This window comes from Eublepharis macularius, chromosome 3 (genome assembly GCF_028583425.1).
Source record: "Eublepharis macularius isolate TG4126 chromosome 3, MPM_Emac_v1.0, whole genome shotgun sequence".
Classification (NCBI taxonomy): Eukaryota; Metazoa; Chordata; class Lepidosauria; order Squamata; family Eublepharidae; genus Eublepharis; species Eublepharis macularius.
Genome location: NC_072792.1, coordinates 145,949,115 through 147,102,547, shown reverse-complemented (window position 1 = coordinate 147,102,547; position 1,153,433 = coordinate 145,949,115). Strand labels below are relative to the sequence as shown.

Here is a 1,153,433-nt window from a genome sequence, read left to right as displayed (position 1 = left end):
GCATTACTGCCATTTAGTTGATATTTCTTTTCTGGGGGAGTCATTGTTGAGCATTTCCCTTTCTGAGAACCTTGAAAAAAAACCTCTCCTGCTCAGAAGGGCTACTGCCCTCAGGTGCTTGGGGGGGGGGGCTTGTTTAGACGGCTGTTGGTTGTTACCCCCTGCTCTTGACTGTATTCACAACTGAGAAAAATAGTGCATTTGATCTGTAGTGGAATCACTTATCAGTGTCCAGTTAATTGCCAGGACTACGTGTTCCTTTTAAAAGGGAGCAAGTTTTCCCCAATATTCCAGGCAGCCATTCCTGAACTGAAATTGAGTTAAAAAGTAGCTCTGCTGGTGAAGGAGGACTCCAGCTCGCCTCCCCTGGCAAAAGCAGGCCGATCTCTTGCAAACAGTGTAAATCTGCCCCACTCAGAAGCAGCAAGTACAGAATTCAGCAGAAACGAGATGGCAAGGGACATGAGCAGAGATGGAAAGAGCCATGGTATAGGGAAAGCCAGGAATTGTGGTGATGTAAGTGAAATAGGAGGGAATAATTGTTTACTGCTAACCAGTCCATGTTAACTCTTGAATATGTATCTGTGAGTTACACTGCCAGGGCCTAAGGGCTGATGTGTGCTTCCTACTGCCAACGTCTTGACCTGCAAAACAGGCCCCAGGGGACGATCTCCTCAGCTCAACTCCAGCAGTCGTCCCAGGCTTTAGCTTGATTGCTCGCAAGCTGGGAATTCGGGGCGGTGGGGGGTGGAGGAATCCTTAAGACTGACTTTTCCTTTCCTGTGGCTCTCGTCCCTCCTTACCCGCCGTTCCTTTTCCCAGAGTGTTTAGCTCTGAAAAGAATAATTTATCAAATCATTTTTATTCAAGTTAGGAGAAAGAAGAAAAAGGAGCGAAGGAGGGGGCGAATCCCCCTTTGCTGTTTTAATTGCTTGGCGGTGTACTTGTGAGAAGGGAGCCGGGCTTATCAAAGGCAGCACAGCTGAGCCGCTGCCGCTCGCTAATGAGAGCTGTCATGTGACCAGGCCTGCTTCTCCGATGGACCAGATAGCGCCTCGGCCCGTCCAGCGACTCGACGCTTAGCAAGTTAATTTAAATGATGAGCTCTCAAGTGAGCGCTGTGGGCCTGGCGTGGCAAGGACGTGGGAATAGATGGGCAAAATATTGGGGGGCGGGCGGGGAGGAGAGGAAAGGTTATTTTGCCCCGTGATGATTAATCTGTAAATTGTCAGGGAGAAATAGTCTCTTCGGTTAATGAAATTGTTACTGTTCATTTCTGTGGAGCTTTTGGTTAACTGCGTGCTGCGAAGTGTGCCTCTCTCACCTGCCCTCTCAAGCATCATAAAACAGTCTGACGGGGGGGGGGGGGGGGGCAAAGAGAGGTAGAAGGGGTTGCTGCCCATCTCTGCTCTCCAGGACCCGATTTTGGAAGAGGCTCAGAACATTTAGATTTAACACTGAAAGAGTTATCCGTTGCCATTATTTTACAAGGAAAATATATATTTTTGGTAAAGGAATTCCATGGCCAAAAAAATGTTGACATTTTCCGAGAGAAGACCAACAGGAGGCATGGAAAGGAATAAGGAACCAGCTTAGAGAAAAGAGAGCTTCAGCCCCAGGCCCTGGCTGTGCACAATTGTGGGCTTAGGGGCAATCTGTTCCTGGGTAATCCATACAGGGATGTGGCTGGTGTTTCATTTGTTTTCTTCATAGTATGATATTATGGCTGAAGGCTCAAGTCACTGGCCAATGTACCAAGTAGCTTGCTTCATCAATAGTGGAGATCTCTGTGAGGAAAACAAAGCCCTTTCTGGCCTTTGTTGTTAAGTAAAACATGCATTAGAGAGATTTCACCCTTCTGTTGGTATTAAAGGGTGTCCCTCCCTGGCTCATAGAGGTGCCAGCTCAGATTACCTGGGAGGTAAATCTTTGTTACTCTCGTTTTATGGATGGAAAACTGAGAGGATGTCCCATGTACCAACTGAAGCTTCTGAATAATGTTGAGGGACAGTCTATAGAAGTAGCACATAAATGTACACCGGCTGCCTGCTTGAAATTAGATGGGCTTACAGCCATCAGTGCTCTAGCCCCAAACAAGAAAGCAAGAAGGAATGTCATGATCTGCTACCAAAGCCACCTTTTGCAGAGATAACGTTTGCATCTTTTTTGTCTGTCATCCCACTTAAATTTCACATTTTTAATTAAAAATCCTGTAGGTGCTATTTCTGAGATACAGTTAAATTGGTGACTAAATTCCACCTGAGCTCATTGCCAGTTTCCTCCAATAGAGAAACTGTGTCTCGTCTCTAAAATAGCAAATGTTAATAAAATATGCTGGGAGGGAGAGGGGGGAGGGCATTAGAATGATGCCCTAATATTAAAGTACTGGTTTAATAAGCAGCTTGCTCGCTCTCAGAAGCAATGATGGGACAATCTATTATTAAATGAAACAAATCAATATTAATGTAATGTGATGGCTGAGATTTGCTGGAGTAGTATTTTATATTCATGTGTATGCTGTTAACTCTGCCTTATTAGATATGTGCAACCTGGGTGAGTTAAGGTTGCTGAGGGAACCATCAGTTCTTAAATTTCCTGACTTTTATGTGTGTAAAATCGACCCCAAGCTACTTTATATAAACATCATGTGAGGCATGGAATTTACTCCATTTAAAATCTAAAAAGAAGGATGTATTTGCTTGGCACTGGATAGCCAGTAAATCCTACATGCAGACAGAAAAGAGAGATGCAGTGTTATAAAAACATGCAGTCATAGGTCAGTCTCGATGCTGTGAAATCAAAGCTGGCATATCCTCCTAAATGTGCACATTATTGGAAACACAGTAATCGAATTATTGAATATTATCCTTGAGCTAAAGGGAGCATATACTGCTTATTTTTTCTTCTCAGAAAGAAGCCCAAGCCACATTTCCATGACATAGCAATGAGAGAAAGTACAGTGTAGTGGGCTGGGTATTATTGGACCAAAGAAGTCTGGGTTCATCCAGGAAACTCACCAGATAGATACTTGGGCTACCTCCCTTTCAAAACAAGTCAACTATCACAAAATGTGGCTGTCTGTCACCAATATTGGTAAGTTACTCAGCACTGGTTGTAAAGCAGGTATGTTAGTTGCCTATGTGTTTATGAGCTCAAAATGAGATTCTGGTTCTTTCCTTTAAAGCCCTTCATGATCTGAGGCCCATGTATCACATGTATAAACACATGTACGGACTGCTTTCGTTGTGGCAATTGCTACTTGACCAACCTGGAATCTGGATTGTCTGCAGTGCAGAGTCAAGACTTTTCTATCATGGTTCCAACTTTGAGGAATAGCCTATCTAGAGAAGTGTGTATGTGTAGGGGTGTTAATACATATTATAATGACAATAGTATATTTGATAGAATATATGTTTAAAAGAAATAGAACATGTTTAAACTAAGACTTTTGTTATATATTATATTATATTATATTATATTATATTATATTATATTATATTATATTATATTATATTATATTATATTATATTATACTGGTCTGCTATATTGAGGGGTATAAGATTTATACTATATTGATAGTATAATTGATAGATGTATATTATACTGATAGAATATTTGATAGTATAATTGATAGAAGCATGCTATATTGATAGGATATTTGATATATATGATAGAATACCTGGAAAAAAAATTAGAATGTGCCTAGACTATGGGAATTATCAAGTAATAAGAGGGGGTAAGGGTTGGAAAGCTGTTGGAAGTCGATAGAGAGGGGGGAGGAAAAGGGTGGGGGATAGGGTTAATTAGATATTGAGGGAATGTATGTATTGAATTTGAAAAGTATACTCACCAATAAAAATTTTCTAAAAAAAATAGAGAAGTGTGTATGTAGGGTTGCCAGCTCCAAATTGGGAAATTCCTGGAGATCTGGGGGGTGAAATCTGGAGAAAGTGGGGTTTGGGGAGGGAAAAGACCTTGGCATGGCATAATTCCATAGAGTCCACCCCCCAAAGTAGCCATTTTCTCCAGGTGAACTGATCTCTGTGGTCTGGAGACCAGTTGTAATTCTGGGAGATCTCCAACCACTACCTGGAAGCTGGCAACCCTATGTATATGGCACCTTCTTTGCAACCTTTAGGAAAGCCTTTAAATGTCTTTGTATGAATGAAAATGGTCCCCACCCAAATTTAGTCTTGTTGGCTGGTAGCTTGTTATATTTCCATGTTTTATTTGAATTTGGCTTGGATGGTCTAATAATATGGATATATTTGTTGTTTTTAGTGTATACTTTTAACTGTTTATGTGATTGCTTTGTGTGTTGTGGAATGGTGGGATATACATATTTTAAATAAATAAATAAATTAGGCAAGTCACTCCTTCTCAGCTTAAATTGCCTATTACGATAACTGTGTCTGCTGGCTCTAAATCCCTAGAAGGAAAGTCAGACTACAAATATGAGAAATAATTTGAAGGCACTAAGAACACTTTCCTGGGAGTGAGCTACCATTGAATAAACCTGAGTAGAATTTCATATAGACCTGCTTAGGATGGCACAGTTAGGCTTACCGGTAACTCCTAACAATAGGTCTTCCTGGTAGAAGGAGTAGTGATTTTTCAACACTCCTTCCCTCCAGTTTACCCCTCATGTCATTCCTGGGAAGGCTCCATTCCCGTTCCTTAAAAACAGAATTTTGGGGAAATAAGTGGGCTGCAATGAGAGGTGGGAGATATGGAGGTTTTGTTTTGACAATGAAGATACCTTCTAGTAATGCATGTTCTTTTTGGGATCCAGCAGTTATTCACAATCTGTTAGTGAGAACCCAGCTTTGAGCAATAATTGAAGCAGGATCTTTAGATATCAGGAAATGCACATATGCACACAAAACTCTGACCTAAAACACATTTATATTGGCATCTTATATGCATTGCAGTGTACCCAGCTGCCACAGTACTTTTTTTCTGTAGATCTTGCTGCCTCCATCTTGAGTATTGTGTTAGACATTTGTTCCACTGTCAAAATAACTATTTGTATAAATATAGGGGTGTTTATTGTTTGCTCTGCAAGGTTGCAAAAGTAGTGGCAAGAACTGCAGAAATGGTACACAGTGGAAGCAAAGTGGGTAGGTTCTTATTCTTTATATTTGCAATATGAATAACCCAATAGCTAAACACAACGGAGAGAAACTATAAATGCTGGCTTTCAACCCTGCAGGATTTATAGGGATGTGTGGAAAACCTCGGAGTCATTTCAGTCTTGAAATCTTTTTCTTGTCTGAAGGAGTGGATTTCTAATGAAAATCTGTTTGCTCTTTTCGATTTTAGCTTGTACCGTCTGCAATGTCATAGACTATTGTTAACAATTTATCAAATGAGTTACAAGCCTCTGATATCTTTGGGTATGTGTATTTCACTCACAGCTATTTATTTATTCATTTAAAGCATGTAAGAAGAGAATTCCACAGCCCATTTGCTGCTGCAGAAAAGACCCTGTCCCATGTAACCTTCCACCATCCACCGTAGGCAAAAGGAGACCATGTATCTTCTATAGGTGACTTAATTATATAGATAAGTGTATATGTTGGAATACCCTGAGCCCTGTTTTTAATGGTAACAAACAAACACATTGAATCGGCTCAGAAATCACCTGAGTGTTAGTGAAGTTATTTTAAAATTGTAGTTAATATGCTCCATATAGCCTTTCTGGATTAACAACCTGAAGGGCTATATTCTGAACCAGCTGTAATTTTCAGGCACTTTTCAAAGAACACCAGATAGCCAATGTTGAACCCATGGAGATTTAATAAACTAATGCTGGGAAAGTAGTGATTCCATTTTTCTCACAATCCTATTACAACTCGAGTTCTGTAGTATTAAGACTGCCTAACTAATATTAGTTTTCATGCACAATATTGTGAGACTCCATTATGATTGTTCTCCTTTATGCTTGTGTTTTTCAAATAAGTACCAAGTGAACATGCAGTATATCACATTTAATAATAATAATCTGGACTTATCTGTGCACTCTTCTGAACAGACTACTGTCTCACTGACAGGGCCGGTGCCAGGGTTTCTGGCGCCTGAGGTGAGATACCTACTTGCACCCTCCTGCCTGCTCCAGCCCTGCGTGATGATGTCACTTGTGACATCATCGCGTAAGAGCATCCCCCTCACCTGTGGCGGGCGGCAGCGGCGAAGGGGCAGGGAGGCTGCCGGCTTCCCCACTCGCTGCCCTGCCGCCTGGGCGCCTGGCTCAACGAGAGCCAAGCCAAGGCAGGTGGCAACGGTGAAGGGCGGAGAGGCGAGTGGGGATGCGGCCTGCTTCCAAGTGGGGGGGGGTCGTCGTCAGGGGCCAGCACAGTGGGGAGTGGGGATGTGGCCTGCTTCCAAGTCGGGGGTGGGGGGTCGTCAGGGGCCAGCCCAGTGCCTCCTTTAGAGTTCGGTGCTCGAGGCGGCTGCTGGCACCACCTCCAAGGCCATCTGCTATGCTCATGACAGTAGTGGGATTCAAACCAGCAGAGTGCTGATTTGCAGCCCAGCAACTTAACCACTACGTTGCAGCAGCTTTACAATTTAAGTGATGTTCCCATTCAGTTTGAGCCTCATTTTTACATTAACATGATTTGACACACACACACACACCGTTCCATTTAGGTAAAAATTAATTACAACCCTTGACTCTTATCTGTGACGGCACACAGCACCAAAATTCTCAGTAGTGCCCTCTCTACAATCTTGCAACAGTCATTTATATATGTTAAAATATTGCCTTTAAAAATTTTGGGTACTTGACAAGTATCAACGAAATTGCTACAGATGAAGCAGCAAGGAGTTCAGCCAGATACTTCCTGGAAACATGGTAATTCTTAGCTACACAGACTTTCCCCCACATTTTGTTGTATGCCTTTCTGAATGTCTGGCAGCTGCACATTTTCATCTGATGTTATTCAGGAACGTTTAACTCACCAGCTGCGGCCAGTATTTATGTGCTTGAAAAATGCTTCCCATTTTGCAATCAGCAAATGGACTTGGGCATATATGGGGTGACAGTAAAAATGTCATCTCACTTGTGATGCATGCAGTAGTAATAGAAGGAGGATCACAACAGTACAGATTTTAAAACTATGCCTTAAAAGATAAGTTGAGAGAAAAACGGAAGTCTTCAGAAATTCGAATTTCTTTTTACTCACGCAGCTGTTATAGGTAATGACGGAACTAATGGTGCAACTTAGCTTTATAATCATCTTAATACATAAAAGTTAAATTTTTGTGTCCTTTTTCTTGTGTCCTTCAATTTTTCTATTCCTGTCAGTTCCACAGCTTACGTTCAGTTTGGTTGATTCCATCCCTGCCTGGGATGCACAATAAGATACCATAACTATCCAGTGGTACTATGTTAGCTTAATTTTTTTGAGAGTGCAAGTATTCCTTGGTGGCTTTTCCAACATTACAGAGTATTCAGATTTTTCTTCCAATGTGTATCACTGTACATTTATTTAGACTGAACTCTGCCATGCTGTTGACTCCTCATCCAGTTTGGATCCTTTTCAAATTTTGCAGTTCACTTTAATCATTTGTAGACATTCTACTTCTCTGTTTACCTCAGATTCCAGGTCAGTGACCTGGAATAAGATAATAATAAGATAAATAAGATGATGATCCCTTATCTCACTTTTCACAACTACTGAAAACCAGATCTAATTTCATGTATATCTAGAAAGAGATCTCAGACATTTTGGAACTGTTTAGTTTAGAAAAAAATATGACTTGGTATTGACAGGATGTAAATTTGTAGATTATGTATGGCAGTTGAAGACAATAGAACTGTTTCTTCCTCTCCCTGACAATATTAGAATTTAGGAGTTATCCAGTGAAGTTGTTGGCAGTACATTCAGGATATACAAAAGAAAGGACTTCTTCACACAGCATGAGTTCATTCCTAAAGGATGTAGAGATGGCATCTGGCATAGATAATTTTAAAGAGAGACTAGACAAGAGTCATGGAGGATAGGTCTGGCAATGGCTTTTAGCTGTCATGCCTAAATGAGCCTTTATTATTGCGGGAATTTTGCCTCTGAGTGTCAGTTTCTGGAGACAAACACTGGACAAGGAAACTGCCCTCATGAACAGCTTGTAGTATTCCCAGAGAGGGGGGTATCTGGTTAGACACTGTGGGGAAAAGGATACTGGTTGAAACGACTCCTTGAATACGTGTTCTTACATTCTTAGTTGGAATCATTGGTCTAATTACTTATCCTATATATTTTATTGTATGGTAGAAGTTTGTTGCGACCAGTGCCAAAAGTCATCTTTACTCATAGAAAATGGCTTTATCAGGGATAAATGACATCAACCTGCATCCCATTGAGGAAGGAATTTAGGCTGGTAAGCGCAACGAAGAACGTGCTAATCTTTGCTGAACATCAAGAAGGTATCCAGATCGGAGGATTTAATTTGGCTTTCTACACGGATGAGATGTCAAACAGAGATCAGATCTGAATCAACCCGTAAAGGTCAAGCTGGATTTGATTGTTTTGGTTAAAGCCTTTCTCCTGACGAGGATAGGAAATTAGGAAGTCTGTTCACAAAGCGTTGTGCAAGCTGTCTTCAGATGGACAGGAAAGATACATGCTTTCCTTTGCCATGGCGAAACATACAGCAGTAAAAGAAATTAAAATATGAACATGTCAAACATTGGGAACTTCTCATGGTTGGACACCTAAGTACACCATAAATAAGCAGGAAAGGCCAGGTCTAACCTACAGTTTCATGCGAAATAACTGTGAATAATTGTGTCCTTCATCCTGTGTGCCTAATTAAGAAGAGGAAAAAATTCTCAATGATGCTCCAATTAAGAACTGTGAAAACGATGATTTCTTGTTGCTTGAGAGAAGCACCTGGCACATGTGGCTGCGGCATGAAAAACACTAGTGATGACAATAAACTGGCATGTCCCCTTTAACAAATGTGCAAATGGAATAGTTTTAAAAAGAGGCCTTTGAAACAAATGTAGGCAGGCACCATTAGCTGAAACACTTCAAATATATCCCAATGGCAGATTTGCAAACAAAACATGTATCTTCTTTGTAACCCACACACACAAATGATAGGGATGTAAATGTAGTATATGACAGGTAGAAATACAGACTTTTTTACTGGCGCTGCTTGTATATTTTTTAGCGACCTGACAGCAAGAAAGTAAGATTTTCATGTAGCTTTCCCCCCCATTCTGTGAAATGATTAATCTGCTAAATTTCTGCATGTATGCAGCTGCTGTTATGGTCAAAGGAGATGGGCCAGTTAAACAAAAACTTGGCAACCGTCTTAAAATAAAGTTGTATATGTTATCATCATCAGGGCTGAATTAACTTAAATATAATGCTGACTATGCTTTCGATTGGAGGCTTGGCTACCTTAGTAGCTGAATGGTGTCATGTGTATGCCTATCCTCTTCCTTGCCTTGGGTTCATATACAGATTAGGTGCCCTGTGGGGACCTGCACAATCCTGATACCCATGGCTGGTGGGTTTCCCTTTCCCATGAACCGAACAGAATACAATGTCTTCAGAGGGCTTGTGAGTGCATGTATTCTCCTAAGTCACAGTGTATATTGATTCAGGACTGCTTTTTCTATGTTAGAGATGTGAAGAGGGGAAGGAAATATTATTTTTCTTTAAAAGGTCTTGGTCCTTCAAAATAAGATTGTATGCTCTGTAGGCAATGACAGCAGGTATGTTTACAGGATTTTTACATTTTATCTGCCTCATGGCCCATGAATGCCTTGGGGAATGGCCTTAACCATCTGTGTTAAGCCCTTGAACAAATCCCTTTTAGCAGTTAGTAATTATCTGATTACTATCCCTTTAACTCCAACACACAGCCAATTACACGGCAAATTTCCTGTAACGACATGGGGCTCATACAGTCTTTCACATTCTCTGATAGTCTAAGATATTGTAGAGAGCTTAATTTCTGCAGGTCTCACTCATTCCATGACCCTTCTTCTCCTATGCAAGCATCTTCACTTCCTGTTCTTTCAGCAATGCCCATACTGTCTTCTACAGTCTAAACAGGTCAAGCATCAGGTCGCCGCCAATATATTATCTTCACTCTATACCTCTGAGTTGCTGGCTCAGATCCAAAGCAGTGCAAATGCAGTAGAACTCACATAACAGGTCTTTGCCAATTTCCACTTCCCGCTTACCCACCCTCAAGAACAGTGTGTTTAAAGGGGGGTGGTGAGGAGGGGGAATGGGCAAGGAAAATTGGCAGGTCTCCTTTGCATGAGCTTGTGTGCCTGAATCCTGGAGTTTTTACTACAACAGCTGACTGTAACTTTGGAGAGACATTTTAAACTGTGGAAGAGGCATGGAAGGGAGGGCTTAAGCACCTTCTTGCCCAGCAGCTTTTACTCACTTTCATAGTGGGGCTGTGGCTCAACAGTGGAGCGTCTGCTTGGCATGCAGAACATCTCAGATTGAATCCCTGACACCTTTAGTGAAAAGCATCAGGTGATAAGATCCCAGAGAGCCACTCCAGGGCAGGCAATAGTGACTTTGATGGACCAGTAGTCTGATTCAGTAGAAGACAGCTTCATTGTGTTCAAAGTGCCTGGTGCGGCAAATTTACATTAAAACGCCACACAAAAATTCTAATACTTTCAAGTCAAGTCTGGTCGGCTCTCAGTCAGGAATCTTCTCTTCTTATGAGCCGGTGCTCACCCAGCTCTGTTTTCAATATCGAGGATCAAGTCATCATCAGCTGCACTAGTTTTATCTAACATGTTTCAAGTAGGAAAGTACCTCTAAGCATCTGCAAAATATTTCTTTTGCTAGTAAGTACTTTTAGCCATTTCCAATACATATAGAGTTAAAGGAAATAGAGTTAAAGGAAATCCTAAACAGAGTTTTACACCCTTCTAAGCCCGTTCACTTCTGGAGGGATGAGGATTGTGTAGCCAGCCATTCTGAATCCCGGAGTTCCCAAACAAGCATGGGTTTACCCATACACCCTTTCCCTTGGATGCTATCATAGGAAATGTAGTTTTAAAGCAGATCTTTACATTAGGGTCAGTCTTAAGTAATATTAATGAGTTAATTGTGATATTTTGGCCCCTATAATCCACTCATTTGAAGAACCTTTTTTTTGTAAAGTGTTTGCATCATGGCTTCAAACCAGTCTTTGGTGGGTGGTTGATTAACAATAGTTCATTCTATTGTATAGTCACCTTATTCTTCTTTAGTTTTGTCAAAAATTAGCAACAAGACTAGGAAATGATGAGTTAGCACAATTTGATAGGGAAGATCTCTACTATGAATATTTAATTCATCTCCAGGCTGAATCCATGCATTGAGGGATTTAAAGGGATGAACAATACAATAAAATAAAATTGGTTAGTCTTAAAGGTGCTACTGGACTCTTTTTGATTTTGCTACTACAGACTAACACGGCTAACTCCTCTGGATTAAAGGGATGACAATCTCTTTGGTGTGCAGAGACAGAAATTTCTGTCTGTATTGCACTTCATCTGATTAAAAAAGAAAGCTGTTGCATTTGCCTTCCTACCTCACCGGAAGAAAACACTGAAACCTCATGCAAATCACCATCTTTGTTATCTTGTCCTCAGGTGTTAGAATCCCTTTCCTCCTGCTGGTTAAAACTCCACTACTTTGTTATCACATGGCAGTTGCATCTAATGGCTCATTTTCATGACATGGCTAGCGGAGAGACATCTCACAATTCCAGAGTCTAGAACAGAGCATATGAGGTAGGAATTCAGAATGCCAGCTGCATATCTGCTGGGTAATCGACTGACCAGGCTGCTGCTTGTAATTTTCTCATCAATATAACTGTGCAGATTTCGCAAGATGAACCTTGTCAACATGTGTGTTGTTTAATAGAGAGGGTGGACTGCTCATTCCATTGTAGCTCTACAGGAAAGGATTCTGATCACCAAGATCCCACTATATAACAAATGGCTCACTGACCACATCAAAACAATGGAAATAAGCCAGTTGTTCAAAGGGTAAGCCAAAAAGCAGAAGAGTGCAAAACATTCAAATCCATTCTTATCCATAGATCCAGAGGAGTTAGCCATGTTAGTCTGTAGTAGCAAAACAGAAAAGAGTCCAGTAGCACCTTTAAGACTAACCAACTTTACTGTAGCATAAGCTTTTGAGAACCACAGTTCTCTTCGTCAGATGCATTCTTCTCCATGTATGTGTTCTTTGTGCTAGTGATTTTGTTTAAAGTGGCATTGTATTCCATGCTTCTTGTCTGGCAAAACTGGGCAAAAAGTACCATGTGGTGCCAGAAAATCCCATATAAATGCTCAGATTAAAATCCAGTATGTTATCTGTACTGATGCTGTGACTAGGGTTGCCAGGTCCCCTGTCCTCCCAGTGGGAGGTGAGGGACCCAGCACTTGCCTGCTCAGTTGTCTTTTGTTTGTGTGCAAGGCATGCGCATGTTCCTGGACCCATGTGATAATATCACTTCTGGGGAGTGATGCTAACATGTTGGCCGCAGCTCCCCTGGGAGTGCTCTAGTGCTCCACGGGGAGAGGGGCAAATCAGGGCCAGATCGCGCCCAAATCAGGCCACTGCATACCGCCAGAATGCTCCCATGCTCCGCAGCAGCCTGATTCAGGCACAGATCAGGCCCCAAAAGCCTTGGATCGGGCCCGAATTGGCCCAGAACAGGCCGCTGCAGAGTGCAAGAGCACTCCTGCACTCTGCAGGAGCCCAATCAGGCCACTGTGGAGCGCAGGAGTGCTCCTCTGCTCCACAGATGCCTGATTTGGCCCAATTTGGGCCCAAACCAGGCCTGCAGGAGCTTGCCGTGCCACCCGGGAGCACACCCCTGGGAGGCCTGTGCCTCCCCCGCCAGCCAGGTAAGCGGGGGTGGAAGGTGGGAGCGAGGGATCCCCCGTCCCCATTGGGGGACTGGTAACCTTACTTGTGATTGATTGATTGATTTGATTTACATTATTTATAATCTGCCTTTCTCACTGAGACTCGAGACAGATTACACAGAGTAAGTAAATGCAATCAAGAGGGTGAGACATCTAATAAGCAATGAAATGTGACTAGCATTATAGTCATCTGAAAAAACACATGATAAACACATTAGGCATGTTTGCTCCAAGGAACTGTTGTGCTGAAAAGCCATAGATGAAGAACAATAGGCAGGAGCTACAAAAAAAGCGAGTTCCACTGGATTCTTATTCAGGACCTTATAGCTGAGCTGTTCCTTTCACATTACTCGCCTGACTTCTTCTGGTCTCCTAGCCTCTCTTAGCTAAAATCACTTCCTGGGGAGGAGGCTGGTACTGAGAACGTACGTTTATATTGGTAGCCTTATTCCAGTCTTCTGGCACATTGGCTACACGACTACAGGAGCTACCATCTGCCAAACCAAATTTGCTAGATGATGCTACTTTCAAAACTCAAGACGTTAGCTGAAACCTGCATTCCTAATGAACCATAAGTGAGGCCTTGACTTGATAGGCCATCACTCATCTTCATACTCTGGACCTTTGCTTTGAGAAAGAAAAGGAGTGTTGGGTGTGAGGAATGCCATATCCACCGGTGCAAGTTGTATTTCCCTCTGATACAGGTAATAGAGTAATTTTGCTTTAGCGAAGGTGTGTGAGAGTATTAAAGGGACTGTTCTCTTCCTCAGTCTCTTACTTACAGGCTGACAGCCTTTTCACTGAAGTCAGAAGTTTATTTTCTAGGCATCAAGTGAAAACCATGTGTCCCAATCAACAATCACTCAGTGTTATCTTTTAAGACTTTTATTTAAAATCAATCTGGAAATAGTAAAATATACAAAGATACAAAAATGTTCCAAATATCAACAATATTAAAAGTAGATCTGCATACATGTCATCATCCATTATCTATCTTAGATTTAAATGATAAAAGCTCACCAAAATCCTTTTTGAAAGATTAGATAGTCTCTTTTTTATTGTTTTTCACAGATACATAAGGAAACATGAGACATTTATCATTATGCTTGTCTATATCCATTATCTAGTTCTTCACCTATATTTCATCCTACTACATCGTTAAGTGTGAGTTTCATTACATCATATATTATTATCATACATATTTCATTACATCATATATATTACATTATATTTCATCCTACTACATCTTTAAGTGTGAGTTTCATTACATCATATATTATTACCCTTAATATTACATTACATTTAGTCATTGTATTTGTTTATCATCCATTTGTAGAAGGGATCCCATGGTGCGGAAACTTCTTCCATTTGCCCTTTCGTTAATGAAGTTAATTTGTCCATTTCCGCAGTTTCCATTATTTTCTCTATTAGCTCTTCTTGCTGTGGAATTCTTTGTTGTTTCCAGTAAGATGCTAGTAAAATTCTAGCCCCCGTTACTACATGAATTATCACATGTTTTTGCTCCTTGCTTATATCTGGCATACAGTTTAATAAAAAAGTTTCTAGTTTGAGCGGAATTAATATCTGCAGAATAGTTTGTATTAGTTTGTGTACCATTATCCAGTATCTGTGCACCTCTTTACAGGACCACCACATATGAAAGAATGTCCCTGTACATTTTTTACCCTTCTAGCACTTATTTGACATATTTTTAAACATTTTTGCCAGTCTATCTGGTGTTAAATACCACCTATGGAACATCTTATATAAGTTCTTTTTGAACGTAGCAGATTTAGTTATTTTAATATTTACTTTCCATATCTCATTCCACTGTGCTGGATCAATATTATTACCTAGAAAGATGAGATAGTCTCATGCTCCCAAGCCTGAGAGACAGGGATCTTTGAGTGTGGCTATCTAATTTAGACCAGATGACATGAAACCTACATGGCCATACAAAAATCCGCCAAGTTGTCACTTCCCTATGGTATGTCATGAGTTTCTTTCTGACCTATAGATCTTTCTCATGAAATAAATGTTACAAATCAGTGATCTGTTCATTCTTCATACTGTTAAGAGTTTATTCTGGGCTTAAGTCCAACTATTGTACTTAATCTCTTTCCAAAATGGAACGGTAAAACATATCTGATAAAAAGATGTTTTGCAAATATGAAAATAAAACAATTGTCAGGCCTACTTCCATTTCGTTAAACCAATATGTGTTTCAGACCAGAGTCTGCAACACTTGAGTCCAACACCTAGAACCATAAGTATCCCACCATGACATGTTAAGTCTCACATTAACTCTCACGCACACCTGCATTTTTTCATATACACTCAGTGCTTTCCTCTTGAGAACTGTTGGAGGTGGTGGCAGTTTCATACTTGAAGTAAAACTATATTAGAGACTAGCAACAAAGCCTATTGTGGGGAAAAATACAACGGGATCTAGAAAGGGGAGAGTGAGCAGGCAGGTATTCCCTCCTCCGTTACTGATGCCAACCAGATGAAGGCAGGGAGGGTGGGCATAGCCACCTCCTCTGCATCTGATCCTAGCCGATGGAGCAGCTATTGCCACCTGCTCCACTCCTGATCCCTGCTGGGTGAAGGGGCGGGCTTTGATGCCTGCTCTGCACCTGATCCCAGCCGGGTAAAGTGAGGGTGAGCATTGCCACCTGCTCCGCTCCTGATCCCGGCTGGGTGAATGGGGGGGGGGCAATTGCTGCTTGCTCCACACCTGATCCAGGTTGGGTGAAGGGGGTGGGCATTGCCACCTTTTCTGCTCCTGATCCCAGCTGGGTGAAGGCGGGGGGTAGGCATTGCCATCTGCTCCCCTCCTGATCCCAGCTGGGTGAAGGGCAGGCGGGCATTGCTACCTGCTCTTCTCCTGATCCCAGCTGGGTGAAGGTGGATGGTGAGCATTGCCACCTGCTCTGCTCCTGATCCCAGCTAGGTCAAGGCGGGGGGCGGGCATTGCCACCTGCTCTCCTCCTGATCCCACCTGAGTGAAGGGCAGTGGGCATTGCCACCTGCTCCTCTCCTGATCTCAGCTGTGTGAAGGTAGAGGGTGGGCATTGCCACCTGCTCTGCTCCTGATTCCAGCAGGGTGAAGGAAGGGGTCGGGCTTTGCTGCCTGTTCCACGCCTGATCCTGGCCTGGATCCTGGAGGTCTGGTTGCCTCATCTGGGCTTTCCTCCACAGCAGTGCCCTCTGGTGGTGCACCAAGGTAGGAAGTGAGTTGTCTTGAATCTGTTTAGCCTTTTATATAGTAGGATAAGGTGAAGCCTGACAGAGCAATTCTGAGGTCTATCTGCCTCCATCAGTACCCTGTAAGCCACCTGCCATAGAAGGATTGCATGGTCCTGTTTGTACAAATTTTATTCACTGACACCCTCTCCACAGCCTGCAACTGTTTCTATCTTTCCCTTCTTCTTATTTCCACTCGTGGATTTTTAACCATTTTTTCATGCAGGTCTCATCTTCTCATTCTTAGATGTAGCTTACCAGATGGGCTGTTAGTAGGGTTTCCAGGTCCTCTTACCCTCCCGGTGGGAGGGGGGGAGATCTGGCTCCTACCTTCTTCTTGTGGTCTTCATGTTTTACTTGCATGCACACAGCACGTGCAGCCTGCAGCTACATGATGACATCACTGTGTAGCAGGCCAATTTGGGCCTCAAATGAGCCCCATTCATCCCATTTGGGGCCCAAATCAGCCTGCAGTGAAGTGCAGAAGTGCTCTTGGGGTGGCACAATGACATCAGTGATGTTGTCACGCCACCCCGGAAGCATGCCCAGGAGGCCCATTCCCATGCCTTCCTCCCCACCGGCCAGGTAAGTGGAAGCAGGGGGCGGAGGGTGAAAGCAGGGAATCCCCTGCCTCCACCTGGGGAATGGGATCCCTAGTTGTTAGCACTGGCTCACTTTTTCCACATTTCTCTAACACTGACATCTTCTGCAAGACCACTAAGCCTACAGTACTTTTCCTGATGCAGTATTGTCACTAGATTCCAGTATAGAAACAACAGGAAAATGGAGTTTCTATTGAGATCCATTGGAGCTAGAGCAGCAATAACTTCTGTGGTAGGAACTGGAATCAGCAGCTTCAATGAAGTTTGAAGCTTTTCTCCAGAGCCTTCCTGTGATGGAAGTGGCTGGAGGAACTTAGGACTACAAACTTTGCTAAGTGGATACAAACATCTCTCTGTTCACACTAACTGAGAATGAGGTAGGAAAGACCTGACATGAATTTTCGTTTGCTCACATGTGTAAAAATATCTCTAAAAACCAAGAATCTGCCCAAAAAATAGCAAAAGGGAGTAAAACCCTTTTCCCTGGTGTACTAGGTATTAAAGTTACTATTATTATATGCATGAAAGAGATGTATAATGAAAAATGTCAAAGCTGGAACCTGCTTCCCACAGCAAAAGTGATACACTTCGTTCTGCAATCAAGCCTGTCTGTGCCAAGAATGCCGTTTCCGTGGCCTTGTATTAAACTTCATGTGTAAATCTGGAGCAGTTCAGTCTCTCAGGGCAGCCTGGCCTGGTCACACTTCAGTTAGGGAGTGGTATGCCTCCCTTTACATTACAAGTTTTGTAATACGCTGTTTTCAAAACTATCTGTTTTTACACCACTGCATCTGTACTTATACCACTCTTTTTCCCCCTGACTTGCCAATGTATACTTTCTAAACTACATTAGATATCTGTTCAAAAAGATTTGGGCATATGTATGAGTGCACAAAATGAGTATAGTTATAGATGAGCATTGAATGCTGTGTGCTTATATGAAAATCTGCATATGCCAGTGTGAATTCATGGTTTCCTTAAGCAAAGGTAATTGGCAGCGTGCTGTGCCTTTGAGGCTTGAAGGACAAAGGGAGTGATTTGCAATCCTATCTTTCCAAGCAACCTCGCAACAGCCCTCTTTTCCATTTGATGCTTGTGATTAGAAAAAAGGGGGATGGTTGAGGCGGGTTTTGTACATCACAAATGCATTTTTTCCCTGGTACCAGAGGGCCAGGGAAGTGGGGGACAGTATTGCAAAGTGTGCTTGCTTCATTCTTCAATAGTTGCTGGCTAAGCCCCTCTGGATCTAGTCAGTAGTACAGGCAGATGCCCAAACAGCTCACAAGAGAGGAAATTTGCTTTTTAAAGAGCACATCTGGCCACTCCGTGCAGCATCCGCCTCATTGCCTGTTTTTGCACTATTAGCTCCTCAATATTGAGAACGGCAACAATTCCCAAGCACAATTTCTTTTCAAAACTTTGAAGATTGCAAATCTTTTGATTCCACATTCTTTGCAGGCAGGATAACAAATGCAACAAGTTTATTGCATAGCTTCTGAAAAATCCTTTTATACGTAAGTATATAAGATAACAACTGCAAGGGAAGAGGTCACCATCAGACCTCACAGCTAAACTGAGACTTGAACCCTACTAGGTTTGCAAAATCGGTGCTTTCTGCTTACACTGACTCTAAAGGCAGAAAGTCGGGTTTGCATGAGCAAAAGCTACTTCATAGCTCATGTATTCCTGTCAAGTGCATTTACCTCCCAGCCCTCCCAGCCCATCGGCTCCCTCCTGCACAAGTTGATCTAAAAATCCATTTGGCCAAACACCCCAGCAGTTGCCATCAGCTTCCCTTTCAGTCAAAATCTCTCAATTAGACTGCTTTCTCCTCCTTTGCAATTTACTTAGCAATGCTTATTGAGGCTGATTGCACAGCAGTCTCCCAGAGTTTGCATCCCTCTTTCTTTCCAGGCAGCCTTGCTGTGAATAGGCATGGTCCAAAGAATGGGAGATACAGAAGATGCTCAGTTGTTGGCACTGTGGGCCTCTTGTCAGTCCAAGCTGCAGTTAACCTAAGGCCCACTCAGCAGTGGGTAAACCAATTCCTATGTACATTCATGCTATCTCGTTTATATAGTTATCTACAATTGCATATTTTCTCTTGCTCAAGCTGTCATATAGTTCTATTTTAATGGGATGGACAATGGCTCAGTTGTAGAACATCTGCTTTGAATGTATAAGATTCCAGGTTCGATTCCCAACATGTCCAGATAAGAGGATCTGGTAGGAGTTGATGTGAAAGACCTGTATCTGAAATCCTGGAGAGCCACTGCTGGTTGGAGTAGACGAGACTGACATTGGTCAATGGTGTGACCATATAGGGCAGGTTCATGTGTTCTTTCACAAACACTTTTAGACTTTTAACTTTCCTGTCTATCATACATATACTACATAGGCATTCTTATGCAGATATACTCTGGGCATGTCTGCATTTTGGGAAATACTGTATAGGATCACCAGCTGTTAAAAGGCAAGAAGGGTAATGTATGTCACCTCTGCTTTGCACTGTTTTTAATTAGTTTTATTAATGCATTTTACTGAATTTATTGTTTTAAATTGGTTTGCTTTTATTGTTAAATTTCTCTTTGCTCATCTGAGGCCATAAACTATGCAGTCAGAGTCCATAAATTATATTGAGCTAATGCTCAGCTGAATCTGTTTTCAGCCCTGAAATACGATATTAAAATGTAGATATGTCTCAGAGCATGTGCAGAGAGCTCTTCCTCAATATGAAGTCACCACATATATCTGAAATTAGAAAAAAGAATTTCCAGACTTACATGGGTACCCATGGCACATATGGGTATAAATAAGGCTTAGATCAGTTTAATAAATAAATCCCAGTTAATCCCATTTTTATTGGATGTCCCACCCGTAGATCATAATGACTTATACAATGTAATCTGCTGTGAGTTTCAGTGAGAGAGGTAGACTACACGTAACATAAATATTGTATATAGCAGAAAGATCAATCTGTTAATCTTTTCTTTTACTTTGAAACCTTTCCTGTTTAACCACAGTAATTTTGGTAGTTTAAAATTGGTTCATCCCCATATATTCCATCATGTAAATAAAGTTTGTTTTTGTTTTGTTGTTGGCTGGCTTGAGATTGTTAGCTGAGGGAAAATATCTGACACACACAAAATCTTTGGTCACATTAAATGGGCCTAGTCTAAATGGTGGCAGCATATAGGGAAAGTAACTTCTGAGTTCCCTTTTCCCCAATAGCCCTGAGCTGTAGCTGGGTGAGGGGAGGTACATAACGGGGAACTGGCTGCCTGTCTGGTGGAACCTCTGGAAGAGGAGAGAGGGGACCCTGTGAGGATTTGGGTCAGGGGTCTCTGCCTGCTGTAATGGAGGCTAGACAGATGCTGTAAGGTGGGCAGGTGCCACTTCTACCCACCACACCTTTATTTTCTTAAATTCATAATTACATTGTATACATTATGCCCTTCTGAGACCTCACCGAGGCAATTCTATTCTGGATCTTTGGACTGCGTGTTTAGCAGGTCTCTGTGTTTAGCTCTGTTCTGGCCTACTGATGCATCCTGCATGATCTTTTTAGTCAAGACCAGCAACTGTTTCCCTCTATTCCTGGTCATATCCTTGACAAAAGCACCCACCACACGCCGCAAATGTCAGTAACTGATGTTCTCTCTTTGTGTAGCTTGTGATAAAGTTGTTCAAATTCAGCAAACCTCTAATCCTGTATTTCAAAAGAAAACCTTAGTGATTCAATTCAACATTTTCATGGAAGAGCAACTTCTACTGTTTAAATATGCAATGCATTGCACAGAAGTGTGTTTTTCACCTTCAACTTCTCATCAAGTACCTGCAGTATGGGAAGAACCAAATAGCAGTGTCTGTTTCATCATATTGTTAGAAACCTGATATACTGATATGCAAATGCTGGGCCTCTCACTGAAGGGTTGAGACAGATGACCTATTTAAAAAAATGTTCAAGGTGGAATGACAGAAGCATTCTTGCCTGTGGTGTGCATACTCATCATATAATTTTCTCTGGTGAGCAGGTTTTGCAGATTACTGTAGTGCTGCAAAAGAAATCAGTATTGACACTAGGGCATCTGTTCCAATTGTCCTGATTTTTCTCCCCAGGAAAAGTATCTGTTTTCTGATACCTTTCCCCTGGTAAATCATGGCCTTTATTTGTTCCTGTTTTGAGTGGGGGGGGTGTTGTTTGGTAGGTGCACTTTAAATTGCTCCTGGAACGCGCCATTTTGTCAGGTTGGGTCCATGGGCATTGGTGGATGGAGTGCTTGACATCGAGGACCAGATCTCTGGACTTTTACATTTTCTTCCATTGGATGGATTGTGTGTGTGTGTGTGTGTGTGTGAGAGAGAGAGAGAGAGAGAGAGAGAGAGAGAGAGAGAGAGAGAGAGAGTATATTGAGGCTGCAGTGCTGGACCACACCTGTGCAGACCTATCTATAGATTTCCAGCATCTCATCAACTTGCACCTCAAGACTAGGAATGGTGCTACTCTTCATTCATAAGGCATTGTCATGTGTCACAATGAACATATACACACCCTGCCTGTACATGTGATTATCTGTTTTTAAGAAAGAGCTAATGGGTGTTTATCAGGGACCAGTACCTGGATAAATGTGGTGTTTCTATCTTATGAGAATTACTCAACAACACACATACAAAGAACAATCAGATGTATGTCATACTGTTGTACATCCATTCAGTGTAATTTCTGAACAGGAAGCTGGTTGAGCAAGGATACTTAGGGGTGTTTGACTGGGAGAAGCAGCTTTTTAAGATACTGAACTAGGATTGTCAACATCTTTTTAGCAGGTCCTGCTCCTGTACTTTTAACAGCAACATGGGAGTCAGAAATTTAGTAGCTGTAGCTTTTCCAGGTGTGGAGATGAAGCAGTGGGGGAAAGCTTTACCTTGTCTATGTGTCAAGCAACACATGCAGAACGTCCACGGAAAGCAAAGAAACCCAGAGTGGAATGCTGTTATTTTATGGCTTGTGTTGTCTGTAAGCACCCCTAAGAAAAGTCTAGTCCTCCCTGGCCATGCACCCCAAGCAGCAGAGGATAGTGAACAGTGCTGCATGCCTGGATTAAGTATACTAAACAGCTTGAGTTAATTGTTCACTTCCTTGTTTGGTAAACTACTTGGAATATTTTGCCTCAGTTTCAGGCAGTCAAAAGAAGTTTCCAAAGATTCAAGTGGGACTCGTGTCTCAGCAAAAAGGCCCAGACTGTTTCCTTGTGCTTTTCTGAAAGATTAAATACCCAATAAGAGGTGATCAGGGCCGGCGTGCCCATTGAGGCAGGTCTGGCCCCCGCCTTGAGCGCTGAGGCGCCAGTGGGTACACGTGCCACAGAGCTGGCGTGCCTGGTCTGCAGCTGCTGCAGCCTGCTAGTCCTCCCGTCCCACGCTGCCGCCGCCAACACACACCCCCGGCCAGGTGCAGCAGCCATGGGCCAGGCACAGCAGGCGTCCGTAGCGGCATGCGGAACCTCCCCAGCCACCTGCCGCACCCAACTGGGAGCGCAGGCAGCCTCTGCGCGCCGTCCCAGCCGCCCGCTGGCCAATGAGGCCGGCTTGCTGCATGATGATGTCACATGCAGTGATGTCATCATCATACAGTCGGGGGGGTGCACATGTAAGGGCAGTAGCAGGCGCCAGCAACGGTGGTGCTGCCCTGGTTGTGATCTTGTGTTTACATTTTTAATGCATGCTTAACTCAACTCTGCTCTTTCTACCTTTTCTTCTTCTCCTTAGTACTGTTCTCTGCTTTGAACTGATATCTCATGTCAACAGTTCCTTTGAGGATCTGTTAAAATATGTTTATTTATCGGAGCATTTTTCTCCCTGAAGAGACCCAAACCCACTTAATGTTAAATAAGACAAACAAGGAAAACACATGCATGATTTCAGTATGCTGAGATGCCAAGTGCATGCCCCAGACAGATGTTTGTTTTTGGTGTCACCTTAGGAGCCTGCTTATTGGCTACCTGTTCCGCCTGTATATGAGTAAGTGAACTGACCACTACCTTCTCTCCAGCTGTGCTGGAAGTTTCTTTTGTTCAGAGGATAATATGAAACAATATCATGTTGGTTACCTTCTTTTTTCAAAGAGGCACACAATTGTTTGCTTTCTTTGGTAATAAAAATGTTGGATGCTGAACTGATTAAAGAGTAACAAAAGCTTAACTAATGGCACTAACAAACTGGAGAGAGAAAAAAATTAATCTAGTTTCTTTGCTGGCCATGGGAGTGTGCAGTTTAACACTCTGCAGACAGACAAGAAAAAGCTCCTTTAGGAAGAAGGTACTCATCCTACAGTCCTGTCTAACTAGAGCTTGCCGCTCCCTGCAGCATCCTCCTCTTCTTTATACACAACAGCTAATTATAGCATTATGCTCTCATAGCAAAAGCTGCTCTTCTCTTTCTCTCCTCTCTGAATATGCTAGCTTCAGTGCACTTCTAATTCAAGCTTTCTATATCCCTTGGCAGAAACCAAGGAGAATTGGTTTCCATGCTTGTGAAGACACCTTGGTGATATGCTAAAAGCAAGTAAATGGGTCAAGCCACATGTAACCTGGAAAAATAGTGTATTCTAACGTATTAGGGAAATCAGGGAGATGGCATGGGAGGAAGGAAACTATTTAGTCCTATTAGAGCTCTTTCAAATGTCTATTAGAAGTCTGAAGAGTTTTCCTGAGACAGTTTACAGCAGCTTCCATGTGGTGGCAGTAAACACAAGAATCAGACAGATGTCACGTTTCGATCAAATAAGTCCAGGTTTTTCTTAAGAGTCATTTTGCGTTGCTCTAATTTGTGGGTTCAAGGAGTGCAGCCTGAGACCTCACGTTGGGGAGAAAGGAACCCATAACTGGAGTATAAAGGTAATAATAAGAATGACCAAAGCAGAAATGTCATTATATGCTTGTCAGTACTAGGGATTATTGTTCCTGTAAAGTCACTAGATTCTCCAATATCTATACTCTGTACAAATCATTCACTGTTTTTTGGGGTGGGGATGCAGTTACGTCTTGGCTCTGTTCTTGTGCCATGGGTACCTATGGCAACAAGTTTCCCTTTGCATAAAATCATCCATCAGAGTTCCATGACATCCTTGGCAAAACTGATCTTGTCCCCTCCTTTTTAAACCTTCACATGTTACAGCCGTTTCAGTACTTCCTTTTTTATGAGGCTCCCACTGTGCTCTTGTGAGTTCCTAATTTTCTCTTTACCATTCATAACTGTGAAGTATCAACAGGAGACCACTCTGAAAATAACTCATTGGAGCTTTACTTGCGGCTCCTTGGGATGCTCTTTCCAGCAATAGCCTCAGTTCATAGGCAGTCTGTACCCATGACAGGTTTATTTTCTTATCAGACCTGCAAGAGACTTGTGTGACCAGGTGGGTTGTAAATCTAGCACCTTTTACTGCATTTTGTCTGTGGCTGGTTATGCCTCTCTTTTTCTGCCTCACAGTCTTTTCTGCACCCACTCCCCGCCTCACACTTATTCTTTATCTCCTTCCTCCTCTTTTTGCCTTCTTAATTTAGACATTTCCTTTAAACAGTTTGATGATCTAACTCCTTTGATCTTGTTGTTGACAGCACAGATGTCTCTTCTATCCCTCTCTTAAGGACACAATTAGAAGTTGCTGATATTAAGTGAAGCGTGCACGTTTTCCAATTTTTGGTGTAGCTATTTTTTAAAAAATAATGTTTTCACCTTACTATTCCAATAGTGTTTTAATCTTTATTTTTTTACTACTTTGGACCATTCTGCATCATGCAAATTGATTAAATGAAGGCAAAATGAAGACTGAGAAAAGGAACTAAGTGCACAAAGAAATGGTACACGCGTGTGCTCAAGCAAGAGCATCATGGAGTCAGGGAGTGCAAAGTATAGCACAATGTTTCAAATAAGGATGAATTATAGAAATGCTAAAACTAGCAAATTGTCCACCATTGTGGCACAGAAGAAAAGGCAAAATGTGGCAGATTGTGTTAGATTGCATGCCTACTGTTTGCCGTGGAAAAAAGGCGTCTGACCAAACGCCTTGTTTTTTCCTATAGAAATGTGGGGGGATTCCTAGAGTATTGTCTGGAAGTGCTGTCATATCTGGGTCAGATGCAACCTTCCCCAAGCCCTGCCTGAGAAATCTCCTGGGGGTCACAGGCAGAGACCTGGCGACCCTATGGGGAAACGTGTACTATTATACACCAGTGTGGCCTTCTGCACAGTGGAGGCCATGCTACCCAGTGTCTGGAGTGTATGGGTTCTGTTCTCACCATAGTGCTTTTAACAAGTGTTCTACTCTCCCCCCGCCTGCCCGCCCCATGAATTAGTGTCAGCTGCTCATTTGTATGGCAGCAAGTAAAGATGTACTCAGGACACCATGGAATAAATTCTGAATCTGACTCTGGTTTTTGCCTCCCCAGTAGCCTTTCTGATTGCAGCTTTTGTCTCATCAAACCACTGGGCCAATGAGAACTGATTTTTTTTCTTATTTGCATAGACCAGTTCTTTTATTTATGTATCCCAACCTTATGTTCAGTATTTTACACTGAAGTCCTATGCATACTTAAATAAATGGGTTTAGACTGGAACAAGTTCACATAGCAGCCTTGTTAGACACCAGAATAAGGATGTGGCTCAGTGGAAGAACATCCGCTTTTCATGCAGAAGGTGTCTGTTTCAGTACCTGGCCATTTCCAGGTTAAAGGGTCAGGTTGTAAGTGCTATAAAAGACCTCTGTCTGAGAGCCTGGAGAACTGACATCACTCAGGGTAGACAACAATGACTTTGATATTATGATCTAACACAGTAGGTGGTCGCTTGGTGTGTACTGCACTGTTGGTCTACTAGAGCATGATGGTAGATTGTGATGAAGCTCAGGGGTCAAAACCACGCATGATAATCAGTCATGTGCAGTTTTCCACCAATGCTGTTTGCTTGCTTGCTTGCTTGCTTGTTTGTTTCAGTCAGAAACACTAAAATTAATGGGAAGAACTAACAGAACAGGATTCTTAGCCTTTTCCCTCACCCCATTTTCCTGTTAAAAGCACCCAAGCTGCTTTTTGCTATAGAAAGCATTCTGTAACATTTCTTTTGCAAAGTAAAGCACAACTGGGAAGATGATCCTTAGTAGAAAAGGAGCATGAAATTAACCCCCTTTTCCACTGCAACAACTTTCTGGTTCAGCATACATCTTCATTTTGCTTGTCAAACCAAGTCTGAGATAAACTATGCACAGTTATGTACCACATAGCGGCCATTTCCCCACATCTTAAAAATAGTGCCCCACCCACAGAACACTAGCAGCTCTTTTACGTGAATTCTGACGTCACTGTTTCCAAAATGGAGGCAGGCAGTTATGATTCCGTTTTCATGGCACCACGAAAACAAAATCATAACTGCCTGCCTCCATTTTGGAAATGGTGATGTCAGAATAAGCACTAACTATTACAAAGAAATAACTTGTCATCTATATAGAATATTTATATAGAATATTTATATACCATAGATTAACAGCCAATATCGTAGAATCATAGCATCATAGAGTTGGAAGGGGCCATGCAGACCATCTAGTCCAACCCCCTGCCCAGTGCAGGATCAGACTAAAGCATCTCTGACATACCTCTTTTTTCATGTTGTAGCTTTAAAAATCAAGCTGACAAAATAATGATGATCTCTTCAATGTTTGGCCAGCTGAAGTATCCTCTAACCGCCACACGGCAAAGACCATTTTTCCAGTTGAGTGACCTAATCCTAAATTGGTGATAGGATTTATGCTCATCAAAATTATAGAATATGTAATACATTTGGTCTAGTATAGGGATGTCTTTGCATAAAGCAGAGTGCTGTTTTTATTAACACTGCTTTGTTCCTGTACTTGGATTATTTTATTTCTGCTTAAGACAAGGTAGGCACAGCCATAGTCATGCTCCTTTCCAACATCAACTGATCTCTTCCCCAATTCCACCTCTGTTTTCTCATGTGCTATCAATATGCACACAAACTCACACACAAACATCCTTATACCATCATCTCGCATGCTGCTGCCTCTTCGGTCCCTCCCTTCCTCCTACAATATGATGAATGTAAACTGCCGTCAGACCATAAATTATAATTTAATAAATATATTTAGTTCAACCATTGTCGTCTGTGTATATTTGGTGTAAAGGGAAGAGGGTGTCTGTTTTTGACGGAAAGCTGGGTCTATCATGACTTTCCAATTCATATTGCATGGCCTGTAACACATGACAACTTTTGTTGCTTGTCTAAAACCTTACGCTCTTAAGAGATATGAGCCATTCATAGTTGCATACTTTTTTTGTGGAAGGGGTTGTTGTCGGACAAAAAGGTGTGAGAAGAGGGAAAGGATTAGTTTATTAACTGCTAATCTCACAAAGGCACTCAAACAGTCAACATTGCCGTATTTATCCTCATTGCAGTTGCTCACCGAAGGGACAATTGGAAGGCTTTCAGGGGACATATCACAGATTCTCCAATTGCAGTCCATTACCTTCCCCTACCTCTCAGTTTTCTGAAAATGTATTTACTTCCTGAATAGGTAAAAAGGTTCACAAGGGAAAGGCATGTGCTCAGACAGATATATGAACATGGGACTTTTTGTAAGTATTTGGCTAATGTATATGCAGTCTATTTACATTGAAAATAGAGATCAGTGAAGGCCATGACGTGGTCCCCTGAGATCATAGGCTAGTCCCCAGGTAGCACAAGCACATGTCTTCTTCAACATAACTGAACTTCCATCTGCCAAAAGACTCTCAGTGAGTCCCAGTGAGATTTCTCCATATTTATCCCATCAAAAGAAATGTGTGTGTCTGTATATACATGCACACACACGCACACACAAATATATTTAATATGTGTGTTTTTGTTCTTTTATAAAACTATGCAGCCCTTCCTCTATGCAAACTCTTTGCCTAGAACTAAATCCATAAGATTGTGCTTACATTTTTCATTATGCCAACAAAGACCAATAGAAACAACTGATTCCACCAATGTGACTGGAGCAGGCTTTTGCCCTGTCCTTCATACGTTATGTTTTTATCATTAGCTCTCTCGTTTCTCCTGTTTATTTCTATATACCAGTGTACAAGACAAAGAGCTCTGTAGGCAGATATTTCTTCCTTCACAGATTCTTCCAAAAGGCTGAACAAGTTTGAATGATGGACATTGTAGGAAATATTTCAGCCAATATACCATCAACATCTAGTTTACTGCTGATCACTTAGGAGAAATTCCACACATTCACTACCATGCCATGTGACTTCATGGGCAAAAAACAGCCATCGTGGATCAAAAAACAACACAGGCAGAACATGTTGTCCAATTTCACTTCAGGTACAATAAATGTATATGTGAATCATCTCTGAGAAGGATGCATTCAACTTTAATTTAAATGCTATGAATAAGCAACCACCCAAAAGTAAACTCTGTCTTTCCAAAATTATAGATAGTATTTTGAGTTTTGAGTAAATTAATGAAATGAATGCTGAAGTATTTTAATTAAAATATTCACACTGCCAGGCTAATACTGTGGTGTTTGTTCGTTACCCATCAGCTACAGTGCTCCCCTGGCAGCAAAAACACCTTAATATGCTGTCATGTCTTAGCTACCCCCATTTAGCCAGAACAACGGGCAGTATACACAAGATGGCAGGATTAAATTGCTGCAGGATCTTCTGTGGTCCCTCCCTTTATACATTTTTAATTGTATCAATTTCATTAATGTAATTTCTATGGTGAAGATGAGTTGTTGTTTGGTTAGCAGGTAGAATCTTACCCTTTAAAAAAAGACCCTGACTTTTAAACTAAGAATGATGGAACTTTCAGAGCCATAAATAAGTGTGTCTCACTGGGAACAACTCCGTCACAACATGTGGGATAAAATTCTCACCTTGACCCATGATGAGTGAGTAGATATTAGACTTAAAATCCATCACCTCTGCCAGAATGAATATTGCCATCCAGACACTGTAGAAGGGCAATACTCAAAGGGAAAAAGAAAACATTTAGGTGTCTGGCTGATCTGATCTTGACATATCTGTCTGAAGTACATATTAAAAGTGTTTAAAAGTGAACAAAAGATGGGAAAGTGTGATACTAAAAAAAAAAAACCACACATAGATGTCATCTACAGTACTTATTCCCTGTGGCTCAATGGTGAATAGAATGATTTGACCAGCCATCTGACAATGTATTACCAAGCTAAAAATGTTACAATGGCTTTGAAGAGGAGTACATTGCCCAATTTCAGTAAGAACTGGAACCCATGTATTTCAAAGGGATACTAATTACCATGTGGACAACCACGATGTGAAAATCCAGGCCTTGTAGCAGTTGTCAAGATAGAACAAGGATATGGAGAGTGTGTGATGGCAGTGATCCATGTGGTTGGTGTTTGTAATAGTGTCCCCAGGCACAGTTGAGTGTCCCCGATTGTATTGTGGGGATAATAAATGATAAAGACTTTGTTCACTGCTCTAAGTGGGGTGCTAATCTGCCTAAATGAGCGGTATATAAACACCTATTTCAACCTTTGGATTTTGTTGACGATGACACAAAAGGTTCACTAGAATTTTGGCTATCCCACCCTAGCCCCAGGCTTACAGTGATAACATAGCCTCTCTTCACTTATCCTTGCCCACCACCAGAATGTGCCAAGAGATGCTTCCCATCAAGACCATTTCCCCCAAACCAGTCAGCGTGATGGTTCAGATACTGATGTTCGGCACTGAGAGAGCGCCCTCGGCAGGCATCAGACAGCCCATAATGTCTGGTTTAGGTTACTTCTCTTTATCCTAAGATACCTGAAGGTAACAACCAACCCATACTAAATCTGCCACTAAGGGTGTGCAAAGGCACCCTGATTCGTATTATCCGAATCTGCTAAACCCGAATCGAGAGGCCGATTTGGGTTTAGCAGAAACCCAAATCGCCCAGCCGATTCGGGTTTACCGATTCGGATTGATTCGGATTGATTTGGATTGATTCGGGTTTTTTTCAATGGGAAAAAGCCTCCCCAGGCTTCTCTGAAGCCTGGGAGAGGCGTTTTCCCACCGAATCAAACCAAAATTGGTGGGGGACTTCCTCTAACTCCCTTCTAACAACCCCCCACGTTTCAGAATGATTGGACTTTGGGGGGGCCATGTTATGGCCCCCCAAACCAGGTACCCCTATCCTCTCCTTAAAAAAAGCCAAAGCTTTAGGTTGCTGCTGCTCATCTTCATTCATTTTTTCCTATGGGGGAAAAATGAAGAGGAAGGCTTCCTTTGCCAGGGGTGGCATTTTGCATACAAAATGCACCCCTACCCTCAGGGGCCCTTCTCCCACCTTTCCTCCCACCCCCCACCAAGGCTCAGCCTGCTCCCACTTGGGGGGGCATTTCATGGCCTCCCCAAGTAGGTGCTCTCAGCCCCCAAAGTCCACCCCCTACTGCCCCATACAAACCGAATTCCCCCCCAGCTGCCACACACAGGCCCAAATCCCCACATTAGCCCCTCACAGACCCAAATCCACCCCCAGCAGCCCCACACCCATAACCCCAGGAACAGGCTGGCAAAGGCCAGCCCTCTCCCTTTGTTCCCTATGCTGGGAACTTCTAAACTCTCTTTCCCTGGGCAATTCTGCACAGCCCAGGGGTGCCACAATGGTGGGCACACTTCTGAGTGCCAGCTGGTCCCTGTGAAAGAGCACCTGAACCACAGACACCCTCCCTCAAATTCCCCCACCACCTACAGAGATGGCTGGCCAGCCAGCCCCATTGTTCCCTATGATGGGAACCAACTGCACAACAAAGAATAAAACTCGAACAACACAAAATAAAGTTTTTTAAAAAATATTTTCTCCCTTTCAAAGTACAAGTAGGCAAAGCATTATGACACATTACACCAGCAGTCCCCCACAGAGAAAAATAACACAACTCACTTAACATCAGAGAATCACAAAAGCACAATTCCTGTCAAAAACACTTTATTTCTTGAACAGCTTTAGGTTACACAGCAGGGGGGCACACCAAAGGGCATTCCAGCATTCCACCTCACAAAAATAACACAACTCACTTAACATCAGAGAATCACAAAAGCACAATTCCTGTCAAAAACACTTTATTTCTTGAACAGCTTTAGGTTACACAGCAGGGGGGCACACCAAAGGGCATTCCAGCATTCCACCTCACAAAAATAACACAACTCACTTAACATCAGAGAATCACAAAAGCACAATTCCTGTCAAAAACACTTTATTTCTTGAACAGCTTTAGGTTACACAGCAGGGGGGCACACCAAAGGGCATTCCAGCATTCCACCTCACAAAAATAACACAACTCACTTCACATCAGAGAATCACCCAAACACAATTGCTGTCAAAAATGGTGAAGTGGGTTGTATTATTTTGTGTAGTACACTGCTATCAGGCCCTGTTGTGCCAGCCATCTCTGTAGGTGGTGGGGGAATTTGAGGGAGGGTGTCTGTGGTTCAGGTGCTCTTTCACAGGGACCAGCTGGCACTCAGAAGTGTGCCCACCATTGTGGCACCCCTGGGCTGCGCAGAATTGCCCAGGGAAAGAGAGTTTAGAAGTTCCCAGCATAGGGAACAAAGGCCTGTTCCTGGGGTTATGGGTGTGGGGCTGCTGGGGGTGGATTTGGGTCTGTGAGGGGCTAATGTGGGGATTTGGGTCTGTGTGTGGCAGCTGGGGGGGAATTGGGTTTGTGTGGGGCTGTAAGGGGTGGACTTTGGGGGCTGAGAGCACCTACTTGGGGAGGCCATGAAATGCCCCCCCAAGTGGGAGCAGGCTGAGCCTTGGTGGGGGTGGGAGGAAAGGTGGGAGAAGGGCCCCTGAGGGTTGGGGTGCATTTTGCATGCGAAATGCCACCCCTGGCAAAGGAAGCCTGCCTCTTCATTTTTTCCCCATAGGAAAAAATGAATGAAGATGAGCAGCAGCAACCTAAAGCTATGCCCTTTTTTTAGGCGAGGATAGGGGGACCTGGTTTGGGGGGCCATAACATGGCCCCCCAAAGTCCAATCGTTCTGAAATTTGGGGGGTTGTTAGAGGGGAGTTAGAGGAAGTCCCCCACCACTTTTGGTTTGATTCGGTGGGAAAATGCCTCCCCCAGACTTCAGAGAAGCCTGGGGAGGCTTTTTCCCATTGAAAAAGCTAATCCGAATCAACCCGAATCAAGCCGAATCGATTCGGGTTATGGCGATTCGGAAAACCCGAATCGATTTGGGTTTTCCCGAATCAATTTGGGTTTCTCCGAATCAACCCGAATCGGGGTGATTCGGGTTTTTCGGGTTTTCCAAAACCCGAACTGCACACCCCTATCTGCCACCTTAGGTCTATTTAAATAAAACCTTAAATAGACAAGGTCTATTTAATTATAAACTTTTCTATATAATATGAGGGAGGTGGGGGAAAAAAGAATTCTCTCGCGGCCTATTAGACACACACATACAACCTCCAAACTCCTTCTTGCCACCAGAAAATCCCATAATTTACTCCAAGAGAAGGTGGGTGGAGCAGCTCTTCTGGCAAAGGCTGATGCAAGAGTGCGCACAGCCTTTAAACTTCCCCATTATTCAGTCCAGCTAACTGCTTTGGCAGCCAGAGGTTGCTCAGCCTGCCTAGTTGCCTGATCACTTTCCTGTTTGAACATGAGGCAGAACATAGGGCTCAAACCATATATCTCTTTATGAAACCAAGACTTCAGCAGCAAAAGAGATGAAAGAAACTGATGCCAGGAAGCAAAGGAAGTCAGAGGGAGAAAAGGGTGTCAAACAGCATTAAAACAATATGAATGTTAGGTGAGTATTTTTTCAGCCGTCTGTCTGGATGCATTGAATGTGCTACATTAGAAGTCAATATTAAAATTAGAGAATATTTGGTGCAGCTCTATTTTGCCATCATTCCCATGGTGATCGTAAGATGTTCTCCAGCCCTTACCTTCATGAGCACACAGAAGGCATTCACATCAGAAAGAACATGCACATGAGTTTGCTTCACTGAAATGAATGAGGAAAACTTTGGGGACCAGAATGTGCATATTAGTGCCCCCATGCTGGTGAACAATCATATTAAATCAGTTCACTATGCTGCAGAAATGCGTGTGGGCCAAAATACATTTTAAGAAATGACAGAACTGTGGCCTTTCCCATCTCTCCCTGGCTCAAAATGTGTAGCTTTGATATTATGGTTTGACTATAGTTTACACACTTGTACATAAAATCAAAAAGAGTCCAGTAGCACCTTTAAGATTAACCAACTTTATTGTAGCATAAGCTTTCGAGAATCACAGTTCTCTTCGTCAGATGCATCTGCTACAGACTAACACGGCTAACTCCTCTGGATCTATGACAGTTGTACATATTCAGCTTCAGCAATCACCATTATGAGAATATAGAAAATACAAAAGGGCACTTATGAATATGCAATTTTCATCAGAGATTTTTAAAAAGTAGAAAGAAAATATGGAAAGTTAATGGAAATGAAAACATATCTGGATGCCTATAGTAGCTCAGTCACATCAGAACAATGCTAGGTGGAGAGTCACAACATTCTATTATAAGAGCCTTGAAAGGAGCCGATGACAAGATAACAAATACGCTGAAAGCAACAGAATCCAACAGAGCGTCACTCAGAAGTGCTACATGGCCTTGGCAGAATCTTCAAATAATCTAGAGAGAGAAGTTTAAGTTAAATGTTTGCATTGGGTGTATATGACTTACAAAGTAGAAGGTAGCTGATTCTATAGGGCCATAACTCAAAAGGTCCTCCGTCCTGACCCAGGTTTTAACCAGTCCCACTTCCTGGCTTGGATTCAGTGATGAGCAAGTGAAAACCATTAGCACAGTTCTGCTTGCACAACATCTTGTGAAAAATATGCCCATCCCTCTCTATATAGTGCCCAGAAACTGGTTATGTGAGACCTTGAACAAAGATCAGCACAAGACGTTTGAACAATACAAGAAGTTTGAGTTATCTCAAGTGGCTACTGTGGTCTTTCTCTTGTGTTTCTCCTTCCACAAGAGCCATAGTGCAAGCATAAATTTTGTGCTGGATCCAGCCCCTAGACTGGAATGGACTTTGTGCTGGAAACAGCCAAAACCTGATGGGCAGATTGTGATGGGCAGGTATATAAAAATATTCAGAGCTGCTCAGAGAAATAGAAAAAGATTAACTTTACACAGAACATAGAGTTTGGGTATTTAGTTGCAAATGCCTTTAGCTATTATTATCTATGTGGACATAGTAGCACCTTACTAACTTTGATGAAAATTAGGAAGTAGAGTCAAAACCAGTTCTGTTTTATACCTGAAGCACTTATGATGGAAGTGCTGCGCCACTGATAGTGTGAGACTACCATTTTGGGAATTTCCTGATTGGAAAATACCATGTTGAGATCTTCTGCTTGGTCACAGTGGCCTCTGACATCAGAGGTGGAGCTTTATCTGGGATTGGTTGAATCCACTAATCAATCTCATAGAGGAGGTTGGCTTAGGTCAAACTCCATTGCCCATAAATATCTGAGAACTCTGGCCTTTTCTTTTGTCTCCAATTTGGGTTTGAAACATTGGGAGACCCCAAGACTAGTAAATGGATTAAAGACTCTTCCAAATATTTTGGTACTGCAAGGATCTCTGTACATACTCTAAGGAACAGTTCCTCCATGGTGCCACTCAGCTAATTAAAGTTCTTAGGGCTGATCTATCAGATCCCGGCAACTAATCAATGTATGTCTGGGCTAGTGATCTGAGGTGATCTGAAAGCTGGATGATAACAGGAGCAGCAGTTCTTTCAGCCCCTACCCTTGGGGAGGGGATGGTTTTGTTTTCTTTCCCTGATGCTGACTCCTCATCTCCAGTCTTAGAAAAGTGTGTGGGGGGGGGGGCTGTGTTTTCACATTAACCAAATAAGCATAAAGGTTTTGTCCTCTGCCCTTGAAAAGGAAACAGACCCCCTGGGGCATCTTTATGGTCCCCTTCTGGTCTCTGGATGCCAGTTTGAAATGTTGCTTTAGAACAACATGGAATAATTACAGACTATAATCTTGCTAACAACATCCTGTTAGTGCTAGGCAGAATCGTCAGGTTCCATTTCAGAAAACATCCTGCTGACATATTTTTTTTCAATGGGATATCTTTTAAACCCTTCCCTAGTTTTTCAGACAGTCTAGAGGTCCTATTTTTGCTTTCAAGCTTCAGGAGGTGCACACAGATCCAGAAGATTCTGGCTGGGATGTAGCCTTAGGATATAATTGCTGCAGGTTGGGGTGGGGAGATAGTGTTAAGCTATCATGATGACACCATCACATCACATTAATGCAGGGAACCTCTGGGCATGCGTAGAGCAATTTCTGTGGAATTAATACAAATTCTCTATGGAATTATAATATGTGGAGCTACAAATTTATTATCAGTGTCCACCAAAGCTGGAATTCAGAGGTCATCTATATGCCTATCCAATGACATTTCTTATTCTTTCTTTGCCATTTTAAGACACTTCTGTTCTTTCAGACTTCTGTATTTTGGCCAAGAACTTATAGGATCATTTTATAAAAGAAATTATAGGTTTCATTTTGTACGTGGCATGTAAAATGACTCTCTGTTAGGGAATCCCTTTTTCATGAGTCATACAACTTGTTACCTTCATTTGTTTTACTTTTCAGTACATTGGTATAAATGGAAGAGGAATTGCACAGCAGTAATGGTAAAATTCCCATTCATTTAAGCAGAGCTTGTACATGGCAGCAACACGGAATCCTGGAGAGCAGCGTCTTAAGGCTACAGCGGTCATCTTTAGCTGTTGTTTTGTCTCGGTAATGGAAAATCAGGCTCAAGATATACTCCGTTCCAGGCTGCACGGGGTTAAGATTCTCCTTCCTCCAGTTCTCCTTCAAAGGGAAAATTAGATCAAAGTTTTATCATTTCCTTGTGTTTCAGAGTAACACTTGCCAGGATTAATAGGCCTCAATTTTTCAGAAATATTAAAATTTGCTCTCTATTGTCAGGACAATAAATCTTTTACTCTGCAAGATTGTTCTGCTCTGAGAATGACCAAGCGATTACTGACCCCAATTACGCAATTATGCCTTTGAAATAATACTGTTTGATATAAAAGAATTACTTTCCTCATATGAAAATATCACAATGCTCTTGCAAGCCAAGAGATTATTAATAATGCATCTGCACAGGTCCCATTGTCTGTTAATAATGAAAGTTTATTGAAGCTTAATACTTGGAGAATTCTCAAAATCCTATACGATGCTAATATATGCTGACAGTTACAGTTGTTAACTGGTTTAAGGATTTTAGTAGATTAATTGTTTTGTTCTTAACTAACATATTGATTAATTTACCGATTAAAATGTTATAGCATACTGCACAGTGGATGGTTGCAGATATTTAATGAAGGTAACCATGCTTCACAATTAATTGACAAAGACTAATTACTGTATGGGTACACATAAACTTGGATAAATTCCCTAGATCCAGAAATATACATACTTACATTCCAACATTTCACATAAGAAAATGTGAATGTGTTTGCAGAACTCCAGTTTTCAAGAGAAGCACCCCCCATTACACATTGGTGAAGGATCTTCTCTTGTTTATATGCTATATTTATTCGTTGTGCAATAGTTTCTTCTCCATGAATTTATGAACCAAGAGGGGAGCAATTGTTTGGCAGAAATAGATACTAAAAATATACTAGGAAAAGATACAATGGATCCAAGCTGACTTTCTAGGAGTGATGCAGAGAAGTTAGCCGTGTTAGTCTGTGGTAGCAAAATCAAAAAGAGTCCAGTAGCACCTTTAAGACTAACCAATTTTATTTTAGCATAAGCTTTCGAGAATCAAGTTCTCTTCGTCAGAATAAAATTGGTTAGTCTTAAAGGTGCTACTGGACTCTTTTTGTTTTTTCTAGGAGTGGAGAAGGAAGGAGGGGGTCTCCATTTTTCACCTAAAAATGCTATGCTGGAGATAAGGGCTGTAATAAGCAGGGACATGTGGGATAAGGGCTGTAATAAGGAGGGACATTAGTGACATTAAATGAAAAAAAGCTGCCCTGGATCCAGCCCAGATGTTTTGTAATATGTTATGTCATATCTGCTGTTAAAAATGTGAAATGGAAGAGTGTGTACTTCGTGGTGCCTTAGTACTCATGTTAGTGTTGCCAGCCTCCCAGTAAGCCTGGAGATTTCCTGGAATTACAACAATGAAAATAGCTGTTTTGGAGGGTAGGCCCTATGTTATGACCCTCACTGAGGTCTCTTCCCTCTCTAAACCATGCAGGTTCTGCTCCCAAATCTACAGGAATTTCCCTACCCAGACTTGGCAACCCAGCTTATGTTCATGCAATTGCATGCATGTGCTCTAAGATAAAAGATGCACGTACCACTATCACACTTGTATTTCTGGAGGCCCTGAGAAAGGAGGTGGCAGTGCTAGCAACTCATCCTGTGAACATTGTAAGAGGCCTCCCTCCAAATTCAAAAACAGGTCAAATTACGGACAATGATTTATCAGGCTCTAGTTCCAGACAATAAGGGCTGTCCCTGGTAAATAAAGAAAATTGAAGTGTATGATGCATAGATTCTTTGAGACAATAGCATGATGGACAGGCACAGTTAATCCTTTGAGCTTTCTCCCAAGGCCTTCTGTCACAATAATTTTGACTCTTGAGAGAATAGAAATTTTGTTCCCTTAAGAGGATGAATATGTTGTGTTCTTGAACAGATTTTATAGAGGATAGATCTGTTGATGGTTATAATAGCTGATCGGGGCTTCCTGGTTCAGGTTGTTCAGCAGGTTCACCTGATTGTCAGGTGTTGGGAAGCCATCAGCAGGTGAGGGCTATTGTCTGTTCTCTCTACTTGTGATTTTAAGGCACAACAACAAAACATCTTGGCTAAAATAGGAATAATTACAACAATGTATAGTGTAAATTTTTTTAAAAAAACTCATGAGCCTTTTTGTTTGACAATGAGTTTTTTTTAAAAAAAGAGTCTAAAAAGTCATGAGGCAGACTACAGAGGGTTGTATGAAAGAGAAACAAGATTGTATTGAAGGAAATAAACATAATGTAGAATTGCCCAACAAAATGATCTCTGTAGCAACCTTCCAAAACTATTAGCAGGAATAGCTGTGCTCAGGATAGTTGAACAGGGCGTTATGCAATAACAGGCAAAGGTAATTGTGAGAGAACTATTTCCATTCAATTTTTGTATAGGGAAATAATCACACAGATCCTTTTTTTTGCACACACACATGCTTGCACCTGCACAAATGGTATGATTGCTATTAGCAGAATCCCTGGGAAACTGTTGAAAACAAATGTTTGCAGAGCATAATCAATAGCAAACGTTTGATAGAAGGGAATATATCTGAAGAATGGTTTGAATGTGCCTAATTTGTCAGGGAACAGTGGAGTAATGGCATCAACCAAGTATAATTACTCAATTGATCGAATATAATTAATCAATTAAATAACTTCATATAAGCTCACAAAAATTGCATTAGATGTGGGGGGCCAGCCCATCCTTCATTTAGACTGGACAAAGCTCTAGGAAATGTACCAGATGATAAATGCCATATCGGTCCCCTTGCCAAGAACTATTCCACCAACGTAAAACTCTCATCTGTGATTTCCTAGAGTCCATTAATATTGTATATGTATACAAACTCTATTAATAGTTAATATGAGTTAAGACGTAACACCCAAAGGATTTTAATTAATTACATTTGCTTTTTCATAACTCCAGGATGCTAGAATGCATGAGCCTCCACATCTGCACCTGATGCAAAACAAAGAAATAAATAAAAGTTTCTGCCTTCAGCTGCCCTCATGTATAGAATGTTGATTATATGTCTCTGCAAGTTTATGGAATATTATTAATTAAGGGTTGCAAATAGGTATTTAAAAATGATAGTTTCAACAGAATTTCTTCCTTGACTTTTGTTTTGGTTCATTGCATCACAACCCTTTTTTCTCCATTTTAGCCCCATTTTTCCTCAGCTTAAAGACATATACAACAACAGACTACTTAATTCAGTGACAGAATAATATAACCTGACAGTCAGTTTGAAAACAGCATGTCCACAACTGTAGTGCCTTTAATATGAAATCAAAAAAACCTGTTCAATGAAGAAACCACAGGTCTCAGCCAAACATCCCCTAGAAAAATGTGTTACATTCTTTCTTGAAAGACATGAAGGGAGGAGCTCCACACCTGTCTGGAAGAGCATTCCAAAGCTTTGGGGCAATAACAGTAAAAGCCCTACTCCTTAAGGAAGGCACTTGGATCTGGGCTCAGCTTGCCCCAAAGCAAGGCAATACTTGTCCAGTGCAATTATTACTAATGTTCTTTCCTGTCTCTCTCTCTGTGTATGTGTAAGGATGCCCCTCTTTTGAGACTCAGTGCAGTTGTTAGTTCTCTTCAACCCACAAAATCATAAAAATTATGGATCTGTTCACCAAACAAACCTCCTGAGATGCACTGAGAAGAGAAACTTTCAGAAGGAAACATTTTTTGACAGATAAAGGCTTTCCAGCCAGATAATCCAATTCCACTTGAGCAGAGCAAAGAACAGAGGCACTTAAGCTGAGCAAAAGGTGTAGCTGAGCAAGTAAGAGCTAGAAGACTATTGAATGAAAGTATGTTAACATTCTTTTGTGTCCTGCCCATGAGTTATTGCCCTTGTGAACAGGATCAAACACATAACAACATTCAGAGGATTGGCACATTGGATGAAAGTATGAAACTATACTTGATGGGAGCAAAATGCTCTCCTGTAAGAAGAAGCCTCAAACCTAGTAAAAAGAAAACTTACTCTAGATCATAAGCACCATTGCCTTGAAACAACGAAAGCAGAAGCTACCAAGATGAGTTCTGAAGGCTCACAGACTGCAGACAATGCAAGGAACAAGCTTCAAGCCCGAGAATTATTTACAGAGATGGTTCTGCAAACAGTTTCAAATGCCAAATAAATTTCACAGGCTCACGAGCTGCTTGTGGAGAATTTCTGACAAGAAGAAGCAGCAAAATTAATCAAATAAATTATTCAGAATGAATGAGTCTCTCAGCTCTAATTAAAACCCTATGAGATGTAAATAATAAATGCCCTCAAAAACCTTACAACCAAAAGGTTCGGCTGTGTCTGTACTGTACGCTTTTTCTTCCTGCAACAAAGGAAGCAAACTAGGCATGGGGTACTAATGGACCTCATAAAAGGATACAGTGGTAGAACAAAACCTGGCATTATTTAACTGAAAATATTCATTTCAGCTCTCATATGGTTGAAAGAACTGGAAAACAGCCAAATCATTTGAGAGAAAAGCTTGGGCGCCTGGGAAAATAAGTGTCTACAAAAGTTCCAGGGTTTGGATGAGAAGGCTGCATCACTAGTAGAGAATGAAACAAAAGTTACCTCCCAGCAAACATGTTATACTCTAGCTAGAGTCGCTTCAGGCACAAGCTAGTAACAAGCCTCCCACTTCTCCATCCCATCCTATGCGTACAATATCTTAAGACATGAAGGAAGAAACTATATTATTTCTAAGATGTCATGAATAGATGATATCATGGAAACGAGTTTATAGTCCAGGCTGGGCTCCACAGAAGCTCCCAGTCCCAAAAAAGTATACATGTTTATCCTCCCATAAATACACACTCTTGACACCTGTATGTGCTGTACCACTGACATAAGGGCCGTCCTCTAAATACCCACCTACTTTCAGTGGTCACTCCAAGGGCCAGAAACCTGAAGATGATTTTCCCCTGAGGGGAGAAGAAACCTGTCCAGTGAGCCATAAGATCGGACACTGATGTGCATATGTATCCTAGACATACTGCAAGCTCTAATATTTGTACATCAGTAGTTGTGCATAGCAGATTATGATCTACCGTAACCCCCATCTACCTTTTCCTCTTACTCTTTGGATCCCAAGGATACTTACTTGGAAATATGCACTATTGAAATCAATGAGACATTTCCAAGCCAAGGTAGTCTGAATCATGTTCCATGCACCTACAATAGAGACGGGCACAAACCAAAATACGAACCAAAGTTCATGATGAACCGGGTTGGTTCATGGTTTGCAAACCAGCGGTTCATCAGAGCCCATTTTTGACGAACCGCCATGAAATTTAGGCTGGTTCGTTTGGTTCATTTTTTGGTTCATCACTGCAGACAGCCTGGCGCCAATCAATCAGTTTCCTAGGCAACAGGGGATAGACTTCCTGCAGACCTTCTGCTGACCTGGAAGTGACAATTTGCTGACCTGGATGTGACGTTTTCATGAACCAAACGGACCAGTTCATGAACTGGGGCAGGTTCATCATATTTCACAAACCACAAACCATGAACTTTCATGAACCTGCCCGCACGGTTCGTTTTTTCCCGATTTGTACCCATCTCTAACCTACCATACCATGGTGGATGAAAGCTGAGGTTCCTGGCTTTAAACTTATGCAGTTGAATATTTTCAAAACTTCCACTGTGGGAAAAGGGAGGGGGAAATCCTCCACATTCAATCCACATTGTAGAGTTTTGATTTTATTATAACCATATCTCAATATGCCTGATAACTCCCAAGAGGAATCCTGACCCTCTCCTGTCATCTCTGCTTCACACAGACACTACCAAGTCAGTTACAAAATTGGTTAGTATTTTTCCTCAGTTCCCTTGAGAATGTTTGGGCCTTTGTATTCCCGTTCATGAGTTTCCTCTCCGTGACTCTGCTCCTCTCTTGCAGCTTGCAAGTCCTTTATCTGTCTAAAACCAATCACTCATTTCTCCTTCTTTTTCCTCTTGACAAAAGAAATCTGAATTTAATAAGAATGTGTTGTGAAATATCAGCGCTAATCCCCTTTGCGTTCTTCCTCTGGCCCTTGGGGGACTGGAAGCAGGAAAGCTTTGGTTGTTTTTATTGGCACAAAATCATATTTGACCCTCTGGAACTCTTCCGATCACATAACAGGTGTCTCCAGCAGACAAGATAAACGTATTATCAATTATGTCTTCCCACAAGTTATGCAAGAACCCATCTCCCTTCTGTTTGTTCTCACTCATGACATGCAGAATAGGGACTGAGGAGAAAATTCACTGCCGCTCGCTTTTCTCCAAACACTGTACACATGCATACCCACAAAAATGACAGATTTCTCACCTAAGCAATGAGATGCCATTCCTTGAAGCCACTCATTAATAGTTATGTAAGCATGTTATTATAGACCAGTTGTGAGGGTGAAGCGTGGGGGAAGAGATTGGTTGTGAAGTTTGCTTCTATGTAAACTTCTCCTGTAGGAAGTGAAAACACTTCTTTTTCTCTTATGTTTGCTAATGCTAGAGGGTAAAATCATGCAGAATAAAGTGGTGTTAAGAGTTCGTGTTTGCCTTGGCTCTTCGAACACAAAATGGGTACTAGTTGAAAGAATTGCTAAAGTGCATTCCTATGCAGAGTTATACCGTTTGAAGTCTATGGACTTCAACTGACTTAGAAGGGTATAAATCTGCACTGTAAATGGCCTAATTCTACCATTTTGGGGACATTTCAATTATGAATTGCTGCACAGGTATGGTCCAAGCACAGCCTCAAAGATGCAACCATGGGGAGAAGTAATGCCAAACGAATTAAGTCCATAGAAATAGCCGCCACTTCTGGATACCAATTTGCATAAGTATGAAAGGTGCAGCTGAAATATGCACTGCCACATTTGTATGATTTGCTGCTAAGAAGTTGTATGTGTGGATGTAAGTGGGTCAGATTATGTATGCATGTATTTATTTTTGTATTTATGCATTTATACCATTTTTTCCCCAGGGTAAAAGATGGGGAACCAAAGTGACTTACAACACTGTTCTCATCTCCTCCTTTTTATCCTCATAGCAACAACGTCTGAGGGAGGTTAGGCTAAGAGAGAGTGACTGGCCCAAGGTAACCCAGCAACCTTCCATAGCTTGAGTAGGTATTCAAACCTGAGTGTCTCAGTTCCTAGTCCAATACTTCAACCACCATACAACACTGTCCCCTCCATAGTTCGGGATCTCCAGGACTGTGCTGTGCAGAGCACGTTTTTGTAGAACCTGTAAAGATGTCCTATTTTGGACAACCTTCTACAGAGGCTTCCACAACAGCTGCTATAAAAGACTGGAGTGCTCTTGAGGCCATTTGGTACACTTTTGGATTCTGCTGTTTTTATTTTGTCTTCGCAACCCAGTGTTGTCTTTGTAAGCCACCTTGATTCCTTGGGGATACACAGGTTATAAATAATAAATAATATAAATATAATATATAAAATATAAGTATAAATAAGTAAATATGCATGCACTGGTAGCATGCAATTGCAGCAATTTTTTCAGCTATGGCAGTTCTAAAGAAGCCTTTTGTGTCACAGGACTCACTTCCATCACATGAAACTAGATTGTTGAAAACATGGTTTCCTGCAGGATGCAAACATGAACAGTGGTGGCCTGATGGTTTATGTTTGGAGGGTTGGTGGTGGTGGTGGGATTGCTTGTGGATCTACTTGTATTTTTGTGAGATCAACACATTTGCTGAGCATGAAGAACATTTTCCCCCTTTATTATATTTATTTATTTATTTATTTCTAATTTCTATTTCGCTCTCCCTGTGAGCGGGCTCAGGGCAGATAACAGCATATTAAAATACAATAAAAAATACAATACAATAAAAATATTAAAACTAGCATGGATAACTAACTAGTATAACTAGCATAGATTCCAGTTTTACATTGTCCACCATTCTTAATGTGAATACTTTAGCTAGCACATTATATGGGCAAGTCAGCAAGTGAAATTGGAGATTCCTGGCCCAACACTTTACTTCATAATCCACGGTTCCTTTTCTTGGATCCTCCATGTTCAGGGATAGTATAGTTTAGTTTTAATTACCTGATGTTGGGTACGAGGCAAGCAACAAGAGAAGACTATCTTCTTCCCACAGTGTTCCCAAGCTTTTCAGTAGTATCTGCTGGGGAAATTAGTGCCAGACTGAATAGATTTCTGATTTGATGATCCAGTAAGATGGACCTCATGTTCTTAGGTTTTTCTTTGTTTAGGATGCATGCTTTTTCTTTGTTTTATTCTTTATCCATTGTATCTGTTTGGTTTATGAAATTTCTCTGTGAGGTGCATCATCTTTTACCTGAGGAATAGGTATAGCATGAACTACAAGTTCCATCTTGGAACGATGACAAAACTAAAAACTGCATCTCTCTAGCACCTCTCCAGACGTGCTCAGCAGTGCACCTCTTCAATACCCCAAGGCTTTCAGGCATGGACAATTAAATTGTAGTAATGGACACTGTAGACTTAAAAAAAAAAACTTTGATGGTTTTTCTCAGCAACAAAAACAGATGTGCCTCTGATGACACCAGAAATATCACTTTGTCTCCCCAAAGTGGGATTTTTAAAAAACTTGTTTCAAGTCAGAGAGCTGCAGATACCCGTGACGGAGTTCTTTTGTATCAGCACAGTTTTTTTCTGGTTGTTTGTAGCTATCAACCTTCTTTCTTGGTGTGAAGGTGTCTGGGGAACTGTTCCAAGAGAAAACACTTCTGAGCAGTTTTCTGTTTGGGAAATAACCTCAATGGGGACAGAGTGGATGAAGGTCAAGTGAATTTATGGCATCAATAAAAGCTGAATAAGTGCAAAATTGGCCATAATCTGCCCTCAGTTACACCTGAGCAGTGTGAATCTATTGTTTTAGGTGGGCTCCAAAGGTGTCATTGAGAACAGAGTATAGCCCATTATTTATCCAGCACAGCAGATAGAAAATATGTTTAATAAGATGGTTAACATGACCATATCAGCAGCTGTGGATAGGTGCCATTTTATCTATGCACTCCAAAACTAAAACGACACAGTGAACTTTTTTCCCCTATCAAGGCATATGTTAGTGGCATGAAGCCTTTCTGCTAATAAAGTGACTTATAAGACTAGCTGCTTCCATCTCTTTATAGTCAGTTAGGCTTAAAAAGCTGCAGACCAAGAAAAGCTATTTGTGCAAAGATGGACATGTATCCCTTTCTAATATATGAGTTGCTTTTCTAATTAAAACTGTACTCAGATGGCATAAGTATGAAACATAATGAAACTTGAGCAAATAAAAAGCCGACCACATAACATAAGAATGTAGAAGCAGCAGTATAAAAACAGTGCAATCATAAATACTTAAAGATCAGCTAAACATTGAGGAGAAATAGAAAATCTTCATCTAGAGAAAGAACGTGTAGTGGTAGAGAGCCAGTTTGGTGTAGTGGCTAAGAGGGGCAAGACTCTAATCTGGAGACCGCTTGAAGCCAGCTGGGTGACTGTGGGTCAGTCACAGCTCTCTCAGAGATCTCTCAGCCTGACCCACCTCACAGGGTGATTGTCGTGAGGATAACAACACACTTTGTAAACCACTCTGAGTGTTCTAATGAGTGGTATATAAACTGAATGTTGTTGCTATATTGGGGGAGGTGTCTTTATATCACTCAAAAGATGATTCCAGATAATGGGTGCCAAAACTAAAAAGGCCCCCTTTGCTTCCATTTGGTTCAGTAGCACAACTGAAGATCTACATAGGCCCTACATCTGGGGCCCTGGAATAGAAAGAAAGAAGTTTGCACTGGCGAAGGAAAACGTATCAGGCTGGTAGAATCCCTTCCCTTGCATGAAAGCCCAGGGTGAACCCCTCTCCCTGACCCAAATAACTTGGGTGTCAGACCAGGACTTGACATTTCCCCCCCCCCCCAGCTGGGTTGATCTGCACTGAATGCCTGCAGGGTCCTTACATGCCCATGTGCAAATGGGGTGCTTTGCACCTTTCTGCTGGACACCATAGAAGTCTACAACTTTAAATGGATGTATTTCAGCTTCTACTGCTGTGTCGCTTGGCGCTTTGAATTATCTCAGCCACCAAATGAATTTTATAGTCCATTGGGGGCTGTCCATGCCTGTTAAGGTGATATTTCCATCTCCAATGTGCCATAGAATTCCATTCGCCATGCAATTATCCATTTTGCCCGCCGGCTGCCAGCCTCATCCTGAAGGAAACCCTATACCTCAGGGACTTTGCTGATGAGTAGGGTGAGGAGATGTGTATGGTTCTAAGAACTCCGAACAGAAAGGTTTAATGTTTACAGAGAGAGAAGGCCAAAGCAATGAGTTTCCCATCTTTCCCAGAATACCTGAAACTTGTATAGGATTAATAGGAAGGGTTGCTTTGCAGGCAAGGAATGGATCCTCAAGGATGAGTCTTGTTTCATGGTTACTTATAGGTGGGGCAAGAAGCAAAGCTGTTAATATTTAAAGATGTAACTGTTTGAACATTTTTTATAGGCAGTGGAGCTGAGAGTAAGCAACAGTAGTCAGGGAATTGGGATAGTGGAAGGGCCTGCTTCATCTTATTTGAGCAATATAAATTAAGTATGTGCTCCTAATTTCTGTCAGCACCTTCAAGTATGGTGCATTCTATAGAATACTAAAATCTGGATTACAGCAGTTAATCTGTTGGGGGAATATTTTGATGCAGAGGACTTCCTAAAGAGTACAAAGTACTGGATTTGTGACCTTCAGGCAAAATTCAGCTTTTGAATTCAACCCTTCTCTGTCGACCTGGAAGATATAAATAGCAGATTCCTGATCTGTCCAATGTGCCACCAAAAAGCAAAACAGATGAGTTTAACCATTGTTGGCTGTCTGAGACTTGGGACAGCAAGAAATCTGCAGGGACACTAATTGAAGTCACATGGGGAAATGAGCTGAAAAGAGCAGGGGTTGGGAGAAAGACGGTAGCCAGGCAACAGATGAGTCAGGAACATCAACTGTGGATAGCTTCAAGGCAGACAATGGCAAGTGTTGACCTGGAACCTTATTTGCTTTTGCAAGTGCTGATGTCTGAGCCACCAGTCTTTGCCTCCCTTGTTGAGGAGTGGAGCGATGAGCCATATTTTGGCTTCCAACCTGGCACTTCCGGCATTACAGTGAAGGGGGAAGGGATGAAAAAAGGCAGCTGTTGCTCCAAGTTTTGCCCCATCCAAGTATGTAGGTTTTCTCACTGGGCTCACTTCCTTCCCAGTGCTGATGCTGCCACCACCTCCTCAGTGAGGCCGCTTATTTGTTCACTTTGCTGGGCCAGAGAGAAAGAGATGCTGGAGACTGCAAGCCTCTGTCTGACTGGAAAAAGTAAATTTAGGCTCATCCTGTGCTTTAGGCTTATCCTGGATTGGGCAGGGGGTTGGACTAGATGGTCTGTATGTCCCCTTCCAACTGTGAGTCTGTGAAATTTGCTCACTTGAGCAGCCACACTTTGGATTGGGCCACACAGAATGGTAAGACTAGAGGTGATTTAACTCTTCAAGCTCCGCTTGCTTTTTTATTCAAAACTAGGTTTCCTGTGCTGTTCTTAAAGGAGAAAACCATTTTTTCAAAGGACACCTCTCCACCACCCCCACTTCTTTAAAATTGCTAATAACAACATGTGGAATTTGGTTCTGATTAGCAAAATCAAGTTGGACCTGAAAGGTTAAATCCCATCTTCCATTCTGGTGTTTCTGATCAAAACTGTGGCTGTGCATGTATACAATTTACTTTTAACAACCTGATGGATATCTGTGATCTCTTTCCCCTAGGGCCCTGGATGAGGTTAAAGGAGAATTGTCTGCATGCCCAGCCAGCAGTTCCCAAAATGGTAGGCAGTCTTAGCCATCTGAGGCAGCGCTCAGGGCCCTGTGCTTAGATGATCCCCCATAGCCTGAGGCACCCCAGACTAGCACACAGGCAGTGAGCTCTGAGCTACCAAGTTTGGTTGCCTCTCCAGTGAGTCTTCCTATACTACACAGTTGATTGCCAGTCAAGACCCTCCAGCCTCCACTCCTTGCTGCTGCCACATCTCCTACAACCCCCCAGGTGTCAGCTGCTGTTTCAAATCATCACCTTGATTCTCCAGAATGGTAACACAAATCCAAGATGCTTGGGAATAACAACGCTTCACCCACAAACCCCCATATTGGTTTTTTTTCAAGTTTCGATGCTTATCAGCCATGCAGCATGAGCATATGTTTTTTCTTTGACTATTATTCATCTCCTAGAAATGGCATCTCTTCCTTCCAGTCAAACCCTTGCAAGGAAGGCGCACAAAGCTCTCCCAGCCAATCCCAAACTCCAGAGAACTGCCATTCTTCTTCCTCGCCTCCTTTGTGGGTTGGAAGGGGGAAAGCAGAAAGCCTGGGCTTGTTCGGGGGTTCATAGAACTTAAACCTTTTTTCCAAAACAGGAAGGGAAAATGACAGAGGGGGAAAGATGAAGAAATGGGGAGGAAAGAAGGGAGGAAAGAAAAATACAGAGATAAAGAGAGAGGAAAGGAAGGGAAATGGATCAAGAGAAGAAAGATGATAGAGGGAGGGGAAAAGAGAAAGGGAAAGGAAGGTAGGAGAAAATGGCAGAGAGAGGAAAAGTGAACAGAAAACAAGTTAAAGACAGAGTAAGATAGAAAAGAGATGCAATGAGGAAGGGAGAAAGACAAGAAGAGGGCAGAGAAAATGACAGCCAGAAATAGGAGAGTAGAAGAAGACAGGAACTGGAACTGGGAGAGACTACTCCACCTCAGGTCTTCTTTGGGGGCAAGATTCTTCTCTTTCCATAATCAAAGCAACCACCACCAACCCCTGAATAGCTGGGGAGACAGAGAAGTCCCCTCCTTTAATTGCGGTGACCGTCATTCTTTCTGCTCCCTCATTACAGGGCTTCTCCTTCTCTTCGTCCACAGTTGGGCAACTAAAAAACTGTTGACGGCTGAGGATGAGAGGCTTCCCCCACATCATTGGATACATACAGATTCCACAACTATGTTATTTTTGCACATCTCTTCCCCCATGTATGAAGGGCCATACAATTTTAATGGAACCTCCAGGTTCAAAAACAGTCTACCTCTGAATACCAATGATGGAAACAACAGGGGAAGCACTAGAGGGTGGATTGGATGGGAGTGTGGGGATCCCCATCCTGGACTTTTGCCTGGGGCACCAGAATCACTAAGTCTCTCTCTACATGAGACATCTTACACGAGAACACTCAAGTGTAGGGAGACGCGATGTTAGCCGGGAAACTTAGTCTAAAAAGACAGATCCAAAGGGTCTGTCAATTTCACCTCTCTACATGAGGGTAGTTTTAAAAGGCAGAGCCAGCAGAGATCACTCCTCAGAGGGTTTGTTAATTTCATCTTTGCCTCTGGAAGGAGATGTGAAATTGACATAAACTACACTTTAGTGTCTTCCTTCACTTGAGTGTTCTCATGTAAGATGTAGAGAGCCTCTAAGACAGCCCCCACCCAGAATGATTTGGAAAGGCTGCTGGAAGCAGGACCAGGAGACACAAACCGGCTCTCCTTCTTGATTGGCGCTGCATCATAGTCACCTGAATGGAGTGAGTGTGCTGACCTTGGGTCTGCTCAGTAGTAGGGATTCTACTCTGAATGACCATTTGGAAGAGGCTTGGAGCAATTCGTCTCTCTTGGCATTTGGGAGATGGTGCAAAATTGAGCCTTGCTACTTGGGCTGCCATTTGAATAAGTTTTCTTAAATTCATTTCAACAAATGGACTCTTTTTATTATTTTTAATTATATATATATATATATTAAAAATGCTTCTGTGACCTGCCATGGGAAAAAAGGGGGCGATTAAAATATTTTACAAAAGAAAAAAAGTAAGCAAATCCTTCTTCCCAGAGCCTCCAGCCCACTCACTTTCGTCTGGAGTTAATCTCCCCCTTCCATTTGTGCTACTGCTTCTGTATCCTACTGGGCCGTGCATTGGGCACACGCTGGCTTAATGTCCTATTATTACTTCTTCTCTTTCCTTTGCTCAACTACTGATCAATGAGGCATTGCAGGTGTTTCTGTGATGAGGCTTCTCCAGCTGTCAAGGCTGCTAACTGGCTTGGAATTTAAAGTCCCTGTCTTGTATGTGACTGCTGGCTCCTGCCCCCTCCCTCTCCCCCCTGCACGTAGCCATTTGCAGATCCAAGGCTAGGAAAGAATCCATGCATCTCCTGGGCTTGTGAGCCAATTCTGAGGATGTGTTGTTATTTCCTCATGGGGTAGCATTCCTGACACAGCAGTTTAACTGCCTCACGTTAACCCCCATGTAACTTCAGCAGCTCTGTGGTGCTCCGTCTCAGTGTCACATTTATGGTGAGTTTAGTATCTCTCCTGCTGTGTGCAAATAAAAACAAATTATAAATAAAATAAAGCCTGGTGTTACATGCTTCAAGAAGTATAAAAAGATCCTTGTGGAGAGTTATCGTGTCCATCATTTAACTAAACTGTATGTATCTCGTGTTTTTAATCTTTCCTCATAACTCAGTTCCTCCTTGCTCTTATCTGGCTCACTTGTCTGAAAGTAAAAAACATAAAATAAAACTCTTGCAAAGGGGAGAAGCTCATGGTATCTTTGGAAGGGGGAGATGGGAAAGTGTCAGCTAGGGAAATGAGTAGTAACAAATAATACTCAGAGTGCTTTACAGCTCATAATGTGAGAGCATCTCAATAGTGCTTTGCAGATGTGAGTGAATTAAGGGTCACTGTGCCCCCTACAAGGCTAAGAAGTGGTATAACAAATCTACAGCCAATTATATGGCACTTGCAGCTCACCAGCTACTGGAGATATATACGTAACTTCATCTCTTCCTTCACAGGCCTTTAGAAGCACAGGCCTACCCTAGCCAGCCTAGAATTATCGCCTGTTACATACCTGCGAGCCTCAACTGTCTTGGCTCCAGTGTATCTGTGAGAAGACCCCCCCCCCCCCAGCACCACCCATATGATGCCTCTGAACCTAAGACTGTGTGGGTTTCTGGCCCAGGTGTGTCATATACAATCACCATATACTGCATCAAACTACTGGTTTATAAAGGTCATCATTGTTGACTCTGACTAACTAACTAACAGTGGCTCTCCAGGGTTTCAGGTAGAGAGGTCTTTCATATCACCTTCTGCCTGATCTTTTTAACTGTGGATGCTACCACTGAGTCACGGTTCCACCTCTTACTGTTTGGCCAAGGCCTCTTTCCTGCTGGGCCATCACAATGATAAAATGCTCAGTACAAACAGCCTACTAAACATCCTTTTATGGAGGTTTTAGTAGGAAGTGAAACACTTTCATTGTAATTCCCCAGCTTCTGCTAGTTTTTTAAAGTATGCAGCTGTTTGTATGGGGGAGGTTAACATTTTGTTTATATTCTGCTTTGTATTTTTTTTAAATATAAAAGTGTTCCAGATAGGGTTGTTAACAATGTAGGGGATATGTCTTGCCACTTTAACAGAGGCCTAATATGTGGGGACATAGAAGCTTTTTAGGACATGGAGGTAACATTATCCCATTAATCCTCTATTAAAGTAGTAGGACATTTTTTTCTCCAAGTTGTTGGCAACCTTCAGTCCAGACAAACACAAGCAAGGGGCCCTCAAGGACTTGTAGGGGGCATCTCATTTCCCCTCCTCCACAATTTCCTTTTTCCCTTCACTGAAAGCCCCCATAACCTCTCTCATTTTCTTGTTTCCTTCTCTCCCTCCCACCTACCAGCCAGCCTGTCTTTTTCTGCCCCCTCCCCTGTTCTCAGCTTTCCCTCCTCCTCTCTGCAGCTGCCTATACATACAAAAAATATGGCCTATTTGTGTAGTGCCGGGTGCTAGGCTGGGCAAGTTGAACAGTGGGGAGCCCACAATGATTTGAGGGGGAGGAGCACCTGCCTTTCTTTTGTATCCCATGCCCCACACTATTTCCTCTCTCTCTCCTCCTGCCTACCTCCATATTCCCACTTTCCCCTGTTTCCTGTTCTCCTTCTCACCCACCAACCAAACCTAGCTTCAGTCTCTGGATCTAAGTATCCACAGATTTGGCCACATTGAGAATTAGATATAGTGGCCAGTAGGGAACTATGAGGAACTATTGCAGGCCCAGGGACAGTGGCAACAGTGGGGAGCTGCACTAGGCTGAAGAGGTGGCTGTGGTGACACCAGGAGCCCTGCTGGCTAGCTTTGCCAGTTCTAGATTGGGAAATTCTTGGAGATTTTGGGGGTGGATCCTGGAGAGGGTGGGATTTAGGGAGGGGAGGGCCTCAGCAGGGTATAAATGCTATAGACTTTCCAAAGCTGCCATTTTCTCCAGGGGAACTGATCTTTGTTGACTGGAGATCAGTTGTAATTCCAGGAGATCTCCAGCCACCCCCTGGATGCTGGCAGCCCTAAGCCTGTAGGCAGCACAACGGTAGAGGAGCAGGGAGCTGCACTGGGTGGTGAAAGTGATGGTGGCGTTAATGGCTTCTCCTCCCACCCTAGCCAGCCTGCCCAGCTGAAGTGCTGTGGCTCCCCCTCGCTTCACTGTCAGGTAGTGGCATCAACAGAGAAGCACCAACCCCATTTTTTTAAGTTTCAGATTTATTCTTCCAATCTGAGGTTTTCCCATGTTTGGAGAAAAGTCTTCCTTCTGTCAATGTGGCCCTGATCTGTGGATTTAATCATCTGCAGATGATGCCTCACTTGGCTATTAGAATATGCAATCAGGGAGCCATGAGAAACTCATGGGAAAATCCCCTTGCTGGTCCCTGCCTACCCCTCCCACCCTCAGTGTTCTGCACATCCACACCATTCCCAGCACTTTGTCCGCCTACCTATCCCCACCCTGTTCCCAGCAGTCTGCCCACAGTTTGCCATTCACATTCCAGCTGTGAGCCGTACCGAACCCCTGAGGCAGCAGTGAGGAGGCCGGGAACTATGCTAGGCCTGGAAGCAAGGAATATGGAAGCTACACTGGGCCCAGGGGTAGTGGCAAGGAAGCTGGGAGCTGTGGCGGGGCCAGCAATGGCAGTGTTGGGTGGGTGGACCTTCTCCTCCCATCCCTCCCTACAGCAATAGGGACCTATATCCCTCCCTGGCACTCTGCCCTCCCACCTGTCCCCTCCCCCCATACCACCCATCCTCCCCACCTCCCTCAGCTGGCTGGCCACCCCCACCCAGTCCACCTAGCTGAAGTGCTGCTGCTGCTTCCCTGCTACAGAGGCCTCCCCTCACCTGTCCAGAAGAGATGTGTTATCTGTACATGCTCAGACAACTCTGTTTTGGGAAGAACAGGCAGTTTGGGGAAAATGGACTCTGTAGTATATCATGCAGTTCAGGAGAAATGGCGAAAGAGGGTGGACTGTATTGCATCCCTGCTAAGTTCCCTCCCCTCTATAAACATCACCCTGCCCAGGCACTGCCTTCAGATATTTCCCAAGTCTCAGCTGACAGCCCAAGTTTCTGCTGTGCCTGTGCAAAGGAAGAGGACCCATCACTTCCATGACTGAAAATATCTTGCTGCTGAGTATAAACTTGGCAACGTATTTCTGGAGGGGGGGGGGTTACCCATTGCCACCATAACCTGAAGGAGCAAGAACAGCCAGAGCACTGTTGACAGGCAGACTTAATGAACTGGGGAAGGAGAACTGAAACATCTGTCCACCAGCTGTGACTGTGTTTCTAGTTTGCTATGCCTCTGCAAGCTGTCTTGACAGCCATATATGGTAGAAAGGCAAGGTAAAAACATTTTAGCAATGATAAATGAGTAGCAGAGCCCATGCTCATCTTTACCCCTCTTCAAAGAGCTCCCAGCTTAATACATGACATTTTCGGTTTACAACTATCATAAGTAAGGTAATCATTACTGGAATGGATGAACCGTGGTTGGATTCAGAATATGTAAATTGCATAAATTGGTCACCTCCCTACTTATTTTTACCCATCCTCTGAGGAGCTCAAAGCAGCATACACATTCTCCCCTCCTTCTCATCCTACCTACTCAGCTGTGTGTCACTGCAGTCTTCCTATGCATATACACTTGGCTTGGAGGGACTTACTTCCAAGTAAACATGCATAGGATGGAGCACAGGGGCCTGCTTAGAAATAAGAAAGATGGGGGGACTCATTTAGACTAACTTTTTCTTTCCTCCTTTTTTATGCAAAGTCGGCCACTGCAAATGCAAATGTGTCTGGATTTTTCAGTCTTCTGTATTATTTGTTTCACCTGCACTGTTTGTTCTTTCGCCAAGTCTGATAATTACCGCTCGTATCCCCATCCTCACTGATTTTCCTTAACAGCACAGGGAGATTAAGAAACATTCTTCTACTCCCTCTCATCCTCATTAAATCTTTCCCCCATTATCTTTCTCTCCTCCATCCTGAGACCAAACTTTAAAATGAAAACTCTTTAATGTGTTTTTGTAAAAAAAAAAAAATCTCTTTGAAAATGATACAGTCACTTCCCCTCTTTTTTATTTTTTTGAAAAAAATACAAATTAAAAAAGTGTGTGTGCATGTGTTGATAAAAGTCACAGGAGTTGCTGCCTGGAGATGATTAGGCAAGTGGCCCTGCCTGCTTTAGATAGGGAAATATGCCAAAGATATTCCTACTTTTTAAAGATTGAAATGACAACCAGAGGAACTTGTTTTCTCTGCCAGCCATATCTCATCACCCAGGCCTGAATCTGAAGGGAAGAAGGGATTTGGGCCACTGTTATAGTCTTATTTTGCTCCAGAAATGCATCCATGCACGCTGGGAAGCATTCAGCTTTCAGGTTTTAGCTTCTCTCTCAATACTGCTTTGGAAACGTGGAAGGGGAGGCTACATGTGGATTCTAAAGTTTTGGGGCAGCCAATATTTTAGGGAAGCTTAATCAACGACTTGTTCAGTTTGCAACCCAGCTACAAGGTGTGATCAGCACTTTTGTTCAAACTGTGTCCAATATATACTCTGTCATATAAAAATTTGCTCATCCATGTTCTCATTCTGCTTTGTATCAATCAAGTGAGGCATATATATGCATGGTATGTATTTTTATTTATTCATTGACGTTATCCATCACTACACCTTTCTCACTGGCAGATTACACTATGTAAGTCCCTACATGTGTCCCACATCATCTGTGCTGGGTCATGAAACCACTAGCTGCCCTGCATGCTCCTAGAGACAATCACTTGGAAGGCTACCTAGTAGGCATGTGTGCCTATGAGTATAGATTCTGCAAACCCGTTCGTGTTCCCACATCCATGGACAGAGGGAAATCCACTCCAAAGTCAAAGTCCATTGAAACATTGGCCGATTCCAGATGACTAACCTTAAGTCGCTTCATGCCGCCCTCTTCTGGATCGCGACGGGGAAAATGCAAAATATCGCGTTTCCTCGCGCGAGTTTTGCGCATCGTCGCGCAAAACTCGCACGAGGAAACGCGATATTTCGCATTTTCCCCGTCGCGATCCGGAAGAGGGCGGCATGAAGCGACTTAAGGTTAGTCATCTGGAATCGGCCATTGACAGCAGAAAATAAATTCAAAATCAACTACAAAATAAAGAACAAGATTTGCAACCTGCCTAGTTATAGATATAGCTGACTTCCAGATGTTCCATTTTGAGACTTATGATTATGAACTGACTCAGCCTGGAAGAAACATTACTGGCTTCTAGTTGAGCTTGGGCAGAGAATTCAGTTTTTTGTAGCTTGAACAGAAGCAGGCAGTCAGATAAAAGAAATGTTAGTCAATGGATCATCAGAGTATTAATTGATTGGTTAATTAGATTTTCATATGATTAATATAAATATATTCTACATTTGTAATAAAAAAATCACAGTTGGGGAGAAAGAATAAAATTATGACTGTAGGCCTGAAGACTCAAATACAAAGGCTAATTGGAAAGAATCCCATCTTTTTCTTGCCTTTCTCCTTAGCTGCACAGTCGTGGGATCTTGCACTGAACTACGCAAGAGAACTTTTTTGAGAGGGCTCACTTGTGCGTGGGGCAAGATTTAACTGGAGCCCAAGATCTTTAATTGATCAAGTACTCAAATTACTATTATAGATCAAAAGTACAGGCTGTTTTGTAATATTGAATACCTGTCAAAGCAGCAGTAACATTTTTTTTCATATTTTTTTACTATGACATGGTGAAATCACAACTGCTGCACAAGAAGCGATGAGAGACGGAAATTCTTAGGCCAGTAGTGAGAACAGATACTCAGCACAGGAACACAGAGAGGATTTGGCTATGTGCCAAACAGATTTATTGGGCTGTTGTGCAACATCACCAGCAGTGGAAGCCTAAGAGATCCTTCTTTCCTCTGGGACAGAAGCACTTTATTCTTTTATCAAAGAGAATTCATATTGAACATCTAAATCCTTTTAAAACAGAGCAGGCTTGATCTTCTCTGCATTGCAGGCTCTTTGAAGTGGAGTCTCTTCTAGGGTCCTGGCAAACCAAAGCTGGCTTTGCTGTATGCCCACTTCTTTTCCCTCTTGAGTCCTCTGAGTGATGGCAAGAGGAGTGGGAGGTTCACTGCACTCTGCACTCAAGGCAAAGAGATTAGTCTTCTTTATGTTACTTGAGTGGGCTGAGAACAACCTAGGAGCCACTGAATCAGTAGTACATAAAAGAAAGGTGGCTCATCAGCCGTGTCATGGATTTTCTCTCTATGTTTTAGGATTGCTAACCTGAATTAATCTGAAGCATTTGGATACTTCAAAAATATGCCCTGGATATATGCTAGGAGCTGGTATCTCCCATTGGTTTCATTGGGATTTGCAGCTGCTCAGCATCTCTGCCAGGGATTGGGTCATCTTATTCATAGTGAGCCAAAAACTGAAAGAAGATAAAAAATAGTTGTTTGATCTTTGCAGTTTGTAGAGACTTTGTAGATGGCAGTTTCCTCTTCTCAATAATTTCGTTGCTGTTGGGGGTTTTCCGGGCTGTCTTGCCGTGGTCTTGGCATTGTAGTTCCTGACGTTTCGCCAGCAGCTGTGGCTGGCATCTTCAGAGGTGTAGCACCTCTTTGGTGCTACACCTCTGAAGATGCCAGCCACAGCTGCTGGCGAAACGTCAGGAACTACAATGCCAAGACCACGGCAAGACAGCCCGGAAAACCCCCAACAACCATCGTTCTCCGGCCGTGAAAGCCTTCGACAATACAATTTCGTTGCTATTAGTTTAAAAAAATCCTGAACATCAGTAAGAGGGTCACATCAGCCCCATTCATTAATATTCCTTTGCTTATTTGAGCTAATAAAATGTCTTGTGTTCATTCTGAGTCAGTGATATTCAACTGGACACTGTGTTTCCCCCTGCTCTCTTCTGACTTGCTTGTTCTGGTAAGCAAATCATAATGAAATATATGTAATTGGTTTGGATCTCTTTCACAGGCAAGGGAATAGCAGGGCTCTTAGCAGGGAGAAGCATTCAAGGAATAATGCGCACGCACAGGGTTGTAATTTTGAAGCAGCCAGGAAGATGTGTGCCTGACTGATTTCGAGTGGTTGCAGCCACTCTTGATCTGAAGATACAGCTTTGACTGTAGAATTTGTCAACTTATTTTACCAAGAAGGGTCCATCCAACAATGGAAACAGTTATAATCACATCATCCTTTAGTGGCTTTAGAGTTCAATCCTGAGCAGTTATACCCTTCAAAATTCACTGAAGTCACTGGGCTTAGATGGGTGTAACTCTGTTTAGGATTGCGTCCATAAGTATCCAATTTCTACAGGGGTCCATGTCTAAAAAGTGAAGGATAAGAACTTCAGGAAAGCCATTTTTATACTTATGTTGAATTATGTTTGTACAGTGCCTAGTATTATGGAATTCTGATTTGACACGGGACTGTATATGGTATTGAAATGATAAACACTGAAAGGCAGAAATATGCAGTCATTCACATTACTAGAATTGTGTCCCAAAGAAGATAACAATGGCTTTTCTTCCACCTGAAGCAAAAAGGTTTGTGTGAACACAACTGTTGCCAGTATCTTGGGGGCTCAGTGCTCTATCGGCTCCTCATCATGGACAGAGCCCCTGAGCTCCGATGCCCACCCAGGTTGTGGATGTTCCACAGTAGGTTCTCCTGTACTCACACCTGTTGCCCTGAAGCTGCCTCTTCCTGTCAGCCTCCTCTTTTGCCCCCATCCTCCATCACTGGTGGGCCTTCCTTGGTAGTGGCAGAAAATCTGTTTCGGAGTGATTTGGACATTTATCAAGCACACACATGCTTCAACAAGGGCATCATGCTAGATCCACCACTATGGACATTTTTTCTGCAATATGCATGCCCTGTTGGCAGCTTTACACATCTTTTAAAACTGATAAATAAAATCAGACAAAATGTTATTACCTTGCATAGAATCCCAAAGTCTAATATGTTCCCAGGTGTCCCTGGTAAAAAGTCATGTTTAGCAAGTATTTGACAAAGGGCATCTTCAGGTTTATGACCTCTTACTACATGGCCGCCATTTGCTCTTGGCAAATGGGCTTTGAGCACAAGGAAGTTAAATATAAACAAGAAAAAAATCATCAGCCAATCAACCTATGCAAATCAAATCTTAATGAGAAAAGGAAAAAAATAGCTTCTTCCATCTCCAACTCTGACACCTACTTTATCTCAAAAAATGTATCAAACATCTTTCTGCCCATCATTTTACCCTTTTGCCAGTCTTGCCTGTCTTCCATTTTAAATACATTCACACACATATATATGCAATTAAATGCAGGCTTTGAGTGTTCACCTGGGAAACAGGAGGGATAAGGTGAACTAAGCTTTTAATTACGAGTACCCATTTTGGGAGGTGGGGAATTTGAGCTGACGGCAGATGCTATAGCTCAACTTAATCCCATTTTGCAGTGGAGAGGGGAGGGGGAGGAACCATGAATATCCCTCTAGAAAGATTGGCATTACTAGTTAGGAAATTATTCTCTTTTTTCCCCTCTTTTATTCCTGAACCTTTCTTTCTTGAAAAATAAAAAAGTAGACCTAAATTCATGACAATGCAATGATTACTGCAATTGCAAAGGTGAAACAGCAATGAGAAACTCTGAAGCAAGCATGCTCACATGAGATACAGATGCTCCCATTAAAAGAAAACCTTTCTGTTGCAATTTGCAAACTGTGACCATTAATAAGCAGTTGGAAAGTTTAAGTATGAAGAAACTAGCATCCTAGTTCAAATCAGCAGAGTATTCAGCTTGGGTGTAACTAGATTTGTTCACATATTCCATGTTAGCTTGACTTTCCCATCCCTGCCCTCTCTCCACTAACCATTAACCATGATACACTTCCAGTCTCCAGCCTCCCTCACTGTTGGATTTTATATTGTATTATCTTTGTGGCAGGAACCTATATTTTTGCTTATATTATTCAGTAACATAATGCATAGCAAGTCCATTGATGACACTATAGCAAAGTATAGTAACTTCTATTTCATGGTATAGAGTTTTTACTATTTAGAAATAGGGATGCAATTTACATATGGGAAGAGGGACGGGATCTCTTTTGCGTGTTTTAAGCTACATTCTACATATAGTTTAACTGCTCTATGTGATTTTGCATCAACCTGCCATTTTAAGTGCTTTATAAATAATAATGTAATGGTCTTCTTTGTTCATTAGGCATACAAAGGCACAAACTCCTAAGTGTACTCTTAGTCTCAGTTGTCTATCTATAGCCCTTGGGCCCTCGCTCCAAATTTGCCCAGTTTACATCAGTGCCCCATCCTTTCAGTACTAAGATTTAGTAGACTTTTTTTTAAAAAAAAGGTAAAACTGATTAAGAGAATAATGGGGAAGTTACATCTATGAAATTACCAGTAATGTATGTTTCTAGACTACACTGGACAGTTAAATGCAATGAGTGCCAGTTCATGAAATGATGAGAACTTCCTCTCCCTAGTGCCAGTCCAGAAATAAAGATGAAACCATTTCCCCATACTTTTGATTTGAAGCCCCTTCCCGCTAACCTCTTCCTTCTGGGTTTAGTTGCTTTGGTAGTACACTGGGGGCAAAGTAGAAATGATGTTTCTTGCTGAGATAGCATGATCAGGTCAGATACATAATTTTGTTTGCTTTTCAAGAGTTCAAGAAAAAATAATGGGAGCAAAGAAAGCAATTAATAGTGCCATCTTAAGCAGAGTTGCACCCTTCAAGGCCCATTGGCTTTACTGGAGTTACAAGGGTGTAACTCTGCTTAGGACAGCATTGTAAATTGGCCAGAATCTTGATAGTGGAGATGGTGGCAATATGCCCGTCTTCATCCTTCAGACTATTGGAGAAATATCAAATAGGAATGAAATGAACCGGCCCTCAAGAATTCTCTCAAAACATTTCTCTTATGTTTCTGATAGTTGTATTCTTTGAAAAGTTATCTCAATATGCAAATATTTAATGTCCAGCAAGAAGTTCTGACTTCATCTGACAGCCAACATGCACTAATAGTTGACAGTGTTTGCCACAGTTAACACTGGATGTTGTCTGACAGCTGACATACAATCAACGTTGTACAATGCTGCATTGTCAGGCCCAGTTCCTCTGCAGCTGAGGGCAGGGTGACGCAACAAGCAAGGGGGAGAATGGCAGTGGCAGTCTGGGCAGAACAAGAGCTGATGTTTTCGTTGCTGTGACCAGGGAGTTAGCCTGACATGAAGCCTTTGCAGGGGTCAAGTGTTATACCACATCCACTGGGGTTTATTGGGTCAAGGAGGCTTCCTTAACTTCTGTGCCTTGCGGTTTCTTTCTTTTGCCAGAGCTGGGTGTTGGTGGTGAATCCCGGCCTGACATTTGTCAGGTGATCGGTTCAAGACACTGACAGATAGTGGTCAGTTTTTTACATGATTTGACAGCTAACATCCAGCAATAAGTCTTTTACTGAATCTTGTCTGGGGATTGGCTCAGGATATACAAGCCATCTTCATGGGCATTTATAGAAAGCTCACCACTTTTTGAAGAGTTCTCTGCCAGCTTGTGGCGCTGGCACATGTATGCAAATGGTGCCTGGTGTATCCTTTTAGCTCCTAGGAATTATGTTGCAGTTTTATTTGTCCTGTATCTAGTGCGCAGCTCCAGCTACACACACACACACACACACACACACACACACACACACACACACACACACACACACGGAACGAGAGGGTTTTAGATCTGGATGAGGGGAAAGCAGCCATAAAATCTCTGCAACAAATAATCAAGGGAATTGACCCAAACAGAGAAGAAATAGACTGAACAAAAGACTGCTTGGCTGCGTGATTTACAGGGCAGCCCTCCAGTTTACATCTATTGAGATCAATGGGCTTAGACCAGAGTATATCCATTAGATTGCACTGCAGCTTATGAAGTTTACTGTTCATAGCAATCTATTAGAGTTTCATCCAGAGTAAGGGGCTAATAATAAAGAAGCTTCGTGCATGCACCTACCAAACTGGATTTTAATGCTTGATCTACTGAACACTGGGCAAACTTGTGTACCATTTTGATCCAGAGAAGTTCTGGGGAAACTATGCTTGATTTCTGATACAACTGAGCTTGTATACTGCTGTAACACAGTGATTAAGTGGATTGGCTGCAAATCAGCACTCTACTGGTTCAAGTCCCACTACTGCCATGAGCTTAGTAGGTGGCCTTGGGTAAGCACTCCTCTCAGCCCCAGCTGTATTATGGGGATGATAACAACAACAACAACAACAACAGTAACTTGTTTACCTTCTGAGTGGGGCACTAACCTGCCTTGAAGGGTGGTATATAAGCGCAGTTATTATTATACAGCATTTTGGTACCATCACTACTGTATCTGTGAGCTGATACAGAATAGCCATCTTGCATTTGGCATCAGCTGATTTGCAACAGCATGCTATTTAGTAAATTCAGCACTCTTCTGATTCATTTGTCAATTAGGAATCACCTTCTTAAATCCCACAAGATGTATTTCAGATTCCCCGCTCCCCTTTGAATTTGAGTTTGGAGTTGTCACTTCCAGGTTATGCTCTAGACTATCTCCCCTTAGTCTCTATGGCTTTAACCATAGGGAATATTCCCATAGTATCACTATGTGGAGGACTTTCCCCCCTTTCTTCAATTCCTTAGGGGTGGAAAACTGGGGCTGGGGACTGGTAATTCCTCATCCTGAGCAAGTAAATGGTAGGCCTAGCTTAAAAGGCTGTTGCTCTGCTTAGGATGACGTTGAAAACCATTACTACTTAGGATTCCTTGGATAAAATTAGATAAGCCATACCTGTTCTGAGCAATTCAGATAGACTATAAAAGTTTACATATCGTTAATCTATATCACACACTTCTCTTCTTTGTAATAACTATAGCCTTTGTGCTGCCCACTACTAAGTTACCTATATACAAAACCAAGAGCTAATTACTGCTTCCAGAAAATGTTAAGGAGCTCACTGTGACATCTTCTGATTAATTTCCATAATACAGCTATACTTCAGTAAGCTGCACAACTTAGAGTCAAATGACCCAGCCAAACCTATAGTTTCATATAGGTGGATGGAACAGTTTAACTTTGAGTTTCTCCTTAACAGTTTAATCTTTTCTAAAAAAATGTCTTCTTCTCAGGCATTTATTACTTGCTTTCAGTGGTTTTCTCGATTCTGCCCTGAATTTGGCCTCTTATTTTTTTTTTAACCTTCAGTCAAGGAATACACCCAAGGGCCCCCTCACACCTAATATCTTCCTTGCATTAATGATTATTTACAAACCATTTTCTGTTCCTGACATAGTTTAAAGAACTCTAAACAAGGGTTTGTGCACTGTTACCAAGGAATCATTGGGATACAGCTCTGTTGGTTGGTGGATCATTTTGTGGAAAAACATGAAATATAAGTATGACAGTGTCACAGAAAGTTTGAGTGTATACCTTATGCCTCTGTAGGGACAGCAGCCAGGACAAAGAGGCTAAATGCTGAGAAAGAGAGAAAATTCTGGAAGCCTGAGTCTGTTGTTTGAAAGAGAAGTTATTTAAGTCATGATTGGTGGCAACCATTATTGAAGAAGTAGCCCTATATCTTACTATCTCAGATAAGCAAAACTTTCTTTTGTTCTCAGAAACTGATATTTGGCACTTCTGGAAAATAATCTGCCTGGCTAAAATTGTAGAGTTCAAGGCTACATTACAAAAGTTCAGCATTTCAGCCAGTCCTTTATGATAGCCAAAGCCAGTTCTTGTTCATCAAATACATACAGTCATTCTTTCAAATTTATTAAAGCATATTTTTCCTGCTTTCACCCAAAAAGGGGGTCGTGGTGGAATATGTAATGATGACAGCTTAATCAGGAACAGGAATAGCAGATTGTCGCAGAACATTCTTGCGATGTATCAGTTTTGGTGGTGTTGCAGTACCTGGATATTTTCAGTAGGAAAGCAACCCAAGCTGTAGAAGTGTGTGTGTGTGCTGTGCTGAAGCCTGGTGACAAATTCTGTAAACCTTTGTTACGGGTTTCCGTTTGAACTAAAATTAGAGGTGATGATCTGTGATTACTTGCAATAGCTTGATTACTACACATTTATTAAAGATGAATGTGATAAAAAATTATTTAAAACTCATACCTTCTCATTCATTCTCCATCTGTTTCATGCCTATATCTTCTTCCCTTCCTCTTTTCCCAGCTCCAGTATGAGACCTCAGAAAGAGGAAAGACACTGTCAGATACTGTATTTCTGAGCATTTTATATAACCATCCCTATCAGTGGGTGATGCAGCAGAAGCAAAAATTGGAGTGGGAAATTTGCTTTGTTGCAGTAACATGAAGTCACTTCCAGCACAAATACAGAACTGACATTTGAGTATCACTTTAATATTCACCTGAAACACTATGGTGCCGTCACTTGTGAGTTCATGTTGGAGGTGACCCATTTAATTGTTCTTGTCCCCCAGTGTATCCTGCTGGTCACCACAGTACTCGGCTTTCTTTCTATGGGAGTTTTAGTCTGTGAGATTAGGGTATACTCCATGTTAACTCCTCTCCATTTTCACAACTGTTCTTTTATTTAGTCAATTCTTACAGTATTTGGTTAATAAACTAGGCTTTTCATCCACTCTGCCTGGGCCCTTCTTACCGTTTCCTTGGCCTTACAGAAGGGCATGCCCCAACTAGGGTTGTCAGTCCCCTGCTCCCACCCTCTACCTCCTTTTCCCCCCTTACCTGGCCGGTGGGGGAAAAGGCAGATGAACATGCCTCCTGGGGTGCACTCAGGGGTGGCATGGTGCACACAAGTGCTCTGCAGTGGGACGATTTGGGCCCCCAGCAGGCTGAATCAGGCCCGTTTGGAGCCTAAATTGGCCTGCTGTGAAGTGCAGGAGGTCTCCAGGGCCTTCCTGGCAGCACTCCTGTACTCCACAGTGGGCTGAATTGAGCCCATTTGGAGTAGAAATGGGCCTGCTTTGAAGCACAGGAGCACTCCAGGGCCCATCGAGCCGCCACGGCAGCTCTTTTACACTCCACAGCGGGCCAATTTCAGCCCCCAATGGACCTGATTCGTCCTGCTGCAAAGCACAGGAGCGCTGCCAGGAGGACCCTGGGGAGTTCCTGCACCTCACATCGGGCCAATTTAGCCCCAAATGGGCCAAAATTGGCCCACTGCAGAGTGCGGGAATGTTCCCAGGGGCAGCATGAGGCCCTGCGTGATGGTGTCACTTTCGGGAAGTGACGTCATTGTGCAGCCCAGGTGTGTGCGTGCAAAGACATCTAAAAAGGTGGTGAGTGACAGGACTTCCACCTCTTGCCCAGAGGGTGAGGGGACCTGGCAATCCTAGCCCCAACTGACAAGGGAGCTACTGGGGGGAGCAGAGAGTGAGCTCTGGGCCCTTCCCAGTTGGTTTGACAACTCTGGGTTGGAAAATTCCTGGAGATTTTGGGGGTGGAGAATGGGGACAGGGTTGGGGAGAGAAAGATCCACAGCAAGGTATAATGCCATAGAGTCCATCCGCCAATCAACCATTTTCTCCATGGGAATTGATCTCTGTAGTCTCTGGAGATCAGTTGTAATTCCAGGGGATCTCCAGGCCCCACCTGGAGGTTAGCAAACCTACTTCCTAGTCAAGCCCGTGAGCCAGAGTGGTGGTAGCCAGCCACGATCATTGTTTTCTTTGGGGCTGAAGGGATCAGCAAGAAAGGAGTGTGTGTGAGTATGGCGGGCTCCTTTGAAGAGACATACATTAACTTACAGAGATTTGTGCTACACTTCTGTTCTGACTCAGAAGACACTAGGGATGCCAGACCTCCCATCTCATTGCCTGCTGGCACCTTGGGCACCAGCAGAAGGAAAGTGCTGTGGGGAATGCGTGCTGGTGTTACACTGGAGTGTTTATGTCACTTCTGCTAAAAAATGGACATGACATATGTAATGTTTTCCATGTAATGTATTTTATTTGGATTTAATTTCTGCTTTGGGTGCCATCACCATCTGAGGCTAGATGGATAACAACCTGAGAAAAGAGCAATGGTCCAGTATCACCTATAAGACTAACAACATTTGTGGTAGGGTATGAGCTTTCATGAGTCACAGCTTTCTTCTTCAGATACCTTCAGGTTTTCTAGGGACTGAAAGGGGCTTCAAGAATGGAGAAGAATGTGGTAAAACTCAGAATAGAAATGTTTTGAATGAAGGAAGGATGAACGGATGAACAAACAAACTAACTAACAAATATCCCCATGCATCCAACCATCCATATATGGAGAGTACATAGATTTTACCACATTCCTCTCTGCTCTTGAAGCCTCTTCCAGTCCCTGCTGGCACCTTGGGCACCAGCAGAAGGAAAGTGCAGGGATTGCTGGGCCTATGAAAAATGAGCCGGTAATGAGGAGGAACAAGCAGAGGAAATCCACTCCTTTCCTCACAGACCTGAGCTTTCAAAAAAGGAATGAGAAGCATTTTCACCCCCTTGTCCTCACTCACTCCAACTGCTCCCCCCCACCCCCGGACCACACATCTCTTCCTCCATGTGGGTCCTGCAATGCTGGGAATTATCTTACTAGAAGTTCACCCCCTTGTCCTTGCTCACTCCAGTCCCCTCCCCCGGCCCACACAGCTCTTCCTCCATGTGGGTCCCACAATCCTGGGAATGATCTTACTAGAAGTCGGAAGGGACTGCAGGGATGTAGGGAAAAGCCCATGTTCTGTGCACAGAGTGCTGGATGTATGTTGTTATCATAAACTCAAATAAAGTATTTGAATATCACGTCTAGAGATTTCATCCTAAATGCACTATAACAGGCCATATTGTGTTCCCAGCAGATAAATTCACAATGCCCCACGCTCTCATGTTGCAGTTACTTCCTAATCCCTCACCCCCATCTGTATATCTGAGCTGACCTGCTGGATGAGAATGCAGGAATTAAAGGTGGGAAACTGAGCATTTCATCCATGATTCAGGGTGAACAGGACCCGTTCTCTTGCTGATGTTTGATGTCTCTGGGGTAGGCACAAGGAAGGGGATCGCTCCTCCTCATTCCTTTTTGCTTTAAATCTGGGGGGGGAGGCATAATGATGATGATGATGATGATGATGATGATGATGATAATAATAATAATAATAATAATAATGATAATGATAATACCTTCACTCATCTTTTGTACTTGTCACAAGCCCAGTATCTAGAAGTTTTCTGTGTATCTTCATTCAGATGGTTTTTACTTAGATTTTCCTTGCAGTAGAAAATGAGGATTCTTGCTCAGCATCCCTTCCTGCTATACAATAAATATCAGCCACAGTAAACAACAGACAAGCGGAATCTTACCCAGATGTGCAAAATAAAAAAATTAAGAGTTAAATTAGTCTGCTTGTTTGCCTTATCTCTGAGTTAAAAGCAGTTAGTTAGAAAGGGACCAGCCCCTTAGGGGAATTCAGTCTTGCCTTTCATAAGGATAATTAAAGCTCAGAATAACTAGAACACACAGAATCCCTCTTTTAAGGTGCAAATGATGTGTTCTGTGGAAAAGGTGTTCGAAGCTATCTTCAGTTCCTTTTTTCATCAAATAATTATCACAAGCACATTGAAAAATAGTATTGCAGGTGCGGTTGCTCTGTGGTCAGTACTCTGTGGTCAGCATTGGGCCTCCATCTTTGCTTGTCTGCTGACCTGTCTTGAATAGTAGGACAGTTTTCTGTAATCATATCTATCTTGTTCTGCACACTTCAGTAATCTCCAGCAGGGAACTCTGCAGCAGAAAAACTTAAGAAATTTACCTGTGGGAATCCCACAGGTTTCCACAAACAGAATGTTCAATAGGACTCAAAGCTGTGAGGGAAGCTTCAGTTCTGCTCTCTGACAGAAATGGTGGTTGCACTAGCCTAGAGTATTATCAAGAAGGGTGTTTGGTCCATATATTACTGTCTGAAAGCATAGGTGCTACTCAGTGCTCGTGGCTGGTTCTCAGACAATTAGCAATGTATAAATGTTTGGATTGTGTGATATTTCCCAAAAATGGTGGCGGTGGAGGTGGGGTGTGTGTGTGTGGGAAGCACCCCTTTGATTAACTACATGAACTAATGAGTTGCACAGAAATTATACATGAGTCTGGATCCAGTTCATTTTATTTGTTAAAATTTTTGTTCTGATCCTGTAATCTTTTTACAACCTGTTCAGAGATCTTGGATTTGGTATATGGCATACCTATTGGTTTCAGTGGGAAATGTTCTGCCCATAACGCTGCCCCTTGGAGCTAATTGATGTGAAATATTCAGGGATTGTACCCCTCGCCCTTATTTAGGCAGAAACCCTGCCTATTCTAGAGGTAGTTAAATATTTCATTTGCAGACAAAGCTGAGAAGTAGAAAAAGGCAGTTGTTTGAGCTCAATGTGGTGAGCTAAGTCAGGGGAAAGAGGTTTTGCCTCTTTTCCCCACTGCAAACAGGAGAGCCGCTTCTCACTGAGAAGCAACCATGGGTCTCTTCCTCTTTTCAGCCACCTAGCAAAGCTCTGCTTGACATATGTGCTGCTCCAGATTATGCCCTCCCAGGCTCCTGAGGTCAGTGCAATGACTGGAGAAAATGCTTGCTGTGTATAGGAACGATGATTAAGGTGATGCTTCAGGGCCAGCATGAGCATACCCATTGGTGAGGCATTGGTGAGGCATCTGGCAGGGATAGGGTTCCAGTTCTAGGTTGAAAAACTCCTGGAGATTTGAGGGGTGGAGTCCGGGGAGTGCAGTGTTTGGGGAGGGGAGGCACCTCAGCTGGGCATAATGCCATACAGTCCACCTTCCAAAGCAGCCATTTTCTCCAGGGGAATTGATCTCTGTTGCTTGGAGATCAGTTGTAATTCCAGAAGATGTCCAGCCACCATCTGCAGGGTGTCCCCTAGGCAGGGACTACTACCATTGAGTCCCCTCACCCACATGCCTTCTCTGCCACCCACTTGCACATGCTTCCCTCACCAAGTTGTTGCAAGCACTCCACATCCTTTGCCCCTGTCTGCCCCTGCTGCCTGGTACAACCAGGGAAGCATGTGCCAGTGCTGTTGAGCACCCAGCACTGCTGAGGAAAAGGCATGCAAGAGCCTGTGACCATGGTCAGTGAGAGGGGGTCATGATGATCAGGCAGGGGAAGGATGCAGAGGCAGGAGGGGAAATGGGAAGGTAAGGAAAGAGGCTGCCCAGGCCTCTGAAAACCAGGAACCAGCCCTGTGATAAGGTTGCCAACCTCCAGGTGGTGGCTGGATGTCTCCCGGAATTACAGCTGATCTCTAGGCCACAGGTATTAGTTCCCCTGGGAAAAGGGGCTGCTTTCGAGGGTAAACTCCATGGCTTTATAGCCAGCTAGGTCCCTCCTCTCCCCAAACCCCACCCTCCTCAGGGTCCACCCCCAAAATCTCCAGGAATTTCCCATCAGAGAACTGGCAACCCTACCCTGTGATTTTGTTTGCTATAGACATGAGCTAATTTTTCTAGCTGTGTGGTTCCTCTCTGGCATGTACCTGCTGAGTCATTTTCTGTCCTTGCTGTCCCTTGCTTACCCCTTTTGTGCCCCAGGAAAATGGAAAATGAAAGATGGAAAACTGAAAGCAGTGTGCTTCCACAGTCATTGTGCCTCTACAAATGCTAATGTTTTGATGGCGCTTATTCAGTTCCTTATTGAACACTGAAGATCATTTTGTTTGGATTAGTTACCATTCTGAGGTTAAAAAAAAGATATTGAACACACATCTCTACCAATCACCCATCCATTACGGATGCAGTATAGGACAATGCCACTGCAAATTGGCCTTGCAATAGTCAACAACATCTCAACACTAATAACGTATGAATCATACCATAGAAACGTCTGCACAAGAGCTGAAAGCGCTGTGGGGTAAAATATACCCAAGGGTTTTTAGCATGTGTTTTGCATGATAAATTTTTGCTTTTTCAGCAGTTGAGTTGTATATGAAATCAATCAATGCCCTAAAAGTGTTTTTTGAAAATCCCTCTGAAGCTGAGTATCTGAAGGGTTTTGTTACCTCCCCATTGCCTAGAAATCAATTAAATTCTCATTAAAGAGATACATTTTCTGTTCCTTACATGTTTGGACTTACCAGGCATTGGCAGCAATCCTAAAAACACAGAATAAACCCTGTTGAGTAAAATGGTACTTACTTTTGTGTAGATCTGGTTAAGATTGTTCCCATTGCTTCTGAGTCCTTCCATCAAACAGAGAGGACATCTGAGAATCTCCACTGATGTTAGGACAAAAAGCAGCGAGCTCAAAGTTAGAAGATACTTCTATAAAATCAGTTCAGTCATGGAGAAAACTTCCTTGGGCAATTTTAGGATTTCTTTTGTGAAAAGAAAAACATGTATAATTATAGGCACCGATCCTGCCATGTTTTGCTCTACATAGTGGAAATACTATATTGTGGTAAGTCTGCTCATAAGAGGTAAAGTAAAATATATCTTTCTAAGAGGCAGTATCCATCTTGCAAATTCTTCTTCTTCAAAAAAAAACAAGTTTAGAGAATTAAATATAAATACATTTATCAAAGTAGCTTGTAAATACATTAGGGACGTTTGTTTTCTTCATTAGCATGAGAGAACGGTTGTTCCCATCAGGTCTAGCAAGAAAAGAATACGATTGCTTTTACTCTTTGTTCTCCCTTTTCTTTCTATTTCTATATTGTATGGCAACATACAATAACATGACCTTTCCAGATGAGAGTGCCCTAAAGGGTACCTTGTGAATAAAATCTCTGCCAGCATAAACTGCAGAAGTTAACCTGTGCACGTCATCTGCCTCCAGATCCCCACTGGAAAAGTCTTGGCCCTTAGGTTCCCTCCCTCGTACACCTCCCTCCCACGGTGGTCTCTTCCTCCCCTCTTCTTTTCTCAAGCTTCATTCACTAGTGTCAGACTGATGACTGCTGTGTCCCTTTTCAGCTGATGGCAACTCCCTTTTTTGTGGTAAGTACTTCCTATGAAATACTCCTGCGTGTAGTGAAGAAAACGTGTTCCTTAAAAGTGATGCCAGATTTAAGCAGGCATGGAGAGTGATCCATTGGGAGCAAGGATTCAGCAAGCTAGAAAAGCCTTTCAAGGTTAAAGCGGGGGTGGGGAGGGAGGAAGGAATCCATGCATTTTGAGACTGCTTGCACAGCGCAAACCTTTCATACCAACAAAGAGATTTCTACTTGATATGCCTAACCAGAATATAGACCCATTTCATTTATAACAATAACCAATTGATGAGTAGTTCTGTGAGTTGTCCAGTAATATAGGTGTTCTTGGAGAATCATAAGTGGTCTAATGTGATTCAGATGATACAGGGAGTGCAAGTTTTAAAAAAACACTAGGGGTATGCAGCAAAATATCACTCATCTATTTTCTCTTGGTTTTCTTCTTTTAAAATGTTATTAATTTTCTTTATAGTTATTTTTACATCTGTTTGCAGTTGTAACACTTTTATTTTCCAACCAGCTGGGATGACATTTTCAGAAATTGTATCCCGTCACCCATGGGACCCTGCTACCAAATTTCAGGCGGAAAGGAAAAGGCATCACCATTTTATAAGCAATTAAAGACATATTTCTGACTCTTTTTATTACCTCATCCAACTGGGATGTAATTTTTTGAGACTGTGCCCCTCGCCAAGGAATTTTCCCAGTGGATTTCAGATAGCAATGAGAAACACAACCCCCATTTCATAGGTAACTAACATTTCACTTTCAGAATATGCACGGGCAATCCTGAAAAGCAGGCAGAGGGGAATGGCAGGCACAGGGGAAAATTTGGCACCCCAAGAAGGTAGCAGTCAGCATTACAGAAAAAGCAAAAGGAGGTATTCAGCAGTGGCGCACCCCAAGAAAATGTGGCAGCATGGCACAGAACCTTTCAAAAAATCAGGTAGTATCAGAGAGCGGACAGTGGGAGGTCTTTGGAAGGCAGACATGGAGAAGCGTTTGGCACCTCCAAAAGGTGGGCATGCAAAGCTGGCCCTTGTTCTCTTTTACATATTTGAAATAGCAAAGCAAGAGAGAGACCCTTAATCTCACAGAGAAATATATTAAATATGTCCATGAAAATGGCTACATTGCTCCTCTTTATGTGAGATCCAAAAGCCCTCCCCAGGTCAGTGAATGCAATGACTAATGAAAATGTAAGGCACAGAAACTTATCTCAGCAATCCTCTTCAGTAACAAGACCGATGTAAATTATAGTAAAGAATAGGGTATATTTGGGTTAGGGTTTGCTCAGTCACCATCTAACTGCACATCTCCTTTTAAAAAGCAGCTTTCCAAAGATTACATAACAAAGCCCTCATCTGGTTCACCGTAAAGAAGGTTGATCCTTCAAGGATTCTTCCCCAGTGTCTTTAGTTCTAGGTCTATCTGCTCCTAAACTCCACTGATTCTAGTCTGTAGTGCTCTCCTCCGATCTTAGAATTCAGGAGTGAACTTTTCATCGTGTCAAGAAGAGTGCGTAATCCGCCTTGAGTCTCAGTGAGAAAGGTGGACTACTAATGACGTAAATAACGACCAGAAAAAGAAAGTTGCTGCAGTTCTCACACACCTTGGATTATCGTCATACTGCTAACACATTCATTATTCACCAGCATCACCTTGTCACTTCACATTAAAATGTGTGTATGATATTATCCCAGATCAATGGCACAAATCAAATCATCTAACTAGAGAGTATCACCTACTTGTTCACTGGTTTTATTTTTAGAAAATTATGACACTTTGTTCAGCAGGAGTGATCACCGGCTAAGCTACAAGAGCATGATCATTGCCACATACATTATCGTAACTAATTACATTACTGTTGGTTTTATGTCCACTGTGCACATGCAAAAGAAAATATTAAGTTACATAAGCTGGCAGATCTGTGGAGCAGATTTGAACAGCATTTGTATACACTTTAGGTGCAACCAAGGCATTTTGCATCTTTAAAAAAATGCTACCAGTAGTTACAATGGTATGTATTCAACAACACAGTTAAGAAAATTCCTCCTCCAGCTGTACTGTCCCTGATGGTTAAGTTTACCAGCTTTAAGGTGGAGCCAGGAGCTCTCTAATTACAACTGATCTCCAGAAACTATAGAGAACAGGTCTGCTGAAGAAAATGGTGGTTTTGGAGGGCACACTGTATGGCATCTTATCCCAGCTAAGTTCCCTCTCCTCCCCAAACTCTGCCCTTCACAGGTAGTGCCCCCAAGTCTCCAGGAATTCTTTAAACTATATCAACCCTACTGGTGGTCCATTGACCACCACCACCTGCCCAAACACTCAGTAGGAGGCTTGCCAGCTCCAGGTTGGGAAATTCCTGGAGATTTTGGGGGTGGAGCCTGGAGAGGACAGGGTTTGGGGAGGGGAAGGACCTTAATGGGGTAAGATGCCATAGAGTCCACCCCCCAAAACAGCCATTTTCTTCAGGGGAACTGATCTCTGTAGCCTGGAGATCAGTTGTGATTCTGGAAGATCTCTGTCCATTACGTGGAGGTTGGCAACCCTACTCAGCGGACTGTGCCAGGAGAGAAAAAGCATGGAAGTCCCATTCTGCAAAGCCTGTGGATGATTAGATTGCACTTGTGGGTATTCAAGTAAATCACATGTCACACTTTGGATAGCAAGAATGCATCGTCCAAACACACAATGAGTTCTAGCTGTAAGAAGACAGCAATCTCTGACAGTGCTAACCTCTGATTTGCAGTTACCCCATGGTTTTTCCACTTAATTGTAGTGTTCTCTAGATTTGTAGGGAATCAATATCAGTGATGTTTTGTGATATGGAGAAGTAGAGGGAAATATATGGGCCATATGCCTGGGGTATGGTACAGGGCATTATACCATTCACTATGGCCTTCCTTCTGAGCTGGTTTTCTGCCCTTTCAGCCTGAGCACGTGCGTTTGCACCTTGTCTGCCTCAGACTTCCCTCCAGTACCGTTGTAATACCCCATGGAGGAACAGCAGCTTCGAAAAGAAGCTGCAGATCGCAGCACTTGCCCTCCAGTATCTCTCAGCTGACAAACAGCAGATAGAAATAGCCTGCTCTGTCAGCAAATGTGCAGCACCTCCACCAGCAGGCACAACCCAGGGAGAATAAATGAGCTGAAACTCTGTCTCAGATTATTCATTGCCGTAGACGCCTCCAACCTCAGTGTTATCTGTGGTGCTTTCATAATCAACCAAACTAGCACAACATAAGATTTAGAACAGTTTTCTACGTTTACAATTGGGATTTGTTTCTGTATGTGGAGTTTTCTATCAGAAAGACAAACAAACATGCTAATAGTGCTTTGTTAATCAGCGTATTTCAATATCATGTAAGAACGAAAAGTGATCCCCAGGACTGTTTTTTTGTTTGTTTGTTTAGGCTGTCAGTAGAAAGATGTTGGTAAAAATAAAGGTGGAATCATGCTTTGCATGTATGCAGAGCATCATGGGCATGCAACCTTAACTGGAAAAAACATGTTCTTAATCAGTTTTTTTCCCCTCAGATTTTTCAGAGTATGGGAGGAGCAGCACTTAGACACGATATCTTGATTGACGTTTTGCAGCTGCCCATAGAAATCCTTTTATTCCTCAGGTTCAGATTCTCCAAAAGGTTTGTTGTTGTTTTCTGGCCTTGGCTCTAGTTAAGATGATTGGAGATCTGAACGTTCCTTTACTGCATCAGAGAAAATGGACAACCAATTTATACTGGGAGACAACCTCAAAAATGTAGCACAAAAGAAATATGATAGCTAAGGAATTATTAAGAACAGCCCAGATGAATCATTAATTATGTGTCTTCCCCCCACACATGCTCGTGCACAGGGCAAACAGATAAGTTTTAAAATGTCATAAACCAGGGCTCATTTGGAGCCGGAACGCACAGGAACGGCGTTCTGGTAGATCTGAAAAGAGGTCATGTGGGTTTTGGCTCCGCCCACGAGATTTCTTTTTTTCCGAGTGCAAGGCGAGTGGGGCTGGGCTTCAAAGGAACAGTAAGCAGCTTGGATTCATTCTGCTCTGCTCCTTTACTGTCATTTGTGACTAGGCGGGTGGGGGGGAGAGAGAGAGAGAGAGAGAAAATGAGCGAATGAGTGCAAGGCGAGTGGGGCTGGGCTTCAAAGGAACACAAGCTGCTTGGATTCATTCTGCTTTGCTCCTTTATTTTCATTTGTGACTTGGGGGGTGGGGGAGAGAGAACACCAAAGGGAAAGATTTTATGGGGATATGGTAAAAGTTTGCATGAAAATGTATGCAAAGGCTGGATCCAGATACCAGAGCCCCTGAAATAATATGAAATTTCTCAGCTTTATTTTCTCTAGCAACCAAGAGAAGTAGTAAGAGGAACATGTGATAGGAAAAAGCAGTTTAGGAAATATCATTTCGCTTTCTAAATAGGACATCTTAGTGACCACAACTCTCGGGAAGCAAACTTCTTGAATGTGGAGAAATGTGTCCAAGAGGGACAGGCTGTGAAAATTATCACAAAATGTGCAAGTCTGACCTCATCTATTCTTTCGTATTCTTGGAAGGGAAAAGAAATAGAGGGTTCTACCCAGTACCTTAAATTCTCAAAGGGGCAGGGGCTGTAGACTATACTACTGCATACAATCTGTTGATGTAGATGTTTTCTTACTGGGTAGTTTCTGCATTGTTTAAAACGTCATGTTCAAATTACTTATGTTTGTTTTAAGCAATTTTTGTCTCGGTATTCCTGTATTTAAATGTATGCTTCTTTTCTAATTTCTGCAATGCGTCCTTTCTTGTACTGTTTATTGAATATCCCAGCTGGTGACTATGTTGACTTACACTGTGCAGTCTGCCTTGAGACTGAGTGAAAAAAGGCAGAATATAAACAAACAAACAAACAAATATTCACTGATGCTGTTTGGCTAGAGAGAGGAATATGAAATCTAGATTCGCTCATTGAAAAAAAAATGGCCAGATTCATTTGAAATTATGACAAATAATAATCCATTCATGTTTTAGAAATATGCAAGGCATATGCATCAATTGCTATAAAAGTTATTTGTTGCTTTTTAGAACTCTCAAAATTACTTTAACAATGGTATGATACATTATTAGTTGTCATTACTAATGGTAGTAGTGGTAGAATCAGAGTCAAAGGAAACATATACTACTACAGTTCAGTGGGGGAGGGACAGAAGTTCCCAGCTTGGACTGTATGTCCATTAACATGCTAAAGTCTGTTTATGTCAATTCAGAAATAATGTAGAATTGTTTCTTGCTTGCTTCATGGAATTAAATGTATGAGATGGCATCTCCCTCTCTCCGTCTCTCTGCTGAGGGAAGTAAGAGGGCTGTGTTGGGGGTGGAGGATAGAGATCTGTGTTAACAGTTTTGTACTGTGTCTGAGTAAATGATTGCTTGGCCCTGGGTAGAATGGCTGTTGTGTTAAACAGTTAAGGAAGCCTTGTCCTCCTGGCTACCATATTAAAGAATATTAGGGGGGGAAGGCTCTAAGATATTCATGCCTTTTCTGTTTTGACAGGCTGCAAATCTTCTTTATTAAGTAATTTGGTTGCATATAATGCAGGTGCTCACATTTCAGTCTTTTTGTTATTAAGTGCTAAACATGTAGGTGATGGAAAGAATGCTTAAAGGTGCCACAAGCAAATACAATGTGGCTGTACCACCTGGGACCCCAATGTGACACCTGTAAATAAACAAACGTCAGCCGTGATAATACCCTACAAATAGTGGCTGGGCTCTTAGGGGAGGATTCAGCAAGCTGAGATTTACTTCTGGGCAGGCTGTGAAGCTCCTAATTACTGTAAATCAGGAGAGGAGTCAGTCAGGCATGAGGTGGGGGCTTTGCATTGGGAGATAGCAGGGTGGGGAATGCCTGGCGGATAGGCAACACTTCCCAATCCGTCAGAAATGTAGAAAGCAATTATTGTCAAAACGTTCTTCCTTCTCCATTTTGCCTTGAAAAGGAAAATAAAGTTTCTTTATCTCTCTTTTTGGACTCCTCCCACACAATCAAATGCTAGCCCCAAGAAAAATACAGTGCTTTCTCCCCCTGAGTCCCATCCCTTTCAGACTTTGCAGTGGGAGGAGGAAGGCTAGATGGGAAGATAAATTCCTTTCTGTGGAGGTGCGGAACTGAAGCGTAGACAGGGGACTGACTGCCTTCCAGCCAGAAAGCAAACATGCAGGGGCAGGAAAAGCAGAAGCAAAACCACATGGTTCATTAGTCCAGCGTGCTGAGCTCTACCTGGGTGCAACTGAGGAAAAGTTAGGTGTGCTCCAGTCTGAAGGAAATTAGTTTGATTAATTGCACCATTTTTAAAGACACTGGTTCCAATAACACTTTTGAAGAGGTTGCCTTAAATACTTTGTTCCCTGCATATTTTTGCTTTGTCTAGATGTCTCCGGATTTGCCAGTCTGTAAATCTTTTTTTCATTAAATAAGGGAATTGGGAATCTACAAGCCCTATGCATCTCTACAGGGTTTGTTGTTGCTTTTGAATGCAACCCATCACCTGTTGCTACAGAAATGACTTCACATTCCATAAGTTGTCTTCATTATAAAATGATGGTAGGAATGTGCATATAAAGTTAGGAAGTGTGAATATAAAGCAGTTAATCCTGAAAAGTAGAGTAAATTGAAAATGGAAAGTGTTCTTAGTATATTAATATTCTTGTCCTTTCCCATGGTCTCTTGTTGAACGTATGCCTCTTGGGAGCCCAAATGGAAGCAATCTAAAACAATTTCTAACAACCAAGTCTGCCTTTACTTATTAATTAATTGGCAATTACCCTCTAAGTAATATAACTCATCATGTATGTAGGGAAAACAATCTTTAAATCATTTACTGCATTGTACAATGCAATAAATAAAATATAATGCAGACTGCTCTGAATTCTCATGAGAAACATAACACTAAAGAATGTGGCTAAAATGTTTGGATATTTGGTGGTGGGGATTTCAGAGTGGGTTAAATGAATGGTGCCATAGTGGCATGAAGACATGATAAACGCAGGAGTTTCATGTTACCATAGACAGAAAATGTTTGCTCTGAAAAGCTCAGATTTTAGGAAGCACCAGTATATTATGTTTTCTGTCTCCGAATTTTTATCTCTTCTCTAAAACAAAACATTTACATCTTCCTTTATTGGATGATGGCCCATTGCTAGGGTTGCCAGCCTACAAGTGGGACCTGGCGATCTCTCAGAATTACAACTGATCTCCAAACAAAGGAGAATGGTTTCCTCGGAGGAAATGGCTGCTTCAGAAGGTGGGCTCTGTTCCCAAAGCCTCCTTCTTATACACTTTACTTGTGTTGGGGTATGAACTGCAGAACAAACAGGGGTGTGCACTTCCCGCAATGACCAAGAACAAGAAGAAAGGGAAGGCAGCAACTACAATACCAAAAGAATTATGAAAATATGATTTATATGCTTATAGTAATGTATAAAAGGCAAAGTGACAATACAATTGAACAAACAGCATATGTGAAAATTAATCAAAGATGTGAGTCATATATACAAAAATTCAAAGGTTAGAGACCAGAAGCCGAATATATCTAGGCAAATTAATGGCAAAACACAATTCCGTAAGTACAAGGAAGTAATATACAAAATGCCAGGACCAATATCAATGCAAAGTCAAAGTAAGTTGGTTCAGACCACAAACATGTAGTATATTCTCATTAAGGAAAAGGGTTGATAATCAGTTCATGTGTACAAACAGTGTCCGTATGTGGGCAATACACTGAGTAGCTAGACGCCGATAACTCCTATGAAAGGGCCAACGGGTTCATGCTTGCATATTTCATATCCCCGTTTCACAGGTCATTGCTTCCTCAAGGCGGTAACCAGGTGCCACACACAGGAAAAAAAATGATTGAAGTCTTATACCAAACAGACACACAAAATCACAGCCTCAATGGGAACGGTCCGGCAGCACAATGACACGAAAGCTCAGTGTTAAACAACAATGAAAAGGTCAATTTTATGCCAGGGGTTATTAGCAAAAAGAGTGAAAACAAAACAGCCACTGTCATCATTTGTATAGATCTATGATGCAGCCCTGTTTGGAATACTTTATTGCCTGCAACTTTCTAACACATATAGTTCCGTAGCCTCATCTCAAACAGGATAGTGTAGAGCCAGAGTGCAAAAAAGAACCAACAAAATGATGATTGAAGCACATTCCTAACAGGAAAGGTTGAAGAGTTTGTGGCTTTTCAATAAAAAAAAACCTATGAAGATACCAGACAGGTTTATAAAATTATGCATTGTAATGGACATGAACAACTTGGAAATTTTCCAAATTAATAGCACTTGAGGCACCAATGAGATTGATAGGCCGTAGATTCAGGAGAGACAAAGTATTTCTTCACATGGTACACGTAGAACTCACTACTACTACAGGATGCAGTGATGTCTACAAGGCTTTTAAATAGACTTAAGACAAATTCATGAAGAGGAGGTCCATCACTGGCTGTCAGACAGCTAAATGGAGTATCCATGTTAAAAGCCTCTGAATATCAGTGGCTTGGGGAGGAGGAAAACAATTGAACGGGACTTTGGTGTTGCTGTCTGCTTGCCGGCTTTCTGAAGGCACCTGGTTGGCCACTAACAGAAAATGGTGTTGGATTAGATGCACCTAGATGATCTAGCATTATTCTGCTTATGTATGAAGTGTCTTTGACACAGTTATTTTAATGAAGAAATGTTGTACAGAGATGTACAAAGCAGAGTACTATATGATTCCTTTATGGATTTTTTTTTAATTTAAGCTTTCCACTAAAGCTTTCAGCAACCTCTTTGTTTGTCAATTTTGCAGGGAGGGGTGCTGCTAAAATGACAGGTGCTTTCCCATTAAAAGTAACTGCAATGCTATTGGAGGAAACATTATCCCCAGTTGCAATGGGCTTTGTGACATTATTATACACCCAAATATGAATGGCTGGGTACTTCCATGATGTCATCACACTCACTATGTATCCCCAGGAAGAAGAAGAACAGAAGTAGCCAGCCAGATTAATCCAAGGTACACATTTCAACCTCTTTGAAAACATTTTTTTTTGTCCATGAAACAGAAACAGATGAAAAGCCCTAACTCTAGACCAGAGATTATTTGATTTTTGTGAATAAGACATTTGAAAATGGAGCTAACTTTGTTCGCAGTGCCTGGTTTTTTTCAACTGAGCAGAATTTCAAACAGTTGTGTATGTACATAGCGGCAAGCATACAGCTTGGCAAGTGGCTGGGTAGCTATTGTATGTTCATGCTCACCGTTTACTAGCTTTCTGGGCTTACACCTGCCCCAGAATTAATATGAGAAAGCCCTACGTAATTTAAAACCAACCAGATCTTAAGTGTATGTGCTGTGCTGGTGCCTGCTGGATAGCTTTCATCATGTTGGCACATGCTCAGAATGTTCTTGATTGAACCCCAGTTCCCAGAAAGCAGTGAGAGAAATGTACAAAGTACTTCTAACAGAAGCACACTCTGCTTTGGGAGCTGGGCAGAAAAAAATGGGCAGAGATGGAAGAATAGAGACAAAACTTCACATGTTCTGTCCATCCCAGCAGGCTCAAGATGTTAAAGGATGGCATCTTTTTTGTAAGTTAATTTTTTACCAGTTAGGTAGACTGGACAGATAGGAGAAGGGAACTGGGACAGCTGTATGAAAGCAGTGTGAGAATGTACCTGTGGACAACATCATCAAACAATACTGAGCATCTAGAAATACCAAATCATTTTTGTGTGTTCAAGAATGCTGCTGCCATTTGCCTGTACACTGTGATTGGATCAGAGAAGGGTTCATTGGTCAGAGAAGTGGTCCTCACCCTCTGGAACTCAGTGTTAGAGACTGGTTCTGGTTATTTAATGATGAGGGAAAGAAACTCTGCACATGCCCTCTTGAGGACTCTGGATTACTTCAATGATCTAGTCTTCAATGAGCCAGTGGGTATCAAGGTGTTTTCTACACACACATTCACTTACCAGTCCGACCTTTTACAAGGATCAGTGTCATAAAGATTTTGACCTCTCATTTCTTGAACATTGTTTAATCCCGTGGGTAATTTTTTTAAAAAAACAGTTCTATAGCAGGATGCAGAATCAGAATTAATCTCAAACTAGGTGTTCTTACTAGGCCAGTGTTATTAATGTATGTAGATTTCAATATAGGTAGAAATCATATGACCAGCACATCTTATATTTCTTCTAACCATGCCACTTTTGTAAAAAATGAATGATGCAGCCGTAGGTTGCCAGTTTGTCAGGAATAAAGTCTACCTGGCTTTTTAGCTTTCAGGCTGTTATAGAAAGGCAAGGGACAATGTCATTTTATCCCAGCTACATTTTTAAGATAGACACCATAAATAATAGAAAGCTTTTGTCCTGAGTTCAACTCCTGACTATTTCTACACTGTGGATCTGCCAAAAACTTGGGCTTTATCCATCTTGAAAAATACCATGGTTTCTGACCTCTGACTCCACCACTTAATCAGGGCTTTGCCCCCTTATCCTAAGGGACCCTTCCCCATTCTTTCAAGTCAAATAACACACAATATCCAGGGCAGGAAACTGGCCAGAGAGGCAGCTGGGACTTTGGATGACAAAGGAGTAAAAAGATTGTGAAATGCAGATGAGGAGATGGCAGAGAAGCTAAACAAATTCTTTACATCCTTGTTCACTGTGCAGCATGTGTGGAGCATGTTCCCTCTCCACAGCCACTGTTTTCAGGAAGGGAGTCTGAAGAACTGAGTCAAATTGAGCTGACATTCTAGACCTATTGAAAAATTAAAAAGCAGTGAGTCTCTGGGTCCTGATGGTGTACACTTGAGGGTTCTTAGGGAAGTCAAATGTGAAATTGTTTGTCTACTAACCAGTATATGTAGCTTGTCACTAAAATCAGCCTCTGTACTAGAAGCATGAAGAGTAGCAAAAGTTACACTGATTTTTAAAAAGGGGTCCAGAGGAGAACCAAGAAATTACAGACCAGTTAGCCTAATGTTGGTCCCAGACAAATTAGTAGAAACTATAATTAAATATAGAAGTATTAGACACATAGATTTACAAAAAGCTGCCTCACTGACCTCTTGGAGTTCTTATATTTACATGGCAGAGGAGACACCATGATCATCAACCTCTTGGAATTATTTGAGAAAATGAGCACACATACAGATAACAGTGACCCAGCAGACATTATATTCTGGAATTTTCAAAAACTTTTGAGAAGGTATATCACCAAATATTCCCGAGTAAGCTTAGCAGTCATGGGATAAGAGGAGGGGTCCTCTTATGCATTAAAAATTGATGAAATAACAGGAAGCAGAGAGTAGGAATAAATGGACAGTTCTCTCAATGGAGGGAAGTAAGCAGTGGGGTCCCACATGGATTGGTATTCAGGACAGTGCTGTTTAATTTGTTCAAAAATTATCTGAAAATGATGGCTGGGGGGGGGCAATGTAGTAACCAAGCTTGTAGATGACACAAAATTATTCAGGATGGTGAAAAGGCCAACTATGAAGAGCTCCAGGAAGATCTTCACAAACTGAGTGGTGGGCAAGAATGTGGTAAATGGCTTTCAGAGTAGGTAAGTGTAAGGTGATGCACATTGGAACAAAAAATCCCATTTTTATGTCTACCTGTGTGCTGCAGCATTGAAAAAGGGAGACTCTGTGCTATGGATTATTAGGAAAGGGATCGAAAATAAAACAGCCAGTGTGTAATGCTCCTGTATAGATCTATGGAGCAGCCCCATTTGGAATACTGTATGCAGTTCTGTCACCGTATCTCAAAAAGGACATTGCAGCACTAGAAAAAGTATAAAAGAAGGTAACCAAGATAATGATTAAGAGGTAAGTTATATAAATACAGGGTTTTAAAAAAATAATTATTAAGGGGTTAGAGCTAATGTATTGTAGTGGTTAAGTAGCTCGGCTGCAATGCAGCACTTTGCTTGTTCAAATCTCACTACTGCCATGAATTTACTAGGTGGCCTTGAATAAACCACTCTTCTCAATCCCAGCTCCCCAGCTGTATTGTGGGGATAATAATACTGACTTTGCTCACTGCTCTAAGTGCGCGCTAATCTGTACAGAAGCGTGGTATACAAATGAACTGTTGTTATTATATCCCATGAGGAAATGGTGAAGAGTGGGACTTTTCAATTTAGAAAAGACACAACTAAGTGAGGACACAGTAGAAGTTTATAAAATTATGCACAGGGTAGAAAGACATGGAGGTAAGGCAGCATGGTATAGCCCAATCTCATCAGAGCTCGGCGTAGGGATAAGGCATAGGAAAAATAGGTAAACAGAGGTGAAAATGTCCTCTTACTTGATCTGCCCTTGTTCTTCATAGGTGAGATATAACAAATGAACGTAAGAGCAAAAGCCATGTACCATAATTTTTCATACATTTTTAATACCTGCTTGCTGGCCCCATAGGACCGCAAAGGTAACAACAACCATAAGACATATTGATAAAAGACAAATCAAATTCACGTTTAAACTAGGAACAGATTATCATGATATCCTCCAAATAGATAAAGTTGGAAATAAATGCCATTGGAATTAGTTGGACATACTTCTACATAAAATTGCAGACAGCTAGGGAGCATGGTCCATTGAATCCAATGGAACCAGTTACTTGAGATGTGTTTTTAATGGTCTTTAGTTGTGACTTTTGGAGATAAGGGAAGTTCCACAAGTTATAGTTTATAATTTGTCATTAAAAAATACAGCACGGTTGCTCTGATTAAAATTCTTCAGCATAACTTTTTTTTAAAAAAATGGTTTTAAGCTGCCATTTAATGACAAGAATAGCCATAGTTAGGTAGGCTTCATGGAGTAGAGCATTCCAGAATGAATGTACCATAATGCAAAATATCCTGTGGACAATAGACAATACAATAATCTCAGATGTAGAGAATATGTATTTGTTTTTATTCCCCGCTTTTCTCCTTTGGGCCTACAACATAATTCTCCCCTCCTCCATTCATCCTGAAAACAACAACAACTCTGTGGGGCTAAGAGGAAATGAGTTGCCCAAGATCACCCAGTGAGTTTCTGTGATCAAATGGAGAGTCAAACCTAGATCTCCCAGATCCCATGGTGACACTACACCATAGTATGTTTCAAATCTGGAACATCTGGTACAGGTGTTTCCTAAGATAGGCTGGGCACAAGTTGTTCAGAGTTTTAAAAGTAAAAAATCAGGACTTTGAATTGAGTCCTGAGATTACCTGGTAATTCAGTTTGTCCATGCACATTAAAGTTGTTGCACTACCATTACATAAGGATGAAAATGTTTTTTTTAAAAAAATCCAAAAATGCTGTTAGCAACAATGAGATCTTGTTATTTGTTAACTTTTCTGTTCATGTAAAATTGTTTTTTCCCTTCCCCTTCAACACAGGAATATTAAGAACACATATTTTGAAAAAGAAAAATCTCATGTAGTGACAAGATTGAAACAGCTGGTGCTTTAAGGAAAACACCAGCTGTCCTGAGAATCACAATAAAGTGGTCGTAGTAACCTCTGAGAAGTGTGAGAACTGCTTTAAAAATCAAAGAAACTGTACGTAGGAATAATTATGGTTTCTAAGTGAAATTAATGGGTAGATGAATGCAACCCAAATGCAAAGTACAATAGCAATTCTCTGTTCCTGACCGGTAACTATATCTAGACAATAATGTTTCCTAAACAATCAGTCTAGTCTACAATCTGTTCAAGTCTTAGGTTCAGTAAAACTAAGAGATAATACATATTCAGGTTATGTGTAGCAGTTTTCCTCATATGCCAAAAGACATACGTACCATTTCTCGTACTATACAAATGGGTGTAACAGAGAAATGGTGATGGGAGTGGTCTAGTTAATGCTCTATTTTTTGTACTACAAAGATAAAATCAATAATTCAGTCCTCATTTTTATGAACACATGGTCCAACAAAACAGAAGCATACTGGGGTATCATTGGGACGTTAGCACCTCTTTTCATGACCAGATACGGCATTCACATTCCAAACCTATGCAAAGTTACTCCAGTCTAAGCCCATTCATTTCAATGTACGTAGACTGGAATAACTATATAAGATTGCACTGCACATTACTCATTTCAAAGGATACTATTGCCTTTACTATGAAACATTACTCAAAATGAGAGGCTCCCAGACTGTGTGGGGAGATACCCTGTATGTTATGGGAAATCGTTCCAGGTGAACTTCACATATTCCTTGTGCTTCTGTCAAAAGGCACGCAGAGAAATAAAGTGAAGCATATTCATGGGAATGTTTAAAATAGCTTGAGTTTCTGAAAACAACACTTAGGTTGAGAGTGTCTCTGTAGCAAATTTGCCAAAACACTGTGAAAAGAGCCACAAAATTCTGAAGGAATTAGGCTTTATAATGTTCAATAGCCTTCACAAGGGCTGGGGCAGGGAATCAACCTCAACAGTATCTTATGGTATTGTCTTGTCCCAGAAACTAACAGGAAATTTGATATGACTATAGAAAAGTAGTGTCCTGATCTGGAGGCCTAGACTAGCCCTGTCTGAGTGGATCTTGAAAGCCAAGTAGGGTTGGCACTGGTTATTACTAGGACGGGAGACCACCAAGGAAGACCAGGATAACTATGCAGAGATAGCCAGTGGCAAACCACCTTTGTTAATCTCTTGCCTTGAAAACCCCAGCAGAAATGACCATAAATCAGCTATGACTTGATGGCACTTCACACACATAGACAAGTAGTACTTGGATGGGAGATCACCAAGTAAGGCTGGGGTTGCTATGCAGAGGAAGGCAATGGCAAATTACCTCAGTTAACCCTTGCTTGGAATACCTCATACATGGGGTCACCATGAGTCAGTTATTATGACCTGAAGGCAGGCACCTCCTCCTCCATAGAAAGGCTATAATAGAATATTTTAAACTGCTGAAGAAAAGGATCTCACTGCCTACAATCTTCTGTATGGGTACACATCTACTCTGTGCTAAAAAACTGAACCTAAGTATATAAGCATTGCCTCATGAAATTTTACTGGTCCCACATAGTTTCCATCAGTGACCAATCAGATGCCTTTGAAATGTTCTAAAAATGAGCATGATGGAGAAGACAATCTTTTGATATTTACCCCCAGCATCTGGTGATCAAAAACACTGAGCTCTCCAAGTACCGATGCTCCATTTTTAGCTATCATAAAATAGCTTCTAGTATTGATAGACTAATTCACTTCTGATATTGATTGCTTGATTGTCTAGTTCACTTCTAAAGCCATCTAAGCCATTGGCCATCCCCACACAATGATTTAGAGACAAAAATGGAAACTAGTTCCAAACTACTATATAAGAAAGAAGCATGACAGAGTGCAGTTTGAGCAGACAAATGGCTGGAGGGTTTAAGTAGCACGGAAGACCCAGCCTCTGGAAGCATGCAGAGTACTTTCTAGCCCAAATTCCAGGCACTGTCTCTCCTGATTCAGCCAAGGACTGAAAATCTTCTAAAATATGTGCTTCTTTCCAAAGACAGAAGGAAAAAAACTCTTTAAGCCTTAACCATGTTGACTATTAAAGGATGCCCAAAATGCCTATTCAGTCATTCTATAAAAGAGTTAAAGAACACAAATACATAGAAGCAAACAGCTTGGTAAACATAACTCAAACTGGATTGTGAACAGGCTGAGAGTGAGGGCACAGGCTTATATTCAGAAAGAGGATGTGCACCATTCAGAACATGTTGTGGCCTGGTGAGGTCATTCAGTAGCCCTGGCTAAGCCATAACCCTTCTGCATCATACTGTCAACGCCTGGATGCCAGCTCCTTGCACATAGCTCTGTTCTTGCTTTTGCTGAGACCATCCTGCAAGCTGAAGGTCTAGGGAATTGCTGATAAGATCGATATAAGTGCATTCAGGATTGAATGCTTCCACTGCAGGTAGCAACATGCAAGATTGCATGTAGAGCCTGCTGGTGTGAGGAGCATATATATCTATATAGGCAACATTGGGAGTAAATAACAGCGAGTTCTGTGGTGTACAGACTTGATATTTTGTTTCTTCCTTTTCAACCCTGGTGGATGGTTTAGTTCCTCTGCCATCTGTTGCAATGACTGACTCATGAGGATGACTTTGGATACAGAATAAACAGGCTTGGAGAGAGCTAAAGGAGGTGACTCTAGTGAGGGAAGTACCTGGAAGGCTCACCCCAGCCCTATTAAGCTGGCTGCATCATAATTTATACCTCTGCACTCTGCACAGTTTGTAGTCTGATGCAAAATGGATGAAGCATTTCAATGAATAATGAATTGTGGTCTCTGAGACAGCATCTCAGCTGATTCTTCCTGTCCCTTTGTTATTAGAAAGAGAAAGATGCAGGTTTCCGTCCCTTGGACAAGTCAGTGCCTAATTTCTTCCCTTCTCTTTCATTTTGAAAGGTTTATTTAAAAATTGCATCCTGTCTTCTATTTCATTTTCTACTAAGCAAATTACTTTTCTTGCCTAGGTTTTGTGTGTGTGTGGTGTGTATGTGTGTGCATGTGCTAGCTAGGTAGATGTAGCTAGGTACATCCACATCTAGCTAGGTAATGACCTAAACTCAGTGAAGTAATAATGTAATGTATGTGACAGTGACTTGGGAGGGTGGGCCATGGTTATCTGGCTATCTGGGCAGAGTCCATCACAGGGCAATCTATCTCTGATTCACATCACAGGCTGCTTATGCCGTAGTATCCCTGGTCTGTATAAGATGGCTGCTTGTGTCAAAATGCTTGGCTTACTGCATTAATATGGCAAGCCTACACTGTGTACGCTAGGGAATGTGTTCCAGTGAAACATGCAGATTACTGCAGAAAGTGCTACGCTCTGCATAATTTGCTTCTGGCCCTATTTCATACAATAGAAACAAATCTTTCTTAAGGTGGGTTAATAATTTCTACGAGGTGAGTAACCTCTATAATGCTTCTCTTTTTGCTTGTTCTTACAATGCTTCTATTACCACATAAAACACATAATCAGCTGAGCAAAAGATACCATTTCAGTTCATTGATTTCACAAGATTGCATCTATTTTGCCAGGGATGTAAATAACAAATAACATAAGAGAACTCCCTTTGGTGGGTCAGATCTTGAATTCTATCTCCAATAACAAACCATCTGATAGAAATATACCTGCTTAATTCCTTGGTTCTGGAAGTCAGAATTCAATATATGTCTCCAGATACAGAGATTGCACTTAGATTTCATTGCTAATAGCCACCACTTACTAATATACTTATGTATATACCTTTCTATCATATCTTTTTCTATCCTTCATCAATGAGGCTCAGGGTACCATACATGGGTTTCTCCTCCTGCACTAGTAGATAATTTTTCCATGAAACTGCCCACTTTTTTTTTTGAAGCTAGCTATATCACCATCACCTCTTATCACCATTTCCTCCTGTGATCATAGAATCATAGAGTTGGAAGGGATCTCTAGGGTCATCTAGTCCAACCCCCCCTGCATAATGCAGGAAATTCACAAATACTGACTGCCCCAGTGACCCCCTGCTCCATGCCCAGAAGATGGCGAAACACCTCCAGAATCTCTAGCCAAACCAGCCTGTGGGATACCACCACCCGACCCCAAGGTGGCGATTGGCATCACCCTGGGCATGTAAGAAGGGCCACAAAAACCAAGCACTGATGTGATAATGTATTCCATATGTTAAGTACAAGTTGTGTGAAGTAGTGGTTTCTTTTGTCAGTCCATGGAAGAACTGCATGGAGTTTTTACCTTGTTATTACATTTTCTTAGAAAATAGTAACGTAAGCAAGTCTGTCACATGTTTGGAGCTTAATAGAATGACAAAGAAATTACATCTGATGAAGAGAACTGTGATTCTCAAAAGCTTATGCTACAGTAAAGTTATTTAGTCTTAAAGGTGCTTCTGGACTCTTCTATTTTGCTACTACAGACTAACAGGGCTAACTCCTCTGGATCAAAGAAATTACAGCAGACATTAATAGACTTAGACTGCATCAGAATCAATATCACAGATATTTGACTAGTGCTCAAGATCAGCAATGTCTAAAGAAGTCCTCAATTCCAAGAAGAGCAGTGCTGGACCAGTGCCTTTACAAGCAGACAGTAAAAGGGCATTTCACTTATTCTTTTCTTAGTCCATTTGTCATCCCTCTGTCTGTGCCCATTCAGTCAATATCCACATCTTTTTGTGGAACATCTTCCACTGGAATTGAGCTTACCTGTTCTCAGGTCATGGAACTGTGTGTTTCAGTGAGTAGTGCTTTCTCATTATCTGCTCTAATTGGGGAGAAATGGAACTTCCTGGGACAGGAACTGTCAAAATTGTTTCTCTGATGTGTGTATAAGGAGTGAAATTGGCAGCTTAGCCCTGATTGGGGCTCCCAACAAAGTTTACCAACTACAGCTAATTGCTGGCTCTATTTGGATTGAATGTAAATGGCCACAATACTGCAAATGAGAAAGTGGTACTTTTGGCAGGAATTGAGGTTTACTCCTTCTAGGAAGCTATTTTAAAGGACTCTGATTAGCTGCAAGGAATGAAATCCACCTCCATGTGGGAGCATGATGATCTTGCTTTCTGAGAGCAGATCTCATCCTTGGTGAGTGGAAGCTTCTTATTGCATCAGGAACTATATTGTGCATGGGCTCCAATGCCAAAACCCATTAAGTCAAGAAATTAATTATTTTTTCTATTCATAACTTAACAAATCATCTGTTTCACTTCTTTTCTTTGCATATATGAATTATCCATAAATTACCATTTTTCTTCCGCACATTCATTAAATATTCTTGGTCTGTAGCTCATTGTTGAACAGGGTGCATGATTACATGATTGCAAATGAAGTTTGTAATGTATAGTTCTACCCCTCTGGCAAAGTTAGTATAAATTGGAGATAGCAGGTTTTTGAACCATCTACTTTTAAAATGTATTTGATTGTGTGATTATATGGAAGAGGTGTATGTGTGTGTTATTCATGTGGTTACAAAAATAAAGCATGATCCTGGATAGTTCTGTCTCATATCAAGTTAGTTGAAAAGATCACCAGATTCCTAATAACTATTGTGTTATTTATCTATCTTGTTGTACATACATACATATCTTTCTTATTGTACATGTTTTCCTTTTGGATGAACAGTGCAAGCCTAAGCAGAGTTGCACCCTTGGATGCACATTGACCTCCATGGACTTAGAAGGGTATAACTTTGCTTAGGGCGGCTCTGACAGGTGTTCCATACTTTGGCCAACCATTCCAATTGACTTAGTATATTCCTTTCCTTGAAATTGTTATTTTTGCAAACATAAAGTTGTCCTATAATAATGTATAGCATTAAGATTATGGAAGAGGGCTAAGGCCTCTAATATGTAGCTATACATTCATTGGTCTGTGTATTAAGAGGAAGAGAAAGGGTACGTGTGACTTGAGATAACCAGTATTTCTGAACCTAACATCTCACAAGGTTTTTGCAATGATAAAATGGAAGGTCGTGAACACTGCACTGAATTCCTTGGAGGAAGGGTAAATGTGAAAAATGGAGTGGAGGAGAGAAAGGTATGGCACATTTAGAGAATCTTAGCCTACTCATGCTAATAGCAAGTTATGTGATTTGTTTGGGTTGGGTCTGGGTGTTCATAGGAAACTCAGAGGAATCTGAGGACTCTCAGCATCCTTTACCAATAGTATGGATGGTTTTTGAACCCTTCACTTTAGATCATGAATTCAGACCTTATATTTCAATCATTATCCTTTGATATTTGCCTAAAGTTTTCTCTTTCCATTAATGGATCATGGCTCTTCTGTGAAAGCAAGTCCCTATAGAACTTCTTCACAACCATTGCAAGCTGCAGGTTTGAGCTGAAGTATCCACCCAAAGGGTGAAACAATGTTATTGGTTAGAGTGGCAGGCCATCAGAGAGAAAAGCAGACAGAAAGACTGGTATGGCCAGGGAATCAGGAAAAGGCGGAGAGAATCAAGAATGTATAGCAAAAGCGATCGGCAAAAGTGTGGGTTCTAGAACCTGTGAGCTTTCCACAGAGGCAATTTGATTGGTTGCCCTGCCAGTGCCGACAGGGAAGGGAACCTAAGTAGGGCAGGGATCAGCCAGAGCAAGGGAAATCTCAATTAAAGCTACTTCAGCCAGATTCAGTACCCATGTCATTTTCTAGATTTTTTTCCTTTGTGCTCTTCTTCCCCATTCTGATTGCTCGCTATCCTGTCTCAACCAAGAATCAGTGATCAATCATTTAACCATAGGAAATTATCCCCACCCCCAACAGGATCGTTTTACAGAATATACTTAGCTATGTTGCCAAAACTAATGTATCACAAATGGTTTGAGAAGGGTTGATCAATGGAAATTTGTTTTGTAAAGCAGAATACTTTATTTATAATGTTTTAGAACAAAAACAGAGCAAGGACAATGTCAGACCATGTGTATAATTGTCTTTGTTATAACAAAATTCATGCAAATTTTCAGAAAGCTTTTTAGAGCCAAGAACACCTTTGTTTCTCCGAAGAGATGCTCGGGTACAAGGAACTGAGCTCTGGCTGAATTCCTGGAAGCTTGAATGTATATTGAGAATGTAGCTAATCAAAAATCCAATCCAAGCATGCTCTGTTAATTCACTTCGGAAAGGTAACTAATCTGAATGAAATTACCTCTCCAACTTTTGATAAGAACTGAATATATCCATGGTCGGATGCTATTTTTGGTGGTGCTGCCATGTCTGCGCCTGCACTCTGCCTTTAGTTTCTGTCCCCTGCACTATCTTTAACTTTCCATTTCCCTGAGGTCACAAAGAATAGAGGAGAGAAAGAGAAGAGTGACTCAGCAGATATGAGGCTGACAGGGACCTTATTCAACTAAAACACTTAGCCCATGTATGCATTAATCAGGATTGTTAGGATTTGCAGTTCTGTACACAACACACATTTACCCTAAAAATTACACTGACTCATGGCCCAAAGTTTGCTGGGAGGGGAAGAGGCAGAGTCCCAGGTCCTTTCCTGCAGATGGGAGGGATGGAGTCCTAAGGCTTTCCGTGTTTAGTAACAAACTAAACAACACAGATACGTTAGAAAGAGCGGTGACAGTTATGGACCAGATTACCTCTCTAAGTGAAAGAGAATCTCTGGTTCAGGATGTGGGATTTCTCAGACATCATCAGAAATTGTAATTAAAACAAATAGCTATTTGGTTTATTGTGGGGGGGGGCGTGGTTTGTAACTTGATATGCACAAGTTCATCCATTTAGCATCCATTTTTTTTTCAAAAGTAGGGCAGCAAACCCTGCTCCTCCCTACTTTACCTCCCAGAATTACATCCTACCTGCCTGAATATTGGGAGTGAGGAGCTATTGGTAAGGGAAGACAAAGGCTCATGTGTATGAGAACCACTTTCCAGTTTAGTCCGTATCCACACTGGGAAAGCATAAGCATAAGGAAGAAACCTTTCTTTTGCTGCCACTCACTCCTATTGTAAGGGGCTGCTGGTTTAGAGTGAGGGATGACCCATATTGAAGGTAACGGGGTTTTCTGACAAAGTAACAAGGCTCCTAAGCAAGTTTAGAAGAACCGAGACCTGGAGTATGGTGAAGCCAGAATCAACTTTATTGAGGGGGATCACTCCTAAACTTAAGCAGTGCTGATATTATCAAGCATGCAACAACTATGCAAAATATGAGAATGCCCACATTAACATGTCATTATTCCAAATGCCCTCATGCCATTCTTCCAAATGCCTGCACGTACACTATCCCTCTTCAGGCAATACTTTCCAGGTGGGAACAACACATGAAGACAGGGACAAGAAACAAGCACCCTGGTCACCAGAATATGAGTACGACATCTATGTGCAGAGCGCTCATTCCTGCTCTCCTTCTATGACTATTTAAGATGGCGATGGTGGTACAATGTATATGACTCAAGAAGGAGAAATAAAAGGCCAAAGAGGTAAGAGAAAATGTTGGGGCAATCCAGAAGTGTCAATTGAAAAGAATGTTGGCCTCAGACCAGCAAAACTCAAGTTCAAATCCTTGATAAGCCATCACTGCATGCTGTAGGGCTTCACAGCCTAACGTACTTCACAGGGTAGTGGTGAGTTCCTTGGATTTGAGGAATGCCAAACCAAAAATGAATGAAGGAGTAAGTTTCTCTGAGCACCAATGCGATTATTTTTATCTGATCACTATAAAGCAACAATAACACAAGTATGTGACATGATTGTAGGATACATAGAAAAAGAATACCATGTTACGAGTTTAAGAAAAGAATCAAAGAGGTTCAGGCCAAGTCATTACTGGGTCCTCCTCAGTAGCTGCAGCACAGGAAGAAAGAAGGCATCAAAACAGATCAAAGATTGCCCAACCTTCTCTTGCTCTAGTTCTCCTTGTCGCCTAAGTGCTATACTTACATTAATCAGCCCATTCACAATGAAAGGCAATGTACTTTATGTAATAGCTGCACTGTGGTGCTCCTGTGGGAAATGGGGGCCTAGACCTCGTTGGCTTTTTAATGGGACCTGTCAGGGGAATTCTCCGCTGATGAGGAAATGAGCCTCGTTCACTTCAGCTCTGGTTTTAACCTCCCAATACCACGGTGGGTTTTGTTAAGTGCACTTTGTGGCTCTTTCTCCTCTGCACCAGCCATCTACTTAATGCAAAATGCCACTTCCCAGCTTTAACTCGACAAGGCAAAAGTGCAGCGTGACAAAAGCACAGTCGGAGGGGAGCGAGCAAGAAGGAACGGATGCGTGTTTAGTTGCTCCCGTTACAGCTCTGTTGTTCTGAACACAGATCGAAGGCTTCCTTCCAAAAGGCCCCTTGGCACGTGTTATTTGCACATAAATGACCGCAGGTGATTTATTTATCCAGCACAGCTGGTTTCTGCAAAAGAGACTGTGAGTTATACCTGCCGATACATTAATGCTTCTTCCTGCAGTGTTCAGAGAACCTGTGGAATTTGCCATACCACGGGAGGTCAGAGAATCAAACAGTCTAGTTGGGCCTTTTTTTAAAAAAGGGCTGTGATAATTTTATGGCTCTTCAAAAGCACTTGTGGCTTACAGACTGCTGCAAATTCGATAGAAGCAATCAGATCACAAGCTTCTGGGTGTGAGGGTAGCTACAGTGAGGTCAGGAAGGAATCCCTCCCCCATTCCCTCTTTCTTGTGTAGAATGTTGTGCTGCATTGGTGTCGGGGGTGGTGGTATTCAGTAGTGCTGGCGGCAGATTGCCATTTATGATAAACTAATGTATGATTCACTTTGATAATTCTGACTTCCCTATGTTGAGAAATAATTCTGAATCTATTCTGAAGCTCCTGGCACTTATCAGGCACACCCAAGCACATAGCCTCTCTGTAGGCCAGATCTAGTTCCCATAGAAAGGTAATGCTTATTAAAAGCCATTAATCGTGATTTTTCTTGTTTCCAATTCCAAACCCACCCACATTTTGGCCTAAAATAGCATTGTTCTGTAGCCAAAGGTAAGATTGGATGGCATTCCTCTTCGAAATGTTACTTATTGATGGAATGAAAAGGAAAACCAATTCCTCCTCTACCCCTCCCCCAGCCACATCTGGTATTATTGCTAATGAAAACAACCCCAAGTGATTACCGCAGAATGAGACTGCAACATGTTGCTACTTCCGCTGTTGATGTAGGTGGTAGGCGAGGAATGGATAACTGATGCATGCCAAGTGCCATGTTATGTTATAGAAACAGACCCAAGACATAGATTTCAAAATTTCAGCTCAGTCTTTCAAATCATCTGAGAATCTCTCTACACCAGACATACAGGGATGTTCGACTGAAAAACCTTACACTTGTTCTCCCATTGTGGATAGACATGCACTGTAGGGAGATAGAATACACTTGAATGTACGAACACACCAAAAATAAGTCACTTGAGAATCCCCATGTAAGATGTCTTGTGTAGAGAGACTCTGAGACTTGATTCAAATATGACACTGGTGACCATGAAGAATTGTATACAAATTTGCACATTCATAACATCTTGTTTAAGTGGGCCACTATCTATGCAAAAAGATACGTGTTCAACATGAGCACAGTAGCGTGACAACCACCTGCCAACAGATCTCGGGTGTGCTAATGTTGTACATGGCTCTGTTTTGCATGGGTAGTGGGTAATGGCCCAACTTCAGTGAGATACTTACGCAAATGTGCATATAAGTTCTTCTTAGTTGTAAGTATCACCTGAAGAATCAGGCCTAAAGAAAAAAAAGAGGGAGGAGTGAAAGAATTAAGTCTCATTTGGATTTTGAATGGTTCATTAACTAGTAGTAGAGTCACGACAGAATGACTGTTCCCTTCAACATCTATGGTAAGGGGGTCTTGCAACTCTTTGTTGTTGTTTGTTGTTTCCTGGTTATCTGGTAGGCCACTGTGTGAAACACAATGCTGGGCTAGATGTTCTGTTCTGAGCCAGAAAGGTTCTAATATTCATATGTTACCACATACTAGAAAACATTTTTCTACTGTTTCCGGGATGTATTTGATTAGCAAATGATTGTGCCATCTGAGAGGCCATTCAGACAACCATATTACTCCATGTTGAATAAGGGGAAATGTTGCCACATGAGGTCACTTTCATTTAAAAAATGATTCTGTATAATACAGAATTAGATAGAACCTTGCAAGGTTCTATGGTGGAAAATTATCATATTGTGGATTATCAGCTTTTAATAACCATGGGGACAGATAATAACCATGGGGAAATATAATTGGTTAGTCAATCATGTATATGGAACAGTGAGCGAGCAGTAACAGCTGAGGGTGCATTTGAGGAGCCACCCATGGAAGAACTGGGGTTCTCAAAGCCCCCAGACAGTTGGAAGATCTTTCACTTCTTACTTCAAAGGTGCCTGAAGACTTTCAAGTGCAAATATTTGAATGCCTCAACTTCAATAAGAGCAGAAGCAGTGGCTTCCTTTATTTTTACTTTTTCTTCCCCAAAGAAGAATTATCCACTCTGATATTTTCATAAAGCTTTTCAGGAAGCGAGATGTGTTTCCATTAGGGAATGTAGTGGCTTGGGGTTTATTTTTAATGAATGCTCTGCAATAAAGGAGCCCCCAAATGCTGTAGTAATTGGTTATCCATTGTTTAAACCTTGTGTTTTCCCCAATCTGCATGGACCTATTTTAAGGTCCCAGCCCTGAGGAGCTTATCATCTTCATTTCTTCAGAAAGAAAGAAAACAGAGCAGAAGGGAGGGGTGGATGCCAGAGGCATAGCAGGACATGAGTATGTGCAAATGCAGATCCACGTAGTTCAAATTAGCTACAGCAAACAATGAAGGTTATGGCATTCAGCCAAACACATTCAATACATTCACATGACCAGCTGGGGCTAAGCTAAAATGGATGCTTTTCATGCAGTGTCTCTTCCTCTAAACACCCTCATATGAATGATTGCCGGGGGTGGAGGGCGGGCTTTATTTTATTTTATTTTTTTCATGTAAGGGACAGAAGAGAAAAGGTGATCTGCTTTGACACATACTCAGGCTGTCTTTACCCCTTCCCTCATATGTGGCATAAAGGTGGTAACTCCATGTTCAACCTTTTCATAGTCGGCATCACACCGGAAACTGTTCACAGCACATTGTGTCCAGTGAGATTTGTCTGTGTGATGACCTCACAGACACAAACAAAGCTAATTTAGAATTCGGTTCAATTATTTTTAGACAGGTATTGCCCTCACTCTAAATTCATTTGTTTATTTTTGACCTTGCAGTAGCCAAATCTGATAGCGGCCATTAAAAAACAGAAGCTGACAATGACACTTTTTCTTGGGAGGGATATTTTAAACCAACAAATGACACTGGAGAAGTGGCTCGTGGAAGACTACAAACACCAGTAGTACTTATTTAAAAATTAAGTCTTTATTAATTTTAGTATATTGACTCAGGCATGCCATGAAAAAGAGAGGTCATCTTAAATTCATATACAATGTACAGTTACATACCATAACAAAAACAATAGTGAATTATGTTTTTGTGTGGTCATCTTATATTCAGTGTTGTTTTGCTTTTGAGTAAGTATGGTATATATTTACAGCCAGCTTTTCCTCCCAATGGGGACCCAGAGCAGCTTACAACATTGCTCTCCCCTTTTCCATGTTATCCTCACAACAACAACAGCCCTGTGGGAGGTAAGTTTGGCTGAGAGATAGTAACTGTCCCAAGGTCATTCAGTGAGCTTCCATAAGAAAGTGGGGGTTTTAACTTGGGTGTCTCAAATCCTTAACTGATATTCTAACTACTACACCATGCTGGCTCTTTAAGGGTCTTTGGAGAAATTGCTACATACTGTTTATTCTTTAAAAAATGTTTCCTGGAGAAAATGCAGCTCAGCTCTAGCTTATTGACATAAGTAGAGACTTTGTTTCTCTGCTCAGAATATGGCGTTGACTCTGTAGGACTCCATGGATAGTCATTGGAACACCCCATCGAGTAGACCTTACTGTAGAGACTCACTTCAAACATTGGTAGGGATGGTCAGATGACCACTTCATTGCAGCCACATTCAGTCTATCCCACCACTGAGGATATATCCCCAGAGTGGCTCATTTGAGCTAGCCTTGACTGAAAACAGTGGAAGCCTTATCCATTTGTGGGCCTTTGCTGCATCTCTGTAATTATCTGCTTCACCATCAAACTAATTCTTACAACACTGAAGAAGAGAATGAATACAGACCCCTTGACACTTTTGCTTGGGCCCCCACGAGTTACGTTATGCTCTCTTATTCATCGTGACTATGGACAATGAGTAACTACCATACAAACAGCACTTCAGATTGGACTTGTACAACTCATTTCATGTCAGCTCTTGTTTGCTAGGAAGATTCTTAGCAGGAAGCTGTGAACTTCGTGTGGCATTCATTTGGATTATCCAGAAATGACAAGTCATATTTCTCATTCGGATCCAGACATTTTCATATAATTTATTCCTTCCTCACTTCAATCTCCTAGTTCTGACTCTGGTAACTGATTCTCAGGCCTGCTTCACATGTTCTGAATCAGCAAATGTGTGATTTATGAGCATGTTCACATAGTGAACGTTCCTTCCGCTAAGTCTTCCTTCAAGAGAGATTCCTTCCGCTAAGTCTTCCTTCAAGAGAGAAAGGCTTCCTATGACGAAGAATAATCTGTCTTTCTTGAAGGAAGTTTTTCTCTGTTGGATGAAGACTTGGTGGAAGGAAATCATAGGGTCCAAATCTATCGTTCTGCTACGTGATTCGAAACATATATTTGTTGCCTATATATATTAGGTTTTTAGACTCCCATATAAAATGTGTCAAGTGTGACACTAAGTCCATCTGTCTATTCTACTTCTGTGACTCAGCTCCCTGAATGTTTACTTTGGTTCAGCAGCTACCAACTTTTTAACCTTGGCTGAATTGCTGTATTTCTGATTCAAATTTGATCCCTGACTTCCTGACTTGACCTGTATTACTGAAATAGTATAATGTGTTACACTTCTCTGTATATCATGAGTGCAAAGAGAAGGTTTTGCTAAGTTTATTTCCATAGGAAATCACTTATTTAACCTAGCTTAAAATTGTCATTTTGAAAACATTGTGACATAATAATGTCATAAAATGTTTCCCATAATTTAATTGTATGCAAACATCTGAACATAATCACCATTTTGCAACCTAAGCAGTTCCAGCAGAAGCTCGCCCGCCTTTTCCTTCTGCACCTTCCACCAGGGAACCAGCTCTTCTGGTGTAAATCAGTAGACCTTCATCAACATTATGAGAGCTACAGATGTTGATGTAGTAATTGCAGTTCCAAAAGATCTGATGTGCTCTTTTCATGTTTCTAAACTGTGGCATTTTTGCTTTTTCTGGCAAGGGTTAGTGTTGAATATATACAAGAAATGTGAAAAGGACTGGTAATATTGCACTGGACAACAGGCATTCAGGAAGAATTTGCATTTTGTACCCAGTTTTCCCTGGGTGATTATATGGGTACTGAAATTTTCTCTACCCAAGCAAATTCAGTTTTAAAAGAGAAAATTCTGTAAGGATAAGAATAAACTTACCCTCATGGATGCTTGGAAACAGAACAGGATTTGTCCCTAATGCCCCACTGATCCCAGTCCAAATTCAGAAACTCAATCCTTTCTATTTAACTAGTTATTTCATCCATCCATGTGACAACAGTTGCTGATACCCAGCCTTTGAAATCTGCAAAACCCAAATATGGGTGATAGTGTAAAGTTTCTCTGTCAGAGGGTATACGTAACTTTTATCGGGACACTTTCCTTGTAAGATGTAGTGCTACACCATTGAATTTGAACAGAACAAGCTGCATTTGGAAAGTGTAGGCCATCCCCTCCCACTGAGCTTAACCTACATCTCACAGTGGTTGGTAGATCAAAATGAGGGAAGAGAGAACTATGTATACTGCCCTGGGTTCCTTGGAGGAAGAGTGGGAGTGAAATCAAATAGGCATGAAACTTCAGTGTATAATTTCATAGTATATTATCACAACATTTTCTGCCTAGGATGTTTTTTGGCCCTGAAGCCAAGGCATGGCCGATTTGTGTGCTTGCCAGTGGCAAGCATTAAACTCATCTAGAAAGGTTTCTGCCACATCATTCTGAAAGTAGTTTTTTGAGCTTCTACCATGGATTTGGAACAGTTGTGTGAACAGACCCTTATTCTTTTATTTCTGCCATTTGTAATGGGCACATTTTAAAGACATAAATAAGAGGTCATATAACTTCTTTTACTCTCCAGATTATCATTCCTGCAATTTATTATTTTTTAATGATTTTATCATAGGTATAGGCTTTCATATAGAAGACTGATATGCCGATCGATACAGGCTGTGAGATCCTGAAATAAAGACATTTAGGATGATATACTGAAAAATGGATTAAAGAGTATGAGGTTGTTCAAGAAAATCTGGGTCAATGCTGCAGGGTGTATAAAGAAGATCCAGCAAACTGGCCTGGGCACCTATGCTAGAATATAGCCACTGGGTGAAATGAAGAAGAAACAGCTTGTAGCAATAGAGACCATAGAAAGAAAAGCAGTCAGAGATGGTTTTGTTTGACAATGCTGGCCCTTTTAAAGCTTCTCCTAGCTTTTGTGCTTTCATTCAAGCCTAGAAGGCCTGTAAAGGTCAAGGCAGATTCAGCTTTTCCCAGGATGACTTTTGTTCCTGGCATCTTGGCTTTCTCTGCTTGTGTCTCTCTTCCTTCTCTCCCCCTACATTTGTTGTGCTTCTTAAGACAGGTTATCAGAGACCAGAACTCAAAGTTTTCTCCAAAACATTCCCCCCCACATGTACACTATTCATACAACGCTCTCTGCCTTTGACAGCAAAATCAATTAATCATTCTCCTGGCATCTGTGCAGAAAACCTTTCACTTGGCAGACAAAAAGAACACTGAGAAAGAAGTAAAGCAAATACACTTTCCCTTTCTCCTTCACACACTGACACTGAAATGCTTATATATACAGACAATAGTAAAGATTTTCACCTAGCACTACCTTCTAGTCCAGCATAGTAGCATAAATATAATATTGTGTAATAAAAAACTCAATGTGTATTCCACTTCATAATAATAATAAAAAATGATTCCAATCTATCTTTACATTTTATCCCCTTGTACAGTTCAAGGACTTTCTGTTATTTTCTCAGCCTCAAATTGACCACATCCTTCTGACCGAGGGCAAGTCCCTGCTGCTCTTCTTGTGGGAAACTATGCATTGTTTCAATGCATTTGTGTCCCCCTAAAATACGTATCTAGCTTTCTGCTTTCATTACAGAGATATTCATGGACTTGCCCTTTCTAGGTCTGCTACATCACCCAACTGGGAAAACCTTCCCTATCATGAGATAAAAGTTATGCATGATTCAAGTGTTTGGGAAAGGGTGGGCAGTGCTGGATCATACTAATAAGGTAGACTGGATCTTTCAGAGATGGTATTCCCACAGTACAATGCCGTGTTGCTGCTGTCCTTGGTGCTGAAAGCAGAAGCTGGTTTTCAAGAATACTGAAGGTTACAGAGTTGAAGCTCATAGATCTATTGCAACTGTGACAAAATTCATTCTTTTAAGAAGAACACCTGCAGCAGTATTCAAAAGTTGTCTCAAAGTGGATTCTACAGATGTATTAGTTTGCAAGTGCTCACCAAAAAAAAAAAAATTCTGAAGGTCTAAACAAAATGAGCTGCTGAGCATGCATATTTATTTATTTATTTATTTACTTCATTTATACTGCACCTTTATCCCCAATGGGGGACCAAAGGAACATATCAGTCTTGTCTCCTCTTCACTAGTGATCTCCATTGCCTTCCCCTGCTCAGGTTACTTCTTCCATTTTTCATTAACCAAATATGAAGAATGTCTAGATGAGGCAGATAGTTTAGGAATTAGAAATTCTTACTATATATGCTCACCTCGAGATTTTTTAAAAAAAAACTTTGATTCCACATATGTTGTTCATATATATCAAAACAATAAAAAGTGAAAATGGCATTTATCAGCAAGTCTTGGATTTGGGTCCAGTAGCACCTTAGAGACCAACAAGATTTTCAGGGTATAAGGTTTTGGGCATCAAAGCTCCCTTCTTCAGGTACAGCAACTCTGATTATTTTAACAAGGAAGCCAACTAATGGACAGATGTTGGAATGTGACAATGATATACTAAATGAAATACTGGTGATAAAAGTAGAACAAACAAGAATATTGGGACCATCATAGAACTCCCTCCGCCATTTTGCCTAAAGTGACATTTGTAGAGTATTTTCCTTCACAGGCAAAACATCCTCAGAGTTTTGATAGACTCCAGCCCCGTTCCAATAAAACATGGGAAAGTGGTTGGAGGGGTTCCTTTGAGTTATCACCAAGTTTTCCTTGAAATGAAATTTAAAGAGAATTTAGAGGTTCCTTCTCAGGTGAAACATTTGAGATACAGATCTGCAAAAGTGGGAGGGGGTCAAATGAAGTCTGGAATTTTGTTTTATATATTGGGGGAGAACATCATTAGTGAAAACTGGTTCTATGATTGAAGAATTAACGTTATTTATTCAGCAGTAGCACATTCAAACTGGAAATTATATTCTAATATTATATTCTAATATTATATTATATTATAATTATATATTATAATTATATTATAATATTATAATATTCTTGAATCTCCCAAACCTCAAACAGTATAATCGTAAGGCTGACTCTCACTCTTTGTTTGTTTAATATTCAAAAAGTAATTAAATCCTGTTGTTTGTACCTGAATCATTGAAAAGACACCAGATTCAATTCAGCGTATACTTTTTCTTTATGACAGCACGTGTTTGATTAGAATAATGCTTTTGCAACTGTGGACCACCAGTAGTTGAATCATCCAGTTTTAAACTGCAGATATTTCTTTATTTTCTTTCCAGCAGTTCTGAATCCTGGCAGCTCTTGTCTGTTCTTGGTCAGCTTATATCACAGGAACGTATCCCTTCACTTCAACAGCTCCTTGATTCCTACTGTCTTATTGCATAGATCTTGTCTTATATCTCAAAAAGAAACCACATTTTTAGAATTTGAAGGCAAAGGAAGCCAATAACTGTAACAGCCAAACCAGTAACACTGTACTGTCACAGTGCAACTAGGAACAACAAATGACGCTAATAATGATCTATATTAAAGATAAGAGAGAAATCATAGAACTGAAAATGCACACAAATACATGCAGTGTGTAGCTGAAACAAACAGGAATCTCGTGGCATTTCAAAATAGTTTTCATTTTAGCACAAGCTTTTGTGGCTACAGGCCACTTTGTCCAATTCACTAAGCAGACACACAGATACACAAGATTATGAAGAAGAAGGATCATTGTTCTGATTGGGCTGTAGATAACTGATTATGCCTTAGACTAGTTTGAGCAAGGGAGCTGTAGGTGATAACTAGTGGTGTCATCTCTGCAGGATCTGTCTTTTAATAGGCTATTTCTGGGTTCCAGTCTAGCCTTGTTAATCTGTCACTGGGTGGGTAGTGTCATCTTCAGAATGCCTGATGTGAATCCTTCTGGTGTGATTAGATATATCAATGTATAATACATAATAACATATAAATATATCAATGTCTACAATTCAACTTGTGCATAAAGTTACTAAAAGCCCCAAGGCATTTCTTAATATTAATGAATATCTTAATGAATATCTTGTAAAGAAATCTCAAGTAGGGGGAGGCAGACTGCAGGTCCCAAAGGTGGAAGAGGAGCTTAAGATGGAGAGAGAAGCCCACAGCACCAGTGAGGAGTAGGAAACTGGAATTTCCTCTACCTCATGATTACTTGTGGTATCCCATCTTCCACCAGCCTCACCAATCATAATTTACTGCCAAGGAATAGCTGAGTTTCTGGTATAATTCCATAAATCACTTTCAACACCTAATTTAAGAGCCAGATTACAGCCCTGAGCACCAGCCTTGTAATTACCACATCCACGTGCCTCAACCAAAGTTACACATCTGTTCTCAGGCATGGGCCCTTCTCAATGTCCTCTAGCTGCTACCTCTAGCCACTGCTTCCTTACTACAAGTTTAAGCCCTGAGATAGTCAGACCATCAATGTCCTGGATAATGCAGCCTATATTACTAGGAAAGCCACCTCTCTTATCCAGGGAGGGTCCACTCCTTCTAGACTGCAGAGTTCCCAACCTTGCTGATTGCTCTTCTTCCACTGTCTACATGTTCCATAGAGCTAATTCTTCCTCTCCCCCCTGCTGTGGTCTTTCATCGACCCCATCCTGCCCATGCCCAGATCCTGACACTCTCCAGCTTTTACTCCAGTACTGGCAGTCATTCTTCAAGCCTGCTCCTCAGTTGCCCTTGGGGCGTGGCCCTGCCTTTCCCATCTCTCAGCTGCTGAGCTGCTGCCTCTCTTTGAGCTGCTCCCTGGCTCTCCTGCTTCTCCCCCAGAAAGAGGATGTAACGAAATTTGATATGTCATTATTTTGTTTGTTGCTTTTTGTACACATTTCATATACAGTTTGCTTTCCTCATTATACTGGAACGATAAACTAACTGTTTTAGCTATTGTTCTTTGTTTTTTATTACCTTTTGAAGGGGATGGGAGGAGGGACATCCTGTGCCTTCAGTTTTGTTCTTGCAATTCATTCCTTATATTCTTCTTTTATAGTTGCAATTTTAAATTCAGAGATCTGGCTTGCTTAGATGGCAAATTGATTTTCTTCATCCTGATCTGCATGATTTGGCTGCCATTTTTTTCTATTTGTCTGAGATGCCTCCCTCTGTAGGAAGTTGATGGAGACAGATGGCATTTCTATTCTTCCTACCGAGCTCTCGATTCATGCAGGCGCTTTGAGTTGGCCCCAGCTGGTAGTAACCAAGAATCATTCCATTCTGCCATATAATCTTTTTAGGCTGTAGACTGAATAAGGACAATTAACCTCTCTCTTTCCATTTCCTAATTTTCAAACTGAACATGAAGGAGCACATTTCCCACTGCACATGCTATCAATAGGAGGTCAGAGAAGGAAATAGATTTATGTATAGCTCCCAAATTATAAAATTTTGTTCCCTGATTCCCGAAACAGTAGAAGTTGAAGACTTCCTTGACAGGGCAACATTTCTTCAGAGGAGAAAGCAATGGAGTCTCCTGGTGCCTTTGCAAACAGCATCCATGGCAATCACTTCAAAACTTTGTTTTAAAAAACCTCTTTCTCATCAACACAAACGGCACCTAGTGCACTTGATTTTTTAAGGAAATCAGAATTAAATAATCTATGTGTCAAGCCATCTAAACAGGGTATAGTAGCCACTGAAAATAACAAGATGATTATGCTAAGCATTCAGTCTTGAAAAACTGGTAGTATAATTTGTGCAGAGTTTCTCCAATCTAAGCCTACTGAAGTAACTCGACAAAGGCTTATACTGTAAGGCTCCAAAGAGACAACGTACTTACTTGCAATTTATGGATAACTCAATTGGCCATACTTACCCTAGGTCACTGTAAGCTATAGTAGGTTGATTGCTATTTTAAACTACATCAGCTGGCAATAGCCCTTGAAACTTTGTGACTGATGATACTATTACAACAGTTCTGAACCTTAGGCAGGTTCTAGTGCTAAACACAGTAATGGAAGGCCTAAATAAGGGCTCTTGTAGTCAATAATTTTCAGGAGCTAGAAGGACTTATACTGCATTGCAACAGGCCTTCACATTCTCTTTCATTTAACCCACATGTTCTATGCATTTCAGTAGTATTATACTCCCTAGTATGCATGAGTTCCTTGATAAAGTGAGTATTTTCGAGTCATGTTCCATGAAAGAAGAATGGGACATCCTAACATCCCTGGTGGCCATGTGGTAATGTCAATTCAATGAGCAATTCTACTTGCTCTAGTTTTCAGTTTAAGTAGCTGCCTCCTCCTATTAGGTTAAAGAGCAGAAGGATTATTTTGTAATATTGAGGCAACATTTAAATAGGGATCTGATTTATAACTCTGCCAGCTTCCAAATGCTTTACTCGCTTACAAAATTATCATACACTTTTTCATTAATTTGTGACCAGCATGTTAGAGGACCAGAGCATTAGTGGTAGCTGAGATAAAATTAGTCAGAAGACCAAATCATGCAGGTTTGCTTAGCCAAGATGTTATGTGGATCAACAAACTCAAAAGCACATACATCCACATTCAGAGGAACAAAATAGTTCCAGGACCATATACTTGTCCTAGATGATATAGTAGGTAGGTAGGTTGTATTTTATAAGCTTTCAGAATACGTATGGCACAAGGCACTAATTCTGAGTCAAAACTCAAAACTTCTCATTACCTCTGTCTTCAGAATCATGGAATTCAGGGAGCACAAAGCTTCAGCTAACTTCAGCTCATAGACATGGCAGTGTAGTGTTTTGAAGCATGATGATGGTGACTGTGATTAATTTGAATGTGGGGGGGGAGCATAATCTGCTTTAGGGACAGTTCCCTAGATTATGACAAAGGGCATGTATCAAACAAATCTGGATGTGCCAGGGAATGTCTGGGCTTCTCTTACTCCATATCTATTCAGTGTCTGGGAATGGAAAAAAATGGATCTGGATTAGACATGGGCACGATCCAAAAAATAATCCCAATTTAGCTGATCGTGATTCTGCAGCGGCGCCGAACCCAGGTACCCGAACCTCACCGATCAAGTCCCATTTCCGATACAGAATCGGGAATCGGGAATCAGGAAGGCTGACGCGGGAGGGCGACCCACCACCAACACTCCCCCAGACCAGAGTGACCAGGCACTAGAGTGTGTGATACTGTGTGAGCCCTCAGCCAAGGAGGTGCCCACTAAGCTTGGCCCCAGAGCTAGACGGCAGCCCTGGAAGCAGAGAGAGAGAATAGGAATAGAGCCCAACCCCAGCTGCAACACTCCCCCCCAGACCTGAGCCCTCAGCCGAGGTGCCCACCGAGCTTGGTGTCAGAGCTAGGCGGCAGCCCTGGAACCAGAGGAGATAGCTCCCTATTCCCTAATTCCCTATCCGCTGAAGCCCAAAGCTAAAGCTCCCTCTCTCTCTCTTGCGCTTTTTCTCTCCAAAAGCGGCAAGCGAGAGCTCGCCTCTGTCCCACTCCACCCGCAAGCAGAAAGTGAAACTTTGTTGCGCAGCACATGGCTATTTATAAAGCCTGGGTCTGCTACGGAGGGCTGTGTTTGGCCGTAAGAGCTGCCTCAGGCTTTGCAGGGATGAGATTCGAGTGCCCATGGCTACAGAAGAACACCCTCTTCCCCCGCCCTCCCCTCTCTTCTCCCAAATGGACGAGATGGGTGCGCGCTTTTCTGGCTGCTCCGTGGTTGGAAGGAAGCCCAGCTGATCAAGGAAAGCTGGGCTTCCATTCGCATTTCCAGGGTGACAGAAGGAGGGCAAACAGCTCCGGCATTCCCCAGGCTCTGTTTCCACGGGGCTCCGTTCCCTCGGGAACAGATGGCTGGCGCAAGACTGTCTGCAGACTGCAATCCCGAACATAAACCAATCGATCCGATCAAGACCCAATAGAGTGCCCCACCTGAGCGCTGAACCGGGAGCCGAGGACGGAACCGATCAGCCCGGTCCCGATGGCGCAAATGCCAAAATCGGGGCAATTTTCAGACCGTAATTCCGATTGTGCCCATGTCTAATCTGGATACATGGTTTAAGATGAGCATGTATAATGTTTATAACATACCATATTATGTTCCTTGTTTGCTATAGTACAGAGCTATATCTTAAATAGATAGTTGGAAGTCTAGTTGGAGTGGGGAGAAAAGTACTGCATCATTCATTAGTCCCATGTTGCAAAACGAATGGACGGATTAAGTTAATAAAAAGCATAATAGCAGTGAAGAATAGTGATGACAACAGACAGTTGAAAGGGTAATATTTGAAAGTTTTTTAAAAAGCAATATTAATGTGTCTTGAACAAGAAGAAAGTGAAAAACCAGTAAAAATGGCCATGATTTGTGGTATAGACAATGCATTTATGTTGAGAAACAGCAGCAAATAGCAATAAAATAGGTAACACAAAAAACTTGATTATTTAAAGGATAATCATTAAGTTAGGTGTACCATCTCAATTGTTCCTGAAGAATTGCCGCCAGATGGGAAGTTCTCCAATGGAGGGAACCTGGCCACTTGGTGGTCCCTTGAGTGTCGACATTTTTAAAATATCTTGACATAGGAAAAAATGGATCAAAGTGTTTTATCAAGTAAAAGTCAACAGTAAAACAATTTGTCAGATGTGTCCTAACCCTTTGCAAAACAGTTTAGGACCTGGTAAAAAACAGAGGTATGGCTCATCCATAATCTAAACTTTTGCTTTGATAAGCATGTTCTATGCCATTCGGCTCCAAAGTAAGATCATCTTAATTTAGTATAAAAAGTGCTGCCACTAGCAATAGATGAGGCATCTTCCTGGATTGCTGATACACGAAAGTTGTTGTTTACATCTCAGGAACAAAATCCCTTTTTGTACAATGTAACTGATTTGGCAGAAGCTCTGTATATCCTGGGGAAAATTAGGACTCTCAGAATTCAGGTGAGAGAGAACAGAAAAAAGGGAAACATTTAGGACACGCTTGAATTGGAAACACTGCACCTGCAGAACTGCAGAGCATGGCACAAAATTGCTATTGCATACTAGGTGGGTGCCTTCTGTCAAAGTTAATGAGATGGTTTGTGAGCATGTATTCCCCCCCGGTATAGTAAGTGGCTAATGATAATGCTATAAGCTGTTATTGCCTGTGTTGCTTTTTGGCTTTATCATTTTTACCATTGCACTCTAGAGATGAATCCAGCTAGATTTTTGAGATGGAGGATAAGGGGGACAAAATTCTGGGTGTGGGGCCACCATGAGGATGCATGAAGCTGAACAGGCCATGCTTTTTGCTTTTATGTGATGCTTGGACTGAGTCTGAGTGATGTGAATTGGAACAGAGGGAGAGCTTTGTCTGAGGGCCAATAGTGACTGTTAATGGCCCTGAATTCAGGAAAACTCTACAGCACAGAAACTCTAGACTTACAGGTCTGGATCATACATGCACATGTATTTATTTAGTCAAGATATTTCTTGGCAGCTTACAATTAAAACCCCTAATTGAAAGTCTGGGTAAAAGGACATGTTTTGGTCTGGCATCTAAAAGAAAGTAAAGTAGATGCTATGCAAGCCTCAAGGGGGAGGGCATTCCAGAGGCAAGGTGCCATCTCAGAAAATGCCCCATCTCATATCATGATAAGCACGTTAGCAAATGATTATTTGTGCTTGTGAATGAGCCATCATATATTAAAGCATGCAGACACAACTTCTCAATTTCATATCACCCCAGGTACAATGATTTCCAGTAGACCCCATTCTTATATGCAACTAACGAGGCATCAAAAGATGGGCACACATGGATGAACAAAACCAGAGTTGGAAAAACCAAGAAACACAGAATGATACCACCTTCTATGAGTTAGACCCATCCACCAGCCATTTTTTGCGCTGATAATCCTATGTAGTTTTGAGGACTGTGGTGTGCCGCAAGAAATGACTGGGTTCAAGTATGTACAGAAGATGAAAATAACAGAGACAATATAAAATAGTTGGGACCATCTTGGATGGAATTTTGTGGCATGTTACATTAGTGCTAGCTTTAACTCTGGTTAATGTGATCTGAAGCTGAAGATTTTCAATTAAGAACTTGTGTTCTGCATGAGAGGTTGATCTTCTTGAGTTCCTGCAACAACCTACAGATTTATGTGGCAAGCCCTTCAAAGAACTTTAACCTTAAGCCCCATTATCTAAGATTTAGTGGATCCTAGACTAAATGATCATTTGATGCGGTTGTCAACAAATGGGTATTGGTTGGTTTTTTCCTTATTAGCTGATATCCAACTACAAGATAAGCTGCAAAAAGCTGAATAAGATAGAGCTGCACCTGGCCTTCAGCAGCATTTCCAGTTACAGCCTATAAGAATCAGGTAATAATGGAGTTACCGGAAGATTGGGGAACTTTAACTGAGCCCCCACCCTCAGCCTGAAGAATTATACAGTGAAATCCAATGCTTCAGGGGAAAATTTCTTAAGCACAAAACCCCATTGTGATTATCGGAAGACATTCAAGGCTGGATATGTTTCCCCAAGCAAGGGCTTATCTTGTTTTTCTTAGGAAGTACAGCCAGCAAGGTTATGTTTTCTAAACCAAGCACTCTTTACTGAACACATTTAAAACAGAGAAGACTTTGCAAAGGTTGAAATGATTAAAACCCTGAAAAAGAAATCAATCATTAAATGAGCAATGAGATTCACTGACTGCTTTGTATATGCAAATGTATTTTATTATAAAAGAGCCTTAATGAAAGTGGTTCTTTGAATTTGGAAGACTCCTCCTTTCTATTTTCATAGCTAGAAGTTCGGTGAGCAAATGTGTTTTCTTTATGTAAATATATTTCTGAGTAGCACAGCTTTTCAGTAGTCCCACCCCTGGGTTTAGAGTAGACACAATAACTTTGTTGCAGTTGAAAAAATCAGTCCTGTGGTATTTGATGTGATTTGTCAGTACTAAAAGATTACTACATTGGTAGGGGTTGATCAGGAATAGGAACATGCAGTCAGATGGGAACTATTCAAAATCTGAACCTTCTGTTCTTTAATACTGTGACTATGAAAAATCTGCACTGGAAAATTAATGACTACCGGTAGTATTAGCAAACATTTGGATTTCTATGTTATTCTGGTGCCTAGCTGTCTCATTTAGAGATAAAAAGGTCAGGGGGAAAATGATTGTGTAAACATTTAAGTGGAATTTACCAATCCAGAGAGTATATCACATCTTGTCACCAAAGAGGATTGCAGAGATCAGTCTGTCTTTCCAAATTATGGTTTGCCTGGTGTGTCGTTGTGAGGAGCCTTTGATTTTAATTAGTTTAGTTACTAGTCTTGGCTTTTACTGATAGGGACAATGATTTGCTTGCATAGTCTGGAATACAGGTGGAAAGCAAATGAGGAATGAGGGCCCTATTTTAAACAAATTTTTAGCATGTGAAGGAAGGAAGCTAAACCTTATGCTCTCCTATGCCTTATCACACTGTACACCATGGCTTATAGCATTTTTCTCTCATCCAGCTCTCTTCCTGTATCAGAGCCTAGCCAGGAGAAATGGCCTTTAAGAACTGGAGCATAGCAAGTGTGGGAGAGGGCAACATTTAGCTCTCTTTTCCCAAGCACTATCTTAAAAAAAATAGACCCTCCTCCTCACCACTTCCAACCTGAGACGTAAATGTGTGGGATTTTATAAAGCTTTGTGTCTGCTGCCTGCTTTCCTGGGCTGCCAAACATCTGCCTCTCCTCTCTGTACTTAAGAATTTGAGAGCCAGTATGGTGAAGTGGTTAGAGTGTCAGTCTAGGATCTCGGAGACCTGGGTTTGAATCCCCACTCTGCCATGGAAGCTCACTGGGTGACCTTGGGCCAGTCATACACTCTCAGCCTAACCCACCTCGCAGGATTCTTGTGAGGATAAGATAGAGAACAACATAAGCCTCTTTGGGTCCCCATTAGGAAGAAAGGCAGGGTTTAAATGAAGTAAATAATAAATAATTTTAATGACCTTAAAATGGGGACCTTTACAGCGGGAAGGGGAATTCCTGAGAATTCCATCCCAATTTGGTGTGAAAATAAACAAAATTACTTCTGGAAAGAAAAAAGGGGGGGACAGAATAAAGAAGATGTCATAATTTTATTAAAGATAATGGATTTGTAAAGTGCAAACTAAAATTAAACCACCTACAGCCTATGTTCATCAGGCATGCTCCCTTAGTTGCAAGCCCCACGTTATTCAATGGGGGTGAAGTATACAAGCATATAAGGAAATCACTTTTCTTTTATTGTTGTCTACTGAATGTTTTCAGACTCTTCTGGTTTCACATTGCTATGATTGGAGTGACCAAATCGAAAACACGGCTCATTGAAACAGACTTGTATTATTGTCTTGAAGACCCTAGTCACAGGTCCCGTTGTTGGCAGTTCTTCTGAAGGCGCAAGCAATCTTAGGTTCTGCTCCATGGTTTGATCTTCTTTCTGAGCAAAAGCTAAAATTACACACATTTGTGCTCTTTCCTGCTTTGTCTTCTTCCCTCTGTCTGCTCACAGTATTGAGCTATTGATCAGAATATACAAAGCAGAAAAGCTGAATGGCTTACCATCATAGAGGAGCAAATCCTTTTGATAAATTCCATCACTTCAAACTTGGGAGAGAGAGAGATGCTTTAAATTGGACTTCCATGCAGCTGAAGAAAACATTGATAGCTGCTAAAGCCAGTTCCATGTACATAAAAAGTAATTAGCCAGCCACGCTCGGATTGGATTATTTTCCAAAACAGGTTTACATAATTAATTTACTTTTAAAATCTGGGCCACTAAGTAACTGTAATGTAGCTCTGTGAAGAAGACTGGGTAGACTGTAAGGCTCTCAGGATAGTCGCTTTAGGACTATCTGCTGCGCATCTGAAAAGCAGTACCTGGTTGTGCTGCTTTAAGCTTGGAGCTGGCCCTCTCATTGGTTGGAGGCTCCTTTTAGGCATGTTAGGATGCACTTTCCAAGAGTCCTGGAAGATAACCAAGAAGGCCTTTGCACCTACAACTACCATTTCAATGGTGATATTGGTTGTCACCTCCCTAGGGTCCCCAGGGAGGACCATGCAATCCCATCTTATACTCAGCTATTATCCTGATTCCTCGATCATATGAAAAACTCAAGCAATAACAAACTACAAGAGGAGGTGCAGATGATACCAAAAAAGCCATATTGAGGTACACCCTGTGTTAACACCTACTACAGGTTTTATCACCACAAAAAACCCTTTAAGAAGGATTCCATCTGTTCACTTTATAATCCCCATGCCTGAGTGCAATTAGCTCTCTTGTTTGATCTTCTGAAGCTAGGATATCTAAGATGCCCCATCTTCTCCCCACCTTATGCTTCTGTGTCCCTACAGTATGCTTTTGTCAGCCTTCTTACTTACGCTATGTTTTCTTAAGCTATGCTTTCATAGACCACAATTTATCTACTTGGAGTGCAAGCTCCCCCTGGTGGTGTGCATGGGTTTGGGGTACCAGGTCCCCCAGGGGCCAAATTGAGAGGGGGAGGTTAGGAGCAGGGGAAGGCAGCAGGGTACTTACCCTCATGCATGTACAAAGCAGGTACATGCTTCCATGCCCACCTGCCACTCTGTGATATGGAAACTGTGGGTCGCATCAGGGGACAATTCACTAAAAAATGCTCCAAAACTAGGTTTGGGATGTTGTTCCATTCCCTTGAGGTGGAATGCCACTGCAATTATTTCTAGAATAATCAGAAGGCTCGAATTTCATGTTATCTGGTTACATGGGTCTTTGTCCTTACAAAGAAATGACAGCCCCTGTCATACCCCAGCATGGCCCGTACCTTTCACATCATACCAGAATCCCCCCCCCCCGCAGTGTATTCCCCTCGGGTATCCTCTGCCCCCAGCTGAGGGTTAGCAACCCTAATAGGGGTCTCCAGGGGTCTGCATATCTTTGTAAGGACAGAAATCCAGCAAACATAAAACTTGAACCCCCTCAGCTTTCTAGAAATAATGGAAGGGGCCGTCCATCTCAAGAGAATGGAACAGCATCTTCTTTCCCCTCTTTTGAACAACAACAACATTCAATTTATATACCGATCTTCAGGACAACTTATTGCCCACTCAGAGCTGTTTACAAAGTATGTCATTATTATCCCCACAACAAAACACCCTGTGAGGTGGGTGGGGCTGAGAGAGCTCCAGAGAGCTGTGACTAGCCCAAGGTCACCCAGCTGGCTTCAAGTGGAGGAGTGGGGAATCAAACCCAGCTCTCCAGATTAGAGTCCTGACGCTCTTAACCACTACACCAAACTGAAAGGCAAGAGCTCACAGAATTGCCACCACATGAAATCATCTAGTCTCTAAATTCATTCAGAAAGGTAGCTAGAAAAATATTCTGCTTGGTCGTCAGGGTTCAATAACTCAGACCGAAGAACTCTGATTGGATGAGAGGTGTCAAATGGGTATGATCCTAAAGCAATCATCACAATTATTTCTGATATAAACTTAACCCAATTTCACTCTATTTTCCAGTGCAAAGTATTTCAGCATAGTGAGATTCTACTCTGCATCAATAGACTCCCCCCGCTCCAGCCAATGGCATTTTTCAATCAAATAGTGGAAGTTCAAATTTTGTGTGGTTCTGTTCTTTTTCCATTTCTATGAGAAGCTCTGAAAGTTTTTCTAGGCCTCTTCCCATGTCTGTTCAGATGGCCTCTAGCTACAAGCTTTTAACCACTAAGGAAGTTTCTTGCTATCTCTGGTGTAAAGTCCCTTCCAATCAAGGAGTGAGAGTGAGATCAAATAGAACTTGGTTCAGGTCCTTTTGAGCTGTGCCCCTGTAGAATCAGTTACCATCTGAGACCTGACCTTGTAGGCCATGTAGAGACAGTGAAAACATATTTTTGAACATGCTTTTAAAGTGTAGCTGGTAAGGATCTTGCTGACTTGTTTTCAGAAAAAAGGAGTCTTCATGAGACATATATAGCTTGCCACAAAGATTTTAAGAAGGGGTTGTCTGGTGACTGGCATATGCCAATGAGGCAAGAGAGGAAGTGGGGGGGGGGTCTATGAATTTTGTAAATCAAAATGATGGTTGTCAGGTTGCTGAAGTTTGAAAACCGCTGCACTAGACTATTCAACTCTACAGACAAAAGGAGACATCCAGTTTCCAAATACACATGAGAAGAAGAAAAAAACCTAGCAGAGAAATACCTATAATTGCTTGACTCATGCTTTAAGCTTCAGCCCTTCAAGCTGCTATATTCATGTTTCCTGTTTGCAGGGATCCAATTAGGAACAAAAGTACCAGCATTTTCAGTAGTGCTGACCCCAATGGGACTCTGTACAAGCATAAGGTTTCACTCCAGAGAACATATCTGGAAGAGCATTATTTCTGGTAAAACTTCCATTGATAATTGTGACAATTTTTATCCTGTAATGACACACTAGGCTACTGGGTGAATAAACTGGATATACCCTTCTCCTTCTAGCCCCCCCCCATCAGCAAAAGGGCATGAGGGGCAGTTCTTCATAGGGTTGCCAGGTTCCCTTACCCTACTGGCAGCTTGAACTGGCACTTACCACTCTGTTCTCCTCATGCGCATGCTTCACACGTGCACACTCCCAGCAGGCGCAATGACATCAGTTCCGTAAGAGATGTCATCATGCTGACTGGGAGCATGCCCAATGTGTGCTGGCCCAGGAGCTTTTTGCCTCCCATGCCTGTTTCCTGGGGCTTTCCCCTCCCCACCCTGCCAGCCAGATGAGTGGCTGTGGGGGGGGGCTGAGGCTGGAAGCGGGGGATCCTCTGCCTCCACTGGTGAACATGGCAGCCCTAGTTCTTTCCTTGGGAAACCAAACCTGGAAGGAGACAGACAGATAAAGAGACAATTTTCCTGTATCGATATGGGTGGAACTAAGTATGGGAGTTAGATGAGCAGGCAGGAGGAATATCTTAATGATGCTAAGGGGGGATAGAAGTGGGAGAACCACAATCAGGAAATCACTGCAAACAAAATCAATGGAGAAAGTAGTAAGGGCACTGAATAAAAAAGGTTAAAGTAAGTTTTTAAATATCCATTCAGCATGATTGGCTTCTAATAGAAGCGAACTCCCCACCATCTATTGCTATCCCAACCTTAGACAGGCTAGGCTAAAAAAAAGCTAGTATTACCAACATCTAGGTGGGGCCTGGAGTGCTTCCAGAATTGCAATTGCTCTCTAGACTACAGAGATCAGTTCTCTGGGCTGTAGTAAATGGTAGCTTCAGATGGTAGAGTCTCTGCACAACTCCCCGCCCTCTCTGCACTCTTCCCATCCTAGGTACTACCCCCAAATCTTCAGGAATTTCCCTGCCCAGATTTGGAAGCCCTAAAAAACACTGACATCCACAGTATCCCAGATACCTTCATGGAGGAATAGGGATTAGGGCCTACCCTTGCAAGGCCAGGCCTGGCTACTAGCAGGAGACCGGGGGGAGGTATTGGGGGGTGGTTGTCAGCCAGTGGCATGATGTCATGTCCATTTAAGATCTGGTTGAGACTCTATAAGCTAAGCGACAAGAGATGAATTACACGAGGAGGAGCACGTGAAGGGAGTCGCAATGTTAGCCAAAAAGCTGAGTTTTAAAAGAGATCAGAAGGCTTTGTCAATTTCTCTACAGAGCCAGAGAGATCAATGTTCAGAAGATTTGTTTATTTCCTTTTTACCTCTTAGGAGGGGAGGTGAAACTCACAGAGCCTTTAGGAGGTAAAGAGGAAATTAACAAACCCTCTAAGCAGCAATCTCCATGGCCCTGTAGAGGGGAAATTAACAAAGCCTTCTGATATCTTTTAAAACTCAGCTTCCCAGCTAACATTGCAAATCCCTTCATGTGCTCCTTCTCGTGTAATTCGTCTCTTGTAGCTTGGCTCTATAGTAAAACCATAGAATTTTCAGCAGTTCCTAGAGAAGCCTGGCATCATTTCTGGGAAAAATCTGTAAATTACATAAATTCTCTCTAGGAATTGCCAAAAATTCTATAGCCCCTTTCTAGAAAGCTGTAACATCACTTCTGGATCTTCCCAGAAGTGATGTCATGCCTATGCCCATTTATTTATTTTTCTCCCTCTGCCACTCTATTGGCAAATGCTGGCTGGGGACAGGCGATTCCCCACATACCTGCACAAAGGGTCTGGCTACTCTTTTTCAGGTCTCTCGATGAAGTCTGATGCAGATGACTGTAGATGAGAGGTCACACAACTGAATGTCTAGAAGGCTGGTCTAGAACCCTTCACCCTGCCATCCCTCAGAGAGAAACTTATCTATTCCTTTTTTGAGAACTATCACAGTTTTTGAGAACTGTCACTTAGTGACTGCGGGGCATAATTCTAGCCATCAACACACATGACCCTTCTTGATGTTTTCCCAGTACATGTTGTCTGTAATCCTAAGGACATTTTCCTCAGAGTAAACCCCACTGAATAAATTGGTACTTAGCAATTTAAGTAGACCTGTTTAGGGGTTGCTCTTGTAGCATTAGAAGCTAGCTTAGACTGAGGCAACTGGCCTTGTCTTCCTCATCTATCTCATTCTGTCACATAGTGTAGAAAATGTGTTAATCCTTTACTGAAATGATATGTAAGTGGTTTCTGAGAGTTGCTTAATATTGTTGTAAATATGGAAATCTGTATGTGCAGCTTGAGTCAACAACCTACCTCTTGCATATATGTCTGTGTACATAGAAATATACAGCCAGGTATGCATAATGCAGGCTGCCTTGTATGCACAAGCATAAACAAATGGACAGGCCTGCCGCTTGTGTTTCCCCATTTGGGGCTGTGCAGCCAATACTGCCTATTGTAAAAAAACAATGTTGGGGTAAATGAACCCTTCATTTGATTCAGTCACATTGCTGTTATGTTCTTAAAATCTCCCTTATTTTCAGGGATTTTTTTCTGGGAAAACAGGTGGTGGAACTCAGTGGGTTGCCCTCAAAGAAAATGGTCACATGGCTGGTGGCCCTGCCCCCTGATCTCCAGACAGAGGGGAATTGAGATTGCCCTCCATGCCACTGAGCAGCGCGGAGGGCAATCTAAACTCCCCTCTGTCTGGAGATCAGGGGTCGGGGCCACCAGCCATGTGACTATTTTCAAGAGGTTCCGGAACTCCGTTCCACCGCGTTCCTGCTGAAAAAAGCCCTGCTTATTTTCCATCTCCATTTTCTCAATAGGAACATATTGTTTACACAGATTTGCAAACTGAGCAGCTGAGTTTCAATCTATGGATTTATTTGTTCAGGGCCACAAAAAGTATTTCTCATCATTCCTGTTATAAATAGTACATCAGTCCTCTTTGGGTACTTTGGCAACATCTTCAAATTTAGGATTCAAAATATATCCTTTACTGTTTAGCAGTTCTATTAATGTGCTTTGTCATTCAGAATTCACAGAAGCAAAGCTTTCTCCCCACTCCCAAAGAAGTGAAAGTCTAAAGGGGTGGCGGCTCAAATTTACTTATTTGCTTACTGCATTTTATCCCTCCACCTTGTAAGGAACTGCCGTGATCCAAACTGCCATCCTCAACTCTCCCTTAAAATTCTGATCCTACTTAGCATTTGTAGAGTGCTTTCCACATTCCAAGCACTTCATAGATATTATCTAATGATGTTTCAAGCCTGAGAGATAGTCCCCATTTTATAGTTTAGAGAAATGGTTTAGGAAAGAGCACAAGATTAAATATTCATCTGTTTTAATGGGCCTCTTGCTGGAAATGTGGAAAACAGGATAACTTAAAATGGCTTTCGCTTGGGGTTTTCAGACAGTCATTTTTGGAGAACCAAGTGAGTGCTAATTTTCTGTTTCCTAATATACAATCTTAAAACAGCAGCAGACTCAAGAAATCTATATGATTTACAGCACCATCCTAATTAGTTGACACTCTTCTTAAACCATTGAAGTTAATGGACTTAGAAGGGCATAACTCTCCTTAGGATGGGCCTGGAAGAGATTCTGGAAACTGCAGGAATTTGTTTAAAAAACAGTCATCCTCAAAAATGTGCACTGAGTAACTGATTAAAGTGGTGGTGCTCCAGAAAATTATCAACTACTTTAGAGCTTTAAAAAAAGAAAGAAAGAAAAGAAATGGAGATGTTTATATTTGAAACCTATTGGTCTCTCCCCGAAATGAAGGGATGGTACTCATGGTACTGCCCCCCTACCCCAAGTAACCAAATTAGATAGGCTATGCTGAGGGAAAATTATGAGTCCAAGATTACCCAGCGAATTTTACGGGAGAGTGGAGATCTGAACCCAGGTCTCATTGATCCTCTTTCAACACTTTAACTAATATACTATACTACCTCCCAATATTTTTTTTTTTAAAAAAAATACAGTCTGGGACAAACTAACACTCAGTTTATCCATGTGTACAGCAAAACTAAGTTGTTTAGTTCATGCTGGCTAGTGAAATAAAGCTTTTGAAGATCAAGAACACTAAGAGCTTTGGTTGCACTCACAATTTAGCTCCAAGCTGCTGGTTCATCTCCTGCAGAACAACAAATACAAATTTATTAAGATCCGTTAATACTTAATCCTCCGCATTACAACTGTTGCTCTTTTTCACATTTGTTTAATGCCAGCAGTGGTGCCAAATTGTCTTTGCTCAGATGGACAACACAGGAAGGTGAAGCTTCACCGACCTCAAGAGCAGAGTCAAGCCCAGAGTTGCTTTCAGGGAACATCTTCTAAAAGAATTCTCTTTGCAGGAAAAAGAACACTCTTCCCCTTTTTCCTCCAAAGATGATCTTAATCAAAACGCAATGGTGAAGACATGAGTGTAAGTAGGGTCTGCCTGCCATGATTATCTCTAGTTTGGCTCTCAATTATGAATTCACCCTTCCTACCCACCTCTATTGATGCCATAGAAGTATGTTTGCCAGCAAATCATTGTTTTGGGCCTCTGGGGACATATAGGTGGTCAGAAACAGGGTCTTGTTTCAGACAGCTTCATTTTAACATCCTCCAAGAAATGCACAATTACTTTTCCCTATCAGCTCCACAGAGTAAGCCTTTCATTCATATCACTGAATGTGAGTCTTACATGGTGAAATTTGACATTTATGTGCTGAAGCCCTTTTGATTCATTTGTTAATCATAACAGTGAAGTAATACTAATAATAACATTTGGTTTATATACTGTCCTTCGGGACAACTTAATGCCCACTCAGAGCAGTTTACAAAGTATATTGTTATTATCCTCCCCCCCAAAAACCCTGTGAGGTGGGTAGGGCTGAGAGAGCTGTGACTGACCCAAGGTCACCCAGCTGGCTTCAAGTGGAGGAGTGGGGAATCAAACCCTGTTCTCCAGATTAGAGTCCTGCGCTCTTAACCACTACACCAAACTGGCTATTTGGTATCTTCTTTTCTCTAATGCTGATTCTTTTCTCAGTACATTCTTCTTTCCCAAATGAGAGCATCCCAGCAATCTCCTTACAAGGCTGCCATGTGCAGTTCCATCTGCAAGTGGAGCTGCCCATGTAGAGCTAGAGCCCGTTATCTGTTCCTGGCACTAATGTATCCTGAAGATCTGTTTCTTCTGAAACCTGAGACCTGTACTCCTTATTTAGTCAGATCAGATACACTGGATAGCCCTACTTCTAATGCTGCCATCACATGTGGTCTTTTGGCATCCCAGGATTACAATACACCAAGCAATTTATGTGTATGATTCCATTTAGGCTGCATAATTGTGACATTTTCATTGTGACGTCTTACTAGCATTTCTCATGACCTTTTTAGTTCTGTCTCTTTAATTTAACTGTTCCAATAAGGAGAAAGTTGCCAGGAGGATTCGTTGTTGGAAATGAAGCTGACTTTTGATTCTACAAAGAGGAAATGATTTCTAGATCCTATTGTATAGGATAAAGGAGCTGCTGCTAGCAGGGAGTAAAAATTGATTGATTGGAAATGTTTGTGTCCTGCCTATTGCTAATTGTTGATTAGAAGGTGGCTTACAATTTTTTAAAAACTTTTTTTAAAAACCCAAACAAAACACAACCTTTAACAGATTAAATATAACAGAAGAATCAATCAATCACACTTAACCTACAGAAAAACCTGGGTGATTGGATGCCACCTAAATTTCCATGCATGAAGGTGTGTGTGTGCAGATTTTTGTTGATACATCCTGCTGTTAGAGATCTCAGATTCCCTCTCAGGTTATTCTTGGGTGACCCCTATCTCCCAAGAACAGCATTTGGGGGAGCATTTGGATAAATTGGCAAAAATTGCCCCCTTTGTGCATATGGGATCTAGGTAGGATTGCCATATACCCACTGGGCCAGCAGGAGGAAAAAAATTAAATCACCACGGGCGACAGCATGACTTCACTTTCTGGAAAAATCTGGAAGTGATGTCACAGCTCTCAAGGAATTGCTGGAAACTCTGTGGTAAAACATCCAGGTTCCCCCAGATGTGATGCAGATTCTTAGCAAGGAGTAGAATCACATCTGGGGGAATCCAGAAGTGACATCTGTCATCTCTAGAAATTGTGGCATGCTCTATGGTTTCACCAAATATTTTCCAGTGATTCCTAGATAGGCATTATGTTATTTCTGGGTTTCTCTGGAAGTGATGTCATGCTGTTGCTGATGAGCCCCTCCCCATGCCCTCCTCTTTGGTCACCTGCTGGTTGCCTGCCCAGGAATGGCAACCCTAGATCTGGGTGGGATCCATCCCACAATTTTTGTTTTAATTTGGGACCTAAAATCCTAAAAATAGACACCAGATGATGAGGGAAGATTATGCTATGAAGAAGCTTTGCAAAAATGTAATAGTATAGATAACTGAATAAATAAAAAATGCAAATTATTATACATGCTAATATTAAAAATAGAATAACAGGTTATATCTACCCCTCCATATATCTATTTGCTATTACCCTTCCTTCTATTGCATTCATTTTGATGTTTCCTTGCTAGTTGTTGCATATGGAGGAATCAAGCAACCACCTTTCAACCCTTTCAAACTTTAGAAGAACTGATTGAGTCAAAAGCCCAGCAAAGTATTTTCTCACAGCATAAAAACTAAAATCTGCATAAAATTGGACAGAAAAAATGAATATGTTTCAAGGAAATGGTACAAAAGCTGTTGTTTCTGATGGTGAATTGAAGCTGACATTAGTTTTCAGGGGCCAGCTTTCCAGATGACAGCAGAAAAAGACAATAATGGCCCTCAATTTTGAAAGCGTTTGCTTCTGATTTTTTTCTTTGCTTCATTGCACAGGGAATACATAGTTATTATATAGCTGTTATTATATAGTTGTGTAGGATTTAGATGCTGGACATCATTCTTCCCATAATTGTTTGGTTATGGGAAAATAACACACTAGCTTCTCCTGTATCAACCTCCCTGTCAGTCGAGATCAGCATCTAACTAGGCAATGATAACCCATTGACTTTAATGGACTTAAGAGTTACTCCAGTCTAAGCCCATTGATTTCAATAGGCTAAGACTGGAATAACTCTGTTTAGGATTTCACTGTAGAGATCTATTTTGAGGCCTTCACTATCCAATGGATGGCAACCAGAGACTGGGCTTTTTCATTGATGATACCTTGTTTGTGGTGCTGAATGGTTTCAGTTTTAGGCACCAGGATAAAATGCTTTGATTTCCCTTGCTTTTGATTGGACAGCTCTAGTAAAGTGGTAAAGTTTTTTTACTGTGTTTTTAATCTCCTATCTGAAATCATTTTCTACATTTAAATCCATTTTTAATTTAACTAGCTGAACTTGTTAATACATATCAGTTTCTTTGCCATGAGCTACTTTTGGCACAGCCTATGTAAAAGTGGCATACAAGTGGTCTATATAAAGGAATAAAATATCCAGGCCTAAGAAAAAGAATGGAAATCTCTCATGCTAGATTGAGATACTACTGTCTTCATTCTAACAGTTAAATATTCACAGTTCTTGTTATTGAGAGAAACCCTGAGTGGATGCATAAAGCCTAATGCACATTTTTAGAACAAGGCAGTGTCTGAGTAGCTTGTAAAAGGACAAACCAGGACACAGATGGTATAGTGGGGGAGGGGCAAGAACAAACAGGTAAAAAAGAGGGCAGATGGAATAAGATTTTAGGACAAGGAGCAGTAAGGCATCATGAAAAGGGTGGGGGGAACAAATCCTTACTAAGCACATTCTAGGCCAGGGGTTCCCAACATGGTGCCCATGGGCACAATTGTGCCTACTGACTAGGATTGTCAGGTGGCTTCCTCAAAGAAAATGGACTGGGCCCTGGCACCCACTAGTTTTTTTCTTGCATATATGCATAGTGTGTGCACACTCCCGAATCCAATGTGTTGATATCCCTTTGGCTGTGATGTCATTGCTGTTGCCAGCACCTGGGCTGGCTGGTTGCTCCTGCAGGTATATGCAGCCTCAGGAAGCTGCCCAGGTGCCCAGGCTGGCACCGCATAGCCTCAGGAGTCCGGCAGGAGTGCCGCAGAGGCTGCCCAGGCTGGCTGGTCACTCCTGCTGGTCCCATGCACGAGGCCCTCTCTGGGCAATGCAAGGGAGGGGAGGGGGAGATGTCTGGTATTCAGGGAGCATTTTCCTCCAACAGTCCCTAAAAATACCAAATTGTAAATCTAAAGGTCATTGCTATTTATTCAGAATCTCTCCTAATTATGCTATGCAAATGTATATATGGTTCTTGTTAAATGTTTTCTATATACAGACATTTGTTTACATTGTTATGTGTATTTTTATTTTGTGTTATATTGTTAAAAAACTTAAAATAAATATTTTTTAAAAAAAATACCAGACTGTCCGTGTGAATACTGGACACCTGGAAACCTTTCCACTGACATGTTTTATGGTGTCTGCCAAGTGTTTTTAGAAAATACAAAGGCCCCACCTGGTCACTGGAGTATTTGACTGGCTTTGCAGATTTTTAAAAATGAAAAGGATCTTCACTGTGTGACTGAAGGTAAGCTGTACCAGCCATTTTGTGGCTGGCTTCATCTCCTTCAGCAGCCATTTTGTGGCAGCCATTTTATTGCTGCACCCACCACACTGTTTCAGAATTCCAAATGTACCTGCAGGCTCAGAAATGTTAGGGACCCTGGTTCTAGGCACAGCAATGTCACCGTAAGGAAGTGAGGTTAGGACTTCCGGTTTGGGATTCATGGAGGTCTAACGCAGCTCCATTTGTGGAGCTGACCGGATTGCCGTTTTAACCGGCCGGAGGGGTGAAAATAACCCGCGGCCGACTGCTCTCAGGCGGGGAGCAGGCAAAGAACGCTCAAGACCCTAGGGTGAGTTAGATCTCGGACGAGGGGGGGCTCTACACAAGGAGTCTCCCCCCCGATCCTTGAGGTCCCACCTTGCGACGGGTCGGCTATAATCTCTGCGGCAATTTTGGGGCCAATTCGGCTGGCATAAGACCTACATACCCAAGCTTCGATCGGGGAGGGAAGTCGAGAGGAGAATTTAAGATCGAAACAGCGATTACAACCCGAGAAAGCTGGAGAGAAGGTAAAGATCGCTATCTCTTGAAACGGGACAGATTGACAAAAACAGAGAGGAAAGAAAGTAGACTTTTAAACTGCAACAGACTAGCGAAAAGGAGGTGAAGACTCGGCAGGAGTTGTATTTTAAAAGAGACTAAGTTTAAAGAAGTTATTACAAAAATCGGACTATTGTTTTGAATACCTGTGGTTTTGGAGCTGTGGGAAAAAGACACCATCGCGAGACCTGCTGTGGGAAGACGGGAGACAGGAAGTGCGTAACAACAATAGAGTGGCTGGAGGGAAGCGGCCCTTGCCAAAGGACAGGAAGTGGGGAATCGCCATCTTTGAAAGTGGAAGGGTCGTGGCTTCAGCGGAAGAGGAAGTAGGCCATCTTGGATTATAATAACATAGAGAAACCATAGAGAAAAGACGCCCGACATTTTGGATATAAAAAATTAATTTTGGCAAAGATTGGGACATTTAAAAAAAAGGAAAACGTTTAATTATACGCCACGGAGCTGAGGAAGAGAGCAGATTCGTGGGAGCGAGCTAAAGCAAGCCCCACGATGTCGAAAAAAGAGTGGCAATCGGCAATAGAAAACTTGGACAAAAAACTTATAGACATGATGAAAGAACTTAAGGACACGAAATTGGAGCTTATTAAAGAGGTCAAGGAAGTTACACAGACAGTAAAGTCGGAGCTGTCAGAAGTGAAAAAAGGTGTGGAAACGATTAGCAGTGAATTACAAGGAACGCAGCAGAGAGTTAAAACAGTAGAAGACGCGATGGAGAATTTAATAGACACGCAACAAACAGAGATGAGGCTGGTGAAGGGGAGGATGTCAGTTGCAGAAACTAAACACATGGAGAAGCAGCTTCGTTTTCGTGGTCTGCCAGAAGTGGAAGGGAAGTCAGCGCAAGAACAGATGACTGAGGTGTTGGCTGATTACCTGGGGAAGGAGGAGGAGGAAATTGTGGCTATCCTAGATGTGGCGTATCGTGTGAATTCGAGAATTGCAACCCAGAGGAAACTACCAAGGGATGTGATTGTGCAGTTTACAACTAGAAATATGAAAGAGAGGATTGTGACCAAACAATTTCAAGATCCATTGGAGATTGATGGCAAGACGATTATTATAATGAAGGAACTGCCCAGATCAGTGTTATTGGACAGGAAAAAATATAGAGTGCTAACTCAGACTTTGAAGGACATGAATATCAGATACAGATGGGAGTTACCGGAAGGAGTGTCCTTTGAGTTTGGAGGGGCAAAAAAACGCATCAGATCTGAGCGGGAGATGGAGAGATTTATCAAGGACAATGAAAAAGACTTACCAACAAAACCATGAATATGGAGTGTAAAGTATTATCTTGGAATGTAAATGGACTAAACTCACCGAATAAGAGAAAAAATATTTTTCATTGGCTACTAAAACAAAAATGTGATATTGTTTGTTTGCAGGAGACCCACATTAGAAAACAGGATGTAAAATATTTAAAATCTGGAAAATTGGGCAAAGAATTTGTAGCGGCTTCCAACAAGAAAAAAAGAGGAGTGGTGTTGTATATAAAAGAGGAGCTGCAGCCAAAATTTGTTATGAGAGATGTGGAAGCTAGATTTGTAGCAGTGGAATGTAATTGGAACTTAAAGAGAGTGTTGGTAGTCGGACTTTATGCACCTAACGGTGCAAAGGAAAGCTTCTTTGAGGACTTAAGGAAGCACCTAGACGATCTTGTATATGACCAGATAATTCTTGCTGGAGATTTCAATGGAGTGACAGATTTGGAATTAGACAAAAAGACTACAAAAGCACAAAAGAAAAGAGGACTATTGCCAAAGTTTTTTTTTGAGTTGATTCAACAAGAAACTCTCGAAGACGTATGGAGGAGAGAATATCCTAAAACCAAACAGTTTACTTTTTATTCTGCAAGGCATCTTACATTATCAAGAATTGATATGATCTGGGCCTCAAAGGACTTAGCGCTATGGACTAAGGAGGTAGAAATAATGCCGATGGTAGGCTCAGATCACAACCCAATTATGTGGAAATTTGGAAAAAGGAGAAAAAGGAAAGCCTGGAGAATAAATGAGGACCTGTTACAGGAAAGTGAGAATATGGAAACACTGAGAAGAGAGACTAAGTTTTTTATACAATACAACGTGAATAAAGAAGTACCAACCAGTAAAGTTTGGGACGCGTACAAGGCGGTTGTAAGGGGCATACTAATGGACTTAAATGGTAGAGCAAGGAAAAAGAAAGAGGAGAAAAGACAAGAGATTGAGGAGAAAATAAAGGCCAAAGAAGTACAGTTAAAAAAGAGACCAGGGAAAAAGAAAATACATCAGGAAATCAAAATTCTTCAAGAACAGTTAACAGCAATGAGTAACAAAGAATTGGAGTGGAACCTTAAAAGACTGAATCAAAAAGCTTTTGAGGGTGCTAATAAACCTGGGAAATATTTGGCATGGCAATTAAAGAAGAAAAGGGAAAAGAAAATAATAAATAAAATTTGTGAAGAAAACAAAACGTATTTGGAGCAGACTACCATTAGCAGAGCCTTTTATAAATTTTACGCTAAGCTGTATAATAAAAAAGAAGTAAACAAAGAATCAATAGCATCATATTTGGAGAAAACCAAACTTCCAGAGATCTCGGAAGCTTGGAGAAATAAGCTGAACAGTGAAGTAACTGATGAGGAAATAAATATGGCAATACAATCCGCAAATCTAGGAAAGGCGCCAGGGCCAGATGGACTTACGGCTAAATTTTATAAGACAATGGCCAATGAACTGGCACCATTCCTAAAAGAGGTGATGAACGGAGTTTTTAGGGATCAAAGAATTCCAGACACTTGGAGCGAAGCGAATATATCATTGATCCCAAAAGAGGGCCAAGATCTGACTAGCGTGAAAAATTATAGGCCTATATCACTACTCAATAATGACTATAAAATTTTTGCGAAGATATTGGCGGAGAGATTGAAGGGGTGGCTCTCGGAAGTCATAGAGGAGGAACAAGCAGGCTTTTTGCCAGACAGACAAATAAGAGACAACTTAAGGACAGTGATCAATGCTATTGAATACTACGACAAGCGTTGTGACAAAGAGGTTGGTTTCTTCTTTGTAGACGCTGAAAAAGCGTTTGACAATTTAAACTGGGACTTTATGTTTGCCACTATGGAAAAGCTACAACTGGGAGAAAGATTCGTCAGAGCAATCAAGGAAATCTATAGAGACCAGACTGCAGCAATTGTAGTGAATGATGAATTGACCAAAAAATTGACGATTAGTAAAGGAACAAGACAAGGTTGCCCATTATCTCCATTGTTGTTCATTTTAGTATTGGAGATTCTGATGATACAAATTCGACAAGATGAGGAAATACGAGGAATAAAAATAAAGGACTATTCATATAAGGTCAGAGCATTTGCAGACGACATAATGTTAATTGTAGAAGACCCACTGGAGAACATGCCAAAAGTGATAGACAAGATCAAGGAGTTTGGAGATTTGGCAGGTTTCTTCATTAACAAAAAGAAGTCAAAGATATTATGCAAAAACATGACTAAGCAGAAACAACAATTGTTAATGGAAACAACGGATTGTGAAGTAACTAGTAAGGTGAAATACTTGGGAGTTGAGCTGACTGCAAAAAATATAGATTTGTTCAAGAATAATTATGAAAAATTATGGACTCAGATAGAGAGAGACTTGATCAAATGGAATAGATTGAACCTGTCATGGTTGGGCAGGATTGCAGCAGTTAAGATGAATGTGTTACCAAGAGTAATGTTTTTGTTACAGACAATACCAATCATCAGAGACTCTAAACAATTTGAAAAATGGCAGAGGAAAATATCAGATTTTGTTTGGGCAGGCAAGAAGCCTCGAGTGAAAGTAAAAGTTTTACAAGATGCAAAGGAGAGAGGCGGAATGCAACTGCCCAATCTGAGACTTTACCATGATGCAATCTGCCTAGTTTGGCTAAAAGAGTGGATGACATTAAAGAATAAGAAACTATTAGCCCTAGAGGGATATAAAAAAATTTTTGGATGGCACGCATACCTATGGCATGACAAAGTAAAGGTCAACTCGATGTTCCTGCATCATTTTGTAAGGAGAAGTCTATTTACAATCTGGAAGAAGTATAGAACTTACCTACAAGAAGGAACCCCCTTGTGGGTGGTTCCATATGAGGTGATAGATCCGAGAGCTGTGGATAATGAACAACAATGTTTAACGTACAAAGAAATAACTAAGATTGAAGTATCTAAACTTAGAATAAAGACGCAAGAGGAACTATCACCTAACTATGATTGGTTTCAGTATAGACAGATTAGAGACTTATACAACTCAGACTTTGCAAAAGGGGGCATACGAACAGAGAACTCGGAACTAGAGCAGACCCTTCTTAAAGAAGACAAGAAAAGAATATCCAAGGTATACCAAGTATTGCTGAAATGGTATACTGAGGATGAGATAGTTAAAACACAGATGGTGAAATGGGCTATAAATTTCAATAAAGAAATAACAATGGAGGCATGGGAATACTTGTGGAAAACTACAATGAAGACAACGACATGTATCAATATTAAAGAGAACATTTTCAAAATGATCTATCGTTGGTACATGACACCAAAGAAGATTGCGCTAGGGAATTTGAATACTTCTAATAAATGCTGGAAATGTAAGAAACATGAGGGCTCCCTCTATCATATGTGGTGGTCGTGTGAGGTAGCTAGGCAGTTCTGGGGGGAAATAATAAGAGAAATGAGTGAAATTTTACAGTTTCAAATAAATAAGAACCCAGAACTCCTGCTGCTAAACTTGGGAATGGAGGGAATTCCAGCCCATCATAGGACGTTGATTTTTTATATGACTGCAGCAGCTAGACTTTTGTATGCGCAGAAATGGAAAGTACAAGAAGTACCAACTATTGAAGATTGGATCTACAAATTGCTGTATATGGCTGAAATGGACAAGATGACAAGAAAACTGAGAGATCTGGACTCAGGGCAGTTCAACACAGACTGGGAGAAGCTGAAACAATACCTGGAGAAGAAATGGGAGGTGGGAGGAAAACTGTGGCAGTTTGAGAACTACTGAAATATAATAAAAGTATAAAAGAGAGGGGTGACTTTACCGGGGGAGGAAGAGAAATGTGAATTTATAAGCAGTTAGATTAATTGATTGAGATATATATAGATATGTATAGGTCAACTGATAGAGAATAATTAATGATAAGGTTTAAACATGAGGATTGACTAACTAACAATATTTTCTTTCTTTGACAAGATTTATATGCACCAAACTGAATGTATAGAAGAGTTAAATTGATTGAGTATCTGAGGAGTTATATAGAATTACCATAAAAAGTTGAAATGAGTAATATATAGAGAATAAATCAAATTGTTTGATTTAAATGTGGGAAATTTTTATGGTTTATGATATATAGGTTTATATAGAATTATTCAAAACTGGAAAATGGGATAAATTGTTTATTTAAAGACGTATAGTTTGGGTGTATAATAATTAAAGGAGTTAATGATGCACTGCTTAATATAATGGAGAATGTATATCTGTTTTAGATAGAGGAATTTAATAGAAGTAAGGGAAAAGGGACAGAGGGTGGGAAAGCTGTTGGAAGTCAACAAAAGGGGGGGAAAGGGAGGGGGTTAGAAACGAAAAATTAGGGGAAAATTGATTGTAATGTAAAAATAAAAATGTTCTAACCCAATAAAAAAATTTTCAAAAAAAAAAGGAAGTGAGGTTAGCCAGCCAGCCATCTATCTCTTCCTACTTCCTTTAGTAAGAGTTGCTGGGACACTGGAGCCCAAAAATCCAGAGATGCTCAAGTATCCTCAAGCTGAACTTGCATTTCAAGTCAGGGCAAAGATGAAAAATTAGTCCTCAATATAAAGTACAGTGACTTGAGGCTGGTAGAGGGATCCCAAGGCTGGGATGTAACCAGAGTAGGATCAGTGGTTGCACCACCCCACCTGGAGCACTGATTTCCCCATCTTAAGGGGTTTTTTTTTTGCAAAATTAAACTTTTAACTGTGACATTCTAGCTTGCAAGTAAAGAATTGAGATCATGCTGTGAAAAAGGAAACATTGTGGCTTTGAAAATAGGAAAATAGGAAACGAAGAAGTAGAGTTTGGTGCCCTTCAAAAACTCCCATCTTCCTGACTCACTGTGCATCCAAGATTCCCCTTGGCACTTTTGCCCTTATTTTGCTTAAATTATCCTGGGGGGTGGGGGTGGGGGTTGCATCTTGCATTAGTTACTGTGAACATGAAGTATATAAATGAGATAAGAGCCAACTTAAGGAACATCTTATTTGTTTATGGGAAATGTTGATTAAAAATAGGCCTAAGTTTGGGGACATAAAAAGATTTTGTTGTCAGCTAATAATTCATAGATACTAAAATAGACAAATGCGCTTGGTAACCAGGCTCTAGAAACTATCTGACCATTGTGAGGAAGAGCCACTTTCCCTTTTCTTAAAAACCCCTCTGGAAACATGGCAGCACCCCAAAGCGAGGAAGGCTGCTGGGCCCCAGTTCTTCATCCTGCCTTTTGAAGAAGGGCACCAAATCTGAAAGCACATGTCAACAGGTGGCCAGCAGAAGAGGACACATACTGACTGGCACTAGAATAGCATCATCACAATCTTAGCCATGTATACTCAGAAGTAAACCCGACTGAGGTTAATGGCACTTACTCCCTAGTACCTGTGCATAGAATTGCAGCCCAAATATAGGTGAGTTAGCACAGGCATGAAAGCTGTCCTGTCCTTTTCCTGCACTTGAATCAAAAGATGGAGCCACTAAACTAGAACTAAATGTAAAGCAGCCACCACGTGCGTGTCTAAGATTTGCTTATGCACCTGATTTTCTACCAAAGGAATAATGCGGTGCTGGAGTTTTATCCTAGATGATTTTTTATTTCCTCTGAAAGGAAGGAGAAAGCCAGAGGAAGGCTTGGGGAAAGAAAGTGATAACCCACAGGAAAGTCAAACTATCTATTTATTTAGTTATGTGTTTTGGGTTGCGTTTTGCATTAATCGCTGCCATGCACAGGAGCCCTGCAATTTATTATTGGTGATAAGTGTGGACAGTAGCTATTATTTTTGTTCGTGGTTCTAAAATGTGGCACACGGGGACACTTAGATTTATGGAACATGCATTATTCAAAGCGGGTCTGGGTTGGCTTGACAGGAGGAGTCCCAGTTTTGTTGGTTTATTTCCTCTCAAGAACCTTTCATTTTCCCTTTCTTTTATCTCGCTTTGGTTTCTTTCTCCGCCTTTCACTCCTGTGATTCCCCTCCCCTGTTTGTAATGTTAAATTGGAATATATGGGACTAATTTGATCCCTGATCCAATTCTATCCATTCTTTTAGGGCTACATTTAAACGCCTTCCCTGGGATTTTTTAAAAAATGGTGCCAGGGTAATAAGCCCTTAGCAAGGGCTCTGCTTTGTTTGTTCGGCCAGCATGGGAGGATGAGAATATATGCATTTGTTTGACTGCTTGACTGTGGTTGATAACAAGGGAGCTTGTTTGGATGGTTTTACAGTGTCCACAGCGTTTGTTTTAAATATAATGATTTTGCCACCCACACCTGATCCCCTGCATTCTGATGCTTTCACTTCAATGTGCATGCATACGTCCTTTGCAAGCAAGACCCTCCACTCACTTGAATGGAAGCGGGAGCTCTGTGTGCATCTTCTTTTGAATGTACAGAATAGGGTTGCCAATGGGCTCAGAGAAATATGTCATGTCCTTTTAACAGAGCCTTAATGGGATGTCATTTACCAGGTGATGTTACTTGCCTCTGGGCCATGAAAAATTTCAGTTGCTCATTACCATACATTAAGCCTCTATAAAAGGGGCAGGGCAGTTTTTCCAAGGCCTGTTGGAAAAAATGAAGAAGGAAGTGAAGAAGGAAGTTCTTGCAGGCAGAAGAGCTCAGTGGCTGCACATGTAATGAAATAGTATTTCTGGACAATTATGTCAGAGACACAGAAGATATTGCCAATAGGCCTCTTACCAGCTTACAATACACTTGTACTTGACCTGGAAATATTATTAACATTGTGAAATGTCCTGTGCATATAAAAAGAAACCAGACGTTTTTAATACTTAATGCCAATATTTTTGAAAGTTTAGAGACAGTTGGTCCAAACATGTAAAAACAGAAATCAATTTTTTCCATATCTATGTCATTACTGAACGTGCATGTACAAGACATAACGCAACCTTTCAGTCACTCCAATATATTAATTGCTGTACTTTTCTATCATCTTAATAAAACTGTGGAAAATTTTCTATCATCTTAATGCTGTGGAAAATTATTCCTCCTCAGCGTCATAGCAGAGCCTTGAAGTCTTTTGTGAATTATGCAGAGACTGCTACACGTTTATTTATCACTGACTACATGCTAGGCAACTTCGCTTAATTTATGAACTGGGCCAGGCACCACCTCTTTCATGAATTGTGTAGAGACATTGTCACTTTCATGACTCAGGCAGAGGCACTGCTGATTTTATGAATAGGAGAGGAGATTCGCTTAATTCGCAAATTAAGTGAAGACTACTGGATGTTTCATGCTTTGCTTATTTCACAAATGAGCACTTTCATAAATCTTGTGTCACATGCACATGGCATTTCTGGATGCTCTTTTGCCAAACATCTGGGGAGGGGGGAGTACTCTGTGCAATTGTTTCTTTGAACATGTGGTGGATGACACCTGGAAGGAACTCAAAAAGAAAGCAATACATTTTAGCTAGTTTGGGAGTGGAGCCTCCCAAAGTCCAAAGTACATGATGCTAGTTTGGGAAGTTAATTTGGTTTACGTTAGCATTAAGAACAAATACAATATAATGAGATTTGCATCCTCTCAGCTTTATCACATTTGTAATCAATTCCATGACTTGCATTTTTGAACAACATAAATGTTCTTTTTTTGTCCATTAGAACTATGCATGTTGTGTCTGGTTGTGTTGTTGCAAGTTCCATGAATAGAGCCCCCCATAGTTTTGTTGGGCAATGCATCTGTTCAAACTGGGACCATTATGCAAGGGGAGGGAGGCTTATGCCTTCCCTCCATGTCATTTATCTTACCTGAAAAGGCCCCACAGAGCTGCTGTTTGCTCTATGACTGCCTGTATTATTGCCCCATTGGGATGCTTCAGGCTGAGAAAACAGCATGAGGGAAAGGTTTAAATCTCTCATCTCTGGATGTCATAGTCCCAGGATGACTCGGGCTCCAACTAATGTTAGTTAAAGAGACAAATATGCTGGTGTGACTGCCTGCTTGTCTTAAAGAAGCCTGGAAGGGCTGTGCTCACACATTTGCAGGACTGTTAAGGGTTAATCCCTCATAGAATCAGAGAACTTTGAGTAAAAGGCTACTCCAAGCAATCTGATTGGGTAGCATGAGCTGGAAAGAGGAAGGTCTGTTTTCAGTCCTAGCAGAGAGTAGAATGAGTGTGAGGAGTTGGGAGACGGAATCATACGGAGGGAAATTTTAACACTGGAAGGAGAACTGGAGAAAGTTGGCAAGGAGGGTTGGGAAATTGGTGCAGACTCCCAAACAGGCCAAAGAAAGGGTATAGGAGAGGAAATTTTCCCTACCCAGTCATACAGAGAGGTAGCTCTGGAGACTGAAGAAATCCCTGGTCAGGTGTGGTTGGAAATTGCCTGTGGAGACTTTCAGATTCAGCTAATAACAGAAGGAAAGCACTGGTGTGTGAAGAGAAGGGGACTGGGGTACTAGCAAGTGAGTACCAGCATTCCTAAATCCAAAAGTGACAGAGAATACTAAAAGAAAGTTGCAGAGGCAGGCAATGGCTAACCACCTCTGTTAGTCTTTTGCCACGAAAATCCCACCAGGGGTCATCATACATCAGCCATGACTTGATGGCACTCTTCACCACCACCATAATTGTTTATCAACTCGAATCCTGAAATTCCCAGAATCATCTTTATGTGACTCAAAAGAAAGTAATGATGTGACAAGAACACAGAAAAATCTGTGCCTCCTCTGCTGGACCACTGCTGGATCCAAGTTATGGCCCTCTCAACATCACATCTAGATTGGTCTTCACATAGCCCAGTGAATACAGTTTAGTTTTCACTAAGACAGTATAACTGTGTCTGGGCTGTATCACTTCAGCATGTACATAGGATCTCACATGATCAAAATCCCCTCACCTAGAAAGCTAACATATCAGTCTGGGTTTCAGTTGAGCCTTCTCCTTGACACCTAGGGTTGTTTTTGTTTGTTTTCTTTTTTCTGTGAAGGGCATTTTTTAAAATGAAGAGCATTCAGATATGTTATTCCCCTCTTAACAAAACGAGGTCTACCCTCACAGTGAAAACTAGGCCAGTGACTATACACAATGGGGACAAAGTGATGGAGATAGCATTGGCAGACCAACATTCACTGCTTTGTTTTTGTTACATAATATAATTTCCTGCATTGGTTAATCCTATCATGTTTAATACTTCATGCCTTGTTCAAGATTGCTGTAATCCTATATTGATCATATTGACTTACATTGTGTAATCTACCTTGAGTCTCAGTGAGAAAAGTGTGCTATAAATAAAGTAAATAAATAAATAATCAGCCATTTTGGATGGTGCATCTATAGTGAATACTAGATGCTAGAGGTAGTGTGACAGTGACTTCTGTGCTATAGATTCTCTCTCTCTCTCTCTCTCTCTCTCTCTCACACACACACACACAGAGAGAGAGAGAGAGAGAGAGAGAAAAGCCCAGTATACCAAATACACAATTGTTAATAATAGAGCTAAATAGACATAGGAATGAACTGGGGAAAAGCCCCGAACCATCGGTCCATAGTCCGTCATGTTTTATGGACCACAGACCATGGACCATTCATGGACCCACCCCGGTTCACGGACCGGTTTGTTGGTCCGTGATCTGTCACTTCTGGAGGCCCTAGCACCCCCCCTTGCACTCAGAGATGCCAAACTCACAGCGTGTCTTCAGCAGGTTCTCCTCCAGCCACCCTCCAAGTTTAGCCAAGATTGCATTTTGGACGTCCAAGTTACAGACTCCCAAAGAGGCCACCCCCAGGAAACTTCCAATACACAGAATAGGAACCGCAAACACCAACTGACTTGCATTGGGTTGCAGCAATTGGCAGAGCCCTAGGCTAGCCAAACACCGCACAATCAAATAAGAATTGAAAGGGGGGAAAATGAGACAGAAGAGTGAGCCCTCAAGGAGACCAATAAGCTTGCAACCAGAGCTTGACTCAGGGCCAGATCTACAGTTGCCAGTGCCCACGGCAACTGTAGTCAGGCTCTACGTGCGCGCATGCTCCTGGTGCTGCGTGATGACGTCCCAGCCACCCATGCTGCCTTTTGCTTTTCCCCAGGACAAGGGGCGGCCGGCTTGCTGCGCGCCCCTTGTCCTGGGGAAAGGCAAACGGCGCGGGCGGCCTCCCAGCCACCTGTGCTGCCTTTTGCCTTTTCCACAAGCCGGCTACCCCTTGTCCTGTGGGAAAGGCAAAAGGCAGCATGGGTGGCTGGGAGGCTGCCCGTGCCGTTCGCCTTTCCCCAGGCGTGCTCCCGGGGCTGGCCGCATGGTCCTGGGGCTGGCAACTGCGCCCGGCACCCCCTCTTTGGCGGTGCCGGGGCAGACTACCCCCCCTGCCCCCCCATCAATCCAGCCCTGGCCTGACTACAGCTCTGAGACTGGGTTGTGGCACAGCCCTAGGCTAGCCCACCACCCCACAAGCAAATAAGAATTGAAAGAGAAAAAAGGAGAAACAAGTGTGAGCCCTCAGCCCAGGAAATCCGATAAGCTGACTCCCACCCAGAGCCTTGCTGCAACACAAGCCCCAAGCCTCCCTCGGGCGAAATCCAAAACAAAACTCCCGCAACAAGTAGTTCCTCCAAGCCAGTAACCAGCTGGAAAGTGAAACCAAGGCTTCGTGCTGTGTCTTATATACTAAATGCTCACATAGGTAATAATGGGAGCTCTCTGGCTGGCAGCCAGAACTGCCTATCAAGGTTTTCAGAGTAAAATTGGTGTGTTTCAAGGGCAGCAGAAGGTCTGCAGGCAGCTCCTATGTTGCCTAGGGAACTGATTGCTCAGCACCGGGAGGTCTGGTTTCACGAACTAACTGACTGGCCAAAGTTTGTCACATCCATGAAAAAACGCACATCCCACGGTTCATGAATGCTGAACTGGCCCAGTTTGTGTAAAATTTTGTTTTGTTTTTTGGTCCATGCCAACCTCTAGTGCTAAGATACTGAATCCTTCCTTTAAAAATTAAAATCCATTTCTTCCTAAACTTAAAACTGAGATGTCAACAGGCAACTCCTAGTTCATTTTGCTGAAACTATAATACCACTTTAAATTTTTTTTAAAAAATATTACTGTACTGATATCTTTACTGATAGATCAAGATTGGTAGCTGTGTTAGTCTGTCTGTAGCAGCAGAAAAGAGCAAGAGTCCAATAGCACCTATAAGACTAACAACATTTGTGGTAGGGTATGAGCTTTCTGAAAGGTATGAGTATCTGAAGAAGAGAGCTGTGGCTCACAAAAGCTCATACCCTACCACAATTTTTGTTAGTTTTATAGGTGCTACTGGAGCCTGGACTGTTGTTCTTTTTTACTGATATCTTTACTGTCTTGTTTCACCTCCCCTTATTAACCTCCCCTTATTCCTGTATCCTTTGCTGCCTAGGGTCAGAGCATAGCCATAGGGTCTTCTTGCTGGCTATGCTTTCCCTTCTTCCAATGATCCAAGCAAGGCAGTAAGAGAACAGAATTCAAAGTGGTCAGAGTAATGATCATCCAGTCTATCATTAAATCACTCAGAAAGCACCCTACAGCTTAATGGGAAATTAAGTCATTAGTCAGCAGGTAAATGAATTGGTATGAGATCCTTCATTGTCATTCAGTCATGTCACAATCTTTGCCTTGTTTTGGAACTCAAGAGGAGTTTTTTTTTTCCTGGGATGCTCTAAAAATCAGTAAATGCATATATAGAAGAAAGGGGGGGCAGGTAGAGTATCCATTTAATGTAGTGGTACTATAGTCCCCTTCTTTCCTCTAATGTGTTCTACAACCCCTTCACCCTCCCCAAGCAGATGCTGTTAAGTGGCACAAAGCAATTTCTATTCCCTTTCATATCTCCAGACCTGGGAGCCAAACAATGACATCTCCTGCATTCAACCATCAGGGAATCAAAAGTTCGTGAACCGAAGTGAGGAACAGGCCAAGAAAACTCGATACAGTGGAATTTAAAATTTGCTAAGGAGCATTGATAATAGGGAAATCTTTTCAAATGACTGATTAGAGGAGAAAGGCAAATTAGGCTAACATGTTCCAGCATTAAGAAGCAGTGAAATCTATAACAATAAATGAGTATTGTGGCTTCGTAAAAACTAATAAAATCTATAAGAAATTAATCTTACATCCATATAATGATAAATGTTTCTCTGTATAAGTCCCTCCTTCTCCTTAGAATAAACCCTCCATTACAGTTGTCATAATTTTTTCCCCTAAAGTGATGTTGAAATGAATTTGAGGAATCCTCTTCAAGTGAGGAAGTTTGAGGGAAACCCATTTTTGAGGAAAGTTTGAGGGAAACCCATTTTTAAAAGATGGTTTCCTGGTACAAAGTGGTGGTGGTGGCATTCCCATTCTTAATTTCCACAGAGACCATGAGAGAGAATTGCCTGGGTCTATGTGGTCCTCCTCCATTTTTTAATGCAACTTTTGTTAATTCATAACTGGAGTGCTGGCTGTGCAATTGAGTCATCTCTCCTTTGTCCCTGGACAAAGGCCATATTGCCTCATTATTTCACCTGGCTTCCTCCCCAACAAAATTTATCTTGGCTATCATACAAGAAAGCCATTCCAGCTTAGAATATCTCAACCAGAACTCCTTTATGGGCTTCACAGAAATAGCAAGTCGTCTAATAACAAGACTGTTGTTAAAAGAAATTGTGTTCAAATGAAACTTTAGCCCACCTGCTGACTCTATTCCTTCTTCCTTTGCTCAAAGCAATTGAGCAGTACCTTTCCAAAAGGGCAATGGCTCTCTCCCCTTATGGAAATGTGAATTTTCTGACTGATGGTCGAATTCTAAAAGCTCAGCTGCTCAAGAGTTAGGATTGGACAAAGGCAGCTGCAGCCATAAGTGGTAGGGCCAGCAGGAACAGAAGGTATGGGAAAGGAACAGCAAAAGAGGGAATGAATATGTTTCTAACTCCCCTCCATTGTGCTTAAAATCAGTTCTGCTGTGACATGCTAGTATTTGAAGAATTTCTCCATAAGTAGAAGATTGGATCAGAAAGGGATATTTCTAACGCCACTGAAATATTGAGAGGGTTAGGCCATGGTCACTCTGTATCTTCATAGTGGCTGTACATATCAAACCAGTGTGAAGTATTGTTATGTTCTCATTCATTAATAGTGTGATCCAAAAATAATTTATCTGGGTGTGGAAGAGAGATAATTTCCTTGGGCTCTTTATCCTATCCCATACGTATGGTCTTCTAAGTCATGCAAGAAGCAGTGTACTTAATAGCCATAGAGAAGTAGTGGTCAGAGTTTTGGACACGCTTCTGGTAAGTTCAAGTCTGCATTGTGCCATGAAGCTTGCTAGATGACTTTGGGACAGTTACCATCTTGTAGCCTAACCTTCTCACAGAGTTGCTGTGAGGATAAAATGGAGGAGACAAGAACAGAATATGACCTCCTTAGAGGATGAGTGGGATGAAGTGTACTAAAGAATTTTTTTTTAAAATCTATTTTATTTCTGAAATGTCAAAAATAGACTATATCGTGGTAGTGGGCCTGTAACAGTCTGGAATGTCATCATGAACCCTTGGACTCCTTATAAAAGTGTACTTCATCCACCGCTACCACCCAACATATGTGGTGAATGTTGAAAAGTAAATCATGTTATCTTGAAAATCCTGGAATGCAGGCTGAGGAAAAATGGACCAAGTATGGAACTATGTTGAGCTACTGCTCCCAGATCCGTATTTTTTTCCAGGCTGGCATTTTCCTGTGTATCCTCAAAGGCTTCTAAGAGTTGGTCAGTGATGAAGTGGTAAAATGTCATGAAAAATCAGAATGTGGGCATATTACCTCTTTTGCATGTGCCCTGAATTATAAGTCAGTAGTCACAAAAATGCAGCTGCTATTGCCTCTCTCCCAACACCTTCACACAACAGTCTGACAAAAGATTGAAATCCTGCATTTCATGGCTTGAGCACATATAACGAAGAAAGAAAATTAGCACAGCAGGACCTCAATATAATCAGTAGCCATCCACCCACCAAGTACATTTAAGTCTCCCAAGTCCCAATCCTTGGAATGTTAAACATTGCATTTCATGGGGAAAGGAGATATATTTCTAAAGCATTAGAGCTGGGCTAGAAAGTGTGGAAGCCATGTAGAATGCACACATTTCTTTTCTTTTCTTTCATAACATTGTTTTGTTTTTTAGAGTAAGAGATTGCAGGCAGGAGGCTGATTTTATTCCTCTGCAGAGCTCAGAATACTGTAAGTGGTTTAATAAAAAATTATGATACGAATATAGCTTGCTCTCCTCACCTGTCCCCCACTCAAAGAGGCCAGCCCCAGAGGCTGAGCATTTGTCAGGGCTTAAACTTGAGCAAAATCTAGCAAAGGGCTAATGATCCTTCTAACCACACCAGCATTTCTCTATTTTGCCTGAAATACAGCGTGGTGCAGTCCTTCTTATCCACAATTTTTGGGAAACTTGCAGTGGGCTCACCCTGTAGCTGGGTGTCCCTACTCTCACTTTCTTAAACACATTTGTGCAGAGACACAGAGAGACACAGAATCTCTTCAGCTCCACGCCTCATCCCAAGACTCTAGTGGGAACCATTCTGCCTCCTCAGCTATCTCACAGATAACTTCCCCAATGCAATATACAGAGAGAGGGGCAGAAGGGGTGACTAACAAAGGGATGAAAACGAACCCAGTCCATTTGACCTTGATCAGGAGATCTCCCCTTGAAGACGTCCCAGGACTTGCCTGAATAACGAGGCCTGTCACAAGGGAGACTGATAAAGACCGAGTGTCTGACACCGACAACAATAACATTTCATCATTGCTAAAAATGTTCCAAAAAGGGCCTGATAATGTACCCAGGGATCATGCATGACTTATTCACATAATGGCAGGAGCCCTCGTTCACAATCACTTTTGCAGACACCAGAATATGGGCTGGTGAAGCGTTTCCACTCCATCAGTGAAGACATCTGTGTCCAGTGGAGGAGTAGCACAAGAGCATAGCCTGCATCCTGCTTCCTTGTGCTGAAAGGGGTGGTGAGCAGAAAAAGGTGCTGGAGGGAAGAATACAAAATGATCTCCCAAGTGAAGTACAACTGAACACTTTAAACCTCTCCTGCAACAAAAGAAAATAATTGAATTAGCCACACAAGCTAGATCAATTGCCCCAGCCAGGGTGATATCCTGCCTGACAAGGTGGATAGCCTACCCCTGTTTCTATGTGAGAAGGAGATGAATGATTCTCATACATCTAATAATAATAATAACAACAACAACAACAACAACAACAATATTAGATTAGGTGTTGGCTGGAAATTAAAAAAGCCCATGTGGGTAGGTCCTCCGTAAATATTCAGTCTTGTTCCTTTTTTCACTCCATCACAAGGGAAACAGTGTTCAGGGATGGAGAGTCCCTTCTCAGCCTCACAAATTTCATTAAAGATAATCTACAGAAATGTGGCGGTCACTTCTGCTCAACCTGCCTCTTCTTGTTTGATAGCATCTACCCAGTAGCTAGTGCTACTTAGATAAATGCTCTCCCATTAGAGACCCCATAGGCTTGCTTATAGGCCCTGAATCAGATTCAGGCACTCCAAGAAGAAATGTTCGGCAGTGTTGTGATATTGGGTTTTAGCTACTTGCCGGAATGCATTTGCCCTAAGTAATTCAGGTCATCTCCTCCTTTCTTCATCTCACCTTCCTGCACTCAGCTCTGGCTGCAGTCAGTGTCAAGGGCAGAGGGGTGGGGAGTGAGTGGCGGATCATTCTCATTTGCTGGTGTTGTTGATGAGGCTTCTGGTTCGGATAGCACTTTCATGAAGCCCCACCCCTCCCTATCCGGAGGCTTACATCTCTCTGAAACAATTGCCTGTGGGGCTAGAATTCCACAGGCTTGTTTTCAAACCAACCACAGATTTTTCTGATGCACTCTTCCTCCTTGAGGCCTGTTCAGCACCGCCTACAGAAGTCTGGATGAGTTTCACCCTCCAGATTCAGAGGCACTAAAGCCTTGAATGCCTGTGCTAAGAGGCAATATGAAGAAGGTCTCGGCCTGTATGCCCTGCTTGCTGGCCCTTGGGCAACTCGTTAGCCACTGTACAAAGCAAGATGTTTGGCAAGAGGTACTGGCCTGAGCCAACAGCGCTTTTCTTATGTTTTTATGTGCAAGGCTTAATTTGACAGAAAACCTATCCATCTATTTGAGAATGAGACATTTTAAAATAAGCATTTTTGTTTTGACAAAACAACATAATAGCAATGGGCGGGTGGGGATTTAGGGCTTCTTTGTCTCTCTGAGAAGGCTGTAGCTATGCATGAGATAGGAATCCTCGGGTCTTTTGCAAGCCATAGATTTTCTGATGCACTCTTTCCCCCTGAGGACTGCTCAACACTGCCTACAGAAGTCTGGAAAACTTACAATATAGTCAGAAAACAGCCCTAGCAGCATTATATTAATAGAAGGCTACCAGGGGTATTTTGTGATTGCAATATATAATATGACCCAATAAATATAATCTGGGGATCCAGCCCTCAGCAAGCAGCATATGAAGCAGAAGAGTTATACCATATTAAAGAACAGACGGCTCAAGGTTTACAGTGATAGTTCTGAACTGTATCTATAGGAAGGTGTGGAATGCTTACATGCAGGGCTTTTTTTCTGGAAAAAGAGGCGGTGGAACTCAGCGGGTTGCCCTCGGAGAAAATGGTCACATGGCCGGTGGCCCCACCCCCTGATCTCCAGACAGAGGGGAGTTTAGATTGCTCTGCGGAGGACAATCTAAACTCCCCTCTGTCTGGAGATCATGGGGCGGGGCCACCGGCCATGTGACCATTTTCAAGAGGTTCTGGAACTCCGTTCCACCACGTTCCAGCTGAAAAAAAGCCCTGCTTACATGGAATAATATGCTGGAAGCTCACACATCCATGAAGTGCAAACAACCTGATGTTTATTGTGATGGTTAGTAATGGGGAACCATTAGCTACTGGGAAGAGCTCAGAAAATTACAGGAGCAATTTCAGTGGAAGGAGACTAGGCTGTGGGAGGGGCTTTACAGACTGTATGAGAGGCACTTCATGAAAAGCAGAGCATGCAGGGTGCCTAGAATGAGGTAAAGAGCCTGCATCGTTGCAATTATAGGGCATTTCTATGGCATACTGTTAAATGGATTTAATGGGTATTCACTCTCCTATGGGACCACAAGAAGTGTACATCTGTGAGATGGAGATAAGGATTTTTAATGGGGAATTTTTAACCTCCTAAGATTCCTTGGAGGAAGCAAAGTCTGTTCAGCTTTCAGTGCTGCATTCTTAGGGTTTGCAGAACTTCTAATAGCTCCGTACATGTTCTATGATGTACCCTAATGCTAGATAAATTCTGTATTTTCAATAAGGCTAAAAACTGCTTTCTACACAGGCTGAAGGTTAACCACATGGTCATGTTGACCATGTTAAATAACAGGTTCCTCGAGGTATTTGCATACCCAAGTCATACCACACTTAACAAGGTGCAAGAGATGTCTGCCCAAGGAGGCATTCCTGTTCCTACTTATTATTTTTAACCCTGTGATATTCTGACCTTTTATTTTTCTTCTTTCAATGAAGGCTAAGGGCTGAAAAGGCATTCAAACACTATCTTCCCTCTGCTTTTCTTTAAACATAAAAGGGAAACAGTGACATTAAATTGGAAAGTGGGGTTAGCTCAACAGTGTCGCAGCAACAATGTGCTCTGAAGTCTTTCTCCTAACTGACTGATTCTTCCATTACCCATAATACTCTCTCCTGCATGATTACCGAATGCCTGCCAGAAAGTGGGACACTCTGTAGAGGAAGAAATGTGATCTTGAAGTTGGAGACCTGGAAGTAAATTAATTGTCACTCTTCTTGCAGATTGTAATAATCAGTACCATTTAATTTTCAGAAATAACTCTACACAAGAGACTCCTTTTCTCAGCCAAAAGTGGAGCTAAGCCTGCCAGCCATATACAACCAGCTAAATCAGGCCATTCAACAGAATAACTAGAGAAGGAGACACATTCCTTCTCTGTTGCTCTTTCTAGGCAGGCAATGAGCAAACAGGCTCAAGTAGTGCCTTTCTCCTTCACTGAAAAGTTCATCAAGTATGGGAATATTTTTCATCCTTTTTATGGTGAGCATCATCTACAAAGGCCCAAAGATAAGGTTGCTGCCCTTTAAAAGGGCTTTTCTTTCTTTAACCATGAATTTATTGATAACTGTGTGATTAATATTTCAACCTTAATGTTCTATTAGGGCAAATGCAATTACTTGGTTTTCGATTGGCTGGGGAAAGACTGTGTTGGGGAGGGGAGAGCGGTCTCTGCTTCAACATGCTGCTGGTACCATATTGAATGGATATGAAGATCCTTATCTTTCATCGTTGTCCTCCTTGTCTGCTCATAACCTGTTCTGGCCTTTGCAAGACCATCGTGAGGGGGAAAGCCTGGAAAGTATTAGCCAGTGAAATGGCCTGTTTTACGATGAATGGAATATGCAAGGAGGGATTGTTGGGATTTTGCAGTGATCCCATTGGGTCCTATACCACCTTCCTTGCCAGTCGATGCTGGGCTACCCATTATCAAGTATGCAGACAGCCTGTGCCCCCTGCTACAGGGTTTTCTAATTCAGAGCTTAATTTCCCCCCTCTAGGATGGCACTCCATTCATTGGAAGGAACTAAAGGGTGTACACAAGAGGAGAGCTAAATCTGTTCTTGATGAATTAATGTCTGGAGGAAAGCACAGGCTTCGGACCTCATTAATTTGTCTCAGGGTGTAATATATTTTGAATTTGTACCATAAATGCAACAGGAGGCATTGAGATCTGGCATAGGTTCAGTTCAGACACAGTATGAAACTATGATTTAACAAAGCAATCCTATGCCAAACTAGTCCATTCTAATAGTACAATCTTAAGAAGAGTTACTCCAGTCTAAGCCCATTGATATCAATGGGCTTAGACTGCAGTAACTCTCCTTAGGATTGCACTGTTTGTTCATTAATTTTAGTGGGCCTAGACTGGAGTAACTCTGTGCAGGATTACACTGTTATTAAGGTAACTATGGCCGTTTCCACACACATTGAATAATGCACTTTCAATGCACTTTAGTTATCCTTTAGAAGTGGATTTTTTGTTCCACACATGGAAAATCAGTTACAAATGTGCACTAAAGCGTATTGAAAGTGGACTATTCAACGTGTGTGGAAACGGCCTATGATTAGTGAGATAGTCTGAATGCAGGCCATTCCACAAACCATAGTTGGTTAGGAATGGATCTGTCAAGCCACGATCTGAAGTTGGTATATTAACTACAGTTATTCTTAACCATGGTTCCATGTGATGTCTGAATGCAGGTATCCTGGCTTAATTCTTTGATGATGTCCTCTGAAGCTTCAAAGAGAAGAGAATGACACCACCCTTTGTTAAGACAAACCAGGACTGTAGTGATTATGTGTGAGCTAAATCCTGGTTTTACAAACTGGCCATCACTGCCATAAACCATGGTTTTGAATCAAGTCTGAACTAAGGCATAGCTTCCCTCTATAGGTAAATGATTTTCTAGCCAGTATATGTAGCATTTTGGAAAACTAGATTAAACGGAACAGACCAAGGTAGAACAGAAAAGGGAAAGAATATGTTTGAGTTTGTCAGTGCATAAATAAATAAAGAATAGAAAAGAAGCGATAGATGTTAGAAAGAATTCCAAAGGATGACTAGTTGACATGGAACCATGGAGCAGAATCCACATTCAGAAAAGATATTGTTGTAGTGGGGAGTTCTAGGGCAGCTGAAGAAGTATTTAACGTCTGGGTCAGAAACAGATCTGAGGGCCTTGCTAGACAAATCATTTCTAAAGGCTGTTGTAGCTTGGGAGCGCAGTCATATTGATCCACTTGTAATGCTCTTATGTGAGTGCCTGGGTATGTGCCATTAATGTTCCCTTTGCTGAGCTCCTTTCAAATCCCACACAGCTACAAAATATGGTACCTTTTCCTTGATTCACTGGTAAAAGGACCAGGGCTGTGACTTTCCTTAAACACCTGAAAATGACAGATTTCACTGTGGATTTTAATAACAAATGGCTGCCTGTCACTGTGGCTGCTTCTGTGAGGCATGTAGGTCAGAAATGTACAAGCCCAACTGCCCATTTTCCACTGGCCCTGCTGGTGTGTTTTGAGCCACCTGACAGTCTGGAATCTAACAGGTGCAGTGTTCTGGCATGGAGATCAACTGATAAGGAAAGCTCCTTCACCTGCTTATTTGCAGCTTGCCAGGCATAACAGCTAGTCCACAAAATTGGCAGCCTTGGGCTAGGGAGGGGCAGGCCTGGCCCATGCAGCAGAAGTCCATAGGTGCAGGATTTATATGGAGGCTTTTGAATGGTTTGTGAGCTGAGCAGAATGAGAGGTGTGTAAAAGACACCCCCTCATCTATAATAATGAAGAGACTGCAAGCACAAGAGAAGGAAAAGTTTACTCCCCACCTGCAAACCAATGCTGCCTCATTGATACACAGGAAGCTTCAGCCTCTGTGACTTTCAATGTCTGCAGCATCATCGAACTGATATTTCAAAGAGATTAAAGACTGAAAGGAACATATGATACCCATTTAAAGCCAAGACTTCAGATTTAATGAAGGCTGTATCAGAATGAGATATGATCCAGATATCAAATTACATTTGTTTAGCCCATCACAGTTTAATAAATCACAGCAAACATTTAATAAATATTTATCTTCTTTTAATCACCATTTAGTACTTTCTCTGATCTCCCTATTCCCTTAATGGCTCTCTCCCATATTTATTAAATGTGATTTCAATTTCTTAAATAATCAATATATCTTTTTATTTTTTTATAATTTGCGCAGCTTGGCTGAACTTTCTCAAGATTTAATTAAGATTAAGTTTTAATCTTTAATTCCGATATATAAATTACTGCACGTTTGCTATTAAGTCATTACTTTGTAACCTTGTTTGGTATTAAATCTCGGTTGGCAATGCAAAGAAACTCCATAGCAGTTAGAGCACAGACATTAATGAACTGCAAGGGAATCGTTGGGATGGAGGAAGAACTAGGCTGCAATTATACTGCCAACTGATGGGGATGTGTAATTAATAATATAAAACAGGCACTAACAAAGGAGGAATTGGAGGAACTGACAAAGCTTTCAGCAGTGGAGTAATCTTGTATAACTACATAGGTCAGGATCCAATCAATTGCAGCAGCTATAACAATCCAGGAAAGCCCTAACAACTTGCCAGGAATTGGTAGGGATTGAACCTGGGACCTTCTGGTTGCCAAGCAGATGCTCTACCACTGAGCCATGTCCCCTTAAACTTGAAAAGGTGTGGTAATACCAGTGCATGTTTGCTCCTAGAGCAAACCAAAGGAATACTGAATTGTTCTGTGATTTACAAGGCACCAATGTAGGGATATGGCCACCTAAGTAAGAGGATATTTGGAAGGGAGATTACCTATGGGGGGAAATGGTCTGAGCCTTTATTTGTTTGTTTATCTATCAGTCGCCCACTTAACTGTCCAATGGGAACTCAAAATGCCTTACAACATTGTCCCCCCCCCTTTCCTCCACTATTTTATCCTAGCAGCAACTCCTGAGAGCTAGGCTAGGCTGAAAAAGAGAGATTGGTCTCAGGTCCAGAGTGTACTGAGCTTCCAGGGCAAGGAAGGGATTTGTGCGCAGGGTTTCCCAGGTGCTACATAAAATTATAAAATCATTTAATATGCTATTTGAATGGTGCATTTTATGGTAATCAGTGAAATAAACATAAGTCTGATAGGAAGCTTCCTCATATTTCCATTTGTTCTGGTGTGTGTGTGGGGGGGAATCAGCTTCCCCCCCCACATAACTAATATTTCCAAACATTTTACATCTTTAGTCTTTTGAGGTTGTCAAATGCCTCCTTGTGCTCACCCCACAAGTTATTTGACTACAAAATGAGACACTCTCTCCTGCAGTTTGGCAGGAAGGATCCACTGATCAAAAGCTCAGTCCTTGGTAATTTCATCAAAACTGAATGAGGAAATTTAAAATTAAAACTACAAATGTGTTCTACGTTTAATTCCATTTAAAATAAATTCATTTTCTTGTATCTGCTTAAAATGTAAGAGGGGAGATTCTTTTAGTGCAGGGAATAATCCCTGAGAATTTCATGTCAGTTGGATATAAAAAGAAATGGCTGATAGAATATACAGGAAAATAAAGACTATGAATATGTGTAATAAGTATTATAAACACAGTTTCTTTGTTTGTTTTACATTTTTATAGTCCACTTTTCTCACTGAGACTCAAGGTGGATTACATAGTGTAAGTAAATCAACAGGATGGGACATCAAACAAAAAATGTGAAAGGGGCCATTTCCAGATGGCTTACCTTCACCCAGGACGTCGCACCTTGTTGCGGGGAAAATGCGAAATATCGCATTTCCTCGTGCAAGTTTTGCGTGACGTCGCACAAAACTCGCACGAGGAAAGGCGATATTTCGCATTTTCCCTGCAACGAGGCGCGACGTCCCGGGTGAAGGTAAGCCATCTGGAAATGGCCAGGGTTTGAACTGTAGAAATTTGAAGAAAAAAAAAGCAGAAATCTGATACAGAGCTGAAACAAAGCACAAGCAATCGAACATGACATATTAAATGATATGGAAAATACCTAGTAGGAGCATACTCAGTGACAGACAGTACATAGTAGTATAATCTACAGTCACTATCCCTTAACCAAAGCATCTCTCTGAACTATTTCCTTACATGATAGCCCTCCTGCCTGTATAAAAAAGGCTTCCTGAATAATTTAGTTTTGCATAGTTTGCAGATAGCCATGTAGAGTGTGTTACAGTCTTGATGTTACTGTGGTGTGAATTCAGGTGGCCAGATTGGTCATGTCAAGGTAGGGGGGCATACTCTGGGCTGGACTGACTTGGAAGAAGTTTTTTTTACAGCTGCATTTACTTGCCTCTCTAGCAGCTAGTATAACCCCAGGTTCTTAACTGAGGTAGCACTGAAAGTGGGGAGCACAATGTCCTTCAAGATCTCTACCTTCCCAGCTAGCATCACGTCTGTCTTGTCCGGGTTCAATTTGTCCATTTTCAGCCATTTGACCACAGCAGTCAGGCAGGGACTCAAGAATGTGGATAGCAAGACATAAAGCGTCACCTGCATATTGATGACATCCAGTTCCAAAGCTATAAATGATTTCTGCTAAAGGCTTGATATAGAGGTTGAATAACATGGGGGATAAGACTGCACCCTGTAGAACCTCACAAGATAATTCCCACAATGAAAATAGCTGGTCTCCAATAGCAACCCTTTGAGTTCATTCCATGAGGAACAATTTAAACCAGTTATTAAAAACATAATCGTTGTGGTTGTGGTTGAGTGATAGATCATCTGTTTTGAAGGCAGAAAGTCTCAGATCCAATCCTCAGCCTCTCCTGATGAGGTAGTAGTAGGTGATGAGAAATGCTTGGACATGAGGCCTGAAGAGCGGCTGCCAGTACTGAACTTATTAGACCCGTGGTCTGACTCAGTAGAAAGCAGCATCAGATGTTCATTTGTCTATTCAATAGGGTTGCCAAGCCATGGGCAGGCACTTCGGGTGTGGGGATGTGGGGGGCTGCATCCTCATCTGCAACACAACATCACTTCCGAGAAAAACTCCCCCCCCTCCAGAAACGACATTGCAGCACAGACAATACTGACATTTTTTACACTTTTTCTCCCGCCCCACTTGGAGTGGCAGCGGGTAACAAGGGCTGCCAGTGAGAGGCTTCTCCCCATAGCGGGAAGCCTGGCAGCCCTCCATGTTCAAAGTAAATGTTGATTTGTGCTCTGCAGTTGTTAAACAGAGGGCAAAACTAGACACGAGGGCATCCATGGGTCTGACTCACAGATGCCGCCACCACCATTTTAAAGCAATTTAAAAATTCTGTGAGGCCTGATCCCAACTGGGCCTGCAGCACAACAGGCTGAGATGTTCTTGTCCACTCCCATGCCTATTCAAGGGTCAAAACAGTCAGGGGGGGGCGGAAGCAAGAAGATGGGAGGGGGGACAAAACCACAAGCAAGACAAATTGCTTTAAAAAGGGCAACAGCACCCACAGATCAGACCTGTGGATGTTGTCGTGTCCAGTTTGGCCCTAAATCTTCCTTTCTAGTAGCAAGAGGGTTGCAGATCAATTTTTTTCTGTCTAGATGGAAATATGAAAAGTTAGCAGAATGTTAGTTTGTATGCTGGTGGAAACAGCCAGAAGGACAGACCCCCTTCCTGAGGCTACCCATAATCAACGAAGGTTGCGTGGAACCTTCCGGGAGATGGCTGATAATTTTCCACTAGGTAGAACTGGCAGGGTCTAATGGGCTACATACTGTGCAACCTCTGTCCTTTATGGAAAGAAAGACTTGGGGAATTTTGGGGAAGGGGAGGGAAGTGAGAGTCTCACTGTGAGACCTCAATGAACAAGACCAACAAAATGGCAGAGGAAGAGAGTGGCATAAGCAGAGCCTGATCCGGCATCAGGAACTGCAGAGTGTCCACTTGACACCTAGGGAGAGAGGAGGATGCACTATCGCTCCTTTTATTTCCCTTTGGTCACTAATTAGGCAATTTTTGTCCCACTATATGCTTTCCCTTTTTGTATCCAGTGGTTGCATATACAAGTAAAGTCACATTTTTGTTCTTTATTCTGAAATTAGTGTTATAATGGTCTATCTGCACCCCACATAACAAACTGACCAAGATATAAAAAGAAGACTGAGAAACATTTGCGTGGATCTGAATTATTTTGTAAATGAGATTTCTAACATTTCCTCTACATCCATGGTAGTTCAGAATAGAAGTGGTTCTTAATTTGAAGAAAACACAGGATGTCTGAGGTGCAGGTTACTAGACAAACATCTTTCTAACTCTTAATCTTCTGTTTGAAGGGGGAAAGGAATCTTACATGTGTTACGATAAGTGGGTGAACTCCTTATTGAGGTATAGCAGCTTGAGACCTGGATAAATGGACCCAATGCCTTCTTCACTGCAGTGCATACCCCTACTACAGTCTACTAATTTGCCCCTGTGTTTTTGTTTACATGCAACTAGATGCAGAATAGTCTGTGGTAGAGCAATACAAATGGAACCCTTGTCCCAACTCCCTGAGATATTAATCACATCTTTGTATTGAAGTCGTCCCAGACCATCAGCTCTGACACTGGAAAAGGAGAAGGGAAAATATGAGGGTTGTGTGTCTATGAATTTATTGGCACCTGGGGAAACTCTGTAAGGCCTGACCTTTTTCAGCACAGGATAATGGCTAAAAGGAAGCAAACAGCATATCCTGAAATGCTAATTATGTGCAACTCCCCGAGACATCATCCCATCCCACGCGTCTCCTGGCAGCTGCAAACAGTCTTCTCTGGGGAAAGTGTTTTAAACAGGCCAGGAAAATGATGTGCTACTGACAGTGCGATTCCCAAGGGGGTCTGAATGGGTCCTCCTCTGTACGCAGATGCTGTCAGAATTACCGCAGCTATTGTGAGATGGCTGAATTTCAAAACACTGGCCCGTGTAACTTTAGCCAACAGTTTCTTCCTTGACTGCTGGGCAATGATTGAGAAAGTTTAGAGTTCCCAGCACTCCCAGAGGAGGGAAGACAAACAGTATTCAGCCATTGTTCCTTGTCATAAATTAATTCTTTCACTTATTGGTCCATTGATTAATATTGAAACTGAGCTTTGAAAGGCAAAAAATCCAACTTTGAAGCTATAGTAACCAGTTTTAGAGATCTGCAAAAAAACCCTTCAGAGCTACAGTCAGTTCTTGAACCTTTCCAAAAACTTGAGCTACTTTCTTTACCAACCCTAAAGTAATTTCAAAACATATTTTTGGGGGGAAACACTCCCCTACTTCCATTTTGGAATTAAGTTTCAGAAACTGTAGCCCTCACCCAAGGAATCCTTTCTGTCAAACTATAGACAGGGAGAAGAAAGTATCCCTGTTTGAAAAGCAATTAAAATTCTCATTTGCAAACTGGATAGAGAGAATGACAACACGCCAAATATCGCCCCCCCCCCCCCGCCCATGCCCTGGGATGTTCAAACCAATTTAAGCATAACCAGAATTATTCCTCCAACCTTGGGCACCATAAATATTCTACCTCCTAAATGAAGGTGCCCCCCCCCCGTCCCCAGTTAGATAGGAGGAAATTATACTCTTATGGTCATAGACCCAACGAAAACCTTGATGAAGATTATACTTTGTGCTGCATGATATCTCACATAACATGATGGTAAAAAAAATGATTGGGTTGGTTCAGATAAATCACAAACCCATGATTTAGTTCAATTATGATGTGTGGTGGAATGTTTGTGTGGGAGTATGGATGACAGTCTTGCCGCTACAGTGGCAGATCTCCTGGCATCCTGGCTTTTTACCTGTTGGCCCCTCAGGTGTCAGCAGGAGGAAATGGGGGAGAAAGGGAGCATGTGCCAGTGAATGCCAGTGCACTGACACTGCTTCTGGTAAAAACCAGAAGTGACATAGCAGATGCTCTAGTATTTAGGAAAACCCTATGGTTCTACCAACTTGTTACAACAATGGTGCACTAGGCCCCACCCCTAATGTCTCCCAGAGTATTAGGTTGGAGTATTAAGCACAGATAGGGTGAGCTCAGATATCATGTGAAATTGTAGTTTAGTTACATCATCAGTACAATCCTGAGCAGAGTTACACCCTTTTAAGCCCACTAAATACAATGCACTTATCTCTGTAACTCTGCAACGGTTTATGATTGCCCTGTAACTGTGATGAGTGGGGATGTCTGTATGCAGGCTACTCTACTGACTGTTGTTAGAAAGGGTCGATCAGTCCAGGATCTGAAGGTTGGTTAATGAGCCAGTCATTTTAATGTGGTATTAATATTATTTCATTCATCCCACCTTTCTCACTAGAACTTAAGGTGGATTACAAGTATGGGGAAAAAAACCAAACACCACTACAAAAGGCAAAAGATTTAAAGAGAGCAATCATGTCTCCCTCAACCTCCTCCCTCAACCTTCTCTTCACCAAACTGAACGCTCCCAGATCCCTCAGTCTTTCCTCATAAGGCTTGGTCTCCAGGCCCTTGATCATCCTCTTCACCTGTTCCAATTTGTCCACATCATTTTTGAAGTGCAGCCTCCAGAACTGCACACAGTACTCCAGGTGAGGCCTAGCCAATGCGGGTATAGTGGGATAATGACATCCTATGATTTGGATGTTATGCCTTTGCTGATACATTCCAAGATCATGTTTGCCCTTTTTTTGCTGCTGCATCACACTGACTGCTCATATTTAGCTTCCCATTCACCCATATCCCAAGATCTTGTTCACATACACTGCTATCCAGAAGTGTCCCTTATACAGTATGCATGCTTTGCATTTTTGTTACCCAGGAAGAGAACCTGGCACTTATCCATGTTTCATCTTATTCAAATCTGCCCACTTTTCAGATCTTGTTGAATTTCATCCCTGTCTTCAAAGGTGTTTGCTGTTCCTCTCTGTTGCCATCTACAAATTTAATGAGTAATCAATTCACATATCCAGTTCATCTATAAAAATGTATATCACCACTCATTTTATGCAGCCATCAGGTGGGTCCATAGACTCTCATCCAACTAAGGAAGCATTCCCCGGACATTGATAATCCATTATGCACTGGTTGCTGCTGCAAATGTAGCAGTGGAGTATCTGCACAGGAACTTCTTATGCACTATCCTCCATCAGCCACATTTTATCTTCATTTTTGCCTGCTGCACTACAAGTAGGCTTTCTGAGCACTTTTTTAAAAAGTAAAGAATGATAGCAGTTGCTTTGTCAAATTTTTAAAACCCCTGTGGTAATGGTGTAGTGGAGGAGAAGGATAGTGTTGTCAAGTCACAACTCACTTATGGCAATACTGTAGGGTTTTCAAGGTACAAGATATTCAGAGGTGGTTTGCTATTGCCTGCTTCTGTATAGCAATGCTAGACTTCCTTGGTGGTCTCCCATCCAAGTACTAATAAGGACTGACCCTGCATAGCTTCTGAAATTTGATGAGTTTGGGTTAGCCTGAGCTATACATTGGGGGAAATGGTGGCTTGAAGGGCCGATAGAAGAAAAATGAGGCCAAAGTGGATGGGATCTTTAAAAATGGGCCTCCAGCATGATAACACACTTGATCTGCACCTTCTCCAAAAGGTCTAGCAAATCAGATTTGAGAAATAGCATATTGAAAACAGGGAAAGAATAACTAGAGAGTGATAAGAACATGATTTTTGTGAATACTTCAGTAAAAAAAACACTCCAGATTGGATTCAAAGCAGACAAAAGCTCCATGTGAAAGCAGACTAAATGAGAGCCTTCATCTGTCTAGAGGAAGCCTACCTTAGCAGAAAAGAATTGTTGGATCCAGTAGTGTTTTACATTGCAGTTCCTACAATGTTACAGATGTTATGGAAAATAGGACAGATCTCTAAAGACAGAGTTCCAGGCATGGGAAAGCATTGAGCAGCCACACACTGTTAATTCAGATCCTTTATCACCTGAGCGAGTAAGGACAGCTGCCAGATTAACTCACTCCAGGAAAAACAAGGCATAGCATAACACTACCCAAATTAGAAGAGGTAACAGAAAGTATGGAGGAAAAGCATTCTGAGCATAAAAAATATAAATCAGGAAATACTGGAATACATCTCATTGGTCAAGCATTTCATGCTAATGCCAGACATTAACATGTTCTTTCAGAAGCTTATAACAGGTAGGTAAAATAAAGGCTGCCCTGCCCTGGTTAGCTCAGGCAAGCCTGATCTCATCAGATCTCAAAAGCTAAGCAGGGTCGGTCTTGGTTAGTAATTGAATGGGAGATGATGACTAAAGAAGACCAGGGCTTTGAAGGCAGGCAATGGCAAACCACCTCTATTTGTTCCAGCAGGGTTCACTGTAAGTCAGCTATGACTTGATATCACTTTCCATCATCAAAATAAAGGCTATGTTGAGATCCCTTTCTGAATTATGGATTTTTGGCAGGCTGATTCACATTCAATCCATGTTAAATATGTCCCAGTGGTCAAATCCTAGGGAGAAAAGGCAACAATACTCATTGCTCTCTTTTGATGTAGTATTTTAGTGACTTAGACTCCTGAGGTTTAGATAAGGAACTAGAACTCTGCCTTGATGGGTTGATTTAAATCATAGACCTGGTAGCAGTTGATGGTGGGAAGAGTTTGGTGAGATGGGATAAGAGGAACTGGAGCAGAAGTTTTGTGGGAATGCATGTGCAAATGGTAAATATGCATGTTATTGCAGATGTGTGCTTTTATCTTTCTATTTCTCACTTGATTAACCCACAACATATTCATAGTAGAAAAGAGTCTACATTTTGAAGCACAGATAGTAGAATGAGTGTTATAATGTTGGACACAGAGCTCCAAAGTATGGCAAGGTTCAGAAAGAGCTTTCAGGTCTACCCAAATCAAAAAGACAGCATGGCCACTAAGACAGTCAGCAGTCTTAGTGATAGAGATGGCAACTGGCACTACACTTGCATGCATCTTTCCACAAGAATAAAAATGACACATGTCCACCAGATCATTGGAATTTAAAAAGCTATGTTTGGTAGGGCTATAATTCGATTTTAGAAAATTGCTGCTTTCCTCAATTACATGCCTCATCACCCTCATTTTCAAGTTACCAGGGAAAAAAAATATCCCAGACAAAAATCCAAACATTCCTACAAGCGAAAAGGTATTCTTAGCATCAATTTCTGAAAGTGGTCAGAGCTTTCTAAAATAAAAGATTTTTTCCTCAATCTAAGATTATTTGTAACACCATTCAAATGGTTTAAGAGATTTTACAATGTGTTTAGAAGGTCCCTTTTTCATGCTTAACAGTAAACAGGAATATGGCTAGAGGGGTCACTTTATGCACAGAAGTGCCCTTTCTGTAACAGGAATGACCTAGATGTGGCTATTTTTTCCAGTATTATTTTTTCCTATATGTGAGGAAAAGTGGGAGGCAGTAGGAAAAGAGGAAGACCTAAAGTAAGATTGCTTGACTCAATAAAAGAAGCCACATCTTTCAGTTTGTAAGATCTAAGCAAGTCTGTTAATGATCGGATGTTTTGGAAGTCTTTCATTCATTCATTCAGTCGCCGCAGGTTGGAGGTGACTTGATGGCACATAACACACACATATGTCCTGGTCAGAAATCATGATGTTTGGGATACAAATTTGTCCAGCTTGTAGTGCTCAAACAGTATTATAAGTGCACAGGGCCGGATCAAGGGGGGCAGGGGGGGTAGCCTGCCCCCGGTGCCGCCAGGCGCAGCTGCCAGCTACCCAGGAGGCTGAGCACAGGGTTGGGAGACCCTCGCCAGCCCCGCCGATGGGGCGGCTGGCTCGCTTGCCACGCAGGACCTCCCAGCCCTGCGCTCAGCCACCTGCGTGGCAAGCCAGCTGCCCCAGCACATGCCCTCACCGCCGCCAGCTCCGTGGCTCACTGTGCACTGGGGCAGCCGGCTTGCCGCGCAGGCAACACAGGGCAGCGGGGCACGCTAACTGCGTGGAGGGCCTCCTAGCCCTGCGCTCAGCTGGCCACGCAGCAAGTCGGCCACCCCAGCACACGGTGAGCCGCAGAGCTGGCAGTGGTGAGGGCATGCGCTGGGGCAGCTGGCTTGCCGTGTGGGGTGGCTGAGCGCAGGGCTGGGAGGTCCTGCACACGTGGCAAGCAAGCCAGCCACCCCAGCGCACGCCTGCGCCGCCGCCAGTTCCATGGCTCACTGGGCGCTGGAGCGGCCGGCTTGCCGCGCATGGCTCCCACCCTGCATGATGACGTCAAGTGACATCATCACACAGCGCCGGGAGTGCGTGCGCGCTGCGCGTGGGTGGAGCACCCGGGCAAGGTTTGCCCTGGGCGTCTGTACGCCTGGATCTGGCACTGGACGTGCAGTGCCCTTTCACCCTGCAGTTCTATAGTTTAAAGTGTTAAATGAAATTCTGTGTATGCTTGATCAGGGTTCAGTAGGCCAGGTGTCCAAAGGCAGCTGCTTTATAGGTGAAGTTCTTTACTGTTCTTCATCAGACTTTCATTTATTGCTGTGAATTACTACACCACCCAACGAAGCAGTTTGATGTGTGGCAAATATCTTATATACTAATAGCCAAGTGGCCCTGATCTGAGGATACTTAAGTTTGGAGATTGTAACCATGAACAGACAAGACAAATCTTCCTACACACTTGAATAATGCCCAAGGTTCATAGAAGAATCTGAAATCTAAGCCAGCCCTCCAGGCTTGGTTTTTGTTAATAAAAGATAGGAGGAGGGGCAGGGCCCTTTCCAGGACTATTTTGGCCTTTCAGGGATGGCCTGTGAGGGTTGCCAGGTTCCTTTACCCTCCCGGTGGGAGAGGGGACCCATGCTTACCTTTTTGCCGTGCCCATCATGCTCTTCATACACACGCTTTGCAGAAGTGATGTCATCTCGTAGGCACAGGGGCGCACACATTCTTCACAGTGGGTAGATAAGTCCATTTCGAGCCCTAACTAGCCTGTTGTGAAGCACAAGAGCACTCTTGGGATGGCGCAATGACATCATTCCCAGAAAGTGACGTTATCTTGCCGCTCTGGTAAAACACCCGGAAGGCCCATTCTTATGCCCCCCCGCCAGCCAGGTAAGTGGGGGGGGCAGAGCCTGGAAGTGGGGGATCTTCCATCCTCATTGGGGAATGGGATCCCTAGGACTTCCTGGGGCCAAACTCAGAAGCAACTACTAGGCACCTTGATACCACATGACTTGCAAGGCTCACCTTGGCCCAGCTGCCTTGGTCCCACTCAAAAGCCAGTGAAGTCTAGTGGTAAGAGATTAGGATCTGGGAGACTCCGATTCGAAACACCACTCTGTTGTGGAAGCTCACTGGGTAACTTTGATTCAGTCACACCCTCTTAGCCTAACGTACCTCTCAAGGTTATTGTGAGCATAACATGGAGGCAAGAGGAATGAAATAAGCAAATTTGGGTCCCCAGTTTGGAGAAAAGCAGTATATAAATCAAGTAAATTAAGAAGCATAGGTGAAGATGGGTACCGATAAAAGGTAAGATGTTTATTGGGTTTGAAGGACAGAAGGATGTAGAGAAAGGTGAGCATATGGGGAGGGGATCCAGGAGGAGGGGAAGAGTGTGGGAAAGGGGATACAGGGGAAAATGAAGTTACCTCCCCCAAGTCCTTGCAGGTTCCCCACCATGCAACCGGGCCTGGCTTAGCTGATACCACACAACTGGGCCATAAGAGAGAGGCTGTGGAGGTGAAGATGGGAGCAGACAGAGGTAGGTGGGAAGGAGAGAAGGAATCAGGAAAAGAGGGAAAGTTTAAGGGTGTGGCCAGAAGAAGGGGGGACTGAGACACATCCCTCAAGTCATTGCAGGTCTTCTGTTTTGGGTCAGTTCACTTGATTTCTTCCTAACATAACTAATGTGGTAGTTATTTATGACTCTTTCTTGTTCATAGGTGTCCTTGTTTGGTAGATAGGGTTGAATTCTAAAGAAGCTGCTCCCCATCATAACTTGTGCTATGTGATGGGATCAGATGACATTAAACTATGATTCCTAGGGGAGAATATGATAATGCATATGGGAGCAGCTCCATCAGCATGAATGCCCTGATATTAATATTTTGGAGAGTACTCTTGGAAACAAACATACTTTCTCCAAATACTTGCCAAGAAAAACTTGCAAATACTGAGCCAGTTCCAAATTGAGCCAAAGGGAGCATTTCCATCACTAATCTAAAATCAGTTTTTTAATAGATGGCATTTCACTTTCAAGATATTCCTGTTTCTTCTGATGAAAAGGTAGCATGTTCTCAATTTGTTATTCGTGTCTTCAAGGTTATTATTTGCTTCATTCTGATGAACAAAGATTTAAGTGTCAAAACAGGACACGGATATGCCCACTTCCCAACACTGTTTATTCCAATGGATGGTTTGTTCTGATAAGTGTCCACACCACAATCTTTTGTTCTTAAGATTTAATTATGTTAATTGCTTTATGTTGGTTCCTTGTAATGAGAGCATGAAGCAGCCTTATACTGAATCAGGTCATTGGTCTATCAAGGTCACTATCAACTCCTCTGACTGGCTTCTTCAGGTTTACAGGCAGAAGTCTTTCATATCACCAACCACCTGATCCTTTTAATTGGGACTGCTGAAGACTGAACCTGGGATTTTCTGCATGCAACCCATATGCTTTACTGCTGAGCCATGACCCCACCCTTACCAGATGCCAACACGGGTCCAGGGATTAACTCATTCTGATGGTATTAGCATCACATTCAGAACAGACTGCCTTCCATACCCTTAAGCAAAAGACTGGCAAATTATTAAAGTATGGGTATGTAGAATTATATGCTACAAAAACATAGTTTTATCTATCTCATTTTTGCCTAGTTGCGGCCCCTTTCCATCTCTCCTTCTTTTTCTGATATTTAGTAACAGAGTTTTTTGTGGTTTAGGGGAATGTTTTCTGAGATGCTGGCTGACTGTATGCCAGCCTCTGATGGAATGTATGCAGTGTTTGCCAAGACAGCAATGCTTTTTTCCCCACTGTATAAATCATATCACTCCTGGCTACATTATACAGTGTGCTATGGACATTATGGCTTCAGATCCTCAGCATTATTTGGTCTGGCAGCTGTTCCAGCCTCCTGTTTCCTGGAGGAAAATGTGAAGCATTCCAACAGGGAGTTTCTTGATGGTAGCTAGTGGTCCTTATGGTCTTAGAATACATGTGGAGAACACCTTGTAGGCAAGAGCTCAATGTGCTCTGGCTACCAAAAAGGTAAACCAGATTATCATAAATTATTATTAGGCGAACTACACAAACAAAAGAATTGAAATGAAAGCAGAAAATTGTCACAATATCCTGTAAAGAACACTGGTTAATTTATAAGAAGTATGTTTTAAGAATGTCAGAAAAGTCCTACTGGATCACACCAGTAGAGATGGGCATGAAACGGGGAAAAATGAAATTAGAGTTTCATGTTTCGTCACATTCCACGAATCACAAAACATGAACTTCTACAAAATTGTCCTGTTTCGTGATACAGTTGGTTAGTTTCATGACTCGTCAGAACCCGGGGCATTTCAATGGCCCCTTTCATACACAGAGAGACTGGGCTTGTGGGGAGGGCCCCAAAACCGCCACACAGACACCTGCCCAGGCGGGAGAGGTGCACAAAATAAAACCAAAGGAAACAACAAGAGTGTGAGCCCACAAAAGAGCAGAGAAAAAATTAAAAAGAAACAAAGACAAGCAAAGAAAAAATAAAGGAGGCCTCAGTCAAGCTAGGCCCCAGAGCCAGGCAAAGGCCTGAGAATAGGGTAGGGTGGGGTGGAGAAAAAAAGACACCCTCACTCAAAGACCTTCCCAGCAAGGCCAAGAGCTGAAAATAAGAGGCTTTTCAGTGTCCTTTAAAGCAGCAGCAGCCAAAAGCTCAATTCCACACTCTCTCACTCCAATCCCAGCAACAGGTCCTCCCTCTCCCTCTGTCTACTGAGACTGAAAAGCATGAGGCAGAGAGCTGTGCCTTATATAAGAAATGCTCACATAGAGCAGAACAGGAGGTTTGTGGTTGGCAGACAGACCTGCCTAACAGAGTTTGGAGGGATGAGATCAGTGTTCCCATGGCTACAGAAGGCCCATCTCCTCAGTTGCCTAGGGAACTCGTTGTATAGGGCAGAAAGGAAGCTCTCCTGTTGGCAAGGAGAGCTGCCTATCAAGGTTATGTTGGCTAAGATTGGGGTTTCCAATGGCAACAAAAGGTCTGCAGACATTCCGGGCCTATGTTGCCTAGGGAATCAATGGATTGGCGCCAGCCTGTTTGGCATCATGAATCATTCACGAATTGAACGAATCAGGCCCAAAAGTCATGAATTTCGTGAAAACCGCAGCCCCAGAAAATGCGTTTCATGAAACATGAATCAGCCCCATTTGTCACGAAATTTGATTCATATTTTGATTCATGCCCATGTCTACACACCAGTGGTCCATCTAGTCTTGCATCTTATTTCATGCAGCATCAAACCAGTGGCCCTGGAGGGTGAACATACAAGGCACCGAGTCCAAAGTTTTCTCTGACATTGCCTCCTAGCACTGGGTCTTGGACGTTTGCTTCCTCTCTTAACTCACCAGGGCTAGTTGTCCTTGATGGACCTCTCCTCCATGAATCTGTCTAACCCCATTTTAAAGCCATCTACCCTCTCGACCATCACTACAGCCACTGAAGTGAATTCCACAATTTAATTACTCATTGAATAAACAAGTATTTCTTTTGGTCTGTCTTTTATGAGATCATTTGATTAAAAAACGAGAACAAGCAGAATATAAACAGATGCTCAGCAGTTCGTTCCATTCAAATGGATGGATGTTCTGATGAGCTCCTTTTGCCTTCTTATTCTATTAAATATGTATATAAAATATTTGTACCTCACTGTTGTTCAGAGGCAGTTTACAAATGCAACACTAGGTTGCAATAAATATAAATCAAGAATTCAATAATTTCAACACCATAAAAAACATTAAAGCAATATCAAAGCAAACAGTTTTCTATAACCCACCAAAATCTGGTATCAACACAGCACAACTGGAGCATGTTGGGAAAACTGTTGTTCACTTTTTAACTTAGTTAATTATAGGAATAAAAGTAATAACCTACACAGTGATTTTTAAATTAAAAGATTTCACAGCTTCAAATTTGCATGTGGGACTCTCTCCCACTGTAAATTTTAATATTGTAAATGTGTTTTTAAGAATGATAATGAATCAACTTTAAAGGTTAGGATACTCGTCAGTTCAAAGGTAAGTTTATCAGGTGTAAACTGCCAGTAATTTAAATTTTGGAATATTATTTTAGTATTTACATACAATTGTGTCTTTCCAATACTATAGTCAGAATAAAGGAAAGGGGGGGGGAGCTATTATTGTGATCCAGGACAGCGGTTAGTACACCCTGCAGAAAATGTTGTATAATTATGAGGACGGAGCATGTTCTGTTGTTTTTAATTTAATTTGTATTTCCTATCCTCACCATTTTAAAATAATTCATTGCAACACCTGGACATGCTTCCCTCCCTGTTGCATTACTTGGAACTTTTCCTTTTGTTAAACTCTGATTACCCCCCTACCTCTTGAGACACCTTTTGTAAAGCAGGCTATAAAGACTTAATTAAGTTACCCCATTTCTTTAGACAGCTAAGTGCTAGGTGCTTGTTAGTTACTTCTTCCACTGGAAGAATTGCACAATACCCAATTAAGTATATTAAAATGCATGATAAATGAATTCACAATATCATTTGTATGGCTATCAAAATGGGGGAGGGGGAATGTAAGCAGTCTCTGGCCATCAGATGTTCTAATATTGGCACCCATGTTAACACTGGTGCAACGTTTTCCGGCAGAAGGTCTATTTCTAGTGGTTCCCTATTTTGTCAGTAGTTATGCATACATGAGAGGCCAAAATGCATGCAGGTCTCTTTAACTGGGCAAGGATCTTAAAGTACAATTTTTTAAGTTGCACCTTTACCTGATTTCTTCAAGCTCTTTCCCCCATTTAATGTTAGGAAGGGAGTTCATTGCAATCCTACTTGGCTGGACAGTGTCCTGCTTTGCGGCTGCTATGGTTATCCTGACTTGCCCTCTCTCTGAGTGACCTGTCTCATCCTCTCCTCTTCTGCTGGCCACGTGTCGATTATGAAGGATCTCAAAGACAGACAGACACACAGATCTGCAAGGCCTGCAAGAGGAGAGAATGGCTCAGCTGAATGATGTCTGATAGATATGCCTTTCCGCTAGAACATTCAGCCCATGTTTGTGCTGCACAGCATCGTGGTGTTTCTGTGCAAAGTCTTTCCCTAAATCAGTAGTGGCTTACTTGTTTGAGGGAGGGGGCTGTCAGTCTGTATAACCAGGAGTGTTCTTTGTGGCTAGTGTGTCAGACTACCTCTTACAAAGCTATGAACTCATACCTAGGATTAAGTTGATTAAGCCCCATTGAACACAATGGAGCTTACTTCTGAGTACATAATGTATGTATAGGCCCCAGATTCCCACCCTGCTGTGATACTCATTGGGCATCCTTGGGTCCATCCCTCTTTCTCTTTACCTCCCAGGTCACTTTTCTCACAAGCGAGGGATGGGGAAGCAGTATATGCTGCCCTCATCTCCTCAGAAGAAGAAATTGTGGTGGGTTTGTAGACCATCTCCCATTGAGGCACTTGTTAGCCCACTTTGCTTCAGTGATGTTGCTGTATCAGTCATTTTTATGTCATCTTCTGTGCCGTAAAGAAAGGTAGTGGATGAGTTGTCACCTTTTTGTGGTTGAGTTTCTGTGGCTTTAATGAGCTGATTTTTTTCCTCAAGCCTAGCATGTTGGGTCTGTTTGTCAAGTTGTGTGCAATGACTTAAAAGTGGGCAATGTGTACAGCTAACCCAACAGCTAATCCAACTATCAATCAGAGATTTATTTATTTATTTATTTTATTTATTTATTTAATTAGCCCGCTCTCCCCACAAGTGGGCTCAGAGCAGGTAACAACAATTTTAAAAATCCCATTAAAATCCATTAAATATATTAGTTACATTAAAACATTAAAACCATAAAAATCAGTGCTAGAGGAAGCAACTTTTAACAGCGACCCATATGCTGAACCTAATCTATTGCATCCCACGGTATGGGTGATGGCATGCCTGTTAGGTGGGTTAGCAGACAATTGGGAGGAGGGGCTGCATTTTCCACTCAACTGGAGACCAGCAAAAAGAAAAAAGGAGTCCACCCAGCCCCAACCTCAACCATATGGCTGGCAGAACATCTCTGTCTTACCAGCCCAGCAGAAAGATAGTAGATCCTGCCAGCCCCTGATTTCCACCGACAGAGAGTTGCACCAGGTGGGTGCCAGGTAGGGTTGCCAGGTCCCCTGAAGCCCAAACCAGGGTTTTGCCAGGTCCCTTTGCTCCCCCAGGGGAAGATTGGGAGCCTGGCACTCACCTTGCCTCTCAGGGGTTTTTCCTTTCCGTGCACACTCCCAGCTTGCATGATGACGTCACTTCCAGAAGTAACATCATGTGGGGGTCAAAGGCTGGCTGGGAGTGCTGCTGCACTCACCACGGGTTGGATCAGGCCCTGCAGGGCATGATTCTCCACAAAATGGGCCTGCTATGGGTCCAGAAGCGCGCGGTTCAGCTTGGGGCGCACGGTGCAGTTCGGCTCAAGGCGTGTGGCTTGGCTCGTGCCACGCGCTGAGCTGAGCTGCACTGTGCTCCCTGAGCTGCGTGTCCTGAGCCAAGCCGCATCATGCCCCACCGCACACTCCAAGCTGAGCTGTGCCACGCAGCTTGACTCGGCTTGGGGTGCACGGCTTGGCTCGGCTCGGGGCACACAGTGTGACTCAGGGAGTGCGCCCTGGTGGAGCGTGCTCCCAGCTACCCAAGTAAGTGGGTGCGGGGGTGGAAGAGTGGGAGCAGGGGATCCCCCACCGCCAGTGGGGGAATGGTAACCCTAGTGCCAGGACCAAAAAGGCCTTGGCCATAGTCAAGGCCAGGTGAGCATCCCTGGGGCCAGGGACCACCAACAGCTGTTTAGCCTTTGACCTGAGTACCCACCGGGGAGTATACGGTGAGAGGCGGTCCTGCAGATATGCTGGTCCCAATCCGTTAAGGGGTTGTTGTGAGGAGCTAGGTTGTAAAATTTGTAAAAGGGATGCTGTAAAGTGTCCAATGAAGAATATAGAGTGGGTAGGTGTGAAAAAGTGGAGGTGATGATAAATTTGATATTTTTTTTTTGTACAAGCTGTACTTTTGTGACTGGCTCCACCTACCAAGCCACTATTTGGTGTAGGCTTTTGAGATTCACAGGCCTCTTAAAGGGGCATTTCCCCTCTCATGAATTATTAAAGAATGATAGCATACAATAAGTAATTAAAATGCAAGTGGTAGATTTTCTGAACCTACCCAACCTGCTTCGGGTCCTGCTTGAAGGTCCTGCTTCAGCTGCCCCTATCTTCTGATGTTAGGCGGGTGGCTGACAGCCCAGGCAGAGCCTTCTCAGAAGTGACACTAAAATTCTGGAGCTCTCTCCCCAGGGAAATTTGCCTGTCCTCTTCTGTTGCCATCTTCCAACAGTGGTTAAAGACTTTTTTGTTTTGCTTGGCCTCACTTCAGTGATGCCTCCTCCCTCCCCAGTGTGTTTTAATTGCTGTCTTTAATTTCTGTATCTGTTTTAAGATGTGGTTTTAAATTGTTTTGACGATGCATTTGTGTGTTGATTTTAATGGTTTTTAATATGAGATTTTAATAGGTATGATTTACTTTGTTAGCTGCCTTACTGCTCCTATGAGGGCAGGAAGGGAGAGTAAAAATCTTTTAAAATCATCATCATCATCATCATCAGATGGTTATGTACTGTGCTATGGTAAACTGTAAATCAGGAGAGAGCAACTTCTGGTTCCTGATCCTGAGGTAAATTATTCCCCTTACCCCCCACCCAGTGACTCACATAGATGCCTTTAATTTAACAAATTTATTGTTACTTCCAAAGAAAAGTAAAAGCTTATTTTGGTTGTCAGATATTATAACTTAAATTGTCTCCAATATTTACAGCTAAGTGGGATGATAGTTTCTTTTAGAGTGTTACAGTGTCACAATCATGGCTTTTTTTCAGGGGGAACGCAGGGGAACGGAGTTCCAGAACCTCTTGAAAATGACCACATGGCTGGTGGCCCCTCCCCCTCATCTCCAGACAGAGGGGAGTTTAGCTAGCCCTCTGCACCGCTGGAGTGGCGCGGAGGGCAATCTAAACTCCCCTCTGTCTGGAGATCAGGGTGCGGGGCCACCAGCCATGTGATAATTTTCGCCAAGGGCAACCCACAGAGTTCCACCACCTCTTTTCCCAGAAAAAAAGCCCTGGTCACAATATACACTCACAGACACATACCAAAATGACAGACTACTTTGCCCTGGTGAGAAAGGAGTTTGCTTTTAAGGCTCAGTAAAATCTGTTCATTTTACTGGTATCTTTAACCCAAGAGATTAATGGACTTTATCTGTTCCCATACTTCCTCAATCCAATTTATGTTAGAACTCAACATGGGAAACCAGGGCTGCTTCGACACACATTGGATAATGCACTTTCAATGCTCTTTAGTGATCATTTGGAACTGGGTTTTTGTGTGTGAAACACAAAATCCACTTCTAAAGGATAACTAAAGTGTATTGGATCCTATCTTGATCCAATACCTAAAGCCTCCTTGAGATAGCCTACCTTGCTTAACTCAGGATACCTAAATCTAGGAACAGAAGTAGTTTGCCATTTCCTTCATCTGTATAGCAACTCTGGTTTTCCTTGGTGGTGCTTAGCTTCTAAGATCTGACAAGCTTAGAGTAATCTGGGCCATTCAGGCTGTTAGCTAGTTTGCCTACTCTACAGACCTTCTAATGAACATGTAGTATGGAATGTGCTATGATAATTCTGTTTCCATTTTATGAATGTTTGTATGTGTATAAGGGCTTGTGTGTTTTTATACAATCACTATAGCTTTGGAAGCCTCTCCAAAACAAAACATAACAAAAGAATTAGGCTATTTAAAAAAAAAAACCTAAATTAATGAAAATTGTTTAAAAAAATCCACGAAGAGCAAAAGAATATGCAACAATATACTACACTGTATGAAAGATACATCAGTTAATTCACTGCCTTCAGACTTTCCAGCTTCCTTTCGTGGGGAGGTAGGAAATTTGGCAAACAGGCCTCCCAATTAATTAGGAAGTAGAAGGATTCCATGCACGCTTCTGCAGAAAGTGCCAAGAAGTCAGAGCTTTTAAAAGGGGATGATGTAATCATAGTGACAGCACACACCTCTGCATCTCTTTTTGTCACCGTTGCCCTCACCAAACTCTTATAGTTGTCCTTAAACTGGCCTGTCATGGTCAGCTAACTACTGAAAAACTCTTTTTCTTACACCATCCACTACAGTTCAAAGAAATGGACTGGCCCTGGTTCTATATACCAGAGTTATTCCTTATGTTTGTTAAAATACTATCAAACAATGACAGACCAAAGAATAACCGTTTGTATTCTTTTGGCATGAGAACAAATGTATACATGAGGACTGGTGGAGCTGTGTTGTCTTAAACTCCAAAATGGTCCTTGAACTACCATATGTGAAATTGCTATTGATGGAAATAGTCATTTAACACCAACCTATTTGTTTTCTGTAAGGAATAAATGTTTAATTAATGTGCAATAACTCTTTTTTGTAAATGTGTTCCATTGGAATCAACAGGAAGGGAGGAGGCAGCCAGAATATCAACATAGGCTGCCAGAAGACTGCAAATGTATTTATTAAGGTTTAAACATGTGTAACATGGTTTTATATCTATTTGCAGAGCTGTTAAATTGCAGCAAATATGTCCTTTGTCAATTGGTGGTTAATTAACATCCATTAGCTTTTCACTCTGTGCCGCACAGTATCTCCTTTAACTCTGCTCTCTGCTAACTAGAGTTAGCACTGAAAAATGATGCCAAAACTATGTAAACTTTCTTCTCAGCATAGTTCTCAAAGCCCAAATTTCACCCTACCCTGCAAGTGTAGGAGTATCTATTAGAAAGACTCAGCACTATTCAGTGAAATTGACCCTGCAGGCAATACAGATAGGATTTTGAAGCTCAAGAGACTTTTTTTCCCTGTTATGCATTTGCTAAATCTACTCCGCCCACCCACCTATTTTTCCTGCAGCATTCTTCTCGTTTTCTTTTGTGACATAAGTTGCAGAACTGTCAGAAGTCCTTTAACCCTTCAAAGGGCGTTTTTTCACGAAATTTAGATTTAGATGTAATGAAAACGTAGTGCCCTGCTGCTTTGAATATCACATAATGCAGAGATCCAAGATCTTGTCGGATCATCTATGATGCTGAAACAGTTCATTTTGACCAGCACACGTAAGATAGTCTCTGCTTGCTGCATTTCATGTCTCCAAGCAACCACAAGGTGACAGTGTTCTAGCACATTACCATGACACAGGTGCATAGCTGCGCCTGCTTGCTGCCTGTTTTGGTAGAGCATGTTGTCCCATATGAATGGAACTGATTATCATTTATCAATAACTGAAGGTCAGTCATAACTCATGGTCAGTACCGGTGTCATGCTGTGCAACCATCATTCACTGTATAGATGATAAAGAAATTCTCAAATCTGACATATTTGCATTCATTTTTCATGTGAAGGCTATTTTTCCCCTACAGAATATATGTAGACCTAGAATGAAATTTACCATCATTATTGACCCAGGCCATTCTCTAAGCAGTCCTTTACAAGCTTCTGTACCCATTTCATTACGAGCCTTGTGCTCCAACCGGTATCATGTAGTGCTGATCTTTTCTTTGATAGTACTAATGGCAACAGCATTTAGCAATGCATCATGTGCTGGGGCATGGAATTCCCCTGTATGTTTTATTAATGTGCTGTCATTACTTCTATTTGGGTTCAAATTTGTGAACATGCCCACCACCATCAAGGAGACAATTAGGGGTGCTTAATGGGGTTTAAGCATGTCTTCCTCTGTGCTGGGCTGTGGCCGTTTGAGCCCCCAGTAGAAGTGAACTGAACAGTATTAGTTTAGGAAAATCTCCATTTTCTAAGATGCGTCTGCATGAGAGTTTTAGAACAGGGCCTCTGGCCTTCGAGAAGGCAGGCAGGCAGGCAGGCAGGCAGGCAGGCAGGCAGGCACCCATCATCAGGCATATCTATTCCATTGTTTACCACTGACAAGTCATTTTGGCAATTTAAAATGTGGACCATGATGACTGCAAGGAACCCTCATTGCAGATTCACAACCCAAATGCTGTCACATGGACTGTGCAGGCCTTGACATGCCTGTAGCTGATGTTGTGGTAGCAGTGTCATTTCCCTCTAGACTGTGGGCTAAACTAGTCATGACATAGCAAACAGCCCTCTTTGCTTTTACTTTAGGGCAGCCTCATGGCACTGGAAAGTTGATCAGGGAAAAGCAGTGCTGGAGGAAGGAGTGTTAAACTTTTTCTCCTCTTCTGTTGCCCTGATCCAAATCCCACCTTTGCTTTTCATTTGCCTGGAAAGCCCCTTGCTGGGGTAGCCATAAGTCGACTGTGACTTGATGGCACATACACACACATTAGCAGCCCCAATAGCCCAGATTAGCTTGAAGCTAAACAGGGTTGGTCCTTGGATAAGAGACTACCAAGGAAGATGGGTGCTGCTAGGCAGAAAAAGGTAATGGCAATCCACCTCTGCTCATCTTTTGCCTTGAGAACCCCATGAAGTGGAAATTTCATGGGATCACCATGAGTTGGCTGCAACTCAATGGCACACTTTTATCTTTTAATGCACCTCATAGGATTTTTACTGGGAGAATATGGTGGAAGAAGGGAAGAGCTATATAAACTCCCTAAGCTCTCATGATATAAATGTTTAGAAAGGTAGACTGCAATAGAAAAGGGAGAAGAACTTCTGATCACTGGGGAGGAGAATCCTAAATAGTTTGGGTCTCTATGCTTCTCAGTTCTGTATATCAAAATGCAACATACATCATAGCCTGAGTCCAACAACATTAGGAAAACTTAAATCTCCTCTGCTGGGGGAGATCCACTACTACTTTGTCCCTGAAGATCTGCTGACACCCCCACCCTCCAGAACAAATTTCAGGGGGCTAAGTGGGCTGCAGTGGGAGGACTGAATCTGTGAACTTTGCCATCCCCTACTAGGAAAACTTAATGGCACTTAAGTTTTCATAACTGTGTGGTTGGATCCAGATCATTATTTTCTATGCAATCAGATTGCTTCCACATGGGGATTTTTCTCCAAGGAAAGCAGGATACTTTTGGATTAAAGGATAACATATTCTGAGCTTGGCCGAGTGCATGGGTGTTTCTCCTTTGAATAAAAGAAAAACAAAATCCTTTCCCACCCATTTCAAAGGGAGAGGCTGTGGGAGTGTGTGGCCTTGTGGACTCTCCCTCAGTTGCCAGTATGGGTACAGCTAAGTTCTGGTTTCAAAATGGCATGGGGCAGCTCACCATATTCCCAGTGCACCATTTCCCACCTCTTAAAAAAGGACTCCCCCTCCCCTTTCTCTGCTAAGCTGCATTACAGTGCTGCTTGGCTGGGAAAGAGAAAATGAGCAGAAAGGGAGGTTTCTGGGCTGTGGCACAATCTCTGTTGTGTTCATGGTTTTGTGCAGTTGTGACCGGGGAGAGGAAAGGTGCAGGGGAGAAGGGCAGTGGCAGCAATGAACAGTGTGGGAAAGGGAGCATGTGAATGTTCTTCCTGCCCTGCTTGTTGATGCTGCCATGGAGGGTGGTGGTGGTGGACATTTTTATCTCCCCATGGGGAAACAGCCTCAGGGAACACAAAATCCAGGAGCTTAAAAAATATGATTTTTTTCCCAACTGTAAAGAAAATACAAAGATATGCCTATTATTTAATAGCAATTGTATTTTTTTTTCTGCATAGCACTTTGTTACAGGCTAAAATGCTTTACACACTTATGCCTGTTGTTATTATGTGATAATAATAATAATATTTGATTTATATACCGCCCTTCAAGATGACTTAATGCCCACTCAGAGTGGTTTACAAAGTATGCCATTATTATCATGGAATCATAGAATCATAGAGTTGGAAGGGGCCATACAGACCATCTAGTCCAACCCCCTGCCCAGTGCAGGATCAGCGTAAAGCATCTCTGACAAGTATTCATCCAGCCTCTTCTTGAAAACTGCCCGTGAAGGGGAGCTCACCACCTCCCTAGGCAGCTGATTCCACTTTTGAACGACTCTGACTGTGAAAAAGTTTTTCCTAATAATCCAGCCGGTACCTTTGTGCATGTAGTTTTAGCCCATTGCTTCGCGTCCTATCCTCTGCTGCCAACTGGAACAGCTCTTTGCCCTCCTCCAAATGACAGCCTTTCAAATATTTAAAGAGAGCAATCATGTCCCCCCTCAACCTCCTCTTCTCCAAACTAAACATTCCCAAGGCCCTCAGCCTTTCCTCGTAGGGCTCAGTCTCCAGACCCCTGATCATTCTTGTCGCTCTCCTCTGCACCCTCTCGATTTTGTCCACATCCTTTTTGAAGTGAGGCCTCCAGAACTGCACACAATACTCCAGGTGTGGCCTGACCAAGGCAGTATAGAGAGGGGCTATGACCTCCTGCAATTTCGATGCTATGGCCCCTTTGATACAACCCAGGACTGAATTAGCCTTTTTTGCCACCGCATCACACTGACTGCTCATATTCAGTTTACAGTCCACTCTTACCCCAAGATCCCTTTCACATATACTACTGCCCAGAAGTGTATCCCCCATCCAGTATTTGTGCTTCTCATTTTTGTGGCCCAGATGTAGTACTGTGCACTTGTCTTTGTTGAATTGCATCCTATTCACAGCTGCCCACTTCTCCAGAGTATTCAGGTCTTGTTGAATTTTAATTCTATCTTCTTGGGTGTTTGCTACCGCTCCCAATTTGGTATCATCAGCAAATTTAATGAGCAGCCCTTCCGCTCCTTCATCCAGATCATTGATAAAAATATTGAAAAGTACCGGGCCCAAAACCGAGCCCTGCGGCACCCCACTGCACATCTCCCTCCAATCTGATGAAACGCCGTTGACCACCACTCTTTGAGTGCGGTCCTCCAACCAGTTCCCTATCCACCGAACTGTCCTATAGTCTACTCCACAGTCTTCCAGTTTGCCCATCAGAATGTCATGGGGGATCTTATCAAAAGCTTTACTGAAATCCAGATAAATCACGTCAACAGAGTTCCCCCGATCCAGTAAGCTGGTCACTCGATCAAAGAAGGAAACTAGGTTGGTCTGGCAAGATCTGTTAGGAACAAAACCATGCTGACTTCCCTGGATCACTGAGTGGTCCTTCAGATGCTTACAGATTGATCCCTTTAAAATCTGTTCTAATATCTTCCCAGCAACAGAAGTCAGACTGACCGGCCTGTAGTTTCCCAGGTCATCTTTCCTCCCTTTCTTAAAGATTGGGATAACATTCGCTCTTCTCCAATCTTGTGGCACATCTCCAGTCCTCCAGGAGGCCTTGAAGATGATGGACAGGGGTTCTGCAAGTTCTCTGGAAAGTTCTTTCAGCACTCTTGGGTGCACCCCATCCGGCCCTGGGGATTTGTATTCATCCAGTGCAGCCAGATGCCTCTCCACTACCTCTCTGTCAATGTCAATTAGCCACTCAGGTGTCCTGCCACATTTTCTACTATCTCTAGATGTGCCTGAGTTCTTCAGGGAGAAAACAGAGGCAAAAAAGTCATTAAGCCTGTCTGCTTTTTCTCTGTCCTGCATCAGAGTTTCTCCATCTACTCCCAACAGCGGTCCAATTGCCTCTTTTACCTTGCGTTTGCTTCTCACATATCTGTAGAAGTTTTTCTTATTGTAGCAAGCCCTCCTGGCTAGACCCAGCTCGTACTGAGCTTTGGCCTCTCTGATGGCTGATCTGCAGTACCTAGTAACCCTCATATACTCCTCTTTAGAGGTCTGTCCTTCTCTCCATTTCCTGAACATTTCCTTTTTCTCCCTTAGCTTATTCTGGAGCTCTCTGTGCATCCACATCGGTTTCTTGGAGCCCTTACCATGTTTCCGTCTTGCTGGAATGGTGAGGGCTTGAGCTTGCAAAAGCTCGTGTTTGAGAATGGCCCACCCTTCACTCGCTCCTTTCCCTTCCAGCACACTCCCCCACAGAATGACTCTCATCAAGCCTCTGAGTTCATCAAAGTTGGCCCTACGAAAATCTAACCTACGAGTCTGGCTACGAACTTCCTTGGCTCCCCACAGCAACTGGAATTTAAGAAGGACATGGTCACTTCCCCCTAAGGTCCCCACCACCTTCATCTCATCTACCAATTCTTCCCTGTTGGTTAATATCAAGTCTAGTATGGCCGAACCCCTTGTAGCTTCCTCCACCTTTTGAAAAAGGAAGTTATCGGCCAGGCAGGTCAGGAAATTGCGTGATTCATGACGCTTTGCTGAGCCTGTCTCCCAGCACACATCGGGGAAGTTGAAGTCACCCATAATTACAAGGTTCTGATGTCTGGATACTCTGCCAGTCTGTTCAAAGAGGGCAGCATCCATTTCTTCTTGCTGGTCAGGTGGTCTGTAGCAGACTCCAACAATAATACTCAATAATACCCCACAACAACAATCACCCTGTGAGGTGGGTGGGGTTGAGAGAGCTCCTAGACGCTGTGACTGGCCCAAGGTCACCCAGTAAATGATATTACATTTTTACATACCAGGAATAGGGACTGAGCATCCATACTCTGGACCAAGGCACATGCGGCATGTGTAGGATCTCCTTCAATCCCTGGAATTGCTGGTTTAAAAGTTTCAGGTATCAGGCTGGGAAAGAATTCTCTGCCTAAGTGTACTGATCCAGGGTAAGATGGCTCACTGCAAGGAGAATAATGAATTATATGCAAATATGACTTATTCTGATTTATTTTGGATTTGTTTTTAAATAGCTGGATACAGTACAAAATGCATTCCAAATACCCAACACCCCCAACCCTGGCTATCTTTTGCAACAAATCTGGTTTTGTGATTCCTACTACTGTTTTACATCTTGTTGATTGTGTGTGAGCCTACTGTAGTTTGTTTAACCTGCCAATCTCAAAATATGACATCCTTTTCTGTGTATGGGTTAGTTTTATTATTATGCTTCCAGCAGTCTCTAAATCAGGCCAGGTTTGCTATACACACAGTTGCTTTAGGCTGATTCCAGAGACTGGCCAAGAACAATTGATTAGCCGCTCTGGGTAGGTGAAGGAGCAATTGCCTTTAGATGATAGACTATTGGCCCAGAGCAGCTCTTTCTTTAAGTAAATTGAATGGTTAACTTAGGATGATTTAAGGAATAACTACAACACCGGTTACCCTGCTGTTGTTTGCTGCAGTGTTCATTCACTGCATTTAATTTGCTTTCTTATCTATCTGGCTGTTCCTTGGTACTTCCTGTACTAGAATTACATCCACATGCAGCTGAATAATTTGATGTTTTTTCCTAGCAGTTATTTCCAGGTTTTATCATTCTTGGAGTGCATAGCATCTCTTAATGCTTAATTTCTAAAACGGAAGGTGCTGGCACTTAGGCCTATCACAGTGTGGCTGCTTGAGACTGGCTTCTTCTAGACAAGAGTGTGTGAATGTGCAGCTCTGCCATGGCAGCGGCGGCAAGCAGCACAGGAAGAGGCATCCACCACCATCCCACTCCTGCACCACTCATCATTGCTGCTGCAGTTGCCCCCACTACGGCTCACTCAACTCATTAACCATTTTGAAAGCAGACCTTAGCCCTGACCCCCTTTCCCTTTTAGCTGTAGAAAAAGGTTTTTTTAAAATATGGCTTACAGGAGAACTGAACTAATTGTGCTTGGAATGATCACACTATCATGAGAACATTCTCTTTAATGCAAGAGCTTCCTGCTTCCCAAGTGGAAAAAATTCCCCACCTGAAAGCAGCCTGCCTCTGGATTCCAGCTATATTGGACTGAGCTGGGGGTACTATAGGAAGGGGGAAAGGCACTCTGCACATAATCAGAGGCATTCCTTTTATTTATTGTTTCATGCTGGGCGCTGGACCCTAGAACAAGTTGGGAGATAATGAGCTTGTCAAACAAATGAGACAAAGTTGACACTGTGCATCCATGCATCTATAAAACACCAGTCGCAGGCTTCTGCAGCCTCAATTTGCTTCAGACCTGGAACAGGAACCTTTCAGGCTCCATTCTGTGTTGCTGTTCGAAACTGGCCACTCTGCTTTGTTATTATCAGTTGTAAAGATTTAAAAGATCTGTCCTATAACACACACTCATTTTTCCTTTAATATGCTAATCAAAAAGCAGGGAATCTGGTTTCAAACAATAAAAGCAAGTGTTGGTTGAAGGGCTAAAACCTCCTCCTTTTCCTTGTGCAGTACTAAGGCAAACCAAGGCCACAGACGCATGACTGAATTAAACCAGGGCCATTATCTTCCAACCTCAGTGTCAGGCATGGGAAATTTTCTGCCTGAGATCTAGGAAAACTACTTTCAGGCAGAGCAGACGATATTTAGCTGAGTTAGGTGGACCACTGAGATGGCCTGACATAATACAATATTATGAAGCCCCACTTCCTCAGTTTGCACACTCGTGGGTCCAAAATGGTCCATTTGCATTTGTCACCAGAACATTGAAACTAAGCACATTTTTGGACACACACCCCTCCCCCGGAAATTGTTTTAACTGCAATCCAGAATATTATCACCATTCTCATTCATCTGTCTTTCATCCATACACCAGTGAAGGCACTTCCAGTTTTAAAAGTCTCTGTGACCCTCCCAGTGCCTGGTCTGGACAATGTGCAACTCTATGTCAGCAATGGAGGATGGAAGACCAATAATTCATTTCAGGGGAGCACGTCTGCTCAAATGCATATGAAGACTGAAACACAGTTGCCAATGTACCTTCCTTTGTCCTCAATCAAATTAAAATAAAAACTGGCTTCCTAGAGCATTCAAAACTGCACGAAAAAGTAATTTACATGTGTGAACAAATATCAAGGAGAGAGTCAAAGGTACTTTTGGGAGCACTAAGGTGTGTGAAAATGCTTTCAGTTTGCGAAATGGTACAATCTGTTATCAAGAGGACTCCCTCCTCTTGTAAAGTTTACCACATGAGCCTGGAAGAGTTGTCAAGAACAATAGATGTGATGTCTATTTGTAGACTTTCTGTCCACATGCCTCTATATTGTGGTTAGTTAAAAGAGGGACATTCCCCCTTCTTATGTTCAGTTTTCCAGTACAGTAATTCTACATTATAAAATGCCTAGACTGGTTTCCACATCTGTCACAGGCAGACCAGATGTCTACTGCAGTGCAGACAAGGAAAGCATTTACTTCAAACTGCCCCTGACCTGCAGTAAACTATAATTGTAGACATGCCCCTTGTGTGGCCCTTCAAACCTGGTGATAAGGTTTGGTAGAACTGCAATTAGAAAGGCAGTAAACCCAAGAGAGAGGAAAAAAAGCATGCAAGTAAGATAATTTGGAGAGATATAAACAGTGGGGATGCAAGCAATAAAGGGAGATTCTGTCTTAATAAACATAACAACTTGCACCCAGGGAGGGGAAATAAACAACACAGGCTCCAACAATAAGTAGAGAGCAGCCAGCTGCACCAGACTCCCTAAAATGACTTTATTGTCACCTTTTCTTCATAGCCTTTTTTCTAAAGTAGCTTTTTTCATATCACCAGGCACTTGGAAGTGCTGCGTGGAATGTAAGTAGTCATAGCTATGTGAGAAAACTGCCCAAACAGGGATCTCAGTCTTCTGAAGTGGTTCCATTATACTAAAACATGAGACCTAATCCTACCTGTCTTCCATATTTCTCCAAAGTTTATGCATCTTTCCTGTTAGGCCAGACTACTGAACTCATGGTAACTCAGAGTGGAACCACATGTTGCAAAGAACATGGGGTGGCTGCCAAGAATAACAGCCTCTTGTTGAGTTTTTCCAGTCCTCTTTGAAAGTGGGGCTATGGCTTAGTGAGAGCACATCTGCATTGCATGCAGATAGTTCTAAATGCAATTCTGGTGCCTCCAGTTAAAAGGATCAAACAGAAGGTAATGTGAAAGATCTCAACCTGAGACCTTAAAGAGCTGCTGCCAGTCAAAATAGACAGCACTGCCCTTGCTAGTCCAACTGTCCAACACAGTAGAAAGCTGCTTTGTGTGTTCATTTAATGTCTCTAGCTTAGCTTACCTGTGGCTTTTATTATTGTCTTTTCCATGTTTCTGCCAATGGCAGCTGAAGATATTGAGTCAAGACAGACAAATACACATTTTTAGATGCAGCAGATTTGTTTTTACATGTAGTTCTGTCCTCACTAGAAGATATTTAAAAGGAATAGAGAACCCCTTACATGTGTGCCAAACAACTTTATACTTGGCCATTTTGCTCAGCATGCAGGTTGAATCTCTGCCCAACTATCAAGGTGATCTCCTGAGGTATTTGCCATGAGGCTGGAAAAATTGAAGAAGGTGATCTCATGATTTATGGCCACATCACCTCCATTTGCCACATAAGCCCTTGGGGGAGTTGTGGTGCTGCTAGGCCTCAGCTTGCTCCCAGTGGGGTGGAGCCAACCATTTTCCAAGTAGCCTTTCTCCAGCCTAAGGTGCCTTCTTCCAACTTAAGTGGCTCTTCCTCCAATGAAAAAGTCACTTCATTTGGAGAATGGCTCCTAAGATCGGAGGAAGATTTCAAATTTGAGCCAAAAGATAAGGTGGGGCATAAATATTTTAATAAATACATAAATCATCTTTGTTCAGTGGAGTGATAGGATAGGATAGGGGTAGCATCCACCCCAATGTTTCATGACCAAGTACAAATCTTATCTATTCCCCCATTTTGTTTTTCAGCACACCATCATCTTCACACGTATATGTTGTGATTTTCCCAGCCCTTGGGCCAAAAAGGTACACCTGATAGAAAATACCAGCACTGGATAAGTCAAACATGTCCTGCCATCCAGAATGAAGCTGAAGAATTATTGAGTAAATTTGTTACTCAGACTCACTGATTCTGTTCAAGGGAGAAATAAATAGGCCACTTCAAATTCACACACTGAACTTTGAGTATATGTTGTGCTTTAACAAACATCTGAATTCAAATTACTGACCTTTGGAAAGTTTGCCAAAAATTTAGCACTGACTCATTGCAACATTTGGAATTTCAGCTGTTTTGTTGCTCCCCCTTCATTGTGTGACTAGAGTTCATCAATCAGCCACTTACAGGACTTCAAAGGAACATAAGAAATGAATGGCAATGTGAATGAGGAGCTAGCTGCTGGAACTTGACATTTGAGTGCCAGATACCAAACTAATTCAGCATCCAAAATTTCAGCTATGCAAATTTTGTTCAATTCAGGCTTTGATCAGTTCAGATATCTGAGTAATTCTTTTCAGCAGTAGCTAAGATTACTTTTCTTGATACACATATTAACATCTGTATCAGGAAAAGGCATTATGTAAAACATAATACAAAAATGGCTGTGCAAGTATCTCGTTTGTTCTTGACCAGCACAGTGACAGCACCAAGTTTCAGAACAGGAACAAGCTAGAGAGCTGGTATGGTGTGACAGTAGCAACACAGGGAAGACCTGGGTTCAAATTCTTACTTTGCTAAGCAGCTCACTGTCTCTCAGCTTAATCTACTTCACAGAATTGATATGAGCTTAAAATGGAGGTAAGATGAACCATATGCCACTCTTGAGCTCCTTGGAGGAACTGTAGGATGAAAGTGCAAAAAAGATGACAGGGACACCTGTGTGTATATTTGTTGACATGGGAATGGGCCTCTTTTTGCAGAAAACAGAGAGTATCAGGGAGTGGAGCTAAACCTTTACACCCCTTTGCTAGGCTCCTTTCCTCCAGCCCAGCACACTTCAGATGTTAGTCAGGCTTGGTTTAGAAAAAAGCACCAGGCATCTGTGACAAAAGGAGTGGGAGGGAGCTCATTTCAACTCCACACTTTCTTCTGCTAGGCCGATCATGAGAGGAAGGGTAGGAAGGGTTACATCAGTAATTAGTTCTTGTGGCCCCTTCTTACACCCCCCAGGGTAACACCAATCACCACTTTGGGGGTCAGGAAGCAATTTTCTTCAGGCCAGTTTGGCTAGGGATCCTGCAGGTGTTTTGCCATCTTCTGGGCATGGAGCAGCGGTCACTGGGGGTGTGGGGTGGGGGAAGTAGTTGTGAATTTCCTGCTTTGTGCTGTGGGTTGGAATAGATGACCCTGGAGATCCCTTCCAACTCTATGATTTTATATATAGCCCCTCTCATGTGAATAGAAAGTTGTGATAATATTTGAATGCTCCCATCCTGTATGGCTTAGCTTCCAGAGAGTTTCAGAGAAAGATGGAATTTCTTAATTAGATGACCCTCCTCTTCAAAAGACCAGTGATTCAATTGTACCCAATCTATGAGATATCTGATTAGCAGTCCAATGGGTTGTACCATGGGAGTCCCATTACAATTTTCTAACTTGATGTTACTTTTTAATAGCACACTTGAGAATCACCAACTTGATATTTTGGAATCTTTCTGAATCCTTGGCAATATTGTTCTGGAGTTTCCTGGATTGCACAAATGTTCACATAGTGACTTGAAAAATATTTTCCCCTGCTGTCTGTACTTGACATATACTGGGGAATTTAACTGAAGTTTGGGCACACTTCCCCATGATTGAACATTCTCAGCATAATGGAAGTCAGAATACTGGAGGTAAATAGAGAGGAAGCAATTTAACGAAAAGGAGAGGTGTACTAGTCTCTCTTTATCCCTTTAATTATTCTACTGAACGTTCCTGCAAAATTTGAAGGGAGATTGTTAGAGCAAGACCTGGGGGATCCATTTATCCCTAGCCTCAGGACTGGTCTATACAACAGTAGAAAAAGTAGAAAAATGGTAATGAAAATTTCAGACTGCAGGTTAGGTAGGTGTCACATGTTTGCATGCTTCCTCACAAATAGGATTCATGCATGCAGAAAACTAGCATGTGAGGAAGAATCTCAGCTAGAACCTCTTTCCTTGTATCCAGGTTTGTATAAGGTTTTTTTTTTTAATATGAAGGAACATTTCTTCATGTGGTTCTCTCACCAGAAGTTTGAAAAGGAAGTTTCAACATACAGACTCCTAGCTAGCTCTCACTATCAAAATCATTAGACACCAGTTAGGAAGGTTGATGCTCTGTGTGCAGAAAGGTTTAATTATAACTCTCCTACCCTGTAAGCACTGCTGAACTCCACTCTGAATGACCTCCTCCTTAGGATTCAGACTCAAACAGAATGCACCCAGCATTCAACTCCTGTTCACCATCTCACCTTCACTAGTAATATCTAGAGCTACTTCCTAGGACAATTCTAATTTGTTTTCTGCAGGCATTACTGGCAAGTTGTATTTGGCTTCTCTGTATGTAAAATACCATCAAGTAACAGCTGACTTACAGTGATCCATAGGGTTTTCAAGGCAAGAGATGAACAGTTTGCCATTGCCTACCTCTGCATATCAATCCTGGATGTTCTTGGCAGTCCGCCATCCAAGTACTAACCAGCCTAGCTTAGCTTCCGAGATCTGACGAGTTCAGGCTAGCCTGGGCCATCCTGGTCAGGGCACTGTTTCTCTTCTGGTGGCATATCATAATAATCTGAAGCAACATATTAAGGACAGAGAATTCTGCTTCTTCTACTCCTTTCCTTTGTGGCTAAGCATGCTTATGCTATCACATGGTAGGCTTTACAGTTTCAGAACAAATGTAATTGCCTGTGAAGCAGAAGACATTCTTTTGTAAAGAGAGGGGGGTGGCCCTAAAATGAAACACAAATGATTTGACATGATGCTGCACTTTTCATGGGATGGTATCTTATGGTTTTAAAGTCACAGAAAAAAATGACTTGCAGATAGGAATGCTTATTTCTTGATAGGTGATGAAGGAAAAAAGAAGTCTAGAGAAGAATGAAAACATGACCCTGCCCAACCTTTCTCAAAGGCCTCTTTCTCAGTTGGATGACCTTAGAGTGGACGCTGAACTTGTACTTTAGCTTTCTGCCATGCTGCTCAAGACTTTTGTTACCCGAAAAGCCTTGTTTTACACACAGCCTGGATCAAGAAACAACAGACACTTTTGTGAGCTGAATTTGGGAATATTTTTTTCCCTGTTCTCATAAACAAGCCATGTGTTTGGACAGATGCATGGCGAGATGGATGGTTTTAAGAATACAGGGGGATAGATATCTTTATTGGATAGATTGCAATTATGAAGTTAATGAAGCTGTAAGAGCACATCGAATCAGGAGGTACATGCAACACAGCTCCAGCTGATTCTTTTACTCCAGCTGCTGGAGACATCTTGCCCTAATACGCAATGGCAGTGGTCTTCAACCCTTCTAGACACTTTTTACCTGTCTGCAATATGGGACCTACCTTTCAGGATCTGTTTTTACAATGAATATTCTTCTCTCTTTTTTGCCTACAATCTCCTTTTCTTTTAAAGTAGACAATATTTCATTAAGCCACCATAGTTGGGATAATGCTTCTCTCTAAGCTTTGAAAATCTTTACTTTCTGATGTCTCTGTTGTCTGTCAGGTCATTCCAGCCCCCCCTACCAGGTAGTTGGCAACTCTTTCCCTTTTTCTCTAAAAAAAGGTGGTATCAGGAAAAGTCATGAACATCTGTTTAAGACCATTCTACTATGACTCTTAAATACATTAATTTTCTCTTGTGTCAGGAGTATGTGTCCCTCTGTAGCATAATGTATGGTCTTTGTGATGATGTGGAGCTCTTCTCTTGAGCCACTATGTTATTGCAGAGTGAGAAAGAATAAAATTCAACAAAAAATTGAAAGGAGATACCATAAAAAAGAACCAACAACTTAATCAAAATTTTGGAATTTGAGAGAGAAAAAAGAAGGCGAAAAAACCAATTTTTTGCATAAACTCTTTTGTTCCTGGTCAGACTGGTCAGTCTGTTTCAAGTATTGATCAGATCAGGTGAGGTAATATCTGGAAAATGTTTCTTGAGACTAGACATAAGATACAAGCTTATTTCCCAGTTCTGACTTCAGTATTCTTGCGACAGTTAGACACCATTCATCCTGTCTCTTAATTGAGGTTCTGTGCCTCTTAAGAGGAGCAGATTTGATGCTAAGAGGAACAAATTTTCCTACATCCATATCTTCATGCTAGGAAAACTGCAGAGGTTGGATTTTTGGGGTGACAGTATACAATGTAGAATGAGGCCCAGCAGTTTTGAGTAGGATATACTACCTTGATATATACTGCCTTGATATAAAGTAGCTTATCCAGATAGAATTCTCTCTTCTACATGACTATGAAGGAACCTGCTGCCCTTTACATTTGGTGACATAACAATATCTACCAGATATATTAATATTCCTGACTCATAACCTGTTGCAAGAAAATTAAACTGTAAGTTGACCCCTTCTCAGATAGAACAAGGGTTGACTTCTCTTGAGGCTACAGGGAATATGTTTGGGCCTTTCCAGCTGAACTAGATGTAAGGGTGTTCCTGAGAGATTCATCACATCTGCTTCCCTTCAAGTGGGTGACTAGAAACAAAGGCAAGAACTAGTATACCATTATTAATAGTTGGATATAGCAATTCTCATCCCTACATGAGTAGTGGATTGAATACTCAACAACCAGCAATGATGGCCAAAGCAAATGCAGATGGTCTTTTTATGTGTGTGCAATTGCAAAGGAATTTGACTTATATTTTGAAAAGGCATTGTTGGCCACTGATGGCTTTCCCAACCTGGTATCTGAGTATTCAATGAGTACCCAAAGCAAGATGGCTTGACTCAATAAAAGAAGCTACATCCTCCAGTTTTCAAGATTTGGGTGAGTCTGTTAATGATAAGAGGTCTTTCATTCATAGGGACACCCTAGGTTGGAGGTGACTTGATGGCACTTAACACATACACACAATCACAGGAAAAGGGGACTGTTTATAATTACAGCATCCAATTAGCATTGTTGGGGGTGAATTCTCACCCTGGTTGTCCTTTTTTGTCAGAATGCATAGAGAAGTAGATCTAGAACTTTTCCCTCTTAGGACATGGTCACTTATTACACTTTAACAAAGAATGATTCCAAAACCCAGCCACTTACCACTTACAGTTTCAACCTGTAAGCATTTTAAGTGCTCCGGAGAGGTACAGATCTTTTTGATAAACTTGATGACCTGCAGATATTACTTCACCACTGAGAGATATGGCCTTGGAATTGCAGAAAAACCCCAGATAAAAACAACATTAGCAATTATTCGTATTAGATTTTCCTGCTTCATGTGAAGGTGTGTTTTCAGGCTCCAGGGATTTTTGTATTAAGAAACACAGTGTCTTCTGCCATCATAAACAGGTGTTTTTGGGGGGATAGTTTTCTACCACAAAATAGATTGTAATTTGCCTTGGGGTATGAATATATTCCAGAATACAATTTGCTGAAGCTTTTTCTAAGCATGCTCACAGGGATAAGTTTTCCTGGTCTTTCAGAACTGACAGTCACAATGCTATTCTAAACAACATTTCATCTTTCTAAGTCCATTGATGTCAATCGGCTTAGAAGAGTATAATGCTATTTAGAATTGCACTATGACAGCGATTTAATATTTAGAACATTCTTGTTGGTTGCTTCTTGTGAAATACAGATTGGTCCATATCAGAAAATAGAAACTGTGTCTTATATTTCTTTCCAACCAATGTGCAACCCCTCCCTTGCACAGTTACTGATTAGAGTTACTTACATTTTCTCACACAGTGTTTCCTTCTTTGCTGAGAATCGCAGTGTTTGCATTTTGCAATCAACACTTTAAACTCTCCTATTTCTAAAAGAAAATTTGAACAAAATCAAAAGACAAGTATGGGGTTGTTGCATTTTAAAGGCAGGGCATCTATGCCACTAACAACATGCATATATACATCTTTATGCTGAGATAAACTGCATTTGTTGAATTACTGCCTGTCATGCAACTGCTGAAGGCACATGTTTACAAGAAGGAAATATGGCAACCCTAGACAGAAGGCCAAAAGAACTGAGATATATTGCTTTTAAATTTCTTCCCTTGATGCTGGGGGCTGGAATTATGGTCTGCAGTCATCTGTGACTCCTACAGAGAACGTGGGACTTATTTCTGACAACTAATGCAGAGGATTGCAGCCTAGGTGGTTTTGTAATAACTGTGTTCGGCAGCCATAGTCAAGTTGAAAATAGTAAACATTTTCTTTGCTCTGAGTTTAATCAGCGTCTTAACATCCTGAAATGTTGTGTCTGATCTTTCTATTCCATTGTCTCTCCTCAGTTATTTCAGTGGAGATCTATTCCACTGATATGTTCTCGCTGTACTGATGGAGGGAGATAATTGCACAGTTGCTTATTCTAAGATAATAAACCTTTGCCTCTCTTCAGTCTTAGATCAGTTTACATGACCAAGCGGGTAAACTTGAGGTGGTAGAAAATTTAAAGGGAGGAAAGTGTTGTGGAGGTTCCTTCATCTGATTTCACCTCAAGGTAAACAGCTAGTAAACAATGGTGAACAGAGTTCATGGTTGGCAACAAGAACATAGTAACTGAGGCATGAGTTTGACTCCTGCTGCTGGAAACAGAACTCCTTGCCTAGATAGGACTTTGGTTTATTCAGCAGGTCAGTTCTTACAATCTTTAGTTCAAGGGGATATATGGAATTCTGTAGCTAATAATATACCAATTTTTCCTGCTTGATAAATGTAATCTGAAGCTAAAGTGGGTAGACTTTGGTTAACAACAACCTCAAATGACCTTGAAAACAATCACAGCATCCCTCTTTTTTATATATCTGTATATATAGATACAGCAGATGCTTATCACCAGGTGTGAGGTAGACTGGGTGATTCTGGGGATAATGATTAAGGTTGTAATTATAATTAATATTTATATAGTTTAATATATATTTAGCATATGTTGCAAGATGGAGACACTTTTTGGCAGAGCTCAAAAAAGAAGAAACTCATTATGTGCTCACTTCTTATTTTCACTAATGTTCAATTCATTCAAAATCCGATGAAAATACTTAAGAAACATGAGCATTTGAGCTATGGCTATATTGCTTTTATTTGAACATTCAATAACTAGCTTAAAAGCTGGCATATTTCTACAAAGGAAGTTGTATGTTGTAGTATGATCTTTTGCTGCTCCAAGTAATTCTTTTGGGGAGTTTAGAGGGCTGCCAAAAAACAAGGCAAAGTACTTTTGTGCTGATGCAATCCTTGTTCCAGAGGCTGCCCTATTGTTACTCATGCTATTGCATCATCTCTCCCTCCCCTTTCTACAGCGTATAGATTAGGTGTGTAGGTAGGTTTTTGTTTCATTTCTGTTTCACCTTTGGACAGTATCCAGCACTCCATCTTGAATTTTACATTCTTGACATGGCTATAAGGTAAATTTCCTACATTTCATTTTTAATTTGGCCTATTTCTTACATTTTTTTAAAAAAAATGGGATTTAATTGGCTGTATCTCTTTTTTATAGATCTATGAGCAAAGGAGGCACAACTCCTATTATGTATCAGTGCCCTGACTTCTTTTCATGCTGCTCTGGGGTAAAATTTTAAGAAATTCACTCAATTTTATTTTAATTTCTTCTCAGCGTATTTTTATTTATTTATTTATTTATTTATTGCATTTCTAGACTGCCCTCCCTGTCAGATGGGCTCAGGGCGGTGTGACAACATACAATCAATAACATACAGTTTAAACGTACAGATTAAAACGTACAGATTAAAACAAACATACAGTTTAAACATACAGATTTATGTTTGATATTGGTTTTACACTCACCATTAGGGGTGTGTAATTTGGGTTTCCAATTCAGGATAAATACCCATATTGGATAAATACCCATATTCGAGATTTCTGAATCAAAGCTTTCCTAAGCAATTCAGGTTGCTTCAGAAAGCTTCAGGCACGTTTAAACTCCCGCGCCCTTGCCCCAGCTGACTGGCAGGTTTCGCCAGTCAGCTGGAGCAAGGGGGGGTTAAAACTTTAAAACGCCCTCTGTGCTGCTTGTGAACAGCGCAGAGGACACTTTAGGTTTGCCCGTTACTCCAGCTAACTAGTGGGTTCTGCTATTCAGCTGGAGCAGCGGGGTGGGGGCTGGGCTGGGACAAAGCTTCCCCCAGCTTTTTCACTTTGGTGTGCTCCAAATCTTTACAGAGCATACCAAAGCAGATTAAATACTTGAATCCCAAAGCGGCTTGTTGCTTCAGGTTTTGGGTTATTCCAGATTGTTTTCCCACTTCAGGTAAATCAGAAGAGAGAAACCCGAAGTGGGAAACCCCTGTACACCCCTACTCACCATCCTGATATTAACCATAATACAGCCCCCTTTTCTTTTCTTTTCTTTTTTCTTTTCTTTTCTTTATATCATATTCAGTATGTTGCTAGGTCATGTATGTTTTATTTTTGTGTTTTATTGATGGGGTGCTGTCTTTGTCTATGTACCACTGAAAAAGGCCTTTGGGTCGAAACTCATCTGGTTTTATTGGTTTTATACATCTGGCTATTAGTTTTACTATTATACCTATATATTATTTTATTTTATGTATATACAAGATTTTAGTACATATCTGAAAAACCATATTATGCTTTTAATCTAATCTATGTACTCCTATTAAACTTTATACTGGTATTCTCAATTTATATTTTTAGTTATTTTCAAAGATTTGATATATATTTATTTCTATGGTTCCAACCCCCTTGGTTACACATAATAGAATTAAGGCACTACGGAAAAAAATAGTTATTCACGAGAGAGTTGTATTATGTATACTGTACAGCCTGCTTTGCCAATTCATCAGGAGTGGTTCATATCCATCCTGGTAGGCTCCTTTATTCTTTCTGTTGGATCCTGTTTTCACATGGGTTTTGCATAATAACATAGCTATATCTTCATTACTTGACATTCTGGCCTTACTTTTTAACACGTTCTGTGCCTCTCCCCATGCCATCTGTTTGTATTTATGAATAGATTTACATCTGTCACCTGAGGCTAACACCACAAAGGATGTGTGTATTAATTACAGTGTTGGAATTTGATTAGGGATGGCCATGTTCAAATCCCTACTTAGCCACAAATCTCATTGGGTGTTGGACCATTCATACTCTCTCAAGGCCTAAATACATGTTACATTTTCCCCAGGTCCAATGCATGATCAGTTGTATACTTGCCAATTCCCTTATGAGAGTTTCTCTACACAAGATGCCTTGGTGTGTGTTCGTCAAGTGTAGGGAGATGCAATGTCAGCTGGGAAGTGTAATTTAAAAAGAGAGTCAGAGGAGATCATTCCTCAGAGGGTTTGTTAATTTCATCTTTGCCTCCCCAAAGGCTCTGTCAATTTCACCTCTCCAGTCTAAAACTGTGTGGGATTGCAATCAGAGGGCAGTAAGGAATGGAAATGGGCTGGAGCTGCCTTCCAGAGCCGGGCTTGGACCTGGAGAGGTTTATAATGGGCTGAAGTTTCCCTTTTGGCATTTCACAGCCCCTTCACACAGCTCCAGTGTATAGCAAAGCCTTTGCCCTGCCGCCAGATGTCTCATGTAGAAACTCATAACTCAGTTCCCAAGTGTGCAGGGCCTGATTTGGATGTTTTAGATTTACATGGGGTTTATAAAAACGAAACAGCCTGTGGGGTGCTCTTTGTTCTACAGAGGGCTCTTTGGGATAAACAAAGGTTTTTCCAACAGCTATTTCTGATCAGGAAAATGGCATTGTGGGGGAGGCAGTATGATCTAATTTGATCAACATGTCAAATGTGTTTAAACCAAAACAATCAAACACTTCAGTTTTGAGGTTGCAAGTAAAATTCCAATTCCATATTTGTAATTCTGCATTTGAAACATAAATGGTAACACAGGAAGTTTTAAATGTCTATAAGTACAGGATGACTGAGAGGTTTTAATGTCAAGGTTTCTCTATATATGGGTTTCCCCCTCTTTCTGTGCTCTACACTGTACCCTTGACATTAGTGATGATAGTCTCCTAGGCCGATTCCAGACGACTAACCTTAAGCCGTTTCATGCCGCCCTCTTCCGGATCGCGACGGGGAAAATGCGAAATATCGCGTTTCCTCGTGCGAGTTTTGCGCGACGACGCGCAAAACTCGCGCGAGGAAACGCGATATTTCGCATTTTCCCCGTCGCGATCCGGAAGAGGGCGGCATGAAACGGCTTAAGGTTAGTCGTCTGGAATCGGCCCTAGTCTGCTTTGGAAATAATATGTCCTCCAATACTGCATTTCTGAATTGAATCCAGTACAAATTCATAAAACTCCATAGTTTCTTGTATCTCTAGACATTGCCTTAGGCATGCACATCAACATCAAGAGGTGCTTGGAGCTATATGAACTGTAGCTTTCATTGTTCCTGAAATTCTTGGATGCTCTTGTGCATGGTTGGGTTAGTATCTGTGGATTGCCCATGGTTTCCATTGGATACTGCTGCTCATGTCTTGGTGTTATCTACTACCCAAATCTATGAGAGTTCTCTGGAGATGTAACCTCCACCCCCACTTGTCAAAATATTTTGGGAAATGAAAAAGAATGGAAGTGTGTACATAAGTGAAGTAAACCAATATCAATTTAGCACCAGCCCAATTTCCCAAAAAATTATTTGATCCTAAAATAGTATAAGGGGCAAAAAATCTATGAGTATCTATAGTCTAAATCATTATTTAGACTATACCCCATCACTTTTAGCTAACACAAAGTATCAAATGAAGAGGGTGCCCCTTCCTTCCTTGCCCTGTAAATATAACCTCATCATTCTGTGTACTCACCTACAGACAAATCCTTTCTTATCTTCGTAACACTAAAAGTTGCCTAGGCTATAAAGTATTGCTCTCCAGTTGTGGTGATGTTATGCCAGCATCTAGCAAGCTGGGCTGGAATTCTTAGGGGTTGGACATACTTGTACTCCTATTCCATAGGTGAACGGTCAGTTACAGTAAAATATAGAGAACATATCTCGATGGAGGAAAGGAAGAGTTAAATGATTGACATTTGAATGAAACAAATGTGAATTTTTTGAGATGTAGGGAGGGGAGGTATGGTTTGCTTGCACTTTTGCCATTTCTGCTGTTTGAAATTAGTACTCACAAAGATCCCTGAGCACCAAAAACAATTTTGGGAGCTGGTGGATCTTCCTGCAGCAACCTCACATGTTAACAGATGCAAATAATTCAGTAGCACAAATCCACTAAACTTTCTGCTCTCTCATCTTCTTGTCGTGTTCATACAGGTTAAGTGTTGAATAATAAAGCCAGTCTGGCCTTATAAATTTAACTTAGCCAATTAACTTTGTTATGTGATGAGTCTAATCAGCAATTCCTGCCATGTGTATCCAAACTGCAACTCTGCATTCTCTGATTGAACCCATTTTGGGGGGAACTTTTATTTTTAGTATGTGTAGTAATAACAATTAGGAGACATGTCCAAAATACAGTGTCAATAAAACATCTACAATACATCTACAAAACATCGACAATACATCAAACATCTACTAGGTTTACTAGGTGAAAAATGAGTCAAAAAAATTATCACCTGGATCACCCCTGTATGTGAAAGGAAGGGACTGTAAATGGGAGATGGAGCTGATAATACAAAACATCAAAACATGAAAAAAGGAAGAGCAAAATAAGTGGTAATAAAAAAGGACAAAAGCACTCTGAAACTGCCAAAGAATGGCTAGCCATTTCTATCTTCCCTCTCCATTTTTATCTTAAAACACAAACACAGTTCTTTTGCTTGCTTGCTTTCCTTCTTTCCTCCTTTCCCCAACAAAACAAATGCTTGTAAGAGTGTCCTGTTTGTCTCCTTGAAAATCAGTTCATCTTATAAATGTATTTTTTTAAAAAAAATCATAAACACTGTCTCAAACTCTAGAACGATTGCAAGCTTTTCCAGTATCTGAAATTGAGGTAGGTCATAGTTTCAGCTGGACCTCTCCAATATTTTATGTACAAATTCATCTATCAGACTGTCATACTTAAGGCTTTTTGACAGTTCACTTTCTACTGATACCATTTTTAAAAAATCCTAAGAGTCATTTTCTTGGCTCATCAGACACCTTAGAGAGTTCTGCGGAAACCACGATAATGGGTACACTAAGGGAAATGCACACTTTTAAAACCCTGTGCACCTTTTTCATTCAGAAATACACATTTTACAGGGGCAAATGAATATATAGTCCGATTCATTTCAGCAAGGCGCTGCGGCTTCTTCATCCGTTACTAATAGTCAATATCAAAATAGTCTTTTGGGGTCCATTGGTGATTGTTAGGGAGAGCCAGCCTTTGCAATTTTGAATAGACCTGTGAAATGTTTCATTTTACCAGCATGTGAGAACTCTTTGTAGCACTATGATATACATGCCTGTCTAGAGAGTTTGAGAAAGAATAAGTGACTGGCAGTGCAGTCCTCAGCAGAGTTATACCCTTCTAAACCCACTGATACAATGGGCTTAGAAGGGTATAACTCTGCTTGGGATTGCATGGACAGAATTTTCAATTGCTTATTTTATATAATATGTGTACAGGTCAAGGACAATTGGTGACAATGTTCCTATAGTCTCATCCTATTAGAAGTTAGATGCTGGAAACAAATTACACATTTGCACCAAGAAGTTTATGGGCTTTGCAGGGTTTCAGGGCATTTTTAAAGGTGCTGGTTGTGACTTGCAAATTGCCAATTCTGAGACTCAGGAGTTAACCCTAGGTACACGAGACAGTGTAATCTGAAATATGTCATATTGCAATTGCTAAGGTTAATAAACTCCAATCCACGTTACCTGTAAGACCTTCTGATTTGGGCTGGCATTTGAAGGAGAAGCCACTACGAGAGATCTTGTGCATATAATAATCTAAATTTTAGCGGGATTTTATTCCATGTTGTTCCTCTTCTGAACCTTTGAACAAAAATGAGGAAAAGTAAGTACCTCTGAAGTACATGAAAACATGTAACTACAGATAAATATTTGCTGAATTAATATGCCACATTCCATGACCCAGATGAACCTTGATACTTTTTGTTTTCTAGTTTGCCAGCATATTTATAGATTATGACCAGGAGGGCTAGAAACATTTTTTTTGCAAAATAATATGAAGATTTTCAGAATCCTTTCTTAAGCAACTGAATTGTAACTAGAGGCCAGATTCTATGCTGAGTGATATGAATACTACCTATCACAATGTATGATATCAATTATAGTATGATAAGGATAGGTAAGGATGGGTTAGGGTAGGTGCAAAAAATGTTTGAGGACAGTTTTGCAGAAAGAACAGGACCCAGAGATGAGCAAGACAAGTGTAGATATTCTGGAGACAGAGAGAAAGAGAAAAATATTTGGTAGGAATGGAAGACCTTTTGATGGCAGTGTGGTCTACATTAATGTTGTACTAGGAACAAGTAGATCTGAATTTGAATCCCTGGGTAAACCAGGGTCACTTTCTTTCAGCTTCATAGGGTTATTATGGGGCGGAGGAGCAGTTTATACCACACTGAGTTTTTTGACATAAACATGGGATATAAAAGTGAAGACTGAATGGTTGGGCAAATGAGAGTTTCCTCAACTCTGTGAGTAAACTTTTTGGCTAAGTCAAATGCGTGTGTGGACACAGAAGAGGTGTGGACAAGAAATTTGTATTAAACATGAAGGGTGAAGAATAGCCAAAGAAGAAATTCAACTTGGTCCGTGTAGTAAACATGGGAAACAATCCTTGCACCACAGAAGACAGCTGCAGTAGCTGAGGGAAAGAACTGAAAGAAACAATGCCAGAGTTTGGCAGAGTGGATTGAGGAAGGAAATGTGGGTTACTCTGGGAAGAGAGAAATGGTACAACATTACAGTAGATTCAACTGGGGGACTAGGGAAAGGAAAAGAGAGTCAATGGCTCCAAAAAATAATACCAAGATACTGAAAAAAGAAAATATGGTTACGATTACTCTCACTTGAATTAAAATGATGGGGTTATCTTAAGGCTGGCAGATATTGTGGCAATGAGAGGTTCTAAAAAGTTGAGAAAAATGCAACCCTTGCCATTAAGTGCTTTTAAGAGCTGTTTTTTTCCTCCAAGGAAGTGGCTTCTTTTTGCACTTCTTTATCCTACTCCAGCTATTCCTCCAGTTTCTCACTTTTTTGAGCAGGGGAGTGGGAGGGGGAGGGATAAGAAGGCTTCGGCTTCTGGGAATGATTTTGTGACTAAAGCAAGATTTTTTTTTGCCTTCCCTTGAGAGGAGAGGAAGCTTCATGCCATTTGTATTTCCATCTGGCACGCAATGGTTACGCTAGTACCTGTGGAAAGCATTTATTGCCCTGTTTCATCTTGCAAAGCCCTTCCTTATTCTTCTTATTAAAAATATTGATGCCATTTTCCAAGAAATGCACCCTAAATATATTTAATTAGGCATTAAATTTAGATTTAACGGGATAGTAACTGCTTCCTAAGTAAATAGTCTGAGATAAGGAAATATTTAGCCAGATTTAGCAGTTGTGTAGCAGATGCTACTCGTATTGCATAATTGTTAATCTCCGACAAATATGTTTTCTTTACTCCACTGGTATTTAATTAACATATAATAACTCTTATTAACTGTAAATGAATTGCTCACATGATGCTGTGGGGAGAAGTATATGAAGCTCTACGGATATAGTAGGGTGATTGCATTCAACGTTTCACACTAGCACGCCTCTTCCCTGCTTTTAGTTTCTTTACAATAGTGTCCTTGTCAGGGTCATCTGGAACAAGAGAGGGAAAAGCTTCATTATGAAAATAGCATATCAATACATGAACAGTTCCCCTCCAGTCCTTCTAGGACTACTGTCTAGGACAGCAGTGTTGCAAATTAGAAGGAACAAAAATCACTTTTATTTCAAACACTGGATAATCTGTATGTTCAGGCTGGATACTGGATTTGTATGAAAAATCAGGATAACAGAATAGTCTACAGCATTGCACAGCTGATGTTACCAGGATAGTGTTCGTGCTAAATTTGGGGGTATAGTGGTATGCATGTATGTGTCAAACTCCAGAAAACTTGCTTTCAATTTCCCTGTGTGCACGAAACAGCCTTTTTTCTTAAATTGGAGACTAATTCACAGTAAAATATTCTAGTTTTGAATTCTGTGCATGATAATCATTATCTCAAAGTCCAGATTTCAAAAACTGGAGTTTGAGAGATCCACATAATTCTACTGGAGTATATATAGCACATATAATTGTTAGAAGTGCCACCATTTAGCTGATGGAATTAAAAATGTTTGCAAAATGTGTCTTTAGGTATTAACCTTTTCATTTTTGCTTGAGAAAAAGAACTTTAAAAATCATAAGCTTGCTCACTTCTATACCAAGAAGACACCATCCGCTAAGGGAGACCTGCATGTAGATACAGATGCTCATCTTGATGTGCACTTGCATTCACCTTGCTGTGCTCATCTGGGTCCTAATGAACTAGCTACATCTGTCTTTTTTATTCATGTGCATCATTAGCCAGGCTATCAATTGCTGTGTGCAACTAATGCTGTTTCAGAGCCTATTTTGACAGATTGGAACTACAGAGAGCCAGGTTCAAATCCCCACTCAGCCATGATATTCATTGGGTGACCTTGGGTCAATCACTCTTTCTCACTCTAAACTACTTTACAGGGCTGTTGTGAGATAGATCAAGATGGGAAGCTGCGTTAGTCTTTCTGTAGCAGTAGAAAAAAGCAAGAGTCCAGTAGCACCTATAAGGCTAACAAAATTTGTGGTAGAGGATGAGCTTTTGTGAGTCACAGTTCACTTCTTCAGATACAGCTACAGTGTGAGTCCATCTGCAGGATTGTTGTGAGAATGTGAGTTCTTTACAGAAAGAGCAGGCTAAAAAAACATGTCAGAACAATGATAGAACTAAAAGTTAGTTTTCTAAACACAATGTATTGGATTTTAATGTATTGGATTTTAAATTTACTGTTAAAAAAATTAAGTAACACATTGGAATCTCAATCCAACAATTAAAAACAAATTCCAAATCTAGCCCTTTGGGGCCTTTCACCTAAAAATTGACCTTTTATTTTATTCCTTCCATTTTACATTGGGTGATACTGGTCCTATCCAGATTCTGGACTCTGGTTTCCTGTTAAATCCTGTCCTTATGTTCACAAACGTGAGGAAAGGAAGATGTCAGAACTGACTGAGCCGTCATCGTGGGCTTCTTACTTAATTAAGCTCCTTCCTTGTGCAGTGATGCCAATGGTGCATGAGCTGCTACGTGAATTCTCTTTGGGTCAGGTCAGCAACGCTGCTGCAAGGATGTGGGGCTCAGCTGGCAGTGATGGCATTTGGGGAAGACAAACTGAGCATTCACACTGTGGGCAACTCAATGCCATCATTGTCTGCACTCCAATTAGACCCTCACAGACCTGAGGGCACAGCAAAAAGAGCTAGAGTGAGAGAGTGAGGAAGGGCTAGTTTGAGGGTGCAGCAGGGATTGTTTTATCTGGGAGAGGGAAGCACAAGAGGAAGAAATATTTGAGCTAATTGCCAAGAAGAATGTTCCCCTTTTCATCAAAGGGACTAATGACTCCATGCTGCTTTGCCAAACTGTTGATGATAAAATTCTCTCAGGGCTTTCCACTACCCCCCCCCCCGCCTTGCTCTTTTTGTTCACCCCCTCCTTTTCAGTTCTTAGATAGTTGTGGTTTGTTTTTTTTAACTTAGAAGATATTATAATATAGGAAAGTATAGATAACACTGAGGTTATCATAGTCATGCATAGATAACATTGAGATTACATTTTAGGAAGGTTTTCTTGTATTTATTAATGACAGTGTACAGATGAGTCTTAAACAGAAGACATTCAAGTCAGATACACTGGTCAGAAGAGAGACAGTAAGGAAAAGGACCAGACACTGTTTGGGATTCAATAGAAAGGACAGTTCAGTGGGGAGGGGGGAAGTTTGTGAGTGTGTTCCCAGAGCTGAGTTCAGGTGTTACTTTTAGCTGTTTTCACGTCTTTTGTCACATAAGGATGGGGTTACCAAAAAGCTTGGAGAAAAATATCCTGTCTCTTTAATAGAGGCTTAATGGGATGCTATTTACCAGGTGATTATAAACCACCCTTATGCCATGAAAAGTATCAGCTGTCCATTTCTTCACATTAAGAAACCTTTCCAGTCTTGCTGATCAACCCACATGAGAATGGTCTGCTCAAACTAAGGGCACACAATATGAACCAGGAGACTGCAGTCTCCAGTGGGGCCACATCCGGAACCTGTAAGCTAGTTTGAGGCTTTGGTGAACAATAGTGGTAACTGGTAAGATACCGCGGAGAGTATCACTTCAGATTGCAGGGGGGGACATCAGACCTTTGAATGCTCTCCTGCCTCCTCCCTGCACGAAGTAAACCGACATATTAGGGAAGAGTGTTATGTGCTTCTATGCATTTGCTTATGGCATGCAAGGACCTTTTTACCCACATATGCCAAAACACAACTCCTCTCCAGCAGTCTGAAGGTCAGGTCTAGAATTCTGTCAGCTCGATCTACCATCTAGTTCTGCTATCTACTCTGCAGAAAGTTTGTGACAGGAAATTAGTGGGCACATTGATGACCAAAAGCTGATGAGGAAAACTCAGCATGGGTTCTGTAAGGGAAGATCTTGTCTCACCAATCTGTTAGAGTTCTTTGAGGGAGTGAACAAACAAGTGGACAAGGGAGACCCGATAAATATTGTTTATCTTGACTTCCAGAAAGCTTTTGACAAAGTTCCTCATCAAAGGCTCCTAAGTAAGCTCAGTAGCTATGGGATAAAGGGCCAAGTCCTCTTGTGGATCGAAAACTGGCTAATTAATAGGAAACAGAGAGTGAGTATAAACGGGCACTTCTCACAGTGGAGGGTGGTGAGCAGTGGGGTGCCACAGGGGTCTTGTTTATTAATGATTTGGAATTGGGATTAAGCAGTGAAGTGGCTAAATTTGCAGATGACACGAAATTGTTCAGGGTGGTGAAAGCCAGAGAGGATTGTGAGGCACTCCAAAGGGATCTGTCGAGGCTAGAAGAGTGGGCATCCATGTGGCAAATGAGGTTCAATGTAGCCAAGTGCAAAGTAATGCACATTGGAACCAAAAATCCAAAATATAAATACAAGTTGATGGGGTCTGAACTGGCCGAGACTGACCAAGAGAGAGATCTTGGAGTCATGATAGATAACTCACTAAAAACGTCAGCACAGTGTGTGACTGCCATAAAAAAAGCTAATGCTATGCTAGGGGTTATTAGGAAAGGGATTGAAAACAAATCAGCCGGTATCATAATGCCTCTGTATAAATCGATGGTGAGGCCTCATTTGGAGTACTGTGTACAGTTCTGGTCGCCACACCTTAAAAAAGATATCATAGCACTGGAAAAAGTACAGAGAAGGGCAACTAAAATGATTAAAGGGTTGGAACACTTTCCCTATGAGGAAAGATTGAGGCGCTTGGGGCTCTTTAGCCTGGAGAAAAGACGACTGAGGGGAGACATGATAGAGGTTTACAAGATAATGCACGGGTTAGAGAAGGTAGAGAAAGATGTGTTTTTCTCCCTTTCTCACAATACAAGAACTCGTGGGCACTCTATGAAATTATTGAGCAGTTGGGTTAGAACAGATAGAAGAAAATACTACTTTACACAAAGGGTGATAAACACATGGAATTCGTTGCCACAGGAGGTGGTGGCAGCTACAAGCATTGCCAGCTTCAAGAGGGGACTGGACAAATATATGGAGCAGAGGTCCATCAGTGGCTATTAGCCACAGGAGATAGATGGCATTCTCTTTGTGGAGAGGTGGTGCTCTGTTGTCTTGGTGCTGGAAGGAGGGCTTCTGGTGTCCTGGCCTCACTGACAGTCCTTTAGATGGCACTGGATTTCTAGCCACTGTGTGTGACAGAATGTTGGACTGGATGGGCCACTGGCCTGATCCAACATGGCTTTGCTTATGTTCTTATGTTCTTAAAAGTGCCCATGTTGGAAATCCTGTTCCTGTAGGTGAAGAATATAGCGCATGGCAAGGGATGGTTTCATTCAGGGGCGTGTGCACTGCCACTGGCCCCACTCCTGACCTCTATGTGCTCTGGTCTCTGCAGAATCTAAGCATGTATGCTGAAACACTGCCTTGCACTATCCTTACCTTGAACTTTTCCAGGGTACAGGCTACAGGGGTGCCCCTGTAATTTCACAGCACTTCTCTCTCTTTCTATGTCACATACACACACACACAACTGTGCAGGATTGGGTTTACATGCACACAAGTTCCAAGGATGCGTGGTGGTCAGGAGTGGGGCCATCTGCTGCTCAGGGCTGGCAGGTCTTTCAGCTTGTGGCAAGGCATTTCTCAGGGCAAAGCCACTTGTCTGATTCATCTACTGCAAACGGACATGCCAGTTAGTCCGCTTGGGCCTCGTGTGAAAGACTGCCTGCTCTTCTAAACGCTTCACACCGGCTACAAACGGAGGAGCGCTAACTTGTGACTTTGCTTCACAGCAGCCCACCCTGCCCGGCGCCTGCTCTCCTTCCAGTCTCCTTTGAATTCACTCCGCCGGCTCTCCTCGTCTGTCGAGGCCCCCTGCCGCCGCCGGCCTGCCCCTCCGCCGCTCTCCGAGCCCCTCTGCCTCCTCTCTGGTCTCCCACCCTCTCGAGCCTCCCGCGGGCCCTCTGTCTGGAGGGGCTCGGGAAGGCCTCGAATGAAACTGTTGTCGTGACAACCCAAAGGAGCATCAGCTTTGATCCGGGCGGGCGGGCAGCAGCTGAAGGGGACAGTTGTGCGAGCGGAAGGGGGCGGGCGGCGAAGAGAGGCGGCAGAGCCCGCCGAAGGGAGGCAGGAGCGCGGGGGAAGGAGTTGCCCGAGAGGCAGCCTGCGAGGGGCGCCCCCTCCCCTCCCCTCCCCTCCGCCCGAGCTGAGCTCCGGCTTCGCCAGGGAGCCGCTCGCTCGCTCTTCCTCCCTCCCCTCCCCTCGCCTCTCCTCTCCCTCCGTCGCCCCCTCCCTCGCTCCGCCTGGGAAAGTGGGTTAGGAAGGGAGGCGAGCGCTCAGAGACTGCTCAGCCGCTCGCCCGCGCAGGAGCATCCCCGCGCGCCCCACAGGAGGAGGCGGCGGCGGCGGCACGCGAAGTCCCAGCCCCTCGCCTTAGGGGGCTCGCTTGCCCGTGTGGAGCCCCGCCGGACCGCTGCCTTGTTTGGGTTTCGGGGTTTTTTGTATGTAGAGGAAGGTCTGGCGTTCTTCGCCTGCCCCGCTATTTGCGCGAACCCTCTCCGGTTGTCTTCGTTTTGACCTCAGTCCGGGTTGTTTCGGGGGGCACTTTTTGGAAGGAAGGAAGACTTTCCATTCAGATCACGGGGAAGGCATCGAAAGGGGAACGCAGCAAAAGAGGAACTGAGAACTAGGCAGAGCGAGAGGCAGAGAGCCCCATCCAGCCAGCTTTTCTGGACGAACGAGGCAGAGTTGTGCAGCCCCTTCCCATTGCTTTCCAGATAAGTCCTCCCTCCTGCCCCCGGTTTCGCCGCCTCCTCTCTGGGTGTGAAGCCGCCTTCCTCTACGCACCGAGCGGGAGAGCGCGCGAAAGAAAAGTCCGTCCGTTGCAACTCCAGCCATGGTGGGAAGGGCTCAGCCCGATCGGAGACAATTCCCGCTGGTCCTACTGAGATTGCTCTGCCTTCTCCCCACAGGGCTGCCGGTCCGCAGCGTGGATTATAACCGAGGTACCGACAACATCACGGTGAGGCAGGGGGACACAGCCATCCTCAGGTAGGGGGCGACTGCCCAACTTTCCTTCTTCTCTCCTCGTGTCTCCTGCCCGATGGGGCAACTCGTGTCAGTGTGTGTCTGTTCGTACGCGACTCATGGGATGTGTTGTGCGAAACGAATTCCGATTCAGCATCGTTGCACACTATCTATCTATCTATCTATCTATCTATCTATCTATCTATCTATCTATCTATCTATCTATCTATCTATCTATCTATCTATCTATCTATCTATCTATCTATCTATCTATCTATCTATCTATCTATCTATCTATCTATCTATCATCTGCAGAGTGGTTTGGAATGAAGCCTTTCCTGGGCAGGAAAATCGAACCGCTGTTTGTCCCATGCTCTTCTCCATCTCTGTAACTTTGCCTTCTCCCCCCTGGTCTGGTTAAGAATGTGCCAAGTGTATAATTTACTTGCCTTTCAATGAAATGGACACACGTAGGAAAGGAACTTGCCTTGTCTTTGAAGTGGAGATTGGGCAGGTTTTTTCTATTTTTTTTAAATCACGGATTTGTATGATGGTAATTCTAACGTTGGTCTATTGTAAGCTACTTCAAACTATGCTAGATATATAAAATTGCAAATAAACAGCATTGAGACCACCAGTTAAAACAATTAAGGTGGGGGCTTAGAGAGAAACTCCTCCCACATTTTGTAGTTAAAGGACCAATCACTAGTGACTTGTGGAAATGTTGTTCTCTCTTCCTTCTGGACATTGTGTTCTTCTGAAATTCGAGTGCTGATCATGTAAATCCAGACACATCATCTAGCTCCTGTAAAGAACAGCAAAAGCATTGATGACAGAATTCTGATATGAGATTCTTTGGATAGTTTGAATTGAATGACACCCTGGTGGTACCTTGTTAGGTTATGAAGTGTTTGGGCTACTCCTCTATGCATCTGCTTGCTCCTCTTATTGCCTTGGTTGAGGCATGAAGAAGAGGCGTGCTTTGTGTATATGTACTTGTGTGGTTTAGGCAGCCAGTTGTGGGGATGCCACACCTGAAAATAGTCAGTGCCAGTTCCTCAAAACTGGGATTGCGTGAACTGTGTAAAAAGAAAAAGAAAAACAAACACCTTTCCAGCACACTTTGTGTCTTGCATGAACTCTCTCCCCATTTCATTCAAGTAAGTTATATCATCATAATCTGCTCAATTTAACCTAGCGTTTCTGTCCTACTAACGAAACTACTCTCCCTCTCTGTGTGCACACTCATGCATGCATTCTGCATATTATGGCAATAAAACTATTGGGCGTGATTGAGAATAAGCGTGTAATCCATGCAAAGAGCTGATGATGCACAACCCTCAAATGCCCAGGGAGCAGTTCCTTGGCAAAGCTAATGACAGCAGCAAAGTTTTCATTCTCTTCCTCTGGAATTAGTCTTGGTAGCTAGTAGATGCTGCTGTGAGCTTTTGAGCCCCAGTGTGCTTTCCTCTGTCTCTCTGTTTAATAATTGTAGGTGCATTCTTATTACTGGGGGTGGGGAGAGGAAAGAGTATGAAAGAACTCCAATAGCATTAAGGAGGGAGGTCCCTTTTCTTTAGGGTCTTCATTAGTCCAAAGATGCTGGGTGCAGAAAAACAGGACACGATGTATTATCTTTACTCCCATTACATTTACACCCATGTTGATAATTGTGTAGGCAGAGGGGATTCTAGAAAGCAAGGCTGTGTATCTTTTTGCTCCTCTTAAGTTCCTGTGAGCTGGATGTGTTCTGATCCTGGCATATCCTTTCGCAGAATCCATTTCCCCAGCTCTCTAGACTTGTTAACTTGCATGTAAGGTTTATCCACATGGAGTAATAGGATTTACTGAGTAATTTATCTGCCTTGTGATAGAAAGCGTCAGCAAAACTACAAACAGCTAACAGTGGGTGCTGCTGCCTCTGACTCAAAAGTCCTCTGGCTAGTCCTTTGGCCCTCGGGGGATTCATGACTTTGTTAACCCTTTTCAGTGGTGCTTCCTTATCTGCTTCCATTTTAAAATGCACAGTACATAATTCCACTGGTCTCTCGCTTTCTTGCATAGCACAAGAGGGAGTATGCTCAGCTCCACTGTGTACATATGGCAGCAGCAAAGTCATTAAGCTCACTTACCCAGCCAGGGGTCATTGGATTTCTATTTCCCACTTAACCTTGCAACCCTGGAGTTTATCTAAAGATATTTAGTGCTCAAAATACATTTGCAGTAAGGATGTGTGTAGCCAGCATGGAGGTGACATAGAACATTCATGTGCTTTTGTGTGAGGAATAGGAATGTGCACAGTTTGGCAATGTTTCTATAAGTATATTGGCATCCATTGATGCATCTGGAATACAGAGGGAAAGGGGTACTGGGGGGGGGGTTACCAACTTCAGCTGGGCAAAGAGTATGTGAACTTTCAAGTCAGGATTTTTTGTAGACCACAAAGATAAACAACTGAAGATCCAGCTGTAGCAAGGAGAGTTTCAACAGCACAAACACAAAAGGACCTGCATGCTTTGTAAATCTGCCCCAGGCAAGACTCTGATTCGGAATTGATCTATCTTTGTCAGGAGTTTCTGTGCATGTTGCACATAAATGTGCTCACTTAAGGCAATTATTTCAAGGATGTGAGCCTTGCAGTCCAGAAGTGTTGGGAGGTTCATACAGCACAATTCTCTTGGCCATCTGCACAGCTACAGAGATGACTAGAGGTCAGTTTTGTGCCTTCCCCGTAGCACTGTTTGGGCATGTATTTGAATAGAAATGAATGCATAAAGGAAATTGGGGTTGTGTTTACTGGCCCTGGCCCTGGCCTTCCTGCATTCAAAGGAACTAGTTGCAGAGAGCCTATGCGTCTGCATCCAGATTCATTTTGGTTCTCATATGCAGAATCCACATCTTGGGAAATGGAGAGCATGTGCTGAATTCTATACATGTTCAGGTATCTACTAGAGGCAGGCACAAACCAAAATATGATCTAACGTTCATCATGAACTGGGCCAGTTCATGGTTCACGAACCAGCAGTTTGTAGGAGCTAATTTTTCACGAACCATGACGAATTTTAGCCCTGTTCGTTTTTCGGTTAGTCACTGTAGACAGCCTGGTGCTGATCAATTAGTTTCCTAGGCAACGGTGGAGGGGGGGGATAGGCTCTCTGCAGACCTGCTGACCTGGAAGTGACGTTTTTGTGAACCCAACAAATCGGTTCGCGAACTGGGTCAATAAAACACGACGAACTACGAACCTCACAGTTTGGAATTTTCCCAGTTCATGCTCATCTATAGTATCTACATATGAGTTCTGTGCAAATGAGATTCTTGAGCATATGGTGGTGCTGAGAGGAGGAATCAGTTGAGTTCTTTCTACCCCAATGAACTACTTGAACAGGGATATGTTAGCATGATCTTCCCACAGATGCTTTTTGGACTTCTGAAAATATTTTATAGGGCTCAGATGAAAGTGTGAGTAACTTATATATGAGTGTTCCCTTAGGTAATATTTGATCCAAGTTCCTAAAAAAGATATGGCTGGCTTTTAGGTTTGAGGTCCCTTGTGGACAACAGCCAGCTCCCTCTCCTTTTGCTGGGAATAGCTAGTCATTTGGTCTTTTTATTGTTTATATGAAAGAAAATATTCATAGTTGGATTTGATAGGTGTTCAAGAAATGCTGTCTTGGGTCTGAGACTAATCAAAGCAGAGTTTCTAAGTATGATTGGGGTGCAAAAAATGACTGAACTATGTGCCTGGGTTTGGGATAAGCTAGAGGAATTTGCTAGCATTTGTCTTTCTACAGAAACATAAATTTGCAAGCACATAGATGAAGCAGCAGAGATTCCGACTGAATGTATAGGGACCTTAGAGGATCTCAGATACATGGCTGACTCCAGATGGTGTTGAGATTAGCATATTTCAGGGCCTTCAGAAATTTCACAGACCCACTAGTATTACTTTGCTCAAGACACTTTGACAAGGTCAGAAATGGAGTAGGAGAATTCTTTTGGCATGCCCATCTTCTTGTCGGTTCCAGAGATACAAGGAGTACTATAGTTTTGTCTCATCCAGTACCTTGCCTAAGTCCTGCAACTGGAATTGCTCAAGGGGACAAAATATGTATGTTTCACAGCAGAATGGTCAACTGTCTTTCCTCAGTTAGGAGAGGAGAGTACCTTGCATGGATTCTGCGCATCTGAAGACAGACATCAATCAGTATCTTCTACAAAACCTCACCGTGTAAAAGCTTGGATGATAGCATGCAATAATTTAAAGTAAATCTCGCATTACAGGAGGGGACTGCATTCTTTTGGAGCATTGTTGTCAGAATGCAAGTTCCTGGTATCGCTTGCCACTACTGTTATCTGCAGCACTGATAACGTAAAACTCTCCCCCCACCCCGCTTCCGCAGTAACAGTGTGTAACTACTGTGATGCAAATGGCAGAATTACTGGTGTAATGATCATGCATTCCTTTTTTTTAAAAAAGCCATCTAATACACAGTCAAAGCCCTATGAAAGATGAGACAAAACTAAAGTAAGCCTTTCATTCATTACTAAAAGCCACTGCTATCTGTAGATAAATAAGCACCTGAAGAATGCATGTATATGCATGTTTGTATGTATGTGCTGTGTTTGCATACAGAATCACACTGCATTAATTAAAGTCATTTAAGCAAATTTTGACACCAAGTATAAAGTTGTGCCCAGGACTTAAATGCCTTTCTCACTCAAACTGCATATCATCATGTACACGATTAGTTTTATAATTCTTAGCTGTATCTGCATGAGCAGAAAAATTCAGAAAATAAAGAGCAAAATGTTGTTCTTCTGTTTTACTCAGAGCTGAACTAACTGTTGGGGTTGTAGCCTGTGCTGTTTTTGAAGGCACAAACTAACTCCCTATATAAACAACCTTGAGATTAATAATTTCAAACTCATGAAGGAACTACAGACCATTTACACTCTCTTAGAAGGCACAGTTATATGTGTGCGGCTTCAAAGATAGGTATTATACCGCAAGTTCATGGCCTGACTCGTGGTTATAAAGACACCCGCCAGTGATTTTACCTATCAAACCAGAGATTAAGGTTATTCAGTGTGAAGTTTGCATTAATCTAATTTCATTAATTTTCAATAAATGAATTTGAGTTTTGTGTTCCATTTGTGCATTTTGCATACCAAGTTCACAGAGACAGTCTCCAGGTTTGTCAGTACAGCAAAGTTCATGAATATGCGATCTTCAATCTTGAGGTTGATGAATATTTGTGACCTTGTAAAGTTACCACTGAAACAATGACACTCATCATATTCATCAATAAAATCCAAGGTTTGTTTGCTTTGACAAATAATGAAATGTGAATACAAGTCAGGTGTTCTATCAGGAACTATTACTTTTAGATTCCCTTTTCAGATTTCAATCCCAGTATTTCCTTATGCTGAGAGAAACACAATATAAAGATGTTTTATACTAAGGGGCAGATCCAGAAGTATAAAATACATGCATGTTGTATGAGTATGTATGCTGCAGCTTTTACTTTTAAAATCCATTACCTTCATTTTATGTTTTATTGTTGGATATGAAAATCCATGGCAGTTGAATCAGTTATGAAGGTGTATTGTGTGTCAAAATAGTGCTATTTCATTTTCAAAGACACACTTGTGGGGATCTGTCCTTTTCCTAGTTGTTGCTTGTATACTGAAATTTATAATCCACCTTTCTGTTCACATAACAGAAGTGGGCTATGAAGTGGCCCTAAGGGAACGTGTAGGAGTCTGCCTTTGAAGAAGGCTTTCCATCGAACTATTATTTTTTCAGGCGGACCAAAATAGTTATACTCAATTCCAGAAATGTCTGCACTGCCTCCTTCAAGCATCTCTGGGGAATCAGCAGTAAACTACTGTAGGGTCATCCAGCAGAATTTAACCCTTAAGTGGTTCTGATCACAAATGAAATCCAGAGTGGTATGGGCACACTGAATGGTATATGCAACTGCAAATCTGCCCTAGTCAAACTTCAGTTTGTGTCATTTTAAACCAAAAACAACCCTAGGGCAGATGAAGTGCTGACTGAACTAATAAAAAGTCAAACTAAGTGAATGAATTATTTGAAGTCAAAGCTGAACTTGACATTAATATTCTCAGGTGTGTGAATTCAAATGTGAATTGTTTCAAAGGAAACACACCCTTTTAAGGAAAAGTATTCTCATTGCAGTCATGCCGAGAGGAATGTGGGATCTGTGTACCACTTTCTTCTACAGGTGGGCACAAACAAAGGGAGACAGCTATGATTTTTACTCTGTCTTTCCTAATATGCCATCTTTTCATTGCCATGGTATGCAGGGGAATGTAGAGATTTGATAAAATCAGTAATTAGCTTCGAATTTCAAATCTCTAGGAAAGTTGGGTCAAAATGCAAGACATTGTATTATTAGCTGAATCGCCTCAAAGATGGGGAATTAATAGGCAATGGGCATATATTATGGGATCCTAACCTATGTTTACCAGGGTCAGAGTTTCTGGAGCACGCACAATAACGGAGGAGACTAGTACTTTAAAATGATTCACAGCTTTTACTTAAGAACCTTTAAGCTTACAGGGTCTAAGAATCACACACACATTCAATACAGAACTAGGAAATCAAAGGGTGGAAAGAGTATAGAGATGGTTGCATTAGCAGGAAAGATCGTTGGTGGGCGATACGTTACCTGTCCGTCGAGAAGCAGAGATTCAGCAGAGAGGAGCAGAATCCCTAGTGAAGTGGCCCGCACTCCACTAGGTGGGACAGAGTGGGAGTGAGATCTTGAGGGGTTCGAGCATCTGACTAGTGACCAGAGAGGGTTGCCTTAAATAGCCAATTTCTATCCTTAGGCAAGACCTGGGCTGGGTTTCACAGCTCGTAAGTGGTTCTTAGGCAATTTAACAACAGTAATTAATGTGCCGCTTTAGTGAGTCATAAGAAATCCGGGGTGGACACTTTGGAATCTAATGTTTGTTTTTGTGACATCTCCGAAGGGACAAAAGGGCAAGGAGCAAGGATGGGCGGGGAATGATTGGATTTTTCAGTAGTCCATAGCTTGATGGGTGGAAGCGATTATCTTGATGTGCAATTAACAGAGTCCAGAAGCGTCTTGCTTCACGTCTTTGTCTTTGGCTGGACAATGACATCTGCTTACTAGGAGGCACACCTGGAAAGTGGTACGTGACAGGAGCGCTGGCATGTCATGGCTCCCACAGGAAAATAGTTGTCCTTTTTAAACTGTCTCTGGGACATGGCTTCTCTTTGGCCCACTAGTGGTCCCAGTTCTGGTAGGGATCTCAGCAGTGGCTGGCATCTGGCAAGTGGGCACATCAATCTGAGTGCAAAGTGGCTACTCCATAATGGTCCCAGGGAGGGCTGCTTGTGGGCACTGGCTGGGGGAGGTGCCCTGCCAGTCTCACGAAGTTCCCCTTCCAAACATAGGATTGGCCTCAGTGCCAAGTTGTGCACAGTTCATATAAAGTCCGTGTCCAGGTCCTAGGAGGGGGTTCCAGACAACAGTATTAAGAGTTACACATCAGTTTTTTACCTAGGTTAAAAATAAAAAAGATTCAATCAAATCGATAAGTTATATAGAAAATATTACAGCTGTGCAGTGGACTAGAACAGTGCTTTTGTTCAATAGTGCATGGTGCCACACACTGTTCTTGCATATAGCCAGTCATTAAAGAACTGTGAGTGGCTCATTTCCATTCCAAAATTTACTGAGCAGAAGTTCCTATATAAGGACTGATCTGAAATCAATGGGCTTAGACTGGAGTAACTCAGTTTCTCAGTTCTTTACCTACTGATGGCCTTGCTTGGAATCTAGTCTCAAAAGGGATGGCTTTCCTTTTATGTCTACCATATTAGCCATTGAGAACAATGCATTAATGCAACTAGTATTAATGCAACTAGCATTAATGAAGATTTTTAGAAGTTTTGTCTTCAGTAACTGATGAGTTCTAGTTAACTGTATTACCTGTAAAATACTCATGCATTGTTTCTAGAAACCAACCGTTCCAAGTTTGAGACAAGAGTTAAATCGCTTTCAGTTTTCCTCTGGAGAAGAGCTGTGGTTCAACGGTACAGCATCTGGTTTGCATACAAAAGGCCCCAGGTTCAATTCCCAGCATCTCCAGTTAAAGAGATCAGTTAGTAGGTGATGAGAACACCCTGGAGAACTGCTGCCAATTAGAGTAGACAATGCTGAGCTAGATAGACCAATAGCGTAACTCATTAGAAGGTAGCTTCATGTGTTGGGGTGCTGGCTCAAATTGCATGCAACAGATCTTAAAATACATGTTACTTACTGCTGTCTCATGCACCGATATGACCCATTTCAGTGCATTATGCAACATTGTTAATGCTTTGAAATCTTTTGCCTTCATTGCTACTTGTTCCTTCAGTTTTATAGCTGGAGAGAGAGTGGCTTGCCAAGGGAAAGTGACCCAATGAGACCATATTTGAACACCTTCTTTACTTACTGAACTACATAGACACTTGGCTAGAAAAGGATAGACTTACTGACAGCCATTTTAAAGAACCAGATGGAGTAGAGGTTCCAATGGTCTTGCATCAGGGAAATCTGGGGCTGAATTCAGCCGCGAAGCTCACTGAGTGAGTTTTGGCCAATCACAGTCTTGTTCTCTCATATTTCAGTTTGTGTCACCTTGAATTCCCTGGAGGATTTGTAGGATACAAATCGGATTACTTGATAAATATATAAAACATGGTATAGAGGGAGCTTTAACACAGCAACTCACCAGGATATAGCACATTCATGTTTTTGGTGAACCAGGTGCCATTTCTTTCCACTGTGATTATATACAGCTCTTCTAGGCTCTTCTAGTGCCAACAACCTGGAGAAAAATGTCCTGGCCTGTTAACAGAGATTTAATGAGTAAAAAGGGGCAGGTGAAGCTTTTGATGGCATAGACGTAAATAACATCAAATGTAGATAATATCCTAGTAAGTCTCTATTAAGGGAGCAGGACATTTTTTCCCCCAGGTTGTTGGCAACCCTATTAGACACAGAAGTCTAGCTCCTTAGAACTGCATTGCTAGTGACTGTCAGAACATTATTGATTCTAAGAGGACCCAAACCAAATGTAAAGCCTTTGGTCATTGCATTTTGTTTGATCTATATGAATATAAAATCCAGAGAGACAAACAAAGTAAAGAGCAAAATCAGTTGTATGTATGAATAAATCACCCGCTTCTATTTTTAACAAAGATTAAACATTTCAGGAAGAATATAATTAGATATTTCCGGGGATGAGATTCAGAGTGAGCACAACCTACCTACTTATTTTACAGGGAGATCCCAGCCTACTAATTGTTAACACCTTGAGGTCTCATTTAGCCTTTAGGTTAACAGAAAGCAATAGAAATATTTAGGGAAAAAACTATTTATTTTGAAATTTTATTTTAATTAATAGATTATATTCATGCAACTAAAAAAAGACTATACAGCTATTGGCTCTGCATGTATTTTTAGTTTTTGTTTTGTTCTTGAGGCCCATTATAGTAGTCTAGCTTATGGTAGATTGATAGTGGTAGCCTTGTGTTCTGAAGGGTCTGTTCTCTTCTTCTCCTGGACACTTCAATCCAAAAGGTGAAGAATGGATGGAGTTACATTTCCAGTAACAGCTTCAGTGTAGTAGTTTTGGCTTTCAGATATTTTAGTGATGTTTTTGGAGCTATGCATTTCAATAAAACTTCTTTAAGTCAAAACAGTAACACATCATTAAAAACAAAGTCTGTGTCATGCACAATCTAGATAAAGGAAAAGTAAGAGTTGCATAGATTATAGTTTTCCTTAGCATACAGTTCATAACATAAAATGTTATGACTGAAGTGTATTTCATTAAAGGCTGATTGCATTAAATGCTGAAGCTGTAAAGGTGCTTAAACACACTGATTTTACAATGGGGAAAAATTATTATCAGAACACAACCAGAATCATTACCCTGCTGTTTAATCTTCTCTCAAAATGCAAGTATGGAACAGTCCCTAGTGACAGTTCCATACCCCAGTGACAGTGTTTTAATGCAACTGAGTGACAGCACACTTCAGCCCATTAGCTTCAGGAATGCATGTGTGATTGAATGTCACGTAGTCCAGCTGAAGGAGAAGAATGTGTACCAGTGGGCTGGAGGCAGTGGATCTATTGAAGATATCTACTGTTGACCAGTACAAAATGCAGCAAAGTTGAGAGGCTTTTCACATGGCACACACAAACAAACCTAGGTTTGTTAGCTAATATATCCTCAAAGTGGAATAGCAACAAACCATGGCTCCTTGAGAAGTATACGTGCATAAAGTGTAATGTGTGAAGTGGATCATGGTTTAGGCAAAGCATAGGGAAAGAGAAACAGACATTGAGCAGCAATATTGTTGAGGATTTCCTGTCTGAGTATTGCGAATGGTTTAACCAAAAGAGAATGGAATCTGGGTTTGTGACAAAAGAATCTTCCTATATGGTCATTAAACGTTAGGAGATGCCCTCCTGTTAACTTTGTTCAGATGCATATCAAAGTCTGAGAAAAATCCCAGTGTAGGATATGAGGCAGTTGTGTGTGTGTGTGCATATTTACATATGTACACAGGTATGTATAGAAACAAGTGCTTGGACTAAGGGATGGACTAAGAGAGAGAAGAAGACTGGATGTGGGCTTTGAGGGGATTGAAGGTGAAGCAACTTTGGTGGTGCAGGATGTGGGTTAGAGTATCTTCTGCCCTAGAGCCAGTGCTTTTGTGTATATAAGGTTGTGCCAGTTCCCCCCCCCCCACTAGGCTGTTCCTGAGGGCTACTTTCTCTGTCTCTGGCTGAGTGGGGTGGGCTGCTGCACAAAAATTGGGACTCGAGAGAGCCTCCCAAAAGATGACAGTACTCAGTACTTGAGTACCATCATACAAAAAAGCCCTGCCTTCCTGTAGCAGTGCCTCTTTGTCTCCACCTGTGTTCTTATATAGTGCTGAACAATGCCACTGATACAGTATATATTTCCAGTGCTCTGTCATCCAAAGGGAACTGAACTCAGATAGTGCTGCTCCTGGAACTTCTCATCATTTGAAGGAAAAAGGGAGTACATAACAACAACAACAACAACAACAACAACAACAACAACAACAACCCCCCGCCCCTCCCCACACACCCATGATTATGTCTTAAGTTTTAGTTGCTCTTAAATATTGTCAATAATGTTTGAAATTGGACATTTGACATGTCGGTATCGGATATAAGCTGGAAGTGGAATCTGCGGAGTCTGTGTGGGGCACCGGGTCTTTCTGTGCAACAGGGAAAGTTGGAGCGGGATGCAATAGCGCCATCATTTCCTAGGGACAAAGGCACCCCAAGCCTCTTTAGAAGAAGACCAAAATAGTTAAGGGACAATAACATACTTACAATTTCCCCTTCTGAAAGGATCCCAAACCTGCTTGTGTGAAGTCACCCTCAGGATATATCTTTTGTGAATGCAATGGGAGAGATCTAAAGGCTGAGAAGCATTATCCAGATAATTCAAAATACATAAGCAAATATGCACATTGCACTCTCATGTAATATAGTGGAAAGATCTTGCGTTCATTGGGTCTGTGAATTTGTAGTTTGTGTGCAAACTGTGAAGAAGTACCAGAGATTTTACTGTAAACCACGCTATATTTTTGCTGATATGTAGTGTGCTTTTAATACTATACTGAGATTTTAAATATATACACCTAGGGAGACAGGGCAGTGGGAAATATACAGCCCTAGCAAGAGTGAAACTTATAAAATATATTTTTCATTTGGGGGGGGGGAGGGTTGCGAACTGTACCAGCCTGGAATTTGGAATATATGCAGGTAATAGTGTTCACATCTGTACAAACTGTATACATTTGAGGGCTGGAGTAGATGGGTTAACAAATCATAAGTGAGGCTTCAGTGGAAAAAGAACAAAGGAATGTTACATTGATTGATATACATGCAGTATTATAATACCAAATCTATAACTTATGTTAAAGAAAATAGAGGATGAGAAGTGTCAGATTGTGTTTGTTCAACCTGCTCCCCTGAGTCTGCACATACATTTCAATCTGGAGCAAAGTGCCATATGTTTCCCTACTTGGATTATGTTAAAATAGAGATAGCTATGCAAGGTACCTGAAAAGCATGAGAAAATCTCTGTACTCCATTGATTGGTCTCACGTTAGCTTAGTTTAAGCTTGCAACTGAATTGTGTCTCCTTTTTAGTGGAAAGGAGGCCTTCAATTCTAGTTCTGATCCAAAGAGCAGCGTTTTGCTTTTAATGGGTGACTGTAAATGTTCCTCCCTTCCTCCAGCTGTGATGATGGGGGGATATGCATTTGGTAAACTTCCCCACCCCCTCTCTTAAAAGCATGGAAGTACCCATCTTCAGAAGCTAGGTATGCATATTTAAAGATGTAATTAGGGATGCACACTGAAATAACTAATCATATTCAATATGAGCACACTCCATTCATTAACCTTGGAAGAGTAACTGATGAAAATGAACTTTCCTTTCACTTTTGGACCTCGTGGGCTAGGCCAGTTCTGTTAGCAACTGCATTTTGCTTTCAGTTTTCCTTGTCCCATGCTATATTAAATGCATTTCCCTGGAATGGCAAGTGGGAGAGAATGTGGTGTGTGTATGTGTGAGTGATTCAACAGAGACACACCAGATAGGCATTCTAGCCCTCAAGAATGTTCTGCCTGTGTCTTCCCAAACAGCTTCATCCCTATTTGATATTTCTTTGCACAGCATTTTCCCTGCTTACACTGATGGCTTGAGGGTTCTCATTCTAGATAACTGGGGATTCTCTTTCCTGGAGCCATACCAGCAACCAGAAGAGCAAGTGCAGTGCAGGCGGCTGATGGAACAAGGCAGAAAGTGGTTGGTGGTGATGGGGAGGTTTTTTTGGCCTAAGTTCAATTCTCTGTTCCTCAAGAAGCCCCCTGTGTGCCTGTGGTTCGATTTGGACTAAATTTTCTACCTACTGAATGAAACATCCCTGTCTCTTCTCTCCCCTCTCCTACAGCAGCCCACTGATATCCCACTGGTGGGATGTAGGGGACACATTGTTCCCTACATTGTTCTATTCACTGTAAAACAGAAATGGCAAATGTGCAGCTGGGTGAGGCAGTTCTTACAATGGGCAACCTACCTGCTTTACAGAGCTGAAGGCATTGAGCTCCCATCCATCACCAACCAAAAAAACACATACACAAAGGGTAGGATGGGGGGAGGGACATCTGTTAGGATTGGAGCGGGGCTTTTCACTCATTCCCAGCCCTGGGTTCCTTTGGTAGCCACCCCCCCCCCACAAACTGAAAGAGGCTTAACCCTTCACCAGCCAAAGCTGGTGAGCCCCTGTGCATATACAAAGTTCTAGCAAATGGCTGAGCAGGAGGTTTGTGGGTAAGGCTTGGACACAGCTTGAATTAACCAAAGTAAGATCTTAATGAGTAGGGTATGAGATTTCATGAGCCTCACTTTGAGCTGAGGCTCATGAAATCTCATACCCTACCATTAATTTTGTTAGTCTTATAGGTGCTACTGGACTCTTGCTCTTTCCCACTGCTACAGACAGACTAACACAGCTTCCCATCTTGATTTATCTTATTGTACTACAGTAGAATATAAGAGCACAATGATATCTAGGAAGAGCACTACACTAGGCTGAACAGCTGAACAGAAAGAAGAGGGGGGAATCTAATATCTAACTATCCCGTGAGAATTACCAAATAGTACCTGAAAAATCCCTGCCAGATGGAAGTTTATCACTTGGGGAGGTAGGGGATAAAGGCAAGCCTGCCTCTAGCGCCCTCCTTTCTCTGTCCTAAGGCAGCCCCAGCCCCCTGCTGCCACTCACCTGGCTGGCAGGTGGGGGGGGGGAGAGGCCCTGGGGAATGGGCCTGGGAGGCAAAAAAACCCCTCCTGGGCCAGCACACAGCGGGCATGCTCCTTCCGACAACGTCGGTTCCTTGAGTGACATAATTGCACCAGGCAATGGGCAGGCCCCCGTGCTTCACAAGGGCTCAAACAACTACTGGGTAAGTGCCAGGTTTGCTCCTCCCCACCACATTGGGAAGGTAAGCGGACCTAGCAAGCCTACCAATGAACCACCCACACAAAAGGCCACAGAGCCCTTTAAAACTTTCTCTTCTGGCAGGAGATGTTTATATGTGATTTCCCTTCCTCCTAGAGCCTTCCTTCCCAGCCTCTCCCAAGCTCCATGACCCAGCTGGCCCTTTGTCACATAGGGCAGGATGCTGGTTTTATGATGGTACCCCAAAGGCTAGAACAACATACAGTTATCCCTCTCAGGATAGTTTTGGTCTGAAGAAGGGAGCTCTGATTCTAAAAGATTACACTCTGAACATCTTATTGGTCTCTAAGGTGCCACCGAATTCAAATCCTGCCCCTCTTAGGATGTCCGTTGTAACAAACATCCCAAGGAGAGGTGTCAGAGAAAAAAGTGTACTGTACTGCCAGGCATACATTATACTTTCCTTCCTGAAAAGAGAGGGCTTTCTCAGGCTGGCTTTGAAAGGTTAATTGCCATTTTGATATCTAAAAGACCTGCAGATATAGGCCCTTAGCATGACACCATCCACCTGTGCTTCTGCACATTGAGGGTGGGTTTTTTTTTCTTTTCAAAAACAGCATGTGGGTGAAGGGAGGTAAGCTTCCATCTTTCTACTGTGTGACATGTTGGATTTTCTCCAGCTTAAATCTGATGGCTCCTTGAAGCATAGCATGAATGAGTTAAATTAGAGAGGAGCAGGAATTAATATGCTGAAATAAATGAGACTAGTGCAGATTTCATGAGTGCATATGCAGGGTTTAGAGGCCCATGCTGTTTTTGTTTTTTAAAAATCCCCACTCTACCCGTTGCACCAGAATCCCTGTGGCTGGGCAGGCCTATAAGGTAAAAAAGTCCTATCCCTTTGTGTGCCTACTCTGCAAGGGAAAATGTTTATGGCATGTGAAATAGGAACCCTTTCTCTTCCCTGTCTGCAGCTTGGCCAGAAGATCCTTTGGGTGAGGCTGCAGCCCTTGATAATTTCATCCCAATTAGCAAGGATGAGGGGATGAGTTTGTGCCTTTTATTGCCTGGAAAGGTGATGTTTTCTTGTATCCAGCTGAAATTTGGGGACAAGGCTCCTTTGGATGAGAGACACAGTGTAAAAATTTTATCTCAAGGGCAAAGGAGAATAACAGGTGGGAATGTTGACCTTAAAACCCTATATAGTTTTGAAGGTCAACAGGTGCTTGTATTGAGCTTTAAAGCTCTATGTGGCTGCTGGGCTTGGGGATAGCATACCTTAAGGACCCTGTTCTTCCATATGAACCTGTTCATTCACTTAAGTCATCTTTGGAGGCCCTGCTTTGGGTGCCCCCACCATCTGAGGCTTGATTGATGGCAACCTGAGAAAGGGTTCAGTCATAGCTTCAAAACTTTGGAAATTCCTTCCCAGGGAGATTTCTCTGTCTCCTTTTACTGTAGTCTTAGTTTTGTGTGGCCTACTCCCAGTAACTGTTACTGGCTCTCATCCCTTGCTTTATATATTATTTTAAGTACTGTTTAATGTTCAAACGTTTTAATGTTCTGATGGTCACCACCTTGGGGACCCCATTTGGGTGGAAATGCATCACAGAAATGTTTTAGATACATAAAATAAATAAATAACTATTTTCCTTTGAAACCGACAGAAATAACTGCTGAACTGACATGTAGTATGCAATGCAATCCTAAACAGAGTTATACCCTTCTCAGTTCATTGATGTCAGGGTTATCAGGTTCCTTTAACATCCCAGCAGGAAGCTAGGGACCTGGTGCTTACCTTTGTTGTCTCCCCCAGCATGCCTCACTCACGCTATGCTATGCTTCAAGGCGCACTTCTGGTGATGTCATCGCATGGGTGCAGGAGCGTGCGTGCGTGCACTTCGCAACAGGTGGATTTGGGCCTCAAATGGGCCCAATTTGGCCCATTTGGGGTCCAAACCGGCCCTCTGCAAAGCACGTGCATTCTTTCAGAGCAGAAGTGCATCATTGCGCTGCCCCTGTGAGCATGCCCAGGAGGCCCGTTCCCACGCCCTTCTCCCCCACCAGCCAGGTGAGTGGTAGTGGGGGTGGGGGTGAAAGTGTGGGATCCCCCACCCCCACTAGGAGAATGGGATCCCTAATGTCAGTGGACTTAAAAAGACTAAAACTCTGGATTAAGATGGCACTGATAATGATATTAGAATTAAAAAACCATAACAAACAAGCTGAACCAAAATATAATTTCTGTATGCATCCCAAATTGGTAGCTGCATTCCTTCCTCAGCTGCTGCTGTAACCTAAAGTTTTGGATGCAAACATTGCTCTAGGATTGCCTGGTTGGCTTGTGATGTATGAATACCTCGAGCCAGAGTGAATTCTGTTCTCCTCCGTGTTGCTTGTTTCCTGCTGTGTTTTTCCACACCAATCACTGTGTGTAAGATCAGGGCCAGGAGAGACAGTTCCTCGGGAACCCTGTGTCCACTTTCTCTCTTTACTAGCCTAGCAAAACAAAACCCATGTTGAAATCCACTGGCAGGAAGCATCCATGGCTTTGAATAGTAAGTACAACTCTGCCTCTCTGTTATTAAGCTGACAGGCGCTTAGCCAATTACCCAGTCATAGTCTCAACTGTATTTATGGAGAAAGAAGAAGCAGTGCAAACAGCTCCTGTCTGTGGGGCTTCAGCTGAAGCTCCCTGGTGAACTGTAGCATTCCCCCCCCCTTCATGTATCTGAAATGCATGGAAAGAAACAAGTGAAAATCTAGGGGGGTGGGAGGTGTGTGTAGCTGGGAAGCAACAGCAAACAGGCATCACAGAGGGCAATATCTTGAGATAGGCAGAAGCTGTAACTTATTTTAAAGTGACTTCAAATCAAGTCATTTCTTATTTCCTTTTGATTTGATTTTCTGCGTCGACAGAACTTAAAATGCTTCTGTTATATAAAATGAGCCGTATCTCTAAATATCAAGGGTAGGGTTTGGGTGCAGGAGACTTTTTTACAAATTTCTCCTCTCCCCAGTCATGACTTGTTGTATAGCCCTGACAAGTTGCTGTCTCTCATTCAACCTTGCCTGCTTCATAAGGACTTACTGGTCCTTATGAAGAGATGCAATCAATATTATGAAGTGGTTTATATGTTAAAGGATTAGGGAAATGATAAGTAATAAAACATCATGCCAGTGCTATATAAAGTCATACAGTGTGACTAATATAGAATGTTATGGGACTACATGAATGCAGTGTCATACTACAAATTTACAAATATTCTATGTTTCCACAATATAAAATCAAGGATTATGTTTATTCTGAGTCTTATACAGTTATAGCATTAATGACTTTATGCATTGGGAATAGAATTAGTTGTAATTGACTAGATATTACATGGAAGTCAGCCTAGTTCTGTGAATATTGTATTGGTCATACACCCTGTTTTGCCACATGGAAGGGAAAATGGTATCTCTTAAACCCATTTGTGGTCAGTTATCTATAATACACAGGGCCATTGTGGTAATCGGAAATGTAAAGATTAAAAATATTTTGTAAACTACAATTATAATCCTAAACATACATGACTGGAAACATTGTCCAAACATTTTTAAAAACACGCACAAAGGATGTATTCAAAAAATCCCCACATATATACTGGACCTACCTAGGACTGTTGTAGATGCATGGTAAAAACTTAACAATGCAGGGTTAACTTTCTTAAAGTAAAAAAAAAAGTTTTTACAGATTTAATGGAGGAAAATCCAGTGTTTTGATGACATTGTGGTTTGTTCTAGCAAACCAAATGGTACCCAAAGTTGAGTGGCCCCTGTCAGTAGCTGAGGTGTATAGGCATAGGAAATAGGAAAGGAGAGGGGGAGCTGTGAGGGATAGGAGAATGTGAACGGTGGAAAAAAGAGCCAGAGAGGAAAGAGAGAGTGAGAGAGGCAAAGAGCCAGGGTAAGGGAAAACCGGGCAGACATGAATATCGAGTGTGTGGACAGGCAAGAAGGGAATGGGGAAAACAGTAAGCAGGTTGGTGCTTCAGGTATCATTGACAGAGATACTTTGGAGAACCTCATCCCTCTGGGGTGGTAGGAAATGGAGCTGAAGACTAGTATTTATAGTTTGGGGCTAGATGGTCAAGCATGTGGTGACAGAACAACTTCAGGCAATGTTCGGAAGCTGTAGTCAAGTGGTTGAGAGTAAACAGTCTGAATTCAGGCAAGATGGAGGTGATGCTCGTTGGAAAAGCCAGTGGCCTGGGGGGCATTAATGTCTTGAGATAGTTGAAATAATGGCTCTAATGTCTGATCAAGTGAAGAGTCTAGGAGTGTTCTCAAGCCTTCTTCTTGCAAAGCAGGTTGGAACTGTCTCTAGGATTGCTTTCTTTCATCTAGATCTAGCGTATTAACTTTTTTCTTCTGGGCCTTTCTGAAATTGTTGCGCTGATTCATGCTTCTGTAACTTCCAGGCTTGACTACTATAGTACAGTGGTGGGGCTACCCTTGATGACAATTCTCTTGCCAGGCTTTTGCTATTTTGTGGCTATTCTTTTGTTTATATGAGTTGTTGTGACTTAATATTAATGCATATTGCTGTGTTCCGTATATTTATATTTAATTTGATTTTTATCTGATGATGTTTACAGAAATCTTGTAAACCACTTTGAGCTTTATGAAAAGAAGTATATATATTTTAATAAATAAACAACATGCAGCATTTTAAAAATTCCCAGGGATCCACTGCATCCTGGCATCTCACCAAGAACTCTAACACATAGTGGGGCAGTGCAGTGGTCCCCATTGAATTCTCTGAGAAAAGGAAAATGGGCTGTAGCCTTGGACACAATTGAAAGAGGGCAAATCCTGACGCCCCTTCCCTAGACACTGGAGCTACAAGGAGCAGAAAGCAAGTTTTGTCTGTACATTGAGGACACCCTTTATTTCAGTGAATGATTACTATTCTTTCATGATGCACTGTGCACAGATACACACTCTGAGATTCAATCCAATATACAAAATGTCCTTCCACCTAATGATGGCTATTTTACTAAAGTATAATAGCAGAGCCTACCATAGCTAGCAAGTGATTTCCCACGTATGCAGAACTGACTACTATAGATTGCTGCTGCTATTCAGTATTATTTGCTATAGCACTGGGTCTGTTCTTAGAGTAGGACAAATTCCACACACAGAGAAATATCTTCCCTGAATATTTGCTCCAATATAAACATGAACTCACTTTAGTTGCAGCTGTGCTGCTTTTGTATGCTTCTACTTGGCTTTTTTTCCTGCATCAGAATAATTGCGCAACTGAATTTTTAACTTGACTAATGTTCATGGAAATCACATTTTTTAAACTATCAATAGATGAGTAAACAATCTGACTGTGTCTTCTGCAGCTGGCACCACGCACACGCGTGCACGCACACAAATGCATGCACACAAAACAAATGTAAATACTTTGTCAATGACTGGCACTGACACAAGATAGACTGTGTGACAGTTTTTTGTGGTATAAGCAGTTTGCTTGGCATGGCAGGGAGCAATAGTTCTCCTACCATGGTGGCCCTGCAACTGAAGCAATTAAATGAACAAGATGTGGCTCTGATCACAACTTGGATTGCACACACAATTATTTTATGTGAATGTGACAAGAGAAAATTACCTTCCAAACCCTGCACCCAGCTAATGTTCTGGTAGCTTGATTTTAATAGGAACAATGCCTTAGGCAGGGCCTGTGTGAGCCCCCAGAAAAGGAAAGGTTAATAATTTGAACGCCCTTATTTGTTTCTCTTCCCTGATGGAGTCACAGCTCCAGGGACTCCCTTAACACCTTCTTCTTGATTATGCCTCTGATCTTTGTTCCAGTCCCCTTCCAGGCAATCAATGTGTTTCTACAGGCTTCAGTAGATTTTAGAGCAGGCCCCAGTAAGAGTTGCTGCTCATGGTCAATCAGGAAATTGGAAGGCTGTGATGAACTAAACAAGACTGTTGTTGCCGTTGTTCCCAAAAAGGAAAAAAACAGTCACCAGCCATCTATATGTAAAATTGTAATTGGCCACAGCTTAGCTTTAAGGTTGAGCTTGCAAAAAAAGTCAAATCTGTTTATAATAGACCGAGTGGTCACTCTATATGCAAACAAACATAACTAGCAAATAGACCTAGAATACTGAACATCCCATAATCACAGTGAATGCGTTGCCATTGTTTAAAGGGGGAGGGGGAATCCTCCTCTTCCAACAATACACTGAGTGCATACAGATATTGAATCAATCCAAGGAACTGGCCGGCAGCCCATGAGCATTGTTAAATTCAAGAAGGAACACAATTTGCTGAATGATTATGCAGTGCAAAATTATTCACACACCTCTGCTGGATATATCTAAGTCAGGAATAGAGATCAATGGGACTCCTAGTGTTATTCTCTCTCTGCAAAATGCAGGACTAGGGCCAGCTGGTTTGTTGGTTTATTGGTGAATGTGTACCTTCTGTGTAGCATTGTGATTAATTCGGCTATATCTGCGCATTTCTCAAAGCATGAGACTAACAGTGCAGTCCTTTGTCACTGTAGAAACCGTGCATATGACCGTACTGTCAGACATGCAACTCGATGACAACTTGATGATCATTTTAGAGCAGCAGATAGATTTATTAACTGTACTCAAAAGTCTCTGGAATGTTTGAAGTAGAGATGGGCACGAGCAGCATTATGAACAAAAAAAAGCCACGGACAGCCCAATCCGCTGTTCATGAGCAAGCTGTTCGTGAGGCCCCGTTCCTGGCGAACACGTTTGTTTCAAGCCCTCTTCTTTTCGTCAGCCGTTGGTAAAGCCAGACAGTCTGGCGCCTTTCAATCAATTCCCCTGGCAACATAGGCATGGACTGTCTGAACTCTGAACTCCTGGCTTTCCTTCTGGCTTGTAACCCCTCAAAGTAGCTTCCAGCAGAAGCCAATATGCTGTTCGTGAGCAAGCTGTTCATGAGGCCCTGTTCCCAACGAACACGTGTTCGTTCCAAGCCCTCTTCGTTGTTGGTTGTTGTGGGTTTACCGGGCTGTATTGCCGTGGTCTTGGCACTGTAGTTCCTGACGTGTCGCCAGCAGCTGTGGCTGGCATCTTCAGAGGTGTAGCACCAAAAGACAGAGATCTCTCAGTGTCACACTGAGAGATCTCTGTCTTTTGGTGCTACACCTCTGAAGATGCCAGCCACAGCTGCTGGCGAAACGTCAGGAACTACAATGCCAAGACCACGGCAATACAGCTCGGAAAACCCACAACAACCATCGTTCTCCGGCCGTGAAAGCCTTCAACAATACCTCTTCGTTGTGTTTGTCAGCCGTTGGTAAAGCCAGACAGTCTGCCGCCTTTCAGTCAATTCCCCTGGCAACATAGGCATGGACTGTCTGAACTCTGTCTGAACTCCTGGCTTTCCTTCTGGCTTGTGACCCCTCAAAGTAGCTTCCAGCAGACAGTCCAGTTTTTTCCACTGTGAAAAGAAAATGACAGGAAAGGGAGGGACCCATGGATCATGTCTTTCCCAGGGTCCAGTCTCTCAGAAACTGGGGAGGGGGGTCTTCAGAGGACAGTGAGGACTATGTCTCCTGCAAATGTGGTGGGTATTGGACATTGGGAAGGTCAGTTTGTAACCCCTCAGAGTAGCTTCCAGAAGACAGTCCAGTTTTTGCCACTGTGAAGAGAGCATGACATGAAATGGGAAGACCCATGGATCATGCCTTTCTCAGGGTGCAATCTCTTTGAAACTTGGGGGGTCTTCAGAGGACAGTGAGGACTATGTCCCCTGCAAATGAGGTGGGTATTGGACATTGGGAAGGTCAGTTTGTAACTCCTCAATTAGCTTCCAGCAGACAGTCCAGTTTTTGCCACTGTGAAGAGAAAATGACATGAAAGAGGGAGACCCATGGACTCTCCTTTCCCCGGCTCAAGTTCAGCTAAGTTCCAAGGGGGCCATTCTGGCTCCCACGAACCTCCAACTACAAACATATTTGTGAATCCCTTTTCGTGGATGGCAACGAACAATGAACATCGTGTTCATTTCTTCCCTGTTTGTGCCCATCTCTAGTTTGAAGTCTCTGACTTCAATGAGACACAGGAGATTTCTCCCCCCCCCCTTCGTATTTCCATTAGCCATCTCATGAGCATGCGCTTTTCTTATTAATGGAAGCCGTACTATCCTCATCCCTCTTTCTCTTTGGTTTGGAGCTGTTAGTCATGTAAAAAATGCTGTGAACTTGCTGTGCTTGTTGTGCTCTTTGGTGACCTGTTATTCTATCAGCAGGTCAAGAAAGCTTTGACCCTAGCCATCAACTCTACTTTTTGCAACTATATGAAGACATTTTTTTAAAAAAACTTCACCACCATCTGCTATTTCCCATGAACATACACATTTGCAATTTAAGAACAGAGAAGCTATTAAGATCCGAGATAATTAAGCATATACGCCATCAGCCTCCTATTCCTTCTCAGCAAAATCCTATCTTCTAAATTTCAGGTCAGCTTCTTATTCTGTTGAAAAGGTTGTTTGGATCCCCTACATTAACTATTTACTTTACTAGTTCTTAAGAAGTGGCTTTCTGGAAAGAACAAAGAGGGTTGCCTGAAGTAAGCCTTGTGAGTTATATAGTTTTTCTGGCTTTAACTGCAGAGTAAATTAGAATTGCTACATGCTTGCATGTTAATCTTTGCATATCTGTCAGATTTTTGTTTTTTTGTTTGGTGTAGTGGTTAAGAACAGCAGGACTCTATCTGGAGAACCGGGTTTGATTCCCCACTCCTCCACTTGAAGCCAGCTGGGTGACCTTAGGTCAATCACAGCTTCTAGGAGCTCTCTCAGCCCCACCCACTTCACAGGGTGATTATTGTTGTGGGGATAATAATGACTTACTTTGTAAACCGCTCTGAGTGGGCATTAAGTTGTCCTGAAGGGCAGTGTATAAATTGAATGTTATTAATTATTTGTTTTTGTTTTTGCATGTCCAGAGTGGCTTGAAGGTTTCTGGCAGGTTCTCCTTTAATGTCTAATGCATCTTCTAGTCATTGCTTAAATATTTCCCTAGAGAGAAATGGATTTGCTGATTTGTACTGAAAGAAAAGGAAAAACACACAAACACATTTTTGATATATAACTGGGAGCTCTGGCAACATTTCCCCCCCTGTTGTACGAAGTAGTTAGTATTGTTTGGAACAAGCTTTCAGGAGGAAAAAATCTAAAATGTGTCTAGTGATAAGTAAACTGTTTTTGACTTGATTTGGAATATGTTCATTGTTTATAGGACATCATAGTAAATTTTTCGGGGGAGGAGGATAGGTCTTTTGTGAGATTTCCTTCCCACCTGTTGGTGCGTGTTTGCATACTGAAGGTGCTGCAGTCATGTGCTTTATGTTCTCCCCTGAGAATTGTTCTTCTTTTCTACTGCAGCTACACTCTAGGAACTCAAGGAGAAGAAATATGGATATTGTGTTGTTGTTCTATGACCATGAACCCCAGCATGGTGGCCATGGACATCATGGAGCCTGTTGATGTGTTTTCTGACACCAATTTTCTTCTTCTCCAAAGCAAGTTACTAGCCCTGACTTCATTCCACCTCACTGGAACAGGAGGTATTCCAGAAGAACCCAGGCGGCCATGCCTTTTGTGTCTTCTGGAAACACCTATTTAGAAACAGCTTCCTTCATCATTGGAGGACTTGGGATCGACAGATTCTGTGTGATTAATTTCATGGCACCCATTTTGTGGTCAGCTGTGCTACTCATGACAGCAGTTTTGAGGTGCTGCTGGCAGCTATCCGTTCCCAAAATCCCAAATGGACAAATTTAGGAACCTCTGTTCTATAGAGGCAGGTGCTTTGTTTTGGTGTTGGTACTGTTCTGCACAGTCAGCCTACGTAGCAATTTATCACTGGTTTGTTAAAGTTAGATCATTGAGCACATTAACTGCATTTTTACATTGTAGAAAAGGACCATTTGCATGTTTTTGTTTTCACTTAATATTTTATTTTTCCAACTAGTATTATACCTTACTCGACAGAGCTAGTTCCAGATTTTGGGAGGTGCTGGGCAGAGAGTAGGCAGGGCCCTTCTCATCCCTTCTGCCCACCAGAAGCCCGCATGCCTTCCTCCCCACCTGTCCATCTACATGCTTGTACATCCTTCCCCTACCCTGTGTGAGCCCTCTCACTGCCCATGCTCACAGATGCCTGCACTACTCACATGTCCTTTCCCTGATGGTGCTGGACAGTGCACAAGGCTGGGAGCATGGATGACAAGCAAGTGGGGCAAGGCAGGGCAGCAGCGGAGGCAGGTGGGTCAGTGGCAGTGAGCCCTGTCAGAAGCACTGTCCCCATGGCAACTGCCCCACCTCAGGGTATGCTGGCAACAGCCCTGCAAATAGCACCAGGGGCACCCCCCCACACACTGATTACATTTTATTCCCATTTACCTTGTGCTTCCCCTAGTGCATATGCATGCGAAAATAAGGAGTATATTTACCCATACTTGGTGAGTGGATCTAAAATGTGTGTTTGTTTGGAAGGACAGGGAAATGGAGAAACCAGTGATGCGTGATTTCAGAGTAGAAATTTCTCTGAGGAGGCAAAAAAGGCCCACAAGTGGAAAGTGAGTTTGGGGATGGGATTAAATGAAAAAAGCCTGTGAAAAACCAGTGGTTTTCATCTGTACAAGTGACACATACATTTCTCTATTATTACGTTCTCCCTGTGTAGGTTTGTGTGTGTACTAACTAGAGGATAAGTGGTAGGTGGGAAAAGGGTTAAACCCCCGTTTCCCTGAACTACCTCTTCTCCAAATCACCTCTCAAGGCACTTTTCTCAAACAAAATAGCATTGGTCAGGAGACTGTTACATGCATTTGCATATAATGTTTCCTTCTGCTCCATAGTATAGCTTCTCTGTTATTCGGCTTGTTAAAGGCAGAGAAGATTGTTGCTTAGTTGGCAGTCTTTTCCCCCCAGTGTGGCCTTAACAGTGTACTAAATGACTTTGGCTGGCTGAGTGCCTATGTACAGCTGGCTTTTATCAACCGGTGAGTAAATGGCAGGTAGAAGAATGGTCTAGATCCCTTTTTCCCCAGTAGATGTGCACTGAGATGCCTTCCTAATGACCTTTTCTCCCTTTCTTTTCATACCCTTCGACCTACTGAGTACCAAGATGGGAAAGGAGGGCAGAGCATTTGTTACAGTCATAGTGAGAGGTAGTCCCATTTTTTTCCATCTTTATTTTGGGGGCAGTATCATAGCTGGGTGTTGGAGAGAAAAAGATTCTCCAACCGACCCACATCCTTCTCAAGAGGCTCACAGTAGCAAGATCAAGAGTCCCTGCACATTGCTAAAGGATAACTTTGCTGGGGTGGATGATTCAGCTACTTTACTTGTGCTGAATGCCGGCACGTAGGTATATTTCTAACAAAAGGAACTGATGAGTCTACAAAAGTTAGAGCAACTGCAGTTAACAAATCACAGTTGTATTAATTCACACCCTGAGGTATTTTGGTTCAAGCCTGCACGGTGGTATAATAAGAGTGCCCATTAAAAAAAATGAACTTAAGACAATTCCTTACTAGCTTAATTAATATAATGACACTAAAGCATCACCTTCTGTAATCACAGTCAGAACTGAAATAACTGTGCACATTATATCTGATGAAGTTATTTTGGTTCAGTGTGTCGCTGAGCCCTGCAACATGCTGGGACTGAGCTCTGCATTATAATGACAAAAAGGCTTCAGCTCATCTGGTGCTGAGCCATCAGCTCCTTAATTCAAGCAATTGGGTTTAGCTACCAACATATAAATGCAAGATTCAGTAATAGTTAAGAGAAAGGGATAAAGACAGCCTCATTCCACGCGCAAAGATGAATACAGAAACAGGGAGTGAGAGCAACTGCAATTTTGTGCAATGCAAGATGCTTTTCTGACAGCTGGTTGCTTCTGTTTCCACTTCTATGTGTGAAGGAAACAGGGCATTATCTGCCAAGTATTTCTGCTGTGTAAAACCCCATTGCAATGAATGGGAACTGTGCAAGAGCACTAGAGTGTCCTGCAGTTCTCATTTATTTTGATTGCCCTTACGTAGAAGAATAGGTTTACCTAAAGATTAAAAATGGTCCATTTGGAGTCCTGAGTCATATAAATTCCCTGGCCTTTACTGATATTTCCTTCTTTCTTCTGCAGGTTGATTTCTTGTACTTCCTATGCAAAATAACACATTAGGTTCCTCTCCACCTGTGGCTGGCAGTGTTGTATGAATCTGTGAGACAGATGGGACTTGAGATGGCATAAACTGGTGCAATAAGGCCTCATATAAGGATTTCACTCTTCATCTTTAGTTTCTCATGTGCTTTAAGAAAGAACAGGCAAATGGGGAGACAGTGCTTGGTGCAAAGAAAATGAAGAAAGAAACAGTTCCACCAAATAGTTCTATTTCACATTCTTTCATGTAGAGTATTGTAGGCATTTTAACAAAGAACTGACGTTGATGATATCTTATTGTAAATATCTGATGTTTCTGGGCCTCACGAAAATAACTCTGTTAGTCTCTCACATGCACATACCCATTCCTCATGGATTCTATGCAGAAAGTACTCTTTGGTAATACGTATCAGATAAATTTTTCAGTTTTGAGGCTAAGCATATGGCACTTGCTGTTTCTTGGTCCAAGCTGTCCCAGCTGCCCAGTGGGAGAAGAGGATCAGAAGAAGAGTAGATGAGGCTGGTAGAGTTAACGAACCTTGTCCTGTAGCAGTGATGTATACCAGCAAACACTAGCTCATTAAATGCTTCCAGATTCACCAGCCATCTTCTTTTCCTGTAAGACTGGACATGTCATAAAATCAGACTGATTTTGCAATTATATATGACATCTTTCCCCTTCTGTCATCATGAGTGGGTGTGAGAGTGACATCTTTGTGGGTGGTCAGCAGGAAGAGAAGTGGCACAAAGGTTTGAGAGGGTATGCACCCAGTCCTTGCCTTGTGCAAGTAAGCCAGCAAGGGTTGGGTTGGAGCTGGCATTTAAATCCAAGGCTTCCACCTCCCACTGCACTCAACAGGTTTTTACAGGTCACTACTTGTGTCTCACCGCCTTGTTTCAGTGGAAACGGCAGTCTTCCATATTACAAGTCTAAGTATGTAATGTCGATATTTTTGTATGAGCTTCAAGTTGGAAGTGTGGCAGATGCTGCTACAACCAGAATTTGGGCTGGAATAATTTTCAGGATAGAACTAGGACCTGCCACATTCTTACAAGTTGTGGGTCAGTTCTGGAAACAGCATGTAAGACAGGGGGTTAGGCAACCCACAGCATGCATGCCAACAGTGGCACTTTAGACCATATGCTTGGCAGACTGGGCCAGATCTCTGCCCAAGCATCCAGCTCTAGCAGCGCTGCTGAGGTCAGCGGTATAGGAGAAGGTAACAGTCATGATTATGCCTGTTATCATCTCCCACAGCCTCACAGCCACCAGCTGAGTCTCAGATGAGTCCTTATGATGCTGGCAGCACTGTTGGAATTTAGCTTCATCCAAGCATGAGTGGCCAAGTACAACCCTCAGCACTACCCGCTGTTTTGATTGCCAACACACCAGCATCTTCACCGGAAAATGTTCCTTTTTTTGGCACTTGGACTAAAATAGGTTGCATTCTTCTGATGTAAGATCAGGCTTTTACTGCCCCCAGGGAACAATGATGTTTTCATGCTGCACTGGGCCTCTCTCTGTACATGTCCAGAGTGGACTGTGGAATCTATTATAGGTTCATTAAATTCCAGACTCCACTTAACATTTCTGGAATGCGAAAACAAAGAGGCTTTGTTCATACCTAACATCTTGGAATCAAAGAGCTTTATGATGTGTGAAGAACCAACACAGATGTCACATGGAGTCAGGTTTTTAGCATCCTAAGATTTGTGTAGGGTTTTGCATATTCATTTCATTTTATGACATCACTGTCCACCATTGTAATCTCTTTTTTGCCTAGAGAATCAAACACAATGGTATTTCTTTTCTGTGTATTAAAGAGATGTTCTTCAGGATGAGCTAGATTTAGAAATAGAAACGGCTATGGGGTAGGTATACTGTAAGTCCTGGAGGGTTTAAACAGTGGCAGAGAGAAGACTTACTGGGGTGGGGTGGGGGTGGCAGCTAATCCTCAGAGATGGAGAAAGTTATAGTAAAGACAGAAGACAAGAAAAACTTTCAAGAACAACAAAACAACTAAATGGATTCTCAGCCCTTACAATTAGAGTTGACAATGGCAAACAAGCCTATCTTATGAGAGTGGCTCGGGGGACCAGCAGGCCTTGCAATCAGAAAAAAAGCCTTGATGCAGTGAGTCACTTTTCATGTGGATTGTGATGGTTTTTTGAACTTCAGCTGTGTGGGTCCTTTTTGGTTGACTGGTCTATTCAATTAACCAATGAGAAGATCTAAAAGATTGTGGTGGTAGTTGAACTATCTATCTGGAAGGTATAAAATGATGATTTACTGATCAGGATCATGTCACCTTTAGTTTTTTATGTTAAAAAAATACTCACAGCTGGGTTTGAACCTTACTAGTAAAACTATCGTAGTCTGTGTCTCTCTGTATGTCTTTTCCCCATCTTTTTTCTGTTTTCTTGTCAGCCTCTTATTCTGGCAGGTCAATTCCTTCCTGGATCATCCTAGAGATTTTTAAATGCAGAGAGAAACTTCATTTTTGGCAAGTGAGAAATAATCAAGCTGAATATTACCCAGCTTTGGAGTGTAGGCAAACCATAGCTGAGGCGAAAGTCAGTTTTTTGTCACGTTGCCTCACTCTGATCTCTTGTTCCTTCCTAAAATGGGGGAGGCCTACTGCATAGTGGGCAGCCTAGCCAAGCTTCAAAGCATTTTCGATGTTACACAGCTTTGCAATGGGGGGGGGGCAGATAGCCACGCATTCATAAATCTTCAATCTTTGCCTTGTATATATTTTGTTCAGGTGTCATCTTCTGATACAGGACTGCTGTAAATATGTTGCTTTAAAAATTAGTCTTACATAGTTTTGAGGCAACTAGTGATTCTTGGACCTAACATGTATGTCTGTTCGAATAATAATAATAATAATAATAATAATAATAATAATAATAATAATAATAATATTCTGTTAGAATAATAACAGATACCTGGATGGAATATAGAGATTCTTATGGTTAGGTAACCTTCAAATCTCCCTATATATGGTGAGCCACCTGAAGGCTAAGGGAGAGCCAGTGTGGCATAGTGGTTTGAGTCGTGGACTAGGATTGGGAGACCCATGTTCAAATCCCCACTCTGCCATGGAAGCTTGCTGGGTGACTATGGGTCAGTTACACTCTCCCAGCCTGCCAGGAGAAAATGGAGAAGAAGAAAATGGTGTGAGCCACTTTGAGTGCCCATTGGAGAGAAAGGCAGGCAATAAATAAAGTAGATAAAAATGAATAAATAAATGAAATTATCATGGCACAGCAAATAGCCTGGTGGGATAGGCCAGTGGAAGATCAAATTTGTGGTCATGGTCTCATACATAACAAGAGCATGACAAGAGCTTTGGCACCCTGGATAAGTCACAATGAGCAGAAATTACATACCAATGCCTTATAAGAGGGATATTAAACAACCTCCACCTTGTGTGCAAACAGCAGCACACCAGACTAATTTGCTGGGCATACAGGCCTGCTTCTCTGCCCAAGCAACCAAAGTGAGTTCCTAATGTCCAACATTGCTTCCTGGATTTATGCAGTCCAAGAAGATCCTTTGAGGTCTTGGTAGTGGTACTGGGGATCAACTTCATCTGAGTGTGGTTGGCCCACACAATTTTTTATTTCCCGACACAAGAGTAACTTCACAGTAGAAATTGTGTGGGGGTGAGGTGGAGGTGTGACATGGACTCAAAAGTTTGCCTACCAATAGCCAGACTACTTCTCTCAGGCATTCCCCCTTTCTCAGAGAAGCAGAATGCCCTAAGGAAGTGTTTCCTAATTTTTTTCCCCATAAAGGAATCTCTAAATTAGGTTTTTTTAAATTCCAAGAATCTACTACCAATGAAAATGTTTACAGGCCAGAAAAAGTTGGTGGCATGGTGTGTGTGTGGTGTGTGTGTGTGTGTGTGTGTGAGTGAGAGAGAGAGAGAGAGAGAGAGAGAGAGAGAGAGAGAGAGAGAGAGAGAGAGAGAGAGAGAGAGAGAGAGAGAGAGCTTACATGACCATAATAACCACAATATTTTGAGGGATATTCAGAACATCACATGGTATTTCAGATTATTTATGCATTTATTCAATGATTTCTAGCAGAACTAGAATCCCAGGAATCCATCGAACCCTGGTTGGAAAACACAGTCTTGTGAGATTAAGTTTGGACTCTGGCACCCCACCTTTCTACTATATCCTGCCTTACCTTTTGTCACCATTGGTCAGCATGGTTTAGGGATTATGGGCCTGTAGGTTATGGTAACAATGGCTCTTTGAGAGAATGTGTTTTGAGCGGTGCCACCACATGGAGGCCCTTGTCTGAACGGGCACCTGGCTGAGAGGCTTGGTTTGGTGGTGAGACCAGTGCCTAGTCCATGGCAGCTGGTGCTAGCAGCCTCCTGACCTCAACGTTCTCTTTCATCTGTGTTAGCATTTCTTGTGATTTTGGTCATGACAGCAGGTGTGTTCTTTGGCAACTGGGTGACTCTATCCATTGATTTCTTCCCTGGGGATTTTTCTGACCTGGGGGACTTTTATATCAGGCTGGAGATTTGGCCTGGCAGCAGCAGTTGTTTTTAGCTCCACAGCTGACTAAGAACCTAACAACAGACACTTACAGTGCAATGCCAAGCAGAGTTACTCCAGTCTAAACTCATTGAAACCAATGAAGTAACTCTGGTGGCAAAGACGACACCAGGTCCTCTTCCTTTTTGGCTCCCCACATTGTCAATCCCACCATCCACCAGTCCCAGAGTTGCCCCAGATGCACCTCATAAATATCCTCACCAACCAGCTGATCAATGGCAACTGGCCATTTAAGAATCAGGCAGCCACTGACAACACTTTGACAGTTAGTTGTCTCTGTTGGCAAGCTCCACCTTGGGGGTAGGGAAGGTGAGTGATAGGGCAGAAATTGCTCAGAAGGCACTATTGGTCCCTCACAGGCTTGGCTGTGCCTGCATAGGGCTTCTGGATAGGAGGAAGCTACTGGCCACGCCCCAGGCCTGGCTAGAGTCTATAAAAAGCTCATGGGAGGAGGCCAGTGAAAACAGGTCAGCTCTGGCTCCCAGCTCAAGGAAAGGAGGAATAGGAGTGAGGAGGTGCTCAACCTCTACTTCTCTCCGTCTGAAGTCAAAGGAAGTCACTTTAATCATATTGGACTCTGGTGCATGACAGCTAGGGCTTGGGATCCTACACTCTGCATAGGATTGTGTTGTTAATCTCCTAAATAAAACTATAGGTATGGATATCTGGGACCAGATGTTCTCACACTGTGCAGTGAGAGTTTTGGCTTATGCGTGCCCTCAGCTGACAGAGGTGACGGTGGAGCAGAGGCTTGTTCTAGGGGAAACTGGCATTCTCTGAAATTGGCTTTGTGTAGCTGCGTCAGGCTAAAGATAAAGGCAAGGAAACAGAGGTTGTTGATAGAAAGGATACAACAGCAGAGGGAAGAAACACATATGTCACCCTGAGCTCCTTGGAGAAAGGAAAGGATAAAAATGCTCTAAAATAAAAAGCAAGCCTGGGATGAGTTAATGCTGAGCGATGAGTTGTGTGCAGAAAATGAGGCTACTGTGTAGGTGCATGTGCATAGCAGTGTGCTACCTGTATAGATTTCCTGTTTCCCACATAATAGTCTCTCTGTTTTACGAACTTGCTGAGGAAACCCCTGCTTCATTCCAAATATATGAGCTCTAGCCCTGATTCTGACAGGAAGGTGCCTCCAGAGGAATATGCAGAGGGATTTGCATGTGCTTTGCAGACAAAAACAGAAATAAAGAGAAACCATCTGTGCAGCTCCAGCAGTGTTCATTATTGCTTTTCTCCCCCTACTCCACAAATTCTTTCCTTGTTGCCTCATAGCTCCCCTTTCTCTCTGTGTCTAGTTTCCCATCTTTTTTGATCCAAAACAAGCTCTTGCATCACCTCTTGGATTCCCTTGCCTCTGCAGTATCCCAAGTTGCAAAATAAAGACATATTTCCTTCCAGTCCTGCAAAGATCCAAGGAAGATACTATTGAAGGCAAAGATAAGCTCACTTCAAAACAGAAATAAAATTATAAATGTGGTTTATTCCTTCCACTAGCACCCTAAGTTTATTCACCTATTCTTCCTCCTCCAGGAGTGTAACAAAAGTCACCCAGCACAGCTCTGAGGTGGCCCCAACATAGGGTCCAGTTCTGCAAGTCTACACAGTCTTATGCTGAATCTTCCTGACCCATTTGTCATATTCTCCTCTGCCATCAGAAACACAGCCATATGTACAGATTTAGCTACTTTCTTGCTTTCTTGCTAATCCCATAACCTAAAATCTTCAGTGATACAAAAATTGTCAGCACTCTGCTTCTCATACTAGACAGGTTATCAATATTTTTAGTTTCGCCACAGCTAGGACTGTAGCCACTGTTCCTGTGAATTTTTTTCTAGAGGAACCATTAAAAGACGGAACAGGGAAAGATATAAGCATTCTAAGATAATGCATAGTACACCAAACACTTAGAGGGACCAGAGCCCTCTTTACACCAAGGGCTGCTTTTCACATTATGGTCCCTCTGTGGAAATATCCTGAAAATGCTTCCATGGTCCTTAGTGTGATCAAACAAGGCTACTCTTATGGCCCCTAACTTAGGGCCAAACTGCAAGTGACGAATGACACTTGAACAGCAAGTGTATTCCTCCCTGTTCAGTTGCCCTCCACTTGCTCTCCACTCGATCCACTTGCCGTTCAAGTGTCATTCGTCACTTGTAGCTTGGCCCTTAGATGGCTTTAAAATAGGGTTAGATGAATACTTGGAAGAGAGATCCATCAGTGGCTGTTAGCCATAATGACTTAATGGAACTTGCACGTTCCGAAACAGTAAACTTCTGCATGTCGATATGTGGGAGCAATAGTGTTGGGAGGCTTTGGCCTCCATCTCCACTTAGGCCTTCTGTGGGAAATGTCAGACTGTGGCTAAATAATGTCCTTCCTACAGGTTCTCCTCTACAAGCAAACAAGAGTCCATTGTTTGAATAAGGAAACTTTACTGCAGAAATGATCCATTATAGTCCACTGTCCTGAATAGGAGATTCAGGATGGTACAAGAGCATTGTTACCAATGAAGAGAAAAGCATGAGATACAAAGTAACAGTTCCCAGCTGAACCAGCCTCCCCCCACAGTTCTCAAAACAACATCTTTCAGTCTTGGGAAGCTGGATTCTCTCAAGGCCAATCTTGGGTGGAACGTTGTTAGACAAAACAATCTCTTTCAGTGAGAAGTCTGCTTGGGAACTTGTGCACCTGTGGAGAAAGCACTTAAACACTAGAAGCATTAGAAAATGGAGTCAGTACAGCTCATACAAACACTGAACCTGACAGGAAACAGGATGCTGGAAAAGATGAACCATTGGTCTGATCCATCATGTTTACGTTTTCTGGGGTAGTGGCCATAATACATAATGACTGTTCACTTTGCCCTAGTAGCATAGTGGGTCTTCATATACAGCCATGCAGTAGAAAGTGCCAGCATGGAGATTTTCCATACTTAAAGTGGACACATGGAGGAAATACTTTGTGCAAACATTTATAGCTGCCTCTCATGGCATATGGGTTATAACTTAAGATACGAACCTGCTGGACTTAGATCTGGAAGACCTAGTTTTTAATCCCACTCTGCCATGGAAGTTTGTTGGGTTTCCTTGGGCCAGTCACATGCCCTCAGGCTAACTTACCTCATATGGTGACTGGTTGTGAGGATAAAACAGAGGGGAGTAAAATAATGTAAGATGCATTGGGTCCCCATTGGGGTGAAAGATAAGATATAAATGATGTAAATAAATAGAATGAAACATTATTTAATCTGTCCATGGATATCCAAGAACATCATGCAAAAAAAATTGGGGGGAACATTCCATGGAAATAAAAGGAGAATTTTTTTCATCCTTAGCAACAGCCTACTTTCTCCCCAACTGTTAGAGAGAGATGTGAGAAGTTTATCGTTCTTAGTGCATGTGCCAACTTGTTTTGGGAAATTAACTTTAACACCAACTGTTTTGAAGAGGAAAATAGCAGATCTCAAGCACAAGTGTGAGTAGAAGAAGAGTGTGCTGGTGAGATTTTTCCTCTGCTGCCTATATAGCCCCACTGAGAAACACTGTGTCCCCCTCTCCCTACAGTAGCACCACCTAGAGCAACAACTGCAGGATACGGGAGAAAGGATGCTCAAAATTTGTCTTGGTAAACTATGAGCTGCTTCACATGGACAGATGAAGTTGCCTTACAGTGAATCAGACTATTAGTCCCTCAAGATCAGTATTGTCTATTCAGATTGGCAGCCATATTCAGGGTCTTTCACATCACCTACCACCATATTATTTTAACTGAAGATGCCAGGGATTGAACCTGGGGTCTTCTGCATGCCGAGCAGATGCTCTACCACTGAGTCATGGCCCTTTCCTTCTTGCAGTGCCATTGGAGTGGGAAATGTTAGGGTTTTTACAAGAGTGGAGAAAGGAAACTCCTGCACTCTTTCAAAGTATGTTGAACTGAAGGACAGCTCATATATTTGTGCTTACTACTGCCTGAATTTGAGGAAGTGATGAGGTCTGGTAAGCTAGGTCCTCCCAAATTTTCCCCATCTTCTCTCTGTTTTCCTTGGCCTCACTACCCAATCTGCCATGATATGGACAGTCTTCTTGGAAGAACTGAAATTCTACTGCCTAGGGAGATGGTGTGAGCTCCCCTTCACTGGCAGTTTTCAAGAAGAGGCTGGATGAATATTTGTCAGGGATGTTTTAGGCTCTCCTGCATCGGGCAGGGGGTTGGACTAGAAAGCCTGTATGGCCCCTTCCAACTCTGTGATTCTGTGAGAAGAGGGGGTCTATTTTTGAGTTTTAGCAGAGAGAGAGCTTGAGTGTGAAGAGTTTGGAGACAGAGTCCTGATGGAGAGCAGTTTTAACACCGACAGGAGAACTGGGGAAAGTTGGAAAGGAGGTTTGGGAAGTAGGTGCAGACTCCCAAATGGGCCAAAGAAAGGAAATAGATCTTTTAAGGAGAGGAGTTTTTCCCTACCCAGTCAAACAGAGAGTTAGCTCTAAAGAGTGAAGAGGCCCCTGGTTGGGTGTGGTTGTAAACTGCCTGTGGAGACCTTCAGATTCAGTTAACAACTGAAGGAAAGCACTGGTGTGTGAAGAGAGGAGGATTGGGGTACTAGAAAGAGGGTACCAGCATTCCTGACTCCAGAAGAGAGAGTACTAAAAGAAAGTATACTAGAGTGCTTGGCGAAGAACCTCAGAAATTTCAATCCCCTGATTTCACCTGACCTTTCCCCTCTAAAGTATATAAACTAGTTAGTTATTTTTGGAATGTTAAAAACGCCTCTGGTGCCATTTCTGTTGTTTAAGGATGAGGGAACGTCATAATTGGTGGCAGCTTGTGTGTGAGCACAGCAGCTGCACAGCGTTTTATATGTGTGTGTATTCCTGTACATTCTCTCATTTGTAAAGCATCGATCTTAGCAGAGCTATAAACTTCACCTTAAAGGAAACAACTATATCTAAAATAGCAAGGATCCACCTTAAAGAAAATAAATATATATATAAAAAATTAAATGCTTGCTATAGTTTGACATAGGTTAAAATCTCAATGAAGGAATCATTCCTAAAAGAGAGTAATGTTCTTTTCTATAATTGGCATTTTCTCCCCCAGCCAGATTGATTTACTATGCCAGAAATGATACATCCAGTGTATTGGAGCAAATGAGTGCTGTATATACAGGTCTGAGCCTTCTTCTGACCAACTCTGCTTCGATCTCTATGTATATGCCTTCAGGGATGGAGAGGTTCCTTTTACATTCCTGGCTCAGGCCAGGTGCCATTTTTACATTTAACATCTCTAATTCTGGATAGCCCATGCTACTCTTGGGTCTCCCATTTGTATCAGTACACGGTCATGTATTTTAGTATTTGAGGCGGGAAGTACTGCAGTGTGCATGTCAGCCAAAGATGTCCCTAGCTGAGTCCCAGGAATACAGATTGTTATTAGAATTACCATTACTCATGTGAGATTTGTGAAGGGCCACAGAACTTATTGGGGGGTTGTATATTGATTGCCTGCACTATTCGCTGCCAGCGCCTGCAGTTCAGAGCACTTAATTTAGCTGAGGCTTGGACTCTGTGTTCCTCCAATGTTCCAAGCAGCGCACGATCCACCTATGCCTGTGTTTTCCTGCTTGTCCTCTCTTCCTGCTCTGAGCTTTCATCGTTGCTTTTATTATTCTAATTTATTGAGTTACTGAGTGCCTTTTGCCAGCACCAAGGTCCTTACAGGAATTACAGATTGTGTATTCTGCTGCAACATATATTGCAAGCTTCTAGTTTAATTTAGTGGAACTTGAAAAATATGTTGATGAGGAAATTAAAACATTAACCTATTGTAGGCAGCTAACTAGATTGAAATAGCAGTGATGCTTATGTTTATTAGCAGATATTGAACATTTTTACTGAAACAGCTTTCCAGCAGAGCGCTTTACAAATATTATTGAATTGGCTTCCCATAGCCATCCTGTCAGTTTGTCCACATTCATTATCTTCATTTTACAGGTGTGGGAACTGAGGCATCATTACAGGAAATGTCACATTCTGGCCACTTAAAAAGTCATTGGCCGTGCAAGGTTGCATGTTTCATTCCCACCTGTGCCATTGGCATCCTGCCAAAGCTAAGTCCATAGTGTATCTTCATAAAACATGGTGCTAAGCAAAAATATTTTTAATTTTTTTTTTTAAAAAAGATTTTCTGTACAATATTTGCTGTAGTATTTAGATAAGCTAGAGAATGGCAGCCAAAGATTTGGCAAATTAATTCAAGTCAGGAGGTGAGATTCAGCCCCCACTTTTCCTTCTTGAGTCCTGCTGTACCGTGAGGAGTGCTTATTTCTTTAGAAAATTTATATGCCACCTCTCCAGAGACATGCTCGAGGTGATGTACAGCTAATATAATAATTAACCATTAAAATATCATTAACTATTGAAATAACCATTAAAACATGCACATTAAAATCAGGCCAACTCCATTAAAACTTCTATAAAAATCAAGCCAATACCAATATGGACCCTAAGAGAACCCATATACTTTAAGGAGGTGCATAGAAGAGAGAATTTTCCCCATTAAAATGTTAATAGCGCTGGTTGGAAATGTCTTCTTTATGAAAATTCTTTAAAGGAGTCCTCCAAAAATTGGTACCAGACAATGCTAAAAATCCCTCAGTTCCCCCATCCTCCATTTCCATGCCTTACAAAGTTCCTTTGCATGTTTTTTCTCCATCCGATAAGGCATGTCAGTCCCTTTTTTGCAGTGTTTTTCATGAACATTCCATGGCAGGGTTGTCAAGCTAGCCTGGAGGAAACGTCCTGCCCCTTTAATAGAGGCTTAATGTGTAGAAATGGGTAGTTGATGTTTTTTTACAGCACGCTGTTAAATAACATCACTTGGTAAATAAAACCCCATCAATCCCCTATTATTTAAAGAGGTAGGACATTTTTCTCCAGGGCAGTTGGCAACCCCCTTCTCTTAACATTATTCATATAATTATGGACTTCTAAAAAATTACTGCATGCTTTTGCCTGCCAGCTGCCAAAGGATGGCATGCCCTACCATGACCTAAGAGCCAAATAAATGTTTATCATTTTGTTATTTTGTTTGTTTAAAAATGATGTGGACTGCCATCCTACCCCCGCTTTCCTCGGAGTAGGCATCATTGAATAAAATGGAACTTATTAGGATTAGTCTTATTTATTTCATTTATATATCCTCTTACCTTCATCCTCAGTAGGGACCAAAAGCAGCCTACATCATTCTCCTCTTCCCCATTTTATCCTCACAGCAACCCTGTGAAGTAGATGAGGCTGTGTGCAGGGGCATAGACTTTCCAATTTCCTGGGAGGGGGGGCTGGGGCCGGGCCAGAGGTATTGCTATGCTACTGACATCACAGGGAGGGGCTTCCATTGTCACCATCTATGGAGGCGGGGCCATAGGAGATTTAGGGAGGGGCTCCGCACAAATTTAGGGGGGGGCAGGCACCCATGGGGACCCCCTTAACAATGCCCCTGAGCTGGGCCAAATGTAGGAAAATGTGGGAGTTGGTCAGTGGTTATAGAGCTATCTCAGCGATTTCTTGCTGTGTCCTGTTTTTGAAATTCACTTTTAGGATAGTCACTTGATGATCTATAATTATACATACCATGTGTATAGGACAAACTAATGGTCATAAATTTGACACTAAGAAAGGCAACACAGAAAAGCCTGTAAGGGAACATTTTTTAAGTTTTCGTGGACGTTCATTTACCGGAGTCTTATTCTGCCTTATTCATAAGGGTGACTTAGTACTGAAATTTACTAAATTATGGCATTGCAGATGCCTTCGTTTGGTAAATGCATGGTTGAAGTCTGAACCAGGGCAAAATACAAAACAGTTGCTGTGCACTTGATTTCTGAGCAGTGTACAGAGTGTGAAGTAGTGGCAAACTCCCATCTTCTCACTTCAAACTCATATCCTATAAGTGAGTACAAGCACATTTTGAGGCAATTCAGAACAGTGCTAGTCGTCATGACCCCAAAGAAAACTTGCAGTTATACTACCTCGGATTTTATATACCTTGCTTTCTTAGCACACTGCTTAAACTCCATCTTAAAAGACATTATTAACCAAATCACAGCCTGGACACAGGGCAAAAGGAAATTTTTAAAAGGCCTCTGATCTGCACGCCCCCTCTTCCAATCTTGTTCATGCAGATAGGGGTTCTCATTGCTTCAGAGAGACAGCACTCATTTTTAGGAACTGTCCTTTTCTGCAATAGATACCACCTCTCCATTTAAACATGTAATGGAAATTGAAAGAGGAGTTTAGGAGTGGCTGACGCAACACTCCCCCCATACATTACCATGAAAAAAACTAACTGTTCTCCCACACCCAGCAAAAAAAAAAAGTCACAAACAAGCAAACAAAGCTATTTCAACAAGGAAACATAAGGCCTACCCTTTCCCAGTGTTCCATTTCCAAAATACAATGTAATGATAAGGTTACTGGAAAGTAAAATAGATGCTCACTTTTTTCCCTGTTAAAAGGAATAGAAACTGGTCCTTAACAGAGTAGCATTGACTGCAGAGAAAACATGATGATGGGTGGCTGGAGCGTGCTGGCTGGTGTGAGTGTATAAGTTTTAAAAGGGAAGCAGTTTTAGAAAAAAATTAGTTTTAAAAAAGAAGTCAGAGTTGTTTATTATAGAAACTCCATACTTTGATAGGAAAGTGAAGAGAGCTTCCTACCTACAGATCTGTTCTGAGGAGGAAGTCCTCATGAGTAGACATGGACATGGAACAAAAAAAACCAACGAACCAGTAGGTTTGTGATTCATGGGTTTCACGAACCACGAACCACGGAACTGGACCAGTTATGAACCAGTTTGAGGTTCGTGGGGTTTAAATGCCCCTTTCTGACCTCAAGAGCAGCAGGGAAAGGGGCTTTTAACAGTTTAAAGGGCCCTTTCCTGCCTTGCAATCGGCAGGTCCCTTTAAACTATCAGCTGGCAGGGGGAATCCCCCCTCCGCAGCCTGCCAGCTGATAGTTTAAAGGGACCTGCCCTTTAAACTGCCCAAACCCCAGCCCCCCTACCCCCGAGCCCCAGCCCCAGCCCCACACTTACTTTATCTTGCTGTGTGGCATCCTTCCTCTCCTCCCAGGAGGGGCAGGAAGGCCGTTTTCAGCCTCTTCCACCTCTCTTGGGGCCTGCAGGGTGACAGAGGAGGCTGAAAACGGCCTTCCTGCCCCTCAAATGTTCCTCAAATGCCGCAGCAGCCATTTGAGGGGCAGGGAGGCCATTTTCAGCCACTTGAAGGGCAGGAAGGCCACTGGAGTTTGGGCAGTTTAAAGGGCCCTCCCAGGCAGGTTCCTTTAAATTATCAGCTGGCAGGCAGTGGGGGGGGGGCTGCTGCAGCAGGGCCCTTAAAAGGGCAGTTTAAATGGCCATTTAATTGGGGAAATGGCCATTTAAACTGCCCCTGTAAATATGACCCAACGAACCAGCATACAGTTCGTGGAAGTTCCATGGAAAGGAGCTTCCATGAACCCTGGTTCGCGAACCCCGAACCAGCTTGGTTCGTGGGTTTTTTTGGGTTGTATTTCAGTTTGTGCCCATCTCTACTCCTGAGTAGTAATCTACACATCAAAGGGCAGTAAAGGAATAAACAGTAAACAGATGCTCTGACCTGTCTATCATTCTAACTCTGGTTTCTCCCCCTCTGAAACCTGAGGAATGGGACAGCATTAGAAGTGGAATCTTCTAACATACCCTGAATGTAAATTGTAGCCATGCACTTATATTGCACTTATATCCAACAGAGGTCTTGCAATCTGACTGTTGCTACATTGAAAATGGGTGGAACTAGCCAGGGTTAAGGGCTAAGCTAATTCGTGTGTCATGGTCAAAGGTATTTTAAGGCAGTGTATAAATTCTTTTTTATATATATTATATATTTATAAATATATATTATATTTTTATAAATATAAGCAGAACAGAAAAAGAAAATAAAAACAATAGCACAATTATAATGATGTCAAAAGAAAAAGAGTAAACATAATATAACAAACAATATGAATAACTCATGTTTTTTATATCCAGCACATATCAATCCTTGAATGTGTTTGGTGTCTGTCAGAAAAGAAAGTATAGTCTCCAGTATTCAGATTTTTGATCCTACATGCATCTTCCAATTGTAACATTTCCGTATAATTAAACACATTTTGGAGAAGATGGGGGGAAGTGAAGAGACTTTTGAGGTAAATGCTCTCCGGATCTATGGCTGTCAAAATCTCACATGCTCTCTGGTCCTTTCTTTTATTTATGTAAACCGCTTCAGTCGCCCACAATGGCTGTTTTCACACTGCTCCCCGGCCACGGAACATCGCGCCAAGCTCCCGGAACAACAGCGTCTTCCTGGCGTGATTGCACCAGGAAGACGCTGTTGTTCCGGGAGCTTGGCATGATGTTCCGTGGCCAGGGAGCAGTGTGAAAACGGCCAATGTAAAAGAGACACAAGCTTGGTTGATAGTTTGTAAGCTTTGTGTTTCTTTTGTAGGGTTTTACTTCAAAAAATAGTTTCTTGATAGGAGGGGAGAGAGCACGTTTTGGGGAAGTTTGCCTTCTTTGGGTTTTTTTCCCCACCTATCTTTTTCTTAGATCCATTACCCCATTCATGTCTCGGAAGAGCATTATCTTCTTGAAAATTGAAAATGGATTGGAAATCATTTTCATAAAAACTTTCTCTTGCATTGTTTGGTGCATATATTGTTGCTAGTGTGTAAATCTTGCCTTCCAGGAGCCTGATTTTCAAAATCAAATATCTTATCAGTCTCTTAATTCTTCTGTAACATTTATTTGTAAATTGTTTATACAAACCACAATACCTTTAAAAATGATAAATTCTTAATAAACACACTAATACATACAAGCAAAAAACAGGAACAAAGCCCCAAAGAATCATAGAAATTATAATACGATATAACAGGAAGGGGGGGACAATCCTGTGCTTCATCGGCTATTGTAACTGAGACCCTCATGTGAGCTCTGGGGGGACTTGAGCCCCTTAGCCCCCATGTAGTTCACTGGCTGCCCGGGGGTGGCTCAGCCCCCCCTGGCCAAATCCAGGGGGGCTCGAGCCCCTCAGTCCCCCTGTAGTTTACACCTATGGCTGTGTGACTGGCCCAAAGTCTCTCAGCAAGCTTCCATGTCAGAGTGAGGATTTCAACCTGTTTCTCCTTGATCCTAGTCTGACATTCTAACTACTACACCACACAGGCTCTGATAGGTCAGGGAAGTTGTTAACTCCCTCCCCCTTTTACTTTTTTTTTCCAGAAGGGTTATTTTCCACTGTGCCTTTTTGTGTTGCTAGTAATTTCCTGGCTTCTTATGAGTAAATCTTTGCTTCCATTGCAAATAGCAGAGAGATGTGATGGAGCTAATCTGTGCCAGGTGTGATTCTCTTTATTTTTGGCACTGCAAGTCCCACCATCATTCTGAAGCAGATGGGCAAATTTTGGACTCCTAGCTTTATTTTTGGAGAAGTTAATGCTTGTCACAGACAGATGGACAAACACATGGTTGACCAGAGAGATGGATGGACAGATCCTTTTATTATTATAGATTTATTTACTTTATTTATCCTTTCCTTATCAAGATAACTCAGCAAGCTTCCATTGCAGAGTAAGGACTTGAACCTGTTTCTCCCAGACCCTAGTCCTATACTGTAACCCCTATTACCAGGCTGCTGTCAGGGATAGCCAATTCTGTAATATAAATGTGTTTATTGAGTGCCATTATTCCTTCTGAAGTGTTCTTTAGACAGAATGTCAATGGTTAAAATGGGCATTCACCAAGAATGTCACATGGTCACAGTTTTTCAGGTTCTGTACACCATCTTATATCACACTTTGCCCTACCATTGCCATTAACCTGTTTTGTACATGTAAAATATTGCAAAACTCCTTCTTTAGAGGCCGTATAAGAATCTATCAAAAATAGCTTTGTTGTAGGCTTGATGATCTCTGGTGCATCTTACATATCTATGGTTTAATGAGCAATTCTGCTGCATTGAAACTGGTTTTTGTAATAACATTGTCTTTTTACTATAAATGCCCTTTCTTAAATAACAGGTTGTTTCTTTATTAACATATGTATGTACATACGTTCATTTGTTCCGTTTCCTTCCTTTATTCACTCTCTGTCTCTGTCTTCAGCACTCCAAAATATTTTACAGGGCCCTTAATTAGACACGTCCCCACTATTTATTACCATTTTAAAGGGTAAGTGGTTAATGGCTTGCAATTGAAAATGCCTGGTAATTAATTATTAACTCAATAGGCTTGACTGCCTCTCTAACCTGCCTTGTCTCCAGTAGCATCAGGCTACGTATACTTTAATTCTGAGTAATTAGATGATAGGGGAAAGGGAAGCATCTTGGAAATAGTTCAGCCAATTCAATCAGGCTGCCACTTCCAGTTGCCAACATTTTTTTTCCCTTTCAGGAGGAGGTCCCTTATTTCAGGTCAAAAATCAAAAATTATTTTTAAAATAATAATGATTTGATACTCAATGCAAAGTTGTAAAATTCTGCAATGTAAGCTCTGAGGAGAATTGAATGGTCCAGCTTCTTAGTGTAATAGTACATTCTTAAGAACACTTTCCTGAGAGTAAGCTCCATTGATTAGTCTTGTGTAGGATTTTAAGTAGACCTGTTTAGGATTGTTCTCTGTGTGCCTGTGATGGTTTTGCTTTCCTGATAATCATTAAAATAGATTTGTACATGTATTTAAGAAACATGAATCCTATAAAGCAGATTTGTATGTTCATGCAGGAATGGAGTATGCATCAATTAATTTGTTTAGTGGGGTTTGCTTAAAGTAAATACTTTCAGAGTTACCACTGGGTCGTTGGTACATGTCATTTGGTACATGCTGGAAACCAATGGCTTACGTTTGTAAGAAAATGCATTCCAACATATAGATTTTAGGAAGGCTTCTCCCTAAAATGTACTTACACAGTTTTTTTCACATATTCTACCCTTTGCCAATCTCATAAGGTACATGATGGAAAACTGCCATTGTGGGTTGGATGTCGTGATCCGTCAGCAGAAAGCTTTGATGGGTACAGATCTTCCCTGCTTTCCCCTCCCCAAGCAGCCATTTCTGAGCCCAAAAAACTTAATTCCCAGGGTCAAGGAATAATAGCCATGCATTTCAGCTAGGAGGAGGAAGAAGGGCAAAGAAATGAACTTACAGTTTCTTATATCTGTGGCACTGCCTCTTTCATTAGTGCAGCTCTGCTGAAGAAAGAGGAGGGATTTTACCCTATTCCTTTATTCACTGTAGCCCAGCATAGGTCCACATAGGTCCCACGATCCTGGGAACCAACTTTCCTGGACTCAGAAATGGCTACTGGAGGGTGGGGAAAGCCAGGAGACCCACAATCCTTGCACAAATGGATTGCTAGATCCAATTGTGTGTCTCCAACTTTCCGCCACACCCTCTCAGAATGCAGTGGCTTTCAGTTCCATTTGCACGTACATTCAATTTCAAGATGGACTTAGACAAATTAAGCCAAATAGCTTTTCAATTATTTATTTACCATTAATTTGTTTATTAGCGGTTTCTTGTAAGATCAAGCTCAGAGTTCCTTATGACAAAAATTACTAAATTAGTAAGACAATAGAAATAAGACAATAGATACAAAATCATGGTAAACAATAAGCAGTAGATAAAATCAGCAAGGTCACAATAAAAGCTAAAATACAGCATGCCAGGACAGAAAACCATAAAACCACTCAGCAAGAGCCATTTTAAGATGTAATAACAAAATCCTGAATACTTACAGGCTATTAGTCTAGATACCAGGCGAATTTTTATGAGGATAATATTCCAAAATTGGGGTGCAGCCTCTGAAGAATTTTGATAGCAACCTGCAAGATTTCAGCCAGTGGGGAGACTCCCCAAACCAAGCCTGGAATGTTGATCTTTCCTCATTTTTTAGACTGTTCCTTGCCAATGTACAACTGTGTCGAGTTTATTTATTTTTTAATTAAAAATATTTTATTAATTACAAACAAAGAAGAAGAAAAAAACAACCACCATCTAAATACAGACAAAAAACAGGATTGCAAAAAAAGAACACAAAAAATTAGGCTAGATAATGTAAAATCAAATTATTGACAGAGGGCTTAATATTCAACACATTTTTCAAGTTATCTTACAAGATATAGCCAAGAGAGGGAATAATTAACAGCACAGGGTTTTTAGAGTATTTCTTTGTATACTATATATCTAATTCCTTCCCCATAATTTGACGAAGGGCTTTTCTGATGTACTTTTCTGATTTGTATACAAAATAAAGTCATGTCATGTTTATTAAATCACTTTACATAATAAAAAAACCCTTTTCTTCAGAAATGCATGCAATGATGGCCTCTCAACAGGAGGCCTGAAGCATTAAAAACTTGGTTTTCAATTGTTAACTGGGTCCCTGTGCCTTGCTGTTTCTCTCATATCTGTGTATCATTTGACAAATGTGTGGAAACCACTCTTCTCAAAGCACAAGCATCTGTCTGCAACTTCACACTTCAAAACTTCACACTTGAGTCCTCAGGGTTTGCTATTGCATGTGTTAACAAACATCGGGGCCAGTCAGACAGTGATATCTTCTCATCAGATGAGATAATCTCAGACTGTGTTGTCTTTCCCAAAGACTAGTGTTTAAACAGGTATATATTTTCTGCTCTTCAATCTACAAATAAGCACATGTATAAGAAACAAAAATTAATCCCATGTTAAACAAAGTGTTTCAAAGATAACATGAAGCTCTATGAACAGTTTCTGCCATGCTCACCAGAATCTACAACATTGATTTTGTTGCACAAGGATGTTCACCATTGCAGGTTCTGTTAACTTGAATACCAGAGGCAAGATGAAAAGCTTCAGCCAAAGCAGAACCAAAATGAAAAGAAGACAACACTATGCCAAGGGAACAAGAAGGCACATTCTGGAGTGTTTGGGATCTCACAGAAAATCCTTCAAAGGAGATAGACTGTTAAAGAACATGCATAGCCACTGCCTGTCTTTGGTAGCAAAATAAAGTGCTTGACAGTACTGGAACAATAGAGACATTTATAGCATCTATAGTGGTGGAAAAAATGAAAACTGCACAGCACATTGCACCTGAGTGTGACCAAACATAATGGTCGCATATATGATTTTGTGATTGCAAAACAGGCCTTTATTACACGAGCAGCAGAAACCCCACAGTTCGCTAATCCTTTTATCTCATTTGGAGGATTTCATATCTAAACCAAATGGCATTCTCAAATTGACATGTGCCCAAGAATCTGGGATACTGGCTGCAGGGTCGTTGAAAGGATTTATTTCTGGGATACGTTTCAGTCTGCACCAACCAAATCCTGACAATTGACATGGAAATCATGTATTTTGAAGAGTTCTCAAAGAGCAGAGACTCCAGACCTGATATGGCAGATTTTTTATACATCAAGTGCATTAATTGAACTGCAAGAAAACTCTTCAAAGATTCATGACATTCTTGTGGGAGTATAAAAAGTTCTGCAAAGTGTGTTCCCCACTGATCTGAGAACGAGCCACTCCTCAACCACTTTACTTGAGAGCATTCTTCATAAAACTGACACTGACGGGTGTGAAAGTTCTCTTGAGGAAGGTGAGGATACTGATCAGGAGATCATAATTTGGGAAGTGATGATGATAGTAATGATATGACAAATGCAAGTGATTTTGCTGGAGGTTGTACATAGATTCTTTTCTGTAGTGAGGCCCCATTTTAGGAACTCTTTTTGCTTATTGTCATAAAAGTCATGCATGCCTGAGCTTTGAAATGGTTCTTCAATAGAACGTAATGCAACAAAAAGAACTGGCATCAGGTATTGTTGGTATGTTACACAGTTAATATAACAAATATATTTGCAAACCCTGTTTGTTTGGTTGCTTGCTTGAGCAACCATTTCTTCTCAAAATGGTACAGGTTTCAATCATGTACTGGACAAGATGATCAAAGAGCCTTTATATATATATAAAATTTATATATATATAAAATTTGAGTATATATATTTGAGTATCATATATACAAATATCAGCTGCTTTGAGCTGCTTTTTGGTGGAAAGGCAGCTAATAAATATTTTAAACAAATATCTGAATTGGGAGGCCACACTTCCTTAAATATTATCAGATGTGTACAGCTGCTTTATTTTACAGAATTAACTTTCAAAAAACAGAGCAAGCATGATGTAGTGGTTAGAGTACTGGACTAGAGCCAAGGAGAACAGGGTTCAAATCCTCACTTGGCCGTGCAGCAGCCCTGCCTACCTCTCAGTGTTCAAAAAGGAGAAGAGGGCATTCTGAGCTCACTGGGGGAAGGGCAGGATTTTAAAATGTAAGATCGATTTAGCCTCAGTTATCATTATGTACATAAATGTACATCATTAAATATGGTGCATAAAGGGTTGGTCTTTTGGAAGCTTCATAGACTGTTTCAGATTATGATGGAGAGTGACCATTTACTATTTTCTGTGAGGAAATGATGGGTCAATTTCTGCACCAGATTCCTGGCCCTACACAAAATTCCAAGCATGAAGGATCACTATTTCTTACTTAGTTCAGCTTCTGGAAGGTAGAATATGGCAACTGTGATATTGTGTGTTCCAGGACTGTCTTTTGACAGCCAAAAAATACAGCCTTATCCTAAACCTCTGACTGCTGATAGCTATTAGTGAACAATTTATTTATTTATTTATTTATTTATTTATTTATTTATTTATTTATTTATTTATTTATTTATTTATATTTCAATTTATATACCGCACATCCCCAGGGGCTCTGGGCGGTGAACAGTTAAAATCGATAAAAACAAGAACTAAAATCAATATACAAACAATAAAACAAATGAAGAACAATTTGTAACTTGTGGTTTGTATCTAATGCTGAGACCATTACAAGTTGTATCTGGGTGAACTTTGACCATTCTTATAGTCATTGCTTTTTTTTTTTTTAAGTGCCAGTACTCATATATAAGGTTGCACTGATTTCTACCAATTCCCCCTCTGGGCTTGAGAAGCCCCCAAAAGATAGCTGTACTCAATATGGTGAGTACCACCACACAAAAAAGCAATGTCTAGAGTGGTATCCAAGAGTTCTTATAGGGAAATTCTACAATAAATAAATGGATTTCTTCTTTCAGCCCAAGAGAAATCATCTGTTCCAATAATTTAATCAACTGTCATTTAAATATTTAAAGAATGAAAATATTAAGCTAACCCCAGTAGTTTTTTATTGTTTGTTTGTTGGTGGTGTATGCTGATGCATGAACACAGTTTTTCTGCAGACCAGCCAGAATGCTAAGTTCTGAAAGAAACCTCTAGGGTCTGTCTGCACTCCAGTTTCAGCATGTTTAATTCCTTTTTCTTTTTTAATGGAAAAGCCCTAGTGGATAATAAAACCTTGCCTGTAATCCATAAATCAGCCACAGAATACAGTTCTACCAAATACAATGGGATTACTAGTGAGTAAGTAGCTTCTGGGCTGTGACCCAAATGCTTGCTTTGCAGATGGCCAGCCCTTGATTAGCTCCAGGTTGTCAAAGATGACAGATTAGGCTGCAAAGTCAATGGGTTATACCATCACTGGCAGACTGATCCAGTGCATCTATTTTAGTTGCAGAACTGCAAATAGCAAATCATGTAAACCAAAGCAGCACCGTGTGACTGACAAACAGGATACCTCTAGCCAGTTCTGCTTATTGCCAGTGCCGTGCTTTCCCCTTAACTTTGGCACTATTAGAAAAGCTAAGAACCACCTTTAAAAAAAATCAGAGTGGCCTTTCAGTAATGAAGGTGCTATTGTTACCAGAACTGCTCTTTTATTATAATGGGGAATTAGCTGTAGCAGTCTGTAACTATTAATATTAAGCGAGGATCATAACCTATGTTTACGGAGGTCCCGATCCCAGACACTCTAGTGAAAAAGAGGCAGACAAGGAGTAAGGTTCAAACACGTGTATTGAGTGTAGCGTAAGCCTAGCTTGCACAATCATACAAAGAACATACAAGGTCTAAGAAACATAGAGTATGAAATACAGAGAAGTTCGCATTAGCTGGTTCCCAACGATGGTAGGGGGAATACTCACTTATCCTGGAGCGAAGCAGAGACGCAGCAGCGAGGTGGCCCAATGCCAGCACTGGGACCACAGACGGACAGCAAGGAGGTCTGGATAGGGAATGGCCTGAGCACCGAGTGGTCTGGGAGACCAGCTTAAATACCCCAAAACGTACCCTGGGGCTGGTGCTGTACTTGGTGGTTCTCACAGTTTAAAACAAAGGGTCTAATGGGCTACTGAATGGCTTGGATGGGCCACTTTGGTAATCAGATTGTGATAAGTGACACCTCAGGAAGAGGGGACAAAAGAGGGAGGGGGAAATCCAAGTGGGCTGAAAGGATGTTCCAGCGGACAGGGCTTGTCCTGATGTCATCAGCTTTGGAATGCGGAGGTTTCTTTGAGATGCATTCTCTAAGTGCTTGGGATGGTCAGCACTTAGTTCCTTCTCCGGGGCGGCTCCTAAGATATGCAGAGCGGGGCGAGGGGCTCTCGCTGCGGACGTGGTGTGCCCGCTTCGCCGAAATGGCTTCTCAAAGCAGTCTTCTTCCCAGGGTCTTCTGGCTGCCTGAGAACATGGATGCCGGCTGGGCATAGCTGGGGCTGGATAGCAGGCTGCCCGGTAGCGAGGGCAAGCTCGGCGACCGGCCCGCGGGAGGCTCCAGGCGGGAACTGACCAGGGAGCGCCTAGCCAGGCTCGCTGGAGGTTTCCCTGGCAGGCGCCCGGCTGCTAGCAGCGGCTTGGGCCCATATGAGGCAGGCTTCCATGGAGGCAGGGGGAACAGCACACAAAACACAGTCCAAAGCAGGGGACAGGCGCGGTCCGTGGCAGATGGCAATGCAGGCACAGGGCACACTTGTAACAGAGTCCAAACATACACTGGGAATTCCAGATATAGGTCAGGGCAGGGCTGCCCAGAAAGAGAGTCCTTTTGTGCAGTTACCCAAACATGGAGTCAGTAAACTACACAGTCTATTGCAGCAGCAGGGTAATTGGCACGCAGGCAGGAAACTGACACGTGTATCGGAGCACACACGTGCAAAGCAGTCTTTTTGGTGTAGCAGTAAAACAGTGATGCAGGAAACTTTAACACAGTTCATAGCAGGCTTCAAAGCAGGGGAGGGGGCCTACTTGGCAACAATTCCCCCCCTCGGAGACCCCGGGACGTCAGGCGCGCGGGTCTCCGAACTTGACTTCAAAGGCGAGGTGGTCGGCAATGTCCGGTGGTCGAGCTTCGAGCGAAGAAGGAGTGGGAAGGGAAGGAGGGGGAGGCGTCACTCAAAAATTTAGTTTGGAGAACCACCTAACCAAATAAGTGCAATTTAGATCAGCCAATGGGCTGCAGGTCTCTGGGTTCACACCAGGGGGTGTGCTAAGTGCAATCGTCAGAATAAATAGCAATAATTCATAAGTAATAGCAATTCATAGTAGTAGGCAGCAATGATCAATTCATGCATATAAATAGCAATAATTCATAATTGTGTACATTGATTAATTCATGATTGAAGGTAATTCATACGGAATTCATGATGGGTTAAAAGCACTAAAAACCAGGAGCAATTAATATACATGGATCAATTCATGGATAGTTAAAATCATAAATAGATACATAGGATTAAAAGCAGGGACAATTAAAAGCAATTCATACAGGGTAAAGTGAAATGTGCAAGCATGGCATAATTCATCAAGGGTAGAGTAATTCATAAATGGCTAAAATCATAAATACATATATGGGATTAAAAACAATAGTTCATGAAGTTAAAAGCAGCAAGAATAAAAGCAAGTGCGTGGAAACAATTCATGAGGGTAAGCGGCGGAAGGGCTCATGGGGGACAGAAAAATAAACTCTGCGATTAAAACTCAAATCAATATGGCTGGATTAAAATCAAATTCATAGACTAGAACTGCCTCGGCGGAGGGAGTTGGGTTAAGAAGGCAATTCAAAAGGTTAAAATCAAATTCATCGGGATAAAGTTCATGGGCGCACTTGCAGTGGATAGAGGGCGGGACTAGTTCGGGGCTAAATTCATGGGAGTAAAATTCATGGGAAGCAATGGCAAGAAATTCATAGGAAACTTAAAACAATAGAGCAGCAAAGATCACAGACGGCTCAGTCCGCAGTACAGCTGCTGGACTGGGTTGCATATTTACAGAAACAAGCAAACTTAGTCCATGTGTTCCAAAACACACTTCCACCCCCCCTTGCTGTCTGCGTCAATCCGCAGAGCAGGGCCGGCAGGCGGCGAGAAGGGCTTCAGGCACACAGTTCTAGTCCTCATGGAGGTGGCGTCGCTGGCGGCCGTTCGTAGGCGGGCCGTGGGCTGGGAGGCAGAGAAATATGTCCCCCCCCTAGTCCACAAGAGGGCCTTGGAGCGGTATCCGGCAGCAGAGCGTCCATGGGGCCGGTGCAAGATCCATACACATAATAAAACACACTCATAGTTCATAACAACGCAAATAAACAAGGGTTAAAGGAGGGCGCCAAGAATAACCTTTAGGGCAAGAGGAGGTCGGGGTTGTAATGATCCAAGCGGTAAGACAGCTGGAGTTGCTGGAGCTGTCGGCGGCTCCAACAGCCCAAATAAAGTAATGAGGCACATAATAAAACTTGAAAGGCCAAAATCACAACGATCGGGTGCAAAGCCAAATTGTAAATTCCAGTGGCAGTGGGGCTCCAGCCAAAGAGGGTTTCCCACCACGAGTGCTCTCCGGTGGTCTTAATCCGCTGGACCAGATCCAAAATCTCCTTTCCGTTGTGGGACACAATCAAAGCAGTAGTATCCCCGTCCCTCTGGATGCTCTGGAGGGTGCGGTGGAGCTGGGGGTGGGCCAGGAGCTCGTGGATTAATTCCAGACCGATGCCAAGGGCGACAGGCTTCACATAACGATAGATGGAGGGTGCCACCAGGATCTCTTCTTGGGTCCAGACCGGTACCGTGTAAGTGAAGTCGCAGGCTGCCACCGAAGACAGGTTGCAGAAGCAGCGATTGACTCCCGGGATCACGGGCTTGAGCTGGAACGAGTTCAGGACCACAAAGTCGCAGGCCGTTCGCACGCAGGCACATCCTTTTCCAATGTAGACCACGGCGGAGCTGTTCTCCCGGACGACCTCGAAAGGGCACTCATTGAGGGCGTCGACTTGCGGGGCTACACAGGGGTGATGTGGTGCAAAGGCTTGGTCCTGGCAAATGAAGCCGGTCTGGTCTCGATGCTGGCACCCTTGGAGGCTGACGAGCTGCCATCCGGTCGGGGTGAAGCGGGCCCAATGGTCGGGGTGGCGGGCGTAGAGGACTTCGGTGTCGCTGACTTGGAGTCCCAGAGGCACGACTGGATATACATGGAATGACTCGTGCGCACTGGCCGTTAATAAAAATAATTTAAGCTCCTGGGTGGTCGGTGAGAATGAGGAATTTACAAGAGACCACCAGGATTCAAGCTCCAGTTCTATGGGTGACAATTTGGGCATAATCAATCTTTTAATTTCCAGGGGCAAATGCCCGTCCGTGGCTTGCCGAATTAGCCCCATGGCCACAGCCTGATTTAATTGTTGGGCTTGCATACATGCCATGGCTATGGACACGTTGCGTTCAAAAGACTGTGTTCCTTTGAGCAGCAGAGAAAAATCTCTTTCAATTTGACTCTCCCAGTTAACTAAAATGGAGCTGATCTCGTGTTGCCCATTTGAAATGGAATTTAGGGACTGCACCACCGGTTTACCTAAGTCGGAGATGCTAGTCGTGACATGGGCAAACTTATTAGCGAGAGTCTCAATATTGACCGAATCCATGATTGCTAAGCCTCCGGCTGCAGGAGCAGTCCAGTCGGCAATGCTTCGTCTGGCACGCGAGAGAGAGGGGGAGGGATCGATCCACAGTTGTAGCCATGCATTCCAACCCTTGCTACCGGCCTCCAGATAGGGAGCGCACTGCGGCAGCCTCTGGGTTATATTTAGCTCAGCTAAGTCTATGCGGATCTCTTTTAAAGACATTTGCGGGCGGACTAGAACTCTCTCTTGAATGTCAGTCTTCAAAACATGGGAGCCCACTATGTGCGTGCCGCCTTGGCTTAATTGTTCATTGCTAGCAATCAAAGGGTCAATTTGGATGGTGTGGGTCTCCTGGGTCCGGATCAGCAGGGAGTAATTGCCTGGTTCATGAGTCAAATTTACAAAGAGCAGCCCAAGCCGGTGAAATTTCTCTACTAGGGGCTTGGTTTGGCATTCGGGCGTCTGTTGAACCAGTATCCAATCGGGTGGGCCATGTTTGGCTAGGTCTTCCTCTTTTACAATCCAGGTCAGGTTCTCCCAGCGTTCTATAGCGAAGGAGAGAACTGTGCCTGAAGGGGGCGTGATAGTGACTGATGCAGACTCAGTGGCAGTGGTGCCTAGTAGGATGGTCATTCTAAAGGGGTCTCCCGCCTTCCATACTGCGGCCGACACTAAAATAACTTCACAGTATGGTCCGAAAGCCTCAGTGACAAATGGCGAGGTTTCGAAGTTGGCAGGGGTGGTATATTTGTCTACCACCGGGACTGCGGTGGGGGCTGGCCTGATACGGGGAAGGAACATACAAGGAATCGGAGCAAGTGGTGAAACTGTATCAGTAGGCGAGTAACATACTAGTTCTTGGGACAGAGTTTTTACTCCCACACATAAAATAACAAGCTCTGGGGGTCGGATCCACTGCTCTTCACAACTGCGGAAGTTAGTGCGATCCGTGGGGGTGGTCATATTGCTCTGCTGCACAACCTTGCAGACCATCATTTCATTCCCTGCCAGGGTATTGATACATCTCCAATGGGGGTAGGGCATTAATTTGGACGGGCGTCCCTCTGTTAGGGTGCCTGCCAGCACGAGCAAACACAGAGTAGCCAGGTGCCTCATCTCCTGGCCTTCTTTTCCTTTCTGTAGTGAAAATATCCTGGGGAGACCTGCGGATATAAGTACAGGTTCCCTGAGTTTGTTGCAGCAAAATAAATGAAGTGAAGTAGGGAGAAAGAAAAGGGAGGGCGTTTTTCTGCCAGCACTGTTACTGATTGGGGCTCGAACGAGAAGTCCCGGAGCACTACGCGAGCCTTCCAGCTTGTTGCTCTGGGGAGCTCCTGTGCGAAGGTTCCTTTCTGAAGCATGTATATTTCAGAGGGTGAACGCCTTTGCGTCGGGCAAGGGTCGGCTGTGCGTTAGGCGGGATTATGCAAACTCGCCCCAGGGATCCCTGGGTGCCTAGGCTATGTGGCCTTCAGGTGCCCCTTGCTTGGTGGCGGGCTGCTTTTACTTTGCGGGCTGAGAGCTATCGGTCCGGCTCGGCCTGGCCTTGCCGCTTTAAAAGGAAGAAACTAGAGAGCGGTTTCCAGCAACTCTAAAGGTTGCTGCTAAAGGAGACCTTCGTTCCATTTTTCTAAAATAATTTTTAAGTAGGGGTGGTTAGGGTTGAAGGTATGTTTTATGATGGTTTGCTTTTGCTTTGCCTTTTTCCCTCTGCTTTTTTTGCAGGACCTCTTGTATGTATTTCAGCGGACCATATTTTTTCCTAGGATCAATTTTTGGAGGGACTCCCTCGGGAGGCCCCAATTTCATGTTAAAAGAAAGAAACACACAAAGCAAAAGCACACGGACATGGGTTTTTCAGGTTGCCCTCACCTGGAAGGCCTGGCATGGCTTCATTAAAACTTCAATATGTCTCCCCCCCTTCTTTTCCCTTGTACGGTACGGGCAAGGGAAAAGATTACGTGGGGCGGGCGGCTGCTGGCGGAAAGGGCCGAAGTGGAGCCGAAGGCGCTCGGCGGCGTTTATCGAAAAGCGGCGGAGGCGGCCGAGATCTGTCGGCGCCACTGGGTCTGGGTTATTCGGGGGTCATCTTGGCGCGGGGGATTCTGGCTATGTAAATGAGGCACGCTGCCCCTTGTGCGTGGCGAACGCACCTCAATAACACATTCCAGAGGGCACATATTTACAAAATACTGGCGGGTCTTTTACTTTTGCACTAAAGCGTACTGACTGGTGGCGCCGTATAGCAACTCACCATGACGAATATGAACATTAGTAAAAGAGAGGTGTTGGGCTATCTGGGGGACCTTTTCCAGGGGAGGCACGGCCCTCAAAGCCAAAGCCGACCATCATGCGAAAGCGTGGGTCTGGCAGGTGAGACCCCGAATCTACGTAGATGCGGGATCTTCACCAGCACGGCGGGTGAAATGTTTTCAAATACAGAGATCACCTTTATTGGTGTGTCTCCAATATTGGAAATGCATTCACTCTTGGGCTAAAGCCTCTTCAACCACCTTCACACACAGCAAATCTCTTTTGCCTGTGCAATTTTTTCCGAACATGCGGCTTACAATCCAATTAAGAATCACTTTCGGTGGTGGTCCTATTTGGCTTTGGTTGCCGTGTCTTCCCCAAGGGTCCCAACTGTGGGGCCCGCCTAATGAGGTCAAAGAATAGAACTGGAAAAACTTTTAACATTTACACCGATATCTACATATTCTATTGTTTCTTTTATTCTAAAGCTACAAAAGTCTGGTCTAAGGGGACACACGGTATCTCTGGCCCAGGGTGGAGTGATATCTGGCGAATCACTGGGCAGAGGGGGGCTGGGCTGGTGGTGGTTCCCCCAGGGTCATACACAGGGGGGGCGGTTTGCAGCGGCTTCCCTTTCCATTCTTTTAATTGAGAGGCATGAAAGTATTTTAGCCACGTTCCTCCTGTCTTTCTCTGGATGGCTACCTGATAGACAGCTGGGGAGACTCTTTTTGTGATAGGGACTGGGCCTTGCCACTTGGCTGCTAGTGAATGCGCCTTTTGCGAAAACTTCCTGTACAGAACGAGCTGTCCTTCCTCCCACTGCCTGGGGTTCCTGACCCATCCCAATTTGCGGTCCATATCCTTCTGAGCTGTGCCCAACTTCTGGGCCACTTGCATGTGGACGGCGTGTATGGATGAGAGCAGGTCCTGGACCCAAGCATCATTAATCACTACAGGCTGCATATCGGAAGGGAGCTGCGTATCTAGCCAGAAGGCCTCCGGGAGCTGCATTCTTCGCCCTGTCATTACCATATGGGGTGTGAGCCCGTGAACTGCGGTAGTGCCTCTAATGGCCATTAGGATTATGGGGAGTTTTTCATCCCAGTCTCTCCCGGAGGAGCGAACCATCTTGCGGAGAGCCTCCTTGAGGGTCCGGTTGGTTCTTTCTATGGCGCCTGAAGCTTGAGGGTGGCCGGCTATGTGGAACCGTTGCTGGATGCCTAATGCTTTACAAAGCTCCTGTGTAACTTCCCCGATAAAGTGTGAGCCTAAATCGGAGTCCATGACTCGCACAATGCCCCATCTTGAAAAGACATTGTTGAACAGTAGTTTGGCGGTGGTGGCTGCATTGTTGCGCTTGCACGGAAACGCTTCGACCCATTTGCTAAAGGGGTCTATGACAGTGAGGCAGTAGCGATTGCCGCGAGCAGTGGGGGGAAGGGGGCCGATAAAGTCAATCTGTATGCGAGCCCAGGGTCCATCAATTCTCTGATGCTGGAGGGGAGCTCTAGGTCCGGTGGGGTCTGCATTAACCATAGCGCAGGACAGACAGTTGTCTACCCATTGCGCTACTTCGGTGCGCATGCCAGGCCACCAACCAACCTCTTTTACCCTTTCCAGAGTCAGATCCTTGCCTCGGTGTCCCTGCTCGTGGACAAACTGAATTAAGTCAGCCCTAACTTCCAATGGCACTACCCAATGGCGTTCGCCGGCTGCATCTACTGCCCAAACTATGTCTTCCTCTTCTCTGATCATGAGTCTCCCTGTCTGATCCCTTCCTGCGGCTAGGAGGTCAGTTATTTCTGGGTCAGATTGCTGCAGTTGTGCTAGGTCTAGTGTTCCTGCGGTTCCCTGAGCTTGGCTGCGGGCTTGTGCCCGAGTGGTGACAGGGCGGAGGGGACAATCGGTGGCTAGTTCCGGTGGGGGAGCACTCTCAGTGGCGGCTGCCTTGGCTGCAAGGTCTGCCTGGTCATTCCAATAAGCGGTCTCTGAGTTCGTCTTCTGGTGTCCCTTGACATGGGTCACCTGCGTTGGGCCGGAGCGAGACTGGAGGAGTGCTGCTACTTGCTGCCATAGCTGTAGGTGGGCTACGGGTTTCCCATCGCTGGCCCTCCACCCCTGATTCTGCCACACCGGGAGCCAGACCGTGGCGGCTTTGGCCGTCCAATCCGAGTCTGTATAAATGGCAAGTGGGCTTCCTGGGGGCTCGAACTCAAGCACCGCCAGAAGGGCTTGCACCTCAGCCGCTTGGCTGGAATGGGGGCGGGCTGGACCTTTGAGGGTATGGGCGTCGCTCACTCGCACGGCGCCGTAGCCTGTCCGAGGGGAGCCTCCAACGTGAAAGGAGGAGCCGTCACAGAACCAGCATGTGAAGCCGTTCTGTCGGGCTTCCTCTAGCGGGACTCCCCAAGTGACTGGCCAGACAACCTGTGATGGCGGGTCCAGGGGGCACTCGTGCTCGGTCCCGGTTACCAATAGGCCATAGGGGGCTGGAGGTTCAGTGGTTTCCTTTTTGAATTCTACTCCGCGGTTGACCAGGGCCAGGGTCCACTGGGCTATGCGAGCGTTTGAAACTTGTCCGTCTTGTATCTTTCCCGACAGGATATATTTGAGGGGCGTGTGAGTGGTTTGCACTATTGTACGTGAACCTCCTATGATAAATTCCCAATGGGTCAGACTCCAAACCAGAGCAAGGCATGTCTTCTCGCATGGGCTAAACTTAGTTTCTACTGCGGTTAGGTTGCGAGAGGCATAGGCTACTACTCTAGCGGTCCCTGCTTGCTGCTGGGTGAGCGTGGCTCCTATGCTCTTGTCTGATATTGCTAGCTGGATAAAGAAGGGCTGGGTAACATCTGGATGGGCTAGGGCCGGGGCTGCGGCCAGACTGCGCTTTAGCTCGGCTAAGGCTGTCTGTTGCTCCGGTCCCCACTCCCAGGGAGTGTTCTTCTTGAGGAGAGCATAAAGGGGGCGAGCTTTGTCTGCAAAGGACTCGATGAAGTCTCGGGAAAAGTTGAAAGTTCCTAGAAGGGCTCTGAGGGAGGGGACATCGGTGGGTGCAGGCAGCTTGGAAATGACCTCCATTCGCTGGGCGTCCGGGGTGCGACCCTCGGGTCCCAGGGTCAGACCCAGGTACTTGACGCTGGTCTGAACCAATTGGGCCTTTTCCCTGCTTGCCTTGAACCCAGTCTCGCGGAGGAGTTCCAGGACTTCCCTGGTGATTTGGCGGGCTAATTCTTCCGTGGGGGCGTGGACTAAAATGTCATCCACGTAGCTCAGTACGTGGGGCCTCGAGGAGGGTTGGAGGCGTTCCCACATCTGAACTACATGGGCATGACAAATACTGGGGCTGGAGTGGAATCCCTGGGGGGTCCGCTTGAATGCGTATTGCTGGCCGCGGAAAGTGAACGCGAACTTGTACCAGCAAGACTCATGCAACCGGATGGAGTGGAAAGCATTGGCCAGGTCTATGACCGAGTAGAACCGGGACCCAGCGGCAATGGCCGTTAGGATCTCATTATACTTGGCCACAACCGGGGCAACTGGAGGGGTGGTGGCATTCAGGGCACGGAAGTCGACCGTCATTCTCCAGGTCACTCCATCTGCTTTCAGAACTGGCCACAATGGGGCGTTGCAGATGGACTGCATCGGGAGTATGACGTCCCACTCAAGGAGTCCTTCTATGGTCTTAGCTATCCCTGCCTCAGCTTCTGCTGGGTACTTGTACTGTCTTTGGGGAGGGGGGTCCTTTCCTTCAATCAGGACGCAGGCGCCCTTCACTATCCCACACTCGGCCTTGTCTGTCACCCACACTTCGGGAAAGTCCTGAACCCAGGGGTCTCCGGTGACGGGGGCGAGAGGAAGGGGGGCCTTGAGGGCTGCGCATCGATGGACTGCATTAACAAAGTCGGGGCCTCCCGGGATGCGCCACAGGAGCCCGTTCGCTAGGTCAATGGTCAGTCCCTCGGCACGGAAAAATGGCATGCCCAAAAGTCCATCGTCTTCTCCCCGGTTTGCGCACGCCGAAATCCGGGTGGCCAGGTTCCCAACGGAAAGGGGGATGTCCTGCCAGACCGGGGATTCCTGCATGCCGCCTCCAAAACCGGCGAGCTGCATTGTAGTGGGGGTCTGGGTGCCCTTTGTGACTAAGGTGGGCCGGAGTATATTAAGTGAAGCTCCGGTATCTATGAGGAGGGTGGCAGGCTTCTTCTTTTCCCCGGGAGTCCCGATCCCTGCCTTCACTGTCGGTCTCCCCCATGTATCCGGCTTTAGTTTGGCAACTATGCCCACGGAGGGAAACTGGGACTCGGGGCAACCCTATTCTGATCCTGCACCCTGATCGGTGGAAGCGGCGCTTCCTCTAAAGGGGTTGTTGGGGCTCGGGCGTTCCCGAACCGCAGCTATTGGGGGACTCGAGAAGGGAGGGTCCGGCGGCAAAGGGGGCGCCGACGGAGGCACTGGGGGCTGCTGCTGGTCTTCCCATTCCATGATCACCTTCATTAGAACGGACGTGGGCTTTCCGTCGAAGAGCTCCATGTTCGCTCCAATGTTTTTGAGGCGCATCCATAGTTCCCAACGGAGGGAGTCCCTGGACTGGGGCGTGCTGCCGCGGTCCCGGTAGCCCTCGTGGTCGCCCTGCGATGCTCCCCAAGCATTAGACTGGTCTGGAGGCGGGTAGACCTGATGGTGGTACGGGTGCGATGCTCGCGAGTGAGAAGGGGCTATGGGTGCATCCTGTAGTCGGGGCTCGTGGGGTCCCTGCTGGGAGGAGGAACTGTAACTCGGGGTAGGCGCAAAGGAAACTCCCGGACGGTAGTCCCTCGGTCCTCTTCCCCGGTTAAAGCTACTGCTCCTTCCCCTCAGGATTCCTCCCCTTGCCTCCGGATACGGGCTGCGTCCCTGTGGTCGGTACTGAGAGTGGGGGCCATGATTGGCATAGGTAACCGCGCTAATCGGCTCGCTTTCCTTCCTACGAGAGGCTGGGGACTTCACATGGCGGATGGCGCCGGTCTCTCGCAACAGGCCAGCAATGCTCCTGATGCGGGATTCCAGCTCTCCCCATGTAATGCTCCCGGGCTCTACTCCTGCTAGGGCTAGGCGAGTGGTGCTGTTGAGTCCATCTATGACTGCTCTCCTGAACTCTAAGTCGTCGAAGTCCGGCATGTCACTTAAATCTAAATCTACCTCGTCTGCTAGTTCGGCTAGGAGCTGTTTCCTGGCTAAATATGCCTCTGGATCCTCTCCGGGTTTTTGAGATTCTGTAATATATAGGGCCTTTAAACTCTTGGTGGGCCACAGGAAGGCGCACAACTCTTTCATGGCACCATACTGACTGCGAGTGGCTAGTCTCCGGTTGGAAATATATGCGTTAAGAGAGGTGACTATTTCGGGGCTGGCACAATGGCGAGCCAGCTGAGCTACATCGGAGCCACTGGCAGAGGGCTGGGACATGGTCACGTGTGCAAACCATTGTATAGCTGAATCTCGGTTCAGGGGTCCCATGCGGTCCGCTATGGCTTGGAGCTCATCGGGCCTCCAATTGCGGGTTTCCTTAACTATTCGGTCTGTCTTCCTGCCATCATCGTCTGTGGTGACAATTTCTTTGGTAGCTATCGGATGGAGGGGCTGTGGAGCTTCCTCGGGCTGGGGTGAAGGAGGTGACCAACTGTCAGTACTACCTTCGGGGAGGGCCAAGAGGGCTGCGGGATGCACGGCGGAGATTACGGCCTGCTGCATCCCCAGGTGCTGTTTTAGGGCCTCTAGCTCCCTCTTACAAGCGGAATGATCAGCGGAGGTTACCTTGGAGTGATTGTGCTCTGCCATGAACTGGGCGGCATGAGTTAGCTTAGCGATTCTTTCCTGTCCCTCGATTACTGCATGCTCCGCCATGTCGGCACGAGCGGTGGCCGCCTCAGCCTTGTGCTGGGCGTCCTGGAGGGCGGTAGTTAATCCTTGTTTTTCCAATATGAAATTAACGCGTTCAGCGCGCCACTCAACTGCCTTTTCCTCATGGTCTCTTTCCTGTTCGGCTAGTTTGGCCCTGAGACTCTGGATTTCTAGGTGCAGGGCATCCTGTTCTCGCTTTGCTTTTTCCTCTAGCTCCTTCCTTTCTTTGTCCTGGGCTATTCTGAGCCTCTCTATCTCCTGCTCACTATCTTCCTGCGCTATATGTAATTTATTTATCAGGGACACGCTGTCCTGTAAGGCAGTAAAAAGTGCCCAAGCTCCGTATCTGTCCTTCTTGCTCGACTTGGGTTTCTCTTTCTCACAAAAATCTTGGAAGGCACTTCTAACTATCTGGAGTGGGTCGGGTCCCTTGAAGGAACCTGCTTCCCAAGGGCAATCTCCCTTCTTCACTAGCCACTTCTCCAGGCGGGGCACGGTGGGGTTTGCCCGGTACATTTTCCTTTTTAGTTTAAGGCTGATCTCGGGGGAGGTTTAAAGAGTGGATCAGCGACACCAGGGGTGGGGCGATTAAAGCTGCTCAAGGGTTTTAACAACTTCTTCCTCTCTATGTCCCTTTTGGGAGGTTTATCCTTCCCTCAGGTCCTCAAGGGTTTTTACCAGGGGGTTTTAAGGTCCTACTTTTAGGGTTTACAGGGTATTTTTAAGGGTTCTACACTCGGCTCTTCTCCACCGGGGGAGAAGGAAAATTCCTATTCCCGTTTCAAGCTTGCCTACAAGCCACGGGACCAGGAAAAGTTTACTGGCTCAGAGGGTGCTCTCAAGCTCTCTAAGCCCAAGAACCAAAAACGCTCAGTGCTTCCAAGCCTTTGCTCAGAAGCCAAAGCTCAGGGGTCTCCCAAGCCTCTACTCGGAAAACCAAAAAGTGTCCCCAAGCCTCTGCTCAGGAACTGCTACTAAGGGGGTCTCCTAAGCCTCTGCTCAGGCAACCCGAAATGCTCCCAAGCCTCTGCTCAGAAGCTACAAATGCTCTCAAGCTCTCTGCCCAAGAACTATACTCAAAGTGTCCCCAGGCCTCGTGCTCAGAGACAAACGGTTAAACTGTCTCCAAGCCTCGACCAAAAGACTGAAAGCGCTCAAGGACTGCCCCTGCACGTCCCCAAGCAAAAGTGCCCAGGAGTAAAGCTTACTGTACTCCCAAGCGAGGTGCGCTCAAGAGTTCTAACAACTCCCAAGCAAAGGTGTGCCCAAGAGTCCCACTGACTCCCAAGCGAGGTGCGCCCACGAGTCTGACTTAAAACTCGCAAGCGGAAAGGCGCCCAAGAGTCTACCTTAAAACTCTCAAGCACGGTGCGGCCGGCTGCCGCGGGGCTTCAGGAACCTGGCTTTAGATTCCCAAAGCTAAACTGACTGAACAACCAAACGGACTATCGATCCCTTCACGTTTCCTCCGGAGCGGGGATTGAAGCCTAAGTGCTGGCAGGAACGGGGTTTGGACGGGCTTAGGAGAGACGGGGGAGGGCGGAAGAGAGTTTTATATGTGCTGCTTCAGGATATATATAAATCTATAGAGCCTACTTCTGGGATCCCACCCACATAGACGCGTTTAGGCGGCCCGGAAAGTGGCCAGGAACTTCACCAGTTCAGAGGTCCTCACCCACAGTACACCGGTTATAACGGCTGGAGGGCCTCGTGGTGCACCACAAAAGGCAAGTAGTCCAAAGCTGGCTGAAGGAGGAAATGGGGAAAAGCCAACCCACAAGATAGAAATGCTCACTAGAGCCACACACACTCACACTTTTAATTCCCTGAGCTAAATTGCGCTCTTTACACTGAGGTCTGGAAAATTTTCCTCTAAGTCAGTTCGCTGAAAACACGCGTGTCGACTCACGTGCATTCACACGAACCGGGTTATGCCCGCATTCTCCACCAGTAAACTGTTACCAGAACTGCTCTTTTATTATAATGGGGAATTAGCTGTAGCAGTCTGTAACTATTAATATTAAGCGAGGATCATAACCTATGTTTACGGAGGTCCCGATCCCAGACACTCTAGTGAAAAAGAGGCAGACAAGGAGTAAGGTTCAAACACGTGTATTGAGTGTAGCGTAAGCCTAGCTTGCACAATCATACAAAGAACATACAAGGTCTAAGAAACATAGAGTATGAAATACAGAGACGTTCGCATTAGCTGGTTCCCAACGATGGTAGGGGGAATACTCACTTATCCTGGAGCGAAGCAGAGACGCAGCAGCGAGGTGGCCCAATGCCAGCACTGGGACCACAGACGGACAGCAAGGAGGTCTGGATAGGGAATGGCCTGAGCACCGAGTGGTCTGGGAGACCAGCTTAAATACCCCAAAACGTACCCTGGGGCTGGTGCTGTACTTGGTGGTTCTCACAGTTTAAAACAAAGGGTCTAATGGGCTACTGAATGGCTTGGATGGGCCACTTTGGTAATCAGATTGTGATAAGTGACACCTCAGGAAGAGGGGACAAAAGAGGGAGGGGGAAATCCAAGTGGGCTGAAAGGATGTTCCAGCGGACAGGGCTTGTCCTGATGTCATCAGCTTTGGAATGCGGAGGTTTCTTTGAGATGCATTCTCTAAGTGCTTGGGATGGTCAGCACTTAGTTCCTTCTCCGGAGCGGCTCCTAAGATATGCAGAGCGGGGCGAGGGGCTCTCGCTGCGGACGTGGTGTGCCCGCTTCGCCGAAATGGCTTCTCAAAGCAGTCTTCTTCCCAGGGTCTTCTGGCTGCCTGAGAACATGGATGCCGGCTGGGCATAGCTGGGGCTGGATAGCAGGCTGCCCGGTAGCGAGGGCAAGCTCGGCGACCGGCCCGCGGGAGGCTCCAGGCGGGAACTGACCAGGGAGCGCCTAGCCAGGCTCGCTGGAGGTTTCCCTGGCAGGCGCCTGGCTGCTAGCAGCGGCTTGGGCCCATATGAGGCAGGCTTCCATGGAGGCAGGGGGAACAGCACACAAAACACAGTCCAAAGCAGGGGACAGGCGCGGTCCGTGGCAGATGGCAATGCAGGCACAGGGCACACTTGTAACAGAGTCCAAACATACACTGGGAATTCCAGATATAGGTCAGGGCAGGGCTGCCCAGAAAGAGAGTCCTTTTGTGCAGTTACCCAAACATGGAGTCAGTAAACTACACAGTCTATTGCAGCAGCAGGGTAATTGGCACGCAGGCAGGAAACTGACACGTGTATCGGAGCACACACGTGCAAAGCAGTCTTTTTGGTGTAGCAGTAAAACAGTGATGCAGGAAACTTTAACACAGTTCATAGCAGGCTTCAAAGCAGGGGAGGGGGCCTACTTGGCAACACTATGTAGATGAGAAGATAAAGGTTCTGCCTACTTACTGTCTGCTAGTGTAGTTGCTCATTCAGTCATCTATAGTATTATTTGATTATTGCATCTTTATGTTGGGATTGGAAATTGACAGACCCCAGGACAAAACAGGCTCTGAAAGCTGTATTACCTGTTGCCAACACAGAGGTGAAAGAGAGTTGTGGGGGGGGGGGTGAGAGTTGTGGCAATAGGATTTGGTAATGACTCCATTTGGAAGATGGAGACTGTTGCTCTGACCTTTCTCAGAGCTCTCTCAGTAAAAAAAAAATACTGAGAATCTACTTCTTTTCACTGTGGCACATATGGTCACTTGAGAGTGGGGGACTGGACCTTCCCTTTAGTTCAGATAAGAGGCTAATCAAACAAAGCAGTGTACGATGGTTGTTGTGGGTTTTCCGGGCTGTATTGCCGTGGTCTTGGCATTGTAGTTCCTGACGTGTCGCCAGCAGCTGTGGCTGGCATCTTCAGAGGTGTAGCACCAAAAGACAGAGATCTCTCTGTGACACTGAGAGATCTCTGTCTTTTGGTGCTACACCTCTGAAGATGCCAGCCACAGCTGCTGGCGAAACGTCAGGAACTACAATGCCAAGACCACAGCAATACAGCCCGGAAAACCCACAACAACCATCGTTCTCCGGCTGTGAAAGCCTTCGACAATACATAAAGCAGTGTACTTTTCTTTATGCATGATACTGACAACAGCCCAGTTCATGCTGGTGCTACCTTATAATTAAAAAAAATATATCAAAGCAAGGCTTAAAGAATATTTACAACTGCTTGGGGCCAGCTTTGTCTATATGATGGAATTATCTTGGTTCTGTTTCAGTGTCTACTCTTATCCACATAGGCAAGTATCTGTGCACAGCAAGAGCTTCTGGGGAGTAAGGAACTATCTTTCCTACCTCTTAGACTTCCAGTGCAATCCAACAGCCTTGCTCTGTCCTTTCTAGTTCCACCTCATATCCTTTATATACAACTTTCTGCCCATTTCCTCTAGCTATTGGCTCAGCAGTAGCATACTTCTGGTGGGGCCTCTTGATTGGCCTTCTGTATCTGGGTTGTCATTTATTGTTGATGGTTTATGACTTCTATTTCCTTTTCTGCAAATGGCTGCCATGAATCAGTCTTGTGTCTCCCATGCCAGTCTGATAGATGAGTATGTATTTGGGTCTAGACCCTGGTACAGGAACCAAGTGGCTCTTCCTTTGTGTGCTCTTGGCTGTGTGAAAATAATTTCACTTTTCTGTACTTCCATCCACTCTGTACTTTAATGTGAAGGTAGAAATCACTTTGTAAAGCTCTTGGATAGCTAGATAATATTTTTTCCAAACATTTTCTTCCCTTTTATTACTTTTTAATCATGCTATTCCTCCTCCTCTTCTTTTCCCCCCACTGAGGATAACGCAGCTTTGTTGTTTTTGAGGGGAGAATATGGTATTTTTTTGAAAAAAAGAAAAAAAGGCCAAAACGGGGGCTGAAGAAAAGAAGGGAGCTGTGATATTTGCTGACTGTAATCTCTATGGTAATACTTGGTGAGTTTCTGTTCTGTTGTACCAGTCGTCATGTCAGGAGAGTGATGTGAGGATTGGGGTGGGAGGAGAAGGGGAAGTTGCAGTGAGGATTAAAAGGTTAAGATAGGATTAGAGGGTTAGAATTTTTAAAAAGTGGAAGCATGAAAGAAAGAAGCAAAGGAAAGTGAGAAAATGAAGTCTGATGTCGGTGACAGTAAATTGAAAATACAAGTGCAGACTACTCAAATACTGAAGATAGGGGGAAGAAGGTTTTATTTCTCTAAGACAGGTTTCTGGCTTCTGAAAGGATAACCAGCTGGAATTAACCTGGCAGTCTTTTGAATGATTCTATGAATAAAATCATACTTTCTTCCATTGAGTCCTTTTTTCTTGCCTTGGTAGGATCACTTGTGCACTGGTCATAGAAGGGCTGCTTATTTGAACATGGAAAGTGGAAAGATGGCAATGAAAAGCATGACCAAATGAATCAACTCTGTGAGAGCTCTAAAGCAAAGGCGGGGAAAGGCTGGGGGTGTGAGGCAAAGGGAACGGGAACAAGCAGCACCAGAACTGGTGAATCCCTCAAAACCCCTATGCTGATCCTATGCTATAAATAAAAGAGCATCTCAGGACACTCCTGTTCTTGTCACCTTGCTCCTAGTCACTTTTGCCTACTCAGCTGTGCTGCCAGGCTGATTCTTACATTATATTTTTCCTTCCTCAGAAGGATACCCATGGAGGAAAACACCCGAGGAACTATTCTTACAAGAATAAAAAGCCCATGTGTATTTTTCAGAAGAGAGCTACAAGCAGGAGTCTCACTTCCCACTTGGAGTATTTGCTGCAAAACTCATGCTGATATTTATTCCTTCGCAACACTTTTAAATATATCATTTCAAGAAGAAAAACAAATTATGTGACAGATGAGCCATTGTTTCCAGCACACTCTATATGTATTTTGGAAAATAATATTGGCCCCCTTGAAAGCAAAGATTCATGACTGCTTGCAGCTTACATTTAGCTTCCCAGGGTATCTTCCCTCCAGTACTTAAGATCTCCAGAGTAGCTTATGGGCTTTGTATAATTTCTGTCTGCACCCCGACAGCCAGACTTCATTTTGTTCTATTTGCGTGTAATAATAAGCTACTTTTCCTCTGCTTTAAGTCATGAAATATCAGGCTATCAAACCCTTCCAGCAAGCTAAATATGTCATCGTGATCAAATCTGCACCAGCAAATCTGAATGGCTGCTGAGCATCAGTCCCAGGGCAGGGTGAGGATAACTTGCATGGGTGGGAAACACTTTGATATATTTCACTAGGGGCCACAAAAGACATTTCTGATATTATGTGAACATTCAGAAGAATACCTAAGCTGCCTTGGCTGTGTATTCATCTTTAATTATTAAAGCAGGACAGGTAATTCATAGCCCTTGAGGTCTTTATTTTATTTTCTGACAGCAAAATTAATGTATGCATGACTATGGAGCACCATAAGTTCCAAGCATGGGAGAACATAGATGAATGGAAAGGGAAAAGATTAAAGCAAGAGGGTGAGAGAAGCTAGTTTTATGGGGCAGAAATATACACATGGCATAGGCTAACATAGAAGCAAAATGTTTAACAGATGTTTATTCTTCAAGCAGTATGCTGCAAGGAAATTATTACCCCAACATCATTAAGTAGTCCAAGGCTTGGATCCTATGATTGTGTTCCTTTCATGCTTCTGTCCATTTGCAAAGGCTGTCCTCCACTGCAGTGGCCTGCCTCCTCTGCCACATACTAAAACTGGGCCGTCATCACACGGGCTTCTATTCAGCGTGAAAATGGCGCAATTTCCCTGCAAACACCCACCTTATTCCAACACTGATGCGATTTTCTCTCTTCTGCTTTGTGCTTGATAGTCGCGATATTTTGCGCCTCAGTGTGAACGCCTCACATCGAGGTTTTTCGCCTCGCCATGCCATAGGCCCACCCTTTTTTTCTCTCCTCAATCCCAGAATCCATTTCTCCCATGACTTCCCCTTTTTTTTGGTAATACTGTCCTTATATCGCTATAACGACATCACACAATGAAAATTTTCTGCTGAAGAAAACAAGTAAAAATGACTGAATTGCCATTAGAGAAATTTTTATTTTAACCCAAAACCACACCTCGCTAAAAATGGCCATGTTCAGTCATTTTCCAGGGTTTTTTTAAAACATTACGTTAATTATGATGTTATCTAATGTTATTCCGTTATAGCGGAATTAAACGCCAAAAATTTTTTTTAAAAAAGGGGGGGGAGCTGCTTCTGTGCCCATTAGAGAGAATGGAACAGAGCACTTAGGTGTGGACAGCTGGGAGCGCGAAGAAACACGAGGTGACCCAAAGAAACGTTACTGTGCTGATATCAGCGATGACACTATATGCTGTAAATTTAACGGAACAGATGCCCGTGTGACGACGGCCCTGGTAGTTTCAGGCTTCTTCATTCCTCCCTCCTTATTTTACTTTTTGGAGAAAACTGCCCTATTGCCACCCTGGCTTCCATTAAAGGGGAAGAAAAGCAACTTCCTTTAGGAGTTTTTTTTCTTTCATCAAAAGCCACAGAAAGCTATGAGTTGTTTGCTTAGTAATATGTCTGTAACAAGACATATATTTTTATTTTTTATGAAGGGGAAACATGGGAGAAGCCTGAGGATGAGAACACATGTGAGCCTTCTCCCTCATCAGCGCCCCACCTGATGGACTGCCATCCTGCCAGCTCCCCAAGCAGGTGTCCTCTGGCCTCAGATGGACAGAGAAGGGAGTTGCCCCACATTGTTCCTTCTCCTGCCCCAGAGATGACAGCACGTTCCATCTGTCCGTCCTTGCAATTCCTCCTCAGCCCTCACAGGAACCTGACTTCCCTCTTGCCTCACCTTCTTGAATCTTCTCCCAATCCTCACTCAACCTCCCTGAGTGGCCCTTCTCCCAGCCTATCCCATGGGAGGACTTGGGTAGACTCTGCAGTCTCCCGGTCCCACCCACTCTAGCCTACCCCAAGTCTGTTCTGTTCTCTGCCTGGCTCGCCCCTGCTGCTTCTGGAGCCTCTCCAGTGGCTCCCTTGGCAGTTTAGGGCCTGTGCCTGCCTGGCTTATGCTGCCATCAATTCCCTGTGATCCTGGCTGAGGTTGAGCTGCCTGGGCAACTGCAGGAGAATGGTGAGTCAGCAGGGTGGCTGCAGGCTGCTCTCCAGGGTTGTGCCTGGGCATCGGCGTCTGCTGTCCTAATGGTGCAGGTGGCTTGGGGCTCTGTAGAGGTACTTGCAGCGCTGAGGTACTGACAGAGGCAGCACAGCAGGGCCTGAGGATGGTGCCTGCTGCAGGGCTGGGGGTGGGGAGTGAAGAAGACAGTGTCACCAGACAGCACACTCTGGGGATTATCTTTAGTAATTTCAGAATCAAGGGTACCATGAGCTTTACACTTTTTAACAGCAATAACACAAACAAAAGAGCTATATGAAAAAAAGCTTTTACATAAGGACCAAAATTTATGTATCTGCACTGAATCACACACCACCTGTAAAAGTACTCAACCAGGGTTAGTAAGTATGAAATCCTGGAGACCTGTGTAGGGAGGAGACAAAAGAGAATAAGTAGAGTAACACTGCCACATGGGTCCCTATCAGATGATAATTTGCAAAATTCAGTGAGGAACAGTGAACCAGGGTGATGTGGGAAGCTGCTCAGAGAAGAAGTTCATATTTCCATGGTCAGAAGTCCATCCATAGGAGACTGCACAGAAGAGAAAGTTTAGTATGAACCATGGTGATAGAAATAGGGTCAGTGCCCATGCAACCTGCCTTGTTGGAGAGAACCAAAAATAAAAATCCAAAGGGCACCTGATCAAGGAGGCTAGAGGTGGGTGAATTCAAAGGCACAATGAGAGGAAGAAGCAAGGTAGTTGGAGAGTATAGCAGGTCAGCAGCCAAATCCCATTTGGAAAAGGCATCCTGAGAAAAAAGAGCAGGACTTAAGTCCAGCAACATCTTAAAGCCCAGTAAGATTTTCATGGTATAAACTTTCAAGAATCAAATCTCTTTTCTACAGATACAACTAGGATAGGAGCTCCCTGAGCCTTTTATATCCCACTCAGGAAATAGAAGGGGTAAATCAAAGAAAGGTTTCTGGATGTAAAGGTACAGTGTTATAGTGTAGCTTGATTAAAGCAGAAATTGGCATCTGTAGGGTGATAAGAATCTTACATTTTATTCAGCCCATTCTGAATTTTTTGATGAATTGAAGTTACAAAATGTGCAAGCTTGGCCAGCAAATTCCATGAGCTCCATCTGGGTGGGAGGAGCTGTCAAAACAAAAATTACTTAATATGCTCATAGTAAACCTTTAAAACCCTTTTCAGCAATAAAAATAATGTACAAATATAGTTCATTTCCATTAAATACACAATTTTTGCACAGCCCGTTCGCTTTATTTTTCTCTTGTTTAACAAGCAACAATATCATCATCACATTCACCCCTCACATAACTTGAAATGTGTAATCAGTCACTGGGTTTCTTACGTGCTGCATTTTTTGCATCATCATGAACTTAGCTTCAGTAGGAGTCATGTTTGTTACAACATATGATGATAATGAAATTAATATAGAAGCAAAGTCAAACAAATGAATAAAAGTCCCTTAAGTGTTGGTTGGCCCAAGGCTTTTAATGGACCAGTGAGCCCTGACCATAAATCCCAGGGTTGATCTGACTGGCCAGTGGTTTTGTTTAGACTGTGCACTAGGTAATTTATCAAATGAACAGAAATGCTTTGGGGAGAGCAACATTTAAATGTTGTATTTCCAACTCCAATGACTTCAGAACTGAGAAAGGTAAACAATCCACATATGTTGCTCTGTCAGTGCAATTCCAAGAAACATTACCCTAGTCTAAGGCCATTTAAATCTATGGGCTTAGATTGTAGTAACTCTGTTTAGGATTGCATTGTGTTTTCCCTAAATATGTTCTCAAGTACTCAAAGCAGCAGCCTGGCTGCTTCAAATCACAAAACAAAACAATACTGTGCACAGGAAAAAGATAGTCTTGTTACAGACATATCACTAAGCAGCTTTGCCTGTTTCTCAGTTCCTTCTGTGGTTACATAAGTTGGTCCTACAGCTGTACCATGGGATTCTTCTTAATGCTTTGCCTGCTGTTTATGTGCCCTTCATTCAAAAAGAGACATGGATACTCCAGAGAAACTCTTGGACCATGTCTTTTTTCATGGATGAACCAAATACAAGAGGACGTAAATGTTTCTGACTGCTGGTTTTGTAGTTGTGTTTCCATACATGCCGCTGGTGGGGTTCCCTATGCTCTCCAACTCACTGAACAGTCCTACTATGTAGCCTTCTTCCTATTCTACTTTTAGAGGGACTGAAACCTGGCAGGACGTCCAGGTAAATCATCCTGAATACATTTGACTGGCCTCCTCCAAACAAGGACAATTTTGCTGGACTTGTAATAGCTCAGCTAATTTGGTGGGCATAAATAAATGTGAATTCAAGATAAATGGGGTACTTGGGTTCCAAACCGCACTCCATATGTTCACAACATTATAGGGTACTATGTCCAGTGGATAGTGAGACCCCACTGCCCTTATGGGTTTACTGCTTCAGCTGGCCATTATTTCATGTGCGGGAGGAAGGCCTGTAGACACCTGCCAACTGGTTGGTTAAGTACCTGCTATGTGGCTACAGTCCTCTCTGTACTATCTATACATAAATACCTTCCAAAAAATAAAAAGGTACTGGAATCATACTCCCTTGGTTTGAGGTAACTTTTGGTCTTAGAGAAATAAAAGCCTTGGCTACCTCCCTGGAAAAAGTTAGCAATTACACCGCTGCTGCTTTCACTGCCCCCTCCAAGGAACTCAGATTCTTCAGCCAAATAGTTCTCCAGAACAGAATGGCCTTTGACTTCATACTAGCAAGCAATGAGGGAGAGTGTGCCCTGATAGGCTCCGAATGTTGTGTGCATGTCTCAGATGAATCTGATAACATCTTAAGACCACCACTTCTTCTGGGGCTGCCCTCGGCCATCTGCTATGCCCGTATACAGACTCCCAATATTTGTTTAAATAGCCTGCTCCTCGACTATTTTCATGATTTTTTAAAAAAATATTATTGATTTTATGTTTTTGTGATTTTAATGTATTTTTTAACGTTGTTAGCCGCCCTGAGCCCATCTGTGGGGAGGGCGCAGTATAAATCGAATAAAACAAACAAATAAACAAACAAATAAACGAACGAACGAACGAACGAAAAAATGAATGAATAAGACGAAGCAGAAAGCATACAGTCTGTGGCAAATGAGCGTCACAAGAATAACACTAACTGGGGTCTCGAGGGATTGGATAGATAACTTTTAGAATCCCTAGGAGCCCAGATATTTCATAGTATCTTGATATTTTGTGTCTATTATGTGTGTGTGTGTGCGGTTATATGGCTATTAAAATGTTGCATCAATGTTTATATGAAAAAAGGAGAACAAATATCCACTCACAGCCATGGACAGACATTGTTCTTAAAACAACTTGACCAGTGCTCTGAGCAAGACCACCCATATAAAACCAAAGTATTAGACCTCATCAAGGTAAGGTTTTAAGTGTATATATGGCTCTTTTAGAAGAGAGCCAAAGGAGGGATTTGAAGTTCCCATCCTTATAGTAATGTCTTAATTTCTGTATCATGTTCCTTGTTCTGTATCACATCATGTTCTTTGTCGTGTAAAATGCTTGTCACATGAGTTTGTAGATTTCAAGTTCTGTCCTAAACAAGAGACACAGAGTTCTAGGCCGTCGTCACACGGTCATCTGTTCCGTTAAATTTACAGCATATAGCATCATCGTTGATATCGGCACAGTAACGTTTCTTTGGGTCACCTCGCGTTTCTTCGTGCTCCCAGCTGTCCACACCTAAGCGCTCTGTTCTGTTCTCTCTAATGGGCGCAGAAGCAGCTCCTCCCCCCTTAAAAAAAAATTGGCGTTTAATTCCGCTATAACGGAATAACATTAGATAACATCATAATTAAAGTAATGTTTAAAAAAACCCCTGGAAAATGACTGAACATGGCCATTTTTAGCGAGGTGTGGTTTTGGGTTAAAATAAAAATTTCTCTAATGGCAATTCAGTCATTTTTACTTGTTTTCTTCAGCAGAAAATTTTCATTGTGTGATGTTGTTATAGTGATATAAGGACATTATTACAAAAAAAAGGGGGAGTCGTGGGAGAAATGGATTCTGGGATTGAGGAGAGAAAAAAAGGGTGGGCCTATGGCATGGCGAGGCGAAAAACCTCGACGTGAGGCGTTCACACTGAGGTGCAAAATATCGCGACTATCAAGCACAAAGCAGAAGAGAGAAAATTGCATCAGTGTTAGAATAAGGTGGGTGTTTGCAGGGAAATTGCGCCATTTTCGCGCTAAATAGAAGCCCGTGTGACAGTTTTGATCTGAGCTCAAGAGATAGTAACCATGTGAATTATCACTGTCCTTACAGCAGAGTTCTTTTGTTTATAAAAAAGTACTTGATGTGCACTGAAAATATGTATGGCACCTTACATCTCACCAGCTTTTAGGCCAACAGAGGCGGGTCCACAGCTGTGAAACCTTGTGTATATATGTATTTCTATGTATCTGTGTATCTCTCTCTTTGTGAATTTTTGTTTATTCTGAGTTTGCTCTTGTTCTGAAATAAAAAAGTCTCTCACAAATCACTGCATTCAGGTTTCTGAGTTAAAACTGCAACATCACATTAAACATGGATAACTGTTTCTTTGGCATGAGTTGCTGTTAAGGCTAACCAATTTGCCCATTTCATTAGGCTTGAACTTAGCTTCGAACTGTGGGTTTTTAGTTATAGTTAATGGTATTCATAATAACTTTATGTGAAGAAGTCCTGGGTTACCAAGAAAGTATTTCAAGGAATAATAATCACATGGGTATTTGTGACATACACACACAATTTAATGAAAAAACAGTACAACAACATGAGGGGCAATCATCTATTTAACTTAATAGTTTTATTTCTAACCATAACCCTATCCCACCAGTTCAGGAAGGAGCCACATGTTAATCATAAATCCAAAACGAACACTCATGAGACCCCATCCTACTTTATCCATGGACTTTATCTGTTTTGAATAAAGGGTGCCTTGCATGCTTCTGGAAGGTGCCTAGGAGAGACTTTGGTGAGCAACTATAGGAAGGGAAGCCCACAATTGGGGATCCTTTGTTCACCAAGTCTTTTGCTTCAACATATCAAGAAATGGTGTGTGATACAGTGGAGATACATACATTTTAAGCAGTGCTCATAATGCTGTCTTCCTTCATCCATGCATGTGTTTTAATTTTTAATTGGATTATTGCTGTTGTCTTAATGTGCATTTGATGCTGATTTTATTGTCTTTGTGCTTTTACTGTGCTTTTTGTGATAGTTTTTATTCTTGACATTCTGATTTTAATTTCATTGTTTTATTTTGAACTAGCTTGATACTCATGCTTCGCTTTAGTATTTAATTATTTTAAATACAATTGTAATACTTATGGGTATGAAACATTTTTTGGTTTGTGTTAATTTTTAGTTGGGTTGGTAGCATAATAGGGAGATTGGCAACCCTAGTGAACTTTTAGGGGAAGACTGTGAGGTGCATTTTACCTCAGGACACATTCAATGACTGCCAATAGCAACTGCATATTGTTTAGAATATGGAGGGTGAGGACCAATCAGGCTGCATATGCAAATGACCTGTGTGTTCCACAGGTTCCACAGGGGGGAGGGGAATGAGGTGTGGAATGTTGTGAGCTCCAATCAGCCTGCATATGCAAATGAACTTGAAAGGCTGGCCCAATAAGGGAAGAGTGGCCAAGCTGGCAGTGGGCGGGGATGCAAGCAGGCAGCAGCTTGCCAGCCACACAGGGAAACTGCATTCCTTTGGGAAAACACATTTGACCCCTTTTTACCCCTTAGGGGGCAAATTTCTTAAAATCCCTTCTTAGTGGGTGTTTACATCATGAAAGGAATGTTCCTCTGAAATTTTATGTTTCTAGGTTCAGGGGTTTGGGCTGAGTGTTAATGAGTCAATCAGGACACTTGTCTTTATATATATAGACTAGCTTGATGCCCGTGCTTCACTCCGGTATTTAACTACTTTAAATCCAGTTATAATACTTATGGGTATGTAACATTTTTTGGTTTGAGGGTGGGGGTTGAGTTGGTTTTGTATATAATAGCATAGTGCCCAAGCTTCACAAAAGTGTTTGAATATAGAGAAGGGTGTTGATGCCGAAAATTAATGAAGTAAATTTCAAAATGTAACATTTATTGAAAAGATTTTTAAAAGGAAAAGATTGTAGTGCAATAAATAAAGTGAAAAATACGTACAAACTTTTTTTTCTACTGAAGGACCTCTTTGTAGATCTCGTTGGTGGTTTTCCCCTCAGGTGCTAGGATCACTAGGCTACTGGTTGAACTCACTCTGGAGCAGGCCACGTAGAACTGCCCATATGAGAAGCAGTCCTCCCTCAAGTCAATTCCTGCCACCTTCAGTATCTGCCCCTGGGACTTGTTGATCGTCATAGCAAAGCAGACCTTGAGGGGGAACTGCAGTCTCTTGAACTCGAAGAGGTTATCTGATGGTATGAATGGTATGCGTGGTATGAACGCTGACTCCTCCTGAGCATTGCTGGTGAACAATGTGGCCTCGATGATGTTCCTGTGGAGGGCTTTCACTCACAGTCTGGTGCCATTGCAGAATTTGGGTGGGCTGAGGTTCTGGAGCAGCATCACTGGAGCCCCTAGTTTGAGGAGAAGTTTGTGATCTGGGAAGCCAGGAGGGTTGAGCATGTTGAGGAACTCCACAGGATAGTGGACTGCATCATTCATTTGCACCACTGAGTGCACAGATCTGTACTCTGTTTCTGCCCCTTTGAGGGATTTAAGTTGTGTTTCATTAATGATGGCAGACTCGTTGTTCTTGGGGGTCAGAATGGCACGCTTGCACAGCCTGTCCACGGACTTCTCCGTGATAGTGACGATATCAGGGTATATCATGACTGTTAGGTCTGCTAGGGTCGTCGCTACTGTGCCCAGGCCTTCTCCGTCCGCTATTTTTAGGAGGAGTTCGGAGAATTCCCCAGTGGACACCTCACTTCTCAAGTGGACCTTCATGTTATTTCTTAGTGAGAGTTTCCTGATGAGGGGCCACAGATACAATGCCTTGGCACACACGATAACCTCGTCAGCTCAAGTTCCCCTTGGGACTACTGGCAGTGTCTGCCAGACGTCTCCATCCAACAGCACGGTGACTCCCCCCATCACTCTCTCGTTGCCCCTGACATCTTTGAGGGTTATACTCAGTGCCTCAAAACATCCCTTAAGAGCCATGGTGCTATCATCCCAAACAATGAGCTTACAGTTTTTTTTTTTAATTTTATTGGTGAGTACATAAATTTTACATAAATTCCCCATATTACCTAAATTATAACAACAACCCCCTTTCGCCCCCCTCCTTATTGACTTCCAACAGCTTTCCAACCCTTAACCCATCTTATCGTTTAAGTTATTTTTAACTATATTCTTCTAAATCTTATATATATTGTATCCCTTATTCTAAGCATGTTCAAATTATTCTGTATCTCAGATTCTCTAATATATCCATTCTATTCCTAACTGTTTAACCTATCTATTTTAATACAATCTTCTTAATAATAATGTTAGCTTAGATTAATTAATGACTAAATTTCCCCATTAATGGTAAAGTTACTTCTCTCTTCCCTTTATAAAATCACAAACTAATAATTCTCAAACTGCCACAGTCCTCCTTTCACATCCCATTTTTTTTTCTAAATATTGTTTCAGTTTCCCCCAGTCTGCAAAATATTCTCCTGGATCCAGATCTTTCAGTTTTCTTGTCATTTTGTCCGTTTCTGCCATGTACAACAATTTGTAAATCCAATCTTCTATAGTTGGTATTTCTTGCACTTTCCATTTCTGCGCATACAAAAGTCTTGCTGCTGTAGTCATGTAAAATAGCAATGTTCTATACTGCATTGGAACATCTTCCATTCCCAAGTTCAGTAACAGCAATTCTGGGTTCTTATTTATTTGGGTTTGCAAAACCTCATTAATTATTTCTATTATATCTCCCCAGTATTGCTTAGCTACCTCACAAGTCCACCACATATGATACAATGATCCTTCATGCTTTTTACATTTCCAGCATTTGTCTGACATATTTGTATTTCCAAGCGCAATCTTCTTAGGCGTTAAATACCACCTATACATCATTTTGTATACATTCTCTTTAATATTGGTACAAGTTGAAATCTTCAAAGTGTTTTTCCACAAGTGTTCCCATGATTCCATTGTTATTTCTTTATGAAAGTTTATTGCCCATTTCACCATCTGGACTTTGACTGTCTCGTCTTCCGTATACCATTTTAAAAGTATTTTGTATATTTTTGAAATGTCTTTTTTACCTTCTTGTAGAATCACTTCTTCTAACTCCGAGTTTTTCAGTCTTATTCCTCCCTTTAAACAGTCCGAGTTGTAAAGATCCCTGATTTGCCTATATTGAAACCATCCATAGTGAGGAGATAACTCTTCTTGTGTCTTTATTTTTAATATTCTATGTTCCATCGACACTATCTCTTTATAAGTTAAACATTGTTGTTCATTATAGACAGCTCTCGGATCTATTACTTCATATGGTACCACCCATGAGGGGATGCCACTTTCCATGTAATTCTTATATTTCTTCCAGATTGTGAAAAGGCTTCTTCTAATATAGTGATGCAAAAACATAGAGTCCGCTTTAACTTTATCATACCACAAATAGACATGCCATCCAAACAATTTTTTGTGTCCCTCCAAGATCAGCAGTTTACGGTCTTTTAGCGTTATCCAGTCTTTTAACCAAGTCAGACAAATTGCTTCATAATATAATCTTATGTTTGGCAGTTGCAGTCCACCTCTTTCTTTCGAATCTTGTAATACTTTCATTTTCACCCGGGGTTTCCTGCCTGCCCACACGAAGTCTGAAATTTTTCTTTGCCATTTGTCAAATCAATGAGCTTACAGTTCCACAGCACTTGGGCAGTGTTGCTTTGTTCTGAGATGCTGAATAGGGGTGTTTCTGCATGGATGAGGTTAAGAGGTAGCTTGAAGGTAGTGAAGGATCATATGCCATTCCTGAGTGAGCCTTGACCTTCCATGGAAGTGAGCACCTCTCTACTTGTCTTCCAGGATTGCTTTGCTCATAGAGAGACTCTGCCGCTCTGTGCACCTTGGGGAGATCTTGCTGGTACTTGGCCACTGCTGTTTGGTGCACTGCAGGATTAGGATGTGTCTATTTCTTTGCCACATCTCTAAGTTGCTTCCTCCTTGCCAGAAGGCTTCTTGGCGGCAGTAAGAGGTGATGGCTGCAAAAGATGTGAGGTGGAGTTGGACTGAGGGCGAGGTGGTGTGGTGGGCACTTTGGCAGGTTCATGTGAGAGGTTCATGTTGAAATGGCCCCTAGAAAGGTCATGCACCATCTCCCCATGAACGTTAAAAACTCAGTTGCCATACTGACTTTTATATAAAATCCCTATTCAGGAGTCTTTCTTCAACTGTCTGCAGTTTCCTTTACCTGATTTTTACCTCAGAACACAGAGTTCCACAGTTAACCCATCAGGGAGGGGGAGGATGTGAGCAGGCAGGAGCCTGGCAGCCACACAGGAAAGCCAGGCCCCACAGGGAGATTGGCAACACTAGCGGGGAAAACTGAGACGTGTATTTTTACCTCAGGACACATTCAATGACTCCCAACAGCAGATATGCTACTCATAATTGTGCTTCAAAACTGACAGTTTTACACAGAAAACCATTCTTTCATGTAACTGGCAGTAAAATGAAGTGGGCAATGGTTATTAAATTATATTGTTATTCTACTAGTTGTTTTAGTACACTTGACTCAAGAATACAACAGTTCTTTGTTGATTGTGTGCATAATGCAATTGTCATCTTTGCACCATCTTTCTAAATGGGAGATTTTCATTGTTCATGACAATCATAATAGGAAAAATTGCTTTTTTATTCATCACTTCATAGGACAGAATGGGAACTCCTATAGGTTTAGGCTTCAAGCAATTACACAAAGACCCAAAAAAGCAGTACTAGATATCTCCTTTTCTGCTGCCTTCTCTATCTGGTATCAGTAAGTTATGACATTTGTGTGTGACATCATAGTTTTGCCAGAGTTGATTCTCAAGAAATTGTAACAGTTCTCCATTTCTTCAGCGGGGAGAGAGAGAACACATTTCTCGATCAATGTGTGGCATGTTCTTATCCTAATACATTTTTCTTTGTTCTCTGCAGGTATATGTGAACCTGAATTGTTTTGATGACTTTTTTCCAATTTCAGATCCTAGAAAACTGAAATTTACCACTATATTTGGATATATAGTGGACTTTACTTTGTAATAAGAAGAGAGAAAATAATGATCAATTTTGTTCTATCATTTTGTGTTAAGTACCATTTTGCATGATGTGCACAGAGATAGATACTTTTGGTCTGAACAGGGGCTTAGATTGTTGGGTAAAAGAGATCTTGGTGAGAACTTGGAGACCAGAAATAGGAAATGTGAGATATTTTAAAAATGAGGAAATTAAGATGTGTCTATAGGGAGAATTCAGGTAGACAGGTAACATCCTACCATATCCAGATTCTAGAAATATTTTTGAGACTACTGCTAGACATCATATAGGTAGAATTAAACTCATAGCTGAAGATGTTGCAAAAGTTTAAAACACGGTGTGGGGGGGAGAACGTGTTGAGATATAGGACTGAGGGAAATGATAACGGATGTGAACAGATAAAATAAAAGAATCTGAAAAAATAAAAAACATTCTGTACTCTGTACTCTAATGTTTCCATTAGAAATGGAAACATCCAAAAACCAGTGGGAGAACACTTCAGTCTACCAGGACATTCCACCAAAGACTTAAAGGTCACTGTGGTTCAATAGAAACCTTTCAAAAACAAAATCCAACGGGAGGCTGCTGAATTGGAATTCATATGCAAATTTGACTCTGTCAAGCTGGGACTGAATAGAGACTATGAATGGTTATCACATTATCACAGGTAACAGATTCTCTTTACAGAGGCGTGATCTGGGGGAGCCCAGTGACGCCTGGTGTGGGCTTTCAGGGACCACAGTTCTCTTTGTCAGATGCAGCTGGCAGGGAGAGCTGTGGTTATCGAAGGCTTATACTACATAGGAATTGGATACTTTCACTGCTACAAACTAATACGGCAAACTGACTGCACACCAAAAGGAGATGTTTACATTTCCAAGCAAAGGAATGTTTTGATTGCCTCCACGCTAATTGCATTCTGTCTCTTTGTGATATATGTCCCCTTCTTTCCTCTCTCTCTCCCTTCTCCCCTCCTCTTCTGTATCTGCCCAGTTTTGATCAGGCATCTGACGAAGAGAACTTGATTCTCGAAAGCTTATGCTACAATAAAATTGGTTAGTCTTAAAGGTGCTACTGGACTCTTTTTGATTTTGCTACTACAGACTAACACGGCTAACTCCTCTGATTCTGTACTCTAGATTCTTAAGATACGTATGAAAAATCATGTTTTGTCTTCTTTAAAACCAACTGGTTGTGTTATAACTGTGGTCACACCCCATTTCCTGATCTATAAACCAGGGCCGGATCCACGGGGGGCAGGAGGGTAGTCTGCCCCTGGCACTGCCAAAGGGGGCGCTGGGTGCAGCTTCCAGCCACCAGGAGCGTACCAGAGCTGGTGGTGGCAGTGCGGGTAGCTGAGCAGAGGGCTGGGAGGCTGTCCGCCTGCCCCGCCGACGGGGCGGCTGGCTGCCCACACGCACAGGACGGGGATCACGTGGCAAACCAGCTGCCCCATCAGCGGGGCAGGTGAACGGGCCCTGTGTGATGACATCACGGAAGTGACATCATCATGGAGTGCCGGGAATGTGTGCACTGCATGCATGCGCAGAGCAAAAACCGGCCCTGCTAGAAACTAGGGACTGACATTTCCCACCCCACAAACTTCTTTTATTTGTTTTTCTTTTATATTTTTTATTTTTATAATTGATGCTTTGGGGACTGCTTAGTCTTCTAGTCATCCGTGAAGGCAATGCTTGGATGTAAGGTGCCACCTGACATTCACTTGGCCTGTTAGGCTTGAAAGAACCACACAAGAGACTTGATAAAAACAATTAAGAAACAGGTTTATTTCAGTGGTACATGTGGCTTGGTTGATTCGTTTTCCTTTTCTCCAGCTCTCTTTGTGTTATAGTAAAAAAGTTACTGGAGAGGTGGGGCCTGAGGAAGTGCAACAGTTACAAAGCAGGTTTCTTGTTTGACTAATTCAGACTTCTAGAACAGAAAGATTTTAAACTGTTTTTGACAGGAACAGCAACCAAAGCCAACCTATCGTAAATATACCAACATCCCTAATGGATTCCCTAACCAGCAGACCTCCTTACCCTTCTCCTACCTAAATCCAAAACCTTCAGCTTTGTCAGTTGATCATCAGTTAAACTGCCCAACTTCTCCCCCTTCCACATTCCAATCCACCATTGTAAAGAGTTCAGCTGAGCCTGCTGGATGGCAGAACTTGAAACCATCCATTACAGCCACCCATTCTCAGAATCCTATAGGTCTAAATAGAGGTTTTGGTTCTATTCCAAATACTATAGTGTGTGTGTGTGCAGAAAGCAGTAGTACAACATCGTATGCAATAAAAAAAATTACACAGTCATCCTTGTATTTTAGTGCTAGAGAACAGATACAGCTGGCCTTTGCTGAAACAAAAACCCAAGAAATTTTTTAATCTGGTCACACCAAGATAGAGTGCCTCTTCCCAGAAATTCATATGCAAGAATCTGATGTACAAAAAGACATGCACAATACCATCACACCTGGCAATTGTCAAATAAACCTAACCTAAACAGCCTGTCTGAACTTTGAGCTAAATGTGTTTAGCTCACAGCAGGCTTGACATTCATTTTAAACAGGAAACATTTGTTTTGGGAAAGTATCATTTTCCAGAGCACCTCATTTTCAAAGAAATGGCCCACACTAAAATGAAGAAATAGTAGAGTTGTGTTTGGAGTTCAGTAATGGGAACTCAGAGGGATCTTACAAAGAAGCAGTGATGTAGTTAGTGGGGTATAAGAATCTCGGGTTAAACTATTGCCAGAGATTGCAGATAAGATGTAAGGGAACTGTGAAACTGGAAAAAAAATTGCATGTGTGAATCAAATATCTCTAACAATCAGAAGAAGAAAAAACATTAAAAGACTACATTGTTAGGCTACAGGAGCAAGCCTGAGCAGGTCTGCTCAGAATATAGTCCCATGTTATTCAAGGCTTACTCCGCAGAAAGTGGCTTAGATTGCAGCCTAGATAGTTGAGGGTTTTTTTGTGAATGTCCTAGACCACAGTATTTCTGTGAATAGTACGTGGCCTGGAAGCTTAACAGTCTAAGTTCTGGTTCATACATCCTCTCCAGCATAACAAGGGGATATATTAAGCCAGGACTTTGGAAATAGGCATACCCATCTCTTTGAAAACCATGGTAGTTTCTACACGTCCTTAAGAATAACTGAGAATGCACTTTCCCGTGGTCCCTGAAAAGGCACTGACAAAACGGAAGCCAAACTGCCTGCTACTGTTTTGAAATCAGAGGTGTGTGGAGTGAAGGGGAAAAGCCAGCAGTGTTCAGTGAGTGGGCAGTCCTTTTAAGGACACGTGGAATGGCCCATGTCCCATGTACAATGGACATTAGTACTTTACAACAGTGTATGCACCATTAAGCTAACATCCCTATTCCTTATTCTACATTTGGGAAGGGGCTGGATGGAGTATATTGTTCAAATCATCCAGATTCTGTTCAGCTCATACACATATTTATTGATATGATGGTAGGCAAGCATATTCTTGCCCATGCATGGGATACGAACATCAAGCCAAATGTCTGGGTAGGGTTGCCAGCTGGTTTGAATAGAACAGTCCTGTCCCTTTAATAGAGGCTTAATGTGTGGAAAGGGGTAGCTGAAGTTTTTTTATGGCATGGAGGAAAATAACTTCTCTTGGTAAATAATATCGCCTTATACTTCCATTAAAGGAACAGGACATGTTTGTTTCTGTAGGCAGTTGGCAACTCTGGCCATCTGTCATGCAGCATAAAGATGAGTCTCAAATTTTGTGCTACATAAATATGAATTCAACTTCTCTGACATTTGTAAAATTACTACCAAAGGTGGGGTTATCAGCTGTTCAAGGGAGCAAGCATAAGCAAGTCTGTTCAAAAGTAAGTTGTATTTTATTCAGCGGGGCTTACTCTGAGAGAAGTGTTTTTTATTCAAAGGGGCTTACTCCAAGGAAAGTGTTTTTAGGATTGCAGCCCAATGTGTTTCTTGGAGAACTGGACAAAATTGCAGTTCACAAGGCAAACTGTTTCACTTTGTGTCTTTTCTGTCTGGAAAAATGCCCATCAAGACCAATCACTGACCTTGGACAGAAATGTTGACTGAAAGTGGGTATGAGCACACTGGACCCAGCCCCCACCTCAGCGTGACCACCAAGTCATCTGCATGGTGTCAGTGTGTGTATGTTCGCTCCCTGTGATCAAAGACGCTGTGTTCTGTACATTGCTGATCAAGGGGAGGGAGTGTTCGTGTGGACACGTCCTCTGCATGATCACACTGTGCAGATGACTCAGTGATCCTGCGGAGGTGGGGAAGGCAGGACCAGTGAATTTGTGGCTGCTCTCCCTGCCAGCATAGCTAGGCAGTGCACAGACAGGTTATCATCTCTGCTGGGCTACTGACACTGAATGTCTCAGTCCCAGGCAGTCCATCTCCAAAACAAGCGATGATGGTACTAGCCAGCAATGATTTACTGCGCTCTCACTGTAGAGAGATGCTGGCACATCGTCAATAACTGTACTTGATGGATTGATTTTGAATTGAAGTGGGGGGAAGTTTCCCTATTACTTAAAATGGTTCAGAATTCCAGGACCCCAGTTTAAGGCTCGCTCCAAAGATCTGAAGTGTTACATCTAAGGTCCTCTCACAGTTTGTTTGTGCATCCAGATTTCGTTGTTATCGAATTTTATTTTTTTTTATCCAAAAAACAGCAGACAGGCAAGTGTTTTTCTTGATTCTTGCATCAGATTCTTCTCTGTTGGAAGCATGGTAGTTTTGGGGATGACTACTGGAGAGGGCTTATTTGTAGCTTTTATATCTCTCACTCTGTGCCATCTGTTCACAGAGTGGATTAGTGGCTGCCAGTTAGCAGGCAAATTGCCTTGGCCCAAGGCTGGAATAGCAGCCCTGATGCTCTCCCCACCCCCAACTATCGGTGAATTTATGGTCTATGATTAGAACTCACAGCCCTGTTGCTGATAATTTCTCTCTGAGCTGTTGCTCTCACTCTTTCCTGGGCTCAGTCCCACTTGTCCTGTCTCTTGCTCAACATAGAGATCCATCTTTTGGTAGCCTTCCTGTGTCCTTCCTAGCTTGCTAAGCCTTTCTTTAAAGCTCTCACTGTCAGCTTGATTTACAGTCAGATGACACACTGTGCTCAGACCTGTCAGCAGTGCTGCCCCTGTACTCATCAGTGCTGATTGGAAGAACATTGCTTGCCAAGACACATGGGGACCTCTTCTAAAGGACACCCTGTATGTTACAGTCCTCCTTTTTTCCAAGTGGCTTTGTGGTCAGGTATTTGCAAAGTACATGGGGAGAGAAGAAATGCTGAAAATTAAAAGGCTTCCTTTGCATTCCATCTAATTGGCTGAGCACAGGGGGAAAGAGCGGGACACTTGCCCTGGTACATTATTTCTGTATCCTGTTCTGTGAAGCATGGCTTTCCTTTGGTAAGATGCTGATTTCCAGTTGTTTTTAGTTAAAAGGAATTGAGTAAAAGTTCCAGGGCACTTGGTTCTTTTTGTTTTACCAGATACCTGCAGATTAGTATTTCTCAGCTTCACATAATATAAATGAGACCCAAATTTGGCTGCTAGGAAACTGCCCCTTCCTTGGAACCTATTCCTCTTTCAAGTCATGCAGCCAGTTTTATTACTATCCTCCAAGAACATATCCATGTCACCTTTTTACGTACTTCTGAATGCACAAATTCTAGTGTCAGACTGTATCTGTGTTTTCCTATGGCTTAGAAACCTATTGTACTATGTTTTATTTGAGCCCAAATCGGTAACTTCCAAGCATCAGTCAGATGTTTGATAAACACATGAAGAGGAGTAACCAGGTAATAACCACTGCTCCAAAGGTTCCATTTGCATGAAACACAAATGCATACACTCAGTTGGTTATAGGCTCTGGTATGCCCAATCCAGTTACCTGGAAAATTGAGAGATTTGGATCACACATATATTTAGATGTGTGCATATGGACTTCACCCCTTTGACATGTGGAAGTAGAGGGCAGGGCTAGTGGGCACAGTCCTAAGTCTGCTCTCTACATATTTTTTCATCTGTATAGGACTTCCTGGACAAGGTGCTATCACCAATGTCCCAACTCATTTAATGAGGGTTTTACGGCCACAGCTTCAGCTCTTGTCATTGCAGTATGTAAACAGGGACCTCCACTGAGCTCCCCTGTTTCTTCCCACATATCAACATTTATCTCTTTACAGTGTAGACTAAGAGAAATGAATCTTCACCCTTGTGCATCTCTTCTTCTTCCCTGTCTCATTGTGGTGAGGCCAAAGATAGTTTGTTTGCTTTTTGACCCCATTTCTTTGGCAGGACTGGTACCTTCAACTGTCCTATAATTTCCCCATCCCTGCTGAGTGCTCAGCTTGTGATGCCTGAATAATTCACCTCTTATATTCAGCCTGCTTTGAAGTACAGCTTTAAAATGAGAAAGAGAGAGAGAAAGAATAGAGCCTCCAGATGACGGGAACTGTGCAAGGCCTCGCTGGATTAGGGGGGCACAATCAGTTGCATAATGAGGTTAAGAGGATTGCATTACCTTTTCAGACATACGACTCAAATGAAAATTTGTTGTCAGTGTAGCTGGACAGCTGGTGGCTATGCCTAAGGAAAGCAGGGAGTGAAAAATACTCCACCACAAGTCACCTTTTGTTGCTTAGACTTGTTTCCAGAGGCATAATGCAACTAACTTTTGTAGTGGAAATAATCCTGCTGACCTGGGTTCCCTTTTCCTTCTCTTGAACTTGAAATATACAAATTTCAAACTCAGTTGGGTCTTCTGATGAAATGAATCAGCAGAATAATGCTGGAGACAAGGGTGTGCACTCTGACTAGTCCCAAATGAGTTTTGAGCAACTCAACTGTGCACACAATTGAAATAATGTTACTGGATTGAGGTTTATGCTTTCTCCACAGCTCTGGACCCTGCAGTAGTTCATTTGCAATTGGAGATGTCGGAGACAAAGCAAGCAGACCCAATGCTCAGTTAAACAGCCCATGTTCAGGCAAAGGAACTGAACTTGTAGTACATGTGCATAACCACTGCTTCACTGCACAACTGCAGGCAATAGATTAATGAAGTTCTTCCTTAGGAAGGCCGTAGCTGGGCACTTTCTTTGCTTCTGGAGAGTATGTGCTTGTTCCCAGTTAAGTATGTTTGGAAGCTAACTAAATGAAGGATCTGCTAGTTAGAATGCGACTATTAAAAGCTGATAAGCTAATGAGCCAGCAATGGCATCTAATCAATGTGTTAAAAAATGGGCAATTCTTTCTAAGACCCTGCTAATGTTCTCATAATGATCTGTCAGGGAACTCCAGGTAATTATTGTCAGGGTATATTGGCACCGGAAGTCTGGGACAATATAGCATTGCGGGATGTGGAGCATGGTCTGAGGTGAAGCATGGCCCAAGGTGATTACTTGTCCCAGCCTTTCTGCTCCTTGTCCCCTTCCAAAACGGGACGTTACCCATTTTCTGAGTTCTCTTAAAATTAAGCTATTTGTTTATGCTTTTGTGACTGCGTAGCATTTTGCATTTATCAGAACTGGCTTTTATGAGTTTACAAACAAGAAACTTTTATGAGTTTACAAACAAGAAACTTGCTTGTAAAGACTTGCAGGGATTATCTCATTTCCCCCTCTCCACTATTTCTGCTTTTCTTTCCCTTAAAAGCCCCATAGCCTCTCCCCTTTTCTTGCCCACCAGCCAGCTTACCTTTATTCCTCCTCCCAATGTGCTTCAGTTTACGCTTGGCCACCTCTGTCCAGGAAAGCTGTGACCCAATTGTGCAGTGCAGGTCGCCAGGCTGGGCCTAGTTGCACAGGGCACCACATTTCCCCCTGTATCTCTTTCCTTCCTCCTGGCAACCCTGATATCCTCACCTTTCCCTGTTTCCTTCTCTCCTTCACACCTGGCCACCCACTTACTTTTATGCACCCCCTATCTTCAGCTACATTTATTGTTTATTTACTTGAATTATACCCCATCTTTCTCCCCAGTGAGGACCCCAAGCAGCTGACATCATTCTTCTCTCCTCCATTTTATTCTCACAACAACCTTATGGGAAAGTGCAGACTGAAAAACCCTGGAAAAGGCACAACAGCAGCCCCTGGCTTTGCTCCCCAAAAGGGAGGGACCTCTACCCCTGCCCACCCTCTCAAAGGGGAGAGGGAGGAAGGAAGATACAGCTTCCCTAGTGGCTGGGTGTCACTTTCCTCACCTCGCACCGGGCTTGGTGGGCTGGGCACTACTTCCTGCACCTCAACTGAGCCAGGAGCCACCTCCATTACCTCACATAGAGCTTGTGTGCGCTGAACCAAGTAATGCCACTTCCCTTGTCTCTTTTCACATGGGATGGGTGGGCACTCTGCTGCTTCCCTTGCCTCCAGAGGGGCTGGCACCACTGCCTCTCTTGCCTTATGGGTTGGGTGGATGGAATGGGTGCCACCACCTCCCTCATCATGTGTGGGTCTTCTTGCGTAGGCTGAACTGGGCTCAGCATTTCTGTCCCAGGCCTGGCATGGCCCAAGTGAGGGTTAAGGCCATCGGCCCACTGGAAGGTATCTCAGTGGTCTTAATGGTCAATCCGCCCCACGTGTGATATAAATTAGGCAATGTGCAATTGGCAGTGAGTTTCCACAGCAGAATAGAAATTTGAAGCTCTAATATGAAACTCTAACCACCTCTTTCAGAGGTAGGCTGCTGTTGTAGCAAGCAGCTGGCCCTGACTGAGTCATGAAAGTCGGATCGTAGCTGGTCACCTAGTGGTTGCTAGCAGGCCTGACCACTTTCAGTCCTCCTGCAAATGCCAAGATAGCTTCAGAAAGTGCCCTGTCCCCCCACTGCCTTTTCCTCCCAGAAACCAAGCCTGGAATGCTGGCAAAACTGTTATGGTTGCCTAGCAATGGCCACTGAAGGCATCTGCTTCTTAAAGCTGCAGGTCCTTCTTTTATTGTTTTGTGGGGGTTTTTTTACTCTCTGTTTGTTTTATAACAACTAAGGATGGAAGGAGTGTTGGGTGCTGTGGGTCCCAGGTGGTGGTGAGAGAGATGAGAAGCCACTTGCGGAGGCAGATAGTTGTGGCAGCCAGGGAGCAGCAACGCCCCTTACTGAGCTACACCTGGGCTCCAGTGTAAGATATTAGTGGACCTAATCCTACCTGTATTAAATAGTTAGGCTGGAGAAGTTCTGGGAATGGACCTGACTGGTGACCCCTAGCCCACAGAGGCTGAGGGGCAACTGCACCTGTGGACATGCTAGAGGAGAGAGAATTCTGTCTAGGGCTGATGGAAACCAGTCTGCTGAGCTGCACTCTGCTGAACCTGGGTCACTGAAAGAATTACTGCCTTCTGGAGAGAACTATGATCTATACCATTGGTGATGATGACAGATTTTTATATTCTGCAACATCTGCTTACTTTTAATGTAAGCCACCTTAGGCCCTGCTTTGCAGGACAGAGGTTGGGTAAAAGCATTTTAAAATAAAAATAAAAATAGAGCGACACTTGTGTATGGTCATTCAGAGCAGTGACATTCAGTAAATATGTCATGTTTGAATGTAAGGCTCATTGCAGCTGCAGGGCAACATCCTGACACAACCAAATCTCCTATTGGACATACTTGCAAATGTGTGTTTAGATTAGGACAGCAGCCAAGCAGCTGAGGAAGCGCAAGTACAAGGACACCTCTCTGTGCTGATGCCAGAGTTATTTCAGCCTATGAGAGTTTCTGTAGTCCGCTGCCATTTTGAGGACATAAATCTACAGTGTCTTCTGTAAGCCAAGATTTCTGGTGCATAATTTCAAATTGCCACATGAAACGGGGGAACCTTGCCTTTAATTTCATCAATCATACATGTGTATATATGCTCATCTTGAAATTCTTCCCCAAATTAATTGGTCTGTCACAAAATCATTACAGTTTTTAATCTTATTGTTGGGGCTGCCTTTATTGGTTGGATTTAATTTCCGAGCACAGCTTTAGGAGAGTGTAGAGAGCACAGAGGAAAAAAGCAATATGTGGTGCTCTTGTGAGTACTGTGCCTCAGAAAGCTATCCCTTTCCCCACCAGCATTAAATCAAAAGCTGTGGGGCTGTGTTGCATTTTTAACTCCTTGTCAGAACGCCTTGAAACTGGGAAACGGCTGTTTTTGTAGGGAAGGGATGATGTATCTCTGTGTAAAAACATACGCAAATGCCCAGCTGTACCATATAAGACTCTGTTTTTCACTCAGTTTTTATACAGTGTCCCAAGCATTGATGTATCAGTCCTGGAAAACCCCAAGATGAAAATATAGCTGTAGAGTTAGTTCACTTACCGACCAAAATATTAATAACAACTGATATTTATGTAGCATTTCTCATCTGTGTGGATCCCAAACCACTTTACTCAGTCTTGAAATACAGCCACTTCTAGATGCGAATGTGGCAGCTTTTTATTGTGCCATCTATGCAACACAGTATTTTGGAGACAAAATGATTAATAGGTATAGTGAAAATTACGAAGGGAGATTTAGTGAAGCAAGATTTCAAGGCAGAATTTATCTAGGTCATAGGCAGTACCATCCTAAGCCAGAGATAAACTACCTGTACCTCCTTTAGTACAACTCCTCCACCTCCTTTAGTACAACTCTACATAAGAGGGCATTCTAGGTTAGGACTACATGCCTACCAATGAAAACTACCTCCTCACAAATGACCTGATCTGGTCATGTTTTCCAGCATGCACTCACACACATGCATTGAGATACATACTTCAGCAATCACCTGTTTCAGCTTTCATACAGAAACTCATTAGTTCTATGGTCTGAGACACCATAGATCATGGAACATGCCAGCAATCAGGACAGGACAGGACTGAAATGTCAAGGAGTAGTCAAGACAATGGAAGTTGCTCAACATTTTATCTGATAGACTGTCCAGATGCATAACATGGTGATTCTCAGCAGCAAGCTGGAGTTGAGTTCAGTATATTTGGTGAGGCATGTATAAAGTTTATAATGGCCAATGCAAACCACAGCTTGTGAACCCATTTCAAACGGTTTCGTATCCTATTTGTAGTTGATCCTTATGTGTTACCATCCAGTGGACTTTGAAGGGTGTGTCTTTGTTTAGAATTGCACTATGTTCCATGTGCACAACATACTTCTGTTTCCTGGAAGCAGGTATTTCTCTTCTCCTGCTCCAAAGTATTTGAAATTTAGTGGCAACTACCACTGAAAAGTTAATGTCACCAAAGAAAGCAACCCAAGCACTTATGTTTACCCAAGTCTCTTGCACAAACCAGTTTTTGCCATTCTGGCCCAGAGAAACTATAGGAATGTCTTTTGAAATGTAGTCTAGAGGTTTAAGTATGTATAGTTAAAAGCCCACAAAGTTTCCTATAAACCTTTATATATAAATTGAATAAACCAACAAATTTCTTAATAAATAGTACTTTTAAAAATGCAAGATTTCCAGGCAGAAAAGCACAATTAGCAATAGTGGTCTAGAAGTGTCAGCAGTTATTCCCTTGGATATCTCTTAGCCACCATAAACAAGACTTTTTTTTAAAATGCATTTGAAAAGCATAGTACTAAGCCTGGATTCTAAGATGCTATTTCCATCAAGTCCAAAGGAGCATTTTTATATATACACAGATTCATTTCTGTAAGAAGTTTTAAATCTATTCAGTCCATAGGTTTGTCACAGCAACTTTAAAATTAGCTTCTAGTGGACATGGCAGGGGGAACCAGAAAGGGTCCAGAAACTTTGGGCGTTAGTAACCAACTAAAATTAGTGGTGGTCGCCAATCCTGCCCTGCTTCTTCTGACTTGGAACGATGTCTTTAACATTGTGTTGAGATTTAGAAGTGCTTACAGTGCAATCCTAAGCCAGTATACTCAGAATCTTATTCAAGTTTATTCAATGGAGTTCACTCCCAGGAAAATATTCTTAGGTTGGCACTGTTGGAAACGGAATGCATTTGAGGCCCCTTATAAGGTAAAAGATGAGCCCTTAGCTTCTCCCACATTGCAGGCTTGGGAAAAGAATAAATACACCTTTGTGAGTTTCAGGTAGGTAGCTGTGTTGGTCTGCAGTGGAACAGCAGGATTTGAGACCAGTGGCACCTTAGAGGCCAACAACAAGATTCTCAGGACGTGAGCTTTCGAGTGTCAGAGCTCCTTTCTTTAGATACACAGTTGTGACACGCTCCTGAGGTACTCAGAAGGAAGCAGAGAAATATCTGGTGGTGTATACTGCAAGCTCACAGAGGATCCCACCTGTTAATTGGGGCTGGAGCTCACCAAGTGCAGTGAGCAATGATTGCCTAGTGAGTACATTGGGTTCTTGGGAATAAAAGTTACTGGCGAGAAAATGGTGAAAGAGATGATGGGAAGGCCTGTGGAGAGGGTACGGGAAGACCAGAATTATTTCCAATAACATCATTTGGAGACTCTATTTGGATGGAAAGGTGGTGTACAAATGGTTTAAAAATTTAAAAAATGTTCCAGTACATAAAAATATTTTATTTAGTATCCTTCATTAATTGGAAATATTTGAATATTGGGTGAAATTTAGTCATAAGAATCCAAACAAGTACAGTATTAAAATCCTAAAGATATTTAATAGCAATCCCTACCACCAGTTGTAGGAATTAAAACATAAGATTACAACAGTTTAAATGTGCTAAATCTAGAAAAGCTTAAATTGAACAATTTAACATATGGCAGAGAAAGGGGGCTGCATTTTTACACCAGTACGATGCCAAGATGCATTTTCACTCTAATTTTATCCCCAACCTACTAGCAAAGAAACTAAGAAGAGTTGAAGCCCACTTTTGAAGCCCACTGAAATCAATGGGCTTAGACTGGACTAACTCTGCTAAGGCTTTCATTGTAACTGTCTCATAGCCTAAATCAGTCCAGTTTTAAATTCTGCTTTTCTCTCTTCATTGTTCTTGACTAAGTTTTCCCAATGAGATGATAAAAGGAGTCTGGATTGCTATAAACCAAGAGATAACTGCCTAATGCACAAGAGAAACACAGATGTGTGAAAGTAAATTAACTGCAATCCTAAGCACAATTATACCTTTCTAAATGCATTAAAGTCAATGGTCTTAAAATGGTATAACTGCTTAGGATGGCGGTATGCTTTTACAATTCATATGTAACTTGTTTGTTGGGAAAATAAAAGGTATACTTTTAAACCATTATCTTAATCATTATTTTATTAATTGATTAAAGTGTAATACTCTATCTTTCTCTTACAGCCTAAGGTGATTTACAGTTCCAAAAATTAAAAGCATATGGAATATGGTAAAACCCCCTTTGCTCAAGAAAATGCCTGCTGCTTGCTCCTGTTAAAAGCCTTCCCAAATAAAATGGACTCACATCACCTTCTTAAAACTTCTCAAGATGGTGTCTCTCCTCACCCACATAGGGAGCTTATTTCACAAAGTGGAATCTGCTACAGAGATGGAATGCAGAGCAGGCCGCATGAAGAGGTGAACGTATAGAAGGTGGCAATCAGAAGATGGTAGTTGGCATACGGTGGTGGCATTTTGAATCCACCAAAGAACTCAGGGTGGTACACTCTTCATGTGGTTCTTCCCTCCTCCATTTTATCTTTGTAACAGCCCAGTGCAATATGTTAGGTTGTAAGAGAGAGCGGAACTACAAGTGACAAAAGGCACAGGTTGAACACTTGTCAGCTTCCCTCAAGTTTTGATGGGAAATGTAGGCAGCTTGGCGGAATGTTGGACAAGTGACAGTTGAAAAGTCCATTGGACAGCAGTCAGAGAGCCAAGCTGCAAGACTAGGATGCCTACATTTCCCATCAAAACTTGAGGGAAGCTGACAAGTGTCCAACCTGTGCCTTTTGTCACTTGTAGTTCCACTCAGAGTGACTGCCCAAGGCTATCCAGTGAACTTTAAGTTCTAGTGAAGACCCCAGTTCTCTCCAGTCCTACTACTGGGTTTAACCAGTACCACATGGACCCAAGTTTTTTTGCTGCACTGTCAGTAAAAACCAAATCTTCTTTGAATGACCACTTTCTCTTTTAAATGAGCAAAACAAAGGATTCTTCCTTTATATTTCTGAACTGCCTCTTGATTTTTATCCTTTTGAAGAAAGGAGGTACCAAAGTAATGCCTACTAACAATCGTAATTATTTTCCCTGCTGACTTAGCCCACATCATGAGAGCAAGCTTCTTCCTGCAATGTGCAAACTGCAATGTACTTTTTATTTGATAATGTGCAGCTTTAGCTTTAAAAAAAATCATATTGCTGGCATCTGGAACAAAATACAGATTTTAAACCTACTGCATGCTGCTTAAATTCATCTCAATGCAGCTTGGCTGTAACCAGAATGCCTTTTCCCTATGTTGTTTCTTCATGAACAAACCAGAATAACAAGCTTGCAAACAAGTTCCACAGAGTGGATCCAGGAGGGAAATGTAGTGGAGTGACATTTCCCCCTTGCATTCACTCTGTGAAAGTGGTTGAATTTGGGCCGCTGATCCGCTTGGCCTCTTTTCTTGGGAAATGTTTGTTGCGAGAGATGAAGATGCAACTCCAGTCTCACCACTTTAAATGACTTTCTTGTTGTGTTATGACCCTTTTAGATATTGTTAGTTCAGTGAGCTGTACTCACTCAGCATTTCCAAAATAAAAGGAGAAGACATTATCAGCCTTCTCTCGGTGTGACTGACTTGGATGCTGGCATGGAAGTGGGGGGGGGGGGCGTGTACACACAAAGAACCTCCACATGGTGGACACTTTAAATTGGAAGAGCTAACTGTCCTAAGGTAAGCTGTCCTTCTGATCTGCCCTGAAAGTAATCTTACTGTTACCACACTGCAGCAACCACGTATTTTGATGCCACAGAGGCAGCAGTCACTTTCATCCCTCTACTGTCTTTTTGGGCATTCAGAACATTTTCACATACACACATCACTAATTATTACAGCAATGCAAGGAAGGGAAATATTACCATTCTGCGGCAGACAGTTGGGAGATGATACTTGTCTAAGGCTACCCAGTGAGTAAATGGCTGAGCTTAGAGAGTCAGGAATGTAATACCCCTTCAAACCTCGTATTCCATGGTTACTTATTTTGTACTCTCAGTGACCTGTTCTTCCAGCATCATATCCCCTTCTTTTACTTAGCTTGTTGCCAATAAACGGAAAGTGAGCAGACTTAATCAAGTCTACTTAGAATCCTACTCAAGTCTATTCAGTGGGACGTACTCCCAGGAAAGCATTCTTGGTATGGGACTCTAACAGTGCAATCCTAAGGGGAGAGGTTGAAAGCATCCTGGAAGCTGACTAGGGATTATGACGGTGTATCCAGGACTTATGCCATTGTAACCTCCCATGGCACCGCTCCGTGTCCCCAGCTGGTATCTGGCTATGACACTGAGCATGGCCATAACTGGTACTTAAGTCCCTGCACCGGTGGGCAGAGGGCAGGGCGGCGCAAACATACACCTCAAAAAAGAGTGGCATAGCCCATAGGGTCCCAAGTGCCCGGCAGAATATAAGATGCCAACTACCACAGGGACCAATCTGTTCACACTTCTGTGACAGCTGAGCCTCTGCAGGGAAATCCCCTTCCCTCTCCCTGCTAGCCCTTTGAATATTTTCCCTCGTAGGGAATAATGGCCTAATATATTTGGGATTCTCTAGTCAAACCGAATCTGAATAGAGAATCTGACCGTGGCAAAAATCTATCTATCTATCTATCTATCTATCTATCTATCTATCTATCTATCTATCTATCTATCTATCTATCTATCTATCTATCTATCTATCTATCTATCTATCTATCTATCTATCTATCTATCTATCTATCTATCTATCTATCTATCTATCTATCTACCTATCTATCATCAGTTCTGCTGCTGATAAATTGCTGGACCTACCCATTTCTTTTGCATACTAGCTTAATATACCATTTCTTCCCTATCCTTTTCCTTGTTCCTCTTTTTTGACAGGTATCTCTTCCAGTTCCGGATACCATGCAGGTTTTTGAACATGTACAGTCTTGAAAGATTGGAATGAGATAGTACGATGAACAATAGGCAGTCTGGGTGCAGGTAGCCTTTATGAAGAGGTTTCGACCCACATAAATGTAGAAAGTTAACAATCTATGTATTGTCGAAAGCTTTCACGGCCGGAGAACAGCCCACAACAACCATTAACAATCTATATATCATAGTGGCATAGAATTATGCAATTTTTGCAGTCAAACTGCCAAAGGAGCTGTGATAAACTAACTATGAAAATATTTATATTCCAATTAAAGGTTTATATAACACAATACAAAGAATCTCCAAGTGTTACATACATGAAAGTTTGGTTACATGCAGAGCATCAAAATTTTCACAATGGCAAATCAAAGTGCCAAGTGAAAAATGAACATCACAAATTTCCTATGTAAATACAAAGTGCTTGTGCCTATAGTTGACAACAGTATTGCCTAGCAAGTAACCAAAGTACAAAGTCGAATAGTCCTATTCTTGACGCTGCAGATTAATAAAGTAATTCAAGTCTTCTGTATGATGATCTAAGGTAACGATTCTGAATACCAATGATAGTTCTCAATAATAACTGCGATGGGAAGCCAGCAAATCGACCTGTTTCGTATCTTCATCCTGGCAGTTATTAATATGTAGTTTAGATCAAATACAAATATAATCAAGGAATTCAATTCATTTAAGCACCATCAGCAGCCGTCCTCCATTTTGGGCGTGAATTTAATTGGAATATAAATATTTTCATAGTTAGTTTATCACGGCTCCTTTGGCAGTTTGAGTACTTTACCATGATACTCTCTTTGTTTTCAGGATTTTTGCAGTCAAGGCATTCAAAAATAGAACTTACCATTTCCCTGGACTGAACACCTAATATGATCAATTTGATGATTTTTTCACAATTTCAAATGAGCAGTATTTTGAATAGCTGTATGACAAGAGTTGAATAGTTGTATGACTACATTATGGCGGCTTTCAGGATGGTGGCTGGCCATTGTGGCTACATGCTTACATTTTACTGGATTGCTGCCCCAGAATCATTATTTGCAGGTCAAGTATCATTTAGAACTGGACCATTTGGAATATATAAGTTTTTTCTCTGCCTGTGCAACTGAGGACATTAATCTGCTGGTGATTTTCATCATGTTGGTGAATGCTTAGAAATTGCTGAATTGAACTACAATTCCCAGGCAGCACCATGAACTATTTGCAGTGCAGTTCAGAACAATTTAATTATCATTGGGCATGCTTTAGTAATGAGGCAAAACTGGAATGCTAAACTGATAAGCCTTGCAGCTTCCACCAGCCCTGCCCTTCAGCCTGAAGACAACTAAGTTGAGACCCTCTTTGTAAGTTGATTATATTTTCTGTCAGGTGGGTCGCCAATAGGGGAGGGGGACTGCATCACCCAGGAGAGCAGCAAGAAATTATGCACACACAGAGACATGAACATTTGCCAGAAAAACATTTTTCACGGTCAGAAAATGTGAATGGATGCTCACTTCATTATTAATTGTGACACACCCTGCCAATAAGCATGACAAACATCAATTCAGTTGAGAATGATCCAAGCAGGTAGAAGAGCTGCTGAGAGTTGTGAGTGTCCCAGGGATCAGCCAGGGTCAAGCTAGAAGAGCAGAAAACAAATACAATCTCAAATCAATTAAACCTCAGCTGCAAGAGGACACTGGAAAGACAGCTAAGGCATGCACAGGCAAGGATAGAAGAATGTTGTAGAGCTCAGGTCTGGGTCAAGGACCAGACTATCAGTAGCCACATAATTGCTAGCATTGCTCAGGATGTGGCCTGTGGCTGGCAAAGGGATTCTATTGTAGAAGCTGAAGGAAGACTAGATGGTTAGAAGAAGCTATGTAAACAAAAACAGAACTCTAACAGTCTGCTCTCCCACACAGTTAACAGTCTGAAAACCTGCAAGCTATGAGCATGGATTTAGTGACAGAACTTGGAAGGAATAATTTGAGATATGAACCATTTGCAAACTTTTTGTCTGCTGTCTTTACCCTTTCATGGATCATTAGAGGCCTATATGAAGCAGCCTAGTACAAATCCTTAGAGTACCCAACTGTTAACATTTCGCTTCTTAAAAAGTGACACATTTTCTTTCTTGTCCTTTCTGTACCATTGGGGCAGTATCAAAATTACAGCAGTACATTTTATCTCAACCTCCCCACTCAAGAACAATTAATATTGTTTTACAATTGATTTTGTTGGAGTGATATTTTGAAAGGTAAAAATTGTATATAATTATGTGTGTATATACCAATTAAAATATATCAATCTGTGTACATGCACACTCACAAAATAATGAACATAAAAGGACTACTCATGAGTACACTGCTTAATCACAAATTTGTGGTACAAACTGATTGGTATTTTAGCCCTGATGTTTTTCTTAATTTTCTCTTCTTAGTCCTTTGACTGGAGAAATCACTTAGAAAATGCCCAAATCAAAATTTGGAATTGTGGGGAGAGCAGAGTAGTGGCCAGGTTTGCAGATGATACCATTCAGGAAGGTGAAAACCAATGATGAAAGTGAAGAACTCCAGGGGGATCTCTCTAAAATTGGATGAGTGGGCAACAACATGGCAAATGAAGTTCAATGTAGATATGTACATTGAAACAATATAATAACTGTAAATGTATGCAGATGGAGCCTGAACTGGCTGAGACCAAAAATGATCTTGAGGTATAGTGGATAGCTCAGTGAAAATGTCAACACAGCTGTGACTGCAGTGAAAAAGTCAAAAGCCATGATGAGAATTCTTAGGAAATGAAATGAAATTAATATGGCCAATATTGTAAGATTGATTGTTGATGTGGTATAGTGGTTAAAGTGTCATACTAGGACAACTGAATCAAAGCTGTACCATGGAAGCTCACTGGGTAACCTTGGACCCATTATAGTCCCTCAGATTAACTTACCTCAAAAAGTTGTTATTGAGAGGATGGAGTGGAGGAGGGGGAAACCATGTGGTAAGCCACTTGAAGTCCCCTCAAGGGAGAAAAGTGGGGAGGGGGAGAGAAAGAGAGAGAGAGAGAACACCCTTGTACAGATCTATGTTGACACCTCATTTAGAGTATCTCAAAAAAGATATTGAAGAGCTGGAAAAAGTGCTAAGAGGGAAACTAAGGTGATTAAGGGCTTGGAGCACCTTTCCTATGAGAAAAGGCTGAAGAATTTGGGATTTTTTTAGTTTAGAAAAAAGACTACTCAGAGGGGATTTTAGAGAGGTTTATAAAATTATGCATGAAGAGAGAAAGTGGACACAGAGAACTTTTCCTCCCTTTCATATAATACCAGAATTTGGGGAGCACCCAATGATGTTGACGAGCAATATAGTAAGGACTTTACTCAATGAGTGATTAAATTGTAGAATTCATAACCAGAGGATGTAGTGATAGTCATGAGTGTAGATGGCTTTCAAAAGGAGTTAAGCAGACTCGTGGCGGATGGGTCTATCACTAGCCATGGTAACTATGAGATCCTCCATATTCAGAGGCAGATAACCTATGAATTCTAGTGCTAGACAGTAACATCAGGGAAATGCCTTGGCATCTTCCCTGTTGGTTTGCCCTCTAGGGCAAATGGTTGCTTGCTGTTTGAAATAGACTCAACAGACCACTGGTCTTCTTAAGTTTTTATGAATCCTATGACCCTCTTCCACTAAGTGGGTCCCTATGACTTTTTTCTGCCAAGTCTTCCTCTCACAGAGAAAGCCTTCTCCATCAAGAAAAATTATTCTCCACTAGAGGAAGTCTTTCTCCCATGAAAAAGACCTAGCAGAAGAGAGTAATAGGACCCAATTTATCAGAAGACAGTTATAGATTCCCTCATCATCATTGTCATCGTTATTGTTATTTGTGGCAGTAGTAGCAGCAACAGCAGCAGTAGCCATAATAGCAGTAGTAATAGTAATAGTAATACTAGTCGTGTATTAAGTGATTTACTATCACACAGCAAAGTTCAAATGGCCTATAACTTGCTGTTAATATTTTTTGCAAGGCTGGATGTTGGGATTATGTGAAGGAGCTGCCTGTGTTCCCTTTTTCTTACCTCTTGTGATTAGTTCTTCTTGTTGGAGTAAAACTGATGGACGTGGTTTGTAAGTAGGTAGAGAGGGTGCGAGGAGAAGGCTTGGGCTTCTCCCACAGCGAGGTGATGGGTAAGTTTCAAACCCACAACCAAGGGCTCTTTCTGAAGGACACCAGTTTGTGCTTGCAAAAGAGCTGTGTGGGGTGATTTTGCTTCCATTCTATTATTATTGCCCTTGATACCTGCGAGAGAACAAGCTGTTCATCTTCAGCATGAGCTTGAGTCACACATGAGCCTGAGTAACAACTCCGAGAAGGATGTTGCCAGATCATATAGAATTAGTTGCTTTCCTTTCAGCATTTAGAACACTGGTGTTATTACAGGCCCTGTTTATTTTTAATCCCTTTCATAATTTTCTTCTCCATTGCATGGTCACTCATTGTTTGACACAGGAAGTTCCATAGCTTTTCTAACTGAAAAAACCCCTAAGAGTTAAAAAAAAGTACTTTGAAAAATTAAATGTCAGCATTATATTTTGCCTTATGATATAGCACTTTTTAACATCTAGTTACTTAAGCTTTAGTAAGCAGCCACAACATAATGTTTCACAGACTTAGATTTATGACTCTGTTTAAAGCCAAATGGGTGGTGGAATGGTGTGGTAAAGTCCGGTCTTGACAGATCTTGGAAGCTAAGCAGGGTCAATACTTGGATGGTGGACTGCCAAGAAAGACTCTGCAGAGGAAGGCAATGGCAAACCACCTCTGCTTCTCACTTGCCTTGCTGTGGTCACTATAAGTCTATTACTATTTGACAGCACATACATGTACACTCATACACACCCACACACATAAAGCCAAAGCCAAAGTCCTGTGATGAGTCCTGTGATGCAGTTGACAGTAGCCATAGTCAATATCTAAAACAAACATATGAGACTACCACTAGAGCTTTCTTCCTTCTTATCGTACATGTTTCTAACAAGTTATAGAACAGAACCCAGTTTGGGCAGAGTTTAAAAGTTGTGTCCAAGTCATTATTTAAGCCAAGAATCACCAGGTCTAGAATTCCTTTCAGGGCCAATCTCTGGACTTGCTGGCTGCAGAGTGTCTGCATTTATGACCAGGGCTTTTCCTAGAACAAAAGGTACTCCACGCGAGGAGCATCCTCAGGACACACTCCATTTGTTCAGCATTTGAATACCTTAGTTTTATTGCATTCGCAGCCCATTTCATGACCTTGATACACTATTTGCATGCATGTTTTTATTCCTCTAGGGTTGCCAACTCCAGATGGTGAAAATTCTGGAGCATTGGAGTTAGATCCTGGGGAGGACAAGGTCTAGGGAGGTGAGGGACTTTCGCCCTCCAAAGCTGCCACATTCTTCAGGGGAGCTGATCTCTGTAGTCTGAAAATAATTTGTAATTCAAGGAGAACTCAAGCCCTCACCTGTAAGTTTGGTGGCTGCTATTTCTCCAGCAAGTTCTACAGTTCCACTGTGGGTCCTCCCGTCTGGGAGTTGGTCTTCGGAGCACACTGCATCAGGGGCCACTGCAGGATAAGAACAAGAGAGTTTGCTCTTCATTTGGAATTTGTCAAGACTTGGGACTGAGAACTTATCTTTTCATGCTTTTGGGTTGTGTATTCTTGTTAATTACTTTGTCAATTACAAAGCACCTGGCACTTTATATTATAAAGAGAATAATTGATTAATTTCATTAAGGATTCATGTACTCATTGATGTATTTGGTACACGGTGCTGTTTAAGGACCAGTTCGCTGTGGGTTTATTTTTGCTATCCTGGTTACCCCAGGGGGTGCCCTTATTATATTCTGTTGCTCACCTGTAGGTTGGCAACCCCATGTCCCTGCCATATAAAACTAAGAGATTCACTGATGATAGAAATATCAAATTAGTGTTCTGCAGGAGCCTGCTCTGCACCAGGAGAGCACGGCTGTGGCTGGTTGGGATCCCCCAGCATGGGGCCCAATGCTGCTGCCACATTTGGCCTTTGGCTAGACTTACCCATTTGGCTCAGTGTAAACTTGTTGGACAGGCTGTCTCCTTCCAGACACATACTGTCATCCCACCCGATACCTACATACAATTTCATGTATTATGAAATAAAATTTTCTGTTTTAATTCTAAAATTACATTCTCTACACTTCTGCAGTCACTCCATGGGCTACACTATGGCATCTCTACCATGCCCCCAAATGGCCCCCTCTTGCTATTTTTGTTTAGCATAACATCCAACCTGAAGAAATGTTCTATGAAGCTTGCTGACTATTTTGGTTGGCCCTCAGGTATTATTCTGTCAGTGTTTTGAATTTTTTTTTAAAATAGACCAATCCAGCTGCAGACCAATAGACTAGTTCACTTTAAAGCTTTATTTATTGAGAATTCCACTGGAAATTTATGGGTTATCTCTCCAAAGTTTACAAAATATCATCATCTTGTTGTATTGCTCAAACATTGCTGTAAAAAAGGAGAAGTCTCACACTTAGAATTTCCTGTTGCTCTCTGACATCAGTTTCTCCTGCATCAGATTTCTTCCTTTGGATGTTTTCAAGTACAATAGAGAACAAACTTGTCAGCGTAGAATACATTTTAAGAAAACTATGGTGAGTAAGAGTGAGAATGACACAGAGAAGGCTGTCTTGTTACATAAAATCGAATCCCTCAAGTGACACCTCTCTCACCCACGCATACAGAAAACATACCGCACAGATTCCATTAAGCTGGAGCTAAAAGAATGTAGGTGCCTGCAACCAACGATGGAATGTTTATTTTGTTGAAAAATTATTTCCCCACAATCTGCCACTAAAATAGAGAATGTCTCTTGTCCTTCCAACCATTTTAGTGAAGCACCACAGGAAAGTCCAAATGTCTCACTGTTGAGCTCATCATTATATGTGTCTTTGGACTGGTAATTATATTTGGCTGCTTTCAGTTATATGTACAGACCTCAAGCCACCCATTGCTGCAGTCTTCCCTTATATAAGAAGGTTATAAATAGCTTCTTTCTATGGGACTTTCTGGATTATCAGGTTGTGGTGCACTGCTATTGTTCTTTCCGTGTTCTGGATCTTGACATCTTCCCTTAAGGAAGTGCTTCTTTTGGTGGGGAGATCACATTTTCCCAGCACTCAGATGCAATATATTGTTGCTGAGCAAATGTGGTCTCTAGGATGCAGTGAGTTTAGCTTCAGCATGTAGCCAGTTAGTGTAGAGTGGCTTCCCATGTTGGTGCAGCTGCCACAAAGTGAGATTATAAATGGGTTCCGTATGGTGCTGGGGTATCTGGAACTGTCCAGCTTCCTCCAGAGGGCTGTATACATATTTCTGTGATAACTGAGAGTGTCCCCTTGATTCATTCATTAATATACGTGTGCCCACACAGCATGTTCTGTAAGGCTGCTTTGCAATTATTACATTTCCTTTCCCTGGAAACTGAAGAAAATCTGAACAGTGTTTCTGTTAGACTTATTTTCATGCTTTTTAAAATGTTGCAACTGGCCAACAGCCATAGGGGAAAGGGCAGGATAGAAATGCTGCTAGTACATTTATAGTGTGTGTGTGTGTGTGCATGCACACACACACTTGAGGAATATTTACTCAGTGCTGACTTTCAAACTCATGGTGGTGGGAAGGGAGCCCTAAGGGATATTTAATGATAAGTTGACAAGAGGCTATGGCCATGCTTTTAGAATTCGTCCGTAAGATGGATCACCGTGTTTCCAGCTCTGTTAAGGAACATATTGATCTGGATAGATCCAACCCAAGGTTAATCCATCAGGTTTCCAGATAGCACTGTCAGATAGACAAGTCCTAGATCCTTCTAAACACTAACTGAAAGAAGCAGATAGTTAGTGACTTGTCAATGGTACCATTGCAAAACCAGGCATCTCACAGACTGAGTTATTGGTGCGGTGCAGGGGAGACTGCAGTTACCAAAGGCTGTTACCACCTTCTGTCACAACATGCCATGACAACTTAGCACAGAGTTGTCTAGTTTGTTCTGTCTGTTGCTAGTGCCATTAAGTTAGGAATTCATACATTTCATTATTAAATTAGTAAGAGCAGCTAAGAAGTGATAATGTCAGTCTGGGGAACTATACTAAAATCTATTACTTTTGGAGAATCCACACTGATGTTTGTTGAGGAAATATTTGCACGTGGTAAAGGCTGTCTCTAGGGTTATTTCAGCTTCCTTGTTGGAACCAGGTGCAGCCAGAAGGGGCACCTTACCCAAACTTTTGGAAAGTTTTTCAAGACCTTGTGAAGCTATAGCTTGCTCCTTTATACACAATTAACAGATGGCAGTGCAGAATTCAATGGTAAAACAGAGCCATTTACTCAGGCTATAGCATAGTGGTGAAGTGAACGAGTTGCTGCTGGTTCAAATTCCATTATTGCCATGAGCTCAGCAGGTGGCCTGGGGTAAGCCACTCCTCTTAGCCCCAGCTCCTCAGCTGTATCGTGGGGATTATAAGAACACTGACTTTGTTCACTGCTTTGATTGGGGCACTAATCTGTCTAGAGCAGCAGTATAAAAGCACAGTTATTATTGTTAGTTATTATTATATAAGATGGATCAGGAAAAAATGTAGTAGCATTATGATGGGGAGATTGCAATGCACTGTTTTAAATTGCAGAAAATGGGGTTAGAAACATGTTGCTGCCCTGAATTATGAGGGGAAGGACATTGCTATTCACAAGACCAAACTGTTTTTTAGCAATCTGTATTGTCTGTGCTGTATGGTTTGGTCAGTTGTCCAGTGGATGTGTTCCATTGTGCAATTAGGTCATAGATGCAAGCTCTGAAGCAACTGCTATGTTTATATCTCTCGGGTGTGAGAAACACAGGGTCATCCCATATTGTCACCATTCCTGATTAAAGAGATACAACGTGTGCAATACTACTGTCTCCTAATCTTTGTGTAAAAAATAGCTAAGGATTAAGATCCACAGGTGGCATGATGCCACTTGGTAAACCTATATCTGTATCTTCTTGTCTGTATCTTCTTGATAAGAATTCCACTCCTTTGCTACCCCAAGTTGTGATTGGGTACAGATGTATGATAAAATTATTGCCATTTGTTGGTTGAAGTTTATGGATGACTTATCTCAGACTCTTTGTAGTACATTATAGATTGCCATGTACCTACATGTGCACAGTGTGGTAAATTACCATTTACTATTTGTCTATCTCTCACCAACATGCTTTTCCAGGATCAAACTGCTTTTAATTCCAGTTACCTTAAAACCAATTAAATGCAGAATGCATATTTTTCACATATTCTGAGAAGAGAGATGGTTTAAGGGTATAGACTGAAAGTAGAACGGTTTCAGAACGGTGAAGAACTGGAAGGACAGCAGGGGCTCTCTTATCCATAGGTGGCATCTATAAAACAATTGATTGATTGTGACAGATCACTTCACCCCACTGCAGCACACATTTCAGCACCGTTTCAGAACGGTGAAGAACTGGAAGGACAGCAGGGGCTCTCTTATCCATAGGTGGCATCTATAAAACAATTGATTGATTGTGACAGATCACTTCACCCCACTGCAGCACACATGCCTTAAACATAAGAGAAAGGGCTGGCACTGAAGTAGCACTGTTCACCCCTCCACCCTTTAATAGACTGCACTCCAACAGCGTTGGTGAAGCTGAAAAGGAGCAAAGAAGGGCAGTGGATAGGATGCTGGATGCTGAGAGCCCTCAGCAAAGAAGGCGAGTTAAAAATAAAACCTAACTCTTGATGGCCTATTGAGGGGTAGGAGGTGGAAAGGCCATTAAGAGGGGGTTTAATTGAGTGTAAAATCCTAAATGGTGTAACTAATGCCAGGGCACGCTAAAGCTTCGTGGGCCAGCTCAGAGGAGAAGACAGGTTGGCAACAAGAAAGGAAATGAATTCCACTTGTTTAGCTGCCAAGACTTGTTTGCACATGGGTTGCAGGTGCGTGAGACTAGCGAGAAGTAGGGGGGGGAATGCAACAAAGCAAGGGAAAGCACATCAAGGGGAAGGAGAGAAATTTATTGGGTGCCATTTGGGGAAAGGCTTAAATTAATACTCTGATTCAGTGCCAGTTTGATGCCCTGTCATTTTTGTGATCACATCCTCAGAGAACTACAATGAACTGTCTCAACCACTACAGCCACAATAATATGTTGTCACAATACTATGATTCCAATAAGACCCCTGAACACCTTACATTATTGTGAGAAAAGACTCTCCATCTATACACTTGAATGCCAGTTGACCTAATTAAGTATATGTGTACCTTGCTTGCATTCTACCATATGCGAATGTTTAAGTGCAAAATGCAAAAAAGTTCATAATTTTAGGAAAATTCAAAGCTTTAGCCAACACAAGGCTAGATCACACTTTACACACATGCCTGTGTGTCACATACACAGTGGAATTAACAGTGATGCAGAAATGCATGTTTGCAAAAGCATGAACAGCATGGCATCCTGTAGTTACTTTAGTAGGTCTGTGGTATATCCCTTTGTGTTTATAAAGATGTGTTTTCCCCTTGGTTTATGATGTTTAGTGTTGCAAACATGCAGCAAACACATGTACTGCATAAAGTATGATTCAGCCCACAGTTTTGCTAAGCGAAGAAGGACAGCACTTCCTCATCATGGCATCCCCAGTCATAAAAGCATCAGAATGGAGCTTCTAGCCACCTGATAAAGGATGATGTGCTTGCACTTGTGTTTTTTGCACGGGTGGCTTTGACATCTGCAGCATACTGTTGTGAAGCTTCCTGTGCAACCTTTAGTAAGACACACATTTGACGCAGCAGCTTTGGATATAGAATATTAACAACACATGATTGTGTCCCCATTTCGAAGGTGTGAAACATTTCTTAACTCCTCCCCCTCCCCCCAAAAAGTCTACAAAGAAGAACAATAATAATAATAACATTCAATTTATATACCGCCCTTCAGGACAACTTAACACCCACTCAGAGTGGTTTACAAAGTATGTTGTTATTATCCCCAGAACAAAACACCCTGTGAGGTGGGTGGGGCTGAGTGAGTTCCTAGAAGCTGTGACTGACCCAAGGTCACCTAGCTGGCTTCAAGCAGAGGAGTGGGGAATCAAACCCGGTTCTCCATATTAGAGTTCCACGCTCTTAACCACTACACCAAACTGGCTTTCCCACCAGCAGCCAGCAGAAGCCACATAAATCTGTATGGAGATTTATGTGGCATCAAGAAAATTCTCAGGTGACCGAGAAGCACCTTAAGAGAAGATGAAGGACAGACTGATGCAGATCTGCATTTAGGCTATTCACGTAGTAGGAAGTTTTGGACACAATCCAGATAAGCTATACACTTTTAAATCCTAGAGTTCTTCACTCTCACCAATAAAATCCATAGAGGACTTAAAAGACTAAAACACTCCGTATGCTTGCCTGAAAGTAAGCATCACTGGAATAAGTGAGACTTACTTCTAAGTAAATGTGGTTTTAATGATCAGGCTTGAAAGACTCTTTTAGATGCAGTCTGTTCTGTGTTTGTGGCTACCTGAAGGTCAGGAAGAACAGTCTATGACATTCATTCAAGAAGCCCATGGTCTCCCACAAAAGCAGCTCATGGAGTGAAAACATTGTTTTTATCTGGCCCCTCTCTCCCCTTTTGGGCAGAACCATGACTTGGATGCAGATGTGTGACACAAATCAGGACTTTCTTATCACTGTAATCACTGATGTGCAAGAGAACAGAGCTTCAGCACGCAGTAATTAGGAGGGGCAAGAAGTAAAGAGCGAGGATTTACTTAACGGGTCCGTGGTCCACCATTTTTTTGCTGCAAGTCCCCCAGTGCTAAAGTAAGAAGTTAACAGTCCAGGACCATGCCAAGATGAGCAGCTCCAAAGCCAGTACTGCAGAGAGGAACCTAGCTCAGATTTAGCCAGTCCTGCTAACTATGTGCATTGGTCCATCCACTGTGTTACATTAGCAACTGGTAACACAACATTGATCATTGTTGCCATTGAGAGGCCCAAGGCAAGCAGCCCCTGCAGTACTGGCAGAGCTATGAGGCCTAGGCTCCATTTCCTCCTGGCTACCAGTAGCCCTCCCGAGCAGTGACACACTAGGAATTTCCCCTGTAAGTTTAATTGCCGCTCTGCCCCCCAACTCCCCTTCCTAGCGTGGTGTATTGGTTGGAGTGACGGGTTAGGATCCTGGAGACCCAGGTTCAAATCCCTACTCTGCTATAGAAGCTTGCTGGGTGACTTAGGGACAGTCACACACTCTTAACCTACCCTACCCTACAGGGTTGTTGTGGGGTCAAAATGGAGAAGAAAATTAAGTCAGTTTGGGTCCCGGTTGGGTTGAAGGCAGGGAATAAATGAAGTAAAAATAAATAAAATAAAATAAAATAAAATAAAGCACTCTCCTCCTCTGGTTTCTGCTGCTTGTTTCCCTTGGACTCTACAGGGTGAAAGATAACTAGTGTGGAAGGGACAGCAGTATTTTTTTATCCACTAAAAGCTGTTTTCTCCTAGTAGAAGTAAGCACCAGAGCTTTGCTACCCATTTCTGTTAAACATATAATTCTTATGTTTAATGTGTGTTGAGAACAGGTCTGACATCCAGTGCTGGAAACCAACTTCATCCAAGCCATGCTCTACCCTTTAGTTTGTTTGATAGCATTATTTCAGTTTTGTCTTGTTAACTTATATAACATTCAGGATGATGCAAGTATGCAAGTTAATCTGGTTGATGTCTTCCTGTAATGTGAACACACACTTATTACAAAGTGTTTACATATTTAATTCCATTCCATTCCATATCTCTCTTGTTGTTTTATTTGGGAATAGCTCCAGAACCTTGAAACTGCAGCAGATGCCAGTCAGGAACAGTGGAAACAAAAGTGAACATGACAACATAATGCCTCTCCAGAGGGAGAAATCCCAGAAGCCGTTACAATAGCTGGGAAATGTCCGGTTGGATCCAGATTAAATTTTCCATCAGCAGAATGGTACTTTCTTGCCTCTCCTCTCCAACTGCAGGCCATTGATCTACGCTAAATACTGCTCCTGGGAAATAGGAATAGGATGAAAAGGGGTCTGCCATGGGAAGAGGAAATTGGTATAAATTGACAATTGGATCCAACCCATTGATTTTCCTCTTGTTTTTAGCATTGTTAATTTCAAGCAGTGAGCTAAAAGGAGAATTATGTCCTGTATTGGAGAGGAGGCCCAAGGGCAGAGTCCACTGGAGTCAAGCCAAAGTTGTGCAAGGCAGGCTGAAGGCAGCAGAGACCAATGAATGCACGACTGCATGAACATAGATCCAGAGGAGTTAGCCGTGTTAGTCTGTACTTGCAAAATAGTAAAAAGTCCAGTAACACCTTTAAGACTAACCAATTTTATTGAGGCATGAGCTTTTGAGAACCACAGCTCTATTTGTCCAACAAAGAGAGCTGTAGTTCTTGAAAGCTTATGCCTCAATAAAGGTGGTTAGTCTTAAAGATGCTACTGGACTTTTTACTATTTTGCAACTGCATGAAGGGATGTTGGAGAACTGAAGAAGGAAGGAAGCAGGAAGAAGGCAATCCCTAGGGTTGCCAACCTACAAGCAGGCCCTGGAGTTCTCTTGGAATAGCAACTGATCTCCAGGCTATGGAGATCAGTTCCCCTGGAGGAAGGTTCATAGGGCGAACTTTGTGGCATCACATCCCTGATGAGTTGAATTCCACCCTTCTTGGGCTCTGCCCTCAAAACTCCCTGAATTCCCCAACCCAGATTTGGCAACCATACCAACCACAGACATCAGAATCTCAGTCCCTCCCATAAAGCAAACAACTTAATCCAACTATCACAGCCAAACGTTGTTCTTATATTCTAGTGCAAGCCTTGATTTCTGCACCAAGTCCTACTGCTTAGGGTAACAACAACTACAACAGCAACAACAACCTGCACTTATATACTTCTCTTATATATATATATATATATATATATATATGATTTTTATTGGATTTTATAGTGGGGGAAAGGGATTACAACAAGACAAAAAGGTTTCAATAGCAGATTCGTGTACAAGACACACTCTTCTAGACATATTAGTGGCCTAATGAGAGAAGTGAGCAAAGTCAAAGTCAATGTTATTATTATCCCCACAATACCACTGAGGAGCTGTGGCTGGGAGGAGTGGTTTACCCAAGGCCACCTGCTGAGCTCATGGCAGTAGTGAGATTTGAACCAGACAGGGCTTTTTTTCAGGGGGAACGCGGGGGAACAGAGTTCCGGAACCTCTTGAAAATGGTCACATGGCTGGTGGCCCCGCCCCCTGATCTCCAGACAGAGGGGAGTTTAGATTGACCTCCGCGGCGCTCAGTGGCGCGGAGGGCCATCTAAACTCCCCTCTGTCTGGAGATCAGGGTGGTGGGACCACCAGCCATGTGACCATTTTCTCTGAGGGCAACCCACTGAGTTCCACCACCTCTTTTCCCATAAAAAAAGCCCTGGAACCAGCAGTGCTGATTCACAACCCAGCCACTTAACCACTTCTTAACCATTCTTAACCTCTTTGTGAATACCTTGGACAGGGTGATCAACCTCCAGGTGGGGCCTGGAATTTCTCCTGGAGTTCCGCTGGAGGAAGTGGAAATTTCCACATTCCCTCTGATCTCCCTCCCCTCCTTAAAGCCCTCCTTTCTTGGGCATTGCCACCAAATCTTTTGGAATTTCTCAGTCTTGAGTGGGCATCCCGAAGCTTGGAGACTAACACTCCTTCATTGCGTTGTGGTTTCTTGGATCTTGAGCAAGTGGGACTGGGGGGCAAATATGAGTCCAGATAATTTGCTGAAGGCAGTTCATTGTCTCAGGGGAGAGCTCTGAGTCTCTGACTGATTTCTGGGCTACTGTCCTAATGAGTTTGCCTATAGAAGTGCTTCTTCTTCCCTAATCTCTTCCACTCTGGGATGAGCTTGTGAGTTATCAAGACTATGAGTGTCCTCCAGGAGTAAAAACAGATGTAATGAATGCCTTGGAGTCCCCCTTCATTTGTATAATGCAAATTGTAGACTTGTGCAACACCAGTTTGTATCAGGGAAGGGAGAGGGCGCTTAACCGTTTAACCTCTGCTGCATTTTGCTAAATTAATTTGGGCTCCCTGCTTTGTAATCAGCATTTCAGATTGAAACAATATCTGTTATTTAGGGGCACATCCTTTTTTCCTTTTAAAATTATACTAGCAGCAGGTATATCTGATGATAAAGAGGCTTAGCTTGTAGTATTTCTCCATATAGTATTTCCCCTCCTCTAAGTTAGTTTCTGACTTGCAGGAAAGGACCATGGCAAACTACAATACTAAGTAGTCTAAGGTTTTAAGCTGAAATTGGTGGGCTTTGACTGGTATAACCCTACATAGGATTGCCACTTACCTAGGAGAATGTTCCATTGACCATAGTGGACTTCTGAGTACACTACAAAAGCTTGGATTGCATTCTGCATCCACGCACGGGCCATTTTCACACTGCTTACTGGCCATGGAACATCGCACCGAGCTCCTGGAACAACAGCGTCTTCCTGGCACGATTTTGCACGAGAACTGTGTGAAATCGCACCAGGAAGATGCTGTCATTCTGGGACCTCAGCGCGATGTTCTGTGGCCGGTAAGCAGTGTGGAAATGGTCACGTTTTCCAAAACAAAAGACTTCTTTTGCTGATACTTTAGTGTTCAGCTCAGTTTTGTCTTATATTCTGGCATTGCTAAACCATTTCCATCTGAACACGCTTGCTCCCTCACTTAGATTCCAACATCTGTTTCGGTATTCTTTTCTCCAGCTCTTGTGAGACGTCTTTCTACTTCAGAGCAGTCAGCAGCTTATTTTATTGATTTATTGGTGCACAACAGAAACAGTTTCAAAATTTGCTTTACCTACATGCAGCGTTGTGAGGTATAAGACAATGAATGCAGATACATTATGAACAAAGGCGCTCCTGGTTAATAAGAGTTATTTCGGATTCTTTCCATCTGATTTGTAATCTCTTTGCAACCAGATAAGAGAATTATTTTAAGAGGTATTTATTTGAAGGATGGTGTATGTGTGATGGGCCGGGATGGGATGTGGTACCTCCTCTTCCTGCCGTTTTTAACTGTCCTGCTGATGACTTATCTATACAATGAATACAAATGAAACTGGTTCATGAATGTGTTCCCTAAAATACTTCTGATCTCATACTCTAAAAATTGCCAATTCCTCACCATAAATAAATATTTCAAAAGGTAGGATTCTGCACACAACTTCAGTAAGCTCTAATTATTCCTGACCCAAGCTCAGCTTCTCATTGTAGCCGGTAGTGCTCTGAACTAAGCTTTCCATTTATATGAAAAGTCCAGAGTCAGGAGGATTACAAGCACCTCTGCTTTTGATTTTTAATAAAAAGCGAACATTTACTTCAGAACAGTAGCAGCAAGAAAGGAATTAAGCTTGAAGAGAGCCGGCTGACCTTTAAAAATGTGGATCCAGAGGGAAGCAGCAGGAACAGCATGCTTTTACATGCAGGATGTGTGCGGGGACGCACACACTCGTAAATGATCATAGCTTTCAATATTGGAATCTCTAACAAGAAAATGCGTACTATTAAAACATCTGCAGTATGGGGTGTTACATGCGGTGCACCAAGACTGTGGCTGTTTCCGTATGTCCCTAAAGGGAGGGCCCACTCACTGGACGCAGGCGGCTTTTCCGCTCCACTCCAGACATTTCAAAACGGTTGTCAGCTGTTTGGCTTCCTTTTTTTGGTGCCTTTTCTGTACCAGCGTTTGCTGAGTGGGCCATCCGTTTATGGATATGTGTAAACAGCCTGTATCAGAGATGTAGAATATGCAAGGCATTTCATATATCTGTAACATCAATCCTGCACACATTTACCTGAGATCAAATCCTATGGAATTTAGTGAGACTTCTTTCTAAGTAAACATATTCATAGGCTCAGGCTGTGAATTGTATGTAATCTCACATGCTATTACTAGTTTGAAAGTACACATAGTATACATGTTGTCCTTATTCTACAATATACTTACTCTGAAAGCATCATCCTCAAAATATGGATATGTCATTACACACAAAATAATAATTCACAGAAATTACAAAACAGTTAATTTGTACAGATTTGGGGTTGGCTCTAGACATCATTTCTGCTGAAGAAAAACAAAGGAGGGGCTTCCATTCATTGACCACTAAAAAAAAGTTACATGGGAGGTTATGAGATCTGCATGTACAAAAGCCATTGGAGATGGTTTTAGTAAATATGGGAAGTGGGTGATATTGAGTGATTCAACTGGATGGGTCCAGTCCTTTGCCCCCCCCCCTTTGCACAATCTCTTTTCATCTGGAGGTGTATATGAAACTAACTTTTTTAAAAAAATAGAAAATTAGGAATGACGGGACTGAACTGAATGTAATAGACCAATCGTACATTGCATATATCTGGTCTATATTGATTTGAAAAGAAAAGCTCTTAGGGCATAAGGTCTTAGGCTCTTAGGGCATAAATCCTATTAAATAACATGGGTCTTACTTCTCAGTAGACCTGCTGAGAAGAACTGCTCCCTCTAGTGTTCACAGTTCTGCACACATATTGTCTTGTAACTAGCAACAAAGCCCATTATATTTAACAATACAACGAGCTCTAGTGCGGCCTTGTGAGGGCATGTGCTGGCCCAGCAGCATTTCCAGCCTCAAGCGGGCAGAAACCGGGCTGGTGCAGAGTGCAGCAGCACTCCAGGGCCCATTGCGCCACCCCAGCACATTCATACGCTCTGCATTGGCCCAATTAGGCCTCAAATGGGCAGAAATAAGGCTGGTGTGGAGCACAGCAGCACTTCACAGCCCATCGTGACACCCTGACCTACTCAGGGCATACTGAAGGCCAGGCCAGCATTTCGGGCTTCCCCAGTGTCTTGGCAGCTGCGGCGGTACAACCCTCCACAGACCCTGAGGAAGCTGCTGCAGTGACGGAGAAAGGTCATGCGGGAGCGTGGGCCCGCCGGCACACTGGGTGGTAGCACTGGGCCGCACTGGGCTTTCCCATGGCTGCTGCAGAGCCTTGGGAGGGGCATTTTGGCCCTTCCCATTCCCTCCTAAGCAAGCCATATTAGCGATGACTCTTTATCCTCGCGCAGGCCAGAGTGCGCCTGTGTAGGGATAAAAAGTGAGTCGTCACCAATACGGCTTGCCTTTTATATAGTAGGACCCATACCCTGACCTGGATAGCCCAGATGAGCCTGATCTCGTCAGATCTCAGAAGCTAAGGAGGGTTGACCTTGGTTAGTACTTGGATGGGAGACCTCCAACGAAGACCAGAGTTGCACAGGAAGGCAATGGCAAACCATTTCTGTTAGTCTCTTGCCATGAAAACTCCACCAGGGGTCATCATAAGTCAGCTATGACATGAGGGCACTCTCACCACCACCTTACAAGATGCGTGTTTAGCTAAATGTTAGGATTTGAGTCCACCTTAAATACCAACAAGATTTTTGGAGTGTAAGATTTCAAGAATCAAGGCCCCTTTGTCATATAAATATTATTACTCCAGTAGTTCATATGAAGCCTTCATTTTTCTTTAGCTCATTAAGCTCATGGTAGAGGCCAGTACTCAGAAGGGTGTAACTCTGCTAGGATTATCTTGTCAGCCACTATGCTATATCATTATGCATTTACACACCAATATACATGTGTATGTGTGCACCTCTGCATGGTATTTTGTTTGCTTGTTTTGTAGCCTAAATGAATGCATGATTTTTCATAGCAATTTCCCCCATTGTTGTTAAATTGTTATAACATTTCAGTTCCCCTCTTTGTATAACCATAATTATAACTCTCCTATACAAAGATCAGAAAACATCTTATATCAGTGATGTTCTATTATGCATTTGTTACAGTTCATTTATGTTTGTATAATACTGGATTTGTAACTAAGCAACTCTAGGTTAGCAAGGGTTATTCTCTCTGTTGCTCATTTAATTTCAGTTATGTGCTGTAACTGGTGCACAAAAAGTGTGTCATACCTGCAAATATGTATTTGTGCAACATTAAGAGTTTTTCCCCCTATTTATTTGATTGATTTGTTAGTTAGTAAAAGAATTCTGCCCAGACCTTCCAAACCCCACAGTGGCTTGTAACACTAGACAATAAAAATAGAAACAATGAAATCAGACTTGCACAGCAGCCACAACTATAACAGTCAAACCAAATAGCCTGCAATACAAATCCATGAAGTCAAACCGCAATGTAAGTCCATAGTGCATTGTAGACATACTAAATAGCCCTTTTAATGTCAGTTCCCTTAGTGTCCTGCATTTGACAAATCCTGTCTACTCTGGGTCTGGAAATCTTGGTGAGTATGAGCAAGTAAGAGACTGGAAAACATGACCATAAATACAGAATGGATTTAACGTGTGGAATGAGTGTAAACTATATAAGCCATTATACAGTGATGTTGTCTCATACAGTAAGGCCTTGGAGACAGTTATGATTTCTTATACAGTGAAAGAACGCAAGAACCCTCCTGGATTAAACAAAGTCTCCATTCAGTGCAATGACCTGTTTCTAAGAATGGTCAGCCAGAGGCTTCTAAAAACACACTAGCTTGGGCAACAGGGCCTTCTATATTTATTTACTTATTTTACTTCACACACCACATACACGCACTATTTATATCCTCACAAGGGCCATCAAGGCAGCTAACAAATTTAAACATACATAATAAAATCACATATTAAAACTAACGAAAAGAAGAACACATTAAAATAATTAAAACCAGAACTAAAATGCATACAGAGATGTAAAAACAACAATTAAAACATTAGGTAGGAGGGCTCACTGAGGTAATGCCGAATGAAACAAACAAGTGGCAGAAGACGGCAACAGAAGGGAATAGATGAATCTCCCTGGGGAGAGAGTTCCAAAGTTTTGGTGCCATGCCTGAGAAGACTGTCTCCCGGGTTGCACTTGCCACCTACTTGATCTCAGAAGTAGGGGGCACTCTAAGCAGGGTGTTGGAAGATGACCAGATGGTTGAGTAGGTTCATAAGGGACTAGATGGTTTTAAAGTACATTCGTTCCAAACTACATAGGGCTTTAAATGTCAACACCAGCACCTTAAATTGTACCCAGAAAGATTGGGAGCCAATGTAGATGGGCCAAAACTGGAATGATACTGTCTCTACGATCCACTCCAGTCAACATCCTGGCTGCAGCATTCTCCACCAGTTGAAGTTTCTGAATGTATTTCAAGTACACTGCATCAATCTAACCTAGATGTAACCAGGCCATGCATCATAGAAGTCTTCTCTTTTCTGCCCAGGAAAGGCTGCAGTTGGCTAACCTCTTAAAGCTGGTGAAGGCACCTCCTGGGCACAATTGCCACCTGCTTATCTAGCAGTTGGGCTGGGTCCAAGAGCTCCCCCAAACTACAGACCTGTTCCTTCAAGGGGAGTGCAACCCCATCCAAATCGGTGACACTTTAAGGCCTGGGTCAGACCTTCAACTCATCAGTATCACTTCCATCTTGTCAGGATTAAGCTTCAGTTTATTAAGCTCATTAGGTTTGTACCCCACCTTCCTCCCAAAGGTGACCCAAAGCGGTTTACACTGTTCTCCTCTCCTCCATTTCATCCTCACAACAACCCTGTGAGTTAGGTTTTGCTGAGTGTATGACTGGCCCACCCAGCAGGGCTGCCCCATCCATTAGGCAATTGTCTAGAGAGCCAGAGGTGGAGTGTCACGCAAACTGGCCCTGTTGCTATCCCACCTGCCTGTGATTTTGAGGTCTGCCACAGCAAGCGACAGCCCTTGTTGGTTCTCCTTCTCTCCCTCCCTCTGTCAGGGGGACAGGGGCAAGTGGGGGGAAGGGCAAGTGGCCCTTCCCCACAGCATGGGAGTGGCAAAGTCATTTGGTTAGTATGCCAAAAATCCTTATACTGACCCTGTCACCCAGCAAGCTTCCATGGCAGAGTGGGAATTCAAATCTGAGTCTCCCAGATCATCCATGTATCGAATCCAACAACCAGTGTTTAGAGTCCTGCATTCTCAGAATCTCTAATCCTCTTATTCCCAGGTAACCTCGTAGAGAGAATACTTTGAAGATCATAGCTTACATTCAGTACATAGTTTCTCACAGATGGATAACTACGGAGATTATGTCTGCATTCAAAGTTTTAATGCCAATCAACTACCCAGAGTCTCAATCAATATCTATATTAAGGGAATTAGCAATCCAATGTCAGTCTTTTGAATAATATATCACTTTGTTTTGCTTAGGGTTGACAACTGCCTGGATTATAAATAGAGGCTTAATGGAACGGGATGTTATTTACCCAGTGATGTTATTTATGTTCATAATGTAAAAACCTTCAGCTGCCTATTTCCACATAACAAAACCCTCTGTTAAATGAACAGAGTATTTTTCTCCAGGCATGTTGGTAACCCTAGTTCTGCTCAAAATGCTCTTATATTATGTGATTGACAGGAGTGTCTTATAATCAGCCTCAGATAGCAGTCACATCATAATTATGAGAGGTAAATGGGAGTAGATTGTTTTGAGAATATTTCAATAATGATCCAAAACAATGTTCACTAGTTTTCTGTTGGTCTATCAGATCAATTCAAGGTGCTGTTCCTCACCTTTAAAGCCTTATGAAATCATTTCCTTCCTTATGTCTTATGGTCTCTAAGGTTATGCTGAGAGTACAGCTTTTAACTATGTCATCCATGCAGTAAATCCATATGATATAAACACTGGAGGGTGTTCTTCCACACTTGAGAAATGAATTTCTTCAAAGCCCAAGTTAACCATGCTAAGAACATGGCTGGATCTTGTGGCCTTCTGTGTATTTAATGTATGATTTACTTGGTGTTTTACCAAAATTAAACAACAATAGAATTTTGGTTGAATACTGTCAAACTTTGAGCTGTGTGTCAAAAAAACCAAAACAAAGACCTAGCAGTCTTACTGAATTATAAAAAGTGTTGTTGAATCTACTGCACATTCATCCAGGAAGTTTCAGATGTTTTCTGGATTTGTGTAGCAATTAGAGATGGGCACGAACTGAAATATGAACCAGAGTTTGTGACAAATCAGGCTGGTTTGTTGTTCGCAAACCAGCAGTTTGTCAGAGCCCATTTCTGATGAACCTCCACAAACTTTAGACTGGTTTGTTTGGTTCATTTTTTCATTCATCTCTGCAGACAGCCTGGTGCTGATCAATCAGTTTCCTAGGCAACAGGGGATAGGCTTCCTGCCGATCTGCTGACCCAGAAGTGATGATTTGCTGACCTGGATGTGACATTTTCACGAACCAAACAAACCAGTTCGTGAACCGGGGCAGGTTTGTGAAAATTCGTGGTTCGTGAAATGCAACGAACCGGGTTTTTTCCGGTTCGTGCCCTTCTCTAGTAGCAATCACTGGATCCTTAAACTTACTGAAACACATGCACAAATGTGTCATAAAAATGAAGTGGTTTGATGCCATAAACTTCATAAACCCTATGCTGCAATTTAACCATAATCAAATACATATGTATAACAATAATTATGCATGTAATAATAGTGGTTTGGTATTTCCTGAATTCTTAAATACCATGAACTAAACTAAAGTAAGTCAACCATTTGTGAAACGTGTACAGGAAAAGATGCACATGGGCAGCAATGGATCTTAGAAACGTTTTTACGTTCTGGATTAATGGGCCTAGAAATGGATTGTGTCTACATTTGTATGAAGCATCAGCAGTTGTAATTTAGAAAGGTAACGTGACCTGCTCTCAATTATCAGATATGGCAGGAAACACAAGGATTAAATTTAGTTAATTCTGTTCTTAGAGGCCATTGTTTTAATTCTCTTAAATATTGTGGTATCCTATTAAATTCTAACAACAGTAGAGAGAATTCATTACAAAGATTTATTTTTGTTCATCACCTCACCAAAACTAGGGTATATAATACAGGTGTGTGTGCACATTCTTTGCTAGGCATATAAATAAGAGTTCTATAATTTGAAAAGAGGCATAATTTATGTCAGGCACATGAAGTTCTAAAGGTTTGCGTGATTTGATTTACAGTAGCATTTGGGGGAGTTTCAGCAAGTCGTTGTTCCATATTCAACAGAATTAGTGTTGTCTCCATGTTTGCAGGACGACGTTTCACAGGAAACTCAAGCAATCAAGGAGTACACTGGCCATATGGAGCATGAAGACTTTATTATTTGGAGTGGGCCTGCACAGATATACTCAGTTTAATCTCATCTTGCATTCAGATCATTCCTGCTTTACTCACAAAGATGTGGATTACTGCAGTGGGGCAGGGGGAGAAGCCACCATGTCCATTCTTTTTACACATTTTTATTAATGAAACAATGGAACAAATTAACAGGGGACATAATAAAATTAAACATGTACTGTAGATCTCTGAAAAAAATAAGAGAACAGGTTTTGGAACTTTATGACAATTGCATTTGTTTTTATAAAAAACATTTTTTCCCTCAGAGACCCTTCAAGAAACAATATATTTCTTTTGCTTTGAGAGAACAACAGGGATACCCAGTGTGTGCAGCCAATATCACAGTTATAAATTCCAACCATGGCAAACAAACAGAAAGTATTAGCCTAGTGAACACATTGCTTTGCTTAGACTGCAAAGACAGACAGTGAGTTCAAGTCCCTATGGGGGTTCTGTTTTTATTAGAAATACTTCATATCTTTTATTCACTGTGTCAAATGGATCACTACGCTCTCAGTACTTAATTATCTTTATCATCCAAAAATACACTGCCTTTAATGAAAATGGCTAAATAACTTCCTTTGTTCAAGGTAAAGCCATAATAAGCGGAGACAATCTTGCCAAGAGCTGAGTGTCCTCCACTTTCAGGCAGGTTCATGGGAGCTTCAAATCATGATCACCTCACAAGGCAGGGTTAGTGTCTCCAAGGTTCAGCGCAGTGTTGATTTTGACTTCATGCTTTTTAAAATGGGGTCCTGAGGTTCAGCATCGAAAGATGGATTTCCAGTAAGTATGCATTTACTGTACCTACAGGCAGGCTCCAGAAGAAACAGTCTTTGAGCCTGATTGTCTTCCTGGTGCAAATTTGCATGTGGAGCTCCATTAATTTCACTAGAGGGATCAGATGATCACACCTAACTGAAATTAATAGAATACCTTTGCTAGTAAGAGAGTTCCTGAGCTCTCAGATGATTTCTACCAGGGCATCATTTTTTTTCCTAATTGGTAGCCCACCCCATCCCAAATGGTTCTAATAGGTATCTGTAAGGTATAAATTCATATGTAAACTGTTCTGTTAAAGCCTGTTGGGTAGATCAGACTCCTGTAAATGCTTTATCCTAGTATAAATTAAAAATTGTTTCAGAATGGTCAGGCATTTCTTTTGTGGTGTCTCTAGGGACCAATATTTCCAACTTTGTGAAGCAGTTTTCAAGACATCTTTGTCAAGTCAAGAGTATATTCTCTTAGCGATTTTTTTCTCAAATGGCTTATGGCGAGCCTGTAGGATGTTCAAGGTAAGAAACACTCAGAGGTGGCTTGCCATTGCCTATCACTGCATAGCATCCCTTGACTTCCTTGGTGGTCTCCCATCCAAGTTCTAAACCAGGGCTGACCCTGCTTCTGAGATCTAACAAGATTGAGATAGCCAGGTCTTAGCAATACTGTGTACCAAATATATGGGCAAAAGGTCTTTGCTGCCGAAAGGTTTTGCTACTTAAATCTGGTACATGGATGGTATCACTAAGAAGACACTTTTGATTTACTTTAGATATCAATAAGTGACATAGGAAGGAAGCAGTATCTTAGGTGGATTGCATTTGAACTTTCACTGCAGGTAACCCTGTCATGGAACTGAACATGTGATTCAAGAAATGCCTCCCATTCTGTGGCCAAAAATTATGATTTCTGAATCATCCTGAGCCTAAACACCTTTTTGCCCTTGCAAATTAAAAAACGGTTCAGTATAATATTTATGAAGGACAGCATTCTTGGTATGAATCAGAGGACATGTTTGTTTATACACTTTAGGACATATATGGAGGATTCTATTTTCTTCCAAATCAGACATGAGTAAAGTAACGCTCTCATAAAGAATGGGCTCACCAGTTAATTGAGAACAGAATTAGGTCTTTTGTGCACCATTCTAGAATCTTAAATTAGGCCTTGTAATTTCCAATGTTTCTCTTGCAGTGATGGAACAATAGGGGAGCCCTCCTGTGACTAATTTAACACCTGTAATTTCTCCTAGACAGGAAGCAAAGATTGCATAGTCTAATGGATGAAGCATGCGCCCCTTGTTTGGTGAACACAGTGAATTCAAATTCTGCTGGCGATCCTTGTCTTTCAATGTAGTTTCTGCTAATTTGTTTCCATCTGTGCAGTGATAAATTAATTTCTACCAATTTTTCACAGCCAAGGCAGAGGTAAAGAAACTGTATAGCTGAAATATTACATGTCAAGTACTAAGATATTTCAGATCCAGAGGCATTCTATGAAATTCAAGAGACAGTATTCAGAACGGTTACAAATTTACCCACTTAGGTTTCAGAAATATATTTCCTAAAGAATGTTAGATTAATCTGATTATTATGGTAAAATATCTCAAGGTTTGATGCTGTTAATAAGTTATAACCTACCAGGTTCCATTATACCTTTTATAACTGTGCGTAACAAACCGAGATTCTTAAAGGTGCTCCCCAGACGTGATACCTAAAGGGCAAAATATACCTTCACAGCAATCACATGATATATAGCCCTATATCAGTTCATGGAGTATATGTTTGAATGCTCCCCCATGTTAAAAAATCTAGCCATTAAGACTGGGATTCAGAAGACCCTCTATGTGGGCAGAAGGCATTTCTCTGAGCCTAGATGTATGTGATGGCGATGCATCCAAACTTCCCTTTGGGCTGCATTCCTTAAGCCCCATCAAGTCTACTGTGGAGGGTTCTGTTCAGAAACAGCTTTTCAGGAATACTTTTCAGGTGGTCGTTCAGAAGTGTTCTGCTGCATACAGAGCATTCTGTGTACAGACCATTGTTACCCACTATCTGTTGTTGGAACATAAGAGTCCTGCTGGATCAGACCAATATTCCACCTAGTTGAACATCTTGTTACCCACAGAACCCAGTTAGATACTCCAGAAGACTTTAAAGCAGAATATGTAAGCAGGATATGTAAGCCCATTACACTTCCTCTTGTTGCCCCGCTCATCAGTTGAGAGGTATTCTGGTAGTCTGGTGCTTGCAAAGATTCTTCTTTAATGTAACTTGATTTTGTACCATTCAATAATCACACAAACATTGGTGTCCATCTCAAGAATTCATGGACCTGGAATGATCTTGGCTACATACTTATATCTGTATTAAGATGATACCCCTGATTTTATTTCAGTATTTATTTAAAAAACTAATTAACATGCATTTGTCAAGATTTGTCAAAGGATTTTTCATAACTTTCACATTTTCTAGTGGATAAGATCAGAGCTGTTCAGAACATTGAAACTGACACTCCAAACTTACCACGATTCAATTGTTCATTTACCTATAAGTCATTCTTTTCCCTGGATTTTGTCCGTGTTTTTGTTCTGAGTTATAACTGGATGCCATATCTATCAGCTTTGCATCTGCACAGTAGCTGCTTTTACAGGTGCTCCTATTTGCATTGTTTTGTATGTTGCAGACCATGAACATATGACAGCAGCCAGTCAGAGCAATTCTTTGTTATGATGCAGAATGACAGTCATGTGGTTGTCTAGGAAATGACGGCTCTTCCCATGAAAAATTAACTACAGCTTCTATGAGGCACTGCAAGTGTAAGCAAGTTATTTCTGTCTTTCAGATAACAAGCACCTTTTCATTCAACCATGATGGCCAAGAATGCATTAAAAAGCAAGCCACACATCCCCAAGACACCTCTTCTATTAGTCAAGCAAGTTCAGTTAGTTAAACAAGTTCTAAGAACAAAATTTGTCAGACATGATGAGAGGTGTCAGGAAAAAATGTACCATTTCCAAGAGGCAGTGCAAGAACATGCATGTGTGTATTGATTGAGAGCCAGACAAATCACTGGTCTTTGCCATTAATGATCACAGAGTTAGTCAGCAGTAAAGGACAAAGGGAGACCCATGACACAAACTGTCAAGTGTTAATATTTTGTGCACCAAAGAAGTGGCAAAAAGCAGTTGGCAGTAGCAGCAGACTGAAAAAAGTGGGAAAGTAGCAATATGTGCTCATGCTTGTGCAATTGTCTTTTTAAAATACAACTGAACATGTGCAATTTGTTGAATTTTTGATTGTGCTGATCACAACTGGTAAACAGACCATGAGCAGAGATGGTGGGTAATTGAACATTTGAAACATTCTAGGATTCTGGCATTCCTGTACAGTTAAAAATTATAGAAAGACCGTGCGTTTTTATGATGAATCTATGTGACTTTGGCCAACTGAAAAATCAATTGGACAGTTCACACAGTAGCACACTCAAGAAGCACCTGTTAATTTTCACATCAAGATGTGGCAACAAGTGAAGTTCAGCAGTGATCGTCTCTCTGCTGTGGTTACCTCTAACTCGGATAAAGCGATTGTATCTCTTTCAAGTACTGCACACAAGGCTGGGAAAGAATATTGATATTTTACAGAGTAAGACTGAAATTCATAAATACCTTAATAAATTGGAGACAAGTAGGGTGAAAATTTGCTGAAGACAAATGGAGTAGGGTGCACGTAATGCGGGGAAGGCATATATAAAATGCTGTTGTGGAGCTGAGCTTCTGAGAAACATTAGGCAGTTGGCAGACATAAGGGATCATAAGATAATATGAACCAGAATGGTAAAAGTAAGTCAGATATGAAATGGGGAAAAGATGTTGAACAGAGGTATATTTACCAATGCAGTAATAACATCAACTTTCAGTGCAGTCCTCCTAAGCAGAGTTACTCCTGTCTAAGCCCGTTGACTTCAATGGGCTTAGACTGGAGTAACTCTTCTTAGGATTGCACTCTTTGTCTCAGTAAAACATTGTTTGCTCATGAAAAACATTTACATCCCATCTTTCTCCCAATAAACAGACACAAAACAGCTTGCATCCAATTTAAAAACAAATACAATCTGACATCAACAGAAATGCAAACTCAAGGAAGCCGCCTACATGCAGGGGCCACCAAGAGGGCATAGGAAGTGCCCCACTTCGCAGAACCTCTGACATCTGTGCCTTCCTCACATCCTTCCACTGCAGAGGTGCAGCCACAGAAAAAGCCCGGGGGATGGCTGTTCTTGATGTCTCAAGCAGGGAAGCTACTGACAATTATCAGAGCAGCATTGTGGGCACTTAAGGGTGGAGGTGGTGTCACAGATCACATTTTGTTAATTAATCTGGTTATTGTAAAATAGTAATTAGATATATAAAGTATGGCATAATAAGAAACAACACACTGGATATGAATGCATTGTTCATCGTGCTGTGTATTTTGGATCTAATTACTCTCTTAAAATATTTGAAAATAAGCCACTATTATGATGGTTGTTATTTAGCTTGCCCCCTCAATGTGCCTGACCCTTTACCAAGGAGTGCATCCCGAGTTAGTTCTGCATCCCGAGGAGTTTGCAGGCTAGGATTTGACATCAGGGAAATAACAAAAGAAGGAGGGGCGGCGTTAGGAGTATGTGGCGTTGGGCAGCCGCTGAAGCCCCACAGCCTTGGGAGGGCTTGCCTCCATCAGCAGCAGCGATCACGTCCTGCCCTCTCTGTCACTCTTTGTCTCCCTCTTCGACTGGCGGCAGTGACGGCATAGCTTCCCAGGAAAGGGAGAGTCTGCCTTTTCCTCCTCTCTCCCTTGGCATGCATGCTGCTATCACAGATGAGGCAGTGGCTCCTCTCTTCCTCTCTTTCCGCACTGCCAGATAGTAAGAGAGCTGACAGCACAGTAGTATCTGCTCCTGCACAATCCTATCCATTGACCTGCATGAGGGAGCAATGATGGCAGCTAGGAACAGCAGTGCTGGCCATCAACCCCAAGCAAAGGGCCAGTTGGCAAGCAGTGGCAGCTGTTAATTTGCCCTGGCTAGTGAGCAAGAAACAATAGGAAGTAGGGGCGGCAGCAGCAACTGTTTGTCTGCCTTGTTTGCGGGAATCAGAGTTACCAGCTTAGGACCCCAAAAACATAGTGTCTTCTCTGAACAGGAGGAGAGGGAAGTGGAGATCAACATCATAAGTCATTCCAGCCATGCATTCTTTCATGTAGTTTCAATCTGATGAGGGAGCTAAGGGGTTGTTCTGGAACCTTCATGAAAAAGGTAGGTTCTAAGGAAGTATTTGGAGGAAGCGAGAGTGGTGGCATGACAAGGAAGTTCTAGGAAGCAATTCAAGGTCAAAGAGGACACCAAAGGAAAAAGGGGTGGAGTCAGTTGAGGGAGCAAGCAACACCAGACAGTTGAGGAGGGAAGAGCTCACTGAACAAAAGCAGTAAGCAAGCATGAATCAAAATATGAGAGTGGAGTGAGACGGGGTGACCAGGCTATGAAGTGTTTTAAAGATAAGCATGTTTTTTATGGAACAAGCTGCTTGTTCCAGGAAGCCAGTGTGGGAATTTAAGGAGGGACATTGCTTGGTTAGAACTGCATGTTTTCGGTGGCAGAGTGATGGAGAGAGGTGAGGATGCTGAGGCACAGTAATGGAAGACCAGTAGTCAAAGGGAAAGATAACTGGAGCATACAGCAAAGATTTTTGGAGGGGGGGCAGGAGGAGGGGGGGTGATTATGCAATGTTGCAAAAGGAAAAGTGGACATGAAGAAGAAATAGTCAAGGCTTTCTTTATGGGTGTTTTGTAGGAGGATGGTGATGTTATCAGTAGGTACAGAGAAAGGAAAGTTTGGAAGGAAAAATGAGAAGATGGACATATTGGGTTGAGACAGCAATGGGACATCAATATGGAATATCATACTGGTTGCAGCTGAACATTCAGAATTGGATGGAGAGAGAATGGTCCCCTGAAGAGAATCAGAGAGATCAGGGAGGGTGATTGCTTTCTCTGACTTCATGACAAGTCCATAAAAAGCTAGAGAAAGGGAAGAAACAAGGCAGTGGATGATGATTGCCAGTGAAGAGAAAGGGCAGGCAGGTACTGCACTGTTGGAAAGAAGCACCCAAAGGAAAAATGAAGGAAAGGGGACAGGCTAACAGGGAGGGAGAAAAATAGCTGGAGAGAGGGATGTCATTAAGCACAGCTACTAGAAAGCATGGGTTTGTCCCAAATGGATACCAGAGCTGGCAATCCCCTTCGGCTTCTGCTAATGGCACTGAACTGCCTCCACCCCCTTAATTCAAGCCCTCCGATTGCTGGCAGTGTGGTGCTGTGGGCCTTATAAATGCATCTTTGGTCTCTTAAAAACATTGGCTCTCTGTTTGTGGATTCTGTCATTCTGAATACAGAACAATGGGCAGGAATCTCCATGTGATGTAAAGGCTTTTGGATGCTTGGCTTGTTTTGTGATGCAGCAGCTGAAATTCAGCAATGTCCTTGCTGTTAACTGTGCTCCTCTTTTACTTGGCCAAAAGTAAAGGGAGGACAAATGCTATCCCTGCTCATAAACCAGGGTTTCTGCTGTGTCTTCATTTCTCCCAGATAGATCAATCCACTCCGTCCTGGCCAATTTGCTCGGCTGTCGAATCTCTGCCGCCCATGTCCTTGTTGCCATTTTGCTGGATTAAAAATTAAACTGTGTTAGATGAGAGCAGCCGAGATCCTTGCTTCGGTTTATTGACAGAGTCTATCGACATCCCTCCTGTCCGGCTACATCCCCATCTAAGCCAAGGACAGAATGTAAAAGTAGGTCAGTTCAACGAGAGTTCTGGTTTGTCTTGTCCGGCAGTGACACAGATGTTCAAGGATGGTTTTATTTATCTTTTTCACACACACAGGGTTTTTATGCGATGTGCTTACAATTGTGAACATGATGTGCTGCTTTGTACATGCAGTAGATATGGACTTGCATTTCTATATGTGGTCTAGAATGCTGAGAGTACATTAGCTCATCTAGGAAGTACTCTGCATCTAAGAACATTTTGTCTTTGAATTGGCTACACAAACATATTTAAATGTTTTACTTCCTGTTAAAGGGGTATAAAAGGTAAAGTGCATGACTAGGAAAGAGCTGTGTTTATATATGCCATGTGCATAATGATGTAGGAGTATTAGGGTTGCCAGGTCCCCTGTAGTGCAACCCAGAGGATGGGAGAAGTTATGGGGGGCTTGTGGAGGGGGGGACTTACCTCCTAGTAGGAGCGGGGAATCCCTTGCTCCTGGACTCTGCCCCCCACCCCATTCACCTGGCTAGTAGGTGGGAAAGTGTGGGGAATGGGACCAGGTGCTCCAGAGCTCTTCCTTGTCACACTGGGAATGACATCATTCCTGGCATGTCAAAGAAGGAGAGGCCTCTGTGGGGGGAGCTTCTGGACGCATTCCCGGCACTTCCCCCCCTGCTGGCCAGGTGAGTGGTGACAGGGGGTTAAGGCTGGGAGTGAGAGACTCCCCATTGCCACTGAGGGACTGGGAACCCTAAGGAGTATATATGTTTAGTCTGACACCAGATTCATCCACTAAACCAGTTCAACATTCAGATCCATTGAAAAGCTTTCTTGTCAACAACGTGATGGATTATTGTGCAAACTGGTCTCTCATTTATTTAATTATTATACATATGGCACAGTAAAGGATTCAGCTGAATGAGATATGATGATAACATTATAAAAAGGCCCGGGCACTTTTACAGTCATGTTATTAAAACATTTTTTAAAAGTTGTTGACCTTCAGCCACTTAAGTGAATGTGAAGCTTGCATCAGTGTAGCTTAACACTACTATACTATCTTTCTTTATATGTCTGGACATCCATTGGTTGCTGCTAAAGGCTGAACCACGTAACGAATCTACTCAGCCTTTGAGGATTCCCCCCCCCCCAACCCATTGGTATATGGCAGAATCAAAGTGGAATGTTATCTTGTAATGAGGGGTCACCATCACTCTTTAAGCTTAGTGGATTATTGTATAATGAACTTTTTGTTCAGTCATGGAATATGCATTCTGGTACACAGAGAGCAACAGAAAACTACCACTACATGATACAAAAGCTGGTCATCTGACTCAGCCCAAACTAAAGCACAATACAGTGTACAAACAACAACAAATACAAAATATACAATGAGCCAGCAAAGGATTAAACCAAACAGGAGTACTTTAAAACATCCCAATGAGTAAAAAGATCAAACTTCACAGGGCTATCTTTATTCAACTTTGCCTGGGTTGTTCTGGAAAAGGAAAGTGTTCACTCGCCTCCTAAATGCTAGAAGAGAAAGCGCTGGTCCAGGTGCCATCTCCAGAACATCCCCAGCACATGTCACAACCTGCTGAACCTCTGAGGGCACAGGTACATAGAACAATAGGTGTCATCTGATTTTCTCAGGGCTTCTGCAGGCTCTTATTGGAGATGGTTGTCATTTAGGCATCCTGGGTCCTAACCATTTAAGGTTTTTAAGGCAAAACCATCATTGGCACCAAGAAAGAGCTGGTAATAAATGAAACCAAAACACAGTAGTTGAACAGGTTAATTTGATCACTGTTCTGCACTCAAAAGATTATTCAAGGAGTCATAATTTGGGCACAAGGAAGTTTCTGAAAATATTTCAGAGGCTGATCCTTAAAGCAAGCGTTGCAATGATCTCATTTGAAATTACAAGGGCATGCATAGCTGTGGCCAAGCTGTTAAAACAACACTGCTGACCACTGCTATGATTGGCTCATCCATGAGCAAGGCCAGGTCAGGAGAGGTTGTAAATTACTAAGCAATCTGATGACAGATTGCTGCGGTCAAATGGCTGAAAGCAAACAAATTGAAACTGAACCTAGACAAGAGGAAAGTGATGCTGGTAGGAAAGGCAGGGATCTTGAAAGACATTGTGCTTCCTACTTTTGATAGGGTTCATCTGACCCCTGATGAATTGGTTAGGAGCCTAGGGCTTAAATTGGATCTAGCATTACTGCTAGACACTCAAGTTAGTGCATCTGCAAAAAAAGCACTTTTTCCCAATTAAATCTCACCTACAAGATCACCCCCTGCCTCGACACAGCCAATCTGGCCACATGGATCCACACCACAGTCACACCGAGAATAACAACAACAACAACAACAACAACAACAACAACATTCAATTTATATACCACCCTTTAGGACAACTTAATGCCCACTCAGAGTGGTTTACAAAGTATGTTATTATTACCCCACAACAATCACCCTGTGAGGTGGATGGGGCTGAGAGAGCTCCAGAGAACTGTGACTCGCCCAAGGTCACCCAGCTGGCTTCAAGCGGAGGAATAGGGAATCAAACCGAGCTCTCCAGGTTAGAGTCCCATGCTCTTAACCACTACACCAAACTGGCTAGATTACTATAATGTATTCTGCATAGTTCTCCCAAGTTGGTTCAGGACACCACAACTTGATTATTATCAAGAGCTAGTCTTGACCTGGATAACCTAGCAGGGGTGGCCTTGGTTAGTAACTGGATGGGAGATCTCCAAGGAAGACCAGGATCATTATGACAAGGCAGGCAATGGCAAACCACCTCTGGACATCTCTTGCCTTGAAAACTCCAGCAGGGGTCACTATAAGTCAGCTACAACTTGATGGCACTTTCTACCAACAGGTAGAACATGCATGTTACTGCCATCCTGTAGTCAGCTTATTAACTGCCCATCAGTTACTGAGCTCAGATCAAAGTACTGGCTGTCACATACAAAGCCTTTCATGGGCTTGGATCCTCATATCTGCAGGACCGCCTCTCTCCCCATGCTCTGCCTCGGCAGATTCGCTCATCTGAGCAGGGCCTTCTGCAGGCACCACCCTGCAAATGGGCAAAACCCATGTGCATTCTCTGTTTCTGCCCTCACCTTATGGAACGGCTTGTCAGACAGTCAGGAAGGCTCCCACCTTCCTGGCTTTTCACAAGCTATGTAAAACTGAATTATCCAGGAGGGCTTTTTTTACACAGGTAATAGGGCTGTACTGTAATGAAATGCTTCAGAAAGATGCTTTAGTAAAGGAGTAAGGACTGTGGACAGTATGTACTATCTGTTGCCATAAGTGTGCTCCTGCTGTGTAATTTCTGCATCATTTAATGTTCCACGTTTAAATGCTTATGCTTTGGTTCAACTTTATTTCAGATCTGTTTCAGATTTCTGCTTGTTTTCAGATTTCTGCAATACAAATCCTAATGTACAGTTTACTGGATGTCTCATCTTGTTGATCATATTGACTTACCCTGTGCAATCTACCTTGAGTCTTAGTGAGAAAGGTGAACTATGAATAATGTATATAAATAAATAACGACTGATCTGGATTGACTGCAGAGGAGCTCAGCATTCCAAATTATTATTGCCAGCCCACCCTTACTTAAAAGAAAGTTATCATAGAAAGAGAGCTGTAAGGTACTTCAATGGTAATCTAGTCCAGCCCCCTGCACAAAGCAGGAAATTCAAAGCCATCTCCCTGCTTCACCTCCTTCAGTGACCCCTGCTCTATGCTCAGAGGAAGGCCAAAAAAAAACACAACCCTCCAGGGTCCCTAGCCATTCTGGCCTGGAGGAAAATTTCTTCCTGACCCCAAAATGGCAATTGACATTACCCTAGCCATGTAAGAAAGGGCCATGAGAGCCAAGCACCAGCTTATCCCTTCATGCATTCCCTCTCCTGCTCTGTGTACATTCATATTAAGTCAGAGAATCATCATAGCTTTCAAGTGACTATCTAGTCTCACCATCTTTGTTGCCCTCCTTGGACACATTCCGATTTGTCAACATTCTTCTTAAACTGTTGTGCCAAAAACTAAACACAATACTCCAGGTGAGGTCAAACCAGAGCAGAGTAAAAAAATACCATCACTTTGTATGATCCGGACACTACACTTCTGTTGATGTGGCCTAAAATTGCATTTGCCGTTTTAGCTACAATGTCCCACTGCTGATTCATGTTCAGTGTATAATCTACTGAAACCCCTAGATCCTTTTCACATGTACTACTGTTAAGGCAAATCTCCACCTTCCTATAAGTATGCCTTTGTTTTTTTCCTACCTAAATGCAGAACGTTACATTTATCTCTGTTGAATTCATTTTGTTAGTTTTAGCCCAGTTTTCCAGCCTGTCAAGATCACCTTGAATCTTGCTTCTGTCTTCTATAGTGTTTGCAACCCCTCCCAATTTAGTATTATCTGAAAATTTAATGAGTATCCCCTCTATTCCTTCATCTAAGTCATTTATAAAGATATTGAACAACACAGGTTCCAGGACAGATCCCTGAGGAAGTCCACTTGTCTCTCCTCTTCAAGAGGATAAAGAACCATTTACAAGCACTCTTTGGGTGTGATCTGTCAACCAGTTACAAATCCACCTAACAGTAATAAAATCTAAACCACATCTTACCAACTTGTCAACCAGAATATCACGTAGAATCTTATGAAAAGCCTTACTGAAGTCAAGATAAACTGTCCGCAACATGTCCCTGATCCAGCAAGGTAGTAACTCTCTCAAGAAAGGAGATAAGGTTAGCTTGACTTGTTCTTGAAGAACCCATGCTGTCTCTTAGTAATCACAGCTTTTTTTTCCTAACTGCTCAAGGACTGACTGATGATTTGTTCCAAGAACTATCCAGATATGGACATCAAGCTGATGGGTTGTCCAGCTCCAGTCTTCTGGCACCTCACTTGTAGTCCAAGAATTCTCAAAGATGGTTCCACAATTACATCAGCAGAGGTTCCACAATTACATCAGCAAGTTCTTTTAGTACTGTTACCAGAACTGCTCTTTATTATAATGGGGAATTAGCTATAGCAGTCTGTAACTTAATATTAAGCGCGGATCATAACCTATGTATACGGAGGTCCCGATCCCAGACACTCTAGTGAAAAAGAGGCAGACAACAAATAAGTTCCAAACACGTGTATTTAGTGTGGCGTAAGCCTAAACTTGCACAAGCATACAAGAAACACACAAGATCTAGGAAATACAGAGTATGAAATACAGAGACGTTCGCATTAGCTGGTTCCCAACGATGATAGGGGGAATACTCACTTATCCTGGAGCGAAGCAGAGACACAGCAGCGAGGGTGGCCCAATGCCAGCACTGGGACCACAGATGGGCAGCAAGGAAGTCTGGATAGGAATGGCCTAAGCACTGAGTGGTCTGGGAGACCAGCTTAAATACCCCAAAACGTACCCTGGGGCTGGTGCTGTACGTGGTGGTTCTCACAGATTAAAACAAAGGTTCTAATGGGCTACTGAATGGCTTAGATGGGCCACTTTAGTAATCAGATTGTGATAAGTGACACCTCAGGAAGAGGGGACAAAAGAGGGAGGGGGAAATCCAAGTGGGCTGAAAGGATGTCCCAGCGGACAGGGCTTGTCCTGATGTCATCAGCTCTGGAATGCGGAGGTTTCTTTGAGATGCATTCTCTAAGTGCTTGGGATGGTCGGCACTTAGTTCCTTCTCCGGGGCGGCTCCTAAGATATGCAGAGCAGGGCGAGGTACTCTCGCTGCGGACGTGGTGTGCCCGCTTCGCTGAAATGGCTTCTCAAAACAGTCTTCTTCTCAGGGTCTTCTGGCTGCCTGAGAACATGGATGCCGGCTGGGCATAGCTGGGGCTGGTTTGCAGGTTGCCCGGTAGCGAGGGCAAGCTCGGGGACCGGCCCGTGGGAGGCTCCAGGCGGGAACTGACCAGGGAGCGCCTAGCCAGGCTTGCTGGAGGTTTCCCCGGCAGGCGCCCGGCTGCTAGCAGCGGCTTGGGCCCATATGAGGCAGGCTTCCATGGAGGCAGGGGTAACAGCACGCAAAACACAGTCCAAAGCAGGGAACAGGCACGGTCCGTGGCAGATGGCAATGCAGGCACGGGGCACACTGGTAATAAAGTCCAAACACACACTGGGAATTCCAGATACAGGTCAGGGCAGGGCTGCCCAGAAAGAGAGTCCTTTGTGCAGTTATCCAAACATGGAGTCAGTAAACTACACAGTCTATTACAGCAGCAGGGTAATTGACACACAGGCAGGAAACTGACACGTGTATCAGAGCACACATGTGCAAAGCAATCTTTGTGCAGCAGTGAAACAGTAACGCAGGAAACTTTAACACAGTTCATGGCAGGCCTTAAAGCAGGGGAGGGGGCCTACTTGGCAACAGTACCTTAGGGTGCAATTCATCTGGCCCTGAGGAGTTGATTTCATTTAAAGAAGTTAGGTGTTTATGTACCACCCGCATGACTATCCTAGGCCACAATTCCTTTCAGTTCTCATGTGTTCCCTTTTCTCAGGGTGAGCACAGTTCCCCTTGCAAGTGAAGACTGAGGCAAAGTAGGAAGAGCAGTTTTGGCCTCTCTTCATCACCTGTTAAAATCTCACTTTCCCCTCAGTGGGCCTATCACTTTCTTATTCTTTTTAATGCTCCGAACATAACCAAAGAATCCTTTTTTGTTGTGTTTGGCATCTCTTGCTAGTCTAAGCTCATATTGAGCTTTAGCCTTTCTAACACTTGATCTAGAAGCATTGACAATATGTTTATATTCATCCTTGGTTATAAAGCCCTTCTTCCATTTCTTAAATGTGTCCTTTTAAAAAAATCTTTAGAAAGTTATTTATGGAGTCACCCTGGCTTTATTAGGTTCCTTCCATTTTTCTTTTTCATTGGAATAGTTTGTGATTGTGCCTTCAATATCTTGCTTTTAAGAAACTCCCACCCATCTTGAACTCCTTTCTCCCTGAGCCTATCTGATCATGGGATTTTTTTCTTCCTCTACTTTCTGGAAGATGAAGTTGTCAGCAAGACAAGTCAGGAATTTATTAGACCTTTTGTTTTAAGCAGAGTTTGACTTTCAACAGATATCTGGGTAATTGAAATCTCCCAGGATGACTGTGTTCTCTTTGAAAATTTTGCAATCTGGTCTAGGAGTGTATCTTCCTGGCCTGATTATCTGTCGCAGATCCCTACAATAATATCACTATTATTTCTTTCTCTTTTTATTTTTACCCAGAGGCTCTCAACTTATCTTCCATGTTCATATTCAGGTATTTCCTCATATGTATATACATCCTTGTCATATAGCATTAGTCCTCCATCCTTCATTATTAGTTTGTTCTTTTAAACAAGTTGTACACCTCAATCCTAATATTCCAATTGTGTGTGTCATCCCACTGAGTTTCAGTGATGCCTATTAGGTCATAGTTCCCTTCCTGTATTAAGACATCAAGTTCCTCTTAACTGTTTCCCATACTTTGCACATTAGTGTAGAGACATTGGAATCTGTGGTTTATGTGCCTGGAGTACTTCATTTTTGTCCGTATCTGCAAATTAGTGGGGCTCTGCACATATGCTGCTCCCCACTCATCATTAGTGTTCTTATCACCAGTAATTGGTATCATACTAGTTTGATGTTTTTATCTCCCTCCCCCACAGGATTTAGTTTAAAGCCCTCCTTATCAAATTTGCGAGACTCATGCCAAATACATTTTTCCTACCCTTGTGAGGCCCTCTGGTAAAAAGATCACAGAATCACAGGGTTGGAAGGGGCCATACAGACCTTCTAGTCCAACCCCCTGCCCAATGCAGGATGAGCCTAAAGCATCTCTGACAAATATGCATCCAGCCTCTTCTTGACAACTGCCAGTGAAAGGGAGCTCACCACCTCCCTAGGCAGCTGATTCCACCTTTGAATTACTCTTACTGTGAAACATGGCACAGACTTTGCAGGTCACAACTTCAGCTCCCACAACTGCCATATTGCTTGGATCCATATAAGAAGTGGATCGGATTTTCCTGCACTCCCCTCAAACTCCCCTGCCAAATCTTTCATCGGCTGGTTCTCAAACCTACATAAATAGTAAACATCAAATATATACTAGGTGTGTGCTAAACAAAACAAATGAGCCAGAAATACACATGGAAATGTTTTGTTTCGTTAAAGTAGCTTCTGGAACAATGGACCAAATCCAGGAAACCAAGTTATAATTACACCCTCCCACCAAAAAGTGTTTGTGTTTTTTGTTTCAGTTCTTACTACACAATGGTGGTGGCAGGCAGGCAGGCAGACAGGCAGGGAGGCACTGGGCTTGTACAGCAGCATCTTGTTTTACTTAGTGGCATTCACCAATCAGATCCCAAGGGGAGAGAGCCCTCATGATACATTTTACCACCTAATTAACTCCATTAGCAGGAAGAGGGAATGTGTGCAATGTGCATGCGTGCATTTCTTTTCTTTTCGCTCTGCTCAGGCAATGGCATTTTCTCCCTGCCATTTTCTCCCTTCTCACAATGGGAGATCCCTTCCTTCCTATCAGCTTTGGAAACTTCTATTTCAGTTGGAGGGAAAGGCGAATGTGCGTCTTGGAGAGTTTTTTTTGCAGTGCTACCTGGCTGCTGGTCTATCTCCCCCACCCCCACAAGGGCACTTGGACGGTCGCTTGCTGTAAATAAAAGTGCTGCTGGACAGGGTGGAAGTGGTCAGTTCAATCAATCAGTCTTGATAAAAGCCCTGTAAGACTTCAGTCATAGGCTGCAATCCTGAAGATTCTTCCATGGGAGTAAGCACTATTGAATATGATGGAACTTACATCTTAATAGACCTGTTTAGGATTCTTTACATGGTCTTTCAGAGCTTTCTCTTTTTCTAAGGCAAATGAAAACTTTAGCTGCTTTACAGATCCCACGCACGCAACAAACAATCTATTTTTCTCTTCAGGTTTTCATCCTACTGCAAACCCCCCTAACCCAGCATCTGCCAAATCATTATTTAAAAACAAATTCTCCACATCAAGCTTAAGTCAAGCTCCCTGTGAGCCATTGGCCTACTCTGCCCTTTCAGAAACAATCCCACCTGCCCACAGCAAAATGAAAACTTAGGTCCTTTTAGGGGGGGCGGGGTGAGACAATCTACTTGAGCAATGGAGATCGACAGCAATTGATGCAAGAACACCCTGCTTTGTAGCGGAACGCTGAGCATCAAAAGGAAGGATTTGTCTCTCATCATGGGAATGAAACTGCAAAACACAAGGAAACATGGTAGCAACAGGCAACAGCGGGATGCAAAGGTAATAATTTATTGGCACTATCCTCACTTAGAAAAAGAAAAAAGTGAACATAAAAGTGGTGTGTGTGCATGTATGTGTGTAGTATGTGTGAGGAAAAAACTCAATGGACCAGTGTTTTAGAGGGCGGGGGTCTAATGGTTGATGCGTTTTTCAGTAAGTGTGAAAGCAGCTGCCTCAGAGCTTCGTTTCCCCACCGCACCCCCTGTGTGCATGCGCAACCAACACTCAACCTTAACGTCTTCCCCAAGCATTCTTTGGGGTCTGTAAACACTGAACCTTGTTGTTGTGTGTGCTCAAACTTGGTGGGTCAATGGTTTAGAGGGAGGACCGTGTTCTGTGCCTTTTTGGTGCTGTTAACTGCAAAAACAGCTGCCCCCAAGAGCCTGGAATCCCTCATTGCAAAGAACAGGGCCAAAACAATGGAAAAAACCAAATGGATTAGATCGGAACCACAACGCCGCACCTGGAAGACACCAATAACAATAAACAGTTTGTTTGGAAACTGAAATGAAAATTTTCTCAGTTTATACTCTTAATTTATGCCTATTATTTGATAGAGGTGATAGCAAGTTAGTAGGTCACACCAGAATATCAAAGTGTGATTCCAGGTCATATTTAAATAGAAACATGAAGGTGAAAACCGTAACTTTAGTCCACCAGCATTTTCCAAGGAGGGAAAGATTTCTGCTAGCACAGTGCAACTTTCTCACCTCATCTTCTTGTAGTAATTCAAAATGCCCCCGAAATCTTGTTCCTGGCATAAGAGTGGGGAGGCAGGGAAGTTGTGCTTCAAGACTGGATAGAAAAAAATCCAGTGAATCTAAATTAATATTATTCTTAACCTACACTGTGTTTCTCTGAGTCTTTGCCCCATCTTTTAATTTTCATCAGACGTACACATTGCTTTGCCATATATTTTTAAGTTCTGTAACAGTTCTTGCTTTGTAGATCTCCCAATCTAGGTGTTTAGCTGTGCCTATAAAAATCATACTGTATTAGAATGTGATGCTGTCCAAAGTCCTTGCTGTTCGGATGAAGGGTGGAGAGGGAGGAATAAGGAGCAGAGCAGTTTTGAGTAGATAAAGATGTTTTACATGATTTACAGCCTGACCTTAAGATGCTCTTGGCTGTGCATCAGAGAAAAAGAAGCAGAAAGTTCCATATGAACTGAGCTTCTCTTTTTCTTATCTGAAGGGTTAAAATAAATGCTATTTTCCTACTTCTCCCTTTTTTCTCAGTTCTCTTACTGATAAAAGGAAGAAATATTTTTCTATCAGGTGGCACAATCAGGAAGTCTGCAGAGTGCAAGCATATCCTCCCCTGCATGCTGTCATTCGGCTGAGGAAGAACACTTAGTGTGGAAGGAAAGGAGAAAGGAAGGGAGGGAAGCAGATCAGGGAAAGGATAGCACCCAAAGGCCAGATGGTATCAGAATTTGAATTCCCCAGTCCACCAGTTGTCTTACTCACATGATAGGAGTATTTTGTGTAAGAGTAATTCAACATGTACCAGATCGTGCTGCAGTTGAGAGGAAAAGGGAGATCCAGATTTGCTTAGATTGGCTTATGAGACCAAATTCAATTGCCCACAAATGAGGAAGGGAGATTCACTGGACTATATGGGCATGAGCATGCTAATGTAGCCCATCAACTGCAGCCCTGGACGTTTCCCCTCCGTAAATTGGGTGAGGACATGCCCACTCACCCTTTCTCTGTTCAGATGTAAATGCGTACACACATTGGATACCTGTACTGCTGTGTGTAGGTTTTTCTACACCCCTTACTAGATGTGCTACCTATTGCTAATTCTTGAAGACATGTTTTAATTTAAGTTTATTAGAACAACTTCTGTTGCCATTCTGATACATAAATGTAGTGGTTGTAATTTGCTAACCATGGAAAGGTTTATGGATGGATATATACTCAATTATATATTGTTTTGAAACACTGCTTTGGAATGGCCCATGGTGTTAAGCAAATACATTGACCTGAATTTCTATGGAGAAACTTAAGGAAGTGAGTGCAGAAGTGGCCCAAATGGAGAATTGTCTTGTCAACGTGTGAGCCCCTTTCAAATTTGAAATCCTTGACAAGATTCCTGCCTTACCTAGCGACTATTGTAAAAGAGAGAGTTTATCAGTATAATGCAGTCAGTGAAAACCATCTCAATGTAAAAATTGAGACTGTAGGTATGAGAATGCCTGGTAGGAATTTTCATCCATGTCTGTCTTCTGCTTCAATCATTTATGTTCCAGATCAAGAGCTTCCTTTTCTAACAGGAGTGATGCCAGGAGTCTAGTCTCCCTGAAAACCACTCCCTCTGAGGTAACCATATAGTGTAACCATACTTGTGTTGCATTCTCTGCAGAGGTTTAGCTGAATTTATTGATACTGGAAGATAGAGTGAGCAGGTACAATCCTATTCTGTCAATATTTTGTGATTGATTTTTAATATTTGCACAGCCCATGCCTATGCTAGGGGTGCCAACCTCCACATGGGGCTTGGAGGTCTCCAGAAGTTACAGCTGATTTCCAGATGACAGCTGTCAGTTCCCCTGGAGAAAATGGCTGCTCTGGAGGGTGGACTCCAGCATTATATCCTGCTATGCTCCCTGGGCTCCACCACCAAAATAAGAATTTCCCAACGTGCCATTTTCACAGGTCCTTAAAGGGACAGCCCACTCATCGAACTCTGCCAGCTTTCCCCCTTCACTCCACACATCTCTGATTTCAAAACAGTAGCAGGCTGTTTGGCTTCCGTTTTGTTGGCGCCTTTTTAGGGATCATGGGAAAGTGTGTTCTCAGAAAAGGCACCAAAAAAATGGAAGCCAAACAGCCTGCTACCATTTTGAAATCGGAGATGTGTGGAGTGAAGGAAAAAAGCCGTCAACGTTCTGTGAGTGGGCTGTCCCTTTAAGGATGCGTGGAAATGGCCTTGGAGTTGGCAACCATAGTCTGTGCACTACATCACAACTGGCTCTTGTGTTTATGTAATACTTATACTCCTGTTTTTGTTTCAAACCCAGAAAGGGTTTTGTTGATAGATTTTAAAAAACTTCCAATATTTAATCCATTGTTATTAATACTTGATATTCCATCTTCAGAGAACTGTTGTGTGAGCTTTAGAACATAAGAACAGCCCTGCTGAATCAGACCAGTAGTCCATGTAATCCAGCATCTTGGCCAGTTGTTCTAGAGGTAACACATTTTTAAATAAACAATTCTTATTAGTTGTATATATGCTGTAATTAACAAAGGGGTTTATATAACAACGAAATCATAGTGCTTCAAAGAGTAGTGCTGAATACCATCCTTATGTTTATTATTCCAAAATATAATAAAGAAAGTTCACCATTAGCCCTGTGGAATACTGTTTATAGTCGGTTTCTGAGACTATGGGGTTGTCAGTAAATTGTAAGTTGGAATACATATCTGAACAGCAGTTAACAGATTTAACACCATTTTCAACAGATTATGTTTTGTTCACTAAAATGAACAGGCAGCCTAAAGTTGAATGAATTTAGTAGATTTTCAATGCAATCCTAAACAGAGTTACACTAGTCTAAGCCCACTGAAACAAAATGGGCATAGCCTGGAGTAGCTCTGTTTAGGATTGCACTGTTTGTAATCTGTATAGATACAGCACAGTGTAATCCTAAAAGGAAAAGTCAATGATTTCAATGGATTTAGAAAGGTGCAATTCTATTTACAGTGCAATCCTAAACAGAGTTATGCTAGTCTAAGCCCATTGAACTTAGACAGAAGTAACTCTCCTTAGGATTGCACTAATAGGAAGCAATCCTAAAACAGGTCTACTCAGAAGTAAGTACCTGTTCATTCAATGAAGCTTTCTTCCAGGAAAGTGTTTGTAATCTGATAATAATCTAGCAAGATTTTAAATGGGGGTAATTGTTGATGGGGCATTGAAACTAGAGGGTAACAAAAAAAATCCACCACAAGACAACTTCCATAATTTTATCTCTGAAATACATTCCCAGGGGAAAATAGACTGTAAAACTGCTATCCTGGAGTCTAGCCTATATTTATTGTCAAATTGCAACTCCAGAGATATTTGATCAGTTTACAAGAAGTCACAGCTGCTAGAGTCGCAGAGCTGCCATGATGTCTAAGAGTCAAGCTGGGTTCTTTCTTGCTCCTGCCTGATCAATAACTAGAATTTAATTAACAATTCTGTAGTTAATGAATCAGACAGGACAGAGTCCAAATCCCTTTCTAGAGCACTGCTAATTTTTTTTTTTTTGGCAAAGCTAACAAGAACATAGGGCTATGAAAATTGAATTCATCTGGAAAAATGAACCAGATATAACAGCAGTATACAGTGGGTACTGATTGGCTAAGAGGGAAGCAATATCATATACAAGCATGCTTCTATTGTTGGTAATAAAATTACTCCGTAATGTTGCAAATCAACATTGTGGGACATACAGGAGGAACTGAATTTAGTTTTGTATTTGTGAGGCAAAACCCTCACGGAAGCTGCCTGAGTTACAAAGGGCATCTCAGAAACACTGGAACAGCTTTTGGGTAACAGCTTCCAGGTGGAGATTCTACTCTAAGAGAGGACTGAAGGTTCCATGGACTTCCAAGTCCCAAGCAGCGTAGGCTTTAATAGTCCCTGAGTTCAATTCTGAGCATTCATGCCTAGCATTGTTTTTGAACGGTTTTGCAAGGCATTTGTTTCTGTTTGAATTATTTAGGGAGCTCTGCTGGCATTTTGATCTTTTGTCTTTCTGACTTCAGTCATGTCCTCTGGGTTGATAACACATGGCCACAGTTCTCTGTCTCTGTCTTTCCCTGTCACCAGAGAATTTCAAATGTCGCCCTTGGGTTTGACACTGTATAGAGTGGCCAGACTTTAAAAATCCTCCACATCCTCATGCTTGTGCCACCGATAAAAGGGATTTATCAGTCTGCACTTTCCTTGGCTTAGTTTACGTTGATATGTGAGGTAATTTTTTCTCATCCTTCATGAGAACTAGTTCGATGCTTCCCTAGAGCATTTTGCCATGCGACTTCATTTTACCTATAATCTTGGCAACTGTCTCTCCAATGCTTATAAAATAGCTTTGTAGTTCAATAGAGTTGATAAGTGAATAAATTAGCATCTGGTCATGTGGCCACAAGCAACAAAGAAAATGTCTTTGATGCAGAAGGTGGGAATAACAGTTGAAATGCAAAGGATGGTCAATAAAAGCCAATATTTAGCGCTGGTGCTTTTTTTTTTTTTTAAAAAGGTGCTGGTACTTATATATAAGGTTGCACCAATTTCCACCAGTCCTCTGCTTCCCTCTGTAGACCCCCCACTAGGCTGAGAGTTCATGCTCTTTCTCTGGTTGAGAGGGGCAAGTCAGTGGATCAGGACTTGGGAAAGCATCCCCCCCCCAAAGGTCCCAGTACTCAGTACTGATGAGTACCGTCACCAAAAAAGCACCATTTAGCATGTTATGCATGTGCTAGAAACAGAAGACAAGAAAAAATGAGAAAAACAGTCCCAGCCCAAAGGATTTTACATTCATTTGGGGAGTGATTTAAGCATTTTATGGTGTTCTGCAGGGCAGGATAAGAGTAATTGTATTATTTTTTACTGAGGTGGACAAAGCTTTATGGCTGGACCAAAAATAAGCTAGTTGTAACCTAGTCTAATATGGGCCTTGGTGATCAATTGTAACAAATTTTAGCTAGGTTTCGGAATAGAATGGAATTTTAAACAGCTCACAGGCATGATCACTCCCATTTTGCAGTCACCCCATTGGCTTCCCATCAATTACAGTGCTTAATTCAGGGTCACATCTATGACATTCAAAGCCCTTCATGGCCTTGGCCCCTGATATTTGTGTGACTGCCTCTGCTCCTATGTTCCACCATGGTAGCTTTGCTCATCTGAAAAGGGCCTTCTGCAGATACCACCCTGCAGTTGGGCAAAGTCAACAACTGCCCTCATACTTGCTTCCTCTGTGATGGCCCTCACCTTATCGAATCACCAGCCTGAGGAGTTCAGGAAAGCTCCCACTCTCCTGGCTTTCCACAAACTATGCAAAACTGAATTATTCACAAGATTATTGGACTATGTCATAAGAAATAGCTCAGAGATATTCTTTGGTAGGTACAGGAACTATATGCCACACTACTGGGTTCTGTCTGCTGATGCAGATAAGCACCACTAGAGAGTTGCTTAATATTCCCTTAATATTCCCTTTAAATTAGTCTTGCATTGTTTCATATGTATGCTTGACTTTATGCATGTTTTCAAATTTCCTGATACCATACCCTATTGTATTTGTTTACTGAATATCCTAACTGTTGTTCATTATGGTACTTGCTCAGTGAATGCCCTGATTGTTGATTATATGTATCTCACTTACACCATGTAATCATCCTTGGATCTCAGTGAGAAATGCAGACTATAAATGAATAAAATGATAATAGGGGGATCACAGAGCTAAGGCAGACAATCAAAGACACTCAATGAATCAGTCTCAGAACTAGAGATGGGCACGAACCTCATTACAAACCTCAAAAACTCACGAAAATGGCGATCGCGCAATCGCGACCCGGCGGATCGTGATCGGCCACGGCCAACAAACCAGCGGTCGGGAGAGGCCTGTTAATTGCGTTTGGGCATGGTTCGGGAAGCCAGACACTCAGGCGCCAGCAATCTATTCCCCTGGCAACGGAGCCAGGGGAATGCCTGAGCTCTGTCTGCCCTCCTTCTGTCGTCCTGGAAACTGGAATGGAAGCCCAGCTTTCCTTGATCAGCAGGTCTTCCTTCCAACCACGGAGCTGCAAAGCAGTTACAAGTTGGGAGAAGACACCCAGGGAAGGGAGGGAGAAGGGGGTGTTCTATAGCCATGGGCACTCCAATCTCATCCCTGCAAACCCTGATAGGCAGCTCTGACGGCCAAACACAGACCTCCTATGTTGCTGAATGGGACCCATGCTTATAAATAGCCATGGTCTCCCGGGCTGGGTTTCACTTTTTGCGAGCAGTGGAGTTGGACAGAGCTCTTCCTTGCCACTTTGGCCTCCATGAACCACGATCCGGTTTGGTTCGGCAACGGGAGATGTTTGTTGCGTTTCGGGAATTCGGGATCGTTGTCTGCACCGAACCACGATCCGCTGGTTCATTAATTTTTTTTGGTTCATGCCCATGTCTACTCAGAACTATGGCAGAACTTGATGGGTCAGTGCAGTCTTGATGCCCAAATCAGGGCAGATTCCGATATGCTGGGGGATGGGGAGCCAAGTTAGATCCTGGTGAATTCTGGGTGGGGATGTTAGAATAAAGCATGCCATCAGGAGAATCCTGCAACACTCCAATTGAAATAGCTTTTCAGATCCTAGTATTGCTGATTGTTTTAACAGAACATGTTTTTACTGGTCAGATCAGTAACGTATAGGGGTGTGCAAGGAAAAAACTTTCGGCTTTCTTGTTTCGGGATTACCCGAAACAAGATTCTCTACCGTCATTAGCCGAAAGCCGAAACAAGAATCTCTTTCGGGATTCGGGATTCGGCATTATTTCGGCATTCTTTCGGGATTCTTTCGGGTTTTTTTGTTGGGAAAATGCCTCCGTCTTTCAGGACGCCTGGAGGAGGCATTTTCCCACCAAATAAGCCCAAAATTGGTGGGGACCTTCCTCTAACCCTTCTCTAACAACTACCCAAGTTTCAGACAGATTGGACTTTGGGGGGCCATGTTATGGCCCCCCAAAGCAGGTCCCCCCATCCTCCCCATAAGAAAGCAAAGGAGCAGCATATTGTTAGCATGCTGCTGCTGATCTTTCTTCATTATTTCCTATGGGGAAAAAATGAAGAGGCAGGCTTCCTTTGCCAGGGGTGGCATTTTGCATGCAAAATGCCCCCCAGCCCTCAGGGGCCCTTCTCCCACCCCTCCTCCCACCCCCCACCAAGGCTCAGCCTGCTCCCACTTGGGGGGGCCATTTCATGGCCTCCCCAAGTAGGTGCTCTAATCTCTACCACTGACAGCTGGGGGAGGCTTGTGTTGCCAGGGGTGGCATTTTGCATGCAAAATGCCCCCCAACCCTCTGGGGCCCTTCTCCCACCCCTCCTCCCACCCCCCACCAAGGCTCAGCCTGCTCCCACTTGGGGGGGGCCATTTCATGGCCTCCCCAAGTAGGTGCTCTCAGCCCCTAAAGTCCACCCCTCACAGCCCCACACAAACCCAGTTCCCCCACCCCAGCTGCCACACACAGACCCAAATCCCCCCAGTAGCCCCTCACAGACCCAAATCCACCCCCACCTGCCCCACACCCACCATAACCCCAGGAACAGGCTGGCCTGCCCTCCCCTTTTGGGAACCCCTAAACTCTCTTTCCCAGGGCAGTTCTGCACAGACAAGGGGTGCCACAATGGTGGCAGTGCCAAATCGTCCCTGGGAAAGAGCACCTGCCCTGGCACACAGACAACCACCCCCCTGACCCCCCCACCACCCGCAGAGAAGGCTGGCCAGCCTGCCCCATTGTTCCCTATGCTGGGAACCAACCTCCCATCAAAGAAGGGAACACAGACACACAATCATTAAGTTTAAAAAACCTTTATTTTCTCATTTTCAAATTACAAGTGGTCAACAAATCACAACATATTACACTTATTGTCCCTCATAGCACAACACAACACAATTAACTACACATCAGAGAATCTTAAACACAATTTTTTTTTTGAAATGGACAAACAGTAAAGTTTTGAACATTACAACAGGTCACATAGTGAGCGGGCACAACAGGGCATGGAAACAGAAGATGATCATAATAACTACCAGCCTAATACAACTCTCCCTCCATAACATGACTAAATGGGGGGGGAACCACTGCAACAAAATCCCCCCCCAACCCTCTGGGGCCCTTCTCCCACCCTTCCTCCCATCCCCCCACCAAGGCTCAGCCTGCTCCCACTTGGGGGGGCCATTTCATGGCCTCCCCAAGTGGGTGCTCTGCTCTCATCTCTACCACTGACAGCTGGGAGAGGCTTGTCTTGCCAGGGGTGGCATTTTGCATGCCAAATGCCACCCTCACCCTCAGGTGCCCTTCTCCCACCCTTCCCCCCACCCCCCACCACATGCATTCCTTGACAATCAAGAAATCTGGAGTTAAATATAATGTGCATGTAAGTCCCTCAAAGACAGAAGCAATATGGAGGTAATGACCCATTTGATTTCCACAACCTCAGACACAATTAGGGATCCGTTTCCCCTTGGTGGGGGATCCCCCACTCTCACCTATCACCCCGAAGGGGGAAAGTCAGTGAATGAGCCTTCAAGGTACGCTCCAGGGGCTGCTGCCGTGATGTCACTGATGTCATCTGGCTGCCCTGAGAGTATGCCTGTGCTTTGCAGTGGGCTGATTTGGGCCCTACAGGCCAAAGCAGGATCCCTTGTGGCCCAAATCTGCCTGCTGTGAATTGTGCGTGCTCCCCAGCCTTGTGTGATGATCACATCACCTCCTAGAACAGACATCATCATGCCAGAGCATTGCCATTAAATGATCATGCGTGTGTGAACAGACCCTAAGTATCCTGTAGGCTTCAGTGATGGTATAGTAATGTTTTCACTCACATTATAGAGAGAGAGAGAGACAGAGAAGGGGGGGAGGCACTGAAACTAGATTATTTCTTCTATTTTACTGTCCCCTTCCAAAGCCAGGGTGGCATTGGCACAATGCCCCCCTCCCCCCGGCCAGAGCCTTAGTACCAGTATGCATTGACAGGCCCATGCATCATAGTCCTTTTTGAGACCCAGCCAAGTTGTGCCTTTTGGAGAAAAATGTTCAAGTTGCTGGTGGGGGTATGAACAATTTTTAGATATCCACTGTAGTGCAATGGCTAGAGAGTTGGTCTAGAATCTGGCAGACTCTGATTCTGTGCCTTGTAGGCTTGATGGATGTTCTTGGCTCAGCCTAAGTAAACAATTGTGTTGTGTTTTCCAGAGGCAGTCTAGGTGATTTTGGGGCCCTGGACAAATGTTCTGGACGGGGCCCCAGAACCAGTGCCGCCCCACCACTGGCTCCTTGCCAAGGCCAAGCAATTTGGTCACCTAGGCCCCAGATAGAGTGGGCAGGAGTGCGTTGTTTCCTTCCTCCCCCCCCTCCACCCCCTCCAACAACTAAGAAGGCCATCGGTGGAGTCACTCCAATGTGAGGCATGGAGCAGCTGTCTATTGTTAGCCTGGTTGTGATGAGGGTGAAACAAATCAAGGGAGAACAGCAATGTGTAAACCACTCTAGGTTCCCATGGGGGAGAAAACCGGGGCATAAGATAAACCTTTAATTTGGTGGGGAGGGGGTATATACATTTTATGTGTATGTGTCTGTATGTTTTATGCATTCAAATCACTTGTGGTGTACTTTAGAATTATATTGAGCTCCACAGTATCCCAAAAACCTTGTCCATGTATTGCAAACCGAAGTCAATCTACCACATCTAGGGTATTCTTCTTTTCCCTACTGCCTTCAATTTTTCTTAGCATTATTGTCTTTTCTAGTGAACCTTGTCTTCTCATGATGTGACATAAGCACTATCATCAATTGATATCTTCAAGGGAGAAAGCAGGCCTGATTTGGTCTGGATGCCACTTACATGTCTTTTTCGGAGTCCATGGTACATGTAAATTGAAACTTTCTTCCCACTTCACAGTGTGAATGCTTTTTCCTCCTATGAGCTTTGTCTAAATTTTACTGTACTGATACTGCTCATTTGGCCAAAAGGCCTGCCCTTGATCAATGCCACATTAAATACTTCATAATAAAAATATGTTTTTAGAACCATTTAAAAGTGTCCTTAAGTGCCATACGCTGATTTAAAAAAACATAAGCTAAATGTTTGGGAACACAACCAGATATGTGAATGACTGAAATGCAGCCCAATCCCACTGCTACTTAAAATCCATTTTTGATGGAGGTCTGGATTGTCTTACATTGGTGTCATTGGGCTTGGAATCAGGAACCTGGAAGCGTTCCATGGGGGCTACAACTTTCATGCCAAGGCTAAGAGGGTGGGAACAGGATCTCTCTGGGGTGGCAAACTCTGGCCTTGGAAGTTACTGGCAATTTGGGGGTGGGACTTGTGGAAAGGAAAATCTGAGTAGGGATCTCCCCCAGAATCCATGGTCCGCATTTGCCCTCTAAAGAGATTGCCCTTGGAAGCAGCCAGTTTCTCTGTAGGGAACTACTCTCTCTAACCTGAACTCAAGCCCAACCAGGAGTTTGGCAGCCCTAGGAAAATTTCAGAAAAAGATGGCAAAGGAGGGCCAGCAACTGATAGAGGCATGGAAGCCCACACCAGGACAGTAGCAGGGGCCTACTTGGGCACAAGGGACAACCAGTGCTCTCATCCCCCATAGTCCACTCCTTACAGCCCCACACAAACCCAGTTCCCCCACCCCAGCTGCCACACACAGACCCAAATCCTCCACTCAGCCCCTCTCAGAACCAAAACCACCCTCAGCTGCCCCACACCCAGTACCCCAGGAACAGGCTGGCCAGCCTGCCCCATTGTTCCCTATGCTGGGAACCAACCTCCCATCAAAGAAGGGAACACAGACACACAATCATTAAGTTTAAAAAACCTTTATTTTCTCATTTTCAAATTACAAGTGGTCAACAAATCACAACATATTACACTTATTGTCCCTCATAGCACAACACAACACAATTAACTACACATCAGAGAATCTTAAACACAATTTTTCTTTTGAAATGGACAAACAGTAAAGTTTTGAACATTACAGCAGGTTACATAGTGAGCGGGCACAACAGGGCATGGAAACAGAAGATGATCATAACTACCAGCCTAATACAACTCTCCCTCCATAACATGACTAAATGGGGGGGGAACCACTGCAACAGGGTCCAGCAGAACCTATGTCATTTCCTGTGGCTGTGCTTTCAGTTCAGACACACAAAGCTGAACTGGGCACTTCCAAGGCACTGGACAATGGTATTTCTGGAGCAGTTCTGCAGAGGTCTCCCCCCACCCCCACACCAGCCTCAGAATTTACCTGGGAACATCTGTGAGAGATCATCATTGGCCGGTGCCCATCCACCACTCTACCCGCATCCCCCAACCATGCAAACCCAACATTAACATCAAATTTTTTTTTTTTTAAACATGAACATTCAATCAACTTTTAAAAAACATAATCACAACATTTTTTTTGGTTTTTTTTCCTTTTTTTTACATGAACAGAACATCAACTTTTAAAAAACATAATCACAACATTTTTTTGGGTTTTTTTTTTTTCATGAACATTCAATCAACTTTTAAAAAACATAATCACAACATTTTTTTTTGGTTTTTTTTCCTTTTTTTTACATGAACGGAACATCAACTTTCAAAAAACAGTACAACAATTCTTCTACAATTTTTTTTTACAAGGATTTCATCTGATAAAAACACCTAAGCAATCCCTATCTAACCTGTTTCTCCCTCCAGTAGCAATCCATGTTTCTGGGGCATTATTTTTCATAATAAATTTGGTCCCACAGGGTATGTCTCAGTGATGGGAGATGTTTTGAATACCCTGGGGGGGGGGGCTTTCAAATTGCTGGGTGTTTTCCCTTTGCCACTGGTTCCTAACCACCCTCCCTCTACTGGCCGGTTTTAACTGTATATACAGGGTTTTATACAGGGGAGAGCGCGATTCCAAAGGATTGGACTCATAGAGGATGCAGGCCACAAGTTGGGCTCACCTCAGTCACTCTGGAAGTCCAGTCCTGAGAAATCGAAGAGGCGAGAGTTGACCTTCAGGAAGGTCAACTGCTCGACTCTCCATGGGAGAAGGCGAGTGCGATGTGGGCCGACAATGTCGCCCGCATGTGAAAAGACGCGCTCGCTCTCCACGCTCGTCGGAGGGCATGAGAGCAGCCGCTGCGCCTCGAGGGAGAGGTCCGGCCAGACCGACTCCTTCCTGGCCCAGTAGCTGAGCGGATCGGTGGAGAGCGACTCGCAGGGCTCCGCGAGGTAGTCCCTGACCATCGCCTCCGCCGGATCCTCTCTCACGGTCCTCACGACCCCAGAGGGGACGAGGGCCCACCGGAGCATCTCCATCTCCATCGGCACTCCGGTGGTGGCCTCGGGGGGGGCCTGCGCAGAGGGGGCGTCAGAGGGACCCGCACGGCAGGGCCCCTCTTGCGTCCCCCCTGTCGACAGGCGTCCCCTCTTGGCCTGCCTGCGCCTCACCCAAGAGCAGAGCCCGTCTCTGGCTTGGGTGAGGTTCCCGTCCCGCTCGGCGAAAGTGCCCTTTATGCGCGGGTCACACATGGTCGCCAACATGTATGACTCTTCCTTAGTGAGAGGAGTTAGCCTGGCAGCTATGCCCTGCTGCAGCCTTCTCACTAATGCGCGCACCGCTGGAACAAGGTCAGCACGGGGCGCGACCCGGTCTGCAAGGGTGGCCAGATTCCTCTGGAGCGTGTGCACCAGGGGAATGACCAGACCGAGGGTCGCCGTGTCTGACGAGACCGCCACAGTGAAGTCCTTGAAGGGCTTCAGGACCTCCACTGTCTGGGTGATGGTGAGCCAATCCTCCCGGTTGAACTCACCCACCTGACTCGCACCGCGGTGCTCGGAGAGCCACGCGTGGAGTGCGGCCTGCTGCTCCACCAAGCGCTCAAGCATGGCGCAGGTGGAGTTCCAGCGAGTGCTGACGTCAGTGATCAGAGCGTGCTCTGGCACACCTGTCCTGACCTGTGTCTGGCGCAGTTCGTGCGTGGCCTTCACGCTGCGCGAGAAGTGACCCGTGAGCCTCCGACATTTCTGGACAAGTAACTGGAGTTCACGGGTCCGGGTATCCACGGGTTCCTTCGAGGAGCCCAACCCCAGCGCATCTCTCACCACTAGGTGAAGCTTGTGAGCGGCACAGTAGACGCTCTCTCGGCTCACTAGATGCGCCGCTGCTCTCATGTTCTTGCCACCGTCCGTCACCATGCATCCCACGGTGGCGGGTCCCTGGCCTATCCACTCGTCCAACTGTCTCCTTAAGGTGGCAGCGATGTTCTCCGCCGTGTGGGACACGTCGAGCACCTCGGCGTGAAGCAAGGCCTTGCAGTAGCCGGCCTGGCGGTCTCGCATCCTTCCCTGTCTAGCTGTGCTAGGCACCTCCCCCCGGCCCCCACCCAGAACCGACTCGGGTTCCCACCAGTGAGCAGTAAGCGAGAGGTACGCTTGCTGCACACTTGGGCAGGTCCAGATGTCCGATGTGAAGTGCACAGTTCTCCCGGCAACCCGGGACAGCTGTGCCTTCACATGATCCCTGGCAGCCCTGTAAAACGAGGGCACCACCGATCTGCTCAACGACGTGCGAGCAGGGACGGCGTACCAGGGAAAGCAATCTTGGAGCAGCCCTGAGAAGCCGAAGTCTTCAACTACGGAATACGGTTGCCCATCCACTGCTATCATGTTGACGATGTGGCGCGTGATGCGCCTGCTCGCCCTCCGGATCCCCTCTCTGGGCACACTAGCGCCCTGCATACCAAGCATCTCCGGGAGAGAGGCTTGGCGTCCCTTTCCTGCAGGTACCCTTGGGGGGAGAGCACCAGAGGAGCCTGCCTCCTTCTGGCTAGCTGGCGGCCGTGCGGCGCCACTCGAACCCTCCTCCCGAAGAAGCACCGCCTGGTGGTGCCTCTTCATATGGTACCTCATCCCAGACGTGGAGAGATGCCACACATCTTTGCCACGGCTGACGCGCTGCCTACAATGCAGGCACAGGGCTGCTCGGGGATCCTCCGTTGTCTGGAAGTGCTTCCAGATTTCGGAGGAAAAGGGCATCCCACGCTTCCCAGGAGAAGCGCGTTCGGGACCACCCTGCGGCACCTCCTGTGAGGTGCTCTGGCCGGACACACCGTGTCCCACTCTCGGCCGGGCAGGTGGGGATGGACGAGGCTGAAGGGGCAGAGATGTGGGCTCTTCCACCACAGTCTCTGCCTCTTCCTCCCGCGTCCTCTCCTCCTGCACAGCCGCGAGAGGCCTGCTGCTGGCCTCAGAGGAAACTGGGGTGGACCGCCCCAGGGGGGGTCTCACGGGCAGTTCCTCCAACATCCTCCGGGTTCCTGGGGTGAGCGGGAGCGCAGGGAAAGTCATGTGCTCCGCGCCCATCCCAGGAGACACCACATGCTGCCCCTCCTCCAGCAGCTGGCTCGCAACCACTGGAGGAGGAGGAGCCTCAGCAGCAGGCCCCTGCCCAGTGCCAGCCCCTGCCTCACGCACCCGGGTTGGGGGTGGCCCTCCAGCAGCTGCCTCAGGAAAGAGAGTCTTGCGAACCCTCTTCCTGTCACCAGAAGCCAGGCTGGTGAACGGCAGCAGCGCAGGGGAGGGCCTCCTCCGCTCAGATGGAGGGGCTGCCGCAGCAGTCCCCCTCCCCCTCCCCTCCTCCCCTCTAGATTTCTCCCTAGCCTTTCCCCCGGGGCCCCTCTCTGCTTTCCTCTCCGACATACTTTCCCCTCCCAAATTCAACCCTAACTAATCAGAAAAGATTTAGAAAACAAAGGTCAACTTTGTTTTCAAGACCTAACTAACCTGCTCTAAATCTGTGCTTCTAGTGGCTCTGTGACTTGGAGATGAACAATCAAGTGCCTTTTTAAGCAACCCTATTTATGTCAGGGAACCTGAGCCTGCCAATCAGCTGAATTCCTCTGGAATTGAGCTGGCCCTAAACCCCAATAACAGGTGACAAAGCCTTAAACACTCACACACTAGTATGCCCGGGCCGGCCTGGCACCACCACGGGTGCCAGAGATGGGCAGTGGAACCCTAGTTATGGGGGCACTAATGGGAAGCCTATTGACAGCTATTACAAATTTTTATATATATATATATATATATATAGAATTCAAACCTAACACTCACTCACTAATGCTTTCCCTGCTGAGTCCCTATTTAGTTTTTTAAAAAAAACTAGGCTCGGTTTCCCTAATAATTATGTTGAGGGCAATTATCCACTGATCACCTACCAACTGGCCTACCTACCTAAGAGACACTATTTAGCGGGACCGATGTATCTGTGGTATGTCGGTGTGGGGTGTGGATGTGGTGTTTTGAAGATGAGCCTCCCCCCTCCCAAGCTAGCAAGAACCCACCCCCAAGGCCACCCAAATGTGAACCCGGACTCGCTCACAGTAACACCAGTCCTGCAGTCCAGCGATGTTCAGGCGGTCTTGCAGCTGGTCCTCCTCTCCTCCACGATGCTGTCAAGAAAATTGGAAATGTTAGCAGAGTCAACACCACACGCCGCACACGCAACCCCAAAATTCAAGGCCCCGTTGCACAAGCCAAGTCAGCCCCCCCCCCTTAAAGGCTAGGGCCAACCAGCAGCAAAACAAAACACATCCACCCAGCAGAGCTTCTGGCCTGTGCAGGCCAAAAGCTGGCACACTCATTTTTTAGTCCTGTGAAACAGCAGTTCATGCCCACCCCACACTCAAACTTGAAAAATGAAACATGAAAGAAAGCAGGCACTGCGATCAATGCTGGCCCCCCTAACCCCCAAACAATATCCTCTTGCCCAACCAGAAAATGCCCCCCCCCGGCCCAAGCCATAAAGACAGAGCCAAAGCATATGCTCGCAGGTAGGCACAGCAGCAGACATAAGCTCAAAAACCAAATTTAACAACAACCCTACCAGTCCACCAGTGCAGATGTCCAGCAATGTTGATCCTCCAAAGCATATGCTCGCAGGTAGGCACAGCAGCAGACATAAGCTCAAAAACCAAATTTAACAACAACCCTACCAGTCCACCAGTGCAGATGTCCAGCAATGTTGATCCTCCACGCAGAGATCTGCAGGCCGATGTCCACCAAGTGCAGTCCAGTCCAGAAGAGGTCCACCAACGATAAACAACCTGAATGTGAAGCAAAACAGTGAGTGCCAGGCCAGCAAACGGGAAGGGTTACCAAAGCCGGAGCAGCAGGCCTGTGTGTGGGCCGAAGGCTGGCACAGTTGATCAGGACGGAGCCTGTTGGGAATCCTTGCAAGCAGGGGACCAGACACAGAAACGCAAGCCACACCATTCCAGATTGTGGAGCACAACTGTGAGTGCCAGGCCAGCAACCAAAAAGGGTTACCTTGGCCAAAGCAGCATACCTGTGTGTGGCCCACAGGCTGGCACAGTTGATCAGGACGGTTCCTGTTGAGAATCCTTGCAAGCAGGGGACCAGACACAGAAAAGCAAGCCACACCATTCCAGATTGTGAAGCACAACTGTGAGAGCCAGCCAGAAGAAAGGCTTCTGGCCTGTGTAGGCCCAAAGCTGGCACACTCTGGTTTTAATCTTAAAACAGTGGATCAAGCTTAAAGAAGGCAAGCACAACAACCAATGCTGAACCCCCCCCCCCCCCCAACCATCAAACATTGTCTGCCCAACCTGTCCCCCAGGCCATACCTGTGTGTGGCCCACAGGCTGGCACAGTTGATCAGGACGGAGCCTGTTGTGAATCCTTGCAAGCAGGGGACCAGACACAGAAAAGCAAGCCACACCATTCCAGATTGTGGAGCACTACTGTGAGAGCCAGCCAGAAGAAAGGCTTCTGGCCTGTGTAGGCCCAAAGCTGGCACACTCTGGTTTTAATCTTAAAACAGTGGATCAAGCTTAAAGAAGGCAAGCACAACAACCAATGCTGAACCCCCCCCCCCCCCCACCATCAAACATTGTCTGCCCAACCTGTCCCCCAGGCCATACCTGTGTGTGGCCCACAGGCTGGCACAGTTGATCAGGACGGAGCCTGTTGGGAATCCTTGCAAGCAGGGGACCAGACACAGAAAAGCAAGCCACACCATTCCAGATTGTGAAGCACAACTGTGAGAGCCAGCCAGAAGAAAGGCTTCTGGCCTGTGTAGGCCCAAAGCTGGCACACTCTGGTTTTAATCTTAAAACAGTGGATCAAGCTTAAAGAAGGCAAGCACAACAACCAATGCTGAACCCCCCCCCCCACCATCAAACATTGTTTGCCCAACCTGTCCCCCAGGCCATACCTGTGTGTGGCCCACAGGCTGGCACAGTTGATCAGGACGGAGCCTGTTGGGAATCCTTGCAAGCAGGGGACCAGACACAGAAAAGCAAGCCACACCATTCCAGATTGTGAAGCACAACTGTGAGAGCCAGCCAGAAGAAAGGCTTCTGGCCTGTGTAGGCCCAAAGCTGGCACACTCTGGATTTAATCTTAAAACAGTGGATCAAGCTTAAAGAAGGCAAGCACAACAACCAATGCTGAACCCCCCCCCCCCACCATCAAACATTGTCTGCCCAACCTGTCCCCCAGGCCATACCTGTGTGTGGCCCACAGGCTGGCACAGTTGATCAGGACGGAGCCTGTTGGGAATCCTTGCAAGCAGGGGACCAGACACAGAAAAGCAAGCCACACCATTCCAGATTGTGAAGCACAACTGTGAGAGCCAGCCAGAAGAAAGGCTTCTGGCCTGTGTAGGCCCAAAACTGGCACACTCTGGTTTTAATCTTAAAACAGTGGATCAAGCTTAAAGAAGGCAAGCACAACAACCAATGCTGAACCCCCCCCCCATCAAACATTGTCTGCCCAACCTGTCCCCCAGGCCATACCTGTGTGTGGCCCACAGGCTGGCACAGTTGATCAGGACGGAGCATGTTGGGAATCCTTGCAAGCAGGGGACCAGACACAGAAAAGCAAGCCACACCATTCCAGATTGTGGAGCACTACTGTGAGAGCCAGCCAGAAGAAAGGCTTCTGGCCTGTGTAGGCCCAAAGCTGGCACACTCTGGTTTTAATCTTAAAACAGTGGATCAAGCTTAAAGAAGGCAAGCACAACAACCAATGCTGAACCCCCCCCCCCAACCATCAAACATTGTCTGCCCAACCTGTCCCCCAGGCCATACCTGTGTGTGGCCCACAGGCTGGCACAGTTGATCAGGACGGAGCCTGTTGGGAATCCTTGCAAGCAGGGGACCAGACACAGAAAAGCAAGCCACACCATTCCAGATTGTGGAGCACTACTGTGAGAGCCAGCCAGAAGAAAGCCTTCTGGCCTGTGTAGGCCCAAAGCTGGCACACTCTGGTTTTAATCTTAAAACAGTGGATCAAGCTTAAAGAAGGCAAGCACAACAACCAATGCTGAACCCCCCCCCCACCATCAAACATTGTCTGCCCAACCTGTCCCCCAGGCCATACCTGTGTGTGGCCCACAGGCTGGCACAGTTGATCAGGACGGAGCCTGTTGGGAATCCTTGCAAGCAGGGGACCAGACACAGAAAAGCAAGCCACACCATTCCAGATTGTGAAGCACAACTGTGAGAGCCAGCCAGAAGAAAGGCTTCTGGCCTGTGTAGGCCCAAAGCTGGCACACTCTTGTTTTAATCTTAAAACAGTGGATCAAGCTTAAAGAAGGCAAGCACAACAACCAATGCTGAACCCCCCCCCCCAACCATCAAACATTGTCTGCCCAACCTGTCCCCCAGGCCATACCTGTGTGTGGCCCACAGGCTGGCACAGTTGATCAGGACGGAGCCTGTTGGGAATCCTTGCAAGCAGGGGACCAGACACAGAAAAGCAAGCCACACCATTCCAGATTGTGAAGCACAACTGTGAGAGCCAGCCAGAAGAAAGGCTTCTGGCCTGTGTAGGCCCAAAGCTGGCACACTCTGGTTTTAATCTTAAAACAGTGGATCAAGCTTAAAGAAGGCAAGCACAACAACCAATGCTGAACCCCCCCCCCATCAAACATTGTCTGCCCAACCTGTCCCCCAGGCCATACCTGTGTGTGGCCCACAGGCTGGCACAGTTGATCAGGACGGAGCCTGTTGGGAATCCTTGCAAGCAGGGGACCAGACACAGAAAAGCAAGCCACACCATTCCAGATTGTGGAGCACTACTGTGAGAGCCAGCCAGAAGAAAGGCTTCTGGCCTGTGTAGGCCCAAAGCTGGCACACTCTGGTTTTAATCTTAAAACAGTGGATCAAGCTTAAAGAAGGCAAGCACAACAACCAATGCTGAACCCCCCCCCCAACCATCAAACATTGTCTGCCCAACCTGTCCCCCAGGCCATACCTGTGTGTGGCCCACAGGCTGGCACAGTTGATCAGGACGGAGCCTGTTGGGAATCCTTGCAAGCAGGGGACCAGACACAGAAAAGCAAGCCACACCATTCCAGATTGTGGAGCACTACTGTGAGAGCCAGCCAGAAGAAAGCCTTCTGGCCTGTGTAGGCCCAAAGCTGGCACACTCTGGTTTTAATCTTAAAACAGTGGATCAAGCTTAAAGAAGGCAAGCACAACAACCAATGCTGAACCCCCCCCCCCCACCATCAAACATTGTCTGCCCAACCTGTCCCCCAGGCCATACCTGTGTGTGGCCCACAGGCTGGCACAGTTGATCAGGACGGAGCCTGTTGGGAATCCTTGCAAGCAGGGGACCAGACACAGAAAAGCAAGCCACACCATTCCAGATTGTGGAGCACAACTGTGAGAGCCAGCCAGAAGAAAGGCTTCTGGCCTGTGTAGGCCCAAAGCTGGCACACTCTTGTTTTAATCTTAAAACAGTGGATCAAGCTTAAAGAAGGCAAGCACAACAACCAATGCTGAAACCCCCACCCCACCATCAAACATTGTCTGCCCAACCTGTCCCCCAGGCCATGCCAAGAATAAACTGCAACACCTTTTTGCAGAGGCAGGCCACAGCAGCACATTGCCCAGCATCAAAAAAATTTACAAAAATTTTAAAAAGGCCTACCAGGTGTCCTCTCAGGATGTCCAGCACAGTTGATCCTCCAGGCAGATGTCCTCCAGGCTCCAGGTGCAGTCTCTCTTCTTCTCCTCTCTCGGTCACAGCTCAGCAGCAGCAGCAACAGAAGTGTTCCAGACAGTCTTGCTCCAAATTTAAATCCCCTGCTGCAGCCTCAGCCAAAGATTTAAATCTATTGGCTGGCATGAGAATGCAGCAGTGGGATTGGTGACTCCTAAAGTCCCCAGTCCCCTGCCTTTCCCCACCCACACTCCAAGAGCCACCCTCCTCCTGCTCTCCCTCCCCTACCTGTTAGTTTTGGCGGGAATCTCTGCTGCTTTGCAAATGCAAAGTGCAATGCAATGCTTGCACCTTGCATTTGCAAGGCAAAGCAGGATTCCCTATCCTCCTTTGCAAGAGGGGTGGGGGGTGACAGAAGGAGTGAGTGATTCACTCCTTCTCCCCCCCCTCCCCTCTTCTAAGAGCCTGCAGGAAGCCTTTGCTTCCAGCAGGATTTTGCTAGCCGCTTGCTAAGGCAAACGGCTAGCAAAATCAAAATGGCGATTCTCGAATGCCGAAAGAATGCCGAAAGAATCCCGAAACGTTTCGGGTTTTTCTTTCGGCAATCCCGAAACGTTTCGGCATTCCCCGAAACGTTTCGGGATTCTTGAAGAATGCCGAAACACTTTTGTTTCGGCATTCTTTCGGCATTCTGAATGCCGAAACGCACATCCCTAGTAACGTATCTTCTAGTTGTCCACCCCTATCAAAGGGGAAAATATAACATTTACCAAAGTTTCTATAGTAGCGCTAGTGTGAATTAGCCCCCCCCCCAATAGCTACTTTGGTGGGGTCTCCAATGGGCTCTCTAGATACTATCATGATTCTTTAAATACCACAAAGTTTGGTCTCAGATACCCCAGAGTTAGACTAAAAAGAGAGTGAGAGAAAAAAAGAGCTTAGTCAGGATCCTAATAGAAGTCTGTAATGTTAACTGTTATGTGCCCATGTTTTGAACCAGTTGCACTTTTCAGATTTGATTGAAGGATAGCCCCATGTACAGTTAATTACGGTAGTCCAATAACAGCACGCAAAGAATAGCTAGGGACTTATTGTCCAGTAACAGGTGAAAGGAATAACAGGCACTTGTAGCTGTAACCAACACCTGAATATTTAGAAGGCCCAAACTAAGAGCATTGCTAAGGCTGCAAACTATTGTCAGGCAGAAAGTGTGGGTGTGCGTGCATGCATGCATTTATGTGTGTGAGACAGAAGCATCCTCATGAAATCACACACATGAATTCTACTTTCCAAGCCCATTAGCCTGCTCCCTCTCTCTCCTGCTGAACTGGTGTGATCAAAACACACTGGAGACTCAGGTGTCTAAATAATGGCCTTCTACTCACAATGCAGAGCTCAGTAATGTCTACCAAGCCCAACGGCTTCATTTTCCTCTGTTCCTGCTGCATTAATGACTAGCTTGAGGGAGGGAGAGAAGGAGTGAAGGATAGCGGAGAGGGGCCCAGCCGACACAGCTAACGAATTGCCTTATTAGAGACACTTTCCTGGGGCCTCAGTGGAGCCTTTCTGTCTGAGTCTGCAAGAACCGGGTCGTTTTGCTGGGCTGTCAGGCCTCCAATTGAGAAGCCACCAAGGAGGCAGCCTGATTCAAACTGTGCCTTGCCTGGCTATGTGAGCCCCCTCAATTTGGAACCCCCAATCCTCCATCTTTTCAGTAGCCCTAATAGTCATTAGGTGCCTGGTAGGTGCCAGTGGTAGAGCCTCTGCTTGGCATGCAGAAGGTCCCTGGTTCCGTCCCCAGTTAAAAGGACCAGGCAGTAAGTGGACCTCGGCCTGAGACACTGGAGGGCTGCTGGCAGTCAGAGTAGACAATACTGACCTTGATGGACCGATGGTCCGATTTGCTATAAGGCAGCTTCATGTGTACAATGAAAAGCCCCTGGGGGGGCAAGTATATCGATATACAGAGCCTGTTTCAGAGCCTGGAGTGGCAGAGTGGGGCCGAGAGAGAGGCAGCAGTCTTGGAGCCTGCACCCCTTCACCCCTCTTTAAGCATCTTTGAGAGGAACATTTGCCCATTTCTGTTCAACTTGGGTAGGTATTGTCAGCATGAAGTTGTGCTATTTTTGGATCTGAGAAGGAAAAAAAAGTTACTGAATTATGGAGCAGTGACCTTAGAAAAATGCAGAGAGTGAGCTAAGATATGCATGTGGGGGGGGGGGGCTGTTGGTAGGCTGCTTTACAATAATGGGATCGTTGCCAGTCACATTCATGCCTGAGTCAAGGACTTTCATTCCACAAGAAGGCCTGAGGATTAATACAGCATCCAAAGTCCAACCTGCAGAGAGACGTGTGTGCCTAACAGCTGTGTTCTTTGTTAGGTGCCCTGGAGTTGCACATCCTTGTGCTGTCTGTGAAGATCAATGGAAGTGTGTGTGGTTGCATCCAATTTCTTGTGCAGAAGGTTGAGCGCCGACATTCCTATCAATATTCTGTAAATCTCTCGTGATTCAAGAAAGGGAACTAATTTCCAAATAAGATACCTTAAACAGAATTTGGAGACCAGTATCTTCTTATAAAGTGCTGTATGGACTCACAGCCCTCACACTCATCTAGTCTTCTCTGGGGTGCCAGGGCTCTACAATACAGACCAGTACCATAGCTCCAAAAGTTCAATGTTCAGCCCTTGGCATCGCCTCTAGAAGGGAAGGAGCGTGCTTTGGTGATAAGGCTCATGCTGTACATGCAGGAAGAACCAAAGTTTTTCCTTGATACTTCTGTTTAAAGGATTTTAGCAGCAGATATTTCTCTACCTGAGACCATGGAGGAACTGCTGCTAGTAAAGGTAGACAATACTAAGCTAGCTGTATCAGTAGTGTGACTCAGTAAAAGGCAGCTTCAAATTGATTCCCAAGACCTTAAAAAGCAGATAGTAATTGGGGAGATGGCTGGATGGACTGGTTCAATTTATTAATGCTGTGATATGTAATACGCTTAATAAAGCTCTGCTTTGCATTGTGCTGATTTGGAGGGGGGAATCTACTAAGGTTTTTAAGTCAATGACTAAAGTCAACAGGAGGATTGCAGCATGAATACTGACAAGAGTCTTGCACCTTAATAAACCCTGCAATATTATTTTTGTTTTGCTGTCAGACAACTGCAAACCCATGCCAGGGTTCTTAGCTTGTCTCCCACTGTGCTAGGTGATTGCCCAGCAGATACCATGGATGTTGGGAAAGGCAGAGTATTAATATTGCTATTAGGAAATGAACATGGAGACCATAAGTGTCCACAGTGCAAGAATATACATCTAACTGGAAACACCAGGTAAACAATAAAATGTGAACATGCTGTATCAAGGAGGAGACTGGCCCAACAGCCTGAGAACTAGATCCTTGTACATGGTGAGAATGTGTAGAGCTGTGCAGATGATCGAGTGCATGTCAAAACATTGTTGAGCCTTGACTTTCCACTTCTAATGAGTTTTAAACTCTAAACTTTCAAACCTCTACAATTAATCCCCCCTCCCCCAAGTTATAGGCACACTTCTCACACACATAATGGCTTCATGTAACTGCATTCAGGACAGCTGCTAAGGAAAAGCCACCTGGTTCTTGCCTCCTGTTTTCCCTTTCTTTGCTGTATGTCTTCTGAGTGCTCCTGTTGTGTTAATTGCTAGATAATTAAGTTAGTTTTGCAGCCTGAGGACCTTTGGCCTAAACACCCCTTGGTGCCTTGACCTCACCGCATTTATTTCCCTGCACATAACCATTTTGAAATCCATTTAAAGCTTTCTCTAGTTTAACTTACCATGTGTGCTCATTGCTCATTTTTTCAGGATGTTGGAAAAGTAACCCAGCTCTTTGAGCTATTATTAGAAGTGGACAAAAGCCCTTGGAACATCCATACAGCTTTTTGTCTTTTTTAACCCTGAGATCAATAGGTTGTGCTGTCCCCAGGAGAGCTACAGCTAAATGACTGCTTGACTACCTCTCTCATTGATATTCCTAAGCATGCCGGCAGCTTTCAGGGCATGTTAAGGCACATTTGCTTCAAGGAAAATGTGCTCTGTAAGTTGTGTTAGCCTCAGAGGAGCTTCCATCCAGGAAGTTTGGTAAGGACATAATGTTGATTCTAACAACCTCTTTCAAGTGATAGGCTGCGTAGCATTTTCAGCATGGAGTCACTGTGTCCCTAAGCAACCATGTCGGGGTTCCACCCCCAGTGTGTTACACCAGATGTCCCTAAAGTGACTTTAAAGATGGCACAGCCACAACAGGAACTTGTAGAGGACTGCATATACAGTCACTGTGGCTCAGGCAAAATGTAATTCCCTTCTCTCTGCCATGGATGACCACACTCACTAGTTGTAGATAATGAGTATTTTAAAGGTGATTTGGGGGCTCAGATTTCCCTGGACTGTTGTGTGTTTGCTTTCCTGGCAGCAGCCCTGTGGTTCAGCAAGAAATACAACACTTCTCAGTCCATGGCCAGGTTCTGTTTCATATGAAGGGCATAGAAAGAGTTAGGCCTGAACAGGATGAGGAATAATTTTCTTTTAAAATATATATTTTTTTGTATAATATAAAATTTCCTTTGATAGCCCAGATAATTAAACGATTCCTTGTTAAGTGTTTGCGCTGTTGTCCTGTTCCCTGAAGGCCCCCTATCTACAGGTTGGCGAAGGGCAGGCATGGTGATGGAATGGTGAGGTAAAGGCACATTCTCTGAAATGTATTCTCTTCTTTACACAGTTTTCTTCTGCAGAAAAAAAAAAACAGCTCCAGCTACTGCATAAAATGGTTGATGTAGGCTCCATTTCCCAGCACTGAGTTTTGAAACAGACTGTGGTACTTGGTGCTGGCTGTCCTATCTCACATTAAGTTCTGAAACTGGTCTGTCCCATTCTCTAGCTGAGATCTGGCTACATAACAATCAGCTGGAGGAGATGCAGTCTTTCCTTTGATAGTAGAAACTGATCCCTAGGTTCAGTAGATTCTATTCCATTCTGTACTCCTATATAGTGCTGTTTAACAGGAGCAGTGGTATTTAGAAAAATTAACAGGCTTTAGTAGATTGGTAATTCTATGCAAGGATTTGCATATACAAAAAATCATAGCATTTGGATTTGCCTGAGCCGGTTTCTGGGGCAGAATCCCTGAAACTTTAGCTACAACTAGGCCTTTTACTGGGTCTCTCTCTCTCTCTCTGCCCTTCTTATCAACATGAATGATTCACTCTGGTTTCGGTATCTCCTCCTTGCCCTGCAGCTAGTTCAGACACGTGGTTCTGGGCAAACTATTGCAGTTCAGAGTTCAACCTTATGAGTGGAATAGACACATAAATCTCATGGCAATGTTTCTGTCACTACCCAATTGGACATGTCTTCCTGCCAAGCTGGCAGTGTGAAGGCTTAGATCTTTCAGCTTCCAGAAGGCACTTTTGTGCTGGTGTTCTGTTAACATTCATTTGAAGGATTCCATCAGAAGCCTTTTCTTTTAAATCCTCACTGAAATGAATGGGATGTGTGCAATGGCAGAAAAGTACAGTTATCATTAACCTTTTAAATTATTTTTGTGGCTGGGTTTTTAGTGGTTTGTTAATTTACTGATTTTATACTATTTTCATGACTACCTTGAGAGCTACATCAAACAGGTTTCTGGAGAAGTGACAAGCAATTCTTTAAAATAAATTAATGATCTCTTGGGAACAGGTACAGCAGAAAGTCCTGGAGAGTGCTGGTCTACAAATCCACAAATGTTACAGAGCACAGCAAGATATGAATTTCATGTGCTCTGGTTTTTGTGCTCGGGTGCATTACTTTGCATTCAGGAACCAGGAATGAGTATTTTGGAAAAACAAATACATTTTACTCATTTCACTTGCTACACATCTCCCATTTAATCAAGCTGCATTGTACCTTTGCATCCTGATGCCCTTCCTTGTAACACCTCACCCACCTTTTGGCTGGTATATAAACACTCAGGGATCGCCATTCCTACTTGCATCTGAAGAAGAAGGCAGTGACTCTTTAAAGCTCATACCCTGAGAATCTTGTTGGTTTCACATCCTGCCATTTCACTCAAAATTCTTGTTGGTTTCACATCCTGCCATTTCACTCAAAGTTCACTCAAACATGATTATCTGCAACAGGAGTGGGCATAACCAGATAGGAGACTAGTGCTGGAGGAAGTTGCTATAGATACATGTTGAATGCAAATGCTAGTTGTCCTATGAACTTATATGCAGTTCCCTTCAATTCCACAACTCATTGTTTTCTCTACAAAATGCAAACCTTACTTGGTTTGCTCTTACCTTAATGTAGACATCTTCAGTCATGTTGAAACTGTGGGCACTTCTGGAATATCAAAAACAGATATGTGGGAACCATAACAAAGAGGCTGCTAAAAGAACTGAATCCAATCACAAAATGTTGAGAGTTCTGCAAAAATGTTAGGTTTTAAGCTACACATCCTCCTATGGTGGAGACAGATGTTTTCAAATAGGTGCACCCCTGCAGAGAGCTGCCTCTTGGGCTCTTCTGAACCACCTCCTTCAACTTCTTAGAGGAGATTGATTAGTTAGACCCATTTCAACCAAATCATGCCTGTTTTGGGGACTGAAATAGCCTAACTAGAAATATTTGCCAGATGAATGTCAGAGGGAGTTTGGCCCTATTGTTTCTCCTGTACTTATCAGCGGTTTTCAACACAATCAACCATAGTACCCTTCTGGAGAGGCTAACTGGGTTGGTAGTCAATGTTCCACTTGGTAAATAATTGAAACAATGAATCCATATGGATTTCCAGCTGTCAAAATAGTTAACTTTGCATTATAACAAACATGCTTGGATTTCCAGAGTTTTGACTGAGGACATGAGCTCCGCCCACTTGGTGCTGCAGCCGGTTGAATTTACTGCTCTAAAGATGTTAAAGACTGAGGACATTGATGGTGGTTTCCCCATTTATATGTTTCGGTCTCCCTTGTCAACTTAAAGAAAATGGTGAACATGCTAAACTACATTGGCTGTCGGAACTGAATATGATACCAGTGCTTATGTACATGCATGCATGCACACGTATATACAGATACTAATAAACTGCATGGGTGATGTCATCTAGAGTCTTTCTTTTATATCTAAGCACAGGATAGGCATTTCTGGGAACAGGATCTCTATAATGATAGACCTATGGTTTATCAAGGTGTTTGTGAGCAGCAAAATAAAAAAATTCGATTTATATACCACCCTTCAGGACAACTTAATGCTCACTCAGAGCAGTTTACAAAGTATGTCATTATTATCCCCACAACAAAACACCCTGTGAGGTGGGTGGGGCTGAGAGAGCTCCAGAGAGCCGTGACTAGCCCAAGGTCACCCAGCTGGCTTCAAGTGGAGGAGTGGGGAATCAAACCCGGCTCTCCAGATTAGAGTCCCGCACTCTTAACCACTACACCAAAATGGATCTCCAAAAGCTAATATGCACTCCCTGATCCTAGGAGAGAGTTGTTTAGTTTTATAGGAACTGAGACCTCACAAGCAAAATATTGAACAAGCCAAACCTCCATAAATGCGGAGAAGACTAGCCATTTCATCTGATAAATCAGCCACTAGATTGAGTATCCTTCCTGGCTCCCTTCTAAATAAATACTAAATACTTATTTTTTAAGTATATTGCTACCTACAGAGCCACATCCATGATGAATCTGTCAAGAGTTTTCTAATGAAAAGAGTTTTCTTTTTAAAAACAATCATTTTTCCATATAAAAAATTATGAAAGATTTTCCGTCTTGATAAAAGTCTTTCAATTTTCTGAAGAAAGAAAAGGAAAAACCAAGCAAGCTTTGACAAATGAAACTAAAGCTTGTCAAGAGGGGTATATTTTTTCTTTACTGGAAATCAAACATTTTTTGGTTATCAGTTTTTGTTAACAATTCTTTTTAAAAAATGAGACATCTAAAGTGCACGCACATTTGAAAGTTGTGAAAGGAAAACAATTGCATTTTTTAAAATGTGCTTTCGAAACCTGTGATTTTCAGTCAGTACTATACTTCTTCTTACTGATACTGGATCATAAATTTGGGTGGCCTGTACATATGATGGTAAGAGAGGTGTATTGTAGTAACCAAAGTAGCCTCTCTTTCTTTCTTTCTTTCTTTCTTTCTTTCTTTCTTTCTTTCTTTCTTTCTTTCTTTCTTTCTTTCTTTCTTTCTTTCTTTCTTTCTTTCTTTCTTTCTTTCTTTCTTTCTTATTGAGGGAAAAGGCTGTATTTAGACACAATGCAGCCAAAGCTACACACTTAAATCCTATTGATTCCAGTGGCATTTCAGTTTCTCCCACTGAAATCAATTAGGCTTCAAAGTCTTTCTGTGGCTGTATAATATTCCTTTTTTTACAAGCCTTCTTTCCCACCACTCAAAAAAGATACAATTTCTGAAGTGGAGCAGGACATATGAGAATACATTTTAGCTAATTTGATACACTGGTGACTGATCTTTTTAGCACATACCTAGGGATGCCAGCTCTGAGTTGGCAAATTCCTGGACATTTAGAGGCCGGAGCTTGGGGAAGGCAGTTTCTGGAGGGTAGGGATCTCAGTGGGGTATAATGCCATACACTCCCTCCTCCAACGCAGGTATTTTATAATTCTCAGAGAATCCCTGGGGGTTGACAATCCCACAACTCAAAATACTGCTCTTCCATTCTGTGTTGTGGTCAAAGGTGGCTATGAGACTGAGGCTAAACCATTCTTACAGGGCAGGAAACTAGAACTGTATGGCTAGAAGCAAGAAGTGTGGTTGAAGTTGAGGCTGGAAATCAAGTCCATCACCGCAAACAATAGGCTCAGGGAGCTAAAGACAGGTTCATAATCAAACAAAGGGTAAAGTCCTCAAGGTGGAGGTAGGGGTGGGATGAACCTTCAAGACCTAAGGCCAAGCTACAAGTGACGAATGACACTTGAACAGCAAGTGGATTGAGTGGAGGGCAAGTGAACAGGGAGAAATACACTTGCTGTTCAAGTGTCATTCGTCACTTGTAGCTTGGCCCCTAGTTTCTGTTCCCCTCTCTAGTGTTGTATATGAGGGGAATCACTTAGGCTTTGTGTTTGGTGTTGGTTGTATTAGTGTTCTCCATTTGTAAGTGTTCTTTCCCGTTTGGGAGCAATAAAGAGACCTGTTTTTGAAGCTACCAGAGTCTCCTGAGCGTTGGCTATAAAGCAGGATTGAAGAGTGAGCAAGAAGCAGAATACGTAAGCTCACTCCCTACCTGTCACAGACTTGCTTGGCTCCCAGCTAGGCTGGCCCCTGTGCTTCTGTGCAGCTCTGTGCATCAAATTGGCTAACAACCAAGGAGTCTCACGTCTAAAATATTACTTTCCATCCCCCTCCTTTGAAAAAAAAAAGGGACTCCTTCCCTTTCTCCCAGGACTGGCGTTGGCTGCCACTAACCTTACTAGACCTGCCCCCTCTCTTTCCCCTAGACCTCCTTTGCAAAGCTAAACACTATGTGCATACAATGTTTTGTGTGAGAGTGAGGAAGAGGCTTTCTAGTCCTCCCCTCCTCAGAGCTGAGCTTGTCAGCAACAACCAGCTTTGGTCAGTGTAACAGAGCACATGGGTGAGTTTCTTCCTGAAGCAATCTTCAGTTACCCCCCCCCCCCCAAAAAAAACCCTCAGTGATCCTGGGTATTAAATATTATTGACTGCACATAAATCCTAGAAAGCACAGATGCTTGGGACCAGTCTATAGACGGGACATTTTGGCAGAACTCTAAGAAGAAAAAACATATTTTGCTAGTTAACCTACACTTACAAGAACATCTATATAGAACTGGCTCCAAGATGGAGAGTCACACAGACTGCCAGATCTTGTCTCCCTGATTCCAATGTATTGATTATGGTTACCAGTTTCAACCAGCAACTAGTGGGGGTAGTGGACTTATTTGGTATAGGGGTGGGGGTGCTTCACTGACAACATCATCACATTATGGGCATCATGTTGAGGTCACTCTTGAAAGCAGATTGCTGGAGGATGCTATGGACATTCTGGTATTTGGGCAAAACTCTGTGGTTTGACGATAGAGATTTGTTCAAATACCACAGCATCCCCGGTTTCCCCCAGTGACATGCTGAAATCATTTCCAAGTGATTGAAAGTGATGTCAGCATTGTGTTCCCCTACCCCAGCAGCCTGCTGAATAGCAGTAGGAACTGCCCTCTGACAGTAGAGGATCCCACGCCCTGAGCAGAATTGTAAGTCTGGTCTTGAACCAATCAAACTTTAGAGTATCACATCAAAGTTTTCCCTCAAAGCTAACTCCTGACCAATCACTTTCAAAGTCTGAATTGTAGGTGTTTTACAAGAGAAGAGGCCAGTAATAATCCATCAAGTGCTCTTGATAGTTTAGCCAAATAGTGAAATTGTGGCTGAGATTCCGTTTCCATCCCAGTTTATCATTCTTCATATACCTGTGCCTCCCTTCCTGGAATAACAACAACAACAACAACGCTGATATCTGGTTGATACTTCAGTCTCCAGTGGAAACTTGTATCAGCTTAGCAAGGCCAATCATTAATAACGTGATCTCTGCTTATTGTTGATTGTGTTTTGGATAATTTGAATAATGATGATGATGATGATGACTGCGCGTATATGCCACTCTTCTAGACAGATTAGTACCTCACCCAGAGCGGTGAACATGGTCAGTGTTATTATTATCCGCACAATATAGCTGGGGAGCTGGGGCTGAGAGGAGTGGCTTACCCAAGGCCACCTACTGAACTCATGGTAGTAGTGGGATTCAAACCAGTAGAGTGCTGATTCACAGCCGAACACTTAACCACTGTGCTACAGCAGCTCTGGAATCTTATTTCTTGATTCCATCAGATAAGCCTGTATTATTCTCAAAGCATAGTTATCCTTTCCAACACCACCTACCAAGCCCCAGAAGATACCACACCCATAAGTAACCACTCCAAGGAAGCAGGCGCAAAGCTCAGTTCTTCTTCTGTAGACAACTTACCAGGACTGAGGACCGAACTCAGAAAGGCAGCCTGAACTGTCCTTTGATGTGCTTCCTTAGTCACATGCCTTTGTTGGGCTGGCCCAAACTGCAATTCCTTGGGTGACCATTTGCAGAAGAGAGCTTTCTTCATGCTTTGGTTAGTTGGCTTGCTTGTGGCTGCAATGGCACAGGGGCCCTGGATTTCAGGGTTCTGTGTTCAAGATCCCTAGCACAGTAGAGCTGCAGTACATACGCATCTCCTGTGCCTTGATATGGTTTTGCCTCTAGGCTCTTTGAACCAAGAAGTAGACCTGGCAGTACCGTTTAGCTAGCCCATAACCCCTCCTACTGTTGATAAGGTATTTCATAAAGCCTGTTGGCTATGCCATGTGGCACCCATGCTGCAGTCCAGCACCCATAATTTAGAGCATTTTACATACCTACTTTCTTCATCAGCATTGAGAATGTTAAATAAAATAAAACAAAACAAATAGCATGGAGAAAAGAGGGTGGGTGGATGGGGGTGGAAAGAAGCAATATTTGCATAATAAAGTAAGAAATATATTTTGTACACTGCATTAAATGCTGATCACCCCCATCTCCCAAGGGATAGACAGTAAAACTAGAGAAGGGCAACAGGAATGATTAGAGTAGTTAAAAAGCATCCTCGTTGCAAGAGATTAAAAAGATTAGTCACATTTGCTTCAGCAGAGACAAATAAGAGAAGACGTGATAGAGGTGTGAAAATAATGAATAGACTCAAGAAGGTCAATCAGCAGCTTCTATTTACCACTTCCCTTAGCAGAACAGAAGAAAAGGAGCAATCAGTTAAATCAGAAATTACAAAAACACAACTGTGTGTCTTTTACACAATGCATAATTGTGTAGCAATGGAACTCACTGCCAAGAGATGTAATTTAGGCTTATGGTTAATAGGCTTCAGAATAGAATTGGATATATTTACTTCTCCAATGATATACCCATTGTTACTTTGAGTAATAGGGAAATAAATAAGAGGACTAAACTTGGCATTAATCAGTTACAAATTGCCCAGAGTTCAGAGGATGTTTTATCTGATGCTTATTATTAAATTTGATGGTTATTGAATGATTATTCCTTATTAGTTTCTTGCATGTTCCCATTAGCTTTTCATACTCCTTATCTCCCTCATTCTCCTTCTCTTTCTTATAGTGCTTTTCATGTGGCATGGAATTAGCCCCAGATCAGTTTTAAACCATTACCCTTCAAATTTTTAAAAATTATTTTTGGCTGGCAATCACTAATGTATTCCAACATCCATCCAAACATAAAATACAGGTAGCAGAATCTGATTCTCCTTCTCCACTGGTGGCCACCTCTTTTATTCTTGGTCCAGTTTCTCTCCCTCCATCCTGGCTACATTTCCTGCCTCCCCTGCAATTCACCACCTCATTATTATTCATCTCAAAATTAACATACTGTGCAAGTTATAGGGATCTCACCTATGTTCTATAGGGCTGAATGCCAAATGGCAGCTAAGTTCTCATGATGTAGTCTCACAAGATCTTGATATCTGAAGAAGTGAGCTGTGGCTCACAAAAATGCATACCCTACCACAAATTTTGTTAGTCATATAGGTTGCCACTGGACTCTTGCTCTTTTCCAAGATCTTGGTTGGCACGTGGTTTTCTAGGCAACACAGAAGAATTAATCTTCTGAGACTGTGTCACAAGATTTCGACTGCGATTTGGAGTTGTTCTGCAATCCCATTAAACATTGCTGAAGATTCCTGCATCAGACAGTGTTCACTATTTGTTGAAAGGTGTTAGAGCATTTTCTGAAATATCAGGTGAATGTTATTTTGCTCTGTTCTTCAGAAAGAGCTGTAAGCCTTTCACGTACAGTGCAGAACACTTTTTCTGTGGAGGGGGGCTCAGGGATGTTATTTTGGGTTACTGAACACCCCCCGCCCCTAGTAGTGCCTAGGATGCTGAGATGTAGTCTCATAGGATCACAGTTGCCATTCTGAACTTGGGGGAGGGGCTGTGTTCCCCTTGTATAATGTTGGATGGTTCTGCAGACATGGGGGTTCTTCCAGTTGTGGAAACACCTTCCTAACAGTGGGTGGGTCCCACAGAGTGATTGGGCCAGCATAGCAGAACCATCATAGAATTTAAAAAGACAATCTGATCTGGGTTCACTTAAAATTATGAGGCAGGAACCCGGCCTAGAGATTAAGCAGTAAGCCAGAAACTCCCAGTGTAAATCTTTCACTAGGAGCCAATCCGCAATGTTGCAGCCTCAGACAACCCATCTGCATTATTAATACTGATTGATCTTACCAGTGAGATACTATTGTAGTAAGATACTATCTCTATTGTGGGGGTTGTGGGTCACAGGTGAATACTTGAAAGTCCTGCATATATGCTAAACAATGGGTTGTATCCACCCAGCTTTTTCAGTCATTCTTGCATAATTCCTGTCCTTATTACAGCCCCCATCCCATATGGCTTTTGTACACCTTGATCCTGTTATCCATTGTGCAGTCTTTGTGTGTGTGTTTGTGTGTGTGTGTGCATGTGTGTGTGTGTCTGATAGAGAGGACAAAAGTTTCCTTTTTCACCCACAGAAAAGCTGGGTGAATCCAGACCATTATTACTTTTTTGATGACTGGGAGTGCAGCAATTCATAAGAATCAAAGAAAATAAATGTGAAGTTTGTGCAGATGCCTCAAAAGTTGGGGCTGGCACTTTACAATTGCCGATACTTCTTTAGTTCTGTATAGTGCAGGTATCTAAAAGATTTGATAATGGCCGAATCCACATTACCTCTGCGCGTCCCAGTGTTGCACTAAATGTCCGCGAAACACCCGGAAGTATAGCGTCTTTCAAGCGCGATTCAGAAATCACGCTTGAAAGACGCTATACTTCCGGGTGTTTCGCAGACATTTAGTGCAACACCGGGATGCACGGAGGTAATGTGGATTCAATAATTCTTAAACTACCTTATCCTGGATATTAGGAGTCAAGGTTATATTCCAGTTTATCTGTTCTAAAACCAGCTTGTCTCTTTCTGGGAAATAATTTTGTTCCAAAAGACATGTCTAGAAAACAGTATCACTCTGAGTTAGATGCTGGCGCGGATGCATGTTTGGCTGATGTACCTTTGGCACTTGCTTCTCTGATTTATATGGATACCTTTCAGCTTGTGGAGCTTGAGGACCTTGCAGAAGTGAAGCCTACTTCCTGTGCTCTTGGCCCTTGCCCTTCCTGGCTGAGAAAAGCTACCAGAGGAGGACTGGCTGAGTGGGTAAGGGGAGTTGTCAATGCTTCCTTGAGAGTAGGAATTGTATTACCCATGCTCAAGGAGGCAGTAATTAGACCTGTGCTGAAAAACCCTCCCTGAGCCTCGCTGTGTTAGAGAACTTCCAGCTGGTCTCCAATCTTCCATTCTTGAGCTAGGTGTTGCAGTCTGGGGCTAGGCACCAGTCCAAGCTGGCAGGTTGCGCCTGGTGTATGCCCTGGCTTACATATGGTCAGGCCGTCCGAAGTCACACATGAAGAGGGCAGTCCAAAAACAAATCCAACAGTCCAAGTTCAAATACAGGCAAGCAGTCTGATAAACAGAAGGTGGAGGCAAAATCAGGAGTCAAACCTGGGTCATAAGTCGAGAGTTCAGTCCAAGGGGTGGCAAGGTGCAACACTAGGGTTGAAGGCTTCCAGACACGAGGCTCAGGTCGCGGGGAGTGGTGAGCTAGGTTGCTTCCATGCCAAGCCCTGCTCGGCATCTCCCTTTTATCCTCTGCTCTGGATAAGAGGCTATGGTGCAGGTGTTTCCTCTGTGCCTGATAGCAGCATCTCACTCTTGGAGCTCAGTCCCACCCTGTGCTGAGCTTGCAGCCGGATGCTCCAATGTCTTTCACAAGCCACCTCCCATGCCCTGTTCTTCCTTCTCATAGCTGGTTTGGAAGGCTTATTTCTCCATGATGCCAGGGTCTTCTGTGCTACGCAAAGCCCTCACCCCCGACTGCTTCTTCAGAGGTCCCTGGCTGCATTGCTAGCTGCTCTGTTGACAGTTCAGCTGGCACCATGGCTGACTCTGCTGCCGGCTCCTCTGACGTAGAGGCTGGCTCTGCTGGCTCCTTGAGTTCCTCATTCTCCAAAGAGGACTCAATGTCAGGTGGCAAGGTGATGGAACGCAGCAGGGCCGTGACACCAGGTGTTAGAGCAGGTGGTTGCTTCTCAGCTTGAAAGAGACGGATTTTCCGGATCCATTTCAATCTGGCTTCAGGCTGTGATTTGGAACAGAGACTGTACTGGTCACTTTGGTTGATAACTTTTACTGAGGAAGTATTCATGTGTGTGTGTGTGTGTGTGTGTGTGTGTGTGTGTGTGTGTGTGTGTGTGAGAGAGAGAGAGAGAGAGAGAGAGAGAGAGAGAGAGAGAGACCCTGCTTGTCTTGCTGGACCTCTCAATAGCCTTCAGTACCATCAACCATGGTATCCTTGTGAGTCACTCTGGGACTAAAAGGCGCTGTGTTATGGTGATTTGAGTCCTATCAGCAAGGTCAGTCTCAGAAGGCTTTGCTGGCTGATTCCTGCTCTGTCCCTTGGCCGTTGGCCTATAGGGTTCTGCAAGGTTTGGCCTTATACCCCCATGATATTTAATATATAAATGAAGCCACTTGGAGAAGTCATCAGGAGGTTTGGGCTGCAGTGTCACTAATATGCAGATGATACCCAATTCTATTTTTTCCACCTAATCCCAGGGATGTTGTTGATGTTTTGAACTGATGGTTGGAGTCAATAAGAGGCTGAATGAGGCAGTAAGGGGCTTGGAGTCAGTAAGGGACAGAAAATGAATCCTGAGAAGACAGAGGTTCTCTGTGTAGTAGAAAGGAAGACCAGGAACTTGAGAGATCTCTTGTCTTGGACAGGATTTTACTTTCCTTGAAAATCAGGTTTATAGCTTGGGAGTGCTGCTCCAACACAGCAGTCGCCTTGGAAAACCAAGTGGCCGAGTCGGTTTGGAGTACTCTTGCCAAGCTTCGGTTGGTGCATCAGCTGCACCCATTCCTGGCTTAGTCAGATCTAGTCACACTGATCCATGCCTTAGCTACATCTGGACTGGACTATTGCAATGCTCTCTACTTGGGCTACTCTTGAAGTAATGTAGAATACTGCAACTAGACTGCAGGTTGGAGCCAATTATCAGGAGCACCCAACCCTGATATTACAGCAATTACACTGGCTACTGATCTGTTCCTGAGCACAATCAAGGTGTTGTTTTTGGCCTTTAACGCCCTATGTGGCCTGGGAACTGAAGGACCATCTTCTCCCATATGTTCCTGCCTGGGAATTAAGATCACAGGAGAGGCCCTGCTGATTATCCTGTCAGCTAAAGAAGGTCACCTGGCGGGTACACAAAAGATGGCTTTTTGGTGGTGGTCCCACAATTATGGAACAGCAACCCCAGGAAGGTGTGTCTGGCCCCCTCACTGCCGATCTTCAAGAGGCTAGCACAATTGGAGGGGATGTCCCAGGGAGAGTCAAAGTTATTCCACAAAAGTTTATACTTGAAATATTATTTACTATATATCTTATTCATTGTCCACAATGCTCATTAATCATACACCAATTCACACGAAACTCAAAGTTCCCAGACTTGTTCACAAAAGCAGTCCTGTGTCCAATTGGTCCCAAATATATGTTCTCTTGATCATAGGAGTGTTGAACAATACAATCCGGGCCGTGCGCCCAATCCGGGGCCGGCTGTACATCGGATTTCGTGAATATCTTCTTCAGGGGCGTGGCCTAATAAAAATAATAAAGTAATACAAAACAATCAACACTTCCCCCTTTTTTTTCTTTCTTAACATCATCAAAAACCAGAACCGAACACTCGTAGTACTGACCTCTGCGATCAACCTCTCATACACTTTACACACTTTACACAAATGCTCCAAGGACCAGGCGGCGGTATCTTCATTAGCACGCCCAGAACATCACATGAGAACCGATATAAATACAATGCTTCCTTAAGCTCTTAAAGGGAACGCATCCACTTCTCATATTACAAAAAACAATGTAAAGATAAATCAAGATTCAGACCCAACGGATGCTTGGTTTGTAACGTGTGTATCCAAAATGCTTCCTTCTGTAATAACATTTTGTGATCGCCTTTCTGCAAAACGCTTAATATTGCCACCCGAAAATCTGCTTCAGGGTGTTGGTGGGAGAGAAAATGCTGTGTCATAGGAGCCTCCATTACCTTGTTCCTGATACGGGAAATGTGTTCCAAAATCCGTGTCCTAAGTGATCGTGTGGTACATCCCACATAATACAAAGGACAGGTACATTCAATTACATATACCACATTGGATGTTTGGCACGTGACAAATTGGTTAACTGAAATATTCTTGCCCTTAATGACCAGTTCATGGCCCTCCCAGATATTTTTGCATATCCCACAGCGTCCACATTTAAAGATACCCACCGGTAAATGCCTATCAATGGTAATCTCAGTTACTTTCGCCCTAACCAGAAAGTCCCTTATGCTTTTGTTGCGTCGAAGGCCACATAAAGGGTGTGAAGCACAACCCTCAATGTCCCTGACTAACGGCCAATGTCGATTAACAATCTTTTTGATCTCATTGGCTAAAGGAGAGAATTCTAGTGCCCACTTAATTCTGTTGTCGTTAGTTCGTTCCTGTGTCTGAAAGAGAGAAGCCCTGTCCCTAGCCCGTGCGCGTGAGAGTGCTGACTGCACTACCTGCGGTGGATAATGTCTATTTATAAATTGCTGGCAGAGCGCCTTGCCATCCCTCTCAAAATCTTGCATAGTTGTGGAATTCCGCTTAATGCGCAACAGCTGTCCATAGGGGATGTTTGCTTTAAGAAAATAAGGGTGAAATGACCCAAATTCTAAATATGAATTTCTATCCGTGGGTTTAAAAAAGGTTCGTACTTGAACTCTATTATTCACACTCCAGTAGGTAGTAACATCCAAAAAAACAATTTCTTGGGGATGATGGTGCCACTCAAATTTAACATGTTGATCCCTAGTATCCAACCACTCACAAAAAGATTCCACCTTGTCATTTCCTCGAAACAAAAAGTATAGATCATCAATAAATCTCCCATACCAAAGGATAGATGTATGGAAGGGGTTAGATTCATGCAAAATATATTGCTCCTCCCATTGGCCCATAAATAAATTAGCAATACTCGGGGCCGCCGAACATCACATAGCGACCCCTTTGATTTGCAAAAAGAAAGAGTTCTCAAACTGAAAATAATTCTTTTCTAAGACCAAATCTGTTAGCTGTAACAAAAATTCAACTGGATAAGGAAGATTGTGTAAGGATCTTAGCGTGTCTTCAATGACCCTTCTAGCCGTTTCATGTGGTATAATGGTGTACAAGGACCGTACATCCATAGTAAAAAAAACGGTATCTTTATCCAACTCTTTGCCCTCCACCTGTGCAATGAAATCCCGGGTATCCTTCAAAAGTGATCTAACCTGAAAAACGGCTGGCTGGAGCACCGAATCCAAAAGAATAGCTAAGGGTTCCAAGACAGACCCGCATCCTGAAATTATAGGGCGTCCTGGGGGAGGTGTAATCTGCTTATGAATTTTAGGAAGAATGTAAAATAAAGGGATCCTGGGGGAAGTGACTAGGAGGGCCTTATGGACATGTTCATCAATATCACCCAGTTCACGTGCTTCATTGACTACAATTTTAATCAGACGTTTAACATCATCCGTTGGGTCTGTATTTAAGCTTTGTTTTTATTTATATTGTAAGCCACCTTGGCCCTCACCTTGACAGCACAAGCAAGCCTGATCTTGTCAGATCTCAAGCGAAGATCTGACCTTGGTTAGTAATTGGATGCAGACCAGGGTTGCAGAGGCAGGCAATGGCAAACCACCTCTGTTCATCTCTTGCTTGGAAAACCCCACTAGATGTCTCCATAAGTCAGCTATGACTCGTCCACACTCTCCACCACCAAGCCACCTTGAGTCTCTGCAAAGTGGAAAGGTGGCTAACAAATGTTTTAAATGAATAAATGAATAAAATATCCTCCAGGTCTGAAGTTGAAGAAATCCTGTGGGATTTCTTTCCTTCCCATAAGAAATCCTGTATTGCTTTCCTTCTCATAACCTCATAAGATGCCATAACTTCTGGTTTTCTTACTACTAACTTATCCATCAGATGCTTATGTGTTCATGCATCATTGTGTTGCTGAATTTAACCCTGATGATGTGGTCTACCTGCAGGATCTACTTTCTTTTCATGAGTTCTTTAAAGTGCTTGGTAGTACAAATGGATAAATAAGTTCACTCTCCACCCCCACTTCCTTGAATCCTTTTATACAAGGTCAGCTGTTCAGAATATGGAGGCACTAATAGACATTTTTTAGAAATGTGTTCCAGTAGAAGATAGTGTCTTTGGACAATTATAGGCATGTTTTATCTCTCTGCAACTACAGCGGGTCTCCTGATGCGATTTTCCGTACATGATGACACACATGTTCATTTCTCTCTTGATGTCCCATCTGGCAGGCTTTGTGGCTGTTCTTCAGCAAGCTAATTTACAGTTCCCATTAGCCATGCTTCAACTAAAACCAATTTATTTGTTTGAATAAATGGCTGTAGTTGAAACTGCCTCCAGTGATGGATTGGTATCTAGTCATCTTGGGAAATAAAAATAGTTAACCTTTGGATAGCACTTTTATTTTTATTTTTTTAATTTATACTGTGTCAGCACAGGGCAACATAAGAGAGTGTTTTCTTTTAAAGATAAAAATCTAAACATCCACCTTAGAATCCTGCTGCCTTTCAATGAGTGTTTATAGCCAGTCCCTTTTAAATCCTTTGCTAACCATCTCTAAAGCTAATCTTTAAAACAGTAGGTCATGACATGAAAAAATATAATAGGATTCCCCATTATTGTGTGAAATGTAATGGTCTGGAAGCTAGTGTGATGTTTTCACTTTACCTACAGAATAGTCTTTGAACGAATAGGGGATGGGAAACAAATGTTTAAAAATCATGTCTCGGATTACTCCAAAATTAATTTTGCATTAGAAGTAGTAATTAATGTGTCTGAGTCTCTTGCTAGTGGAAGCTCCAGTCCTGGAAGGGGTCTTGCTTATGCAGTTAAATCAGTCCTCTCTACAGGCAAACAAATGAAGAAGGAGAATGGAAAGATGCTCCTAAATCTAAAGAAGACCATTTCGGGACAGGACAGCAGTTGCAGAGAGGGGAGGAGAGGAGTCTTTCAGTCATTCGTTAGGCTTTCAAAAGCTCCTGTCTAATTAATGTATTTTTGTAACCCAGAATCTTGTTAACCCTGCTGGATTATGCATTCACCATCTGACTTGTATGGCAAGGTTGTGTCCTAGGTGTGCTTGATATTTTTTTATGGGGTGAATTTATTTAAATGTTTAGTTAAATATCCCATCACAATATCTCAGCCTTCTCAAGAAAGACTGGTCTATTAGAACATTACAGTTTATTTTATATTATTTATCTATTTGCTTTGTATACAGCTTTTCTTCAATTAAGAGCTCTAAGTAGTTCACATCATAAGCAATTACATTAGTTAAAAACTAATACAAAACATAATATAATCAATAAAAGTGCAATAAAACAACAGCACAGTATAAGGCCAAATTGGCCCCTATGATATATGGGAAGTGCTTCCAGAAGTGATATCACACCTGCTGGGAGCACACATGTGCTGTGCTCGTGTACTCATGGAAATAAGCAATAGTAAGTGCCGGACCCTACCTCCCTCACATTGGGAAGGGAAGGGAACCTGGCACCCCTATGCCTGGCTGGAGGAAGCAGCACCCAGTGCACCAGAACCCCATATGGCCTGGGTGGAGGTGGCCCTGGCCTGCCAAAGACTCACATGGTCAGGCAGAAGAAAGTGCCCAGCCAGGGAAGGTAGTGCCCACTTGAGCTATGCTCTGGGGAACTATGTCCTCTAGTAGCAACCCAAGGCTATGAAACTCTGCAAATAATATTATATTATGGTTCGATACAAATAGAATATACGGCAATCAGTTCTGCCTCACAATAAGAATATTAAGTGTGGAAAGGTGCTCTGCCAGCTCGGCAAGTAGGCTGCCTCTTCTTCCTTTAGGAGGGATGGCGTGGAACAGGTAGAGCGCCTTTTCCTCCCTTCCTCCTCTGTGGGGCAGAGCCTTTTCCACGATTTTTTGCCCCTCCTGGTCCATCCCTATAGTAATGTGATTACAATTCAATGAAATATTTCAATTGATGAGATTTTAAACACAGAATGCTGTTTTCCTGATATTGTTGAGAAACGTGTCTGGAAAGTGATGGCTCTAATCAAGGCATTTGGGAATTTTGGTTATAAGATCTGAGGAAATGGCCGGAGGGAAACACTAACAGCGCAGTCCTGAGCAGAGTTACTCTAGTCTAAGCCCATTGACTTCAGTGAGCTTAGACTGGTGTAACTCTTCTTAGGATTGCACTATTAGCCTTGTATTCCAGAAGATTAACATGCAGAACCTCCCCCCCCAATGCATGCTTCCTGATATGTTTGCAAGCCGCCTCATAAGCTTTGGCTAAGAGCACTTGCAGACTATAATAACTCTTAAATAAATAAAAGTGTCATCTGCACAGGGTTTATGAGGAAGCAGACAATGTAAACACTGATGGAGAATTGTGATGCATAGACTAAAAGGTGATGCATAGACTAAACATGGACAGTTTCTTTATTCTTTTGTGTAGTTGAGCAGCTAGAGGAAATGCTGTAAAATTAACAAATAATAGTGTTGAGATAAACTATTTTTAAAATGTGCCCCCACCCCACCCCAGTTTGTTGTATTATGAAATTGATTATGGTTACAGTAGCACTTCAAGAAAGTACTATTTTCATTCTTGGAATGTAAAAATATCTATGCCTATTTATTTATTAGCACATCCTATAGAGCTGTCAACTCCAGATTGGAAAATTCCTTGAGATTTGGGGAGGCAGGGGGTGGTACCCAGGGAGGGAGCTTGGTGGGTGAAGTGATGCTATAGAGTCTGTCCTTTGAAGCCACCAGGGAAATTAATCTCTGTATTCTGGAGATCAGTTGTAATTCAGAGGGAATTCCAGGTCCCAGTTTGAGGATGGTAACTATCATCCTAAGCCTTGTGACAGCAAAGTGATTAGAATTGAAGTTCACTAGCCAATATATCAGAAAAAAATTCACAAAACCTGATTGTATTCTAGGACTGTTGCAGATAGAGCAGCTATCTTTGCTGATCCTCCCCCAGTATATATTAGGCTTCAAATTTTAGACATGATCAATAAGACCTGAAGTTCTGACTTGGAGCTAATCCAGATGAGCTGTTGAAAGTTTCATGGATGGAAATTGCAGATTTTTTTTCAACCCTCAGTGTCAGATAAGTTGGGAACTGAAGCCAGTGGTAAAAGAAGAGTGCAGGTACCAGGGAGGGGTGAAGTTGCACTGATGGCAAGATGTCACTTCCGGCAAATACATGGAAGTGATGTAATGTTACCACTGTGACATCAATGAGATGCCCTAGGATTTGGATAGAACTCTGTGGTAAAACTCTAGATTTTTGCCAGCAACATGGGCTGAATCCACATTACCTCCGCATGTCCCAGTGTTGCACTAAATGTTCGCTAAACACCCGGAAGTATAGCGTCTTTCTAGTGCGATTCAGAAATCGCGCTTGAAAGATGCTATACTTCCGGGTGTTTAGCGAACATTTAGTGCAACACTGGGACGCGCTGAGGTAATGTGGATTCAGCCAAGATGTCACTTTCAAGGTTTCGATGAAAGCAAGGTCATGCTCTCAATACAACGTTGCTTTTTAAAACAATCCCTCCACCACCAGCTCTTCATGGGCTGGCAGGAAACAGAAATGGAAGCTGGGAGGTCTCTTTTAGACATGTGGATGCCTGGTTCTGAGTGGTATTGAGTTTTTGGGGGGAAATGGAGAGTGTCAAGACTTCCTCTAATGCTATTTCCTGATTCTATATCCCCAGAAAGCCTGTATTTGCTACATTTAGTAAAATGTAGGTTCATCAACCTTCAGATGGGGCTTGGAATTTTTCTGGAATTAAAACAGATCTCCAGGCACAGAGATCAATTTCCTTGGAGGAAATTACAAATTTGGACAGCAGATTCTATGATATTACTTCTCTACAGAGCTCCATCACATCCCCAGTGCCTTCTCTAGGCAATGCCCTTGAATCTCCAGGAATTTCCAAAGTAAAAATTGACAACCCTAGATCAGAACAATTTGGGAATGAGGTTTAAACCATGATCTCACCCAAAATTGTACTCCCGCTTGCCTGAAAACTGGATTTTAAAAAAATGGGAACTTTTAATCATGGATCTTTCAGCATCATGTCTGGTTTGGTTATAAAATTAGTACTATATCAGACCAGCAGTCCATCTTTCCCAGCATCCTCTTTTTTAAAAGTGGCTGAATACATTTATTGCACTTATTACAGTTGCTGTAAACTTCAACTGAAGATACCACTTGCTGATAGTTTACTGTACTACTAAACCTCTGACTACCACTGCTAAGAGATGACATCAGGGGAGGGCGTCAGCCCTGTATGCCTGTTTGTTGGTTCTCCAAGGCTGACTACTGTGTAATACAGGATGTTGGACTAGATGGATTACTGGCCTGATCCAGCAGGGCCCTTCTTATATATATTCTTATGTTTTAGATGTGTACTGGATTGACTCAGTATGGCATATGTGGAAACTATGTCCAAAGCCTGATCCACTGGAATTAGTGGAAGGACTTCAGCTGAATTCATTTTGTTTGATTAATAGACATCATATAGCAGCATGGCTTATTCTCTCTTTGATAGCCTCCATGAAAAGCTAGAGGGAGGGGGTCTTCAGCAACACCCTAACTACAGTATCATACTGATCCATATAGAGGGCTGAGAGGGGGGAAGTCTGGCTTGTGGCAATATAGAATCTTGTGGAACTTGCAACCCAGTCTACATTTCCCATGCCCTTTCAAACCCATTATTGATGTATGGAATGGGGTCAAATCAAATAACATTGAATTCAAATGGTGACTTCAGTGCCTTGGCCACTTCAGTCCTTCTTATTTCAATCCTTGTATAATTCCTTCCATCAGGCCCAAGGATCCTGGAATCCAAAGCTTCCCTTCCAATGTGGTCCTTATTTATGCTATCACATTTCCCCACAAGCTGTTGTACCATATGAAAAGTCTCTGTGTGTAAAATACACATCTTCTACTCTAATATTTTTTTAGCTTCTGTATCCTTACCAAAATAAAATTCCTCTCTAAGGCTTTTTAAAGATTTTGTTCTTTCATTTTGTGATTTGGTGGGGATTAGGTTTTTGCTTATTGCTTTCTTTCACTCTGAGGTTTCCATAGAAAGCTTAGCTACATCTGTTTTTTATTTGTTGAAATTCCAAGCTCACTTCCCTCTTGACCTCCCCATTTTTTTTTGCTTTGGTAACCGGAAAAGTATCTGAAATTGGGCTTGGTGTGAGGTTCTTGGATACTTTAAAACCAGAGGAACTCTTCACCTCCTCGTTGGTTTTTGTGGGGGAGGGAGATTGCAGTTTGTTGCAAGCATTCATTAAAATGGAGGCTTTTTTGTTGTTGTTGGCAATTGCATTGAGCATCTTTCTTGTGCTGTAGCTTTCACCATTTCACTGTTTGCTGCAGGGGATAGAAAAAGCAGGGAGCACACAGAAATGTCACAGCTGAAAGGTTTTCTGTAATCCTCCAACATATGTTAAACATTAAAGCTCCTTCAGCAAGTCTGATGTGCTCACAGTCATCCTGGGACCAGCAGTTAAAGCGCCCCAGCGCTGCCAGGAAAACGTTATCCTGGCCCTAATTGAGAGCGACTTAACTAATGTTTCATTTCCTAATTAGTCCTTGTCAGCCTCTGGAAGGCCACGGATGCTGCTGGTGGCATGGGGCCCATCGCTGCTGCAGCTCAAGTTGTTGTGACAGTTGGCAGGTTTGGAAAGATCTGTAAAGTAGGCCTGATGGGTTGGGGGTGAAAGAGATGGAGGGGACTAAGGTTCTTGCACCCTTCATGTCTCATTCTGAATATGTGTCCAGTAGCCAGGAAGCCAGCATAAGTTTTAATATTATTGCGGCATATGTGATTTGGGTTGCTATTTTTTCCATTGGCCATCTACCTCTAGAAAGAGCTGGCTGTAAAAGAACAGATTTAAAATAATGGTAACAAATGCATAATGAAATTTCTTCAATGAGGAGTGACAATCATAAGTTGAGCTCACCTCTTTGCTACTGGTTGTTAGGGATAGATGGACAAAGAAGGTGAAGTCTATTCCAAAACAGAAATGGAAATTGAGAAAAACTACCAAGAAAGCATTGCTCATCATGCCCATTCTTCAAACAAACAAGGATCTTCTAAAATATGGTTAGAAAGAAAAGAAAACAAGCACTTTGGCAGATGAATAGTAGAAGTGCCTAATGATAGCTTGATGGTGAAGGTGATGAAGAAGGAGAAGCAGCCACCACCAGAGATGTGGGCTTGGATTCTATGACATTGTTTTCCACTTGATTCTCTCCAGTCAGTGTAGAGGCTTTCTCTGCTGTGGTGCTCTCTGCTGCTAGCTCTCCCAAGTGTGCAAGATCAGTGTTTCTCAAGTAGCTCTTATGCAGAAGAAGTGAGTTCCACAGTAGAGGACAGCTTCTAGGAGATTGGAGAGAATCACATAGAATCCAAGCCATAGTTTCTGAACTCCAATTTCAAAAGCAAAGTCTCTGTTCCCTTCAGCTCTCTGGCCACCATTTTCCTATCCTTTACTTGGGAATGTACATACTTATGTTGGCTTAGACAAGTTACAAAATAGGATAAACAAACAACTTTTTGATAAATAAGAATAGTGAAATATGCTTCCACTGCTCAATAGCCCTATTTTCTGAAAATGATCAAATCACAACTAAATCAACAAAATTTAATTTAGGGGACATGCTTCTACCTTTTGTTCCTTGCTATTACTTTATCTACATTGTGGCATGAATGTCAGCATCATGTTCACATATTTTTATGTATTTCCTGAACTTCCCTTGCCAGCAATTGTTCCCTTGGATTGTCCTTTCCTTTCTTCCCTAATGTATTTTTACTTTTATATTACCTGTTTTTACCTCTATATTGTAAACCAGAGGGGCAGCCATGATTTATTTTTAATTTATACATAGCACCTAACATTTTTTATTAAAATCAGATGATTTTAGTAATAGTAATAGTAATAGTAATAGTAATAGTAATAGTAATAGTAATAGTAATAGTAATAGTAATAGTAATAGTAATAGTAATAGTAATAGTATCAGCACAAAGGCCTTGTTAGTAGCTCTTAAACTGTCTATTGCTGCCTTCTCTTGCAAAACGGCCTGGAAAGGAATGGAAAGACCACATTCTTTATGTAATCCTAATGCTATAAGGAGCATAACATAACCCAGGTAGTCTAAACATAATGAAGGTTACTTAGACGTCCTCTACTGGACCATTAGAGGTACCTTTGGAGGCAAAGCTTATTCTTAGAGGACCTTCTACTGCTGCCATCATCATTCCCATCTCCCATTTGTACCTCAAATGCTTTCTAAGTGCTTTGCAATACCACCTCCACATTTGCAGATGGTTCTATTAATTACACAAATGCCTCCACCTCTGGGGTGAAATCCCATTTAATTAATATATGTGCAGCAAGGTTGGAATATTCATTTATCTTTTTTTATTGTGCAGCTACCCATGTCAGTTGGTTTCTAGTTATATCACCTTGGCTTCTGACTAAATTAGTGTTGGAGTTTTGGAACCACTCCAAAAGATGTCCATTGTGCTCTTCCATGCTCTTTGAAGCCTTGGGCTCAAAAAGAGGAAAACACGAGACTCTCTTCTTCATGCAATATGTAGCGTGGCTGCTGAAATTCTGTTTTGTGTACAGTATCTGACAATATCCTAGCCCAGAGCTAGCTACAAGAGTAAATCAGCTACCTAATTTCAGAATGCCTTGAGGTCCGTAGCCTTCCCTCTAATGATCATAATATGTTTGAGCCCACACAAACCATGGGCAGCTTTGAAGGGATTTTCCCTACACCCTTTCCCTGCAACCCCACATCTAAGGGAATGGCTGATGGAATAAAGGAAGCAATAATGAAGATACATCTCACCGTAAATAATGTAGTGGACAGGGTAAAGAAAGAATAGCTGGCAGATTACATAGAGGAGCAGAAGAGTAACCAAGAGAGGGGGCCAATAAGCAAAGCTCACTCTGACTGGGATTCCCCAAGAGGCATGCACAGCAGGGCAGCACAAGGCCCTGGCGCATTAGCTTCTGACAGAGTATTGCCTTAGCAACTTGCTGAATGTAATTAATGTTTTTGCCCCAGCTGCCAGTTAGAAAGAAATGGCAAAAAAACAAAACAAAACAAAAACTAATTCAAAGGGTAATTAAGTCGAAGCAGAGAAGCATGGGCTTGTTGTCAAATATGGAGTCAGGGGTGGGGGGGTGAGATGCTGAATGGAGCAACTTCTGAGAAGTTAGGGCTGGGTTTTTTTCTTGGTTTATGGCAGCCCCATACTGTCGGCTGCCATTGATTTGTCAAACTGAACTGGAAGACTCATCAAGGTACCCTGTCCTGTGTGGGTCCTGTTCACACCTGCTAACATTTATGTTTGTATTTCTTTTGATATAGTCTCATCTTCCCACAGTCCCAAAATTCCAGCGGTACTTGTCTTTCTCTTCTGTGTTAGCATGTCATGGTAATGTTTTCGTAGCTTGTCATGCTGATAATCACTCATTGAATTAAACCGAATGGCTCACACCCAGAGGGTTCTGCTGAGCAGACAGCAGCCTGGTTTGGAAGAATGTGCTCCACCATTCACCTCTTAAGAAAGGTAAAGGCAAGCACCACATCATTGCTGACCCATGGGGGGACATCGCATCATGTTGTTTTCTTGGCAGACTTTTTGTTACAGGGTGGTTTGCCATTGCCATCCCCTGTCATCTACACTTTACTCCCAGGAAACTGGGTACTCATTTTACCGACCTCAGAAGGATGGAATGGTAGTGCTGTGATAACAGGGGCAGGGAAGCCTCTGAGAATATTACACCTATGTGAACGTAGAGCAGGACTTGGCTAATGGCTCTTAAGAACGCTTTCCCTGTTACATATTCCTGCAGATATCTTGAGAACTATTTGTACCATGTTAGTATGCAGGCTTATTCCTTTGTGAGGCTAATAACAACTTAACTTCTTCTCTTGTCAGAAATCAAGCTGGAGTTTTAGTATTAAGGCCATTTTTGAAGGCCTGTATCAGATGGCATTCCCAGTTTACAAAGGGAGAATTTACAGGAGTCACATGTGTTAGGGTTGCCAACTCTGCATTGGGAGATTTGGTGGAAAAACCTAGGGAGGAGACAGAACTCATAAGGGATATGATGCCATAGAGTATACCCTCTGAAGCTGCCATTTTCTCCAGGGGAACTGATCTCAGAAGTTTCCCTGAAAATCTTCTTGATCTCTAAGGTACCACTGGACTCAAATCCCAGAGATCAGTTATAATTGGAGGTTGGCAACTCATGATATGCTACAACCAGGGCTTTTTTTTAGCTGGAACGTGGTGGAACGGAGTTCTGGAACCTCTTGAAAATGGTCACATGGTTGGTGGCCCCGCCCCCTGATCTCCAGACAGATCTCTTTCTGGAGATCAGGGGGAGGGTCCACCAACCATGTGACCATTTTCTTTGAGGGCAACCCACTGAGTTCCACCATCTCTTTTTCCAGAAAAAAAGCCCTGGCTACAACTATTATTTGAGGCTTTCCCAGCTACTTCCAGTCTTCCTCCACTGTTCTAAGAAGTATGTCAGGCCCTTAATGGCAAAGTGAAAAGGCCTTTTCCTAGAGAGGAGATGCTGTATGGCTATTCTAGTTAATATACACTAGAGTTAACAATATCTACCCCACTGACATAAAACTGCTTTAACAATCTTCCTAGGAATTGTATTTCAGTGTGAAGGCTCTCTAAATGAAGTCTGTAGCATCTTATCAAATCCTAGAATTCTTTGAAGAAATCCATGTCAGTCGGAGTGATACAAGATCGCTATAATTTTGCAAAAGTGTTCCCCCGTAGCCTTCACTGTGCTATAGTATTCTTTGTCTTTGAATTGGAGATTACTGCAGGTCTATCACCTGTCTCATGTCTCGGAAGGCTGGAGTGGGAACAGGACTTCTGTCAAGAACGAAGGATGTAGGGTCAGTACTCAGGCTCAGTGACATAAGCAGGAGTTCTAAGACAGATGCTCCTTTCATGCAGGGCTATTTTCTCATGGATCTGCCATCTCTCAACATGCTGGCAATGAGGAAGGGAACTTGGAGGGTAGGGACTTGTTTGTGTGGAGCCTGTCCCTGAGCTGAGCAAGAGAAAACTACACTCTACTGCCTCTCCTTCCTGTCTAAAATCCCTTTGACATTTAATTTCCTGCTGGAAGGGGTACTTGGAGCGGCTGACTCCTCCAGGTTTTTCTTCCAGCAGGAATATTGGAGGGAATGGAGCATAATTTTTCCAAATTTCAGCAATTATGGTGATTATGTTCCACTGGCTCTCCCATAATCCTCTCCCAGAAAAAAGGCTGGAAGGATTGATGTCTGACTCTTTCACACTCCTTGCAGCCTTGCAGCCTCTGGGGCTTAAAGGAGCACAAAAAGTAATACTATACTCCTTTCTCTAAGAAAGTTGTGGGGTCATGGACTCAAAGAAGTATTGGGGGCACTAGAGTGTAGTTTGTTCAGGGCACCCCAGAACCTGGAGTCTGCCCTGGTTATTCTGTTACACAAGCACTCATCACATGCCAGTTGTGATGATGATACTCCCCACTTGTTTAATCAATTCAAAATATGCAAAATATGCTGAAGCTACCTTTTAGTAAAATGATACAACCACATCCATCTTGAAGCTTAATGAGCTCTCTCCATAATGAAGAACCATCTGAGGTGTTCTCACAAAAAAGTAAGCTGAAAAATCCATGAGTGGGAAGGAAACAGGCTAACACCTTTTGTAGACAGAAGATGAAAAACATTACTTTCAATCTTTCATGTGTTTGTTTCAGCAGGAATTTTCATTCTCTTTCTTCCTTCTAAGAAATGCGGTAGAGCCCCAATTCACGAGTGCAAAAGTCCTTGTTATGTGAGTCTAAAGTACATCTCCCATGCATCTTTGGGTAGCATTTCTATTTGTACCATTGCCTGATTATTTGCAAATTTAAAATATTTCTAAGGCGCTAAAATCCACAAGTTTATTCCATCCTATACCTAAATATCATTCAAGACTATTATAACAAGCATCTGCTATTGGCTGAATGGTGATAAGGAATCATTCAGGGGGAAGCTTACGAAACTAGGTTCTCGCATTTGAAACCAAATTTTAAGTCCTCCTTCTTAAGCAGATGTTACACAAAATACTGCTCATTTGATTTACTCTACAAATGGCTTATACCAACAAGCTAGTATGAATTCCTAGTAATAACAGCTAATTGTTAATGGAGTGTCTCCTGTGTTAACAATCAGTAATCTATGATCATCTCCTTTAGTTGGGTGGTAATTTAATTTGCAGAACTGATGGAAAGGAGGCTTCGATTTTTCTTGTTTGCCTCAAAATACTCATGTGGGTTTAGGGTGAACACAAATGGTATACTTGCATTAAGCTTCCCCTTTGAGGCTCTGGAAGCTCCAGCATCTCTAGTTCTTCTGCTATTGCTATTGCAGTGGATCAGCAGAACCTTGTTCCCACTTGTTTAATCAATTCAAAATATGCAAAATATGCTGAAGCCACCTTTTAGTAAAATGATACTTCCGCTGGAGGCCAAGAGCTGCTCCAGATACACACTACTACATCTATAGTCCTATGCCTTAATATGTATGCATTTGGATGGGGGGGGGGTCGTGACGTCGGAAAGATTATCCAGATGTGTTTTTCATGATTATTGTTTAGGACTGCTTTTAATTAACTTTGTTTCCATGTTTATTGCTATCCTAAACTGTGTTTTTAAACTTTTAAAATTCATTTTATGATTATTTTATTTCTGTTGTAAGCCACCTTGAGTTCCTGCAAGGTAGAATGGCAGCTACTAAAATTTTTAACGAAAATAAATTAATAAATAATGGTGCAAATGAACACAATATCAGAAGTCCAATTGAGATGATGTTTGTTTTTGTTCTGAAACCGATTTTAAACTTTTCTTATGCAACATTTACAGTCACATTTGAAAAGTAACATTGGACATGGTCCTGATTTGGACTCTAGGAAGTCTAGTGTGCAAAATGCATACAGAATTTCTGTGCATTGGAAAGGAAATATGATGCCCATGCTTGGTGCTTTCACTTTTCTACATTTTGTCCATAAGAGGTGCCATAGGGGACTCATTCTGCATGCCCTCTAAGAAATATCTGCTCTGAAAGATCTTAGCAACAGACTTCTCTGTCCTTAAGACCTCTATTCTTTTATTTTAGATGTGTTCAGTACAGAGTGCTTTATAACATAGGCTGCTGATTCCACTGCATTTGTATGTCCCCTGGGTATACTTTTATAGCTACAAGACTATGGGGCAATGACCTAGATTTTTCCAAAAACGCAATAACTAAGCAACTCAGCCAAGGTATGCGTATCAGTACATTTGACATGGACTTTAGTTCTGGGTAACATGTTGCTGTGTGGCTGAGAAGCACTAAAGTATATGTGTTGTACAGTATATGGGATAAGTATGTTCTAAGGAGGGAAGTAGTAAATAATTAGGGGTTCTAGTTCTATAATTATTGCAATACATACATAAATTGGAACATGCTGAAGTCAGTTGTCGGAGTTCACCAACTTCTCAAGGACATAGCCTCAGCATTTCTTTTCAGTACGTTGGTTCATTCCTGAAACCCAGATAATATTTATCTATTTATTTTATTTACCTTTCTCACTGAGACACAAAGTAGATTCCAGAATATAAAACAGTATAATAAGAGACAAGAACATGTAGAATATTGAATATTAAAAAATGCTATATAAATGTGAAATATTATCAATAATTTCCTTTTCCACTTATGATTACAACCAGTGCTCACATTTCAAAATGTGATTATGTATTTAATTAAAATGCTTTTCTCTCACAAAAAGGGACCCAAACCAGGTAAAATACATGAAAAATGAATAACAGAAATAAACCTAAGGACACAAAAAGCTATGATTTTTTTTAAAAAAATGTTGCCAAAGTACTCTTAATCTCCTCTATAAAACCCCATTAAAATAATTTTGTTTTAAACTTAGGGCTACCAGCCCTGCTGTGGGGGCAGGGGATCTCCCAGACTAGCTCCAATAGCTATCTAGTAAATGGCATGACTTCAGTTATGGTGAAAACCTGGAAGTGATGTCATGCCTCTCTAGGAATTAACAAAAACTATGGTAAAACCACAGTTTTCAGTGATTCCTAGAGAGGGCTGATGTCACATCTGGAGGAAAAAAATGGATGTGACTTCAATCCTCTGTAGGAATCGCTGAAAACTCTGCGGTTTTACCCTAGGATTTCCAGCAATTCCCAAACGTCAATTCCCCCCAGATGTCCCACTGATGTCAACAGTTGCCTCCATGCCTCCCCCTGTCTCCTGTTGGTTATCAGACTAGGCCTAGTAATCCTAACTAAAGGTCCAGTTATTTCAGAAAAGCTGTTTCACAGTTGTGGGGGACCAAGATTGTGCCATGGTTATTCTCCATTGTTTTCAGGAGGGGACAGTCAGAAGAAACCACTGAAATGATAGGAGCTGATGAAAAAGAGTTGCTGTGCTTCAAGTTTGCAGGCTCCATCTTGTCAAGAGTTTTGAAAATAAAAAAAACACTTTTTGTTTATTTAAACATTTACTTCCCATTTTTCCTTTTGTGGTTTGCAGTTTGTTTCATTGGGGAAAAAACATAAACATCAAATAAAACCATTCTGAAGAACACTCCATTAAAAAAACCTCCATACTTGAATCTCTCAAATCCCACCAAAGGCTTTGCAAATAGCATAACTTCGTAGGGCTTTCTAAAATTCTCCGAAGATGTTGCCCTCCTCCCCCATCACTCTGTGGAACAGGCCAGTGGCCAATAGTGAAAAGGAGTTCTCATGAATGGGAATGTTTAGAATGTTACAACCGGTATTGCATAATGGGCACACTGACATGTATGGAGAAAGTCCTTCAGACATTTGGGCCCTAGGCATTAAAGGAGCTGAACTCAGAAATAAACCAGCAGCCAAGGTAGTTGGTTTAAACTCTGAGGTATGCTCTTGTCTTCTAGTCTGTGACAATAACCAAGCTGCTGCATTGCAAACCAGTCTTTGAGATTAGTCCCTTAGATATTAGAACTAGGGTTGCCAGCTCCTGGTTGAAAAATTCCTGGAGATTTGGGGGGTTGAGCCTGGAGAGGGTGGAGTTTGGGAGGGAGAGGGACGTCAGCTGGCTATAATGCCATGGAGTCCACCTTCCAAGCCAGCCAAATCTATGTCGCCTGGAGATCAGTTGAAATTCTGGGAGATCTCCAGCCCCCACCTGGAAACTGGCAGCCCTATTTAGAACAACTACAAGGTTGCAAAAGCATGAAACTGCATGGCAAGGGAAGCCGAGTCTAAAATGGGCAAACCAAATGCAGCTGCGCATAGCCAAATCTACACCATCCTTAAGCTTTTAACCCTGGAGAGGGTAGAGAGGGTTGAGCCTGGAGAGGGTGGAGTTTGGGAGGGAGAGGGACTTCAGCTGGCTATAATGCCATGGAGTCCACCTTCCAAACCAGCCATTTTCTCCAGGGGAACTGATCTATGTCTCCTGGAGATCAGTTGAAATTCTGGGACATCTCCAGCCCCCACCTGGAAACTGGCAGCCCTATTTAGAACAACTACAAAGTTGCAAAAGCATGAAGCTGCATGGCAAGGGAAGCCGAGTCTAAAATGGGCAAACCAAATGCAGCTGCGCATTGCCAAATCTACACCATCCTTATGCTTTTAACCCGTTCTACAGAAAATTAACTCCACTTCATCCAAAGCAGGTGGGACCATCACCTCTAGAGCATCAGCCTTCCTCACCTCTGCCTTGCCTAGATCCAGATTTTTAGCTACTTGACTGTTGCCAAGTAGGCCCCCTCCCCTGCTTTAAAGCCTGCTATGAACTGTGTTAGAGTTTCCTGCATCACTGTTTCACTGCTGCACCAGAGACTGCTTTGCACGTGTGTGTTCTGATACACGTGTCAGTTTCCTGCCTGCGTGTCAAGTACCTTGCTTCTGCTATAGACTGTGTAGTTTACTGACTCCATGTTTGGGTAACTGCACAAAGGACTCTCTTTCTGGGCAGCCCTGCCCTGACCTATATCTGGAATTCCCTGTGTGCGTTTGGACTCTGTTACAAGTGTGCCCCGTGCCTGCATTGCCATCTGCCACGGACCGTGCCTGTTCCCTGCCTTGGACTGTGTTTTAAAGTGTTGTTCCCGCTGCCTCCATGGAAGCCTGCCTCATATGGGCCCAAGCCGCTGCTAGCAGCCGGGCGCCTGCCGGGGAAACCTCCAGCGAGCCTGGCTAGGCGCTCCCTGGTCAGTTCCCGCCTGGAGCCTCCCGCGGGCCGGTCGCCGAGCTTGCCCTCGCTACCGGGCAGCCTGCTATCCAGCCCCAGCTATGCCCAGCCGGCATCCATGTTCTCAGGCAGCCAGAAGACCCTGGGAAGAAGACTGCTTTGAGAAGCCATTTCGGCGAAGCGGGCACACCACGTCCGCAGCGAGAGCCCCTCGCCCCGCTCTGCATATCTTAGGAGCCGCCCCGGAGAAGGAACTAAGTGCCGACCATCCCAAGCACTTAGAGAATGCATCTCAAAGAAACCTCCGCATTCCAGAAGCTGATGACATCAGGACAAGCCCTGTCCGCTGGAACATCCTTTCAGCCCACTTGGATTTCCCCCTCCCTCTTTTGTCCTCTCTTCCTGAGGTGTCACTTATCACAATCTGATTACCAAAGTGGCCCATCCAAGCCATTCAGTAGCCCATTAGACCCTTTGTTTTAATCTGTGAGAACCACCAAGTACAGCACCAGCCCCAGGGTACGTTTTGGGGTATTTAAGCTGGTCTCCCAGACCACTCGGTGCCTCGGCCATTCCCATCCAGAACCCCTCGCTGTCCGTGGCTTAGGCCATTCCTATCCAGACTTCCTTGCTGTCCGTCTGTGGTCCCAGTGCTGGCATTGGGCCACCCTCGCTGCTGCGTCTCTGCTTCGCTCCAGGATAAGTGAGTATTCCCCCTATCATCGTTGGGAACCAGCTAATGCGAACGTCTCTGTATTTCCTACTCTGTATTTCCTAGATCTTGTGTGTTCCTTGTATGATTGTGCAAGCTAGGCTTACGCTACACTCAATACACGTGTTTGGACCTTACTCCTTGTCTGCCTCTTTTTCACTAGAGTGTCTGGGATCGGGACCTCCGTAAACATAGGTTATGATCCTCGCTTAATATTAATAGTTACAGACTGCTACAGCTAATTCCCCATTATAATAAAGAGCAGTTCTGGTAACATTGACTTAGTACTGAATGACTAAATGACTTAGTAATGAAATATAGACTTGGGTGTCACCAGCATGTTGATGAAGCTCAAGATAATCTCATTTTGCAGCCTGACATAAATGTTAAATGGTGCAGGTGACAAAACTGAACCTTCTGGCGCTCAGCAATGCAGGTGTCAAACACTTGCCTCCATCCCTCTGGAGGAAACTCTCTGTGTCTGATTGGACAAAACAAGATTTAAATATTTGTACCTTGAACTGAACCAGGAAACAGATGGAAAACCAGTCCAAAAATCTTAAGATAATATGTACAAAATAACTACTAATGTTAATTGAGCCATTGCATTTTGGAGCAATCGAAGTTTTCATGTTGTCTTCAAAGGCAGGCTCATGCAGAGTATATTATAATAGTCTAGTTGCAACGATTACTGTAGTGGATCAGCTTAGTGAGGCCATCTGAGTGCAGAATGGATTAATACTTCCATATTAAGTGGAGGTGGGGGAAAAAACCTGTGTATGAAGCAGCAGAAATTTTCTTTAAAAATTTAATTTTCCAAATTCCCAGCAATGGATTTCTGAGGCAGATGGGTTCATCTATTTCAAAATCTACCTCTCATGTGTTTACTGCTTTGCAATTGTTTGATATACTTTAAATACCCAAGAGCTGCTACATGCAGGGTTTCACTTGTGAATGGACAGTATTATGGGTGTTGTGGTTTTACAGCTCAATCCTGAGCAGAGTTACAGTCTTCTAAGTCTTTGAAGTCAATGGTCTTAGAAGGGGGTAAGTCTGTTTAGAAATGCACTGTTAAACTATGTAGAAATTTTATCCTTCTCAGAAATCCATATTTTGTTTAAAAGTGTTAGACCTTCAAAATGTTCAAGTATTCTTGTATATCCATATTAGGTGCTGGTACCAGCCCCGTGGTGCAGAGTGGTAAGCTGCAGTACTGCAGCCCAAGCTCTGCTCATGACCTGAGTTCGATCCTGGTGGAAGCTGGGTTCAGGTAGCTGGCTCAAGGTTGACTCAGCCTTCCATCCTTCTGAAGTCAGGAAAATGAGCACCCAGTTTCCTGGGGGTAAAGTGTAGATGACTGGGGAAGGCAATGGCAAACCACCCTGTAACAAAAATCTGCCAAGAAAATGTCGTGATGTGACGTCCCCCCATGGGTCAGTAATGACTTGGTGCTTGTGCAGGGGACTACCTTTACCTTTACCAGCAGCAATCTCTGAGAATCTGGGCATAGTTCAGTAGATATGAAGGGGTTAAACTGCTGCAAAAATTGGAGTGGTCTGGTGTGAAATAGTGTAACTATTGTAAGAACGCAGATATCAGAATCCCTGAAATAATTTGTATGGATGCAAGAATTGTTGCAGCAGGGTTTGGATTTATTCATATACTCTATTTGACCTGAAACACTCCACTCACCCCCTGTGCATCTTTCTTATTGTGATGTCAAGTCTATGGGCGTCTAGAATTTTGAAGAAGTTCCAGGACAGAGGTCATGATGTGCACAGATGTTTTGGCCTGACAGTTCTCACTTTAGAAATTAATAGTTGACCTTGATCCAGAGAGCTTTGTATTTTCCATCAGATATTTAAGGAAGAAACAAACTAATCTTCTTCTATACAGTATTATGAAATAGATGCTGCTTGTAACTTTCTGCAGTAAAGCACCGACTCTCTCAGTTCCTGCTCAGGTGTTTTCTTCTCCCCCTGCGTCAATGAAGTTGCTTGACCTCCATGGCCTCTTGTAAAAGTTCTGAACGGAAATGCAGGATAATAAATTCCCATCTCATCATGGTTGCCTGTCAGCTTAAAGCCCCTGCAGTGAGGTGAAGGGGAGAAGAGGGGGCCTGTGTCTCCTTACCAGAGCAGGCTGGATCTCTAATGCCCCATTAGCATACCACACACAAGCGTTCTGCTTTTAATTAGTTACGTGGTGTGATAATTAAGTAGCGTTTCTCTACAATTTTCTTCCCCTTGCAGAGCTGAGGGGTGGGAGTTGTTCAGGGAGGGATGATGGAGGTTGTTTTAACATTCCAAGTAATTGTGACCCTGGAGAGAAGCAGCAAGCAAAATTCAAACTCTCTAAGGGAGGGGAGGGGAATATTTTTGTTAGGCACTTTCCCCTTAGCATGTATTTCAGATTTACTCTCTCCTGTTGCAAATCCTCAAAGGGTAATAGAAGGCTCCCCTGAAATGAAACACATGCACATTCTCAAATCCTGGAAGGCCAAGGGTGAGGTCAAACTTTCCCTAGATTGACAGCTGACACAAATAATCTAGAAAGGGAAGAAAAGGCTGAAGGAAGGAGGGGTGCTGAATATGCTTTTGTGATGCTAGAAAAAATGCTGATCGGAAAACATCAAGCAGTGTTTGTAATAAATTAGGGCCAAACTAAGCAGGAGGTGGAAAAATCCATGTCATAGGTTTGCCAACCTCCAGGTGGGACCTGGAGTTCTGATATTATAGCTGATCACTACACTTCAGAGATCCATTCCCTGAAGGAAACAGCAGCTTCAGTGTATGAACTTTATGCCGCACATCTGCACAGAGCTGTCTCCCCAAACTTTTCCCTCTCTAGGGACCACCTCTCAAATTCCAGGAATTTCCTAAGCTGGAGTTGGCAACCCTAGCATGATGGGAATTCCTACGCTGTTCTTCATGAATAACAGTCATGTGTGTGTGGGGGGGGGTTCCTAATCATAGTGTGTGAATGGGGGAGATGTAACATACAGGCAGCATACAGATTGCCTCTATGTTTGTTCCAAAAGAGCAAATAGTACCTCCACTGGGATATATCGGGATGGGGAAGAGGCACAGGAGAGTTAACACCCCAGTATGGTGGGAAGAATTTGGTTAGTATTGTATGTTATATTTTTGACCAGAATAACACAGAGAGATTCAGGTTATGACTGAGAAGTGCTAGCAGAAATTGTACCTTGGTCGTTTGCAATCAGACTAGCCAGAGTTTAGGATTAAGAGGAATTGCTGGAGGTAGCTATTGGAGGTTTAGGATTAGAGTACAGGGATGATGCAGAAGCATGCCAGGGCAACTAGATGTGCCTTAAGGAAAGGCAGATATTTTCTCCTCCATGGAAACATACTGTTTTCATTCAAATGAAGTCATATATGCAAAATACACAGATGTGCTCATCCTGCAACTGGTCCCTGTCAGCAATGCATAGACCATGAGAGGCTACTTCAGATTTAGAAACAACCTACATGTCCAGTAGCTATCATGGTCACATGTATCATTCCCCCCAGTTGTGTTCTTTCTGCAGATGTTTTCCAAAGACTGCCATATTTTCTTTTGTTCCAAAGCAGTTGTCAGTGACTGCATCCAACTGGTTAGAAAGGCAGGTATAAAGTGCAAACAAATATAAATAAATACTGCTGGGATTCTAGCACTATAAAATGCAGATGAGGGCTCCTCAACTTCCTCAACTTACAAAACCCTTCTGAATATGTAAAACTATCACATCTTTGTTCACTTGTAGAATTCAGCATATGCTGTAGGGGTGGAAAGGTGAACACAGTCCAGGCAAAGTAGAGATGGGAATACAGCATGAAGCCAGTCACCAAACTTCTGTGTTATTTCCACAATGTGCAGATCATAGGATTGCTAGTGCCTGAGAAACAGATGGTGATTCTGTGAGCCTTGCACATCTTGGCACATGTGCAGATTTGTAGCATTACAGTATCATGGAAGAGGCAGATGCAAGTTTGTTAGGTTATAAAATCAAATGCAATTTCATAATGAACTCAGCAGCAGCCACCACTTCTCTTAAATCTATTCAGAATTGTCTCTGTTTAATAGCTCCCCAATTACTGATCTGGAAATCAAGCCAAGAGGAACCTTAAAATGCTGTAGACAAATTGTCTCTTTAGGAGAGGTAGTCACAAATGATATGCATAAATCATTTGATTTCTGCTTCAGAGAAATTTGGTCCATTCTCTAATTTGGCACTTGGGCTTGGATCCCGTGCTGCCTACCTGGGACGCTATTACCCTTGTAATGTTATTAACACTGAGCAAGAATTATTTGTCTGACTTCCAGATTTTGGTGACTCCATGGCTGTTTCCGCACGGCTTACCTGAAGCCGGGCCATGGCGCAACGTTGCAGATCATGCTGGGGAAAACATGAAATATCGCGTTTTCTCGTGCGAGTTTTGCACGATGTCGCGCAAAACTCGCACGAGAAAACGCGATATTTCGCGTATTCCCCGGCATGATCCGCAACGTTGCACCATGGCCTGGCTTCAGGTAAGCTGTGTGGAAACGGCCCATATCACCTTCCTCATTTCCAAGCCACAGAGTCAATGACATATGCTAAAGGCTTTATGGTAGCTACTTTCAGCATTTGTTTTGGTCAGGAGCTGCCAGTGGGCATTAAATAAGCTATCTCACTCAGCACATGTCACTACAGTGAGTTCTAAAACATAAATATTAATTCCTTTTGTTCTATGAGAGGTCTGGTTTGCAAAAAAAAAATGATTAGCAATATCTACAGAGTGGCTGCCAAAAAGTATTGTTTGTGCTTCCAGCACAGTTTCATTTAAACCAAAGCTGTCATTGGACTTCAGAACTAAGATTTCTGCATAGTAGCCATCTGGATGGCCCACCTCTGTGACATCAGATCAGCTGAGACAATGGCAATCAAAGGAGATTTGCATGGGCAACTGTCTCCCATACGAGCGCAACAGTTGCATGGTGACATTTGATCTGATCAGCCAGTGGTATCAGGAGAAGCAACATGAAGAAAAGACGGAGACAGGCAGCATAATGGCTTGCATTATGATGATTCTATTCTACCTCATAAGAGGCCTACAAACCTCTCAATTCTTTCCTTGAGAAAGGAAAGAGACTCTTTCTCAAATGGCTCACTCCAGTGGGCCTGCCTATTTCCAAATTACCATGAAATAGAATTCCAGGAGGCAAGGAAATCAGTCTGCTGTCTACTTTTCTCTCCTCCTTCCTGGCTCTTCATTCCACCTTTCCTTCTTAAGAGACAGGTACTGGAAGAGAAAGAGACAGATTCCCAGGGCAGGGGGAGTCACAGTGGAAGCTGGCAGCAAAGTCAGCTTGGGTTTGCTACCCAAACCAGTCCCTATGTTGGCCTGTCATGTATAGAATGTAAAACTATTCCTGTGTTCAAGGGTAAATACTTGGAAATGTCGAGCCTGTTCCATACACAGTTCCAAGCTAGCACAATACTCCCACTTAGAAAGATGAAACTGAGGGAAACACTTAATCATATCAATAATATGTTCTCATTCCACATTAAACAATAATAGTTTGAAAATGGAATCACTCGGTAGATAAACTAATTGTACCAACTAGATTTCCAGGGTTCGAGCTTTCGAGACTCAAAGCTCCCTCCACCAGGTACCTGACCATGGAAATCTCATTGGTCTCTAATGTGCAACTTGATTTGAATCTTGCTCTTCTACTGCAGACCAACATGGCTGCCCACTTGAAACTATCTTCATGGCAGAACTGTTCACCTCTGTATCCTGTGTAATAAATGCTAATGACAAGTATACACTGTCAGCTCCCTTACCTACTTACTATGCAGACAGGCTTAGTAAATGTTATGCATGATCCATGAAACATGAACTCTATGCTGTCATACATGGCCAGCCACAAAAGATGTGGTAATAAAAGGATATTCGGGCTTTTGGTGCACTACTACAAGGGACAGTGTTCTTTCAGCAAAGAAAGGGTGCATTACAACTAAAATCAGAATTAGCAGAAGTTTTGAATGCAATGACTTTTGAATGCCCCTGCCATATTTTTACATCAAAATCTATTCTTCAGTAAAAATTGTCAATACCCAGAGTAAGGGGAAGTCTTTTAATTGAACTCTGGCTGCCAGCAGTTTCAGGGGATGATGATCATTGGGTAATTGCATGTGAAAGAATCATAAAAGTAATGGGCAACATATGCTTATCAGTCTTCTGGTGGTTTGATAATTCTGAGGTTAGCAAAGTGGCATTGCCCACACCACAACTCCAACCCCAATCTGGGCAACATTCAGTTTCAATTTTTCCTTGCTTGTTCTTTATGCAGGCTAGTCTGTGTGTGGAGCATATATGACTCACAGTTGTACCTTCAGACCAAAAATGCACACCATAGTCCAGACTACTTCTAGGATCCCTTCTGTACTGACTCTGTATAGTAGCTTGCAGCCAACGCATAGCTAGCATGAGTGGTTCAGTTCTGGTAGTAGTGCTGTTCAAGTTCATGTGCCACAACTAGACTGAGCATTTCATTTTGGTTGATAACAATAATAGCATTCAATTTATATATCACCATTCAGAACAACTTAATGTCCGCCCAGAGCAGTTTACAAAGTGTGGTATTATTATTCTCACAACAATCACCCTGTGAGATGGGTGAGGCTGAGAGAGATCTAGAAGAGCTGTGACTGACCCAAGGTCACCCAACTGGCTTCAAGTAGAGGTGTGGGGAATCAAACCCAGTTCTCCAGATTAGAGTCCTGCCGTTCTTAACCACAACACCAAACTGGTTCTGTGTGTTTTCATTCCTTCTGGTCCTCATCATTTTTCTTGCAGCCATTGGTGATTCTTTTGATATTTTTTCACTAATTAACACCATATACATGTCATTTACCCATAATTTTTTTCCCATTTATACAAAAAGTTGAAATTCTATACATTTTTAAGCATAGAAAAAGTGAAAAATAGTGCGAAATGAGACACAGGAGTTCATTTCTCATAATGGAGAAGTGAAATTAAGAGTAGGATCTTTGAATCAATCAAAAAGCGTGTACTAATCTCACACTATGTAATTCACCTTGAGTTTCAGTGAGAAAGGCGGACTATAAATGACATAAGTAAATAAATTAAATTAGTCACAACCTGTAGCAGCCTCATCCTTCTAGTTACCACCAGTAGATAGTCCCTAGGACAGAGAGAGTTCTTCTGCAACTAGGTATCTTCCATCATACCTAGACACAGAATTCACTAACAGTGTACTGTAAGAATTGGTTTTATTTGTATTTGTATTGTCAATAGTTCTAAGGCACTTAATCTGCAATTTGTAGCTTAAAAGCAGACCACAACACAAAAAGAAAAAAGAAAAGAAAAAAGTTACTCTGATGCTTGAGGAACATAGCATTCTAATGCAAAGTGTGGGAGTTTATCAAAACAGTTTTGTGAAACCAAATTCATAAAGGTCAGAAGCACAAAAGATTCATTCCAGAAGGGCAGCTGTGTTAGTCTGTTGCAGTAACATTAAAGACTAACAACATTTATTCCAGCATAATCTTTTGCTAGTCAGAGCTCGCTCAATCAGATGCATTAAGTCTTGATTTAAACTGGCCTCTCTGCCTAATGAGTGAATTAATGCATCTGATGAAGTAAGCTCTGACTCTAAAAATGTATGGGGGAATAAACTTGCTAGTCTTTAAGGGGCCACCGAACTCCTACTTAATTCTGTTAAAGGAGAAAAAAAGATTAAAATTAGGAAGTGCTCTCCTGGACCTCTCTTTGTGTGACACCAGACAGGACGCACATTTCCATTGTTGTGCCCATAATAGTCCCACAGATGTTTTCATAGAGTACCCTTTTACCATTTATACTTGTAAAGGGGTTGTAAGTTTGAAAGTAAAGAGAACAAAGAAGGAAAGCACCACGAGACCAATCTAACCCAGGTATAATTAAACCTGACTTCTTCAGAAGGCTGTTTGCCACATATTCGTTGCATATAAACTCACCATGTGCCTGCAGCTCTCTCAAGAAAGTGCCCGGTCATATGGTTGAGTTTGAGTGCAACTCTGGTAGTCAGAAATGTACAGTATTAGGAGCATATTAAACATTGCCATTGGGGGAGGTGTCATGGTTCATGTTTTGTGCTGTACCGCAATCCCTGGAAAGTCCAGTTAAAGAATCTTCCTTGTTTTGGTTTTAAACAAATACAGGCTATTTCTAAAAGTACTTTTTCCAGTTACACCTAGTAAAGAAAGCATATGACCATCTGGACATGACCAGTTTGTCCATACTGATGCATGCTACAGTAACTTCACATCTAGATTAGACTCTGCGTGGGGCTGCCATTGAAGACAACTCAGGAAGCTGCCGTTTGTACAAATTGTACCTGTCCTGTCTATAGGGATGAGCTAATATGATCATATCATACCTGTATTAAAACAGTTGTGTTGGTTGTCAATTTGAGCCTTGGTTCAATTCAAGCCTCAGCTGATTAAATTTAAAGCCCTTCACAGTCTGAGATCCACATACCTGAAGGGATGCCTCTCATGATATAAATTCCTGTGCCTGCTTAGATCTTTCCCGCCTATTCTTGTCAGCAGAGCCACCTCCTCAAGAAATGTGGTTGGTATTTACAAAGCGCAAACTGTCACAAGCACTCGCTGTTTCCTGTGGAACAGTCTGAGTCAGTCTTTCACTCTCAGTCTAGCTTACCTCACAGGTTATTGTAAGGATAAAATGAAGAATGATGTAAGCTGCTTTGGGTCTCCATTGGGGGGAAACATGGAATATAAATGAAGTAAATATATGACTAGATTATTCCAGAGATCTTTTGATTAAGATCTAGTGATAGACAGTTGAATTTCTGGTCAATTACATGATATCCTTTGTCTTAAATTTTTGGATTTGTTTGCAGTTGCCAAGACTTCTGAGGGCAAAGCTACAAGTAATGAATGACACTTGAACGGCAAGTGTATTTCCCCCTGTTCACTTGCGCTCCACTCAATCCACTTGCTGTTCAAGTGTCATTTGTCACTTGTAGCTTGGCCCTGTGAGGCAAAATCTAGCTTGAATTTTAACTTTCTGTGTAAATTTGTTTAGTTTATGCCATTTTAAAAATTTGATGTTAGCCTCCCTAAGTCTTTGGAATGGGTTAGATAAACAAATTTAAATGGATAAATCTCATGTAAGAGGTTAAGAAATGTCTTTTGCTCCCTGAAACCTTGGAGAGCTGCTAACAAACAGAGCAGTCATTACCTGGACAGAAGGGCTCATGAACTGGGTTCATATAAGGCAGATTCACTTGTTCATTTAAGGCCAGATGCTACATGTGACTGTCTCTAAACTCTAGTGGAGGGACTGTGGCTCAGTGGAAAAGCCTATGCTTAGCATGAAGGTCTCCAGTTAAAAGGACCAGATAGGAGGTGATGTGAAAAATCTTTGCTTGAGAGTCTTTTGAGTTGCTGCCAGTCTGAGTAAACAATATTGACCTTGATGGACTATGGTCTGATTCAGTAAAAAGCAGCTTCATGTATGTGAGTTGCATGTGCTCCAGTAAGTTTACAAGTGTGCAGCTATGAAAAATAATAAAATGGTTGCAAGAAATGGGAGATGGTGAAGTTCATCCAAGGAATCCTACCAGGTTGTGAGAGGGGTTGTGTGGGCTGTATGTACAGAGATGCCTTATGACAGGGGGAAAAGGGTAGATCAGCAGCCTTGGTAGAGTTAGAGCTATAATACTGTTTCTTCCTTCTGGGCACCTTCACAGTGGACAGATATAGATGAATTGGAGGGAATTCAGAGAACAGCAACAAGGATGATTAAAGGGCTCAAGGGATTGACTTATTAGGGAAGAAGATTAAAGGAACTAAATATGTCTAGGTTGGCTAAATGGTAACTTAAGACGGGACATGAATTATAACCACTTACGTGCAGTTGAAGGGTGTAATCAGCAAGGAAGAAGAGACATTTTCCAGGATGTATCAGGGGGAGAATATGGCATCTTACAAAACTTTGTGGATTGCCTAGATTGAAAATTAGACAAAAGAAACAATAGGGACAACACCAAGTGAAAGTGAGACTATTTCCTTCAATTGATTTTGGTACATACATAACATTAGTCATAATGCTTAAAATACAAGATATTACATTTAGATTTTGAATTAATTGTAAGTTGCCATACCTAAGGCAGCAGATTTTCTGACTTTCTGTAAGAATGCCCCAAATCTACTGGAAGAGCCCTTCTGCTCATGCAAAATATTGCAAAGCAGAGCCAGCATCAATAGCTGGCCTGGTTAGGCAGCTGCAGCAGCCCACAATCTGATCCCAAAAGGGAATGCAGTGGTCTCCCATTTCCTGCTTAGAATAATGCATGGAAGAGAGAGCACCAGCAGGACTTGGAAGAGTATGAAAGAGCCACGATCCATTGCCTCCTCCAGCACCCCTCCCAGCTGCTGGAGAGAGGATTGTGCAACTGTCCTGTAAGCACCAACAGAGTTACTATTATTAAATCAGTGCTAACAGTATCTCAAAGTCTTGTTTCCCCAGTATTGTGCCTGCAGCTTTTACTTTGGTATTATGATCATCAGAACTAAATAAACCACTGATGGTCCTACCAGGTCTGAAACGCTGGCTGGCCTTTTGGGAGTAGGTTAGCAGTAGATTGTGAATATGAAGCTTTTAAAGAGAAGCTGTTTTAAGAAATTGATTCCCAAGAGCCAAGTCTCATTAATGTTTCTTCCCCTTGTACAGCACAATGATCTAGAGCAACTTCCTCAAGGTATCCTGCTAATAAATGTAGGATAACCTATGTAGCTACATCTTGCTAATAGGATAAGTAATCTTTGATTAAGGAGTTCTACACTCTCGTGCTCTTCCCTTGCTTTGGTGGTTTTGGGGTGGGGTGGAGGGACTCATTTAGCAGCACAGTCAGTATTATGGAAATATTGGAGCATGTTCACATATTACTTGCAGCCACTTCCTTTGCTTGTGGAAATAGTCTATATGCACAAGCAGTATAACATATGGGGGAAAGTTCACAGATCTCAGCTGTAGCTTCTTCCATGATATTTGAAGCTCAGAGTGATAAGTTACAGATCATGACCATTTCTGTGACTAAAGGCTAGGTTCACATTAAACTGATTATGGGAGAAGACCACTCACTTTATTGCAGAAAGGAGCAAAAGCAACATCTGGACCATGCTTGAGACAGCCACAATGAAGGAGGTTTCGTCTTGTGCTCATCTACTAAACAAGGCTGTAGTAATCGAGCAATCAGTTGCCTTGTTGTCTTGGGCTCAATTTGTCAACAAGTGGAGATATTAGGTATTGGACTACGGTATGAAATTGTAGTGAGGATGGAAGAGCAGTATAATTATTGCCCCACTATTAGGAATAAGAGCCAGACACAATATTTGGATTATAAAATGGGCCACTTTATTAATAAACAACAACCAGGCAACATTAACTACGGCAAGGGCCTAACTAGCGGTACAGGTCAGGCCCTGGGGTCGCTCCCAACCCGGCCCTGACCTGTCTGGGTGAGACCCGCTGCCCCAGGTGCGAGCCATCACCAAATGGCTGGGACCCAGACTGGCCAGGCGAAGTGGTTCACCCCTGTAAAGCTCCCCCACCTGGCCGTACGGCAGTGGGGGGAGACTGGCTTGTCCAGGGGTTCCCCACCAGGGCGTCTAACCACGCAACTGGGCCGTACGGCAGCCAGCCACATCTGGCAGACCCCATTTCCCCACCAATGGGGAGGTGCCAAGGGTGCTCACCGGCCCGCTACAGATTCTTCCCTAACTAACACCCTGCCACCCGTGGCATTAACTCAGACCCACCAAACCAATTAACCTCCCCTCCAAACAGTACGAGGTAGGCAAAAAACTCCAGCCCCCAGGCCAATCGGGGACTATGAGAGAAAAATTCCTACCTGGCTCCAAATAGGCAACCGGCTAGTCCCGCACTGAAATAGGGAGAGGTGGGTGGGCCGAGCACGAGGCAAGACTGAAGCCACGGGGACGGAGAGGCAGAAAACGCTGAGAGACTCCGCCCCCAAGGCGGACTCCCCGGATGAGGCTGAAGCTGTCTGCCTCCATCCTTACAGTGAGGCAAACGGCTGCCACCTGCTCAAAAGGGGGTGCAAGCCCCCCCAGCAGGGTTGGCAGTATAGTCATACATACTAGGATTCTGCCAGTGCCAACTATACATATCAGTAGCATGGGCTACTTGTGATCCACCTAGTATGCATGGTTGGTATGTTGTCTGAAAGGAGGAACACATGTATTTTGTATGTACATACAGCCTCTGTATACACTACAGCAAGTTTTATTTTTCAAGTTTCTGGTTCATAAGTACCAAATATTTAAAATGTGTGTAATGTGCTTTTCACGCAACATGACACCACGTGTATCAGGAAGACCTGCATATGGTTGCAAGCCTCCCCAAGTATATGTGTACTGTAACATTTGAAAAGTGCCTGATAATGGGTTAGGAGATATATAGCACCTTGGGAAAAATGGTCTACAAGGAAGAATTAAGTTGCTTGCTAATTCCATGAGCCGGCTCTCCATGCCAACTGTAACATTCAGCCACATGGATCTACCCGTACAATATTTATCTATTTGGATCTTCTTAGTCAAGTCAGTTTCAAAATAAAACATTCTTGATCTAGGATTTAAAACTGGATGAGAAGGCTGACCTGGTATGCATCAGAGAGACCTGTATCGGTGAAGAGGGAAGTGTGGCTTTCTCCTTCCTCTGCCTCCACTCCAGGTTCTTGATATAGCATCAGCCTAGCCTTAGTGGGTGGAAAGGGAAGTGACTGTGATCTATCAGATCTCTCTGGCACTCACCAGGTGTTTTGTTACTCAGAGCCTCAATTTGGAGTGTATGTTCCTGCTGCTGAGAACTTGGGACACAATAGGGATTCTGTTGGTATTCCACTCGTCCCTCTACCAAATTGTATCCCTGTCTGAGCTGATTGAGGCAGTTTCAGATTTGGTGTTGAGGACCCCAAGGATTGTTATCTTTGGGGACTTCAGTGTCCATGCTGAGGCAGCTGTGTCTAAAATGGCTCAGGATGTCATGGCCGCCATGACAACCGTGGTGATGTCCCAAAACATTCTAGTCCCTATGCATATAGTGGGGCATACACATGATTTGGTTTCTGAGGAGCTTTGAGCAGTGAAGCATTAGGGCAGATAGCTGGAGTGCAAGTGGAGGAAAACTCAAAGTGAATGTGACCAAGCACAGGTGACAGCACATTATCACGCTTAGTCTACGGCAGTGCTGGTGACAAAGTGAGCTCACTTTTCTGTCACCATTGTGTCTGTGCAATCCTGTCCAGTGGAGCTTTTCCAGATTGTGAAGGCACTCTTAGTCCAGGCTCTTGAAAACATATAAGCCAGCTGTGATGCTTTTGCAATGAATTTTTTGGATAATACCTTTTACATATACTGAGGTAGTTCAGTATCAGGATGCCTTGGAGTGAAATTTAGTCCTAGCTATATGGATGGCTTTCAGTTGGTGAGGCCTGAGGAAGTTAACAAGATGCTTAGAAGGGTGTGGCCCTCCACATCTAGACTTGATCCTTGCTTTTCTTAGCTGCTAGCATTGAGCCAGGTTGTTTCGGTCAAATGGGTCCAGGAAGCAATAAACACTTCTTTGCAGGAAGGTGTAGCTACCTTGAAAAAGGTGGTCATGAGGCCCCTCCTAAAGCAAGCATCCTTGGATCCCACCAACCTGAACAACTACCACCCAGTGACCAATATTCCGTTTTTGGACAAGATACATGAGTGAGTGGTTGGCCGCACAGTTTCAGGCTGTCTTGGAGGAGATGGATATCTAGACCCATTTCAGTGGGAATTTCAGTGGGGGTTTGAGATGGAAATGGCCATTTTTTCTTTTATAAGCCACATTGGGCAGGTTTCTGGAGAGATGTATTTTTTAATAAATAAATAATCATACTGAAAGTTTCCAAACTCGTACCAGATATTCCTGGAGGAAACAATTTCTATTGTGGAAATTCTCTCAAGAGATCAGGAAAATCAGTGTGGCAAGCTGTGCTGTATATTACAGGTACTTTGGAAAGACGCCGTACAGAATTGACTTCCTGTGCACATAATGTAGTATGTGTACTCACCGTACAACTGAAACATTCTGAGAATGTGGGAAGCCTTCTAGGTTCTACTTGTGAAAGAAGGCAAACTCCAATTTAAAAATAAACCTCTATATATGTTCAGACACTCATGCTATACCCCCCTTTTAGTGAGAAGAGATAATTTTGAGAAAATGCTAGGGAGAGTTAGTGGATTTTGCTAAATGTTTTATAATATGCCAAGGAACCTTTATCAAGCATTTAATCCCAAACCTGGCTTTGAAGCAGGGAGGCATACAATTCTGTAATTAATTTTTTTTACCTTCTTTTGCTAATCGCTGATAAAAAGCTTAATTCTATTAACAACTTGACTTGACAAATTGCACCGCTCAACAGAAGCGTTTAGAAATTAATTACGCATTTTATTGCATTAGATCGGATAAACAGGGGAGTGCCGAGTGAACAGCCTGAACTGGAGAACAGACCAGTGCAACCATTTTGGGAGGGTGACTTTTTATTTGGCAGATATTCCTGATTTACAATTTGCAGGGCTGGAGAGTTGCTGACACAGCTGGAGGGGTGCTTGTTTGGTTTGTTTGTTTGTTTGTTTGTGCTGGTCTTTCTACTGATTGGAAATGTTCTACACAGGAGAGTTTAATTTCGTAAAGGTGGATTGCAAAGCTACAGTGAAAACTAAGCACAAATTTGTATGCCAAGCAGTCTCTGTGAGGGATAACAAACCTCTGTGTAAGTGTGTGTGTGTGTGTGTGTGTGTGTGTGTGTGTGTGTGTGTGTGTGTGTGTGTGTGTGTGTGTGTGTGTGTGAAAGAGAAAATAATTAGGGTGTGGACTACATACATCACTTTTTGTATTCAGGAACCTATTCCTGAAAACAAAATTCACTTGAACAGCAGAATTTATGAATTGCACACATGTGAATAAATTGCATGTTTCCTCAGCAAAATACACAGCAGGGATAGGTTATAATCAATTTTAGGTATTATAAATGTGACCTATCAGTATAGGTATTGTTTGGACTGGGATGTTTTGGAGTTTGATCTGTCAGGCTATTATTCTTTTGCTTCCATTTCTTTTCTTTTCTGTTTTGTTGTTCTCTTTTTCTTTCTTCTTTCTTTAAATTGTAATGGCACTTATGGTTGGTTTGCTGCCAAGGTTGCCAGGTTTTTTTGTTTAGATGTCTTGAAGTATATTTTAGTGTGTATTTTTGGTCTGGTTCTATTATAGATGAATTTTCTTTACTGTTTCATTGTACAATATGTATAGAGTGGCATTTTTTGATCAAACCCTTAAAAAAATGATTGAGTTTTACATTTCACAATTGGTGGCCCAGTGCAGGACCTAAGATTGCCAAGAGGAAAGGAGAAAAAAAGTCTTGTTCCTTTAATAGAGGTTTATGCATGAAAATGGGCAGTTGAAGCTTTTCATGGCATGGAGGTAAATAACCTCTAATTGAATGCAGAATATTTTTTTCTCCAGGTTGTTGACAACCCTAAGTATTAATAGATGAGACATTAAATGTGAACTGAGTTGGGATGAAACTTCAAAATTGTCCGTGTGAGGAAATGGGCTCCCAAGCACACACACAGACTGACAACTCTTAGTTGGACCCTGTGACAGACTGCTGTACAAACAGCTGAAGGACCTTTAAGGGTTAATCGCTCACAGACACAGAGAGCTTTGAGTGACAACCTACTCCAAAGAATCTGACCGTGTAGCATGAACTGGAAAGAGAAGGGTCTGTTTTCAGCCCATGCTGAGAGGAATCACTGAGAGCTGTTTAACACCACTGGGGAAAAGTTGGCAAGGAAGTTTGGGAAGTAGGTACAGACTCCCAAAGAAAGGGGATAGATCTTCTAAGGAGAGGAGATTTTCCCTACCCAGTCAAACAGGGAGGTAGCTCTGGAGAGTGAAGAGATCTCTGGTCAAGTGTGGTTGGAAATTACCAGTGGAGATTTTCAGATTCAGTTAACACCGGAAAGCATTGGTGTGTGAAGAGGATTGCTGTACTAGAAAGCGGGTACAGGGCCGGCGCCACCTTTGAGGCTGTGAGGCGGGTGCCACGGGGCCGGAGGCGCATATCCCACACTGCCGCCGGCCAGCCCCTCACCGCCACTGCCACCCGCCCCCAGGCGGATGCAGCAGATACGGTCCAGGAACAACAGGCGGCCGGGGCGGCGCTTGGCCTGCGCGTGGCCTCCTCGCTCCACCTCAGCCACCTGCCGGTGGTACTACATGATGACATCATCACGTGATGATGTCATCACGCAGTCTGGGGCCGCGCACATGCAGAGCGCGTGCACAAGGCTCACCTCCAGCGCCAGAAACCCTGGCGCCAGGGCTGAGCGGGTACCAGCCTTCCTAACTCAAAAAGTGACAGGGAATCCAAAATGTACTAGAGTGTTTGGGGAAAACATGAGAACAAAAGCCTCTAAACATAAGAATTTAAGTATCTGTGAAGAGTAAGAACTAAAATCTGTGCATGCACTGATTTTATCTTCAAGATTTCCATGTTGAATTACCTCCGGAATTTTCAGTCCTTGATTTCACCTGACCTTTCCCTCCTAAAATAAAATTGTTATTTTTGAATTTTAAAAACACCTCTGGTGCCATTTCTGATGTTTAAGGACTAAAAAGAGGGAAAGAGGAGGTGGGAACATCATAGACTCCTACTCACATGCTGGGGCAATCCTCAATTTATTCCAATGTTTAGCATTCAAATCCTTGCATGCCATGGAACTTGCTGGGTGATTTGGGGGAAGAGACTTTCTCTCAGCATAACCTACCTCACAAGGTTAATGTGAAGAGAAAATCGAATATGTACACTGCCCTAAGCTCCTTGAAGGAATGGTGGAATAAATATGCAATGAACGAATGAACAAACAAACAAACAAACTAAATGTTAGTTATAATTTATCAATGAAAGAGTCATATATCAAAGGTAAAATGGCAGTGTGGAGAATTTTAAGACCCCAAGTAGCTCCTTCTTTACCTGAAAGGAAAGTTATTATTTCTTAGTTGCCTGCATGTGTTTGTAGGGTTTGATTTTAATGATATTCTGTGTATTAAATGGAGTTCTTATCTCTTTGTTGGTGTTAAATCTATTCATTATGTACATAGGCTGAAATGACATATTATTAAGACATAGGTTTGGAGACAGCATATCTCTTCTGCCAACAGTGGCTTTTTTCTCTGGTGCAAGGAACCATCCATGATGCAAGAGGTAGAAGAGCTTTGTGTCAGCAGAAGACTCCTTGTACCAGTGGAAGGCTCCTTGTGCTGGATGAGCGTTAGCAAAATGGGTCTGCTGGATACAGTCCTAAAGTTCCCCCTGCATTACAACTGAACTCCAGACTACAAAGATTAGTTGTTTCCCAGAAGGAACAGCATGGATTGAATGGTATCAGATCCCTACTGAGTTCCTTCGCCTTTCCAACCCTCCCCCAGACATTGCCCCCAAAGCTCCAAGAATTTCCAAAGGCGGAAATTCTGGTTACACCACTTCAGTTTTCCTTTAGAACAGTTCCTTCTTGGCCATTATGTTACTAACTAGCAGGTATTTTGTGTTTTGTGTTTTTTGTCTATATATCTAGTTGCTTGAGCCCACAGGTACCTTGAAAAGCTTTTGTTTAAAATACAGATAATCACATCACAAAAGTTACAGGTAAATCTAGGGAATTTAGCACAGTGCAATCCTAGTAGGTTCACTCAGCTTAGAAAGGTATAAGTCTGTTTATGATTGCAATGGTAATATTGAAGTAATCAGCTAGGGTTTTCACTTACCTGGTTTTTGCGATGTTCCCTGTCCCTTGCCCTAGCTCAGTGCAATGGTGGAGAGGATAGGGGGAATGACGTCAACACCTGGATGCCACTTCTTTTTTGGGAACAGGAAGTGATGTCATGATGCTTTAGGAATTTCAAAATCTCTATAGTAAGAATTCTTAGAGCCTTGTCATTACCTGTTTTGGAACAGGAAGTGCTGTCCCAAAAGTCTCCACCATCTCATTGCTCATGAGGTTGCCTACCAAGGGCTGGCAACCTTATCATTAGCTGATAAATATATGTGTGTGAATCATGCCAGTGTCAATGCAGGTGTCTGTCACAGAGGCTTTAAGTGTAGGGTCCTATTTCAGGACAGTGAGCAGACTGAATGATCAGCTGTTTCTTAGCAATGCTGTGAAACTAACAAAAAAGGGTTGAAAAATCAAATGCATCCTATTTGCCATGTCTATTTTCTCTCAAGCTGAACATCTCACATACCTCCATTAATGGCTCGTCTGCAATTTAAAACAGAGTTTCACATACATTTGCTTCTTTGCAGTTGACAGCATTCATCATCCCATAGGCTGGCAGATAGCTAATGCTTGATACATTGCTAGAATATACTGGGTACTAGAGTCAATGAGAACTGTAGTTTCATCGATTTTCAATTTAATTTGAGAGGTCACACAGAACTACATTTGCCCCAACCTCAGCAGTAAATTGCTCTTTGAACTCTGCTCAAGATTGCACTGTTTAAAAAATAAGGTTGGGGATGGGAAAAACTGGCAGGGATATGTGCTATGGGATGGTATGATTGTAGCCATCCATACATTTTGTGATCGTCCCTTTGAACAATCACAAGGGCCCATGGAACTTTTTTGAGAGTTCAACAAAGATAATTTCAAAATTGATAGATGTTTCCAGTGGCGTCTAAGTAATTTTAGACCTATAGGGGCCCTCCTCTTTGGTTCTAGTTCTGATGACAAATATGAGCCACAGAGAAGAATTCCCCCCTTGTCCACCCCACCCCAATGTTTCTGCCCTGTGGATAGCAGCAGGAAAAGCCCAAAAGGAGGAAAAAATACTTGCAACAACAATTTTATTCCTTCCTCTAATTTATGTGGAGAAATGTAGTTCTCAGAATGTGCAATAGCTGCAGAAGTGGAAGAATAAAGAAGGACAGAGGTGAGTTGGGGGCTTTTGGCCGTCTCCAGTGTAACTTGCATTTGGAAGGCCCCCTGCAGAGGCCAAAGTGGCTTTCACTCCACAGTCCACCCTTGAAGGCATCACTGTCTAGGGTCAAGCCCAGTAGTATTCATCCATCATTAGCTGTCTATGAAGTTTATAATTTTGTAATAAAGCAGCTCAAGAGAAATTGCAACATGCACATGAAACCGAAGCAGACTAGTTATTATAGAAACTGCTTTGGGAATAATTTTTAGTCATTACACTGGGAGGGAGGGGGGATAGTAAATGAGGATATAGATAGACCACAATGAAAAGGCTTGAATGATATTGTGTGCCTCTGCCCCCACTTCTAAACATATTATGTGGAAATAAATCCCATTGATTTTCCTTGGAAGCTTAGCACATTCTGTGATCCTTGTGGTAATTTGCTTAAAGCTTTAGTTCCTGCTGTCATTCGATTATTTATTGCCACTATCTGTGTGTGTTTTAAGCAGGAGTGCAGTCCATTTTAACCCTTGTGTTTATAGAAGAAGAATGCAATTTTGAGTTTGAAAAGTTGGGAGTCTCTTAAGACCATTGCTGATTTACTGCTTTAAAAATCCCATTGTGCTGACCCATTTTACCTGGGGCTGAAGTCCAGTTTCATGGGTTTTTGAATGTTCCATATGAGGAACAATCTACAAACTAGGCTTCATAGAAATTCATCTTGTGAAGCTCTTTCTAGGGAACAATTCATAGAAAATCTGAAAAGGAAAGCTTTCTGAAGAGTATTTCTGTGCGTTTAAGTCTTCCTTAGTATAGTTATCCTTGTATTCCTTGATTTTTGTCTGCTCATATCTTGCTTCTTATGTATGTTGCCTTTCTACAATTGTGTATTGCCAACTGCCTTGTATTTGGAAGATTAAGTTTCCTCCCTGCTCCCACTCAGAGTTTAGTTCAAATGAGAACTTATATGAGTCACAAACAATGGGCAGTATTGTACCTTAAGCTAAAGGTTGCTAACCTCCAGTTGGTGGCTGGAGATCTGGAAATTCAACTGATCTCCAGGGAACTGAGATCAGTTCCCCTGGAGAAAATGGCTGCCTTGGATCTGGATTCTGTGCATTATACACAGCAAAGCTTTTGACTGTGTGATTCATGAAAAGCTATGGAGAGTCTTAAAAGAAATGGGGGTGCCATGACATCTGATTGTTTTGATGTGCAACCTGTACTCTAGACAAGAGGCTACTGTCAGGACAGAATATGGGGAAACAGAATGGTCTCCAACTGACAAAGGTGTCAGACAAGGATGCATATTATCTCCCTACCTGTTCAACCTCTATGCAGAGTATATCACAGGGGTGGCCAAACTTGCTTAATGTAAGAGCCACATAGAATAAACATCAGATGTTTGAGTGCTGCAAGACATGATGCATTGAAATGACTTCAGATGAAGAGGTGGGTTTGGGAGAGTTTCCTGAAAGTGACATCACAGGAAGGGGTCGGGTTTTGGTGCAGTATGCTGGAAGTGACATCATCGGAAGTGGTGGAGCTTGGGAAGAGCCATCACCTGACCTTTGACTTGGAAGTGATATCACGAAAGTGATGTCACGTCTTTGCTAGGCTTCATCCCCAAAGTCCCCAGGTATTTTCTGAGTCAGACCTGGCAACCCCAACATTTTTATTGAAACTATGAAAGACATGGAAGGAAAGAAGGAAAGAGAGGGAGGAAAGGGCAGGAAATAAGCTAAAATAAAATGTATGGCCATGGCAATACTCAGAGACCTCTGGGAGCCACACAGTATGTCTAGAAGAGCCACATGTGGCTCCCGAGCTGCACTTTGGCCACCCCTGGTATATCATAAGGAAAGCTGGATTAGATCTAGAAGAAGGCGGAGTGAAAATAGGTGGAAGGAACATGAACAATTTGAGATATGTAGATAACACCACATTATTAGCAGAAAATAGTGAAGAAACGACTACTGATGAAGGTTAAAGAAGAAAGTATCAAAGGATTACAGCTGAACATCAAGAAGACAAAAGTAATGACTACTGAGGAATTACACAATTTTAAAGCTGACAATGAGAAAATTGAAATTGTTCAAGATTTTCTACTTCTTGGCTCAATCATCAACCAAAAGGGAAACTGCAATGAAGAAATCAGAAGAAGACTGAGACTTGTGAGGGAGCTAGATAATATCCTTAAAGCTAAAGATGTCTCTCTCGGAACCAAGATCAAGGTAATCCAAACTATGGTATTCCCCATTGCTATGTATGGATGTGAAAGCTGGACAGTGAAGAGAGCTGACAGGAAGAAAATTGATTCATTTGAAAAGTGGTGCTGGTGGAGTGTTTTGCAGATACTATGGACAGCCAAAAGGACAAATAACTGAAGTCTGAATTCTCCCTAGAAGCTAAAATGACAAGATTAAGGCTACTGTACTTTGGTTACATCATGAGAAGACAAGATTCTCTGGAAAAGTCAATAATGCTAAGAAAAGTACAAGGCAGTAGGAAAAAAGGAAGACCTAAAACAAGATGGCTGGACTCAATAAAAGATGCTACATCCTCCAGTTTGCAGGATCTGAGCAAGTCTGTTAATGATAGGACATTTTGGAGGTCTTTCATTCATAGGGTTGCCATAGGTCGGAGGCAACTTGACGGCACACAACACACATACATACACAGCTGAGGTCCCTCTCCCCAAACCCTGTGTTCCCCTGGCTCCATCCCCACCCCCACCCCCGAATCTCCAGGAATTTCCCAACCCAGAGCTGGCAACCATACAAAGTGGAAATTCCTTAAGCAGCTCCTCTGTTGGAAGAAAAACCAAAAGCTGTAGTATAATGGAATGCTTATCTGCTTCTCATCAGGCTTTCTAACTGTCCAGTTTACCCACGTAAAATATTGGTACTAATTGGCAGGCTCTCCAAAAGAGAGATCTCTGTCTTTCTCAGAACTAAAGCCTTGAAGCTGCTCAGCATCAGGATATAAATCTTGACATTTGCTTTACTCTCCCAACTAAGACACACAGAGACTTCTCATTAGAGTTTTATGTTTATTATTTATCAAAATAAAATCTAATCTTTTTAATAAAGCAAAATAACAAAATATAAAAGAGTATTAAGATAGAACCTGTGAGGCCCCGCCCCGCCGGCCGCGCCTTCCCCGCGTCCTGCCGTCCCGGGGGTGACCACCAGGGGGAGGTTGAAGGTGCTCCCTCTGCCTCAGACTGGATAGGGGCAGTGGTTCAAGCACCAAGGTCTGCCTCCTATCTGGCGTTCTGGAATACGCTCTCTCTCTCTCTGTGACCAACCTTCCAACCAGCCGTCTCCTCCCCGGCGTCACTGGGAGCTCCCCTCTTATAGTCCCTCCTGGCTCTGCCCCCTGGCTTTCCACCAACCCCCTCCCCTGGCTCATCTGCCCTGGTGGCTGACACCTGGCTACTCCCACCTGGTTGATTCCCCCGTCCTTCCATCACCCCTTCCCCCCATGCCCTCTCCCTGGTGCCTGCTTCTTCCCTCCACCATCCCTCACCAATCCCCGGTGCCGCTTCAGACTGGGGAGCCCTCCCAGGAGCCATCCAGCCAACCCAGAGCGGGGATGGCTCGCTGGGCGTCCCTCCTTCCGCCCGCCCCACCCGGGCTTTCCCCCTCCCAGCGTTTGGCCGCGCTCGCCCCGGGGACGCCTCCCAGGGTGGCCGCGGCAGCGCCGGTGCTGCCCTCCTCCGCCCACCGCTCCCGCTTCTCTGCTGCGCGGCCGTCGTCGCGCCGGGCAGCCGGCCCGGCCCCGGCCGCCCCGCGGTCGCGAGACGCGGCCGCGGCCGCAGCTGGCCCCGCCGCAGCAGCGGCGGCGCCAGGCCCGACCCCTCCGGTGGCGGCGGCGGCGGCAGACCCGGCGGCTCTGGCGGCGGCGGCGGTAGGCCCTGCTGCTCCGGTCGCGGCGTTGCTGGCCCGGCCGCTCCGGCGAAGGCCGCGTCGGCGGCGGCAGGCCTCGCGGCTCCCGTGGCGGCGACGGGCCAGGCGGGGCTGCGGCCGGGAAGCCGAGGGCCGACGTCCACCCGGGCCCGGTGTTGCGGGCCCCCAGGTAGGTTGGGGGGCTGGGCGGGGCTCGGGCGGCTGGTGGTGGGCTCCCGGGGGGTGGGGGGTCGGGTCCAGTCCGGGGGGGGAGGGCCCACCCCAGACACGCCCCCCCTGGCGGCCGGGAGCCTCCTGGTCTGTGGAGTGTTCCGGGATTCGCGACATGTAGTCCGCATTCACATGGAGCCGTCCCGGACGGTGTCGGAGCTGGAAGCTGAAAGGGAGTAGAGAGAGGTACCATCTGAGAACCCGTGGATTGTGGTCCTTCATGCGGGCCATCCATAGCAGGGGGGCGTGGTCCGTGATCAGGGTGAAGGGGTTGTTGGCAAGGTAAAACTGAAGTGCCCCCACTGCCCACTTCACCGCCAGGGCCTCTTTCTCTACGGTGGCGTACTTGACCTCCGCGGGTTGCAGCTTCCGGCTGATAAACAACACGGGGTGCTCCTGACCGTCGACTTCCTGAGAGAGGACCGCCCCCAGCCCCACGTCAGAGGCGTCCGTATGGACGAGAAACGGTTGTTCAAAGTCCGGGTTCCGCAGTACGGGGGCTCCCGACAGGGCCCGGCACAGGGCTTCAAAGGCACGGAGCCGGTCGGGGTCCCAGTGGATGGTAGCCGGTTGGTCCTTACGCAAGCAGTTGGAAAGCGGGCTGGCCTGGCTGGCGAAGTGGGGTATGAATTTACTGTAGTAGCCCACCACCCCTAAGAAGTGCCGCATCTGGCGCTTGGTTCGAGGGCGGGGGCTCTGCTCCAGCGTAGTGACCTTGTCGGGTACGGGGCGCAGGACCCCGCGGCCCACCTGGAACCCAAGGTATGTGAGCTCCTGGAACCCGATCCGGCTCTTGCGGGGGTTGACTCGCAGGCCTGCCCCGGCTAGGGCTGCTAGGACCGCACTCAGGTGCTGTAGATGCGATGTCCAGTCCGGGCTAAAGATGATGATGTCATCTATATAGGCTCGGGCGAATCCCTGGCAGTGGGCCAGCACCTGGTCCACGAGGCGTTGAAAGGTGGCGGCGGCCCCATGCAGACCGAAGGGCATGATCTTGAATTGGAACAGGCCTTGGGGGGTCGCGAAGGCCGTTTTCTCCCGGTCCTCTGGTGCCATGGGTATTTGCCAATACCCCTTTGTGAGGTCCAGGGCTGACAGGTAGCGTGCCGTTCCGAGTTGGTCGATTAGTACATCGGCCCGGGGCATGGGGTAGGCATCGAAGGTGGCGATGGCGTTGACCTGCCGGTAGTCCACGCAGAAGCGTACGGTGCCGTCCGGTTTCCCCACTAGCACGATGGGGCTCCGCCACGCACTACGAGAGGGCTCGATGACGTCGAGGCGGAGCATGTCCTCCACTTCCTTGGCCACGACTTCCCACCGCTTTAGAGGGAGTGGCCTCCAGGGGGTCCTTGCCACTTGCCCCGGGGGTGTAGGTATGTGGTGAGACAGCATAGTGGTCCGGCCCGGCCGGCAGGAGAAAAGGCCTGAGTTCTGTCGGATCACCGCCCTTGCCTGCACCAGCTGGTCATCCTGGAGGCCCGGGTCCAGGACGGGCTCCTCTTCGGCGAGTCCGCTCGGAGTCCACGGCAACTCGCCGGCGGGGAGCTCCAGGGGGTCGGGCGACAGGTTGCATTGGTGCGCCTCCGCCTCGTGCCAGGCTTTTAGGTCATTAACGTGCAGTCTCTTCCAGTGCCGGGGGCTCGGCCCACACTGGACTTCATACGACAGGGGTCCCCGCACTTTGGTGATGGGGTAGGGTCCCCGCCACGGGGCCCCTGGGCCCGGTCCCATGACCCGATGGTGGACCAGGACCCTCGCCCCCACCTGGAATGTCCGGGCCTTGGCCCCCCGGTCGTAGTAGGCCTTCTGGGCCTGCTGGGCTTCCCGTAGATGTTCCCGGGCGGCGGCCCGACATGTCTCCAGCCGGGCCTGGAGGTCCTGGACATACTCAGGGGCGGGTCGTCCCTTGGGGTTTGGTCCTCGGGGCCCACTGCTCCCCCACCAGTCCCAGTATCCCACGGGGTCGCCGCCCATACAGGAGCTCGAAGGGGGCATATCCCGTAGAGGCCTGGGGCGTCTCGCGGACCGCGAAGAGTAAGGGATCTATGTACAAGTCCCACTGGCGGGGGCGGTCATGGGCCAACTTGCGGATCATTGCCTTCAGGGTCTGGTTGAACCTCTCCACCAGTCCATCGGTTTGGGGGTGATAGACACTGGTGAAGATTTGTCGTACTTGCAGCGTTCGGCACAGATGTCTGGTGAGCTGGGCCGTAAAGGGCTTCCCACAGTCTGACAGCAGCTCCCGGGGCAACCCCACCTGGGCGAAGAACCGCAGCAACACCCGGGCGACCCCCGGGGCCTTCATGTCACGCAGGGGAATGGCTTCAGGGTACCGGGTAGCATAGTCCATCAGGACAAGGATATAATGGGCTCCCCACGGGGTCCGTGGCAGAGGGTCGACGAAGTCCATGGCCACCCAGGAGAAGGGCTCTTCGACGATGGGTAGCGGGGCCAGCGGGGCCCGAGCCGGACGGCGGTTGGCTTGCCGCTGGCACAGCGGGCAAGCCTGACAGTAATGTTTGACCTCCCTGGCTAGCCCCGGCCAGAAGAAGTGGGCTTCAATCCGGGCCGCAGTGCTTCGTGCACCCTGATGGCCGCCCCAGGGGTGATCATGGGCGGCCTTGAGGACCTCTGGGCGGTAGGCAGCCGGGACCAACAGTTGGGCCACTTCTCCCGGCCCTCCTTTCACTAGGCGGTACCAACGCCCTCCTGCTTGGATGACCCGCGGTAGCCGTCCTGCTCGGCGGCGATCGAGGACCCGGCCCTCACTTACCGCAGTCATCCATCGTAGGCCTTCCAGCGAGGGGTCCTCGGTCTGGGCGGTGGCGAACCGGAGCTCGGTTCCCCATCCCCGGCGGAGCTGGGCTGGGGCATCCCCGACTCTGCTCTCCTCCGGATGTCCCTCGTCGTCCTCTTCGTCGTCCCCGACCAGGACCTCTCCAGCTTCCTCCTGATCCGGGGGTAGGGCCGTCTTCATGGCAGGGCGGAAGTGGGGGGAATCTCTCCCCAGCAAGACTGGGTAGGGTAGAGCCTGCACCCGGGCCAAGGGCGTCTCGCATGTTTGGCCGCGGTACGTCACGGGGGCCAAGACGACTGGACACTCCTCCACATGGTTGTGGACACAGGCGATGACAGCTTGGCGGACCACCGGGAGGTCGGCGGGCAGGAGGTGGGAGCGGATCATTGACACGGAGCTCCCGCTGTCGAGGAGCGCCGTCAACGTCCTGCCCATCACCGAGACTAGGACAAGCATAGGGGGAGGCCGGGGGGCCCGGCTTGTTGCGGGCAGGGCCGTGTCCCAGCCCAGGTCGCACTCCATAAGGGGGCATTCTCTCTTCCAGTGCCCCCGTTGCCCGCAGGTGAAGCACGGCCCTTTGTCTCCCAGCTCCCGAGCTGAGCCGCCGGGCTTAGGCATTGCGGGGCTTACGGGCGACGGGAGGGCTAGTCGGGGCCTGGCCGAATGCCCTCCAGTTGCTCGATCCAGCTGGGCAGGGGCGGGGTGCCGGGGCCCCGCCCGCGCCCGTCCCCCCTTCTCGCCTGTGCTGCGGCTCCCGTCGCTGCCGGGGCGGGGCTCTGGCTTCCCAGGCTCCCGGGACTCCACGGCCATCACGTTTTCCCACAGCGTGGTGGCTTCTTTCAGGGTGGCGGGCTTGTTATAGGCCACCCAGTTCCGGGCCCGAGCAGGAATCACCTGGAGCAGCTGTTCGAGCACCACTTGGTCAGCAATCCTCCGGCCCTAATCCGAGGTGGGCTTCAGCCAGCGGTAGGCGGCATCCTGGAGCTTGGCCACCAGGGTGCGGAGCCGGTCTGTCTTCTGGAAGGCGATGGACCGGAACTTCTGTCTATAAGTCTCCGGGGTGATTTCATAGCGATCCAATATCGCCTCCTTAAGCCTCGCGTAGTCCGCGCTCTCGGCTTTGGGAAGGGCCTTCAGGGCGGCTTGCGCCTCCCCCATAAGGTAAGGCCCAATGATGAAGGCCCACTGGGCCGGTGCCCATCCCGTCGCCTCGGCGGTACGCTCGAAGGCCTCCAGGAACGCATCCACATCATCTTCCGGGCCCAGCTTAGCGAGGTGGAACGGCAGCCGGGGGTTGGGCCCAGCGCCTCCGCCGGCCCCGGCCCCGGCGCCGGCCAACGCCTGTTGGAGGTTCTGGATGAGATTCGCCTGGGCGTCCTGCTGCTGACGCGCCAGAGCGGCTTGCGCGTCCAGTTGCTGCTGGGCCACCTCCTTCAGTAGTTGCCCCTGGTGCTCGGCCAGCCACTGGCCAAACTGCGCGAGATCCATCGTGGAGCCTGCGGTCTCGGCAGGAGTCTCCGCACTCGCCGCTTTCAATACCGCTGGGCGCAGGAGAGGCCGGGGCTGCTCCAGCCGGCTGGAGTGGGCAGGTGCGGGCGCGGGTGCCTCACGGGGCTGCCAGTGCCTGCATTCTCCACCAGTTTGTGAGGCCCCGCCCCGCCGGCCGCGCCTTCCCCGCGTCCTGCCGTCCCGGGGGTGACCACCAGGGGGAGGTTGAAGGTGCTCCCTCTGCCTCAGACTGGATAGGGGCAGTGGTTCAAGCACCAAGGTCTGCCTCCTATCTGGCGTTCTGGAATACACTCGCTCTCTCTCTGTGACCAACCTTCCAACCAGCCGTCTCCTCCCCGGCGTCACTGGGAGCTCCCCTCTTATAGTCCCTCCTGGCTCTGCCCCCTGGCTTTCCACCAACCCCCTCCCCTGGCTCATCTGCCCTGGTGGCTGACACCTGGCTACTCCCACCTGGTTGGTTCCCCCGTCCTTCCATCACCCCTTCCCCCCATGCCCTCTCCCTGGTGCCGGCTTCTTCCCTCCACCATCCCTCACCAATCCCCGGTGCCGCTTCAGACCGGGGAGCCCTCCCAGGAGCCATCCAGCCAACCCAGAGCGGGGATGGCTCGCTGGGTGTCCCTCCTTCCGCCCGCCCCACCCGGGCTTTCCCCCTCCCAGCGTTTGGCCGCGCTTGCCCCGGGGACGCCTCCCAGGGCGGCCGCGGCGGCGCCGGTGCTGCCCTCCTCCGCCCGCCGCTCCCGCTTCTCTGCCGCGCGGCCGTCGTCGCGCCGGGCAGCCGGCCCGGCCCTGGCTGCCCCGCGGTCGCAAGACGCGGACGCGGCCGCAGCCGGCCCCGCCGCAGCAGCGGCGGCGCCAGGCCCGACCCCTCCGGTGGTGGCGGCAGACCCGGCAGCTCTGGCGGCGGTGGCGGTAGGCCCTGCTGCTCCGGTCGCGGCGTTGCTGGGCCCGGCCGCTCCGGCGAAGGCCGCGTCGGCGGCGGCAGGCCTCGCGCCTCCCGCGGCGGCGACGGGCCAGGCGGGGGTGCGGCCGGGAAGCCGAGGGCCGACGTCCACTCTGGGCCCGGTGTTGCGGGCCCCCAGGTAGGTTGGGGGGCTGGGCGGCGCTTGGGCGGCTGGCGGTGGGCTCCCGGGGGGGTGGGGGGTCAGGTCCAGTCTGGGGGGGAGGCCACCCCGGACAGAACCTATAAGAATGAAACAAATACAAGCAACATGGATTAATTCACCTTAACATCTCTCAATTAAATCTAAGATTGATTCCAAATTTACTATGAAATGCATTGAATTTTCAATAAACACACAGCCAAGTACAATTTTCTTATCTAGATCTTCATGAGATTTCTTTTAGCAAGACCCTAACTCCTTATCTCAGTAGCAACTTTTATAATAATTAAAATATGATATCTACAAAGAAACCAAAGATCCTTTACACTTGATAGCAATAGAGAATTACGATTGGGTTAAGAGTTAACTAATTATTCAGATTTTCAATCATGGGACATTCTACCTAGCAAATGAGGGATGCTATGTCCAGATGCAAGATAAATCATTACAAGATGACAAAAAGTTAAGTGAGCAGATCATCACTGGTCCATTCTAACAGCTAGAGAACCATTTACCTGCTACTGTCCACTATTTTTAATTGGCTATCAAAGATTAAAATAACATCTGTGTGGTTATATAGCTTGTTGAAAAAATTACAGTGAATTTCATACTGAGTTCACTAAAATACACGTGAATCACTAAGATATAATGTACTGCAATCCATATTCCCGTTACAGGAGGAAGACTCCTTAGGTTGGAGGAGGGCTTCAAATTGTGCTTTGCAGAATGGTGGGATGCAGGCCAACAAGAGAGGCAAACTGTTGAGTCCATTGCTTTATAGATATAGAAAAATATATATGACTGCAAATGAACCAACAGATTGAAGAGGTTCCAGATTTAACAACTGTATAGTATATGCCAGTTAAGGAGGGAGGTATAGACACATTTATCCAGCTAGAGGACATTCAAAGAGATGTATCCGTACATAATGACTTCCAACCATCCAGTAATATCAACAGCCTAAAAACATGGTAAAGGGCAAGGACAACTTGCACCAAAGCAAAAAAAGCTTTTTATCACCCATACTCCCAACTAGACATGGGCACAAACCAGAAAAAAACCGAACCATGGGGTTCGGTGTTTGTGGGCTTTCCATGAACCAGGAACCATGAACTGACACGGAACTCGCCCAGTTACGAACCAGTTCATGGTTCATGGGGTTTAAATGCCCCTTTCTGGCATGGAAAGGGGCTTTTAATCATTTCAAGGGCCCTTTCCTGCTGCTTGCAAGGGGCAGGACCCGTTAAACTATCAGCTGGCAGGCGGGGGAATTCCCCTGCCACCTGCCAGCTGATAGTTTAAAGGGACCTGCCGCTTGTAAGGCAGAGCCCTTTAAATGGGGTTGGGGTTGGGGGTTGGGCCGTTAAAAGGGGAAAAGGCCATTTAAACTGGCCCTTTAATACGAACCAAATGAACCAGTAGTCCAGTTTGTGGAAGTTCGTGGAAACGAGCTTCCACGAACCCTGGTTTGTGAACCACAGATTGGGCTGGTTCGTGAGTTCATATTTAGGTTCATGCCCATCTCTACTCCCAACCCCTTTCTTTCTCTTGTCTTGTCTTACTGCATCCTTAGACCCTGTTGCTCTCTTCATCCTAATTTGACTCTTTTGTGTTAAGAGTATACTTCATTTTTCTTCAATGCAACTCTTATTTAAGAACCCCCTGCTGAATCCAAAGCAGAACGCATGGGGGAAATCAGATCTGTTAAGCCCTTTTCAACAGTTTTAGGGGGAGACTTAAAATTAAAAAAAAAAAAATCCCAGTGAATAGCCATCTCCAAACTGGGAAGAACCACATGAGCTCCCGATAAGCGATTGAGAGAAATGCCCCCAGCAGTGCAATCAGCAAATGCAGAAGGAGCCTGCTGTGTTTCCCACCTGTCCTTCCTTTACCCTTTAAGATCCTTTGCTCTGATGAGATGTCATGTTCTCTCCATGTCTTCCATCCTGTATTACTAACCAGAAGCTAGTGGTCAAGAGATTTGTGCATAAAATAATCACCTTTTTCTATTGCTCCGAGATTTTTCAGGGTTTTTTTTTATTATCTAGGAGTCTCAGAGCATTGTGACAAATGCAAACAGATTGCCTCATATACACAACTGTTTCTTGACAGGAGTTATAAAACCAGTGGTATACCGCCAGACTTGTTAACTTGTTGAGAGTATATAAATATAACTGACTGCTGTAGGTACTGGTAATTGTGAGATAACTAATGAGATGTATGGGAAGTGTTAATTTGCAGAAGGGTAGGAGTCTGTTGCAGCAAAATAACGAAAGACTTGTGGCCACTTAAAGATTATCAGATTAATTGTGGCAGAAGCTTTTATGGTCTAGGGCCCACGTTATCAGATACCAGACATACAACTCAGAGAACAGCATTTTATACATAATTTAATAGTACTGTGTTATATTATCTTTGCAAGTAAAGGTGGAACTACTTGTTACAAATGACACAGATGGCAGCTTCTTTGAAACTCATCCCATGACATGGCATTGCTACAAGTTTTAGTTTTATTCATTTCCACAAGGAGCAATCAAGGAATTAGAGCAGGAATGGAGAAGCATTCACTATGATGCATTGATGCTATACAAATGAGAAGAGGAGACAAGGTTGTTAGGTCACCCCTGGCAACTGGCAGGGGGCGGGGGGGGGAGAAAGCAGGCAATGGGAGAGACTTACCCCCACACACACACACACTTGCCAGTGACATGATGACATCACTTCCAATAGTGACATCATCATGTCACTGTCACTCCAGAACTTTATAGTTTTTGCCAAAATACCAGGGCAACATAATGTCATTGCTTCGAAGTATACAGGAAGTGATGTTGTTGCACTGCCAGAGACATCACAACAGTTCCCAGAAGGGCCCTATGGCAACCAGTAAGTCCTCCCATTCCCCCCTCTCCTGCAGGGCAGCTGAGTGATGGCAGGAGAAGCAGTCTGGGGATAGAGGCTGGTAACCCTAGGAGGAGTAGATGTATAGCTGCTGTTTCCAGTGGAAGCCCTATGTTTGTCATAACATCTTATTCTGCCTTAACTTCTACATGGAAGTACATCCACAACAATTCCCTTTTATTATTACCAACGTTAACACTACTAATGGTAATCTTACTCCTGTGTGTCAGGTGGAATTATAACTCCCCTACTAAGAGTGTAGTTTCACACATTATATTTTGAGACATACACATTTGATATTTTAAAAGTATACACCTAAACATGTGAAATGACAACCATGTCTTTGCAAATGTGTAACATACAGTTATACTTGATAACCATGACTGTCTGTTGTAGTAGCAGGTGGCAAATCTGTGTTTGCTACCATTTATTTAGTTCTTTACACCCCACTTCCCCCCCCCAGTGGGGATTCAAAGTGGCTGTTAGCCTTTCCTCCATTTTATCCTCACAACAACTTTGAGAGGTAGGTTCAGCTGAGAATGACTGGCCCGAGGCCACCAAGCTAACTTCCATGGCAAAGTAGTGATCTGAAGCTGCGTTGCCTGGCCCTAGTCTGACACTAATATGCAAAATGTCTCTTAATCTTTTGATAATGTTTACAGCCAGTAAGAAAAGATAATACTTATGTTATTCCTTTACCGTGACAGTATCTAGTCGATTCTAAGAAATCATAATGTACTCATATAGTTTTAAGATGCTGTGATTATTTCATTGCTAATATTAATTTCTGTAGGACATTTTCAGTCAAAAAATGCTTTATAATTCCTTGTTTACTTAACCATAATTTACCTTGTTTACTTTACCATAATTTATAGCACAGAATACATTAAGGGAGTAAGGTCGATTATTAGCTTGCTCAAGGCCAAGGGCATCATACCTGTGTGGAAATGTGAAGCTGAATCTCCCAGGAATACCTGCTAAAGGTCTGAATCCATATATTTCCTCAAACTACATCATGCTATTTCCAATGGTAATTAGTTGGTTGTTTCCGCTTTCCCCTCAGAGGTAGAGACAGGTAGAACAAACAGTTTTGCAACTGAATTCTATCCAGCATTTACGCTTTTGCAGCCGTCAAAACATTCAGATGCTGGATGGATTTCTTTCCTCCTTCCAACTTTTGGCGTTTAAGCTTCTCAGGTTGATGGAGCGTGGCACTGTCTGATGGCAAATATAAAAATAACAAGCGAAAAATTTCCATCCTTGCAGTGTGAGCCTCAGCAAAACAGCCCCTGTCTTGCTTTGCACTGGTCATGTGAGTTATTGAAAGAGGATGCTGAGACATTTATGTTGTATTCTTCCTGCATGCCGAACGGTACACAGCCAACTCAGTTCCTTTTTCTTTATTTAAGTAGGTTCAAAGCAAGTGTTTTATTAAAAAAAAGGACAACAGCAATAAAAATGCATGCTGCACATGCCAATAGTAGCATGGCACAAAAGTGCTTGAAGTTTGGGAGCTTTTCTTGCAGCTCTAGCTGAGATTGGAAGGGGTTATTTGCAGGCATTGTGATTGCATATGGTCAAGTTAGATTTTATGGTTCCTGGGCTGGTATAAATATTTTTCCAGTTCTCCTACACATCTGCTCATAGCCTTTGGTATGCAATTTAAGCCTTGGATATGAAGTACAAAACCCTCTACCTGAACAAAGGCTGTACTTTCTGGGCGTGCTGAACAGTAAAACATTTTCTGCTTGGACGAGAAATCACGGAGGTGAACTATTTTCTTATAAAATTTCTCAAACAATGTGAACTTGCAGAACTTCTATTTTGTGAGTTTTGGATATCATCAGTCTATTTCTAATAGTGGGATTTTTCCCCCTCTGCGGCTTTGCTAGAGTTCAGTTGTACAGTACTATTTTCAGAGGGTAAAGGGAACTAGAGGTGACTTCATCTAACTGTAAACTTGTTTTGCCATTGAATAAATCTTCCCAATTAGCCTTATTTTACTTCTTAATGTCTTTTTTGCTTATTAATCATGTTTGTTCCACAGATATAAGAACAGGCAGGAAAATGTTAATTCCTCCTCCAGCTTGAAGGTCAGGGCTAATCAAACTGTTATCGCCCCATCAGGTAGGGTTGCCAATTTCAGGTGGAGCCTGCAGATCTCTCAGAATTACAACTGATCTCTCGATGATAAAGTTGGAAATTTCCAACCTAGAGCTAGCAACCGTACCATCAGGAGAGGAGCTGAAGGTCTGCCTAGTTTCAGGAATTATAACTTCAGCAACCAAAATAAAATGCATTAGCCTTTTAGAACAAGTGTAAAAGAAGAGAAGGCACAACAATGCTGATCACAAAAACTCTATAGAAACAAAAGAATGACTGAAAATGATGGTAAGGACTATGTTCAAGTCTGATCTGATACCTAACTGATGGGGCACTCGGGTTGCCAGTTACCCAGTGGGGATAGGAGATCTCCTGTCCCAACTCCTGTTGTCTGCTGCTCCAGGGGTTGGTAGAAGAAAAATAAATGTAAGAAAATCATAATTGGTGTGATGGGATTATGTCACTTCCTGGAAAAATCTGGAAATGATGTCATGCCACTCTAGGATGATTTTACTGTAGAGTTTCTGGCAATTCCTAGAGGGACATGACATCAGTTCCAGGTTTTTCCTAGAGGTGATACAATAGCAATGTGCCAGTGATGCCCCCCATCTCCCCACCCTCTCAGATGCCAGCTGTTGCCAGTGTTGGCTGGAAACCCTAATTCTCCCAAGACCTGTTCACATATTACAATGAATGGACATTCATGTACATGTATGTACATGAATGCATCTGTTTGTAAGAAAGAGCAACGTGCATTCATTTTAGAAATGAAATTGGTGGCCATAACCTGAATATGCATTTTCAATCACATATTCAGCTGTACATGTGTTAAATGAAACATAAGAATTACTTAATGCACGTATAAAGAAAAGCCAAGTTTACACTGTACAAGTATTGTATGTCCGTTCAGCATAACTAGTGATTAGGGCTGCAGACACACTCATACCAGCACAGGTGTATTGACACAGGGTACGTGCATCTGCTCTCTTATCAATCTGGATTCATTTTTCAGCACAGAAATTACCAAGTGGGAGGTTGGTAATCACAGAAGATCTGTCACAGAAGAACCATCCTACCACATGGAGATTAATTGTAACAGCTAGCATTTTATTCCAATTCAGAATGGCTTTTATGCATATGAACTCAACAACAACTCTGTGAAGTAGGTTTGGATTATTATCCTGTTGTAATAGGAGGCTGAGGCTGAAAGTGAGTGTATTTATTCACGCAGAAAATTTATACTCCAGCTGTCCTGCACCTGGTTTCCTCAGGAGTTGGTTACCTAGCTGGCTGGCCTGTGAGAGAGCTTGATGCTAGGACACAAGGTTAATGTGAATTGAGCTGGTTGATCCAGCACTGAAGCTCTGTCAATCCTCAGCCTAAATAGACTTGAAGGGTGATCTGGCTCCACTGCATCTGCAAGCAAATGTCAAGGCTTAAGGGGCTCTGCTCTGGCCATGGTCCTGCAAGGAAGCATCACCATCGGTCTTGGCCTGAATCTGCAGGGAGATGGCGTGCCACCAGCCATGCTCTTCTCCTTCTCTTTGCTAATTCTGCCTGGCTCCTCTGCCGCCATTGCTCCCTCAGCATGGGAGGCAATCTGGAGGGGCCATCAGTCCTAGTTTATCACCTGCCTGGTGGGGCCCAGTGGTGGTCTTTGAGGCAGGCAGCTGGGACACGAGTGCAGGTTCTGGTGGGGAGGTCTCGGGTACTGCTGGAGTGTCGTCTGCCGGGGCTTCACCTGCAGGCTCTGGCAGCGTGGTTTCTGGTACATGGCTAGCCAGCACCTCTGGAGCACCAGGCTCATTCTGGCTCTGCTGGTCCCCAGGCTCTTCTTTGAGTCCCTCCAGGTCTGAGTCACTGGCCTGGAGTCAGAGGGGGTCATGACACCAACCTTCTAATTAAAAATACTTGAAGCAGCTTAGAATAGCAACAGGTAACAACAACTGAAATTGATCATAATAAGGACAATAATAAATACTACACGTCAATCCACCAACAAACTAGCATCATCCATTAAAAACATCAGAAAAATAATGCCTTACTTAAGCCCCTCTGGTGAAATAATGTCTAAAGAGATATTAGAACTGGGGATTTCCTGTTTCAGTCTCTGAGTCACTATGCAATATTAGCTCTCATTAGAGTGTGGTTAGAAGGCTTGTCATACTGTCAAATGAAGGGGAAGGGTGTAATCCAGGAAGTTGTTCTTCAGGTTGTTTTCCACAAGTGTATTATTGGAGCAGGATGTTAAATGTGTTGCATTTCATGAGCTGGCAATCTTCCCTTCAGTGAGAAGCTTCCCTAGATATATAAACAAAAGAGGTAGCCCTAATTCATCTGCTTTGTTACTCGCTTTATTACTCACAGAGCCTGTAGACCCAGTTTGTAAGAACCAATTGGTGTTTCATATCTTTCATAGACCATTTTGTGTGGTGATATGGGTTTTGGGAAATACTTGGGAAATATGCTCCGAGTTGCAGTGGATCACAATATTCACCTTAGGCAGGAAAACCTGGCATTTGTTCATTACTAACTTGTCTTGGGCAGCAACTGATCACGTGGTTGATGTAGTAACTGAGAGGAACAGCATCTTCTCTATCAGTTCTAACTTGAACAGATTGTATTGGTTCAAAAGGCGGGGCCATTAGAACCTGTACAATTTTGAAGAAGCTTGGCAAAGCATTTAAGAGGGAAGCTTCTTCTCTGGAAAAGCTGCAGAGTTAAGGGGAAACTGGCAGTCTACTGTGATAAAGATAGGATATTGCCTGAAGTTGCCATTTTTCCTCTCAAGCATGTTTGGTCTCAGATTTTGATCTAGACTAAACTGAACTAGTAATCCCACGTGTTCACATCACCTATGAAAAATCTTCAGTATGACCTCATAGATCTTTTTGGCAAATGTTCTGCCCAGTGCCAGTATGGAGTGTTGATTTTCTCTGAATTACTTGTTTGGTCCTTTAAAGATCTGTGCTAACATCCACACGCTGAGTAGGACTCAGCCCATGTTTATGAGTTAAATGGAAGAATTATATTTTCTTTGTTTATAAGCCTTTGTTGCTTATGTCTTGCCAATCTCTCTTCCGAAGAGTCCTCGCTGCTGGAATGCTACATGCTTGCTTACCCTGGTACCTGGTTCCTCCCTTGGATCCAAGGGTGACAGGAGTAGGGCTTTTTTTCAGGAGGAACGCGGGGGAATGGAGTTCTGGAACCTCTTGAAAATGGTCACATGGCTGGTGGCCCTACCCCCTGATCTCCAGACAGAGGGGAGTTTAGATTGCCCTCTGCGCCGCCGAGTGGCACGGAGGGCAATCTCAACTCCCCTTTGTCTGGAGATCAGGGGGCGGGGCCACCAGCCATGTGACCATTTTTTCCGAGGGCAACCCATTGAGTTCCACCACCTCTTTTCCCAGAAAAAAAGCCCTGGACAGGAGCGTGCTTTTTCAGAGTGTGTCATAGCTGAGGCAATGCTGGATCTCCGCTTCTTCCTCACCAAGAAATGGTGGAGTTGGATAAGCTGAGAGGGATATCCCACAGCACAGTCTTAACTGCTTTTTCTGCACCTTCTGACTGATATAGTGAGATCAAAACAGTAGAGAGACAAAAAGCTCTAGGGGGGAAAAGTTGCTCTTCATCTGTGGCTCCATGCTAATATCCCATGTCAGAGGCAGGCAGTCTTCGGCATGCATGCTGAACATTGACATCACACCAGACTCTTTTACTTGCTTGGTACCCTGAGGCCAGTGGTGTAAAAGGAGGTGATGCATATAACTTATCCCTACCCTCCTGGGTTGCTGTGCAGCTGCCAGCCAGATCTGAGACCAACCCCCAAGGCTCTGGTAGTTTTTCTGGGGCTCAGCTTGTTCCCAATGTATGCTCAAGTACAGCCCTTGTTTCTCTTCCAGCCTTTTGTTTGTTGGCATACAGGTTATATTTGGCACTTAGACCAAAAAAGATTGCCCAGCACTTTCCCACATCCATTCTATCCACCTGGTGACCAGAGAGGAACTTCACAAGAAATCTGACTTAGCTTTGGTTGCAATACTTGGTTTCCTTGTTTATTCCATTCAAGGTGTGTATATCAGCTACTGAGAAATCATATTTTAATGTAATATTTTATGAAAATATTTCTGCACTTATTCACTTAGGTAAAAAGAGACTAGACCAATTTTTGAGGATATGTCATTTACTGACGGTTGACCATGGTGGCTAAATGAAGCTTCCATGTTCAGAGGCAGTATATCCTTTGAATGCCAGTGGCAGCTTTGTGGGGGAGACAGCAGGAAAGGGAACACTTACTTTCCTGCTGTTTGCCATTGGGGACATCTGGATGGCAATGTTGGTCTGCTCCTGTACAGCTCTCTGTTTTAATTTTGTTTTTCCTTCTGTCTCTTTTTGATAAAATGGCATTTACTTGCTTTAAAAAATTATCTCAGACATAAATTTACTTGGGGTAATCCTGGGAGTAAGGCTATTTCCATCCTCAGACATGCCAGTAGTCTAAAAGCATCCGTTCCCTTCCCTTTTTGTCCAAAACAAATTTTGACTGCAGCATTATATAGTAAAAGCGACAATTTGCTCCGTTGAATCAGATAGCCCTCTTTCCTTTTCATGATTGGATGACTCTGTATCAGTCCAATCGGTGAAATTTCTACATTGCAGCAATTACTGCAGCATATATAACTGGTGTTATGTTGATCATTTAATGATGCAGGTTGTTACAATTCCAGTCATACTGGAAATGCCGCAATAAAAGACCAGTTGCAATATGGCCAGTAGTTACAATCAAAGGACAAAAGGCACTTGCTCCAAAATACATCACTAACACATTTCAGTGAATCCATTCTCGGTTTGACTATGGGTTGTTACCAGCCAGCCACTTGTATTTTTCCCGTGCATGGCAGTTAAGAAAACCTTTTGTCATCTTGGTTCAGTCTCTATAAATCAAACCCCAATAGCTAGTGAATCTGGAATTTCTGTTAGGATTTTTGAAATTCAAGATTTTATATATTCATTAGACCTGAGTAAAAAAAAATATTCATAAGGTAGGACTTTCTTCCATTGCGGGGATGGAGGGATACAGTTACTACTGGTGGAAGGATGGGGTTGATTGCCTTTTCTTCACAGAAACCTCTAGAGGGCACCCCCAATCTTTCGGTTTGAAAAGTAGTTATATGGCTGTCTCTTTAAATTTCATGTAGGAGGTGTTTTGTAATTTTTTTTACCCTCCATTTTGTACTCTCTCTTTGCTAGATGGAAGAGTAACTTAATTCCACCAGCTGGTCAGAATTTCCAAGTCTGCAGCATGATTTGCATTGGAAGTTCTCCCACAGTCTTTACTGCTGGAAATGATGAGAACCTTTTTAAGGACTGTGCTTCAGCACAGCAAGTAACCTCCTTGTCTTATGTTCAGGCTCCTTTAACCCTCTTCACCCAATCACCTAGGAAACACAATGGTGGTATCAAGGTTAGAAATTCTTGGATTGGGTGATGCAGGTTCAAATCCCCTATGCAGACCTTGAACAGTTATCCACTTTGAGCCACACCTACCATACAGGACTTTGGTGAAAATTAAATGGAGGCGTGGAGGACCCATGTAAGTCACCCTGAACTCCTTGCGGGAAGGGTGAGATGGGGCGGGGGAGGGAAATGTAATAGAAGCAGAATACCTGTGAAGTGATCTTGCATTGTAAGTAGAGGTGGGCACGGTCTGGAAAATGGACCAAAATTTTGCACGATCTGGCCCGGTTCGTGGTTCATGAACACACAGTTTGTGGGACTCACCCTTTTCACAAATTTTGGTCTGTTTGGGCCGGTCCGTTAGTCCATGAGTCCAGACATCCTGGCACCGATCTATCAATTCCCTAGGCAATGGAGAGGATGTCCGCAGACCTTTTGCAGCCCTTAAAAACTTAATAGGCAGCTCTGCCTACTGAGCAGAGAGCTCCCATTCTGCTCTATTGAGCAAGGAGCAAGAATGAATTCCCTAGGCAGCAGAAGGGTGGATGTTCTACAGCCAGTCTTAGACCTCAAAACTTTAATAGGCAGCTCTGCCTGCCAACCAGAGAGCTCTTATTCTACAAGGGAGAGGTGAACATTCTGTAGCCAATCTTAGCCCTCAAAACCTTGATAGGCAGCTCTGCCTACCAACCAGAGAGCTCTCATTCTGCAATGGAGGGAAGGATGTTCTGCAGCCATAGAAACCAATCTTAGCCCTCAAAACCTTCATAGGCAGCTCTGCTTGCCAACCAGAGAGCTCCCATTCTGCTCTATGGAGCAAGGAGCAAGAATGAATTCCTTAGGCAACAGAAGGGTGGATGTTCTGCAACCATGGCTACACCAATCTTAGCCCTCAAAACGTAGATAGGCAGCTCTGCCTCCAACCAGACAGCCCCCATTCTGTTCTATGTGAGCAAGAAGAAAGAATGAATTTCCTAGGCAATGGAGGTCATTCTGCAGCCAATCTTAGCCCTCAAAACCTTGATAGGCAGCTCTGCCTGCCAACCCAAGTGTTCCCATTCTTCTCTATGAGAGCAAGGAGCAAGAATGAATTCCATAGGCCACAGCTAGGAAGGAGTCTGTGTGGTGAGTGAGGGGGCTCTTCCCTCATCCTTTTCTGTTTGATTTTGCCTCATTGCAAATTTTTGGTGCTGCTAGCCAATGCAAGTCAGTTGGCATTTGCAACTCCAGTATCTACTGGAAATTTTCCGGAGGTGGCCACTTTGGGGGTCAGTAACTCGGACGTCTGAAATACAATCTTGACCAAACTTGGAGGGTGGCTGGCGGAGAGGCTGCTGAAGATTCTCTGTGAGTTTGAGCTCACTGGGTGTGAAGTGACGGCCCATGGACTGATAAACCAGTCCATGAACAGGGCTGGTCCATGAAAAGTTTGTGGTCCGTGAAAATCTATGGACCATATCTGTGCCCACCTCTAATTGTAAGTCTCCATTATACAGCAGCATGGTTATGCCATTGTATTTATGCTTGTAGCTGAATTGTGCCTGATTTGTGATGTCTATCTGAGATGTTGCCATTCTCAACCGCTTGCACATTTGAAATGGATGAAAAGTGCCCCCCCCCCATGTTATGGCTCTTAAATTTGAATGTGACCCTGTGAACATTTGTTTGCTGCTCCTGTGAACAGATGCAGTTTTAAAGATGTCTGTTTAGTTGCCAATTGCCATCTTTAACATAGAGAAATATAGCATATAGGCTTTCCTCATGGAGGTTGTGTTTAAAATAAGATCACCACCCAAATTTAGAAAATGTAATAACTAATTTAGGTTTATCTTCTGAAATTTACCCTAGTGGGGTTTTTAGAAAGGGTTCTAAAGAATGTGCTGGCAGTACATGGTTCATTTATTAAATATTTCTGCTCTGACTGAAGGGCAGAATACAAGATTCATTTTCATGACCACTCTGGTTTTATACTTGTGTGGCCCTGCTACCTGTGAATGTGCTTGCAGAAATAAAAATCCATAGATTTGTTTTAGAGTTGCCCTGCTCAAATACCCCAAATCTGGGTAAATTTGGGCTAAAATATTTATATGCTGTTCCCCCACCCCCGAAACATAGGCCTCAAAGTTGCTTATAAAGGCACAGAAAATTCATGATGAGCACAATCAGAATTCTAACACATCAGGACACATCCTACTCGCTCCCCTCTCAACCACAAAATTCAAAATTGAAGAAAAACACTACACCAGCAGAAGCTAGATGAAAAGATAAAAAGCCATAAAACACAAAAAGTTAAAAATGGAGACAAAACATAGAAAAGGTGACAATCTGCAGGCCAAGGTAGTTAGCTGGTAAGTAGTCTCTCCCTTCCCATTCTCAGGTCCTTACAGCTTCTCTATAGAATTAGCTTTGAGTGTGGTCATTAGCCTGGGGGGTGTCTTCTCTATGTAGTGCTTATATTTATCTCTCAGCAATGTTGTCCATACACCTGCCGTCTTGTGGTACACACAAGGGATTATTTCCTAGGGCACATTATAAGCACACTTACTTCTGTGCACTGTTTGCATTTGCGTGATGCATACTGCTCCTTTTGCTTGTGTGAGAATCATGTGCAGGCACAGCATGTCTAAGTATAGGGCTTGTTAATCCTGTTCACTGACAGCAGCAAGAGGGGAAAGGAGGCACTTAACGAGAGCTGACACATGAAGAAATAAGGCTTTTGTCTGCGTTATACATTAAACAATTCATGAGGTTCAGGGTTGAGTAAGACGTTTAATGAACATTGGCCTGTTTAAGCTGCCTACAGCTGGTCGTTTCTCAGCAAGGGCCGAACCCTACGGAAAAAGAAGAATAGGAGATGGGCTTTAAGTTATAATGCTTTTTTTTTTTAGCAAACAACAGTCTCTTGCTTGCTCAAATGAAGGAGTTGATAGATAACGGCAGCTATGCTTACTGAGTTTCTGCAATGGCCTCAAACAACAACAGGTTTGTAGATGAAGTGAGAGCACAGTGGATGAGCTCTGAAGTGACAATTTTCCATGAACGCCCACATTTATTATCACTGAAGCTAGTAGTTCTTCCCTGTAGAGGCAGGGGCCAGAATGCTTGGCAGACAGTGAGTTAAATCTTTGATTAGATCTCTCACATGTACTTTGGGAAGAGAGAGAAAATGATCAGGGATATTGATATAGATATAGATATAGATATTTGGTAGTTGCTACAGAGCCAGATGACATGAAGCCTTCGTTGAATGGCAATAAGAGAAGAAGGGATGAGAAAGAGATTAATGAATGGGTGGGCTAATGGTTGTATCTTGTCAGCTTTTTCACTCAACACTGCTCAATTACCTTTCATATTATAGATCCCATACCACATGGCTTTTGTACATTCAGGTCCCATGATCCTCAGCATAGCCTTTTTTGGTGATCAAAGAGGACCTTTCCTTTTGTTTTCATCACCAGAATAGCTGGTTGGATCAAAGTCTTAAGGAAACTATCCTTTATCTGCCTTTCTTTTGTCTTGGTGTTAACTTGCAGGTAGGTACTAATCCAAATCAGTGCAGGCAGGGCTTTTTCTTGCCTGCACTTTTTTTCAAAACAGTGTGCTCCAAGCAATTTGTGATTAGTAGGTTATATTCAGTGCTACTTGGGTTGCTGTCCCTACATGACAAAAAAGCTGATATCATATCATTGCTTTAAAGAGTCACAGAATAGTAGGTTCCTGCCTCAGAGGGTTTACAATCTAAAGTTTGACATGAGGTGGGGGATGCTACAGAGAGAGGAGAAGATGGAAGTCAGGGTAACAGGGAAATATTTGCTGGGTTCTGTTGCATAAATTTAGGCTTTGTTTCTATGAGGGAGGAGAACTGATAAGTTACACCTCATTGATCACCTTCACTAAAGTATTTTCCGTATGACCTTGCTAAACTGTAAATGCCTTCTTTTTTATATCCCCCACCCCCTTTCTGTATGCACCTTACAGACACCTAATTGTTCTGAAACCTATTTTACTTCCATGTTTTTTTTTCTTTCTAGCTCCCATAGCACTACCTTACCACCAACACCTTCTGCCTGTATGCTAGATTCCAGGGTCCTTCCACCCACTCTTCCATCTTACAGCCAGGTCCCAGAACCGTACCACAGAGTGGTTAGTTGTAGGGAGCATTTTCATGAGTTTCTGATGGCTTCCAGTTTGTGAGAAAAAAATTCAGAAAGATGGCTTCAAATATCTTAATACTGTACTGGAATTATACTGGGAGATCTTACAATCCCTCTAGATAGGCTCATTATGGTTAACATACATTCTGGGATGGTGTAAGAACAAGACTTTAAGGCCAGATAATTGGCCTAAGTCAGTGTAAAAAGAAACGCTCAAGAAATTATTAAGTTCTAAGCTTAGGATCTAATGCTTTAGTACCTCTTAGCTGCCACCTACAATGTGTGTTCACACTTAGAAAATCCAGTCTTTAATTTCTTCTATACACTATTGGCCATTCTCATTCTCCACCCCAGCCCACCCCCATCATGCACTGCCTCACCCAACAAATGAAATGCATCTTCATGATTTTACCTTCTTGGAAGTGCTGAGGGTCTTTATCTCACACGTTACAAAGAAATAAAATATGTGGATGGCAGCCCTTAGAGGAGCAGATGGTACTGTGTGCTTGGCATACTTTAAAAAGCAAAGCAGGACTGTGTAAACTGGCACTGGCTCTACTCAGGCATGGCAGCTGTATAATCCTATTTCCTGTTCAGTTGGCCTGGCTCACTCTGGAGTTGCTACAGTGAGGTAGTGATTAGGGCTTTTGGTAATACCCTACAGCTCTCTGAACAGAGAAGAAGAGATCAAACGAGAGCAGAAGGAGGATCTCACAGGAACTCCACTTCTTAAACCATGGGAAATTAGGTCCCAGTATCCAGGAGGGAGTTCAGAACTCTTATTGTTTCTCAAACTAGGGGTGTGGTAGCCCCCACCCCCACCCCATGCTGGAAAATGGGCCTTCAGCAGGCACTACACAAACCATTCTGTCTTGTTGGTAAAAGGCCTATTAAGAGTCAAGGTTTTGCAGCCTTACTGGGATCACTGGAATGGAAGGCCAGAGTCACAAGTACTGATTATCTTGGCCTCTGTTGCCTTTGGCTGGTGACAAAGAGCCTCTTTGGGAGGGTGTGTTTAGAAGCCAATGAACAGAGATATTGTACTAAACATGTTCAACGAGTAACCAGCTCTGCTGTGCCCTGTTTGGAACAAAAGGATAGAGAAACAACAGTAAGAAAAGAAAAACATTACATCAAATAAAAATTGATTAGAGGAAGGTAGATGTTCAGGGCTGGAAAAACTGTGCAAATAGCTGCCCATGTCTAACTGTGAGTTGCCAACATATTGGCTGAGCCATTCTGTCTGTTAGCTTCCATGTCCTGTATAGATTGTGCTGCTGTCATACAGGAGCCTCGTTAATTTCAGCCCACAGAGACACCCCCTCCCTGTTAACACATTACTGATAATTACAATTTCTCAGTCCATGTTTTGACTGTTACAAAATGCTGCCTTTTTAAAAAAAATAAGCTGATTAAAATAGGCTTCCCATTAGCATAAGCTCCTTGCCGTTCAGCCCTCTTCCTAATTAAAAGCACTCATCTGTGGAGGCCTCGATTCTCCCCTGTCCTCCAGGCTGCTTTTTTGGACATTTTCCCATTGTCATTTGGTGTATTCTGCTCTTTCTTTTTGTATCCCCCACTCCAGTTGCTTTGCAGGCAGCAATGCAGACACCAAAGGCATTTTTAGCACAGCTTCCAATGTACAGTAAAGCAGGAAACATAAATGTGCCTCTGCCTTTTGTATTTCTAGTATAAATGTCTTAACGGGTCTCTTGGCCTAATGTTTAAAGGTACTATCATGCAGCAAGGTTGGGGGGTTAGGAAAACAAGTGTAGTGGCTAGAGATATGGAGTAGGATCTGGGCGACCCAAGTTTGATTCCCCATTCTGCCATAGAAGCTCACTGGGTGAACTAGGACAAGTCACAAACTCTCAGCTGTGAAACAAAAATGGAGCAGAAGAGAGTGACGTTAACTGCTTTGGATCTCCATTTGGGAGAAGGGCAGGGCATAAATGAGGTAAAATAAAAATAAATTTTGCTGATTTTGCTTGTTAACATGTTAGCAAATGCTCTGAGACCAGAACCACAACTCTAAATTGTGTCCCTTGTTTAGGAGACTTACAGAGTTATACCCTTCTAAGTTATACCCTTCTAAGCCCTTGTAGTTATGGGAGACTTCAACTTCCCTGATGTGTGCTGGGAGACCAACTCTGCTACGTGTCCAGGGTCACACAACCTCCTGACCTGCCTAGTTGACAACTTCCTTTCTCAAATGGCGGAGGAAGCAATGAGGGGTTCTGTCATACTGGACGTGATATTAACCAACAAGAAAGAGTTAGTTGGCAGGGTAAAGGTAATGGGAACCTTAGGGAGAAGTGATCACATCCTCCTAGAATTCCTTTTGCTGTGGGGGTACCAAGGGAATTTGTAGCCAAACTCGCAGGTAAGATTTTAGTAGGACAAACTTTAATAATGTGAGAGCTATTCCTGTTGTTGTGGGGGGATTGAAACCCCCTCATCCCAGTTTCCCAATGATACATTGATATCAGCTACCAGTTCCCATCTCATGGAATATTTTGGCTTGGGTTAAGCAGTATGGCCTGCCACCTTCAGTTCTAAGTTTTTTAATGTGATTTTATTGTGATTATATTATGTGATGTTATCTGCTCTGAGCCCGCTTGCAGGGAGAGCAGAATACAAATTTAATTGATTGATTGATTGATTGATTGATTGATTGATTGATTGATTGATTGATGATGATGATGATGATGATGATGATGATGATGATGATGATGATGATAGACAAGGATGCTGGAAGAGAAAGGAGCAAGAGAAGGGTGGGCTCTCCTGAAAGAAGAGCTGTTGCAGGCTCAAGCTATCACCATTCCAGCAGGACAGAAATGTGGTAGAATCTCTAAGAAGCCAATGTGCATAAACAGAGAGCTCTGTGACGAACTAAGGAAAAAGAGATGTTCAAGAAATGGAAGGAAGGAAATGCATCCAAAGAAGAGTATCTATGGGTACCTAGGCACTGTAGGGCAGCCATCAGAGAGGCCAAAGCTCAAGATGAGATGGACTCGCCGGTGGGGCGTGCCACAACAAAAAGATGTTCTTTAGATACTTGAGCAGCAAACAGTAGGGGCAATACCTCCATTGCTGAGTGAAAATGGAGACACTCTTGACAGAGGACAGAAAGAAGGCAGTAAGCCTTAGAGCCTACATTGCTTCAGTTTTCTCCCCGAAGGAGAGAACAGGCCCACCTACAGATGGTAGTAGGCAAAGCATGGCTTTGGGGCTGCTTGTTTACATGAGAAGAGAAGTTGTGAAGAAGCACCATGCTGCACTGGATGTGTACAGATCCCTTGGGCCAGAGGGGATGCACCTGAAAATGCTTAAAGATCTTTCAAAAGAGCTTGCAGACCCTTTGTCAATCATATTTCAGCCCTTTTGAAGGACAGGTGATGTGCTGGAAGACTGGAGGAGGGCAAATGTCATTCTAATCTTCAAGAAAGGGAAAAAGGACAATCCTGGGAACTACAGGCCAGTCAACCTGACCTCTGTCCCAGGAAAGATATTGAAGCAGATATTAAAGGCATCAGTCTGCAAGCATTTCACCACATGGTGAAATGAGGAAGTCAGCAGGACCAACCTCATCTCCGATGATTGAGTGACTGGCTTCCTGTATCGCTGGAATGCTGTCGATGTAGTTTATTTGGATTTCAGTAAAGCTTTTGACAAAGTTCTTCATGATGGTCTGATGGATAAACTGGTGGACTGTGGAGCAGACTCGAGAATAGTTAGATGGATAGAGAATTAGCTGGATAACCACACCCAAAGTGTAGTTGTCAATGGCATCATGTCTGATTGAAGCGAGGTGTCCAGTGAAGTGCCATAGGGCTTGGTTCTGTGCCCAGTGCTTTTCAATATTTTTTATAAATGATCTGAATGAAGGTGTGACAGGATAACTCATTAAATTTGCAGATAACACCAAACTGGGAGGAGTAGCAAACACCCTCGAAGACAGGGATAGAATTCAACAAGATCTAGAAAAGAGGGCAGATTTGAATAAGATGCAATTTAACATGGATAAGTGCCAGGTTCTCCACCTGGGTAACAAAATGCCAAAGCATGCATAGTGGATGAGGGATACACTTCTGGATAGCAGTGTGTGTGAACAAGATCTTGGGGTTTGGGTGAACAGGAAGCTAAATATGAGCACTCAGTTTGATGCAGCAGCAAAATTTGGAGTGTATTAACAAAGGCGTAACATCCAAATCAAATGATGTCATTGTCCCACTATATACTGCATTGGTCAGGCCCCACCTGGAGTATTGTGTGCAGTTCTGGAGGCCTCACTTCAAAAAGGATGTGGACAAATTGGAATGGGTGCAGAGGAGAGTGACCAGGATGATCAGGGGCCTGCATGCATTACAGGATTGGCTAACAGGAGTTACTGATAAGAGCAACATAGAATAACATTACCTTTATTACCCTTCACTAGCTATTCACTCAAAGTGCACAGGATGTATCCCATCCTTTCTTCCTATTTAAATAGCCAAAGGGTTGGGAAAAAATCTCATTGGATGGTCTATGTCCTCCTTATTTTTTAAAAAAACCCTCCAAAATCAGATAGCATATTTAGATACAAAGCCTGCCATGTCATATCCTATGTGAATATGTTTTCTTCTTTGTAATAAACCCATTTTAATTTCACCTCCTTCTCTAGCAGTAGTTTTAATTAGATAAAGGATTGTTATTCTGTTTACATTCTAAACTCCTGGGCAGGGGTTCTGCCAAATTCAGCAGCAGAAGTGGCTACATTTCAGCATAAAGTAAAAACACTTTTATCCCAGGACTTGGCAAACTCTTGGGAATTCATTCTGAAAACCTAACATCCAGCACACAGATTTATCTTAAAATGCTGTATCTTCCAGATGATCCCCACATTGCGTTTGTATGCATGCTCATCAAAATTCACATGAAAGAAAATGTGTGTTCCATTATATACTTCTGGAAGCCAGTCTAGACTAGAGATCTTCTCCCACTCTTATCCCAAAGTTACAAATGAGAATACACATGTCCTTATAGGTGAGAATGGAGCTATAGTAGAAAAATGTTAGTGGTAATAAAGAGAGAAGTGGGATGGAGAAGAGAGATCAGATCATCAGCATCAGGTAAATCAGAGGTTTTTGCCCACCCACATTAATCTCTTCACTCAGCATAGGCTTTTGCAATAGTTGAGCACTATTGGAGTCCCTTTAAGGTCAGCATGAGGCTTTATGATAACCTGTAGGGTGGATTCTGCCAGCTTTTCAACTCAGTCTTCCTGTTCCCCTCCTCACTGTAGCACCATTACATGTAGCCTTTATCTACATAGGTCTCAAGATCTTTGGCATTGCCTTTTGGTAGCCTCTCGGTTTCACTAGTGAAAAATCTGGTATGATACTGCACAGTATCTTCAGATCACCCATGATGAACATTAGGGTGCCCTGGGACTAGGGTTGCCAGGGACCTGGAGTCCTTCAACAGGGGATCCCCAGGTCCCTGTAGTCTCCCGGTGGGGGATTGGGAGCTGGTACTCACCCTGGCTTCCTATCTCCATGTGCGCATGTAGCACGCGTATGCTCATGGCTTGCATGATGACATCATTTCCAAGAGTGACATCATCACACAGGGGGTCAAAGGGCACCCCCGGGTCAAAGGGGGCCCTTGTTGCTGCCACCACTCGCTCTCACTGCAAGTGTGGCTGCTCGCCACCGCCGCCCGCTCACTTGCTCGCTCACATTTGGTGCACAGGGGCCACTGCGGTGAGAAGTGGCAGTGAGAGCTGGTGGCAGCGGTGGCTGTGAGAGCGAGAGGCCATGCCTTGCAGTGAGAACTTGCTCTTGCTGCTGCCGCTGCCGCTGCCCACTCTTGTGGTGTGGGAGCATGCTCCCTGACTGGGGGCATGTCACTTGGGGAGGGGGCTCCCCAGGGAGTGCACCCCCCACCAGCCAGGTAAGTGTGTGCGGGGGGAAGGGGGGATCTGGGGTTCCCCCACCCTCAGAGAAGGAATGGCAACCCTACCTGGGACCTTGTCTGCTCTGCCCAGTAAGGTGAGACTAATACTGAACTCAAATGTTTTGTTAATATTCCCCATAACAACAACAACAGTGTGCTTATATGCTACTCTTCTGGACAGATTAATGTCCACTCAGAGCGGTGAACAAATTATTATTAATATCTCTACAATACAGGTGAGGAGCAAGGGCTGAGAGGACTGGCTTACCTAAGGCCACTGTCTGAGCTCATGGCAGTAGTGGGAGTTCAACCAGCAAAGTGTGATTTGCATCTCAACCACTTAACCACTATGCTATGTCTAGAGGTGTGCAAAATGAAGCAAATTAGCTGAAAATACCCCCAGAATTCACTGTTTCCTTTAGTTAAAGCGGCTTCCAGAATGGTAAACCAAATTTGAGAAAAGAAGCTGTAACAAGTCCCCCCCCCCCACACACACACACTGAAAAACTTGTATGTTTCATTTAAGTTCTTACTGCACAGCAACAAAGAGGGCGGGCACTGGTCTGGCAGCATCTTGTTTTGTTTCCTTAATGGGAAGTCTATCAACCAGTTGGATTCCAAGGGGAGGGACTGCACCCTTAACGTTATACTAAGTAACTCTCTTGGCAGAAAGGGGAATGTGCAAAGTGTGCATGAGAACAGTTTCTTGTTTGGCTCTTCCTGGGCAATGGCATTGTCTCCAACTGCCAACTGGGTTATCAAAAGGGGAGGCATACCGACCCCTCCCCCACACATTGTCTTTGGAAACATTCTTTCTATTTAACTCTGTTGGAGGGGAGGCTGGAAGTGCATCTTTTTGGTGCTGCCTGAGCAACGGTATTGTCTCCCTGCCAAGCGGGACTTGGAGGAGCACTGCTACTGACTGACCCCTTCCTACCTAGCTTCGGAAATCTTACTTTAACTCTGTTAGAAGGAAAGTTGTGTCTTGTCTGAGCAGGGGTTTTAGTAATCCCGTCACATGCTTGCATGCACTTGATCAGTGGAGGAGATTGGCAGCAATAAAGGCAAGAACAGCTTGTTTTCCAGCAGAATACTGACAGGGCACAAAAGGAAGAGTTCACTAGTGGCTGCCCCTTGTCATGGAACGAAACTGCAAAGCTCAAGGAAACATGGCAGCAATATGCAACAGAAGGATGTAGTGGCAAAAATAATTCATTGGCACTGTCATCACTTAGAAAAGGAAAAAAGAGAATATAAAAGAAAGATTCTTATTTTATTTTTATTGCTGCACTAGTTGGAGCACTCTCTTGCATGGGCACCACCCCACCACTGCCACAATACTGCTACAAGTGTGTCATAGTGTGTACCCACTAATGCTCACCTTTTTCATGATCCGTTGTTCTTTGTGGAGTGTACATAAGGAGAAAATCAGTGGCTTGATGGTTTAGAAGGGAGAGCTGTATTCTGTGTTATTTTAGTGCTGTTAGGTCTAAAAACAGCTACCCCAGAGTTTCATTTCCCCAAATTCTCTTGAAAAGAACCGCGTGCATCTATGCATGTGCAGCCAACAATTGCCTTGAGCTCCTAATGGGGCCGAAATACATGATAAGGAACAAAGCCCACACAGATTAGATTCAAACCAGCAATGACCCACTTGGAAAAAAACAATAATGGAACAGAGGCTGTTTTCACACGGCCAACGCCTCCGGATGATTGCGCAAAATTCACAGAACAAGGCGTCTTCCTAGCACGATTTCCCGGCATGATCCTCTTTAATGGTGTGATTTCTGATGTCATCACTCCATTAAAGGGGATCGTGTTGGGAAATCGCGCAAGGAAGACGCTTCATTCCATGAGTTTTGCATGATCTTATGGGTGCATGTGAAAATGGCCAGAGTTGGTTTGGAAACCCTGGACTTGAAACTGATTATTATGGCTACGTAGCACTGTGATATCAGGATGGTCAGCTGGGATTATGCTCTGAAGAAGCCCTTGGTAGTAGAAAAGAAGGTGGTGAAGTAGCAGCTAGTTGGAGAAGGTGATTAAAGGGATACAAAACAACATGTGGAAATAAGGGTGGCATTTTTATACTGAAAGCCTATGTCCCTTGCTCAAAATTTACAATTTTCAGATCCAAAATCAAACTTCCAAAAATTTGCCACAAAAGGAACTGGGATCTCATGACATATTGGTACATATTGCATTTATGAATCATGCACATCAGATCTCCTCCCAATTCCATGCAGAATACTTGAACCCAATGAAGAAGAGCAGCAGATTGCCTTGTTGAGGAGAGTTCCATTTTAGGTGGCTATTTTCACAACTACTCATACATGATGAGCATTCCTACTGGTGGTCGACCTTTCAGCAAGAAGTTTTAATGTTTTATTACTTTAAAGATTGTTTAAAGAGGAGCTCACTTTACAGAGTAAGCAGATGTACAGTCTTCTAAGTTCGTTGAAGTCGGTGAACTTAGAAGGATATAACACTGCTTTGGATTGCGCTGGAACTGTAACAAAAGATAAAAATGGTGCACTAGTTGAGATTTGGTACAGACTGCTCCAGTTTTCCCAGAAAGAAGCAGAACTGGAAGCCATGTATTCATTTGCTTTATGGGCTAAATTATAGCTCCTAAGCCTAATGTCTCTTTGAAACAAGGGAACCATGTGGCTTGTTCTTGGAAGCACTGGGCCCAGTTTGAATTCAGTGCTGGTGTAGCTGCATTTCTTGTTCACAATGAATAACTTATCATTATGTTGTTTACTAATCAATGTCATTCATTATTCAAGGAAAAATATTGCTCTTGACCATTCTAGCTCATACCGGAATGTGTGGGTTGAAGTGGGGGGCACACACAGGTTTTAGACAAATTTGGTTTTTGAAATAAATAATATTTAATGCTGAGCACATGATTGAAGTTCTTAAACTTTTTTTTTGCATGAACGCTTGCATTTTCTTAAAATAGCATCTTTAATTCACCTATAAAATGGGTCCGTACTGTGCAGCATGTCTACCATCAGCAAAGTCTGTCTCCTGTGTGCCTAATAGATTTAGCCTTAATCTGCAGCAAGGCTGGAGGCATTGTAGATGGAACTGAGGACATTTTTCTCTGACCTTTGTAATGCCACTATCCTGAGATTTCACAGATTGTTCTCCAAGCAGTGTAGACTGATTTCAGTATGCTCGTTTTTCACGATCCAGGTTGATGGGAGATGGAAGATCGCTGTTCTCAGCTGTAGATACATTGCAAGGCGACATGGGTCAGCTCTACATCTCATGGAAGAATTGTACTTCTAAGTGGGAAAAGAAAAACTGTGAACCAATTTGCATTGCTAATTCAAACAGATATTTGCAAACATAATTTTTCCCATTTAGTAGCATTAAGTTCAACTCTTCCCTACAGTGTCTTAGATGGCCATGAACATATAAAGCAGCCTAATTCCACATTAGTATATCTAGCTCAGTAATGCTTGCCCTGGCTGGTAGCTGATCTCCAGAGTCCCCCAACACCTGCTTCCTAAGATCCTTTAACTGGAGATGCCAGACCCTTCTGCATGCAAAACTCTTCTCATCTGTCTCATCCACGCACGCTCCCAGCATGACTCCTGTGCCAAGGCCAGCAAGTGAAGTGAGCTGTAGTTCCCATTGCAAACTGGGAAAATGATTAGTCAACCAGTCCTTACATAGCTCTTCACTGGGGAGAAAAAAGCTGGAGCAAAGATGTGGTCACAGTATGTACTGCTTCAAGCCACAGTTCCTTATGCTGAGCCCTGCAGGAGCTGACACAGCTAAGGGGAATGAGCCGGAGTCAGTTTTACTTCACGCATCAGCAGCAAAACTGCCAACTATGATCCATCTGCAGAATCTTTATTACTGAGGCTGATGCAAGAGGCAGAAAGAACTAGCTGGATTTTGAGATTCCCAGAGTTGTTGGGTGATTTCAGGAGGTTTGAAACACCTGTTCATATTAGGCTCCAGTGTTAACTGGAGTAGGTTTTATGGATCAAGGTGTGAAGCCATTGGACCAGAAGGTGGAGACACAGGGTGCAGTACCATATTATTATAGTAGATGTTACATCCTATCCTACTCTGAGTAAAGCCGGAAGCCTTTCTCAAGCCTAAGGAGCCTCCCTCCAACTTAAATGGGTCTTCTGTTGGAGGAAGAGCCACAAGTTGAAGGAAGGCTTCCTGGAGGATGGTTGTATCCACCTCATCTTTTCAGTCTCTTCAGCCGTGTACATAACTATGGGCTGATTCCAATATACTTTTTTTTTTTGCTTGAAAGAGCTATACACATGGAAGATTCAAATTTGGAAGTGCTATGCATGTAACACATTAGTTTTGCATTTTAAAAAAAGAACACATATAGGACTGCATAGCATCCAGTTCCTGGTCATTTTTACAAAATCCATAGCTTTAAATTCTGTAACATCTTCCATGTGTATTCCTCTGTGGAGGAAGAGGGGAAAAAATTGAGCAGGAGTCACCCCAGCACTGCTTCAACTGAGACACAGAATACCTTCTTTCTCTTTTCCATGCAGACATATGGGATTATTCCTTCTTGATCCTCTTTTCCAGCCCTTTGCCTTTGATCGCCAGCACCGTACAAAGACAAACTGCAGAATAGGTTTTATGCCTCAGGCAAGAGCCTGCTCTTCCTTCTTTTTCTAATGTTATTGTAAATTAAGGATACTGCAGACTTAGTACTGTTATGCCAATATAAGAACCCGGGTGAGACCTGGCCTAGGGTTATGTGTTGAAACACACTATTGATAACAGGATGGGATCTAAACAGTGAAGAACAATTTTTTACCTCACATGTGCCCCCCCCCATTCCCCTCATTTTTTCCCCCTATAGATCTCAGATAAGACAGGAGTTTAGTGAAAAATCATGAATAATACCCACTGAGAGCTAGAATGGATAAAACTATATAAACATTTAGCTGTGATGCTATGCAATTACATTGGGCTGGCTTAGAGAACATTCCTAAACAGGTCTACACAGAAGTAATTCCCAGGATATTCAATTGAACTTACACTCAGGAAAGTATTTTTAGGATTACAGCCTTCTTATATGCAGATGCTTTTTTCTTTCAGCCCTGGCAACCATTCTCTGCCTCCTAGTGACCTTTCCACATGTGAGTATCAGAAAGCTGTGATTTATAGCACCTTCAGGTATTGTTTCTGACCATTTGCATGTGGACATCGTAGCAACTATGACTTATTCTGTCAGTGATACCTGGAAGACATGAGAAAAAAAGAAAAGCAAAATAGCAACAGCAGAAGGAAAAAAGGAAGGACATTAGAGGTGTTAGAGAAAAATGAATCCTAAATGTTTTACTTGTAAAATCATTCATTGGGACCTTTTCTACAGTCAGGGCCAGTGCCAGGCCTTCTGGCGCCTGAGTTGAGATACCTACTTGCGCCTCTTGCCCCATGCATGCACGCTAAGCACGCGCACATTCTGGCCCTGCATGATGTCACGTGTGATGTCATCACACAGGAGCGTCCCCCTCACCTGAGGCGGGTGGCAGCAGCGAAGGGGCAGGGAGGCGGCCCACTTCCCCGCTCGCTGCCATGCCGCCTGGGTGCCGGGCTCGCCGGGAGCTGAGCTGAGGCAGGCAGCCGCGGTGAAGGGGCAGAGAGGCAAGTGGGATGTGACCTGCTTCCAGGTTGGGGGGGGGTAGTTGGGGGCTGGCATGGCACCTCCTTCAGAGTTTAGCGCTCGAAACGGCTGCCGGCACTGCCTCCATGGACTTGCCGGGCCTGTCTACAGTTCTTTCACAAAGCAGGGCCTTTGGTATTGTTTCTGTTGCCCTTCATTGCACTCATTTCTTGTTTATCTTATCTGTGTGATTTAGAGTTCCATAGATCTCTCTTGGTCCCAGAACAGATCAACATGCATGTCAACTTCCTAGGCCACGGGGTGTTCATGTTAACAGTATCTTCCAATCAAAAGCTATCCAAGTAACCCCAGGCACATGGGTGCTTCAATAACACAGAGAAAAGCATGGCTACAGATATAGGAAAGAACTGGCAGCATGTCATCTGGTGAGCTAAATTACACTTTGTAAGGATGAAAGCAAGATGAATCCTGGAGTTTTCATGCTGTACGAAATGTAAAACAACATCACAATCCATGGTGTGTGCCAAAAAGGTACGACATCCCAAGTTCACAGAGATAGGAAAGCAGGGGAAGCTCAGACTTCCTCTTCGTGGCTTCATCCTATGGCTGATGTGATTGGGGATCTGTAGTTTGATGCTAGCCTTACTAAACTGCTTTGCTGCTTGGATTCCTTGTGAGCTTCTGGAGCTGGCTGCCTATCTCTTTTGCTATTCACTTCCTCCAGCCAGCCTTGATTCACAATTGCAGTGCTTTCCAGTTGCTTCTGGGTTCATCCAAGCTTGCTGAGGCAAAATGCCAAGTGTAAGAGTGCAGGGAATGTCAGGGTCAGGACAGAGGGTTAAGCAGTGAGAAGAACAATGTCACACATCAGCCACACATTGAGGCTTCCCTCATCTAGCCGATAATTTGTGCACAAGGAAGCTGCTCTGCATGGTGTGTGGAGTCTTTAAGGTTTTTAAACAATTAGCCCTTTTTCCTGCTTCAGATAGGAAAACCAGAAAGCCAACATCATATCTAATTAATAATAATAGAAAAGCCAATTTCACAGCCCATTACTTCACATAGTCAGGTAACGGGAAAGCAAAAAAATAAAGAGGTGGTGGCTTCAACAAACATGGGTGGTTATAGTTACATCTTGCATGGTCATCTGTGGCCAAAGTAATGGCAACCATGCCTTGCCTTGTCTTTTTGTCAGACAATACTTTTCGGCTCCATTAAACTGGAACCCAACAGAAGAAGGGGAATAAAAGCAGGGGGAGAATCTCCCCAAAGCCGACAGAATCATTTTGCTTCATTAGCAAGGCCCGGTGCTTCTCCTCCCCCCACTTCCAGTTCCTCAGCCTCCCTTTCCATTTCATTCAACTGAAGGCAATTCATCTCATTTTAATTAATTTTTACTTGCAGCGTTATCACCCCAAGTATAAAGGCAAAAAGTTGTGTTTTTTTTTAATTACAAAGCTAACGGCATTAATTACCAGTACAGTAAATGCATCAACGCATGAGAGCCAAGTGGTGTTCGCAGGCACTGAGGCAGTGAGCGGCTATGACAGCTGCAAAGGTTTTCATTTAACAGCTTTACAATGGAGAAGTCTTTCTTCAGTGAGGAAGCCTGAGAATTCTCAAACAAAACACAGCGGAAGGCTGCCGAACGCATGTGACATTTGGAAGCAAAGCCGTGCATGTGAAATGGGCATCTTCAATGCCTGCCCAAGGGGGCAGAGTCCAGGAGGGTGAGTAATTTAGATTGGTCCCTCCTCAGAGGTACAGAAGATGTAAATCTGTGATTCAGCAAGCTCTGTTTACATGAGAGGCGAGGATGACAAGATCAAATGGGTCTTTCTTTGTAGGAGCCAGGTCCATATTCGTATTCAGACCTGAACACAGTCCTACTTCACAGCTTGAATGTGAGACAGTCTTTGGCCACTGGTGAAGGCAGACTTGATTTATGCATTACCTAGATTTAAAGAAAGAAGTGTGGTGACTGACTCACAGGAGTGTGAATGGCTGTTTTACCCCACTTCTGAAGAAACATCCAAGTGAGACCATGGTTCTTTCACTGTGAGCTTGGGAAGTCTCCAGAGATGTGCATCTGAAATGTAACTAATCAGAACCTGAGCAGCCAATGCCTCTTTGTTAACCTTGGAAGGGTAACTAATCTAAATGCAAGTACCTCTGATGTTCAGAAGTATTCACTGGTCTGGAAATCCTGTGTTTCCTGGCATCTTACATGCTATTTCCCTGGAACCCGGGCCAAGCAGCATTCAGCAGGAATGAGAGGGAAAAGGGAGGTGTTCCAGTAGTGGAAAAATCTCTCTGCATGTCTTCCATACCTCATGGATTGTGTCTACAAGGCTCTCCAACACCCAGCAATAGCTTCTCCTGGTATGCAGTTCATAAAATCCAAAGCCCTTCAAGATTCTGTTTCTTGCTTCCATTAGATCCATTTCTTACTAAACTCTTGTATTTTAGAAGAGAAGAATATGTTCACACAGCCAGAATCATGTAGTGATTATAGTGAAGGACCAGGACCCAGGATACCCAGTTTGGAATCCCCACTCTGCCTTGGAAGCATGCTGGGTGACCTGGAGCCAGTCCCTCTCTCAGCCACTCTCTCAACCTAACCTACTTCACAGGGTTATTTTGAGGATAAAATGGAAGAGGAGAGAATGAGATCTACCACACTGAGCTCCTTGCAGAAAGGCTGGGATACAAATGAACCAAATACATTTTCTCAATTTTTTGTAAGCTTTTATCACATCCCCCCCCATTCTTCTTTATAGGCAGGGCTACATGGTGCATTTTTATTATAATAGGAGAGTCAAATAGAGAGCAAAAGCAATGGAAAAAACCTGTTTACACCTATAAACCAGCCAAACTAGTACCTATGTGGACAATAAATAAATCTATTTGTTTTATTTCTAACTCCTTCCCTAAAACCCTGTTTTCCCTGTTTTTAAACTGCCAGTCACACAAAGTTGACTTCCTACCCTCAAGAACGTTCTATAATAATGTAAGCCCTTCTGCCACGAAGGCAGGTTGAAATAATTAATTTGTCTCTATAATTTTTCTTTCTTTTAGGGCTTCCATTGCACATTTTGCATCTCATGGCTGCCACTACCTCTATGACCAGTTACCCATTTTTGGTATTCCTGAAGCACAAATTATTAGTTTTTATGTTTTTAGCAGTATGATATTGAAATTCCTTCTTAGCCCCTCTTGTAACGAGGGGTGTGCACAGGAAAAAAAATCAGTAAATTTGGATTGGCATTACCAAACTGAAAAAAATAGTATTTTCTGAATACTGAATTGATTCTCTAGTTCAGTTTGGTGTGGTGGAGAGTCCCTTCAAGTCATAGCTGACTTATGGTGACACCTGGTGGGGTTTTCATAGCAAGAGACTAACAGAGGGGGCTTGCCATTGACTACCTTTGCAACCCTGTAGGTCTTTGCTAGAGGGCTCCCATCCAATTACTAACCAAGGCTTCTAAGATTTAACAAAATCAGGCTCACCTGGGCTATCCAGGTCAGGGCAGTTCAGTTTGGTATTACAAAGCAAATTCGGTAAAATTTAGCCGTTGTTTTCTACAGGAAACTCAAATTTCACCAAATTTTCAAGACACATTCCCAACTATCCTGTAAAGATCCCCTGTTCCATAAATTTTTGGACCTTGGGGGACCATTCTCCATTATTCCCTACAGGGAAAACTATCTGGAGAATATCCATGGGGCTTGTGGCGGCATTTTGCAAGCAAAATCCCCCAAATTTTCAGACAACCTTCTCCTGACTGTCCTCTAAAGGTCTCCCAAGTTTCATGGAGATTGGACCCTGGGATCCAATTCTGTTGGCCCCCGAACAAGGTGCCCCAAACCATTCCATTTGTTCCTACTGTGCGGAAAAAGTCCAAGCTGATCCCCACTGCAGAAACTCATAGACAAGGCTGCCATGGCCAAATGCAAGCTCCATGTCAGAGAATCCAACAGAACCATACTGATCCTCCCCCCAAAAATACCCCAGTGCAGGCTGACCAGTTCTTCTCCATTGTTCCCTATGAAGACCAACATCACACCAGAGAATCACCCAAACCAAACTGAAGCAAGGGACAGTCTTCACCAACAAAAATCTACAGTGAACACACCAAGCCAAACCTCTATGCCAACAGAGAACAGAAACATCAATCAAACTTTCATAAAAGAGCAGCCCCAACAACAGAAAAACTGTCCTCCCCCCTCAAAGAATCAGTAAAATGTTCAGCAACAAAACATCTGCAATAGGGGAAAACACACACCCAAAGAACAATTGAATCTAATAAGTAGGAAGGAACTATAAAACAGCAAAGCACCCTAATATGATAAAACAGAAGAATCCCCTCCCAGAAAAACAGCAAAATGAACACTAACTATAATAAGTAAAAGCCAAACCAAAGCATCCCCCCCACAAAAGCCAATCCAAACTACACCCCCCTCACAGCACCCCACCCCCTAGCTTTTAAAATGCAAACTGAAAATGATTTTTCCTTCCCCCTGCCCCTATCCCTCCCAGACACCAGGCTAACCCTCTCTTCCCAAAGACAGGAAAAACCCAGTGAGTCTGTGACTCTCAAACCAGCAGATGTCCTCTAGGTGCAGCAGCAGCAGAAATCCTCCAGGTGTAGGTCTCAGCAGGCAGCAGCAGTAATCCACTGGGCAGCAGGACCAAGTCCACATCCATTCCAAAGCAGGCCAGGCCCAGGCCCAGCCCAGGCCAAACCAGAGAGAGAGAGAGAGAGAGAGAGAGAGAGAGAGAGAGAGAGAGAGAGAGAGAGAGAGAGAGAGAGAGAGAGAGAGAGTCCACAGCCAGCAGCAGGCAGACAATGTCTCAGATCTGTCCAGGCAGCCAGAGCACACCACACAAAATGGAAGCTGCTCTGAGGAAAGCCTACCTATTTAACTCCTTGCAGGGCAGTTTTAAAAAGGCACTCTCCTTCTAGAGAATCTAATTGGCCGGAGAATGAGAGCTCCTGCAAGAATTTGGCCACTCACTCCCCCCTCCCTTCCTCCTCTCCCCTCCCTTCTCCCTTTGCTTCATTCCCCTCCCTTATCCCTCCTCCCATCTATGAAAAAGGTGAGAAACCGTGTTTCTTTGCCCTTCCTTAGCAAAGGAACAGCAAAGGAACAGTCCAACCATAATTACTGAAGTTTACTGAATTAACCCAAATAAATTTGATAAACTTAAAGTCAGAAATACCAATCTGATTCAGTATTTCTGACTTTAAGTTTACCAAATTCATTTGGTAATCTTATTCGGTATTCTTGAGTTCAGAAATACCAAATTTTACCAGTATTTTACCAGTAAAAATCAGTATTTTTAAAGGAGTACCAAACCCAAATGCACAACCCTACTTGTAACTTTACATTTTAATTTGCCAAAGTCAATTTTGGGGAGTTGGTTTCTCTTTATATGACACTCAAGCTTCACATCTTATCCCCTTTGTACTTCACATGTAGAAGGAAAGGTTTGATAGTAAATTTAAGTAGACATAGGAAGCAATGAGAAGAGATAAGAAGGAAGAAGGAAGAAAATGGAGTGGTAGAGAAAGAGATGGGGGAAATTATAAAAGCTATCAGAAGGCTTATCCCTTTTTTGACAGGAAAGGAGAGACCCATAATCACAGATGAACTGATGATGGAAGGCCAGTATTTCAATATCATGACATCTAAAAGTATGAAAGAAATATGATCATAGTGAGGAATTATTTATATTTATAAGGTAAAGGGAAGTCTGGGGGGGAAAGGAAAACAATGAAGGATAATAGAATTTTATTGTGACCAAAGGAGACATTCAATGTGTATATCAAATAAGGAACCGTATGGAGATTGTTTTAGCTAGTTCTTGGGGGATGCTTTGGGAAACTCTGCACCTGCCAAAACAATGAGGTAAATATAGGGTATGATATGATCCATGGAATGAAAGAAGGCAAAGCTGATTGACAAGAGGTGAGGCTCCATCAAGCTGAGGAAGAGGGAGGAAAACAACAACACCGTGTGTTCTTTCCATGTTTCAGTCAAACAAGTTTCCAATTATGTCTTGAAACTTTGAACAAGCATCATATGAATAATGTAATGTTTGATAAGCATCTGTTAGAAAAAATCCTCAAGCCATTGCAGAGGAGAGACAGGTATTCCTGTCAACATTTGGATTTCCCTCATTTCTTTGTAGGTGAACTATAATGGGATAAAATCACGTCTCGCTTGCATGTCTGCAAGATGTGGATTTATATCCTACTCCCATCTATGTAAGACGGAAGGACATAAATATTTCCAGTGGCCAGCTACATTTTTGAGACACCACTCTCCTTGTGATTCTGTCTCTTAGGATTGTCAACAGTGAAATCACAGACTTCTCTGTGATAGGTTCAGTCCTCTGGAATGGCCTACCAATAGGGTTGCCAACTCTGCCTTGGGAAATTCCTAGAGATTTGAGGGGTGGCAGCTGGGGAGGGTGGAGTTTGGGGAGAGGAGGAAGTTCTGCTGGGATGCAATGCAATAGAGTTTGGGGTTTGAAGCTACTATTTCCTCTAGGGAAATTGATCTCTGTAGTCTGGAGATCAGTTGTAATTCTGGGAGAAATCCAGGCCCCACCTGGAAATTAGTAACCCTACCAATCAGAGTAGGTACTGATGGCACTTTCACTTGCTGCATTTACAAAAACATGTGAGAGAATCTTATTTAGGAGGATACTCGATGAAGGGTGAATTGTTTTGGCAGATCTGGCTGTGTTTATAATCTTTGCATTGATCTTTATCTTATTAACGGGTGGTTATTGGGCTCAGTTAATAGTTACGTTGTTTTTGTTTCCTTGCAATATGTTGTTGCATGGTTAGCTACCTTGAGCCTAAGGAGAAAAGGCAGGATGCCAGTGCTTTAAATAAAATAAATAAAATATATTGATCAGAGTTGGCAAAATGTAAGAGGCTGGCTTTCTTTTATATCAGGAGTAGACAATTGTGCTTGGTTAACCAACAAATCCGTATGCAGAAGTAACAATAACAAAAATAAATTATATTGATATTATTGAACAACACTGGGTACAATCTATCCTTGCATAGATTGGTTTGAAGTCCTGTCCTGTCCATTGATTCTGTATTGCTGGAGTAACTTATACTTAGGGATGTCTTGAAATTTCATGGACACATTTCCATTTACAGATCCTAGTTTCATACATGATTTCTTCTTGCTTGTTTGAAACTACAGTAGTCTTTTTTTCCTTAACCATACTAATTAAATCCATTAAATTTTCAGCATTATAATTTGATGCCTTCTTTTGCTCGAATTGTATAAAAATATTCTAATTGAAGCCCTGTTCACAAGTTAGAATGAATATATGTACAGTATGTGTATAGTGTACATTTGATTTTTCTTTGTATGCCCATTGTGTAGTTCTCAAGTCATATTCAGAGCATGTGCAGCTGAACATGTGTTTGAAATCACACATATATCCCGATACTAGTCCCTGGTTTCATTTGTAAAGCGAATACGCATTGACTCTTTCTTAGAAACAGATGTGTGCATGTACAGGCCAAGTGGACATGCATTTACTGTAACATGTGAACAGGGTTAGATACACCCACAAAAAAAAATGAATTGGGAAACCAGCAACAAAAGTGGGTGGATTTAAAAGTCTCAGAACAAAAATGAACTGAAAAAGGGAATCATCTTTATTTTCCCTGAGGCTGAGAGAGATGGTCAGATGGAGATGCTTGCCCACCCCCCTGTATTCCTAGCAATGGTCCAGTGCATGTGTTAGAAGAGGGACAAAAAGGGGGCAGGTTCTACTGAGAGCTATTAATGTCCCTACAGGTGCCTGTGCCCATGTGAACATGACTGATCTGCTCAGTTAGTTGAAAAACCTTCTGTAAGGGGTGGGGAGTTAGAAAATTGGAAAACAATATCAGCAGGAAGGCTGTGTTTAAAATACCTTATTAAAATCACAGGAGGTAGCATCAGACCCTGATTTAAAATTTAAAAGCCCAGAGCAAAAAGGAAAAAAGGAAGGAAGGAAGAGGTGAAAAAGCCAGGACTGGTAGACACGTGGGTTTATTAAGCTGAAGAAAGACGCCTTTAAATTTGAATATTCAGTGCAAGAGAGGCTAATGGAATGCAACATAAACTTTGGCAGGTGAGGCGTCAATGGAAATTAAGAAGGAATTTGAAGAACAAACAGCCTGAAATAATACAACCAATAATAATAAATTCTTTAAGTACCAGGAGAAAGAAACCCAAGGGAGAGCTAGTAAAGGGCACAGTTAGAAAAGATAAAGAGATTACAGAGAAGCAAAATGCATTCCTCTGCTCACTCATACCCATAGAGAATAAGGGGTCAAAATATGCTTTGGGGGATTTGCTATATAAGGACAAAAGCAACGTTCGGTGTAACAAAAAACATTTAAAAACCTGAGCAATCAAAGGCCACATGAGAAATGAAACTGCAATTAACTGCTAAAACTCCATAACAGAATCCCTGTTATCCAAACACAGATTATCCAAAACTTCTTGTTATCTATATTGATCAGGTGTGCTTGTCTGCAGTTCCTTGTCAAGGTGGCTCTGGGCAAATATTAGTCCCATTTATCTCAGCCATTGATCTGTTGAATGTTTTCAAAGCTCTGTGGAGAAATGTAGCTGTATTGGGTAGAAAAGTAACTCACCTGATTCTAGGGCTGTCCTTATATTTTTTAGCACCATTGGGGCTAAACAATGTCCTGTACTCCCACCTCCTAATGTAGTAACAGGTGCAATGATGGAATGCACCCCCCAAGTCCAAATTAGGCTGGCAATTGGCAGAGTGTAGGGCTGTTTTGAAGCATCCCTTTCTCTCCCTTTGTAGCTGTTTGATCTGTAGCAGTGAGTGCTTATCTCCATAACATGCAAAGTGCCACCTGCTATTCTCTGCCTATCAAGCCTCTGTAATAAGTACAGAGGCAGAGCAAGGCCTGTTGAGGTGACAATCAGGAAACTCTAGCAGGGGGGGTAGCGAGCTAGAGGCTTCTGCACTACAGGAAGGTACTTTTTAAGAGTTGAAAGGAAAAGCATATTTGAGTAGCAAAAGGATAGCTCAGTGGCAGAGAAGAGTAGTGATATGAAGCCAGGCTTCCAGGTCAAGCTTCCTGCAGAAACCCTCTGCCTGTGATTGCTGACGTCCCTTAGTAGCTGAGGTTTGAGTCAAGATTAGAGATGGGCACGAACCACAAAAAAACCAAACCATGAGGTTCATGGTCCATGGGTTTTCACGAACCAGGAACCACGAACTGGCACGAACTGGGGCAAGTTCACGAACCAGTTCATGGTTTGTGGTTCATAGGGTTTAAATGCTCGTTTCTGGCCGCTTAGCAGTGGCAGAGAAAGGGGCATTTGACAGTTTAAAGGGCCATTTCCTTTAAACTATCAGCTGGCAGGCGGGGGGAATCCCCCACCGCCTGCCAGCTGATAGTTTAAAGGGGCCTGCCGCTTGCAAGCGGCAGGGCCTTTTAAACAGCCCAAATCCCAGCCCCCAGCCCCAGCCCCACACTTACCTTGCCCAGCTGCCCTGTGGGCCTGTGGCGTCCTCCCCCTCCTCCCACGAGGGGTGAGAAGGCCTCTTTTGCCACTGCGCGGGCCCGCAAAGTGGTGGAGGAGGCCTTAGTTTCCCTGTGGAAATGGCCATTTTATCTGCCCCTTTAATATGGCCCAAATGAACCAGTAGACAAGTTCGTGGAAGTTTGTGGAAATTAGCTTCCACGAACAACTGGTTCATGAACCATGAACTGGCTTGGTTCGTGTGGTTTTTTGGGTCTTAATTTGATTCACGCTCATCTCTAGTCAAAATATCTCTGGTTAGAATCTCACCTCTGCCTTGAACTGTCTAGCTGGCATTTGGCAAGTTCCATCTGAGCCCTTCATCAGCAATGTGAGGATAATAATGGTGGTGGTGGATAATAATGATAGTGGTGAGAGCCAGTTTGGTATAGTAGTTAAGAGCAGCAGCACTCTAATCTGGAGAACCAGGTTTGATTTCCCACTCCTTCACTTGAAGCCAGCTGGATGACCTTGGGTCAGTGCTTCTTGGAGCTCTCTCAGCCCCACCCACCTCACAGGGTGATTGTCATGAGAATAATAATAACATACTTTGTAGACTGCTCTGAGTGGGTGTTAAGTTGTTCTGAAGGGTGGTATATAAATTGAATGTTGTTGTTGTTATTATAAGTGCCATCATATCACAGCTGACTTATGACAACCTATGTTGTGGTTTTCAAGAAAAGCAAGAAACAGAGGTGGTTTCCCATTACTGTCCTCTGCGACCCTGGTATTCCTTGGAGGTCTCCCATTCAGTTACTAACCAGGGCCAACCCTACTTAGTTTCCAAGATCTGATGAGATTAGGTTTGCTTGAGCTATTCAGGTCAGGGTGAGGATAATAATATTGACTCATTTTACATGGTGGTTGTGAAGACTGTAATAAGACAATATAAAATGCTTAAATGTTTGCTGCAAGTGCTGCACAGATCCTAGCAACTACTAATGCTGATCATTCCAGCTTTGGTTTTGTGAATGTTCAGGCATATGTTTGGATTGATTGGCCATACTAAGAGCCAAACTACAAGTGACGCCTTACACAGGTTGGACACTTGTCAGCTTCCTTCAAGTTTTGATGGGAAATGTAGGCATCCTGGTTTTACAGCTTAGCTCTCCATTACAGCTGCAAGACCAGGATGCCTACATTTCCCATCAAAACTTGAGGGAAGCTGACAAGTATCCAACCTGTGTCAGGCGTCACGTGTAACTTGGCTCTAACATAAATCTCCAGTTCTTTTATATAAAATAGAGTCATTTATACAGTGATTACAAATTATCACTGGGTGACCAGAACTCGGCCATAACTTACAATATCACCATCTATTCAGGATCGTTGCCTCCTAATGTGTGTTCACTTTAGCAATCTGATTCAAAGTGAGCTTGGAATGACAGGAAAACTACTCTTTGGTTTGTCTCCAGAGATTTTTCTAGTGTCTGTCATTCTGAGACTGTGATTTGTTCTGATTGACATTTGGAATTTCAGCTTTGCTCACAGCCCTTTTTTTTTTAAGTAGTTATAGACTGTTATTGGGACAATTGTGTTTTCTACAGGGGGGCATGCAGGGGTCACTGAGAGGATGAAAGAGGTAGGTAGTTGTGAATTTCCTGTCTCTTGCAGAGGATAGGACTAGATGACCCTCAGGGCCGGTGCCAGAGTTTCTGGCGCCTGAGGCTAGGGGCAGCTTCAAGGCTGTTGCTGCCCCGCACACATGCACACACTCGCACCCGGACTGCGTGATGACATCACTGCATGTGATGTCATCACACAGCATGCCGCTGCGAGACGGTCCCATTGGCGCTCAGTTGCCCCGTGCCGCCCCAACCGCCTGCTTCGCCTGGCTCGCAGCTGCGTGCAGGTGGCTGCAGTGGCAGTACGGGGCAACTGAGCAGAAGGGCTGGGAGGCTGCCCATTCAGACTGCCCCATGCTGCCACCGCCAGCATGCACTCCTGGCTGGGTGCAGCAGCTGCGGGCCAGGCGTGGCAGGTGGCCAGGGCAACGCGCAGGCAGCTTCCCAGCCCTTCTGCTCAGCCGCCAGTGCTGCTGCTGCCAGCTCCCCGGCACGCGCCCCCACCCCCAGCGCTCCGTCCAGCACCTCAGCGCTTGAGGCGGCTGCCAGACCTGCCTCAATGGATGTGCCGGCCCTGATGACCCTTGGGATCCCTTCCAGCTGTATGTGTCTGTGTTGTAGAGATATACTTTCCCCATGTCCTTCAGCAAAAAAGGGGCGGGTAGAGATTTACCTTTTTTTAAAAAAAATGAAAGCTGGGAATTCAGAAAATCTGATACATAGTTTCTTATAATGCTCTACTGACATAACAATATCCCATTGCCAATTTAAAAAATGAAAAGCCCTCTGGTGGTTGTGAGGGAAAGCTCGCTGCAGAAACATGGGAAATTATTTCTGTGTAGACAGAACTTTTGGGTCCCCTTGAAGAATAACAACTTTTTATTCTAGTCTATGTTTTGGCAGAATAGAGTCCATCAGATATAGGGGGGAGATCCACACAAATCTTTGACACGAATGGTATGGAGAAAAAAGTTTGCATCAGTTAAATGCAAGAACTAGATGTAATCTTTTAAGGTGCCATGAAACTCCTGTTTGTTTTTGCTGCAAGACAATAAGTTGGCTATCCCTATAGAGATAACATCCTAGAGATAGTCTAATAAAACTGATGAGCAGTAGTTTCAAGATGCTGAGACAGTATGCTATATGTAAAAAAGCTAATTTCAATTATTATACTTTTATTTCAGACATTTGCAGTGTTATCGCATGAAACTTTACAAAAACATAGGTTGTTAAAAGAGGTCACTTCTGCATTACGGGGGTGGGGGGAGATTGTCAGTGGGTTTTCTCCTTTAATTTTTTCTCAAGGATGAAGCAGAATCTATTTCCACTTGTAAGGAAGGATGTTTATTTTGGGAAAGAGAGATTGATTATCTTAAGGTCACTTGGAGACTTTCACATAGGGTTGCCAATCTCCAGATGAGGCCTGGATGTCTTCTAGAATTACAACTGGTCTCCAGACTGCAGATATCAGTTCCCCTGGACGAAATGGCTGCTTTGGAGGGTGGAGTCTATGGCATTATACTCCACTGAGGTCTTTCTCCTCCCAAACTCCACCATCCTCACACTCCACCCCCAAATCTCTAGGAATTTCCCAATCCAGCATTGGCAACCTTACTTCCATGGTCGAATGCGGATTTTAATTCCAGTTCTAGTCCAATATTCTAATCAATATACTATGCTGGCTGTTGGGGTTTTTCCTCTAGGGCATGTAGCCTGGTGGAGCCTCCCTTTTTATTTCCATCTGCATAGTTTTTACCCAATAGTAGAAGATCTAGATCATACAGCATAGCGGGGCTTACAGCTTTCATCAGCAACTAATCTTGTCCTCAGACCAAGAATCAGTAGGGAGAAGATGAAAGAGGTCTTCTTCCTCAGTCCCACTCCTGAGACTTCTTCCCCTGAGCCTTTGAGGAAGAACACAGAGGAGCTGATCTATTTCAAGCAACCTTCATTCTCCATGCTGCCTTGCCTTTCAAAGACCAAATGGCAGGAAAAGTCAAGAGGCGAGAGGGAAGCTTCCAAGCATTCTCTCTGCCTTTCTGTCTGACCCAGTACCAATTTTCCGACCTCCTATTTCTAGCAATTATTGTTGTACTCCAAATTTGCACCTAATTCTGTGGTTTGTATGGCATCACAGCATATCGGAACTTTTCTGAAGCTTAAATTTTGGAAGCATTATGTGTTAGGGGAACAAATTATTTACAGATAATGTGTAAATGCTGTGTAAATACAAAATCCGTTTCAATATAAGGACATTTCAAATTAATATAGCTTGAAAAAAAATCTTTGGCTGAGCGTATCAATTGATTTCTTCCCTCCCTGTCCCTATAAGTGATGTCTCCTTTGGTCTGCTGTCTACATATTATCTACCCCACATGTGCTTATTTTAAAATGAGTATATCTATCTTTCATCTATTAAGGGATATGCATGGTTGAAAGGAGAGCTCTGAAAATTGCAAAACACACAGAACCACCAAAGTATTTGAAACAGGTAGGCAAGGAAAAAGCGGCCCAAATTAATTGTGTTTTCCCAACATTCATGATTTATGAGTTGCCATATATCAAGTTATTTGAGGACTGTATCAAATTTTCAACATTAGGAGGTAACAGTTTCAAAATAAGAATGTTGTAGACAGAGTGCAATGTGCCCACCAGCTGTTGTCTGCCATTTGTCATGTTCCTGGGGGGAAAGGGAGGTAGAAAAATTATGTTAATTATATGCACCTAAGAGATGGAAATTAGCTGTGGCCCTTTGGCTCATACCCTTATTTCTAATGGGGCCCAAAGTGCTGAACTGCTTATTTACCCCCAGTATGTGTTTATCTCTCTGCCACCTTTTGAGTTTTGCTCCACATTTCTTCTCTCTTTATTTATTTGTTCCAGAGAAGTACGTATGCAAATGAAAAAAGGGGGAAATGGAACAAAATTTAATTAAAATGTGTCTGTTTCTTTCCCTTCGAGTGCTTTAGGGGGGAATAGCAAATTGTTAAAAAGAAGAGCACTCAGAATAAGGTTAAAGAGCTGAAAACTGATTACACCCTATTGAAAGTGAAAGCAAGGGGAGGGGCTGGCAGAGAGGCTGCAAATTTAGGTAGGCAAAGGAGTCTTAGAGTCGCATGCCAAAGACGGAGCATTTTTCACTGCAAATGATTATAGCCCAACACATGTTGTTGTAGTGGAGTCAGCATCTTTGCCTGTGGGGTGGGGGTAGTGAGGGAAAGGAAAAAAGCAGACCTCTGAGAGGTTGCACTGCAGGTGCAGGTAGGGAGGAAATCTGAGGCTTAAAGGAGGGCTTCCCCTTTCCCGACTAATTCCTTTAACTCTGCTCTGTGAGAGATCTGTCATGACCCAGTAGAGGGCAGTCCTCCTGTGCTGTAGGCAGATCACACAAATAGAATGATATATGAGGACAGAGGCTGCTCTTCCTATAAGCAAACTAGACTACTGCCTATGGCAGCAGTTTTTGAAGAAGAAGCAATTTCCCCCCTCAATGCTATATTAATTCCGGGTGCAACTTTGTAGAAATAAATCAGTGTCATAGAATCCACCCTCCAAAGTAGCCATTTTCTCCAGGGGAACTTTGTTTGTTTCTTTGTTTATGCATACATACATACATACATACATACATACATACATACATACATACATACATACATACATACATACTCTGCCTTTCTCCCCAGTGGGGACCCAAAGCCATTTACAGCATTCTCCTCCCCTCCATTTTATCCCGGCAACAACTGGGAGTTTATGCTATATCAAGTTACTTATGTTTTATTTCTGCAATGTTTCGTATATGTATTTGGATCTATGCTTGTTTTCAAATGTCTGCAATCCATGCCCTGTTGTATTGTTTGTTAAATGTCCCAGCCATCAATCCTATTGATTTACACTATGCCTCATCTCTGTAGGCCTCACCTAAGTCTCAACACCAGTATGAGGAGGCTAGAGAGTGGCTTTCCTTCCATAAAGTAGAAGCTCTTGTGTTTGCATTGACTGTTCCCAGTGCTTGAGGGCACCACAGCCTAGTTTGACTGCATTTTTACATATAAAAAAATGCAGCATATACACTGGAAATTAAGAGAATTGATCTGTAAGGATTCGGAGTGGAATGGGTGCTTTAAAATATCACAAGCTAAAGGAACACACCACACAGGCCCAAGTAGATGTGTGCCTAACTCGAGTCCTACCAGTGAAAATTTCAAAGTTTGATATTAAGAGGAAAAGTAAAAAGAGTATGAATCTCCTGTTCAGATATGATATGGAAGCAATATGATGGTCCCAGTCCCCATTGGATCTCAGTATTTAATTGTGTAACGAGCACTCTGTGGTCTTGATGCCAAAGTCCATTTAACTCTGTCCACATCTAAAGGCTTTTCCAGCTCTGCACTATTGGCTGATTCTCAGGACAGCAAATGGTATGGCCGTTCATGATGATTTCAGCTCTCTTCTGGTGCATGGAGAGGTGGTTATAGGAAGGATAACCACTGGTGCAGACCCCTTAAAACATCTGGCAAAGACAATGCATATTGAGTTCTGCTTGTGCCACTGCTCTCCACAACAACCTGCGGCCAGTGGAAGTGACAGCTGGCATAGTGCTAATGGTTGTAAGCATGAGCTTTAAGTTGTCCCAAATACGAGACTCTCAAAGTCAAAAGTCTGGCGATAGCTTTCTTTTTTCCTCCCTTCCCTCTGCTGATAAAGGAATCAATTGCATATTTCACAGCAAGGCCAAATGATGGTCCCTGTACACAAGAGTTTCTCAGGGACCAATTTTACTTTCCGCTTCCTGTGCTTATAATAGGAAAATCCCTTTGCTGTAATCTGGCATAATCTCCCAGTTTTGACGTTCACTGTCTCTTTTTTCATTCTTCTCATTATCCTTCTGATTTGCTTTTGCTCATATTCATCCTTTTCCTGCTCCTCCTCCTCCTCTGGGGCACTCAGTATTTTCTTAAAAGCTTTCTGCATATGCAGCTGTATATGACTTAACCACGTTTGATTTCTCTGCCTTTTCTTTCTTTTTGACTCTGAGCTGCAGGATGAATTTCATTAGTAGCTCCAAAACCCACTTTGTTGTTGCAGATTTCCTGTACGCCATCCTGGACCCCTTTTGGCACTTAGTGTTCTTACCCTTATTTCTCTGGGTTTTACCCTCACACCTTTGGGTTTTTCTATCCCTGTGTATTTTCAGACCTCTCTGTATTTCTGTCATTAATTACTGCTACATTGCACGTTTCTGCATCTTTGAACCCTCTTTATCAGACAGGCTACATAACTCATTTTTTTCCTAGGTGTATGAGACTGGAAATAGCCTCTGGCTGTATCATAGCTCTTCAACAGACTGTGTCAAGAAGAAGCAAAATCCTGCCTCCAGGAACATGTTTCTTTCCTCTGCTTTATTCTGCTTAGTTACGATCCCAATCAGCTATTTTACAGAAATCGTTTTAGGAGCTCATGTTTTGTTTCCAAGTCTTTATCACATTCATATGGAGTATATATGTAGTCACCAGCTTTAAATCTTGAGAGCTGTTGCGTAGTGCAGGAACCTGTCTGTCTCTCACGGCTTCATCTATAAACAGGTCATGGAGAAAAGGAGAGTTCCAGGAACTAGTCTGTTTTCAAGAGTTCAGGCCATGCACTTAGAACAGCTTTTCCTACCAAGACATTCAGCAGATCAAGCAAAAGAGAATTGAAAGTAGACATGGGCACGAACAGAAAAAAACTTGAACATGGTGTTCATTGTTCGTTGCCATCCACGAACAACAAACAACGAACATTGATGAACATGACCTGTTCACAAACATGTTCGTTGTTCATTGTTCGTGGGGGCCAGCAGGCCCTCCTCCAGCCATCAAGATCCCTACCACACCACTCCCAGAAACCTTAGCTGAGCAGGCAGCAGGAAATGTACCAATAATAAATAATAGCTTGGCTCAGAGCCTGGCAGCAGCCCTATCCCACCACACACAAAGAAAATTCAAGTTCCAATGCACTCTCCCTGTATCTCTCTCAAAATGCCAACAGCAGCTGTCTCTCCCTCACTGTCTGCAAAACCAGAGCTGGGAGCCCCCCTCCCCCCTGCTCTTTGCTTCCTTGTAACAAATTTGGAGCTCCACACTTGAAAGGAAGACCTGCCTATCAAGCGAAATTGGGCTTAGATTGGGGTTTCCAGGGCAACATCAGGAGTTTAGACAGAATTCAGGCAGTCACTGCCTCCAGATGCCAAGGGAATTGATTGCAGGTGCCAGACTATCTGGCTTGACAAACAGCAGCAAAGGAGGCTTGCAAAGACCACCTGTTCATTTAGAATGGGGCCTCAGGAACAGCTTGTTCACAAACAGCTGATTGGGCAGTTCGTGGCTTTTTTTTAGTTCGTATTGCTATTTGTGCCAATCTCTAATTGAAAGGGGATGGTTTTGCATGGTTCCCTTTCTGAGAAGAAAGACGAAGGTTGTGGAGTTTGGGGATCTGGAAACATGGGGCTCGGGGCCAGACAAAGATTCCATCTGCCCCATCATATGACCCTGATCCAAACCAAATAGCTTAACAAAACAAATCACTTACCTTGCTGTTATCATGAATCTATAATAAGAAAAGGATCTGCTTGTCTGTCCATCTGTCAATTTTGTGGCCGGCATAACTCATCAGAAAATAAAGCTAGAGGTCTCAGAAATGGCCACCAACCTCAGGATGAGGATGGGAGTTCTAGTCCCTTCAGTAAAAAACTGAGGGAAATTGGAACATTCTGAGGTTATCTCACAATAGGCAACAAGTAATAAGAGAGCTTTTGAGCAACCTTTCATACATCTCTAATATGTGGATCCCCACTCTACCATGGAAGTTCTCTGGGTGACCTTGGCCAGTCAAATTCTCTCATCCAAACCTACCTCACAGGGTTGTTTTGAGATAAAATGGGGGAGAGAGGAACAGTGGAAGCTGCTTTGGGTCTCCACTGGGGAGAAAGGCAGGGTATGATATTTGTAATAAATCTAATTTTGTCTACAGTTCACCAGAAAAGGATGATCACTCTTGCAGTTGCTTCCTTAGATATTGCTGCAGCTCTTTCGGCAGGATGAAGAACTGCTTATTCAGCCTTCAGTCTTCTGTTCTGTATTGTGAGTGCAGTAGTCAGGGGTGGCCCATGCAGAAAGAACTTTCCTACCTCCTTCCAGCCAATAAACCTAGCAGGAAATCTTCAACATTTTAGGCAGAAGCTCTGTTTAACAAGATGCCTTTTAAAATGAACATGTTATTGATTTTTCATTCTTGTGGTGGCAGCTGCCACCACAGCGACACTTTTAAAAGTCTGCACAGCCAATCAGAAGCCATGCTATTCAAAAGTTCCATCTGGCCATGCCCACTTTCTAAAAACACTTGGCAGGTGCCAGGAAAGATGTTGATGGGTGCCATGATGCCCACAGGCACTGCATCAGGGACCCTGAATTAGAAGGTGGGGGGAGAGAGAAATGGCGGCAGATTGTGAAGGGAAGAGAGCAAAATGAAATAGGAGAAAAGTGTGGAAAAGAAGAAAAGAAATTAAAAGCAGAGCAGGAATGGTTATTTTATTTTACTACACCACACGAACAGGGCTCCTCCCTTTTTAAGATCTTGCTGGGCAGACAAAACTATGGAGCTGGGAGGAATGAAAGGAAAAGGGACCCATAGATTGCTTGAAAAAATGATGTTGTTAACAGGAGCATCCTGGCCCTTCTGTAGCAGCCGTCAGCCATGCTTGATGGTCTTGCTCCAATGCTGGCTTGATAAATGATCATAGCAACAGCTCAGGGCTGGTGTTTTCCTCAGCCTTGTAGTAGAGTTTGTAGAGAGGCTGGGATGGGGTAGAAAAGGCCCCTAGTGAGGGGCCCATGGATGCCATGATGCCTGCCTGCATCTTACCTGGTACCTGCCAAGTGGTTTTGGAAAGTCAGTGAGAGACATGTGAGGCTCTTGCCTAGCACAGTTTTTGATTGGCCATTGGAGATCTGATTGTTTGTGCAGATTAAAATTACGGTGCTCTGGCAGCAACTGATACCACAGTTAGGCTTCTCTCTCTCTCTCTCTCTCTCTCTCTCTCTCTCTCTCTCTCTCTCTCTCTCTCTCTCTCTCTCTCTCTCTCTCTCTCTCTCTCTCTCTCTTCTTTTAAATTACCCCACTTCTCCCCTGCATTTGGACTTCTTCTGGGGAGCCATGCAGCTTCACCTCCCGTGTCAGCCATTTTGTGGTTGAATCTACCTCCCACAGCAGCTATTTTGTGGTTGCACCCACCATTCTGTGTCAGAATTCCAAAGGTGTCCACAGGCTCAAAAAGGTCGGGGACTCCTGGTTTACAGCATGTCAGTGATGAGTCTGGGTGAGTGTGAGACAGCACTTCCTCAACGGACTTCTTCTGATTGGAGAAGTGGTGCTCAAAAAGCAGCCCTTTGTGATGCTGTAGGGAAGAACACACAGTTTACTGCCTCTGAAAAATAGAATAACCTTGTGCTTGTTTAAACTGATTTTACAGGGCAAAAATTAAGTTATGTCTTACAAAGTAATGTAGCATTTTAAACACCGCAGCTCCATCTTGTTGGGATCTGAACCCACTTGGACTTTTCTGTCCTTTAAGAATTTGAGGTTAACCTTTTTGCCAAGTGTCATGATTAGAATATCAAGCAAATGAAAAAAGTGACTGACTGTGACAACATCAATGTCAGCTTAGACTTTCCTGCTGACTGTTATTCATGATGCATCCAAAATGGACACCCTGAAATGATTGATCAAGAGAGGCTGTAAGGGCTAAGAGGTGCATGTTCCAGTACCAAAATAGTATAATATGAAGCAGCACTAGAGGGCACTCAAAATGCTATGCACTAAACTTAACTGTATTCACAGCTATACTGTTTGGGAACTGAAACCTGAAAAACTATTTTATTGAAGGAATATGGAAAGCAGGGTGGGTGAGCCAGTGAAGTTGCTGATCCAAGGGCTGCTCCCCATTTCTGCTGTCCCAAATGCAAAAGGCTGGCAGCGAGCATCCGTAGCTTGCTAATCTTCCCTTTGCATCCCGGTTTTGGAGGCTGTCAGGCTGCCGTCTTATGCAAATTGGAATTAAGCAATTAAGGCGATAATGTTTCCCTTGAAGAACTTGACAAAGCAGAGGGAACATGGGTTGCTTTATGCACAAGACTTTGGTTGCATATTTACTTAAAAACAAAAGGCAGCGAGAGAAAGGAATAGGGAAGAAAACACACAGGCATGTGCAAGGGATGTAGCTAGGCCAAGGACCCTTTTTTCTAGTAGCCTTGCAAAAACTTTTCTGGGGCTGATCTGAGGCTGAGATCTGAATAAAATCAGGGTAGTCTATTCTGTGGTTGACAGTTCAGAAGAGGCAAGCATATAGGCCTTGGGTCCTTAGGAGAATGAGCGGAGTTGCCCTAGTGGAAGGCAGCTTCCTCACCTACTCTTGTGTCATTGCAGTCTTCAATGCCTCCCTCCTCCCCCACACCCTGAATTGTACTCCTGGAGGTCAGTGGATCTGAAGAAGAGTGTGCATATGGGAGGGGGCATAGACAGAAATTGCCTTCTCCTCATCTGCAGTCTTAAAAGATTGGAGAAGCTGCTGCTGTATAGACCAAAAGCACCTTGGGATCCAAGACATCATCTTAGCTGGAAGCTCTTTTTAAACAGATCCTGTTTTGAATTGATCCAGGGCCGAAGGTTCGGCAACATGAGCTCCAAGGCTGCATACTGATTCACTACTGCATGAGGAAACACCAGTACCAGGTTCCTTGACATGCTTCTTCCCACTGTGAATAGCCCAGGCTCTGGCAGCTCTCCCCTAAGCTGCTCCATTCCTTCCCCAAGCTAGAATGCAGATAGCCTGCAGAGATCATAGAGAGAGAACTGTCCAGTCATCTATTGCTGTTTACACAGAGAGGCTGGTCATGAGGCTTGTGTATATATCTGGGAGCTAGTTACTGAAGTGATTAATAAAGGGGATGATATGCTCTAACATGGGGTACTGTCACTGTAGATTGTAGACCTGGGAAGGGAGGCTGTTAAACTGCATGAGTTGGCAGTAAGCTACCAAGGAGCACACTAAGAAGTGGAAGACAGGAGACCATTTGTCAATACATGATTCGTGATTTCATTTATTTGTGCTCTATGGTCCAGTTATCTGATGCTGTCGAACCTGTTTTTACCCCCATTATGCCATCATCACCATCATTACATCATTAATATTTGCTGAAAATTTGGTTTTGCTACTGGGTGGCAGCAGACCACTGCCTCCCATTATTCATTGATTTCTTTATTTGCAGTGATTCCCAGACTATAATTCCTGTAAATGGCAAGGGTCTACTGGAGATGGCTCTTTTGGAGGGGCAGATTGAGTCCCTAATATATCCTAATATATAGGGACTATATAGTCCCTAATATATAGGGACTATAGCCAAAATTGGAGTTGTGAAGCAGAAGCCCCCAGGGCAGAAACATGTGCAATTGTAGGATGGTCTAATCTAAGACACATACAGGGGACTGTGTGGCCAGTTAGGGGAATGCCAGCTTCCACATCATGCAAAGGACTGTTCTGCACAAATAGCAGATGGAGTTGATAAATTATTCCTGATCTGCACAATTTCAGGCAATGGTTCAACGCTTTGTACTCAGAAAACCAGATGATGCTAAGGATTCTAGCCTAGCTGCATCCTTGATGTGCTATTATAGGTGTGGGGATTTCCTCCCCCCCCCCTCATTAATGAATGTGTTTAAGCATGTGACCTCCATCTTTCTATAATAGTACACACCAAGAATTCTCACCTGCTGCTTATATAGACCAGGCACAGGAAAGTTGCGTATATTCCTGAACCTTCAGGAGTCAGGTCTAGCACCATATTTCTGCTCCTCTGCTATCGTTGGATTGTACCAAGAGTTTGCTGGGCTTCAGATTCTCAAGAATTATCAGAAGACAGGAAGGCATTCATGGGCCAGGTTCCAGGAAGGGCTGTTTTCATGTTTGCTTTTGGAGCCAGGAAAGGATACGCAAGAAGGATACGTAAGATCTATACATGTTAAATACAAAATGAGACTCTCGACTCTTTGAAGAAACAGGCGGATTCTCTGTCAGAAACTAGAGATGCACAGTCAGGCATTTACTAATGAAGAGCTGACCCAAACAGCATCCCATTTGGTATTACTGCAAGAGCCCCTAATCCAGATAAAATAATGTTCTTCAGCCAGGGGGCCTTGGTTTAGTCTTCCCAAGCACTGGAAGGCAGGACGTGCAGGGGCTTCAAGGGGCAAGGGAATGACTACGCAGAAATATGCATGAAAGGGAACTTGACCAACTGGATTATCCTAAGTGATTTTTTTTTAAAGTCTATATATTGTTTGCCTGCATTGTTATTTAAGGCTGTGTGCATGCTAGGCTTTGTGCTTATTTTGCTATCAATAATGTCAGCCACATTTGATTCCTGCGCCTCTTCTTTCTTTGCTATGCTCTATACCCGTACCTGCCTGCCAGCTACTACAAGCAAAGCTCTTCCCTGCAGGGCATATGACTTCTTTAATAATGCTGCCAGTGCCTGTCTATCGTGGTAGGTAGGAGACAAGGCTGGGATCTGCCTCTCTTATTCTCTCCCCAGTATGAAAAGCAGGCCAGCTGTCTGTTACTGAAGGTGGGAGGAAGCTGTAGTCTGAGAATTTCGTCCCGACTTGTGGGTGAGGAGTTTCTCCCCACAAAGGGTAATCAGTGGCAATGACTATCAGATTGATTTCCTGATATGACAAGCTTTGTTTCTGATATTCAATATTCTTAGTCACATTTCTAAAAGCACTGTATCACTCCATTCTCAGTATGATCTCTCATGCCCCGTTTAGAAGCCAAGATTGTGATCTCCTATCCCTCTCCTCCCTCCTCTTAGTACCCAGCATGTCAGGAAAGACTTGAACAGTGAGCTTCACTTCCATCCTCAACTATTGATCTCTCTCTATTCCTGGATTTAGCAAGTAGAGGAAGAAAAGTGAGTCTGTAGTGCTGTGTTGATTTCCTCAGGTTGGCTGTTTTGTATACCCCACCCACAAACACGCTGCCTCTTTTCACCCATCTTGGTTTGATTTAGTGGTTGCTTCTTGTGGGTTTAATATTAAACAGGCTCCACTTTTGACTACAGGCTTTTTTCTTCTGCTAGCTGAGCATTTGTTTCAGTCCTCCCCCTCCTCCCAGGCTGCTTCCCCCCCCCCCCCGCCTTTCTCCTCAGAGACATTCTGGACATTCCAACAGCTGTTTTAATGAGCTTGCATTTTCACAAAGGCCAGATCTGCTCGTGACTTGAATGACAGCTGCCAAACAGGTAGTTTAAAAAAAACTTTAAAATTCAGCACAAAATTGCCTTTTCCCTCCCTTTGGGGAAACCCAGGCACGTGAGGCCATATCCTGCAGGACTCTGAGTGCTGCTTTCAAGAGAGTTTCTGCGGTCTCAGTTCATTGGGAATCATGGGCACTCTCCATCTCTTCCGACATGCTTAATGTTCCTCAGGATCCACTCCTGTGTGTGTTTAAACTAGGATCAGCGAGATTAGATGTGCATACTGGGAAGAGAGTGGCTTAGATTTCAATCCCTCAAGGGTTTTGTTGTTGTTGTTGTTTCTGCTGGGTTGTTAGATTTCTTTTTGCCTCCTCTTCTTGAGATATTTATTTTACAAGAGTTGCATTTTGTTATTTCCCTCCAAAGCATTTCCCATTTTCTGTATGCCTGCCAGATCTTCCCCATGTAACAACCGCACATCACCAGGGACTGCAAGGATTTGAAGGGTAAACACCAAGAAGAACTAGAAATTGTTTAAGGTGGAACAAGGCAGCATAATTACAATGCAGAGGATGGCATAAGGTGAAAAGAATGGAGGGGGGAAATCCTGGTTGTCATCTCCTTGCATCAGGGCTGCAGTTTCATCCTCAAAATGAAATCTTTAATTTTTTTTAAAAAAGTTAATGACACACCAAAACCAGACTAATAAATCAATGCAGTAGAAGTGTACAATGTAAATTATCCTATGAAGTTTAGGTGAAGTTTGCATACTTTTATTTTGCAGGATTGGCACCCACCTCTAATAAAATATTTATACCAGGGCTTTTATTCATGCCTTAAGTGATCCCCTCTGCAATCACTATCAATGTATGCTGTTTCCCTGCCTATTCAGACCCAGGCAGGGGAGGGAGAGAAATGCTTGCAAATTTCATACACTGAAAACAGGTTGCATGGTGACAGGTCCAGCAAAGGATCCATAGTAGGCACATGGACAAGAGTTACTTTGTTGCAACCTTCTCCTAATCAACACACCTTCTTTGATTGCATGGCACATTTCTGTTTCCCTGTGCATGCAAAGGCATCTGATCTTGCCTCTCAGAAATGTAAGCAGGAAAAATTCTAGATTCCTACTTAGTCCCAATTAAGAAAGGATAAATGTAAACTCCAGCTTCTCTGCTGAAGTGGGGCAATTAAATTCTAAAGATTTCATTCCAGGAAGAGAGGGATAGGTATGTGAAGATCGATTGAACTGGGAAGAGAAACTGAATCCCAGTCTCAATTTAACTATTTGGCTAAGATGACACAGTGTTTCGATGGATTATTAATGGTTTCTCTTCTGGCAGGCCATTTTCACACATCTCAGCATAGAGCTAAACTCATGGAAAGAGGGCGTCTTCATGGTGCCATTTCTGACATCATTGCGCCCCGAAAACGGAATCATGGCACGATGATGTCAGAAATCGTGCCATGAAAATGCCCTTGTTCCGTGAGTTTAGCACAGTGCTGAGACACGTGAAAATGGTTGCAGTCTAAAAAAATTTAATCCATATATTTGCAGTGATTTAGTCAGGAGTTGGTTTTGAGGGAAACTTAGAACCTACACCCTAAATTGTGGTTGACTCCAGGAGGGAACTCCTGTTGCAGGAAAATCCATAAACATGTTAGGCTAGACAGAAGTTTTGTGTTAGTTCTCTGATCTCAGAGGATATGCCAGGGTTCTCCATCTTGGACCCATTCTCAGGAAGAAGAATGTAGAGGCTCTTTGGAAGTAAAGATTAGCTAGCAATTTACCTTTTGATTCTCTTCAAAGTGTTCTGCCTTATTTCTGGTTGTCTATAGATAACTTCCCACGAGTTGGTGCTTTCTAGGAGATATATATGCTCAGGTTCTTTGGGGATGTGGTTTACTAAGGACTGCTTGAGGAGAAATCCTACTCCTGCTATTTAAGACCAATCAGTTATGCTGATTAGCTCTGTCAGTGCAGAAAGGAGCAGCGCTGGCAGAGAGATACCAAGAGAGAGGGGGGAAAGATTTGGGGATCATAAATCCTCTTTTTTCTGCTCACAAAAAGGCACATGCACACATAGATTTCTAGCTTGCAAAAGGGACCAGGATCAAAAGAATTCTGTTTGCTAGTGGCAGCTTGTACCAAAGAAGATATCCCAACTGGGACACAGGAGAAGTTCCTTGTTCTCTGAGAGCCTGCAAAGTAAGGTTTTAAACACCAGAGCTCTTTGGTTCTCAGCCAATTCCAGAATGCAAGTCTGAGCCCCTAGTGGTGGGATGAAGAAGTCTGAGAGTTACGGCAGTTTTGTGGCAGGCCTTAAATGTGTTGATGAGGCCAGATTTTCCCACTAAGGCCAGAGCTGTGCCAGTGGGGTTAGTGATGTCACTCCTTAATGCTGGATCATAAAGGGTGCCGTTTGGATTGCACCGAATCACAATGTCATGGACCTTGACTATCTGAAGAAGTAAGCTGTGGCTCACAAAAGCTCATACCCTACCACAAATTTTGTTAGTCTTATAGGTGCTACTGGACTCTTGCTCTTTTCTACTGCTACAGACAGACTAACACGGCTACCCATCTTGATCTATGGACCTTGACTGTATGACATCCAGATCCAAACATTACTATAATGGCCCCAGAAGAAGCTACTGTCCTGTGCTCTGCATGCAGGCCAAGTCTAGGTGCCTCTGGAGTAAGGCCTGAGCACTGGCTGGCTAGACTTGAGAGTATAGAGTAGGCCTTGGAGCACAGAGCTGGTACCTAGTGGACAAGTTGATCCCGCTTTGCAGCCTTTTCAAGCTTCAGTCTAAATAGGCCGGGCAGTGATCTGGCTCAGTTGCATCTGCCGGCAGGCATTGAGATTCCTGAGGCTGAGCTGGGCCTTGGCCAAGATCCTGTAAAGCAGTGTTATAAGCTCTGTTCTGGATCCAGGATGGGAGTATGCACTGGTTGTCTGGCACTTCGCCTCCTTTGTGCTACCTTGGCCCAGGCCTTCTGCCAATTCAACTCTGGGGGAATGGGAGTGGGTCCTGAGGGGCTATGGGTTCAGGTCCATTTCCTGCCCAGTGGAGGCCTAGTGACTGTCTCAGAGGCCAGTGGCACGGCTCTTTTGCAGGCTCTGGCAGGGTGGCCTCTGGTGCTCTTGCAGCGTAGTTGGCAGGTGCCTCTACTCCCTGAACCTCCTGGTTCCCTAGCCTTGGGCCCCTTTGGCTCTTCCTCTGACCTCTCTGAGAAACTCATTGGACTGGTCATAGGGGGTCATGGCAGCTATAGGGAAGCAGTTGCCCTTCTGCTGCCAGTAGTGTACAAAAACCAACCTTAAAAATGTAGCATCTGTGTTGACTGTCAATTCGTTCTTTGTGGCAGACATCTAGTTCTAATGAAAGACTTTTTTTAAAGCACATTTAGAGCAATCTAATGTGGCTTGGAGGAGAGCACTATGGAACCAACCCTAATTAGTCTTAAATTGTTACAGTTTTTTTGGAGTTTTGAAACTGGCACTAGAGAAAGATAGGGTTCACTCATGATTCTGTGTGTGCCTATATGCACATGTAACTGAAAGCAAAGGGCTTCTTAGCTTCTATTTTTCAACTTCAGAAGGGACTGCTGACTACCTCGCAAGGATAACAAAGCCAATCTATTTCACAGGAGAGGAAGAGGAGTTTTAAATTGTGAATGCATGTAAAGTGCTCCAGGAGCTTTGAATGGAAGGTAACAGAGAAGGAAAGACCAGGGTTGTCATCCAGAGGTCTACCTTTCCCTCCGCCCTCCATTTTGCAAGTAGCAAAAAAATATCGAAACCACTAAAACATTAATATGGTACAAGCCAGGTTAGAATATGGTGAGAGGAAGAACTAAGTCTTCTTCCATAGATATTAGTCCAGAGCCTTGCAAAGGAACAAAACTGCATGCCCAGCAGTTATGGACAGTAAAATGGTGTTGTGAATTCAGTTAGTGGCACCGCTACAGAGATACAATCTACACAATTCCCTCCTAGGCATTTTCTTTTCCTACAACTCCCATTTAAAGGGGGAAAGCCTGGAAGTCTGCAATGAAGCCCAAAGCTGGAGCAATTAGATGTGATATTTAATTAAACAATCTTATATCTTATATGCAAGATTTGCCTTATTTCTCCTCTTTTTACTAGAGGCAGCCAGGAGATAAAACCTTCAAGTTATGAGTAATTATACCCCACTGAGAAAAGTGATAGAGTGCCACGCTCCACAGAATTTACCAGGCCCCAGAAAATGTAGAGTCAACACTTAGGGGGGTTTTATATATATTATTATTATTATTTTCCCCGACACTAACACTTTTCACAGCTTGTTCCTGGGGGGAGATAAACAAAGACTGTGTACCTGCATTTTAATAGGAATAAACACAGGAAGGCTAATTTACCACTTTGTATCAATGGTTTCAGCTTTTTTGTACTGCAGAGGCAGTGAATGTGTGTGCATGCATGCACATTACAATGTAGCAGAGGATGTATTCCTACTGAAGAAAAGCACATAGCTTTTTGTTATGCTCCTTCTAAATGACAGCTGTTGAGAAGCTGAAGCTTCCTATAAGGATTCACCCACCCTGGAAGAAGTCTGAGCATAAACTGAACATCTACTACTATCCTTTGTGTTTTGTTTCATGTGGATGATCTGGTAAATGCACGTATATATGTGTCATCAACTTGCAACTGACTTATGGCAACTCCAGCAATGGGCTTTCAAGACAAATGAGAAGCAGAAATGGTTTGCCAGTGCCTTCCTCTGCAGTCTTCCTTGGTGGTTGCTTAGCTTCCGAGATCTGAGGAGATCGGGCTATACCATGCTTCCTCCTCCCCCCCCCCCCCAGTCTGCTAAATATTGTCTGTATAACCAAGCCTCCAAGGCAAGTATGCATCCATGATATACACTGACCAGAACATTTGCTCTTTTCACATTTGCATGGTTTCATGAATCATGCTTGTGCTCAGCCATCTTTCAGTAGTGCCATGCCTTGTTTGTACAGTAGCTTTTTAATGCAGGTTGTGAATGGGAATGCTGATTCAAGTAGGTGCAGATGTATACCCAGATCTATTGATCTTTTTGTTAGTGTGGGGAAATGAAATCAAATGGGTTCCCATTCAAACATTTATATAATGTTTTAATGTTTTTATAATGTTTTTACTGTTTTAAATTGTTGTTAAACTTCCCTGACGGGGAGGGCGGTCTAGAAATGTGATTAAATAAATAAAGTCTGTATAGCTGAATTTTGCAAATTGTGCCCAGATATCAGTTTATCTTCAGCTTTGGAGAAAGAAGGAAAACATAAAGGGGAACATGATAGAAATTTTAAAATTATGCATGAGTTGGAGGAATCATATTGAGAGATCTTTTTGTTTCTCTCTCATAACACTAGAACTCAGGGGCACCTATTGAAAATGCTGCACAGTATATCCACAAATAACTGCTCAACAAATAACTACTGCCCATGGATGTACTGGCCACAAGCACAGGTAAAAGGTAAAGGTAGTCCCCTGTGCAAGCAGCAAAGTCATTACTGACCTATGGGGGGATGTCGCATCACGACATTTTCTTGGCAGACTTTTTTTTGTTATGGGGTGGTTTGCCATTGCCTTCCCCAGTCACCTGCGCTTTACCCCCAAGGAACTGGGTACTCATTTTACCGACCTGGGAAAGATGGAAGGCTGAGTCAACCTTGAGCTGGCTATCTGAACCCAGCTTCTGCCAGGATCAAATTCAGGTAATGAGCAGAGCTTGGCCTGAAGTACCACTCTGCGCCACGGGCTCTACTGGCAACAAACACAGATGACTGAGAGCGGAACTACAAGTGACAAAAGGCACAGGTTGGACACTTGTCAGCTTCCCTCAAGTTTTGATGGGAAATGTAGGCATCCTAGTCTTGCAGCTTGGATCTCTGACTGCTGTCTAATGGACTTTTCAACTGTCACTTGTCCAACATTCTGCCAAGCTGCCTACATTTCCCATCAAAACTTGAGGGAAGCTGACAAGTGTCCAACCTGTGCCTTTTGCCACTTGTAGTTCCACTCTGAGTAAATGGATTAGGCAGATTCATGAAGGGCAGGTCCCATTAGTGGCTAAAAGCCATGATGACTAAAGGAAATCTCCATGTTCAGAGGTGGTAACCCAACTCAGGAGAACGACTTCACTTCTATGACCTGTTTGTTGCCCCTCGAGGACAACTGGTTGGCTACGGTATGAAATAGGATGCTGTATTATATGGGCCACTGGTCTGATTCATCAGGACTCCTCTGATGGTCTTATGTTGCTTCCCTTTCTGACCTCTCCTTCACTAGGTCACCTTTTCCACTTGAACTCTTCCTTGCCTTGCGTTTATATGTGATTCTCCCTAGTCCTACATCCCAGTCATGGAAAGGTAAATCAAAACTTCAGGAACAGTGTACACGACCTCCTGCAGCCTCCCTACTTTTTTCGATTTTTGTCATTGTGATTTGCACAGAATTAAATTTGCAGATATTTTATTTAGGTTTGGCTTTAAAAAAAACATTTTTGTTCTGATTCCTGCTATGCCACTATGACAGACCCCTCCTTCACTCTCCCTACTGTGAGGCATATTTTCCTACCAAAATTCAATTTCCCCTGCTATGACTGAGCTGCCCGAAGTAGCATGTTAATATTTGTGGTTTAGAAAGTCTGTTTGTCCTACCCTGACACAGATATAATTTTGGCTTTTAGCCCAGCCCAGGAACTTGATGGGGGAAAGCAGGAACCCTCTTCCTTTTGTACTTGGAAATGACCCTAGAGACTGTATAACATTCCAAAAGAAATAATTTTATTTAACAGTCAGGGACTGAGTAAGTGTAGTCAGGGGATGGAAATACGGAAGTAAAATTTTGTTATTACAGAATACACTTTGTGTAACAGGCAAAATAGTATCCTTGGAGCTTATTTCCATATATTCTTCGTTGTTAACAGTGAGAGGTATTTCACTTCATAATTGAATTTAGTTACAGAAACAATTTAATTTAGTTACAGAAACAATGTTTCATCCGCCCTGAGCCCGCTGATGTGGGGAGGGCGGAATATAAATGTAATAAATTAAATTACATTCTTCAGGAAGTTTCCAAAGACAGTTCAGGTTTTCTGGAGTTAGTCACTTTTTTTGTGCACCTAACTTGACCCTTCCCTGAAACTAGAAGATATTTCTATCTCCTGAGGAGTCTAAAACAGTTTCCCCTTCACAACAGACCTGGGGTCCTCCTCAGAGCCAAACCCCTTTGAAACTGGGCAGGAATTAATCTTGTTCTCCTCAAAAGATATAGCCCCTCTTTCTTTTGGCTTGAAATGGAGTCTCAACCTGTTACCAGAAGTGGTCTCCTTGCAATAAATATGATTTATGGGGGAATTAGCAAGCAAGGAAGACAGCTATACAAGAGGCGGTAACTGGGATCTATCACCAGTGTATACCAGGTCCCTTCCGAAATAGAACAAGCGAGTCTGGTGCTTAATATCAAACAATAACTTTTATTGAACACAAGAACTTCATGCACATACACACAAATTACTGGGGAAAATAATTATGCACACACACAGAGCCCTAGGAAACGTAGCCAGAGGATGGGAATAGAGAGAGATTGAGCAAATATATCTGCCTATCCTGGAGAGGGGGGGCCCAGTCTGCGGAGAAGAGGGTAGCTTTGAATGCCAGCATCCTTGGGCGAGGGATCAAGAGGCTTGGGCAAACCTCAAGGGAACAATGCTTATGGATCCAGAAGCGTGAACCATTTGAATGGGGCCAGAGCTCTACCTTTATAAGTAACATGTGCCCTGAGGTGGAAGAGCCCACCTAGCCATTAGAACAAAGGCTCCAATGGTTAGTTCCTGGATTAGACCAAAGGCTTGAGTACCTTGATTGGCAGCTGCTGGGATGTGTGAATACAAATGTAAAACTAGTTCAAGCACTGCACAAAAAGGACAGTTTGCTGATGAAGTCCACCAGAGCTAAATTAAGTACTTTTAGGGAGGGACTGTTCTCTTCCAGGAATGACTGTCTATACTTATGAATGTCATTTGGTTAGCTCTTCAATCAAAGACACAAGATTACATCACAGAAGAAGGAAAAGGAATGTGTTGACTGGGGATGACTCTGCGAGACTTTTGTTGCACTGGGCACTGGTGGGGCCAGAGAGATAGGAAATCCAATCGCTTCTCAATCACTCCGTATTCCTGTGTGGCCTTCTATGCATGCTGTATTCTCCCGGGCGGAACGTAGCAACTGTTAGAGGCTCTCTGGTAGCAATACAGTAGCCATTTTAAACTCCAGAGGCCTGTACACTGTTAATAGCACAAGCAGCCATATAAAAACTGCTGTTAAAATGGCGGAGGCCGGGCCGACCGCTTACAAACCCGCTACCCAATCACTCTTGCCAAAGCATGCTCCCAGTTCTCTGATGTCTATGTAAAGTGCAATTCTGCTTATGTTGACGCTTCAACTTTGAATTCTTAGATAGAATTCTTCCTCAGGACAGTAATACTAATGTTAAGGCAAAGGAATCTTTTCACGCTAAAGGTGAACTTGTCTGACTTTTCTGGTCAGACTCCCTGACTCCAAATCTCCTCAGAAACCAACTGACCACCTTCAGACTGGTTCTAATTGAACAATCAGAGAAGAAGGAGCAGCCTGTCATGCAAGCTCTCCATTCTGGGGGATAGTTAACCTTTCACCTCCCAGCTCTCTGATTTGCTGCACTTCGGAAACCTACTGTTAACTAGACATGGGCACGAACAGAGAAAAAAACCCAAACAGGCTGTTCGGTGTTCATTCCTGACAACAGCTGACCGGAACCGAACATGTCCCATTACCTAACGTTTTCGGGGTTCGTCGGTGCCAGAGCAGCCCCCTTAGCAGTTAGAGAGCCCATATTCACAGGGAATGTGCAGCAGGCTCTTCTCCAGCCTCCACCCAAGTTTGGTCAAGTATGGATCTTGGAGTTATACATTCTCAAATTTGACGCCCCCAGGAAACTCCCAATCAACACAAATGGTGCCACTCTCCCCAGTTCACTTGTGCCCCATGTGGTGTTCCTGAAGGTGTGCCACCTCCCCTCTTGCAGACAGGGGTCTGGCCACTCGCCGGCAGCACCCCCCATGTGCCCGCCTGCCAGGCCTGCGGGTGGGGGGGAAATTATCCACTTACGCAGCAAGATGAGGGAAGACCCATATGTCTGCCTACCATGCCTGGTGGGCATGGGGAGGTGTTGGCGTGCTGCCTCCCTTCAGGGGGCGGGGGGTCTGGCCGCTTGCCAGCAGCAGCACCCCCCCCCATGTGCCCACCTGCCAGGCCTCCAGGTTGGAGGCAGACAACACATCCGCTTGTGCAAGAAGGTGGGCGAAGACTGTGGCTCCCGGGCCTGGCGGGCACAGGGAGGTGGTGGTTTGCTGCCTCCCCTCAGGGGGCAGGGGGTCTGGCTGCTCACCGCCAGTACCCCCCATTTGCTTGCTCACCAGGCCTCCAGGTCGGAGGCGGACATCACATCCACTTGTGTAGCAAGGTGGGCGAAGACTGCAGCCACCGGGGTGGTCAGGGAGAGGAGGACCCAGGGGTTCTGGCCACGGCGATGAGCTGCACCTGGAAGATCCTGTGAGGGGGACGGAAAGACCCCGATCCATCAGTGGCTGCTGTCTTCACCCACCTCCCTGCCATCACGGAAATGAGGGGACGGGTTGGTGCAAGTGTTGGGGAAGGGACTCATGGCAGTACCTGAGAGGGAGAGGTATGGATTGGGAACTGGAAAGCTCCCAAGCAAGAGATAGTTGGGAGGGGTCAGAGTGAATCCAGAACTGGGAGCGCAGTGCCCTTTTATAAGCTAAGTACTCATTGAGAAACATAGGAGGCCTGTGGTTGGCAGTCGGAACTGCCTAACAGGGTTTGCAGGGATGAGATTGGCGTTCCCATGGCCACAGAACAACCCCCTCCTCCCTCCCTCCTCCCTGTTGTCTGCTCCCACGTTACCAATTGTTACCGATTTGCAGCTCCACGCTTGAAAGGAAGACCTGCCCATCAAGATAAGTTGGGCTTTGATTGCGGGGTCCAGGGCGACAGAGGGAGTGCAGACAGAGTTCAGGCACTCCCTCCCTCCATTGCCGAGGCAATTGATTGAAGGCACCTGAGTGTCTAGCTTCCCGAATGGCGGCCGAGCACAATGAACAAGGCTTGCGCTGTAGTGGCGCATCAAGAATGGCCCGTTTGCGAGCAGCCGAGCGGCATGTTTGTGGGGGTTTTTTGTTCGTAATGCTGTTCATGCCCATGTCTACTGTTAACTGCAGTCCGTCACAGCCATATATTCTGTGATGTTAAGCACCTGGTATTAGTTTCCTTTAGTTTCTATGGGGAAACCATTCTTTCTTTCCCAAGTTGAGATGAAATTCTCAGGGATTATATCCCTCATCTAAGGGAGCCTCTCTACCAAACTACGGACAGAGAAAAGTGGCACCATGACTCAGGCCATTTAAATTCTTACTTGCAAAGTGCGTACACAGAGGGTGATTATTTTTCCTTCATTATTTGCTTGTCATAGCATCCTGATCTGGGCTAAGAGTGAGTGAGAACTTAATTTTAAATAGAGATGGAGAAGGGTGCTAAACCAGGTGATCCCTATGCTAAGCAAGGAGAAAGTAGAGCTCCTGATCATGTGATAAGAACCATAAATCTACATCTTTGTACCTCAGTTCTAAAGAATACATTTGATTTAGGGACAGAACTTGCTGACCTGTTCCCAGTTCCCTTCCCCACAACTCACTGTGCATATGTTTATAACGTCTAGAGACATAATTTCAGCATGTTTCCAAGATAAGGACAGATCAGGAGTGCAAGCGCATGTCCCATCTGGGGTGACATCTCCTGTTTCTGTGTTTCCAAGATAGTAAATTAAACTAGATCCCTCTCTAGATATTATCAGTTATCGTGTCATTTCGGCATAAAGAATAAAAAGCTCTAAATCAGGCCAAGACTCCATGGTCAGTCTTCTAGTGAATTAGTGTTGGCTTGCTGACAAACATCTCCCCAGCAGAAGGAAACAAATGAGAAAGATGTACGTGTAGAGAGAAGGGAGGGGTAGAAAAAAGGGCTGGTAATTAAGGAAAAATAGGTAAAAGATTAAAAGATTTGCAGAGTTTTATTTCCCTTCTATAAATGCTTCAGTCTATCAGCTGGATGGCCTTCATGTGTTGTCTAACGAGGCTCCACCAAACACAAACACCCCTACTTCTCCCCTGGCAAATGTCGCTTTGGTCTTCTTCTTTGATAGAGTCACATGCTCTTCATTTTCTCACACGTTACATTTTTTTCTAGGTGCCTTTAAACTCCAAGGATTAAAGAAACCTGGCAAATAAATATATAAATAAATAAAATTAAATTAGAAGAGCTGACATTTCCTGCAGTCGCTGCAGTCTTTGATTTGTTTCCAGAACAAGATCATTACTCTCCTATCAAAAGAAAAAGAAAATAAAGGAAGAACTGAAGAAGTCTTCCATTTGGATGTTACCTTCTACTTCTGGTGAAAATAAAGGACCATGAGAGGAGAAGCCATTTTCTGTATGTTATATATGACGAAGGGGTGTCAAAATCTCCATTTAATTTCCAGTGTAATTATTTATCACCTTCAGGATAGAGCACAGTTACCTCAAGGATATATTTCATTGATTTTTATCTTCAAGATGGACCAAACAGGAAATCCAAAATACAGCATGCAGACAAGTACACTCTATTCTGCATCGTGAATATTTGAAAGGAAAACCTTCTACTCCTTTCCTTCTTTTTAAATTATGAGCAAAATTCTACAAATTATGGCTGAACTTCATAGCCAGGCATTATTTTTAGTAGCCAGCTGTGAAGTCTAATCCCACTATGATACAGGAACAATATCATCTGGTCAATCAATGAAGTTACTCAGACATTATTTTAGTAATAATAACAACATTTGATTTATATACTGCCCTTCAGGACAACTTAACACCCACTCAGAGTGGTTTACAAAGTGTGTTATTATTATCCTCACAACAATCACCCTGTAAGGTGGGTGGGACTGAGGGAGCTCCAAGAAGCTGTGACTGACCCAAGGTCACCCAACTGGCTTTAAGTGGAGGAGTGGGGAATCAAACCCAGCTCTCCAGATTAGAGTCCTGCCGGTCTTAACCACTACACCAAACTGGCTCATAGCTTTAACCTATGATTCATTTCATAACTTTTAACAGTTTGTCTTTCAAGTGTTCGTCTGATCTCTTCCCTGCTCCCATTTCCCCCCTCAAATACCAATACTATGCAATTTAGGCTTGCTGGCAGAAATTACTCAAATGTGAAATGGTGTGGATTTTAGTTGCAATTCAGTACCATTGCAATTAAAGAACAAGGAATCCTTTGGTACATGAAGACTTTTTTTGTGGCATTAGTTTTCATAAAGTCTATGTTGTTAGAGGCAGTTTTCCATCTAGGTCATCTCTGGCTACTGGGTTTGGAGGGTTTGTTTTTAAAGCAAATTCATGATATGGAAATTCATTATAAATACATGCATGCATAATTCCAAAATGCTTGCTTTGTTCTTCTAAGGTTTTAAAGTTGAGCTAGCAACTGCCCTAAATTCAAAGAGGCAGAGAGAATTGTCCAGCCCATCTGGAAAGATATTTATACTCTCTGGTTTGTTAGGGTGCTTTTTAGTGCAATCCATATGTAAAGTGGTCTTCCTTCTAATGGAATGAGGGAAGGGATACTGTGCAAGGGAGAAAGGTTCAGTGCCCCCATCCTTGTCCTCTTTTGGCTGAAAGATCTGCCTTCTTGCTTTCAATGTAAACAGGGTGCAATGCGCATCTGTCATCCCTATGTCTAGTTTGGCCCTACATTTTGGCTAAACCTATGACACATGTTTGCTTGGCTGCTTGCATAGCTTTTTGTTTCCAAGTAAAAGAAAGCATGTAATCCAGTTCCGCTTAACCACAGCTGTAGCTAAGTATATTTCAGTATTAAAGCTATTGCTGTAAGCCATTTGAGTTGCCTATTTGTGCTCTTGATGCAGGATGCTGTCAGGGCTGATGGTCTGGAGGCAAACTGGTATTTAATCCATGAAGCAGACAGAAAGGCAAGCAAGAATGCAGGTTGAATTAGGACAGCTCAGTGTAGGATTGCCAACTCCAGGTTGAAAAAATCCTGGAGTTTTAGGGGGAGAAGTCTGGGGTGGGTGAGTTTTGAGTAGGGGAGGATGCTCAGCAGTGTTTAGTGCATAAAGTGCACTCTCCAAAGCTGTCATTTTCTCCAGAGGAACAGATTTCTGTTGTCTGGAGATCATTTGTAATTCTGGGAGATCTCCACTTCTCACTTTGTGTCCTCCTTGTGAGCGTGCTGCACTGGCAAAGTCCTTAGAAAAATTCACATGTACACAGACTCCATTGGCACATCAATGTCCTGCAGTATAGCTGATGTTCAGCAACAATAAATCTAGAACTCTGCTGTCTATTGTAAATTGTGGGATGTTTGATCTTTTCAGGCTGTTATAGGACTAGTGTTTTCTAAGACTTAAACATTGTGCTGTAGGGAGAACTGTACACAGGTTGTTCCCACCTGATAGGTATAATAGTTGACATTTACATTTTTTGTGGCACGTGGTGAGCTAAAGGCAATACTGATGAGGCAATCTCGAAGCATTGTTCTGAATTTTGTAGCAGCTGCCCAAATGAGTGCCAAGGAGAAGACCTCATGGTTTCCTCTGCCATAATTATAGCAGGAATCACAAGGAATATGATTGCTTTTTTTTTCACCCTCCTGAGCTCACACATGTTATGCAGCTGTTGCCTCAGCTACCAACAGCAATGTAATTAGGTTAGCATGACCTCCAAAATTACAGCTTTTTAAGAACAAAATTGCAGAAGAGAGCCACTTAGATAAAGGTTGGCATGACAGTTTAGTCCTAAGATTCTGGATTGCATTCAAAGTTTTCCCATTTTGGAATGTCAGTCCGTGCCTTCCTCACCCTCAATTTACTTAATAGTTTTCAGGTATAAAGAAAGGTGGCTCCAGTGTCTTCATTCAAGGGAAGAAAGAGGATATCACAGAGCAGAAAACATTTTTTAGAAATGACTTTAGGATTTCTTTTATCCTACTCTTCCTCTGAGAAGCTCAGGGTAGCATATTCCTTTCTTGACAACATCCCTATGATGTAGGCTAACCTAAAAGAAAACAACTGGACCAAAGTCATCCAGCATCCTCCATAAAACCAAACTGGCTCTCCATAACAGAAGAAAATAACAAACCATTGTTTGTCAGCATTGTATTTGGCTACAAGCAGGATTACATCAAAAAGGTTGGGGTGGAGGGGGACACACCAAACCATGTGTGGGATAAACGATTAGCTGGCTACCTCTGTGGCTACATGAGTAGCTTTCTTCTGACTATTAGACATGAACCTTAGAAGTCTAATACAGTAGCATAGTTGTTCTAACTGCTGACACTGGGGCCAGGTTGGCAGGAAGCTGCTGACGTAGCACTGAACTTTATCCATATGGCAAAAGAAGCAGTTATTTTTCCTCAAAAAAGTTTTTATTTTTATGAATGGGAGAGGGCAATATTAATGGATACTGAGCTTTAAATCTGGAATAATTCTGCAAGGAAGTCAAGCTGGCCACTGTGTCTTGCTATGTAATACATGTGGCCTGAGTTATAGTTCTCATCTTGTATTTTGCTGTGATTCCATGAAAGATTCTTGGCCAGGGGCTTTTGGGGACCGAAGCTGCAACACTTAGGGCTCTATTTCTTAGCCACGTTTCTGGCCCTGTCCTAAAAACATAAATGTCTCTCTCATATCTCAAGCATAAACCGCTATTTAATTAAAAATAGCCAGAGGACAGCACATACGTAGATGGACACATTTCCACCTAGTCTGCTCCATCTCATCCTGTTTCTTTTCCAAAATCATGACCAGTACTGTTTTTAGATGTTATGAACAAACCAGTGAATGAAACTATTTTAAGGAGAGGGGGAATCATACTGGTGGACTAGCTTAAGTGCCCCTCCATCTGCATAGAGCTGTTATTGAAGATCTTGGATCTATCCTCAGTTTGTTGTGATATTGAAATTCTCATCTACTTGTTGCAAGAATAAAATGGCCTAAATAGTGTGGAAGATGACTACATTTTACAATAGTTATCAATAAATAATTGATATATGGACAGAGGGGCTGTGGAATGGTATTGTGTACCACAATCTGGTCACATCTCAAAAGCTAAGCAGGGTTGATACTTGGATTGGGGGGGGGGGGGGTCACCAAGGAGGACTCTGCAGAGGAAGGCAACCACCTTTGCTTCTCACTTGCCTTGAAAACCCTTTGATGGGGTCGTCATATGTTGGTTATGACTCGATAGCATATACGTACATATGACAGACAGAGAACTATCCCGAGGTTCAGATCCCATTTCACTTTTCATCTCATTGTGTGGCCTTAGAGAAATCATTAGCATTTGCTGCTTTGCACTGAAAAACAGAAACAATTGCCACAACTCATAAATTTGTGGACTTTTAACAAGATAAACAAAGGGATGCACAAATAGAAAGTGCTATATAAGTGAGAGAGATTATATAACACCTGGTTTATTTTTGTTAATTATACTGAGCAGGGTACTAAGATCTTGACTTCCCTGGAATTGTAATGGATATGGCTAGGCATCATGTGCAGTTTGGGAAGCCCCCAGATACCTGCTGTACCATAATGACTTCAAGAGTGGATGGAACTATTCTTCAGCATTTTTTCAATGGCTAATGCAGTGTTGCAGCCAGTCTTATAACAAACTCAAGCACACAACTCACTGACTCGATTACAGAGATCTATCAGTACGCTTCGTCTGACCAATATGTATTCACTCATACATGTACAAATTCCAACAGCACACTCAACAAACATCTAAGCATAAAAACAAACCTTTATCAAGTCTCAGCCCTGTGAACAGATGTACTCAGCAACTTGGGAAAGCAGCATTATCTGTTGAAATCTTCCTCTCTACATGCTCAGTTGTGTTTGCAAGCACACATACATATACATGCAGACTCATCATCCTGGCCACATATGTTTGCATGGGCTGGTTGTGTGCAAGAACATGGCTGATCAACACCATTAATGGGAGTGGCTTGCCTGCATCTCTTATTCACAGACCATGGGAGCAGACAGTGTTGATGCTAACGTCTCTCCTTGTCACCTTTCTATTTAAAAAAAGAAGCCTGAAGCAGAGGCCTGAGAGCTCTGAGCCATTCATAGAGGTCATGCAGCAGGGAACAATGAGAGCAGATTGCTACTAGAAGAGTGCTTTTATTAACTAGTAAAAGCTTGGTAGCTTGCTCATTCATTGGAGGCATCTTGGTGCTGAGCTTTTACATGCAATGTAAAGAGATTAAAAACTGATTTAATAAAATCCCAAGGACTGTGACGGCCAGTGGATGAGGAGGGAGGCAGGGAGAGAGAGACGAAAGGGTTCTTTCAGAGGCTTCCATCAGGAGGCCTTATTCTGGAAGGGTGCTCTGTCTTATCTGAAGGGCAAAGCCTTATATCTTCTCCTCTGGTCACAGATTTTGCTCTCCAATTTGAAGCTGAGCTATCATCTGCGTTGCTCTGTCCAATTATCTCTTCCAAGGGAAATCAAGTTCTGTCACCATATTTGGAGGCTCTGAGCGGCTCCCTAACTCTTTCCAGCGCTCTCCTAAATAGTTATACCCTTCTAAGATTTCAATGGATTTAGAAGGGTGTAACTGATTATGATTGCCCTGCTATTGACAGAGAGTTTTGATTCAGTACATTTTGAAAGTTGAGATCTCCTGGTATTCTGAAGATTTATGACCAGACCTATGATCTGGATGAATGAGAGCACAAAAATAGGAGAAAACCAAAAATAAGCATCCACCTCTTGTCTTTTCTCCAGATATTCAATGTCTTTCTTTCATGCCCACATTTAGCGAGAGCTCAAAAACTTGGTGTTTCTCTTCCTAAATCCATTAGATGGTGTTCCTTTTAAATTAGTGCTGCTGTTGCTGGAAATCTGTTCTTGTCCAGATACCGTCTTGTTTTAGACAATCATGTCATGAATTGCTGGTTCCAAAAAACCCCAGGTGATTCATTCAGACCTGCACAACTTGTGACTCACCAAGCTGAATTCTGCCGATTAGCCACATACAATGTCGCCTGCCAGATGTTTGATGACTGTTGTTGTTTCAGTCTTAAGCAGGTTGTGAAACCAAGAGGTTTATCTAGCCTCCATAAACTGCAAATCATTTCAGGTGGGCTGTGTTCAGCTTGGTGGGTAACAAGTGGTACTTGCAGATGGTTCAAACTAGGTAGTTTGTTTCCAGTTCTTGGCCAGCTTTTGGGATGCTTGCTTCTTTTGAAAATTGTTGAATAGGTTCCTAGAGAATGCAGCTGTGCATGTGTTTTACCCTTGGGATTCCTGTGTTGATGCTGACAGCAGATATAAGATGTTGTGGAACAGCAGTATGTGGGGGAGGAGGGGCATTGCCCTAAACTCACACAAACCTCATTTCATGTCTTCTATTTTGGACCATACAGTGGTGTACAATGTGATAAACTTTACTGTTGCATATGATATGTCCCAACATCACATTTCAACCTGTACCTACTGGATTTTGCTCCTTTAACAACAGAGGGATGTTAGGCATGATTGTTTTATCATGCTGTGTCAAATTTCTTATTTCGAGTCTTGTCAAGGAGATAGAGGACTTTATTTTGAGTAGGAGTTTGACTCCCTCATTCCAAACCACATCTTGTCGACTGTTCTTCACAGAAATTCTTTCCTCCCCTCTTCTGCTGGGTTGTCATTTTTATTTTGGCCACATGTCTTCTGTCATTATCTCAGTTAGTCAGGGATTATGCATCTCTATGCTTAGCCAAGCAGTGTCCACTATTTATTTATTTATACCCCAACTTTCTTCCCAGTGGAGATCTCAAAACTGCTTACAAAATTCACTCCTCTATTTTATCCTCTAGGAAGAAATATCACTGAAAACATTTAATAATAATAACAATAACATTTGATTTATATACCACCCTTCAGGACAACTTAATGCCCCACTCAGAGTAGTTTACAAAGCATGTTACTATTATCCTCACAATAATCACCCTGTGAGGTGGGTGGGGCTGAGAGCACTCCAAGAAGCTGTGACTGACCCAGGGTCACTAAGCTGGCTTCAAGCAGAGGAGTGGGGAATCAAACCTGGTTCTCCAGATTAGAGTCCTGCCACTCTTTACCACTACACCAAACAGGTGAAACTCCTCCCACATCCCACCCCACCTAGGTCCAGCTTTTCATTTCATGACATGTTAATATCTCTTGTATTTCATGACATGTTAATATCTCTTGTATTTCATGACATGTTAATATCTCTTCCTTACAATATTTGGCAGAACAATACAGCTTGTCAAGAGGTTAGGTGCATGGCATAGTAAATGAAAGTGAATACAAGAAGCCACTTATTGCTGGAACCTCAACTGATATAAGTTTCCAGCCACTATTACATTACTGGCAAAGGCTAAAGAACCTCTCTACCTCTCTCCTCCCTGCCCTATGAAAACTTGCTGACCACTAATCTGTCAAGTATACATTCCTTTGGCATGAGGTGCTTGTCTTTAAGTCAGAGCCATACATACTCTTCTTCCTTCCAAGTGTGACCCAGCCTAATAGGTTGACATCAAGCCCGTGATGGAATGCTAGTCACCTGCTCCCCTCTAGCCTCTAGAGGATTCGTCCATTTGTCATTCTGCTGTGCAACTCTTTAGCTACCTCCTGTCCTTCAAATACATCTTGTCACAACAGCTTCATGAGAGAGTAATGTTAGCAACTGCTTTTAAGTCTGCTTGGTTAAAATATCTGACGGATTGATTTTGTTACATTACTCTCTTGAAGTTGATTGTACACTAGTGCCCCAAAGCCGAAGTTGAACCCCCTCTAGACTGATTACCATAAATAATGGGGGGTGGGGAGGAAGAGAGGAAACAAAGGGCCTATTTCTGGGTAGGAGGCTGTCAACTTCCTAGATTAACAATGCTTGCTTTCCATGCTCAGCAATTGTTTCTGCTGGTTGTAGCCTGCTGGCAGTATTCAATGTGTTTAGTATGTAGCTTATTCTGTGGATATAACAGTTTTTGTTTTAGATTCTACTAGTAAATTAAAAATTATGCAAGGTAAAGTTTTAATCATAGTTTATTTGTGCTCTAAAATGCTGCCTTTGCAAATGTATATGTTAAGAATAGTATGTATCTATCAAATATTCAACCTGGGCATCCGTTGGAAGAGGGAATGGTTATGAAAATGGTTGAAGGTCTGCAACACAAGTATGGCCCAGGTCCAGTTGTGCCTAGGATTTGTGGCATGCCATTTCATCAATGACTCCTATTGCTTGTTAGGTCCTCATCAACATTCTTCTGTGCTGTGACACTGAGAGATCTCTGTCTTTTGGTGCTATACCTCTGAAGATGCCAGTCACAGCTGCTGGTGAAATGTCAGGAACTACAATGCCAAGACTATGGCGATACAGTCCGGAAAATCCACAACAACCATCACTCTTCTATGCCATTCCTTCTTTGCCCTATTTATGTTGACGTGTTGCCCTTAGATATAATCCCTAGGTTGCCCAGATCTTTCATGACAAAGCCAGAAATTGTTTTTCCTGCAGTGTCCATGTGGAAGAAGACCATTTGCCACTTAGTGCACTTCGTCTTTTTTCACAAATGACACTATGACAAATGACAAGAACACTTGATCATCTGGAATATGTCACCTGTGAATATGTCAATGCAAAATAATAAACAACCATTTAAAACAGTATTTGCAGTGTCACTGTATTTGTTACAGTAGGTGTTTCATAAGGGAGGGTGTGGTGCAGATTTACTTCAGTTAAGCCACACTTAGTTCAGAAAGACCCTCGGTTCTGTCCAAGGCTGAAGGGAGGGAAAGTATTCTTACTTTCCCTTCAAAAATACAACAGCCAGCAGGAGGACTGCACTGTTTTGTGATGCAGGGACAAAAATAAAGGAAAATTTCTTGACCCTTATATTATCAAAGCTGTAATGTTCAAGATGGTGTACTTGGTAAAATGTCTAGGAAAATCAGGTAGAGCCAGGTCAGTCCTGCAGAGTTAGGATCTAGAGCAGTTATAAAAGACCATGTGGATATTTGAAGGGAGAGCAACAGCATACATAAATGCTTGGGCAATGCCAGAGGCATGAGCCAAAGAGCAAGAGCCAGAAAGACCATGACCCTTGACAGTAAACCCATGACCTATAGCCTCTGGCTTTTACTGAGCTTGCCCATTGGATCCTGGACCAGACCTGGAGTGAATTGATTTTTTGTGTATGTGGTTGCTTAATTATGTGTATGTGTATGTGTTTGTGTAAGACACTTTGGGCCTTTGTTTGCAGAAAAGCAGAGTAAATAAATATCATCCCTGACTGGGAGGGATAGGACAGAACAAAGTGGTAGGATCAAATTGGCCTGTGAACAAGTGGAAGGCAGTTCACTCATGCAAGTGAGGGAGACAGTTTCCACAGGTTTCCCCCTTCAGCTTCTGATCATGCCACACTGCACCCAGCATTATTCCTGAGGTCTCCTTGCCTCCAGGAGCAATTTCTCAGATGGCATCATGGTCTACAGAAGAAAGGGAGGTGTGAAAGATCTTTTGGGGGGCCTTGCTCTTCTCAAGCTTTCTTGGATCCAACCCAGTTCCATGTATTGAGCTCTTTGCTCAAATGACTTTTCAAACATGGATTTCCCCTGGCTCACAGCTGTTGCTTGACCACCAAGCTGCTACACCTCTCAAGTTCTTGTGTGATTTGTACATGTGGCAAATATGCCTTTAACTTCCATTCAATAATCCTTCTTACTTGCTGTATACTGTACAATATTGGTCGATGTTATAAAATGCTACCACGTTCCACCTTCCAAAGACAGCTGAATGCTAGCAGACTGTGAGGTGAATTCTTTTTCTATAAAACCTCTAAGACAATTTCGGAATACCTCAAAATGCAATGATGCTTTGTAAATGAAAGCCCTGTAATGATTTTTTATTATTTAATTACTGAGTGCTGTAGAAAGTGCCTGCACCATAGACAGTAGGAATTTATATACTGCAGCCTTTGCTGTCTTCAATACTGAGAAATAATCTTTGGAGAACTAATAAAAAATAAAGGGAAAAAAACTCTACAGACAGCTAACTTGCTCCTGGTAATAAATGGGAACACTTTGATTTTTACCTGTGACAATGCACAACACTGGCATTTTCTGATTCAGAAAAGTTTTGCGCCTGGAAATTAAACTGTCACAACTGAAAAGTATGGGACGCTGAAGTCCAAAAAATGTTTAATCAAAGTGTCCAGCTCTTTTTCCCCCCAAAAAGGGCAAGAGATAAATTGTCCTATAAGGACAATCTGCAAAACGATCCTGCATGTAATTGCTGCAAAAAGCCTCAGGGGGCACAATATATGGAGTCTATGGACAGCCCAAAGTGAGGAGGATGCTAGGCAAGCAGGAATTGTTTTTCCTGCAATCTCCGTGTGTAAGAAGACTTTTTGCCACTTAGTGCCTTTTCATAAATGACATTAAAAACACTTTGACTTCAATCCTAAGGACACTTTTCTGAGTGTAACCCCCACTTCCTTCTCAGTAGACCTGCATGGGATTACTCTCAGTGATCCCCAAAATGTCACTTATGAATGTTGTTAATACAAAATAAAAGACAGCAATTTAAAAATGTGTTTACACATTGGTATAAGCTTTCCATTCTGTTTATGCATTTGGAAAACTGCTACATTTTCTTTCCCTTTTTGGTTTTACCTTTCTTTAAAAAATTGTATTTGTAATGATTGGCATTACAAGTATTAAAAGTTTAGTTATTACCACATATATCTTAGATTTTTTTGCCATTTGAGAGGCAAGAAAAAATAAAATCTGAAAAAAAGAAAACACTAAGTTTGAAGTAAACAAAAGAAACTGAAACAGTCTCATTACAGTCACAATAGGGCAAGCAACATATATCAAATAAAAATTGATATGTGATGAATGGTGGCCAAGTGAGAGTGAGAGAGGATATGGAAAAGCATTCCTTGTGTTCCTCGAACTCCCCTTTTGCAGTGCATGCTGTCGCACTCATATGCATGCACCAGTGGTGAGGTAGAAAAATGTGGCTGTCTTATGCCCTGTGGAGATCTTTCTGCAAGTAAGTGCATGTGTAGGAAAGTGTGGCGTCCCTAATTGTAACTCTTTGCTTTAAGGTTTGGAATAAGGACAGTTGCAAAATAAGAATGTTTCAGGAATGGGACCTTGCTTCCCCCCCTGCCCCCATGTCCTTCTATTCACTGGACCGAAACCCAGTCTCTGGAAGTTCTAAACATTCAAACAGGAGTCTGCAGTACCCCCTCCTGGTTCTCCTGCAGTGTCCTTGGAGATTGTGGTAATGAAGGGGGGGAATTAGGTCATGTCAGTGCATAGTTCTGGTTTTCAAATGATTCCGCTATTAAAATAATATCACATTAGAGAGTTCCATTAAGATTCTCTAACATGATATAATTTCAAATAGCACATTAGAGAGCCTTTTGAAGCTCTTGGTGTGCTTTCTCAGTGATCCTTGAATCATGGAAAAGCATGCCCAGAGATCTATAAGAATTGTTTTCCTTGGTTCCTGTGTCTGACAGATGCCAGGAATCTTAGCAAAGCCCTAGCCCTGCTTTTCCAAAAATGGAAATTTAATAATTTACACCTGCCAGACAACCCCTCCTTTCCAGATTTCCTTGATCTCCACAAACACTGGGGCAATGGGGACAACTTTACTGTCTTTACTGCTTGGGTCTTATCCTCACATTTCTGCAAAATAAAATGGAAGATGTGGGGGAGAGGGGGAGTTAAGAGAGAAAGCATCCCAGTGGGGCTGGAGCTGTAGAAATCCACTCGTCCTTATACAGAGTCCAAGAAATATTAGTGTATACATTTATACCCATTGGGTTTCTGAGCCTAGTCTATCGTGGCATGTAGCCTTCAAAGCTCAACATATTGAAAGGTATATTTGAAAAAGAATATGGTGGCAAGGGAGGGAGTAGGTCTGTCAAATCTATCTCACATCAGTTATGGTTGTCATCTTTTGAGAAAAGGGGGAAAGGCTATTATATTTGCAGTCATATGGTTTTGTTTTACTTGTAAAGCCCCCCCTTTTGCCTTGTCATCTTTCTTTGCAGTGTAGTGAGGCAGACCTGACATGTAAAGGTTCTATTAGAACTAATTTGCAGCCACAGGTAAAGATCACATTATGTCTGACTCAGACTGTCTGTTGGAACTGGAAAGCACCTCCTTGGAAGCCTGTTGCAATGGAATTGTTTGAGCAAAAAGTGAGTTCCGAGTAATAATGGAAAATTTTTTGCTGTTTTAATTGCACACACTTTGAGGTTGTTGTGGTCTGGACCAGGATTATGTGGCCAAATATCCTGCTAAATCTGGTAGTTTTTGCAGCAAGTGCCATCATCCAACCTCATTGATCCTGCTCATCAATAAAAAGTTTAATCACATGATCCTTTACCAAGGATTTGTTAATTTGCTTACTTCTTAAGCTCGTCATTGCCATCATGTGTCCACGTATCTGAAGGACAATTTCTCCTAGTATAAGCCCATGAGGCAGCTTTGCTTAGCATAGGAAGCCATTTGACCTCCTCAAGGGTATGTTCCACTGTTGCCCATTCACAGGCTTTTTCTGTGGATGCTCCAATGTTATGGAATAGTCTTCCAGAGGAAATTAGAATACCTCTCTCTTGCAGTTTTAGAGGGCTTGTAAAACAGAACTCTTTGCATGAGCGGTTGGTACCTTGCCATGATTGCTTTGTTGGCTGCCTTGAATTTAAATTTTTTCTTATGGTTGTTTTAATGTCGTTTGAAAAAATTACATTTATACTGTTTTTATTGTTGTTACGTGCCTTGGACCCAATTTATCTAACAGAAAGGTTTAAACACAAACCCGAAGGTGTTCTACCTATTATATATTTTATCCCACTCTTCCAGCAAGGCTCACAAGCCAATGTTCATGGTTCTTTGTTGTTATCCTCACAACAACTTTACAAGGTAGGTTAAGGTTAGGGAAACTGACCAATCCAAGGTCAACCAGTGAGCTTCAAATCAGAGCAGAGGTTGCCCCAGTCCTAGTCCAATCTTCCAATCACTACACAACACTGGCTGTATTCTGCTATTACTCCAACAAAACACCACTTTCTGATCTTACACTGATGCTTCACTGCAAATGCCAAAATTATAATGTAATGTGTTTGTGTGTGTGTTTTGTTCTCCTCTCTTAATGTACTTAAAGGAGAAGAGCTATATTTTTAAATCAATTTTATGGGTGCTATTTATTTATGTCATTTCTAATCTTGCTTTTCTCCCTATGGGATCTCAAAGTGGCTTACAAAAACGGCTACACTGCTTAAATAAAAATCATGGTCTAGTCTGAGATCTACTGAGGTCTCAGTGGGTATCCTTGAACACTCTCTGGCTATGTCAAGCTTTAAGTACCTGCAACAGGAAGGAAACCAACCCCTTCTCTCTTGCTGTTAACATAGCAGAAGTAGTTAGTTTCTCTGAGAATTTGCCACAAATAAGGTTCAAACCTACTCTTCAACTTGTTTATACAACATGCATGTGTACTTTATACATGGATTTACAGCATCCCAAGATTCATTCCCTTTGCACTCCCTCCCCCTATCTAGTATATTGCTTGAGGCCTTTCTCCACCCCATGTATTTTTCATTTATTTATTCTAAGATAGCTACCCAGGCTTCTTCAGAAGGACATATTTGTAAATTGAGTACAACCATTTTGTTTAATAATTTCAGAATGTGTAATAGAATTTTTAATCTCACAATGTAGCAGGATTGAAATTCATACATAATAGCTAAAACTCAGACACTTTTGCAGTATTTCTGTATGGATAGGCTTGCACTAACAATTCCCCCAAAGGCAAAACAGGGATTGAGCAAGGACAGTGTGTGATTAGGAGCAAACACCTGAGAGCAGAGGTGGTGCCTGGTACATTTGCTGTGTACGTTCTAATCATGTAGACCTTACAGGAAGTTTATTACCACTTTTCCCCAAGAGAGTTTCTTGTTAGCTTAATGTATGCAGCACCAGATAAAGAGCAGTTTTGCTTTATGGGATGTGATTCCCTTGATCCAGCAGTTCTGAAGATGCTAAACTACTAAGAAATGGTAAGAGCAGAGAAAAGATGTCCCCACAGGAAAAGATTATTACAGTGCAAATCTGAACTAAAACTGTGGGTTTGGCTTTATCATCTCTGAAACAGACATTTGGGAGAGGAAGTTTTTGGCTGTGATGCTGAGAACCAAGGCCAACATTAGGTGTCAAGTTATAGCTTTAATCCAAGTCATGAAGAGAAATTCCTGCCTGCAAACAGCCACCTCAAAGGTCTGTCCATCTGGTTCTGTATTCTCTGCCCCCAGCTTTCAGATATGTATAAAGGCTGGTTTAGGCACTGGCAAATGCATTAACCAGCCCTGTGTGCTCCTTGGAGATCTGCAAGAGGGAAGCTGGACAAAGTTTTTCTTCAGGTGCCTGCCTCGTGCCTCCTCCTCGAATCATCTTAATCCTGACAACAGAAAAGGAACGTAGCTGGTTTCCTCTCTCGCTCCCTTGGGGGATGTTGTCCCTATATCTCCCTACCGTACACACACATACACAAATGGCACAATGCTATCTTTAGCTGAGCTGCTGATTAATCCAGCATTAATCCACCTCCTTAATTGCACTTTGCTATTTTCTCTTTCTTTATCCTTCAATTGCTCTACTGGGCAGGGGGTCTGGAGGGCAAACATATTCATTATGTTCCCAGCAAACAAGATATGAATCACACTGCAGGGGACAAAATTAAATTTACAGTTTCCCCTTGTACATGTCATAAACTATTGATTTAAAACTAGAGAGGAGAGCAGCAGCAAGAAGGAGAACCACTGCAGTCTTCTGCTGTTTTCCTTGAATTCCGAGGAGAGAGCCTAGTCATGGGCAGCTGAAACACAGATGGCAGTGAACAGCTGAAGGGCTGTTTCTGCCCCTCGAAGAACAATTGGGCAAGTGCAAGCTGGAGGCAGTCTCATTAAGATATTCTACCATGTTAATGGGGCACCTCTTTGAGACTGTCTCTACTAACACGTGTTAGTCTAGAATTCAGATGGCGCAAAGTATGTGCATACTACTACTTTCCCCAGTTTTCTTATCCCAACCTCCTGAGCACCCATTCTCTACCTTTTAATCCTCCTGCTTACCCTTCCTCACCTCAGGTTCTTTGACCTCCACAAAGTTGTGGTTAGTTGTTGAGTATGCCACTGGCTTCCTTTCCTTGGTCAAGCCGTGTCACCTCTGTTTTCTTTCCAATGTTTTGTTTTGGTTATAGTCAGATGATTAATTTTTTCCCCACAATTTCCCCCCACAATGTTTCAGTCACAAGCTCTTGGCCCACTGCCTTGTTGATGTGGGGATTCATGGGATGGTCTTACAGTGGCTAGTCTCTTTTGCCACAGTCAGGCACAAAGGGTGGCTCTGGGGGAGCAGTTGTTGTCACAACACCCATTGGTCTGTAGCATCCCACAGGGGACGATACTCGCCTAGCTGGTGTGGAGTTTCAGCTTGAGTTGTCATCAATATGCTGATGATACCCAGCTTTATCTGTTGATGGACAACCAACCAGATACTGCTCCAGATGATCAGGCCAGAGCTTTGAAGGCCATGGCTGGATGGCTAAAGCAGAGCAGACTGAAGTTGAATCCAATAAAGATGGATGTCCTTGTACTGGCATAGTCCTTCAGCGGTCGGAGTTAGGAGGTCAGTCATGACCAGGCAGCAAAGAGTAAACAGAGTCCAGTCCAAATATCAGGAGTTTCAGAAAAGCCAAGAGTCAGGTCCAGTCCAAGAGTCAGAGTTCCAGGGAAGCCATAAGTCAGGTTCAGTCCAAGGGTCATATTTCCAGAGAAGCCACAAGTTGGGTCCAGTCCAAGGGTCAGAGTTCTAGAGTTTGGGTAACAGCAAGGACAGTGGAGCACTTTCACTTAGCAGACATCCTGAAACTACTCATCTATCTTGGTTGTTAACAGTTTATGATGGCTTATGAGTCATGCACTCCTCCTATGTTGTACCCATCTCTGACAGCATCGGTGCTGCAAGGGTGTAGGAGAAGAGGGGGGAGGAGGATGGGCTTCTGCAGCCTTGCTGACTGCTTCAGAGTTCCCTGAGGCTGGTTCTGTTGCAGCTGAAGGCTGTGCTATTTGATTAGCCAGTAATTGGATCTGTTGTTGCTCTTCATCTGGCTCCAAGTCAGCTGTAGCTGGGTCAGTTTGAGGGCGAACTGCAGGCAGCTGTTTGTCTGATGAGTCTTCACTAAGCACAGAACAAGGCTGACTTATGACAGTCCTATACCTAGGTCATGGGCTGTTGGGCTGGGGGATCTAGTTCCCTCTTTCAATGGAGCGCCATGTGCACCTGTTTTGAAAGTAAGGAGTCTGGGTGTGGTCTTGGATTCCTCATTATCAATGGAGGCCCAGATCACAGCGGTTGCCAGATTGATGTTTTAGGGGGCAGTTTGCCCCCTAGCATTTGTTCTGCAACCTGGTGATAGTGATCTATGCAATGGTCACCTCCAGGTTGGACTACTGTAACCCGCTCTATGCTGGGCTGCCCTTGGGCCTGCTCCGGAAGTTACAACTAGAATTCTGACCAGGACTCTGCTCCGATTGAATGTGACACCTGTCTTGCGCTAGCTGCACCGGCTCCCAGTGGAATTCTGGATCAGATTCAAGGTTTTGGTCTTGGCATTTAAAGCCCTTAACAGACTGGGACCAGGATACCTGTGGAACCGTTTCTTACCTTATATTCCCTGGACACAAACATCTACTGATGGTCCCTGGCCCCAAAGAGGTCTGCCTTGCATCAAGAAGGGCCCAAACCTTCTCATTCTTGGCTAGGGTTGCCAACTTGCCAATCCCCCACTGAGGGTGGGTGATCCCCCATTCCCACCCCCACCCCTGCTTACCTGGCCAGTGGGGGAGTTGGGCCTCCTGGGATCATGCTCCCTGGTGGTGTGGCATGCTCCCACAGGCCCAGTCCAGCCCAATCCGAGCCCAGATCAGCCCAAATTGGGCTGGGTCAGCCCCGAATCAGCCCGGAGTGGGCCACTGCGGAGTGCTCCTGTGCTCTGCAGTTGCCTGGATCTGGCCCAAATTGGCCTGCATCTGGCCTGAATCAGGCTGCTGCAGAGCACAGAAGCGCTCCTGTGCACCACAGCAGCTCCTTCTGGGCTGATTCGGGGCTGATTCAGGCCCAAATTGGCCTGGATTGGGCTGAATCAGCCTGAATCCAGTCTGATTTGGGTCCAGTTTGGCCGCTTGAAGTGATGTCATGATGCAGGCTCAGGAGCCCACGCACACGAAAGACAACTGAGCAGGTAGAAAGATAAAAGTAGCCACCTTAAAAGTAACATCTGAGATGACATCAGCCAATAAAAACTTAATGGATTCCTCCTCTGAACCAGAGAAATTTGTGAGGAGTGGGTTCAAAAGTTTGTCTCTAGTGAGCTCATAAAAGGGGCAGCATAAAATGTAGTGAACAATATCTTCCACCACATTGGAAGCACAAGGGCAAAGACTCTAAGCCTCTGGTATTTTTTGATATCTACCCTGAATATATGCTGATGCCATGGTTTGGAAATGCGCTTGGGTAAATACCTTCCTTAAATGAACATCAGAAAGGTCAGCGAGGTAATGTGAAAGGACTTTATTTTTCTTAAACCTAAGGTACCAAAAAGAGAATTTAGAGTGGCATACCTGGCTAATATCACGTAAAGCATCCTTACCAAAGAATCCACTATTTTGCCTGAATCCCAGTGCTTTAGAGAGGGCAGGGAATACCGATATAAATTAGGCGATTGTAGTTTAGACCACTGTTTCACGTTACTACAGAACTGGAAACTGTAGTTTACTAAATGGTCACCCAGGGGAGGGAGCAGTACTGTTAAGCTTTTTATAATCCCAGTTGCCCCTACGAAATTTTTAGCTTTCACAAGAATTTTAGCCAAATTATAAATATATTTTATCCTAAGGTTTTATTGTATTATTTATTTGTACAGATATTTTAAATTTTATTAACGTATTATGTTATGATGGACTGCCTAACTGGTACTGAAATGAATTGTGCTATTTGTATTTTGTTATGATGGCCTGTCTAACTTGTACTGAAATGTACTGTGCTATGGGGTTAGGAGGTTATGGCCCACAGCTACAACAATAAATATTTTGTACTTGCACTAACTGAGCAGGTAAATGCCAGGTCCCCCACCTCCTGCCTGGAGGACAGGGGGACCTGGCAACCCTAGTCCTGGCCACAGCCTGGTGGAACTCTTTGTCTGTGACAACTTGGGCCTAGCAGGATTTACTATCATTCTGCTGGGCCTGTAAGATGGAGATGTTCTTCCAGGCCTTTGGGGGTTAAGACAAACAGGCCTCCAATTCAGCCTCCTACTGTGTGTGTGTGTCCCATTCCTGGTCTTCATTGTTTTCCTCTGCTGATTGTCAGCTGCCCCTGCAGGCCCAAAATAACCATATACGGGACTGTGCAATGAGCGCTGCTGAGAGTGGATTTCTGAATTATTTTTGCTCTTTTATGCTGCCAGTTTTATCTGTTTTATTTTATGTCTTTTAAATTGATGTGATATGCTCCAAGGCTGCTTGTAGGGAGAGCGAACTACAAATTCAATAAATAAATAAAAATAAATATCATGTATTAGGGAAATCAATTCCAAGGGAATTGATTGATGGTGCCTGACTGTCTGGCTTCACGAACAGTGGGCGAACAAAACGAACCAGGCTTCCAACGAATGCTGGTTCATTGGCCATGCACCCTCACGAACTGCTGGATCGCGAACAGACGATCAGGCGGTTCGTGGGGATTTTTTGTTCGTAATGCAGTTCGTCCCCATGTCTACTTTGAAGCCCTAAGGAAAAAGGACTCCCTGCTATTGTGATGGGCTGCTTTCCTTCCTACCAATGAGCCATACCTGGGACACCAAACTAAAAAAAAAATCATAAAACAACTTTCTGAAAATTATATAAATATGCTTTGGAGAATCCTGTCAGAGGAAGTGCTTTACAAAGCAGCTTACTATGAGTTTTGTTGTCTGGCCACAAATGCCAGACTTTCCTGCTTATAGTACAGAACAAGTCCATGCATGTCATAAGGCTTTGAGGGGAGGTTAAATGGATGAACTGCAGCCACACTTCCTGTGGAGAGGCTGATGGAATTGCTGCTTGACATAACTCTTCCCTGCCACAGTACCTTCAGTATACTAGAATCCTACTAGAATAGGGTTGGCAGTGTTGCAGCATGCAGGATGAAGGAACTAGGGCTTCTGGTAAATCAGGGCAACATTTTCCTTTTGTTCTTCCCAAACACATCCATCACCAAGGAACTGAATGGATCAAAGTTGCCTGTACAAGACCTCATATGAACCTGCATTGACAATGCTGCCCTTTTTCTCCTACGGCATATAATGTGTGAAAGGATTCCTTTAGCAAATGGTTGGTACTCTTCACTTTGTATGCTATCCATCACATTGCAGTGGTCCACCACAATCCATCCCTGACATGTCCAGGGAGAATGTCAGGCCAGCATTTATCAGCTGAAACACTCATCTTTCTCTCTTCAATTACTTATCACATACAAGGACACCATCTCCAAACAAGCTGGTAGCAAATGGACGAAGGGAAAGAAGAGTGCTACAGAGAGGGAGAGTTCTACAGAGAGAGAAAGGTTGTAAGGAAAGTGAAGAAAAGGATCCTTGTTGAGAGCCAGAGACATAGCAAAAGTTTTATCATTAGTGATAGATGAACACCCCTGAGGTTTGAACTGAAACTGCTTGCATTTTTATAAGCATACCCTCAAACAATCAAAATCAAAAATGCAGGCATTTTTGAGTGTTTGAAGAAGCTTGCAAACTAGATACATATAGAGGTGCCTGCTCCCTACATTCCAGTTACCAGGATGGATCCAAACTAAATTGTCCATCAGTGGAATGGACCTTTCCTCCCACTCCCAAGGCACCCTACTTTTCTCTGTTAAAGGCTGCTCCTGGACCTAGGAGACCCTGAGAAAAGCCGGGTGGTGGGGAGGTCTGTAGCAGGAACAGGGAATCTAATAGTGAGTTTAATTGGAATCCAACCCACCATTTCCTTCCAACACCCCTTTCCCCTTACCTTTTTAAAAGGAGAATAAGCAGCTGCAGGGGTGACTCTTTAAGCAGGAGACAACATTGCTGCAAAGTACTCTTCTGAAAATTCTCCACCATGATGTACTGCTAAGGTTAATAGAAGTTGCCTCCCAAACTAATTTAAAATGTCAAACACCCCCCCTCCCCCCGACACTGCTGGTTAGTCTTCCCTCTTGGGAAAGGTGGGTGCTGTGGTTTGGGGAGGCTGAGCAGTAACCATAGACATTTTATGAAGCAATTAAAGTAGGTGCAAAGGTACAAATGCTGCAGGATGGGTAATTCTCGACACCACTAGCTAGCATTTGGAATAAAGAATATAAAACTGTGTGCTAGGAGGCTGACAGTGCAATCCTAAGCAGAATTACAATGGGTTTAGACTGGTGTAACTCTGCTTTGGATTGCTCTGTGCATCCCCTGCAGACAGCTGGGCCCAGTTATCGTGGATATGAACCCCTGCATCTCTTTGCTTCAATTTTTAGAGGTGGTTGGCTGCTTGCCATATAAACAGCTGGAAGGAAGCAGATTGTTTTTGACATCACCAGCCACTGGATCATTCCTCACCGATATCCTATATTTGTTGTCCACCATAGGTGTTTGGAGTGGTTCTTCTAAAGTGTTCCCAGAAGAAAGAAGTGGTTATGGTGAAAGTTGGCAGATTCCTCAGAATAGTATGTGACTTCCCCATGCACTTTCATATGGTATTTTTCTGCTCCGACCAACAAAACAAATCAGGAGAAGGAAGCAGACAAGCAGATTCATGGAAGTATGGGACATTTTATTACAGAGGATACACAATATTCACAGTAAATTTGCCACTTGGATATAGACCCAGTGTTTTGTTGATCTTTCGTGCATACTAATGGTCAGGGGGGGTTTCTGGGAAAAGAGGTGGCAGAACTCTCAAGAGGGAAATGAGGAAGAAGACACGGGATTCTTTGAAATCATATTATTTTCAAGCACTATTGCCAAGTATTTTCAAGAGGTGCCGGAACTCCGTTCCCCCTGAAAAAAAGCCCTGCTAATGGTACTCAGTCCTACAAGCAAGTCCTACTGAAATCAGCAAGACTTGTGTGTGCATAACCTGGCACAGGTTAGAGCCATTATACAGTATTCATACTGCATTTATTTTTCAGTTTTCTCTAGGAAAAAAAGAATGACAATGTTGGAGAAGTTCTTGTTAATTCACTCTTTCTGATCCCAGAGGTTAGACCGTCCTTTTAGTTTAAAACAAAATCGATGCTTTCCATTTTGAACATTTTATTTCCTCTAATTTTTAAAGCAACAAAACCAAGTGCCTCATCCAAAGCTACAACTACATATATTTGCTACTATTCTATTCATAAAAACTGAAGGAATTATGTTTGTATTTAATGAGTTGTTTTAATTACAGAACATTTCCTCATTACTGATATAGAAAATATAGTTTAATTTGGACTTAATTGTAACTTGATTATTTCAGTTTTGCCTTAGAATTTCTGGCATCCCTCAGAAATATCAGGAGACAATTTTTATGATTTTTTTTCTTAGAATTACTGAATGCTTAGGGTCTTCATTGAGATATGAACACTGCACTCTCTAGGCTAAGGAAAAAATGGAGCCTCTAAGCTTTCCTGCAGCCTTCTATAATATTCAAATTCCACGATCCAGCATGGAATTCAGCACTTAATCCTAGTGGTCTCAAATCTGAACTATAGTATGAATCAGTTGGTGTTTCCCTCAAAAGACATGTGAGTGTGGCTAAGTGGTGCATCTGCTTTGCATTAAAAAAGACTCAGAGCCGAACCACTGATACGAATTACACGTGAATGACACAAAAACTTACTTACACGTGTTCCAACGTTGTTTTCAACTACACACGCCAGGACTGCAGGACCTCCATCGAAACTGTGTTCGCGGTGGCATGGGTTTTCTCCACGTACTCCAAGATATCCCATCATGCATCTCCACTTTGCACAGATAGGAAGCAGAAGATATAGGAAATAAGGACGCTCTGCATTGCCAACTTACTGATCCTGACTGCGTACATGTGCCGTTGCGGCTACACTGGAGCAGAAGATTTTGAATGTGTGCCTGGATCAGGACACGTGATTATCGATAGAATGCTGGACACAGGCATTTGGGGTAAGACAGGACTCCTGACACTCGCTCAGTCTCGTGTAATTCGTATCATGTTGTTCGACTCTCAGATTCTGTTCCTGACATTCTCAGCTAAAAGAATGTGGAAGACCTCTCCCTCCCCGAGGCTTGGAGAGCTGCTGCCAGTCAAGGCAGAACATACTGGCCTTGGTAGACCAGTGGTCTGACTTAGTATAAAGCGACTTCATTGGTTCTCTCATTGTAAAACAGCATTCTGCAAGATTCTGCACATGCCCATGTAGCCAACAAAACATTTAAAGTTTTGAAGACAGGTGTGGAAAGGTTAATGTTAAACCTTTTATTCTCACTTTGAAACTATATGAACTACTGGGCCATCTGTTTTGTAGATGGATGGACAGGCAGAGCATCAATAGTGTGTGACAGTGTCTTTGCGCTATGAAGTTTACAGTGTGCACTACAATTCATGTCAGTTTTTTTGCTGCTGGGAGAAGGGCTGGCTCCATCCAGCAGGCGAACCAGGCAGAGATTGAGAGAGTTTCTAAATCAAACTGGAAAGGAAAGAGTTATGTAAATTTGTTATTTCTGTCTTTATATTTGTTCTCACTCTCTGCACCCAAATCATACTCTGAACTTCAAAGATGAGCACACCAGCACCTCCGCTTAAGGCACTTTATATCTCGTTCATAATTTTAATTTAATTTTAATGTTTAATTTTTCTTCATTTATACCCTGCCCGTTCTCCAAAAGGGAACCCAAAGCAGCTTACATCATTCTCCTCTCCTGCATTTTTTCTTCACAACAAACCCTCAGAGATAGGTTAGACTGACTGGCCCAAGGTCCCCCAGTGAGCTTGCAAGGCAGAGCGGGAAATCGAACCCGATTCACCAGTTCCTAGTGTGTCACTACACCACACTGGCTCTTTTTGTTGTTTTTGAGCCACAGAGCAGCTAAAGTTTTCTGGTGCACCACCAGCTTAAGTGATCACCTTGCTGGTGTTAAACACCTGACCAGACTTTTGTTTAGATAATTTCTTCTCTGTGTTTCTTGAAAAGGCGCTATGTAGTTGAAATCCTCTCTGATCTTAAATCCTTTTTTTCTGAGTATTTTTCTTTTGAGATGGGGTGTTTGCTGAATTTCCAAGCAGTTCTCTTCTCTGTGAACCACAATTGCAGGGAGCATTACAGTAAGATATATCAATATTACACAATGGAAAATAGCTCTGGAGGTGACAGTATGCTCCAACGAACGTCTGAGAAAGACTGGGCTTTTATAAACCAGAGCAACTCTGTAGATTCATCCAGTCCCATTTTCCCAACAATGAGGTTTGTCTCTTTGAGGGACCCACGTTTGTATGTCTTGCTATGGTGTGATGTTACTTCTTGGCAGGTTCTTCAGCATCTCTGGTATGTGAATCTGGATGACCAAAGCCTCTGGTGTAATTATGTTAAAAACCAAAAGTGACTGTCTTTCCAAGACACACAGTCTGTTTGCCTGTCTGGTCAAGAGCTGATTAAGCTCTGACCCTCATATTTTTCCTAACTTCAGTTTCCTCTCTCCTCTCCTGTGATTACTGTGCACCAATATGCCTCTGCTTCTAGAGTTACTGGCATAAATCAGCCTAAATTCTCTGCTTAGTGTTATATTTGACCCACCAGCTAAAAAGCTAGTGTAGCATAGTGGTTGGGCTGAGAATCAGCACTCTCCTGGTTCAAATTCTACTACTGTCATGAGCTGAGCAGGTGGCCCTGGGTAAGCCTCTCAGCTCCGGCTCCCCAGCTGTATTGTGGGGATAATAACAACACTGACTTTGTGCACTGCTCTGAGTGGGGCACTAATCTGTCTAGAATAATAATAATAAATTATTATATTCCCTCTTGGATCATTTCTGGGATCGCTTTCTGGCTTACAGGAGCCAGAAAATACAAACTTCTTTCTCAGACAATTTAAGCTCAGTGTTTCCCCTCTGCATCCCATTCTGACACACATTGAGCAAGGGGAGAACGAAGGTGTCTGCCGTTCTGCTCTGTGAGCAGCCATAAGTCCAAGGAGAGCCAGAAATGCTTCTGATAATTGGTGGGATCCTTCTGCAGAGGACTCAGGCAGACCGGAATGGAGGGACTGTTTCACCACCCACCCTGTTTCTGCGTAGACTTGGCCACTTGGTCAGGTGTGTTATGTGAGTCCTCTAAGACAGGCTTCTCCTCCAGAGTTTACATTGCAGTCTGTATGTATGTGCCCTTCTCTTCTTGTCCATTTAGCACTTGCTGAATAGGGCCAAGACTCAGAGTGTCAGGAAACAGATGATTTTTCCTCCCCAAATGCTAAAATTCTAAAAGCTCATAATTATTGAGTTGATTCTGAATTAAGCTAAGTAAAATTTGCCCATAATTATTTTCCCAGGGGAAAAAGCAGTGGAAATATTGGAGGGGACAGAGCTAAGCCCTTATATTGAGATAGATTTTATGTTCTGCAGCTACAATATGTTTAAAAATGCATGGGAAAAATAGATGTATTCAATTTCTCATGTGTTTTGAGTCTTGTGTCCCAAGTCTGGTCAGGAGGATTAGGGAAGTGAAAACCTTCCCAATTATTCTGCAAGGAGTGACATCATGTCCTCAGAACATGATTGGTGAGGGTAGGACTTTCCAAGGATTGTTTTTCTTATTGTTAATCATTGCACATTATTTTACATATTATTTTAGATCCCCATATAATCATGCACAGAGATCTGGTTTAATTGTGCATGTTTCTCCATTCATAAATACAGAGCTTGTTTAAATATATACAGTACTTTACTGGAAAATGAGGGAATAGCCTGTACAATTTATTTGTTTTGCAAAGTTGCATATGTGAATATATACTTTTGTTGTTGTTGTTCTGTTTTGTTTAAAAACTGTTCCAGGGAAGAGCCTTCCCTGTGCATGATAGTTCTCCCCCGTGAAAAGTTGAAATCTTTCCCATTAAAATAAATGCTGATCTGTTGCCCATCTTTTTGTGTTTGAAAGAATAGTACAGGTGGCTTTTTAGTCTTCCCCATTAAATTGCCCATTGTCTTGCATAAAGTCAACAGCTTCCCCACACTCCAACCACAGGTCTTGCAATAACTTTTTGGAAACCTGTTGTTTTTATGCAAGACACTTATGTGCAACTTTGAATATGTAGTTTTCTGCTTTTAGAACACAAACATCCATGACCTCCTGAACTGTGCTTCTGAATAATGCTGCTCATGGAAGAACCTTCAATAGAAACTCACAATGAATCTCTCAAACATGTACTCACCTTTTTGCCTTTCATCAGAAGATCAGGGCTAGACCTTGGCTAGATGTTTCCTTTGCCTTGCTTATTAGCATGGTACTGGAAGACAGTAAGAAGGGCATCCAAGGCCATATGTAAGCAGCTTGCTCTTTGCAATTATTTGCCCTCACTATGCACAGGGAGGAGGCAGAGCTGGAGGAGAGAGACAAGGAATGCAACAGCTAACCCTGGGAATGGCCTGGGATGCTTTTCATCAGTGGCTTGTGAAAATTGTTTCAACCTTTGCCCTCATCATGTGAATTCACTCTTCAAACTCATGGGGTATCCATCTTATAGTAGTTGTGGAATTTCCTTCTTTGTCTGTAAGCCCTTCTCCTTCCATTTCAAGAGTAATAAATGCTGCAGTTAAGGAGTGCAAGGCTTTCTCTCATGCCTTCCCTCTCAAATATCTTCATTTTTTTTGTAAAATCCTTTGCTTAATTATCCAGTCTGAATAATGCTTAAAAGCTCACAAGATCTGTTATCCCCTCTGGTTTCTGAAATGGTTTCAGATGGATCACATGACTCATTTTGATCCTTTCCTTGAAGGACTTCAAGAAATGTCTGGACAAGTATGAGATCATCTTTTTAAAAAAGCAAGAGACCAACTCTTAGATCACATTTCTATTATCATAATTGTCTGAAGTGGGAATTCAGATACTGCCCTCACAGACAGATGCGTTGCACCATTTGGGTATATACTTATCAAAAACATGCACAAGTCTGCATATTTATTATATATGTTACTAAGTGAGTGAGTAACAATGCTACCCTTGGGGTTATTGAGGATGAGCACTGAAAGCACATCAAGTTTAGGCTGCGGGGGACTCCTCCTAGGCTCTCTGGGTGCATAGGCTAAGAGATCATGGAGAGGAGCAGAAGGATATGGGGTGGAGCTCTCTTCCCTCTAGTTTGACACCAACTGCAAAATGGGTAGGGGCATCCAGTTGTGGATCATCTGGCAGCATCAGTAGGGGCTCTGCCTCTGCCAAAAGGCAGTGTATCCCACAGGTATCAGTGTCAAGAGGCCACTAACTAAAAAAGTCACTCACCCTCCAAGGAGCTAAAGTAGTATTTGTTTGTTTGTTTGTTTGTTTGTTTATATCTACATATTTTGAAGCCATCTCTCCAAAGAGCTTTCTTGAGGCAGCTGAAGTAAAACATAATACTAAGAATGCAAAACATCATAGAAATTATAACAGTTAATAAACTATTAAAAACTCTGCATTAAAAGCTAAACAGGAGCAAGGAGAAAGAGGAGAAGGAAACATATAGCACCTTGAAATGAGTTTCATAAAGCACTTTAGAAGACCATCCCCTTGATTAAAAGCTTGTGTAACCCCCAGAGTCCCAAGATTGGCTTATGATAATGGGATAAAATGTCTTCAAAGAATATCTGTCTGTCCTAGCCATCCTTGGATAGTTCCTGTTTAAACTGGTTGCTTTAGAGAGAGATTCCAGTCCACACAAGCATTCTGACAGGTTTTTTTTTCAATGTAAGTTTCTTTACAAAGACATCAATCAACACAGCATTTGAACTCTCAGAGCTACATATTGTCAATTCACCAGCAAATACCTACTGGAGCATTCAATAGTACTGCTCCATGTTTTAAGAATTCTGCACATTTTGAAAAGCGTAAACATGAGCTACAATAATAAGCTTCATGAGTGTATACCCCATTTGCAACACCTCCATTAAAATGATGATATATGGGAGGATAATACAAGCAGGGCCCACTGTTCACTACTAACATTGGATTCCTGTATGATGTTACTGTCTGACATTACAGCAGGTAGCAGCACTTGGGTGAATTAGGATGTAAGATCTTACTGTCAGTGTGCTCTGGCCTTGTCACCCTTTTGACTTGAGTTCCCTAAATTTGCCAGATTCTGCCTACACAACTTGGTTACCTTCTCCTATATTTTTCGTAGCACCAGCCTAGTTAGTATTCAGAATGCAGCACTTATATAAGCAAAGCATCCTGTCCAGACAAGCTGTTTTGATCCTTGCTAATGGCATGAGTTATGGTAGTGCTTGCATATCATTCCTGAAGAGCTAACAGTACGTGCCAGGAGGGGCTTCAGTAAAGGTCTTTGCCTTGAGAAGCTTGCGACAATCTCTTGTGTTGTGCATATCCGATAGAAAAACGATGTGGGTTTTAGCATGCTGCAGATATGGAAGCAGTTAGATCTGCTGATGCAATAATAATAATTAATAATAATAATGGGTCATTTAATGTACTTGAGCTGGATTTATTGTGTACAGAATGACATAGGCATGCATGAGGCATTGCAGACAGGAATAAAAAGACAAGGTGACTGAGCTTTCAATTGCACATCTGGGCATGATTTGGAGAGGCAATTTACTGACATCATAAATGACGGCTTTTTAGAACAGCTTGTTTTGGTGCCTATGAGGAAGGAAGTAACTCTTGATTTAGGGATCTGTTTAACAGTGCTTACTTGCTCTACAGAACTACTGGAGTGTTCCTTATGGTGGAGGAGTGACAGGGCATAGGTTGAAGGGAAGTGATAGACAATTTTGTTGATTAGAAGGCTTTTGTAATTAAAAGAATAATGAAGATGAAAAGCAAACTTAGGCTGGAGAAAGATGATTTCCCCTGAGAACAGAACAGATCACTCCATGCACTTCTTAAAGTGTCTGCTGATCCCACTTTTGTGATTTCGTATTTCTAAAATCTGCAAAAGCTATTTGATCAGATATACATACTCATGCTGTAGAAAGTGCCTCTGTAAACTTACCATTAATTTGAACTGTTGACTGTTAGGAATGTGCATTTATGTATTACTTAATGAAAAAAACTACACGATAACATCCTATTCATGAATGTAATCATTCTAACAAAAATGAATAGGGGATCTAACAACATTTGTAGATATTTCTGATATTCATCATACTGGAATTTAGTTGTTTGGTTTAGAAATCTGAAACAGAGTCAGGCGAGGGAAGGTGGTATAAGATAATGAAACTGACAGGAAACCTTTCCAGTCATCACAGTCCTAGGTTTTGCATCATATTTTTTTTCCTGGTAGGTCTTTATTTCCACAGTTTCCAGCAATCATCTTGGGAATGGCTTGGCTTTTTTCATTCCACATAAGCAGTAAGTTATTTGTCTTATTATATATTCTGGTGTGTTGCTAGTTAAGAGTTTTTCCTCCATTCTTTTTTCTTTAGCAGTACTAAATAAACCTGTTCCAGGGCAGGTGCAGTAGAGGTAAGAAGTCAATTTTTTCTCTCAACTCGCAATGGTAGCAATGTCAACTCAGGGGAGACAGACTTTTAACTAAACACTAAAACACGCCCATGTCAAAGAGCAAGAAGAGGGGTTAAATGGTAGCTGCTCCCAATAGCCAACCTAGCATCAAGGCTGCTCTTGAAGACTGTCCAGAAGCAACAGTTGGTACAGAATACTGTGGCCACCTAAGTGGGTCGTAGGTACCATATCACTCCAGGCTTGTTCTAGCTACACTGGCTCCCAATTTGTTTTCAGGTACAATTCAAGGTGCTGCTATTCACCTCTAAAGCCCAATATGGCTTGAGGCCTTAAGAAGTGGCTTCTCCCATATGAACTTACTTATCCACTCCAGTCATCTTCGGAGGCCCTGCTTCAGTTGCTCCCTCCATATGAGGCTAGGTAGGTAGCAACCTGAGAAAGTTGTGGTACCAAAACTTTTGAACTCCCTCCCCAGGGAGATTCATCTGTTTCCCTCTATAATGTTGACTTCTACCCACTGTTTGGCATAATCCCAATAATTGTTATTGACCATCCTCTCTGTTCTTGGTGTTGTGTGTTTATGTATTTTCCTTGAATTATTTTATATGTGATTATAATTGCTGTTTCAATGTTTTCATGTTTGCTGCCTTGGGGACCCTATTTGGGTCGAAAGGCAGCATACAAATACTATTAATCAGTCAATCAATCGTCTGTTCATGTAGCAGTCCATTGGCAGCAAGGGTTAGCCTTGGTGCTACCCAAGATGCTGGTTCAGGTCTTGGGAGTGCTGGCAGAATTGCAGCTGCAGGAATGATTTCACCGTTTCCTGAGCCCTTCACTCTCCCTTGTAGAAGAATGAATGGCTCAGAAACAAAGATGTGGCGGTCCTTGCTAGAAGTGGGAGACCAGAAAGCTGTGTCTGGCAAATAAAAATCCTTCCACCTGTGGAAGCACTCTGTTGGATCCAAACAAGTGCTCTGAAGTAAGTAGCACTGTAGCCTAGAATACACTCTATGGAAACAAAAGCCAGCTGTGTGCAATTGGATCCTATTTTCCATGTGAGTAATGCTGTGGTAGGGGACAATGGAGCCAATGGTTTCAATAGCTTCCACTCCTAAATCTCCCATCCCACTGTCTCTACTCAGTAGAAACTCAGCAGTAATCAGCTGTTTCATCTACTCTCACTTCTTCCCAAACAATTATTTTGTGAATGAAGGACTGAACTTGTATTTAGGGTTACGATGTTCTTTTTCTAGGTATTTGTATAACCTCTGCCATCACTTAAGCAATGACTCATTTGATAGAAACTGTGTTTCGTTTTACAAATTTGTCATTATAAAGTCCATTTAGATCTTTGGGTACAAGAAGAAGTACTTTTTTCCCATACACTATTTTTACAAATTAAGCTTCTTGAAAGCTGTAAAACCTGGAAACTTACTTTCACATGCATCCCACTAGAATGAAATGTGATTTTTTTAAAAATCAACACCAACAATTAATGCAGCCTAATAAACAGTCGACACATGAATGAATACAGCATGGGAAAAATAAGAGATCAGGGATGTGTGTGACTGTGAGGGATGGGATTGTTTATAAAAATCCGTATCTGAGGCTATTTAATGAATGAGATTAGGGACAGACCCATGAACCATACTCCAAGCAGCTGGGTTGAGTGTGTAAAGCATTTTTCAGCTGTTCGGCATAGAAGAAAGAATGTGAGAGTGAATCCAGCCCTCCCTCTTTGAACATCTGGAATTTTAGCATTTTTGAAAGGGCTCATTATGCTCAGCCTCAGCTGGGTACAGAAAGAAGACTCTTGTGCACACCTTCAAGCTATGGGCATAATTCCTCTGTCTGGGTTGGGGCACTGGATTTTTAGCCTTTGAAATGGAGAAATGCTAAAGGGTGCTGTGAGCTATTTAAAATACTGAAGGAGGATATGAAAGATCAGACCTTCCCTTTTTATGTTGTCCCATAATACTGGAACAAGAGGTCACTATGAGATGTTAATGGTAGCTTAATTTAGCTCATTTGAAAGAAGATGCTTTTTCACACAGCAAGTCAGCTATGAAATTCACACTCCCTAGGAAGTCAGGGAGTGGTTGGGAGTCACTGCAAAAGGATTTTTTTAAAAAGGGTTCTTCATCATTTTTTGAGAACGTTTGGTATTACTTTTACTACCATTTTCTCATTTAGGTCTTGGCAGAGTCCCAGCTTTCAATGGGCAGAATTTTCCACGTGCCCCACAGAGAGAGGGATCCTACAGGTTTCCATAATAGAGGGAAAATGGAATCCAGAAATCACTCTACTCAATGTGAATGCAGAAAAGTTGTAGGCTACAAATACACGCCACTAGCATTTTAAAATATTATTTCTCTTCTTCGTCCCATCACTGTGTCCATGAAAATGTTGCCACCAAGTGGAATTAAATCAGGTTGATGAGAAATTTGTCCCCTTGGCTGAAGCTGCAGCTGTTCAGCAGTATCTGTCAAACTGTTTTAAATGTGGGTCAGTAAAATGAATGTCAACATGCCAGTTAGCTAGGATCCCCCATCCTCAAGACAAGAGCAGCCATCACCTAGACCCACACACTGGCCCATGGGAGGATTAGGTATATAGAATCAACTCAGCCCTGCACATCAGCTTCATTTCTTGACGGAAGTCCTTATAAGCTATACCTCACTTGGACTTTCATTGTGTCTCTTCTTGGTCACTGTTTGCCACAATACCATTTTCTCCCATTTTGACTGGCCCTTTAAATCAGTGGTGCAGTGAGGCATTTTTAGACTCCGGGTTTATGGAGTTCTCCCTTTAGTTGATATGTATACTTCAAATACAAAGCACAGCATCTCATTCCATCTCACCATCACCACAATTAAACACACACAGTGTAAATGGATTCTTTACTCAGCTACTCAGAAGTAAGTCCCATTATTCTCAATGGGGTTTGCTAGCTACAGTGAGCTTTCAGGGTCCACTTGCTGAGCCAAGGCCTCAGATGTTTGGCCCCAAATTCAGTCCTTACAGCATTGCTGTTGTAACTTTAAATTTGGAACATAACAGCTGAGTACTCATGTGTGCCTGTATACTTGCTGATTTTAGCTATGATTTTCCTTCAGGAGATGCTAAAGCTCACTACATGGTAGTCTTTGAATGCCTATTACACAAACCAGCCTCTTAAAAAGAGCAGTACAGGAGCTTGCAAGCTGCTCTCCCCTTTTCAGAGAGATATTGCCTCTGAACAGGGAGATTCCACTCAGTTATCATGGCTAAAAGCTGAGCAAGGTTTGAGGCTAGTATCACCTGGACTTGGACTCACAATAATACATGGACATGGACTTGGGGACAGGGCATTCAACAAACCAAGATGCCAACTTTGTCCCCATATTCACCCCAACAGCATAATCACTGGGCCTAACAACATCAGCCATGTCATCTCAGGTTCATTCACTTGCTCATTGTCCAACATTATATATGTTATCCTGTGCCAACAATGTCCTTCTGCTCTCTACATTGGACAAACAGGCCAGTCTGTATGCAAAAGAATAAATGAACATAAATGAATGAACATAAATCTGACATTAAGAATCACAACACTCAAAAAACAGTGGGAGAACATTTTAATCTTCCAGGATGTTTGATTGCTGACCTAAGAGTGCCAGTCCTCAAACACAGGTGGCACTTTTAAGTCCAACAAGGTTCTCAAGGTATAAGCTTTAGAAAGACAAACTCACTTCATCAGATACCTCCATCATGTCTGGTAAAGGGAGCCTTGCCTCTTGAATGCTCATTACTTGAAAATCTTGTTAATCTTAAAGGTACCACTGGAATCAAATCATTTGCAGATTTTACGTGTAATTTATAACCAGTTGTGTTTCATTCATCATTGTATTCCATTTGTCCAAGTTGTATGAGTGGAAGGGAAGAAATTCAGTAGGTGGTGTGATGGACAGGACTAGCTCTAGCTTCGCCTCTCCTGTGATACAGCCAATGGGAGCAAGCAGAATGTTGGGCCAATAAGAGTTAGAATCCATTGAAGCTTTGGGAAGATGCTGAGGGAGAAGGGTTTTGGCTCTGCTGAGGGAAGGCAGCAGAGAGAGAGAACTGATTACAAACCTGTTCTAATACTTTGAAACACTCTCTGTTTAACTCCAATTTGTTTATTAGTTTAAAATCCATTAACTCCTATGTTCTGGGGTCACTCCAAACTTTTGTTTGTTTCTCTGTGGAAAATTTTTTGGGTAACGTATTCGTTTCCTCAGGAGCATCAAATCTTTTTGGAACACCTGTTCTATTTCTTTGAAAGGATCTGGGGTCCTTACTGCTCCTCCTTACATCACCTCACGCACACACAGAGCCAAAGGTGTTCTCTACCTTACCCAAGCATTCTCCTCAAGGACACCTTTGCTTTGCAGTTTAAATCCCATCACTGATCCAACACTTTATGATGATGGACCCTCTCACAAACCTTTCATACTCCTTGCCACCCAGGCACGTAAAGGCTGGGAGTCCACCACATGCCACCTGTCTAGCCTCCATTACAGCAGGCAGAGAGCCCCAACCCAAATCCTCACAGGGTTCCCTCTTCCAGAGGCTCCACCAAACAGGCAGTCAGTTCCCTACATGCACTTCCCCTCATCCAACTACAGCCCAGGGCTATTGGGGAGAAGGAAACTCAGAGGTCATTTCCCTATATATATGCTACCACCATTTAAACTAGGCCCATTTAACATGACCATAGTCTTTGTGTGTATGTTGTATTTTTTCCCCCCGTCAGCCAACAATTTCAAGACAGCCGGGGTTATACAAAACAAAAATAAACTTTATTTACAAGAGAAAACATAGGAGTGAATGGATTTTAAACTAATAAACAAACTGGAGTTAAAATGTTTCAAAGTCTCAAACAAGTTTGTAACCAGCTGCCTCTCTCTGCTGCCTTTTCTGTGTAGAGTCAAAACCCTTCTCCCTCACCGTCTCCCAAAATCCTTCTTTTCCCTCAAACGAACTCTAACTCTCATTCGCCCAGCATTCTGCCCACTCCCATTGGTTGTATCTCAGGAGAGGCAGAGCTAGAGCCAGTTCTGGCCATCACAGTTGGTAAGTAAATATCTACTCTGAGCCTACAACTGTGTAAGCAGGGATCACACAAGGAGTTGTTCCAGAAAGGTGAGTATCCTCCCCACCAATCAAATTAAATAGTATAACAGAGTGCTAGTCTGATATTTCTTAAGTATATTTTAATCTCTAACAATGAATTCTTTTCTAGAAAATATGCAGTTTTGTGTTGTTTCTGAACAGAGTTTTCAATAAGAGAAATACAAAAAAATTCTATTTATGAATCTTTTCTTTTAGGGCACAGTATGTTTTAGAATTCATGCACCTTAAGCAATCACAGGAGCTTGTTTGCTATCTGTGCACACTGAACCAAGCATAAAAAGAAACATCTCCAGGATTTTCAGTGAGCTGACTGGGTCATAAGTCACAAATGACCTAATGACACAGATGTAGTTGAAATGGTTGCCTTCAGATGTTTCCACCGGCTGGCTATACATCTTATTCACCCGGTCTTTCCCACAGATTGTCTCTGTTTTGAAATCATTTAAAATGTCAAACATGTTTTCCCCACTCTTGTTATTTCCTCTTGTTGTCTTCTTCTGGCAAACTGTCTCAGAACAAAGCTAGCATCCAGTGCAAGAGGATCTTACCACAGAAATGCAAGCACTCTTTTGGATGTGCTTATTTACCTGTTTCTCTTTACACATATTTTGGATTACATTAAACACCCCAGAATTATAGTCTGCAGTGTCCCATGTCATAGCAATATGTTCCTGTTTTCTGACTGAACCACTGATTGCAGTTTCATCTTCTCATGGCAGCACTTATAAATTTGAGAGAGTAGGTCTGTTGTTCACATGATTCTGTCGTAAATTTCACAGTTCTGAGCCTTATACTCAACAAGAATTGCTGCTCAACTGTGTTCCCATTAACAAGTGATGCATTGTTACACCCTCCTGAAGAGATCATATAGTTACATGTTTCTTGGGTTCCTTTTAAACATCTACATCACCAATTCTCCAGTGGAGAAAACTAGGGTGCTTTGAGATGGAACTTAAGAAACAAATTCAACAAGCAAAGTACCCAATTAAACTGTGCCTCTACATGGTTTATAGCACTATCCCAAACACAGTTACACTCTTCTAAGCTCAGTGATATAAATGGACTTCAGCTCTACTGTTCTGGTCTTGCTTTCCTCCAGTTCACCAGTGCCAGAAGTAGGGTCACTCTTGGTCATCTCTGAGTCATATGTGATTAATACAATGAATTTCCTACCTGCACTGTTCCCTGTGTGTTCCTGCTTATATTACTGCTCTGGGATTGCTTACTTTACATGAAAATGAGACAAACCCCAAGTGATAGTGGCCATGAGTTTATCCCATGGCAGCCAATACAATTTTAAAAGCAGCTGTAGTTCTTTAAAAATTGCTCTAGGTCCCCAATCCAGAGCCCCACACATGAGGTGTGGTGGCTCTTATCTCTCCCATACCTTTTCAGGTGCCAAATAGCCCCTCCCCTGCATTGCTGTTTCAGCACCTTAAAAGGGTTGGGGGGGGGTGGACAGCAGCTCCTGGAATCTCTGCACCATTTGCATGAATAGTAATGTTTGTAATGAATAGTAATGTTTAAAGAACTGCACAACTACTTTTTAAATGCTGTTGGCAGCCATGTGACAAACCCATGGCAACTGTCACTTGTAGTTTGGCACAATTTGATCTCCGCAGCAGTGCTATATCTTGACCTGGATAAGTTTTGGGAGAAATGTATGGACCGTATTTTTTATTAAATGCTTCAGATAAATGTATCAACGGAACTGCAAAATCTGTCCATGAATTCAAAACACAGAGTCAAAACAATGTAGTGAGTAGCCTTTCCCCAGAGATTTCTGAACACATTGTTTGTCTTATGCTGGGCTGAACTAGTTGTTGTGTATTGAGCTAATGCAGCGAGATGACCAGAAGAGCAAGGCAATTTCAACTTGGGAACAAGATTTTACATTGTGTGCTGATCCAGGAATGAACCTTGGGTTAGGGGTGGAGCAACAGTATGGCCTGCTGTTGGCGAGTACAGCTCTATGACAGCTTTTCCCAGGTTTCAGTTAACTGGCTGAGGTTATGGTCTGATACATTAATCTTGAGTTTTGTAGTCAGTTCTTGTTTGTGAAGAGAAACTCTTAGTTTGAGTTTTACTTGAAGTTGTTGGGAAATGTCAGAGATCCTTAAGCCTCCAATAGCATGCATACTTATTTGGAAGGTAGCCAATTAAATTGTCAGAATTTATTTCTATGTGTGTTAAGATTAGATTTTAAGGCTGCAGACCTATTCACATTTTATTGAGAGTAAGTTTCATAGAAACCCCACTGAAACCCTGCTGAAATCAAGAGAAAGGTATCTTAGTATTTAACTTTCAAGGGTTCAAGACCCTCTCCTATATCAGAACTTTCTCTTTGCCATCAAGTCACAGGTGATTTATGGCAACCTAGTAGGGTTTTCAAGGCATGAGATAATCAGAGTTGATTTGCCACTGCCTACCTCTGCATAGCAACCTCAGACTTCCTTGGTGGTCTTCCATCCAGCTACTAACCAAGGCTGACCTTGCTTAGCTTCCAAGATCTGAAGAGACTGAATGATCCTGGACCATCCAGGTTAGGACTGGAAAGTTCTACTATACATTAATTGAAAAGAAGCAGAATCAAATACTGCTAGAGGAACAGAACCATAGACCACACAGCACATTGCCTTGCTCCGTCTTTATCTCTCCTAGACAAGCTTCACTGTGAATAAGCAAATTCTGGCATCAGCAGTCAGGTTTTGATGTACTTCCTGTGATCCTTCATCAGTTTGTGTGTGTGTGTGTGGTGATTAACAGGAAGAGGTGCAAAGCAACAGTGATAAATGTGCTTGATTGATTTAGGGAGCTTGAATATGAAAGTCATAAAGAGATGCCATGCTTCTGATTCTTGGCCATTTCAAAAGACTCAAGTTTCTTTACAGGAACTCAGTATTAGAGCTTCTGTTTACTGCATAGCCCATTTAGGGACATTTTGAAGGAATGCAGGCCCATGTTTTCTCAGAATATCTTAAGAAATAGCTAAACCAAGACTCTATGTGTTGAGGGTTAAAATAAGCACCATTGTGTTGGGGGTGAGTGGGGGAGGACTAGGGTTCCCAGGGGCCCACCAGTGGTGGGCAAACTCCCAGGGATTTGCCCCCTCATCCACCAATAACCTATCAGTTGGTGGGAGAGGCCAAGCTCCCAGAGGTTTCCCACCATTGGCAGGCACCTCAGGAACATGTGCCATGTGTGCAGTCCCAACCAATGTGGTGATGTCACTTCCAGAAGTGATGTCATCACACCATCCACAGGAGCATTCTCATGCTTCATCTGAGGCCAATTTGGGCCCCAAACGGGTTGAACGGGCCCCATGCAGAGTGTGGGAGCACTCACGCAGCCGGTGCAATGATATCTCTACCAGAAGTGACATCATCGCATCAGCCCCGAAAAAGATCCTTGTGAGTGGCATGAGGTAAGTGCCAGCTCTCCCTACCTCCCAGGGGGTGGTGAAAGGGTCCTGGCAACCCTAGGGAGGACACGCCATTCTCCTAAGACAAAAAACACCTAGAAGAAATTGATCTGTTTGAATGAGAGAGAGGTAGCCAAACAAAGGGAGGGAAACCGTTATTTGTCTTAGAAAAATAACAAGGCAGAAAACACCTCAGTTTTGACTCTGCCCAACCGAGCATTCCAGGTGCTCTTAGGCTTTAGCAGCTGTGCCTCATATTGTCTGAATCTTATATGTTAACCATAGCTGCTATTACCACTATGTTTCAGATTTTCACCACAGAGCCCAGGTATAGCTTACGCTTCTGCAGGCTGTATTCATTCTAGTTACTGCTATGAGAAGAACTATAGCAGTAACTGCCCTAGTTTATGGGTCTTCTAGCCTCAAACAACTAGCCAGTCCGCTGCTCCTATTGGATGGCCTGGAGAAGGCAGGTGACCACAACTTGCCTCCTCATTGTTTCCATCCTCAATGATCATGCACAAACTCCTCACCCTACAATCTAGGAAATAAAAGAAAGGAATGGAAACATTGTTAAAGGCTCTTAGTTTCCCCGAACAAGGAGCATCTCATTTGTGTTCTGCCATTTTGTGATTCCTGAAATCAATACCCAAACCCAACAGAAAACTCTTCTGAAGCCTAACTCATTAAGCTTTAGTGCTACTTAAGACAAGGACCTTGCATGCATGAGACCATCAAGCACTGATATTGACTCACCAGGACATTTTTAAGGCTATTTATATCATAATAAAGCCTCTTTATTAGCCTCATCAATCAAGAAGAGGCCATGTTTTGGCCTGGAAATGTCTTTGCTTCAGTCTCTGCAAAGGAGAAGCATGAAAAATCATGAGATGCATTATCTTCAATCTCATTTGGAACAGTCTAATTGAAATCAAGGATGAGAGTTTATCGCTTCTAAAATAAATGAAAAAGGCATTGCCAGTGCATGAATGCGAACTGCAAATATTTAGCTCAAATATCTACCTCTCTGCTACAAATCCTGTGTAGTGTTGTAGTAGCCAGAGAATCAGCATTGTTCAGGGAGATCTACAATCAAATCCCTTCCTATCCACAAAATTAACTGGGCAGCATTAGATCTGGGGCCGATTCCAGACGACTAACCTTAAGTCGCCTCATGCCGCCCTCTTCCGGATCGCGACGGGGAAAATGCGAAATATCGCGTTTCCTCGCGCGAGTTTTGCGCGACGACGCGCAAAACTCGCGCGAGGAAACGCGATATTTCGCATTTTCCCCGTCGCGATCCGGAAGAGGGCGGCATGAGGCGACTTAAGGTTAGTCGTCTGGAATCGGCCTGGGTCTAATTTACCTTCAGGGTATAGATGATGCAAGACTGCCATTAATATCTTAGAGGGAAGACAGAACATAAGTGCAAGCATGATAGTACCACACAAATTCCATGTACGTCTGTAATCACAGTTATTGAGATGTAACTTCTAGATGGTTAGACCTGAACTTTGTCACCACAGCTGAGCTACAGTGATATGAAGATCATTGAAACTGAAAATCTCATGTTCAGAGAAATGTGTGTGTTTGGCAGCCAACTGAAATATAACTCTGGAATGAGAGGGCTTGTGTATTCTCTGTATTGCTTATACATATACATCGCCATATAACATCTACTATTGATAAGCTTACTACATGATAACCTGGTGTCTTCTGTCACTAGTCCCATCTGTTTTTAGCATTACATTCAGCATCACAGAGAGGTATATATGCTGTCATTTGTGGATGACTGTATTTAGTTCTTATACCTTGAGTAACAGGTGGTATCGAGCTGGCATTGCCTGCCAGTTCCCATCAAGGTCAGATGTACATACTTATTAATATTCTAGGAAAGCAGCAGCCTCAATTATCTTCTCTCCCTTTCCCACCATCCTTACATATTTAACACCTCAGGCTTCTCTTACCTTAGAGTAAGCTAATAGCAGCAGTTGTTCAAGCAAGCAGCCAGTTGGCCTGGCTCACAGGTACCTTTGTGATTAAACAATAATGCCAGAGCTTAAAAGTAGTTACAGATATTTGATAACAAATTGGTTGGGGAATCAATTAATTTTAATTACGATGGTTAAATAAATGAGGAGATGAAAGGTCTTTGAATTCATGTGGTGCAATACCACTCTCAAGAGGAAAGTGAGTGTGTATGTCACTGCTTTTATGCCATCAGGGGTTTTTAGTTGCTGAGAAGGCTTTTTAAGAATGTAGCAGTGTGGATCAGACATACAGAGATATTACTGTATATTAAAAATCAAACCAAATGGAAAGGAAGAGGAGGATACCCTGACCTCATGGTTCATTTCTAACCATGAAGGTCCCACCATCAAGACACTTCCTTTAGTTTTCTGGTTTTATCTCTCAAACAGGACCTAAGCTTTTGCAATTTTGACAGGGCATCGGTATGAAAAATCAGTTCCAGCATTGAATTTGAGTGCACCTTGTCAGCTTTGTTGATGGTTAAAAGTGAACACCTTTAATAAAAGCTGGCAGGGATACCTAGTAGGTACAGGTAGGTACAATCCATGTTTCCCCCTTTGAGGGATCAATTGATCCCTCCAACCTTTGCTTCCTTCCTCCCCAACATGAGTCATAAATCAGGCCATAACTTTCATGCTGACAACAAAAAAACAACAACAAACCCTTCTATCATATACACCCAGCCATTTCTTTTTTTCTCTTCTGCTTATTTATTTATAACTGTCTCTTCCTTTGGAAAAGCTCTCTGTGGGTGCAGGGATGAAGGTGAGTTCAGATCAAAGCTCCCAAGAGGCCTCATTCCCCGCATTTTCTCTCTCCATGGCTGCCGCCTCAAGCCCTTTTCAAATAATTCCCTTATGCAGCCCACAGTGGACAGAAGTGACACATCTGTGACATGTGGAAAACTTAAAGATGCTTGTGGGGGAGTGGGAAAAAAGTTTACCATAGTTTGCTGCTAATATAAATGTCACAGAATCTCTTTATGTACAGCTTCTTTGCTAACCACCCCCCCAAACCCCAACCAATTAGTGTATAAAAGGCATCTCCAACCTATCTTCTTTCAAAGTGAAATCAAAGCACACTGACCATGCAATATATGCCGTCATTTCTCTGCCCTAGCAGTTAGTTCAAATTTGCTTTGCCTTCATGTGAATGTGTACAATTGCTAATATTTATGTACATTTCCTGTTCAACTCTCACTAATCACAAGCCATAAACAGTTTAATAGTCACACACAAGTGACTTCAAACTTGCCCCACTAGTTCCCTGTTATTCATGAGCCCCTCCTCCAAGTCAATGACCTGCTGATGTGAATATATGAAATATTTATGAATGTTCCAACTGCTGAGAGAGAAGAATCAGTTACAGAATCCTGACAGTCAAAAACTCTGTGTCTGAGAAACATCAGAGATGACTGGGGGACAGAGGGGCTATATGATGGGGGTAGGAAAGTATCTGTGGAGGGACAAGGGAGGTCAAGGGTTAGTGAGCTGAGTGAAAAGAGCAACCAAAAGATAGGACTGCAATGCTCATTGAAAATGGATCCAAGAAACAAGACAACTAAAGGAAACAGGAAACTACAGGAAGAGATGATTCCCAGTTTTAAGTGCTGTCCTCATTTCCAAAATGTCATTTGTTTTTCATTTCATTCATTTCTGCATTTGCTCATTTTAATTTTCCATTGTATTCCATAACAGGAGGTACCATAATAGTGTTAAATATAACACTTAAAAAGCTAAATGACGTGTCAATCTTTTTAGGGTTTTCTGAAAAGATGTGTTCTTATTTTGTAAGAAGTAACCTGATATTCTAAATAACTTTTGATTAATTGTTTGTAAGAAACTATATGAGATGGTGGGCATGCATTGTCAGGGATATCTGTTCAGTTTATTTGGGTCTCCAAACTTGAACAAATGTTTCCCTGACCTATGGGATCCTGTCTGTCAAATTTTAGAAAGTGACAATGTCCCAGATTTTTAGGTGATTAAAGGCAAAAGAGACACCAGAAATAAAAAAAGTTTTGATTATTAATTGATCAATTGAGTATTTAGTTTGTATATATCCGTTTCACATCTCTTTGTTTCCTCACTTTTCCTTCCTCTCTCTGTCCTTGTGTACCAGAAATAAAAATAAAATATGTTCTATTGTGATGAATGCTTCATGTTTATGTAATAATCCCCCTTGCAGATGCAAATTCGCCCAACAATTCATTATAACTGGATAAGTAGCATTCTAGATGTTGCAGCATTCTATTTTAAAGAGGTACAAGCCTTTACTTTAGTTGCTTATAAAAATGGAATCCTTCCTCCCATCTCTCTGAAATTGGGCAGAATGTTCCATTGCATGAGAAATACAGTTCCCAGGAATTTCATCCAAATTGTATGCAAAACAGTCGTTACAATTGGAAATGAGGTTTGACTGTAATTTCCTATAAAACGGATGTCTTTTCCTACCTTTCTGAAATGTGGCAGGCCTGATTCCTTGCACTTGGGAGTACAATCCCTGACAATTTCATTCAGAAAACAAAGATGTCACATCTGGGAAAAAACAAAAAACAAATAGGAGTAGTTAGTTCTGTTTGATTCCCATTTTTTAAATATATATATATATATTTCAAAGAAAGCAAAACAACTAGTTTGCTGATGCACCCATTACACTGTGGGACAAGAAGATGAAGGGATAATCACATGGTAGGGGTTGGAACTGAAATTCACGCATTGATGTTAAGTATCCAAAATCATTTTCTGCAGACCTGTGCTATTAGTTGGTCATTCCAACAGATCCCCCTGTGCTGAATACCTACAGTGCAATCCCAAGAAGACCCTAATTTCTAGGTCTTTCACTTCCCTAGACAGAATTCTACATCCAGCAGGGTTGCCAGGCCCCACTGCGGGTGGAGGATGCCATACCCATTTCCTTTCCCTTCTCCAAGTGGTGGCAGGAGAAGGATTTTAAATATGACCAGCAAGCCAACGGCATGACATCACTTCCAGGGAGAAGCCATTTTTATGATTTTACTATACTGTTTCCAGAGATTCCTAGTCATCACTTCCGGGTTTTTCCCAGAAGTGACACCATGCTGTTGCCAATTGCCCCCCTCTCCAGGTCTTCCCATGGTTCCTAGGCCATCCCTACATCCCAATAACAAACAGTTCTCCTAGAGTTAAATCTAACTCATCTCCTTTTTAAACTCTGCTGTTAGGCTTAAACCTCTATATGCTTAGACTTTTATTTTTATGCACTTTCCTCCTTTAGTGATCCTCTTATTGACTGTATGGTCTCTTGATGTTCTGCTTAGCCAAACTAACACAGACATAACCATCTTAAACCTAGCTATTAAACCAATTCCTTGCAGCTCCTTCATACTCCTTTCCTTTTCCTCCTCTGAACTAACAAATAATCTCCAGCTTGCCTATTTCTCTCCAGAAATGAGGCACCTAAACTGAAGAGAGGTGTCGTGAATATTATTTTTTGTGTGTGTGGTGATCATTATTTTGAAAATGAATGGAAGCAAAACAGCTGAGAGCAAATCTGCCACTTGGTCTCTTTCTCTGAGAGCAACATTTGCTGATGGTATTTCAGAGCTGGCCTTAGATATGGAAATGACTCTGTGCGTCTTCCTCAGAAGCTGTGCTCAGCTTTCAAGTGGGAGCATTATATGAGAAGCCAAGTGTATATTCTGGGGAGGGGGGAGGAGTGTAAACTTTCCAAATTATTCTTCAGTGCCAGACCTTTCCCCCAGAATTCCTGGCATTTCTCTCACCAGAGCTCCATTACCATTGAGAACAGTGGTGGGTGCGTGTATTTCTTAACTGCCATGTCATCTGTAATATTCTATCCATCTTTGCCACAGCCAACAGAGCTGCGAGAGTCAAATAATTTAAAGATTAAATTACATTTAGCAAATAGTACAAATCTCCAGGTATTGTTTTAATGGTACAATCAACACCATTTAATTTATATCAACTATTTGTAATGCACACTCCCAACTAATGGTTGAAGCCCCATCCTATATGTTTTAATTCAGAAGGAAATTTAACTGAATTCAATTAATAAGGTTGCTTATGACTGGCACCTAAGAGAGGTCATCAGGATGGCCCTGCCGTGTTACACAACCACTATGCCAGGATTAACACTAGGGTAACATGCCCACAATTCTCTGTTCAACCGCCAACTGAGAAAACACCACAACAATGTTGCCAGGGGAACAGGACTAAGACACACCTGGAGTGGCCCTTGTAATCTTGCTACCACCCACAGGTTAACGCATTGCTTGCCTATGACACCTCCATTTTATTCTGTTAATGACACAAATCCATACACAGTGATGGCCAACACCAACCCAACATGCAACTCTCTCCACAGCCCACACAGAACTGGAATCCAAGAAGCAGCAACAGTACCCTCTCCAGTACAGACTGCCTTTCCACAGTGAAAATAATGATGTTTTGATCCACAACGAACATCTCAGGCTTTCTATACAAGGGATGCAGTGTAAACACAGACAGCCTACGAACAACCACAGCAGTCAATACACACAATGGTTACCAATCCACATACAGTAACCTGAATGTACCTTATAGTATACCTGCTTATTCCTATGCAGATGTTCTGTATAGGAAAAAGTCACCTATGATACAACCCCAACTCTACCTGCAGGAGAAACAGACTGGGATGTAAAATAAATTATTGAGTTCAAGAGTTCAACTTGAACAGGGTGTTTCAAATTGTGAGACAGAACAGCATCTGTTGAATACATAACAGTTCAAGTGGAAGCATATCTCTCATCTGTTTTCTTTTTTAAAAAAACAATATTGTTTTTTCTTGTCTTTTTCCCCTTGAAACTTGAGGTGTCTTTGTGGTCTCCTGATTGTGCTCCCTCAGGGGCTCAAACAAAAGATTCTAACTGTGATTTATTATAGCATTGCTGTAAATGTTTAAGAGACCTGTTAGGCTGATGGTTCAGAATGTTTGCCTTATGGTATGATGAGTTGTTTAGAAATAACCCCCTAATGTTCTCCTACCTGTCTATGGGAGCCTGGGGAAGATGAAAGGGGAGGAAAGGTCTGTATGTGCAAAGGAGGAGGAACACCTGTAAATCAGGTTATGTTGATTGATTTAACCCCTTCATTGCCTAAAAAGAAATGGATTGATTTCTTTTAATAAGATGAATAAGAAAATGGCACATTTTTTCTGCATTCTTAATTAGCTTACTATTCTTCAGAAAGAACAATACTTGTATCTATTCGAAACCACGTGGATATGCATAATTGCCCATATTCAAACAAATATGTAGCTTTGAATGATATTAGAACTGTATACTACACTTTGAGATTTTCTGTTGGTTTCTGCATCGACTATGGTGGTTTATCTTGTTCTGTTTTCTTTTTTCTGTACTGATATATTCTTAATAAAAAGTGAAATTGAAAAAAGGAAAATGGCATGTAAACATTCATTTTGGATGGGGCAGGGAGACTTAGGACTGGAGTCCCTAGGGTTTCTATGTTGCTGCTGCAGCTGACAATTCATTGTAGCAGCAATGGGCCCTCCAACATAGCATGATGCTCTGCATTTCTTCTGCCCCAATTCCCTGTGGCAACTATTTCCTGTCCCCCTTGCATCACCTTGAAGCTTTGGGGATTTGTACAGCCCTAATAGTGATTTTTCAGTAACTCTTTTTTTAAAAAAAGCTCCCTAGTGTTACAGGGGTGGGGGGAGATGGCTACCACAAACCACGAGGGCATGGAAAACAGGGCTGTCAGGACAGCAAAAAATGCATGCAGCAGGCTCTCCTGCTTGCTGAGATCTTTTATAGTAAAGAAGGTTTTGTAAAAATTGCAACAAAACCAGGGGAAACCAGAAGCTGCCTGAGAGCATCATGATGCTGTTTGGATGCTGAAAAAGAATTACTTCCCATTAAGATCCAAGGTAGGCCAAATACCATTATGGAAGCAACTTTAGTTTGGAATAATGTCCACTAAAATCTGATCTAGAGGGAAGGATGGATCCTTTACATTCTCATTGATTTCCAAAGGAAAGATGACTATTTTTACATTTATTTTTTTCAACACAGAAAGAAACCAAAACAATAGCATACACCATCCATTCATTTACAACTCTAGGAAGTAGAAAGGATTTTTAACACTTAACAATAAAGGAATACATTTTAAATGACTAAAAAGAGAGATGTCTTAACTAGACAGTTTACAGAAACATTTAAAAAGCATAAAATGAATATCATACTAGTGTAAAAAAATTACCTATGTCTGGATTTGGGGGGAAAGGAGAAACCCTTAAACCATCACTATCAAAGAACTGAAAATGTACTGGTTTATGCCTCCCCAAACCAGACTAGTTAATATGATAGCTCAGTTAATATCATCCCTAATGAGTTAATTTCTAATTCTGTGTCTTACTTTGCAGATGCTTATTTCATTGATCACTCCTGTGTTTGCAGAATGATATTTGGGCTTGGAACAGGCAAGGCAGGAGGCTTTGAAGTTCCTTTTAGTGCTCTCTCTCTCTCTTTGTTGCTTTGTCTCTGTCTTTGCCATTTCCTCATCTGCTCGGTGTTTCTGCCTTGCCCTCATTTTCTTTCCTTTCTTCTCAACCTCTTTCAGCATTTCTCTTTGCATTACTAATCTTTGACTTTAGCTAATTCTCCAGTAGCTGCATTGGGGGTGCCTTGATATCTTTGCCTCCCACTCATTCACTATGATCTATTGCTGTTTTCCTCCAACGTCCTGATTGTCATCTTACTTTTTTATCTGGGTTTAAGGGCTCCAGGTGCTGTAATTCTCTGATACAGAACAGAGTGTTTCAGATTGCCTCTGCAGGCTTGATAATTAGCAGGCATGTAGGAGTTCCAGCCAAAGCTCTCCCTCTCCTCAGTTCTTCAGTGAGGGTACCATTTATGGCTAGCCCTACAAAATAATGGGACAGCCCCCACCCAGGATTGTGGCTGCGATTCTGAGATTCTGTAGGCATGAATTTTTAGAACGGGTCTTTTAAAAAAATGATTAAACCTTGTACAGCAAATAAATGTGTTTCTTTGTGTGTTCAGTGGGGCTTAGGAGTACAGCCTTATTGTTACTATTATTCAACAAGGTATTGTTGAATATTCATTCTACACTTCACACTGGAAATAAATGAAACCATGCACATTACCACAAAGCCCTAAGTCTAAAACTGCACAACTGTAGTACAGCCTTCTACTGAATCAGACTATCAGTGGGGGTAGAAGCAGGGCTTTTTTTCAGCTGGAACGCGGTGACACCTCTTGAAAATGGTGACATGGCTGGTGGCTCCGCCCCCTGATCTCCAGACAGAGGGGAGTTGAGATTGTGGCGCGGAGGGCAATCTAAACTCCCCTCTGTCTGGAGATCAGGGGGCGGGGCCACCAGCCATGTGACCATTTTCACCAAAAGCGATTTAAACTTTTAAAAACTCTCCCCTTGTTCCAGCTGACCCAAAGTGACATCATTGTGGAGTTCCACCACCTCTTTTCCCAGAAAAAAAGCCCTGGGTAGAAGGATGTTTTTTTTCTCAGCCGCTTGGCTGGTAGATCACATTCATGCATCCTTCATTGTTGATAATATGTATTTATTTATGTACTTCATTTATACCCCATCTTTCTCCCCCATGGGGACCCAGAATAGTTTACATTTTCCTCTCCTCCATTTTATCCTCTCCACAACTCTGGGAAGTGGGTTAGACTAAGAGTGTGTGACTGGCCCAAGAACATCCAGCAAATTGCCATGACAAAATGGGGATTCAAACCTGTCTTTCAGATCCTAGTCTGAGACTTTAACCACTATACCACACTGGCTTGATGGTCACATTTGGGAAGAAGAAGTAATGTATCTTTTTATTGTTAATATTGTTCATATGGCTCAGTTGTTTGAATTAGCTGTTTTGTGTACCGAGTCCTCTGTCACTGATATCATCCCCCAAAGTCAAGCCTCCCCCAAAGCTTGACTACAGTCTTTTTATCTCTGTTTTTCTCTAATGTAAAGATAAGTGTGAAAACTACCAAACAAACAGTTTGTCTTTCTTGAGCTCAATAGTATTTGGCCACTCTTGTATGGTTATTTGCTTTCCTCAAGGAGGTAATGGTATAGCATTACATAGTTCAAGAACACCCTGGGGAGATTAGTATCTTGCAATGATGGTATGAATGTAACAGGTCCTTCCTTGATGTAACAGAACTGAACCAGATGATCCTTGAAATGTCTCTAGCTCTGCAGTGCTCAAATTCAAACAAGTGCAATAGTGCAGCAATTCATTTTTGTCCTGTCCCACATACAACGGTTATGCTACATATTACTGATTTCATTGCAAAGAGAAATAGCAAAGGCAAAGTAGAGTCTCTTCTTGGCTGGATAGTTCATGCAGCTGATGAGACCAGATGTTGATCAGCATTACCCCCTCCCCGGTCATTCTGTGTCAAAATCAAAAACAGCCTGGCTGGACTGAAAAGAGGAAGCTGAAGAATTCTCTAGTGACCTAAAAGTGGAAAGAATTTATACTGTTTTCAGAGAGCGCACATCATTGCTCCCTCCCTGTCTGTTGCTCGCTCTATGAGCAAGAGCCTGATTGAAGCTCGTGTGAGAATATTTGGCAGGCCAGTAAACGACCCGAATCAAGATGTTATGTGCACTGCAGCAGGCCAGGCAACCGAACTATCTGCCTGTCAGAAGAATTTGAAGTGTGTGTGGCACTCCCGCAGGACCACATTGGAATGAGATGCTCAATTCCTAGACAGAAGGTTTCTCACCAGTAAATACACCTCATCACAAAAGGAAGCAGACTTTAACATGTTATGCCGCTAGAAATAAGGGAAAACCTAGGCAGAAAGGTTGTTGCCATTTGAATAGGGCAGGTTTCACATGTCACTGGTGGAGAGCCAGTTTGGTGTAGTGGTTAAGAGCGTGGGACTCTAATCTGGAGAGCTGGGTTTGATTTCCCACTCCTCCACTTGAAGCCAGCTGGGTGACCTTGGGCTAGTCACAGCTCTCTGGAGCTCTCTCAGCCCCACCCACCTCACAGAATGATGATTATTGTGGGGATAATAATGACATACTTTGTAAACCGCTCTGAGTGAGCATTAAGTCATCCTGAAGGGCTGTTGTTGTTGTTGTTTGTTATTAAATACCTCTTTTTATTTCTGCATTGTGCCAAGCAGAAGAAACATGATTAACAGTGCAGTCCTATGCAGTTACACCTTCTGAGCCAACTCATTTCAAGCATCTCAGAAGGGGATAGCTCTGCTTAGGATGAATGCCTCTGCAAAACAGGCATTTAAAAAAAATTACATTCACTTCTTTTGAATATTTTCATTAGGAAACATGCTTCTTTACTATTTTTAAACACAATGTAATGATTTAATACTGTAATGATTTATTACTGTTATTTTATACATTTGTCCCAAATAAGTGCCATTTATGTATAAAATGCATATAGACTTTTTTAATGTAGAAAAAATTAAAATGCAAACTAGCCATTCATGGATATGATTGTCAGCAATTTTCATAAATGCACCAGCTGGAACAAGTGTAGTAGCAATTGCTATTGGACATACCTCAAAGCACCCAAGAATTCATAATCGTAATGACCCGTGAGCTCAACAGAGAGCCTAAGAAGCACTGGAAGCTCACTCTCAATATAATATGCTATTACGTGATGGATATGGAGGGCTGAATGGGTTCACCTGTTTCCTAGTCAGATAAGTTATCTGGAGACTGTGGCATAATGAAAGAGTTGTCACATCCCATGCTCAGTCCAACACTCTATCCAAGAGACTGCTTGAATGCTTGTCTCAGCCAGGGCTTTTTTTCTGGGAAAAGAGGTGGTGGAACTCTCAAGTGACAAATGGCAAGCTGCTTCAGGATTTGGGTATTTAAATGTTTGGGTATGCTGCTTAAAAATTCAGGAATCTTAATGGAGCACAGCGAAGCTCAAAGCAGCCCTTTTCTTTGCAAACAGCAAGAAGTGTTGCTTTCAAATGCCAGCCATTTTTCAGCTGATGGGAGGGGAATCCCCCTCCTGACGGCTGAAAAAAAATGCTGGCTTTGAAAACATGCCTCTGCTTTTTTCAGCTGAGGAGAGGAGGAGGAGGGGGTCCCTCCTTCCTCTCCCCTCAGCTGAAAAAGCTGCAGGCATTTGAAAGCAGCTTTTTTCAGCTGATGGGAGGGGAATCCCCCTTCTCCCAGTTGAAAAAAGCTGCCAGCTTTGGAAGCAGTAATACTTCAGCTGTGCGGGGAGGTAACAGAATCAGGGAGCGAGGCCACCAGACATGATTACTTTCAAGAGGTGCCAGAACTCCATTCCACTGCATTCTGGCTGGATAAAAAGCCCTGGTCTCAGCTCAGGAAAGGAAGAAATGTTTAAGGCACTTCCTCCTGTGTTTTTCTTCTGTTCTAGGGCTAATGAAGACTAGTCTGTCTTCATTGGCCTCTCACTGACTTACAAGGCCAGCCTAAAGAAGGGCTAGCTCCATCCATAGCTTCCTGGCTGTCTTAGGAGAGTGGACTTTACCCTGAGAACTGGAGAGCCAAATGGTTGATAGATCCAGCCTCATAGTTCTCTAATGCCACAATTGCCCTCCTGATCCCTGTCAGTCTGCTGGGTGATACTTATGTTGCTGTCTGGGCCCTGTCTGATAATGATAGTTCAGAAAATAAAAGATTACTACAGCAATTGGCAATACCCAATGGAAGCTTCAAGTAATACGGCTACTGTGGGCCTGTTGCTGTCACCTTATGTAAAATGGGGTTTTGTAAACCCATACTGGTTCACTGTGCTTTGAGTGTTTACAAGTTTTTAAAATTACAACTGGGACCCATAGTAAACTCACAAGGGTTGGGAGATCGCAATCATTCCTGCAGGGCCTTGCTTTCCTCCCTACTGCTTCCCCCTCCCCATCCTTTTTCTTCATTCCTTCCTTCCCACTGCCCCTTGCATCATTGTCTCCTCTCTAACAGCCAAAACTAGGGATACTGGGTCACCCTACCCTTCTGGTGAGAAAGGGGGGACCTGGCGCATATCTTTTTGGTGTTCCTGGGTGTTCTTTGTGAGCGCACCTCTCAGCAGGCTGATTGGGGCTCCAAACAGGCCTGATTCATTTGGGGCCCAAATTGGCCCTCTGAGAAGCTCAGGAGCACTCTTGGGCAGTGCAATAATATCACTCCCAGAGGTGATGTTGTCATGCCACCCTGGGAGCGTGCCCAGTGTGGCGTTCCCCTATCTTTCCTTCCCCACTGTCCAGGTGAGTAGAGGTGGTGGGTGGAGGGTGGAAGTGGGGGATCCCTCACCCCCAGAGGGGCAATGGCACCCCTAGCCAAAATTAGATGTGACAGTGATCTCATATCTGCCTAGAGTTGTCAGGTCCCTCTTCCCTCCCAGCGTATGTGTGTGTTATCCAGCACTTACCTCATGCTGCTTGCGTGTCTCTCTTTGTTCCAATCGACCCCAAACAAAGCACAGGGGCCAGCACAACGATGTCACTCCCAGAAGTGATGTCATTGCACCCCTTGGAAGCACACACTCCATGCGTGTTCCTAGGGTGCTTGCCAGTGGCAGGCAACCTCTGGGAGACTTGCCACTTCCCACTGATTACTGGGGCATTAGCAGGCAAAGAGGCAAATCCCTGGGAGTTTACCCACCATTGGCAGGCACCTGGGAATCCTATATCTGCCATTTTAAACTGATTTAAAAACGCTATGAGATTGTAATTTTGATTGGGCTCATAGTGCAACTGTAGCAGAAAGGGGGGTGTCAAAGGATCGAGACCAGACAGTTACTCAGGAAGGAAAGGTAATTTATTAGCCGGCGGGTCTCAGCGTGACTCTTGTGACAAAGAACTGAGCCCCTGAACACAAGCATAGACTTCTCTATATATGCTTTCGTTAGGCAGAGTACACGGTTACATCACATGTCACAGTTACAAATTAGCCATTGGTTACATACTTCTTGCCGCATAGCTTGAACACGTGTACGTACCTATAGCTCAGCTATTACCACATAAGGCTACGTGCTTATCAGTTCCCCATTGTTCCCGGAGAAGGTTGCATACTACTCTGTTGATCTCAAACTGACTGCTTTCTGGTAAATTTCCACTCTTGGGCGTTGGCCAGCTACACAACCAAGGCACTGTGGTCCCCCTTCACATGCCTTTTCAAGTTCTGAAACAACTACAGGTCTGTGTCTGTGCAGCTATTTTGGCACTTGTTAGGCCTATGAGGAGGGGAGTGCCTCAGCCTGCTGAGCTGTGTAGCATTTTTAAATCATATTAAAATGTTGGTGGCATCCTCATGCAGACACAAGAACATCATCATGCCTAATTTGGCCATAATGCTTGCATCATTCTTTTTTTACCACCTCTCCCCCTCAATCTCCCACTGTGTTGTAAGCTGGGTCTAGTTTACAACAAGCATTCAGAACAGAGATCAAGCCCAGCCTTCTGGTAGGAACCAAGTTTAACAGTGTTTTAACCTCCTCCCCAACAGTCTGATGTATCTCCTGAAGAGCAGGAGATTAACCCTTACATTACCACACTGTACTTCTTCCATGGCCTCTTTCCCTCACTTGTTTGCCTATTCTTTCCTTTACTTGCTCACCTGCTGCTACCTTTCCTTCTCTGGCAGGCTTAGTCGCCTGCTTGCCTTCTTTAGTCTTTGCTATCTTTTTCTCCTCCTTCTGTTATTTTTAACATCACTGCCGTCCTCCCTTTTCTTCACTTGGTGGTAGCTATGGCTGCCTGCCACAATGGCTGTTTCCACACGGCTTACCTTATTCTGCAAAATAACGAAATCTCGCATGAAATCTTGCGAGAAGACGCTGTTATCACATCTTCTCGTGCTATAACAGCGTCTTCTCACGCAATAACAGCGTCTTCTCATGAGATTTCACGTGAGATTTCGCTATTTTGCAGAATAAGGCAAGCCGTGTGGAAACAGCCAATGCTTGTAGGCTTGCTATGGACCCCACAAAATGATCAGCTGAGATTTTATGATATACCATCATAAGAGCTCATTCCCCTAGTATGCTTCAGTTTGGGCTTTAAAAGGCCTTTTTTCCCTACTCTGGTATTTTTTTAAAAGAAACTGGGGACTACCCTAAGTTTATTGATAAATTCCTCCTATCTGAATATAGCCTTATTGGATGGATTTTTTTTTCAATGTACATTTTTTGGCTATGTTCAGAATATGATATGACAAGTAAAGAACCTACAAGGACTTGTGCGGAGTATTTCATTTTCCCATTCCCACGTTTCTTCTTTCCCTTCTCTGAAACTCCCATAGCCTCTTTCCTTTTCCTGCTTTCTTCTCTCTCTTCCACCCAGCAGCCAACCTACCTTTATCTGCCACCATCTTCAGGTTTCCCTGCTTTCCTTCCCCTTGCAGCATCTACATGGGAAAATGGTGGCCCAGTTCTGTGGTGCTGGCCACTGTGCTGGGCCCAGTTGCATGCTTCTACCCCAACAGAAATTAGTCTTCAACAAATTTGTATATTTTTAGGTTATCCGTGCAGAGATTAACACACAATTCTGTAGCTAGCATATGCATGTTTAAAGTTCTCCTTCAGTATTTGGCATACAAAAATATACAGCCAATGATGTATTAACAGACTAATCCTAAATAGGTTAGCACTTTCCTAAGCCCATTTACTTCAATGGAGTCAGCAATCCTGTTTAGGATTGCACTGAAAGTCAACCAACAGCTTTTCGGAGAGTGGTGAAGAGGAAAGTTCACGGTTATAACTTTGCCCAAATCCTGACTGTAAGAATTTATTTAGTGTACTCCAGAAATTTACATCAGTGCAATTTTCAGAACTGACAGACAGGTGAAAGATGGAAGTCCCTACTGTTACAAAATTGAGTAACAAAAAACTTAGTTTTCCTTTTTAGCACAGTGCTGAACATTTCTGGAAAAAAATCATTGGTGAACTTAATTTTTTTTTTTGTTTCCCTTGAAATTTCTTAGATGTTTCTCTCTCCAAAATTACAATCTCCTCCACTTGCCATTCTATGTACATTGAAGTCAATCAGCTTAGAACACTGTAACTCGGTTTAAGACTGAACTAAGAAGTTACTGTTTTTGAAAAAGGAAAACATCTGGGTTTTTTGCAGTAGTATGACAGCAGTAACAACAGAGAGAACTTACAGAGTTTGAAAGGTCTTTCTACATAGCCTTGCTTCCACCCTCCCTGGTGCTTCGACTTAGATTTCTCAGGTACTATATCACCTGTGTACTGTGGATGTCAGGCAACTTAGAAATAACATGCTCCAAACCTCCTTGGAGACTTTTAAGCACCAACAGGGAGTCCTTCTCAAGACTTATTAGTTACCATGAAGGGGAGAAGGAAAGGGCAGCTGCAATGGCAGAGTTATATGTGGGGTAAGTTCTGCAGGTGGACCGAAAGCTATGTATGTCATTTTGGAAACACATTAAACTAATTTATTTCATATTAATGAGACTATATATATGAGATGCAATCAGGACAGAGTGGTTATATTGAATGATTGTACCCACCAAAAGAAATTATTCTTGGCGTAGACTGAATTAAAGGCTTCTGGGCTCTTCCTGGGTCTTGATCAAATTACCTCTCCTGTCCCTCTCTTCTTCCCAGAGATATATTTTGCCCATGTTTTCTGCAACAATAGTGTTTTCAGATGACTCTTGAACAAAATAAGAATTATATATCACGGGAATCTTTCAGTCTAACCTCAAGCCCATAGGAGCCTGTTATACAGTATAAGGATAGGTTCCTGCTTCAACACATAACATAAAAAGAAGCTTAATTGTGACTTCTGCATCCTTGCAATTCTTTCCTTTCAACAACACCATGCTTCGTTTGATTGCTTGGCAGGAGAAAGATGAGCAGAATAAGATGCCTTGATACTATCTTTGCATGATGCATCTGGCGGGGAGAGCTGTGGTTCTCGAAGGCTTGTGCTGCAGTGGAATTGGTTGGTCTTGGAGGTGCTGCTGGACTCTTTTTGATTTTGCTACTACAGACTAACACGGCTAAGTCCTCTGAACCTTTACAGAAGCAAACTGATCTCCACATCAGAAGGAGCTGTTTGCATCTGCATATCAGAAGGAGATGTTTGCATCTACCCAGCCCCCCCCCTCTACTCCTCTATATCTGACCAGTTTCTCTTTTTGCCCTCCATGCATCTGACGAAGAGAACTGTGATTCTTGAAAGCTTATGCTACAATAAAATTGGTTAGTCTTAAAGGTGCTACTGGACTCTTTTTGATTTTGCTACTACAGACTAACACGGCTAACTCCTCTGTATCTTTGCATGGTTTGCTGTGATGTTGTACCACACCAGCTTTCCCCTCCTGAATCTGTATGGTGTCGAACAACAGCATTTGCTTTCCAGCATTACACTTTACAACACGTTAGAGACTGTGCCTGGCTTGTTTACGCTTGCTACCAGGAGTCAGTGTTGTTTTGCATTGAACAAGCAGCATTTGATCCCATTTTATTTCCCTTTCTGCCATTTTGCTGCCGGCAGTGGAGGTAGCAGGGGGGTTGGATGCGTGGCAAGGGAAGTTGTTAGCTGAATCCTGCAAATGCGTGTGAAATGGCGAGATTACGGCTAGCTCCTCAGCACTTGTGGTGCTGTGATCCTTAAGGAAAAGCAGGCTTTGTGTGGAGGCTTTAGCAAGTTGCGCCACTCTCAGAAGGAGGCAGTTTGGGCTGGAGAAGAATGCACTAGGCTCAATTCAAAGTAGTTTAATTTAAAGTGCTTTTTTTCATTCCTGTGTGCTGTTTGCAGAGACCTGAAGTGTTTCAAAAATGCACCATTGAAGCATAGCTTCCAGCTGCACCTATTTATTAGGTACAGGACCAATTTTCCACTATAAGTATCATAATCTATTGCATATTGAATTTTTACCTACTTATAGAACATACTTGACAGCTGTATCTACAAAGCTTTCTTAACTGAACTGGCTTTTACAATTTTGCTAGCATGTACTGAACTTTGAAATTCTAAAAACATGGGCATTTTAAGAGTAAGCTGTGGCATATGTGTTGTGAATGTGTAATTTTGTGAAACTGTGTTTTCAGGTTGGTTGGTAAGCTTGCTGTACTGAATCATGAAAGAGGAATAATGAAATATTCATTCATTCATTATTATTCTGGTTCTCATAATGAATCAAGTGTACCTGCTTCCTTCTGTCAAATGCTGGAGGGTATACTTTAATCAAATAAGGCTGGTCGAAACATATTGTCACAATGCATAGGAGGTCACCCAAAAGCAGTATAAACTACCAGCACAAGTTACGTGTAGAGCCTCCACTGGGAAGTTTCTTTAAATTGTTGTCACACAATGAAACACTCCACATGGGCCATTTAGCATAAGATGTCAACTGCTGCATGCAACAATTTAAAACAGTCTTCCTATGGCAGTTGAAACAGCTGTCATAAGTCCACCATCATTTTCTTATGGCTTGGAACTAAGAGCTGCCATCTAATCTCATGTAAAGCCAAACTCAAAACTAATTGGGAGGGTTATGTTTTGGCAAAGCATTGGGGACAAGTTACAAAATGTTTTGTGAAGTTCCTCATATTATACTTCTGTACCATCTATACTGCCTCTGATTCCCACCTAAATTTGATCCCAGTTAGATCAAGAACCTGAGGGAATTTCAACAGATGCTAAAAAGACATTTGGATCAGTGTAGAAGAAAGTCTTCTGACTTGGAATGTTTAAGCTCTACCGAAGACTCAGGTGACCTTTTTCATAGTAAAGAGAAGATGCTCTAAACATGAAAGGCCTGCCACAAAGCCTCCTCTTTCTCATCCCTCCTCTCTGTTATGGAAAGCGTGTCAAACTTTGCTGCCACTCCTGCTGCTGCTGAAAAGGAAGCTGGTTTTCATAGCTTGTCATGATTTCCAGCCAAATGATTCTTCTTGACAAGACACACATCTGTTTGCCAGAGGGAGGGACTGGGGAAGAAGTATGGGTTGATGAAAAAAATTGGCTGGAACAATAAAAACAACATGGAACTGCTGCTGGTACATCACACTGAGACATTAATACACTTTGTAGAAGCGTCTCTTATGGGAGAAGATGCAGAATTGTAAAAGATGCAACATCATAAAAATGCTGAAGGGAAAGAATACAATAAGGTTGGGCTTGGGACAAGACAGGATGAGATAATCTGGGGCGATAATACAATGGTGATATCTACAAAGCCTGTTTAAATAAGGGTCTTTCAGTGGTTCATAACTGGAACCCAACAGACTACTCTTTGAACATCAGTACCAGCAGTGGGTTACGTGCCATACAAACATGATGTTTTAAATATTTTAAGACTCGTACATTTATTTCTGCTTCTCCCACTAGGGCTTAGAAGGGTATTACTCTGCTTAGGGCAGCACCATTAGTTTCAAATTGAGAGACAACAGAACATAACCAAGATCAGACCAATGCTCCTTCTAGTCCTGCATCCTGTTTCACATGGTGGCCAAACATATAACTCCAGAAGGCCTTCAAGCAGACCATGGAGGCCCAAGCCCCTTCCTGTTATCCCCCACACCAGTGCCTCCACCACTGAACTAACAGTTTCAGACAGTACAAGAACCTTCTTTATCTATCAGGCTTTTTGTTTAACATTTCCTTCCACATGCTCAGAATAGAGTATGTGTTTCTCTCCATCTGCATTTCATCCAGATCACCAAGTAAACTGTATTTCTAGTTATGGCTGTCATCCTTTGTTCTGAATGATGAAACTTGTGTTCCAAGAATCTGGTCTTAGAACTGGATCTTAAGGCAGTGGAAAGTGCCTTTCTGTGATCATGTGGAAGCAAAATAGGCTTGATCCAAATGATGTATTTATATTCAAAGGTCCCTTCTCACAGTGAGCAGAATGTAATCTTTGGATCTAATACCATGGATTGTATGATACAAACCAACATGATGAACATGTTTGCCAAAACAGCACTGACTTCATGGGTCTTTCCTATTCAAATCTGTATCATTTCTCCTGGCAGGGTTCCTATTAGGTGAGAAGAAGTCACAATAAGCCCTCCGCATATGGTTGAAATATTTGTACATATTCTCTGTATGGGATTGTACTTTGGCGGGGGGATAGAAGTCATGCCACTGTGTCTCTGTGCATTTGTGAATGAAGGGATCCTGACAATGCAATCCTGAACAGAGTTACATCCTTCTAAGTCCACTGAAGTCATTAGGCTTAGAAGGGGATAACTCTGTTGAAGATTACAGAGTAAGTCATGTATTTATCCAGAGGAGGTGCTCAGCACTGACTGCTCCAGCATATGTGACAATAATCTTGGACTATAGTATACTAGAGCTGGACCAAGTTTGTATTCTGAGTATGCAAACCTATGCATAGTTCCTTGGACTAAGCCCCACTCAACAGAGTAGAAATTACTTACCACTATGCATGCATAGAATTACACTGTAAGGCTTTTAATATAAAATTCATGTGGCCAGGGAAAAACCAGTGTTTTGTTGCTGTCCAATAGCCTTCACTTAGGCTGCCAATTACATTGTTCAGCTTTAATTATGATTGTGTTCATTGATTATTAGCAAACATTTATAGCTTCTTAATATTTGATGGATGCTATGCAGTGGCTGTCCGAGTGTCATGTAAATGGCAAGTTAAATACTCTGTTAATATTGGATTAACACTTATTACTCCGTCTGACTATCATTATATAAATCTTGATTAAGGTGTGATCATAAGGTCAAGTGTTACAATAGTTTATGAATATGAAATGTTCACATCTGTTCATGGATTTTTTCTCTCCTTCTGACACTGAATGAAAAAGAGCACTACAGGCCCGTTCATTAGGATATAATGTACCAGGATGTAGACTGGAATGAATGAAAGCTTTGCAAGCAATCTCTGAATCTAGCTTTCCTGGGCCTTATGTACCCCCACATTTAGGTGAAGTAGCAAGTATGTAATGTCAGCTTTCCTGTACAGATCATGGCCAGTTTTCCATGTGGCTGTGCAGCTGAAATTACTGTCAGAAATGGTAGGCTTATGAAATGTACCTGAAGCAAGTAGATTCAAGGTGAAAAGGACCCCCTTCTGGTTTATCCAGCAGCACAAGAACCAGTTCCATGTAGGGGTCAGAGTATCAGACTGGGGGGACCTGGGTTAAAAATCAGAATGAGTGAATGCTCCCATTCATTTCTTTTTAATTTTACACATGATTTATATTCATTTTTACATTTTTTTCAAATGTTTTGGTTTTTGCCCAAACATTTGGTGCATGTTGCGTATGCATACATACAGGTTTTATATACAGTGTATGTACAGTGTACATCATTAATTAATGACAGAAAAATTTACATTTTACAGTTGGGGGAATGTGATATGAGGAAACAGTAAATAACATGCTAACATGATATTTGCACAAGGAAGTGAAACTGAAATAGGGATGGGAGTGAAATAGCAGGGATAAGATCATCAGAACTGTATGTAATTCAAAATTACAGAAGGTCACTGAGACACAGTGGATGAGTCACTAGATGAGCCAAACTACTTCGCAGAATGTTATAAGAGTAAAATGGCGGGGTGGGGGTGGGGCACGATGTATGCTGTTCTGTGCTTTTGGGAGGGGAGGCATAAAATATATATGGAATACCTTCCAAGTTTCTTCCAAGTTTCTTTTCCTACATCTTGGCAGTCTTTCTGGTCAGAAATAAGCCCAGAATAACTAAACAGTATAGATATAAGCTTGTTTGGTGGTGGACTCAGCAGGATAGGAAGGTCAAGAGAATGTAAGTAAAAATTATGATCTTAACATATGGATCAGAGCAGCATCCCGAGGGCTACAGAGTTCTCTGTAAATGTCTGACTTTCTCCCAAGAAACCATTTGAAACCATACTGTCAAACTGTTTTTTTTTTAATCTTTAAACTCCAATCTTCATTCTTTTGCTCTAAACACTTATGTGAACGGTACACTTATGTGAACGGAGCTGGCCATAGGTGAGAGAGCGACACAGCCCTGGAGACCAGAAGGTTTTATTTACTTAAACAGGCAAAATATAGAAGCAACTGAAATGTCACTTCCTATTCAGTTCATCATTAAAAATAGTGAAGGTTCATTTTCAAACTAGATTGTGAAGCTCTTCATCAGTCACAGAGCAACAAAAATTAAAATAGTTTGGACCTTAATGGCCACCCGGTTGAATCCGTTGCTCTTCAGAAGGAAAATAACAAGAACAAGATAATGGAGCAGTTTCTATTGGGTGGGTTAGGCCTTCTATAGACAAAAGAGCAAAGAAAAAGATGAAGCATTGTAAAATGTAATGATTGGAAAGTATAGTGCTTGTCTGTCTCTAGTTTCCAACAGACTCACAGATCCCCTCTAAAGCTGAACCATCTTAATCTCACTTTAGGACTTCCATATTATACCAGCCACATGGAGGTCGTCAGAAGCAACAAAATGATGGAAACCAATCTCTGAAAATACCTAGTTATAAATCAGAATACAACGAGATTAATTCAGTCACCTTCACTTTTCAAGATTAAGCCATGACTGACTAAATATATATACACAGCGAAACTGCAAACGGCTCATTATAAAAATGTACTAGAGGAGAAGAGATTTGCCACTTTTCTCCAGACTTTGCCATTTTCTCCAGGGGAACTGATCTCTGTAGTCTGGAGATGAGTTGTAATTCCTGGAGATCTCTAAGCTCCACCTGGTGGATGGCAACCATATGCTTAAATGCTAGGCAATATGAAAGAGCTGGATGAGCACCAGTAAACTGAAGCTTCCCTCTCCTTCTGCAGCCCCCGTAGCACTTCAAAATTAACTAGCAGAATCTCAGGAACACAATAGGGGCAACAGTTGGGGGTCTGCCATGGGAGGAGAAAATGAGCAGAAACCATTGCTCCCTCTTCCAGAGCCTAGGTCTTCAGAAGTGTGTGGCTGAGTACAAGCCATTCAGTTTCCATGACAGTGCAACATACTGCTGGGTCCCCTTCGGCCTTTCCTGTTTTCTGACAAATTATAAACCCTTTAACTAGGGCCCATGCCATTTCTCACAGTGCCTACACACAACACAGTTAGTGTGGGTTAAATGTTTAATATAAGTAAAGGAAGCAGCACCGTGGCACTACTCGTATAGATAAGGCAAAAGAGATAGTCCTTATTTTATTGATGAATTTATAACCCATGCACAAATTATTTAAAATCAATGTTTTAAAAAAACAGGTGGAGAGTGGAGAGGGGGACAGTCTTCTAATAGCCCTCCGTCCTCTGGCTGTCAAGGGGTGCCAAGGCCTTCTTCCCTTTGCCTTTATAATCACAGGGCAACATTAGCAATGCTGCACACAAGTGTATTGGGTATTAGAGTACATTTGGCCCAAATTTTATATGCTCATCCAGGCAGCAGTTACTCCAGTTTAATTAATCTGGAAAAAAAACAAAATTATATTAAGTGCATGTCCTCTTTGATTGGTTTCATCTTTTAGATTCAGGCTGGGCTTGACTTTGTGAAAGCTTCTTTATGCTTTCCCATACTGAATGACTAATATAGTCTGCAAGGGCTGTCAGTCCATCCTCCTCCTAGCAGACACCCCACTGCTACTGACAGCTGTTGCAACGAAGGGTGTGCCAGGCGGCAGACCATACTGTGTCTCTGTGTGTATGCTGCTTCTCTACCTTCCCTCTCTCCTCTCACCTCTATGTCACCTGGCTTTCTGAGGATATTAAGCAAGCTGTATGGGGTTGGGAAAATCTGAACATAATTCCTGCACTGTGGAGGAAACAAACACAGTGGATGCAGCTCTGATGTTGGCTCAGGGGCAGGCGGCATCTAGTTTTCAGGAAAGGTTAAAAGCTGCCTAGAACAGGAGAAATATGCAGACAGAACACATTTTTAATGCCAGAAAGAGCTTGTGCTAGCCAGTCCTGGAAAGCAGATGCAGAGTGTAACAGATGCTGTCTTATGACATTAAAAAAACATGATTCACAGCCCTGACCTCTCATTCCACTGAGTGGAAAGGGACAGGAATATTTTAAGTATCCTGCCTTTGAGTACACATGAAGAGGAAAACTAAAAAAAAAAAAGTTCTATTATTTATTGATACCAGGGACATTTCAGAAGGAAGATACTAGGCAGGAGAATGGTTATAGAAAATGTTAAAAGGTTGTTTGCAACTTCTTCAAAGTGGGTTAAAAAAATAGGGGCAAATCATTGTAAGGGATAAAACTGATATGAAGTCCTTTTTAAAATGGGCTATTCTAATAGTAATAGAATGTGGGTGGAGATTAGCTTTGTAAGACTCTTGTATAGGCAATGATGCACATAGTTGAAAGTGGCGTGAGTTGGCTTAGATAACTGTGTCAAAGTGCACATGATAATGAAATTTCCCTTTGGGAGAGTCTTATATGGATTGGTGCCATAATGGTGTGGACAAGGGGCTTAACTCCTTTCTACCGGTGTCATTTCACCAACTGGGAATGTTCATTCTTTCCCAGACTGCTTTGAAGTCTTGGCATCATACGTTTCATTCAAAATGTGCATTTTTGGCAATATACTACATGGATAGTAAGTTGGGCTGAGAGCGGCGAAACCTAAGTTTGTCCCATTTCTTCTGTGGATACTTCTCACTGGGAAGTTTTCAGCTTCTGTTCCATATCTGTGACATAAGAATAATCATGATAAGAGTTATCAGTGAAGACAAACACAGGGGAAACATTAAAAATGCTATGCACATACAAAGCAGGGAGTAGATTGCAGCACAGGTGGTGATAGGAATATGACTGCGCTTCAGGAGACATTTGCAAACTTGGAGGGTGTTGCCAAAACTAAGCAGAGTTTTTAGATCTCAACCTTTTCTTTCTCATGTCATGCAGGTGTTTTATAGAAGACAAAAGCTCCAAGGTGGCCTGGTTAAATCGCTCAGGCATCATTTTTGCTGGTCAAGACAAGTGGTCCCTGGACCCCAGGGTAGAGCTTGAGAAACGCACTCCTCTGGAATACAGCCTCCGAATCCAGAAAGTGGACATCTATGATGAGGGATCGTACACATGCTCAGTGCAAACACTGCATCATCCCAAGACTTCCCAGGTTTATTTGATTGTTCAAGGTAAGAAGTTGCTTCTAGAAGGGGAGCAGAGTTTGGGGGTGCTGTGTTTATGTCTGTCTGATGACCAGGTGGTAAGAATATGAGGTACATATAGTTTTCCTGCCCCCAAAGTATATCTTTTGTAGTCCTCTAAAGCCTTAGAAAGGTGTAACCCTATTTAAGACTGCACAATTAGCACCTTATGTATAGCATTGGAATAGATGCCATCAAAAGATAGAGTGTTGAGCCAAAAAAACCATTTATCTGGTCTGTGATGGAAATTCTTAATAGCAAAGTACATCTAACTAGGTGCAGATTGTTTTCTTCATAAGGCAAGAAAAAGGAAGCCCTCTACCTCAGACTCTGGTAACAGCCATTAAATTACTTCTTTCCTGCAATGTTCCATGTAACACAAAACTTTGCAAGCAATATTTTAATTAATGGGATTTTGAAAAGCAGTTTTAGGATGCTGGATATGCTCTACAGAAGACCTCCAGATAAGATCCAGATCTGAGGTCCATGTGAATTGGGGTTCCTCTTAGATGAAAAATAGCGATATATTTTTATCTCCTTGGTGAACTGTTGTTGAAGACTCGATGTTGATTTGCAGTGGTGATGCAGATCTCCCTCTTTCTTCCACTGTGTAATGCTATATTGATCACTAATTTTCGTCTCAGTGTCCTTGATTAGTCAGATGTGACTAGTACAAATGACAACCATTCTTGGATAATTATTGGAGCGAGGCAGTTTAACTATATTTCTTTAATGCAATGAACTCTTTAATTTATTTATTTCATTTTAAAATGTCAAGTGTAAAAATAACACTTATCCTGAACTTTAGTCATTTGAGAAAAGTCACTAGAAGCACAATCTACTTACACCCTCCCTACCAAATAGCTAAAAAACAGTTCTTTCCCACGCCAAATATGACTGTCTCGCAGCTGCCTCAGCCAAGTCCCCAGTTCACAGGCATGTGGTCAGACTGGGCCAGCAACACAGTGATTAAACACAAGCTTAGCATGCAGAAGATCCAAGGTTGCAGGGCTGAAATGACCTTGGATCATATGGAACTAAGTTAGACTCTTGATCTATCAAGGTCAGTATTGTCTCTTCTAACCAGTAGTGGCTCATCATGATCTCAGGTGGAAATCTTCAATATCACCTACTACCTCAGCACTTTAACTGGAGATGGATTCTCGGACCTTCTGCATGCAAAGCAGATGCTCTGTCACTGAGCCACAGCCCCCCACCCCAGGCTTGATGACTTGGAGAACCACTACCAATCCAAGCAGATAATATTGAGCCAGCACAATGGCATGTTGCCATGAGATTTGATGGGCAGCACACTAGTTCTTTAAAACACAAGAAAGAGAATAAAGGACAAATTCCAAAGCCTCTTATGCAGAGCTTCCTCAGTGTAGCCCTTAAATAATGTATCTATCACCTATTACAACGTTGTTAGTAGCAGGGATGAAACTAGAATTTTGTTAGTGAGGAAAGTGTATGGGATGAATATTTCATGGTTTTCAATAACTGGAAAAAGTCTTTCCATTTTTACCCTGAGTTCAATTCATAAAATATCAGGAACTACTTCAGGGTTCCTCCATCAGCTTCCCTGTTTTGTTCATTCTCCCACATAATTTACAAAAAGGGAGAAATGTACGTGTTTGGGCTATGTGGGGCTATAGGAGGTTATGGCTTATTTATTGCTTCGGCTTCAACATGTTTAAGTGATCCTCTGCTCTCTCAGACCACTGATGGGTTCCTCACAGATGGTCTCTGTGTTGACAATACAAATGCCATAATGTATGCCAAATGGCCGAGAGTTTCTATTTGCCAGAATTACACAAACTGGAAAGCTACTCCCATTCACGTCCACAATGTGCATTGCATTCAGAATTTTCAAGGTACTCAGTAAAGATCTTGAGAGTGTACAGCACACTGCATAGCATCCTAAGGATCCAATCATCTCCAGTTCAAGCTTTCATTTCTAAATCAGTTCACAGTATTAATTCATACACATGGAAGTTATTATCTCGTAAAAAGACTACAGGAGTCATTACAGTAAAGAAAGATAATAAAAAAGGAGAAATGACAACTTCCTGGACAAGCAGAAATAGGAAAAAGCCTCCTTGGCGGGAATACAGTTGTTGTTTTTTCTCCAACAGGGATTTGAGTCTGAATGAGTAATTTTATCCCAGTGTGATCGAATGAGGATGGAATAAATTTTACCTACTTCATTTGTTTGGTTAAAAGCTGAAAAATATGTATTTCGATACGTATTACTGTCATATAGGCTTGCCATCCCCCTGCTCCTACCTGCTGCCCCCGTCCCCACTCACCTGAGTGGCAGGGGAGAAAACATGAGTCTGGTATAGGTTTGTCAGGTCAGGTGTCCATTTTTCACCCAAACAGAATTTTCTTAGGCTGACTGAGAGAAATGTTCTGAAAATACTGGACACCTCACTGGAGGGGAGGGAGGAGGAAGGGAAAGGCGAGAAAGAGGGGAGTGGTACTGGTGATGGCAGAGAAAGAGCCCGTCAACATGCCTTTATTTTGTTACAGTGGAGGGGAGAGAAAGCACGGGAAGCACTGAGTGCCATTTCCTTTAGTTCCAGGCCCAGGGATAGGGTTGCCAGGTGTTTGGTTTTTACCCGGACAGTCCAGTATTTGGGGGGACTGTCTGGGGAAAAGTTCCCCAAATACCAGTCACCTGTCCCCTCTCCTCCCCCTCCCCTGCTCCATCACTCAGCTTAGTTGCCTAGCCTTCTGTGGCTGTGTGGTGCCATGGCTAGTCTGGGGAAGTGGACAGCCAGCTTGGGCACCCAACTGGTCTACTGTAACACCACCTAGGAGTAGCCAGCCAGACCAGGTGCCCAGTTAAACTCCTGCAGTTGCACGGCAGCAGTAGCAGTAGCCAGCCTGCCTGCCTGGATGCTCAGCCGGACTCCTGCTGCTGTGTGGCACCATCTAGGAGTGGCAAGCCAGCCCAGGCAACTGGAACAGGGTTGGTGCAATGATGTCACTTTGTGATCTCAAAGGACAATGTTGTCCCCGTTCTCTGGGGTCTGATTGTATTCCAAACCCGATCCAGAAGCCCTACCGGGGAGTGCATGTGCACAAACATCAATCCTGGGTTGAGTACCATCTCCCTCCCTCCCCAGGGTCCAATATCTCTCCAGAGCCCTTATGGCAATCCAAGTCAAGTATTGAATTAGAGTAGAAGCTAAGTAAGGCAATTGCATCAGAGAGCTATGTTGTTTTCTGGCCAGCTTCTCTATTTGTGAAGATAAATACTGTTTTGCCCAGTATTATACCTGCTCCTTTTTTAATAACTATTTACTTACTTGCTATTTACGTACTTGTTATAATATTTTTAAATATACTGTTTCTTGTTAATTTTGCCTGAGTTCTTCACACTTTACATTCAGCCATACTGTGGGGCATTCCCTGACTAAAAAGGGGGCTGCTCTGGACCCTTTCTTTTAAATCCTTAGAATTAGAGGGGTGTCAGTCAGCAAGATGCTGAAGGGGGCTGGAGGAATGGAAGGGTGTGGGAGGGAGGGATCCCTGTAAGAGACATCCCATCTGTGGCAAACCTGCTCAGTAGGGTTGCCAAGTTCCCCCTGACAGTTGGTGGAAACTTACTAGGGCATACATCCGTCATACCCAAGTGATGACATAATTTCAAGTGGAATGCTGTCACTTCTGGGTCATGCTGGAAGTGATGTTATTGGTTAAGGATGTCTGGAATGCTCTCCCCATTTCACAAACCTGCCTCCTATTTATCTGTTTCTATATTTATTTATTTAGAATCATAGGACTGGAAGGAACCTCTAGGGTCATCTAGTCCAACCTCCTGCACAATGCAGGAAATTCACAATTACCTCCCCCACCCCCATCCCCACACACCCAGTGACCCTTACTGCATGCCCAGAAGATGGCAAAACACTGTCAGGATCCCTAGCCTAGGGGAAATTGCTATCTGACCCCAAGCTGTCATTTGTGTAGTCCGCCTTTCTCACTGAGACTCAAGGCAGATTACATAGTGTGAGATTAGTACAGTCAATATCAAGGACATGTCAATAAACAATGCAACAGGGTATATACATGTAAATTGGCAAAGACATAATGTCAGCAAAAATCCAACACAAAGTAGAAAAAATGCTGAAACAGAGCATAAGCAATTCTAAGACTGACATATTAACAACATAGAACCAGGGCCGGATCTAGGGTTGCCGGCATCCAGGGCAACCCTAGACTGAGCCCCTTGCATGCACACTCTGTGCGCGTGCCCCGGTGCTGCATGATGACATCATTTCGGTGATGTCATCATGCAGGGTGGAGCGGCGGAGGCAATGTGTGGGGCTGGGAAGCCGCCCGTGCCATTCGCCTCCCCGCAGGCGACTAGCACAAGCGGCCTCACAGCCCCGCGCAATGTCTTTCACCTGCCCCACAGGACAGGGGGCGGCTGGCTTGCCACGCACCCCCTGTCCTGCAGGGCAGGCAAAAGGCAGCACAGGGGGCTGCGAGGTCGCCCGTGCCATTTGCCTACCCCGCAGGACAGGGGGCGGCCGGCCACCCCCTGTCCTGCAGGGGAGGCAAATGGTGCGGTCGGCCACACTGCCTTTTGCCTGCCCTGCAGGACAGGGGCACGCAGCAAGCCAGCCGCCCCCTGTCCTGCGGGGCAGGCGAAAGGCAGCGTGGGGGGCTGTGAGGCTGCCTGTGCTGCTGCCCGTGCACTCCTGGAAGCTGCTCCCAGCGCCCCCTCCCTGGTGGTGCCGGGGGCAGACTACCCCCCCTGCCCCCCTCGATCCGGCCCTGCATAGAACTACGAAGTAGGATCATACTTGCCAGACAGAGGCACAGATTGCTGGTAAATTGCCCACCGTAAGCAGGCACCTGGCTAGCCTACTACTTGGCCCCACAACATTCTGTGACACATACACATTTTACATGCTTTTTATCAGCGTAATGGATGTATTTTACCACATATGTATGTTAATATGGATGCCATTCGAGTTTTAAGAAGTCCAAAGCAGATCTGTTTGGAAGGAGGTCCAATTTTATTCAATGGGACTTAGTCACAAGAAAATGTTCTTATAAATGCGGTCATAAGCAGTAGGGGTGTGCACTAAGAAAAATTTTCATTTCAGTATTAAATTTGAGGTTTCCAAGCGAATTATTTAGCAGTATTATTGTTTTCCATGTGGGGCATTGCTGGTTTGGATCTAATCTGTTTGTTTTTTCCCCTTATCATGAGTTTTGGTCCCGTTCTTTGCAATGAGACCTTCAAGGCTCTTTGAGGCAGCTGTTTCTGCAGTTAACAACACAAAGATGCATATTCCCCCTTAACAGGTCTACCCAGGTCTACCCAGATGTAAATCCCATGTCATTCAATGCTGCTTACTCCTAGGAAGTATCTTCAGCATCACCCTAACCCTATGATTGAAGTATTCCAGGACCTTTTGTGCTCTGTGCCCAGCAGCACTTTTCCTCACAGCAACTGACTGTTCAAGTGCCCTAATGGGGGTGGAGGAGACAGATCAGTGGCTGTGTAGCTCCTCAAAAAAAACCCCAAGATGCATATTCCCCTTCCCTCCAATGAAATTAAACAAATGTTTCCAAAACTGCTAGGCAGGGGGTCTCCGCTTGTGAGGACCTGATTGACAGGGAGAAAATGCCATTGCCCAAGTAATGCTGGGAAAAAAGATGCACTCATGCACATTGTTCACATTCCCCTTTGTCAGCAACAGAGTTAGTTAGTTGGTGCAATTGGCTGGGTAGCACTGGAGGGAAAAGAACTCATGCACATTGCGCACATTCCGCCTTCCCCCCAAAAGAGTTATTTAGGTGGTATAATGTCACATAAGGGCCCTCTCCTCTTGGGATCCACTTGGTGAATGCCATTAAGGAAAACAAGATGTCGCCATGCTGGCCCAGTGCCTACCTGCCTGCTGCTGCCTCTGAGCTGTAAGAACTGAAACAAAACACACAAACTTTTCAGTGGGAGAGAGTTGTTATAACTTGGTTTCCTGGATATGGTTTACTGTTCCAGAAGCTATTTTAACAAAACAGCAAATTCCAGGTGTATTTCCAGCTAATATGTTTCATTTTGCACATCCCTAATAATTAATGAAAGTGGTCAACTACACAACTACATTCAGTGCTAAATTCCATGGGCACAAGTCTCAATTATGTAAATGTCTTGGTGAAACAGTTACTGCCTACACTTTTACAGACAAATAGAAATAGCTGCTAACATCCCCTGCATCTTAGGCAGGGCTTTTTTTCAGCTGGAACGTGGTGGAACAGAATTCCGGAACCTCTTGAAAATGGTCATGTGGCTGGTGGCCCTGCCCCCTGATCTCCAGACAGAGGGGAGTTTAGATTTCCCTTTGCGCCATAGCGCTGAGGGCAATCTAAACTCCCCACTGTCTAGGGATCAGGGGGCAGGGCCACCAGCCATGTAACCATTTTCTCCAAGGGCAACCCACTGAGTTCTATCACCTCTTTTCCCAGAAAAAAAAAGCCCTGATTTTAGGACACACGATCACTAGCCTTTTGATCTCTGCTAGCTGTGCAAGGCACAATAGGGATGAAGTAAAGATGTGACAAACATTACAAATGAAGAAATATTATTTAATTTGCTGGTGTTATGCAGCTCAGTAAAAGATGACAGAAGTGAGTGAGATTTAATACACCATGATAGTTTAAAAAGAAAACAACAACACTTGGGCCTAGCTCCATTTAAATTTTTCAAGCTTCAATGCATGTAGAAGCGCATGTTTCGAATCTGCTCATATATATGCGTTATCATAGACATCTGAATGAGGGCAACAACAACATTCGATTTGTATACTGCCCTTCAAGACAACTTAATGCCACACTCAGAGCAGTTTATAAAGTGTGTAAAGCATTATTATGTGAAAGGTTTCTTGCTCTTAACCTACTAGGTCTTGTAAACTTGACCAAGGGACATAATATCAGTCTGAGAGACAGCTCACTCCCTATGGATATGCCGTTCTCTTACAGCTCCTGAAATATAAATGACTGATGTCCAGTTCATGTGATAACCTCATCATTTTTATTTACTTAAACTAGTTTTGTGGCTTGCTCTGAACAAAAACGTCTCCAAGGAATTGTAGAAAGCAAATTTATGCTTAAAGTTCAAATAATCTTAAACTGTTATCTAAAATGCAGTAAAACTACATGAGCAATCAGCAGAAGGTGATAAAAAAACAGCAGGATCTTGAAAAAAATGAGGACAAATGGAAAACAAACATATACATTACTTGTTGCTGAAGGCCTGGGAAAATAAAATTAATCTTCACCTGGTATCTGAAACTGAAAAGAGAAATAGAAGTAAGAGGGAGTTTTTCACAAATGGAACATAGGGTTGCCACTTTTCCATTGGTGGTGAGATACATCCTTCCCCCTGTTTTTGCCCGCCAGCATTCAGCTGGGTGATAGGAGGAAAATGTCCCCAAAGTGATGATACAACTTCTGCATGACATGGAAGTGACATCATTGCATTGAGTGAATCTCTAGCATTCACCCCAAACTCTATGGTGATAAATGCTAGAATGCCAACCCTAGCTTGATGATGCCACTTCCAGGGCACAAACATGATGCATCATCATGTCAGGGATGCCAAACATGCCCCCCCCCCATAATTTCCCATCTCCTCCTTCTCCTGCTGATTGCCAGGCCTTAAATTTAGGGTTCCAAACCTCCAAGTGGGGCCTGGAGATCTTCCAGAATTACAACTGATCTCAAGACTATGGTGATCAGTTTACCTGGAGAAAATAGCTGCTTTTTTGGGTGATATTTATAGCATTATACCCCACTGAGGTCTCTCCCCTCCCCAGACCCCATCTTTTCCAGGCTTCACCCCCAAAACTTCAGCAAATTGCCCAACTCAGATTTGGCAACCCTAATTAAAATGCATTTTTAAAATGCAAATTAAAACAGAGATAACCAAATATTGTGTTTAATTGTGCCCAGAAATTCTCTGAGAGCTGATGAAATATGTTCCCAATATCACTGGAGACTTGGCAGAGTTTTGTAATATGTATACGACTCCCATAGTACCGCTAGACCTTTTAATCCATTTATTTAATGGATGGATGGATGGTGGCTGAGAGTTTGATAGTTAGTGAAGAGACCATCTTCTTTGTTTATCTTGTTTTTCATACCATAATCCACAGAAACTGAACATTTCCATTTTAGAAGATGGAAGCTTCATCTTGTAATGAAATTTCAAAAAGTCACTTCAGCCAACTTTGGGATGACACAGCTTCAGAAGGTTTTAATAAAGAAACCCATATAGGCATTTAGAGACTGGAACAAGCCAGCATTGGGAGGCTAGGGCTGAATCTACACTTACCCGGCACAGCGATAAGCAGGCGGAGTGAGAGCATCTTTCTGGCGCGATTTATGACATCATCACGCCCTCATGGCGCGATGATGTCATAAAACGCGCCAGAAAGACACTCTCACTCTGCCTGCTTATCGCTGTGCCGGGTAAGTGTGGATTCAGCCTAGATTGCAATGGAATGTTCCATAGAATTTTATCATGCAGGATTTTTCCTTCTAATAATTAAGGAACAGATTGTATGTACTGGCTAGGATGCTGGAATTTGATCTGGGAGATAGGAGTTCAAATTCCTGTTCAACTCATTCATCCATTTACTTTCTCAGCTTAATCTACCACTCAGGACTTTCATGAGTACAAAAGAGGGTAAGTGAATGCTGTGTGTGCCACACTGGAAGAATGTATGTGTAAAAACAGAAAAAATGTGTTTTATTGTTTTAGATATTTCCGTAAGCTGCTCCAAATTTAGGAGAATCATGGTACAAATATTTAAGCAAAATGATATGTTGTGGGTAAATCTCCCAGGATAAAGCTACATAGCTAAATATGCTAGTAATATTATGCTAGTAATATGCAGTGGCAGAACATCTACTTGGCATGCAGAATGTCCCAGGTTCAGTGCCTAGCATCTCTATTTAAAAGGATCAAGTAGTAAATGATGTGAAGGACTTCTCTAACTAAGACCCTGGAGAGTTGCTGCCAGTTAGAATAGACAATATTGATCTTGAAAAACCAATGGTGTGACTTGGTTCATATGTTCATGTACTTGGGCTTGCCAACTGCAGAGTCATATTGTGAGGCAATTAGGGACAACTCACATATTTTCTTTGGGTAGCATTTACAATCTTTTAAGTTTATCCCCTCCAAACAATTTTGTGTCTGTTTGCACTGATAAGAAAGCTGTATCCTTGACTGCTAATTTGCAATAACACTTTCACACAGCCAGGCTAACATGTGATAGTTGTAGCTAACATGGAATAAACATAAATTAGCCCTTAGTCAATTAGAATATGTGTAAAGCTTCCCTGTGTTCTTCACTGCCTGGCACTCCTTGTTCTTTGCTTCGACAGATTTATTCACAGCTTTATTAAAAGAAAACAATAATTGGCAGTGCAAGATATGCTAGGAATTAAATGCCATAAAAAGGGAGAAGAACTTGAAATGGGAGCATTTCAGTATGCTTTTGGTGACACCTCAGTGGCAGCAGCTTTGGCCTACTGAAGTTTTTCACAGTTAAGGTTCCCTTTGAACACATCTGAATGCAGACTTTTGAAAAGGCTGCCCTACTAATTGCAAAGCTAAAATTACCATCAGCGGAAAAGATTATTTCTCCCACCCCAAACAAGAAGTGCTAACCAGTCATCTTTGTCTGGAGGCCACGTGCCCTTGCCTCTCAACAAGCCACAATATGTTGAAGAATTACAAAATCAGAATGTTTCATGAATTTATTAAATGGCTCTCCAAGAAGTCAGCCCCAAGCTGGCTCACCCGGTCCATTTTTTGTTCCACTTTGGGTAGATCCTAATGTTGACAAGCATCCTGTGTAAAGGCAGGGAATCATATCTTTAGTTCGCAGTAAGTCTCATATCTCCATGAGGATTATACTTGTCCTCCCTCCCCCCCTCCCCCCCCCCCCGCCGAATCACAGGTACTAGAACTGGCTGTATCTGTGACCATCTGCTTCATCGTCATCTGTGTTTATGCATTCCTGGGGACTGATATGAAGGTAGGTCATATAAGATCAGTTACAGTACTCTCAGTACTCTCAAACCCAAGATTATGATGTTTGACAAAAGATAACAAAATAACAACTCCCTTCCAAATGTTGTTAAAGCAACGGGCTACTTACTCAGTGCAGGCGGGTTTTTTCACAGATTCCAGATGCCTCCAATTTCAAAGCGGAGGCAGGCAGTTTGTCTTTTGTCTGATCAGCGTCTTTTCTGAGACCGGGATTTCCCGCTCTTTCCTGTGCTGGGTCAAGGATGCTGAAACAGCCTTTAAGTTTCATTTTCTTTCTTCTTTCTCCCTCTGGAATAGTATTGAAACTCTTTCTTTCCAATGATCAGCCATAGCTGACTCTTTTTGCCTTCTAGCCATTCATGCGAGGTGCCATTAAATACGTTATAATGTCCCTGTTTATCTCTCTTCATCTTTGTGATAGGTTTCTCGATTGGAGTATGTTGTATGCTTTGTACTTCATACAGAAGCAGTACGCTAAAACTCTTCCTCACAGCTTCCTTTTCACCACACTCCTCCCACTTCTCCGCTGTCTGTACTTTCACAAAAGAAAGCTGATTTTCTCCTCCATTTTGTTGGGAGTATTTTCACAGTTCCACTCCAATTTTCTTTTAGGTAAGTCTGTCCCATCAAAATTCTCTTCTAACTTGGCATCTAACACAGTGCTCGTGCCTGTTTTTATTCCAAGTGTTTTGTCTGCTTTTCTTAATACACAATTCATCAGTTTAGAAATTTGTTGCAGCTTTAAAAGTATCTCTTCAGAAAATGCCGTTTTGTCCACTCACAAATGTTCAATCACAGATCTTTTAAAACTGGTAAAAAGCTCCTTTGCTCTTACTATTTGTAGTTATAAAGTTTTTTGCTCCCCACTCTCCATCCCAGGAAACCTCTTCTTATGCTTCACTTCTTGAGTGTCAGTTTCCTAGTCCATGAGGCAGCCGCCTCTCTGGGGGATAATAAACCCCCCTCATCAAGCTGTTTAGCTGTCGTAAAGCAATAAACAATACTCTTACTTGGAGAAGTATCAAGTAAAATCACTCTTTTTCGGTCTTTCAGTTGTCCTTGCATCTATCTTGTCAGGAATCCTTGCTTTGTTTTCACTTGTTTCAAGGTCTCGGGTTCATAGCTTATGCACCATAAAGGCTTCTTCCTCGGTCCTTGCCTTTGAGCCGGTGTGGGGTCTCCAACACGGGGTTGCCAATCCCCGTAAGCTCCTCCACCTTGCTCTGGCCTACCCCCTTCTCCGTGTGTGTGTGGGGGGGGGGTGTCTTGGAGGCCCGAATCCTCAGGTCCCAGGGGATCAGGAAGATCACAGTACTGAGCTCATAAACTCAGCTACCGTGACATCGCCATGCCATTCCAGAAGTCCCGCTGACTCCCTTCTTTGCTTTACCTCACACACCTCCTGACTGGGATACAAAGACTCAAGAATCTCCACTCCTCCCTGTATTTGAAGAAGGGACCTTTGATTCTCAAAAGCTTATACCCTGAAAATCTTGTTGGTCTTTAAGATGCTATGGGACCTAAATTGTGCTGTTCTAGACCAACACAACTACCTATCTGAAACCAAACAAATCCATTGATAGGTCTCCATGCCATTGCTAATCTTTGGGGAAACAATAACATAGAAAAAGATGAGAGTCCTCATCTAATACTCAACCCTTTCTTTAAAATTAAGCTGTTCCTTACATAAAGTGCCTGTAACTGGGAGTTGAACTCAAAAATTTCTAATCTGTGTGCTAAGATTCTTTGTGGTAAAAAAAGAAAGAACCAGAACAGCATTTTCTCCTTCAGGTTTCAGCATAGCTCTATTCTGAGACATATCACTGGCTCTTCCTCACTTGTTCTGGCTATAGGTACTTCCATGTCTTGTACAGGCATTTTGCCTGGGCAACAGTCCAGTTTATGATTTGCATGTCTGGCTTGCTCCTTCTTGTCTGCCACTGGGTAGCCAAAGAACTGGGAAGCTGCAAGTTTCCTTTATTCTGTTCCCTTTAGACCAATACTTCAGCTTGTATCGCAGACAGTGAATGACAGTATTTGGACAGCCCTTTTCTGAGGAATGCTAACCCCTGATCCTTTGTCACTCAAGTTTAGTTTTTGCCATGGTCACCTGCAACCCAACAATGACATTAGTGTTTATATGAAAACTTTGAAAAGATAAGGTTCTATTGCCACCACAGTTGGAATAAAGAGGCAGACACATAAATTGGGATCTAATGGGCTGCTTTATTAACACAACAATAACATATTATCAAACACAGAAAAGGCCTAAACGAGCAGTACAGGTCGGGCCTTGGGGTCACTCCAGGACCTCCGCCCCGACCTGTTTGGGTGAGTTACCCGCTGCCCCAGGTGCGAGCCATCCATCATATGGCTGGGATCCGGCCTGGCCAGGCTGAGTGGTTCATCCCTTTAAAGCTCCCCCACCCAGCTGTAAAGCTACAGGGGGAGACTGGCTTGTCCAGGGATTCTCCACCAGGGCATCTGTCCTCGCAACTGGGCCGTAAAGCAGCCAGCCACTCCTGACAGACTCCAGTTTCCCCACCAATGGGGATGTGCCAAGGGTGCTCACCGGCCCGCTCATCATCCCCTAACTTCTCACCTGCCCCCATGTGGTAGTCAAGCACACCATGCCAATTACCTCCCCCAACTAACAGTGCAAGGTAGGTGAAAAAATCCTCTCCCAAAAGCCAATTTAGGAAGAAGGAGAAAAAATTCCTACCTGGCTCCATACAGGCAACCGGCTAATCCTGCACTGAAATAGGGTGAGGTGGGTGGGTCGAGCACGAAGGCACAACTGAACTGTCGGGGGCACAGGCCTGTCATAAGGCCTGTAAGTTCCGCCCCCAGTACATACCCCGGATGCCTGGGAAGTGCCTGCCTGCCTCCATTCCTCTGCGGAGGCAAATAGCACCCAGCTGCCACCTGCCGGGAGTGCTGCATAGTCTCTGTCTGGGCAGCTTATTATATTGCTGACCTGTATTCCTTCTCCATGTTTAAAAGTTATCTTTCTGTAATTTAAACCCGTTACTTATTTTTGTTTTCCTCAGTAGATTTGGTGAACCATCATTGTTTAATTGATCTTAAAATGCAGAACAACACTTTTTTGATCTCTTTTACTTACCTTGATCTTTTAAAATACTTTCATGTATATGCAATAGATATTTATTTTACATCCTTTATGTCCATGTGGATGTAAATGCATGGTGTGCATACATGGCATCAAGTCTCAATCAGCATAGTCACAACCCCAGCAAGGGGCTTTCAGGGCAAGTGAGTAACACAGATAGTTTGCCATTGCCTGCCTCTGCAGAGTCTTCCTTGGTGGTTGCCCATCCAAGTACTGACCCTGCTTAGTTTCCAAGGTCGGATGAGATCGGGCTATACCATATCACCTTTCCTCATGGATGTAAAGACATATATTCTGAAATCTGCTAAGGGGTTGTCTACACTGTTAAGATAACCAGTGTTGTTTCAGTGATTGTTGTTTCTGGATTGTTATGTTCTTACTCACTTCTTGGGACATTTTACTTAGACTCCAACTCGTTCTGGGGTCAGTAATGTGTGTGTGTGCCCCAGAGTATTTTCAAACAGCCTTAGCCTGCTCTCATATGGATACCATAGGTGTAAAATTATTAGATCTGTGATCTGTGGATGGGCCAACAGGTAAATGGTTAGGGCACTTGTTCATTTATTCAAAATTCCATTGGCCTCACACTAAAATCATCTGCTTGAATTCATCATATAAATGGACAACTTATCCATTAGTTTAGAGAAGTTAAATGGCCATGCCCATCAGGATGATGATTGACTCACCAGTTTCTCCCATAATGCTTGCAAATGCTGCAATCTGGCATCAAAGTTTGAAACGTGTTTTGTGGCTACAAAACATTAGCATCCACTATTATTATTAACTCAGTTCCCTCCCCATCTCCAGAATCCACCCCTGCCATGTTTGTAGCTGAGCAATCAGCTTTCCACCATTTGCATCGATGTACTTCATTGGCCTGATGCATTTTTTTCTCAGCTCCATTAAGGTGAATGAGAACTGTAGCAGCTTGGGCAATCTTCTTCCAGCTAACAAAGTGGCAGCCATCAATGGGCATTTGCAAAGTTACAGATGCCAAATGTCTGGAGTATTTTACCCACTATGACAGCTGATCTTCTCCATATACTTGAAGTTTGCATAGTTAGATATTCATTCAAAAGATAGCACATAGCTTATATCTTGCAGTCAAGTAGTTGTATAATTAAATGCAAATCAGTAAAGTGAAATTAAAGCTTAAGCATAAGAGGGCTGTGGTAGAGCACCCGCTTTGCATTAAAAAAAAGGGTTCTAGGTTCAATCTGTGTCATCAGCAGTTCAAAGAATCACATAGTAGGTGATGTGAAGGATCTCTGCCTGAGTCCCTGGAGAGCTGCTGCCCATCTGAATAGACAATACAGACCTTGGTAGACCAATACTTTGACTCAGTAGAAGGTATTCAACTGTCTCACTGAATTCAGTGAACCGTAACAAACACCCCAGATTTGAAAATGCATATGCCGGAAACTATAGAATGCAGATGGCTAGTCTGAGCTGAACAGATATTAACACAATTTATGTGTTGCCAATGGAAAAAAACTGTCACATAGTAAAGTTGGAAGTGTGACCATCATGGGCATATATATCATACAGCATGTATACATATTGGGTAGCTGCAATTGTCTTGCCAGCTGTCGGAGACCCACCCCAGCGGGGTGCTCTGCCCGCAGATGATTCCTCCTCCTCCTCCAAGGGGCTGGAAGAGCCAGTGCGAGACGCACCCGCAGCCCCTGAAGCTCCAGATGGCAACCAGCAACCCGGCCCCTCAGCGCAGGATAGTGGAGGTGAGTGGGCGCGCGGAGAGGAGGCGGACCCGGCGCCACGGAAGACCAAGCCCGGTGAGCCAGCAGCGAGGCAGAAGGCTCGTGCACGCGAGGCAGTGTGGGAACGGAGGAGGAGCACACAGCTGCAGGCACAGTGGCGGGTGGGGCTGACCGCCAAAGACGAGGCAGAGCAATCAGGCGGAGGCAAGACACCTGGCCCTCTCATGCCGCCCTGACCTTATAAGCAGAATGTGGAGCAACTTTGTTCACACTCCTTGTGCCTGGCGGCTCGCCTCGTATCCTGCCTTGCTCGGAAGGATTTCCTGCGGCCTGACCTCGGCTCTATCTCTGACCACCCCTTGCCTGTCTCCGTTTGTAACTGACTCTCCAGTTCTCAGACCTCGGTACGGATCCTTGACTCCTCGCTACTCGCGCCCCTGACGGACAGACTCCCCGGCTCTCAGACCTCGGTACAGCTCCTTGACTCTCCCCTGCTCGCGCCCCTGACGGACAGACTCCCCAGCTCGTGACCTTGGCGTGTTCTGGACTCCCGCTCGCAGCCCGATGCTCAGCTCAGCCCTTGCCTCGCCGGGAGCCCTTGCCCTGACCGTGACACCAGCAAAGTTATATGAACTACATGTATATTATTATAATATATAAAGATCTTACATCTAGGTTTTATGTGTCGAGCCTGAATCTGCCCAATATGACAGGGGCATAAAAAATATTTTATTGTATTTCTCCATACTGTTATTTTCTCTTCTCTCTCCAACCCACTGAAGCTTAGCAGATGACTCTCTGATTAGGGATAATCATTTGAGTATACTTTCAGATATTAATTCATTAGTTCAATACGATGTACCAGTGCCTCCTGTTTTAAGGCAGCATTCTGGAAGAAACCTATCTCCAGTTCTGCTTCTGCAAGTTGTCCTTGCCTAGCACCTCTCTAGACTCCTGAGAGACAGATGCTCTCTGTGTTAGTTCTGCAGTTTCCAAGACTGGTTCTGACATCTTCAAGTCTGTCCTCGGTTCAAGCCAAGACTTGCCTTCAGTTCTGGCTACTCCTTGTGGCAGCCCCTCAGAGCCAACTAAGAAAGTGCACTATAAGTATAATCATCATGATAAGGCAGATGCTTCAAATCTGACCAAGCCATCTTCAGTTCCAATGCCTTCTCAGTTCTGGGACATGGTTCTGGATCAGATCTCTCTTGATCCTGTTAAGGAGGTTGTAATAATTCCAAGGTTGTCTTTGCCATCAGGTCACTCCCCTGTGTCAGTGTATTCCATGTTGGAGAATAAACTCCTTGAAACTGAGCTAATGATGTTGGTTTGGACTTCATTGTACATTATCTAACCTTTGGATCCGACAATCCCTCCATAGGACTCAGACCTGACAGGTAATGAACACACGGATCTCCTCCAAGATTCCCATATCAAGACCCTTATTACTATTATTGGCCCTAACTTTATGACACCCACAAAGGGAACCACTGTGCGTGTCATCAAGCGTCCATGTGCCTTGCTTTGTTTGGATCGAACCAAATCTCCACACAATCTTCCTGGTAAAAAATATCCATCTGCTTCCCTAGGATGAGATCCTAACTGGCTGCTTGAACCAGTCTTGGATCCTCACCATTATCATTATCTCCAAGTGGATTACAACCAGCTTTATTATGCTGAATAAGAACCTGAGTGTTCTTCAGAACCGCCTCAGGAGGACATGATGGCAGAACTGATCACCTACTTTCCCAGTGAAGACTTTCCCCTTTATGGTGAACAACTCATCAGCATGGCACAGTTATTGGAGATACATGTGCCCCTCCCACAGGCTACGGCCCATGTCATTAAAGTTATGCATCTTGACACCGCTGTGGCTGTTGCCTTCCCTATAATAGATGGCATTGGCTTAGGCCTGCTTCTGTCCCCCATTCGGCCAAATAAAAGAAAATTTGTACAGAACGAAACAGGAAGGCTGCCTTTTTCTTTTTCAGCATCCATTAGCCAGTTTCCTAGTGGGAGACTCTATCTGGGGCAGAAATAAAGGTACCCAACACTGAGCTCCATTTGACAGCAAATCAGAAATTAGATGGATTGGGCCACAAAATTTATGCCTCCTTTGCTTTGGGGTTAAAAATTGCCAGCTATCAATTTAAGTGAGCCCATGTGGCTTCAACTAGCATGACTGCTACTCTCCAGTTAGATTGCTCTTCTAGTGTCTGTCCTGCCCTAAGAAGTAGGTTCGGCTATTGAAAGCTTGTGCTGCAGTACATTTTATGGTGTTATTTTCTATCCCTAGAAACAGTTACCCTTGAAAGGTAACTTTGGCAGATGCATTCACTGATAGGAGTTTCTGTTGTTCTGGAGCAGGGAATTTAAAGTAGACGATTCTCTTCAAAATCTATGATTCTGTGTGTTCTCATGAGGATTGTCCATGAAATACTTTTTGCAACAAATAAGAACATTCAAACACAGTGCAAGAATATTTCCAATTTTATTATATAGTTAGATGACTCAGTTTTCAGAAGATAGATAGGCAGAAAGTAAAGCGAAAACACAGGAGACTAGACAGATGGTATTTTTCTGTTCTCCACAGTAGATTGTATGACTTCCAGACTTCCTCCCCCCAGAATTTATGATGTAGTGTTGCAATCTATACCATTCAGAAGGAGCAAGCAGAGAAATTACAAAAATAACAACAAAACCCTCCAAAACTGGATCACACTTTGTTTTGCATTATTTTGTTTAACATTGGAGAAGATAAAATTGGTGCCCAGAGCAGGTTCATAAAATGTGTACCAGTTGAGCATTCTATGGTTTTATGAAATTAATTATGAACAAGGAAGTTTCTAATTCAGTTCTAGTTATAGATTCTGAGATGTTTAAACATTACAATATGCATGGAGGCCAGGTCTGCTGTGCATGCGAAAAGTGAGCTGTGGCTCATGAAAGCTCATACCCTACCACAAATTTTGTTAGTCTTATAAGTGCCACAGCAATAACCAGGAACTCCCCAGGGAGACCATGCACACTACCAGGAATTAACCAAAATTAATTATATTAAAGTGCAAGTGCTCAATTGTGAGAAATTCATACTAAAGTATTACAAAAGGTCGAGTAAGTCCAATTCGGATTCCCAATCAGTCTATAATGTCAGTTCCTTTATAATTCCTTTTTTCCTTTGTTATCTTTTAGGTGGATGCCAACAAAGTTTCAATGATGATATGTCCGTGGAATGTGTCAGAAAGTTGGATTGCTACTATGTGATGTGAAATGTACAACCTTTGAAGAAAGCTAAAATATTGGCCGGGACAAAGAGACATCGAAATGAGCAGGATTACAAGCCAGCAGGCTCGTTGCTAACTGACTGGAGCCCTTAGGCTGCCAGACCACTGAACCAGTATTAGCCTTGTTCCACGGACATATTATCATTGGAACTTTGTTGGTGTCCACCTAAAAGATAACAAAGGAAAAAGGAATTATAAAGGAACTGACGTTATAGACTGATTGGGAATCCAAATTGGACTTACTCGACCTTTTGTAATACTTTAGTACGAATTTCTCACAATTGAGCACTTGCACTTTAATATAATTAATTTTGGTTAACACCTGGTAGTGTCCGTAGTCTCCCTGGAGAGTTCCTGGTTATTGCTGTGGTGTTTATTGGAGCCCTTCCTTTTGTGGTGGAGAGCAGTCTTATAAGTGCTACTGGACTCTTGCTCAAAATGCATGGATTTTATAATAGCATTTTCAGAGTGTTTGCAGCATTGCTGCAGTCATTATAGCAACCCTGTAAGGTCAGTTAGTATTATAACCAACCTAGCCATACCCAGTTTTCTCAGGGAATGGATGGGGAACACCTGATACAGCAGCCTTGCTAGGTCTGATCAGTCACTGAGACCACTTGGGAACCTTGCTTACGCTGTTTTGAGATAAATAATGCAGCAGTGTATGTAATGTTTGTCTGTCTGTCTGTCTGTCTGTCTGTCTGTTTGTTTATTTATTAAAACAGTTATATCTTAACTTTCCACATAGTTCAAGGCAGCTTACAAAGTGCTTTTTAAAATTCTAAATTAGAAACAGAGATAAAGTCTCTCATGTTGGACTAGGTTCGGGGAGACGTGGTTTGAAGCCCATTGGTTGACTTTCAGCCAGTCATTTTTTGTCCCTTTCTCTGAGCCTAATCTTTCTCTAAGTGCTCCTGTGAGGATTGGAGAACCTTGTTATATCTCCCTGAACTCTTTAGGGGAATGACAAGATAAAAAGGATAGATAAATATTATCCTAATATTGCAGAGGAAGAGATGGTAAAGACTAAGAAATTATGGCTTGCTTCAGGCTCTCTCATAAGTTCATGGCACAGACAACACGTTCATCCTCTGTTCACTTTCATCCTGTTAACTTGCTATGTCTCCAGTACTGCTGAGCAGAAATATGAATAAAGTTGCTTACTTGTTTTGTTAGTTGCTATCATTTCCAGATATGCAGAATATCATTTCAAAGTATGTTACTTTACTGCTGGTTATTGTTTTGTGAACCGTTTATAGTCGGTGTGTAAGTGACACAACTGTTTATATCTTTAAATGATTCCAGCTCCGAACCATCTATGTGAATCACACCTTCTTTCTTCAGTTACATTTTACAGCTTTTTTCACTTACACAGGTGTACCTCTATTTACACTTCTCTGAGTGCAAACAAGTCATATTCTTAGATTTCCAGTGACCCGAGGAAACTTGTCACTCTCTCATGAAAACTCACCATTTCTCAGAAGACTCAAATTTCATTGCTATAATTGTTCCCTTCTTAGTCAGGTGTCTAGAATGTTGATGATGGACTGCTGTCAAAATATATATTCAGCTACTTTTTCTAACTCCCCCAGTTTACACCCATGTTGAGTTCAACAGGTGATTACATCCAGCTTTATCTGTTGATGGATAGCTGGACAGGCTGTGCCCTGGATAATTTGTCCAGGGCTTTGGAGTCCATGACTGGGTGGTTAAAGCAGAGTCAGCTCTGTAAAGATGGAGGTCCTGGACCGTGGGTTATCAGGTTTGTGAATCTGGCTCACAGCCCTCGGTGGGGCATCTCTTGAGCCGGCACCAACAGAAAGGAGTCTGGACGTGATTCTGGGATGCCTCCTTGTCAGTGGAGGTCCTTGTCAATGGAGGCCCAGGTTTTGGCAGTTGCCAAGACTGTGTTCTTTTATCTTCATCGGACCAGGCAACTTGCCCCTACCTTTTGACCTGCAATCTAGTGACAATGATCCATACAATGGTCACCTCCAGGTTGGATGACTGTAACTTGCTCTATGCTGGGCTGCCCTTGTGTCTCCTCCAGAAATTATAATTGGTCCAGAATGCAGCGGCATGTATTTTGAACAGAACTCCATTCTGGTCACATTACACGTGTTCTGCACCTGTTCTGTACCAACTGCACTGGCTCCCAGTGAAGTTCCAGGTCAGGTTAGCGAACAGGCCATTAGCAGACTGACATACCTATGAGACCACCTCTTGTCCTATACTCCTTAGAGGCTGCTTTGATCAGCAGACAAACAACTGCTGGTGATCCCTGGCCCCAAGGAGGTTCACTTTGCCTCAACCAAGGCCAGGGCTTTTTTGATCCTGGCATATACTTGGGGGAACTCTCTGTCTGAGGAGGCCCAGTCTCAACAAGATTTGCTATCATTTCGCCAGGCATACAAGACAGAGATGTTCCACCAGGCTTATAGGGGTTGAGGTGGACAAATCATCCAATCGGCCCCTCCCTGTAGGGGGGATATGAGCCCAACCTTACACTAGCTGAGTTTTAAATGCCCTACCCTGTGAGCTCAAGGTGCTATGTAGGATGCAAGAATGAGCTGCCAATTTTCTGTTTAAATGCTGTATTTTCACGAATGCTACCAATGTTTTTAATTGTTTTAACTGTTTTTTGCATCTATGTACTTATGGTATAAATCCACTCTGAGCCCACTTGAGGGGAGAGTGGACTATAAATAAATAAATAAAGTATTTCACCCCTGTATCAGGTCAAAGGGAACTGCTGAGCAAGCCTCTTTGCACTGTCTCCCATGTAGAAAGAATAAGTGGTGACAGTCCCTGGGCTAAGGCTCTCACACTGTTTCTGCAAGAGATACTCACCACCAGACTCATCTTCACAGGCTTTTAAAAACATTTCTATGACGTAAGAAAAAGAGAGGCAAAGGGCTAATTTCCCCTTGTGTGCTCATCCTTTGCTAACTTCAACATGTTTGAATTAGCTATCACATATCAAACACTGTTCATAGAGCTTTCATAGAATCATAGAATCATAGAATCATAAGAGTTGGAAGGGGCCATACAGACCATCTAGTCCAACCCCCTGCCCAGTGCAGGATCAACCTAAATCATCTCTGACAAGTATTCATCCAGCCTCTTCTTGAAAACTGCCAGTGAAGGGGAGCTCACCACCTCCCTATGCAGCTGATTCCACTTTTGAACTACTCTGACCGTGAAAAAGTTTTTCCTAATATACAGCCGGTACCTTTGTGCATGTAGTTTTAGCCCATTGCTTCACATCCTATCCTCTGCTGCCAACTGGAACAGCTCTTTGCCCTCCTCCAAATGACAGCCTTTCAAATATTTAAAGAGAGCAATCATGTCCCCCCTCAACCTCCTCTTCTCCAAACTAAACATTCCCAAGGCCCTCAGCCTTTCCTCGTAGGGCTCAGTCTCCAGACCCCTGATCATTCTTGTCGCTCTCCTCTGCACCCTCTCAATTTTGTCCACATCCTTTTTGAAGTGAGGCCTCCAGAACTGCACACAATACTCTAGGTGTGACCTGACCAAGGCAGTATAGAGAGCGGCTATGACCTCCTGCGATTTCAACGCTATGGCCCCTTTGATACAACCCAGGATTGAATTAGCCTTTTTTGCCACCGCATCACACTGACTGCTCATATTCAGTTTACAGTCCACTCTTACCCCAAGATCCATTTCACATATACTACTGCCCAGAAGTGTATCCCCCATCCAGTATTTGTGCTTCTCATTTTTGTGGCCCAGATGTAATACTGTGCACTTGTCTTTGTTGAATTGCATCCTATTCACAGCTGCCCACTTCTCCAGAGTATTCAGGTCTTGTTGAATTTTAATTCTATCTTCTTGGGTGTTTGCTACCGCTCCCAATTTGGTATCATCAGCAAATTTAATGAGCAGCCCTTCCACTCCTTCATCCAGATCATTGATAAAAATATTGAAAAGTACCGGGCCCAAAACCGAGCCCTGCGGCACCCCACTGGACACCTCCCTCCAATCTGATGAAACGCCGTTGACCATCACTCTTTGAGTGCGGTCCTCCAACCAGTTCCCTATCCACTGAACTGTCCTATAGTCTACTCCACAGTCTTCCAGTTTGCCCATCAGAATGTCATGGGGAACCTTATCAAAAGCTTTACTGAAATCCAGATAAATCACGTCAACAGAGTTCCCCCGATCCAGTAAGCTGGTCACTCGATCAAAGAAGGAAACTAGGTTGGTCTGGCAAGATCTGTTAGGAACAAAACCATGCTGACTTCCCCAGATCACTGAGTGATCCTTCAGATGCTTACAGATTGATCCCTTTAAAATCTGCTCTAATATCTTCCCAGCAACAGAAGTCAGACTGACCGGCCTGCAGTTTCCCGGGTCATCCTTCCTCCCTTTCTTAAAGATTGGGATAACATTCACTCTTCTCCAATCTTGTGGCACATCTCCAGTCCTCCAGGAGGCCTTGAAGATGATGGACAGGGGTTCTGCAAGTTCTCTGGAAAGTTCTTTCAGCACTCTTGGGTGCACCCCATCCAGCCCAGGGGATTTGTATTCCTCTAGTGCAGCCAGATGCCTCTCCACTACCTCTCTGTCAATGTCAATTAGCCACTCAGATGTCCTGCCACATTTTCTACTATCTCTAGATGTGCCTGAGTTCTTCAGGGAGAAAACAGAGGCAAAAAAGTCATTAAGCCTGTCTGTTTTTACTCTGTCCTGCATCAGAGTTTCTCCATCTACTCCCAACCGTGGTCCAATTTCCTCTTTTACCTTGCATTTGCTTCTCACATATCTGTAGAAGTTTTTCTTATTGTAGCGAGCCCTCCTGGCCAGACCCAGCTCGTACTGAGCTTTGGCCTCTCTGATGGCTGATCTGCAGTACCTAGTAACCCTCATATACTCCTCTTTAGAGGTCTGTCCTTCTCTCCATTTCCTGAACATTTCCTTCTTCTCCCTTAGCTTATTCTGGAGCTCTCTGTGCATCCACATCGGTTTCTTGGAGCCCTTACCATGTTTCCGTCTTGCTGGGATAGTGAGGGTCTGAGCTTGCAAAAGCTCGTGTTTGAGAATGGCCCACCCTTCACTCGCTCCTTTCCCTTCCAGCACACTCCTCCACGGAATGACTCTCATCAAGCCTCTGAGTTCATCGAAGTTGGCCCTACGAAAATCTAACCTACGAGTCTGGCTATGAACTTCCTTGGCTCCCCATAGCAACTGGAATTTAAGAAGGACATGGTCACTTCCCCCTAAGGTCCCCACCACCTTCATCTCATCTACCAATTCTTCCCTGTTGGTTAATATCAAGTCTAGTATGGCCAACCCCCTTGTAGCTTCCTCCACCTTTTGGAAAAAGGAAGTTATCGGCCAGGCAGGCCAGGAAATTGCGTGATTCATGACGCTTTGCTGAGCCTGTCTCCCAGCACACATCGGGGAAATTGAAGACACCCATAATTACAAGGTTCTGATGTCTGGATACTCTGCCAATTTGTTCAAAGAGGGCAGCATCCATTTCTTCTTGCTGGTCAGGTGGTCTGTAGCAGACTCCAACAATAATACCCTTTGTCCTTCCTCCCCTTATTTCTACCCATATACTTTCCACCGGGCTGTCCGCCCCATTCTCCATAACTTCTTGACAATCAAGCCCTCTCCTCACATACAACGGCACTCCACCTCCTCTTCTACCCTTCCGTTTTTTCTTGAACAACTCATACCCATCCACTAGCACATTCCAGTCATGGGAATCATCCCACCAAGTCTCAGTAATTCCTACTATATCATAGCCCTCTGTTTGCAATAGAAGCTCAAGCTCTTCTTTCTTATTGTCCATACTTTGGGCATTGGTATATAGACACTTGTAGCCTTGTACCTTTGTTTGACCTTTCCTACCCAGGTGGGTCCCCACTGTGTTCACTTCATCATTGAAGTTGCCATGTCGATCGTCCCCTGCCCCTTGCGGCATCAATTTAAAGCTCTCCTGATGAAGTTCTCCAGGTTCGCTCCAAACATTTTCTTCCCTGCCCTTGAGAGGTGAAGCCCATAATGTGCTAGAAGGCCTTCTCTAAGAAAACCTATCCCATGGTCCCAGAACCCAAAGCGCTCCTGCCAGCACCACCATCTCAGCCAGCGATTCACCTCAAGTATGGTCCGCTCCCTGCGTGCTCCTCTTCCTGTGACTGGAAGAATAGAAGAGCTTTCACATCACTTTGTTTCATCCAAAACACAATGCTTCCCAGGAGTGCTAGTTAACACATTCCAACTGCAAGTCCTCAATGCACAGTTCTGATATTCAGCACCTCTGGACCACAGAATGTCCTGTGAGAATGTATTGGGTCCTGCAAACTGGAGGGGACTTTGCTTTCACCCTCTCCCTTGACACTGTACATGAATAACTTCTACAGCACAGCTGTGTAATGGAAGTTAATCTAAATCATAGCTATCTGCTCTCCTGCCCACACTCATTTAGTGAGTGCTGTATGTCCAGATTCTATAGAGAAGACTTGAGCTCTCATATCAAGTCACATGACCTCTTGGCAACCATGACCACAAAATCTGCATTCAACTTCACAGGTAGGTATTATCTATGAGATACGTACAGTGATGGACAGTTAAATTTCATGAAGGTCTGCAAAGTAATGGCAGCAGGGTCAACCTCAAGATAAATTCAGACAGGTAGAAACAATAACAATGTGTTAGCATGGGCTTCATGGACTCAAAGGCTAGAGGATAGAAATTTTCACCTATTTATCCAAGAAAACAAACTTAATATTCTGTACCCTGAAACAGAAGCTCTTCTCCTTCAGTCCAGGAAACAGTGGCTTTGCCTGCTCTTCACAGAAACCTTTCTAATAGTTGAAGATTAATATCACATCCCTCTTTAGTCTTCTTTTCCTTAAATTGAAGATGCTCACTTTTTTCAATAATTTCTTCAGACCCATGACTGCACATCTGTGATTATGACCACTTTCACACAATAACCATGACTGCATTATTGAGATAGTAATCATGCAAGCAATACTTCATATGAATTTGGCTTCTAGCCATTCAGTTGCAAGCTGCATGGTCTGTATTGTCCATCACAAAGAAGTCACCATCTCTTAAAAAGGAGATGATGTAAGGAAAACAAATAATTAGCCTAGGAGCTGACAGGTAGGAAAGTTGTTGGGGGTTACTGACCCAAACCCATTGGATATGCTATTAGACCTGGAGGAAGATGCATTAGCCTATTGTACTTTTTAAAACCCTGTAGGTTAGTTCAGAAGGACTATATCATTTGAAATGATATATCTTACACCGTTACTTCCAGAGTTTCCCAGTCAGCATTCTTCTTAGATGAAGATCTGTGTTAGGAGTAGCAAAAGGACAACATAGCTCTTCATCTTCTTTATCTTCTTTTAACAAATTGGTGTCTTCTTTCGAAAACAATCATCTCAGGACACTGAGGGAGAGAAACAAGAGAATATGTACAAATCAGATCTCATTCAGCTACCCAATGAGATGTGAAATAGATTCCAAGGTGGATCATACCCTCCAACAGACTTCTTTGCTCTGATAATGTATGGACATTCTCCAAAGTCATCTGTGCTACTGAGCCATGATGCCTTATAACTCCTACCTAGTGAAATTGTAATTTTTGCTTGTTTAATGGAGGATAAATATTTTGGGAATATTCTTAATGAACATTTTATCCCTCTCATGATGAGTACTCTCATCACCTCTGGAGCAGAGTCAACCACTTTACTGTTATTGTTCAAATCTATACGGTGTAGTTTCATACCATTTCCCCCCCATGGATTTTGAGATCTTGTTACATTCAGTTTTATTACAATTCTCCTTTATCTTTTCTCCTGTTCTCATTTAGGCTTGGTTTTCCTTTCTCTTATGAGCTCTTTGAAGTTTGCATAGTTTGACTGTTTGCATAGTATTCCCTATTTTATCCATTCACCAGGAGGAAATTATCATTTAACATAAGATTTTCATTATGGGAATATAGTATTTATTTATTTTAAAGGTTCATATGTCACCTCTCCTAAGGTATCTTGAGGTATCACTTAATCATATCAACAGCTTCAGGTGGTGAATCTTTGTGACAGTATGGTACCTTGCAAGAAGATGTGGAATGCTTACACTGAGGATCTTTTTTCTAGTGCAGAATTGAATTCAGTCAGAGTTGGTGCTACCATGAGTGAGGCTGTTTACAAATAACAATGCAGGAAAAAGTTTAAATTGTAAAGGAAAGTATAATCAGTCAAAGAAAACAATCTAAACCAGAATGTGTGAGAATGAAATATAGACCTGTGAAAAAATGTTTTGTGCTGCTGATCATCTGCAAACATCTCCAGATGCTCACAATAGCATTATATATACCGTCAAGATGCAGTTAATTTCTAAATAACGTAGTATTGGGGCCTATTTGTGTATGGCATCTGTTCCCTCTAACCCAGAAGCCCTTCCCCTTAATCCTAGACAGGAGAAACCTGGGTTTGATTGCTAACTTGAGAGAGGAGGTTACATGGTACATGTAGAAATGAGACTTGCTACTGATAACTAAGACTGGAGCTAAGTTTAGAGGAACACAAACTTACTTTCAAGGCCCAAATCCCATTACTTTTTAGTTTTTTGTACAAATAAAATACACAAAAGGAGAAGATTCTATTGTGTGCTGAATAAATACAACTTACAATTATTCATATACATACATAAACCAGCATCAAATCTTCTACTGTTATCTGCCACAGCTGTTACTTCTATACTGAATAGGGTTATCAGCCTCAAGGTAGGGCCTGGACTTCTCCCATAATTTCAAGTAATTTCCAGACTACAGAGATCAGTTCACCTGAAGAAAATGGCATTTTCAGAGAGAGGGCCCTCTGGCATCATTTCCTCTCTCAGCATCCTTCCCTTACCAAATTACAACCTCGCCAGACACCACCCTTAATCTCCAGGAATTTGCTAATCTGGTTGGCAGTCTTAACAATGAGCAATGGGGTATGCTGCATGATTTCAGTATGGTGCAGAGAACAGCACTGAAGGCCATATTAAATGTGTTGGTAGAAGTTTAGTGTGTTTAAACACAGAGCTGCCCCAGTTGTGTAGAAAGACAATCCAATTTTAAAAGCAAAGGGGACACAATAGTGGGCAATCTCCAATAGTGGAGATTGTCAAGTTTGACAATATTCCTCCCCTCCCCCCAGCCCTCCCTTCTGGAAACTGGCAGGAGGGCTGGAGACACAGACACTGTGTGTGTGTAATGTCAGTGATGTTGCTATATCACTCCTTTGTACAAACCGAAAGTGACAATGAGTAGCTCTGGGAATCCAATGAGTAGCTCTGGGAATCCAATTTTAAAAACAAAGGGGACACAATGTGTAGCTCTAGGAATCAGAAACTCTGTGGTTTTACCCTTGTACGCTTCCTTAGCCAGTCAACTGATGAAACTGGTGTGTCCTCAGCCAACCAACTGATGAAACAGAAGAGTCCAGGAAAAGGCAGGGTGCTGAAGAAGCACCCTGCTCAGCTGGCCCAGCCAGCCAGCTGGCCCAGCCAGCATCCTCCACAGCACCCGGGAAACAGCAGCCCTACTGGCCTGCCTGGCCTCCTGAGAGCCGGAATAATGGTCAGTGATGGCGTCACTCTGTGGCTGTAGCAGCATCCAAACTTGTTTCTCTCTGCATGCCCCCTGCAAACAACAGTCTTTCCAGAACAGTTCTTTCACCATCTCATACCCTAACCCATTCTCCACCCCACTATAAGGATCAGTGGGGCACTGCAATAAGTAGAATCTTCCTCTCTTCATGGCCTGCTGTTACTGGATGCTGGATGCTGGCAGCATATGAGGAAAATTAACATAAGACATCTTTAGCCCACCTTTCTTTCATGAGGGACTCAGGGCAACTGTGGCATTTTATGAGACCTGTGCATTTCCACCCTCCTGATCACCTTAGTATCCCCCAATGGGTTTCTCTGCTACCAAAAACTCGTCTCAGAGTCTCGCCACACAGTAATGCCAGGCACATGCTATTTAAGTGTCAAGTTTCACAATTTTTCTTGGGAGCTGTAATTTTAAAAGAGTGCTGGATCTGATCACTGTGGAGAGAGAAGGATCCACCCTTTTTGTAAAACAAAGAGTTGGGAGGGAGGGGTGTAAAAGAAAAGAAGCTTTGGCTAGCTCCCTTAACTCCTTAGTTGCTGAACTACAATCCCTCCCCCCCTCTCCCCCCCCAGTCCAGAGGAGACGGGGAGGGAGTAGAGTAGCTAACAACATATATGTAGTTATGTAGTTCAGCAACCCCTCTGGGTGGAATCTGCCAGATCTTAAAATAAAGACGGTGGGAGAGACTGTGTAATTCAGCAACTAAGGAGTTAAGGGCACTAGCCAAAAGCTTCTTTTCTTTTTCAACCCCCCCCCCAACTCTTTGTTTTACAAAAAGTATAAATCTTCTCTATCCAACGAGGGATAGAGTGCAAGACAGCAAGGGAGTGAATGCAAGGGAGCAAGCTGCTGCCAGTGGGCTCCCCTTGTTCCCCTAAATGCACTCGGGAGTCAAGCATGCTGGCAGCAGCAAGAGGGGGTTGAGCAGACTAGAGGAGATGCCTAGTGAAAGAATCTCTGCCAGGGAGGGGGGATTCTCCCTCTTCTCCCTGGCCGATGTTCTTTCTCACTACATTTCCCGTTGAACCTTGCAGGAAACTGACTAGAGTCCTCCACACATCAGGCATCTCGTCTGTTTTGGCTCTTAGTTCTCTCAGTTTGATTTGTAGTATAGGAAAGCTCTGTTATATTTGGTAGAATGACAGAATAGTCAGTGTGTGGAGGTAGCTGTGAGAGAAAAGGAGATCCTTTATACTAGATGAAACAGATGTTTTACTTAGACAAAAACAGAGTTCATTTATAAGTAAATTTATTTTATTTTTTATTTATTTTATCAAATTTATACTCTGCCCTCCCCATGAACAGGCTCAGAGTAGCTAACAACATATATTATACAATTAAATATATATATATGTGTGTGTGTGTGTGTGTGTATTTTTAAAAAACCATAAAAACATACAGACAACTGGTGCCATGATCAACTCAGGCTATAATAAATATCTAAAAAACCATGTACATAGCAGCAGCACAGCACAGGGTGGCCACCAGTGGAGCACAGGATGTGGCAAACAGGAAGGCAACAATTTGCTGGCTTTCAACCAAAGGCCCGGTGGAACATCTCCATTTTGCAAGCCCTGCAGAACTGTAATAGGTCCCACAGGGCCCATATCTTAATCAGGAGCACGTTTCACCAGGCTGGAGCTAGGGCCAAAAGGGGTTGAAAGAGGACATCACTCAGTCACAAATACTAATTTTCCTCATAGTTGCCACTTAGTCTAAAAATATCCCTAAAGGAGAAGAACATGAAATTCTCTAAGTTCCCAGAAGTTCACTTGCCACATAGGCTGATTTCTACCAGGTAAAATCCACCGACTTCTTATCTTAGCACTTCCCTCACAGAATAACACTCTTCTTTCACACACACAGATCTAGACTTCTAAACAGACTGACTGAACCCTTTCCCTCCAATCAGCTCACTAAAACTTGCAGCTCACTCAGTCCCTTGTGTACAGCTAACACTGTGTACACACTTCACTCATCCATCCAGCCCCCCTGCCCCCATTTCTTACTTGCATTTTTAACCACAGTAAAGGTACATTTAAAATCCACCTTAATTATCAGAAATTAAACATATAAAATATTTATATGGCAAATCATTACAGCAGTTAACCATGATTTTAAGCCATACAAATCCATAGCAATTTAAAAGGAAGTCTCAGTGTTCAGTAAGGAAAGGCTTTTTCCTTGGTTATGGAGCCTCCATAAAACATAGTACATTTTCCAGCACTAAGGCTATGCCTCACTATTATAAAGTAATGGTCTTCTGTATCTTTGTAATCACTCTGTGGTAATATAATAAATTGCTGTCCTCACAGGAGCCACTAAATATAACCAGGGCTGGCGCCTCCATTGAGGCAACCCTGGCGATCGCCTCCAGCGCTGAGGCGCCGGAGTGGGCGCCGGGGCTGGGGGAACATGGCTGCTGCTGCCGCCAACATGCATCCCTGGCCAGGAGCAGCAGCTGTGGGCCAGGCACGGCAGGCATCTGGGACAGCGTGCGGAGCAACAGAGCAGGAGGGCTGGAAGGATGCACGTGCGCCTCCCTAGCCACCTGCTGTGCCTGGCTGGGCCGGCAGCCTCTCAGCCCTTCTTCCCAGAGCCCTCTGCCCCGCAGTCTGAGTGCGCGTGTGTTACGTGCATGCGTGCAAGGGGGCCGGAGCAGTCCTGAAGCTGCCCCCCCCCGGCCTCAGGCACCAGAAACCCTGACGCCAGCCCTGAATGTAACACTGCTTTATTCTCAACCAACATGGAACTAACACAGAAAAGGAAAGTAAATAGGAGAACAGTCTAGGGGGTGTTTTCCTCCATCCCATAATCAGGTTCCAGTTAGCATTTTACTATCCATTTTACTATATCCCTCCCTCTTTAAGTTTTTCTTCTTCTGAGCTGTGGCTCACAAAAGTTCATACCCTACCCCAATTTGGTTAATCTTATAGGTGCTACTGGACTCTTGCTCTTTTCGTCTTCTTTGTTGTTGTAGTTCTGAACACAGGTTGATTTGGGTCAGTTCTTGCAACACACTCACCAAAACAGCTCTGAGGTTCCCTGACTGAAGGCTCTCCAGCCATATGGGACAACTTTCCCTTGTGGAAAACCAAAAACTAGAGTGAACTAGGAATAAGAAATTTAGAGGAGGATATCACATATTGAAATCCTAATATGAACTGATGGAAGTTAATTTTTTTTGTTTTTGAATTGGGAGTCAAACTAAATAAGCTTTCTGTCTTTCTAGAAAGGTTGAGAATGAGTTGGCCAATCTCACTATAAGTCACTCAGAAACTATTGAGATGAATAGCACAGCATCCCCTTTGTGGATTCACATAGAGAGAACATCTCTTATGTTTACTCAGATCCAACATCAAGGGAAATTGCAAGCCCTCTCCATGTTGCCACAAGTGAAATTCAGCGCTGGACTTCATGAACATGATAATCCTCATTGTTTAAGCAAGCAAGTGGATGGTGCTGTGTCATAGGGAGGTTTTGAATTATTAAAAATGTAAACACCTTTGGAACGCCTATGCCTCTCTTCTGCATATAGGCTACCAAGAAGCCATGAAATGGGCAAATTATGCTTGGTTACTACCACTTTGAGCTCAGTTGAAATCTATTCTCCATTTGCTGAGCTGTGCATATTTAACAGGAATGATTACAGATGGATTTTGTTCTAATCTTTAACCCCTGCTGCAATGCCTTAAGCGTTTATTCATAACTTGCATCCAGCTGTTTTATAGAAGAGCAGAAGTGGATGTCTGTGAAGTTCATAAACACAGTATTAGTGGGGAAAGGCGAAAAACAGTTCTAATTTCTGCCATTCCCTTTTTTTAAAAATGGACTCCCTTTTTAGACATGAGTACAAGACAGCATCACACTCACACTGTAATCTCACATTAAGCAAACAAAGATTAGTTTAAGAAGGCTTGTTGATCAGATTCTGTTGTCCATCCAAAATGACTAGCTAACTAAATAAATAATATTTCTATGGGAAAAAGCACTGAATGAAAATTAGGGTTAGGAGACAGAGAGCTTTCTTGTGAAACTTCAGGCTTCAAGCTCAAGGAATACGTCTCAGCCAAACAGAAACAAATAACTGTATATGTTCTTGCTTCCATGTAGGCTTGCCAGCCTCCTGCTCCCACCTACTGCTCCCTGGCCCTTCTCACCTGACCAGTGGGCTGGAGCATGAGGGAGAAGCGCACACACTCCCATGCTCTCCAACCGTGCTGGAAAATGATGTCATTTTCCAGCGCAATGGAAGCTGCAGGTCACACTGAAGCCCAATTAATTAAAAATCACCTCCAAACAAGCTCCCTGCTGCCCTGCCACCTCCTGCTGTCCCATGTTGGCCCCTGGGAGACCTGGCTACCCTACTTCCATGCTCAAGGTGTTTCTGAATGGACCTGATTTCTAGATCCAGGTCAGCTGAACTTCAAGCCAGATTTCTGGAGAGAAATTTCCTTGGTAGCTGGAGATGAAAGCAAGATTTACTTGCCCCCAGTTCCAATTTCCCTCTCCCAAGAAGTTGAGGAGTGGGAGGAAAAAAATTACCACATAGGGACATTCTAGGAATTTCCTATAGTGTCACCCTAGAAGTGACATCACATCCTCCTCAGACTCCACCCTCCCCAGACACCATTCAGAACATGGCATTTTCCTTGGCAGAGCTGAGAACTCTAGTGGGAATCACTATTTTAAATTGTATCTCTGTCCTGAACTCATGAAAAATACTTATTTTTCAGCCTGACTCTATTCCCATGTGCAGTAATACTTGTTTAAAAGGTAATACTTAAAAGGTAATACTTGCTTACCTCAAGCTTATTGTAGAGATTGTTTTAACACCACCAATGAAGTGCTTTAAGCACTAAAAGAAAAAACTTACTATAAAATGCTTCACCTTACCACCTCTGAGACCAACAATGACTGACAAAGAGAAGAGGCAGAAAAAGAAGTGGTACTTGCTAGCTGTTTTCTTCATCATCTGTGGGGTTCTCAGTGCTGTTACATGCTCTGGTACATCTGCAAGTGAAGAGTGCTTCTTCCAGAACTACATTAGCCAAACAGATTAGATGCTACACAGGCGCATCTAACCTTATCTAAGCCCCCCCTCTTTCTCCACTCCCCAGATATAACATTATTGCACAAACATCTCCTCCCTGCTGTCGTTCCCATTCCTGTTCTCACCTCCCAAAACACAAGGCCTCTGAGCTCTGCCCCTTCCATTTAATCTGTGCTTCCCTCCTTAATGACATACACTAATGTGTGTTAACAGATGTCTGAGGGAAAATTAGCTGTGGTGTCCAGATCAATTAGAGCTGAGTTGCTGTGCAGAAACAATTGCTCAATAGGCTGTGGAGGGGGGTGTATGAGAGAGTGTGTGTGTGTAGTGGTGGTAGCTTTTTTTTTCATACAAAGGTAGAATTGTGCCTGCCCAGCTTGAGCATGACTGCTCCTGTGAACTCCTGTTCCAAACAATCCTCCTCCTTACTTAATGAATTCTGATCTCTCTACCAGATGCAGACAGCTCCAACAGCTGCAGGCAAACAGTAGCAGCACAACAGTGAATGTGAGGCAGCTACACTCTCTTTCAGGAGAACTTTGCAGTGCTAATTTACACTTTATGTTTTGAAACTCACAGATGTTTTTGTTTTTACTTTTAAGGCAACTGTAAGGCTCTGTGTGTGTGTGTGTGTGCTTGATCAAAGACACAGCTTTAGGAAGGGATGTTTAACCTGTTTTTTCCCCTTCTGGGGCTAACAGCATTGGTGGTGGTGGTGGTTTAGATGGTAAAAACATGACTGCCACCCACTGCTGCTGCGTCAATCAAGTTGTAAGCGTCCACCCAATGAACACAAAAGCTTCAGGAGATGAATCTCTGCAGTTTGGTTTAGAGATGCACTCTGCAGGTGGGAAGTTGAAGTTTCAGTGTTTTCTTGGATTTCAGATTGCTCATATGTTCTTGTGTACTTCTAAACTTGGTGATAAGCATTGTAGGAAAGTTACTACCTCTTGTCAAGGGACTTTCCAGCAACAAAATCCAGAAATGGGGCTCTAAGCAGGGATACCACCAACTTGGATGAGTTACAGATTGCATCAGCTAGTCCCATTATAATATTGGACATATATCCCCTGAAAAATAGTTGATACAGACTTAACTTCTAGAGTGGGAGCAACATTTCCTTATGTGCCTGTAGAGCGAAATTCTTTCCTTATCTTTAGAGCAGACCCTTAAACAAATATTCACAGTTTAGCACTTATACTAAAAAATCTTTGAGCTCTACCTTGTTCCCTTGATTTCCTGCACAGCTTCTTTATTTTCTTAGTTTCAAGAACCCAGTTCAGAAAGGCACCCAAGCCCAAAATCAGCTTTAACCACATGGATGGTTGTCACTGATGTGAAGAGCTTTACATTTGTGTTTGAAGTCTCCATTGCCTTTCATGCTTTGCTGAATCAGCCTAAAAATACACAGTTCCAGATCTGTGGATTTCTTCTGCTGGCATGCTAGTGGACAATTCATGTCCCACAGGCCATACGCAGCCTCTGAGGCATTTATATGTAGCTCACAGACATTTGTGAAAAACCTGAGCATTTCAGCTAACATGCTGAATTACGGTAAAACACTAGTTTTCTTTTTTTTGATATATTATTTTATTAAAACAGAAAATAACATTGGATTATAGAGAAAATATCAGAAGCAGAATATATAACAGAAAGTAACATTAGACAGTAAACATAATATCGAAAACCAAATATATAACAAAGTATTAAAACTATATAATAATAGAACAGAAAGTAACACTAGACAGTAAACATAATATCGAAAACAATATATGAGTATTAAAACTACATAATGTTTCTCCTCTCCATCCCCCACTTATTTATGCTAAAATGCATTATACTCGACACTTTTATATTAAGCATTTATAAATCTCTAGCTTTCATGATTATAGAGAGAAGTTGAACATTGTGTGACAATCCACAATGTAGTTAGAAAAAAATATGCCCTACATGTTTACCAAAATTATGCAAATGCATAATTGTGCATGTAAAATTATGTTATTTATCTATAACTAAATGTTCAAACAGCATCAGAGCTCCATATAGTAATTTTTTGTAATATTTATCAATGCTGGTAAGGTGTCCATCTCCCTCATAGAAAATACCAGCCACATTAACTTTCCTCAGTAATTGGTTGCTGACACTAAAGTTTAACCATTAAGGCCATTAAGCTTCATGGTCTTCAAGACTGTATTATCTGAGTGCCTCCTCTTTCTGAGGTATTATTAGCAGTCCATTTTGTAAAGGAGAAAGTGAAAGATATGCAGAAGAAATGGCTCAGCTGAGGTCAATTGAGGAATCTGGTCAGTCCTAACTAGAGGTGGGCACGAACAGCAATATGAACAAAAAACCCCACAAACAGCCCAATCAGCTGTTCGCGAGCAAGCTGTTCATGAGGCCCCATTCCCGATAAACATGTGTTCTTTCCAAGCCCTGTTTGTGGTGTTCATCAGCCATTCGTCAAGCCAGACAGTCCGGCGCCTTTCAATCAATTCCCTTGGTAACAGTAGGCACGGACTTTGTCTGAACTCCTGTTGCCCTGGAAACCCCAATCTAAGCCCATGGGCACTTCACCACTGATTCAGCCGCTTGTCAGGGAAAACCCTGACAAGGGCTGATTGCAGCCTGCCAGGGTTTAAATTTCCCTCTCCCTGCTGCTGCTCAGCACAGGAAGAGGGACATTTAAATTCCCCACTCAGCTGCATGTCAGGGAAACCCCTGACAAGTGGCTGAGTGCAGCCTGCCAGGGTGAAATGACCTTCTCCCTGCTGCTGCACAGCAGGGGGGAGAGGGGACACCCCCGACTCAGCCACTTGTCAGGAGTTTCCTGACAAAGTCTCTCCTCCCCCTCCCTCTAGCCAGCTGGAAGGAGGGAGACTTTGAAGAGAAGGAGGTTCCCCATGCCGTTTGCAAATGGCGCAGGGAACTTTCTTCCTTTCCAAGTCTCCCCCCTCCCACCCATGAACAGCCTACCATGAACATGTTCATTAACAGGGTCATGTTCGTGGTTGTTCGTGATTCTCTGTTCGTGGATGGCAACAAACAACGAACGTGTTCGTTTTTTTCCTGTTAGTGCCCACCTCTAGTCCTAACTAGACATGGGCACAATCCAAAAAAAAAATACCGATCAAGCTGTTCGTGGATCTGCACTGGTGACGACCCCAGATCACCGATTCACTCCGATCAAGTCCCGTTTCCGATCTGGGATCTGGGATCAGAAGGGCACCCCCCCCCCCACACACACACACACTTAGAGCAGATGGGGAAAAAAGTTTTTAACCCGGTGACGAGCCGCCTCCCCTCAGGGAGGGGACGTTTTCACACACACACACACACACACACACACACACACACACACACACACACACACACACACTTAGAGCAGAGGGGGGGAGTTTTTAACACGGCGATGAGCCGCCTCCCCTCAGGGAGGGGACGTTTTCTCTTTCTCTCTCTCTCTTTCTCTCTCTCTCTCTCTCTCTCTCTCTCACTCACTCACACACACACACACTTAGAGCAGAGGAGGGAGTTTTAAACCCGGCGACGAGCTGCCTCCCCTCAGGGAGGGGACATTTTCTCACACACACACGCACGCACGCACGCACGCATGCACGCACGCACTTAGAGCAGAGGGGGGGGGTTTAACCCATCCCTGCCTCTCCAAATAGAGAGAGAGAGAGACACCCCATCAACAAGTTTCAGCCAGCTTTTTTCAAAAAGCAGGGATAGAATCCATTCCTCCCCACCCGATTTTAAAAGCAAGCAGCCAGTCTTCCAAAAGCATATTTTAAACAGGAAGGAAGTAAAACCAGGATCCACACGGATCCTCGCAGATCCTATGGTTTTTTAAATAGGAAAAACACAAATGAAACATCAAATCACATATCAACTTCTTGCAAAAAGCAGGCACTGGGCTGAGAAGCCAGGAGGAGAGAGAGATCTCTTTTCAGTGTTAACTCTTTCAACGCACTGAATGAACTCAGGAGAGGAGCGCAAAACAGCTTCAGTTGATATATGCTCTCACAGCAAGGGGTTTTTGTTTTCATTCAGTGCGTTGAAGGAGTTAACACTGAGAAGAGATCTCTTCTCAGTGTTAACTCTTTCAACGCACTGAATGAACTCAGGAGGAGCGCAAAACAGCTTCTGCTGATAGCCGCACTCAAAGTTTTCTCTCTCTCTTAACCCCTTCCTCTCCTGCCTCCGTTGCCAGGGGAATAAATTGTTGGAGCCTGAATGTCTAGCTTCCCGATCCTATCACGATTGCCCCGTCCAGCCCCGGTCCAGCCCCCTCCCGACTGCTGGATCGTTTGCTGTGGAAGACAACGATCCACCAGGTCCCGATTGTGCGAATGCCATTATCGTGGGGTTTTTTATTGTAATGCAGATCGTGCCCATCTCTAGTCCTAACCATCAGACCATGTCTTCTCCTTGTTTACTGCTCTTTCTATATCTCCATCAAATACATTCTTATTTCTGCATTCTCTCACTCAAGGCCAGTTCGTACACTACTGTTTTGAAAGACAATGCACCTATTTATTTCTGGAAAGTAGGGCTTTTTTTCTAGCAGTATGCTCCAATACATAGTACCAGCACTTCATCCCACCGTACTGGCGTCTCTTTTGGCTGGCAGGCTTGGGCCCCCAAGGCAGGGAACATAATGAGTACCAACACCTCTTTTTTTTAAGAAAAAAAGCACTGATAGAAAGTGATGTTTTAGCATGTCTCCTATAAACCCACGTTACTTTACAGTGTGTTTTGAAAGCTACATTCCATTTTAAAAAACTCTTTACTAATGTTCCTAATTCTTTCAGGCATTTTAGAGTAATCTGAAGAAGTGTGTGTTTGGTACAGAATCATTCAGCCTTCATCCTATTTCCCCCTGGTCATCATCCCACCTCCATGTTACATTCCACCCTTATCATGCACCTTTTGTATGAGCAGCGATGGGCTATGAACACACAGACTTTGCAGTAGCCTGTTGTCAGATCAGCTTCTGAGCCACATTTATCAAAATTATCCCACAGTCCTTTGCAGAGGCGGATATTAATAGTGTTCATTTAAAATCAAGAGTGTTACTAATGCTTTTTTCCTGTGTGCTAAATGGGAAGAAACAAGAATTATCCAAACAAATGCACCAAAGGCAAGTCAGTTGAGAATAGGTAATAAGGCAGGGAAAATTTCTGGGTGGGAATCACTTCGCAAGAGTAGGAAAACATTAAAATCCTGTATATGCTACAAATAATGCTGAAAACAAGGAAGTATGGCCCAAGTCCCTGTCTTCCCACATTTTTATTCTCTGATAATTTGTGATATAGTATCTACAGGGCATCCATTGCAACAATTTCATCATGATAATGGCAAAGAGAATGGTGAAATTTAATGCAAAGAGTGCATTCAGTTGGGTATTGGAGTGGTAATGCAGGGGATATATTAAATTCAGCAAGAAGCCTAAGGTCACTCGTAACAGGGTTTGAAATAGCAATAAAAGAGATGACCATTCATCATCTCTCTTTGTGACATTGTCCTTAATGACAAGAATCTACCCCAAGCAAACTTCTTCACCACTTATTTCCATGCTCACTAGTGATGCTACAAAGTTTGAAGATAACAGGATTGTGATTTGGATTCCTCCCACTCATGGTGCTCACTTTTATTTTGAGTTGATCCTTTTGCCCTCAAATTATTACTGTGCAATTTGAAATCAGTTGTAGTTCAAGCCTATGCTTGGCACTTGAATAGCTGGTAGTCATCATCACGTGAGACAGCTGAGACCTATAGCTGCTATTGGCAACATGTAAAGGGATCCCATAGCAGTCACTAAACTTAAGCCATTTCTTTTTAAAGAAGAATTTCATCCTGGGAGTTGTTCCAGGTGGGTAGTCATGTTGGTCTGCTGTAGAAGAGCAAGACTGAAGTCCAGTAGCACCTTAGAGACCAACAAGATTTCCAGGATATGAGCTTGACTCTCAAAAGCTTACACCGTGGAAATCTTGTTGGTGTTTATGGTGCTACTGGGCTCAAATCTTGCTCTTCATGGGAATAATTTCCTACCTTCATTCATAATGTAAAAGTCATAATCAAAGTGCATCTTATAGCACAGTGCAGCATCCTATCAGCTTTCTGTAAGGGTACATTTTGAGATTTCACATACAAAAGTTTTAAATGTGCAGACCATTGCCTTCACTCTAGAAATCAACTTAAATTGTTTATTTGTTGCCTTTCCAACTCAAGAAAGTGCCAGACAGTTCACAATCTTACAGAATGTGACAATAATGATAAATTAGCATAAAACAAGAAATCAGAAAAGATTTATTTTATTGTTTAAACCAGATAGGAGTTTCATTTTATAAGGTGTTCAAAATAATACTGTTTTTAACTGGCATTAGAATGCCTGCAATGCAAGACAAATGTAGTTCATCAGTAAAGGAATTCCAGGAGTTTGAGTAGAGTTGTCAGCCCCCCTTACCTGGAAACCAGGTGATGTGGGGTTGTGGGCAGGCAGAGCCTCTATTGCTTCTGGTTTCAACTGGAAGTGATGTCACTGGAGGGCCTTTGGAATGCACATATATGCCATTTTGCTGTGTGCTCTGGAGCTCCTGGCCTACCTTCTCCACCTACCAACCTGGTGAGCAGGCCCAGGGGGCAAAAGGCCACCAGGGAACTGTCATCCCTTGACTTGGGATAATTGTTAAAAAGGTAAGGATATGGGTCCCCTACCAGATAATACCTTCCTCACCATGGGCTTCTGCAACAAGGCCTCCTCAGACTGTCTTAATTTCCAGGTATATATGAATAGGGGTGGTCCTTCAGATATATGATATATGTGTGGAAGTGGACCTTTGGACCTAAGCCATTTGGGGGTATTAAAATCAAAGCCAGCACTTGTACTGACAATGGCAACACACCTGGAGAAGTTAATATACAATAGGTATTACATTCTCATAGCAGTATCCTTTCTAACATTTTGGATGCTATATTTTGTACCATCTAAATTTTCTGGACATTTTCATAGTCAAAGAGGGATACAGAGGCACTCGCAGACAGCAAGGTTGCTCATTTGGTGGAGTGAGGTGGAGTGTAGAACCTAAATAAAGCAGGTTGAACTGATCAGTTTTACCCCAGCCTATGACATTGCCATTTTGTCTGGATTAAGCTTTAGTAGGTTTACCCACTTCCAGTGCCTGTACTTCCAGACTCAGGATTAGATGTTCTGTCTATGCAGATTCACATTGGATCTCACCTTATAAATGGGAAAGGAGCAGATTAAGAAATATGTTGTGTATTTACTAAGGGTGTGTGTACATAACAATAAACAAGCTGAAAATATATACAGAAATGGCTGGTTCAGCTTGTTAATGTAGCTTCTTAAATGTCTAAACAAAACCAGGAAACCAAGCTATAACAATTTCTCCCCATTGATCAGTTTGTGGGTTTTGTGTGTTTTGGCTTGGTTTTTACCAGTGCAGCAGCAGCAGCACAGACAGGCTGTCTAGTGTCATTGTGGCGGGAAGGGGAATGAGCCAGTCGAAAGGAAAGGAGCACCTATCCTCCATTGGAGGGCAGAGAGGAAGGGGAAACTTTTTTTTTTGGCTGCAGGCAACAGCATTGACTTGCAACTAATGGGAAACATAGGGAAGATATACTCACTTTGTCTTCCTCCTCTTCCATTACATTCAGGCATCCTTGAGACTCATGCAAGGCACCTCTTCTCTTTCCCTTGCCCTCAGTTGGAAGGAGAGTCACTCAATATGCAGGGCCCACTGCACTGGAAGGCAGTCAGTAGGCAGCGGGACCCAACTGGCTGAGGAAAGGGCTTAGTTGCTGCCCAGTGGTGATCAGTTCCTGGAAAGGGAAGCCAGCTCCTTCTCCTCTGGACCTTGAAAAAGAGCCTGGTGCCTGAGAAATGTCACCTGCCTTTCAATGGTTTCCGTGAGAGGTCATCTCATCTGTTGTAGAGGAGGTGGTCAGGGGCTTGATGCCACTAGGAACTCGGAGGGTTGATGCTTTGGAAGGAAGAGTGTATGATTTTGGTGCCATTATATGGGGAAAAAAGTTGTCCCAGAGCCTTGTTTCCCATCTCGCCCCAACAAGAACAGTAAGCATCTGTGTTTGCTTGGCGAGCACTCAGCCGAAATGAATGATAACAGGGAAACTCAAATGGATTAGATCCAAGGTAGAACTAGCCCACTCGAAACCAAACCATAATGTTACAGACTTGATTTGAAAGCCCTGGATCCAAATCTTAAAACGGTAAAATTCAAATTGTACGCCCCTTGTATTTACATAATGCAGATGCAGGTGAACAAATCAAGCAATTAGAGAATGGTCTGTAGATAATAATAATAATAATAATAACATTCAATGTATATACCACCATTCAGGACAACTTAATGCCCACTCAGAGCGGTTTACAAAGTATGTCACATTATTATCCCCACAACAAAACACCCTGTGAGGTAGGTGGGGCTGAGAGAGTTCCAGAGAACTGTGACTAGCCCAAAGTCACCCAGCTGGCTTCAAGTGGAGGAGTGGGGAATCAAACCCGGCTCTCCAGATTAGAGTCCCGCACTCTTAACCACTACACCAAACTGGCTCTCCAATGCAGCCCAAATATGCAGTCCTTGGTACACTCATAAGAAGAATGTTCACGTGCCTTCTTCCATCCATCTCTCAGTGTGTATGAAAACGCCATGTGCTCCCTTCCCCAAGCCTTCAGCATGGTGCTAGTTCCTATGTAATGTTGTTTTGCACATAAACATCTGTGGATGTTAGCCAATGCCTGTCAACATTAAGATAGATCCAAACATGCTCTGAGTAGCCTTCCTCCAGACTAAGAAGCCTTGTCCAACTTAAGTGCCTGTGCCTCCACTGGAAGAAGCACTTAATTTGGAGGCAGTCTTCAAGCTTGAACCAAGGAGGGTTATAAACATTTTAATTAATAAATAAACAACCTTTGATCAGTGGAGTGGTAACATAGGGGCAGGAATTATCCTGTTTGGTCTGATCAAAATTTCTATAGGTCACAAGTAATATAACTCACATTCTTCTGCAGAGACCATTGTTCCCTATCCCTTCATTCAATGCATCCTTCAGATCCACTGCACTGTGTTTTGTGCATCTCAGTCACAATAATTAGTGTCCCAGAATTCTTCATGCTGCACCAACACTTTAAATTAAATTAGAAAATCAGGTAAGTTTCTCTAAATATCAATGTTTCGAATATCTCAGTTCTAGAATTTTAGCTTTCTAATTGCAGAATTTATACCACCAATGCAGAAATCTAAATCATCTGATCATGATCAGAGAGGATAGGGATAGATTGAGATGGGTAGCCATGTTAGTCTGTCTGTAGTGAAGTGAAAAGGGCAAGAGACCAGTTTTATGCATGGGAAGCCGTAGTTTAGAAAACAGCTAGGAATTGTTGTATACAGTGTCCTTCACAGGTGCTCCAGTTATTTGGCAAATAGGAATAATGGGAACTTTGGTTATATTGAAAAGGAGGGCAGCAAGCAGAAAATCTTTTGCTTCTGTATGTTGTGCTTGTGAACTCACAGCTGCAAAGCTATGCTGAGCCTAGCAGTCACACTTTAAAGCAGGATAAAAGCGTATCAGAAAGAATTCATAGGGAGACCAAAAAATGACCTGAGATGGAGGGCAGGCCTCATCATACAAGATTCGAGGTAGGTAAGTGACCTGATCATTATGCAGATACACCCAGAAAAGACAGTCACAGCATGCTCTTTCTTCTTGCAGACGTAGGCACAGCAAGATCCTCTGGGGTGGAAGCTTTATGATAGAGAAATTAATTTTCTAAGCAACAGTTATAGAACTTGTCATCTGATACAGCCCTCAAACTGTGCTGAGACACTTGCCCATAGAAGCTAGACTGTAGTGTGTCATCAGCAGATATCAGAATGGGAGTCAGGGTTCAACATAATACATATGGTAATACACACACACACACACACACACACACATGTTAGAAGAATGAAATTATGCTGTTGGGATAACTGAGCTGGGCCACCTATCACAGGCTACCTAAGGAAGCTCTAGGAAAAGATGAACGGGCCATTGAGCACAGGAGTGAATTCCTTTTGCACAAGAATGTGTCAGGATCATCGCTTATTCAGGGTGTGTTCCACATGAGGACAGGCTTGTGTAGTTTCCCCATTGCTGCTATTTCCCCTAGTGCGGTGCAGCAACAACAGAACTTCCATATAAAAAGTTTCCTCATAGTTTCTCAGCCCCAGACTCTGAGTCATCCCCCCCCCCAACCATGCCACTAGGGATTTTTCAGTTTTTTAAAAATGGCAATGGGTTGCCCTTGGAGAAAATGGTCACATGGCTGGTGGCCCCGCCCCTGATCTCCAGACAGAGGGGAGCTTAGATTGCCCTCCGCGCCGCAGAGCGGCACAGAGGGCAATCTAAACTCACCTCTGTCTGGAGATCAGGGGTGGGGCCACCAGCCATGTGACCATTTTCAAGAGGTTCTGGAACTCCATTCCCCTACGTTCCTGCTGAAAAAAAGCCCTGGTTATAGCTGTACACCGATTGTTATATCAGGTTCTTTGAAATCATTCTTGAAAGCTTGTGCTACAATAAAGTTGGTTAGTCTTAAAGGTGCCAGTGGACTCTTTGCCATTTTGCTACTGCAGACTAACACGGCTAACTCCTCTGGATCTTTGAATTCACAGCTTTTATTTAAATGATATGTCTTTCCCCATATATCTCTGAAATCAAAGGGGGCAGGGATGTATCTAAAAAAAATTAAAGCTGGGGATTCAGAGAACCTGGTACAGAGATTGTTAGAAAGATACTCAATTGCCAGTTAAAAACCAGAGGGAGGAAATGGACATGGCAGAGGCAGGGGCAGGGAAAATGGAATATCAGCCATCCAGGTTTCCTGCAATCTTTCCCATAATTGGCCCCAGAAATCCAATGTGAAAAAACATTCTTTTCTGTCTAGATTCTCACTTTAGAGCCACTGCCTCAGATTTAATAATGGATGAAGCAAAAATGTCCCAGGGAACAGTATTCTTATGTAACTCCCCATACCCAATAATCTGAAAGCACTAGATAAATCAATTACCTATATTACCGCAGTAAGGATCCATGATGAAGCGCTACTGCAAGGTTGGAAAGGGCGAGGAATATGGATGGAGCACAAACTGAATTAAAATTAGCAGCAGTGTGTATAGGGAATCCTACATAGTGTTGCCCTGACATGGATAGCCCAGGAAAGCCTGATCTTGTCAGATCTCAGAAACAAAGCAGAGTTAGCCTTGGTTAGTACTTGGATGGGAAACCACCAAAGAAGACCAGGGTAGTTATACAGTGGCCGGTAATGGCAAATTACCTCTTGTTAGTCTCTTGCCTTGAAATCCCCAGCTCTGGTTGCCACAGCACAGTTAGCCAAATTGCTATACATGTAAAGGCCTCCAATAAGCAAAGGTGTCCCCTTGCCAGCAAGGAACAAACATGTGTATGTACTGTGGCTTACCTTTTTGGGATCTTGGCCACTGTATCTTTGGGATCTTTGGTCCAGGTAGAACTAAGAATTACGAGGGGGAATAAGCACTCTTAAAATGAAAAGGGTTTTTATTGAGGTATCATAATTGAACAACTGTTACAAGAAATGAGAGCGAGAGAGATTACAACGCAGCACACAAAAAACATTTCCCTAACAGCTACCTTCATGGAATCCACACATCCCATCATAGTGCCAACCTGTTGGAATGATAGCATCTTCCTGGTGCGATTTCTTTTTTTTTTTTTTTAATAATTTTTATTTTTCAATATCTAACATACAAAACTACAATGACAGTAACTACAAAAGACTACAATAGCACAGGGGAAGGGAAAGAAGGGAGAAAAAAGAGAAAGGGAAGAGGGGGTGGAAAAAAAAAAGGGAAGGTAACCTACAAACACTAAACGCTACATTTCAATGCTTTCCCTTCATACTGCCATAGTAAAAAAAATAGCTTAATAAAGTAGTGACGGAGTGGTTGATCATACAAATTACAAATTACAGTTCAAATTAAATCTTTTTCCCTCCCCTGGGCCTCGGACGCAATTCCCTCTGCGCAGCTACCGCCAGAGCGCTCATTGCCTCCCCCCTCCCTTCAGGCTTCGGATCCTCTTCTTTTTGCTTGGTGTCTGGTCCAAATTCTGGATTTTTATCCACAAAATCCCTTAGCTGATCTTCCGAATTAATCTTGTGAGCTTGATCTTTATAACTAAACCCGATTCCTTCCGGGAGTAGCCATTTGTACTTTATGTCACATTCCCTCAAAAGAGCTGCCAACTTCTTGTACTTAAATCTTCGCTTCCGAACTAAAAATGGAACGTCCTTCAATATCTTGACTTTATTTCCCAGAAAATCCAATTCCGCATTGTATGAATTATATAGGATACTGTCCCGGACCCTCTTAGATGAAAACTCGATAACAATCTCGCGGGGCAGCTGCTGCTTCATTGCATATTTTGAAGATGCCCGACGGACTCCCAAAATGGCGCTTTTCACTTCTTCTTTAGTTGCCCTCGCGGGTGTCGCTAAAAGTTCCGAGGCAAGATCCCACAAATCCTCATTTTCCTCCTCTTTAACATTCTGGAGACGCAAAATGGTTTGTGTTCGCTCCACTTGCAGTCCGATCAGCTGGTTTTCCACCAACTTTAACTCCCTGTTCGTTGCTCTCGTAAGTGACGCACTTTCTCGGGCAGACTTCTCTGCCTCCCCCCGCTGCTTCTTTAATGGCTTTCACATCGCTTTCAATTAAGCCCACCCTTTGATCTGTTTCATTCAGCTTGTCAACAAAGGGTTTTATGGCTTCCATAACCGCTCTTTTAACCAGTTCCTCAAGCGTCTCGCCCCTCTGCAAGGCAGCCGTAACTGACTTGCCAAGAGCAGGACTCTGCTTTTTCACTGCCATTTTAGGGGGGGGGACTGCCAATCTTCCGAGACTCTATGGGGGGGGAGAAATCCGAGTCTTCTAACCTTCAGACCCCCCCACTCCTCACATACGCTTGTAGTAACAGAAGGGATTCGCTTACTTGCAGGCTTTCGCCTAATCCTGTTCCTTGCCGTTTTCCATAGCCCGGCAGCACACTAGGTGCCGCGCTCGTCTGCCGGCCTCCATAGGGACAAACGGGCAATTTACCCCCTGCCTCGATCTGTCAGAGGGCTCTTCCCGCCGCGCCCCGGACTCAGACTACCTGCCTGTGAGTCTGGGGGCTAACCTTTGCAGATCAGCCGCCCGGCCAGGCGGCTCGGCCGCTTCTTCTCGGACCTGCTGAGAGGAGCATCTGACATGGCTGCGAAAACGAAACCGAATCTTCCTGGTGCGATTTCTGACATCATTGCACCACGAGAGCGGAATTGTGGTACGATGATGTCAGGAATCGCACCAGGAAGACGCTATTGTTCCGATAGTTTAGCGCTATTCCGAGATGTGTGGATTCAGCCCTTGTCTATAAAGGAAAACAAGGGTGAGGGATGATAGCATATGACCTGTCCTATAGAATGTGGGGATCCTGTAGAGTCCTAATGTGAAGAGCAGAAAAGTAGAGCATGGAAATAGAGATCAGTTTGTGTCTCCAAGGAACCTGTGCCACACATGGGGCAATAGCTGGAAAAACTGCTACTGAGTATTGGGGATTTGTGAGCTATACTTATAGTACAGATGTTCATGATATGGAATGTGTTGGTCATAAGGTGGGGCAATGATAAGTGAACAAAAGAATGGGAGTGACAGATGGCTGTCTCTAGGAGGAGGATGGGTTTATAATAAGGCTGAGCACCTGCTAGATCCAGCTGTGGATTAAGACTATCAGAAAACTTAATTCTGAAGAATTGCCCAAGTTTAGGCTGGGGAGGAGGCTGATATTGAAAAGGGGAGTTTTCCTGGTTTGCATAGAGTTAAAAATGATTCCTGGAGGAGGTTTGGGAAACAGCTGAGGCTGGGTTTAAGGAGAGGGCAGAAATCTTCCTGTACAGTCACAAAGATAAAGGCAAGAACTAGATGGGGCAGTCCATTGCTCATTGTTTTGGAGACCAAGGTTGTTCATCAGGGTCAAATTCCTCAGAGAGGAGGCTCCAGAGTCCTTGGGGAGAATGGCCCTCTGGCTTAATCAGCCTGAAGTAGTCTTTAGGAAGGAGCAGGTGTTCATTCCATTGTTAACTCACCATTGCTTCATTGCCCTCAACATGGCTCACTGCTGCTTTACAAGTCACTGCTGTTAACATAACTTTAGCAGGATGCATTTTCTAGCCCTAAGCCCATGTTTGAACCAAAACGGGGGCCCAAATGGAGGTCTCCTTGAGGCAAGTGTCCAGGGGCTACAACACTTTCCACTACCACCGAATAAGGTCAGGGGGATTAGCTAGTGAAGATGAGTGATTCCAATTAATAAGAGACTGAGTAAGTTATCCCTTTTAGGAAAGAAGCAGCAAGGAGGGAATGAAAAGGAAGCAGAGAGAGACAGAACTGAAACAGAAAAACGTCTGTTCAGTGTCTCATGAAGAGTCCAGCAACAAAGTAGTAGATAAGACAGCTAGACTGCAAATAAATCCAAAGGGGAGGGGGAAGCAGGACTTACATGTTGTGTGTCAGAATGGAGGTACCAAGTGAATCAAAAGAGGAGAATCGTTTTAGAATGGACAAAAGCACACCTTGGAGAAAGAATCTATCCCTGGTCATACGGTAAGTGGGACACAGAATGAAACTATCATTTCCTTTCTGGGGACAGAGGCAGGGGCCAAATGTGAGTCTCAACACTGATGATGGGATATAAATTAATAGGTTCTAGAAGGCATGTTGGCTAGGAGCAAATTCAAACTGTATGGATAATGGGGAATGAGTTGCTGACCCAAATGTGGACATATGTTTTGGGTGATGTAATGGGCTTGCTAATTATAGGTAGGTAATTATAGGTAAATTAAAGGTTTTTAATCATTACTCTTGTTTTTTCATATTCCTTTGGGGATATGAAGTAGTTTACAGTACAAAAAAAAATACAACAGAAACAAACAAGAAAGGGGGAAAGGCTTCTGAGTGAAGAGCAGACCTTTTCTCCCTGTTCATCTCTCTTACCTCCTTGCTGTATATCCCATCCAGCTCTAGGCTGAGAACCAAAGGATAAAAGCTCTTTGGCTCTTGCTTTTCAGCTTGCATTTCTAGGCATACCCAGGCCTTCAGTACCTATAAACAGAGGAGAAGTAAACTCCGCCAGTTCTTATTCATCTGCCGCTGGCTACCTTGCAAGCTCTTTCCCTGCCACAATCAATTGCAAATTTCTGGGGATAGCAATGCTTTAAGCTCTTTCTAGGAGCTTTGTAGTTTTTTTGACTGGTTTGGTGCTGTACTTCTACCTTCCATTTGGCCTTCTGTCAGCTGGACAGAGATTTTTACATCACCTTTAGTCAAGTTTGATACATAACATGGAAGGAGGAAAAGACATGCCTTAATATCCATCATGGAAATGTAGCATCCAGAATGGAGGCAGTGAGGTAATAGAGCTGTTCAGCAGTTGCAAACCTGTTCAAAAGCGATTGAAGGCAAATGAAGGACAGGTAAACAGCTTGGCCATTTGGCTCATGGGTGATTGTAGCTGTCAGACATGATACGTTCACCTATGAAATATGTTCATTGCAAAGTTTGTGGCTTCTCTAATGAGAACTGATTGCCTGTAGTCACAATGTTGAGCTGGTTCAAGGACCGATAACATTCAAGTGAAATGGGTACAAGTTGCCCAGCAGGTTGCCCATGTGTGATATTAGCCTTTGCAGGGGAGTGAGGAGGAATTAAAGCTAGAGAGGCCCCACTAAGGTGGGCAGGCAGATGTGAACACACACTTATTGTGATTTCTGAGAGAACTAGGCCCATTATTATTGTATTTTTGATGAGCAAGGGGGAGTAATTCTTGGAGAAAAATCTCAACTGTCAAGCCATGCTGTTTCCCATTTCCCAATCACTCTTTTTGTTCCTTCCCCTTAAATTGCAGTTATTTTAGTATCCTTTGCCACCTTAACCTGAAAGCAGAAAAGGCTTCGAGCACTATAGACAGGTAAGAAATCGTAGCTAACTGAGCCCATCTCCCTCATTTTATTCTCTTCAAAGAAACCATACCTGCCATGAAGAAGGCTTGGAAACCTTTATTCCTCTTTACTTCAGAATGATATGAGTTTTTGTTCTTCATCTAAACTGTTTAAAACATTTGACCTTATAAAACTGCTTGCATCGTAAGCCAGCTCTGCCTATCCTGTGAAATGATATACACGTACCTATGCATCCCAAGCAAATTGTTATATTTTCCAAAGTGGAATATGTGATCTCTTTCAAGGTTTTAAGAACTATTCTGAGCTCCACTGATAGCATAAAATCTTAAGGCTCTAGACTTAACCTTTTGGGAAAGCAGTTGTCAATCTGGATCCTGGGGAGCTGCTATTTTAACAGCAATAAAGTGCCTATCCTTTCAGCACAGCACAGTTTCCAATTTATAATACCATACTTAGGGATCAGCTAGAAATTTCCAGAGGCTATTTTGACCAGCCAGACTTGGAGAGGAAGAGACCAAGAAGCTTCCTGCTGTGCCATTTCTCAGGAGCTGAGAATTTAATTGGAAAGTGAATTGGGAAGATCAGAACGGCAGTGGCTCTGGGCAAAGAGGGCAGGACTGGTGCTAATAAATATAATGTCCTTCATTTAGGAAGTGAAAATAAACAATGTTGACAGAGGGCAGACTGCAGGACAGGACACCAAAACAGCTGCATCCTTTGTACTAATAGCTTTACTCACTGGTTGTTCATTTAACGTCTTAACAAAAGCTTTGAGGATGCTCAAGTGAGTTCAAGTCTGTGGCCCTTAAGAGAACCCATGCCAAAATGGTCCAAACACAACATATGAAAGTACTGAAAAACTGTGCTCAGTTGAGATATTGAAAAAGAGAAAATAATCATGGGCAGGGAGGAGCTGCATTGTATACTTTTGTAGAATAATGAAATGTTGGCAATCTTTCCTGAAGAAGAATTTCTACTTTTCAGCCAATTTTATTTTTTCCTTTCTGGATCCCCATAAATGGTGGGATGTTTTTGGTAACCTTGAGAGGAAGGAGGAGTAGCTCTTCCTAATGGTGTCCTTCTTGTCTCTTCCCCAGCTGCCATTCTCTTTCCCTTTCCTCCTAATGACTTCAATAAAATGCAAACTACTTGAATGCTGTTTATTGGCACATATTTTTAGCTTTCGAGTTGGCTGGCAAACAGGGAAAATTTTTAAAAATAATATATTTAAGATTTTTCTCTGTCTTCTATTTTGATATGTGTTGGCAGAACGCTACATGCAGTCAGCCACAGAGAAACATTGTGACATTACTCCTTGCAAAAGAAAGAGTTTTCTGGCCCATTAGCAGCAGGTGATCATCCTACAGCAGTTTCATAAACCATGCAGCAGCATAACCGGTTCAGGATCAATCGTTAATGGCTACCCTGAACATTCCCAATCACAGCCTGCAATTGTCAGAAGACTACGGTGGGGTGCTTGTAGCTGCAAAGTATATTGTAGTAATTAATTGTATGACTTCTGCTAGGACAGACTACATACAGGGAAGTGCAGAATCCAAAGGTAGTATTCTACTAGCAGAGTAGGAACATGTTTTTGTCAATTTCCCCTCCACTGTAGATTCTCATTTCACCCTGTTTGTCTTCCTGAGGATTCCCTGTCTTCCAGGAGCAGAATTTCAGAGAACATGATAGGCTTTAGCAAGAAGGAAAGAGGCAAAAATGTTCGGTTCTGCTGGTGGAAACAACCTTTAATCCGAGATGTTCCATCAGGCATATGGTTGAGGCCAGATCAGCAGTCATCCAGAAAGCCTCCCAACTGGCCTCCTAGCATGTGATCATCTGTCCCCCCATATGAGTTACAGTTTGATTATCAGCCCCCCTATATGAGTTACCACCTGATCGAAAAGGCTTGTTCCCCCCTTTTTAATCCACCCCTTTGTGTTTTACTGGCAGGGGGTGGTTGCAAGGCCGCTGTCTGGGGGTGGTGTCAATGGGAATTCCACTGTTTTATTGATGTTTTTAAATATAAATTATGTTTTATTGTAATCCTGCTTGCAGGGAGGCTGGGATAAAAGTCCAATACCTAAAAAAAATCTGTGGAAAACAACCTTTGGATGCCACATGGTGCCTTCATGACCTAATCTTCAGTTCAGTTCTGTGGGATGTATCAATCCAAGCAAAGTAGTGATGCACCCAGAATCACTCACTAGTAGGTCCAGCATCACTACCTAGGCCCAATACACAAGGCTGTACCATCAGCACATACTATGTTAGTATGTGTACAATAGTTAGCATGCTGTGATTTCATAAATCATTGTTAGGGATTATAATCCAAATGGGTGGATGGGTGGGGTCATGTTTTGTCATTTCGATTGTAAGACTGCCAAGTTGATCGACTAGGAGAGACTAATTTGTGGGCTCATCGTGGGTTAGTTCTGCCATATAGTTCCTACTCCTAGAAAGCCAGAATTGCAATAGCTGTGAGGTTCCCATATAAACCATGAGTGAAGTCCAGACAGAAGGTACTTATGCCATATTGAAATCAATAGCAGGTAAGTGCTCAATTGTCCATTTGCTTTCCATAGGAATTGAGCACATTCATTTTTTAAAAATTATAAACAATTTTTTTGCCTTATTGATCACAAGTTCATGACAAACAGGGCTGGGCTAGATGTGAATTTCTTTTTTATATCAATAGGAAACATTTGAGGCAGAATGTTCTGGCAGTGTTCCTCCACCAGCCTCACAAGAAGTTTCCCTGTACAATATTGTTTTCAAACTTTGTTTAATTTCTCTCTTCTTCAAAGTTAGAGGTTGATTCACAGGGCTTTTTTTCAGCGGGATCTCCCTGTATCTGAGATCCAGCACCTCTGAGAAAAGATGACATGACTGGTGGCCCCGGCGCCTAAAGACCCATGGGACATTTCTCCAGATGGACCTTCTCCCGGACCGCCTGCTTCCCCAGCCTCTTCCCTGGCCTTTCCCTCCCTCCCTTTCTCTTTCCATGTCTTTTCTTCTTCCCTTTGTTTACCTTCCTTCCTGAGGCGTCGTCACCGCCTGGCTAGCTAAGAGGCAGGCCAGAAGAGAGAAGAAAAAAAGAGAAAGCCGCCCTCCTGTTGCTCTTCCCGCTGCTGCCACCGCGCCAAGCAAAAAATGAGAGAAGGCTGGAGGTGGTGACGAAGGAGCAGCTTGGCAGGATGCTACCCCCTCAGCCACCCTGCAAGGAAAGGCCCCCCATCCTGCCCAACAACTTCATGGTGGTGCTGGTGGAGATGCCCGCCGAGGGGGAGAAGGAGGGGCACCCGGGGGTATAACTGCTGCTGCCACCCCCGTCAGAGCTAGGCAAAGAACCCAGCAGTGGGAGCCACACCAGGTGAGGTGGCAGCACCCGGCGGTGGCAAGCTGAGAGCAGCCATGTGGAGCGAGGCAGGGGGCTAAGGTGAGTCTCGGGGCTTCTTCGCTACCTGTGTGAGGCAGGTGAGGCAGCCACCTGGGCCGGCCCTTGTCGGGGCTAATGAGGAAGGCAGCCACTTCTCTCCCCCTCCCCACCCCGGTCTTTGGGAGTGGAGGAGCCTCTCAGAAGGCTTTCTCACAGAGGCCAGTGGCAAGCCATGGTGCTGCAGCTTGTGGCTGGCTCTTGTTTGTCCAGCCAGCTGGTCCCACAGGGGAAAAGGGGGGTTGTTCTATGACCCCCCTCTTTCAAAGAGATCTATGAGCCCCCCTCTTCCTGGTAGAGGGCGTTGTTCTATGAACCTCCCCTCTTGGGGTGGGGAATCTATAGGAGAGAGGATGTAAGAGAACAAATGGTCACAAAGTAGACATTAAAAGTGAAAACACTCAGAAACCTGAAATTAGAAAGGATGAAATGTTTCAGCAGAGATCGGTTCATGAGCTGGTGTCAACCTCTCTAAGTGTGGAGCTTCATTGGTCAAGTGGAGTCTGTGTTCAGTCAATGAGGAAATGGGAATGTGATGCTTATAAGGGATCTTTACTGCCCAGCTTTTTTTTTTTTTTTTTGCATTCTGCTAACTCTCCCGTGTAGTCTTTTGCATAGCAGGAGAACATTTTACAAACTTTCTGTTCATGGGAGCTTGAATCCACCCCATAATGTTCTGTCCCCATAATGTTCTATCTCTATTCCAGGGCTTTTTTTCTGGGAAAAGAGGTGGTGGATCACACTTTTATCACGTGTATGTATCCAGCACTGTGTGTATCCGGCACCACGATGATGTCACTTCCTGGAAGTGACCTGCTCCTGGCAGAAATGAAATTTGAACCAGGGACCTCCTGGATCACAGCCCATAGCCATTATGTTACTTCAGCTTAATAGGAAACCCTAGAGCAACAATATCTCATGGCTTAGATTGGCTTGTCCTGATACCATAAAGACTACTAGTTTATGACTTTTCACCTATGTCTGACAGAAAGCAGTGGCATTAAACAGTCTTAAAACCAGATTCTTCTATTTTCCTTGGTTGTGGGACTAGGTAATGCCCAATTTATTTACTTATTTTTGTTATTTATGGTCTGCTTTTCTCACTGAGACTCAAGGCGGATTACAATGTAAGTCAATGTGATCTGCGGCTGGGGCATTCAGTAACACAACAGTGTATGGACTGCATAAATTTGAAAACAAACAGAAAGCTGATACACAGCCAAAGCAAAACAGAAGCAATTTAACATGACATGCTGTTAGTCTCTTGACCATTTAAGTCATGCTATGCAAAAGACTGCATGGAAGAGTCAGCAGAATGCAAAAAAAAAAAAGCTGGGCAGTGAAGATCCCTTATAAGCATCACATTCCCATTTCCGCATTGGCTGAACACAGACTCCACTTGACCAATAAAGCTCCACGCTTAGAGAGGTTGACCCCAGCTCATGGACTGATCTCTGCTGAAAAATTTCATCCTTTTTAATTCCAGGTTTCTGAGTGTTTTCACTTTTAATGTCTAATTTGTGACCATTTGTTCTCTTACATCCTCTCTCCTAAAGACTCCCCACCCCCACCCCAATAGGGGGCTCATAGAACAACCCCTTCTACCAGGAAGAGAGGGGCTCATAGATCTCTTTGGAAGAGGGGGGCTCATAGAACAACCCACTCTTTCCCCTGTGGGACCACCTGCCCTGACAAACAAGAGCCGGCTGCGAGCTGCAGTGCCATGGTTCGCCATTGGCCTCCACCGGGGAGACTTCCAAGAGGCTTCTTCACTCCCAAAGATTGGGTCATGGAGAGGGAGGGAAGTGGCTGCCTGCCCCATTCACCCCAACAAGTGCTGACCCAGGTGGCTGCCTCACCTGTCCCATGCAGGTAGCAGAGAATCCCCAAGACTCACCTTTGCCCAGGCCTCGTGGCCACACTCGGCTTGCTGCCACCAGGTGCTGGTGCCTCACCTGCTGTGGCTCCCATTGCTGAGCTCTGCGCCTGGCTCTGCCAGGGGTGGCAGCAGTGGTTGTCCCCTCGGGCTCTCCTCCTTCTCCCCCTTGGTGGGTGCCACCACCACCACCACCACCATGAAGTTGGTGGGCAAGACGGGAACCCTTTTCCTACAGGGTGGCTGAAGGGAGAGCACCCCACTGAGCTGCTCCTTCCCTGTCGCCTCAAGCCAGCCACGTGCCTCCTTCCTCTCACTCTTTGTTTGGCATGGCAGCAGCAGCGGGAAGAGTGATAGGAGGGCAGCTTTCTCTTCCTTTCTTCTCCCTCTCGGCCTGCCTCTCAGCCAGCCAGGTGGCAGCTGTGCCTCAGGAAGGAAGGTAAAGAAAGGGAAGAAGAAAAGATATGGAAAGAGAGAGGGAGGGAAAGAAAGAAAGAAGCAAGGAAAGAAGGAAAGAAAGAGAAAGGGAGGGAGGGAAAGGACGGAGAAGAGGCTGAGGAAGCAGGCGACCCAGGAGAAGCTCTACCCAGGGAGACAGCCCACAGGTCTTTGGATGCTGGGGGTAGTGCCACCAGTCATGTGATCTTTTTCAGAGGTGCCGGATCTCAGAACCTGGGAGATCCTGCTGAAAAAAAGCCCTGGAAATGCCTATTATTTCCTCTAGACTACCATGCCATTGTGCTTCAGTCTCATTATTCGAACTCCACACTAGTAATAGTTGTGTGGAACTATCTCCCCTACCTCTTAAAAAAAATAAGTGTTGACTTACATCAATGACCATACAGACCTCTTTGCTACTTCAGTTGTGGAGGCAGACATTTCCAGGGTAACTAACATCACCGCATCATGGCATTTTGAACAGTCCATCCCTGACCTAGGCAAGAGAGGGTGCTTTTCTTTTTTGTACCAGTTTGGCAGGGTGACAGTGTTTTGCTCTTTTGGATTAGAGATACCTGTGCTAAATTGGTCAGTTGCCTGAGGTCCTCAGAGATCACTGGGACCAAGCCTTTGACAAGCAGTAGAAGTCTGTGCTATTTGCACAGCTTTCCAAGCCAAATGTCATCAATTTGATGAGCCTCTGGGAGTTTGCAAACTCCACACCAGGCTCATTTCAGAAGGGAGAGATCTCTGACATGTCTGCTCCCTGTCCACAGAGATATAAAATGCTCCCAGAGACGGTTTGGAAGGTACAGTCTCAGTCCTCGTTTTGTTTGCATCCGTTTGGGGCAGAAATCATTCATGCAAAATTGTATGTCCTTTTATTCTCCCCCCAGCCCTTCTCGTTTTTGTTATCAGCTTTAATGTTTACAAGAGATCAGGATTTAGCTTTCTTCACTTCTACGCTGATAGAAAAAGAATAGAACATTAGAAGAGAAGAGAAACCTTTTTTTTTTCCGGTGTAGTGCAAAAAAATTGCTGTAGCCCAGAGCGCAGCATGTCTGCAAGGGGCTGATGTGGTACACTAGGGATGAATGTTGAGAGCAGAAGGGAAGCAATTGAAAAGTGAACTTCATCCAGAAAGACTGGTCACTTAAAACAAATTGCCAAGCTGCCTTCAGGTGAGGAAGCACACCTGCCAATCCCACTGTAGCCAATTTATTGTTGTTACTTTAATAAGCTGCGTTCAGTACTGTGGGCTCAACTCCTCTTGGCAAGCTGAAACCAGCAGGTCATTTCAACTTCAGGCACATGATGCTGAAGTAAGAGGAGACAGCTGAGTCTCATTACTGGAGCAGAAGGAGAGTCTGAAATGATTGTCACTTGTCTGGGGTCATCTGTTCCCAGATGGCATTCTATAAGGGCTTTTCTGCACATGATTCTAACTTTTTTTTGGTTGCATTACTCATGTTTGTAATGCAAATGTACATTAGCTAAATTATATGAATGGTTTAAAGATACCTCCTATTTTTAATCCTGAGTGAACCCCATAAGAAACAGCGTAAGAAAGTCTCCACCCATGTGTAGGTGTACTTTTCACTGAAGTAAGCAATTAAAGTCTGGACTGCACCACTTCAGAGAGTACATGTGATTGAATGTTCCATCACAGAATAATTCCCCGTGCATAGGAAACTAGCGTAGAACCTTTGCCCTGCTATCTTGCTTGCTTTGTAGAAATATTTTTTTAGATGAGCATTCGATCTTGGGACCTCCTCACCCAACGACTTGTGATGACTGTAACACGAAACTACTACAGCCCAGATCCAGGTTTGCCATCTTAGTGAGAACTGGACAGAGAACCATATGTTAGATAAATTGAGACTGAGAACTAGAGAGTAAAATGTTACCTCAGGATATAATTATTAAATCCCAGCAACATAATCCATACATTTGATACTAAACTGAAGGAATCAGATTTGAATTTTGTATTTGTTGTTATTTCCAGGGCTTTTTTTCAGGGGGAACGAGGTGGAAAGGAGTTCCGGCACCTCTTGAAAATACTTGGCAATAGCACGTGAAAATAATATTATTTCAAAGAATCCCATGCGTTTCTCTTTCATTTCCCTCTTGAGAGTTCCGCCACCTCTTTTCCCAGGAAAAAAAACCCTGGTTATTTCCTAAGGGTAGTTGAAGAATTGTTACAACATAAGACATTGGATTTGGAACCATGGTCAAAGACTGTTGTTTTCCTCATGTACATGTACACTGGGTTTTCTGTATATTTGATCCATGAGGATCAGATCCACTTTTTTTTAAGGCACCAAGTTGCAATGTGGCAACATTGCTGTTTTTTTTTAAAAAATGAAAACGCCAGAAAAGAATGGACTAAAAAGTACAGGAAGCACAGAGGAAAATTTTAAAATATCAAGGGATTCATCACTTGCTAATTATTGATTAACTGAACCACTGCGATGGGATCTGGTGGCACATTTCCAGTCAAAGAATGTTTGAAATGTTAACTTCAAAATATACTTCCCTGAAAACCAGAAAGCACAAGTTTACATGATACATTGTAAATCAGTACATTTTTATTGCCTAAGGTGGGGTCTAGTTTTAAGACAAGTCAAGACAATATTCTTTTAGTTAGAAAGCCACAAACTTGATAGGTTAGCCTCAATGTAAAATACCTATTTAGTGCACATCAGCACATATTAAGAAAAACAGGTAGTACTACTGGTGTAATTGGAGGTTATGCCAAGAATTCATTTGCACACCCAACACACTGCAAGAGTATCATGTGTAATCCTCTCATGGAAAATATTAATAGCTGCCTTATTTAATAGAAGACTTGTGGGAATCATGTAATTTCCACCCCCATGTCCTTTTTCCATTCCCTGTCCTCTATCCCTTCTCCCTCTGCTTCCTTCTTTTCTCCCCTCCCCCCACCTTCCCCCCCTCACCCAGCAGCCTCTCCCTTATGGTCCAGTTGCATGGCATCGACTGAACTGGGTCCAGTTGCATATTGGACCTGCAAGAACTTGCAGGGGAGGAGGGTATTTCACTTTTCCTTGTATCCCCTTCCCCACACTATGTCCTCTTTCTCCCCTCCTAGCGGCCTCCATAAGTTCACCTTTCCATACCTCCTTCTCTCTTTTATACCCACTAATGTTTTTTTTTTTAGATTTCAGATTTTTCTGCAAACCTGGAACATTTTTCAGGTGTGCGGGAAGATTTGTCTTGTCTATTCATGGCTCCAGTCTCTAGATTTAAGTATGCACAGATCAGGGCCACTTGGCTATTAGCAGGGGTCATTTCATAAAAAAAGAACTACAGGAACTCATTAGCATAACTCATTAGCATGTGTCAGAAGGCAACATCCACCCCTCAGGCCCCTTTCTGCAAAAGTCTCCAGGTATTTCCTTAAAGCAGAATGAACTCAAAGCAGCTTACCCTCCTCTGGAGAGCCTGCTTGCACCCACTCACTCACTCTCTCAAGTCACAAATGAAAATGAAGCAGCATAAATTCCAAGCAGCTTGTGTTCCTTTGGAGCTCAGCACCTCTTGGCTTGCACTCACTCACTCATTTTCTCTCCCCGCCCCCAGTCACAAATGAAAGTAAAAGAGCAGGGCAGAATGAATCCAAGCAGCTTGCCTTCCTTTGGAGCCCAGCACCACTCGGCATTCTCCCCCCCCCCAATCACATATGAAAGTAAAAGAGCAGAGCAGAATGAATCCAAGCAGCTTGCCTTCCTTTGGAGCCCAGCACCACTCGGAATTTTCTCTCTCTCTCTCTCTCCCCCTCTCCCACCCCCAGTCACAAATGAAAGTAAAAGAGCAGTGCAGAATGAATCCAAGCAGCTTGTGTTCCTTTGGAGCCCAGCACCACTCGGCTTGCACTCATTTTCTCTCCCCCACCCCCAGTCACAAATGAAAGTAAAAGAGCAGGGCAGAATGAATCCAAGCAGCTTGCCTTCCTTTGGAGCCCAGCACTGCTCGGCTTGCACTCATTTTCTCTCTCTCCCCTCCCTCCAGTCACAAATGAAAGTAAAAGAGCAGGGCAGAATGAATCCAAGCAGCTTGCATGCCTTTGGAGCCCAGCACCACTTGGCATTCACTCATTTTCTCTCCCCCAACCCCCCGAAAGTAAAAGAGCAGAAGGAATCCAAGCAGCTTACTGTTCCTTTGGAGCCCAGCACCACTCAGGGCCAAGCTACAAGTGACGAATGACACTTGAACAGCAAGTGGATTGAGTGGAGGGCAAGTGAACAGGGAGAAATACACTTGCTGTTCAAGTGTCATTCGTCACTTGTAGCTTGGCCCACAGCCTGCACTTGGAGGAAATCACGTGGGTGGGGCCAAAACCCACATGACCTCTTTTTAGACGTACCAGAACACCATTCCTGAGTGTTCCAGCTCCAAATGAGCCATGGCTATTAGTATATAAGATTATACATTACAAAGGTAGGATCTACAGGGCCATCTTAAGCAGAGTTGCCCCATCCAATGAATTCATGCATAACTGGACCCATGCAGCAATTGGGCTTCATGCATAACTGGACAATAATATTATTGGCAACAGAATCCAGACTAGTATATGGTACCCAATACATGTTCTTGAAGGAACAACTGAGCATGCTGCGTGTGTTCTTGAATTCACACACATTCTGGAGTAACTCAGGGAAATTGATGGCATACATCATTATAAGAAATGGAGAATGCAATAAATGGAGTCGATGAGTGTACTACTGCTAATCTCTCCTCATATATTAGGCTCTTCAGTATTTGTCAGTCTTTTCCTCTTGTGTATAGTCTTTTTATTTGTTTCCCTCTCATATAAAGCAAGTAAAATACCTCAGAGGAACAGGAATGAAAGATAAGCACAGGTGAATTCAGTTGCCATCACTGATTACTTGTAATTACAACCTGCGGTTTTGTGAAAGATGTGCTGAACATTTCAAAAACACTAGAGAAGGATTAGCAACTGTAAAAATAATTAACCCTCTACATATGGGCTCCTCTTTACCTACACAGAGGGAGATTTCAACATCAACAACAGATGATGGCAGGTCTATACTGGTTGTCCCAGTTTGGGGTGTGTGTGTCTATATATTCTTTAACCTTGAACCTGCTTAAAAGTGCTAATTTAGTCTGTTTCATACATTAAATAGATGGTTTTAACCATAAAGCAAACATCTCTGTCTTCTGACAGGCCTAGTAAATTTTAATCAAGGATTGGTAATAATTTGGCCCATCAGTTATATTTATAAGTAAAAGAAGAAGAAAAAGTTTTCTCAGATTCTGAAAAATAGATATACCGGTATTTAATGGTGAAACAGACATTTCCTGTTTTCCCCTGCCACTGCAGCCTGCTAATCTCCATGAAATGCTCTTCTTGAGGAATAAGAGATCCAAAGGAATGACATAGGCAGGTCTGTAAAAGAAAGAGAGAGTCAGTGTAAATTGCCAAAGTAGACTCAATGCAACCCATTATATCATTGCTGGGGGGCTGCTTATGTGATGCCCTTACCATGCTAAAGTGCATGCATTCCATAACAGTGATGATCTTACTGGTAAGTGGCACCAGCTTTATTATACCGCCAAAAGTCCCTTAGGCAGGTCACCTTGTATGGAAGAAAAATTACTCTTGGCCTTAGTATTGCTTGTTGAATAGACTGGCCTTCAAAAATACAAAAATTGCTCATTCTCAATCTAGAAGAAACATGGGATATATTGTTCTGCCCCTTATAAACTGTGAGCAAGCATACAATTTTAATTACCCCTTCTCCTGTTAGGAGGATGTGTGTAGAAAGCTGGGTTTGTGTATGATTTGGCATGCCTCTTGTTCAACTCTCACTTCATGAGATGGCCATTATGAGATGGCCTTATGCAAACCACTGTTCTCACCACTGAAATATGGGAACTGGCATATATTTACAGTTGCCAGCCAATGGCTGGCACCTGGAAGGAGAAGGAGGTCCAGGAACAGCATTTCTCCTGGTGTGGCATCACTTCCAGGGAGAACCAGGGAATGTTGTTGATTTAGTTTATCTGGATTTCAGTAAAACTTTTAACAAAGTTCATCATGATGTTCTGATGGGTAAACTGGTGGACTGTGGACTGCACTCTAGCATGATCAGATTGATAGGGAACTGGCTAGTTAACCACACTCAAAGGGTAGTTGTTAATGGCATCAAGTCTGATTGGAGGGAGGTATCTAGTGAAGTGCCACAGGGCTCGGTTCTGGACCCAGTGCTTATAAATATTTTTATAAATAATCTGGACAAGGGTGTGAAGGGATTATTCGTTAAATTTGCAGATGACACCAGACTGGGAGGAGTATCAAACACCCTAGAAACAGGGATAGAATTCAATGAGATCTGGACACACTGGAAAAGTGGGCAAATTTGAATGAGATGTGATTTAACATGGATAAGTGCCAGGTTCTCCACTTGGCAGGGCCAGCACCACCATTGAGGTGGGTGCCGTGGGCACCGGAGGGGGTGCCAGAGGCAGAGGCGTGTGCCATGGAGCTGGCATGCCTGGCCCAGAGATGCTGCAGCTAGCCAGCCCTGTGCCACCACCGCCGCCGCCCCCACACGCCCCCGGCCGGGTGCAGCAGCCGCAGGCCGGGTACAGCAGCTGCGGGCCAGGCATGGCAGGCATCCAGGGTGGCATGCAGAGTGCAGTCAGCCTCCGCGCACCATTCCAGTGACCCACCGGCCAATGGGGCTGGCTTTGCTGCATGATGATGTCATCACGCGGTGACATCATCATGCAGGCCGGGGGCATGTAGGAGGAAGCCGTGGGTGCCAGAAACCCTGGTGCCGCCCCTGCCACTTGGGTAACAAAAATGCAAAGCATGCATACTGGATGAGGGATACACTTCTGAGTAGCAGTGTGTGTGAATAAGATCATGGGATATGGGTGGATAGGAAGCTAAATATGAGCACTCCTGGGGTATATTAACAAAGGTATAACATCCAAATCACAGGATGTCATTGTCCCACTCTATACCATGTTGGTCACTCCCCACCTAGAGTATTGTGTGCAGTTCTTGAGGCCTCTTCAGAAAGGATGTGGACAAATTGGAACTGGTACAGAGAAAAGCAACCAGGATGATCAGGGGCCTGGAGACTCAAGCCCTACAAGGAAAGACTGTGAGCAGAACCACAAGTGACAAAAGGCACAGACTGGACACTTGTCGGCTTCCCTCAAGTTTTGATGGGAAATGTAGGCGGCTTGGCGGAATGTTGGACAAGTGACAGTTGAAAAGTCCATTGGACAGCAGTCAGAGAGCCAAGCTTCAAGACTAGAATGCCTGCATTTCCCATCAAAACTTGAGGGAAGCTGACAAGTGTCCAACCTGTGCCTTTTGTCACTTGTGGTTCTGCTCTGAGGGACCTGGGAATGTTCAGTTTGGAGAAGAGGAGGCTGAGGGGAGACATCATTATTATCTTTAAGTATTTAAAAGGTTTAGAGGAGGGAAGGGAGCTGTGCCTGTTGGCAACAGCGGGTAGGACTCGAAACATTGAGTTTAAATTACAGGAAGGAAGGTATCGGTTAAACATTGGGAAAAACATGAAAAAATTAGTTTGTTTACCAGAGGTGGGAAAATGTAAAGGTTTTGACCAGCAAGACAGATTAAATTTTAAAATACAGTTCCAGCTTTCTACTTTATTTGCTCTCATTACTAGGAAATTCTGCACTTCTGTTTCCCGAAAATGGCTACTTGAGTGCAGCCCAACACAATAGTCCGTTTTATCTAAGGACCCATAAGTGGTCTAGGTAACCCTCACTCTAGCCTGTCAAAATAAATAAATAAAAACAAAAACATAAGACTCTTTCCAGTTCTATGTTTCTATGTGGTATCTCTATAGAAATCACTCTTTGGTATTTGATGACATGTCATAGGCTACACCAGAATTAAAAAAAAAATCTTCCACCACCCAAAAGAGCAGTAACACTAAGACAGGATTGATGGCGGGAGGTCTCCCACCAACCTGCCTATATTCCAGGGGCATTTTTGACATTACTGAAATAATGAATGCAATTTTTTTTAACGTTAAACAGTATAACGTTGCTTAGTATTCTTAAAAATGACAGTGGTCCAAATCTTAGCTTGACACTTAGTTATTAGAGCACTGAAGTCTTCCCCTCACCTCAGGAAGGATCCTTGTTTCAGCAGCAGGATTCGCATGGCTGCGCTAGCAGGGATACCCTGCTTCCGACATGGCATAAGAGGATCATGTTAAGGTAATTGTGTGACATTTGTCTGTGCGGAGATGACAGACCCAGAATTTTAGAATCTCTTAGAGGTGAAATAAGATTTTCTTGTTTGGTTAAGTTGAAAGGGGGTATGTAAGGGTTTATTGTAGCAATATATTTTAGTAATATGTTTTTATTGGATACTTTTTCTCTTATACACACATTGTATAAACTATATAGCTGTGTTGTAACATTCTTATGGATATCTTTTATATGCCAGTATTTAAAGATTGTTTCCTGGGCTAAGTTGAAATGGATGAATGTATAAATCAATATATTTAATTCTCAGTGCTTCCAAATTTTAGGATACTTAACCAGACAAGGCAGATCACTCCACAATCCTGAAAAAAGCCCCACTTTAGCAGAAAAATCTGAAATCTTTAAAGGGGGGGGGTAGAACCCATCAAAATAATAGAAGCAACGCCTATAGTTTTAAGAAATTAATGCCTTCAGTGACTGTTGCTAGGCAACCATGCAATATTGCCAAGGCAGGGGTGAGGGAGGGCTCTTTACAGGGCTGTTTTGGCATTTACAGGACTCCTCAGGCCAGGCCCAGAAGTATCCACTAGGTGACTTGATGCCACGTGACTTGCATAAGTCACCCAGGTTCAACAGCAACCACTCCACGAAAGCCACTGTGGTGTAGTGATTTCAGACTAGGATCTGGGGACCCTGGTTTGAATCTCCACTCTGCCATGGAAAGTGACCTTTGGCTGATCATAGACCCTCAGAGTCATCTCACAAGATTGTTGTGAGGATAAGATGGATGATATGATAATGATGTAAGCTGCTTTGGGTCCTCATTGAGGAGAAAGGTGGGATATAAATGAAGTAAATTAATAATAATAGCTTAAGGTGAGAGGCAGATAAACAGTGGGTGGATAGGAAGAAAAGAAGGAAGCAGGGACAAGTAAGGATATGGGGGTTGCTGGGAGGAGGGAAAGAGGACATAATGTGAGGAAGGGGATATAGAGGAAAATGGGATGCCCTCTGCAAAGCTCCTGCTTGTAAATAGTATATTCTCAGATATGGCCAAGTGCCTCGATAGCTTCTACAAGCCCCCCATCCTCATTCTTTGTCTCTTGCCTCATCAGAGTGAGAAGCTTAGGTGCAAAATATTCAGACATAGCGTTCAAGAAGTCCCTTATTGTGGTTCTGTCATCAGCTTTCAACCTAGAGGAGCAGATGCCATCACTACACTGGTCTGAATTACATTTCTAAGCAAAACCTCATGGTGTCATAGTTAATAACACAACATCATCTTTTGTGATTCAGTTAAGAAAGAGCATATGGTGACATGCATTCAACACACTGGGTTTGGCCCTTTTGTGTCATGAGAATGTTAACTGATAAAGGCATAAGCTGCCTCAAGGCAACATGACTCATATGTTATTGTCATGCAAAAAAAGGAAAGAAAGAAAGAAAAGTATATATTTTGTTGCCAAAACATCAGATGAAATCAGTGTGCATTTGGACATTTGATTTAGCTTTCAGTTCCAAGTAGGGAAAAGAAAGAAGAGAAAAACATTCCTGCATTAGTAACTTAATATTTTTGCAGTATGTGTTTATTGATACAGGCACACAACCATTGCAAACCTATCTTGAATCTCATTTCTAGGATTAAAGACATTCAAAACCTGTTCCTCAACTCCTTACCTTTTTCCAGAACCACCGCCCTTCTGTACCTTGTTGTGGCCCTGGGGTGGCTCACTGAGATGTGGCTCTTGGGGCAGCTTGCCAAGGCATGGTGCTGTGTGGGCCTAAGTCACCTTTCCTCACTGAGGCCAGGCGGCTTGCCTTGCCGAGGTGTGAGAGGTCCAGGGCAGCTCACTTTGCTGAGGTGCTGCCTGGGCCCATGATGGCTTGGCTCGTCAAACAACATTTCTGTTTAAAGAGTGGATGGCTAGTACCCTGAATTTTCTTTTGTGACATTCTTTTATATTTGATGTTAACATTTGCTTCTGATAACGTTTTTAATAATATAGGATGTACGTAAAAATAAGGGTTTGGAGAAGTAAAGGACATTGTTTTAAGCTTCTAGCACTTACTAAGGTTTCTGTTGGAACACTGACCTCTTTAAAGGTGGCAGGGGACTGAGTCATTAGTAGACAAGCAGTACAATCCCAAGAACACATTCCGGGGAGTAAATCCTATTGAATAGCCCTGAGTAGGATTCTGAGTAGTTCTGCTTAGCATTGCTCTCTTGGTCATTCATGTTGATGCAGATTTGAAAGACAAAAGGATATCGTTTTCCCTTACCCCTCCATAAAACAGTAAATAATATTGTGTTACTTTAAAGGCCCTGACCTGTGTAGGCCAAGCAAGCCCAATCTCATCAGATCTTGGAAGATAAGCAGGGTCAACCTTGGTTAGTAATTGGATGGGAGACGTCCAGAGAAAAACAGAGTCACTATGCAGAGGCAGGCAGTGCCAAACCACCTCTGTTAACCTCTTGCCTTGAAAACTCCAGTAGGGGTTACCGTAAGTCAGTTACAACTTGACGGCACTCTCCATCACCACCACTTTAAAGGCAGTGCAAGTATTCTTTCTCTCACAGCATCATAGATTGGGTGACAAATACATGCAATTAATGCCTGATTTCACATGCCAAACTGTTCTTTATAACATATACACATTTTCCTACATGATTATCTCTGTATGCAAAAAACAGAAATTGATGGTGTTGTCCTTAAGATAGTAGAAACAGATCTGTAGTAACAACTGTTCTAAATATGCTATAGAGCAGTGCTCATATGCCATTCCTTGCTCTAGGCTCACTTGGGTACAGATGTTTGTCTATGTGCAAAAGTGGCCTATGCCTCTAACCAGGAAATGTTTATGCATGAAGGGATCACGTAAGTGGCCCAACTGGAAATGAAAACATGGAAGGAGACCAGTGTTGTATCCACTAGCTCTACTCTAATCCTCCAGATGTTCATGCATCTAATTTGCACGAAGCATACCTGCATACCTCAGAATGTACATGTGATCCATACCCTCCAGTTTTCCAGGCAGCAATGACTCATACAGTAGTGCAAATTGGCTTGGCTGCCAAAATAGTTCATATGCAAGATGAGCAGGACCTGGACAAGTTGGGAGATAGTGGCTTTTGTTTCTGTGGATGCTAATATAAGCACCAAAGAGTACAGAGAATAAGGGATCCTAAAGATAGTTTTGAAGAGGGTCAGTTTCCATGGGCCTAATAATTAATGTAACACTTTTTGAATAGCACAGCACCTTGGATGGGGGAAAGCTCTATGTCATTTAAAAGATACTATATACGTCATTAAAAACTCAATGGCTTTGAAGTAGATATGACACCTTTTTAAAAGAGATAGAGGGGATTCAGGCTGTCCCAGCTCCAGCTTGAGCCTGTGTTTCCTTCAAAATGCAAGAAAGACTGGTAGAATATTTGCTTTCTTCCAATCCTGCATTTCCTCCCCATTTCTCCCTAACTTGTCAGATATAATTAGCAGTTGTTGAATGAATTGATCAGCTAATTTCCTTCTCACCCTTGGATGCATTTAATCCATTAGCTGATGATTTGTAGAGACTTGGAGTTTTTCCCCCCCCCCGAAACATTTCCTTGCCTGCATTTTATCAATAATTATATTTACTAAATCACCATCATTTCCTGATTGCCCACCTCACTTTAGTCTTTATTTTCCTTGCTAAAGGCTTTGTGGTATTTTTAACCAGCAGTTTGGCTTCCTAGTTGTTTAAAAATCATCTTGAATGTCACCTCGCTTTCATTTATTAATGTGCACACTGACTACCTAGTGATTTTCTTCTTCTTGGTGAAAGTGCTCTAGAACATTAACCCATTCTTATGTTTTATGCCATTATGTATTCATTTAACTGAAACTTGTTTCGAAGCTATGTTTTGATGTTATATAGCAGCAAGCTGACTGCCTTTATAGGTGGATTTGCCTCCCCCCATCCAAAGATTCTTATCTTTTCAGTATAATAAACAAAAGGTAAAGTGGGCAGTACATTATGTTAGTTGTTTAACCGTCTACAGAGCTGATATGATAACAGAAAGGTCAGCAGCAAATTCTTACTGATTTCTTTAGAGTACTATCATTGACAGGGGGAGGACAAAAACATTGTGAAGGGCTGGGGGGAAATAATAAGAGAAATGAGTGAAATTTTACAATTTCAAATTAATAAGAACCCAGAACTCCTGCTACTGAACTTGGGAATGGAGGGAATTCCAGCCCAATACAGGACGTTGATATTTTATATGACAGCAGCAGCTAGACTTTTGTATGCGCAAAAATGGAAAGTACAAGAAGTGCCAACTGTTGAGGATTGGATTTACAAATTGCTGTATATGGCTGAAATGGATAAGATGACAAGAAAACTGAGAGATCTGGACTCAGGGCAGTTCAACACAGACTGGGAGAAGCTGAAACAACACCTGGAGAAGAAATGGGAGGTGGGAGGAAAACTGTGGCAGTTTGAGAACTACTGAAGCACTGAAGTAGAGGGGGGAGACTTTACCGGGGGGAGAAGAGATAAATGTGAATTAATAAGCAGTCAGATTAATAGATTGATATATATATAGATATATACAGGTTAACAAACAGAACATAGATAGAAAATAATTAACTATAAGGATTAAATATAAGGATTGATTAACTAACAATATTTTCTTTCTTTTTGGTAAGTTTTGTACCAAACTGAATGTCTGAAGATATAGATGAGTTAAATTGATTGACTACGGGATGAGAGATATATAGAATTATTACAAAAAGATAGAATGAGTAATATATAGAGAATAAGTCAAATTGTTTGATATAAATGAATGTATGATCTATATGGTTTATGATATATAGAAATATTTGAAATTGAAAAATGGGATAAATTGTTTATCTAAGATGGAAACAAAGACTTACAGTTTGGGCATACAATGTTAAAAATAGTTAAGGATGTACTGCTTAGAATAACGGAGAATATATATTTGTTTTAGATAGAGGAAGCTAATAAAAGTAAGGGAAAGGGGACAAAGGGTTGGAAAGCTGTTGGAAGTCAACAAAAAGGGGGGGAAAGGGAGGGGGTTAGAGATGAAAAAATTGGGGAAAATTGAATGTAAATGTAAAAATAATGGATTCTAACCCAATAAAAATTTTTTCAAAAAAAAAAACATTGTGAAGGGCTTTAAACAAATCTATGGAGTCCTTGCATATTTTTGGTACTAGCCATCTAAAAGGCAGGAGTTATTGGTATCATCCTAAGCAGTGTTACACTATATTAAACCCACTGACTTCAAAAAAAGGCATCTAATGGCACCAAAGACCACTTGTTGCCTTACTATTCTATTGTAGCATGATCCTTCATAGACTACAGTATCAGATGCATGAAATGTGTCTTCGGTTGTTATGAAAGGCATTGCAGCATCAGTGGTACAGTCTGACATTTCTGAGCAAATCTCAAATTTATACAGGAGCTTTGAGCTCTTTGATGAAGTGGGCCCTAATCCAGAAAGTTTGTGTCACCATGAGACTACTCTTTAGTTTTAGGCTTTAGTTGATCAAGAATGTCAAGCTAAAGGCATATGAATCCAAACTTTTTTTTCAGACACCAGCTTTCTTTTCTCCCAGTCATGTGCGGGTAACACATAACCAGGAACATGGATAGTGTCCTGGGAAAACCAGGCACCTTTCCCACCTGGGTACAGTCCTTTTCATTTTGGGTTGAATACAACCAGGGTTACTGCTGATGAAAAGGGGGAGAAAAGGTCTTTAACTATTTATTTATTTATTTAATTTTTAACCCGCCCTCCCCACAAGCGGGCTCAGGGCGAGGTACAATATTGATTAAAATACAACTTAAAATCAGTCATAAAAACAGATAAAATACTGTACCCTTTTCGGGGCAACCAGCATGATTGGACTCTCCATACCCTTTGTAGAGGGAGACCAGTGGAAGACTTGGCAATGATGGGCTAAAATTAGCTTCCACCATATGCCTGGCGGAACATCTCTGTCTGACAGGCCCGCCTAAATGATACAAGATCCTGGTGGGCCTGAGGATCTCAGACAGAGAGTTCCACCAGGTTGGGGCCAGGACCGAAAAGGCCCTGGTCCTGGTAGAGGCCAGCCGAGCCTCCCTAGGGCCAGGGACCACCAGTAGATGTTTTCTGGTTGAACAAAGTGCTCTCTGGGGCACATACAGGGAGAGACGGTCCCTTAGGTATGCTAGTCCCAGTCCATTTAGGGCTTTATAGGTCAAAACCAACACCTTGAAATGGATCCGGAATTCTACTGGGAGCCAGTGAAGCTGCTGCAAGATAGGCATAATGTGTGTCCGACACGAAGCTCCAATTAGGACATGTGCAGCAGCATTCTGGATCTGTTGAAGTCTCTGGATCAAGCCCAAGGGCAGCCCTGCATAGACTGAGTTACAGTAGTCTAACCTGGAGGTGACAGTTGCATGGATCACTGTCAGTAGGTCCTGGGCCAAGAGGTGGGGTGCCAGTTGCCAGGCCTGCCAAAGGTGGCCCGAGCCACAACTGCGATCTGGCCCTCCATAGACAAGGAGGAATCCAGAATCATGTTCAAACACCTAACTGATGATACGGACACAAGTGGTGCCCCCCCCCCAAAGATCGGGAGAAGAATCCCTGCCTCCGACAGTCCACGGCCCATGTACAGGACCTCCGTCTTCGCAGGATTCAACTTCAGCCTGCTCTGTTCTACCCACCCAGACACGGCCTCCAGGGCTCTCAACAGGGGGTCGGGGCAGAATCGGGTCGGCCTCCCATCAACATATACAACTGGGTGTCATCTGCATATTGATGACAACCAAGAAGGTTATTCTTGGGATCATGGAACCTGCATGGACTAAAACCACATGGAATGGGTTCTGTAATAAGGAGGAGAACCAGCCAAGCTTGAATGAAAAAATTGGCTGAATCCAACCCCTTGACAGACCATCATATCAAATTAATCAGTGCTAGTGATCCCCCCAAAGGGGCTATATATATGAGCTCTTGGCCAGGTAATTTCCAAGGGAACCTTAGTATTTGTGATAACTAAAAAGTGACTATATTGTCACTTCTGTGACTGTATTGTCAGAGTGATATAACTGCTGGAGTATTAGACTCAGTTCAAATTCCTGCTTAGCTGTGAAACATAAGGATCTGAGTCCAGGTTTTTAGTTCAGTAGCTCCTTAGAGACCGACAAGGTTTTCAGAGCTCCCTTCTTCAGACACTCTAAAGAATAAAGCTCTTACTCTTGAAAGCTTAAACTCTGAAAATCTTGTTGGTCTCTAAGGTGCCACTGGATTCAAACCTTGGATTCAAATCCTGCTGTTCTACTGCAGACCAACACGGCTATCTGCTATCAGCCTAAACTATCACCATGAAAATAGTATGTTACCTACCTCGGGCTAGTGTCTGTCAGCTACCTTTCTTCACAGGGTCATTGTGAGGATAAAATAAGAAATTCCAGTGTAATATCCCATGAGCTCCTTTGAGGAAGGGCAGGATATACATATGAGTGGGATGCAATAATTTCTAAATGAATTCACATCTGGAATGGATAGATGGCACTTCATTGTGTCGAAAGAAATCATGTCCTTTGGGTTGCTTTTTCATACTCTCCCATGGAATTCAGAGAGCTAACTGTGAATCCTATCACTTCTCTGTTGCATTTCGTTCATTTTCATTTATGAACATACAGACTTTATACACTGGATGATGTACATCATGAGCAATAACATTTTAAAGATCGTATATGGAAATAGTTTGCCAAAGCATGACACCCACAGTCCACTCAACTTTCTATTTAACAGTAGCATGAGCAAAAGTAATGGGGGCCTCCTCATTTTTGATCGAGTTTCCCTTGCTAAGTGGTCTGTAATAAATTCTATAACCTTTGAGAGCAATATGAAGAACCACAAGACACACTTTTCCAAGAGAATTAAACTTAATGGAAAATTACAGTGATTAGACATAATATTCTGGCTCATGTGGGTTTTTTTTTCTATGTTCCTGAATCAAATTCAATGCTAATTTACTTTGAAAAAAATTATATATGAATGTATTGACTATCAGGAATCCAAAATTAAGCTTCATTGTAAAATTTATGATATTTTTCAAAGTGCCACCTAATCCATGTGACAGATATTAACAGTGTGGCTGCTGTAGTACAGTGGTTAAGTGGTTTGGCTGCAAATCAGCACTCTACTGGTTTGAATCCCACTACTGTCATGAGCTCAGTCAGTAGGTGGCCTTGGGTAAGCCACTCCTCTCAGCCCCAGCTCCCCAGCTGTATTGTGGGAATAATAATAACACTAACTTAAGGCAAATTTAAATCAGAAGCTATGGGACAAATTAAGTTCATTGGGATTAAGCCTTGAGTAGTTTTCTTTAGACTGGAGCTTGGAATGATCTTTTGATGGGTGGGCTAGTGAGAAAAATCCTTAATAGATACAGAACACAGGTCTCTGCATATTTTCATGCTTGAAAGCAGTAGGCTAATACAGCCGTCCTAAGAACTCTTTCCAGGGAGTAACCTCCATTGAATAGACGTGTGCAGGTTTCTGAAGAGATAGTTTAGGATTGCTGATTAAGGGAGCTGGAACTCTAACAGTGTTTGTATTCTCATCTAATACCATTAATAGAAGTTACACCCCAAGGGAAAAAAGTGAAACAAGAGTAGCCAGAGCATATTTCCTCACTGTAAAAATTGCCAATTGGTTCAATTATTTCCTTCCCTAGAAAGGGGCCACCAATATAAATCCAACAAGGGGTGCCAATGCTGAGGTTGCATTGCAACCTCTCTCCCCACCTCACCCCCAAATTCCTGTCTTTTGGGTTCATATGTTGCACCGTGGGCGTTGGGAATATTCTGAAGTTCTCTGACTTACTCTTGAAGTGATCTATTTTGCTGCTAGTTGTGTCACCCCTGGACATAGGTGTAATGGATATTTATTTTTATGATTGAAATGTGGAGCTAACAAGGGGAAGGAAAGCATCTAAACACAGTATGCATATCCATACAATGTGTATGTGTGTAAGAGAAAGTGTGTAGTGATTTGCAATGAGCATGGAGCATCAAAATATTGACATGTATTACACTTCTGAAGATAGTTGATGTTTACTATTAACTCCTATCACTTGATATTTTATATTTCATACAACCTGCAGAAATGCTTGATTTACAATGAATGAAGAATTGGATATGCTGTGTATTTTGCTCCCAAAGTTTTCAACAGTTGAGCTTACTTTGTTTAATGGTGTTGGTTAAAAATGAGCTGATCATGCAGCTAGTTTGGTTAATGCTGAATAGCCATGAATAGCTACCTAACAGTTTTGCATCAGGTTTTTGCAGAACTGCACATAAACAAAAATGCTGATGATTCAAACTGATTGGCACCCATTAGTATCATTAGAGGACTACTTAGATGAATACAAAGGATTTTATTAAAATACAGCATTTATTTGAGGATGATTTGTCTCTTTAAACAAATGTCTGCTGAGTGGAGCACTTACACAGTAAGAACGGGCGATAGTAGAACTCAGGCTTTGTGAGAACATACATTTGTGAAAAACTAGATATGATGTACTGCATGGTTAGGAAGAGATACAGGGAGGCAACATGCTGAACAGCCTAAAATGGATTGAGGAGCAGTTAGACTGATCATTGAAGATTCGGTTTCTCGTTTGTGATCAGCAGTCAGAAGCCCAACCAGTGGGTGTCCTCTTATATTAAATAAGAGGGAAACAAGAGTACTATGCTCCCCATTTATGGGATGTTCTTAGATCACGTAACCGTTTATTGGCTCCTTCTGCCTTATAACGCTCTAGTCCATTTGAGGAATTTCTATTCATTCTCACTTTATTATCAAGACTGTTTCCCAAGTTAAGAAGTTACTATATAAAACTTTATATATCTTTCTCTTCCTTACCTTCTTCCTTCATCTTCCTCCCTCACTTACTTCTCTCTAGGTTTTTCTTCCCTTTCATCCTCTGCCTCTAATAGTCTCCCCAAGTGATAGTTAGCTATCTCAAATTCAAGACAAGCTGTCTCTGCTGACAAACACAGACGTCAGTCATGCTGCTCACCAGAGGGGGGAAAGGCAATTGGACTCTACATCACACATCTGATGCCTCCGTTCTTTCTCAGGGCTTGGGAATGAATCTGTCTGCCTTCCAACTTTCTTAGGCCATTTGATTTACATGTACTATGTGACCTTAGGGGAATGAGAGGTGAATCAGCAGAGGTCAAAGTACTCCAGTGGGCTGGATGCCCTTAAACTGAAGTGTGTATATGTGATACCATAACCAGTAGTAAAGCTGAAACAGCTTCGAGGTGCCACATGGTCTGATTCCATGCACTATGTCATCTTCCTACCCTCCAGCAGCATCTCATTTAATTTTGTCTTCTTTTTAACAGAAGAAAATGAAGCCTTTTTCGATGGCTTGGCTTTAAATTTCTCTCTGGTTAAAATTCTGGAGCTCAGCAGCCTTCTTCTTTATTTACGTCTTATGGCTGTCCACTAATGGAATGAAACCAACAAAAACAAATGCGTTGCTTTGTGTCTTTACACATGGGTACAGCACCACCTGGATTATTCAGAACCCTGTTTTTATATATCACAGTTATACTCACTAGTTTATCACATAAACAAGCTAATCCAACAGGATACCTTTCTCCCCTGCAGACTCAGACTCCAGTGTTACAGGATACCCAAACAAGCTAAAACCTCATCTATATATGCATGAATGTTGTGATTTTTTTAAATGTATGGTTACAGCTCTATTACCTCCTGTATTTAACATGGTAACATAAAACTAGTCCTTGAGTTAATGTGGATAGGGCAGCTATTTCCAGAATAATCAGAGAACAAATCTTTTTTTAAAATTGGTTTGTTTACCAGAAGTGGGAAAATGTAAAGGCTTTGACCAATAAAACAGATTAAATTTTAAAATACAGTTCCAGCTTTCTACCTTATTTGCTCTTATTACTCGGGCATTCTGCGCTCCAGCAGACGAGTAGGAGAAGCTCCTGTTTCCTGAAAATGGCTACTTGAGTGCAGCCCAACACAATAGTCCATTTTATCTAAGGACCCATAAGTGGTCTAGATAGCCCTCACTCTAGCCTGTCAAAAATAAATAAATAAAAGCAAAAACACTGAAGCAGGATTTGCAGTCTGCTTTCACATCAAAAGGAGTTCCCATATAGGGTGTGATGAGATGAGATCTCAAGCCTGCAGGGAAAGAGAGAGAAAATGTACATAGATATTGATACACTATGACATTTCACATATGAAAATAGCTATACACTTTCATACCTATAACTGGGGATCAGCCAATATAAATACTACTTTACTCTAGGAGACTGTGATAACCTTGTTATCATCATGGCTTGTTTTCATATTGATAATTTTATGGTGGTTGTGTTTATGTTTCTACTTTGTGTCCGCAAGTGCTGCATGCGTCATCTAAATAAATAAATCTGGTCATTATTTCATTTTTAACCAATTCATCAGTTTTTGTTCATCTAAAATTCCTTATAGTCATCAATGTTCTTTTGTTTTGTTTCTTTTTGTTTCAGTTTAGGGCAATAATATCTATATGCTATTTATTTAAAATATTCATATCCTTCCCCTTTCCATACATCAGTGCAGTTATATACATTATACTCTCCACTTACATGCAATTGATGCAAATATAACTTTGATAAACTCATTGATTGTAAAGGGATGAATTTGTCAAGAATAAAGAGACACTGATATGAAATTAAAGACTCTTGGGTTCAGTACTCATAAGGGAGAAATGGAATCAAAATCGGGGTATTCAAATTGAACAGACTGTTTTTGATCTTTGGTTTCATGCCTATTTGTAATTCTTTAGTCTCAGTCCAAGGACTGATGCTTAAGCATTACCTTGTTTCCAAATATACATACTATTACAGATTGCTGAAGCTTCTTTAATGACTGTCCTGAAGCAAGTGTGTTAATCACCTTCTGAAGCAGGTATGTTAATAACATGGCCGCAGCAGTTGCCTTATAATTCATTAATTTCTTTTAAATCTATTTCTTGCGTATGAACTCTCTGTGAATTAAGTCTTTCAAAATTTAAGAGTGTTTGGAAGAATGTATAATTCCACAGTGGATCTGGATGTACTTGTCACGGAATAGCTAAGATACCAACTTATTCAGCAATAGGCATTTAAGGTGGGGAGATGGATGGGATGTACAGACACAGTGTGGTACAGTGTTATTATGGGAGAGCATAAATTCCATTTCCCACTCCACCATGCAGCTAGCTCACTGGGTGATCTTGGGCTAGCTGCACTCTCTCAGACTAAACTACCTAACAGTTTTTTTGTAAACATGAAATAGAGCACCAAATAATGTTTACACTGCTTTTATTTCATACACAGAAAATTTTTAAAAACACCAAAACGTTCCTCTGAATGTATAACAAGAATAAAATAAGGCTGGCGATTAACAATTGGTAGGTACCGGGGGAAAAGAGAATGTCCCTGGTAAATAGAAGCAGTTGAAGCAAATACAGTACTCACTGACCCAACCACCCCATCTTTAAGATCAGTGTCAACATAAATAAATAGAGTAAGCAATGCCAGATGGATCTTAATCAGAGTTTCTCATTTTAGACCAAAGTTTCCCATTTCCTAGCCAGACATAGCTCCGCTTGAAACCAAAAATTATACAAGGCATATTATACTTCCAGGTAGATGTACAGTAAAAAGCTACCCTGAAAACACAGCACCTTGACACTTGACAGTACTCAAGGATGAAAGAAAAGTATTAATCACTACCAAGAGCAAGCAAAAAAGAAATATGCCTACCTTATACACTTTGCAAATAGTTGTAGAAATCAGCATTTTATTAGTTTTTTCCTGATTTTATTGATTGAAGAGATATTAGACTATGGACAAAAAGGCTGGTGGTATATCAATTTTTTTTATCTAACCACAGTTTTTCCTATTGCTAGTAGAACTGAATTATTGATTAGCACATAAACTTCAGTGCATCTCAGTCACCACATGTATGCTACATGTTGGTGGCAGCTGGTCATGTGTAATCCCAACACATGCATGATAAGTCATTTAGTTCCTCACAGCACTTAAAATGTATGCTTGCCTTAAAGAATAAGAGAAGACAATATCTAAGAAAACCATTAAGATTATTGTTTTTAACACTGTAAATAATTCAAAAGGTTGAATATTATCTTGATTTTTTTTATTTCAGTACATTACAAATCACACCTACTGTTTAATACATTTGTTAAATTGATGATGCCAGTTCTTCTGTAATATGTTTATATAGAATAGACAATAGTGTGACATCCCACGTCCTTTTAAACCTTTTATAAGGTAGGTAGGTATACATTTGAACAGCTATAATTATCCTCAACCCTAACCTTTAAACATCCCAGGAATACTGCTTGAAAAGGGGGGATGGGGAGAGAGAGAGAGAGAGAGAGAGAGAGAGAGAGAGAGAGAGAGAGAGAGAGAGAGTCTTTATGACTGCACCAAAAGTTTGTCATTTTCAGTTTTCAGGCTAAAAACAGAATGTTATGAGACATTGAGAAATTGAAATATTTCCCCCAAATACTCTTACAGCACAATCCTATACACCCAGTCAAAGTCTATTTCTTTATATGGGCTTAGATTGCGGTAGCTGTTCACAGGATTCCACTGCTGATGCTAATTTTTCCACCCTTTTCAATCATGTTCACTGCCATTGTTTCCCTACTGTGCTGCTACTTCAGCATTATTTTATTTTTTATTTTAGATTATTGTATCATTTCCTTCCATGTGTCATAACATGGGTAATGTCAGCTGGCTTGAAATCGTGTATTGAACAGGATAATATTAAACTCTGCACAGCCATTCAAATTCGGCTGCATGTTGTAAGCCCCAGTCAGATCACCAATTGCCATCAGTCTTTGTGACTCAGTACTTTGTTCTATAATGCAATCCCTGAAAAATCACCAAAAGGGGAGGCTACGGAAATTTTCCTTGAAAAGTGATTCTTCCTTCATATGTAGGGTTGCCCACTCGAGTAGGGAAATTCCTGGAGATTTGGGAGTTCAGCCTGGAGAAGGTAGGGTTTAGGAAGGGGTGTGACCTCAGAGGTGTATAATGCCATATAATCCACAACCTAAAATAGCCATTTCCACCAGGTGAATGGATCTTTGTAGTGTTGAGATCAGTTGTAATTCTGGGAGGTCTCCAGGCTCCACCTGGAGGTTGGCAGCCCTACTTCAGACCAACTATAGTTTTTTTATTTATTATTTATTTTGTTTAAAATTTTATATGCCGCTTTTTCACTTGTAATAGGTTCCCCAAGGGTTTAAAAACCAATAAGAAAGTATTTAAAAAACCAAAATAACATTTTAATAACATTTAAAATCTATATATAATACAAAAACATAAATAGGGGTGTGCACCCAAAAAGGATTTGAGTTTCCTGCTTTGGGTAAACCTGAAACAATTTAGGATAACCTGATTCGGGCGTTTAAATGCTTTGATATGCTCCATAAAGATTCGGGAATCCTTATGGAGCACACCGAAGCTCAAAACAGCACTTTTCTTGCCGTTTCCCTCCTTTCTCTCCCATCAGATGAAAAAAGCAGTGGGGAGGGAAGTTTGAAACTTGTATTGCTGTTTGCAAATGCAAACAGCTAGAAAATTGCTGCAGCTGCTGCTGCTTTGCCTGAAGCTTCCCAAAGCGATACAAATTGCTTTGGGAAGCTTTGCTTCAGGATTCTTGAATCAGCTCAGCAACGCTGGGGCCGATTTGGGAATCCTGAATCTTTCCAAATCAGGCCCAATTTGGGTTGAAAACCCAAATCGGAAACCCAAAATGCACACCCCTACATACAAACACACATACACAAACAAGGGAGGAGGCTGATAAAAGTTTTTTGGGAGTATGCCAAATGAAACAAAGTCTTCACAGGGTGATTCCGCACGAATGGTTTTCCCTGCTTCAGCTTCTAAATGACCTTGATTTTTTCTTGTGTTTCCACACGTGGGAAGGCAATCCTAGCAGAAGATTCGAAGTCACTGCACGTTTTGTCCAGTTTTTTTCCATCCTGCTTTCCCCCGACTTATTTGTCCATGCGCAGCAGATTAGGGATTTTAATCATGCGGAATTCTTTATCTGATGTTCTCTCCACCCTTGCTCTTTTCTCTCACCCTTCGAATCAACTTAATTTGGTTGGCCAATCATGTTTTCTAAGCTACACCCACTACCCTTTCCCTTCCCCTCTTTTTTTTAAAAAAAATGTAAAAAAACGTTGCAACGTTTCTACAAATCTATGCAGAAACATATCCTGTGTCACATGACAACAGCTGACCAATAATGGGTCCATTTTACAACACGCCAAATTTGTTACTTGTTGCTCACTGACAGCTGACAGCTTCTGAGGTAGAGTGAAAGTGTGATGGAGGAACTTCAGCGTTCAACTAGTGGTCTAGGCATTTCATGGAGGGACAAAGAGACCGTCCTCAACACAACACCTATCACTAAACCACACCGCTCATGAAGAAAGCGGGAAAGATAGACGCGGTGTCATTGGTAACAATTTTCCCTCCAAATGTCAATAGCCAATACTCTTCCACAATATCGGCGGGAAGTGCTCTGGCCTATCCAATATGTTTATTTGATGCAACGTTTATATGTAGCAACGTTTTTTTGTGAGAAATTTTTTTCTAATGTGTTGGTTTGATGCAACGTTTATGTGTAGCAACGTTTTTTTGGGGGGGGGTTAAAAAAAATGAAGATGTGCCTCATTCCACACTTCCCCTGGAAAAAGCGATGAGGAATCGATTTTTATCCTGTCAAAAATTCCGCATGATGGACTTTGAGCCGATGAAATGTGCGAAACAAAAGCCTAATGTGGAATTGGGGAGAAGTGGATTCATAGGACTCCACCGTGGCATGACTGCTCAGAAAGTCCGATCAAAATTGATCATGCGGAATCCCCCACAAGCTGGCAGAAGACAACGACAGGGAGACAGGCAAATCTCCCTGGGGCTGGAGTTTCAAAGTTTCTGTGCCACCAATAAAAAGGTCCTTTCTCATGTTTCCACCCATTTAGCCTTAGATGGAGGGGTCACCTCCAGCAGCTGAATGAATAATCCTCCAGCACCATAATGAATAATCATTATGGTGCTGCTGAAGCAAGATCTCCAGAGATGACTAGATTGGATGGCTGAACGTGGCTAGGTTCATATGGGAAAAGGTGGTTTATAAGATATGTTGATCCCAAACAATATAGAGCTTTAAAGGTCAATACCAGCACCTTGAATTGGGCCTGGAAACAAATCGGGAGCCAGAGTGTATGGAACGATATGGTCCCTACAACTCGTTCCAATTAGCACTCTGGCCACAGCATTCTGTACCAATTGCAACTTTCAGACAGCCTTCAAGGGTAGTGCCACACAGAGAGCCCTGCAGTAATCTAATATAGAAGTTACAAGGGCATGCCCCACAATAGCAAGATATTTTCTGCTCAGGAAAGACTGCAGCTGGCTCAACAGCTGGACTGGTGAAAGTTGCTCCTGGCCACCACTACCACATGTTTGTCTAACAAGGGTTCCAGGTCCTGCAGCATCCATAAGCTTCTTTAGAAGGAGTTCAAAATGCATCATTGTTTTCTTAGCCCTAAAGCTTTGGAAACACATAATCAGCTTGCATACATGTGTGAATTTTGAGTTTGCACTACATCATGGTGACTATGGTTTTAAAGCAGCATAAACAGTGAAATAAGGGGTAAATTTCACAATCAGAAGTCATCTAATGAGATTACGACTGGTTTAGCACAAAGGGTAATAAAGATACTGTGAGAATAGAGAATAATCATTATGGTGCTGCTGAAAATAATAGGTTGGCCACTTGACAAATGAACAGTGGATTCGATTAAATAAAACTGCTTGTAATTTCTGATCTCTACACCACTTTGATACAACTGCAGATTTCTATGTGATTTAAACTTCTAATGAATTTCAGCAGCAAGCAACTTCTGTATAGAAAACTTCATCTTGTAAAGTGACAGTAGTTCACATATTGTGCACTTTGAGTCTGGGTTAGCTCTGTTGTGCAGAATTACTTAGCACCTACTACTAACAGAGACAAAGAATATGGTTTCTGTATAATGACCAGGAAAGGGAAAAAATGAAAACTGATGTTCTGCCACCACTGTTACTAGAGTTCCCTTCACTGCATTTGCAAAGCTTTCGCTTGTGATTGATGTATTGGTTTTGCCCTATTCAGTTTAGCAGTCTATACTATTTTCTACCTTCTTAATCGAGTTTCTACCTTTCCTACATATGGCGTATTCCTTTTTTAACTGTCTCATGAAATCCTGAGGAACTATGACACATAAGTCATTGGGAGCTAGCCAACTGCATCTGATGGTTTGATTTGTGTCTTGTGCCTTGAGGCAGATGATAATATTAAACATGTGCAAAATAAATGGCTAGAGTTATTCATCCTGAAATTCACAGCAAAGTCTCCTGTTGACTTCAGTGAAAACTGAACTGAGTTCTGTAAGTGGGCATGGATGGATCTCGTTTGTCTCTTTCTATGTGAAACCAAGAGGGACATTTGTTGGCAGAGTATTCAAGGAGCATAGATATATGGAACTGATAGACTCGGAAGCATCTGCTATGACGTTCTATATATGATGCACATCTTTATCTGAAACTTTCAACAAAATAGTGGCAAGACCCAAAGGTGCCCCTGCCTACAACTGAACTGAAACAAGAGTTTCCTTTTAACAATGGTGTTTGTTAGGTCATAAAGTTTTGCCTAAGAATGGAACACCCAAGTAGTTACAAGGCTAAGGCAACCCTTGTTTCTGATGTTCTTCTTCATACAGCATCACGTCTGAATCTAAAATATTTCTGGCAATAAACATTTCATATTGTGAGTTCACTAGTAATCTGTAGTACTCTGTTACCAGAACTGCTCTATTTGATTGGGTAATTAGCTTGCAGTCTGGATTTACTGCGGGTCTTAACCAATTTATACCAGGGTCCCTCTCCAGACGCTCATGCAATAAAGAGGCAGACTAATTAACGATACAACATGTTTTACTAAATAATGTGGCATATGCCTGAACTAGCACACGCATACAAGGTTACACACAAGAGCTAGGAAAACAGAGTAGGAAAATAGAGACGGTTGCATTAGCAGGGTAGCCCACTTGAGAGCGATGAAGCTGGGTATGCTCACAATCCCGACGTGGAGCAAAGACGTAGCACCGAGATGAGATGGTCTAATGCCTGCACTAGATCCAATATAGAGTGACAGCAAGGAGTCTGGATAGGAATGGCACGCGCACCATGTGGCCTGGGAGGCCAGCTTAAATACCCCAAAACGTACCCTGGGGCTGGTGCTGTTCCCAGTGGTTCTCACCGGTTAAACAAAGGTTCTAATGGCTTTACAACTACCCTGGATGGGCCATCTTAGAATCTGATTGTAGTATTGTGACACCTTGGGAAGTGGGAACAAAGGAGGGGAGGGGAGTGCCGGGTGGGTTGATTGGATCGGCCAGGAAGCTGGTGTTGTCTTGATGTCATCAGTCCAGGAATGCGGTGGCTGCATTGAGATGCATCCATTAGCTGTTCTGGACAGTCAGCACTTAGCTTCCATCTCAGGGCGGCTTCCAGAGATATGCATATCAGGGTGAGGCTGGGCTCCGTGGATGTGACAGGAGCCTGGTCTGGAAATGGCTGCCACAGAGCACACAGTCCATAGTGGTTCTTCTTTGCCTGGGAAACATGGCTTCTCCCTTGGCATGGCTTGGGCTTGCTAGCAGGTTGCCCAGTAGCGAGGGCAGGGACTAGCCAGGGGGTGCCTGGTCAGGCTCGCTGGAGGTCTCCCTGGCTGGCACGTGGCTGCTAACAGCGCGGCTTGGGCCCAGGTGAGGCAGGCTTCCATGGAGGCAGGGAACAGTATAAACAACATAGTCCATAGCAGAGATAGGAGACAGGCACAGTTCGTGGTAGATAATAAACAGGCAGGAAACAGACACGTGTATTAAAGTGCACACATGCAAGGCAGTCTCTGGTGTGGCAGTAAAACAGCAACGCAGGAAACCCAAACACAGTTGATGGCAGGCCTTGGGGCAGGAGGGGGGGGGGCTATTTGGCAACACTTCTCTCAGCTAAGGATGCTCAGGTACCTGCTGGTTTGGTTCATATTCTGTTCACCACTTGAGAGCAGGAAACTTTTTTTTGTCATGCAGTTCAACTGTTCATGAGCAGCTCAGCCTGTTCACTGGGTCTCTTTCTGCATATTCAAACAGTACAGTAGGGTGCAATTGGCAACATTTCAAGCATGCACATTTTCATACAGCCTAATGAGCACTGCTCTGCTTTATGGGAGTTGTAGCCCCCCATTTAATTACCATCCACAACACTGGGGGGAAATCAGTTTCATCTACTGCACAGATGTAAAACTGATCATGAGGCAAAAGGAAATGAAACCGCAAGACAACGACCGCACAGATACAAAACTGTTCAGCAGCTGCTGAACTTCAACAGTGGCAAGGTGACGTGACCTGATACTCAACTCATCAGTGATCATGGCAACCAAAAACAGTAGGTTCACCTGCCAAATATGTTGCCATGCAGTTCACAGTACCTTTGCTGACAACTTCTGAGTTATTAATTTTGTCTTGGCTAAACGTTCTGCAAATTGATAATGTTGGAATTTCTGCTGCCACTACATCTGAATTTCCTTCTGGCTGTTCCTGTCCACCCAAGAATGCTGTCATCCTCTTTAAATCAGGAACTAGACTATGGTGAGGTATCTGAGTTTAAAATGTGACAATTTTCTGAAACCTCTTGGTCCTACAGGGTGTTTGGGGGGTACTGTTAAAATCTTAGGCTTTTAAAAGTAACAAATTAGAAAAAAAGAATCCCCCCTCCAAGAAATTGAATGAAAAATTATTATTTCCTACAGCTGTCGGTATTTGCCATTATTCAAAAAATAGTACCCATTTTTCTCCTACATTGCAGCATGCTATGCTTTTCCTCTCCCACAGTCAGTTCCTAGGAGGAGCTAGTGAAGCAAAAGAATAAACAATCAGCACTATTATATATGTTTATTTTTCTCCCAAGTGTGAGCAGTCATGCTTCTCATTTTGCAAAGTCCACAGCTATTATATTTTTTCAGCTAGCAGAAGTAAACTCCATTTTATGTTTTGCTGCTTTTATTCTAAATATATAAAAGCTATTCCTTTCCAGTAGTCTTCATGTTTGCTGAAATTGTGCTTGAAGACTTCCAGCCCTAATACTTGTAGCCGAAGATTTGTCCGAAACTGATCACATCTAATAATACTGGGATTGTAATCCTTGGATACAAAGATGAAAGTTATCACTGTCATTGTGACTTCTGGTTCTATGAACATAAAAGGGTATTGCTAGGATTGTAAGTTCTGGAAGTGTAGATATAAAAGTCACCCTGGGATTTGTAACATCTAGATAAATGAATGTGCTTTTTGGGGAGAGACCATGGTTCAGTGCTAGAGCATCTACTTTGTATGCAGAAGGTCCCTGGTTAAATACACAGTGCTTCCTGTTAAAAGAATCAGACAGTAGGTGATGTAAACATCTCTGCATGAGAGCCATTGCTAGTCAGAGTAGACCATATGGACTTCAATAGACCAGTGGTGTGACTCAGAATGTCATATGTGTATATGTTTAGTTCATCATTGGTAAATCAGGATATCTAATTCTCAATACGGCCCCATCAGCGGATACTCAAATCCAGGGAGCGGTGGCATGCACAGAGATGACAGATCTTTCTACAAACCTGAGAAAACCACAAGGTTTGCAGGGGGGGGGGGCTCTAAAAAATAAAAGGAGTGCCTGTAGTTTTAAGAAATGGATGCCTTCAGTGGCCGCTGTGTGCAACTACAACATTTTTGCCAGCCTTCACACCTTGGTCTCTGTCATGGAAATGCAGGGGGAGGATGGATGGGCAAGGGTCTTTCCTGGGCTGTTTTGGCTTTTGAGGGAAGACTCTTTGGGCAGGGTCCTGCAGCAATCATTGGGTGACTTGCTATCATGCAACTTGCATGGCTCACCCAGGTCTGGCTGCTTGCAACAGCACCCACCCCACAAAAGCCAGTGTGATGTAATGGTTAGAGTTTCACACTGGGATCTGAGAGGCCCAAGTTTGAATCCCCACTGTGTTGTGGTTAACTTTGGGCCAGTCACACACTCTCAGCCTAACCTACCTCACAGGGTTGCTGTCAGGATGAAATGAGAGAAAAATCATGACAGATGCTTTGGGCCCCCATTGTCAAGAAAGGTGGGGTATAAATGAAATAAATATAGCTGAAGACAGAGGAGATAAAAGGTAGGCTGACTGGTGGGCGAGAAGGAGAAAAGGGAAAGAAGGATATGGGGGCTGCCAGGAGAACATAAACAGGAAATAGTGTGGGGAGGGGATACAGGGGAAAATGAGGAACGTCCAACAAGTCCTTGCAGCCCCCAGCCCCCTCTGTGCAACTGGGCCCAACTAAGCTGGCACCATGCAACTGGGTGAGAGTTTTCCCAGGGAGAGGCTGCCAGAGAGAGGGAAGAAAGGAAAATGATAGACAGGAGGCAGATGGAGGCTGATGGGTAAAAGGAGAGAAGGAAGCAGGAAAAGGGGAGAGCCTATGAGGGCTTTCAGGAAAGAGGAAAAGGGAGGATGGTGAAATTAGATGCCCCCTACCCCACAAGTCCTTGAGGGTCCCCTGTTTGTTTATTCTAATAAGGGTTATTTTTTCTGCTTTGTATCATGAGACTTGATCACATTAATATAATGTGAAGAAGTGTTGAAAGATTATGATCCCATCTTTACAGGCATGTGTTAACAATACTACAGAGAATTCTCCCACAAACCAATTGCCATGCATTTGAATTGTGTGGGACTCTTGCCCTTCAGATGTGATTTCAAGCCGTTTATGGGCCACTTTTGCACACTAAAGTACCCGAACTTTGCATCATGTGGCTTTTTTATCTGTCATCCAATATCGAATGTAATCAGAGTGTAATCAGTTGAGACAATGGTGAAGCATTTGGTGAGTATCCCATTTGTGCCTGGAGTACAAAAATGGCTATTCGGAATCCACTTTGCCCATAATTATGGTAATTATTGGTACACATAACAATATCATGTAGGAATACTGCAGCTTGCAGCCTGAATGCTCCTCATTTATAAATGAGGAGCATTCACGCTGCAAATCACTAGAAGATTTCATCAAGACTATCTCTCATTTAGTACCATATATATGTTGCACCATAAGAAACTGAGTAGGAAAAGCTCAGTCCCAGTCCTAGTGCAGAATATAAGCATTCACTTTTTCTGCCCCCTGCTTCTATAACTGGAAAATCCTGCTCTTCTTTAATACTCTCCTCTTTGGGATTTTAGCCAGCTGCTGCTATCTTGGAATGACACCCCATAAACATAGCACATATGTGATCATTTGAATCCTCTTTGAGCCAAAACAGATAATTGGTCCATCTAGTTCCATGTTCTACATTGGCATCCACAGGAAAGGACTTAAGTGATCATGCAATTCAGTCCCCACAAGGCTATAAAATTCTATCCCTAGTAATCTTAGTATATATTTTGGGTGTTATACAAACTTTCAAACCCTTAGCTGAGAGCACAGAGCTGAAGAGACATCTCATACCATCAATATTCTGCAGAAGAAAAAATCCTTGCCTAATGTATACAACTGCTCACTGCATGAATCTCCACTGGCCTGTTGTAAGTCCCCACAGTCCTTAGCATGCATTTGTGTTGTCTAGGTTGAGAAACTTTTTTTAAAAAATGGGAAATTATGCAGTATTACTTGACAGTCCAATCTGATACACCTTACATCCATTGATTTAATAGGGTTTATACAGGAGTAACTGCAGATGATCGCACTATAAATGCTGGGATGGTTGATATGAATTTATTTATTTATTTAAAATAGTTCTGTCCCCCATTCCTGGTTTAAAAATGCCTGAGGCAGTTCATAACCCAATTACTAAAAGACATATCAATGAAAATATGAGGAGGCCTATGTTAAAAGGATGAAATTATCTAAGCAGCTGCAGATAATATAAGCAGTCACTGCCATACCATAAAACAGAGCAGAAAACATCTAAAAATATGTCAATCCATTACAGTCCTACAACAGAATGCAAGAGTCAGAAAAATATATATACTGTAACATCATTTGGGGAAGGGTAAAGAAGTACCCACTGGCAAAACTTCACATTTGTATGAAGATGGCAGAAAATGTTGACTTTTATCTGGACTATTAAATGAATGTGGTCTCTCGACCATGCTTAAATGCAGTATATACGTAGCAGTGAAATAGGCAGAGTAGCCTGTTCAGCTAAAATCCTTGGCCTTAAAAGGTTTCCATCTATGGCTTTGTGCTCGGATTTCCAACAGCATCCCATCACAAATGCCCACTTTAAGCATAAATGCCATCCTTATACATATGGTTGCACTTTTAAAAACTGTTTACCCTTTTGGATTAGTCAGTATCCTAGGGGTTAATCCTCTGGATTTAGTAGAGTAAACACTTTTTTGTATAATTTAAGCATGCAGTAAGAATAATGCCATGCACTATTCACAGCATGCCTCCTTAAGTATATTAATCGGAAAGCTCTAGCTGGTACCAAATTTGTAGGCTAAAAATGTCCAGAGATTATTGCTAGTAAATGTACCTAGCTTTCCTTCATTGTACACATTTTTAGTCTTAGTTTTGTATTTTAAATGAGATCTTTTAAGACCATAGTCTGTGTTATACTTCGACCAATTACTTTATTGTTTCAGAAAAAATATATTTTAACATTCCTGTTTAATTTACATAGCTTGTCTAAGACAGCCTCCTACAAAAATGGGGTGTTTTTTCATTTATGAAAACAGAGATACTCAAATGTTAACTGGTGGGCGAGGCTTTGTAAAAGAAAATACTTTCACAGCTAAGGATGGGCAGAACTGAACCTCCTCACTCCAGGGCCGTTTCCACACGACTTACCTCTGCCCGCAACGACCCGGTAGATCGCGCAAAAAATGCAGAAGATCGCGTTTTCTCGTGTGAGATTTGCGTTTTTTTGTGAGATCACGTTTTTTGTGCGATCTACCGGGTCGTTACGGGCAGAGGTAAGTCGTGTGGAAATGGCCCAGCAACAGTAATGCACTTTATTTTTAACAACAACAACAACAACATTCTATTGAATGTTTATGTGGCTAGTAAGTTTGATTGTTGCCCCTTCTTCATAAACTGTGCCTTCCTACATGCTGCAATGTTGTCTGAGACAAATATCATAATTCCACATATGCAGTTTACACAACATACAAAACTGCTTTCAATGAACATCTATAACTGCTTTATACTGAGTCAGACCATTGGTCCATATAACCTAGAAACTTTCCAAAGTCTCATGTAAAAATTCTCCCATTCTTGCTGCTGGCAAACATTTTAACTGGGCATGCCAGGTTGAGAACTGGCACAGAGGGCCATAGCCTTTACCTTTAAGCTACATTTTTAATGATAGACGCATACCACGTGCACATTACACATCCCTCATCAGCTGGGAATCAGCTTCTGATAGTTGCAACTGCAGCCTGTTCCTGCAAATACACACAAACAGGTTGCAAATGCCAAACAACCCATTGATTAATTGGCTGCCTGATCAGCACTGGCAAATGACAGGTGAGTTGAACTGGTAGCAGGTTCAAGCATGCTTACACCATTCCAAACCTGCTTCCAGAAAAGTTTGGGAGAAAGGAAGGGGAAACAGAGCACAAGGGTTTTTTTTTTTCCTTTTCCTCTGACACAGATCAAGATACAGCCTGGAGTTCTCTGGGCCATAATGCTCACCTTAGATTTCAAGCAACAATTATGAGCTGCCAAAATGTGTATTCTGAGCATGGGAATTATGAACATGGCGACATTGCTAATATATACCTGTAATTGTTGATCACTTAAGTATAAGTTGTCACTGAGGCAAGCAAAGCACCTGCCATAAAATATATTCTTTTAAATGCAAATGCTCATTCCCCCCCCCTGCACTGAACTTTCCACCCTGACGCTTCAGTGCACGATGCCAATTAGATGCATTTATTAGTTCTTTTGCTGGTTCTATCATGTTGCAATTGGGGGGAAAGAGACAAATAGGAGACGGAAGAATAGAGAGTGAAGCCTCAATAGGTGAGATGCTCGGAGATCCATGATTAGATCTTCACATCATTTTTTTCCTTTTGTAAATCACAGCTCAGCTGTTCCCTAATTGAGCTTAGGATAATGATATGACAAAGAGCCAGTTAACCCTTCCCCCCATGGCAGTGGCTAGCCTGAGACAAGATATTCGCCCTGTCCAGCATAAGTATGGCATGCTGATTGCTGTATGTTTTCCTGTATGCAGATGTCCACTCAAGGATAAAGTAGGAGTCAAGTGAGTGTATTTTTTAAAAATATATGAATTGAGCAAGTAGGTAAATGTAGAGCCTGTGCCTTCTTTCCATTGTGTGAAAGATACGGTTTTCCTCAAGCAAACCAGCTTACATTACATGTGTTAGGGAAGGGCTGGAATTAAAATGCAGAAATGGATGAAGCTAGTGCAGGCAGGCATCATGTTTGTGCACAGACTGATGTGTGCAGAGTGTAGTATCCTTTGCCATTTTTGTTTAAAATTCCATTCCATGCCTGCAGCAGAACCTAGTGCTGTAGAAATAGGGTTGCCAGCTCCAGTTACCCTCCCTATGGGGAAGGGATATAGGGGGAAAAACTCATTCCTGTGCTTTTTTGTGCCCACTGTGCAAAAGAGAATTACAATAGCTCAAAAACTGGAGCCTGATTTCCATCCTGCAGTTTAGTAGGAAAGATGACTGGGTGAAGGCTTCAGCCTCTGGAATTTCTTCCCAATTGGACAAGAAGAAAAAGAGCCAGAAATGTGTTGTGCCTTCGTTAGTTCTTGAACAGGAAGGTTTTCTTCTATCCGTCTAGTATTTGGAAGGGAAACTCCTTTGGGTATACAATCTCTGAGAACTTCTTCCCAGTTGCAGGGGAGAGGGGACTAATGGAAAGGTGTTTCCCACTGTAATAAGTGGAAATCAAATATGAACCTTAAACATATCACATAATGATATTAAATCTGACCTATATTTTAACATACTATGGAAGCCTACCCCAGATAGATTTTTTGTACATTTCTAGAGTATAAGTGAAGAAAGGTGCAAAAACCAAGTATAAACAGAATTGACGTAGGTGGTACATGTTTTGTGAGTGCTGATTGGGATAGTGTTGAATGGTTGTAGTGCAAACGGAATGAAAAGTTAATGTGTAGTAATGAGCGTGTGTGATTATACCATGTCTAAGTATAACTGTTATTGTGAACGGAAGAGTCAGAGCAGTAAGATGGTGCTTAGCTGCCATCTTGTTGAGACACAACAAAACTGGAGCCAAGCCTCTACCCCTCCATGATTTCAGTTATGATTGGCATCATAACTTCCACCTATTTCTACTGGAACACCTCCTTCAGTTACTTATTGTCTTGGTCTCCTCTTCACATTCAAGTGGACAAACCAGCCTAGTTTTTCTTCATTCAATCAGTAAAAAATGGTTGGCCACTACAGGACTATCAAAATGATCCTTTCTCTGATAAAGGAGTCTCTTACACATCAGTGACCACAACTCTATGTGGGCATATTGTCAAAGGCCAGGAGGGACTGCTTTAGGAAGCTGTTTCTCTGTGTTTTTTAAAAAAATCTGCATTTATCAAGTATGCAGGATTCAATGTTGATATTCTGTTGTTTTTCAGCAGTAAATAAAGATTCACTTTAACACCAGAATTAGTAATAAAACCAGGGCTTGGTTATCCTCAATCCAGCTGTCTCATCATCTTTCTGTGGTTGCCTCTGAGTGATCTTCGGTGTCTCTATTTAACTGCTTTTACTTGAATGTAAGCCCCCAGTTGAGCTTGGGAAAAATGCTCCCTTACAAATGTAAGGAGGACTCTGCTGATTTTTTTTATTTTTACTTCATTTATACCCTGTCTTTCTCCCCAATGGACTTATTTCATTCTAATCTCCTCCATTTTTTCCTTCACAACAAGCCCGTGAGGTAGGTTTGGCTGTGACGGATCCAGTGTCACCCAACAAGCTTCTGTGACAGAGCAGGGAACTGAACCTGAGTCACACAAATCTTAGTCTGCCACTCCCACCACTATACCACACTGGCTCTCACACTAGATGACACTAAAGGCTTAACTAACCCAGCATCCAGTTTCTTGCAGCTTGTGACTATCATCATATGCTGTGACAGTGAAGTCCATAAACGAATTCTGTGTCCTGTGAAGAAACACTTTTTTTCTGTTTGTCCTGAATCTTGCCCTTGTTCTCATGCTTACTCCACTCCAACTGTACTTTACTTTGATGAAATTTAACAACATGGGAATCTGAGGTGCTAGGATTTATTTATTTAACATTTGTATGCTGCCTGTCTGCCCAATTAGAGCCTTAAAGCAGAAAACAATTAAAAAGACATTAACAATCAACTTTTAAAAACAATACACATCTATAAAAGTAGCAATTAAAAACAAACAAGACGGCAAGTCAGTAAGGCAGGCATGTTGTTATAAAACTAGTGAGTGTTGTTTATTCTGATGTATTTTTTGGAAAGCCCAGGCTTAGTAACTAACTGTATTGACCTCTGATGGCTGCCGTTCTTGTGAGCAGATTTTAACCATTGGAGGAAAAAATACATGAAGCTGTTCATGCAAAATTAAATTGAATGCTTGTGTAGCACTTTGCATCTTCAAAGTGATTCAGGGACATTAGCATGCATTGCCCCCAAAGGGCTTGAGAGTTTGCTTAGATTGTTACCCATGTGGACAGAAGCGGCATCACGCTGCGTCTTGTTATAGGTGTAAAGAGCAGTGATTAGCCTGCAGCATAGTGGAGAAGAGGGAAATTAGCCACTCAGTGCTATTTACCAGTTCAGCCCCCCTCTTTAAATCCCCTCTTCTCCTTCCTCACACTCCTCTCATTCACTTTAACTTAACAATGACTAATGAGGCCAATTTGCTGCCAATTAGTTGCCCTAGGAAAGGACTGCTAATTGTAGCAGGCAAGGTGTCAGCTCCAAAAACGCTCAAGGTGTATATGTGTATATGATGGCCAGCAATACCCCCACCCCCACCCTTAATCTTCACCTGGGGGCTGATTAGTTTCTTTGTATTTGTTGCAAAATGCTGCTAATTAGAAGGCAGGGACAAGGAAATTACAACTCTCAAGGCTTAATTGGGAAGCTCCTGCAGAGGCTTTTATGGCTATAAACTCCTTTTTCAGACCAGGGTTTTAATGGCTTGCCCTTATAGGTGAGGATGACAAAGATCTACAGGATTCCTTTTCCTCAACCCAAGGAGGACAGATGCAGGACTTGAAAACAGTGTATGGGTGAACAAGATGAAAATCACTGGGTGGGAGGAATATTGTTTGGGGGAAGAAGCAGAACTGGCTTACAGGTGCATGCATTACCCGATGACTCAGAACAGAATGTGTGGAACGAGTCAGCTGAAATCCATTGTTTCTGAACTGACATAAATTGATGGGAAAGGTCTTTTTGATAGTGTTTAATTGTAATGACTCATACTGCAAAAGAGTTGCACCCTTTTATGTTCATTGACTTCAATGGATTTAGGAGGGAGCAAGTAGACTCTAGATGCTGCTGTTACCAACTGATGCATGCACGGGCCAGCCAATGTTTTCATGAAAATAAGTGAAACAATTCTTACCCCAAAGCCCTGTCAATATTGAACACAAAACAAGAGGAGGGGGGATTGGTGGGTTGCTATTTAATTTTGGTTTTAGCTGTAAATGTTTTAAATCTACTATGTTTTTAATCTACTATTGTAACCTACCTTGAACCACGAGGAGAGGGGGGACAAAAATGGTTTAATCACTCACTCACTCAATCAACTTGGCTGGTATTAAAAGAAATCCCCATGTATTGTTACTGTTGCTTCTCAGAGCTAAACCACACGAGATGAATTACATGAGGATGCTCAAGTGAAAGGAGACGCAATATTAGCTGGGAAGTGTAGTTTGAATTTCACCTCTCTTTACAGAGCGGGCTGATTGCTCCTCTGAGAGTTTGTTAATTTCACCACTCTACAGAGCCTGCAGAGGTGCTCTTCAGAGGGTTTGTTAATAATTGACAGCCTTTGGGGAGGCAAAGAGGAAATTAACAAACCCTCTGAGGAGCGATCTTAGCTGCCTCTGTAGAGGAAGGTGAAATTCAAACTATGCTTCTCGGCTAGCATTGTGTCTCCCTTCATTTGAGCGTCCTTGTGTAATTCATCTCATGTGGTTTAACGCTCACTTTCCTTCCATTGTTCACTTTGCCACTGTCCAGGCTTTGGAACAAGATGTCAAAGTCCTGAAGCATCAGTAAGAGACATAGACCAAGGGGGATTGACAGCAGATGCATTTGTGTGGTTAAGAACATAAGCAGAGTCTGCTGAATCAGTCCAGTGGTCCATGTAGTCCAGCATCCTGCTTCACACAACAGCCAATTAGTTGTCCTGAAAGGCCAAATAAAGAGAGCACAGAGGCTGAGAACGTCCCTTGATGCTGCCTCCTAACTCAGGTATTCAGACGTTTGCTGCGTGTATATATGGACGTTCCCACTAGTGGATGTCTTCTCCAGGAATCTGGCTACCCCTCATTTAAAGGATGACAGGGAGGAAACTGAGAACTGAAAATGGCCTTAGGACAAACTTTGTAGTTGCATCCATCCATAGGCATTGGCTCACCCAAAGCAGCAGCACTGCAGGAGGAGGCAACTACTGAGTGGACACTGTCATTACCATTGAAGGGCCCAAGCCCGATAGTCCCTGATGCTCTGTTAGACTTGCTGGGGCCTGGCTCAGCTTACTCTTGGCTGTCCCTTGGCAGCCCTCTAAGACAGTGGCTTATCAGGGAATTTTTCTCTAAATTTCCCAGCCTGCCCCCCCTACCCCATGACAGGCCAGATTGAGAAGAGCAGTGAAATGGCAATGGGAGGCAGGGAGGTGGTGCTCCTTTGACTCAGGAGCTTGGCATTTATGACCCAAAAAAAGGGGATCAAAAGGTTTGGGCAAATTGACCTTGCAGGGGAGGATTTAGGAGCCCCATTTTTAGCTAGTGCAGTTATGTCAAACCGGGAAGTGTCAAGAGACCCTCTCAGACATGACAGCCCTTGTCGATAAAAAGTGTTGGTGTCTTGGAGCAGCTGCTAGGACTGCATGTGTTTTTGAAGATGTTTTCCTCCTTTGTTACAAGTGCAGTTGGTGCTTAAGGGACACGCTAATGTTTTGTGGAAACAAATCACTCACTTTCATCTTGAGTGCAGCACTGATTGCACTGGGGGATTTTAGTATAGTTTCATGCCTCCTCTTTTTTATCATTTGCATCAATGCGAGCAGTTCCTGTCATGAAAGCTACAGCTTGAAAATCACTAGCGCTGGATGTGATACAGTGGGACGGGCTGCCTTCCAGTTTACGCAGAGCCCTGCCAATGGACTTATAGCACCTTTAATGATAATTCTGTGCTCAGTTCCATTCCCATGGAGAGCCCATTTTTCAGACTTGAAGCATCATTCTGGCCTTTCCCCAATCAAACCAAATTTCATTAATAATGCCCAGTCTGTAGGACCATCTTCTGCACTAGGGAATGTGCACACTGAGATTAAAAAGTTGGGAAATTATCTTCCCTTCAGTTCTGCTTTCTCAGGGGCAGACTGGTAGGGGGAAAGGGCCCCATGTTCTTCTAGCCGCACCCCTCCCAAAAGAGGGAGTGAGGGAGGATGAAAAAGATAGCCCGCCTTTCCAGCTGGCTCTGTGCCATTTTCCAAGCACTGCATGGGGTTTAGGTTAGCTGGGTGCTGCCATTCCTGTGTGGGGCTTGGGCAGCAAGGTACCACCTTCCCTTTGTGGGGCTCAGGTGGGCTGGGCACCCCACCCAGTGATCCCTTCTCACCACCAGACTGGCTGGCCTGGCCAAGGTTGGGGGAGGCCATCAGCTGACAAGAACGAATCCCTGTAACCATAATGGCCAAATCACCCCTGTGTCTTATTGATGGTACTTTTTTCTTAGGGTGTGTTGGCACTGGCCTGAACCCACACTTCAGTGCTGTGCACCAGAGCTATAATCAAACTATACAGCCCATATTGGAAATGAGGGTATTTAAGTAACTTAAACATTCTCCATATACAGATGATGCTACAGTCCAATGACTAACACAAAGACAGACCAGATGCATTTCAGCCCTCAGGCCTTCCTCAGTGGTCAATTGTTCAATATTTATGTTAAACAAACTCACCCACACATTTAGAAACCAATATAAAAATGCTCCTGATGCTCTTGTCTAAAATGCCAAAAGAGAGAGGAGGGAGGAAAATACGTTTTTAGTGTTGACAACTGCTATACTCTAGAAAAAGGTAAAGGTAGTCCCCTGTGCAAGCTCTGAGTCATTACTGACCCATGGGGGGACATCACATCATGACGTTTTCTTGGCAAACATTTGTTATGGGGTGGTTTGCCATCGCCTTCCCCAGTCATCTATGCTTTACCCCAGGAGACTTGAGCTGGCTACCTGAACCCAGCTTCCGCCAGGGTCGAACTCCGGTTGTGAGCAGAGCTTGGGCTGCAGTACTGCAGCTTACCACTCTCTGCCACAGGGCTCCTTCTACTCTAGAAATATTTTTTTAAAAAAAACTAGACAAATTTCACCTCTTGTATTGTGTGGTATAATTCAAATGGTTGTAGTAAGCTGTGGACTGCACTCGCACAATGATCGTCACTTGATATTTTTTTTTAAATGACTTAAGTATTCCATATAAAACTTTTTTAAAAACCTCAGGACTCTCCAATTTTCAACAAACCCGAGACTTGGTTTCCAAGAGAGCCAAGCCTAAAGCTCCAGAGGAGTTAGCCGTGTTAGTCTGTAGTAGCAAAATCGAAAAGAGTCCAGTAGCACCTTTAAGACTAACCAACTATACTGTAGCATAAGCTTTCGAGAATCACAGTTCTCTTCATCAGATGCGAAGCCAAAGCTGACAGGCGGCTAGCAGTGGCAGAAAGCTCTCTTTGGGCTCCCCTTGCTGACTCTTTCCTTCCTGTTCTTCTGGCTCTGCTGCTGCTGCTCTGCAAAAATCCACTTCGCTTGGGTTTTCCTCTGGGAGCTTGGGGGTGGGGGGCATGTCAGAGCAACAGCAGCAGGAAGAGGGAATGAAAGAGTCAGCAAGGGGAACCCTAAACTGCCAAGTGACTAGCAGTGGCAGAAGGAGCGGCTGAGGCTCTTGCCGCTGCTACTGCTAGACTCAACCATCTCTTCTCACCGAGAGGGGAAGGTGTCCTCTCGGTGAGAAGGAATAAACAGTAGCAGTGGTGGCAGCAGCTCCTTCTGCCACTCCTAGCCACTCATTGACTCTTTCCATACCATCCTGCTGCTGACTACACTACCCAGGTAAACTTGTGAGAACCTGAAACATGTTGGGCGTTTCATGTAGTTTAGCCCTAATAATCCTCTGTGTGAGGAAAAAGGAAAACTTTCCCCTAACTGGGACATGTTTAGGTTTCTGATCCAGAGATTTAGGTTTCTGGAAAAGTTTTAGTTAAGGAGCTAAAGTGTAAAAGCCAGCACTAATTTACACAGACAAGTTAGAATTGGAGGTGTATTGTTGGGAGAGGAAGTTGGCAGTAAAAGGAGATTCCCCTTCAGCCATGTGATCAGAGTTATGTCTTTTGGAGAAGAATAATTCCCACTCAGTATTTAAAAAGGGGAGGTTGGCTCTGAGGAGGACCCTAGGTCTGGTGTAATGGGAAAGGAGTGCTGCATTGAAGTCAGAACACCTAAGCTGTAAAGTGAAATCTATGAAGAAACCTTCTTAATGTAACCTAAGTCTTAAACTACCAACCTCTTACTTTTAAGATCTGTAACTACTGAAACTAAACTTCAAGATTACTGTGCCTAATGCTTGTGAAGTATTCTGTTCAATAATCAAAATTTACCTCAGCTTTACTTTTTCTGCCTACCTATATACCAACCTTGCCTGTTTAATAAACCTGCTGTTTCCTTTTTGAACTTTACTCAGCTTCTAGTGCCATCTCAATTAAAGAAGACATGGACTCTTGCTTCTCCACGACCAAATATTTGGGCTGCCCAGCCACAGCAAATAACTTTATCATTTTTGGATAGGAAATCTGCCTTCCAGTGGGGCAGTGAGTGGAGCTTACGTCATATCTGTACTAAAACAGGTTTTAAATTTTTAGTTCATCTGCACCCCACTGTTCTCCCCAAAGCAGTTTGTCTTTCTCTCTTCCATTTTATTCCCACGACAACCCTGTGAGTTAAGTTTCAGCCTGAGACTGTGTGACCTGCCCAAGGTCACCTAGCAAATTAACATAGCAGAGTGGAGATTCAAACTTGGGTTTCCCAGATCCTAGCCTGACACTTGAAGCCCTACATCACACTGGCCCATCTGCTTAGGTCATCTGCTCTTGAAGTTCATCATCTCTGTTTGTGACACATATGTAGTTGGAGTGATTAGATATCAAGCACAATGGGTGATATCATGGTCTGGCTTGTAAGCACATTTAATAGATTTATGATATGATATTATGTCAGGCATACTCTCTCAGTGGCTTGGCTTCACCTATGGCTCTTTTGAGCACTGGTCATGAATATGGCACATGCCTCATGTTTCAAGAAAGTTGGTAACACCCTTGTCTGGTTGGGACTGTGCTTAGCACTCGGTTCCCACTTTGAAACAACCACTGTCAGAGAAACAAGCAAGCTGTGAGCCTCCCAGATATTCAGGCTTCTTGTCAGAGATGGAAGAAATTTGTGTCTGTTTTGGTTGATAACAATAGCCAATAGCCACAGTGGCTTTCTGTGACCTGCAGAGTGAGTACCTCTATCTTGCCCAGGCAAATCTCATTTTGGACTGCCAGGCTTTATGTCCTGACAGAACTGTTGTCACAATATTGTCCAGTCCTCCATAAATCCACCTGTCCACACTTGATGTTCTCTCTGCACTGTGCCTGTACAGACATCACTCCTTTGTCTACTGTTTTTAAGGCTTCGCAATTTAAGACTGTCCTAAAAAGTTGCATGCAAGAGAGTGATGAGCACCACTGCTGCAAATTAAGCTGCTGAAACCTATGTTTGTTTGTTTGTTTTAAAATACAGTGACTTGTCATCTTCAACATTAAAAGTGTCTAAATGTTATTTGTGTCCTGCCGTCCTTTCCAGAAGGATTCAGAGAAGAGGACAGCTCCAAATTTTGAACACGTGAAATCTGAACATGTGTTGATTCCCTTTTGTATTCAAAGGCTGCTGCTTTCAGCACAGTTCTTCCTTTCCAAAAATGAGGCAGGCTTCCCTTAGAGGTTGGTCAGGATGCCAGCTGAACAGACATTTATAAGCCAAAGGCATTCAGAGCCATTCAGCCTGAGGTACAAGACATTTTCAAAAATAAAAAAATAGTATACCTTCCCAGGGAAGGCTCAAGCTGCTTCTTAGCCTCTTAGGGCTTTTTCAAGTGTCACAGTTGCTATGCAGAGGCAACTAAAAAGCATGGTGGTGCTCCATATGGCAAAACTCTCTGTGTGGAAGCCAACAGCCATTAGGACCAGGTTGTGTTGGCACAGACATTGAATTGAGTCAAACTATATGAGAAGTGGCTTTAAAGCAGTACAGCCACTGCAAAGAGCACACAGAAGTTTTCAGTGGCCTCCACATAGGAACAGTAAAATATGAGATGGCCTTCAGTGGTTGTCTTGATTGGCTGATCAATTCAAGACAGAACATTCCAAGCCACTCCCCCTGCCATTTCCAGCCGCGCAATGCAATGGTATACCAGAAGTCTGCAGCAGCAGAATTGACCAGGTATATGAAATTCAGCTCTCCGGTGACACTGTTTATTGCCCTTTTTATGGTTCCCAGGAATGACAGTAGCAGCTACAATTGGCAGAGTGCTTCTCTGAAGGCTATACTCGGGACACAGCCATCCTCTGACTCATTTGCCTGCAATTTGTAGGAGAATTCCATTCTTCCCTTGTCTGTCCAATTCCTTCCTGCCAATACTACACGGACTCACTCGCACTTTCCAGTTTTGCCCCAACCTTCCTTTATTCAACTCCATTTCTTCTTATCCATCATTTTCTTGGTTACTAGAATCTATTTTACTCCATTTCCTTTAGGCATCCAGGCTTTTAAATGCTTCTCCCCCTCTCTCACTTCTCCCCTCTTCAAAATATGTGCAGCTCTTTCTCGGCTTGAGTGCTGTGAGGTTTCTTCTGAGTTCCTACTCTAATTTATTCCTTCTGGCTTCAATTTCCTGTTCCCTCAGCTTTTTATCTAAACTCTCACTCTTCATCTATCCTTCCCTTAAGTTTTATGTATCCAGTGCATTACCAATGTTGCACCTTTTTTTTAGCCAGTTGACTTTTTAAAAAATGCTCAGATGTTCAATGCTTTTTAACAGTCCTCAGCATGTCCCTCTGTGAAGATTTAAGGCCAGTTAAACTGACAATGTTTCCTTCCCTCCTCAATGCTGGACTGTGAGTATTGATCATGATTGACTCAGCAGATCAGTACCGGAGGCTTCTCCATCATAAGTACAATATGATAGTGATGTTCACCTCATCCATTTGCATTTTGGGACTAGCAGGGCAATCACTTTTTTTTTTAAGTCCTCCTGGATCAGACCAATACCTGCCTTTTTCCATCGGTTGCCAGCTAGTGAAGCTTACAAGCAGTGAATGAAAGTAACAGCTTTCTCCTGTCTTATTTACTTTGAATTTCATTTACCATATCCAGTTTCAAGAGATCCTTTTGGAGCACTCTACAGTCTCCTTGGGATTTCACCATCGTAAATTATCTGGGGTGTGAAATGCATTGACCTTATTGCTTAAATCCTCCTATGGATGCCCTGTTTGTGTAGGTTTTAGCTTTCTAGTGCTCTTTCTACAAGAGACCTTCCAAACAACAAGTACGGTGTGAGGGTAGGCTTGCCAGTTCCCCATACCCTCCCAGTGGGAGGGGGGACCTGGCACTTACCTTTCTGTTTGTGCATGCATGCTTCCGGGGTGGTGCAATGATGTCATTCGGGGAAGTGGGGTCATTGTGCAGGCCTGGATACACTCCTGCACTTTGCACCAGGCTAATGTGGTCTCCAAGCTTTTTGTGCCACAATTGGCCCTGTGTGAAGCACGGGAGCACTGTTGTGGCTGCACAGTGATGTTGAGTGACATCATGGTGCCACCCTGGCAGCGTGCCAAGGAGGCCTGTTCTTCCACCTTTCCCTCCACTGGCTAGGTGAGTGGTAGCGAGCGGTGGAGGGTGGGAGTGGGGAATCTCCCACTGTCACCAGGGAACCTAGCATGGTGGGGGCTACAATGGGAACCAACCATGTTGGGGCTACAGTGTCAGACTACAGCTGGGGTATCCAAATTCAGATCCTGGCCCAATAGGGTTCCCAGGTGTCTGGTTTCCCCCAGACAGTCCTTTTTTCCTGGGACTTTCCAGGGGAAAAGCAATTAAAATACTGGACATATAAATATCCAGTATTTTTAGTGTAGGGGAGGAGTGGTGGCTGGCTGCTGGTGTCCATGAGCTCGCAGCAGCACCAGCACGCTTTCCTGTTCCAGCTTCACCTTCTCCCCCAACCCTGCTTCCAGGCAGCCCAGCCTCCTGCAACACATCTTCCTCCTCCTCCTCCTCCTCTTGATTCCACCAGAGAAGCTCCCTGCCCAGCCATCCCAGCCTCCTCCACCACTCCTGGGAAGTGGTGGGCCTGCTCGCCTGCACAGCCTTCTGAGCACCAGGGGAAGGCCAGCAATGATGTGGCTCCATAAGTGACATCATTGCACTAGGCCTGGGAGCACACAGGGTATATTTTTTCTTCAATTTGGCAACCTTGTGGCCTAGCAATGTTGGATCAGTCACTCTCTTACAGGTTTGCCAACCTCCAGATGGTGCCTGGAGTTCTTCGAGAATTATGACTGATTCTCAGACAACAGAGATCAGGTCACATGGAGAAAATCCCAGCTTCAGAGGGTGGACATCCCTGCTGAGTTCCCTACCCCCTCCCAAACTCCACCCTCCCCAGGTTCTGCCTCCAGATCTCCATGAATGTCCCTACCCAGAGTTGGCAACCCTTCTCTGTTAATGTGCTATAACTTGCAAGCTAGTAAACTGGAGGAGGGCAGAACTATATATGGCATTCTGAGTTCCTTGAAGGTGGGATAAAAATATAATTGCTAGGGTGAGGAGATTGAGGCGGACTTGGTAAAGAGTGGACTCATGGAGCCAAACTCACCACTTTTCAGCAAACAGGAAGTGATGGTGCGACTGAAACTGGAAGTGAAATCACAGAAGCTGAGGACTATATTAATTGCCCTGGCAACTATCCAGGCCCAATCTGTGGTGAGGACACTCCAGAAAGAATGTACTGCAGACTTTTCTCTCAGAGGAAGATCCACGCTGAATATAATAAATAGGAAAGCACTACAGGCCCATGTGATTCTGCTCCCTATTTCTTGAATTTACCTGATTCTTACTTAGGTGGGAAACAAAATGGCTGCAACTTGGCCATCTTCCTTTGAATATCACATTGATATCTCCCTCAGCTTTTTATCTAAACTCTCAAATTGTTATATACTGATATGGGAAGATTCATTTTGAAAAATTTCCTGTGTGGTTAGAAATAATGAGTGGAAATATCAAGCCACTACCAAATGGAGCGGATCATGAGACTCGTTTCAAATGTTACTGGTAGATGACTCAAACTTGCGGTTATTTTCAGCTTTATAGTGAATGAATCAAGGCCATTTTATTTCCTGTGTTCTCAGGAGTGCTACTCAGTGCTGTGGAAGCTGACTCATGTCTCTGGCAGAATCCAAAGAGCCAAGCAAAAATTGTATACATTTTCTTTACTCAGCTGTACTGTTGAAGCTAAATATAGTATTGGCATGCCACACTGCATTGGTTTGCACTCAGTTCACATTTTCAGAATTATTTATGGAATCACAAGGACTCTTTGAAGTGAAAGCTCAGATTCTAAAGAAAAATATGCATTGTTGGGGGGGATTTCACAGCAAATTCAGTTTGCAGTCATGCTAGACAAGACACTGCAACTTTATCCACAGAGCAAAACTGTGTGTGTGTGTGTGTGTGTGTGTGTGTGTGTGTATATATATATATATATATATATATATATATATATATATTGTTAAAACCCTCTGAACAATTGTACTCACACAGCTCAGCATAGCTTTTAGAATTCTTTTAGAAGCCTATTTTCGGTATTCGGTTTTGGTCCACCAACCATGTATAATGGAGCAGGTGGTACACACAATCACCTTTACATGTGAATAGAGCAGCTTTTTTGTTTTTTCCATGAGTGTGCAGCTTCAGTACATACATACACACATCATCAAAAAGCCAGTGTTCTGTTCATGGATGGAAAATGTGCACATTTTGCCTTATTTACACAAAATGACAACCCAGCATATCAGGATGATTGCAGGTAGTACACATTTCCATTACATGTGGCTGATGCCTGCCAAAATAAAACATCTAAAAAGGGCTATAATCACTCCCAGCTGCTAGAAAGGAATGGAGTGGGGGTTAGTATGCTAATGATAGGACACGGCTCCTCAAAAAACATTGAAACAAAACATAGGGTGCTTGAGTTAAAAGTATTCCAATCTTTTTATTTCCACAGTTCCACCAAAGATCTCCAATATCTCTTCGGATATCACTGTGAATGAAGGCAGTAATGTGACCCTGGTATGTATGGCAAATGGACGCCCAGAACCTGTCATCACCTGGAGACACCTCACCCCTACAGGTAGGAAGCCTTCATCTGTGGCATGAACCATCCTGTTATTTAAGCTCTTCATGTTGTTCCTTATTTTCCTGTTTTGGGGTACAAAGGAGCCAGAAACTATCTTGCCATTGGCTTGACAAAGTAATGGAGGCATTTCTATATATTAGAGAATGCCAGACCCTCTCTCTACATTAGGACTTTCTGCTTGCCTGTTAGCAGCTGTTTTCATCTAACTATCAGTCATTTTTGTCATTGTAGATACATTATAGCAATAATGAAAACCCATCACTAGTATCAGACAAAGAGAAAAGGTCTTGCTCTTCTAATAACGTGCTCAAAGTGAGCCTTTCAAAACCACAAAATTGGCTTCCAGTATGGTGCCAACAGTAACTTTCTACATGTACCCTTAAGTCGCTACAGACTATTTCTTCCAATAGTTCCGTAAAAATAAAGCAGGTCGGGTGACATAAAGGAAGATGCTAGAAAAGATTCATTGAGTGAGAAAGCAGACTGGGCCATTGACCGTATAATCACTGCTTTGATACTCTAATGTTTGGTTGCCTTGGAAAGGGCACTGTCATTAGCCTGACCCATACAGCAATCACTTCAGAAAAGAAAGAAGCTTTCTGATTTTGTTTTTATCCCTATAAAGTTTATCTTAGACAGAAAAGGCCTGCTTACAAGTCTCTGTCATGACATGAAAGATGGGTACTGAAGCTGTCCACACAGTAAGAGTCGTTTCACACATCCTTCAGCTAAACTCTCGGTTTTATAACTGAATGTTTGAAATAGGATTCAATGCCTTTGGACTTACTATATAGTCATTGACCTGCTACCAAAGCGTAACCATGTCTTGAGTTTATATGTCAACAGTAGGTTATCCAATGCTAAAAATTCTGGTCCATGCTTTGGGGCTGTTGCCTTCCATGCTTGTCTTCCTCTTAGATAGCCTGAAATTATTAAATAGCCATTACAGAAAAACACACCCAAATAAATAAGAAAAATAATGGGAAAAAATTAACAACCCATGAAACAGTCAGAAAACATAGAACAGAAGATGTTGCCTTATACTGTCAAACTATAGGTCTATCCAGTCAGAATTGTCTGCTCTGGCTGGCAGCAGCTGTCCAGCATGCCAACTTCTTTTGCATCACATGATCTTTAAAAAAAGAAAGAAACTGGAGATGCTGGGGATTGAACTTGGAATCTTCTGCATATACTTGGTACATACCCTCCCTTGCCTGGCTCTTGGTCTTACATTGCTCCAATCAAAATGGGCAGAGCAGTGTGGCTGCAGTCCTAACACATTCCAAAGTTTAAGCCCTCTGGATAAAGTGGGTCTTAAGTCTAAGTCTTATTTTAACACCGTCTTATTTTAAATAGGTATTTTTATTCATCCTAAACTTTGATCAGGCTAGTCTTTTCTCCCCATAAAAGCCTGTTCCTGGAGGTCTTTTTAAGCATATTGCCACATCTAGAACATTGGGATCTTCCCATAACATGGTAATATACATCCTTGAGCAACCAGTAAATGATGCGCTAGATTATAGCAGTCTTTTCATATTAAGTATTGTATTACCCCCCAGATAAATTGCTTCCTGGTCTTTAGGTTACTCCTAAGTAATTTCAGGTGTGTAGCTAAGTTAGTCTGCAGTGGCAGAACGAAATTTGGGTCCAGTAGCACCTTAAAGACCAATCTTAAAGAACAACCACAGTGTGCTTTAACTTATGAATGCATATAACCTGGAAAACTTTGTTGATCTTTAAGACGCTGCTGGAAATGAATTTTCTTCAACCCTAATTATGATGACCATTAAAATTTATCTCCACTAAGGTCCAGTTTTGATACGGAACATTGACATGTGTAAATAAGTATCTTTTACAGCACCGATCTAGGACTGGCCAATAATTTCCGTCATTTTCCAAAGGGTATGATTTCCATGCTTATTTGCATCTTGTTAAGATTCAGCAAGAGAGTAATCATTTTTCAGAAGGATGAAATAAGAACTGTGCAAATTTAACTTCTGATGGTGTCTGTTCCAAATCCTACATGTTTTCAGTGTTGATGATCATGGTCAGCTGCTGATTAAATCAGAACTTGCCAGTGTCCTACTGCAGACGCAGAATGTAGAAGCATAAAACCATTCTTTATATCAGACAATTTCCAAAGTGGAAGCCATATTAGCCTGTTGCTGCAAAGCCAGAAAGAAGTCTTGTGGTACCTTAAACATTAATAGATTTATTATAGCAAAAACTTTCATGGACTGGAGTTAGAGTTGCCAGGTCTCCTTACCCTCCTGGCAGGAAGGAGGGGACCCAGGACTTACCTCCTTGTTGTTTCCAGCATGTTCCTCATGCACCGGTGTGATGATATCACTTTTGGGAAGTTACGTCCTCGTGCAAGGCAGGGAGAGCATGCATGCTCTCAGCGGTCTGATTTGGGCCCCAAATCTGCAAAGTGTGGGAGTGGTGCGATGACAGTGGTGGGGGCAAAGGATGGGAGCAGGGAATCCCTCACCCCCACCGGGGGAATGGGATCCCTAACTAGGGTCCACTTTATCAGATGTAAGAAGTGTGTGTTCAATTGTTGGAAGATAAGATGGCAAAGAAACAATATTTCTCAGCAATCATTGCCTTGGCTAGTTCATAACCGTCTCAATTGTTTAAGATATCCAGACACCTTCTAAGTCCTAAATCAGAACCTTTACAGTCCCAGGAACAGACAATTAGCTGCGAGGTCTTTGCTAAGTTTTTCGCTTATAGAATAGCACAAATACACTCTGATCTAGATGCTAGCTACAATGCAGACGAGATAGAAGAAATGCTTAATGCACCATCTGGCTGACATTTGGACTGCCTTGAACCAATTACAATGATAGATCTTAACAGGATTCTGACATCCATGAAAGCCAGTACTTGTGTGCTCGACCCTTGCCCATCTTGGCTGTTAACGTCAAGTAAGGACCACATAAGTGAACCACTGAGGTCTATTGTTAATCAATTGCTAACTCAGGGCACCTTCCCCCAACTGCTCAAACAGGCAGTTATCCATCCGCTAATTTAAAAACCTAGACAAAAAATGATGTGGCCAATTATCACCCAGTCTCTAATATGCCCTTTCTGGGCAAAGTGATTGAGAGAGCAGTAGCTGACCAACTCCACGCTTTCTTGGATAACTCTAGCTCTCTGGACCCTTTCCAATCTGTATTCAGACCAGAGGCAGCACTAGTGGCATTAGTAGATGATCTCCATCTAAACATAAGCCAAGGCCATACCTCCTTATTGCTCCTCCTGGATCTATCTGCAGCCTTTGTCACAGTAGACCATAGCATCATGTTGAGGCAGCTAGAGACAGAAGTGTGCATCAAGGATGTGCCTTGGGCTGGTTTAAATTGTTTCTCATGGAATGGACTCAATGGGTTGCTGTTGGAGAGCAGCTATTTCCAGAATAGGAGATATCTTGTGGGGTACCGTAGGGCGCAATCTTATCTCCCGTGTTATTCAATCCCTATGTAAAGCCTTTACATACTCACTCGCAGCCATGGAGATGGATGTCATCAATATGCAAATGACACCCAACTCTATATCTTGCTATCCAGGTCCCCACAAGATTAAGTAGAAATCTTGGATCACTGCCTGACAGCTGTGGTGAAATGACTGAAAAATAAGTTAAGGCAGCCGCAAAAATGCTTTTTACCACCTCTCCCTAGCCTGGAAAATGGCTTCTTACCTTGACATGGCCAACTTGGCCATCTGGATCCATGCTACGGTAACATCAGGACTTGACTATTGTAATGCACTATACATAGGTCTCTCATCTAAATTAACTAGGAGACTCCAATTAGTGCAAAACGCTGCAGCTTGCCTATTATCAGGAGTGAGCAGGAGCATGAACCTCACTCCCATCCAGCGGTCACTCCATTGACTACTCATTAGTTACTGTGCTCAATTCAAGGTATTGGTTAGCTCTTCATGGCCTTGGTCCGGCATACCTATAGGACTGCCTCCCTCCCTTTGCTCCTCCATGGCAGCTTCGCTCTTCTGAAAGGGTCTCCTGCAGGTGCACCCTGCACTTCAGCAAAATTAACAGCAGCCCGTACATGGGCTTTCTCTGTGGTGGCCTCCACCCTGTGGAATGATCTGCCTGAGGAGGTCAGGAGAGCTGCCACTCTCCTGGCTTTCCACAAATAATGCAAAACCAAATTATTCAAAAAGGATTTTTACTCAGATAGGAGGGGTGTATTGTAAGGAGGGGATCTCAGATGATCTGCTAATGAGTTAGGAACCAGAGACCTCACCGCTATGTTGTATTGGATTCCTACAATGCTATATCTTACCCTATAGCATTGTTTATGAAAATGTTCCTCATATTGACTGTACTGATCTCACACTGTGCAATCCACCTTGAGTCTCAGTGAGAAAGGCAGACTATAAATGACATAGATAGATAGATAGATAGATAGATAGATAGATAGATAGATAGATACATACATACATACATACATACATACATACATACATACATACATACATACATACATACATACATACATACATGTTTGAGTGCATACACATATAGGACAGAAGGAAAATATAAACAGTAGGATTAGAGGGCAATAAAATACAAACACTACCTTCCCAGTTATCTGTAGGATTTTGTGAGATTTCTATGCAGGCTCAATTATAGATCCCTGACAATTAAGCGATCTGAAGATGTGACTTTTGTTGTGGAGAAATTCAGGCTTCATGCAGATTAATGAGGTCTACAGAATCAAGCCCAGACTGTGTATTTAGACAGAGATTCTATCCTCTCAAAAAGATGACATTTGATAATATACTTATGAGAAAAGGTGTTAGAAGAGCTTAATGCTGTCATAGCAGAAATTCCTAGAACAAGAAAACTGGAATCAGCAAGTATAGTTCAGAAACAGGAAAATTAATCAGCAAGTATAGTTCAGAAATAAGATACCGAGATAAAGGATAGGAACTGAAAAGGTAGAAATTAACTTCAGTCCCATCATCCCTAAATCAGAAAAAGGAATGTTGAATTGTGAGACAAACCTTCCCAATTATCTGTAGGATTTTATGAAGTGGGGTTTCTGGGGCAGTTCATGATATACAGTCATTCCATGGGTATCATTTTCTTCATTACTGTCTCTGTTTGAAGGAAAGAACTGCACCACTTACATGCATGACTCTCATGCAAGTACAGAGGCCTGCCTATCCTAATGTTGCACACAAATTGTGCGTCAAATGTCCCTTAGCCAATCTTAAGAAGAGACACACGAAGAAGTCCAATGAGGGAGACAACTATAGGCCTTTATTGCTTATAAGCAAGGAAGAGTGATACAATTACCAAGGATAGAAGGCCCCTTGAACTGATCCGTTCTTCAGAGCTATAATACAATTGCATAGAGTTTTATACCTTTGGGTTAATTACAATATTGGAGACCCCATTGGTCCATACAAGTGACCACCCCAACGACCTGGCGGTGTCACATTGGCAGAACAATTCTGAACATCATTACAATGTGCATATTTCCCAATTAACATTGCTTATCACGTCAGAAATATTGTTTATCATTTTAAAGAACACCCACTTCTCCCTTGTTACTTTCCTATTCATACAGTTATGATCAGTTCCTGCCCCATGAAAAGTGTATCGCTTACCAAGGGCGCCTTGACTGTCATGTTTGCAATGTTCTGTACTTCGTAATCATTAAACAAACAATCTTTCCTTTGTGTGTAGTCACATGCTGTTGGGGAGTGATCTCTCCCCTCTTTGAGATATGTTTGAAGCTACTTGAGCACCCCATCTCTGACGCCTGAATGTTGTGGGAGGACCTCAAGAACTTTTATTCTGCGGAGTTGTTTATGATCAGCCCTCCTCGTTACCCCTTTCCTGCATCCCAATTATAATTCTTTCTCTGCCTTGCCTCAGATCAGAGTTCAGCTAATGTTCTCTTGCCCCTCATAGTAACTTTCTTTGGTTCTTCTTGAAGCTGGTTTCTCTCTGCTCACCACTACAGCTACTTTTAGCATGATTAACTCAGAAAGGGGTTTCTCTTCTTAACCTATGAGTATAGCATACTGCATGATGATATATGTGTATTTTACTATTCAATAAGCTAGTCCAGTCTGCATATGTGTGGGCAGCTTTCTGTCAAACTACAGATGACAGGCATTCAGATACATTCGTTATAGCTGGTATCCCACACGTGGCATAGCCCCTATACCTGAGTACTTCATCCCAGTGTTCACTCTCTACTTTGCACAGTGAAAATACAATAAAGACACATGAGAATACAGTAAAGTCACATGAAAATAGTAAAGGCACATGAAAATATTCCAGTCCATTAAATTCACTTCCCACACTACTGTTAAAGTTTTTCTCTCAAATGCAGCTCAGAGGGAATTTAAAATGATCTGGTAACTTCTCTTATATTAATAGTACAAATGCTAATAACGCAGAGGAGTTAGCCGTGTTAGTCTGTAGTAGCAAAATCAAAAATAATAGCAATGATAGTACAAAATATCTAGTATAGTGTTTTCTGCCTTAGTCCTTTCTTCAGTACAAATAGCACTACAATAAGCAAGAGACAAAAACATGCCAAGAAGAACAGGGGCGGAAGGAGGGAATGGAGCCAATAAGAAAAATTTGAACAGAGCCAGGAAGAGAAAATGTTTCCTCCACTGAATTCTGAAATGCCTGCCTGTTCCCTTCTGTTGTTGTCAGTATTAGGTGTAAATGTGCCAGCCGCTGCGGTGTGCTGAAAATATAAGCTATTTTCTCCACATAATTAAGTTGTATATTGCAATCTGCTAAATTCCAAGACCAAAATTTTGCTGTGAGGGGCATCATATTGAATGTTTGATCTTCCATTCTACTGGAAAATCAGTCTTCATTACCAGAGAAACAGTTTCCTTTGATATGATCAGGGAAGTCATCCAACATCAGGCACAGAGTGCTAGTCTGTATTAGGAATTGGATAGATGTTCCTTGCTGTGAAAATTTACCTGAGGAAGCCCCATTATTGATCCTCTGTGTTCCGCACTTTCTGGAGCAGTGGGAAGTTGCTTGGTCAGTGCTATCTGGTTTGGTTCCCTGTGGAAGAGAAAGCACTGGAGATTTCTGGCGGAGTTTTTTGTAATATTTGCTTTATTGCCAAACATATGAGCAGAGCATAAATGGAATACAAAGTAGGAGATCCTCTACCCCACATCATATCCCCACATCCAACCTTATACTCCAAGGTGTTTCACATCCAGCCATTTCACAACTACCTTGCTCATTCCTCTTTTGTTTTTCTCTCCCACTGGGTGAATGTGAGTTATCTTTTGCAGGTTCTGATGCGTAAATAATTCAAAGACAAATAGAGACATCCCCAGTAGAGATGGGCATGAACCTGAAAAAAAATGGACTGTGTGGTTCGTCACATTTCATGAACCATGAACTTTCATGAACCTGCCCCGATTCGCGAACCAGTTCGTTTGGTTCGTGAAAACGTCACATCTAGGCCAGTGAATTGTCATTTCCAGGTCAGCAGAAGGCCACTTTCGGGTCAGCAGAAGGTCTGCAGGAAGTCCATCCCCTAGGAAAGTCCATTGCCTAGGAAACGGATTGATCGGCGCCAGGCTGTCTGCAGTGACAAACCAAAAAACAACACACCCAGCCTAAAGTTTGTGGTGGTTTGTCAGAAATGGGCTCTGACGAACTGCCGGTTCACGAACCACGAACCAGCCTGGTTTGTCATGAACTTTGGTTCATATTTAGGTTCATGCCCATCTCTAATCCCCAGCTTTGGGGATATCATATACAGCCTCTAGGTAGGTCCTGGAGATCTCCCAGAATTCCAGCTGATCTCCAAACAACAGAGATCTGCTTCCACTGGAGAAAATGGCTGCTTGGGTGATGGGGGCTCTATGACATTATACCGTGCTGAGGTCCCTCCCCTCCCCAAACTCCATCTTCCCCAGGCTCTACCCCCGAACCGCCAGGACTTGTTAACCATAAGCTAAGTAGCTCCCACTGAGGAATCATGAACCAACTATCCTGAACATCATGAACAAACTTCTGTGTGAAAGGCAACAACTCAGATTATTGCCATGCTTCCTCTCTCCTCCTGCGCAGAGGGCAGCTGAAGGCTTCCCTGGTTTGGATGCCTTGAAAGAAACAACAATTTGCTGTAATTTGTGAATGCAGGTGCCTGGACAAATCCTAGTTCTTATCTCCCCATAAGGAGGGATTCTAAACCAGGATTAAACTGGAATTTAGAATCCCCGTTTGTGGGGAGGAAACAGACGTGGGTTTCCCCAGGCATCTGGAATCATGGAAGACCAAAGTTTGATTCAAGCCACAGCCCTGTATGCACTATTCACATGCATATCATTTTTAAAAATAAAAAAAAACCTTTTGATCTCTTCTGTGAATTTATTTTCATTTACCAAATTTTGAAGCACTTTTAGAATCTTGACAGTGGCGAGACCCTTGTTGCTTCACATCTGCACTAATGATGTATTTATGGTACCCTCAGTTGAAAGAAAGCTGGGAGAAGGTAAAAAAAAATCTTATTAAAAACAACAGTTTGCTTTCTCTCCTTGCCTTCTGCTCTACTAGCTATGCAGAACTCACACCTCACATTTCTTTCTCACACCAGCCACCCATTCCCAAACCCAAAAGCTGCCTATAGCAAGCCCGTTTTCTCCCCGGTGAGATAGTTAAATTGTCACAGTTGCTGTCGACTTTAGCACTGAAGCCTGGAGAAAGGGGAGGGGAAGGAGGTATGAGAAGAGAAGCCCTTTAATAATTCAGATGGCAAATATCAATGCAAATCAGCTTTAATTCTTGGAGGTATTCTGGTAATGAAAGCTGAAATGCCATTTCTCAGGATGACATCAGCTCCTGATTCGTTCTTCATGATGCCTCTGCCACTCTGGTACAGTAAACAGATCTGAGATGAAGCAGCGGAGAGGGGGAGGGGGAGGGGGGGAGGGACTGCCCAAATTTCTCTGCACAGACATTACTTTCTTTTTTATCCAGGGCTAGTGAACTGCAAAGTTCTGATGAGTGTTTCCACTAGTATGCTCAGGGATCACCTATGAGATAGTTGATTACTAGCCTAATCATGAGGAAATGACCTGGGTAATTGACACTATTGCTCCTAGGCACCCTCTCTCAGGTCCAAGAGCCCAGCCAGCCCCTTGGTCCACTAGAGGCTGTGGATGATGATAAGACATGTTTTGATGTTTGCCACCATGGGGACCCTTTGGGTGGAAAGGCAACATTTATTTGAAATAAATAACCATTTCTGTTGCTGAAACAATAGCTCTTTCCTCAGAGAATCAGCATTATAATAAAAGACAGAGAGCAGGTTTCTGTCAATCGTCTTGATCCAACCTTCCTCAAATAGGTTCCACAAGGCAGAACTCACACCCAAAGTGCTTCATGTCGAGGTAGCTCTCACTTTAGGGTGCAGGAAACATGGCATTCATGTAAATCTGAGGAATAGCAACTGTAGCATTAGCAAATTATATAATCTTCTAAGAAAATAAAAGACATGCAGCTTCCCTTCTCAGTAACTAGTGAATAAAAGTGGAGTACATGTCTTTCCCGCCAAAATCTCATAATTCCTTGTTGCTACTTTAAGATCAGCAATAAATGTAGTTGACATTTGTGGTACGACTCTGTGTCTCTGTATTGTCACTAATATAAACTGAGTCTGAAACCATATAGATGATTACTTTACAGGTCTGCAGTGTGTGATATTTAGTAAAATAACATCCTCCTTAACACTTAGCTGGCTGTATTTATTAATAGTTGCATCCTATTATACCTAAAAAGCTTCAGGATTAAGGGAGGATTTGAACCCAGTATCTCCAGCCTGTTCAAACTGGCTAACTGCTGATCCATACTGGTTCACAGCAGTAATATTTAGAATATGTATTAGCATGTTTGAATGTTTAAAATGTTTCCATATTTTGCATTTTTTACAACAACCCGATAAAGAAGGTGAACATTATTCAACTGTGTCTGTGAGAATGTGGTTTGCCTAAGAACATGTACAGAGAGAATTATCACCCAAGGTTAAGTTTTATAGAAACTTGGGGAGGGGCCATGGCTCAATGGCAGATCATATGCCTTGCATTCACAAAGTCTCAGGTTTAGTCCTTGACATCTCTAGTTAGAAGGATCAGGTAAAAGGTGATGTGAAAAAACCCAACCTGAGACTCTGGAAAGCTCTCAGAATAGACCATAGTGAGCTAGACAGACTAATGTCTGACTCAGAACAAGATTATTGTATTGTATGTACGTGACCCTTACAAAATCTCCTCATAGCTTTTATGGTTGGCTGAGAGGAGAAATGAAGTCAAAAATCATCACCCTTAAAGTCATGGGCATAAAGCAGATAGAATGGGTGCTTAACAAACACAGGTGCCAGATTATTTTGGGTAGGCCATGTTGGCCTGCAGTAGAATATCAGGTTTTGAGTCCAGTGGCTCCTTAAAGACCAACAAGATTTTCATGGTATAAGCTTTCTGAACAACAGAGTGTTGACTCTCAAAAGTGTATACCCCAAAAATCTTGTTGGTTTCTAAGGTGCCACTGAGCTCAAATCCAAGTGCCATTCCTCAACTATGGGTACCTGTTCTATGAGAGCTACCTTTTTCTAAAAGACAAATAATGAATACAGAATAACAGATGGTGCTCCTTCACATATTAGCTAGCACCTTATTTCTAATTTGTACATGTGGGCACTACAGCTCTCTCACATTACCCTAACAAGTTCTCTACCTTTTGTTTCTAAGGACTGTGCTGACACATGTTAAGCATTTATCCTAATTAGCTCCCCAAGTGCTTTCTCCAATAACTAGGTGTAGCAGAATGAATGCAGTGGCATGTCTCTGTTTGTCACTTATCTAAGCACTTCTCATTTCAGTGTTCTTTACATATACACAGAGGGCTGCTTCTGTATGAGACAGTTGGACATGATACAACTGTTCTTGTGTAGTTGTTCATTGTCATAGAGTCACCATGCACACTGATAAGATTTAAAAGTGATGTGAGAAAATGCGCTAATGACTGTATTGTATGCTCAGGTAAATGCCAGAATTCACACATTCACCCTCAGCAACATGAGAAAGAGATGTGAAAAATTCACACATATGCTATATATATATATATATATATAACATCATCCCATTAGCTTGCTCTGAGGGATACAGATAGAACTATAGGAGAACAGTTGCTGGATTTGACCAAGAAAGTCATAGCTGATGCCTTTGCACACAGAACGGGGCTAGCCTGGCCACATACCTAGGCATTACACAAAGGGTATCTAGAGACCTAGAATAGAACAACCTTGAAGAGGGGCATGAAACAGAGGAGTAACACAGTTGTATGGCCTTGTATAGATTAGAAGAGCAGTAGAACTCATCAATATATACAATGTGTTGAGGCCCAGGTGCGGAGAGCATCTGAGAATGGCAGGAATAATCCAAAGAAGATGGAGATATTACTCACAAATAGAGATGGGCACGAACAGGGGGAGAAAAACAAACAAGCTGTTCATTGTTTGTTGCCATCCACGAACAATGAACAGTAACGAACATGACCCTGTTCACAAACATGTTCGTTGTTCATTGTTCATGGCCCCTTAAAGATCCCTTTAAACTATCAGCTGGCAGGTGGAATTCCCCCCTGCTGTCTGCCAGCTGGTAGTTTAAAGGGCCCTTTCCTGCCATGTGCAAGGGGCAGGGCCCTTTAAACACCCCACAAACTGACCCTCCCAATGTCCAATACCCACCAAATTTGCAGGGGACATAGTCCTCACTGTCCTCCAAAGACCCCGCAAGTTTCAGAGAGATTGCACCCCGGGCATGATCCATGGGTCCTTCCCTTTGTTATCATTTTCTGTTCACAGTGGCAAAAAAGGGACTCTCTGCTGGAAGTACTTTGAAGGGTTAAAGCCAGAAGGAAAGCCAGAAGGAGATCAAACAGAGTTCAGTCCCTGTCGTTGCCAGGGGAATTGATTGAAAGGCCCCAGACTGTCTGGCTTGATGAACGGATGACTAAGGCAACGAACGAGGCTTCCAACGACCACTTGTTCATTTAGAACGGAGCCTCACGAATGGTGTGTTCGCGAACAGACGAACAGGCTGTTTGTGGGTTTTTTCTGTTCGTAATGCTGTTTGTGCCCATGTCTACTCACAAATAGATGTATTGGTGAAGGGCCAAAAGATATTCATATGCATGAGAATCTTGTAATCACTAATTTTCCATAGACTATATTAATATAAAATATAGCAAAATGAACAGACAATTTTAATATATTTTGTTTCAAATATAGATAACCTTGTCTGGTTTTTGAAGTTATAAGATAAGATAAGATAAGATAAGATAAGATAAGATAAGATAAGATAAGATAAGATAAGATAAGATAAGATAAGATAAGAATGTGTGCTCTTTGAAGCAGGCCAGTTAGTAATTGTTAGGAGGTAATTCTGAAACCCTATAAATATGAGATGCTGAACTTATTGGGAGCTTCTTCCTGCTTAACTTTGGGTAAGATACTTTTTCGGACTCGTGTAATTACTCTCCTTTAATGATCTATGTAGTTATAATGGATAGTGTGATTTTCTGTTGATTGGGCTGATATTAGAATGTTACATAATCTTGTTTCATTAATAAAGGCTTAGAATAGAAGTAGAAATTCTGTAATACTATTACTTGTGAACTATACCCGGTAAGAAACCTAAAACATTATTTGTGGTTTACTTCTTGCCAGAAGTTAAAAGCTTTCATATAGGAAAACTAACTAGAGTCTTAGGGCTTCCTAAGTGCATGCCTATATCTGAATTAGGCCTGACCAGAGTCATCCAGAACATTGATTTCCAGTTTCTTATTTATACTTTGTTTCTTATTTATACCTAAAACTGGTTTTGTGACTGGGGACTGAGGGTACTTTGAGGAGAGTGCAGGCTGGATTCCAAAGAGGGCGTTCAGTGCTGGATCATTGCTTGGTTCTGGTACAGAATAGCCTGCCCAAAGAGTGTGCTTTGTGTAGCTTACATGGACTTAAAGGCCTCATTTGACTCTGTGTCTAAGGAGTGTCTGTGGGCCAAACTTTATACATCTTCCATCAATCGCATTCTGTTGTATTTAATTCAATTATATAATAACCTCGCTGCTTGTGTTCATTGTGGCATCAAGGTGCAATTGACAAAGGACATTCCTCTGTCTAGGGGAGTAAAGCAGGGTTGTCTGTTGGCTCCCCTCCTTTTAATCTCTATGTTAATTACCTTGCAAAGGGCTTAGCAGTGATGAATTCCAACGCCAATGTTCTACCTACCAGACAGATCCCATTGTTACTCTATGCAGATGATCCTGTTCTTCTATCTAGCTTACCCGTTTGTCTGTGTAGATTGCTAAAGGCACTTCACAACTATTGTACTGGAGAGAGCTTATTAATAAATCATGAAAAAATTAAAGTTATGATCTTTTTTAGATCTTTTCAGACGAAGCAACTCTCCTGGAAGTTGAGTAATCAGCCAATTGAGCAGGTGTCTTTTTTCTCTGCTGGGGGTCAGCAGAGTCTGGATAATCCAGCCTTGCAGAGTCTGGCTGCCCAGATCAGATCTAGGGTTCTTCAATGTGAACCACCATAGCCAGATTATGCCAGATTGGTTTAAAGCCACAATAATATTGCCATCTGTTGCGCTGAATTATGATATCACATTCCTGTTTTTCACCTTGATCCATTTCATACAGTAGCAGAAAAGAGAAGAGGGTGTACCTGCTTGTAAAAAGTAACACCTAGGGTAGGTGAGAGCTAATAAATTGAAAGTTGAAACTTAATTCTGACAAAATTGTGGGTGGAAAGATTAACCCAGAAACGGAGACATTTCCTGCTCTTGATGGAGTAACACTTCCCCTAAAGGAACAGATTTATAGTTTGGGAGTGCTGTGGACCTGGGACTCCTGTTGGATGGCAGTGTTGGCCAGAAGTGCTTTTTACCAGCTCTGACTGGTGACTAGAGATGGGCACGATCGGCATTACAATAGGAAAATACCCCTGATAATGGCGTTCACGCCATCGGGACCCAGCTGATCGGTGCTGTCCACGGCAATAGATCCAGCGGTTGGGGGGGCGCTTGTTCGGGGCTTGATCGGGTCGATCGGTATCTGATCATGATCCAGACACTTTGGCGCCAGCAATCTATTGCCCTGGCAACAGAGCCAGGGGAATGCCTGAGCTGTGTTTCCCCTCCTTCTGTTGCTGTGGAAACCCGAATGGAAGCCCAGCTTTCCTTGATCAGCAGGGCTTCCTTCCAACCACAGAGCAGCAACTCACTCACCAGTTGGGGGAAGAGACCCAGGGGAGGGAGGGGGAAGGGGGTGTTCTGTGCTTTTTGCTTTTTTAAAAAACGGGGCTTTGTAGGAGGAATGGCTGTTTTTCTGTCTGTCACTCTCTGTTTTTAACCTGCTTTTAAAACACTATTTTGTGGGAAAACCTCATTCATGGCTCTGTGTGTGTGTTTAAAATATGCTTTTGGAAGACTGGCTGCTTGCTTTTAAAATTGGGTCCCTTTTAAAATTCTGTCCCTGCTTTTTTTTAAAAAGCTGGCTTAAACATGTTGACGGGGTGTGTGTGTCTCTCTCTATTTGGAGAGGCAAGGACGGGTTAAAAACTTTTTTTCCCCTCTGCTCTAAGTATGTGTGTGTGTGTGTGTGTGTGTGTGTGTGTGTGTGTGTGTGTGTGTGTGTGTGTGTGTGTGAACATCCCCTCCCTGAGGGGAGGTGGCTCGTCGCTGGGTTAAAAACTCCCCCCCCCTGCTCTAAGTGTGTGTGAACATCCCCTCCCTGAGGGGAGGAGGCTCATCGCCGGGTTAAAAACTCCCCCCCTCTTCTCTAAGTGTGTGTGTGTGTGTGAACGTCCCCTCCCTGAGGGGAGGCAGCTCGTCACCGCTTCCCCATGCCCACCGTGCCCAGCGGTCGCTGCCACCACCCACCTTCCCACATAGCTGGGAACAGCGGGGCGCCCCTCTGCTTTGGCCTCCCCTATCCGATCCACGGATCGGAAACGGGAGTTGATCAGTGTGGATAGGTGATTTGGGTTCGTCGCTGGCGCAGATCCACGATCAGCTTGATCGGTAATTTTTTTTAGATAGTGCCCACCTCTCCTGGTGACCGAGCTGTGGCCTTTCCTGGGCAAGAAAGATCTTGTGATGTGCTCTATGTCCTGGTAACATCTAGATTATACTATAACAATACACTCTACATGGGAGTGCCTTGAAGAGTGTCCAGAAGCTACAATGGGTTCAGAATGATGTGGGCAGAATGGTGACTGAACTTTATCACAGGAACCTTATCGCTCCAGTCTTGTTCCACCTACACTAGCTCCAAATTTGCTTTCAAGCCCTGCATGGCATGGAACCACACCGTAAGAATTGTATACTGCTATATGAACCTACCTGATGACTACTGTCATCTTCAGAGGCCTTACTTTGGGTGCCCTCACCATCTTAAGCTAATATGAATGGCCTTCTTGGTCATGGCATCAAAATTATGGAACTCCTTCCCCAGCGAGATTCATCTGTCCTCCTCTATAATAGGCCTTTTCCATACGTCCTTAAAAGGGTGGTCCACTCCAGATATCTCCATTTTCAAAATGGTTGCAGGTTGGTTGGCTTCTGATTTTTTGGCTTCTGACCCCTCCCAGTCAGAAGGCTGTTAACCTGTAAAAGATAAGCTGTGGGAGAGAACAGGTGTCTTAAATACAGTACTGTGGGTTAGTGGTTAGAGCTTTGTTTTAAGGTATACTGTAGTTCACTGTTTTGTTTCTGGACAGGGTTTCTTGGCCTAAATATGTGGTCCAGTGTGGATTACTGTGTTCACTTAGATTTCACAATCCTCACTGAAGTTTGAGTTAAGAGGAATCAGCAAGGTTGCCAACTATGGGTTGGGAAGTTCAGGGAGATTTGGGAGTGGAGCCTGGGAGGGATCAGGTGTGGGGAGAGACATTTGTAGGATACAATGCCATAGAGTTCATTCTCAAAAACAGTCATTTTCTCTAGGGGAACTGATCTCTGTAGCCTGGAGATAAGCTGTAACACCAGGAGATCTTCAAACCCCACCTGTAAGTTGGCAGCTGTAGTAGTGAGTCAACTCCTGACTTCATCCAAACTTTCCAATTGGCTTCCTTATATTTCACTAGCAACTTGTGTAATGAATTTGTTTCCATTTATTTGAAAGAAAATAATGCCGTGGTAGTGCTAGACTTGCCCTAAGAATTTCTTTACAGGCTTTTCAGTCCTATCACTTGACCTTCTGTGTTTACAGCCTAATTCAGTTGTCTTTCTTCATTGATTTTAATCTGTTCAGCTGTTTTTGGTACTCAATGAAATCATTCAACCTATATGACTCTAAAAAGCAGATACATCCTGTGCCCAACAATATACATATAATGTTGTCTTATACAGGGCCAGACCATTGGTCCATTTTGCCAAGCACAGGGTACTCTGACTGGTAGCAACTCTTGAAAATTTCAAGCAGAGACATCTTTTCCAACAATAGCTACCTGAGATCCTATAACTGGAAATGCTAAGAACGTGTAAAAGTCTGAGGCATGCAAGTCATCTGCTCTACCACTGAACTGTGGACCCTCCATGATATAAATTTAAGTCTATTGCTTTCAGGATTGTCTAATAGGGACAAAGGAGTTGCATGCTTACTTTGCTTTTTATCGCTTCTGGAAATTTACGGTTTCTGATCATGGCAAATGCACTGTTTGGAGACAAATGTTTTTGTTTTTATTTTCCCTGTTCAAAAGCCATAAAATCCCAGTTGTTGCACTTTTTACAGGCATTGCTTTTATACAGTTTATACAGCATTTCAGGGCGAACTGCAGACAGGTATAGAATAAAAGGTTTGACACAGAATAGCATACCTGATATGAATTCTTGGGAAATTCTTTTTTCCCATTATATAAATTATGTATGGATAAAAATGTAGGGCTTCAGGCCTCAGGGGTATGTGCAAAAGGCTTCAGTGTTAAGGAGTGGAAAAGTTCATGCATCCCATATATGTAACCCTGCCTCGTGATCTCTGGTAGGGTTACCAACTCCAAGTTGGGAAATTTCTGGAGATTTGGGGGTGAGGCCTTGGGATGGCAGGGTTTGGGGATGAGAGGGACTTAGGCCGTTTTCACACTACTAACCTGCTTCTGTAATATTGTGCAACATTGTGCAAAAAATGCGGAAGATAGCATCTTCTTGCGAGAGTTTTGTACAACATTGTGCAAAACTCTCGCAAGAAGATGCTATCTTCCGCGTTTTTTGCACAACGTTGCAGAAGCAGGTTAGTAGTGTGAAAACGGCCTTAGTGGGGTATTATGTCATATATCTGTGGGAATTTAGCAAGTGTTTTCATTTCAGTCATGAAAGAGTTAAACTGTTTGTGTTACCTACTTAATTAGTAAACATACTTTGAATGTAACCATTAGAGCTTCGAATAAGATTCCCGCCATAAAAAGGGGAGTCACTAAGCATAATGAAGTAAAATTAGGATTTTCTATTGGGCAGTCTGTTTTTTGGGGGCAATTAATTGATGCTATATACTGAAGTTTTATTGCTCTTTGTTCACTTCCACTTCTTCACTTCTACTTCACTTCTTCTTGTCTCTACTCTAAGTCACTTATCTAGCAAGATGTAGTAAGCTTAGCAATTTATTATTTTCTCCAAATGTAACCCTAATTTTTATCCTTTAGGAAAGTATTCTTACAGAGCTACACTGGAGTGTGTGTTTGTGAATCTATTCTCATTACTTCTAATGTGCAATATTTGCACAATCTCTGCTATATTTTCCTACAATATCCACCTTCCAAATCAGCCATTTTCTGCGCCCCCCCCCCCCTCTCTCTCTGTTCTTGTTTATCCTCTTGTTCATTATATACAAGTTTTATTACATGGCATGCAAGTTGAGCAACACTATGCAAAATAAATATGAATTTCTTAACTGTAATGCACTATTTTGAGACGAGAGGTATTTATAAACTAAATCTATAATAACGGGCCCAGGCCGGGGGGTGGGGGTGGGTGGGGAGAGAAAGGGAATTGAGCCAAACATATAACTCCAGCCCTGTGACCATCTGTTTCTAAAAGGAAGTTTCATTACTATTATTATGTTTGTGTAACTGGAAAGAAAGATGCCCCCAAGAGTTTTTTCATAAGAGTCAGGCATCCAGATATTCATCACTGATCAGTTTTCAAATGAATCCCTGAGGATGAGCTCTCCAGGGGGTTGATATGCGCCATCTGTGCTGGGACTTTATCATGGCAGTGTATTTTTATTATTATTAAGTTGTATTGTAGGGCCTTAGAGGAGATTTTTTTAAAAAAAACAGACAGCAAGGAAATCTACTACTTCCTCCCCAACTCCATTTTTACAGTGAAATACTTTCACCCTCAAATAGATGGTTGCTAGTGCAGAATCTACTTCTGTGTTTCTTTTCACATTAATGTTCTCATCCCGGTGCTTTGACCAGGTTTCCTGCTCAAGCAATTACTCTTGTCTCCTCCTACTTTTCCATACCTCTGCTATACTTCATGCAGATTGAATGGCTCTCTAGCCTTGAAATTCTATCCAGGAAGACGCTCCAATTCTGGGACTTCCTATACTTGCTCTGAAGTACAAAAAATACCCTGGTACTAGATTCCCCCACACCAATTTGGAATTATTTCAGCATACAGGATGGAGTTTTGCAAACAGTATTTTCCTAATAAACTGAGAGATGAGCTCAAGCAAGGGACCGTTTACACTGCTGTGGTTGAGGAGGCATCACCCTCTGCTTGGAAGCCTTAGCAATTCTCAGGGCCCCTTAATTATTTAAAGTAAGAGTCATAGATCCAGAGGAGTTAGCCGTGTTAGTCTGTAGTAGCAAAATCAAAAAGAGTCCAGTAGCACTATGGTTGTTGTGGGTTTTCCGGGCTGTATTGCCGTGGTCTTGGCATTGTACAATGCCAAGACCACAGCAATACAGCCCGGAAAACCCACAACAACCATCGTTCTCCGGCCGTGAAAGCCTTCGACAATACATAGTCCAGTAGCACCTTTAAGACTATTGTAGCGTAAGCTTTCAAGAATCACAGTTCTCATCATCAGATGCAGATTGAATCAGACGAAGAGAACTGTGATTTGCGAAAGCTTATACTACAATAAAGTTGGTTAGTCTTAAAGGTGCTACTGGACTCTTTTTGATTAAAGTGAGAGTAACCCCTTAAGCTTTGTTTGTGTATTCAGGGGAAGGGAGTATTCTCTGTTATGGACTTTGTTATATAGCATATAAAAACATTCTGTTTTAATATCTTGTTTTATAAAGGAGAAGGGTACAAATTTAAAAAGGGAAGCACATACTCAGTAGTTAACAGCTTCAATTTAAGCATATTTCAATTGCTTCCTATAAAAAGGAGAGAGGTTGCATTTTTTCATAGCATTGACATGTACTTTCTTTTACTTCAACCTAGCAGGCTTTCCTTTCACAGCAGGAAGAGGAAGATGAGCCATAGTAATAAGAAGAGAAATTTTAGAATAGCAGCTCCAGGCATATTTTAAAAAGAAGAAGAAGAAGTGAGCTTTTTATTTCATTTCATTTTTATTTCATTTTCCTCCTCCTGAGTCTCTGATTAATTCTCCCTGTATCAAAGCAGGGGCTGGTTCCTGCCTTGTATTTTTTCCTTTGTGGGGCCCAGGAAAGGTGATGACAGCTTTGTCCTGGTAGGTTCCATGCTGAATGCCTTCCTGAAGGTACCTGGCAAGTGTCACAAGAAGCTCTGAAAGCTTGCTTGCCTCTAGTTTCCCCAGTCCCCATCGCCTCCATCACTACGCGCCACACTTAGTTGTAAAGCAGCTTGGGTTTGCCTGCTAGATCCAGGGCTGGCTAGGAAGCATGCTGGCAGGAGACTCTTTCTGTTGAACACATACAGGATTCAGAAATAATTGAGCTGGACTCTGAAGTCTCTGAGGTGTAGACAGAGAGGGGAAAGACAGAAAGATTAATTCCCTTCCTATTGGAGAACTAAGGCAGTGTTCTGATTTATGACTCACAGGCTTCCCAATCCCCCCTGTAAACTGTGCTCTTAAATATGCCCTCATTCCAGGATGCTACAGTCTAGTATATGAAACTAATGAGAAATAGAACTTTATTTGTCACATAGGAGCAGGAAGTAGGTGCCTGGAGACATGAACTGCACTTTCGTTTCTGTTACTGAGACCTTGGTCAGAACACCTTCATTACCTGTCTGGTTCAGGGCTCATTTGCACAACCATTTTTCATAGGGCAAAACATGACTCAACTATTCTGGCTTGTTCAGTAATAGTTCCTCAAGAGAGACTGGAGAAGGACTGCAGACCCCAAATGTGCAAACAATTCAAGAGGTCATTGCTAAAAAGCATATAATGTAAACACTTTACACATCCAGAAACAGTTCTGTGTTATAATGCATGTCAAAGAGAATGTGGCTGGCAGTGTCAAACAGTATGAGAAATCAATTAATATCACAATTCAGCCCTCTATGTGTCACATGAAAAAGGTTGGTAGTGCTAACGAAAGGTACTTGCACAGCAGAGAGCTTGAAATGTGTCAAGGAAGCGAGTCATGCCACAGAAGAAGTGTCAGGGAAAGGCTGTAGCTCAGTGACAGAGCACTCACTTTGCGTACAAAAGGATCCAGGTCCAGTCCACAGCACCTCAGTGTTAGAGCCACTGACAACCAGAGTAAACCAGTGCCTCCCAGTGTGGTGCCTGTGGATGCTTCAGAAGAGCCCAGGAGGCATCATCTTTGTTTCTCCTCCCATTTAGAAAGAGTTGTCTTCAATGTCATCTAAGACCCAGGTGCGTGGTTGGCAACCCAAGATAGAGCCTTCTTGGCTATGGCACCAAAACTATGGAGCTCCCACCCTGAGGAGATTTGCCTGTTCCCTTCCCCTACCATTTTCTTCCACCATTTGGTGAAGGCTTTTTTGTCTCATCTGCTGCTCCTTTATTGACTCTTCTTATTTGAATTGCTGATTACCATATATTTACTGAGTTTTTAAAAATTGACTTCTATTGCCTTTTTAACATTGCTACCTTATGGGCCCTATTTGGGTGGAAAGGCAGGATATAAATGTTTTGAATAAATGAATAAATTACAGCAGGATTCTTTACTTGGAACCTACTAGCAATTTTGTTATTGGACCCAGTCCCCTTGGCAGCCATTTTGTTGTGACTTCCATTATCTGTTTTAAAAATCCTAGAAATGCCCACAGGTTCAATCTGGCTGGCAACCCCAGGGGCAGATAACAGTGAGCTATGTGGACCACTGTTTTTCCTCTGTGTAAGGCAGTGATAGATGTCCATTTAAGTCAAACATTTATTGCCTGCTTTTTCTTCATCATGCAATGCAATGAAGCTATTATTTTCATGTGGTGTCCCATCCAGGCAATGATCAGATGTATACCTACTAGACTGTTGTATCATGTACTTTCCAGCCATACAATGGGGCACATTTTATGAAAGTTTGCTTTATTCACAAGATAAAAATGTGTCAATATTGTTCTTCTTCACTGACAGTGGTAGGCGTGAATGTCCCAGGAGAACAGTACATTTCCATTCACTGGAGTGGTGGGATTTAAAGAGAGGATTGAAAGTGATTATATGTGTTGGCCTCTCATTTCTTCCCCTCCTCCCACTTCATTTTTCCATCCTTTACTTTCCTGGACTTGTGACTTAGCTTTTATTTGTAATTCAGGACTGTGGTTTATTTGGAGAGGGTATCCTTTTAGTTTGTTTTAATTTTTACTTACATTGATCAGATCTTGAATTTCTTCATTTTATGTACAGATAAGAGTAGGGGGATACCCCATTGTTTCACACTTCCTCAAACTTGGATTCCCCACAAGAGCCACCAGTTCTTTGGGTGAAGTTCCACTCTCGGGCCAAACATTAGTCCTGTAAGATACTTCTTTTGAGGAGGTACATTTGTGTCTGGTCTGTACCCATTCAGACTGCCATGTAGATGTTCATATAACTGAATACTCCTCCATACCAAAGAAGAAGAAGAAGAAGAAGAAGAAGAAGAAGAAGAAGAAGAAGAAGAAGAAGAAGAAGAAGAAGAAGAAGAAGAAGAAGAAGAAGATGCCATGCATGTTTGGGAAAAGATTAGGCTAGAACACTTCTTCCAGATATGTAATTTTCTATGTGAGGTGATTTTTTATTGTATGGAGGAACATTTAGTTCTGTTTGAATGGGTACACTTGCCACACAGGTTTGCTATTTCATTGTAAACTAGGGAGAAGTCATAGCAGTGATAAAAGGGAGGTTTGACTGCAGTGATTGTATGGAGAAGTACACTCCAGCTATTGTTAGTCCAGGTAATGGAGACCTTGGAAAGGATAATCTATTGATCATGGGTGATTTCAATTATTCTGCTATTGATGAGAATCATGGGAGATGAATAAGGAAAGGTAAGAGGGTCCTCAGAGGCAGGACTTGTCCCTTTTCAAGATTTGTTTTTCTGGGTGTTTCACAAAATCAGTTCCTTGTCCTGAATTTTCAGCCTGGGACACAAGCCAAAGAGAGGCAAGTAAGACAGATGCATTAGCTGATATGAAAGCTGTGTCCCAATTCCTGTGTATGATATGTGCATTTCAGAACATGCCCTTATGCGTTATCTTGGGAGGTTCGTGCGGAGTGCTGCAGAGAGTGATGCATGGGCAATTATAGATCTAGGGTTGGATACACATTCTAACGCAGCAGCTGCTTGTGGTGGAATATGAAGCGAGGCCTGCTGCCAGTTCTTCATTTCTGCCCATGTACTGGATCTCGTGGGCATTTTTGACTGCTTGGTGAAATCACTTCTGGGTTTTTCCTGGAAATGACATTGTGTCCCCTCCCTGTCCCTTCACCCTGTTGTGGCAATAGAGAAGAGAGTTAAAAGGAATGCATTCAGAGGTGGGCAGGCAGAACCTCCCAGTGGGTTGAGCAAAAATGAGAAAACAAATGAAGCCTTCCAACATGCCCAGAACATTATCTGCCTTTAAATTAGTCTGAGTAAACTATAATCGCATACTTGGGAGTGAGACACATTCAATACTTCTAAATAAACGTGCATTGGATCAGACTTTGCGTAACAAGAATTTCTTGATTTAACCAGGAGATTATTTGCACTTTCCAGCATATTGCAAAACATTTTTTTTAAAGCATTTATTTGCTCCCCTACTCCATCATAGGTCAGCTGGACAACTCCAAAGACACATACCCTAAAGTGAACAGGTGCTTTGTCTATGAATTTATCTTGAAGAGGCTTCATGTTATCTCCTACAACAAAGAGAAAAGCCAAGCTTGCATACGTTGATTAAAGATACAGGTCAGGCTTTCAAAAATTAGATGACGTCAGTGACTGGGAAATATAGGTGTGCACTTTGGGTATCCAGTCTGGGGAAAATGCCCGAATTGGACCCAATCCATAAAGATCTGGGGGGGGGGGTGCTCCCCCTCACTTCAGTATGCTCCTAATCTTTACGGAGCATACCGAAGCGAGCTAAATTTCAGATTTTTTTCTCACTCCAGGTAAACCCGAAGTGGGAAACCTGAATCTTTTGGAGGTGCACACCCCTTCTGAAGACTGGGACTCATCTTATAGGTCTGACTGGAAGTTGCCTTAAAATTGTGGGGGGGGGAGATCAGCTGTGGTGCATGGCACAGTGGCAGGAGAGGCTTCAGATTTCCCTTCTTTCCATCCCTGGGGTGCAAAAGATTCAGGTCTGGAAGGACAATAAGGACAGGAAAAATGTCTGTAGAAGGTCAGGGTATCCAAGAAAAAATAGTGATGTTTGAAAAGGGCTCTTACCCTGGTCACAAGGTCTATTTTTTCTCGAGCACCCCATATACTTGTAATGGTGATTTGCTCACCTTTTAAAACTGGAAGTAGTTTCCGTTCATTATTAGCTTTCAGAGATCTAATAGAATAGTCACAGCATGGAGACAGATAATATATGAAATGATACCATGAAATTACCTAATTGCCTGAAGTGGGTAAGGGCTATGATCGCTATGGTCTCCTTTTGGTAGTACATACACACAAGAGCAATGTAGCCACAGGTGGGGTGGGGGAGAGAGAAAAGTCTCTTAACTCTATAGCAAGTGTTTAGTTTCATCATGTTGGCAAAAGTGAAATGCCAAAACTGCTGATGACATTAATACTCCCCCCCTGTACATATTATTCTAAAACCACATTTTTTTTATTTAATTGAATCACTGTCTTGTTACTTTGACCTTCTCTAATCTCTCAAAATATTTGGAGGTAAGTACAATTTGGATGTGAATCTAAACCAAGGTCCCAGCTTGGACTCAGGTCATCTATCTATATGTATAAAAATAAGTGTCCTGACTGACTCATCAACACCCAGCCCAAACCCCTGGACATAGAAATGTGAAATTTGGGGAGAACATTCCTTTCATGATGTAAAGACTCACCAAGAAGGGTGTTTAAGAAATTCTCCCTCTAAGGGGGTAAAAAGTGGTAAAATGTGTCTTCCCATAGGGATACAGCTTCCCTGCGTGGCTGGCAAGCTGCTCCCCCTGCCCCCAACACACACACCAACTGTCAACTTGGCCACTCTTCCCTGAGGTCATTTGCATATGCGGCCTGATTGGTCAGCACCCCAACATTCTAAACAGTATGCAGTTGCTGTTGGGAGTCATTGAATGTGTCCTGAGGTAAAAATATACCTCCTAGCCTTCCCCTCTAAGGTTGTCAATCTCCTTGTGGGACCTGGCTTTCCTGTGTGGCGGGCAGGCTCCTGCCTGCTCACACCCCCTCCTCCCTGATTGGTCAGCTGTGGAACTCTGTGTTCTGAGGTAAAAACCAGGTCAAGGAAACTCCAGACAGTTGAAGAAAGACAATACAAGACTCCTGAAAAGGGATTTTATGTAAAAGTCAATATGGCAACTGAGTTTTTAAATGTTCATGGGGAGATGGTACACAACTTTTCTAGGGGCCATTTCAGTGTGAACCTCTCACATGAACCTGCTGAAGTGCCCACCACACCACCTCTCCTTCAGTCCAACTCCACCTCATACCTCTCGCGGCTATCACCTCTTCCTGCCGCCAAGAAGCCTTCTGGCAGACATTGTGCAAGATACACTGATGCTAAAAGGAGGAATCAACTTAGAGATGCGGCAAAGAAATATGCACATCCTGCTCCTGTGGTGCACCGAGCAGCAGTGGCCAAGTACCAGTAAGATCACCCTGAGGTGCGCAGAGCGGCATAGTCTCTCTATGTTTAAAGCAATCCTGGAAGATGAGTAGAGAGGTGCTCACTTCCATGGAAGGTCAAGGCTCACTCAGGCATGGCATATGATCCTTCACTGCCTTCAAACTGCCTCTTAACCTCATCCATGCAGAAATACTTCTGTTCAGCATCTAAAAACAAAGCAACATGGCCCAAGTGCTGTGGAACTGTAAGCTCATTGTTTGGGATGAGAGCACCATAGTGCTTAAGGGGTGTTTTGAGGCACTGAGCATAACCCTCAAAGATGTCAGGGGCAATGAGAGAGTGACGGGGGGAGTCACTGTGCTGCTGGCTGGAGACTTCTGGCAGACTCTGCCAGTCATCCCAAGGGGAATTCAAGCTGATGAGGTTACCGTGTGTGTCAAGGCGTCGTATCTGTGGCCCCTCATCAGGAAACTCCCACTAAGAAAGCACACGAGGGTCCATTTGAGAGGCGAGGTGTCCTCTGGGGAATTCTCTGAACTCCTCCTAAAAATAGGGGATGGAGAGTATCCCAAGTCCAAGGGAAAGGTGACCATTCCTACAGGCCTGGGCACAGTAGTGATGACCCTACCAGACCTAACAGCCACGATATACCCTGATATCACCATTATCATGGAGAAGTCCAGGGACTGACTGTGCAAGCATGCCATTCTGACCCCCCAAGAACGACAAGGCTGCCATCATTAATGAAACACAACAGTGGCAGAAATGGAGTACAGATCTGTGGACTCAGTGGTACAAATGGATGACACAGTCCACTACCCTGTGGAGTTCCTCAACATGCTCAACCTTTCTGGCTTCCCAGCCCACAAGCTTCTCCTCACAGTGGGGGCTCCAGTGACGCTGCTTCAGAACCTCAGCCCACCCAAACTCTGCAATGGCACCAGATTGTGAGTGAAAGCCCTCCACAGGTACATCATCGAGGCCACATTGTTCACCAGCAATGCTCAGGAGGAGTCGGTGTTTATATCACGCATACCATTCATACCATCAGATAACCTCTTTGAGTTCAACAGACTGCAGTTCCCCCTCAAGATCTGCTTTGCTAAGATGATCAACAAGTCCCAGGGGCAGATACTGAAGGCGGCAGGAATTGACTTGAGGGAGGACAGCTTCTTACATGGGCAGTTCTACATGGCCTGCTCCAGAGTGAGCTCACCCAACAGCCTGGTGATCCTAGCACCTGAGGGGAAAACCACCAATGAGATCTAGGCCAATTCCAGACGGCCCCCCGCCTCGCGAAACGTCGCGCGTCGTCGCGCAGAAAACGCGAAATATCGCGTTTTCTCGCGCGAGTTTTGCGCGACGTCGCGCAAAACTCACGCGAGAAAACACGATATTTCGCGTTTTCTGCGCGACGATGCGCGATGACGCGCAACGTTTCGCGAGGCGGGGGGCCGTCTGGAATCGGCCCTACAAAGAGGTCCTTCAGTAGAAAAAAAAGGTTGTTATGTATTTTTCACTTTATCTATTGCACTATAATCTTTTCCTTTAAAAAATCTTTTCAATTAATGTTACATTTTGAAATTCACTTCATTAGTTATTAACATCAACACAGTTTGCTTTAGTCAAATAACTTTGTGAAGCTCGGGTACTATGCTATTATACTACAAAACCAACTCAACCCACCCACCCCAAACCAAAAACATTACTTACCCATAAATATTATAACTGGATTTAAAGTAGTTAAATACCATAGTGAAGCACGGGCATCAAGCTAGTCTGTATATATAAAGACAAGTGTCCTCACTGACTCATCAATGTCCAGCCCAAACCCCTGGACCTAGAAACATGAAATTTGGGGAGAACGTTCCTTTCTTTAAAAAAAAATATATATTAACTTTTTATTAAATTTTAAATACACATTCCTTTCATGATGTAAATACCCACTAAGAATGGATTTTAAGAAATTCGCTCCCTAAAGGGGTAAAAAGGGGTCAAATGTGTTTTCCCAAAGGGATACAGTTTCCCTGTGTAGCTGGCAGGCTGCTGCCTGCTTGTGCCACTGCCCACTGCCACCTTGGCCACTGTTCCCTGATTTGGCCTGCCTTTCTAGGTCATTTGCATGTGTGGGCTGACTGGGGCTCACAACATTCCAAACCTCATCTACCCCCCTCCGAGATAGTTAGAACACAGAGGTAATTTGCGTAAGCGACCTGAATGGTCCTCACCCCCACATTCTAAACAGTATGCAGTCGCTATTGGGAGTCATTGAATGTGTTCTGAGGTAAAATGCACCTCCCAATCTTCCTCTAAAAGTTTACTAGGGTTGCCAGTCTCCCTGTGGGGCCTGGCTTTCCTGTGTGGCTAGCAGGCTCCTGCCTGCTTGCATCCCCCTCTCTCTGATTGGTCAGCTTTGTAACTCTGAGGTAAAAATCTGGTAAAGGAAAGTAGTTAAATACCATAGCGATGCACGTGTATCAAGCTAGTTTGCTACATCCATTTTTACAGGAAAAGGTCAGCATCAGGCCCCAGTGCTTGAAATTCAGAAAGGAGAATAAGCAGATCACAGCAGGTGATGTGAACAGGATTTCCTGAAACATACAAGTGGCCTGGATAAGGAGACAGCCAAATACAGTAGGCATATGGAATTAAGAGATGGAGAGAGGGATTAGTGAGCAGCCAACATCAAAGGAGCTTCTTAATTATCAGGCAAAAGAGTCTTCCCTCCCCTCTCCCCTGCAAGTGTGTTAACTTGTCAGGGAAGTAAAAAAAAAAAAGAATGTGCTTCCATTTTAAGTTGTTGCTAGGGATTTGGAGGTTAACAGAGCCAGCCAAATTTCTAGAATATCCAGTTTTCCACCTGGTGTTGCATTGAGGTAAGGTGTGATAATGGCTATCATACAACTTTTCTAATAATGTTCTCTTTTATATCATTCTTTGAGAAACAATCATGACTACACACTCAAGAGTCAGAAAGTTTAAAAAAATGGAGGCTACAGCCTAGGTATGTGTAACATCTTTGAATACTGCATGCTATTCCACAAAGCAATTTTGCACATTATCACAGTTTTAACTTGTCTTCCTCTGAGTAGCTCAAGGTGGCATACATGGAGTTCCCTCTCCCATTTTACTCTTACAGCAATTGTGTGAGGTAGGTTAGACTGACAGAGAATGAGTGGCCCCCAGTGAGCTTCAAAGCTGAGCAAGAAGTTGAACCTGGATCTGTTCAGCCTCCTCGCCTCTACAACATGTGCTTCATGACATTGTGCTTTGGTTTGTGGTCAACTACTACTTAGTACATACCAGAATAGCAACTAATCCTGAGTAGAGATGGGCATTACGAACTTCAAAAAACCACGAAATTGGTGATCGCGCGATTGCAATTCGGCGGTTCATGATTGTCCACAGCCAACGAACCAGCATTCGGGAGAGCCTTCCAACCACGGAGCTGCAAAGCGGTTACAAGTTGGGAGAAGACACTCAGGGGCGGGAGGGGGAAGGGGGTGTTCTGTAGCCATGGGCACTCCAATCTCATCCCTGCAAACCCTGATAGGCAGCTCTGATGGCCAAACACAGACCTCCTGCATTGCTCAATGGGACCTGTGCTTATAAATAGCTGTGGGCTCCCAGGCTGGGTTTCACTTTCAGCGAGCAGTGGAGTGGGACAGAGCTCTTGCTTGCCACTTGCTAGCCTTTGGGGAGAGAGACTGAGAGTATAATTGAGCTTGGATTTTTGTGGGAGTTTCCTGGGAGCCTTGGATTGGAGAGGGTATAACTCCAAGATCCCTTTTGCAATCTTGTCCAAACTTGGGTGATGGCTGTAGGAGAGCTTGCAAAACACTCCCCAAGCTCTCTAAGTGCCACAGGGGCCGTTCCGCGCCCCACAAACCATGAATTGGTTCGGCAACGGAAAATGTTCGTTGCAGTTCGCAGCCTCAGGATCATCGTCAGCACCGAACCACGAACTGCTGGTTCATTAAATTTTTTGGGTTCATGCCCATGTCTAATCCTGAGACTACACTAATCACTATTCTGGATCAGACTAAAGAACATCTAGCCGAGTGCTCTGACTGCATCTACAGGATTGCTGGGCATGCAGAGCTGTTTGCATCATTCACATTATGCTATCCATTCTAAAAGTAAATCTAACACCATACGCACCACAGTATAAGAAAAGATGGAAATCCAACAGTTTCAAAAGAAAGGGTTATTGAGACCACTATGAGAAATCTCTACGTTTTCCAAGCAGATAGCTCTTTATTAAGGGACTGTCATGGGAATTCGGCCCCTTCCTGGCAAGCAGCTACGCTGCTCAGCCAGGGGCCGTCCATTGCCGCACTGGAGGGATAGACGGCACCACCCCCTCCTTCCTTATATGGAAGTGCTGGGAGGGCTGAGCAAGCATAGCTACGCAGCTCTGCCCTCCCAGCTCAGTGCGGTTCAGTCGCTCGGCCCACCCACCTCTCCCTAATTTTATTGGTGTAGGATCAGCCGGCTGCCGTTATGGGGCCAGGTAGGAATTTTTTCCCTCCTTTCCGAATTGGCTGTGGTAAAGGGGGGTTTTTCGCCTACCTTACACCGATGCTTGGGGATTGAGAAATTTGTTTTGAGGTGGTGCCTGTTAGGAGTGTCCTGGCTGGTTTGTAGGAGTAGGGTGCGGGACGGTGAGCACCCTTGGCGCTTCCCTATGTGGGAAGAGGGGCCTGCCTAAAGGGCTGGTACTGCTGTGACGGCTGCCAGGCCCACAGGCAGGCTGCCTTCGGGAACCCCAGCCTGCGAGGCCTTTCCCTCACTGCTTGACGGCTGAGGTGTCAGGAGCTTAAAGGGGGGTGACCAAATTTGCCTGGCCGGCTGGGTCCGCCACATCCACTGGATGGGTCCCACCTGGGGCTTCGGGGCTCGCCCAGACAGGTCAAGGTGGTGGTCCAGGTGGGACGCTGTGGCTTGACCTGTACCGCTCTAGGTCCTTGCCGCTGTTTGGCTTGTTTTGTCTGTATAAAGTTAATAAAGTGGCCCTTAGATCCAACTTGGTGTCCGTCTCTTTTCTGACTGGTGTGGCAATGAAACACATGGATAATATTTATTAACAACAGCGATTATCTATGCTACACCTACGTAATTATCAATAAATAATATGATTGCAGGTAGCAACAACTATATAAAGCCTGCCCTTTGAAAGAAGCTGAAACTGATTCTGTCCCCATCCCCTGCCCCATTCCTAGAGAACAGGGGGTCCTGTTTCTACATCAGCCAGATAGCATGAGAAAGGCTTGAATTCTGAACCCCAGAGGGGATCCCCTTGCAAAGCTGACCCATAATTTGAAAAACACTGCAATATGGGATTTTTAAAAAAATGTCAACATGCATCCCAAGTGTAATAATAATTTAATTTAATTTAATTTATTATATTTATATTCCGCCCTCCCCGCTTTCGCAGGCTCAGGGCGGATAACAAATACAAACATGTTTAAAAACATTTAAAAACATTAAATAATACATTTAAAAACATTTAAAAACATTAAATATAACAATTCATGCTGCATAGTGGTTCATACATGCCTCTGTGTTTGCATAGGGGTGATGGTTTAACCCCCCCTTCACAGGGGGGGGCAGGCACTGCCCGGCGTTAGCCATATGCCTGGCGGAATAGCTCTGTCTTACAGGCCTGGCATTTTAGTTGGTTGTTGTGGATTTTCCGGGCTGTATAGCCATGGTCTTGGCATTGTAGTCCCTGACGTTTCACCAGCAGCTGAGGCTGGCATCTTCAGAGGTGTAGCACCAAAAGACAGAGATCTCTCAGTGTCACAGTGTGGAAAAGATGTTGGCAGGTCATTTATATCTACTCAGGAGGGTTGGGGTTGGGCTGAGTCATCCTGTAAGAGTTTCCCAGGGTGTGGAATGCTAATGGAGGGAGGCTTCACTGTATCCTGAGGAGGTTCTTTTGCATATGGATTGGTGCTTGATGTGCTAATCTTCTCTGCAGGGCTATTGTCGGGTATAGAGTCTTTTGTTAGCCTGGTGTTTTTCAGGACTGGAAACCATGCTCTATTCATTCTTAAAGTCTCTTCTTTCCTGTTGAAATTGTGCTTATGCTTGTGAATTTCAATGGCTTCCCTGTGCAGTCTGACAAAGTAGTTGGAAGTGTTGTCAAGTATTTTAGTGTCCTGGAATAGGATACTGTGTCCTGTTTGAGTTAGGCTATGTTCAGCCACTGCTGATTTTTCAGGATGGCCAAGTCTGCAGTGTCTTTCATGTTCTTTTATTCTTGTCTGGATGCTACACTTTGTGGTCCTGATGTAAACTTGTCCACAGCTGCAGGGTATATGGTATACTCCTGCAGAGATAAGGGGGTCTCTACTGTCTTTTGCTGATCGTAGCATCTGTTGTATTTTTCTGGTGGGTCTGAATACCATTTGTAAGCTGTGCTTTTTCATAAGCTTTCCCATCTGATCAGTGATTCCTTTGATATCAAACACTCTATACCCGAGATCTCTGTCTTTTGGTGCTATAGTAGCTATAGTATAGCTACTATACTAAATGGCCTGTTTTCCTATCTGCATTTAGCCACAACCAAGGCCGTTTTCACACGGCCGTGTACCCGGAAGATTGTGTGAAACTCACGGCACAAAAGCATCTTCCTAGTGTGATTTCCCGGCACGATCCCATTTTGGGATCGTGGGGTTGGGGGCTTTCCAGTGTATTGCACTGAGTGTCACATGTATGACTATCTGCCTTCTGGTCAGAAGTCCTGGATGTGTGCTCGCTGCAAGGAGCTCCTGGTTCTCAGGGAACGAGTACGTACCCTTGAGGCCAAGGTGGCTGACCTGGAGAAGCGGAGACAGTTAGATAGGCACGAGGACAAGATTCTCAGGGACAGGATAGATGTGTCCCACTCTAAAAATGGCAGCGTTCTTGTTGTCAAGGAGAATGAGGATCTTGTGGGATCAGGGCACTGTACTGAGGATAAGGGGAACATGCCCTCAGAAGGGACCTCTTCTTCAGTTGGTGAGCAGGTTTCCTTTCGCATCAAGGAACCATCCCTGGGTGGGGCGGGAGGGAGGCTCTTGGTAGTTGGTGATTCGATCCTTAGACAAGTAGATAGCTGGGTGGCACAACCGCGTTCTGACCGTATGGTGACTTGCCTGCCTGGTGCGAAGGTAGCGGACATTACGCGTGTTATAGATAGGCTGGTAGATAGTGCTGGGGAAGAGTCAGCGGTCGTGGTCCATGTTGGAACCAACGATGTTGGGAAATGCAGTCGTGAGGTCTTGGAACAAAAATTTAGGCTGTTAGGCAGGAGACTCAAGGCCAGGACCTCCAAGGTAGCCTTCTCAGAAGTGCTACCTGTTCCACGCGCAGGGCCAGAGAGACAAACGCAGATCAGGAGTCTCAATGCGTGGATGAGACGATGGTGTAGGGAGGAAGGGTTCAAGTTTGTTAGGCACTGGGATTCTTTTTGGGACAAGCGGGAGCTGTACAAGAGAGACGGTCTCCACTTGTCCCGAGAAGGAACCCGGCTGCTGGCACTTAAAATCAAAAAGGTGGCAGAGCAGTTTTTAAACTAAATGCTAGGGGAAAGCCGACAAGAGATAAAGGGTCTCTGGTTCAGGATGGTTCATCTCAGAGAGATGAAGGGCTAGGTATAACACTTCTACAGGGAGATAGATTAGAGTTGTCAACTGAGATGGAGACAAACAGTCCAGATGACCTAACTACGTCTCGAGGCAAAGTATGCCGGGGAAGTTACAGGTGTTTATATACAAATGCTAGAAGTGTCCGAGGTAAAATTGGGGAGCTGGAATGTTTAGTGTTGGGCGAATCCATAGACATTGTGGGCATATCAGAAACTTGGTGGGATGAGGAAAATCAGTGGGACACGGTGATTCCTGGATATAAATTATATCGGAAGGATAGGGAGGGAAGGGTTGGTGGTGGGGTGGCTCTATATGTCAGAGAAGGTATACATTCCAGTAAGATTGAGAAGGTAACTGAATTAGATTCGCTTCTGGAAATGCTATGGGTTGAAATTACGGGCCCAAATGGAAACTTAACTGTGGGAGTTTGTTATCGCCCTCCAGATCAGAAAATAGAGGAGGATTATAAAATGATGACAGGATTAAAGATGACTGCTAAACAAAAAAACTGTGTTGTAATGGGTGATTTTAACTACCCACACATTGACTGGGCCAATGGGTGTTCGAATCGGGGGAGAGAAAGTGAGTTTCTAGACTGTCTCAATGACTGTGCTATGGAACAGATGGTTACAGAACCTACTAGGGGAGAGGTGATCCTGGATTTGGTCCTCAGTAATGCTGAAGACCTGGTGAGAGATGTAAATGTGATTGCACCACTTGGGAACAGTGACCATAATGTTATTGAGTACAACATATGTATAAATAGGAAATTGCCAAATAAGACCAACACAGCCATGTTTAACTTCAAAAGGGGTAACTTTTCTGAGATGAGGGGGTACGTGAAGAAGAAACTGAAAGGGAAAGTAAAAAAGGTCAAAACACTTGGGGAATCTTGGAGACTATTTAAAACTACAATCCTGGAAGCTCAAATTAAATATATACCGCTGGTTAGGAAAGGCACAAATAGGTTTAGGAAAAGGCCAGCATGGTTAACAAGCAATGTAATAGAAGCTGTAAAAGGTAAAAAGGATTCTTTTAGGCAGTGGAAAACTAGTCGGAGTGAGGTTGATAAAAAGGAGCATAAGCTGTGGCAAAGAAAGTGCAAGTCTGTGATCAGACAGGCAAAAAGGGAATATGAGGAGCATATTGCAAAGAACATAAAGAAAAACAATAAACAATTCTTTAAATATATTAGAAGTAGGAAACCAGCTAGGGAGGCAGTGGGGCCCTTGGATGACCAAGGCGTAAAAGGATTACTAAAGGGTGATAGGGAAATGGCCGAGAAGCTGAATGCGTTCTTTGCTTCTGTCTTCACTGTGGAAGATAAGAAGTGCATGCCCACTCCGGAAGCACTGACTTTGGGAGGGGTTTTGAAAGACCTGAGTCACATTGAGGTGACGAGAGAGGAGGTTATGCGACTGCTAGATAATTTAAAAACTGATAAATCACCGGGCCCAGATGGCATACATCCAAGAGTTCTGAAAGAACTCAAGTGTGAACTTGTAGATCTCCTCACAAAAATATGTAATCTGTCATTAAACTCTGCATCTGTTCCTGAGGACTGGAAGGTAGCTAATGTTGTCCCCATCTTTAAAAAAGGTTCCAGGGGAGATCCGGGAAATTACAGGCCAGTCAGCCTGACGTCAATACCGGGTAAGTTGGTGGAAACTATTATCAAAAATAAAATTAGTGGGCACATTGATGACCAAAAGCTGATGAGGAAAACTCAGCATGGGTTCTGTAAGGGAAGATCTTGTCTCACCAATCTGTTAGAGTTCTTTGAGGGAGTGAACAAACAAGTGGACAAGGGAGACCCGATAGATATTGTTTATCTTGACTTCCAGAAAGCTTTTGACAAAGTTCCTCATCAAAGGCTCCTAAGTAAGCTCAGTAGCTATGGGATAAAGGGCCAAGTCCTCTTGTGGATCGAAAACTGGCTAATTAATAGGAAACAGAGAGTGAGTATAAACGGGCACTTCTCACAGTGGAGGGTGGTGAGCAGTGGGGTGCCACAGGGGTCGGTATTGGGTCCAATGCTTTTTAACTTGTTTATTAATGATTTGGAATTGGGATTAAGCAGTGAAGTGGCTAAATTTGCAGATGACACGAAATTGTTCAGGGTGGTGAAAGCCAGAGAGGATTGTGAGGCACTCCAAAAGGATCTGTCGAGGCTAGAAGAGTGGGCATCCATGTGGCAAATGAGGTTCAATGTAGCCAAGTGCAAAGTAATGCACATTGGAACCAAAAATCCAAAATATAAATACAAGTTGATGGGGTCTGAACTGGCGGAGACTGACCAAGAGAGAGATCTTGGAGTCATGATAGATAACTCACTAAAAACGTCAGCACAGTGTGCGACTGCCATAAAAAAAGCTAATGCTATGCTAGGGGTTATTAGGAAAGGGATTGAAAACAAATCAGCCGGTATCATAATGCCTCTGTATAAATCGATGGTGAGGCCTCATTTGGAGTACTGTGTACAGTTCTGGTCGCCACACCTTAAAAAAGATATCATAGCACTGGAAAAAGTACAGAGAAGGGCAACTAAAATGATTAAAGGGTTGGAACACTTTCCCTATGAGGAAAGATTGAGGCGCTTGGGGCTCTTTAGCCTGGAGAAAAGACGACTGAGGGGAGACATGATAGAGGTTTACAAGATAATGCACGGGTTAGAGAAGGTAGAGAAAGATGTGTTTTTCTCCCTTTCTCACAATACAAGAACTCGTGGGCACTCTATGAAATTATTGAGCAGTCGGGTTAGAACAGATAGAAGAAAATACTACTTTACACAAAGGGTGATAAACACATGGAATTCGTTGCCACAGGAGGTGGTGGCAGCTACAAGCATTGCCAGCTTCAAGAGGGGACTGGACAAATATATGGAGCAGAGGTCCATCAGTGGCTATTAGCCACAGGAGATAGATGGTATTCTCTTTGTGGGGAGGTGGTGCTCTGTTGTCTTGGTGCTGGAAGGAAGGCAGTGGGAGGGCTTCTGGTGTCCTGGCCTCACTGACAGTCCTTTAGATGGCACTGGATTTCTAGCCACTGTGTGTGACAGAATGTTGGACTGGATGGGCCACTGGCCTGATCCAACATGGCTTTGCTTATGTTCTTATGTTCTTATGTTCTTAATGGCACTTTTTCTGATGTCATCGGGTCATAAAGGGGATTGTGCCAGGAGATTATGCTAGGAAGACGCTTCATGCTGTGAGTTTGCGCGATCTCCTGAGGCACGTGTGAAGACGGCCCAACTTATGGTAACCTCAGCAAGGGGCTGTCAAGGCAAGTGAGAAGTGGAAGAAGTTTGCTATTGCCTTCCTCTGCAGAGTCTTCCTCAGTGGTCCCCCATCAAAGAACCGCCTCTACTTAGCTTCCAAGTTCTGATGAGAACAAGCTATACCATCCTGCCTTCCCACCTTAGATACCTACCAACAATACAAAGAAAACAATACTGACTTACTTAACTGGTTTGTTGTAAGAATTACTGAGATAGTGTGTGCACATTACTTTGTATACTCACAAGTATTGTACTACTGCTCAGCATTATAATTACCGGAATTCACAAGAATCTCTGCTGATATTTATTTATATTAAACATTTTAATCCCCGCCCCCAAAGCTCAAAGCATATAACAAAAATATTAGAACTCATATTCACCTTGGGAAAGAAAAGGAAGATTATATGGCTACCTTTGTGCTAGTTCAAGGTATACTTAACTGCTTAGGCCATGAGGAAAATAGCCAATGTGTAATTCCAAAGAATAGACTATAAGAAAGCTGTTGTATGGAATAGAAATGATGAATGGAGTCAAAAACCTTTTTTTTTTCCAAAATTCCAGGAAATGTTTAAATGAAGTAAATAGAAAAGAAATCCATAGGATATCAGTAGGAATCAAGCCTGGATTGGCTGCTGATCACACATACTAGGTTAATGATTTCCCCAGAGGTTTCTGGGATCAATGAATGGAGTTTGTTTTAAAGGAATGAGCTTTGTGCTGGAGGTTTTGCAACTTGTGCTAATGAGAGGCTGTCTATCAAACTTAAGTGGCATCAAGTGGCTCAGAACAAGAGCTCTTGGGCGTTAAATGGTTCCTACCAAATACCAAAGCCATTATCCTGATTGGCTGTTATGGCCCTCTAAACAGCAAAAGTGATTAAATTGGTCGTTATGGAGCCCTGAAGATGCATAATTATGAAAAATAGGGTTTGAGTACAAAGATATTTTCATCTCCATGCTGCTTTCTATCTCAAAGAAGAAAAGATGTCAGGATGTTTGAAAAGCAGAAGTTGTATTATTCAGGGTCAAACGTGACATAACATGGGAGATCCTGCATCAGAATTCCCCATATCCTTTTAAAAAATTAAAAGCAGCAATGGCATTAGGGCAGGGGTTCTTTAACTTTGATTTCCCCCTTCCCTTTCAAGATCATATTGAAAATTTGGAAAAGTCTCTTCTATAGCTGCTTTGGATTTTGAAGAACAGTTGAACTTGATCATGGAACTGCCATATCTCCCTTCATGCTTCAAAAAGCAAGTTACATTTCATCCTGTTTTCCCTGCCTTTCTTCCAGGAGGCTCAGGACAATTTACACAGAGTTCTCCCAGTTTTAAAATCCTCAAATCAACTATTCCTATTTTTTAAAATTATTTTTATCAGCATAGGATGCATTCACAAGCATAGTCCATCTTCCTATGGACAGGAACTTCATAGCCACACATTTACACCTGGTCTTTAGTACTTCTCTAAGTACTAAACTCTGATTTTGGAAATTCCTAGAGATTTGGGGGTAGAGCCTGGGGAGAGTGGGGTTTGGCGATGGGAGGGACCTCAGCAGGATATTATGTCATAGAGCCCACTCTCCAAAACAGCCATTTTCTCCAATTTGCACCATTAGTGGAACACTTTGTGGGTCTTAAGCACAAGGAAACTGAGTTTAAGTACACAGTGCTTTTTGTAGCCCCTAGGGGCTCTGCACACAGAGCTTCACAATTGCTGCTGCAATGGGAGGCGAGGTGGATCCACCAGCTTCAAAGTATGCAACCTTCTGGACTCAACCATGAGTTTAATCTATCTTGTTTTCTATAATGGGACTGTGTTCTGGTAGAGGCTTGTCAGATCATGCTTTAGATGTTTGCATTGTTCTGCATGTGGTGATACGACCACATTTTTTGTTTGGGTTTCTGCCTCTTGTATGGCCCTTTAAGGTTTTTTCCTGTGTGAATGTCCCTTTAAGAGCGTCTCATAAGTGTCAGTTTGTTGGGCTAATCTTTGTGCATGGCCAATTAAGAGAGGTGTGACAGACTGCCGCTGAAGTTTGTAACAGCGGCAGCAGTGGTGAGTTTTTCTCTATGTATAACAGCTTAAATGTATAATGTTGTGATATAGCAAGCTGATATAATGTTGTTTTATTAGAAGTTCTTATACATTTGCAGTTCTCAGAGATTTGGTGAGGAGGTCTGTTGGCCCCTGATGCAGTCTGGAAACAAGCGTTGTTGATGACCGGTTCCTTGTCGGGTCTCGGTCCTGCAGAGTGTTCCGTCTCCTTGTTCCACCTGTTGAAAGAAAATGAGAAGAGTACACCTATCTAAGAACTTACCTTGAACAGGAACGAGGGGTCCTCACGGCTTCTCTGGTTTGCTGTCTATGTTTCATCTCTGCTTTGAACTCTGATATGAACTTGATTGCACCATTGGATATTTCTGTATTGGCCGATTGTGAGCTGTTTATTGCACATTGTTTATTTATGTGATTTGATATGCTTATAATAGTATTGTTATTTATTCATTGCACTGCGCCACTTTATTACACTAGAATTTCGGAACTTGACTGACTGTATCCCTTAGTTGTGGGTTTCCACTTTGATTATTCATTTTCTCCAAGTGAACTGATCTCTGTAGATTGGAGACCCATTGTAATTCTGGGAGAACTGCAGGCCCCACCTGGAGGTTGGCAACCTTACTAAGTGCTATTTAGGATTAGTAAGTGACAAAATGGTGAGAAGAAGTTATGTAATTGTATAGTAAGTTTTCCTGAACTGTTCAATTGCAGCTGTTTATTCATCATATTATATCCTAGGCAGTGTTTTATCTCTACCACTTGCTAAGTTTCAGAACAGTTTCTGCATCATTTATTTTTTATTTTATTTATATTTCAATTTATATACCGCCCATCCTCAGGGGCTCTGGGTGGTGAACAAGTTAAAATCAATAAAAACAAGAAAACAACAATACTAAAATCAACATACAAAACAATAATGAAATAAATTAACCAAGTGCAATGGTGGGGAGAAACCCCCCCCCCAAAGGTGGGAGGCAGACATGGCACCACCCCTTTCAAACACCGAATGCCTGGCAGAACAGCTCTGTCTTACAGGCCCGGCAGAACGATAATATGTCCCGCTGGGCCCGGGTCTCCATTGACAGAGCGTTCCACCAGGCTGTGGCCAGAACTGAAAAGGCCCTGGCCCTGGTTGAAGAGAGGCGGGCTTCCTTAGGGCCGGGGACCACTAGTAAACATTTATCCACTGATCGAAGCGGTCTCCGGGGAACATACAGAGAGAGGGGGTCCCAAAGATATGCCGATCCCAACCCGCTCAGGGCTTTAAAGGTAAGAACCAATACCTTGAACCTGATTCAGAATTCAACCGGAAGCCAGTGTAGCTGGCCCAGGACAGGTGTGATGTGACTGGAAGGATATACCAGTCAGGACCTGCGCTGCTGCATGCTGGACCAGTTGTAGTTTCCAGATCAGGCCCAGGGGTAGCCCAGCGTAAGGTAAGTTACAGTAATCTAGCCTGGAGGTGACCGTTGCATGGGTCACTGTAGCCAGGTCCTGGGGCGTCAGGTAGGGGGCAAGTTTCCTGATCTGACGAAGATGGAAAAATGCAGACTTGGCAACCGCCATGAGCTGGGCCTCCATCAACAGGGAGGCATCCAGGAGCACGCCCAGACTCTTCCCATCCAGGGCAGGGAGCTGGATCCCAACATCTGGCAGCCCCCGTCCCAGCTGCAGGACCTCCATCTTCACCGGGTTCAGTTTCAGCCTGCTCTGTTTCAACCATGCCATCACAGCCTCCAGAGCTCTGGCCAGATTGTCTGGGGCCATGTCTGGCCGTCTGTCCATCAACAGAAAAAGCTGGGTGTCATCCATGTATTGATGACAGCCCAGCCCAAACCTCCGCACCAACTGGGTGAGGGAGCGCATGTAGATGTTAAATAACATCGGGGAGAATATCGCCCCTTGCAGAACCCCGCACACCAAAGGGTGGCAGAGTGATAGATCTCCCCCAAGCGCCACCCTCTGTCCTCGACCCTGGAGAAAGGAAACTAGTCACTGTAAGGCTGTCCCCCTAATCCCCACATTGCCGAGGTGGCTGGCCAAGAAATCATAGTCGACCGTGTCAGACGCTGCTGTGAGATCAAGTAGCACAAGCAGCGCCGACCTGTCTCGATCCAGATGCCTGTGAAGGTCATCTGTGAGGGCAACCAAAGCCATCTCTGTCCCATGGCCAGGATGGAAGCCAGATTGGAATGGGTCCAGGACTACAGCATCATTCAGGAATTCCTGCAGTTGTACCGCCACTGCCTGCTCAATCACCTTGCCCAGGAACGGGAGATTTGACACTGGGTGGTAACTGGATGGGTTGGTGGGGTCCAAAGATGGTTTTTTTCAGGAAGGGCCACACCACCGCCTCTTTTAACACTCCTGGAAAAACCCCAGAGTTCAGGGAGATGTTAACAATGGCCTCCAAATGGTCCCGAAGCCCCTCCAAGCTGGCCTTCACCAGCCAGTATGGGCAGGGGTCCAGAGGACAGGTGGTTGGCCTCATCCCCTGCATATGGCTTCAGTCCATTCCCTAGCTGTTCTTTTCAGAATCTAACTTTGTGAAATTGTCACAGAGTTCCTTTACTTTTCCTCCATATGAACATATGAAGCAGCCGTGGACTGAGTTAGAGAATTGTGCCATTTAGCCTGGCCCTACCTCTTCCAACCTGTGAAAGCTCTCTGCAGTATTGGGCAGAGGTTTCCATCTCTACTACAGGAAGTCAAGTCCTTAACTGAAAATGATAGTGACCAAACCTGGGACTTTATGTATGAAGAGCATGTGCACTGCCACTAAACTTTTCAGATATCCTATAAAATCTTGCACTCGCTTTGTATCTGCATGGTAGACCTGCACTTGAAGCAGCAAGGTTGGCTATCCTGAAGATTGGATTGCTTTGAAGAGAAATAGTAGCAGTCATCCTCTTATGGTTGCCGTGAGCACTTTAAGAAGTGTCTGAGCTCATCTTGTCCAGAATGGACACTTGTGAAATTAGGGAGCCTAATCTTATTTATGTACAGCATGTACCCTTGCTTTCCCACTCTAAATAAGAAATGAAGAGGTGTTAAAGCTTGGTAAAGTTGTTAAAGGAAGAACAGAAGAACCATTAAAGCTTGTTAAACTGAAAGAAGTGTTTTTGAGAGCATGGCCAAAAATATCTCTACAGTGTTCCTATAGTAGTCTATATCAGGAATGAGCATTCAGAAAGCAGCTAATTCAGCTACACCCTGTTAATTAATCTCAAAAAGGTACTTAAAAACATTCCTTCCTGTGTCTCTATGCACCGGCATTGCAAGGGAGGACTTCAGCAGCTTGAGGAATGGGAACATTTTCTCCGTCTGTCTGAAGTTTGAGGGGAACAATCACTTCTGTGAGATCTACAGTCACCAAGACTATAGTTATTCCAGTTGGACTGCTGAGAAAAGATCTCCTCTTTTTTCAACAATCCAATCAGTGTAAATGTCACCAGAAAATACAAACAACACACAACATAACTATATTAAACCAAGCAACATTTGTAACAAACAAAATGAGCTGAACCTGAATGCATATTCCTAATCAACCTGTAACCTCATAATTATTCCCAATTTAGAATCTATCCAGGTAAATGTATCATAAAATCCAACAGCAGTCCATACTTCTTGTCTGTGTGAATAAAATTCTGATCCCTATTGTGCCAGTTCAGGCTAGGAATATTAACAATGGCAAAAGTAAGGAGGAATACAGGTATGAAGTACAGTTAAAATATATAGACTTTTCCCCCCAACCAGATACAGGGTGTCTAAATCCAAAAAGAGAGGTCAGTTCCTTTTTCTGTAAGGTTCTCCACCTCTCTCTTTTTCACTTTCTTTTATCTGGAACAGCATGTCTTTCACCTTGAGTCAGTTTTGTAACCTGGTTAGAAAAGGAAGCAATCCTGAATTATGAAAAGTGTTAAGGGGGACCTCTTCCCTAGACTGCAAAGAGGTCCCCTTCCTCCATTTTTCTTTCCAGGTATATGCTGGACATGGTTTTGAGTCGGGCTGAAATCTCAGGTTTTATTTGCACTGAAATATCCTCAAAGATGCAATGGTGTTTTATTATCCCTTACTCCTTGGAAGAACTGCAGAGAAGGGAGGGTGGGCAGTGGGGAGGTAGACATACAAAACTAAGTGTTCCCTAGTCTCTGTGAAGGCTCCTGGAAACAAGAAACAGTTTGGTTTGGATCTGGTGGTTATGGGGTGGGGAGTAGGGTTGCCAGCTTCAGGTTGGGAAATTCCTGGAGATTTGGGGGTTGGAGCCTGGATAGCGTGGCATTTGTGAAGGGGAGGGACCTCAGCATGGTATAATACCATGAAGTCCACCCTCCAAAGAAGCCATTTTCTCCAGTGGCCTGGAGATAAGTTGCGACTGTGGGAGATCTCCAGTCACTACCTGGGGGCTGGCAACCCTTGGGGAGAGTCTTTGCTAGCTCATGTGACTCTTGGCTGCCCAGCTTCTTGAACAGATGGAACAATGTATATTCTCTGTATATCGCCTCATCTTTCTCTTATCTCATTTTCTATTATCATCTTCTCTGCAATTCCTGATTCCCCCCTTCTTTCTTTGAATTATGTTGAGTTCAGGTCCTCCCAGATGCCACCAGTCAACTAGTCGAGAATGTTTATTGCAGCATACAAATGGTGTGTGTTTGTGATGAACATTTTCAATAAGCATGGGACAACATGAGTGGATGTAGAATTCTGAAGGCCTCCGAAAACCAACTGAATTCCCTTTGTCAACCCTTGTTTGAGTTAAAGGCTAGAGAGCTGAAAGTAATCCAGGAAATAAATCTGCTTACCATTCCACTTTTTAAAAAAGAAAATGGTTGGCAATCAAGTTTTGTCTATAACAGTTTTCTCCACTGTTTGCAAATACTATGTAGGGTACACATTTACTCTTTTTATATGCCTGCTTAAGGCTTTGTATGTGAATTAGTTATAATTGCTCTACTGTGCTTAATATTTAAAAGTGTTCCCTGTGTGAATCCACTACGGAAAGGTAAATTTCTCCACAGGAAATTTTCTTACTCATTCCATTTGTCTGGACCAGAGCAACATATTTCCAAAGGGCAGGGGAGTAGCTAATGCTGAGTCTGACTTGCTTGGTTCTCTTTATGTTTCCACAGTATACTTGGACTGTTTTTCCTCCCCACTGTGGGGGAGAATGTGGGACCAAGGCTGTCCTGCATGTGTTTTAATGTGAAGTCATATCGCATCATAGCATTTAGAATCTTCAAGAGGTTCAAGAGGCATAACCTCTTAATGCATCTAATCCCTAAACAGTTTTTGAACCTGGAGAATTTTAAAGCGGTTTTTCAGCAGTTTAGCACCTCAGAGAATTTTCTTTTTACTCATTTTATTCTCATTACTTCAGAATAAAAATGATGTGTTGGTAGCGTAGATGAACACACAGTGGATCTGACAACAGACTATGGATTTTCCAAACTGTTTTCACCATGAGTTCAGCAGCAGTCCTAAAGTACATATATTGTTAACATGTAATAATTTCAAGTATCACTGGCTAAATAGATCCTGTGCACTTTTATGACGGACTATTGCCTTTTATTACATCAGTGAGGTAGTCTCTTGCCTCTTAGCCATCCTATAGCACTGGTTGATAGCTCTCCCTTAAATTGAATGACCCTGATACAGTATTCATTGGGATATGTAGCAACATGACAGTGACCTCAGATGTATGTGGGTATCCATATGAAAATAAAATAAATAAATAAATAAAAAAGAGGTCCATCAGGTTCAGTGGGCTCAGCTGAGCATCATAATGTGCTCTACCTGCATCCATTGTGCACATGGCTCATTTTTCTGGCTCAGGCTAGATCTCATGTTCAGAAGGTAATTCAAGATGGAAAAACTCTTGAAAATAATCAAATAAATTGCTTACATTTTCAGTCCTTTGTCATAAATCAAAAATAACTTGAAACAGAAAATTCAGCTTGAGGCCTTAATTAAAGTATTTGATACTAAAATTGTTTACTGAATCAGATTTTTTTTAGAAAGGCAGCAAAACTTATGTTATTGGAGAGATGCTTTTTTTAGACAACGGGAAAAATTCTCTTATATGTTTGAAAAGTTCCAGAATAATAATAAAACACAACCTTCAGTGAAGACATTGGAAATGAGTTCGTAAACTAATATAACATTTTTTCTAAATCCCTTCCCCCCACAAAAAATTATAGCTTATATCTGCTGGAGTGTTGGAAGGATGGAAGGATATATACTCATGGAGCACTACTTTCTCACCATCTCTCTCCCACAGCCTGCATTCCCCCCCCCCCAAAAAAATCTTGCTCCTATGGGTCAGGAGGTCTGTACTAGGAAAAGCAATTGGAGGAAAATGTGCTATTTCTGTTTTGAATGTGTGTATATACACACCGCCTTGAAAATTGCCATAGTGCCTTCATTTGTCTGATGAACAGAGAGGCCACCAAAACTCAAATCTCCAGTGCTTGGAGTATGAGCTTCAGCAGCTTGAAATGCTCCAGCCCCAAATTATCCTCTGGCTCAGATACGTTATAGAAGCACTCCATTCCAGTACTTTTTCCTCCCTCCATTTCTTTTGATGTCGTGGTGGCAACAGCCATGGTAGACAGCAATGGCTCCTAGCTATTTGGCCAAAGAAGGAAGTAGGAAGACGGCATCTTTCTTTCACTCTGTATTTCTTTCTTGTCTCCCACCTTATTTGCCTCAATCTTTATGTGCATCAGATGCTGTCTTGGCAGTATCCAAGGCATGCTTAAAGTCTTCAGGAAAAATCTGCACAGTATCTGACTCATTAGACACCTTGTAAACTACATTTTCCAAGATGCCCCAGGTATATCTTGGATGCTACCTAAGTGGCGTCTGGGGAGCGGGGAAATGGGAGGCCAGGAGAGAGAGAAAGAATGACTCATTTGCACCCTGCCCTTCTGCTGGATTGCTGAATCATTGGCAGTCACCATCAGCTTCAATTGGAACTGCTCTTGGAAAACCAAGCCATATTACTGATTAAGCCCAGGGCAAAGCAGGTGTCATCCATGATGTTTAATGGGGATTTTTTAAATTGAGACTAAGACACAATTTTTATCAAATTGGGTCTCATGGAGTTTCATGATGTAATTAAAAACGGTGCCCATTTCATTTCAATTGAATCTGAGATTAAATGAACAATAAGAACCCACAATTAGATATGGGCACGAAACGGGGGGGGGGGAGAACCATGTGGTTTGTGGCTCGTCACATTTCATGAACCACGAACTTTCATGAACCTGCCCTGGTTCACGAATCAGTTTGTTTTGGTTCGTGAAAATGTCACTTCTGGGCCAGCAAATCACCACTTCCAGGTCAGCAGAAAGTCACTTCCGGGTCAGCAGAAGGTCTGCAGGAAGTCCATCCCCTGTTGCCTAAGAAACTGATTGACCGGTGCCAGGCTGTCTGCAGTGATGAACTGAAAAACAAACCAAACAAACCAGCCTAAAGTTTTGTGGAGATTCGTTAGAAATAGGATCTGATGAACTGCTGGTTCACGAATCACGAACTGGCCTGGTTCGTCATGAATTTTGGTTCATATTTCGGTTCATGCCCATCTCAACCCACAATAGTTTCCATATTTCTAACCAGAAGATAGTATTTTAGGTAATAAATGAAATTGTTTTCTTAAAACATTTTAAATTCCATTTGTGCATTTTAAACAGAAAAAGTACTAAGAGGATTGATCAACGTTGATTCTGAATTATTCTTTTGGTACCAGTTCTAAGCACGTATGGGAGAAAGTGGTAGGAATCCCCATAACTGAACAAATGTGCTCAGAAGATATTTGCAAAAGTTCCTACGTCATCTCAATGTATCAATTTAAAAGAAAATAATTATAAAATACTGCATTTGTGTACTTGAATCTACATAAACTTAGTAAATCTATTAAAATAAAAGAGATAGATACTGGAGATATGGCTATTATAAAGCTGTTTCTATTCATATATGTATGAACTGCCAAAATATCTACACCCTTTGAGAGATGATTATTTCTGAAATTGGCAGCAATCCTATGCACACTTATCTAGTCATTCCTAACAGAGAACAATGTGGGTTGATATAGTTTATACATTTGTTGATAGATCATTAGTTTTGTATAGGTTACATATTTTTATTTATACCCTTACTTTCCAGTGGGAACTCAGAGCAAATTACATCGCTCTCTTCTCCTGCAAGTTTATCCTCAAAACAACCCCGTAAGATAGGATTAGGCTGAGTGTGTATGACTGTGGAGGAGGGGTGGCACCAAAAAAAGCAGTGCAGTTTGAAAAGCACATAGCCGCTGCTGCTCCGGGCTCCATCCCAACAGAAGTTAGTTTGCCCCACTGGTGCTGGCCTCCACCTCCTGGCTTTGGGTCAGCCTAGGCAGGGCTCCCAGATTTGGACCGCCAGGGAGGAGGCTTAAGTGTGGGTGGCAGAGCTGATCCCCTTTCTGGCTCCCCCATGGCAAAACTTTCCCATGTGTTCATTTTCTGCCCTTATATTGATGTAACACTATAAGCATGCATGAAATTAAAAAAGGAGGATGCTTTGACATCACTGGTTATGATACTCATGATGACAGCACCCTCACTTGAAAACCCTGCTTTTTTAAGGCATGTGCAGAACAAAATAAACTGACTCCACAATTGTAAAAATGCAAAGAGAGGGCAGATGTACAGAAGAACTATACCCAAACCAATTCCAATGCTTGAGGGTTGACTGCTAAGAAAATCAGGAATAAGTTGCGTGTGTGGAAAAGCCCATAGTGATATGAGTGTGTGCAAAAAAATAAAGTGCAGAGGGGTGCTGTGATGTCACGAATGATGCCACTTATAGCGACAGCACCCTCACTGAAAAATCCTGATTATTTAAGACATATGAGGAAGAAACTGACTCCACAACTGTAAAAATTGCCAAGAAAATCAGGAATAAGTTGAGCATGCAGAAGAGCCCATTTTTTCCATTTCATGAGCATATGAAATCATATATGAAGTTTAATATTTCACATTATCAAATAAAATGAAAAGAGCTACATTCTGGGGTGCTCAGTTAAGGTGTAGAGGGAAAACAACATCAGTTTTGCAATCCTAAACAGAGCTACACCATTCTAAGAACATAGCATTCCTTTGAACTTATTCACCATTAGGATTGCCACTAGATTGTTTATTGTTGAATATTCCCAAATCTAACTTTTCTCAAAGGTGGATCCAGTTCCTAGTTTATCAGCAAAATAAATATTTAGAATCATTTTATATAGATACTGTGGCTAATAGTAAAGTGGGTGGTATGTGCCAATGATAAAACCAGCAAAACTAGGTCTCTGGCACACATGTTGGAGTCTCTGCTTACTTGGGGAACAGCTACAGGCATACAGAAAAGAACTTATAAGCCTAAATAGCCAGCGTGTTGTAGTGTTAGAATATCAGGCTAGAATCTTGGCCACTCCTTGTTTGAATCCCTAGCCTACCATGGAAACTTACTGGGTGACCATGAACCAATCACACACGTTCAGGGCTCATTTTGAGGGGGAATGCACAGGAATGCAGTTCCAGCAGTTCCCCAAAGAGGACATATGACAGGTAGCCCCACCCACCTGACTCAGCCATTTTGGACCCGTTTTGGCCTGGATTGGGGTCGAAATGGCCCAGATCGGGACTCTTACAGGTGGTGGATCACTCTCCTGCTCAGCAGCAGCCCGATCCTGACAATTTGGGGCCCCTTTTCGGCCATTTTCAGCCCCTTTTTGCCATTTTTGGCCCAATTTTGGCCCCAAATGGCCAGGATTGGGTCCAAAACAGCCAGGATAGGTGATGTCAGGGGGTGTGGCATATGCAAATCAGTTATGCTAATGACACACTTCTGGTGGTGTAAAGGGGTGTGACATATGCTAATGAGTTATGCTAACGAGTTCCTCCAGCTTTTTTTCTACAAAATGACCACTGCACGCATTCAACCTAACCTAACTCCCCGTTAAAGAGAAAGGAAGGATATAGATAGATAGATAGATAGATAGATAGATAGATAGATAGATAGATAGATAGATAGATAGATAGATAGATAGATAGATAGATAGATAGATAGATAGATAGATAGATAGATAGATAGATAGATAGATAGATAGGTACTGATTATGCTTCAGGAGGCATGAAATGTTGGGAGCAGCTAAGAATCAGTTAAAAAGGAAATAACAAGGGAAAGGAAGAAAATAGGCTTGTTCAAGGCACTTCAATGTTATAGAATCCTGGTCGGGAAGATTTCTGTGTGGGATTTCCAAACTCTTATTCTACTCCTACTTCCTTGCAACTCCTAACAGGCCCTCATCTAGTGAGTGGATCTAATAGTCAAGCAGGATGGATTGAAATGCATTTAACTTCTGCAGTTACTCATTGGCCTCCAGATTGTCCTCTGTAATACTGAAGTCCATGGTCAAGTGACTTTCAGTAGGACAGCAAAATAGGACCACCCATATACATGGGAATGGTTTCTACATGTTCAGGGGAGTTTTCAGATATATGCACGGACAGTAATATTGTAAATATCATTAATTTCATAACTTTTTTGAAAGAAAGGTAAAACAGAAATGGCTGAACAAACAGAACAAACACTGAACAAACAGAAATGGCTGAACAAACACCACGACCAATGTCTTGTTGAGGGCAGTTGAGAATAAATTTTGGTTTTGTTTCATTTAAAAAAAAACAGAAGAGAACAGAAACTGACCTACTTGAATCTCAAACAGTTTAGTGGGAGAGGAGATTACATTTTAGAGATTCCCCCAACCCAAATTCTCCTCCTTTCCTCACCAAATAACAGCTATAAGGAGCAAGTTCAGGGCCAAAGGGACTCATACTAAACAATTGGGAAAGGATGTGTCTTCACTACAAATGGGATGTTAGGAGGAAGTTTCAAAGGCAGCAGAATTCCCGGCAGGTTATAATACCCAGCAGTCAGAGGAGGAGATGAAATTGGGTTTTAGGATATATGCCAGAATTTCCCGAATTCCCTATACAGTTTCCAGAATTCTCTATACAGCATGGAAATGAAGAAGTAAAATACCACTGAACTGCTTTGTACCACTCAAGTTCAAGACTATATGAAAAACTTCCTGAACTTTTTGTACCGAACCTCAGCAGTAAGTATCATAGAACATAGTGCCAAATGGTGGCACATCAGTCCATTCTACTTAGCCCTGTAGTTCCTTTGCTCTATCCCCAAAGCAGATGTCTATTTGAGCTAGGATGGGCTCCTCGGGCCATGGTTGGGTGGCAGAAGTGAAGGCTGAGAAGCTAACATGGAGATATTTTCCCTTTCTGTAGCGTTAGTAATTAAAAAATAAAAAATTATATTAAAAAAAAAGAAAAAAGAAATGAATGCCCTCTTATTGGCCATTATGGGGGTTGCTAGGCAACTACAAGAGTATTGCCAGCCTTCAATCCTTAGTGTCAGTCAATAAAAGGCAGGGTGGGGGACGGGACTATTTCTGGGGTTGTTTGGCATTTGAGGGAGGACTCACTAGAGCCATACACTGCAGCAACCATTGGACTTGCATGATTGTGCAGGCCTAGATGCACATTAATTTTAGGGGGGAAACAAGCTTGTATTGGATGTATGGATAGCAAAATTTATTCTATATGTATATGTACATGAAGCATAGATTGTATGTGGAGGCAATATTAATACTTACATCAGTACAATTAAAAAAAAGATGCACATTAATTTTCAACAGCAACAGCAACCACCACACAAATGCCAGGGTGGTATACTGGTTAGAGTTTCAGACTAGGAACTAGGAATCCCAGGTTCGAATCACCTTTCTACCATGGACACTCACTTGGGCCAGTTACACATTCTCAGCCTAACCAGTGTTGTTGTGAGGATATAACGGAGAACAGGAGAAGGAAAACTGAAGATAGGAGGCAGATAAAGGTAGGTTGGTGGTTAGGTGGGAAGTAGAGAAGGAAGCAGAAAAAGGAGAGATGCTGGGATGTTAAGGGAAGGGAAAGAGAAAATAATATGGTCTGGGAAAATGAGATGCCCCCTTCACATCCTTGCAGTTCCCCCACTTGTACTCTCCTAAAAGCAATTTGGTTTCCAATGGATATTTCTTTCCATGAAAATCTATTTCCTGATAGAATAATATCTTAAGATGTGACAATGGGATTTATGCTGAACCATAGAGGGATGGATTTCCATCCTTTGTAGTACCCAGAAACAGTGGGTTGCTAAAAGGATTAGACACACACACGATTTTATCTGAAAGTTAATAAAAAGAAACGCCATTAATTCAAGCCTCCGAGAAGAATCATAAATATATTCCTCCTAACATTCCATTTGTAGAGATGGCATTCATTCTATCCCCTACTCAACTGGCATTGCAGATTGAACCTCTTTGTACTAAAAGCCACAGCTTCTCTTTTAATTTCAAAGAGGTGTATCTGTTCCTGGAAATCAGTTCTGGAGGCTATCAAAGGAACCTCACTGAAATCCTATGTTCACCAATTTGGGAGTTATGACATCATCATCTCTTAATTTTCTGACTCTGCTGTATTTTCAAGGTGTCATTTATTTGTCTTTCTCATTGTTCTCTCAACCACCTCCTGCATTCAAGACTTCTGGCATTGTAATGGGATTCTTTATTAATTGAAAGGGATTTCTGCCAGACCAAAAATGTCAGGAAGCTGAGGGAGACGTGTTCCTCTAATGTTAATCTTGATCTGTAGTACAGAGAATCTTTCACACTGTGCCTGTGAGGAATTTAACAAGGGTGCCATAGTTTTATATCCTTTCCTGTACAGTTCTCAATTTTCTCAGCCTGGTTTCAGGTGAAATGTAGATGCTTCTCCCCCGGTTGCCCCTTCCTTTTTGCCCCTTGAACCTCTGGCGTTTTTCTTCCCATTGTCCTGAAGTCACTGTTGATCCTGTTTTCCTGGAGTGGAAAATAATAACAATAACCTTAGTTGCAAATGACAGGTTGAGACACTGAGCAGAGATAATGAGGAACTGGCCGTGTGAGGCAAAGCCAGAAGAATTGACAGCCAGCTAAGCAGCCAAAGGGGGATGGTTTTTTTTTTTAATGCAAAAACATCAGTGAAACAGGTAAGGAAAGACAGGCCTGGCTCACACAGAAAGAGAAGGGTAGAGAGAAGAGGAGGAAGAAAGGAATATGGGAAAAATGCAATATACATCCAGCCATTACCTGGAACAGCATAAAGAAAGCAAAATGCACAGAGGAAAATAAAGAGGGAGAAGTAGAAGGCAGAGAGTAAATCAGGTAATGAAGAAGGCGGAATTCACTGAGGAGTAATCAGAGATGCTTCTCACAAAAGAAAATAGTGAACAATGAAAATGACTTTTCATTTAACTATTAATCTGTTAGTCAGTGAAACAGATACTGATAGTCAACTAAACTGGTATAACTAGACAAGATTTTGAATTTCTCATGCCTGCTATTTTGATTTTTAAAACCCTGTTTCAGTTTTGCTTCTTCTTTATCTGAATCAACCAAATTTCTTTTATTTTGTTTCCCTATGAACAAATATTAGTGTAGAATGTGCATACTTTCAATGCTATTTGAGTGTCAATAAATCACTATTATACAGAAAAATGACATATGTAATATATATAGAAACCATATATATTCCATGTAAAACCCATACAATATGCATATATATACAAGCTACTCTATAAAACCAAGATCAGAAAGTGGAGTACTGAAACAGCAAAGATATAAACAAATATGGAACAAAATGAAAGAGGGAATATTCACTCATCCTTAGTTACAAGTTCTGCAACCAAATTTACAGCACAATCCTAAACTGAGTTACTCCAGTCTAAACCCACCAATTTCAATGGGCTAAGGCTGGAGTAATTCTGATTGAGATTGCACCCATAGAGATCTAAATCACAAACAAATAATGCTGCTGATACTGGCTAGGTTCCTGGTGCTTGTGAAGGGTTCTAAGCAATGTAAGTGCTGGTCCTATCATATCATGTACTTCCTGCTTTCACAGATAACATGTACCATTCACTGGCCAGTCACTGGCCACAGAAGAGGCTGATAGGGCCTTAGTTCCATGGGCATGTAAAAGAATGTGACAGACAAATTAACCATCCCAGTTCCAAAGAGGATAAATCTCAGCATTACTTCTCAAATTTGTATTGCTTAATTAATTTATTCTCAACTTTTTCTCCAAACAACCAAATTGAAATACAACAGTGATCATAAATTGGGTTACCAGGCTGTGCCTGGCAACTAGTGGAGGCATGGGGGGCACTGGTGTCTCATTTGCCATCATGTCATTTCCAGGAAAAAAACAGAAGTGATGTCATGTCTATTACAACTGAGAAGGGGGCTTCTCACTCTCTCCTAGCCATAGCCCCTTCATTTCCCTTGCCAGCACCAAACCTCTCTAGTAGGGGTGTGCACACATACACATACAAATCCAGGAAATCCAGATGTGGGTTCAGGGATCCCAAAACAATCCGAGATTCCATAAATCCAATAAATATTCTGTTTCAGTTATGGCAGATCCGAGAATTCCAGATTTATTCTGGGGGCTATCTGGGAGGCTGGGTGGCGTTTTTTCAAGTAAAATCAATCAAATTTGAAGAGAACCTACTCCTAATTGTCCTCTAAAGTTCACCCAAGTTTAAGGAAGTTTGGGCTCAGGTTTCAGTTCTACGGGTCTTGGAACAGGGTATCCCCAGCCACTCTCCATTGTTTCCTATGGGGAAAACATTTCCAAGCAGGCTCTCAGGCAGAAACACACAGGGCAAGACCTCCAGTGGCCAAAGGCACACTCCAAAATGCAACTGGAAACCAGAGAAAGCCCAGCAGAACCAAACTGAAGTCCCCCTACAACCAAAGCACCCCCTGGCAAGCTGCCCAGTCACTTTCCATTGTTTCCTATGGGGGAACATTTCTAAGTAGGGTCTCAGGCAGAAACATACAGGGGCAAGACTGCCAGTGTCCAAAGGCATACTCCTAAATGCAAGAGGAAGCCCAACAGAGCCAAAATGAATCAAGAGGACCAACATCAAACTAGAGAATCATGTCAAAACAGAGAATTCCACCAAACTAAACTGAAGCAAGAAGGACCAAAGTGCATCAAAGTGGCCAACATCAAACCAGAGAATCATGTCAAAACAAAGAATTTCACTCAAACTAAACTGAAGCAAGGAACACTATTGCAGCTTAGCCCAACTGAATCAGTGTCACTCAAAGAAGCCAGGCAGACAAGAAGAGCTCCTGCTAGGATTGGACACTCACCCCCCCACCTCACTTTCCCTCCCTCCTGCCTCTGCCTAACCAAACCCTCCCTCCTCTCTTCTTGGAAAAAGGGGAAGAAGCCCAGAAAGGAGCCAGCCAGAGTCTGAAGCCATGTTTACCAGATTTACCTGGATTTATCTGGGGATCTGGATCCAGATTCCTGGATCAGATCCTGGATTCTCTTATTTGATTTAGCCAGATCAGCAAAAATCTGGGACCCCCCCCAATCCTGGATCTAGATCACACACCCCTACTGTCTAGGTTCCAACTCTCACTAGCCGTTTGGACCCTGGTGAACCTCTGAACATGGGCAATATGTAGGAAGATATATCACACTAGGTTAGCAGCTAAAGAAAATAAAGGAAATTAATAATGTCTAGTTATAGCACTTGAAAGTTACAAACGATACCTTAATATCAGGATGCATGCACATCGGATTAGAGACTCTGGGAGTAGAGACAGACTTCCTCTTCCTCTCCCCTCCATCACAGATGAGCCACCCTGCAGAAAAGGCTGCAGAGCCTTTTAAACACCCTGCTCGGGGTGGGGGTGGGGGTGTCCTCTCTTCCTCCTTAGGAGTTAGGATCAGCCTTCTCACACTCCATGACCAAGTTGGCTCCTTGGCACATAGGCCACGGAGCTGTTTTTTATGATATACTAAAAGGCTACAAAAACATCCATTTCTCCATCACAGGATGACAGTTTGAGCAATTTTATGGCACTCTTCTTCCTAAGAAAAGATCCACTTTCCTGAGGCTTGTTCAGAATGGTGAATTAAAGGCTAGCTTGATATCCGGAGGCCTGTTTGATATCTTCTTAGCATGACAACATTGTTCTAGAAATCAACAGAAACCAGAGAGTTTCTGGTGATTCCTATAGCTATGTGACATAACTTCCTGATTTTCTCCAGAAGTGATATCACACTGCATGCGATACTAACATTTAAAAAAAAAAATTCTCCCACCAACACTGAAAGCAGCAGTAGGCCACAAAAATTGCCAGCATGAGGCCTCCCACTATAGCAGGAGGCCAGGCAACCCTAATCATAACACTAATAGCAGATCTCCTCCCTCTCAAATCAGCAGGGAATAAAACAGTGCAAATAGAATATTCTAACTCTATAAATAAAATAAAACAGTGCAATCCTAAGCAGTGTTACACTCCTCTACGCCCATTGCCATCAATGTTGAGTTTCAGCAGCATAATTTGGCCCAGCTGCAAGAACAAATTGCAGGGAGGGGGGATAAGTTTTTTTTTTTTAAGTCTCAGCAGAAAGTAGGGAAATAAAAATATTTTCAACTGATACCTAAAGGTTTGGTGACAGACATATCACTGTGAGGAAAGAGATCTGCTGTTGAAGTTCCACAACTCACCTGCCTTGCCTTGATACATAATGGCCCACAGAGCAAGACCTCAGAGTAAGAGATTAAGCGACAGACAGCCTTCTGTGGGAACAGATGGATACCCTTGTCCCAAGTTGTTTAGGGCTTTTGTTCTTTTTAAGAATGGACTTGTATCTTTTTTATTAATGTAACCCACAGGGCTTTTTTTCAGCAGGAATGCGGTGGAATGTAGTTCCAGCACCTCTTGAAAATGGTCACATGGCCGGTGGCCCCACCCCAGATCTCCAGACAGAGGGGAGTTTAGATTGCCCTCCATGCCCGCGGAGGGCAATCTAAACTCCCCTCTGTCTGGAGATCAAGGGGCGGGGCCACCAGCCATGTGACCATTTTCAACAAGGGCAATTTAAACTTTTAAAAACTCCCCCTTTGTTCCAGCTGACCCAAAGTGACGTCATTGTGTGGTACTGTGTTCCACCACTGAGTTCCAGCACCTCTTTTCCCAGAAAAAACTGGTAACTCACATTAGGTCCCTGTTATATGCGAGGAAGGCAAATTTATAAATGTTTTAAATGAATAAATATAAATCTTTATATGTAATAAAAAGTGCTCTAAAGGGTGCTGGGAAGCAAACAGATACCCTATGTGAATCTTTTATACAATTTGAGATATGCTGGAAATAGTGAAGACTTGAAACAACTACTGATGGCGGTTAAAGGAGAAAGCACCAAAGCAGGATTACAGCTGAACATCAAGAAGATGAGAGTAATGACCACTGAGGAATTACACAATTTTAAAGATGACAATGAGGATCAAATCCAGCCTGAATTCTAAAATGACAAACCTAAGGCTATCATACTTTGGTCACATCATGAGAAGACAAGATTATCTGGAAAAGTCAATAATGCTAGGAAAAGGGGAAGGCAGTAGGAGAAGAGGAAGACCCAAAATGAGATGGCTTGACTCAATAAAAGAATCCACGTCCTCCAGTTTGCAGGATCTGAGCAAGTCTGTTAATGATAGGATGTTTTGGAGGTCTCTCATTCATAGGATCGCCATAGGTCAGAGGCAGCTTAATGGCACATAACACTCATACATGAGTTCCATACAACTCATGGCAATAAGTAATCGTGCAGCTACATTTGTACAAAATGAAACTTCTGAAGTGTCTTCAAAAACAGTCCCATGTACAGTGCAGTCCTAAGCAGAGTTACACCCTTCATTGGTCCATTGTAGTCCAGTGGAGTTATGGTTAGGATTTCACTGTTATGGTTCTTTGCATCTAACCTGGATACGATTAGAGCTGTTGTAGATCATGCCTGTCAAGGAATTACTACAGCTGATGCACCATCTGAAGCTGGGAAATGGCAGTATATATCACAGAGGAGACCTCAGCCATGCTGTGTAAACATGGATCTTAGCACACCCAGGTTATAAACCTGCTCTTTTAAGAAGAGTGCAACCCTGTCCAGTACAGCCCGAAACCCTGTTTGCTAACCTTCCCCTGACTTTTATTGACCATCAACAGCATCTGCCTCTTATCTGAACTGAGTTTAAGTTAATTGGCCCATTACTCCTTCCAGACCATTACATCCACTGTCTCTTCTGAATCAGATGAAAAGAAGTAGAGTTCACTATCCCCAGCTCACTGATGGCACCTCACTCAGGACCTCTGGGTGTCCTTTCTCAGTTACTTCATGTAGATATTAAACAGCATAGGAGCAACATAGCATAAGTACCATGGACCTGAACAGCTTTCTCACAGCACTACTTCCTGGAACCTCCAGAAGCCCCTCCCAGCAATCTGTTCCAGAATTACCATAGCTGATGGTTACTGTCACCATAGTTGTTGATACTGAAAGCCACAAAGAGGTCCAAGAAAATCAACAGGCTCTTGCCCTCTATGATTTTCCTAGTGAAAGTTTAAATCAGGGTAACTAAACTGGGTCTAAATTCAGATATAAACGGTACTTTTATACCCTATGGTATCCATAATCTCTGCACATTTTTAGAAGGGTTTTGAATACATCAACTTTCTTCCTATTTTATAACCATTATACCCAGATAACATACTCCAGTATTCTCTGTTTTAAAGTGGGAACTATCACTCAGAGATGCTTCAACATACTAGCAACTACAGATCTTTCTGCTGACACAGGACAGGTCAATCCTCATTGTTCAGTGTATATGTCCTCGTAGTTGAAAATGCTTGTACCTGCTTCACGTAAAGACTCCATGTGGTCTAGTGGCTAAAATAATGGACTACGATCTGGGTAACCCAGGTTCAATTTTCTGCTCTGCCATGGAAGCTTGCTGGGTAGCCTTGGGCCAGTCATACACTTTCAGCCTAACCAACTTCACAGGGTTATTGTGAGGAAAAAATTTGAGGAGAATGATGTAAGCCACTTTGGGTGTCCATTGGAGAGAAAGGTGGAGTATAAATGAAATAAAAATTATAAAAAGCAAGAATATGTAGAACACTTTGTGTTTAACTGTTAACAAATGTAATACATAGAGAAGCCCTCCATCATGGAGAAATAATCACACAAAAGCATAGAGACATGAATGCTCAAAATGAAAAATGAAAAAGAGACAAGATGAAACACTTTGAGAAGGCAGAAAAGAGGCCACCACCTTCCATTAAATTCTTCAGATGAGCATGAAGAAAGAGGTTTTGAGACACTAAGCTCATAATGGCTTCTGGCTCTCCATTGCTTCAACATCCCTTTCAGCTCTAGAATTTGCTCTTTGTAGCAGTTTTGTTTGTTTGTTTTCTTATAAACAAAATGTTTAACCTGAGGTGAAACTTTACTATGCCCTGAGGTGGTTGTCACATTGTCTCATGAACAAGAATAATAAGATGGGAGTTATAGTTTCTAACTCATCTTAGTATACAGCAGAAACAATCCAGTTCTGCATTCTGTCAACCAGTTGTATCACTAGCTTCCTTGTCCAGTGTTGTCTGGGTAATTACCTCTGTTTTCCTAGGCCCTATGTTGGAATGATGTTTCTCTATGTTAGTAGAGCAGATCAGTACAGACATCATGTGCTATAAAGAGACTTTTCTATCTGCACAATCACTGCTGCCTGGGGCATTCATCAATAACCAATTATGAGATCATCTTGATTTTCTTGCTTTGTATTTTTACCTCTTTCTAAAAAAAAAAATGTTTCCCCCTTAGCCAAAGCAGAAAAAGTTGGAAAATGGCAGTTTATGAAACATAGCTAATTTCCTCCAGCAGAAACAACTTGCCACCAAAGCTGTTGATACAAATCAGCAATACATATAATGATACTTATTTCATTTCCCAAAGATGTTGAGGCATCATTTCTTTGAGATACAGTTAGCTTTTCAGTCTCTGTTTTCATATTCTCTAAATATTTTTTCCTTTTCATTAAGTTATTTGACCCTGTCATTCCTCAGTCTGCTTATCCCAAAATTGAGATGCTGTTACCAAAATGTCTTTCAAGCAGTTCCTTGGTGTTTGCAGACTTCCATGAAATCTTGTTCAGTAGATTGAAAATGACAACAGATGCATAATATTCACAAAGCAGAATTATAGCAATGGATAACCTAGGAAAGTTCCCAGTTCTCTTGTATCCCTAGAATTCCAATTTCTCTTCCTAAATCTGTGCCAATATTTAATACTCTGTCTTGTTTCAGTAGGAAAATTCTTTAGCAAGAAGAGTTCTAATTGCTCATTCTAAAATGGTTGTGGAGAAAAAATATTGGATTGAAAAGCATAGCTTGTAACCTCTGTAACAGCATCTGAGCTTGAGATGACAGATAAGCATCTCTCCTTCTTCTAAAGGCATCCATATTTCAAGAGGCAGGAGGAATTCACTGATGGAATATTCCTCTATAGCCACAGGAGTGATCTATGGATGCTTCCCTTTCCATAGCTGCTTCTGTTTCACTATACATTATTCCCAAGCAGAAAAATATAATAAAAAGCCAGTAATTGAATTTAGCATCAAGGAATGTATTTCAGAAGCACCCTCCCCCTTGCAGTAACCACAATATTTTCTAAATTTGTGTCAGTTTTCTGCTTGGAAATGGTGATAAGCAGGTTTTGCACTTGGTCTTTATAATTTAGTTAAATATTTTCTGCTGATAACATTTGGCCTCCTTGGGGCCATGTTCTTGTACAATTTTATGCGGAGTTTCTGCAGCATAAATCCACTGGGAGTACTCTGCATAGGACTGCACTGTTGGATTGGTCACATGGTCACACCCCGAGTTTCTTTTTGAATGAACATATTTTTTAGGAATCCATGTTGGAATCAAAGGCATTATTATTCTCACCTGCCACACACCCTCATCCCATCCTATAACACTCTTTTGTACACTTCCCATGAATATGCCTGCCAGGAAAACATCTGAGAAAATTTTTTGGAAAAGGATTCAGAGAGGGAAAAATCCAAATTTGTTCAAAAATTCAGGCATCACTTTTCAGTAATAGTCAGACTCATATCAATTTTTATATCCATTAATGTTCACTTAGTAAGATCTTCTGCGCTTTAAGTAGGATGGGAATGCTAATATGAGTTCTCTAAGCCAAAGAGATGAACACTTCTGCTTTTTGCTAGCTAGGCTCATGGTTAGCATTTTGATACAAGGATTTGGTTTTCAATTAGATAAATCTTTCCAAAAACAGGGCAGCAGAAGCACATGGGAAAATATTGACTAAACACTTGCATGCTCTTGAGCAAAGAACCAATGGCAATTCATAGCATGTAGATGGCAGTGCATCAGTATTCATTTTATGTAAATAATTTCTAGCAGTGTCATAGAAGAGATTAAAGGTAGTATCTAGATATGTAATATGCATACAACGTAAGTTAACATATCAAACAGTGCTTCCAAAAACCACAGGGTCAACAGGACTTGCAACATAAGATGGATTTTTGAAAATTACTGAATCTTCAATGAGAAGAATCCTTAAGAATTACATACCAAATCCTTTTACAGATATACATACTTTTACACATACTTTAAGTGCTGCCCTAGACATGAGCAAAACCATATTTTGGGCAGAATAATTGAAAGTTTTACCAGTTTACTCCATGCAGCTAATACTGTTATTTATGTATGAATATTGTCTTTTGAAGCAACTTCCAATGTAACATTAAAGAGATAAAATTTAAAATAGCAACAATGTTTAAACAAAGTTGTCACAGCTTAACATATTAAAACAACAATAAAGTGTTCCTAGTAGTGAAAAACCAGCAGCAGCAGCAGAAGCAACAACATTTGATTTATATACCGCCCTTCAGGATAACTTAACAGCCACTCAGAGAGATTTACAAAGTATGTCATTATTTATTTATTTATTTATTTATTTATTTATTTATTTCATATTTGTATTCTACCCTCCCTGCAAGCGGGCTCAGGGCAGATAACAACCTTAAAATCATCTTAAAACGTTCCATACTAAAACACTAAACATCATATAAAAATAGCAGCACTCTTTTCCTGTCAGCAGCAATACAACTATTAACAAACAATGCAGCAGTACAACTAGATATAGCAGCACAAGTAACAGCAGCTGAAAAACAAACAGTGGTGGGCAGCTTTCACAAGGAGGGGGGTAGATGTTGCATCCTCCGGCCAGCAGAGGCCCAACCTCAGCTATGAGCCTGGCGGAACAATGCTGTCTTACAGGCCCGGTGGAAAGATAGTAAATCCTGCCGGGCCCTGGTCTCAGTAGACAGAGCATTCCACCAGGTAGGGGCCAGGACTGAGAAAGCCCAGGCTCTAGTCGAGGCGAGGCGAGCCTCCTTGGGGCCAGGGACCAATAACAATTGCTTTTCTCCTGATCGGAGGGTCCTCCAAGTATGCTGGCCCCAGTCCACACAAGGCCTTATAGGTCAATATCAGAACCTTGAACCTGATCCGGTACTACACTGGCAGCCAATGCAGCTCGTGCAGTATTGGTGTAATATACGCCCTATTTGGTGCTTTCATAATGATGTGCGCCGTTGCATTTTGCACCAGCTGCAATCTCGGGGTCAGGCTCAAGGGTAGGCCCGCATAGAGCAAGTTACAGTAATCTAACCTAGAGATGACCATTGCCTGGATCACTGTAGTTAAGTCACAGGTAGACAGGTAGGGGACAAGTTGCCTGGTCTGCCACAGGTGGAAAAAAGAAGACCTGACAGCTGCTGCAACCTGTGCCTCCATTTTCAGGGAGACATCCAGGTTCACCCCCAGGCTCCCAACCCTCGGAACTGGCACAAGCTATGCCCCATCGAGGGTCGGAGCCGGGGTCCTGAACCCAGTCCCCCATGGCTCAAGTACAGGACTTCCATCTTTGTTGGGTTCAGTTTCAGTCAACTCTGTTTCAACCAATCCCCAGAAGAATCACCCTGTGAGGTGGGTGGGGCTAAGAGAGCTCTGGAAGAGCTGTGACTGACCCCAGGTCACCCAGCTGGCTTCTGTTGGAGGAGGGGGAAATCAAAACTGGCTCTGCAAATAAGAGTCCTGCCACTCTTAACCACTACACCAAATTAGCATAAGATAGTTGTGAGGCCAACTTGCAACTCTCTTGGCTTTACCAGAAATGAATGTAGGCAAGTCAAAATTGTTATTTTGCCACCATCAGCTGGGCAAGATCCACCTCCTTTGCCTTTCAACAGATAAAGGCTTGGCAGAGAAGAAGAAAAGCAATAGGACAGGCCAACCAGAGATGGCATGTTCATGCCAGTTCCAGAGTTTACCTTGTATGAATCTCCCTACTTGGTGAATGGCTGTTGAGCTGGACCATTTTCACACGCCTGTTAATGCCTCCGGAAAATCACGCAAAACTCGCGGCATGACGTCTTCATAGCGTGATTTCCCGTGTAATGGTGTGATGACGTCAGAAATTGTGCCATTAAACAGGAAGTCATGCTATGAAGACGTCATCATGCTGCGAGTTTTGCACAATTTTCTGGAGGTTTTAGGCATGTGTAAACAGCACTGGTTTCTTTATACTCACCCTCCCTCTAAATGTTATACAGATACCAAATCCATAGCTGCTTATAGGAACATCACATTGAAGTGGTTTAAGGTCAGAATATAAGGCACACAGTGTTCCTAATGAGAAAATGTAAATGTTGGTATTGGGGCCAGATTATAAGATGATGCTGAGGATCCTAGTTAACTTTATAAATGTTCTGCTGTAGCTACACAAGTCCTTAGATTTGGTTCTAATTTAGCAGCAAAAAGCAGATTGGGGCGAGCTAAAATTAATCAGGACCAAAGTGCTAGGGAAAAGAGAATATAACACTATTTTCACAAACAAAAGAGCATCCTTCAACTGAGCTTCCTTAAACCACCCCACCCCCACCCCAAATCCCCCCACTGTATTTTGACTGATAGTTGTCTGTAACCAGTGTTAGGAGGAAATGTTCCAGAGAGACTTGTTTTCAAAAAACAAACTTAATGAAAGGTAAACTTTTAATGCTACTTTCTGGTGTTCCTTTCTAGGCTTTATGGCTTTTATGTTATTGATTTCTTTTTCATATGGAACCCAAAATACATTCAAACACCTTTCAAACAATACAGAAAGTCAAGAGGTCAGATTCAGTTTTACATTAGTGAAGCTGGTTTCAAACCACTTGAAGTGAGACCTGCTTCTAAACTTACTTTACCTTCTATAACTTGCTTGAAAAGTAATTTCCTCTCCCCAGCTAACCCTGAAGACTATTTTCATTTTTTAAATATTTATATAACAATATTGAGCAACAGGCTGCATTTCATGATTTTCAAATGTGTGAATACAAACCACAATTTACATTTTTTAGGCACAAATCAATGTTCTGGGGAGAAATTCTTCCATGTTTGTACTTTTAGGAGTAGAATGCATAGCAAAGTGGCTCTTCATCCCCCCTCACCACACCACCTACCTCCTTTTTTAGGACACTATAACCAGGACATTAGTAAACCATGCTTTCAAAGACAGGCTTTTTTCTCTGTAAACCAAAAGAATCTGAGAACCTCAGAGAAATCAACTGATTTTTTTTTACTGGGGTAGTTAATGTTGCAACCCATTCCAGCAATGCAAAGGCTCCCTGCAATGTGTATAGAAAAATGTGTGTCTCAGAGAGAAAGAGAGCGAGAAACATGGCAACATCCAAATCTGTAATTCTTTTGTGCTGTAGATCTTGTTTGAGCTAACCCAAACAAATGTGTCCCAACCAGCTGAAGACAGTATTTTGCAAAAGTTCCTGAAACACAGTGATGTTCTTCCTGAGCTACTGAAAAACAAGGCTGAACAAGAGGGTAAAGCAACTGAAGAATGTAAAAAAATATTTCTTCTTCATTAAAAGAACACCATGATTATGTTAAGTTTACAAACGTTTTGCTGTAGTTACCCAAGTCCTTGGACTTTGCTTTAAGAAGAGCACACAAGGTGACCCATTCTTGCTCAAAACCATCTGATCCATATATTGCTATTGGCCCATTATTTTTTTATTCATTTCAATGGATCCAAATGGTGTTTTTCTGTGAACAAAGTGCAATGAATGGACAGAAAGACAGCCACAGCTTAAATGGAGCTCCGCAATATACTCCCTTGACCTTAGGGATAGACATACATCCATTACCATCTCTGGCCTTTACAGCAATTACATCTATCCTGTGGAATGGCTTTCCTCAATGTCAGAGAGACACCTGCCATGTTAGTTTTCAGGAGACCTTTTGATAGTGAATAGAGGCAATGTTTTTGACTATCTGTTCTTGTCCAATTTTACTTAACTTCCCTTGTATAATTTTACTTGTAAAATTGTCTTTTAACCCCTATTGCAAGTGACTTTCAGTCGACTGCCACCTTTTTAGATAAAAGAATTTTAAATACGTTTTCACCAGTCTTACTTTCCTCATACCTCCCATTAGGAAGGACATCTTCTCTATCTGGGTTCAAGCAAATCCAAGGAGCAACAGTACTCAACAAACCAGTTTGTTAATTCAGATGTTGTAACAAGTCAGAATTAGGACAAACTGTGATTAACAAACCCCATACAAAATTTAGCTTGAAACAGCTGTTGATGCCAACCAGTAAATTCTGGATTGTAGAGCTTGTGGTTTCAGATACAGTTAACAGGTTTTGATCATGTGATGGTTTATCAGGGAGCAAGAATGCAGTTCGAATGTTTCCAAAAGATTACCAACATATGGACTGGCTCTTTTAACCTTGAATTTGCACAGAACTTTTTAACAGATGTGTTCATATACAATGCTGGTGATGACTCTGCCCTTTATCAAACATTGCCCAGACCATAATAACACCTTTTCTTATCATTGACACATCATGATTTTTACTAATCTGCAAAATTAAAACAGTACTCTGTATTGTTCTAACATAACGTATCCTGATTATAAGTCACCTTTTAATGCATTGATTTTTTTTGCCCTCAGCTATTCACCCACTTCATTTCTGTTTGCACTCATCATGTGAAGACAATAAATGTGGCATAATTACTATGGTTTCATAAGCTTATTATGAAGAGATTTAGCAATTTTTTTAACTATACTTGCCTTAAGTGAAGACGAGAAGGGCTGATAAAGGAGGGTGAGGTGATAGGAGTACCTTGATGCAGGTTAGATCGGGTGTTCACTGGAAAAGATCTGCTTTTATTCATAATATTCAAATACATGAGAAAGCTTCTGATACAACACTAGATTGTGCTTCAGAAGTCTGTAAGGGTGAGAGCTAACCTGGGCAAAATCTTTGTATTTTCAAGCCTCATCTAGCCTATGCTTTTGATTGCTAATGAGGAGGTTTTTACAATCATTTCAGTGTGTTACACTGTCAGTGCAATCCCAAAATAAGTTTCACTCTTCTAAATTCCATTAACTTCAATGGATTTAGAAGGGTATAACTCTGTTCAGGATTGCACTCTATGTTCCCTATCCATTAAATTTACCTCTCCAAAAGTACATCCTGCTGGGAGCTCTTTTATTGCCATACATCCCCCGCACACCAAATAACAGCCTCCCAATCAGCACACTTTGATACTATAGTGCCTTTTTTTAAAGCCTGGAAGGGGGTAAGCTAGGTAATTGCCTAATCCCAGATAAAGACAGTGATTATCTTGGCATGAGCTAATTTGCCTAGGAGACAGTTGATCTCCATTTGGTACTTGTGGGGAAGCTTTGGACATTTTATTTCCCTCCAACAAGGTCAAATTCCACATATCATATATAATAAAAATATACTTCTAATTAAAAACTTAGATCAATGAAATATTGTTTTAATATTTGTTGTGACCTCCAAATTCAGTCATCACTTTTGCCTGAGGAAAAATATTGTGTGGCTTGCCGTTACTAATTTCCACATGTATGAAGACTTGAAACTGTATTGTTAGAACTCTTTATTCAGTGTTAACATTGAACTCTTTTACATCCACGAGTATCAAAGAAGATTTCAGCAGTTTTTGAGTCCCCTTTTCTGTTTGCTAGAAGACTGAGGTTGCATGAAGACATGCTGATGACAGAATAATTGTGTAAAGTGTTCAACACAGAAAGACAATGCAGAGCTGGAATATCATTAATAAAAGAGAAAAGTGATACACCGGATGCCATTGGATAGGACTACGATAGGCTACAGGTATCCATCGCCAGCCTCCAGGTGGGGCCTGGAGATCTCCTGGAGATCTCTTTCCAGACCACAGAAATTAGTTCCCCTGGAGAAAATGGCTGCCTTGAAGGGTGGACTCTGTGGCATTATAAGTATAACCTGCTGAGGTCTTGTCCCAATCCCCATTCTCTTCAGACTTTGCCCTCCCCAATCTCCAGGAATTTCCAACCAGAAGCTCTCAAGTCTAGGGAGTGGGGAAAATGTCACAAAAGCAATAAAAAACACTAGCAGTAAAAATATTTCACTCTGTGAAAGAAGAGCCCCAGTGCAAAAGAAGGAAAAAAAGAAAACAGTGAAAGTTTTCTCAAAGTTGAGTGACTCACAGTGTGAGAATTAAAAGAGTCAAAAATCAAAGCCTCACCATGACATTGAAAGCTGCTGGAGATACAGGACACCAAGAGAGAGAGTGTTGTTCCAGGAGACCTTTGAAGCAGAACAATTCCTTTTAATGGTCACCTTGCCTTCAGGTTCTAACAATAGTCCTGTGTGCTGCATGCACTACATTTTTCTCTGACAAGTGTCAGCCACAGCTATGACACATCCTTTTTTCATAGCACTTAAAAACTGGACCATCTGATAAAATATATATTCTATTATAATAGTGAAGTAATTTTATTATAAAAATGGCAGTATTTTCTTTTCCTTGCTTGAAAGATTTCCTTGCCCTACGGTGTGTTTGAGAAAATGATCATCACTGACTCAATATGTAGGTGATGAATGGCAAGTATTGGACAAGAAAAATGACAAATATAGATTCAAAGAGAAGCTGGAATCACACTAGGCCACCCAAAAATGGATATTCAGTATGAAATGAAAATCCAGTTTATTATCCAACTTTGAAGAAACAGTTATCTAGCTATAGACTGATAATGTGTAGTAGATTTTCACCAATCTGGGAGTGAGCATTGGCATAACAGTTCCAGTTCAGTAAATTTCTCCAGGAGAAAACAGAAATTATATATGTGGAGAAGGACATAATATGTGAATATCCTTGGAGCAGCCTCCAGAAGCTGAAAAATTTGGGGCTTATTTATGTGTTATACCAAAGTATGCAATTCAACTATTTGGTATGCCATTAGCTTTGAAGGGGTGGGGGGCTTCAACTCAAAGAGAACTGGGTAACCAAAAAGACTGAAAGAACAAAGAAAGGAGGGGGAAACTTTATACATACAATTGCCAATACTAATGCCAAACCTCACTCAAATGTAGTACCAAAATGTTTAATAAAATTCCAAGAATTAAAACTGTATGATTAAAACAATATCACTCTGGTTCCATATATACCTTCTCCTAGTGTAGAAATCGTTGAACAGTTGTACTCATACACATGGGGATTTTGTATTAGGCATCTTAAACGATGACCAGGTACTGTTACATACATACATCACTATATACATGTAACCAATTGTAGCTATTTTAGCTTTTGGATTCCTTTTAGCTATATACAGCATTCTTGATACGATTTATCCTGACCCAGCTTATACAGATAGGGTTGCCAGGTCCAGGTTGGGAAATTCCTGGAGATTTGGGGGTGGAGCCCAGAGAGGGTGGGGTTTGGGGAGGGGAGGGGCCTCAGTGGGGTATAATGCCATAGAGTTCACCATTCAGAACAGCCATTTTCTCCAGGAGAATTGGTCTCTGTTGCCCGGAGATCAGTTGTAATTCTGGGAGATCTCCAGCTACCACATGGAGGCTGGAGTGGCAACCCTATGTAGAGATCTTAGAGATCTGGACTACTGAAAATTATAATCTAATTATGTCTTTGATAGTCCTGTTCTATTTGAATGGGGAAGTGGGACCTACTCATTCCTTGAGTAGCTATATATTTTTCCTGTTTTTTCAGTGCTTGGTTATGCATTCTATAATTTATGGTGTATATAAAACAAATAAAGACCATTGAGGAAGGTATCATGGTCAAAACACATATGGTTACATGCATGTAATGATGCATGTTAGCAGCCTTGATGGCTCTTATGAGGACAGAAAGGCAGGATATAAATTTTGTTAAATAAATAAATAAATAAATTGTGATGATGGTAGTTTGTGTTAGTCAGCACCGCCGTCAAGCATACAAGGAGCATGCTTTTATTTAGTAAAGAAAACAAGTGTCTTTTTAAAAAAGAACTCCACTTAGGATAGGAAAGAGAAGAGACAGGGTGTAGTTTCTCTGTCAAAGCTAGGCTGCTGGTGGATGCAAGAAGCATGTCCTCCTGACTCCATGGTTGCAATATTGAGAGGAGATGCAAGCACGTGAGGGTGAAGCAGGAAGGAAGGATGTCCCTGAGAATAGCAATCTACATATCACAGAGATTGCTCTAGTAGGTAGGTGAAATGCACATGCCCCGACTTCTCTCTACCTCTCTCTCTCTATTGCAGGCCCCCCTCTAAAACTTGAGACAAGGAACAGCATAAAGTTCTTCACTTCTTACAGTTTGCAGGTGCCACAGTTGATGGCAATTTTGGCTATAGACAGTCACAGTCAGGGATAAAGCATTTTCCAATTTATTGCCAGCAACAATCATACTCCCCTCCCCCCACCGATGCTGAGGGCCATTTTATCTTTTTTTAAAATCCAGATAATGCTTCTTACCTGCATGTTGAATTGGTTTGCTGATTACTCCATGTAGCCAGTGAATGCTGCACGATGGCATCTGAATAGATGCCCATGACTGCCAGGTCCATGTGAATAGGCAGCACTGGCAGCAGAAAACAAGTGAGGGTGCTGTGCCATGAAATCTTTTGCACGCCCTCTCTCCCTTTTCAAAGCTGAACATTTGTACTGATAGCTGTCACCTCAATTATGGGAGGTGACCACTAGTTTAAATTGCTTTCAAAAGGGAATAGACTGTTCAATGATTTATCTATTTATTTGTTTTATAACAACAACAACAACATTTGTTTTATATACCACCCTTCAGGATGACTTAACACCCACTCAGAGTGGTCTACAAAGTATGTTATTATTATCCCCACAACAAAACACCCTGTGAGGTGGGTGGGGCTGAGAGAGAGCTCCTAGAAGCTGTGTCAGTCCCAAGGTCACCCAGCTGGCTTCAAGTGGAGGAGTGAGGAATCAAATTTGGTTCTCCAGATTAGAGATCCGCGCTCTTAACCACTGCACCAAATTGGCTTTTAAACATTTCTATGCTGCTTTTCCAGTCCACTCAGGGCCTACAATATGGTGAACATTAGAACATTCCAAACATTTAAAATGAATTTAGCAAGTTGTAAATCAGAGGGCTAATATGAGTTAGTAAGGGAATGTCAAACAAAACAAAAAATTCTTTCATGCAGACCAGTGGAAGACAACTATAGAGGGAGACAAATGAATCTCTCTGGAGAGGGAGTTTCAAACGTTTCTTTGTCATGACAACACTTTCTCAGATTGTTACCCAACTAGCCTCAGATGATGGCGGCACTGGAAACAGGGCCTCTGAAGATGACCAGCGTGGTTGGGTGTGCTGGCCCCAAATCATATAGGACTTCAAAGGTCAGTACCAGCACCATGAATTGGACCCAGAAGCAAATTGAAAGCCACTACAAGACTGAAGTGAAATGGTTTCTATGACCTAGTCCAGTCAACATTCTGGCCACAGCATTTTGAGCCAACTGTAGCTTTGGGTCAGTCTTCAAGGGCAACCCCATACAGAGCACATTACAGTTGTCTAATCTAGATAATACCTGAGAATATATTACAATGGCAATTTTTTTTGTCACTGTCTTGGAGGATAGGGTCATCAACATCAGCCACGATGGATAAATGGAACCTCCACGTTCTGAAACAGTATGTCACTGAATACCAGGCTCACAACAATGTGGGAAGACTGTTTCCTTCATGCCAATTACGTATTTCCCAGAAGCATCTAGCTGATAATGGTGGAAAAGAGGACATGTGGGTAGGTGAACCCTTGATGTCATCCAGCATGGTTCTTCTTATATCCTACAAAATCTTAAAGCCTGGATAGAGTGTGTGAAGGCAGGGAGGCACTGGAATAACGGAAACATAAATTGGTGAGATCTGAGTTTATCTTAGATTTGAATTCTGACTGATCAGAAAGCCATAGGGCCCCATAATCATATACAACATACAGCCACAATATTCTTTAGTGGTGGTAGAACTGAAGCAATACAACCCTTACACATCTGCTGCAGACAATCTGTGATATTTGATGCCTTCCTTTAGCTGGCTTCTGAGGATTCATCTTGGTGCTGTTACACGCTGGCAGGCCTAGCAAGTTGTAAATCAGAGTGTTCAATTCCTGCTGGAATTGAACAGCTCTGGAATTGAACATGTCAGAGAGCAGAGCAGGCCTAACTATCCCTTCCCTAGTATAAAACCAAGAACTGTTCCATAGCTTTGCTTAAGAAATAGTATCAGATTCCTGACTGCCTTTCACCATATGTTGAGGCACAGATTTACTGTGACAGTCACAGGTGAGTAATAGTTTGGAGACATGATAGGTTTGAATAGAACAGGAGCAGAATACAGAAGTTCAGGTAGGCTGTGATTTGTGAATTGTATGTGGGGATCATTCTGACTGAGCTCTGACACTGGCAGCACTGTGGCATAACTAGCCACTGTGAATCGAGACAACCTCCTAATAGCTTTGCCTACCTGCTGTGTTCAGGGGTGGCTGAGTTATTCCTGACAGAGTAAATGACAAGCCCTGGAAAAAAAACAGCAACAACAAAAAGATTCAGTGATGAAGTTGCTGGAGAACAAAAGACGCTCATTTATGATGAACTTTACTGCGTTCAATGAGAATTGCTTCTTCAGTCCTCCTATCTACATTTGAGGTGGCTTTGTTTAGATAAGATGAGAGGCTGGTGTTTGGAAAACCAATATTTCAATCAAGGGTTGCGAATAAAACTGTCAAAGTCATTCAAGGACATGAATTTAACACAAGGTAGTTAACTCTTAAGAAAAGAGGATGAAGGAAGTCATAGAGGACTGTGTGCCCAGTCTTAGGACAAATGTGTTGTAAGTTTTGGGTGACTCAGTCAGTTGTCAAGTGGGGTTTGATTGTTCATAGCAGAAAACAAAAAATACTTTATAATCAGTACTAACTGGAAAGTTTAGTGACAGAGAGACTTATAATAATTAGATGTAAAAATAGGAGAGTGAACTTCAGAATGAGCTAGGAAACAGTTTGTATGCAGTAGCTGCTTGTGCATTGGGTAAAATCCCACTTTCAGGGGAAACTCAGTATTTGTTTCTGCAACAGAGTAGTTTCCGTCATGCTATCCAGTACAGTGTTTTTTTACCCATGGGTTGGGACTGTCAAGGGAGTCACAGAACCTTACATGCTGAGTTTTGAGACATTATAAAGCTACCATATTTTTTGGCTGCATTTTGGAAGACCTGTCATGAGCATGCATGTGTAAAGAGCAAGGGCGGCTCCTGTTTCTCTTTGCATGCTGAGAGACTAACAGGAAATCAAGATGGGTCACTCAATGGTAGAGAGGATTTTTCTGTGGCTTGTTTCTACTGTGGTGCATCTCCTGACTCTCAGAATGTATTTCCCCTCTGTGTGTGTCTCCATCTGCTGCTCACAGATCTTGATACTGACGCAGATGTGGCCCTTTTCACACTGCTTACCTTGACTCGCAACGACGCAGAACATCGCGCTAAAAATGCAGAACGTTGCGTTTTGTTGCTCAAGATTTGCATGACATCACGCAAATCTCGCGTGACAAAAGGCAACGGTCCGTGTTTTAGCGCGATGTTCTGTGTCGTTGCGAGTCAAGGTAAGCAGTGTGAAAAGGGCCCTAATCTCTGATTCCCCTTGATATTTGGGCTTGCAGCTTGGCGAGTCCCAGGTTTGGAAAGGCTGAAGACCACTGGTTTAATAGACTGCATTATTAATATTACCTTGTGACACCATTAAGTAAACTGAATCACCGTGGAAAAAGAGTTCCTAAAATTGTTTCTTAGCACCTCTTTCTTTTCTCCCTGTTCTCTTCTGTTTCTCCTATTCATTGGTGCCAACTCCATTTTTCTTCATTGACCTAATAAGGCCATTAACAGTGCAATCCGAAGCAGAGTTACTCCAGTTTAAGCACATTGCTTTCAATAGGCTTAGACTGGAGTAACTCTGCTTAGGATTGCACTGCAAATGTCAGTATAGAGTTGTAGCTCTATCAAAGAGGAATATTGTTTGAAACATATATGTAGCTATACCAATTCTACCATATCTTATCATGAAAACAGACCCCACCCCCAAAAGTGAAGCAAGAACAGGATGTATATTAAGGATCTCTGACTTATGTACACAGCTCTCCCCACCCATTTTGCGTGAATGGGTCATTCTGATGTGGGATCCTTTTCAAGAATTTTGAGAGTATTTCAGGCTGAGGAGGGAGAATAGAGGAAGGTGACTCAGGAAACAGCTGTTTTGTGGCACCTGGTCCCTTTAAATTTTAAAGGCTTGTTATTTTCTATTAATCTGAGGCCATGTCTGTTCTCATAGAAAATAGCAATCTTGTCTGGGGGTGGCCCCAGCACTCCCATACCTACCAGAAGTGAATGGGAGAGGGCCAACTGGACCAGGCTGCCTGACTGCAGGCCACATACATCAGGATTCACAGCTCCTCTGCTGGCCAACAGAGCAGGGAAATCCACCCTCCAAATTGTTGGTGCCACGAAGCCAGGCCTGCTCATGAAGCTGATGCTATGGCTGACCCAACAGAACCAGGCAAGAGAAAACCCATTTGCTGCATGGGCAGGCCCTGAATCTTAATGTCCTGGCATCAGCTGGCTGGAGAGGAGGCAGGGCAACCATTTAATGGAGGTTAGGGCAGAGGCCAACCTTGCTCAACCACACCCAATTGGCCATAGTCCCTGCCAATCAACACAGGAGGGCGGGGCAGGAAGAGGTCAGAAAGAGGAAGCAGTAGGCATACCCCAGGGAGTCTTCTTCATAAAGGCCAGGGTCTCAAGTCTGGAAGGAAATGCTAACACTCCTGGAAGCTAACTTGTAACATGATGGAGTAAGTAGGAAGAGAGAAGGAAGACCTAGCTTGCTGTTTAGGGGTGTGCAGTTCAGTTTGAAATTTGGTTTAAAATAGCAAATATTGCCTGATTTGGTGATATTGTGATATTTTGAAACAAACCATGGAATACTGATTTTTTAGCAAATTAATTAGGTAAAAAAATTAGAAAAATTGTTTTCTAATTCCAGTTCTCTAGGCCCCAAAACAATGTGCCCCCAGCCATTCCATGTTTACTAAAAGGGAAAAGTCAAAGCTGACTCCCACTGGGTAGACCTGGCGCCTATGGACCAAGCACTACTAAACAGCTGTTCTGATTCCAAAAAATTCAGCCTTTCTCCCACCCCCGAATCAAAATCCTGAACTGGTATCAGCACCCCTGACAATTCAAGATAATAAAGCGAGTGCCCTTCCAGATCCAAAACAATATCAATTTTTTAAACTCCCCAGGTTTCCATGATCTGTTGATGGATTCTAAGTGTTCTAGTGGTCCACTATTAATTTTCAAAAAGTAAATGAAACATGTATATGGAAGGTTTAATGAGCTGTCCAGTGGGGTGCTGCAGGGCTCGGTTTTGGGCCTGGTACTTTTCAATATTTTTATCAGTGATCTGGATGAAGGGGGTAAATGGGCTACTCATCAAATTTGCTGATGATACCAAATTGGAAGGAGTGGCAAATAGAGATGGGCACGAACAGAAAAAAAACTGAACATAATGTTCGTTTTTCGTTGCCATTCACGAACAGGGACTCATGAACAACCACGGACATGGCCCTGTTTTCCGAACATGTTCATGGTTGGCTGTTCGTGGGGGCCAGCAGGCTCTCCTCCAGCCATCATCCAAGTCAAGATCCCTACTGCACCACTCCCAGAAACCTGACCTGAGCAGGCACCAGGAAAGGTACTAGTAATAAATAATGGCTTGGCCCAGAGCCTGGCAGCAGCCCTGGAACTTGAAGGGGTAGATCCCTATTCCACCACACACAAAGAAAATTCAAGCTCCAATGCACTCTCTCTGTCAAAATGCCAACAGCAACTCTCTCTCTCTCTCTCTCTCTCTCTCTCTCTCTCTCTCTCTCTCTCTCTCTCTCTCTCTCTCTCTCTCTCTCTCCCCACTGTCTGCAAAGTCAGAGCTGGGAGCCCCCCTCCCCCCTGCACTTTGCTCCCTTGTTGTAACAAATTTGGAGCTCCTCACTTGAAAGGAAGACCTGCCTATCAAGCTAAATTGGGCTTAAATTGGGGTTTCCAGGGCAACAGCAGGAGTTCAGACAGACAATCCCTGCCTAAGTTGCCAAGGGAATTGATTGCAGGTGCCAGACTGTCTGGCTTCACGAATAGCAACGATCAGCAACGAACGACGCTTGCAATGACCACCTGTTTGTTTAGAATGGGGCCTCATGAACAGCGTGTTCGCAAACAGCAGATTGGGCTGTTAGTGGCTTTTTTTCAGTTCGTATCGCTGTTCGTGCCCATCTCTAGTGGCAAACACCCAAGATAGAGTTAAAATTCAACAAGACCTGAATACTTTGGAGAAGTGGGCAGTTGTGAACAGGATGCAATTCAACATAGATAAGTGCACAGTATTACATCTGGGCCACAAAAACGTGATACTGGATGGGGGATACACTTCTGGGTAGTAGTGTATGCGAAAGAGATCTTGGGGTAAGAGTGGACTGTAAACTAAATATGAATAGTCACTGTGATGTGGTGGCAAAAAGGCAAACTCATTTTTAGGTTGTATCAAAACCGTCATTGCATTGAAATCGTTAGAGGTCATAGTCCCTCTCTATACTGCCTTGGTCAGGCCGCACCTGGAGTACTATGTGCAGTTCTGAAGGCCCCACTTCAAAAAGGATGTGGACAAAATCAAGAGGGTGCAGAAGAGAGTGCCATGGATAATCAGGGGTCTGGAGACTGAGCTCTATGAGGAAAGGCTGAGGGCCTTGGGAATGTTTAGTTTGGAGAAGATGAGACTGAGGGGGGGACATGATTGCTCTCTTTAAATATTTGAAAGGCTGTCATTTAGAGGAGGGCAAGGAGCTGTTCCAGTTGGCAGCAGAGGATAGGACTCGAAGCAACAGGCTTAAATTACATACAGAAAGGTATTGGCTGGATATTAGGAAAAACTTTTTCATGGTGAGAGTAGTTCAAAGATGAAACCAGCTGCCTAGGGAGGTGGTAAGCTCCCCTTCACTGGCAGTTTTCTAGAAGAGGCTGGATGAATATTTGTCAAAGGTGCTTTAGGCTCACCCTGCATTGGGCAGGGGGTTGGACTAGAAGGTCTGTATGTCCCCTTCCAACTCTGTGATTCTCTGTGTGATTCTGTGTGATTATTGTGCAGTGCTGGAAAATATTTTAGTTCAAATGAATCCAGTCTTCCTTCAGAATCATGTTAAAGATGGGGAGTGTATGCCGCTGTCTTTATGCATTCTGCAGCACAGCATATCTGCAAAGCAAAACTGTTTTCCTCAGCAGGAGGGTGGTTTGGTGTATTAATTTAGAGGAAATTGCCAGCACTGATTGAGATGGATTTAGAAGAGGATAGACAAATTTAATGATGGTGGCTTGAAAAAAGAAGTGGTTTAATGACTCTGAAGGTGGATACAGATTTAAAGAAAATTGTTCTGCTTTCTGTCTATATGTAAAGGTTGTAATTAACATTGTTTTTCTAAGTGGCTCCTTCCCTTTCAGCAGGAGTTCCTCTGTTTTCCTTTTTATAGATTTGTAGTTGCAACAATGGCCAAAACCTTATTGTCAGGTGATCTTTAAAAAAAATACTATTGGAATCATGGCTTTCACATGACAGTTGAAGATAACAAAGTCATCTTTTTCATGGTTCACAATTGGCTGCCTCAGTCATCCAACTGTTCTTTCCTTTTTGAAAAAAGTGGTATCCTTGTTAAATAAATAATAATATGTGATTATAAACCAAATCCACTTTACAAATTAATTTCATATTATCAGTTATCCTGAAGAATACATACAGGCGAATTCCGTCATCGAATTTGGAGTTCCCAAACATTAAAAATGTTCAATTTTTGATTCCCTCCAAAATTCAACATGCTTTGAGTTTGTATAATATGTTAACGATCATTAAACTAATTCCTCAGCTCTTAATAAACCATTCTGGTTTAATCATTAAATTCATTGGGGCAATATCTGGCAAAAATTCATAACAGCAGTCAAACAAAATCTCAGGCCTCTTATATGCTATTAAATTTATTTATATGTCTTAACTATATATATTTTTACCTTCAGTCCCCTCTAAACTGGAGATTTTAGGGACTGACAGTGGGACCTTTGGCATGGAAACCTGATACTCTGCCACTGAGCTGTAGGATCTCCTCACAGTGACAATTACATATGTAGACTGAACATTGTCTACACAGAACTTACTCTTTGAAGAGCTTTGAGACAACATGGTTTCCAGTTGGCTTAGAAATTGAATGGCAAAGAAATTGGCTTGGAAATGCAAAAAAGAAATGAGTGTCAGTGTTTAAATAGCATTTGGGAAGTTAGATTCAACCATTCTCAGCTTTGAGGTGTTGGGCAAGGATTACTGTCCACGTCTAATCTAAATCTAGAATTTCTTTCTTACTGAATTTTTTACATTTATTTAGAACATTTCTGTGCTACCTTTCTACCCATATAGGGTCCCCAAGTCAGCACACAACAAGGCTTTATATATAGCATTAAAACAGCATTTAACATGTATGTATAAAATATTTAACAATTCAATGAAAACTAAAACAAATCAATAAAAATATATACAAACACAACACAGCCAGGGAGGAGGGCCACTAAGAGTTTACTGGGGGTACACCATATAAAACAGAACAATTTTCACCTGCTAGTGGAAGACAATGGCAGGGAGAGAGATGAATCTCTCAGAGGAGGGAATGCCAAAGGTTTGGCAGCACAACCAAAAACACCCTTTCTTGTGTTGCTGCTCATCTAGCCTTAGATGGCAGGGGCACACAAAGCAAGGCCTCTGAAGATGACTAGATAGGTTGGGTAGGTTCATAGGGCTTGAAAGGTCAATACCAGCACCTTGAATTGGTCCAAGAAACAAATTGGGAGCGAGTGAAGATGAAACAAGACTGGGGTGATATGGTCCCTACAATCCACTCCAGTCAACATTCTGGCCACAGCATTCTGTACAGACAGCATTCTGTCTATAGTTTCCAGATACTCTTCAAGGGCAGCCCTGCAAGTACTAATAATCTTATTTCCATGCTACCACGACTTGCACCACAGTAGAGTTGCCAATCCCCACCTGGGGGAAGGGGATCCCCTGCTCCCACCCTCCAACTCCCACCCCTGCTTATCTGGCCAGCAGGCAGGGGAACACGCGTCCCAGGGTGTGCTCCATGGCAGCACAGCGCGCTCCCATGTGCTGCAGCAGGCTGAATCGGGCTGGATTCGGCCCCTCTGCAGAGCATGGGAGCATTCTCAGGGTGGCATATGGCCTCTGCAATGATGTCACTTCTGGGAAGTGACATCATTGTGCAGGCCAGGAGTCCACAGGTTGGGACCGTGTGTGCACGCAGAGCACGCACAAGAGAGGAATACCAAAAAGTAGGTGCCCTCCCACCTGGGGGGTTGGGGGACCTGGCAACCCTACACCACAGTAGTAATATCTTTCCTACCCTGGAAGGGCTTCAACTGGTTCACAAGCTGGAGCTGGTGAAAGGCACCCCTCTAGCTATCACTACCACCTGTGTATCCAGTTAGAGGTCCAAATCTAGCAATACCTCCAAAGTACAAATCTGCTTCTTTAGAGGGAATGCAACCCCATCCCAGGATATACTAAAACATTTTTACATTTACTAGAACCAGGGGTCATTTAGTAGAAAAAGAACTGCAGGGACTCATTAGCATAACTAATTAGCATAACTTATTAGCATATGCCACACGCCTTGCCATCACCAGAAGTGTGTCTGGTGGTATAACTGATTTGTGTATGCCACACCCCCTGACATCACTGGGGGAGGCTTTATCACCCTCCAGAGTGCCCTTTCTCTCCCTCCAGAGGAATACAGATATGTATTCCTAGGGCCCTTCTGGAAGATGACAATCAACAGATAACAATCACAAGATGACAAAAAATAACCTCAGAGAAAGAAGTCACTACATAGTGTAGTACACACTAAGGAAGAACCCTGTCCTTGCAGTGGCAAAGATCAAGCTGAGGGAGAGGTCCCTTCAATGGGCTTAGACTGCAGTAACTCTGCTTAAAATTGCACTGTAAGTCACTTAACTCTACAATCCTCTCTATGTGGCCACCTTGTGCACTTGCTAGGCCAGCACAGAGCTTTCTAACACAGTTCAGACCTCAACTGCATCTCCTGGGCAACTCAAGAAGGAAAATGGCATGCTAGGCAGATAACCGAAGCAGCAGAGCTGAGCCTCAGATAAAATGAATTCGAGATCTGTGGATATTTGTATTCATCATCTGTGGATTGATTTTCCTTTCTATATATACCACCCCCCACTCTCTCTCTCCCTCCAGTACCCCCCCACACACTTTCTCATTTTCTCTCTCTCCCTTTACCACCTCCCCACGCTCTCTCTGCCCCCCCCCTCCAGTCCACATACTCTCTCTCACACACTCAGGAGTCAAAAATGAAAATAAAGCAAATGAAATCAAAGCAGCGTACCCTCTTTTAGAAAGCCAGCCCCAGCAGCCCAGCTTACAGGCACTCACTCAGAGTCACGAATGAAAATAAAGCAAATGAAATCAAAGCAGGTTACCCTCCTTTACACCAGCAGACCGGCTTGCAGGCAGGCAATCACTCACTCAGGAGTCACGAATGAAGGTAAAGCAAGTGAAATCAAAGCAGCTTGCCCTCCTTTACACCAGCAGTCTGGCTTGCAGGCAGGCAGGCAGGCAGGCAGGCAAGCAGGCAGTTACTCTCTCTCTCTCACACACACACACACACACACACACACACTCAGGAGTCACAAATGAAAGTTAAAGCAAGTGAAATCAAAGCAGCTTGCCCTCCTTTACACCAGCAGCCCGGCTTGCAGGCAAGCAGGCAGTCACTCACTCACTCACTCACTCACTCACTCACTCACTCAGGAGTCATGAATGAAAGTAAAGCAAGTGAAATCAAAGCAGCTTACCCTCCTTTACCAAGATAGCCCCAGCAGCCCGGCTGCTGCCTCCATTTCCTCCTGCTAAAGAGACAGGCAGCAGGGAGGCAGCGTTGAGGAAAAGGAATCACGTGGGCAGAGCCAAAACCCACGTGATCTCTTTTCAGAGCTACTGGAATGCCGTTCCGGTGCATTCCCCCTCCAAATGAGCCCTGACTAGAACAAAATAGAACAAAATCTAGAACTACAAAATAATATCAAATATAGAAAACACAAAAAGATCTTTCATAACTTTAGACCATTACACACATTGGATTTGTTTTCTTGATTTATGTTAACCAACCATGCAGACATTTTCTGTGTAAGTAGTCTGAATCTGTTGATATGTGTCCAGGCACAATAGCCTTTGATAATATCCTAACTCAGAGGCAGCTAAAATATTTAGCTCTTCTGTCGACTGTGGAGAGAGAGAAAGAGAGAGAATGATTGCTTTTCTGAACTGCATTTGACCGCAAGTAGAACTTACAAAGCACAGGTTTATGCCTATTGGTAGCTTTCCATACAGTTGGGACATAGTCTAATAAGGCATTTGTATTTGAAACTGTGGCCCTGACCTGGACAGCATAGGCAAATCCAATCTCGTCAGAGTTTGGAAGCTAAGCAGGGTCAGCCTTGGTTAGTAATTGAATGGGGAAGCCTCCAACAAAGACCAGGTTTGCAAAGGTAGGCAATGGCAAACCACCTCTGATAGTTTTTTACCTTGAAAATCCCACTAGGGGTTGCCATAAGTCAGCTATGACTTGACGGCATTGTCCACCACCGCATCTGAAACTGTAGACCAATTTCCACTGAAATAAATAGTGTTAGAAAGGTGTAAATCTGCTTAGAATTGCATGGGTCTACTATTAATTTTATTTGTACACAGACTTTTGTCCAGATGACTGGACAATCCCATATCATATGCACCATGATGCTTCCATATCTCCGGCAGTCAGTGGTACCTTGCATATTTATGTCTCTCATTGTTTGGTACTGATTTGGCACTAAATATACACTGTAATAAAATGAAAAAACAAGCCAAAAGAGTGCCCCAAACTATTTCAGAGACTACAAAATATGCAGGTATAGGGAACTTACCAGCCAAATACAAAGTAACTTCTTGTATCTGGGGCAATGTCAACATTATCTAATTATATAATCTAGATATCCAATTTAGATTAGATTACAGCAGTGCTCTCTCCCTGGTGCTGCCCTTGAGAAGTATGCAGGAACTTCAGTTGGTGCAGAATGCAGCTGCAAGGATGTTGACTAAAGTGGGTCATAGGGAACATATCACTCAAGTCTTTGGCCATCTACACTGGCTATCAATTTGTTTCTGGGCACAATTCAAGGTGCTGGTGTTGACCTTCAAAACCCTGTACGGTTTGGGACCAACCTACCTGAAGGACTATCTGTTCCCTTATGATCCTGTCTGACCATTGCAGTCATCTTCAGAGGCCCTGCTTTCTGAGATTAGGAGGGTGGTGACCCAAGAGAACGCCTTCTCATGGCACAAAAACTCTGGGATTGTCTTTTCCAGGGTGATTTGTTTGTCCCCTTCTGTTGCCATCTTCTGCCTGTGGGTGAAGACTTCTTTATTCTGATTGGCATTCTCTCAGTGATCTCTCCTGTTTGCCCAATGTTTTTAACTGTTTTACATTTTTTAATTATTGTTTTGTCTTTGCATGTTTTTAGTTCTGGTTTAACTATTTTAATGATGTGTTGTTGTTCTTTTGGTTGATTTTAATGGCTTTAAAATACGGTTTTATTATGCATATTTTAACTTGTTATCAACTTTGGTGGCCCTTGTGATGACAGAAAGTCAGGATACATTTTTTTATAAATAAAATAAACATCCAAAAGGACTCTTGTCCAAAGTTACCAATGCCCATTCTTGAATTCCAGTAGGAAAATGAGCAAGAGAAGGTTGAGGGCAGTCCAGTGCAAATGGTCCTCAGGAACCATACAGAGCAGTGCTGAGTTCTGTCCATTTGGGCTGCAGACAATGCTGGAGGAGGGAGAAGCAGGACTTATTCCACAGAAGAAATGCCTAGGCCTAACTGGTTACTTTGTGAAGATGACCAAGAGTTACCTTCTGGAATTAAGGATGTGGCGGGAGTATAGGTTGTAGCCCAGAATAAGAAAAGGTTATTAGTACTGAGCAATAGGAAGCTTCATTTTGTAATTTTAACAAAGTAGTTAGTGATCATAGGATGAACAATATTATAGAAGACCATGATTTTCAAAAGAGATCATTTTGAGGTAGTAAATAATTTCTGCTGCATGAATAATTCAAAGTGGAGGCAATCCATAGAAAAAGTGTTGAAATATCAGCATCTTCAGTAGATAACACAATGATCAGTAGGAGTCTTATTGCATAGGTGTGGCCATATTCTAAATTTACATGCTCAACTTAAAGATTTCTTGGGTCTCCATATAGTTATGTTACTGTAGAAATTTTAGTGTTACCATGAGAACTAGTGTCAATAGTTATTTAAACAGCCCAGATGTAAACAGAGTCTCAGTATTTTGATATGACTGGTGGTTATGTGGTCATGGAAGTCTTTCTTTCATAGGGTCACCATAGATCAGAAGTGACTGGATGGCACATAACACAACAGCCTAAGCCTTTATTTTAATTCTAATTGTGTCAGTTATGAAAAGCTAGATTTTTCAGACTGCATAACGCTATTCAAACATTCCACTCTGCTAAGAAAAGAGCTCCTTAGTGGTAAAAATATCCATCCCTTGGGAAGAGCCTTTTACTAGAAACAAGGACAATTTTTTTAGCATTTCGGAGGTACCCTGCAATTGTTAGAACTTCAAGAAGGCGAGTCTCAAGAACTATCTTTAAATGCACACTGTCACAAAGTGGCTGGATGCAATCTTGTACCAGCCTGAGGACATAAGATATTCTTTAGTGGTAGATAACTTTAGCTTAAGGATTACCAGCTGAGTCCTTGTATAAGTAGGGATGTTAACTTAGATTTCTTTTTGAATATGGGATGACAGCAGAATACCAAACCTTTCACAAGTGTGTACACAATGACATTTCACTGTTGCACTATTTTATCAACATTGCTGAACGTACCTTTTGATGCAAATGTTTAGGATCAAAGTATAAGAACTTGTGCATCAATGAATCATTGTTTTCCAAATCTATTAGGCTTCTGCATATACACACATGATGATATCTCACAGAAGGAGATAAAGTCATCTCCTTCTATGCTATGGTTAGGATGTATTGTCTTTGCCACATTATTTCTCTGTCCTTCTTACACAGCTGCTCAGCTACTAGACTTTTCTGTTGTCTTGGTTTCTTGCAGTCAGGCATCACATTATGACACAAAATTGTGGAAGAACTCTCTAAGAGTTCTGGTGGGTGATGAAGTTTGGAACAAGGTCGAACTGTGCTTCTTGATCCTGTTGAATGGAACTCGAAATGTAAAAGACCATCGTACACTATCCTGGGTGGTTATTAACTACACTGTGGAGGATATATTAAATGTTAGAGAGCTGAGACAATTTTTTGTGTAAAATGGAGATAAGGAAATATAAGCCCTTTATTAAATGGCATAACCCTTTCTTCAGTTTTCAAACTGCCAAGTAAGAAATGTGGGGGAGGGAATTGTGTCCCACTTGGGCAGTTCATTTAACTAATCTCACTACTTTAAAAAGGGAAGATGAGGGAAAGCCTATGTTATTTAGTTATTTAAACATTGTTCCAGCTATGTGGAAGCTTCTCATAGATAAATATAAAGGGTACCTGAACTGACAATTAAGGGGAAATTTTTATTTGGATGTTAGGAACAGATAAATGCTGTATTAACTTGTTTTTCCTTGTATCATACAGTGAGTGAACAAAGTTCTTTTAACACTGCAGTGAAGATCACTCTATGTGATGAAGACAGAGCAGGGGAAATGAGCTGAACTTTGTGTAGCTATGTGTTTATGTGCAAGGGGGCTGTCCCTCAGTGGTAGATTGTTTGCTTTGCATGGCGAAGGTCCCAGGTTCAATTCACAGCATCTCCAGTTAGAAGGATCAGATAGATGTGAGAGTCCTCTACCTGAGGCCCTGGAGATGTGCTGCCAGGTAAAATAGACAAGACTGACCTTGATAGACTGACCTGGATAGACTAATGGTATGTTTCAGTATTAGCCAGCTTCAAGAAGGAGAGAGAAATGTTTGCCTAGGATCAAGATGACAACTGTGGCTATAGATAAAACAACAGTCAGAATGCTTTGTCTCCACATCCAGTGCTCCTAAACTCTTCATCCTCAGGCCCACAGATACCTGCAAAAACTTCCTTCTCACAGTGTCTCCATAGGCAGAGTACAGGAGGCAGGGCATTACAAGATGGTACTATGACCAGAGAGATTACGCACAGGTCCTGGGTTAGAGGTTGTTATCTTTCGCTGTTACAGTAATTCCCTATAAATATGTGTGTAGGTTCTTTAGTAGAGATGGGCACAAACCTGAATATGACTCAAAAAACCCCACGATCCAGCCCGGTTCGTGGTTTGTGAACCAGTGGTTCGTGGAAGCTCATTTCCACAAACTTCCACGAACTGGTCTACAGGTTCATTTGGTTCATATTAAAGGGCAATGCCCCTTTCCATGCTGCTGCAAAGTGACAGGGAAAGGGGCAATTTAAACGGCCATTTCCCTGAGGAAATGACCATTTAAACTTTTCCTGCCACTTGCAAGCAGCAGGTCCCTTTAAACTATCAGCTGGCAGTCAGCAGGGGGGGATCCCCCCCTCGCTGCCTACTAGCTGATAGTTTAAAGGGACCTGTCACTTGCAAGAGGCAGGGCCCTTTGAACGCCCAAACCCCAGCCCCAGGCCCCAGCCCCACACTTACCTTGTCTGGTGGCTCTGAGGCCATGGCCTCCTCCCCCTCCTCCCACGAGGGGCGGGTAGGCTGTTTTCATCCTCCTCTGCTGCTGTGCAGGCCCGAAGAGCAGCGGAGGAGGCCGAAAACAGCCTTCCCACCCCTCAAATGGCTGCCGCGGCAGCCATTTGCAGGGCAGGAAGCCCACTTTTAGCCTCCTCTGCTGCTGTGCAGGCCCACAGGGCTGCAAAAAAGACCGAAAACAGCCTTCCTGCCCCTCAAATGGCTGCCACAGCGGCCATTAAAATGGCCTTCCCACCCCTTGCAGGAGGAGGGGGAGGAGGCTGCGAGCCCGCAGGGCAGCCAGAGCCATGAATCAAGGTAAGTGTGGGGCTGGGAGGGGTGTGAGCTGAGGCTGGGGCTGAGGGGTGGGGGTGGGGTTTGTGTACCATTTAAAGGGCCCTGCCGCTTGCAAGAGGCAGGAAAGGGCCCTTTAAACAATCAAATGCCTCTTTCCCTGCTGCTAAGCACCTGGGAAGGGGTATTTAAATCCCACAAACCGGTTCATGAACTTGCCCCAGTTCGTGGTTCCTGGTTTGTGGAAACCCCACAAACCACGAACCGCATGGTTCAGGTTTTTTGTGGTTTGTGCCCATGTCTATTCTTTAGTTGGAGCATATAAGAAACTTATCTTTACTTTGTAGAGGCAATGGATGGCTGTGACAGGCTTTTTCTTCCAACTAAGGGAACCCACACAGGCACCTATAATTTTGGGGAAACAGATTTGTTTTGAAATGTAAACAATCCCCTCAGTTGCTAGATCTTTTCATGGTTGTGATTGTAAAGGCTTTGGATTCTTTGCCATGAGGTATGCTTTGCAGTGAGTAAGAACTCTGGCAGGACTCTAATCTGGAGAACCAGGTTTGATTCCCCTCTCTTCCACATGAAGCCAGCTGGGTGACCTTGGGTCAGTTATAGCTCTCTCAGAGCTCTCAGCCCCACCTACCTCACAGGGTGTCTGTTTTGAGGAGAGGAAGGGAAGGTGGTTGTAAGCCTCTCCAAAACTTCTTCGAGTAGTGGAGGGCAGGGTATAAAACCAACTCTTCTTCTTCTGTAGAACAAGCAAAAAAATTTCTTCCAGTATGAAGCTCTGTGAAAAAGAAAACTATTTTAGATGTTGAATTTCAACCTTCTATAAAAAACACAGGAATCTTATCAGAATAATGTGGCAAACATAAATGAGATATTTTTGACCAACAGTCTTCAAATTTGGATTGAGTGACAATGTTAGGATTGGACAACAGATCTAGAAAAGAATGTGATGTCCCTTTAGTAGAGGCTTAATGAGTAGAGTTGAAGTTTCTCATGACATGGAGGAAAAGAGCATCACCTGATGAATAACACCCACCAGACTTCTGTTAAAAGGACAGGACACTTTTCTCCAGGTCAGTTGGCAACCCTACAAATAATGTTCTGTTTGTTGCAAATATATGTTATCTTCTAACTGTATAATGGATTTTTCTCCCCTTATCACAGATTTTGCATCCCATAAAATTCCAATAAACCATGTGTACATGCAGTCTGCCTGTATCCATCTCTCTCTCTCTTTCTCTCTCTGTGTAAACAACTGCACGCAGACATGCAATCACATAGAAGGATGTAAATGAGACCTCTGAGATGTTAAAGTCTAATAAATCAAGCCAGATCTTCATTTGATGTAAATTGGTGCAACTTGTTCCTTCTTTCAGGCCAATATGCCTGCTCCTAGGTGAGGCAGTTCTTAGCAGGCATTCTCTTTAACAGCTGGGGAAATGTAATGAGTCAGACCCTAAGTACTAATTGACTTTTTGAATTGCAGCTGCTTTTGTATCAAACACTACATATACTGTTTTGATGACAGTGTTTAATTAACATGATAGTTGAGGTCCATATCTGCTCGGAATCATAGCCTTTGATTGGAATCTCTTCCTTGTAATGTTAAATGCATAGGATCTGTTACGGTATTTATCTATTCAAAATGCTTTGCACTTTATTGTCATTTTCACATTTCAGGACTGAAGGCACATTTGTTCACAATGAGATTTTCTGTCTGAGAAATGAACGCCAAACTAGACGTTACAGCATCCATAGGTCTGACCCATGGACGCCATTTAAAAATGCTGTTCAGCAGGACCAGGTGATCTTGTTCCCCTCCCCCTAATCCACCTTTTCAGACCCTTCCTCATGGGTGTTTCGGTGTTTGAAAAGATGCAGGAGGAAACAAGATCACTTTGACTTGCTGCCTGCCCGAAGACTCTTGCAGCATTTTTCAACTGCTGAATTCTTCTATAAAATGGCATCTATGTCCTTGAGTCAGACCCACAGGCACTGTGATAACTACTTTTGCGGAGCAGGAGTGACTGATTAAGTGCCACTGAAGGGGGACAAGGAGGCAACATCCTTACTGGTGGGTGTTAGGAGGGAGCTAAGGTTGCCACTGCCAGTCATTGGCTGGCAACCAGTGGAAGAGGAAGAGTGCAGGGATGGATCACAGCAACAGCACAACACCACTTGCAGCAAATACCCAGAAACTGACATCACGTCACCCGTGTGACATCAATCCTGTGCTCTAGGTTTCATGGATCATTTAAACTGAACTACTGGCCACTGTGCCCCATGGCGCAGAGTGGTAAGCGGCAGTACTGCAGCCCAAGCTCTGCTCAAGACCTGAGTTTGATCCTGGCGAAAGCTGGGTTCAGGTAGCTGGCTCAAGGTTGACAGCCGGCCATCCTTCCGAGGTCAGAAAAATGAGTACCCAGCTTCCTGGGGGTAAAGTGTAGATGACCGGGGAAAGCAATGGCAAACCACCCCATAAAAAGTCTGCCAAGAAAATGTCGTAATGCGACGTCCCCCCATGGGTCAGTAATGACTCAGTGCTTGCACAGGGGACTTTACCTTTTTACTGGCCACTTTAAAGACCTCCTTCTCCGTTAGATAGAGCATGACTGCAGAGAATCCTAAGAAGAAAGTGGTTTCTGTTTGGCTTTTCTGGTCTGTGCAATAGAAACTGAACTGAATTTCAAGGTGGACCTAATATTGAAAAACCTCTTTTGGCTCTTGTGCTAGTGACTTTTTCACTGGCTCTGAATTGGTAGTTTTCACGGCAGCATGACAGGCAGAAATGTAGCAGGTTTTTCCTGTCTTGGAGATAGCTTTCTCTGCTAAGGTTCTGCTTGCAAGATTCTGTTTAAACAGTGGAAACAAGACCAGAAAAAATGGCAACCTTCTCTCAGCATGGGGGACTATTAGTGCCATTCTAAACTGAGGTGCACCCTTCTAAACCATTAATTTCAATGGACTTTAATGGGTGGAACTGTTTTAAGATTGCACTTTCTGCTTATCTTAGCTGAGTTAATATTCTGTGGGTCTGAAGTAGGAAATAAGGAATCACTGATTTCCCCCCAGAAATGATCTCAATCCTCTCTAGGTATCACAAAACTCTATGATTTTAACATAGAGTTTCAAGTGATTCCTAGAGAGTTGTGGTGCCAGTTCTGGGGTTTCCCCAGAAGTGACATCATACTGATGCCATTTTTCCACTCCTGCTGGCTGCTGGATTGCTGGTGGGCAACATTCACTAGCAACCTTAGATGGTACTGTTGCCATACAGTCCTCCACATATTGCAATTGAAAACATCACCTCACAGATTAACTGAGTCTTTCCCATGCAGGAATCCTGAAAGTGCCACAGGAATAAGGAAGGATGGAGTGAGTAGCAGATCCTACTCAGCCCAGGAAGGAACAAAAGTAGAGTCCTAGGCAGAAGTTCTTGCAATACCTCAGGCATAAGCAAAGACATAGAGAGCCAGTTTGGTGTAGTGGTTAAGAGCACGGGACTCTAATCTGGAGAGCTGGGTTTGATTCCCCACTCCTCCATGAAGCCAGCTGGGTGACCTTGGGCAAGTCACAGTTCTCTGGAACTCTCTCAGCCCCACCCACCTCACAGGGTGATTGTTGTGGGGTAATAATAACACTTTGTAAACCGCTCTGAGTAGGCATTAAGTTGTCCTGAAGGGCGGTATATAAATCGAATATTATTATTATTATTATGATAGAGTAGGTGGTGCTTCTAATACACTATATGTCAGCAACCCAGTTATGATAAGAGAACTCACAGACACACTCCAGAAAAATGGGTGCTGAGACCTTGCCCTCATCCTATGTTTCTTTCTGTTGTTTTCTTTTGAATAAAATGCATGTATTAAAATATTTATTGTGCATTCTCCTGTGTTTGAAACAGATTACACAGGTATCAACATAATATACAGAACCTTCCTTAAAACTTGTTCTAATGTGTTTGTTAATTCTGGTTTTTTAAATTCTTGTATATTTTATATAGTGAGTGCTTTGAAATCTGGAATTTGTTTATGTGGTGAAATAGCCCTACTGATCCGTGAGCACTGTCCTATCTTGCCCTCTGACGTGTCTGGGAATTAAACAGTGGCAGTCCGAGTCTCTGCCTGGCATGTGCCACCCACCTAATACCTCCCAACCCTCAGATGGGTTTTCAGTCCTACTCCCTGGTAGCCATTACCACCACTTGGCCTTCATAGGAATTGCCCATGGGTAGGGCCAAGGATGTTCCTTTCTGTATTTTGGCTTGCTGCTCTGAGTGACATTTCTGCACCACTGGGGTATCAGCAAATAGCCAACAGGCCATGCACCTGTTTTAAATGGCATGGTGGAGTAGTGGAAGTTTATGTGTGACAGAAAACACTTAGGAACATTTAAGAATTTTAAAATAATTCATTGAAAAATTGAGCAACGAATCCCAAAATAAACATTTAAAAATGCAATTCCTCTGCCCCTGACTATATACATGCACTAGCTTGATCTTATCCTATGTTAGGCACTTTAACTTAGAAGGTTACAGCTTACTGAGAAATTATCATACCTTACAGTCCTGATTCAAGAGGACTGTCATCTGCAAGAGCCAGGTATCTGAGCTCCAGCCTACAGATGAAATCAGCCAAAAAGATCTTCTCTGTGCCAGGAGTTTTTATTACCTCCCTTTGCCCACCCACTGGGTGGATCAGAGAGGCTTTTCCTGAAGCGTTTAAGAAGAATCCTCTCTGGCATTTTAGACCTCCAAATCTCTATCCCCCCCCCCTTCTTCCCTAATCAGGTTTTAAGAGAAAGTTTTAACTGGCCACTCCTTTGTCTGCAGCCAGGCAGGGCATCTGCAAATCTAAAATACCCAAAATGAATAAACACTCAAGTAAATCAAGTTCTAAGATATTTTATTTTTGAGCAAGAGAAACCTTGCCTAACAAAGCATTTTGCTAATCCCAAATCTATAGTGTGAAAAGATATGAGAAATTAATATTCTCAATTTTTTTAGTGGAAAAACTGGGGAAATTTGGGAGAACATTGAAAAATACTCTTCTATTGTAGTAGGGGTGCCATTCCCCTGCCTGCAGCAGGGGATCCCCCGCTTCCACCCTTCCCCTCCATGCCCACTTACTTGGCTAGCAGGGGGCACGCTCTCCAGGAAGCTGCTCCTGGGCAGCACAGCATGCTCCCACGGCCACAGTGGCCCGTTTTGGACTGAATTGTGCCCCGCAGTGGGCCGATCAAGCCTCTTGGTGAGCGCAGGAGCGCTCTCAGGCTGCCCTTTGACCCGCGCAATGATGTCACTTCCCAGAAGTGATGTCATCGTGTAAGCTGGGAGCATGTACATGTACAACACAAGGACCTGGGGACACTGCGAGGTAGGTGTCAGGCTCCCAATGTCCTGCCAGGGGAGTCAAGGGACCTGGCAACCCTATATTGTAGACATATGCAATATTTTTCAGGGTTTTTTCATTTAAATGTAATTTTGGCATCAATCAATAAACTATAATATGTTATATATTATTTAAAAAACTGAATGTTTTCATATGATGGCAGTCCTGCCTAATGTAATTCTATGAGAGTTTTGTCCACATAGTGTACTTTCTCTTATCTAGTACAAAATTTGTTTCCTACCTTCAAATTTTATTCTTTCATACCTCTCAGGTGACAAAAATTAAAGATACATGTGGTATGGTAACACAGGGGGCAACATTTTGCAACCCTAGGTATACTTACAATATTTCTTCTACAAAATGAATATATTTATCTTTTTAAATCCCATAAATATACCAAATAAGCACGATTTTATGTTGTTCAATCACTAAAGGTAGTATAGGTTTTATAGGAAATAAATATTGCATATATTTCAATTTCCCTCACATCTCTGTTTTTTTTTTCCTGTAAAAAAAAACACAGGAAAAATTCTTTTCTCTGGCCTCAAAATTTCCAGAAATGTTACCTCTTTACCTGCAGCACCAGCTAATCTGATCCTATCCATGTTACCTTGGAAGTCTCACTGTATCTAATCATCTTACAGCTCGCCAATTTGGTGTAGGTTGCTGCCCAGAAGACTAATTAATTTATTGTAGCATAAGTTTTCATTGGCAGTTATTAAGTTTCATTTGCAGTTTGAGAGATAAGCAATTGTTGTCTAATATGAGGCACCAGCCAGTGCATAACAGAAATGCTACAAGTTCCCTGATGTCTGTATCTCTGCCACCTCATAGGAATGGCAATAATATGAAAGCATAGGGAGTTCAAGTGCGTTGGAATACCACAGGCTGCCTAGTAGGGCCATATTTTGTATGTAGACAATTATCTATTGCCTTCTTAGTTATAGAAGTGCAGATATACGGTAGTGTCAAATTGTAACACATCCTTTAGTAAGTACTATATATTTTCTTCAAGGAGACATAGGCTGTGTTAGAGGAGCTGGTCTGTCTAAAGTCAGGCCTAATGGGAAATTCCTGTGTATGAGTTCTTCTTTCTTTGTTACCAACTTCTTACTCTGTACATGTGCAAGCTGTGTGCAATCATTGCTAAGGCAGTACGTCGATGTTGTCACTTGGTGCCATACCACTGACTTCTGGGCTGAAGCAAAGCTCTCCAATCATAAATCATTGTCAATAGATGAGCTGCCTAGTGTGGGAGGAACATTCTTGCCACCTTTTGCTCAGCCAGCCAACACTTCCTTCCTCATGAAAATGAATGAAATCTTAAGCATTTCTGCGATTGATATGGGGGAGAAAAAAAACAAATATCCAACAATAAATCTTTTTTCTATTGGTTGTCAAGACCAGAATGCACTGTATTGATTATTGCTGATGTAATTCATAGAAAAAGAAGTAGCGACAATGTATTTCATTCTTTCAAAGGCATTGCTCTCCTTGTTAGGCTTGTCAATAAACACACTCCATGTGCTGAATGTTATTGTAACTGCTACCTTGCGAGGCCTACACTACAATGAAAAGGTTTTTCCCCCCTCAGGACAGGAAAAGCCTTGGTACATCCCAGTTCAAATATAGCAATTAAAATTTTTAAGAGCATTATTTGGCATATCACTATGATTAATTCCATGCATAACTATGCTTAAGAAATGTCTTTTTTCTTGTGTGTGCATGGAGGGGGTCTTTTTGAAACCCTACCCTCCAAACTTGTGTCTTGCTGCCACTATCCATTTAGATACTGAGGAAACAGCTAGATTAGGAATTTCATCACATTCTGTGAAGAGCTGAAGTGGGGGTGAAGTTTGCGCAGGATTCTCATGTTCAGCTGTGGAGATTTCTATGTTTGCCATTGTTCAGGAAAGGTTATTAGCAGGCTGAAGTACAAGCCTTCGTGAAGTGCTTGCTCTCCTTTGTCTGACTACAGGGTTTTTACAAGGCCTATTTTCTTTGAGAGCTGACAGCATAATGGCCCAGGACAATGCCAAATTATCATCTGCATTCTTGCTGGGGGAGGGGGAGAAGCTCTTTTATTTGAGAAGAGAGGGAAAGCAATTCACTTGAAGCTGGACAGCAGCAGCTGAACAGGGGAAGAAGAAAGAGTGTTCTTATGAAGAGAGAGACTAAATACTGTTTGCTTAGCTGTTTATTTCTTTCTTTGTTTCCTCAGTCTCATTTCTGAGATGTCAGGAGGATTATGTCTTCTGTCTTTGTTGCCAGTTTGCCACAGCAAGGAAGGGTCACACAAACCTGGGCGATCTGGTTTGGGGAAGTAAAAGGGTGGTGGTGAAGTCCATTGTTAGAGATGTTTTTGTCCCATACCCACTAAATACATCACTATAGAAGGGATGTGGAACAGTATTATTGCCAGGTGTGCTAGGTAGCTTCAGGGGGCACAGCCGTAGCCCAGGTTCTAAACCTGAAGAATTCCCAAGTCCCACCTCTAACATGGAGCTCCTACATGGTTCATCATTGGCCACTGGCCCTTTTTTCTTTGTCCCTGTTGTGTCACATTCCTGTCTCCAGGTCTCCTTTTATTGTCCTAACATCATGCTCCTGCTGGATTTGAACTTGCTGTCTCTTTTTCCCTCTCTGCTCAGCAGTCAGGACTCGGAGCACCTTTCAACTCACCTCCTGGTTCCAGCTGTCTCCTCTGTAGCCCTCTGTCCAACAGGTGTCACAGAATTGCATCACTTCTTGTACAGGCTGCTTCACTTTTGATTGGCCTGGTAGCCATTCTAACTGCTTTCTTGAGGCTCTAAAACTTGGCACACTACAAATGGAATTAAGAATCTGTTTTATTTTAGAAAGCAAGCTTTGGCTATTGTCGTAAGATCAAGAAGCTACAGCAACTTTAAAAAATAGCCATGACCAGTTGAGGGCTTGGGTTGTGTGTGTTCTTCTTACATTAGGCCTTGCCTTCAAGTCTCATCCTACCAGTTGAATTTTCTCTTTCTATCCAAGAGCATGTGGAAGAGAAAGTCTATGTTGGCTTAAACTGGAGGTGGAAATAACTTTCAGAAATAGATCTCTTCACCACACCCCACAATAAATAAATTCATCCCTTACTGTTCCTGGCTGGGCTGAGGCAGCTAAAGCCTGGCCTACCCAGAGCAGCAGTAGAATCTGCTTGCTGCTGGGTTGAAGGATGGGAATGAGTGATGAGGCTTCTTTAATCACCTGCAGGCTTTCTAAATTTTTAAATCATCGTAGAAGGCCTGAATATACTGTGACTGAAAGCTGAAGAAACATGACATATGTGAGAATGCCTATGATTCTACTGTAATCCCTGATTCCTCTCATTTTACAGATTCAGCTCCTGAAATTTATAATAATAACTGCGCTTATATACTACTCTTGTAGACAGATCAATGGCCCACTCAGAGCAGTGAACAAAGTCAGTGTTCTTATTGTCCTCATGATACAGCTGGGGAGCTGAGGCCGAGAGGAGTGGCTTGCCCAAGGCCACCTACTGACTGAGCTCATGGCAGTAGTGGGTGCCAAACTAGCAGAGTACTGATTTGCTGTTATAATGCATGCAGATAAGATCCTTCTCATTATGGGTGGGCTTCCAAAGGTTGTAGTTTTTGTACATCTTGGGTGTACAAGATGTACACCCCTGTGATAAAGGATCGTCAGCCATGTTCTTGAAAAGATTCCAGGAACAGGGATCTGAGTCAAACAATTTCATTATGATTAGGGAAGAGCTACAATCTGAGTTTGCCCTGTAGCACATAGAACCTTGACAGAAAATCACAAACAAAAAATTACAGCATGAACTGATCAGTCTTCTTTATGCAGGTGGAATCCTTCACTGACTCAGTATGTTCACAAAACACACATGGCCTGTGTATAGTCTTTACGCGGCTTGTGTGTAGTCTCTATGGAGAAAAGACAAATATAATAAATCCAGAATCAGTTATATTTAATTCTGTATATGGATAACAATATGAATGACAAACTGTTGTTAGATGTTGTACTTTCATGGCATTTTGCAAGGGCTTGCTATATCTGGGAATTATTTGCTGTGTGTGTCTTACCATTCTTGCCCTGTATTCAAATTATCTTCTACTAACCCATCCAGTATGACTGAAATCGACTGGAATAGCAGTGCGGTGTCCAATTAAGAGTATGTTCAGATAGTTCAGACCAGGGTCCAAACATATAGCTCCTGGCACTGTCTGTATATTGCAGTAGCATTAAAAATTGAAGAGATTTACGCTAAAAAAAACACCCAAAAGTCAAGGACTTAATTTACAGGGAAGTGGCTGTGTGTGAAGAGGTGTCAGATTTGATACACTCTCTGGAGCTGACAGGGACTGGAGGATCCACAGGGGATTTTGACCTCTTTGACGGACAGAGCTATAACTTTATATGTAAAGGAGGTTGGCTGTGCATTTGGCCAGGAAGGCAAGAGGTCTCTGACTAAAAAGTCCATAAACTGTGGTGTTAGCTCTTAGAGGGACATTTGAAACAATCTCTCTTATCAAGGCCATTTATCTTTGCCTTCACAGATGTTACAATTGTTCCTACTTATCTGGGACTTTCCCTATGTTTTCTAGAATCTGTCCATGGAATTTTGGAGATATGTTTTCTAGAATCTGTCCATGGTATTTTGGAGATATGTACATTGAGTTTTTCTGATTCTAGGGACATCTCTATAAGTAATTGCTGCAATCCTAAACAGCAAACTGTAGGAGAAGAGTTACTGCACTCAGTAATAAGCTTAGAATTATGGTGTACATCTGAATGTTGGGTGGATGTGCCTTTAATGTATGTATATTGATGCACGCACAGAAATACCTTAACCTCCTATCCAGACATTGTTGCAGAATCTTTGTGAACTGTGATTATTCTGTAAGTATCACCAGACCCATTGTGTGATTTAATGTTCTTTTGATTATTCTTGTTTTTAAAATGATACTGGTCCCTTTCTTTACTCAGTCTATCTTAAAGCCCCTACAGAAATAGTCATTGTGGAGTAAATGAATGCAACCTCAAGCAGGTAGTTTCAGCGTTTTATAAGGGTGGACCCAGTTTGCTCAGGCAGATGAAGAATAGTGACCAGATAGTGGGTATATTTTACCAGGACCTTGGCACCGGGAGAGCAAGAGCTGAGCGTGAGTCAGTTGCCATTATCTATTTATGCCATTTCAGAAATAAAACTGATTTTTTTAAAAAAAGACGTTCATGATTCATGAGATTATATGAATGGCATGGGAGTGGCTGGGGAGTACTGGTCTCAGAGATATTTTGGGCCTGTCCGGAATGCCCAGGCTTAGGGAGGATGCCGGCAGACCATGACAGCAATAGGGCAACTGCAGCACACCCAGGGGAGCCCCCCCCCCCAGCCTGAGGAAGGAGAGAAGAGGTTGTCATAGTGGTCCCCGAAGGTCTGTTTTAATTTGTGAAATGCTGGAGGGTATTCTTCCAGGGCCACATGCAGCAGCTGAAAACTCAGCAACTGTCACAGTGTTCTGTTTCCGATCCCCAAAGTACAATTGACACTAGACAAGTTATCATAGGCATCTTCAAGTGAGATTATGCATCCCTTCTGCAGCAAGAAGTACAAAGGAGAAAAGGTTACTGAAGCAACCAGCTTTTCTTGATAGACTCTAAGACTAGGGTTGCCAGCTCCCCTTTGGGAAATACCTGGAGATTTGGAAGTGGAGCCTGGGGAGGAAGAATTGGAAAGGGAAGGAATCTTAGTGGGGTATAATGCAACCCTCCAAAGCAGCCATTTTGTCCAGGGTAACTAATTTCTGTTGTCTGAATATCTCCAGACACTGCTGGGAGGTTGACAACCTTATCTAGGACAGGCAATGTGAACATTTTAATGATTGTTGGTAAGGGAAATTACTCTGACTTCCTTGCCTATGCTAATATACCGGACTTTTGCTTCCTCTCACAAAAAGGTCCTAAATATGGGTGTGAGCGTTCCTTATCATTGGCCGTTTCTGCAGGTCCTTAAAGGGACAGCCCAGTCACCGAACACAGGTGGCTTTTCCATTTCACTCCAGGCATCTACGTTTTCAAAATGGTTGCAGGCTGTTTGGTTTCTGTTTATTCAGTGCCTTTTCTGGCACAATGGGAAAGTGTGGTCCCAGAAAAGGATCTGAAAAAACGGAAGCCAAACAGCCTGCAACCATCTGGAGTGAAATAGAAAAGCTGCCCACATTCGACGATTGGGCTTTCCCTTTAAGGACATGCGGAAATGGCCATTGTGTCCTAGTCTATTTTAAAATATTTGTATTAAGGCAGGCTGCTCATTATGAATACTATGCCATCAGCATAGATGTCCCTGCCCCCAAGGAGTTAACAGTCCCATTACTCATCAGTACTTCCTGTACAAGACAGATAAAATACCAGGATTGTTAGATTTTCCTTTTCCCCACACTTTTGCTGCTAACAAAGTGCCAAGTGCTTTTCTGGTTAATTAAACTAATATTCATATACAAGTATAGTAATTATGCAGTGTTCTAATCATGGGCTCTCTTTGGTTTTGGGTAGCCATTCCTTCAAGATTCCAATTTGTTACTGTTGTGAACTTTGTAGAATACAGGCTATGTCACAGCAGTGGTTTCAGCTTCCCATCTTTCCTTGATGTCTAAATTCCTCCATCTCCTTACTGCTAGATTATTTTGGGCCCTTGTGTTTACCGTATTCTTGTAGCTCAAGGTCTGGGACGTGTAAATCTTTCTTGTCAGTCAACAGCTATTGATAAAAAAACACTTGCCAATCAAGGAACAATTCAGCAGGCAAGCTTATTGGTATTTTTTGTGCTTGTGTTACTTGCCATGGTGTGTCATCATGATGCTTATTAACTATTCATTTTCTGAGTTCATTTAGTCAGTATTTATGTTTATAATGCATTCATCACCAGGTATCTGGTACCAAGTCTAAGGCCTCTTGCACATGGTGAACTTTACATCAGGCTTTCTGCATATTCAGCCCATGAGGACTGTATCTACTTCATTGATTGGTTCTCAGCCTGTATCACTTTGATTCTTTAATTCTACACTTTGAGGAAGTCGAACCAAAGTGTTGTCTATAAAAATGCCCCATTTTCTGCTGCGTGATTTGAGTTCACATCAGTTTTGTTAGCTGATCAGCTGAGATCATGTCAGTTTTGTTTGTTGATTTGCTGAGGACTCTTCAGTTTCCTAAGCTGATCAGCTGCAGACAGGTCAGTTGATTACTGAGGAAATTTACAAGGAGGAGGGTTGTCTTTTTTTAATGGCACCAACCCTGCAACATTGTTGTTTAATTTTTTTAACACTAAAAAAGAGTGAACTAAAAAGCACAGGAAGCTCTGGTAAAAACTTTAAAATATTAAGTGGGATTCAGGGCTCTCTGAAGAGTTTTTGTGTTAGCTGTATTGCAGCTTTCCACCCACCCACCCCAACTCACACAGTTGCAAGGGTTTTTTTCTTTAAAACACCAACATTGCAATGTTGCCATTTAATTTTTTAAAAATCAAGGGGGAAAACCTGGATTGGTTGCTGTTCAACCAATCAAGATGTAGGGGAGTAAAGGGAGGGTGAAAGGCAGGGCCAGGGCCAGGGCCAGGCCCCGCACTGAAGAAAGCACGCTGCACTTCAAAAAAATCCCTGGTTGACTTTGCTGGAAAAACAAACATTGAGGAAGAAAAGCTGGAGAAATGCCAGAGAAAGATCAGTTCTGTGGCAGATGCAGCCTTTCTCCATGCAGAATGCAAAAAAAGTCTGGGAAGCAGTTTGGAGGCTGTATTTTGACTGTGCGTGCAGAACTCTGGAGAAAAATCGATGCATTATGGGGCCAGAACCGATGAAAAAGCTATGTGCCAAAAAGACCTAAGATAAAATTGGAACTGAAAACGTTTTCAGTAATACTCAAAGATGCAGCTCCATTCACACATACACCCTTTAGACTGTCCCGTTAGCAACCATCAAATATCTGCTGGTGTCAGAGTGCCACTCCTTAGCTATGGGAAGCCTCTTCCATTGCGGTGTGAGAAAGAGAGCATGCTGCACACTTTCTGACAATTACCACAATCAGATCCTGACCTGACCTCTGGAGCCCCTGTTATGTGAGAGCATCCTAATTGCAGATTCATTTGCTTGGGAGCTGCAGGGCACACAGATAGGTTTGCTTTCACTAAATCAATTGCATATGAAGAGCTTATTAAAAAGTCATGAATGGAACCATATAATTAACATTGTTGGTTATCTTCTAAGCCCTGTGATAACTCCTAATGCACAAGGCAATGGCATTTGGGTTTAAAAGGAAAATAGTGTTTCAGCAGTGGCAGATTTCAGGTGTATAGAATTTTTTTAAAAAAAAAAACAGCAGTAGGGCAATGCCTTTTATTAGGTCCAACTAAAATGAAACAAAGTAGAAAGCAAGCTTTTGACTTCTGTAGAACTCTCAATTAAGCTGGGTGTCAAGTAAAACAAAAAGGAATGGGGAGAAGAGAGATGTCGTGCATGATCGAAAAGCTTTCCTGTCTGCAGATTTCAGTCATCTTTAGATGGAGCACAGGAAGTGTTATGCAGACTTAATTAAGTTAAGCCATGCTAGGTGTAAAAAGAATGTCAGGTTGCACTGGGATGTGGAAACAATGGCAAGTCTCGTCCTGAAAAATATAGAAGCCGGAAGTAATTCAGATCCCTCTCCAGCATTAACGGGAACAAATGGGTCTCTTGTAAGGCAGAAAATAAAAATTAAAAAATCCATAGCTGTCTTTATATTAGCAGAACTGAAGTCTAATTGTAGATGCTGCACTAGGCATAGACTCAGTAGAAGCTGTGTCCACTGAAATGCAGGATATGCAGTGACCCCTGGAAAAGCAGAATTCTCTACTCTTTTAACAGAAGCTCTGTACAGGAACATTTTACCTTTTCACTGTGCATCATTCACACCTTCAGTTCCACCAGAATTTTAAGAGCAGCTGTACCTAAGGCAGAGATCTGCAGAGTAAGAACAGAACTAATCCTGGTGAAAAGCTGCCTCTCGTAGAGACATGGACCAGGAAGATATTGTAGCTTAAAACTTTAGAAAGCTGAACCAATGCTGATGTTTCAGTCAGGGTGGGCAGTTTCTCATTGAACTCAATTAGCATTGTGAACCACGTGGCGCTTTCATGAGTTAAAGGAAGATTAGAGTAGTTCTTCTATGGGGAAAGACTATAGGGCTTTACTTTGTGCCGCTTCCAATGAGATTTATCTGTGCCCAAAGCATGCAATGGAAGTTTAAGGCTTCCCTGTTTTGATAAGCATAACAAATTGTCCGAATAGGCAATTTAAAAAATGTTTTAAGTAGTTTTACAGTATAGTTTTTATGGTTAGAACACAAACCAATAGTTTCTCTCTCTCTCTCTCTCTCTCTCTCTCTCTCTCTCTCTCTCTCTCTCTCTCTCTCTCTCTAATGCTGCCTTTGGCTTATTGCAAAAGTGCTACTGACACAACTGATTGGAAAACAACATCTAAAAGGTAGTGATTATTGGATCACTGTCAAACTGGTGAAGAGTCAACTAGCAGTTTCTTCCTAGACATCATCAGTACAGCATTTTGTACTGAATCATACCCCCTCCCTTTATTTCAGTTTTACTTCAGTTTAACCTTTTCAATATATCTTTTAAAAGTGTCCATATTTGTCATTAGGGGAATGGCATGATGAAAATGTGAGTGCTTAGCAGTTTTAAATAAGAAATCAACTTTTGCAGACCTGATGAAAAGTCACTGTGCTATGTGGCATGATTGTCAGTCTTTGATCCAACTCCACAGGTCACAATTGGAGTGTATTGTTAGCAAGTTCTGCCATTCAAACAGCGGAAGGTGCAGGAGAGATGATAGATTTTCTTGGTCCCTGCCCAGGATTCATCTGACGACAGGCAGCCATTCCCATTGAATAAGACTAAAATATTCATACATACACTTTACATTGGTCCGATGTTAGGTGTCACTCAGGATTTATAGAGTTGTCTTTCTTATCAAACCTGGAAGACAGGAAGAAAAATTTATGTGGAATGTCATGTGTGCAGTCTGTACTCAGATACCTCCGTATTGTCACTCAAGGAAGGGGAAGGAAAACAACATATGAAAGCCAGCTCAGGTTAGGTATATACTGTATATCTAAATCATAGGGAAACAACTACATAACAGTGCCATACTAAGCTGAGTTACACCCTTCTATGTTTATTAAATTCATTGAGCTTAGAAAGATACAACCCTGTTTAGGATAGCAGGATTTGCATCCAGTGACACCTTAGAACCAACAAGATTTCCAGGGTATAAGCTTTCAAGAATCAAAGCTCCCATCTTCAGATCTCTATCTTGCAGAAGCTTGCTGAAGAAGGGAGCTTTGACTCTTGAAAGCTTATACCCTGGAAATCTTGTTTGTCTCTAAAATGCCACTGACTGGAACCAAATCCTACTGTTCTATTATAGACCAACATAGCTACCTACCTGAAACTATCTGCTTAGGATGGCACTGTAAGTATCAACTAACAATAAAAGCAGATGTATGAAATCATTTCCATGAAGCTGGAGCAAAGACCCAAAAGACATAGATGTCAAAAAGAGACAAAAGCAGCTGTGTAGCTAAGCTCACTGCCTAACAAAGCCTTTCCTGGTTACTGAGCAGATAACATCTCTCATTGTGGGTCATCTCTGATCCATTTCCAGTTACCTGGGTGTTTCAGGAATGCCACATAGTTACACAGAGCATAGATCTTTACTTTCCACAGAGTTTCTTGCTGTCCTGTGCTATTGCATCTCTTTACTCGAGAGTCACCTTCCCTGTCTGCTTTTTCTAACTTTTTGTTAGTTTTTTTGCTGATTATTCTGCCTCTCGGGGCTACTGAGGTTTTGTTCCCTTCTGCCCTCTCCTATCCACTTGCCTTAACTAGCCAACAAGCTCTTGCATACAATCAAGTGCTTGGCACAATTATCGCAAGCAGAGGGAATCTCACAGGGGAACCGTACCAGTTAACATGTTAAACCAAAAGGAAACAGCAGGCCAGAATGTTCCACACTTTGGCATAAAAAATAGATGATCTTAATATTTTATTCATCAAATTCTTTTCCTTTTTTTTTCCTTCATTTTTTCTCCAAGCTCACTCTCCAGTTCCTGTCACACTCTTTCCCCCTTGTTCTTAGTAATAATGACTGTATTATGCAAGTTTTCTTTAAGATGTCTTCTCTTCTATCTCTTAAAATGGAAGAGTCAACTCTTTAGTTCTAGGAAGAGTGCTTTCTAATCTCAACTGATGCCACCAGCTCTGCCTTCCTTTGACCAGTAAGATTCATTCCCCTAAAGTATTATTAGAAATAAATAAATATGTTAAAGATTTATTTGTTCATTCAACAACAATAGCACTGCTTGTGCTGAATTTGAAGGAACATACATGGACATTTAGATAGCAGAATGAATTGGGACTTCGAAAATCCTGCCATGAAACAGACTTGTGATAAGATTCACATTCACTTACCATGATCAGTCTTCGAACATTGTTTCTAAGGTAGCAACATGACTAAGTACATAATCAGTTGTGTCCTTAAAGTGTCCTAAAAACATGATTTTGGGTAAAACAAGTAACCAGAGATGCAGGATCCACTGATGGCCTCCTTAGCCTCCTGCTAAACAACATGACTTGTATGTTTTTTTTGTGTTATATGTTGTTATGACATAATTTGAAATCAGTGGATTTGTGCTTCAAGAATAAAAAATGACCAGCCAATGGGTCATCCGTATCATGATTTCTGATCTTATTACCATGTTCTGACAGTCTGTGTCTTAAAGGACATGTGGTCATGCCGACATAGAGTGAATTGCAAGAACATTGCAACACACAAATGATATAAGCTAAGTTGCAATTAGTAAAGTGGTTCAGTACAAAAGAATGTTGACTAGAAGGATGCCTGACCTTAATTTGAGCTGTCTGGCTGCAATTGATGCAGTTGCCAGATCTGTAATGTCCCTTTAATTTGGACTGAAGAGGCTGTGATCTCATGTCAGCACAAAATGATCTCTAAGGGATTGTGCTCTGCTGAACCCAAAAGTTGGTTTTATGGCACAGCCTGGCACAGAATTTAACAGATGCCAGTGTTAAAATATTATATTCCTAATTCAAAAGGATAATGAGGGAAAGGGAAAAAATTAACATTGGTGACCTAGTGTGTTTAAAAACAACTGCTTCCTTGGTATGTCATTAGTATGAAACAAAGCTCATTTGAGGATATCCACATGAAAGAACTTTTCTTTCTAAGGTCTCAGATTCAAAAGTATAAATCGAAGCACACAATGTATTGCACTTAATCCTCAAAAAGAACTGTAGGGAAGATTATTATGTAAAAAATAAGGGATGATGACTATTATAATGTAAAAAGCATCCCTATCTGCAGGCCTTTAAAAAGGTCTTACCTGTAGGTGTCCATCATAAACATATACATAAATGTCTAAAAAAGAAATCTGTCTAGAATCCAAAGTATAAGAAAATTTTATAGACGGATGAAGATTATTAAACTATATAATAAATTCATCAAATCTCTCTTATCAAATACAAGAAAGATATCATCAATATATCTCAAAAAAAATTCCATGTGTTGCCCAAATTGAAGATCGAAAAATAGTCTCATCCTCTAAATTGCTCATAAACAAATTCACAATGGTGGTTGCAACAGGGCTACTCATCACTACTCCTTGGCTCTGAAAATGAAATTGGTTCTGAAAACAAAAATAATTATTTCCCAAAACTATCACTAATAATTGAATCAGAAAAGAAGTTCTTCATTGTATATATTCTGTTGTATATCTTATTGTATGTGACCTATTGCAGTATTTTTGTTGTTGTATATCTTTGTAGCTTGTCAATTCTTTATTGTATATATCTTATAGTATGATGTTTTTATACATTTGTAAATATATCATTGTGCTGTTTTGCATTATAAGCATGTCCCTTTCTGACCTCTGATTGTCAACCCAGGGCATTAGCTTGAAGTACAGTGAGCAGCAGGGGTCTCTGCCAAGTCCTGTGCACACCTGCCTGGGGTGGGGCAAAGCAACAAAGGGATTAAGAGATGAACAAGGCCCAGAGGAGGAAGGAGCAGTACTAAGTGTAGCCAGCATGGGTGGAGCCCCATGGATAAAAAGGGAGGTTAAGAGAGATGGAGAAGGAGAAGATAACAAGGAAAGGATGAGAAGGCACAGAGAGAAGAGGAACCTAAAGGAAGTGCTGGGGCTTTAGGCCTGGTGGAACTGACCCATGGCAGGGGTGCAGCTCAGCCTTCTCGGGTTTAAAGGGGCAAAGTGGGTGAGTGAAGGAAGTCATGCTTCACACCTTGTATGTGGTTCTTGCAATAAAGGGAACTTAAGAGCACCATTGAGTTCAGATGAGTCTCTGCTGACCATGGAAGACAAATTTGATGTCCCTTTGTCCCCTAATTGGGCCTCACTGACAAAAAAAATCTACCCCACATATTAATGTATAGCTCTCAAATATCCCTTCCTCAATATGAATTCCAAGATAGTATGGTATCTGTAAATATAGTAGTATTTTTGTTATTTTATTTACTTACTTTATACTCTGCCTTTCTCCCCAATGGGGACCCAAAGTCAATCACATTGTTCTCTCCTTCATTTTATCCTCTCAACAAAATTCTGTGAGTTAGACTAAGCTGAACGAAAACAATTGGCCCAAGATCACCCAGCGAGGTTCCAAGGACTTGCAACTGCTAAGGGCTATGCAAATATTTTAAAGCATGTACATAGAGGGAGATGGGGTTGCATCTGATGAGCCTAACCCTGATATCAGCTCATTCAACCAAACATCTGTAAAGAGAGACTTATGTATAACCGGGGTCCTACATTTTGCAACATTTCTAGTTTTGTGAGAAAGCCATATGTGTACACTTTGAGAGTAAGACTGTGGTCCTTCTTATGGCATGAGGAGACTATCCTAAGAAAAATACCTAAAGTGGGTGCACTCATAGAATAAAATGGTGGCACTTCATGTTTTCATTTCAGTTCCATGTTTGTCCACTTGCATGCACATATCCATCTATACACTTATTTCTCTCCCACACCCTTGAGGGAAATCCACAGCTGCTTTTTGTGGCTGTTTTTGTGTCAATGAACACTTCCTTTCATCAACCTGTACAGATGTCACCATTGCACTGGCGTGAGGCTCTTTCCCAATCTTTGCACTCTACTGCTTCTAATATTGAGCTCTCAGTATCCCCGAGCATATACAGAGTTTATGAGAATGAAATCTTGGCAAAATGCCATTATCCTCTTTATCAGCATACCCATTTACCTATTTAAAAATTTAGAATCTTCTTTTTAATAAAATAGTTCTGAAAGTAGAGTACAAAAAATGTCTTAAAACACTATGTATAATGAAGATATTAAAAATACATTGTATCCAATTATTCAGAGCAAGGAGCTTATTTCAGGATACCTCCCAGACTTGTGTATGAACTCAAATTTCACCATTTCTAACAAAGGCTGTCTTGTTCACATGCTCTTCTGTGGCCATAGTCTTCCCTTGTAACGTGCCATAGATGAAAGTCTTTGGCAGGAGGGGACTGGGTATGCCAAGAGGCCCTCCACACATGCTGGCAAACACAAGGGCTCGGTGCAGTCACAGCCCTGAGGAGGCTGGCTTATCAACCCCCCTGACTGGGAAGCCATGAGAGACCAGTTTGGGAAGCCTCTTCCCATACCATAAGATATCTCAGGGTGCCCACCATAATAGTCCTTTAACTTAAACAAAAGTCTGCTCTGTTCCAGCCAACCCCAGTAGGACCTAACTAGTGTTTACCAAGTTTAATTAGAACACAGCATCCTGACAAAGTGACAAAGAGAAGCAGGTAAAAAATGAACCCTTTCTTGATCAATCTGAAAGAATCCAAAAGAAAAAAAATCCTGCTTTACCTTTAAAAGTGACTAGCTATTTTCTCCTTGCCAAAATACCAGAAGTGGATGGATAGGGAGCTCCGTACAGCAGGTGCTGTTAGAGGGGAGAAGCAAGCTTATAAGATTTGTCTGCCCCCTTGCCCTTGGTTGGTGGATGCTTCCTCTCCCACAAAAGCTAGGCATCATCCTGTGGAAAAGGAGGGAGCAGAAGCCATTCCCAAACCATTATCGGTGGGACATGAAGTGGGAAAGTAGAGCATCTGCTTGGCATGCAATCCTCAGCATCTCCAGTTAAAAGAAGTCTGTCATAGGTGATGTGAAAGACTTCTTGCTGAGACTTTGGAGAGCCTTGCCAATGAGTTGAGTGTACTGCCCATTGAGGGACCAGTACTATCATTCAGTATCAGGCAGATGTGTTTATGTTTGTGTTCAGTAGAGATCACTGGCCTAAAGGGACCAGTGGTCTGACAATATTTAAGGCAATTTCACATGATGATACATTATTGCATTCCACCCCTCCCACCAATTGGGGTAGATATTTTCTTGTATAAGTATGCATTATACATTTAGTTACTCAGTCTTCCCTTCTCAACTCTTTTGCTTTCTATAGTTGCCTACAGCAAATAATTACTACTATTTCATTTTTGTTTATGATTTCGTAATTCTTTTGTCATATAAAAAAGCATAGAGCCGGTGTGGTGCATGGCTGCTGTCATGTACAGTACTTTGTGTGAGCACTTTTGTAATATCTCCAAGAGCTTTTCAAAGATCTTTGTTTAAGTTTTCAGCAGTGAGTGTTCAGAATTTACTATCCTGATCTAAGAGAGCATTATTTGGTCAATTGGATGCATTTATGTAGTCTGTGTAAATCTCTGTACTGTTACTCTGTTGAACCCTCTTTGATGCCTTCCTCATTATGGCATGTGATAAGATCTTGTCTGGCTTGGCTAAGCTGATTTTATCATGTATAGGATCAAAATTATATTGGCTAATCGGCTATATTGCCTGTCTTCAAAACTGACTAAAACAATAAAAAGTCTTGAGTCTATGTAGAGATCAGTTAGGTAAGAAAAGCCTGCAAAATCTTAACAAACTGTATAAGTCCCATACATTGCAATATAGAAGTGATAAATTGTACCAAAATTGTTGGTTGTAGGTTGATTTTGGGGCTTGTGAGCCTGACCTAAATGTTTCCTTTGTAGTTAGTGATGAAAGAGATAGTCTGATGTCACAATATAGTGTGCAGGTAGAATGAATACCATTTATACCAGAAGTCCTCAACATGGTGCCCATGGGCACTGTGGCACCCTTTCCTGGTGCCCCAAGTGTTTTGAGAAAGTGGGTGGGACCTGGTAAGGCTTTTGCCCAGCAAGGCTTCTGATTGGCCCTTGGAAATTTGATTGGCTATGCAGAGCTTTAAAAATATTGCTTTGGCAGCAGCTGCTACCACATCACAAGGATCTTTGCTGTGCAACTGAAGGTAAGCTGCAGCCAGGGCCGGCGCCACCGTTGAGGCCGTGAGGCAGGTGCTGCGGGGCTGGAGAGGGTGCCGGAGGGGGCCCCAGGGAAGGAGGCACGCATCCCTCGCCACCGCCTGCCAGCCCCGACCCGCCACTGCCCCCGCCGCCCGCCCCCAGGCAGCCGCAGCAGACGCAGGCCAGGAATGACAGGCGGCCGGGGTGGCGTGCAGCGCGTGGGCAGCCTCCTCGCTCCGCCCCATGTCATCATGCAGTCCAGGGCACACGCGTGCAATGCTGGCCTCCAGTGCCAGAAACCCTGGAGCCAGGGCTGGCTGCAGCAGCCTTTTTGTAGCAGGCATTTTGTGGCTGAACTCATTGCACTGTGTCAGAATTCTGAAGGGTACAAACAGGCTCCAAAAGGTTGGGGGCCTTTATACTATAAACAATAATACTTAGAATGTGTATAGTATGTGAGTTAAAAGTGCTGCATACATTAAAAGATAGGCCAGTATTTTCCCTCATGTTGTAGAGATGGACTGAGAAAGAGTGCCTTGCTGAAAACCACTTACACTGCAATCCTAAGCAGAAGTTACACCCTTCTTGGTCCATTTAAATCAATGGGCTTAGAACAGTATAACTCTACTCAGGTTGCGATGTCAAGAGAGATTGGAAGTGGGGACCTCCTGGATGACAGCTCATTGTTTCAGCCATATCTCATTCTTTTTAGATACACCAACATATAGTATGAAAGTGTTGGTAATGTAATTCCTACTGTGCCAGATGGCAAAATTATCAGTCAACAAGTAAGTTGATGGGAGATGATGACCCGGAAACATTGCTGGACAAAACAGATAGTGAATGGGCTTTGCACATCAATGAGGATTCTGTACAAAAATGTTATTGAGCTGAAGGACTGCCTCTTGATAGACATCTCTCTAGACATTAGGCGTGAATGGTGGCTTATAAACATAATTTTTGGATTGCTGCTCATCAGCTGTGCAATTCCATCCTGTAATTTTAATTTGTAGCCAAAGAGAAGTAAGAATTTGTTTTAGTGCTTGGCTTATTTATAATATTTTAAACAGTGTATGTTGCTACTCTTTCCACATCAATGCGTCCTCAGAAATAGCAATCCTGTTTCTCCAAATGTTTGTTTTTATGAATATTTTAGTTGTCATAGCAATTAAACAGATTGTACCTATACAGGACAGAATGAACAAATAGATTGTGAATACTTAGTAAATCCTCCATCCAAGCACAGTTGGGTTCTTGCTATAGGGTAACTCATTGTTTCTCAGTGCTGAGAGTGTTATAATCTAGCTCCCCACCCTCCACTGCCACTGGCTTTCCTTAAGTTCAGAGTGACTTGGATCACTTAGGGGGAGATTGGAGGAGACTCTCCAGTTTTACCCCAAGTTATCTAAGTCATTAGGGAAGTAACAGGTAGGAAATAAATATATACTATTTCTCTTGTTCTTTACATTATAAGGGGCCAAATGGGAGAAATGCTGGTCATGCCAGTAGAAAACTGGCCAGCTGGCAACCCTGGGTATAGAGTCCCCCCAAAAGTGGCTGGGCATGGGCATCTCATATCCTTTAGATCAGCCCTGGATTTAAAAAATAATTTTTTGAGCAAACATAATTTTATATTCAAACTAGTACAGATAAGACATAATTTTGTCTGAGCACAGCAGTTCTGTCCTTTGGTTAGTCCCATTTGTAACCTGTTCCCATTCAACAACATGCAGTTCGTGATCTGGATGGAGACATGCATTCTCTCTAGATGTGTTTTGGAATGTGAATGCTGTACCAGCCAAAGCTCCCATACAGAGGGGCTAGGATATGTCTGCTTTCTTTTGCTCCATGTGAAGGGAGTATTTACCTTTCAGAGCATTTCTAGGAATAACTAATAATTAAGGATACTTTAATGAATGTAGTTAATTTCCTATCCTAGAAATTTGTCAAGAAAGCACTTTTGCCCACATTACCATATTTGCAAGGTTAATGTAGTGTATTTAATAAGATAAATAAAGCCTGTCATGACATTTCAAGCAAATTTTAACAGGAGAATTCAAAGCCGTTTTGAAAGCTTAATCTCTAAGCAGTTGCCTAGTCATGCTGAAATGTTAACTCCTGAGCTATCAGTGGGAATTTAGGTTATCAACATCACAGAAAATGTAAATTAGTGTTAAAAGCAGCTGATGTGCAAGGTAAGGCAAAGGTATTTTGTAGATGGTCTAAATTATTCTGGTACTAGTGACAAAGCCCATTATGGGAATAAATACAGCGGGCTCTAGAAAGGGGAGGGCAGGCAGGTGGGCATTGCCTCCTCCTCCTCCATGATTCCAGCTAGGTAAAGGGAGCGGCAGGCATTGCCACCTCTTCCACTCCTGCTTCCAGCTGCGTGAAGGTGGGATGGGCATTGTCTCCTGCTCTGCGTCTGATTCCATCCAGGTGAAGGGCACAGCCATTGTCGCCTGCTCTGCGCCAGCGGGTTGAAGGGGGAGCGGGCACTGCCACATGCTCTGTTCCATCCTGATCCAGGCTGGGTGAAGGGGGTGGGTGGTCATTGCCACCTGCTCCATACCTAATCCCAGCTGGGTGAAGGCAGGGGGCAGGCATTGCCAACTGCTCCGATCCTGAGTCCTGATCCAAGCTGGGTGAAGGGGGGGCGGGCATTGCCATATGCTCTGCAACTGATCTCAGCTGGGTGAAGTCAGGGGCTGGGCATTGCCAGCTGCTCCACTCCTGATCCCAACCAAAGCCAAAAGGGAAGCCCCCGGGGGCTACAAGATATGCAACAACAACAACCGGAGGATGCCACAACAGTAATAGTTATATAATACTTTATAATAAAGTGCAAAGGTGCAAAGTGTGTAAACAAGGTACAAAAATTCAAAAGGTACAATAATTACAATGAATACAAAACAGCAGTCTGTCGCCAAGGTAATTAATTTAACAACCATACAATGATGGGCTCAACTGGAGGTGGAGAGTGCAGTAAGGAAGGGTTGGAGAGAAACAGTCCAAAAGATCACGCAAAGGGTAAAAGGGACCACGCTAGCCGACGGGCTAAAGCTTCCATTTACAATTCCCGTTTCGGAGCTTCTTCTTCCAGGGCTAGTCTCTAGGGGTTATTAAATACAATATAATAATAAATAATCACAGATGAACCACATTCCTACATGTACCCCCCAAACTGTAAACATATATAACAATAAATACTCACTATCCGTAACCAACACTCCTCACACACCCACCAGTACAGAGCAGAAATTCAATCGACAGGTGTAAGAACTCAACGACACACCCCTCCATTTATACTCACTCCCCTGGGTCACCGAGTCATACAGAATTAAAGGGGTCGTACTACACTGGACTGCAAGTATACAACCATGCAACAAAAATAACGAAAATAACGAAAATAAAGCTAGACTTGCACAAAGAACTGGGCACACCGATAGTTCATTAGCCAAGAAAGCATGTATAGTCAATAGAGAGGTTTAAACCCCCTGGGCTCATACTCTGGAGTGCGAAGATCCATTTCGACTCGGATCGTAAAAGGTTGGTGGTACAACCAGCATCCAGCACCTCCAGTACCGAGACAGACAACTCCCTGGGATCATTATGGTAAGATATAAAATGTTCAACTTTATGTTCAGATTGAAGTCAAAGAGATTGGTGGAATTCCGTCTGACTCTTAAAAATTGACCAATAGGGATGTTATTTTTCAAACGTCTAGGATGAAACGAGTCATAATGTAAATAGGAATTCCTATCCGTTGGTTTTACAAAAGGCCGCACCCCAAGAGAGCCAGGTGTGCGTTTGTAAATGGTGACATCTAAGTAATTAATACAACTCATACTCCCAACCCAGGAAAACTTCAATCTGCACTGTCGAGCAATGGATGCTTGTTTTGCTTTAAGAGGCTACCCAGCAGCGGTTACACGACCAGCCATTAGGAGAGCGGCTTCTACTCCGCGTGAATTACTCTTACAGCCGAGACCCCGCCAGCGGGACCCTAGAATTAAGTGGTCCATGGAATATACTTCTATGACGGGTGCCATAAATAAAATCATTAGGAGACACTGGCATTTGGTGAGCGGGATCCCTGGCTGTGAGCAATACCCCCTAATGGGTCTTAGAAGAACTAGAAGCCTTAAAGATATTCTGGTCAGATCGGAGTTTAGTAGACCAACTCCTGGTCGCTCTCTTCCATCTGGACATTTTCCTTGTGGCGACTGTTCAGTTTGCAATTTGATGGTGGACTTATCGAGTTTAATAACTCCCAGGAGAACTCTCCCGATTAAATTTTCCACATGCAAATCTCCCAATGTGGTGTACATCATTCAATGTGGGTGTGGCCTCAATTATGTTGGCAGCACCACACGGCAGCTACGTGTCCGGATACAGGAGCACCTGTCTAGAATTAAAAACCAAGTTAGGGAGGCCCCCTTAGTTGAACATTTTATATCTTACCATAATGATCCCAGGGAGTTGTCTGTCTCGGTACTGGAGGTGCTGGATGCTGGTTGTACCACCAACCTTTTACGATCCGAGTCGAAATGGATCTTCGCACTCCAGAGTATGAGCCCAGGGGGTTTAAACCTCTCTATTGACTATACCTGCTTTCTTGGCTAATGAACTATCGGTGTGCCCAGTTCTTTGTGCAAGTCTAGCTTTATTTTCGTTATTTTTGTTGCATGGTTGTATACTTGCAGTCCAGTGTAGTACGACCCCTTTAATTCTGTATGACTCGGTGACCCAGGGGAGTGAGTATAAATGGAGGGGTGTGTCGTTGAGTTCTTACACCTGTCGATTGAATTTCTGCTCTGTACTGGTGGGTGTGTGAGGAGTGTTGGTTACGGATAGTGAGTATTTATTGTTATATATGTTTACAGTTTGGGGGGTACATGTAGGAATGTGGTTCATCTGTGATTATTTATTATTATATTGTATTTAATAACCCCTAGAGACTAGCCCTGGAAGAAGAAGCTCCGAAACGGGAATTGTAAATGGAAGCTTTAGCCCGTCGGCTAGCGTGGTCCCTTTTACCCTTTGCGTGATCTTTTGGACTGTTTCTCTCCAACCCTTCCTTACTGCACTCTCCACCTCCAGTTGAGCCCATCATTGTATGGTTGTTAAATTAATTACCTTGGCGACAGACTGCTGTTTTGTATTCATTGTAATTATTGTACCTTTTGAATTTTTGTACCTTCTTTGCACCTTTGCACTTTATTATAAAGTATTATATAACTATTACTGTTGTGGCATCCTCCGGTTGTTGTTGTTGCACACCACTCCTGATCCCAGCTGGGCGAAGGTGGGGGGGCAGGCATTGCCACCTGCTCCGCACCTGATCCTGGCCTGGGCTTCCCACTGCTGCACGGTCTCTGAGGGATGGGCTGCCTCTTCTGTGCTTCCCTCCATGGCAGTGGCCTCTGGAGGTACATCAGGGTAGGAAGTGAGTTGTCTGGAACATGGTTAACCTTTTATATAGTAGGATGGTAGTAAAGAAGGTAAAGCTTTGTAAAATGAAATAAAAAGGTGTGCCCAAATAACTATAAGCCTAGAGAGTAAAATAGGGGTATTTAGATAGGTACAGTTTATATTGAGAGCAGTGACAGTGTTGAAAATTGTATTTGCCTGACTTGCAATGCAATTCTATGCAGGTTTACTTAGAAGTAAGCTTCACTGTATTCAATGGTGCGTGTTCCCACATAGTTGTGCAGAAGATTTCACTGTTGAAGAATGAATTTTAGTTGCTGTTAACACTAACTCTGAAATCATGAGGCAAACATTACAGACCTGAGCTCAGATCATACGATGCAATCCTAAGCAAAGTTACTCCAGTGTAATCCTATTGAAATCTGTTTAGGATTGCATTGATAGTCTAAACCCTGGCTGCTTCCACACACATTGGATAATCCACTTTCAATACTCTTTAGTGAACATTTGAAAATGATTTTCCGTGTGTGGAACAAAAAATCCACTTCAAAAGGATTGTGAAAGTGCATTGAAAGTGCATTATTCAACGTGTGTGGAAATGGCCCCTGTTTAGAAATTTCCCAGTACTATCTATGATGGTAGCAGTCATGGCTTTGGAAAGAAGTCTGCTAGAACCCTGGGACATGAAATTTCTAGAGCACTTGTTTGTCCTTACTATGAATTCGTCTATGTTATGCTGAGAAAATTAAATCTCCCAGGATTCCTAATCTTTAGGAGATGGTGTCAGAGAGAGAAAGAGGGCTCCAGTGAGACAACCAAACAACAATAGGTAAGAGGGAAGGAAAGAGGGGAAGGCATTAAAGGGGATTGGGGGAGGCATTCAGGATCCTATCACACTTACAATATGTCAGTGGGAGCATCATGAAATCCAAATTCAGAACTGTGTTCAAAGAAAATGAGTTGTTTTCCTATTTATTTATTTATCTGTACATTTATAATAGCTCAGTTTGTTTATTTTATTTACTACTTTTCTCACTGAGACTCAAGGGTGGGTTACCTAATGTAAGTAAATACATTTAATAACAAGGGGCATCCAATGAACAATGTAATAAGATTGAATTGTAGAAATGTGGAGCCAATCAGAAGTCTGAAACAGAGCTGAAACAAACCTGATAGCAGAGCATAAGCATTTAAACATGACACATAAAATGATGCAGAAATTACAGAGTCGGTGCAGACTTTTAGAACAGACAAATCACAATAGTATAGTCTTCAGTCTCGGGGATTCGGTTTCGTTTTCTCAGCCATGCCGGACGCTCCTCTCGGCTGGTCCGGGAGGAAACGACCGGGCACCCTGACCGGGCGGCTGACCCGCAAGGATTAGCCCCCAGGACTCCCAGGGAGGGAGCCAGGGTCCGGGACGCGGCGGGAAGAACTCCCCGAAATCAATGCGGGGGGGGAATTGCCCGTTTGTCCCCATGGAGGCCGGCAGATGTGCGCGGCGCCTTGAGTGCCGCCGGGCAACGAGAAACGGCAAGTAAAAGAAACAGGCGGAAGCCTGTAAACAAGCGAATCCCTTCTGTTCTACAAGCGTTTGTGAAGGAGAGGTTGATCTGAAGAAGACTCGCTCTTCCCCTTCGTTGAGTTCCAGAATTTTGTTGGCGCCCCCCCCCCCAAATGGCAGCAAAGAGGCAAAGTCCCGCTCTCGGTAAGTCAATCTCGGCTACCTTGCAGAAGGGGGAGTCGCTCGAAGAGTTGGTACGCAGGGCGGTGGTGGAAGCTATAAAACCCTTTGTTGACAAGCTGAACGAAACTGATCAAAGGGTGGGCTTAATTGAAAGCGAGGTGAAAACCATTAAGGCAGCAGCGGGGGGGGGCAGAAAAGTCTGCTCTGGAAAGTGCGTCACTTGTGAAGGCTACAAAAAGGGAGCTGAAGTTGGTGGAGAACCAGCTGATCGGGCTACAGGTGGAACGAACGCAGACAATTTTGCGTCTCCAAAACGTGAAAGAGGAGGAAAATGAGGATCTGGGGGATTTGGTCTCGGAATTACTGGCGACACCCGCGAGGACGACTAAAGAAGAGGTTAAAAGCGCCATTTTGGAGGTCCGTCGGGCTTCTTCAAAATATGCAACAAAGCGACAGTTGCCTCGTGAGATCATTATTGACTTTTCATCTAAAAAGATTCGGGACACCATCCTATATAACTCATACAATGCGGATTTGGACTTTATGGGTTTGAAAGTCAAGATTTTGAAGGACGTTCCATTTCTAGTCCGGAAACGGCGTTTTAAATATAAAAAGTTTGCAGCACTTCTGAGGGACCATGGAATAAAGTACAAATGGTTATTCCCGGAAGGAATATGGTTCAGATATAAAGATCAGGCCTATAAGATATTATCAGAAGATCAACTAAAGGATTTTGAGAATAAAAACCCAGAACTCTGCTGCACCAAGAACGAAGAAAAGGAGGAGCCGGAGGGGGGGGGGAGGAGGAGAGCATCGCAACAGCAGTTGCACAGAGAGAATTGCGTCCGGGACCTAGAAGGGGGAGGAAAGTTTAACCAGAATTTGAAATGTTTATTCTCTGTATGATTAACCACTCCATCATTATTTTATGGAGCTATTTTTGTATTATGACAGTATGAAGGGAAACATTGAAGTGTAGTGTTTAGTGTTTGTAGTTCATTCCTCCCCTTTTCTTTTTCCACCCCCCCCCCTTTGTCCCTTTCCTCTCCCCTTTCCTTGTGATAGTTTTGTGTAGTGTTTTGTAGCTATGAAAAATAAAAAAATTATAAAAAAAAAAAAGTATAGTCTTCAGTCTCTATACCTTGACCAGTGCAATTTTCTGAACCATTTCATTACAGTGCAGCCCTATTACCTGTGCAAAAAGAGCCTTCCTGAATAAATCAGTTTTGTGGAAAGCTGGGAGAGTGGGAGCCCTCCTAACTTCTTCAGACAGGTCTTCTATAAGGTGGGGCCAAAATAGAGATGCATGTATAAAAGCAGTTGTTGATTTTTGCCCATTTGCAGGTTGGTACCTGCAGAAGGCCTTGTTCAGATGAGCAAAGTTGTTGTGGTGTAGTATAGCTAGCTAGAGAAGTGGTTTGGCAGATATGAGGGACCAAGAAGACCATGAGGGGCTTTGCATGTGATGCCCAGTGCCTTAAACTGAGCCTGGTAATTGATGGGCAGCTAATGTAATGATTGCAGAATGGGAATAATATGCATGTTGTTCCTGATAAAAACACTGAGCTGCAGTGTTTTACTCTAACTGGAGTCTACAAGTTTTCTCCAAGTTGAGGTTACTGTAGTGTGGATCCAGGTGGCTCGATTGGCCATGTCAAGGCAGGGGGCCTTCTTGAGAGCATGCCTGAGTTGGAAGAAAGTATTTTTTTGCAGTTGCATTAACTTATTTCTCCAGCAACAGTGTTGGATCCAATATAACTCCTAGGCTCTTTTTGGACACCATTTCAAAACTGAGCAGACAGGCTTGCCCATCATTAATTGAGTGAGAAACTGGATCAATACAGACAACCCTTTTGTGATATTTAGCACATACCTGTACATGAGTTGAAGTAAAATTCCACTTGAATATAGCTACAGTGTACAGGAACCAATCATATAAGTTTTCCCCACATAATGTAAATGAAAGTGTGTAGGGGGCTAATTAACTTGCATACCAAACAGTAACATGCACCATATGATAAACTACTATGTATTGTATGATCATCAGTGCCTACCAATGTGTCTTATAATGCAGGGGCTCATCTTCTGCTTTTGCTTTGGCTTATCATTAGAAGTAGGAGAAATATGCATATCAGCAAGAAGATCTTGGCAAAGGAGAACCCTGTATAAAAGTTGCTGGTGTGCAGATTGTGTTGGTCCATACTAGACATGGGCACGATCTGAATTACGATTTCAAAAAAACCCCAATTTTGGCATCTGTGCCATCATGACTCAGCTAATCGGTTCTGTCCATGGCAACTGATCCAGCAGTCGGGGGTTTGCTTGTTCAGGACTTGATCGGATATATCGGTTTCTGTTCGGAATTGCAGACACTTTGGCACCACTAATTTATTCCTGGAGCAACGGAGCTAGGGGAATGAGCTGTGTTTGCCCTCCTTCTGTCGTCCTCGAAACACAAATGGAAGCCCAGCTTTCCTTGATTAGCAGGCTTCCTTACAACCACGGAGCAGCAACCCAGGGGAGGGAGGGGGAAGGGGGTGTTCTGAAGCCATGGGCACAAAGGAAAGGCAAAAGGCAGCACAGGAGGCTGGGAGGGCACCCGCGCCGTTCGTCTTTCACCAGGACAAGGGGTGTGCAGGCAAGCCGGCCGCCCCTTGTCTTGCGGGGCAGGTGAACAGCGTGGGCAGCCGCCGAGCCACTCACGCTGTCGCCAGCTCCGCAGCGCACCGGGACAGCCAGCTTGCTGCATGGGCGGGGGGGGGGGGTGACCCAGGAGCGCGCACACGCAAGAGCCTGACTACGGTTACCCTGGGCGCTGGCAACCGTAGATCCGGCCCTGGGAATGTCCCCTCCCTGAGGGAAGGTGGCTCGTTGCCGGGTTAAAAACTCCCCCCCTCTACTCTAAGTGTGTGTGTGTGTATGTCCCCTCCCTCCCCGAAGGGAGGCGGCTCATCGCCGCCTCCCCCTGCCCACCGGGCCTGGTGGCCGCTGCCACTGACCACCATTCCTATATCGCTGGAAACAGCGGGGCGCCCTCCCACTTTGGTGTTCCTGTTTCCAGACCAGAAACAGGACTTGATCGGTTAGAATCGGTGGCCTGGGTTTGGCAGTGGCCCGGATCCACGAACGGCTTAATCGGTATTTTTTTTGGATCGTGCCCATCTCTAGTCCATACACTCCATTACCCCTATTTCCAGCACTAATGGATACAGGCTGAAGCAGAATAAGTTTATAACAGGGATGGAATGTACATCTAGGAGTAAACAAGGAAGATGTAATCCCTCAAATGCATTCCATGCAGCCAGAGAGATACAACAGACCTACATAGTAATAAACTACATAGTAATAAAAGTGGGGGTAGTGCAGCTCAGAGGGTATGATGAGATCTGGCAATGGGTGTTGATGAATTTCAGCTTCACAAAGTCCACTGAACATATTTTGTAAAGTGTCTTACCTGAGCCATTGACTTAATGTTTTCTTTTCCTGTAAAAGTCCAGAAGCAGGGAAGTATTTGAAAAATCCTCATGTAAGACACTGAGGGGCTTTGGGATGCAATCATCAACCCACTTCCCGGCTGCCAGCCCTGGGCAAGTCTCAGGTAATCATTAGCGAAGAGCCCTTGTGTTCCTAATGGTTTCTCCGCCTTGCCTTTTGCAGGATGATTGGTTTCTCAGCCTTCTTAATAATACACACTAAAAGCATCCACATCTACAGTTAAACGAGGCCCCAGCTGGCAAGGTGAGAAAGCGAGAGCACATTTCAGGCATAGGGCAGCTCGTTCCTTCATGAGCCCCCCCAAACAGAGCAGGCAGCTCATTATTACACACACATACTGATATGGGGGGGGGGAGAACTGGAAGGGGGAGGGCACAGGCAGGCAGAGAAACTAGATAGTCAGTGTAGACAGACTGCAAGGGTAACAAACCACTATGGCAGAAGGATAGGGGGAACAGATCAATGCAAAGAGATGGAAGAATGGATCGATATTAGAGGGAGGCAGGTACAATTGAAAGATGGAGGGAAAGATATTGTTGAGGGGTGAAGGGACTGATAAAGTAGGACAAATCCAGAGTGAGGGGATAGAGAGACAGATAAGAGAGGCTGAGAGAGACAGACTGGGGAAGGAAGGCATGAACAAGCTAGCAAGGCAGTGAGGCAGACCATGGGTGGGAAGTGGGAGAATGACAGAATAGATTGCTACAGTTGGTAGATTGATTTTTGTTGTTAGATATATTGCAGGTCAAACGCAGCCCTCACACCCCATTGCCTTCACATCTGTTTTTTCTTCCACCTGCCTGTCAGCCCCCTGCTGCGTCCTCAATTTTTATTTCAGTCAAAGCCCCTCATGTTTCCCTGCAATGAGTCTGCCAGCCCTGGAGGGGGAGGAGGGAGAGCAAAGCAACAGGTCAATCAGCTTTCATCCTGTGTGTCCTGCTGCCTTGGTGATGTTTTGCTACAGGAAGCTTTAAAGAGCGTGCAATTACAAGAATGATTCTTTCACCTACAGGAAACTGTCAGAAATCCCTAGTCAGTCCTCCGAGTGGTAGAGACCAGCAAAATTACCTGGCTCCATCTGTACTACCTCTGTCAGTGAATGTTTGAATTGGCCCTACATGGCTCAGCTTCTAGATAGATTCAGGGTAATATTAGCGAGATGTAAAATTCAGACTTACTTTGCAAACATTCCGTGGTGAGGATTCTGAGACAGTCCAAAGCGATAGGAGGTCTCACAGCCAACATGTATTATCTGAATCTGTACAATGAAAATGTTCTCTTCTACAGCACTCTGCTCCCTAGTGCAGCCTTGCTCAGCTCAACTCAGCTCCAGTATTTCTTCTAGCAAGTTCCATAGATAGTCTGTCTCACAGAGACACAACCACACCCACAACTCAGGGTGAACCAAAAAAGTCTAAGAGACCTCCAGGAATTACCTTGACAATAAAGCCCTGTTCACAGGTTACAATGAATGGGTGTATATCCTGCATAAACCTACATACATCTATTTGTAAAGGCCAGCTTGTGTTCACTTAACAGATGAAACCAAGGACCAGTACCTCGATAAATGTGGGGTTTGAGTCAAACATTGAGCCATACATGTGTTGAATGTAACATAAGAATTACTCAACGCATGTACAAAGAAAAATCACATGTGTACTGTATACAAATTGTATGTGTGTTCACTGTAACTTGTTAACAGGGCTCATGTGTACATAATACCTCTTTAACCTCATGCCACAGATTCCTCTTGGGCTGGAGGTTGAAGTACTACTCATGCATGTATACTTGTTCAGAAACCAAAGAGCTTACAATTAAAGTATAATAAGAAGATGCTTGGCCAATTCTGGGTTGTGCTTAGGATGGGGGGAACCAGTCATATGACACTGGCCAAGACCCAAACTCAGTATAACAGCAACAACATTTGATTTATATACCACCCTTCGGGACAACTTAATGCCACACTCAGAGCAGTTTGCAAAGTGTGTTGTTATTATCCTCACAGCAATCTCCCTGTGAGGTGGGTGAGGCTGAGAGAGCTCTGAGAGAGTTGTGACCGACCCAAGGTCACCCAGCTGGCTTCAAGCAGAGTGGAGAATCAAACCCGGTTCTCCAAATTAGCGTCCTGCCACTCTTAACCACTACACCAAACCGGCTCTATAGTATACAGACCCACAATGTCTACAGATGGCCTTATTCTTATCTGCAGGCAAACAAAACCAGGAGGGATGCAGAACTGAGAGAAAAACTTTAAGCTTTGGAGAAGGATTTGAAAGTTTACAGCAATGGTATGTAAAGCTCAGGATGGTACCCTCATGTCTCCATTTGCAATTAAACCATGATTTTGGGAGATTAGCAGAAACATGCAAAATATCTGAGGGTGAACATAATCTGCTCTTCACTGACCCTTACTCTGTGACCATTGCTGTGGTACATCTGGAATAGTTTCATTGCCTTTGATGGATCAGCACAAAGAGGAAGGATCAACCCCCTCAGCTCTTCCTCTTGGTGGGCCTTTTGGCTGAAGGATGCCTGCTGCAGCCAGCCTAGTGCATCAAGTATTGTGGACGAGCATCCTTAGCAGGGCCTTGCCTTCCTCAGGCACACTCCCCATGGCTGAGATACAGTCATCAACAGCCAGTCTGAGGGGCACTCCCTATTCACATGAACCTCGCATGCTGTTCCTTACAGCAGCCCATTATTGTCTTGTAGCATCCAATTAAATAACAGAAACAAAACAAGTCTCCTTCTCCTTCTGAGCTGATTGTTCTCTTGCCTCCTGGGGTGCTTGAAACAAATAGCATTTACAATTTCAAATTGCTTTGCTTTCCAGCTCTGGGCTCCCCTTTCCCTGCTCCCTATGCTACCCCCGCCTCTCTCTGTTTCTTAGTAGCCACTACAGGGAAGGGGACACTGGAAGAAGTTTCTGTGCCATCTGGGTAACAGCCAAATCTGGCAGTGTTGAGCAAGCCTCACTCCTGATACAGCAACAGGCTGGGCTTTTATCTACACATTTGCAGAGGAGGAACACTTAGAGAGGTAGCAGCATGTGCCCTTGGGTTTTCATGCAAGGGAAGAGCGCCCTCTTCTGCAACATGTAGCTCTGAACTGCTATTCCTTCATCTACAAAGCTCTGTCTTCCTTCAGCACATTAGTTTGGACTCTCCCTTTATTGTCTACCTTTTTCTTTTTCTCCCTCCTTGCTGCCTCTCCCCTCATTGTTTTTACTGTGCATTTTCTCTGTCTCTAAGCACGCATTGTGTCATAGCTTTGCTTGCTATGAATTCTGTAGCAGTAGCTGATGCCTCAAGTAGTGAGACAGGGATCGTAAAATGTGTATAGAAATTGAGGAAAGTTCTCTTAAATCTTTCTGTGAAGGTTCACTGAACAATTATGTGTTCCTTTCTCATTGAAACCTCATAGCAATCCCATTCCCATTTATCCAAACTTCAGAATTTCTTCTCAAGTGTTGGCTGTGTCCCAATCCCCTTTAATAAATGAAATTGTACTGCACCTAAACCAGAATACAAACTCGTTTTGATGTAGTAGCTAAACAGTGCCACCCTAAGCAGAGTTACACACATCTAAGTGCATTAACGTCAATTGATGTAGGATGGAACTGGTTGTTTAAATGTTTATCATACATTGTCAATTCATAGAATCATAGAATCTTAGGGTTGGAAGGTACCTCTAGGGTCATCTAGTCCAACCTCCTACACAATATAGGAAATTCACAACTACCTTTCCTCCACACACCCTCAGTGACCCCTGCTGCATGTCCAAACTGGCCTGGGGAAAATTGCTACCTGACCCCAAGGTGGCGATCAGCCTTACCCTGGGCATGTAAGAAGGGGCCACAAGAACGAAGCACTGATGTAACCCTTCCTGCCCTCCCTCTCATGATCTGCCTAGGTTCATAGAATAGGCATTGCTGTCAGATGGCCGTCTAGCCTCTGCTTAAAAACCTCCAAAGGAGGAGAGCCTACCACCTCCTGAGGAAGCCTGTTTCACTGAGGGACTGCTCTAACTGTCAGAAAGTTCTTCCTAATGTTTAGCCGAAAACTCTTTTGATTTAATTTCAACCCGTTGGTTCTGGTCCGACCTTCTGGGGCAACGGGAAACAACTCCACACCATCCCCTATATGACAGCCCTTCAAGTACTTGAAGGTGATTATCATTCGTCTGTTTCCCTCCACAACCCCCCCATTCACATGCCCATTTTAAATTTCATGCTAAGCATTCTGGGATTCACTCTCACACACATATCAATACCACTTTTTGTGTGTGCTTGAATTTGTAGCATGCACATCTCTAGCCCAGCTTACCACACTCTCATGGTAGCATTTTTGTCCTTCTGGTCTTCCAGATCTAACAGCGACATTGCACCCTTCCCCTTTCCAGTTCTCTAAACAGGTTCTTCCATGCCCTTTCCCTTTGAGTTAAGCCAGAACCCCCTAATTAAGAAGAAACAGGGCAGGAATAAGAATAAGAGAATATTACCATGGGAAGACCAGTGCTAAAGGATGACACAGTTGCTGAATCAGAAAGCATTTGAAATGAAAGAAGCATGTAATTAAACTCCAGGGATAAGAAGGGAAGCTGCTCAAGGAGCAGAAGCTATGGTTCGGGGTTTCTTTCTGGATTTTTTAAAATATTCATATCATTCGTCTAATGTATATACTATTTAAGCAGCAGTATCAACACTATTACACCTACCAAATAGCACAATGTTTATTGCAGGAGGTGATGTATGTAAAGTAATAACACAAAAATTAAAAAAAATACCATCCTTAAAATAGCCCATCTCTGATCACAGGAGGCAATGTGTCTTCTTGAAAATGCATTTTAATTTTTTTTAAGTCTAAGTGTATGAAATCTTTTGAACTAAATTGGTCCTCCGACCAAAACCTTTCGAAGGGACTGAATGTTGATTATTTCTAAGGGGAATGATGGAAATTTCATTAGCATTATGTTCCTTAACTGAAGTACTTACTGAAATGGTGCCATGCTAATAAAACCAAGGCTAGGTCTCATGCCTCTTCCATTGTTTTTACATGAGACCTGCAGAAACTACTGTGGCCCAGTGGGCTTCTGTCATGCTTATATATGATGTCATAAATAAGCATGGAAGATATGCAGTGGGCCACAGTAGTTTCTGCAGGTCTCATGTGACTCACTGAAAACTGAAAGATGCTTGAGAGATAGCCTCCAGTTGATTGGCAAGAGCCAATACATACAAAGAGCCAAGTGGCTGGCTCTTTGAATACATTAAGTAGTTGGTTCTGTAAATTAAAGCACTAATCACCTGTAAACTCTACTGGTCAGAAGCTTCAGGTGACGTCAAATGGGACAGTAAGGTTTTGGTTGGCATAATAGCTATTCTGAAGGAACCTACGGTGGCTACCCATTTGTTTCAGAAAACAATTCAAAGTTCTGGTTCTTGCTTTTTCAGCCCTAAATAATCTGATATTAAGATATTTGAAGTATCCTAATCTCAAACTATTTAGACTGAAATAATCTCAGACTGAAGTCTCACCTGCTCCCATATACAATCCTGTCCGTCTTGTATATTTCTCCTACAGAGGCCAAATAATACATACACATATTGTCAGAGGTTTGGTAGTTGATCACCAGAGACAGTGCTCTCCCTTAGCAGTTTGCCTGGTGTTTTGTGTGTTAAGTTTTAGGTGCCAGGATTTTAAAAAAACCTCCTGGGTGCTTTGCTGATTTTGTATATGTGCACACTCCACTCATTAATATTTAGCTCTTCCCGCCGCTGGTTTTATTGTTCCATTTTTAATATACCTGGTTGTAGAATTTTACTGCTTGGTTTTATGATATAAATGATCCTGTCTGTTTTTATTGCATGTGGTTGCTTAAATTGTTTGTTTATACATAGGTTTCTTTTTTTATAACTGATATTTGTTTTAGTGTTTATGTGGGTCAACCACCATATATATTCAGTATATTCCACCATATATATTCACTATAGCTGTCATTTTTATTGAAAAGGTATTCTGAACCTCAGGTTAGGTCATGCCTAAAACTTATGTAAAGTTTGAAATCAGGGAGGGATCTTCAATATAGCTTGGTACTTTAAATAGAGAAGCCAAGGATTGAATCTGAGTTTGTCTACACGGGAGGGGCAAGACTCTACCACTGAGCTATGACTGCTCCTTCGTATCATCTATGCATAACAATCCCTTTATGGAGATGTTGGAGTGATCTGCTGTCCCAGATGTATTAAATATATACAGTAATTGGAGCTGTTTTTATTGAAAAGTTCCTCTGAACCTTAAATAAGATCATGTTGAAGAGTCAAAGCAGGTAAGATGCTAGGCGGCTCATGACTAGAGCCTCACAGCATTTTAAAAATGCTAATAAAAGCAGCACCAGGCCCCAATTGGGATCAAGGCCAAATGAGAGAGAGGGAACTTTGCTTTCCCCCTCCCTAAATTAAAATAGTCTCTCTGAGTTGCATACTCCAGGATGGGAAATTCCTAGAGATTTGGGAGAGGAGCCTCAGAGGCAGAGTTTGAGGAGGGGAGGGACCTCAGCTAGGTATAATGCCATTGGGGTCCACCCTCCAAAGTTGCCATTTCCTTGAGAAGAACTGATCTCTGTAGTCTGAAGGTCACTTGTAATTCTGGGAGATCTCCAGGCTTGCACCTGGAGGTTGGCGATCCATCTCTCCAACATAACACAAACATTTTAGTCTTTTTTTGTGTTTCCCCCCCATAGGACTAATAGTGTCTAGGTAGCTGGAGTCAATCAGCAGCAACAAATGCAGGGAAGCACTTTCCAGTGTTTCCTCCCAACCTGATCTGAGTTTGCCCTCCCCCATGAAGATTCTGTTCGCCTTTTTAAGACCACAGCAATATATTTATTTTATCTGGAATACACAAATCTCCTGATTCAGTTTGACCCTAAACTTTTCCTGAGTTTGGGATAAAAAGTGAGAAATAACTTCTATAAGAGGTACTTAAACATCTGCCATGTACCCCTTGGGTTTTGAGATGCTTGGGAGGATGGCAGAAATAGAAATATTTTAAATAAACACATAAATGTAATGTTGGGTTGTCACCTAACCAAACTGTTCAGCCTCATAGCCAGTTGTTACTGCTTTCTAGCTCGGTCTCTGTATCAGATTCTATCAAATGTTCACAGTAGTTAATAATATAATTAACATGCCCATGTGAATGAAGCCCAGGTTGGTGGGTTGTGTGTGTGTTTTCCTGTTAAGAGAAAGGCTTTGTATTCCTTAGCAAGCACAATAAAGCATTTCTTCAGCAATGCTATCCTGGGAGATGACAGAGGGAAGGCAACCTGATTTTCTCAAGGACAAAAGCCTATATTAATGCACAATTATCTCAGCAGTCAGCAATAATAGTTTTAGAATGTGACAGTAGATTGAGACTTGTAAAAATTCTTGGAAAGTTATATATAAAGCACATTCCACTAGCAGAATGTTAACTCTTTCTGTGTATAGTTCTCCTCCTCCTCTCTTCCTCACCAGTCTTTTGTCACCTACATTTATTTGGCTTGAAAACAATGAAAAGATCTTGAAGAGCCTTTGAGATTTGTGACAGTCAGCTGCAAACAGAGTTATTGAAAAGGCTTTTCTTTTTAATATTTAAATACAGAAAACATCCATGAGTAAAGTCATCTGTGTGGCAGGGCAGATTTTGTTGTGGGGACAGCAATTACTTCAGTGTCATACAGCTAAATATGTGACCTAATTCCATGTGCAAATTCTTGGAGATAACTTGAAAGCTTCATCGATCCTGTCTACCCTGTGATTCACACAGTCATAGCTGTAATCATTAAGTAATGAATTTGTATATGTGAATCAACATCGAAAGGAAAGTTTAGCTAAGTACAGCTTCTCTTATCACTGGGATGGGAAAAGCTTCACCTAGTGAAATACTTAATGCTAAACTTTACTGATGCAGTAAGCCTATGCGTCCTCTGGGCCAATTCAAACTGCAGATGAGAGGTCAGATGATGGAATCCTCCTCCATACAGATAGGTTCAGGTGGGTGGCCACATTGATCTGTTGTAGAAGAGTAAGACTCGAGTCCAGTAGGTCTTTAAGGTGCTACTGGGCCCAAATCTTATAATAGCATTAATACAGAAAAATGCTACAGAGTGGATTTATGCACAAGCTACGTTAGCTGCAGTTTAAAGCCTCAGAATATGAAGGGGCTCTAAATAAAAAACAACAAATTACCATTTGTTTTGGGTAGTGTTGCAGGGAACTCTTGACATAGCTTAGGGGTTCAGCCCATCTTAATCCAGCCATGAATCCTTGATTATAGAAAACTAGCATACAAAGGAAAATGCTAGCCTATGATGCTTCTATCTGATGGTTTTGTACGTGAAGGGATTGTTGCATGGGCAGAGGAGCATACAGTCCATCACAAACCAATCTTGCAGGGTGGAGAAAAGCCCAACCACAGTTTTACCACTTCAGCAAGACCTTGAGATGTATAATGCACAGAAAATTTTCTCTGGCATGGTACTTCCTTGGTTGACATCACAGGGCAGCCTGTCACCAAACTTAACAGAAGGCTTTATGTACATAATGCATTAGCTTGTCCCATTTTCTGAGCTACAGCTGAGGGAACACACCAAGTACTTTTAGCTGACATAAAAACATTGTGGCTTGAAGCTAGAAAACTGTGGGTAGAGTTCCATTTATGCAACAGGACTGTCCTGCACACCTCCTTTCAGCTGTACTCCCCAAATGATTGTCATGTGACATGAAGAAGGAGCCAAAGCTGGGTAGAGTTCACAGAAATTGGAGACACTCCCCCCCCCTTTTTGGTCTGACAGAAAGGGCCAAGCCTCTGAGTTATTCCCATTCCAAATGCATGGATGAGAGGAGCACTGTGTTTATGGAGCTCCCAGATCATAATGCAAGCTGGCAAACCAGATCTTCCTGACCCAGATGACCATGTTGCTTTCAGAGAGACATGGAAGCACTTATGTGCATATAAAGTTTCTGCATATAAAATCAGATGGTGAATGGCTTATATATACATCCAGCGTCTGAAACAGGCTTGAGCAGTTGAGCTCAGTGCAGCCTGTGTGGCAGTGTCCACCAGGGGCTCAATGCACCTCCTGTTTGTCCTGCCTGGAGCTGCAAAATCTGTGTCTGTGTGAGAGAGAATAATTTGACATGCAGTAATGGAAGCCTAGTGACTAGTTGTGCCAGCTTAATGTAATGCAATGAGTTTTGATGCAATGTTGGGTTTTCTTCTACTTTGGAATATCAGCCTAGACATTTAAGGAATTATTATCTTCAGACTCTGATTAAAAATGGTCTTAAAACCACTTTTCTTTCCAGAGAGCATCTGAGCTGTATTTCAGCTGGCCCCTGTCTGCATCACAATTTCAGGTCTCACCTATTCCCCTTTTATCATGTAAGCAAAAGTGAAAACTGGATATGCGCAACATTTTACTGTGTTTCTGATGTTTGAATGTTCACTGGAATTAGAGCACAGAGAGGCAGATGCTGTTGCCAAGACTGAACAAAATGTTTGCCTGCACTTAAATCAGAAGAGGCTGCTTTTTGGTGGATTCATATGCTGATAGTAGATGTGCACCAATAAAAGTAAAAGCACTTTGCAGAGCTGAGCTGAATCCAGGCTGAAGCCTACTCTTGCTTTGATGACCTGCTGGTTTACTTTTATTTACTATTTGAATACAACTTCATTCACAAGAAAGTCTCTACAATTGCAAAGGCTTTTCCTTCTACTTTGGATTGCTGCATTGTCATTGATTCCAAACTATGATTTCTTATTTCAAAATAAAGCACCACAACAACTCTGTCATGTCCGAGCTCATTCCTTAAGCTGTGATGGGGCAACCCTTACCTACAGACAGCAATAAAAGCAGAAAGAGGAATACTCTAGACTGGTGAGGGATAGGAAGAGAACCTTTCTGCAGCCCTTGTATAAAAATAGAATTTGCTTTGGTTGCTTAAATTTGGCCTATTGACGTATTAATCAAGTTACAGCAAATAATTCATGTATCACACGTGCCTAAAGATAGGGATGAGAAATACGAAATGTCACACAGTTTGAATGCCAGTGTTATCAATATATAGAAAATGAGTAAAGCAAACCCTTTCAGTTGAGTAGCTTCAGTTGGACTTCTGTTAACTGATGAACTTCATAGCATCAGGACTATAATGCAAAGGAGAGGTAACCCGGAATGTACACAACAAAGGCCTTTGTTGGGATGTCAGCCTGTCTCTTCATGGCAGAGGTTGTCCATGCACAATATATCTCTGTGTTGGGCCTCTCTTTTTCCATGTGTGTAAGGGCATACAAATGAAGACAGCAACATCCAGGCACAAGATAGTTTCCTCCTATTGGAGTTACCTCTTAACCACTCTCTTGGCTCTTGAGTACCTGCTGATGAGAGTGACATGTACAGGTAGATTATCAGAAAATGTATAGCTGTGTCTATACCTTAAGGACTGGCTACTACCATATGAACCTGCCTGTCCTCTCTGGCCATTCATCTTCTGAGGCCCTTCTTCGGGTGTCCCCATCATCTGAGGCTAGATGGGTGGCAACCCAAGAAAGAGTCTTCTCGGTTGTGGAGTCAAAACTTTGGAACTCCCTTCCCAGGAATAGTCGTCTGTATCATTGTCTCTGACCTCTTTGTCTTGTTTAGTGTTCATCCACTAACTTTTTTTTGGCTCTCCTCCCTGGTTGTGTTGGTATGTTTATAAATTTTATTGTATTGTCTAAATATTTTATATACACTTTTATTTTAAATGCTGTTTTACGTCTTAATGTTTCAATGTTGAAATGTTTTGATGTATGCCACCTTGGGGACCCTATTGGGTGGAAAGGCAGCATAGAAATGTTTTAAACAAATAAATATCTTCCACATGGCTGCAGATGCCAGCAAGTAACATGGGGATGCCACTAGTAAGAGGTAAGCCATTGTATGCCAGCTGTGATAATTTAACCTGTTCTTTTTTCAATGTGCGCACAGTCCAGGAATCATCTGTATTCAGATTCAATCAGAAAGAATCAGAGAAGAGGTATGTTTTTTTATCTACTTCTGCAAACCAAAAATGGCACAAGGACATTGCAGTGAGCATAGCTTAGTGGTTGGGGGTCCAGATTTAGAATACAAGGGCATTTGTAGGGTATGTGAGGAATTGGACTCGGAAAGAGCAGCAGAAATACGTGGTTCGGCTGACTCCATTTCTAGCGATCCTGTTGTGTTCTGTAGTCCGTGCACTAGGAAAGGGAACAAACTGCTTAAAAAAAAAAAGAGGCACTGGTACTCATGCTATCTCCCCTTAGCCCAAGTCCCAAATGCCCAAGAAGTGCTAGTAGTCCATATAAAAGTGCTGATATTTTGGATGAGCATGCACCCCCTGGAAAAAAAAGCCCTGGGTACAGAAGGGGACAACAAAAATTATCAACGGGTGGAGCATCTACTGTATACCTAAAGCATTGGTTACTATTTAGTTTTAAACCAGCAAAGGTAGCATGGTGGCAGGGGGACTTACAGAAGTTTACATGTTCCACCAGGCCTTTGGTAGTTGAGGCAAATGGGTCTCCTATTTGGCCTCCTACTTGGGGAGGGGAGAGCGTGTCCCTTTCCAGTTTTTGCTTCTCTCATCTGTTGATTGCCGCTAGCCACTGTGGGCCCACAATGACTGTATGCGGGATTGTGCAATGTGCACTGCTGAGGGTGGGTTGTGAAACTGCATCTGCTCTTTTTATGCTACCAGTTTTTAACTGTTTATTTTTTGTGTTTTTAAATTGATGTGATCCACTCTGAGTCTGCTTGCAGGGAGAGCAGACTACAAATCTAATAATAAATAAATAATAGTAATAAATAAAATATAAATTTATAAAATGGTGTGGAGAGAGGAAATGTTCTCTTTTTCAGAACATGGCTTTCTCCTTTTGAGGGAAAACATACTATAGAAATATATACTGGAACTTGGGTCCATCAAATGAAATTGATTAGCGGTAGTGTCAACATTCCTTTTTTGTGTAGCATATATTTATGGGATTTATTGCAAGCTGTAGGGTAGATGCAGGGCCATGGTTCAGTGCTAGAGCATCTGCTTTGTATGCAGAAGGTCTCAGGTTCAATCCTCAGCATCTCCAGTTAAAAGGATGAGCCACTAGGTGATGTGAAAGACATCTTCTCAAGACCCTGGAGAACCACTGCCAATCTGTGCTGAAAATACTGACCTTGATAGACCAGTACACTGACTTGGAATGAGGCAGTAGCATCTGTTCGTATGTGTCGTGATGGCCATCAGATTTAAAAAGGACTGGACAAATTCATAGAAGAGGTCTAGCAATGGTTATTAGCCTTAAATGGTCCATGAAGTTGGAACTGGAAATTGGACAACTGCTTCTCTAGGAAGCAGTGCTAAATCCTAGAAACCAAGTGATAGACACTGAAAGTAATGAAGCAGAAATATATTAAGAGGTAGTGAACTGCTTGAGAACGCTTGTGTCCACGAAATGTTCTTCTAGAAATTATACAGAGCCATTAGACACCTGGTATGACAAGGAATGTACAGTGGGGGAAAATAGTATATCTAGGCAAATTAGGGAAGCTGGTGATAGTAGATCTGAGGAAGCTGGTTTAGTTTAGTTTAGTGACACTGAGAGATCTCTGTCTTTTGGTGCTACACCTCTGAAGATGCCAGCCACAGCTGCTGGCGAAACGTCAGGAACTACAATGCCAAGACCACGGCAATACAGCCCGGAAAACCCCCAACAACCATCGTTCTCCGGCCGTGAAAGCCTTCGACAATACATCTGGTTTAGTTTTATTAACACAGTAAGTTCTATTAGAAGCTAACAAAGCTATGATAACTAAAGGAAACCTCTATATGCAAAATTAGTATGCCTGTGTATGCTAGATTACAGATGATGAAGGGCTTGTCATGATCTCCCAAGGCAATTCTTATTCCTATTATATCGTAGCTAGTTAAATAACAATAATAAATAAGCTGCTGTTATAAAGCAAAGGAACTTTCTTCTGAAGAAGCTCGTCTCTTGGATACTTTGGCTAACTTTTCGAATTTAATTCTAGTGCTGTTCTTCCATGTCATTCCCATCCTGTTAAGGCAAATGTTTATAGAAGGGATTGGGGGTGGGGGAGGAAAAGCCACCCTCTTTAGTTTGAAGCAGTCTGTCAGTGCATAAACTATGCCAATGTATTTGAGAGTTAAGTTGACAATGAAACCCATAAATCTAAGATAAATAATTTATCTTATGTGAACACATTTCAGTGTTTTTCTTCCACATCCATTTGTTTCTGGAATGAAGCAAAGTGGGGCTGGCACTCCCTGACAAGTCTCAAATGGTGCTTTTGCTAGCAAGGGGGTTGACAGCCCAGATCCAGTTGGAGTAAGGTCTTCTTTCCATGCCATCAGTTCACAAATGCTGAGTTAAACTGTTTGCAAGCAGAAAAAAGCACTTTGCCCAAATCTGGCATTTTTTTCCCCACCACAATATTAGTAAATCAAAAAACAAGTTCTATTTATAAATACTTAATGAGAAAATGTTCCTTGCAATAACAATTATGGTGAATTAGACTAACCATTCTTACCATGTGCCATTCTGCTTGATGACAGAGAACAGGGGGATAATAACATGAAGCAGCAGAGAGAATAATTTTAAACACTTATTTCTGATGTGAAAAGGAAAGTGAAATCCTTCTTAAAGTAATGAGTCACTATCACAGGTTTGGTTCAGATGTCACAGAAAACTACTGTTTACGGTTAGTGAAATTGCCCAGGTGTCTACTAATGGTGGTTAACAAGGGTATGTCAAACCAGAATTTAAAAACCTAGTTTGAAGTTGGTATATATTCTTAACTCTAGTTTTACATAATGCATCAAAGTTGGTTTCTTGGCTTAATCCTGATTTCCTCTCTACGCTGCCCTTGTTGCAGTGCTGAGTAGGATGCCTGCTGGGTTTCTGGTAGGGTTGCCAGACCGAGCCTGGCTTCCAGAAGGAGGGTTGGAGGCAGGGAAAGGGGGGGTGAACAATGTTAGCCCAGAAGTGTCATATGGTAGCTCAAGGAATAGTTGGAAAATCTATGGTAAAACCCACCATAGCGAGAGGACTGGCAACCCACCATAGCGAGAGGACTGCCAGTCCTCTCCCACCATAGCGAAAGGACTGGCAGCCCTAGTCTCTGGGGAAGGCAAAAATGCTGAAACTAGTATTTGTTGAGGCAAACCAGGATTTGAATGATTGTCTGGGATGTTATGTCTATATCAAACTATAGATTTCTTAAATATAACAGCTGTCATGGCATATAGCTAATAAAAAGTGGGAAAAGGAGACTGAAGACTGACAGCCTAACCCTTACCATATTTATGTTTACAGATGTATTTACATGGAGTTTGATGAGATTTACATTCTAATTGATATATTTAGGATCACAACCCAAGGATGCTACAATATGAGTCATGCAGTACTATTTCATGTATGTTTAACATAATCAGGCATGAATTTCACCAAGCTGAATGAATGATACCAGGGTAAATTTTACCAGTGGAATAAATTATTAGTTCCACTTGGTTTGAAAATTATGTTCTTGCTTTTCCCCCTTTTGCTTAAGGGGTATAGCATGTATTTTATGTTCCCTGAATACCTTTTTGTTGGTGATATGTAGATGCCATAGCACCATTTGCAAGGTGATTTTAATGAAAAGCAAATTATACCCCATGTGATATCTCAACTTCCCTTTCTGTTCTCAGTGTCTTAATCAAGCTTGAAGAAGGAAGCTCTGACTCTCGAAAGCTTACACTCTGAAAATCTTGTTGGTCTCTAGGTGCCACTGGGCTAAAATCCTGTTAATCAATCTTGTTTCTTTAAACACAAATGTTTCAAGTGGGTTGAAGCTTAGCACCAAGATGTGATGTTGTGCTATGTGGAAACAAAAGGGTAAGAGGTAGAATGGAAAGACAAAGAACAGGTCAAAGAGAACAACAGAAAATGTGTATTTTGAAAAAGCAGAGTAAAGGCCAACATGGTGGAGTGCTTAAGAGTGTCAGATTAGGATCTTGGAGAGCCAAGTTCAAATCCCCCTGGAAACTTTCTGGGTGATCTTGAGACAGCCACCTTCTGTCACCCTAGTCTATCTCACAGGGTTGTCGTTTTGGGGATGAAATGGAGGAGCAGACAACAATGTTGTAAGCCACTTCAGGTGACCATGGGGGCAGGGCTGGATCTAGAGGGGGGCAGGGGGGTAGTCTGCCCCCGGCGCCGCCAGGGAGGGGGCGCCAGAAGCAGCTCCCAGAGCGTGCAGGCGGCAGCGTGGGCAGCCATGCTGCCTTTTGCTTGCCCCGCGGGACAGGGGGTGGCTGGCTTGCCGCGCACCCCCTGTCCTGCAGGGCAAGCAAAGGGCAGTGTGGCCCCCCACGCCACTCGCTTGCCCCGCAGGAGAGGGGGCAGCCAGCCACCCCCTGTCCTGTGGGGCAGGCGCATGGCAAGGGCAGCCTCGCAGCCCCCCGCACTGCCTTTTGCTTGCTCCGCAGGACAGAGGGTGCACGGCAAGCCGGTCGCCCCCTGTCCCACGGGGCAGGCGAAAGACAGCGTGGGGGGCTGCAAAGCCGACCGCGCCATTCACTTCTGAAGCGAATGGCGCGGGCAGCTTCTCAGCCCCCCGCGCTGCCTCCAGCGTGCAGCGTGATGACATCATCAAAATGACGTCATCACGCCGCATCAGGAGCGCGCACGCGCTGCGCGCGCGTGTGGGCTGGCAAGCATTGCCCCGGGCGCCGGGAGCGCTAGATCCGGCCCTGCATGGGTGGGGGGGAAGTGTAAATAAATAAATGACACTTACACATGGCTATTGCATAAGCTGTGCTCTTGTAGCACTTCCAATACCCATTACACACTAGACATGGGCACGAACAGAAAAAAATTTGAACGTGGTGTTCGTTGTTCGTTGCCATTCACGAACAACAAACATTGATGAACATGACCTGTTCATGAACATGTTTATTGTTTGTTGTTCGTAGGGGCCAGCAGGCTCTCCTCCGGCCATCAAGATTCCTACCACACCACTCCTAGAAACCCTACCTGAGCAGGCAGCAGGAAATGTACCAATAATAAATAATAGCTTGGCCCCAGAGCCTGGCAGCAGCCCTGGAACCTGAAGGGGTAGATCCCTACCGCACCACTCCCAGAAACCTTACCTGAGCATGCAGCAGGAAAGGTACCAGTAATAAATAATAGCTTGGCCCAGAGTCTGGCAGCAGCCCTGAAACTTGAAAAGGTAGATCCCTATCCCACCACACACAAAGAAAATTCAAGCTCCAATGCACGTTCCCTGTCTCTCTCTCAAAATGCCAACAACAACTGTCTCTCCTTCTCAGCTGTCTGCAAAACCAGAGCTGGGAGCCCCCCTCCCCCCTGCTCTTTGCTTCCCTGTAACAAATTTGGAGCTCCACACTTGAAAGGAAGACCTGCCTATCAAGCTAAATTGCGCTTAGATTGGGGTTTCCAGGGCAACAGCAGGAGTTCAGGCAGAGTTCAGGCAGAGTTCAGGCAGTCCCTGCCTCTGGTTGCCAAGGGAATTGATTGCAGGTGCCAGACTGTCTGGCTTGACGAACAGCAAGGAACAAGGCTTTCAACAACCACCTGTTCATTTAGAGTTTGTTTAGAATGGGGTCTCACAAACAGCATGTCCGCGAACAGCAGATTGGGCTGTTTGTGGCTTTTTTTTAGTTCGTATTGCTGTTCGTGCCCATATCTAATTATGACCTTATCAGTCCAGTCTTGGCCTATCTACACTGGCTCCTACTCTGTTTCCAGACACAGTTCAAGTTGATGGTGTTGCCCTTTATAGCTGTATATGGCTTGCAACCAATATACCTGCAGGGCTGTCTTAGAACACTACCTGACCACTGCGGTCATCTTCCATGGCCCCGCTTGGGTGTCCCCACCTTCTGAGATTGGGCAGGTGACAACACATGAGAGGGACTTCTCAGACATGGTACCAAAACTCTGGAACCCTCTCTTGTCTGTCTTGTCTTGTCTTGTCTGTCCCCTTTTGTTGCCGTCTTCCACCAGCAGGTAAAGACCTTTTTTTGGCTTATTTGCTTGGTGATCCCTCCTTCCAACCTTATGTTTTAATTGTTGCTTTTCTATTTTTGAATGTGTGTTTTAGCTCTGGTTTTAATGATGCGTTTTATGCTGGTTTAAATTGTTTTTAAATTGTTATTTTATTACATACATTTGTAGTCTGTTAGCTTCCTTGGTGACCCTGGTGAGGGCAGAAAGACGGGGTATAACTTTTTTTAAAAAAGGTCTTACAAGCTATGAATGTCCCACCATGTTCAGTGAGATTTACTCCCATGTAAATGTGATAGACGTTCAGGATATCATAATATTGGGCAGTACAATTTAATCTTTTGCAGGAAACCTCAGTTTAGACACAAACAAAGTAGTATTACAATTGGAGAAAAAATTATTGTGACTTCTAGTTAATAACTCATCAAAGGGCAAAACTTATCCACTTCTTTTGAAACTCAATTGCTGGTCTTTTAAAATGAAACAGCTGTGGTCTCCATGTATGCATAGAGAGTCCTTTTCTTTCTGATGCTGAAAGTATGTACGTGATTTTGTTTAATTGCTTTTCCCTGCTGAAGGGACCCAGAGAGTTGTATAATGTACAGGTATATGATCAGTGCTTTTGTACAAGTCAAAGAAATGCCTTAGGCCATTTTTCTTTTAGAGAGGAACAAGTGTTCAGCTATTCATCTGAGTCTAACCCTGATTGCATTTATCCTAGGAAAAACTCCTGTATAAGGATGAGCAAAATAATACCATTGCCTATCAAAGCACATAGGATTGCATATCTACTTAGCAGCTTCTGGTAGTAAAAAACTGGGGGTATTAATGGTGTCCCTGGAAAAAGGCAGATTCCTTTTTATTCCCTATGGACAGCAGGAAGTCTACCAGTCCTGCTACAGTACTTTGGGGCTCTCTCCAATAGTTGGTAGATGATTGTGGACTCATGCTACATTGTAATACCTAGAGATCTGTTAATCTTCAAGATGCCACAGGACTCTTTTTTGTTCTCATTGTGCAGTGTGAATATATACAGTCTCCAAAATAAGTGAGTTGGATCTACCAGAAGAGTTCCCAGACGGTACAGGTCAATTGGATCTTTCCCATCTTTCCCTTCCTCAAGTAGTGTGCCATTTTTCCAGAAATGTCTCTCAGTAGATTGGAAGAGCCTTGCAAGTGGGGATTTACAGTGACGAGGGGCTCCATTCTATGGGGAGGGGTGGAACCTGGAAAGGACACGGTTTGGGGAGGGGAAGGATCTCAGTAGGGTATAACATCATAGAGTCCACCCTCCAAAGTGGCCATTTTCTCCAGGTGAACTGATTTCTGGAGATCAATTGTTATTACAGAAAATCTCCAGGCACCACCTGAAGATTGGCAACCATACCTGTAGTGTCTTTTTCTTTTGAGGTTCTCATCCTCAGAAAGAAGTTTTGGGACAAATGGTGGGCTACTTGAGGAAGAGGAAGGCAGGGAAAGATGCACTTCGCCTACCCCTTCAGTGAACTTCCCTTTCTCCATTTTCCAAGAGCAACAACAAATGATGTGAAGGGGTGAGGCATCCAGCACAAACGACAACAGGAGTACTAATATTGTGGAGGAGGAGAAGAACCTGACGCTGCTGTAAATTACATAATATCTTGAGTAAAGGGGGTTAGTAGAGAATATTGGAATACTGGAAGAGCAGTAAACTGAGGCATCATTTTTCCATTCCTGCTCATTCCCATGAATCACAGAATAGAAGCACTCCCAGGAAAAGACTGCTGCGCCATATTTAACCATCCATTGTCAAACTGGCATGGTTAATTTCACTGATGGGACAGAACTGACACCAACCACATGCCATTCTTACCAAATCGTGCAGCCAAACCATGAGACATTTCATGAAATTCTGTTTTACTCTAGCTCTCCAAACATCCAATGCTTTTTTGGGGAAAGTAATATAGGAAGCACAGAGTATGTCACCATCTGTATGCATACACTGAAGGCAATCAAGCTGTTTTCAAAGTTCAACAAATCCTATGGTTCTCTAACCCATGGACACTGAGGTGACTTGTGATATCAGGCAAACATTCAGAAAAGTATTTTGCCACTCCTCAGTACCGATAGAAAGGGGCTGCTGGGAAGAGGGTGTACAGAGTATATTTTGACTACTTTGACTCAAGTTAGACAGAAACTTAGTCACTTAAGGGTATCAAAATGAAGGTGCAAGTTTTCATCCCCCATTTGGTGATGACCGATTATTGAAAGTTTGAGAAAATACTGGCTCAGAGCTAGTCAGCAGCAACAACTTATCTATTTAGGGCTTGCAGCACCTGTTGTTTTTAACTTGTCTGAAAGGATTGGAAGGAATTCTCCTACATATAGTAAGTTCCTTGACTGTTGACTCTTTCTACCTGTGACTATCTTAAGCCCAAGTTCAACTGAATGGGAAAACCCTCTCAAGATTTGGCTTAATTAACAAGTATTTCTGTTGTGAAGCCAGAAGATAAGCGTATAGTTTGCTGTCTCAAGCAAAACACTACCCTTAGTAAAATGGGAGTTGGCAAATGCCGGCATGTTAAAGAAGAGGAGGAGGAGACTCTTTCACTGCCTGCTAGCAAACAGACAAAAATAGTAGATTTTTTTGCTCCTGAGAGTTATACAATACTGGCTCAGAATATTGGCATGCTCTTGTACCATTGCTTCAGTATGCTAGGGTAGTGAAGAAATTCTTTTGTTCTAGAATAGTCACCCCAGTGCATCCTGGTGAGTTCTTCCCTAGAACAGTTATTGCTCCAGTGACTTGCTCCAGGATTCCTGCTGTGCTGAGATGTTATTTCAGGGCTAGTATCTGCTGAAGCTCTCTCTCTGTCTCACACACACACACACATGCACGCACACACGCACGCACACACAAAATAATTAGTTCAAAAACTTTCAAACAATATTTTAGAACAAGTGGAATCAAATTGTTGTTGATGATGATGACAACGACAACAACAACATTCAATTTATATACCACCCTTCAGAACAACTTAACACCCAGTCAGAGCAATTTACAAAGTATGCCTTTATTATCCTCAGGAAAATCACCCTGTGAGGTGGGAGGGGCTGAGAGAGCTCCCAGAAGCTGTGACTGACCCAAGGTCACCCAGCTGGCTTCAAGCGAAGGAGTGGGGAATCAAACCCGATTCTCCAGATTAGAGTCCCACCGCTCTTAACAACTACACCAAACTGACTCTTTATATCCTGTTTCTTATTCCATCATAGATCAATTCCAGGGCTGTAGATATTCCTTACATTGGGAAAAGTCATGAAACTGGATTGATGATGTTCTTTTTTCATGGAAGTTAAGACAAAACAAGAGGAGAATGCAGGGGATATCAAAGATGAGATTATCCACTTTTTAAAATTAAAAACCGTGAAGTAGCCATGAATCAGGTCAAGGGAGCAGCATGGGGGAGGAGTTATGTAACCCTCTGTGCCATGTCATTTTCCTTATCCAGATTTCTGCCCTGCAGCTAATATTTGCTCTGTAGTGGATCCCTGCAGTGGATTTCTTTGGAGAGAGGAGGTAAAAGAAATAGCATGAAGCAAGGAATTAAACATCCTTTCTCCAGTGCTAGTCCTCTGCCAGTTATAATATAAATGAGCTTTGATGAGGTTATATCTTGGTAGTAGTTTAAACCTAAACTGCTTTTCAAACTTATTTCAGTAAGTCTTATTTCCCTACTCAGATGCTAACTAGGGTTATAACCTTAAGGTAGGGCTTCCTTGAATACTATTGTCCCCCAGACTACAGATATCAGTTTCCCTGAAGAGAATAATACATTTGCCGTGCAATCCAATGAAGTCCAATGACGAGTTTGGAAGGCTGTGTAAGATTGCTCTGTTATACTACAAAGTAAACTGATCAGAAGCCAGTTCAACTAGAAACTCCCAGCCCTCTTCCCAAATTTGGGAGTTATGACTCTGTGAGGATACCCAGCTCTGGTCGCCCTCATGGACGATCTCCGCAGGCAGCTGGATCGCAGCGGATTGGCGCTGCTGATACTACTGGATTTGTCAGCAGCATTCGATACAGTTGACTATGATCTATTGGCCTTGTCGATGTGGGGATATGAGGGGCTGCCTTACAGTGGCTTGTCTCTTTTCTCCACAGTCGGGGACAGAGGGTGGCACTTGGGGAGAAATTGTCATCCCGCCACCCTTTGGTGTGCAATGTCCCTCAGAGGGCAATACTCTCCCCATTACTTTTTAATGTTTATATGTGCCCCCTCGCCCAGCTGGTGTGGAGTTTTGGACTTGGGTGTCATCAATATGCTGATGACACCCAACTATATCTGATGATGGAGCCAGCCCAACTCTGCCCCAGATGTCTTGGAGTGTGCCTTCAAAGCTGTGACTGGGTGGTTGAAGCAGAGTCGGTTGAAATTAAATCCCACAAAGACGAAGATCCTGCATGTGGGTCTGGGGGCCATGGGCATGGGACTCCAGCTCCCCACTCTTGATGGAGCGCCACTTGCGCCGGTTTCGAGAGTTAGGAGCCTGCGGGTGATCCTGGATGCCTCCCTGACTATGGAGGCACAGGTTGCAGCGGTTGCCAGGTCTTAATTTTCCATCTAAGACAGACCCAGCAGCTTGTCCCCTACCTATCGACCCATGACTTAACTGCAGTGATCCAAGCAACAGTTACCTCTAGACTAGACTACTGCAAGTCGCTCTACGCAGGGCTTCCCCTGGGCCTGATCTGGAGGCTACAGCTGGTCCAAAATGCAGCTGCACGAGTAATTGCAAGGGTCCCAATTAGGGAACATTTAACACCTATACTACGCCAGCTGCACTGGTTACCACCAGTTGAGTACTGGGTCCCGTTCAAGGTTTTGGTGTTGACCTATAAAGCCCTATGCGGACTGGGCCCAGCATATCTGCAGGACCTCTCCCCATATGTATCCCAAAAGATGCTTCGTTCAACAAATAAACAACTGTTGATGGTTCCTAGCCCAAGGAAGGCCCGCCTGGCCTCGACCAGAGCCAGGGCCTTTTTGGTCCTGGCACCAACCTGGCGGGACTCTCTGTTTGAAGAAACCAGGGCCTGGCAGGATTTGTTAGCTTTCCGCCGGGCCTGTAAGGCAGAGATGTTCTGCCGGGCATATGGTGGAGGCTAGGTTGGGCCACACTAAAGATCTGTCCACCCCCCTATATGAGCCTATATATATGAGCTAGGCCCTGAAATGTAGTATTTTATTGTCGCCATCTGAAGAGAAGCTGTATTGTATTTATTGTATAAAGTTGTTTTAATGTTATTTGTATAATGCTTTATCTGTTTTTAACTGTTATTTATGTAAATTGAAATGTTGTACTCCACCCTGAGCCCGCCTGGTGGGAAGGGCAGACTAAAAATCTAATACAATAAATAATAAATAAATAGTAATATCCTTATCCAAATATCCTCGTGATGTGGTAGAGGTCCTTGAACTGCTACCTGGCTGTTGAAGTTTAGTGGCTAAGTGAACAAACTGAAACTAAACCCTGGAAAGACAGATAATGTTGGTTGGGAAGGCAGGGATCTTGAAGGACATTGTGCTCTCCACTTTTGATGGGGTTCAGCTGACCCTTGCTGACTTGGTTAATAGCCTTTGGGTTATACTGGATCCAGCATTACTGCTGGAGAAGCTAGTTAATGCAGCTACAAAAACCACTTTCTTCTAACTCCAGCATGAGTTGATACATCTGATCTGGCCATGTGGATCCATGCTACAGTAACATCAAGACTAGGCTAGTGTAATGTGCTTTGCATTGATCTCTGCTCAAAATTAACTTGGCGACTTGTTGATGCAGAACACAGCAACTCAGCTAATATTGGGAACTTGATGGAGCATTCATATTACTCCCAATCTGCAGTCAGTCCATTGGCTGCCCATCAGTTACCAGGCTCAATTTAAGTTATAGGCTGTCACATACAAAACCCTTCATGCCCTTGGTCCCTCACATCTGCAGTTCCACCTCTCTCCCTGCTTTGCTCATCTGAGCAGGGCTTTCTGCAAGATGCCACCCTGCAAATGGGCAACATCATCAACTGCCCAGACATGTGCATCCTCTGTAGTGACCCCCACCTTATGAAAGGGCCTGTCTGATGAGCTCAGGAGGGTTCTCACTCTCTTGGCTTTTTGCAAACAATGTAAAACTGAGATATTCAAGAGGTAATAGTTACATAGGCAATAGGACCGTACTGAAACAAAACCATTCAGAAAGATACTTAGGTAAAATATTAGGGACCATGATATCTACTACTGTGCATAGTTTGTACTGCCTGTTGCTGCAGGTAGGATCCCACTATGAACTGTTTGCACTGGGCAACATGTGTCACGTTAATACTCATGCTTTACTTAATTCTTTTTTCAGATTTCTGGTTGGTTCCAAATTTCTACAGTCCAAATCTTTTTACACTGTTTATTGGATGTACCATCCAGTTGATTGCATTGACTTACTCTGTGTAATCCGCCTTGAGTCCAGTGAGAAAGGCAAACTATAATAACATAAAATAAAATGGTGATTATTTCGTTAGAGATCCTTAGCCCTTTTATAGATTGACCGTTCACACCATTCCGTGGCTGGTAAGGAGTTAAACAAGCCTAAAACTGGCTGGTATTTGCAAATCCCTTCTATTATAGTGAGGACAGCTGCCAAACAGCTACAGTTCAGGAAGGACTGCTGGAATCAACTACCCTGCCCCCCAAAACATGATTAGGATCAGGCTGTGAGTGTGCTTAGAATTGTGGCCATTCAGTCTTCTGCACATTTACTTGTAAACTCAGTGAGAATTACTTCCAAATGCACAGAGTTGCCGTACAGATTGTACTTTTCATATTGAGAAATCTGGAAGGGAAGCTCTTAGGTATGTTTATTTCCTACCAGCACTGATGTTTCTCCTGCTTCTTTTCTTGGTCTCATGTGGTCTGCTTTCTTGGCTTGCGTTCTCATCCTTTTCTTTCCTTATATTCTCCCTCCATTTCTTTCTTTCTCTTTCCATTTCTTCCCCCTCCCCCCATTTTCTTATTTTTGCATTGTTTTCCTATTCCTTCTTCCAGTTTCCTACTCTGTTTCATGCTCTTATCTTTCTCTCTCACTCCTTTCCCTGGCTCCCCATATAAGCAAGGCTGCATTTATTTAAAAAAAAATCCTGAGAAACTGCTCTACACTGTACAGAAACAGATATAAGCTGTTGGTAAATTTGCCACTTTTAATATATATAATACCTCCCTCTCCGCCTCTGTGTGAAACTACAAACTGCTGAGATTTATGGCATAAAATCCCACCAGGATATTGGCATAACCTCTAAACCAGAAAGTTGTTTTTAATCAAACCCAGCATCCTATTTGGACTTTGGAGTCCCCTGAAGCACAAGGCCAGCAGTTTTGACGACAACTCAGAAATAAGAAAATAAGGGATTGGGAGAAGGGGAAGGGTGGTTTTTACTCATTTTGGTGCTTGACATGCAGCTGAGAGTAGTAATTTTGTCCACTTTCCCAATAAAAGAAGTGTTTAACAGCAATAGCCTTGACTTTCTGGTGAAATGTTAGAACACAAAAGACCTATCTGAAATTCTGGCTGCTGCCACTTCATTACAGCAGTCAACAGGAAGAATGGGTGTTATTCCCACTGAAGAGGAAACGGTTGTAGAGGAGGATTTTCTATGGACCTAATTTTGTCTTCCATTCAGCAAATGCCAAAGCAGCACCAGTGGGAATGCTGTGTCTCCATTCTCTGGCTCCCCTGCTGCAGAAGAATTTCAAGAGTGTGGGGACAGAAATGCAATTTTCAAGAACCTTATCTGGAAGCACCCTGGAAAAGAACTGTACTGAGGGCCAAACTAGATCAGATCCCAAGTTGGGAAGGCAATTTTTCCTAATCCCAGATTTCCAGGTATCTTGATACCGTTCCTAGTGAATTTTCTTCATTACTGAATGATCACATATCATTCCATTGTGGAGTTATGCCTTTCCCTTTATATCTCTGCAATGGAAGGAGCTGGAGACTATGAATAATGAAAGCTGGGAATTCAGAGAACCTGCTACATGTATTGTTATACTATAACATTATTGATAAAACAATATTCAATTGCTGGTTTAAAACAAAAATGCCCCCTGGGGGGAGGGAAGGAAATGACTGCCATGTGGCAGAAAAATTCCAACTTTCACACTCTCATGGCAGCCCTCCAGACAGTAGTGCAATCACTCACAAAACATATCAGCAAGGCAGGTTTCAGAAAGATCAAAGAATAGCTGAAGATTGTACCACAATGTCATGGAAAAGCGGGGGGGGGGGGGAAACATGCTTCCTCACAGCATTGAACCTGGGGCAGATAACCTGTGTGCGAATGGCCTGTGTGGGAATGCAATTGTTATAGATGTTTTATTTACTTTGTTATTTATTTAGATATTTATACCCAGCTTTTCTCCCTGTTGTAGGTCTCAAGGCATTTCCCCATTGTAGATTCTCTTTTTCACTTAGCTTTTCTAAATATTTCTGCTCTATATGTTTGCATTTGGTAAATATGATCAATGAAGTAATATAGATATGGCTGAGATTATTCACTTAGGTACAGGATGAATGGTGTATCCAAAAAACAAACACAGGCACAGAAAAAAATATACAGGTGTGCAGAAATGGCACATGTTACACACACTAATAGAAGAGCCTTTCTACACAGAGAGAAGTTTGAACTCACAGTATTATGTACCTATTGAAAGGTATGACATTATAGCTTGATAATGGACATCCAGTTACAGTTTCTTAAAAACTGTTCTGTCCCATAGTTGCTCCCATTTGCTCCCTCAATCCAAGAATGACACATGTGGGACCCTGAAACGAACCATCACGCAGAAAGGCCTAAGCAAACCACCCTCAGAAGCTCACAGGGAGGTTGGCTGAGCAGCCCTAGAGGACGGGTATAAAAACACCCTCCCTGCTTGCATGTTTGTTGTTTGCTATTTGTGAATCAGGCACGGGGAGGGAAGCCCAGTCAAACACAGGCTCTTTAAATGAAGTGACTTATCAAGTGTGTGACAGTGGCAGGGATCTAGAAGGCAGTAAATTTAGCAGCTCTCTTTTCCACTGACAGCCTGTCATGTGCTTGAAACATAAATCGTGGTGGAGACAAATCACTGCTGTTTTCCTATTAAGCTTTGGCCCACTGGCCTCCTGGCCTGCTGGCGGCATTTCCACCCACCTCCCCGGCTTGCCTCCCTCCCATAGGCTACAGAACAGGGAGAGAGAGAACAGCTGTGTGCTTTTCACTTGTGTCCTTGGTCCTACAATACTGTTAGTTACATGGCAGAGTAAGCTCCCACTCCCAAAGCTACCCTGTACAAACATGGGGAAAGCTGGAAAAAGTTGGCTACGTATTTTTATCATCCTATCTTCACACTCTACCCTGAACAAGCCTCCCTTCCCCTTTCTCTACTATTTCCTAAATAAGTCTTTGTTGCAATAAAGGGCTAAGCAAATGATCTTCATAGTGAAACACCAGCCACATTAAATGCGCATGGCACTTACCTGCATGTGGCATAAGGGGAAGGGATGTTTCTAAGTGATGAAGCAGCATGAGGAAGGGATGCTTAACACTTCCTGGTCCTGCCACCTCTGCTTTCCAAATCTCATCCTTTACTTTTGAAAGGCTCCCAGTTATCTGAATCTCCCCTCAATGTCAGCTGGAGCAGAACAAGTCATTTTGGAATTTGTCATAAGCTCAGTACTGAAAGCATCAATTGTTCACGTTGCTTACAGCCTGTCTATGGCTGCTCATATTAGCTTCTACATCCATAAACAATTGGGATTTTCTCCCAAATGTTCTTCAGTACTGAAGGGACATGCTTAAGTGAGGATAAGTCCGCTCCTTGTCTTCTTTTGAGCTTCTTATATTTGTCTCAGCCATATTCTCTTCTTTTCCCAATGGGAAATGATGCCATAATAGGGAGGAAGGTGGCATGTTCAGTACCGCTTTCCTTTTTGTTACTGGTACATTCATCTAACTTGGTCTGTGTACAGTATACAGCATTGCAATGCCCTCATGGGGACCATGCAACAAAGGCACTTTAATAAATCCCACTTCTCCCCTAGGAATGGCATAGCAAAGGTACTGTAACAAATTCTCCACCAATCCTGGGCACAGTCTGACAAAGACCCTAACAAAATCCCAACTCCCAGACTTACAAGGAGAATACTGGTGTAAGCAAAAATATTTTTAACCGTTCTTCTGGGATGCCACTACTGATAAGTAGTGCATGGCAGAACAGGGTGCTTATCTCCTCAGTAGAGACACATGGGTCTCTCTCTAGGCGCAACTTTTTTTTTCTGTCAGTCTTTGGAATCACTTATTTGATTTATTTTCTCTGCTTCACTTCTCTTTGCTTTATCTCTCCCTGGACTTCTTTTTTCCCCTATTGCTCCTTTTTATCGCTTTTACACTCTCTCCCATTTATTTCTCTTAATCAGCCTACTAGTATGCTCAGCATCACCTTTCACTTTATAATTTTCTTCTTGAACTCTTCTGCTTTCTTCTCAGATGCTCCAATATTCTCTTCTGCAGCAAGCCCCCTCCCTCATTTTTTTCTGTTGTTCTGCTCTTTTGCTCCATGTTGAACCACACTTTTTTTTTTACAGCAATGTATTCAACCGGGGAGATGATTGAGTACTGCAGCTCTAAGTGTAAAATGTTACATTACCAGACAAATACTGACAGGATTAAAAAGTCTCAAATATTTGGGTGGATGTAACAGGATATCATATACCTAAACACATGAAGGTGTCCATTGTCTACTACATCAGTCCATTGTCTACTACATCTGTTAGCAGCTATCCAGGGGTTCAGCAGAGGCCTTTCACATTGCCTAATACCTGATCCCAGGGATTAAACCCAGGGGTTGAACCTGGGACATTTTGCAGGAGTAGCAGATGCTGTAACATTGAGTCACAGACTTTCCCTTCAATGTCCTCGTCTTTTCTTTCTTTTCTTTTTTTTAAGAAGCTTGTTGCTTTTGGGGAGCAGGGATGCTCGATTATGGTTCAGCTCTTATCTGGTTCAGCTCTTATCTGGCTTATGCATAGTGATCACAGGAGCCAAACATCTAAGGGACTGTTTGTCTGAATCCAAACAGCTCAGGTGTGTCCAATTGTAGGGAAAAGATGGCTGCATATGCTCAGGTTACAGTTTGTCTGGTGTTACCTTTGCCTTCAGGTTAAAAGGCACATATTTAAAAGGGGGGAAATAACATTTTATATTTTTGTTGACTTCCTTTTCTGGTGTCTCTGTGAGCTTTATTATGCAGTGTAAGTCGCTGTCCATTAAGGGTTGTCATGATTTCAGGCAGGATCCAGATCAGCACACTCCTGGGCATTCTTGCATGACCTCTTAGGCAGTCTGGTACATTTTCTTCCCCCTGCACATATAAAAAAGTTTTTTAAACTTTAGAACTTTTACCAGGGATACATATCAGAGCCTGATGTAACCCTGTGTTCCTGGCATTCAGTGCTCATATTGACAATTAAAAGGAAAAGTGGTCTTCCCTCGGGGTCTGCATCTAGTCCTCATCTCATTTTCTAAACCTTCTTCCTATCTGTATTCCTTGTGCTATGGCATATGGATATGGTTCAAAAAGAGCAAATGTTTTGTTCCTAGAGTCTCTGGAGAATAGGAAGGCTGGCTGGTTGTTCGGCTTTAATTGCTTTTCAAGTGCTTGCACAGCAAGCAATAAAACCTTGTGCTCCAAGCAACTCTTAGGCTTGGTTTCACAATTGTGCTGAACACATCCAGTAACAAACACCAATTGATTCCCTTCACCCTTCATCCTCTCACATCCCTCCTGCAAAAGGAGACATCCACTGAACTCCCATCCTGTTCACCAAGAGGAGGTGCTATGGAACTTAACACCACTAAGAAGCCAACATGCCTCAATAACAGTCTCCTGAAACTGCTGAACAATGGCAATCTCCAGAACTTTAGGATGGTGAGAAAGCATCAGATTCTTTATCTGAATTGGGTGTTTTAATTCTAGGGGGTATTGTTGTTGCTGTAAACACCCTGTGGACATGGTTTGCCCTGATTAGGGCAAAGGTACATGGAATATTTGAAATAACTGCATCCCTTCATTCTGCAACATAAGTGTGTCTCAGGCCCAGATATTCATTATAAACGGAGGGTTGGATTTTGTATCAACGCAACCCACAACTACATATGTTTATTTTTTGTCTAATTTTACACCTGGCCAGGTTTATTTTACTCTACATAATAGATAGATAATTGTTATGTGGCAATTTATCAGTAACCAGTGCAGAAGGCTTTAGAGATGAAAAGTGTAATGTCTGGTGATTAGAGAGTTCATTCTGGTCATTGGAAAGGTTTTCAGTTGACATCTTTATGTGTATTGTTATCTTGTTCATTATTTTTCAGCATAAGGGGAGAAACTATTGAGTGCTATATATACAGTTTTGATTCTCTGTTTTTATTGTTCTATATTTCATCAGTGTGATACAGTAAACCAAACAGAATGCAGATATGCCCAGCTAGAAACTGTTGCACAAGCAGCCTAGAATCCAAGTCTAAAAATTGGGATTGACTGATACAGGTATAGGAAAACTGGTATAGTTGCCAATGAATGGGAGGGAGTCCTGAATGAGCAGCAAGAAATATGCTGTGGGGTTGTTTCACATCTAGATTGGATGCTCTTCATACCTTAAATTCTGTGATTCGTTGCTCATTTAATAGAGCTCTTTTCAAACCTTTAAAAAGCAGATAGAAGTAACTTCCCTCATTCTTAAAGATTGGTACTGTTCTGCCTGGCTCGGGACCACCTATCAGAAATTAACAATGCTGGGCTTCTCATTTGAATCCCTACCAGATTATGGCCCTGGACCAGGCAAGAGCTGTGGTCAAACAGCGTATATTGGATGTCGAAAGACAGAGGGATCTTGCTAGGTTCTCCAATTTCCTAGCCCCCCCCCCCAACAAGATATGTGGTTTCTCCAGCCTCCTATCTATCAAGCCTGGAGATCACGTCCCATCGTAGGGCTTTCTCATTAGCCCGATGTAATACATTTCCATCTGCAGTACTTGAAGGCCATTATAAGAAGGTCCCAATGGCTGAGCGAGTTTGTCCATGCAAGGCAGGGAAAGTAGAAACAATTGAGCACATTATGCTTGCTTGTAAGTTCTACCACGAAATACGTATAAAACATATCCAACCTGCATTGAAGAAGCTTTCGAGCCTCCCTGACACAGAGCTAACTAATAAGCTCCTGTTAGGTGCCCATCCCCAGATCACGTTGGCTAGTGCCAGATTTTTAGCTGCGGCTTGTAGAATCCGCAGGGAATGTGCAAAGGAGTAACATCTGCTTTTATTTCTAACCCTGAAAGTCCACACTTTTGTATTTATATTGCCAAGTTTTTATATAATTATATATTTATATAATTATTTTTACAAAGTGGTGTATTTTGTGTATGATACTCACTTTTGTTTTTTACAAGTCTGTACTGGTTATTAACTGTAAATAAATCTGATTGATTGATAGAAGTAACATGTGGAAGGATAGTTTAGGTGGGCATCTATGTTGATCTGTAGTTGAACAGCAGGATTTGAGTCCAGTGGAAATCAACCTTGGAAATCAACGTTTTTTTCGGAGTGTAAGCTTTTGAGAGTCAGAGCTCCCTTGTTCAGACACAAGTAGAAATGGAGCTCCCTGAGCCTTTATATCACTGCCAAAGGTGGGTGGGGGATTACAAGGGAGGGCATCAGGATGTAAAGGTACAATGCAACTTGATTAGAGTAGAAATTAGCATCCATAATGAGATAAGAATCCTAAGTTCCTGTTCAGCTTTGGGGGTCCATTGTTCTGAATTTATGAATAAACTCTCTTTCAGCAATCTCACATTGTAATCTCCCCTTGAAGTTTTTCTGCTTTAAGACTGCCACTTCTAGGTCAGCAGTGGAATATCCTGGAAGATTAAAATGTTCTCCCACTAGGTTTTTGAGTGTTGTGATTAGAGATGGGCACGAACAGCCCAATCAGCTGTTCGCGAACAAGCTGTTCATGAGGCCCCATTCTAAATGAACAGGTGGTCGTTGCAAGCCTTGGTTGTTGCTATTCATTGCTGTTCATTAAGCCAGACAGTCTGGCACCTGCAATCAATTCCCTTGGCAACTGGAAGCAGGGACTGCCTGAACTCTGTCTGAACTCCTGCTGTTGCCCTGGAAACCCCAATCTAAGCCCAATTTAGCTTGATAGGCAGGCCTTCCTTTCAAGTGAGGAGGTCCAAATTTGTTTCAACAAGGGAGCAAAGAGCAGGGGGGAGGGGGGCTCCCAGCTCTGACTTTGCAGACAGTGGAGAGGGAGAGACAGTTGCTGTTGGCATTTTTATAGAGAGAGTGCATTGGAGCTTGAATTTTCTTTGTGTGTGGTGGGATAGAGATGTACCCCTTCAAGTTCCAGGGCTGCTGCCAGGCTCTGGGCCAAGCTATTATTTATTACTAGTACCTTTCCTGCTGCCTGCTCAGGTAAGGTTTCTGGGAGTGGTGCGGTAGGAATCTACCCCTTCAGGTTCCAGGGCTGCTGCCAGGCTCTGGGGCCAAGCTATTATTTATTATTGGTACATTTCCTGCTGCTTGCTCAGGTAGGGTTTCTAGGAGTGGTGTGGTATGGATCTTGATGGCTGGAGGAGAGCCTGCTGGCCCCCACAAACAACAAACATGTTCATGAACAGGTCATGTTCATCAATGTTCGTTGTTTGTTGTTCGTGGATGGCAAGGAACAACGAACGCCATGTTGGGGTTTTTTTTTTCTGTTCGTGTCCATGTCTAGTTGTGATTTCAAATGTGAGCTTTATGTCCATTTATTCTTTTGTGTCGGGACCAACTTGTTTGTCTAATGCAGAGAGTAGAAAGGCATTGCTGACACCATAACATTCGCTGTATGGAAAAGTCCGTGATATTCTATGGAAATGTCCTTGATACTTATTGTACTAATCTCATACTATGTAATCCACCTTGAGTCTCAGTGAGAAAGGTGGACTATAAATGACAAATAATAAATGAATGGATGAACGAACCTTAGATGGTATAACTGGTGTTGTTAGGTCCAGGGATTGTGCTATCGGAGTAAATATGGGGACAGAGTTGGAATCCTTGTTTATTGCAGATACAGACAGGATTTTAAAAGAATTACCAACACAAACAGGAACAAATCTATATGGACACACCATAGGAATCTCAACCAGGCACTTTCTATCTTCTGCCCAAAATACACAAGCCTGGCAACCGAAGACGTCCTATTGACTTGGGTATAGGGACCATCACTGCTGGGATGTCTGAATATATGGACTCCATTCTCAGGCCCTATGCTATTAATGCCCCCAGTTATGTGTGAGACATAAAACAATTCTAGGAATCATTGAAAACTCTATAGACTTTATGGCAATTCCTAGAGAGGCATAACATCACTTCAGGTGGGGGCAACCCTGTTTTCACAGCCTGTTTTTGCCTCCCAGTCTGCCCTTGTGGCGCCATGGCAAGCTGCATTTCAGGGAGTGCAAGGGCAGCTCCCCACAGTGTGGGGGGATGGTGAAGTCATTTGCCTGTGGCATCAAAAATTATTGAGTCAGCCCTGCTTGTCTGTTGTGGGTATATGTTATGCAGAGAATTCAATCTGCTTAGCTCAAGTATTGTTTTGTAATTATCAGAGTGGTTTTTTTTTTCTGGTGGGACTCAGAGGTACTGAGTACCAATAACTTTTGGGGGGTATCTCCCACGTCCTGAGGGAGGAATTTGTGGGAATCATTACAACCATATAAATGAGTACCAGTACCTTTTTAAAAACAAAAAAGCATAGGTGATCACAGCCTAAAGTCGTTAGAGCCAGTTTGGTGTAGTCGTTAAGAACACAGGACTCTAATCTGGAGAACTGGGTTTGATTCCCCTCTCCTCCACCTGAAGCCAGCTAGGTGACCTTGGGCCAGTCACAGCTTCTAGGAGCTCTCTCAGCCCCACCCACCTCACAGGGTGATTGTTGTGGGGATAATAATAACATACTTTGTAAACCCGCTCTGAGTGGGCATTAAGTTGTCTTGAAGGATGGTATATAAATTGAATGTTGTTATTATATTATTATCATTACTCTTGCAATTCACCAAAAGCAGAAGTGTAACAATGCTAATAGCGCCCAGCATCGTCTGCCCTTGTTGCTTCTTTCCATGTGTCTGTTATCTCCACCTTTCTTTCTTTCATTTTTCCCAGTTTCCCTGATTCCCCTCATGTTTCCTATCTCCCCAGCCTTCTTTATTGTTTCCCAGTTTCCCAGCTCCCGGTCACCTTCCAGCATGTTCACCCTTTTATTCATTTACCATCTGCCACTTCCTACTTATCTCTCCCTCGTGTGCACTTTTTTCCCTTGTAATTTTAAACAAGTCTCTTCAACTAAGGGATAGGTTTTTTTTAAAAAAAATGCCAGGATTCTAGAAATCTGTGGTAGGTGAAGAAGAAAAGACTGATAAGCAAAACTTCAAAGTTGCAAATGAAAAAAAATCCCCAGCTGGAGGTAAAACAAGAAAATGATGTCAAAGACTCCCTTTGCTATTTTTGTTGTTCTGAAGTAACGTCCTGGGGAATGCAAGGTGGCAAGCTGGGAACAGAGTTAGGTGAGCAAGACCTTAGACTGTACATGAAAAGTGCAGAGAGAACAAAACAAAACAAAAAAGCACCTTCAATGCAGCATTGGAGACTGCTGCAGCAAACTTCAAATGGCATCTTTGGATTGGCAATCTTTTCATCCCTTTGCATCATGTTTTAGGCAGAGGGTGCCCAACACAGTCCCATGGCCCTTTCTGCTCTCCATGCCATACATCTACAAAAGGAGTTTGAAGAAGACAAACAAAGCAGCGGGAATTCTACAATTTTTTCCTCCTTCCATACATAAACATTTCCTTAGGTGAGGTTGAACTTTATCTTAGTGTAAGTACACAACAACCAAGGTAGCGACAATACAAAGTACACTGTATGTGTGCTCAAGAGAGAGATTAGGCATTACATGTGTGTGACTGAGAGAGAGAGAGAGAGAAAGCAAAGGTAGTGTGCATGAGAAAAAGTCATGTGTGTGAAAAAGAGAAAGGGGGAGCAATGTGTCTGTATATGTGTGAAAGAATGGAGGGGGCATGGTTGTATGTCTCCTTGACATATTTGATTGAAGTGAACATGAAATGGCTTTCCTATCTGTGGTTGATTCTCTTATCATTACCTGCAGATAAGGTTACTACTTGTAGATTGCTCATCTTTAATTTAAAGTTAAGGGATTAATTTGATAACAAACTGTGTGTATTTAGCACTTTGAAAGATCAGTCCCTTGTATGGACAGACATAAGTGATAAAGAACATGCATTCATCAGAGAGGCAAGCCAGCCTGCCTGCCATACCTGCCTGCCATACCTGTGAATGTATATCTACTGGGGGGGATGGGTAGTAGTCTTCACTGTGTCTTTGTTAGGCTTTGTTGCTGTTTGAGCTGAGTGGTGTTATCAGTGCAGCTGGGACTGAGTGTCTAGGAACTGATCTTGAGAAACTCGACTCTGCATCTCTGCCAGGATTATAGTGCTTCGCAGCTCTGCACCAGCTTCAACTGACTGTCATCTGAACTGGGGGGGTATAACTTTTCTGGGAAAACTTTGCTCCTAATAAAGATCTTTAACTCATACAGCTGAGTCTGATGAAGTGGAGAGTCTGAGAGAATTCCCTAGCCAGGCCTGACATTTTGCCTGGAATCCTCTTCCTTCCCTTGGAACCAGAGGAAACCGGTGAGATCACTTTACCTGCAGCATGGCAAAAGGAGGGGATTACAGAACTCCTGAAGAACCTGAGGGACTACCTAAAGACCTCATGGGAACGCCGAAGAGATAGGTGAGGCGCATGAGGCTGGGGCAATTCCCAAGTTAGGAGCCAGGTTCCTACACTGGCTGGGTGCAACACCCCAAGGATGGATATCATGTTCTTTGTATGGCCAGAGGAAGGACCAAAAAGAGCAATGAAAGGCACACCAGTTCCAACAAACCTTCAGAGTGGAGACAGGGAACCCAGAGAATGGTGTCTCCACCAAGGCCAAGGACAAGAGTGAGAGTAATGAGGAAGGGAGTAACGGAACTCCAGTGACCCCCGAGGATTTATGTAAAGACCCTGTGATCCCATGTGGGCCCAACACAGAGGCGTTGGTAGAGGATGAGGAACCAACCCCTCAAAGGTTCCCCAGTTGGGATGTCAGTTTCTTCAATTGGTTGGAGGGAATGCTGCCTGACTGGAAGTCTTCAGAGGGCTCGTCTGCAAAGGCGAAGGAACCGAGGAACCGGCAGTGGGGAAACTTAAGCAGATGGAGTCTGTTATTGGGGAAGAGATTCTGTGAAAGGGAGGTGGAGGGCCGAGAGACAGGGATAGCAACGGAAAGCCCAGTGGCCGCACTCCGGGAACAGCTGCAGCTGCTGAGGTGCGACCTCCTGGCCCTCACCGGATGGACTCACAGAATGATGCAGGCAATGAGCCTACCAGGGTCACCTGGAGAGCCGACATTACCACCACTGCTACCTGCTGTCCCTGGAGGAGAAGGGCTGCCACCAAGAGGGGCCCCGAGACAACCAGAGGAAGGAGCACTGCTTCAGCAGCTGTTAGAACTTTGCAGACTGGAGGCTCGTTTTAAAGGGAACTCTGATGAGTTGGAATATTTCCTTGTACAAGTAGCGGAATTCCTGAGGGAATGGGGGCACACATTCCCAAATGAGGCCAGCCAAGTAAGTTATATAGGTGCATGGCTGGGAGGCCCGGCAGCTAAGTGGTATGTGACTTTGTACACATTGCAAGCTCCTGAGTTGGGAAGCGTGGAAGCTTTCATCCAGGCTCTAAAGGAGCAGTACAAGGATCCTCTCGAGGAGGAGAGGAGGAGAACCCGCCTGTGTGGGCTGAAGCAGGGCAACCACCCAGTTCGGGAATATGGCGCTAAGTTCTGAAAATAGGTGGCCAAGCTGAGGGACTGGACAGAGGGGGTGAAAGTTGAGATTTTCAGAACCAGCCTGAACCCCAACCTGGTGGGGAAAGTGCTGGTGCAGGATGACCCCAGAATGCTCCTGGGATGGATTCAACTGGCCTGTGAGACTGAGAATCAGGAGCAAATGCTGAAGTGGCTGAGGCTACAGCACCAAGCCGGCCAGTGGGGAAGTGTACCAGAAGCACAACCCCAGGAGCGAAGGAAGTTGCAAGTCAGTGTCGCCCTGAGCAAGAAGGGTCGGAGGGGGAAATGGAGCCAGTGCCAGAGGTGTGGGGAAGCAGGCTGTTTCACTGAGGAATGGTCGGGTAAGGAAAAGACCCGGCCGGAGAGAGAGCCGAAGCCAAGGAGGCTGTCAGAGGGACGCTCAAGGGTGAAGCCCTGATCGACTGCAAGGAAGGAAATGGCAGGGGTGGCCAATGGGCAAGAGGAGGAGAAAGACAACTCGAGTGGAGAACCCTCACTGGGCAGCCAGAGGAAACCAGGATCACCGACAGGAAACGGCAGAGACCTGCTGTGAAGAGCACCAGTCTGCGGGTCACGGAAGTTCTGGTGCCGCAGAGGGTGAGACCAAAAGGAGCATTGTTTTTCAAGAGGAGCATTGTTTTTCAATGCTCCAAAAGGAGCATTATTAAACTCCCAGAGGGGGACGAATATCAAAGTAAGGGCCTTGATTGACTTGGGGTGCAGCAGAGACTTTATCGCTCCTGCACTAGTGACAGGGTTGGATCTGGAGGTGGTGAAACTACCTGAGCCTCTGATGTTTGTACAAATGGACGGGACGGACATGAAGGGGACTGTCCCTAGTTATGAAACCGAGCCCACCCCAGTGGGAATGGGGGGGACATTGGGAGGAAAGGACTTTTGTGGTCAGCCCGGCCACCAAGTTCCCTCTGGTGTTGGGAGTAAGATGGTTATGGGACCATGACCCCTATGTGAGGTGGAAGGCTGGTGAACCGTGCTTCCCTTCTGAAGCGTGCCAAAAACATGTATGGGATGCCAAGTGGGGCCAAGACCCTCCCCCCTCTCAGGGACTGTTTAACTATGGAAGAGAGGGAAAGCATTCCTTCAGAGCATCAGGACCCAAGTCAGGTGTTTGAAGAGGAGGAGGCGGGTGAGTTACCCCCCTCACAGAGCTACGGATTGTGCGATAAAGTTGATCCAAGGGACTAAATTGCCAAAGGGAAAAAATTACTCAATAAGCCCGGGAGAAAGAGCAGAGTTATGTAAGTTGGTTGTTGGGGGTTTTCCGGGCTGTAAGTTCATTGATAAAAACCTGGCAGAAGGTTTCATACAGCCAGCTAGCTCCCCACATGCTGCCCCAGTGTTGTTCAGGAAGAAAAAGGACAGGGGCTTGTGATTGTGCACAGACTATAGGGGAATCAATGCAGTCTCGATGTCGAACGCCTACCCTATCCCTTTGATGAGAGATTTGTTGGGGGTAGCAGCTCAGGGAAAGATATTCACAAAGCTGGACCTCCGAGATGCATACTTCCAAGTGAGAATAAAGGAGGGGGATGAGTGGAAGACAGCTTTTAATACCCCCCTGGGGCAATTTGAATATCGAGTCATGCTTTTCGGGTTGCAAGGAGCCCCTGGAGTTTTCATGAATTTAATTAATGAAGTTCTACACAAGTACCTTTATAAGGGGGTGATTGTTTATCTTGATGACATGATAGTGTATACAGAGGACTATGAATCCCATGTGAAATTGGTGTGGGAGGTGCAGAAAACCCTGTACCAACACAAACTGTATATGAAACTGTCCAACTGTGAATTCCATAATGAGGAGCTGGATTTTCTGGGGTACTGAGTATCGGGAAGGGGCTTAGGAATGGATCCGACCAAAGTTGAGGTGGTATTCAGATGAAAAGCCCCTAAAACTCAGTGGCAGTTACAGTCGTTTCTGGGGTTTGCTAACTTCTAACAACCCTTCATAAAAATTTTTGCTCAAGTTGCCTTGCCACTTACAAACTTACTGAAAACCAAGGGGAAGGGCGCTGGGAAAGTGAAACCAAGCACCAAACTAGCCTGGTCTAGGGAATGCCAAGCAGCCTTTGAGGAGTTAAAAGCTTGCTTTACCTGTGAACCTGTTTTGTGCCATCCCAATGAGAGTCGCCCGCTCATGATTCAGGTAGACATGAGCAATGTCGCTATGGAAGGAGTACTGCAGGGAGGGGGAGGATGGGAAAATGCCCCCCTGTGCTTATGTGTCAAAGAAATTCTCGGAGGCTGAAAGGAACTGGGTGATGTAGGATATGGAGATGGCAGCAGTCAAACTGGCCCTGAGTATGTGAAGACACTAGCTGGAGGGGGCTAAGGTACCATTTGAGGTGTGGGCTGATCATAGAAATCTGGAAGCATTACGAGAGCCCCACAGGCTGGGAGCAAAACAGCTACGATGGGCAGAGTTTTTCTCCTGATTCAACTTTGTACTTAAACATTTCCCTGGGAAATCACATTTTTTGGCTGATGCGCTGTCCTGCCTCCCCCAGTATGACAGCCAAGGGGAAGAAGTGGTGGACACAATGTTTTCCCCAGTCCAGTTGGGAGGGGCTGTGGTCACCAGGAGCCAAGTGGCGAAAGCAGACTGCCTTTCCCCTCCCCCCCCCCGCCATGGGAAGAGAAAATTAAGGCAGAACTAAAAAAGGAGGGGGGACTGCCCAAGGACTTAGAAAAAGGAGAGAATGGCTGCTGGTATAAGAATGACAAAATGTATATCCCGCCAGGGGTGTGGGGGCAAGATATTGAAGTGCGGTCATGATGCTAAGTTGGCTGGCCATTTCGGTTATTTAAAAAAGCTGCAGTTAATACAATGACAGTTTTGGTGGTCAGGAATGTGGAAGGATGTATCGCAATACGTGTCCACATGTCAGATCTGTTTGATGGGCAAAAAGAGGGGGGGAACCTCCAGGACTATTACAACCACTAGAAACCCCATTCCGGACATGGTCTGTAGTATCTTTGAACTTTATTACTGACCTTTCTCCGAGCAAAGGGAAAACGGTGATTCTAGTGGTGGTGGATCTGTTTTCCAAACAAGCCCATTTCATCCCATGTTCTAAGTTGCCAACAGCCAAGATGCTGGCCACCTTATTCATGAAGCACGTGGTCAGGCTCCATTCATTTCCTGACAAAGTAATGTTGGATCAGGGCCGACAATTCGTTGCCAAGTTCTGGTGGGAGCTGATGGAAGTAACTGGCATGACTCAAGGACTGAGTTCAGCATATCACCCTGAGACCGATGGGCAATCCGAAAGGGTTACTCAGGTGTTGGAGCAATTTCTACGATGTTATATTAATTATCAACAGGATAATTGGACTGATTTTTTGGTGTTCACTGAATATTGCTACAATAGCGTTCATAGCTCTACGGGAGCATCTCCCTTCAAGATCACACAGGGTTTTGATGGCAAAGCATTACCGTTTGTCAAAGACCCTCACCCAGTCTGGAGTACTGGCTAATTAGATGTATGCCACGTGTTTTCAGATATGAAAATACTCTTCAAATATTACCAGAAAAATGTAGTTGACCCACATGGGTCTTGAGAATTGACACTTAAGTAAAATTACAGGAGACTATATGAATATATTTGCAAATATATTGGTTCAAGACTCGGTCGGTGTAATTGCACTGTGTGATGTTGTAAATCATGAAGGTCTTGTCTTAGCATTGCACTGTGAAGGTCTTATCTGAAGTTGTATTTGTGGATATTTTTGAGAGGTTTTGGTTGGAGTGGATGTGTCTATACAAAAGGTGCCAGTTGTTTATGTCTTTGTGTGTTTTAAAGAATGCTCCAAGTGTGCCTGGGAGTTGACATGAGAAAGTGAAGTGTGTGTTTGTGTATATACTATGTATAATTGACATCCAGGGCATGTGAAGAGGGCAGTGTTCAACCATAATCTATTAGCCGGAATGCACTAAGAATCTCTGGGCAAAATAGTTACCTTTCCCCTCAGGATTCTCTTTGGCTGGCTTTCCTGGTCCCTTGCTGAATCTATTAACAAAGGTTGCCATCTGTTTTCTTGAAAGTAAGATTAGTTTTTTCCCCATATATGCCATCAAGAGGAAAGAGGAGGGCATCTTAAATCCCTGTACAAGTTACAGTTATTAATGTTTCTTTGGAGGCAATCGGCTTTTTTTCTGGGAAAAGAGGTGGCGGAACTCTGTGGGTTGCCCTTGGCGCAAATGGTCACATGGCTGGTGGCCCCGCCCCCTGATCTCCAGATAGAGAGGGGTTTAGATTGCCCTCCATGCCGCTCAGCAGCACGGAGGGCAATCTCAACTCCCCTCTGTCTGGAGATCAGGGGGCGGGGCCACCAGCCATGTGACCATTTTCAAGAGGTTCCGGAACTCCATTCCACCACGTTCCTGCTGAAAAAAAGCCCTGGGGGCAATCATCTATTAGATTTGCTAACCTTCAGGTAGCACCTGCAGATTTCCCAGAATTATAGCTGATCTCCAGCCTACATAAGACAGTTCACTGGGAGAAGATGGCAGTTTAGGAGTGTAGATTCTATGGAATCACATTCCTGCTGAGATTTCCCTCCTCAGGCTTCATTTCCAGAAATTTCCCAACCCAGAGTTGGCAACCCTACTGTGTGGGATACTGGTGGAAGACCAGTGCCTCAGATGTCAGATTGGATATCCGTTCTCCCAAATTAAGGCCCTCTGGATTTGCCCTCAGTATATGGACTATTTAGAGTAGGACATTGTACGAATGCAGGCAGATTAACATGCAATTTTCATCATTTCTGCCAAAACCTATTACTAAGTATAATCATATGTCATCCTTGGTCAAACAGTAGATATACAGAGTAATTATAAATAAGCAGAGTTTTACACCATTCTAAGGCTATTGAACTCAATTGATTTAGGATTGCACTGTTAATTGTTCAGCCTAGAAGCTCTGTGCTGTGCATTTTAGCCTCCACAGCAAGATGCATTATGCTGATCAAGATGGCAAAAGTATGACTTGACTTTGTAACACCCAAAGGTGGCTGTGATAACTATCAATCTAGGAGTCTCTAAAGAGTATAATCCCCAAGATGAGAGGGACTGGCAAAGTAGTATAACCAGGATTTATGAGATGTCACTAAGAAAAGGTCAATTTTGTAAAGGTCAGCTGTATTTGTATGCTGAATCGTTTTGCCTTAGGACTGTGGTGAAGAAACACCCATCACTTGGGACATACAAAGCTAAACTAAGGAAATATTTGGTGAATACACAGTGGGCAGGCCATCTTGAATTACAACAATGGAAAATGCCAGTAAGCAGGTGATACTCCCAACTTGGTTGTAAAATAATGCAAACCCAGATACTTCCTCTGGGAATTGTCCAAAATGTCTACCTTCTTCCATCTTCCTTTGCTGCTATAAAACGGATAGCAACAAACAAACTCCCTGCTGGTTCTTTTTCCTGAGCTTGACAATTTAATGCATCCCTGCAGACAGACTCTGTTCTTCTTACCATTCATTTCCCTCTTCCGCAAAGATAGCCTACAAACACTTTTAGACTTTTAGACGGGAACTAGCAAGACCCACGTTGTCTGCCTGCTGAAGAGAATTGGTGCAAATAACACTGAATCTCTGCAAAGAAGTCTAGATACAATGCCCAACTGTGTCTATTTGTTTCTTATTACTGTGATATGGCACCACACTTTACTGAATTTCAAAATAAAAATAGTTCTGCTTTTAGTAGACATAATTGGAAAAAGGGCTATGTCTGAATTGTTTTTCATAGCTGTATTCAGTGTATAGATCAAAGCTTCATCCTCCTGAATAAATATTGGTTTACGAAAATTATAAATATATTTTATTTCCCATCTCTCCTTATGTTTCTGTTCTTCTGAGTATCTACTCTTTCCATCTTAGATTTCAAAACACTTTGAAGCCCAGTTTAAAATTCTGTGCTTGTATAGCTTGGGGCATACTGCAAGCACTTTAAAAATATAAGTATGGCAACAATAACAACAAGCAGCAGCACTCAAAGAATAAAGTCAGGGCTACACGGAATGTTGAGGCCTAAGAACTCCCACCCACCCTGCTCAGCCCTGCTGTAATGATCCCCAAACCCCGTGACTGAATATGTTACAGGAAGGCCCTGTGAAACTCTGCCTTGGAGAACACTGGTGGGAACATTCACCCTGAGAACGTGCCATAGATCTTTGCATGCCTGATGTTCGTTTACTTTAACCTAATTTTCTCTGTGTGTGCGCGGGGGGGGGGGGGTTCAGTGGCAGGGGAGATGGGAAGATGACATTTCTAGCAATGGCTATCACCATTGTCTAGGAATGCCTATACCACTGAGAATCCCAGAAAGTGGGTAGCTTCATGAAAGGAAAGGAAGTACACTCCCAGTTGTTTCCTTGTATTTGACACAATGTGGATTTTTTGGTTATTGTATTACAAGATCCTCTTGAGCAAGTAATACAAGTGGTTTGACCACAAAGAAAGTAAATGAACTGAAAGCTAGAGTCATATAGTGGCTAGCAGCGCGATCGTATGCCGAGTAAGTCGGCTCATTCAAAATCAGTAGGCTTCAACAGGAATAATAACATAGGACTGCATCATAATAGACTTATTTTTCTTCTAGCAAGTTCCCAGTTCAAATATTGCTTCTACTATGAATTCAAAACCTTGGGCAAGCCACCACATCTAATTTTTGCTCACTGACCTATCTTGCAGGGTTGCTGAGGGATTACTGAGTTAATACATGTGAAATACTTGGAATCATAACTGTGATGCTGCAGGTGAAGTGTACATATAAGTACATATAAGTACATGAAAGCAAATGCCCCCATATTGTTATTATTACTTGTATATTACATATACCCTACTAGTGGCTACCCATTCCTGCTTTTTACTTTGGGTGTGTGTATATATATATGTGTGTATATATATATATATATATATATATATAAAGGCTTTGGGCACTCAAAAAGAGGTGACTGAAGGGAGTTGCATTTCCTCTTTCCATATTTATTTTCTAACATCCAAAGCTGAGCATGCACATCTTTCCACTGTGATGTCTCGTCATGTGTGGCATACAGATCTCACCATGCAGAGAGATGCATCTGCTCAGTTTGGACGTTCAAAACAAGGGATGGAGGAGGAAACATAGCCAACTTGCTGTTCTCCGTTCAAATGTCTGAAGCTGCCCTCAGAGCTCCAACTGTAGGATTATGTCTGTCTTACTAGAGAAAGCCTTTTTCAGGATTTCTCCAGTAATGAATCACATTAATTCCTACATTGTGTTTGGACAGTTACTCTGTCCCTCTGCACAGTAAACTACTCTGCCTCCAAAAAGTGGGTGCAATGTACAGATACTTATTCTTCTTTGCATCAGTCTGGTAGCTTTTAGAAATTGAAATGTGGGCCAGTATAGAAGACCAGATGATGTGCTTTAAGGACCCTTCAAACCCTGAAACATTTCTTCAGGTTTTTGGCTGCTCTTGCAAACCTCACAAATGAAAATGACCCTTCATCTATAAATGGCACAGTTAAGAACTGGGGGGTTTTTTCATTGATTTTGTTGTTGTTGTAGTTGTTTTAAACAGCCAGATTGAAGGAACTGCAAATGAATATTTTGGTCAAAGATTAGTCAGTCTCAAAACTCCAGTTTTGGCCAGGGCCTTTCATTCATCCTCTGTTGCACTCAGCTAGTTTGAGCTGGCTAATGATTTTTGGCTTATATGCCGCAGAACACCCATGCCAATAAATTAAATAGAAATTTCAGAGAGTGGCACTATTGTGGGGAATCCAAGGGGAACAGAAGCTTCTAAGGATGGGCATTGCTGATATCACCATTGAGGCATTGTCTGCTAATGCCCTCATTCACAGGATGGGAAGCATCTAAATCTCTGTTTTTGGCTACAGTCACATATAGAGATCTTGATTTGTCTTACTGAAATCCCTCCATCAGGTTGACAGACATTTGCTGTGCAGAATTGGGAAATTCAAAGACGTTAGTATAGGTTTTTTTTTTATGATGTGGGATGGGTACCTTAGTTTTATGTTTTTTGTAAAACACATTTTACTGATCTTTTTTTAATCCTTTGTTGTTTCTACTGAAACAACTCACATGTTTGAATGAGCAGGCTTGTTTTAATTTGAAATTGATGTTCTCATTCCGTGGTACATGCAGCTGCAATAGAAACTTTGAAGACATTTGAGCTACATTTACAGCCTGTCCCTATGCATGTACATCATATATCTAATATCCAAACATGGCTCTCTCTGCAGTCCAAAAAACCTAAAAGAGAAAAATATACGAAGGACTGCAGTTGAAACATTGAGGTGGGGTCTGGAAATATCTCATCTCCAAACTACAGACATCAGTTTCCCTGGAGAACATGGCTGCTTTGGAGGGGGACTCTATGGCCTTATAGCCTGCTGAGGTCCCTCTCCCCTCCAATCCTCCCCCCCACAAGCCACTGCTCCCAAATCTCTAGGAATTTCCAACCTGCAGTCGACAGTCTTAGCAAAGGCTAAGGTATATTATTCTGCACACCAACAGAAAACCCCTGGTTTGCAGGAGAGGAAAACTAAAAGGGTTTTTAAAATGGGTGAGCTAAAAAAAAAACAGGCAGAGGGACAGCTGCACATGCACAGCACATGGGCAAAATCCCATGGAGGCATCTTGGTGTTCTATTACTGAAAATGGTACATGAGAGTAGAAAGTGTTGAGTGGGCAAATGAGCTGATTATGGCTGAAGTGAGTGGCTGAGCAGAGGAAACATTGGATATGTAGTTTTACAAAGGGAGAAGAGAAAATATTGGGAAGATGGATGGCTTGGGTAATAGAAAAGAGTGGAGGGGGAATAGGAGCAGTCAAGCAGAGATGGAACAGCAGGTTTGAAAGCAGGGACCAACTGAAGGAGGGAATAGAACTTCTCACCCACAAGCCCTTATGGGTCCCCATCTTGTAGCATCCTAAAACTGCAGTTTAAGATCAGAGTCCAATGTAAGTGCTATGGAATGTAAATACTCCAAATCCAAACAGCACATTTTATCATAGAGTCTGTATGTATTTTTATACAGCCACGAATCTCTCAGAACTTAGAAAAGAATCTATAGGCCCAAATAACTAGTCTATTTTCTTATGAAAATTACTCTTCTGAAGTAGAGTCCTGGCATTAGGCATGTTGACACTCTTCAAGAAATACTGGCTTGCAACATTTTGGACGTTTCCTTTTATCATTGTACTTGATGACTACCACCCGTTGCTAGGCAGTCTCCAGATTTTGAAGTTAATTTGATAAATATTGAAGAATGCCAAAATGAGTTTGGTAAGACTGACTCTAGTTTCTGAGGATGAAGGAGGATTCACACCTCCCTAATCATAATGCATACTGTGTTTATCAGTGGATTATTGAGGTTAAACAATTACAGCAGGCAGTAATTTCTTGGTAGCAAGGACAACACGAAATAATGTTGTCCTTGCAAATATAACAGCCTGTATGCATGTAAACACAGGGTTTGTGCACATATTCTGTTACTTCTGTTTGCAACTCATAATAAATTATACTAAGATGTTATGTCATACTTCTTAGTTGGGCTTGACAGAAGCAGACGCTTATTCTCTCTGCCCTTGCTCCTGTGGCACTTAAAACTTGGTCAGTCTATGTATTTTCAAATAGATTATTATATAGTCATCAGAAATCTTAGGAAACCAATCAAGGATTATGCTTGAACTGGCTGGCAAACCTCTATCCACATGTAACATGTGAAAAAGGGCTCTGCATCATTCAGGTTGCCTTCTCTGTCCTAGCTATTAAGACCAAAGCCTGTTCTGCAGAACTCTTCATTTTATATCTCCTCCACTCAAGCATTCATACATGATGCACAATTCAGCATCATCTCAACTAACTGAACTGGGTCTTTTGCATCTAAATAACCAAAATGTATCTTTATCTCTTCTTAGCAAGAGAATTTGAAGGTGATGAAGAGTTTTTGGAGATCCTGGGGATAACGCGAGAGCAATCGGGCAAGTACGAGTGCAAAGCCGCAAATGAAGTTTCCACAGCAGATGTCAAACAAGTCCGAGTCACTGTGAATTGTAAGTACCTTTATTACTAGATCAGCAAGGGGAAAAGGAAAGTTCAGCCCCCATTGCACTGGCAGTGATAGCAAGAAGGGAAAACCCTGGCATAGCTGATTGAGAACATGTCTTATGCTTTCTTCATCTATAAATGGGGAAAGAGAGGACAATTTGAGATACAATCTCTGGGGAGACATGAACTTGCTTTGTTGCTGATTCATTGGGTTGCATCCCATGAATGGAAGATCAGTACTCTAATTTAAGAGACTCTTCCTCTTGCAACAGGGAAGGCTCCTTGAGGCAAAAGAAAACACAAACATTAGCAGAATGGATCTACAGGATCCAGCCCATCATTTCAGTTCTTTAGTGGAATTTCAGATTCGGTTCAAGGTGCTGGTTTTGACCTATAAAGCCCTAAACGTATTGGGACCAGCATACCTGAGGGACCACTTCTCCCCGTATATACCCCGGAGAATGCTCCGATCAGCTGGAAAACATCTGCTGGTGGTCCCTGGCCCCAGGGAGGCTCGGTTGGCCTCAACCAGGACCAGGGCCTTTTCAGTCCTGGCCCCAAACTGGTGGAACTCTCTGTCTGAGGACACCTGGGCTCATCAGGATCTTGTATCATTTCAGTGGGCCTGTAAGACGGAGATGTTCCGCCAGGCATATGGTTGAGGCATGAGATCCTTACTGAGCCTCCCACCGGTCTCCCACCAAGTGTGGGGTTATACAGTGGCCGTTTTCACACTGTCTATAAATCGCGGGAGGCTCACGGAAGGCTGTCGGCTCTCGCACGATTTTTGACGCCGTCTGTTTACAAAATGCCACAAACAGTGATTTACGGCGTTTTGTAATCGGATGGTGTTAAAAATCACGCAAGGAAGCCGGCAGCCTTCCGTGAGTCTCGCGCGATTTATAGACAGTGTGAAAACAGCCAGTGTCCACTGGCCAGCTGGCCGACGTATGGGTACAGCATGAGGCTATGTAGTGCCCTTTGTTAGCTAACCCACATATGGGTTGCAGTACGCTATCTGTCTGCTTCCCTCCCCCTGTATGTTGGGGGCAGGAACCTGGAACTGACCATGTCTTTGGACAGTTGTTATCTGTGGATTTTATGATTTGAACTGTTGTTTTTATGAACTGTTGTTTAATATTTGTATTGTATTTTATAACTGCTGTGGCAAGGGCAGGTTAGAAATGTAATAAATAATAATAATAGCTGTGAAATTGGAAAGTATGTTTACCTTGAGCTTACACCAGGACTAGATATAGGTTGTAAAGCATTTACATTGAAATCCTAAGCAGAGTTATTCCAGTCTAAGCCCACAGTGGTCTTAGACTGGAGTAACTCTGCTTAGGATTTCAGTGTTAGTCTACTAAATAGATAAATAGGTAAACCTCATGTTATCCTTGACCACATGACTTTTGTTACAGTCAATGGAAGCCTTAGTAGGGTTCATTAACCAATCCATGATAGACTGAGCAAGCTCAAGGATCTCACCAAAATCAAGATGTCTGTTGAGAAATTGAATGTGCATTGGCTAGCCAGTCAATAATTTCAGTCAGCACCATCTTTTGAATATCTTCCTTACCAGGAGCAAAACAAAACATGCTAGTTACCCAGCCTCTGTGGAACTGTGGATATCCATGTAGGACACAGTGAAACTAGCATCCCCGTGTCACTTTCAGTCCCATTCTTCAACATTCCAACAACAGGACCCTTGCTTAACTAGCTGCAGTTTACATCTGTGAGCACAGCTATATCCAATTAGCAGTCTGGATCTTTGTCTACATGATAAAATGGCACTTTTCTGAACCATTGTAGTGTAACATTCTTGCGTGGTGTCTGAATTGTTTTAATTAAATCAGTGCCATTTTCCCATATGGGGACACAGCTAATTCTGTGACATTAAAAGAAACATACCAAAAAAAGGACATGACAATAACTAAACACGAAATGTTGTAATTGCTGTCTTCTGAGTGACCACATCTCTATGCAAATATGTGCCACATTTTGTTGCTTATTTTCCCCTAATTGTCCTTGTTTTGCTATGGTTTCAGAGAGGAAGTGCCATTTCCCATTAAATAGCCTCTATCTAATGAGACAATTATTTAAAAGCCCATCCTGTGTATAGGCAAAACATTTACTGTTCCGATGTAGGGGAGATGAAAGCCATAGGGAGTGCAGCCTTTTCCCCAAGATCAAAACTACTGGATTCCATAATATTTGCATAATAGGTTGAGCAGAATGCCTTAGTTCATTCTTGATTTTTCCATGATGAACCTCTTAGCATGGAAAAGTGAATTTCTTTTCTTTGCACATTTGTGTATGTGTGAGAAAGAGACAGATACAGAACTTAAAGGATTTGAGTTAATAGCCCTGAGAGAGTTATGGGCCTTAAAGAACTACTTTGGACATCTGTTCATTTTTAATCTTTGGCCTGATTTGAAGAATAGCAATTGGTGGCCTCAGAAATAAGAATTCTTTGTGGCTTATGCATTGAAATATATTGCCGCTGTTGGCTTTTAGTCACATATTTGCCACATGTTGACAAAGAAGGAAGGATACCATGCCCCCCCCAAAGAAAGAGGTGAGAACGACAGGAATAAAATGAGGAAGGATCATCTGGATGAACACGGGGGCATTCTTACACTTGAATTCCTGCCTTCAGTAGTCAGCACTTGTATCTTTTTTCCAGTCTTGACTTTATTTGATCTTATATTCTTATTCATTTTTTATTTTTATTAGTTATATAGCATTTTATTTTACAAGATGGAGGTGAAAGTGGCAGTGAGAGAATATGTGCATTCAGTTATGTGAGCGTAGGCAATTTCAGCTGAGATTGAGAATTAAGAGGTTATATGCCAGCAGCTGCCTAGAAGAGTGCATTTTGAGGAGGTATTTGAAGGAACAGGGAGAAGCAGAATCATAAAGAAGTTCTAAGGTTGAGTTCCAGGCATAAGAGCTGATGAGGAACAGAGGACAGAGCTGTTCAAGGAGACTTGAAGGAGAGAAGGAATGATGGAGCTGGTGAAACAAAAGCTGTAGACAAAGAAGTATCAGGATAGTAGACTAGAGCCAGATAAAGGATGCAAAGCCTTAGAAGGTTTTGAGGATGTTGACAAACAGTTGGGAACTAATGTAGGGATTTAAGGAAAGACATTCCATGGCTGAAGTGACATGAATAATTTTGGAGGCAGAAGGTGAAGAGGCTGAGGTGTGACAACTGAAAGGCAGAGTGGAGCAGGACGTAGAGTCAAGGTGAGAAATAACTGGAAAATGAACCGGAGTTTACACCAAGGGAGAGCAGATGAAGGCTGTCTTTTTACAGAATTGTAGACCAAAGCTACACGATGTGATGACAGAGTGAAAATAGTACAAGAGAGAGAGAGAGAGAGAGAGAGAGAGAGAGAGAGAGAGAGAGAGAGAACACAATTTTTAAAAAGCTAGGGTTTTCTACATGAACTAAAGGATAGATGGCAATGTTGTTTTGGATACAGAGGACATGAGAAGAGGAAGTCTTGGGAGGAAAGATTAGAAGTGTTGAGAGGAAGGCATGAGGAAAATGTTTTGGGAAAGGGGGAGGCTGCCCAGCCAGCACATACACAAAGTGCGTGCCCACCACATCCCCCAGTGATTATGTTATTTCTGGCACAACTCAGATGTGATGAGTCACACAAGGACTTAGTCAGTAAAACTTGGCCCAACACATAGTGTTTTCACTATGTTTGGGGCTGATTTTTAAAAATCTATCCTGGCATGACCCATTGCTTCTGGAAATGACATAAATGTAAGGGGGTGCAGGTGCATGCTTTGCATATGCGCACAGGTGAGAGTACCTGTCGCTGTCCTCTCCCTGGTTTTGACTTGGACAGACCTTGCAATCCTGAATTATTAATAATAATTATTATTATTAGCTCCATGAAAGGTTTTTATTTGTTTTCAGCTATCATTGCAGAGCTTATTTAGCAGTGGTTCAAAATAAATGTGAATGAAGCTGAACATAGTTGGTTTTTTATGAGAAGGATAAAGCAAAGACAAAGATCTTAATAGTATAGTATCTCTGTTGGACAGGATTGCCAACTCTGGGTTGGGAAGTTCCTGGAGATTTGGCATTTGAGTCTGGTGAAGGATGGATTTGGGGAGGGAAAGGACCTCAATGGGGTATAATACCATAGAGTTCATCCTCCAAAGCAGCCGTTTTCTCCAGGGTAACTGGATCAGTTGTAATTCTGGGAGATTTCCATACCCCACCTGGAAGCTGGCAACCCTAAAGCCAGCTTTGATTTTACATACTGTGAAAAATTATTTGGACAATCTTGTCCCGGGTCACCATACCATTATTTGTTTTCTGCAAGAAAGAACGTTCATGTAAAATTTCATGTAGGAGAATTGCAATATTGAGAGTCTGGTGGAGTGGTTGAGTTTGGAGGAGGAAGACCTGGATTCAGAGCTCCACTCAGCCATGAAGTCATCCCCTAGATCACCTTAATCCAGTAACTCTCAGCAGAGTCCACATCTAAGTGTTGTTGTGAGAATTAACTTCAGTATACGTGGTTTAATATGTCAGTGTTAGAATTCCTTCTACTCGTTTCAGCATTTCTTCAGCTCGTATTGGATTTCTGCTGGTTTTAAATCTTTACAAATTTGCATTATATGCCCTGTTACATTGTTTATTGAAATGTCCTTGAACTTGACTATACTAACTCACACTATGTAATCCAGCTTGAGTCTCAGTGAGAAAGGCAGACTATAAATCAAATAAATAAATAAATTGCCCTTAGAGAAAGAAATACCAATGTGACAGTGAAATTAAAAAAATATGTCTACATGGTTTTTAAAATAGATACAAAATAGGATTCCTAATTTGCTAAACCAATTCAAAAAAGAAATCTTGGAGTCATACAGTTGAAAATTCTCTGAAAGCAATAGCTCAATGCGTGTTAGTAGTGGGAAAATCAATTTTACATACTGTGAATGTTAGGAAATATTTAATATGAGATAATAAAAAGCAACATTTTTTTTTTATAAAACACAAGCATCATCCTACTTTATTGTTAAAGTTGTATCTTTCCAAGTGAATTGGAAAAGTGGTATATATTTAGAAATATTAATTTTGGCCTTTCAAGAAGGCTCATTGGGGCCAAGCCCAGTAGCAGCCACAGGCAACTTGCTACCATACAAGTTGCATGGCTCACTCAGGCCTGGCTGCTTGCAGCTGTTTAGCATCAGCTGCTCTACAAAAGCCAGTGGTGTAGTGCTGAGATTCAGACCAGGAACTCGGGGACCCAGGTTCAATTTCCCACTCTACTGTGGAGGTCATTGGGTGACCCTGGCCCAGTCACACACTCTCAGCTTAACTTACCTCACCGAGGGCTGCCAGGTCTCCCTGTGGGAGTGGGGGATTTCCTGCTCCTAGCCTCTGCCTCCTGCCACGATTCACTTGGACAGCAGGGAGAAAAGATGGGGGAACAGGCCTCCCAGGCAGGCTTGCAGCATGGTGTGATGTCACTCCCAGAAATGACACCATTGCGCGGTGTAAGGAACATGTACACTTTGTGGAGAAGGATAAGGTGAGTGCCAGCCCCCCCCCCGGCCACCCCCAGGAGGATAACAGGACCTGGCAACCCTAACCTCACCAGGTGTTTGTGAGGATAAAATGAGAAGAAGAGACCAGTGTAAGCTGCTTTGGGTACCATGTGTGAAGAAAGATGGGATATAAATGAAGTAAATAAATAATGAATATAGCTGAAGATGCAGGACAGATAAAAGGTTGGTTGGTGGGTAGGAAGGAAAGAAGGAAGCAGAGAAAATGGGGTGTAAGAACTGCTAGGAGGAGGAAAAGAGGAAAGAGTCTGGGGAGGGGATATGGGAGGAAGTGCCCCCAGCAAGTCTTTGCAGGTTTTCTACTGTGCAACTGGGGCCATCCCCACAGCTTGCACAGCACAACTGGGCCCAGCATCTACAACCATGCAGAATTTTCACAGGGAAAGATTCCCAGGGAAAGGGAAGGAGGAAAAGCTGAAGACGAAGGTGCAGGTAAAGGTGGGTTCGCTGGTGGATGGAGAGGAGAGAAAGACCCAGGAAATGGGGAGAGGTTACAAGAGTTTCAAGGAAGAGAAAGAGGAAATAGCGGGGTAGAATGAGATGCCCCCCCTCAAGTCCTTACATGCTTACTCTATTCACTTGAAAGCAAAACTAAACCTCCCCATATATTCTGTCAAGAAAGGGGGGGGGAATCTTAAATCCCCATACAAGTTAGTTATGTACAGTAATATAAACTCTTCTCTGTATAACTGTCTGTTCCTGGCAGGTAGATCCCTTAGTCCTTCTCCAGTGAACACACATTGATTCCAATAGAAAAGGATTTATTCAGGATTTTACAGTTCAGGTCTGTATTCCATCACAGAGCATTGGTAGAAGTGAGGAATCAAAACATAGACGCTATGATATACTTGAAAACTCCCACGTTCCAAGCAACAGTTAGGTTTTTGGTGTGCAAGATTACACGGGTTCTGTGAGAACCCTTTATAGTTATGGCTACATGATTAGTACACAAATATACATTCCCAGAGTCTGGACAGAGCAGCTAGAGCTGGCAGTAGGAAACTCCAAGGTTGCTTCTAACTAGAAGATGCTTATTAGAGAGATAAGGGGAGAGGTCCATTTCTGGGCCTGGACAACAATAATTCCAAGAGGAGAGAACATGGTTAATATGACTAGAGGAGAGAGTATAACAGGTTAGCATTAAGGCATTATAATTTCAGTATACTGTGGCATCAGTGATACAATAACCAAATAAACATGGCATGGCTATACACAGACATGACAATAACCTTTATTTAAGGAGGATTATATTAATCTTACATGAAGGGTCATCTTCCCTTTGGGTAAACAGGGTTTTGTTCTTTCATCCCTTCTTCCTCCTCTAAAAGCTGTGTGTGTGGAAATAATAGGTAGATAAATAATTGGTACAGAAATATATAGGCTTCTTTAAACCAAGTCAGGCTGTAGAAACTTAGAATCCATTACCTTTTCACTGAAGGGGAATTGCTGATTCTTGGTGCCTAAAGCTGGCCTGGAGTTCCTCAGATAGCAAGATGACCAATCGGCATTAAAGCCAAAGTATCTGGCCATGAGCCTGCCTAGAATGTCTCTCTTAAAATGCCATGGAGTGTGGCTAACGTGAAGAATGCCGCTGAAAGTGAATGAGTTGGTGCCTTGGCAGGGAACAGGAATACAAAACCATCACTAAGCCTGGTGGTGTAGCTTTCAGGTCTGTAGAAAGGTATTTGTTCATTTCATGACTCATCTCATGTGTTGGGTCCAATGGAGCGGAAATGGTTTGTCTCGCTACAGATGGCAAAGAGATTTACTGCCAAAGGAAAAAAAACATTCACACACGGAGGCTTAAAAAATCCTCTCTTCTCCTTGTGTTTGCTTTCTTCATCCTTAACTTTTGTTTTTAAGTGAATGATTTATACTGAGGTTTTTGAAATACAGTATTTACCAATTGTATAGGTCAGATTATATTCCCTTTACCATTATGAAAATGTAAGCAGAGAAAGTTGTATAAATGTGTCCTTTTCTCTCAGTTAATCATTCCCTTTGCTCTTCATTTTTTTATTTCTGCTATCTCTGTAAAGAAATGGAAACCATGGGACACTACAGTTTCAAATGTGCACATAAATGCCAGTTTACTGTTGATACCTGAAGAGGGAAGCTTGCCCAAATTCTGTCTTAAGCCATATCTTCATGAGGTGCGTCCTATGCCTTTGAACACCTGGTTCATCACTTTGGTGGCAGACCAGAAGTGCAATGGTATAAAAGTGCCTAGAGTTTTTCTACATTGGAATTTATGTGATGTGACAAGTGTACTCCACAAGGGACCTGTGGGTTCCAGTTGTCAGGATAGCAAGAATGGTTTAGAAACAATGATTGGTATGCCACACCACTAACACATGTTGAATTCCAGTCCCAAGAAAAGCTTGTCTCATCCTTGATCTTCCTTTCTCTGACTTCCTCCCCGTGTTTCCACAGCTGTTTTATGCCCCTCCTTTGTAACACTCTGTGAATCGCTCCCCCCCCAGCCTATCCATTGTGCAGTCACTCCCTAACTTATTGTTGAGTTAAGTCAGATGTAAGCCAATATTTTTCAGAGCCCTATTGCCTCAACTTTCATTTGTCTGGAGACAAAGTCCAGCATGATCTTTTCTTCTGAGGGTTTGCAGGACATTCTGCTTCATTCCATCTGGTCAGTTCCAGCTATTCACAGCTTGATGCTTGCTTTGGAATAAGCATATGTACCCACATATGCTTATTCCAAAGCAAGCTATGTTGTATATTTTGAGATAAGTACTCGAATTTATTGTTTATTTATGTAAAATAATATGTACCTCAGTCTCTCAACAAAGACACATTCAGGAGGCAGCTGATAGGAGTGACCCACCCCCACCCCCGGCAAGCATTTCTTGCATATATGTTCTCTGTATTATTTCCTGTCTTACCCAGTTTTCTGATTCCAGTAATATAGGAAGTAGAAAGAGCATATCAAAATGGCATTTTAAGAGTGAGTTGTTGTCTTGCAGATGCTGGTTTTTGCTCCCCACTTTTGACATTTTTTAACAACCTTCCTTCATACAAAGGGGTCTTTCCATTTCATTTTAAAATCTAGGTAAGCCTTGATATCTACTACACTTACAGTGCCATCTTAAGCAGAGTTATGCCTCTCTAAGTCCATTGAAGCCAATAGACCTAGACGGATGTAGCTCAGCTTAGCTTGGCCCTGTAAGTGGCATCTCCCCCCCCCCAGCCTGGCTCCAAGAATGCTCCGTCCTCATTAGTACGTAGATGGCAGTGACATGAGCAAGTGTTTCTCTCATGCAGACCCTCCCACCATCACGGAATCCAAGAGCAATGAATCCGCTACAGGACGACAAGTTTCGCTCAAGTGTGCAGCCTCGGCTGTGCCTACGCCCGATTTTGAGTGGTACAGAGATGACACAAGGTAATTAGACTTTTTTTCAATGGCCTTTGATGTCTAATAAACCCCCCAGAGCCCCTTGTTCTCTCTTTTTATAAATATCATCGTTCTGCAGTTTATGCTTTAAAAAATGCTTGTGTTCGCTGTCCCAGTTTAGTTTCATTCACTGATTCATATACTCTGCTCTCTCCTTTGATGCTAGCTTCCCAGTTTGTCAATGATAGTGGTATTTCAGAACTGGTTTCATATCCCCATTCTGGTGCTTATTTAAAGAGTTTATCTTTTTATGTCATATAGTACCAGGCATTAGTACATTCAAGATATTTAGGATCTATTATTTATTTACTATGCATCTTCTTCTATAGAAGGGCATAACTGATTATCATAAGGATCCAGGCACCAGTTCTTTGCAGAGTGCTTACAGAAGTGCTACATTTCTATGGGAAACTATGGGCTGTGTGGCACAGCATCTGTTTTGCATGGAGAAGGTCCCAGGTGCAGTCCCCAGCATCTCTAGTTTTTTAAAAAGGGATCAGGTGGAATATGGAATACCTCTTCCTGATACCATGGAGAGCCACTGCCAGTCAGACTTTGATAGATCCGTGGTTTGGCTCCAAATAAGGCACTTCCATGTGTCCACAGAGGAGAACGGTGCTTAGCCTTTCCTTCATCTTTTGTCCCCCCCCCTCAGTTCCTACCCACAAATGGAATTGCCTTTTGCAATGGAATCACAAGTTAGTGATCTATGAGGGGGTAAATATATAAAGGGAAATGGGAAGGTCATATGCTCCTGCCTACCACTTCTCTGCAGGCAGTGGTGTTTTACTAGCCCTTCTTTGCGAAGGAAATACACAGAAGAGACAGAATGTCTAGTTCCATTCAAGGTCTGTCCATAGTCAGAGGTCAGCTTTGATTCAAACAGAAGTCTCGTAGGCAGGCATCTGAGCTGAACTTTGATCAAGTACATACCCATGCAAGTAAGGTTACCAGTTCTGGGTTGGAAAATCCTGGAGATTTAGGGGAATGAGCCAGGGAAGGGCAGGGTTTGGCAGAAGGGAGAGACCTCCGCAGAGTATAATGTTTTAGAGTCCACCCTCCAAAGCAGCCATTTTCTCCAAGAGAGTCAGTCTCTGTAGTCTGGAGATCCGTTGTATTTCTGAGAGATTTCCAGGACCCAGCTGGAGATTGGCAACCCTGCATGAAAGAAGCATACTATCTCTCTGGTGAATCTTTCCCGATTATCAAATCTTTTTCTTTCTTACTTGCTTTCTCTTTCATTTTTACCTTCCTCATAGCTTTTATTGTCTCCATTCTAATTTAATCATAATATTTATTATTTGTGAATCTCCTAAAAAACTCATCACTGTGCAAAACACATAAAACGAAGGTGCTGACCAATGGCTTACAATCTAATTTAGATAACGAAGTACCAGAAATGAAATTTTTTAAAAAATAAATAATAATGTTTATTATTATGTACAAAGCCTCTTATTTTCTCCCTTCTTTGCCATTTTTATTGCACTCATATTTTTTCTTATTTCCTGTATGTCTTTGATCCCTGTCCTGCACCATCTCTGTTTAGCTGCCTTCAAATCTGTATTTTCCCATCTCTCTCTTACTGGAAAAAGTGAGTCATTCTATGTTGTCACTGTATCTGTCCATTATTTTTCTCGGTTCCTCAGGATAAATAACGCCAATGGTCTGGAGATTAGAAGCACGGGGAGCCAGTCCTACCTGACGGTGGCCAATGTCACTGAAGAACATTATGGCAACTACACTTGTGTGGCTACGAACAAACTGGGAATCACAAATGCTAGCCTATTTCTTTACAGTAAGTATGACAAAGGTGAAGGGAAGCCTCAAGTCAGTTTCACAACAATGTTAGCAATGTCTTCAGGTCATTAGGGCCTGGCATTCAATGTATACAAGGTACCATTATTATACAAGACACATGGAAGCTTATAGTTCCAAACCAAACCTAAATGATAATAGAGCAGAGTGCGTTGGCTTTGCCATTGCTCTACAAAGAAGCACAGGTTCAAGAGGATGAGAACATCATCTATATTTTAAAACCGCATATGGATACCAAAATGTTCTGTAGCAACCAAATCATTAAAGGGGTGTTTGAACATTTGGTAAGATGTAGCTTTGCAGGTATAAGCAAGAAGGAGAAGCTGAGACAAACTCAGGAAGGGGTGAAGAGAGGAGAAAGTAGAGAGAACTGACACCCAAAACAGAATACGTAAAAAGGTTTGCAAAGATTTGGAAGGATGTAGCATGTTGCAGGGCTGTGGAAAGAGATAATGCTAAATATAAAACAAACGTAAAAGATGGGAAGCCTGTACTAACTACAGGTTACTGTATTTTTCTCCACAAAAAATGGCTCTGTGTGTAGAAAAAGTAGTTCTTTATTTCCTTTAGGGAATTTATACCCGATCTTACAGCATACTACTCTCAAGGCAGCTTACAGTGTTTGAAGTAGCCCTTCATCTTGCTCTGTGTCACTGCAAATTTAAAAGAAGGATAATAAATAGACTTAAATCCAAGTGTTAGCTCATTCTGCAGGAAGGACTGCTAGATGATTAGAGATCAGACTGAAACTCTAACGAATGGCACAGTATACCATTAAGTGCAAGGTTATATCTTGCAACTTAACTTTTGGGGGGAAATAATGAGGCTGAGAAACAGGCTGGAATGTTTCTGTTTGCTAGAGTTTGCGGGCTTTCTGTATTTTCTGAAAATGTCCTTCTCTTCATTTTTTGATGAAACTAATTTTGAAAAGTATTTATCATGATTCCTAACTAAACAGCACTTTAAAAAAACAGTAATATAGGTGCTCTCCCATCAGACCTTCAGACTAGATCTTTATATCCAAGTTTACTTCTCTATAATAAAATTTGAGCATTAGAGCGATCTGTAATTTCTCTTGGGCATTATATACTGGGAATATTTCTTTTTCTAGCAATAGTTTCCTTATAAGGTCTTTACTGAAATGAAATACCCCTCAGGTCAAACTCAGCAACACTTACAGTTTGAATGAGTCCACTACCAAGCACCTCTGATGATCTCAGAATCTACAGCAAGTGAAGAATATAAACTAATAAATGACTAGGAGATGGATGAATGTTCTTAATACTGTGGTACAAATAAACTAGAGTAAGAACTTTGAGAGGAACAAGCCCAATTTCATACAGGAAGCCATTGGCAGATATAGGGATGCCCAAGAGATAATGGAGATATGGAGATCTATTTGTATTTTGTAGTAGTATGGGAGAGTCTCTGGTGTTAATCCATTTTACATTTTCTTTAAAAAAATTAGATCTTGGCAAGAATACAATTATTTCACTATGCCTACATAAACAGTAGTTTGACCATTTGTGCTCCCCACCCCCCATGTTTCTTATCGTTCCTCATACCACAAACTAGGTGCCTTGTGATTGCTTCAAAACCAGCAAGTTCCTGGTACCCTCTCTGAATAGGTGGAAACCCATAAGGACATCCTGGGCTGATGCTGGATCTGCTGGCATGGCTCACCAAAGGGCAACCCCAGGCTCCAAAGACCTGCAAAAAGGGAGGTGCATATGCTCAGCCCATTTCTTACTCAGATGGTTCAGATGGTTCCACTTTCCTCTCCAACATTTCCAGTCTCCATAGTTAAGGATGTGCTTGAGCTCCCAAAGCTGGGCCAGGTTGAGCATCTCCTATTGGGGAAAATACAAAAATATCTGTGGTGGGCATAGGCCATTTTCGCACTCTCTAACATGGTGCAAAACTCACGGAACGAGGGCATCTTCATTGTGCAATTTCTGATGTTATCATGATGGGGTAAAGTCAGAAATCTTGCCATGAAGATGCCCTCATTCCATGACTTTTGCGCAATGTTAGAGAGTGTGAAAACGGCCATAGTGACAATGCAGAGGAAGAGGAAGCACAAGGCACCTGGATTTCCCTTTCTTATTCTTAGCCACTCTAAGAAATGGAAACATCAAGAGGCTTTTTATTTTTCTTAACATCAATGTCAAATTAACCATGTACATAACTTGTGAGAAATAAAATGGCAGCCATTTATGATTAAAGATGAACACTTCTCAACTACCAGATAAGGTGGAAAAACTGAGCAAATTATCCACATACTCCATAGAGACTAGAAAAACTTAGTATTCCTGTGTTAAAGAAGTCTGGAATTGGAAATCTGGTAGTCTATAATTGACCATCTTAAGCTTTAGAAAGAAGCATAAAGCCAGTTTGAAATACCCCTCCAAGCCTGCTTGGCTTCAGATCCAAAAACAAACTAGAACAAGAGATATAGCCCTCCCCTTTCAAGTTTTTTTTCCTGGAATCAAAGGGTTTGAAGGATCAGGGGGAAAACTTTTTTTATGCTTTTTAATAGAGAACAAATTTGTTCAAAGCTATCCTCCCCTTTGAGAGGCAGATGGAATGTCAGTGCCGGAAGGCTCCATAGTGGTTGAAAAATGACAGTGGCTGAGATTGAAACTGCAGAATAGGGACAAAATGAAATGTTTGTGGCTTTGCCCCTAGCAAGTAAGGAAGAGACAGAGGAGAAGGAAGCAGGGCTTATTGGGTCCTGCAAATTATTTGAAAAGACAGTTTAGGAAAAGAGCAAAACAATTGACCAAAAACCTGAGATGTATTGTGAAAAGGGAAGAGGGGGTCCTTATAGGCTATGATGATGCTAAAACCAAAGGCACTTTCGTACACAGGCAATGAGACCAGAGTTAGAGGAAAGCCTCTGTCCTCAGCTGAGATTTATGCCTGACATTCCTAGTGTCTTTTAGGAACAGGAGGATTTATCCCAGGAAATGAAACTTAGCTAGGCAGGAGAGGAAAAAGAGATTGAACATATAGCAGCAGGAGTAATAACAAACTGCAGGAGGTGGACAATGCTCTGAAATCGATCAGAAATACCCAAGTGCTATCATCACTACAGAAATATAGTGATCAACACATCAGAGGCAGCTCCTCTAAACACAACATGAAAGGGAGCATTTGCTTTAGACAGATTTTTGTCACTTTACGAAGCATTGACCACAGATAGGTGTGGTTAATATATATAATTCTCTCGGTTGTTTGATGACCAGTAGTGAGTTAATTGACCAAATTTGGTTCTCTTTGGTGGTATCAATGGATAGAGATCTAGGGGGCATTCGGGGGGTGGGTGGGGAAGAGCACTTCCACTGAATCTCAAAACAGGTTAATCCATAACAGCCATGCAGCCAGTTCCAAAGGGGGGAAAGGGACTAGGGAGCATGAATTTCATAAATCCTTACTATGAAACAGAAAAATAAATGGAGAGTACAACAGAGTTTTGAGAATAAAAGTTTCCTGAGAATAGATGCAAGTTTTCTGCCAATTCTTATCACTAAATAATTTCTGATGCAGAATCCTACAACATAGTAATATTTTTAATAAGTGGGAAATCCAGGACAGCCCTTATAATTCGTTTCCTTTGAAGAAGACAATCCTTGAGACTTATGGTAGTTTTACAGCAGCTTCTGCTTCTCACTTTGGTAAGTTATTTCTTGTTCCCCATGATCGCAGATTGCAGAAATATCCTTTCTTTTTTCTGGGGTGGGGGTTAACAGTGTATGTTTGTGTATTTTGCTAAAGTAATTGTTTGTTAATGTTTTCCTTTATTTTTCAAGATCATGCTTTTGTAATAGCACAATGGCAACCATCAAAAAGAAATTAAGGAAAATTATTTTGGCTACAAAAAGAAAAGTAAATATTTATAATGCTGCAGCCATAGAGAGTGAACAAGAAATAACTAAATGCCATTAATTCAGAAGCAGAAGTAGCTGTAGAACAAAGAAGAAGCAAAATTATCATAGTCCTGATAAGCCTCAATGGCACATTGTTAGTCCACAATGGAGAGACTGGTATGGCAATTGCATTTTAAAGTAAATGTAAAGTCATCATCACAAATCAGGTCTGAAAAAATGCACGCACACACACACACACACCAATGGAATACAGCACCTTGGCAAGATCTTCTATAAAAACTGGGCAAATTAGGTCCATTCCAGACTAGGCTTGTTTGATTTTGTAATGTTTATATTCAATTATTTAAGGCAGTGATCTTCAGCCCGTGATGGGAGTACTCTCCCTGCTGGGTTGCAAGCCCCTTTGGGTCTGCCATTTTGGGCTGCCTTTGGGGAAGAAACTGCTGGTACTAGACATGAGTAGAGAGCCAGAAACTTATAGAGAAGGAAGCCGTGAGATGGCGAGGTAAGGTCATGAAGTGGTGGAGAAGATTCCTCCATACCTTGGACCATTGTCTTTTGCCTCACTATAGTATACCTTCTGGGCTTTGGCTTCCTCTTCCTACCCTGAGCTCCTTTGGTCTTCTGCCTACAGTCCTGGCTGACACCCCTCTTCCCGTCACATAGTTTCCTGTTAGATGGTTGCAAATTAATAGCTCCGCCTTCTATGCTAAGTGGGCCCTGGTCTGGAAAAGTTAAATACCATTGTTTTAAGTTCTTTCAAAAATGTTTCCTGGCAACAAATGCTGTATAAATGCCACAAATAAATCCATAGCCAGTGTAGAAGAAATCCTGGTGCACACTGTTTAAATCAATCTACATGGCAGCCGCCTAGGGTTGCCAAGTCCAGGTTGGGAAATTCCTGGAGATTCAGGGGGTGGAGCCTGGAGACAGTGGGGTTTGGGGAGGGGAGAGGCTCCCGTGTAATATGAAACCATAGAATTCACCCTTCAGAGAAGCCATTTTCTCCAGGAGAACTGGTCTAAATTGCCTGGAGAGCAGTTGTAATTCCAGGAGATCTCCAGCTACCACCAGAGGCTGGCAACCCTACAGCCACCACATAGCAGATCACCATGTAGATTGAGCAGCATTCTTTGTACTACCATGTGTGGCAAAAAGACCATTGTTTCTTGCCTTCCAGCTTCAGCCTCCAATGATATTCTAGAGAAAACTTCCCAATCTTCATACTGCACACTGTACTTGTAGAAAAAGAGGCCACGGGGAATAATTTCAAGAAGACTTTACTTGGTAGTGGTTCTAACTAGACATGGGCACGAACGGAAAAAAAACCTGACCACACTGTTCGTGGTTCATTGTGGTCAACGAACACGAACAGACGAACTGTAATGAGCATGTCCCATTAACGAATATGTTTGTTGTTCGTGGGGACCAGAACGGCCCCTGTTGGACTTAGAGAGCCCATCTTCACAGAGAGTGTTCAGCAGGCTCTCCTCCAGCCATCACTCAAGTTTGGTCAAGATTGCAATACAGATCTTGGAGTTTTACATTCCCAAAACCGACGCCCCCCCCGGAAACTCCCATTCAATACAATTGGAGCCATCAGTTGACTTTGGCCCCATTTACAAGTGGAGGACTCGAAGGCGGGCCACCTCCCTTCTAGGGGGCTGGTGGTCTGGCACCCCCCATTTGCCCACCTGCCCGCTAGGCCTTAGAGTATTGCACTGCACTTTCCTGCACAGACAGGGACGTGGGTGATGATGAGTGCGGCTGCTAGCCTGGTGGGCTTGGAGAGGCAGCGGTGGGCCACCCCCCCTCTAGGGGGTGGGGGGTCTGGCTGCTCTCTGGCAGCAACCCCCATGTGCCCTCCTGCCAGGCCTCAGAGCACTGTACTGCACTTTCCTGCACAGGCAGGGATATGGGTGATGAGTGCAGCTGCCGGGCCTCGTGGGCTCAGGGAGGCGGCAGCAGGCCACCTCTCCCATAGGGGGTGGGGGGTCTGGACGCTGACAGCTGACATCACTCACCTTCCTGCTTTCATGGAAAGGATGGGAGGGAGAGTAGATGTCATTTGGAGGGGTCGAAGTGTTCCAGAGAGGGAGAGGTTGAAAGAGGGACTGGGAACTGGGAAGATCCCAACAGTTGCGAGGCCTCATCCGAGGATCCCACTGATGTACTCAGCAGCGGCAGCTAACATCACCCACCTTCCTGCCTTTGTGGACAGGACGAGATGGGCAGGACAGGAGAGGTCATTGCAAAGAGTCATTCCAGTTCTATCCACAGAGAGTGAGGATGAAAGAGGGACTGTCCGGGAACTTGTCAGGGAGGGGACGCAATGGGCAGGACAAGTTGTGGGGAAGGGTCATATTGGTGCCATCCAGAGAGGGAGAGGTTGAAAGAGGGAGCATCCGGGAACTTGTCTGGAAGAGGAGGACCACGGGTTACCAGCTGTGGAAGCAGCCCCAAGAACTGAGGAGAGCTAGAGCCCACTGCACAGGAGCTTAGCCTAGAACCACAGTAGACTTGGGGAGGCTCAGAGCCCAGGAAGGTCCAGGTCCAAGGAGGGATACCCAAGGAGGTTGAGGTTGACCTTCACAAAGGTCAACATGTCCACCAGGTTTGGGTGCAGATGTGCATGGCGGAGACAGAGGAGGTCTCCCAGATGGGAGAACAACCACTCGCTCTGGGAGGGCAGGACAGGATGTTGGTTTCCACGATGGACAGGTCCAGAGATACGGCAGATTTACTCACCCAATACTCCAAGGGGTTGGAGTGGGGGCGCTCAAAGGGTACTCTTGCACCATAGTCTATGCCGAGTCCTCCACTGCGAGAGATACGCCCACTGCGCTGCGGCCAACCACACAGCCCACCGACAAGGCCCAGAGATCAAGTGGAGCCATTTGGGTGGGTCTCTCCTGGTGTGGCTCTCTTCCCAACTTGCCCCACCCTTCCTCCTCCTGCTCCTCCTCCACTACCCACCCCTCGCCCCTGCCCGGTTCCCTCAGGCCTGCTTTCTCTTTCTGGAAACTGAGCACTGCTGTGCGGAGCTCCTTTTTCCAGCACAGCATCTGACCCGCCCGCATGGCAATGCTGCCCTTGATCCGGGGGTCACAGAGAGAGGCCATGTGGCACCTCATGGCACAGAGGATGCAAGCGCTCAGCGATGCATGCCTGGATCCTCCTCACAAAGTCCCAGACCCTGGGGAGCAGTTCTTTTTTGTGCTTGATCTCCTTGGCCAGAAACTGGTCGACACTGTGGATCAGGGGATGACCTGATCCAGGCTGGCCTTGTAGAAGCACAAGAGCTTGGTGGCCTCCTTAAAGGGTTTCAGCATCCAGGACATCTGAGCAAGGACTCTCCATTCCATGGAGCTGAGACTCAGCTCCTCTCTCCTCCTCAGAACGTTCGTGGATGACAGGATGTCCTGCAACAGGCCCCTATGCTCCACCAGATGACATATGTTGTAGCTGGACTTTCAGGGGGTGGGCAGGTCCTGAAAGAGTTGGTGCTGCGGGAGAAGTGGGAAGTGATGCAGTGGCAGCTGTCCAGCAGATTGCGGGTCCACAATGTTCCCTCATCCCAGCTGTCCCTTGGCTTGCTCCCCAGCCAGAGCATGTCCCTCATCACCAGGTGCAGCTTGTGCACCGTGAACACCAGGCCTGAGAGGGATGCCTCTTTCAGGGCTGCCAACATGTTGCTTCCCATACCCGTCACCATGAAGCCACAGAAAAACCCTTCCCCTCTGGCCATCCACACCCTCAGTGCCGCTTTTACGGTGGTGGCGATGTTCTTCCCAGTATGGACCTCATCCATCCGCCGGGCCTGGAGAAGAACTACCCTGTAGCCCGGTGTCAAGCAGGGCATCTTTTTCCAGGTACCAGTTCTTGGCCTGGGGAGGCAGAGGTCCTCTGGTTGCCACCAGTGGGCAGTGATGGCAAGGTAGCCATGATGGCAGCCACTCCAGAGGTCGGCCGCAAAGTTCAGCCTTTGGCAGCCGACAGCTCCCTGAGCACCATGTCTTGCACAGACTGGTAGAGGGAAGGCAGGACTCAATGCCCAATGGTGCACCGTGACAGCATGGAGAACCATGGGGCAAAGTGTTGAATCAGCCTTTGGAAGCCCACGCCCTCCACAACGGATAGGAGGAATCCTTCCAGGGCAATCATCTCTGCCAACACATGAATGCCCACCTCCTGAGCCCTTGACCTCACCCTTTTCAACAGCAGTATCCCCGACCTCAATGGAACAACCTCCCCAAGGGTGGCCTGCCTGACCGTTCCACTCCCACCTGCAGCACCCTCCTGGCAAGGCTTCTTGCTTGAGTGGATTCTGGTGACCCTCCCACTGATCCTGGCTCAGAGGAGCTGGTAGCCCTCTGTCTCCCCCCACCAGATGCTTCGCTGGCCAAAGACGGAGACCACAGGCTCGGGTGGCACGTCTTCAGGTGCCTGGTCAGGACTGTCAATGACAGGTGCTTTGGGTCATTGCCCCTGCGCACCAGGCCATCACAGACACGGCACAGCACCACATCACACAGGGTCATTCAGAAGGGCTCAAAAGTACCTCCACACAGAGAGTTTGAACTGTGACCCACTAACTGTTCCAGGGGAGAGGGAACAAAGGGTTACTGGCTGCGCTGCGGAGCTGGCAATGGAAGATGGACTGAGGGGTGGACTGCAGGCAGGGACAGCACCAGGAGTTTGGGATGGGGACAGGATAGATGTTTCGTTGAACCCCAACCATTCTTCCATGGATCCCTTGCCCTCCTCCTCCTCAAACAGTTTAAAGAGTTCCTCTTCCCCTGGCAGCAAGAGCTTTTTGGCCTCCTCCACAGCCCCCACAGGTGATTTTTGGGGAACGGGAGTTTCTGCTGCCCCAGAGCCCTGTCCAGTACTGCTTCCCATGGGGCAGCCAGGACAATCTTTGCATTTCCCCCCACGACCACCCTTGGCCACCGGCCAAAGTCTCATTGTGCCAGCAAACAAGAATTAAGGAGGAAAGAAAAGGAGACAACACTGTAAGCAGTCCCTGCTTACATTGCCAAGGGAATTGATTGAAGGTGCCTGACTGTCTGGCTTCACGAACAGCGGATGAACGCAACAAACCAGGCTTGCGACAACCACTTGTTCATTTACAATGGCGCCTCACGAATGGCTTGTTCGTGAACAGACGAACGAGTTGTTCGTGGGTTTTTTGCGTTCGTAATGCTGTTTGTGCCCATGTCTAGTTCTAACATGGGGACTCAGGATGCAATGAATGGGACATTAGGCAGACCTGTGACTAGCCTTCTTTTCATTCCATGCCTGCCTGAAAATGTTTCACACAGAGCTATAGTATCAAGGAGAGTAAGGAGACAAGGTAGAATTAATAGGGCAGAAATGGGGTGGAATAAGAAGGGTGTTGCGCAGCAGGCAGGGGGCAGGTACTGCAGTTTCATACAAAGCAATGTGATAATGAGCCCAGAATGCTTTAGCATAACTGCTTGCAAAGAAGTGCCTCACCAACTGTGCGGGAGAGGGGTAATGGGCTTAAGTTATTTAAGCACACTAAATAACAAGGAGATTCTGTCACTGCAGCTGACTGTTTTCCTGGAACAATAGGCCCCCATTGCTTTATAAACACTAAGTTCTAGCCTAGCTGTGTATTTTCCAAGTAAGAAGACAATATCTTCTAGTGCCTGCTGTGACTTCAAACACTCCCATTAAGGCAGTTATTGCAAGGAGATCTGTCATTAGTCACAGGGATATACTTGACCTGCTGTATCCTGATTGGTTTACAGAGTTTCCGACAAGTCAGGTTATAAAAGCATAGAGTGCTCTGTGTTAAGGAGTGTAGCACTGCTGGTGGCTGAAGATGTTTATAAGCAAATAATGATTGACTGATGCCTTGAAATATCTGCCAAGAACTGTTTGAACTTGCAATGAGCCTCATGCAGGTCCCAAATGCTCAGCATGGGGGATTGGGCATATATTAACTTTGCAAGCAAAGTTACTTCTTGGACTTTAGGATTGTACTGAAACAAGCAGCAATTAAACTCCAGTTGGGCATGAGCACAGTTTGTGGTTGTGCTCGGGCACGCCTCACACACCTCCCTGGGATGTCCTGGTAAATTGGAACTTGATCTAGTACTAGAAGGGGCATCAGCCAGAAAGAGTTAGGGGCACGAACCAGCACAGTAACAGAAGTTAATTGAAGTTTTAGCTTGTCATAACATCTGAAAAGCAACCTATTTTTTTATACTACATGCACATTTGTTTCAGCTTATGCTGTTAATACTTCATTATGCACAGTATATGCCTTATACTGTTCTCAAGGCAGCGGCCTGGAGTTCCAAAGATCAGTTACTCTGGAGAAAATGGCAGCTTCAGAGGATGAATGCTATGGCATCACATTCTCTTTTTGCTCCTCACCCAGGCACAACCCTAAAACTCCAGGAATTTCTCAAGCCAAAGCTGGCAACCCTACAGCATTAAATTTACATATCACTCAGCATTGGCGTTGGAATAGATGACCCTGGCGGTACCTTCCAACCATATGATTCTATAAGTCATTACTGTACATGGAACTGATCTTCTTGAGAATTCAGATTACTGTCAGTCTGCAGTCTCACTGAAACTGCCGTTGAATTCTAGAAGCCCCTTTCCCTACTAGGCGTGTGCAATTGGATATTGCTGATCCAATACGATGCCTGATATTTAGAGTATCAAGTCTGATCAGTGATATCCTACACTGCTGCAGTCTCCCTGAGACAACTGCTGATTCTAATGTTATCAATCATGATAACCTGAGTATTAGGAGTCATGTTGGGGAGACAGCAGTGAGGAGATTGGCCTCCCCAGTCCAGAGGCCAGGTCTACCCTCAAATAAAATAATATCTCTTAAAAATTTAAAGGCACCAGTTCTCGGCTGTCTAGCTATCTGATATGGTAACAATATTCCTGATATTTAATTATAATGATTAACACACCTTCCTGATATGAGATTAAAATTATGTTTAACCTACATACTGTACTCCTTACACCAGTTTCCCAGTCTGTAATATTGGGACAATGGAACCTGTAAGTTTCTAACTGACTTGTGAGAAGGAATTTCAAGCCAACATGGATGGAATACAAATATGGCATTAATATAGCGATCATTTCAGCTGTACTTTTTCTAAAGTTTTCAAGTTAACCAAATTCTTTCCTATTTTAGAAGTGAAATAGAAACAGCTACAAAGTGGTTAGTTTACTGTTTGGAAAACACCTGTTGTTTACAGAGATTTAGGAGTTTGGGGTGGGAGAACTACAAAATGCAGTATTGGCGAATAGTGACATATGGCCATAAGATTTGAGTCGTTTGCACTTTTTAACCTTCTCCAAACATTGCAAAGAAGGCTATGATACGTTTTTGGAGGGGGGAGTATTCAGATTGTATGTAAAAGTATGTAAAATTTTGTTTGCTGGCTCCAGTGCAATGTAAGTGTCAATGCATAATACAAATTTCACTGGGAAACAAACCAGGCAAAGAAACAGCCAGGACACTGGACAGGAGGATACTGATATGCTGATCCTTGGAAGCCGGATCATGCTCTTCAAGCACAACCAGCCTACTGCAGGCATTGTCTTTCCCTTTATATTCTCTATGCTGTTTGTATAGCTATGACTCTTCCAGATGGCTCTTCTTGACCTCCCCATTCTAAGATGTGGTGCCACCCACTTAGCCATGAGGGTATTCAAAAATGTTCTTTCAAATCAGAGCATTCTCAGGTTGGGAGACTCTTCAGGTTTGTAACAGCTGCTTGTGGATGTAAAAAACTGCATGTTGCTTATTTTTGTTCTGTTGTTTTTCTCACTCCTTAGAGAAAATATTACCCACACTCCCCAATCCTTTTCCAGGTCAGTATATGCTTTATGTCACAGTAGCTTTTTGAGCTGGGTCATTCTCCATCAATTTAAAAAGTAAGATGAACCATGGAAAAGAAAATAGTTTAAACACTATTTAAAAAGAAGACACCCCCTCACACCTACCTTCCGATTATTTTGATCCTTATTTACCCTGAATCTTTTCTCAAACCACTGGTTTCTCCAGCATGTCATGTTAAGTCTGAAGTGACTCAGCCCATTCTGGGCTCTTCTTTTGTTCTTTCCTCCTTCCTCTAACCATCAGTCAGACTTGTATAGAGTTGTAAAGGGTGGTGTCTCATAAGCAGCTTTCAACACAGAAAGCACTTGGAAGATTCCTTCTCTGAAAAGACCTCCATGTTAAACATTTGTTCCATGTGAAAAGATCGGGGAAATCAAGCGTCCATCTGACAAGAGCCAAGTGACTGACAGGGGATTACTGAAGCAAAACAGGAGTTGTCTTGAATGGGAGATGGTTGGGAACCCCATATGAATTGCATGGTGCATCTCTACCCTCCTAAGGTGAAGATTCCATCATGAGATGATCTATTTCTAATAATAACCATTGTAAGCTGCAGACAATGCAGAGTGGCCACAGTATTTTATAAGCCTATACTATATTAGAGGAAATGAAATCATGCTATCTCTTCACTTGTCCATACCAAAGAATTCAGACTAAAAGTCACCAATCCTAAAAGTTTCAGCTGGGTAGTCATGTGGGTATGAAGTAGAACAGCAAGCTTCGTGTCCAGTTGCACTTTAAAGGCCAACAAGAATTTCAGGGCATACGCTTTCAAGAGTCAAAACTCTTCATCAAATACGGAATGTTCAACTCTCTTAAGTGGAACAACTTATTGGTCTTTAAGGTGCTACTAGACTCAAATTTTGCTAAGCCCAAACAGTCAACATTGATGACTTCAACAGCTGCTCATTTTACCTCTCAATATCACGTGTGCTAGAACATTATGCTTTTTGAAACGACAACATAGATCTCTCATTTGTGAGTTATTTTAATATTAGAACACTTCCAATGCAACAGGCTTAAGGAGAATGTATGTTCACATATAGTACAGTCTTGATTTTGGGGATTTGTTGGTCAACAGAAAAAAAAAATACTAGCGCCACAGCAATGACATAGCACCACCACAGCAATGACATATTAAGCAAGACAATCAGGGCATACATCCCCTGATCTACTGAAAGCAGCAAGTGCTCTACAGGGTACAGGTGTTGTCTATTTTACACTTCCATGTGTTGTTTTGCATTTTTCTTCATCAGTGGTTGTTGCTGAAAATACAACACAGTGCTAGAGATGGACCACTGATGCAATCCATCTGATTAAGAATCATATGTTCATTCCAGCTTCCAGGCATTTGTCCCAGAAGTTTCCACTTGCTTTAGTAGCAAAGGTTTAAAATGGCTGAAATGTTGTTGCAATAAGAGGCTACAATGGGTTAAAATGAAGGCAAATCTACAAATACAATTAAAGGAAAGCACATGCAAAATCAAGCTACTAATAAAACAAACCCTGAATAGTTATTGGCAAATAACATTCAAGAAAGGCAGTAAAGTAGGCCACTGGGAGACTAGAATTAGAAAAATAAATCCAATTAAACATGATTATCATATGAAGTAGAAATGAAAATGTACACAAATACAAAATAACATTTTAAAAGGCTGCTTTGGGTTTAAGTTTGGCACTTCTAAATTATTTATAGAGCCCATGGGATAAAGTGGGATAAAAATCTAATAAACAACTTTGGATTGTAGTTTTATTCAAGACAAAAGTTTACAATGAAATTCATAGCCCTCATTATGTCTCTTTTTTAAAAAAAATCCACCACATGTAAGGACATGTTGTGTTAAACAAATTGTGTTATAGATCAGTGTTTGTCAGATAAATTATACAGCAAATATGCAAAAATCCAGAAAAAATTAGTTGAGATTCACTTCCATTTAAACTGACAGGACAAGTTAGATGACACCAACAGTTGCCATCTTATGCACGTCAGTGGACAGAAGGGTGTAAATCTACTTAGGATAACGCTGTAACTGAAGACCACTTGACTTCAATTAGGTGTAATCATGAATAACTTTCTGTGGATTGGGTCCTACTAAATGAGGATCTTTTTATTCTTTGCTCAAACTACCAAGATTAATGCAAAGAAATATATTTGCATCCACACATTTAAAACTTTGGCCTCTCAGCCCATGAATTTTCCTTGGTTTTTCATCTTATATTTATAACCTGTCAGTGGGATATGGACTGTGAAGTATTCCATGCTTTGGTTAATTTTCCATGATTTTGAGTCACATATTTTCAAAGCTGTATCCCTATCTTCTTTCAGTGCATCCAGAGTTACTGTGAGGAATTCACTGAGCAAAAACATTTTAATATGTCAAACCTTATTTCTGTGCCAAATGTTTCCAGCAGTTTTTTTGCCATGGGCAATTAGCACAGGTATTGATGCTTTACTAACTGTTTGCTCTGCCTTTGCAATTCACCTTTGATAGAGCCTCAGGAAGAAAGATACTGAGTTTCTTAACTGCCTAGACAGGGCTTCTATTCTCAGCCATGAGTGGCGTTCTCTGAAATCTGGGTTGTGTAATCCTTGATCTCTAAGGCCTATAGTTAAGGGTTTATTGTTTGCGTCTCTAAAATATGAATCAGCAGTTTCTAACCACTGAGGAATTGCAGAAACAAATTTATTAGTGAACTGCCTAGATATTAAAACCACAATATCATTTCTGAGAAATTTTGGTTTATGCGATATAAAAGGCATGCATCCTTGACATATTATTTCCAAAATATGTTCCTCTGAGCTGTTGTATTTCATTGGCATCATTAGGGATTTGGCATTATAGGTAGACCACATCCCAAACAGATCAGCTATTAAGATGCTCAGAAGTGCCAAGAAGCCTGGAGAAAAATGTCTAGTCTCTTTAACAGAGGCTTAACGGGATGTCATTTACAAGGTGATGTTATTTACTTCTGTGCCATGTAGCGTTTCAGCTGCCCATTTCCACACACGAAGCCTCTGTTAAAGGGAGAGGACATTTTCCTTCAGGCCTGTTGGCAACACTAGTTCAGATAATGCCTGCATGCCATCCCTGCGTTTTCTTGAGCTCAGTGATACCCATGAAAAAATGATTTTTTTAAACTCAAAATAAGGTTACTGAGATTTTGTGTAGATCCCCGTGTTAAGACATTCCTTATAGTCTGTAAGCCTAAGAACACTTTCGTGATAATAAATTCCATTGAATAAAATTAGACATTTCCGAGACAGCTGCTTAGGAGTGCTCCCTTTGTTTTTTCCTCTCTCGTACTACTTCTGTATGAGGTTTCTAAACATTTCCATTTCAGAATTCTGGGAAGACGTCTCCCCAGACAAGGAGCAGAACCACAAGTGACAAAAGGCACAGATTGGACACTTGTCTGCTTCCCTCAAGTTTTGATGGGAAATGTAGGCGTCCTGGTCTCGCAGCTTGGCTCTCTGACTGCTGTCCAATGGACTTTTCAACTGTCACTTGTCCAACATTCCGCCAAGCTGCCTACATTTCCCATCAAAACTTGAGGGAAGCAGACAAGTGTCCAATCTGTGCCTTTTGTCACTTGTGGTTCTGCTCAAGGAGTCCCAGGCCTCAGCGGACCAATGAGCATAGGATGTGTGTCAAGTAAAACACTGTTCATCTTGTAAGGACTGAAGGAGCACACAAGTCATCCCCAAATGCCCCATGGACATGCCCCTGCAGTGGGGGGCACATTTAAAACCTGCATTACACTTGGTTCAAGAGACAGGTATCATACAACTACTACTACATGAGACAATGCCCTGATCTGGACCGCCCAGGCTAATCCGATCTCATCAGATATTGAAAATGTAAGCAGGGTCAGCCGTGATTAGTACTTGGATGGGAAACCACCGAAGAAGTCCAAGATTGCTATGCAGAGCCAGGGAATGACAGGCCACCACTGAACATCTTTTGCCTTGAGAAGAAACTCTATGGGGGTTGCCATAAGTCAGCTGTGACTCAAAAGCACTTTCCACTGCCACCTGACCCAATCAGAGAATCTGCTATGTAAAACCAGCCAATCAAATCCCATTTCTGCTTTGGTTGGGCATAAATGAAGTCCCATGTTCTTACTATAGGATCCCTCTCCTAATGACCTGCTGAGAGTTCATCCTTCTCTGTGCCTCGCATACAGCAGTCTTCTCTGTCCATATAAGACTATACCTCTGGCTTACAGTTGAAATTCTATAATTACTTACATTCCCTTCAGTTTTTATAGAGGTAGTAACAAAATAATGGTAGGATGAATTTAAAACGAGTCAACCGCTGTTTTCATATTCCTGAATGAGACATATAAACAAAACAAGAGAGCCCAAATAAATGAAGTTAGCTGATGGGGAGGGGGAGAATAATGGTTCCCTTTCCATGAAGAGGACACTGATTGGAGAATGGCCCTGCGTTGCCTGTAGATTGTAGCTAGTTTCCTCTTAGTTATAGTCAACAACATAGCTTGTACTAACAGCTTCAGTGGGAGGATGGGAATGGTTGTGAGTTTGGGGCAAAGTGTGATTGATCATTTGGATCCAGTAGCCCAGAAAAGTATGCACCAGTTTTCTTATTAATAACTCTGCATTCTTAACAAGGATTTCTGTTGGTCAAACCTACCTGGTAAATGGAACCATTTTATCCCAGCATGTTTTTCCTACTTTTCTTAACAGTTGAACTGTTTGCAGGTGACTTTGTGTCAGCAGGAAACTGAATACCTTATGGAATGACCAATTCACGTGCCAGATGTATCACTTTTATTTTGAAAAGTGGTTGTTCTCAAAAGGCATATTTAGTGTCAGTTTACATAACTGCATAGAAGCAGATTTAAATATAAAGAAAGACATTATATGTCCATAGATATAGATGAGATTAGAGAGTAAAGCACATACTTGGCAATGAAAACATGGGTGGTCTTTCTAGTATTTCTGCTTACGTCTAGGAAAAAAAACCTGATAGTAAACGAAAACCCTGGGGGAGAACACACTAGTGACCGTTTCACTTGATGCTGCTGTGATGTCCGATTTTTCATACCACTTTTTTAAAAAACAGAAGAATCTAAAGAGCAGTTTACAAGTTTTGTACAGACAGTTTTGAATAAAAGTAACAACCCCCAAACAAGAGATGGAAACAAGCACGGATAAAGAAAGATTAGATGCAGGCACCTCGTTTTATTACATGAAGGCAGTGGCCCTGGGTATTGACGCACATCATCTCTTTCACAGATGCATCCATCATATGCAGTGGGACCACAATGTACATCACTCTGTGCCTCTGGCTAAAAATATGGGCATAGGGTTTGACCCCATCTCAATTCCATGCACAGAAGTACGACTTCTTCCTCCCAAAGCAGCCCCAAATGATTTCCCAGGTATACGCTTTTGAGAGTGAAAGCCCTCCTATGACGAAGGGATAGCTTAGACCTTGGAAACCTTGTTGGTCTTTGAGGTGCTACAGGACATGACATGATTCTTCCCTCCCATATTTTATTCTCACAATGACCCTGTAAGGTAAGTTGCGCTGAGGGTGAGTGACTGTCCCAAAGTACCCTGCTGAGTTTCATGACAGAGTAGAGATTTAAACCTGCTTCTCTATAGTGCTAGTTTGACACTCTAATCACTGGCATTCGATAATGGCATACTCGTGCAGGTTTTTCATTTATAGGCTTGCCCACATAAAATATGTTTTCTATCTCATTTTGAAGCCAGTGTGGTATAATCAATAAAGCGTTAGACTTGGACTGGGTAAACCCCTTCAGAAATGAAGCTCATGGGGTAAACTTCTGCCAGTTGCCATCTATCTCATAGCACATTTTCTTTCCTGCCCTTTGTTCAAGAAGCTTTGGGGGACCGGTCTCACAGGGCACTTATAATGATGAAACAGATAATCTCACATACAAGCAGTACCCCCAAATGAAAAGACATTAATTGGCTGCAGTAACTGCCCCCTAAATGTATATTAATCAATATAAATCAATGTAATGACAACCATTAAGATGCATAAATCCTTAAGAAGAGTACAGAGAGGCACCTTCTACCTATGTACTCCACATTGGAAAGGAGGGTGCAGTATGTTGATAAATACCTAAATAGAATCAAAGAGTTTCTCGAAGAGCCAACTGCTCTTTCTCTCTTTTCTCCTGACTGAGTTCTCTTTCACATAATAGATTCCTTCAGAAATACTGAACTGAAATGGAAAGATATGGCAATGGGATGGGTAGGGGGGGAGAGCTGTCATTTCTTTTTTTTTAATCCTTCAATGTAAAAACAAATTATCCTGTCCAAGACAGTAGCAGCCAAAGAGCAACCACTTTCTCTTTTGCCATTTCCACACATCAAGGAATTTGCCTAGCAAATTGGCTTCTCGTTTGGTTATTTTCCCAAACAGTCTTTTCATTCACTAACCCATGATGGTAAAATCATTCTGGAAATACCCGGTTTATCTTCTGGACCCAGGCAGTGGGCTGAGCCCGTTGGTGAACTGGTTGCCATTCAATACCTGCCTTCCTGTTGATAAAGTATATTCCACATGGCTGCACTTGCATGATTAATACCACTGTCTAAGCGCGCTTGCTAGCAACAGAAACAGCAAGGAGGGAAAAGTCCTTTCTGAACAAATTGGCCTGATGCAAAAGCAAAAGGGTCTTTGTTGTTGTTGTTTGTTTCTGATGAGTTCCAAGTGCATGGACTTCCAAGAGAGCAGAAGATAAGGGAGACTTTCCAGTACCACCAACACAGGTCTCCTCTGTGGAAATGCAGGGCATTAGGTGTAAGGTAAAGAGTAGGGACAGGCTTTTATAGGAAAAAGGTATATCTATATATTTAAAAGAACACAGAGATGCTGCTGCTGCTGCTGCAAATGATAGCCTCGCATTAGCCCTCCTGCTAATAGGAGGAGCTCGAAATTCTTCCCTAATTACAGCTGATCTCCCACCTACAGAGATCAGGTCCCTTGGAGGAAAAGGCAGGTTTGGGGGCAGATGCTGTAGTACCACATCCCTTTAAGCTGCCTTCTCAAGCCCTCCCTTCCCTGGGCACCATTCCCAGATCTCCAGGAATCTCCCCAGCCAGAATCGGCAATCACATCTGTAACTCCATCTTTACTTATGTCTTCACACCTTTATGGTGAGCATTTCCCAACATCTGTCAGTGGCAGTCTATAGTGTGGCATGAGCACAGACAGGGCTTTTTTTCAGCAGGAATGAAGTGGAACGGAGTTCCGGAACCTCTTGAAAATGGTCACATGGCTGGTGGCCCTGCCCCCTGATCTCCAGACAGAGGGGAGTTTAGATTGCCCTACGCGCCACTGAGCAGCACGGAGGGCGATCTAAACTCGCCTCTGTCTGGAGATCAGGGGGCGGGGCCACCAGCCATGTGACCATTTTCTCCAAGGGCAACCCACTGAGTTCCACCACCTCTTTTCCCAGAAAAAAAAGCCCCGAGCACAGGAAATACTTGGACACAATATAGGCTGTACATTAGGGGGAGCCTCAACATAGGACTGCATTTTCTGCAGCAGACACATTTCTTAAAATTTTTAGTTTTGCCCATATATGTGTAGGTAGGAAGAGACGTGTATCATTTTATCAAATTAAGTTTTATCAAATGCCTTCATCAGATTATCCATATAGTAGAAGCCAGGTCTTTTATATGTCAGATTGCCAGCTCTGGGTTGGAACATTCTTGGAGATTTGTGGGGTGGAGCTTGGGGAAAATGGAGTTTGAGGAGGGGAGGGACCTCAGTGGGGTATAATGCCTTACAGTCCACCCTCCCAAAGCAGTCATTTTCTCCAGGGGAACTCATCTGTCATTCTCCAGGGGAACTCATCTGTCACCTGGAGATCAACTGTAATTCCTGGAGAACTCCAGGCCACACCGGGAGATTGGCAACTCCCCCCCAAAAAATGGGTCAAATCTACAACTAGGACTAGATTTTCAAAGAAGTTGACTTTTGTCTTCTGTGTGCACCAGTTAGTTCTGTGCAAACCTGTGGAGCTGCTTTAACATAGCCAGGGCCGGCATCTGCATCCCTTGAAGTGGCTTAGCAGCCAGGCTCTATGGCTGCCTGGTGGGCCCCCTGCTGCTGCTGCTGCTGCTGCCTGAGCAACTCACCCGATGACTCACCAGCAAGGACAGGGAGGGAGGTGAGGTGACTCACCACCAGCTGGGCAGGCAAGCGTCAGGAGATGCAGGCAGGCAGACAAATGGCACGACATAGCATGTCCCTCTGCATAGTTACTCAGAAATAAGGCCCAATGTGTCCAAGAGATTTGTTTTGCCCTGAATTGCTGTAAACTTGTTAAAAAGTTTTTGAACCATCTAGAGAAGGAAAGGAAAACTAACCACCGAAGTTGTAACCCATTTTGCTGTATGTCAGTCATCAATAAAGAGGTTATAGTGGTCAGTGAGCTAAGCATCTCAGAGTACTAGACAAATGTGTGTTAAACTTCCTTGGTGAGGAAACTCTTCAGTTTGAGATTACTTATCCTGAAGCTGTATTGAGCCCTGCCTTACCCTCGAGAGACGTTAAAGCAGTCTCATCACTGCTTGAAAATGTGCTCCTACTCAAGGAATAGCCACAGTGCAGAGTGGAGTAATTTCATCAGTTTTACAGCTTTGTCATGCTCCTTTGATCAAATGCAACGGGAACATAATGTAAGAGAGAAGCAGCTCCAAGACAATTTTCTTCAAAAGAAACTTACAGAATGCCACCCACAATAGGTCAAATAACCAGAACACAGTGAGATGGGGAGATGCAGTGGCAATCACAAAAGAGAAAAACAGAAGTACGCTTTGTCAGTCTCTCTGTGTGGGCCATTGGGTAACTAATTAGCAGGAACACACTGGAGTCTCTGCTTGGTACAGGCTGCTTTAATGGACCACCAGTATCTCAAGCTGTTTACTTCCACCAGTGTGATTTCAGTGTTGTGACACTGAGAATGGGTTTCTAGGGCTGGTTTGTTTTCTTGTTTTTTCTCACTCACGGGTGACATTTTGAACTTCTGGCAGAATTGCATGTGCCGAAGGCTCAATGTTCCTGTAGATCAACAGGAAACAATGCACAGTGCACCTTTTTAGAAAAGGTATAGAGAAACTAGGGCTGTGCAGGATCCCGCAACAGAAATATAGATGGGCTGTTTCCAGACGGCTTACCTGCCTCTGGAACGTTGCGCCATCTTGCGGGGAAAACGCGAAATATCGCGTTTTCTCGCGCAAGTTTTGCGCGACATCATGTGATGTCGCGCAAAACTCGTGCGAGAAAACGCGATATTTCGCGTTTTCCCCGCAAGATGGCGCAACGTTCCGGAGGCAGGTAAGCCGTCTGGAAACGGCCCATGGTCTAGTCTAAAATCTTTTACTTGAAATTCTTCCCAAGTTTTTTTTCTCCTGTGAAAGAAGGCCCAAATTTTCCTTTGAGAATCTACACACACAGGAGAATTAGGTGGTAGAAGAGACTGCCCCTTTGAAATCTACTGGTAGTGAATTCCAGTTTTGAATATTCCTTTGCTAAAAAAAAAATCCATACAAATAGAAAACTAACTCAACAGGAGGCAAGTTCGTATGTCCTCCCTTTTCTTGCGGAGTTGTTTTTCTATTTGCAGGGAGGATTTAAAAAAAAAATATAGGAACATTCCAAAATGTGATCCTCCATTTGTAATCTGATGGTGCATTTTACCACCTCATTCTCTTGCATAGATAAATCAGCCCAGTATGTACCAGTTCTGTGGGGGCAATGCAGCTGCTGAACCGTGAGTGTAGAGTGTAGGGAAACCCTGGTTGTTTCCCAGATCAGCATCTGTCTGTACCAAGACAAGCTAAGGTTGACCTGGGAAGTAATCATGGGGTGGATCTTACGTAGTGTGATCAAACCAGATCTCTCATAAGCACATGTTCCTACTCAGCCCATCCCACCACATCCTGAATTCAGGTCCTAGTGCTGGTCAGTGCACCCCAGGGAACAGCACAGGAGGACAAGTGAGAGTCTGCAGTGAGGGGGGAATTGGCAAAAAAATTTCTTCCCTTTTCCACTGGAATATATGGTTAAGATCCACTACCCATATTACTGAGTCCAATTACATTTGAATGTTAATGGGAGCAGCATTGTAGCAGCCATTTGTGGGCATATAATATTATTGAATGCATTTATTTATTAAACGTATAGGGATGCTGTGACATTTTGTGTTACATGTGTTGTAGTTACATGTACTATGTTCAAACGAGATGATTAGATGTGAGCTGATCATCTTCTCTGATCAATTGGCAGTGAATGACTCGAATGCCTGCCAAACAGTTTTGCCCTAGGTTTCATCAAAACTGTATGTGTAGAAAGTTGTGCTGATCCAAGCAGCTTAGCAACTATTAACTAAGGATTGCTTAGATAAACAGCGAAGGGTAGGATTTTTTTCTAAAAACCACAGTATTTATTTATTACTTATTTAATTATCTACGGCTACATCCACAAAATGAGCCACCATTTCCCTTGTGTTTTTTTTATGTGCTGTGCCACTGGAAGTCTTCTGAATGTTTTTAAAATTGGCAATTGCATTGTGCAATTGTGATCCAACATTCTATTGATGTTCCAACTTTCATTTTTTTTAAAAAGCAAACCTCTAGCCCCTCGCATTGAATAGTTACAAAGGGAAAGATGCTGGCTACACTTTTTCCCTTATAACTCCTCAATGAAAGGAGCTAGAAAATTATTTTTTCAATGAAAGCAGAGACTTGAACTATCATGGCAACATATTGTTAGAATGTTAGATCATGATAGCAAATGCCTATTTTAAAAACTTCCAGAAGTTTTTCAGGGGCACATCAGGGGAAATGGTGGCCATGGCTACAGGAAAAACCATTTGTGTTATAGTGCACTGTTAGGAAGGAATGCAGTGAAGCAGTCTGTCAAATAATCATGAACTGGTTGACAGAGAGCTGCTGTAGCATAGTGGTTAAGTAATTGGGCTGCGATGCAGCACTTCACTAGTTTAAATCTCACTACTGCCATGAGCTCAGCTGGGGGCCTTGGGTAAGCCACTCCTCTCGGCCCCAGCTCCATTGTGAGGATAATAAGAACACACATTGTTCACTGCTCTGAGTGGAGCACCAGTCTGTCTAGAAGGGTGTATATAAGCACACTGTTCTTGTTGTTATAACTTTAAATAGACTAATGCAGCTAATTATGTCTTTTAAAGGTGGGAAAGCAACAGATAAAATACTGAAATGCAATAGGTTAACCATAACATCTGGATGTTCTATAAAAAACTGAGTGAACAAATCACGAAAGCTGCAGACTGGCTAGTGTGAAGCCCATCTCAGTTTTTATGTCTCATGCTACTGTAGCATAGTTTCAAGGAGTAAAGTTGTTTCTGCAACATCAGTCAGAATCTGTACAACCTGGAGGAAGGTATTCCTTGTTCGCCTAGAAGAGCTTCAGCCACTACTCTAATTTAAAAGGTGTTGACAGGGGCCCTGTGAAAATTACTGTTCATAGAAATAAACAGTATAGTTAACTTACACTGAGGACGGGGTGCAAATATGCCATGAACCTACTGCTTCTAGCCACAAAATCAGAGTTTTTTTTCCCCCTGAAGCCAAGAGACAAGTGTGTGCGTTGGGGGGGGGGGGGAATCTGCAAGTGTAGCCAACTAAGTACCAGCTGCAAATCCCTAAAGCCTTGGAACTGAGCAGCAAGCCTTGGAAGAAAGAAATTAATAACTTTCAAAGTATGACCTTGAAAACGGAATTAACAGTATTCCTCCCTTTTAAGCCTCCCTGATGATAAAGATTTCATCTCCAGAAACCCTGACAAAAAAGAGTCAACAGACTAGAAAAATGACTTCTCACTAAGGAGCTGCCATGGATAAAAACCCCAGGCTGTCCAGGCCACAAGGAGAGAGGAAAGGGGACTAAATATATCCATTCATTTTCACGTTGTCCCTTCTGCTTCTATAGCTGTTTTTCCTTTCACCATTTCTGTTGAGTCCTTAAGATGTGCCAGGCAACACAGCAGCCATGAGCATCTTTTGGCTTTAAGAACCGGATCGTTCAGCTCTGCTGAGTTTTCTCAGTCTTCCGTAGCAACAAAGACGAAGCCTTGCTCTTACAGTCTCATTTCCTTAACAAACTGTTTCACTCTGAGACCAGTGAATACTTACTATCATTTGTTTGTCTGTGTTATCGTTCCATCCAGTTCAAGATCCCCAGAGGGCTACCTACCTCCTCTGTGAGATGCTGTTCTATCAGTAAAGAGAGAATGGGACATGATTTTTTTCATTCCCAATAGTTCTCTGACCGTGTATCATTGGAATGTACAGATTTCCATAGTTGCCATACTAACAAGAAGCAAGTGGAATCATTGGATGGGATAAATGGAAGAATCTCTTTCAGTAATTAAGGGTTGAAATCTAGTTGTTCTCTAGATGTATGTATACATTACTTTTAGTCTTTTCTGTGCCAAAAAGAAAGAGATCTCTCAGCAGCTAAAAACTTTTCTGTAAACAGGAATTTCAGATAATGCACTGTGAGTGGCTGAGAATCCTATCAAGTGTACCTTTTACATAGAGGCAGATGACAGCTTCTCAAAATGAAGGCTGCAGAAATTCAGTAAATAATACAATAAGCAAAGTGATTTCCTGAAAGTCCTAGATAGACATGCCAGGATTAGATCATGAAAAAGTTACTGCACCTTAAGAATCTCAAGGAAAGAAGCATTTTGCAAGGTGTAGCTTTTCTCCCTACATGACTGAAATGATGGGAGAAGTTATGCATTGACAGAATAATTACTTCTAGACAAGAATGTCTTCAGTGTTGCAAGTGGAATAGTGAATGCATGAAACACCCATTGGTGCTTTTGCTGTCTTTATTTTGATTAACTGAAGTTATCCTGTCAATATTCACTCCCAATAATTGGTTTTCTTAATGTTTCTATTCACCTTTAAAAATTGCCTACTTAAGGGAATTCTGTTGCAACTCATAAAGAATAATATCAATCTTCTATGTGTCAAAAGTTCTGCTTTTGAGATGAGTTATTTAAAACTATGATGCCAATAAACCAGGTTGGGGGCTGTATGAGTCAGACTGAACTGTGCCAGGCACAGGGCCTAACAAGATGCTTGGTGTGAATGGAGTTGGTGGAATGGAAAGGGAGTCGGTGATGCTCTAGCCTTTTCCCTTACTCAGGTGCAGCAATACAAGTTAGGAGAGCAGGTGAATTTATGTGAGGAAAGGCCCAAAGGTTTTGACACTAGCATTTGTCATCCGAAAGCATGACTGAGTGATCATCTGAAAGCATAGTTGTGGTTCCATAATCTTACATCCTGTTCAGTAGCTCTGAAGAGGGGGATATGTTTTCAATGGGTTAATCAGTCCATAGCTGTTTGTTAGGTCACTTCATCTGTTCTTTCCTCGCAGTGCATTGCAGCGCAATCAACTTTTTGCACATATGAGTTCTCACATCCTGATGGAGTTCTGCTTCCCTCCTCCGGGTTGCACTACTTCTCCTCTTAGAAGGCAATTGTTTAAATAGACAATTAAATGAGTTAGAAATCCTATAAATAAGTTGTAAGTAAATGCTACAGTTCGATTTTGAAAAAAATATATAATTCACTGTTCATCTAAGTAGTTCTTAATGATGTTAAAAGAATGCTGATGTGTTTGGACTGGCAGCTGTTTCGTGCATGTGCAGCTTTGCAAAAACCTGATGGAAACCTGTTTGACTGGCGTTTGATTCAGTTGGTGCTGATCCAAACAGACTCAATGGTCAAATCCACATTACTCATTCTAAGTCGCATTTTCCCCGCATTCCCCACGCAATCCCGAGTGCCGGTCACATTACCTCATTAAACAGACGCATTTCATTCGCATTTCTCCCAAATATGTGGTCACAGGTTTTCAATGGGAGTTTCACGGTGGCCGTGAACGGGCCAATGCGCAATTTACGTGGTTTTTTTAAAAACTACCCCCCTTCCTGTCTCTCCGGCCGTTCCGAGAGTTCCTATTGGCTGATTCAACTTGCAAGTGCTCCGTAGTCTGCAAAAGACTGTTTTTGACTTCACAGCATTGGATTTATTGATTATGCTGTTTCTGAATCAAATCTGGTAGTTTGAAAAATCATTTTGGGGTGAATCCATCCTCAGAACGGACTCGCGAAACTTCCTTTTTAACTGTTTTTTTATTTTTTTTATTTTATATTACTGTAATATCGAAATTACGAAATATCAAAATAATGACACTCCAAGGAAGTGAAACCAGTAAAATTCAGGCACTGAACTGTCCTGCATAGGAAATGCCCACGAAAGCTTCCCACATGCTTCCAAATTTCCAAAAAAGAAACAGGAGAGAGCCATCAGTGCTGTCAGTGGGGGAAAGAGAGGCATCATTATCTTCAATGATGTTTCTTTATAAGGCAAGATCGAAATAACGGAAAAGTGCGCTAAAAAAATATTTTAAAAATGGGCGGGGAAAAAAGGTCCCGCCCCAAAAAGCGGTTTTCGAGTGGCCGTGTGACCGGAGGGACGCGCGAGAAAGACGGATTGGAAGCAGGAATGTGAACGAAGAGGAAAAAATCGCGGATTGGAGGCAAACGGAAGTTATCCGATAAACATGCGGGTAATGGGTGAATGTGGATTCGACCAATGATTGGCTTACATCTGATTGCTACAGTTAGACATAGCATGTTCAACAACTATGCTGTTACAAAATTTATGATATCCCTTCTCTGAACCAACCCACTGAGACTGAAGAATGAATCAGGGTTCTAAACCACATTTTAAGACTACTTTAGAATCCCTGTTTGTATACAAGATGGCAGTGTGAAATTAAAGTACCCAAATATGGATGTCTCAACAAACTGTGATTTGTTCATGATGCCCGAATGCTGCCAATGTGTGCCTGATCAAGAAGAGTCCAGTAGCACCTTTAAGACTAACCAATTTTATTGTGGCATAAGCTTTCGAGAATCAAGTTCTCTTCATCAGATGCATGGTACAGAAACTGGTCAAATACAGAAGAGTTGGGGAGGAGAGAGAAGATGCAGTTAGGGGGGGAGAGGGAGCTGTTGTTCAGTTTTATAGTATTAACATGGCACCACAAACCCAGGTTGTTTGCAAGATTACAACAGGAAGTTCTGGGAAACCATAGTAAATCACTAGGCACATTGTCAGTCTGAGCTCATGCAAGCATCAGCCTGAAATGAAAACATGCACAATTTTGCAGACTCATATGAATAAGTCTTTGAGAATGAGCAAGAGAAAAAGCCAGTTATTTAAAGGGAATTAGTTGGCATTGCAGAGAAGTGACATTAGTTAATTAGATTACAGATAGAATCCTAACTGACTAAGAGATAAACCCTCCTCTCAAAATGGTGAAACTATTAGAATATTAGTGCTTAATTTGCCCAAAAGTTCCTTCCTTGTTTACATAAATATACCACCTAGTGGTAAAAGAGTATGTATTTCATTAAACTGCAGAGTCCTAGCACAGCTGTGCCACTAGATGGCAGGAATTAGCCAATTATGCAAAAAGATTGCAAGGAAGAGATTAAAGTAATACTGATTTACTTAGCATTAGGCGATCTGCTTTTTAAAAATGAAATGAGCCACTCTGAATATTACACAAATCATTATCCCCACCCCAAGTGTTGTATGCAGATAAATATAGATCAGCTTCAAGAGCCAAACTACTAATAGTTTTCACAGGATACTTTCCTCCTCAGCTTCTTTAGAAACAAAACTGTGTCTCTGTTTGTGAGACGTTTTGTCTAGTGCCTAGTGCTTGCCACCTACAGATTCCCTAATCAACACCCCATTGCCTCTGGAGAATTGTAGCTTCTTCCTGGTAGCATTTTGCTTCATTCCCATTTACAGATTGTTTCTTGCTTTTGCTAGACTTCTTATGTCAGGATATTTTTAAAGGTGAATTTGCCACTATGTGAGATAAGGGATTTTTTTAAAAAAACTTAACCTTGAACTCATGCCTTTCAGTTTACAAATGGCGATGCCTGATCCATTTGGGATATAGTACTCTGCAAACAAATGAAACCCTGAATGTGTGTGACTGTTACTCATGCCTAACAGCCTACTGTGAGCATTCCTTTACCACCTGTGGGTGGGCTTCCCCTAGGTTACATAGGCTCTATGCCCAGTTTGTTGGCCTGCAGGATACTATAGCAAATGGACCTCTGGTCTGATCCAGCAGGGCTCTTTTTATGTTCTTATACGCTACATGGGCATTAATTCCACTAACAGTTCAACAAGGATTTTTCCGTACTGCAGAGGAGAGTAGGAACTGAGATTGAGAATGACTTGCCCGAGGCTATGTACAATGCAGTCTTACACACATTTACACCTTTCTAAACCCATTGAAGTCAGATTGGTTTAGAAGGGTATAAGTCAGTTTAGAATTGTGCTGGTAGTGAGTTTGGGGCAGACCATTTATTTATTTATTCATTATATTTCTATTCCGTTCTACCTGAGAACGGGCTCAGGGCGGATTATATCAATTGAAAACACAATCACAATATAATAGCAATTTACAATTTCATTAAACCATAATCCATATTAAAATCACAGTTTACCCAATAAATAAATAAAAAGGTATCAAGAGGGTGGCAACCACAGTGTAACTTTAACTTGTTTTCATTTGGATAAAACAGAGTTCTAGAAATAGAATGGTGGTAAACAGAAGACATCTGGGGGGGGGGGGGATTTGAACATTCATCCACTCCCTTCCCCCTCACATGGCTGGCGGAGGCCAGGCCCTGCCTCAGCCATACACTTGACGGAACATCTCTGTCTTACAGGCCCGGCAGAAGGACAACAAATCCTGCCGGGCTCTAGTTTCAAGAGACAGAGAGTTCCATCAGGCCAAGGCCAGGACCAAAAAGGACCTGACTCTGGTCGAGGCCAGGCGGGCCTCCCTGGGGCCAGGGACCACCAATAACTGTTTGTCTGATGATTGAGGTGTCCTCTGGGGCGTATATAAGGAGAGGCGGTCCCGCAGATAAGCAGGCCCCAGTCCACTTAGAGGCAAGATTTGAACGGGGGAGGGGGTTGCCCTTTGAAATGGAAACACAATCACAGCAGACCCATTTGCTTTAACGAGGGTCTGCTTCAATCCTGCATAAAATGCAAAGACTTCAGTCAGGAAAGTGAAAGGAGCACATGAAAGGGGTTGCTCTCCTACTCACACCAACTGGTTACCCAGTCGTAGCTTCTTCCACCTGCTATTTATGTTTCCCCTCTACTGAAGCTTCTGGTTTCATGGCCCAGCTGCAGAAAAAAACTCCCAGGAAGGATTTTGGGGAGGGAAGCTGCAGATGCAGGGATGTGATATCAACATGCAGGGCGGGTGTGCCGCCCATGCAGCAAGCCGGCCACCCCAGCGCACAGTATGCCACGGAGCTGGCAGCGCCAGTGCGGGTGTGCACTGGGGTGGCCAGCTTGCTGCACGGGCAGCTGAGTGCAGGGCTGGAAGGCCATGCGGTTCTCCTTCCCTGCTGATGGGGGGCCCCAGCTTGCCGCATGCTCCCTGTCCTGCGCGAGCAGCTAGCCAGCTGCCCCATCGGCGGGGCAGGCAGAGGGCCTCCCAACCCTGCGCTCAGCTGCCCGCGCTGCCACTGCCAACTCTGACGTGCTCCCAGGGGCTGGCAGCCGCGCCCAGCGCCCCCTCTTTGGCGGTGCCAGGGGCAGGCTACCCCCTTGCCCCCCCTCAATCCAGCCCTGTCTTTGGCTGCTACTTATCTTTTACATGATGTGACAACTAAGCCACAGCTCAGATACTCAGTTTTCCATCCAAAGGAAATTAGATTTTTATTTCCAAAACCTCCTTGTTCCATTTCTTTAGAATGTAAAAGTTATAAAGTGTTTCTTAATGTTTAGTTACCATCCCCAGCTTTTACTGAGAGAAACAGTGTTGTGTAGTAGTTAGAGTGTAAGAACAGGATCTGGGAGAGCCGGATTGGCATCACCACACTGCCATGGAGGCTCACTGGGCCAATCAAACACTCTCAGCCTGACCTACCTCATAGGGTCATTGTAAGGTTAAGCAGAGGAAAGGAGAAAGGGGTAATCCGCTTTGGGTTACAGTTGGGAAGAAATGTGGCCTCTAAATAAAGTAAATTTAAAAACTGGAGCTTTTTTGAAATGAAACATGTCCATTTACCATTTTCAGCCTTTCCTTGTTTTTGTCAAAGATTATTCCACCCCGTCCCCGTGTTCATTTAGGAAAATATAAATACAGCCAAGTCAGTATTTGCAAAATGAGTTTTCTCAAATTTGGAATAAGTAGTCTGGTTTTGGAAGGGAATTGCCCAAAACAAATGTGGAAATTAGATGTGATTTATTAAGGTTGAAGTGTATTAACATAAATTAAAGTGAGATCATGGTTGTCTGTTTTAGGAGATGAAAGAAAGGCCTGTAATTCATAAATGTCTGAAGGCCAGGCAACTCATCTATCCCTAACCTGTTCACATCACATTTCTTGAAAGAGAACAAGGAAAAGCAAAATTGCCCACTGGCAGCAGCAGGTCTTCGTGTCCAGTCTCAACATCCTTTCTACAGTGTTGAATGAATTCCCCCCTTCAGTTCTTGAACTTGCTGTAGTGGGAGACAGTGAACAGCAGGTGGCACCAGAGTCTGCAACATCTTCTGCATGAGCACTCACTGACTTGCTCCCAGTTCTTGATAAAGATCACTAATAGTATAAAACAAAGGCCTGCAGCCAGCATTCTTTCTGGTAGAAATCAACGCATATGTGCATACTAGCGCACACTCATACTGTACACTAACATCACTTAATCAAATAAGATCACAGGGACTCAGGAGTAAAGCGTGTATTTTGCATGCAGAATGTCTCCTGTCTCCTGTTAAAGCACTGAAATCCCCTGCTAAAAGAGCTCAAGTTACAACTGTTGGGAAAGACTTTCTTTGCATGACATCTTGTATAGCTTCAGTTCAGAGAGCCAGTTTGGTGTAGTGGTTAAGAGCGTGGGACACTAATCTGAAGAGCCGGGTTTGATTCCCCACTCCTCCACTTGAAGCCAGCTGGGTGACCTTGGGCTAGTCACAGTTCTCTGGAGCTCTCTTAGCCCCACCCACCTCACAGGGTGTTTTGTTGTGGGGATAATAATGACATACTTTGTAAACCGCTCTGAGTGGGCATTAAGTTGTCCTGAAGGGCGGTATATAAATCGAATGTTGTTGTTGTTGTTGCTGCTACTCACAGCAGATAAATTTTGAATTAGATGGGTCCATGGTCTGGCTTTGTACTAGGGAGCTTCATTCATTCATAAAATTTTAAATCTCCTCCCACTATATGTTTTTTGTTGTCTATCTTTTTTCTTGCATGATCCTAATCTCCAATTCTACTCTTTCTTTTTCCTGCTAGGGTTACCAGGCTGAGCTTGGCAACCGGTGTGAAGGTTGGAAATGGGGACATGGGGGGCATGAGACATCAGCAATGTCAGCAATGTCGCTATGCCACATCTGAGGGAAACCTGAAAGTAACATAGGGTAGCTCTAGGCATCACTGTAAACTCTATGACAATCCTTGTGCTACCTTGTGTCACCTCTGGGTTTTCCCTGGTGGTGACGTAGTGATGTTGCCAAGGTTGCTGGGTTTTTTTTCTCTGACCACCTCTTAGAGCTGCAGTGGGTAGAGAGGACCACCAGCAAGAAACCTGTTGCCATAGTGGGAAGCCTGGCAGCCCTTCTCTTAACCCACATCCAACCCCACATTTCCATCCCTTCCTAGCTCCAAATTCGGTTCCTCTTCCAAAATCTTAATTCACAGAGCCTGAAAAAATAACAAATAAATCTGTACATATCTTCATGTCCATGTCTCCCTTTCTTCTTACCCCTGGTCCTCATGCCATTCATGATTTTTATTCTCAGTCTCCATTCTTGGCTCTCTTCTCCTAACCACCATTTGCACAATATCTCCCAGGATTTTACTTTCTCCTGCCCACCACTTCCCACTTCTTTCACCCATCTCCGTCTTACATCTTTGCCTCCAGCCTGATGTATGTGCTGTTTGTTGCAAGCTTTCACTGCCCTGAATGAAATATGAAGGAAGATAATCTAGAGAAGCTGTTCTTAAAGTTTATATATATATATATATATATATTAAAATACACAGCATTATTGAGCGACAAACCATATTTCATGGCTGTTTTGCACATTATGCATAGGCAAACCCAAATTTACTTAATAATTTACAAATTTTCAATTCTGCCTTTCTGCTCAATCATGGCCACCAAGATGGCTAACAATTAAAAGCTGAATATCATAAAACAATAATAAAACCAATTTTAAAATCAAGAATAAAATATATATATAAAAACACAGACTCGGTAATTAAAATATGAGGGGGGGGGGGGTAAGGAATGTCAGATTTTTAAAAATCTGACTGCCGTAGGTTCTCTAGGGCCAGTTCACTTTAGTTTTCTTCTTCCTTGGTACTTACCTATAAGAGTTGTGATATATTTTTGAATCTTTGTTCCTCCAGTTTGGTAGAATCAGACTTAAGTGGGAAGGAACTTTTTTGTATATAGATTTATGTTGAAAATCTATATGCTGCCTGCTCAAGGTAGCTCACAGAGTAAAAACAAATACGGTAAAATAATAAAAATGATCACAAAATGGTTGATGTTAAAACAAGCCTTTAAATCAGCATTCATCATCCATAATTGGTATCTATAAAACTCGCCTTGCACTAGAAGCAGACCAGAAAGACAGCTGAAAAGAACATTTCAGTTTTTAAAAGCCCAGGTAAGGAAAAATGTTTTGCCTTAGCACCAAAAAGGCAGCAAAGTACATGTCAGGTAAACCTCATAGTCGGGGAGGCCGTTCCAACTGTAAGATGGCATCACTGAAAAAGCCCTGTCTCTGCCACCCCACACAGAGTAGGTACTTAACTGGAGTCTGGACAGCCCAAGAGGAGGTGGTCCTTCAAGTACCCCAGATCCAAGACATTTAGGGCCATAAAGGTAAGAACCAGCACTATGAACTGTGCTGTCTGGTCCAAACCTGAAGGGGACCCAATAGATGGTTGTCCAGCCTTAACTTGAAGACAACCAGCAAGGGAGATCCCTCTGTCATTTAGGTAATTGGATCCGTTGACGTGTGCATGATTAGGGAGTTGTCCTGATGTTCAATTGAAATATTGTCTCCGGAATCTCAAGCCCATTAGATCTCATTTTGCCCTCTGGAGCAGCAAAGAAGGACTCTTTGCCCTCTTTCATATAGCAGCCCTTCCAGTATATGAACGGTGGTGTCATGTCTCTTCCACCCCTACCTCAGCTTTCTCTTCTGCGATACTCAGCTGCTTCAACTTTTCTTCATAGGACTTGTTTTTCAGATCCTTGGCTGTGGCCCTTGCTCTCCCCTAAACCCATTGTGTCCTTCTTAAAGTGCAGCCCTCCAGATGAAGGCTGATTGTTGTGGAATAGAGGGGAATAATTATTTCTTATGACTTGGACATTATGCTTCTATTAGGGTAGCATAAAATTGCATTATTCTGGCATTCATGTGTAGACTGCCACCTGAGGTCTGAACTGGTACATCCCAGAAATAGACTTGCCACCTCAGGCCATTTTATCTGCTGGTGCCTTTAATAGGGTGTCAGGTGCAGGCATTTGGGAGGGGGGTATTCTATTTGAAATATGGATTTGTAAGACACCTTGAGGCACAAAGGAAAAGCAGGGTCTAATATTTTAATAGCAAATAAATAAATAAAGAGGGGGTAGATGGGCACACAGCGATCTGGAACCCCAAATCCGTATTGTGGGTAATCATGCAGATAGAGACATTAGAAACATGGTTGTCTATTTTTATTTGCATGTTTTCACATAATATATCAGCAAAAAGTTGTGTCACAGCTGCTATCCAATGACATTGTATATAGAAGTGTGTTGATAGAAACAGGCATGTAATCTCTTATTAACTTCTGGAGGTAGATGTATCAGTTCTACCCTAGGTTCTGTCACTCCATAAATTCTGGCTGCATTATATTAACAAATATAAATTATATTTTTTAAAACAACAAATATATTTTTCAGCAGGAACGCAGTAGAACGGAGTTCTGGCACCTCTTGAAAGTAATCACATGTCCGGTGGCCCCACCTCCTGATCCTGTTTCCTCCTGTGCACAGGCCAAGGCATTCAGCTCTTTAGCTTCGAACAAAAGCAAGACTTTTCTTGCCACTTGCAAGTGACAAGAGAAGTGTTGCTTTCAAAGCCACCTGCTTTTCAGCTGATGGGAGGAGGATCCCCCATCAGCTAAAAAAAAGCTGCAGTCCTTGAAAGCAGGAACACTGCTTTCAAATGCCTGCTTGCCTTTTTCAGCTGAAGGGAGGGGGAGGATGGACCCCCCCATCTTCCTCCCCTCAGCTGAAAAAAGCAGTGGGGCATTTGAAAGCAGCAACACTTTTCTTGCCTAGCAAGAAAAGTGTTGCTGCTTTCAAAGCCAGTAGATTTTTTTCAGCCAACAGGAGGAGGATTCCCCTCCCATCAGCTGAAAAAAAGCTGTTTTAAAATGCCGACAGCTTTTTTAGGTGAGGGGAGAGAGAGGAGGGACCTCCTTCCTCCCCCTCCCCTCAGCTGAAAAAAGCAGTGGAGCATTTAAAAGCAGCAAGACTTTTCTTGGGCAAGAAAAATGTTGCCACTTTCAAAGGGGGTTCCCCTCTCATCAGCTGAAAAAAGCTGTTTTAAAATGCCAGCAGCTTTTTCAGCTGAGGGGAGAAGAGGATGGACCCTTCCTCCTCCTCCCCCTCAGCTGAAAAAAGCAGTTGGGCATTTGAAAGCAACAATACTTTTCTTCCATGTGTTTCTCTATCATTTCCCTCTTGAGAGTTCCACCAGAAAAAAACCCTGTATATTTGTTACATTAACAAATGGAAAGGTGCTATGGGCTATAACTCTTAGTTTCCAGACATGAGACAGCATTTGAAGTTCTATCTAAAAAGAGGGAGAACTGCAAGGACTCTCCCATATCAACCTACATAACTACTCTGGTTGTCTAACTCCTTCCTCAGGGAGATTGGTCTCCCTTCCTCCATCTTTGCCTTCCATCCGAGGAAGAAGATTGTTTGGTTTGACATTCCCTCACTAACTCTTATTAGCCCTACTCCTTGTATGTGTTTTAAGTGTTCATAGTCTTATTTGTTTATATTATGTTTTACTTAATTGATTTAAACAGTTTGTATGTGTGTGTTTTAAATGTTTTACTGTTTTGTTTTTAATGTCGACCACCTTGAGGACTGTGAATTGGGTGGAAAGGCAGAGCAGAAATGTTTTAAATAAATATTAAAACTCCATTCCCTCACCCCTCATGGCCCCTGCTTCCTCTAATGGATGCCTCTACTTTCCCTCCCTCCTCCCTGATCCCACCGCCCTCCCCATTCCCTCAGCATTTTCTTTCCTCCCCCTCACCTGCCTGACCCATTTTATCATCAACTGACCACTTATCCATCTTATCTGTCTTTACTTTCCCGGCCTTCCTTCTTTGGCCTGCCTGCCCACATCTCCCAAGGTACACTGAAGGTACAGGTGAACGTAAAGATTGCTTATCAGGCTAACAACAACTACAATTAGGGGTCAGTCTGGGGAGGGGTGGGATCCAATCTCTCCTGAATCCTTGGATTAGGACAAGAATTCTAAATTAATCATTCATCTGATAAAATAGGTTTTGTCTCATGAAAGCATATGCCACAAGTTAATATCTAAGACGGGAAAAGCTGCTTTATTGTTTCAGCTGAAAAAGTTAAATATGTCTACCTCTCTGAATGCAGAGTACTCTCCAGTCATATTCTTTACTTATTCAAATGAATAAATAGGTGCTTTAATGTTGTTTAAATATAAGAGGGATTCACAGGGATTGTGCCTCCTGTGCCCTTGGTTCGAATGTGCATGGGCATAGCATGTGCTTGTTGCTAGATTATGCCGAAGCAGCCCCTGCTCCCTTTCCCACATACCTGATCCACTCATGTCCATCATCACTTTTTAGCCAGGGCTCTTTCTGCACAGCTCTGAGAGCTGGGTGGGGGGAAGGGGAAGAGTCCATATGCCATTTGCACCCATTTGCATTTGCCCATCCAGCTAATGATCAGGCCATAAGTAGTTCTGGAAGAAGAGATCCTACTATATGCACAGAATGCAAAACACAAGGTTGGCTGAAGCTGCCCCCCCACCCCCCATCCTTTTCTCAACAGGGCACACTTCAAATAGAATCTCTGCCTAGAGGTCTCTGCAAGCCAGGAGAGCCTTTAAACAGGAGGCTGAATGAAAGGACGTCCATCGTGTCAGCGCTTAATATTCCTGTAGTGACTCTGTATTATTTGCTGCCGCAGTGGTGAGCTCCTGCCATTCCCCACCCTTGTGAAAATCAAAGCTTTCCTGGCATTCCTGTTGCTCCTCCCCGTAGGCCTTGCCCCCCAGGACCATAAATGTTACACTGAAATCCTTGCCCCTCCTGATTACCAAATAAATAATTACGTAGCCTCTCCTGGGACAGAAGGCATTTGCTGATTGGTTCCATGTTTTATTGATTAGAGTGCTGTGATGAATCAGCCCCTGAGGAGCCAGCGTCTAGCTGTAAGCAGACGCTCTTCGGTGTGCAGAATTATAACAAGCCTTGGCATTCAAGGGCCACCACACGGAGGGAGAGTAAACAGGTGGACCACGCTGAGTCCGTAGGGAGGGAGGATGAAACAACGCTGCCTTTTCCTGGCAAGGCTCTCTGACAAGGAAGGGGGCCAGGGACAAAGAAGAGGAGGCTGGCGGCTTCTCCTTGGTCGTTCTAGGGATGGTTGAATTTGTCATTCCTGCTGCTTTGACTCCAACATGCCCAACGTCAAATTTGTTTCCACTCTGTGTAAAACAGAAACCTTTGCTTAACACAGCATTTTTGCATTGAGTTTCCCTATGTCATTTCTGTATCAAATGAATTGAGATCGCGAGCAACAAAAAAAATAAGTCCATATAGCTGAGAACAAAGTGCTCACAATGACAATATGCAATAACCAAACAAACTTTGCATATTGCATGACAGTTCTCAAGGCAGAAGAATCCAATGAACCACAAATCTTAAGCAGTTTCAAGTAGGTAGCGGAGCTGGTCTGTAGTAGAACAGCAGGATTTGAGTCCAGTAGCACCTCAGAGACCAACAATATTTTCAGGGTATAAGTTTTTGAGAATCAAAGCTCCCTCCTTCAGATATTCTCGAAAGATATACCTGAAAATCTTGTTGGCCTGTGAGGTGCTACTGGACTCAAATCTTGCCAGTCTTAAGCAGTGACCCCCTTCTAGGCCCATTAAAATCAGCGGGCTTCTCTTAAGGATTGCGCTGAAAGGCTCTTAAATGAAAAGCATCACAACATATTAGATGGAAATTTTTCATCCTACCCAAGTGTGCATGTCAAAGATTCCCCTTCTGCCCCTCTTCCTGTGCCATCTTTTCCCCTGGAGTCTGCTGTCAGTTGGAGAACATGCCCTTCATTCCAAACATCTCATTTAGTAGATGGTTCAGTTCCTCGATTAGTGAGGTATGAAGTACTAACATCAAACTATGATTATCCTTTGGGCTATGTAGCTTGATCTATAAAACCGGAAAACAATTTTAGATCCTTCCTAGTGAAATAACACCTCCCATTTCTCTACAAATGTGGAACTGTTAACCTCAGAACCTTAGCCAAGTCACTGTAAAAAGTTCTTCTATGTTCTGCCTTTTAAAGAAAGATTTAAGGAGGCCTTAAAACAGCAGATAATTCTGTACCTTAGTGGGTATGGTGGTTGAACTGAAGCACACACCATCCAAAGTTAATCATTTCAAAGTTGGTTGGTTATTAGTCCATTTTGTAACTATGGGCTTTCACTATGTGGTGTTATTTCACTATGAAAGATCCCATAGGGATTTCTACAGGTTGCAGATTCCCTCCTACCAGAGCAGACTTCCAACTCACCCCTCCTGTTGCTCCTTGGATTCCCCTCTCCTCTAGGAACAGCATTTCAGAGGGCATTTTGGGCTGCACTGAGATGGGTGAGATGAGGAAGTTGTTCTCCATAGGTGAAAAATCCCTTCTGTCCCTATAAATGATCATTGAACTCATTGAGAGCTGGTTTGGTGTAGTGGTTAAGAGTGGCAGGACTCTAATCTGGAGAATCAGGTTTGATTCCCCACTCCTCCGCTGGAAGCCAGCTGGGTGACCTTGGGCGAGTCACAGCTCTCCGCAACTCTCTCAGCCCCACCCACCTCACAGGATGATTGTTATGGGGATAATAATAACATACTTTGTAAACCGCTCTGAGTGGGTGTTAAGTTGTCCTGGTGGTTATAAATTGAATGTTGTTGTTGCTGCTGTTATTATTAATTCTATTTTAGCTGGCCTGTTCCCCCAACTGTTTTTAATGACAGGTCTCTGAACAAGTATGGAAACTGCTTCTTGCCATTTCAGTGCAAAGGGGATGGTTCAATCTCCAGTTGCTAATCAGATCGTGTCTATTTCTCTCCTTCAGCAGCTAATGGAACTTTTGTCTCTCTCAGAACCTGCTTCTAATCTATCCCATCTGGTTGACTCATACATCAGATTGAAGTGGTGGAGTCATAAGGTAGCGGCATTGACTGTACCACTTCAGACTGCAGATGGAGTGATCAATTCTATAAAGTAAAAGAAAGACAGGGGGACATTATGGGAAACAGAATGCTTTTAAGAGAAGCTTAAAACATTAATCTTAGTGTTGTCGGTTTTATTTTATTTTTTAACATGGGAAAAGATCTAGAAAAGGCAACCACCCACCTGCAGTCTGAAGTGACACAATTCATTCTACCACCTCAGGTTTCCACTCTATTGTAGCTCTGAGGGAGGAATCAATTGGAGCGAGCAGTTTAACTCCCCCCCCTGCATGTGTAGACCAGCCATCACTCCTAAAGTGATGGATGGGGTTTGGTTCTCACCGGTGAATGAGCCTACACAGATTACAATGTTACCTGGGGGAAACCTTGCTCATAGCAGCAGAGATTACCCATTGCTACCATGGGAATTTTACCACACCTCCAGTGCAATTGTATGTGAGATGGATAGCTATAGCTGCCGCTATAGGACAGACAGGTAGGTAATGCCATGGATCCCCAACAGTCTGACAACCATTGACTCTTGTGAAGAGATGAAAAACACAGGTGCCTGAGATGTGGGGCACTGAATTAGACAGCATTCTTTGCAGGTTTTTGTAGAGACCTGGGTGTTCTGTTGTGTTCGACATCAGCTTGCTGTCCTGAGAATCAAGGCCACATTATTTGCTGTGGAGATAGGAGATGAGAATGTACTTTATGTGCTAATGAGGGACAAAAACGGAAGTAAGGGAAGCATAAATATATATACACTCACACTTCTTATCAATAAATATTTTAAATACATGCCTTTCTTGAACCTAGTCTTTTTCATGTTGGAACAAACGGTACCCTGGATCCCCTGTTTCCCATTTTGCAGTGATGTTTAAGCAAGAATGGCACAGGGCCAAGCTACAAGTGACGAATGACACTTGAACGGCAAGTGGATTGAGTGGAGGGCAAGTGAACAGGGAGAAATACACTTGCCGTTCAAGTGTCATTCGTCACTTGTAGCTTTGCCCTCAGATAACCAAGCCTTCTCCAAGGAGGTTCTTGGCTCTGGCATCTGCACCACTTTGGAAAGGCAATATGTGACTGCTAGGTAGGTAAAAACCAAGCTCAGTCTGTCGAGATCAGACTTTTGTATGATGGTACTATGGAGTAAAAGTCAGTAAAGAATTGCCCAACATATGAAGTACTGTTCTGTAATCTAAATACTTCCAACGGCAACGTCTCCCTGAGGAGGTACTAGATGAACATGGAAACAGCTATTAGGGAGTATGGTTATTCCTCTGTCTATTCCATTTCATGCAGTTTGTATGTAAATTTTCTCTCTGCTTTTTTTCTTCCCTCTCTTACCCCATAGGACCTGGTACAGGGATTGCAGGCAGTGGATCAATGTGTCTGGCCGTACCACTGTGGCTGCTGGCAGTGTCCCTGCTCTGCCTACTCAGCAAATGTTAATAACATCCGAATTTTAAAAAAAGGAAAAAAAATTAAAAACCCAGCAACAACAAGAACAACACACAAAGCAAAGCAAACAAAAAAATGTGTCATACAGGAGACAGAGCAAGAGAGAGAGAGAGGGGAAAGGACAGTTTCTTTCACAACTTTTGCGTGAACAACAAAAGGGGGAAATTTGCAATGAAGAAAAATCAGCAACATTTATTATAACAAACTGTCAAGTCACTGATCATCTGGGAGTATGGGAGGCCAGACGGATCACTCTACAGAAGCTGGAGCCTGCCGAGGATGCTGAGATGCTGTAAAAAGAAATATCAGCAATGAAGTCACTTTTATTCTCCTCATTCCCTCATATAATTTTCTCCTCCCTTCCTTCCTTGAAAGAGACAGCCTTTGCTTTGGTGTCGATTGCCACAACCTTTTGATTGGCTTGGTCATTTCTTAAACGGATACTTCGCCTTTTCTGATTTCTGGCAAACAGTGATGCAGATCTCTCTAGCATACTGGTGTCCCATGAAGAAGCTCCACATGGCCCTTTACCTCACTGCTCCCTTATAGCCCGAGATGTTGTTGGTCCATAATATTTTGATTTGGCCAAAAGATATCGATTTAACTCACCCACCCTCTTGTTCTTGCCAAGTCTTTCTTGCCCTCTATCTCTTTTTCTCTTGTGTGTATGTGTGTGAGTGTCTCAAACGCATGTAAAGGGAACAGTTCCTATGTACATAAGCTAATTATGCTGTAGATAATGTCTTGCATAATGTACGTGAGGTTGAGAGGTGCTTGGATGTGAAAGCAGGATGAGAAGAAGATGAACAATGGTTTCCCTGGCACAACTTTGCCATAACTACTACTACTACTACTAGTTCTTCTTGGAAGCCCTGTTTTAAGGAACCTTCTCCTGTTCCCCAGCCCACTTCATCTAAATAGCTTTCAGATGGAACACATACATTGTCCCCAGTACTCAGTTTTCCTGGTTCCAAGTAGGACGTCAAACCAGTCCAAATGTAGGGTGATAAGAAGCCTAAAGGGGCTGATTAGTTCTGTGAATGCTTGGGGAGGGGGGGGCATTCAGAATGATTGTCTAAAACGCAGCTCAGAGACTAAAGCAGTTACTCCTGATAGTTTGTACAAATGGCTGGTAAGCATGCCTTAGCAGGAGTGCCCATTGTCCAAACTGAACACTGGAACCCTTGGGCAAAGCTATGGCAAGATCTGCAGCATGGTGCAGGCAGATTCCATGCATGGAATGGAGGAGCTCTTGAGTCCAAACTTGAAGGAAGTAAGAGTTAAATAGGACCAGGAAGCTCAGGATAAAGTCCAGGAGACCAGGCTGTCACCGGGCTATACTTTTGTATATGGATAGGCTTGAGCAAGGCTGGGGAACAGATAGATTCCAGAGGGTAGGTCCCCATGGCCAATATATGGACCAGCTCAGGATGCTGCACCACAATGAATAAGTTTCTGCTGGGTGAACTGAGAGTTTATATAGTTTGGCTGTTTATATCTTAGTTGGTGTTTCTTGATTCTGAAATCATCTAGCTTTGCTTCTCTTGCATGGTGAGCATGTTTTCTGTGCTTGAACAGTAAGGTGCAGGGTCAACATCTGCTAGGAGAACCTCAGCCTTGATAGGAGTTTTATAGGACACAGCTGGAAAAGCAGATAGTACCAAAGGAAAGCACCATGGTGGGTCCTTGAATGAAGGATCTTTCTCAGTTTCTGTTGTGACTGTTCTAATGTTGCTATTATTCTATGGCTGGGGTCCACTCTGACCCCTGAACCAACCATCTTTACAAAGGAAGAATACTTTTCTTCCTTGAATAAGGAGGAATGACTTAGTTTAATTTCTGGACACCTAACACCCCTCTTGCGGGGGGAATTGCAGACTCTTATGATTATGCTAAAGTGTAAAGAATTCAATGGCATCTCGCCTGTTTTACAGTGTTAACTTTTCTTAGGATGGCTTGCTATTGGCAGTCCTGTTGTAGATGGAGTCCAAGTACAAGTGTGGTACATGATCATACCAAGATGAAAATGAGGGGAAAGATAATTTTTTTTAAATATATTTTTTATTATTTTTTTCCAAATAAAAAAGAAGATAGATATAAGATAAAAGGAGCAAAAAGGTTTTCAGTACAATTTCAGTAGGCTTGCTTATATCAACATTCTAGTTCTCCAAATCTTCTAAATAATCTTAATACAATTATAACTGTAAGTTCAGCTATTTCATACATTATTGCCATCTTGTTGGATTCTATTGAAAGATAAATTGGTTTAGGATAGGTCACTAAAAGAGTCTCTGCATAACTGACACAACCTGGTTTATTGTTTTTTAAAAAATGTACATCTAAGTCTAAATATATTAATTTGACTCCCCTATGTAATATTGAAAATCTTAGATGGGGCAAACTGAATAAATTAGAGTCAAGAACGAAAATGGCTCGCTTGAGCAAATAAGTAGAACCTCTCCTGCTATAGTTCTGCATTGAAAAGGGAAAACAGATACATCCATTGTGTCATGATGATGATGATGCCAGCTCCAGAGATGACTCTGCCTTGACCCCTTCAGGGACAGGTGGGGTCTTTACTATTGTACTAGAATTTTGCTACTAACTTGGTTAAATTAATAAGTGCAATTAAATTGGATAGTCTCCACCTGGTTCATGAAAAAAGAATCTAGGTTAAGCAAGTGACACTTGGATTTGGATGACTACTGTGTTCTGCTCAGGGAACTGTTGGGCCCCATCTGCAGAGGATGCTACGTGAAGGGGCCATTAAGGAACAGCCACACCTCAGCTGGTTGATACTACATCATACAGTTCCACTGAACTGCTAATGAACAAAAATCTCTTTTTCATCCATTCCAAAATCATAATGCAGCTCTGCCATTGGACAGTAGATGTGGCTGATGGGAGGAGCTTCCCTGTAATGTGGTTTCTACATTAGCAAAAGGGATGATTTCATGCCTGGAAATGCAGAAGCAAAGTTTGTGTGTCTGTGTGTGCCTGCACACTAAAACTTTCCTTTTGCTGTACCGAAGATCATCCATTCCGGCACAGCAAGCCAGCTCTCACCACCATCAACAACACGGCAGCATCCCACTTCTGCTGCTCTAGCAATTTATTTCCGCCTAAGTCTGCAGTTTCAAACAGATATGGGCAGTCAATTAAGCAACTAGCCAGGCTTCCCAGTGCCGTCCTTCCAAGGCTTACAATTTACTATTAGACAGTTAGCACTCTGTGAAGGCAGGAAAGCAGAACTGAGAAGCAAGGGGGTGTGAAAGCACTGCAGAAAGGAGAGGGCATGTGACCCTGGGGGGGATGCCACAAAGTGAGTTCTGCTGCAGTGCTAAGGGATGACAAGAAATAAATCTAGTATCCACAAACATTGTGTGCCTTGGTAAGAGCAGAAACTGCTGCTGATCTCCCAAACATTGATCTGGGATCTGGGATGGATGTACCTTCCAAACCTCATTATAAACAAATGTATCATTGTTTAGATGATAAGCTCCAACAATTTTGTCTTCCTCATATCTTAATAAAAAACCAGAATAAGCTGAGGAACAATGCAATCCTAAACAGATTGACTTAAAGGGACTTAGAAAAGTGTGACTAAATTTAGGATTGCACTGGAGGTCTGCTATGTCTTGAACTCAACACAAAATAGTCTAAGATGGGTGGCAGTTTCACTTTGTGTTTCAGAAGTGAAATCTGTCACAATTTCCATCCTGGCTCCATACTAGGTAAGTACCAGGTAAAAGACTGATTGTAAGGATCCCATCTTACTCTCCAATACTTTGCCTTTTCTTCCAGGTGGTACTTCCCAGCTGCTAGGTACCCCTCAAAAAGCAGGGTTTAAAATACAACATTTGTGAAGCAATTAGAAGGAAACAATGTTTTCCTGTCCTTTTTGTGGGAGGGACACCATTCACATAAAAGGCAACTACAATGAGAAAAACGTAGAACAGTACCCCCATAAAACCTCCTCCTTTTTCACTTGCCTTTCCCCCCTCATCTTGATCTTCTCAGGAGAGAGGGGAAGTATATTGATCTCTAAAGATTATCTCACTTTACCCCTGAGAGGCTCCCCTGTGTAGGATTTCAGGACAGGCCTGGCATCACCAAGAGAGAGATGCCTCCCCTTCCCCCCCGGAGGACTGTCTTGTTCATATCACTCTGCATCAAGTGACACCATCCCTTAACTACCCTAAGATAAAAATTCTACTTGCTTTTTGGGGTGGTGTCTAGAAATTTGAAGAAATGTCCCTTTGGGGAGGACTGATGTCTGAATGTTACCCAACAAGACCGAGAGAATGTGTATGCATGTGCGAGAGAGTGAGAGAGAGAGAGAGAGAGAGAGAGAGAGAGAGAGAGAGAGAGTGTGTGTGTGTGTGTGTGTGTGTGTGTGTGTGTGTGTGTTAACTACTGGAACCTGATCCCTGGCCCTGAGTTATAAATTCCATTTCCTCACCCCTTCTAGTTAATTCACATGATCATATCGGAGATGGAAAAGTTGCTGTGAGATCACTTTTTTCCCTTCACTTTGAATACTGCAAAGTGAACTTCTGAAAGAGCCCCTATGCGGTAAGACCATGTTACCATTAGTAGTTTTCAGAACATGGAACCATAACATTTATATTCATAAGATCATTTTACCAGACAAAACCTGAAGATGAATTTCACCTTTTGATGTGTAAATAGGCTCTCAGGGGAACAGGTGCTTTTTTAGTAGTATAAAATCCCTAGGCGAAAAACAACCAACTAGTTGCTGGGTAAAATTATGAGGCCCCAAAACAATAAGTGGGGCAGACACTGTGCTAGAGAGAGTCATGGACTCTGCATAAGATTCTCAGCCCTTAATCTTGATGGATTCAACAACCCAAGGCCAGTCTCGGGCAGAGTGAGTGAGATGGTAAATGAGCAGGAAACTCTCCGGCCCCGCCCCCCAACCAAAAATCATGTGGGAGTCATTAAAGGGGAGAAGTTTCATCTAAGAAAGGACAACTGAAAAGCAATTTAAAGCTGGGAGTTTTTCAGGGCTGGCTGGGTACTATAGAAGTAAACACTAAGTACATCACAACAATAGAATCACTGTACAGTAACTAGATAGTATGTCAATACTTCCACCACCTATCTGCAGAAATATATGGAGGCATTGACTGGAAACCATTGAGTGAATGGCATTTATGTCTGTATGTGACTTGGTGGCCACCATAAGCCATACATCTTCTGTGGGAGCAAATTCAGGCTTCTTGGGTAGTTCTTCTGAGCATTCATGCCTCACAGCTTTGGGCCAAGTCTTTCGGGATGTGAATTTCCATATCCACTAGTGTTTCTGATACATAAAGAAAGGAGATATACTATGATCCTCTTTTTCTTCTCATGCAGTCCCATCACTATCACTGTTATTTGCCAGTGTCATTTGTACTCTTTAGCATTGCAGTAATAGAGTCATTTAAAAGTGCTGGACTGAATGCAATGTTTTGTTAATGTAGGGTTGCTGATAAACACTGTGCTACTGAAAGCAATGTGTTTTTTTAGAAGAAAGAAGACTCGAAGCTTATGTTTTTTAAAGTACACTTGTAAAATAACAAAAAATAACAAAAACAGGGTTTTTTCTTAGAGAGGACAAGATGGGCTGAAGCAGGAAACAGGATAAAACTGTGTCAGGCTTAATGGCTGTGAATCAGATTTCCCAGATACTCTGCCACTGACTCACAATGGGACCTTTGTCAGCTCTTTATTCTATGCCCAAGCTTCTCCTCTATATAATGAGGAGGTATACTGAGGCACTTTAATATTGCATGTGAGCTACAATTTTGTAAAGTTTTTAGCAAAGTTGGTTTAATAAGAGAACTATGGGTAGTATTTGGTTTGGACAAATAGTCATGTAGTTTTCTGTCACACTCTACAGAGTCTGATGTTGTCTTTGTGCTTCCTGAGAGGAATAGAATGCCCTCAGTTCTCGCTGGCTGTTGAACATTTTGTTGACCACTGAGGCCCATAAGTCTCAGAGTTTAGGACCTTCATAAGATGAGTCCTTGGAGTCAAAAGGAGTGAGCGACTTTATGGTACCCTCTGGGAAAATTCATGTGAAGGTGTTTCTTACAGTATTTCTACTCTTTCCTCTCACATTGTCCTTGTCCTCCTGTTTCCCTTTTCTCCTCACAGCCCTAAAAAGCTTCAGCCTGTCACCGTGCCTGAGTGGTGATTCAGAACGGGACACCAGTTCCTTGAGACTGTAGGTGTAATCGTGTTTGATTGATGGAAGTTTAACATTTAGTGTTATAAAATCAAAAATGCAAAAAAAAAAAATCTGTATTTCTTCTCCAAGTTTGTAAATATATGAGAGTGACATGAAATGTCCAGTAACGTACATGCAGAGGAAGAAACACTTAGATCTGAAGATGACCCCTTACTTGCTAGCAGATTTCTAACCTTTTTCAAATGACTGGGGCTGGAGGAGAGGGAAAGGCATGCCTCTTTCATAGGGTACCAAGAGGGCATGGAGAAAGTAACACACTTTCACGAACACATAAAGATGCCTTATACTGAATCACACCATTGGTCCATCAAAGTGAGCATTGTCTACTCAGACTGGCAGCTGTTCTCCAGGATCTGAGGCAGAGGTTTTTCATTTCACCTCCTAACTGATCCTTTTAACTGGAGATGTCAGGGATTGAACCTGGGGCCTTCTGCATACTAAGCAGAGGCTGTACCACTGAACCAGGCCCCATTCCACCTAGGGAACACATGAACTCCAGGCATGACTGTGCTGCATCATCTTTTGTATGCATCTTGCTGTGCAGCAAATTGTATGGCTACATATGCCTCAAATTTACCAGGGAGGGAGGTGTGAGGGGTCTCTATGTTCCTTCATAGCTTGATGGCTTTCTGGCCCACAGTGTTGGGATCCAAAGATCAGACGTAGAAGACTTGCCCTGAACACGTTGTGTGAATTTTTGATCCTATTAAATGATACAATTTTTGAAATCCAAGGATACAGTCTTTCTGACTCCAATGAAGGAAAAAGGAGTTTGGTCAGTGATGTTAGCAGAGTTAAGATTATGCCTTTCATATGGCATTAACTAAGTTAACATTATCCTTTTCTTAAAGATCAGTTCAAACCTACAGATAATATTTGAGCCATACCAGCTTTTTCAGGGGATTGTTGGATATTTAGTAAAAGAACAGAAATAGGTTGAACTACCTTTGCTCTCAGCCACACCAAAGGAGGCCTCCATGCACCATGTTCTGTAATTTCTTTACATCTTTTCATGAAAGAATCTGGGTGAATGGAGATAAAGTAACTTCTTCTATAAATATGCTAGTACAATCCACTTCATCAGCTCAAACCCCAATGACCCACAGTTGATTTCTTCATTCACATTTCAACAAAACAACTTCCAGATGTTCTGTGGACGTTAATTTTGGGGTGTTCGGTGCACAATGTAAGAGGAGGACACTTTCCGTTTCCCCTTTGAAGGGGCACTTACTGTATTTCATTCTTTACTCAGTTTCACCAAAACATGGAAAGGAGCTTTTCCTAAGACCTTCCCAGAATGATCAGGAAGGAAGGAAGGCGTGTTGAGCCCAGGGCATACAATATTGTTGAAGTGTTTGGCTTTTTAAAAGAGGGAAAATAACTATGCAAGACTGTATCCATTGCAAGTGATAGGGAAGAATTTGAAAAGAATAGTGCCCAAGTTGTTTTGTTTACATCCGGTCTGTTGTCAGACCATAAAAGTTTCCCCTTTTGCAAAGGAGAAATACATACCACAGATAGGCTGCATATTTAAAGATTCAAATCTACCGAGGACACAGAGGTTATGAGGGAAATGTGTGATATGTTCAACTACTCAGTTATTGCTGTATATGTTAAGCGTAGTAAATTAATGAAATTACTGAGATGCTTCTGCCTCCCTACCTTCAGAATATTTTAGCCAGTGGAGAGGACTCAGTAATGCCCAGGAATGACTAGAGTCAGACTAAGGTAAGGTTGTTCACCAAGTATACCAACTGAACCAATTTCTTTAAAAGTCATGTCTTCGGCAACACAGAACTTTTTTTCCTTAATTCCTCCACTTGATGTTGACTATCTTAATTGTGTACCATCCTTTAAATACCACACAGGGAGCTTTCACAAGTGATGCTGAGAATGCATGTGCCCCCCTGAAAAGAACCTTCTGAATTTGATGATATGGTCCACATTGCAAAAACAGCCATTTAACATGCAAACAATAGCTTTTGGAAATGTAGCTGTAAAAATAAATGCATGAAACCATTCTAAATCTAAACATACCAAGTATGGCTCAATGTGATTTCATCATGGAGATACAAGAAATTTTTTTAAAAAGTTTTTTCAAGTGTCTCTTGTGAAAGTGACCAAAGACTTGTGTGAGAGTTAGGGGTGGTCTATGAAGAACTGTGTTCTCTCCCTTTGGTAGATTTTGTAATTCCTTGTACCTCAATGGACTATATGTGTGTACATGAAACATAATACTACACTCGAAGCATGAGATCACCTAACTACCTTTCACAGAAAGTCTGTCTCAAATGGGAGTGTTTTCCTTCTCTGAGGTTATCTCATTTGATCCTCTTTTTTGGTCACATAGATATAGATATATACACACACACAAACAGACATAAATGCCACCACAAAGTATCCCATCCCACTTCCTAAATTATTCCTTCCCCTCTGACCCCACTCACCTTTTCCCCTCCCCATGACACGCAACTTGACACACACTTGCTCAATGTGCTTTTAAAACTAAATGTATAATAAGTCATAAGATTTGTGACTTGTGGTAAGCTCCTGCTAACAAGAAAAGGGTTATGCAGAAAATGGGCAGGGAGAGGAGGAACACGTTGTCTCCCGCAGTTCCCTGGCCTTTTGATTTCCCCAGCTGCAGCCAAATTTTTCTTCTGGGTCTTTAGGAGGATATCCAGTCTCTTCTTGCTGCACTGCTGGGCAGATAGAATTCTCCTCATTAACAGTGTTATATACATATAAATATATATATATATCTATATCTTTATATATATTTTTCCCCAGCACCGTAGACATGATCTGAACTTCTCTTTAACGAAATGAGAACGCAGCCATTCTATTTTTTTTCTGTCAGTTTTTTTCAAAAACTAGCTCTGTGGAAGAAAATTTTAAAAGCGCAGTGTGTGTGTAAAAAACGACAAAAGCTTTTTTTCCCTTTTTTTCTTTTCTCAATGTATTTAACTTCTGTTTTTGTGTCTCTGTTTATTTACATCTATGAATGCTCTGCTCTTCTGTGGTCTTAAAAAAAACAAAAATCCACAAAAAACAAAAATGAAATAAACGTGAAAAGGAGGACCTGAGTCTTCATTTCTTGTCTACATCCTTGGGATACATCACAAAATGGCGGAGGGGAGGGGGGAGGAGATAGACTTGCATTGTCCAAAGTGCCTTTATTGCTTAGAAAGGGCTGCTAAATTTGTCTCTGAACCCACTTCTGCAGATATAGTAGTGCTAATATGAAGCCATATCACCATCAGATTGCAGCAAAATTACCAAACAGAATCATAAACTCAAATGGGAAAAAACACCAGGATCTGTCCAAAGGAAGAATCATTCACCTGCCAATTTCCAACAAGCCAGTCGACATAGAACACATGTAGAAAGTAAGTGCCCTGCATAAAACATCCCTACAGAACCAACAGGTCCAAGTAACTCAAGAAAGTTGGCTGCAAGCACCAGCGAGTGGAATCATTGGACAAGCCAGTCTGGGCATAGGAAGGACCTCCTCTCCAGTCTTCTCAAAGAAAGCCAAGAACAAGGAAGGATACAAGGCAAAGAGGAACTGCTCCATGGTGCTTTCATTCCAACTCATCCACACTCTGAATGGTCTTTAGAAGCTAAAATGGTTCTGCTGTTCATGGTGGACATGAAGTTATCTAGTGCAGTGTAGATCTGGTCAAAATGAGGCCACGAGGCCACCAAAACAAGGATGGGGAAGCAAAAGTTACTCCCCACTGCACCAGAAACCTCCCTTTCAAAACAGGTATAGAAACTGCTTGAAACTGGCTGGTTTTGGACACGCTCCAGAAATCCTTCTACCTCCACTAAGTGCCTACTTCGTTTCTAGTTACAACTCAGCTGCATAGCACCCATCATTCTGATTCCCATCTCCAGCAGTAGCTACTTTGCATGCTCCAGAGGAAAGAAATAAAGACAATAAGAAAAGATTGGGTTAAGGGGCATCTTTGCATTTTGAATGGTGAACATGATGGTTAGTCAAGCCTGCTGGGAATCATATATGATGTGTAACAATTATAAACTACATGATATGTAGCCATTATTTGTGTCCTTATCAAAATGAGCATCTTGCTATTTTTTAAAATTAGCGTCCCAAATGAGTGATGCTAGCATTCAACCAAGACAAAATGCCTGCAGAAATAAAGGGACTTGTGCATATCCTTAGCAGGATAATATGACAGAATCTGCAATGTGCAGTCTATGCCTTGCAAGCTGCCCAGTCATGCAGGTGCTGAGATCTACTTGGACAGATCCCTAGATCAACTTACAGAACAAATTCTTTCCTTTTTCTTAGGTGCATGCCTGGTGGAGAGGCTTATTTGGCTCAGGGCAGCTTACAACATAGTATATACAATTAAGCATCATAAGAAATATAAATCCAATATGACAGCTAAAATCCAGGCCCCTCTAAACAATACCCGGCTACTGTAAAATTGCTATAAAACCACAGGTGCAGCCATGATATAGGCCTAGGACGCTTGCAGATGGGGCATGGCGGTCAAGGAAGGCGACAACTCACTGGCTTTCAGCCAAAGGCCCGGTGGAACATCTCTATCTTGCAGGTCCTGTGGAACTGTAAAAGTTCCCAGATCCCCATTGGGAGTGCATTCCACCAGGCTGGGGCCAGGGCAGAAAAGGCCAGCTGAATGTCCCTCAGACTGGGGACCACCAAGAGTTGCTTATTCACAGAGCACAAGGCCCTGCGGGGGACATAATAGAAGAGGTAGACCCATAGGTATGCAGGTCCCAGTCCATGAAGGACTTTACACTCTGAAGCCTAGTCATGCCTGGCCCTCTACCCTTTTAGGCTTCAACAGGGAAACAGTAGGAGCAGGTAACTGACACTCACATATCAAAAAGACCTGCCAGAGCCTCTGTCTTTGTCTCCTATCACCACCATGCTGTTTGCATGCAGTGGCCACTGTTTACACTATACAGGCTTGAATGTGCCTGGCAGGATAAGGAAATGAGACCAAGACAGGATCTAGTGCCAAATCAGTGTGGGTGTGGGAGACAAATAATGGCATAGTGTGACAGGCCAGGAGGAAAGATTGGCTTATGTGACAATTTATTTGACACTGCTTAGGAATGAAAATCTTACGAAGCTACTTTTGCAGAGTGTTACATACACTGATGACACCCTTTCAATCAATCAGTCAGTCAGTCAGTCAGTCAGTCAGTCCAAGGACCCTCTTCTCATAAGCCAAAGAGACCTCTTGGCTTCATATCTTGTTGGATAATTCTTTTCTCTTTGTTTGTTTGCTTTTAAAGAGTGGGAAACCGGTTGCTATATGGTCACAGTCCAAAGAATTCCAACCCCAAATTAACATTAAAATCAGCATAAATTGTTCATACAAGTATTTAAATTCTTGTTGTCTCTGGGGGACTGAGATGTCACTGTCTCCAGACTGTGCCCACTGTATGAAACTAATCCATAAAATTCCCATTTCACCCCAAAATGGAGTTCATCTTTCTGTTGCTGAGATGACATAAAACTGGATTATTTCCTGTGGTTCTAAATGCAATGAAGAAATGTAGTTCTATGTCTTCTGTGAACCCACAGGACAAATGCTAGATTGTTAATCCGTCACAGCCATTTGCAAAAGATACTACACCTTTCTGCAGTATTTCTCAACCTTTTGTCTGTTTTCAATCCAAAGTATGTTAGAAAATATGTATTTATTATATCATCTGCCTGTTCCTTATCTTATCTTATCTTATCTTATCTTATCTTATCTTATCTTATCTTATCTTATCTTATCTTATCTTATCTTATCTTATCTTATCTTATGTGTCCCTTAACAGAGACAAACGTAAAGTGGTAGAGAAATCTTACTGGTTCCAAATATACAGTTCTAGTAACTCCTAGGTCTTTTCCACACATGCATGTTCATCTTTGGATAACTACATTGTCAACTGAATCTATGAACAGACCATCAAAGGTGTAACTTTCATTTTGATTCTACTTACTGATTGGCCCCCCTATTATTGTGCAACAAAGGCATTTGAGTCACATATAGCTCTGCGCGGCTTCTACCTGGATTCTAACTTCATAGACGGCTACAAGCCACATTAAACTGCATGCAAACTCCTGGGAGAGTTGCAGGCTTGAGCATCCTAGCTTCTTGCCATCACTTTTCAAAACATGAATAGCTGGAACTGGTCGGTATGCAAACACTTGGAATTGCCGTTAACTAGAGGTCAGGACCTAGGTGCCCTGCAATTACTCCTCATCTTGCTCTCCTGGTGCACTGGATCACTTAGACGCTCACAGCCGGGCCAAAGTCACAGTCTCTGATTTCAGCTGAATGATAGCAGAGTTAACAAATCAAGACATAGCAAAGAGAGTGCCAGAGGGAAGAGTACAGAGGGGGCACTTTATGACCCTAATGATCATTGGGATGAGACAGAGGAAGTGAAATTAACACAATACAGACAAATGGAAATGCATTTCAGGAGGCACTGAGTTAGAAAAAGAGGGAAAGGAAAGCTCAGGAGATTAATTCCAAAGCAATGGTACTTTATTGCCTAACAAACCCATTCCTGCCTACACTTTCACTGCATTTGTACACACTTAGTTACATCTCATATTCACTCCTGTCTTTCACATCTCTGATAATGAGCTAACTAAGTATGGCTTCACCATATATCCCCCGATGTATATTTTGGAGCTGAATATCAGGATGAGGGAGGGCAAAGAAATATTTCCTAAAAACACTTTGATTGTAAAAAGATCACATTTTTAAAATCCTGCGCAATGCCATTGTGTTGGATCCAGACTAAATTCTCCAACAACAGTATGGGCCTTCCCCCACCACTGCAGCACACAGATTTCCATATTGATTTGCTCCTGGGAGAAAGGGGTCCCTGAGCAATGACAAGAAAGGGACCTGCAACAAGAAGGGGGGAGCAGAAATTGCCAATTTAGTATGGATCAAACCCACTGTGCATTTGAGTATACCCAAGCTGAAATTATACCTAAAATTAGCTGTTTTGTAGTGGCTCAGATATGCTCAAAATGACTCAAAACACTTCCAAAATTCTGGGAGAAATGAAATTTATCTCTGGAACTTTGTGAGTGTTTTGGGATTTCAGTGAGATGTGGGGAGGGAAAGAGAGGAAGCCAGGTCAGGAAACATTTGTTAGTGAGTGTCTCTCTTCTCTTGGGAAGAGAGATGCCAACAGCTGATGTTCAGAGATACACCTGACCTCCAACCATGACCCTTTACATTTTAAAAACCAAGGGATCAAAGTTACCCTGGGCTTGCCAAGCTGGCATTGTCCCTACTGAAGGATTCTCCCTGCTGCCAATACTGGAGGCAAGCAAAGCCCACCCCCACAGCTGGAAAACTGTGCACAGTCTGGTGGGCTCCTGGACTCCTGCGAGGGTTGGCTGTCACAGCAGCCATTTTCTTTCCCACCATTGGAGGCTTTTAATTTCACTTATTCAGTTGAATAGTGTTATATCAATATGACAACATGTGAAGGAAGTTCTCTGAATTCCCCGCTTTATTTTTTTAAAAAAAGAAGTCTCCAGCTCCTTCTGTTGTGGAGAAATGCTTTTTCTTTTATACCTCTACAATGGAAGGGGCTGACTTGTTTTTTTAAAAAAATTAAAGCTGGGAATTCAGAGAAACTGGTATTGGTTTACTGTTATATTGTTATATTTAATCAACATTTTTAAAAAGCTCCTGTGATGGAGGAGGAAATGGCTGCTGTGACAGTGAAGTCGCAGGAGTCCAGAAGCCCAAAAGCTCACCCACCATTTTCCAGCTGAGGAGTTCTGCTGCCTCTCTGTGTGTCCAATTAAAGACCGATCGTGGTCATATTAAGTAACAGTGTGAATGCGTATACAAAAGCCAGTGCTGCAAGCAGATAATTGGTGAAGTAAGTGGATGGCAACGAGTATGAGCCGGCAGTCTTTCTTCGCTCGTTTCAGACTGCAATGTCTTTCTTCAGGCCACCATATCTGGAAATAACAATGCACAGTAATACTACAATTATCATGCCAATAGCACAAGATGTTACAAAATTAAACGCCATTCGATTACTTACATCAAGGAAAAAATTTTTTCAATCCATTCAATTCCACCAGAGTACCGCATCCGTAATACCATAAGTTATCCAATGTGAAACACAAGCCCTCCTTTCCCATTTAAATATCCCCTGATAAGTTAATTGAAACACGCCCAAATTAATAAGGGTTCCATTGCACTTTCCCCGTTTACCAATTACAAGTATTATATGTAGTTAATAAATATTTCAATAATAAATACTAGATAAAAATGTTTTAAAATTTAAAACTTTTAGATTATAATATGTTCTAAATGGGGAAGGCACCTAGAGAACCGGCGTTTAAGAGGAGGGCGAGAAAATGAAGGGGGGAGAGAGAGGGGGAAGGAGAAAAAGAGGAGGGAAGATCATATAAGAGAACTTAAAGGGGACTATATAAGGCCTATTGTTATATTCATAAAAAGGATGAAAAATCGATGTCATGGTTAAGGCCATGAGGGATCATAGTGTGTAATCGAAAGATCCATCTGATTTCTGCTTGAAGGAGGAACTTCACATGATGTTCAGACTTCGATATCGTTTCCAAGACCGAGAAACAAAAGGTTCTGTCATTAAGATGTGTAGAGCGGAAATGTTGGTATAAGGGTGTATCCATATTAAGATTCTTTATCCTTGAGATGTGCTCTTGAATGCGAAGGCGGACCGGGCGGGTGGTACATCCCACGTACAGGAGACCACAACTACACTGGAGGAGATAGACGACATATGAAGTATTGCATGTAGAGAAAGACCTGGAATAGAGTGGTGTAGTTGTGGTCCTCCAGTGTAGTTGTGGTCTCCTGTACGTGGGATGTACCACCCGCCCGGTCCGCCTTCGCATTCAAGAGCACATCTCAAGGATAAAGAATCTTAATATGGATACACCCTTATACCAACATTTCCGCTCTACACATCTTAATGACAGAACCTTTTGTTTCTCGGTCTTGGAAACGATATCGAAGTCTGAACATCATGTGAAGTTCCTCCTTCAAGCAGAAATCAGATGGATCTTTCGATTACACACTATGATCCCTCATGGCCTTAACCATGACATCGATTTTTCATCCTTTTTATGAATATAACAATAGGCCTTATATAGTCCCCTTTAAGTTCTCTTATATGATCTTCCCTCCTCTTTTTCTCCTTCCCCCTCTCTCTCCCCCCTTCATTTTCTCGCCCTCCTCTTAAACGCCGGTTCTCTAGGTGCCTTCCCCATTTAGAACATATTATAATCTAAAAGTTTTAAATTTTAAAACATTTTTATCTAGTATTTATTATTGAAATATTTATTAACTACATATAATACTTGTAATTGGTAAACGGGGAAAGTGCAATGGAACCCTTATTAATTTGGGCGTGTTTCAATTAACTTATCAGGGGATATTTAAATGGGAAAGGAGGGCTTGTGTTTCACATTGGATAACTTATGGTATTACGGATGCGGTACTCTGGTGGAATTGAATGGATTGAAAAAATTTTTTCCTTGATGTAAGTAATCGAATGGCGTTTAATTTTGTAACATCTTGTGCTATTGGCATGATAATTGTAGTATTACTGTGCATTGTTATTTCCAGATATGGTGGCCTGAAGAAAGACATTGCAGTCTGAAACGAGCGAAGAAAGACTGCCGGCTCATACTCGTTGCCATCCACTTACTTCACCAATTATCTGCTTGCAGCACTGGCTTTTGTATACGCATTCACACTGTTACTTAATATGACCACGATCGGTCTTTAATTGGACTCTTGACTGGTACCTCTATATAGCCTATTGCCTACATGTATTGCAGCTTGAATTTTTTGTATCACATTTACCTATTGTAGCGGAAGAATTGTGATTCTGCACGTTTGTGGAGTTTGCAAATGTAATTTTGTGGAATATAATTGTATTTTGTGATTACGATTGTGCTTCTTCCACTTCTTTTCTTTCTGCGTATCCTTATATTGGAAGTGGAACTCCCCCTCTTGTTTTGTCTTAGTTGAAGTGGGATAATTATGGCAGATTATAGGGATACTTTTGCTTTTTCACTGACTGAAAGAGACAGGATTCTGTCTATTATCCCTTCCCTGTCCGCTAATAGAGGTGAGGTTCCAGCCCAGGATTGGGATTTATTAACAGAGCAATTGAATAAGTCCACCAAACTAACTCTCCATGCCGCCTCCCTTACGGAGTACTGTAAAGAACATATCATCCCAAGGGGGCTACGCATGCATAAACCCCCCGGGATGTATAAAACGGATGAGCCCTTTAAAAAGAGATGGGCGTCGATCCTAAATAAGTGCTCCTTTGATTTAATGCTGCTGTTGATTGAACGCATAGCTCAGGAGAAGGCAGAGGTAGACAAGGGAATTGAGGACTTAAAGACACAGTTAAAATCTGACTACTCAGAAGAGGACTTTAAGAAAAAATTAGATGAGACTAACAGACTTATTAGAGACTGTGAAATAAGATTGAAAGACTTGAAGATGAGGAAACTCAATCGGGATAAACAGGACTATTCCAATGGGAATATTTACAATTGGAAGGAGCAAGCCCCTAAGAAAAGGGTTACTTGGGCACCAACGACATCTGGGGGGCTGGAATTCGATACTACAGACCCCTCAGACACAGAGTTATCGGGAGAAGAGGGGAGCCGCAACCTCAGGAATCGCGTAGTGCCCATCCAACAATCGCGACGTTCTTTTTTGGCACGGGGACGGCTGTCCCGTCGAGGGAGACACAGAATATAGTATTTAACTTATCTTCACGATCCCTCTCCAAAGTTGAACTTGATGCTCTTAACAAAGGACTAGGATTTGTACCAACCCCCCGATATGATAGGCTAAGCACCCAGGTAGATTTATTCAAACTGTTCAGACAAATAAAATTGAAAAAATATTTTGGTAACACCGGCTCAGCTCCTCTTTTTGATGGCCTGAGATCCAAATCGACTTTTATACCTCGTGTATCTGATATACAGATTGAGACCTTTGAGAAACTGGTTCTAGAAGAGGTAGGGAAGTTAGAGACAGAGGAGCGTCATATCCGACATAATATGACCAACCGAGAAAGAACAGCGATATGGGACTTACAGAAGGATGTCAACATTATTATTAAGCCAGCCGACAAAGGGGGGGGTATTGTAGTCTTAAACAGCACAGACTATAGGCAAGAGGTTTTAAGACAATTAGAGGACTGTGAATTCTATCGCCCCATAGATGGCGATCCAACACGGGAAATTACAAAGGTTATCAAAATAGTGCTTGATAATGCCTTGTGTAGTGATTTCATTGATCAGTCATTACATCGAGCACTGTTGAATTTAGATCCGAGAGTCCCAGTCTTCTATTGCTTACCAAAAATTCATAAATCGTTACAATCCCCCCCTGGAAGACCAATAATATCAGCCTGCAATTCGGTCCTAGAGCCGTTAGCTATCTATATTGACCGCTTGTTACAACCGGCTGTTAAAGGTGTAAAATCCTTCATTCAGGACACCACGGATTTTATCCAACTAATAGAAAATATGGATGTCCCAGAGGGAGTACAGTTACTTACTATGGACGTTCAGTCCCTTTATACGTCCATCCCCCATCAAGATGCTCGGATAGTAATTGAGAAGGTTTTTGACTCCCGTCCTGAGAGGTCACCTCCTACCAGCTTCCTCCTAGACCTGTTAGACCTTATAATGGAAAGGAATTATTTCAGGTTCGAATCCCAATTTTTTTATCAAATTAAGGGAGTCGCTATGGGGTGCCCGGCGGCTCCCAGCATTGCGGTTCTGTATATGGCGGATTTAGAGGAACGGTTTATTTATAATCCAATATCTAACCCCTTTCATGAGGATTTAATTTGCTTTAGGAGATTTATTGATGACATTTTTTGCATAATTAGACATAAGGACCAGGTAGAGGGATTCATGAACTGGATCAATGGGATCGATCCTAACATCAAATTCACATATCAAAGCAGTTCAGAACATCTCTCCTTTTTAGATGTGATTGTGTTTAAACGAGCAGTGGGATCACTTGGGGTCAAGCCTTATAGAAAACCCACAGATAGAGCAGCTTACCTGGAATATACATCTCACCACCGATCAGCTCTAAAGAAAAATATACCAGTGGGACAATTCCTCCGTATTAAAAGGAATGCTACGGTCCGACAAGACTTCCAGAAAGAGGCAGTACGAATGGGGGCAGCCTTTATGGCACGTAATTACCCCAGCTGGACTGTAAATCGGGCCATGAAAAGAGCCGAGTCAACACCCCGATCCCACCTACTCACTTATAGACCTCGAGATCGGGACTCAGATAGGATTACCTGGGCCATTGATTTCACTCCTATGTCAGGAGCGATCACTCGGACCATCAGGAAATACTGGAATATACTTAAAAACTTACCTGGATGTGACAAACCACCTCAGATTGGCTACCGGAGAACCAAGAGCCTGCGGGACATGTTGGTGCACTCCGACTTCAGGAGAGGAACCGAAAAAAACGATCTTCCATTAGGACATTTCCCCTGTGGTCATTGCAGTGTATGCAGATTCTGCATAGACTTAAAACAGATCTGCCATCCACTCACCGGTAAACCACTCTATTCCAGGTCTTTCTCTACATGCAATACTTCATATGTCGTCTATCTCCTCCAGTGTAGTTGTGGTCTCCTGTACGTGGGATGTACCACCCGCCCGGTCCGCCTTCGCATTCAAGAGCACATCTCAAGGATAAAGAATCTTAATATGGATACACCCTTATACCAACATTTCCGCTCTACACATCTTAATGACAGAACCTTTTGTTTCTCGGTCTTGGAAACGATATCGAAGTCTGAACATCATGTGAAGTTCCTCCTTCAAGCAGAAATCAGATGGATCTTTCGATTACACACTATGATCCCTCATGGCCTTAACCATGACATCGATTTTTCATCCTTTTTATGAATATAACAATAGGCCTTATATAGTCCCCTTTAAGTTCTCTTATATGATCTTCCCTCCTCTTTTTCTCCTTCCCCCTCTCTCTCCCCCCTTCATTTTCTCGCCCTCCTCTTAAACGCCGGTTCTCTAGGTGCCTTCCCCATTTAGAACATATTATAATCTAAAAGTTTTAAATTTTAAAACATTTTTATCTAGTATTTATTATTGAAATATTTATTAACTACATATAATACTTGTAATTGGTAAACGGGGAAAGTGCAATGGAACCCTTATTAATTTGGGCGTGTTTCAATTAACTTATCAGGGGATATTTAAATGGGAAAGGAGGGCTTGTGTTTCACATTGGATAACTTATGGTATTACGGATGCGGTACTCTGGTGGAATTGAATGGATTGAAAAAATTTTTTCCTTGATGTAAGTAATCGAATGGCGTTTAATTTTGTAACATCTTGTGCTATTGGCATGATAATTGTAGTATTACTGTGCATTGTTATTTCCAGATATGGTGGCCTGAAGAAAGACATTGCAGTCTGAAACGAGCGAAGAAAGACTGCCGGCTCATACTCGTTGCCATCCACTTACTTCACCAATTATCTGCTTGCAGCACTGGCTTTTGTATACGCATTCACACTGTTACTTAATATGACCACGATCGGTCTTTAATTGGACTCTTGACTGGTACCTCTATATAGCCTATTGCCTACATGTATTGCAGCTTGAATTTTTTGTATCACATTTACCTATTGTAGCGGAAGAATTGTGATTCTGCACGTTTGTGGAGTTTGCAAATGTAATTTTGTGGAATATAATTGTATTTTGTGATTACGATTGTGCTTCTTCCACTTCTTTTCTTTCTGCGTATCCTTATATTGGAAGTGGAACTCCCCCTCTTGTTTTGTCTTAGTTGAAGTGGGATAATTATGGCAGATTATAGGGATACTTTTGCTTTTTCACTGACTGAAAGAGACAGGATTCTGTCTATTATCCCTTCCCTGTCCGCTAATAGAGGTGAGGTTCCAGCCCAGGATTGGGATTTATTAACAGAGCAATTGAATAAGTCCACCAAACTAACTCTCCATGCCGCCTCCCTTACGGAGTACTGTAAAGAACATATCATCCCAAGGGGGCTACGCATGCATAAACCCCCCGGGATGTATAAAACGGATGAGCCCTTTAAAAAGAGATGGGCGTCGATCCTAAATAAGTGCTCCTTTGATTTAATGCTGCTGTTGATTGAACGCATAGCTCAGGAGAAGGCAGAGGTAGACAAGGGAATTGAGGACTTAAAGACACAGTTAAAATCTGACTACTCAGAAGAGGACTTTAAGAAAAAATTAGATGAGACTAACAGACTTATTAGAGACTGTGAAATAAGATTGAAAGACTTGAAGATGAGGAAACTCAATCGGGATAAACAGGACTATTCCAATGGGAATATTTACAATTGGAAGGAGCAAGCCCCTAAGAAAAGGGTTACTTGGGCACCAACGACATCTGGGGGGCTGGAATTCGATACTACAGACCCCTCAGACACAGAGTTATCGGGAGAAGAGGGGAGCCGCAACCTCAGGAATCGCGTAGTGCCCATCCAACAATCGCGACGTTCTTTTTTGGCACGGGGACGGCTGTCCCGTCGAGGGAGACACAGAATATAGTATTTAACTTATCTTCACGATCCCTCTCCAAAGTTGAACTTGATGCTCTTAACAAAGGACTAGGATTTGTACCAACCCCCCGATATGATAGGCTAAGCACCCAGGTAGATTTATTCAAACTGTTCAGACAAATAAAATTGAAAAAATATTTTGGTAACACCGGCTCAGCTCCTCTTTTTGATGGCCTGAGATCCAAATCGACTTTTATACCTCGTGTATCTGATATACAGATTGAGACCTTTGAGAAACTGGTTCTAGAAGAGGTAGGGAAGTTAGAGACAGAGGAGCGTCATATCCGACATAATATGACCAACCGAGAAAGAACAGCGATATGGGACTTACAGAAGGATGTCAACATTATTATTAAGCCAGCCGACAAAGGGGGGGGTATTGTAGTCTTAAACAGCACAGACTATAGGCAAGAGGTTTTAAGACAATTAGAGGACTGTGAATTCTATCGCCCCATAGATGGCGATCCAACACGGGAAATTACAAAGGTTATCAAAATAGTGCTTGATAATGCCTTGTGTAGTGATTTCATTGATCAGTCATTACATCGAGCACTGTTGAATTTAGATCCGAGAGTCCCAGTCTTCTATTGCTTACCAAAAATTCATAAATCGTTACAATCCCCCCCTGGAAGACCAATAATATCAGCCTGCAATTCGGTCCTAGAGCCGTTAGCTATCTATATTGACCGCTTGTTACAACCGGCTGTTAAAGGTGTAAAATCCTTCATTCAGGACACCACGGATTTTATCCAACTAATAGAAAATATGGATGTCCCAGAGGGAGTACAGTTACTTACTATGGACGTTCAGTCCCTTTATACGTCCATCCCCCATCAAGATGCTCGGATAGTAATTGAGAAGGTTTTTGACTCCCGTCCTGAGAGGTCACCTCCTACCAGCTTCCTCCTAGACCTGTTAGACCTTATAATGGAAAGGAATTATTTCAGGTTCGAATCCCAATTTTTTTATCAAATTAAGGGAGTCGCTATGGGGTGCCCGGCGGCTCCCAGCATTGCGGTTCTGTATATGGCGGATTTAGAGGAACGGTTTATTTATAATCCAATATCTAACCCCTTTCATGAGGATTTAATTTGCTTTAGGAGATTTATTGATGACATTTTTTGCATAATTAGACATAAGGACCAGGTAGAGGGATTCATGAACTGGATCAATGGGATCGATCCTAACATCAAATTCACATATCAAAGCAGTTCAGAACATCTCTCCTTTTTAGATGTGATTGTGTTTAAACGAGCAGTGGGATCACTTGGGGTCAAGCCTTATAGAAAACCCACAGATAGAGCAGCTTACCTGGAATATACATCTCACCACCGATCAGCTCTAAAGAAAAATATACCAGTGGGACAATTCCTCCGTATTAAAAGGAATGCTACGGTCCGACAAGACTTCCAGAAAGAGGCAGTACGAATGGGGGCAGCCTTTATGGCACGTAATTACCCCAGCTGGACTGTAAATCGGGCCATGAAAAGAGCCGAGTCAACACCCCGATCCCACCTACTCACTTATAGACCTCGAGATCGGGACTCAGATAGGATTACCTGGGCCATTGATTTCACTCCTATGTCAGGAGCGATCACTCGGACCATCAGGAAATACTGGAATATACTTAAAAACTTACCTGGATGTGACAAACCACCTCAGATTGGCTACCGGAGAACCAAGAGCCTGCGGGACATGTTGGTGCACTCCGACTTCAGGAGAGGAACCGAAAAAAACGATCTTCCATTAGGACATTTCCCCTGTGGTCATTGCAGTGTATGCAGATTCTGCATAGACTTAAAACAGATCTGCCATCCACTCACCGGTAAACCACTCTATTCCAGGTCTTTCTCTACATGCAATACTTCATATGTCGTCTATCTCCTCCAGTGTAGTTGTGGTCTCCTGTACGTGGGATGTACCACCCGCCCGGTCCGCCTTCGCATTCAAGAGCACATCTCAAGGATAAAGAATCTTAATATGGATACACCCTTATACCAACATTTCCGCTCTACACATCTTAATGACAGAACCTTTTGTTTCTCGGTCTTGGAAACGATATCGAAGTCTGAACATCATGTGAAGTTCCTCCTTCAAGCAGAAATCAGATGGATCTTTCGATTACACACTATGATCCCTCATGGCCTTAACCATGACATCGATTTTTCATCCTTTTTATGAATATAACAATAGGCCTTATATAGTCCCCTTTAAGTTCTCTTATATGATCTTCCCTCCTCTTTTTCTCCTTCCCCCTCTCTCTCCCCCCTTCATTTTCTCGCCCTCCTCTTAAACGCCGGTTCTCTAGGTGCCTTCCCCATTTAGAACATATTATAATCTAAAAGTTTTAAATTTTAAAACATTTTTATCTAGTATTTATTATTGAAATATTTATTAACTACATATAATACTTGTAATTGGTAAACGGGGAAAGTGCAATGGAACCCTTATTAATTTGGGCGTGTTTCAATTAACTTATCAGGGGATATTTAAATGGGAAAGGAGGGCTTGTGTTTCACATTGGATAACTTATGGTATTACGGATGCGGTACTCTGGTGGAATTGAATGGATTGAAAAAATTTTTTCCTTGATGTAAGTAATCGAATGGCGTTTAATTTTGTAACATCTTGTGCTATTGGCATGATAATTGTAGTATTACTGTGCATTGTTATTTCCAGATATGGTGGCCTGAAGAAAGACATTGCAGTCTGAAACGAGCGAAGAAAGACTGCCGGCTCATACTCGTTGCCATCCACTTACTTCACCAATTATCTGCTTGCAGCACTGGCTTTTGTATACGCATTCACACTGTTACTTAATATGACCACGATCGGTCTTTAATTGGACTCTTGACTGGTACCTCTATATAGCCTATTGCCTACATGTATTGCAGCTTGAATTTTTTGTATCACATTTACCTATTGTAGCGGAAGAATTGTGATTCTGCACGTTTGTGGAGTTTGCAAATGTAATTTTGTGGAATATAATTGTATTTTGTGATTACGATTGTGCTTCTTCCACTTCTTTTCTTTCTGCGTATCCTTATATTGGAAGTGGAACTCCCCCTCTTGTTTTGCCTCTCTGTGTGTGACAAAAATAATGGTTCTGAATTTTTGAGAGAGATCCGAAACGCCCATCCTCCAAATCTTGAACCAGTAGAAACACTTCTGAAAAATCAGGATAATGAAAATGGTGCCCTTTCTAAAATTTGAATCGGAAATTATTATAGCCATTGTTTTTCTTATCTTGTCTTGCTTTGGCATCCTCCTCCCTGCTCTTTGATCTCCTTCCTGGATGAGTCTCTTGGGTGATTCCAACCAATCAGGGATCATTTATTGAACTGGATAACATCAGTGAGCTCTAAGCTTCAGTTCTTGGGGGAGTTACAATTAGAAATGTGCTTCCCAATTAAACCAGTATAAATGTCATTCAAATACAATTTATGACTTCATAACGTGTGGCATAATATTGTTAAAGCTAATGAACAAAATGTTAATGAACAAAATAATTATACAATAATGGTTTTGCACAAATTCTTAGTTGTATGTAATCATCATTTGTGAAATCTGTCCTGAAAATGCCAGCATGGTATAGTGGTAAGAGTATCAGGTTAGAATCTGGGAGACCCAGGTCTGAATCCCTTTTTTGCCATGGAAGATTGCTGGGTGACCTTGGGCCAGTCACACACTCTCCTAACCTCCCTCACAAAAGTGTTGTGAAGATAAATGGAGGGGAGGAGAACAATGTAAGCCACTTTGTGCTAGCAAAAGGTCCCCAGTGGGAAGAAATATGGCACAGAAATAAAGTAAAATAATACATTAAATTAGATTGCGAACTGTTACCCTTATAGCCTATACATGTCTGCTCTTTAACTATTGGAGCAGCCCCCTTTTCAGTGTCAAGTACAGACACATGTAACTGGGCAAATTATGGGATCCTGCCTATGTATACCAAGGTCACAGATCAAGGCAGTGCCTCATATCAGAATGGGAAGATTCCCAGAAACAAGAAGGTGGAAGACAGATAAAATTAAAATCTTTATTATGTAACAGATAGAACAGAGGAATGGTGAAAGGCACACAAGAATACAAACATGTCTGCCGACCCACCCACACCCTCACACCCCCACACAGAGTAAAGAAAGCTAAACTTAATACCTATCACATAAACAATAAACAAAAGGAGGGGCAAATGAAAGCATATGACCTGCAGAGGGTAGAAATCTGTAGAGTCCTGATGTGGAGAACAGAAGAAAGGATTGTAAAGACAGAAACCAGCTTGTATCTCCAAGGACCTGTGCCACACAGGGGCAGTAGTAGGAAAAACTGCTACCATGTAGTGGAGATTTTGGGGCTATACTCATAGTACAGAAATTCATGATCTGGAATGTGTTGGTCATAAGGTGGGGCAATGATAAGTGAACAAAAGACTGAAAGTGACAGATGGTTGTATCTGGGAGTATGATGAGTTTATTATAAGGCTGAGCACCTGCAAGATCCTGCTCCAGATTCGGTTATCAGAAAACCTAATTCTGGAGAATTACCCAAGTTTAAATTTTGGAGGAGGCTGATATTGAAAGGGGGAGTTTTCCTGGTTTGCATAAAAGCTAAAAAGGCTTCCCAGAGGAGGTTTGGAGAAACACCTGAAGATGAGGGCAGGAATCTTCCTGTACAGTCACTAAGATAAGGGGAGGAACTAGATGGGGCAGTCCACTACTTCTTGTCTTGGGAAAACTCAGTGGACCAAATTATTCAGAGAGGAGGCTCCAAAGTCCTTGGGGAGAATGGCCCTCCAGTTTCATCAGCCTGAAGCAGGCTTTAGGCAGGATCGGGTCTGCATTCTATTGCTGTTGAACAACTCACTACCTTGCCTTCAGCATGATTTATCTTAGTTTAACTTTAGCAGAATGCAGACTCCATTTTCTAGCCCAAAGCCCATATTAGAACCAAAGCGGATGCCCAAAAATGCCCCCGCTTTAAGGAAGGGTCCAAGGGCTACAACATGGCCAATTTCTGTAATAACATAGACCACTTAGTTCCACAGGTGGTCAGATTATTATTATACCATCTAGTAGTAATAGCTTTACAATTAAGGGCCCAAAGTATTCATAGATAGTATTACATTCACATATGCTCATCTGTTTCTTACATACTGCATACTCCAGACTTTCTATCATCACCACATCTGAGACTGGACCAAGCCCACCCCATTCTTCAATACCATTTTCAATGGACAACTGTAGAAAAAAATGCTGGCAAGTAGGAGAGGAGGAACATTTCAAAACTGTGGAATGAAAATTGATTTATCTTGTTGGCAGAACTCCAGACAAACCATTTCCACCATAAACACTTGGATATGAACTCTGGTCCACACCCAACTTAGCACACTCTGCAAAATCAAATATCTTTTTAGAGGATGTCTGTCTTACATATAGGGATGCCAAGAGCCCACTTTAGACAGGTATGCCCCCACCAATGCCCCCCACTGTCACCTCTGGAGCCAGTGGAGGAGATAGCAGAGGGCAGATGTGACATTGTTCTACATGTTGATGTCACTTCCAGGTGAAAACCCGGATGTGATGTCAGCAAGTGCTCTAGAAACTCTATGTAATCTACAGCATCAGCCAACATGCTGGTATCACATCTGAATTTTTGTCCGGATGTGATGTCATAATGAAGAACAACATCATGCTCACCCCCAGTTCCACTCCCAAGCTCCTGTGGGTGCCACACAGCAGCCTAGAATCCCTTCTTACAGAAAGCAGTGTCATTTTTGAACTGGTTCTGATGAGTGCTGTTTTCTTTTTTAAAAGATATATATTTTTGGCCACCAGTTAGCCATTTCTGGCTTATATTGAGAGAGTGATATCTTGAGCAGGGATGCTGAGAACCTTGATACAAATTTAATCACCAGCTTAAGTTACCTTGATCGAATTCCTGATTTTCATATGAATTAAGCCTCCTAGCTGGAGAAACTTGATATAGTTGTTTGGTGTAGTTTTGTGCTCTTTGTCGTGATGTAAAAGTTTGTCCACGGAATAAGTAGTCATCCAAGCAACATAACTACAATTTCCATAAGGCAGTGTGAGAACACTCACGTGCACATTTATCTCTGTCCAGGATATTTTGGCTACCTTTCCTTTTCATTTCAATGTGAACAATGTATATCAGGAATAGTATATGGTAACAAAGGCTGATTATGAAGAGGAACTACAGTTCCCATAAGCTAATGCAAATGGTCACATGCACAAATTGATACGACTCTGGAAAGCTCAGCAGCCACTGATGGACAATGAGAGATGCCAAAAGGTACACATATAAATACAAGATAATCCACTCTATAGTATTCTCTAGAGGCTGGCACAAACTGAAACACGAATTGAAGTTCATCATGAACCGGGCAGGTTCATGGTTTGCGAACCAGCGGTTCGTGAGAACTCATTTCTCACAAACCATGGCGAATTTTAGCATGATTCATTTGGTTCATATTTCGGTTCGTCACTGCAGACAGCTTGGCGCTGCTCAATCAGTTTCCTAGGCAACATGGTAGATGGGCTCTCTGCAGACCTTCTGCTGACCCAGAAGTGACATTTTCACAAACCAAATGAACTGGAACTGGGGCAATTTCGTGAAAGTTCATGGTTCATGGTTCATGAAATGCGACAAACTACGAACCGCACAGTTCAGAATTTTCCCAGTTCATGCCTATCTCTAGTATTCTCCATTACTATGTATGGATATGAAAGCTGGACAATGAAGAAAGCTGACAGGAAGAAAATTGATTTATTTGAAATGTGTTGGAGGAGAGTTTTGCAGATACTGTGGAGGAGGAAAATGGGAAGACCCAAAATGAGATGGCTTGACTCAATAAGGGAAGCCACAGCCTCCAGTTTGCAAGATCTGAGCAAGTCTGTTAATGATAGGATATTTTAGAGGTCTTGCATGCAAAGGTTTGCCGTAAGTCGGAAGTGACTTGAAGGCACATAACAAATACACACAGGCATACAAGTAGTAATTCTCATACCAAATGTTAAATGTCGTTTTCTTTTAAAAATGTGCCTTTCAACAATTGAAGTTGATGTGGGGCACAATGATATGGGGGAGGGAGCTGTGTCAAAGCTGTATGAAATTATGAATTCACAGTAATCTCTGCCCACCATATTATATATTTGATCTGTTAAGATGCAGCCAAACAGTGTGTTCAATGTTCAGCTTTCATTATCACTATTTGTGAATAGGACATGAGCAAAACCAGTCCCTGATCAAGTAATAGGCAAAAACCAGTCCCTGATCAAGTAATAGGCAAAAACTAAAACAGGATGACATATGCAGCCCAAAACACATATTTATCTGATGTATTGATTTCAGGAATACCATTTGAGATGCATAAGTACAGCCGACTGAAATGATAGCATCCTTCATTTGATTTCCACATTTGCACCTTAGAAGAGATCAGGAACAGTATATCTCGATGTGGGGCCCTGGACTTTTGGTGGAAGATCCACTGCCACCAACACACACACAGCCTGCAAGCACTTCTGCCATCCACTTGCTTGTGAATGCAAACAAATATGTATGGATCGGCTAGCCCAATCAAGTCAGATCTTGGATGCTAAGCAGGGTTGGCCTTGATTAGTACTTGGATGGGAGACCAGCAGGGAAGACAAAGGTCGGTACAAAGAGGTAGGCAATAACAGTAGAGGTTGCAGTTATGCACTAAATTTGTACTTAAAACCGGAGTGTGCCTTCCAAATATATCTGGCTGAGGAATAAATACATGTTTTCATCGTCATTCTTCTGTGCAGTCCCACGTGGTACTGCACATGTGCAGGCCAGCTTACGGAGAATTCTTCAACACTTCTTAGAGCTCCTGAGGGGCCATTGCTCACGAGCCACAGTGACCGCTTCCCGCCCAAATAGTCATGTGATCTAACTGCAAGCAATGGCCCGTTCCCTTAGTTCTCCTAAGCCGCTACGACACAATTGGACTGAACCAGGGAGTTCACAGCAGAGGAGGAGGGAGGGCATGTATGCCTGCACAGAAGAACTCACTGAACAATAGTTACAGGTATGTACAACCCTGTCTTCATTATTGCTCTTCTGTGCAGTCCCACATGTGTGCCTGCACAGAAGACCTTGATGAACAATAGTTACAGGCATGTACAACCCTGTCTTCATCGTCGTTCTTCTGTGCAGTCCTACATGGGACTGTGCATGCACAGACCAGCCGATGGAGAATTCCTCAACACTTTTTAGAGCTCCTGAGGGGTTGTTGCTCGAGCCACAGCAACCGTTTCCTGCCCAAACAGTCATGTGACCTAACAGTGAACAATGGTCCCTTCCCTCAGCTCTAAGCCGTCGCGACTCACAACTGGACTGAACCAGGTAGAAGGAAGGAGGGCATGTGTGCCTGCACAGAACTCGATGAACAATAGTTACCGGTATGTACAACTTTGTCTTCTTTCCAAAGTGAAAAATTATACCACTGAGCAGTTAAGTCTTTGTGACACCAACCAAAATAGGCCATGGGTAGAACTTAACTGTAATGTGTTTTTTCTGAATGACAGGAAGTGTATCTTTTTAGAGACGAGATTTTCAAAATTGCGTTATAATGGGAGATGAAAATCAATGGAATATGCATGTCATACAAGTTGCTTACAGAAAGTGTTTGCTTACTCTTCTGCTATGGTGAACTGCTCTTTTACATGTGTTTAAACCGTGGAGAATATTCAGACACATATTTCCTCTTGTACTATTTCACATACACACCCTTTACTGGGCTCTTGTCAGTTCTGCTGGGTTGCAGAGCAGGATAGAGAACCTCCCTTTCAGCTGGCTCCCTGAAGAGTTTCTCCTCCTTTCTTCCACTCTCAGGCATGCCATTAGGACAGGGGGAGGGAAGCATGAACCACACACCACTAAAGCCCTATGAATATTTTAAAGGCAAAAGTCTCCATAAAATCCCATTCACTCTCAATAAATGGAGTTAGAGGCTGGATAATTAGACAAGCTCCAATGGAGTTAAGAAAATGTCAGGACAGCAAATGATAAGACATCTGCTGATGGATTGCCAGGGTTCTACCACACTGTAAAGTTTTGCTTTTTGTTTTAAACCTTTTAAAACCTTATACCTTTGCCGTTGTACTTTTAATTCAGCTTCTCTTACTATTACCTTAAACTTATACCAAAGGAGGGCTCTGGTCACAACGAACATTCTTTTTATTTCCCCTCATACAGAGCTTTAGGTGTTCTCTATTTTACCCAGTCTTTCACCTCAAGAATACTTTCCCTTTTTCACTTGTTTGACCTATATATTGCTGTCTCCCCCAGGTTTTCACTGCCATGAAAGGCTTTCACCTTAGATTTTTTCTGCTTAACTGGTGCTACAGGAAGGCTTTATTATAGATGGTAGTGTGACAGAATAGTCAGAGTGTGATAAAAAGATTTTTTTTCTTAAAAAAGTAGAATTTATTTATAAGTATATGAGCATGATGGTTGCAGAGCTTTGATAAGCTTATTGGTTTCATAATAGTTCCTAGGTTTGGCAGTTTCAAATTATGATTATATCTTAAAGGTGCATTCATAGACAGAGTCACACAAACTAATTTTCCACACAGATGTTTGCTAGCAGACATAACTCTCTTCTCATACACACAGACGATTCATTAAGACCTTTCTACACAGTTTGCCTGACCTAGATAGAATAATCATCCTTTCAGACATACAGCAGACTGATATATAACAGGAGCACACAAAGTTTACCTGAGGGAAGGGGCCATTAGGGGCCGTTGGCTCTCAGGGTTCCACATACTTTGCCTGATTTAACTAGAATTCTTCCTCTGAGGGCCAAGCTACAAGTGACAAATGACACTTGAACGGCAAGTGTATTTCCCCCTGTTCACTTGCCCTCCACTCAATCCACTTGCCAGGCAAGTGTCTTTCGTCATGTGTAGCTTGGCCCTGAGACACCCAAAGACTGATTTAACTAGAACCTCTTAGCTAGTTAACACCTTCTCAGAAATGCACAGACTTAGGCTTGCCAACTTCCAGGTGGAGCCTGGAGATCTCCCAGAATTAGAATTTATCTCCAGGCAACAGAAATAATTTCTCCTAGAGAAAATGACTGCTTTGAAGGATGAACTATATGGCATTATAACCTACTAAGATCCCTCCCCTCCATAAACCCCCTTTCCTTAGTCTCCACCCCCATATCTCCCAGTATTGCCGTACCCAGATTGGCAACCCTAATCAGGCTCCACACAGTTTGCCTGACTTAACTAGAATAAATATTTTCCTTCAGCAGTCCCCTCCACACACACCCCAGGATACAGCTACCATCCAATCAGATTGTACTCCACTCATCTAGCCCCTCCGCTCTTTCTTTGCTCAGAGGCCTGCATTTATACCCGTAGCAACAAATATCAAAAAGCTCACATTAACAAGCAGAAATAAAATCCAAATGTAAAACTTTACACACACTGAATTCTTTGTACTGACTGAACTGATCCAGAATTCAGATTGATGATGAATTTTCAAATATTCAACATGTTCACTGTCATGCAGGTTACTTCAAAACAAGTGCCACACAGTTCAATGAATCCTACTGCAAAATAAATGTACATAGGAACATTGCTAAAAATCTAAAATAGCTCCTTTTAACTAAAACTCCACCCCTTCTTGTATTTCAGATGGCGGGGAGGGGGGGCATTTTCCAACTGGCTTCTTACTTTCCTGTTTCAAGATGTAGGTATTCTAAAGCCATGGCTATGTGTTGTCCTGACAAGTGATGAGGAGAATTTTATGACTTCTCTCTTGCGTTAAATGTTGATTGGACAAAGATAGATAAACTCCATCATTTTAGGGCAGAAAGTTGGTTTCTAGAATGGTTGTAGGCATGTTGTGGTATGTTACTACATAGCAAATTGCTTTCTCTATTCATTTATGCAGAATCTTTCCCTGGTGTTGATTTGAGCCTAAATTTCATCCATCCTCTCTTTTGGGGCTTTCCTTTTAAATCAGTCCTTAATTCAAGCTGGATCCTCTCCCACCTCCTGGAAAAATTAAAATAGCATTCCCCATACTAATAATGAGTTTTATCTCCTCTGTCTTCACAATCCAATGCCATACTCCTCTTGCCCCCTTTCTGCCCCCAAATATCTTCCCATTCAATTTCATCTATATGCCTTCTCCCATATAGTCAGTGAACAAGAGCTGGGGAAGTGACCTTAAGAGAAGAAAGTCAGCAGCCCTTGCCAGACTCATATGCTTTAGCAGACAGAGTTCCTCCCTCTCATGGGCCCGCAGGGGCATAGCTTTCAAAGGATTCAGCATGAAGTGACAGCCTAGAAAGCCTTATTAATGGCCTCTCTCTACCAACAAGGACCACAGAGGCAAAGTCTGCAAACAGGCCAAGCATCCGCCTAATGACTGAATAGATTGGTTTTAGCCTTCTACGTTAGCAAACAAAGCTTCTTTTTAAAATATACACCCACACATACGGATATGCTTGACACAGACATCAAATCAAACCCTGCCATTCCACTAATTTCTCTTTCTGATTTTTTTCCCTGCCTTGATATGAGAAACTCATATTTCTGCATAAACATCCTGGGAGAAGGGAAGGTAGCATCTATGATACATTCTTTGATTCTTTCAGGCTACACTGTGTAATGTGTTCTAGTTGGTGCTGAGTTTGGAAGCTGTTTAGAAACTTCAGATAGTTCAGACTGTCTTGGTCCCCTTGCAAGTAAGAGTGAGCCAAAAGGAACACTGAACACCCATGTTTAAAAAGCGGCACCAGTTCCCCTCCCATTTAGTTAACTGGTGCAATTCAAAGTGCTGGTTTTAACCTTTGAAGGGCTAAGTAGCCTGGATCCATTACATGTGTCTGGTATATTGAAAAGCCCCCCTCAGGCATTAAGATAAGCAGCTAGGGTTCAGTTCTTTCTGTGGTAAAAAGTTCCACCGCTTTGATTATCCTCTTAGTAGAACTGACCCTCAAAGGAAGACAAAGCTGTGTAGAACAGGAGGTTAAAGTGTTCCTCAGAGCAGAACCACAAGTGACAAAAGGCACAGATTGGACACTTGTCAGCTTTCCTCAAGTTTTGATGGGAAATGTAGGCATCCTGGTCTCGCAGCTTCGCTCTCTGACTGCTGTCCAATGGACTTTTCAACTGTCACTTGTCCAACATTCCGCCAAGCCGCCTACATTTCCCATCAAAACTTGAGGGAAGCTGACAAGTGTCCAATCTGTGCCTTTTGTCACTTGTGGTTCCGCTCTTAGAAGCCTTTTAATAATCATGCTCAAGTAGAGAACATAAAATATACCACCAGTATGGTGTAGTGGTTAGAGTGTCAGATTAGGATCTGAGAGACCTAAGTAAGTCCCAAGTCTATTATGGAAGCTCACTAGTAGAGATGGGCATGAATCGAATTATGACCCCAAAAAATGCACAAACCGGGCCAGTTTGTGGTTCGCGAACCAGTGGTTCATGGAAGCTCATTTCCACGAACTTCCATGAACTGGTCTACTGGTTCGTTTGGGTCATAAAGGGGCAGTTTAAATTCCCCCAGGGAAATGGCCATATAAACTTTTCCTGCAGTTTGCAAGTGGCAGGTCCCTTTAAACTATCAGTGGGCAGATGGGAAGTCCGTTTTTGGCCTCTTCTGCTGTTGCATGGGCCCACAGGGCAGTGGAGGAGGCCGAAAATGGCCTTCCCACCCCTCGTGGGAGGAGGGGGAGGATGATGCAGGCCCACAGGGCAAGGTAAGTATGGGGCTGGGGCTGGGATGGGGGTTTGGGCAGTTTAAAGGGCCCTGCAGGGATCCCCGCCTGCCACCTGCCAGATGATAGTTTAAAGGGACATGCCACTTGCAAGACAGGAAAGGGCCCTTTAAACTGTCAAATGCCCCTTTCCCTGCCGCTGCTAAGCAGCCAGAAAGAGATCTCCGTCTTTTGGTGCTACACCTCTGAAGGTGCCAGCCACAGCTGCTGGCGAAACGTCAGGAACTACAATGCCAAGACCATGGCTGTACAGCCCGGAAAGTCCACAACAACCATCGTTCTCTGGCCGTGAAAGCCTTCGACAATAGTGAAGGCTTGTGAAGAGTTAGCATTTAATTCAACAAAAAGTTAGTCGCAACTCAGTCCCATTGGAAACAATGAAACAGAATCCAGCCATGCTTATCTAACTCTACTGATGTCAACAAGACTTACTTATGGTAATTTTTTTCTGGCTTTTGCCCTTGAAGTGCAATCAGTGCATTATTCTGTTTCCACCTATTTTTGTAGCCAATAGATGACTACACAAACTGGTCTATTTAGGGTACTCTGGGAGCTTGGGGGTGGGTTAGGGTGGGGCATTGGAGCATTGCTGATGCTGTGATGTCACTTCTGGACAATCACCCAGAAGCGACATCACAGCCCCACCTGTAACGTTTTAGGAATTCTCCCAGTCTTTATGGTAAAGGCCTAGAAGCAAGAATATTCCTAGATGCTGTGACATCACTTCCAGGTGGTCTCCAGGAAGTGACATCACAATGCTTGTGCAGTCACCCCTTCCCCTTCAATTTTTTTCTCCCATAGCTCCATTGCTAGAGTGCAGGCAGTGGAGGGTGAAGGTGGGAGCTTTCCTGACACAGGTAAGCCTCAGTGTAATATTCACCTTGAATTCTGTTTGAATCAGCTCTGTAGTAAAACTTGTGCTGGGTGAAAAACAAAAACATAAATGGCTGTAATTGCTAAATGGTGCAAATGAAGTTGAGGACTTTTGGCAGATAAGGGAGTCTATATCTGATCACCTCACTGTTTCCCTTCAACTTACTTTCCAATTTATATTCGCTTGTTTATGCAAAGCTAAACAGAAGCAAAATGGCAAGGTGAGTGGAGTGAGAAAAGTGCCTTCAACTTATCATATGAAAGTGTTTTCTATAATATAGGTGAGCTATTTCCTTTGACAATGTGATTTGGATCTTCAAAATGTTCCTCTACTGTACAGCTTTTAAGAGGCATATTAATTAAACTTCCAAAGGACTACCAGACTTCCTAGTTTTCAAGCCAACAGAATTGGCTTATTATTTGAACACAGAATCTGAAGCACAGGATAAATGTTTTTTTACAAGATCAACTACTCTTTATATAGAAGTATGCAAGTTTTCAGGATACACACTGTGAGCTACTAAGTGATGAACCCAGAAGACCAGTTGTGTTTCCCACAATTTTTTCCCCAGCTGAACAGTTTGGCTTCATCTTGGCAGGGTACAAGTTCCAAGTTCTTTGGGCAGTTACATTTATTATTCACTAGATGGTGCTGTTTTCTCCAAGTTATCCCAACATTAATACTTTCATGTAGACAAATAAAGAGGATCTGTGTGGTTTTTTACAATATAAATCCTCGGGTTCTTTATTTATTTTGTGGCAATCTTTCTCAAGAAAACTAAACTTATGAGAGTTAAACTATGTAGAATAATCTTGAGATGATCTACTTGTAGTTTATACATTTTTAAAACTTAAATAAGAGCTTGATAATTATGTCTGTGCTGATGAAGCTTTTAAAATAAATGCTGCACTTCCTTACACAATGCAGCTTACTTCTTGGTAAACAGTGATTTGTATTCATCATCTGTCTATTGTATAGTATGTTCTTTATACAGGATTAAATAGCAAATGGTGGAAGCCACATTAATATGTTGAGATTCACATAGCTGTATTGACTAAAATAACAAGCAGATTCTATCTCTCTACCTGTTGATTGCCTGTTAGGCTTACCATCTGCCTGTCATCTCCTGAGGGTTTGCTGGGTTAGCCACCGATTGCTGGCAATTGGTGGGAGGTGGCAACCCCCTCCCCTGGTGATCACCTGTCACTGGCAGGGAACCTGGGAAAGTGTGCACTGGGCACACACCCAGGAAGTGACATCATTGAACTGGCCTTTGTTGGTGCCAATTTTGGCCCCAAACAGGCCAGAATTAGCACCATGCAAAGTATGGGAGCATGCCCATGGCTGGCGTGACATCATTGCACAAGCCTGGGAGCACCATGCACTTTGTGCACGCATAAAGAATCCTCAGAGGTTAAGTCCCAGGTACCCCATCTCCTGACGGGAGGGGATAAGGACCTGAGAACCCTATTGCCGGTACTGGAATGAGTTCTCTTTTGAACATATAAAACAGGAATATCTAGTAGAGACAGGGGAGCTGGAGGCATGAGTGGCAGTCAGTGATGATGTGACATCACATTTGGGAAAACTCAGGAGTGGTGTCATGCCTCTCTAGGAATCACCAAGAACTCTATAGTAAAACCATAGATTTTCTGGCAATTTCTAAAGAGGCATGGCATTGCTTCTTTTTCTTGGATGTGACATCACACTTCTAAAAATTTTCTTCCACCACTACTTGAAGCAGGAAACAGGAGCTGGAGGAAGTAGATGATACAGAATCCTTTTGAAATTACACTGTTCTGTTTTTAACTATGCAGATGTTTGGAATCCAGACATTTGTGTGCCAGATTTGGAGCATCAAGTTTTGCCAACCAGGTTGGACCTATTGACCCAGAAATTATTTGATAAATAGCACCATTATGAACTACCCATCTATGCCAGTGATCCAACTTTCTGCCTTCCAGGAAGCCTTTCCTCATCAACTCCTCCACTAATCACAATACATTGCAGTCAATGGGGGAGTGGGATGTTCTATGTTCAATTCATGCACAGCAGTGCCCAGTCTAGTGAACTTCACCATTACCCTGTATGGAATTAAAATACGAGAAGAACCACCTGACATTCTCCTGCAAGGGCACATTGCTGAGGAAGATAGATAACACTAAACAAGTTACATATTTTTCACCATTACAGATCTTCTCATAGATGGACCTCTGAGAAACATCCAAGGAACTTCAGTTTTCCCTGGAACATACCATTGTATCATTATGCTCTAGGCCCTCAGAAATAGTAGACATTAATGCTTGAAGCTTTTGAAAGCATAACAAACTCTGGACTCAAGTTTCCTAAAGATATGCCATATAAAACTCTAGATATTTCATCATGGAGTACTTTATAGCATACCTGTAGGAAACTTTGATGTGTGATCCTGGAGTGGTTTGCAGTACTCCTTAGAGTGCCTTCTGCCACATTAGTGGAAATTGATGGAGCTACCCTGGGTCCTACTAGTCTGTTAGAAGATGAGGAATGAACTTGCTGGGAATCATGGCCTTCTGGGTATTTAGATCCACCAAGACCACAGTAGAGTGTTTGAAAACCACAGATCGAAACACTAGCAATAGCATTCTTCTAGTTGTGTGTTCAGATTAGGATATTGTATTAGGGCCTGTGCTAATTTTTGTGCCATTGCATATCCCTAAGCAATGCCAATTGTCCCAGGATCCTTTTTTAATGCTTCTGTGCCCCATCATATGACTGCTGTGTTTCAAAGAAGAGTGAAGATCTTCTAGACAGCAAGGCACCTTGGAATGAAAGGTGTGAGACACCTGCTCCCATGCCTCTGGCATTCCACCAGCTAGGGGGTCTGATAACACAAGTTGCAACTGCACCCTGACTCATGTTTAACATGTGACCATGTTCACTTACAAAATGGTGGAGGGATGTTTTCCCCCCAGCATGTTTTTACATATATAAAAAGGCTATGGGAGCCAGGCTGTTTCTCTTACTGCCCATTCCATGTGCTCGCCTGGCACATGGGAATCTGGCAATAAGATGAATTACCCCCACCCTGGGCCTTTTTCTATCTGCAAAAGTGTGCTGGGTGAAAAAGCAGGGATCAACAAAGCCTTTCCTGCTCAGCACATACACTTAGGAGCCCATTCCCTCACCCTCATACACACACACATCATTCTGAAGGTGTGCATGCTCTCATATTTAATAAAAGTAGCATAGAAGTTTTCCCCTACTTACCTCGTGTTTAGTGTGTCATGTAATCAGATTCCAAGTTGAACAGAATTGTTCAGGAGGGCATTTTTATACAGGTAATAAGGCTGTATAACAGAATGGTTCAAGCAGGTGTTTTAATAAAGAGAATGGAACCATTGGTACTATACTGTGTATAGTATGTATAGCTTACTGAATGTATTCGCGTCTTTTCACTACATTGTTTTCCACTTATGCAATCCAATTTTCTGCATTGTTTAACATATCATGTCTAATAGTTATGTTTTGTTTCAGATTTCTGTAATCCTACATTGCTTATTAGCTATCTCATCCAAATGATTCCATTGATTTATACTGTGTAATCCAAGTCTCAGTGAGAAAGGTGGACTAAGAAAGAAAGAAAGAAAGAAAGAAAGAAAGAAAGAAAGAAAGAAAGAAAGAAAGAAAGAAAGAAAGAAAGAAAGAAAGAAAGAAAGAAAGAAAGAAAGAAAGAAAGAAAGAAAGAAAGAAAGAAAGAAAGAAAGAAAGAAAGAAAGAAAGAAAGAAGGCTGCAAGTGTGTGACTGGCCCAAGGTCAGCCTGCAAGCTTCCATGGCAGAGTGGGGATTTGTTAGGATAGTCATGAACAGGGCTTTTTTTCAGCTGGAACGCGGTGGAACGGAGTTCTGGAACCTCTTGAAAATGGTCACATGGCTGGTGGCCCCGCCCCCTGATCTCCAGACAGAGGGGAGTTTAGATTGCCCTCTGTGCCGCAGCATGGAGGGCAATCTTAACTCCCCTCTGTCTGGAGATCAGGGGGCGGGGCCACCAGCTATGTGATCATTTTCTCCCGAGGGCAACCCACTGAGTTCCACCACCTCTTTTCCCAGAAAAAAAGCCCTGATCATGAATATTCTATGACATCACAGAAATCAGTCAAAGGAAAGAGGCGGTATTTATTTGCCAACTCCTTTCCCTCCCTGCAAACTTACTTCTTCCTTTGGATAACTTCTAGTCTGATACTTTAGCCACAGATGTGGTCCTGAAACCAAGATCAAGACAAAGCTGTGGGTGAGAGAGTTGGTGGTGGAAAGTGGCAATTGAAGGAAAAGGTTAAGCACTTCTCCCTACCCACCACTTCTCTGCTGTAAGCTGAGTGGTTCCTGATCCAATTTTGCAAAGGTGAAAAATTGACTCTGTTTTAAACACACACGGTAGAAGCAAAACTTAGTTTATCCTACCCTACAATGCCCTTGACCTTCTAGACTAAGTTTACCGTTTATATAAAATCCAAGTCTCTATTTTATAAAATTGGAGTAGGATAAGCAGTACCTTTCTTTGGTAAATTCATGCAGTCAATTTAATAATAAATGCGCTTATTATTAATAATAATTTGAATTTCATGTGTCAGCCTACCATAATCATTCAGCATGCACACACTGCTTACAACGGAATACACCTTTGCAATGCACCCCCCACACTTTTGTACTCATCTTTCTCCAGCAACCTATTCAAAAATGTTGATGCGATAGTGAGCTACAGCCTTGTTTTTGACGTTTCAGTTGTAGCATAGTAGTTCTGTCCTCTACCATATCAAGCGTGGTGTTTTTACAATACTACTAGGGCATCAAAGCTACTGTTTCCAGTCTTTTTCAGAAGCCATATTTTAAAAGCTGGCAGATGATCTGGCGACATTAATCAGGGCACTGAAAGGGCACCACTTGGAGGATTTATGATCATCTTAAGAGCTCTTTTACAGACTGGACCTTAAAAATGGTTTTCCAGTAATACAATTAAACTGTTTGCTCTCACAGCTATTAAGGAGAACAGCAGACACAGACAGCCATACCTGCCCTGGGCTATTGAGCCTGTCAGGTCTCATCAGATAAAGAAGGCTGGTTCTCCTAGCACATATCCAGATGGAACACTAGAGGAAATGTAGAATGTTGGGGGGAAATCATTGTTCAGGGACACTGGTGGTCTTCAGCTAGATACTGGCATGTGGGGGGCGGGGGGTGCTTTCTTAAATGAATGGTTCCAGTCCCAGTAAAATGGGTTGTTCTAGGATTTAAAAACAGTATTTGTAAGATACTTTATGCAAATTGAAACTGGACAGTCCAATAGCAATAATATAGAGGATTAAGGTAGCTATTCTGTTGGGATTAGATGGGAATGTCAAATCCTTCACTTCAGAACTAAGAACCAGCATGTTATTGGTATATAGTGGAAAATTATTAATGGAGGAATTGTTCAACAGTTGCTTACTGTAGAAGTCATGTGCTTCTGTTAGTTTTGAGAATGTGCTGTCACCCGAGCTGAGCCAGGATATTGTTCCATAAAGGCCCTTGACTTTGACCAGTGGTGTGTTCACTAACCCTTTATGTTGCTTTCTCCTTGCCTGAGCAAAATGTTCTTCTCTTTCCATGATGTACAGCATGTTGTCAGTGGAGGGTGCCCTATAGCTACAGGAAAGGGAGATGGTAGTTGACATATTACTTGCCAGTTCCTAAAGATAACTATGTTTACTAAATGCTATCGTGTGAATGTTTCCATCCCTTAATTAATCCTTTGTCCATTATAACTTCATTTTAAGAGCTACCATAAAAGCATAAGTCAAATAGTCTTTCAGTGTTAGAGACAGACTGGAGAGACCCAGGTTGCAAATATAATATTTACATAATTCTCATCTGTGTAGTAATTTTTTTCCCCAAACTGTTTCTTCCACAATTTTTAGTTTTCCAAATTGCTTCTGATAAGATTCCTGTCAAGACTGGTATGCATTAGAGGCTGAAAACTGCAAGTAGAATCTGAGGAGGTAACTCATAAAATCAGTTGTTGACCCAATGGAAGATGTCAATGCCCACAGGGCCCTGTGAAAGCTGCCAACTACAAACTAGCATTTTGAACCTGCAGTCATCATAAATAGTAAGGACAGGTCAACTAAGGATTAGGAGATAGAGGCGAGCTTAATATACACATTGGTGTCAAGGTCTTCAGTAAAATCTGCTGTGTAAGAGCAGTTCCTTCTTTATTCTGTCATTATTGAAAATGTACATGGAAACTGTACAATGATGTGTCCCCTGCAATTTATAGCAAACTCCTGGGAACCAAAAGATGAGAAATCCTATAGGGTAGAAGTTCACGTTATACAGTTCAGACAAAAAACTGGAAAGCAGTGCTTCAAAGACATTTTCTCCCCATACTTGGCCTACCAACCCTTGAGCTGTTCTATGAAATAATTAGCTCCTTTCCAGCTGGTTTTCCTTCTGATTATTGTGCCATAGGACCAGGCCTTTCAACAGTCCCTTTTCCCATTGATCAATTGGTTTTCAAAATCCTGGTTGTGCACAATTATGTGACAATCTTCAACATACTTACCAGCAAGTAAGTACCCCCAAAATACCACTTAGGTAAGTACCACTAAAATATTGGAGAACTTACATCTTCTTTAATGTGGTTAGATTTGCACAGTTACTCTCTTACCACTGAAAATAAGACATGACAACTATATATTACCTAAAGCAGGAGAACTTGAGAAATGAGATTCTAGCCAGTTTCTGTTTAGTTATATAATGGCTTCCTGATTGACTTTACATTTTTGTATATGGAAGGTGTTCAGATTTGTACATAAACCATAAGTATACTGTGATGTACAGATGGCTGCACTAGCATATGGTATATAAAAGGCAAACTGTGTTGTCGATGGCTCACTTTTTATCCCTATGCTGGTGCAGTCTGTGAGGATAAGAAGTGAGTTGTCAGCAACACAGCTTGCCTTCCTGCCACCTCAAGAGCGCTGCTGGAGTGGTGTGATGGCCACTGAAGAGTTCCTTTGCTCCACAGTGAGCCAATTTCAGCCCCAAATGGGCCAAAATCAGCCCACAGTGCGGGCTTCTCCAGAATTCCACGGGGCCTTAGGAGGGCTGCACTGCCTGGAAGTGCGGCCCTTTCAAGCCCATGCAGTAGGGCAGCACAGCTTTCACAAGGTCCTGCTAGAGCCCATTGTATTTTTAAACACAACGGGCTCTGTTGCTAGTTTTTTAATATTTCTACATGCGTCAAAGTTCTGGCTTTTCAAATGCATAGGAAAATTGCTCTACTGTGGCCAGTCTCACATCAGCAAAACTGAGGACATGAGGATGGGTCTAATTAATAAAATGCCATATGACAATTGGTCCTTGCCTGAAATTCAGAACATAGCTAACCACCCTCAAGATTTTCTGTTTCCACACAACACAGAGAACTCAATGGACTCTGAAATGTTACAGAAATTAATGACAGTGATATCATTATAATTATTATCCTTTATTATCATTCTTCAGTTTGAAAAAGGAGCCTGGAGTCGCAAGTAACGCTAATTGGCACATTTGCTTTATTTTTAAAACAAACTGGGGTTGTATTTTCATTCTGTTTTTCTTTGTTTGTTTTGTCTCCTTTAGTTCATTCCATCATCACATTGAAAAAGGGAGAAAAGAAAAGTGTTTGTTCTTTTTCCCCCTTAACTCACTCTATAGTTTTGGACTCCTCAGATGAACGTAACATTGCACACACACTTGGAACAGAGAGAGAGGGAAAGAGAGAGAGAGAGAAAGAGAGAGAGAGAGAGCGCATTCGTGGTGGGCAGACAAACACACGCACGCGCAGTTCAAAGAATTCTGATACAGTGCAAGAATTTTCCCAAAATGATTGGATCATCATTACCAAAAAACTCGCCATAACAACACCAAGAAACAAAATGTTTAAGCCACACTGTTTGACTGGGATTTTTCCTGCTTTTTTTCTTTAAATGTTTGCCACACAGAGAGAAAAAGGGTTGTGGGGGGAGGAGAGGACGAGGAGGACAGACAGACTCACAGGTGTGAGTGGGAGCGGGCCAGATGGGAACAAGGAAGGAAGGGAAGATACAGGAAAGAGGAGGGAGGGAGGGGGCAACAGGGAGTCATTTCTTAATGTTCAGGCATTTTCTTGGTCCGCCTTGCTCTCATCTTCTTTTGCTTCTTCCTGCTGGGCACTTTCAGAAGGTTTGGTTTCTTCTACAGCATCTAGGAGGCACAAATACACAACTGTAAGGACCTGCATAGATCAAGGCTAATTTTATTAGGAAACAGCAAGGGTTTTTTTCAGAGGGAACGTGGTGGAACAGAGTTCCGGCACCTCTTGAAAATGGTCACATGGCTGGTGGCCCCGCCCCCTGATCTCCAGACAGTGGGGAGTTTAGACTGCCCTCCATGCCGCTGAGCAGCGTGGAGGGCAATCTAAACTCCCCTCTGTCTGGAGATTAGGGGGCGGGGCCACCAGCCATGTGACCATTTTCTCTGAGGGCAACCCACTGAGTTCCAACACCTCTTTTCTCAGAAAAAAGCCCTGGGAAACAGGAATGCACATATTACAGTGGAGTCGAAAAGAGCCTGGTTCATGTTTCTAGGCTCCACGGTTGTTTTTCTCACCTTGGGACCTTAGCTTGGAGCTTCCTTACCTCCTAGGCACACTGGCCCTGTGCCTTACCAGCTCCCTTATTCTTTCAGGATCCAATTAGGGGTGAAATAGGGATCTTACTAGGAGCCTGTATAATTGTGAATATGGGGCAATGAATAATTTAATCACACTAAACAAAACTGTAAACTAGTTGTCTGCAGACTGTTGTGAGAAAATGGACCAATTTTCTCACAACACAGACAAAATGGGAGAATGTGGAAAACACTAGAAACATGGCATAATAAACCAATTAAACAACTGATACTTGTATGATGTAGAGGGTGGAAGGCAGGACAAGGACAGCTGAGATCATATGCACCAGAATGTGGTCTGGATTAAATAAGAATCCAGTCAGAACAGCCACAATCAGTCTGAAAAGCCCTGATTTATGAGAAGTTATCATGTCTCCACAAAGGTTAATTCTTATATTACTTTAATTTACAGCTCTACTGATGTGATATAATGTATTTTGGGAAATTCCTTTCATTTGGTTTGTTGAATTCATTCATGCTAGTTCACCAGGGAATGTAGGAATTTTAATCCAATCAATTCCTTGCAATTCACAACATACAGGAATTCTATATTGTAAACAAATGTCTTTAGACATTATGCAGATTTTGTTCTGGCCTACAGGATTTATTTATTTATTATTTATATCATATTTGTATTCTGCCCTCCCCACAAGTGGACTCAGGGCAGATAACAACCTTAAAATCATTTTAAAATGTTCCACATTAAAACATTACAACATCATATAAAAATAGCAGCACTCTTTGCCTAGTGGCAGCAATAAAACTATTAACGAGCAATACAGCAGCACAACTAGATATAGCAGCACAGTAACAGCAGCTGAAAAACAAACAGTGGTGGGCAGCTTTCACAGGGAGGGGGGTAGATGTTGCATCCTCTGGCCAGCAGAGGCCCAACCTCAGCCATGAGCCTGGCGGAACAACTCTGTTTTACAGGCCCGGCAGAAAGATAGTAAATCCTGCCGGGCCCTGGTCTCAGTAGACAGAGCATTCCACCAGGTAGGAGCCAGGACTGAGAAAGCCCTGGCTCTACTCAAGGCGAGGCGGGCCTCCTTGGGGCCAGGGACCGATAACAATTGTTTTTCTGCTGATCGGAGGGTCCTCCGGGGAATATGCTGGGAAAGATGGTCCCTCAAGTATGCTGGCCCCAGTCCACACAAGGCCTTATAGGTCAATACCAGAACCTTGAACCTGATCCGGTACTCCACTGGCAGTATTGGTGTAATATGTACCCTATTTGGTGCTTTCATAATGATGCGCACCGCTGCATTTTGTACCAGCTGCAATTTCTGGATCAGACTCAGGGGTAGGCCTGCATAGAGTGAGTTACAGTAATCTAACCTAGAGATTATCGTTGCCTGGATCACTGTAGTTAAGTCACAGGTAGACAGGTAGATGTTAAACAATAAAGGGGAGAGTATTGCCCCCTGCAGGACCCTGCACACCAATGGGTGACGAGGTGACAATTTCTCCCCAAGCGCCACCCTCCATCCACGACCATGGAGAAAAGAGACAAGTCACTGTAAGGCAGTCCCTCGTATCCCCATATCAGTGAAGCAGTGAGTCAGAAGATCATAATCGACTGTGTTGAACGCTGCTGCCAAATCCAATATCAGCAGTGCCGAACTGCCTCGATCCAAATGTCAGCAGCGTCTCTTTCCCATGTCCTGGCTGGAACCCGGACTGAAAGGGATCTAGGGCCGAGACATCCTTCAGGAAACCCTGTATCTGTTCTATTGCTGCCTGCTCAAACACCGTTCCCAGAAACAGGAGGTTCAAAACTGGGCGGTAATTGACCAGGACGGTAGGGCCAGTGATGGTTTCTTCAAGAGAGGTCTCACCACGGCTTCCTTTAACGGCCCAGGAAAAACCCCAGTGCCCAAGGACGTGTTAACAATGGCCTCCAATGAGGACTATAGACCATCGGCACTGGCCTTTACCAGCCACGATGGGCATGGGTCCAGGGGGCGCATAGTGGGCCTAACTGATTGCAGGGTCCTATCAATCTCCTCCCCAGAAAGTGGATTGAACTGATCAAATATTGACTCCAAAGATGGCCAAGGGGTCTGTAGTTCCTTTACTGTATCAACTGTGGCTGGCAAGTCATGGTGGAGAGACAAAATTTTATCAGCAAAAAAGCTCCCAAAAGCCTCACAGCTAATGTCTGAATTCTGAATTTGACGGCCTCCCCCTGGGACGGAGACCAGTGACTGAACCACATTGAACAATTTTGCTGGGCGCAAGCTAGCTGATGCAGTGGAGGCTGTATAAAACTCTTCGCAGCCTTCACCGCCGTCTCATAGGCTTTCATAAACATCCTATAAGATGATCTTGCCTCTTCGTCGCAAGATCGCTGCCACACTTGTTCATGCCGTCTTAACTCCTGCTTCTTCTCTTGAAGCTCCTCTGTATACCAGGGAGCCCGTCTTACATGGGGGCAAAGAGGGCGAGGGTGAGCAATTTTGTCGATGGCTTCGGAGAGCCAGCATTGCCAGTCCTCCACCAGCTCATCTAACGAACCGCTGTGGAGCGTAGGATCCTGCAGATCATTCTGGAATGCAATTGGATCCATAAGTCTCCATGGGTGAGCATAAATCAGCTCACTGCCCTTGCAAGGGGGGGGTATCCCCAGTTCAGCCTTCAAAACTGAGTGGCCTGACCATGGCACTGGTTCTATTGCCTCTAGATCCACACAGAGCCCCATCCCGAAGATCAAGTCTAGCGTGTGGCCCGCTTTGTGTCATAGGATGTCAAATAATAGCCTAATAATGGTGCTTCCCAAAAAGAAGTCATGGAAGATAGGGTTGCCAGCCTCCAGGTAGTGGCTGGAGATCTCCTGGAATTACAACTGGTCTCCAGGCCACAGAAATCAATTCACCTGGAGAAAATGGCTACTTTGTGGGTTGGACTCTATGGAATTATGCCATGCCAAGATCTTTTCCCTCCCCAAACCCCACTTTCTCCAGGTTTCTCCAGGTTTCTCCCCCCCCCCCCCCGATCTACAGGAATTTCCCAACTTGGTGCTGGCAACCCTAGCGGAAGAATTTTGAATGAATTACATGGGGGCTCGCCACATAGTCCCATCAAACCTTCTGCTTCTCCAATGAACACAGTAAAATGCATTTAATTGGAAGATCAACTTCTCCACATTTATTTATTTATTTATATTTATGTCATTTATAGTCCACCTTTTTCACTGAGACTCAAAGCGGATTGCACAGGGTCAGATCAGTACAGTCAATTTCAAGGACATTTCCATAAACAATGCCATAGGGTAAATAAACACAATTTTACAAAGAAATAGCATTAGTAAGAATCCAACACAGAGTTGAAGAAATGCTGAAACAGAACATAAGCAATTCTAAGGCTAACATTAGACCACATGAAGCACAAGAAGCTCATAGGAGGACATATTTAAGGCAACAGGTAGTACATAAGGCAACATAGTGGTGAAGTCTATGGTCCTTAACTCATTAGCAAAGCATCTGAGAGTCCCTCCCTACAATACAAAAGCTGTTTTGAATAATTCGGTTTTGCATCATTTGCAAAAAGTTAGGATAGTGGGGGCTCTTCTGACCTCCTCAGGCAGGCTGTTATACAGGGTAGGGGCCACCACAGAGAAAGCCCATGTGCGGGCTGCTGTTGATTTCACCTATGTGTAGGGTGGCACCTGCAGGAGACCCTGTTCAGATGAGCGAAGCTGCTGTGGAGGAACATAGGGAGGGAGGCTGCCCATTCCCAGTTCCTAACAAGGTCAATAATGTTGATTGACACTAAGAGGCCTACTAATCTAAGGATCCTCCTTGACTGATAAATAGATGTTTATGCCTTTCTAGAGTAAATTAGTATCTAGTGCTGAGAGGTTCCCAGTTAGGGGTGCCATCCTCCAGTTGGTGCCTGAATTCTCCCAGAATTACAGCTGATCTCTGAACTACTAAGATTAGTTCCCCTGGAGGAAATGTCAGCTTTGGAGGGTAGATTCTATGGAATCACATGCTTGCTAAGCTCCCTCCCCTCCCAAAACTCCCCTGGATCCACCTGCACATTTTTGGAGGTGGCAACCCTATTCCAAGAACCAGTGTTGTTCTTTATCCTTGGAATCACTGAGAAATCCTTTGCATCAAAGTATAGATATAAAACTCTTTCCTGGCTTAGAGGACTGCAAACACCAGCTTCTTGGTGTACTATTTGTTTTCTTGAAAAGACAAGGATGGTGCACATAAGGGTTTTATCAGTAAAGGAATGCATACTGTAAATAAATACAACATTGATTACTATAAATCTGAGCTAGGCGGGAAAGTTAGCCGTTCTGAAGGAGGAGGGCATTCCCTGCTGCCTTCACCTACGCTATATCCTAATGGCTTGTAGGCTCTGCTCCAAGTCCTTCTCCTGCCCTACATTGGTGAAATTAGGTTGAGTGGATTTCCGAGTAAAAGCCGCCTCTCGGGATCAGCCCAGCTCCTGCTCACTTGCCAATATTAATTAAACCAGAGCAGACAACAGCACATTGCCACTGATTTTTTTTTGTGTGTGGTTGGTGGCTTTTATCTTTTATCTTTATTCTTGTGGGCTTTTTGTTTTTGTTTATACTTTTGTGGGATTTTTAAATGATCAACCACAGTGCCCGTAAAAATAAATTGTATCAGCTCTTCAGATTCTTTACAACAGCCTCTGGAGATTAGTTCTTCACTGTTTTTATATTTACAGCTGACAATGTTCACTCAAAAACAACCATCTTATTCCCCTGACATGCATAGCATCAGCCCCTTGATTGGCTTATATTTACCTTGACCTTTGTGGAGGCTCGTTGTATTAGAGTCATTTAAGACAATATAGCATGGCATTTGCTTCTGTATGGCTCCTTGAAGGCAAGTGTGAAATATTCTCTAAGTGTGTTTTTTAAACGTTTTATCTCTAAGAACATTTCAGTTGCATAAACCTGTGTGTTTAGGATCAAGTGGTATGACTTTGCATTTTCTACAGAAAATTTATATTAGCAAAGATAACTTATCACAAGAGACTGACAGCCAGCACCACACTTTGGAGCAAGAGAAAACACATATCTAACATACAAGTAAAACATATACAATTCCAAAATGCAGCATACATCAAAATAATCATTGCTAAAAAATTTTTTTAAAAAGGTAATAAAGCAAATCAGAGAAACAGCAACCACCCAACTTCCCAGATGAAATAAAACAAAGGGCTTTTATGGCCTTCCTAAATGAACTAAGTGTAGTAGCCAAGCCAGTCTTCCAGGCAGAGCATTTCATTGCCAAAGACTTCATGTCTGAGGGCAGGACATCTGGAGCAGAGCTTTCCCCCAGTGGTTGTGTTTGGGGTGGGGGGGGCTTAGTATTCAACATGAGTAAGTAAGTAAGTAAATTTTATTTTATTTTTTATCTTAAAACCTTTTTATGCCACCTTTCTGGGATGAAAGGTGGGATGGTGTAGCCCAATTTTGTTAGAGCTCAGGGATGGGCGATCACCAAGGAAGACTCTGCAGAGGAAGGCACTGGCAGACCACCTCTGCTTCTTACTTGCCTTGGCAGCTCCTTGCTGGGGTCATTATTCGTTGATTGCAACTTGATGGCACACACACACACACACACACACACACACACAAACGCCTTTCTATCCATAAAGGGTCCCCAAGGCGGCGAACATAAAAAAACACACACACAAAACATACAACACAAGGAACAGGGGGTGAGGGCTAGTAACAATTATTGGAGGTATGCCAGACAAAATGAAAAATTCTTCACCTGTGGCAGAAGTCAGCGATAGGTAGGAAAGAAGAATCTCCCAGGGGAGATAATCCCAAAGTTTTGTATTACTCAGTGTTTGGGTGGCAGCCACCTTTGACTTCGCCTAACTTTTGCTAGCACCAGTTGAGTTTGGTAACAGTCCTTGCAGAGACAACTATTTTACAAGATCATTTTTCTTCACAGCCTTCTGAGCTATCACAACTTTATTTATGAAGTTACCTCATTTATAGCTTATCTTTCTCACTGAAATCCAAGGTGAATTACAAAATTCAGAAAACAATTACAACCAATAAACTATATTAGAAAACAACAAGCAGGGCCTACCAGTGGCATTTACCCAACTGTACTGTTTCCGGCTTCATTCTCTCCTTTCTCTGCTTCCTTCTGTCCTTCCCACTCACCAGCCAACCTACATTTATCTACTCTCCTATCTTCAGCTTTTCCTCCTTCTCTTCCACGGGCAGCTGCTCTCTGGGAAAACTCTGTTGTGTGGTGTCCCCCAGTCTGGGACAGGCCCAGTTGCACACTGCAGAACCCTCAATAACTTGGGGTGGTACCTCATTTCCCCCTCACCACATTTCCTTCCTTCCTTCCTTCCTTCCTTCCTAGCAGTATAGGAGTCTCAAGGGGGTAAAAGTGGGGGATGGGGGTAACATGGGGGGGTCACATCTGTGTATGTGTGTTCTGGAGCAGCCCCGCGTCATGCTGGGAATGTGTCATGCCCAGCATGATGTGGAAGCAATGGGTCATGATGGGGGCATATTGAGGAAAAATCGACCCCAAACACGAAATTGAGAAGTGATTTTTTTCCTCAATCAGTTCCCAGCATGACCCATCACTTCTGCATGATGCCAGGAATGACATCATTCTTGGCACAATGTGGGGGTGCCCTCCCACCCCATTCCTGCACCTTTTCCCCTCTGCTGGCCAGGTGAGAGGTGGCAGGAGGAGGCTTAGGGCAGGAGGTTCCCTGCTCCCTCCACGGGACTGGCAAGCCTATGGCAGCTCCTATATCCTCACCTTTCCTTGCTTCCTTCTCTCCTTCCCCCTCACAAACCAACCTACCTTTTATCTTCCTTCTATTTTCAGTTATATTCATTTTTATTTGTTTACTTCATTTATATCCCATTTTCTCTTCATAACAGTCCTTGGTTATGCTCCAAGGTCACCCACTGAGCTTCCACGGAAGAAAGGGGATTCAAACCTGGGTCCCCCAGATCCTAGTCTGAAAACTTTAACCACTACATCACACTGGCTGCTTCTATAATTGAGGGAGGGAGGGAGATTTTTTAAATTTCAGACTTCTCTGCTAATCTAGGGCTTTCTTCAGGTTTGTAGAAAGATTTTTCTTGTCTGTTCATGGCTCCAGTTACAAGTATCTACAGATGGGTCCACACTGAGAATTAGATACATGGATGCAAACAAGAAAAAAGTGTCCACGGCATGAGACATGAATGTAGAAAGTGGATTATAATGGTAGAAGGTGATAAATACAAAAATATTGTGATAGACTACCATCCTTTCTGATGCCATCAGATCTGTCCACCAACCTGTCCACCCTGTCTACCAACCTGTTTTAATTAGCTAAGCAGTGATTGCTGCCACCTGGGGAATTATTTATTATATATTTGTATGATAATTGATTGAGATTTTATAATGTTTTTACTGATTTTATGGAAAGTGCACGTAATCATGTTATTGTGTTTTAAATGATGTGACCCTCTCTGAGCCCGCTTGCAGGGAGGGCAGAATAGAAGTCCAATAAATAAATAAATAAATGTCATCCTATCCTATATAAAATTCTGAAGTGGCCTGATACATGTGTATGCTTAAATCTGCGAATAAGGACTACTTCAGAACAAACCAGATGTTTCTGCAAAGTTGCCCCTCCCCCGCTTGCAGAAAAATCTCAAAAGTAACAAAAAGTACTTTGGGGCATTTAACTGCCCTCCCCCAACACCAACCCAAAGCAAAAACAAAAGCATTTTCACTGGTCCAATCCTACCAATGCCGTGCCATCTTCACCAGGTGGAGAACAGCCAGCTCTGCGTTATGTTGACCCAGGCCCAGGCCAGCGCATGTTACACTGGGACAAGGTTAGGAACATGCACTAAGGGACCACAGTGGCTTTCAACACAGGAAGCATTTTATAGGTATGAAATGATAACTAAACAAAAGTGGCTAACCTGTAGGGACTTCGACAATACATCTATAGGGACTTGTTAGACTTTTCACAAGGGGACTCTAAAATGAAGTCAAGAGAAGATCTGAAAGTGAAAGGCTATATAGGTGTCAGTGTTTTTTACGCACAATTGTTAGAAGGATTTAAAATAGATTAAAAATTATGGAGTTTTGAACAAAAGAAATCTGAATTTGAAACAGAATTATGTACAAATGACGACGATGTTATTGCTAAAATGTATAAACTCTTGTTGAAATTTGAAACAGGAGGAGGAATTAAAGATTCTATGATAAAATGGGCTAAACATTTTGGGTATAATATACAATTGGAACAATGGGAGAATATATGGATGAAGGGTCTGAAATTTATTCTGAGTTCTACGCTCAAAGAGAATTTTTACAAAATGATGTATCATTGGTATATATCTTCAGAAAAACTAGCTAAAATATGTAAAAATATTTCAAATAAATGTTGGAAATGTGAACAGCATGAATGGGCATGTTTTCATTTTTGGTAGATTTGTGACAAAGCTACAAAATTATGGGTACAAATCCATATGATACAGAAAATCTTGAAGATTAATATACAATTTAAACCAGAAGCTTTTTTGATGGGATTAATGGATCGAAAGCTAGAAAATAGACATGGTATTTTATTTTTATATATGACAATGGTGGCGAGGCTGATATATGCTCAAAAATAGAAGAGCCCAGAATTGCCTACAATAGATGAGTGGATTGGGAAGATGATGGAGTTCGCTGAGATGGCTAAACTTACTGCTTTGATTAGAGAGAAGACACTATCTACATTTATAACTGGAAACCACTTATTGACTTTGTGAATGAAACTGAAAAAATGAACTAATGATTTGTGGCGTTGAAGTGTAATGGTGGGGAGGACTATAGAAAAATGAGCTTTATTCTGATAACAAGGGTGAATTCTGTAATTATGCCAATATTTGTCGTAGAGAAAATCAAAAGTTTTTTCCAATATATTTTTTTCTTTCTTTTTCTTTCTTTTGGGTTCTTTTTTTCTTATCTTTTAAAAAAACTTGTATATTTTTTAAAAAACCTTTCAATAAAATTTATGTGGAAAAGAAAAAGGAACATGCAGCAGGGGGAAAGGGGAAGGGTTTGGGGAGGTTTGCTCGATGAAGCCCTGCAGAGATCCCTGTCTGGGAAAAAAAAAGCAGCTCACGCATTGAAATTCACAGGAAGATGTGCTGCCTGTCAAGGTGGCAGCAGCAAGCACCTATGAAGTGTGTTTGTCAGGGAGTCCACCTTGCTCTGAGGCCAGTGGACCAGAAATCTGATACACAACCTTTGCATATTTAAATGACGCTGCACAACAGCCCCCTCCCAAATAAAACAGTTGCTGTGGCTAATCAGAGACCTAGACAAATGCCTCCAAGTACACTATAACAAAGAGGACAACCCCACGAATGATGGCTATGCCAGTTTAGAAATGTACAGTGCTGATTTTGAGCGAGCCAAATGAGGGTGAAACGAGCCACTTTCAGGAGGACAGCAGAAATGAAGTTAACTTAAGACACACACGTGTACCCCAATTGCTCCCCAGTGGGGACCCAAAGCAGCTTCCAACATAATTCTATTTCATTTTATCATCATAGCAACAACCCTGTAAGGTAACTTAGGCTAACGGAGTGACTGGCCCAAGATCATACATCAGGTTTCCAGCAGGGATTCAAACCTGGGTCTCCCAGATCCTAGTCTGACACTCCCCCTGCTATACCACACTGCTTGTCTATCACACTCATGGATATCTACCAAGCTGATGAATCTGTTCAACAACATTCTAACTAAGTTTAAGACTGCTGAAGGATTCAAGAAATGCAAATGTCCTCCTGCTTTCATTAGTTCTGTACTTTACCATGTTTTCTATCCAGATAAAAGCCTGACATGTCCCATTTGCATTTAAGCAAAGATTGATTGTGACCTTCATTGTTTTATAAAGAAAGGCACAACCATTAATTTACTCATTTACTTCATTTATAGCCTGCCTTTCTCACCGAGACTCAAGGCGGACTACAAAATATAAAAATAAATTCAAACAAACAGCAATGTCCTCCAATAAGCAATGCAGTAGGATTAGGATTATTAGGATTAGGACATTAAAGCCAATGGCAAATTAGACATGGGAGACACCAAGTGTTGCTTCAAGGAAGGCCAATATCAACATTCATATCTGTGGTGACAAGTGCACCATAAATAAGGCCCTGCAACAGCAGCAACATCCAGTTCCAGTGGTGAGTCACCCTGTGACTTCCTTATCAGGAGGGTCTTTGCCACATTGTACTTGGTGCAGGCCTTTCACCAATTGTCTGTGGTTGACATCATTGATGATCACTAGATTTCCACCATTCACTATGCAGACTTCAGTATAAAGTGCCATCAGTTGGGCATTTGTGTAGTTCCTGACATTTTCCAGAGCTTCATAGAAGTCTTCATAATTCCTGGTATTGTTCCATATTTTGATGAAGAGCTAACTAGGTGTAAGTGGTCGGCCTGGTCTCCGCCATTTTAATAAGCAGTTCTGGATATGGCTGCTTGTGCTATTAAAGATGTTCAGGCCTCTGGAGTTAAAATGGCTGCTGTATTGCCACTAGACAGCCTCTAACAGTTGCTGAGTCCCGCCCGGGAGAACATGGTATGCATGGAATGCTGCACAGTGATGTGGAGTGATTAAGAGACTATTAGATTTACTATCCTTCCAGCCCCAAAGGTGCCCAGTGCAACAAAGGTCTCACAGAGTCATCCCCACTTAACACATTCCATTCCCTTCTTCCGTGATGAGATCTCCTGTCCTTGATTGAGGAGCTAAACAAATGACATTCATAAGTATATACAGTTGTTCCTGGGAAAGTACAGTCCCCACCTAAAACCCACCAACTTAGCTCCGGTGGAATTCACTAACAAACTATCCCTTTTGTACAGTGCTAGAACATGTTTTGCATTTGCTTTCACACACCCCGGCAGCTACCAATCAAGGTACTCAAACCTTTTGTCACACCCAGGAAGTGACCGTTGGAGTCTTTGTTCTAACGGCTAGGTGGGCTCTTCCACCTCAGGGCACATTTTACCTATAAAGGTAGAGCTTTGGCCTCATTCAGATTGTACACGCTTCCAGATCCATAAGCGCTGTTCCCTTGAGGAACAAGCCTCTTGCTCTCATGGCTGAGGACGCTGGCTGTTTGAAGCTACTCTCTTCTCCTGTGGACTGGACCCCTCTTCGGGATAGGTAGATATATTTGCTCCCTCTTCCTCTACTCCCAAAGACTCTCTCTCTCTCTCTCTCTCTCTGTATTTTTATCCTGTAATTGCGAGTGTATGTGCATGTCTTTTTGTTTTTAATAAAAGTTATTGTTAGACCTTAAGAACCAGCCTCATTTGCTATCTTGGAAAGGGACCTGGTAGAAACTGGTGACAGATCCCTGCGGTTACTGGCCTCTTGCATAGCCATTCTCCTTGCTAGCTAATTCCCCCACAAAACATTTTATTGCAAGGAGACCAGTTCCGGTAACAAAGGTGCTTGAAGTCCTTCACTTATTTGTCAATACTGTATGTGTATTCAGTATGAATTGTGTATGTTTAATGTCTCCCAGGCTGAATTCCTTGGTTATCACATTAATGTGAATGGCACAAAAGGTGAAAGCAATCTACAATTCTCCTGAGTCACAGGTGAACCTTTCTGGGACTTCTGAACTTTTATCACATATTCTCTCAGCATACGTCCACACTAGTGGGCCCTTTTCTTGCATCATCATCTGAACAAGCAGTGAACAGTCTGACATAATAGGGCTTTTGATGTTGTGAAGTACCTGTTGTCATCTGAAAGTGAACTGACTCATTATGCATGCATCTGATGAATAGAATTGTGGTTCACAAAAGCTTATGCTACAATAAAGTTGGTTAGTCTTAAAGGTGCTACTAGACTCTTTATTATTTGGCTTGTTATGATGAACCTCTGATTTTCACATGTGATACTTTCCCAAATGGTATTGGGGCTGTCCTAAATCACAGCTTGAGGCCTTGCCATTGTGGCTGGTGTGAAGAAATTCCATGACAATGTCTGATCAGCCATTCATTATTATCAGTGAACATAAGCCATTGTTGGGAATGTGTGTCTGTACCCAGCAGACAGCTCAAATACTGGCTGTTCCCTCATGGCCAAAGCCTCCAGAAGATCGTGCGAAACTCATGGAACGAAACTCATGGAACAAAGCACCTTCCTAGCGTGATTTCCCAGCACAATCCCATTTAATGGCACAATTTCTGACGTAACTGCATCATTAAAGGGGATCGTGCAGGGAAATCGGGCTAGGAAGATGCTTCATTCCGTGAGTTTTGCGTGATCTTACAGGTGCATGTGACAACGGCCATTGTCACTAGACATGCTTCATTGGACAATCTTTTTGAATGCATATAATTTCTTATATTATTGTGCCCCCAGTGCAAAAATAGGCAAATATGATTTGTAGATTTCTGTTACAGTCTTGAGAATTGTAGCTCTTCTCATTGCAAAGATATATTTCCTTATTGAAGGAAACATGTATTAATCGCATTTGGAACATTTCCCCCTTAACTTGGGAGAATTTATGACTAATTCATTTTTTTCTCCAAAAACTGAAGGTAAGAAATTGAATTGTGCAGTGGGTTTACCACAATGCAAATGTATCATGTTGACTAATTGTCATTTAGATTACCAACATATTATGATGAAGTAAATAACGGTAATAATATTTACCAAAATATACATGCTAGCCAAGCAGCTTCATTTTTTCCCAGCTTGCTAGTGCAGGGTGGGGGAGTTTATTGACCTGTTTCTTTCTTTTTTAATTTTTTTTTATTAATACACCACATATTATTACATTGCAATACAGTCCAAATTCTCCTATGATACAACTTTTACCCCTTTTATAACCCTCCCCCCCACAAGGTGCCCATCATATAACTACAAATTAATTTTTAGCCACGAGCACAATTTTTCCAATTTTCCAAATATAGCTGTATTGGCTTCTCCATTATATACCCACTGAAAATATACAGACCATTCCTCTTTTATCTCCTCCATTTTTCCATCCCATACCTTATCTTTTTTTAAACATTCCAATATATTGTCCTGTTTCTGAGAGACTCTTCCTGTTTTCTGACACAATTAAATGTTCTACAAATCCACCTAAGTAAGCTCTTGCTCCACCCGTCTTCATTAATAGATGGAAGGCTCAGTTTCATCCTCTTTCCCCTCCTTTCTTCTACATACAGCCTATGGAAAGGAAACCCTGTGACGTGCCATGAAAAGGAAGAGGGAGGCAACCAAGGGAGCGTGCTTTCCTATGTGAGGGGTTGTTCTGGGGAGCTAGAATCTCTGCTTCACTGCAAGGCATCTCTCAATGTCTAGACACCAGCTGCCCAGTTGCCATGGAAACCCTCCAACTTTGGCGGGTGGGCAAGTGCAGTAATATCTCTCCAGGGAAACGGGAGGGGAGAGAGAAAGGAAGATGCTCTTTGTGAATACAATGCCTTAACCCCATTACAACTGTATTCACTTTCTGGTAACAGAGGAAAGCCAGAGTCACCCATTTCTCTCCACAGCCGCCTTGCAATATAGAGGCAGCCCTGGGATTTGAACAAACATATGAGACATGAGTTGCTGCTCATTTCTCTGTCCCCCGCCCCATCCTTTCTCCGAGAGCTCATCCAGTGTATCAGCGCTTCCTCCATCTTCACAGACCCCTTAATTGTATGGAAAGAAACACACTAGGGAGGAGACAGCAGACTGTCAGGTGCATTTAGAGCTATTCTGCGGGAAGGGCCTCCCTGATGAATGCTACTGTCTCCATCCCGATTGGTTCTCCAGCTTCTGAGAAAATAACACGCTACTTAGCTGACTATGCTATCATCCTGAAGGCGTATTTCATCAGTGTGCTTGTTTTAGTGCAATCAGCAGGTAAGTGAGAATATGAAATGCAATGGGATGGGATAAAGGAAAGCAGCACTGGATCTTTCAGGTTCACTCCCACACAAGATTCAAGATTAAGAAGACGAAGGTATTATTGGCTCTCATCTTAGGCAAAAAAGGAGCACGTAGAGGGAGTGGTGGCCTTCACAAGGGAATATGGTTTGCTACAGGCTGAGTGCTTCATCTCATTCTCTGCATTTTCTTCCAGCAAACTTGTTGTTGGCCAAGGCTATATGTATTTTTTTAAAATATAAAAATCACCATTGATTTTTTTTTGAAAAATCAGCACTGAGAAATCTCAGTTAGTTTGCATACCAAGTCACACCCACTTATGATATGAGAAATTTTTAAAGTTCAATCCCATTACATTCCTATTGAATTTATTTTCTGAGAACAGAGGAAAACCAGAGACAGTCAAATTTCATCACTTTTATCTTCTTTTCTTCTTTGCTTCCTTCCTTCTTTTCATCCTTCATCTTAGTGTGACTTCCAAACATAAAGATTACCAACTCCCTATAAAATTTACAATAAAGTCAATAAATTAGCAACACTAAACTAAACACTAACGTTGGATTTATAGCACAATCCTAAGCAATGTTTGATTTAAATCCTAAATAGAGTTACACACCCTTCTAAGTCTACTGAAGTAAAGGAACTTAGAAGGCGATAACTCTGTTTAGGATTACTTAGTAAAATACCAGCAGCAAAAAGTTAAAATGGTAACGACGGAGTCAGCAGTAAATCAAAACAAACCACTGAGAGTTAGAACACCAGAAGCAGATACAAATAATAAGATGGCAAAAAACTGCAACAAATTATCACAAACACTCCACAGTTCAAAAGTGCCTGAGGAAACAGAAAGTAACCTGTCATTGCATGGCTGCTAAATTTGGTACCAGGCAGACAGTTATGGGGAATGCATTCCATAATCAAGATGCCACAACAGAAAAGGCCCTGTTCTTAGCAACCCCTCATCTTATCCCTGATGCAGTTTCTCCAACAATTATGTAACTATCAGGCACGTTCACATGGCAAGTTCATATGTTTATGGAGACTAATGAGGTGTTTTTTTAAGACAGCAAACAAGCAAATGAATAACCATAAATGGATTCTATAAAAGTAGCTACATAGAATATAAATGGCTAGATCATTCCATGAAAAAGAAAATATAGTGAAGGTATTAATATTAGTGGGATTGCTTTTGGCTAAGCCTCAGTCTGGAGAACCAAGGGGGACAAAAAAGTCCACAGAGACCTACATGAAATATATACTTTTTATAATTTCTATAAACTTTATAATTTTAGAAAGTGCAAGTGCAAAAAAGTGTAAATAAATTCAGTAATACTCTACTATACATGTAATATCCAAAAACCAAAACACTTCAATAATACCAAGATGGACAATGCCATACACACACAATTCTACCCAACCAATGCTTGTCAATCAATAAATGTCCCAATTCATCAGGTAAGTAAGAAAGTTCATCCAAAATTGTAGTCAATAATATTCAACTTTGTTTTTTATTTTTTGCAGGCAGAAACCCGTTGAAAAGGTCAGCAATGGGGAGGAGAATCTCCAGGGAGTAGGTGGTAGGGAGAAAAGCTCCTGGGAAGTTGGCAACTGGTGCACTAGCCCTTAGTCCATCCCGTTTTGCTTGCTTCTTCAAGCCAATCCTTATAACTGCTGAGTTAATCCAAAATCATTGTTCACATGCATTGGTATTCCTTCCAAAAATTCTCCCTACCACCTACTCCCTACTGAATTTATTTACACTTTTTTGCACTTGCACTTTCTAAAATTATAAAGTTTACAGAAATTATAAAAAGTATATATTTCATTTAGGTCTCTGTGAACTTTTTGTCCTCCTTGGTTCTCTTGTGTGTATGAAACCTGTCCTAGGTGTTTTTTTGGCTAAGCCTCAATCTGACCAATTGAGCTTCTTTGCTAATGACTATAATTAATAATTCATATTATATATTATCCTCTTCTACTTGAAGATTGTGTATCCTCTTTCTTCTGAAACATCAGAGATAGTTTGTGATTTATATGGTACTAGCAACAGAGTCCGTTGTGTGAACAACGGGCTCTAGAAAATGGATTTGGTGGGCCCCCTCTTGGCAGCAAGTCCCCCCTCCCAAGTTGTGCCTCTCGGCCAGGCCCTGCTATTGCCCCTGTGGGACTCCCTCACCCTCTCAAGGCCCTGCAGTAGCTGCAGAGGCAGCGGGAGGTTGCTTCTGCCAAGTCTGGCATGGAAAGTTGCCTTCAGCAGCTCCTCTGCTAGGGGAAGAGGCGCTCTGAAGCGCTCTGCTTTCCCTCTCCTTTCTCTCTGCCCCAGCTTGTGCAGCATTGAGCAGCTGCTCCTGGCAGGATAATTGGCCTGAGGATGGGCCTAATTATTTCATCTAGCTTTTCTTCCCCAGTGCTATAAGTGTTCAGATAGGCAGAATGAAGTGCAACTATGTGCAAATCATGTTTAGGAGCCCTTTATCCCAATGTAGAGCCCAGGCCAGCCCAGCTTCTTCTTGTTCTTCTTTTTAACTTCCTTTCCCTGTCTCTGATCCATTAGTTTAAAGCAGGCTGTTAAAGACCGTGGTTACATTTTGCTTCCCATTGTACATTCTGGTCAAACAAAATAGATGCACAGAGCCTTGCACATTTTCTGACCGTGCATTCGGGGGGGGGGGGGGATGGTGAGGATTGTTGTTGGGTGGGGGAGAGCTGGGAAGAGAAGTGGAGGTGCCAAGATGAGGAGCTGCAAAGATTAATACACAGAGACACACACACCTGCGCACGGTCACACCCACCGAGGCTTCCCTCTGCTCCCCTCCCCCTCTGGCTGGCTCCCTCCCTCCTCCCCATTTCCCATCCCTCCACCTATGGGCGTAGAAGCAAGAGCCCTTCTTCTTACATCATCCCCAATGATTGGCAGGCCAATAGAAAAGCGAAACAAAATGCTTCAGTGTTGCATTCACTGTGGATTTAGGGGAAATACAATGAGGCTGTACAGCTAGTTGAGGTGTGGCTTAGCCTGGCCAAGTGCCAGGGCCAGATCAATGGGGGGGCAGGGGGGGTAGTCTGCCCCTGGCACCACGAAAGAGGGGGCGCCGAATGTGGCTGGCCCCCTGGCTGGCTGCGCTGCACCTCTGAGCTGGCAAGCCACGCTTTGGTCCTGCTGTGGGCAGGAAGGAATGGGGAGGGGAGAAGGCGTTGGAATCCAGCCAGACGCGCAAGAGAGCTGGAGCAGGAGGCACACAGTGCTGCCCCCACCACCTGCCTAGCTGGCAAACAAAGCAGCCCGAGCGAGGAAACAGGCAGGCGGGCGGGCATTGGTTGGCCTCTCCAGGGAGTAAGAGGTGGGACTGGGCCGAGGAAGGGGCAGGACGCGCACTGGCATTTGGACGGCCCTGTAGAAGCAGAGAAAGGGAAATTTGGCTGCAGAGGAGGGGGAGGTCTTGGGCTTGCCAGTGCTGCGCTCTCCCATCGGACTCCAACAGCACAAGCCTGGACGCATCTGCTTCGAGGGCGCTCGCTCCCAGTTAAATGTGCCCCTTAAGCCATCTAGAGCAAAGCACCCACCCTCTTGCACGGAGATCCCCGCAGGACAGGGAGCATGTGGCAAGCCGGCTGCCCCGTTAGCGGGGCAGGTGAATGGCATGGGCAGCCTCCCAGCCCTCCACTCAGCCACCTGCACTGCACGGAAGTGACATCCTCACGCAGTGCCAGGAGCACGCACATGCTATGCGCGTGCGCAGGGGGGGGGGAATACCAGACTTGGGTTGCCCTGGGTGCTGGCAACCCTAGATCCACCCCTGCCAAGTGCTAACCAGCACATTTATTTTTTACTGTTTGTAAATGTTGCTAGCAGCTTGCACAGTCCACATTTGATGCCATATGCTGGCATATGCACAGCTCTAAAAATGGAGCACTTTTATTGTCCTGTATCGACAGCACTTTTTTTCCTATTCTAGTGAAGGGGGGCTATCATGTTCACCTTATGCACATTCATCTGGGATTAAGCTCCATGGAATAAAGTGAGATTCAATACTGAGTAAAGACACATAAGATTTCACTGTAACTAACTCAGTGTAATTAGCTTATTTTGTATCTGAGAGTGTTGAAAACAGCACAGGTGAACTCTATTGAGAAAGATATATGATTCATAATAACTTTTTTCTTATATATGCCTTGGAGGGTGGAGATGCAGAACAGAACTTCCAATGAACCTTCCCCTAATAGAAGCACCTGCATAATTTTGGCTCTTAAGTATACATTTCTAACTTTGCCACTGCCACAGCTGCAAAGTATTTTGCACATTGAACAGCTTGACTATGTAGGCCTGGGTATGTTTCCAGCTGTAGGATGACATCTGGCAGCTGGCAAGGAGATGCTGTACATGAGTTTCAAAAAGCTGTTGCTACCACATGTGGTTGTGCTTCACACATTATTTTTTCTAGCCCTTTAGAGAATTCATTTCTAAACTCTGGAACATGCTTTGAGAGGAGTGTATAAGGACTTGAGTTAAGGCAGCAAGATGGATGCTTGAGATTCCTAGTTTTATTTTTTTATAGTGGCTGTTATTCCAATGCAACCTGAAGCAGTTTAGTTCAGGAAGTATTGTTCCATTTCATCACACGTGAATCAGACCTCAGTTTGCCAGTTCGGGAGAGAACAGAAAAGATCATCCTGAGCTGTGGAATGGTTTCCAAAATGAGATGCTCAAGAATTTTATCTGCATGACAAGCGCTAATGCTGAACCTATTATTGGCTTATTGTCAACAGAATCATAAGGAACCTCACACAATTCCATAGTCCGATGCAGAACACTTGTGGTCCTCCCATTTTCAAACAGTTTGGTGCCACTTACAAGTCACCTGAGTGACTATGGGCACTCCTTTAATAGGCCCTAAGAGCCTCACTGTAAGACATTGTCATGGAAACAGGTGGTAGGGAAGGCTCCAGTATGAAATATGACAAGCTGGAAAGGGTGTTCAAATGACTCTTCTCCTTTCATTTTGTTTCAGTATTTATGACTGAAGTGAATATATGTCCTAAATGGTAGCAAGGTGTTACTCTGTTATGTTCTGTGCAAAATAAGTGCAAAGAACAGTTTGTAACATAGTTGTTATAAACAGTTTTGGCTCTGTCTCCCTAACAGAAGTCAAAGATAGCTGTACTCAAATGTAACAGTTCAGTTCAGACATAACACTAAATAATGGATTGTTTTAACTATGGCTATTTGTTAAACCAGAACCAGAACATGGTTTGCTTCAACAAATGGGGTTTTATCACCTTCACTCCCCATCTCACCCACAAGTTCCAAGTTTATTATTTCTCACATAGACTTAAGGCATATTACACAGTCTGAGTTAAATACCATCACCATGATGGGACATCCAGTAAACAAAGCAATAAGGTTTGGATTCCAGAAGTCTGCAAAAAAGCAGAAATCTAAAAATGGAACTGAAACAAAACTGAAGCAAAGCTTAAGCATTAACATGACACATTAAACAATGCACAAAATACACAGTAGGATCAAATGCAGCAACAGAAAGTACATACTATACACAGTAGTATAGTTCACAGTTGCTATACCTTTACCAAAGTGTATTTTTGAAACATTTAATTACATTTCAGTTAGGGTTGCTAGGTCCCTCAGTAGGGGCAAGGGAGCCCTTGCTCCCAGCCTCTGCCCTCTACTGCCATTCATCTGGCCAGTGGGGGTAAAGGTGGGGGAACGGGCCTCCCGCCATGCTCCCGGTGCAGTGCAATGATGTCACTCCCGGGAGTGATGTCATTGCACAGGCCCCAGGGAATGCTCCTGCCAGGAAAGTAAGAGGACCTAGCAACCCTAATTTCAGCCCTATTATCTGTGTATAAAAGACCTGCTGAATAATTCAGCCTTGCATAATTGGGAACCTTCCTGACCTCATCAACAGGTCATTCCATAAGGTGGGGGCCACAACAAACATGACTGGGCAGTTGTCGATTTTGCCCATTTGTAGGGTGGCACTTGCCGGAGGCCCTGCTCCAATGTGCAAAGCTGTCATGACATAGCATAGGGGAGAGGTGCTCTTGCAGGCCATGAAGGGCTTTGCATGTGATAGCAAATACCTTGAACTGAGGCTGGTAACTGATGGGCAGCCAATGGAATGGCTACAGAATGGGAGTAATGTTCATGCTTCTGCCTAGTTCCTGATAATAACTGATTTGCAGTGTTTTGCACCAACTGGAGTCTCTGATTCGACTTTGAAGGGAGACCTATGTAGAGTGTATTATAGTAGCCTAGTCTTGATGTTACCATGGTGTGGATCCAGGTAGTTAGTTTAGCCACGTCAAGGTAAGGGGCCATCTTTCAGGCTACACTGCATTGGAAGAAAGCATTTTTTGCAGCTGCATTAACTTCTTTCTCCAGCACCAATGCTGGACCCAGTATAATCCCTAGGCTTTTAACCAAGTCAACAAGAGTCAGCTGAACCCCATCAAAAATGGGAAGAACAATGTCCTTCAAGATCACCACCTTTCCTACCAGCATCACTTGTCAGTTTGCTCACTTTCAGCCATTTAACAGTAACGGTCAGGCATTGGCTCAAGACCTCTATCACATTGCCAGGGGATTTGGATATAGAACTGGGTGTCATCAGCATATTGATGACACTGAACTCCAAAACTATGAGTGATTTCTCCTAAAGGCTTTACATAGTGGTTGAATAACACAGTGGGAAAGATTACACCCTGTGGAACTCCACAACACACTTCCACACCGAAGACAGCAGGTTTCCAATGGCAACACATTTCCAGTTTATGAGGAAAACTTTAAACTATCCCCTGATGTCTACTTCTTGCTTCCAAGTGCCTCAACAGGATGTATGATCTATTGTATCAGATACAGTAGGATCAAGAAAGAGACATGACCTTTGTCTACATTCAAATAGAGCTCATCAACTAAAGCCACCAGGGCTGAGTTATCCAAGAAGTCCTGGTGCTGGTCCACTACTGCTCTCGTAATCACTTTTCCAAGGAAGGGCAGGTTAGACTGAGCCATAACTGGCTACTTCATTAGGCGTGCCATTTGCCCACCTATTGCAGGTAAATACCTCACCCTTGGCCCCAGTTCCACACCTCTGAGAAACTGAGGAGCAGCAGAAAAAAATGGCCAGACAATGGCCACCATTGTGACACTCCCCTATGATTGGGGAAATTCCTAGAACATCACCCAGAAGTGACATCACATCCTCTCTGTAGTCTACTGTCCCCTGGCACTACCTTCAAAATTCTAGTTGATACTGTAGTTTGCATTGCAACAAGGGAGGTGCCAAAGAAAAGGCTAGGATTAAGCTTTGATGTCCATATTTGTATGCCTTGCAAAATCGTAGCTAAAGACCAATAAATAAAGCACCTTCAAACTTTTAAGGCTGGATTCCATGGAGGGCTCCCTCGATTGCAACAACCTTTGCGCAAACAGAAGCAGTAAAATTAGTTCCTCTGTCTGCCCACACTGTATAAGTGATTGTGCTCCTCTCTTTTCCACATGTGCAAAACATAGCACAAAGTATTACTTCTGATACAATTTCAAAATCAAATTAAATGAAATCATGTGAGCCATCCGTTGCTCCATATGCATGTTATTATTTTGTTGACAAAAAAGATCAAAGTGATTTATGTTGCCGCACCAGTTGTATTACTGCTTGCACTAAGTGCATTTTGCTTTCTGCTTTCACTGGATCCAGCCCAGAGTTTCAGGTCCCTGTTTGATGTTCCATAGTTACAGAGACCCCCTATTCAGCTGATAATGCTAATCATAATTACTTCAATAAAATGATGGTTTCATATGACATCTGAACAGAATCACTACTGCTATTATTAGGTATTTCTTAACCTTCCATCTGCCTTGTGGACAAATGACCTAGGTGACAACAACTGTAACAATTCTATAGTATCACACGAAAGATATAATCATAACCACAGCAGTAAGAAAATAATAATTGTATACACTCAGACTATGTGGATTGCAGACCATTTGAACTTGGGGACACTTATTTCCAAATTAGCATTTTTAGGATCATGCTGAGAGAGTCTTGGACTACAAAGCTACACATACTGGCTTTGGGGTAAGCCCCACTGAACCCAGAAAGAGGCCCGGGATCATTTGGGATCCTTCAGAGTCTGCAGTTCCTTGACGATCTCCTGTGACTTCTGTTTCATAAAGTGTTTATTCAAATATTAACTCATCAAAACCCAGGCCAAAAATACTGCATTTAGTAGATAAGCTCTTATGTATAGACTGAATTGAAAAATTAATGAAAGTTGGTAACATTTGTGAGTCTTTGATTGTCTTGGCATCTGCCTAGACTAAAGAAAGTCAAAGGGGTGGCAGAAAGTGAAAAGAGAACAAACCTGTAACTATGTAACCAATAGGGACATTTACCAATCACCACAGTTACACGCATCTTGTTGGCACCCAAGAGAACTATGCTGATACTGCTGCCTTTCCAAAATGGTGTTAATACCAGTAGATGGAAGGAGCGCAGATGATTCTACACAAGCACAGTGGCCCTATTTTCCTACTATTCTCTTCTCTCTCTTGCTGCACATGCTCAGCACCAGGGAAAACATTTTTTCTTGCACACTCTGCCATAGAGCAGACAGCCTTGTAGATGCAGGAGGGAGACAGAATGGCAAATGCTGTACTTGCACATGCACAAATACCCCATTCATCATAGCATGGCCACCAGGGCCAGGCTGGGAGAAAAAAATAATCCTGAAAAAGGGCCTCACTCTCCCAAAGAAAGGAAGGGTGGAAGGAGAAAGAACCTGCCAGCCAGCCCTACACTGTGTGAGGAGCTCAGACTGCCAGCTTGTGGCAGTTACACTCACTTCACTTGGGGTTGCCCCTCACTTGGAACCAGGTCCCCCCCACCCCAGGCCATCAGCCCACTGGGACTTTTCCCTCATGACCATAATTTCCAATTACCATGATGGCCACTGAGGCAGACAAACAGAAGGAGACATTCAGCTTGTACCACTGTGACCACAAGCACTGTTGTGGGAGAGGGGGAGAGAGAGGCAACTTACCACCTCCCCACATCAGTTTCTGTTATGCCATCTTCTTTCAAATATTTGAGAGCATTGCAAATGGTGACTCTTTCTACATAAAAAACACTTTCTGTCTTTGAATAAACGTCCAACTTTATTTGAATAACTTGTTTACAGAGCTCTCTTGGCCTGACTGGTCTGGACCAACAGAAGAGAAACAAAGAGTGGGCATTTCCTTGCCTAATTCCTGGCTTCTCCCAGGAACTACTAGATAACCACTTTTCCCATATTGCTGCAACAATTGCTGCTGGGACGGGGGCTGCCAGATGTTGGGATCCAGCTCCCTGCCCTCGATGGGACACCACTGGCAACTTTGCCAGTGGTAAAGAGTCTGGGTGTGCTCCTGGATGCCTCCCTATCGATGGAGGCCCAGGTCACGGCGGTTGCCAAGTCTGCATTTTTCCATCTTCGTCAGATCAGGCAACTTGCCCCCTACCTGACGCCCCAGGACCTGGCTACAGTGATCCATGCAACGGTCACCTCCAGGCTAGATTACTGTAACTCACTCTGCGCTGGGCTACCCCTGGGCCTGATCCGGAAACTACAACTGGTCCAGAATGCGGCGGCACGGGTCCTGACTGGTATACCTTACCAGTCACACATCACACCTGTCCTGCGCCAGCTGCACTGGCTTCCAGTTGAATTCCGAATCAGGTTCAAAGTGTTGGTTCTTACCTTTAAAGCCCTGAGTGGGTTGGGACCGGCATATCTTCGGGACCGCCTCTCCCTGTATGTTCCCCGGAGATCGCTCCGATCAGCGAATAAATATTTACTTGTGGTCCCCGGCCCTAAGGAAGCCCGCCTCGCTTCAACCAGGGCCAGGGCTTTTTCAGTCCTGGCCCCAGCCTGGTGGAACGCTCTGTCAATGGAAACCCGGGCCCAGCGGGACATATTATCGTTCCGCCGGGCCTGTAAGACAGAGCTGTTCCGCCAGGCGTTTGGTGATTGAAGGGGGCGGTGCCATGTCGGCCTCCCACCTTTGGGGTGGGGAAGGTTCTCCCCACCACTGCACCTTGTTAATTTGTTTTATTATTTGTATATTGATTTTAGTTTTGTTTTTATCAATTTTAACTGTTCACCGCCCAGAGCCCCTGGGATGGGCGATATATAAATTGAATAAATAAATAAATAAATAAAACAGTAACGAGAGAGGGAGAGGGAGATCACCTTGTCTTCAGCTTTCCTTAAAAACAGGTGCCATGCTTGTTTGGTGAGGCGTTTACGTCCCCCTCCGTATCATTTCCCATCACAGGGAAATACCTCTGATGAACCAATTACCTAGGGAATTGGGGAGGGCTTCTCTTTGCTAAAAGTGTTCAAGCAGATGCTGAGCAGCCATCTGTTGGGGATGCTGCAGCTTCTGATTTTCTGTATTGAGCAAGGGGGTAGACTAGATGCCTCTTCCAAACCCTAGTTTTATTTAGTAAACATTAGCAATATATCTTTAATACATCTCACTGTTCTTTGTCTAATCATTCCTCTCCTCTGGTCATCTGCCCAAACACAGCTTATGCACAAAGCTAATCAGCCTTTTGGCTAGGATCATGTGTCATAGCTCTGTAGTTGGCCTTCTCATTCACACTGAAACCCTCAATGGGAGTTTTCTAGACACAAACTTTTATGTTGTCGTAAATTAAAGTTTAACGTGAGATAACCCTAGTATGGCACATCCCTATTTTCTTAAAGTAGCAGCAGCAGCAGAGACACCTGGCTTCAAAGTTCTTACTGCAGAATCAGCTGACAAGCCCCACCATAAATAATTCTGAGCTGAATTAAAAATTGGGTGAACTTTTTTTTTTTTAAAGAAGCAGTCTCTACAACTCGAATTTTATAATTTATAGAAGGGAATTTCCATACACTGAATTTTCTGAATAGTGTGCCAAACAAATAACCGTAAGAAGCAGCAGTCTTTCCATTGCTGTCTTATTTTAATTAGTACACAGGCTCTGTACATAAAAATTCAATTACTTGGCTAATACATTCAGTCTTGGCATGAGAGCTCTAGAATGTCTGATTGAATATAGCAATGGCTGCCACTCCTTAATTTTCAAATGAGCCACATGTGTTGTAAAACCCAATTGCCTCTATTGTTTGGTGTGCTAAACAGCAGAGGGCACTGTTGCTATTCTCTGACTCAATAGCTATCTTAAAAGGTTGGACAGTAACATCCGATTCTTGAAGTTCCCGATAGTACCTCTGAGATGAGGAATGGTTAACAGACTGGGCTACAAGCAGCCAAGCAATGTTATGGACACAATCAAGAGGTCATACTAAGAGGACAAAGCAAGACATACAAAGACCATCATATAGATACATATAGTAGTGGGCTGAGCCTACTTTCACCTCAGTGTAAATTAGGAGCATCCACTGAAGTATATAAAATTTACAATAGGACTGTGCAAGCCTATACAGAATTACATGCTTCTAAGTTAATTGAAATCAAGAGTGCAACCCTACTTAGGAAAATAAGTTTCAGGAAGTTTACTTTTCACCAGTGAAAACACTGGTTGGATCCAACCCATTCCGTATAACATGAACAAGAGCATACATGTGACTGACCAATCAGATGACCAATCCAAAAGGGATGGTGAATTAACTAGTCTGGATAATCTTGGGGCCAGGCCAGAATTTGGAAATGAGGAGTTGCCAAGAAATGACTAAAGTTACTATAGGAAGGGACATGAGGGGAAGGGAACTTTGAAAAGCAAAGTACAAAGTCCAATAAACAAGAAAACATAAAAAATAGGCTTTACCACAGAATCATTATGGATGGAAATATCAGGCCTGAACATCAGCATATAATATTGCCTGCTTGACTCTGAAGGTGATCCTGGAATGGAGAAAAAAATAAGGAAGGCAAACAACAGTAAAAGCTGTGTGGTAATGAGTGACATAACGACCACCATATTGACTGTGTACATGTTTGGGTAGAGAGATAAAATTTTGAGATACAAGAAATGATTGTGCCTTGGAGAAGTTGGTCATGGCGCTGATTAGAGGGGTGGAGAGCATGGATTTTGTCCTAAATAGTTTTCAGAACTTGCAGCAACATGTAGGTGTTCTTGCACTGATCGACACAGTGCAGCATTTACAAGAATGTAAGGTTGCACAAAAATTCCAACATGATGTTTTATTTTAGAAAGAGGAAATTTCTTTTAAAAAGAAGGCAGCATTAATCAAATGAAAAGTGAAAGGGATGGTAAAGAGGATCAAATCCCTTCAGGATAAGCAAAACAAATGTAAGTTGACAATGATGCAGGTGAAATTAAAATACTAGCAGCACATTGCTAAAAGGAGCAGAACAAAAATAATTTCCTAAAATATATAAATACCTTTTATATTGCTGCTTCTACTATAGTGCTGTTTTGATATACCACTTTTTGTTCTGGGTGGGGAGGGGAGGCTGGAAGTGATGTGGTAGCACTTGCACCCACATGCACAGCTGCGGAGGTGTGTCTGGAGTCTATCACTGCCACTCACGGGCCCATCAGCAGCTTGGGAAGCATTCCAGACTTTTCTCCATATCCTGAACTGCCAACTGGCTCATGGGTGGGCCATGTTGTGACTGGCATCTCCAGCCATGCCCTATCAGTGGAGAAGACAGTGTAAGAACCCAGAGCCGACCAGCAGTTCCATTCTAGGAATAGGGAGGATGAGCTTGCATTGAAATGGTTGCTGTGGTAACAGAGGTCTTACAAGTCCTAGGGGCTTGTGAGACTCTACTGAAGGAGGTGGAGTAAGAGTAAGTATAAGGGTTTATCTGTGTACCGATTTTGCCTCTCGTCCTATGGCTAAGATATTTTACATCCAGCCAATGCTTCAGACATAAAAGCAGGTACGTTTATGCAAGTTTGTTAGCACGTTTAGGATATGAGCTTTCTTGGTAGGTTCCTGATACTGTGAGGACACATCCTAGGATACAGTGAGGATCTTTGTTGACTCAATTAGCAACACTGATAGGAGGAGGAGAGTAGAAGTCTAATCTGTTCCAGTACATTTCTGAACTTTAAAAAAAACCAGTTACTTCATCTCTCTTTCACATAGTATTTTATCTTCTGCCATAAGAGATAGTATGAAAATGAAAGCGTGAATATGTTTTCTTTCACCACTTAATTCTGTGTGGGAGTGCCTTAAAGAAAAGTGTCATACTTTAAGAATGAAATCTGTTGTTCCTCCAAAAAACAGATGTCTCCTGGCACTGGTCTTGACATCCTATCTCCATGCTTCTTGAAGGGCAAACTAGACGTGATTATGAGAGATCTGTTTTTAAATATGCTCACACAGCTACTGGAGCTCCAATTCAGACACCTGTGAGAGTTCCACCTTAAAACCACAGTGACTGGGAGGGGGCAATTTGTAAGAACAGCACAGGAAGAAAAGGCTTTGAAATACTGTCCAGTCCAACGATCCCAATCAGAATATAACACTTCCAGGAACTGCTATCAAATCTTAAAAATCAGGGGAGGTCCAATCACAGGTCTCCCATCTTCTCATTCCGTTGTGTCCTTAACTTCTCCACCAAGAAATTCATCCAAACACAGAAATCCTGGTAGCTCCTGAAACCTGCAACCTCTTTGTCAAGATAGTTAGCCAGGGTGGTGATGGTAACAGGGTTAGTGATGTAAGCCTCTGTTCACCAAAAGATAATGTTAAAACCTACCAAAAAGCAAGGAGAGAGAACTGGATTTTAATTAATTGCTTAAGATCCAAACTAAATTTTCCATCAATAGAATAAAACATTCCTCCCTCATCCCACCCGCTGCAGCCCACTGATCTCCATTAAATGCTGCTCCTGGGCAAAGGGAGACAGAGAGGAATGACATGAATAGCAGGAAGGAAAAATCAGGGGAAATCACCAGTTTAGTCTGGATCCAACCTACCATACTGACCAAAAAAGAAAGTATGGCCACTGGCGTCATTGGTCCAGTGAGGAATGTATATTTGAAAACAGTTTCTGATGTATATTTCTTTGTTTCTCTTTACACTCCCTCTCCCAAACCCATCTGCACTTAGAGCTGCAAGAGCTTATTTAGGGCATTTATGTAGTTTACACCTTGCATTTGTGTGTAATTGACAATGATGGTGTTTGGGTTTTATCTCGCAGCAGGTAGGTACATCAGTCCTTCTGTCCTACCATAATTTTAGTTAAGATGCTTCCTAAATCCACCCAGAAAAGCACTCTATCTTACTCTTCACTTATGTCATAATGTAATGAGTCCATCCTATTCTGAGTGTATGAATGGCTTGCACCTATCCAGGCCATTGACACACACACTACACTTACAAAAAGAATAAGCATGCTGTACCCTGGGAAGCAGGTTGGTGAATAATTGTCGGTAGCTTTGGAAAGGGCAATTGGAAGGAGAGGAATGGAGCACTCAGTAAAAGGCTGCGATGATCCTTTCTGCTCATGTTGCACTCTTCATGAATGGGAACATAAAAGGATCCTAGTTAAGATCTTCCATGGAGAACTTAAGAAATTTTATAAAAAGTTATGCTGATATATGTCTAGCAGAGCCATAGTGAGCCCATTTGCCTATATTGGTTTAAGTTTCTAAGTTCTTACAGGCCCAGTTTGGCCTGACACCCTAGGAGTGGAATGTGCGGCTCAGTCATTAATTGCACCTGGAGCTGGTGTCCTTGAGAGACAAGGGAGTTTGGGCTCTGCAGGTACGCCTTCTCAGCCTAGCAATGCTGATTACAAGGTGCCTCTTATTGGTTGGCAATCTTAGAAAAAGGATGGCTTCTCGCTGTTCAAGAGACGCGCAACTATGCCACACATACTCACTGAGATGTTCGTGAACTACTCCATGCTATGTTAGCATGTGAGAGACTTTGCTCCAGGTCAGGCCTGAAGACGAATACCTGCCTGGCATGGGTTATGTATTGTGAGTATGAGCCTCAAGCCTCTTCAGAAATGCAAGTTAGCAAGTTTATGTTTTTAGTCAGTCAGCTGTAGTAAAGAGTAGTCTAGCTGTTTGTTGTGTTAATGCCTCTTGTTTGTGCCTTAAAGGGAGTGGTTCGTGCCGTTTGCATACACTCCTCTGAGTTAATAAAACATCTGTTTGTATGAAGTCTTGTGTCTGAGTGCTTGACCATTTGTGTGCAAAATCCTCCAGACTGAGAACCCAAGCAAATAAGGGTGTTCAGCCTTCTCCAGGAGCTGCCAGAGCTTGAGGGCCATGGTAGCATCTGGAACCGTAGCTAAACGGGAGCTGAACCCCTTGATAATATATGATGTATAATGAATATTTAATGTAAAGGAATTATCTCAGCCCATAGAGAACATAACCATAAACCCACCTCTCCTTAGAGTTGAAAGATGCATACATCTTTAAATGCCCAGATGCAATAATAGGTCAGTAGAGGCTGGACAATGCAATGGTTGTGTCCTCTTTGGTACCATGGAACATTGAAAGGTGTGGAATAGACATCTGGTGGGAATCTGGCAGCTCTTCTTTTTATGAAGTTACTTATATCCTGAGGTTAACAAACTCCTGAAGCATGCTAAAGCCTACCATTATAAATAGGCTGCTTACCTTTTAGTGCTCTCACTTTTGAGTCTTTGTGACTATACTTCCAAAGCACTGAAATTCAGTATTTCACTTTTTGTCTTCCTGTTGTTTTTGCAAGTGCAGACATTGCAATTTATTTAGCTTCTAACACAACTGCAGTATTATTCTTTGAGGTATAAACTGGTGTTGCACTATTGGCACATCTGGTACAGAGGAGAGAGTGGAGACATGATTTTTCTTCATTCCCTTCCCTCCCATGTCTCTACTTTTCCTTTGATGCTCTCTTTCTCGCTCTCGCTCTCTCTCTCTCTCTCTGTGCAGTGATATTGACAAAATGGAGGTGAAAACTTAAATGGGATTTTCAATCACATTACCCCACACCAATTTATCTGCTGGACAATACATACCGCTCCCTCTCTAAAAGAGAGAAAATTCATGGACTCCACTGTACAAGGAAGGAGCTGCAACGCAGTGGTAGAACATCTAGTTTGCATGAAGATCTAAGCTTCAATGCCTCACATCTCCAATTAAAAGGATAAAGTAGTTGGTAACGTGAAGGACCTTAGCCTGGGACCCTGGACTGCTGCTGCCAGTAAGAGGAGACAATATTGACCTTGATCAGACCAATGGTCTGACTTATTGTAAAGCATTTCATGTAAAAGCAAAAGATACACATAAAGTACATTCTTCTAAGAACCCATTTTGATCTCAAGAACTGAATAGTAATGACACTGGTAGTTTGATCTTACTTCTACCATTATAGTTTTCTGTAGCATCTAAATAAGATGTACTTCAAGAATAAACTTCTGGTCTCCTTTGCAGCTCTAAATACTGCAAGAGTTTAGAAAAAAGTAAGAACTATGAAGTGTAGGTGGAAATAACACACCACCTCCCCGTGCCTGGCTAACATCAAAAGTATTTGCTGTGCATTTCATCTTCTTTTCCTTATAATATTTAATTGTGACATGATGCTGTTATATTGAGAGTTTTCTTCTCCTAGCAAGCAGTGCCCAATGAAGTGACGCTTTTGCTACAATATGGCATCATATATTGGCTTGCTTCCTGCTTAGATCTCCATGCTTTCGGTGGGGGGGGGGGCTGATATTCACTAATGTCCCCTTCACACAGGAAACTTCTGGCCCCCACCCCAGCCTATTCCTGGGAGTCTCCCATTTAGGCTAGAAAGTTGAGCTAAAACTAACAAAATGGATTTCCACAGAGATAAATGTACAGTTCTGCATTCAGATAGAAAACATTAAATGCATTATTATAGGATGGGTGTGACCTATCATGGCAAAGGATCTAGGGTCTTAGTGTACCATACACTGACCATAAGTCAGCAATATGATGTAGCAGTTTAAAAAGGCAAATGTGATTTGGGGCTGCATCAACAGAAGTATAGTGTCCAGATCACGTGAAGTGATGGTACCACTTTACTCTGTACTGATTCAGTTTGGAGCACCGCAGTTTAAAAAGGATGCTGACAAGCTGAAGTATGTCTGAGGAAGGGCTACAAAGATGGTAAGAGGACTGGGGACAAATCCTATGAGGACTTGAAAGAGTAGGGTATGTTTAGCCTGGAGAGCAGACTGAGAGGTGATATGAAGGGCTGTCACAGAGGATGGAGCAGAGTTGTTTTTGTTGCTCTGGTGGGTTGGCCCAGAACCATCAGGTTAAAATTAAACCAAAAGAGTTGTCTGCTAAATATCAGGAAGAACCTCCTAATGGTTAGAGCAGTTCCTCACTGGAAGAGACTTTCTTGGGAGGTGGTGGGCTCTCTTTCTTCGGAGGTTTTTAAGAGAAGGCTAGACGGCTATCTGTCAGCAATGCTGATTCTATGACTCAGGCAGTTCATGAGACAAAGGGCAGGGAGGGATGAGCCCATGCTTATCTCTTGTGACCCTTCCTTATGTGCCCCTTTGGGGTCAGGGAGGAATTTTCCTCTAGGCCAGATGGGCCAGGGATCCTGGAGGGTTTTTTTGCCTTCCTCTGGGCATTGAGCAAGAGTCACTGTGGGAATAAGCTGTGAATTTTCTGTATTGGGCAGTGGTTTGCACTAGATCACTCTTGGATTCCCTTCCAGCAATATGATTATATGATTCCTAGGATTTCTGGGGGCATTATGGGCTGCCACCAAGAGGGGGATCAGCAAAAATTGTCCCTTCTCCTTGTGCATGTGGAAAGCTAAGCAAAATCCAACCTATTATATTTATTTCCCACCTTTCTATTCAAAAATAACATCTGAGATGCCTAACAAATATATAACAACCTAATGAAATAATATGCAAAGCAAACTGTCAGTCAGAATTAATAAAACAGAACTAGGTTAAAGCTGCTTCTGAGGGCTTGAACAGCCAAAGGATAGGGAGGGGCAGCTGAAAAACTTCAGCTCTCAATTAAAACTTCTCTCAGGCAAAAGGCAGCACAGCCTAAAACTTTCAGGGATTTGGAAGTGGTGCAGAGCCATGTTGTATCAATGGCCTTTTGTCAGCCATAGATTCAGCAGCATTATGTGGCATTCTTTCTGCAGTCAGTGCACAAATGATCACAAACACAATACTGAAATCAAGTAAAGCTAATGTTTCTGCTGTTGTTCTTTTGATGAAGATTTCTGTTGTAGAAGTGGAGAAGGAGATGATAAATTACAGGATTGATGGAAGAAGGGGTGGGAGAAGCCATGGCTTTCACCCGTAGATGGAAAGATACATGGTAGAAAGACACATGGTAGGTTGTGATTTGGTAACCCAATTTACAATGGAACTTACTTTGCATGACCAGAAACTGCATCCTGTGACTCCTCTTAGATGTGCAGACTGGGTTACTTGGTAGTGATGAGAGAAAGGCAGTGCTCACACATTTATAAATTTGCCTCATATTGTAGACACAATGGTAATACTTAACATGGTCTTGCTCTTAATTTCATTGCCTTTGCTTAATATTGTCTCTTGACCAAACACAAAGTGCCTTTCATGCTAGCATTGCATGGTCTTACACATTCACTCGCAGAAGATATTAATTGCTACACCCCAAAGCCCAGTGAGGGAATAAAGAGCTCTTGTGCTGAGTCATAGAAGCCCAGGTGTGAAAACATTATAGTAATTACTTCTGAGTCATGCTAACAGGTGCATGTAATTAGCTCTGGACAACTTTAGAGTTGGTGAGGAAAAAAAGAAAAAGTATATGCAAAGAGGCTCTAGTAGAAAACCTTCCATAAATACAAGTTACAAAAATGTTCCAATCATACTGTCACTGTGCTTATTTTTCTTGCCAGGCTCTTGTGTCTAACAGCGGCAAGACAAATAGAAAATCTGCAGGTGGAATTCTTCTTATCATCATGGCATCTCCATGCTGCAAAAAACTTCACCTGCTGAATCTCTTAAGTGGCACAGGATCCCTGCCAGAAAAAAAGTTGACCACTCTGACAATAAATGTATGCAATTCTGTTTGAAAGTAATGTGAAATATTAGCTTGGACTCTATAAAACTCCTTTCAATGTGAGGGGAAAGAATTTAGGCTATCTTTACTCCCTGGGGTGTATTTTTTCCTAAACAGGATTGCCAAGTCACAGCTAGAGTTGCCAACTGCCTGAAGAAAAAATGACCTGTGCCTTTAATAGAGATTTTATGGGCTATTTGCCATGCCATGAAAAGCTTCACCTGCCCATTTCTGCATATTGAAAAGCCTCTATCAAAAAGACAGGACAAGTTTCTCCAGTCCTGTTGGTAATGCTGGTCACAGCTAATCCCATCTCTTAACAGCCTATTAGTCATAAGAGGCAACCATTGCTCTTTTCTTGCTCTGTCCAGGCCAACTCATAAGCACAACTCTAATTTTCCCCAACAACAAATGGGAGGAGTTAAACACACACTAATCATATACTCAATGCACCATTTTCATAAACAAATAGGAAATCTGTGGGCTTTTGAGGGGCTACCAGCTTAGTTTTGTAGCAATAGATTAGCACGAGTACTACTGGGAAGTCATGTTAATTGTGGAAAAACTAACTTCTGAGCAGAAAATATGCAAGTGGCTGTTGCTGTCTAGCATCCCATCCCTCCCTAGGTACTGCTTCTACTGCATGTTATATGGACTAAACTTTCAAGGGCAGGGGGCAGAGGGAATGATTGAGGATAACATTCTGGGAGCAATAGTCACCCTTGATTTCCATAGAGTTGTGCAAGGCATGTGATTTGCTGTTACGTGGTGTATGAGTTGGGGCTAGGTGGTGGGGGGGGAGAATCTTTGACTGAGGGCCTGTAGTGGCTGTAAGAAGTCCCATTTAAGAGTGATATGCGGCTACCTATTGCCTAATATCCATGAAATCAGTGGTGGCCAGAACACTCTCCATCCCCCCTACCCCTTGTGTTTCTGCATATGGAGCTGAATTCCTACAAAATCGTCTCATCTCTTGCTAGATAAAACAAAATGAAGGGTCAGACTGTACTTTGAATCAAAAAGTATTACATGCATAATTTAAAAGAAATAGGGGCAAGACAGACAGAAATAACACCACGCTTTCTCCCCCAAATAACCATGTAATTCTTATTTTGCAAGAAGAAATCTTTGAATGGATCTTTCAACTGTATTCCAATCCTGACACTACTCACAAAACAGCTTCCCCTTCTTGATCTTCTTTCATTTCTTGTTTTTATCTTCTTTATAGTTTCTATACATGTTTTCACAGTTGCACAACTCAAATTATCCTCCCCTCACTCTTTTTCCCCTTGCTATAATTTTCTGTTTCTATAAAATGTTTGTGAGAAATTTTCATTTCATATGGATCTAAGGGAGTTCTGATTAATGAAAGTTTACGCTGGAACAAACCTCATTAGTCTTAAAGCTGCCACTTGATTTGTTTTATTATGCAAACCTGTGAGAACTTCCTTTAGAATACTCTGTTTACACTTGTCCCTCTTTTTTAGCATGGGTGACATTAGAGGTGGGCACAAACCAGGAAAATACCGAACTATGAGGATCATGGTTCGTTGCATTTCATGAACCACAAACTTTCACGAACTGGTTCGTTTAGTTTGTGAAAACATCACTTCCAGGGCAACAGGACACTTTCAAGGTTGCAAAAAGCCTCCCCCCCCCCCGTTTCCTAGGAAACAGATTGATTGACACTAGGCTGTCCACAGTGATGAACCAAAAAACGAATCAAATGAACCGACCTAAAATTCATGGTGGTTCGTCAGAAATGGGCTCTGATGAACTGCTGGTTTGTGAAACGGCCCGGTTCGTGATCAATTTTGGTTTGTATTTTGGTTCGTGCCCACCTCTAGGTGACATCATTTTTTCAAAACTTATGGAGATATTTGGAAGAATCATCAGCCACTCCTTGGGTTGTTCTTTGGTTTTATGACATACTGCGCAATCTTACAGCAGGATATACGTCCAGTGGCACTTTAGATACCAGCAAGATTATTCAAGGGTACAAATGTTCAAAAGTCAAAGCTCCCTTCTTCAGATGCCATCCTAATCAGAGCTATACCCTTCTGAGTCCACCGAATTCAAAGAGCTTCAGAGGGTATCATTCTGCTTACACAGTTATTTTTGGACATAAGTATTGGTAGAATGGTACACAAATTAGATGTTTTTAGCCAGCCTGAACTTATGAATTCAAGAGGAACGTTCTGCTGTGGATCTTTCTACCTTGAAATAGGTGGGAATTGTGAAACCCACATTATGAAATACAGGCTATATAACCTTGACTGTTCTCTTAGATTTGCTCCTTTGTGCACAAAATCCCAAACAGACACTCTAGAAACTTTTAATCTTCAACTGAAATGTTCAGCCTATTAGATCCTAGTATTAAGGGATTTTGTAACCACTGTACACTATATAGTCATTGGGGAAATGAACACAATGGGCAGTCAATTCTTTACAATTTGCTACCACTTCTGTTTCACATTGCCAGCATCTGTTCCAAAAGGCTAATTCCATGTAAGAGCCTCATGTCCCTATTAGCATGCAGTTTGCCTTGCTCACTGTTGGTAAAATCTGTGTAGGAGGCACAGGCACATAAGGACCCTTACGTTATGCCAAAACCTAAGCTACCTTACAATCTAGAGAACTGGATCAGAAATTTGAGGTTAGATAGCAACCCTGGGGGGATTTTTTGGTCTCTTGAATCATGTGGCATCACTGGCTGGCTTGAGTTATATGAAAGAATTATTTTTCACCTCCCATATAGGGTCTTTACAAGACAATAAAACACTGTTTGAGCCTTCTGCTATAAATATGGATTCTTAATTTTGTTCAAAACAAATAATATGGCTCTGTTATGGAACTGGGAAACCTTTGCAGATTTGTATTCACCTTGTACCACCAGGATTCATGAATTAGAACAGCACCAGTTTCCAGGGCCATATTATTCACAAGGCTGACTAGGCTGAAGCCTAGGGGTCCCACAGGGACTAGGGGCCCATCCATTTTTTTTGCTGAGGCACACCCCCACATAAATTACAATTAATTGATTCTCTTATATAATCTCTATTAATAAGACAATTAACTGCTTCCTTATTGAAGTGAAACAAATTGTCTCTTATATTAAAACAATTATCCATAAATTATATATTTTAATAAAAAAATTATTACAGTATTAAACAATTATACCCCCAAAATGTGCTTTCCTGAAGAGTTCTACTCATGCAATAAAAATATTTTTTTAAATGTGGATAGAATTCTTCAGACCATCAAAATGGATATAGAGCTACATACTGTGGTCTAGTACCTATGGAACCAGGGTCAGGCTGTCAGCTATAGTAGGGTGAATGATTAGAATGCCGTAGGGGGACAAAAATACCTGAAAGCCTTGGGGGACCAGCCATGGGTTAATACAGCCCTGCCAGTTTCTTTATGTTGCTGATACCAAAGCATACTACAACTAAGAAAATAGCTCCACTTCTAAATTAGAAAGCAGTGTTTCAATAATGCATGCAATGTTCATTACTTTGGTTTATAGAACTTTGCCTACATTGCCAGTTTTTAATTTTACAAGTTCTTCAAACTCCCCAAATTTATTTGGTGTATTGGTTAACATCGCGGAACTCTAACCTGAAGAACCAGGTTTGATTCCCCACTCCTCCGCTTGAAGCCAGCTGGGAGACCTTGGGTCAATCATAGCTTCTAGGAGCTCTCTCAGCCCCACCCACCTCACAGGGTGTTTGTTGTGGAGATAATAACAACATACTTTGTAAACCACTCTGAGTGGGTGTTAAGTCATCCCGAAGGGTGGTAAATAAATCGAATGTTGTTGTTGTAAAAATATTTATATCCTGCCTTTTTCATGGCTCAAGGCAGCTTACAAATCATAATTAAAAACATTACAATTTAAAAACAATACAATAAAGCCCCCAAATATTCCCATCCATGCTCAAGAGATACCGCCAGTTTATATCCCGTTAAAAGCTCTGACAAATTAAATGGTGTTGCACCTCCCTAAACATTTCTGAAAATGCCATTCCTCTTCACTTCCTCTGGGAACCTATTCGACACAGTGGGAGTGACAATGGAGAATGGAAAGGGCCATCTCAGTAAGTTAACCAAGCAACAAGAGGTAAATTGATCTAGTTTTGCTGATTTATATTGAAGGGCAACAGTGGATTTATAGAGAAAATACATAAAAAGAAATGTCACCTTTTGAGCAATTACCGGCTCAGGATATACAAGAGGAAAATGTTATCCTTATGTTAGAAGTGACAGTCTGTCAACTATTCCAGACAATGTCTGGAGCAAGAAATTGGTTATCCTCTTTGTTTTCCTGGGAGAGATCTTGCTGAGCTTATATTATGGCTATTTGGAGTCAAATCAGTTTCAGGACCTGGAACAGCGCAGGCCACAATTTAGGATACAGGAACTGAAAACCAATGCAGCAAATGTTTTTGGATAATCTTCATTAAAGGAAGAAGCAAGAGTCATATACAAAGTCCAGCTAGCTTCCATTTTGTTTTAAGAAGTTCCAAAACTCCCTCGCTCTGAAAATTTTGACCAAGTCAATCAGAGATAAATCTCAGATGAGATAGCTGTAATATACAAAGGAAGTAGATAGCATACTGGGTTCTAATTAAAATATAAAAACAAAGGACATGTAATACCCTATTTACTTAAAAGGAAAACTAGTTTATTTCACACATATACCACCAATAAAAACATTTTCGGGCAAGTAGCTGTGTTTGTCTGTAGTAGAAAAGCAAGATGAGAGTCCTGTAACACTTTACATACCAGTAAGATTTCCAGGGTATAACCTTTCGAGAGTCAATGGGTCTGTATCTGATGAAGGAAGTCTGACTATCAAAAGCTTATACTCTGGAAATCTCGTTGGTCTTTAAGGTGCTACTGGACTCAAATCTAGAAAAAGGTCCATGTTCGGTTTGTAGATATATCATAGTTATGTAGTCATTAAAAAAAACTTTTATGCATGACCTTTTTCTGGGGGATTGTCTTATATTCAGGCCCATCTTCCTTTCAGGTAAATATGGTGCCAACCAAAACAACACAATACAGGGTCAGCATGCAACAGATAAAACAAAAAGGGGTCTTGTGGTTGCTTACATGCTTGAAGCTGGCATTCCCATTGGTTTGCAATTAATATGCATGCTTCAGGAGAGAATTGCAAAATAATCTTTAACTAGATATTGGTCAAGATGTTGGCAGGGTATGCAGGAGCTGTTGGAAAACTAAACAGCAAGCCATTCACAATAAGCATGAACTAGCTTATGAGTATGAAGGTGAGAGCCCCTTATGTAGAATAAGAGAGACACACAACATGTTTGAGCTATATCTGTTGGTTAGATCCAAATTGAATTTTCTGTCAGTGGAATGGAACTTTCCTGCCTCTTCCTTTCCACTACAGTTCACTGATCTCCATGATGACTTCTAAGGAGGATACAGGACCCTTTGGAATGACATGAGGGGGAATCCATGAATGTTGCCTGTTTAGTCTGGAGCCAACCTTTTATATGGATGTTATGGTATATATAGTGATTTTCTGCTGACAGATATCTTGATGGTCCTAACTGGAATTGTCTTGGATATTTTATATATTATGCATTTTACTGTGATTTTGCTCTTGCATATTGTAAGACTCCTTTAATCTTGGCATGCGTGTGGGGGGGTAGTGTATCAAGATTTATTAGAGAAGAAATAAAAAGGGAAAACGTTCAAAAACGCACGTAACACACATACAAAGCTAACTAAGAAAATCAGGGGGAAAGCTGTTTAGAGAGGGCAATAATTACCTGTCTTGAAGACAGAGGTCCTTGAAGGCAGCAAAACAACCAGTGTTTCTCACACAGGCGAGACAAGATTTATGCTACATTGATTTAAAATGTAGTTACACATTCAACCAATTTTATAGACAGCTACTGAAAAAGAAAATTCAGCGCATATCTAGATGGCATATTACAGTTAATCTTCCCTTTGCTGACTCAGAAACAGTGTTTGATCACTTAATATGAATCTGTGCGTAGATCTTGGGATGAATGCAAATGAAACAGAAATGAACACTGAATTTGGTCACAACAGGTACAAATAAGGCCAGATTGCAATGGTCATCAATACATCTAATTCTCAGCATAGCCACATCTGTGGATACTTAAATCTGGAGACTGGAGCCATGAAGAGACAAGACAGTTCTTTTTACACAACTGAAAAAGATCCCTAGGTTTGGAAAAAAATATAAAATCTAAAAAAGAGAGAGAGAGGTGGTGGTAAAACACCCCCCAAGTAACTGAAGTAGCACCTGTAGCTTTAAAGAAACAAATACCTCCTATGGCCCTTTATGGGCAGCCACAATATTGCTATTTGAAGTCTTGGTTTCTGTCATAAAAAGTCAGGGGAAGTGGGCAGGTGACTCACATCCTATGCTCACAGAGGCAAGGATATTCTCCACCCCTATGATATAAAGACCCCCGGCAAAGTATATAATAACCACATTAATGAATGGGAAGCTAGCTGTGCCTCTGAAAGCTTCCCACTTTCATCCTGCTTGATCGCCTGTTCTAGGATGCATGGAATATTAACGGATGCAGCAATACCCAGCATGGTGTCCATTGATGGGGGAAGCTGCCCAAGTACCCGATTTCTGTCATGTAACTGAATAAATGGTAGTCTGATTCTAAGTGCTGTTATCAGGAATTGCTTCACAACTTACCTTGTTCAATAAAAGCTGTTCCTGTTTCACTTCATCTCTGCTCTGATGGCTAGCAAGTATCCCATCAGGGTTGGGTATCCTGGACAGGATCTTGCATGAGTAAGGGGAGGAAGTCTCCGCAACTCAATGCCCACCTGAGTGTTCCTCCCACCTCCCACTCAGTTATTCCTGGTGTGATAGAAAACCAAGTATTGATGCTAGTTTGATGTGGTGGGGTAGGGAACAGGATGACCAGTATCAAACTCTGCTGGAAAACAAGTTAGTGGAAATTAAGAATCAATTAAAGCTACATGCTGAAGGTGTGATTGTGTGAGGTGAAAGGCAAAATGAAAGATCTCCTGAGGAGTGATTTGTCAGACTGCTTCCTGTATGAAGCCTTTAATGCTTCAGGTATGTATAGATGACATCCCTGCCTTTCCTTTATAAGGCAATGGTCAGGAAAGGAATCAGAGACCACTTGTATGAGCCTGTGGTATTCCACTGCTCTGCAGCCCGGCACGGGTCTTGTTTTGTATGTGCTTGTGCTCACTAGGTACTATGCATAGGGCTGGGTGGGAAAAAGGAGGAAAAGGGCTTATGAGTTGGACTTCCGGGATGGGATACTACAAAAGCCTCACTGTTAGTCTTTGTTTTGTGCTCTCCTGTTTTGTGCTGCCCTGTATGCTTAGTTAGGGAACTACAGAGTATGTTCTGCTGCTGCTGTCACTCTTTTTAACTTGGAATAATTGCCGCTGACAGAATGTTGAAAAAGTAAGCTTTGGCTTTTAGAAGTCACTTCAACATCCTCCCAAGGTGGGACTCAAATTTGCTATTCCTTGTTTTCAGTGTAGTGTTCTTTCTCTCTAAACTATCAGGCAGTTTCTGTGCCTTTCCTGTTGTGGGTTCTGTTCCTCGCTGAGCAGGGGGTGTTTTCCCTTCTCTTTTGCTGGATTATGCTAATTAATGTTTACTTTTTGGAGAAGCACTATTTCTATAGCAGGTCTAGAACCCTTCACCTGGGGAGTCAATGCATTCTGCCCATTACTGGACAGATGGCTGAACTGAATGGAATAGTATTCCATCTTTCCCTGTTTGGCTCTGTTTTTCTGCCAAATAATACACATTTGTGCTATCCGGACTCAGAGATTCAAATTCTTTTCTACAGGTGGCCCTGAGATGAATGGCTTTACTTCTGCCTGTCCACTTGTGCATTGTGTGTGAAAGATATGAATGTGCCAGGTTAGATGACATCACAGAGATCATTTGGTCTTTACTGTATACAAATGTGTGTGGCTGTCATTCATGTACACTGTCATGATCAGTGGTTGGCAGCATATTTGCAAGGGATGGTTTGAAAAATGCCAGAGTTGATACTTTTAACTTTTGTTTCTACAGCTGTCATTTGCTAGCAATGATTCTCAGGTTTTAAAACAATGCTACACATCTTAGTCCTAATATAGTATCCGCATAGTATGACCATATGAACATCTTGCCTAAGGCCATTTTGTATAGTCACCACTGTCTGTGATAGCAATCTCCACCCCCCACCCCCCATTTTCACAATGGTCTCTGAATTTTCCAGTTTTGTAAGTCTTCACAGCAATTCAAGCACACCTGCTACAAGCTTGAAATGGATACCACTAGCACCTCCAACACTGATGCAATAGATATGTACATGCTTTTCACAGGCAGCTATTGGACAGTGTTCCTTACCACTGATGTAGGGAGGTGTAACACACTCTCCATATCCATTCCAGTGGAGTTTTTCTTATGCAGTGAACTTTTTCTTATGCATTTTTGTTCTGAATGTAGTAGAGAATGGATATATTTCTGTTTGCGTACAAGAACAATCAGGTATTCATTTTAAAAGAAAAATATATAAACAGAACAGAAAACATAATCCTCAATTCTATTATATGTTCTTCACCACCAACAACAACCAGCAATTGAAGAATCATGGACATTCCTACGGTTCAGTGCAGTGGATGGTCCTTTCATTCTATTACTCTCAGATGACACAATATTCTTCCAAACATTGATCTCATCCATTCGCAATGTCACCCATGAGATCATATCCTTAGATTAGAAGACTGAGGCAATAACTACAATAAAATACAACTCTGATGAACAGTACAGCAAAAGTGAAGGCTGACCTGCATTTATTCTTTGCAGGAGCAATAGCCAAGTATGCCTTGGAAAGTTGCCAATTAGTGATTCTGGCTGGTAGCGAACTGTATTTATTTATTTTTCTGGCAGTCTTCCATTATCAGTGCCTCAGCCAGCCATTGCTCATCGAAATGATAGCCATCATTTTAAAAGCAAGACTTAGACCTCTCTATGAAGTTAATGAAAATTCCTAGGAAAGCTCAATTCTACCACTGAGAGTCCAAATCAATGTCCTTCCTAAGAAGGGTACTCCCCCCTCCCCCTTGTGCAGTTGGGACAGCTGAACATATAAGAAGATGTCTTCACTCAATATAGTTTCAGGTGGGTAGCCATGTTGGTCCGTAGTAGAAGAGCAAGGTTTGGGTTCAGTAGCACCTTAAAGACCAACTAGATTTCCAGTATTAGTTGGTCTTTAAGGCGCTACTGAACCTGAATCGTGCTCTTCACTCAATATGAGTCACTTAGGTCCATCTGTAGCTCAATATTGTCTACAATGAGTGATGATGGCTCACCAGTCTTAGGCAGAGAAATCTCTTTCCAAACACCTGCTATATAAATTTATTTAGCTGGAGATGAAAGGGATTGAACCTTGGACCTTCTGCATGCAAAGAAAGGGCTGTACCACTAAGCCATTTGCCATGTGATACACATTCACTTGTTCAGTGCTTACAATAGAATGGCCTCCTCTTCACACAGACTTTCTTGTTTCCTCCAGTGCCAGGATTATGTCATCCTCAGTTACAAAAGTATATCATTCTCATTTTTATGAGTATTACCACCATCTGAAGGAAGACTGGCTTTCACTAGAAATAAGATGGCTTTGGTAGTGACATCTCAGTTGCAGAATACCATCACGAACAAAACATGCCACATCTGCTCTTCCCTTTCTTTGTAGGAAAGTTGTGGGAATGTTTCTTTGTCTTTGGATATTTGAAATTTTGGTCACAGGGAACTAATGCTATTTTAATATTATTCAATTTATATACCGCCCATCAGGACAACTTAATGCCACAGCCAGAGTGGTTTACAAAGTGTGTTATTATCCTCACGACAATCACTCTGTGAGGTGGGTAGGGCTGAGAGAGCGAGAAGCTGTGACTGACCCAAGGTCACCCAGCTGGCTTCAAGTAGAAGAGTGAGGAATCAAACCCAGTTCTCCAGATTAGAGTCCTGCCACTCTTAACCGGTTCTCCAGATTAGAGTCCTGCTGCTCTTAATGACTACACAAAACTGTTGGGGGGGGGGGTTAAGTTGTATTTGTAATGATTATAATGGTTGCTATGAACCACAGTGGTAAGAGTCAACCAGTGGAGGCAGAAAGAACCAACATTCCTTTAAACATATCCACCTTCCACCATGCCCACAAAAATGAGATCTTATCTTATAACTAAGGAAACTTCAATCCCTTGGAAACAATTTTGTAGGAAGAGGCCAGGTTGTACAATGAAGGGGACTCTGTTCTGTTCTATTCATCTCAAAGAAATGGAGTAGAATTTATGGAATTGGAGGAGATTTATGGAAACTCTATGGAATTAAGAAGAAAACTCCATTGAGTGAATCCAGTGCATCTTCACTAGCCAGATGTAGATAATAGGGAGCGAGATTCCCACTCCTGAGGCCATGTCAGGTTTCTAGCTCCTCTTCTTGTTTAATCACATGAAGCAAAGTTATTGAGTGTTAGGAGAGTTGGGAAGAACAAGTGGCTTATACAGAAGGACTGGGAGAAGTTCTATTTTACCCTTTTTTATTCAAGAAGACAACTTTAACCATAGAAGCAGATTTGTGTGTGTGTGTGTGTGTGTGTGTGTGTGTGTGTCTTTGTTTCAGGATTCTATGACATGTGCAGGCCATAAAAGTGTAGAGCCGATTAAGATGAGCAAACACTGGAATCAAGTTTTGTTCAGCTTAACTGAACAAAAGTCAATTTTCCACTAATAGGCAGGTCAGCTGATTATTTTACAAAAAAATTATGCTTTAAAGTCCTACAACTTTTTGTGCTTTCCCCCCTGTCCTTACTACCATGAATATTAACCAGGAAAAAAAAACCCAGACATCTCACTTCAGATTGAAAGTTCAGGGAACATTTTTAAAGTATATTTTAAATGCAAGATGCATAGTAGTGTTAATCTGCTGAGTCAGCTATGAAAACTGGGGCCTGATCTTCCCAGACTAACATGTGCCATGTTCAAAGCATTTGCAGTGCAAAAGGATATTGTTGGATATTACAGAGAGCTCAGTAAAGCTACACAAAGCCTTCCTGAGACATTTCAGGAACAGGAATGCCTCTTGCAACAGATATTTTATAAGTCTCATCAAATTTGCTTTCAGTTTTACTTAAGATAAAATTATCTATTCTCCGGCCTTTTATAGTCACCGTGCAGAGAGTGACCTTAATGCACCATTATATGATTCATTCTAGTGAGCATCTATGTACAGTCATATATGGACAGGCACACACCAGGGCAGCCTTCCATAGGATGCTACTGTCATTATTACAGAGCATGTGTTTGGCCACTAGCTGCGCTGAAAAATAAGCAGATGGTTATACAAGTTTTGCCATAGTTGAGATGGCTCATCTGCATTCAATGTCTCTTCACAGGCCACATTCTACCCTCCATATATTCTGGCATACTTTCACCGAGCTAAATGTGACTTTGCTGGGATGAATGGGCTTTGCAGCCAGTTTTGACATGTCTTTCTATTGCCAATACCCTCCCTTGGGTTCTCTTGTACACAGCAAGGAAAGTCTGTCCAATATAAATAATTTTTGACAACCAGAATAATGGAGCTTATGTATTTATACATGATATATCATACAACCTATATGTCCTTGCTTATTTAGCTCATCCCACTCTAAGTTCTTGATTACTAGCTTTAGGGTAAAGGAGACGCTGCTTTCTCATGAGATTTACAGACCCATTTGGCAGAGACTGTGACTTGAAATCATCTCTGGCTGGTCTCCATTCAAGTCATTTGGAGTTAAGCCAAGAAAAAGCATGACCCAAGCAGAATAGATAGATTTTTAGTTTGGCTGCTCTTCCTACCGATCTTTTAGTGCTGGATTACTGCTTTTTGGTGCGAGTCATTCTTCCCCCACATCCAAATCCAGGTCACACAGATATTTATAAAAGTAAATCAGACCAGCATTCACTAAACAGTCTTAGTGCCATCTATACTATAACACTGTATGAGTTTTATGCCACTCTGATTGTCCTGGATCCCCCTTTTCAAAACTGTTTTGAAAAAATTCTGTCTTAAGAGATTCCTACAGCCCCACACAAACAGTTCTCTGGGTTCCCTGGGAAGAAGGAATAACCATTATACGAGTTTTAGTGTTTGTTGCAGATTCTTCCTAAGCCTTCCCATGGTGGTTTCAGATTATTTATTTATAATTATTGATTTCCTTTTTCAAGTTACCACAAACTAACCCTTTCTATTTGACCAAACTGCCCTTTGATCACAAACTTCCAATTGACCCATGCACCAGCAGTGTGCCATTGGCATGGCACACCATTTCAACAATGGCAATTTTGTTACAGGCTGAGCAGTTATCTAAAGTTGGAACAGCCAGCCTCTGTACTCTCATGGGCTACTCTATTCTCCAGCCAGTAGTCTGGTGGTCAGAGGTGTATTTTGACACACAGCTGGTGGACAGCTTTTTAATAAATTCTGTAAACAGAATCAGCCTGGTCACTACATGCAAAACATGAAGAAAGAAGTAATATTATAGTAATAATAAGTTTTGAGCCTCTGTGTGTTTCAAAACAAGCTTTTCCTTTCCCCATATTTTTATGAATTTCCCATAATTTCCCCATATCTTGATGAAAATCTGGTAGGGTTGGAGGGAGAGGTAGTGAAAGGTATCACGGTGTGGTAAACATGTCTCCCCACAGCAATCCTACCAAATTTGTATCCCGATGTTTCCTCAAATGTCTCATTGAGGACAGATGGCTGCCTGCTGTGCCTAAAAACGATTCTTACCTTATTTCCATAAACAGTCCTACTGAGGTAATCATGACCATAGCCCCCTTTTCCCAGAATCTTCCTCCCACTCCAGTTCCAGTACAAGCCCACTTTCCTCCCTGTGACTAGTATACCTGTCTTCTCTTCAGTTTGGCTACTCTCTGCCGTGTCTGTTTGGGGTTGCGCTGTTGCCTTGGCAGTAGCATCCTCTGCAGCAGTGGGGCTAACGGCAGTGGTGACAGTGGCAGGCACATCGGCTTGTTTAGGTTCCTCCTTGACTGGGGTATCGTCAGCCTTCAAGGATGGTGAGTTATCAGTGGAAGCTTTAGTGGCACTTTCCGTTTCAGTGGCGGCAGGGGAGGCTTTTTCCTCTGATGGAGCAGCGGGAGTTGTGGCCTTTGGGGCAGGTTGTTCTGAACCTGTGTCGGCTGTGCCCTCCCCCTGCTTCTCAACTGTTGGGGTGCCTCCCTCTTTGTTGCCTTCTGCAGGCTGGGCATTCTCAGATGGAGCCACGTCTGTAATACCAGCTTTGCCATCAGCCAGACCATTAGCAAGGACTTCCTCCTTTTTCTCACCAACTTCAGCATCAATAGTTTGGGCATCTCCCTTCTTCTCCCCCTTAAGCTTTTTCCTTGTTATGTGTCCACGGAAGCTAGCCTGAATTTTGGTGGCTGCCTTGTGAGCTTTATCTTCTGGTTTGATGCCATCTTGTTCAATCTTTTGGTCAATGTCTTCATTTTTTTCAACCTGTTAGGAAAAACAAGAGGGAAGAAAAATTAATTAGTAATCTCTTGGGCCAGAAAACATCCAGTAAAAACTAGCTGGGATGATTGGGCAAGCATGTTACAGTAAACTAAATCAGGATATCTTTTTCATTTGTAGGTACAGTTAGGGGTGCAATTATCAACATACATATTATCAGCTTGTAGTCAGCAAAGGGGAACTGCAACTATTGCTGAGACACCTGTCCAGTGCTGCAGGGTTCAAACAGGGGAACTAATGTCTATGAGCAAGGTGTGCGTGGACATTAGTTCCATGGCATCACATACTTACAGATCATGTCTTTGGCAGGCATAAATCATAAGCTACTGAACACGTCAGCAGAGTTAGCTCTGGATCCTTTGAATTGCAACAATTCTTGGCTGCTTTACTCATCAGATTTAGACTACAAAGAAGTGTTTCTGTATGTCACTCCCCCATCAGAAATCCAGTTGAAACATTATGTGGGAAGTGTTATGACGCATGTCTACTTCCAGAGAAGATACAAATACACTGAGACATTGGTAGCAGTTTGGCATATCTGAGTTTTCCACAAAGATATGGAGGCACATTTTATTCCCTCTCATACTAACTTTTCAGTAGAATTTTGATCAGAGAAATTAGATAAGAAAACTTTCCAGACATCTAAAGAAAATATAGAAAGCACCACAGCTGTGCATTTATACTGAATAATGCAGGACTTATTTCTGAGTAAACATACATAGTAGGCCTAGAGTCTCTTACATCACAAAGTGCACAGCAACATAATGCACAATCTGTCAGGAAAAACTTTTATCATTTGATAAATGTAATGAGGTTCATTTTAGAAACCATTTCATTTTCTTCATACTAACATATTTTCCAGGATGGAAAACTTTGCCAGCAAGGGATTGTTCATACCTGTGGCTTATGTGAAAGGTTCTGACCCACATGCTCATATTCAAAATGGCAGCACAACCCTTCATAGATGCTTAGAACTAAGCTTCTAGGTTTTTTTAGAGCAGGATGGTGCCACAATTCAATACTTTTCACACCTATTGATTTCAGGGGGAGAATGAGGCACATTAAAAGCACTGGATTTTTTAAAAGCTGGATTGTCCCCATTGCTTTCAATGTTTTATTGTGTGTGTGTTTTATTTATTTAGAAAATGTATCTGGTGCCTCTCCAGAGATCTGCATGATGCAGCTCACAAAGCAAAATATTATAAAAATAATTAAAATTAACAAAACATTAAAAACACAGACATTAAGAACCCAGCCAGAGCACACTCGAGTCTGAATGAGATTGCCCTAAGAGTGACGAGTCAAAGTAAGTTTCAGTAGCTGGAAGTGTGAACCAGGCTCTTAGATGCTATAATGCAATAATAAGTGTAACATTATGCCTTTTCATGCCATGATTATCCACCAGACCCCTAACAATCAGTATGAGGTGGAGCTTTTCAAAACTAGCTGTGTCCCTCCAGTTATGGGGGGGGGAGTGTCAGGGGGGACCAGTTACTGGAAACAGCAACAGACAAGCTAAGAGACCATAAGGTTTGAGCTTGTAAAATATTAAACCCAAAAAACTAGGCACTGCAATAAAAGTGTTAAAAATGCCACAGTGCCTGCGTTGGATTTGTCAAGCCTTGTGTTACTATAAGTATTTAAACTTCAAAAAAGATTTATGGCTATAAAATTAGTTATGCTACAATTCTAATAACAATTTCGTAGGAATAAGTCACAGTGAGGCAAACAGGGTTTACAAGGTATTAAACTGCATGATGTTCAACATTGCAAATAATGCTGAGATCCTATGCACAGTTTGCTTGTGAATTTGGGTGGATCCTCCTCATATCCTACCACCCCACTGAGCAAACTTTATTCAACTATTCATTCATTTATTAAAATATTTATAGCCCATCGTATATTTTAGCTCAAGTTTGAAGCCTTCATTCAATCACAGGGGGTTTCTTCTTATTTAAGTGGCTCTTCTGTTAGTGGAAGAGCCATTTAAATTGGAGGAAGGCTACTTAGAGGATGGTTGAATCCACCCCACTAAATTCTGTCAAATTTACACCCTAGTAAACTGATGAATACTGGGCCGTAAAAGATAACAAGCAAGCTATCACCTGGGCTGCTTTTGCACAACAATGGGAAAGCCACCCCTGCTGTGCAAACGGCAGCAAGAGGCACTGAGGTGTGCAAGGATGGCATTCAAATGACTTCTACCCATGCCACCCACTGCTGGCACCATCCCTTCCTGCCCAAAAAGGGCCAACCAGAAGTCAGTTTTGCCAACCCACCCACTGGAAGCTTGGCAGCTCCCTCACCACCACCAACAGAGTTCACAGCTGAGTTTTAGCTGAATATTTTTTAAAGCCCTGTTAAAGGGCTAAAAGGGGAGCATTGCAGAAGCTGAGCATTGTCATTCTGAAGATGGGGCTAAGCTCTGTCCCCCACCTCCTTGCTTGGCTGCTGGCAGGGCTTTCACACAGAGGCTGTGCCTGCAGCTATTGTGCTATTTCTCCAGTTTAAAAGGGAATACCCAGGATCCCCAACTATCACGTGGAAACTGCCAAATAACAATACTGTGTGCCGCGAAGAGAAAAATTCCCATGTGAGAAAAGCCTTTATTTTTCTTTACATTATCACTGTGATGGTAGCATCTTTATCAGTGTTGATTCTTGTTTGTTAACTTATGGGTTTTGTTTTCTAAGACAATTTTACTACAAAGGGGACTTTAGATCAAAAATATCTGATTCATTCCATTTTCTAGCCTAAGGCTGTAATTCTATAAACAGTTACTGGGAAATAAACTCCAATGAATGCAGGGGTGATTGCATCTGAGTGAAAATGCTTAGGATTTCACTGCATTCATGATTATATTTCACGTGTAGAATGTTTTAAGCCACACAGGGCCCCCATTTGGGAGAAAGGCAGGATAACAATGAAGTAGCGTCAGTGACTTCTATTGATGATTCCAAAAGGGTAGTTACATTCATCTGTTTCAGCAAAATTAAACAGCAGACTGTGGTACCTTAAACACTTCCCACTGCTACTGTTTAATTTAATTTAAAGATTAAAATGAAGGAGAAGAGAAAACTGTAACCCACTTCAGGTCCCCATTGGAGAGAAAGGTGGGGTAAAAACGAAGAAAATACATTTTATTCATTAAAAATATCAAAAAAAAGCAGGCTTTCAGAGAAGATCCTAAAGCTTATATTTGCAAATATAATTTCTTGAAAGTGATTGCTGCAAAAGTCCTAGTCCATTGTTCCTGAAGGACCTTTACAATAGCGAGCACAAATCCAGCATTTTCATTACATTTACATTATGTGCATGTAGTATAGATTGTTGACCAGAAGTAGTCCTTCACTGTTAGCTTTGATATATTCAGCAAAGTTGTCCTTCCTTGCAGGAATTAATTTGTTCCACTAGCCAAATTCTGCATTTAAGATTTTGTGCCATCACATCCTGTGAGATAAAGCTGCTCTAATGCTGTAATTCACCTGGAGAAATGCAGCAATTGCTTTTAGCCACTTTCATTCTCAAGTATCCTATGCTGAGGCTCAACTTATATGTTTTCATGGATATGCAGTCTCCCTTTTGGCTGAATTGAAGTTCTGCAGACTTTTGGCTGTCCATTTGAATACGTCACCTATTATTACTCTGCTTAGATAGTTTAAATCCACTCTCATCAATATATCTAATTCTCAATGTGGCCCCATTTTTGGATATATAAATCTAGAGACTGGAGCCATGAACAGATGAGACATCTTTCTAGAAATCTGAGAAAAGCTCTAGGTTTACAGACAAATCTGAAATCTAAACAAAGAAGCAAGCACAAAGGGGTTAAGCCCCCCAAACAATCCAAGCAGCATCTGTAGTTTTAAGAAACAAATAGAGTTGCCAGCTCCAAGTTGGGAAATTCCTGGAGATCTGGGGGGTGAAACCTGAAGAAACCTGGAGAAAGTGGGGTTTGGGGAGGGAAAGGACCTTGGCATGGCATAATTCCATAGAGTCCACTCTAGGGGTGCCAGACCCCTGGTAGGGGTTCGGGATCCCCCGCCCTCGCCCCCCACATCCCGCCCCCACTTACCTGGCCAGTGGGGGGTGCGCATCCTCTGTGCGCGCTCCACTGAGGAGCTGTGCGCTCCCGCAGATTGCGCCCATTTTGAGGCGCTGTGGAGCGCTCCTGCACTCCGCAGCGCCTCAAAACGGGCCCGTTTTGGCACGGATTGGGCCCATTTTCAGGCACTGCGGAGCACAGGAGTGCTCCTGTGTGCCACAGCACCCCAAAATGGGCCCGATACGTGCCAAAATGGCCACGGATTGGGCCCATTTTTGGCCTGGATTGGGCCTGTTTTGGGATGCTGCCATGCACAGGAGCGCTCCCGCACTCCACAGCGGCTCAAAATGGGCCCAATCGGGATTCAGTTTCGTTTTCCCAGCCATGTTGGACGCTCCTCTCCGCAGGTCCAGGAGGAAGCGCCCAAGCAGCCTGACCAGGTGGTTGACCTGCGAGGGTTAACCCCCAGGACTCCCAGTGAGGGGGTCAGGGTCTGGAGCGCTGCGGGAAGAGCCCCCTGAAGTCAATGCAGGGAGTAAATTGCCCGTCTGCTCCTACGGAGGCCGGCAGACTTGCGCAGCACATCGCGTGCTGCCGGGCCATGGAGAACGGCAACAAGCAGAATTAAGGTGAAAACCTGTAAGTAAGCGAATCCCTTCTGTCATTCCAAGCGTATGCAAAGGATTGGTGGGAGTTAAAGCTAAGAAGGTTCGGATATCTTCCCCTTCATTGAGTTTTGGAATTTAGTTGGTGGACTCCCCCCCCCCCAAGATGGCGACGAAAAAGCAGAGCCCTGCTGTGAGCAAATCTGTTTCGGCTGCTTTGCAGGGGAAAGGAGAGTCTCTTGAAGAGGTGGTTAAGCGGTCGGTCGTTGAAGCTATGAAGCCCTTTGTTGATAAGCTAAATGAAATCGGTCAAAGGGTTGGCTCAGTTGAGAACGAAGTGAAAACCATTAAAGACGTAGCGTCTGGGGCAGAGCAGTCTGCTTGGGAAAACGCAGTACTCATGAAAGCAACAAACAAAGAAGTAAAGCTTTTGGAGAATCAATTGATAGGGTTACAAGTGGATCGTGCTCAGACTGTATTGCGTCTTCAGAATGTGAAGGAGGAGGAAAGTGAAAACTTAAAGGATTTGGTGTCGGAACTTTTGGCGTCATCTGCAAAGGCAACTAAAGAAGAGTTAAAAAGCGATATTCTGGAAGTCCGCTGGACATCTTCAAAATATGCAACGAAGCGGCAGCTGCCTCGCGAGATTATTATCGATTTTTCATCTAAGAAGACTCGGGACACCATCTTATATAATTCGTACAATGTGGACTTGGACTTTCTGGGTAACAAGGTTAAGATATTGAAGGACGTTCCATTTTTAGCTCGGAAAAGAAGATTCAAATATAAAAGGTTTGCAGCTTTTCTGAGGAAGCGTGAAATAAAATACAAATGGTTATTTCCGGAAGGTATCTGGTTCAGTTATAAAGACCAAGCCTACAAGATAACATCAGAAGTACAGCTGAGGGACTTTGTGTTTAATCATCAAGAGTTCCAGCAAGGAGAGGATTTAGAATCTGAAGGGGGGAATAGGGAGGAAGGAGTGAGCGCAGCTACTGTAGCTGTTCAGAGAGAGCTGCGACCGAGACACGGGGGGGGGGGGGAAGAAGACCTGATCCTGACTGTAGTTTGTATTTTATAAGATCTACCAAACTAAGAGCATATTAGAAAGTTTAACTTTAAATAATTGTATTATGAAGGGAATGCAATACTTGTAGATGTAGTGTGTGTTTTTTATATGTTGTTTCTTCCCTTTCCCCCTGTTCCCTTTTTCCCTTTTTTGTAGTTTTTGAGGTTAGTAATTAAAAAAAAAAAAATTAAAAAAATGGGCCCAATCCACTCCAAAACGGCAGCGGATCAGGCCCATTTTGGCCCAGATCGGGCCTGTTTTGGGATGCTGCAGTGCACAGGAGTGCTCTTGCGCTCCACAGCGTCTCAAAATGGGCCCAATCCGTGCCAAAACAGCAGCAGATCAGGCCCATTTTGGCCCCGATCAGGCCTGTTTTGGGATGCTGTGGTGCACAGGAGTGCTCCTGCGCTCCGCAGCACCTCAAAACGGGCCCGATCTGCATTCCTGAGCTCCACAGCAGCCCCCAACATGAGCCCCTGCAGAGCGTGGGCATGCTGGAGGGGGGGCATATGCAGCATGATGACATCACTTCCCGGAAGTGACATCATCACGCTTTGCAGGAGCGCATACTCCCCTCAGAACAGAGATAAGAGCCAGGCCCCAATCCCCCGCTGGGAGATTGAGGGGGCCTGGCAATCCTAGTCCACCCCCAAAAGTAGCCATTTTCTCCAGGTGAACTGATCTCTGTGGCCTGGAGACCAGTTGTAATTCCGGGAGATCTCCAGCCACTACCTGGAGGCTGGCAACTCTAGAAACAAATGCTTTCTGTGGCCATGGCTAAGTTGCACCACGGTAGTGCCACTTGAAGCCTTGGTTTCTGACAGGAAAAAGCAGGGGGGCAGGATCCTTTTCAGGGTTGATTTGGCCTTTAAGAAAGGTCTCATTGGGATACACGCAACTTCCATGGCTCACTCAGGCCCAGCTGCTATCTACTGTTGAAAAATAGTCCACCCATGAAAGCCAGCGTGGTGGTATTATTGGGAGTTTCACACTGGGATCTGGGAGAGCCAGGTTCAAATTGCTACTGCCATGGAATCTTGCTGGATGACCTCGGAACAGATACATGCACTCAGCCTAACCTATATCACAGTGTTAATGTGAGGATAAAATGAGAAAGAATGATGTAAAGTGCTTTGGGTCCACATTATGGTGAAAGGTGCAGTATAAATGTAATAAGATATTATATGATGTATGCTAATTAGATTTTATAATATTTATATTTGTATTATTTTAACTGAAGTTTTAACTGGTATAATATTTACCAATAAGGGAATGTCTTATTTTATTAGTCTAAAGCTGGTTGTGGACCGAAATAAATTCAATTCATTCATTCAATGTAATCAGGGCTTTTTTTCTGAGAAAAGAGGTGGTGGAGCTCAGTGGGTTGCCCTCAGAGAAAATGGTCACATGGCTGGTGGCCCCGCCCCCTGATCTCCAGACAGAGGGGAGTTGAGATTGCCCTCCCTGCCGCCAAGTAGCGTGGAGGGCAATCTAAACTCCCCTCTGTCTGGAGATCAGGGGGCGGGGCCACCAGCCATGTGACCATTTTCAAGAGGTTCCGGAACTCCATTCCACCCCGTTCCTGCTGAAAAAAAGCCCTGAATGTAATAAATGTAATAAATAATAAATATAGCTAAAGATGAGGAAGGCAGATAAAATTTAGACTGATGGGTGGATGGGAAGAAGAGAAGGAAGCAGGGGCAAGTGTCAATATGGTGGAGGGAAAGAGAACCTGGAGGAGGGAAAGAGAAAAGAGTGTGGGGAGGGGAACATGGGAACCTGTGGTGCAACTGGGTCTGGGCTAGAGTCCAGCACTATGCAACTCAACCAGATTTGTATGAAGGATAAGCTGACAGGGTAGATAAGAAGGTTTGGTGTAGTGGTTAAGAGCAGCAGAACTCTAATCTGGAGAACTGGGTTTTATTCCCCACTCCTCTGCTTGAAGCCAGCTGGGTGACTTTGGGTCAGTCATAGCTCTCTCAGAGCTTTCTCAGCCCCACTCTCCTCACAGGGTGATTGTTGTGAAGATAATAATACTCTTCGTAAACTGTTCTGAGTGTGGCATTAAGTTGTCTTGAAGAGTGGTATGTAAATTGAATGTTTTTGTTGTTATTGTTATTATTATCACTATTATTATAGTGAAACAGAAGACCGGGAAAGGGGGAGATAAAGGTAGTTTGGCTGATGGGTGGGAAGGAAAGGAGACAGGAAGAGGTGAGGCTAGGGGGGCTTTCAGGGATAGAACAGAGTTAGGATTATCAGTCCCTTGGTGGGAGCAGGGGATCTCTAGCCCCCAGCCTCCCTCCGCCTGCACCATTCACTTGACCTGCAGGGGGGAACGTGCAGGGAATGGGCCCCAGAGCTTCAAAGCATGCAGGAGTGTGCTCTGGAGCTTTTCCGTGTTATTGATGTTATTCCCAGTGCAACAAGATGTTATTCCCAGTGCAACAAGAAAGGGAAGGTCACTGTGTGGGGCTGATTTTGACATTATTCCCAGTACGACAAGGAAGAGCTCTCTGGAGCACATGTGCATGCTTCCTGTGTGATTGAGGTAAGTTCACCCCCACATGCCCCCACATGCCCCTTGGTTGGACTCCAGCAGACCTGGCAGCCCTAAATAGAGTGGAAAATGAGATGCCTCCTGCAAGTCCTTGCGGGTGCCCCAGTTGTTTTTTCATATTTTCAAGAACTCTAGTTTCAAACATTTCTAGCCTAGTTATAAATATTTGGCCAAAGGCATTCAGTTGTTTGTTGCACATAATTTTATTTCTAAGAAATCCCCCTAGAGCTTTTCATAACAATATTCATACAGATTTACAGTATTTTCATTTAGTATGACCTTTCTCCTCATCGCCTGTTATTGTCTTCAAAGTAGAGAATAAGGGATTATCAAACAATGTCCTTTAAATCTGGATTAAACTGATTCATAGTACATACCAACAACCTCTACAGTGTGTAAAATATAAGACAGCTTCAAGTATTAAAGTGATTCAAGTCTTTCCAAATAGACTTATATAGTCTATTATAAAGTTCTGTCTAGGCCTTTTACATATGACCAAATGTTATTTTATAGATCTTCTTTTCATCTATCTATGAATCTTCCTCTTGGTAACTGTTAAATCTGCAGTGCCATGTCAACAAGAGGATGCCTTCCTATCAGTATTGTAAAATGCTTTGTAAGATGTGTGAAAAGCTTTGTAAGACAAAGAAGAATAAAGAATATTTCATAGGAGGCTTTTTCAGCACTATCCCAAATTGCACAATTTTTTTTCACTGGAACACTTGGAAAAGTCCTTAGAATTTTTCACGCTATGCATTTCAAATGTGAAAACCCTTCTTTTAAGTAGCATTTTACTTATTCTAAAAGAGGAAATATTTCATAGAAGTTTCTTTTCATTCTTCTCCCTAATTACCCAACTTGTCCATTGGAAAAATCGGGGGGGGGGGGGCGTAAAACAGCCTTTACATCTTTATCTATGGGAGGCCTGAGAGGTGATGTCCTTTTATGGGGCTGTTTTTGCCTCCCAATCTGCCTCTGTTGAGAGATATGGCACCACAGCAAACCATACCTCCAGTCCTGGTGAGGTGGCATGAGTGGGGATGGCTTCCCTGTGGTGTGTGGGGGAAAGGGCAGCTGTTTGTTTGTTTATTTGTTTGTTTGCTTGTTTGTTTAAGCTTCTCGCCCGCCCGCCCTGCTAGTAGGCTCAGAGCAAGCTATAGCAAATATAACTACATTTTTAAAACATAATAAAAACAACATCATAATTAATACAGAACACAGTTCCCAGATAGCATCTAGTACAGCCCACCCCTGCAACCATTCACAGAGTGGGGGGAGGGAGGGAACAGTCACTGGTGTCCACACGACAACTCAGGTGGGCCCAAGATGACTATACAACTCCTCTGACAAGAGACCGGTAGGGAGGCTCACTAAGATGTATACAAGACTGGCCTCAGCTATATGCATGGTGGAACATCTCAGTTTTACAGGCCTGCCGAAAGGATAAGAGATCTTGGCGGGCTCATGTATTTACAGATCCAGAGGAGTTGGCCGTGTTAGTCTGTAGTAGCAAAATAGAAATAAGTCCGGTAGCACCTTTAAGACTAACCAACTTTACTGTAGCATAAGCTTTCGAGAAGCACAGTTCTCTTCGTCAGATGCATGGAGGGTAATTTACAGATATTATTTACAGATATTACAGATGGAGGGTATTTACAGATAAAGAGTTCCACCAGGTTGGGTATTTATCAGCTGATCTATGCACTCTCCATAGTACATACGGCGTGAGGTGGTCCTTAAGGTATGCTGGCACAGGGCGGTGGTGATGTCATTTGTGTGGCACACCCAAAATCCTTGTGCCGGCCCTGGAAATGGTGCTTGTTAGAAATACATTTACAAGCCCACAGCACTATGGATCTTCACAGTCCCCTGGCAAAATGAATTATCCTGCAGGGCAGAAAGTATGAAGTCCTGTCTGACTGTACTTGGACAAAAGCAATGCACCCAGATGAAGAAAGATCAGTGTCAGCAGGACAATGACAAAAAGGATGGGCTTCCCCCATAAAATACGGTTATTGCTAAGGTCAAGGCAACATTTAGCATGAAAGCCTGCAGAATCTGGTATCTCTCCAGACACATGGCTTTCTGGACTTGGGCAAGGGGGAGAAGATAAGACAAGACAAGACAAGATAGTGAGGGAGCCATGGCTCTCAGTGGTAGGGCATCTGCTTTGCATGACAGAAGTCCCAGGTTCAATCCCCAGGACCTGCAGTTTAAAGGATCAAGTTGAAGGTGATGTGAAAGACATCTACCTGAGACCCTGGACAGCAGCTGCTAGTCTAAGTAGACAATGGTCTGATTCAGTACAAGGTAGCTTCATGTGTATTCATACATTCATATGCATTAATAAGAAAGCTGGCCAATATAACATAGGAACACTGCAGCAGCCCAAACAACTAAACATAGGGGAAATACACTGTAATAGTGATTTAATATCATTTCCAATGAGAGCCTTTCAGCCCAATCAAGCCAAGAAGTTTCACTTGGTGGAACAGAAACAGACAGTAGAAATCTGATTCATATCAGAATATATGGGCTGGATCCCACAAAGCATTTCTGTGTGCACAACAGCCATGTGCAACTGGAAGTACCATAAAGCTAAGTGTGCTAACTTAAAACGATTGGAGCTATGCTTTTAGTTCCACATGCACAACATATAGCACAAGGTAATTTTTAAACTGGGCCAGTACTGGAATTAAATGTTGTGTCTGTAAACCTTGTACCATTACTTATGCATGTGGAACAGTGCCAAGTACAATTTCCTTTCCCTTCGCACTTTGCCTGAACCAGCCCTCTCTCTGAGTGTCTATGCCATCTGTCCATACCACACTGCTCTCGAATGCACATTCACATTCTATCTCAGTTAGTCAAATATAAATACAATCTTCAAGTAGAACTACGGGAAACTGGTAAAGAGCAGCTGCAAGTAGGAATTAGCTGCTGCTACTGAGGAGAGACCAAAGGGGGCCAGTGGATCCTTACCTGCAGATTTTGGAGGAAAAGGAGAACTAGATCAGTAATAGGGTTGCCAATTCCAAACTGGGAATTTCCTAAACCTGCGGAGGCAGATCCTGGGTTTGAGGAGAAGAGGGATGTGATGCCATAGAGTTCACCCTCCAAAGCTGCCATTTTCTCCAGGGGAACTGAACTTTGTAGCCTAGAGTTGTAATTCCTGGAGAAATCCAGGCCCCACCTGGAGGATGGCAACCCTAAAATATGCAAGCACACTTTTTAAATTCACCAATAGTACCCTGCATGGCCTAATGACATCAGCAACCTATGCAGGATACTGCTGGTCTGTCATCAGTCAAGATGCTCACCTAGTCACCCCTGGAGGAAAGAGAAATTGGTGGGTTCCTGGAGATTAGGAGGAGAGCTAGCTAGTAGCCTAGGAAATGAGGACTGGTGGCTCATAAATTCTGGCTCTCTGGGGCCTACATACTCTTCCAAATGATCTTCCCAGTGACTCCTGCTGGTCTTCTGGAGTTCTACAGTATTTATATTATAATTGCCGGACTTAGTATGTTGCATACGCTAATTTAGGAAAAGTTGGTTCAGCACTGCATGAAAACAGAGCAATGATTCATACAAAATGAGGCACCATCCAAGTATATTATATAAACAGACAGTATACTCTGTGCATTTGGTACAGCAGGGGATTGCTAAACTCAGAATCTTTAAATCAAGTTTACAAAATAATGAGCTTTTGTTAAAAATTATAATTCATTTGAGAGGGTTTTTTTTAAAGACTCTGGAAATTTTAAGATTATTGTATGATTTTAGAAGCTTGAAACAAGAAAATATTAATTCTGTAATTTCATCTTCTGAGCCCTGAGAGAGAAGCTCACCATTAATCTAACTTCTTTCAGTACAAAAAAGCCATAATTTTGTAGGTTCCCTAGAGTCCTTTCTATCTTCCTGTATTGGGGAGGAAGCTGCTATTTCCTAGCCCACTTCCAGGTGCCTCTGCCAAAAGCAATGTATTCATATCTACCAACTTGATGAGTCATTTCAGATCAATCCATAAACTGTTTCTCAGAATTTGGCTCCCCTTGATTCTTTGATCAAAATTCTGTTTCAAGGTGCTACATCACCATGCACTCCATGTTACAGTAAGTGAAGGCATGCATGCCTCTATGCATCATATCCAGTCATATGCATCATATCCAGTCAACCAGGATGATCAAGGGCTTGGAGACCAAGTCCTTTGAGGAAAGACTGAGGGACTTGGGAATGTTCAATTTGGAGGCAGGCAGCACTACAGATCATGCATAGAGCTATTTGGTGAGCCAAAAAAAGCAAGCAGAGTTGCACAATTGGCACAGGGGCTTGCATTCAGCACACTGAGGAAGCACGCAGTCATAGAGGTATTTGGCAACCCAAGGAATGCATACAGCATAGCAGAAGTGTCACCCCTGCCTTGGTTTAGCTACCACTTCCCCTGTCTTGCTCATTGTTCAAAGAGTGAATGTGTCTTGTACACAAACATAGGAATGGGCACTTGATGAAAATCATTTGAGCAGAGCTGGTCCATTCTGGCCAAGTAAGCCCAGTGGTTGCCTGGAGTGTCGAACTGGCAAAAAGTAGTGACTTGAGAAGAGGCATAGCTTGCTGACATCACTGCCTCTCAGGTGTATGCCTCTGCCTCTGCCGCCTATTGTACACTGCACTGACAGAAGAGGAGGTGCCACTCAGGGGAAGAAGGTGCTGCACAGGCAAGTGGTGCTTCTACGATCTCTCCAAGATCTCACAAGGCAATGTGGGAATTGGTTCCCCTCTCTCTGCTATCATTCAGGATGGGCTCTATCAAGAGCTTGCCCTGGACCCTCCAGGGTGGCACCAGAAAATAGCACTTGGAACAGCTCAGTGGCTTGAGACATAAAATGTGTGTACACTGCAATGAGTAACACAGGAAAGCAGAAAATATGACCGTTAATATGTGTGCATTCTGAGTATGTGAGCAAACTACAAAAACATACCAGACAGTGGCACTAACATAGGGCAAATCCACATTACTCATTCTAAGTCGCATGTTCCCCGCATTCCCCACGCAATCCCGAGTGCCGGTCATGTTACCTCATTAAACAGACACATTTCATTCGCATTTCTCCCGAATACGTGGTCACAGGTTTTCAACGGGAGTTTCACGGTGGCCGTGAACGGGCCAATGCGCAATTTACACGGTTTTTTTTAAAAACCACCTCCCTTCCTGTCTCTCCGGCCGTTCCGAGAGTTCCTATTGGCTGATTCAACTTGCAAGTGCTCCGTAGTCTGAAAAAGACTGTTTTTGATTTCATAGCATTGGATTTATTGATTATGCTGTTTCTGAATCAAATCTGGTAGTTTGAAAAATCATTTTGGGGTGAATCCATCCTCAGAACGGACTTGCAAAACTTCCTTTTTAACTGTTTTTTATTTTTTTTATTTTATATTACTGTAATATCGAAATTACGAAATATCAAAATAATGACACTCCAAGAAAGTGAAACTTCAGTAAAATTCAGGCACTGAACTGTCCTGCATAGGAAATGCCCACGAAAGCTTCCCACATGCTTCCAGATTTCCAAAAAAGAAACGGGAGAGAGCCATCAGTGCTGTCAATGGGGGAAAGAGAGGCATCATTATCTTCAATGATGTTTCTTTATAAGGCAAGATCAAAATAACGGAAAAGTGCGCTAAAAAAAATTAAAAAAATGGGTGGGAAAAAAGGTCCCGCCCAAAAAACCGGTTTTCGAGCAGCCGTGTGACCAGAGGGACGCGCGAGAAAGACGGATTGGAAGCAGGAATGTGAACAAAGAGGAAAAAATCACGGATTGGAGGCAAACGGAAGATATCCGATAAACATGCGGGTAATGGGTGAATGTGGATTTGACCATACTTACAGGCAGAGTATAAACTGACAACTTTACAGCAGAACTAGTGCAAAAGGGGTAAGAGATAAGAAAAAACCTCACACTAGCTAAATAGAAAATGAATCATACTTTCTCATACATAGGTTAGTTATATAATAACCACAGTATGGAATCTGCAAACTTTTGCATGAAGTCTGTGTTAGAAAAGTCCCAGCTAGACATGGGCACGATCGGAATTACGGACTGAAAATTGCCTCGATTTTGGCGTTTGCGCCATTGGGACCGGGCTGATCGGTTCCGTCCACGGCTCCCGGTTCAGCGCTTGGGTAGGGCGCTCTATCGGGTCTCGATCGGATCGATCGGTTTACGTTCGGGATTGCAGTCTGCAGACAGTCTGGCGCCAGCCATCTGTTCCCAAGGGAACGGAGCCCCGTGGAAACGGAGCCTGGGGAATGCCAGAGCTGTTTGCCCTCCTTCTGTCGCCCTGGAAACGCGAATGGAAGCCCAGCTTTCCTTGATCAGCAGGGCTTCCTTCCAACCACGGAGCAGCCAGAAAAGCGCGCACCCATCTCGTCCATTTGGGAGAAGAGAGGGGAGGGCGGGGGAAGGGGGTGTTCTTCTGTAACCATGGGCACTCGAATCTCATCCCTGCAAAGCCTGAGAGGCAGCTCGTATGGCCAAACACAGCCCCCCTGCGTAGCAGACCCAGGCTTTATAAATAGCCATGTGCTGCGCAACAAAGTTTCACTTTCCGCTCGTGGGTGGAGTGGGACAGAGGTGAGCTCTCGCTTGCTGCTTTTGGAGAGAGAAAGTGCAAGAGAGAGAGGAGGGGAGCTTTAGCTTTGGGCTTCAGCGGATAGGGAATTAGGGAATAGGGAGCTATCTCCTCTGGTTCCAGGGCTGCCGCCTAGCTCTGGCGCCAAGCTCGGTGGGCACCTCGGCTGAGGGTTCAGGTCTGGTGGGGAGTGTTGCAGCTGGGGTTGGGCTCTATTCCTATTCTCTCTCTCTGCTTTCAGGAAGATGGGTGAGGTCAGCTGCTATCGTGTGCCGCGCAAGAGGATCCCTTACTGGGGACACTCAGGAAGGATCTGTGGGACTTCCCCCCCCCTCCCCCTCCTCATGACAGCACGTAGTGTCCCTCGTATCCTCCTCATGATGACAAGTCCCGTCCCTGGCATGCTCCTCCTGACAACAAGCCCCATCCCTCGAACCTTCTAAGTACCGCCTCTTATTGTTTACAAAGTCAAGGAATTACTTCCATTAGAATTTGTATGCTGGCAAAACAGTCTCAAGGCATGACTGTTGTCCCTTCCATCCTTCTCTGGTGAGGCAGGAAGGTGGGTGAGGTCAGCTGCCATCGTGTGCCGCGTAAAGAGGATCCCTTAGCTGGGGACACTCAGCATCTGTGGGACTTCATGGTCATCCCCCTCCTCCCGATGACACATCCAGTCCCTCCCTGTATCCTCCCAACAGTGACACGCCCTGCCCCTTTCTGGCGAGGCAGGAAGGTGGGTGAGGTCAACTGCCGCCGTAAGCACACCAAGTCGGAAGTTGGCACTTCAGGTGCGGTCCCCCGATAGCGGGGGGAATCAGGCCACCCCCCCCCGTGACAGTACCGGCACACTCCCGTGGGGACAGACCCCCCTGCCCTCTGAGGGGAGGCGGCTCGCCGCCGCCTCCACGGGCCTGCCGGGCCCGGCGGCTGCCATCCTCCTCACCCACCATTCCTTTAGCGCTGGAAACTGCGGGGCGCCCTCCCACGTCGGCCTTCCCAATTCCCAATTCTGTATTGGAAACAGGACTTGATCGGTGAGGTTCGGGTACCTGGGTTCGGCGCTGCCGTGGAATCACGATCAGCTAAATCGGGATTATTTTTTGGATCGTGCCCATGTCTAGTCCCAGCACAGGCAAAGTAACTGAAGGAGCTACTTGGCCATTTCAGATCATTCCTGGTTAGTACAGTTGTGAAAAGAAAATGCCATCTGGACTTACAGAACATTCTCAACGTTCATGATTTTGGCTGCTGATCTCAGAGTAAGACAGAGCAAGACTTTTTTGCCCCCGGCCCCAAAAGGCAATTTTCAAAATGCAGCTGGCATATTGCACATCATAATTAATGTTGATTTCTTAGCACGAGTTTGTGGTCTCCTTCCCACCCACCCACCCTTTTTTGGTGGGGGGGGGAGCTTTCTGCTGCTGTGCCTCTTTTTCTTTTGCCATCTGGATGCAGCCCCTCTACCTGACATATGCTGGAATTACTGATCCCCCACCTCCAAACAGGTAGGATGGAAGAAATGACAGTCACCCATTTTTCCTTTTCATTGAAGTAAAGGGCTAATGCCTAAAACCACACATTGCTAAGAGCCAACAGCTGAAAAATACAAGAGACAATATTTTGCCAAGGGCATCTATTGAAGTAGCAGAATGTGGACACATCAGGAGGGGGGACTCTTTCACACTTTCTGATGTGAGGAAGCAATTTAGCACTGAGAGCAGTTTTGCTGAACCCAGCTAAATGGTGTGAAGACACCAGGTTAGAAGATAGCACTTCCCTCTGAACCTTTCTGTGGCACAGTAACAGGATCCCTTTATGCCAGAATGATGGTTATTAACTATGGTCAGAGAATACTGAAGAAGTCAAAAGAGCCATCAGTTGCCTGCTCCATTTCCCATAAGCACAGCAAAAGGATGCATCAATATGTGGAATTTCTACTCCTGCCGAGCCCTTAATTTATCACGTAATTGGGGGGGGGGAGTAAATATTACAGATATTCTGGGTATTTCAACCTTAAACTTTACAATACCCGGTTATGGAGAATATCCGAAGGCATCTGCCTTTGGCACAGCTTTTTATTGTGTTTTGCGTGTTCCCACTCTCTTTCCCCCTTGTTAATTCCTGCATTCTCCCAATGAGCAATCTTTCATCGTTAAGATAATTGTCTGCAAACATGTCTTCTCTGCATCAGATTATTGGGATAGCAGATTTTGAACTTTTCAGCTACATCATTTGAAGGTTTATTTTTTGGAGTGTAGAAAATTTGAGTGGTTAGCATGATCAAGAGCAACTATTTTGCCAGCTGCTTACCTAAGTAGGAATCTGGGAGGAAGAACAGAAAAGCAGATCAGACCCCACAGTCCCTATCAAGATTCTTTAACCTTGAACTCTGGTTTGCCTGGCAGGCAACGAGCTTTCTCTGCCGCTGCTTTGAGTTTACTTAATCTAATTAACAGAAGGGTGCTGAGTTCAGCAAAGCATCTATTTGTGTTATTTTAAAAAAATTATTTGTGTTTCTGGAAATAGGAGCAATTAACTTCTAAGGTGGTGTTTACGGGTTTGTTAAAAATCAAACAAACATCCCAAGCAATTAGAGAAAGGGGAGGTGGTTGAATTCCCAGCGGCTGGGAAGCAGCTAGTTGTCGTGCTCAGCCAGTGCAGCTGGTTCCTCCCTCCTGGCTCTGCAGCTGCCGTCAGGGTCTGCAAGAAGTTTCCCCTGTTCTGCAGGGAGAAAGGCAAGCGGGTGCCACACCCTTCCTCCCTCTTGTCTTTAGAAGCCACCCCCAAGCTCGGCTGGAATCAAGTAGTCACAAGGTAAAGAGTGAAAGAGGGAAGAGGAGGGGAAGGATGAAGAGCTAAAGGGGGGGGTGAAAGGGGGGGAAAGGCATGAATGCCAAAAAGGCAAAATAGAAAGGGACAGCAAAAAAGAGACAGTCAAATGCATGAAGAGGGCAGAGAAAAAGGGATGCTGAAATGGAGGGAGAGCTGAATAGGAAACTGAATACAAACCTGTCTAGACAGAAAAGGCCACGTCTGCTGCAATTTAGGATGCAGCTCTTGTCTTTCCTTGCACGTAATGCACCCTTGCAATGACTCCCGAACCCCAGCTTTAGTGGTCCCATGGTTGTCATAGGCCCAGCGACCTTCCACATCTGCATTTCCCCCAGCCTGGCAGAGTTTTCCCTTCTAGCATGGCTGGCGGCAGTATGCCTCTGTGGAATTAGCCCTGTCAAGGAGAATATTGATTTGGAAGCTGATGTGTTAATACGTGACTGCTTCAGGGAAAGCTTCCTTTCTTTCCCCATCCCAGTCCAGACAATGGACCAGAGGACCAGCCTGCCCAGCCAGCCAGAAAGTGTGTCTGTGGCCTTTAAATGTGCCATAGAGGAAGGGGCAGCATGTGCTGTGGAGGAGGAGATACAGTGGCTTTCGTCGTGCACCTTTCATGTCCCAAAATGCTTTTGAAATCATCCACAGTGGATATGACACCAAATAGGGCAAGAGAACAACCTTTATTTACACAGAAACAGCATAAAACATTTGATCATGCTCCAATGAATCAGAGAACAGGGGAAGTAAAGAACAGGATAGTGATTAGAGTATTACTGGTTTGTTGGGTTTTAAAAGTGCCAAGTTCAACCTACTGGAAATCAATATTCAGCATTTGCTATGAAGCTACTATACTTGATCCTTAACCAAAAGGCCGGGAAGTGACCAAAGAACTACAATGGGAGTACAAGCTGAGCTAATGTCTTGTGTATAATTTACTTAAATACTACCCCTTAAACTGTTAGGTATACTAGGTAAAATGATGTCCGTAGAAATATTATTGAAGGTGATTAACAAAATTACAGTGTTTTTTCACCCACTCGTCTCTGCACAAAGTGTTCCCCTTTTCCCCCACCCCTTCAAATGTATGTCTCTACACATTTCAATGGATTCCAGGAAAATACAATCATGCACTTTGGAACTGGGCACACAGGAGCACCAGAACAAGTGCAAATATTGTTGCACATGCCTGTTATTTTCTTGGAAACCACACATGAAAATGAGAACACCCCTCTATCTCTATCAATCTTTGAGAATGCAGACAAGACTTGGGGAAGAAGAACGAACTATTTCACTATATGCTGTGTAGTCAGCGTGAGAATTTATGGTATCTGTCATCTTCCTGGGTACCCTGTACATTGTGACAATGGCAGCCTGACCACCCCAATGGACTTTTGGTCCTCCGTTTGTCTGACAGCTGTCCTCTGGAGCCATCTATTATATTCTGGTTGCAACACTTTAAAAATAGGCTGATGAGTCTTGATCATTACTGAGACTCTTCAGTTTCTTCAAGAATCCCAGAGCTTGCCTATACTTCTCAAAATACCTGTGAAGAGACAGTAAAGCTGCAGTTTGAACCAGTCTGCTGTAGTGGTTAAGAGTGATAGGACACTAATCTGGAGAACCGGATTTGATTCCCCACTCCTCTGCTTGAAGCCAGCTGGGTGATCTTGAGTCAGTCACAGCTCTCTCAGAGCTCCTTCAGCCCCACCCACATCACAGGGTGATTGTCATGAGGATAACAATAACATACTTTGTAAAATGCTCTAAGTGGGTGTTAAGTTGTCCTGAACGGTGGCATCAAAATCGAATGTTGTTATGATGGCTGGTCTTCCACTGGCATCACATCTTCATCTAGTCCTATCCTCAGATTTCCTGAGGCCTGCTGGTCACAATTTTGCACACTATACCAGTCTCATATTTAATCTCTGGACTCCATGGCTCAGGACACAAGGGTTGGGTCTACCAGTAAATGTATGGATTTCTGTGGGGAATCTTCCTGATACAGCAAACTTAACTGGCTTGTTATATCTGGTTTTAGTTTAAGATTATTAGCAGTCAAAATTGTGGCAGTTGATATCATGTGTGAATGTCATCAGTGTGAACAGGGCTGAATGTAAGGCTGTCTTATTTCAAATTTCTGCTAGCAGAAGAGACATGGTTTAAAGATCATGTGATGCTACTATTTGATTAAAGTTACATCACAGGCCCTTTCTTGATGGGTTACTAGCACACATGCCCTATCAAAATAGCAGCAAGCTGTATTTCTAGAAAAGTTCAGTTCGTTCTTCTAAAAAAGGGGGGAGTTCTGCCTCTGTTAAGGCCAAGTTCAGCCAATAGGAGAGTAAAAGGAAACTGAGTCCCACTAAACATCTGGAAGGAACTTCAAAGATTATTTGATCTAAAGTACTGAAAGATCTATTATTGTAGCTCAATCGTCCCTTAAACAATGATTACCCAACCTCATCCTAACCTTCAACAGAGCAGAGTTTGGAAATTCATTTCATCAGCTTGAGAATGAGAATTCTCAAGCTTGTGTGCTGAGAATGGATGTGAGATACACACAGGTTCAAAAATCCTCCTTTATCTATAAAGCCTACTGGGTAGCCTTAGGCAAAAACCACACGTCCTTTATAAAGCATAGAAAAAATTAAGCATGTCTGTAAACCAACCTTCCTGTGAAGCCATAAATTTGGAAACCTGGTACAAAAGTGCATTTAACGCTATCTGTTTTTCACATATCAGAAACTGTGATATGCCTGGATTTGGAATGGATTTGCACACCCAACAACAATAGAAAGGGGTAGAAAGAAAGTGCTTAAAGCAGTACATATAAACTCACAAGGATGTCTGTCAACCTAATCAATCTGATGGCAAGCTGCATATTACACTTCAGCTGCAAACTATAGTACCTGATGGGCTACTGCAGAAAAGAAGGCTGGGGAGGAGTACTTAAACTGCATTTCCCCTGAAATTTCCCCCAGTGTCTCCTCCCCCCACCACGAGGTTTGAGGGAAGGGAAAGTAGAAATATTCATTTTCTTCCCTATACATGGCTGGAAAAGGAAGAGCAATGCATTACCTCTCCCAGCCTTCTTAGCTACAACGAATCCCTTCCCAATGACATTTTGGGATAGAGAAGAAGTCATCAGGTTAGTATTACACACAGCTGCAGTGTTATGTATAGTTTTAGTCCTCAAGGTGGTTGTAAAGCTGCACATTTCTTTAGTAGTACTCAGTTTTGCAAACAGTTGAATCAAGAAGGCATTTTCCTGTGAGAATTGACTGTCTGTGGCAATATTTATGGTTAGGTTTCTTCAACAGGGAACAATGGCATTGCAAAAAAGGTATCAAAACATAGTAATGACATAGCTCTCCTCATTTAATGTCATCAAAGTTTCCCTCACTGTATTTCATGCTGTGAAAAGCGGTATCTGTTAAATTTCTGCCTGTCATGCAGATATTAAAGGTACAGAGCACTTGACAGGAAAAGGGTACCAAATGCCTCACAAGCACAGTGGAAGATACACCATGAGTACCATGTATCAGGCAAGTATAGCACAAGACCATAATCACAGCAGCCAAACAACTTCCTTCTCTACAACAACCATTGAAACCAGCAGATAGATCTTGGCAAGTGAAGAGCGTGCTTGGAACATGGAAGCTGAATCAGTGGGGCAGTTCCTTATTTTAAATTTGTCTTTAATAGCATCAATTCAAGGTTTCTTAATGGCCTTAATTCTTAACAGACCATCTCTAATTTCAGGGACCTGGTTTAATTGTCTGGCTTAATATTGCTTCCCTGTAGGGTGTGGGTTTCCCTTTCTTTCTTGTTCAATAAACATCTTTCAATACATTATAAGTGGGAAACCAGCCAGGGATGTGGTTGGACTGTTATATAGCAGAGCATACTTGGGATAAGAGACGTCCTTTTATAGATCAGTAACTAGTTCAAGAACAGGAAGCAAAAGTATTTATAAGTGATCTGGAATCAGCAGGGAGCAATTGTAGCCAAGTGGGTGACATCAAATGATTCAGTAGAATGAGACCCCTCCAAACAGGCTGCAGAGCATTCTAAAAAGATCTCTCCAAACGGAGTGAATGGTCAACAGAAAGGCAAATAAGGTTCCATGTAAGTAAGCATAAAGCTATGAACATGTGGCAAAGGAATCCATTCCTAACTTGAAACACTTGCAGATTGGGTCTGAATTTCCAAGTACTGGTGGATATCTCAATAAAAGCATCTATGTATGTGGTAGTACTGAAGGAAGTATGTACCATGCTAGGGATTATTAGGGGAGAGACTGACAATAAGAGCCCTCTGTGTTCTGTTAACATTTTTAATATAATACAGTAGTATTTGGATTACCTCTGGTTACTCCACCTCAAAGAGTGTAATTGTAGATCTGGAAATGGTGCAGAAAGGGGCAAGCAGGGGCAATTTCATAGAGGTTTATAAAATTACATATATTTTGTACAAACCAGATAGGAAAAGAATTTTCTTTTTCTCTTGGAATAGTAGAGTTTGAGGGTCACTCTGTAGAACTGGTAGACACAGGACTGACAGAAGCAAGTATTTCTTCATACAAAATGGTTAATTAATGGAACCTACTATCAAAACTGTCCCATTTTAAAGACACAGCTGATTAAACAAGTTCATGGAGGATAGGTCTGTCAGTCACTGTTAACCGTGACAGATGAATGGAAATGCAATGTTCTGGCACAGGGTCCCTCTGAGGGAAAAAGAGGGGGAAAGACAGCAGGGAGCACTTCTTGAGGCTTTCTAGAATCACCTGTCTGATTACTGCTGGAAACAGGATGCTGAACTAAATGGGCCTTTGGTCTCATCCAGTAGGGCTCTTCGTGTCCTGGGGAGATACTGAAATATTTTCTACATCCTGCTTATTGCATTTCCTCATATCCTCAGTTGGGATTTATGTCTCTGTGTTGGTGTAATTTATGCCTCCTCTCTCCTCGCTTTCTTAATCTCTTTTTAGTGATCCAGTTTTGATTACTGAAGCCACTCTTGCTATACAGAAATGAATGAACAATCACCCCAGCATAAAGTGCTAATGAAACACAGGATGCTTATAATGACAAGAGTAATTTGCTAGGTTGTTCCAAATAAACATGTGTGCAGTGTAGTGTACTAAAATGCAACAGGAAGTGTGAACATAAGGCCAGAGCAGAAACAAATTGTGAAATGGTTACCAGGAGCAATGTTAATGTGTATAGTAGATGCAAGAAATTCCTTAAAGCCTACTGTATCAACAGATCTTTTACATTTGGAGAAATATTTTTAAATAATCACCAAGAACATCAATAAATCGTCTCATAAAAGAAGTGAGAAAAAATGGGAAAGTTGCCTCTATTCAAAGGTTTACCCAGGAGAAGTAAACATAGTTCTCCATTCCACTTTCCCTTTTGTGACAGCTTTCTTGGCATCTCATACACATGCCAACTTCCTACATTTATATACCAAACACCAGTCTATCTATCTTAGGAACCAAATATAAACTCCCACATACTGGTTCCCTGCTTTTCAATCCAAAGCAGGGTGAAAGGCTTTAAAGAGATAGCACAATGTCCCTTGCTCCCCAATCAAAAGGGGAATTAAGAATAGTAATGGCTGACAAGCTTTGAAGAATCAGGATGAAAAAATGGGAAGCAGTTGTGTTAGGCAATAGGACAAGATATTATCTTTGAAGATACAGGAAATGCATTTAGTTACTAGGAAACATAAGGAAATCATAAAAGCAGCCATTCAGTAGAGGATGTTTACTAAGAAAATTATAAAGCAGACTTTTTTAAAAGCACAGAATAATGCTCTTGGTGACATAGTTAATGTGTACTGAAACGTTGTCTTAGCATGTTGTCTTAGTTGTCCCCTTCTGCTTTGATCAGTACTAAAACCTTGTAAAATGTATAGAAGTTAATGGTGAAAATATCATAACCCATCTCTCAGCTATGCCCTTGAAAATATACTTACTTGACAGTTCTAGGAAAGAATTAAAGTTTTCACTTGTTTGAAGAACAGGGAGGGAACTATTTGGGTGGTAGTATGCCATATTTCTTGCTCAAGTAATACATCTAGTAAATTTGCTAGCATATACAGGGGTTTGAATTGGGACATATTGCCTTATATGGCAGCTCGATTTGTACATGTATTATCTAAATGTTAAAAAATATGCTTCTAAGAGTCAGGGAGTGGTACATTTTTTAGATTTCCGTATCTTTTAGAAAAGCTTTAAGAAACATTCCTTGGGTTGGACCGTGCCACCCGCTCATCAGGCTTCACTTTCATGTAATTTAAAGTATGTGTGAGTGTGTAACTACTTTGAGATTTTGGAGACTATGCAATCAATCTGTTGGATCACTAGCTTTAGGGCAACATTTTCATATTAGAATCCTTGGTCTACACAATAGATTCATTACTACAGATGGATCCGTAGCACAATGTTTAAGTAGTCTGTACTCTGAAGTCTGTTCTGGCTCATGATGAAAACACAGATGCCAATTGCCCAGCCTTGTTCTTCCTCACTTGCTTCACAACTTTAAGAAGTTTTTATAGATAAAATGGGCTCATTCATGTGAATTGTCAGGGCTCTCTCTCTCTCTCTCTCCCCCTCCCCCCTCTCCCCCCTCTCTATATATACCATTGCCCACCAAAAAAAAATCTATTAATATCATGGAGTGCAGGTTTACTAGGAGTAAAGACACATGAAGCTGCCTTGTACTGAATCAGACTCTTGGTCTATCAAGATCAGTATTATCTACTCTGACTGGCAGTGGCTCTTCAGGGTTTCATGCAAAGGTTACAGAACCACAGCCCATCTCCAAATAGGGGGGCGGAGCTCATGACATTTGTAAAATGGAGAGAAGAGTGGACAGGCCAAAGCAAACCTGCTGTTTTTCAGCAGGGAAGCAGCCAGCTCAAGCAGAGAAGGCTGCATTAAAAGCCCAAGAATTTGATTCTATAGACTTGGCTCCAGGACACTTGCTGCAGTTGCTATTCATCAGCTCCTGCCTGAATCAAGCAGAGGAGCTGTGACAGTTCTCCCCAGGTTCAGTTCTGTGTGGCAACTCCAAGCATAACTACTACTACTGTAACTCCTCCAGTTCAGTCAGCACGTGCCTGGCAGAAGGCTGTGATGGTAGAATCATAGAATCATAGAGTTGGAAGGGGCCATACAGACCATCTAGTCCAACCCCCTGCCCAGTGCAAGATGAGCCTAAAGCGTCCCTGAGAAATATTCATCCTGCCTCTTCTTGAAAATTGTCAGTGAAGGGGAGCTCACCACCTCCCCAGGCAGCTGATTCCACTTTTGAACTACTCTGATGGAGAAAAAGTTCTTCCTAATATCCAGCCAGTACCTTTGTGCATATATTTTAAGCCCATTGTTTCGGGTCCTACCCTCTGCTGCCAACTGGAACAGCTCCCTGCCCTCCTCCAAATGACAGCCTTTCAAATACTTAAACAGAGCAATCATGTCCCTCCTCAATCTCCTCTTCTCCAAACTAAACATTCCAAAGGCCCTCAGTCTTTCCTCGTAGGGCTCAGTCTCCAGACCCCTGATCCTCCTCGTCGCTCTCCTCTGCACCCTCTCGATTTTGGCCCCATCCTTTTTGAAGTGAGGCCTCCAGAACTGCACACAATACTCCAGGTGCGGGCTGACCAAGGCAGTATAGAGAGGGGCTATGACCTCCTGCGTTTTCGACGCTATGGCCCCTTTGATACAACCCAGGATTGAATTGGCCTTTTTTGCCACCGCATCACACTGACTGCTGCTCATATTTAGTTTACAGTCCACTCCTACCCCAAGATCCTTTTCACATATACTACTGCCCAGAAGTGTATCCCCCATCCAGTATTTGTGCTTCCCATTTTTGTGGCCCAGATGTAATACTGTGCACTTGTCTTTGTTGAATTGCATCCTATTCACAGCTGCCCACTTCTCCAGAGTATTCAGGTCTTGTTGAATTTTAATTCTATCTTCTTGACTGTTTGCTACTCCTCCCAATTTGGTATCATCAGCAAATTTAATGAGCAGCCCTTCCGCTCCTTCATCCAGATCACTGATAAAAATATTGAAAAGTACCAGGCCCAAAACCGAGCCCTGCGGCACCCCATTGGACACCTCCCTCCAATCTGATGAAACACGGTTGACCACCACTCTTTGGGTGCAGTCCTCTAACCAGTTCCCTATCCACCGAACTGTCCTATAGTCCAGTCCACACTCTTCCCATTTGCCCATCAGAATGTCATGCGGGACCTTATCAAAAGCTTTACTGAAATCCAGATAAATCACATCAACAGAGTTTCCCCGATCCAGTAAGCTGGTCACTCGATCAAAGAAGGAAACCAGGTTGGTCTGGCAAGATCTGTTAGGGACAAAACCATGCTGACTTCCCCGGATCACTAAGCGGTCCTTCAGATGCTTACAGATTGATCCCTTTAAAATCTGTTCTAATTTCTTCCCAGCAACAGAAGTCAGACTGACCAGCCTGTAGTTTCCTGGGTCATCCTTCTTCCCTTTCTTAAAGATTGGGATAACATTCGCTTTTCTCCAATCTTGTGGCACATCCCCAGTCCTCCAGGAGCCTCCTCTGTTCAAAGAGGGCAGCATCCATTTCTTCTCGCTGGTCAGGTGGTCTGTAGCAGACTCTTGGAGCCCTTACCATGTTTCCGTCTTGCTGGGATAGTGAGGGCTTGAGCTTGCAAAAGCTCATGTTTGAGAAGGGCCCACCCTTCACTTGCTGCTTTCCCTTCCAGCACTCTCCCCCACAGAATGACTCTCATAAAGCCTCTGAGTTCATCGAAGTTGGCCCTACGAAAATCTAACCTACGAATCTGGCTACGAACTTCCTTGGTCCCCCACAGCAACTGGAATTCAAGGAGGACATGGTCACTTCCCCCTAAGGTCCCCACCACCTTCACTTCATCTACCAATTCTTCCCTGTTGGTTAATATCCAGTCTAGTATGGCCAAGCCCCTTGTAGCTTCCTCCACCTTTTGAAAAAGGAAGTTACCGGCCAGGCAGGTCAGGAAATTGTGTGATTCATGATGCTTTCCTGAGCCTGTCTCCCAGCACACATCGGGGAAGTTGAAGTCACCCATAATTACAAGGTTCTGATGTCTGAATACTCTATCAATCTGTTCAAAGAAGGCAGCATCCGTTTCTTCTCGCTGGTCAGGTGGTCTGTAGCAGACTCCAACAATAATACCCTTTGTCCTTCCTCCCCTTATTTCTACCCATATGCTTTCCACTGGGCTGTTCACCCCATTCTCCATAACTTCTTGACAATCAAGCCCTCTCCTCACATACAACGCCACTCCACCTCCTCTTCTACCCTTCCAGTTTTTCTTGAACAACCAGAAGTCCCATAGTTCACAGCAACTGTTCATGAACTCATCCCCACAATGATCCACAGGAGCTCTTCTACTCCAGCTGGACACTTCCCCAGCAGTGGTAGCTGTACAGCCAAATGGTGACTTTGAGGGCCCAAGTATGCCTGTGAGGTTACTACTCACTCTTCAAACCCAAAGCAACAACTGGGCTTGTCAGGGAGGATGAACATAGCAAATCACATCCATCCCATATTTCAAGGCAATCAAACCTTTGTAATGGTTTGGGAGCCAAGAGAGGACTGGAGTTTGTTTCTTCTCTCTTTTGTCCTCTGACCCCATCATGGAGTCTTGTGTCGGACTAAAGGGGAAAAGTCCAGAAGAGGGAAAGAGAGCTGGTTTCAGAGGAAGCATGTCCTTCAAAGCGAATTCCTTCAATTCCCTTGGAGACTCTCCCTTGCCTTGTAAAAGAATCGTATTTATTTTTGTTTATGTATTTATTTAAAACATTTGTACGCTGCCTTTCTACCCAGATAGGGTCCCCAAGGTGGTGAACATTAAAAAATTCAAAACAACATTTTAGAACTATTTAAATTTCAAACAGCATTTAAAATAGTATTTAAAAAAATCAGTAAACATACACACAACACAAAGAACTGGGAGGAGAGCCAGTAACGGTTATTGGGGGTATGCAAAATCAAACGATCAGTGGCAAACAACAGCAATAGAGGGGGACAGACAAATCTCTCTGGGGTAGAGTTCCAAATTTTTATCTAGGTGGACATGGGGACTCAAAGGCTTTATGCTGAGGAGTGCACATTCTTACATTCCCACATATAGGCTCCAGGCTTTCCTCCAGTTTCCAGCCCTGGCTGGGTAGGACTCTGCACACTGACCTTCCCTGTCATCTGAAGGTGGCATGAGAGGAGCCAGCAACATCTGCAAGTTTTTGTGGTCTTGGGAGGAAGCAGGGATTAAGTTTTTTAAACAAATCCAAGATGCCCATGCGTTCCTCCAGGTCTCATACCCACACCCACCTTTTCTGTATGAACCCACTTCTATCCTCTGTCTGTGTTCATAGCCAGTGCCTCTGCTTGCTAGCTACCCTATTTACTTATTATGGGAGGAGTATAGGATTATCAACCTCCAAGTGGGCATAGAGGTCTCCTAGAATCAAAACTGATCTCCAGACTACAGAGAATAGGAGAAAATGGCTGCTTTAGAGGGTGAACTCTACGATATCATATCCCTGCTGAGGTCTGTCCCCTCCCCTCCCCAACCCTGCCCTCTCTAGGTTCCACCCCAAAATTTCCCAACCATAAAATCAGGATTGGATTTTATGGAGCCCAAACTGGGGGATGGGGGGCACAGCTCCAGATCTCTTTCTTGTTGCTCTGGGAATGACAGAACCGCACAGACCGATTTAATAAAATCAGCTCCATACAAAGGCCTTTATTTCCTTGTCATGATGGGAATATCATTCCTGGTGTGACAAGGTACCTTCTTGCTCCATTCCCCATGCTCCACGCCCCCCACCAGCCAGGTAAGTGGTGGTAGGGTACGAAGGCTGGAAGCAAGGGATCCCTTGCTCCCACCAGGGGACTGGCAACCCTACCTAGAATAGTGATAATTACTAGGTATGTCACTGGAGTCCATTCATTTCAGAACCAGACTGATATTTATAGGTTAAATTCAGAGCAGGATTTGTCTACAAGTATCTTAGCCCTTCAGTTTGGTTTGGGGGTTGATCTTCATTATGGTTTGGGGGTTGATCTGGGTAGCCCAGGCAAGCCTAATCTCATCAGATCTTTGAAGTTAAGCAGGGTTGGCCCTAGTTAGTAATTGGATGGGAGACCTCCAAGGAAGACCAGGGTCGCTATGCAGAGGCAGGCAATGGCAAACTAATTAGACTCTTGCCGTGAAAACCCCAGCAGGGGTCACCATAAGTCAACTATGACTTGACAGCAAGCTCTGCCACCACTAGGGGTGGGGGGCAATAATGCAGTAGCCTTTTACATTTGACATAATTTAGGACTTTAGCTTGTCTTAATCCAGCCCTGGTTTTATTATGCTCCTTACAAACATTCTAACCCAAAGAGTCATTGTAGAGGATATGTAGGGAGGGGATAGAATATTCCTGAGATTGCCAGCCTAACAAAGAACTATATAGCAATTGCCGGCTGCTGATATAATTAATAGCTCCTTGTTCCAATAATTGTAAACCCCACTGTGATTAGAATAGTTCCTTTCAGTCAAAGCGAGGAAGGCTAATGCTATTTGTTACTGGAACTATTCAGATAGGAAGCTGATTTTAAGTGTAAAGAAACACCCTATGTTTATATCCCCCTATCATCCTTCTTTGTCACAATAAGGAATCGGGTAATTGCCATTTTCTGTTGCAGCCATACATTTAACATGTGGTTCCAGCTCTAAAGCAACTGTTAAAAATAAAAAAGCAACCTTCAGCGGTGATCTAGTACCTGGATTGAGATGATTCATATGCTTAGAACAACTCCAGATGACTCCATGTCCAACTGCATAGCCTATCCAGAGACAGCACAGAGATGCTAAAGAAGCTGGTGGACAATTCAGATATTCTGTGAGGACTTTTTTGAGGGGACCTTCATAGAAAAGTGACATGGCTATCATGGTGGTACCTTGACTGTGGAACTCCTTTCCCCGTGTACTTAATTTTAAGTGCTAAACCTAAAGTCTCTTTATTCACAGGATTTGGGTTGATTTGGGTTGTGTGTCTCGATTTTTTTTTAAGCATTTGCTAATTTTTAGAAATGGAATAGTTTTGCTGCTGTTTGCTACTTTTTATTGTTGGTTATTTATTGAATTGTTTAAAATGTTGCATTTATCTGGAAACCAACTGAGAATGCTTTGGCTGAGAGGTAAATCTTCAATCGACTCATATACCCCTCCATTGCAACCCATCCCTACTACAAGATGATCATCAGGATACTGGTAATATGAAAAAAGTCATTCATAGATATTTTTCCTTCCCTTTCTGTAGATACACCTTCTGGTGGCAACTTAAGATAGGAAAAATGTATAACACAAAGTAGGTGGACACAACAAGATTTCGAAAGTCTATTTAGTAGGAAAGGTAATATTGTACTTTGAAAGAATAGGAACAAATGAGAACTTTTTCACCTTGTCAAGTTCATACTTCAAGATGTGACCAAATGACATGTTGTATGGATGAGCTTTTGAGAAAGGCCCCCCTTTAGCAACCTGTTGCAACAAGCGCTAATTGTCTTTTGATTTGCTCAGGCATTAAGCAGAAGTGTATTGAAGATGTCCCCGTATCTCTTTCATTATTTGTGATTATGCAAAAAAAAATCTGCATGTCAAGTAAGTGGAAAGGAATAAAGTTCAGAGTTTTCTGCTAACTTACAGTCTCCTAAGAAAAGTAAAAAGATCTGACAAAATATTTGGAGTTCCTCTGTGTATTATGGGTGGATGCATGGTAAAAACTCTTGAACAAATACTTGCTATACCTTCTTGAGTAAACAGTTCTCAGGGAAACTTTCAACTGTGACTATTTAATATCATTGGAGTAACTGAGTTGGCAGTAGGGTAGGGGGATCCTCAATGCAGATTCAAACTATTCTCATTCCATTTCTTAGAGACCACTGTAGCACCAAGTCAGGCGATGCATCTGTCTAAGAGTTGTAGAGTACAACCAGGCCCAGGGTGCTTACTAGAGGATGCTCCCTACTAGTGCATCTAGTAAGGGCCATTCAGAGCATTCATACTTCAGTCATGGGAATGTCTAAGCCTATCGTTTTCTGTCTCTCCTTTATGTTACCCCAAGACACAAGCAACCACAGCAGTTTCTTCTCAGTGAGGACTGAAAACTATGGGGCACTCAAGCAGCTAGGAATATTAGGAATATGAGTAGATGAATGAATATGGTACAGAGATGATTTTGTCCAAATGCCAAATTAATTAAGGCAGAGCTATAAATATAAGCAAATGGATATTAATAAATACAGGGACCATTGCAGACAATAACAATTTTCACTACTTTCAATTTGCTTCAATTGAAGAGAGCCTAATTTTTTCCATTATGAATGCTATAATGTATATTAGTGTCCCTTGATTATCAGCTGATTATAACAAATAGCAGAGTGTAATGGCCTCAGATTCAATTTATGTTGCCAATTCTCAGACCAAGTAAACACAAAATGGGAGTGGAAAAAACCTTGAGTAGGCCAAATGTTTCCCAGATATATGGCAACTATGCTAACACGTATATTTCCATTACCAAATGGAAACTCAGGAATGCTCTATTTATATTATGCCCTCTTTGGGAGATTTCCAGTGGTCTAGGGATAGCTGGTCTTCTTGATGCTTCAGCTATACAGCCTGAAAGCCACAATTCAAGAAAAGAATGTAGTAAAATACTCATAGGACACTACAATGGTTGTGGGTAGGAGGTGACTAGGAGAGCAAGATTCCATGGTCCCAGGTCACCGTGGAGGCCTAAAGAACTGGACAAATCATGTGATTTGTTTTCATATGCAGTTTGGATAGAATTAGGGAGGCCCAGAGGCCTATCATTGACTGATGATGACCCATTATGGCTCTCAGTAGACCTTAACTTCCTTTGTCACCCCCATGAACATCCGTGCTGAAAAGGTGAGTCCCTGTCCATTTGCCGCATAATTTGCTAGGCTCTTCAGACCTGGTAGGATCCTGTTTGCGGAGGTGGAGGAACGATCAGAAACTTTGAAAGGTATGCAAAAGTTAACTTTCAGTTCCATTTAATACAATGAGCTATAAATGTAGCCAGACATGACAATCATGACTGAAGAGTCCATGTGACTTCTAAGTCCATATTGACAGTCCACTAAACTCAGACATATGGCTGGTTTGCTATAGCGAGACAAAGATCCATCACAATGAACCAATAACAAAGGCTTTCGTTCTTGTGCCAAGGGAATCTGCCTGGCCACTGTTCGGAAGAGAACACAGGACAATGCTCTTTTCCCCAGCAAGGCAGTTCTTATGTTCTCAAAATGCTACCAATTATATATAAACTGATGTGTTTAAAAAAATAATGTTGTATGACCCTCCCATAGGGTTGCCAGCCTCCAGGTAGTGGCTGGAGATCTCCTGGTATTACAACTGGTCTCCAGGCCACAGAGATCAGTTCACCTGGAGAAAATGGCTACTTTTGGGGGTGGACTCTATGGAATTATGCCATGCCAAGGTCCTTTCCCTCTCCAAACCCCACTTTTTCCAGGTTTCTCCAGGTTTCACCCCCAGATCTCCATAAATTTCCCAACTTGGAGCTGGCAACCCTACCCTCCCAAGACTGGACCTTATCACATCAGCAGTCTGCTAACAGCTCAAGCCAAAAGAGACAAAAAATCTTGTAGGTAGGGTTGTGATCAGGAGCCAGTTGCACCAAAAGTCACATCTAGACAATCCAAGAATGCTTAAGAGCATTCACTGAGTCTGAAATACCCACAAATACCCAGCTGGAGCGGTGTTGGTGCAGTCCATACAGAGATAATATTATCGCACTTTACTAGGAAAGGAAAAGAAAAATAGGAAAACCTAGTTCAAAATCCACATTTTGAGTACTGGGTGTACTCCAGCTCACCCCCATCTCAGAATAAGAATTGTAGTTACACTGGAGAAGATATTTTTAACTGCAAGTAAAATGGTCAAAGAAATGTAGAGGACTTGAAAAATGATGACCAGGAGAGGGCAAGGCAGAGGTTTTGGGCAAACATGATTGGTGTGAGGAGAGTAAATAAGGAACAATCATTTCAAAATAAAAAAGGTCCAAGGTGATCTGCAGCAAATGTAAGACAAACAAAAGAAATCACTTCTTCATTCAGCATATAATTAACCTATGGAACTCATTTTCAAGGGACATGATTGCTTTAAAAGATAGAATGAGTACATGGAGGAGAGGTCAATTGATGATACAAGCCGTAATAACCAAATTGCAACTACATGTGTAGAGATGACTATGTTTTCTCTGATGCTGAAGATTAACAGCACTGGGCTGCTATTGCCATCACACTGGGCTTGTAACTGGACCAGGCTTGGAATAATAGTCTATATGGAACCACAGAACATGACTGCCCATCCATGCATGATCATCCTTCTGTCTTTGTCCAGATGCAGCATAACCACCCCGAGAGACCTCTGTTTCAGACCTGCTTGGGGCATAATCACAACGCAACAAGAGCTCTTCTGCATCGGACTAGTCGTCCATCTAGTCTAGCATTCTCTTTCATATAGTGAACAACCAGTTTCCCAGAGAGCCAACAAAGAGACACAGAAGACATGGCATTCTCCTGGTGTATGCATGAAGGTTTGCCAAACCTGGGCTACCCAGAGGGATAAATGATCTAAAACCATGAATCATACACAAGGGGGGGAAATAGGAAGCAGGACAGATGGACATTCAGGAGGAAACAAAGAGCAGGAGGAGATGGTGCTATTCACTTTATTCAAAAAGAATAAAACCTTTATTGCACTAAAGACTGTTAAATCAATATTTTCCTAATGTTATTTTTCCACATAAGCAAATGGGCGTGCTTCCCCACAGGGATGTTGCATTATCATGAATGAAAAGGATGGATTGTCTACATAATGGCAAGAGGGAGGAGAGAACCTGTCTACAAAGACAGTCTAACAAAATGGAAAATGGTACTGCAAAAGTGCTGGCAGGAAGTTATCAAGCAAAGAAGTGTACTAAGCCCCATCAACACAGATGTTGTGGAGTGAAAAGCCACATCCTACAAGGTTCCATACAAGAAAACAGCTCATCTCTGCCCATCCCTTCTTCTGTATCCTGCAAGGATGCCACTTGTCTGACAATATATTACATGCAGTAATTAATGTTTTAGTAAATTACTGGGTAGCAAAATTGTGGGGTTTTTTTTCCTTCACAAAAGACCTAGTGCGGAAACATTACTGACCTTTCATCTGAAAATTCAAAACAGTTATGCAAATTTTAAGTAAATTAAAACTCAGAATCGCCGTGTGAATTAGAGAAGTACTGCTCATTGACACAGGCAGTGGCACGCAGGAAGAGATCCTCTCAGTGGGAAGCCAGGAGGAGGTAAACAGAAATAGTGGAATGGGAATCTGCCTCTCTGGGATGCAAATTTCACCTCTAGTGGTTACAAATCATCTAGTTCACTCTCCTGTAATCAGCTGACTTAAAAGGTGGATCAAAGTTTTTCATTCATTTCCAGGTAAAGTAAGGTTTAGGAACTTCTTCAGAAGCAAGACAGATATTCGGACCATTTTCATTCTATAAGCCACTAACATTTCAGACTTGCATGAATGTAGCTAAGTCTGTTGTAAAGTCAGAAACATGATTAGCAATTATATCAAATGGCGATGAGTCCCACCAAACGGGTACACTGACAGCCACCATGGTATAGTGTTTAGACTGTCAGGCCAGGATCTGGGAGACCCAGGTATAAATCCCGGCTCTCTCATGGAAGCTCTCTGGGTGCCTCTCAACAAGTCGCTCTCTCTTGTCACATGGAAAAGATTTCTATGATGATGGGCTCTACCCATGTGATTTCAACACTCACATGCAATCCACAGCTATTTGCGTTGCATCACAGGAAAGCAGCTAATGTTGTTTCAGCTACCCCCCCTATGAAGGGGGGGGTGAGAAATGCTTATTGAATCAGCTTTGGTGATTTACCTGGATTTATTGAATCAGCTTTGGTGATTTACCTGGATTTCAGCAAAGCATTTGATAAGGACTAGACTGGACTATAGGACACTTTGGTGGATAGGGAACAGGTTAGAGGACCACACCCAAATGGCATTTCATCAGATTGGAGGGAGGTGCCCAGGCGGGTGCCACAGGGTTTGAGGCCTGGTACTTTTCAATATTTTTATCAATGATCTGGATGAAGGGGTAAACGGGCTACTCATTAAATTTGCTGATGATACCAAATTGGGAAGAGTGGCAAACACTCAAGAAGATAGAGTTAAAATTCAACAAGACCTGAATACTCTGTAGAAGTGAGCAGTTGTGAAACAGGATGCAATTCAGCATAGATAAGTGCACAGTATTACATCTGGGCCACAAAAATGTGAAGCACAAATATTGGATGGGGGATACACTTCTGGATAGTAGTATATGCGAAAGAGATCTTGGGGTAAGAGTGGACTGTAAACTAAATATGAGCAGTCAGTGTGATGTGGTGGCAAAAAGGGCAAATTAAGTCTTGGGTTGTATCAAAAGGCCCATTGCATCGAAATTGCAGGAGGTCACAGTCAGGCCACACCTGGAGTACTGTGTGTGGTTCCAGAGGCCTCACTTCAAAAAGGATGTGGACAAAATCAAGAGGGTGCAGAGGAGAGTGACGAGGAGGATCAGGGGTCTGGAGACTGAGCTCTATGAGGAAAGGCTGAGGGCCTTGGGAATGTTCAGTTTGGAGAAGAGGAGATTGAGGGGGGACATGATTGCTCTCTTTAAGTATTTGAAAGGCTGTCATTTGGAGGAGGGCAAGGAGCTGTTCCAGTTGGCAGCAGAGGATAGGACTTGAAGCAACGGGCTTAAATTACATGCAGAAAGGTATTGGCTGGATATTAGGAAGAACTTTTTCATGGTCAGAGTAGTTCAAAGGTGGAATCAGCTGCCTAGGAAGGTGGTGAGCTCTCCTTCACTGGCAGTTGTCAAGAAGAGGCTGGATGAATATTTGTCAGGGATGCTTTAGGCTCATCCTGCATTGGGCAGGGGGTTGGACCAAAAGGTCTGTATGGCCTCTTCCAACTCTGTGATTCTGATTCTGTGAAAACCTGTAGCAAAGGAATCATGTGTCTTCTGCTTCTGGAACTGTGTGAAATTGCAAAACTCTGTTTCCTTCTCTCTTTGACTAAGACCAAGCACCACTTTATGTACAATTATCATTATGGATTCCCAAAGGTTAAAGTAGGACTCCACAGGGAGACTGAGAGAGCCTCAAAGGGATAGAAAGCAACTTGCTAACCTCTACCACTGTGGTCCAGAAGGTCCCTCAGTGCGGATCATTAATGCTTTTTATTAACTAGCAACGGTGAATTGCATTAGAGCAACTTTCAATCTCTACATTCTTTGAGCTTGCCCTTCTTGCCCCTGTGATCCTGCTTCTAACCCTTTTATAGTATGTTCTTTTACCCAAACTGAGAAAAAGTTACCCTTGGGCCAATCAAGTAGGCCTTTCCCACCCTGATCACTCTACTCCCCACCTTATGGGCGCAGTCAGGTAGGAAAGACTCACATTTCAGCCCCACTCGCACCATTGTAGTATATACATATATGCCTCAGCTCACATGCCTCATCATGGAGAAATGTCCCCTGTGTGGCCAGGTGTATAGCTGAAGGGAGCCTTGGTTAAAATTCAGGTGGATAACATTTATAGTCCACCTGTTTAACAGTGACTCAAAGCAGATGCACAGTGTAAGATTAATATGATCAATAGCTGGGACATTCAATAAACAATACAATCGAGTATGGATAGCAGAAATTCAAATACACAACTGAGATAGTGCTGAAACAAAACAGAAACAATTTAATACGACATATTAAATGACACAGAAACTAACCAGTAGGAGCATACCTACATCAACAGACAGTGCCCATTAGTACAGTCTACAGTTCCTTTATCAAGCACCTCTCTGAGCTATTTCCTCACAGTACAGCCCTATTACCTGTGTAAAAAAAGTTCTCTTAAGTAATTTCGTTTTGCATAGTTTGTGGAGAGTGGGAGCTTTCCTGATCTCCTCAGTCAGGCCGTTCCACAAATTAGGGGCCACCACCACAGAGAAAGCATATGTATGGCCAGCAGTTGATTTTGCCCATGTGCAGGGTGGAACCTGCAGAAGGCCCTGTTCAGATGAATGGAGAGGCCATAGTCAAGAATGGGGGCCATCTTCCAGGCTAGTCTGAGTTAGGAGGAAGGCCTTTTTTGCAGCTGCATTAACTTGCTTCTCTAGAAGCAGGGCTAGAGTATCTTCTAGGCTCTTAACTGAGTTTGTGAGGCTCAGCTGAACCCCATCAAAAGTGGGAAGCACAAAAGTAGAAAGCACAAAAGTGAGAAGTCCTTCAAGATCTCTGCCTTCCCAATCAGAATCACTTCTGTCTTGTCTGGGTTTGGTTTCAATTTGATTTCCAAGTTCTTTTCACTTCTGTTGACAATATTGACCAGATGAAGAAATTCAAAATGTTCTATGGTAGGTTTTTTAAAAAAACAACTGTAATTTTGCTTTATATCCTTATAGCATCTTCACTCAGGGAGACTCATTATGACCTAATTTGAAAACTCTCCAACTTTTTCTCCTTATATGGAAGACTGCTCATATTATTCTGTTGCCTTTCTCTGTACCCTTTCAAGTTTATCAAAACATTCCCGTAAAATCTGACTTTCACACCAAATTTAGGTCTTGAGACATCCCAGAAAGTAATTGGGAGCTCCAGCAGCTGTTTACTATTCATGCTTTGATGCGCCTGCAAATGCAGCCTCTGTCAACTTCCTCTATCAGCTGAAGTGGATTGTTGCCTGTGGGGACTCGTGCAACAATAAATTAAAGGGGGATTCTACAGAATGTGCATGGAAGGGTGTAGGATTGCACTGTTCAGCTCAGTTCATACATTGGTCTCTGTGCCATGGCTGCACCGCCAAAACTTGTCCTACATTGTTGGGATTCACATTTCAACAGTAAGATAAGGAAGCACCACATCATACTGGTCATCTTGGTTGCACAGAAACTTTCACAGTAGTGCCAGTTTCCACTGGGACCAACAGGACTGTCTTGGGATGTAAGCCTGCAAATCAATTGATCCATGTGATATGGTGTTTGTTCACAAAACAACTGCAACATGGAGCCTGTGATGGCTTCATAAATAAGGTATGAACAAGTTCTCTGTCTTCTTTCCTGATACAAAGGGATTTTTTTATATTAAAGAATCCTACCTTTCCCCCCAAAAACTGAAAGGCCCTTATGTCAGAACTGTACTTTGCCATACAACAAAGGAATGTTTTGGTTGCACCCTCCCTCTCCTCCCCCTAACTGCATCTTCTCTCTCCTCCCCCCTCCCCCCTCCTCTTCTATATTTGACCAGTTTCTGTATCATGCATCTGACGAAGAGAACTTGATTCTCGAAAGCTTATGCTACAATAAAATTGGTTAGTCTTAAAGGTGCTACTGGACTCTTTTTGATTTAACTAAAAAAAAGTATCTCCACTTTGCCTCCCAAACCCTATAGTCACATGGTCAACGAGTCACAGGTGCAGTGCAGTTCTGAAAATTAGGCCTCCATTATCAGGCAGCTCTGCAAATGCCTGGTTTGAAAAACTGTCCACCCTGAAGGTATGTGAACCCATTTGTCACTATCAGCTGACACACACTATCCCATAGCAGCATGAGGGAGCCTGCAGGTGATAAATTCACGGATCAAAAGAAGGAAGAAAAACCCAACCTTTTGATAATTTATGCCTCCATGGCAATGGTAGAAAAACAAGCCCCTTATTTGTGCATAAACATCACACCATGGGGCAGGAAAAATACCCAGGCTGTAAAACATCTGCAGTGTGAAGCACATGGTACCTGCTGGGTACCTCACAAGCCTCCCACTAGATTGAGAAAAATAATTTATATACACAACATTTTGTTTAAAAAATGGGACAAGCAGAGCTTTTGGCTCATCCACACCCTTCAGCACAGAGAAGGTGTAGACAGTCTGAAAGTGTGTGACCAGTGGTGTGTGGCCAGTGGAGTCCTGTCCCGTGGCAAGGGTTTGGGGGGGGGGGATGTGGTTATTGCAGCCAAAGAAGATGGCCGAAGTCTTCATGTTACACTTATCTGGTGTGAAAAAAAGATGATGTGACAGCATAAGATAGCTTTAGCCAAGAGAACATATGCTGAGATCATCACTAATGCTCATTGTCCCAGAGGCAATCACCTCATCAGCTCATCTTTGCATGGGGGGGGGAGCCTCAGTTTGTAGGCATTCTCTTTATGTGGAACTGATTCATATTTTCACTCTGAAGAAGTGCAAGGCGGACTTCTGAGTTTTGAAAAACCCTCATACTGGGCACAGGTAAACCTTCTATTCTCCCCATTTGAAAGAATGCTTCTTCTAATGCACTCACAAACACTTGGTACCCTCCATGCATAGGGTTGCCAGCCTCTAGGTAGTGGCTGGAGATCTCCCAGAATTACAACTGGTCTCCAGGCCACAGGGATCAGTTCACCTGGAGAAAATGGCTACTTTGGGGGGTGGACTCTCTGGAATTATGCCATGCCAAGGTCCTTTCCCTCCTCAAACCCCACTTTCTCCAGGTTTCTCCAGGTTTCTCCCCCCAGATCTCCAGGAATTTCCCAACTTGGAGCTGGCAACCCTATCCATGCATCTAACAAAGAGAGCTGTGGTTCTCAAAAGCTTATGCTACAGTAAAGTTGGTTAGTCTTAAAGGTGCTACTGGACTCTTTACTATTTCACAAACACTTGCTAAGCCAAGGAAAGTTTACACCTGCTTTTGACTCTAGTTTCTTGAGAATCCCTTGACACTTGTGGATTTTTATTTTTATTTTTGCTTTGCAGAATTTGAGTTCCCTCCACTTTTCAAAACTGATGGGAAAGGTGTGCTGGCTAACAGAAAATGGCATCTCCCACTAACCATTATGGTTCCATTTTCCTTTATGGAAATTTCAGTTAAGCCTTGTGGGAAGCTTATATGTACAATGGAGAGGTGGGTTACATTAAGTGATTTATGAAAAAATCTATTTTTATAATAACCAAGGAGCTCAGACAATTGTAAAGGAAGGGCTGAGAGTGAATGTTCCCCTGCTTGATTGAAAAGAAATCTGTGCAGACAATATTCAAAGGAAAAGGTGCAAGGTCTTCAAAAACCTTGAACCTAGGGTCACCAGCCTCTAGGTAGTGGCTGCAGGTCTCCCAGAATCACAAATTATCTTCCAGCTACATAGATCAGTTCCTCTGGAGAAAACGGCTGGTTTGGTGGGTGGACTCTAGGACATTATACCCCATTGAATCTTCTTCCCTTCACAAAACCTACCTCTTACAGCCCCCTCCCCCCCACCCCCGCTCCCAAATCTCTAGGAATTGCCTAGCTTGAAACTGGCGATGCTACTTGAACCACAGACAGTCATGGGCTGAAATGAAGTTTTGGAAAAGCCACATAATATCACCCTTAAAAGACAAAGTCTGGCTGTGATCACAGCTGGTGCCACTGATACAACTCAGCTGACTTTATTGCGAAGACACTGCTTTAAAATAGATGGAAATCAGCCTCACATGCATTTTCTCCCAAGAAGGAAAATGTCTTAATTCCTGCCCTTTCCCTCCCTGCCCCAGCTTTTAAAGATACAAACACACCTTGCAAGTTTGCAGTCTCTGCATTATACAGTATAATTAAGATATTTTCCAGTGAGAACTGAGATGCCCAGAAGCAATAAAGTATCCGCACACAGTGCTTACTCCTCTCTTTCTTTCCATTTTCCTTTCCACCTTTCTGCCTCCTGGTGTTAAAAGGCACTGTACTATCTGGTTGGTAATTGCCAGAATGGTCCCTTAACACTTGCCTTCCCCTCCAGTTGCATTAAATAGCATCTCTATAGATACAGTTCTGCTTATCTATGCTGCTCATGTGGAGGAGGAAAGAAATGCAGGCTCTCTCTCCACCTCCTCCCCTTCTTTTGATTTCATGGGTGTGGCAGGGTTCAAAACCTCTCTTTCTCTCCAGCAATAGTGCATTTAATCAGGGAAGCCCTGGTTGAAAATAGGATAATCTCTCCTATATGTGAGCAAAGCTAAAACACTCCCCCCCAACACACACAAATACTATCTGTTCCAATATATAGTTCAATACAGGAGTTGCATAGCTATTTATTCACAAGATATATCTAGAGTAGTTTTTCAAGCACTGATGTCCAAAATGTTCCCATATTCCAGGTCTTTATTTCCCATCTGCCACACCTTTAATATTTTAAAGATGTGTTTTAAAGGCTATGGGGGTGTCAAAAATCTTGGCTGCTCTTCAGCAAGGCCATCAATGTTTAGTTTCAGGCACTGAAATTGCATTTATAGATGCAATTAATACACATATATGCAAGAAGAGCAGGGAGGAACAGCATAATAAAATGACATTTATGTTTTTACCATTAATAAGTTTCTGGACACTGATCCATGTTTCTAAGATGCTTTTGGATGTAGAGAGACACATGTACACACAAATATACATGACCAATGGAGATGCACACATACATATTACCTAAAACATTTGTCTCCGGAATTTTTGCTATTTGTTCTTCTGCAGGCAAAAATACAAAGAGGGATTTCCCAGGAAACAAGGAAACCTACCTATATTTTGGAAACAGATCACAGACATTTGTTAGCACTTCTACTATGATGTTTGTGAGGATAAGGAAAAGAGAATGCAAGCATGAAAGATGCTCCTTCCTTTGCCTAGTTAAAGCTTGTAAGAAATAGTGCTAGCTTTGGTTTCCAAACTTTTTATATGTACCAGTATAATTTGCAAGTGTAATTTGTGCATTTGTGAGAATGCTGTACGAATGCAAGAGCATGAATGGAGGTGTGGGTGTGTCTGAATACACATGTGTGCACCAGTACACAGGATTGCATGAATGAATATATATATGGCTGGATATGAGAAGTATATATATGTATGGGTGTGTCTCTTTGTGTCTGAGAAAGTGTGTGCATCAAATTGTATATGGATGTAGATATTCAAACATGTGAAATTGCTGGCTATAGACTTGATTCTCTGATAATGTATCCACAGGGGTATATGTCAGATGCATGCTCGATTCTGTGAAGATTTAGCCACATGGGTGAGGAAAGGGGTGTGGCTGAGGACTAAGCCAGTGCCTGGCTCTTTTAGGATCTATCTGCCAACAATTTATAAATACACATATCAAAACTAGAAAAATCTTTAAAAAAGAAAGAATATAAGCTTGTAAGGAGTGAGGTGGGCAGGGTTCTGGCCATGTGTTCTGTAGCTCAGCTGGAGAAAAGCTGGTGAAAATGGCTCTCACAGACTATCACTTCCTAAGCCTCCAGAGTCTGCTACCTTATTTGAAAATTTGCTAAGCCCTTGCCACTCACTATGTCTTTTTTTTTTTTGCTTTTCTGTCTGCTCCCCTCCTCCCTCCCTCCCTTTTCATCTCACATATGCCAAGCAAATGTGCTCTGCTAGCTGGCTGCAACATGTTCTGGATACACCTCACTTCAGGTTTTAATAGTCAATGTATCATCAATGGGGGAATGTCTAAAAGATGCTCTGGGGGAAATGCTAATGCAGCTGGGGGTTCCCATTCCTCGACCCCACCCTTCCTTTCGTAGTCTACTCCACCATCTCTTAGCCTAGTAACAACATTTGCTCACAAATGCCTTTGACATGTCTGTATTCAAACACTATTCTAAAGGAACTAGTAAAACCCTTAGAGCTTCCAGCAGAGTTGATTTTTGAGAATACTGCAGTCTAGTTTGCTGGGTTAGATACACTGGAAGGAAGCAGCCATCCTTTTGCATGACAATCTATAGAGTTTGCCTTAAAAACAGGTATTCAGCCTACACATATCCAGACACCTTTTACAGACATCAAAGGCCAAAATTGTGCCCTGGTTTGAATACACCTGGAACAAATCCTTACGAAATCAGATAAATCCGTGTGCATCATCTCCAAGAAACATCCGCAGCACTCTCCAAGTGAATCAGTTGAACATGAAGGTGTGATGGGGGAGGGGCTGTCTTGTTAATTTTTATATTTTCATCTTTTCCCCCCAATTAGTTGAAAATGAGATGCTTTCTTAACCTCTTGATGCTCACGGTTAACCTTGCCCTCAAAAAAAAATCTCAAAACCATATGGGACCAAGAAGATATGAACTGGTTTTCCACCAAGTTCATACAGTTCCCATCTTTCCCATCCCATCGGAGCTCCAAGCTAACAGAGGCGTGGTCCTCTGTCTCTTCACCAGCTGGTGCTCAGTTTTCCAAGTGCCCCTGGTAGGAAAGGGATTGCTGAAGAGGGAAGCCCATGCCCCCCACCCCCACCCCCCTTTTCCCTTCCATTAATTGCTCCTGTCACCCCTTAAAAAGAAGAGAAACAAGGAAAGAAAATGATCGATGCATTCAAGTTGTACCCATCATATTTAGCTCTCTGGAAGCACCTCAGTCTCTATCAAAGCAAGAAAGCACAGGCAGAAAGCATCCTTATGTCGGTCTAGGTTCACTCAGAATATTGGGGAGGGCAATATAGATAGAACGCATAGCTCCCCACCCCACAGAATCAGATCTGAGTATGCCTCGCCCTCCTCCCCTTCGTTTCCACACCCTCCACGTCCAAGACAGAAAATCCAAATCAAGGCATCTTCCTACAGGTCCCCCGCCCAAAGGTGTCTGCCTGAAAGGGAGAGGGTATCCCCTCCTTTCTCAGGCTTCCCCATTCCCACCCCAGACTACATACGCCCCCCCCCGAAACCCCACATTCATTCACACTCAGGGGAAGAGTGTGGTGGGAGCCTTCAGCAGAGAGATGCTTGAAACAAAAACTGCCAAAGACACCCAGGCTTCGAAGCAGCTGAAACCCTCCCTGCGCCTCGTGCACACGTTTCTGCACAACCCCAGCTACATCCAAGAATTTCTCAGCAAAAAGAAAGTAGAAAAATCTTCCGCTCTACCTGTTTTGTTCTTCTCATACAGCACAGCATGGTTGTATAGTCCCCTTTCTTCCTTGTTGTTCCTTCCTTCCTTCTCCTCTCTCCTTTTTTCCTCCTCTCTCTCTCTCTCTCTCTTATCTCTCCCCCCACCCTCTCCACTCCCTCCCCTCCCTCTTTCTCTCACTCTCTCTCTCGCGCGCGCACACACACACACCAGGGCAGTTAGCAGTGACTGTAAGGTCCACAGCTATTCCTCATCACACATGCTCTCCCTCTTCCTCTCCCCCTCTCCCCCTCTTTCCCAGAATTGTTCACTGGCAGCTCTCAGGGACCAGTCACTTCCCCGCCCCCCACCCTGAGCACCACTCTCGAGGCAGCCGCCCCCTCGCAGTCCTCAGCCAGCCTCATGAATATTTAAACCTATCCAATCTGGACCCAATTACCCGGCGACTTTCCCACTGTACAGAGATTGCTAGAGAAAAAGGAGGGGGGCATTGCAGATTGTTCAGGGGGGTGTGGCAAGGTAAGGTTTGTCAGAAAGCAGCTGTATTTCTTAGTGACTCCTTGTTGGGTTTTTGTTGTTGTTGTTGTTGTTGGGTTTTTAAAAAAACCACAATAATTTCTTCACACCAGAGGGATGGAAGAAATGAGCAGGCACACGACCACACCATCAGAGATTTGTCTTAAGGAAACAAGTTTGTGGGTTTTTAATGCACACAGCCTGTCAGGCGCACATGTGATGCCAGCCTCTGGAAAGGGCTAATGTGCAGTGTAGAACACAGCACAGTCTTAAGATAGGCAAGAAACAAATGCTTGCTGCTCGTTCCCCTCTCCCACATGTGCATGTACAAAAAGAACATGCAAGCAAAACACATACAGTTGATGGGCAATCATACTGCATGCATATTTAAAAGAATTCGGTTTTCAAAATATCCTTTGCCAGAAAATGTTGGCTTAAAACTAAACTGACCAGTGTCAGCATTTGATTGGATTTTCATATTAAGGAACTTCTGGCTATACATGTGCATATCTGTGCACAGGAACAGAATAAACATGCATGGTGGTGGTGGAAAGTGCCCTATATTTATTACACATGCACACATTAACAATGAGACATATAGAGGAATAGTCACCATGCACACCTGTGTGTGATTCCTGAGAATGTGGAGTGATTTTGAAAATGAAAATTAATGGAGGTAGGACAGCCAGGAAATGCATGGATCTGAGCCACTGCAGAATTACTGAAATGGAAATTCAAAGAAACCAATCTCCGCCCCCACGAATGTATTTCTTGAACGTACCTAGCCAACAATTCATCAGTATTCACTGCCAAGATCATCTCATATTCCTACTTCATCCTTCTTAACTGTATTGGACACCCTGTCACCTGTGAACTGAAGATGTTAACAACTCCAGCTGTAGCTGTAGTCCAATATATAGGTAGAATCACTTGAGACCATTTGCAACAAAATAGTTAAAGCATACTTAACAATACTTTGGATTGTGGCCAGCTGATTAATCAGAAAAAGCCCCTAAACTATAGAATTAAACTCGTATAAGAGTGCTCTCCTAATCAGTTACACCCTTCCAAGTTCATTAATAACAACAACAACAACAACAACAACAACAACAACATTTGATTTATATACCGCCCTTCAGGACAGCTTAATGCTCACTCAGAGTGGTTTACAAAGTATGTCATTATTATCCCCACAACAACAAACACCCTGTGAGGTGGGTGGGGCTGAGAGAGCTCCTAGAAGCTGTGACTGACCCAAGGTCACCCAGATGGCTTCAAGTGGAGGAGTGGGGAATCAACCCGGTTCTCCAGATTAGAGTCCCATGCTCTTAACCACTACATGAAACTGGCTGTACCATTGAAGTCAACGGGCTTAGAAAGGTTACAGTACCTATGCTTAAGCTGGTACTGTAAGTCATAAGCTCTGTCATAAAACACTGGGAACTATAGTCTTTTAGACTTCTAGGGATTTCATCCCGGGCTCCTCTCCTCCCTGCCCAGGGAGGTGGAGACCTGGCCGCCCAGAGCCTGTCCAGAGGCCTGATTTGCACTCTCCCTCACTGCGCTACCAGTCCTGCACTCCTCCTCACCAGAGGCCCTGACCTGGATAGGCAAAGTTAGCCCAATCTCATCAGATCTTGGAAGCTCAACCCTGATTAATACTTGGATGGGAGGCCACTAAGGAAGTCCAGGGTCTCTATGCAGAGGCAGGCAATGGCAAACCACCTTTGTCCATCACTTGCCTTGTAAACTCTATGGTGTCACTGTAAGTCGGCTGTGACTTGACAGCATTTTCCACTACCAGGGGACGCAAGTAGATTTCTCACCACTTTAAGCAAACTACAATTCCCATAACCCCTTTTTTTAAAGGAGAGCCCTCCAGCTGCAGTTCAAAATGGTCCTGAAATGTGTTTCCTCTGGTCCAGGGGAACCACAGAAGCAGCATGAAGAGGTCTACAGTGGGGCAGGCAATAGGAGAAAATTTCCCATTCCCCGCTCCTCTGTGGGATCCACCACAATATATAGAACTAAGACTATTTTAGCAAAATTCTAGTTTATCCATTACTCTATTACATTACAAGCTGGAATGCCCTTTTCCCTCTGGGGCTTTCATGTTCGCAAATGCTGAGTCTACATAATTGAAGTCTAGTGCTCCTACATGGTTTCTTTCAGTTGATAGCAAAATCAGGCTTATGCCCTATGATATGTTGAACACAGATATGACTGAAAGAGCTTCAGCTCCTTTCACATGATACAGATGACATTGGTCTTGTAAACTGTTCAGATAAATGGCTGAACATGTCTGCTGGCTGTAGTCTTTTAAAGCCTGTATGTTTCCCATTTGTGATTTTTATGAGATGGGTTTAAGATAATCCATTTAAATGATTTCAGTTCTGCTACAAACTCATCACAGTTTATTCCACATCTGCAATTACAAATGTACCTGAAGTCTCACTGCTCTTGTTCTTACTCCCGCATGTTCAGTTCACCTATGCAAAGCTCTTTGGTGTTAAAGCCCCAAGTGTATCAGCTACAAATAGTCCTGCTAAGCATTCGCTACATGAGATTTACAGCAATTCCATGACAACATAACAAAGTAAAATCTGTTAACCTCACAATGTTTCTTTAGGTTTGTTGAGTTTCATCTATAGCCATTTTATCAGGCATTCTTTTCTTTTTGTGGCTATGTTTAATCAGCATTCAGTGTGAGGTGAGACTGAGGGAGATGCTATCCCAGATTTTCAGGTGACCTGAAATCATCCCCCTCCATTACAATGAATGTAAAGCCATATCAATATATTATATAGAAGAAGGTAACGTGAAAAGCCACTAAGAAAATGTTTCATGCTCATACCCGTCTGGGCATGGGAGACTAGCAAAACAGGCAGCCCTCTCTGCTTGTGGCTTCAGCCAGGCTAGATAGAAACAGCTTGGACTCTGTTTCTTCCAGGCTTGCCTATTTGTGGAACTGGGAGAGAGGTGGGCAACTGATGGGCAAATTCAGACCTAGAGAAGTAAAAAAAATTACTCCTGGTTCTCCCTTTAGCATTTTATTCCCACAACCACCCTGTGAGAAAGGTTAGACAGAGATGTATCATCCAGTATGCATCATGGCTCAGTATTTAAACTCAGGCATCTCCATTCTACATCCAATATTACATCATACTGGCAATTGGGATTGTGTGACATACAGCAAACAATGGACCCAGCTTCCTTAGAAGCACCTATCTTACCTCAAACACTATTTGTTTGTTTGTTTAGGATATTTCTCTACCACCTCTTTAGAGTCCTGCTCAAGGAGGCTTGCAATTAAAACCACATCACAATATTAAAAAGAAGCTATTAAAAACAAGCCAGTAGCTCAATCTCCTCCTTTTAGGACTTGCTGAAAGTTGGGCTGTTTCTCAACTCTCCCCTCCCCCATTCAGTTCAGCTCAACCCAGCTGAACTCAACTGTCCCAGAGCTGGCACTATTTCAGAATAAAAGACATGCCTGGTCTTTGCTTTGCTGGAAGATCTCCTGCCCCCTGGCTCCCAGCTACCACCACCTCTCAGTGGAGCAGTGGGAGAAAAATGGGGGGAGGGGATCAGAGTGGTACCAATGCTGCAGCATCACTTCCAGTGTGACCTGGCTGTCACTATGTTAGTGAAATGCTCTAGGATTCACCCAAAATTCTATAGTTTTATCATAGAGCTTTGGCTGAATCTTAGAATGTTGCACTGACATAGTGACATCACTTTTGGGATTGCAACTCTAGTCTTTACATCTGGGGAGGATTTTTTTAAAATAAAGTTTAAAACTGAATTTTATTTTTTCAGTGATGTATTTTATGCCCCAGTCCCTGTTCCCAGAGATGCACCACTCCAGCCACTGCTTCTGCTGGGCAAACACTCATGGCTCCCTTTGCCTTGCAGGATGAGAGCCCCAGGTAGCAACACAAACAGAAGCTGTGCATAGTTTTCCTGTGCAGCTGCTCTAATAGGACAATCTTGAAATGGGGTGACCACTGAGGGGGAGAAGAGAGATATAGGAACTGAAGGAGCATCTGGGTAGCACCAGTCTCTTAAATCCGTAGCTCACATCGTGCTCAGAGTGTTCTTCTGAGCCCACATGCAGTTTTGTTCTGGATTACTTCAGTCAAACCTGATTCAGATATGTGCATGCAGTGAAGAATCCCTAGGTGTCTAGTTAGCTTTCTTATATCAGTTCATTTAATTCCTGATAAGAGGTGTTATCTCAATCACACCTTAGATTCATTATGGGTACAGTACAAAAGTGATACTATTGGAATCCTTGATTCCATTCTAATCCTTTATTATACCATAACTATTTTATAGATTTCACATTGACTAACTCAACAGTAAAGTATATTGCCTATTCCTACTACATACATAATTAAAGGAGAGCAATTAGATGAATTCATAAAAATATCTTACTCAAAGATAAGCAGGTCACAAGCAAGGAGCCCCTTCTAAGAAGCTTCTGATCAATTCAGCTTCTCATATTTATAGATCTTTAAAATCTCCTTTTAACAATAGCTAACAGTCCCACTTTATAAGGGCACACTCTTGGCTAACTATCTTACAGTTGCAAACACCATACGAAGTTACCTATACTTGAAATATCTTCTTAAAATATGTGAAAATTGTTAGTTCATTCTTGCTACTTTTTATTTTAATGAAGTCTGTTTAAAAATAGTGATTACAAATTCCTCATACATATGAATAATCTTGGTCCCTCAACCAATATACCTCATGTTTGAGCTGTATCTTCACCTATGTGAAGCTGCACTTTCTTGCCATTCTCAGATGCTTCTTCAGCTGGGCCTCAACATGTAACATCAATTGATATGGGTTAAATGGCTTCTCACCTACACAAAGCCATGTGATTGTGTTATTCCTTTGTTTCTTGCCCCTCTCCAAGAGTGTTCTGTTCTAGATCTCTAAACTCTCTTTGTGGCATGTTTAGCCAAGAGACCAGACCAGTGCTGTCTCTGGTGAACAGAAATATTCTCCATGATCTTTTTGGTCAACTCTGTCAACTCTTCCCCTGTATTTTTGGCCCCATCTGTGAGTTGTGGAACATTTTTGTCCTAGTGTCTGTTTTGGCTTCTTGCTGGCAGCCTTCCATAATGAGCAAAGATCAGAATGAACACCATTCACAGGGTAGTATTAACCACTGTTGTCCCTACAACATGAGCAAAACTGTAGTTGCCAGAATGTACCTACCTGCTCTATGTAACCGCCCACTCTGTATTCTAGCCTGGTTCCTGTACCACTGCAACCTGCTAAACAGACATTTTTTTAGACTAGTCAAGTGAAGCAGTGAGAGTGGAGAAAGAACAAAGAAACCTGTAACTGACTGTGATCCATTAATTATAAATACCACTGCAATCAGACCAGCCAACAGGCAATTGTTTGATCAGCACAGTTGTACTTGTTATGGGCATGTAGTGATAGGGACAGCTTCGCCAGTGGCTCTGCTATATTAACAGTGCAGCTTTTAAAGGTACAAGAGATTTGATCCTGCAAGACAACTGGCAGTCCCATTCACCTGATGCCTTCAACATTCCATTCCTAATACTGTTCAATAAACGTTTAGTAGGATTTGATAAGTAACTGCCCCTGTTTTCAGCATAGGATTCACAGCAGGAGGGGGCTTAGAGGATCCTTCATTTCTGCAGGATTCAAACAAGGGGGAGGGATAGGTTGTCCAGTTCACAAGCCCCCTGATCAGTCATACTATGCAATAAAATACACAGGCTACATGACTAGGAGGGAAGACAGAGAGCATGGGTAGCTGGGGTGAACAGCAGCAAGCAGCAGTAATGAGTTTCATGAATGCAGCAGAGCGATAACTAGATGGGAAAGTGCTAAGCAAAATTATTGGACTCAGGGTAACCAATCAGCATGAGCAGCACAGTGATTAGGGCAAACAAGGCAAAAGCTTGGGGCTTGAAGGGCTGTCTGGTAACAAACCCCATGCTTCAACCAGAGACTTCAGGTGAGGGTTGTCATTTGTCTAACACTGGTGGGGCAATCACCACCAGCATTCCCCTTTCCCTAACAGCTACCTTGTCCATAAAGGAAAAGAAAGTGTTGGGGAATGAGAGCATATGACCTGTTCTGTAGAATGTGGAAATCCTGTAGAGTCCTGATGTGGAGAGCAGAAGAGTGGAGCACGGAGATAGAGACCATCTCATGTCTCCAAGGAACCTGTGTCACACAACGGGAGTAGCTGGAAAAACTGCTACCAAGTATTGGGGATTTGGGGGCTATACTTACAGTATAGATGTCCATGGGTCATTCATCAGGGTCAAATTAATCAGAGAGGAGGTTCCAAAGTCCTTGGGGACAATGGCCCTCCATTTAATCAGCCTGAAGTGGGCTTTAGGGAGGAGTGAGTCTGCATTCCATTGCTGTTTAACAACTCACGGTGGCTTCATTGTCTTCAGCATGGCTTAACAAGTCACTGCTGTTAGCTTAACTTTAGCAGGACACAGACTCCATTTTCTAGCCCTAAGCCCATGGTCAAATCCACATTACTCATTCTAAGTCGCATGTTCCCCGCATTCCCCACGCAATCCCGAGTGGAAGTCACATTACCTTATTAAACAGACGCATTTCATTCGCATTTCTCCCAAATATGTGGTCACAGGTTTTCAACGGGAGTTTCACGGTGGCCGTGAACGGGCCAATGCGCAATTTACATGGTTTTTTTAAAAACCACCCCCCTTCCTGTCTCTCCAGCCGTTCCGAGAGTTCCTATTGGCTGATTCAACTTGCAAGTGCTCCGTAGTCTGCAAAAGACTGTTTTTGACTTCATAGCATTGGATTTATTGATTATGCTGTTTCTGAATCAAATCTGGTAGTTTGAAAAATCATTTTGGGGTGAATCCATCCTCAGAACGGACTCGCGAAACTTCCTTTTTAACTGTTTTTTATTTTTTTATTTTATATTACAGTAATATCGAAATTATGAAAAATCGAAATAATGACACTCCAAGAAAGTGAAACTTCAGTAAAAATTCAGGCATTGAACTGTCCTGCATAGGAAATGCCCACGAAAGCTTCCCACATGCTTCCAAATTTCCAAAAAAGAAACGGGAGAGAGCCATCAGTGCTGTCAGTGGGGGAAAGAGAGGCATCATTATCTTCAATGATGTTTCTTTATAAGGCAAGATCGAAATAACGGAAAAGTGCGCTCAAAATTTTTTTTAAAAAAATGGGTGGGGAAAAAAGATCCCGCCCAAAAAAGCAGTTTTCGAGCGGCCGTGTGACCGGAGGGACATGCGAGAAAGATGGATTGGAAGCAGGAATGTGAACGAAGAGGAAAAAATCGCAGATTGGAGGCAAACGGAAGATATCCGATAAACATGCGGGTAATGGGTGAATGTGGATTTGACCCACGTTAGAACCAAAGTGAGGGCCCAAAATGGGGGTCCTCTTAAAGCAATGGTCGGAGAGGGTGCAACCTCCCCCTTGGCTTTGCTTATCAGAACCCACGTTTCCTGTGCTGCTATTATAATTTGAAAAAGAAAAAAATGGGGTTTCAAATGCAATGACATCATTTTAATACCTTTTAGCGATAATATAACTGGTCCAAAAGTTATCATGCTTATTACAGTTCCCTTCTTTTGAGATGGCAATATATTTTGATTTTCTTTCTGTTTTAGATAAGGAAGCAAATTAGGAATTAAAGCAGCATCTCAAATGGGTGCTGTTACTTTGTTCTTCTTTTAGCTATACAGCCATTTCCAGAGAAGAATTCCAGTAATTGTTCCCAGAGGAGTTCCTTTCCACATTTGTATGACAGTAGAATCATCTGCATTCAAGATCACACAGTAACAGGAATAAATGTTAATTGAATGGAACAACAAAGATGCTATACATTAGATTGGAGATTTTAAAGCAAGGAGGACAGGCAACTATAGTTCACTGGTTGAGTGCCAACATAACATCTAGAAGGTTTGTCACAGACCCCACCCCTCTGACCTGCAAGCACCATTCCTCTTTTGGCCATCTGAGAGAGCAAGACACTCAGCAGTCATCCCAGGTCTCTGCCAAGCAGTGCACCACTCTCCCAAGCCCACCCAACCCCCAGAGGTGTTCCTTACTTCTTTCTGGGTATGGATGCTGTCACCAGCTGGTCGATTAGAGTATTTCCCACTAAAAGGGCCAGCAGTCCCAGAACTCTGTTGTGATGCTGTTACAGGCTCTGCCTAGTGCCTACCTCTCCTGCTTTCACTCTGCCTAGACTTTGGAGGGATGGCTTACTGCACTTGTAGCCCGCCAGGGATCTAGCAATCTATAGACCAACTGACTTCCTTTCCGTGGCGCCCTTTTACTAAATGTGATTGTCACAAGCACTTGTCTGACAATAAAATATCAGTTGAACAAAAGGGAAGCAGATTTGACAATTGCTTTATTTTCATGCTTGCAAGGTGGGTTGCTTGCTCAGTTCATCTTTGAACAGATAAAGTTTTTATATTTGGATTGATGCCCAGGATAAAACTTTGCAATACGAAGAACAAACAGATCACTGACTTGCAATATGTATTCTATAAGAGCTTAAGCTCATAGAATAAGCTCAGAGGGAAACTCATCTCTGGCCCATGGAAGAGACAAATCAGTGGATTTTGGAATGATCATATGGGTTTCACATCACTGAGCCTATATTAGATAGCCACACCCAAAGGCCTCTGAATCTCTCAGACTTGAGTTGTATGTGACTATCCAATCTTTCAGATGGTGCTTTGGTGAGAGATCTTATAGGAAAAGGGATGGTGATATGTGTGCATATCTTCTTTTGATATCTTTTACATATGAAACTGAATTTGCACATTTGTGATCTTTGTATATTTGACAGTTTGAAGATTGATTAGATTGATTTTAAAGAAAATTCTCAAAGACAACAGTGAGTGATTTTCGCCTGGGATACATGGTTTTCATTTTACATGCAGAATAAAAATAGACTTCTGATTCTTCTTCAGTCTGAAGGCTGTTTGGCTTTACAAAGAGGCCAAGAAAGAGAACAGCCCTTTTAATATAGTTCTGTGGTTTAGAAGTTACCACTTTGCTTTAAAGTAGACAAAGAGACACTTTTGTTTCCACAGGTTTATTTTTAAAGTAATGCTAACCCGCCCCACCCCGCATACACACACACAGTAGACTTATACTCCAGGACATGTTCAAGTGGGGCTTATCATGGTTATGGAGAACAAAATACCAGCATTCAAAATAAAAAGTAAGTTATTAAAAAGAAAATATCCACACACATACTCTGCACAGCAATGGATTGAGCAAGGTTACAAAGTAAAGGTGAATACAGGCATTTTTTTGTCCCTTGGCTAAACATACCCTGATTGTTATTTTTTTTAGGCTAGGTTTTTACTCTAAAAGTTACAGCATTCTATCAGTCATCAAGTACCTTGAGTATTATCCAGGCTGCCCTCCCCCTTGTTAGTTCCTCATGGTATTGACAGCCATGAAGATGGAGCCCAGGTGCAGATGAAATCACCTCAAAATGGGCCATATAAAAGGGGACCTCATTCCCCTCACATCCAGGGAATTGATTATTTCTCAGTGCCCATCTGCACAATGTGTCAGTCCATTTCTTCCTGCCCTTCCCAGGAAGAGATATAATCTAACATCTGACATCTCCAAGTCTATGTCACCACTCAGGTGTCACATTTCTGCCAGGGTATGAGATGGCCCTTTGATTGTTCTCTGCTGGTAAGAAACATTTGTATAACCAAGCCTTAAGTACTGGGTGTTTGTGGCAGCCATCAACAGGATAGGGGTACTTGAAAGCAATTAAGCACTCTCCAGTTTCCTGTCCATTGTAGCTCCAAACTCTAATAGTGTGATGTAGCCTAAGTGAAGTGCATTTCTCCATGATGTTTGAATTTCAGACCCTAACAAAATTAAGAGACTGTTGCTTGAGAACTTCTGCCAACTGGGCACATCATGGAGATTTTTAAGTGCAACTTCTGTCGATTCACTGACTATTGTCCTTTAATTTTTTTCTTTCATGCTACTGCTGTGTGGCATACATGTCAGAGGAAGGGCAGGTAATGTGTGTCCACCCCTAAAGAAACCTATCCTGGACCCAGGAGAACTGAATAACTATGGTCCAGTCTCAAATTTACCATTCTTGAGCAAGGTGATTGAATGAGTGGGGGCTGACCAGCTCTAGGGATTCCTGAATAAAGTAGATTATTTGGATCCATTCCAATCTGCTTTCAGGCCTGCTTATGGGACTGAAACAGCCTTGGTTGATAGCCTGCACTGGGAGATGGACAGGGGGAGTGGAACTCTGTTAATTCTCCTGGAACTCTCAGAACCTTTTGATAACATCAGTCATGGTATCCTTATGGACCACCTTTCAGGATTAGGACCAGACGGCACTGTTCTGCAGTTGTTGAAGTCCTATCTCAAGGGAAGGTTTCAGAATGTGGTACTAGGGGACTACCACTCTGCCCTTTGGCCTCTGACCTAGAGGCTGCCCCAAGGTTCCATCTTGTCCCCCATGTTTTTCAGCATCTATGTAAAGCTGCTGGAAGAGGTCAAATGGTGATTTGGGCTGAGTTGCTACCAATAAGCAGCTGACATTCAGTTCTATCTCATGCAACCAGCAGATCCCAAAGAGGTTGTAGAAACTGAGAACAGGTACCTGAAGGCAGTTTTGGTGTGGATGAAGACTACTGAGCATACCCAGTTACAAAAGAGCATGCTCATTAGCAGCAACTAAAGCAGCAAGTGAACTTTTGCCCTGTAACACTTGTTCTGCAAAGCTCACTGCAGATGGGAGACATTGGCTATCTCGAATCCTCTACACATACCAAAGATCTCAGGGGAGAATGAGCCTTATGTATCATACGGTACTCCGCTTCATAATAAACAAAAACAATGGCACTCTCCAAAGCTCAGAATGACATGAGAGAACTCCCTCCCTCAAGTTTTCAGCAGTTCTGGAGAACTCAGGAGAGTGGAATATGTTTGCTTCTGATGTGCTGGCTATGGCAGGAGCCCTCACCAGAAAGCATGGGGGAATTGTAATTTTAAGAGGCCTGAATACATACATATATACATACGCACGGCTTTTTTTCAGCTGAAACACAGTGGAATGGAGTTCCGGCACCTCTTGAAAATGGTCACATGGCCAGTGGCCCTGCCCCCTGATCTCCAGACAGAGGGGAGTTTAGATTGCCCTCTGTGCCATGGAGGGCAATCTAAACTCCCCTCTGTCAGGAGATCAGGGGGCGGGGCCACCAGCCATGTGACCATTTTTGCCAAGGGCGATTTAAACTTTACAAAACTCCCCCCTTGTTCCAGGTGACCCAAAGTGACATCATTGTGCGGTCCTGAGTTCCACCACTGAGTTCCACCACCTCTTTTCCCAGAAAAAAGCCCTGTACATACGTACGTATATATAGCTAGAAGATACAAAAAGAACAAATACCTGAGTTCTCAGAGTTAAGAATTATTTACAAATTACATCATTTTGTTATATTTTAAATGCTTGTCAAGACTGAGAATCTTTGTCTTTCAATTCTGTTCCTTCCCAATTAAGTGACATGACAGGGGGAACATAATGCAAAAGGAAAATCTGTTTAATCAGATGTTTCTTTTGCAAAATAATCATGAGCAGCTCTGTTGTAAGTGATGGAAACATTTGTTTTGTTTGCTTAAAAGCCTTCAAACATTATTTTCAGCACAGAAAACTCATGTCATTTTTTTTAAAGTAATGTTTAAACCCTTTAAAGGTTGACCCACATCAAAGTATTTCTATGTATTAAATACATTTTCATCATGTACAATCTAAGGCAAAGTGGGGGTGGGGGATGGAATACATTTTAATACTTTTGAAAATTTAGTATAAAATGGTCATTGCCTAATCACCTCACAATGTATACATTTATTTAATATATTTTATACTGCTTTTTGTAGAGTTCGAACAATATTAATGATACTATCAAATATATAGACCAAAAAACAAGTACATTCTAAATACACAATTTATCCCACCCTCCTCCCAAACAAAATCATAGCCAGAACATAACCCAAACAGAAGCTAACAATTAAAATTCTCTCTGATATAGAAATGCTTTGCATCCTTCTTGGAAATTAGGAAGAGTTTCCAGAAGAAGGTTCAACATTATGAGCACCATTACAGTAAATGACTTGTTTTCTGGCTCTCACTGTTCACCTGATGTAGTGACAATGGAGCAAAGTAGGGCCTTAATTGGCAAGTGGTCTCATTAATCATACTCTCGCTCATGTTACAGCCTTTCCCAGTCTTCTCCATCACCATGCTCGCTTGCCCATGTTCCTTCTGAGCAGTTTAAGGTAATATCTTCCAAACCAACTCCTCATTGCTCACACTAGTGTCCTTCAGTAGTGGATCCTGCTCTCCTTTCAAGGCTGAAGAGACAGTGTCATGTGTCAGGAACTCACAGAAGTAGCAATGGGGAGTGTCAGTCTTTAAGAAGCTCCTTTACTTTGTTTCTTGTTCCCTCATAAGACAAAAAAACAACCTTGATCCCTTCCCAAATAATGTATACTAAGTACTCTTGAGCATTGAAAACAACTCCTGGGGAGTTGCCGCTTTCACATTTCCAGATCTCTGGTCCAGTTCAGAAATTGTGCATCTCCTAAGCAAGCTCATCATACATTTTAATCTTGACAGTTTTCTTGCACAGCACAGTCAGTCCCACTCATACATTTCTTTCCTTTGAATTAAGGATTTGACTTTTTGGGCTTTTCTCCTTCTTTGACAGGAAGTTTTTCCTACCAACTTCTCATTTTCTTTCAGTATCTCAGAGTAAAAGATACTTCTGTGCATAATCAATATACCTAATTCTCAACCATGGCCCCATCTGCAGATACTTATCCATGGATCAGGGCCATGTAGACTAAAGAGATGCATTTGGGCAGACACCTACATTTGCAGAAAAATACTAAAACTAAAAAGGAGGTTACCCCCTACCCCTCCCCAAACCCCGAGAGCAGTTGATTGCATAAGTGCAGAGAATTGTTCTCCCACAGCCGAAAGTCACAGGAGGAGGAAGAGGAAGGCAGGGGAGAAGAAGAAGCCAAAGCTGCTGCCCCTACCCCCATCAGTTGCTGTGGGTGCACCTGGAAGAGGTACAGGAGGCAGGCAAGGGAAGTGAAGTGGGAGTCATTGCTTCCTCTCATCCTCTAAGGAGGTGGAACTAGAGGTAGGTGGGAGACGTGCAGGACCCACTGCCCACTCCCTGCCCTCATTAGTCTAAGTTGGTCACAGTGCTGGAGGGAGGCAGAGGAAGAAGCAGCAGGAGCTGTTGCTGCTCCCTGGCCTCTGAGGCTGTGACGCTGGAGACGGGTGGGAGAGGAGGTTAAAGACTCACCATGCATCTTCAGCCACCAAGGCGTCAGCACTGGAAGTGGGGGGGGGAATGAGAAACACCCTCCCTATCCCCCCTTCAACCACTGACACGACAGAGCTGTAGGTGGGTGAGGGAGTAGGAGCCACCGCTGTCCCACCACCGTCTGAGATATCTGGCTGGGAGAGCCACTATGGGAAGGAGATCGGGACTTCACCCAGGTGGGAGAATAAGGATGAGATTTCTCCTCCATCCCAAGTGTGCAACTATTGCAGTTCTAAAAGTTATACATTCTGTGGTGTAGAGGGACTATGGAACACCTCCCTTTCTTTACAGTGGGCTTTGTGTAGCCAAAGGCCTTTATTGTTTTACTTCTATCAAATCTAAGGATGCTGCTTGCCATTCTCCTAAAATGCCCAGTCTCTTCCAAATCTTCTCCCAGTAAAAAGGAAGCAAACATTCCTTTCCAGCTCTCTCATGTTCCTGGTTGGCATCTTTCATGCTTTACTACATCTCTAGTACAATCCTAAACAGGGTTACTACAGTCTAAATCCACTGATTTCAATGGGCTTAGACTGGCATAACTCTTCTTAGGATTGAATTGTTCATTCTAGAGGCAACTGGTCTAGATCAGATGCTGTCAGCCACGTCTTCCTGAATAGTCCTTCTCCAAGTGTTTTGTAAGTTACAAGCAAGAAAAGAAAGAGATGATGGAGAAGGCTGTTAGATGACAAAAAGAGCAGTTGTGGAAATATTTGCATGAAAGGGCAAATTACTGAATCATTAGTTCCCTGCAATGCAAACCATGCCTTATAAATATTACATTGAAATTATCATTGTGGCATAAACTATCTTGGTTGGTGATGAAATGAGACTGACTAAAGCTATCTCACTGAATAAAGACTGGTGTTTGTGTTGTTTGTACATCATAGTTTATGATTTGCACTTAATTTATTATGCTTGCCTCTGCGGGCCATTTTTACAGCTAAACATAAGCTTGATTTGCCTTAACAGAACAAACAAGATTTTCACTCACCAGTGTATTCATTGCAGGCCAGCTCATCATTTTATGGCCTGTTGGGGTGGGGTTTTTTTTTTACAAAAAATGACATGAGTTGAAAGGGCTTTGTGACGTTGGATGGAGAAGAAAGTGAATCAGAAAGGAGCTAGCGCTTCTGATTTATACTGTGCCCCTTCTCAAAGACCCAGGATAGATAATGATCATTTGCACTCCCCGTCCGAGTTCAGGAGCTGTAAGGGAGCTAATCTAGTAGTGGTTTTATTCTGGCTTTCTGAGTGATGGGGCTGTGGACCATCTGCTTTACATGCAGAAGATCCTATGTTCAATTCCTCGAAACTCCAGTTAAAAGGATCAGGTAAGAAGTAATCTGAAAGACCTAACCAGAGACCCTGACAGTCACAGCAACCTTAATAGCTCATCTTGGTCCAATTCAGTATGAGGCATTTTCATGTTTATGTATACATATCTGGTTCGTTTTTACTTTACACATAACATTTTAATGATTTCATGTTTTACAGTTGTATTTTGTTCTTTGTATAGTAGATGGTTTCAGAACCCTTGTTGGGTTGACAGACATTTGCATACAAACACATAGAAATAAAGATATAGTTTATGCCTATTAACATACCCTTACAATTCAATACTGACATGCAAAAGATACAGGTATGTAAAAGATATAGGCCATAGGCTATTTTTTGTAGGATAATTAATTAGAAAGTAAAAGAGGAAGACCGAAAATGAGATGGCTTGACTCAATAAAAGAAGACACGTCCTCCAGTTTGCAGAATCTGAGCAAGTCTGTTAAGAATAGGATTTTGGGAGGTCTTTCATTCATAGGGTCATAGGTTGGAGATGACTTGACAGCCAATAACAACAACAAAGTAATTAGATTCAAGTTATACAAAAGCCAGAACCTTGAATTTTGTCAAGAATACTATAGTACAGAGATCATAATAATAACACTTATAATAATAACAACACACTTAGTAAACTGCTCTGAGTAGAGTTAAGTTGTCCTGAAGGGTGGTAGATAAATGAAATATTGTTGTTATCAATGTAGTATGTTGTGAATGGATCACTGTGAATGGATCAATCTGTATCAAAATACTGAATGTCACTGTAGTTCCAGCCAACAAATTGTTTGTGAAACTTATGAACAACACTCAATAGATGCTACCATTATTTGGTGCTCACCAAGGCTGGAAACTGAAGTAACCAGGGCTGAAGGTCCCAGAATCATAGCTTATGCCTAAAGTTTTAATTTAATTTAATTTAATTTAATTGATTTTACCCACCCTTCTCATAAGCAGGCTCAGGGCTAGTTACAACATTATAGTAATAATAAAACCATTTAAAATACAGTACACAAAAGTAAAAAATAGTCTTCCATCTTATCTGAATTCCAGTTTTGGAAAGGGCCTTCTTAGTTATGATGCCAAAATTTTGGAACTCCTTCCCCAGGGAGATTCACTTGTCTCCTTCTGTCATTGTTTTCCACTAGCAGGTGAAGCCTTTTTTATTTCATTTGGCAAACCACCAATAAATTCTTACTGGCCCTTCTTCCTGGTTGTGTGTGTGTTTATTTATGTATACATTTTAAATTATCTGTTTATGTATGCTTCTTAAATTATCCATTGTTTGCCACTTTGGGGGCCCTATTTTGGGTGGAAAGGTGGCTTATCAATGTTTTAAATAAATAAATAGTATGGAGAATGTCGGCAAAGCAATAGACTGCAGGAATTTTTTTCCTGTGTGGTTCTTTGGGAAACTTCAGGGTTTTTTTATCTACATTGAATGGTTACAAGTCTTTGACTGATGCAAAGTTTGAGTGCTCAAGAAAAGCAAAGTCAGAACATGGTGTCGCAGCCAGAGAGGATGGATGCATGGACTGAGAGCTCCATCCCTCTCTAACCCTAAACCTGGTGAAAAATCAATGTCCCCTTTTTACAATCTCAAATATGAAAAAACAAGATATAGAGAAGTAGAAAAATAATACAAAAGCCACGAAAAACCTTCAAGAGTACTTTCTGACGGTGATCTTGACTGAGTTGCAGGGAAGCAAAGGAAGCCCACAAGACAAGATGGTGGACGTGCAAAGCAGTGAAGAAATACCCTCAACAAGCTCTTCAGACCCAGTTCTAATGGCACAGTTGGCGAAAATGGAAAAAAACATACTTAGCCAGATGTCAACATTAATGCAGCCACTGAATGACCAGCTTAATGAAATATGAGCGGAACTAATGAGAATGACACGAAAAGTGGCTTGTGCAACAGAATTGAGCACTACAGTGCAAAATGAAGTCAAAAGCCTCCAAAACGAAAATCGTAACTTGCAAATGAGAGTTACAAGTTTAAAAATAATTGTGAGACAACAACATCTTAAATTTAGGGGTCTGAAGGAAGAAATAACGGCAAAAAAAAAGATTTACCAGCTTTCCTTGCAGCCTGGCTAGCTCAAGTGTTACAACTAGAAGCTGAGGAAACTCCATTAATTACAAAGGCATATCGCATTGGCAATTTTAATTTAACGGAAAAAACAAGCCAAGAGACATACTAGCAGAAATACCTGATCGTAGAATTCACAGAAACATTCTTGAACTTGCCAGAAACAAAGGCTATATCCAATACAACAGTGCACCTATTCAAGTCAACGTTGATTTACCCAGTGAAGTCCTGAATAGGCAAAAAGAACTCAGAGAGATGATGGAAGCATTACAACAGGTGAATATCCAATATAAATGGGTAAATTATACCACTTTACTCATTCATCTTCAACAGACGCAGACACAGAAACTGGTCTCAAGCTTTTACAGGATATTACAGCAATGGAAGTCAATAAACTCCCGCATAAAAGAAAGATGCAGCAGAACCCTTCTCCTCACAAGAGTAATAAAATTCCTATAAAGGACAATTGAAACTTGATAGTATATCTTGTATATATAATGCAAAATATATACAAAAGGGTAATTTTATATCTGCTTTTAAGAAATAAGATGCCATGGATATGGGGGGAGGGAGGGAAAGAATTCTCTAGGATTTTGCTCTTTTATTTTTCCACATAACATGGAAACCTGGTGCTGTAACCAGTATCTAAGTGGCTTAGTGCTACTAGTTAGTTGTGTAGTGTAGCATAATACATATTTAAGTTAGATTATAGATTCTATAGTATGTTAAATATATAATAGTAGCTTATATAATAGTGTGAAGGAAAGAGTGGAAAGGGTATAAGAGGGAAGGGAGGGGGACTTTATATTTAGAAACATATTATAAGCAATGAAAATTGAAAGGGAGGGAGGGTAAGATTAGAAAGGAAAATAAGAGGTGTTCTAGTTTATTAGTTTATTATTACATGTTGTTGAGGGAAGGGTGAATAATAAATAGATAAGTAGGAAAAACTTTAAAAATATGTAAAAACAAATACACAAATAATAATAATAAATTAAAAATTAAAAATTATATTAAAACAGATATAAATATAGATAGAGGGGGGAAGGGGTGTTATATGTCAGGTCTGACATATGTTTCCTATGTGTTCTAACCAGAGAGACTCCATTTTAATCCTGTCAGTGTGTTAAGCTCTTCTTTTGCAGGTGACAAGCAGTCCAGCAACACATCTCAAAAAAGAGGAATGTTTTGACTACAGCCCTTCCAGCCTTGGGAAAGTTTCATTCTCTCAGCCTCAAGCCACATGTTTTGAGAACTGTGGGGGGAGGATGGGATTTGCTGGGCTATGCTATTCAGTATCCTAACCTTTACCTTCATTCGTAACAACATCCGTGTACCAGCCAAGATATTGAATCTTGGCCAGTGGACTATAATGATTGTTTATATTCAGCAAAGTCTTTTGGAACCAATGGACTCATGTCTAATTGCAAGAGATAGTCCGGATTGCAACTTTTAATAAGCCACAGTCTGACATTATAAAGGAAGTTAAGTTGGGGGAAATATATTTGTTCATTGTTATTGTTAGTTATGAAGCACAATAATATATCTTTAACTTGTTTATAGTAATTAAGAATTTTAAAACTTGGAAACAGATATTTATATATTATAGCTATGTAGATTTACAGTATATATGGATAACTGAAGTTTATTGCCAATTGCAAACTGTTTAAAATTTCTAGTTATTTTTTTATAGTACAAATTGATATTTGCTCAAATACTTAACAATCTTATAAGAATTAATATATACTATAAAATTTGTAAGCTGTGAAATTTGTTTAAATTGTTTTTTGTTAAAAATGAAAGAAGAGAATCATTTGTAATATAACTTTTTTTAAAAAAAACCTTTTTAGTTACTCAGGAATTGATAGAAAAATAAAGAATTGATATAATTCAAATTAGAATATACATCAGTGTGATTGTATAGACAGCACTGTGAGGCTAAAATAAAAAAGGTAAGAAGAGGAAGAAAGAAAGAAAAGGAAAACAGCAATTAACAGAATTTTGAGATATAATTATTTATATTCAAATATGCAATCTCAACCAAAACGGAAGATAATTTCACAAAATATCCATAGTATCAACAATCTAATTAAGAGGAAAGAAGTTCTAACCAATATGGCAAAATTGCATCCTGACATAGCCCTACTACAAGAAACGCATTTATACTCTAAAATCCCAAATGAATTGAAATCATCTTGGATACAACAACAATATTACGCAAAAGGTTCATCAAAATCTAGAGGTGTGGCAATACTGATAGCCAAAAAAGCTAATTTTGTGCATAAAGCCTCACTAAAGGATCCCAGAGAGAGAGATATTTTCATTAAAGGGGAAATAAAAGAACAAGTATACACATTGGCATCGATATATGCACCTAACTTAAACCAGTTGGAATTCATAGAAGATATACTAAAAGAGCTAGCAAACTTTCAGAAAGGAATAGTGATTGCAGGAGGTGATTTTAATCACATCACAAATCACAATCTAGATAAGACTAACTTTAATACAGAAAAACTAGAAAAAAGAAAAAACAACACTAAATTAGCACAGATACTTACAGTTGAAACAAACGAGATGAAATACCTAGGTTCAACTCATGTTCTCTTACCTAAAGGTTTGTCGGGAAGTGTAGGCATCCTTGCAGCTTAAAGTTTAGCATTTACAGAGCAGCAGGGAGAAGTGCAGGTGTCCTTGCAGCTTAAAGTTTAGCATTTACAGAGCAGCAGAGAGGGATGTGCGGGGGTCCTTGCAGCTTAAAGTCTTCCGGTGCAGCCAGGCGTCGCTCTGCAGGGCCAGGCCGGGTGAGGGGAAGGGAAAATGCCGTGATGCACCTTGAGAGTGGGAGGAAAGGCGCCCCACGCCTGCACTTCCCTCCTCGCTGCTCTGTAAATGCTAAACTTTAAGCTGCAAGGACGCCTGTACTGTAAGTGCTAAACTTTAAGCTGCAAGGATGCCTACACTTCCCAGCAAACCATTAGGTAAGAGAACACGAGTTGAATCTAGGTATTTTATCTCGTGTGTTCTGACTCACAGTAAGGACCCTGTGGCACAGAGTGGTAAGCTGCAGTACTGCAGCCCAAGCTCTGCTCATGACCTGAGTTCGATCCTGGTGGAAGCCGGGTTCAGGTAGCTGGCTCAAGGTTGACTCAGCCTTCCATCCTTCTGAGGTTAGTAAAATGAGTACCCAGGTTCCTGGGGGTAAAGTGTAGATGACTGGGGAAGGCAATGGCAAACCACCCTGTAAAAAGTCTGCCAAGAAAACGTTGTGATGCGACACCCCCCCATGGGTCAGTAATGACTCGGTGCTTGCACAGGGGACTACCTACTTAGTAATTACCACTTGGTAGATATATGGAGACTGAAACACAATACAGAAAGAAATTATACTTATTATTCCTCAAGGCATCAAGTTTTCACAAGAATTAATTTCATCTTAGTCTCATCCCAAATTACTGAAAAAATATTAGAAACAGAAATTGGAAATATAACATACTCAGATCATGCCTGCACAGAATGTACAATTTCATTGGGAACAGAAATAGATAGTGAAAAAGATGGACTTTTGATAAATCTTTATTCAATAAGGAAAACAATTTAAATATAATAAGGAATTATATTTCTCTTTATTTTAATGAAACCCAAATAGATGACGTCTCACCCCAAACTACTTGGGATGCACTAAAAACAGTCCTGAGAGGACAAATCATATCACTAACATCATATTTAAATAAGACTAAAAACTCACTTAAATATGAAATAATAAATAAGATTCAAAATCTTGAACAATTACATAAAGTAAGAGGAGGGATAAAAATTTACCAACAACTTCTTAATGAGTGTAAAATACTGGAAATTATGGAAACAGAAAAGATACAAAAAATCTTTTATTTTTGAAACAAAAATATTGGTTTAGGACCCAAAGAACACTTCGTAATATTTCTTGGAAAATAGAAGATAAATTAGCTACAAGAACTGTCCATTCGATACAAAATTTTAACGGCCAAATTTTTACAAAATCAAAAGAAATAGCACAAACATTTAAAGAATTCTACTCAAAGCTATATGCAACCAACTCACCAAATGTAAAAGAAATGGAAAGATTTTTACATATGCAACCAATCGCAAAAATATCTGAAGAACATAAACAAATTATGGAAAATCCTATTACCACACAAGAAGTTAAGAACGCAATAGAGAAATTGAAAAGTAATAAAGCAGCTGGACCAGACAGATTCCCCTCTGAGTTTTATAAAAAATACTTAGGTATCTTAGTCAAACCCATTGCAGACACATGTAATTGCATTTTAGAGACAGGCAAATTACCAAGTTCATAGTCAACAGCTACAATAATAGTAATCCCGAAACAGGGCAAAGGTTTAACAAAACCAGACTCATATAGACCGATCTCACTTTTAAATGTAGATTATAAAATATTTACATCAATTCTAGCTAAGCGACTTAACTTATTCATAGAAAATTATATTTTAAAAGATCAAGTAGGATTTATACCCAAACAAGACCTTACAGATAATCTCTGTAAAACATTGAATATAGTATCTCACTCCAAACGAAATCAAATTGAAACTTTCATTGGATGTAGAGAAGGCTTTTGATTCATTGGAAATATCATATTTAAAAACATTATTTCAATACATGAGTTTTGGGAGAAAATTCTTAAAGGCAATAGAATCTATATATTCACAACCTTGGGCCAAAATAAGCACAAATGGGGTTACATCAGACGCTTTCAGTCTCACTAGAGTGACAAGACAAGGTTGCCCAATATCCCTGACTTTATTTGCAATGGCTTTAGAGCCATTGGCTAAATCAATCCAATTAAATAAAAAAATCAGTGGGATAACAATAGATAACAACATCTACAAAATAAGTTTATTTGCAGATGATATGCTGCTATACATCTCACATCTTCTAATATCTTTACAAGAATTAAAAAAAACACTGAACTCCTTTGGTAAAATAGCAGGATTAAGAATAAATCATTCAAAATCTCAAATCTTGCCACTAAATATTACTGATCAGGATCAAGAACAAATTAAACAAAAATTTAAATTTCAATGGGCCACAGCACAAATACCATATTTAGGTATTCCAAACAATTCCAAACAATTTAAGCAAATTAATCAAAATTAATCATCTTCAAAAAATCAAAGAAATAAAATTAGACATAGAAAAATGGAACAAAAAATCTGGTATGAAAGATATCACATAATAAAATCCTTTATACTTCCTAAATTAATCTTTCTTTTATGAGCGCTTCCTCTTGACATTCCCCTAAATCTCTTAAGAAAGTAGCAATTCATTATAAATAATTTTTTATGGCAGAATAAGCAACCAAGAATAGCATTTTCTACGATCAAAATGAAAAAGTCTCACGGTGGCTATAATTATCCTGATGTTATGCTATACAATGTAGCAATAAGACTGTCCAATATAATTCACATATTACAAAATAAAACAAAACCTGATTGGATAAATATGTTACAAACACTGCTCTCCGAAAACAATACAAGAAGTAATCTGGACAAAAAACACAAACAGACCCACAGAATGTAAAAATAATTTCTTTATAAATAGTATACTGAAAGCTTGGGATAAATACAAACAAAAACTATTGCCAAAGATAACGTATTATTCTTTGTTCACATTAAAGTTTTACAACTAAAGGATATAATGTCAGAAAAAGACACCACTGAGGAAGGAGGAAGTGAGGTGAGACACACACAATTCCCTTTCAGTCCCTGTGCGACAGGTAGGAGGAAATCACTGTTGTTGGGTTTAACATTGTTGTTTTAAATTCTATTACTTTCCTCCCCCATTCTCCCTTTCATTCTCCCTCCCCCTTGCTATTCTCCGATCTCAATGCTGCTCCCCCTTCAGCAGAGCAGCACCGCACACTGCGCTCCCCTCTTTATCACCTTCCTTTTCTCATTCCCTAGTTTACATGTATCACCCCACCTTCCCCCTCTCCCCCAATAGTTTATTTCAATATTTATACACCACATGCTTAGCTGTCAGCTGCCGTTCACTTCAAACCCAAGGGTGGAGGAGAAGGATGAGCATGGAGGGTAGTTCCCAAAAGGGATCTCTGACAAAGGTGATCAATATTTTAAGGCTTGGAGAGGGTCAGAGAAAAAGAGAAGGATTCAGCTCAGTCCCCCTTCCAAACATCTCTCTCCTCCAAGTGGGCCCAGTAAAAGAAGCCCTCCTTCTACTGCCAAGAGTCTCTGGGTTCAGAGAGAGGTGGGAAGAAAGACAGAGGGAAACTTTTTTACACACGCACAGAAAAGGAGGTGTGCTCAAAACTTCAATGCAAGTTGCTGTTTCTGCTCACAAAATAGATTTTTGGCTCACAATAAGAAAAACAAAGATTGTTGATATTCTCACACTTATTTAAAAAATTAAAATTTAAAATTTAAATTAAGAAATAAAAATTAAATTTAAAATGTAAAAAGTTTCAAGTTTTGTGCTTTTCATTTCCCCTACATTTCTTCTGTTTTTTTAAAATTGGTTAGCGGGGGTGGGGCGCAAGTAGGTATCTCGCCTCAGGCACCTGCATATCAGAAATTTTTGAAATAATAAAATTTACATCAAGTGAATATATACCACCACTTAGTTTTCGAACACTCTGACCTCACAATGCTAAAGGAACATATACATTTAAGAAAAAGAAAAATGACACGATGCTGCAACATTTATGCTGTTAATGTATAATAATGTTAAGCATATAGATTGTTAAAATTGTACTTTATTATTGTATATGTGTTTAATAGATAGTAAAAATTTATCTTGAATAAAAAAAAATTTTTTTTGAAAAAAAAGAAAAGTCATGCAACCATGATACTGAGATTGGAACGCTTTCTTATATCGTTTACTGTTGTAATATACTGCTACTGTTTGTGGCATCTCCTTCATCATTAGGGCATCTTTAAAATGTTTCAAAAACATGTTATTTCCAAAAAAAATCAATCTTTTTAACATGTCAACCTCCCCCCATTAGCTCTTCAGATCGTGTTATCAAGCTGCTGCTTCCCCAGTCTGCTGCTTCATAAATTATTACAGAATCTTTTTTTTTTCTTTCTTTCTTTTTATTAACTACATTAACTAACGATACAGAGGGAAAGAAAGGGGACAGGGGAAGGAAAGAAAAAAAACAGCAACATATAACAACACTACACTACACAGAATGCTTTCCCTTCATACTGCCATTATTTTTAAAAAAATTACAGCTTTGTATGATATTGATGGAGTGGTTGACCTTGCTAAATACAAATTACAATTCAAATTAAGTCTTCCTCCCCCTCCTGGGCCCCGGACGCAATTCTCTCTGAGCAACTGCAGCCGCAGTGCTCGTTTCCTCCCCCCCCCCTTCAGACTTCGCCTTTTCTTCTTGCCTGGTGTCTTGCTGAAATTCCGGATTTTTGTCCTCAAAATCCCTTAGTTGATCTTCTGATGTTATCTTGTAAGCTTGATCTTTGAAACTGAACCAAATACCTTCCGGAAATAGCCATTTGTACTTTATTCCACGTTCCCTCAGAAGAGCTGCGAGCTTTTTATACTTAAATCTTCTTTTCCGAACTAAAAATGGGACGTCTTTCAGTATCTTGACTTTATTGCCAAAAAAGTCCAGATCCGCATTGTATGAGTTGTATAGGATAGTGTCTCGGATCCTTTTAGATGAAAGATCGATGATGATCTCGCGAGGCAGCTGACGCTTCGTTGCATATTTTTAAGAAGCCCGACGGACTTCCAAAATGGCGCTTTTTACCTCTTCTTTAGTTGCCTTCGCGGGTGTCGCCAATAGTTCTGAGACCAGACCCCATAAATCCTCATTTTCCTCCTCTTTCACGTTCTGGAGGCGCAAAATTGTCTGTGTTCGTTCCACTTGTAGCCCGATCAGCTGGTTCTCCACCAGCTTTAACTCTTTATTCGTTGCCCTCACGAGTGACACATTTTCCCGAGCAGACTTCTCCGCCGCCCCCCCGCTACTTCCTTAATGGTTTTCACTTCGCTCTCAATTAAGCCCACCCTTTGATCTGTTTTATTCAGCTTGTCAACAAAGGGTTTTATGGCTTCGATAACTGACCTCTTCACCAATTCCTCGAGCGACTCTCCTTTCCCCTGTAGGGCAGCCGAAATTGACTTGCCCAAAGCGGGACTTTGTTTTTTCGCTGCCATTTTAGGGGGGGGGACCGCCAACCAAATTCTGAAACTCAGCGAGGAGGAAGAACGAGCCTTCTTAGCTTCAGATCCCACCACTCCTTCATGTGCGCTTGTAATAACAGAAGGGATTCGCTTACTTACAGGCTTCCGCCTAGTTCTGTTCTTTGCCGTTTTCCATGGCCCGGCAGCACTCGAGGCGCTGCACACGTCTGCCGGCCTCCATAGGAACAAACGGGCAATTTACCCCCCGCATTGGTTTTCAGGGGGCTCTTCCCGCAGCGTTCCGGACCCTGCCTCCCTCACTGGGAGTCCTGGGGGCTAATCTTCGCAGATCAGCCGCCCGGTCAGGGTGCTCGGGCACTTCCTCCCGGACCTGTGGAGAGGAGCGTCCGACATGGCCGAGAAAACGAAACCGAATCTGTAAATTATTACAGAATCCATCACTTGGCCACGTTGGGTTAAATCCTTTTTACTCTTTCACATCACAGATATGGAGTCACTTCACAATGACCATGGGAGATTCAGTTGACTGACTGGTGCATTGTGTGCCAGATTGCAACTCAAAGCCCATCAACCATTTCCATTGCAGTGCTAGCAAAGGTGAATGCAGCAGAGGCAGACTGAAGTGTGCACTGATAGTGTTGGGAGGGACCCACATAATTGATACACTGATCATCTAAATTTCTCCTGTGAGCAGAGGCATAGTGTGGGCAGTGCTACCAGTGCGGCTGCCCTGGGCGCAGAAATCTTAGGGGCGCAAAATTTCCCCAGCCCCCCCTCCTGCCTCTATACCCTCCCCAAGATGGCCAGTGCGAGTCACTCATATCTTCTGGGAGATTCGTTCAGTTCCTCGCCTTCCCAGGCCTCCTAGACAGGACTAAGGGGGAAGGCTGAGAATGGGTGTTTGAAATGTTGTTACTTTCATTTTATGTGTCATTCTCAAAAAAGCTTTCATTCAGCCAAGGCTTTCCTAGTCCTTGGAATATGGACACTTGTATCCTGAGCATTGTCTTTCAATAAACCTTTTGGAATCAAGAAACTTTGTGCTTCTGGCAGAAGGGGGGAGACGAACTCTAGATAACTGGGATTCCATAGTCTGACAGTTCCTCACAACGATCCAGCCTCCCCCAGCTTCCCCACCCCAAGTAGCCACTCACGCTGGATCTCCACTCGCCTCAATACCAAACACCCACTGCGTTCCTGCCTGCCTCCTCCTCGCCATGGGCTTCTCACTCCCATTGGCCAGCCTTTTACCCAATTTTGCTTGGTGGCCAAAGACTCCGTCTGCACAGGCACCCTAAGTCTCCATCTGCACAGGTGCCCTACGCTGGAAAAAGAGGAGGGGAAACGGGTTCCTGCACACCTGCTAATAACACGCAGCTAGCTGGAGCCTCAAGGGATGGCTGGACCAGGAGCAGCAAAGGACACCCGGTGCAGGAGGTGGTGGGTGCCTCGCTGCAAAGGAAGGAGCTGAGGGGAAGCACTGCAGCTCTTGGCACAGTAGAAGCTCCGTGGCTGGGCCGGGGCACCCATTGCATCTGCCCCAAGCTGGGCTGCTTTTTATGGTACAGAGGTAAATAAACTCACCTGGAAAAAAAATCTCCATTAAGTCTCTGTTCAAGGGATAAGAGATTTTTCTCCAAGCTTTGTGTTGGTGACCCTGGCAGAGACTCTCCCAAGCGTGCTTTTTAGGGCCAGAGACACAGCAGAACATACAGCCACAGAACTCAGAGCCACGCCACTCTGAAGGCATGAGTCATTTAACCAGGGCTCATTTCAAGGGGGAACGCACCGGAACGGTGTTCCGGCAGTTCTCCCAAATCAGGTGGCCCCACTAACCTGACTTTAGGGCCGTTTAGGCCTTGATCAGTGCCGGCACTGACCTGATCCTGGCCATTTTGGGCCTGATCCAGGCCAAAACATGCCCAAAATGGCCATTTTGAGCCGTTTGGGGCCTGTTTTGGCCTGGATTGGGGCCAAAAGGGCCCGGATCGGGCCACTGCCAGGTGGAGGAACACTCCCCCGTCTGGCAGCAGCTATTTCGGCCCGATCAAGGGGTGTGGTATATGTTAATGAGTTATGTGAATGAGTTCCTGCAGCTCTTTTTCTACCAAATGACCCCTGCATTTAACCCTTAGTTCTGCTCTGCTATTACGCTACAGTGGCTCTCCCAGACTTCCATCTGGCTGTCCTTACTATGATCCCTTCAGCTCTAGCACGGACTTCTCACTCTAGCCCTCTCTTGAAGCCTCACATTGGCTTTTACATGGCTGCATACCTCTTGCTCCTAGGTATGTTTGAATGCCCATGGGTTCAGCGCCTGTCCTGCCTGTCAGTCGCAAATAGACAATCATTTGGTGAGCTGTTCAGCTGTATCCAACTAAATTCTGATGCATCTGTTTTTTTTTTCATATGAGTAGATGGGTTTTTGCAGCATCTGTCACCCCATTCATCTGCCTCCAATTTTAAAAGAAAAGTGTGTGGGTGTGTGTGTGTAAATTTGCAACATCTGAGTTGAGACTTACTTCTTAGGTGTCTCACAGTTCAATCCTAAGGAGAGTTACTCCAGTCTAAGCCCATTGGTTTCATTAATCAAAACATATCAAAGATCTACAATGAGCCAAGAAAGAATGAGTAGCCTAGTAATACTATCAATTGAGAGAGATTTCAATGTAGATTTTAATACCGTTATTGAAAAATTTGCACAAATTAAAACCAGACGATTTTAAATAAATTTGAGTATACTAGCATTAAATTCATTTTACTATAATTACATCAGTATTTTCTTAAAGTACAATACATATGTTTGGGGGGGGGGTAAGGGGTTCAATACTGGACTGGTGGAAGGGACTCAGGGAGTGTTTAATAGTCCATGGGTTAGGGGGCGCAAACAGCAAATACTTGCCTTGCCCTGGGCACTGTCAACCGACACTACGCCACTGCCTGTGAGGTCTCTTGGAGAAAATGTTTTAGCCATCTGGGGGAGAAGGACTATGTTAAAGGGTAAGATGGAAATTGCTTTTACCTAGAGATGCTGAGAATGTGTTTGATAAGTCAAATATACCTTGTGTGACAGCCACAACCATCTCTAAGGTCTAAAGTTCCATATGTTTTCCTGTCTGTCAACCATCCTGAATGACTGTCAGGCAAAGTTGTACCAGTGCAGTAACTGTTGCAGTGGAGTTTCATTTCTTTGCCTTGTTGGGTTTTTTGCATCTATGTGGTAGATGAAATTGATTCTGTTAGGGGTCAGATCAGGCCATTAAATTATGTAGGAAGGAACGATGCCTCTCATATCAAATAAGGCTGACAACATGGACTTAAATGAACACCAAATGATAGGCCTTTTTAAAAAATTGGGATGTTTACTTATAATCCCTAACTAGCTGACTGATTGACATGCTCCCTGTTTATTTACATCATTGTCTGCTGAGTGGTGTGCCACGAGAACAGGTCTGTGAGGGAGCAGGAAGGAGGGAAGAAGGAGCCATCAGGATCTGTAAGAATGGGCAGCTGTGAAACACTGCTGATTTCTCTGTACTGTATGGGTTGAATACTTTAAAAGTAACCCAGTAAACAGGCTCAGACTGCTTGTCAACAGTGAACTGATTGCCAAGCAATTGGTTTCCTCTCCATGACTGGTGAACAGATGGTGAGTTGAAACAGCAGGTGTTTGAGCATCTCTGCTTTTAATCATAATAAACAGCAAAGCAATCCTGGTTGCTAACAGCTGTTTCCATATATATGAAATAAACACATCACACCCATACAGCTAGTAGTGTGTAACTGATAAACTAAGTGCAAACATGTGCAGAATCATTGTGGTGCGGAGTTACTTCATGTAGTGTATAGAATTGCACTAGTAGTGTCTTATTGAATATCAGAGATGGTACATTTCAGGGAGAAAGCAATAAATTATATGCTGTGCAATACATTGAATCATTATATTATGCCTTTTATCAGTGCTTAATTATGAAATAGGTTCTGGGGTTCAAGTCTGATTCTGTTTGTGTCCCATTACCTGGAAGATCTGTTTCAGGGATTGTTATGTTCAATGGCAATCACCGGAAACATGGGTGGGAGTAGAAGACTGTGGAAATTGGCACTGTGTGGTGCCATGATGCCATTTCTGGTTGCATACCTGGAAATGATGTCATCAGCAAAACTGTAGGAATTTCCCTAAATGTTTCAGGACTTAGTTCTCACTTCTGAAAAAGTTCCACTGCTAAATCCTAGAGCTACTGAGTTGTTATAATGAGTTCATGTGTATGCAAATAATACTGATGTGTGTGCAAACAATACTGATGCTTTAGTCTTGACTTTTTCATGCCTCATATTGAAATAAACTTTGCCATCAAAATTTGGCTCAAAAAGGTTTCCTTTTGGATTATTATGTGGAGAGCTTATGTGGTAGAATAACAAAGCTGAACCATGAATCAAGAATTCCAGTTCAAGGGAATAATCTCCTAGGTGGCCTAGGCAAGCCAATACATCTTATTCTCAGCCCACCCATCTAAAATATGTAGATAGAAATATTTATCTGCCTTATGGGGTCATTTTGAGGATTCCTGAGTATGTGACATTCATCAAACATTCTAAAGCATTCTATAAGTGGTAAGTATTATTATTATTATGCATTGATGTAATTGCTGAGGTCTGAGATCTTAAGACCAAGTGTCTTGATGGTAAGCATGATGAAAATAAATCAAATTAACACCTATCTGGCTAAAAATAAGAACGTCACTTCTTTTTCCTCTAATGCATGCAGAGAGGAGGGACTGGCAAAGCTATGTGCCCATTGTGATTGCCATAGCACACCCACGCCAGCATCTCCACAGAGACCCAGCATATTTCTAGGTGAAGCATCACCAACCTGTTGCCTAGGAAACAGGAGATGCAAAATCTCAATGACATTCCATTTTGAAGCATTCAAGAAACCCCTGAAAGGGATTTTAAAAAGTGTCTGGAAAAGAAACGGAAATTGGGTTTCTAATTACAGATTCTCAACCAGTTCTGTTTTATTCCCTGGTTATTCTGCCTGCTCACGTCACTATCTCCCTGCCATTCTCTGTCTGCCAAGGCACAAACACCAGACATCAGTGAAAACAAAAGTTTCCTGGATTGAAGAGAAAAAGCCAAAAGTGGGAGGAGGTTTTTTTGTCAGGCATCTGCTTATGTCAAGAAGGTGGGTAGGTAAATGATACATAAAGGTATGAGGGCATGTAAACAGCACTGAATGGGTGTTGATTAGGATGGTACATTTGAGCATACCTGTGTACAAATCCTCTCCAACTGTATTTATGTAGATATTTGCCCACAAAAAGGATGCCTCTACCAAAGGAATCATACATTTGACACATTTAACTGAAGCTCGAGGAACTCTGATGGCCCCTTCCTCATTTCCAATTCTCTAAAAGAAAACAGATATTTTGAAAGAAGGAGTTTATTGCTGTTGATTACCTCTCAGCCTCTTTCAGTACCATTGACCATGGTATCCTCCTGGAGAAGCTAGATGGGCTGGATATAGGGAACCCTGCGCTTCAGTGGTTCTGTTTTTACAGCCAATTCCAGGAGGTGATGCTGAAGGGCTGATGCTTATTTCAATGGTATTTACACCATAGAGCCCTGCAGGGACCCATATTATATTCCCCATGTTGTTTGACATCTACGTGAAACTACTGGGAGAGATCATCAGGGAATTCGAAGTAAGTTGCCACCAATATGCAGATAACTACCATCTCTGCTCCTCCTCAACAGTTAAGTTAGAAGGATCTGTAGAAGTCATGAACAGATGCCTGGACATGATAATGTGATGAATGAGGGCCAATAAACTGAAGCTCGGAGATCTTGTTGGTCAATGATAAAGCTGCTCAAAGAGTAAGAAGTCAACCTGTTCTGGAAAAGATTGTGTTCCCTCTAAACGAGCAGGTTCATAATTTGTGGGTGCTGCTAGCTCCAGACCTATGGATGAAAGCTCAGGTCTCCTCCATGATATGCAGTACCTTTTATCAACTTCGGCCAATATACCAGCTATAGCTGTTCCTTAAAAAGCCATGGTGATTCATAGTGTTATTATTACATCCAGGTCAGGCTACTGTAATACTCTCAACATGAAAACTGTCTGGAAACTTCAGCTGTTCAAAAATGGAGCAGCCAGGCAACTGTTGGGGTAGGATACAGGGATTATATCACCTCTGTGATGAAAGATATGCACTGGCTGTCCATTTGTTTCCAGGCACAATTCAAAATGCTAGTTCATACCTTTATAGCCCTAAATGGCTTGAGGCCAGGATATCTGAAGGATACCCTCCTCCCATACTGTCTAGCCTACCAGCTAAGATCTTTCTCTCACCTTGGGAGGTGAGGGGGTGGCAAACAGAGGTGAGTTTTTTTCAGCAGTGGCACTTTGCCTGTGAAATTCCTTATTGTTAAGGCTTACCTGGTGCTGGCCTAACCTACTGTCCTCTAGGCACCGGGTCAAAATGTTTCTTTTAGCCCAGGCTTTTAATTAAGGGGTTGATATATTAACATTATTTTTACAATCTGCTTTTTAGTCTGTTTTTAAGCCCCTCAGTGTTTTACACTGATTTTATGCCCTGGCTGGGTTTTTAATACTAGGTTTCAATTCTTAACAGCTTCTATTGTGTTGAGTGTTTATTGTTTTATTTTGTAAGCTGCCTCCTGGTTCTCTGGAGAGGTGGCACAGAATTTTTCTAAATAAATGAATAGGTAAGTATTTTCAGAATGGGAAACCTTTGGATGCAATCTGGCAATTGCTAGGCACGCTGAGGTTCTGCTGTGTAGGAACTGAAAGCTGCATCATATTCCCAATTCCATGAGTTTGAATGGGATTTAGACTTGATAGCTCTTGTGCTCTGTGATATATATGGTATGTACGAGGAAGTTTTATGATCTTTTAAAAGTACATAATTAAATCGACAAATTTAATTTGTGGAACCAGGGGCTATTTTTAGGGTGTTGGAAGGTGTAACCTTCAGGTGGAACCTGGAGATCTCCAAGAATTATAACTGGTCTCTAGTTACCGTGGAGACAATGGCTGCTTTGGAGAGTGGACTCTATGGCATTATATCCCATTAAGGTCCCTCCCTCTCCAAACCCTGCCTTCTCCAGGCTCCACCCCCAAATCCCAGGAATTCCTCATCCCTAGGGGAAGGGGAAATTGCCACAGGCCCCACACATTGAGGAAGCAGTTCTATGATGCCAATATGCTAGACAACCTGACTGAGTCCCCTCTGCTGTCATATATTGTAGATGCAGCAGTGCCAGGGTCTCTTTACCAGCATGAGTTGATCTACAATAACATTACCAGGAAACTGCAATTATGATGCCAGCATAACTCTGCTGGCACAGGGTCCACATTTGGGCAACTTTGGAAGTGTGGTTGGAAAGACTGGGATTTAGTAGGCATTGTAAACTTTCTCAGAGCTTGGTTCCAATGATGTTGTATTGTAGCACCATGAAAAAAAGTTAGTTAAAATACACTCATCTGAACAGGGTCTCTTGCAGATGCCAGCTTGCATATGAACAAAATCAACAGCAGCCCTCACACACGCTTTCTCTGTGGTGGCCCCTACTCTGTGGAACGGCCTGCCTGAGGAGGTCAAGCCCCCACTCTCCTGGCTTTCTGCGAACAATGCAAAACCGAATTATTCAAAAAGGTTATTTACTCAGATAGGAGGGAAGTATTGTAGGGAGGAGGTCTCAGATGCTTCACTAATGAATTAGGGACCATAGACTTCACCACTATGTTGCCTTGCATATTATCTGTTGCTTTGAATATATACTCCTATATAATACTTGTGCTTCATGTTATTTAATGTCAGTACTAGAATTAATTATGTTCTTTTTCAGCAATTCCTCAGCTCTGTATTGGATCCTTGTTAATGCTATATCTTTGTAAAATCCTATGACATTGTTTATGGAAATGTCCTTGACACTGTATGGAACTGTTCTTGATACTGTATGGAAATGTCCTTGATACTGATTGTACTAATCTCACACTATGTAATCCGCCTTGAGTCTCAGGGAGAAAGGTGGACTATAAAAGATATAAATAAAATAAAATAAATATTCCTACTGAATGCAATACAGAGACAGAAATAACTTGCTCCCCTCAACTCCTTCTCTGACTGACACACAGCTCTGACGGAGGATGGAATTCCAATGATCTTTCAGTGCTATAACATGTTTCGGTCTTCCATGATTGTTTTTGTACATACATGACCTGTGATGATATAATGGAGATGTGCCAGCACTGCTGTGTGGATTTTGTATGTGACTGCCATGCATTTATTTATTTAGAACATTTCTGTGCTGCCTGTTCAGTGTCCTGCTTAAGGAGGCTTAAAATTAGAAAACACAGTATTAAAAAACAAGCCATTAAAACACAAGCCATGGCATAGGTGTCCTGCTACTCTCTGGTTGGTGGATGCCAGCAGTTTTTTCATATCCTCTAATGATATTGCTATGCTCTCTTTCCTTAAGGTTGTATAGTACCCTCCTCAAATTTTCTCTGAAGGGAGGGCATCAGCATAGAATAACAGAAACATACTAGAGACATCTTGTTCCCATGTTGACAACCCCTCCGCTGTCAGTGAGAATGACGGTCTCCTTTCCTCTCCTCTCCTCTCCTCTCCCTTTCAATTGGATCATTGCAAGGGAGGAGCAAAAAGGACTCCCAGCCCATCCCAAGCTGCAGAGAGATACTATTCTCCTCCCTCCCTCCTTCCCCCTTCACCCCTCCTTGTGGGCTTGACAGAGACTTCTTTTTCTTGTGGAAGTAGAAGAACTTGGGGCTGTAGAATTCAAATGCTTTGCCAAATTTGCTTGAAATCTGGCGGTTCTTTGAAGGACAGAAAGAAGACACTCCACTGCAATTTTGGTGACATTTGGTTGAAAAACAATAACTCTAGTCATGAGAATGGGGAAAAAAACCCTAAGGAGTTTCGACACCGACCTGCAATACCCCACTGGAAACCTACCCGATCACATTAAACTTTTCACTCAACAGCCCCAGATGTGAAACCACAATGAAAATTTTCTAGATGCACGTGCTACTTACTATTACTGTATTAAATAGATGAGCAACAGATTCAGGGCAGACAAAAGGATGTATTTCTTCACATAATGGATGATTAATTTGTGGAATTAATTACCACAGGATGTGGTAATGGCCACTAGCATTGCTGACTTTTAAAAAGGTATTAGACAGATTCATAGAGGATATATATGATATACAGAGGTAAAGAGAGATATACACAGAGAATATACAAAACTGCTGTAGCATAGTAATTAAGTGGTTGGGCTGCAAAACAGTTGATTTGAATCTTACTACTGTCATGAGCTCAGTAGGTGGCCTTGGGTAAGCCACTTCTCTCAGCCCCAGCTCCACAGCATGTGTATGTGCAGTCAAATCACAACTGACTTATGGCAACCACAGCAAGGGGCCTTCAAGACAAGTGAGAGGCAGAGATGGTTTGCCATTGCCTTTCTCTGCAGAGTCTTCCTTGGTGGTTGCCCATCCAAACCCTGTCCCTTCTTAGCTTTAGAGATCTGACAAGATCAGGCTATACCAAGTCACCATCCCTCCAGGGATGATAATAACACTGATTTTGTTCACTGCTCTGAGTGGGGCACTAATCTGTCTATAAGAGCAGTATATAGGTGTAGTAGTAGTAGTAGTAGTAGTAGCAGCAGCAGCAGCAGCAGCAGCAGCAGCAGCAGTAGCAGTTGTTGTTGCTGCTGTTGCTGCTGCTGCTGCTGCTAGTGTATTTATCAAGGGTTATCCTCTCAGTCCTGCTGAAGAACATTAAAGTTCAGAAAATGAATACCAATTGTTGAGAAACATCAATGGGAGAGGGTTATTGCTAGGGATGCTGCTAATTTTGCCAATCACACAAAAAAACAGTCGAATTTACCATATTCAGAGGTGTCAGTCAGAAGCAAGTCAATCACCCAGATTATTTGATTTGTGCCAAACAGCTGTGAATGCCTTCGGAATTGGTTAGCATTAGATTTTCACAAACTGTACATGTGCAAAGATGCTGCTGATTCAAACTGATCAGCCATCATTAGGGCCATTAGGGACTATTTAGATGAATACCAAAGGGTAGGATTTCATTGGAACACAGTGTTCAGTTATGACTGATTTATATGATTTGTGAGTGATCTTGTTAATCAGTTACGCAGCAAGGATGAGAGGTAGTAGATCTCCTTTGGGTTGTGTGAGAATGCACATGTGCAAGAAGTCAATTGCTCTATACAGTGTGGTCAGGAAGAAATATGGGGAAGAAATACAGTGAAATAATAATAACCAGCCAACCTTTTGTCTTCCCTCCCATCTTCAGCTATATTTATTATTTATTTGCTTCATTTATACCCCAGCTTTGTCCCCAAAGCAGCTTACTCTGTCCTATTCTCCTCCATTTTATCCTCACAACCACCCTGTTAGGTTAGACTGAGAGTATCACTGGCCCAAACTCACCCAGTGAACCCAAACCTGGGTCTCCCACATCTTAATCTGAAACTAACCACTACATTGATTTCAATGGGCTTAGACTGGAGTAACTCTGGTTAGGATTGCACTGTAAGTCATACAAATCACATGGTAGCAACATAGTCATGGATGCTGCTGGGCCTAGTCCTGATTGATTCTCCTTCAAAGGCCAAAATAAACCTGGAAAGGGCTCTTTCCCATACCCCCTGTCTTTTAGTGACAGAAACCAAAACTTGAAAGATGGCACTATTGTTGGGGTTGCCTAGCAAGTGCCACTGAGGACATTCATTTCATAAAGCAACAGGCGCCACTTCTATAATTTATAGCAGTTTTAACTGTCCACCCACCCCCCTTTTTAACAATTTCAGATTTTCTGTAAATCTGCAACTTTTCTCAAGTTTTAGAAATATCTGTCTTGTCTATCCATGACCCCAGTCTCTGGATTTAAGTATCCATAGAAATGAGTCACATTGAGAAGATTGATTACAAAGTTCTCTGGAACAAGACTGTCTTATACTCCAGCCTAAAGGTAGCAAGCAAAGATGTCCTCCATACATACACTAGTAAGCGACCCCAGAAGAATAGGCCTGACAGGACCTACCACAGTAAAAGATTATTACCTAGCTGTTGCCATACAGACAATCCTAGGATACTGTACCATCAGAAGCCTGTCTAAAGTGATAATTGTTGCACTGGGTTATTATGTCAAATTAAAATAAATGTTGGTTTTTGTAGACATACCCCATTGCAAAAAGCAACTCAGGAAGGATACATAATTTAATATTGATGAGTTACAAAAACAGGGACAATCTAACAGAGGTAGACTGTTGGACAAAAAAATGACTTTTCCCCTTTAATAGTTGTTTAAAGGGATTTTATTTACTAGGTGCTATTATTTACCTCCATGCAGGGCTGGCGTGTCCATGGAGGCAAGTCCGGCAACCGCTGCGAGAGCAGAGGTGCTGGAGGGAGCGCCGGAGGCAGGGGCGTGCACTGTGGATCAACTGAGAGAGAGGGCTGGGAGGACACACGCACGCCAAGCATTCCCCCCTATCTCCTGCCTGTTGCCTCACAAACTGGAAAGGAGTGGAGGAGGGAAAGTGATGTTTCTTTTGGGGGACTCGGGGGGGGGATGGGATGGAATAATGACAGCACAAGCCTGCTGGACGCGAGGGCACCTAAAGACCATTCTGGGGTGGGCTGCTGCTGCTCTCGCCCAGAATGCCCTCGCGTCGGGGGTGGGGAGGGGGGCTTGTGCCTGGAAGAAGGATTTGTGCCTGGAAGAAGGATTTGCATCTTCTGCAGCTCATTCAAAGTGCACACCCTAAGGTGCAGCTGTTTCTCTAGACCTTCCCGCTTTCTCCTTTCCCTTCCCCTTTGCTTTCTTCTGTCATTATTCCGTCCCATCTCCCCCGAGTCCCCCAAAAGAGACTTATCACTTTTCCTCCGCTCCTTTCCCATTTGTGAGGCAACAGGCAGGAGATAGGGGGGGAATGCTTTGGGGCTCCACCCCCATACACAAACACACTCGTTCAGAGAGGGCAGTGAGCAGTGGCAGAGAGGGGAAGGCGTCTCCTACATTTCCCAAGAAAACTTGCACAACCCTCGTCTCATTTGGTCTGACTCTAAGTTGCCCCGTGCTGCTGCTGCCACCACTAGCACACAGCTGCAGGCCAGGCGCGGCAAGTGGCCAGGGCACTGCAGGGCAACTGTGCAGTCTGGGTGTGCACGTGCGTGCATGCACGTGGGGGCAGCAACAGCCCTGAAGCTGCTTCCTGGCCTCAGGCACCAGAAACTCTGGTACCGGTCCTGCCTCCATGCCAGGGACAGGAGATTTTCTCCAGGATGTTGGCAACTCTATAAGAAGCAGTACAGAGATTTCCTGTTATTAGCTCTAGAAAAGGTACAAGCCACATGTATTCTTATGTTTTTAGTGTGAATGTTGTACTCTAGATATTAGCTTGTGTAAATGGTTGAATACTGGCAGAAAATAGTGAAGACTTGAAATGAGTACTGATGAAAGTTAAAGGAGAAAGTGCCAAAGCAGGATTACAGCTGAACATCAAGAAGAGAAAAGTAATGAGTACTGAGAAATTATACTATTTTAAGGTTGATGGTGAAGAAGTGAAATTGTTAAAGCTTTTCTATTCCTTGGTTCAATTATCAACCAAATGGTAGGCTGAAACCAAGAAATCAGAAGGAAATTGAGACTTGAAAGGACGGTCATGAAGGAACTAGAAAAATCTCTGCAGATGTGCTACTGGGAACCAAGATCAAATTAATTCATACTATGGTATTCTCCCATACTATGTATGAATGTGAAAATTGGACAATGAAGAAAGCTGATAGGAAGAGAACTGATATCTTTGAAATGTAGTGCTGGAGGAGAGTCTTACAGATACCATGGATGTGCAAAAAGACAAATAAATGATCCTAGATCAAATCAAGCCTAAATTCTCCCTAGAAGCTAAAATGACAAAATGGAGACTATCCTACTTTGGTCACATCATGAGAAGACAAGACTCACTGGAAAAGGCAATAATGCTAGGAAAGGTAGAAGACAGTAGGAAAAAAGGAAGACCCAAAATGAGATAGCATGACTCAATAAAGGAAACTACAGCATCCAGTTTGCAAGATCTGAGCAAGCCTGTTAATGATAGGATGTTTTGGAGGACATTAATTCATAAGGTTGCCTTAAGTCAAAGTGACTTGATGGCACATAACACACACAAGTGGTTGAAACTTGTTTGCATATTTAATAGCTATGGAAGTAGATAAGTTTTCTTCATGGTACATATATTACATTTCCAACTAGGGTTGCCAGCCTCTAGGTGGTAGCTGGAAATCTCCCGGAATTACAACTGATCTCCAGGCAACGGAGATCAGTTCTCCTGGAGAAAATGGCTGCTATGAAGGGTGAACTCTTTGGCATTATACCTGGAGGCCCCTCCTCTCCCCAAACCCCACCCTCTCTAGTCCCCACCCCCAAAATCTCCAGGAATTCCCCAATTTGGACCTGGCAACCCTATTTCCAACTTTTCCAGTATGACATGGAAGATACCTGCAATACCAGTGCAAGGAGAAGAAAGGAAAAACTTTAGGCATGTTTTAAAGATCTTCTGTCTATGATTAGTTCTATTAAACCCTCAGCTAGAAAACATGTGCTGCCAATGAGGCAATGGTGAATACAGAAGTGAACTAATGTGACAATTTTACAGAAATGCTCTAGAACAATCCATGTTAATGCTAGGTGTTATCTATTGCTTGAGTAAAACGAAGGTTCCTGAGGCCTACAAAGCTATTGCCTGCTTTTCTCCATCAGCTTTGTGTGATGGAGAAAAGTTTTTAAAAAATCATAGAAATGTGTTCTGCTTTCTTGGCATGTTTTTGAAGAAATGCTATGCCTCATGTTTCTTGGCCACCTAGCATTTCATTCCAGGGCTACAGTGGCCGATTCCAGACGGCCCTCCCCATTGCGAAACATCGCGCGTTGTCGCACGTCATCGCGCAGAAAATGCGAAATATCGCGTTTTCTCGCGCGAGTTTTGCACGACGCCGCGCAAAACTTGTGCGAGAAAATGCGATATTTCGCGTTTTCTGCGCAACAACGCGCGACAACGCGCGACATTTCACAATGGGGAGGGCCATCTGGAATCGGCCAGTGTCCCAGAGGGAGCACTTACTGGAATGATATCGAACAAATGGAAACTAGAATGAGATGGCTGTTGTTGCGGTTAGCATAAGATTAGATCCTCGCACTGAGCAGTAAAATACACATGAATATGGAATTTGCAACCTTCAAGATCAGTGTTACTTGGTGTCACACAACACACATGTTCCTTAGAGCCCAGTGTCTCATACATACACAAAGGAACAAAAAACAGCGAGCTGAAGGCGAATGATGCAGCCAAAATCAAAAATGGGCCCAGTTCTTACAATCATTGTTTTTAGTGTACCAATAGAGCCATGGAATAAACAAATGCAGATGGTTTATGTGGTTCCAGGAAAAGAGAAAAAATATTCACTAGTGAGAATGCATCCCTAAGAATTAGGTTTTACTCCAAAGGGTCCAAGAAGTACAAGTTTCTCATCAATTCATACAGAGATACAAATGGCATCTCCTAATTTTTAGCTGATAGAATTATAACTAAAACAATGCAGCTCTGACTAGCATTTGCTTATGTCTATAAATATCCACTGTATGAAAGCCTTTCAGAAGTGGAATTCAAAAGAATTTTTAAACTCTCCATTATCATGCAGATCCCACTAAATATAATCTTATCTTGACCCTACCCGTCTAGTGTGAAATGCATTCAGTCTAATTCACACTTCATGACACATGCACATGTCTACACACCCCACTCCAGTTCTCTTTTTAATGTGATTTGCATCCATTCTTAGCATATTATGCAATCATCTCCCACATTTAGGGCTGCCTAAATGGTGGCTTTTTGGTCTCACAGTGCAATGTGCAGTTCCTTTGAGATTGTACCCTCTTCGGTCAGTGGATCCCCAGGCATATCACAGGAGTTGAAGTGGGAGGAGGATAAAGGAAAGGTAGGAATTGACAAAATATGGGCAGAAACGGCTGTCATGAGCAGAAAGAGCATTTAGGATGCAACTCATACATTATTTATTTACTTTCTTTCTTTACTTTCTTTATAACCCGCCTTTCTCCGAAATGGAGGCACAAAGTGGCTTACATCATTCTTCTCTCCTCCATTTTATCCTCACAACAGTCCTGTGAAGTACGTTAGGTTGAGAGTGTGTGACTGTCCCAATGTGACCCAGTGAGTTTCCATGGCAGAGTAAGGATTCAAATCAGGCCATCTAAGACTCTACTCCTACTCTCTAACCACCACAGAGTGCGGACATATTTCATACAGATTTATAATATTTAGTTTATTTATTTGTTTACTTTATTTGTCGTCTGCCTTTCTTGCTGAGACTTGAGACATTACAAAATTTAAAAGCAACGTTATAAGTATAAACAATGCAAAAATGGAATTATACAAATAAGAAAACAATGCAGTAAAAACAAAATAATACCAACAATAAAAAGTGCAATATGCTACAACCTGATTCCCTTTATAAAAATGCCTTCCTGAATAATTCTATATTACATATTCTATGGGATAACAGAAGTGTGGGAGCTTTTGGGGGGGAGAATATAATGGAATGGTGATATTAAAGTACATTGTAGATATACTTCTACTGTTGCCAATAAGCTTATATAACCAGTAACATTCAGAACAAATACTATTAAATTCTGAACACATTGTAGAAAGCTCTAAAGCAAGAATGCCAATTTCATCTCCAAATGCAGCTTCTGTAATCTGTAACATTTCCTAGAGAAGAAGTTTGACATCATGCCCTGGACAGTGGAGATTTGCTATTGTGACAGAAGAAGCTGCACCTGTCAAATGCCTTTCTGTCACATAGCTCTTAAAATGAAAGAACCAGCCATCAAAGCGAGGCACTGGGAAGCCTCTGCAGTAAAGTGTGTTTGTGGGCACATATACCATGTACATACACAGGTTTATTTATTTGTAGGAAGTCATGCATTCCAGACAGTTATGAACAAAGAACATGCTTTGCATATAGAGGCAAATCACATAATTTATTTTTTTACTTAATGATAGCCTGCCTTCCTATTCATTTGCCATACAGAATAACAACAGATACAACTGCATACAGATCTCAAATGCATCCTCAAACATTCACATAACCAAATGTCTAGGAAAGAAGGATAGAAAATGGCTATCCTTGGGGATTTTATTGGGTATTTCAAGAAATGTCCATTCAAACATATTGGGAAAGGATGGAGAATTGAAGGAAGAGGCTTGATTAACAATCAGGCTATTAAACTTCCTGGCATGTACAGGCAACTGCCTGTACATGTACATTCTCTGTTGTGGCCCCCACCTTATGGAATGGCCTGCCTAATGAGGTCAGGAAGACGACTTGTACTCTCCTGGCTTTCCTCAAACTATGCAAAACTGAATTATTCCAGAGAACTTTTCTACACAGGTAATAGGATTGTACCATACAGAACAGCTTAGAAAGCTACTTGGGTAAAAGCTTAGGACTGTACTCTATACTACTACTATGCTGCCTGTTGTTTTAAGTAGGACTCTGCTATGTAATTTTTGCATGAACACGTCATGTTTTCACTTAAGTTCTGCTTTCAGATTTCTAGTTGATTCCAGATTTCTACAATACGTATCCTATTGCATTGTTCGTTGGATTCCACATCTTGTTGACTGTATTGACTTACTCTGTGTAATCCACCCTGAGTACCAGGAAGAAAGGCAGACTATGAATAACATAAATAATAAATCTAATCAGTAACAGTTCAGAAAACTGAATTCTTCTGTCTCTAGCAGAAATGGCAGTCTTGACACTTGCTGGACAAGATGGCTTGAACTGAATTCTAGCACTTCATATAAAAGTCAAGAGTCAGATTTAATACATCAAGTAGAAACAGTTGTGGACATGCACATCACATACATCTCTTTTCTTTTTGCCACTGCATAATTGACTTCTGCTTGAAATTTTCACTTTAGGGAGCCTTGTCAGAGCAAATAACACTTACTTTTCCAAGTTCAATTGCTTTGGACTGTTTATATCCACAGTTGTGCTGTGGGATGATCACTTTAGCAAGCTCAATCTCAGCATTCATTAAACAAACATAAAAGGAAGGGACAAATCAAATTCTTCAAAGGATCCTGTTGTGAATACAATATATCAAAAGACACTTCTGTACTGCAGCCTATTTATTGACAAAACCCCTATGTATCTCCATTTCTATTTTTTATTTGAAGGGAGAAGCATGAACAATGGCGTACATATTTATGGTTATATCCTTTAGAAGTACTTAACAAAGTGCATATTTTATCTATGTGAATCCAGAATTCCGAGTTCACTTGCACACTTTGGAATTCAGCATCAAAAGTGAAAAAACAATCTCTATAAAAGCAGAGCATATGTTAAGTAACAATTTTGAGCTTTTAATATAAATGTGGGTGCTGTTAAGAAGTATTTGTCAGAAAATAAATATCAAGAGACTCAAATTACATGCAGGTTTTAAAAAAGGATTAGCAGTTACATTGTTAAGATTGTCAAAAATTTTGACACATCAAAATATATAATATGAGGACTTCATAATGTACAGTTCTACCACTCTTTTCTATAAAATATATAATAAGCTCTGTTTAACTGCAGAAAATTCAGAGAACAACATATATGGCTGGTCCCATCTCTTCTCAAGGCAAAATTGTCACACATAAGCAATTCTAATGCTAATATGTAGGTTCATGCCAGTATTTGAAGATACTGTTGTAACTTTACTTTTGTTTTTAATATGAATTATCATCTTCTAAGTGATGACTATGTATTATAGTTCACAGAATGAGATACAGGCCAGGTATCTTAGGCCACTGAGTTTTCTTGGAGATCTCTCTTTTCCAGGTCATACTTAGTGTGACGTGATGTAAGGTGGCTGATTCATATGGAAGCATATGTTGCATAATCCTGATTTATGAGATCTTTCACCCACTTTAATAGCAAGAATCAGACAAATTGGTCCTCCATGCACCTTCTTTTCATGATATGTTGCATGCATCAGTAGGGCCACATGCTCCCACATTTATCACACAAAGAGCATCACCAGGCTCTGGTGTATTTCACTTATGCAATGCCAGTCACAGGTGTTGTAAGTTGTTATTAATAGTTCTAGGTTAGCCAATGAAAAATTATCCGTGGGTAGTAAAAAAGCACTAGAAGGAAAAAAAGAACAGAGGAATCTGTAGCAGTAGAAAAGAACAAGAGTCCAGTAGCACCTATAAAACTAACAAAATTTATGGTAGGGTATGAGCTTTCATGAGTCAAAGCTCACTTCTTCAGAGGAATTTGTAGATAGTATAACAAATGATTCAATGATTTCGCATGATAAGTAACATTAAAAAAATTAAATAATATTATTTCTTTTCGTGTTTCATATCTAGAAGGGTTTTTTTTATCATTTCTTTTACTTTCTCATTTCTTTTACTGTCTGTCACAGCAGAGTTATGGCCACCATGTTAACTACTGAAGACTAGAAAATCTCAGTTTGGCATTTCTATATGCATGAACTCTGCAGCTAATGGACTTTAAGCCACTTTATTCCTCTGTGTTTTTAAATGTCAAGAGCTAATTATACAAGCACACAAATAGAGCTAATGTTTCCAGGTAGTATTCTGGACTGAAGCAAACTGTCATTGAAGATATTCCTTTCCTTGTTTCCTGTTCTTTCAACAATGTTCTCCTTTCCTCCGCTTTCATCTTTGTAATTTGTAACTGCCATTAGTAAGAAATTCATCTTCAAGGATATTAGGGCATGTCAAATTTTTCAACTTTCAAAATCCAAATATGAGGGGGTGCTAAAAAGTTGCAGCTTCACTAAGGAATTCTAAAGATATTTTTTATCAAATTAATCTAATTCAGTTTTGCTTGGTAAATAAATACGTGAAAATTATGACTTTTTTACATTTTTGTGGAATTTCCAATCATTTTGAATGTGCCTTATTACAAATATTACATTCTCCTTATGAAAATAACAACAACAACAACAACAACAACATTTGTTTTATATGCCGCCCTTCAGGATGACTTAACACCCACTCAGAGTGGTTTGCAAAGTATGTCATTATTATCCCCACAACAAAACACCCTGTGAGGTGGGTGGGGCTAAGAGAGCTAGAAGCTGTGACTAACTCAATGTCACCCAGCTGGCTTCAAGAGGAGGAATGGTGAATCAAACCCAGTTCTCCAGATTAGAAACCCACACTCTTAACTACTACACCCAACTGGCTCTCAAAATATGTGTAGAAGTGTCTGAAAATGATGAAAAAATTATTGTGAATGCTAACAGTTATATTATATATTAATATTTGATATTACATAGGTCTGTAATATTAGATATTACATAGATATTACATAGGGCGGCATATAGATCGATAAAAAAATATCTTAGTCTGGTTTCGCTTATTTCACAAGTTGAAATTTCTTCATCAGTGTGTTAAAAATTGCTTGTCTGCCAGTGCTAACAGCCTAGCCAGTGGGAATTGACCTGCAATGGCTTCTAAAAGAAGAACAAGACGAGGGACATTCATGCTTATGAGCAACCTAATTGAAATTGCCTGAGAGTTGTTGGCCTCTGAACTCCCAACTGTGTATGAGGTATGGACTAACGTTAAGACAACAAAGTGGTGAGGATGTAAGAAACTACCCAGCAGCCAGTCTTGCAAAGGACATTTACCCTAAAGTGCTTGAAAAGTGGGAACTAGCAAACAGTTATTTTGTAGCCCCCATTGTTAATTCATGAATTACAGTCTTAAACAAAATCCAAAATTGCTGGGAGCAGGCCAAATATCTCTTGGTAGAAGTAAGCTAGATGTCAAAGAGGCTTTCACTGCAAAACTTGACATGCTTTTTGGCATCCTAAATTGCAAGTGTAAAACTTCTCTGCTGTGAATTGGGCTGCCCTGTAGATGCTAGTTGCAAAAAAAGGAGTTCACATTCACTGTACATGCCCTAAGAAGATGGAGATCCCTGTGAATGAGCTTGCTTTTATTAAAGGTCAGAGAGACAAGACTGGTTCTATTGGACCACATCAGATTGGCTTTCCAAATCTCCCTGAGCACATCAGACAAGTCAAAAAGCAGAACCAGCAAGATGATGAGAGAAGAAGGCTTTCTGAATATAAGCAGAGAAGTAAGCAGGATGTTTCAATACCTTCAAATGAAATAATTTTCACAGATGATGAAAATGAAGAACAAACAGCTGATGCTCAAGATGAAAAGGAAGTTATAAAGAGACATTAGACATACCAAGTATGCCTTCCACTTCAAATAAAAAGGCAGAACACAACACATTAGAAATACGTAATGTTGCTATGCAGAGCATCAGATATGGTGTTGGTCTTCATGCCACAGCTGCCATCACAACTGCCACCTTTATGGATGCTTGCTTGATCACTGAAGAAGGCAAGAGACTTGTAGTTGATCACAACAAAGTCAAGAGGGCCCAAGAGAAAGTTAGGATCAGCAATTTGATTATCTTTTTAAGAAGGGTGAGATTGACTGCATCTTCTTTGATGGGCGTTGAGATACAACTAATGTTATGCTGAAAGAAGACAATTCAGATCAGCATTTCCCCAGCACCATCAAAAAAGACCATTATTATGTGTGCAGTGAGCCAGGTAGAAGATATCTCTATACTCTGGAGAAAGGCTCAAAGAGAAAAAAACCTACTGAAGTTATTTCTGATAATCTTGTAGATTTCATGAAGAAGAAGAGCATTGATAAAAGCCTGCAGGCCATTGGAGGTGGTTCTGCAAATGTTAACACTGGCTAGGAGGGTGGTATCATGCATTGGGTAGAGGTCATGTCCTCCACACCAATGAGTTATCCCTGCGACACTTGATCACAACACTAGTTGGGAATACCTTGTGTAGCAACAAGTGGACAGGTAAAATTGGCAAGATGCTAGACATTACTACAGATTCTTCATTCACCAAACTCTCAGTTGGAGAGCCTCTTATTTCACTAAGTGACGGTGTGGTAAAGGATCTCTCAACTGATCAAGCGTATGGGTATTGAATTACACAAGCCCTAAGCACAGGAGAACTTCCCACAGATCTGGCCCTTCTTGAAATTGGTCAGCCATTCAAGGTGGTTGACAACAGCAAACAGGGTTTGCCACATATGGGCTTCAAGACACGGCCTTACAGGCAAAACTCTCAACAACTTAACAATACGTTGGCATATTCCCCTGCTGATTCAATATCAAAGTAAAACACTCTTGGGTGGAAGGCCCATCCTGCACCTGGTTTCAGCTGTTGCTACTTAGGCTGCAAAAGAAGGCTGTAGTGGATGCTGTTTTGCCATCCATCCAATGCTCAGCATGCTATGCATTCAGCAAAATGATAATCCAGACACTCTTGTGCTCCAATGACAATGAGGAGAGCAGGTGTGCAAAATGTTGTTGACTTGAGGGGTGGAGATGATGACACACTGGGAAATCTTTCTGTACATCCCAGGAAGACATCTTCCGTTAATCTCAGTACTTCTTCCTTGTTGGAGATGATAGACTGGTCTGACAGGGTATATGAACCTCCTTTGACATGCAAACTGATGACAGTGGAAGTAAGGAAGTTCATCGATCCCATCCACAGTGGCCCTGTCATGGTCAGTCTATAGAGAGGTGTGTGAAACAAGTCACAGAGGCAGCAGGCAGTGTGTATATACATGAGAAATGTGAGGGCTATATTAGAGGCCAAGAAGCAGATCAGTAGCTGATGTCAAAGAACTGTGGTTCTCAAAGGCTTGTGCTACAGTAAAGTTGGTTAGTCTTAAAGGTGCTACTGGACTCTTTTCTATTTTGCTACTGCAAACACAGCTAACTCCTCTGGATTTAAATTTAGTGGGCAACATGGCAAATGAAGATCAGTGTGGATAAGTGTAAGGTGATGCATACTGGAACAAATAATCCTAATCCTAATTTAAAGTATATGCCGATGGAGTCTGAACTGGCTGAGGCTGAGATTGAAAGAGATCTTGGGGTTGTAGTGAAAAGCTCAATGAAAATGTCAAGCCAGTGTGGCTGCGATGAACAAGGCAAACTCCATTCTAGGAATTATTAGGAAAGGGGTTGAAAACAAAATGGCTAATATTTTAATGGCCTTGTATAAAGCTATGGTACAGCCTCATTTGGAATACTTCGTGCTGGTGTTGTATCACACAAAGAATACTGCAAAGCTAAAAAAGTACAATGGGAGGAAACCAAGATGATTAGAGGTTGGAGCACCTTTTCTATGAGGAAAGGCTGGAGAGTCTAGGACTTTTCAGGCTAGAAAAACAGACAGCTAAGGAGAAACCTATTAGAGGTTATAAAATTATGTGTGGGGTAGGGAAATTGGATAAAGGAAGCTTTTTATACCTCTGCCATAATACTAGAACTTGGGAGTACCCAGTTGTTAGGAAGTGGGTTCATAGAATCATAGAGTTGTACCTCCAGGGTCATCTACTCCAACCCCTTGCACAATGCAGGAAATTCACAGCTACCTCCCCCCCCCACACCCCCAGCAACACCTGTTCCATGCCCAGAAGATGGCAAAACACCATCAAGATCCCTAACCAAACTTGCCTGGGGAAAATTGCTTCCTGACCCCAAAGTGGCGATTGGCATTACTCTGGGCATGTAAGAAGGGGCCACAAAAACTAAGCACTGATGTAACCTTTCCTGCCCTCCCTCTCTGCCTAGGTCCACAGAAACAGCATTGCTGTCAGATGGCCATCTAACTTCTGCTTAAAAACCTCCAAAGAAAGAGAGCCAGACAGAAGAAGAGTTCAGGACAGACAAAAGGAAATACTTCTTTACTCAATGTGTAATTGAACTGTGGAATTCATTGCCAGAGGAAGTAGCGATGTCCACAAGTATAGATAGTTTTAAAGGAGGGTTAGACAGATTCATAGAGGAAAAGTCCATCAGCGGCTACTATCCATGGTGACTGAAGGGAGCCTCTATCTGCAGAGGCAGCAAATCTCTGAATACCAGTCCTGAAAGGCAGCAGCAACGGAGGCTTCCACCTCTATGAACGGTTTGTTTGGCAGTCCAGAACAACTAGTTGGCCACTGTGTGAAACAGTGGAATCGATGGACTACTGGTCTGACGCAGCAGGCTCTTCTTATGTTCTTGTGTTCTTACTTTACTCCTATGCAAATCTATCTGGGAGTTTAAAGGCAGTCAAAAAGGAGGATAAAATAGCTTTATAGCTGTTGTCCTAAGATTCTCACTCTCTATATTAATATAGTGGGGACAGTTTATTTATTTTATTTATATATTAGATTTTTAGTCTGCCCTCTGCTCTAAAATAGGACAGGTCTTTTGCAAATCCCTGGTTTATTATATTTTCCCTAGTGCTTCCAATAGGCTCCTCCATGGATCCAGATGGCACAATTCCTTCCTTGCTCATGAAGAGTGGAGAGAGAAGTATTGGTCCCTGCCTCCTGAAGCATCTAATTAATTCAATGGAGAGACACCAAAATTTAGAAAGTGACTTCTTGGTTCCATTTCATGAAACGTGAAATCAGACGATCATCTGCAAAGGAACTGCCACTCAGATTGTCCTGAAAGTTGCTTTAAATTAAAGAATAAAGAAATAAAATAAAGGGATGCCACTTTATTGCACTGCATCGAAGCACTTGAATAAATGCATTGGGATTTTACCACTGTAGCTAATAATGACTAGGCACGGTGGTTGTACAATTTCAGCTGTTGCCTTTGTTTCTGCTCATGGTGGAATTCATCCTAACAAAACACTTGCCATACAAGTTTTCTCTGGATGATTTGCTATGACCCGTAGAAGTTGGCCACTTACCATCACAGTTCCTACATTCAAATAGTTGTGTGACTCCTCATGGCATTGTCTAGGCATTTGGCCATTCAGACATATCCTATGAGAAGCAAACACATCTTCATGCCCCAAAGCAGGTATGTGTATTGAAGTTAGACAAACAGATAATATGGTTGAAATACTTTGCATGTGTTCTATTGTCAGCACCATCTCTCTCAGCTATCTCCAAAACTTATTTTTCAGCCCCGATGCAAGAAGAAGCCAAGTTCTGAAAGCCAAGGTGGATTTCAGGCTGGATGCCTTCAGCTGTTCCATTGTTATCTCTAATGAGATTGACCTACAGAGGCTTTTGCATTGAGTATTCAAGGTAAGCCACTTATCACAGTGACAGGGCCATATTACATGTGCTCATCCACACTCTTCCCCTTCTTTTTATGCTTTCTGCTTGATATTCATGCATCTGTTCTCTCCTTTTTTGTTGTCATAACTACAAAAAGGAAACAACACTAATTCTCCCTTAGCTCAAGCTGAAAAAAAATGTTTGGAATATGTATGCTGCTTGTTTGAGACCGGATATAAATTCTTCACTGAACTAAAGCAAACATTTTAGCTCTAAAATTAGTTAGTTATTCATTCTTGAAGAGGTATGCTCCATAGACTATAGTGGTGATACCCAACATTGTGCTTGTGGGTGCCATGGCAACCACTGATATTGTCCTGATGCCCATTTGCTTCTTATGAAAAGAGCCTATTCTGGCTCTTCTCCATTTCCTGGGAGTTAGGTGTTTCAAAAGAGCTCCTTGTTTATACGAGGATGCTTGGCTTAGAACCTTAACATTTTGTTATTGGATCCAGCCTCATGGCAGCCAGGGCCGGCGTGTCCATGGAGGCAAGTACAGCAATTGCTGTGAGTGCAGAGGTGCCGGAGGGGGTGCTAGAGGCAGGGCATGCACTGCGGATCAACTGAGAGGGAGGGCTGGGAGGACGCACACACACCAAGCATTCCCCCCTATCTCCTGCCTGTTGCCTCACAAACTGGAAAGGAGCAGAAGAGGAAGTGATACGTTTCTTTTGGGAGACTGGTGGGGATGGGATGGAATAATGACATAAGAAAGCAAAGGGGAAGGGAAAGGATAAAGTAGGAAGGACCTAGAGAAATAGCTGCGCCTCAGAGTGTGCACTTTCAATGAACTGCTGAAGACGCAAATCCTTCTTCCAGGCACAAGCCTGCTGGACGCGAGGGCACCCACAGACCATTCTGGGGTGGGCTGCTGCTGCTCTCTCCCAGGATGCCCTCACATCGGGGGTGGGGAGGGGGGCTTGTGCCTGGAAGAAGGATTTGCGTCTTCAGCAGCATATTCAAAGCACACACACTGAGGTGCAGCTGTTTCTCTTGGCCTTCCCACTTTCTCCTTTCCCTTCCCCTTTGCTTTCTTCTGTCATTATTCCATCCCATCTCCCCCAAGTCCACCAAAAGAGACTTATCACTTTTCCTCCGCTCCTTTCCAGTTTGTGAGATGACAGGCAGCAGATAGGGGGGGAATGTTTTGGGGCTCCACCCCCCCCCACACACACATTCAGAGAGGGCAGTGAGCAGCAGCAGAGAGGGGAAGGCGTCTCCTACATTTCCCAAGAAAACTTGCACAACCCTTGTCTCGTTTGGTCTGACTCTAAGTTGCCCCGTGCTGCTGCTGCCGCCACTAGCACACAGCTGCGGGCCTCAACAGCCCTGAAACTGCTCCCTGGCCTCAGGTGCCAGAAACTCTGGCATCGGCCCTGGCAGCAATTTTGTTGTGGCATCCATTTATCTGTTCTCACAATTTCAAATGTGTCCACATGTTCAACAAAGTTAGAGGCCCCTGGATTTTAGTCAGCATTGAAGCAGGTTTGTTCCTATAGATACACTCTGCTGGAATAAAAATTGGAAGGCAATATAGAAAGTGCGGAAGTAGAAGGCAAGAGGAGAAAAATTGTCTAAAGAGGGTTCTCAGTGACAGAGAAGTTAGGCACCAGGAGTATAAAGACAAGACAAAAATCCAAACTTGAACTCTTTGTCCAAGTGCGTATTGCAAGTGTGGGGTCTTCTTCTCTCCTTTCCCATGGTACCTCTATTAAACATAGAAAAGATACTTCCTCTCTAAAATGCAGAGCTGGGAAGAACTCTGGCATATTCTGATGTGACTTCAGTGAACATAATCATCCTTCTGTGGAAACAAGTGAGGAGTCTGTTCTCCTATATGATGAAATCCAGCAAATTGAAGAACATCTTCCTGCTTATCTAAACATTGTTCAGTTTGCCTTTGTTCAGGTGAACAGAGGTTGAGACAGTTGCCTGACAGCATTCTTTATATTCTTAGAAATATAAGCAACAAACCACTATAGCTCCAGAAATCAGAAAGTCCACAGTATCAGTGCTTTGTGATGCAAGGACAGCCACTTAATTGTTTTCTTTCCAAGAATCTATGAGGTAAAACTTTGAAGAAATTTGTCTGAGGGAGCTACTGTAAAATATAAACATCACAACATGCTTCATTCTCACCAGTCACAAAGATTTTATTTCTTCTTAGATAAAAGCTTTGTTTGATCAATTTTTTTTTTGGTTATAACAACATTTCCATTACATGGTTATAGTTTGTAGAGGCAGAATGGAGATTTTTGCATGTACTCCTCCTAGAATTAATGGCAATTCTCTCTCTTTCATTGTATATATGTGTATGTGTGTGTATTTGTGTGTGTGTGAGTAAAATCTTAATCATTAAGGAAGTATACTTCAAATTAGAGCTTTCAATCTATTATAATTTTGTAAATTAATTAAAGAAATTAATTAGAAAAAAATAACCAAACAGAGATATTTATAATGATACATGGACTTAACTATGCAATCAAAAGACAATAAAAGTTCAGGCATGTAATTAATAAGAACTGGCATGAGTATAATAATTTGTTATTATCTAATGTTTCTAATTCATAGTAGGAACTTCATTTTCTGGCTATATTCAAGTTCAGCATGGCTCTTCAGGGCCCTTCTTTGAATCCTTCTAACGATTCTCTTAACTCTGATTTATGGCATCCTGTCTCAGGTATGGATGTAAAAGAGTTGATAGCCTCGTTATCAAACAATAAAACCCCTAGAGAAGATGGCAGTCCTACCAAAGTCTTTAAATCTAATTTAGAATGGTGGGTATGAGCCATTTGCAAAGTTTTGGGCCTTATTAATCTAACTAACTCCATCCCTTATGGCTGTAATATAAGCATTATTATTTCCATCTTCAAAAAACAAACTAATAGTTCCCATCAAATTCTAGACTAGTATGTTTAATAGAGTAACCAATTTATATACCATGTTTCTGCTGAACAGGAATTTAACCAGTAGACTATTCTACAAGATCAAATGTAACTTTGCTTCCTTCAATGTTTCGAGGCTGTGTGCAAAGCTTGTGGACTATACAAGAGATTGTGGACTGTGTACAAGGGTACAAGAGATTGTTTACTTATTATAAATTTCTGATAATAAACTTCCAAAAGTTTGTTTAATAGAACAGAACCCATTTAGTTCATCTGATCCACTATTGTGTGTGCAGTTGGACAGACAAATGAGATTATCATGTAGTATTAGGGTTGCCTGTCCTCTGCTGGGAGTGGAGGATCCCCCACTATCACCGTCCACCTCCCTCCCCTGCTTACCTGCCTGATGTGGGGAAAGGTTAATGAATGCACCTCCTGAGGCATGCTCCCAGATGGCCCGGCCCAGACCCACACTCCACAGTGGGTTGATTTGGGCCCCAAACGGGCCAAATCAGGCTGCCCTGGCAGCACTCCCTATCAAGATGCTGGCCACATCTGCCATACCCATACCCTGGGGGTTGGGACTGGAGGTTATGATGTTATGACTGTCTGTTGCAACTGTGTTTCATTACTCTCCCAGGATGTGAATACTTCTTGGTCCTAGCTGCTGGGAAAAGAGCCCACATAACCTTGAACCCTGTGTCCTCCCCTGTGCAGATAGTTTCTAGCAGAATTAACAGCCTCTAGGAAGTGGGGGGGGGGAGGGGAGATGTCAGCCTGTAAATAATATATCTTCTTGATATTTGGATGTGCCTCTTTCCTGACAATAAACCCAGTAATATCATGAACTAGCAACTTTTCAGTAAAGCTCTTACTAACAAACAGTGGAGTCTTTTGAAGGTTACTTGGCAGATCCTTACACTCCCATGCTCCACAGTGGGCCAATTTCAGCCCCAACTGGGTGGAAATTGGCCCCCTGTGGAGCACGGGAGCACTCCCAGGGGTGGCATGAGGCCCTGCGTGAAGACGTCATATCCTAGAAGTGATGTCATTGTACAACCTTGGAGCACACACGTGCATAGTGTGCACACAAAGGCATCTGAAAAGGTGAGTACCAGGCCTCCCGCTTCCTGCCCAGAGGGTGAGGAGACCTGGCAACCTTATATAATATTCTTCAGCAATAGTTCAAGGGCATCACAGGAAATCCTCATTTTAAGTTATGCAATGTTCATATTTTTTAAAAAAAAATAGCACTTTGGGCCGTGTGACAGATTGCACATTTTAAAAAGCTGGGAAGGGCTGTACACACAACAGCAGGACTGTTAAGGGTTAATCCCTCACAGAATCAGAAAGCTTTGAGAGGCTACTGCAAGAATTCTGATTGGATAGCAGGAGCTGGAAAGAGGAGGGTCTGTTTTTTCAGTCCTGGTGGAGAAAGAAATGGAGTGAGAAGAGTTGGGAAAGGGATTCCTAATGGAGAGCAGTTTTAACACTGGCAGGAGAACTGAGGACAGTTGGCAAGGAAGCTTGGGAAGTTGGTGCAGAATCCCAAATGGGCCATAAAAAGAGGATAGATCTTCTAAGGAGAGGAGATTTTCCCTACCCAGTCAGACAGGGAGATAGCTCTGGAGAGTGAAAAGATCCCTGGTCATATATGGTTGGAAACTGCCCGTAGTCTTTCAGATTCAGCTAACAACTGAAGGAAAGCACTGGTGTGTGAAGAGAAGGGGATTGGGGTACTAGAAAGTGAGTACCAGCATTCCTAACTCCAGAAGAGAAAGAGAATACTAAAAGAATGTATACTATAGTGTTTGGAGAAAAACAAGAAAACCAAAACTTCAAAACAGAAGCCTTTAATTATCTGTGAAGAGCATAAGAACTGAAGTCTGTGCACATTCTGATTTTACTTCAGAGAGATATGTATGTCAGAAATTTTGAGGATCTTAGTTTTATTTTCTGATGTTGTTGTAATAACAAATATATTAAACATACAACCTCTTCTTGCTCTACTTGGAGCACAACAGACATTATTGAAGCCCATTCTCTTTACTGTCAGTTCAATTGACCCTCAGTGATACTTTTGTGGGAGTTTGTATTTTAAATTAGCTGTTATTGCTTATTTTCCCAGTTTTTATACTTTATTGCAATGTCAATAAAACAGTAATACATTGATAATGCTGATTAAAATTACTGTGTAAGCAGTGAGCATATTATGAGGTTATTTAATAAAGTTTCCTTTCGATAAATACCACCATCTGAATTTTTTGCTGTGTGGATTATCATTGTAAATATATTGCTGACTGGTGTCCACATACTTTCACTTGCCATGCTCCCAGACCCTGAAATACTTCATTCTAGAATAGGATCACTGTATGTTCACTGGCCTTGATCCTCAAAAATATGAAGTTTTCCTAATATGAAAATGTGAAAAAGTTTCATGTGTTAATAGAAATCCAAAAGAGAAAAGATAAGGGCACAGAAGAAAGTCCAATGTAAGAGATCATAACCCTAGCCTAGTAACTTTTTATCCTGTCCTTTCTCCAAAGAGGTCAGGTAATCAGACATATAAAAGCAATGAAAAGCATCTTATTTCTAATCTGTTCCTTGGTCACCTCCTCTGCACAGGAAATTATTTGTTTTTTACTTCCTTTTGGGAGTGACTGACAGGTTCTATTTGTCTAACATTTCTATCCTCCCCTTTCTCCAGGGAGCTCAAGACAGCAGACATGCTTAGCTCTAGGGAAAAGCTTACTACCATTACCTTTTCTTTTCTACATCCCTGGTCATTTAAATCAACCCATTAACCAAAGGCAAATGCAAATTACAGAACACAGTTCACACACACAAAACCACAACAGGTATTTGTAATATTATTTTTTAAATCTCATCTCTCCTTTCCTGGGACTAGATGGAACCCATGTGTGCCAGCTGTTATTTTTCATAGTTTAACTTCCATTACTCACTGTGGTAGTAACCAGGATGGGATGGGGGAGGAGAAGAGAGAGAGATGAGTGATACTTTTGAAGCTGGTGACCACCATCTGAATGTAGACAAAGACCACGTTTCTTTGTTGATCCTCCTGGATCTATCTGCAGTCTTTGACACAGTAGATTATGCCATCCTGTTGAAGCATTTGGAGGCAGAAATGGGGATCAGGGGATCAGCCCTGGACTGGTTTAAATTGTTCCTCATGGAACAAATTCAAAAGGTTGCTGTGGGAGAGCAGCTGTCTTCAGAGTGGGAATAAAATATTGGGGACTAGAGTGGTTTCAGGTATTTATACTATGCAATTTGTTTTATTGTGATTTTATTGGATATATTCATATTGGTTTTAACTGAGGTAATTGTTGGGGACTGCTTCAAGCTCTTAATTGAAGAGAAGCAGTATATAAATCAATTAATTAAATAAATAAAAATATTTGTAGCTATGGAACTGGATATCATCAATATGCAGATGGCATCCAGCTCTATATCTTGCTATTCAAATCCCCGGTGATGCAGTAGAGGTTTTAAATCACTGCTCAACAGCTTTGGTCAGTTAGCTGAAAGTGAACAAACTGAAACTGAACCCAGACAAGATGGTACTAGCTAGGAAGACAGATATCTTGAATAACAATGTGCCCCCTCCTTTCAATGGGGTTCAGCTGACCCTTGCAGACTCAGTTAAGAGCCTGGGGGTTATACTGGACCCAGTGCTGCTATCAGACAAACAAGTTACTTTGACATGGCTGATCTGGCCACTCAATCCACAGCATAGTAACATCAAAACTTGACTACTATAATACACTCAACATAGGTCTCACCTCAAAGTCAACTCAGAGACTCCAATTGATGCAGAATGCCACGACTCAATTATTATCAGGAGCTTGGTGGAGCATGTAACCACTGATAGGTAACCACTGGAGTGATCCATTCTGCAGTCATTCCAGTGGTTACCTATCAGTTACCGGGCTCAATTCATGGTTTTGGCTATCACATACAAAGCCCTTCATAGCCTTAATCCCTCATATCTATGGGAGTGCCTCTCTTCTGCCATGGTAGCTTCATTCATCTGAACAGGGCCTTCTGCAAATGCCACCCTGCAAATAGCAAAATCAACCACTGCCCATATATGTGCAATCTCTGTAGTGGTCCTCACCTTATAGAAGGGCTTGCCTGAAGAAGTCAAGAAAGCTCCCACTTTCCCGGCTTTCTGCAAACTGTGCAAAACTGAATTATTCAAGTGGGGTTTCCATGCACAGGTAATAAGGCTGTGTTGTAAGGAAATGGTTCAAAGAGATGCTTTGACTGTAGACTATACTACTGTGCACTGTCTGTTACTGTTGTTTATTATGTCATGTCAGATTGCTTATGCTTCATTTCAACATTGTTTCAGCTCTGTATCAGATTTTTACATATTTGGCATGACAATTTGCATTTGAAGAATATATTTATTTTTAGAATAAGAAAATGTAGTGTCGCTTTAAAAACACAAACACATTTGTGGTTGTTGCCTCCAAATGGGATACTGCTGCAGACACCATTTGCTTCAGTTGTTCCAAGATTTTCACTGGCACAGGATGGATTTTTCAAAAGCTCCAATATCTTTATTATGACTGTTTTATTCTGGCAAAATATTATTTTAGGTATTGGATGGGTCCAGAAGGGGATTGCTGTCCCCTGTCCTCCAGGAACAGGTTGGGGGTCGGGGGGACACTTCAGGCTACTGTGTGAGAGGGAAGGTGAGGGAGTTGCATTATGTGGGACAGAAATCCCTGTGCCTGTTGAGATCCTAGACTTGCTGCAAGTCATTATAAAAGAGCTGAAAGCAATGTTTAAAGGGCTTAGGTGTAACTTAATGAAGGCATTGCTTGTTTAAAGATGGTATTCATTAAAACAGATAAAATTTTGTGAACTTAAAGTAAGCATTCTTATTTCTGATGATAACCATTTATATAGAATTAAACAGAGTCTTGGAATATTGAGTTATGAGGAAATCACTGGTTTTTCTTTAATTTCTTTAACCAGTCTGTGGAAATGTGTAAGCCCTACTTAAAGGAAGGTTGATTACAGTCCTGTTCAGAAGAAAATTCCCTTTCGCTTCTGGGCTATTTCATACATTTTATACCCAGAAACTGATTCCTAAGAGCAACATGCACCCACAGAGTGAGAAACTAAGATCATTTCCATTTGCTGCTCCAAGACAGTGACACACACTACAAGGTCAGTGACAGACAGAATGGAACTAGACTTCAAAGTGTTGACAGTTCAGTTTTAAAGGGTGAAGAAACACCATGTGGGGTGATAAAGAGACATTTCTAAGATCTCAGGCTTGAAGCAGAATTCATCTGTCTTGCTGAATTCCAACTGAGAGTAGAGGCATGTTTTATCTCTTCGTTTTTTAGATATTTTGTGGAGTCTCACACTACGGGCCTGTTCACATATTCAACCAGGTAGGAATGAATACATGGAGAGAGGAAGGGATTATCACAGCTGGTGCGACCACCCTGATCTCCCTGATCTCTTCAAGGTTACCCACTCATGTGAACAGAGCTTACATCCTTATAACTTGCATTACAGAGGAAGACCCCTTCCACTTAACTGAGGACCCATTTTACAGGGTAGTGATCATATATGGCACTTAGTGTATATAATCTCCCTCATCTTCCTCTCTTCTCCTCCCTCATCCCATCCTTTTTGCCACCACTGGCAGTGTCTGAAACGCTATGCTGGGCAAAATGGGCCACTGGTCTGATCCAGCAGGGCTTATGTTCTTAAGAATTGGTATTTATGTGATCTTATGTAAAACATTTCTACCTCCACAAACTGATATTGTTCCAAGTGGTTTAGAAACCATCAGCATAACCAACCCCAAAATATCAATTAATCAGAACAAATCTGTATTAACAGAAAATGGAAGGAAACAAAGTCTGATGAAATCTTATTCCATGATCACTGCCAGGCACAGTTATCACCAAGTGTAAACTGACAATTCATATCATGAACATTCCTTGATATTCCAGTCTTGACCACTGTATTGACTTGAAAACCAGATGTCATTAATTACTGCAAAAGACAGTCATACATAAAAAATTCTAGGTAGTTCCAAACTTAAAAGCTTCTTCAGTGAGTATTTAGAAGCTTCACAGCTCTTTTTGCGAAGGAACAAGAAATGTAGTAAACGACAACACATCAGATTTCCTCCTCCCAACCACAATAGTAAAGGAAAAAATGATAGCAGCTCTAAGCATCAGACTCTTGCTCATATAACTCAATTAAGTGGATTACAGATGAGCTCATTCGCAAATGTGGGTCACATTCCATTAAAGCCAGGCTGGGTGCCAAGTGAAAGTGGCTCATGGATGACAGTGGTGCCGGGAGCCACGTACTGTCACTTACCATCACTGCTGGTGATGATCTAAAAGTCTCCTTGTAAGCCACAAGATTTCTCACCCCACCCTACCAGGTGGTGGCAGCCACATCAGTCATTCTGCATAACTCCCCTACTGTGAAAATCAAGGTCAGCAGTGAGGTTCAGCATGAAAGGCAACAAGCTGCCCTTTGCTATCATGAGAAACTCTGTTGCATGGAGCTCTTATTCATTATGGAATGAGAGAATAGCTGGGAAGTGCAGAATTAAGAACAACACATGGAGAAAGGCAAGCTTCTGAGGAAGGGATGGTGCATGGAAGTTGGAGAGGAAAATGGGAGAGGGACAAGGAAAGGAGATTGAGTATCTCTCATTTACCTTAAATTTTAATACATAATTCAAAATTGTTCTTTCTCTCTTTCCTCACTGACACAAAACTCTTTATCTGACAGGGAGTCCAGTCCACCACATAATCAAGCTGAAATATTAAGACTGAAGCAAATTCCAGTCATATTCCTATAAACATTCTTGGCAGAATGTGAACATACTTTAACTCCTCCTGTTCTTGAGAAAATAATTGAAGCAAGGCAGGAAGATCAGCATGCTCTTCTCTTTACAGGGGGATAGCAATCAACAGCTGATTTGTCTCCATGTCCTTTTTGGTTTGTCTTTGCCATACAGAGAATCTCTATTTACATTCTTGGAAGTGAGTTTTGGGATCGTGCTATGTGGTTTCACTGAAGATAATGGGCGGTATCCTAACTTAGGCCTGAAGAAGTTACTCCAACATAGGGAGCTTTCATTCAAGTAGCTCTACTATAATAATAACAGTAACAGAAATAGCAGCAGCAGCAGCATCAACAACAACAACAATAATAATAATGGATTATTCGAATTAGATAACATCCTGCATGTGAAATAAAAGAAATGACTCAGAAAGAATACATCAAGAAAGTACAAAAAATTCTGAAGTCAAAATTAAATGGTGGAAATACAATCAAGGCCATAAATACATGGGTGATCCCAGTGATCAGATATCCAGATGGAATAATAGATTGGACTCAACGCGATTTAGAAAAATTGGATCGAAAAATGTGAAAACTAATGAACATGCATCACTCTTTACATCCCAAAAGTGATGTTGACAGGTTATATTTACAGCAAAAAATTGGTGGAAGAGGACTGTTACATCAGGTAGTGGAAGAAGAAAAGATAGGCCTGAGTGATTACATCAATAGAAGTACAGAAAAATTACTTCAGGTTGTGAAAACAGAGAACATATTAAAAACAACCCAAACAAAAGCTGAATACAAGAAGCAGCAGTTTGAGAATAGACTAAATGGCTGGAAGAATAAACCCGTACATGGGCAACATCTACAAAATATTAAAGGAAAAAGTGACAACAGCCTAACTTGGGCATGGTTGAAGATGGGTACAATCAAGGAAGAAACTGAAGGTCTGATCTTTGCAGCACAAGAACAAGCATTGCAAACGAATGTTATGAAAGCTAAAATTCAGAAAATTAGTGAAAATCCAAAATGCTGACTTTGCCAGGAAAAAGATGAAACTGTGTCCCACCTTATTTGTGAATGCAGCAAAATTGCTCAGACGGATTACAAAACTAGACACGACAGTGTCACAAAGCTGATTCATTGGTCATTGAGTAAAAAAGTATAATCTGCCAGTATCAAAGAATTCATGGGAACATCAGGTGGAAAAGGTGTTAGAAAATGATCAAGTCAAGATCTTATGGGATTATAGAATACAAACTGATCAACACCTTGAACACAATACACCAGACATAATAGTTGTGGGGAAAAATCAAAAGGTCTGGATAATTGACATTGCAATTCTGGGGGATGCCAGAGTCGAAGAAAAAGAACAAGAAAAAAAATGATTAAATATAGAGATCTGGCAAATAGAAACCACCCGACTATGGATGAAGAATACAACAGTAGTCCCCATTGTCATCGGGGCACTGGGAACTATTTCGAAAAGCTTTGCAACTTATATGGAGAAACTGCAGCTTTCTGATATAACACCTACAGAACTGCAAAAGACGGCGGTACTTGGAACAGCATACATATTACACGGATACCTGGCTGATACTTACGTCTCTGGTGGAAACTTGTATCAGCTCAGCACGGCCAATCAATGATAACATGTGGTCTTTATTTATTATTGATTGTGTTGTGTGAAATTCAAATAATAATAACTGCACTTATATACTGCTCTTCTAGACAGATTAGTGCCTCACCCAGAGTGGTGAACAAGTTAGTGTTCTTATTATCCCCACAATACAGGTGGGGAGCTGGGGCTGAGAGGAGTGGCTTATCCAAGGCCACCTACTGAGCTCATGGCACTAGTGAGATTCGAACCATTCGCAGCTGAACTACTTAACTATTGTGCAGAGCCACTTAGGTTGAAGGAAGGTCCTTAGGTTAGAAGAAGGCTTCAAAGTTTGCTTAGTGAAGTTGTAGGATACAGACTAAAATCAGTTACGCAAAAAGGAGGGTCCTATTTCAGTATATAAAGATTCTGTTAATAGGCACACCAGCTGTAGGAATAACTCTGGCAAGGATCTATGCACTATTTGCCTTGGATACACCTTAGCGTTTTTTATATTAATGGGACTTAACCAAGCCCTTCAGTTACACTCATCAAGCCATTCACTTGTAGGCCCACTTGTAGGGGACCTTTTTAATGCTTAATTGATATGGTCCACTGTGATCCCTATAAGACTGTAAATCCATAAAGAAGCAAATAGAGGCCATTCAGGATTGGGAGGAATGTTATCAAGAAAAAAATTACACAGCAAAACAATTTAGGAAAGAAAGAGATGGAGCTACCATCTATCTGTGAGGGGACTGCCTTTTCTTCTTGTCCTATTCTTATATACAGGCACCATGAGAACTGCTGTAGTACAGTGTTTAAGTGTTTTGGTTGCAAATCAGCACCCCACTGTTTAAAATCCCACTATTGCCATGAGCTCAACAGGTGGCCATGGGTAAGCCACTCCTCTCAGCCCCAGCTTCCCAGCAGAATTGTGGGGATAATAATAACACTAACTTGTTCACCACTCTAGGTGAAGCACTAGAAGAGTGATACATAACTACAGTTATCATCATCATCATCATGATAATCATAATCAAACTGGAGAGCCAGTTTGGTGTAGTGGTTAAAGAACGAGGGAGTCTAATCTGGAGAATCGGGTTTGATTCCTCGCTCCTCCACTTGGAGCCAATTGGGTGACCTTGGGTCAGTCACAGCTTCTAGCTCTCTCAGCCCCACCTACCTCACAGAGTGTTTTGTTGTGAGGATAATAATGACATACTTTGTAAACCTCTCTGAGTGGGTGTTAAGTCATCCTGAAGGGCGGTATATAATTCGAATATCATCATCATCATCATCATCATATGTCAACACATAAGCTATTTCCAGAATGTCAACTAACCTTCTGTGAACTGAGCTTTTTGTCCAATCATCAGGTCTTTTGTACCACAGATTCACCTCTCAAATCCTTTGTTTATACATTACAGAAGAATCACCAAAAGAAAACATACTAAATCACATGAATTTCCTGCCTCATATTTGAATATACAGTTTTTCTATGATCACTAAGAGCTTAGCCACAAAGCTGCTGCTGAAAATGGTGCTCCCATAACAAGTTTTTTCTCTCCTTGCTGTAACATCTAGCAATACTTATCACCTGACACAGTGTCATCTTGTTGTGAGAATTCTGCCACCAACAACAATCAATGACAATGTGATGATGTTGCATCATGTCTTGAATGCTCTGGACCTCATAACATGAAGGGGGGAAAGTGCAGAAATGCTTGCTTTTTTGGCAGCCTGCCCCATGGTGGGTATTACATATTGTCCAGTTCCAGAATAAGCATGCATGAGAGATTTTTCTAAGGAAAGAATTTCAAATTCTATTTTGGCATTTAAAAGCTCTACCCACAGACGGGGATCACACCTGCTGGCCATGATCCCAGACATCTGCATATATGGGCAAATGCCTGCAAGCCCTACACAGGCTTTGTAGTTTTTGCAAAATGCCCACTTGTATAGAAAACCTACTCTGCAGGCATTTGGCTGCAGGCAGAAACATCCAGGAGCAGGACCAGCAGGTAGTTTCAGTCTCCATTATGTGTGCTGGATGTGCATGCTCCTGGTGGCTTTTTTGTGTAAGTAAAAGATATGGCTGCATTTTCTGGATAAGGTAGAACCAATTATGATATCTGATTTTGTAGTACTGTGGGTTTGGTGTCAGGTTAGTGTGAATGTCTGTGTTTTGTAGACTTGGCTTAAGTGACATACCTGGGAAGAGAAACTGTGTGGGTCCAAGGAAAAGTAATGTGGGGGCACTACCTCTTTTTCCATTTGGGGGATACAGAACTATTTAAGATGAATTTGTGCAAGTCTCACGGGTAATGTCAGAAATTGCTCTATCTAGGCTCTTCTACCTGATCTGTCTCTCATGGACAGCAATATATTATAGGGTGCACTTAATCAGATGGTCTGTTAAAAACTACATATTAGAATCTCCTATCAGGAGGAGCATCATCTGCCTCAATGACTGAACATGCATGTGTAACGTAACATGTTTAAAGTATGCAAAGTGCACATAACTGAGCTAATATTCTCTTTGTGTGAGCACCTACAGCACTGGATATCAAAATTGGTCTTCTTAGCCATTTTATTTCACTTTCATTTAAAGAGCTGCTTTAGTCAGACAAATGGGCAGTCAACAGAAAAGATCTGGCATGCTGTGAAATAGGATGAATCAGACAAGTTTTCCTGAAATAGTTGATCAGCAAGAGCTTTCCACCATCTGGAGCTTCTGAGTGCAGGTTCAGCTTCCCACGGGGTTCCATGAGGCATTTCTTTATATTATTTCCCATGACCCAAAGCACAAGTTTCATTTCAGCCAAAGAAAGGTGGGCTGCTTAACTTTTGAGTGTGTGTGTGTGTGTTGTTTTTCATTTCACAAGTATCTTCCCCACCCTGCTGTGAGGAGCTGGCAAAGGACCAGAGGGGAAAGGATCAAGCCAAGTTTCCATTTATTCCTCACAATAACTTAAGATTTCTAACCAATATATATTCAGGATATGAGTCATTGTATATGTGCCCACATGGCCTAAACTTCTGTCAGTTGGCCTTTCCCACAAAATGTCCAACTGCTCAGAGACAACATTCATCAGTCCAAACAATGGTGAAATGCTAATAGATACATTTTCTTAAGCTGAAGTCAGAGGGCAATCTTTAAGAGAGAAGATATGAGTATTATAGGATGAGTATTAAACCCTGTGTATTGCCAGGATCCTTGAATGTGAAATGATCACCTGGAAGACCTTCTCCGCTTTCTAATAGAAATCCAGGCAGCTCTGAATTTGGTGGGGAGTTCAGTTGATGTACTACAGCCTCTCAGCAAGGGCCTTGCTGAAGTATTTTCACAACATGGTATGCTTTCCTTCCTTGTAATGCTTTCTCTCTCCCCCTCCACCCCCCTTCTCTGCAGAGAAGTCTGTGCTTGCGTTTTATCCAGTGAGGCACGCTAGGTCAAAGCATATGTAGAAGTGTGTGTGTGTGAATGTGTGTGAATGAATGAATGAATGAATAAGGCAGTCACTAAAGCTGGCTCACAGCAAAGCCCATTCCTAATTGCACTCAAAATTAATCAATTTTACTCAAAAATTATTTGATTGTTCAATATGTTTCCCTAGATAGAAACAAGTCAGTGATTGATCAGTTTTGATACTGTGTGTATTCTGCATGTCAAATTATGGTGTTTGTTGTGACCAAATAAATAAATTACCCACTTAGATAGAAAATGGGCAATTGAGCAAATAAGATGCATGCAAAAGAAAGGTGAGCCATTGTGTGTGTGTGTTTCTGTTCATTAGTGTCAGACATCTTGAAGCAACTAACAGGGTACATGACTGAGTCCAAATTTATCCAGGCCCACAAAGCAAGAATCATTGGCCTGGATCCAACATCATGCTCAGAAATTATAATAATCATTATTACATTTCTTCTCTGCCTCTCTCTAAATTATAGATTCAAGGCAGCTTGGAGCAGCAGAGCAAGGGTATCACCAGAAGATCTGGTGAAACCCCTGCTCCCATAAATAGGTAGGACCAAGCCTTGTAGAGCAGTAATGATCAAGATTGATTGTTTTTGTATTTTCTTTTATTGATCTGTTTTGCAATTAAACATATACCTGTGTTTGTAGAGAGGTGGTATACAATAATATGAATAGAATAAACAGTCAATGAAGATTTTACAAAATAGGAAAAATATGATTCATATATGATTCATATGAGAGAGCCCAAGAACAGAAGGCATCATAGTATAGCATGATCTCATCAGATCTCAGAAGCTAAGCTGGGTCAGTACTTGGATGGGAAACCACCAAGGAAGACTCTGCAGAGGAAGGCAATGGCAAACCACCTCTGATTTTAATTTGCCTTGAAAGCCCCTGGAGTCACCATAAATCAGTTGTGACTTGACAACACATACACACTCACATGTGGGAGATGCCATGATAGAATTTTCCATATAGAAAGTCCTGGGTTCAGTCCCCGCCGTCTCCATTTAAACAAATCAGGTGGTAGATGATTAGGGTTCCAGGTGCCCACCAATGGTGGGCAAACTCCCCAGGGTTTGCCCCCTTGCCTGCTGATCTGCCAGTAATCAGTGAGAGGAGGCAAGCCCTCCCCCGGGGGTCACCTGCCATTGGCAGGCACCAGGGAACAAGCACAGTGCACTTCTGGAAGTGATGTCGTCGTGCCTGCTGCAGAAGTGCTCCATCCTGAGCTTCGTTTGGGGCTGATTTTGGAGAGCACATGATCAGCACGAGGTAAGTGCCAGGTCCCTGCCCCCTGCCAGGAGGGAATAGGGACCTGGTAACCCTATAAAGATGATGCAAGAGATGATCCAAATAAGAGGTTGCCAGGGCATGGATTACAGAAGGCCTTAGAAACTCAAGAAAGGCCCTAAAAACTCAAGAAAGGATATCAATTCCCATTTTATTAAAAGTGGGATATGTGCATCCTTCACCATTGTATTACTTGTATTTGCAAAGATGTGCAATATGCACCCGGTATTTTGGCAAAGTGTATACCCAGCCTACATGTGTACAGCTTGTGCTATATGGACTCTGTTCAGGCCTTTGGTTCAATATAAAGAGGTTGGAAGAATGGCCAGCAGGTATAATCCCACCTAGATATACCCCATTCTGACATGATATCTGTAGAATTTTCATTTGAAAAGAGTAATGTCTTTTGATTATCTGCTCTGGTCTGCAGGCAAAAGACAATACATGTTATGTTGCTTCCATAAGTTTTAGTATGCCTGCACTACAGTTCAGTGGTTGGATTCAAAATCCATGCACACAAATACACATACATGATACCCTGTTCTATATCTGAAATGAATTAAGTCTGCAGGTGGGTACAATCATAGTGCTACATAGAAGATTCTACTGTTCTGAATCTATTTTCTCAGGCTCCAGGTTCTGATTAAACCTTAAGTAGAGATAGGAGAAAGAGCTAGTGTATATAAATACGTTACATTCAGGAACAAGTATTATATCTGTGTCTAGATAGGATCAGTTGCTGAATTACGGCTTGTGTGTCTGGAGTCCATGCCCAGTGTGACCCATATCCTGATTGGCAGAGGATATCTCCTTTTCAGTTCCAGATTTTATATCACCATCCTAAGCAGAGTTATATCTTTGAAGACAGTAGGCTCAGAACAGTATAAATCTGCTGGCATTAGGATGGCATTGTCAGTCTCATGCTTGCCTGTGTAATCAATCATAACGAGCCTAGTAGTAGCTTCTTGAGTTTAGGCATTTCTCTGTAGTGTAACTCAGTGCTTACCATGCTACTCTCATCTTTGAATGTAGCTTTCTTGCTCTCTTCCCAGTCTCTGCTTTGTGTCTCAGTGGTATCTCCTCTTGCCCTTTGGATACACGTCTTAGATCTGATGTTCTGACTAAAGTCATGATGTTCACTTTCATCTTGCTTCTGTAGCTGTTCATATTTATCCTGACAGCCTTTGATTAATCATTCTGGCTAATATTTTTGTACTGTGTTGCATTTTTTGTATAAGTTCTTTTTCTTTATTCTGGTTTTACTAAGAATATTTCCAGTCTGAGTCATAGAGAGTACAAGAGTATTTGTTGATTTACAGAGTTACTCTATTGCATCACAAAAGCTCAGGATGAATATCACCAGAATGACTGAGTTAGATTTGACAGCTATGCAATAGTAGTCTATCTAGAACCAGAACAGACACAGCAAAGTGAGATAGGTAAGTTGCAGAATGGTTAGGAATAGAGAGAGTCCGAATTTTTAAAAATCTGAAATGTGCTGAATTCCAAAATTTTTACAGATATTGTTTAGGTGAAAGTGGAATTTTTATAGTATTTTGTTTATGGTGATTATATCTCTGACTATTCAGTACCATACACTGAAATCTAGAAGTAAGTAATAATTTTCTTTTGCTCTCCTTATGCATACATCCCCTACATTCCCATTCACTTGCATGGAACAGAGTATGTTTGTCAATGAATTAGAAGGGACAGGTACCATAAAGAAGTTATCTTTGTTTCTCTCCATTGCTTTTGTCAGTGAGGTCACCTTCTATCCCTTGAAACCCTCTATGTTGATGACTCCATTTTCAGCTGATTCGCTCCACGTTCTGTTGAATAGCTCATTCAGAATTTCCACAAAGGAAACACCTCCTCTGTTTCCCCCCTGATTTGCAGGGATGCAGAAAACCTCATAAAAATACAGTTGGCATTCAGACTTATTCACAATGCCCAATTTTACGTCAAGTTGAATACCTCAGATGTATATACAGATGACACTCACAGGTTCATACAGATGTTCTGCTCCTGAACATTCTACTTAGAGCAACCTTCCCATCTTCCATCCCAAGATTTTATCTCTTCATATGGTCTCCATATCCATCAACAATTCAGCATCCAGTCTGTAAAACAGCCACAAAGCCTTGGCTATTTTTTCAGTTCTCTCTCTCTTTTGCTCCCCATATTTCATCTGTTGCCTGGTTATGTCACTTCTCCCTCTGGTCATCTTGACTACTACAATCCCTTCCTCTCTGGTCTTCTGCTCTCATACTGATCTCTGCCTCTCACAGCCTGCTGCTGAAACCATTCCACTCTATTGCTGCTTTGAGCATTTGACTTTAAATCCATACATGGGATTTCTAACAACTCCCAGATCAAGCGAAAATTCGTTTTTTGTACCTTTAAGGCCTCAATGACTTTCATCTTATCTCTTCACTGTCATATCCTGATACCTCCTTGCCCATGACCTTTGCTCCTCTATTTCCACTATGACCAGTGAAGATATTCTGTCCCCTCAAACACAGCTGCCATTTCTCCTTTGTTGCTTTTTATACCCACAACTGTACACCTTCATGATACCACAGCTCTCCTATATTTAAAACAACCCTCAAAATTTCCTTTTTCCATGAAGCTTTTTGCAAAACCCTCTACGTCTCTTCTGAAAATGAACCTATGCACCTGTGATTGAAATGAATACATATTCTTTCCCTTTTATTCCCTGCCTCCACCTCGCCCATTGCTGTCTCCCAAATTCAAAATTTAGATTTCTAAAGGGCATGGATTTGTATTCTTATACTCCAAAAAGCGCCATGCCCTTTGATTGTGCCAACAACAGTGGCAACATGTAGCAGCATTTGTATATATTCTTTCCTGTTACTCTTGCTTCTGTCTCTGTTGCTGAAACAGTTCCTTGAGGCATGACTATATCCTTTCATTTACATTACTTTATTACCATATATATGTAATAAATGATGATAATGATGCTGAAGCAGCATCTGGGTAGGTGCTGTCTGAAATGTTTACAAGCTCAAATGCTTCATGGTGTCCTCTCACATTTACCTGATCTAGTTTCACACATTTACAGTTTGGGCGCAGAGACAGGAATATTATCTGTAATCAGGTTAGAGAAGAATCAAAGCTTCCAGAAATAATCTGGTTAGCATGACACCCTGTAATAAGATGTGTCTTGTGTACTGAAATTTGTAAAAGCTCTTCTTCTTCTTCCTTGTATTTTATTCTTGGATGTGTGGGGCCTAAATAACAGGGAGTATTACTGACAAAACACTCGGAGAACTTCCGCAGTCTTGTTCTCTCTCGTTCCTTATCTCCTCAACAACCCCTCACCCACTTTTCTTCATTCACATGCAGAGAACACTCCCACCTCTCACTTCTTCCTCCTACAGCTTCCACCAGCACCACCTTTACATCATGCAAGAATCGCCATGGAAACCATAGCACAAGCAGCTGGCTGCTGTGCTGAGGATGCCAGGAAATTGCAGATAAAAGTCATTGGCAGTGAGGCAGCAGAAGCAAAAGAGCAGGAGATCTTGCAGAAGAGGAGCTATTTTCCACCCTTGCAGAAAGGGTGCTGGAGTTAAAGATGAAAAGTAGTAGGCAAAAGAAATAAAGGAGTGGCTGAGAGGCACCCAAACTTTCTTTAGCTTAAGGGTAGCCTCTTTATATCCTGGCCAAAGAGTTTTGACATCCCTCCCTGCTCACCGTTTCTCTCACCCATATTCATTCATGAGATTTCCTTCTAGGGCATTGCTGTCAAAGATATACCAGCCATTTTTCATATTTGGTGTATGTCATGATACTTCCCAGTCCTTGTGCCAGATTTGGTCTATCCACAGTAGACAAGCTTTCAGTGGCCTTGGTGCTCTTCCCACCCCCCTGTGTGGCTCTTGTGCCATTCCAGTGACGTGCCTACCCATATCTCCTTTGGGATGCATTTGATCCCACTCCTGCACCACTTTGGGAGCTTCTTCCACGGTTCTCCTGTCCTGAAGTTACACAAAGGCAGGCTCTTGAACATTCACACTGCAGCCATTCCCTCCAAAACTAATCTTTGCAGTTTAAGACATATTCTCTTTCATTGCCCAGGGAAAGCAAAGTACTCAGTATTAGGGTCAAATTTGATGTGACCCTGGAGATTTGTGATGAGGCTGTCCTGCTTCCCCCTCCCCCCTCAAAAAAGTTTAGGAACAGTCAAATGTGTGTGTTCATACCGAGGCCAGGATGTCAGGAGATTAATCCTTCTCCTCTGTTACCATTCTCTATAGAGTTACATATACACCCAGCTCATGGAGATAGGTTCAGGTAAGTACCTGTTTGGTCTGTAGTAGAACAGCAGAATAGTGGTGCTAATGTGTCTTTAAGTGGTTTCTAAGCTGCCACTAGACTCAAATCCTCCAGTTTATGGAGTTGCTATTTACTCTGCAAGGGTATAAATGTAGATACTGAAACCATATATATGGTTACTTGTATTTTCCCCCCATGGGAGAAAGCAGTTTAGGAGAGGGTTCATTTGTATTGGGAAAATGGGATAGGGGGAAAGGGTTACACTTCCTTCCCCTGGTATAGGCCTGATCCAAATCATTCCACCCCTGGAGATTGTTTTCTTTTTTAAAAAAAACCTGATTAAAAAAAAAACCTCCAATGTCAGGTCTAGTTTCACCTTCAGTACAAAGTTCAGTCCCTAAAAGAGCAAGATTCGAGTCCAGTATCACCTTAAATATTTACAGACTTGTATCTGATGAAGGATGCTGAAAGTTTATACTTCAAAAATCTTGTTGGTCTTTAAGGTACTACTGGACTCAAATCTTGCTGTTCTACAGCAGACCAACACAGCTACCCACCTGAAACGCCCTAAAAGAAGGTGTTGTAGACGTGTGAATGCTTAGTAACTGGCTGCTAGGAACTCACCTAGAACAAATGTTCCAGTTACCCAAAGGTAAGTTTGTACTCATCCTTACCCAGCATATAGGTTAAATCAGTGGTTTTCAAACTTTTTGAAATGGAAGGCACTTCTCAACTTATTCTAGTTTTCAGGACTCACTTTCAAAGTAAGTGCCATACTATTTTCTCCTTTTCCAACATCAAAAAGCAACAATGTCGCATCAGTAAACAAGGAACAAGATTATATTTCAGATTTCAAGTTTAGTGTTTATTAATACTGAGCAACAGGCTATATTCCATGGCCATTTCACACATTCTGCAGAAGCAAACAGAGATTCCTCATCAGGTTTCCAAGAGCTTCTTCTCCCAGATGACCCTTTTCCACCTCTTCATTCCTGGCCTTGCATCCTACCTATGAGAGAGTCACATCCCAGTTTGGGAGGACAACCCATAATCTAAGAACCACTGAGCTAATTTCTATGTAGCTAGTAATATAATAATTTGACTCCGCCTTTACTTATTTATTCATAAATAAATCTATTTATAATCCATCTTTCTCACAAAGACTCAAAGCCAATTACAAAATTTAGAAAAAGCAATGCAATATAATAGTATTATACATACAATAAACAATGCAATAAAACTGGCTCCAATTTTCACAGAGATGGAAACCATAACCCTATTCCCTTCATTAAAAATGCCACCCTAAACAATTCCTTTTTACACATTCAGGTGAGTGATACATGTGTGGGGACCTTTCTGGCCTGTTGAGTAGGCTGCTCCACCAAGTAGTAGCCACTACAGAGGATGCTCAATCACAGACAGCTGTTGATCTTGCCTATTTGCAGGGTGATCAGATGATTGGAGCTATCGCAGTGAAGCATTTCAGGAGAGGCTGTCCTGCAAGCATGTGGGTCTCAGGTCATGGAAGGCTTCATAGGTAATAACTAGGGATGTGCGTTTCGGCATTCAGAATGCCGAAAGAATGCCGAAACAAAAGTGTTTCGGCTTCTTTCAGGGAATGCCGAAACGTTTCGGGGAATCCCGAAACGTTTCGGGTAGCCGAAAGAAAAAAGCCGAAACGTTTCGGGATTCTTTCGTCTTTCATTCGGCTTTTCAATGGGAAAATGCCTCCGTCTTCCCGGACGTCTGGGGGAGGCATCTTCCCACCGAATAAGCCCAAAATTGGTGGGGACCTTCCTCTAACCCTTCTCTAACAACCACCCAAGTTTCAGACAGATTGGACTTTGGGGGGCCATGTTATGGCCCCCCAAAGCAGGTCCCCCTATCCTCCCATAAAGGAGCATCTTCTTCATTATTTCCTATGGGGAAAAAATGAAGAAGCAGGCTTCCTTTGCCAGGGGTGGCATTTTGCATGCAAAATGCCCCCTTACCCTCAGGGGCCCTTCTCCCACCCCTCCTCCCACCCCCCACCAAGGCTCAGCCTGCTCCCACTTGGGGGGGCCATTTCATGGCCTCCCCAAGTAGGTGCTCTAATCTCTACCACTGACAGCTGGGGGAGGCTTGTGTTGCCAGGGGTGGCATTTTGCATGCAAAATGCCCCCCAACCCTCTGGGGCCCTTCTCCCACCCCTCCTCCCACCCCCCACCAAGGCTCAGCCTGCTCCCACTTGGGGGGGCCATTTCATGGCCTCCCCAAGTAGGTGCTCTAATCTCTACCACTGACAGCTGGGGGAGGCTTGTGTTGCCAGGGGTGGCATTTTGCATGCAAAATGCCCCCCAGCCCTCTGGGGCCCTTCTCCCACCCTTCCTCCCACCCCACACCAAGGCTCAGACTGCTCCCACTTGGGGGGGCCATTTCATGGCCTCCCCAAGTAGGTCCTCTCAGCCCCTAAAGTCCACCCCTTACAGCCCCACACAAACCCAATTCCCCCCCAGCTGCCGCACACAGACCCAAATCCCCACATTAGCCCCTCACAGACCCAAATCCACCCCCACCTGCCCCACACCCATAACCCCAGGAACAGGCTGGCAAAGGCCAGCCCTCTCCCTTTGTTCCCTATGCTGGGAACTTCTAAACTCTCTTTCCCTGGGCAATTCTGCACAGCCCAGGGGTGCCACAATGGTGGGCACACTTCTGAGTGCCAGCTGGTCCCTGTGAAAGAGCACCTGAACCACAGACACCCTCCCTCAAATTCCCCCACCACCTACAGAGATGGCTGGCCAGCCAGCCCCATTGTTCCCTATGATGGGAACCAACTGCACAACAAAGAATAAAACAAGAACACAAAATAAAGTTTTTTAAAAATTATTTTCTCCCTTCCAAAGTACAAGTAGGCAAAGCATTATGACACATAACACCAGCAGTCCCCCACACAGAAAAATAACACAACTCACTTAACATCAGAGAATCACAAAGCACGATTCCTGTCAAAAACACTTTATTTCTTGAACAGCTTTAGGCTACACAGCAGGGGGGGAACACCAAAGGGCATGGCAGCAGTATCTTACACAAAAATAACACAACTCACTTAACATCAGAGAATCACAAAAGCACAATTCCTGTCAAAAACACTTTATTTCTTGAACAGCTTTAGGCTACACAGCAGGGGGGGAACACCAAAGGGCATGGAAGCAGTATCTTACACAAAAATAACACAACTCACTTAACATCAGAGAATCACAAAAACACAATTCCTGTCAAAAACACTTTATTTCTTGAACAGCTTTAGGCTACACAGCAGGGGGGGAACACCAAAGGGCATGGAAGCAGTATCTTACACAAAAATAACACAACTCACTTAACATCAGAGAATCACAAAAACACAATTCCTGGCAAAAACACTTTATTTCTTGAACAGCTTTAGGTTACACAGTAGGAGGGCACAAAAGGGCATGATAGCAATGTACTACAAAAAATAATACAACGCACTTCACCGTTTTTGACAGCAATTGTGTTTGTGTGATTCTCTGATGTGAAGTGAGTTGTGTTATTTTTGTGTAGTACACTGCTTTCCTGCTCTGTGGTGCCTTCCTACTGTGTAACCTAAAGCAGTTACAGAAATAAAGTGCTTTTGACAGCAATTTTTTGGGGTGATTCTTTAATGTGAAGTGAGTTGTGTTATTTTTGTGTAAGATACTGCTTCCATGCCCTTTGGTGTCCCCCCCCCCTGCTGTGTAGCCTAAAGCTGTTCAAGAAATAAAGTGTTTTTGACAGGAATTGTGCTTTTGTGATTCTCTGATGTTAAGTGAGTTGTGTTATTTTTGTGTAAGATACTGCTGCCAAGCCCTTTGGTGTTCCCCCCTGCTGTGTAACCTAAAGCTGTTCAAGAAATAAAGTGTTTTTGACAGGAATCGTGCTTTGTGATTCTCTGATGTTAAGTGAGTTGTGTTATTTTTCTGTGTGGGGGACTGCTGGTGTAATGTGTCATAATGCTTTGCCTACTTGTACTTTGGAAGGGAGAAAATAATTTTTTAAAAACTTTATTTTGTGTTGTTCTTGTTTTATTCTTTGTTGTGCAGTTGGTTCCCATCATAGGGAACAATGGGGCTGGCTGGCCAGCTATCTCTGTAGGTGGTGGGGGAATTTGAGGGAGGGTGTCTGTGGTTCAGGTGTTCTTTCACAGGGACCAGCTGGCACTCAGAAGTGTGCCCACCATTGTGGCACCCCTGGGCTGTGCAGAATTGCCCAGGGAAAGAGAGTTTAGAAGTTCCCAGCATAGGGAACAAAGGGAGAGGGCTGGCCTTTGCCAGCCTGTTCCTGGGGTTATGGGTGTGGGGCAGGTGGGGGTGGATTTGGGTCTGTGAGGGGCTAATGTGGGGATTTGGGTCTGTGTGCGGCAGCTGGGGGGGAATTGGGTTTGTGTGGGGCTGTAAGGGGTGGACTTTAGGGGCTGAGAGGACCTACTTGGGGAGGCCATGAAATGGCCCCCCCAAGTGGGAGCAGTCTGAGCCTTGGTGTGGGGTGGGAGGAAGGGTGGGAGAAGGGCCCCAGAGGGCTGGGGGGCATTTTGCATGCAAAATGCCACCCCTGGCAACACAAGCCTCCCCCAGCTGTCAGTGGTAGAGATTAGAGCACCTACTTGGGGAGGCCATGAAATGGCCCCCCCAAGTGGGAGCAGGCTGAGCCTTGGTGGGGGTGGGAGGAGGGGTGGGAGAAGGGCCCCAGAGGGTTGGGGGGCATTTTGCATGCAAAATGCCACCCCTGGCAACACAAGCCTCCCCCAGCTGTCAGTGGTAGAGATTAGAGCACCTACTTGGGGAGGCCATGAAATGGCCCCCCCAAGTGGGAGCAGGCTGAGCCTTGGTGGGGGGTGGGAGGAGGGGTGGGAGAAGGGCCCCTGAGGGTAAGGGGGCATTTTGCATGCAAAATGCCACCCCTGGCAAAGGAAGCCTGCTTCTTCATTTTTTCCCCATAGGAAATAATGAAGAAGATGCTCCTTTATGGGAGGATGGGGGGACCTGCTTTGGGGGGCCATAACATGGCCCCCCAAAGTCCAATCTGTCTGAAACTTGGGTGGTTGTTAGAGAAGGGTTAGAGGAAGGTCCCCACCAATTTTGGGCTTATTCGGTGGGAAAATGCCTCCTCCAGGCGTCCTGGAAGACGGAGGCATTTTCCCATAGAAAAAAGCCGAAAGAATGCCGAAATAATGCCGAAAGAATCCCGAATCCCGAATCCCGAAAGAGATTCTTGTTTCGGCTTTCAGCTTTAACGATAGAGAATTTTCTTTCGGCTTTCTACTTTCGGCTATAGCCGAAAATTTTTGGCTTGCACACCCCTAGTAATAACCAACACTATGAATAGAACCTAGGCATGAACTGGTAACCAATGGAGCAATGACAGAAAAGGTATAATAAGCATACCCTACCTAGCTCCTGGAACTACTTGAGCTACAGTATTCTGTACAAACTGAAATTTCCAAGTTGTTTTCAAGGTCAGACCCATGTAAAGTGTGTTACAGTAGTCTAGCCTTAATACGTATGTATGTGCTGTCAAGTCACAACTGACATATGATGACCCCCAGCAAGGGACTTTCAAGGCAGGTGAGAAGCAAAGGTGGTTTGCCATTGCCCTCCTTTGCAGTCTCCTTGGTAGTCCCCCTTCTAAATAATGCCCCAGTTTAGCTTCCAAAATCTGACAAGATCAGGCTATCCCATGCTACCTTCCCTCCCCTAGCCTGAATAGTCTATGCCATTTCCCCTTATTAATTTTAAGACAAAAAACCATTAAAACAACAAGTGAAATTCCATTTAACCTTGAATTTATTGTGGAGACTGTTACTGAGGAAGTAGTATCAAGACTTCCACTTGGCTCATCATTCTTTTTCTTTTGGAAAAAAGCAACTTGAAGGATTCCTGATTAACAGTCATATTAAGAGAGTTTCATATGTTATGAAATCATTACCAGAACAGCCCAAAATAAGATTTCTTGGAAAACATTTTAACAAGCATGAAATAAGTATCCACAGCGCAAATGACAATCAGGCCACAGGGGTAGGTGGCTAATTTCAGGTCAAAATGTATATACATTTAGACATTCTGTTGTTACCTAATCCTCATGTTTAGAGTATCAGACTAGGATCCAGGAGGTCCTGGTTTGAATCCCTGCACTGCCATGGAAATTCACTGGTTGACTTTGGACCAGCCACAACTCTTCAGCCAACTGTGCTTCACAGGATAAAATGGAGGAGAGAGGGAGGATGTGAGCCACTTTGGGTCCTCATTGGGGAGAAAGGTGTAGTATAAGTAAGTAAGTAAATAAAATCTCTGTTTTTACCCTCCCCCCTCCCCACCCCATGTATGCTCTCAACAACTCTGTGAGGTAGTATGAGAAATAGTGACAGGTTTAAGATCAGTCATAGTGAAGTGAGCATTTAACCTCTGGTTTTCTTGGTCCAACTCTAACCTATCACTGCATCACACCAGCTCCTATATCACACTGACTTTTGTTCCTTATTTATTTTTTATTTTTTAGAGAGACAAGTCTAGTTAATTCCAGGTGGATAGCCATTTAGTAACAGAATGAAATAAGAGTCCGGGGCACCTTATACACTAACAAAACGTATTCCAGCAAAAACTCATAAGAGCTCACTTCATCAGATGAGTTATATACACAACAGAAATGTGGGGGGATGTTACAAAAAAAAGATGGTTCAAAACATTATACAGTCCTGAGAGTAATCTATTCACATAAATTGTTAACACACATCCAATTCATGCCCCTTCCGTAAAGTACTATTTAGCAGTAAACTTGTTTGTACCCTGCTTTTGATGAAATTCTACTATACTGCTAATTTGTCCTTCATGACTTTTAGGCACCAAAAGTGCTTTTGCTTCCTGACTTCTTCCTTCCCAATCCAGGTTTTGTATTTAATGAAACAGCTGCTACACTCCTAAATCTTTTTCCTTGAATTAAGCAGAGGTTGGGAAATTGAAAGAGAATTTCTGGCTTTCAAAGCCTTTCTGCGCAACCACTGCACCTCTGTTAGGTCTTGTACAGATATCCCAAGTCTTGCTGTAACAGCTTCTCAGTTGTTAAAATGCAATAGAGTCTTTATGCTACTGGGAATCTTTTACCTCTTTAAGAGTCAGAAAACGGTGGGCATTGGTACAGCAGACGCACAGGGTTCCAGCCCACCCACCCCCTTTTAAATGAACAATCTTGTAGTAAATCAAACCAAGACTTAAACTGAAAGGACACGTTGTCACTTCCTACAAGTGTTAAATTAGCTTAACACAATTAGGAAGACTCTGTTATCACCCGTTACAGCTGTTGTGAACGGCCACTGTGTTTTCCTTGGATACTGTTGAGTTTTGCATAGAAATGTTTCAGATTGCACCTCTTCCATATCATGGCCTTTTAACCACCCTTTTCTCATTTCTTTTTCTTTTCTATGAATATATTTCTTCTGACTGACATTGTACTTCTTGAGTCTGGTTTAGCAAGTACTAGCCTGCTAAAATTTTTACTACAATACATCTGTTTAAAAGTACCATGAGACTCCTTTTTGATGTTGGTACAATTCACTAAGACACCTCTGTAATGTGGCAAAGCAAAGAAGCATTTTTTCAGGAAAATATGTTTTTAAAAACACAGGCGGGGAGGGGAGGGGGAAGACTCATCCTCAGTGAAGTCAGAGGCACTGTTCAACAAGTGCTATGACAGTCACAGAACCATATTTTAGACAACACTCAATGGCTGTGATGATGCAGTTGTGTAATCATAATTAGACAATGCTCCACACATTATTTGTAAATCTCCCTTAGCTACCATTTTTAGAAGACTGTAAAAAGCCAAAATTTGGCCTCCTACCTCAAATAGTCAAGGTTAGGGGTATGCACCAAGAAAGTTTCCATTTCAGTTTCAGTTCTGGGGGTTTCCAGAATAGTTCTGTTTCATTACTAGTTTGTTCTGGGTTGGCCAGTGCTGGCTCAGAACTGATACATTTGTTTTGTTTTCAGGAAATTTGGTCTATTGTGGACGTTTTGGCTGCACATGTGCAAACACATGCTGTTCTTTTCAGTGGGGAATAGGGAAGCTCTGGGAGGCAGCTGTTTTTGCACTTAACCAAAAACAGCATCAACCAGTCCCCTCCTAGTCTAAATCATTGATCCCCTGAGTTTTTCCTCATACACAATAATACACACACACAAGAACAGATGCTTAGAAGGTGAGTGTTGGGAGGTGAAGCAGCAGGGCATTCCTGAGTAGGAAAGCACTCCAACAAGTGCAGTGCAGCAACATTAAAAACAATTCTGCTTCAAATTCACTTTTTTCTTTTCCAATGTCCCTCCGTGAGCCAGTAATGACTCAGTGCTTGTACAGGGGACTACCTTTACCTTTATAGAGCCAATAACTTATTACCTTTCCATTCTGCTCTTGCCTGTTGGTTGCATGTTTCCTTGTAGCTTGTAGTTTTGTTCCCACAATGAGGGGAAAATCCAATTCTTCCTTTTGTTGCTCAGTGGTCCTCTGCAAAAGGGGATGTTCTCACTGCCAGTCTTCTTCATCGCTCACGTGCAGGCAGGCAGAATGCTTGGCTGAATCTTCTTCCCCCTGCCAAAACAGACCTATGTTTTTCCTGTAATGTCAAAGGCTTTCATGGCCGGAGAACGATGGTTGTTGACACTGTGACACTGAGAGATCTCTGTCTTTTGGTGCTACACCTCTGAAGGCGAAACGTCAGGAACTACAATGCCAAGACCACGGCAATACAGCCCGGAAAACCCACAACAACCATTTTTCCTGTAAATTTTCCTTTTGCTGTGGAGACAGGCAGGATTGTTTTTGAAAGAGGTTTGCCATTTGACTCAGAAGAAGAGAGAGCCCTGAAAAACTATGGAAGCAATCCTAAACAGGTCTATTCAGAGATGTTCCATGTTATTCAATAGTGCTTACTCCCAGGGAAGTGTTTTTTTGAATTGTAGCATATAGGCTTGCCATTCCCCTGCCAGGAACAGGGGATCCCCAGATCACACACTTCTCCCCCCACCCCCACTTACCTGGCTGGCAGGGGGCACACTCCCTGGGACACCCACTCCCTGTGTGGTGCAGCATGCCCCCAGGCAGGGGCGCACTCCCAATCCACGAGAGCAGGCAGCAGCGGCAGCAAGAGCACACCACTCTTGTCACCACCGCTGCTGCCTCTCGCCACTGCAGCCCCTGTGTGGGCAATAGTCATGGTGCGAGTAAATGGGCAGGTGAGCGGGTGGGTGGGCGGGCAGGCAGGTGAGTGGATGGGCAAGCAGACAGGCGAGTGAGCGAGCAGGCCGGTGGGCAAGCAGGCGAGCAGACGGGCGAGCAGGCAGAGGCAGCAGCAAGAGCACGTTGCTCTTATCACTGCTGCCGCTGCCGCCTCTTGCCGCTGCAGCTCCTGTGTGGGTCGTGGGAAGGCAGCGACAGCAACAGGATCAGAGCAGTGGGCTTTAGATTCCATCAAGGCCCCCTACCTTTTTCCTTAATTCAACATTTGGTGCAATGGATGAAATTTTAATTTCACCTGAAACCTCTAGCTGTGATATGTGAGTACTATGTTTCCCAGAAACAATAATATTCTTGAAAAAAAGGCACCTGTATAGAGTAGTTAAGTTTAGTCTGCACTAGGTTATGTGAGTGCACCATTATCGCCCAAACAATCAAAGATCTGTCCATGTCTTCATTCATATCTAAGCCACATGTCTATGTATCTGTTGTGGGAATATCTGGCTTTCTAAGCATATCTGAATTTTGCGCTATATTTTATACCTGGAAAACACACCACTTCTCTTAGATTGCTCTGTGCTGCTTATTGGATACCTTGAAGTATAACTAATTGCAAGCAAGATTTTGTAAATATTGTAAATCCAATGTTGGCAGGTTCATCCAATCCTATTTTTCTTTTGAACATCTGTATGTGTCCCTACTTCATTTCTTTCCAACCCTTCTTCTAAGAATCTTGTAGAATTTCACATAATTCTTGCTTTTCCCATTTTATTCTTTCTACCACTCTGTGAAGCAGATTAGTTTGATTGGCCCAACCAAGGTCACTGACAGTGCCATCTTAAACAGAGTTACACCCTTCTACATACTTTATCTTCAGTGGACTTAGAAGTATATAACTCTTCTTAGGATGCCAGCGTCAGTGAGCTTCATACATGATTTGAAGGTCCATGTCTGAGTGGTAGATTTTGGGGCAGAACCTGGGGGAAGTGGGATTTGGAGGGGGAGGGTCCTCCACTGGGCATAATGCCACCAAGTCCACCCTCCAAAGCAGCCATTTTTTGCAGGAGGACTGGTATCTGTTGTCTGGAGATCAGTTGTAATTCCAAGAGCTGTCCAGACTCCACCTGGAGGTTGGCAATCCTAGTGGTAGACTGTCTGCTTGGCATGCAGAAGGACCTGGATTTAATGTCCAGCATCTCCAGTTTAAAGGGTCAAGTAGCTAGTGGTGTGGAAGACGTCCACTTGAGAACCTGGGAAGCCGCTCCCAGTCAGTATGCAGCATACTGACCAATGGTCTGACTCAGTATGAGGCAGCTTCATGTGTTTATATGTTCTGTGGGTTAAATCCAGGTTTCCAACCCTGAGGCCACTATATCACAATAGTTCTTAGGATAAAAGAGGAGCAAGGAAAGCTTTATGTTTTCTATTTTGTTTCTTTTGTAAGCTATTGTTCTCCCCTCCCCTTGAACTAATGCCCAACATTCGTTACCTTAAAGGGAAGCAATGAGCAACATGGCTAAATTCCTGGAGCAAAATTAAACTCATACCTGAATGTTAGGTGTTGAGGATTGTGGGAATATCAGGACAAATCCTGCTCCTGCCAAAAGGCCCTTAACTGCTGCTGTATCCTCCACAGCTTTCTGAATCACTCTAGTCTTGCATTCTGATTTCCCAGAACTTGACCACTGGATCATCCCCTAATGCACAGAAACTTGGATATTGCCTTTGTTGCTGCTGCCTGATGTCACTCAGCAAATGTCGATCACTCAGTGCCATTAGTTAATTATAAGATTTCATGCAATCTAATAGGCATGGCCATTAGACAGACGCTTCTCAAACGTGTCTCAGCTGAAAAATGTCAGGCATTATAGCTGTCAGCTCCATAGAAACCTCTTGCATTCTATTTGTTCTGTTTGTGATATGCTTTTGCTGTACTAAAGAAATGCAAACACCTTCAATCGAAGCCTCTTGCTCAAACACTTGCTAACATAATAGATGCAAGGCATATCAGAAATACGCATTCAGACACTCATGTTTCTATTTATGCAAACATTTTTTTAAAAAATCAGGTGTTGCTAGAATGCGGCACTTACCCGGCAGGCTGGAGGCCGTTCACCCGGGTGCCGTTATTGCCTCCCTGGAAGGAGCGAGGCAACACCAGCCCCGCCCTCCTTCCAGGAATGGGGTTGCTGGGCGGGGCAGAGCAGAGGAAAGGACGTGCTCTGCCCGGCCCAGCCGCAGTCGCGGCCAGTTGCTTGGAGAGGGCAGACGCGTCTGCCCTGAATGAGCAACGGTCACGGCGGCTCTCGGGGCAGCGGCAGAATGGCGGAACGGCAGAGAAGCGGCGGCGGTGTTGCGGAAGCGGCGGAGACAGACGGCGGAGTTGGCCGCACACCGCCGCGGCGCCGGGAGCGGGGGAGGCTTGCCGCAAGTGCAGCGCGGCGCGACGCATTAAGCGCGGCCGCGTCTGCGGAGAGGAGGCATTTCGGCGCAGCAGTCTCGTGGGGCCAGCGGCCGTTCGGGGTAGTGGGGTGGCAGCCCCCGGGAGCGGGGGATTTTACCTGCCACCCCTTTGTTCAGGCCGGGCAAGCGGGCTTTGGCGGCGCCTTCGCGCCTCGTCGCTCGGACCTTAGCCCGGTGGGGTTGGTGCATGTGCGACGGCGGCGCGGCCTTGGGCGGGAAACGGAGGTGCCGGGGGATTAGGCCCTGTGTGCGGCTGCGGCCTGGTTGGGTGGCGGGCGCTTCAGCGCTGTTTGCCCCCCCCAACCCCTGTTGGGTAGTGGGTAGTTGGTCCCAAGTCGCCCTTCGCTTGGGTGGTGGGGGCATTTAGTGCTTTAGGGCACGGTTCGGCCCCCTCCTGAGGCTCTCAGTCGGTCTGGGGCTTCTGTAGGCCCACTGGGTTTCGTTTTCCCTCTTCTAAGGCGGCCATTTTCTGGTGGCACTCGGTTGGGTGGCCATTTTGTGGCTGGTTTTTTTGCCTGCTGCATTTCATTGGGCCTTTCTTGCTAGCTTTAGGTGGTGGTGGAGAGGGCATATCATGCCAACAAGGAAAGGTAGGGGACCCCCTAAGGGGAAGCAGCCAGCGGCTAAGCGAGCAGCCAAAAGGCCTTGCCCAGTCGTGTCTTCATCAGAGGAGGAAGAAGGGGCTGACCAGCAGGATATTCTGAAGCGCCTGCGCGCTTTGGAGCAGGCGAGAGGGTCTGTAGGTGTGTCATCACAGGATGCTGATGTGGTGAGGCCTGTACGGAAGGCGTCCAGGAACGCAGTTAATAGAGATATTTTACGGCGTTTATCTCTTTTGGAAGGGACAGCTGGAGGAGCAGCTGGCGGAGGCAGCAGTACGAGCGGCGCCGAGCCCATGGAACCTCAGGAGACGACCGGCGAAGGGAAGCAAGCCCGGCAGGAGGAGTCTTCCCCTATAGCGGTCGCTGTGGAACCCGTGGAGGCTGGAGGTAAGGACAGCACACCACAATCAGCTAGTCCTTGGCCTTGGGGGCCCTGGGCCCAGGCAGTGGGACCCCCTTTGCCTGCTCTTCCACAGGGAGCTTACACATCTTTTGGGGGGCAGATAGGGGGTGGTGGTCAGGCAGCCGGGACAGTCGCTGGTGCGGGGCTGTCGCCGCAGCAGGCAACGCCCGGGCTCGCGTCTTGGGGAACTGGAACTGCTCCCCCCTTCCCCAGCCCGTACTTGGGGTGGCCTGGGTATTTGGGAACCCAGTGGGGGCTTTATCCTCACCTGGCGTTGGCATACGGACAGGTCCCCTTCAACGCTGTTCCATTTGGGGATACGGCTTTGCCGTTGGGCGAACATTTGACCCAGGCAACCAAGGACAAGATATTGAAGGGGGAGTTTGTGGACCTCTTTTCTCTGCTCTTTAGGGAGCTGGAGAAGAAGAGTAAGGACGAAATGGATGACAGGGACAAGGAGAGGCTCAAGAGGAGGAAGGTGGATAGGACGTGGAATAATTGGCTGCCCGGTTTTTTAATCTATGCCGGGGTCATTGTAAGGGCTCAACCTAGCCAGGCTATACAGCTGTTCCAATACCTTGACATTATATTCAAGGGCTACACGGGCTTCTCGGGTGCTGCATGGATGCAGTACGACGAGGAGTTCCGTATGCGGGCTGCTATGAACCCGAATATCCCTTGGGATCGGGTTCACCAGGAACTATGGTTACAGGTTATGTCTCCGGCTAAGCTGAGCATGATGGACAGGTCAGATAGTGGGCACGTCGTGCATAGGTCTGCGCAGGCCACAAGCTCCCGCGTTGCTGCGGGTCAGCCGGTTCAACCCCGGCTCCTGTGTTGGGAGTTTGCGTACAAGGGTTCCTGTATGCGGAAGCCTTGCCGATTCAGACACGAATGTCCATCCTGTGGTGGTTCCCACCCGTACAATTCATGCCCCAAGGGCAAGCCAGGATGGGGTGGGAAGAAACCAGGAGGTGGTGGTTTGGGGGGTCAGCACCCCCCTGGAAAAGGGCCCCAGCCCGGTAAGGTTGAGGGTCCTTAGGCGGCTTTTGGAATGTTATCCTGAGCGGGAGGATGCAGTTTATTTGCTCCAAGGTTTTCAGGAGGGGTTTCGGATTCCGGTTCAGGGCGTTAGGGCGCCTTTTATGTCGGACAATTTACGTTCTGTTTTTGGGAAAGAGGACATAGTCAGGAAGAAGATTGATAAGGAGTGTGCTGAGGGTAGAGTGCTGGGGCCATTTTCTGCCCCCCCAACCCCCAACTTCAGGGTATCTCCTCTGGGGGTTGTGCCCAAGAAGGCACAAGGGGAATTTCGCTTGATTCATCACCTGTCATTTCCTAGAGGGGAATCGGTGAATGATGCCATTCCCGGGCAGTTATGCTCGGTCCGGTACACTTCTTTTGACCAAGCAGTCAGGGTGGTCCGTAGGTGTGGGGTAGGGGCTGAGATGGCGAAATGCGACATCAAGTCGGCCTTTCGTCTTCTGCCAGTTCACCCCGATGATTTTGAACTTCTCGGCTTTGCCTTTAATGGGGAATTTTACATGGATAGAGCATTGCCCATGGGCTGCTCTATTTCGTGTGCGGCCTTCGAGCGTTTTAGTTCATTCCTTGAATGGGAGGTGCGGCGTAGGGCCGCCTCTCGCGATACGGCTCATTATTTGGATGATTTTTTGTTCGCTGGGCCGGCGGGGTCTGGGCAGTGCGCTCGGCTTATGGCCATTTTCATGGCCTTGGCGGAGGAGTTGGGTGTGCCGTTGGCGCATGAGAAGACGGAGGGTCCTTCTCAGGTGCTGACTTTCTTGGGGATAGAATTGGACACTGTCCAACAGTCTTTCAGGTTGCCGGTGGATAAAGTGGAGGAGCTTAGGTACAGGGTGGTTAGGATGCGCTCTCAGCATAAGGTATCCCTGGTTGAGCTACAGCAGCTTGTGGGTTACCTTAATTTCGCCTGCAAAGCTATTGCTCCTGGCAGGGCTTTTCTGCGTCGGCTATGCGACGCTATGGCGGGTCTGAGGGCACCTCATCATCGGTTGCGGGTGTCTGGGGGGATGCGTGCAGACCTAGCTGTGTGGGAATCATTTTTTGCCGAGTTTAATGGGGTTTCTTTGTGGCGAGAGGTTCTCCTGCTTGAGGCGGAGCTTCAGGTGACGTCGGACGCGTCAGGATCCACTGGCTTCGGAGTTTATTTCTGGAATCATTGGTGCGCAGAGCAGTGGCCAAAAGATTGGCGGGCATCTGCATTAGTTAGGGACCTCACCTTTTTGGAATTCTTCCCGCTTTTGGTGGCGGTTCACCTGTGGGGGCAGGAGCTGGCTAATCACACGGTGCATTTTTGGTGTGATAACCAGGCGGTAGTTCAGGTGGTCAATGCGCTAACATCCAAGTCCCCCATGGTAATGAGGTTGGTGAGGGAATTTACGCTGTTGTGCCTCCGTAGGAACATTTTGTTCAGAGCCAGGCATGTTCCTGGAATGGATAATGGTAGGGCGGACACTTTGTCTCACCTACAGATGGAGCGTTTTTGGAACCTTGCTCTGGAGGCCGATCGGCTCCCGGCTCGGATGCCACCGGAGCTATGGCAGCTTGGGAGGCCGAAATTTGTCGGGCTATTCAAGCAGCCATCGCACCCAGCACAAGGAGAGCTTATCAGCGAGCGGTAGGCCAGTTAAGGGAGTTCAGGACAGACGAGGGTTTGGCTGATAGCTGGCCAGTACCGGTTGAACATTTGCTACGATTCTGTGTCTGGCAAAGAGGTAGGGGGTTGGCGGCGCGATCCATCAGGGGGCAGTTGGCAGCGCTAGCATTTGTCAGCAAAGCCCGGGGGTTGCCGGAGGCCACAGGTGACTTCCGGGTTAGGAAGATGTTGGAAGGCTGGGCCAGGGAATGCCCTAAAGGAGTGGATCTGCGGGAGCCCATTTCCCCGGCAGTCCTTAAAGGGCTCAAGGTGGTATGGAAAGAGGTTTGTTCGTCGCCGTATGAAGCGACACTTTTCCATGCGGCAGCTTTAACTGCCTTTTTTGGGGCCCTTCGGGTTAGCGAGCTGGTAGCTCAGTCAGGAAGGGATGCCTCGGGTCGTGCCTTGATGGCCGAGGACCTGAAGTTTGAGGGAGAGGCCGTTGCCCTTACGATTCGTTGGTCTAAAACTGACCAACAGAGGAAGGGGGCAGTGGTGCGGTTGGGTCCCTGTGCTGACGCGGAATTGTGCCCCGTTAGGGCATTGAGCAGGTATTGGAAGGTGAGGGGAGATGGTGAGGGGTTGCTCTTCTCTCACCAGAGCGGTGCTCCGCTTACGCATTTTCAGTTCTGGGCAGTGACGAAGCGTGCCTTGAGCAAGTTAGGGTTGAAAGGGGTGAATTTTGGTACTCACTCGTTCAGGATCGGGGCTGCATCCACCGCTGCAGCCATGGGATACACGGGGCAGGCAATTCAGCGGGTGGGCAGGTGGAGATCGGCTGCTTACCGTTCCTACGTACGTCCTCTTTCACATGTTGAACGTTGTTAATTGATTGTTTCTTAGGTTATGGAGCGCGTGGTGCCCGGCAACGTATCCTGATCTGCGGCCACAGTTATGTTTTTTGGGCTGCCCACCAAGCGAGGAGGACAGCTGTGGGGACTCAGCTTGGATTGAGCGAGAAGGCTGTGCTGGAATGGCAGGGTCGCCGTGGCCTCCGGTGGTCAGGACTCTTGCCCTTGCTGTTTGGATCGGGGCGTGCTTCCCCCCATATCCTCGTTATTCATTTGGGTGGCAACGACTTGGGGATGCTCCAGGGCAAGGCGTTGTCCGCTCAGGCGCAAGCTGATTTGCGCCTTATTTCTGAGCGATGGCCAGGAGTGCTGATTATATGGTCAGCCATGGTACCTCGTTTGGTTTGGAGGGAAGCTGGTTCCCGACAAGCCATCGAGAGAGCGAGGATGAAGGCCAATCGTGCCATGCAAAAGGCGTTGGAAGGAGGGCTAGGAGTGTATTTGCCTCATCCTCGGATACGGGCCGGGGTGCCGGGCCTTTACAGAGGCGACGGAGTGCACCTCTCTGAAGTGGGCAACCAAATATTTTTGGATGACTTGTGGCAAGGGCTACAGTTGGCCCTAGGTTATCAGTGGGGCGCCAAGGCCTAAGCAGAGGCTTGGCCTCGGCGTTGGCAGGTTTTGGGGTAGTTAGGGTGCGGGACGGTGAGCACCCTTGGCGCTTCCCCTTTAGTGGGAAGAGGGGCCTGCCTGAAGGGCTGGTACTGCTTTGACGGCTGCCAGTTGCAGGGGCAGGCTGCCTTTGGAAACCCCAGCTTGCGAGTCCTTACCTCACTGCTATACGGCTGAGGTGCTAGGAGCTTGAGAAGGGGGTGACCACGTTGCCTGGCCGGCTGGGTCCGTGCCATCCAACGGATGGGGCGCACCGGGGCTTCGGGGCTCGCCCAGACAGGTCAGGGCAGTGGTCCATGGGGATCCCGTGGCCTGACCTGTACCGCTTTAGGCCCTTGCCGCTGTGTGTATTAATGTTAATGTATATAGTTAATAAAGTGGCCCTTAGATCCAACTTGGTGTCTGCCTCTTTATTCCAACTAGGGTGGCAATGCGGCACTTACCCGGCAGGCTGGAGGCCGTTCACCCGGGTGCCGTTATTGCCGCCCTGGAAGGAGCGAGGCAACACCAGCCCCGCCCTCCTTCCAGGAATGGGGTTGCTGGGCGGGGCAGAGCAGAGGAAAGGACGTGCTCTGCCCGGCCCAGCCGCAGTCGCGGCCAGTTGCTTGGCCCACCCTCCTCTCCCAGTATTTGGTGCAGGATTAGCCGGCTGCTGTGTCAGAGTCAGGTAGGAATTTTTTCCTCCCCTCCAGAATTGGCAAAGTGGAGAGGGGTTTTTTCGCCTACCTTGCACCAGTACGTAGGGATTGAGGAATTTGGCCGCTGGGTGGTGCCAGTTAAGTTGTCCTGGCAGGTTTGGGGGTAGTTAGGGTGCGGGACGGTGAGCACCCTTGGCGCTTCCCCTTTAGTGGGAAGAGGGGCCTGCCTGAAGGGCTGGTACTGCTTTGACAGCTGCCAGTTGCAGGGGCAGGCTGCCTTTGGAAACCCCAGCTTGTGAGTCCTTACCTCACTACTATACGGCTGAGGTGCTAGGAGCTTGAGAAGGAGGTGACCACGTTGCCTGGCCGGCCGGGTCCGCGCCATCCAACGGATGGGGCGCACCCGGGGCTTCGGGGCTCGCCCAGACAGGTCAGGGCGGTGGTCCATGGGGATCCCGTGGCCTGACCTGTACCACTTTAGGCCCTTGCCGCTGTGTGTATTAATGTTAATGTATATAGTTAATAAAGTGGCCCTTAGATCCAACTTGGTGTCTGCCTCTTTATTCCAACTAGGGTGGCAATCTAAGACCACCATTGTGACTGAATGCTTGAACGTAAATTGATAGTGGGCTCCTTATTGGGCCTTGTCATGCAAGCTGCTACTGAGCTGCTGTAGATGACACCCTTGACTTTGGCTAATCAGGAAATTCATGACATTTCTCTTCAGAGCAGGACCTTGACAAGTGATTCACACATTTGTGATTTCCAGGCATGAATATACTGATATGAAATATCACTAATTATCTTAAAGTGCAATGCTCCTGAGAAATGTAAACTTTTAAGAGCCAATTTTACCACTCCTCATGCACTTGCATGTGTTCTCATTTCTATTGGTGATTTAGCTCTCCCCATCCTTTGCCAGGGATCAATCACAGAAATTACGTATGTTACAAACCATAGAGTAGTCAAATGTGATGAAAGGAGAATGGCGAGCATAATTGTTGAGCTGCCTTTTGCAATCATTGTAACAAACATATTATTCATCTCCCCCAAATAAAATTAAGAACTTTTAGCTCACTGTTTAATAAGAAGAGTAAGACATAAGGAAATCTAGTGAACTTAATTATTTTCAACTTAATTAAATAAAGGGTGAGCAAAACATTCAGTCAGTAAGTGATTATAAATACTGTGTTTGCTGTCTGTCTGAGTCCATGAGTGGTCTACTCATAGGCAGCCCTAGGCTATTGCTTAGGGGGCCCGAGGGCAGCAGACACAAGGGACAACCCTGGACTGAGGGCCACCACTGGCTGGCCAGCGGCTCCAGCAGCCCATTAATGCAACAGGAGAAAATGTGTGAGAGGAGAGAATGGCATCAGAACCTAGACATAATTCCACTTCCAAGCAACGCTCTAGCAACCCCCAAAATCTGAGAACCAAGAAAGAAAACAAACTGTAAATTTTCAGATAGTGAAAACATAATTGAAGATAAAATTATGTTCAGTGGAAGTCATAAAGAACTGAAGGGAAAACTGCTCAGGAACCTGCAAACGAAAAATCTAAAGAATTTCACTAGCTACCAAAGTGCAAATAGAAATAATATCATGACAAGGAATCCTCCATGGGCTGTGATACAGTTCAGAGAAGAAAAAAATGTGCGCCAGCCATGCCTCCTCAACAACAGGGGAAAACAAGCATGCCAAAAACTCAAAAGGTATGCACCCCATGTGGCAAATTGCACCCACTATGGACCTCTTTGCATTTGGGGCAAAATGTTACAGATGTAGGAAAGTAAATCTCTTCTCTCCACTGTAATAATACAAGGAATACCAACAGTATTCAAGCTGGATACTGGAGCTGAAGCGAATGTTTCCCAGCTCACATTTTGGAACGTATACTAGGCTCTACATCCAATCCAACTTCAAGCTGGCAGCATATGGTGGTTCAAGATAAAACTGTGGGAGATCCAGCAGCAGCCAAACAGATTGCCTATCTCTGCTTTTTCATAACCAGAGCGTAATATCACTGCTTGAGAGACTGAATTGTGTTCAACTATGCCTAATACACAGAATTGCCCTAAATAACCCACTACCAAGGTACAGCATAGCACCGCACAGTTTTCAAAGAACTAGAGAAATTTTGGGAAATGCACCATAGACATATAGATATAAAGTTACTCCTCATGACTGTAAAAATATACCATTTTCCATCACGAACAAGATCAGAAACAAGCTGAGGCAATTAGAAGATGTTGTGGCCAAAGTGGACAGGCCCATTTCATCAATATTCTAGTCATCAATTTTTTAAAAAAGAGAAAATCAAACTTTTCCTTGATCTCAGGGATCTCAACAAAGGCATATTGAGACAGTTCTTAATCCTTATACCCAGAGATCCAAAGCTGGAAAAAATATATTCACCATTATAGATAAAACAGATGGATGTTAGTAAAGTTAGATGACCAGTCATCTTAACTGTGCAGTTTCAACACACCCCAGAAGGAAAAAGGCCGTTTCCACACGTCTTACCTTCTGCCAGAACACTTTTTAATAAGAAGAGTAAGACATAAGGAAATCATCGTTCTCCCCAACGGGGACCCAAAGTGGCTTATGTCATTCTCCTTTTCTCCATTTATCCTCATAGCAACTCTATGAGGTAGGTTACACTGACAGGGTGTGACTGACCCTTGGTCACCCAGCAAGCTTCCATGGCAGAGTGATGATTTTAACCTGAGTCTCCTACATTCTAGACAGCACCTTCATGCGTGAAATCACGCCAGGAAGACGTGATTTTGTGCAAAAATCCCAGATGACAGCATCTTCCTGGCGCAAGAAGATGCTGTCTTCCACGATGTTCCGGCAGAAAGTAAAACGTGTGGAAACGGCCCATGTTTCTTCATCTTCCATTTGGCACAAAAATCTACAAGTGAATTATACCAGCAGAAGAACAGTGAAGGATTTGATTTAAGCTTAAATAACAGCAAAGTTGTCATGGCCCCTCCACAAAACAAAAAGCCCTGCAAGAGTAGCTCAGCATTTAACAAATGAAGCATCCCTGACAGCTCCACTAAGGCAATTGCATAGGGATGCCAGGCCTCCCACTATAAGTGTCTCCTAGCATTCCCTCTGGTTTCCCACCAGCACGTGGAAGGGGAAAACAAATGAGTTTTTGTGAAATGCTAGAGTGTCTGTTATGCCACTTCTGTTTTTTACTGGAAGTTATGTAAGTTTGTCAGCATGTCACTAGCACACCAGGCCCTGCCCCCAATTCCTCCCAAAGGTTTGGTGCTGTGGCCTGCCAACCCTACAGCTGCAACATGGCTGCGGTCTAGGCACTAAGACAAGACACTGCAAGACTTAAAAACAGCATTATGTACAACACCTGTACTCAGATTCTTTAAACACCAGTGACCATCCATAGACATGTATTGAAAGATGCTTTAGATGCCTGTCTACTGAAAACGGTCCTGCATCCCATGATTCATGAACCTTAACAGCAGTAATGCAAAACTCTGCCCAGATAGGAGCAGCTTCTTCTATAGTATTTTCTACTAAGAAATTCACCAGCACATTTCAGGTAGAAGTAGAAATGCAGAAACTTTTTAAAGTTTCCTGACCTACTGTTCTATTCCAGTCTCATCATTTGCTTGGTGGTTGCCATGCCAATAGTTGTAAAAAATATTTTTAATCTGACTTTAAACCAATTAGTTTGTTAAATCCAAGTATACAATTGATAACTGAGTAAGCAATTATTTTGTCTGCTTGTACATGCTAATTCTCCAATCCAGATTTGTGTCCCCTCAATACTCTTTGTGGTGGGACAGCCCCACTGACCCATGAATACTGCCCCTCTTGCCCTCTCGGGTGTCTGGGGTTAACCAGTGGCAGTCCAAGTCTCTGCTTGGCATATGCCACCTATTTGGTGCCCCCCAACTCTCAGAGGGGCTCTCCCTCCTTCTTCCTTGGACCTGCTGCCACCACTTGGCCTTTGTGGGAATTGCCCATGGGGATGGCTAAAACTCCTCACTCCCCTGTGCAGGCTGGCCCCTTTGAGCCCTGCCTTGTGCCCAGTTTCTTGGTACCCAGTACCTGGTTACCACAGAGACTACTTACTTCACTTGTGTACCACAGGGGGGTCAGCAAATTGTCAACAGACCACCATCTTCCTTTGATACCTGTTTTAGATAGTGTGGTTGAGCAGTAGAAGTCTGTGTGGTACAGATAACAGCTACCAGCATTTTAAAAAAAAATATTTTAAAAGGGAAAAAAATGTTCATACATTTTTAAGAACAGCACCAAATCAAGCATAGGATCTCAAAAGAAATGGGAAAAATGCAGTTCTCCTGATAGATGCACTTCTCAGGCAGGCTCTTTAACTTAAAAGGCTACAGCTTACTGAGACCTCCTCATACCTTATAGTCCCAGCTCAGCTCCTCTCAGCCACCCACATGGCCAATGGCTGCCATCTGCAAGGAGCCAGCTGTACTCAGCCAAAGAGAACCTCCTCCCTGTTCCAAGAGGTTTTATTTTCTCCCTTTTCCCACCCCCTGCTTCTATAGCATAGTGGTTAAGTGGCTGGGCTCCAAATCAGCACTCTGCTTGTTTGACTCCCATTAGGGTTACCAGGTCCCCTTCCCCTCCCAGTGAGAGAGGGGGGACCCAGCACTCACCTTTCTCTCTTCTCTTCGATTCGGCCTGTTTGGGCCCCAAATCATAGTCATTGAATCATAGAATCATGAATCATGCAATCATACAATCACATATTGAGCTCCTTCAAACTTTCCTCATAGGACAGTCTTCAGACCCTTCACCATCTTCATTGCCCTCCTCTGGACATGTTCCAGCTTGTCTATATCCGTCTGAAAATGTGGTGCCCCAAACTGAACACAATACCCTAGGTGAGGTCTAACCAGAACGGAGTAGAGCAATACCATCGCTTCTCGTGATCTGGACACTATGCTTTTGTTGATACAGCCCAAAATTGCATTTGCCTTTTTAGTTACCACATCACACTGCTGACTCATGTTCAGTGTATGGTCTACTAAGACACCTAGATCTTTTTCACACATACCACTGCCAAGACAAGTCTCCCCCATCCTATAATTATGCATTTGATTTTTCCTGCCTAAATGCAGAACTTTGCATTTATTTCTGTTGAAATTCATTGTTTGTTTTAGCCCAGTTTTCCAGCCTGTCAAGATCATCTTGCATCCTCCTTACTCAGTCTTGACTGTTTTTGCTACCCCTCCCAATTTAGCATCATCTGCAAATTTAATAAGCATTCCGTCTATTCCTTCATCCAAATCATTTATAAAAATGTTGAACAGAACAGGTCCCAGGACCGATCCCTGAGGCACTCCACTTGTCACTCTTCTCGAAGAGAATGAGGAACCATTAACTAGCACTCTTCGGGTGCAATCAACCAATTACGGATCCACCTAACAGTAATAGGATCCAAACCACATTTTACCAACTTGTTGACAAGGATATTATGTGGAACATTATCAAAAGCTTTACTGAAATCAAGATAAACAACATCTACTGCATTCCCTGCCCTGATCCACCAAGGTAGTAACTTTCTCCAACAAAGAGAAGGTTAGTCTTGCATAATTTGTTCTTGAGAAACCCGTGCTGGCTCTTAATCATCCCAGCCATCCTTTCTAAATGTTCAAGGACTGATTGTTTAATGATTTTTTTCTAAAAAATTTCCAGGTATAGACGTCAAGTTGACGAGACAGTAGTTACCCAGATCTTCCTTTTTCCCCTTCTTGAAGATGGGGACAAAATTTGCCCACCTCCAATCTTCTGACACCTCACCTGTTCTCCAAGAATTCTCAAAAATAATGGACAGAAGCTCAGAAATTACATCTGCAAGTTCTTTTAGTACCCTTGGATCCAATTCATCTGACCCTGAGGACTTAGTTTCATTTGAAGACACTAGGGTCGAATCCACATTCACCCATTACCCGCATGTTTATTGGATATCTTCCGTTTGCCTCCAATCCGCGATTTTTTCCTCTTTGTTCACATTCCTGCTTCCAATCCGTCTTTCTCGCGCATCCCTCCGGTCACACGTGCGCTCGAAAACCGCTTTTTTGGGCGGGACCTTTTTTTCCCGCCCATTTTTTTTTATTTTTTTGAGTGCACTTTTCCGTTATTTTGATCTTGCCTTATAAAGAAACATCATTGAAGATAATGATGCCTCTCTTTCCCCCACTGACAGCACTGATGGCTCTCTCCCGTTTCTTTTTTGGAAATTTGGAAGCATGTGGGAAGCTTTCATGGGCATTTCCTATGCAGGACAGTTCAGTGCCTGAATTTTACTGAAGTTTCACTTCCTTGGAGTGTCATTATTTCGATATCTCGTAATGTCGATATTACAGTAATATAAAATAAAAAAAATAAAAAACAGTTAAAAAGGAAGTTTCGCGAGTCCGTTCTGAGGATGGATTCACCCAAAAATGATTTTTCAAACTACCAGATTTGATTCAGAAACAGCATAATCAATAAATCCAATGCTATGAAGTCAAAAACAGTCTTTTGCAGACTATGGAGCACTTGCAAGTTGAATCAGCCAATAGGAACTCTCGGAACGGCTGGAGAGACAGGAAGGGGGTGGTTTTTAAAAAAAACGCGTAAATTGGGCATTGGCCCATTCATGGCCACCGTGAAACTCCCATTGAAAACCTGTGACCACATATTCAGCAGAATTGCGAATGAAATGCGTCTGTTTAATGAGGTAATGTGACCGGCACTCAGGATTGCGTGGGGAATGCGGGGAACATGCGACTTAGAATGAGTAATGTGGATTTGACCTAGGTGTTTATGTACTACCCTTATGTCGATCCTAGGATTTAACTCCCTTCCCCCTTTATGTGTTCTGTTTTTGCCATGTTGAGCACCATTTCCCTCACAGGAGAAGACTGGGGAAAAGTAGAAATTGAGCAGTTCTACCCTCTCTTCATCACCTGTTACAATTTCACTTTCCTGTCCCTGCAATGGGCCTACCATATCCTTGCTCTTTTTCTTAATTTGAACATAAGCAAAGAACCCTTTTTTGTTGTTTCTAGCATCTCTTACTAGCCTACGTTCATACTGAGCTTTTGCTTTTCTAATGCTCTCCTTACAAGCATTGGTTATTTGTTTACATTTATCCTTGTTTACATTTATCCCTCCTTCCATTTCCTAAATGAGTCTTCTTATTTCTCAATTCATTAGAAAGCTGTTTATGGAGCCACTTTGGCTTTTTTAGGCGCCTCTCATTTTTCCTTCTCATAGGAATTGTTTGTGATTGTGCCTTCAATATTTTGCCTTTAAGAAGCTCACACCCCTCTTGAACTCCCTTTTCCTTAAGTATTTCTGACCATGGAATTCTAACCAGCATAACTTTCAGTTTGTTGAAATTTGCTTTCCTGAAGTTCAACCTATATGTCTGACTATGTACAGCTTTTCCCTTCCCCAAGACTATAAATTCTAAAGTTACATGGTCACTGCTACTCAGGGTGCCTGCTACTTTCACCTTATCAACCAGCTCTTCCCTGTTGGTGAGAATCAGGTCCAAGGTAGCAGAACCCCTTGTTTCCCTTACCACTTTCTGAAAAATGAAATTGTCAGCAAGACAAGTCAGGAATTTATTTGACCTTTCATTTTTAGCAGAGTTTGACTTCCAACAGATATCCAGGTAATTGACTACTGTGTCCTTTCTTTTTGTGAATTGTGTAATTTGTTCTAGGAGTTTCTCATCCAAGTCCTGTGCCTGGCTTGGTGGTCTATAGCAGACCCCCACTACAATATCACTATTATTTCTTACTCCTTTTATTTTTACCCAGAGACTCTCAACTGAACTTCCATGCTCAGATACATTTATTTCCTCACAAATATATATATCTTTTATATATAAAGCTACTCCTCCCCCTTCCTTATTTGTCTATCCCTTTTGAACAGGTTGTATCACTTAGTCCTAGTATTCCAATTGTGATTGTCATTCCACCAAGTTTCAATAATGCCTATTTTGTCATAGTCCCCTTCCTTTATTAGGACTTCAAGTTCCTCCTGCTTGTTTCCCATACTCTGCGCATTTGTGTAGAGACATCAGAATCCATGAATTGTATGCCCTAAGGGTTTGTTTCTGTGCTTACCTGCGAGTTAATGTTTAATCAACCCTGCGCGAAGCATGGGAGTGCTCCCAAAGTGGTGTGATTGCATCACTCCTGGAGCGACATTATCACGCCACCTTAGGAGCGTGCCCAGGAAGCCTGTTCCCCCACCTTTCCCACCTACTGTCCAGGTGAATGCTGACAGAGGGCAGATAGTGGGAGTGAGGAATCCCCCAGCCCCACCAGGGGAACAGCAACCTTAACTCCTACAACTGTCATGAGCTCAGGAGATGGCCTTGGGAAAGCCACTCCTCTCAACATCAGCACCCCAGCTGTATTTGTGGGATATTAATAATAATAACACTGACTTTGTTCACTGCTCTTAGTTGGGCACTAATTCATCTAGAAGAGAGAGATATAAGCACACTGTTGTTGCTGCTGATCAGGTCAAAGGGGTAGGTCAGAGAAGCTTTTCCCAGAGGTTCCAGTCCAGATCTGGCAGTCCTCCAAGTCTCTGTCCCCCCAACATACCTGGAAGGGAAAGCTTTTAGCAGAAATTCTTCTGACCACATCTGCATGATTAAAGCACCAGGTTGAAAGCAGCTTAGAAAGTATTTGGCTTCCCCTCTCAGTTCCTACCTGTTCTCAGTTAAGAGACACTTTTTAAAATAGGTGTAAAGGCTTTGATACAGTCCAGACCTACAAATAAAAGCAATTCTCTGCACTCTTAAATTCTGTTTTCCCTGCCTCTGAAATTTTAGTATTCTTTCCAAGCTTGAAGAGGGGCTTCGCTACTTTGTCACTGTCTGGATTAGGGATGTTTCACTAAGCAAGATATAGAACCTAAACTAGCAGCTCTTTGTAGTGAAAGGCAGTAGAAGGAAGATTTCTTCAGGCTCAGGCTATTTTAGTGTGAATTTGGGCTCAAATTGATAAGTAGTCCACATTCACATTGAAATGGGTCTGGTTTACATGTAGCTTTAGACCACACACAGTAACACAATAAGTTAGCCTTTTCTTTTCTTTTTTTGCCAAATTAGTGCATAAGTTACACGGATAGCCCACGCATAGGGCTTCCAGGTCCCCTGAAGGTGAAACCAGGGGAAGGGGGGCATGGAGGGGACTCACACTGGTGGGGCACTCATGGGTCATGCCAGAGGCCTACTCAGTAAAACTGGACCCCAAACTCTAAATTGGGGGCAAATTTTTATTCAATTGGCCCATGGCATCCCAGGAACATGAGGACGGTAAGCGCTGGGTCCCTCCTCCCACTGGGAAGGTATGAGGACCTGGCAACCCTATTTATGAGGAAGGACCACAGTCCCTGAACTAGCCTGCATGGGTTAAGCCTGACCGAGCAGCAGTTAAGCCAGTCTTTATATACTCATATAATTGTGGGTCAGGGCAGGAACAAGCCTGCTTACAGTCACATGGATGGGAAAGACTTATACAAGTTTTATCAACAAAGGATGGTTTAGTTGCTGCCCAGGGAGATCAAACAGCACCCCAGAGTTCAGGGGCTTACAAACTGGCTTGAAGATTGCATGGTTTCCAAGATCTACATAAGTGTCTTAAATGTAATACTGAAATGTTATTAACAAACAGATGAATTTTTAAAAATAAAACAGAAACTGCACGTATAGGAAAAGTGATCCAGAAATAGCCCAAGAGAGATGCATGCACCATAGATATTTAGCTGGAAACTGTGATAGCCTGTTATCTTCACTACAGAAATTCAGCATACACTAGAGAAACGAATCCCTTTCTTTTTTCATCAGACTAACCCCCTCCCCCCTGGAAGTGAGCACAATTTCCTTTATGACAACTAAGGGCCAGTATCTGGCAAAGTAAGTCATGGCCGTGATACTAATCTGCAAAGATAACTTGAAGATATAATATGAGAAATACAATTCACACCTATTTCTCATACGTAACACTTGCATCTGACCCAACTCCAGAAATGGCTGTGTAGAGTTTGCAGGCATACTCCCCGAATTAGATACATTTATTTTCATTCTTCTATTATATTTCCATTGTCACACAAACATTTTAAAACATTATTACCTATGGGATTCACCATGAAAACAAGCTTGCTAAGAAAACAGATCATCATTATGAGAAGATGAATGTAATTGTTCTACACAGCATAGGGCTCATGTAAAAAGGTGGCCTCAGTAAAAGGCACTTTTTCCCAACAGAACTAAAAATATAATTAGAGTCATTTGCTGGCATTGTATACCACACTGCACTCCTTTGCTGAACTCATGAAGCTGCCTCATACTGAATCAGACCATTGGTCTATTTAGGTCAGTATTTTCTGCTCTGCTCTGATTGAAAATGGCTCTCTCTTTCTTTCACATCGCCTACTGCCTGATCCATTTAATTTAAATTAAGCTATAGTTTGTTTGTTTATTTATTTAACTTCATTTATACCCCCCTTTCTCTCCAATGGGGACCAAAAGCAGCTTACTTCAGTCTCCTCTCCTCTATTTTATCCTTACAACCACCCCATGAGGTAAGTTAAGCTGACTAGCCCATGGTTACCCAATAGGCTGACACGGCAGAATGGGGATTCAAACAAGACTGGGCCTCCCTGACTCTAGCCCGAAACTCTTGCCAATGCCCCAAGTATTGGATCTTGTACCTTCAGCATGCCAATCAGATGCTCTACCACTGAACCAAAGCTCCTCCCTAGTATTGTGAAACTAGTGCTGTGCACCTGGTATGCTGTTGTGTGAACTGTGTGAACAAGGGGCACTGTGGCTTTCAGGTCATGTGTAGATACTCTGTCTGTATCCTTAAATGCCCTGAGGCAACAAGTAAGGGGGCAGCTGATGTGCCTCCTCTCCTTCCACCATCTTCATCTCAACCCTTCCTCCTACTAAATCTGCAAGGTCTCTAACTTTGATACAATTTTGCTTCACTTTGTAACCTCGAATACCAAACAATCTTGATCTTTACATCATTAAAACATCAACTTTAGTCCTTTTTCCTCCTGCACCCTGCCTCCCACTGTAATTTTCCATAGTAGAAGGTAGCTGGAGTACAGCATTGGTTCCATGCCTATTCAGAGGAAACGCTATGGCCTATGCATCTGCCCCTGACCTTTACCAAATCAATAAAACTACAAATTGGTCTTTTCTTATCCTTGGCACTTTAGTAATAAAATCCCCATTGAGATGAAATGAGACTCTGAACTTTATCTCTTTTTGTTGTTGTGAACATACTTGGAGGCGAGAAGGAGATTGGCAGGGTTTCAGCTGGTAGAATTGAAGAGCTATTCTCTGTACACAGCATCCCCACAGTTTATACTTGGCCCCTGTCGCACATCATTATCAACTCTGTATCTACACAGCTTGCCAACAGTTCCAAACTTAAGAAAGGAAAAGAGGCTGGCTTTGGTGCCTTTCTTTTCCCTCTCTTCTGGGCCTGCTTGCCCCTGATTGTGCAACAGGATTTTGAGAATCAAATCTGATTTTCTCATGAATATAATTCATGATGTAATATCAGAAAATGTCAGGGAGGGGGGGGGAATTCCTTGACAAATATTCCTAGGATTACCCCCTGTACAACACAAGTGTAATTTTATTTTAAAGCCATTTTATGAAAGAGATTCCTCAGAGGGGGGAAAATACTTTCCTTTTTAAAAAAATACAGAGCTCAAACTAGTAGACTGGCAAGAGAATAAAAGAATTTCTCCAAGGAAGCTGTAAGTGAAGTTTCACATTAGTTATAGAAGAATAGAGGACGACTGAGGCAATATCAAATGTAGGAGAGAAATGTTGCTGAGACTATAAAGGATTAACATTGTTGTGTAACTCTTGAATCCACAGCATCACTGAGATGTCAGCTGCCTTCTTACTGCAATCCCTCAGCCTTTATTCATTATAGTACTGACACTGCTGTTAATGAGATGGAGACAAGTGCTTCTTTCCACTCAACTGCACATCCTAAGACCCCTGAATATTCTCTCATTGCATGAGAGCATTTAGCCTGAGCTTTAGGTGTTTATCTGTGGTTTGGTGTTTCTTCCTGCTGAGGAGAGGTCAAAAAGCCAACTTCAGGCCTTAGCTGCTGACAGAAAGAACTGAAGACTTGTCAGGCAGACACTTCACTAACCAAAGAGGAAAGGCAGGAACATTATACTGGCTCTAGTTTCTCTAACATTGTGTGTTTGGCAGGGATCTGAAGTGATTTACAAATTCTTCTGCTGTTATTTCATACACTTTTGCCTGTATGTAGTACATCCCACAACAGGAGGGTGCAAAGAAGAATGAGAAAACTGTGGTAGAAACCTTTGGATCTTCTCACACTCAGGACCAAATGATCTATATAAGAAAAATGAACAAGAATTATTACTAGTTGGTCCATTTAAATTCTCTCAATATTGTAAGTACTGTTACAAACCACCTAGCAGTGTGTTACCTTTTTCTACCAAGTCATCTTAATTTTTATGATAATCGATAGCAGTGGTTCTTAAACTTTAACCTACCACCTACCTGGTATGCAATAATTATTGCTGAATGGCATTTTACAACAACAAGTAAAAAATTGGGACCAGAAAGGCCCAACAGACAAGGCAATTTTATTTAAACAGGTATATTTTTTGTGCATATGATAGCAGATCCCAGGGAGGCTGTAGAAAGTGTGAGCAGGTACCTGAACACAGTTTTGGAATGGATGACAGCTAACAAACTGAAACTTAATCCTGACAAAATGGAGGTGCTACCGTTAGGGGGAAGGGTTGGCCAAGAAAATGGGATGTCTCCTGTTCTCTATGGCATTGCATTCTCCTTAAAGGAGGAGATTTATAGTCTGGGGGAGCTGCTGACCTGTGTCTTATATTTAGGGATCACATTCCCCTTTCCCACCTTTCACCCCTGCCACCGCTTACCTGGCCAATGAGGGGAAAGGTGAGGAATGGACTTCCTGGGCAGGTTCTTGGGGCCAGCACAACGGTATCACTTATGTCTTGGCTGCACCAAGATGCTCCCCTGCTTCACAGTGATTTGGGCCCCAAACAGGCCCATTTGGGGCCCAAATAAGCCCACTGCAAAGCACACACACACTCCCCAGCCTCACGCGATGACATTACTTCCCTGAAGTGACATCATTGCACCAGTCCTGGACCACATGCATACTTTGTACACTCGCAAGGAGCATCCCAGGAACACCAGGACGGTAAGTGCTTATTGTTGAAATGAATTTTTTAAAAAAAATTAAAAGGAAGGGGAAAGAAGGACAGTAAGTGCTGGGTCCCTCATCCCACCATGAGGGCAAGGGGACCTGGCAACCCTACTTAAGTTGTATAAACAAGGGGCAGCAGTGGCCAGGGGTGCTTTTTATCAGCTTTGGCTGGTGAGCCAGTTGTGGCCCTTCCCAGATGGAAAATATGTTGCTACTGTAGTGCATGGCCTGGTAATAGATTGATGCAGTGTTCTCTCTTTGGGGCTGCCCTTGATGCTATAGTTGGTACAGACTGCTGTAGTCAGAATGATGACAGGAGTCGGTTGTAGAGATCATATTGCTCTAGTCTTGTTCCAGCTACACCAACTCCCAATTTACTAACAGGACCAGTTCAAGGTGCTGGTATTGTCCTTTAAAGCTTTATACATCATGACGGCCAGCAAAGCTGCCTTATGTAGCCTTCAGAATCCAAAACCATGATGTAGTACAAATGGAATCAAAATACACATATACACTCCATGCCATTATTTAAAGCAAGGAATCAGTATTATTGAATGAACTGATACCCAGATGTAATTCGAATTGACTGCTGGATTTTCTGCAAAACTTTTTAAAAAACCCAGAATATCTGCTGTAAATTCACATGTATATAATTTGGTGTTCAGTGAGCAGGCCAGAAGGTATTACAGACAGAGTGAATATATCACAGAAGTCATTATACAAAATTCTGTCAGATAAACAAGGAAGAATGAGTCTCTTCAGAAACTGTCTTGGGCTTTCATATTAACAAGTAAATTAGAAACTATACTACTAGGGCTAAGCAATGTTACTTCTATCCAACGGTCAACAACATAAATGTATATCATAGCTAAGAATGTCTCTATTCAATATGTCTGGTTTTCCTTTACACTGTTTATGTAAGCACGAAGAAAAGGAGGGAGTGAAGAGAATGGGGCATGACTGGCAAGTTTGCAAATACCGAAGGCACTTAGGGCCCCATTCCAGTTCAAAGCCCTAGTGGCGTTGTTACTGTTTCCCCATGGCACAGCCCCAGGCAGCTGCATGTGAATAATGTAATCACATAAGGCAAGGTGGATTGAATGGGTATCTTCCACCTGATTAGAAGGCCCTCCCAGCCTCTATAGCTGTATCCTGAAATCTGAGGATAGTTACTACTTCATGCTTTATTATGGGTAGCTTCTAAATATTTTCAAAATAATCGAAATGCCACGAATTTTGCAACAAAAGTTCCACAGTTCAACTTACCTTGTTCAGCTGTGATGATCAGATGTGAGTTGATCAACTCATCTGTTCAGTTTGGCACGAAACCGCTCCCAAGCCTGCTGATCAGGTCTTCACTGTTGTTGTTTTTCAAAACTGCACAAGCATGAAAATGCTGCTGATCTGCCGTTAAGGACGATTTAAGTGAACAGGAGGATTTTTTTAAAAAAAAACGTAGAATTTATTTATGACTGGTTTATATGTTTGGTGATTGATTTAACTATTCAGCCAAGCAGTAGTGGTGCAGTAATGCAGGGCAGAGGGGGAGTAGAACTCAACTGGGTCTTGTAGGAGATTGCACAGGGGTGAAAAGCTGATTGTGCTGTACTGCACTGGTAGGAAGAAATACAGTGAAGCAACCAGCTAAAATATCTATGAACCATTTGACATACAGATGAGCAATCAATTGAAAAATTTCCTCCCTCTGCATCACTGGCAAAGAAGACACGAGCCAAACATGCTGGAGTTAAAGCATCCCTAGAAATACATCTTCACTGCTCCAGAATGGGGTGTCTTCAGTTTCCTCTCCTTCATCAAATACTACTTGCTGAAATTGTCATGTCTTTCACTGACCTACTGAGAAGGAAAACATACTCTTTTTATATGCTGTATTCCTCATTCATATTCCTTGCATTTTCTTCCAAGGCAAGATAATCCTGAATTTTTCAAATTAGTGTTCTTGTTGGCAGTGATGTATATCTACTATTAGTACTCCGACAAAGTATGCTCTGCACTACAATAGCTGCAAAACTCTTTAGTGATTTTCTTTTATTGCAGAATGCTAACATGGTTACACCACCACCATCACCCCTTAGAATTTATCATCTATTAAGTATGGGAATTAGCAAATAATACAAATCTCACAACCTACGATTTCAGGGGGGAAAGATCACTATTTACTTGTAGTTATTTATTTTTCTGATTAAAGAAGGAAGAAGCATCAGGAGCTGTTGGTTCACAAAACTGAAGTGGAAAGTGGGCTGACAAGAAATGATAATCGAAAATGGAAGGAAATCAAGTCTCACATGACAGATGGCACAGCAGAAGTTATGATGATCATAGACAAAGGACAAGGCACGGTTGTACACAACCCTGGAACTGGACACAAAAAAAGCATTTTTCTATTATGCGTCAGGGAGAACCAATATCAAAGGATAGGGAAACCGAGTGGATTGATTGACCAAGGAAAACGTTAGCAAATCTTTCCCTTTGAATTAAGAATTACTGAGTATTTTCTATGTCTGCTTGAGTGCTCTTAAGATTTGCTGACTTCACTGAGTGATGAGGTCACTGTATACTTTGGAAGATGACAAGCTTATAGACTGGAAAAAGTATTAAGATGCAAATGATTGTTGTGTTTGTGGGAGAGAACCACATCCACTATGAAGACAAGAAGGAAAAGGTAACAGAGTGTGGGAGAAAATAGATATATAGAAGCCCGTACATGTGTGCACAAGAGTGTGTAAGTGAGAGAATAACATTGTAAAAATTGAAGCAATAAATCATACCTGAGACCTCCCTGGAGGTCTATAAATAGGAAACCCAAAGCATTTCCTTCTATTTATTTTATAAGTGCAATAAACTTTATCAGCTTTTAGTATTGGAAACTCCTGCAATATTGATGTGCTCTTTACTTTAGGAGTTATTCAGAGGTTGGCATCTAGAGGCTAATGAAAAGAAGGAACTGGGGATGAAGAAGAGGGCGTTTCCTTCTTCCTTAAGTAATAAAATCTATAGCCTTTCAAAACGGCCTTTCTGGGGTCTCCTCAAGATCTCTTTATTTCACAGAAGATTCACAGGTCTTCATTGGTGTTGACTATTAATAACATGCACATTTCTTTTTTTCCAAGTTCCCACAGGGACGCACATGCATATGTAATGGACACGAAGCATTGGAGCGAGAGGAGAGACTCCCCAAGGCATTTTTTCCCCAAATATTTGGCCAGGGCAAAACTTGATAATGATTTGCATACAATTTCCCCTGAAATAGCCATGCAGAGAAATTGCAGCACAAAATGAGATGATAACATAATAAAACTCCAGTCTCCATTTGATGTCAGTAAGTGATAATGAATCAACTAGTTTGGATAAATTAAGGACTCCTCCTTATTTATTTTGGTGTCCTAAAAGGTTGGTCTGTTTTAAAGCTGATTAGCCAATTCTCCTTCCAATATGTTTTAAAATTCACCCCCAGGCTGTGCTTGAGTGAAAAGGGAGTAATTACTTTGCTAGGACATCAGTAGGCACTTGTCTACAAAAACTTGCGCTACAGTAAATTAGTTCTCTTTATCTTCTGCATCCTTAGATATAGCTGTTATTGGAAGTATTATTTACTATGGCCACAAACTGACCCCAAGTTAGGAAAGCACATTTACATTAATGGAGCGTAAACACGCTTAGCTTTGTGCCAATTTATGATCTGTATCTGCAGAATGTAAACTTGTATTTGATCATACCTTCAAAAAATTCAAAATGCATATGTGTAGAAGTGAAATTCACATTGAGTTTGACTAAAGTGAGATATTTAAGTTTAAGATCATTGGGTGTTTAATGTCCTTAATTTGGCAAGGCCAATGATTTAGCCAACAATGACCCCACCCTACAGTGAATTTTAGGCTATAGTGGGCAAACATTCTGTCATACCAGCTATTTCCTCTCTGACCTCTTTGTCTTATTATTTCCAAAAAAGAATACTTGTACACTATTTGGGGAGAATATGCATAGGTACAGTGCTTCCTTTGAATTTCACTACAACTAAAATTCAAGATAACTGTTGAAGTTCCTTCTTAAACAAACTGCCTACACAATGTAGAAGGAACTCTAATGAGATCTGATGAGGACCAAGCTAGAGAAGATGCTGGAAGTCCATGATTTGATCTCCCACTTTTTTCTAATTTATCGAAAAGCAGCAGTAATGTGACCTGAATTTGTTCGGGGGAGCTAACCCTGCCCTCCTATGCTGTTTTCCAATTTAAGAAGTTCTCTCTGAAACTGCTGTTTGTCCCAATAGGAAAAGTACCTGTTCACTGTTGCATCAAGTAGCTTCAGGGAGGAAATCAGAAAAATGGCACAGAGGGAACGCGCTTTTTAAAAGCTGGGCTGGAGTAAACATACATGCTCGCACACAGAGCAAGAGAGCAAGGTTGGTCTTAGCACCTCTGGAGTCCTGGGGAAAGGTCAAGGGTGGTCTCCCTCACACCCCTTTATTTCCATCCAACCCATCCTGCACAAGAAGAGTCTTCATAATGTATGTCCCTGTAGTAGTTTCTGTTTTGATTTTCCACCATCATTTTCTTTTACATCCACTGGCTCTCTGCCCCTCACCTCGCACCCAGTGTGGGGCCCTGGGCAACTTCCCATGAGACCATCCATAACAGTAAGAGAGAAATGCTTCTGAGACAAAATAGAAAAGAAGCAAGAGTTGATTACCAGACTCCAAAGTCTCACCTAATTTAGCTCTTAAGTCACAGAATTCGGCCACTCCCGGCTGCCACAAGTGGCTATGGCCGGGGGGCCGGGTTTGCAGCCTCGGATGGAGGATGGGACTTTCCCGCCCATCCGGGGCTTTCAGGGGGCGGGCGGAGATAGAGCCGTTTTTATCTCCGCCCTCCCTTGTACGCAGTTGCTCCAAGCGATCGGTCGGAGCAGGACGTGTTTTGTCCCTGCTCTGCCGGCGCTTGGAGGAACGCAGCTGTAGGGAGCGGAGTTCGCGCGGCTCCGAGTGCTCTCTCCCTGCAGCGAGTTCGGCGGTGAGGCTTTTGTGCTCGCTCGGCCCTTCTGCCGAGCCGAGAGGCAGTGGGGCTAGAGGAGCGACTGCGCGGCGCAGCGGAGCGTGCTCGTGCCTCCGCTTGGCCGGGCTGAGAGGCTGCGGGCCGAGTAGAGCGGCTGGGCAGCGCGGCGGTGCATGCTCTGGCCGCCGCTTCACCTGGGCGGGGAACCGGCAGGGACGAGAGGCGGCGGGCAGCGTTACGGCGTGTAGGCACGCGGCGCGGCAGGAGTCGCCGGAACGGTTTGGGGCGCTTGCGCCGACTTAATTTCCTACTCAGTGGGTGTGTGTGTGAGGGGACGGTTTGTTTGCCCGGTCCTGCATCTTCCTACGGAGAAGGGGTTGTGTGAGGGCCAGCTGGCTTAAAATCCCCTGCCCAAGGGCGCCCAGGCTTCTGCGCCACTCAGTGGACGCCATTTTGGGGGCCCTATATTCGGCCGCCATTTTGAGAACGTCTGTGGGGCCTTTTTATTCTGGTGGGTCCTGCGATTGGGTAGAATGGCGTCAAGGAAAGGCAAGGGGCAGGCCAAAGGTAAACAGCCTGCTAAAAGACAGCCTGCCAAAAGGCCTCTGCCAGCTGTTTCTTCCTCCGATGAGGAGGGTGAGAGCAGTTTCAATTTGGACATACTGAGGCGTTTGGATGCTCTGGAAAAGGGTAAAGGGATGTCTACCCTGGCAGGTGGTGCTCATGAGAGTTCTAGACCTGTTAGGGCCTCATCAAAAGTTGCATTTCGGCGGGCTATTTTAACCCGTTTGTCTGCTCTGGAGTCTGCCACAGGTTCGTCTGAAGCTGGACCGTCGTCTAGCGCCGAGGCTCCCGTGGTGGAAGAAGCTCTGCCTGGTGATGCTGAACCAGAGGGACAAGCTGAAGCTTGCCAAGTGGCGGTGGCTGTGGAGCCTAGTGGTTCTGAAGGTAAGTCGGCCTTGCCACAGCAGGCATGCACCTGGCCATGGGGACCCTGGGGTCAGGCTGCTGCCTCCGGGTCTCCAGGCTCCACCACACCGTCCACTTCATTCAACTCTGCATGGCAATTACCCGGGCAGTTTTCATTGTCTGGCTCGGCTTCTGGGGTAGCCAGCATGCCTCTTGCCATTGGGCCCCCTCCATATCCTGGTGCGGCTGCTGAGAGCCAGGCTTTGGCTGTTCCCTTTAGTGGCTGGCAATACGGAGGTTATCCGCCTTGGTGCCTATCGCCTTATGGTGTTTATGGCCAGGTCCCATATAGGGCTCTGCCTTTTGGGGATACAGCTCTCCCCCTGGGGGATCACCTTACCCAGGCAACCCGGGATAAGATAGTAAAAGGGGAGTATGTAGATGTATTTACCCTTCTTTTCCGTGAATTGGAAAAGAAGGACAAGGAGGATCTGGATGAACGTGACAAGGAAAAAATCAAACGCCGCAAGGTGGACCGCACATGGCACAACTGGCTTCCTGGGTTTTTGATATATGCAGGTGTAGTGGGGAGGGCTCATCCTCTTCGTGCTGTTTCCCTATTTCAGTATCTTAATATTATTTACAGAGGGTATACTGACTTCGTTGGGGCTGCGTGGTTGCAGTATGACGAAGAGTTTAGGATGAGGGCGGCTTTGAACCCCCAGCTTCCCTGGGACCAGATTCACCAGCAGCTGTGGCTGCAGGTGATGTCCCCCTCTAAACCGAATTCTGGGGATAGGGCTGATAGTGGTCACTTGATCCACCGCCCACAGGCTGCTAGTTCTACCCGCTCCCAGGCGGGGCAGCAGGTTCAACCCCGGCTGCTCTGTTGGGACTTCACCTCAAAGGGTAGCTGCAACAGGAGGGCCTGTAAATACAGGCACGAATGTCCAGCATGTTCCGGTCAGCACGCTTATTCCTCCTGCCCCAGAGCCAAGTCGGGAGGGGGGGGTAGGCGTTCCGGTGGAGGCGGGGGCCAGCATTCCTCTGGAAAAGGGTCCCAGCCCAGTAGGTCTGAGAGCGCTTGAGCGCTTGCTGTCTCGTTATCCTAAGAAGGGTGACGCTGAGTTCCTGTTGAACGGTTTTACATATGGTTTCAGGATTCCATTTCAGGGCCGGCGGGTTTCTTTCATGTCCAAAAATTTACGTTCTGTTATTGGCATGGAAGCTGTTGTGCAGTCCAAGGTTTTGAAGGAATGCGCAGAGGGTAGGGTTTTAGGCCCCTTTTCTACGCCTCCGGTGCCATATCTCCGTGTTTCGCCCTTGGGGGTGGTCCCTAAGAAGGCCCCAGGTGAATATAGGTTGATTCACCACCTTTCTTTTCCGAAGGGGGCGTCGGTTAACGACGCCATCCCGGACGAACTCTGTTCTGTGCGTTATACTTCCTTTGACCAGGCGGTCAAAGTGGTGCGCAGATGTGGTATTGGGGCTTGGATGGCTAAGTGCGACATTAAGTCAGCCTTTCGCCTGCTCCCGGTACACCCGGATGACATAGATCTCCTAGGCTTCTTTTTTGAGGGTCAGTATTACATGGATAGAGCCCTTCCAATGGGGTGTTCGATATCGTGCGCAGCCTTCGAACGTTTCAGCTCTTTTTTGGAGTGGGAACTTAGGCGGCGGTATAAATGCGGGGACACCTGTCATTACCTCGATGACTTTATGTTCGTTGGGCCTGTTGGCTCCAGGCAGTGTGCCAACCTATTGGCCGGCTTTGTGTCCCTGTCGGGGGAGCTGGGCGTTCCCCTGGCTCATGAGAAGACTGAGGGCCCATCCCAGGTTATGACATTTTTGGGCATCGAGCTTGATTCGGTGCGTCAGTCCTTGCGGCTCCCGGCTGATAAAATTAGTAAGCTTAGGGAGATGCTGGCTGCGTTTCAGGGCAAGCAGAAGGTATCCCTTCTGGAATTGCAGCAGCTAGTAGGCTCTTTAAATTTTGCGTGCAAGGCTGTCGCTCCCGGCAGGCCGTTTTTGCGTAGGCTGTGTGATGCCATGTCTGCTCTTCGCGCCCCGCACCATAAAGTCCGTATCGATAAGGGGATGCGCGCTGACATAGAGGTTTGGGAGGAATTTTTGGGTTCCTTCAATGGGGTTACTTTCTGGCGCGAGGAGTTACTAGTTGGCGCGCAGTTTCAGGTTGCCTCGGATGCGTCTGGTTCCATAGGTTTTGGGGTATTCTTCCGTGGTCATTGGTGTGCCGAGCAATGGCCTGCTGATTGGTCGGCTGGGGAGATGGTTAGGGACTTGACCTTCTTGGAGCTGTTCCCAATTCTGGTGGCAGTTTTCCTTTGGGGCCGCGAGTTGGCTAACCATGTTGTGCACTTTTGGTGCGACAACATGGCAGTTGTGCAAGTGGTTAATACCCTGACATCTAAGTCTCCCAGGGTGATGTCCTTGGTGCGGGCCTTCACCTTGAAGTGCCTTCAGCTCAACATACTGTTTCGGGCTAGGCACGTGCCAGGAGTCGACAATGGTGTGGCGGACGCTTTGTCTCGCCAACAGATGGATCGCTTCCGGCGTCTCGCTCCCGGTGCCGACAGCCTTCCCTCCAGGATGCCACCGGAGCTGTGGCGGATTGGCAGGTCGAGGTGAACAGAGCTATTCAGATGGCCATTGCTCCCAGCACTCAGCGGTCTTATGAAAGGGCGGTAGGACTGCTTCAGGACTTTAGAAAAGGGGTCGGGCTGAGTCAGGTGTGGCCCATTCCTGTGGGGCACCTGCTGCAATTTTGTGTGGCCCAGCGGGCTCGTGGTCTTGCAGTCAAGACCATTCGTGGCCAGATGGCTGCGTTAGCGTTTGCTAGCAAGGCACGTGGCTTGCTGGAGCATACGGGGGATTTTAGACTCAGAAAGATGTTCGAGGGTTGGTCCAGAGAGTCCGGGGGCGTTAAGGATTTGAGGCAGCCGATTTCCTCTGCGATCCTTAGAGGTCTGGGAACTCTATGGGGGGAGATTTGCAAGTCGGGTTTTGAATGCCAGTTGTTTCATGCCGCCTCTCTTACTGCTTTCTTTGGCGCATTAAGGGTGAGCGAGTTGGTGGCTCAGTCGCAGAAGGATGCCTCTGGGCGGGCGTTATCATCCCGCGACATCCAGTTTGAGGGCGGTAAGGTTTTGATATGTATTAAGCGGTCTAAGACCGATCAGAAGAGGGTGGGGTCTGTGTTGACCTTAGGACCCTGTGAGGACGAGGCTTTGTGCCCGGTACGGGCTCTTCGTTCTTACCTGGCAGTTCGGGGCGAGGATGAGGGTCTGTTGTTTAGGCACCAGGATCGCTCTCCCTTAACCCGCTATCAATTCTGGGCAGTCACGGATAGAGCGCTGCGGCGGCTGGGTCTAGTGGGTGTCAAATTTGGCACTCATTCTTTCCGAATTGGGGCTGCATCTACTGCGGCGGCCATGGGCTATGCTGACAGGACCATTCAGAAGGTGGGCAGATGGAGGTCGGCTGCTTTTCGGTCATACATTCGCCCTCTCCCGTTGTTTTCATCTCACGCAGTTTGAATTTTGTTCCAGGTGCTGGGAGCATCTTTGAAAGGAAGCGGATTCTTATTGCGGGCCACAGTATGGTGTTCTGGGCTGCGGTGCAAGCCAGGCGGACGCCGATTGGAGCTCAGCTGGGGCTGAGCGAAGATGCTTCGATTGAATGGCTGGGAAGGCAAGGCCTTCGGTGGTCGGGGTTGCTGCCTCTCTTGTTTGGGGGAAGGAACGGTCCTCCTCCCCATATTCTGGTCTTACACGTGGGTGGTAATGACCTCGGTTTGTTGAAAGGCAGAGCCCTGTCCTTGCAGGTCATTGCTGACCTTTGGGTAATTAAGAACCGCTGGCCCAGTGTATATATATTCTGGTCCGAGATGCTCCCCCGCCGCAGATGGCGGGAGTCGTTAGACCCCCGGGGTATGGCTCGAGCGAGGCGCAGGGCCAATAGGGCGATTCAGAAAGCCTTGGCTACGGGCCTCGGCATTTACCTCCCTCACCCGCGCATTAAGGCCGCTAATGCCACCCTTTATAGGGCTGATGGGGTCCATTTGTCCCCATCCAGCAATGACATCTTTCTAGACGACCTGCGGCTAGGGCTTAGGTTGGCACTAGGCCACCTGTGGGGCGTGAGGGCCTAAGCAGAGGCTTGGCCTTTCGCGTTGGCAGGAGAAAGTGGGGAAATAGGGAGCGGGCTGGTGAGCACCCCTTTGGCAATTCCCCAACGGTGGGGAAATGGGGTCTCTCAGGACGGAGGGTAATGCTTCATGGCTACCACCACCTGTGCAGACTGCCGCCAGGGAACCCCAGGGGCAAGTCCTTCCCTCATGCTGTATGGCTGAGGCTTTAGGAGCTTGAGGGGGAACCCTTTGCCTGGCCGGCCGGGCTGAGGCCATTCCATGAATGGCTTACGCCCGGGGCAGTGGGGCTCGCCCAGACAGGTCAGGGCGGTGGTCTGAGGGACCCCGTGGCCTGACCTGTACCGCATAGTTTGCCCTTGCCGCAGTTTAGTGTTTATGTTATGTTTAATAAAGCGGCCATTTATTCCAAGAAATTGTGTCTGTCTCATTCTTCCAACTGAGGGGGCAATTCGGCCACTCCCGGCTGCCACAAGTGGCTATGGCCGGGGGGCCGGGTTTGCAGCCTCGGATGGAGGATGGGACTTTCCCGCCCATCCGGGGCTTTCAGGGGGCGGGCGGAGATAGAGCCGTTTTTATCTCCGCCCTCCCTTGTACGCAGTTGCTCCAAGCGATCGGCCCACCCTCCTCTCCCTGTTTCAGTGCAGGATTAGCCGGTTGCATTTGAGCCAGGTAGGAATTTTTTCCTGCTCCCCCTGATTGGCCTTGTTGGGGGGGGTAGGTTTTTCGCCTACCTTGTACTGCAGCAGAGGATGGTGGTATTTTTACGGGTGGTGCCTAGTAGGCTTCCCCTGGCAGGAGAAAGTGGGGAAATAGGGAGCGGGCTGGTGAGCACCCCTTTGGCAATTCCCCAACGGTGGGGAAATGGGGTCTCTCAGGACGGAGGGTAATGCTTCATGGCTACCACCACCTGTGCAGACTGCCGCCAGGGAACCCCAGGTGCAAGTCCTTCCCTCATGCTGTATGGCTGAGGCTTTAGGAGCTTGAGGGGGAACCCTTTGCCTGGCCGGCCGGGCTGAGGCCATTCCATGAATGGATTACGCCCGGGGCAGTGGGGCTCGCCCAGACAGGTCAGGGCGGTGGTCTGAGGGACCCCATGGCCTGACCTGTACCGCATAGTTTGCCCTTGCCGCAGTTTAGTGTTTATGTTATGTTTAATAAAGCGGCCATTTATTCCAAGAAATTGTGTCTGTCTCATTCTTCCAACTGAGGGGGCAATTCTCTCATATTCCTCTGTGGTGATGAAACCTCATTTCCTTTTGAGTACAAATATAATCTTCTATATTTATTGGAGAAAGGGGTTACTCCCATTGTGTTCCTTCCCTTGAGCATGTAGTGGAATAAGTAGAGTTCCCATTTCAGACAGTCTTCTATCCAGGTACCAATCAGACACACGTGTGCTTAGCTACTACACATCTAGCTTTACATGTGGAAGGTTCGATCCTTGGCATCGCCTTTTTAAAGGATGGGGGAGCAGGTAATACAAAGGCCCTCTGTCTGAGAATCTGGGAAGCTGCTGCCAGTCAAAGAAGTCAATACTGACTTTGATCAACCATCTGATTCAGTATACAGCAGATTCTTATGTGGTCTATGATGAGGCCAGTATCTATTTGTAGTAGTGGAATCATATTGACATTTGTAGCCAATGTTGTTGTTTATACAGATGAAAACTGGTGGTTTTTCTCTTGGAAGTGATGAAGAATTAGGTGGATTTCATGGATAAATGTTTTATATCAACAGAAATCAATTGCAATAAGTCTCCAGATGCGTTGATATTGTTGTGCACCTTGTCTCTATAGGGGACATGTTATGGTCTAAAGTGGATGAGCTGATCTGCGTAGAGCCAGGTGGGTGGGTGGTCCTGCTTCACATGAAGGGTCTGGACTGGACAGCCTTGTCTTTCCTTTTTATATTGTTGCAAAAGGAAAAACAGAAACACGCCTACTTGGTCACTTGCCAACTGGCCAAAGATACTATTTCAGGCCATTGTGATCTTTAATTTCCGCATCAACGACACAATAATACCCAGAGAGATGCAATAACATGCTTTTGATCTGTTATCTATAAGCACTGAACGAGACATCAGGTTGAGGAGTGTACGTTCTTAAAAGTGTGTATTTTAAAAGAGGATTGTTGTTTATGACCAAAATTTGAACAATTCAACCCACGCTCAGAAAATCTTAGCTATGATATGTAAATTAACAGACAGCAATTAAAATACAATCTGTATATTTTTAAAAAAGAGATTTTTTTAAAAAGTACTTTTTAGGATTAGGGCCAGAAAATGGAGATGAAATACATCAATGGATCTGCTTCACATACCATTGTATAGGGTTGGTGGAAAAAGTAATAAAGAAACACAATTTCCATTTCCTATATCTATGGGTGAATGACTTGACTTCATGGCTGCTTTGCCTGCTATTGGAGAAAAGTCAGAATAGATACTTACCATGCCATGATGTCCCATAATGGTGTGCCCAACAGAAAAAAAAACAGTAAGGCTAAGAATAATAGTTTGGATAAGGCTAAGAATAATAATTGGGACAATGTTTATTCCCCCCGCCCCAATCCACATGCCCCTCTTTCCCCAGTGAATTTTTCTCTCTCTTTTGCTGCTCTTCCTCTTCCTTGTCCCCTTTCCCTTCTCAATTTGCCCTCTCTATTTATTTTGTCTTATTTTTTAAAAAAACTAGTTATGGAAAGCATTAGGAAAATAGTGCCCTTAAGTCCATATTAGGTCTAAATCAAAATACAGAATGACTTCTACAATCAAAGAACAGCATGACTTGTATATAGGTTTGTCATTTTCATTACTGAGCAGTCCCATGCTCAAGGATAAAATGTGTGCTTCCCATATATCAGATTCACTCTGTCATCTGCATCTGAAAGGTACCCAAGCAGGGGAATTACCTTCCTCTGATAATCTGGAGAGCTGCTTTCAATTCTTAGGGGATAGATTAGGGTTGCCAGCTTCAAGTTGGGAAATTCCTGGAGATCTGGGGGGTGGAACCTGGAGAAACCTGGAAAAAGTGGGATTTGGGGAGGGAAAGGACCTTGGCATGGCATAATTCCATAGAGTCCACCCCAAAAGTAGCCATTTTCTCCAGGTGAACTGATCTTTGTGGCCTGGAGACCAGTTGTAATTCCGGGAGATTTCCAGCCACTACCTGGAGGCTCAAGGAGGCGCCAGAGAATGCACGGCCGCCTTTCTTCGGGTCGACTGTTTGCCAATTTGTATTACGAAAATGTACCTCTGATGTGATATGAAACACGCTCCTGACGAAGTGGGCACGAAATCTGATGTTTGTAGCCGACCCCAGATTGAGCGTGAGGAAGGGCTTGTTCCTTACCTGCACATCCATCTGAATGAAGAGGATGATACACTGAAGGAGTGTTAATTGAGAAATTGAAGAAATATATTTAAAAGAACTGTCGTATCTTCAGGATTTTCGGTTGTACCTGGCAAATTTTGTCGATGCAGTACCTATTGTGATTGTAGAGTTCAATGTATTGTATAATAAGTGATGTGTATGTAGTTGCATGAGAATGAATTGTATAGTATTTATTGAATGGTTATAGTAGTACTTGCACTTGCACTTTAAAGAATTTTTCACTTGATTAAGTATTTGGCGTGGACCATAAGTTCTGTCAGTTACCCGTGGGGTTTCTCCCTCCTTGTGTATCTTACGAAGTGATTACAGGTACAGCCATTATTACCAGTATTTTGAACTACCTGGAGGCTGGCAACCCTAGGATAGATAGACCAAGGATCTGATTTTTTTAAAAAAAGCAGCTTTGTTATATGCCTGTCAATGAGTATGCCTTTCTTTTTTCAGTCTTCACTCATCACTATGAAATCAGGTGACCCCAAACTGTACATTTTTATGTGTGTTGTGGAACATCCCTACATGTCTACAAAGTGTGCGTCAGAACTGTAGACTTCAGAAGGGGGGGGGGGAATCCAATGATACTGAGAAGTGTATACACCAAACAACCCCACATCTCAGGATGCCTTTTTCCCCAAAATTGCCCTTCTCCGTTTCTTTTCCCACTGATTGCGTGCCCTGGCCTTGGACAACTGAGTGCCAAAGCAGATGTGTTGTAGTGTATCCGTAACTTTATCTCAAAATGTGCAGAGGATTGGTTTGGGGGTTTGGTAGTTTGAAAGCTCACAGCTGGAATTTCACTGTTGCTCTGAGCAGTACTGGTAGAGAGTCCGTGCTTCAATAATGGTGTATCTGCTTTGTATTTAGAAATTCCCAAGTTCAATTTCCAGCACCTCCAGTTAAATGTAGTAGGTGGTATGAAACACCTCTGTCTGATTCCTTGGGGAGCTGCTGCCAATCAGAGTAGACAGTATTGACCATGACAGACCAATGGTGAAGCACGCTGCTTCAGGATTCGGGTATTTAAACCACTTAGGTATACTACATATAGAATGGAGCACACTGTAAAGAATAGCACACCAAAGTGAAAAAGCCGGGGTAAGTTTTATTCCATCCCAGCACCCTGCCAACCTCTGGACTTACCTGGCCAGCAGGCTGGGAGGCTGCTGAGAGCCCTGCGATGACCAGCTAGGTGGTTGAGGAGGCCACTACAGGTGCCACTGTGACGACCAGCTGGGTGGTGGGTGGGCCTGCCACTGCCACAACAACCATCTAGTTGATGGAGGAGACCGCCGCATGTGCCCCTTCCCTTGCACCAGCTGAGCCTGCCAGTCAGCTGGAGCAAGGGTAAAATTTAAAGCACCTCCCGCGCCACTTGCAAATGGTGCAGGAGGCACTTTAAAGTTTAACACACCCCTGGCCCTTGCTCCAGCTGACTGGCAGGCTCTGCCAATCAGCTGGAGCAAGGGCATAGGCTTTAAATGCACCCGAAGCTTTCCAAAGTGACCTGAATCGCTTTGGAAAGCTTTGATTCGGGATTCCCAAATTGGGCCCGCAATGCAGGACCCAATTCGGAAATCCCGAATCTTTACAAATTGGGTCTGATTTCGGTATTTATTCTGAATCGGAAACCCGAATAGCACACCCCTACTAATAACTCACAATGGAAAATATACAGGCACCTGTATTTTTCTTATTGGGCCACTAATAACTTAGGGGGCTAGCATGGCATAGTGGTAAGAGTGTCAGACTAGGATCTGAGATAACCAGGTTCAAATCCCCATTTTGCCATGGAAGCTTGCTGGGTGGTCAGTCATACTGTGAGTAGTCTGTCTGGACTCCACCATTTTAATGGCAACTTATGATATAAAATCATAAGCCACTGAATCTAATGCTCTTCAGGCTCACTTGCAAAACTGCCCAGCAGGGCAGAATGTTGTCAGCTCCTGCTCGGGACAGTGAAACATGAATAGAATGTGAGTACATGCCGAGTGACTGGGTGTGATTAGTTCCAAGCTGCGGGCAAGCTATCTCTGACAAGAAAGGTGCTTTTGAGTCACCTCCCCCTGGACATTCCAATCTCCCTCCTTCCCATTTATTAGATCCTGTCCTGCAATCTAGGACCATCAATCAACTCTGGTAAGTTTAAACTCTTTCTGAGAACATTTAATCAAAACTCTAAATTCATTCAAGGTACTCAAACCTTTTTTCCTTCCTAGGAGGTGACCATTAGGGTCCTTTGCCTTACTGGCTGAAGTCACTCTCCAGCCTCAGAGTCTAATTTGCCCTATAAGAATACTGGCTTTGCCCCAGCCAAATTGTACACAATTACTGGGACCCAAGTGTAGTGCCCTCAGAGTCTCTCTGAGCCTCTCCTGGTCGAGAACACTGACTGTTTGAAGCCCTCTTCTTCTGTGGACTACTCTACTCCTCTAATTGGTAACTATTACCCCAAATTCCTGCAATCTATTTCCATTTTTCCTCACTGCTTTCCTAGGACTTTTATGAATCAAGAAATACCTTTAGTGGGGGGTTGGAGGGGATTAAGATGAAGAACATAACATGGGGAGAATAGTTAAACACTTCTTTAGCATTATTATTCTGATCAAAATTAGGAATGTCACGAATTGCACATTGCACATGTTCAACAATCAAACTTACCATTTTTGACTGTGATGCTCAGATGTCAGCTGATTACTGGGTTTGTTCAGTTCAGCACTGACTGACTCAAACACCTGTCAAGTAGACTGGCATCACGTTTTTGCAAAACTGTGCATATGCCAAAAACGCTGCTAATCCAAACAAATCAAAATCCATTAATGTTGCTAATAATTACTTAAGACAAACACCTACGGGTAGGGGTTTTTTTTCTTTAAACACAGCATTTAAAAATACTGTCTGATCTCTGTACCACATAGACTTCCACTGACTGGACATACTATTTTAAAATGGGCACCATCGGAAAGGAGCTGGTCTGTCAGCAAACTGCCAACCCTCACCACTCTGAGTAGCAAGAGAGGCAGGCATGAGGTTGGACCATAGAATGATGAGCCTATGCAGGGAAGCTGGGAGCCTTAGGCATCTCAGAGGGCAATTCCTACAGAGGCCAAGTGGTGGCAGCAGTATACCAAAAGGAGGAGAGAAGAACCCCTCTGGGTCAGGTTAGCCAGAAGAATGGTCTGTCAGCTGGTGATGACTTGGGGCAGATACTAGTGCCTTGGCATCTTGAAGGGCAAGATGGAGCAGCACAAAAAGCCAATAGTGCTGAGTTTCACTTTTAGGAAGGAATAGTGTGAAGCAACCTGCTGAATCAAGCAGTTCATCAAAAATTGCAGGTATGCTTCAAGTATCTGAAGGAGCTTTGATTCTCAAAAGCTTATACCCTGAAAATATTGTACATCTGTAAGGTGCCACTGGACTCAAATCCTGCTGTTTTACTGCAGACCAACACAGCTACCTACTTTCCTTCATCACCACTCTCTGGTGAATTACACATACTGAATTACACAAGTTGAATTGGCAGGCATTAAAGAAAAAAGAGAGTCCTCTTCCCCAGTTGTGTCAAAGTTAAAAGTTGGGGTTTCCAATTTGCAAATTTTACACATCTGTGCCCAAGCCACCACATGAATTAAGTTGCATAGATATGGAAGGCTTTAAGCATCATCATCCTCTACTGGTGGCTTTCCCTCCTTTATTATATGGGGTACTAAAAGTGTGGGGGGAACCTTCTGTGAGTGTGGCTGAGGCTTGATTTTGGACCACAGGGGAGCTGGGAGATGGTGCAGACTTTCAATTAAGAGGGCGACTGGGGAGTGAGCTATGGAGCCTCCCCCACTTACTGAGGGCCAAGCTACAAGTGATGAATGACACTTGAACGGCAAGTGGATTGAGTGGAGGGCAAGTGAACAGAGAGAAATACACTTGCCGTTCAAGTGTCATTCGTCACTTGTAGCTTGGCCCTCAGTCTCTAACTGCCAGACATGAAAAGTGCTTTAAGTACAAATTCCTCCAGCCCACTCTAAGAAATTCCCAACCTACTAGTTAAGGGAGAGTGCTGGATGGGGCTGGCGAGTATTTCTTAACTTTGAACTCAGCTCAGACTGAAGGACTGTCAGCATTGGCTCCAACCACCCTTTCATTTCCACATGAGCTTATACCCAGGATCAGTCAGTTCATGCACTTACTGGCCAGCAGCAATCTTCTTCATGTGCCAGCATGGATTAAGGCCTCTTCCCTTGTTTGAGTACATGGGATGCATCAGCACTCTGCTGGGCATTGTACTATCATTAGGCACCTATCTCAACAATGCACTTCCTGGACTGTCTTATCCACACAAGAAAATCCAGATGCAGATGACTGTGAAGACCAAATAATAGTGCTGTAACTAACAATATGTGACTATAGCCTTAATGTAAGGAATGTGACAGAGGCCTGTAAGCCTGTAGGCCATTTTCAACCAATTCTTCCTCCTCGAAGAAGAGGAAGGAACATATTAGAGTTGCCAACCTCTAGGTGGGACCTGGAGATCTCCTGGAATTACAACTCATCTCCAGACTGCAGAGATCAGTTCCCTTGGAGACAAAGGCTGCTTTGGAGGGCATTATATCTATGGAGCTCCCTCCCTTCCCCAAACCCTGCCCTCCTCAGGCTTGAACCCCAAATCTCCAGGAATTTCCAAAGACAGAGTTGACAACCTTAGATAGCATGGAGTTTACTTACATAAGTATTAACCTCCATGCACAGCATATTTTTGACATGTTACAACATCAGAGTAATTGTCTTTAGTATACCGTTAGCAGACCTTTCATTAACACAATCATTATAACCGATTACCGTACTTGTACATGTTTAATTACCAGAGTTCTTTCACAATCCAGTATCTCAACTGCTACATATTACATTACATGTGATTGAATCTATCCAATGTATGTGCTACAAAGCCCATCTGTTTGTTGAGGTGCCTCCCAGGCTTATGTGAGTTTTTTTCTCCTCATAGTTGGGAGCACAGAGACCCAAAGTGGCTGCAGCCTTCCCCTCCATGCTATTTTTTCCTCCTTTATCTTTCCTGTGAAGCTGCTATTAGATCCTGCTACACATAGAACTTATGTGTAGCCATGTGAGTAATGTGATTTCACTTGGAGACAGTATCAGCTCTTACAGGGGCAGGGGGTATAAAGAGGAAGAAACAATGCAGAGGGGGAGGCTGCAGCTGTTCCTGTCTGTGCACCTGGGCCACGAGGAGAAAAAGGCACGCAATAGTCTGGGAGCCACAAAACTCCCATTGGACGTCAGTTTTAATTTATTCATGTCATCGCACAACAAATATGAGGACATTGTAAACTGGCCCACAGTGTAATGTTGGTTAGGAAGTGATGAAGATTGCCAGCTTGGTAAGTGTGTGAGCCAGGACTTAAAAGGTTTGGCCACTCCTTCATCTGCAGAATGAAAAGAAAGATTTTCAAAGAATCTTCTCTTTATTAAACACCTCAGCTCTTTAATCTCATGGGGAAACTAACACACAGGCAAACAGGAGCAAGCAGCTGAGGCAGATAATGGGAAGTGGGGAAAGTGTCTATCTGTGTGTATAATACTAGATTCCTATAAGGCAGAAGAGGAAGGAATAATAGAACTAGATCCTATGTAAACAATTCCCAAATAAGGTAGCTTTTTCACTTGAAAGGATGACAGCTGGCAGGGTTTAGAAGGCATTCTACCCAAGATCTTGGAGAGCCACTGCAAATCAGAAAACAGACCAAAGCAGTACCAGCCACACAGTTGATCATAATATTTTTCAAAGTTTTACATGATTGTTTTTAATGTATGTTTTTAAAATTCTTTAGCATTGTGAAACTGAAGCTCACACAATTTTTTTAAAGCTACAGATGCCACAAAGGCCTCATCAGAGTCCTATCATTTCATAAAGGCTCTTAAAACATTTATTCTTTGTCTATGCCTGGTCCATTGGTACATAGGGAGACAGCAGTAACATGGTTCAGAGCAGAGGGAAGGGAAGGTGGTTCAAGAAACAGATTACAGGGGGGGAATTCGATGAGGTAGGGAGGTTTTGGCTACTTTCTGAGACATTGCATCTTCAAGGCCTACTTTCTTCTGCCATAGCATGGTTCTGTATTCAGTCGCGAGCGTCCACAGATCAACCATTTGGAGGTCCTCTGGTTTGGAAGGCATTAAGAAAGTTTCTTTCATGAAAATGAGTATGAAATTCCCAGGAGAAGAGGGTGGCTTTCAATACCTATGCCAGATCTATGCCAGATTTCAATACCTATACCAGATCTGAACCCGTAGAAGGGTTACTTTTTTCGGCTTCAAAAGCTTACTGTAGTCACTCCCTTCTCTTCCTCCTCTGTCCCGCAAGAAAGCTTTGCTCTGAGTACAGTTCTATTTCCATGGAGCACAGACAGTTCATAAGTAGGTAACCTACTCAGCTAGACTAAGATCACTGCTTCTCTTCCTCATAAGAGATTCTCCACACTCCCCCAGCCCTAGAAGTCTCCACTGAGATGTCAAAGGCGTCTCCTAATTAAAGTGCGTGCAATTCCCTGCTGGCACTGTGGCGCCAAGGCTCAAAACTGTCCCATCCCACCCCCTTCCTCCAGAGACAGCCTTGGCAGGTTCAGACACTTGGCAGCTTCTTCTGTGACAGACTTTCCCAGGTTCGCTTCAGTCCCTTTGTTATTTGTGTTTTCATCTGTGTTAATTTCCCCTTTAAGACTGCAGGTGAGGAAGCTGGTGTGCGGCAGAGGAGGCCATTCTGCGGATGAAGGGTGTCCCAGAAGAATGGAAAAGCTGCTTTGGGAGGGAGTAGGAGCGCCAATGTGTACTGAGAGAAGGATATGTATGACCTCAAAACACAGAGAAGCATCTTTCCATTTGACTTGTATTTGTCAGTCTTAGAAGCTAAGTACACTGCAGCACATGCACACACACACACACACACCTCATGGCTTAAATACATGCACAGCACACACATTTGTGCACTTTCTTCAGAGTCCATGTCAGTGCTGGCAGGACTGCACTTTCTAAAAGGCTGTTCTCCCTCTAGAAATTTCGCAACTATTTTGTCAATCTTGCTTCTTAACAACAGTTGAAAATAACATGTACAAGCCCTAATCCTTTGCATTGCTTGGTCTAGTAGCATTTACAACTTAAAGTAGGGATAGCTTGAAACAAATTTGAATGCCTAACAAGATCTGGATTCAAATTTCAATTCAGCAATGAAGCTCACTGGGTGACCTGCCATTTTCTCTCGATATATCCAACCTCCCTGGGTTGTTGTAAGGATTACGTAGAGAAGACAAATATAATGTATCCAGCTTCAACTTCTTGGAGGAAAAGCAGGCAGGATAAAGAAATGTGAAAGATGACAGATAAGATAGGTACTGCTTCTTGTAAAATTTGCAGGGAAACGTGTTCATCTCTCTTTCTGATCAGAGGTTCTGGGGCTGTTGAACCCCACTGATCTAGTGAGCCCACTGAAACATGCCTTCAACATCTCCCCACAGGCATCTGCCGATTTACAAATGCTACTGTCATCTCTTTCCCTTCCTTGCCTCTAGAGCAACCTCTAGTTTGAACTAAAATGGCACAAACAAGGCAACAAAAGCAACTAGATCATTTAACTCTTAAAAAGGCACCCTGCAAGACTGCCCAATACACATTGCCACTCCAGAATGGTTGAAAGTACTGTGTGTTACCCTTCTGTTTAACTTACAGTGACTTCAGCTACAAAGTCCATTCCCTTATTCGAGGACTATTCATGAATAGAGATGGGCACGATCCCCATTACGATCGAAAAACCCCCACAATAATGGCGATCACATGATCGGGACCTGGCGGATCATGCTCGGGCACGGCCAACGATCCAGCGGTCGGGAGGGGGGCTGGATTGGGGCTTGATCGGGGCGATCGTGCTTGGATCAGGAAGCCAGACACTCAGGAGCCAATAATCTATTCCCCTGGCAACGGAGCCAGGGGAATGCCTGAGCTGTGTTTGCCCTCCTTCTGTTGCCCTGGAAACCCAAATGGAAGCCCAGCTTTCCTTGATCAGCAGGGCATCCTTCCAACCACGGAGCAGCAAAGCAGTCACCAGCTGGGAGAAGACACCCAAGGGAGGGAGGGGGAAGGGGGTGTTCTGTAGCCATGGGCACTCCAATCTCATCCCTGCAAACCCTAATAGGCAGCTCTGACGGCCAAATACAGACAGCCAAATACAAACACAGATGCCGCCGGCATCATCCACCGTTCCTGTATCGCTGGGAAAAGTGGGGCACCCCTCCGCTTTGGCCTCCACGATCCACGGTCCACGGATTGGAAACGGGAGATGATCGGTGTGGATCGTTAATTTGGGATCGGCGCCAGCGCTGATCCACGATCAGCTTGATCGGTATTTTGGGGGGGGATCGTGCCCACCTCTATTCATGAAGCTGCAAAATACCTGTAAGAGCCAAGTTTATGTATAAAATTAAATACTGAAAAATGACTTCAGCTTCATTTGTAAAATCCTTCAGAGAACAAAGTGAAAAAACACACAGAGAAAGGAAAAAATAAGCCCCTTGCCTAATATAATGCCCAGGCCGCTCCCATGGACTCCGATAATAAGCAGTCATAAGAGGCGGGAGAAAGAATCCAGTGTATATTCTAAGGTTTCACTAACAATGAGGCATGCTGGAAGTGAAGGGAACATGGTTCAGTTATGTGAGAAGCATATATTCATCGGGCGGCACAGTTTCAGCATGCTGCAATATCCACCCTCAATCACAGCTCCGTTTGAAATGCTGACTGGTGAAACACTGTTCAATCTGAACCGAATGTACTCATCCTGTCATCCAAATTTGGAGATTTGTTCAGCAGTCAGGCTGTATTGTTCATCTGTGTGTGTCTGCATTTTGAATAATATGGGCAACACATCAATGATATTATTACATAACAACAGTACAACATGGCAGGGTAAACATACACTCCATTTGCTGCCTCAACCCACATGACTTATGCGCTGGTGCTCATAATGACATAAAACATCACCAAACAGCATTTACTACACTTTATCTTATTTACCATTTGATTGCATTCATTGTGCAATGCACAACCATGCAACGACATGTTTACTATATCTGACCTTCTTACATTGCATAAACCTATGTTAGTTCTTGGACAGAAAATTTTTATGATTAGATGTCAGCACTCAGCAGTGGATGACAAACCAACAGTACTGTATTAAGTGTTGCATAAGCAAGGACCAAAACTGTGGACATGAACATCGGTTTCTCAGTAAAGGGTGTTTTATTCAGTGAACAGTTTTGTTTTCCAACTCAACAATCAAACCTATGAATATTCAGGACAACACTAATAAGATGATGTGCCTGTTCCCTGTTTCTGAGGTGTTATGGAGAGACATGATGTCTCTCATCAGTATTATAAAGAACACAAGATTTGAGGGGCGGATCCCATTCCCCCCATGCTGGACCAACCACTTGCCAGGCAGCTCACCATTCCCTCCTCCTCTCACCCGTCAACAGACTCACAGAGGGTTGCTCGCCACCTGATTGCCCATCTCCTTCCCCAGGTCCAACAGTGGACGGGGGTGGAAGAGGCTCCCCTCCTCCTTCTTGCCCACTTGCCTGCCTCAAGCACTTCCACCTCAGCAATGGATTTGGCAGGGTGGCAGTGAAGTCTCCCTCATCCTTCCCAGCTGCCTGCATACCTCTAGCAAGGCTGCCCAGGTACTCATCAAGCCACCTACCCTCAACATGTATTTCTTCTCAACATGCGGGGGGTGGGGGGCAGCAGCTCCTGATCTCCCTTTCTAGCCCTCCTGCCTGAAGCAGAGGGCTGTAGTGGCTCCTCCTCCTCCTCACCCACCTGTAGCACCGCAACCTCATCAGTGGGGGGTGGATACTACTCTGCCAGCTCTCAGTCAGAGGACAGACAGGGATTGCCTGCCTTAGTGCAAGCAGGGTGTGAGGTTCTGCCAAGTAACTCTCAAAGACTTCACTGCATGAGTCCAGGAACTGCATGAGTTAAAGCATTTTATTTGATAAGCTACTAGTTCATTCCCTATTAGACTTCTTGCTGGAAATGGTGTTTCTCTACAAGCACATAACGTATATAGGATTCTAAGCCCAGCCCCAGAGTTCCCATATCCCTTCAGGAAACAGCTAGCTAAGTTTAATAAATGTGCAGCAGGACACAGCAGAGATGATATGTGAGAAACTCCAAGGCCATGAGGCCCGGCTTCTCAAGCAAAAGAGAAACTGCAGGCTGAGAAAGAGATAACAGCAGGCTGTCACCTTCCAGGCAGAGGAGCTTCTAACATCAGAGCCACACAGAATCAATCAGGCCTTGAAGAGTATGACAGGAGACATCCTGACAAGGGGTCACCTTGTTCCTCCTCATTCCCTACAGCTGGTAAGTTGATGTTGTGTTCTCTTGTGCAGATAACATATTCCTCTGTTTTGGGGACTTTGTAACATCCCCCCCCCTTTTTAAAAAAAAAAATCTGATTTTTCTGCAAGCCTAGTCCCGCAGGTTGGCAAAAAATAAAAAATCTTTGTTCTGTCTACATGGCCCCAATCCACAGGTTTAAGTATCCACAAATGGGGCCATGTTGACTTAGATATATTTATGTGGTATAGTGTTACAGTGATGACAAGAGATGGGCACGAACCGAAATACGAACCAAAATTAAGCCTGAACCAGGCTGGTTCATGGTTCGTGAACCACGGTTCATCAGATCCCATTTCTGATGAACTGCCATGATCTTTTAGGCTGGTTCGTTTGGTTAATTTTTTGGTTCATCACTGCAGACAACCTGGTGCCAATCAATCAGTTTCCTAGGCAACAGGGGATGGACTTCCTGCAGACCTTCTGCTGACCTGGAAGTGAACTTCTGCTGGCCCGGAAGTGACCTTATGCTGACCTGGAAGTGAACTTCTGCTGGCCCGGAAGTGACCTTATGCTGACCTGGAAGTGATGATTTTTCTGACCTGGATGTGACATTTTCACGAACCAAATGAACCAGTTCACGAACCAGGGGCAGGTTCGTGACAGTTCGTGGTTCATGAAATTTAATGAACCACGAACCACATGGTTTGGTTTTTTCCCGGTTCATGCCCATCTCTAGTGATGACTAGGAGACCAGGATTCGAGTCACCTCTCTCCTATAACATAATGGACAACATTTGATCAATTGCTATCTCTCTCACCCTAAGCCATTTCACAACATTGTTGTAAAGATAAAATGGAGTTTTGACAGCAAACATGCTACTGTACATTGTCCCAGATTTCTTGGAGAAAGGGTAGGATAAAACTGTAATAATTAAACCAAAGACTTAAAATTACCTTCTTGCTGGAGTAAGGGCTGACAAACAAGACTTTCCTCATGTTAAGCCCATAACCCAGGGCTCACATATTGTGCTTGTGGCTCCTATTATTTATGTGCATGTATTTAATTTGCTTGTGGCTCCTATTGTGCTTGTGGCTCCTATTATTTATTTGTATGTATTTAATTTGCACCCTGCCCCTTCTTCCATCTTGCAAAGGAAAGCAGAGTAGATAGCCTCCCAGAAAGTGTCCTAGAAAGCATAGAATAGACCCAGACCCACTTAGCTGCAGCAAAGTTGCTATATCGGTTACCTTCAGTTCAGACCATATCTTGGTATTGTTCAAAGCTAAGGGCCAAATTAGACATTATGGCATCCATGGGTCTGACCTGTGGGCACTGACATCATTTTAGAGAAGGCACTAAAAAGGCTGTGAGGGGCTGATTCTGATTGGACTCATGTCATGGCAGGACCCTCTGGTTTCCTCCTGCATGCCTTTTCAAGCGCCCAAACAGCCTCCCATGGTTGTTTGACACTTGATAAGGCATGGAGGGGTGGCGGGGGAAGATTGCATGGTCTCGCTACACCATGGCTCCTAGCATTTTTAAATGGGTGAATTCTTCTCTAAAATGGCATCAGCTTCCACATGTCAGACCTCTGGATGCCATAATGTCTACTTTGGCCCTGAGAGACATAAAGATACACAGTCATATTGCCCTGCACTATTTCTGTTTCACAGACAGCAAAGAAACACCATGACGAAAAGATCAGGAACTCCATTGTGGATTTACATTGTTTGTCTAAGCAGGTTTCATATTGGCCTACACTTAGGATGGGAGTAAACTCCATTGCATAACATGAGACTTACTCCTGAGAAGACCTGCTTTGGATTGCTCCCTTGGATCCCCTTGTAATTGCCTTGGTCTGAGCTTCCTGAAGGAAGGGCAGCATATAAATGCAATAATTAATTTTGTTATTTTTACTTTATTGTATTGTATTTATGTGTTGACCATATTTGCATCCTGCTGCCCAGTCCTCAAAGGAAATCATGGCAGCATGCAGAGAGGTTATCTCATTCAGTCCACCTCCCCTGCCCCCAAATGCATTTGAAGGACTTTCTCAGCCTTTGGTTGGGAAATGGCAACTGACACACTGATCTTCATGGCTGAGCAAGTATTTGAGCCTGGATATCGTGGTTCAAGTCTACTAGTACCACAAAGGCTCTTAGTGATAACCTATCTTAGACTGTGGCCTCTTTGCAGGTATCAAATGGTAATATAGAGATATATTCCTATTGGCTGGCTTCCCTCTAGAAGACCACATCAACTAAGTGCAAAAAAGAGTCTAAAGATAATGTGGAAAGTTATATATTTAACAATTATGTATTTGAACCAGCTTTCAGAGGTCAGGGATGGGATGGGAGATTTTTTTATTATTTTACCACACTAACTGGGGATGTTTAGGTACAAGATAACAGAAGCTATGGAATGCCAACTTACCAGCAGGCCAATTTGCAGGGGTCATCATGAGATGACGGCAGGCAGCAGAGGCTCCTGGCCACAGCTCAGCCCAGGCAGCTTTGGTTGGCTCTCGCATAACCAGGCAGGAGCCTATCCCAGGGCAGGGCCCGGCTGGCCAATCAGTAACAGGCAGACAGGCAAGGAATGCCCTGCATGTACTCAGTGCACAGCCACTTGGGCCAATCTTCTACCATAAGGCAGAAATTCCTACTTTATGATTGTTTGAAATGTCTTACTTGAGACTTTTGATTGATCACTAAGGCATAGAGACATATCTGGAGACAAGCAGGGGGCAAGAGGTGGAAAACTGTGAAGGTTTCCATGAGTGATAAAGTGCAACAGGAGATTAAAGAATCAGGCACAGGAAGGAGTGGGAATTCCATAGATTGAGAGAACATTTGCTCTCTGCCCGGAATTCTGAGTACAGACAGCAAGGCTTTAGAGAGGAATGTGTCCACTTATCACCATATACACCAGTGGTTCTTCTAATTGCAGATCCTTTCTCTGTACAGGTCAATGGTGCTATAACCATTCCATAGACATGGATGAAGAATGATCCGTAAACCTGGAATTTAACAAGTGAGGGCAACCTTGTGGACACTATTCATGTTCTGTGGTATCTAAAGATCAGTGTAAGAGTAGTCGACCTGTTAAACCCACAGAATCCTAAACAATGTATTACATTCAGAAGTTACACATGTGCACACCATAAAAAGGTGCCGGCAGAGCAAAACGTTCTAGTTTTTCAGTGAGTGTGAAGCCCTTTACTACATAGGTAGTGTCTAGCCAACCTGACCTAGGAAAAACTTCTTCCCCATCACATGTATAACAGTGTGTCGGACCCTGGGTGTGAGCAGATCTCATCAACCACTGAATTAGGGCAAAGCAGTGGCATAGGTAGCCTGTTTTATTGCATTTAAAATGGAAACCATCTTCCATTTGATGACCTGGATAACATTTAAAGACTCATCACCACTCATGCCAGTCATGTGGAACTTTCTAAAATAATTGTTGTCCCAATCCTATTCAGATTTCAAAGAATGATTGGCAATAAGGATCTACACAATTAACCTGCCTTCATGAGAGTATGCCTTACTATGTTTCCACAGAAAAGTAGGTTTCTCACCACAGATGTAACATTTAAAAGGCCTTTGTGATCTTATCATATTTGGGTTTTATTGTACCATTTAATAAGGGATGCTTGAATACGTGCCAGTTCAATGCACATTCTGCTTGCCAGTCATGAACAGGGTGCCAATTTTTTTGGATGAACTATTTGGTTGTTCATGAGCAGCTCAAACATGTTCAACAGCTTACTTTTTCAATGTATTCAAGCATAACAGTACAGTGCAATTGGCAGCATTTCATGCATGAACATTTTTGCCAAGGCAGGGAAATAAACAAAGTAAATAAAATAAAATGGACGTTGTATTCCTCCTTTTCGCATACAGAACTGTCATCACAGTGTACCTCTGTGCAGCCAATTGTTTAAATAAAGAGTGAAAAAAGCAGTCATTCCTGTTATAAACTAATATCTAGTCATAGTTCTATTGTTGCTGTTTGAATCCTACTGCATTGTTTACTGGCAGCCCTTGCTATCTGATTGAATTGTTTTTAAAATTTTGTAATCCTGCTTGAGTCTCAGTGAGATAGGTGGCCTATAAATAAGCTATAAATAAATAAAATAGTTTAATCCTTTAAGAACTGCCTGCATAGGCAGTCTTCTTTCTTCAATTGGTAGCTAAATTACATAACTCAGGTTATTCCTAAATCCAGATTTTCATAATTTTCCCATTTATTTCCCATATATTTTAACTCATTTTATTTATTGTAAACTGAAGGTTTTAGCAACCAGGAGTAGAATCTGAGTCCAGTGAAACTTAGCATGTGTAAATGGGTTTACTTCAGTTTCAATAGGTTGTGGTTTTGAAAGTAGCAACAAGGCCAAAGCCACAGAAATATAATGCTAGTGCGCAAATCAATGTGATTGCCACAGAAGGGAGAGGTCAGGCACAGACTTAGTTGGGGGGCATCCTTCTTTTGAGACATCATCTCAGGGGACTGGAAAGGACAGGAGTTTGCTTTTGAGAAGGGCAAAGGGCAAACAAGGAGCGAGAAGAGGAAAATAAATAAATAAATGACAGGATCAAACCCTAATAGAAGCCATACCAAAAAAGGCCAAAAGTTCTTCTTTCATTTGTATATTCTCCAATTATCTATGACATGGGTTGACCTTCTTCCTCTGACCCAACAACCTTGCACAGTCATGGGGAATCAACCATTCCAAGCAGTGATATGAATACATGGGACTCTCTGAGATTTATGCTGATGTCCCTCAGATGCTGGCAGGGCAACTCTAGGCTGTGTTCTGAAAACATCCTTGTATTTTTATACAATAATGAAAATGTCAAATATATGCAAAGTAATGCTTTTATTAACATATTAATAGAGTTTTTAAAATCAGGAGTGTTCTCTCTAGTGCCACAAAATTCTTCTGGTGATCATCATCACCTCTTGAGTATTTCATCATTTCTCCTTAAATATTCTCTACTTTGACATTATTCAGTTGTTTTATTTACATTTTTCCTGAGATCTGGTTGAAAACCAGATTGTTTCTCTTCTCTTATGGAAGCCATAAGGGTAGTTGTTCTGCTGATCAGCACGTATTTTGCTTTTCGCTGCCCCATCATGATCAAATAGAGCAGATGAGACCAACTGACCAAACTCTTATTAACTGTGGAGTTAAATCTGATCAGAGCCACTTGTAAATAAAAGGCTGGCTCAGCTGTATTTCCTTGGAATCTTGAGAGAGAGCTAGAGAGAGAGAGAGAGGGCATGAAAGAGAGAGAGAGAGAGAGCAGGGATACAGACAAGAAATTGATGTTTTGTCTCCCACCAAGACATTTTCCTATTTACAATTCTATCTGAGAAAAGATGGAAAGGGTAGCCAGCCACATTGCCTCAAAGGGGTCAGTAAGTTCCAAGGCAGCAACATCAGGGAAAGGGAAAGTGGGTTCATGCTGAGGAGGAGGAGATGAGTAAATACTATCCTTTATCATTGCCCCAGGGACATGGAAGAGATCACATCTCTAATCTGATTATTGGCAAGCCTTGGATAATGGCAAAGCACTGGGTGTTTGACATCAGTTCCATTTACTTGTCCCTTGAAACTTGCTACTGGTAGGCATGCACATTTTTTAAAATGAGACAATTGTAGTCAAACACTCACACAAGGGACTAGCAGGTCACCTGTTCAATGTTCAGAATACAGTTTTTCATTTTTTGTACATGCATGGTACATCTGGACATGGTTGGCTAGTTGCCTATGAAACAGCTAAATCCTTTCTGTTAGCCTGGCAATGTTATATGCATGTTATTGTATACATTATATACATCTAACTAGACTGATAGGCTCTACCAAAAGATTCAGCTAATGGAAGACTAGAAATTCTTTTTTCCTGGTTCCACCAATGTATCTCTGTGGTCAATGTACAGCAAAATCTGTAAAACTGGGAGTTACAGATCTTGACATTTCTGATAAATGAGCATGCGATTGTACTGGGTTGTAGAAGAAGGATGCAGCACAGTGTGAAATCTTTCTGCTGCATTTCTTCCAGCCCATTTGACAGTTATTGAAACAGCTAGAGGACAATGAACATGAACCAAAGAGACCAAAAAAAAAATTACAATGGTGTAATGAGTCAGATAAACCAAGAAAATAAGAGGTAAGACTTGTGAAAGATAATGGCAAAACATATATTTATTCAGCTGTCACAATATAATGCATAGTCAGCAGTAGCAAGATGTGGAAAGGGGGAACGCTCAACCATCTCTAGGTTTTCTTCTGCTTGTTGTACAACCAAGATCTGTGGCATTGCATGACTGTCATACTATGAGCCTTTCAATGATAAGCACAACTAGAATAATAGACTTATAAGGCTAAAAGGTTATCAGATCACTGAACATATACTTTTAACTCTCCCCCCCCCTAAAAAAAACCTGGCTGTCGTATTCAGTCGCTATCAGCTGCTTACTCATTCTTTCATTTAAAACGTATGCCAAAAAAGATATCATGATCCCTCCGAGAAGCTTGTTCTCCTATTCTTAAATTTTAGGTTTCCCTGAGTTTAATCTCAATCTAGCCTCCTCTGCTTCAGTTCAGTTGCTAATAGCATTCCTGACCTACCTTTTTCAATGTATTAATCTTATAAAGGCCAAACTACATGGTCGGGTCTTTAACAAGTTGGGTCCAGGTTCCTGGGACCCAACTAAGGTTCTCTGCAGCCACACCGGAGCTGCAGGGAATGGCTTTTTAAATATATTTAAAAATATTTAGAGGAGACCCCCAAACAGGCTTGAAACACCACCACAGGTGGAGCAATGGCTCCTGCCTCCCCCCCCCAGCCATTTTCCTGCATGGAAACAGTGCACAAAAAACTCCATGTAGAGCCCAAAAATGGGGAAATAACTCCCCCCAGTGCTACCTTTGCATGGGAAAATGGCTTGTGCATCTATGGGGAAGCCAAGTTTAGTCCAAGGAATAATTAAAGGCTTGAACATGTACTTTGGCCCTAACTCCATCCTATACTCAGTGTGAAGTCCAATCTAAAGGTTCTCTTTGCTTTCATTTCTATCTCATCTTTCTCAAAACAGGCTTAATTAACTACAGACCAATGCAAGAAGTATTGTCGAAGGCTTTCACGGCCGGAGAACGATGGTTGTTGTGGGTTTTCCGGGCTGTATTGCCGTGGTCTTGGCATTGTAGTTCCTGACGTTTCGCCAGCAGCTGTGGCTGGCATCTTCAGAGGTGTAGCACCAAAAGACAGAGATCTCTCAGTGTACCACGGCAATACAGCCCGGAAAACCCACAACAACCATCAATGCAAGAAGGTATTTAAAATTCTTTTGTTTAGATATTTACCAAAATTCACAATAAACCAAAATAGGTATTTTAACATTTAAAAAATTCAATGGTCTCCACCTTCGGTGGGCTCTCTGATAGCTTCACTGGCTCACTGAACAGCTAATGGAGTAGAAGAAATTCACAGCTACATAAAATCCAAGTACAAGATGCAATAGATGGTAAGAGTTAAATAGGAGAATCATAATAGCATTCATCCTTAACAGTGAGTGTTTGTGTGAGAGTGAAGGACTTAGAGAGAATTAGAACTGAGGGGGGGGGAAGGAATGACGTATGAGGAGGACAGGAGAAAATGATTACTAGAATTATTCAAATGGCACTCAGTGTTTCTGCTAAATGACTAATGCTAATGTGAGAGTGGGATCATGATCCAATGAGATCATGAAATGTAATAAAGTGCTGAGTGGGGGGGGTCTTGGGGAAAGGCATACTGGAGAATAAAAACTCAGCATAGTAAACAGGTGCTGAGGTAGGGTAAAGAAAAATTTCTCAAAATTGTAATAGATGGTGGTTTGATTTTTCCTGGCACAGCAAAGAATTATAACATAATCTTCCTTCTCTGTATACTAGTGGCAGCAAGCACATTTTTTTCTGTTTCCACAAAATTCCCAAATAAAACTACAATTCCCTGTATATTCCTGTATACACAAGAAAAATGCCAAAAGTGATGTATTTTTATAAATATGATTGAATTAGCATGTGTACATTGCTGAAACACTACTCAAAAAGAACCTTGATGCACTCATACATATGGTCCCATCAAGATTGATCTTTTTGCAATGTGTTATCAATGCACCCATGCATATTGATGATATGGGAAGAAAGATATGCAAATAAACAGAAGGAACTGAATACTTTGAAAGACTTTGCTTGCTACAATTCCAGAATTTACATTAGAAATTCTTCTTGTTAAATCAGAACCAAAGCTGACGGTAAAGAGTAAAGTACAGAACAGGGCAAATCTATCATATATCTAATAGTAACTGGCCCTGATGTGTGGATACTTAAATCCATGGTTTGACTCCACTTGGCTACAAACCAGATGATTCTGAAAACTTGGGGAACTGCCTAAGTTTGCAGAAAAATCTGAATAGTTAAAAAAAATACATTGTGGGATTTAAATCCCCCTCGAAATAAAAGAATTTCTACAAATACTTAGAAAACACACAGACTACTTCCTCTGTCACTGGCAGCAGAGACCAGGATATCCTGGCAGAGGTAGTGACAGAAAAAGAGGCTCTGTCCCCACCCCAGCCTGTCTAGGACATAAGGAAAAGTGGAGAAGGGTAGGAAAGCCAGCAGTGATGGTGGGGGGAGGTAGTCAACATGGCTTGTTTGGTCAGCTGCCTTTTGCCTTGTAAGCCAACATAGAACACCAAAGGAAAAGAAGTGAAGAGGCACAAATATGCAAAAATTCGTAATTTACATATATACACCAGCTCCAATTACAAAATCTACAGTCACTACAATATAAATGCTCAAAGTCCCAATAGCAGTCAATCTCTCATCACAATGGATAGGTGTACAGTTCATATAAGTACAAGCTGTGACGTGACGCGTTGTCCAGGGACAGTGCTCCAGGTAAGTAGGTAGCAAGGTAGATGGGTGGCAACGAGTACGAGCCGGCAATTTCTTCGCTCATTTCAGACCAAAAATGTCTTTCTTCAGGCCACAATGTCTGAAATTGACAATACATAGTAATACTACAACTATCACGCCAAAGGTACAACAATATTATATAAGCACACACCGTTCATTTACTTACAACAGCAGGAAAATTAATTCAGTTCAATCGTCATTCTTCATCAATTGCTCCATGGATAATCAAGTAGGTAATGAAGTGGGCTCCCAAACCCTTTCCCTCCATTTAACTAGTTAGATGGAACACGCCCAAATCAATTTAAAGTCCCATTGCACTTATTCCCATTTAGTACATACATTAAATTCTAAATTTTCTAAAGTTACAATATCCTTTCCTGGGAAAAGCAACAAGGGAAGCACAATGAAAAAAAGCAGGGAGGAAGAAGGGGGGAGGGAAAAAAGGGAAGAAGGAGGGGAGAAGGGGGCACGAGACACAACGAGGAACAAAAATAAAATATACAAGAACTTATTTAGGCGGAGACCCATTGAGGACATAACTCATAAGAAGGACGAGAAGTCAATATCATGGTTGAGACCATGAGGAATCATGGTGTCCAACCGAAAAATCCATCTAATCTCGGCTTGGAGGAGAGCCTTAAGTTGATAGCCCGGTTTTGGTATAGTCTCCAGAACTGAAAATTTAAAAGTTCTATCAGACATATGTACCGAGTGAAAATGTTGGTAAAGAGGTGTATCTAGATTGTGGTTCTTAATTCTAGAGATGTGCTCCTGGATACGAAGGCGCACTGGACGAGTGGTACATCCTACATACAGGAGACCACAATTGCACCAAAGAAGGTAAATAACGTTGGAAGTGCTGCATGTGGAAAAAGACCTAGAGTAGAGCTGTTTGCCATTATACGGATGGGAAATATATTTCAGGTCAATACTGAGATTACATACACTGCAGTGTCCGCAGGAAAAATGGCCTGTAGGAAGGTCATTCTCCTCCATCATATCTCTAAAGTCAGAGTGCACCAACAGGTCACGCAGGCTCTTGGTTCTCCGATAGCCTATTTGAGGTAGATCGTCACATCCGGGTAGATTACTAAGTATGTTCCAATTCTTTCTGATGGCATTAGTAATAGCTCCTGACATAGGGGTAAAATCAATATCCCAGGTAATCCTGTTCAAACTCTCGTCTCGGGGTCTGTAGATTTATGCTACCCTGTTCAGAGGGAGCCTCTTTGGGCAGTGGACAACGAGTCCCACCTCAGTGACGTGGTGTGTCTGCTTGCTTGGGTTAGGGGCAGGGCTCTGACCTGAGCCACTGTCCTACTTGTCACTGGACTTTGGGGATTGACCCTCAGAGGGGCCCTTGTGCTCGCAGGAGCAGGATGGTCGCTGATGACACCCACTTCACCGAATGTGGTGGCATCAACAAAGGAAGGACATGCGGGCACTGCGGACCCCTCCCCCACACCTGGGGGAAGGGAGCAGAAGTGGACTCCCCAGTTGGAGGGGCCCTTGTGCTCACAGGAGCAGGAAAGTCACCAACAACACCCACTTCACTGAACCGAATGTGGTGGTGTCAGCAAAAGAAGGACATGTGGGCACCGCAGCCCCCTCCCCCACGCCTGGGGGGAGGGAGCAGAAGCAGCCTCCCCACTCGGAGGGGCCCTTGCGCTCGCAGGAGCAGGATGGTCCTCAGACTACAGCCTCTCTGCTGGAGGAGGGGGCGAAAAGGCAGAAGAGGGAAAGCACAGCCCTGCTCGATGAGAGCATTGCCATCAATATCCACAGTGGACAGCAGCCGGAATGCACCTCTCTGACATGGTATGTGCACTGTGGGAATGAGTGCTGCCCAGCCCAAGAACATCCCTCATGACCAGATGGAGTGGTGACAGGAAAGCTTGCACTCCAGATGTCATTGGCACAGCATCCATCACACTGATGCACAGGGATGGGAGGCATGGAACCCAGAATGGAGGAGCCTGCCATCCTCAACACACAACCAGGACTGTGTAAACATCAACTGTCCGAACAACTCACCACCATGACAGAGCAGAAAGGAACAGGAGGATGAATGCCTTCCCCACCCCTGGTGGTAGGAGACCTCAGTAATGTTCCCCTGTTGTTGGGGGGTGGGTGGGCTGGAAACATGGAAAGAATGTTATTCAGAAGAAAGTGACAGCCAAAAAACACCTCTCCAACGGGAATCCTCCAGGGAGGCCTTCTCCCATCAAACTCCGGTTTTACTTGGAAAAGCCAAACTGAATGACCGAGGGGGCGCTACAGCCATCCGAAATCCCACCTCAATGATGTGTTGCCCACCATACGAGTATATCCCCCCCAGGGTCTCTGGCAGCACAAGCCTTCAGACCCCAGACAAGTGCATATTCCTCTGGCCACAGGGAAGACCTTCTGCCAACAAGACCTGCCCCTGAGATGTGGGGACCACCATGGGTCTGAGAATGACCTGATCAGAGCACTGCACCACAAGCAAGTAAGGATTTGATAGAGTGAAATGGGAGAGGAACCCCATAGTTTCAACTTACTTGTCTGAAACGGGCCTGGGTGGAGCCCCATGCCACAAGCAAGTTCAGCACAGCGTTCTTTTACAAATTTGTCCTAGATTAAGTTGAGTCAAAGGACAGGACACTACAGATTGCATTAATGAGATTGTTATGTGATATCCTTTTAATTTGCGTTTGTATCTGGATATCCTGAATCGTTGATGTGAAGGCAAAATTGAACTTGAACAAAATATTATGAAATTGAAGAAGGCCACAAGAAAGGACAGAGAGAGGAGATGCTGGGCCAGACTGATGGTCCAGAAAAAGGGACTCATAGCCTGCTCCTTCAGGACAGAGGATCTACTGAAAGAGTGGGTATTGAAATGATGGATCTTGGATTTGCTGGTTTAGGTTGCAGCAGGACATAAGGGAGAGGCTTAGAAATGAGAAAGAAAGTCTGGAGCAAGGAGGGAAGGCAGCTGTGGTTGGGAAGAATGGATGAGTTCAGGAGGGCTTCCTAACATGGACTGGGGGTGCTCTGGAGCCTGACTTAAGGTGAAGCAACCTGCCAGCGGTGCAGAGAGAGACTGGGGTTTCTCAGAGCCAAGATTCTGGGTCCCCAAGGTCCAGGGAAGGATACCCCAGCAGGGGGAGGTTGATCTTGATAAACACCAATTGATCCACTAGGGCGGGATCCAGGCGTGAGCGGCGGGGATGGAGGATGTTTCCCAGGTGGGAGAACACCCGCTCGCTCTGGACACTGGTGGGAGGGCAGGAGAGGAAGTTCATGGCCACAGACGAGAGGTCTGGCCAGATGGCAGATTTACATGCCCAATACTCCAGGGGATTGGATTCAGGGGACTCTGGCGTCTTGGCAAGGTACTCCTGCACCATCACCTCTGCTGAGTCCTCTGCAGGTGCAATCCTGTCCTTCCTCATGCCAGCAACCTCCCAGTTCAGCACTGAGGACCAGTAGTTGGAGTGTTTCACATGTGGTGGGCTCTCATGGGCTGAAGCGCCAGGCTCATCCTCTGCCACTTCCCCCTCCTCCTCCTCCTCCTCCTCCTCCTCCTCTGGCTCATCAGCCACCAGCCCCTCTTCCGTGCCCTCGTCCCTCCGGCTGTGTCTTTTAGCCTGAAACCCGCGAACCTCTTTGCGAAGCTCCTTCTTCCATCATTCTAGCTCACACTGGTGCATGGCAACGGCGCCCTTCACATGTGGATCGCACATGCAGGCCATTCTGTACGACCACTGGTAGCAGAGAGGATGCAAGCGGGCGGCCACTTCTGCCTGCAACCTCTTCACCAAGTCCCTGACACTTGGAAGGGGTTCCCCTCGCTCCAGTTCTTTGGCCAGTGCCCTGTCCAGCCCATGAATCAGGGGGATGGCTTGCCCCAGGCTGGACTGGTAGGAACAGAGGAGATCGGTGGTGTCCCGAAATGGCTTGAGGACACGTACCATTTGAGAGAGGACTAGCCAGTCCACAGAGCTGATACTGAGCACATTTCCTGCATGCATGATGGGTGTTGAGGACATGATGTCTTCCAACACATGTCTTTGCTCCACCAGATGAGCTATCATCACGTAGGTGGAGTTCCAACGGATTGCCATGTCCTGGAAGAGCTCGTGCTCTGGATCTCCCCCCTCCCCCTGCTTCTTGTGCAGCTGTCGGGCAGACTTAATGCTGCAAGAAAAGTGGGCGCCGAGATGACAAAAGCCATCCAAGAGGTTGCGCATGTCCAACATTCCCTGGTCCCAGCTGGGCTTGACCACGCTACCCAACCCGAGAGCATCCCCCACAACCAGGTGCAGCTTATGGGCCACACAGACAATGCCCTCCAGGGATGCCTCATTCAGGGCTGCCAGCATGTTTCTACCGGCATCCATGACCATGTAGCTACGGACAGCATCACCTGGGGACAACCACTCCCTCAGTGAACCCTTCAGCACAGTGGCAATGTTCTTCCCATTCTGATCCGCATCCATCCCCCATGCCTGGAGCAGAACCACACTGTAGCCTGCCGGCAGGGGTTGCTCCTCCTCTCGGGGCCCCAATTTGACCGCAGTGTTCCAGAGGTCCTCCGGTTGCCACCAGTGGGCAGTGATGGCGAGGTAGCCATGATGACGGCTGCTCCACAGATCTGCTGTGAAGTGCACAGTCTGCCCTCTTGCTCTTGCCAGCTGGTTCCCGACCATCTCTGCCATGCAGTTGTATATGGCGGGCAAGACTCGCCTGCCAACAGTCCGCTGCAAGGGTGTCATGAACCAGGGTGCAAAATGATGCAGTGCCTGGTGAAAGCCCACACCCTCCAACACAGACAAAGGGAGTCCATCCAGGGCTATCATCTCAGCCAGTACACAAGTTCCCGCCTCCTGAGCCTTCCCCCTGAATCTTTTGCTTGGCAGGGATGAGCCCGAGGGAACAAGTTCCTGAAGGGTAGTCTGCCTAGAAGTTCCCCTCCCACCCACAGCTCTCTCAGGGGTGTGAGTCTTACTAGGGGTGGACTCCCGTTCCACTTGCCCTTCTCCCTGCTCAGCAGCCCTCTTGACCCCACTGCTTGATGGTTTTTCTTGAGACAGCAGGCTCGGGTGATGTCTCTGCAGATGCCTGAGGAGGACACTGGACAACAGGAGTTTGGGGTCCACACCCCTACACACCATGGCATTGCAGACCTGGCAACACACCGAACAGGGGTCATTTGGGATGGTTTGGAAATGCCGCCAAAGTGTGGGATTAAAACGGACACTGGGAATCTGTGGCTCAGGAGGAGGAAAAAGCCTTAATGGTTGAAGTGTGTGCCTGGGCCGGGGGGGTGGAGTGCAGGCAGGGGAAGCCACAGGAGGTTGGGATGGGAAGGAGCTGGATGTTTCTGCTAGACTCTCCAGTGCTCCCTGAGGTCGATCCACAGAGAGTGTTGGCAGCTGATCTTCCATGGGCAACGCAAAGAGCTCTTCTGCCTGTTCCTCGATCCCCAAAAGCAAATCTGTAGAATGAGGTGCTGCCTCTGAGGTCTCCCTGTCCCTGGTGCCACTGGTACTGGGCACCGATCGGCACCCAGGACAACCTTTGCAATTCTTCCCACCATGACCACTCTTGTTCCTCTTTCCAACCCTCATGGTGCTATGAGAAAATATTCTCTACAAACAAGTGAGAATTTTAAATGAAGCACAGAGCCACAAAAGCTTGGAGCAGGGTAGGGCAGAGCCAAGTGGCACCCAGCTGAACCCCAGGAGAGGGAAGAATGCACCACAAAAGATACTCTAGAGAGGCATTGAAAGAAGTGAAGCAGAGAGCCCCCCAAAGTGTGCTGCTAATCATCAGAGAGTGGGTGTTTCACAGATGCCAGTAGCAGCCCGCCCTTCACCTCAAAAGCCAGGCAGGAAAGCGCCCCCAAAGTCACCCACTATTTAGGGAGTGAAAGGGTTTGAAAGAAGTGAAGCAGAGAGCCCCCCCAAAGTGTGCTGCTAGTCATCAGAGAGTGGGTGTTTCACAGAGGCCAGTAGCAGCCCCCCCTTCACCTCAAAAGCCAGGCAGGAAAACTCCCCCAAAGTCACCCACTATCGAGGGAGTGAAAGGCTTAGAAAGAAGTGAAGCAGAGAGCCCCCCAAAGTGTGTTGCTAGTTGTCAAAGAGTGGGTGTTTCACAGAGGCCAGTAGCAGCCCCCCTTCACCTCAACAGCCAGGCAGGAAAACTCCCCCAAAGTCACCCACTATCGAGGGAGTGAAAGGCTTAGAAAGAAGTGAAGCAGAGAGCCCCCCAAAGCGTGCTGCTAGTCGTCAGAGAGTGGGTGTTTCACAGAGGCCAGTAACAGTCTTTTTCACAGCCTGCCCTGCACCTCAAAAGCCAGGCAGGAAATCTCCCCCCAAGTCGCCCACTATTTAGGGAGTGAAAGGCTTTGAAAGAAGTGAAGCAGAGAGCCCCCCAAAACGTGCTACCGGTCTTCAGAGAGTGGGTGTTTCACAGAGGCCAGTAGCAGCTTGCCCTTCACCTCAAAAGCCAGGCAGGAAATGTCCCCCCAAGTCACCCACTATTTAGGGATTGAAAGGCTTAGAAAGAAGTGAAGCAGAGAGCCCCCTCCAAACATGCTGCCAGTTGTCCAAGAGTGGGTGTTTCACAGAGGCCAGCAGCAGCCCCCGTGCACCTCAAAAGCCAGGTGGGAAATCTCCCCCCAAGTCACCCACTATTTAGGGATTGAAAGGCTTAGAAAGAAGTGGACTTCCGGCTTGGGGATCATGGAGGGCTGACGCAGTTCGGGGAGCTGAGCTGTCCGTGCTGCTGTTTGTGAGGGCTAGTGGGGTGCAGACCACCCGCAGCCCCCTGTTCTCAGGCGGAGAACAGGCAAGTATGCTTAAGACCCCGAGAGTGAGTTGATCACGGCTGTGGGGTGGGGGGATCTACGCAATGATAACCCACCCAGCCTTGAGGTCCCGCTCGTAGATGGGTGGCAAATATCTCTGCAGCAGCTCTGGAGTCAAGTTTTTGGCTTAAGACCTCCATACCCAAGCTTCAGCATCAAATTGGGAAAACTGGACTATTTTAATTACTGAAACAGCGATTACAACCCGCAAAGAAGGACTAATAAGATAAAGATTGCTATCTCTCTTTTTAAGAAGAAAATCGGTAAAAGAACTGAATTAAAGTAGAAGATAAAAATTGCAAAAGGCTTAAAAATTTACTGTGAATGTTCCGGCAAAGTAATTGAGAAAAAAGAACTGTTTAGAGAAGAGCTAATGCGGAAAATAGATTATTGTTTACATACCTGCGGCTTGAAAGAGAGAGAGAAGTGTGGGAAAGCTGAAAAATCGCGAGAAACGCTGAGCCGAGAAGAGGAACCGGAAGTGCGTCAGTGCAACAGAGACACTGGCTGGATGCGCTGCAACTGAAAATGATTTTAAATGATGCGGAAGCTAGATATATAGCAGTGGAAATAATTTGGAATACAAAGAAAATACTTTTGATTGGGATTTATGCATCTAGTGGTGCTAAAGGAAACTTTTTAAAGGATTTACCAAACCAACTGGATGGACTATTATATGCTCAAATAATTTTGGCAGGTGACTTTAATGGAGTAACAAATTTGGATGATGATAAAAAAACGAAAGGTGCTCACAAAAAAAGAGGGCTTTTGCCAAAATCCTTTTTTGAAATTAAAGATCAGGAAAATTTGGAAGATGTATGGAGAAGAAGTAATCTTAAAACAAAACAATACACATTCTATTCGGCAAGACACTTGACATTATCAAGAATTGATATGATCTGGGCCTCCAAAGATTTGGTGGTATGGACTAAAGATGTGGAAGTAATGCCTAAAGTAGGCTCAGATCATAATCCAGTAATGTGGAAATTTGCAAAAGGCACCAAAAGACGAGGATGGAGGATAAATGAAGATTTGCTGCAAGTAGAAGATAATATAGTGCTACTACAAAGAGAGACCAAATTCTTTATACGATACAATTTAAATAAAGATGTTTCAACTGACAAAGTTTGGGACACCTATAAAGCAGTGATTAGAGGAACTCTAATGGATTTAAATGCAAGAGACAAGAGGAGAAAAGAAGAGAAAAGGCAAGAAATTATGGAAAAGATAAAGGCCAAGGAGTTACAATTAAAGAAAAGACCAGGGAAGAAGAAGCTGTATCAAGAAATTTTGCAAGAACAGCTGAGAGTAATGAATAATAAAGAATTAGAGTGGGAACTGAAAAAATTGAATCAAAAGTCATTTGAAGGTGCGAATAAACCTGGGAAATATTTAGCGTGGCAATTGAAAAAGAAAAGGGAGAAAAAAGTAATAACCAAGATTCAAGAAGATGGCAAGATGTTAACAGATCAATTGGCTATTAGCAGAGCCTTTTTTAAGTATTATGCAAAACTGTATCAAAGAAAAGAAGTGAATTTGGACACTATTGATCAATATTTGAACAAGATCAATTTACCAATATTATCAGGAAAATGGAAGGAAAAGTTGAATGCAGAAATAACAGAGATGGAAATAAAAGAGGCTATTCGGACGACTAAATTAGGGAAGGCACCAGGCCCAGACGGAATTACGGCTAGGTTCTACACATTATTGGAAAATGAACTGGCACCTTTTTTGAAAGTGGTAATGAATGAAATTTTAAAAGGACAAAAGATACCAGAGTCTTGGAATGAGGCCAACATACCAAAAGAAAATCAAGATTTAAGTAATGTTAAGAATTATCGGCCTATTTCATTGTTATATAATGATTACAAAATTTTTGCAAAAATTTTGGTGGAGAGATTAAAGGACTGGTTAGTCGAGTTAATTGCAGAAGAGCAGGCAGGGTTCCTTCCAAACAGCCAAATTCGAGACAATTTGAGAACTGTAGTGAATGCTATAGAATACTACGATAAACATTGTGAAAAAGAAGTTGGTTTCTTCTTTGTGGGTGCAGAAAAAGCTTTTGATAATCTGAATTGGAATTTTATGTTTGCCACAATGGAAAGGCTGCAAATGGGAAAAGACTTTATTCAAGCAGTAAAAGCAATATACAAAGACCAATGTGCGGCAATAGTAGTAAATGACAATTTAACAAAAAAATTGGAAATAAGAAAGGGTACAAGACAGGGGTGCCCATTATCTCCACTGTTGTTCATTTTGATTTTGGATCTGCTATTGATTCAAATACGAGAAGATGATACTATAAGAGGCATAAAGATTAAAGAATTTACCTACAAGGTTAGAGCTTTTGCGGATGATGTGATGGTTATAGTGGAAGATCCAATACAAAACATGCCAAAGTTGCTTGATAAGATAAGAGTTTGGAGATCTGGCTGGATTTTATGTTAATAAGAAGAAATCAAAGATATTATGCAAGAATATGACTAAACAAAAGCAACAAGAATTAATGGAACTTATTGATTGCGAAGTAACGCATAAAGTTAAATACCTTAGAATTGAGCTAACTGCAAAAAATATTGACTTATTCAAGAATAACTATGAAAAGCTATGGCAACAGATTGATAGAGACTTGATTAAATGGAATAAATTAAATCTGTCATGGCTGGGAAGAATAGCGGCAGTTAAGATGAATGTGTTACCACGGATTATGTTCCTATTACAAACAATTCCAATTATTAGAGACACTAAACAATTTGAAAAATGGCAGAGGAAGATCTCTGACTTTGTGTGGGCAGGCAAGAAACCTCGAGTAAAAATGAAAGTCTTGTATGATGCTAAAGAAAGAGGTGGACTGCAGTTACCGAATATTAGACTATATCATGAAGCAATATGTTTAGTTTGGCTAAAAGAATGGATGTCACTGAAAGACCACAAACTCTTAACATTGGAAGGTTATAAGAAGTTGTTTGGATGGCATGCCTACTTATGGCAGGATAAAATAAAAGCTGATTCTATGTTTTTGCACCATTATATCAGAAGGAGCCTCTTCACGATCTGGAAAAAATATAAAAAATATCTGGGTGAAGATATCCCCTCTTGGGTGGTACCGTTTGAAGTGATCGATCCGAGAGCTATTTATAATGAAGAACAATGTCTACCATATAAAGAGATACTGATTATGGAACAAAAAATGATAAGAATCAAAACGGAGGAAGAGTTATCTCCCTGTTATGGATGGTTCCAAGATAGACAGATTAGAGATCTTTACAACTCAGATTGTTCAAAAGGAGGAATCAAATGGAAAAACTCAGAGTTGGAAGAGACTATACTATAAGAAAGTAAAAAGAAGATATCAATAATTTATAAAATACTTTTGAAGTGGTATACAGAGGATGAGACGGTCAAAGTACAGATGGTGAAGTGGGCAATTAATTGTCACAAAGAAATAACAATGGAGTCATGGGAATATTTATGGAAAACTACATTGAAGATTTCAACTTGTACCAGTATTAAAGAGAATGTCTATAAGATGATTTATAGATGGTATTTAACGCCAAAGAAACTTGTGCTTGGAAATGCAAATATGTCAGATAAATGCTGGAAATGTAAAAAGCATGAAGGATCATTGTATCATATGTGGTGGACGTGTGAAGTAGCTAGACAGTACTGGGGAGATATTTTAGAAGTGATAAATGAGATTTTGCAGACCCAAATAAAGAAGAACCCAGAACTATTGCTACTGAATTTAAGTATGGAAGATGTCCCTATGCAATACAGAACATTACTATTTTACATGACGACGGCAGCAAGACTTTTATATGCGCAGAAATGGAAGGTGCAAGAAATACCAACTATTGAAGATTGGATGTATAAATTGCTGTACATGGCGGAAATGGATAAAATGACAAGAAAGTTGAGAGATCAGAACTTAGCAGAATTTTTTACTGATTGGGGAAGATTGAAAACATATCTAGAAAAGAAGTGGGACGTGAAAGGAGAATTATGGCAATTTGAAAATTATTAGAAAGTTTTTTTTTATTGGAAGAGACAGAATCCTTACCATATGAAGTATTAGCTAATTGTGAGCCGAAATTTAAGTGGACCTGGAATTAATAGATACTGGTAAAATTAATAAAGTAGATATTTTATTTAATTGTTAGCTTAAATTTAAATATATTTGAAGTTAACAGATAGTAATAGATAATAGATTTTAAGTTAATAATAATAGATTCGAAGCTAACGGATAGGGCTTAGTTTAACAAAGCAGAATGTAAATACGATATAATGAGTTACAGAAAAAGGGGATAGATTAGGAATAGATTAAGATATAGGGTTGGAAAGCTGTTGGAAGTCCTGAAAAAGGGGGGGAGGGAAAGGGTGGGGGGAAATGATATTGAGATGATATTTGAAAGCTGTATGTATTTATATTCTCACCTAATAAAAATTCTTTAAAAAAAAAGAAAAAAAGAAGGGCTAAGAAAGAAGTGAAGAAGAGAGCCCCCCCAAAGCGTGCTGCCAGTCGTCAAAGAGTGCGTGTTTCACAGAGGCCAGCAGCAGCCCCCCTGCACCTCAAAAGACAGGCAGGAAATCTCCCCCCAAGTCACCCACTATTTAGGGAGTGAAAGGCTTAGAAAGAAGTGAAGCAGAGAGCCCCCCAAAGCGTGCTGCCGGTCATCAAAGAGTGGGTGTTTCACAGTCTCCCTCCCCTTGCATCTCATCAGCAGCCCAAAAAGAACGTGGTGGAAAGAAGGCAAGAACTCAAGCAGACAACGCCCAAAGCTGCCTTGCACCCACTGTGGGTCTGTGAGTGGGTGGGGTCAGAGCACAACAGAACCCACCGGCAACCCAGAAAAAAGGAAGAGATTGGGGGGGGGGATTAAGCCCAAGAAGAACCCAAGGACTCGAAATGCAGAAAGAAATCAGAGTAACCCGATAGTGCGGTAAAAGGATTTTTTTTTTAAGTGCTCTCAAGAAAACTAGAATAGAAAGGAGAAAAAATTAAACAGGAATGGAGAAAAGAGAAAGCTCTCTTGCACCTGAAGCCCCAAAGCCCTAAGGCACAAGCCGTGCTCTCACAAAAAAAAAAAAAAAAACCTTCCCCACAGCAAGCAGTTGCTAAGCTTAGAAGCTAACTCACGTCCCCGCGCTAGCAAAATGGAGCAGGGCTTCGCACACTTTGTCTTTTATGCAGAAAGGCTGGTGATCTCTGTTTGGCCGACAGAGCTGCCAATCAAGGTTTCCTGGGCTAAGATTGGTGTGTTCCAAATGGGGAAGGTGGCTCCACACCGTTGCCTAGGAAATTGTTTGAGCGGGAATCCTGGCATGACGGGCCAACGGACACACGGACAGAAAGCCCCAATGTTCGGCGCTTTCGTGAGAAAAACACAAGCCCACGGCCACGTGTTCATGAATGACAAAGTGCAGCCTTGACTTAATGTTGCTTATAATTAGAAGATGCAAGAAGGAGAGTGCAGAACTACTTAAGGAGGTAGAGAAAGTAACTGAGTCCATAAAAACTTTGATCCCCTCTACTGATTTTGAAGTGCGCATCAAAGAGGTTGAAAAAGAGGTATTGGCATTTGAGAATCACACTAAGGATGTCAAAATAAAGAAACATAAGACGGATACCCTGGACTATGCCAATAATAGGGTGTATAGTTGGTGGGATGCGCCCCGGGTTAACAAGGATGTCCAACGGAAGGTTAGTTGGGCGACCCCAGTAAGGTCCTTCTCTGACTTAGAGACCTCGGGTCTGTCGGATAGTTCAGGTGACGAAGGGTCAAGTGGACGTCACCTGCGCAGTAGAACAATATACCCTAAACAGAGGCAACCTTTTTTAGACAAAGGCAGGAGAAAGATCTTCCACAAGTCCAGACAGAAACCTTAGTGTTTAACCTGTCCTCTTAAAGGTTGAATGAGGCGGAATTGTCTGTCCTTAATAAAGGCTTAGGATTTGTACCAACGCCTAAGTACTCCTCTTTTCAAACTCGATTGGATCTATTTAGACTTGTTCGTCAGATTAAATTAAGAGCATTTTTCACTAAGTCTGATGGTAATTACTTGGAATTTGAATTGCCTAAAGGCTTGAGACAGGGCTCAACTTTTATGCCACCCATATCTGACCATAGAATTGATACTTTCGAGTATATGGTCATGAAGGATATTGCTGAACTTGAGAGTAAGGAAGAAAAAGAAGGCTGCTCCTGTTCAAAACTGTATAGAAGGAGAGAAAAACACTCACAGGAGCCACTATTTATAATTCAAGTAAATATATAATCATAGCCAATTATTTACTAGTGCATTTGCTACTCGATATTATAGAACATATACAAGCAATTCAATAAAGTTAGTCCAGGGTTTCCACCGTGTGTATATGTGTTCTTTTATCACGAGGTGCAGAAGAATCTTCACAAAGACTTCTTAAACGAAAATTACCAAACAAGGAACAGGTCTCAAAACAATTGTGAAAGTTGGCCACGCCCAATCTGGGGCCGGCTAAACTCAGATTTTGTCCCCTTCTTCAGGGGCGTGGGTCATAACTGTAATGAGAAATTAATCTTATGTTACATTCCAAAGTATCTCTACAATAATAATTTATACATTAACCATAAGCAATAAGTTCATTACATAACCATAAGCAATAAGTTCATTACAATGGACCGGGAGATGTATATTTCAGAAGTACGGAGACAGCTGGACGATTCGTCCAGCTATTCCAGGGTCATGCATGACCCTACAGATCATATTAAGGGGCTTATTAAAATAGTCCTAGATGAAGCAAAAGAACTCGGTGAAATAAACAACCAACTATATCGAGCCCTACAAGCTAGGACACCACGGATCCCCTTTTTTACATATTGCCAAAAATACACAAACAGGTCTCCCCTCCCCCAGGCCAGCCGATAGCTTCGGGCTGTGGCTCAGTTCTGGAGCCACTGGCCATATTGTTAGATTTTCACCTACAACCGGCCATGGCAGATATTGTACCCCTAATCCGTGACACTAGAGACTTTATCAGACGGATAGAAGATCTGGAGCTGGAAGAGGATATTTTGTTCCTCACGATGGATGTGAACTCACTCTACACCATCATCCCACATGAGTGTGCTAGGGAGGTGGTGGAGGAGGCAGTAATAACAAGACAAGACAGTCATCCTCCATCCAATTTCTTGTTACAATTATTGGACTTGGTCCTGGAGAAGAATTATTTTCGCTTTGGGGACCTCTTCTATTTTCAGTTAAGAGGCGTAGCAATGGGTTGCGCGGCGGCACCCAGTATCGCTAATTTATTTATGAACCAATGGGAACAACAGTATATTTTACACCCGTCCAATCCTTTTAGGACAAACATGATCAGATACTTTCGATACATTGACAACCTTTATTTCATGTATGACGGAATTAACCAGGTAGAGGACTTTTGTCAATGGCTTAACAGTAGGGACAATTGCATTAAATTTGCTTGGCAATACAGCATTCAGGAGATTTCATTCCTGGACATTGTTACATACAGAAATGAGGAGAATAGGATTAAAATCCGAACTTACAATAAGGAAACGGATCGGAACTCATACCTTGAATATGGTTCCTTCCATCCACACCATTTAAGGGAGAACATCCCCTATGGCCAACTCCTTAGGATTAAATGCAATTCATCCTCTCCCACGGATTTTGAAAGGGACAGTAGAACTCTATGTGACAACTTTATTAAGAGGAACTACCCACAGCAGGTTGTTCAAACAGCCCTCACGCGGGCTGAATCTGTCCGTAGGGAAGCACTGTTTGTAAGTAAGGAACAGAATTCAGGAAAGAGATTGCGATGGGCAGTTGACTATACTCCTTTGTCAAATAGGATTAAGAAAATTGTCATTAATCATTGGAAATTGGTCGAGGACATTGAAGGCTGTGAGTTAAGACCACAGGTTGGTTTCCGCAGGACCAGGAACCTTAGGGACAATCTGGTCCATGCTGATATACGATCAAGAGACAAACAGCATATATTACCGCAGGGCAATTTTAGATGTGGTCGGTTTGCAATGTCCTTTGGGTAGGCAAGGAAATTAAGTTAAAGGAACAGAGATTATCTTTTACTCATTTTGCCAACTGTCAGAGTTCTATGGTGGTTTATGCCATTGAGTGCCCCTGTCCAATATTATATGTTGGGTGCACTATTAGATCTATTAAGGTCCGTGTCCTTGAGCATATGTCACGGATACGGAACCGCATCCAGGAGGTGCCTTTAACGCAACACTTCATGGAGAAACAACATAAAGAGAATGCTATTAAGGTTGTTATTCTGGAAGTGCTGCAAAAAAACAATCATGACACTGCCCAGATATCTCTCCTCCGCCGGGAGGCATACTGGATTCATAAGCTTAACACGGTTAATCCAAGGGGTTTGAATCAGGACCTTTCCTTCAGTTGCTTTCTTTGAGCACTACTTGGGGAGAATTTTAAGGGGGCTGCGGGAATTCTTCACAGTATGTTATACGCAGTGTTACTGTTACTGATTAGCCAGCGTAGAATGTAAAGGGAACTTCTGGGCGTGGAGAATGCGCAAGAGAGAAAGCAATGCCGCCTCGCTCCGGGTCTTTTTGAATTATGTGTTTGCCTCCTGTAGTGAAGGTATGTAAATATCTGTGTGTTGGCAAGGGACTGTATTGCACTAAGATTGTTTTTAAAATGGTTTTTGAACTCTTGTTGTAGCGGACCACACGCTCCTGAGGAAGTTGATATGAAATCTTTAGCGTGCAGCCAGCCCTAGATTGGGCGTGGTCTGGAACTCCGTCTTTCAGCTTCACCTTTTTCTGCTTGTTAACATCAAGGAGGACTTGGGAGGACTATATTCTAAGAGACTTTATATTGTACCCGGTTGGTCACTATGTACCCAAGAAAAGTTCCCTGGCTGATCCATTGATATATATGTATGAAATGAGATTGTATGAAATATTTATGAATTATCTATAGCACTTGCACTTTCAATACATTTTTGTGAATGATTGTTAAATTGGCACGATTATCTGTATTGTGCTTCCCGTGGATTTGTTCCTCTGTTGTCCTGTTGGATTATTACGGAGGCAGCATTTGTTTTCACCTAGGAAATTGTTTGAGCGGGAATCCTGGCATGACGGGCCAATGGACACACGGACAGAAAGCCCCAATGTTCGGCGCTTTCATGAGAAAAACACAAGCCCACGGCCCACGTGTTCACGAATGACGAACTGGGTAAGTTCGTTATGAAATTAGATCCGTTATGCGGATCGTGCCCACCTCTACTAGAGACATCTCAAACTACTGCTTGTTCATTCTTAAGGAAGCTTATTCCATAGTTGATGAATAATGAAGTACTATCCTGGCTCTAGGGCATTCTCACTGATAAATCCCTTTGTATTAATGGTGTCTGGGTGATCAAAGAGAACAGAAGACAATATGATAATTATTTAAGTTTTTACTGAGTATGGTATAGAACTGTTTGCAGGGCTGCTGTCCTATTACATGGAGTTGCACATCCAGTTCCTGGTTGTGCTAATCAAGGGAGATCTAACAACATACAACTGAACACAACAGAATTTGCCTACCAAAATAAAGCCCTCAAAACAATTAAAACTCAGCCCTCTGCAAATAGTTCTCTCAAATACTTTGGCCTTGCATGCCTTCTGAAGGGCAATGGATGATGGAGATTTCCAGAAGTCAGTTCTAATGGGTGGAAGCAATAATAGAAAAAGCTGTCAAGTGGATTGTAGAGAAGCATGCTATTTTTTATAAAGACATATGAGAAGGCTGGTATAAGAACTGGTGACTCTTCAGGTATGCAGATCCCAGGCCATGAAGAGTGGGATTGGCTGCATGGGTCTTTCCTACCAGATTAGGTTTTTTTTACTCTTGGTCAGGAAATGACTAGGTGAGGAAAATCCACATTATTGGCCTTGCCACGTGGTAATAATATTAATTTCAGCAGCATGGAATCACATCATAGTTCATGTTGCTCTGTGTAGTTCAGAGAAGTGTGGTTCAGAGTCCTTATTACTTATATACTGAAAACACAGAGAAAATAGCTTCACCTATGTAGCACTTTTGCCATATTTTGTGAGGTGCAATATACATAAATATAATCTGAGTTCTGTGTAAAAATATCATAAAGTTACACCGCACATAAGACCTCCATTTCCATGGGTGGACCTGGAAGAGTTAGCATGTTTTGTATAGAAATGTTGATAGGACCACAAGGTTAAGAGGAGAGAAGCAAATTGTTGGAAGGAATTCTCTTTGGAAAGTGAGATATATAGAAGAACAAAGGGGGGAAGAGAGAAGGCCATCCAATTAATTCTCAGTTAAAAACTGAATAATTCATGTTTATAATTCAATATACCAACTGTAGAATTTTTAAAAGGTACAAATAGTTTATCTTAAAAACTAAGAATAACTAGAAAATAATAAGCTGTATTATTAGCAGAAATCAAGTTATAAAACATCATAAATCAAGATATAAAACATACATGAAAAATGTCACCGACAACTTATTAAGTGAGAACTGTTGGAGACTAGACTAGATTCTTTCATCTTGAACATGGTAAAATATTCAGTTTTTCCCATGATAAGATACTTCTTTTTTACATTTTCTGAATAGAATGCAAGGCTGGTTCAAATTAAAGATACTTGTGAAAACATTGTGAGCTCATATAATTCCCTGTGTTTAAAAAAGAATGTATCTGAGGAAGTTAAGAAAAGCACAGATATTGAGTGATTATCCTGGCTCTTCCCTGGCACTCTTGAATTTTACTTGAACTTCCTTAGAAGCCATTAATGAAATCTTCCTCCTGCAAGATATGTCAAATGACCTTCTCACACAATCTGGTATTCCCAATAAGGACAGGTAATCCATCACCAGTGCCCACCCCCACTTATCAGATACAAGGCACCAGTCAAGCCCCACTTTTCAGCCAATGAAATGCTGACTTTTAAAAGTGGAACTTGGCATATAACAATATATCCAAGGAATGTGATAAGAGAGTTTTGTGTCTGTGGATCCTGTAGATGTTGAGCAGCCCATGTACAATGTACGCTGCTAACATATAGAGTCTCTCTACATGAGACATCTGACACATGAAGAACATGTGTCAGGAGATGCAATGTTAGCTGGGAAAGGTAGTTTAAAAAGACAGAGCTGGTAGCAGGACAAAAGCTTTGCTATACACTGGAGCTGTGTGAAGGGGCTGTGAAATGCCAAAAGGGAAACTTCAGTCGATTATAACCTCCCTAGGTCCAAGCCCGGCTCTGGAAGACAGTTCCATCCCATTTCATTCCTTGCTGCCCTCTGGTTGCGATCCCACAGTTTTAGACTGGTGCAGTGAAATAAACAAACCCTCTGAGGTGCGATCTCCACTGACTCTGTCTTTTAAAACTATGCTTCCTGGCTAATGTTGCATCCCCTACACTTGATGAACATGTGAGGCATCTCATGTAGAGAGACTCATAGAGACTGCTATGTCATGCTTGGACAAGTAAGCTATCAAATAACAGGTTTTGTACCTCAGGACTGGAATGCAATTAAAGAATATGCACATTATTTATAAAATGTCTCAAAAATCTATGCCTTGTACAAAGGATAAAGACGTGCACATGAGACAGCAAAAGAGATTGTTTTAGGACAAGGAAAAGACCCAAGCAGACTATAAAGAGTTCCAAAAGAATTCCTCCTAAGGTGAAATGAACAACATGATAACACAATTCAGTGCAGATTTGTATACTCATGAAAAGCAAACTTTATAGCTATACCTGATGGGCTCTGAACTGCTTAATCAGGAAAGAGATCTTGGGATATGGTGGAGGCTTTAATAGAAACATCAACTCAGTGCAGAGCACATTCCTTCAGAAATGATATGAAGAAATAAAGACAAAGGGATCCGCTGCATTTGTTTCTGAAGCCAGAACTGTATGGAATACAGTGGGGAGCCCAAATGTTTGCTGTTGGAGTATCTGCAGATACTTTCTTATCCAGGCTGTATCTGAAATCCAGCTCTGCAGTGAAATGTGGGATGGAGCTTTTCGATATATTTTTCTCATACATAGTTCTTAAACTGTTGCTTCACAGTTTAAGCATCCATCTTTGTAAAACCGATTTCACTGTTTTCCTATCGAAGCTGCATGAGCTATCAGTTGCCTTAATTTATTACTGTGACTTGATAAGAGCATGGTCACTAGGGCTGCAGTCCTAAAGACATTTCCTGGGAGTAAACCCAATTGAATAACATTGGACTTACTTTTGAGAAGACCTGCTTAGAATTGCTCCCTAGGTTCCCCAGGAGGTAATGTTTCAGAGAATCCAGAAGTTTGGTATCTCCCTGTTCCATAGCCCACTAAACAGACTGCTTCCTCCATGGTTCTTTTTATTACTGTACAGATCTTACACTTCAGATTGTTTTCTTGGTGTTTATTCTTCACAGTGGGTAGATTTTTTCTGTTGGGGCGGACAAATGAAATCCACATCTAATATTAGAATGATATGCTTCCATTCGAACATTAATTAAAGCAGTCTGGGTTGGCAATAATAATTGGCTATGTAGTGAACTAGAGAGGTCTGGTATAATGTTTGGGGGCAATGGCCTCCAGACTGGCTCGTACATTCCCTCCCACTCACCCCTGCCCCCCCCCCGCCTCCCTGTCTGTGAATTATCTGAATGAATCACAGGAGCACATTTGATTTCACTATTGCTTTTTATCTCCTTGCTGATTCTGCTCTCTAAACCTAGCCAAGGAGCATGTCTGAAAGGAAGGGAGGGGCTGGAGGGGACGCCAGTGAAGCGGAGATGTGCTTAATGTAGATGCCATTAATAAATCACTGATAGTTAAGATATAGATTGGGTGATGGGCGGCAGATGGGAAGGAGGAATGTCAAATTACTTTTCTCATATAGATTATTGGATTAACAAGGAAGCAGCGGGTGTGTGGCAAACCGGTGTAACAAATTACCATCGTAAAAAAAATGGAGCTCATTGCAAGCTGGTAATAATGCCATGTCGGCCATTAGCTCTCTGGAGAGGTACTCAGAGTACAAACATCCATCTTCCAGCAAAGAGATGGCCACTGGCACATTAGGATATACCAGATGCATAACTGGCTGTTCTCTACCCCCCAATGTATGCATATGCTGTTGAAACATGGTTGCAAATAGCACCTATTTATCTAAAATGCCTTAGAAAGTTGCCAGTCCAGTACAATGTCTCTCAACGCAATAAGGAACTAACCCAGTTCACCTGGTACTAATCTAGATCTTAATCTAACCTTAACTTTGGAATTCTTCATTCAAAAAGATGGATGTTAAATGTATCCCTTAATTATACAAGAGACCAATCAGTTTCAGGCACTAGTGTATGCAGATTCAAAATCCACTGGCTTACAAAGAGGTGGTTCAGCTAGGAGGTTGTGATCCAGATATTGGCTTTACCAAGTGCAATAGGCCACGGCTCAATGACAGAGAATCTGTCCTAAGTGCAGAAGTCACAGGTCCAATCCCAAGAATCTCCAGATAAAAGGATCATGTAGCAAGTGATGTGAAAGACCTCCTCCTGAGACCCAGGAGAGCTACTTCCTATTAGAATAGATAGTACTAACCTTGATGGACTGACCAGTAAGTCAGCTTTAAAGAATAGTTTGAGGCAAGGTTGGCAACATTCTGAACGTGCTCCCAAACTGTCTTAGGTTATGTGTGCAATCTCTGCCCACATTATTTATTTATTTATTTGTCACCATATAGCTCTAAGGCACTTGAAACAGAGCACAGGAACAAAACACATAGGCAACCACTGCAAAGCAATCAAGTCATTCCGAATTAGTAAAACCAACAACAATAGAAAATGTCTTTTAAAAAACTACAGCACAAGTTAACCATGGGCCAATAATATTCATTAGATGTAGATAAAAACTATCAGATAAAATCCATCAGTCTAACTAAGATCCAGAGGAGTTAGCCATGTTAGTCCATAGTCACAAAATAGCAAAATAGTAGCATAAGCTTTCGAGAGCTACAGTTCTCTTCATCAGATACATCTGACAAAGAGAACTGTGGCTCTCGAAAGCTTATGCTACTATAAAGTTGGTTAGTCTAAAAGGTGCTACTGGACTCTTTACTATTTTGTAATCTAACAAAGAAACAGAAGCCAGCCTATGCAAATAAGAAAACAATTCAAACTTCTACAGCTTTATGGGAAAAACCACCAAGTATAAGAAGGACAGTTATGATCAATGTTAGCGACACCCCATAACAACGTTGACATTGCTAGTGTGGAGGCAACCATGTACTGTGCTCTAATCAGAAGTTGCTAGAAGCAGTATGAGAATAGCTGCAGGATGGCAGCAGTTATGTTTCTGGGGGGGTGATGTATAAAAAAGAGTGCTGAACTTCTCTCATATGTGGATTCAGTATCGATCTGTCAACAATAATCCAATAACAAGTTAAAATAAAAGCAAGTACTCCCAAGTCAGTTGTAAAATACAAAACATTTTAAAAATCACCGGATGTCACTCAATATGTCATTCCTGAAGTATTAGCCTTATGAAGTATTAGCCAATTCAGTGCATGCTAGCAAATTTGTGCTCTGGGAGATCTCAAATGAGAGGAATCTGTTTTTAGCATTTGCTTTAAACTAGGATGACTTTCTTGGGTAGCCAAATTTGAAGTAGAGCATGACTTTGGCCTTCTCTAGACACTTCTCATCGTGCATTTTAAGAACATCGCTTTTTGAAATGTGGCTGCATAGGTGAATAGACAGCTTCCATGTTTTTGATCTAGGATTTTTGTTCTCCATGCTGAAGTTCAAGAACTATACTGGGTATATGCTGAAAACACATCACCACCAGTGTAGTGAAGTTGGCAGAATGGAACTTTCCACATCACCATTCTTATTTAGTCCATTTAACAAAATCCTGCTCTTGTGAGACAAGGGACCCTCAAGAACACTGACAGGGCAAAGTAGGGGTCTGCCGTGGAGGGGAGAAATTGGTGGAAATCACCATTTCCCCCTCCATCTGTGGAAGTGTCATTTTGCCAGCATAACTGCTGTTACTACAGCAGAATGGTATCTTTGGATCCAACCCAGAATGTATGAATGGTATCTTCTGAATCTGTAATAGCTCCTTGATGTAGCTGTAAAACTTACCCAGAAAATGCCTGCCCTACATACTAGGGATCTAACTAGGTAAAGTCTCCCAGTTGCCCACAAGTAACTGATACATTAAAGAAGACCATGGATGTAAAGCAGGCTTCCTGCCAAACTTCTGATCTTTGTGACAGGAGTTATTGCATTAGTCTAGTAATTGTTAATAATGCTCCTGGAAGAATTATCAGCTTTTAAAATGAATTAGACTGTATGCATGTGTAGTTATCTTCCTTTTCACCATTTGCTTGTCACTGCTATGTAATCCAAAATCTCTAAACTATTGGTGAACATTCACTGTAGCATGTAGTAAGAACTGGTAGGCATAATCAGGGAAAGCGCAAAACAATGAAGAACATTGACAAAATATAAGGTTCTGTAACAAGGTGGAGCAGCCATCTTCATATGTATTACATCTTCAAAGCTCAGCATTCATGAGAGGATAGCATAGTTTTGAGCTTGACAGAGTAGGCTTAGGTGTGCTTAACTCTGCATTGGACTGTGGCTGCAACCATTAATATTACAAAGGCTCGAGTAGAAATGGGCATGAACTGGAAAAAAATGAACTGCGCAGTTTGTGATTCGTTGCATTTCACGAACCATGAACCACGAACTTTCACATACTTGCCCCGGTTCATGAACCGTTTGGTTCGTGAAAATGTCACATCCAGGTCAGCGAATCATCACTTCCAGGTCAGCAGAATGTCACTTCTGGGCCAGCAGAAGACCACTTCTGGGTCAGCAGAAGGTCTGCAGGAAGTCCATCCCCTGTTGCCTACAAAAGTGATTGATTGGCGCCAGGCTGTCTGCAGTGATGGACCAAAAACGAAACAAATGAACCAGCCTAAAGTTTGTGGCAGTTCATCAGAAATGGACTCTGAACAACCGCTGGTTCGTGAGCCACAAACTGGCCTGGTTCATCATGAACTTTGGTTCATATTTTGGTTCATGCCCATCTCTACTCTTGAGTAATCCAGATGGTTTGCAGTGAATGTTTTACAATTTCCAGTACACTCAGAATTTTAAAATGAAAAGCGTGCAAGCACTAAGTCATGACTCCTGTTCAGAAACTGTAATAGGAATAGGACAAACTTTTTTTCTCATTTAATTTCTTTCTGTACTTTGCCATGTCACTTGGGGATAGGAATGAACAGATACAGATTTGGTGCTAAACCAAACCTGAATTGTTTGCAACTTGTTGAAGATAAAAATGCACAAAAATACTACTAATGGAGTTCTGCCAAGGTCTGGACAAACGAAAACATATTTATGTGGGGCAGCATGCTCTAAGCTATCTTCTCTCTTTGGCAGTACAAGCATTTGTGAGGAAACATTTTCATTGCTGGACCATAATAAGAGGAAACTGGGATCTCAATTAGCTGGAGATCATCTCCAAAACATTACAAGTACTGCCAGTTCTAGTCTCATTCTGGAAACTGTGCACATGGCATAACAGAGGAAGTACAACATGTCCCCCAGCCACATCCTGGTATCAATCTGCAACATGTTAATTATACCATGATGGCATAAATAGAAATATGCAAATTATACATGGCTTTCCTGCTCATCATATCTTCAGATGATGTAAGTAAGCTTCAGCACTGCCCACAAGCTAATATTGCCCTAACTGATTTCTGTCATTTCCTTCTGGCCTGCTCCACTGCTTCACATATTACTGCTCAAGTTGGATTATCCATTAGGCTGTGTAATCTGAGGAACAAGATGACTCCTGTGCCATTATTATCTAGGAGTTTCCTCAATGTGAATAGTGTGCCTGCTCCTTCTTACAATTTCTATAAAAATCCCTCTAGTTTAAGATACACTGACAATTCCAGCAGCCAAAACTACAGGAAAACACAACATACTGATAGTATAGTGAAACAAAATGCTGCTTGTATTATAGACATTTGCCGGGTTCAGGAAAAGATATAATGCATAGAAGAGGCTGTATTGTAAGAAATTAGGTTAGTTTTTGAGGATTTGAAAACTAAATATTTATTAAAATAACCACCTTGAATAATATACTTTGTATATTATGGTGATGAAACTGGTTTTTGTAATAGATTTTATTCCTTTGGGAATTCCCCAAAGAAGAGCCATCATGTTCAAAATTAACCATTTTGTTTTCAAGTAAAAAACTTCTGCGGTGGCATTGGTAAGGAGTCCCACTTTTGGGACTGATTCGTTCAATTTGTGAATGATTTGTGATGCTAACACCAATCCATTGATTCCCTAGGCAACATAGGCCCGGAATGTCTGCAGACCTTTTGTTGCCATTGGAAACCCAATCTTAGTCCACATAACCTTAATAGGCAGCTCTCCCTGCCAACTGGAGAACTTCCATTCTGCCCTATACAGCAAGGAGCAGGAGGGTTAATCTCCTAGGCAACTGAAGAGATGGGCCTTCTGTAGCCATCGGAACACCAATCTCATCCCTTCAAACCCTGTTAGGCTGGTCTGTCTACCAACCAGAGACCTCCTGTTCTGCTCTATGTTAGTATTTCTTATATAAGGTACAGCTCTCTGCCTTTTCAGTTCCAGTAGACAGAGGAAGAGGGAGGACCTGTTGCTAGGATTTGGAGTTAGAGAGTGGAATTGGGAGCTTTTGGCTGGATTTGCTGCTGCTTTAAAAGAGATTGAAAAGCCTCTTTCTTATTTTCAGCTCTTGGCCTTGCTGAGAAGGTTGTTGAGTGAGGGTGCCGTCTTTCCTCCACCCTACCCAACCCCAGTCTCAGGGCATTGCCTGGCTCTGGGGCCTAGCTTGACTGAGGCCTACCTTTTTTCCCTTTAATTTTCTTTGCTTATATTCTTATTTAGGGCATTTGTTCTTCCTGGCTTGTTGAGTGAGGGTGGGTGGAGGAGAGCCTGCTGAAGTCTCCCTGCGAGTTTGGCATCTCTGGGTATGAAGGGGGCCATTGAAGTGCCCTGGGTTCTGATGAATCACAAAACTAATGAATTGTTTCGTGAAGCAGGATAATTTCATGAAAGTTCGTGATTCGTGGAATGCGACAAAACATGAAACTCTCATTTCGGTTTTTCCCCATTTCGTGCCCATCTCTACTTTCTAGTATCTGTTTTCTTCCATTTAAATACTTTCTAATGAGCTGGGATTTCAAATGCTGTCTGGTTGCATTCAAATATCCCCATTTCAGTTTCATTTCTCCCTTGTGAGAAATGAAATGGAAGGTCTTTAAGAGGCTCCAATTTCTCTTGCCCCTTTCCAAATTTTCCCCATTCAAATTAACTTTTTTTCCTTTTTTCCATCAATGGCAATGTAAAATAATGTAAAAGAAATGAAAGACTCATCAACAACAGCAATAAAAGTTGGGTAAATTCTTCAGAAAGGATTTCTAGGATCAAGAGCAAGTTGCTGTAGGAAAGGAATGGATGAAAATTTGCTCCCCCAACTCTCTCCCTGAGCTTTTCTGCATGATCCCACCTACTTTTTTGTTACCTCCATTCATTTTTGCCTTGTGTTTATTTCCTTGATTTCAAAAAGAAACATCTCCAGCTACAGCTTTTTTTATTGCTGTTGTTTTCCATACAATTAGATGAAAGTTTCAGGGTCTGCATCTCTCTCCCATTTGAACAGCAGGCCAAATTGTTGACAGATAGGAGAAAGTATCTCTGTTTGCAATGAAATGAAAATCACATTGCTAATTGTGACTTTTTTATTTACTATCCAGTTCTCAGGGATTGTATCATTCATCCAAGGTGTCTTCTCTACCAAGTTACAGACAGATAAGATAGCTCATCCCAGTTTAACAGGCAAATCTTCCTTTGCAGAGCAGGTGCAGGGATGCATTTCCAAGTCAAAAAGAAAAGTAAAAGTAGTATACCAAAGTAGGCACAGAGGTTGTGATTGGCAACAAACAACTCACTGTTTGTATGAATTAAAAAATAATTATAGTAGCTCACACATAGATCAGAGGAAACCACTATATGCAGAAGACTACACTAGAACTGGTTCTGAGGAAGGGAAAAATCAAACACTATTTAAATAAGGACACACACAGTAAATCACATTGTCTTTCACAAAACAAAGCTTATTACAGCAGCCTGCAATTAATAAAAGCACACCATATGACAGAAAACCCCATAAAAAGAACACAGAATCCTCCAAAGAAAGTACTCTCATTGGCATTGAATATAGAATCCAGAATCCTTTCCTAAGCCCCTATAATTATAATGATTAGCAAAATGCTATACAGAGACAGGCCTACCACCACAATCCTTTTCAGCAGGAACACTGGCTAACTTTTCTGGTTGGAAGAAGCCCATCATCATCTATTGAATCTCTTTTTCCCCTCTCTGCCCCTTCTGCTGACACTTTGTGCAACTATTGGAAGAAAACACCACAGGCACCAAAAGACATCTCAGACATTTCTGAAGGTTGTCCATAGTCATAACTGTTGTAATCAAATGCCTTATAATATTGATGATAATGAAAATGGCTTTTTGTTTAGTTATTTCATTAATTAATGTCCGCATGCAGATTCATATTGAAAAGTCCAATAGATAGCCAAAAGGTCCAAAAGCAAAGTAACCATCCATAAGGTTAGATGAAAAGACAAGGAAAGCAAGGAATAGATATGCAAGCAGGTACTAGAGGCAGACTTTCAACAAGAAATTTGCTGCAGGTGGGTGGTTTTCCTCCGTAAGGAACTGAGTACAGATGAACTGAAGCATGTTGAAAGACTTCAGTTGGATTACCATAGTCACCTGACTCGTAGTTCTATGGACTCCGAAGCAGAGATTCCTGTTAACTGGCTTGAAATGCCTCCAGTTCGCTCTTCTCACTAGTTGTCTTGATATGCTGTGTGTAAAGAAATGGCTTCTTCCCCATGTTGCATAGTTTGAGTGTGTAGTGCCTGTCAATCTTATTGAATGCAATAGGAGAGATTTAAGCATGCATTTAGTTTTCCCTTTGAAATCCATGAGCGTTAAAAGCTTGATGTTGGCTGGATTGTTCCTTTAAGCTTCTGTGGTTTTCAATAATTTGCTTTTCATAAATGTTTCATAGCCATATGTGTTTTGCTGTTGTATTTGAGTCAGATATTTGTTTGGCTATTGCTTGTAAGTCTGGCCTTTCAAAATTACCACTGCTGAGTCTGGAGCCCATCCATGATTTTCCTCTTAACAAAACCAAGGTGAATACTAAAGAGAACAGGTAAACCTGTACATTATTGCAATCCACTGCATACTGGCTTGTATTCAACCACGTGCACACTGAATGCTGACTGAGTTTCCTGAGTTCCTCTCCATTCCTGCAGCTCCTTCTCTGCTGTGGTGAGGGAAAGGAGGTGAAATCACTTTCTCTTTCCTGTCAGCAGAGAAGACTGATTTCACTTCCTCCTTCTTGCTCACTGTTGCACCCCAGCCCATGTGCTTATGCCATTTCCAAGACCACCAGAACCACCTTTCCAGAAGCTGGAAGGAGCCTTCCTCCAACTTAAGTGGCTCTTCTTGCAATGGGAAAATACACAGTTTGGGGGAAGGCTCCTTAGATTGGAGGAAGGCTTCAAACTTGAACCAAAAGGAAAGTGGAGTATAAATATTTTGATAGGCAAACTTTGCTCTGTGGAGTGATAGGGCAGGATCCACCCCAGCATCCACTTACTCAGCCTTGTGAAAGGCAGTGCAGCAAACAGCTGCCTCTTCCTCCTCTTCACAAGGCAAAACCTGGCCTACCATCCATGTGGTCTTCCTGGGCATCAGACCATCAAGAGATCTTCTAGCCAATTAAATGCCCACTCTCTGTCTGGGCTCTTTCCACCATCTTAGTGGCCCTAATTTCAAAGTTATCTTCTAGCTGTTAAATGACAGAATCACAGATTTGGAAGGGGCCATACAGACCTTCTAGTCCAACCCCCTGCCCAATGCAGGATGAGCCTAAAGCATCTCTGACAAATATTCATCCAGCCTCTTCTTGAAAACTGCCAGTGAAGGGGAGCTCACCACCTCCCTAGGAAGCTGATTCCACCTTTGAACTACTCTGACCGTGAAAAGGTTTATCCTAATATCCAGCTGGTACCTTTCTGCATGTAATTTAAGCCTGTTGCTTTGGGTCCTATCCTCTGTTGCCAACTGAAACAGCTCCTTGCCCTCCTCCAAATGACACCTTTCAAATATTTAAAGAGAGCAATCATGTCCCCTCTCAATCTCCTCTTCTCCAAACTAAACATTCCCAAGGCCCTCAGCCTTTCCTCGTAGGGCTCAGTCTCCAGACCCCTGATCCTCCTCGTCGCTCTCTTCTGCACCCTCTTGACTTTGTCCACATCCTTTTTGAAGTGGGGCCTCCAGAACTGCACACAGTACTCCAGGTGCAGCCTGACCAGGGCAGTATAGAGAGGAACTATCCTGCGATTTTGATGCAATGGCCCTTTTGATACAACCCAAGACTGAGTTTGCCTTTTTTGCCACCACATCACACTGACTGCTCATATTTAGTTTACAGTCCACTCTTACCCCAAGATCTCTTTTGCATACACTACTACCCAGAAGTGTATCTTCTATCCTGTATTTGTGCTTCACATTTTTGTGGCCCATATATAATACTGCACACTTATCTATGTTGAATTGCATCCTGTTCACAACCTCCCACTTCTCCAGAGTATTCAGGTCTTGTTGAATTTTAACTCTGTCTTCTTGGATGTTTGCCACACCTCCCAATTTGGTATCATCAGCAAATTTAACGAGTAGCCCATTTACCCCTTCATCCAGATCATTGATAAAAATAGTGAAATGTACCGGGCCCAAACCCGAGCCCTGTGGCACCTCACTGGACACCTACCTCCAATATGATGAAACACCATTGACCACCACTCTTTGGGTGCCGTCCTCTAACCAGTTCCTTATCCACCAAACTGTCCTATAGTCCAGTCCGCAGTCTTCCAGTTTAAAGATGTCTTCAATGAATCTTCAGTTAACCTTCTGTTAATCTTATAGCATAAATCTTCTGTTAATCTTATAGCATAAAGCTTTTGAGGGTAGCATTTTCTTCTTCCACATGTTGTAAACCTTTTTTATTATATTTCAGGTGCCACTGCAGAAAATTACCTCATTCATAAAAATTAGTATTTGCCTGTTGGAGTCATTCATCATTACCTTGCTGTTATTCCATTGTTCTGAATGCTTCATATAGTGCCATTCTTTAAGAGGTCATAAATTTATCATTTCTATAACTATTAAATGTTTCCCTAGTAACATAGTTCTGCTTCTCATTTACATTTTCAGTTCTTTTGTTGTCATTGTTTTTCGCTATGTGCAAGTATGCATATTTTTGATGTTGCAAAAGTCACTTGGAGAACTGTTCTATTTAGACCCTGTAACAATGTTGTGGCCCACCACTGCAGCCACCATGAGCAAGAGCTTCCCCCTCCCTGAAAAGTGGGACCAGAAAGGTGGCAGGACCCGGTGAGGGTCACACTCACAGCCTGCAGCATTTGGGATCAGCCCCCAGGTTCAGGAGAGGCAGGTGGGGCTTCAATGAGTGACAGGAATGACAACTGGAAACCACACAAGAGCCCAGAAGGCCCATTGGAGGTGATGGGAGTGAAAAGCACCCACAGACTTGTGGCAGTGCCATTTGAACACATCACTGCATCACAAAGATGCAAGAACGTGGGTTGGACCACAAGACCCATGCTCCGGTCCTAGGGTGACACCCCCCAAGAGTGGACTGATGGCCTGCAGGAGCAGAGAAACTGCTCCGAGGGCCGTTGTCCACCCCCTCCCTGTGACAGATTTCCCAAGCCCATCCCTGCCTCCGCAAACAGCAAAAAGGTGGGTGGTCCATCCTCCCAGAGGAGGAGCCCCAGAAATCTCAAGATGTCGCTCCACATCCCCCACTCCCAACAGCAACCATTCCCCTTCTCCCACATGCAGTGGTCATCTGCCTGGCTTATCAGATGCTGGCAACTTTGTCAGATAATGAGAGTCCTCCATGGTGCCCCCCCCACGAGACATGCATGGGCCACATGGAAGGGGACAAGGAAGGGGGCAGGGAAGCTGGACAGCACCCCAAGGCACTTGACACCTGCTCCTTCTGGCAACAGAGCCCACTCTATCCATCCCAGCCCTGAGCCACAGATCAGTCACTGGGCTGTGTGAAAAGACATCCCTATGGGGAGTTGGGGGGACTACTGTCATAATCAGGAAGCAAGGAAACTGACAGGCAGTTTGTTGTTTTTCAACACATCTTTTATTAAACCGGAAAAGTTGAAGAGGTTCTCTGGACATGTTTCCTGACAATGTTCCTCGATAAGAAAGGGAGCAAAGGCAGTTTGTACAGCAGTCATCCCTCATCCTGCCCTCGCAGGTCTCCCGAACAAAAGAGCCATGCTCCTTGGTCTCCCAGACGAGTTGCGACCTGCCTGCAAGTGAAAGAGACGTGGCAAGAAACCCAGCCCTGTCTGAGCCACGGCCCAGTCTGCCACGTTCTGGGAGGGTGTCCATGGGTGAGAGTGGCTGTGACAGCACCAGTATCACATGTCCAGCCTGCAACCAGAAGATGCATGACCCTCTAGTAAGAAAGTTCTGTGCATCAGAATGGTCTTATCCTGTGAGGGAGAAAGTCAAGGGGCTGACCACCCTCCATCAACAGGAAGTTATGAACACCCTGTCAACCTGACCTGTAGTCTCACTTCTTCTTCTGTTGGGAGGGGCCTCAGCTGAGGGAGTCGGAACAGAGCCCCCAAATGGCAACCCCCCCCCCCCAAATGGCTGTGTCAAGAGCAGTTTTCTGGGCAACTGTCTCCTTGGCAGGCAGCTGCTGAGCCTCACCTGCAGAGGTTGGCATTTGGAAGGGTTCAGGTTAGGAGGGCAGCTGGCACAAATCAGTGAGCTGGGGTAGCTGCTGCCCCACCTCCTTCTTATCTGTCAGTGCTCCCTCGCCCCTTCTGGAGCTGGGACTCAAGAGTCAGATAACCTGCAAGGGGACTTGGGTGGTTGTTGTTAGTCAGACATTCTAGACTTTGCTCTTCTTCCCTTGAGCAAGTGCAAAGTGCTCCCAATTTTTCACTAAATCCCCCCCAGTGTACCAATAGCCTCATGGCACAGACTGGTAAGGTGCCCAACCTCTGCTTACAACCTGAGTTCAATCCTGGCGGAAGCTGGGTCCAGATAGTCAAGGTTGACTCAAGGTTGGCTCAGCCTTCCATCCTTACGTTGGTAAAA

At 42.9% G+C, this 1,153,433-nt stretch overlaps 2 protein-coding genes across 2 annotated transcripts; one reads left to right on the top strand and one right to left on the bottom strand.

Annotated features, from left to right (window-relative positions):
• The first annotated feature begins 196,239 nt into the window (after positions 1-196,239).
• On the top strand, positions 196,240-854,740 carry LSAMP (limbic system associated membrane protein). The gene is made up of 8 exons (XM_054973823.1): positions 196,240-196,430; positions 539,507-539,739; positions 641,503-641,628; positions 803,906-804,040; positions 812,910-813,030; positions 814,689-814,837; positions 826,587-826,622; positions 854,643-854,740. Exons 1-8 carry the CDS (start codon positions 196,276-196,278, stop codon positions 854,738-854,740), a joined length of 1,053 nt encoding a protein of 350 aa, XP_054829798.1. The 5' UTR covers positions 196,240-196,275.
• Positions 854,741-896,855: 42,115 nt separating this feature from the next.
• Positions 896,856-988,455, bottom strand: GAP43 (growth associated protein 43). Its single transcript, XM_054974616.1, has 3 exons — positions 988,374-988,455; positions 943,961-944,573; positions 896,856-897,566 (listed from the first exon to the last, which is right to left on the bottom strand). The coding sequence occupies exons 1-3, from the start codon at positions 988,401-988,403 to the stop codon at positions 897,478-897,480; spliced, it is 732 nt and encodes a 243-aa protein (XP_054830591.1). The 5' UTR covers positions 988,404-988,455; the 3' UTR covers positions 896,856-897,477.
• Between the last annotated feature and the right edge of the window lie 164,978 nt (positions 988,456-1,153,433).

What these genes read in the sequence shown, in the direction of transcription:
- LSAMP (XM_054973823.1), top strand. Translation starts at nt 196,276, where the DNA reads ATGGTGGGAAGGGCTCAGCCCGATCGGAGACAATTCCCGCTGGTCCTA. An exon ending in GAGACACCTCACCCCTACAG is followed by an intron (nt 641,629 to 803,905) that starts GTAGGAAGCCTT and finishes ATCTCTTCTTAG; the next exon opens with CAAGAGAATTTGAAGGTGAT. An exon ending in TGGTACAGAGATGACACAAG is followed by an intron (nt 813,031 to 814,688) that starts GTAATTAGACTT and finishes TCGGTTCCTCAG; the next exon opens with GATAAATAACGCCAATGGTC.
- GAP43 (XM_054974616.1), bottom strand. Translation starts at nt 988,403, where the DNA reads ATGCTGTGCTGTATGAGAAGAACAAAACAG. An exon ending in GTATGAGAAGAACAAAACAG is followed by an intron (nt 944,574 to 988,373) that starts GTAGAGCGGAAG and finishes TTTTCCTAACAG; the next exon opens with GTTGAAAAAAATGAAGACAT. An exon ending in CCAAACTGAAGAGAAGACAG is followed by an intron (nt 897,567 to 943,960) that starts GTATACTAGTCA and finishes TGTGCCTCCTAG; the next exon opens with ATGCTGTAGAAGAAACCAAA.